The 1,040,945-nt window shown below is 41.3% G+C and overlaps 41 protein-coding genes, 5 long non-coding RNA genes and 2 other non-coding genes across 117 annotated transcripts; 26 read left to right on the plus strand and 22 right to left on the minus strand.

The window, feature by feature from the left end:
* The first annotated feature begins 26,051 nt into the window (after nucleotides 1-26,051).
* On the plus strand, nucleotides 26,052-32,416 carry LOC126871008 (uncharacterized). Of its 2 annotated transcripts, none has more exons than XR_007691491.1 (4): nucleotides 26,052-26,396; nucleotides 31,576-31,697; nucleotides 31,767-32,219; nucleotides 32,294-32,416. It is a non-coding gene; the product is annotated as an uncharacterized LOC126871008 (long non-coding RNA). The 2 variants fall into 2 exon arrangements; XR_007691490.1 differs by lacking the exon at nucleotides 32,294-32,416 and having other exon boundaries at nucleotides 31,767-32,005; nucleotides 32,083-32,216.
* Nucleotides 32,417-43,991: 11,575 nt separating this feature from the next.
* LOC126870974 (amyloid beta A4 precursor protein-binding family B member 1-interacting protein-like) lies at nucleotides 43,992-190,179 on the minus strand. Of its 5 annotated transcripts, none has more exons than XM_050629240.1 (10): nucleotides 189,908-190,179; nucleotides 138,422-138,578; nucleotides 72,861-72,960; nucleotides 54,742-54,912; nucleotides 53,104-53,259; nucleotides 52,740-52,973; nucleotides 52,424-52,653; nucleotides 51,508-52,170; nucleotides 50,954-51,328; nucleotides 43,992-50,798 (listed from the first exon to the last, which is right to left on the minus strand). In XM_050629240.1, exons 2-10 carry the CDS (start codon nucleotides 138,518-138,520, stop codon nucleotides 49,419-49,421), a joined length of 3,408 nt encoding a protein of 1,135 aa, XP_050485197.1. In that variant the 5' UTR covers nucleotides 138,521-138,578; nucleotides 189,908-190,179; the 3' UTR covers nucleotides 43,992-49,418. The 5 variants fall into 5 exon arrangements, with proteins under 5 accessions (XP_050485197.1, XP_050485198.1, XP_050485199.1 ...); XM_050629241.1 differs by lacking the exon at nucleotides 189,908-190,179 and adding an exon at nucleotides 158,142-158,161; XM_050629242.1 differs by lacking the exon at nucleotides 189,908-190,179 and adding an exon at nucleotides 157,235-157,257.
* Nucleotides 190,180-216,855: 26,676 nt separating this feature from the next.
* Nucleotides 216,856-266,698, plus strand: LOC126870973 (bone morphogenetic protein 1-like). The gene is made up of 15 exons (XM_050629236.1): nucleotides 216,856-218,070; nucleotides 247,179-247,331; nucleotides 247,433-247,637; nucleotides 248,540-248,815; nucleotides 258,135-258,527; nucleotides 258,787-258,965; nucleotides 260,128-260,358; nucleotides 260,565-260,795; nucleotides 261,472-261,939; nucleotides 262,185-262,307; nucleotides 262,437-262,755; nucleotides 262,902-263,193; nucleotides 263,290-263,503; nucleotides 263,965-264,215; nucleotides 264,335-266,698. The coding sequence occupies exons 1-15, from the start codon at nucleotides 217,875-217,877 to the stop codon at nucleotides 264,503-264,505; spliced, it is 3,702 nt and encodes a 1,233-aa protein (XP_050485193.1). The 5' UTR covers nucleotides 216,856-217,874; the 3' UTR covers nucleotides 264,506-266,698.
* A 696-nt stretch (nucleotides 266,699-267,394) lies between these two features.
* Nucleotides 267,395-269,378, minus strand: LOC126871017 (uncharacterized). Its single transcript, XR_007691502.1, has 2 exons — nucleotides 269,320-269,378; nucleotides 267,395-269,238 (listed from the first exon to the last, which is right to left on the minus strand). It is a non-coding gene; the product is annotated as an uncharacterized LOC126871017 (long non-coding RNA).
* Nucleotides 269,379-269,515: 137 nt separating this feature from the next.
* Nucleotides 269,516-271,687, plus strand: LOC126870995 (tubulin alpha-1 chain). Its single transcript, XM_050629311.1, has 3 exons — nucleotides 269,516-269,677; nucleotides 270,188-270,410; nucleotides 270,501-271,687. The coding sequence occupies exons 1-3, from the start codon at nucleotides 269,675-269,677 to the stop codon at nucleotides 271,625-271,627; spliced, it is 1,353 nt and encodes a 450-aa protein (XP_050485268.1). The 5' UTR covers nucleotides 269,516-269,674; the 3' UTR covers nucleotides 271,628-271,687.
* A 151-nt stretch (nucleotides 271,688-271,838) lies between these two features.
* On the plus strand, nucleotides 271,839-390,292 carry LOC126870971 (klarsicht protein). 5 transcript variants are annotated; one of them, XM_050629232.1, is made up of 21 exons: nucleotides 271,839-272,800; nucleotides 274,139-274,265; nucleotides 274,356-274,485; nucleotides 274,575-274,739; nucleotides 274,822-275,023; nucleotides 275,109-275,233; nucleotides 326,806-327,060; nucleotides 340,946-341,197; nucleotides 345,236-345,555; nucleotides 346,179-346,737; nucleotides 347,357-347,781; nucleotides 348,186-348,315; nucleotides 348,417-348,869; nucleotides 349,391-349,561; nucleotides 351,102-351,239; nucleotides 352,756-352,861; nucleotides 363,156-363,337; nucleotides 369,766-369,929; nucleotides 372,585-372,786; nucleotides 379,674-380,053; nucleotides 382,264-390,292. In XM_050629232.1, exons 1-21 carry the CDS (start codon nucleotides 272,797-272,799, stop codon nucleotides 382,553-382,555), a joined length of 4,782 nt encoding a protein of 1,593 aa, XP_050485189.1. In that variant the 5' UTR covers nucleotides 271,839-272,796; the 3' UTR covers nucleotides 382,556-390,292. The 5 variants fall into 5 exon arrangements, with proteins under 5 accessions (XP_050485189.1, XP_050485190.1, XP_050485188.1 ...); XM_050629233.1 differs by lacking the exon at nucleotides 271,839-272,800 and adding an exon at nucleotides 273,065-273,204; XM_050629231.1 differs by lacking the exon at nucleotides 271,839-272,800 and adding an exon at nucleotides 273,230-273,365.
* On the minus strand, nucleotides 272,224-273,336 carry LOC126871010 (uncharacterized). The gene is made up of 2 exons (XR_007691495.1): nucleotides 273,194-273,336; nucleotides 272,224-273,129 (listed from the first exon to the last, which is right to left on the minus strand). It is a non-coding gene; the product is annotated as an uncharacterized LOC126871010 (long non-coding RNA).
* A 3,976-nt stretch (nucleotides 390,293-394,268) lies between the features above and the next one.
* Nucleotides 394,269-532,108, plus strand: LOC126870977 (protein trachealess). Of its 10 annotated transcripts, none has more exons than XM_050629257.1 (14): nucleotides 394,269-395,227; nucleotides 426,748-426,780; nucleotides 437,390-437,437; nucleotides 446,091-446,120; nucleotides 519,348-519,586; nucleotides 524,759-524,835; nucleotides 525,532-525,621; nucleotides 528,081-528,270; nucleotides 528,764-528,885; nucleotides 529,193-529,386; nucleotides 529,579-529,685; nucleotides 529,843-529,990; nucleotides 530,074-530,198; nucleotides 530,342-532,108. In XM_050629257.1, the coding sequence occupies exons 1-14, from the start codon at nucleotides 394,911-394,913 to the stop codon at nucleotides 531,622-531,624; spliced, it is 3,003 nt and encodes a 1,000-aa protein (XP_050485214.1). In that variant the 5' UTR covers nucleotides 394,269-394,910; the 3' UTR covers nucleotides 531,625-532,108. The 10 variants fall into 10 exon arrangements, with proteins under 10 accessions (XP_050485214.1, XP_050485217.1, XP_050485216.1 ...); XM_050629262.1 differs by lacking the exon at nucleotides 394,269-395,227 and adding an exon at nucleotides 410,832-410,965; XM_050629260.1 differs by lacking the exon at nucleotides 437,390-437,437.
* On the minus strand, nucleotides 402,826-410,610 carry LOC126871012 (uncharacterized). Its single transcript, XR_007691497.1, has 4 exons — nucleotides 409,431-410,610; nucleotides 409,063-409,279; nucleotides 408,650-408,970; nucleotides 402,826-405,404 (listed from the first exon to the last, which is right to left on the minus strand). It is a non-coding gene; the product is annotated as an uncharacterized LOC126871012 (long non-coding RNA).
* LOC126871007 (uncharacterized) lies at nucleotides 532,076-534,541 on the minus strand. Its single transcript, XR_007691489.1, has 2 exons — nucleotides 534,440-534,541; nucleotides 532,076-534,234 (listed from the first exon to the last, which is right to left on the minus strand). It is a non-coding gene; the product is annotated as an uncharacterized LOC126871007 (long non-coding RNA).
* A 189-nt stretch (nucleotides 534,542-534,730) lies between these two features.
* On the plus strand, nucleotides 534,731-537,124 carry LOC126871000 (protein CREG1). The gene is made up of 5 exons (XM_050629322.1): nucleotides 534,731-535,172; nucleotides 536,012-536,166; nucleotides 536,388-536,507; nucleotides 536,581-536,662; nucleotides 536,750-537,124. Exons 1-5 carry the CDS (start codon nucleotides 534,878-534,880, stop codon nucleotides 536,971-536,973), a joined length of 876 nt encoding a protein of 291 aa, XP_050485279.1. The 5' UTR covers nucleotides 534,731-534,877; the 3' UTR covers nucleotides 536,974-537,124.
* Nucleotides 537,125-537,253: 129 nt separating this feature from the next.
* On the minus strand, nucleotides 537,254-540,405 carry LOC126870981 (conserved oligomeric Golgi complex subunit 3). The gene has a single exon (XM_050629274.1). The coding sequence runs from the start codon at nucleotides 540,218-540,220 to the stop codon at nucleotides 537,821-537,823; it is 2,400 nt and encodes a 799-aa protein (XP_050485231.1). The 5' UTR covers nucleotides 540,221-540,405; the 3' UTR covers nucleotides 537,254-537,820.
* A 283-nt stretch (nucleotides 540,406-540,688) lies between these two features.
* Nucleotides 540,689-541,687, plus strand: LOC126870923 (60S ribosomal protein L36). Its single transcript, XM_050629118.1, has 4 exons — nucleotides 540,689-540,849; nucleotides 541,029-541,155; nucleotides 541,330-541,464; nucleotides 541,545-541,687. The coding sequence occupies exons 2-4, from the start codon at nucleotides 541,030-541,032 to the stop codon at nucleotides 541,629-541,631; spliced, it is 348 nt and encodes a 115-aa protein (XP_050485075.1). The 5' UTR covers nucleotides 540,689-540,849; nucleotide 541,029; the 3' UTR covers nucleotides 541,632-541,687.
* Nucleotides 541,688-541,773: 86 nt separating this feature from the next.
* LOC126870906 (CDK5RAP1-like protein) lies at nucleotides 541,774-544,444 on the plus strand. Its single transcript, XM_050629094.1, has 7 exons — nucleotides 541,774-542,394; nucleotides 542,508-542,741; nucleotides 542,827-543,034; nucleotides 543,117-543,437; nucleotides 543,505-543,826; nucleotides 543,900-544,049; nucleotides 544,131-544,444. The coding sequence occupies exons 1-7, from the start codon at nucleotides 542,049-542,051 to the stop codon at nucleotides 544,356-544,358; spliced, it is 1,809 nt and encodes a 602-aa protein (XP_050485051.1). The 5' UTR covers nucleotides 541,774-542,048; the 3' UTR covers nucleotides 544,359-544,444.
* A 139-nt stretch (nucleotides 544,445-544,583) lies between these two features.
* On the minus strand, nucleotides 544,584-678,691 carry LOC126870901 (ankyrin repeat domain-containing protein 6). 3 transcript variants are annotated; one of them, XM_050629082.1, is made up of 11 exons: nucleotides 642,996-643,156; nucleotides 642,659-642,886; nucleotides 639,195-639,300; nucleotides 636,530-636,628; nucleotides 598,161-598,262; nucleotides 548,651-548,860; nucleotides 548,196-548,294; nucleotides 546,618-547,775; nucleotides 545,807-546,080; nucleotides 545,353-545,592; nucleotides 544,584-545,237 (listed from the first exon to the last, which is right to left on the minus strand). In XM_050629082.1, exons 3-11 carry the CDS (start codon nucleotides 639,285-639,287, stop codon nucleotides 545,074-545,076), a joined length of 2,439 nt encoding a protein of 812 aa, XP_050485039.1. In that variant the 5' UTR covers nucleotides 639,288-639,300; nucleotides 642,659-642,886; nucleotides 642,996-643,156; the 3' UTR covers nucleotides 544,584-545,073. The 3 variants fall into 3 exon arrangements, with proteins under 3 accessions (XP_050485039.1, XP_050485037.1, XP_050485038.1); XM_050629080.1 differs by having other exon boundaries at nucleotides 545,807-546,083; XM_050629081.1 differs by lacking the exons at nucleotides 642,659-642,886; nucleotides 642,996-643,156 and adding an exon at nucleotides 677,817-678,691 and having other exon boundaries at nucleotides 545,807-546,083.
* Trnal-caa (transfer RNA leucine (anticodon CAA)) lies at nucleotides 582,536-582,655 on the plus strand. Its single transcript has 2 exons — nucleotides 582,536-582,573; nucleotides 582,611-582,655. It is a non-coding gene; the product is annotated as a tRNA-Leu (tRNA).
* Trnar-ucg (transfer RNA arginine (anticodon UCG)) lies at nucleotides 607,828-607,900 on the plus strand. The gene has a single exon. It is a non-coding gene; the product is annotated as a tRNA-Arg (tRNA).
* Nucleotides 678,692-680,053: 1,362 nt separating the features above from the next.
* LOC126870916 (uncharacterized) lies at nucleotides 680,054-681,685 on the plus strand. The gene has a single exon (XM_050629109.1). It carries the CDS (start codon nucleotides 680,625-680,627, stop codon nucleotides 681,678-681,680), a length of 1,056 nt encoding a protein of 351 aa, XP_050485066.1. The 5' UTR covers nucleotides 680,054-680,624; the 3' UTR covers nucleotides 681,681-681,685.
* Nucleotides 681,639-689,200, minus strand: LOC126870894 (nucleolar pre-ribosomal-associated protein 1). 2 transcript variants are annotated; one of them, XM_050629052.1, is made up of 15 exons: nucleotides 688,904-689,200; nucleotides 688,538-688,750; nucleotides 688,151-688,439; nucleotides 687,481-688,072; nucleotides 687,105-687,398; nucleotides 686,707-686,997; nucleotides 686,291-686,611; nucleotides 685,886-686,204; nucleotides 684,632-685,816; nucleotides 683,709-684,548; nucleotides 683,513-683,640; nucleotides 683,226-683,435; nucleotides 682,907-683,127; nucleotides 682,412-682,808; nucleotides 681,639-682,344 (listed from the first exon to the last, which is right to left on the minus strand). In XM_050629052.1, exons 1-15 carry the CDS (start codon nucleotides 688,971-688,973, stop codon nucleotides 681,808-681,810), a joined length of 5,907 nt encoding a protein of 1,968 aa, XP_050485009.1. In that variant the 5' UTR covers nucleotides 688,974-689,200; the 3' UTR covers nucleotides 681,639-681,807. The 2 variants fall into 2 exon arrangements, with proteins under 2 accessions (XP_050485009.1, XP_050485008.1); XM_050629051.1 differs by having other exon boundaries at nucleotides 683,190-683,435.
* Nucleotides 689,201-689,546: 346 nt separating this feature from the next.
* On the minus strand, nucleotides 689,547-693,274 carry LOC126870903 (F-box/LRR-repeat protein 4). Of its 2 annotated transcripts, XM_050629086.1 has the most exons (7): nucleotides 692,481-693,274; nucleotides 691,990-692,083; nucleotides 691,337-691,790; nucleotides 690,998-691,253; nucleotides 690,572-690,932; nucleotides 690,171-690,498; nucleotides 689,547-690,085 (listed from the first exon to the last, which is right to left on the minus strand). In XM_050629086.1, exons 1-7 carry the CDS (start codon nucleotides 692,703-692,705, stop codon nucleotides 689,749-689,751), a joined length of 2,055 nt encoding a protein of 684 aa, XP_050485043.1. In that variant the 5' UTR covers nucleotides 692,706-693,274; the 3' UTR covers nucleotides 689,547-689,748. The 2 variants fall into 2 exon arrangements, with proteins under 2 accessions (XP_050485043.1, XP_050485044.1); XM_050629087.1 differs by lacking the exon at nucleotides 692,481-693,274 and having other exon boundaries at nucleotides 691,337-691,885.
* Nucleotides 693,275-693,414: 140 nt separating this feature from the next.
* Nucleotides 693,415-695,363, minus strand: LOC126870913 (mitochondrial ribonuclease P protein 1 homolog). The gene is made up of 3 exons (XM_050629105.1): nucleotides 694,880-695,363; nucleotides 694,239-694,785; nucleotides 693,415-694,094 (listed from the first exon to the last, which is right to left on the minus strand). Exons 1-3 carry the CDS (start codon nucleotides 695,341-695,343, stop codon nucleotides 693,789-693,791), a joined length of 1,317 nt encoding a protein of 438 aa, XP_050485062.1. The 5' UTR covers nucleotides 695,344-695,363; the 3' UTR covers nucleotides 693,415-693,788.
* A 516-nt stretch (nucleotides 695,364-695,879) lies between these two features.
* On the plus strand, nucleotides 695,880-697,613 carry LOC126870919 (peroxiredoxin-6). Of its 2 annotated transcripts, XM_050629112.1 has the most exons (6): nucleotides 695,880-695,918; nucleotides 696,106-696,203; nucleotides 696,645-696,801; nucleotides 696,907-697,124; nucleotides 697,205-697,277; nucleotides 697,361-697,613. In XM_050629112.1, the coding sequence occupies exons 1-6, from the start codon at nucleotides 695,895-695,897 to the stop codon at nucleotides 697,487-697,489; spliced, it is 699 nt and encodes a 232-aa protein (XP_050485069.1). In that variant the 5' UTR covers nucleotides 695,880-695,894; the 3' UTR covers nucleotides 697,490-697,613. The 2 variants fall into 2 exon arrangements, with proteins under 2 accessions (XP_050485069.1, XP_050485070.1); XM_050629113.1 differs by lacking the exon at nucleotides 695,880-695,918 and having other exon boundaries at nucleotides 696,117-696,330.
* A 329-nt stretch (nucleotides 697,614-697,942) lies between these two features.
* LOC126870892 (chromodomain-helicase-DNA-binding protein 7) lies at nucleotides 697,943-721,797 on the minus strand. 6 transcript variants are annotated; one of them, XM_050629037.1, is made up of 24 exons: nucleotides 721,376-721,797; nucleotides 713,029-716,262; nucleotides 712,511-712,929; nucleotides 712,077-712,427; nucleotides 711,680-711,968; nucleotides 711,097-711,594; nucleotides 710,770-710,994; nucleotides 710,366-710,682; nucleotides 709,819-710,293; nucleotides 709,366-709,730; nucleotides 709,093-709,288; nucleotides 708,664-708,969; nucleotides 708,297-708,582; nucleotides 706,386-706,905; nucleotides 706,178-706,267; nucleotides 705,266-705,457; nucleotides 704,248-704,662; nucleotides 703,882-704,167; nucleotides 702,448-703,700; nucleotides 702,146-702,389; nucleotides 701,783-702,062; nucleotides 701,553-701,697; nucleotides 700,753-701,454; nucleotides 697,943-700,603 (listed from the first exon to the last, which is right to left on the minus strand). In XM_050629037.1, the coding sequence occupies exons 2-24, from the start codon at nucleotides 716,155-716,157 to the stop codon at nucleotides 698,663-698,665; spliced, it is 12,924 nt and encodes a 4,307-aa protein (XP_050484994.1). In that variant the 5' UTR covers nucleotides 716,158-716,262; nucleotides 721,376-721,797; the 3' UTR covers nucleotides 697,943-698,662. The 6 variants fall into 6 exon arrangements, with proteins under 6 accessions (XP_050484994.1, XP_050484996.1, XP_050484992.1 ...); XM_050629039.1 differs by having other exon boundaries at nucleotides 702,448-703,691; nucleotides 708,291-708,582; XM_050629035.1 differs by having other exon boundaries at nucleotides 708,291-708,582.
* A 529-nt stretch (nucleotides 721,798-722,326) lies between these two features.
* On the plus strand, nucleotides 722,327-723,860 carry LOC126870924 (barrier-to-autointegration factor). 2 transcript variants are annotated; one of them, XM_050629119.1, is made up of 3 exons: nucleotides 722,327-722,552; nucleotides 722,757-722,886; nucleotides 723,140-723,860. In XM_050629119.1, the coding sequence occupies exons 2-3, from the start codon at nucleotides 722,761-722,763 to the stop codon at nucleotides 723,284-723,286; spliced, it is 273 nt and encodes a 90-aa protein (XP_050485076.1). In that variant the 5' UTR covers nucleotides 722,327-722,552; nucleotides 722,757-722,760; the 3' UTR covers nucleotides 723,287-723,860. The 2 variants fall into 2 exon arrangements, with proteins under 2 accessions (XP_050485076.1, XP_050485077.1); XM_050629120.1 differs by lacking the exon at nucleotides 722,327-722,552 and adding an exon at nucleotides 722,568-722,601.
* Nucleotides 723,861-724,006: 146 nt separating this feature from the next.
* On the plus strand, nucleotides 724,007-727,081 carry LOC126870905 (leucine-rich PPR motif-containing protein, mitochondrial). Of its 5 annotated transcripts, none has more exons than XM_050629089.1 (10): nucleotides 724,007-724,281; nucleotides 724,331-724,493; nucleotides 724,757-724,876; nucleotides 724,967-725,234; nucleotides 725,332-725,563; nucleotides 725,643-725,831; nucleotides 725,903-726,110; nucleotides 726,207-726,419; nucleotides 726,492-726,733; nucleotides 726,953-727,081. In XM_050629089.1, the coding sequence occupies exons 2-10, from the start codon at nucleotides 724,352-724,354 to the stop codon at nucleotides 727,076-727,078; spliced, it is 1,740 nt and encodes a 579-aa protein (XP_050485046.1). In that variant the 5' UTR covers nucleotides 724,007-724,281; nucleotides 724,331-724,351; the 3' UTR covers nucleotides 727,079-727,081. The 5 variants fall into 5 exon arrangements, with proteins under 5 accessions (XP_050485046.1, XP_050485049.1, XP_050485045.1 ...); XM_050629092.1 differs by having other exon boundaries at nucleotides 724,331-724,462; XM_050629088.1 differs by having other exon boundaries at nucleotides 724,345-724,493.
* A 145-nt stretch (nucleotides 727,082-727,226) lies between these two features.
* Nucleotides 727,227-732,213, minus strand: LOC126870909 (monocarboxylate transporter 12-like). 2 transcript variants are annotated; one of them, XM_050629100.1, is made up of 9 exons: nucleotides 731,966-732,213; nucleotides 729,584-729,703; nucleotides 729,379-729,522; nucleotides 729,031-729,299; nucleotides 728,580-728,773; nucleotides 728,127-728,373; nucleotides 727,786-727,951; nucleotides 727,468-727,668; nucleotides 727,227-727,401 (listed from the first exon to the last, which is right to left on the minus strand). In XM_050629100.1, exons 1-9 carry the CDS (start codon nucleotides 732,147-732,149, stop codon nucleotides 727,241-727,243), a joined length of 1,686 nt encoding a protein of 561 aa, XP_050485057.1. In that variant the 5' UTR covers nucleotides 732,150-732,213; the 3' UTR covers nucleotides 727,227-727,240. The 2 variants fall into 2 exon arrangements, with proteins under 2 accessions (XP_050485057.1, XP_050485058.1); XM_050629101.1 differs by lacking the exon at nucleotides 731,966-732,213 and adding an exon at nucleotides 729,945-730,172.
* Nucleotides 732,214-732,737: 524 nt separating this feature from the next.
* On the minus strand, nucleotides 732,738-734,174 carry LOC126870921 (PITH domain-containing protein GA19395). 2 transcript variants are annotated; one of them, XM_050629116.1, is made up of 6 exons: nucleotides 733,942-734,174; nucleotides 733,596-733,777; nucleotides 733,460-733,503; nucleotides 733,320-733,397; nucleotides 733,116-733,220; nucleotides 732,738-733,035 (listed from the first exon to the last, which is right to left on the minus strand). In XM_050629116.1, exons 2-6 carry the CDS (start codon nucleotides 733,764-733,766, stop codon nucleotides 732,825-732,827), a joined length of 609 nt encoding a protein of 202 aa, XP_050485073.1. In that variant the 5' UTR covers nucleotides 733,767-733,777; nucleotides 733,942-734,174; the 3' UTR covers nucleotides 732,738-732,824. The 2 variants fall into 2 exon arrangements, with proteins under 2 accessions (XP_050485073.1, XP_050485072.1); XM_050629115.1 differs by having other exon boundaries at nucleotides 733,901-734,169.
* A 241-nt stretch (nucleotides 734,175-734,415) lies between these two features.
* LOC126870895 (zinc finger CCCH domain-containing protein 13-like) lies at nucleotides 734,416-740,083 on the plus strand. The gene is made up of 10 exons (XM_050629053.1): nucleotides 734,416-735,105; nucleotides 735,281-735,356; nucleotides 735,461-735,861; nucleotides 736,073-738,133; nucleotides 738,207-738,515; nucleotides 738,585-738,918; nucleotides 739,004-739,170; nucleotides 739,258-739,538; nucleotides 739,614-739,731; nucleotides 739,806-740,083. The coding sequence occupies exons 1-10, from the start codon at nucleotides 734,924-734,926 to the stop codon at nucleotides 739,912-739,914; spliced, it is 4,038 nt and encodes a 1,345-aa protein (XP_050485010.1). The 5' UTR covers nucleotides 734,416-734,923; the 3' UTR covers nucleotides 739,915-740,083.
* On the minus strand, nucleotides 739,891-743,025 carry LOC126870911 (SET domain-containing protein SmydA-8-like). 2 transcript variants are annotated; one of them, XM_050629102.1, is made up of 7 exons: nucleotides 742,441-743,025; nucleotides 741,652-742,020; nucleotides 741,423-741,557; nucleotides 740,882-741,068; nucleotides 740,705-740,800; nucleotides 740,524-740,600; nucleotides 739,891-740,433 (listed from the first exon to the last, which is right to left on the minus strand). In XM_050629102.1, exons 1-7 carry the CDS (start codon nucleotides 743,023-743,025, stop codon nucleotides 740,317-740,319), a joined length of 1,566 nt encoding a protein of 521 aa, XP_050485059.1. In that variant the 3' UTR covers nucleotides 739,891-740,316. The 2 variants fall into 2 exon arrangements, with proteins under 2 accessions (XP_050485059.1, XP_050485060.1); XM_050629103.1 differs by lacking the exon at nucleotides 740,705-740,800.
* Nucleotides 743,026-743,385: 360 nt separating this feature from the next.
* LOC126870928 (protein eyes shut) lies at nucleotides 743,386-748,576 on the plus strand. Its single transcript, XM_050629124.1, has 14 exons — nucleotides 743,386-743,498; nucleotides 744,139-744,291; nucleotides 744,448-744,596; nucleotides 744,808-744,918; nucleotides 744,988-745,095; nucleotides 745,184-745,297; nucleotides 745,408-746,272; nucleotides 746,359-746,818; nucleotides 746,902-747,224; nucleotides 747,299-747,509; nucleotides 747,585-747,736; nucleotides 747,815-747,951; nucleotides 748,023-748,268; nucleotides 748,341-748,576. The coding sequence occupies exons 1-14, from the start codon at nucleotides 743,386-743,388 to the stop codon at nucleotides 748,559-748,561; spliced, it is 3,363 nt and encodes a 1,120-aa protein (XP_050485081.1). The 3' UTR covers nucleotides 748,562-748,576.
* On the minus strand, nucleotides 748,521-750,611 carry LOC126870918 (ATP synthase mitochondrial F1 complex assembly factor 2). Its single transcript, XM_050629111.1, has 7 exons — nucleotides 750,314-750,611; nucleotides 749,977-750,170; nucleotides 749,779-749,889; nucleotides 749,530-749,710; nucleotides 749,348-749,463; nucleotides 748,981-749,265; nucleotides 748,521-748,759 (listed from the first exon to the last, which is right to left on the minus strand). The coding sequence occupies exons 1-6, from the start codon at nucleotides 750,369-750,371 to the stop codon at nucleotides 749,119-749,121; spliced, it is 807 nt and encodes a 268-aa protein (XP_050485068.1). The 5' UTR covers nucleotides 750,372-750,611; the 3' UTR covers nucleotides 748,521-748,759; nucleotides 748,981-749,118.
* Nucleotides 750,612-750,760: 149 nt separating this feature from the next.
* Nucleotides 750,761-758,971, plus strand: LOC126870898 (integrin alpha-PS1). 2 transcript variants are annotated; one of them, XM_050629070.1, is made up of 18 exons: nucleotides 750,761-751,266; nucleotides 751,514-751,641; nucleotides 752,079-752,102; nucleotides 752,822-752,925; nucleotides 752,997-753,124; nucleotides 753,197-753,405; nucleotides 753,494-753,698; nucleotides 753,790-753,933; nucleotides 754,306-754,447; nucleotides 754,546-754,814; nucleotides 754,884-755,109; nucleotides 755,191-755,422; nucleotides 755,504-755,900; nucleotides 755,996-756,225; nucleotides 756,320-756,552; nucleotides 756,632-756,726; nucleotides 756,811-756,940; nucleotides 757,017-758,971. In XM_050629070.1, exons 1-18 carry the CDS (start codon nucleotides 751,097-751,099, stop codon nucleotides 757,245-757,247), a joined length of 3,297 nt encoding a protein of 1,098 aa, XP_050485027.1. In that variant the 5' UTR covers nucleotides 750,761-751,096; the 3' UTR covers nucleotides 757,248-758,971. The 2 variants fall into 2 exon arrangements, with proteins under 2 accessions (XP_050485027.1, XP_050485028.1); XM_050629071.1 differs by lacking the exon at nucleotides 752,079-752,102 and having other exon boundaries at nucleotides 750,764-751,266.
* LOC126870917 (post-GPI attachment to proteins factor 3) lies at nucleotides 758,096-760,781 on the minus strand. The gene is made up of 7 exons (XM_050629110.1): nucleotides 760,584-760,781; nucleotides 760,220-760,362; nucleotides 759,987-760,139; nucleotides 759,765-759,889; nucleotides 759,557-759,690; nucleotides 759,268-759,472; nucleotides 758,096-759,202 (listed from the first exon to the last, which is right to left on the minus strand). The coding sequence occupies exons 1-7, from the start codon at nucleotides 760,717-760,719 to the stop codon at nucleotides 759,124-759,126; spliced, it is 975 nt and encodes a 324-aa protein (XP_050485067.1). The 5' UTR covers nucleotides 760,720-760,781; the 3' UTR covers nucleotides 758,096-759,123.
* A 51-nt stretch (nucleotides 760,782-760,832) lies between these two features.
* On the plus strand, nucleotides 760,833-774,123 carry LOC126870896 (copper-transporting ATPase 1). 16 transcript variants are annotated; one of them, XM_050629056.1, is made up of 17 exons: nucleotides 760,892-761,028; nucleotides 761,129-761,339; nucleotides 761,714-761,785; nucleotides 761,896-761,950; nucleotides 766,609-767,024; nucleotides 767,102-767,397; nucleotides 767,478-767,699; nucleotides 767,772-768,001; nucleotides 768,064-768,253; nucleotides 768,321-768,554; nucleotides 768,636-769,506; nucleotides 769,585-770,156; nucleotides 770,228-770,431; nucleotides 770,510-770,730; nucleotides 770,817-770,981; nucleotides 772,234-772,369; nucleotides 773,373-774,123. In XM_050629056.1, exons 3-16 carry the CDS (start codon nucleotides 761,719-761,721, stop codon nucleotides 772,364-772,366), a joined length of 3,876 nt encoding a protein of 1,291 aa, XP_050485013.1. In that variant the 5' UTR covers nucleotides 760,892-761,028; nucleotides 761,129-761,339; nucleotides 761,714-761,718; the 3' UTR covers nucleotides 772,367-772,369; nucleotides 773,373-774,123. The 16 variants fall into 16 exon arrangements, 14 of the variants coding, with proteins under 14 accessions (XP_050485017.1, XP_050485023.1, XP_050485016.1 ...); XR_007691470.1 differs by having other exon boundaries at nucleotides 760,927-761,339; nucleotides 773,373-773,559; nucleotides 773,716-774,123; XR_007691471.1 differs by having other exon boundaries at nucleotides 760,927-761,339; nucleotides 773,429-773,559; nucleotides 773,716-774,123.
* Nucleotides 773,369-774,822, minus strand: LOC126871303 (homeobox protein 2-like). Its single transcript, XM_050629940.1, has 2 exons — nucleotides 774,736-774,822; nucleotides 773,369-774,658 (listed from the first exon to the last, which is right to left on the minus strand). Exons 1-2 carry the CDS (start codon nucleotides 774,820-774,822, stop codon nucleotides 773,369-773,371), a joined length of 1,377 nt encoding a protein of 458 aa, XP_050485897.1.
* Nucleotides 774,823-775,666: 844 nt separating this feature from the next.
* LOC126870922 (apoptosis regulatory protein Siva-like) lies at nucleotides 775,667-777,022 on the minus strand. Its single transcript, XM_050629117.1, has 4 exons — nucleotides 776,524-777,022; nucleotides 776,256-776,449; nucleotides 775,927-776,084; nucleotides 775,667-775,838 (listed from the first exon to the last, which is right to left on the minus strand). The coding sequence occupies exons 1-4, from the start codon at nucleotides 776,639-776,641 to the stop codon at nucleotides 775,793-775,795; spliced, it is 516 nt and encodes a 171-aa protein (XP_050485074.1). The 5' UTR covers nucleotides 776,642-777,022; the 3' UTR covers nucleotides 775,667-775,792.
* Nucleotides 777,023-777,163: 141 nt separating this feature from the next.
* On the minus strand, nucleotides 777,164-803,904 carry LOC126870900 (serine/threonine-protein kinase BRSK2). Of its 4 annotated transcripts, none has more exons than XM_050629076.1 (14): nucleotides 802,463-803,904; nucleotides 794,869-795,049; nucleotides 794,387-794,527; nucleotides 793,407-793,557; nucleotides 792,918-793,133; nucleotides 792,504-792,703; nucleotides 792,032-792,262; nucleotides 791,103-791,392; nucleotides 788,443-788,594; nucleotides 788,203-788,355; nucleotides 787,949-788,123; nucleotides 787,257-787,486; nucleotides 785,844-786,764; nucleotides 777,164-780,368 (listed from the first exon to the last, which is right to left on the minus strand). In XM_050629076.1, the coding sequence occupies exons 1-13, from the start codon at nucleotides 802,560-802,562 to the stop codon at nucleotides 786,540-786,542; spliced, it is 2,445 nt and encodes an 814-aa protein (XP_050485033.1). In that variant the 5' UTR covers nucleotides 802,563-803,904; the 3' UTR covers nucleotides 777,164-780,368; nucleotides 785,844-786,539. The 4 variants fall into 4 exon arrangements, with proteins under 4 accessions (XP_050485033.1, XP_050485036.1, XP_050485032.1 ...); XM_050629079.1 differs by having other exon boundaries at nucleotides 787,275-787,486; nucleotides 788,443-788,606; XM_050629075.1 differs by having other exon boundaries at nucleotides 788,443-788,606.
* Nucleotides 803,905-818,703: 14,799 nt separating this feature from the next.
* Nucleotides 818,704-822,903, plus strand: LOC126870926 (uncharacterized). The gene is made up of 3 exons (XM_050629121.1): nucleotides 818,704-819,399; nucleotides 822,182-822,313; nucleotides 822,398-822,903. Exons 1-3 carry the CDS (start codon nucleotides 819,291-819,293, stop codon nucleotides 822,424-822,426), a joined length of 270 nt encoding a protein of 89 aa, XP_050485078.1. The 5' UTR covers nucleotides 818,704-819,290; the 3' UTR covers nucleotides 822,427-822,903.
* LOC126870912 (ruvB-like 2) lies at nucleotides 822,324-825,606 on the minus strand. Its single transcript, XM_050629104.1, has 7 exons — nucleotides 825,313-825,606; nucleotides 824,591-824,704; nucleotides 824,083-824,517; nucleotides 823,571-824,003; nucleotides 823,238-823,506; nucleotides 823,048-823,153; nucleotides 822,324-822,960 (listed from the first exon to the last, which is right to left on the minus strand). The coding sequence occupies exons 1-7, from the start codon at nucleotides 825,316-825,318 to the stop codon at nucleotides 822,935-822,937; spliced, it is 1,389 nt and encodes a 462-aa protein (XP_050485061.1). The 5' UTR covers nucleotides 825,319-825,606; the 3' UTR covers nucleotides 822,324-822,934.
* Nucleotides 825,607-826,337: 731 nt separating this feature from the next.
* LOC126870902 (glycogen [starch] synthase) lies at nucleotides 826,338-831,303 on the plus strand. 3 transcript variants are annotated; one of them, XM_050629084.1, is made up of 13 exons: nucleotides 826,338-826,460; nucleotides 826,524-826,899; nucleotides 827,556-827,714; nucleotides 827,789-827,973; nucleotides 828,332-828,528; nucleotides 828,603-828,795; nucleotides 828,875-829,137; nucleotides 829,217-829,427; nucleotides 829,501-829,637; nucleotides 829,714-829,846; nucleotides 829,946-830,332; nucleotides 830,424-830,624; nucleotides 830,705-831,303. In XM_050629084.1, the coding sequence occupies exons 3-13, from the start codon at nucleotides 827,576-827,578 to the stop codon at nucleotides 830,735-830,737; spliced, it is 2,079 nt and encodes a 692-aa protein (XP_050485041.1). In that variant the 5' UTR covers nucleotides 826,338-826,460; nucleotides 826,524-826,899; nucleotides 827,556-827,575; the 3' UTR covers nucleotides 830,738-831,303. The 3 variants fall into 3 exon arrangements, with proteins under 3 accessions (XP_050485041.1, XP_050485042.1, XP_050485040.1); XM_050629085.1 differs by having other exon boundaries at nucleotides 826,524-826,895; nucleotides 827,533-827,714; XM_050629083.1 differs by having other exon boundaries at nucleotides 826,339-826,460; nucleotides 826,524-826,895.
* A 213-nt stretch (nucleotides 831,304-831,516) lies between these two features.
* Nucleotides 831,517-912,787, minus strand: LOC126870893 (mitogen-activated protein kinase-binding protein 1). Of its 8 annotated transcripts, none has more exons than XM_050629042.1 (24): nucleotides 912,623-912,787; nucleotides 883,190-883,341; nucleotides 857,546-857,637; nucleotides 847,182-847,404; nucleotides 845,649-845,864; nucleotides 845,253-845,435; nucleotides 844,848-845,008; nucleotides 843,926-844,754; nucleotides 843,648-843,858; nucleotides 843,294-843,543; nucleotides 842,744-843,200; nucleotides 842,478-842,546; nucleotides 842,102-842,215; nucleotides 841,593-841,762; nucleotides 841,209-841,502; nucleotides 840,983-841,136; nucleotides 838,444-840,904; nucleotides 837,071-837,205; nucleotides 836,407-836,555; nucleotides 836,125-836,326; nucleotides 835,905-836,031; nucleotides 835,619-835,812; nucleotides 835,344-835,364; nucleotides 831,517-834,429 (listed from the first exon to the last, which is right to left on the minus strand). In XM_050629042.1, the coding sequence occupies exons 2-24, from the start codon at nucleotides 883,271-883,273 to the stop codon at nucleotides 834,047-834,049; spliced, it is 7,179 nt and encodes a 2,392-aa protein (XP_050484999.1). In that variant the 5' UTR covers nucleotides 883,274-883,341; nucleotides 912,623-912,787; the 3' UTR covers nucleotides 831,517-834,046. The 8 variants fall into 8 exon arrangements, with proteins under 8 accessions (XP_050484999.1, XP_050485000.1, XP_050485004.1 ...); XM_050629043.1 differs by lacking the exon at nucleotides 912,623-912,787 and adding an exon at nucleotides 884,246-884,454; XM_050629050.1 differs by having other exon boundaries at nucleotides 834,282-834,429; nucleotides 835,274-835,364.
* Nucleotides 912,788-912,976: 189 nt separating this feature from the next.
* On the minus strand, nucleotides 912,977-919,044 carry LOC126870929 (synaptotagmin-1-like). Its single transcript, XM_050629125.1, has 10 exons — nucleotides 918,899-919,044; nucleotides 917,432-917,573; nucleotides 915,762-915,881; nucleotides 915,547-915,638; nucleotides 915,328-915,459; nucleotides 914,789-914,986; nucleotides 914,373-914,525; nucleotides 914,165-914,285; nucleotides 913,918-914,090; nucleotides 912,977-913,856 (listed from the first exon to the last, which is right to left on the minus strand). The coding sequence occupies exons 2-10, from the start codon at nucleotides 917,568-917,570 to the stop codon at nucleotides 913,650-913,652; spliced, it is 1,335 nt and encodes a 444-aa protein (XP_050485082.1). The 5' UTR covers nucleotides 917,571-917,573; nucleotides 918,899-919,044; the 3' UTR covers nucleotides 912,977-913,649.
* Nucleotides 919,045-919,202: 158 nt separating this feature from the next.
* On the plus strand, nucleotides 919,203-922,851 carry LOC126870920 (uncharacterized). Its single transcript, XM_050629114.1, has 6 exons — nucleotides 919,203-920,988; nucleotides 921,290-921,449; nucleotides 921,683-921,763; nucleotides 922,022-922,149; nucleotides 922,243-922,401; nucleotides 922,527-922,851. Exons 2-6 carry the CDS (start codon nucleotides 921,392-921,394, stop codon nucleotides 922,761-922,763), a joined length of 663 nt encoding a protein of 220 aa, XP_050485071.1. The 5' UTR covers nucleotides 919,203-920,988; nucleotides 921,290-921,391; the 3' UTR covers nucleotides 922,764-922,851.
* A 643-nt stretch (nucleotides 922,852-923,494) lies between these two features.
* On the plus strand, nucleotides 923,495-927,097 carry LOC126870899 (coatomer subunit gamma). 3 transcript variants are annotated; one of them, XM_050629072.1, is made up of 6 exons: nucleotides 923,495-923,662; nucleotides 923,939-925,043; nucleotides 925,121-925,700; nucleotides 925,775-926,091; nucleotides 926,164-926,362; nucleotides 926,506-927,097. In XM_050629072.1, exons 1-6 carry the CDS (start codon nucleotides 923,623-923,625, stop codon nucleotides 926,890-926,892), a joined length of 2,628 nt encoding a protein of 875 aa, XP_050485029.1. In that variant the 5' UTR covers nucleotides 923,495-923,622; the 3' UTR covers nucleotides 926,893-927,097. The 3 variants fall into 3 exon arrangements, with proteins under 3 accessions (XP_050485029.1, XP_050485031.1, XP_050485030.1); XM_050629074.1 differs by having other exon boundaries at nucleotides 925,145-925,700; XM_050629073.1 differs by lacking the exon at nucleotides 923,495-923,662 and adding an exon at nucleotides 923,671-923,825.
* Nucleotides 927,098-927,555: 458 nt separating this feature from the next.
* Nucleotides 927,556-935,175, plus strand: LOC126870907 (venom carboxylesterase-6). 3 transcript variants are annotated; one of them, XM_050629096.1, is made up of 10 exons: nucleotides 927,556-927,790; nucleotides 928,203-928,482; nucleotides 929,307-929,602; nucleotides 929,679-929,878; nucleotides 930,602-930,798; nucleotides 933,089-933,254; nucleotides 933,383-933,573; nucleotides 934,342-934,628; nucleotides 934,738-934,948; nucleotides 935,021-935,175. In XM_050629096.1, exons 2-9 carry the CDS (start codon nucleotides 928,279-928,281, stop codon nucleotides 934,934-934,936), a joined length of 1,740 nt encoding a protein of 579 aa, XP_050485053.1. In that variant the 5' UTR covers nucleotides 927,556-927,790; nucleotides 928,203-928,278; the 3' UTR covers nucleotides 934,937-934,948; nucleotides 935,021-935,175. The 3 variants fall into 3 exon arrangements, with proteins under 3 accessions (XP_050485053.1, XP_050485052.1, XP_050485054.1); XM_050629095.1 differs by having other exon boundaries at nucleotides 934,738-934,944; XM_050629097.1 differs by lacking the exon at nucleotides 927,556-927,790 and adding an exon at nucleotides 927,811-928,116 and having other exon boundaries at nucleotides 934,738-934,944.
* Nucleotides 935,176-935,354: 179 nt separating this feature from the next.
* LOC126870930 (uncharacterized) lies at nucleotides 935,355-938,672 on the plus strand. Its single transcript, XM_050629126.1, has 3 exons — nucleotides 935,355-937,431; nucleotides 937,562-937,774; nucleotides 938,070-938,672. Exons 1-3 carry the CDS (start codon nucleotides 937,282-937,284, stop codon nucleotides 938,529-938,531), a joined length of 825 nt encoding a protein of 274 aa, XP_050485083.1. The 5' UTR covers nucleotides 935,355-937,281; the 3' UTR covers nucleotides 938,532-938,672.
* Nucleotides 938,673-961,629: 22,957 nt separating this feature from the next.
* On the plus strand, nucleotides 961,630-975,383 carry LOC126870927 (insulin-like growth factor 2 mRNA-binding protein 3-A). Its single transcript, XM_050629122.1, has 2 exons — nucleotides 961,630-961,804; nucleotides 975,316-975,383. Exons 1-2 carry the CDS (start codon nucleotides 961,630-961,632, stop codon nucleotides 975,381-975,383), a joined length of 243 nt encoding a protein of 80 aa, XP_050485079.1.
* Nucleotides 975,384-988,310: 12,927 nt separating this feature from the next.
* LOC126870908 (insulin-like growth factor 2 mRNA-binding protein 1) lies at nucleotides 988,311-1,032,720 on the plus strand. Of its 2 annotated transcripts, none has more exons than XM_050629098.1 (7): nucleotides 988,311-989,219; nucleotides 1,024,502-1,024,675; nucleotides 1,024,803-1,025,183; nucleotides 1,025,314-1,025,566; nucleotides 1,025,672-1,026,028; nucleotides 1,026,726-1,026,977; nucleotides 1,027,083-1,032,720. In XM_050629098.1, the coding sequence occupies exons 1-7, from the start codon at nucleotides 989,131-989,133 to the stop codon at nucleotides 1,027,305-1,027,307; spliced, it is 1,731 nt and encodes a 576-aa protein (XP_050485055.1). In that variant the 5' UTR covers nucleotides 988,311-989,130; the 3' UTR covers nucleotides 1,027,308-1,032,720. The 2 variants fall into 2 exon arrangements, with proteins under 2 accessions (XP_050485055.1, XP_050485056.1); XM_050629099.1 differs by lacking the exon at nucleotides 988,311-989,219 and adding an exon at nucleotides 1,010,536-1,011,728.
* The last annotated feature ends 8,225 nt before the right edge of the window (nucleotides 1,032,721-1,040,945 follow it).

Below are 1,040,945 nucleotides of genomic sequence, written 5' to 3' on the forward strand. Positions count from 1 at the left end.
CAACCAGCATCTCGAAGCATGTTCCAAGTCTTCCAAAGCCCGTAAAGAGGCGAACAGGTTGTCGATGCTCGCTAATCTTCGTTTCTCGCGAATCGAAAGAACTTCTAAAGGTCTGTGCATAAAACAGATTCCCTTACGCGCTCGCGAATACCAGGAATGCCACTGAGTAAACGTTCGCCAGAACTGCAGACTTTGAATTGACCTTGGACGATGTTCTTCGTGCATTCTTCGAGGGTTGGAGCTCCTTTCGTGCATTCCAGGAACTCTTTGCCTCTTCTGCGTCGAGACTTCCTCGACGATCTCTTCCTTCTTTCGAGCTCCGACTTCGTCCCTGCGTCGTTCGGCGTGACCTTATCCAGAAGTTCGTCCAGAACGTCGTCTTTGGTTTCGACGACCTTGGTCCGTGCACTTGCCTGTGATTCGATCAAAGGAATCGAAGACTCTGGAAGCTCCAGAGAGACGATCGTCAGGAAAGGTGGCCTCTCCTTCCGGATCCTCTCCAGCCACGACCTATAACTGTTTCATTTTCACGATCACGATTACAGCGTGGATCAGGAGCTGACTGAATTAGACTCAATTTTCTGCTTGGGAAATTGAGTTTCGTTTTAAGCATGGAATTGATACCATCATCATTGATACCACGCTGCTCGTCTTATTTGAATCAATCAGTGTAAGTCTTGGTAGCTCTGTTTGCTGTGATTTGATTTTCACTCTTTACTTTTCTGATTTTTAAAAGATATGGAGAGAGTATTACTTTGGGGTAGATTAATTAATTTATTTAGAACGTCTTTGATTAGTAATTAATGTATTTATTTTTTAGATTTGTATATTTAGAACGTCTAAAAATTGAAAGTTTTGTTGCAATTATATTATATAGCATAAAATACGTTAAAATTACTTTTTATCGAATATCAGGAAAGATAGAAGGAATCGATTGATCTACCATTTTCTAATCTTTTTTTCAATTTCTCGTGTTTTCGAGTAAACAATAATTGGTTTCCAAGAGCTTTTCAAATGTCAGTCGTGATTTCAAGTAGGAAGTACTACGAGGAAGTTGCAAGGGAAGCGAAGTAACAGAGTAAAAAGAGAAACGAAATTGTGTGAAAAGATGAAGCAGTAGCACTTCGACAACGAGAAGAGCTTCATCATGATGAAGTTACCGACGCTTTTCAAATTCACTTCCTAACGATCTTCCTTCACGATGACTTCTCGTCGTTTGAAAAGAACCAGCCTAACGAAATGATACACTTTATCTTCGAGATCGTACAAGCGTTCGACTATTGTGAAATACTAAATATCGTTTCTGTTATAATACACACAGGAATATCTTAATAATATACACAATGTATATTTAAATGTCCAATTCGTCCATTTTATACCAAGTTACGCAAAATAGAGAACTTAAGGACGAACTATAAATGATTCGGATCTGTTGCTTCTGCAAATTACTAAAAACACACAGATGCCTTTGATAAAATTAATGTTCACTTTTATTAAGATCAACATATAATTATTATTATGCTGTGAATTTTTTAATATATTTTCTTTATCTGTTAGTTGTAGCGTTAAGTAACAATGAAACAAAGAAAACTAAAATGAACTCAATGGTAGATCGTGACTCTATACAGCTAACAAAAATCTTTCAACGATGAAAACTTTCAAATTAGAAATTTCTCGCTTTATTGGATTATCTAGAAGATTTTATCGCCTCGAGTGAATTGAAAACAATCGGCTCGTAGCAAAGCAGACTCGGCACAGGACAGAAAACGTGGGATAGGAACGCGTCCGAAAGCGGTCGATAAATGGGCCACGATAACGAAAGCAACGGGAGGCGACGAAGAAGAAGGAATTCTTTCTGAGAGACGGCTGATCCACGCTGGTGGTGGATTCACGAGAAACGAGAGCACGTCCTAAACTCGCAATAAACTCGGTAACCTTGCCCGGATCTCGAGCTGTCCCGGGGTCAGCCTCGAAATATAATACCGTGCTCGTGTTCACCGGAACGTCCCGTTTCGAACTGAAGAAAAAGACGAATTCCCGGAGCGCAAGCATTTGGAACAATGAGACGGCACTCTAGAGACTCTGGATAGACGAAGATAAAAGAGAGAAGAACGTCGACGATAATGACGTTCAGATAGACGTTCGTGCTTTCGATGCGATAGCTGCTTTAATAACGTTATAATGCCGGCTGCGAGGGCACGATCGCCTTCGAGGCTTTATTAAGTCGCGCGGCACCGATCGTTCCTTCTGTCCCGACAGTTAAATTTTAGTGCGTTTAATTACGGGTTCCTACGTCACATTAACGGGCCAAGCGGATCCTCGGGTAGCGAACAACGTTGACTAGGTCGAAGTTTCGGTTAATCGCCTAGGAAATCCTGTCTCTGGGGATTCATCCGTCTCTCAAAATTGTTGTTTCGCGATTATAGGCGGAGGAAATTGTAATATCATGCTTCTTCCCTTTAGAACGACGAATCAGTTAAGTCTAAGTGAGTAAATTTTGCAACTAGAAAATATTGTTCATTAACATACGTCGTACAGAATTTTTGTAACAAAATGTATGTAATGAAAACGCGCTGCTTTGCTAGAACTGTCTAATCTAATAAATTAATATAATTAAATGATATGGATAATCGATCAAATCATATTGGAGGAATAAGTTAGCTCATGGACAATCTTTCCTATATAGAAATTTCCTTCTTTCAAAATGATCGCTCTGTCAACTACTGGTTTTACGAGTACAAAGCAGTTTTCAGAGGAAATATTTCGATCTACAGGAAATACATGTCCGAATATACACTACATGAAACATCGATAGCGCAGAGCGACTATCGCGTCCCGAGTGACTCGCATCGATCGCCGATGCACCGAGGGAATTCCGAAGTTCACCGCAGATCAGTGACAGTGCACGTGCGGTCTCGGTTGCTACAAGAGAGAATACCTCGAGGATCTCCTGGAGGAGGGCACGTAACCGGTGGTAGGATGACAGATATGGCGTGCCGGAGACTGTGACCTTGAACTCGAGGGTTCCCTCGCGCTCCTGGGGTCCTCAAGCGTGAGGCGCCGAATGTAGAGTCCTGGCACCTCCTCCGCAAGCTGATGTCTTCTCCTGTACGAAGCCACAGTGACTGGTCCAACCGATTCTCACCATCGATCATCCGCACGTCGTTCTTCTCTTTCTTTTACCACGCTCTTCTCTTTTTTATACTTCTTTTTCCTCCCTCTGCTTCTTTTTATCTTCACAGAGAAACAGTGAGGTTGAACTCGAACGAAATGACCTTGAACCGTGATCTTGAGACGGCCAATGCAATCGCGGAGGAGACTTTTCGTTGGAGAAAGTTGAAGAGTTTCCGACAGCCGGCAACGGTTGTTGCAACGAAACGTTAATGGTCGACGATGATCAGATAGCCAGATCGTTCGTTCGGTTTTTCTTCGCAAGATCCGGGTAGATCATCCGTTGTGGATCATCGAGTAGCGTGTTTTAGCAGCATGGCAACATCGTTTGGAAATTCAAGCGGTGCCGGGTCGATCGACGAAGAGAACCTACGGGTAATTGCATGCGGTTCGATTAAATTGTCCTACTAGGTTGCGAAACGTGAGGCTAACCGGTCCATGGAGATCGTGCGAGCTTGTTTCTACAGCGATCGCTGCTTTTGTGCCGAGATTGTAACGATCATTAACGAGATCCATGATACCAACCGAGAGGAATTATTAACGCTAGTTTATTGAATGTGGGAGGAACTGTACTGTCGTCAAGTTTAAACACAACCATTACAGGTTAGTAAGATGATAAGACGATCGTCCACGAATAGACTTAACACCTATTTTCTATTCTCTAATTTCCACGTGCTGCGATATCTATCTGTGTTCTTTAAACAAGCAGCTAAATAATTTATTACATTTTCGCGATAATTAATTTGCAAATTATCTTTATATTCTACACAGTTGGAAGTTTCTATTCGATTAAGAAAATTTCAGTGTATTTAAATAGATTAAAGAAAATTTTTCCTAGTATTCCAATAGTCGTACCAATTGTCAAATCCAAAACTATTTTATCAAAGAGACGATGTTCGCTAGCAAAGTTAAAGGTTAAGAGGTTAACACTGTCCCAATACCGCAACTTTGACGCACCAGTCACGGTGGCGTCTTCCAATATAGCTCATCCGACATTCCTTTGACACTCCGAATATCCTGTTTCCCGCGATTCATCAACGCGAGGGTATACAGGTCGATCGAGAATCATCGCGGCGGGCGTATCAAACGGTACGTCGGTTTCTGGTAATTCCCGATCAGCAGGTGGTCCGATTTCGGTAGACAGAGGTGGCGGTCGCGCGAGGACCGGCTTTCGAGACCGTGGCAACGCATTAAAAGCGTTGTTTAGCAGGCTATTTCGAATGTTGTTCCTCCTGTTCTTGGCTGCTGGCCAACGCGCGTGGGATAGATTAACTCTCTCTCTCTCTCTCTCTCGACTATAAGCTCTAGTGTCAGAGCTACTTGCCGCCGGGGATCTGTCCGACTGACTGACTGACCGGTCTCGATTTTTTGAAGGAATTCCTTCTCTTTCATTCTGTTCTCGCTCGTGTTTCACACCGGACCACCGGTACCGTTCCGACGAAACGGCCATTAATTCGTAACGATGTTTCGCGCGTGCGTTCCGGCCTCGAGTTAATCGGCGAAGGAACGTTAATGGCGATAAAATTGGTGATTAACGGGAGCGCCGCGAGCTATGTTAATGGGTCCCAGAGGGAATTTCGTTGTTCGGTAGCCGACGATATCAGAACGGCGTTCAGCTTTTAATTACAGTCGCATTCGCCAAGCTGAACGCGAGATTATCGCGTGTACTATGTTTATTTGGTCGTTTGCCGATCTCCCGCTAGAATTGTATTTGTACAAGGGAATTTGAATGATCCTGGATCAATTGGAAGATTTATTGCGCCTAAAGTATGTCCTTTCCTTTTCTCTTTTCCGTATAGAGAAGAGTTACGTACACAGGGGAATTTAAGAAACAAACGTTACTTTTGCAAATGTAAATGTATTCAGTTAGGGTTGCAATGTTAATTGAATGCGATTTGCTGGTAAATTTATATCTTTACGTAACTAAAGCAATGAAATCTAACGTAACGTAAATTGTCTCGTTAACTTTGGATGTTCTACGTAATTTTGTACATTTTTCTGTAAACTTTTCTTCTTTCTTCTCTCTCCTTATTCCCTTCTCAAGATAATTCTAATAATTACATAACACAATGACATTTTCCACGATCCCGAACAAATGATCTCCAAACATCCCGAGGCGGTCTGTGCGCCTGTATATCTGGATACTCTCGACCATTCGTTTCGTGGTAAAACAATGTATTGCGAAAAGCGAAAGGAGCACGCGGCGATCGAGAAACGTAACGGTCCGGGACGGAGCCGATGGAGATTAAGAGCCGATTAAAATTCATGGCGTGTCAGCCGGTATAATTCGATTTCGTAGGTGTTCGTGCAGATCGAGTTACCCGACTTCTACGGCCGATTTCTTTTTTCGAGCAGAAACGCGAAACAGCCGATGGCATGGAACCACGTCGAGGACTCTACTCGCGGGAGAGACAAATCCCTGTGACGTCTATTAAAATTGAAACGTGGCTCATTATCGATTCGTCACGCTAACCGAGCGTGAGGACAGCGCGACTTACGGATTCCGCTTGGATCGTATTACGCGGCATCTGATCGTTTCCTTGGACCAAGGACGCGCCTCACGATGATAATGCAAGATGATCGGTTCACGTCGACGCGAACCACTGTCGAGAGCGGTTGAAAGCGTCCGAAGCTACTTGGTTCACGTTAAAACGAAGATTCTATTCCGGTGAAACGAACAGTGGACGACGAGAGTCGTGATTCCTGTCCCACACGAAAGAAGCGATTTCGTTTCATTTCACGAACGTTAGCTGAAGTGACGTTACACGAGACCAAAGAATTTGGACTGAAATGTGGTAAAAGAGATACGCAGGGAGTAGAATTATTTTGAAGATTTTAAAGTTTGCTATTGACGTTGGACGAAATGACAATATTGCAATAAAAATTTAGCAATTTCTTTTAGTGTTCGCTCGCGTTCTTCATTTTTTCTCACAAAGCACATCCTCGAATTTATTAATTAACATTCTGATAGCGAAGATTCCACTACGTAAGATTACCGTAAAGAATCAGAAATCATTTTAAATTCGCGAAAAACCCGAACAAACCAACCGAACAACCATTACACGAGATAAGCAAGCTGTTCTTAATTTGGAAGAAAATATACTCCGTCCTATTCATCGATTACCACGGAATAAGCTCTTCCATCGTGTATTCTTGCAGCGTTACTCATACGATGCTCTCTGGGGGATCAATAAATAAATCGAATACAGCGGACGGAAACGTTGTCCAACGAGCGCCACGAGCAATTTCATCGAACCGATGTACCACACTGAGAAAGCAAGAATCAATTTATAAAGGGGAATCGGACTTTCATCCAGCTCCATCATCAAAAGATCACCGTCCGGCCGATTCCCAGATCGATCTTCGTGGGTGGACCAACGAAGGTAAGCCTGATTCGCAAAAGAACGAAGACGCGCGAAACAAAACGCGCTTAGGCTCGGCGAACGGAGGAACGGAAACTCGGGTGGGGAACGAGAATGCCAAGGCACAAATAGAATAGCTCTACCGGCGGAAAGCAGAGGCACAAGCGAAGGAACAGGACAGGAAACAGAGAAAGTTAGCGAAACAGAGGAAGATGCCAATCTCTTCGCGGAATATGTTTACATTAAAGGCGCGCCTTGAAAAAAAGGCCGGGACGAACCGCAAACTGCTTAACGAGTCCTGCTCCTTCCACCCCCGACCCTTCTTCAGCCTTTTCTCTCTATACTATACTGCCACGAAGTTGCATCGCGTGTGCACCCACACACCGAGATCGCGAGTAGATAGCGATGGACTCGAGTGGCGGCGAATTGTTGAAAATTATGACAATCTTCGTTCCATTTATATCTGGAAATTTAAACGTGCAAAAATACACAGAGTGTAGATAATACGGAAATATGTGAAATTTCCAGAGGAAACTTCTCGTTCTGATGTTTAGACGATGAAACCAATTTATTCAGATTCTAGATCTTTAATTCTAATTTTTAATCCCATTCCTAGAACTATAAACTCGCATAAAAATTCATAGTCTACTCATCAAGATTATACGCTTGCCAATTTTCCACCCTCTTGCAAGCCTACGAAATTTCTAATTCTCATCGTGAAGAATTTCTCTCTCGAAAATTGCTTAAAAAGCTCGCGACTTAAAAGACCGAGCACACATCGTCGTGGCTGGTTCATGCACACAATTCACTGTGCTCTTTTCTTTCCTTTTTCGCGTCGCCGACGAATTTAACGCGCAATGTGTCCAGCGTGTGTGGACGAGAGCGAGCGCGCGGCCGCGCGATTCACTAGCGCTTCGGGGCGAATTTTAATTTTCACGAGCGGGATGCCCTCCCTGTGTATTGTCATTAGAGAGAGGCCAACGACGGCCAGCAAGGGGGAAAAGTCAGGCCACGAATTATGGGCCGTGAAAGGGGACGGGAGAGGAGCAGAGAGAGAGAGAGAGAGAGAGAGAGAGAGCAAGGGAGAGAGACATCCACGGTGTTATTAGATTTCTTGCAAATTACTCGCGCGTCCCATTAACGAGTCCCATCTGTCTGGATTACGAGGCGAGCTCGGCCGAGCTCCGTTCCGCGTCCTCTCGACCCCGCCGAGCGATTTAAAGCGTTATTCTCTCTCTCGTCGTTGCTCTCCTCGTTTCCTTCCTCGTTCTTTCGGGGTTCGTGAATCTTTTCCTCTTTTTTTCATTCCCACCCGCGTGATCTCGGAAGCTGCTGTGAAATGGCGCAACGATTGAAGGATTGCTACATTGCTATCGTCAATTCTTTTCTTCTTATTGTTGCACGAGATTTGTTACGAATAAGGACGAATACGTGGTGTTTTTAACATTGTGTGTGGGACTTTTAGCGGGCGAATTTCGTGTTTACGTAAATGGAGAATTTTTGTCGTTCCTCCAGTCAGAGATAACAATTGTTGTTAAAGTAAATTCGAAATTGGTTATTACGAGAATAATTGGCTAATTTTAGCAGAGAGAGGGTATATACATAGAAAGAGTTATGCGGATGTTAGGTGTTGTTTTATTGCTTGTTACGCATGAACTTACTACAACGAATGGGATAATGTGTGCCTATATGTTTTCATTTTCACGTTTCACATTAATCGAAGATAAAATTCGTGAAATAAAATTCTTACAAGAGAATCTCAAATTCAAAATTTTTTCGATCGGTGAATCATTTCAGACTACGATTAATTTATTATTTATTATACACGTATAATTAAACAAGACGTTGTACCGTCTGGTGGGGGCGCGAATTAAGGCGGATTTGCAGAGAGAGCGTGGTCACTCCTCGGAGAGACCACCCAGCGCGGTGGTCGAAGGTATCGCGATATCGTATCGATCTTTCCCCCGTGGCCCGAAACACACACGCTGCTGCGGGGGAGAGAAAAAAAAAACAAGGCAATTTCCGAAAGGAAACACGTGAAATCGATAGCCGCTCCGGGTTCGAGCGCGCCCGGGACTTTACGACTCTCTCGGAGAGCTGCGTGGAAAAGTCACGACCACGCGGGGAAACACCGCGGCAGACGAGGGGGTGAAAGAATTGGAAAAGTGGAAATAGTCCCGGCGAAATTGCTAAGTCGAAATGGGCTTCCTTGAAACTTTCGTAGACGCCGTTGTCGTGGGCTCTTCGATTTTATCGGGCCGAGTCGAATGGCCGTGTAACTGTGGTAATGGTCGCGGTGAACGTGGAGGAAAATTTGGGGAAACAAATATATTGGCCAGCCAGTGTGTTCCGTTCGAATGTGTAGGTTTGGATGAAATGTAAATTCAAATCCGTGTGAAGACAACTTTTTATGGACAATTTTAATTCATACGCCGAAGCATGTGTACAAGTAGTTGAGTAGAAGTTACGAAATACTATATTGGATATTTTTTATCGCCAAATAAATAAAGATCGTCGTGATTAACCTGCCTATAAAAAGCATAAATGTGGTGAAAAAAATTAAATTACATATTTTTGTATAGCCCGAAGATTCATATAGTGGGCAGTTTGGTAAAGTTTATGAATTACAGTATAAAGTTATCTTATCTTATAAACAGTTTAATCTTACCAATCGCCCTGTATATATTTTGAAGCACGCTAACAGAGAAGAGAAACCGCGAAAAAAATTAATTTCAAGGCATTAAATATTTTTTCTCTTCTTTTTTAACGCTATTAAATGGCAAATTCTAAGGCATTAAACGCAATCGAGACAACGTGGGATAACGTTTATGAGATCGAAGAGCTACTTTATTACAGTGAAGCGCGAAATGTTGTGTAAAATCGTTCCGCAAAACATGCGAAAGTACCTAGTTCGATATCAGATTGAAACTAAAATTTACGAGCAAAAGAGAAAGAAAAAAGAAAATTCAAGAGGCACGATTCGAACAAATTTTCAATGATCACAAGAGCAATCGAACGATTTTCATAAAAATTACTTTCACGGAATTTGAAGTAAAAGAGCCACTTAAACCGCTTATATACATATCCCGGAATTGTTATTTCGTTCTTCGATTATACCTTCAATTTCTTTATCAATCACCGTGGTTTCACTAATTATCTCCATGTAACTACCAAACCTACAAAGTTTCTCTCGACCAAAATCCCTCGAATTCACAGGAAATTAGCGGTTTCCAATTATCGAACGTAACTCATCAATTTATTTTGTGATAAATCTGGTCGATTCACGTTTCTCTGGATTAAACGGCGAACACCGTCTATTCTGATCAACGCCCTTCGGCCTCGAATCGAGATTTTATTCCCGATCCAGGATACTTTCGGGGTCCGACTATGTAATTTTGATTCGTTATTCCGCGAAACTCGAGGAACTCGAGGGTAATTGGCCAAATTGCCAATCCTGCCAATCAATCGTTAAATATCAAGGATAACCTGGCCTCGCTCTCATGGCGTCTGATCCGCGTTTTCTGACACTGCTTTGTGCCTCGTATCTCTTTGAATTTGTATTGTAACATAATATGAAGATCGTAACGGAAAAACATGATAAATCGATAAGTTGATAAAAAAAATAATTAAAGTTCAATCCATTATTATTAAAAATTGTTGAGAACATGATATATATCTCGGCATTATTCTGAACACTTCAAAAATATTAACTGTTACAAAATTGATTATATTATTAACGTTCGCACCATGGACTTATAGAACAAATTGTCTCTACTTTATATTAAAATATTTCCTTTCGTATGACAATTTAACAACATAAAAATCAAATAGTATTGCAAATAATATCGGTCTATATCGTTTCCAAATTTTTGTTCCGAGCTATAATTACAAACTAAATTTCTAAATTGGATTTGATATAGTTTTTCTATTTATACGCTTGCCATTCTAAGTTGGCACAAATGTACGAAGACATGCATGCGTCTATAACGAAATTGGAATAAACTTGTTTGCATGTTATAAACGACATGGTAAATCGGCTTTGCGACAGCTGCTAATTTCGTGGAACGGATTACGCGACAGGTGATAAAAGAGACGGAGAATATCAGAACAGTGCAACGGATGCAGAAGTTGTCTGTTTGATGGTCCTGTAGCTTTCGGCCGCTGGTGTTTCTACGAGATAAAAAAAGAATGATCGATGTCGTGGGTCGATGCTTTTTGTCATACAGCGAGTAATTTGGCAAATGCACGATATATGATGATGGAAGGACAGCTGCTCTGGTTTATTTAAATGCATCGGTTTTTAGAAAGACCTCTTTATTGCTCTGGTCGCAAGCCAATGCTCGTGACAGGTTATGCGATGCGTTATAATTTAGCGTCATTGTAATTTTGATGTTTTTAATATGCAAATGATCTCGAACAAACAAAAAAAAGAAAACACGCGATAAATGAATATTTAATATCGGATGAGATTTGATAAAAATTATATTTTTTAATTGTTCGAGAATATTTTTCGACCATGAGAGATAGAAAACAATTGAAATATTTTATATAATTTCAATATTTACGAAGTCGTGTAAATTCAACGCATATAAGTTTACCATAAAATTTTGAGTAAGCCGGACTGAGCGTGACGTTTAATAAACTTCTAGTTGTCCAAAATTCAGTCCCGTTTCCATTTCGGCGACTTATACCGGAATATTTTCGGCGTATCTGTGTAAACGCAAACAAATGCAACATTCTCTGATTTGCTTCCTTACGTAGCACTCTGATCTTTAGACGCTCATATAAGAAGACAAAGTTATATCTTTAATAGTTTCGGAGAAAATAGTTTGTGATACGTTATGTATGAGTCAGCTTGCAGAAACACACGTGAATTAAACGAAATTCGGAAGAGAAAAGGAACAAGTCAGGAGAGAACGACGCAGAGATACCCAAATAAACTTCCGTTTTTCCTCTAAAACAGTGTTGTCTCCGACATTTTATGGACGCTTTGAAATCATAGCTGGCGGCGCCAGCGCTCGCGTGCTATTAAATTTCGGTAAAATGCAGGGGACCAACAATATGAACGATATTTCGTTGTGTATCGTAAAGTAAGACCACCTATACGTGTGCGCAATAGCTCTGAATTCTTTGTCGTCGTCGACCATCGTTTAATGAAAACTGATCATTTTTGTAGAATATACTTAAGGTTGCTATTTGATTGTTTCATTTCTAAAGAATTTCTTAATGATAACAGGGAAATACATATGAAGAAATAAAGATTGGTTGCGCTTGCCTCGCACGCGACGACTTTCGTTGTTAATCTCGTTACTGAAATTGTTTAAATTATCTAAATTTGTTTGGATTTAGAAGATAGAATTAAAAATATCAGTGAAAAAATTGTAAAAAAAAAAAAAATTGTAAATTGTTACTTAGTCTTTTAATTAGCAATTTTAATTCGGTTACCTAAATACAGAAAATTGAAAAATAAATAGAAAACTACGTATTCTGAAAAAATTCGTTCGAGCTATTAACACTCTCCAAAATACAAATATCAATTACGATCCCATAATGTTATCTTTTTCTGCAACAACCTCGGTACCTCGTCCAAGGCGACGGTAACCGCGCTGAAACTCCGTCAAAATGGCGGCGAACGTTCCTGGCCCCGTCGTCTTCTGTCCTTTCGACCGTGGCTCAGCGCGACGAATAAATTTGCCGGCGAAATTTCCGGGAAATAAAAAGGAGGCGGACGATGTGGACGCCAGCCAGCTTACGCAACGCGATTTGTCCCGATATTTCTACGTCGCTCCGGGTCGGCCCGCTCTTTGTTCTGACCATCGTGCGCGAGAGAACGCACGCACGCACGCGTACACATATACATACATGCATACACACATGATAGAAAAGAGAGAAAAGGAGCGGTTTCGTCGACGTTTAATTTATTTGAGAGACCAAGACGCCTCCTTCTTCGTTCTTGTTTCTCAGTCCGCGGCGAAATTTCGCGGTGAAATCGAATCGAATCGGATTGTGAGACGTCGCAATTTACCAGGATCCAGACACGTTGAAATGATAAATCGCCGCGATCGCCCCACCGCCGGGGGCGAACAGTCGAAATTTTACGCGGTCAGCCACGATTATAGCTCTTACCGAGTCTATGTCGGATCAAATTGTTGCCGATGGATCACCGATGGTATTTTACTTCGACTTTTCTTCTCTGCTCGGTTACAATTCCGTGGGATTCTGTATATATACGCATATCGGTAAAAAGCTACGAGTTTTGGATAACAGGAATGAAAAGGGAAATCAATTTCGAATTTTAGTTACAGAGAAAAAGAGCAATCTCTTGCTCGCGTGTGTTTGTCCATAGAATTAAGGCAAATCGTCTTTCGTTATAATTTTGGAGCAAAATACAACGATAGTGGCGATCTGAAACGATCAAAAAGCAACAAACACGCTTGCAAATATTAACAAATTCTTCGCCTTTCTACGTTACCAACGTACACAAGTATTATTCAGAAAATTCCAGAGAAAGAAAGTTACCGCAAACAAAATTACTTAAACACAGTCGACAGAAAAGTAGCTAACAAGATTTCGAAAATATAGCAGAGAAAGTTACGTACCTGACTTTCAGCTGTACGCAGTTCAGGAGTTTACTAAAACGTGATAAGAAACAATCTGTGAGGTAGATAAAAAATGGGGTTGCGTCTCGAGTCACGTCTGAGCACGAACTGGCGTGTTCCACCTTTGGCGCTCGACAAACCCTCGCGGGGGTTGGTATCATAGAATGTTCCGTGTGTGCACACCTGTAAGCATTTCGACATATCCGTACATTTTCGCGTGCACAACTACACACTACAACGCGTTGATTCTATACTTGTAATATACATATCGTACATGAAAAATAGATGGTGCGAAACGAGGTTAAGCGTTCCAACTGGTTGTGGGAATATTTTGTCCGCATAAACTGTGCTCAGATATTTTTATTCTCGAACATTTTATTTTCTGATATTGAGACGAAGAATAGTAATCGTAATCGTACAATCATATATATTTTTATAACAGTAGCTTATCTAGATATAACGACATTAATTTATAGATTTACCTGTACCATATACGACAAGAATAAATTTAATAATTACAAATCATCTCGTTGTTCCTTTTAACGTAATATCGTAGAATCATAGAAGAAAAATCAATGACTTACAACTTTTTAATTCATTAATAAAGTAAGTAAGGAAGATTACTTGGTAAGAAATACCTAGATCATTTCAACGATATTCAAAGCAAAACAGAAGAAACGTTCAAGCACATCGATCGCCAGGAACGCGTGACCACCTCTCCCCCATCATACTTTCTAGACGAAGAAATCGTCGCATGGCGTTGAACCGGTCTTACACGAGAACTTTACCGTGTCGTCGGCCGTAAACCGTTCGGGAGACGTCGCGGAAGTTAAGAGAGAGACTTTTCCGTCCGGTCGTCCCCAACCCTCTGCCGAAACAATAATAATTAGTGCAATTATGGGTGTAGCAACCGCGTCTGCGCACTCCCGTGTCACCGTATAAACTTGCAGCGATAATTTACAGAGTTTTCAGCAAGTGATCTAACGAAAGGAGCCGGCCGTATCTCGGTTGGTCGTTACAACGTGCCGAAGATCTCGCGAAATTGCCGGCAGGAATCGTTAATTACCTCGCAAAATTGTTCGACTTCGTTCTACGACGACGACGACGACATCGCGAGAGCTGTACGGTGCACGAATTACCTCGTTTCTGCATTATTCATATTGTTAAATGCGTAAAAATCGACTCGCGTGGAACGGAATTCCTGAACAGCCTGCAATATCGCTGTAGGTATCTCTTGGCACGCTACCGGATGGGGAATCTTTAACCATCGGAAATGGAACACTCTGGCAGCGTTTTATTAGATATATTATCGATTATGCAAGATGGTAGAAAGGATCGAACGAGATAATTCATTTAGAGTGTGGCATAGAAGTAGGTGAAAATTGAAATTAGAACAGATGACATTTCACGATGGAGGAGGTGGTTTCTATGGAAGCAGAGAAGAAGAGATAAATTTAGAATATGTCAGGGTAAAAATAGCGAAATTAACCCAGCCGCTGTTGCGTCTTTACACAATTTACCAAATTTGCCGGAAAGTCGCTGATGAAACCAGAACCAGTGGCTGCACACCACACCAACGTGCCACCTGTCTCCCGAAATGCGGCTTAATTGCAAGGTATTTTTCCGGGATAAGGACGAAACCGCAAGAAGAAGTAAAAAAACCGGTCCATCATTGTCGGTGGGGTTGGTTTTCGAAGCGGGCCGCGCCTCTCGTTAAGATTTCATCCGGCGAGTTGGCCAAGTATACGGAGGGGTATTGCGCGAACGGGGGTTGGGTCGGGGATGTGTTTCGTGTTCGCCGAGTGAAGGTCCTTGTACGGCTGTCGGGCAGGGTATTATATATGTATGTATGTACGATATTATGATACCCCGACCCGGTAGACGTTGTAATTCCGAAACTGGAGGGTAACTATTGTCCCGTACCGTCTGTTTGTAAAGTTAAGATGAACCGGCAGCGCCGGGTGAAACGAGAGTCACGTTACGGTAAAGTACGTTTTTACCTTGAAGCTTATTCGTTAGAAAGGACGACGGGGTTAATTATGATTATGACGTGCTACGCGGAGCCTTCGTATTCGCGGAATTTTAAGGATACTCGTTGGGACACTGCGCAACGGCAAGGACCCACTCCAAAAGGAACCCATTGTTCCTACGGATGTCGTGCTGGATCATCAATTGGTTGCCCTCGTGATAGAACTTCCTTCCTAGGGATGTGACGAATTGAAATAAATTCAGGATCGGTAAGGTTACGGAGCTTTCGTACGAATTTTCGTAGAAATTATTTACTGTCGTTTTTTGAAACTCGAGACTCGAAACTTTTGTCTCGTTTTCATCGAGAAGAAAAATTTAGAAATTCGAAAAGTATATATAACGACGTATAAGAATATCGTTCCTCGACCATGGAAATAATCGATAGACTTGGAAATATTTCTCTTCAGGGTCAACTGAAAAAGTAACCAAATAACACGATTTTCTCACAACCTCGGTTTCTACGTGCCGTCAATCAACTGGATTTCTCGCGGCTATTAAATTCGTCGCGAGTTAAAAGGCAGAGAGGAGGAAAAGGTTCGAATATACCGTAGACCGCGTTATCATCGATCGTGGCACGAAGTTTAACTCGGCTTAAATTACTGAACAAGATCGATATAACCAACGCGAGCCAATTTACGTAGCAGCAAGTGGCGCGATTCGCGCGCGATAATTGCTTGCGAACTGGCAAATACTATCCTCTTCTCTTCATCTCACTTCCTCGCCTATTTCTCGTCGGCTCGCTCTTCCACGTTTGGTGGATACACGCGGTTTCTCTCAGGCTGGCTCGCGAGCTCTTTCCTCGTCCATCACTCACGTGCCCGTTCATGACTGCTCATTCTACTGACAATAACAGGCCTCAAAAACTAGAGCCTGGCACGAGAAGCTCTATAACCCGAATTATATTGCTTCGAAAGGTATTTTTTACAGAGGAGGGGCATGGTTACAATTTTAGCGTTTCTTTGAAAACTGAGGCTCGAACAATTGACCAATTGAGACGGTAAATGATGTAAAAGTCAGAAGTAATGATCTTCAGTTTAAACGAAAGACACAGTATTTGTTAACTCCTAACGATTCATAATTGCTGAAATACGAACGAAGATCGATTGGATCTTAAAAATTTATATAAATGTCAATGCAACAGTAATATGACGAAGAATATTATTCCAAATCACAGTTATTATAAACAAACGTAAATGTAAATGAAATTCTTTACATGTGCATTCTCTATTTAAAACCATTCTCAAAAGATGATCACAAATATTTTTTCATGATGTCACAATTCTTTATTTACTACTGGCATTGGATATAACCAAATTGGAAAAATACTACCTAATAAATATATTCGAATTTTATAGCATCATTTTATTCTTCTCAAGAGTCAGAGCGAGAGAGAGAGAGAGAGAGAGAGAGAAAGAGAGAGAGAGAATCAGAAGAAGAAACACGACAAATCAGCTACTAACAATTGCCGGGTAAATAAACGAACGTCAGCATCGCGAGGAAAAATCGTAAATTAAGTCTCCAGAGTTTACGATCGGTTTTGTTTGTGTGATTAATAATAATCCTGGTTCCCAGTGTCAGTCGGAACAGCGTCATTAGAACGTCACTCGCTTATCCAAGAAACATCGACGGAATTGGTCGTAAATCTCGCGGAAACGGTGTCTCGCGATTACGGTGAGTGTCGTTGCCAACAAATTCAGCGTTGGTCGAACTCGAACTCGCCGAGCTCGAATCGCGTGCCCGTCGACCGTAACGAAAGAGCGAAAAATTCGATCGCGACGCGAACTCATGACCGAACTTCGCAGAGAACCGAGAACCTTCCTCGATCGCTCAGAGAGTCGTTAAAGTGTCACGGATGTCGAGTGTCCCGTTGCACTCGACTTTACACGCGTCCACGTACTTACACGTTTCTCGTATTCGACGTACAATGGAAATGTTAAACGACACGTAGAACCATCAGCGAGTTAGTTTGGAACAACGTTATTGCGTTGTACTACAGTTAGTCGGAAAAGTAAGGGGATAGCTAATAATTAAAATTAATTCAATTAAATAAATTAATCGAATCGTTGATTATACTTCTGGAAATCGTTCGTATTGTACGAAGTATGTATCTTCGATACGAATTAGTACAACGTAAAGGAATGGTCGACCGATCGATGAAAAGATTTCTAAAGACACGACTCTATCACTATGCTAATTCAAATACTAATTATATCTGTGAGAGGCACGAACTTAAAGCGAGCCAAATCAAATCTCATTCCATTCGTCTTGCACAATCACCGTAATCGAACGTAACCATACACCCCGAAGAATGTGTAATACGTCGAAAGTCTGAAAATATGTGTATACGTGTGTAACAAAACCTGGAAAGATGAAACCTCGTCGAAAACATTTAACTGCCTGAGGACTAATGCGACTAATTCGTATGCACCGGCTGATGTTCGCGAATCTCGAAAATAAACGAGAAAAGAATGCCACACGAGTCGTACAAAACGTTTCGTTTTCCGAAACGATGGCACCGCATCCTCGATATAAACTTTATATCGCTCTAAAATCCGAACGATTTTTAAACTCACGATCGAAAACGTTCGACTAAAGGAAGAGGAAAAAGAAACGTGAATCGTGGTAGGGGGTGGATTGCGTCATCTGCGTCGGGATGCCAACTGATTTACATGTACGCGGCAACATTTGCTGTCACATCAATTTTAATTATTCGGCCAAGTCTCTTAAGCAGCGCGGAACCATTCCTCTTGTTTGCCCCGGTACGCCACCGAAAGGCCGTGGAACGAGCAGTCGTAAAATCGTTCTGGTCGACTCGGAGCGTTTCACGGGAAACTACGCGCCTATTAAAATCGGATTCTCAGAACGCGTTCTACTAACGAACGCCGGACTGATCTGGCTGGCATAAACTGTTTTTAATAACGCCGGCAATTATCGCGTACGAGAGAAACGGTCGACGCGGATAACCGAGCCGAAAGAGAACGTTCCCTTAACCTTAACCGACTGAATTATTCGCCGGAACGTAACATTTATTTCTTATTTTCCGTAAGGTTATTTCAATCAACAAAACTAGGTATTTATTATTTGTTTTTTATTAAATTCATGAGGACGAACTTATAGAAATTATAAATAATTGTTATCTCGATAGTTGAACATTAATCGTGTAATTATATAATGAAATTGAGAAACTGATAAAAAGCCGAGTTTGACTTCTGATCAGCTCGAATAACCTTACCTTACTATATCTCTTTTTTTCCTCTTCTTTTCTTCTCCGTAATCTTCCTTTCCTTTCCTTTTCGGAACATTTCGAATAAAATAAATAACCATTCCTCTCGATCGTTCTCTATGCGGTTATGAGAAAGAAACTGGCATTAAGACGTCGAGTGATCGCGCGCTTATGTTCAGCAAATGTAATTTCTCGTTTTATATGTTATCCTGCGCTTGTCAACGTGCAGCCAGTTGAAAGAAATATGGTTATTAACTATGACGATAACGACGTCCGATGTGGTTTGTTTCGCGGGACTGGTTTTCGAAATGGCACGCAGTCATTAAAAATAGAAAGAGATTATGCAGATGTAGATTCAGAATCGGTTAATTCAGCTGATATTCGATGGTATAAATTAAATTGTTTATGCCGTTGCGAAATATTTGTAATGATATACAAATTTGTAATTACGCATGGAAATTTCGTTGTGAAGTCAAACTTTAATATACGCATACGTGCATATATACTCAGACTTCACTCAGCTCGAAATTAATTAAAAGATGCCGCACAGAATTTATAGGGAAATCAATTAAATAACTTTATATAATGTCTGTTTTTGTACATATCATTAAGATAAATAATTTTTATGCTTACTATAAACAGTTCGTCTTGCTTCTATATTTGTAATTATCAAGCCCGTTTGGAAGGTTACCGAGGAAACTGTATGGAAAGGGGAAAATTTCCTTCGGAAGGAATAAAAATGGAAAAGAATGAATTTCCTGGAAAACAGAAACGTAAAAACAATTCAAGCCGCGTACGACTATTTCCCCGCAATTGAGAAGCGTGCTCGCGTTTCGTGTATCGATGCCAGCCCCTTTTGCAGCTCTGTATTGAAGTCACGTGGTGAACAGTCTTGTTATCAGCGAACCACTCCCCTTTTCCCTTTCCCACGATATTCCTCTTCCAATAACGCAGCCTGCCAACCCCCTGACCTTGTACACACATTCGCATACAGTTCGGTGCGTGTGCCAAGGCTGAATAATGTAGGGGATGATTTTGGACCCTTCGGGAAACAATTATCTTCGCCTTTACGCTTCAAATTAGAAATTCTTAATAAAATATTTTTAAAGTATCATTTTCTTTCTCTTAAATTTCTGTTGCGAAAAAGGGAGAAATAGAGATAGATCGATAGATAGATAGATAGATAGATAGATAGAGAGAGACGAATCTTTCGAAATTTTTCTACGATCGCAACTTCCTAAAATTACTACAGTAGCAATAAGATTACCATAGTCGATTAACGCGTAAAATTACTCTTAAAAAGTCCTCGAATACTTTGTGTAAAAAATTCTGTAAAAAGGAGCCACTTAATTGCGACGATCAGATTAAATAAATTCGCGAGACGCGGCGTTTAAACGAATCAACACGGTCGTCCGGCGACAACGGTGGGGAAGGCTATTTTGAATGGAATCGCTTAATAAAGTCAGAACAATGGCGTAGAGAAACACGTACGACTGGATATATTATATATAATCAACAGTGAATTATATCTATGTCCGGGCGAACGGCACGAGGCATTTATTAGAAGGCGCGGAGGGTGGTGCAGAATTACGGGCTTCCGGCCGTGGCGAACAGAACGTCTCGCTTTTTCATTTATACGCCAGTAAACGACCGGTCGTTATCGGCCGACACCTTGGACGGTTCTTAAGAATTTATTACGTGCCGAAGGGGATGATGCTCGTGTAACGATTACTCGGGATAATTTCGTACACAGATACGTGGCTCTTTTGGGGATGAAAGAAGAAAGTGCGCCTAGGTGATACATTTCCTAACGATCGTTGTCGACGGATTTGTAATTAAGCAATTTTCTTTTCTGCTGTTCCTTTTTCTTCTTGCGCTGTAAACACGTTGCAAGGGAATTAAATACAGGTTCGGTTATCTTATATTGGATGTTAATACGTGGTTGCGTCGGAGGATGTTGTTACGTGGAATTTTTGTTGCAACGATGCAGATCTCAAAGCAATTGTTACACCATTACACCATATCTAGTCCGTCAAATATTCTCGTAATATTTTATACGATAAATTCCGTTTTTACGCCGTGTCTCGGAAAGTTCTACAAAAACACAATCAACCCCCTTGTCGTTAGACAAGCAGTCCCCTGAGTTAAAGAAAACAGAAAACAAAAGAATAATTCAGTATCGACTACAAAGAGAAAGAGAAAGAAAGAGAGAGAAAGAGAGAGAAAGGGAGAAAGCAACGTGATTCCAGACTCGGCGTCTCCCTTTAATTTACCTCTCTTCGATGGAGAGAGACACGGGGGCGCATAGAATGGTCCCTACACGGCTATCCTCCGAAAGTTAGCCAAGCAAACAGACCTACCCCAATTTATAAAACAAATCAATTCGCTTTGTCGCGCGCCACAAAGCGGACGCTCGCCGCGTGATTATTAAACCCTCGCACAGGAATTTCACGTGCCAGCGAACGAGAGGCTCGGCTCGCAAAAGTTTTCGCGCGCGCGACAGAAAACGCCCGTCCCGAACCAGTCGAACCACGACGTTGACGACGTCCAAGAGGGAGGCAGACGAGGAGGACGAGGAACCGAAAGAGGACGAGAAAGAACAGAGAGGGTGAGAAACAAACGCAAAAGAGAGATGGGTGTATAGATGTGGTTCGTCGGTGTTGACGAAGCTGGTCGACGAGGTTGGTCGACGCTTTTGATCTATCGAGAATTCGAAAAGGCCGAAGGGAACCCCGTTAAAACGTATCACAAAGGCCCTCGACAGTCCCCCCTTTTTCTTTCGCGGTAGTGGCTCCGCGAACCATCCGCAAAAAGAGAAAAGAGCAGAAGCACGAGCCGGCAATATACTCGATCGGATTGGCTCATTGAATTTTAAAATTTCAAATAGAGTTAACGCAGACATCAGAGACGAGTGAGACGACGGGCCGCCGCTACCGCCGCGCCGCAACGGTACTTCTATCGGAGGCGGCTGCTTCGAGAGACGAACCGCTTTTAGCTCGTCCTCGCCCACGGACCACTCGTTTTTTCGTCCTTTGAGCACGGAAATTCCGGAACGAGTCGCGAGAGTTAGAGCCAAAAGTACCTTCTATATAAAAACTCCTCTCTCCACGTATTTCCAACCTTTTTTTTCTTCTTTGCTCGGTGTCCTCTTTCGTGTGATATTCGCACAAATTACGCCCATACGAGACTGATACGACGAGGAGGACGCTCCGTTTGGTCCGCGGGTGTTTGTTAATGTTCGTTTTCGCGCAACCAGCCGACCCGTGTATAATGCTCCTGCCAGGCATAGCGTACCTACTTTTTCAAAAGTACCGGTTAATTAATTTAAACGGTCGACCGGCGACGATATTAGGTAGGGCGACGTAATTTCCGCGTTCGTACGGACTCGTTTGTGCCGCTTTATCGATTAACCGGCGGCCCGATAAAATCGCGTACACGCGATTCCGTTCGGATATTATTAGGTCATCCCGTGGATCTTCCTGGACTGAACTGATCGGAACGATGGTAGCCCTGAACGACGCTTGATTTTGAGCGTTAGGCTCGATCGAGGATGAAAAGACTGGCTACGGTGAATCCTACGATTTGAGCGATAAAAGTGCTATGAATTGTAGGCGAATGATAAACCGTTTGAAAACCAACACTCGTCGAATCTTTGGCCTTGATAGCTTGCTTTCGAGATATTTTCGATTTTATATAGTTTACTAACGAGAAACGTTGAAATTGTAGATTTCATAAAGATTGAATCAAATTTATCACAAGATCGTCACTATTTTTACAGTGTTGAATGTTGTTTCTTGGAAGAGTGGGTTTTATCATTTACGATAGACAATTTTAATCGGACGATGGAATTTAATTCGCGATTCTCTTCTTTCGGCCGATCGTTTTTAAGACGACGACCACGTTTACCGGATCCCCTTTAAGAACTACAAACTGTGGCGAAAAGTCGACGGTTGCGGAGTCGCCTTTATGGAGATACGACCCGGATAATCTCGCGACCCTTTTTCCACGGGGATAGCACGCATAGAAGGGGTAAGTTTTCCGATCCTAAGTTTGCTCACCGTCTTATCGATGGTTAAGAAGAAAATTTCCCCGATGAGATTGCGAACCAGCTGCATAACGAGCAAGCTGCTACGTGGGCCGAGCAACGGGCTTTGCAATTTATCTCCTTTCGTATTTCCTTTGATAAACTGTTATTGCACCTGTGTGCAAGTATTAGAGCGGTAGAACGATTCTTATTAGATATATTTTTATAGATATAAAAAGTGTACAATAAGTGATTCCACTAAATTCGAACTTCGTAGAAACGAAATTTAATACGCATTGATCTAACATTATTATTGCATTTAGATTAATATATTTTCATTAAAGGGAAGTATAATGTCTAAAGAAGACGAAGGAAGAAAGAGATTCACTCATTTTGACGTAATTTCTCCTTTTATAGAAATTATAAGATGCCCGTTTGATTCATTCTGTTCCTATAAATAATTGTATTAACCTAAATTAGGGTGTGACATTTATCTATATGTAATTTGTATCGATTAGTAGTAGATTCGGTTATTGATTATTCCGAGATTGCCAGTGGAACAGGCAGTATACATCTATGATATAGTTCCACGTATAGGAAGGACGTAGTAGAAACAGGCGCTAAAGGTCAGACAACTTAATAGCTCAAGGTTTATCTCTATTTATATTCTCAATTAAATTTCTTATAAATTATTCATTGGCCATGTCATGTTTAGTTTATCAATCTGTGATGCATAAATAAAGAACTGAATCACAATTTAAAAAATTACCTTGACTGCATTTATTGTCTTTTAAATTAGTATCGATCTCTTTAAACACGTCCATGTTATGTTAAATAAACGAAATACTTACACAAGTGTATGAAGGCTATTATAAAATATACATTGTAATAAATACTCTATTAATGATTAGCATTGTCAAAATCAATAACTTGTAACCAAATATCATTCACGCAGAAAAGTCCTTCAGTGGAATCAGACTGCCCTGAAATCAGAGAAGCCTTGGAGTAGGTTTTTTGCGAAAGACTGTTCAAAGAATAACGCTCTATTTGCATAAAAAATTATTCATTAAACAAATCGTTTCAACAGCGTGTACCAATAAAACATCAATTAATATCTGCTTTCAACGTTACATTTTCATTTTCTTAATATACATTTGTCCAAAAATATTTAAACCGCTTTTCCTCTATCCCATTCTACCCCTCTAACCCCGCATCTCCTCTCCGAAGACCACGAAATACAATCAACAGTTGCCAGAAATGCACTAACCTCGTTAAACGTAATCCGTGCTAGTCAGTGAATCAGAACAGCGCAAACGTTCCGAGAATCCTCAGTACCCTCGCGCATTAGCTGCTCCGGAAACACATTTATCCTTGGGGTAGGTCTTCTTCCGCAGGTTTCTCCTTCAAGAACGAAAGACCTAAGGGTGGCCCTAATTCGTCATAACGTTTTTTGTATCCCAGCACGCGGCGAGCCTTGTTATCCGGCTACGAATGAAGGGCTTTATCGGTTGTTAAACAGTCGTTTCCTTCGGCTGAAAAGCAGCTAAGGATAGAAACAGGCACCTTCGTGTAACAAAGATGAAAGCAACGACGGGTGAGAGAAGGAGGGCGAAGCTAAATGTAAAGAGCGCGTACGATGGATTTTACGAGGCGATTAAACGCGTCGACCGCTAATTGCTTTTTTTATGATCGTCTGGGTAGATCGCGGTGACTTGGTCGGATTTCGAGCGCGTGGATGTGTCACGTCAAATCGATCGTAAAAGAAGGTTTTGCATCAAACGCAAAGTCGTTCTACGATATCTAGTTAGACTACAAAAATCCTCCAACACTAACAACAGAAAACTTTCATGTATATATCGCGTAAAGGATTTCTATGAGTATTCGAATACTTTTGTGAGTCACGACACGTTCCATTTTATTAAAATAGTTGAAATAGAGAAACGGGCAGGGCTTTCTCGACCAATTAAGAGGCAATCGGTTACTATGTGGCTAGCGTTCGATCACGAACGGATGATCGTGTGTAGTGTAACGGCTCGTTCGACAACTACTCGGTTCACGATCGGTTTTATGCGTCCGTTAGGGACGTCGTTAGTCGTTTTTCATTAGGATCGACGAAAGTAGGAAATCACCGGTATCCAGATTACATTGTACGCTTTTACGATCGGCACGCCGAAATATCATTAGGTGTTATTCTTTCGTTTAGGCTTAGCAAGGTTTATCCTCGCGCGGGGATATAATTGGAAATCGACCTTTCGTTCGGCTTCTTAACCAGAGATAGTGCTCTTTGTGTAAAGTCAATCGACCGGTTTAAGACTATTGAGAAACGAAACCTTTTATACAGCCCCAACATTGTCACTTCGTTTCTTTTAATTCGTCGTTTATCTCTAAAGCAAGTGGAACAAAGCAACGGACTGACTGCTCGATTTATTTCTAAGAGAGGACAAAATAACTAAAAATCGTAGCAATAGAACAAGTTCGAAGTATCATAGTAGCAGAGTGTTTGAGAATTTTTTCTTTAAATCGTAATCTACTCTGGAAATACGATTTTCGACAGTGTTGTTTCGTCGAAAGAATCGCTTCTGCGAAAGTTGCAGCTTCTCGAGGCGTAACAACGACTCAAGGCAGGACAATGTCCCCGGTGTCTTTAACTTCCGCCCTCGGGGAAACTTTCTCGGAAAGGGATGTCGACGATGCAACGCAAAGTCTTTCCACCCGCAGCTATTCATGGTACAACAGTCTTAAACTTTCTATAAATCGTTCATTCAAACTATTCTATCGAAAACGAAAAGAAAAGACCAGAGAAAACACGTAAGAAACTTTTGAAAATCCTCCTCTAAAATTAACAATAACGAACAACGATCAAGTTATCATCCACGTGTCGACTTAACTCGTCTTCTCCTAACAGCTAAACTCGTCATTCAGACACTACGTCTCGTATATTCCTTTCCAACCAAACCCTCTGGTATCCACGCTACCAGTCAAAATTCGAACCAACCCCTTCACCAAAGATTACCAAAATTCCGTCGGAATTTTTCTTAAAATTTTAAGGCAAGCTCAGTGGCGCTCTCTGGCGTGGCTCTCGCCAATCGATACGGGAGTTCGAGGGTAGACGTATCTTCGAGATGGGGGATTAGGGTGCGGCGACGTGCAGAGGCCAGAGAAAAGCCCGAGGAACGTGGTGACGAAGGAGGAAGGGGGAGAGTGGAAGAAGGTGGAAGAAGGAAGGTTGGATCATTGGAATCGCGGAGGGTTGCCGGGGGTTGTTGAGGGGTTCAGGGGTGTTTGAGGGGAGGAGAGGGTAGACGCAAAGAGGGTCGATTCAGCGCTGGACCAAGGTCCACTCTCACTTGTCAGGAGGGAGAAGACGCGGATACGCGGCGGGGGTGGGGCCGGTTGAAGAGTGTGAGAGATGAAGAGGGCTGCGGAGGACACGAGTGAGAGCGAATCGAGAGCGAGAGTGAGACTGGCTTGACGGGTAGCCGAAGGGGTGAGACGCCAAAGGGTTCTCCGTCTCTGTCGTTCTTTCCACCACCCTTCCATGGTTTCTCTGTTGCTTAGCTCGCGCTCTCCTACACGGAGAAAGTGAACAGTGGTGGCCAACCGGTGGTTCTCCGGATAAAATAGAAGCGAGAAACGTGAGAAATTTGTGTATAATAGTTTCTTTGGATGTAACGTGTTGGAGATGCTGATGATAAATGGTTTTCTTTACGATCTGATAGCGATATTGGTTTGTTATTGATCGATTGGTAAAGGAGTATTGGCAGATATTCTTGGAATGAATTGTGCTTTGGCAACGTGACAACTGACCCAGTTTATTTAGTTTCGGGCTGTCTTTCCTAGAGCTGTCATATCTGGGCGGGTTACGAGTTATCGAGAGAATTTAATTGTTTCGCGAACTGGATGCCACCAAGTTTATCGTCCGTGGGTTTAAACGGCTAAGTTATCGTTCTGTAGTGCTAAGACGAAATTCTTGCCGTAAGCTTCTTAAGGTGATAGTTACATAAATACCTGAACTCTTTAAGAAGTTTCGTACTGAACGTTGAAGTGCGATAGAAAGTGCTGGATGCGGTAACCGAGACGAATTTTACGACACAAAGTTTCAAATACTTTTTGTAATTAGCTGGTAGGCTTGGTGTCTCATGGTGTCAGGCTTGGTTCCCGATGATCTTACATGGGTTTACAAGCTTTCAACTGAAAAAATTCGTGTCTTTCGACCGTGGAAGTTTCTGGTTGGATGCTGTCGTATTCGATCGTATCGTATTAAAATTAATTACTCCTATTTTTTAAACGTTTCATCATGAAAATTATCTAACAAATTTTCGAGCAAGACACGAACTTTCATATCTCAGTATCGTTTACCAAATTTTCAAGTAAAATAAAAATTTCCGAAGGTTTCAAATTATAGAAGCATCCAAAAAATGTGGAAACAAGACGAAAACTTTTGTTACAATTAACCATAAATCGGTCATTTTATCGCGTAACAATGGTGGCGCGTTAATCCACCATTAATCTTCGTTATACACTCTTCGCTGACACAGAGGAAGGTTAAATATTGCGGAACAAGCGGTTAATTAAATTTGTACGTATCACGAACGGGTATGGAATCGCGAGAGATCGCATGTAATTAAGTTTGCATGCGTTAAGGGTTCCGCAGCGTCTCAGCGTTAATTTTGTGCGAGATCTCGGCTCCGGTTACAAGCAAAATACATACTATCATTAACCGTGTCGATATTTCCTTCGTTTTTTCTCTCGGTTTCCCGTGTCACGTTTAATTATTTCCAACACGTCAGCCATTCCGGCTCGATCGAGCGCTCGCGTATGGAAATCACGACTTCTTCGTCCACCGGGTTTCCGGTCCGCGTTCTCGTTCGTGTTTTAAAAATTCCACGGACCGGAGAATACGCAATTACCATGACCACGTCGAACTTGCGAACGTCCCATCGTTGTAATCGCGGCCCTTTGCATTCTCCATCCTTTTCTCTATCTGTAATGGTGTTTTGTGTCGAAAAACTGGATCTTCGTACGATCTGCTTCTTGTTTGATCTGCTGAAGCACACGATTTACGTGTATTAATAGAAAAACGTGTCTGTTTAAAAGACGATGGTGCATCTATGTTCGTACTTGATATTACGATAAGCAAATTACTGGAGAAAATTACTGGAGAAAATTACAGCAGAAAATTACTCCTTATTAAATGAGGCATGCTTTCTTATTAAATAAAGACTGCAGACTAAAAGAACACGATAATTCGTATTTCTTATTTTGCATAGAGGACGTTTTAAAATGCAATCCGTTATCAATAAAAAGTTGTCATTTTTTTTTGACTTTGGAGATGAACATGTGTTCTTCCATCCACTTCAAAATTTCCAAATTATTATAACGTAACAATGATAAATGTAAGTAACAATAATTGCATCTTTGGTTTTCATACAAATTTGTCGACTTGTCAGGTATTTTTAAAAGACTCTCAGCTTGAAGCATAACAGGCTGGTTCTCGATTATGTCATACGAAGAGCCTCCTGTTTAATTCTATGATGATATCAAAGTCAGAAAATCAACCAAAATTCACTGATTATATTTCTATCCTGTAATGTTCGAACGTTAAATGTTCTCATTAAATGACAAGTACAGAAATACATCGAGAGAATAAAAATTCCTTGAATTATAGAGAAAAACGTTCATCGATTCCGGCCATCACGGTTGGATCCGAATTACGGTGCTTTTGTCAGGCAACCGTAAAATCATGGCATTATTAATCCTCCCCTTCGCAGCGTTCGAACGAAAAGGAGATCAAGAGAAGAATGGAAGTGGGCCAATCATCGAGTCGTGTGTTTCCACGCGGCGGCGTTCGGAAAAGTAATAATTTAACGCTGGTCTAATTATCGTCGCGGCACAGCACGACTGACAACGTGTACACATTGTAAAACTTGTATTGCAAACTACCGGGCCAGATACCCTTGTATTATCGTCTGATTACGAGACGAGTTATCCAATTAACTATATGGTAGACCATAACCGAAGTCGTCCATGGATAATTCACGAAAAACCGGTTTAAATCCTCGAGCAATAAGAATCAAGAAAAAGAGTGTGAACATGTCGTATCGACGAAAGAAAGAAATTTCTTAAGAAAGTATTTTTTGTAACAACTTTCATTGGTTCGTACTATTTGTTCGATATATTACGAGACACTATTAGTCTCTAATAACAAATGAATAAAATAATTTATTTTAAATCCGGCGGGGAAAGATTCAGAAAAGGAATAGGAAGAAGATTAAGAAAACAATTCACGCAACATTTCTTTCTCTCTAAACCTTCCTCTAGAAGTCATTCATGAAACATATTCGGAAAATAAATCGTATCTTTCTTGCTCCATTTTCCAACTTTGGAAATACTTACGACAGAAATCGGTGAAATTAACAAAACAGCCGAGCACGTTTCTGCTTAAAAAAGCAACAGAAGTATTTTCGTTTCGTTCGGAAAATTATACAGAAAATAGGCTGGCGAAAAGCTTGGGTTAAAAGGGACAGGGGATGATACAACAGCGAGAGGACGTTCTATCGCGAAAGCGGCCGGTTGAAATTCCGGAATAGTGGCAGCGCGAGAGAGAAACAGGACGAAACGATGGATAGAGGTTGCGGAGAAAGGCGACCCTATTAGAGTTCCAAGAAAAACAAAGTGAACAGCAGAGTGGGTCTTCTTTAAGAAACTACGCAGAAACTCGCCCCTGTAGAGTATCGTCTACGTGAGGTAAAACGGATAGAACTGGAATGATAATTAAGCTCGTGGTCGGATCAAATTCAATGGAGATCGAAAACCGTGGTGGCTTCTCTCGCTCCGTGTTGCGATGAATCTTAAATTGAAGTCGAGAGTTCGATCTTTGAACTTTGCCGAGATGAGTTTCGAATCGTTATGATTTTATCAGTAAAAAATTTTCTTCCATAACTTTATGATTAAACTATGTATATATATACATATGAAATCTTCGAGTTGCGAAATGAAATTACAAACTCGTAAGATATCTGTGAACTTTCTTGGCCTGAAATTTTAAGAATTTCGTAACGCTAATATTGGATTGGATTTCAGTGATTCGTTGAGATGAAATTGAAATTACACGTTCCCACAAGAGACCTGTGACCAGTTTCTCGAATCTCTAAGAAACTTTTAAAGCTAATGTTTCGACGTGTTCGTGGAATTGCTTTCTTATACTTCCGATCAATTAAGATAGCACGTATTCCAAACCTCCGCTAAATTTTAACATTTACCGCCGTACATTTTATTTTTCCAAGCCCTTCTATAAATATTCTTTAAATACAAATGTTTCCATTATACCGAAAAGCCAGATGATTCCGCGGATTCGAACGATTCTGCCTGTGCAACGACCAACTCGTAAGAGGATGCTGGACAAGCTGTTCCTCGCTGGCGTTTCAGCCGCTGATGGCCACGGGGTTTGGAAGGGGTGAACAAAGAAAATTCCTCCCCGGTTATCATAGTAACGCGTCGTTGGTTGAATCCGAAAGGAGGGAGCGTTCGAGGGATCGGAAAAAGACGAGCATGCAAATGAACCGACCGGTTGAATTTTCTCGGCGGCCGGTACGTGCTGGTGGCCTCCCCCGAGTGCGTGTGCTTTCCTACGTGTATTTGTAAATACAGGGTGTGCGGGCACGTTTCTCTTTCTCGGCTTGGTCGTTTACGGCTACGTATAGCGTGGCGTATTCGGGGTGTAGAGAGAAAGAGAAAGAAAGAGAGAGAGAAAGAGAAAGACCGCACGCGTCCATCCTTCCCGCGCGAGACGAAACTAAGGGGAAATTGACCAGTGCACAGTGGTTCTCCCTTTCGCTCTCTTTTCCGCCAAGCATTCTTTCATCATCCGGAAGCGTTTTAAAAGTTCCTGTTGCTAGACCGAGCGCTGGATTACAATTTTTTGTACAGGATGCATGGAACACGGTGGAAGTGAAATTGGAGGTTGAAATTCGTTTTCCGAGGAAAGTTGCGTTTCTACTTCTGCGCCGCGAACGGTGCAAAAATTGGAATTTGGTTTTCCAATGGTTGGAACAAAGGAAAGTTTAAATTTAGATATTTTGGAAAGGTACCAGGTGGTTTTAACCAATCGACGAATTTTTTCCCGATTTGTGAGAAAAATTGCTTTTTATCGGATAAATAGTACCTCTACCGGTGATAGAAATACGAGTGCTATTCAATGATCTTTCTAAGAAAAGTACATATATACATACCGAATAGGATTAATCGAGAAAGTTAACATATATCTGCAATAGAGTCAAAGCTATGATTTCGTGGAAGATGGGATGGAAGGACGTGCAAGGATAAGATCTAGCCTTATAGATATCTTGGTGTATGGCTTGAATATCACGTGAACGATGATATCCTTTTAACAATTTCTTTTTTAGAATTAATGCAACACCGATCAATATTACGAGTACAATAATTGTCTTTGAACAAGGGAAGGTCTGCGTTACATTTTATGTGAAATATAATTGATTTTTGTTCAATATTTTTCGTAACTTTATTTTTATTCTTTTTTTCGTAATTTTATCGTAATTAAAGCATTAAGGATTTAGTTAATTATTTAAACAATGGCAGTAGTCGGTCTTTCTACATTCATTGAATCCAAGAGACAATATTTTTACGTTCTTTAAAAAGGTCTCGAAATTCTACCTATTCCTTTAATGGTAGATACATTCGTGAAATGATATCTAATTAAAGAAAATTACTGCTTTTTTTTCTCTCTTTTCTTTTTCACCATTTCACAGAGAACGTTCTACTTAATAAGCGAAATGACTGATCGTTATCAAATGTCCTACTAAAACAGGCTACAGAAAGAATAACTCGCCACGTTAGAACGATTTTCATTTACTTCTTTACTTTTGTAATTTTATATTTTATTATACGTTTCTCCGGATTAAAGGATTATCCAACGTGCGAATTCGCAACCAAGATTCGATCGTCGAATCCATACGCCCGATCTTAACAAACCTCTCGTGCCATTTGTCGTATTTCAACCCGATTTTTATCTTCTGGAGAAGATAAGATACCTTTTCTTACCTCGTTTAATCCATGAATATTCAGAGTTGATTAATTAATTTAATTCTCGCTCTATTACAATCCTTCACACTAACCTTGCCAGCCTATCTTCTGTTTTTCTCATTACAGACCAAAGATGTACTTTTATTCGTTAAAAATGCTTACAAATATTACATGAACCGACCAGAAAATAAGATTATTCGATATTATGCCATTCAAGGAAGCACAATTATATTTTATTATATTTGTAGGTATGTTAGATATCAAAATGAAAAGAAATTCTTTTCGTCGATCTTTTATGTAGTTTATTTCCATTCTAGTCTACATTTATACAACAATGTCGGTTTTCCTGCTGGTACTAACAATGCCACTGGTAATTCATGCGATTGTATGCTCGAATCGTCCTAAAGTTAAAAACTTTCTGGTTGATTTCGATTTTGGCGTGGACACGTACATAGCAATGTTCGTGGCTCCTCGTGAACTGCTGAAATTGCTATAATTGTCCATATTAGCAGAGATTTATTTTAACGTTATCAACCTTAGTATAGAAGGAGTTGAAGTAAGTATTTGCGCATATAATTAAATCAGAAGATTTCCCTTTAATTGCGACGCATGAATATTTCATTCATTTTTTAGATTGTCTCGAATTTAACTAACACAGGAGAGGCGATGCGATTTGTAACATTTAAATTTGTTCAATTTATACGCATATTCGTTTTTTGGATCCCTGGACAAAAACTATTAAATCATAGCGAAGAAGCGTACATCGCGGCGTAAGATTATTTTATATTTCTTCGATATTTTTCAATCTTTACATTCCAAAAATTAATTGACGATTGGCATTTAGATGCGAGCTAGTGTGCTATATATTCCCTAAAAATTGCCATAAGTTTTTACTAACAAGGACCATGGTATTCAGTAAAATAACAGCCTTCAAACTGGCGGATATAATAGTAATAATAGTAATTTCGCTATTATTTATACTTTTGGATTATTCAAAGTGCTGTGAGTTAGCTCACCGTGTTATAATCAGTTATATGAACTTAGATGAAAAATGAATATATTTGAGTTACGTGTTTAATAAAAGTTATTAGCATATCAAATATATTTCGTTCATTGTATTTTTATCTACAACGCCCACTACCTTCTGCCCCTTAAAAGCCGTTAATCATCGCGTTGTTTTTCAATTTTGAGAAAATAGAAATTAAGAGAGCCGCACGAGTGCCTCATATTTTCACTGCTCGAATCGTAACCCCCTCGTTACCCTTGTCATCACTGCCTTTATTGTTCTTCGAAACAAAGGATGAATTGTAAATTAGCACACGCTGCCGGTCGTTTCCTATGTTTTCGCACGTGTATTTAAATTAATCGAATGAAAATATTTTTCCGCAACATGGCCACTTTACCACTTGATGAACACCGATTAAAGCCATTCACGCGTTCAGAAAGATTTCACGAACGTGGGATTATCGTTTCATCGAAACATCGACGCACAGTATACGAAGAATCTGTATAATTTACGTCGTGATAAAAATCTCATCAATTTTAAACGATAGAATTACGTTCTTTTTTCAGCTTACCGTTCAAAGATTTAATATCGTTTTTCCGATTATATTTATACCAAACCACTTGCTCATTTTATTTTATTATTATTTGATATTTTAGTATTTCTACTCAACTCTGTTTGAATATATTATCGATTTATTCATATCCATGTAAAATTCCATGAATTTAGGAAAATTCAAATCTATCTTTCGCAAGCCGGAAGAAAGATGCATTGGAATGCGAAATTGCCTGGAGAAGGAAATACCATAAAACCATCCCTTAGCCACCTTCCAATTAAGGTAATGGATCCCGCGATACTTTTATTGTCGTGCGTGCACGCAGGCATTTCCACACGCGTGCCGCATCGACCAAAGGGGTGGTTAAGCATAAGAGGATGGGTGGAAAAGGTGGTCGGAGTAGGATTGAATTGTTCGCCGTCCCGTTTACACAGTGTTTGCTGCACGGAAGTCATAATCGTTATTCTCGTGGGTTTGTTGCGGCCAACCGACCGGAATACACGGCTTCCTTCTTTCTTCTTTCTTCGCGCCTTTCTACGCATAGAATGAACGATGAACCCTTTACATCCTCATTGTGGATCAGGTTAAAGAGATTCCTTCGTGAATTCTTCATTTCCTTTTGTTCGTCTGTCGTGAGATGGTATAAAGATGTTACGAAACAGACAGGATGACTAGCGAGTCCTTCTCATTCGATCGGATTCGCATAATTTGGAATTTTCATTGTTTTATTTAAAAAAAATATGGTTCTTAAATTAAAAGAATTTTTTATTAATTCAGACTTATAGCTTTCTCTTATCTTTCGATATTTTGGGAAGCTAAGACGATTCCTTAATCTCTATTGTCATTGTAACTTATTTTCGTTGTAACTTATTGTTATTTTGCATATCGTATACTGTTCTGTCAGTTCAAAGACGTTAGACGTTAAGGCCAATCTATGAATATTCGTATTACGGCCCATTTCCGCCCTTGATATTGCACGTACCAAAATCAACCTGACGATTTGGCCAAACTACCAACAAATATCCATGATCAAAATATATCAGAAAAGGAAACGGCGGCTCGACACCAATCGACCAACGCGACTATCCCCGAAGAATAAACAGCGACGGAGACACGTCCGGCACGTCGACGGAGGGTGAAAAAAAATCCTTCCACCAAAAAACCTTTGCCTCCAGACAAGCGGATGCAAATGGAACGGGGGGAAGAAAGTGGAGGAGGTGGTGGAAGAGGGTGAGGAGGAAGGGTGGCGATGCTAGAGCTGGCAGAGTTGGCCGGCCAAGAGGTCGTGAAAGAGGGGTTGAAAGGAGGAGAAAAGAGGTGGAGCAGAGGAGAGAGCGAGGGTGGCAACACGAGGGAAAGGGATGCCGTAGGAGGGTTGATATCGGCTAGAAGGTGAGCTTCGGAACGCAATGTCCGGCCTGGTCCAGCCGGCAGAGATGCGAGTATTGATCTAGGCTCAGACCTAACCCATCCTCCTCCAGCATTTCCACCCTCCTCGGCCACCTCCAGCCGCCTCCTTCGCCTCCACCATCTCCGAGCTCGTCGTGAAGCCAGCCCTGCTCCGTTCCTGGGGGTCGTCGCTGAGAGAAAAAGGGATGGAAGCGCGGGGTGAAGTCTGAACAGGCCGGAGAAGGGTGAAGGACAGAGGTGGAGGAGGATGGCGACGGGGGCCGGAGGCTCGAAGGAGGACCTCGAAGTCCGGCTTGCCGAGCTGCCCCTTCAGCTACGCACGTTCACTCTCACCTCCTCCAACTCCGATCTCTTCCTCTTACATTAGACACGCTGCAGTGGTTCTCAGTTTTCGGACACCGGCGTACGGATAAGATTTTGGGCACGCAGGTTTCTGGAATTTCGTCTGTCGGAGAGCCGTAGGTTTCGTATACTAGGCATAAGAAATAGAATTAGTAGGTAAGTTGTTGGGAATTTTTTATGACGTAGGGTTGCAGGCTTCGCGTTTTTTGAATTTTTAATGAAACGAAAGTAACAGTGGTTTTTGGAACTTCGAGTCGGTTATACTTACCTATATTTATCGAAGGTAGACCTTCGAGTTGCGAGGAGAAATATGTGATATGTTTTACATACGTTGAGGATAGGTAAAAGTGCTGAAACAATAGAAGAGAGGAATAAAAGGAATATGTGTAAACGGAATGAAAAATGGGATTTGAAATATGGTGTAGTAGATTTCCACGAACAACTGTACACAGGCATATCCTCGTACTACATCATAATGTATTGTTATGCACATTTGTAGAGCTTTGTATGGAATAACTTTTCGCAATATAAGATACATATGATGAGCTTGATATAGGAGACTAAAACAAAAAGAATTCTATATTTATTAAAAGACTGATAATAGTTTGATAAATTAGTAACTGATTTAAAAAGAGTAAGGAAATTATGATTATTACATTCCGAAGAATTGAAAATAATCTGAAATGTTTCAAAATGTTCACATAACTAATTTCGTACGTCGCATACTTTAACACAAATAAATATCAAATAATTGCAAATGTACGTTACCAATTATACATATAAAAATTATCCAAATCAACTTCGATAGAGCTTTTCCACCTTCGTATGTATATCGGTTTTATCGTACGATAACGTCCAACCACAGTGAAAATCTAGTTCCATTGAAATTTACAATAAAATTCGTCATTTCTCAAGATGGTAAAGGAATTTAATTTAAGGAACAGCGAGAGGGAAGGAGAGGAAGAGAAAAGGAAGATGTAGAAGGGATGGAAAACGGGTCATCACGAGCGGAGAATTGAAAATCGAGGTTCTTCGTCGATTCTCATGGCCGTTCGTGCCTTTAATGAATAAATGGCGAGTTTCCTTGGCGGATGGGTGGAAAGGGGTGAAAATCGAAGGCAGCCACGCCCTGGTGAAGAAAGAACAAAGAAAAATCGCGGCACGCCGGCCGATTGCTCGCGGCCCGTTGAATCCGGAAGCCGCCACTCGAAAAGGAGACGCGTTTCGAGCGTATCAAGGCCAAGGTTTATTAGTGGCGGATCAGTTTCAGAAGCCAGACTAGGTGTCAAGTGCTTGCAAGTGGTCTGAAGTGGTGCTCGTAAAACGTGAATATAAACGGGCGGACGAAAGTGTTGCCGTCTGCAAACCGCTTTCGCCCACTTTATCGCGTCTCTTTCCTTACTGTTCTATTTCCGACGACTTTTCGACCAACTATCCACGTTCTGCTATCAACACGATACTCATACAGTGACTCATCGAGATCTTTGAACGCTTATGAGGCACCTCTGACGAATACCTTGTGCGTAGAATGTGGACTTTTACGCAAACCTATATTTTTACGAAGAAAATTAAAAGGATCGAACTTAAGAAGAAACTCGTATATTTACACGTATGCTACTTAAACGAAAGATCGATTATTCGTTTGTTCAATTTTCTAGTACAAAGGAATACACAAACTATGTAACTTCTATCACGTAACGTTATAAATTAACGAATTATTACGCGTATTACCTACAAGATTTAAAAACATTCCTAGAGTGTACGAAGAATACTCTATAGTTGCCTATGTAGGTCAAACACAGAATCTGTTAAACTCTGAAATATACCCGTAATACGTAAGAAAATCAATCAATAATATAGATTCTGTCATCGTCGTCGCAACTCTGCCCTAAATCAATACCCCTCTAACCTTCCATATCTTCTTCGTCAATTATCTTAACCGACTGTAAAAATCTACGAAAACGTGGCTTTTAAGCGGAACACTTTTAAACTAAAACGGCGGCCGTTTATCAACTCAACAAGCGCTTCTACCAACGATAGTTTCATTCGAGTGGACACGATGCCACCACGATTTTCGCCATAATCTGAAAACAGTTTCTGTGTGTATGGAGAACTCTAACCGGTATCTGACCGGAGTGTGTTTCAGTGGAACTTGAAGAGGTCAGTGGCGAAGCACGGCATGGAGGAGAACGGCGGCACGATAACGTCGTACGGAGTTACTCGAATCCCAATAAATCCAAACGCCCCCGTCCACGAAAACCCAGCCCCACGCATACTAGTTCATGGAAGGGGCAGGAGGAGGCCTGCACAACGGGCTCCGAGATTAGTATTAATTTATAGCGTTGGAAGATAGGATAGAACAGAGCACGGTGTGGCCTGGTAGCTACGTGGTGGTGATGGTGGTGGCCGGTGGACGTGGGAGGGTGGAAAGTGAAATTTCGTGGCTACGGGAACGTGGCTGCTATGCCATTTCCATTTTCCACGCTGATAATTGGAAACCGGCTGGGCAACTTTCGTCAGTATGTAAATTCGCGTTGTTCCTATCTATTCTGATCTCACGAGGGGATGGGCTAATGAGGCGACCGTCCTACCGTCGCTTTTACGACCGTTGTTACGATTTTTGTTATATTCGTTGCTCGGCCTGATCGCGGCAATAACGATTTGCTCGATTGTTATTGGGGAGAATTCGCTTGGCAGCCTCCGTTTCGTTAGATGATGTTATTGGTAGAGATGGCGGAAGGGGATAACTCGTTTCGAAAAGATGCGAAGATCGTCAGATCTATAGTCCGAGGATTTGAAATTTTATTGCTAGAATATAACGTAGTTTCAGCGAATAACAAGTGTTTTATGATTATTTAGTTTATGCGTATTTAACGTGGAAAAGTAATATAAGTCGATAATGCAGTGTTTTGCGTCATACTTTTTTATCAGTTAAGTTTCGAATTTCGATCTATCCTCCTATGAAATTCTCAATTTTAGCAATTAAAAAAACGTACACGCGACCATTTAAAGATTACCAGCATCGGTGGAAAGCTTCTAACAAAATTTCAAGCCCCCTTTAGCACGTCTTACGATGTTAATATCTTTCTTGGGCTTGAAGATACACAGAAAGATTAAGATCCAAGTATTGCGATAAAATAACACTCACCGTGGGGCGGTAACTTTATCGTTCTTATGGCGTTATATTATTAAGGGTGCGCCGGCGGGATGTATGGGAGAGATGGTTAGTAGCACGTGAGGGTGAAAAATGAAGAAGAGACGAGAACCTACCCCACGCATCATCGGTCATCGCCCAAAACCTCTCGGTTCTCCTTCGTCTCTCTTTCTTCTCTGGTTCGTGATATCAACCTGTAATGAATCTGTCACACAGCCACGGGATTTCATTTCCTTCCTGCAGGCCAACGGGTCCAGCTTGAAGTGATTTTTATGATTTTGGAACGATTTAGGCCGACTCCGTGTCCGTTGGAACAATTCATGCTGGAATTAAACGATTAGGGTGGGACATTTTATTACGGTGTGGATTCTTAATGTGTATTGAGATAAATATCTTGAGATATGAGAAAATTTGGTAGAAAAATAATACCAATGATTTCCTCACGCGCGCCTTTCCTTCTTTATTTTCTTTTTACGTGCATTATTAAAATTCCAAATTTTTTCATTCGATAAAATTACTTACGTATATCGTCGTATCTTTATATATCAGCGACAGAACATTATAGTAACTTTTACGCTTTTATACAAAGTTTAAGATTAACTTAAAATTTTCAAGAATTTCTAAACCGGTTAATATTTAAAACTCGTAAGAAATTTCTCAACGATTTAATAGATTTATTCTATTTCTTTGTACTTAAGAGTTGTAATACGTACGAAGGCTAAGGTACGTCTTCCTCTGTACACGTAGATGTATCGGGTGGCTGACGTTACGGGAATTGAAATCAACCCCGACCTTCTCCACCTCTCGTCTCACAGCGACGATCCCGAAGAAGCTCGCGAGGGACGGCCTGTTCTCGAGGAAGGAGCCGAACGCCGGCGACCCAGTCCCAAAGACTTTGACCCACATCATATCGCTCGTTTTTGCCTTCGCCTCCTTCACCTTCCGAGTTCCTTCCCTCTCGGGACTATTATCTTAATCCCATACATCCTCTTTAAGAGGCGTTTCGCTCGAGTGAAGCCACACCGGCTACTTCCGTGCTTCTCGGTGAACACCGTTGCCTTCTCTTTTCGGGATTAACGTTAGCGTTTCCTTTTGGTTCATCGATCAAAACCATCAGTCTTTTGTCAGCGATGAGCGTTCGGCGAATCTCTTCTCGTTTATCTAGAGAATTTGCATCTCGGTCCAGTGTTTTGTGGATCGAGAGGTAAATATAGAATACGATTCAAAGATATTCAGTCTCTCGCTCGTTTTCGTCCAGAAAGTCGATCAATTCAGTTACGATGATTTCGATCTTTCCGATCGTGGTAGCTACGAGTCTCTCATTAAGTTTACACGCATTCGACGACGATTACGCAACGTCTGACTACGCCACTTCTCGAATAAACTTCTTGAAACTTCGATAGAAGATATCTGGCAAGCGTCGTCATTGCCTCCAAAATAAAGTCACAATTCTCCTGAAAAGAAAAAGAAGAGAAAAACGCGTAGAAAATGCGAAGAGGAACAGGACAAGGCATAACTCGATGTAGAAATCCTATTAACATAAAACGTAGGAAATTGGGCCGGAGTTGGGTTTTCGACAAGTAAGAATACCGCGATGATTTTATCGTCGAAACAACGCGGCAAAAGAGATCGTGTTGCCGGCTAGCCGTCCTACTTGAAAAATATTCTTAATCCTGGGTGGGCGCACGTGCTACGAACTCTCATAAATTAGAGATGCTCGATCGCCCAATTAATACAATGTTTCCAGTGGCAGACGATCGAAGATCTGGGAGAGAAAGCGCTGAAAAGGTACGATGGAAGACGCCGATCGAACGCGACGAAGAGCGCAAATATTCCGGCTGTTTAACGAGAAGGAGACGAACGAAAATTATTGGTCACATACTGAGAAGGCAGACGTATACATACGTCAGACGCGTGAGCCACTGGCATAAATTAAATTAGCATAATTTCGAGTTGTCGAACAACAAAGTAAAGATGCCGAAACTCCGTGGGAACCGGTCCGTAACGTTCGATTACCTTTCAGTTACTCAGAAATCCAATAAGTGAAATTCATTCGATTGTATAGCAAACTGTGATTCTTAACCGAGGGAAATTATGCTATACGAGGTTTTATCGTTCCTGCTGTACCAATACTCTGTAATTCTCATCGAGGAATTATTCACACCTATCGTTTGCTACATACCGAAACACATGATCTACGAAATCTGTTCATTGTTTATTTTCAGCTAGCTATAATATTCCTACTAGCTTAGCATAGGAATTGTTGCTATATTTTCAAGATACGATTTAATTCGTGCGAGCTTGTTGCACGATAAATTCTATTTCCGACCACTGCGTGAAATTCTCGTGTACGTGGAAACTAGACACTTACGTTATTATACAAGCGCGTTATCATGCGCAAAGGATTTCGCTTCTACGTGACGCTCAAATTTACGTTACCGCAAACGGTGAAACGAACTAGCCGCAATGAATATCCTCGGTTCTCAACGATAGATCGACGTCCTCGTCTCTCCTGATGTTACATGCATTTGTAGAATACCAGTTTTCAAACGTAATAGTCGTGCTTCGTTCTTAGAAAGTTCCTTGTCCCTTCAACTTCCTCTTGAATCATCCACCTAACCTTGACTCATCGTTCGCCAATGCCCACCTCGAAGGCATGGCGCCTCGTTCGCGGATGATTCACACGAGCGATTTTTAATCTTGCGACACGGTTGTGGAGCGTCCACATTCCCAAGCACCGCAGGAATGTCGGTCAGTGTGCGTACAGTGAACCGTTGGTAGTCTCACGGCCATGAAAACGAAGCTTCTGCTTGGCTCTTTTCTCCTTGTTCCTCGTTCAACTGGCGGAGAAATCGTGGCAGTTTGAATTTTAAGATTTCCAATTCGTCTTACTCGTAATTTCATTTCCAAAGCGACAAATACCGAAATACGGGGAAACTTCACAGACACCCTGAGAAATTTCAACGATTCCATAAAATGAAAAAATTCCACGAAAGATTTTCCGTCTACGGAAGAGAAACGTGTCGTTCGACGATTATTCGCGAGGTGCGCATAAAACGCGGGGCGCGCAAACGCATAAAATAACCCGTCTCGAACATCCCTTTAGTACTTACGAAGTTTCTGCCTCTGAATCTTAATTTCGATGGAACGTCTGGCATCGAGCGATCGTAAAACCGATGCCGATCCCACGAACGCGCAACGTCCGATTGGCCCGCCAGGAATATCGGGGTTTGCGTACGCGCGAGCTTATGCCGATCCCCGGTCCACGGAACTTTCGACGATCAAACTTAATTGACTGGCCGTCGGATAGACAAACTCGTCTGTGAAGTCAATAAAATGGTTGGAAACGAAGAAGTCGTTGCGGTGGCTTTTTTATACTGTGTCCCGCGGCGGATTCAAGATTTCCACGATACTTGTGGCCTGCTTTAATGGGACACCGTTTCAGGCTGAATTGCTGGAAATTACCTGGGTAGATCGGGTGGCAATTGGAGGATTATTAGAAATTTTATGGCCGGCTAATTTTGGCCGTGAATGAGAAATGAATCGAAGGAAGATTTTCTTCGTGAACGTTTCTTCTAAAACTTTCGTTTGCGAGTGGGCCGTTGAAACGATAAAAATGCGTTAAAAATGTAAAAGACGCGACGATAGATCTCTTTAGCGAAGATATGTGGTAAAGCAGAAGATGCAGAAAGTCTGTTTCGAATCTCTGTCGATGGAACCTTTCGGCATGCTGGAAAATAACGCGAAGCACGGAAAGGTCAAAGTGTTTTAAGAGAACGGAGAGGAACGCGGTGATTCTCGCGGAGTTGCGTCGACCTCGTACAACCATCCCGAACCATGGAACGAACGGACAGATAAAACAGATACAAGTGGGCAACCGTGGAGTAGAGGATAGTGGAACGTTTCGAGCGGTCTGCTTTCCAGGAACACGCGCGTAAATCACGATTTTATTACGGATAATTTTACGAGGAGTCGAGCTCGCCGCCGCCGACGCTGTTCCAGTGTCGGCTACCTTAAACTCGTAATCGAGCGTCCCGTGATGCCCACGGCCGCGAAATCGTTAGCGAATTAGAAAAACGAGGCGAGCCATGAAAAAAGAACTACCTAAGGTGGAACTCAATCTACAGCGACGTTTTTGCGAAATCTCGTGCCATATCGCTCGAGGTGCCTCGAGTGTTCGAACCTTCTTTCGAATTCTTGTCGAATCTCACTGTCTAGACACGCTCGCGGCTTCGTTAAATACGCTAACGGAGAAAAGACAATTGGAAGGATAAGCGGACGAAGCGCGGTGACTTTAGAAACTAAAATTATGATCGACAGTAGCCAATTAACGGATATAACGTATCTCGAGAGCTACTCCAGTCTATTCGAATCTAATCATTTCCGATCGGGATCCCTTCTGTAACCGAAGCATCGTAGTTTCAAATTTTACGTTTACAAATGTCTCGGATGTTCCGAGCAATTCGATCAAACCTATGTCCGCAGAAGGGAAACTAATAAATTAAAGAAAAGGGAAAACCTGAAAACGAAAGTTTGATAACATTCGAAGCCCCGAGGAGCAGAATTTCGCGGCGAAGCACGTGCATCAATTTGAGTCGTGAAACGGGACGCGTTACGCGTAAAAGTTTTGTGGCAGCGACGGTTTCATATTCTCGTGCGTGTAAGAGAAAGATCTAAAGGGGAGTAGTATACCCTCGAAGAATTCGAAAGGGAAGCAAGATAGGAATTTTCGGATGGCTTCTGATAGAGAAGAAGAAAAGAAGAAGAAGAAAAAGAGTAGGATTCCTGACGGAGGAGGACGTAAACGCTCGAGGGTCGCGTATAACGTAAACGCAAAGTAGAACACACGACTCCCATAAGTCGTAAAAGGAACCTATAAAATTGTGCTCCGCGCCCACGGGCGGCGGCCAGCCAGCCGGCAATTTCATATATTTACGTCAATCTTCTCGAGTTATGAAACAACATAGGTGAAGGTAATGTATGGGCCATGGTTACGAAAGCAGTACCACCGAAAAGAAAATTACTTACTTATCCGCATCGTTGTGATTGTCATGATCTTGAAATTATGACAATTACGTTATCACGCGTCGTATATCACGCGTATATTAGTCGATCAAATGCTTTCTATTTCTTCATCGATCTTGAAGCATTTCTATAAACTATAGTTCTATAAACTATAAAGTGCACAAAAATATAAAATAAATCGTTTACAGTCCTGCGAACATCGATAAGAAACATCAGAAAGGATAGAAGAATAGAAAAAAATAAGAAAGTCTCTCTCTCTCTCTCTCTCTCTTTACTAATAATCTTCACAAACCTAATAGACACGTTCGATTACACGGGTGATGGAATCTTCCTTTTTTTACGAAATTTACTTCGTTGTAAGATAAACTGGTTTTACGGGACGAGATTGAAAAATCGCTCGACGAAGCATCGAAACACCGAAAATGGACGTTTAATTTTTTTATCGTATATCAGAGATGATATTACGTTATACGAGCATATACGAGCACCGGCTTTATGCAAAGGAAATTCAATAGCCGAACAGTTTATGCGTACTTGCACGACACGGCCTTTGCTGCACCACGGGAATATTAAAAAGCGAAGCTTTTTTATTGGAGCGCTTTATGAACAGCAACGAGCACAGTTTTATCACTTGCGCTCGCTGGAATGGAAAGTCTTCGACCTCCAAGATCCGAGATCTTCTTCCGAAGGTATTCTAAGGATGAAAATGGAGAATGAAAATCGCTACATACGCAAGAGTATATCGGACTTGATTTATCCACATGCTTCGTTTTTTCTTTCTTTGGAATTTCCTTTGCTTCGTTTACGAGAAAATATTTCAATCCTATTGAAAAAGTGATAATCATATCTGCGTTGAGTAAGATACCGTTCGTGATATATGTATTAATTAAGAAGAGTATTAAATAGATTACAAGATTGATATTTATAGATAATAATAACAACAAAAAAAAAGTGTGAAATTTAACGCATGTAAGTAGATTAATCTAAGCCACACGTCGTGAATGACAATTTAGATTATATAAAGGGGTAAGAAAGAAACAAATCCACGATCATTGAAATATACCAAAAATTTATTTACATAAAAACATGAATATAATACCTATAATATTTCAACTGCTGCTTGCATTTTTTTGTCATTTTCATTCGGTGTCAATATATCGAAAAAACAATCGGCGTCGAGATACATCCTTTCAAACTAATCGATATTGTCGCATTTTTTTCTTTGTTTTCTTTTTTAACGTCGCGATAGTCTAAAAGAGAAAAAGAACGGAAAGAAAAGAAAAAGAAAAACAGAAAATAGCGAGAAACAACTATTAAACGGGTCTAACTTCTAAAAGTATGCGTAAGAGAAACGTAAATCGATAAGATTTGCGAAAACAGTGTGTCGAAACCGGATAAATCAAACGAAACGCAGTGGAGCCCCGTTCGCAAGACTGGATTTTTCCATTCTATATTTTTCCCTTCCTTTTTTTCACGCCCTCCCGTTATATTTCGCTCAGCTTCACCCCTTCCATACGATTCGTACGTGCGTGTACGCGTGTAGTGCGCGACAAAAACGAAAAATCACCTTCTCCTCATCGTCATAAATAGTGCGTTTATTATTATTAAAATCGGTCGCGGGCGTCTCTCACAACCCCTTCGACGATCGTTCATTTTTGTCTCATCTTTCTGCGCTCTGCCTCGTCTGTTCGTTACAATATTTACAAAAAACGTACGTACAACACAGGGTATACTCGGTATCAGAGAAAGAAGAAAAGAAAGTGTAGTTAGGTACGAGATACACAACGATAAACGTGTTATCTTTTTTCCCCCTCTCTCTCTCTCTCCCTTTCATCTTGTCGTCTTCAAGAACACACCATCGATTCCTTTACAATCATCGTTAACGTTTATCCATTTCGTCTTCCTCTCTCATTCACGATCGTACAATACACGATCTTACGACGTTTACAAATTGCCTCCAATTGCACTCGACCCTTTTACTAAAAAGCAAGGGAATTCAATTTTCCAGTCGAACCACTCGATCAATAAACGCGAGTCTCGATCGACACGGTGTTCCATCGACGAATGATCTCTTTCTTTTCTTTTTTTTTTTTGACGTGAAATTATTTTTTTCGAAGATCAGCGATCATTTTAATCGTAGAATGAACATAGATACATGACATAAATCGTCGATCGTCCATATATCGTTGGTCGTGATCGTTCTTGCTGGCGCTCCAAAGTGTGCGGCACTCAATCAAATCAGCGTTCATCAGCGCTACGGAAACGATCAAGCAATCTACCGCTAAAGCTACCTGCTGTTTTTCGACATGCTTTCTCTCTCTTTCTCTCTCTCTCTCTCTCTCTCTCTCTCTCTCGTTCTATGAATTTCTTTCTTTCTTGTCGTTTAGCACGATTAATGTTTTCTTAAACTGTACGGGTATAAAAAGGAGTTGTTCGCTTCGCGCCGGCCGTTCTTACAAAATTTCCGAGAAACTGGAACCACGTGGCGCGAGTTTTTTTTTTTGCGGGGTTGCTCAAGAAAAGGCAACTTCGTAAAGTGTCGTCTAGCAAGAAACGCAATTAATATTGGTAAAATGTGTGGAAAAACTTCCATATGAAAAAGTGTTTCTTTTCTTTTCTTTCTCTTAGTATTAGAAAATGTTTTATTGCTTTATTAGTTGTCGCGATAGTACAGTTAATCGTGCGTTATATTTTATGAAAATACTTTAGGTATTTTTCTATGCTCTCCTTTCTTTTTTTTTCTTATATTAGGGTGAACAAACATTTAAATGTCTAGTTACTGTAATAATGGAATTATTTTTCTATTATATTTTGTTTTACATATTTTTCTACGTCCTCTTGTGTTACGATTTCTGTGAATAATTTTATCGATGTTAGACATAGACACGAATTAAACAAACGTATAAGTTTCCTTCGGTAACCCAAACGTTAACCACTGTTCTTTATTTAATATCAGGGTTAACCTTAAAAGGAAGATATCGCTAAAAGAAAAACAAATCTCTATATATTAAATTAAGATATGAACTTAAAACATCCTATTCATTTCTACATACTTTTATTAAATATTTGTACTAACTTTAGAATCACAATTATGTACAAAATTAAAATAAATAAATCGAACCTTACAAAATAATACAAATATGTGTAAAAACATCGCTTAAATCGTGTCAGTTACAGGATGTTCGATATTAATAGAAATTACTCCGACATTTACTCAAAACTATATTATACTTTCCACTTCTAAGATATCAAAAACTAATAAGAACAAGAGAAGAACAATTTTCAGTTTCTCATCTTAAACATAAAATATTCCTTTTTAAAATTATAAGCTTATTTACTTTTTATCTTTTACGCTTGATCGAAAAGATAGCTTGAAAATGAAAAGCTAGTTTTCCCTTTAATTCGAAACAAGCTACATCCGGAAACAATCCTTCGCTGTTTCCAATCGCAAATAAAACAATATTAAACGATATCAAAATTCTCTTCTTTAAATCTATCATCCTAACATTCTTCTCTAAGTCGTATCCATATATTTTTCCTCTTCAATCTCGAGCAACCGCGTTAAAGGAGCTCCACGTGGTACTAGTCAATGATCAAGCAGACCATCCTGAACGCGGTAAAGCCGGTCACAGGATAATCGTAGAAACGCCAGTCTATCGTAAAAGACAGACACATACGACAGTCAATATTGTTAAGATCGATAATACGATTAGTCCAAAAAAAAAAAAAAAAAAAAAAAAAAAACGGATATTGTTATCAATATCGTTACCATTACTATTATTGGTTCATTTTAATTGGACCGCGGGCACGGCAGACGATTATCATTCTAAATCGACATCAACCCTCTCCTATTCTTTCATACCTTATGAATTATTTTGAAGAAACGGTTGCAGGAGTCTCGTGTGTCGGTGTTTGGGTAATTAGAAAAAATGCTCACCAGGAGAGGCACTGGATACGCGTAAAATAGTCTCCCTTTGACACCTAGCTCTTTATCAAAATCGGCTAGTAGAAAATATCGCATCTTCGTCGCTTCTTCCGGTATATGACGTCGTAAAAAGCTCACGACTCGACGAGACTCCATTTTTTATTTAATTTTCTTGTCCAAATTAGAACGATTCGATAAGAGCACAAAATCGTGTTCTCGTTGGAAAAATTGAACAAAAAATCTAACAGCCCTCCTTGCTAGATAGCTCCGATATGAAAAATTAGACAGTTTGGTTGTTAGATGGCCGTTGCTGCTAGTTTCATTGGCGATCACACGAGTTCTAATGGCAGAAAATGCCCCTTCTCGTATTGCTCTTAATCGATATGGTTGTATAAAACGGTACGGTAGAGCGTAGTTGCCCTAAGTTCATTCGTTAGAAAGATTGAGACAGATATGGGTGAAGTAGCGTAGAAAAGTTGATGGATACTCTCCAAGATCGTTCTTGATCACTCGACGCTATCGACTTTATGAATTTTCAACGTGTCGATACATCGCGGACTTGCGAGAATAGCGAAACCGAGCTATGAAGCGTTAGAAAAGTTCGAGTGAATTAAATCGATATTAATGCACGTAATGTATACGTAATTAACGGACAATATGTTAAAAAACAGCGATTCTTAAAAGTATGTAAGTATACTTGATTTGGTACAAATCGATATAATCCATGAGAAATTGTTTTCCTATGTCGATTAAAAAAAAAAAAAAAAGAAAGAAAAGTAAAAGAAGAAGTCTTGTTCGATCGTGCACCAAATCATATAACATTGACAATATCGAATCCTTATTTTATTTCTTATTTCACTCGTTGAAATACGGATTAACAGTGTACAGTCAGTAAAAGGTAAAATTACATTAACGTAATAAGCTCGGTACGAATAAATTTCAAAGTCCACGTATTTCCTGCGATCGATCGAAAACGAAATTGTTCAATCGCTTCGAAGTCTCGTTTAACGAGTCACGTTCCCATGTCATCGATAATTTAGTAGGAAGTTGAGGCAGCGTAATGAAAACGGAAAGAAGAGATGAAAATTTCATGAACAAGATCTCGAGTTGTAGGTCGCGCGATACGTTAAAGAGTCGGCGTAACAATCGCATTGGTCGTAAAAATTGGATGTATTCTTGTGTGTATGTGTATTGTGTGTGTAATAGCCTCGGCGACGAAGAGCAAATAGCGTCGCGCGTAGAATTCACGATCGAGGTCCATCGAAATAGATTATGCGTTATCGCGTACACGTCGCAGAGGATATTTCAATATCGTACGATACCATCTAAACATACAGCATCAAAAAGTCGATATATTGATATAAACGCTCATACGTGTTTCATTTATATACATACACACCTATGTACGAGGCTTTTAAAAAAACGCAGTACGTGTTCGTCTTGCGTATGGTTCTGTGAACGGTGTCTTTTTCCTCTTGTTTTCGTTTTTTTCATTTCATGTGTACGAGGAACATCTCCTCCTCCACAAAGTAACAAAATCTCCATCTCGTTTGTATTCATCGTTCATATTCATTTTATTCACGTCACGATACAATTGTTGTCCTTTGGAATAATGTAAAAAACAACCGTCCTTTCATCTTATTTAACGCGCGTCAGCGAATATCAGAGATACTTAGCTAAGCCTAGTGAACTCTGGATTATTTAATTTGCACAGAGAAATGCGATCGCGATTCTCGTGCATTTATTTTCTCATCTTTCTTTCTTTTTTTTTTTTTTTTCATTTTTTTTTTTTTTATCATTTTTAAATCGGTTCATCACCAACCGAAAAGATCGCAAGTTGGTGGCGGTATCGAAATGAAAATTGACATCGAAATCGCTTGGAAATCGACAATCGTCCCAAGCTCCCGAAGGGACAACGAAAATTAGCAGCTTAAGACTTATTATATCACATCCTCAATATATACGGCAGTATTTGTTTCTTTTACGCCCTAAACTTGATCGGCCGTCGACATATCGGCGCTGAGATTGATGTTTGACATCGATACTCGTTGATAAGTTAATCCGCAGCTCCGATTCGCGGTATACCAAAAAACTTGTTGCTAAAGAAAATTCTCCTATATTCGACCGGCCGAGCTCGAGCCTGTGACCCGTCAACTCGGTTCGTCGTGATCAGTTTCGATTGGCAGTATCGATCGGACTGTTTGTCCTCGAGACCCTACGATTGTACATCGATTATCCTAGAAAACGGGCCGCAGCTGTTTGAATTTCTGGGTAGACACCAAAGGATTTTCCAGGCAAGCCGTGTGATTCAATGCAAAACACTGGCGACGTACGACGAACAACATAAAGCTCAACTTCTCTTCAAGGATAATCGTCGATCTTCCGCTTTTCTCTTCGTCGCCTCGTTCGAAGGCATACGATAGACACAGAGAACGATCAACGTGTAGACTCGATTATTAGGACCTCGTACACTCGCCCTCTGTTAGCCCTTCCACCAGCTGCACAAACAGCAAAACCATCGCCTTTCGGGATGGGGCTGAAGTATCTGCTATTGTCAGTGCATCGCCCTGGTGGTGGTCAGATGGGTAGTTTCTGCCCTTTTCGGTGGTGGCGGAGGTGGCCTTCTTTTACTGGCGATCGCGTTCACGATATTAATGCTGCGATTCTCATCTGCGAACCTGACAGTTGATTGCCGGGCTGGACTGGATGCGTACTCCACTGGAGCGTGTGGATCCGTCGCGTAGACATTCTCATATAAATTATCAGCTCCATAGTGTTCCTGAACCCAGTTCGACACGTTGGTCTCTCTGTAATCAGCCACAGCAGGCGGTGGATCGCGAAAACCAAGAACTTCGTGAGGAGTGGTGGTCGAATCCAGTTTACATTTCTGCGCAACCTGCCACTTTTTCCTCATTACTCTCTGAAGATCCTTTAAGAAATCACCTGGAGGTGCCTGATCAGATGCGGCAAGCTTCTTGGGAGATGTGAGCCTCGTGCTATCCGACCTTCTCGGTGGCATCGGTTTTCTCTGTGGCAAAGCTGGACTCCCTGGTTCCTGCTGAGGCGGAAGATTGAACGTGATCTTCTTGCCAGTACCCGTCTTCGATTTGGGCGACGTTGGTGGTTCTTGAATAGTTACTCTACGCTGAGGCTGGGGACTGGAGGCAGCTTTCAACTCTGCTAGATAAGGAGGAGCCGCGTAATGTCCGGAACCTTGCTTCATGGCACTTCGTCGCACAGTGTCCATGTTCGGATTTGGCCTGATTGGTTGAACCGTGTTGTGTTGGTGAACCGTCGGATGGGTTCCGTATATCGATTCTACCTTTGAGTTTTGTCTCGTCAGGCTTGAACTGTTGCCGTGCTGTTGCTGGGATCCATAAGCTGGCGGAGGAACGAATGGGGGAGGCGAGGCAAAGTTTGGCGAACTTGGAACGTACGTTGGTGTGCTGGCGCTGGACCCTGGATAGGAACTATGCGGAGAGGGTACCGAATTTGTCGCGTTGTTCGCGTGAAGAGCGTTTTGTGTATTTGAACTATAGCTCTGGTTATTCTGTATCGTCGAGTTGCTTGGATTCGAATACATCTGCTGATTGGTCGACGGTCTAGATGACGTGTGAGTTGGTGTGCTCTCTGGAGTTACTGAGTTTGTAGGTGTGGATTGTTTGGGCCTAGCGCGTCGGATAGTTCCTGTTTCACCGACTAAAGGACTTGGAGGTGGCGGAAGAGATGCCAGACTTAACGAAGAACCCGTGAGCTCTGGAGTGTTGCACATTGGCAGTTCACCAGGTGCTGGAGGCGGTGGTAGAGAATCCAGGGAGAGATTCGATCGGAACATTTCTGGTGGAGGTGGAGGAAGTGGCTCATTGTCGGATTCTCCTTCCTCCGCCACTCTTGAGGGTGATGGTGGTGGTGGTAACGAAGTAATCGAATCCATCTGCAAAAGTGACATTTTTCGTTAACGATTGTTCTAAAAGTGTTAAACGGTATATTTGTGAATTTCAATCTTTTGTACTCAGCACATCATTCTAATATCTTCTTTCATCAACTTGGTAATTAAAAATGAGATGTATGAAAACGTCTGATACTCACCATACACGATGGTATCGGACTCGTTGGTGTCTTCGGTTCCTGATTCTCTGATCTGTTGTATCCCATTGGACTTGCTCGTTCCCTAACCGGTGTGCCAGGCGGTACAGGACTTACTGGAGTCGCATTGCCAGATCGGTGATGTCTCTTCAAAGTTCCAGATCCATCCGAATCAGTGCCGCTTCTCCTTCGACTATGCCTTCTGGTCAATGTTCCAGAACCCGAGCTCGTTGGACTCGGACAAGAATCCGGCTCATCGCGAACTGTTTCACCTACTTCCTTCAATTGTCTCGTGATCGATGTTAAGGGCAATTTCGGATTCATCGAGGGCTTCCTTTTTATCGTACCTGTTGGAAACTCGCCACACTCGAAAGCTACCTACAATATAAAATAAAATATACTTGTAATGTAACCATTTAATAGTACATAAGGGAAAAATATGCTGTCGTCCAATGCTAAACGCTATGGAGACTGATCTATCTTGACAAGATTGAGCAGAGTTACGATTTTTCAACATCCACATCACCGATCTTGGATGTGTTAATCTGTCTAATTACCTCGCAACTACTGGGTGCTCCATCAGAAAGGCATCCACTGGAACTCGAGCTGCTGGCTCTGCTCAGTCTACCATCGTTATTATAACTTTGTCGTTGTTCAGAATTGTAACTTTGTCTCTGGCTGTCATACTGTCTAGTATTAGCTACTTCCGCGTTGTGCCTTGAATTCTCCGTGAACTGACGAGCGTTATCGTTGGTCGTGTTGTACTGAGTTTGATTCTGTGCCGGTACAGCGATCGAGCTAACGGAACAGGATCTTGCGTGGGCCAGCATGTCGAGATCCTCCTGGGCAAGTTCATCAACCAGGGTTCTGTAATTTTCCATCAACTGTCTTCCATATTTGGCCACCCTGATTCCAACCATCCATCGTTCCAACGACGCATTATCCTCAGCGCAGAGGAATTTGATGTACTTTGTCGATTTTGGCTGCTGCAATCTGGGATGTTTGACAGCGAAACAGAAGTCTGTTGGGGCTTTGTATTTCTTCTTCCAACCAATGCCGTAGTAAATTTGATTCACGTCGAAAGTAGCCAGACAAATCAGGTCACGAGCGGTGCGAGCTTTTTCCTTTGGCCAATAATAGAGGCCGGATGCTCGTAGAATAAAGTGGTACCTTTTCCATCCCTTTTTGCTGTCAGATTTCAGATACAATGGCCCTTCAACCTGCATAATTAATACAATAATAAATTTAACAATCGACAAAAGGTTTTATTTATATTTTATATATAGGCTGATGAGACGTATAAATAAATACAGTCAACTTTTTATGCCATTCATCTTGATGAACGACTTCATTCTATTAAGACATTATCTTTCTTCTTTCATAATTTTTGATAAAAAAAAAAAACAGTGATCCGATAAGATAGCGTAAACTAGCATGTAATAAATCGAGAGTGCAATATTAACGACTAATTACCTCTGGTACGCCAACATTGCTGCTAGAAAAGAATTCTTCTAAAAGAATATTACGCGAATGATCGTCATATTCGCCGCTACTCCTATCGGATGGACCTAAAAGGAATTTCTCTGGAGTAAGAAACAATTGAGTTTTCTCTGGCCTCTCGACGAAAAGCAGCTTATTTTTCGAGTCTCTGGTCCACAGTAAAAGATTTTCTACCAGCAACTCGTGATCTTCGTATACCCTCTCTGAAAAATGAAATCATAATTACAATATAAACGTCTGCGACTTTTTTTACGTTATTTAATAATAAACGATATGAAGATATCTTTACCCATGAAAAGATCAGGCAAATGCTCGACCACCGTCCACTTTGGATCCATTGGCACGTGATTTTTGTCAGCTAGAAGCCTGCACACGTGCGCTACGCTCATTCCTTCGTCTACAAGCAAACTTTTACCACTGCCGTCCAAGGTGAACGCTTTGATGAAGAGCTTTTGAACGCTGGCTTCGCGCATCTTTTCCAACGCCAAGCGGATTTTTTCTGCCTTGACTCGGCTTGCAGCGTCTTAAAAAGAAATAATACATCAGTGTTAATACATAAATAATTTATTTAATATTTATTAGATAATATTTATTATCTGAGAAGAACATTGGATTTTAGCGGTTCAAAGATTGGAGTAAGCATCGAAACTCACCCATGAGTTGATGAGATTGTTGCTGAGGACCTGTGTGCATGGCGGTCTGAGGTGGTTTGTGTCCGGAACCGCTGCTGCTCGCGGAACTCTCGCTGGACAGCATCGACACCGTGTCCGAGAACGCGCTGTCATTGTCAGGACTATCGGTGCGCATAGCTGGAACAAATATTTGACAGCTGTTAAACAATGCATGAGGTACAACTGCAAACAGCTTTGCAATTACAAGTTTCGAGTAACTGTTTCACCTAGCCATACTTGAGTGTTCTGCAAATTAGATAACGTCGGATAGGAATGTTTGAATGGCTCTAGCCATAGAAAGTAAATTTTACTGATTCAATAATTCTATTTAAATGTCTTCATTCTAGAAAGTTGATATCGCTATATGATAACAATTTTATCTTGGATATTTCTCGTAGCACATAAAAATTCAGAAATACCATATCGTCAATAATGCTACTACTTATCGATAAAATTATTTAGCCAGATAATCTAATCACTCTCGAATCTTCTCGAAGAATGTAAAAAGTCGAAATTTCTATTCCACATTGCGTTTTTGTTAGAAAAGAAGGCTACTCTATCGATCTATCTATTATTTCGAGCAACGAATCTTCGCGAAATAATTCAATAATTACACTCGAGTTGTTACATCGGGCGACCTTCTACCTAGACCAGGCCATACACCGCGGACCAGACGGGAACCAGATGTCCGCTCATCCTTGCTGCGTATCATCAATAGTCTTACGGACCCATCATAAATCCTAGTAATTTGTCAGCTAAGGTCCTTCAGACCCAACAAATATCTTTTTTCCGAATCATTTCTAAAAGACTATGGTCTACCACGGCTTGACAAGGGAAAGTTAGTTTTTCTCACGTACGATGCTTCCTACTAGCAACTTTCTATCGAGGGCGGCTAAGACCTTCCTAGTCCATCAACCTTCGTCTATCCAATCAGAAGCAATGTATACTGCCCTCACTTTCCTGACCAAAAATGTCAAATCCGATGGTCCCGTGCTCTAGAAACACCTATCGCTAGCTTTCCTCCGACACAGCATCGTCACTCAACTTTACTTCTTCTACACCGTTGGAAAAGTCAATTATTTCTTCTACATCGCTAGAAAAGTCAACTACTTCTTCTACACCGCTAAAAAAAGTCAACTACTTCTTCTACACCGCTAAAAAAGTCAACTACCTCTTCTACACCGCTAGAAAAGTCAACAACTAGGTACAAATCTAACGCCTAACGTCTAAGTCTAAGCACGAACACTCACTTCCTCTATTAAGTATCCTCCAGTGCTACGTCCACTAAGGTACTAAGTTCAACTCCAAGAGCTTTGCTCTACTGTGCATATCTACCTCCTTACCTTCGTGCGGCAAAGTCTCATCTAGGAATTATATCTACTCTACGGTGTAACTTAGGTGTTATATTAACTGAATCACCCCTATTATCTTAACGGAAATCAGGGGATCGATCAACTCGTGGTGTCGATTACTATAATCGCAACGGGAATTTGCGACTCCCGTTGACGTCTCTCCTCGCGATTGCGTCTTCCCGCGATTGGTCGAAAATACACGAGTCATTAAAAGAAGGAAGACAAAGAAGAAAGCTCGTCCGATAAATTAAATTCTTAATAAACAAACCTCCTTCATTTTTCCCGATATCGGTATTGTCCCCAGCAGTGATTCTGGTGCTGTTAGGTCGGCCCTGTCTCTGCGAATCGGGTGCAGGTGTAGAAGCGATGTCGCCGTCGCAGCGGCGCTCCAGAGCGCACAGCTCTCCGAGGATAGCATCCAGATCGACATCCTGAGAATCTGCGACAAAGGAACAACAAATAAACTCGATTGATCGACTTAAAACCATATAGAACAAAGCAACCGGGCAACGGATGCAAAGAAAAGGAAAGGACAAAGAAGAATAAAGGATAGATAGCAGATAAAGAGAGTAAAAGTGAATATCCCACGTTGGTACGCTAAAAGAAGGATCGTGTTCAACGATTACGATCGCAGGGAAACTGCTAATGGTCGGGACACGAATTATGAGCGATCCGACGATGAAACCAGTTCCGCGCTAATTACCCGCACGATTGTACGGTCATCTGGTAACCGCACGTTCGCTCGTGTTCCTCGAATGTGAAACGAGGCCTCGGACCCGCGAGACTCGTGTACCTGACCTCGTGCAACACAGAGGCGAAAGTCCTTGGCTGACGAAGAAACGAACGGTTTTAATTGCATCCGTAGATCGTTTGCCTGTAAACCGGTCGATGCCTGTTTTTGGAATTTGTTCACGCCGTTCGTGCGCGTCAGTAAATGATTTCTTTTCTTTTTTTCTTTTTTAACCAATTTGCTGGCAATCGAGAAAAATAACATTAAGGCGAGTGTTTTGGTATTTTATAGGCTGTAATTAGTGGTTTCGGGAAAGTTGTATTTTAACATTTCCCTCGCGTATATAAGTAGAAAATTGATTATTCTTTGAGATAAAATATTACGATACCGAGATACGATCAAATTTACGAAAAATCAAATTTCCGACTAGGCTATACTTATTTCGTTAATCATCGATTTTTCGCGTTAAATTTTCTTGCTCTATCTATTAGAAATCTAATTACCTTCTCGTCTCGTTTCGTGGGCCAATACTTTTAATCGTTTCGGTCGATTAATATATTTCAATCTTCGTTACACTGAACAGTACCTCTACTAAGAAACGGAGAAAAGAATATCGAGTATCGTGTTCTTTACATTTCTACGATACGACGCGACGGTCATAAGTTCCAACGGTAATAAGTTCGTCTCAGCTAGCGAACGTTTCCGTATTGCCATTTGTACTTCCTTCGTCGTTTATTTTTCAACGATTTTTGCTGTAACGATCCTCCAGGAAATATCGCACACGAAACGTAGAAGGTACAGTCCTCGAGACTCGAATATCCTCCTTCGTATAGCGCGATAATTATCGTGGATCGTTAGCCGCGCGTGATAATATCGACTTCGTTAAGATAATTAACGAAATTAGCTCATAGTCGGTAAAGGCAAGAGTCGATTTCTTTGCTCGATGGAAATTATTTAAACGGATTATGCAACCGACATTCGTAACTAGCCACAAAATCCTTATCGTCTATCATTTCTAGAGTGGTTCTTCGAAACATAACTTTCAATTTCTTATTTCGTTTTCATTTGCCATTTGAAATCCATTCTTTTATCTATATTCAATCCTATTTAATATACAACAAAGCGTGTAATTGTGGAACAAAAAATTCAAAAGAAACGTTTTAAAAATTTGCCACGATTATTTCACCATGGAAAAAGATCACATTCGTCGAGTGTTCTCCTTTCATAATACGACTCGCAATTAGCGAATAGCAACTGAGAATGAAATTCTTGCGAATCGTCCGAAGACGACAGACATTCCACTGCGAGCATCACGAGTGCAACTAAGGGCACGTGTGCAGGCACTCTAAATACTGGAAACCCTTTCCAGCGTTTTACCTGAAACGAATACGCGATACGCGTTGTATCTTAAACAAGCTACGTATATCGGCGTAAAAGATCCGACGAACACGGATTATCGAGGTGATCAGTTACTTGCGAATTAGTGTCAAGATCGCTTCTAATTCGGATCATACGGTGTCGAGCTAATGGAGCAGAAAAATAAATAAGCCAGGCAATAGACATTGTTACTTGCTATTATTGCGAGATCTATTTTTCCCATTAATTTATGTCCCAATGCTATTGCAACAAACATTAAATAGTTGTTTAAACGAGTAAGGAGTTTTGTATGAAGATATATACAGAAGATATTAATTTCCTTTTTAGACGTTTTTAATATATACGTACCTTATACTACTTGTACTTTATATACATGCAATCAAGTCATTAGCTACGATCTAAAGATATTATTTTACAGACAGTATCTAGATCACTCAGGTCGTTTGCTTTTTTTCTTCGAACAAAAGGCAAACCCATTTGCTGAACACAGAGTATACATATCAGCAGCATTCAGAAACTCCATCAAAGGTTGACAGAACGAATGACAGAGTCGATATGGAATGTGACGGTATCTTGTTCGGGATTGTCGAGCTACGCGAATGAACGCGAATCTGCGCGTCGGCTACCACGAATAGGAAACCCAAGAAACTCGGACTAACTTTATCAATCGGATTCTCATTCGTGGCTCGCATCGAATTTCTAACGTGCTGACGTTCAACTTCTTGGTAGTGAAAAGAACCCGATGTGCTTCTACATCACGTAAACGTACAATGCATTTTACAAAACAATATACTTTTTATTCTGCAATTTTTGTTATCTCGTCGGAAGTGAATTATAGAAAAATTGCGATTATTTTAAATTGTTCATAATTTTCCAGCTACCCGAAATGACTATATTGCTTCATTTTATTCTATACAAATATAATTACAAAAATAATATTTAATCCCTTCTTTCGTGTCTTCTTTTCTACAGTATCGTGCAAATGTTTGATACATTTGAATTAAATAACACGAATATAAAATACGACGTAACAAATGACGCGAAAACCTTCCCATTACACAGTGCATTTGATAGAACTCCTAATGAGAGGGAAAACTACCTTGGAAGGTTAAATCTTTGGCGCTGGCTGTAGTTCAGACGATGGGTCGCTAATCACCGATTGTTAGCCGAAAACTAACCATTCACAGTTTCCGAATACTCATCTGCTTAACAATGAGGTCCAATTGTTGGCAGACTTAACATCGTCGATCAGCCAAGAACCAATGCTTCTGCACGGCAGGTTCTGACCAACGAACGATAACAATGGGAACGGAAGTTCCACGGAAGGTACTTTATGCGAGCTGGGGGAAACTCGGTGGAAAATGGTGTGCAGAAAGCTTCTTACGTTATCTATGATAACGTTCCATTGGTAATCCTCCTCGAACTAGTTTAAACGAGCGTTGAAAGCGAGTAAAGTACAATTGTCCCTAAGGTAGAAGTTTCAGTAGTGTTCTAGGTGGAAATGGAACTTGTACGAAGGAAAATCGAGCCGAGTAAGTCGTACGATACATTTTGAAACTTTGATAATTATCATGTTATTCGTTGCTCTGTTAATATACAATTCCCTTCGTTCATGCTTAATCTTATTTTGTTTTACAACGCTACTTAAGAAAATATATGAGAACAGATATGTGTATACATTTTTTCTCGAAGAATGCTCATTAATGTTTCCACAAATGAGTGTCGTTAAACTGTTCTTCATATCCATTTACACAAGAAAGCTGTTACGTATAAATCAGCAATTTTACCCACTGCTTTATTACGTGTTTCATGGTCATCGAGAACGCACGTGTATCGAATATTAATATAGTTTGAAATTATTCAAATAAGATATAACTTAAAAAAGAAATATTACAAATAAAAATGACGAAAGACTGGAACGCTACTACGATCTCTTCGAATAGGTTTCATAAACCTTGAGGATTAAGTTCTAAATTTCTACGATGGAACCAATTAAATTTTTTTTTATACAGACGAGTACAATGATTTTAATGCAACGCTTTTAAATGAATAAATAACCCACATAAGTGTAAAATAAATCTGCTTCAATCTTCGATCAGAGTGTACAGTAACAAAATATTAAATTGATGGAATTAAGCAAATATTTTTAGAAACGTTAGACCACATTGATCGTCAGGTTACTGGTAAGTTTAGACTCGTGAAGCTAAATATACGAAATCTTAGTCGATGATATATCAAATTGCGTGCCTGGAAGCCATCAGCAAAACGGGGGTGCATAATTTTCCTTTCGATGATTATTGATCTTTATGAATACTATGCGCAAAAAGAACAGACGGTATTTACTATTCGTGATTGCAATTTTACCTTGCAAACAATTTGTAAACAGTATCTAAAAACAACTAATAGACAAATTCTTTTTTTTTATTACAGAATTGTATAGAATCATCGATTCATTCACGTACGATGAAACGTTAAATCTAAAATCTATAACAAAGAGGCTAACCTATTCGAAGGCTAATGGTGACCGAAACACGACCAAACTCGATTCAACGGCATGTTTCGAACGAAAACGAAACCGTGACGAGCGCGCACGGTTCGCGATAGCACTTTCCACGTTTACAAACGATGAAATAACCCGGGAAAACGAGCGAGCCTCGTAACTCGCGAATATGCCATGGATTACCGTTAGTCACGCGTCTACCACCGTTTCATGGCGTCCGATGGAACACGAGAAACGTCCAATTTGTATTCCCAGAAGGATCCACTGTCGACACAGAGGTGATGCACGTGAGTCGGTGGAGTTTTCGAGTCGCGTTAATGCCCAACCACGTTCGCGCGCGATCCTCCTCGACGATACGACACGTATCACGTATCTCTCATAGCCTCTCTCCTCGTACAGGGACGAGGAAACTATAAAATTTTTAGGGAGTCCGGGGGCGAAACGCGTCATCCATTCAACGTGTGAACGCACCGAGCTGACTTTGCAGTCTGTGCACACTTTCTGTGCACCTGAATAACAGACGATTCTTGCTGGTTTTCGTTTATGGTAGAGAACTGCGTTTACCTTCCTTTGCAAATGAACAAATTTACTTACTTCGCTCGAGTTAAATAACACGTTAAACATTTGTAAAACGATTGGATCGATACGCTTGAAACATAGATTACAATATCTTGAAAAACATGTCTTTTTGATCGTGATTAGGATCTTCCGTTTCAAAGCTGAAACAAATGAAACGATCGTAACAATTGGCATGCATAACAATTCTACAAAATATCGCGATATCTATCTCGAGGAAAGACCCAGCTACTAAAGCCAGCGACTCGTTGAAAGCGATCGACAAAATGGCCTGAAACAAACATCGAAAAGTGTATCCTTATCACAATGAAAGCGATCTCGAAATTCAAATAGAATTCGTCCCTGAAGCACCGGCAAACCTACTTTCTATCTGCTTTCTCGCGTATTATCACGCGGACAAAGCCAAGTGTGTAATTTCAGCGTTCGTCTGCGAGCGATCATCTCTAATCTAAAGATCCTTGATTGGACGCAACGTGAGCCAACGTACCTTTGCTGGCCAGATAACCCAGTATACTCTCGTTGCTTCCGAAATTCGCGAGCATGTTTTCATCGACAAGGAACGATATCCTCTTGTCAAAGTCGATCAGCGGCTAAGATCCATGAAATCCATGGCGCAAAACAAGCAACAAATTTCTCGTACTACGTATGTACAGGGTCGTAATGTTGTCAACACTCCAGGTTACTGATCGTTGTTTATAAACAGCCAGCGATCTTTGTAGTATCTTATGGTTCACAAATCGATCGATTTATCAAGTACTCGATATAAACTCGCGAAAGAAAACTTTTGTCGAACGACAGAACGCGCTGTTAATTCGATTAACTAGGTAAAAACGTGATTTATTATCGGGCGGGATTAAACGCGAAGATTAGAAATCGACGAAGCTTCGCGTCCAAGTGTATCAACGATCGATACCGAGAGGATTACGCGAGATAATCGAGGTACGGAAGGGGCAACAGAGCGCGAGGTTCGCGACACAAACGCATGATGTTTACGGCGCGTGCGACGGCGCTCGACTAAAGGCCTTAAGGTGAACACACTTGCCTCTTGCCTCGAGAGTTTTCCGCGCGGACGCGCTCCACGCTTGCGTGTAGGTGTAGCCCCGCAGCTCGTACGTGGTATGTCTCCGCCGCGGTAAAGAGGGTTGGACGTGCACAGAGAATTACGCAAACGTCCATTAGGCTGCCTATTAGCGTTAAAAATTATTTCACGCGATCATTGGCTTGAACGAAAGCACCAAGGAGGAAAGAGAAAAGAGGAGGAGCGTGGTATAAATGATGAATTAGCGAATTTTGAAACAGAGATTAAGAATTAAAAATGGTCGCACGTTCCGATTCTTTCGAATCGAATTTAATATCGCCGTGCCGAATCTGGTTCTTCGGATCGTTACTTAAGCGATGTCAATCTTTCGTTTAAGGATTACAGTCTTTTGATTTAATATTCTCTGCGTTTCAATGAGTCGTGATTCGTATTGTATGCGTTGATCAAATGTAACTAAGAATCAGCGAACGTGAAAGTGCTAATACGTTTTATAGCACGGCATAAAATGTAACAGCCCGTGAAAGCTGTTGTACGATAACCACTTTATTAAGCGGATCAATTTATAGTTGTAATCTCAACTGCGATCTGATCGAATAAAATCGATATTTTCACTGTATTTATGTTTAAAGGAGGAAGTGAACATACCCATATATTTCCTTCGAAAATTACAAGCAAACGTACTGCATTTATAAATTCTCAACTACCTTCTCCAATGGAAAGTGCTTTTAAAGTCAAACCTATCTCGAAACAAACACCCTTTGGTGCCATAACCGGAATGTCTACTTCTGCTTTCCTAATTAACAAAAACTTTCTGCATTAAGTACTTCTGTTCCTTTAATATTCGCACCCATACTCTATAAGCACGCGGAAACTCAATTTCCTAATTACTTTAAACTCCACCCACGCCCTGCCGCTTCTCCAGCAACCGACAAATTCCATCAAACGCAAGAATACGCCTCGACAAGTTTCTATACCAAACAAGAGTTTCGCTGACAGTACTACTAGGTTGTATAACAAGTTCATTCGCCTTTCGATATTATTTTAATATCACAATCAATATTATCGATAATCGGTGTCCGTCGATCTTCGAGAATCGTCAGATCTAATCGTTCCAGTTTTCTTAACGCAATGATCAGACGATTATACGATGAGAATTACTCGGAAATAGGGAAACGTCGTTCAAGCCGATTAAATTGCGCTCTTCAGGCGGTGTGCATGGATGAGCTTCGTTCGTTGCCGCGTATGTAGAAGCAGACACAGCCGACACGGAGAACGAGAGAGTTCACGGACCGGGCAGAAGATTCGTATTGATTGAAGTGTGGGCGCCAACAGGCGATTTGATAAATTACAATCGACGCCATCCAACGCAACGTTCGCGTGGATCGTTTGTCCGTTGGATTTACAACTAATTCGCGTTGTAATTCGTGTCGCCAGGACCGAGTTCGAGCGTGTCAAACGCGTCGGGAACAACGGAGGAAACAAAGGGTGGACGGTGATTAATGCGGTTCGATACGGTTATCGCCGTCTTGCGACCGTGTCAGAGCTTCTTCTTCCCTTTCTCGTTCGAACGAGCCTCGAACAGCGGTATCGACATTTTCTATGCGCTTTACGTAACATTCGTCTGTTCCGCGTGGTTTTCTTCGACGAAACTGCCTAGCTACCGTGCGAGACGTTTCGTACAGACGTATTATATTTTCAATTAATTTGTAAATCTGATATACTTCGAATAAGTTACGAATTTAACGATTTAAATGTTTAGGGAATACGTGTAATTAAAGATTCTGCAAATATATTTCAATCGCTACGAAAATATTAAACAATGCCGACTTTCTCGTCCCTGTAACAAAATCATAGTCATTGTTGATTCTGGTATCTTCCTATTATTTACTCGAACACTTACTACTTTATAGAGCTGCTCGCAAACCGATATCGAACAATTAAATTCTCCTGGATCGCAAATTCTTAGAATAATTCTATTAGTTAGACCGTAGAGATACACGGATTTTTTGAATATCGAAGAGTTAAACGAATCTACAGAAAGCGCATGATATGCGTAAAGATAGAAAATATTGAAAATAAAATATTTATTGTGATATTTAGTGTATACTTGGGTTCCATTTCTTCAGTCGAGTTTGTAAAAATATAAAATTGCATAAATATCGACAGTCGAGTTATCACAGTAAATTCATCGATACTCTTATCATACTTTGACCAACCTAGTTCTTTCAGCACTTTTCGTTCTTTCCTCGACAACGTACGGACGAGCAATACGATTGCGATCGAGCCTGAGGTTCGTTCACCCCTGTCGATTATGCGAATACGCAAAGCGAACGATAAACGCGTAACCCAGATTAATCGAACCGCATAAATCATTCGACTTGCACGTCTCCTCTGACGACTAATATTTCCTCGCAACTTTCTTTGTGGCTATCTTTCATCGACGAAAATCGCATTTTCCATAGTGGCGTCGGCTAACAATCAGTGTCTGACCCCTTGATCCACCCGCGAGAGACTCGTTAATTTTATCGAACGATACCGCAATACTTTCTATAAATCTGTTACGCTTATCTGAATACGCCGCCGTTCAGTTTTGCGTTCGCATCTAAGTAGTTCAAGCTGGCGCGATTCATCTGTTTGAACTTCGTTTCGTTAATAGCTTCGATTTCAAGAAAATCAAGTGAATCAGTGTTCCATCAATGAAAAGGAATTCGAATCGTTTCAATTGTAATTTTCACATACAGTACATCGTTAATTAGGAATTATACTGAACCAAGTGACATCGAGGAAGTTTGTACAAATGACGGAAACGAACAGAAAGTTTTCCTACTTAAAAAATATTGTTTCTTTTTTATTCTTTATTACGTCTACGCAATATCTTTTCTAAAGTGTTAGAGAGAGAGAGAAAGATAGCACGCATCAACGATTAAACGTTGATAATTAATAAATTAATTAGCTAAGACGGCAAATATAACAGATCGTTTCGACCTATGGGGCTCCAACTGACCTTTCTGAGGGAGGCGAAAGAAAGAAATAGATGGAAGAAAATGGAACTGCGATTCCTAAGCGCTATTCGACGGGTGTTAATGAGAACGTGGATAACCTTTGCCGTACCTTTTTATTGACGCTGAATCTGACGCCGCAGCTGCGTCATATTTAACCAATTGTACGGAGAAAACCGGTATTCCCGTGTTATCTCATCATGGTTCGGGAACGATTAATTCGCTTGCAACTGGCAGATCGAGCGAAAAAATTCGATATGTGACGAATTGCGATAAAATTACGAAGCTTTTTGCGACTCCGTCTGTGTTGCGTATTTTTATGACAAGGTGTACAATTTTTTATCAATTTGGAAGTTTCACGTCGATGTTACGTGTGTTAATTGCACCAATACGATCGTGACAGTCGTGTCTCATTACAGTTGCTAATGAAATTTCAGAATGTTTTACGTAACACATACACATACGTACATAAAAGAATTTCAATCGTTCGGCGATCGACTATAACTCGAACTTCGCAACAATCGTCGATTCTCGTGTATTTCAATAATTCGCGATATTTATAAGCGCAAACCGCTCGGAAAGAGGCCGAGAGTGCGTTTAACGCTCGAAATGCGTTAAAACGTATTTTCATCGAGATTCGAGCGACGCAAATCGAACAATACCGGGCGAATAATCGAGCGCCCGAGTCGAGCGTGCTTCAGGCGACGAATTCGACGTTGAAAATCGAACAAAGGGACACTTTTTCTCTCTTCTTTTCTTTTTTTCTTCTTTCTCGTTGATTAATTATTTCACATCGTCACGCTTCAACGTTCATCCAGCTTTCTATCGAGGGAAATTTGCACCGGTCATTTATTTCGCATCTATTTCATCGCTTTTCTATAGCACGGCGTTCGCTCTTCGAACGTCGAGCTTATTACCATTGAAACCGCGCACGGAACGCAGACGAACCACGCGATAATTCGGACAGGTCGATCGTTCTGCATAGATAGCAGCAGCAACGAGCCACGGCTCGCAAGTAATTAACGTTTTGATAATGCTATCGGGTGATTTCGTCGCGCTGTTAGCCAAGTTCGCTTGAAGCGAACCGACGTGGGTTTTCTTTTACGATTTCCCTACGAGCTAGGAAAATTGTGGATATTTTTTACCGTCAAATCTTTGCCGAGTATTTGAATAGAACGTACAAAAGTGCAGGTTATCGTAGATTATTGAAAATCTCTATCTTATAAAAAAAAAAAAGTAACTGTACTTAACCAGACAAAAATTGCAAATCTCGGCAGAAAACAGCGTTAAACTCTAGCTACTTTAACCAATCGTTTTCCTAGCATAACGAATGTTTCTATTTACTTTCAATTTTATTATCGCTACGCGTTTGATGAGAAATGGCAGAGAAATGACAAAGGAAAACGAAGCCGTCGGAATTATTGTCGCGTGTAAACGAATAGAAGCTCTTCGCATGGCGGTCACGCGTGACAAAGTACACGCTGACACGGCGATATTTTTTGCAAAACACCAACAACAATTTCCTATCGGGCTTAATTGGCAGCCGATACGTCGCACGAGGCGAACGACCGTCGCGATGAAAGCGGTGCCGTTCGCGTATACGCCTCGTGTTGCAATTATCGCGACAATTCGCAGCCTATGGATTGATTCGTGGTGTCATCGACGATGATTGCTCCGTCACCGCGAAAACCGACAATGAGTTGTGCCAAGAGAAGAATGATAATTGCGTTTCTAGAGACGAAGAGGCTTTTTCCAAGAGCAAATCATAAGACTCAAACATAAATTTCGCTTTATCGTTGTAAAATTTAACGCAACACTATGAGGAAATGAATATTCCAATTGACTCTTGTGTTCTGTCGTAAGTATTTTAACTTCCGATAGTGAAAGTATTGTAGTAAATCTCTCTCTATAAAATAACGTAAATTTTACCAGTAACTTGTGCTTCAAGAATCCGTCTTTCCAAAAGAATCTCCTTTTTTAACACGAACTTTTTTTTATTATTCCCTTTCGATATTTGCATCGCAATGCTCTTAAAACATTTTTTAAAAATATCATAAAAATATCCTTATACAATGTACGAGTACTAAATAACTTCAACATCCAAATCAATCACGTTGCCACGATTCTTTATATTTTTCGTTCTTAACCTTCTCGGAATAGTTCTTCGCGCGAATTATTATTTAAAGAAGAAGCATCGAGCAAATTTCAGGGAAAACGCTTACGCATACGTTCGCGCTAGAAATCATTGCCAAAAATGAACCGCGTGTAAGCGTGCAAGCGAGCAAAGGCAGCAAATTAACAAAAGGGGCCTGTAACCTTCGATCGTCCACACGTGACCCACACGTTTGTTTAATTAACTAATGAGCCCCGCCCTGTGTCACGAACGGCCCCACGTTTTGTTAAGTCCGGCTTATGCACTGTACACACAAGTGCAACCTTTGGTGTTGCGTGTGCACGCACGAAAGAGCGTGCACGAACGACGTTTGAAGACGTCGGGAAACTTGACTTGACGATCGTGAAGCTAACCGTGACTTCTAGCAAGGATAAATAAATTGAGGCTGCGTGTCTGGTATGTAACTCGAGGAGTCGTTAAAATGTTCCTTTGCAATTTTAAAGAAACCTTAAACAACCGGTGTTAACAGTAAATGGGATTTTTTAACGTTAACGTGTTCTTTTTTCTTCTTTTGCAATAACGAAAAAAATGTAGGTAGATATTTAACGTTAACTTTAATTGAAACCAAAATACGATGATAGATATACATTTTATTTCCCGTCGTATATCATACTGTTTTAATTATATACGAATTTATATCACAATGCAAAAATTACCAGGGGAAAATTATGTATAATTTCACACTAGACAAGCTGTGAGCGTGGACACGGAGTATGCGACGACGAATGGTCTAACGGGAAACGATGAATTTTTTCCTACAATTAAACAGATCGTTGCGCTAGCACGAAGATCGTACCTCCCGAGGAAAGTATGTAATTAGGTTAAACGCGACAGAGTAAGAACCTTAAGGCTGTGTCGTGCGATAAAACAGCTGCGGTGGCTCGAGCGCACGAGCACTCGTTAATCAGGCTGCAGCATTGCCGTGAAATATAATGACAGTCACTTTAGGTCTGTCGTAAGAAGGCAGGCTGGACTAATCTGCAGTAATAATTTTTCTCTCGGGCGAGTTTCTCTCGCACGTTTGGGCGGCATGTAATTTTTTTCACCGACGATACCGTACGAGTGTTATCTTCCTGGCGATCGAGTAACCCTCGGATCACGAGGACGCGGCGTCACGATTAATGCATCGCCATCACCGTGATATTTACCGTAATTACTTTGGTAAATAGATTTTAATAACGCTAGAAAAATAGCGAGGTATAATTATCTTCCTTTCTTTTTTTTTTTTTTTTTTTTGGAAATTCCGCACAGTCTTCTAATAACACGTGACACACATTATTTCTCTGAATTTGGTTTCTTTACAATTAATACGCTCAGAAACATTCGCCGACGTTCCTTTTTCATTTCTCAATTTCACGCACACGACGTTGATCGCGTGCCACGGCCCCAACCCTCTTGCTAGGGTTCAAAGAATAAATTCACCCTCGCGAAGGTAAGAAAACCGTGTCTCGGAATCGTAATAAAATCCGCGGGGTGAATTATGCCGCGGCACGGGGGGTGACAGTGAAATAAACTCGCGACATTATTCGTCAGAAGAGGCTGGAACCTAATACGACCGGTTCAGCCTCACGGCCTCTGGCAATTTCTGCCGCAACCTTTCCCACAGGATACTCGTTCTCGACTAAGAAGAAACAATTTGTCAAAGAGAATAAATTAACGAGCTAGGAGAGCAGGGATTTCCTTTAGAACGCGCAATGGAGATATTTTGAATGGCGTAAAAATCCGTATTCTCGAGTTTTTCTCTGAGGTCGCAACATTTCATTCATTTCCGTAGCTCCAAACAAATAAACGTCGACTAATCGATTTTATCATTTTATACATATTGTTTGTAATCTCATGAAAATTATTTCACGAAGTGCTGAAGGCGTTATGTTCTATTTACCTACAAGAATAATAAAGAAATACTAATAAGAGTAAAATAAATAATATGAAAACAAAATTTGGAAATTATATTATCCATTAATTTCACGTTAAAATAAAAAAATGTCGAAGGTCCAATATTTACACACGTTGTTCCATAATGCCGTAAAATATACGTCGTGAAATTTTATCAAAATGCTTTAAAATTCAACTAACGATTTAATTTTTAATTTAGAATTTCAATCGTAAAAGAGTCACGAAAACTCTATTGAAAATACATTTCGCTTCCAAATACAGTATAAATTTTATTCACCTAAAGCCTGTAAAAGTCTGAAATATTACCAAATGTGTTCAACCTACGCTTTTACCGCATCGTTCGAACATATATTGAATTTTTCAGCATCGATTGATCGTTTTTATCGCGCGTAACATAGAGAAGTCATTAAAAACTTAATTGTTTCCGGTATTAGTTACGCTTGTTCCTGGCTACGTACGATAAGAGGAAACGCGCAAACATATTGTATCTAATATAGTGGACAACAAAATTATTAGGTAGATCGGCACAAAGAAGGATACCTGACTGGTTGTATTAAACCTTTTCGCTTGGTTTCGCGTGCTTTATAGAAAATGAATTTTATCTGTTTTATTATCGTTCGTTGCTTTTCAGCGAATGCGCCCGGCTAGACTATTTAAAATTTGCATCAATATTAGCTCGTATGCGTCCGTTCTCCTCTGTTCTTCAAATAAAACTTATCCGAGAAAAATACAAAGCGCAGAAATGAATTTTACTCGGACATTTTTGCGATATTTGCACATTGCAGAGAAGTTTAGTGTCAATATTTTGGCAGCTCTGTTATAGTACAGTTTCTGCTGAACTTTTTCAATTCCGATAAATAAAGACAAAATTTTATTATACACTTGGAAGGTTTTAAAAATTGAAACACGTCTTTATGTTAATTACTATCAAATTTGGGAGATCTTACGATACATCCGTTTATTTTTCAGCCAGTTAAATTGTCCAAAAGTCATTTCATCTTTGAAACATAACAGACTGTTGTATTTATCGCACCTGCCAAATCTCGCACGAGCATCACATTATCCTCGCGCTACAGATAAAATACCTGATGACTCAAAGGAAGACGAAATTCCCTGCAAGGTTTTATTTTCTATTCGATGAGAATGCTTTTACGAGATGATAAGCGAGCAGAGATCGCGACGATCGAAAGTGCCGATGGTCGTTCCGTGAGAGCTCCGTAAAAGCGCGTTGATAAAGAGATTTTATGATCGCCGCGATATCGTAAAACCATCCGTTGAAGTATATTGGGTAATACAGAGATAAGAAACGCGTGCATAAGTGCGATACGCGATCACGTGACGAGCACGATTATCTTCAATTTAAATTATGACGGTTGTCTTCTTGAAATTAATTAACTCGCTTCGCAAATGTTTTATGCTACTTCTCCAACTATTCAAATATCTCATACGTATGAAATACAATATTTTAAATTATTAAATCGATGCACTGCCACGATCATGACATAAAACGTTTCATCTAACTTTTTTATTAAATTTGCAAAATTTAGATTACTTTAAAAGCTTCCGATTTCTTTGCCATCGAAACTTCTACCTCTCGACTGAAAGCTCTTTAAGCGTCCATCAACGAGATTAAATTCGGTACCACAACATTTATCGACTCTTCGAAGCGATAGGGCTACGACGAATATTCCGAAACGATGCAAATTGCGCGGGTTTCGTCGCAGTACAACCGTTGCAAACTTAACATCATTAACTTAGAATTTCGTTATAGACGTATGCAGAATGTCCGGGGGAGGAAAACGGACGGAAGATATGAAACGACGCCAGCGTAGTATGCGCTTGGGCTATTTTAATGCGTCGCGAGATGATTGATTAAATTTCTGCGAGGCTACGTCGCTGTAATTGAATGCAAGTCCCAAGCTGTTCGGGATTTTTACAACTCGATCGTAGCCTGCCCCTCTGGAGATGCCACGACAATCCTCTGCGAAGATACCGGATCGCAACGAACAACTGAGCGTGCAATTTTCCTGCTACACGTTTGCGTTTCATACTTTTCTTCGATCGTGATTAAACCGCCGATGTTTATGCAAATTTACGTGTTTACGAACGAGCGACTAAAGAAACGGGACCAAGGTACAAAATTTAGTTGTAGAAACGAGAATGAGACGATCGTAAAATTACTTCTTACTCGTACCAACAAAATTAAAGTTTAAAAAATCGATTTACTTCACTCATAAATATAAATAGAAAAGAGGTAAACGATAAAATACAAGCCATAGTGGTATGTCCCTGCTGCGAAGTAGAAGGAAGTTTGAATGAATAAAAAATAGGGATTAATTTTTCATGACTTGCCTTCCTTGAGTTTCGTCAAGTTACCAATTTTACCCCCTACTGTCCTGTCTCGAGCCGAACGCAACAGTCGTTAGTCCTTTGAGCACACGTTTGGCTTCTTTCGAGCCTCTTTTGTGTCGGTTCTTTTCACTGCGCGTTTACTTTGCGAGGGAAGAAGCAAGGATCCTTAATAAAGAGCATAGCTGCGGGTAACCAAAGTTCAACCACGAATGAAGCGTGTTTTCAAATTACGCATGTAAGATACAGCGAAATAGTTTAAGAGTAGATCGAATAAATTTGAACATAAATTAATTCGAACACGATCCAGCGAAACGTTGAATAATTTGCATGTCGAATAAAACTTAGTCACGCGTAATTATACGTTTCGACGGTGTTAATTGGTAATTAAAATTTATGTACACGTAAACAGTTTCAGATACAACAACGACGTTTTAATCGGCATTTTACATTAACGAGATAAATTAATGAAATTGCTATAATTTTATTCGTTTAAACGTGATTTCAACGACGTTTATCAAATTGGTTTGAGAACGTTTCACGATCGCCATAGAACCGTGTCTTGCCCTTTGAGTGAGGTGCGAATGAAAGTTCAAGGAATAATTAAAGAGCGAAGAGTAAAAAGACCGAAGGAAAGCGAAAGCTCGGAAAACGGAAAAGATAGAAAGAACGGATTAAAAGTGGAGATTATTGCATCGCGGTAATGAAACTGCCGTGGTAATTCCGATTTCAATCCGAGTGTACATTAATTAAAACACACACGCTCGTATCAATTCCCAGGAGCAGATTCTACTGTCACTTTATAAATTGCTTCGTCTTTCAACGCGTACATTTTTAACGTATTTTTAACGCGCGTATTTCAACTTTTGCAGTACTCATCCTCTTCGTGTCGCTCTCACCTCTTTTCTATAATTAAAGGTTTTAACGTGAATTATCGTACTTCCGTGAAGTACTATCGTTATTACGCTTTTCAAACAAGTACTTGGGTAATGTAAAACGATTTTTAACGAGGTATTATAGGTAGTTTTGAACGAGAGAGTATACAAAATTGTAACTAAAGAACGTTGAAGATAGAAAAACGCACTAAAACCTTGAATAATATTGCTCTTTAAAATCAATCACGTACCTCAAGTTCAAATAAAATATGAAATAATTCTTATTTATCCTGAACAGTATCTTCAAAAAATGAAAAATCGGAAATACCCGTAACAAAACAGAACCACCAAGCAATAAAGTTAAATTTAACAACCAAAAGGAAGCAAATTAATGGAACGACCGAAAAGAGGGCAGAGTTTTTCAAAGCCAGAGGCGAGGAAGAGGGTGCGAAGCTGAGATACAAGCATGGTACAGGCTTTTTCAGACTATCGGGCGCGTACACCGTGCGGTTAGAGGCTGCTATGCGGCACTATCGAGCATAAATTCGCTGATACGACGAAGCAGGGATTTTTCTCGTGGCGCGACGGAGAGGTTGGAGCTAGTTCAAAAGATTTAAGATAAAGCGCGCGTGGTGTAGGTGCGAGGCTCGATGCCGTTGCAGTTGCAGCTGCCGTTGCCGCAGAATCGCCGCAGGAGACGACGTGACCGGCGATTCGAGCCACCACCGAACCAGGCATCACGTTCGACCAGCGTCGAATTTTCTACACTTCAGCCTGCTTACTAGACGTTTGTGGCACTCGAAGAAACACACTGGGGAAATAGGAATATTTCTTCGCTTTTCAATTCCTCCTACGTTTTTACGACTCTGTCGAGAGGAATAGTAAAAAGAGTCGAGCGAAAGGAATTAGTAATCAATGGACTGCGCATTTTTATTCGTTTATGGAAAATGTAAAGACATAAAAATGCACGGAAGACTCGTAAGGTGTAAAAAGAAAAAAGTATATATATAAAGTTCAAAATATAGTAATTTTTACAATTTTACGATACATTATTACGATTAAACGACTATGTGTAACTTCAATACGATTTCTTTAGTCAAAAACTTCGTACCCAGGACTGAAACTAATTTCACCACTTTTGCTTTCAAAGTAACCAACAGTCAAAAACTTTCGATAACATTAAACGACGTCTTGCTCATCGTTCCTAGCAAATTATTAAATCCTCTAACCTAAACGGTCATTTAACGTTCAAGTTTTCCAATAACCACGTAATTTACGATCTCGAAACGCTTTTATCGACGATAAGATCATCGTGTCCGATCAGATTCTTCGTCGCATCGCCGCACCGCCACGAAATCGCAGCACAAGGTGCAATAAAACACCGGAAATTGCTCTTTACCGATGCGTCCCCTCTTTGTCCACAGAAAAACTCATTTGCCGTCGACTCGGTTTCACGAACATTAGTGGAGGGACATTTGCACGCCACCAACAGCCGATTTAATCAGAGAGTAAGATCAACGAAAACATCGTCGTTTTCTTTGGGTTCCACGAGCGCGTTTCCAAGGGTAAAAAAAAAGCTACGCCACAATCTCGCGGGATGAAACGTCTCTTTTGTGCGCGATGTCCCGTCCGTTTATTCACGAAGCACGAAATAGAGGAGGGTAGAACGTTAGAAAAACTGTCCTAGATACGAGACACAGGTCGTGTATGAACATGGACGGACGTTCACGGTATTGAACAAAGCAGGAAGTCGGATTTTTTGTCCCGAAGGAAACGTTTTTTAGAGCGGCGCAATGTCACAGCCGCGGAAATTACATGGAGACGGAACGATCGATGTCTATTGAGAATTTTGGATACAAAAAAGATAGCTCACCTTCCAGATTTGCCATGGAGAACCTATAGCTATCGATTCTCGGCGTGTTGATGTCCGAGTTGAAAGGCCTGAGGGTCGCTGAGCTCACATTGTCCAGACCCTGCAACAGCAATTTATTCTAACATTAGTTATTTATTTATTTTAGTGTTGTTATTTATAGGCACTGTTGAATAAAGAAGTTTTAAAGATTTTCTGGTTTGAGAAAAAATACTTTGTATTCGATATTTCGTAATATATGTAATGTACGAGATATTAACGTTAAACAACGCCAAACAAATTGTTAAACGATCGATCGATCAAACGACATGATACATTAGAAGTATAGGTATCGTTGAAACAGTAAAACGCCAGCAATTCTAATCAAAGAGACATCATCGAAAAATTCCCCACCAAACTTTCCCAAGCGTAATTAATTTCACAAAAAGAGCGTGGAAAGTTCTTTTCCAGCTATGTCCAAGTCACAGCCGTTGGCTGAACATACAGAAATAAATCATTTACCACCCTAGAAACGGTGTCGATAACGCAAGCACGTCCGACAAAGGAAACAACACGATGAGTCCTCTGTAACAGAAATAGAGGCGCAAACGCGAGCTGAATCCGTAGTTCCTCGCGGTCTACCGACGCTTCTTGCTGCAACACGATCGATCGATAATCCGCTCGAGATCCTTTTACGTTCCTAACTCGGCTGGAAATACGATTTACGTGAAACCGCGGAGTCGCTCACCCAATTTCCTACGGATAATCTCACATTGTTTCGCGATCAATTTCGCGAGATCGGTGAACGCGGCGAAATTTCAACGCGCGCTCCAAGGACGTTTCCGTAGGTCTAATTCGACGCTTTGGGGCGAAATAGGAATTGTTAGCAACGAAGTACTGTCGAAGTTGCCGAGAAGGGTGGAAAAGGGAGAACTGGAAGACTTCCAGATATTCGATTGTTTTGCAGACGCGTGCATGCAATGATAACGACGAGACGGTGCTGTTTCTGTGTATCGTAGCCCGAAGGTGGCGAAACTTGCCTCTTAAAGGGATGTTTGCGCAGGAGAAGTTTGTGCTTCCGTTTCCAGCGGCCGTCGACGTCGAGCAACCAGAAATTTACTTTGGAATGCCATTCTATTTGAAAATTGTATGGTGGTTTGCAGTTTCTATAATGGAAATAACAATTGGATTGCGAATAATTGATATTCCGCCACTTAGAGCGCAGAATATCCCATTGTTCGGTAATAAGGAACATCTTAGCAATTCTGGACAATTTCCATGCGATCTACAACATCGCCACTGGGAGAAGATTTTGAAAAAGTGGCGTTTTCCGAGGAAGAGGTCCAGCCAGCGCTTCTCTCGCGGTGGCGCACAGCCAGCGGACTTCCGCGTTTTGAGCCATTAACCGTAAATAATGCGAGAACCGAGTTGCCCGCTCGGCCGTGTATGTACATGCGGCGTTCTACGGCGGTTAATCAAGCAACAGCTCCACACGGTGAACACACAATGCCTTCGGCTTCGCCACGTACACATACACAACGTGAACACATACACACAAACACAGGAACGTAAAACGTTCCAGCGGATAGGAGAAAACTGGGCTCGTCGTGTGTACCTCGTGTACACGTTTCGCTACGCCTGATAGATCGCCTCTCTCCATCCCTCTCCTCTCTCCATGACCTGGCTCTCTCTAGCTGTGTGACCGGAGGGCACATAGGATCTCATGGGACGCTGTATCGGCGATTCTTCGATGGTTGAATAGCTGAAGCGACTGGAAACACGGGGTGACTTGTAAACGACAGGGTGAAACTGGCGTGGCATTGCTTAGAATGCTTGATGACGCTTTACCAAGAGGATCGTGATTGGCGAAAGAGATCTTTCGAATCTGCTTGCAAATCAAATTACATCTTTCATCCTACGTGTCATTAGCGAATTACGAGCTTTCCGTTTCGTACGCTTTTACATCGTTCTTTGCATGAATGCCAGGGAATTATTTCCAACGGCGATTAATCGAAGAAGCTATATCGAACACCAAAAAATGTTTATCACAGAGAAAATACGAGACACACAAACTAACCGTTAAAAGAGAGAACTGTTCGTTTTCGAGTTCAGCGAGGTGCATCAAACCCAATAAATCGCTAGGGCTTACGTTCTCGAGAATATAGAGGGACGCGTGTTACAGCGATGGCTTCTCCCGTCGAGCTGGTAAACGCAATGTGGGTGTAAACGTGGTGAACGACCCGGTAACCACCATTCGGCCATCAGGCACAACAATTAGATTCGACCGGATAAGTCGACTCTTCCTGTAACGCGAAACTCGTGGACGGTTACGTTGGTCGTATCTCGCGTGGAGCATTGTCACGGATATTTAGCCGTGTTATTGACGTTCACGGGGTCAGATACCACGCTGCGATAGCGGAGAACGAATTTCTCCCAGGATTCCTACGTCGATTCCCTCGCTGAGAAGTTAATCGATCAGCGAGCGATGAGGCGAGCGCGCGTGGGAGTGAAACAACGGGAGAGCAAGGAAATCGCTCGATTGGGATCTTATCCGCCGGTTAACGTCCTCGAAACAGCCAAGGAATCAAGTTTCTGAACTATCACAACCAGAATGATACCGTATATTTCAAACGATAACGTTTGCGGTGATACTTGTTCGCCTAATTTATGCTGGTTTTGAAGTATCGTGTTCCTTTCTGGATTATCGGTTTATTCGTAGACGAGATGGTTTAGTATCTTGTTTCGACAGAAATGAAACAACGTGTACAACGCTAAACAGGTTAAAGAACATCGACGATCCATTTCAATTCCTACTTTTTCTTTTTAGGCAAAAAAAAAATGTCGAGCATCTCGACCTTAACACCACCGCGATCAACGCTAAACAAATCCATCTTTCGTAGTTGCAAATAATGAAAATGTCTCTAGTCGAAACGAACAGGTTTACGAGGCGAAAGCCTATAAACAACAAACGGAAGACGCAGGAAGCGTTCTCTAGAGGCCACGAAATATCCCCTCGAGACGTTCTCTGCCGATGATGAAATAATTTGTACGCGGCACGGGGTGCGCGCGACCTTACATTTTTCATGGCCACGGGGTCTCTTTCGGGCGACGGAACGCGAGTTGAAAAGAGCAGAAAGCTCGCACTCGGCCGAGTGTCGGTTTACCCGCGCAAAGTACGAGTTTACTCTCGACTCGAGTCGACTACGCTTTCTTGGCCTTTTACAACACTACCCTCTCGAGGACTCGTGCTTTTTCCCGATGAAAAAGCCAAAGCAGAGAAAGGCCGCTTGCCGCCAATTTATTCTCACTGAGAACCTTTCTTCGCCCGAGCTTTATCGCTCGGCGATAAAAACTCAACAGCCGAGGATCGAACTTTCCTCGATTCAACCGACGAACGATATCACGCGGGTTGTTTCTCTCGACTCGAGCGAGAAACTTTTCACGCTGAAACGATCTCTCAAAGAAACAGCTGTAACATCGTGCAAACAACGCGAGCAAACGACTGGAAAGAACGGTTAAAAAAGTTTCGAGAACACGCTTCCGACGATGGTTCGCGCAACTTGCTTCGGATCGTGCAGATTCCTTTTCTTTTTTTATTGCGTTGTGATTGCTGTTTCAAACTTGCGTTGGCGCCGAATCTATCATTTTTCTCGTCGCAAGCAAATGTTTTTGCTTTCAATTAGCGTGATCAGCGATCGCGAATATTTATGAACTTACGAGAAATTTTTACATTCGAAGATGTAAGACGGAAAAACAATCTACATCCTAATACCTCTCATTACAAGCCTAATTTACGAAAAATGAAGATACCACTCTGTCAGTCGCTTTTAATTACCATCTGCCTCGGCGAGCATTAACGCAAAGACGAATGTCCATAGCCATTCGATTCGCTGGTATGATTAATCGACATGCACGCAGTCGATGGAAGCTATCGCGGATATTGCAGATGCCGCATTCATCACGACCGTAGAATATTTCGGCGCATCGACTGTCAAGCTTAAGTAAGAAACATGTTCCACGAGGACAGCCGTAAAATTGTCCGGAAATAAGTCTGTCACCCGTGTGCGAGAGCGAAACAACCCTCGAGGAAATGCAGGTGTCGTCTGTACGCGCCTGACGTGCCAACTTAATATTAAACATCTTCAACCACCCTTATTGAGAAGAAGTGGGGTATCTACCCTTTGGAAGAATCTTTTATCCTTACTTTGGCCGACAACATAAGAAAGTTCGTAGGAGGTCGAAGTCGTATCTGGGAGATCGAAGAATTCTAAATTATCGCATTCAGCCGGCTTAAGGTCGGATTAAGGGGTTGAAATAAGGAGGTATAGGAGTCACGTTACGGAGAAAGTCTGACGAACGACGTTAGGATTCGTTGCCACGAAGGGGAAAAAATACCATGAGTGTATTTAATCCTCTTCTTGGCTCAGGACACAGAGACACTGGGTTACGCGAGGAAAATACGTGATTTGTCCCCGTCTGGAAGAATCCCCGAAGAAACTTCTCCCTTTTTGGCTGTCTCTGTTGGAACAGCATCTCGTGCCAATACGATGTTTCCCAACATTTCCTCGAACCCCGAAATTTACCGCAACGATATAAAGGTCGTTGTATCCAATTTCGTGGCGTTATTCCCGTTTGGGATATTTATGAGAATATTAAGGTACTAGTGGCGTTTGAGAGGGTAATGATATGAAAATCTGACGATAAAATATTCGAATTGGTCTAACGAAGCTTTAGCGATATTGAAATCGTCATGTACAATTTTATTCGTGCTCTCTATTACCGATACAATCTGAGAAGAGCAAATCGTACAGGTTTGATTTCTGTACCTATAAACCGAATGTTTCAAACCGACTCGAAGTTACATATTTCTTAAATAAGCACTTTTAACACGAAGTCCAACGAAAGAGTTAATCGATCTATTGGATACAAAGTTGCACGTTTTACGAACAGGAATCCGTATCTTCTGTCGGTGTTTCGTTCATTCAGGCCAACTTTCCGCGAGATGATCGCGCATTACACGTAACCTGATGTTTTAAATGCGGAAACCGGTTCGGAAAGCATAATCCTACGCGTTCACAGAGAGTATAGAGGAAATCGCTGGCGAGTTACAATTTCCAGGAACCCGTTCCACCTGAGAGAACCCGCTTAACCATAGTCTCCTAATACATGCATAATTTCATCTTCAAACTTTCTACGACTCCCTCTTTGCTCGTTTCCTCTCTTATTCTTCGCGTGTTATCCTACGGTCTTTTATCCCATGTCATGGGACCGTTTTCGACCAAGCCATACCAAACCATACCAAACCATAAGAAGCCAACTCAGCGATCTACCCAATCAAATGTAAATTTCTCTGCTTCTTTGCTGCATACTACTCACGTCCTCCTGTGCCTTGTGGCTTTTCCATCGGAAAAACCTATCCATTTGGCAGCCTGGAAAGCTCCTGCTTCCTGATAGCCTCGCTTCTGCTCACAAACTCTCGTCTACAGCATCTTCTTCAAGAATATCGTGTCTTCTTTATTTCGTAATTTTTGTTTACGATTATTTGTATGGACGAATAAACTGATAATTATTTCAGGCATAATTCACGTGACTATGAAAAACATTCAGCACAAACCGGTAGACCGGATGGAATCTCGTAAATGAAGTTAGACGAAGCCAGTTCGTAGATTAAGAACGAATCGTTTACTTCGGAGGAAGTTGGTTTTATACGTCTAGACTTTCTGCGTTCCACCACGATCCTCGATCGACACTAAGAATCAGAGACTACGCTACAAGGGGGAGGATAACACGGTGTCGTGGCCAATAACAGTCCTTGAACCTGGCCGAGCGATCGTTTAACGATGGTCATCGCGGGGAACGGTCGGCCGTCGTGGGCCTCCGTTTCACAACAACGTCCAAGCTCCTCTCGCGTGACCAGGCTAATGAAATCATCGGTCACTCGGATTTCCTCCCGCGCCGAACGTATAGAGTACGCGATTTCCGGCGATGGGACAGCCCGTAGAGGAATCGATCACATCCTGCGATTGACTCGACTTCGCTTACGATCCCCGAACAAGTCTTCGAAGAAATCTTTCTAACGTTAACGATGCATCTAAAATCTGTAAGACACTGAACCTGTCCTAATATTTATAAGCATCGACCAGCAAGATCTATTCGATTAGCTTGCATAGTTCAATTCACAAAAATCTATATTTACGTTTCGACGTCGATACTTTTTCACTGAGAAACAAGAACATGTCAAGTAACGATAACGTGTAAATCATTGATGCGACACGCAGAAGGTCGCAGAAATCTTTATCGTCACAGAGCTTCGAGGAGTGCGAAGGAACATCCTGTGAAAAAATCGGAGAGATTTGGAACGATCGGTCGGATTACGATCGAGATTCGAGGTGGACGGTTCGAAGTGGACACGGACGACCGGCGTGATCGCGTACTGGCGTGGTATTGCAGGCACTGGATGCTGATCCGCGAGGGATTCAACGTGGAGCCGGTCGGTTCTTCGTCCCTCGCCCTCTCGATTCCCTCCACGACGTGAACGAACGAGAGGAGAAACTTCCTATCTCTCTCTCGTTCTCTTCCTCCTTCCCCTTTGCTTCCCTCTGCGTCCAACACGCGCATGTGCGGCTATCGATTCCGCCTGTTCCCGCAGGAACACAGGACTACGGCGATACTTTTTCCTGCGCAATGCTGCGAGGAAATCGTCCTGCGAACACCCCCTGCCGGAGATACGATAAAGACACGCGCGGCCAAATGGGTTGCACTCGCAAAGGGCAAATTTCAACTGAGCAGATTCCATTCTACCTAATGTGTTTCTTGGAACATTTCCTCCGTACGAAGAGTACAGGGCAATGACAGTATTCCAATTCTTTACGGGAAAGCAGGTTTAAGATCCACCACGTCGTCAATCGATTTCATCTTACCAACATCTTGTTTTTATATATATTTTTGTAATGTTGTTTGTCGTAACATTACGATATAACATCAAGGTATTAAAATGTTATTTGTCTTAAGTGACTAATTACAAATAATTGTATGATTACACGATTAGTTTTATATAATTATATTCGTAGACAGTATGTCGATTAGCATTAACGATACAATTTCTTGTGCTAATTTCGTATAATAAACCGTGGAAACTTTAATTAAGGTTAAAGAATAGCTTGTATACATAATAGTTTCGGTTATGAATTTATGGCTTTGATCCGATAGTACTTTAGTTTACCAAAGTATCATTTATAATTCAGTTTGGGGGGTGAAACTTCTGCAATTTATTGTTACGGTGAAAATGAATATAATCGCAGGATTGTTAGTGTGTTTTCAGTTCACCACGAGCACGGCCTGCGCCTGCTGATGAAACGAGCTTAATTAAAAGGATTTAACGAACGCCGCCCCGGCTTTGGGCGAATTTAATTAAAGACGGAACCGCATCGATGCACCGATGCATCCTACCTCCTGTAATCTCTCGTACGATTTTCACAATTTTCTCTCCACAAAGTCATGATATAAATCTTACGACGTGAACGCTACGTTAAAATAACAGCGAACTTACGAAAATTCCACGTGATCCATCCATTAGAATTTCTTTACCATTCTATTTTCTTATGTACACGATTTTAATGTTTTACGTGTATAATAATTTACTTGTATAATTAACGATAATACGATGTCATATAATTATTACATAATTTACAATTTATAATACGATCGTATCTTATATTTTACGAAATACCAATCATTAAAAACCAGACGTTTCATGCGTTACAACACAGCTCGTTTCATTCGACCGTACGCACACGCGTAAGAACGAAACATCCTTCAGAAATTTCAGAATTGCCCACTATACAAATCTCATCGGTTTTTCTTTTCTTCGGAACTTTCTTTTCATAGTTTTTGGTTCGTCGCGTTGACTTGTTTGCACCACCCCAACTGCACTCGATGCAACGCCGCCATAACAACTCACGGGAGTCGAATTACCCCCCACGGACTAGAAAACAGGCAGGGGGAGAGAGACAAGATTCGTTGGACCAGCAGATGCATTCGCTCAGGTGTTGTATTCGAGCTCGGTCGTGCATTCACGCACCTACACGAACCTGAGTAATCGTGGAGGTGAATACGACGCAAACCTCCGTCGACGATTGCCCGTGTCCAGCCCCCGTTTCGCGATGGAAAATTCCGCTTCCCCAGAAAACACTTGGCACAACGAACCACCGCGACATTCCCGATGGCACCTTTTAATATCGACGTTTGTTTGTCTGCGACTCGCGCTCATTCGAGGGCTACTTTCATCGAGCAATTGCTATTCTGTTATCGTTTTTCTGACCGTTTTTCTCTTTACGATGGGCTCTTTTGCGATTTTTGGAAGAAATTCACGCGTAGGTGAGGGATATTTATTTTTAAGTGATTTTTGATGCTGGTGAATTCTTACGAGGGCTCGTTTTATAGTCTCTGATATTAGTCTCTGATATGGAAGGATTATGTAAGAATAAAATTTTGTCTGAAGAATGTTTAATTCCTGAATGGACAACTGATAGATCGTTTTATAATTCCCTACTTTTTCGTGGTTATATAAATAGCCGTGTAACTTTGACATTCAATTTTCTCGGAGGTAATAGAAAATTTATATGAAATCGAGCATTGCTGAGAATATTTGCGGAAGCGATGTTTAACTGACGAAATAATATTTATTTAATTTCGAGTAAATAAACAGGTACGGTATATATACAAATCTATACATTCAATCGGTTAAATGAACTTTGCGTTCGAACATATTGCGCCTTTTACACGGACGGAGATGAGAAAAGGCAAGCGAATTCGAGGGAATAAAGTTGGGAGTCAGGTAGTAAGATAAAGCGTCTTCTCGAAACTGACAATTGACCAAGAAAAATAGAGAAAGCTTGTGAACCGTCTATCAGAGCGAAAGTTCGATTCAAAGCGCTTTGCAGCTTTGCAAGTCTCTGTGGGAACATCGTTCGATATTTATTTTGTTCCGAAGGAGATACAAAAATAAATTCGCTACGTGACTGTCTCTACAGCGGCTATATTTCTCGCAAAGGTTAGATACAACGAAATAAGAAAGGAAAGCATAAGAAATTGCATTATTGATGACGTTCGAAAGAAACGAAGTTAACGTGACATGTGCAAAATTGTTTCTGATACGGTTCGTGTCAGGGAATTTATTTGATAAATTGCCGTAAAGTCTCTGAGAATCGACGATATAAGCATTTACTATTAAATATTGCAACTGTCATATAATCGCGATACCGTTAATGTTATAAATTATATCAAACTGTCGCAGAATTTTCTCCTTTCCTTTATCGAGTTTATCGATCTTATTGACTAGGGTTACTTACTTGAAAAATTGAAGATAATCGTGAAAGTATCAACAGATACTGTTTTATCTCTATATGTGTTTCATAATTTTCAAGAAAGCAGAGAAAGCACGCTTGTTTCTTCGTTAATATTCCGTAGCCTTGACCCGTAGCCACGTTTGCAGGAAATCTAAGGGCATGGCAAATGAATCGATTGTTGGAACACGCTCAAACATACTCGGGGACCACGCACTATGCTCCAACTTGGCTCTAACAAGCGTCTCTTTGGCTTCCATTATCGTCGCAACGCAGAAACACGATCTAAAGGTGCCTATTACCATGTGTACACTTGCCTCGCGCTGTATAATCTCGCCACCGCACCGGCTGCGGCTCAACCCCAATTAGAGTTTTGGTAATGGAGAGACAGTCGGCCGTAGCCATGAAAATGTACGGGCGAACGTCGATCAGTCGTTTCTCGAAACAAACAAAGCAGAAGATTGGCCTGGCCGTATCGTTTCAGATGGTAATTTTCATTTTCTATTCTAGTCAAAGGAATTTGATTTCAGATGAATTTCAAACGTTTTATTCCATTTTTCCTTTCATCGTACAAATTACTCCATGCTATTCCAATCCGTTTGAAACTTTTCTTTATCGCCTGTTTCATATTTCACGTACACGATTTTCTTTTACAAGCTCGATCATCGAAAAATTCAAGTTCATAGTTCGATCGCGTGAAATTCGAATTCCGTGCTGTTCGATCGTTTATTTCGAAGCGTCTGCGTATGCAGCTAAGGCTGCGTTCCAAAACGTCCAGCAGAACTCTGAGAAACGCAAAGCGAGATACGGAGGCAAATATAATTATAGACTCGTTGCCGAGGCAGCAGAAATCGCCCGAGGAACCGTTCTCTTGGTTTTCTAACGAGAAACATAAGTTTAATTCTGACTTGAAAATAAGTACACGAGGACACGTTTGATGTTCTCGCGCGTTTCATAGCGGTTTTGCATCCTAAGGTTCAGCCGTTTGCACAAAAGGTATATCGTTGCAGCTATGTTATATCTGTGTTGAATAAACAAACGATAAAAAGCAAGGAACAAAGAGGAAGTAGGAAACAAGAAGCAGGAAACGGCTTAATTAAATACGGTTTTATATCTTGCTGAGAGTTCCATATTCATTCACAGTGTACTCCCATGTATTCTGGACGTTTTAACGAATTAACGAATTAAAGATCTATTAATAATAGTCTATAAAATGAAACTTTGCTTGCAAAAATATCGACCGCCAAAGAGTTAAAACAAAAATTGAAAATACTTTGTAAAAAGAAAATAGTATCGTTGATCATTTAAGAAGAAAGGACTATTACACTTTCACGCTAGCATTGCTATTCATCGAACGAACATGACAAAGTCACCAAGGTGAAACGTTCAATTTTTCATTCCATAGACTTATCCAGCATCTACCGTCAATCACGGAAAAATCGTCGGAGTTCCAACGAAAAATTTCCATCGAAATTTTTCTATGCGAACATCCATCTCGAAAATGCGGGTTTTAAACGTCACGTACGTGTTACCTGTCAATTCGACGACGACGAAGAAAAATATTCGGTATCCACGAGGAATAAACATGCGTCGTTGGCTAAGCCGTCGCGTGCTTGCATATCCGGTGCACGAAAATGCATTCGAGAGTGCAGCTCTCGAGCCACAATGCACGCAGCACTAGAGACTTGCGTATGTCCGCGCGATGTCATCGCTCCTTTTTGTCGTCGATGACGAGATATCGACTCGTCTCTCCTCTGTCTCTTTGCTTTCGGAAAATGAAAGCCCCGCCAGAAATTAATTGGACGTGAAACGACGGAAGGCTGAATGATGTTTACGAGAATGACGGAGAAAGGTTGGAATATTCTTTCCTTTACATTTTATCCGCGGGAAAATGTGAGAAAATAAATGTTTGCTACGATATATGATGATAAATGACTAAATAGTTCTGTTGAATGACAATTACGTGCTATATAATTGCTTATAATTTTAGCTGCATAATTTGACTCGTAATTATAGCGCAATTATGATAGAATGTTAAACACGCTTTTAATCTTAGAAAGGCTTCAAAATATTTAATTACCGAGATATAGCAATTGTATAATATTTTGAAAAGTATTTTGCCTTTATATCCGGCCATCTCACTGAACGATGAATGAACGAAGATATTCACCTGATTGACTTGCAAATAACAGCCTAATAACACATCACACGTGATCTGGACTTTGCATCTTCAAAATATAACTCTCCAATTGCTCGTTTGAAATTTAAAATTCGCCGATGGTATCTTCACGACTCGTTCTCTGTTTCTTCGACGTTTCCCATAGTGTCTGCGCAAGCTTGTTTCCAGAAATTTTGCACGCAGATGTGAGCGGATGGCCAACCGTACAGTGTCTAAGTCTAGATTCTAAGCACGATAGGGCAGAAGTATCACGCGACATTCACGAGACCGTTCAGCCAGGAAGCGACGTTCCTTTAAAGTTCGCCGCTTATCACCGCGTATCGTGCGATTCTTCGAGGGAACGAGGAACATCCTGCCGAGTAAAATGGTAAATTAGACCCGATGCCTAGTCCCTAAAACCATCGCCCTAATGTCGGCCGATTTGTCTCCCTATTCAGAGGGCACCCGCAGAAATTTTAACGGCATCTAAATTAAAACGATTTGCCGTAGCGATATACGTTCGCTCGAACGTTGCTTGATCGAGACGAGTGACATTAATTAAATTTCGAGATGAAAATGGATAATTTGTTTCCTACTGCGCTTTCGTCTGACCTTGCAAAAAGTTCGTAACTATAACAACGAAGTTTTTTTTTAAAGAAAAGTTAACAAGAAGACATCCAGCCAAAATGTTATATAGCTAAAAAGTTAACAGGAAGACATCCAACTAAAATGTTATATAGCACAAGAGTTTAAACGCCCCGAAAGATTGGTTTCTTTAAAAATTACACAGCTCGTGTTACATCTTCTCAGCACACTGATACAGAGTTAAGAGCGACCAGTTCACTGGCCAAAGAGGAAGTTGAAAAAGTCAGTCTCAAATTGAACCAGACAACGAAATAGACCGTCTGTCGGCCGATTGTTCACAGAGAATAGCCCCGTCAGTCGTCTGACGAATTAGATTGGATCTCCCATCTAGTCGCTAAAACTGCTACCCTAATATCCACCCTGGAATCGACCTCTCTTATTCACGAGGGTGCTGATGATTAATTGTCGCCACCCTTCGACAGCGACGTATCAAGGCGTACGAGAAACTCGTGATCTCATGCAACCGGCTTGAAAGTATCGTGAATGGAGGAACGATGTTGCATATTTGCAAAGTCACGTGTGCGTGCAAGTGGCGGATCAGAAAATTTCGCAAAGATTCGACGATATATTTACAGTTTGCTTAGTCGAGAGTGTTCATCGTTTTTTCCCAATAAATTATCGATCCTGTTTGCATAAGACTATCTGTGTTTTCTTACGGAAACAACGGCACGTTTGTTTCTGATTTTATGGCATCGGGCTCCGTTCGATAAAACGCAAGCTGCTCTTTCAGGGTTCTACGTAAGCTATCGTTCGTTCACGGATGTCCATTCATGATGTACACTTTGATAAATCGATGTTTGAGAAGCGGTAGGTAGGTTCGGAAACACGCGACTTGTCAATTGTTGATTCATATGGGCGGAGAATGTATGAATTTCTTAAACGCTGAAACTATAAATTTTTATCACGGATGATCTTTACAGAAGCGATATCGATCAACACCACTTTTTCTCCATTTCTCAACCCCATTACGCAAATATACGATTGACGTTCCGCTTGGATGCGAGTTCACCTTTTTAACCAGCATGCGAGTCTCAATCGTAAAAAAGATGGAAGTAAACGCGAATCTCGTAAAAGCCTAATTGATCTTCACGAACGAACAGAGAATCGCCGAAATTTCATTCACCGGGGCATAAAATCGTTTCAACGAACCAATTAAATCGCGAAAGGCATGCACGCGTGTATATAATCGATTACGTGCACCCCCGCGTTTCGCGTTTGCCACGAGTAGTTCAAAGGGAATGAACTAAAGGGCAATCCTGCCTTTGCCATTTCCTTCTTTTTCGTGTCTCGATTTCGTCTTCTTGTTTTTTCAACGTTAATTTTCTTTTTTACCGTCTTGGCAGACTCGCTCGTCCGTCCATTAGCATTATTAAGGGTGGTTCGACCATCCACGAGGCGTATTTTATGGTAAAGTATCTAGCTGAAAAGCTAGAAGTATCGAAGTCGCGACTTCGTCACTTATCGAAATTAAATCTGATACCAAGTCGCGACCTACGAGTAGTAGATTTATCGCAGAGCCTATACGCCTATCGATACGGATTGCGATAAATAGCGTGGCTGGTAGAGGAAGTTTCACTGGTGAGAATCGAAAGTTATCGAAGAACATCGCAACAATACCGACGAAGCTTTTACCTCTTCGTATCTCTTTACCTCCTACCAGCACGTATTCTTTTCCTACTTCGCGTCTTATCAATAGGATACCGTTTTATGATATTTCTCGAGTGGCTAGCGTTATCGAATAGCCCTGGAAAGAGAAAATAGTACTCGAAGTACAGAGGCTGAGCTCGATGGCGCGAAATAAATTTCTCTTTCCTACGACGAGATTTACTGCAACCAGTTTCAAGCTGCGAGTGAAAAGTTTCTAGAGAACGAACGTGCAGATTGACAAGTTTATAAAATGCGATGTAATAAGAGTTACACATAAGTTGAAACGAACGAAAGTTTTCGAACGGACAGTGTTATTCTTTACGATTGTTAATTCAAAAATATTAACAATTAAAAATTTGGACTCACAGATTTAGATCCAAGTATATTTATACATTTTCACGTATATACGACAGAATTTCTCACTCACGCTCGTTAGAGTATTCTCTCTATTCCTATGAATTTCGCACGTTGCTAAACTTTATCCAGTCAAATTTCGCACCTCTGATCCTTATTAATCCGACGATATTATCTCCAAGTTTCACAATTGGCTGCTCTACAGAGCACAACGACGAGGCAGCATCCAACAGAGCGCGAGGAGCGCATTTCTCCGCTCCATGCTGGCGTAAAGCACATCATATCGGTGAACACGGGGCTTACGCAACAACCGGTCGCTTGTATAACAACAATGAGCACGCGTGCACGCGCTTTTCTCGGTTAAAAATAACCGTTCTAAAAACCGCGGGCCCCGATCACGCTTGGAAACGCAACGCAATAGCGCTCGATCCATTGTCTCGACAATTTCTCCTAGCACGATTCAATTAACGAACAACAACGCAGGCCGCGGTACGCGAGATTGACGTGGTTCTCTAGCCGAGTGCTGTAACGATCGCGTCACGGGCCTTTGTCGTTTCGCCAATCGAACGTGTCGATCGAACGCGCGAAACGATGAAAAAATTGACTAACGACGACAAGAGTAAAGGAGGGCGTGAAGGTTCCTGGCATTCTGTGTCTAACAGAATGTTATAAAAGACCGGTTTGAACATTTTTCTGGCGATAGTCCGTAGTACAGAAAACGAGTAAATCAAGACGGATTGTAAAATCAGTTGCGTTGGAACGAGAAAAGGAAGAAAAAGGTGGAAAGGTGTAGGGGATGAGAAGACCTCGTTCATCGTATTTTTTCATAGTCGATGACAAATTTTGACGTAGCGACGAGCAAACAGGATGCTGCTTATCTGCATCGTCTCGATAAACGCGATGCACATACAAGCTGCGTCGTACGCGCTTTTTTCGAAACGAGCGATCGCACGATGCGAAGATAACCGATGATGTTTCCCTGCTACTTCCTTTTATTGCTGATTCAACCGATAGGTGACAACTATAGGACTTTGTGCTTAACATTTTATCTGTTACATATTTTTATCGTGAACAGGGAATCGTTATAAACCGGGCAATTTTCAGAAGACTAGGTAGAAGATTGATCGTTTTCTTCGAATTCTGGTATCTTTTATGCTATGAAACCATCCTGCTACCAACAACCTTCAATTACTACATATATTTAAAAATTATGCAGTTTCTGTAGCAATTGTATTTATTTGCATATTTTAATAATGTTCTTATGTAAAATTAAAAAAAAAAATTAAACGCCTCTTGGAAGAAAAGCATTAGCCTCTTAAGCAGAAACGGGGAAAAGATTCCTTCGGGTCTCGCTCATAGACCCAGGTGTTCTTAATTGCGGACTACCTCTTACGCGTCACAGATTTCCTATAAAATCGATGTTTTTCTTACGATAATTATAAACGGTAAGTAACATGCTGCTCGTACTGTTTACATTGCTTAAAGAGATATATTTACATTTAACAGTAGATTTTAAGAAGTAATATAATATATTAACAAAAAAAATGTACATCAAAGAATAATTATATCATTATATCATCGATACTTCGTGATATTACACGTTATCATAATTAATATATAATATATAATAATTTAATTTCACTGACAGCATGTATCCATCGAAAACAGTACACGCCTACAGGGACCGTTTTTCCGCAACGACAAGGGAAGAACGTAATCGCAGTTGCTTGGTTAGATGTTCAACAAAAGCTCCATTACCGTGGTAATTAGGTTCGTTAATTATTTTATAAAGTTCGCAAAACCGGTTAACGTTGCCACGGGTCGCAATTACTCCCCCGTTTGTTGGTATCGTTCAAAGCGAAACACGTGTTTTACGTCAACGTGCATCGGTACATTTTCGTACGTTAAAACCCGTTAGCTTAATTAACTTCCTACAACGTCGTATATCTTAGAACCTAACATATTCCTCCTATGTGTCATTTAATGTTCTTTCCAGACTATTTTTTCTTTTAGTGCCAACCATACGCGCTTGAACCTGTATCGTCGTTCTTCCCTCTCATAAGAAAACAAAATTCTACTTGGAACAACTTGATACACACAGACTATTCATTATATCTCTGGCAGTAACCACGAGGAGCTGCATCCGCAATTTCCAACGACTACCTACTAAAAAGCGAGACGAAGCAAGAAAAACATTCCACGCTCTTTTTTCTCCAATTTTTCTCGTTCATCTTCTCGTTCATCATCTCGTTCCAGTTGGCACAGTATCGTTGGAAAGTGACGAGAAAATCAACGGACCAGCCGTATCTTTTCCGATACGTCACTGCAACGAGATACGGTGGCCGAACAACGGTGAAAATAGCAACGGGGGACGATTATGTTCGGAGCTTTGGACGTTTCGGTTTTTCCGGACAAAACTCGCTCGCCACGGTTATGTTCGATAGACTTTTAATCGACCACGCCCCAGTCTCATTGTGCGACCCAGTAATTGGAAACCGTGCTGTTTGTTCGCGTTATTGCCAACAGCGGGCAGAGAACGTTGAGGATTTCGAGTCGAATCGATCGCTCCTCTCGATGTGCTTATACCGTACCTGACTACGAAGTCATCGATTCGTGGTATCGGTTTGAAGAACAAGATCGAGCACTTCGAATCAAATCGATACTAGTGTTTGAATGTTTCGAATCAATGACACGTATTTTCAATTAATGGTTACAATTAGCAATAGTTGAGATTATATTAAATTGATATGGTAACAAAGTTCGAGTACTAGTTATCGACAGATGAATAATTTTTCTATTACGTTTACATCGTTTCGTCTACGTTCTTATTCCACTGTATTGGCCCATAAGCATTTATGATTTTCTACGTTCAATTAATTGCGAATAATTCCTTTTTCGATAAAAGGAAACAGTGGAAAATATCGTTAGAACGTGATTACAGCAGTTATCACGACAAAACGATCACTCAGTTACTTCTTATTTCAAACACACTTCGCACAGTGCTTAATTACAGACATCAGAAACCACGCAATTAATCTCTCGTTACGTGAGTAACGAGATTAACTGCGATGATTCTATATAATTAAACTTTCGTGCGATCGATGTAAGCATTATTAGCGCAGAGCTGTGCTTATTATAGAGAACACTGGCGATCGCTCATTTTACCAAGCAATTTACCATTCTGCTGAAAATGAAAACAAAATGACTGTAACGAAAATTGATTTTTTAGTATCGGAAACAAAATTAAAAAGTAATTACCAATCGTCACTTTGTGCGTCACTCGCGTGCCTTTATGATGTAATAGAATCCCGTTAAATTATTTTACGTCGATTCAATGGACGAAAACGATGTAGTGTAAAGACAGTTACAAAGCATCGACGGTTACTGGCAAAATGAAAACGTTAATTGCGAAACGAGCGTGGCTACGTGCGTGCGGCAAATGGCTCGCCGCAATTTCTTGCCAACAGCCACGGCAATTGGACGATATTGGTTTGCCACGGAGCAAAATTGGATCGTTTCAAGGAAGTGGACACTTCAGCAACGCGCATGGACGCTCCAATTCGCCGGTAATTGACCGACGAGAGGCAAATCGTCTTCCCCAGCTCGCGCACACTCTGCGTGGCTTCCGTGTCAAAAGACTCGCATACAACGGGTCTTGGCAAACCAATGGAAATCTCGAGATTTATCGAGATTCACGATGCCATTGCGAACGTTCAACTCCAACAGCAAATCGAATCTTCACACATTATGTATCAAATTACGAAACATTCGATACTTTTATTTTTTACTAGATTCTCTGCTAGTGGAATTCATTATCCAATCAGCGAAAACGCCGTTTCAAATTTTTACAGCCTGTTTGAAGAACCTTTAAATTTTCCAATCGAACGTGCATCGTTTGCAGAGCGTCCGTGCGAATCACCGCAAACGGACGTGTTCTGGTTGACTTAAAAAAATCACAGAGCATCAGAGAGTGGCACAAGCCGAAAGTTAAACAAAGAACCGTGGACACAGGCACGCGATTCAACAAATTCTAATCCCGTGGAAAGCGCACGATAGAACTTCCTGTCCTCTCGCTAAGCGAACTCATCGACCGGCTTTCGGTCAACGTTTCGGACGCATTCAACCGCATTTCCATTCGTTTCCATTACGCCAGACGAAACTGCGTATAAATTTCTACGTATCTACGTTGTTTCAACTTTCGAAAAAGCAGTTGTAATGTTTATTTTATTTCTTTTCGATTATTTCAGTGACGAACCATCGTCCGCAAAACGTTGGTGTCTTTTATTCAGAATTTTTGTAAAAATGTGCAAAAGATGTCGCGCGTTGCACGTTGAAGTACAATTTGTTTGAACAGAATAGAATATAGCAATCCAAGTGACAAATATTCAATGAAAGTAAAGAGAAGAAAATTGTTCAACATTTTTAACGAAGGTACTTGGCAAAATGTTTCAAGGTAGAAGACGAGGTACAACATCGCCGGGCGTTTCCTTTTCGTCGCAACTGCAGCTGCAACGTACATACTTCCGCTCGTTAAGCACGTCCCGTGGCATTTCCACGCATCCCAATCGTACATCGTGGCCCGCCAGTTTAAATATAGACGGAGCCTTCCTCCTCCAGCCTTACTTCGAGTTTTGTCGATTAGAATTTCCCTTAATGGTTTCGACAGCGAAGAATGAGAGATCAGAGGCACGGCGACGGAAGAATAAAAGGCATTCTTCAAGAGATGCGTAGAATTTTCGAGATCGCTGACTTTCTACTAAGATTAGGTTAAAAATAGAGAAAAGGGAGGATAAGAATAGAGAAAAATCTAAAATAAAACACACGAGTTCAACGGTTTAAGATTAAAATAATACGGTTTCGAACTCTGAGAATTAAATTGGAAAGCTTTAATTTTAGAGAAATTTCGAATTTCAATTCGGTGATATCAGTTTTTCAAAGTTCAAAGTTTAAATTTAAAGATCACACATTTTATCGTAAATTCTGAGAACTCTCCAACTTTTTATACACAGGCTCCATGATTTTCGTTTCATTTTCATCAAAAATATACTATCAGCCGCTGCTAAAATACATAGAGGATAAAAATATAATATCCGAGGCTAAGGCTTTAGATTTAAGAGCAGATAAACTTGATTCCCGATGTCGAATAAAGATCCGGGAGGATTAAAGCTATACAACGTCGAGTCATTCGTGACTCGTGCAAATCGATCGCTTTTTTTTACCGAGCGAATAATTCGAAATAAACGAAATCCATCGATACAGCGAATCCTCCCTTTTATGGTGAACATCGAACAAAATGTGGATACAAAAATTATCGATAGACCGGTCCTGAACTAGAACCCACGTGTACATCACGTGGTCGTTTCCCACGCTTAAGTACGCGTCAGACTGTGAGCAGATAAATATCGATGGGTCTACCCAACCATAAAACAACTATGGAATAATCAAACATTCACAGGACCTTTGGTTCTCAGTATCCTTGCAAACTTGTAAGCATCCGTCTTTCTCGTTTCGGCCGAACTGAAATTTCCTCAGAGAGATCGGATCGTCGTCGTTTCGATCAACCACGCGAGACAAAATATCACTTCGATGGTCGATTATTAATAGATCGAACGATTCGGTAGAGAACTTCTCGAGGTTCAAGTATCATCGTCTATTTTGGTCGGCTGCATGTCTTTGCACGCCCACCAGGCCCTGACCGCCAAAGAAAATCGTCGTCTACATGGTCGATGCCTCTGGACGTGACAGGATTTTCGCGAAATTCGCGAAAAGAGAAAATCAAAAGGAAAAACCGCGACGTTTCCAATAATAGTCGAACGCGGTTAACACCGGCCACTATTTATAGGTAGCAGTCGGTGCCCTCGGACCTGCCTGCATTCTTCAAAGACGACGACGACCGTCTCGACACCGCGTCACCTTTCCAACGCAAGGTATTCTCGGCCGAGAATGATTCAAGTATAACGGAATTCGCCATTCTGGGGCCAGACAGGCTGGTACTGGTTCATTGTCAGACAATTTGGTTACATATACTATTGCTGAGATTCGAAATTTTATGCATTTGATGCGTTGTAGTATGCTATTATATCGAAATATATATATATAAAGATTCTAATCGTATTAGGACAAGGTTTCAAGGGTTCAACTTGTAGCGAACGAAACTATTGAAGAAGATACATGAAGAGCCAAATTCATTGCCTCTTCGTAATGTCTGTCAATGAGTTCAAAAAGTTATTAAAATTCAAGTCGATGAATTGCCACCAGTGGTGGCCGCCAAGGACACGGCCGCGAAAAGGGAACCTCTTCAAAGAACGTTTGTTTCTTCTCGTCCCGGAGACCCACGGTCAAATAAATCGACGAACCTTTGGTGATCCTCGTTCCGTGTCACCGTTCCTCTCTCCAGGGAATTTCCACGAACTATTTCCGGTAAGCGCGCGAAAAAGGCTGTCGTCAGCGAGGTGGAAGCTACCACGAAGAAACTTTCGAATCTACACGTGGCACGAAATCCTATTTGCGGCGATCCAGAAGGCAGGAAATCCCGGCTCAAAGGACGCGAAAGTGTGACGGAGTTGGACAAAAAGATGGAGTTCCAGATCGAGCAATTTCAATCGGCGGTTGACCGTGGGTTGATCTGGAATAAAACAACGAGAGACCCAGGTTGAAAGCCCAGGGAGCAAGATGGCAGAAAAGCCGATACACTCTGACAAAGCGAGACGAACAAAAGATGGCCATGGAGCGGGACTGTATTGGTCAAAGGATCACGAACTTTGCAAGGATCGCGAGAAGGATTTGTCCGGTGATTCGAGAACAAACTGCTGGAACAAAGAGTATTCGACAAGGCAACGAAGAAGATCTTTTTCCTTTGGACGGAAATCGTTCGGTGTCTGATAATACTCTTCGACTGGCTTCTATAAAAGGAATCTTTATCGAAGTCTTCGGTCTTTTGCATACTTTCATGGTCGAGGGAGGGACGCGTGGAAGAAAGAGAAGTTTATAGCAGAGATTACATTTGTAAGGATACGAGTGGATAAATTATTTGTATCAATTTTATCTTTTTCTAAAGACGATTTGGGTTTTTCTAGAGACAAAAGGAGTTTTTTTTACTTCAATGAATCTAAGTAAATCACGAACCTTGTCGATTCGTTGTTAAGAAGTGGCATAAACAATCGTAAATTTCTAGGAAAATTAAAAAAGAAATATCTAATGCTTCCAACATCATCGCCTCATTGGTCAAACTTCTAAATTACTCGAATAAATAACATTCCAGAAATTGTTATAATTTTTCATCTAAATGTTTCGACTAATAAACTTGAACAACCCGGGAAATGAAATTTGATATAATGTATTTAGGAACGTATGAACAGAACCGTATGAAATTACAGAAACTCAGGCTAATTTCTGCCGAACCTAAGTTTCTGAAACCTGAACATTGAGAACAACATGTGAGAAACATAGAGTAAATAGGACACGGGATATTCTCCAGCCACCGATGCATTTGGGCACAACACAGTTTTTATTGGGGTTTCAAGGACGAAACCCTTGCTGTATTTCATGTGGCCAAGAAGGATCGTGGCGTAAACGTTCCGCCCATGGTGTCGAGTCGTTGGCAATCGAAAAAGCAGCTCTTGCCTTTGGAATGACGTTTCCATACGTAAATATAGATGGACCTGTTCACACTACCAGGCGTGAACATAGAGAAATAACTAAACCAGACGAAAATGAACCGTTTGAAAGACGAAGGTTCTGACGTTACGTTAGCATAAACTACAGTGGCCTTTTCCTCATATTCTCGACCAATTTTTACACGTGTTCTTTGCCCATAAATACTGACTAAATGACGTAACGATACAATTCAGCCAATTTTATAATTGCAATGATCAAATTATAATCAGTAATTCGACAAATTAACTAAACAAAGAAACTAACGAAGAGAATAATTAAATTTGTGCATTCGTCGAATTTGTCAGATAAGTCTGACCATTTAAAAATTAATTTTTTAGTGGTCGTAAAATGTTAAACGCCCTAAGCAGAAAAACCAGTCACATCAAACTTAACAATCTACCGAAACATTCGAATCGCTTTACTCAGCCCAGCCAGACGTGTAATATCAGAGCGCCGTGATATTTAACCACCGGCTCACGACATTTTTACACGCGACTCCGTGCAACAAAGGTGAAACCACGTTTCATACTCGTTTCAAGCGAGCGAGTATAACGACACAGAAAACTGAAACATCTGTACGAGACGAAGCGTGTCCAAGCTTTCGAAGCAAGGTGTCCATGTTCACGCGTTTCACACCAAAAAGCGATAGTGACGCTGGATATCGATCGGCTATTATAGCCATTCGTGTCGATTGCTCGTGCAAGCATCGATCGATAAGTATCGATTGACGTTCGTTATCGCGTCACACGTCGACCTTGCGGCGAATCAGATACGAGAAAAGGGCAAACAGGTTTCGTAAACGCGTGGCGGAACGCCGTTTCTCTACGGTCGATGGAAAAATTGAGAGAAAGTGGTCGTCGCTTGGTGTGGTAAAGATGTTAAAATAATCGCACGAGAAGCGACGCGTTCTTAATCGAAGCGATTCGATTGCAACGCGTGCGATTATTAGCATCCACCGGCTTGGCAACTTTCTCTGCGTGGCTCTCGGTGCGATCGCGACCGAAATTCTCATTCTGATCGCGCGACAATGAACGCGCCCGCCGAAGGAAACGACGACTCGCCGTCTCGCCGAGCGGAAATGACTTGAGACAGAGTCCCGTCGTGCTCTTTTGTTTACAAAAATTACGTCGCCATTATCGTATCTCACGACGTCCATCGTCGCGCAATTATTTCTCGAGCTGCTTCACTGACGATCCATCGTGTCGCTCTTGAATTATTGGTCCGGCTGTTTTACGTCTTGCGTTTAACGTCGCCAATAATTTTGTCCGTCTACAAAAAATTAATAATCTACTCTTGGTACACTGCAACGTATGAACTAACGGTTGCTAATATTCTCGCGAATATAATTAACGATGTAATTAACGATATAATTAACGGGAAATAAAAAAATGCACTCTTGCATATTTATATAAACGCTACACAATTATTAATAATCGTATGAATAATGCGATTGATTTACGAGCTTCCGTAGGAGCGCACTAATAATATTATTGCTCGTCGTTCATTTTGGTAGCGGGTGGTGGCGGTTCTTACGGATCCCATAAAACCCGATATATCCTCTCGCGAGTCATTTCTCATTCTACGTGGAGACAAGCGACGCTCCTTTTTCTCGTCTCGTTTTCGAGAACTCGCGTAGACGTGGCTGGAAGCTTATTTAAACGCCTACTGCCGCCCGATATTTTTATATACCGAGGCGTGGCACCGTTCTCTTCTTTGCGCCCTCTTACGCGTCCTCTCCGTGCCTTCCTCCCTTTTTCTCCCTGTCCCTGTTACACCTTTACTATACCTCTAAAACTCTCTTATACGAGTGAAAAGGAGGGAAACGAGGAAAAGAGAACGACCGCGGTAACCATTTGTTATAACTTATTGTACTCATATGCGTTCCTCTGTTTGCGTTGGCCTACGCCCACGCAACCACCGTGCTTCCCTTCCTTTTCCCTTTCACCGTTACTTCTCGCTCTTCCCTAGTCGTTCTCGCTTTCTTTGCTTCGTCTTTTTCTTCCTCGTTACATATTGTGTTCCAATACGGACAACCACTCCGGTTGTGTCAATATTTTTCGTGCCCGCGAGGGATGATATTTCGGTTTTCGATGCGATGGGCGTACAATAGCCCTTTAATTGCGTGCTTTCACTGTGCCAAGGGGAGGAATAAAATAATGTACGTGAATTAGTTAGGGCGTTCGTTAGGGTTTCGTGGCTACTTTATACGAGCTCGTGCGATTGTTGAAGGTAATAATGGAGCTTGATTGGAATTTGCTTTCGTTCAAGCCCTGTCTCTTATTTCGAAACAAAGGGAAAACGAAAATACATGGTCTAGTAATAAGATATCGGTAATATCAAAATCGAGGCGAGATCGTTTGAAATCTTTCGCTCTATTCATAACCAATTCATTCTTCGCGTGTTTCTTCCCCCCCTAAGTCACTCCAGACCAAGCTCTTTATCAACTACGTTCTCCTATGAAGTGTACACAAACGTGTACACGTTTTCCCATGCAACCAAATAAATTCTCCAACGTTATTTTAAACTACGTGCCGTATATACTAGATTAAAGAGGCTTTAGACTAAATAGAACCGGGCACTTAACATTCTTTTCCTTGAACCTGCGTCTCGCTGTTGGACCACCTAACGAGAAAAGTGAAACTTGTTGCTGATAAATGCTCCTCCTCCTTTAAGATAGATCCCAAAACCGTAATCCGTGACACTATCTCCACCTACCAAACGATCCATTTTCAGAAATCATCCGAAAGTATAACGAGATATTCAATTAGCCCTTATCTGTTCAGCCAGCTCATCGACAAAGTCGAAAGCCTAACCGAGCCCCGGCAGGATGACGGGTCAGTCGAATCTACCCCTCGGATCGGTCCTGTGAGCGCATTTAAATTCGCGATTAATCTCGATGCGGAGACGTGGCAGCGATAACGCTCATTATCTGGCCCAGGGCAGCGGCGCGAATTTATTTTCGGCGTTGGCTGCACGCAGGAAAACAACGACCGAAGGCGAGAAGGGAAGGAAGGGTAGCTCGAAAGGGGTTGCATGCAGAGGCAATTTATGCGGAGGCACGCGCCATGCCGGCGCGCATACAATTTACTAAATTTCCGGAAGCGGCTGTTAACCTTGCGGACAAGCCTAGCATATCGTCGAGTTCGTCCATTGGAACGACGATCTTCGCGATCGACACGCCGCAACCTCCGATTCGTTCCGCCTCCGAACTTCCGGAAGATGTCCAGCTGCGAAAAGAAGATCGTCGTGGCTTGATAAACTGGCAACCCTTTGCGATTTTCTCGCAAACCGATGGTAACTCTTAATTGGGAGGCACCTTCAGGTGCGCGTGAATAACGATTTTTAACTCCTTTCCATATAACAAATAAAAAACTTTCTACAAGCCTGATGATTCTGGTCGTCAATCGCGAAATGCTTCGCGAAAGCTGTCATCGACTTTCGATATCGATATTCTTTCGTTACCAGAAAGATAAAAAATAAATTTTGTATCTTTGTAGATATACAGTGTCCACGTTGTGTGTATAAGAAACCCAGTAACGTATGAGATCACTTTAGCTCTCCTTAAATTTTTGCGGTCCAGGTAGCAACAATAGAATGTTTCGATAGTAACATCTGAAAACAAGATTTGAACACTATCTCTCGTGCCATTACCTTTGTACAGGTCAGTAACCATTATTTCGCTTCGAATGCTATTTTTAAATATACCCTATTGTTATGGGCATTCAGATAGTATCAAACAAACAGATAGGGGCAAACAAACAGATTTTCACAGTAAAATGATAATTTTGCTGAAATTACAAAAATGTTTACCAAACCCCTATCGTCGCTTTATCGATGAATATTTCGTTTCGGTGACCATTTCGATATTCTATCGACAAATGAAAATATTCACGGTGTAAGAAACATCTACGAATAAAAAACTCATGTCAGATAACTTTTTCACGACTTCAAGGGCAATAATTATTTGTCCAAACGATAAGGACGCCAATAAAGAAGGCCGTAATCAGACACCATCTCTCTTTCCAATCTCCCTTTGACTCGCCTAGGAAATGATTTCTGCCGCGCCCCAGGGTTGCTGCTTTTGTTACGAGCCCTTAAACCCGTCTAATCCGAATACAAAGTATTAGATTTTACGAGGCAATCCGCTGGACAATAGCGGCACGAACCTAACGCAACATCGAGCCATATTATACAAGCGGCGGCACGAAGGCATCTTCAAGATAGAAACACCGGAAAGCACGATGCCTCACGATCTTTCTTCGCCATCTACCTCGTCCTTTTTCTTTTTCTTCCTTTCGTCGAAATAATTACCGACGACGGCCGGTTGATTTTCAATCTGCCCCCTTCCTCATCCTCTTCGACAAAAATCCCGACGACGAACGAAATTCGTGAAATTATTACGAAACTTTTTCCGCTTGTCCATCGTTAAACCCAACTTCTCTCCCCTTCGATAAAATATCGTCCGATAAAATCGCGACGAGGCCGCGAGGGTGCGAGCGATTAAACGAAGTTGCTCGACGGATTCGAGTGCGAAACGAACTCCATCGTCGAAACCGGACTGAAAACGTGCTTCGTGTAACGAGCCGAAATTCGAAAGTTTCCACGAATACCCCGAAACTACTTTGTTTCTGTGATAGCCTGCTTCCCCTGCTGTTCGTTCGGGTTTGCTCGTTTGGAAAAAAAAAGAAAAAGAGCCGAATCCTGACGATATTAGGATATGGTTAGAATTATCGAAAAATAAGATGGAAAATGTTTTCAATAAATAAAGTTTTCTCCAAGATCACTGTGAATTAAGTGTCTTGAAATTAAGTTTCTTAATTGGAAAAAATAGTTTTTACAGCAAAACGCGTTTTCTGTTTCTTGGGTAAGTCAGGAACGTAGAATTCGGTAGGCGTAACGTGAACTCTTGTAACAGACTGTAGCCTTCCAAGTCTCCAGAAATATCTCGAAATTTCTCCACTTCGGTCGCAAACGAAAAAAGAATTTTGTACCGATGCAGCATTGTCAAACGGAACGAAGGTCGTGAAACAGGAAGCTAGTTTCCCCCTGGGGTGTCAAGCTCTCGGCTGGGAAATATTATGCCAGGGCACACGGCTACGAGCATTGTCGAATTTGAAAGTCCCTGCCAGCTGTGGCGGCCCGGTCGTCGTCGACGCTTGCCTAGAGAAGCTACCAATGCGGGATTAAATGCAAGACACGAAAGCAATTTGCCGCGGCAGCTGCTCGACATCTGCGGATTGCATTCTGCTCGCAACCTTCGCGATCTAAGCTCGAATAGTTCTAGTACGGACGAACCGGGTTCCGACTCGAGTTCCTACCTCCCCGATCACGTTCGCGCAGATTACACGGACGATTCCGTCCACTAGGTTTACCTGTAAATAGAAATCCTAGCACGGAAACGATCCTCGAAATAGGAGGGACGTGATGGTCCAGCTGAAAACGGACGAGATTTTTAACGCACGAAGCTGGACAATGGACTTCGTCGATCTTGAATCGGAAGAAATTTCGGGAGATTTCGAGCGATCGGTACGAAACCAGTAGTTTCAGTTTGCTAGAGAAATAAATTGATTCAATTGGAAATTTCTAAGAGAAGAGTAGGATCGAAGGAAACTCGGATGAAGTTTATAAAATCCTTTATGTCACGAAGAAATATCAAGCGATGGAAACTACCCTGTAGTTTCAAACGAAAGAATATTAGAATTATCTTTGCATGATAATAAAGATGACAATTGGTGAACTGGAAAATTTTTTTGTGTATCTTTTTTTTGGATTATAGATTCTAAAAAAGGATTTGGACTCAGATCTTAGAAAAGGAGCGAGGAAACGAAGTGATTTAGTAATATTATTATTAGTAGTAGTAGTGATAGAAATATTTAGTAACATTGGAAACTCAGAAAACGATGTTGTAACAAGAGTTGTTCGCACATATCGGAATGCTATTACGAACTCACGTCGGAATGTTCTAATGGCGCGTGAAGAGGAAGTTCAAATGCGTGTGGAAACTTAGAGATTAAGCCGAGAATGTTCAGAGGAATATAAAGCATTTTAGAACGAATATTTCCCAGGAAAACAAGCCATTGAATTTTTTAACTGGACCGAATTTTAATATTGAATTGCAACCTTATTTCACCGTTATTTTTCTTTAACTTCTCAAATTATTCTTCGAGGGGATGAGGTTTCCGCATGAAGATATAAAATGACCCAGATGTAGAAAAAGAAGCAAAGAGAGAACGAAACAATTTCGAAGTGTCTGAGGCTCGTGACAAGTCATCCGAAAACCTCGACTTCATCTTGAAGCGCGAGTAATCACTCCATAAAGGGAACACGGTTCACCCTCGGAAAGCGAAAGAAATGGGGCGCCGTGTATGTCAATGAAACTGTCTCGCCGTCGAAAATAAAAGCGGCTGCTCACGATTTGGGACGTCGACGATAAAAATAAGTGCACTCGGAGGGTCTCGGAATTCCCACCAGCGATAACAGATTAAGTACTAAACTTGCTAACACTCTGCGGTGCAACTTACTTGGGAAGAAAACTTAAATCAACCGCATTTCGTTGCATGATGCTCCGGAATTTTCGATCTGGTGATCGATCCGGAATTTTCCTGATAATTGACACTATCATATTGAATGACATGCATAGTGAAAAGAAGTGTACAAAACAAGGAAATTACAAGGAAATACAATCGGGTTCGATAAACAGATTATAGGACCCTTTTACACTTCGACAAGAGCCAGTTATTTTAACTGGTATTGGTGTAAGTAGCCACGATACAAAATTATATTTATTTTGAATACCTAAAATAAGAAAAAAAGAAAATTCATTATATTATTCCTTTAGTCATCGCTGCAAAAGTCGTTACATCATTGCGGGAGAAAATGTAACACGTAGTAAGAATTTTAAAATAAAATTCTAAAACCAGCTATTTTGACCGGTGTGATAGTTCTAGTATTAAATTTGACCGTGTGATTAAATGTTGGTACAAACAAAGATTTGTTATAACAGCGTTGAAATACTTTTAAAAATGTATCGATATAGATGTGTAGAGAAATGTATAGATGTTCTAAATCTTCGATATTCTGAAAAACTGGAACGGTAGAAAATCCTAGTATAATCCACACCAAATGAGATCATCGTATGTAAGATGTTCCAAGGAAAGAGCCTATTCATTGGCGTTGAATAATGATACGAAGAACGTGTTTCACTCGCAGCAGTCTTCACGCGGGCAGAATGAAAAGCGAAAGCAGCTGAATCATACCTATTCTATCTCGCATTCGCTTCTATCTAAATTTCAACATCTTGGAGAAAAACCATGATCTTCGAAACTATTTCATATTCTTTCTGGACTAATGCTGCGTCCAAAACAAAAAAAAAAAAAAAAAAGAAAAGAATTGCGGGAACCGGCAATAGAACGATTTAAAGGCGTTTTAAAGGCATGTTCTGGTCAGATTCCTGTTGAGATAAAAAAAGAAAATACGTAAGAATGCCCCGTGTCCGCAACCTAATGATCGCGTAAAATTCCTCAAACTGTCGACTGGACGTTAGATCGAGATAATCTTCGTGGTAACGAGCTACCTTCGTCGGAACTTCGTCCTCCAGTACCGTTACGATGTTCTTTAAGTATAGAATATGGTCGGGCCTCTACAGGAATGCCAGCAGTGATATGCTCTCCAAACATCCAAGTTCGGCTAACATCGAAGGGGCATTGTCGTAATGTTCGATCTTTCGAAAAGCTCCCTCGACGCTCTTACGAAGTAGCGTGTTTCAAAGTTACCGAGTTTCAAAGTCCAGCGTCGAGAAGTTTCCGAACCGGTGAAATCACATTCGCGAGGAAGAAACAGAGGAAGGAAGCACGACGCAGGAACTGAAAGGAGCAAAGGTTATGTACGGTCACGGTCAAACGACTGGCGTGAACGTGCTTAGTCACGTAAAGCTTTTCGTCGACGGATTTGTAGTTTCCACGTGCCAGCTTATGCCTAATATGCTCGTAATATGCACGATCATTCCTTACGACAGGAATTCGGCTACTGCTCGTAGATGTTTTGTTTCTAATATTTGGATAATTCTATAGGGCTAGTTAAGTTAAGTACTTTGACTTGTCTCAAATATTTGGTCGTTACGAGACATTTCGCACTTAATTCTTGTTTCGAGTTTTAGTATTTGCTTTCGACATAGTTGACTTCGCGTTCACATTAGTAAATAGAATCATTAACAAAATGATGACCAACTATTTACGACCAATGATTCACTATCAGCACTGAGTCACGACACGACAAACGTATTATCCATAATAATTAGCCAGAACGTCGATTATTATCGGCTAATAACGTTAAAAAGAAACCAAACAACTGCGCAAGATCTTTGACCTCTACAAAATATCTGTTTTTACCTACTAACATGCAATCCATCCATAAAAAGGAAAAAGACTTATTTTGTAGCACCAATAATTCCCACAAACAAATTAAAAAATAATATCCTACACTGTAGAACCCACTCGAATAAACATCATGAAACATATCAAAACAAAATTTACAACTTCCTAACCATTTTTACCCCCCCTCTCTCTCTCTTCCCGAATCACTATACACGTTCATTCTAAATCGGGCAACCACGAAAAGGTCAATCTCTTATGTCGAAAGATCTCCCATTCGCGGACGAAAAAGCAATCGACAACCGATCGGCTTTCGATCGCGAAACGGTAACAGGTTCCCGAGTTTCGTAATCACGTGTTTAATCAGGAGCACGCCAGGGAATCGCGTTCGGCTGAGAATCACGAGGCGGACATGGAACAATGAGAAACGATCGCGGATCGTGGCCGCTGTTCGCCGAGTGTTCCATAGCGCGCGCTACTCGTTCCGCTCGATTAATCCGGCCCCGAGTGTCGTGCTGGCATTTCCGTGTGAAAAAGCACCCTTTTGTAAGCCACGAGAGCGAACCGGAGCACCCGGGAGCACTCGCAGGGAGAACACGATGATGGGTCTTGACGCGACGAGTCTGTAATCCTCGCATTGTCTCTTCATCGCATCTTCGTCTCTTCGTTCTCTGCCCGATCCACCTACACAACGATACCCTGGGAAATCCGTACCTTTGTTAAGGGCCGCGCAAGATTCGGATTGGTTCTCGATCTTCTCTCAATGTTACCGGTGTATCGCCCGGAATCGGGAAATCCACACCGTTTCTAACCGTTCCTTCCTATATACGGAGATGTCGAAACGTTTGAAGAGAGGCATTAGATTCGAGATTTTTTGAGCGATCGTGGTAGCTATGGTGACGTTTCACGATACTTTTCTGCGATACAGTACAAGTTGAAATATAGCTATAAACTAATAAACTAAATCCCGAACAGGTAGTTTCTTCAATTTCAGAAAAATCCTGTTACATTTTTTGGGTTTACATTCACCTGCTAATATTTAGAGATTTCCCTAGTCTCCGTAGCTTACAGTAAAAGACAATTTCATCAAAACCGAAACCAGCATACAGATACAATACCTGGCAGAGTTCATCCAACTGCTCTCCAATTTCTCTTACAGCGCGTATAACGTAGCCGAGCGCGGTGTGCAACATCTTACGTCCATCCATAACCGTTACGCCGCGCGGGGCGAGAATGCACATAGAAATGGCTGTCGTAATCTGGCCGCGACATTCTGTGGCTACGTCTCGCGTTACGTTCCTCCTGCAGCTGGGGTGACAATAAGAAAGCCGATACCCTCGCGGTCGAGGTTATCTGCGCGACGTTTCGCGATTGTCCAGTTCTCCGGGACGCGGAATCGCGCTCGTTAGATAGAGAATCTAACACGGAATCGTCGGGAAAATCAAGAGAATTTACTCGATGCCTCGGTTAACTACATTACCAGCGTTCCGTATTATCAGGCGAATCCACTTAGAAAATATAGCGCGTCAGCCCCGGAATCCACCGGGATATCCCAAGGAACGCGCAAGTTTCTGAAGCCAGCGATCTACCGGAAAGCTAAGCCAAACTACATTATCCTAAGCTTAGAAATATTTGCTTCGTTTGACAGCTGAAGCTCAGCACGGTTTAACTCAGGAAACCTTAGCTTCGAAGAGAAAACATCAACCTGATACTGTATATTGTAAACGGATCAATTTGCCTTCCCTTTTAGAATAGAAAGAAAGGAACAAGAATGTCCAACATCGTGTGGATCGTAACGAGGTGTTTAATTGGGGTACGAGGGATACTTCTTCCTACTTTTATCGAAGTGTCGTCCTCGCTTTAAGTTTGACCGATATCGTTGAAACCACGAGAACCTTGACTTTGTGATAAATGACATTCCATAAAGAATCTAATCAGGTCTAGCTAGAGCTTCAAACCAGTCCGAACAACCAGAAATTCCTAATGGTGGCAACGACCACTTCTCGTTAAATTTACGACCATCACCACGACGATCGTTTCAACTTGTCTATAGAAGAATCTGAATAATCAAGCCCTAAACATTCCTAAAGCGAAATAATCTCACCTAAAAAGCGAAAGCGTAATTGAAACACAGAAATTGAAAGATCGTTACAAGGTTAATAACGACACGCGTATCCATTTTACAATGGAACAAGAAAAGCAACAAATACTTCCAATTTCTTTTTAAGCTCTCTCACCTAGGCGATTACAGTAATTTCGAATAAACAATAGACCTACGATATCGAACGAGTGTGATCGGTTAGAAGAACGAAGGGGTCGAAAGTGCACGATATCCCCGAGGCTGTCGATGATTCCATCGCTTTCGCCTGCGATTCTTTCGTTCGCGAGAGAATAGCGAAGTTGAAACACGTTCTTAGTATGGAGACCCCTCCAGTCTGGCGCCAAGCAATAATAACCATTCGCCCACGCCGAGATCTTTCTCTCTCTCTCTCTCTCTCTCTTTGGCGAGGTTTTTGCACCGAATGGCCGACCAGTCGCAGAATCCCCTTGCAACGCTAAGCAAAAAGGTCCATCGGGCCTGGTGAATCGATATCACGTCGGCTCGCGTTTAGCAAATCGTTCGAAGCAACGTATCTGCTCGTCGCGTTATGTCCACTTCGATTCATCGGATGTTCTTGTATGAATTTCAAATTACAGCCTTCACGACTGAAAATCCAAATCCGAGTCACGCTATCGGAAAACTATGGCTGCGTGACATACTACGCTGCGACATCGAGGGAAACATTATTTTACAGTTGCATTTGACCGACTTGGATTGTAAAAATTTGCTTCGTTGTGAACGATGGTGTACTTTTTCGAAGTTAAGGTAGATATTCGTGATTGTGATCTGAATAACTAAAGAAATAGGATCTAAATAGAGATTTGTTTCACCTACTACGTATTCCAACGAATATCATACTCTGCACGTTCTATATGCGTTCTATACTTAATTAAATAAATCTTTCCATCGGTTTTCTGTACTTCTCAATTTCGTCAAGTCGATCGATATGTCTGTTGAATCGCTTAATTCTAAGTAAGTGTATAACTATACCAAATGGGAGGATTTCAAAAGAAAACTTAACAATAATAAAATAAATCACGTAGAGAAACGAAATCAATTCGTGACAAACAAAAAGTGATTCGATAAGCGAGTATATTACGAGCTTTCAAGAAGCTCGTGCCAATTGAGTAGACTGGAAACGAGATAAAAAAGTAATTCTCTGTTCCAGCTGTCTACCAAAACAGATAATAATTTCTCCTCGATCGATTGAATCGAGGGATGATAAAAGATAACCTCCGTCCTTGAAGTATGGAGGGTGCGCGGAGCTCGTTCGCCCCACAGTCCAGTCGTCTTCGTGCAATAATGATCGTCGGAAAGCGCATATCGGCCTCGAGCACGGCCAAAGGAAACGCATAAATCCAGAGTATTCCTCCTCCTTCGAAAGGTTCGTAATCTCCTTTCGACATCGAAACTCGTTTCTTCGTATTGCATAGCAGATGCCAGCTTTTCCAGATGCCATTTCACCTCCCGCCCTCCATCTTGCCATGCTATCTAGGGTATGGAGGGCAAGACGAACGAAAATAATGAGATTAATTCGTTAAGCAAACGCGTTGACGACACCATTCGCCTCCCTCAGCCACGTGTGGACGGCAACGTTCTTTTTTCTATTTTATTCCATTCGTTGTTTCTAAGCCTACGATTCGAAATACAGCTGGACGATGAAAAAGAAATGGATCTACAAGTTTTTCTTCTTTAAATGTAGACACGAGTGCTTTAAGATATATTAGTTCAGTATGGTAATACGAGAGTGAGAGCTTTTTATTGTGTAACGATGTGAAATTCTTTTGGGTCACGGAGTTTTTGTTTGAGTAACAAAGAAAAGAGTTTCCGGTGTGTTGATGGCCTTTTTTGTAAGATCCTACGTAGATCTACTTATAAAAACAGAATTTCCAAATATTTTTCCATCGGTTTGTAGATAATTTTATAAAACTGAAAAAGAAACTCAAGTATTCGTAACATTGCGGTAAAGTATACATATCCATTCAATCCAGAATCGAAAGCTCCTCCACCAAAATCAATCGATAAATCCGAGCTACTCACGAGAGCTGTCCAAGAGAGCTAACTCTCCTGATTCAAAGCTGTTAATAAAGGAAAGAAGAACGGTTTCGTCGTGGTACGTGACAGATCAGTTCTCATCTCCGCAAACAGGAATTAGAGCCATCGCGTTAACTTCCAAAGCAATCCAGTCGTCCGTGACGACCCACCCCAAGTCATCGTGACTCGGATTCTTTCGACCAGCGTAGCAAACAACGACGAACGAATGACACCTGAGCGTGGCTGACTCCGTATTTTTTTTTACAGCCTGTCGACACGGATTATGATAATGCTCGTTCTCTCCTCGTTCCGTTTGATCGGCGAGGGAGAGAGAACGTTCTAGGGTGGATTCCCGGCACGAGACAGCCGAAAAACAGGGTTGGTGGCACCCGGTGAGTCATGCTTCATCCCCCACAACGTGGAAGCGCAGGATGAGAGGGTGAGCAGCCACGGTGACTGGTCGCCAACATCCCCCCGGTATTCTGCCTGCAGCGCCGCACTGCCTATGAGTTCCCTCTTTGCGATTGAAATTATATTTCCCTCCATCTCCGGGCATTCGCGTTCGATGCTGTCATACTACCTCGTTTCGCTTTCGTGGAAATCGCTTTAACTACCAACTCCCCGGTCTGAGTACGGATTGTAATCGTACTCGACGTTTGATGTTTCGACGAGCAGATTTTTGGGTTTGTTGAAGTCTGTTGGAGTTGATACAATTGGGAAAATATCGTAAATACGTGGAATATGATGTTTCTCAGCAATAGTAACAGATGTTCGATACACAACTGTACGCCGATTATGATCATACTCAACGTTTGATGTTTCGGTCAGATTATTAAAGTTCGTCGATGTTCGAACAGAAAATTAATTATAATAGAACATAGTGCTTGCCGGGAGTAGCGATAGATTTCCACTCTGGCATGTTAATAGCCTCGTTTATTTTCTATATACACGTTTTTCCTTTTTCTACGGTAATATATCCCAACGAGTAGACATCCTCGGGAAACCGCCCACGATAGACCGTCAAAAAGTCGTCTTCGTGCGGCATTGTCCGTGTAACGAGTAGGGAAAAAAGGGAAACACGAGATAGCGGGTAATCACGCGACACCGCATGATTTACCGAGACAAGGAGTGCGGCAAGGCGGCGCAATTCATAAATTATACCAATTCCGCGGAGCGATCGTTCACGATCGACGGAGAAAAAACAACGTGGCGAGCTATAAATCTCGTGGTGTAATTTGCGGACGGAAGAGTGTTCCAGAGGAACGCGTGTCTCTCGAAGCGCGTCACGAAGAGGATCGATCGTGTGTGTCCACCTTTTCCTTCGATTTTGACTAACAAATTTTCGAGGGCGAGTTTAGGCGGCCCTCGGCCGTGCAGCTGGCGCTGAATCATCCTTGGCCCTTTGGTCTGGAAGCACGACGTTGCCAAGGTTTCGAAGCGGCTTCCAGCGACTTTTATCGTTTCCTCTTATCGAGCTCGGGTCTAGGAAGAAAAAACGAGCCCGTGCCCGTCTCTGATACTGAACAGAGGCTACCAGAGCTCACGTGACTTCCGTCTTTCGCCGGTACGCTGCTGTGATAACCGCGACGTCGCTGATCCTCGTTCGATGTATTCGCCGCGTGGCCACGAGCGTTCACCAAAACACGAAACAGATAACGAACACGGGTTACATGGGTAATTAGCCTAATCTGTAACACGATTTTTTTTCACTGCTGGTTTGCAGCGAGCTCGATCGTTAAGTACAGGGAACGGAAGCGTGAAGAATGTTTCGGTGAAGGAGATTGGATGGTTGAATGTTGCGATTTAATAATGGGTTAGATCGAGTCTATCGTAATATGTTCCGCGCATTGCTGTTTTATTCGTTACTCATCTCGTTTCCAACAAAACAAATCTACATATTCATCTATTTATATTTTCATTACACTGCTTACGTTACTCCGAATCATCCTCTCTATCAATCGAGCTCAACCTCGCTTAATTACCACATATTTTCTAACCACAAAGGAAGCTTTCCACATACGACAACGAGTATTACAATTGACAAATTAAGAACGATGTATCAGAATCAGAAAACGGCGATTACATCATGAAAAATATTTCACGAAACAGCGAAGCACAGCGCCTTAAACCAGAAACACAGCTGCAAACGCGAAATCGCTACATTACCTCCCACGCTTTATGCAGATACCGCTCGACTCTCCAATTTCCCCTCTCCCTTTGCGCAACACACGACAGACCTTATTGATCGCAACGTTTCAAGCACATTACGATCAAACTATCGATCTTTCGTGAGCGCGTTAAATGTTTATATCGCGGCCACGCATTATTAAGCCGTGCGTACAACAGTCGCCTGGCCCCGTGCTCCATCGAGCCCGGGGCTTCAGCACCGTAATTCAAGCAGCCACTTCAGAGGCAACAGAACGGCCGCAACAATGCCCGTAACTGTAGATTCGAGGTAACTTTACACTCGAGTCCATTTTCTCGTTGCCCACTTAAGCTCGTTGCAACGTTCGCGCCCTGTCGGTCGTAGGAAAGGGTTCGTGACACGTGTTCGAATTTCCCTTAACGGCCATTGCACGCTTATGCTGTTCGACCACCCCGCGTACCAATTACCCGGAGGTAACTCGAGATACCATTACTCCATCGATGCAACGAAATCGCGACGCTCCTCCGTGAGGGTATCGTTAGGGAAATCGAGGAATCTAACAGGGACTTTGCACGCAAACGAAACACGGTTGCACGTGATTGTTGGTGCAGATTCGGTTGAAAATCCGATGGTGACACACGATAGTCTCGCTACGAAAGTTTAAAATAAACCATCCACAGTCTTCTGATAGTAAATGATCGTAAATATGGAGTACAAACTGGTATGAGAATATAGGTGATGAAGAGTCTGCACGAATGTTGAAGATGGAATTTTAAACGAGTTCTGGAGTTGCACGATAAAAGCACGAAGAAGATCGAATCACTCGATTTAATAAACATCAAATTTAAACTTTCTTCTTAGCACGTAACCGTAATTTCTAAATTTGAAATTTCATTCTAGAATGGACAACGTAAATTCAACTTTCCAAAGGAAAACCATCCTTGGTACGAAATATTCTTCTCGAAAGAAGAGAAGATAGTATGAAATAAGATAACGCGTAACGAACGAATCAACATTTTGCTTCCATTGAAATATTACATTCTAACAGTAGTACTTCGTGCCATTCCAGAACTTCCAGATAGATCCATCAAGCGTTTAAAAGCAACGAGAGAGAAGACCTTCCTCCGCTCCAACTTCACCGCTAAAATCATAACAATTACGGCGCTGCTCGCCGGAAGGAAGCGTCGTAATAACTTCTTACTTCGCGCAGCCTCGTAAAGATTAAAAAGGGGCGCGGAGGGAAGGGTCAAGGTGAGATAAAGCAAAATTAATGGCAGACCTAAATCCCTGCCCGGTGGATCTCCGCGAGTTTGCCTCACGGCTGCAAGAAAGAAGCTCGCTGAATTTACGTGGCTGTGAGCCAATGTAACGCGCGCAACGTTGATTTCAATTACTACCTGTCGAAAATTCCCGATAATTTTTAGGAGATTGGCGACGATCGTTGCATGAAATATGATCGAGTTAGCTATACGAACATAAAGTGCACAGAATTTCTGACTATCGACGTCTAATATTGAAATACTAGAAAGTGTGCTGCTTTTTCACGTTCCTGCAAAGTTCCATTGAGATCGATGAGTAACGTCGGTGTTGCCCTCACACGTTGCTCGACAGGAACGAGATCGGCGTGAAGATCGGAGCGAACTTTCGAAACGTTCCTCGTGCGTGGCGACGCGTTAAATTAACACGCAGACTTTTCCATTAATAAAAGAGACCGCGTGTATGGTGACACGCGTCTCGAACGTGACAAACCATACGCGGTTACGTAATCGAAAATTGACGATTTTTACGACGAACGTCGTGGACCGGTTTTCATCGCGCTAGTCCACTCCAACACACGAGCTTTTAATTATTCCTAGATTCAAAACTGCTATATTTTGTCTCTGTTCTCTGTGTCGAATACTATGAGAAAATACGAAATAGTGTATAAAATATAGGGGCGCGTGAAAACGAAATTTAGCTAAAATATATTCGACGAATCAATTTCTCAAGGCTTAAATTTACAAATAAAGGAGTTTGTATCTCGATAAACGAACAGTGTGAGTGGCAATTGCCACGCGAATCACGTACCATGCCCTCGTCTATCGAGGTGTCTTCCTCGAAGTAGCACTCGTCAGGTTCATCCGGTGTCAGAGCGGTAGGAGTTTCCGGTGACTCCTCCTTAATGTCCTGTCTCCTCATCCAGTCCATCTTCAAGACTTTTGAGCCTTCGGAGACCAGACCAGTTGATGCTTCTTCTCGATTCTATTCCTTACTCGTATCCAACACAAGATCACATGTCTCTTCTCGAATTCGATCTTGTAGCACGAGATTAATGAAAACAACCGGCCGGATTCGTATGTCGAAATGGGAAACACTGAAACGAACTACAACGACCGTTTTCCTTATCGTTTATCACGAACCACGCTCCGATTACGCGGAAGCCGCTCCGCCAGCGACTGTCACTGACATTTGCCAAATGTCAAAGCTTTTCGTGCCGACTATGTAATATATCCGTGACGCTAACGAGGTGTCGGGCTTCTCTCGTTGATCGAAGCTCCGATATACCGTGCGCACCGGGACCACGGATGCACACGTGCACCAATCGTGTATGCCCCGATAAAGATGAACTCCAAAAAACTTATTCACTGTACGTTTCACTGTACGATGCGGTAAAATGATTTTGTCGGAAGAGTATAAAAACGATTTAGAAAAAAAAAGAATCTTCGTAAGGAAGTTTTCCGAAGTTGCGAAAAAAACGTTGACACGATAATCCGATTGAGAGAAAACGATCCTTCTCGTACGATAGTCACGAGTCAAACTGATCGACTAGATCTTTCAACATGAGGCTCTCTTATCGAGAGGAAAAACTCACACGCTATACGGCTCGATATCCAGAAGAGAACGCGTCGTTAATACACAGAGCGTACCGGCGAACCAAGAGATGATTGCGAGCGAGAGACGGACGCGCGCGCAGTCTCGCATGTGCACACGAGCGAGCCACGGCGGCGGTGCAGCTGCAACTGTGTGTGCAGGCCGGGAATGCTGGAGGTGGTATGGAGGCGGCTTGGTGGGCGCACTCTGTCTCGTCTCTGCTGCTGCCAGCCTTTTCTCGCTCTGTTTTACCTAGACGTGCCTTGTCTGTTCTCTCCCTCTCTTTTCGACTGCTACTAAACTTTCTCTCTCGTATCCGTGAAAGCCCCATGCGTCGTTCACTCTCGCTCTTTTCGGTGAATCATCCGTCTCTCTTATGCTTTTCACCTTTTCGTTCCCTCTACCACTCGTCCTTCTTTCCCGGTCGCTCATAGTCACATCATATTTTCCGTCCCTCTCCGATGATTCGTCAGACCTAACGTCTATCTCTCTCTCTCTCTCTCTCTCGTTCGAGCCTCTTTCTCCGTTTAATTTCTTCTTTCTCCTCCTCGTAGTTTCGTCATCCCGTCTCGGTTCCACTCTAGAGCGTTCCGTGCACCTCTAGCGCCCTCTCTGCTCTCTATACGTTCTATGCCGCTGCTTTTGCGCCATCTTCCTCCCACTCTTTGTTAGCCTCGCGTTTTCCTTCTCCGTTTCGTTCGTTTCTGTTTCTTTGGTAACTCTCGACCCTTTCGTCTCTCTCCCTCTGTCCTTCGTTTACCAGCCTCGTCGTATATATTATACCGCGACCACGCTGTCCTCTATATTTCGTACAGCTTCCCTCCTCGCTCCAGCACCACTCTATTTCCCCCGTCTATCCCGACTTCCTCTTTTCTTCTACCGCTATACTCCCGCGTTTCTGTTTGACCTCCCTTTCCGTCACTACGTTTTCCATCCTCTTTCACCGTGGCTTTTCCTTTCCCGTGGCTGCACGAAAAACGTCAACTATATTCCGTAGCTGGACAGAGGCGAAGAAAGGAGGAAAGAAGACGCGTAACGAGGGTGGCCAGGAATAATTTTTTCTCTTTCTCTTTCGTTTCTTAGTCTGTGCACACCGTCTCTGTTCAAGAGCAGCATCCCTGTTCCGTTTCTCTTCCTCTTGCTCATGTCCTTCATCCTCCCCCACCAGGAACTGTCTGTCTCTCTTCAACTCGGTCCTTTCCTCCCTCTCCGCAGTTCCATGACCCCTTCCATTTCGTGTGGAGTCGCTACGAGCTACGAGTTCAGGGACGATCCGTTTTCAGTCGAGACCCTGGATCTAACGCCCCGAGTGATACCAGAAATAGCGACTTTCTTCTAGCGCCGGGGATTTCATTTTTTTATGCTTTGGTCGCACGGGATCCACGATATAGATTCGTACAGAGAAACAAATTGCCGATAAGGAAGAATTGTTCGCGAGAAACCACCACTCTAGCTCGATATGGGTGACATTATTTATAAGATACAGATATAGCAACAATTTTATGGAAGAGGTAAGATCGGATGTTGGAATTCGTCCAGGTTATTAACTCCTAGGTTGATGTAAATGAAGCTTTTGTTTAGTGAACGAAAGCATTCCTTAGCTCAGTAACGAAGAGCAGGATTGGTAACGAAATTATTAATTTGGATAAAAATTCTATGTAATGTTTATTAACGCGATCACCGATTGAAATTTTACATAAAAAATCTGTCAGTACATAAAATTAACGATTTGGCATAGAATGTACGATATTTCAAATTGTAATAAATCTCAGTAAAAATTTATTATATATGGTATTACATTAAAGCGTTTGGAAAATATGAAATTACCATTCGAGAAGCGTAAATAAATAGCAATTCTACAGGAAAACCACTCTAGAGTAATAAAATAGAGTAATCAACAGCGATTAGAATAATCGATATTCCGGACCACCCCATGAATTCGCGAAATATTACGTAAGCCATGTAAATCACGCATCGCTGAATCGCAATGGACCGCGGTACATCCCTGAACTAGGTACCATCGAGAAAGAAAGAGGGACGATGAAAATGGCAAGTATGCCACGGTAGGAACGAGGAGAAGAACAAACCCGATGCTAGGGCACTTGAAGAAGCGAAATACCCTAGAAAAAGATGGACATAATTCACAGGACGAAGATTGACCCTCAGTATCGTAACTAGGAAATGCATACGAAAAAAGGTAGCCATATTTTCGCACATTTATTATTGATTAATGTATAATACTACTATGTAGTTTTTATCTATTACTCGATAAATACAGATTTGTTACATAGTTAACAAATAACCACCGACTTTATGTATATCATTATACAATCTCTTTATGCGACATTGTCAAAAAATTAATAAAATCAACTACAAATTTTCCAATTACGTTGAACAAAACATTTACTAACCTCTACTTCGTTTTAGTTCCAAATTTTATGTATCTTCAATCACTCGAAGCACGAACAAATTCTCGATTAGCTTCGGTTACCCAAACTTTCGGAAGAACTTTCATCTAATCGAATAAGACAATTCTCTTGTAAAAGTTTTCTTGTATAAAATATCGCTCTTGTACAAAAGATAAGAATACAACATAGAAATAACACAAAATGGTGATAAAATAGACGAAACGAAAGGACAGACGCGCAGCGCCTCCAGTTAAGACGGCACTGGGCCGAACCACGAGAGAAAGGGACAGACGCAGGGAGAGACACGTGATGCTGGAACGTGTGTTAGTCATGGGTTGCCCATGGCAACCCACGCGGCTAATGTACGCGAGCACAGGCCGCGCTCGTTCAGGACAACGCTGCCTATATACGTACTGAGGGAACGTACGTATAGTATACGGCATACGTAACCCTGTAGGTTGTACTACGCGTACTACTACGCGCGTGTACAATGGAAAACGGGAGGTCAGGTTCGTGTGCGTCCACACACGTGGCCGAGTTAATTGATTTCGCCTCCTCGTTCGTTGCCACGATGTTGCCATTCGATCGGAGCACGCAATGAAACCGCGTTATCGTCGTCTACGTGCACCACGTAGCGACATCCTGACCACCGAATGGAGCCTTTCGGGTAGAAGGTAGAATCATACATGATACATACAGACATTGGTAGATGAAACATAGTGTACGATATCGAGCCTGGCATTGAACTGGAAAACGATACTCTCGCGTTCTCCTGCTTCCTGTATATACATTGTATACGTATGTATGTGTATTTGCATTCGCTTTTTTCGAACTTCTCGACCGTGATGACGGTATGGCATTCGGATGTTATCGATATTGAAATATCATGGCTGCCATTCGATTACTATTCCCTGCTTTTTGAACAGACATCCAATTTTTTTATTGATTTGAAAGCAAATAAGATTCTCCGCCGCACCCAATCAAAATTCGTATAAATGTCCATTCCTCCTTTGTTCGTTAGCTTTCGCATCGTGTGTGTAATCACGTGCCGAGATAGGAGTAATTATCCGCGGGTGGAGAATCGAGCTCGCGTTTCATTTTAACACGCGAAGAATTTGGACTAGCAAGCGCTGCAGCGAGGAGAATGCAGTCACACCGGCAGTTGCATCCTGGCGCAATCGTGCTGTGTGCACCAATTAACAGCGCTCGGCGCCGTAATCTGGGATACCGTGGTGCATGCAAAATGCATTCTACCAGCCGCACACTCTCGCCGCTGCTGGACACGGACGATCGTTATCGCTTGATTATCGGTCGTTGGTAATAGCGGCTTTCCAGGAACCGCGTCAGGAAGAAGGCTCTTGATAATTTAGCTTACTGCGATCGCTTCGAGAAAACGGGAACTGTTCTCCTGATTACGTAATGCGCTTATCAATATCGTCTTGTCCGGGGATAAAGGGAAAGCCAATGTTCGATTTCACATTTTATCTCATTTTATTCCATGAATAATGTACTTTTTTATTTTACACTACTTGAATAAGTCAGCCTCTAGGGTCAAGTCAAACCACGACTACCGTTAATTAAAGGACTGAAAAATAGCATTAAATATAGAAATAAACCTTTCAAAAGACTCATATCCCGTCTCTTCAAAGAAAATTCGCGTGCTTAAAATAGCTGTTAAACGATTCAAATTCTCGATATAAATTATCGAGAAATAAGAACCGTTAATATAAAATCAATTATCGAGCTACAAACCATTTGATCTGATCCATTTCTCACGGCTCGCTATTAAAAATGGTCATATCGCGAATGATTATCATGTCCGCTTGACACCTACAAGGAACAACGAGCCCATTTCTCGTCGTTGCATTATCCTGAAAACTCAACCAGGCCACACGAACGGCCGCGAACACATATACAAGAGCACACATACAAAGCAACGAGGATCTGCACATAAACGAAACAACCGATCGGCGAAGAAAGGAAACGCAAAGCGGGACACGGAGCGAGCAATTGTGCATTAAATTGAAACAGGCCACGAGCAAAGCGTTCCCGTGGCATTATGCTCTGGCGTCCTATGCGTTTCGCGCGTATCCGAGGGTTGCTCTCGCGCGCACTCGCGCGTCGATACGCGTAAGTCATGATTGCCGGTGTTCACGGAACGACATGCTGCCCATTAAACCCCACCAACGCTGCCCGGGACGAGTTGAATGCACCTAGAGAAGCCCGACCTCGCGTTTCTCGAACGATCTCAGCGACCATACGCGTGGGAGTTTACAAGAAATTCGTGGCCCGGACGAGATAGGTGCGAATGGAAACAATGTGTCGAAATCTCCGAACTCTTCTCACGGAGCAGCTTCACACTTGTATCTTTCTCTCGGTGTGCTCGTTCCGTCGCGACAAGTTGCCAGGTTGGTTCGCGTGTGCCACTTTTCAGGCGAGCTAATGCGCTTCCTAGGTTCTTCTCGCTTTCGATGCCGACGGTACCGTTCTCGCGAACGGTCCACGCTCGTGTGTCCCCCGATATCGACAATATGGCGGGTAGCTGCCGCTCGTAGCAAAGGTACCTGACGGTATAATGATCGGCATTTACAGGTATAAACGAAAAATGGACAAGATTCGATGACGTTCAATGCGAAGCTTTGAGCTGCTACACCTACCTGTTTCACTTATATTTTGCTTGTTCTTGCGAATTTATGTTTAGAATTATGTAATATAATTTATAACTGAGTGAAATTAGAGAAAAAGCTTGATGAAAGACTCATACATCTTTGTGTTAGTAAAACATTAACGGGTATTTTTCAGCTAAAGTTTCGAATTCGCAACATTTTCTACAACAGCTTTTTTCTTTGTCTTAACCTCAAGCCGACATATTTAATCAACGTCAACGTCAAACAACCGACAAATTTAAATTCAACCTATAACCACTCCCAGTCAGGAGAAAAAAAATCACAAAACTTCGGAGACACGACGTTAACAAATCCCACGAATTCGTCGGGTTGTCGAGAATCGTGTAAAAGTGTTCTCCGGGAGAACGAAGAAGTACGTCGTTAATTTTTAACCGGTGGTGCCGGTGCTGTAACCACTGTGACTGTTCCATGGAGCTGGCCAGCTCATGGTCTGAGTTTCGGACCTTTGAAGTCGTCGGCTGACGCAAGAGGCAAAAGTTCATCTCGAAAGATTTACATCTCGCAGAGCGGGAACAGGCAAGGTATGAAGCAACGACTACGAGAGAGAAAGAGAGGTAAGAGAGAAGAGGGTAAAGAAATAAACGCCGCACGAGCTTACCGAGGCCAAAAGGGTCCCTGGGAAGCGAAGGCTATCCCACGACAGGACCTTAGCGTCCTTTCAGGAGTCCCTCGCCGCTGCACTGGCCAGTCAAGAAAGCCAACGAGATTCATCGCGTTCGACGTAAGATATCAGAAAAGAAGAAATTGGAAAATTATTCTCTTAGAATTTATCGAAATTACATGCAATGATAACGTATCATAGAAGTTTTTCCAAGTCACCAAAGCCATCGATTATAATCGATTTCATAATAAATAACCTGAACGAGAGTTGTACCATTTTGCACATCAATGAAACTATAGATCTCGATCCCAAGAATTTGCTAGCGTGCAGATGGTCGTATCAACTAGCACGAATCGAGCGTAACAATTCATTACAGTTCATTGTGCGAACAATTTTTCTAGAAAATACCAGCAAGATCGTGTAGCTTCTGCAAAGAACGCTAGACAACCGCGTTCATCGTTTTTTGTTGTCCGAGTTTAGAGGCGAGTTTAACGAAATATGGAAGCATGAACTCGATAGTTTACTGCGGCTGAGAATTCTGCAGCAACGTAGATCGTGCCTCGTCGCTGGTGTCGCTGGGATTAAATGGAATACCTGCACCGACCACGCCCAATGAAATGCGCATGTGGGCCCGATTTAACCTCTCCTAGAATCGTCATACACGTTCGCCAACCTTTGTGCAGTTGTAACAGACTTACGCGATTGTTCCCGCGGCCAAGTTTACCAGAGAGTTGCCCTGTAACACGTACGAACGCTGTTGGACGCTTTTTAATGTTTCTTTCAACTGTGCTTGAATTTTTCCTCTCGTTCTCCACGCCGGGAAACTACATACGTGAAACGGAGCCTGTTGAAACAGGGTGAATAATGTAAGTTAAACAGAGAACGCGTTTCGTTTCCTCTTTCGTTGGAGAACGAAGAATAGACGGCGGAAAACAGTCGCGTTTGAAAGTCGTAACATTTGAATTGGAGCCTGAAATCTAACGTAGGAAGTCGTATGCTTACGGTTTTATAAATAAATTTGATCTATGTAGTGTTCAAATCAGAAAATTTGTAATTTGAAATTTCGTAAATAGGCTTTGAGATTGAAACGAAATACAAACCTTCGAGTTACGAAATTTTCAACTGTGAAATTTCATTTGAAAGTTTTAATTCTAAAGTTTGAAATTTAAACTTGAATTATATAAACTCGAATAATTTAAGTATACATTAAAGCTTAAACGTTCTTCCACGAGTTACCCTCTGCAGACGCCAAGATCCAAATTTTTGATATGCAAAATGTCGAGACTAACGAGAATGTAACGCAAGAAGAAGCGCCGGTATCGTTTTCAGAGTCTCTGTCCCGTTCCCGGATAAAGTAACGTTCCTGGAAACTAGGCGACGCCAATAGTCGAGGGAATTCCTTTCAACGAGCCAACAGAGAACAGCCGGCACTTACAGCATCGGCTCTAATTAGCGGTAATTAGAAGAAGCTTCGCGGACGGCGCCACAAATTGAAACCGGCGTAAACCAATCTAGAGGATGCCGTGCGAGGTAAAGAACGCTCCAACGAATCGAGTCAAACGAATCGCCGGCCAGTAATAAAATTGCATTTTGTGCGATGCTTCGTTTCAGACTAGACTTTCCGTTTTGCTCTAATTCCGTATTTTTTGAACTTTTTTTAAATTAAATTCTACGTATATTCGATATTGCCAGTATCGTACGTCTATTTTCTCTATAAAATATCGACACAGAACACGATGTGATTATGTTCTGGAGAAAAAAAAAAAGGAGAGCGGCCTTTCTTTCGTTGTTCTCCGGCGTAAAAAGCAACGGTTTAAGAACGCGTTGTTGCGCAACCCTTGGCGACAATTGAACTGCAGAATCGCGTTATCGGCGAAAGGAAAAAGCCGAGTCGACTGGTTTAACGACGGCGTGATAACGAAATATAGGGCGCGTCGCTACGATGGAAGTTCGTCGAACCGTGGTTTGTAGTTACTGGTGTTCGTCAGCGCTAATAGAACGATCCGCGTGCTAGATCTTGCGGCGATTGCGCAATTTTCAAGGGAACGCCGCGCGGCATCGTCGAGACGTTAATAGAAGGTTACCGGAAGAAAAGCGGGAAGAAACGCATTTAGAGGCGTCTCGTGTAAATCTACGAGAAAGATCTGGGAACGGGATCGATGATATCTGCTGCCGGTTACGGAGATTGGCAAGCTTCGCTTCCCCTTAGGCGAGAATAGTTGCCAGAAGCGTTCCTATTATTATTAACGTCCTGTTACGAATTGTATAAGTCAATGTATTATTATTGCGGTATATCGAATAAAAATAAGTAAAACGTTTCTATAGAATACAATAGGATAACTGCGATAAGTCACAGAACTAGGACAGGTAGTACCGTTTTCAAGCGAAACCAGGTAACAAAAAAGTTATTCAATTATTTTCTACCGCGCATATTCATTTCCATTCCTCTAAAAATGTTCATTCACCTGCAATTCGGACTTCTTAAAACGCAACGAAACGACATCATCTTCCTCGGATCATCGAAAACTTGTTTCCATAATTTTATGAGTTATTTCCTTAATTCCATAGCGCCATATACCATCCTTGTATGGTTGAAAAGAGTCGTAACACGTCCTTAAGACCGTCAGGAGGCACAAATCGGACCGGCACGATGCGCAAGAATGCGTCGAGATATTTCGCGGGTACTGGAGTGGGAGGTGGAATTCCAACGAGAGGAGAAGACCGCGTCGAAGAAGAAAACGAAGATGAAGAAGAAGAAGAAGGAGAAGAAGACGAAGAAGAAGAAGACGAAGAAGAAGGGAGGAAGAATGGGACGAACAAAAAGAGCGAACAAAAGCGGACAGACAGGGAACGAACCGGGCTGACCGGGTACACAAATTACCAGCGAGATGAAATCGCTTGTTCTCCGGCGCGTTTTACCCCGAAGGGGTGAAAAAACTGTCCTCCGTGGAGCGAATTCGATCGTTGTTCACGATATATTTCAACTGGGTTTCCTGGTTCTATGCTCTTCGACTATGCGAGTCGAACGAACTATTGAAAACTTCTCGTTGGACGTTGAATAGTGAAAGGCAGTGGCGATTACTTGGCAATGAAGGCCATTGAAAAAGTGCTACGGCAATTATAGAAATCGAGTCGAGACCGTTTCCCTGCACTTCTGTGGAAGAAGAGAGGTGGAGCGAGGTGAAACACGTACCACAAAGGTGTCGGTCGAAAAACCTTAACGGAATTACGTTAACCAAGCCGAGCAACAAATTTTCACGCTGTTAGAATCTTGTTTTGTCGAAATGGAATCTGTTTCTTGTTCGTAATCGATTTTCTTGCTACTCAGAAGCCAAGAGGATATTTATAATCTTAGCAGGCAATTGAATTTTGATCATATAATTGTACGCAGACAATATCGTTTATGCGAATTCGTAATTTTAAGCACGCGATTAAACAAATAGAACGTAAATTGTTTCATCTCCAAAATACCATTCCGAGTACCTTAGTTTTGATCTATCGTAAATAAATTACATATATTACGATGATGAAGCTGAAAATAAGTAAAACGATTCGATACAGTCATGGAAGATCTTGAAAGCGAAAGAGGAAATTTTCTTTTCTTCCAATTTTTCCGTGAGTTCTATTAGAAGAAGTTTCAGCTTCGTAATAATTGCAACTCGCCAATGACCCGTGCTCGAATGGAAAGCGTTCAGACACTATACGACCCTCTCATTAATGCTGCAAACAAACGAGGAGCAACGAGCAAAGAGCTTAATCCGGAACAATACCGGAGGCTGCGGTAAAGGAATCAGAGCTGGCCGGTCTCCGGAGACGCCGAGTAAATTTCTTTTCGTAAAAAGACTCATCTCGCGAAGAATCCTGGTTTTACAGCGTTAGAAAGCTCATTCGGATCGCGTTGTTTCAACGGTATCCTTCATCGCTCGTCTTCTCGTCAGGTAATTCTCTCAAGTGGACAAAGAACAGCTCGCTTTCTCATTATCTTAAAAACCCTTTCTGCGGTATTCCAACACCAACGTGCTCCTAGCGATCTGTTCGCTATCCATCAGGTTGGACCGCGAATTCTATCCCGGCGACGAAAAGCCCTCGAGAATCCGTCCGGAAAAAGAGGTCGGGACGACAAAGGATTTCTAATGGACGGCCGAGCACCCAGAGGACGCCTTATAAGGCGAACATCTCGAGAAGGTGGCTTGCACAGCCTCCTTTTGGTCTTTCTTCTCCCTTTCCTTCTTTCTCTCACGAGTATCTCGTGGCGACTTCTGCGAGTGGTCGCAGGCGCCTCTCGGTGGCCGGATTTAGACCGAAAAAGGAACACCGGGAGTTTCGGGAAGACGACGACAAAGACGATGAACACGATGGAACCGGCACCGAGCCACCAAGCTCATCGTGACCGGATCCCCTGATCCACCGATCGATACCATCCCAGCCCCCCTCCCTCTGCTTACTCCGTATTTTGCCCCGAAACGATCGTGTAACCAGGAATCCGCCGAGCTTCTTGGAAGACGTGCCGAATTTCTGCACGATGCAACGTGTAGCTAGCCTCGTTGCCTCGTTCGCTTTACCTGTTTTACTCTTTTCACATTTCTCGGACGCCTTTTTCGTGGTTAAGTATGTTACATTGGAAGGTTGTTGGAGGTATGCTGGTTCCTCGAGCACGAGCTTCGTATTTCTTTATTAGTTTCTTTATTAGTTTTGCAATATGTTTCTAAAAGAAACAAGGGTTAGAATATTTACACGTTCGTAAGAGTTGTTTCAGTTTGATTTATATTATTGTTCTGAATATTTATAGTTGGATCGTCCTATCGATCGTGTCCGACGAACAAATTAATCTAACAGAACGTTGAAATAGCTACAGTTCCCAACCTCAGAAATTCAGCAAAGTGTAGACAATGGCCCATGAATCAGCTGCAAATCAGCCGACTCCCCTAAATGCGTGCAAGTTGGTTCGACTGGAAACAAGTAGCTGGATTGACAAAGGCCATCAGGAGGGTGTTAGCCGCGTAAATCGCACGATTAGGATTAGCCGGAATCTGAATCGGCAAATCGACTCGAATCGTTCGTCGATTGCTCTCGTCTCTCGCTTCCAAACAAATCGATACCACCTCGACCGTTTAAACACGCTTCGATCGCTCTTGCAATCGTGTCCGGGCACGGCGTCGTAAATTATGCAATGAAACGCACATGTACACGCCAGTCGGACTACGTCGTCGCGTGCATACATATGTAAACGACGTAAAGCGTTCGAATTCACGTATGTAAATTGGAAAAGACGATTCCAGACCTTTGAGGGACAATCGATTGGCCGGCTCGAAGCTTCTTATTGTCGGATAGATATGAATACGGAGCAAAATGCAGGTAGACCTGGAATATAGTGTTCCTTGGAATTTTCACCAATCGGTGAAACGGGGTGGATCATTGAGAATTACAATTCCGGGAATCGATCGACGCGTCTTCGATGAATATCTTATGTAGGTTATGTAAATTTAGAGGAGCTGACCTAACTTAAATTGATAGTTTTCGACTGAAGCAATCTTGTAAGTACCGTAATTTTGTTGTGTGAAATTTTGAGCGTGTATGAATTTTAGATTACGACCAGACTGCGAATATTTATGCAAATTTCTGTTTTTTTAAATTAAAAAAATCGAATCTAACCAGAGATTCGTTTCAGCGATTAATTATCCTAACGATTACTACGATTTGGATATTTTGTACATTTTTGTACATTATGTACATTCTACGTATTCGTGTAACATTGCATTTTCTATAAATGCTCTATTTATAAAAAAAAGAAAAGGAATTTTGCATAGGGAATACACCAGAAAAGTAGATAAAACGTTATCGTGTACTTGCGTTTAGAAAGATTGCTCTCGTAAATTGATGTATGCTTCTGAGTGGAACACGATGTCTTTGAGTGGTGATTTTACTAAATTTATCTAATCGTCTCGCGGGTAGCAGCTGTTACATGGTCGAAGTCGTTTATCCAAGTTCAAACAGCTGCTTTCGAACGATGGAAACACGAGAGAGTCACCGATGTTTCGAGGATTGATGCAGAACTATAAAGCGCACCTGATCCTAAATTGGTGCGACATTCGAAAAGCGCAGTTTCGATCTTGTCAAACAAATAAAACCAATTCTATACGGTAGAATGTTAACATTTTCGTCGTATAAAATTTGTAAATTAAGAGATGATCCTTCGAATCCTTTCTCCAAAGAATTAACAAAAATTTATTAACCGAAAAATCGATCTATGACGGATAAATCGAGAGTATCGATTAATATTTCGATGATAAATATCGATGAACCAGGACACCGTAAAGAGCAACAAATAGCGAACCAAATCCTTCGCTGTATCGAGATCGACTTTATTGCGATAGAAAATAACGCGACTCATGCCGCCACGTAGCAGTGCCGAGTAACGAATCGCGACACAAGATCGCGCGCGTTTATGGCTTACCGTGTGCAGAAGATCCCTGAGATGCGAGGATCGAGCCGCCACCCTCGAGGACTTTGTTCTCCGGACCGTGACCAAACTGCCCTCTTTCATCGACAAGATTCTAGGCATCGTATTGGATCTGACCAATCGATATTCCTCTCCGGGATGCCTCCTCTTCTTCCTGAACGAGCCGCACAACATTTTCGATCGATATTCGCTCGTCGTTTAAAAAACAAAATAGTCACTCTGTTCGAGGATCATTGATCGAAACTGCCCTTCGGATGAGAAAAAAAAAAAAAGAAAACGATCGATCGAAGCCTCTTGGTAGATATTTGGGCGATCGTCTGTCGCCACGACTTTCCTTTCGCTCGTGTTCTTTAGCCACGAGAATGTTCACGAAACGTACGTCGTTCACCGTTTCCTCTAACTGTCCGGACAGGTTAATGCCACTGTCGCAAACTGGTCCTCGAGCGAATTCACGTCCCTTTAACCGGTTGCAAACGTGCTGACTGATACGCTCCTGAGATTCCTATGTACATCCACACGGACACGAACATACACACAGAGGCACCGAGGAAACCGAATATTTTTTCTCACTGCTACAGCAGCATGGCGCCGCGTACAGATTCCTGCATCTATTTAACTGTCTCCTCCGGCTTCACTCGCTTAACCAACCCTCTTCTCGCCTCTTTTATTTCTCGATGCTCTCTTCTGCTCCTCTAAATCGTGCTCCCTCCGCTTTCGGCATCTCTTTGCGTCCACCGTGCCACTCTCTCGGCTCCTTCCTTCTTTCTCTTTTCTCTCCTCTCGGTCTGCTTCTCGCTCTGTGCACACCCTCCCCTCTTCCCCGACAGTCGACCGACCTCCTTCGCTCTATCACGGCACCCACGTACTAATTAACAGCCGACGACGCGTACGCGACGTGCACGTCCCGCTCCACGAGCGAGTCTGACGCGGGTACGGGGTGATCGACCGGTAAAAGGAACTGGTCGGATCGATCTTCGGATCGACCGTGACGATCGCTCGAGTCTACCTCCGCGGGATTCACAAATGGGTACACGGCTTTAAAATAGTAGCCTTTTGTCACGGCGACCCTGCAGACACTGGATCCTTCTCCGACTTCGAATCCTCTTCAACAGGTCTTTGATGCTTTTGATATTCGATGTTCTTCCTCGTACGAGCCGTTTCTCTTTATTCGTCGATTAAATTAATTCATCCTCTGATCTTTCTTCGTCAATGGTCTCTTACGGTTTCAACGATTGACTCGCAATAATTAGCTTTCGTCGAGAGTCGAACACGAGTCCTTTGTGGCGTCTGTAGGTCGTACGCAATCTCAGACGAGATCTTTTTCGGACGACCGATTTTCTCCACGGGTAATCAGATCTCGATCGCGTACACGCGGTGATGCGTTCACCTGTTGTGTACCAGCCACCCTTGGCGGATCGCTCGATGCTTAATTAACGGAATCTCAGCCAGCTCGAGTCGCAGTGAGAGCCGAGAGTCGACTGAAGGCATAAGGCTCCGGTTGTGGTCGTCGAAGGAACCCCACCACGTTGATTTCAACAACACCCGGCACCCAGCCCGACCGGACGACCTGGTCGCGTGGCGCTCGGCACAGATACGCAGTGTTTCTCAAAATCCTCTCCTTTTCGTTCTTGCGAACCGATCCAAACCTCCACACTTTTCCAACAAATCTCGGTTCAACGTCTTTGTCTCGGCTATCTTTTCTAGACGACAGTTTACGAGCTCGTAAAATTGTCGTTATCCACTTTCGAGTATATTTTTAGAAATTTCTCGATCAAAACACAAGGTTTGTGACATTCTTCGTAAAATTTTTGTCTCTTTCGCCTCTTCTTTTACTTCTGTAACGCGTTAACGTAGATTTGCTGATATCTTTCGTTTAATTCCGAGTTGCTCTACTCTCCCTCTTCCTTCTTCTTTATTCTTAATTCGCGACAATCAGGAATTTTATCGTGTCACCTTTGAAGATGATCGATCAATAAACGTCGTCGCGAAAGATCACGAGGCATCGATATCGCGAATCTTAACCAAGTTCGAAGATCCTTCTTCCACCGATGTAGACAATACAGCTCGTTCCATTTCCTCTGAGAAACTCCTCGTTACACAACGAAACGGTTCGTAGCAGGCACACCTATAGACCAGATAGCCTCCAAGGACTAGTTCTACGATACAGAAGAAAAAAAAAGAGGAAGTATCGCAATCCGGGTGACCCAGTTTGCGCTCTTGAATTTCAGAATAGACGTTCTTTCGTATTTCAAGGTTGCATTGTGGCGGCGTCGTCAACGATACCATCTAATTCGCCAATCTTTCAGCTTCTCCGCAGCTTACACCGTAACGATCGCGCAGCTCAAATTTTTCATCGCGAACCTGATCTTCGTCGATTCATCTTTACCAGGGATGCTGCTAGGTTCTTGAATTTGATGTGTTCGTAGGAAATTCCAAGGCACAGGTACTCTTACTTTGTACATTTTTACATCTTCCATAACTACACGGAGATTCATATTCTAATAGGCGCTAGTTTTGCAAACTTTGCTGAAAACGAGAAAACCAATGCGAAATACAAAACCGAATTCCCTGTATCTTCTCCTTTACATCTCTTCGTTCTTGATTACGATTGAACAGAATATTGCAGAAAAATGTCTTCCTTGAAATCTGCATGGGCGAAGATCGCATCCGAATGGATGTAGGTCAACTGATTCAAACTATACCGGGGGCATCTGTCAACTTGCGTAACTCCGCTGAATATTGCTATTAATTTCACGTTCGCAGACCTTTTTCAAGCGGGAATATCTGTGGTTTTCTCCGCTCGTTTCTCGCGTCCATGGAAACATATTATTTTTCTGCTTCCTACCGGTGATCACTGCTCATTGATCAAAAGCATCGAGTGCTTCCTGTCACGAACCACCGCAAGGACGAAGATTCTCTTTAGCCTGGAATCTTTTTTGTGGCACGAGCCGTGTCGAAGAAACTACCGTGCCAAGTACTTCGATCAAGAATAATATTATTTATCACCGTGTGTCAAGCACAAAGAATAATCGTCAATAAAATTTGTGTCGTAAGTATCCAGACATTTATGGAGCGTAATGTGTCGACGATACAGGTCCAATGTAACGTAATGATAATTACCAGTTGTATCATTCTCTTGTCTTACTTTTACGTAAACTGTTAGTTTCTCCAGATTAAACGAATCGCGTGGATTTCTACTCTCGTATCGACTCCTCACGCTAACTAACAAAAAGATACATTTAGAAATGGTAACTACCGGGTGAACCTCGTGCTGCGAGACTAATATTCTACGTCATTCCAGATTCGATATCGCTTCAATTACGCGGAAAAAGTAGCGGGAAGCAAACGTTCGCTTCCTAACTTTCGCAACGAGAGCGATCAAACGAAATTCGAGAATCCAAAGGTGTCGTAAATTAACGAAAGCACGTCCCTTCCGTTCGTTCGTAGACGTTGCGTGTAACTCGGTACCTGGCAACGAGCACCGTACCTTTGTACCGAATAACACCCAACGATTCGATTATTCATTCCCTCTGTGAACGTATTTCACCATTTGCCATTTTCTATTTTTTGCTTTTCCGCTTTTTCCAATCGTATCGTGCAGTTTGCACGATAACCGTTCGGACGCCACGGATCACTGCAGAAATTTAAACGAACGATACCAAATGCAACGCGATCGCGTTTGTTTCGTTTCACGTCGAAAATTACCAATTACCACGGTCGTGCTGTTTTCTTTTCTTCTTTTTTTTTCGTTTATAGCAGTTTACATAGATCCGTCGATTAGGTTGCAGCGAAAATTAAAGGATAATGTTGCATCGAGTTGACCACCATCGTCACGGCCGCCACCATATTGCACTCAGTGACTAATAAAACTTTCGAGTGACCGATGAATTTGCATCAGAATCGGAATAATAACAAACGATAGCCAGCGTGGGACACAGCACGGAGGGCGTTTCAACCCTCGCGTCAGGAAGCGGATACGCAATTTTCGTATGAGTCAGCGCGACCCTATCGAAAGAAACTCCACGACCATCTTGAATTCTCGTTGCAGATCCGATCGAACGCGATCGGCGTAATTCGTCGTTAGGGCTAATTGAATTTCACTCGGCGAGCTATTGGAAACCGAAGAGACGTTAAATTTTAATTACAGCCGGATTATCGGACGTCTGTCTCGCTCCTTTCCACCAAGGAAACGACAGGACAAACGAGCGGCCTGTAATTAATCCATTAATCCCGGTGGCCTTAAACAGCCAGCCAAACGACCACTGGAAGCGTCTAAGCAGCATTTTCTCTGCAACAGAACGGCCGTTGCACTTTCTTTAATGAGATTTCGTATTTCATTTGACAGATAATGTATGGGGGAAGGATAAGAAACTTAACCTTTGCGCGGCGATTGCAAGGCATCTTTTAAAACGGTCGTGTAGTGTACTCATATATATGCGTGTAGCATAAAAACGTTTCCCAAAGGAAAATTATGTTTCCTCGTCTAATTAACGACACTAAACTTATTCTTTTTGGAATAACCGTGCAACGTGATCGAAACTCTCTGTTCGAGGAATATACATTCAACGAAGTCGTAAAAATTAAACTGGAAATGGCCTGAGCAAAGACAAAGCATCCGGTTCTGAACGATGATCGTTGCTAAAATTTGTTGGTTCGACGAGAGGAAAATCTAGTAGGAGCTACCATGCGGTAGAACTAGTTACCTACTTCCGTCGGATGAAAATATCATGTGGGAAAAGCGAGCGGAAAAGCGACCGGAAAAGCTCCGAGCAATTACGCGATCGTCAAAACACGCGGTGTTCCTTCCGAACGAGTCGTTCGGCTCTTAAAACTGGAACGCGATTGTACGCTCTTTAATTGTACCGGTAACTGCAATTTCTCTTGTCCTGACAATCGCCCAGTTGTTGCGTTATCGTGGCCGTTGTTACGCCAACGATCGTTAGGATTCGTAATCGCGAGTACCTACTACAAGTCGCATAAATACGCTTGAGTAATTACGCGAGCTCTGAAAAGAACCAATTGCTCATTGTGATACAGGGAAATATTACGTTTGTCGTTCAGTCTCGTTCGCAATTTATTCTTAATGTTTATAAAATTCGGAAGAATCAATTGAAATATCTTCTACGAGACAGGAAAAATGAAATATCGTCAATTAATTTCAGTACTAAATTCTATAAAGCAACGAGAATAAAATATTCAAAGTTTCCAAAAAACTCTGACGTACCATAACTTCGATCTACCAATCGATCATTTGCTTGCTTGCTGTACAACAAGATCAAAACGGTCTTCGCAAGTAAGTCTCACGAATCTCATGGAAAATTTGAGAATCCCTGGATTGGTGCAGGTTTTACCTGAGGGATACGCATGCGCCGCGACCGACAGATGTTTCCTCCTCGCCAACTGTTGCACGCTGCTGCGACGAGAGACGATTCTGCATCTGATTTACCAAAGAAAGAAAGAAGACGAGAGAAGAAAGGAAGAAAAATCTTTCCATCTTTCCTGTTCTCCTCTCGCCCCACGACATCCAGTCGGATGAGCGGAGTCCTTGGAACAAGAGAGAGAAACGAGAGGAAGAACGTTTCTTTGTCGAATCGCCATCGAAAGGAAACCCGGAGAAGCCCGCACGAGGGGGTGGACCGCCCCTATTCACAAGGGCAAGAACGTAACCCTTATGTCGTTAAGACCCTGATCGATCCTAACGATAAGTTCGCGTGGTAGACGAGACGACCTAACCCAATGCCGCCAACCAAAAAGTGAGATTTATTATAGCTCCAATTCCCTTCGCTTAGGCTCCTGATGCCTTTATTGTCTGTTTATTGTCCATAATTCCTCGTGGCAGCAGTTGAACCAGGCAGCTAAATATTCCGCGATGTCGTATACTCGCATACCTATGTGTCGAGAGATTGAAGGTGTCGGGACGTAAAATGCACGGACCAAGTTATTTAACGAAGCTTCCTGGAACGGAGATACCGACGATCGTTTAACTCTCGCGTGGATTTTCTCTCTTCCATATTTTCTTAACAATTTCGTCTATATTTTCTTCTAGCAATTTGCTCACCTTCCAGCGAAATATCATAAAGATCTAATTCCGAACCTCTGGATATTTCTAGATGAAAATTTATTCGAGATATTTCGATATTGTTACGTCTTATGACTTTCTGCATAAACCAGAATCCATCCCTCGTTCAAGACAGGTACCAGCTGTACAAATATAATTAGTCAGACCGCAATGATTCTAAGGAATGACCATCGAACTAAGCAATTTTACTTTACCATCAAGGTCCTTAATTGTTGTAACTCATCTTTCAAGTCGAGACGTTCCTTAGGGTTATTGTTAAATCAGGTAAAATTTGGGAAAAGCAGGTTTGTCTCATGTTCAACGGTCAGTTTTAGAAGCAAACGACCGTTGGTGGGACGACCAATACCCATCAACAGTTTTCCAGCATCGTCACCAAACTTCGCTGGTTTTTCATACGTTGACCAGGCAATATCTTGACTGGTCTTTCAGACTTAGATCAGTCATCGTCTCTCGACTGGTTTTCATTGATCAGTCATCAATTTAACTTGCTACTTGCACTTCGCAGAAATAGATTATCAAATCGTAACGATTTTTACACAGAATTTACGACTCCCGTTAGGGCATCTCTTCGCAAACGGTCGAACGGATATCGAAACTTTCATCTTATACATTTATCGAATAACCGGGAAAATCCATGGTGTTCTATGTAAAAATTGCAGCTGAAAAATGGGATTTCGGTCACGAGAGATCACCGTCGATTCATCGTGCAATAATCGGAGAACTCGTCGAGGAATCGTCGAGTTCCATTATCCTGTCGACGACGATCGAGCAACGGGCAAATCAAAGTCAAACGGAACGGATGCCGGGAGGATAGCTTTGGAAGAAGCTCGTTAGAAGGGGCCACGTTGGCAGACAGCGTCGTCACCGGTATCGAAACGAGTCACGATTCACCTGCTCGTCTCGTGGACTCGCCCCTGCGCAATTCGCGTTACGGCCGCGTCGGTGAGATTTATCGCATACGGAATATCGAGAGGCGAGGGTACTGGCAGTCCTTATTACAGCTTATTAAGAGGCAGTAAACTGCATATCCATGATCCAGGAACCGGTCACGAGCGAGAAGCAAGATCTCATCACCTGCTTCTCGTTCCGTCCTTCTTCCCTTCGTGCTATTCCTTCCTACCATCCTTTTTTCACTTCTTTAGACTCGGTTTCTTTTTTTCGCGACGATTCGTGGTGGCGTAACTTCCCCAGAGACTACGAGCCACCGAGCTAAGTTACGCGCTATGCTGACACGTCAGAGGGATGAAAACCCAATCGCCAAGGTTCTTATAATTCACAATTACATTCTTTTCGTGAAAGGAAAAAGATATCGAAAGAATTCAAAAGATGAACAGATATTATGTCAAGAAGCTAAGACGATACAAGGTCGTAACTGTAAGATAACGTTGTCAACCACGAAACGATTCAACTCTCCAAATAAAAACAAATTAATTATTTTTAAGAAAACCACGGTTCTGGACGACAAAAATTCCATTCGTATACCAAGCCGGTATCTTTGAAAGTATCAGGCTCCTCTCTTATGGAAACAATTTCGCTGATCCACGGATGATCGGATTTTCGCGAATATCGCTCCAACTTTGCCGTATAATCTGCCTTCGTGTATATTATATCTTCGATGATGTTCAGCTACCTTTCTCATCCTGTCGGATCCCGAACACCTACCCTCTTTTCTTCTTTGCCTCGTGCTCAACCACTTCCTTTCTTCGTCCAACAAGCTACGTTTCCTCTTTGTCGTAAAAGATCTCGTTCCTGTTGGTCGACCGTGCCACGTTCAAATCACGGCCTTCGTCGAGGGGGAGGCGATTGCTTAACGACGCCAACCACCTGCCCCGGTGAAGAAGAACACGTGCTGCAGCTACGAGGCAGCTGCAACCGAAAGGACGAGACTCGTACACATACGCGACGGGACAGGCTTCCCCTGTTCCGGAGGTGTCGAGGTTGAGAGTGTTGAGCCTCGGCAATACAGTACAGACGCCGAGCTACAAGGATGAGCGCACTTAAAACCGCGCGTCATTGCTCGTTTCTCGAACCTTCGATCCGTCTCGAGAGTCCTCTCCCCTCCTCAGACAGTTCCACGAATTCGTTGCTTGTTTCGTTATTAGTAGCACTTCTTTGACGAGAGATCGTATCGTGGATGGAAAAGTAGAGAAAATGCAACGGGGATTTGGTTGGATTTCTGGGCTTATGATGTTCTGCAGAGTACTCCGATTAAAGCGATTACTGAAAATAGCTCCAACGTTTCCTAATCCCTGATTGCTATTCTAGTAAATTATAGAGGTGGTCGACGGATTACGAATTTTTATGCAAATTTATTGAATTAACAAGAAGAAAGAAGGAAATAGAACCTAACCAGAGATCTAGTTTACGTCCTCAATTTTAGAAGTAGTATGTTTTGAACGTTTTATATACGTTTCTTATTAACTGACGCATAAATACATATTACGGACCAAACAAGGAGATGTCAAATCAAAACGACAAACTTAGCATTTAAATGCTAGAATTCCCAGCTATAACGGACAACACATTGGTCCTAATCTTGAATCTTCAAGAGAATCTTCAATGTAGAATGATCGCGTAATAGAAAAGCTTCGTGAATTTTAAGCAGAGCTAAAGAGATCCTCGAGAGTTGTGCAGTGGTAGTAGTATTTCCAGTTTGTTGCACAGATCTCGAAAAAGATTAGGAGAGGACAGCAACAGATGGCAGACGGGTCGCGTGTCCGATGCGAGATACGAGTTTTCTATTCCTTCGATTTTCTCTGCTACCTACCCTCGTCATGAAAATGGAAGTTCGTTTGTGTTGATACTCGAGAGAAGAGTCTGGTGGTCGGAAAACTTGGGCAACTACCATCCATCTTTTCCATTCCGCCACTTACCCTAACTTACGGTAAACGGAATTTTACACGAAGTGGAAAAATCTAGGTATACCCGGATCGTCTTTCGACGATAGTAAGATTTTTATTATTAGCAGTTGGAAACACTCGTGCAAAGGGTGACTTCGTTTCTCTGGGCTACAAACTGAATGAAACCAAGTATCGCGGCATCGGTTTCGCGTGATGCGGTCACCTGCAGCGAGGCGCAGTGATAACGGTTCGCCTGACCCCGAGGCTGACGAAAACAGAAGCCTCATCGAGACGCGGAAGAAAGGATCGCCTTACGAGGATACGAGGGAGTGTTTAAAGCAGACGAAGACCTGTCAAATTGCAGCTGCCTCTGGGCACGTGGGTCGAACCGCTACCTGGACTATTCTATACACGCTCGGTCTTCCTTTCCACGCTTTTCTCTTTGTGTTTCTTTCTTTTCACGCACAACGACTGTAGCCGTGGCCAAAAACCAACAAAGAGGTCTAGATTTCGAAACCAGATGCTCCAACTCCGCCGATGACAGACCAAATTATTCTTTTGAAACTTCTATTCGACAGTGACGCTCTAAACTTTCTTCGACTGGACCGAAAGTAGTAGGTAACATAAATCAAAGTTCTTAATTTAATATGAAAATTTAGGGTCGTTTTAGGAAAACTTAGGAACATTTTCTTTATCCTTGAAGATCCTTATACGGATGCTAACATTCGTCGAGCATCTTGGTCCGACTTTTAGCGACACGCTAAAGCAAATTTTATCTTCATTTAGCCTGATGTTCCATTGGTACGATTCAATTCGATTAATCTTTTCATAGAGAGATTGCCGGAAAGCGCACGTTGGTTCTAAGAAATTTTTTTCGTTCTATCAACGAAATCGTAGGGAATTAGAACCGGATATAGCAATATCGAGGTACAGAAGCTCTGGTCGCTTAACAATGCTAAGAACAGTCGCACGGATGTGGATACAACGAAGCCCGCATACTAATAGACGCCGGAAGTCCTCAGACATTTGTCTATTTTATGGTGGATGTACCTCGTCATTTGGTATAACACGTTTCTACCTTTATTATGTCAAGGACTAAGCGATGTTATGAATACGGTGGCAGCTAACTTAACTAATGATCCATTGTGAGCAGTACAATTTTATTCCAATACGATTAGGGGAAATAATTGCGTATGTTAATAAAAGAACGGCAAAGACAATGCGAAGTCTAGAAAATATGATAATTTCGATCGACGATTCAATTTTATTTTACCAGGAATGAATTATTTTTAAGTGAGAATTACAGGATACATAATAAAAGATTGAATTAGATCGCAAGAGAAATTGTAAATTCGCGACTCGTAAAAACGAATCATTTAGATTTCATAGGAAAATATTATTTTAAGAATAATTAAATTCTTATATTTTTATAGAAATGTTCGAAGCTGCATTCGCGCCACACGTATTTGAATTGCGAAAGTTTCGAGCGCGCTGAAGTGGCGCTCGTGGAAACTTTACTGGCGATGGATAAAACAGAGAACTGCATCGAGCCGGTAACATACTGGAGGAAGATAATTCGGTATACACGAACCAGGAAAATTCGAGTTTGAAATATCAGATCGCGCTAGAGCGAGCTAATAAAAGATAGATATGAAATAAAATAATTAACGTCGTATAAAATAATTAACGTCGTATAAAATAATGAACGGTCGTAGTTTAACAATTAATCGATCAAAATAAATACGTCGTTTTATCGTGATATATTCGAGGGAATGTAAGATGCTCGCAGTATTTTAATTTGTAAAGTTCATTTAATAAAGCGACACGATAAAAATGAGTAATAACGACAGAAGATTAGTCGTCTCTCGACAAGAGAAGCAACAACAATGATATGTGGCACATTACAATTAAGCATTGTGTTCACTATGGAGAGGACAAATTAACATCGTTGTAGTTTCATCTGCATTCTCGGAATCCAATTGTGCAATTCGCCGCTCTAGAGGGAAATCTTATACGTGACGTGCAACAGAATCATAAAACGAGAGATACAACGTACACGCACGCGTGCATTGACGATTGTCTACTGTACACTCGGTTTAACAATCTTTGCTGTTCCAATTTACCGAGCAAAAATATGTACGTGGTCTCGAGATACGTGATACTCTCAGAGATATGTCTCCACAAAAATTTCCAAATAAATTAAAAAAAAAACTAGAAAGATCGTTATCTATTCGAAAGACTAACGATGTATCAAATACATGATAATTTATTCAAAACAGTCGAGAAAGAATAATTAACCAAAAAGAGGATCGCTATACAGTTAACAGTTTTATATGATAATGATAAAGATCGCTGTTAACATAAACATTAAAAAAATGTACAGATATCTAAAAAAAGGTACGTATAGAAATGGATTGCGACAAAAGTGACAAACAAGTGGCAAACGAATCGAAACACGATATCGAGTCACTCGATTCATTAATCGATGAAACCGGTATTCAGGCAATTTGAAAAAATATCGGACAAAAGGTCTTGCCTGCCTGGTTTTCAGCGATCGAACCGGCAAACGTACTCGAATATTTGCGAGTATCTTGTGCCGGGGTCACCGACCACGCTGCAACGTTATCCATTCCGCGTTGCCAGGTTATCGATCTGTGCAGAGGCGCCTTGACCGACCTCCGATGCACCGCCAAGTGCAAGTGCAAAAGCTCTCTCACCTTTCCGCTCTCGGACAGGAAGGATCCGGCGCGCGCATCGCGCTAGACAGATAATCGAACACCTTCCCGTACTCGTACAAGCACGCGAACCATTGTTGCACACGCAACGCTATACTTTTGTCATGGTTAACGCTACAGTTGATCAAACTTATCGAAACGAAAGATTCCAAACGTTATCCTTTGCCATCAAATTTGTTATTTCGTAGGAATACCTAATCTTGGCAAACTCGACCTACGTACGTCGCCTGTCAGATTTCTGAAATATTCTAGAAATAAATATGTTGCATTCTCCTTTCGTTGCATTCTTTGTCAATGTCGAGTCAGAAAGTTCTACGTTCTACGTCGAATTTCAAAGGAAATATTTCTACGGACACAGGATCACAGGATTTTCTGGGACAAAGGTTGAAGTGGTAGTCTCGATCATGTCGACCATCGAAGCGTAGAAATAATACGAAGTCAAACAAACTGGACAGAATCGATTAAATCGACGTTTTTTCACATACTTTCCTATGCTTCCGATTTGATTATTTCTTTCGTTACGACGTCTTTCGATAACGTTGCTTCTATTGTCTAAACTTTCACCGATATTCGGTCGTCGCTCACGATTAACCATAATACTATTGCTGTCTATTGTTTCATAATTATACGGATATGAATTATGCCTTCTAGAATAGCATTCTAATAAGCGTAGGAGTAAAAGCAAAACGATTAATTATTAACGCTTCAATTATTCGTAGGAAATTATGATCGTACGTGTATAGAATTCTAATCTTGCTAATATCCTAATGATAGCCTGAGAGGTTAACACACATGTTGATGTAATTAGGAAAGCATCGAACCTGCTAATATCGAAACTAAACGGTTAATTGTACCTATATGTATGCCACGTTATATCGTTCTATTACGTTTCATTGTCGTTTTATCCATCGAGCTAATCCCATTCTATCAGAAGCTACTCAAAACGACTGTTCGTTTACTGCTACGTACAAACACCTGAACCATTCCAGCGTCCGGTTTTGATAAACAGCAACGAGACTTATGAAACCACTCGATAATGGCACTAGAACTTACGACAATAGAAATAATAAAGAGAATCGAATAACCCGTTTGAAAATAAAGAAAATTCCAATTAGCCGACGCTAGGCGATAGACCGATGAACTCCATTTCGATATAATCGAGTAGGAAGTGTGGATAAGCGATACTTAACACGTAGCTATCGATTTTCCGTGGCGCGGTTTGAAACAGCGGCACCAAGTGCAAGTGCAAGTGCAAGTGCAAGAACTCTTTCGGTCGTTGGCCGCGACTTCAACACGTTTAATCTATCTTCTGCTGCACGAGTGAACTGCTCTTCGTGCTCTCGTATCTATCGCTCGTCGTCGCTAAGATACGCTCGAGCAACCTCACTCGAAAACCGTTGCTATTCTAACGAGCAACGCAATTTTCACGCGTCGTTTATGAACCAACAACCTCGATTTCCACTTTCCGAGCTTCCCATTACTATTTTCCAGCTAATCGCCTGACTCGCATCCACTCGTACAGATATTACACTATTTCATTATCGAAGTGTAACAATTCGAAGATAGCAAGAGGAACGAGAAGCGAACTTTTCAACGGATTAATTGTCTTCTCGGTGAAACGGAGAACAACCTCTCCGATTTTATCAAAAAGCAATAGAGAAACTTCATCGAGGTTTCGTAGAAAATAATGTTCAACAAACTGCAGACCACTCCTGTCCAATTAACGGTGCAAACGATCGTCGCAGGACCGGAACCTGGAGACGGAAAGCCGCTGGAAATTCCGTGGTCGAACGGACAAAGTTCGAATCGCAATCGTTCAGCCGCGTCAATTGTCGACAATTTGTCGCTTTGCGGCTGCTATTGTACGCTCGCTATGCCCGGCCATGCTATCGAGCAACGCGATGAAAATCGATTCGTTACGCTGAACGAGCAGATTGAAATCTCGTTTTCATTGTACGTAAGATTTATACGCACACGGACAATCCGATCCGTAAACTTCGATTCGAATCGACGAAAATTCGTGCGATTCAACGACGAAACCGGACGAATGAAAGGACCAGTGAAATTGCATCGCTCGAAAACCGAGCCTTCCGCAGAACTCGAAACACCAACAACGAAATCTTGCTTTTCGTGCGGACGAGCGCCTACCGACGAATTATTTAGAATTCAGATTACGCGTGAATCGACGCCGATCGAGCGACGTGGTACTACAACTGGAACCGTTCCAGCTGAACGTAAACTATCTTACGAATAAATCAATTACGAACAAATACATAGTTTGTTATTCTTGTTATAAATTAATTATAGGATAAGAACTATTTTTTAGAGGAAGTTTCTTCGTTAGTCGCAAACAGTTAAAGCCGAATATCGTTACTGGTCCGATAAATGTAATTTAATAATTGGATGGCAATTAACGTAGTCAGCTATGATAAAGCGAAATGATAAAAGGCAAAGTTCGCTTAAAAACTTACCGCAGTCAGGCTGTCCAACTCGCCGAGCCATTCGTTCAAGAGTTGTTCCGGGTCTGTCTCGTTGTCGCTGTCCTCGCCTTCCTCCTCGTAGCGCTCCATGATGTACGCCGTCCTTAATCCAGCTTACAACCGTAGTCTACGCGATTCTCCTTATCCTCTGTAAATACACGAACGCGACACGTTGATTCACCTCATTAAATACGCAACATCCATTGGTATAATTATACGAAAGATACGATGGCAAACGTACGACCTTCGATGCGGTGGCAAATTTTAAATCTCTCGAATGACGAATTTTACTAAATAGTATGATAGATGCATTAAAGACCTCGAGGGATTTATTACCGTTATTATAAACGTTCGTCTTACAATAGCAGATAATTTCATCGTGGCGTAATTTTTAATCAAAGTAGAATTTTCAATCGCAAATAATCGTATCGTAAAGGCACGTTTGCAAACTCTAAAGCGACAGAAAATAAATCACACGTTTTAACCGATTTCTACTTAACTTGGCTGTATGCGAGAGCCCACTAACCCTTTCTACCAAACCAACTCTTTGCCAACTTCGGTCTCTTAAAAAACAGCCTACACTTGCACAATAAACTTGAAACGGCGTGGACAATAGACGAAACGAATTTGCCGTGGCGTCGGGGAGACGCGACGCGACACTCGAAATGGAATTCGAACCCCTGATTCGCACACCCCTTGGAAATCCCTGCTAATGGGCACCGGTAAACGTTTCAGAAGCCTTCCCTTCTCGGACTCGCAGTCTCATCGACACAAATTGCGCCGATGAGTGACAGCCGTCCGACGAGTTCGCGTGCGACTCGCGTCGAAATAGCGTCGCGCCTTTCTACGACGCGCGTCGACCCGCTGGATGCATTATGAAACGCACGAAAGAAACCAACAGGCTTGACACTGACATCCCACAGGCGGAGTTCACGTCTTCCACGCACGATTTACCCGCGACGTTGTTGCGACAGCGAGCTCGACCTGTTCGAGGGCACGATTAATCGATGATAATTATGCCTGCCAGTTGGCGCGACTGCTTCCGACTTTTGCGAGCCTCGTAATTGCGTTAGAAACGATCGGGAGGAGACCGAGCTCGAGTTTATGCCGGCTATCGAATTTATAGATGCGATTGTATGCGTGATTTGGTACAGATAGCGGTTTCCTGCGAAGTAATTTCGAAATAGAAATAATTTTTCGAAAAATGTACTCTAGCGACTGAGAAAGCGATCCTTTGGCGATTTGCAAAAGTGAAATTTCTACGATCGACATCTCGGTTCGACTATTTTGCAAATAATTTACGAACGTTCTACGAATAAATTGCGATATGTCGATACCGTGCTAAAGTTTGTGTCAAATATTTTCTCGTTCGTAAACAGCGAAGGAAACCGATAGACGCGAAACGCGGAGCAAAGGCCGGAGGAAAGAGCGTCGAAGACGTCGTCGGCGTGATACGCGCGCAGTGACGAGAACTCGTGTCCCACTTTAGGACGAGCCGGGTATGAAAAATGAAATACGAACGACTGACCAGAAAAGCCGGTAGTGAAGGCACGAACGCGTGACGCCGACATACGCCTACCAAGGCGAGCGCAAACATTGAAAAAACAGGTTGTGGCGCCCAGAAGAGGAGTGTGACGCACTCGTCGCTCGTTAGTCACCGTCTTCCTGGGGCACGATCGTCCAAAGAACTTCACTAAAAAGTTTTTGAACTCCGGCCAAGTGGTTCATTGCCAAACTTAGCTCGTTGTGAACGGACGTTGTTGAACGAACCAGCCACCGTGGATCGTGCTTCTCCATTTTGCTTGCTTTCACTGGCAAAATCACGAGCCAGAATGTTGTTGAAAATGTGAACTTCGTAGCTGCAGAGATCGACCTACTTGATCGAGAATGGAAAATTTTAGAGAGAGACCTCTCTGTGGGAAACAGTCGCAAGTTCCAAAGAAGAGTAGAAAATCCGGCAGCCTTTCGGACGAAAGAGAAAAGAAATAGGTCGATATTAAAATTGTCTTTCGTAAGAAATATCGTTAGACACCGTCGAAAAGAAACTGTACAATAAAATATCGTTGGAAGTTATAAATGGAACGGTTAAACTTGCGACGACTGTGATGTTATAACGAGACTTTTTATTATGGAACGGGCAACGATGGATCACTGTGACACACGTGAAAAACGACTGACGTCAAAAATATGTAAATCAGCTTCCGCAGAGAAAATATACGTGTATCGTTGCGTCATGGTATATGAAGCCATAAGTGATCACAATCTATGTAGAATAATCTCGTACTATGTCGCGTTTAAGAGGCTGTGACTCGCAACATGTTTTCAAAAGTATGATACACAATGGTTTTTCAGTGTAATCTTCTCTGCAGTGTCGCCTTCGCACGCGGATGAATCTTTCGTTACATTCTACAAAAATACCAAACAACGACTTAACATCGCATTAATTTCCACAATGGTTTGTTCTGGCGTAGGCTGCGCCTGCTATTTTGCTGCTTAAACCGAGCTTCAATCTTCTAGAAACACAATATCTCTCGATCAAAAATTTCTTATTCAAGGAATACGAGAAACTCAAGGAATACAAAGAGTTCAAGGAATACAACTCCACGTTTTTATTTCTCTATGTCGCAGAACATAACGCTGAAAAATACATAATTCAAAGAGAGAAACGAGCTTTTATCCGTATATTTTACGAAGAAAAAACATGCAAATCGCCCATAGAGTTTGTACAAAAAATAGAGAAATTACAGAGGCGACTCACGATTTATGAATTCACGACCAAGAAAACGGAAAGTTGTGTACGAAAATTCAAAGAGTCCGTCTGCGATTTTCCTAAACAATATCAAGCTGTTCTTAAAAGAAAAAGAAAAAAGAAAGAATAGAACGAGGCAAGAGAAATTGAAACGGCGGTGGTTGCTAGCCAGAAACACACGCGAAAGGGTTGAACGCTTTCGTCGGACGGGTTTTCAACGAATTTCCCGGCAACGCCGTTGCAAATAACGCGTTTTACCGGGACGAACGAAAGGCAACACGAGCCGGTGTTGGTGTCTCGTGACTTCGCGGTTCGCGCGTGATAATAAACACCGGAAGCGGCGAGGAAAAATGCCAGCAGCGAAAAAAACTTTCTTCTGTGGAGGATCAAAGTGCAGCTCGTTGCGAACGAACGTGCAATCTCGGGGGGAAAACTCAAAGCGGCAGTCGTCGACGTGTTCGTACGTACGGGAAACTGCATACTGACGTTACCCATTTCCCCGAAAAATATACATACAAAAAGATATATATACAAAATGCAGACTGTTTTGTTCCTCGTTTCGACCGTCATATCCTCAACTGCGTATAAATGGCAGAGTTATTTTAAAAACATGTTTTTCAAGCGAAAGCGTGGGACGAGATTCGCCGGAATTGAAAAAGAAACGAAAATACGTGTCAGATATAATAGAATGTCTCGTAAAAATAGATTCCTGGACGACATTTTCTCGGTCAGATAGTCGTTTTAAAACGATGTGCGCCATTCGAACTGTCGAGAGACGCTGTCGATAAAATGCAATGATATTATCTTTGACCATTGTTGTAAATTGGAACGACGATCGCAAACCAGCGACAGCAATCACCTTTTCGTTGCACGTGTTGCGTGGAAAGCGACGAGGCGAGGGTTTGTTTTTCGCCGTTCTTGCGCCTCTAAACGACCACTTCAGACATCGATCGAAACGCCGGCACACGTCGTTAGCCACAAAGTGACACCGTGTGACGAGCAACTCGCTACTCGAAACTGCCGCAACCCTGTTTAATCTTTAATTGGTGACGCGTGTTATATTCCGAATGGACGTACGTGTTTGCCGGATTGTCGTGGTTTTCAATAATTTTAACCATTTTTATCACTAAAAAGAGTCAATTTGCCACCCAATTGACAGACTACGCAACATTATTGCGACAGGTTCGTCAATGATATTTATCCACGTCGAATATCGATCATTGTTATCCCACAATTCCAAATTTACAATAAATATATAGTCAAGTAACGACACGTAAGTAAGTTCCAGCGGAAACTTCACCATCTCTCCCCATAAATTTCAACAATCAACGTTCACCCACCACCGGTGAGGTCAGAGCTGACCATCGATATTTTTCGTTCGACGAGGCATAAATCTCGACCAAACCAACCGACGCGACAGTGAAAAGGAACAACGCGGTTCCCGTGTGCGTGTAGCGGAGAGTATGCAAAGTTTGCGCGGAATAGCGGCGAATTAACCGCAGAAATCGATTTACTTCGGGCGGGGTTAAGTAACATTTTATGTAGCCGCGTACGAGGATCGAAGCGGGTTGCGTATACCTCGGCTGTAAATCAAGCCGAAGAAAGCCTACACACCAGCCAGCGGCCACACGAACACTCGACCTATAACTAATGAGCGATTAACAGTGTCGTGATATAAATTCTTATTTTTGCGGAGGACGCGCCTCGCCGCTCTATCCATTGACACATACATCGAACTGTCTTTGAATTCAGATCTGCACAGCTCCTTTGGTAATCGACGCCAGGCCGTTAATACGCGTTTGCTCTCTCGTTTGCATACGTTCAGGCGTACACATATGGCGGTAGTCTGTATCGTCGTGTGAAAGTTACACACGATGCGGTTTTACATACATCGAAATGGCAATTTTGCTACGTAGGCAGAGAAAGGTTTGTGGATGGAAAGATCGAGTTTGAAATAAGAACGTTTTGTTTGGCAAATGGTTTGATCCTCTACTTGCACGATGATCCGACTAATTCTTCGTTTCGCGAATCGTTCGGTTCCATTGCGTTTTCAATTTCGTCAAGATTTCGCGAATACCGAACGGACAAAAGAGAAAGCAGCGAGAGGCAGTTTACGGACATTAAATTCCCTTTTGCCTGACTAAAATCCAAGCCGTCTCGTTACTGAATATTCTATTCGCTACACACCCCAACGGCAGAAACAATTTTGCACGCGCCAATTCCTTTTCGTCGGGCCGAAAACTCGGCTGGAGCTGTGGCGCGAACGTTTCAATGGGTCAGATTCACGAAAAACTGTTCGACCGAGCCGGAATTTATTGGATTTCACTGCGCCGTTCCGCAATTACTTCGAATACCACGGACGATCCACGTCTATGGAATTCGCTTGCGACGCGAATGATAAATGGATCTGACGCAATTCACGAAGACGATTCGCGGTCATTGGGATTCCGGCCTCGTTGCCTTCTCCACTGCCAGCAAGCGGTTGCTTTTGTCTCTGAAATTTTCCGCGTTACGTAAACAAAACTGTTAAGAGGACAATCGTCTGCGAATTTCAATTGGTCGTCGATATTCAGCATAATTGTTGTCTGTTATACGCCTGTTATACGTTTTCATTTATCGAGCTCTTTAACTCGGATATCGATCATCCGCGCTTTCGTATACGACAGTTACTGGATATCTGACAATATTAGCAAGTCGATAACTTTCCAGTTGCGAATAAAGCTTTGTCGCGTAAACAGCTTTTACGATTTTACGAGTTACAAGATAAAAACATCGATATATTACGGTAACACTCGGTTTATATAAAAATTTGTCGCAAGACAAATCGAATCGAATTAAACGCCGCTAGAAAGATATAAATTCGTGGTCACATTTCTCTTTTGTGTTTCTGTTGAATCCGTTGAATGAATCATGCGATTGAGCAATGTAAATAGTCTACGTATGTCTACATACGGCATAATGAACGCTCGAAGTGACGGTAACATTAAATCATCGAGAAGTCAACGAGGCCTTGCAACGAACAGTTTTATGTAATACCGCTTAGAAAGAAAACCAGAGATGACTCGTTTTCTTACGCATATCTGCGAGTATGTCATCGGTAAATATACGTGCATCGACGCTTTTAAAGCGAAACTGTCCTCGCAGTGTTTTTTATGTTTTGTACCGATAGAAGCGTTGATTAGCGAATAAACGATGAAACTGCAGTCTCTTTCAACGCGTTTGGACGACAGCCACGATATCGGTTACAGATGCGTTGCGTTTTATCAATTGCGATTGAAAATTGCGATTGAAAATATTTGGTCAGAATTTTCTATAAATCGTTTGATTAAGAAAATAGCTATTACCAGTAAATCCATGTTAATTAGTCAAATTCCATTTTAACATTTTGTAGCCATATCTACGATCATTTCGTACGAATATTTTCCGTGTTATTACGTTACGAAGAATATCGACGACAAAGTGTAATAACAGCTCGATCAGAGCGAGACAATTTATAAACCGACGGAAAATTCAATTTAGCGCGTCAATGATCGTTCATAGTGATCGACATCAACCGACAATGTTCACCAGGCATGAAAGCCTTCGTGCGGCCGACTTTTCCCTTTCGATCTGTTCACTGAATATTTTATTGCGCAACGTTTAAACATAGCGATGATAACAATGCATAATAAAAAGTACAATCCAAGCGTAAAACGTTAGTCGAATGAAATAAAAAAGAAAAAAAAAAAAGATCGAAACGGTCGTTATTGCTAAAACGAATCTATTCAATCGATAAAATTCGTATCAAAGTGGACGAAAAAAAGTCCTCGTGACTTTATGCTATCAAATATTCTGTGCAACGTTGCGTCGTTGAATATTCGATGGTATCCGTGATAACATCGTCGTATTTCAAGCGAGTCTACATGAGAGCCATAAATAACCGAAGTACGACCATCCTGAAGCAAATTGCAAGTTGTAGCAAAATTTAATTTACAGGTTATATATCACCAACGAGCTACAGATACAAGCTTGTTAGCTTTCTTTTCTTTATCAAAAAGAACAAAATGGAAAAATTACACGACGATTACACGATAAATTGCCAAGGAACATCTAATTCGATTAATAATTTAAACATAACGAATACGCGTGCAACGTACGGCTATGTACCATCGTTTAAACTTTTAATAAATTTCGTCCGTGATCGTTGATTAAAGGACGAGCTTCATCGTTGGTGGAAATGCGGAGGATAAAAAGTCCTTTTATATTTCATTTAATTTTTATATCGGTATTTCGATGGTTCGAGCGAATACGCACGATATCCATAACGTTGAACGACTCGAACGCTACAATTGCACGACGTTTGCCACGGAAACCAGCGGAATCGGCGGAATATCAAATTTACTCGGCACGTTTCAATTAATGGAAACGCGTAATCGGCACAATTAGGCACGGGTTCTGCACACGCGAAGTAACACCACGTCTCAGCGTCTCGAGAAAAATGAACTTGTTACTAATTCCACGGACGGCGCTCTCTCGACGAAGGCAACTCTATTTCGCGCACGTACGCGGTCAGAAACCGGCCGTTTAGATTCTGCACGATCGCCGACTGCAGCTGGATCCTGTCGGTCCCATTAATTCGACTCGCGTCACACAGTTCGACCAACGCCACGCACGCGTGTACGCCAATTACCATCTCGATACCATCATGGGAAAACAATGAAGCGGTCCCTTTCGTTCCAGTCTACCATCATCGTGGTACATTGCAACAGTATGGCTTGGTTCAGTAGTTGAATCAGAAACTGGTTCAGGGTTGTCGATCGATGAGTTAACTGCCTCTGCTAGTGTATGAATTTTTTACACGCTTCGAGTATTTGTCATCGATCCTGTCGAGAATGTGGTAGGTAAGGCTCGTGTAAAATGGTATCATTCTCGTTTTAAGACGATTATTTTTACGCTAGAAATATCGACGACTAAGTGACTATGTTTGTAGCAAAGGTAGACGGAGAAATACGTAATACGCAATTTCTAAACAAATCTAGACGAATTATCGATATATCGAAAAAAGAAAGAAACAAGCGAAATCTACTGATCAAATTTCTCAATGAACTTAATACGCGTGTGTGTACGAAGAAAATTTATTTTCTAATTATGACAGATATTGATATGATATTCCATTCGAAGGTATAGGAAAGTGACAAATGCGAATGGTGGATTATCAATCGATTATCAATCAATTTCTAAACGCAACTTCGCGCACCTTGTCGTCAAATGAATACTGTTGCGTTCCACGGGAGTAGAAGTGCATCGCAGGACGATGATAATTACCATCGACGACTAGTGGAGTGAGAGGAACGAGTTTATTTCAAGTTACCGTAGGTGTCCTTGCAAGGGTTTATCGCGACCCGATGTCATAGAACGGATGCACGGGGTCATCGGTAATTTTATCGACGCGACGGAATAATTAACGCGTGCACCAACCAAACATGCAAACTTTACGACACTGAATAGGTAATGCTTGTCGAATCGTCTCTTCTTTACCAGTGGCTGTTTTCTTTTTTTTTTTTTTTTATCTTTTAGTTTGTGGTCACAGAATATATAGAGACAGTTGCCTCGAGTCTTGAATAATAAAACCAAAGCAGAATAATTCAGGTAGCTTACTTTTTGTACGTTAAAATTGGCGATACGTGCGCTTAGAATCCTGCGTACTCTTTTTATTATCGATTTGGGCGGAATTTAAAAAATGTACTTGCTGTTGCGTTAGCTTTATTTATAAATTTATTGTCCGATGATAATCGTTTCACCTAATGTGGATTCTAATCTTGTAATAAAATAGTTTGGCTTCGATAGATCTATGTCATTGAATTATATGCTCGCGTTCAGATGGAATACGAAGCTTGCTTCGATTCCGCAATGACGGCATACCTGTTCTAGAATTAATTAAACGACGAGTACTATATTAGAGTCGCTGCCCTTGTTCCGGAATTAACCCAGTTATGCGCAAAGAATTTTCACAAAAAGTCGTTTCGATGGATGGCATTGAGTCGGTTGTACCGCTCGCCATGAAAACAGGAAGCGATCGGAGAGCAGAGAAAGGAAAGAATGCGCTCACGGTACAGCCGGTTTGCGCGTCCTTGCAAGGTTTTGTCGTGGAACCATTCGATGAAGTGTGCGAAACATAGATGCACGGAACATAGACCGAGATATCGATTGCTCGATTAATAATGTAACGACCTAGCAGGGGTGGCTTGCTTCTCGCGCCGACTATGTACGTAGCACACGTTTCATTACGTAACGCGCACTCGTCTTTCGAACTAACTGCAATAAATAGAATTCTTTGAAACTGTCGAAGGATATCGATATCCAAGAAAATTCTGAAGATCGAACGTTAAAGAATAATTATTCAGATTAGCATGTACATATATGAGAGATTTGATAAATCAGATTTGAAAATTGCTGTATTTCAGAGTCGTTTCGAGAGTCAAACGTGTTATCGTACAAAAATTACCTATAACAATTTGCACTACAACGTTTTTAGAAATATTTTTAGATATTTTTCAAATATTGCGAACAACATTGTGAATGATTTACTAGAATTCGTCAACGTGTAAAACCATTGAAAACGCGAGTCTCGTGAATGTATTTATTTTTGAAGAATATCGCGGAAAACGTGTAAAGCAGTAAAAATGAAACATATACCGACGAACAGGATAGAGATGATGTTTTTTGATAGCTTATCAAAGTTATACGTAACGTCGTCCATCGAACGAAGTAGCGACGCTTCAAAGAAGAAAAATATCATACGCGGGGGATTAATTTAATGCGAGGGGTAGAAGCGTTTTGTGGTCGATGCGCCTTTCAGGTACATGTTATGAACAGCTTTCTGGTTGAAACATGCCTCCTAGGCATAACAGTGTTGAAATACAGTTTAATGGTTCCCTCTGTTGTTCTATGTAACGCTATAGTCTATGGTTTCGCTAATGGAAATGAAATACATCTTTCGATTACAATAATTCTCCAACAACTAAATTTCGCATAATCTATCGTTTATTCATTATGATAATAACGAGGATGATGAGAAACATAAAATAACAATAACGACTAAACTTTACCGATCGATCAAGATAATTTATTTCGTGTTTTAAAAAAAATGGATCTATAGATTCGAACGATGCTTGCAAGATTTCATACGATCACTTTTTAGCCAGCTGAACAAAGATATCTTTACGATGAAATAAAACAGCGTGTAGCTCGTTTATTCGAAGACAAAACTACGCATCGTTTCATTTTACGTAGCATAAAAACACAGACGCGTTATCGAGTTTTCTGTCCCACCCTCCCCGCGTATTTCGAATATATTTCAACGTAATGAATGGTATTTGCACCAAAATGAGATTTTCCACAGCTATTTTTGCCACGGTTCATGCCGAAATAAAACGCTTCAAGTGGTTCTTCAAATGTTCAAACACGCGTTTTATTATAAAAGCGATCCGCAGGAAAATTCTACCTGGTCGTTCCCTTTTTTAATAAAACATACGTCCTCGCGACATAAAATTGCAAATAAAACACGCGAAACTTTTGCTCTCGTTCAACGCGACAATATCGAGTAAAGTTTCATTTTAATTTAGTTTAGCGTTTTTTCTTCAAAACGTATACTACACAACGACGCATAATATTTGTTCTTCCGTTCCCAGTCTCAAAACATTAATCCCATGGTTTTCGATGAATACGTCGTTTACAACATATACAATGTATTTAATGTTTCATTTATTCCATGAGAAACAAAAGACAGATTTTATTTGAATGTCGAGTATGAACCACGCTCGATTCTAAATCGTTTCAGCAATATTATCTTCGCCATTACTCCGAATATCAATATACATATCGATTCCTTAATATTGCCAGTCGATCAAACTTTTACCATTCAAAGAAACAGAGTTGAAATTAGATGCTTTAAAATGCACTCGATAGATCGACGCATCTCCATCGTGGAAAATTAACTTTCCAAACAACACCGATGTTATAACGAACAATTACACCGGCAACTGTAATTTGTACATTAACGAACCCCAGTAGCGCGGGATCGTTTGTTAGACATGTGTTTTATCGCTGTTCGCGAAACCTGATCGTGCGTGAAGCCGCCAATTTGCAGGTATTCAGTGGCACGTGTCCCGTTTCAGCGAAGAGTTGCTAGCGAGAAATCGATCTGTCGAGGGAAAAACGCTCGAGACACCACGATCGTGGTCGAGTCGAGATTATCAGGTAAAATTCCACGAGATTCCGTCATTTTCGACGCTTTCATCGAGAAAATGGCCATCGTAACGCTTCGCGGTATCGAACCTCTGCCAGCGAAGAAAGAAAAAGAAACTTTTAACCGCCACTTTAATAAACTGCAAAAGCGATTGCACAGAATAGAAAAGGAGAACGGTTCGCGCGGATGAATCGAGGATACGGTTGATCTAATAAATACCATAGAAAATCAAAAACCAATGATTTCTCCCGTGACCGAGTCTCCGAGCAGAGAGTAGCAAACAGATCGGTTTCGATCTTCCGGCCGCGTTTCTAACGTGTAGTGCAGACCGCAAACTCGAAATCCATCGATGCCGGATCAACGAGACCGACAGCGTGGATTGCTATTAACGTCGAGCTCGCTTTGACGAGTACTTGCCTGTGATGGACACAAGATCGAGAGATACTTAAGCGGAGCTGCAATCCGAAGATTAGACCGGACAACGTCCTTCAAGTTTGCCGTGGTAAACCGGGTGCAGTTACTGGTGTTCCAAGAAGACAAGTATCTTGCGTTAAAGATTAGCCGAAAATGTGCAAACTGTACATTTAAAATCGCATTGGAAACTGAAGATAGAATCTCGGAGATGTAAGAAGTTCGAAAATCTGGAAGAGATCGAAAGTAGAAAAAAGGATACTGTATAATTCCTTGGATGTCTGATGCAGAATCGAACCTCGTCGAAGCGTTCCTCCTCGACAACGATGTTTACAACAACTCCACTTCCTTAAATCGCCATATTTGCGATACGTTCCGCAATCCTAGCGAGGTAATCCGACTCTGATGCCAACGAATTGACGCGAAATCGATCGAAGAATGCATACGTCGGCGCGTGTACGTGCACCGACGCTTGCGTTCGCCCGACAAATACAGTCAGCTGGTATCGATTCCTATCGATCTTAGCATTCGCGTATGTACACCACGCGTGCATTTACGAACCATGTAGATTGAATTGCACGCACGCTGTGCTGGCATCGATATTCTCGGATACCGAATTCTTTTAAACGCGGTAATATTTTTTGACACTTTATCTTATTAAAAGATTTTGAAATTTTAGCAGAAACACTTTGCATCTATTGGAAAAAAGATGGAGAATCCACACAGTCTAATTTTCACATACGATATTCAAGTTGTTTTCGTGAATTTACAAAAATGTCCTTTTATTAAATACTTGATTTTTTATTTTGATTATGAGATATATTTTTTGGAAAATCTAGTTTACCACACAATTACGGCATTCTTCTCATACCGGAAGTCAAGATCTGTGAATCTTCGACCAAACCCACTTTACGAAGAATACCGTTTTATCGAGCGATCGTTGCTGCATTAAATCAATCTGGGTTACAACGATAACCTGGCTATTCAGAGCTTCGCCACAGCTGGACAACGTTATCGAGGAGCATCGAACGAGATACCGTGCAAACAAGCTGTCTGAATCGCGTCCAATAGGAGGATTTCGAGGCTGTTTGTCCTCGGTTTAACGGTACCCTACCTTGGAAAGGGAATGGGTGAATTACGAGAGGCGTCCCTTCGCGAGAACGTTCAAGGCGAGGGATGAAAGTGATACAAGAGCTTAGACTTCTTCGAGGATTACAGACTCGTGAAATATGGACGGAGGAACGGCGGAAGATGAAAAGTTTAATAATTATGGCATAATGCGATATAGATCGTAACATAGAGTTATCATCCGGTGAACGAGGGAATGAAATTATTGTACTTTGTAAGAGCGTTGTATAAATATACAATACATTTACTACAACGCTTCGACGATTGTAAAATTACAAAGAATAGAAAATTTGCACGAATAAATTCGAATATTTCAACGAAGCTATTTTTGTGTTTTCTTTCGGAAACAAACGATCTATCGCAAATACAATTTCATTAAATCTTGATTGCGTAAATTAAAAGGTATTTATTTCGAATGTGCTGTGATTCAATTTAAATCACGAAGTTTAAGAACGACAGATTAGATTTACAGCTCGATTACGATCAGGTTATCGCCGCTTTTAACTCTCCGATGGTGTTGCTGCATTATCCCTTAACCCTCTTAACCCTGTGCACAGTTATCGAGCCACCCCGGGCATCCCTCTTTCACGGTATTCAATTTCGTTTTAAGGATGAGTATCAAGTAAAAATTTCTGCAAGCTCCTCTTAGAGGACGGATATATTTCACCACATCAAAGAATCTTCAATTAATTCCTATACCGACTCAATTTATCGTCATAAGAGAATAAAATTCAATAAAATGAAATACTCGTTCAAGATCGTTTTAATTTCGTCTTATTCTAATTTTAATTCGCCAATGCCATTTATATTGAATTCTCAATTATTAAAAAATACAACTGGCAAGATGTCAGTATAAAATAACGAGTATTTGACAATTTTATGACGAAGAAGATAAGCTAGAAAAATACAAGAACAACACGGGAAATAGGAAAACAGAGAAAGCAGACTCCAGAGCAGAAATCTGGAGAAAAATCCTTAGGAGAAGTGGAGAAAGAACTGCAGGGTTCTGAACTAATCTCGATACATACTCGAGGGGATGCAACAACACCGACGAGCTGTTTCCTCGTCTCACGTAGTTTCTTCGTCTCGTGCAACGCCCTGAATCGATCGATCCTCACCTTAGTACGGTGCGATTTACTTTACCTCCCCTGGTGGAAGACCAACAAGGCGAGTTGCGGAGGAAAAACAGAAACATAGCGAAGAAAGAGACGAAAAATGTATCGAACTCGATTCCATGATCTTTCTCTGTCGGAGGGTGTTCGATGAGTCACGCGTGTGACAACTTTCTCGGGGAGAGAAGACTAACCCGCGGTCCACGACTTATCGTAAAGGTTCCGGGTGAAAGTTCTGCCCCGTGTAACACGACGAGAACGAGAACCGATGTTCTTGGTAGGTGGTTATAACGGTACGCTGTTCGGTAAGCTTCGATTTTACGAGACTCCGCCTCGAATTAATTTATTTTTCGTAATCTCTTCCGACGCGCGGCGAGCATCACCACGCGGGCGCCGTAAGAGAATTTCCAGCGAAACAAAAGTTCAAAGTAAAGTCAGGAAGAACGGGAAAGGATTATGTGATTTTTCTGAAGTTCGAGCGAACACGTAAGAATCTTTCAATTTATAGTTTACGCGTGGGTGAAAGATTACGCGATATTTTGAACGGGAGAATTAAAACATGAATTTATATTATTCCAGAATGGATACTATCGTACAATAGCGAAGAAGGATTATGACTATCCCATAGGATTCGAGCACAAAAACAGAATCCATTTAATAAACTCTGGCGCAGTTATCCAATTCAAACGGCTCTTCAAACAGATCATTGTCATTTCGTATTCCGAATAAAATATTCCGTTATTTTAATTTCATACGTTACAACCATTCCTATTCATCCTCTACCCGATATCACACAATTTCTCCATATCGACACGCGCGGTAGATCCCACTACCTCGCCATAAATACGAACGCGTTAATAAAAACGATTCCGGTCTTTGATATCTCTACAGCTTGAAATACCATCTCTCTGTATCGTGATTTCGGATCTGCCCACGTGGCGAATGTCAATGTCTCGACAAGTAGCAACGACGACTTGATTCGTAGCTCGTCGGACGAGTCTCGCTAAAAGTAAACGATGAAAAGCAACCGGGGCCATTTCATAGAGCCATTTCTGACCGAGATGCGACGATGCGGCGCGCAAGAACGGTACTCGGACGAGTTGGCCGCTCAATAAACCGCGTACACTGTCGTTGCCCGTGGCAATACTAAATAATAATACGCCTGCGACTTGGCACCACCTTCGAGCAGCTACCGTACGACCGATCGAATGATTACCAACGAATTTACTCGAGACGACGTTGCCCTTTTACACGCGCCAATATTTGAATACTCGAGGAGAGCGCTATAACCGAATTTCCAAAGATTGAAAATCCCACTCAAAGGGAGCAGGTCTTGTAACGAGATTATAAACGATCCGGGTAATTTTGTCCATATTATTTTTGTCTATATTATTTGTTGTATAAGCAGGTACTTCGATTTTTATTTTAACAGACTATTTTAATGGACTATTCTACTGATTGCTAATCCTTCGATTTTTATAATGGATTCTTCAATAAAATAAGTATGGATCGGAGTACATTGATTTGGAGAGCTATAATTGTTTTAATTGGTGGTATAATTAATTAATTTAATGGTTTCAAAAATCCCAAGCACCAACTCGTGCACATGCAATTCGTAGCACGTGAGCTGGCATTGTTACGTGAAATTCTTTGCCATCGACTAGCTAAAATATTTATGCACACGAGCCACGGTGTCGAGTTTTTACCAACGACCAACATACGGTATCGACTTTCTTCCGCTCATCCGTTAGTGTCAAATCAGAATCTTCTAGCATCCATAATATCCGCGTTAGCGTCGTACGATTGTCGCGCGATACACGAGCATCTGTCAACACGTCGCGAAAGCCAAGTCGCTACAAACACGACCGACCATCGATCTAAGAAGCGGCGTAGCCCTTTTACACGGTCATTTCGCAACGATTGAATGGGCCCTTTGAGAAGAAGACAGATCGACGGACGGCAAAGGGAGAATTCATGAGAAAAGATCGCCGTCTCGCAAGAAGAGAGACGTAATAGAAAAATTGTTATTTTTTAGATATTTTCAGTGAGATTAAGCTACAACGTTCTGCGGCTCTTCTCGTTACTTGTTTTCAACAGAAATAGTCCCGTCGATCCGTCAATTACGAACCGGATGCGCCTGTGTCCTGTTTCGTCTTCGTTTTTTACGAGAACCGAGTATCCAACATCGGTGTCGCTCCATGCGGATTCTCCCTTACGCACGCCGGTCGCTGACTTTTACGTAGAAAAAAGAGCGAAGAGCAGCCGGGTTATGAATGGAAATATGTTAACGGTTCCAAACTTGGCATCGCCGCTCCGTCTGCTCTTTCAAGCAAGAGAGAACCTCTATCTCGTTCTTTATCTCGTTCACAGTAGCCGCTTTTACCGAGTTAGTCATTACAAAGGGAAACGAGTAATTTGAATAAATCAAACACGTTTAATCGTGTCGAGTTTATCCGATGATACGTATTACCTTTTGCGAACGAATTTGCGTGAAACATATTATTCAATTATCACACCTTAATTGCTATACCGGCGTACAATCCAAAATGCAAATCGATTACGACAAAGGGACAGCGTCGATTTTTCTTTTCCAAGTAAACATTTCCGAATCTCGAATAAATCGATACTCTTCAAGCTCGCCATTTGAAATAATTACCAAACTACTTAATTACACAGCGATTAAACTTAGCAAAGAATCATTCGATTAAACGATTATTTAAACTTCGCGAATTCTTTAAACAAATAGCTCGACGCTACGTTTTCCAATCTCTACGATCCTTCCCTTTCTCGCTTCCACAAGTCCCGTTATCTTTCATCCTTGTTTCAGCCGCGTGTACCTTATCGTTCTCTTTATTCTCGTATATTTTGCATTCCCGTGTTCCCCTCCCGTTCGTTTCCCGTTCCTTTCCATGTTTCTCCCCCGTCGATCTCGGTTATCGTGTATCGCCGCCTATTCGTTCGCCTGCTTTCTCTCTCGAGATCATCCTCCGTAGAGCGAGAACGTGGCGCGCATCTCGAAAGTGCGTAATATGGCGTTTCGAGGCGCCACAAAAGGAAGAACAGGCAGCTGGTGGCTGCGGTGAAACGAGACGAGCGCGACGACTCGCAGCAGGAGAAAACGAACCAACGAACGAACGAAAGGAAACGGATAGGGGAGCTTTCAGCTTACGCGTTCCAGCTACCTCGGTTTCAACCGCGTTCATACGCCGCTCCAATCGTCGCTGCTCTCTCGGCGAATCGAATTGATCGGCGAAATTGTTTTCCACGGAAACGAGTTTCCTGGATCGTCAGCTATTCTCAAAGACTAATTGCGACAATTAGTATCTGCTCGAGGATGTACACAGGCTCGAAAACGTATTGGTACAAGTGTAGACGATCTTTATGAGTGTACTATGCGTGTCGTATAAAGATTCGAAATTGTATCGGCACTTAAAATTAGCATTTTAGAATTTACATTGTAATTTACGCTATGCTGTATAGAATAGTAAAACACCGTACGTAGAACGTCTTTATACGAACAAAATTTAGTGCGTAGTGAAATGAATCCACTTGGCTGATCATGTATAGCCGAATTCACTTGTTTGAGTCGAGTAAATTCCTATTACAATATAAATTCCAATAATACGAACCAATTGTTCTCTAAGACAGGTTCGTATAAACAGAAAAAATGCTATAAAAAATATTATATACGAACAATGTAATATTACGTATATTTATTCGCTAATATTAAAATCAAGTTACCTTCGTTCTTGAAATAATATTATTTTCCGTGTGTACTAACGAGTCGTAGTTAACGAATAAAAGACAAAAGGAAGATAAGGAAGCGAGATCGTTCTCTTCAAAAGCTGTTTGAAACAGCGTGGAAAAATCGTCGGTAAACTCGATGAAAATTTTCATTCATCGCGCCTCATTATTTTGACGCATCGTTGAACTCTTTCAAGTTCTCGTTTCGGTCACGTGCTCGTGAAATTCGTTCACTGCTCGACAAGATCAACCAGTCAATGGTCCACGTGTTTTTCGGCTGCAAGAACCATCGGCAGTTTCGTGTACAATCTCATTCAGCTTTGCTTTATTGATAAGTTGGCGGATCTAGTACGAATTCTTCGATGAATGCCTTGACTGTTCCATATAACGCGTACCAACTCGAGATGACGTCAAATATCGTTGGGTACGTCGTTGTGTCGCATTCTTGTCGCGAGTGCACTTGAAAAGCTCTACGCAATCCTCGTATCCTGCTTTACCTATCGATCTCGCCATTAAACACGCAATTCTTGTCATTTCGAAAGAACGATTTGACAAAGTTACGTAATTGTATGGACAATATGCGTACGATACGATAAAGCGTATTATGCGAATGTATTTATCAGGTTTAATTAAGAAACGTCACGGAAGCATGACCGACTCACGGTCGCTGTAAGAACTCAGGGAAGATCGGAAGTACTTCGCGGAGAAGACGCGTGGGAGTCGGCTGATTTTCACGTGAGTCATACGACATTGATCTGTGTGTCTGGCTGAAACGATTCTCGGGAGATTCGAAGATAGCGACAACCGCGAAACGCGATCAATCGAGAACGCGTTCCGAGTAATTCGCGGCGTTCTTGGCGCGCGATATTTTCTTCACGGTCGTGCAATAACACAATGGATTCGCAGGCGAATCAATCAACGTAGCTTGCCACGAAGGGGAGATGGTCGGTGCCTACCATGTTGCTGCATGAACTTAATTAAACTTAATAAAGATTACGGTAGCTCAGAATTGTTAATAAATGTCAGTTGTTAAGAGTAATGAGACTTACGACGGCGTATCTTTTTGGTTCAAATGAGTTGATATTTCGACCATTTTTCTTCGGGATAACGGTGTTTGACGTAAAATCAACGTATAAAAAAAGAAAAATACCAAGGAAATTCTTCTGCATGGACCGCGGACTAGAGGATTAAGGAGGGAAAAGGACATTATTACGGAAATTAAAACGAAAACGTATTGTATTCGAGAATTTATTCTAGTGATAAATCTTTTTTATTGACAAGATATTGTTCCGAAATAATTGCAAATTGTACTGACAGATGGTATAACGAAACTTCGTTTATTTCAGCGTATCGCTCGAAAGCTGTTAACGTTCGATAATGAAAAACGAGCGTCACTGGCGCGTATCGGCGTGATGTTTTAAAGTAATACTTACAGATAATGGTCGTTCACAAACATTTCCAGTTAACTGCTTCGTGGAAAAAATTTTGAAGTATGAAAGCATATTCGAGCACCACTCCGTACAAACGAAATTCATATTGTGGATTCACCACTTTACGAACGTAAAATATACAACACCTTTCGTAATCTTTTTATCCCGACGATCGGCTCGCGACATTACTTTATTCGAATACTAAATGTAGTCGATTAAAATAGAACACAGTTACGAATAGCAACGCGTTCGCGAATTTAAACTAACGTACGCAACCCGAGCAGCTTGTGAATGAACGATTACGATGGTACGTGGTCTAACCTTGCATACAATCGAGGTAGCTCATCGGTATCTTCTAGCTGAATGACTGAATTCTTTGTCCATGTGTTCGTTCTGGTTAATGAAGAATTTCTTAGAGAAGTTGCGATGGAATAGCGCGAACGGATAAAACTCCACGCCTTTATAATCTCGCCGACGATAAATTGCACCGTGAAACGAGCGAGTATCGATTGTCTTATACTCACCCACCCACCCGCAAACACACACACACACAGATAAACACGCACAGGACATTATCGGCAAGAAACTAAAAGTTGCGACAGAAAATATTTTACGACGAGGAACAATCTCGATTTCATGAGAAAAGAAACTTAACGCGATAAAGATAATTTGCTTAGTATTTCGCTCAATCTTTCCGGCCAGAGTTCTGCGTTTCCGTTTCCCCGAACGGACTTGCGTAGAAGGAGGAACGAGAATTCGTCAATGAAGCGAGGACAGCACGCCAGACGAAAAACGAAAGAGCCGAACAAGCGAGAAGACCGGAACACGGGAATAGATGCGTCATACGTGGACTATCGTACTCGAGTACCGACAGTTTCCACTTCTAAATATAGGATTTCGATCGACTTACCACCGACTTGACGCCATGCGTCCGTTCGATATCCGGCCGTTCTTTCCATAGCTCTAACATCCATTACAATCATTGTTATACGATTTATATCCAATTTCAGAAAATGATTCAACTACTCGTACAGCGCATATCGTTCCGATTAATTCTATCGTTTGTATCGTGTGATTAGAGATTCGTACCGGTGTTTCTTAAGATATGGAAACACGCATCGAACATGGTAACGCCGCAAGGTGCATCGACCCTGAAATCAATATTTCTATTAGGCACTGTATCAACGTCTGCTTGCGGACGCGCGTTCGAAGTCCTTGTTTCTGCCGCCTCTCCGCTCGCCGATACACACCCCGATCGGCGGTGTTTCACACCTTGGTTTTCGCTTTGGACCGCGTTGCGTTCGCACGAATGCTCGTTGCGTGACGAGAGTTACCGTCGGGCTCTGAACGCGGCCACAAAGTCATGGTTGCGAGAGAAAATTCTTCGTCAGGCTAGACCGTTGACCCCTTCCCCGAGCACGCACGCAAACGGAACGATATTACGTATATCGAACGTTTAACGAACCGATCTAGATAGTCATACCTTTGGCTTGTACAGAACTTTGTTAATTACAAAACTTTCGATCTAACAGGTTATTTCGCTCCTAACTGCTAATCATTATTTTCCAAATCGTTCACTTTGAATTCTTGGCCATTTTATTACGCCTTATATCGAAGTATTAAACGAAACAGCCTAACTTTTCCGTCAGACGGCAAAGCGTTAGTCGACCGAACTATCGTAGAATATCGATTTACACAGGAAACGACTAAGAGTTGTTATAGAACGAAATACATACTTCGATTTACGGAGAATTAGAAATTCTTTCTTGATCGGCGTAAGACTTCCTCTCGGTTAAATGTGAAAGTTTGGAGGCTGAAGTTTCTCGGTAGGATTAATAGAACCGAAGTTTATTCCAGTTACCGAAGCAAGAACTTCCTAGTCTGAATCGTTGGTCGAAGAACAAGCAATTGCGTTGACTCTACGGTTTTCTATGGTTTCCTTGAAGTTGAACGAATCGCGAGCAGTCCTTTTGCAAAAGAAAATAAAGAGGGAGAAAATATTTAAAGCGTATAGAATTTACAAGATCGACGGTATAAATTTAGAAACTTGTTCTATCCGCTAAATCGTAAAGTATTGTGTTGTCGAGACGAGAAAATAGAACGAAGTAAACGTAAAGTGGAAAGGGTAGAGATCAAGCGATACGATAGCCAAGAAATTTCATGGGGGATTATTGCCTTGAGTCCTCTGGCTGGCAATTGATTCAAGATAATCTACAATTACGCGTAATAGTTCCAAGCAAATACGTTGCAATTGAAGGTCTATTCACCGAATGTAGGTCACATATCGTCGTTTCCTGTGATCATCGGGTTACTCTCTTTCTACGTCTTTTCAGCCCCAAATAACGTAACAGTTAGAAAATCGACAAAAATAGGCTCGTCGCATTTATCGCGCATGGTCTTCGATTACTGTCTAGTCTCGAAATTTTCAGCGAAATCTACCATAAATAAAGCACCGTACGAAACAAACCGACCTGTCCACTTTCACTATCGACATATCTCTAGAAATTGAACAACGAGAACAAAAATCAGTCGATTCGAGAAATCGCGCCTCCGCAGTTTCGCAATGAGGAGACACGCGAGGTTCGATTCAATTCGCGTAATCTTTCCAATCGAAGATTCAAAAAAATGCACGTATGCTTTACGCGTGTACAAACCGATCGATTTCTCGATCGCGTTATTCAAACACGAGCACTGTGAACGTAGCCCTGTGATCGGCCGTGAAACAGACTCGACTCGCCTCGATGATCCTTCTCGCTTCGTCGAGAACGCAACAACGCGCCGTGTGCTCGAAACTGTGTACCATTGCCGTACTGTGCACGTGTACACACAGATACGCAAAGTGCAGGAGAGATATCGGTGCCCCGGGGTAATCCCATCGACTACGTCACACTATTTCCGCGATATGCATACCTATATATCCACATTTCCCGTATACCTCTACACTGCACCGACGCATACAACGCGAGATGTATCCTGCACACACTGCGTGTATTACGCGTGTATATAAGTCAGTCTGTGTGCATTGCCGGTCTGCTTGTAACTTCGACCGATATGGACGGGTTGAAACAGGATTCACCGCGTTCTACCATGCACGTAATCATGAATCTTGCCCCTGGCTTCTCACTCGCTTTACTAGGCACCGCGCCGCTTCCGTGTCCCGCAACGATCAAATTCGAACGCAATCTTTAAGGCCGGGTTATAAAACGAGTTTCTTGAAATTGTAATACTACAACTTTGTAATTTCTAATTCACGACTTCCTCCGAGTTTGTACTTGTACGTTGTGCGTTAGAGCCTTCGGTATCCGAACTCGAACACCCTGATGTTCAAACGTTAGCAAACGCGTTAATCGCAAGAGACGAAAGCTTTATCGTCGATCGTGAAAGTTGAACGATGAATCGTGCTCTTGGGTCAAATATACATCGATCAGAGAAAATCAAATTCAACGAGTCAAAGTGATTAATCGATTCTGTTAACAGCAAGCATTAATGACACGGTACACGATATAGCGTGAAGGTAATGATGGATCAGCAAAACGAAGCGGAAAGACGGTACACGTGCTTTCTGCGAGCAGGAAGTCGATTCGAACGTGCGGCGCGAACTCTCCCCCGTTGGCATCGCGAGCTAGCTGCCTGCTTACAAAGCGCAGAAAACGGACCCGAAGAGGCTCGATGTATGGATGTGAAAGGAATGGAGAAGCGCGAGTGAAACGGAAGAGTGAACTTTGCTTCCGGTTCGATCTACGAGACGACGCGACCATTTTATTCGATAAGTATCCCTTTCAAGCGTTGCGACATCTAACGAACCGTGTCGGTACGTATATACCGCTGTTTCAGTCAACAAAATAATCTGAAATCTAATCTTCCCAGATTTAGCCATTCAGAATAACGACGATAACCTAATTCGAGGACTGTTTCTCGAACATCGTACGAAACTCGCTTCAACGAAGATTTTATGACTTTGTTAAAAGACGTTTTTCAGGCGTGTTATCTTCTTTGCAAGATTTAATGGTTTGATAATATCTCTTGCGAAAGAGAACGAGGACGATTATTTGAATTTATACAAAGTTTATTAAAGTTATGGGCCACACGTATTCGCTATAGTTCCATGTTATATACATACATAAGTATCGTGATTGTAAGATTTGGTTTCTAATGACAGTCCAGTCACGACACGCTCAGGAAACAATCACGATACTTTCAAGCATTATTGAGTGCTCTGAAACGTGACAGAACGATGATGTAGTCCATTTAGGCAACACTAAACGGAGCACCGTTTGTAACGTGCTCGAGTCGTTATCGCTATAGCATTATCGTTAGAGCAAATCCAAGAAAAATCATATTACGTCGAAGCAAACATGCAATTAACTTTATCTTAATCTTTCGATTTAAATTCCTACAAAATATAGATCATTCTACAGCTATGCAGTATCGCTGTATGGTATAGCAATTTTTCTTTGCTTCTGTTACGATAAAAAAAGAAAGAAAAAAAAACGAAAAAAGCGACAAACAATGTAGCAGACAAAATATTAAATTTGTACGTCTGCGTTATCTTAAACCGCACTGCCTGTTCGTATGAAACATTAGCGATGCAAGAGAGGTTATTCGAGCTGTAACTTATCGCATAATTTAACCCATTAACGCGTAGCTTTACGATGTATGCAGATACGAATCATGTACTTACAGCATCGTACAACTTTGTAAGTGTGAACTGTTAATTCTAATTCCGATTGTAAATACTCCATAATTTATACTATCCTCCAACGGTATTACATCTTGTATTATAAACTTAAATATATAGATTTCTTTAGCTAAATATGTAGAAAACTTAGAAGACGCTACGTTAATAATGATCCCTATAAATCCGCAAAATTTCTATGAAAAATCACGAGTTAACCATTTTGACTAATCGAATCGTAAAGTTGATAGTAAACGGTTAAAAACGCAAGACACGAGATATAAATGGAGGAAAGAGGCGCGTTCGCAGAATCGAATCGTCGAGTCATTCTTCGAATCTTTGTGTTCCAACTTGGAAACGCGAGATGCCTTCTTTTAATCTCAATCAATGTTTGGTAACATTCCTGACCATATTTGGCTACCACCGTGGCCCGTTTATGGGGTCCCATGGCGCAAGAAACCCGCGCCTCCGAGCGTATTCTCGTAGACGACCCCGTGACCAGCTTTTTTCCCAAAGATATATCGCGTCAGATTATTCCCATACGCGACGAGGAATCTCGAAGCGTACACCGAACGGCCAACGATATCGATTCAATGAATTACAATGGCGAAACGGCCCTCCTGATAAGACTCGGCATCCACTGGACTCTCTTTCTTGTCTCAATCAACGTTTCGAACGGTTCCACTCGCAAAGGAAATTCAGTGATTTCGTCGATCGCCTCTCTTGAATTTATAACCTTGTCTTCGCGATAAAATTCATGTTTGGATGAAATTTGTATATTTTATGGTTTTATGGAACCACATGCACTTTAAAAAGACCAAGAACAGAGGTCGTTTGTGCATTTTAATTTTTTTCAGAAAGATATTCCAACGGCTAAATAAATCACGAATGTTTTTGAAGTGCATTGCGAATGTTCACGTATGCAAATTCATATGCATTTCGATGAATACGATTAAAGAAGAAAAATAAGTAGATAGTATTCTCCTGTCCAATCCTTTATTTCGTTCGTATATAGGTACAACGTGTATACAAGAAATATATACTTTTCTTCTTTTATACCACGTTTACGACCCAGGTTTCACACCTTTTTATCACACCTCGCATTCTCCACTGAAATTCCCCTAATATTCCCAGAGAAGCTAAACACTAAACAAGGTTTCAAGGTGGGAAATATCTTGTCACGAGTCGGCGAAGGTTTTCCCCGGTAGAAACTCTCACAGAAACACGAACAAGCACGAAGTGGGTCATTGTTGTGGCGTGCAAGGGGCTAAGAAATATACAACGAGAGGAGTCAGGGTCGCGCAGAAGATTGAGAAGGATCGACGATATCTCCGGGCGTTCACGTATGTACAGACGAGTCTATATAACAGTGGAGAACGATCTCGGACAACCTGCGACCAGGCAACAGAATGAAGGAAGAAAATAGAAGGCGAATAAGAAGGAACAGAGAACGAGGAAGATGGACCGTTATGTCGTATGTAACTGCACTCGAAGCGCATCCATCGTACGTTGAGTGTGTACGGTAATCGTATATTCACGTAGACCGCTCTTATTTCGCATATTACGATTCGAAGACAGTCGGAATTTTGATCTTGAGCCTTTTAATTAAGTCGAAACGAGCAACTTGTTGTTCCTCGTCGGAAATGTCTGACAAATATCTGTGGCTCGTCTGGTTCGTACGAATGTGGACAATTTCACATTTTCCAGAATTATTTGATACGATCTAATAAATTCTATATTTTCCATCTCGTAACATAGCATAATATAGGACCTTACCGAACTAAACTAATAATTTCCAGCACGTTGTATACATTTTAAGATTAATCTCAAAGTTTGTAATCCAATGTCTAATGGGATCTTATTGGGCGAGAGTATAGGCACGTTCTCAATCTCCGTGTCCTTTATCTCGTTAGAATCAATTCTTTCGAAGGGTTTCAAGTATGCTCGCCGTCAAAACCTTGCGAGAACGTAAGCACGAGCTAACGAGAAGGAATTCTCGGCCGGGAACGTAATTTCTTCTCGGGCACTCGAGATGATACCGCGCGCGGGCAAAATTGCGCGCCACGCTGGATCACGAAAATGGAAATCGCTTTCGAAACACCGTGAACGTGATAATTAGAGCTCGTTCTCGTACTTTACGACGCCACGTGAGAGATAAGAAACGAAGGAGAGAAAAGTTTCTGGCGCGCAGTACCGGGTCAATACGTTGCCTCACTCTGGATCGTTTAACTCCACGGATGAGAGCGCGCCATCGAAAAATTCGACTTGCAAATGGTCCATTCGCGTTGCATTTAGCTTGAATTTAACCTCTGCTCCGCTTCCACGCGTAATTTTTCCTTCGTCCTCGTGTTCAGCGTATAAAATGAATAAAAATGAATTAATTACAGCGGAAAATTCAACCCTCAAACTTGTACATTTCAATGTCAATTTTGTTTCCACAAGCTTTTTAACGTTTCAGAAATTACTTTATTTTACATAAATTTTAATTGCGACTGTGAAATGTTTCGCTACTCATGTTATTAATCATTGATCACTTAGAGGTTATCATTTACAAAAGATACTCCCGTATAATTTTTTATTAAGAAGAAATTCATTCTATATCCAAATCTCTTTCCATTAACCTAATTAATTAATCTTACTTTTTTTCATTAACTACAGAAGATAGTTTATCGTTTGAACGCTACCGTCCGAAGAAATTCCATGTAAACAGTGTCCAGACTCTGACGAAGAACGTCCCAGAGTGATCGACGTTTCTACAGCGAATAGTTCAATACCAATTCAAGAACAAGTATTCTCGCGTGCCTGAGGACTGTTTGCCGTTGACGTCAAATCGCTGCAAACAAATCGGGAACAATGCGGCGCTATCGCGAGACAAGCGCATAATCCTCGGTAACCGCGGTCGTCCGGCGAGAAACGCGATCACAGCTCTGTAAACTGCAAGTGTAGTACAGATAACATAGTTTACAAACGCAACTCTGGTCAAATAATCGTCGGATTTTATCAACTGCCGGTTCATACGTCGGAAATAGACGAGCACGATTTACCAGGTGCGAATAAAACCGGTACTTAACCGACTTATAGCTAGAAACACTACTACCGACCAAAAGATTGAACAGTATCTGCACTATAGATTCTATGAATTTTAATAGAAGATAAAATAGAATTTGGTTATTTTAGAAATTTTTCTAGACAAGGATCTATATGGAAATAGAGGAAATTATTTTTGGTACCTATGGCATTAACTTTATTAGGATTACATTGGTTAAAATTAAGTTAATTAATCAGAAGTAATAAAGTTACTTTAGTATACGTACGCATAGCAAAAATAATTTCAAATTTTCAAACGATACAATACGATATCTAACGAATTTACCTACAACGAAATCAAATGGTAACTTGGTTCGTGTCTGACTGTTCGAACTAATTCTACTTCGATTCGTTGACTCTGCGCGGATCGAGGACCGAGGACTCCTTGCACAATTTTACTTCTACGAAATTATTGAAAAATTGTTGTCTATATAGTGTTTTGCTACTCTGATGCTTAGATATACTGAAACAGATACGAAAGCCTGTTCTAGAAAACAAATAAGTTATACCGTATAGCGCGTCAAGGAAAACAGGATATTTATACACGCGTATTAAGTTGATACGGAAACACAGTATCTTGGAAGTAATGAAAAACGAGCTGTTTTGTAGCGATATTTTACAAGCATAAAACAGTAATTCCGAATACTTTCTTAATCCCAGGCACTGGGGAATTAATGAAACATTTCGGAGACTATTCGAGAAACACATTTATCATGCAAAAAAAAAAAAAAAAAAAGAAAAAGAAGGCAAGAGCGACAGTGAACGTGCAAGAAACATCTCAAGAATTTATGCACTTGACGTCGTAAGCGAACGGCTGTTCAGCCGCAGAACTTTAAGAACTTGAAAAATGGACACTTTGACCCGAGAAGAGAAAAACCGGCAGAGAGAACATAAAGTGAACCATCAAACTCTACATTCGAATTTAAACTAAGTGGCAAAAAACTTGCAATAATATAATACATTATTTATCGGAATAAGTTTCAACGCTCACGCGTAACACCGATATTTCATTGAGTATCAAGGATCTAACATATAAATCGTAAAAATTACCATTATCTACCGATATATTTATTATCGCCATTGATTCATCATGAAATACGAACGAATAAAAAGATTGGTTTGCTTTTTACGAAACTTCGTCACGAATCTACAAATCAGAGAACACGCGAGACATATTCGTGGTACAAGCAACCTGGTCACTGTGAGAAAGAATCCACGGAACAGGACCACCCCGTGCTCGAAAATTCGAAACGAGTTTCTAGCTTCTCTGCAGGTATCATAAATAACCGCGCTGTAGTCACACCCACGCGAAAAGATTCAAGACCGCCGGTGTTTCTAGAGACCTAAAATGGCCGGGACCAATTTCGGCTCCAAATTATATTCTACCGAATAAATTACGTTTGAAAATTCAGTTCTTTCGATTCTTTAATCAAACTCGTTCCATTCTTCAAAGTCAAAATCCAAAGACCCGAGAACTCTTTATTCGACATTTGTATCGCTGTATGTTTCAGACAATTTAACGTTTACCGATGTTTCAGTCCAAAAAAGACATCACTCGTTTCCTGTCGTGACGAAACAGAAGAAAAGCAGGAAAGCAAGAGACGAGTTTCGTTATTCGGTTTATTTATCCGGTTTGTCCGATCCATTTGCTAGTTTAAGAGGATTATGGATCTGCGTTGTACGGCAAAGTCATCGTCGCAGAACCGAATGCATCGCGATACAAAGAGAAACACAGAGTCTCGTTAAGCCAAAGCATCGAGACGGGGTCATTGTGCCGAAGAGGCATTGCAACCTGTGCACCTAATCGTCGTACACTAACCGAGTCGCAACTGCAAACGCGACTTTCACTAATAATTAGGCAGCCAACCTATTCAAAATATCTCTCAACTTGCGCTCTCCACGATGCAAACACCACTCTATAAAACACTGGAAAAGAAAAACGCGTCAGTCGAACGCCTGTGTCCACGTAGTCCTTTCACCAACGCCTATGCCTCCGCAGAATTGTTCGGCGAATATATCTGGCACGAGCCAACCGGCAAATTACCAGGTTTTGCGCCGATGAAACACGAGCTCGGCTAATGGCGGAATAAACGGAAGCCTCGGGCGACCGGATGGCTTGTTAACCGGGCACAATGCACGTCTAATGCACACCTACGATTTACCGTGGAGAAGCGTGCGTGCACACATCGGGAGGACCTGCATCCACGTATCTGAGATTCGATCAGCGAGAGAGCTGCCGGCCAACTCGCGCGCATTATGCATACGAATGCACGAGCCAGGGATCCAAACGAATTACCATCGGTCGAAGGACAAAGTAAAAGTGTTAACTGTCATCGACAACGGGATCGTGTGGAAAAGTCACATCCGCTGGCAACGAATTTCGATTTTACGAGCGGCGGTTCGATTTATGGGGCCTGGTGTCACTTTCGACGCGTCGTACAGGTTCGAGAAGGCACGACACGTCGTAGTATCACGTAGATTTGGTGTGTAAGTTTTACGACGAAGAGGTCGTCGTTTTTCGAGAGGTATAGACGAAACAGGTAGATTTATGGCCGGAGAAGCACGGGTTTCCGAACTGCTGAGAGATCATATTGCTGGATAATTGGAAGAAATAACGCGAGTTTCGATGAAATAAAACGTATCGGAGGATGAAGCAGGCCTACTTTTACGTGTTCCACTTTTGGAATTTTATGTCCTCCATTCTAGATAAGCAAAACTATCTTTGTACATTAAAAGGAGGTTGATACAATGTTCGTTTCAAATTTATCGATGCGAATAATTAACGAGTTACGAAGCATGCTCCGCGCACGTGACCTACTCTTAGCTTCCTATCAATTTCCGCACGCAACGCTATTTAATTCCACGTGTATTTGAACTTTGTAAAATATTACGGAGATGATGTGCTAATAAACACCCTTGGCGTATCAGTTCTGGAAATCTCAGGAAAATTCCAGCACTTATTTTACATTTAACGCTTTACCAGCCGCGAATCGACGAAATTAACACGTTCAACGCAATAAACATGGATTTGGATCAACGTACAGTAATTTTATCGCGTACAATTTATTTCTGTTCCGTGAATGCTTTAGAAATAAGGAACGTTCCTAAGTTCGCCAGTTTTGATTGCTAACATTTCTAACATACGTTAAAGACAGTTTATTAACGTCGTATTGTAACCCACGTATCAGTGCCGAATCAAAATGGCAGGCAATTCAAAGAGGGTCGCGTGCGATTGTTCGACTCGTAGGGGTCACTCGAACGTAGAAATCACGTGTTAGGGTGTCGTTACATCAAGTTTTTCCCGAATCCGCAAATTAAGTCGTTGACATGGTAGCATCGCTCGTTACGATCGTGTTCTTATCAACACGAACCAGCTACAAATCGCAAGACGAATCGCAATCTAAAATCGACCACCGGTCGATTTCACTTGACGTAACGAATGGTTTTGCGCAAATAGAAAAAACAAAACGCGCTACGACGAGACAGAAGAAAGAAAATCACGTTTGTCGGCGATAATTAAAAGCAATCAGGCGTGAATCGCGAATCCGTGATATCCGTGCGTTATGCAATTATAATTAGTCAATTTGTTTTGAATAGACAGCGGGTGAACGCGAACCGAGTGACGCAACGTAGATGGTAATGAGGGGCAAATACCTGGCATACGTTTGCTAGCCAAAGGGAGCCATTAGAGGCATAGGTATACGTAATGTCCAATAACGCGGTTATGGTGTACATTATTTCGTACGCAATTTACATTTACGATGGTGCCGCATCGATCTCTCTTCCCAACTTCCGCGCTACATTCTGCGTCTATTTCTTTGAAACAGTATCGCGTAAAAATTGATCGCGTAGACTGTAGTAGGAAAATTTAGCCAAAGTACGTTTAATCCGGTCTCGACGCGTTCCTTAGAATAGTCAATTTTGACAAAACGAGATATCCTGCGAACGTGCGGTAAGTTTTCGACACGAAGGCAATCCGGTTTCCTCTATCGACAATGCAGTTTTGTTGCATCGCGAAAACATAAATAGGGATGCACGCTCGAGCAGAGAGTCCAGGAAAATGAGGTACTTTGCCGAGGCGTACGAAACCAATTTCGTATACCGGTTGAAACGAGCACGCCACTCGAAAACCGGAAAACGTTCTCGTCAGATGCATCCGCGCGTGTATTACGGGTACAAGGAAGAGCATGGTAGAAAATAACGGCAGTAGGGTAAGCGGGAACGCGAAAATTAAAGTCATTGAGAAAGTTATGTTTGGACTCGCTTCCACGCCAAGTATCCGATAAACGCCGATTAACCCTGAGCTAACGTCAATTATTTCGTTCAAGCGAATTATCGAGAACATTGTTAAGAAGTTTGTTAGGAATTAAATGTACGAACCTAGCTTAATTTTATTTTTCGTCAGGCCCTGGCTTCGTAAAATTCGTATTTCGAGCGAGAAAAAAGTATCGTTTATGTTTTTCATTCTACAATCCTTCTTTTTCATAAAAAAAAGAGATTAAGGGAGATGCGTTGGGTGGCCGAAACTAAAAGAATATTTTTGATTTCACACTTTAACGCGAAGCGGAAGATGGCAGAATGTTGGCAAAGTTAGACCCTCTTCCTAATTGCCTCGGAAGGCAAAGTGGCCAAATATCACGAGATAAAATATATTTTTTCATTTAGCGTTTCAGCGTACTTTATAAGATCGTACGATCAAATTACATAACGTCGGTTTACAAGTAGGCGCATATATAAAATGGAAATATTTAAAGCAGACGATTTGTGCAAATAACGAAAAGATTTAATTCAGTTTACGCTATAAATTAGCAGTATGATCCGAATCAACATTCAGTTCCAACTACGCTAACCTTACCAATGAATTATATCAATTAAATTGAACTTTATTTTGCGATACACGCATATTGGAATAACCAAAATAATTCTTTAAAACTCCCACTGTTCCAACTATGTTTCAAGAAACGATCAAACTATCAGAAAAATATGAAATATTCCTATTTTCATCAAACATCGAGCATCGGCGTATTACGGTGAGAATACTTGGGTTGCATGATCGCAAAAGACAATCTCCCAGGCGAATTGGACGCATATCTGAAAATCAATAGCCTCGCTTCGGCGTGACAAGCGGCCGTGCAACAATGTGCACGAGGCGTTGTACCATTGACCTTTCGCGAATCGAAACGGAATGAAACAGCATGGTTCGAGGACGGTGAAGCGTACGAAACGAGCAGGCGAATCGTCGTCAGTCGGCCAGCAATTCAGCCGATAACGAACCGCTGATTATCGTGGGACGGTATGCGAACTACCAATTGTAAAACTAGCTCGTAGAGAGAGTGTATCGCGTCCCTTGTACGTTCGAAAGATCAATCATTCGTCGTGAATCGGCTGGCAGAAAGTGTAATAGAAGACAATGGCTAGGCCAGATGAGGCTAATCTGGCAAGAAATTGTTCGGCCGTTGCTATTAACCTTTTAGCTACGATCAAAATCAACGAGTGATTGATAAATTGATTTTTGCTTGCACGCGCTGTCAGCTGGACGAGTTACGTTGTCTCTTCGCTCGAAAACTCTTTGGTGGATTTGATAAAAAATCTTATGAAATGTGTAAGTTAACACAAAATAGAAATTAGCTTTAATAAACTAACGCTAACTTAAAATTAATAAAAAAAATAAGCAAAAGGACGTACCAGAGTTAATTCCATCTAAAAGTCCATCGATCTGTTCGATAATCAAAGTAATACGGATCGGTGTTAACCGGCTTACGATTTCGTTCGCTTATTAAGACAAGAACGTGTGTTTAACAGTGGCGACGACCACGATCGCGGGAACAGGATTATTAACTGTGGTTGACTCGGTTAGCCGCACCTCCTACCGTATCTCTCGGTGCCTACGTGCATACAGAAAAAAGCAAACAAACCGCGAGGAAGCTGCCATCGGGACAGTCGAGGTGCAGTCCGTGTTATCTTATGGAAAGTCAGAGGTTCGTCGTTCGAGTATGTTCCATAACTCGTTTCAAGCCGTTTGCTCGACGAATAAATTCGCGCAAATGCTTTATTGCTCCATTATTCGCAGCGCTTCCGCGTGATTGAGTCGCAGAGACGAAACGATCTGCACTGTACGAATCGATTATTCGAACATGAAATCTTTTTCGCGTTGCAAATCGTTCATTAGAAGGTAAAATTTCCAGAATTTCGATAAAATCCAACGAAATCTCATTCCATCCTATCGAATATCTACTTATTCGAATAACTCCATCACTGGTGATTAGCGCGAATAAACGGATAGAATTCGATCGCCTGCAAACCTCTTTATACGCATTCTACCTCTCATTACGCGGAATGCTCGGTAACAGCAATGTTACTCGACGATATCAAACGTTACGGGTTTAAACACATACACGGATCTCTGAAACAGAGCGTGTACGGCGTCTATACGACGTTTGTTAAGCGTGTTGCAGCAGGAGTAGTCGCGGCCAGGAATATTTCGCTCGCCACGGGCTTAATTGGATTAATTAAGCGAGAGTAGCTACGTAATGTTTCTTTGAGCGTTCAACGTTTCCAACGGCACTATACCGGTACGATGGCGAGCCCGACCGTAAAATGTAAATGCTTTTCGTCAAACGTGCCACAGGGATCACGATTCGAATTCTCCGACCACGAGTTCGACGCGATCTGAACGTTTATTCGATCCGCCGAAACAGCCGCTTTCCCACGAGCGGTCTATCGTTTGGCACGAGCTATCGTCAAAGCGGGAACATCGTTGTAACCCAAAAGTGTCTACGTGTCTGACCTGCAGTATTTTAATTTAACGCCATGCTCTGCACGAGGAAACTCGACCGTGCCGATTCGTCCACTTTATAGATGTGACGTCATCCGGCTGTCTCGATTGTTTAACTTTATATCGAGCTGTAACATACGCAATATGCTCGTACTTGGTTGAATATCAGCTTTAGAAAATTAAATAACTCCAGCAAACTTGAAAGAATTACTACGAATTGGAAGCAGGAAACATTCCCTTTACAACAACTCCTTAAAAGTTCTTCGAAGTACAAGAGTAGCCATTCTTCTTCGCGACACGAAACACAAAAGTTTGTAAGAATCGATCACCGTGACAATACAACTTTTCAATTTGATCTTCAAACTTCAACGACCACGAACTTTGTATGCACATTGCGAAACACGAAGATGCTTCGCTATCGAGGCAAGCCAACTCGATGAAACGCGCTTTTCGCGTCTCCATCCGAAAGGAACGGACGCACTGACGAGGCAGATACGCTTGTTTCCACGCTCGTCACCGCAGCATCCTTGCAAATATAAAACCAGCCTGGCTACGCGTTAATGACGACCCTTTGAATTCCCTGGGATGACAATCGCCTCCGACGAACCGGCGTTAACGACAGGAATCACCGAGCAAGAGGATGGGGATAGAGTACGGCGACGCTACATTATTGCATTAGCGTAACTTCATTAATTACACGAGGCTAAGGGGCAACGGTCGAGGGGTGAAAGGGGTTATTTCAGCGATGCATCGGCTCGTTCAACGCTGACATCGCGAGGAATAAACCAACGTTTGGTTCCGTTTCACAGGAAACACGCTCCATTTCCGATACTCTCGGAATTCCATCGTGCAAGGTGCGCCATCCTGGCTATCAGTCGAATTCATCGGCTCCCTCGAGAGACTGCCATTTAACCCTGTTTCCCTTTTCTAAATCTAACCCAAATCTTTCTTACGGTATCGAAAGGATTCTCCAAAGGTTGACAAACTGAAATCAAAGAGTCCCGTAGTTGGTGGAAAATGCACCAACATTCAACAGAGAAGATCGAATAGATTTATGATCTGAATAAGTTGATGGCGAAGGAATGTTCGAATTTAAGTTGCCAAGAACAAGCACGCTGTCGACAAAAGAAAGTATTCTAATTCGTCAAAAAATAAATCTATATTCTCCAGCTATCTTTTCGAAGCTCAAAACGACTTCGATCCGACCGCTTAAACTTTCTACAAGATCCAACAACACTCGAAAAACGTGCATAGTCAGCGTTCAAACAATATTACGGTAAAAGAGAGAGAGAGAGAGAGAGAAAGATCCGAGCAACGTTAGCAAATTAATCCATCCACGAAACTCGAATTTCCGCGTGGCTGATCCGCGAAGAGGTCGCGAAGGCCCTTGGAGAACGATAATCGTCCCCCAGGCACACATTCTCTGGCCTATCAGGACCGCTCGAATTTGAATGGTGAAACTGCTTTCCCTTAAACACGATTTCTAAGCGTTTCGGGAGTACTCGAGGACTGCAAAGCTGCTTGTGGCCCCGTCCATCCCCGTTCCACGACGATATCAACCCCCACGGCCTTTCCGTCAACGAGCGCTCCTCTCGACTCCGAAAGCTCCGTTCTCTCTGCTCTCTCCGTACTCGATCCTCTTCGGATCCGTGAAGGGGAAAATGGACGACGCTGAACGGACAGACGGAGAAATACGCGCGCGGTCTCAAAAGCAGGAGAGTCACTTTGTAATGTAGACGCGCAAATCACGTGCGTACAGTCAACAAACTCTTTAAAGCCCAAGTCCGCGCTACTACGCTCTCTTTCCAATCCCTTTGACATGTAGATACACGCGCGTATAACGTGTATGCGACGACCACGAATATTTAACGGGGCACGTCCCGTGGATGATGCTTCGGTGTCGTCATCGTCGTCGTCGTCGTCGTGTTATTGGAAATTTAATGTTTCAATAAGGTATCCCGCGAGGGAGGATACGATGGATCGTCTGATGGAATTTTGTAACGATATTGATGGTAAATCAACGAGCAGAATATGGATAGTACCTTTACATACGTACACCTATACAAGTATTACCTACGATACGAAAGAATAAAATATAGTATGGGTTCCATACTTGATAGTTGACTTTAAAAAGTTGAATATAGTTAGAAAATATATCAGAGAAGGTTTGTTCTTAATATTTCGTGTCCTCTGACTTGTTCACATAAACGAGACTCTACTACGGTAGCTAAATATTAGAACGATATCGATTGCAAATTAAGACCGACTGTACGAGTTGTCTCAATTTCCTGCTATTTTTAGAAATGTGTGTGTGTACAAATTTTATGAGTACGATCTTCTCGTTCGCACGGTTACTGCATTATGTAATAGCGCGCTTACGTACGTTGTCGGAATAACTATTCGAGAGAAATTTAACTTTTACTTGGTCGATAAAAATTTTGAGGTTCATGAGATCTAAGCAACATGTTACACATATAAAACGTTGAAGCTTCGCGGAAAATCGTAAAACGTGGTAGAAATTTCCGACGAGTGCAATTCTCCTCGTTGCTCTCTTTGCTCATCGTGTAAATAGTATTCTATGATAGAAAGGCAACAAGAAAAAAATATTATTATATTTTGTTTTATATATTGTTGCATTACATGCCAAATATAATGTCCGAGATTTTGGAAGTAGGAATAAAATTATCTTCTTCGGAAGAACAAACTTTTACAAACGAAGAAATGGAGACTTTAGCTTATTTTATACAGATCCTTTTTTCAAGCTCGATAGCAGAACAGCTGAATCCTACTTTCTGCAATTACAAACACGTTCAAGAGGTAGGTTGGTCGTATTAAACTAACAGACATACGTGGGCAAACATGAAATCGTTGTGTTACAACCGTGGGACGTATCGAGCGATAAACAGTAAACGGGCAAACAGAATTTCGCAGTCGGTTGCGATTAAATCAATTTTTTCTAATGACGCAACCATTTTTGCATACCATGGCAAGATATTAACAGCGTAATAGGGTCTTAGTCATCTGTAATAAATAACAACTTGACGTAAATGTATATTTTGCCAGTCTATTTGTTCGGGAACTATTGTAACTTGTTTCGTTGCTTAATCTTCATTTTTATAATCGCGTCAGAAATTTTTGTACGTTGCTTTACCAATTAACGAGTCCGTATCTCCTCGAAAACACATTTCTGCGAATTATTTTCCAAAAGACATTACGCAATCAAATTGCCAAGCAATTACCATGAACAAATCGAGCAGACAATTTATCAATAACAAACAAGTTAAAACAACTCTGTTCGAAATTTCGAGACTGTGCCTCAGGACTTTTCTACCAAAGTCAAATAATCATCGAACAACACCATTTTGAGTAAAATAGCAGCATTGCTCTTCCGCAATCGTCTACATTAAAACAGACTCGGTTACCAAACTACCAACGTAGAGACGTCTTCCGCGAATATGCTCCACCATAATCACTTCTAATCGCCCTTCTGTCAAAGTAACAAAAAGGAAACAGACGGATGTGAAGGGTCGTAAAATTCAGGTCGTTTTTCGCAGCAGGTTCTCTGCGGTTGCGAACAAAAATCGTTGGAAATTCAAAGACGATCGAGCCGAAACTTCGTACCGAGGTGAACCATTGAAAATGGTTACCTACTAGACAGTTTCCCGCTGTGCATAGCGAAAGTCTTTTTAACAATCCGACAACCGTACACAAGAGAAACGTAATGGAGACATTCGAGATAAGTTAACGAGCACGATCCACCCCGCGGTAATTTACCGTCCACCGCATTTTTCCCCGGCAGTTCGGTCGTTGCTGGCAACCTGACTTGGCGTTTATACGCCCCAACTTCAACTTACAACTTTGCACGAACGAAAATCGTTACACGGAGTGGCACTTTTCACCGGAGAGGAATTTTATTCGTGGAAAGTATTTCTGCCCGCGTGTAGACTGGAAATCGTTATTGACGTTGAACTCTGAAACATCATAAAACAACATAAAATGGCGCTCGACGTGCCAAGTATTTTCTATTCTTCCTTAAATTCAAGTAATACTCTAATGACGGAGGAATCGTTTCAACAAGAGATCGAGCTATATACCACAAGCGTCTCTTTCGATGCAAAAGAAAAGCAAACGAATGAAGCTCGTCCCTCTAAAAAGATTCCCATCTGATTAGCATCCGCAGTTATTCAAAGTCACACCTTAAAGACCTCGTCGTTCATATGGACGAAATTAAAAAGGATGAAGCGGATCTAACAAGAATATCGAAAAAGAAGCACGCGTAAGAGAGTTAATCGCTCTTTCAACGACTTATTAGCACTGATTCGGGTAACAGCAACGCGGTTCTAAACGGTTGGTCGAGTCGTCCGCTTTAAGAGAGACCTGCTAGTGTCTTAGGGCTCATCCTCAGGGTGTATCGTTTCAAAAGGTAACGTGCTTACATCGCGGGGCTCTTTGATAACGATGGAAAAAGGCGTGAACGAAAAAAGCTCGAGCATAATGTTCTCGTCGCCTCGAGACAGAGAGAACATCCTCGACACCTTTTCCGTTGATAAAATGTCGGCCTGGTAACTGCGGTTTCCACAGCCTCCGGCGTGTCCCTATGAACCAACGAAATCCCTTTGACTCGCGCTAATTCCGTTAATTGCCGACCTGGCGAAACTCCGGCGCTGTTTCGCAGCTAACCATCAACGCGGCCACGACTTTTTCACCGCGGAAAAATTGTCGTTTCCACTTTTTCCTCTTCGCCTTTGGTAACGCTCGAACACCCGGTCGGAAAACCATGTCGCCACGTAACTCGGCTATTTACATCTGTCGCGGATGCTTTCGCGCTTACGTAGCATCGTATTAAGATTATGAGCGGGATCGTTCCGGACGAGATCATCGCACGAAGAATGGCGTGCGAGAGAAACGGACGAAATAAGAAAGCAAGCAACGATGTACAGGGTGAACCACGACAGGTGGTACATTAGCACAGGAAGTCGTTTCAGATATGAAATACACTGGCTCGCGAAAATATTCCAACACCTGTAGCAATATTTTTTATTACTCCTTCTTTTGCTCTTCCATATCACAAGCGTGCTTGTATTCAACGAACCTTCAAACTCAATTTTCCAAAAAAAAAAAAAAAAAAAAAAAAAAAAAAAAAAAAAAAAAAGAAAGGGACGGCGTCTGCAACGAGGAATCTTCATTTTTCCTTCTCGACTTACTTTTGCAGAACGTCTTGCTGCACGAGTGTATCCACCCATGCGGGTTCACCCTATATACACCTGTTCGGAACGAACCGGAAAGCAGCAAACGAAAGAGAAAGTAATACTTGGAAGAAAAAAACGACGAAAGAAGCGAGATTAAAGTCTTTCTACGGACAACATTCGGGATCACTTTGGGTCGTAAGTAATTCACGGCGAAGCATCTGAAAGCACTCCGTTAAAACGTACCCTTCGAAGAGAATGAAACTTCAATCGCGTATACCGGGGCTTCTGTATTACTCTTTCATTCTCTCTTTCTCTTCTTCGACGGTGCTCCCTTCGATTTGAAAGCTCGCTGAAGGTAATTGGTTGAAAGGGAAGAAAGCGCTCGAAAGCCCGCATTCTCGTTGCCGCTCGATTTGTGGATATAATCGTTTTAATTAAGCTTGATTATCTGCTTCCCCGTGCGCGACGGGCCAAAGGAAATCAAAAGGCTTCCTTTGTTGGCCGAAATATTCCTGATCCCTCTGCACCCGAACCAGTCGAATGCTACTCCGTATTCCTCATCGCGCGACAAAGGCACGGACGGAATATGATTTTTGGACCGGAAACCGAGACACCGATAATAACGATTATCAAACTATTAATGGCTCTTCAACGGCCTGTTACGGAAATAACGCCTTAACTTTCCGACCTTTGATATCCGAACACAGGACATCGAAGCTACCAAGTGTTTGCTATTCAGTTTGCTTTAATGAAATATTATTTTATTCGTTCGCTTTACTTTTCTTAATTTCATGTTTCTTCTAACAACGTCAAGTAATCGCGCGCTTTGGAAACATATTCGATCGTTAAGTTACATCATCATCGATGTTGCAGAGATACGTTACTTAATTGCATAGTTAACTTGCATAGTTATTACAAAACTTGGCGTTCTACTTACGTACATTACGAACATTCCTAACGTATGTTATGTAGCATTCCTAAACCACGCCTGAATTTCGATCAACTACGTACATCTGCATACCAAACATAATAGCCTCGCTATTTATAAAATTCATTAGAAATTTGCCAATCCATTCGTACAGATAACCACGAAGCGCCATTAATCCGAGCCTAGTTCTCAAGTAAATCAACTTCTACGTACATGCGCATAATCTTTCATCTTAAGACTGAGATAAAAAAAAGCAAGAACTTTATATTACGGAGCCTGCGAAACAAACAGTCCTGGAACCTTGAACCCCGCACACACGATCGTTTCTAAACCGCATTAGCGTAACATTGCGGCACGTTACGACTCTCGAATGTAACTGCAGGTTGCACCTACGCAAAGTGTAGGCACACGAGTTTCGCGCCTCCGGAACGTCCAGGTTCCCGATAAGGGAACGGCGTGGGGAAAATGGTGCCAAATCTACCTGGGTAATTCGTATTTCCAAGGCGCACAGCCACAGATAAGGAAAGCGACCGCGCGAAACGAATGAATTTGCCAACTTTTTTTAGCGACTTGCTGGTTCTTTGAAAAGATTTTCTTTTATTTTCCATGTACTTCTTTGAAATTTGTCTGACCGGACATTTGACAAATTATTGCGTTATATAACAATGATAATAATTCTTCGGTGGAAAAAAATGAAAAGCAGAACGGAAGTGAGGAAGGCGTCCAATACGACGAAGACGTTCGGGAACAAATAACTGAACACTCCTTTGACCACCCACCATTGCGAATCTTTAATAAGCTGCGCGTAATAACCTCTTCTGCCGAGTGAGCTAACGTATACGTGGGTGTCTTGGAGGTGTTGGACGCTTCCGGCCAACCAAAACGCTTGTAAACGGAAGACACGTGGCCAAACAAACTGATGGAAATATTTATTCGCGATGGGATCTTTTGTTGAAGCGTTGAACACAGTGTGTGTGACAAGTTTGCACGTGTTTGGAGATGTATGATCTGGTTAAAACGTATAGTTTATTGCTTGCATCTAATTTAATCCCGCTGAACTTAATGTAATATTCAAGAGTAATAATTTTAAATACTTAGCAATTGAAAAAAATATAAGATACGCGTTCCGCTAAGCAGGAAATTCATAATAACATATTTTTAGAAAATGAAACGCGTTCTGTAAATTCTGAAATTTCTATTGTTACAATCGGAATTCAAAGACTATCATTTCCAGCACGATTCCGCAGTAAAGCAAAGTAAGCAACCTGTCACTATCCGTGAACGTGTGCACATTTCCTACCATCTTCTTTATCTTTCCTAACGGATACAACTGTATCAATTTAAGTAAACTGGTGCTTCGTAAACGCCCACCTAACCAGCCTGAAGTCGTTCGGACCAGGAAGAGAACGTTCACTGTAGGAAATGTACGATATTGGTTACAAAGCTATATAATAATCTTCGTGTACGAGCATCCATTACATTGTAAGGATCAGACTGAAAGCAAACATTCAACCACGAACCTATCGATAGAACGACGCTATTCCAGTTGAAACTATAATGCTTCATATATTCTCGCAATGAAACAATTTTCCAGTCATTTTTCACGAATTTCGTGATAACATAATGAAACGTTGTTCTTCTTGAATACGACCTACTTGATTCGATCTAATTATCTGGTATGTAACTACTACGATAAGTAGAACGGTGTACCGACACGTTTTACAGCCACTGAAAAGACGACGATAAAAGGTGAAAGAAAGAAGAAAGAATGCAAAGGAAAGAGGAACAAATTTCGGATACTAAATCGTTGTCGCGCACGAGAAGATTCACGAAAACACGCTGGGTAATTTCCTTAGGTCTCATTGTTCTGGTGGTGGAAGCACCGCATCCGTCTCTGTCGACGAAGCTTCTCCGTTTCCGCAACGGTGGTGGAAACGCGGCAGCATTTCCACGCCGTTGGACGCACAGCGTGCAACCGGCAAACGGCGCCGGGACAAAAACGCCGGTGCAGCAATCACAGGCAAACGAACAGGCTGTGCAGCTTTGTTTCGAGTGCACCTTGCTCCGTTTCAAAAGATGGAACACGGCGTGCGCTCGAGGATCGGCTCAGACAGCAATTACGCGCGTTCGATGTAATCGGTCAGAAACGGTGGACCGACGATACCACGGATGTTTAAACGTTTTCCTCTCCTTGGTGGAAAGAAGAGATCGGTCGTTGAACGAATCGAACGCGAGATTTTCGATCGTGCTCCGACAATTGGTTTAATCTGACCGATTACTCCAATCGATGAATTGCTCCATTATGAGCCTCGCGTTGTGTATGATGGGACGTAAATTGGTTAACGTAAATTGGTAGGTGCAAACGCGTGCTTAACGATGGGAGCGAGTGATAGAAGCTTCAGAAATTAAAGGTAATTAACGCTGAATTTAAGCCTGTCGGTTATGTTCTTCTCTCGAAACGCGTCTCTAATTTACCATCGATCGACGATACCGAAGAGTCGGTAAAAGAAAAGGGAGAATAGAAACTCGTTCAACTGTTTCATATCTCATTTCATTCCCACGCACCGTCAATAAGAATAGACCGCCAACAGAGGATTATTTCTTCTTTTGTCATCTTATCGACGAGTCTGGCCGACTTCTCGAGCTCGCTAGTATATACTTCGAAAAGGTTAAAGGAGCTTCTTGGCCGCGCATTCTCCCGTTTGAAAAGAACGGCCAAAGGGGCAGAAAGAGAGAAAGGGAGGGCCGGCTGTCCTTCTTCCTTTCTCTTCTCGACAATGGGGGCGTTCCACTGAGTTATCGATCGTTTTCACGTTCCTGAGGCACAGGAACAGGCCTCGAGAGAGCCTCGACTTTGCCGAGTACGAAGCCACGACTCGAATTCGTGACTCCTTCCAACCATCGAAATCGATCCTTTCGAGAGGCGATACATCGATCTGACTCGCCGAAGGAAGCTTTCTAGAACGGTCAGGACCGCGATAGACTGCCGCGAACGTTATATACGTGTACGCGCGTTCGTCTAATAATAGATCCGAGTTTGTACATTAACGAACTTCCGTGAACTCGCCGTTAAAGGAAACGAGGAAACCGGAAAGCCGAAAGTGCGGAGTAAATATAGACGGCTGCCTTCTGGCCGGGACAGCTGTGAAAACTCGGCGGACTTCGACGCGAAGTAGTCGAGCTACGCAGTTCGACAAGATTCCCATTGATAAATTTTCAATCGATCGTCTAACTCGGCTGGACCGCAGAAAAATCGAGCATCGAGGAACGTAATTTTTAATGCGATGTTTTAGCAGAAATTTTTATAAATTTTAAATCGGTCTCGCAAGTGGATATTTCAATTTATCATTCCAAGATCAGTGAAAAGATACATACGATGATAAATACACTTTTATCGATTCGATAGGATTGTGATTATTCGCGTAAAGATATTCCATCTAAATTATTATACCATCCTGAAGAGTTTTATGGTATCCACTTATTTAGAAGACGTATGTATGTATAAAATTATGTAACAACTGTAGAGAAAGGAACTGAATTACGAGTACTTCGTAATGCGTAGAATAACACGGTATTTTCAGTTGAAACCACTTACCTCGACAGCCGAGATACGTCTATTTAAGGAACATTAAATAAAACACGAGCAATGAGCTCGCAAACGGAATAACCGGAGTCGTTTCTCACGGCAGATAATCGAGCGCAGCCGATACGTAATTTCACGCGGTATCACGCGTCAATTTGAAGCTTCAATTCCGAGCAATCATGTTCTAACAGTAATTTCGCCTAATGTTCGCCATTACCAGCGTCCAGACAGGAACAAGCTCGGCTACAACTTCGTGTAAACCGTCAAACGCTAATATTGTCCTTTAAGCCTGCGGGTTATACGCGAGACAGAGACAGTGAGACAAAGCGAGGGAAGTGGCACACGAGAGAACATTTGAAACACGTGCTGAGGATTGTAATTTAGGCGCGACTGCGACTCACGCCACCACGAAAAGCATACAGAGTTCACAAGGAACAACGAGTTGCTGTACGATGAACAGAATCGAACGAGCAATTTCGTCTACGTATCTCGTTTTTCTCTATTTCCACGGCATTGCGCGACAAAGAGGTTTCCAGATGAAGTTTACACGAGAAACAGATACACCGTTTACCCTTAAGCCGCGCACTCGCTGCCGAATATGTTCGCTAACGGTGACTGAGACGAGCATTTTACGACTGCGATTTCCTTAGGAATAAATTCACGACTAGTTCTTGAAAGATACAAATAATATTTATAAAAATATTCTTAGGATATTGATATATACTAATCTGCCAAAGCTCGGTTCGTAAAGTTACAAAATTATTTGTTATACACTCGCTGCTCGATTTTATATCGCTTATTTCTACTTGTGAAATTTATAAAAAGACACAAATACACAAGATTAATCGAATCATGGAAGCCGTACTAATTCAATTGTGTTTCTTCTTATCGCGATAGAAAAGTCAGACTGTGGGAAGCTTTTCGAGCTACGTGAAATATTCAGTCGCGAGAGGTGGCGCGTAAAAGGCAAAGCAACGCGCGGCGAGATTCAGACGAAACAATCTGATCGTATCTCGACAAAGCCGGTACCTCGACGATCTTACGAATTCTCCACGGTCATTCGTGACGAACCATTAAGAATTCCAGCGAGCGAGCTCGATTCGCGTTCACGTGCTTCGAAATCAGTTATCGGAGCGTGAAATTTTCACACCCTTCGCGCGGAAGCGTACTATATTTGTAAGAGGCTATTGATTATGGTTGAACTGTTGCCCGATCGATCCACGGGACACGATACGGCCAATTTAAAAAGGCATTGTATGGGAAAGAGAGATGACGAACGAAATCAAGCAAAAGGAAGCACGATAGGCGAAAGGTACGAGAGATAAAACGAAAAGAAGAGAAACGAGACACGATGGACGAAACTTTCGGGAAAATAGAGCACCGCTAAGTAAAACGAACGCCAAAACCGCGATATAAAACGAAGATATCAAGTGCAAAACGTATAAAAAACTATCCAATGCAAAATGAAACGAAGGAAATCTCTATGGATGAAACAAGACGAGAGGGAAACGCGTTGAGAGAAAGCAGGACACGATGAACAAAAACCAGAGGAAAATAGTACATTAAACGCAAACCGATATACAAATAAACAGGACTAGATGCGAAACATATATAAAGAAGAGATATGAACGACAAAACGAAAGAAAGAAACAAAGCGCGAGAAAAAAGAACGAGATAAAAGGGCAACGCGATAAACAAAATGGCGTAGGAAGTAGGGCATCGAATACAAAAGGATTCACCAAACGTACCAAATAGAAAACCATATAAAGAAGGGCAGTAAATGGAAAACGATATAGAAAAAAAAGCATAGGAAGCGTAAAACGAAACGGAAAAAGACGCGACGATGGGCGAAACGAACGACAGAAACTTACAACAGAAGCGCTCGACGAAAAGGGAAGCGGCTATATATCGTGAGCAAAGTGCGTGCATGCGTGCGTGCCTGCGTGCGTGCCTGCGTGCGTGCGTGCGTGCAACGTTCGTACAATTAATGACGGAATCGCGTGTGTGACTTCTCGAACGTCGGAAGGGTGCAGCTCGAGTGCACCACCTTTGGAAAACAGTGAAGGCACGCGTCGTCTACCTGCAGCACGCCTGCGTGCACCGACTGCATAGGTGCACGCATGTTCCTGCAGGGGGTTGCCCGACGTCGGTGCATGATTTACAAAGTGTTTACCGGATCCATACAGCCCTCACGAAAACTGGTGACGTTTCTAATTAGTCCAAGCTGCCCGAGCCACGAATAAACGTCGTGTCACTCGGAATCGTGTTCGTTAACTCGCGGTGTTTAGGGATATGCGATTTACATCTTCTTAAATGACTGTGCAGATTTTCTCGCGGTAACGTTACGATACGACGATGTATTTGCGAGCAGCGATTTAATATGAAGCGATGCGAAGACTCGGATATCATTTAGAGAATCTGTTACACGAATTGATAGTACGATGAAGAGTTGACGCGTCGTTCGAAGTCCAGAAGTTTGTTCGAACATATAACTATGCAAGATTTGTATTTGGTTTTCTTCTGCGAGAAAACAAGACCGTGTTCAAGGATAATTTTACTTTAACAAAGTGCGAGAGAAATAATTGCGACTAAAAATTGATAAGTAGCAGAGAATTTTCGAATGATCTCTTAAGTCACTACATATCTCTAGGAAGAAAATTAACCTCTGTGTAGGAAATTATTAATTAAATAATGAAATTGTATTACACAGGAAATAGTAGTACTGAAAATTAACAAAATATTAATTACAAAAATATATGGATACTCGCTTGCATCTAAAGTTAAAACTCGTGTCGTTAAAATAATTAGGTATAACCAGCACCGTAGATGCTTTGCGAGATTTACGATCCTGTTACGAATAACTACGCGAACAAAATTCTCGACGTTTTAATTTACGTTAAACGTTTTGCTTTAATGGGAGTCTGATTAACGGCGAAGGAGACTGTAGTATGCAGGCTTCGCTCAATGCTAAATAAGATACTAAATAAAAACAGAGCGTACAAATTCCTTTCTTATATACAAATGCAAATCCCATCCTTACACGCGTTTTACCATGTTTGAGAATTCTCGAAAAGCCCACATTTTGCTACCGTTTCTCCGAAAATACTCTTCCACGAGCCTGCTATCCTGTTGCAGAGGAATTTTTCATACGGTACGACGTATAAACGTCCAATTACGATCTCAAACAAACAATCTTCTAAACTCATCGGCTTTTCGCCAACTCCGTTCAATAGCGTTCAAACGACACAGACAGAGCGTGCTTCTGAACGCCGCACAATACGCGGAAGAAAATTCATAAGCAAAGCCGCAAAGCCGTCGCTTCGGGGAACGAACAAATCTTCTAGCCTCCGTGAAACTGTGTAATTCCGTTATTTATTTACGCGAGGCCAGAAGGAGGAGAGAAAGAAAGGAAACAATTGGTAACACGCGATTCGCGCATACACGCGAGGACACGAATGCTGGCGTCTTGCGATCCTTGCAACCCCTTCAGGGAATCCCTAGCCGCGTAGTGTGAGGTCGCGAGCGGTGTATAAGCGGGGACACGGACGTAAGTGACTACGGACCACTCCGGAGGGTGCGAAGATAAACCCTGTAAACATTCGGGATAAAGCGGGTCCCCGGGGAGACGAGAGAAGAGATTCAAGAAAAGACGAGCACGCCCCGTCCCGTGCAGCCACTGTTCGACGATTAAAGGCCGTGGAAAGAAGAAAATGCAGAGGAGAGATTGAATTGCGGCGTACAATGTGTTAAAACGACCGCCCAAAGCGAAGAAAGTTGTAATTCTTTCGTATTTCTGTTATATTCCATTACTTATAACCATCTTTTAACTTTGCAAATCCTTCAGGATATTTAATTCGGGTATTATTTTCTCGAGAAAATGAAACAATTAAGATCCCCTAGAAATTGTTCATAGCTGAGTTTGACGAATTACAAGGCGAGTTATACTTCGCTTCGTTCTAATATCCTTTTGACGCGAGCGATCCACTCTTAAGCCCAGATAATCCTACCCGACAATAAATTTTTATACGTTTAAATCACTACCGAAATTGGATTTTGTCTTGTTAGATCGTCGAAACTTCCCACTGTGCGACAAAATGAAAATTTCTTCGCGATGTATTGGCGGTGAAAAAGGGGGGTGGAGAGTCGCCGCTAAACAAAGTCGAGAAGAGAACAATGTGCGAAGAGAATATACGGAACGGAGCACATCAGCCACGGTTGGGGTGCGTTTGATTAAACCCGGATTCATGGAAGAACTTCATTTCCACGGAATTGATTTCCGTGTGCGAAGACAAGATAGCGGGAACGCGACAGAGATACGATCGTTGCTAGGAAAGCAAAGTTTACGGAGACCGGCGTAGATAATGGGCCGTATTCTCTGGTACTATAAATGAGATCAGCAAATTGGAGAACGTGATCGCTATCGGAGATAATGCATCAGCTGTTCGCGCTTTTATCGCGATAAAAAGCCACGCTTTGGCGTGGCTAAATATTTGCGCATCGCTCTCTTCTTCGCAACGATAAGTCTGCGTTTACGCAAGATAAGAACAGCAGATAACAGGTGACTTGGGTGCTGTTAAGTATTCAAATATTCGGGCTACTCCTGCCCTCCGTTAAATTTAAAAGAGACCAAAGGGTATCTCTAGAATTATTATCATCCAAAAATCACAACGATTCCCATCTCATTCGAAATTCAAAGGATCCGTCGTAACATGAATTCGTGACAGAGATAGCATACAAGATACATGTTACACACGCACACATCTCCGCAAGAACTTACTAACACAACTCGTTACCTCAAATAGCACACATTACAGTATCTTCTTTTCTAAAAAAAAAAAAAAAAAGAAAAAAACATACCGTTTCGAGCAAGAAAACCCCATAGACTTCCGGAAAGACAGTGGAAACCGGATTTTTATCCGGCCACAATGCTTGGACGTGGACAATGTACGCTGGAGACCGTACACGAGCGAAAGGGAAACAGGCGAAAGTGATATAGACAGACAGATAGACAGACAGGAGGGCACCGCGTAACCGTACGAATTCCGAGCAAGAAACGTGGTAGAATAACGCAACACGCATGCAGGAACCGTTTCAGGACTTTATCTTTATTGGACATTTCTATCTTTTTTCTGTCTGGCCGCTTGGCTCGACGAGTACCGCGGAAAATGGGTGTACGCATCCCACACGCGCGAGGCACACGGGTCTGCGTACGGCAAAAAGGTTGCGCGTCTCTTACCACCCCCTTCTTCGCCTTCTCGTCCCAAGTATTCCCTTTCTGGAGAATACCGGTGTGCACAGAGAGAAAAGAAAGAAATAGAGAAAAAGAGAGAGAGAGAGCTCTATTAATAGACGACGCACTTATACTTCGAAAGCGGTGCGGCTTCATCGAAGCTTGGCGAATATCAGAGTTCCGTTCCATAGCATGAGCAAAGAGGGGAGAGAGGACGAAGAAAAGCGGAGCAACAGGGATCGAAAAAAAGAACGCGAAGAAAACGAAGGGAAAGGAAAGAATGAAAAAAGAAGAGGGAAGACAGGGAAAAAGCGGACCCCGGTTGAAGACCTCATCGATCGACTCGCCGCCGGCTCAATATCCTTGAAAAGCGCAACGCGCCAGCGTAATTGCGATGGAGGTCATGAACAAGGTCAATAACCACGTACAATCCCCGCTGAAATACTTTCTATCGAATGTGGAAGCTGCGAGAGTCATGGGCTGGCGGCTGAATTTCAACGGGGCGTCGCGCCGCCGCTGTCGATCGATCGGTTATCGAAGAGTTGCAAACGTTCTACAGAATCGCACTGGAGAACGATGACATTGAAAATTCCGCTGTCGGAAAACTTCGGCTGTTCTAAACGGTTAATATTTTTCATTTCGTTGAAATTATAAATCGTCTTGCGGAATATGAAAGGTTCGACTAACGAAGATAAAAGAAGAAAATATTAATTACCGATTGAAAAAGAAATTTTAAACGAGTTCGATAAAAGCTAGATCAAAATTATCGGAGATAACGCAACGTTCTTTGAATTTAACGACTCTAAACCGATATAAAACGGAACGATCGTATTCCCGGTATAACAACAAAGCAATACCTACTCCTTGCTATCTTATTGAAATAACGTTAGCGAATACGTAATAATCGCGATCAGACAGCAAAAAGATCAGAAGGGACGGAAAGAAACTGTGTCGCTAATTCCGCTAATTCGCTACTCGAGTGACCATTCTCGGGACAAGAGTGTTCTCGGTTGGTGTACCTACATAAATATATCTCTGTTGGCTCTCTGTTCCAGAGAATAGCTCTTAGCTCGTGCGAAAGAAAAGCGGAACAACCGAACGAAAAAACGAACAGGGAGATGAATTCGTTCTCCTTCTCGTCTAACCGGTCACCACTAACCTATTGTACTCGCCTTCGACGCGTTCTTCGCCATGTAAAATTTAACGAGCGCTTGTAATTCTAACGTATCTCCTCGTTTCCCTTTCTATCACCTTGTTTCGGAGCAAAAATATCGACAATGTACAGTTGCGAGGATACGATCGTAAAAATTTACGACGAATCTCGTACGACACAGGATTAAAAGAGCGAAGAAAGAAAAGCTTCGAAGAAACTTCGTTTAAAGCTCGCACCTATCTATAATCATTACGGCGATCGTTTTTATAGTCGCAATTAAGCGCAAACGCGCGAGACCCGGTGTCACGCGCGATATTGCTTCCGCTTCCGGTAAACGCGAAGACGATTCAAACTTACCATCGCACGCTGGGAGAACCTCTGTCTCCAACCGTGAATTGATAAGCAATGTTAGCCTGAATGTTCCCTTCGACTGATAAGACTAGATTACGACTTGGACGCACGAGCATCTGGCGTCGTCTACGTTAACCTTGTTCTTCCGCGTTAACCTCGTTCGTTTCACGGAGGCCGCGTGGCTCTGCGATAGTGTACATCCTCGAATTGACCGTCGCCGTATCGAGCAAATCTTATTACGGGGAAATTGCGCGTACCAAGTAACGATTACGAGCGACGTTGATTTCGACGATTTTACGTCGAATACTGTTAAGTATACGAGATTCGAACGTATAAAAATGCAAATTACCGATAACTTTACGAATGTTAGAGATAAGAATTTAGGAAACAGTTACAGCAACGTGTGAATATTATGTGACTGGAGTTGCTATTGAGTTTTAGAAATGAAATTGTAATAGTTATTTTTTAGAAAATGTTCTCAAAGGTAAACGATCATTTTCTTTATTTTTTTTCTTCTAAAAAAAGAGCTAGGTCATGTAGTCAGACTCGGAAGATTATGCAGGTATCTAATTTACCATATATTATACAATTGAGTTAACGAAAAATTAAAACATCTATTATTTTCCAAAAGAATCGTAACGAGATTAGGATTATCTAGTGTACAGTGTATATACCTTCGAAACAATACGGGTTTCAAATACTTATCGCCGCTATATAATATTTTAGATACCAAAACTTAAACAATTTTCTATTTTTCCGAAGGATCGTAACGAAATTACAATAGATGTGACATTGACAAAAATATGGATTTGAAACTGCTCGCGATAATCTTGAGATACCTTACGGTACTCCGAAACATAAATGCCGAACGAATTAACGTTAACCTTGTCCGTCTTGTTAACCTTGTTCAGTTTACTCGAATCGAGCATGCCCGCTCGCCCACGTAGCCGCCAGGAATCGTGAAAGTGATGTTATAGGTAGGCATAAGCGACGCTCGTGCCCGCGAGCTAAATTCGACTTCCATCGAAAAAAAAGAAAACAAAAATTCCGAAGTGGCGTACGCATACTTTTCATAGTCGATAAATAACAACAAATCTTTCGATCAAAGTCAATGACCACACCTGTAGCGTTTGGCAACGCTGCGGGTGTGGACTTCACACGGACATCCGTACGTGAAGACGAGAAAAAAGAAGGAAAATGGAAGAGACTGAAGAGTTAGACGCAGATTCAAGATACAAGAAATAAAGATATCAACGAGAAATCCGTGCCAATGACACCGAATCTCTGCGTCTGTCCCTTCGATATTTTCCAGATCATTGAGCACCGTTGCCGGATACGTCATCCTATGATGGTATATATGTATACTACTTTGTTCGCGTCCAGCGAACACGCCGCCCTCGTGTTACGAGGATATCCGCGCTAATACGGCAACGAGAGGGATATACGATTGTCCTTACTACATATTTGTAGCTGTCTTTCCATTCAGACAACGTATATATATTACAGGCTATATGTTATATCATGACATTAACGAAAAAGGGATACGCAGATTTGAAATAGTGAAACGTCAGTTTAAAGAATCGAAGTATCTTGTCACTCCATTTGGCAGCTATACAGTTATGGTAGAAAGGATGAAACGTGTAACGCATAGCCTCGGGACCGATTGGAGACGCGGTTTAAAATATTATTCCATGTGAATACTCACCGGAACGATGGCCCGGGTGCTCTAGCTGTCGCCTAACGATTCCGGCTACTCCACGAGATCCCGCGAGGACGAAAAATCCTGTCGCACAAGCGTCACGCACTGTGTCAACCACGACGGTACTCTTACGACCGATCGGTCGAAGGACGAGAGACGTTTCCCGGTGCACCACGAACGCACTCGTGTATTCGAACGCGTATCTCGAGTGCTACGCGATACGATATCGATGGGCCTCGGGCCGCCATGCACTGACTGTCGAGACTGCGGCCGCTTGTCTCGCGCATGTCTTCATCGAACGCGCGCGCATCTCCCGTTTCGAACGACCCGTGGAATGCCGGGAGCTCGCTGCCAGCGCTATCTTTCGGTGGATCTCGCAAGTTACATTGAATCTCCTGTTGTATAGGTAGGAAACCTACAACCCGACATTCCATTGCAGATGGAGTACAGAATGGACGTGATATCACTGTACGATACCAATTAAAGGATTCGTTTAATTATTTTCAAATAAAATTGAAATTTAATATATCTGAACATAAAAATATAAATTTTTGAATCTTTTGAATCTATTTTTACTCTTGCATTCTCAAATCGATTATTAGATACACGGATACTGGGAGTTCGGCTACAGGCATCAAGAAATTTAAGGGATGATTCTTAAAACCGAAATAAGACGAAAATCAAAAATGAAAAATTGCGCTTTCGATTTTGTTTTTCAGTTACTGACAATTAAAAATCGGTCACAATATCCCTGCACGCGAGCAAACCCTTTTATACGAATGAAAGGATGTCTGCCTAGATAGCGGGGCACACAGTGATCCTTAATTAAACCGAACGACACATGAAGGGAAACTTATCTCGGCAAGTCGTATGGAAGAAGACCATGATATTCAGAGAACGTAAACGAACCCACGCGACGTTTTTGCAAAAAAAGAGAATGGTAGATTGAACATTAAACCTGCTTACTCTTGAACATCCATAAGAGGTTTGGATAGAGTTATTTAATTCTAGGATACTCCGTTCTTATTTATACTTTACTCAGTACGAAAAATACTTATTATTAGTTACGCTTCTAAATTATATCTCAATTATATTTCACTAATGTAATAATCCATAGATGCATTGATATGAACACCTAGTTAGGATCGCAGCCAATTAGCTCATATTACTTGCCATATAATTAATAATTATACCAGTTATACAGTTAATTACTTTGCTATATAGTGACATAATTAGTAATTATATATCAAATAATATGATTGCCCAGGTCTCACCACGAGGAGGTGCTGCGAATGGAGACCCACCCATGGGTTATGTAACACTACACATCTATCTCGACATTCAACCTGTTGGCAGAATGTCGAGTTTTGACTCTACTTAACCATGGGCCTGCGTATGGAAATAGTTGTTTCGTAGCCTAACTGCGAAACACATATCTCCAACGCAGCGCTTACATGAATCTTTACAAACGTAGAACAAAGCCTACGTAACGCAACATCCATCTCCCACACAACGATTACATCGATCAGTACAAATATCGTACAATAATTCGCATCCCTACTGGCATCATTCGGTATCAAACACACATTTATCTAACTTGGAATGAAAGGAAGAAAATGTAGCTACTGACACTGTATATACCATTTCGTGTCTCGCAGAAGGGACATACGAGTCGCTGTACTAAACTAGTTATCGTTTTACTTTTGCGACACTGTAAGATATTGAAGATACTGAAAAGTTACAAACTCTAACGTGATCTCAATAAGTTTCCCTTAAAAATGGGAAAACAAAAAAATGCCCGATGAATCAGATGATAAAGGAAAAAATCGCGGCGCGCCCGAAACGAACGAGATCGCGATCTCTCGAAAGAACTCACAAACCTACGCGACGTACCCCCGTGCACGAGATAACCCCGAGGTTCAGCGGAAAGCCCAAGAATTGACCGTAACTCGATTCCTGTTTCGCCGTTCGAAACTTACACGAGTCGCGGTCGATGGCGCCGACCGATGATGCCAGTGATCCACGGGTAATTCAGCCGTGGATCCAGCACATAGGCCAGCAACTTAACACACTCCAACTGAACATGTGGAACCCGGGGATGGACCGCTGAACAGGATTACGAAGGCAAGAGGCCTCAACTGAACAGTGGGGTCCACTCACGGGGAGGGACCGCTGAACAGGATTACGAAGGCATTGACCTCAACTGAACAGTGGGGTCCACTCCAGCGGGCCCGAACAGAATTACGGAGGACGTGAAATTGCAGGTCCCTGACCGAGTACCAAAGTACCAATCGGACAGGACTGCAGATCCACGACTGAATCCCCAACAGATTCGCTGGCATCACCGGGGCGACGACAACTCCCGCGATCCGATGCGAACGTCGAGCAGTCGTCGAGCAGTCACCAAGACAGAGGTGTCCTTGGGGCGACTTACGAATCCAAAGAGTTGTCCAGTGCACGTTGACCCGCACGTACGCGGAATACGCGCGAGCGAGTACGTCACGCTACGGTTTGAAAGAACTGAGTGATCGCGAACCGATAAATCGCGAGTACAATAAGTACTGTGTGGTAAGCGAGTGAAGGGAGACGAGATCTTTCTTTTTTTCGTTCTAAGGTGGATAAATGTCGTTGTACAGAATGAGCTCACAATGCACTTAACATAGGTATCTACCTTACGATTAATTAAGACTAAGACGCATGCACCCCACGGTGTCCCACGGTGTCCCACGGTGTCCCACGATGTCCCACGTCGTCCAACGGTGTCCAACGGTGTCCAACGTTGTCCAACGACGTCCAACGACGTCCAACGACGTCCAACGACGTCCAACGGTGTCCAACGGTGTCCAACGGTGTCCAACGATGTCCAACGATGTCCAACGGCGTCCAACGCTGTCCAACGATGTCCCACGTTGCAGTCCAGTCTAGATCATCCAAAATTCTGTTGGAGGCTTTTGGAGACCCAAACTGGACCGACGGTATCCCACGATGTCCCATCTTGCAGTCCAGTCTAGATCATCCAAAATTCTGTTGGAGGCTTTTGGAGACCCAAACTGGACCGACGGTATCCCACGGTGTCCCACGTTGCAGTCCAGTCTAGATCATCCAAAATTCTGTTGGAGGCTTTTGGAGACCCAAACTGGACCGACGGTATCCCACGGTGTCCCACGTTGCAGTCCAGTATAGATCATCCAAAATTCTGTTGGAGGCTTTTGGAGACCCAAACTGGACCGACGGTATCCCACGGTGTCCCACGTTGCAGTCCAGTATAGATCATCCAAAATTCTGTTGGAGGCTTTTGGAGACCCAAACTGGACCGACGGTATCCCACGATGTCCCATGTTGCAGTCCAGTCTAGATCATCCAAAATTCTGTTGGAGGCTTTTGGAGACCCAAACTGGACCGACGGTATCCCACGGTGTCCCACGTTGCAGTCCAGTCTAGATCATCCAAAATTCTGTTGGAGGCTTTTGGAGACCCAAACTGGACCGACGGTATCCCACGGTGTCCCACGTTGCAGTCCAGTCTAGATCATCCAAAATTCTGTTGGAGGCTTTTGGAGACCCAAACTGGACCGACGGTATCCCGCGGTGTCCCACGTTGCAGTCCAGTCTAGATCATCCAAAATTCTGTTGGAGGCTTTTGGAGACCCAAACTGGACCGACGGTATCCCGCGGTGTCCCACGTTGCAGTCCAGTCTAGATCATCCAAAATTCTGTTGGAGGCTTTTGGAGACCCAAACTGGACCGACGGTATCCCACGGTGTCCCACGTTGCAGTCCAGTCTAGATCATCCAAAATTCTGTTGGAGGCTTTTGGAGACCCAAACTGGACCGACGGTATCCCGCGGTGTCCCACGATGCAGTCCAGTCTAGATCATCCAAAATTCTGTTGGAGGCTTTTGGAGACCCAAACTGGACCGACGGTATCCCACGGTGTCCCACGTTGCAGTCCAGTCTAGATCATCCAAAATTCTGTTGGAGGCTTTTGGAGACCCAAACTGGACCGACGGTATCCCACGATGTCCCATGTTGCAGTCCAGTCTAGATCATCCAAAATTCTGTTGGAGGCTTTTGGAGACCCAAACTGGACCGACGGTATCCCACGGCGTCCAACGGTGTCCAACGGCGTCCAACGGCGTCCAACGGCGTCCCACGTTGCAGTCCAGTTTAGATTATCCAAAATTCTCTTCGTGGCTTTTCGTAATCCAAACTGGACTGTATCAGCGTGGTTCTTAGCTTGGTATTGAATTATTGTGCAATGCTTGTATTTATAGATGTTGTGGTTTTCCAAACATTAATCAACTGATTAATCTGCGAAAACGATTACATCTATCAGCACAAACATTGTACAATAATTCGGTACCATACTGGCAACATTCTGTATCAAAGATACATTTGTCTAACTTGGAACGAAAGAATGGAAATGAAACTATTGACACTGCATATACAATTTAGAGTCTTGCAGAAGAGACATACGACTCCTTGTACTAAACTTATGAAAATATCGAAAAGTTATATACTCCAACGTTACCGCAATATGCTTCTTTTAAAAATGGGGAAACGGGAAGAAGCCTGAACAATTAGACAATGGAAGAAAAATCATTTGGGTATCTAGCATACATATTTAATATGCTATGAAATGTTCATATATGTAATTGAAATCTACTTTCTGCTAATTGATAAATTTGAAGCAAACTCATTTACTTGATATGGTATATGAAAGAAACAGGTATTTTTAAAACGAGAACATTTTATACATGAAAAATAAACTACTAATAATGGTTAATTATAGATCAAATTACTATTGATTAAATTTTAGCAAATATAGAGAATCATTTGTATCTTTTTAATCGAAACTAGGGTTACGTTGAAAACAAGAATTTTAAGTAATTGAATTTAATCTGAATTAAAAATTCACTATGAAATTCGAATATTTATAAAATTCTACATTACTGTTAAAAGATTGAAAATATCGCGATCGAAGAAATGTTAAAAGTTATGGTTCTAAGAACGAACAATCACCAGCGGAAATTCCAATTGCAATGAATTAAATTTTAAAAAATATTTGAAGCCTTCATAGCAACTTTAAGATATTTCATTATAATACTTTGTTGCGCATGAAATCGCTCACAGTTTCAAATATGTAAATCTATATATAATATACATTCGTAATAAATTTCTGTATTTTAGCAGTTATGGTAACGTTAACGCTGACAAAGAAATATGTCTTATAGCAGTATTTTCAGTAATAAACGTGGTAATAAGGGGCGCTGAAAAGGAAACAAAGCAGTAGCCAGAAGGGCTACTAAAATTCAATCGTATTCCACTCTATATAAACCCGATCAACACGCCGAGAGTGGAACTGAATATTCTTGTTTCGCAACACTAATTTACTACAAATATTTATGAAGCAGAAAATTTTCAAAATCAAACGCGATGAGTGCTTCGTTATATCTGCAATATCAATTAATCTACCATTAAAAAAAAAAATTAAGCCTGAAAATTCCCGATATTTGATACGCAACGCTAATAAGTATAAATCTACGCACTCGTATTTAAACAATACGCAACACTAATAGCGAGAGATCGAAGTACAACCATTTAAGAGGTTGCTGATGAACGATCACACTTGCACAGCTCTTGCAGCTGTACGTGTGATCCAGGAGCAGTATCCGACAAATGCAGTCGGAGGGGTTTGGGCATTTTGTAAACGCAACTCTAGTGAACAAAACGCGATCATTCATTATCGCAACGCTAAAGGGCAAAAATTAATAGAACTGGCGATGGAACAATATCGCAATGCTAACTCTTATAGTGAATTTAATAAAAATTACTATTTACTATATAAAAAGCTACTTTAAATATTCTGGTATTGCTACTTGCAATACTATAAAATTAATTGAAAACTAAGACTTTTATAATCTAATTTTGAATAATAAAAAACAGGATAAATTCCAAAAATTCATAATAAAAATTGCAAAATACAATCGCGACATCGTAATTCGCAACTCTAAAGCAAACGCGATTATCATTTTATCGCAACTCTAATTCAACCCGTAATCATTTTCTCGCCACACTAATGAAAAGTCGCGATGTTATTTCGCAACTCTATTACAACCTGTAATTAATTTGTCGCAACACTAATAAAAAAAATCGCGAGTGGAGGGCTGACATATCGCAGTGCAACCACGTAGGAGGTTGCCGATGAATGATCACACTTGTACAGCTCTTGCAGCTGTACGTGTGATCCAGGAATAGTGTCCGACAATTGCAGTCGGAGGGTATGGGCAGTTTATGAACGCAACTCTACTCAACAAAACGCGATCATTCATTATCGCAACGCTAATAGGAAAAATTAGCAGAACTCGCGAGGGAACATTATCGCAACGCTAACTCTTATAGTGAATTTAATAAAAATTACTATTTACTATATGAAAAAGCTACTTTAAATATTCTGGTATTGCTACTTGCAATACTATAAAATTAATTGAAAACTAAAACTGTTATAATATAATCTTAAACAATAGAAAACAGGAAAAATTCTAAAAATTGCAAAAGACAATCGCCATATCGTAATTCGCAACTCTAAAGCAAACGCGATTATCATCTTGTCGTAACTCTAATTCAAACCGTAATCATTTTCTCGCCACACTAATGAAAAGCCACGATGTTATTTCGCAACTCTAATACAACCCGTAATTAATTTGTCGCAACACTAATAAGAAAAATCGCGATTTGCCCAATGGGACGATGGACCGATATATACATCGGCCAAAAAAGCAAAGACTACTGCTACTACTACTACTACTACTACTAAAAATACTAAAAGCGAGCATAGTGACAAAGTAGTAACAATAATGACTTCCCATGCTCTGGATGACCCAGAGGATGGGCAGCCATTAGTAGTTGCCCTCTTGAGTGGCAGTTTGCCGGGCCTCTTCGGCTTATAGCCTCTTCTTTCTTCGGGCACAATGCCCGCTGAAACTTAAATCTAAGCTCGAGACTTCTAAATCGCAAACAAAAAAAAAAAACTTACCAAGGCAAAATAAAAATATAAACCGCGGAAGCTGATTGAAGTGCACATGGACTGACCAACGATCACAGCAGTGATCGTTGCTCACTCGCACGTGCGTGCTCGAGCAATAAACGTTCGTTTCGACCCATTCGCGACCGCGACCGCGAAATTCGAAAAATCGGAAGGCAAAACCAGAGACGAGTGCATGCTCTACTCGTGCCAGTTTCGCCGTCGATTTTTCAAATTAGATTTCCAGAAACAGGTTGGTCACACGAAAACGCGCCTACCCGACCAGAGACTGTGCCAACCTGCCCGGCCCTACCTACTTATAATTAACAGACACACCAGAAAGTATACTACCTATCCTACCTAGCGCTATATTTAAAAAATAGCAAAACAGGCACACCAACACACTCGCTCCACGGTTCTCACACAAACGCCCGGGCGCAAAGGTCCTACACTAGAGAGGACGTCCCGGGACGCCTCCGACACCCGAGCTTAACATATCATGCACACTCTAAGGTACGTACCTTTTTCCTGAAATCGACTGACGAAGGCTAGTGACCATTGCGTAAAACGTGATAAAACACGTATGAGGAAATGACATCGTTAAAATAAATGTAAGTAAACTTGGAATTATAATTGTAATTTACGGCAATATTTAAAGCGTGGTTACACTTAATCGCGTGGGCGATATTATCACAAATTGTGATTGTATCGAGACGTAAAGTGAATCGATATATGTTTCGACATTTTTAATATTTGATGTTTTAACGAATGAAAAAAAGCGACGCAGTTCCACGGCCTAACAACACACACACATAACGTGGAAAATACGTCGTGCACGGTACACTAACACATCGTCAGTCGCTGAGAAATTATTACATTACTTAATTCTAGATCATCGTGCCCAGTGTCTTTCTCCCATTCAAGTAGCACCTGGGCACGTGAATGAGATCCTGACAATGGGCACGGAAAGGGTTAAACCTGAAAATCCTGATCTAAAAGAAATGATTAGTTTGTGTAATTTTTATTTAACGGACTAACGTTCTTTGATTTTATATTTTACTACTTCGTATCTGATTAAATCTGCTTTATTAATTTAATAGTAACTAAGTAACTCTACTTTATTAATTTAATAAATCAGAACAAAACTTTAATATTGCAAAAAAGGTAGCGTTAATTCTAAAAGACTGAGACTCGATCAAATGGAATAATTGACTCTAAATATATTACTAAGAAAGAAATATTCTCAGGCGATCTCTTTATCAAAGCACATACTCGAAAGTGCAGTAGCAGTGTTCAAAATTATTGCTTTGATTCAAAAATCTGCCTGTCACGAAGTGTCTTCTTGCACGTAAAATTTCACATATTCTTGTACGGGAAAAAATGAATTTTGACTCATATTTTAACTTCTAACCGAAATGAAATAAACGAACGTGACTTGATATTGTTACGATTAATTCATTGCTTAAACTCAAATATGTTTATGTTAAACAAGTATATTCGTGTACATATTTGCCATTTGCAAATATTTATACGGAATGTTAACATGCATATTATAAATAACACGAATATATTCTCAAGTGTATGTATTTAAACTAATTATTATAATCGCGCTGTGCAAGAGACCTATCCTAAACTAATAAATTTAAAAAAAGAATGTTACTACTCACGGGTATAAGAAATACCCGCGGTCACTATGCTCGCAACAAAATTCTACGTAATACAACCGGTCACCCGTGCCGATTCGGACCTTTCATCCTACGACATGATTGAGTGACCGGAGGAACAAAAATGCATGCGACTCACCGTTCGATGCGGAGAAACAGAGGACGTACCATGGATGCTGCGCCACCCCAGCGAATATCATCAGGAAGACTAACATCAGGCAGGAACCGTGTAAAGTCCAGTGGTGGAAATGGTGGTTGTTTAAAGGCGGGGGGGGGGGGGGGGGTGAGAGGAAGAAGCGAAACGTCGTTTCGACAATTTTCTTCTTTTTCCTATCGAACGTTTATTTAGAAAATACTGCTATTTTTTTACGCTTAAAAATTATTATTAAGGAATTGGAACAAGTTTGAAAAATATTATTTAGTTGAAAATTCTGAGATTCTTTTCGATAGCAAACAAATGCTCATGAATAACGTGAATGCAATGCAATCGTTTGCAAGAATTATATTGTTCGCAATTAGAATATATACTGTGAATTTTCATTATTAGAATACGAAATATACATTCCAATAATACACTACAGTCGCGTGTTTTAAATAATGGAAAATATTTGCAAGAATTCAAAAGTTCGCCACTAAATATATTTAAAGAATACTGTGCAAACGCGCGCGAAACCTTGTTTCGAGGTATTTGAATCTACCTGTTACTAATTTGCAAGTTTATGACGTTATAACTCAATTTGAAACAATAAGATAATCCGTTAAAAATTGGTTTGAAATAAGAGAATGATTTCATACATCGGGATCTTTCAGAAGAATCAATGGACTCAAGCGACGCACCGCTGTGCACAAAATAACCGCAAGATTCAGTGGGAAAAAAGAATAGATTTTAATATCTCGTTCCAAGTCAGATAAGTATCATTGTACAGAATGAGCTCAGAATGGATTCGACATAGCCAAGACATATCCCACGGTGTCCCACGGTGTCCCACGGTGTCCCACGGTGTTCGACGTTGTCCCACGGCGTCCAACGTTGCAGTCCAGTGTAGATCATCCAAAATACTTTTCGCGGCATTTGGTGACCCACACTGGACCGACGATGTCCCACGTTGCAGTCCAGTGTAGATCATCCAAAATTCTTTTCGCGGCATTTGGTGACCAACACTGGACCGACGATGTCCCACGTTGCAGTCCAGTGTAGATCATCCAAAATTCTTTTCACGGCATTTGGTGACCCACACTGGACCGACGATATCCCACGTTGCAGTCCAGTGTAGATCATCCAAAATTCTTTTCGCGGCATTTGGTGACCCACACTGGACCGACGATGTCCCACGTTGCAGTCCAGTGTAGATCATCCAAAATTCTTTTCGCGGCATTTGGTGACCCACACTGGACCGACGATGTCCCACGTTGCAGTCCAGTGTAGATCATCCAAAATTCTTTTCGCGGCATTTGGTGACCCACACTGGACCGACGATATCCCACGTTGCAGTCCAGTGTAGATCATCCAAAATTCTTTTCGCGGCATTTGGTGACCCACACTGGACCGACGATGTCCCACGTTGCAGTCCAGTGTAGATCATCCAAAATTCTTTTCGCGGCATTTGGTGACCCACACTGGGCCGACGATATCCCACGTTGCAGTCCAGTGTAGATCATCCAAAATTCTTTTCGCGGCATTTGGTGACCCACACTGGACCGACGACGTCCCACGGTGTCCAACGATGTCCCACGGTGCAGTCCAGTCTAGATCATCCAAAATTCTCTTAGAGGCTTTTGGTGATCCAAACTGGACTGTTGCGTAGTTCTTAGCTTGGCATCGTTTTCCAAAGACTAATCAACTGATTAATTTTTGGAAAAGGATGCCAATTACCAGGTCTCACCACGAGGAGGTGACTACGCACGAGACCCGCCCATGGGTTATGTAACACTACACATCGATCTCGACATTCAACCTGTTGGCAGAATGTTGAGTTTTGACTCTACTTGCCATGGGCCTGCGTAAAGAGATAGTTGTTTCGTAGCCTAACTGCGAAACACATATCTCGAACGCAGCGCTTACATGAATCTTTACAAACGTAGAACAAAGCCTACGTAACGCAACATCCATCTCCCACACAACGATTACATCGATCAGTACAATAATTCGCAACCCTACTGGCCGCATTCGGTATCAAAGACACATTTGTCTAACTTGGAACGAAAGAAACAATATGAGGCTACTACGGAAAAGGAGCCCCAACAATCAGACGGTGAAAGAAAAACCGCGGCGCGCCCGGAACGAACGAAATCACGATCTCTCGAAAGAACTAACAAACCTACATGACGTACCCCCGTGCACCGGATAACCCTAAGGTTCAGCGGAAAGCCCAAGCATTGACCTTCGCCCGATTCCTGTCACGTCGTCTGGATCTTATCACGGTCGATGGCACCTACCGATGATACTAGCAATCTAGCAAATAGGCCTGCAATTTAACACACTCCAACTGAACAAATGAAGGCCCGGGGAGGGACCGCTGAACAGGATTACGAAGGCAATGCCCCAACTGAACAGTGGGGTCCACCCCCGCGGGTTCGTCACTTGAACAGGATTACGGAGGACGTGAAATGCAGGTCTCTGCCCGAGTACCGAAGTACCAATCGGACAGTATTGAGAATCGCAGGTATCACCAGTGCGATGACAACTTCCGTGATTCGAGGCAAACGACGAGCAGTCGTCGAGTAGTCATCAAGACAGAGGTGTGCTTGGGGCGACTTACGAATCCAAAGAGTTGCCCAGTGCACGTTGACCCGCACGTACCCGGAATACGCGCGAGCGAGTACGTCACGCTACGGTTTGAAAGAACTGAGCGACCGTGAACCGATAAATCGTGGGAACAATTTTTCCAATGTGGTAAGCGAGGGTATCACGAAAGACGAGATTTTTATTTTTCGTTCCAAGATAGATAGGTATCTTTGTACAGAATGAGCTTACAATGCACATAACATAGGTATCTATCTTAAGATTAATTAAGGCTAAAACGCTCGCATCGCACGGTGTCCCGCGATGTCCCACGGTGTCCCGCGATGTCCCACGATGTCCCACGGCGCCCCCGCGGGGGGGTCTTAGTCCGGTCTAGATCACCAAAACTATTTTGGATGATCAAGACCAGACTATATTGAAGTAGTTTTTAGCTTGATATCGTTTCTCAAATAATAATACTAATATTCAAAATAGTACTTGGTGTATTATTATTTGGGAAACGATACCAATTACCGGGACCCACCACGAGGAGGTAACTACGCTCGGGTCCCATTTACATAAACAGTTTTTAAGCATTGGAAGCAGAGATGTAAAATTATTTTATAATAAAGCGACATTGTAGCGGCGACATTGTTTTGCCCGGAGTTTATTTGTTCTTACATTACTTATAATCTAACGGTCTTGATACTCCGAAGCTGTCCTCTGACTCATGTGCAGCTACAGATAAGATATGGTTGCCTTTAAATTGCACTTGCTTCCTTGATTCCATGAATATGGTGTTGTTTCCTTGGTTTTGAGCAGACATGGAAAATTACATCTTAAGATTACACTCTGTGTTACCACAGGTTTTATACGAAATAGTGAAATGAGAAATTAAATACTGTATTTAAAATTAAAAAATAATGCTATATAGAAATAAAATAGCACTTTAGGGACTTGAAAGATTTCGTTAATAAAATAAAACAAAATAAATCATTAATTCACTCACTACGAATTGATGGTATTGATTTAAATCACTGAATGTAGAGTTGCTTCCGATTAATGGTACAACTGTTATAAATTAAGAGCATAATTACTTTGAATTAATGGGAGAATATGGTTATAAATTATTGGTATAGTTGTTAAGAATTAATGGAGTAATTGTTTTAGATTAATGACTTAAATGTTGTAAATTAATAGCTTAGATGTTGTAAATTAATAGCATAAATGTTATAAATTAATGGCTCAAATGTGATAAATTAATGGCTTAAATGTTATAAATTAATAGTTTAAATGTTAGAAATTAATGGCTTAAATGTTGTAAATTAATGGCTTAGATGTTGTAAATTAATAGCATAAATGTTATAAATTAATAGTTTTGACGTTATAAATTAATACCTTAAATGCTATAAATTAATAGCTTAAATGTATAAAATAATAGTTCAAATGTTGTAAATTAATGGCTTAGATGTTGTAAATTAATAGCTTAAATGTTATAAATTAATGGCTTAAATGTTATAAATTAATGGCTCAAATGTTATAAATTAATGGCTTAAATGTATAAAATAACAGTTCAATTGTTGTAAATTAATGGCTTAGATGTTGTAAATTAATGGCTTAAATGTTGTAAATGAATGGCTTAGATGTTGTAAATTAATAGCATAAATGTTATAAATTAATAGTTTTGACGTTATAAATTAATACCTTAAATGCTATAAATTAATAGCTTAAATGTATAAAATAATAGTTCAAATGTTGTAAATTAATGGCTTAGATGTTGTAAATTAATAGCATAAATGTTATAAATTAATAGTTTTGACGTTATAAATTAATACCTTAAATGCTATAAATTAATAGCTTAAATGTATAAAATAACAGTTCAAATGTTGTAAATTAATGGCTTAGATGTTGTAAATTAATAGCTTAAATGTTATAAATTAATAGCTTAAATGTTATAAATTAATGGCTTAAATGTTATAAATTAATGGCTCAAATGTTATAAATTAATGGCTTAAATGTATAAAATAACAGTTCAATTGTTGTAAATTAATGGCTTAGATGTTGTAAATTAATGGCTTAAATGTTGTAAATTAATAGCTTAAATGTTATAAATTAATAGCATAAATGTTATAAATTAATAGTTTAGACGTTATAAATTAATTGCTTAAATGTTATAAATTAATGGCTTAAATGTTATAAATTAATAGTTTAAGTGTTGTAAATTAATGGTTTAGACGTTATAAATTACTGGTTGCAATGTTGTTATTTGATATTTTTTTTTATTTACCTTATATTTAAATTCTTCTTCGATGTTCACTCTCCGGAATTTCAGGCACAAAAGAGCTCGCGCGCGACTTCCGTGTTCCTTATATAACTTGACAAGGTGTCGGTTTGTTAATCAAACGGTAACGATTTTTTGACATAGCAGGAGACGGTTTTTCCATTATAACAAAATCAAATTGAACGATTTCTTAATTTTTGTCGTAAATTGGCGACTTCAACGATTTAATACGATATCCAGTTTTATCATTTTAATAGTTTCTGCAAACTAAGACTAAATTCACACTTCTTTAATACTAGTTTTCGACTATCAATTAGTTTGAACAAAATTCTCTTAGAGGGTTTTGGTGATCCAAACTGGACTGTTATGTAGTTCTTTTCTTGGTATCGTTTTCCAAAGATTAATCAACTGATTAACTCTTGGAAAACGATGTCAATTACCAGGTCTCACCGCGAGGAGGTGACTACGCACGAGACCCGACCATGAGTTACTTAACATTATGCAACGTTACATTAATTTTCTAACATTCAGAATAGTACTTTGTGTATTATTATTTGGTAAACGATACCAATTACCGCGCCCCACCACAAAGAGCGAACTACGCTCGGGCGCCATTTACGTAAAGAGTTTTTAAGCATCGGAAGCAGACGATGTAAAATTATTTTAGAGCAAAGAAGTAGCGTGTATTGAAATTTAATCATTAATTACCGAGTAGTTATGAGTTGTTAATTGTTAGGTGTGAGTTGCGAATTATCAATTTAGTTGTCTTAGTTACATATTAAATAACCATCGTTTCCTGTTTAAACCACTATAAATAAATCCATCTATCAATAAATTTATCATACAGAATAGAAATCACTGGAAATTCTAATTTATAGTAATTCCGATGATTCTATAATGTTGTTATAAATTAAAATCATAATTGTTAAAAATTAATCGAGTAATAGTATTACGTTAACAATAAAATGTTATAAATGAATATCGCAATTACTATAAATTATTAGCTTAATTGTTACAAATTAATAATTTAATTGTGAGGAATTAATATATCAAATGTTGTTAACTAATAGTTTAAATCTTTTAAAATAACAGTTTAAATATTATAAAGTAATAGTTTAAATGTTATAAATTAATGACAAACGTTATAAAGTGATAGATTAAATGTTGTTGAGAAACAGTTTAAATGTCATAAATTAATAGCTTAAATGATATGTTCTTGTTTCGCAACGCTAACTTACTACTAATGTTTATGAAACAGAAAATTTTCAAAATCAAACGCCAAGAGTGCTTCGTTATATCTGCAATGTCAATTAACCTACCATTAAAAAAAAAGAAGAAAAGTTTGAAAATACCCGAAATTTGATACGCAGCGCTAACAAATATAAATCTATGCACTCATATTTAAAAAAAATACGCAACACTGATAGCCAGAGATCACAGTGTAACCATTTAGGCGGTTGAACAATCACACTTGTACAGCTCTTATAGCTGTACGTGTGATCCAGGGACAATGTCCGACAAATGCAGTCGGAGGGCATTTGGGCATTTCGTAAACGCAACTCTACTTAACAAAACGCGATCGTTTATTATCGCAACGCTGAAGGGAAAAATTAGTAGAACTCGCGATGGAATAATATCGCAACTCTAATTTTTACAGTGAATTCAATGAAAATTACTGTTTACTATATGAAAAAACTATTTCAAATATTCTGGTATTGCTACTTGCAATACTATAAAAATTAATTGAAAACTAACATTTTTATAATCTAATTTTACGCAATAGAAAACAGCAAAAAATTATGATACGTATAATTTCCTAAAATGTTCTAAAAATTCATAATAAAAATTGCAAAAGACAATCGCGATATCGTAATTCGCAACTCTAAAGCAAACGCGATTATCATCTTGTCGTAACTCTAATTCAAACCGTAATCATTTTCTCGCCACACTAATGAAAAGTCGCGATGTTATTTCGCAACTCTAATACAACCCGTAATTAATTTGTCGCAACACTAATAAAAAAAATCGCGAGTGGAGGGTCGACATATCGCAGTGCAACCATTTAGGAGGTTGCCGATGGACTATCACACTTGTACAGCTCTTATAGCTGTACGTGTGATCCAGGAACAATGTCCGACAAATGCAGTCGGAGGGCATTTGGGCATTTCGTAAACGCAACTCTACTTAACAAAACGCGATCATTCATTATCGCAACGCTAACTCTTAAAGTGAATTCAATGAAAATTACTATTTACTGTATAAAAAAGCTACTTTAAATATTCTGGTATTGCTACTTGCAATACTATAAATTAATTGAAAACTAAGACTTTTATAATCTAATTTTGGATAATAAAAAACAGGATAAATTCCAAAAATTCATAATAAAAATTGCAAAAAACAATCGCGATGTCGTAATTCGCAACTCTAAAGCAAACGCGATTATCATTTTATCGCAACTCTAATTCAACCCGTAATTAATTTGTCGCAACACTAATAAGAAAAATCGCGATTTGCCCAATGGGACGATGGACCGATATATACATCGGCCAAAAAAGCAAAGACTACTGCTACTACTACTACTACTACTACTACTAAAAATACTAAAAGCGAGCATAGTGACAAAGTAGTAACAATAATGACTTCCCATGCTCTGGATGACCCAGAGGATGGGCAGCCATTAGTAGTTGCCCTCTTGAGTGGCAGTTTGCCGGGCCTCTTCGGCTTATAGCCTCTTCTTTCTTCGGGCACAATGCCCGCTGAAACTTAAATCTAAGCTCGAGACTTCTAAATCGCAAACAAAAAAAAAAAACTTACCAAGGTAAAATAAAAATATAAACCGCGGAAGCTGATTGAAGTGCACATGGACTGACCAACGATCACAGCAGTGATCGTTGCTCACTCGCACGTGCGTGCTCGAGCAATAAACGTTCGTTTCGACCCATTCGCGACCGCGACCGCGAAATTCGAAAAATCGGAAGGCAAAACCAGAGACGAGTGCATGCTCTACTCGTGCCAGTTTCGCCGTCGATTTTTCAAATTAGATTTCCAGAAACAGGTTGGTCACACGAAAACGCGCCTACCCGACCAGAGACTGTGCCAACCTGCCCGGCCCTACCTACTTATAATTAACAGACACACCAGAAAGTATACTACCTATCCTACCTAGCGCTATATTTAAAAAATAGCAAAACAGGCACACCAACACACTCGCTCCACGGTTCTCACACAAACGCCCGGGCGCAAAGGTCCTACACTAGAGAGGACGTCCCGGGACGCCTCCGACACCCGAGCTTAACATATCATGCACACTCTAAGGTACGTACCTTTTTCCTGAAATCGACTGACGAAGGCCAGTGACCATTGCGTAAAACGTGATAAAACACGTATGAGTAAATGATATCGTTAAAATAAATGTAAGTAAACTTGCAGTTATAATTGTAATTGACGGCAATATTAAAAGCGCGGGACCGATATGTGTCTTGACATTTTTAATATTTGAAGTTGTGACGAATGAGAAAAAGCGACGCAATTCCACGGCCTATCAACACACATACACAATGTGGAAAATACGTCGTGCACGATACACTAACACATCGTCAGTCGCTGAGAAATTATTACATTACTTAATTCTAGATCATCGTGCCCAATGTCTTTCTCCCATTCAAGTAGCACCTGGGCACGTGAATGAGGTCCTGACAATGGGCACGGAAAGGGTTAAACCTGAAAATCCTGAACTAAAAAGATGATTAGTTTGTGTAATTTTTATTTAACGGACTAACGTTCTTTGATTTTATATTTTACTACTTCGTTTCTGATTAACTCTACTTTATTAATTTAATAGTAACAAAGTAACTCTACTACATTAATTTAATAAATCAGAACAAAACTTTAATATTGCAAAAAAGATAGCGTTAATTCTAAAAGACTGAGACTCGATCAAATGGAATAATTGACTCTAAATATATTACTAAGAAAGAAATAATCTCAGGCGATCTTTTTATCAAAGCACATACTCGAAAATGCAGAAGCAGTGTTCAAAATTATTGCTTTGATTCAAAAATCTGCCTGTCGCGAAGTGTCTTCTTGCACGTAAAATTTCACACATTCTTGTACGGAAAAAAATGAATTTTAACTCATATTTTAAAATCTAGCCGAAATGAAATAAACGAACGTGACTTAATATTGTCACGATTAATTCATTGCTTAAGATCAAGTATATGTATGTCATACAGATATATTCGTGTAGATATTTTTGCCATTTGCAAATATTCATACGGAATGTTAACATGCATATTTATAAATAACACGAATATATTCTCAAGTGTATATGTTTAACCTAATTATTAAAAAACTAGTTATTATAATCGCGATGTGCAAGAAGACCTATCCTAAACTAATAAATTTGAAATAATAAGTGTTACTACTCACGGGTATAAAAAATACCCGCGGTCACTATGCTCGCAAAAAATTCTACGTAATACAACCGGTCACCCGTGTCGATTCGGACCTTTCATCCTACGACATGATTGAGTGACCGGAGGAACAGAAATGCATGCGACTCACCGTTCGAAGCGGAGAACCATGGATGGTGCGCTACCCCAGCGAATATCACCAGGAAGACTAACATCAGGCAGGAACCGTTGAAAGGTCAATGGTAGAAATGGAGGTTGCGATAAATGTGTAACAAAGCAAAACACGGTGAGTGATTACTGACTATTTAAAAAATGGAGGTTTATTAACTTAAGTAACTTTAGTAATAATAAAGATTGAATTTGTAATAAACTTTGATAAGTATAAAAACTGAAACTCTAATGTGAAAGTTTAAAATCTAAAAATTAAGAATCCAATGATTTCTAAAATATGTTAGTCATTTGTTTCATAATTCGGTATTAAGACTTTAATACATATTTTATTTTAAGGAAGGAATAACATCAGAAGATTAATGTTAATAAATGTTATAATGTAATAGTTCGAATGTTGTAAATTAATAGCTTAAATGTTATAAAATAATAGTTTAAATGTTGTACATTAATGGTTTAAATGTTATAAATTAATGGCTTAAATATTATAAATTAGTAGTTTAAATGTTGTACATTAATAGTTTAAATGTTGTAAATTAATGGTTTAAATGTAAAGTAATAGTTTACATGTTATAAGTCGATAATTTAAATCGTAGAAATTGTTTCTCGATCTTCGCGGCACGGGAGTTCAAACGCAAGTGAAATCGCGTGCGAGTTGTATGTTCCTTATATAGATTTTCGCAAATTGTTGTCAAGGTGCCGGAAGTTCAATCGAACGGTAACGGTTTGCTGACATCAACAATGTTTTTCCGATATAATAGAATCAAACTTATTAGTCTTTTTATTTTTATTGTAAATTGGCACCTCCACTAATTTATTACAATAATCATTTTTATAATTTTGATATTTTTTATAAGTTAAAATTAAACTTACACTTCTGTGGACCTAGTTTTTCACTTAGAACTGTGTTAGTTTATATCAAATGCCAGTTTATGATGAAAATAACCGTAGTATCATAGTCAAAAGGTGCAACTGTTATATGCTAAGAGCATAATTATTTTTATTTAATGGGAGACTATAGTTATAAGTTAATAGCATAATTATTGAAAATTAACGGAATAATATTATCAAGTATAAAAAGACTGACTCAAAAATGCACAATACAATTTATTGATAATTCAAACATACAGATTGCGCCTTATGGAAAAAGTAAAAGAACAACGAAAGAAATAAAAAGATCGATGCAAAGATCGATAAAGATAAATATATCAATCGAGTTTATCGATTTTTACAATTATACTAAAACTAAGGCTTAAAACTAACTTCGAAACTTTATTTAAGATTTAGAAGTAAAGTTAAAGAGTAACGTTTAAAACAAAGATTTAAACTCGAGAATAAATCCCTCGTTGTTCGTGGCCTTTCGTAATCAATTAACTAATTCAACTTAATCTAGAACTAAAATCTACTTAAAAGTGAAGCTAAAGATAGATATTAAAAATAGATACTAAATAGATACTACTAACAATCTTTCTCATCAAAAACTTTAACTTGAAACGAAATAAAAAGAAATGTAACTATAAACAATTTGTTAAATCCATTATACTATTTAATGATTTAATTTTTAAAAAGATTAGAATGAAAGAGTTTTAAACTTTTCGCTCTATGTTAGATAATATATTTTTCTACAAAAGACGCGCAAAATGGATTTTGCCTGAACATATCTATCTTAAAATTAATTAAAACGATCCACGTCAGGTACTAATAATTTACCAAGGTATATCTGTTAATTAAAGGTAAGACGAACGCATGCCATGTTAGTTGTCTAAGTTAAAATTAATCACGCAACATCCACTTCCCATACACCGATTACATCGACTTTTACAAACATCGTATAATAATTCGCAAGCCTGCTGGCATCATTCAGTATCAAATACACTCAGTACATTCGCCTAACTTGCAACGGAGGAAAAAAGAAGAAGCTACTGACCCTTTACTTGTACTTTCGTGTCTGGCAACAGGGAAATTCGGGACGTTTTGTTAAAGTCTAACGCTCTACCTTCGCGACACTAATATCTTTTAAAATATCAAACACTTATCTGATCGACCTAACATTTCTTAACGGAACATCTTTCGAAAATGCCAGGACAAAAAAAAATCGCGATCAGTTACAAAATAAAATATGCGCGCCTGAAATGAACGAGCTCGCGATCTCTCGGAAGAAACATCAAACATACGCGACGCATTCCCGTGTACAAGATAACCCTAAGTTTCAGCGGGAGGTCGAGCGATTGACCATCGCTCGATTTCTGTCTCGCCGTTCGGAACTTACACGCGCTACGGTCGAAACCACCGACCGACGATGCCGCGGTGGTCCAGGCAAGGGTCGAGCATACAGGCCTGTAATCTGGCACGCTCCAACTGAACAAATGGGACACCCGGTGGGAGGGACCATTGAACAGGATTACCAAGGTATGCCCCAACTGAACTAGTGGGGTCCACTGTCGGTGGGAGGAACCCACTGGACAGAATTATGAAGGACATCAAATTACAGGTCTAAACTCCGTCCGAGTACCGCAGTACTGATCGGTCAGGGCCGCATATCCTCGACTGGATTCCGCAAACACCGAGTTCGTTTCAAATCAGATAAGCATCGTCGTATAGAAAGAACTCGTAATGGTTTTTAACATGAGTATCTATGTTTTCTGCGGGGAGGTAGTTCAACCCAGTCTGGATGATTCGATATTCTTTTCGGGATCTAGACTGAACTGTATTAAAGTAATTTTTAACCTGATATTGTTTTTCAAATATACTCGGAATATTAATATGTGTATCGCTTTACAAATAGTAATAGATTTCCAATATTTTAATTGATATTATACTGACTCTCTTTTTTATGATTTTAATATGATTCTATCTACAATAATGTATATGCGCTCGAGAATCAAAAAGTCGAGAATAAAAATGCTATAAATTGCAGAGGGCGTGAGAAACATTTTACTTCTTTCGAAGTCGGTATTTCAGAACGTGAGATAAGAATTCCCATGGAGGTCCCATTTAATGTCATGCCTATCCTTCATCAATGACTCTGTTCAGAGTAAATTTGATTGTATGACTGCAATCTAAGAGTACAAATAATTTCTAATCTCAAGTAGGGAAAATGTAATTACGAATGGACATAAAAAGATAGAAAAATCAATAACTCCATGACATGTAATAAATTGTAGAGGGCGTAATAAAACCTCTGAATGGTCGGTATTATAGAACATTTGACGCCACATAGTGCTCGGTGGTGGCGCGATATGCCGTAAAATTCCAGCATTGACCAATGGTGCCAGGTTCATTCTTTTCGCGTTTGTCGACCGAGTTAAATATATGTACTTCCTATATTCGCCGTAACAAATCGAAGAGGGCGTAAGGAAGACTGATCTTTTCCGAGGTCGGTAATTTCGAAACGTGAGACTCGGAGTCCCGTATAATGTCAGATCTATCCTGTATTTAGTCGATGAAAATGTAACGGAAAAATGTAACGAACGTTAGTGTCTATCTAAAAAAACGCGTTCGTCTCATTGATCACGCTATTATTAATGCTATACTTCAACTAAGATCAGTTATAAAACGAATTCGAAAATGCATCTTAGGTGAGTACACATTTAAAATTCATATTTATTCTTCACTTTTCTACACCGAAATGACATCGACGATGAAAGTAGTCACGATAACTCACAGATAGAAGTACCAGTACTTTCGTTATGACCTTGTTTCGAGCATACGTAGTTCGCGAAACGCAGCACAAGCATTCTTTGTACCCAAGGAATTAAAGCTGTACAAAGCTATTTATCGTTGGTCCGACGAGCAATGAGTTAGTCAATGAATAGGGCCATATATGCAACACGCTCGATGCTCTCCCCCTTTTTGCGCGCAGAGCATAGTACTTCTGCGAAATCAGACAAGGTGCGCCTGCGGGTAAAATTTCAACGTAAAAAAGTTAGCCTTCTGTTTTGTTATTTTTTTGGGGGGAGTTCAGTATCGTTTACGCAGCTGTATGTAAAGGCTCGTTGTAACGAACGGCTAAAAACAATCGTTCCGATATCGAGTTGCACGAAATCGAATGTACAAGGTGTCCCAAAATAAAGTGCATAAGTTACCAACTAAGTTATGATATCAATTGGAATTACAGATATATTTTATCATTCGCGATTCTAAGACGTCGTACGTACGTAAAAAAGTATACATATATTTTTATTTAGAGAATAAAGAAAAAATAAGAAAAAATGTGGTCATAGTAATGGATCTTAGCTTTTTTTCTTTTCTTTTTTGCTATTTTAACCTTCTGAATACTAAAACACTTTGCAGCAAAATTTAATTCCTTCGTTCTCGCGATCATTAAAAGTTGGAAAAGTCCTTCCTTTATTCCGAACGATCGTAGAAGAAGCAGTCATTCGCGATACACGATTCCATCGAAGCACATCGTTACGCTGGCTCCACGTTCCATTACCAGAAAATATTCAACCGGAATGATCGATCTGAATATCCCCTCGTAAGTTCGCGAAGCTACCGGTAATACCGACGGTATACTTCCGCCTCGCTGGTAAGATAATCTGCTTCCAGTGTCAGTGTTCTTCAACCTCGTTTTCAATTCGAAAATCACCGAAAACTATCGCGATCTATATTCTATTTTCCACGGCTCGTCGATAAATCACGAGAAACCCAATGAATCGTTTTTCCTTTTAAAATTCACTGAAATGTTCGATAAACGTCGATGTAGTTTCCTATTTCCGTCGATTAAAAATTGAAGAACACTGTCGTACGAGAAAGGTCCTCGTGTAGTATCTCGTCGCGGCAGACGTCGCGTTTCGAATATTAAGCTTATCTCGAACGACGATATCGTTAGGCCTCAGAAATGATGTTTAGCCCCGTTCGAGATTCCCCTGCCTCTCGTCCCTCGATTCTTTCTTCTTCCGCGATATCGGCGAAACGAGACTGTCTAACGAGAGACGCAGTCTGGAGAGATGAAAGCTTCGACGCGCATCTAATCGGCTTCATTATGCGCGCAGTAAAGAGCGCATGTTAACGCTGATTAATTGCTCGTTGACAGCTTGTTTAAACGAGCTCGCGCGCTGCTTTTTCGTCCTCCGTATCGGAGAAGGTTTCTCGCTTCTTTCCTCGTTGCCTCTGCCGAATGGCGCCCTTTTTCTTTCACCGTTTTTACCTTTTCTTTCGTTTCTCTTCGGCCACCGTCGACAACTTCGCCCCGCTACGACGCGTCGTTCAACCGCGAATGAATTAAAATCACAATGGAACAATTTCCCCGTAAGACTTCGCTGGCGAGTGTATTTGCCCGGCGAGCGATTCACCGGCTACCACCGGTTTCTAAATGAAGTGATCGTTCTACAGCCGAGCAGAGAGAAAAAGTGTTCAAGAGCGGTATATTTATTTTTATAATTCCTTCCCTCGTGAAATTTCTTACGCTTTATGTATATGTGTGATTTTCATATATCATAGTATGATATCATTCATGAATATTTGAAGACCAGCGAAAAAGTGGAACAAGTGCACAGTCTTTCTAATAACGAGATAAGTACAGGAAACGATACGTACAGTTCGTAAGTAGGTTTCATAGGTAGGCTTTATGACTACGCGTAGCCAAGTATTTTAACGTTCGAAGGCATCACAGGTTTCTCTATCAATCTTTCCAACTTTGTCCATAATCTTTTTAAATCAGAAATCTTGTCGCTCTTTTTCCTCTGTGTCTCGTTTAATTCGCTGACTAAAGTTCTATCATCGCTAACGAACACTGATAATCGTTAGTTCAGTGGAATGGAAAGTCTATTACCAAAATCTAATCCCGTTTAACTAGGATCAATTCAAGCACCGTCTAAAACTAAAACTATTGCGAACAAAAACATGCTCCCATCAAAGATAAATAATTTTGTCAAAGTAACAGAAGCAATTACGTATTCTCGCTGAATTAACGATTCAATTATCAATTCTCCGGCTCCTAACCAAACTATCAGCCAAACAGCCATTAAACGACCAACTTCCACGTAAGAACCAATCGACCGGATGCGCTTATGGCTAATTTACTGCGGGAATTACATCGAAAACGCGTCGCTCGAGCAGCGATGCTCGGATCCCTATCTTCGAAGGTGTGGGGAAAAAACCTTCTCGGGTTCGATTTCCACGAATTTCACTGTTCGCGCGCGAAAAATTCTTACACGATTCTCGGTAGCCGAACCAAGCGACAGAGAACGACACACGGGTGGAGAAGCGGGTTTAAGCGGGTTGGGCTTAAACTCTACGATTTTAATTAATGTCGCTTGCTCGGCGACGATCCATTTTACAGCGGCGCCCCTCTGTCGTAAACGCGAGATCTTTCAATCGCGTGGAAAGTTTCCACGTTAATTATTTCGCCATCGAACACGGTGGCGCAGCGGCATACCGAACTGGTGGAGGTGGTGGACTTTCGAGTTTTCCATGTTACGCAACGAAGCGCAGGAATATTAGACAGCGAACGCGAAACGAAACGAAGCGAAGAAAAGCACGCGCGAGCGGAAAAGTTTCGGATCTGGTTCGCAAGGGGATATCGCTTCCGACTGCTCGAATTTTCGGAAAGTCTGCAACCACCGACAAAAAGGCCGTCGTTTCGTTCAACCGAAACGTCCTGCAGGAATAAATTTAAACGGTTCCGCTTTAATTGCACCGCCGTTTCCGTTTCTCCTTTCGTTTCTTCGCGAACGGGCTGGGAATTTAACGAAACCGAGCGAACAGAAGAACAAGGGTGTTTAACGTATTTCACGCTAATCGTAGCAAACTTTCCACTCGCACAGAGTATCGTTACGTAAGAGATATTCCGTTGTGGATTGCCACCGCTTTTTCGTTCGTTCAACCACTGCGATTCAATATGATTCGCAGGTTTGATATTTCGAGATTCTGCGTGGGACAATTTACGAGCGATTAATCGTTGTAACGTGTGCGTTTTTGTCTTCGATGGATACATCGACGCATCGTACGTGACGGATAACATAATTGAAGGAAAAACTGTTGTTACGCGAAGAATTTCAACCGTAGGAAGTCGAGCGTGCGATATGAAGCGATGAAATTTTTATCGAGCATCGCCGAAGCTTCTACAAAGGCTTCCACGATTACTGTACCGCTGAATATATTATTACCTTTATATGTAACGTTTCACGTGCAGCTGTGGCCACGAACACCTAACTTATTGCTCCTAATATTCCTTCCCCTAATGATTTTAATTAAACGCCACTCGTGAATCTAACGGTCCGTTTAAATCGCACGAGTCAACCGTTTTTTTCAACCACAATTCAACCGTGATTCTCAATCACAATGATATCATACGCGAAAAAAAGAGTTCTATCGTGATATCGAATATACAAATTTTTTATTTATCTCGTATTTTTTTCTATACCCACCTCGACGATATTCTTCAAGATTTGAATAATTTCCTAATCTTCCTCGATGTGGATCTCGCTTTCCGCAAGTGTCGTGATACCTACGAACGGATTTGTACGAAACTAAAGCTAAACCTACGGGTTAGGATCACATTCGAAGTATCGGAATGATCGCAGGACATTGACTAGTATCTCAGGCTGATCTCTGATTCGTCGCCGTACTGTCGTCAGTCCTGTTTCGTTCGTTCGTGCGTGATGTTAACAGAGAATTCGGTTTTTCCCTCGTACCTTCAGAGATTATTCTCGTGGAGGGTTTCTGTGCAGCGTCGACATGCACTTACCCTCGGATAGACAGGCAGGGTTCCTAAAGGGTGATCCCATGACAGTAATCCGATACTTGACCGATACAGGTCGTTGCGTGGGATATGAAACACGTGTTTCCGTGGGCGACAGGCCCCGCCACTTTTGGAATATTTATCAATATGTGTGGCCGAAAGCGACGCCCCAGCACCGCCACCGTTCTTCTAGAAATAGCGCCTTTTAAGTAGCCTCGCGCCACTGCTATGTACAAGCGGTACCGTTAATTTTTAAATGCAACGGGCGATAGTTTGCCAGGGACACGTTCCACCGTGAAATTCGGCGGTTGTCCGATCTTTTAGCGAACGAAAGCGCGTCGAAAATCGTCGCGGTGACGGTGTATGTAAATTCGTGACGAGGATCGTCATGGACGTTCGATGAATTATAGATGGGATTCGCTATGCTACGAATATTCCAGGTATTTGATTCGTATTTGTTTGGATTAATGCTGATTGCCCAACCAGAGAAAAATATACGTTTCGAGATTCCCTTGGATTCTTCTGTTATTTTTTATCGTCGCACAAACATCGACACGTTCAGTGAGAAATCGTTACACGTATCGAGCACGAGGAGGAAACTGAATGACAACGTCGATACGTCCATCGATACAATTTTTTGTTTTTTTTTTTTTTTATCTTTCAATAATCTCATGCGTATTCTGATCATTTTTTGAAAATCGACAATCTTTCTCGATATAGAATCGAAGGGATCGAGCACATGCCGCGTTCGCGATCTTTCTGCAAATTTTTACGCGTTGATGTGTACCAGACCTATTCGTTTTTCGAAAGCGCGGAATAAATGCTGACATTTTTTTCAGGGATATATTTATTAAGTCCGGAAGCAGATAATTATTTCTTTATTCTTCTTAATTATGCGTATCTAAAATATATTCGAAATTAGTAAGATAAATGTGGTTACAAGATATTTGCTCGTACGTGGTCGTCGTATCTTTATCGAACGACGGACGATCAAACGCGACGAGAATCGACGGGAATCTATGTACGAGCGAGCGGTACAAGTGTTTTTCGGAGGGCCGAGGATTCTTTAGGGTTCGCTGGTGGCCGAACGACGGAAGCTCGGTCAGTGTCTCGGCCACCCTCGTGCCGTGCAGGTTTGCGAGGGAGGAGACTGCTTGTTCCCGGCATCCCCTCTAGATATACATACATATCCCCCTCCTCCTCTATCCCTCTCTCGACTTAATGCCAGTACGAGCGCGCGCTTTCGAACGACGCGTCGTGTCGGCCGCGAGGGACGATCAGTCTGTTCTCCACGTTCTCCACGCAAGGACGATCGCCGCTGGCAATCCGTCCCTCTAATCTGTGACACGAACTTTGACCCGCGCTCCCGCTCGCCTTCCTCGCGATCGTCTCTTATCGCTTCGTTTGTCCGATGACGTACGCTCGTCATGTTCCTCGATCGGCGTCCGACCCAACTCTTCAGTAGCGATTACGTTTTCATCGCGTGAACACGCGTATCACTCGTTTGCTTCGTCTTCCTTCTACCTTCTGTGACCGCGTATCGGCCGAATCGTCGATTTTACCGTTTTTCATCGCGTCTCGTCTCACGTGTCTTCTCCGGTTTGTTCGTGCTTCGTTGTGCATCTGCGACAAAGGGTAGTTCTTCCTTCGCTTTTGGTCTTCACGTCATTCCGATAGATCCTCTTTGTTCTTTTTTTCTTTTCTCTCCTTTTTTGGTCGACCGACCGAGGCGAGGGCAAGGACGACGTGTATCGATCGCATCCATCGAGCGTGACTGAGTTCGGACATGTGATCGGTGGCATCCCACTCGAGAAAATTTCTCCCGCGTTTCGAGTGGTGGTCTCGAGTCGTCGGTGGAGGACGAGCACGTCGAAAGGTGGAAACGAGAAGAGGGTGAAAGAGAAGTAGTGGCAAATGCGTTGGTGTAGGCGGTAGTACGACTGGTCTTTTATGGCCTAGCTGGGTACATAGAGGGAAGAAGGCACTCGTGTCGTTTGGACCCGATATCGACGATATCGAGATGAGATTGCTGCCGTTGCTTTCCATCCTCTGTTTGGCAAGTCGATGCGCCGATTGCCGGGCGGTCGACGCCGATCCCGGGGAGAACGAGAACACCGTCGGAAGGCACAGGCATAAATTCACCGTGGAAGAGCTGTTGAATACCAAGTTCCCTCGTGGCATCAGCGACGACGTCGATGTGGACATCTGTAAGGCGGGTAAGCGAAGAAAAGATATCTCGCGGATAGCTGCGAACATCGGAAACATGGCGTGTCGCGGTGTTTCTTTCTATATATAGAAATCATTGCCATAAAACGAAATATAGATTAGGAACGAAGGATTTCGCGGGGCGGAAAATATTTAGAACGATTCCGATCGCTGCAACGAGATTCTCTTCCTACCTAAAGGGAATTTCAGTTCCCTAAAGGGAAACTGAAAATATTTCGCGTATAAATGACTATTATTTGCAATTAACGAAATATATAAATCGTAAATAAAGGAATTTAATGGAAATGTCACTACGTCGAATATGGAATCCCCTCCCCCGGCAGTTGACCGAGAGAAATTGTGCAATTGATGTACTTCTAATTACATGCTCGATAAATATTTAGATTCAATTAAGCACGAGTGTTCCGGTGCTATGTAAATGCAATTATATAAAACATATATCTTCGATTCGCTATGAAAATGATAAAAATGTGTACGTTATCAGCACGGTGGTATAGATAGGAAAGAAATTTTCCTCTTTTTCCGCTAATTTCGTAATACGTGTTGCGAAATAGTTAACTGTAGGAGATATAATTACGAAGAAGCATCGTTACGCTTGATACCGAATCCGTATGGTATTGCAACATATCGGCGATCACAAGCAAGCGCATTGCTCGAATATTCTCTGTGTATCTTTGCTAGTAGTTGGTCGTGATGTTTCCATTATTATAAAAAGATCTGTCCAAATTGTACGAACATTTAAATCTTCGGATCGCTCGAAAACGCTAAATAACTCGTAACGTGACGTAAGTGATGAGAGCACAGCTGAGCTCGGCGTTGAAACTATCCACCTCTAAGTGCGAATATCGAGTGGAAGAATATTCTTGTGTGTGAAGCAAATAATCGTCGAAAGGTTATTACTCGGAGACCTAGGTAAGACGTTGGAATCAAGAACGCGCATCCATTGGAAAAGTCTCGATCGTTTCTTGGTCCTTCGCAGCCATAACGTCGGCAGTTCGATCGAGTTTGGCCAACTGAATCAAAGCCAAGCTACCGTTTATATTGTCGCGCATAGATCCCATTTCCCCGGCGTGTCATAAAGCTTGTGGGCAAGATCGAGCGAAAATCGAACGAGAGACGATCCTTTGAGTCTCGAGACATAAATCGAGGCTTATGCTTTCCGAATTAACGAAGCGAAGCCACAGAGACGCGAGGACAGGGCGAAATTGCTCGATGGAGGGGGAACATAATACGAAAAGAGGCAGTAACCCTTGCCGAAGAACCTGGTCCGATAATCTTTCTTTCTCTCAGGGTCTAGCATACTCGTTGTAATAGCTAAGACGAGCATTCGACACTCGAAGGGTCCAGAATCGTTGGATAGGGACTGCCGCAAGGAGCCTTTTATATTTCTCGAGTGATCGTCCTGGACCTGCCTCTAGAAAGAACCGCGTATACACACGAGATCTCTAAAACTGGCACGACCGTGAACGACAATGAAAACCGACGCGATGATCCTTTGGGAAGGTTGTTGGTTTGGAAAAAAGAGAGAAGGCCGAGGACGAATAGAACGTACAACAGAGAGCTCCGTCCACCGTTTCGCTCGGTATCTAATCTCTGTTTACGAAGAAGAACGAGAAGCAGAGGATGATGCTACTATACTGGCATTATCGTATTGTCAGCCGTGCTTGTTGAACGTTCGGTTATCGTTACGTCGATGACCAACACTTGTATTTTCGTGGAGCCATCGGCATAACTCGATATCGAATTACAATTTGTTTTATGAATAATTACGCTCACCAATAACGCGCTTCTGTTTGCGCTCCTAATGGTAGCGCGTTATTGGTGTTGCTCTTTCTCTTCTTTTTTTCCACATCAAATTGGATTACACGCTCTCGTGACGCTTTTTTCAATTTAATAGGAAGTTTTAGTAATTCTTAATCGAGTTTGTAAGCGATATGCAAGGGAAGTTTTGAGTTTTACAAGCAGCTTGATCGATACCCGTTGACAGCAACTCGGTTTCCTTTTCCCTGTTCTTCGCTTTGGAAAATTTCTTCCTCGGCAAGAGCTCCTCCGCAAGAAGCGCTCCCTTCTATCGGAAACTTTCCAAGTTTTCTTCGAAAGCATCTTTTTTTTTTCTTTTCCTTCAACCCCTCTTTGTCGGACCGTTTAACTAAAACCGGTTTACGAGCGTTTAACGATTAATCCAAATAAACCGCGAGGCGAAACCGGCGAATAACGCGAATCGGTATCGCGTCGAGCCAAAGTAAACACCGACAAACATCGTACGAAGTCGATTCGGCGGGAAAAACGCGACGGAGACTTGGACTTTCAAACTATGTACCGCAAAAACATGGCAACTTCGATCGAAGTGAAACGAAGTTTCTTCCAGCTACCCGGTATTCTACCGAGAAAACATTAATTTTCCAGTTTTCTCGCTTCCGTTGCTTCCGACGGAACCGCAAATATTATATAACCGATCGATGTACGACTTCATCGGTGTACGAGACGTTAAGGATGAAAAGGGGGATGGGAAAAGGTTGATAATAAAGTACTGTGTACGAATCGTCATCGATTATAATCGTTCGAGCTATTGCTAATTGCGGCTCGACAACGAACAAACGGACCGATTCGTTTTTATCGTTTGCAAATTTGCTCGACGAACCCGCGAAAGAGATATGGAAGAATAAGGGCGGACAGAAAGGGCGAAGGGGGCGAGGTTCGGCTTTGAATTATCCTCTTTCACGGAGAAGTTTCAGCAATTAAGATTAAGATCAAAAGCCAACCGGGTAATGTCTCGAATACCTACCGCCGATGGCACTCTGTTCCGAACAACAACTTGTTATGTCTAGCTTACACTTACCTTTCTTAAGCGTCACTGGGAAACGGCCTTTCGATTCGATTGTACGGATTCCCACGGAAAAGGGAGGAAAATGCGTCGCTCGTTCCGACGAGTAACAAGCCTTTTCGCTTCCGTGGTGGTTCACGGCTCGATTGTTTGCTCGAGTGGCCGCCGATGGTTTATAGGCTCCATGTAATTTTCTCTTCGTGTACATTGCGCGTTGGATTTCATTTACCCAATTTATTTACTTGTTCGTCGTAATATTAGGATATCGGTCGTTTGGTAATTATATATGTTTGATTTCAAGGAAATCTCGTCGACCTATCAACTGTAGCCAACAATGTGTTAACTTCACGAGAATGGAGATTTTGTTAAAGACTGGTTGAAAACGAGAGAGCGATAGAGAGTCGACGATTTTCCTTTATTACTGTGCGTTACGTTACAACGTAGTATAATCTTATCATAAACCGTCTAGAAGATTTTCTCTTTCTTTAAAAAATTTCTCTCGCCCGCTATTAACTCCTCGACGCTCGGTCGTGTACATGATTTTTAAAGTTCTTTGTACGCATAACGCTTAACCGTTAAGATATACTTTTTCGTTCCGCTTCTCTTATCCGCTTTTTCACGCTGCTTACGATTGAATAGTCGAGACGTTGAATAAGTAATAAGCGTCGACGATTGATTAAACGTTTGTCGAAGAAACCGTGGACAATATAGGAAATTATAACGTGCGCGTTAGGACGATAGTGCCCATTGATTTTCAAGAGTGTAATCAGCCATAAGTTGAACGTACTTAATGTAAATAAGAACAACGATAATACTGAAAGCCGCGCGGCAGAAGATAGAAGCGAACTTATTAAGTCGGCAACTGCGAGAACTTACTAATAAATATTCCGTGAGTGAAACAATTTATCCCCGTCTGATTTGAATAAAAAACGACGTGGCTCACTGTTGAACGGCTCCAGTAATAGAACGTTCATTCAGTGGCACTTAAAGGACAACACTGTCCTTTAAGTCTCGTGCTATTAACACTAACACTAACACTAACACTAACACTAACACTAAACACTAAACACTAAACACTAAACACTAAGTACCAAGTACTAAAGTACCATGTACTAAAGCACTAAAGCACCGAGCACTAAAGTACAAAGTACTAAAGCACTAGGTACTAAAGTGCTGAAGTTGAAGTTGTAGTTGAAGTTGAAATGCTGAAGCACTGAAGTGCTGAAGTGCTGAAGTACTGAAGTACTGAAGTGCTGAAGTACTGAGGTGCTGAAGTACTGAGGTGCTGAAGTACTGAGGTGCTGAGGTGCTGAAGTACTGAGGTGCTCAACGGCTGAAGCACTGAAGTGCTGAAGTACCGAAGTGCTGTTGTGAAGTACTGAAGTGAAGATGAAGTACTTCGGCACTTTGGTACTTCAACTTCAACTTCATCTTGGTGCTTTAGAACTTGGTACTTTAGTGCTTTAGAACTTGGTACTTTAGTGCTTTGGTACTTAGTGCTTGGCACTTTATTACTTTAGTGTACTACCCATATTGATTTTCTGACACAGAAAAACATTTTGTTTAGCCGCCACAATACGCGGTAATGATAAAGATGCCGTAATATGCGATTTTGTGCAATGCCAAATTAATCTTTCATCTGCCGCATACGTATTCCAACAAAAATAAAGATACTCGTTGTATTACAAATTGCCACTTGTAAGCTAGTTGTCGCGGCATATCCAAAGATTTTCATTTTTCGATACAATCTGTTACCTCTATGTTATCGTAACAACGCGATATTCATTGAGTTAAAAGATCGTGTCAATTTATCAAGGAACGCATTGTACTAATTCAAATTTATCGCCTGCTGACTACTTACTTTGTACCTAGTTCTTAAAATGCGATTTTTCCCATTTTATACGATTTATCTTATTCAAAAAAAAAAAAAAAAAAAAAAAATTAAATTGACGATCGATCAACTCTTACTTCGCTAAATTGAATTCTTTATGTTAGCAAGTTTCATCACTATGATTCTCAGCCATTCGAACGTTCCTTACACTTACCCAATTATCGATGGAATAAAACATGTGTATCAAGATAGATAGATTTCGCGCGAAAATGAACGAAAATCTAGGAATTTAGGCGCTTGTTTGCGGAGATGACCTTTCCGCCGTAGGATTTTTCACCGGTGCGGTGAATTTTTTCTTCTCGTCAAACTGCACGGGCCATTATGGAGGCAATTATCGGCGCGACTGACTTTTTCCTATCTCGGCTCGGTGGAACTTCCATGAAATTACCAGCCCGACGAGAAATGGAAGATTTTATTTCCCCATATCGATCTCCGCTAAGGTTTTTCCAACTCCGCTTCCTTGCGTCCATGAAGCTTTCTTCGTCGTTTCTTTTCATTTTCTCCCGTTGCTTCCTCGCAACTGATTCAAGACAATAGGATTAAGAGAGAAGAAATAAAATACCCGATGTTTGCGTCAAAGAAGAAAAAGAAACACATCCTAGAAAGCGTCGACTTCGAAGATTCTTATTAACAAAGAAGTTTCTACACGAAAGGATGTACACGCGTTACGATACTAATGGGCGTTTTGCATATATGGAAGAATAATTGGCAACGATAAATCCCGCCTATTCCCAGAGAAATTTCGTGTAAATCTTCGATTCTTTGGAAAATTGCACCGATATATCGTGTCGGATACGATCAGAATAATTGTTACTGTTTAATACACCTAACCGAAGAAGGTGCGTGTTAGCGGAACGTAATTGTAGAGCGATGATCAATTAAAACAGCCGCTCTAAATCATATCCACGCTACTGTTAATTAGCCAGGAAATTTTCTGCAGTTTTTCCTCTCACGCTGCTTTACAATTAAAATCTTTGTCGGCCGCTTGCGTAGCGCGCTTATTACGAAATATACAGCGTGACTCTTAAGAGGTCCACGTGAGCTCATTGCCCGGAAAAAAACACTTATGCAAACGACAGGGAAACACTTTCTGTTAGCATCGTGCTTGTTCCAAAACGTAGAAATAAAACTTTCCAAACGGCGATATTTAAGTCAGGCAATTATATCTGTAGATACTTGAGACGAAGCAACAATAAACTCCGTAAGATCTTACTTTTTACGCTTGGAGAAAGAGAGAAAGAGGGATATCGGAAAAATTGGAAAGAGAGAGGAGGAAAGGTATCGGGAAGATGCGAGCCACGGGCACGAAATGTTCCGTGGAGCGTAGTTGACGTAGGCGGGTCTAGCCGCAATTGGGACATGAAAAGCAGGTTCGTCGAGCGTGCATCGGTCGCGTGCAGCGAGATGCATTATAGCGCACGCGAGCTGCACGATACTCGAGCGGTCAGTCTTTTCATCGGGCCGAGTCTAAAGCACGCAGAACGGTACCTCGTGCTTTTTGCTCGTTAGCTCGGGACGATCTTCGTCGTGACCGCGCGCTGGATCTTACGTGAACGAGGATTTTCCAGATCGATCTTGCCTTCTTTACCTTCTCTTCGTTCCCTTTCCTCTCTTTACTTTGTTTCTTTTTCTTTTTTTTTTTATTTCTACGTTTCTTTCCACGTTTGCCGATCCCCTCTTGACCACCGTGATCGTCGATAAGAGCGTGAAAAAGGGGAAACGAAGCAGAAGGCAAAGTTCAAAAAGTTCCCTCCAACAGAACGCGAAACTCGATGCGCGAATGCACCCGATACGAGATGTATAAATATCGATTTTATAGAATCCGCACGCGTATGGGGAGAACCGCGGCTTCTCGTTGGCCACGGCGGAAAAGGTAGAATCGAAAGGTGTACTTCGAAGGTTTCGCGTGTTTCAGAGGATTTCACGGTACGTCGGTCTATCAGCTGTTTATTGTGGATTACACGCGATTGCGACGTGGTTTTAGCAGCCACCGTCGCTTTGCTTCCGCGCGAAAATTGATCTATCGTCGATAGCGCGTGGAAAGCGCGCGAATACGTCTCACGAGTGCTTACGCGTTTACGTATATTCTTCGGAATATATTCTTGTCCTGTAAATAGGTAAGGTAAGATAGAGTTGTTCGAACCGAGCAAAGTAATTTATTAACAGCGTTGACGAATTCTTCGAAAAGTTCGTGGCGATTCTATCGTAAACTACCATGGAATAATGAAATGTTATGAGAAATCATAACATTTGGTTGGATATCAAAGTGTATTATATACAAGTGTAAGAAGAGAAAGTTAAAATTCGTTAACAAAACGCTCGCGCGATTTCCAATCCGTCAAAACTATTACGGTCAGATGTCAACGTTATTCTTTTGGATGTTGCGTAAAATACTACCCGTTAATTCTAACGAAGCGCGAAGCAGCGAGTCCTCTCTGATTTTTACACGAGTCTCGTTTCTTCTCGGTGAAAAGAATTCCTCCTTCAGGGGGAAGGTTTTCAACGGAGCCGAGTCGGTTATGACGGTCATTACGCGATGAATTTTAATGCATTTTAGCATTCTCGACATTTCCTATGGCAGCTTGAAAGTTCCGCGAACTGCCCCTAACGGATGGACGTACGTACGTACGTACTCTCTTTCTTTTTTTTTTCTCCGTCTCTCTCTCTTTCCTCCACTCTCGTTTCCTCTTCTCGCGTCCCATTCAACGTTCTCACTTTGTTTTTCGTTAAACTTTTATCTCCACGAAACATGCGGTCAGGTTTTCCGAGTTTCCCACTCTTTTCCATTTGCCCGACGTTTCACTCTTACACCCCCGTTGCATTGTTTTCTCGTATATCGACTGGCTAGTGCATAATTCGTAGGCACTTCGGAGTATAAAAAATCAAGGAAAGTATTTTCGTTTCTACGCTATTGGATTTTTTAAAGGGATTCGACGTTCGAATAAATTTTGTATATTCCATGCAGACTTTTCAACTCCTCTCTGCTTTTGCGTAATTTTTATTAAAAATGCTTCATACTTTTGCTACCTACGAATAATTCCAGTCGGAGACAATGTAAAAATTTAATTTTCTCTGCCTCGTTTTTAACTCCGGAGAATGTTAACGTTACGAAAGTTTCCTTCTAAGTGATGTATAACGGAGTAAGAAAGGAGTGAAAACGAGGAGCAAAAGATGTTAAATATATTTATGGACGTTTCTGACTTTAATCTCGACCATTAACGATTATTCGTTACGAACGACTTAAATATTTCGCGGAATCGTTGAAATTCGTTATTTTTCTCAACATCTCACGAGCATAAATCTTCTACGCGAGAATGCTAACTATTCTATTGTAACAAATTCGCTGAGAATTTTAGGACGTTTAAAACACTGAACACGTGGATGAATCATAAGATTATTCGAGTGGCGCGCATTCCATCCAATTCTTGAACAGTCGGATAACTGGAATAATTTTCTACCGTATCGCTATATGTTCTAACGTTTCGGGTCCATCCGAGGAACGACAGCAACGGAAGAAACGGAGTAACATTCCAATATGCATTGCTGACTTGATCGAAAATGGACGCGAAATGAACGTAGCAAGAGAACAGAACGACCCTCGTTATTCTCGCGAAAAATGTTTCAAACTGCTGATGATAGTCGCACGATATCGACATAAGTATTTAAAGAATGTCGGACCACATTTGTCTGGTATATACGCGAACGCTATAATAAATTACTATGGTGCGCCAATACTTTTTCTAGTCACTACGTATCCTTTTAATTCCTTAACATTTTATTCCTTTGGAACGTCTTCGTCTTCATTTTGTAACGTCTATTATAACGTCTACTTTATTATGCCGTAACTCTGTGCGAGACAGTTTGGTCGAAGAACTCGAACAAGGTAAACGCCGATAAATCAGTCGTCGAAAATCAGAGCTCACTTCTCGATCGTAATTGAGAGTTCGCGTGGAGTTGGTTGCGATTCCCTGAGGAACTTGTCCATGAAATCAATGAAGCCCGATTCAGCTTCACTTTCAAAGAGCTGGAAGTTACACTTGGTCCCCTAAAGAGGAACCATAGAAGACCGCTTTTCATTCGGTCGTCGGAATATGATCCCGCTAAATTCTTATCATCTTATTCCGTTACGTTGCAACTTTCTCAATTACTCTTCTTCTCTTCGCCCTTGTCGCTGGCCAACTTCTCCCACACACCGACGAATCCAAACACGGTATAACGTTTCGGTAATACGTTATATTTAACCGCGTAGTTATATACACAGGGTGTCCCGTAATATGTAGGATCCCATTTCAAGAATTAAACCCCTCGATAGCCAAACTGATCGACTCTATCTTTTATCAAATTAACGAAAGGATGTTGGAAAACTTTCTTGAACCAGCGTATCTTCAAATACGTCACAATGCTTCGAGCATCTCGTGTAAAAGCAATCGGGGAAAAATGGCAATCGGGGGATACGATACTCGTTTCTCGTAAATATTCGTACGAATATTTTTCATTGTCACCGATTCCTAAAACCAGTTCCATATAATATTACAGAGCAGCCTGTACGCGCATATAACGCGTGGAATCGGCGTTACAAATCTAGAGCTCGTTTGTCACCGAGCATAATTTATCCAGCCAGCGTAACCCAACGTTATAAAGTTAAATCTCATCAGGGAGCAATCCCTTAGGATCGTCCATTTGGCAATTAACTGACTTTGTCTAACGGTGTTCTAAATACCGAATTCGAGCGGTAGATAGCTGAGACGGTCTCGTCGAGACAACGTCCAGGTAGCACCAGGCTGTTCGCATATTGTACATAGTAACGTGGCGTGGCCCGCGCACGACCTTAATCCTCCGAGGGGCGAACGAGTCCCACCGGGCTGAATGGTGCACATCGATATAATACAGATGTAATATCACACCTCTCGTAGTAGTTACGTGTCGCCCAGTATTCCGATACGTCCGCGCAATCACGCGGTTACGCGCTGGGAACACGCCTTTGCTCCGGAAATAGATATTCCTTCGGAGCAACTCCGCCAGGAATTCCAAGCATCACGTGAGAACGCCTCGAGTTCGTTCGCGGAACGGGGTGACCGCTCTTCGAATCGAACATCGTATGTCTCGATTTACACTGGTGATGGTGTACGCCGCAACGTTTCATTGGTATTTAGGAGAGTTGGGCAAATGCGATGGCCTCTTCGAGACATTCCACATTTCGCGAAAATGTTGGGCAATGGGATCGTATCTATAAAATGGCATCGTATTTGCGGGCTCGTCTTACGGCGTTATCGAGTTAAAGAATTTTATCGTCTTTCTAATATTATTTCGGATAGCTTATGTTCGCGATATAAGATTTATAGAGGTTCGTGGTGGTGGAATTTATTCGCGCTATTTCGCAGCAGTGTTGTGTTTGATTAAATCCTATCGCGCGTTGTAATGCAGCGCGCATTCGTACATTCTGCGTGATATCGCGGAATATATGGAATGCCATTTATAAAGCGACCGCAAAGGAACATGACTTTATTGGATATTAGAATTTTCTTTGTACTTCTTGCAGGAAATTTGATTCGTCGTGCCGCGTAAGGAGAAAACATACAGGGTGATCCTCTCCGACAATAGATCTTATTGTAATTATTCTAATCCTAGAAAGCGTAAAAAAAGGCGCTCGGTGATCAAACTGAGAAACTCTTGACTTTCTGCAATTGAAAATATAATTTCGTCCGGTGTACGATATCTATCTCTGTTTGCACGAAGAAACTGTACCGGCGCGAGCGTTCCTTTAAAATCGTTTCTCGATAATATTATAGAGGGGATGTTTTTTCCCCGCGTAATTGCATTAGCGAAAGGTCCCGGACTAAAATCGCGGGAAAAAGCGAACAAACGAACATGTACGCGCGAGAGCACACAATGGAGCAACGTTTAAACGAATAATTTATTGAAATTCACCGGAAGGAAACGCTCTCCCCTGTACTTCCACTTTTCCCTCCTTCCCCTGTTTGTTTTCGATGTACATATCTTTTAATGAAGTCTGTTAAACAAGCGACGGGGAACGAGCGCATCGATGGAAAAAGCAGATCAAACGTTCCTGCGGCGTATACGCCACGAACGAAACGGGATAACGAGATATAGAGAGAAATAACAACGAGGACGATTCTCTCGTGACACGATGTGGCGTTTACCGCTAACGAGCGCGCTAATTGGCATAAACGAAGCCGCGCCCGCGGGAGTGTAATCAAGTAATTCGATTAACGCTGTCGTCTAGTTCCTGAATGTTTTTCTCTCGTGTAACTTCGCGATTTATAAACCACCCACGCGTACACTCGTCGATATGATTTTCAATAACAATGCTTATTCCATCCGCCCAATTATCCGACGATAGTCGTGTTTCGCGACAGCGTCAACGAAATTTTACAGAGTTTCGTATAACGTGCATGATAGGTATATTCGTAGAAATTTTCCGTGATAAATCGAATGCTTTCGTGAATTATCGTATATACGATTTACCATATCGAGATATTAATTACACGAAATTAAACGAACCTTGTTCTTCGGCGGATATTATATTTTTCACCGGCATTCACCGTTGACACGCGACAACTCGAATTACCTTCCGCCGCTTTAATTCCGAAGAGACGCAACACACGCGTCCCTCGCCCCGATTTTCCTTTCGTTTTTCTTTCTTCCTTTCCATAGTTTCGCCGCGTTCTTCTCCTGTCTACCCACTCGTTACCATTTTTCTTTCCTTCGCGCTTCCTCTTCTTTTCTCTTTAACCCTTCAACGTCTTGTTATAATGAGATATACACTTGTGCACTGGCTGTCGTTGACAATAGTAACAGAATGTCGAGGGTTTGCTACGACGCTAAGGTCAGTTGTTGTCGAGTTTCTTAACAACATAATTAAGTGAGGAGAAAATTAATGAACTCGAGAGTCTGCGCCAGGGAATTATTATTTTTGACAGTTTCGAACAAAATCCATCGATCTCGTAGTGTGTTGCGCGCTCGGGCGTAAAACTGCGATTAATTAATTATTTCGGTGTTCGATGAAAATTTCCAGTTATGTTTTGAAATTTCCAGCCTGCAACGTTCTCGAGCATATTTCACGAAGTATTTTGCCAGAGAAAAAATACCAAGAGATTAAATTGCGTCGATTCAATTAGCTCCGGTTAATGATATTCAAATAAATCGATAAAAAAAAATATTTCGAGGGGAAACGCCCAGCTTTGAGCATCACGCGAAAAATTGCTACTGATTATTACCATTTGACGAGATATGAAATTACCAGCAGATAGTTAATATAAAATCGGTCAATAATTTTTTGAAAGGTTTTAGAGTAAGCTAAGTATCGAAATTAGATCCATTTCACGCCATTAATGGAAGCAAGTTCAAAGCGACTAAAGTGGCTCGAAAAGTGTGGGGCATGAAAAGTGAGGGGTCTATCGATTCGTCTGGCACTAATTTCGTAGCAAAAAAAAAAAAAGAAAGAAGAGGATCGAAAGACGATAGCGTCTAACGGACGCGTCGAAACAGCTGAAATTTTTAAGTACAAGATATCTTATTATACAATCTACTATCGTAGACACAACGATGTAAAATTCCTATCCAAGATCTTGCGTTATCATATTTTCGAATTAAAGTCAAATAAAAGTTTCCACATGATAAAACAAACCTTCGCTGAAGCAACAAATATCTTGCGACGTCTATATACATCTTCAGATTGATTTTAAAAATCGGTATAATCATGTTAGTTGCACTGTGTCTCGTAATAATACTAATGAAATTTCGAAACAATTTATATAACACGTACGTATATGTACATCATATCCAATGTATACATCAAAGTTTTCTATGGAAAACGTCAAAATACTTTCGCGAGCCACGATATATCTCTTCGATAAACGATAATACTTAACCTAGGAAGTGGGCAGAGGTCAAATAACAAATTGATTCGTTGGTGGAATGGTAACAGAAGCATAATCGCTTGGAAATCCAGTAACCTACAATAACGCATCGAGAAACGGCCCCTTCCCTCTAATCCCTTGCCCCGGTAGAAAGGCATTATACGAAGTAAACAGAAATTAAGGGTTGGTCCGACCCTCATCGGCGATCTCTGCGGATGGCATTCTCCCTGCACTGCACTTGGCAGCTGTCCAGTCATTTCTCTTTCTTCCTCTCTTCTCCTTCACTTTCCAACGATTTTTCTCCACCGGTGGCCAGTCAGTTTTTGCGCCGCTGTTTCCGTCGCCGTTGAAATAATCCAGCCGCAAATACCGCTTTAATTATTCCATTCTACTTAACAGCACGGTCCACGATCGCGTTCGGTCCCTTTCCGGTTGCGCGATAACCGTTTTCCTCCTCATTTCGCCGAGCAGTTGGTCAGCTTGTCTGCCCTCCTCGTACACGACTGTTTCCTTTTTGCGCGTGTTTCTTTCTTACATTTTTACCCCCTTCTACTCTAACCCTTATGCAAGCAACAGAAATGTTATTAAATGCCCGAAGAAAAATCACTTGCGACTCGATACAAGACGCTTCGCGTTTCTACGTGTAAGTAAGACCTACGCCGTAAGCTCTTTTAAACGAATTCTCGCGGGAGAGAAGAATTCCGTGTTATCGAACGCGGCCGATCTTCAAGATGTTTTTAGTCTCGCGCATATGTAGCACGAGCGGGAAGAAGAGATAGCTACGTAGATGGTTTAATTACGGGGAAATTAAGGCCATCCTTGACGAAGATTTTTGCATATTTTCCTTGGTCTACTTCTTGTTTGCATTTTTTGCAATTTTTATCTCTAAAAGATACGCTGTTTCATGGATGATTTTATTCAGCACGAGAAGTTTTAGCTTTTAACGTTATGAAATTCGCGTTATTAAAATAGGAATTATTATTTCGAGGAAGACGTCGTCGCATTACGATAAAGGGATATCGTTCACGGTTTTAAGCTATAACTGGTACGCGTTTCACGAGAAAGTTACCCCTTCCGCGAAACGTACTTTACGACGAGATCAAAGAAAATTTAATTCACTCTCACTTCATTAACGTCCCGCGAAAGTGTAGCTCCAATTCTTTTTTTCGTTCTCGATATGAAATTAGGTGCGCCTTTCTACGCGTGCCGCTGCTTCCTGCGTCCTAATAGTTCACAATTAACGCATAATTACGCTAATCGAGCTCTATGCGACTTCTTTGTTAAACTATTATATGCGTTTCTCGACAGATTTCCTACTTCAAAAATTTCCTTCGCTTTGCCACGATAGAAAATTCCCATTTCTTTTTCCGAATCGACCGAATTAACTAAAAACAGTTTATAAATAAAATGTTGCGTTAACGAAACGCAGGTCTTCAAACCTGGTTCAGTTATGCGATCCTAAGAAGTAGAAAGAGATAAACGCGGATATTCATTTTTCAATGGAATTCGGTGGTCTCGTATAATATAAATACGCGGCCAAGTAGCGGCTAGCGCTATTTTTCACCGAAGGAAACGAGCACAAGCCATATTGTAGTTCGGGTAATAGCATAGTATAGCGGCCCATCAATCTCCGCAACAATTTATTGCGAGAATTTTTCTCCGTATCGAACGCGAAGAATACCGGTGATCATCGGTTTAACAGGCATCGGTTGACACGAGGTAAAAACGAATCCTCGAGCATTCGATTCTTTTGCGACTTTGCCGCCAACAAATTGCCCGGTGTGTCGCGCAGTTGACAATAGACGCGTATCATTGACGGACACGCGTCAAAGTAATTGAAAACCTTTGAAAGCAAATTGTGAACGAAACGGATAAATGGATTCGACGATACAGAATGATTTGTCGTTGATAGTATCTGCTTTAACACTGTCGATCTAGCGAACAAACGATAATAAAAGTTGCGGTGATTATATGGTGAGTTTTATCGGATAAGTTCATAGCATTCTTAACATTACGAGATCACACTTTATTTGCAGTTGTTCGTAATTGTTTGTAGTTGCAGAATATTCGAATATCAGGATGTTTTGACGATAGAACTTCTCGAATTTCTAACTGCAAAGTATATCCTTGGTACCGTTCTACTATCGCAAAGATTCCGTCAAGATCGATCGTTCGACGCGAATCAAACGTCCCCAAATTTCCGAGCTGAACCAAGGTCCGCGACCCGCTCACGTACTTACACGCATACGTCAAGGGGTGCCATAAACTCGGATTTCCACGTGCATTATGCGCGGCTAACAAGCAACCGTGTCGTTTGTTCAAATTTCAGCAGCGGAAGCAGCACGCCGGAACGTCGAAATAATTCTCGCTAGGTTGTGCAGCGCGAATCGCCGTCGTATCCAAGAACGTCCGAACGTTACTCGGTAACGTGACCGTGTCTCCGCTTTGTTCACCGGGAAAAGAGCAAGGAAGAACGTTGGCAAGAGAGGAACAGAGGGTGAGAGAGATGCGAAAGAAGAAGGTGAGGGGGTGCAAGAGGACCGACAGTCAACCTCGTTTCATTTAGTCTTGTCCTCGGCCCGTTTCCTTCGCGTACGGGTTTTGTTCTCCCCGACTTTTCTATCCCACCACTGTCCACCACGTCCCTCTTCCATCCTCGTCTTCCAACCGTTATCCCCGGCCTGTTTCCGGCTTGAACGCCCACCTCGCCCACTATGTGGGTCAGAGACACCGCGTATACTATGGTAACTGTAGCAGCGTGTCGGTCGTCCGTGTGCACCGCCTACGATCGAGCAGGTTCAAAATTTCACTTGGAATTCCGCGGTGGAATGTGGCAACCGTGAACGCGTATAAATCGAGAACGACCACGACGCGATGTCGCGAGCAAACATCCGATCCGATTCTGTTTACCGTACCGTGACGACCAAGTTTCTTCGCGTTTTATCTTCGACGCGAATAGGCGGATAATTTGCCCGTCTAAACGATCGGAAAATTTTTACCAGTTCTACGTTTTACGTTTGCACGATAATAACGCGCGGACACATAATTCGATGGTAGAATTAACACGCGTCTGTTTCTAACGGAGCGGCAAAAACGACAGGTTTTTGGGAAAAGCGTGTGGTGTAAAGAAGAACAATGTTTGTTGGCTTCTTTTGACGAAGAATTACGCTCTTTTATACTCGCCGTGTTAAAAACTAGAATTTCGTAATGCACGCTGATTAAAAAAGTTGCAAATGAATCGTTACGTTAACGCCACGTTGACCACGATGGATTAAAGTTGGCGATTATCTGCCTGCAATAAATTAGTTTGTGAAAACAGGTCCTTCGTTTTTCGAAATATTAAACGTTAATTCGTATCGGGCTTAACTAACAAAACTTAAAACTTCCGAGTCGCTCGATTAAGGATAATATTATCATTCAAAGAAAATTTTCCAACAACAAAGTTCGATATTGTGATAAAAGTTTAGATCGGGAATATCGGCGGATTAATTTTGAGGTGGATTTAAGCGAAAGTTAAACTTCTCCGAAATATATATAAACTTCAGAAACTTTTCAATCGTTCGGACACAATCGAGACTTTAGAAATTGGTAACTTTCGAATTGTTATCCGTTCAGTTCTGCCCTGTGGATGGGTAGTCTTACGACGAATCTAAAAAGCATTTCTCGAACGTTGTTTCTTTTCGACGCATTTCAATTTCGTATTATCCAAAGTTCATCCCAGCTTTGCCGCGTTAAAGTGGAACTGAAAAGATAAAGTTTCCCAGTGTAGTATCGGAAAAGGAAAACAACAAAAATTGAAAAGAACGCGTGTAATTTTTTTGGTATTTGGCTCCTTATATTATTTCGATCCTTCGTCCACTTCTGAAAGTAACGAATCGCGATTTTCGAAGTAATTTTTCATAAATCTCCTGCTTTTGTCTATCGATATGTAAAAAGGAAAAGGTAGAAAATTCGTTTTGTAATAGATTGCATGGAAAATGGCGCGACAAAGGATGTCCTCCGATCGTGCGAAGAGTCTGAAGATGGAAACGAAAAGAGAAAGAAAAACATTCGGTCGATGTCAGAGGTCATCAGACGTTCCTTTTTACTCGGGTCTTCCTTTTCCGCGAGTCGACTCTCATCCCAGGTGAGAAGTCAACCTAATCCTGAGGGATAAGTTTTCATCACGTCCGGCTAGCTTCTGCGTAGCAGCGCGCTTCCTGACTTTGATTCTGCAGAATGCTCGTCTTCCACGTTCGACCGAAATGACCATCGGCCACTTTTCCACTCAAATTCGAAATAATATCCATACGGAATTTCTATAAATTTTGTTCGTTTCTTGATAATCGTACGATACACTTACAAACGACCGACATAGTGGTTTCCTCTAATTTATTATTCGATGAACGATCAACGTTGTACGCTGCCCTGCTTAGTTAAAATGTCCTATCTAGCTCCTTTTATCTCTCGCGATACGTCAAAGTATTTAATGTTCTACCGGCTTTGACCAAATCGTCCAGCTGAAGAGTTTACCCAACAGGAAAGTCACTGCAAACGTCTGACGCGATCTACCAAGCAGCAGCAAAATCGTGCGAGCGAACAAAGCTCTAATTATTTCGAGCAGCGTGCGAATATGAACGCAGAACGAAGAACGGAATACAATTAAAGGTTGATTCGGTCGCGAGAGCGTAAAACGAAGATCGTTGTGCTCGTCGAAGGGGCCAGAGATGCATTATTCAACGTCAATCTCATATTCCGCGAGACACGAAAACAGATTCACGGCCATAGAGCGAAACTCTTGACTCGGGTGACGGTACAGGCGAAAACTTCTTTGTCAGTTCGCGGCGAATAAATAGGAAGAAACGTAGGTTTGCCATTTCCTTTGTATAGGGTGCAGCCAAAGGTAAAGCCATACGGATCGCCATGAGCGTGTCACGGGTTGATAGGCCATCTCTTGGATGGTTGATCGGAGGATAGAGAGAAAGGCGGATGTGCCACCTTCCCAAGTTGCATCGACTTCGATTGATCCTCGGACATATGCTCTTTGGACGATATCCGGTACATCGTATCCGCCCGAAAAAGAAAGAGGAAAAGTGTTTCCATCTTCGGTGTCGTTTTCATTCGGTTGGATGAGCTGCGAGATGGAATAAAGCAAGAGCGTGGATGGGAACAAAGGTGTTGCTTGTACGTTTACGATGGTTCTCGATGCGAACGATTCTCGCAAGAAGATCATGCGAATGTGTATAGAATGTTTAGGACTGTGTGTTTAGAGAGTTTATAGAGGATTCAGTTTCGCATCGTATTGCATGGTCCGTTTTCTTGCGCACGTGCAATAACTTCAGACGCTCGAAAAAAATTCGCAAAATCGCTCGATGTACTAAGAAAGTGTCAAGTGTGAGAAGTTTTCATCTGGAGTTACACGCAAACAATCAACGTGTAAAGTCGTCGCGCTTGCATTTGCTCGTCGATTCGGAGGAGCCTTCCGCTCTTAGATCAAGTGCGGAAACAACAGATCCAAAAAATGGCAAAAAGCTTTGGTGCACAAAGAGGCAAAAGCAAAGGAAAGAAGAGGAAGGGGAAAATAAAGGGAAGAAAATAGAGAAAGAGATCTCCGTATCGACGCAAGTTGCACTGGATCGTTCGACGGGAGAGCGAAGTGGACAAGAGGGAGAAAAAAAGGGACGGAAAGTTGACGTCAGTAGCATACGCAAGCGTTTAATCCGACGCGATAGAGGTTCGCTGCGATGCGAGAGGCTTCTCCATTCGAATCAATACGACACACGTACACCGGGCTTCTATATCTGTATGAAACGCGGCACGACGCATTATCGTCGAATCCCAGCTACGAAAAGTTGTCGGTGAGCTGTGCCCCTTTTCCTCTGCCTGTCTCTCTTTCTCGCTCTTCTCGCGTACAAGAAACGTATGATTTCGTCGCTGAAAATCCGAGACATCACGCCCGAAAGTAACGTCCAGAGACGCGGGCTACTTGCTATTCGCTCGATTCAGAGAGATCTAACGAGAGATTACATGGATGGGCTATTATAGTTGTGAACAGCCGAATAATATAGATAATCTACAGATTTTTTCAGAGTTTAATAGATCGCAACTTCTACTTTGAATTTTTGAAATTATACATTTCGACGTTAGAATCAATTTGAATAATTTTCCTTTAGATTCTGATTCGGATAGGCAGGTTTTATTTATTACGTGTATTACGTGTAATAATAACAAAAAGAATGGACAGACAAATCGAATAATGATAAAAAATGGCGAGTATTATATTAATTAGATGATACTACGTTACTTCCTGGCCGAGGACCGAAATACACTTGAAATTTATTTTAGTAGAGCTGAAAGCTTCCCGTGGAATGCCATCATAACTCATCTTATGATTTATATACCACATATTCGTCTTGTTGTTTTACGCTTGCAGGGGATGAAACAAAGGGAATTAGGAAGACAAAAGTGACTGTTTCAACGCGAAGTAGCATAGTTTATGAGTGGAACTCGTTTTCGCGTGATTTTCCTGCGCGCGAAATGTAATCTTTGCTTCTGTATTCTCGCATTGCGGGTAAACAACTATGTTTAAACAAACGGTCGTTATTGCAAAGATATTCCTTCATTCGTACTCGCCAAAATATTTATCGATTTAAAACGCTGTCTATTCTCGATCAGTGATCGAGAAATGAAATAACATGCGCATATGTTATGAATATCGGTAAAGTAACGTCGATGAAGTAGAAAGAGCAAAGAAAAAAGGAGGAAGAAACGTAACAGATTAGACAAGCAGATCCCCAGAAAATTTAACGGAGATTGAATCGACGATACGATTGCTCGACGAACTATCGAAAGTTGTTCGATAGGAAAGCCCGTTCTATCCAGCTAACCGGAAGTAGCTCTTGTCTGGCCCGGTCTGTAAAGTGTTCCGTCTGTCCCTCTCCTTCTCATAACATCAATGCTCTTGCAAATGTCCTGGAAATGGAAAAGGAGGCTTCTGAGATCGATTCGGAGATTGAACCACTTCCGACCTTCCGTTTGGCTGTCAGCCACAATCCTGTGGTTGCACCGATCGCAGTTTCAATGTTATTTAACCTCCTTACACGTTTCAGCATTAATCGCGACGTAATTCGAACAGATTATGCTCTCCGCGTGAATCCGAGTTTCCTGGAAACGATAGCGTAGACGCACGTACCAAGAACTTTAGAAAAGTTAGTTTTCTTACCGATGAATGGTTCCATCGATGTCGGAATAATAATAGAATTTAGATTGACGAGCTAAATCTGCTTATTTTCATTGAGCTGTACGACTCGCTTGAAATTGATTGACAAAGAATATCCATTTCTTCGCGAGACAAAGGGAATTCTTTTAAATTAAAGTCAGAAGTTCCACGGTACTTTTTCCAATTCAAAAAGAATGTAAGAAGAAGGTTTCGCAAAGTCGAGGACTCGATGGAAAACGCAGATTGAATTGCGTAACTGTAATTTATTTTCTTTCAGAGTTATTCAGAAGCAAATGCTTGAATGGTACACAAAGAACGTTATCTTGCTCGTTACACGCTCTCTACTGATTTTCCAGTCCGGACTCCGTTCCACGCCTCCGACGAAAGAAATTGATAAAATTATGCTTCTACTTTCGAACGCGGTTAAAAGTTAACGATAGGATAAAATTTCTTGGTTAGATAAGGGGTACGATTCTGTTGTCGCGGGGCTTTCATCGAGGAAATGGGGCTCGAAAATAATCTCTCCGTATCATCCGGCGAATTGCAGCCACTCCTGATAATAGCTTCCAAAGAATCATTCCGATTCTCTAATTCCACAAAAAGCACCTCTTTATTTCAACGAAAAAATAAAAGCGTCGTACTAATCTCGTCTTCTGCACGTTGAAATCAACGTTTTCAAATTGCAGAACGTTCGCGCGATTATTTCTCAGCGTTTCTCCGCTAACTGAATTAATTAAACTCGAACGAAATTACATACCTGATAAATTATTTATACGTGCTTTCTACAAAGAAAAAAAGAATGTCTATAAAAAGAATGATATTACGCAGGATCGACGTAGGAAAGGGAGTACGCGCGAAAATTGCGATCGCTTCGACTGAGAATTGTTCGACGATAAGTAGAGTTAATCGTTCCGGTTCATTACTGGCAGGTCTAGAATGCGATTTTAACCAAGCATCAAATATTCCGGCGAATCCACGGGCTGAATGGCACGAAATCACCGGCTCGAAGCGAACAGGGGTTTGGCATTATGCGGTTTGTAACCGATTGCGCCGGTGTGCGTACGCTTCTGCAACAAAATTCATAGAGCGACGGTGTACTGTACGTGACGCGATGGAAAATTGAATTTGACGATTCTCGTTTTGTTTTCCCTCGAATGTCTATCGATATTCCGTAACCCTTCTCGATGGCCATTGAAAAGAAGCGACAATGTCGCTTGACTTATTTCGAGTGGATCAATCATCCTACAGATTATTTTTTGTCGTTTATGTTTCTCTCTCTCTCCCTCTCTCTCTCCCTCTCTCTCTCCCCCTCTCTTTCGTTTTTTACTTTTTTATACATGTAACGTTTCGAGTAGTTGCTCGGAATCGACTCTATTGTTCGCGATTCAAAATATATACTTGATATTCCTTTTAAGAGCGCACGAATTGATTACACGGCGTCGAAAATATTGTTCAACTTCAGGAACTTCGATATTTTCGTATATCAGGCCATCAGACTCTCGAGAGATTTTCAAAACTTGGAAATCTTCAAGAATCTTTGGAAGTGACAAAATTCCCGTCGCGTCTTTAGGAAGTGCTTTTCTCATCCATTGTGTACTTGTCACTGGTTTCGACGTTTACAGCGTGTTTATGTAAATTACACAGTTAGCTCGTAAATAATAATAGCGACCAATAACTCTCGAATAATATATAAAATATGCTATAAAGAATGTGACTTTACTCACGAGGGAATTACTTGCGTAAACAGTGAGACACGACGAACAGCCGAGCAAGAAAACTCCTATAAACTCTGGGAAGAAAGTTTTCGCAATATCTGCAGGAGACTGAATTAAGGAGAGCTGCACGAGATAGGTGCAAGAAGGTAAACACACCGCGAGATCCGACAGAACTGGAACTTGCTCGAGGCAAACTAAGGGAAAAAAGGTTCATTTAAATGTTAAACGAACGATGGTATACGATGCGACGGAATAGTAGCCTAGGGACAAATGCATAGGACGTACGCATAATGCGACACGACGTCGTAATACGCTGGTTCTGCCGTGTGCGGTCCCGCGAACGATATAATTAAAATATCGGTGTCACGTGAATAGGGGCTGCGAGGGAAATGGACGTTACGCTTGCAGATTTACCGAAACGATCGTGAAACACCATAAATTAATGAATCGTGGACAACACAACGGAGGGAAGGATATGCGTGCACGGTCCGTTGACTAATACGTACGTTCCTAATACTCGTTGCCAGCCACGACGTATTTACGATTGTATCGCCGTGAATCTGCCGATTTCGACCCCCGTCCCTAGCCCTCAAGGGACTACTGGCAATACCCGGTGTGTACGTGAACGCGCCTAATTAATTAACCGGATCGGACATCTGAATGCTGGCGGCAGCGTTTAATCCCGGCCATCGGAAAGGTTTCGCCGATTTTATTTATTTATCCTGATTTTGTCGCGGATACGTTTAAATGCTCGCGGGTTGCGTACGAATCAATGGGGTGACTTTTAATCCTTCCATGATTTAATAGGAAAGGGATCGCCGCATGTATTTCGTGTTTTGCCTTTTAAATTGTATCGTAGATGAGTTCATTCGTCGTCCCTTTGCATCGTAATTTAGTAATTAACAATATCGTTCAATTGACAAATTATGAATTTTGATGGAATATTGTAATTTATTGTGGCGTAATTTGTATGTATATGAAGTTAATGTGCTAAGAAATTAAATTTAGTTTCCGCGTGTGATTATATTCTATAGATTGTAAATTAGAACGTGGCAAGTGAATTTTGGTACACGAGGCGAACTTTATGAACCACATCATACGTAATTATCCGCATAGTTGACATTGTCAGCCTTCCAACTCTAAACCATGTCCTTTTGGAACGAACCTCCTCTCCCCCCCCCTCCCCTCCACCCCCGACCCCTGCCAACCCGTTTCATCAGCATTGCAGTCAACTTCATCAAAAATATACGGAGACACTAACGTCCATAGATACGTCCGTATATCGCGAATTATTAATCACGTTCCGCTTACTTTTAAATCGACGTCGAACAAATTTAACGTTACTACGCGCTTCGAGCAACGACGAAATCTTGAAAAAATCGACAACTTTATGTATTGTAGAAAATTATGCCAGCATAAAACATAGGATATAAAGTACACCGTTATCACGTAATATTCGGCGCATTATTTTCACCTGGACGATTAAAAGCGACGTATAAACCATCACCACCGACGGTGCAATAAAAATTTAAATTAACCCCATAAAGTAACAGGCGCGTGAATTAGTCCTCGGAAGGCGGTGAATCAATTCGATGGAATTATAATCACTTTGTGAGTTACTCCTTCGGAAACTATAAACTTACTGCATTGAATACGCTTGAAATATGAATCATACCGTTGAAAATCCTAAATCGACTCTATGGTATCGGGAATTCGAGAATTACGGTATCGAAAATTGCCAATTAACTTTCACGAATGTACGCTTTCGATCGCGATAATGTCGCATAGAAAAAGTCGCGTCATAGTGGGTATCTCGTAACGCGAAAGAATTAATTGGATCGAATAAATCGAGCCGGCGTTGTCCACGAGTTACCGGTCGCGGCGACATTGCAGTCGGTATTTACGACTCGGGGTAAATTCATCGGTGGCGAATTCGACGATTGCGACCTCGTTAACAGAAGGGTGAGATATCGACGTCGACTCGGCCCGGTGGGCAGGATCGTGTTCGCTAATTTCTAGATAGACAAATTATTCACCGCCATTAATAGGACACACGCCAACATTACGTTCAACGTAGGGATGAGTTCGATGTACGCGGTCCATGGCTGGATTAATTAAAGGAAATCGATCGGGTCTATCGATAAGATATAGCCGGGTAACAATGGCGATCTCTCGTGTTCCGTTCAGTTTTTCTTCCTCGCAGGATGCCCTTCGTATTGAACTGACGCGAAGAAAGAAAAGATAGCGTTCTTATTGTAAGTGGTATTGGCTTTGTAGTAGATACGGAGAGCTCGGAGCACAAAACGTGGTACAAGTGACGAAATCGATGTACACAGGTTTTTATGAGCCCGCCATTTATGAATGTACTATCCGTATTACGCGAAATATCGTGAAATTTTATTCGCATTGCTAGGAGACTCGGCTATCACGATTATATCTATCGGTAGAGTTTGAAACAAATCTAGAAACGTATCTGGAAAGTACGAAATGTTTGACAAAGCGAAACACTGGAATATTTCTTTCAAAATTGGGCAAATTTTAATGTTTTTGTTCGTTTGAAAAATTTCAGTGAAATTCTACAACATAGAATTCTATAGGGGAAACGTATATGTTCGTATATTTAAACAATAACCATTTTATTCGGACGATACTGGTTCTAGATGTATTATATTAGACATTCATGACAGTCCTTTCTATGCAGTGGAATAATTTTTTAGTCGGCCTGTTTCGTTGTTGGCTTACGTTCAATTGCGCGATGTACGGGATTTCGTATTGACCTAGATATTACGCGAGATCAATGTATTTACCGAGCTACATAAATCTTACGTTGCGCGGCACACACTGTGCTAGTCTCGCTGTAAAAGCTTTGACTTTATACGAAAACCTTTCAATAACATTTGCGTAACTTTTAATTGATAATTCGGTTTATATCTGGCGATCAGCTTCAACGATAAATCTGTGTCATGTTTACTTTTATACAATGAATACATGGTAAACACTTGTTCAATCCGTGATTACAAATAAAAAGGAGGAAGAAGGAAGCCCTGAAAAGCGAAGTATAAACTTCTATCGAACAATTAATATTGACACGCGACAAACATTCGCATTTAATGTTGATCTCGCGTGGTACATCGATGTTTGACCAATATTTATGCGATCTCAGGTCAACATTTACTCGATTCGCTTTTAAACTCGTGTTTGCATCTGTGGCGGAGAATGGTAAACGCGGTTCGACTGATTAATGAACGAAAGAATACTTGAATAGCCTATTTTCTCCCAATGCTTTATTTTCTCTGATAAATAGTGCTTCATCGCCGAGAAACTTGAAAATTTGCCCAGAACCGAGGTGGAAACATTTTTATTAAGAATTAACTATTCAATTGGAATGTATTTTCATAAAAGATAAATGTAAGTCGATTTTTCAATTTCCATTACATTTTTTTCCTGGTTTTCATTAGTTTTTCATATATTGCACATTCGTTCTCTGTCTAACAATCTCCCAGTGTTTCTCGTGTTTAACGGGATCGATCTTTATCCTCGAAATGATGTTTCGTTGCCCCGCTGTAGGCGATTCCGCGTCATATTATGTCGTACAGAACTACAGCTGATCAAACATGTACTTTGTTTGAGATACACAGTCTACGTTGAATATATTACAACATGGCTACATAATACGTGTTTTGTTAACCATACGTTAGATGTTGGTCGCTGCACGTAGATAATGACGTTGTACGCTTATCTTTGCTTTTTCAACTCTCTTCAATAAGCACTTTCACATTAAGAAATAGGCAATGTAACAATAAGACGTACTATATAGAAACGAATGCTTTAAAATTCACATTCCAGTCGCTGTAAATAGATTAATTTCGACTACGGTCAATAGGTGAACTCCGATAAGGATAACCTCTTGAAGTAAAAACGAAGTAATTAGGTAGTAATTAAGCGTTAGAGAAAATAAGTTAAACTTGATAATAAATTATAACTCGCTCGTTATACCACTTCTTCGAAGACATTCTCCAAAGAGTAAGTTTCGAATAATGAAATTTTAATATCTTTAAATATTCCTCTTTACTTGCATTACAACTTCTAAGTACACAGATACCTTGACGACTTTGCAGTAACAGTATGTGCATTTTATCAAAGTGTAGGATTTAACGACGAACTGGTAATTAGAAGCAACACTTATTACCTTTTCGTGGAATCACTAGGCTGTAAATTGCAGTGATACGACATTGACCCTCGGTCAGCCAAATCAGTCTATTTCGATAAGAACATCTATAGAAATAGAGATAAAAACGCGCGATATTATAAAAAATATTAATTTCTCATATTTAGGAAGTTATCGAAATATCGAGCATAGTACGAAGAAAAGTTTAAGAGAAAGCATTGTCTCCGCCGTTGGTTTCGATGGTTCTGGTGGCACAAGTTCTATCCGTGACGATCGTTACCGCGGCTCACCGAATTTGTGAATGAGAACGAACGCTCTCGAATCGAAGTAACAACGGCGTCGTTGACACGAATCGCCGACGAGTGTCATCGAATACTCGCGACTCGCCAAGTTCCGCCAATACCTGAGCCGTTCAATGCGAAGCCGCGTGAAAAAGAACTTCGCGAATAATTGCAGGAAATTTTCGAACATGAAATTTATCACGACTCTCGAAACTCGAACGCACGATATTTTTCAAACAATTAACGCCGTTTTGCGAAATTACAATCGACGAGAGAAAAAACACAGTATATTTCGAAGCATTTCTACGTTCGCGATGACGGTCGATCGGAAGGTGCCATCGTCGAGAGAACAATTTTCTGTAGGTGGAAAATATACGAACGACTGCCCGTAAAAATTATACATAACGAAATTGTTTCCTCTGAACGAGTCGAAACAAAGTTTCATTTTTAGAACGATATAAAAGATTTGGAAAATCTTTATTAGATAAGTATGCAGTAGTTGACGAAAGTGAACATGAATCACGTGTATCATACAAAATCCTTTGTACGATACGCGTAATATATTTAAAAGAATATCTATAAACGTTCAATTATTTTTGCGAGCCACAGTATGTACGATTTTTTAAAAGAACTCGTAAAAAAACAGTTTATGAATTTTTACTGAAACAAATAACTTCGTGATTTGGTTAAAAAAGAAAAAAAAGGAAAAAAAAGAAAAAGTAAATAGAAAAAGGGAAGTGAGATACGTCACTCGTGCTCCGCGTAGTAAGGAAGAAAATTATTACTCAGATGAGCACAGGTCAGTGCGGCTGCGCGTAAAATTCTGAATTTTTCACAATAGCCTTCCGCTATGAAAACACCGATAAGCATGACCGCGAGGGTATTTCGTCAACGATACCGAGCAAAACCGCCTGCCACCGGGGGTCAAAGGCCAAAAACGAAGCGTACGACATGTGGAATGCTGCAATCTCACAACGATCGTGGAATCACGCGCGCCGACTCCACTCAATTAGACGTTTATACGCTTCCATTTCACCAAAATGCAGCGTCGACTGGTTTCGTGCGAATTATACGGATCTACCACTTAACATGATACAACGTTGATGTACCACGATGATGTTCATTGTTGCTCGTTTGCACGTTTAGAAGAAAAGGAATCGAGAGGTCAAGAAGCGTGTTATTTTTAGCAAATTGATAGCAGATCGTTTGAAATTTGTATTTAAAACTTTATCGACAACTATGAGCAACCTGTTACCGGAGGCATTCTCAGAAAATAAGGAGAAAGATCGATGGTTTTCCCAAAGTGTTTTACGAGCTAAAACAGATTCGGTAGGCATTTATGCATCGTAATATAACTATTTCTCATAAAAATTGTTCAATTGGCTACATCGGCACGTGAATTACAAGTGTTTATTGTTAATTAAGACGACTCTTGGCGTGTACCGTCATTAATGTGGTAATCAGAACTGATTACGAGCAGTAAGAAGTGTTAGTAAACATAAAAATTCGATTATCCAACTATGTGCCACGATTAATTCGAATAATCAAGATTTCGCTAATTTATTTTTATTATGATAGGCATTGTTTCTCTATAACAGTTACAGAAATGACTAACGCAGCTTTTATATTGGCCAGTTACGCGGATATTGCAACGCCAATAATCAATGAATAGTTGACACGAATTTCTGATATTCAAATATCGTACATTAACAGCTATTTCTTGAACGGTGCTTCAACTTTCCCAATAAAGATAACTGTCCTCCGTTCAACGTCCTCCTCGTTTCTTATATTCGATTCATTCACGTTCACCCCGCTGGTTGGGTTCTTTACGCCACTTATAATCCGAACGAGACGAGACGAGGTCGATAGAAAGATCGATGCTCTATAATAGGCTAGCAACTTGTGCAAAGCTTCCGATATTTTAGACAGATTTCCATAAAACCGTTTCGTTTAATTCCACTTTCTTTTCCGAGCGATTTCCTCGTTCCAAAACAGGAATAGTCGAATCCATTTGATCGAATCAACATTGGGAACAGCAACGATGACAATCCCTTTCGTCTCGATCATTTAATTATTTCTCCATCGAGCATCTGACTCTCTAACTAATAATAGGAAATCGACCAGGTGGTTGACACGGAATTGAATAATCCTTCTTTCCAGCAAAGCGGTCTTCGTCCTCTGTAAACGTATCTTTTCTCGGTACGTGTCGTTAAAACCGAGTGGAAGAACGATAAAAGACGGTGGTCGATCATTCCTTACAAGAGTACCTTACGTGATTTTTCAGAATCTTCGGTAACTATTTTACTTCTTTCCTGTTCTCGCGCGACCTACTCGAACGGTTCGTTCCTTTTCTCGTCACGAATCTTCGACCCGCTCCTGATAGCTGATAACGCGACCGAGGCTGTTTACATCGGTCGAAACAACTGCAGTCGAACAAACTCTCTCTCTCTTCACCGATAACACCACGTTCCATGATTTATGAACGTTGATAATAAGGCAATGCGCCATGCTATAGCAGCCGAGTGTCTTGGAAACTCGCTATCCCACAGCTGGTATCGCTAACAAGACATATGGACGGTGAACGTCGAAAGTCCGAAGCACGTGCAGACGGGGGAATGTAAATTCGAGAATTACGTGGCCACCGGAGGGTAATGTTCAATCTTTGTCAGCACGCGCACACACGAGATTCGTTGGAGACGGTGGATCGCGAAAGCGTCTGCTCCTTCCGTCCTGCTCCTCAAATACGAAATAACGAAATTCCCGAATACGAGTCGGATTTACCAGCCAAGTATGCCTGCTCGCGATTAAATGGCATTAACTCGATGTCAGATGCGTATCGTTACACGCACGAGAGGGAAGGGTAAATATTTCGAACGTACAAACACAACTTGGTTAGAAAGACGTTTTGTCGTAACGAAAGGTTATACGGATAATTATAATTATAATTGTAGCAAGAGTAACAGTACTCGGTAGATGCGCAGAGGGAAGAATCGAAGATATTAGGATTAGAAAGAGTTGAAAAATACAGCAGAGAAACGGGAGATAAGATAAAACGAGCGTAATCAATTATCCGTAGTCTAGTCATAAGCTTCGTATCAAGATAGATTCATGAATGTGTGCGTCGATATGTTTACGTTCCAGGTGGGTTTCTGGGCGATATCGCGCTGCCGAATATCAAATACGAGACCGAATGGCGACAGCAAAAACTCAACAAGAGTTACCTGGAAGAGCTGGAGAAGTATCGGGACGAGGTGCTGAAAGAGGGTCTCCAAGTCGAAGAAGAGGGTCTTACAGGTAAAAAAGTTTTCTGCGGGCAAACTTTTCCATCATTCGGATGGTATATCCGTTAAGGTAGCCGGTTGGTCGATGTATGCTAGCGACAGGTGTCGTTCCAGAGATCCTTCAATTTAAAAATGAGCATGACGCTAACGAGGCGCATCAGGAGAACGAGGAGATCGTGGCTTCTCAAGAGAAATCCGAACCAATTATGGTGGACCGGAATCAATACAGCATGGACGGCGAGCTCGAGGGTGGATTCAGTTTTAACGCGAGGAACGAAGATGCTAGGCCTGGGGTGAGGGACGAAGGCGTTGAATTCAGGTAGAGCGGCACGAAAATTTCACGCGAAAGTTACGCGAACGCTTCCAGCGTGACGATGATCTGAGATTTTCAACTCAAAATACGTGCCATGTCACACCACTTGGGTGGTAACCTTTCTTTCTCATTTTCTTCTATTTCTTTTTTTTTTTTTTTTTTTTTTTTTTTTTTTTTGAGTATGGGACTCGGACAAGTTAATTCAAACGCCAGGAATAGCGAGTTTCGCTTCACAGAGAATTTTTTAATGCGAAATGCTTCTACGTTATTGCACCTGTTTTTATCCTCGTGTAATTTTTAAACTCTTTTTCGTAATGAATTTTTAAACGTATATTTTGTTGTGTAAGAGCAGATTTAACTTTTTTAATGGTACTCGTGATTTCTGTTTTCGAGAGAACGAATTATTTTAATAGACGATATTACGTATACGAATTCGTAGAATATTTTGTTGGAGAATTGGTCGGGTATTTAAAATAAACAACAGGGTGGTGATATGTACATTTATCTGAAAACCTACGAAACGAAGCGATACATTTTTGTATTTTGAGTGCCAATTAAAAGTATTTAGATACCTTTAGTATCAGTAGTATTAATTAAAAGCGGATGATATAGAATGTGTCTTGTGCCCGCTTTACATGCTTGTCAATATTATGTTGCGCGTATATTAATTTATTGTTTTGCTGGAAATATTCTATAAATGACACGAGTCTCGTTTATGGTACAGGTTTTAACTATCTTCCTCCGCACTCTATTGTAATTTTATAGTAAACACAAATTTCACGACAGACAAACTTCAATTTTGAACACCGAATTTCTGAATTTCTAAGTTAAATATTGAATTTATAGTTTTTAATTCCCAAGGTTTCGATGATTTTAAAGCGGTTTCGTAAAAAATATCAAATGTTTAGGCTAGAATCAACCACCCCACCAACCAAGAAAAGACATTCCGCTCGAAAACAAGGGCGTGAAGCCTCGCAAACGGCGTCGAACGTGAACGCTACAAAATCGATGGAAGCATTTTTGAGAACGTCTCAAGAGTTGAACGCGTTTCCCACGACTACTGAGAACGTGAATCAAATAAAAACCACGAACGTGGAAAACGTCGAGGAAGTGTTCACCATTCAACCGGAAAGCAGCACACGGAACGCATCGAAACGGCGTCATCGTCGTCATCACCGTAGAAGGTACGAGAATTTCTTTACTTCCCCTTAATGATTCACGCTTATCGTACGTTTGTATTCGAAAACTTTTCTTGTTAAATATAACTTTGATCGAAGAAATAGTAGTTTAAATTTTAAGAATACGATGAAGTCAGCGTATTCCGATTTTACGCGTTTAGAAAAATATTATTCGCTTCTAGAAATAGATATGCATGCGAAATAATTTTATAAAAAAAAAAAAAAAAACAAGGAAATCATCTTATTTCGTGTAAAGCACATTTGTCAAGGAAAGTTATCGTCGGATCGATTGGAAAGGTTTTAGAGTCTGACAGAAATTTATAGCGTTTAGATTACCCACAAGATGTTAATATTCGATCGATGTACCAGGAAATATGAAACAAGTCAGAAATTTATAAATTGATATCTTTCGAACTAAATCCTATCTCGTATTTTATTGACCACGCTGCTTGACCACGAAAATGTTATATGAGATACCCAACTTGCTCATGTTCCTGGTTAATATTTTTCCGATTTCATTTTAGGAATTCGATAATGACATTTCTAACGTACTGACCTATAAAATCTAATGATTAAGCGGAAGAACTGGATTTTACTTTTTGGAATAAAACCAGTGGGAAACGTTTTAACAAAAGACCTCCAAGCTGAAGTACCCATTGGGAAGTTAAAAAAAGAACCATACTCTATTTCCGATAGAGAAGTGATTAAGTGTATTGCCGTGTTCGATAATAGAGTTCGCTCTTTTAACTCGCACCCTCCCTATCACCAACAATTTTCCGCTGGTAGGGCTACTATGCCAATAACAATGGTCGTCATCGTAAAGCTGGAAAATGGGGACCGATAGTGCCGGTCGGGCATTTTCAGCCCTTGAACTGCCAATAACCTGTCAACATCGGCACACTAGTGTCTCTGACCGGTTGCGGATGTGTTCGTCTATAGATTATGCGCTCCTCTCTGAAAACCTACGGGGGATGAAGACGAAAAAAGGAGTAGAAAGGACGATATCGGTAAAATGCACTCGAGAAAATCCGGGTTTTTTAGTTTCACCGGTAGCTTCCGTAAAACTGCATCTTTTATATTAACGTCGATGAATAAAATTTTCTAAATCGAGTTGGTTGCGTAATAACATTCGCTTTCGACGTATTTTTTATCGTTATTTAAAACAGAACATGCGAAAAATTTGAATTTCAAGCGTACTTAAATAAATCCGGTAATGGATACAGGAGATGCCAGTAATGAATACAACATCTACCGGTATTAAAATTATTAAACGATATTTAATATTACCGTTAAAATATTCCGATGAAATTTACTACCGACATATATTAAATTTTGAACCGCAAACATTGATTTCTCGATTTCCTGCGCGTTCTCTCTTGTGCTCGCAAATCAGCACTTCTCGGTTATAGCTTCTCCTCGTACCTTTTTCACGCTTACAGTGATACTCAGCAGGCTTACGAAAGCGTTTATTTACGACCTGAGTTCGACATCATGAAACACGATCTCACTGTGATCTCCCAATGAAGCTACGGAGAATTCTGGAGAGGATCAAGCAAGAACCTGATACCTTTGACGTGGTCAAGCCCTGTATCCGCAGAAATTTCTACCTTCATTTCCGTGTGGCTCTCTTCTACCGAGTACCTCTTAAGCGAAGCGATTAAAAAGCACGTTAAAAACTCTTCTTCGAAATTCGGTATCGAAACTTTCTTTTACTCAAAAAATTTCCACGATATTCAAGAAACCTTAGACGTATTTTCTTCTGAAAGGTACTCGTGTTACAAAATGCACCTTCGAACGTTTAAACTCTGAACAGAACGTATGACGACAGCAGCTGAGATAAATGAAAGATCAGAGATTTAACGACTAATCATTTAAAACGTGTTCTTAAAAGCATAGGAAATTTGTGGCGAATCATACTCGACGAATTACCGAGTAACAATCGCTCGTATTTATTATTATACGTATAAGTAAAGTCGCATGAATGAAAATATGTCCGTAATAAACGAACGAACGAATAACCTTCTCCGATCCCCTGATAGAATCGTAAAACGATCAATTACATTGAGGCGCAGCGGCCGTCGAATTGCCACGTAATTATTGAACGCAGGAATTCCAATTAAGAAAGCGAGCGCGAACGCATTAATTACAGGGCGATAAGGAAGTTTTGAAATCCGCTTTTTCCCCTTGTCGGCCAGCGGAGGATCGAGTCGAGCTGTAAATTTCAGTCAGCTTCGAGTATCGATTAAAAACGAGCGAAGCTCAAGACGCATTAATTTCTCCATCGGTTCAATCTGATCTGGTCTTAAACGTTTTTCATTGAAGGATCCGTGAAGACGATCATGCCACGGGGATAACTTCTTCTTATCGTGCTCTCTCTATTTCTTCTCCCCTTTTCTTTCGCTCCAATTTCGACCATCGAGCAAATGAAGACGCAAAAAGGTGAGCAGAGAGGAGGGAGAGGTAGATAGAAACCGATGGAAAAAAAAAGGAAAAAAAAATGGTTGGAAAGGAGAAAGATGGGATTCGAGTGATTTATCGAGATCAGTCGGAGAAAATTTCGTATTCAGCGAATACGTCGGTCCGTCGGTGGTGAATCGGTTGCCGTAACTCATCATTTCCCTCTGTCCTCCGTGACTTCCGTCCTAGCGCCTCCGGCTGCGTTTGACTCTTTTCGTTGCGCGTTATCAGTACCGCGAGATTATCGTGAGCTTGTTGTCTATTGAACTATGGACAGTGGAATGGACGGGTGAAAGGGGATGAATTTAAGGCGCGTTTCGATGAATTCGATTAAAACCGCGCTCTCGTATACGCGTCACGGGATCGTTCGTTCGAGTGAATTCGATTTCCTGGGATAAATACGCAAGCTCGATGAACTGGCTTCGCTTCAAATATTTCTACATTTTGTTTGACGGGATTGATAATAAGCAATTTAACAAACCGGTGATATAACGGTTACTGATATTAACTTCATTAACTCTTGTTTGTTAATCATTTTAGATGTTTCGAAATTTAATTTCCTCTTTGGTGTCAGGTTGATACGACGATATAAAAATTGGATACACGGAATCGATTTAACGGAAATACGAATAGTTAAATAGTTCGCGTTGCTTGCAAGAAGCAAACGAGAAGATTAAATACTACGTTTTAAAGTATCTGTTCGTTAAATTTCCTACAAAGTTGAAATTTCCTGTATACGTAAAGCTTCGTTTATATCGATTGCTTAAAACAAATCTCAATCAAATCCGAATGAATAATATGTCTAAAAGAATAATTTGTCTCGTGTTGTTTAAGAAGAACGGAGAAGCTGCACCGATGAAATTAATTTTTCTCATTAACGTACAACAAGTCGCGCTGAAACAAATCACGATTAATTTAACACCCGGTTCATTAATTAATTGCCAACGAAGCACTCGCTCGAGGCGACATAACAAATCACAAGGGTTGCAGGCTCGGCGTTAATATTGATATATATTAGACGCGGGCTTTATTCAGTGGTGATAAGTTACGCGGAGGACGATGACAGTAAAACGGACCGAACAAAACAGACCCTTGGGGGGGTGAAAAATATCAGGGACGCGAGAAACGGGGAAAACCGCGAATCGCGTTTTCATTGTCGTTCCGCTGATTGATGAAAAATCGTGATTCGTTAAATTCTAAGCTGGGTCGGGCTGGATTATTTCAGTATGGCCGGGACACTGATATATTATATTGTGGTTTATTGCTTGCTGGTTAGGGGAGGGTTCGACCGCCAGTGTAGAGAGATGGATCGACATTCGAAGGGGTGGTAACTAGCACACGTCAAAGCTAATAGAATGATCTATGCGTCTCGCGATCGTTTGATTGAAATCCACGTCGGGTCAACCGATGGTGTTCCTCCGATAGAATCGAATGGTTCTCTGAATGCAGCGTGAAAGAGAAAAGGATGACATACGGCCGAGTCGCGTGACTTTTCAATGAATTTAGCGCCGGCTCGATCGAACCTGACGAGACTTCCGGAATATATGCTCGTTCGGGAACGTGATCGTGGAACGTTCGTCCAAATTGTGAAAAGTAAATTTCCTTCCTCATAACTTACCACTTTTGTAAGCGCCAATTCCGATGATTTAATTTTTTTAACTTTTATCTGAAAAAGAATATTCTCCTATTTTTAGTTTCAATTTAAAAATATTTGTTTTACTAAGATAAGAGGAACGCTATCGCGGCCAAGATCATCGAAATGTATTCCCTTTTAGTGGCGTGTTCCTTTTACCGTGAAAGTATCAGCCACTGAGTTTGCTACCGCCGGTAAAACCTACTCAACCCTAGAAACCGCTAAGGGTTGGAAGTTTCGACATTGGGATTTAATGGATACCGAGATTGGAGCGAATCGCGCGATTATCGTTACGTTTTAGATCCAGGACTGCATTTGCCGCAACCTCGACAAGATCGCCGCAATGAAAACAACGGATTGCAGGTTTTGTTGCTCGCGGCGCGAGTATTGCTAGACACGGTATTAAGCGAGACGTATTGTTTCCAGCCCCGGATATCTTCGAAGCTATAGCAGTTGACCTGAATTACGAAACAGACGCGACGTCTAATTTGTCGAAACATATCTTCCTTGACAGCAACATACATACACGCAGAGACAGAGAGCAAGGAAGAATCTTAAAAAACACAGTGCAAGACGTCCGAATATTTGCGAGTCATCGTATGTATTTTGTATTCGACGAATGGTGTAATATATTCTATTCGTTAATTATTTGTTATCGTTAATATTTTATTTGTTTAATATGTAAAAGCGAAAGATATTCGGCAAGAACTCGCCTTCTAAACTATATTATTTCGCAATTATCCGGGAGTTTCCGAAGGTTTCTCAAGCCTTGTTCAATTTGTTCATAGGACAGGCCGCGTACATCTTTCATTTTCACGCTGGAAACGCGTCAAGCGGAAATCGCTTTAACACAAATAATCGTTCTTTTGCCTTCGTTAATACGGCTAACGTTGACTGACACTGACAAGTATTACAAGCGGCGCCAGTGTCGAACCGAACAACTGGCTAAAACGGTTTCCTGGAATCAGTTCGAGTAACCTCACCATTAATCAACACCTGCTTCAAACCCCTGTTTCTCAATTTCTCAATTTCCTGGAACAACCCTCGTTTTTCCATAAAATAAAACGTTTCATTATCAACTGTCGTAAGTTCCGAACAACTCTGTCCTGCGATATAACGTATCAATCTCTGGCGATTCGTGTCGTGTTAACAAAAGAGTCACCATCGTAAGGGAGCGTAATAATGGGATTTCGTGTTTCAGCGCGAATCGAGACCAAAGAGATATTTATTTCATAGGACAAGTCGCGAGGATCTGAATCGTAAAACTCGTACCATGCCGCTGCTCTATAACGATGGCTGCGATCGTAAAAGTCAAAGAAACAAAACGAAAAGGAGAGAAAGATCCTCGGCGAAGACTTCGAGTAAACGTTGTTAAAGAAAAGCGCTCTGTCGGTTTTCCACCAGCAGCCGTGAATTTCTACGATTTACACGTACACGAACCACACCGTTCTTCTTCCTCTCTCTGCCTCTCTCTTCCTCTCCTTTTTTCTCTGGTAGTTCGTTCACGAAGCTCGCTAGCGCACCCTTAATGGAGGCTGCTCGCTCGCTCGCTCGCTCGCTCGAGGCCCCGTTAATTAATTGTAATGCCGCGCCGATTCAGAAGCGCATAGCTTGACTGCTGCCGGTCGAGAGTCGCCGCTGCAAGGGTGGTTCACCCCTCGCGACCAACCTAGGGTGGGGAGATAGGAAATCCGGGGAGAATTACGCCCCGCGGTAATTAGTACTAATAAACGAGGGGCAGAGCCGTGGCACACGCGTGCGAGCCTCGTTCCGCGGCAAGCTCCGATGTTTACGCGAAGGGGGCAAATTATTTTTCAAAGTGTCACTCCCCTCGCAAGCCTCACCCCCGTGCTCCACCTTTTCTCCCCTTCTTTCCGTTTTCATACCCCCTAACCCGATACCATTCGTTTTCGTGGATTCGAACCGAGCAGGGGACAGGATAAATTGTGTCCCTGCTTTTTGCGAGCGAGTTTATTTTTTGGCGGATTCTCTGATACAGGATTGCGAGGGGAGGGCGATTGAATTTTCGGGATGAGGTGATTCACTAGTTTGGACATAACCGAGGGTTGGAGCCCGGCAAGCGAGATGATTTGATTTTTGTCGGAGATTGTTTTGTTAATTGTTAATTCGGTTGATAATTTCTGACTGGGATGGTGAGTTGCGCGAGTGATGCTTTGGATATTTCAAACGGCATAATCGTACATTTCACTAGATCGAATTAAAATCTGTTCTTTCGATGATAACATTTATTTCGTTAATGAATCTCGCTTATCGCTCTTCGTACGAAAACGTTTGTTACGGGATAAATGACGAAAAAGCGTTAGATTGAAATTTCTACTAAGTATTTGTCGGGGCAACATTTTCTATAAGATTTTTTATAAGAAACTCTGTAACGAGGATTAACTATCCAGTGGTCTTTAGACAAGCTTTCTATCGATAAAACCTGTGCTAATCCGCTCATACGAGAAGTATCTCAAATCGGTGGCTTAAAGTTCTTTCGCGATTTTGCCTCGTCTCTACGAATGAATATGCATGCGGCACACCGCCGTGTGCCCGTGAGATATTTGCCGAAAGATTTTATTGCGTTTCCTCGTATTATGCAAACAGAAATGCGGCTAGTACAGACGTAAAAATTCTTTTTTTTAACTCCGTTGAAGAGGCTACGTTATTCCAATATGTACGACAAAGTGTAAAACACCACTTGCGTTTTCAGTGTACATAGTGTACGTTCCCGCTTCGTTATAAAGTAACCAAGAGTATGAAAAGAAATCTACGCCAAAGTTTTAATTTTCCTTTCCATTAAAACGAAAGATATCTTTTAAATCTTTTACATTTAATTGCGAACTCATTTTGCATGTTTCATTAAAATTCAGCGAAAGATAGCGACCCAGTCTTCTCACAACATTTCCTTAGGACCAAGAGGCATAAAATATCTCAATAGGAATACGCGGTTAAAAAATGTTCTTCGTTCAAGAAACTGTTCCAGATTCGAGAATCGTTTTGACCGAGTTCTAGAATTCGAGGGTTGCCGATATCGTATACCTCGATGCAGGAAAGATTTTTTCCTCTATCTAGTTCCATATCTTTAAAGCTGAAATTCTTGCTGATATCGTGCCCCGTAAGTGCGGAATCGCCGATATCGAAGACCTGCCGGCCTCGAGATTCTGGATGTCGTTCTTATAGAATCCTCGCGACCTACAGTCATCAGTATCGAACCTTACGACGGACAAGTTTTGTATTGAGTTTCGTAACACAAAATCCTTGGCATCCAGTTCCTCCGTACCAGGCTTATCGTGTTTATAGAACCGAATGTCTTCTGCTATCCATTTTTTATCCGTTGCGTCGTGAAGTTATTCCAGCGACCCACAAAACTTAATAGAATCTGTATCACGCGTGATCTTTTCGCATCACGTACATATTTTCGTACGTCGCGAACACGCTTCGTGTTTCTCACTCTGAAGCAAACGAACGAGATAAAATAAATATTACAGGGAGGAGAATACACACTCGCTGTTCGTGACGAAGAAACACTTTTAGGTTTCAGCACGTCGTCGATCAATCTCATATCAGCACAATTATCCGTATTTACAAATAGCGAAATTTTTCGTGTAAAACGGTGTACCTTTTCCCCGAGCGAAAGTCCAACACGGCGCAACACATAAATACACGTTTCATCAAAGTTGGAATTGGACACTTGGCCGGTCAGTTCGTTAGCCACGATTGCTTTTTTCCGACCGATAAAGGGGTGTCCGCGGAGGCCGCGCGGCCTCTAAAAAGCGCGTTTGTTCCAGGCCGGTGGCAATTTCATCCGATATCGTAAAAAAGCTCAACTGCCGGTACATTCAATTCGCGAAGCAACGGTCCGCTTTAATGCCGTGTTTCGCGGCCATTTTTATAACCGCGAACACCTGTTTTCGCGGCAGCTTTGCCTCGTTCCTCGTCGTTTCGTCTCGTTTTTCGTCTACTTGTCGCTCTCCACCGTTTCGTTATAAACGAACGTGCGTTCTTTTAACTTTCACGAGACGCGATACAATCATAACAATTCGCTGCGAGTCCATAAACTATTTGGTCGTTATCGAAGTCAGAAGAGGATTGCACCAGCCGGTCAACTTCAACCCCGTTATCCGTCCGGTTATTTACTCAGTAAACATCCGGTGACCGATGTTGATTATCCTTTGAAACACGTGTGACCGTTTTACGACGCGGCACACGATCGAGCGTACGATGGAAATTGCTATTTACAAGACGATAATGGAGTAGGTCGCGGGCGAACCTCGCGAAACTTCGACAATAATATTCGATATTACGCTAATAGGATATTAATAAATGGCAAGCAGGCTTTCAACATTAACGATCCCGGTATTCCGGTTGCATTAAACATTTGATGGCTGCTACTTTGCGCCGTAAATTTTCCGGTCTTACAGTTTTTTAACGACCCCAGCGTTGAACGTTTCGATGCCGCTCTTGTGAGTAAATTTTCCGGTGTTTCGTGTTTCCTTTTTCTCTCTTTCTTTCGCCATTTTTTCTTCTCTTTTTTACGAGTTTCTTTTTGCCCCTCAACCCCGAAACCTGGCTTTTTTCTTTCGCCAAGAGAAAAAAAGGAAAAAAGTAGGGGAAACTCGACCAGCTTCGCGTCACGTAAATAACGCTAGAGATCGTAAAAACACGACACGGGAAGATTAACTGGGGAATCTCTTACCCTTGACGGGAACGATGTTTCGGCGAATATGGAATAGCGGGGAAAGAATGCGATTCGACGAAAATTGAGTCGAGAATGAAAATTTAGACGGGCCCCTTTACGACCGTTTTAGGTGGTTCTCTTTAAGCGATTTCAAGGAGGAAGTAAGTGATATAAACCTCTTACGACCGTGCGTATCCGATTAAATTAAACGATTCTCATTTCGCGGTATTTGGTTCTGAAGATTATAGGCCGTGGATTTTCAACAAATCTGGCAATCACGCGTAGAAATTTTCATAAGAGCTTCAAAAAGTATTACGGTATAGTCACAATAGCAACATTTAACGAACTTTGCTTCAGAGTTATATTATTCCAGCGAAAAATCGCATAATAAAAATAAAATATCGAAATAATTTTTGGAAAGTATCTTTACGATATTTCTCTAGAGGATTGCGCAATGAATAAAATCCAAATTGTTTAAAAAAGAAAAAGGAAGCAAAAGAAGAAATACAGCAAAAGTCAGGGAAAACTAAATCAATGAACATATTCGTTTGCAGAGCAACGAAAAGGAGGCATCGTGGTCGCAAAATTCCCCTAGTCAGGCGAGATTTCGATGACTCTTCAGACGAGGTAGTGTCGTTGCACGATCGACAGCTACGTTCGATAGAATTTTACGACATGGAGCATAAACCAAAGTATTCGGCAAACAAACGCGGCACCACAAGACATAGATTTTCCAGTAGGACACGAAGAGCCGCGACAGCACGCAAGGAACGTGTATGGGATCACGGAGTGATCCCGTACGAGATCGATGGAAATTTTTCCGGTGCTCACAAAGCCCTGTTCAAACAAGCCATGAGGCATTGGGAGAATTTCACTTGCGTCAAATTCGTCGAAAGGCTTCCTCAAGAGCATCCTAATTACATACTGTTCACGGAAAGGCCGTGTGGGTGAGTTTATTCATTCATAGATAAGAAAAGAAAGAATATTTAAATACTGGTTTTCCGAAGAAACTCATTTTCCATAGCACGTAGCAACTTTGATATTCTATCGTTGTAATAGTTTCGGTTCGTCAGAAAATTACATATTTTTCTATAGTTTCTTGCGTAGCAAGAGAATGTGATGGAGAAGATAGTATCTTTCGATGTATATCGATCTACGATTCATTTGCAGAATCTTTTTCATTTCGCTTTTGAAATAACTTCACAGATGTTGCTCGTTCGTCGGGAAACGAGGAAACGGTCCGCAGGCGATAAGTATCGGGAAGAATTGCGACAAGTTCGGAATAGTGGTTCACGAGTTGGGCCACGTGGTTGGCTTTTGGCACGAGCACACGAGACCCGATCGCGATCGTCATGTACAGATTATCCGTGACAATATCATGTCTGGTAAGTGAAATTTTTCCACCGCCGTCACCTCTCTTCCTCCATATATTCCAACAAAGTATAGTTCAAATAAAGCCAAGTTACAAAAACAAACTATTCTATTTTCATACCTACCTAAGATCCCATACACGCTAAGGATGTTTCATTCTAACCATTAAAGGAACGTATAAACGTACTTTAACGATATCGAATCACAGCAGCGTCGTTTCGCGAACACTCTGACGTCGTTACCAGCCTCCGATGTTTGGTGAACGTGAGAAGGATCCCGCACGAGGGGCATGGCTTTTTGGTACGTGCTTGACTCTCGATTCCGTTTCAGCTAGGAAATGGCCGTGGCGCGGCTTTACCTTCGCGAATAGGCGAATAGATATCCGTTTTAGATTAATGGACCAATTTGGCAACGGGGTGCCTGGCAAATCTCACCAATCATTAGCGATGACAACTAATCGAGGGCCGGTATTCTAATATTTACACACGATGTGACAGTCCCTGAACGGGTGATCGCATCCCGATTAATGGATACTCATAACAGGAATGGTAACGAGCTGTTTAATTAGCGAGACCCAGCACCATCTGTTTAGGCGGTGAAATTACACCTTCGGTCACGCAAGCTCGCCTCGGCTCGACAAAATCGCGCGAGGAACGCGCGTGCCGTTGTTGTGGTTTCGTTAAGGTTACTGATCCATTTTCGATGATCAAACAAAGATCGAAACACCGGCTGCAACCTATACGATCGAATAACACTCGAGACTCCGTCGAAACGTGGAATATCGTCGGCGCGACGTTGCCAGACTTTGTGTATACCGAAAACGATTGACAATGTCGAATGCCGCTTTGGAAGCAACTGGATAGTCGATGAAATCGACCAGCTTTGTTTCTTCGATGGCACGTCGAGTTACCAACTACAGTTACACAGAGACAGTTATCTGACGCTAGTTCCCGATGCTGTAAGCGTCAGATGTTTGTCGATTCGAAGTGGTCAATTTGGATCTCGGTTGACGATCCTGACCTCGTATTTCGAATGTTTGCGTGCACGTACGATATAATGCGCGATTATACGTCAGACATGCGAGAGCGTACGAACGTTAGAGATTAGTCTGTATCGATTTGCGTGCGTATATTGCATTAACCATCGTTTAATGGAATTTTAAAAAATTCTTTGTAGGTCAGGAGTACAACTTCAATAAACTGACAGAGGAGGAAGTGAATTCACTTGGTTTGCCGTACGATTACGATTCCATTATGCACTACGCGAAGAACACGTTCTCGAGAGGGACGTACTTAGACACGATTTTACCAATGGAAATTCATGGCAAGAAGCGGCCTGAGATTGGTCAGAGACTTCGACTCAGCGAGGGGGATATCGCTCAGACGAACCTTCTTTACAGATGCTACAGTAAGTTAATAAAGATACTAGTCATTTTTGCAATTACTGGAAACGTATCAGGATGCTTTTACCACAGCATTGATTGTAATTATCGATATAGCATATTTTTTTTTTTTTTTTTTTTAGTATATTACAGAGACCAGTATTTTCAGCGAAACAATTTACCATTAGCTATGAGCTTTTGAGTAAATATCTTCTAATTTGTATTTTCACAGAATGTGGCAGGACGTTTCAAGAAAACAGTGGGAGTTTCGGATCACCGATCTTGGATCATCCGAACAGGTCACCGCCAGTGGAGGGCGAACGATGCGAATGGAGAATCACGGCAACCCACGGCGAACGAATAGTCTTGAACATCACGTCGCTCGATATATTTAAGAGCAATTTTTGTCGCAGCGACTACTTGGAGATCAGAGACGGATACTGGTTCAAAAGCAACGTGCTGGGTAAGTAGAACGCGTGATAACGAAGCCAAAACACAAAATTTATACTTATCCCCGGTCCGACTGTATCGCGGGTATATATCACGAATATTGCATTCACCACGGCTAAGGAAATTCCTGCTGGCCTTATTTCGACGTTTCTATAGAAAATCCTGTTTACGAATATATCCACTATTTCTTCTTTTTGCATGGCAATAATTAACGGGCAGAAAATGATGTTTCTAGAACAAAGAATACGATAGCAGGTTTCGTTCGAAATAGTAATTTATCGAAGGATTTAGTTTGTCAACGTTATATAAGATTTGTATAATCCTTTATGGTCCTGCACACGGTCAATATGAATATCGTATTTTACTTGATTGGATTTCGGGTTTTAAGGTGATCCCGATATGCCGCTATTCGCAGAGGGAGAGACACATCGTAGAACTAGGTTTATGGAATAACCGATGTTTCAATATTATCGTACACGATTATTCTCGTGGTTATTATCGAGTTCAATGAATTCTACGAAATTGACGAAGATCTAACAACAAATATAGAGCACTGGATTAACCATCGTAATTCTCAGCCCTCCATTTCGAAAAATCGAAAAATCATTCGAACGCAATATCAGAATACAAGTCGATGCCTCGAGTATATTCATCGAGACTCTCGTAACAACAATTTAATCGCAACACAGGTCGATACTGCGGAAGCGGAAAGATCCACGAACCGGTGGTTTCGACCGGAAGTCGAATGCTGGTTACATATGTGACGTCGAACCATCAGACGGGACATCGTGGGTTTACTGCGAGCTACGAGGCTGTGTGTGGCGGTGAAATCGAGGTGGAAGACACAGGCCATTTGGAATCGCCTAACTACCCGGAGGGCTATCAGTCGAGCAAGGAGTGCGTCTGGAAGTTGTCCGTTCCGCAGAACTTCCAAGTGGCGCTGAAGTTTCAATCGTTCGAGATCGAAAACCACGACAACTGCGTGTACGACTACGTGGAGGTGCGGGACGGTCATAACGCGGACTCGCCATTGATCGGGGTTTACTGCGGTTACAAGATACCGCCGGACATTAAGTCCACCGGTAACAAACTTCTGGTGAAGTTCGTTAGCGACGGGTCCGTACAGAAGGCTGGGTTCTCGGCCACGTTCATGAAAGGTACGCTCCAGTTTTACGTTCCATCGAGTTTCAATGGCTGTCGATTGGATTTGCTTTATCCTTTTATCTTATACCAGTAATCTTTGGCTAAGGTATCTTCGTGGTAGTAGATGAATTTTGACAGAGATTCATCGAAGCGTGAATTAAAGAGAATATAGAATAGAGCGAATTTTTCCAAATCGATCGAAGAGAGTTTAATTGATGCTTTCGGTACATTTTTTTTTTTTTTTTTTTTTTTTTTTTAGAATTCGACGAGTGTGTTTTGATCGAGCACGGCTGCGAACATAATTGCATCAATACTTTGGGTGGATTCGAATGTTCCTGTAAACCTGGCTACGAATTACATTCCGATGGAAAACACTGTGAAGGTATATTGTAGAAAATATTGAAAAATTCTTCTTCCTTTTATTTACTCTCTTTAGAATTATTTGAGTGCCAGCAGATTAGAATTCCGGTGTATCTCTTTACGCCAGTTGATGTACACTTATGTCCGTCAGATGCCTGTGGCGGAGTATTCGAGGACAGTAACGGAACTATCACGAGCCCCTCGTTTCCGGTAACTTACCCGGGAAACAAGGATTGTGTCTGGGAAATCATAGCTCCGCCTCAATATCGTATCACGCTGAATTTCACGCACTTCGATCTAGAAGGCAATAATGCTCGTCAACAGGATTGCGAATACGATTCTGTGGAAGTAAGCAGCAAGCTCGGAGACGATCTTTTGAGAAAACATGGTATTTTTTGCGGTTCCAGACTACCGTCGTTGATTACCTCGGAGGGAAACTCTTTAAGAGTGACATTCACGTCTGATAATAGGTAAATCACTTAAATTTTGTTATTAGCTGGTTTATAAATTTTAAAGGAACTCTAACTTAGCAAAATATATTCTTTTCTGATATTCTCTCTCTCTCTCTCTCTCTCTCTCTCTCTCTCTCTCTCTTTCTCTCTCTCTGCGATTACAGTATTCAAAAAACTGGTTTCGCCGCCGTCTTCTTCACGGACATGGACGAATGCGCGAACAACAACGGTGGTTGTCAACACGAGTGCAGGAACACGATAGGATCTTATCAATGTTCGTGTCACAATGGTTTTACGCTTCACGAAAATGGCCATGACTGCAAGGAGGGCGGTTGCAAGTATGAAATTGTCGCACCCATGGGTACTATAACATCGCCAAACTATCCAGACTATTATCCCGGCCTTAAGGATTGCGTCTGGCACTTTGTTACCAAACCAGGACATCGTATTAAATTAGTTAGTATCTAAGAATCGTTTTATAATTTTACTAACTAGAATTTTATTTAATTGCGCGAAAATTTATAAATTTGATGCGATTTCGAAATCATCCAGGTTTTCAAAGTCTTCGAGATGGAATCCCATCAAGAATGCAATTACGATCATATCGCTATTTACGACGGCGATTCACCGGATAGTCACGTTCTGGGGAAATTTTGCGGTACCAAAGAGCCGCATCCAATCCTCGCAACTGGGAATCAAATGTATATGGTATTTAAGAGCGATGCTTCCGTCCAAAGGAAAGGTTTCCTTGCGACTCACAGTACAGGTAAGAGTGCCATCAATTTAAACGAAGTAATCGCACTTTCGTTATTAAGAATGTGACTTACTTCTGTAAGATTTCCACCATAACATCAATCTTGCCTTTAAAAGCACGACCTCTTTCGTGCTTCGCGCGATTTTTCATAAAATCTCGTACGACTATCAGAATCGCACGAGAAATATCAGAAAAATGTTGTGCTTGAGTGAATTTTCTGTTTCAATGAAAAAAATGTACAAGCGTGCGTGATATATATTTCCATTAAGAAACAATCCAAATCTACAGAATTATATTAAAAATTCCGAAAAAGACAGATGTCAGTGTTAATAATCGATCGAAGTCAATAAATGAAAGTATCGAGGTGTACTGTGCTTTCCGAAGTATCTGAAGCGATTCATTTTACGTCTGCGATAGTATCGAGTAATTTAAGATGTTAGGTACAATTTCGTTCACCTAATTTCGTTCTACAGCTTGCGGTGGCCACTTGATTGCCACGACTGAAGTAAAGCATTTGTACTCTCATGCGAAGTACGGCACCCACAATTACGATCACAGGACCGATTGCGATTGGGCGATCGAGGCACCACCTGGCAAAAACGTACATCTCACGTTTGTCACGTTCCAATTGGAATCAGAGAGCGACTGCAATTACGATTTCGTCGAAGTTTATTCCGGTTTAGATACGTCTGGTCTTCTGTATGGGCGATATTGTGGAAACAGCGTAAGTCTTATCTTCTGGTTCGAATGAAAAGTAAAGTTCGCTTTTACGTATCGATGCTTGAACACAGTCCAGCCATTTGTATCGACATTGAATTTTAATATGCAATTCATTTATTTCAGAATACCACCGACTTCATATCGATAAACGAGGCATTGCTGGTAAGGTTCAGAACGGACGACACGATATCGAACAAAGGTTTTATGGCGCTATTCGTTGCGGTTGATCGTCAAGACAGCGGAGAAAATTACGGAGGTTCGGAGGACGAAGATGCGGACGAGGAGAATCTCTGATCCGTGACAGGCCTCGCCAATCGACTGGGCTACGGATTCCACATTGGTTCGCTCTTGCAGAATAACGAACAAGGTGAAGGCGAGTAATGTCTAATTACTCGTGCGTAAACGTTTCAAACGTTTCGATGGAGTCCACGTAGTCCTTGTAAAACGTGAATCTTGCTCGATCGTCGAGGCCGTGAATCTTATTCTTCTGACGAATTATACGTTCGAAGGAGGCGAATCGATCGAATATCGACCGACAGTATCGATCCTTTTGGACTTAAAGATTTGTATTTAACGATTAACGGGTGAACGAAGAAAACATTGCCCAGAGTTAATCCCAAGTGTCTCGCATCAAGGATAATTTATTCCGTCAGCGATGGCGTTAGTTAACGGCTTAACCATTTGGAGTAGCGATGTAACGACCCTGAAATTCGGCCTAGGGTCAAGGCCAATCGTGCCATTGTATGTTTAGGTAGAGCGCATTATACTGTTAACTACTATGAATTGTCAAACCCAGTGAGAAACAGCAGGTTCAAGAAGGAAGGCGAAACAACACGCGATTTAGTGTTGCCAAAGTGATTTTCTAATATTTAATCGAACAGTATCTTTATCGGTGTTCGGAATTATTCTAAGTAATCGATATGAATACAATAAGAAGGCATAAAGGAAAAGTTTACGAGAGGAACAAACGTAATCCAGAATTATAGTCGACGTTGTTCTTTCAAGCACTGCCCTATACCAAACGATTCGATCACGTTGAAAGATCACTTTTTTCTCGACTATGTACGATTCTTTCGAATTTTCTTCTTTCCATTTTCACTATTTCCCTATTTTTAAATAAAAAATATACTTTTCGAAGCGTTTTGTTCAAATGTACGCGGATAAACGGTTCTAATGTCGCTACGCAAGAATATCGAACGAAACCGAGCGTGTTTCGAATCGAACGAAAGGAAGAAAATATGACGAGAAGTTTTTCGCTCGAATCTGTTCGATGGAAACCTTCCATACAACTCGTGCAAATACTTGGAATAATCTAGATATAAATTTAGACATAGCGCTGATCAATCTTGAAAAATCAGCGATAGAAATTTTACGGCGAATCTCTCGAGCGGCCGGTTTCGATTGAAACTGATCGACGTTTCCGCGAGGATTTCGCCGAGCGTTTATTGTACATAGATAAAAGTTTAGATGTAGACGTCGTGCCGTTTTATATCGTAGTCATAGGATCGACGACAAAAAATAAAATGTCTCGCTATCGTGTGAATTGATAGATTTCTGACGGTTCTCAGGCTCTGTACTTTCGTCTGCGTTTCATAACGAGATATTTAAAAATAATTGTAATAATGCACGCAGTAATTTGTTGAGGAATGAAATTATTCCGACGATACCAATCGACAGATCTATAGACGTACGTTAAATTAATGAACTAGACAATAGTATCTGATACAAATGTCATTGGTACCCCAAGAAAGTACAGCTAGAACAACTAGATATCTTTAATCATTTTTTCGTAGATATCGATACTGGAGTTGCGATACGAGTATTGAACACTTCATATTAAACTTACAGCTAAATGGCGAGAAAACGTATTTTAAGATCGGGCACGTATCCTATCGAACTCATCGAAGTACTCGTGTTTTTGACAGAACGAAACGTTATCCTTTGTACACTGTGTATTGTTTAAGGAAAATGATATTGTGCAAAAGATTATTCTGTAATTGTCAAAAAGAAAACGTTGTTCGAGTAACGATATTCTGAAATTTCCAAACTTTTGGTCATTTTTCTACATGATTCACTGCCCGGTGTACAATTTTCACGATGGTGCACAGAGATTTAAAAGAAAAAAGACGATATATTTTTACTTTGATATTATTTTTTAAATGTATCGTACGATGAATATGGCTTATATTATTTCGAGCAATACCTTGTACGTGAATGCAAGCAACAAGATATACGACAAACTTTGAATTTCTTTTGCAAGTGTACATGATGTACGAGCGAGTACGCGCATAATGTTGATCTTTCAAAAAAGAAAGAAAGAACAATTCGTATGCCTAAAAACACACAGTATAGATAATAATACCTTTATCTATTATCTGACGATAAGAGCAATATTAAGCGCCGCGTCAAGTTCCTTTTTGTAAATTATATGTGATTTATTTGTTCTCAGAAATACACGTTATAGGCACTCTATATATTACTAAGCAAGTATATACAACTAATATATGCGTTTCTTCTATTGAAAAATAATCCTCTACCTACACGAATTCCTCTATCCTTCTATCACGCTTGTTCATTTTGCTAGCATTTGATAGCTAATGACATTGCTGTCGTATTAGATATTCTGACGAGTCAGAAAATAAAAAAAGAATCTATCGCAAAAACTATTGATTATCAGGTATTATTCGATCCCGGCTAACGACCAAAGTATTTTGATTCGTAACCTAATGTCACTTTAATGATCAATAATTGACTATTATTAAATGTCACAAGTTCAGGATTAGTCACCGATAAATATGGTAACTCTGGTCATTAATGGAGAATACTGACTGTCAAAATGATTTCAGGTAAGTGTTCTTTAATAATTTTATTCCAAGTGAAAACCTTAATTTTGATAATTCTACTTATTTTTTTCGCTGTTTCATATTAAAAACATATAAAATTTGAAAAAATGAAATCTTAAAAAACTAATCGATCAAGCAGTTATTTGCGTGAATAGAAATGAGGTATAAGATAAAAAGCCTTGGATCACTGGCTTACTATATTTGGAGAACAAGATCTCTGCAAATACAAGGACAATAAGCGCGTGGTCGATATGTTACATCATTGTGCAGTTGTACCGGTATCGATTATGTTAATGTAGAAGATCAATTTCCGTGATCATATATAAAAAAACAATATTACTATAAGATACAGATTCATTTTATATACCATATAATAATCAATAACATCGAGTATTAATTTATGAAGACGCTAATTGTTCAAACATTTCAGTCGCATAAAATTTCCCTGATTACAAACAACACGAGTTATACGTTGTTATTTGAAATTTTATGCTTATATAATGCTTTAAAAATTGCTATTATGCTCTAAAAACATCAACAAAATCAGTTCAGAGTTCTCTCAGGGAACAACGTAATTTTTGCGTGCACGTCATACAAAGGAGTTATTCCCAGAGGGAATACTCTGTGCCCCACCCTGTAAGTTCTCTAGAGAAGAGAATCGTCACGATTTACCGCTTTCCTTACGCGAGAACCGACCGTCTGTGACCAATTTTAGAAAAAGTGAACGGTCGAGTAGCAGAAGCGTTCTCTCACGGCGAGTCCCGTCCTTCTTTGTCACTTCTGCATATCAAAGAACATCTACATATATGTATGATCTAATATTAATAAATACAGAAAAGATACAAAAGTGACGACCAATATGTTGTATTACTATTTCGTTCTGAGGATTTTTGGTTTTATAGATTGGCTTTTACGAAGTTATCGATTCATTCTCAGAAATGGATACAATCTGACGAAATATGACCACTTACGTAATTACACAGTCGGTCAATATTTCTGCTTGTTTCTGAGTCTATGTAACGAAAAAGGATATAAGCGTATGATTGGAAGAGATTATTCGTTTATTTACATTTTAAATCATTGATAAAAAGCTTGTTCTAATATGTAAAGAGAAAATGAATGTTATACATTTTTAAATAAGAAATTATTTTGGCAAAGAATGAAACATTTTCATTTGATTGATTCCGCAATTTCCTAGGGTTTGCACATACAGGTAACTTCTGAATAGAAATTCTGCGACGCAATGTCTATTATTAACCAATGGACAAGTTCAACGCCCATATCCAACCGCAGTGGTTTTGCAACTAAGAATAAGTGTCGTGTTTTTTTGCATTGCTCTGCAGAACATCCGTTTTTCACGAGACAATGCAAATTTAAAGATAACAAAATGAAATACATAGCGATAACAACATTTTTAAACGCTAACTTCTATGATACTGGATATTTTTTTAATGAAATATGTAGAAGAAAAGAATTTGCAATTTTGTGTTAGCAGAATAGTAATACAAGTATGTACTACTTTGAAGCAACTTTCTCTCGCGTATCTTTCCGCAAGTGCATCGCGAAATTCTGATGACAATCTCTCTGTGACACACTCTGATCGAGAAAATCCATTTATAACTATATAATATTTGCAACGTGTAATAGAAATTGTCCTCCGATCAATCTTTATAGAAAGTAATTCTCAATAAAATCCTTAACAACAACTGCAACCGTGCGCGAAGGACTTTGTGAAATGCATTCTTTATTAATTAATATGCAAACAAGGTTCAATCTCTTAATGTTGTAACAGAAACTCTAAAAAACTGTCCTATTTTAAAACTTAATAATTAATACTAGACTTATATTAATTACAGCCTATAGTGTTACAGCGTGTCGTCCTGCTATCTGTGACACTTTTTGTTAATGAGGACAAGACTACATTATGCATACATTGTATGTATGTATGCACGTATGTATGTAAGTTCATATGCATGTATAATAAATGCAAAGGTCGTACATCTGAGCAATTTAAAATGTCTCCTATCACAACTAGTTAATACAAGAGATTGTCATTCTTAAAAATAAATTTCGATACGATCTAATAATCTTTTACGAAACTTAACAAACATTTGTTAGAATATTCAAAACTAACCGTTAAGATGCTTGGACTTTGTTCCATTGCACGATAAACCCGGTCCATACCTGAATAAAACAGCATTCTGCGTAACGAATATTTCCTTGCTAATCAATCGTTATCGAGTCAATGAACAGAGCGTTACATACCAATTTCCTTGCTGTGCCCGTCGAAATTTGTAAAATCAATAAAATAAATGTCGCATGACAGGAGGCTAGGTACTATATTTTGCACGTAGAAAACATGCGTGAAGGCGTTGTGGCGTTCTGCGGTCTTCTGTCAACCAATCAGAAACATGGGTGAGGTCACTAGCGACCAATGATTGTGCGCCAAAGGAGTAGAGGGTCAGGGGTATAAGATTCGGTGGCAAGCGTCCCTCGCGCATTAATCGTTTGGTTTTCGACCGTGCATTGTGTGTGGTTGATAGCAGAAGCTCCATTACTTGCTCCAACTATCGACTATTCACTTTCTACAAGAGCGTAAAGCAAATCCCTAGACTTCAAAATGGTGAGTAAACATTTTTTGAGAAATTCTGCTCGCGGGAACGATTAATTTTATCAGCGGTGTTATTCATGAAAAGTGACTTGATGCACCGGCCGGCTCCGCCCTTTTCGTTGCAACTCATTTAATATCTAAATACTGTTAAAATAGTTAAAACATTTATATCTCGGATAACAGTTATGCTTACATAAAACATAATTTGTAAAATTGGTTGTAGAATGTATGTAGGACAAAAAAAATGAAAACTAGGCATTTCTTTGTTTCACGTTATCGAGCGGCGGGGGAAATGCGCGTCGCGTCGTTTTGAGCGACGCGATCGATACTTCGTGAATGATGTCTGTCAAATATCTTTTATACAGAAACCGGTTTAAATGTCATTGAAATTAAAAGCAATACGCTCCACGATGTAACAAAAAATATTCGGAATTATCTTCAATAAAAAGATGATAAAAATATATACTAGTATTATTTTATAAATCCAGACTGCACAATTTAAATTTATTTAAATTTTTTCAGCGTGAATGTATCTCAATCCACGTTGGCCAGGCTGGAGTTCAAATTGGAAATGCCTGTTGGGAGTTATACTGTCTGGAACATGGCATTCAGCCTGATGGTCAGATGCCATCAGATAAAACCATTGGAGGAGGTGATGACAGTTTCAATACTTTCTTCAGTGAAACAGGTGCTGGGAAACACGTTCCCAGAGCGGTTTTCATTGACTTAGAGCCAACAGTAGTCGGTATGTAATTATTATTTCCATATTAATAATTTTTGTATATTTTTTAGAATAAATTAGATAAGTTCTTCATTATATCAATTTTTGTTGTAGACGAGGTTCGCACAGGCACCTATCGTCAGCTCTTCCATCCAGAACAACTGATCACAGGCAAAGAAGATGCAGCGAACAATTATGCTCGTGGGCATTACACCATTGGCAAGGAAATTGTTGACCTTGTTCTAGATCGTATTCGTAAACTCGCAGATCAATGTACTGGACTCCAAGGTTTCCTCATCTTCCACTCCTTTGGAGGTGGCACTGGCTCTGGTTTCACATCTTTGTTGATGGAACGCTTGTCCGTGGATTATGGAAAGAAGTCGAAGCTGGAATTCGCTATTTACCCAGCCCCACAAGTTTCCACTGCTGTGGTCGAACCCTATAACTCAATTCTCACCACCCATACCACTTTAGAACATTCCGATTGTGCATTTATGGTCGACAATGAGGCTATTTATGATATCTGTCGCCGTAATTTGGACATCGAAAGACCTACGTACACGAATCTGAACCGATTGATTGGTCAAATCGTTTCTTCGATCACTGCCTCGCTTCGTTTCGATGGCGCTCTTAACGTTGATCTGACGGAATTCCAAACTAATTTAGTACCTTACCCAAGGATTCACTTCCCTCTGGTTACTTACGCCCCGGTCATCTCCGCTGAAAAGGCGTATCACGAACAACTTTCCGTAGCGGAAATTACGAATGCTTGCTTCGAACCGGCTAACCAGATGGTAAAATGCGATCCTCGACACGGAAAGTATATGGCGTGTTGTATGCTGTACAGAGGAGACGTTGTACCCAAGGATGTTAATGCAGCCATCGCAACTATCAAGACTAAGCGCACTATTCAATTTGTCGACTGGTGTCCAACTGGATTCAAAGTTGGCATTAACTATCAACCACCTACCGTCGTACCGGGTGGTGATCTTGCTAAAGTGCAACGAGCTGTCTGCATGTTGTCGAATACTACTGCTATCGCAGAAGCTTGGGCCCGACTTGATCATAAATTCGATTTAATGTACGCCAAGAGAGCATTTGTACATTGGTACGTCGGCGAAGGTATGGAGGAAGGTGAATTCTCCGAAGCACGTGAAGATCTTGCCGCTTTGGAGAAGGACTATGAGGAGGTTGGTATGGATTCCGCGGAGGGTGAGGGAGAGGGAGCCGAAGAATACTAAACTGACTCTCGTTGAGATTTTTGAATAACGTACAATTCGAAATAAACGAATTGATTTGCAGCTGTGATTGTTCATATATTTTACCTGTCCTTTATGTATTTTCCTGACCTATTCAATAACTTTTGTGAACAATTGAAGTTGAGTAGTTCATTTAAGTTACAAGTTACGTTAAAAAATAAATCAAGCATGTTCTTGCAAGATTTAAAACCAGTAAAACTAATTCGAATATGTAGTAGTAAAGAATATTTGACATTTTTATGCATTCAATAAGATATTTTATCGTTTCAATAGCAAAGAATTGTAAAGAAAAAAAGATTACGAAGTTATTTATGTTAAAGATGTGTTGTGATATGAATTTATATGTTTATGTCGAAAGATTATATGACTATTGATGTCAGGAAAGGATGATATGTTGAAATATAAGAACACGGAAATTTGTGGTTTCTACGCATTGTCAATACTTATTAATGAATAAATAGATGCACGAAGATTCTCTTTAACATTTCAATTTAATTTATAAGACAATAATGATATTATTTGCAATAATAGTATGCAATATGGAAACTTTAAAGGTGATAAAGATAAGAAAATTAACGTCATGAAAATATTACTTTTATTTCATATCGTTAACTATTATAGTCTAGTGACTAATAAATTTTACATTAAACCTTTTTTTCTACATTTTGTTTATACAAAACCTGTTTCATCCGGATAGTTTAAACGTGTCATCTATGATAGTTCAATCGTTCTAAAATATATATTAAAAATACCTATACGCAAGTATGACACGTATGCCGCATGGTAGTTTGCCTAATAATTTATCGCGTCTATTTAGACTTTCTTATTGCATATACGAGAATATCTCTCCTAATTCTATCCCATCTTAGTTTCTTACGCATCGGTTCATCTCACTTTATTCCAATAACAAGAATAGATATCTTACTAAGAATCCGCCATGAGTCGAGCTCCTTAGACTTATCGCGAACACGCATGCGCAGTACGACAGTGCACGTTGCTGCATGTCGGTGTGCACAGTGGTGTGTAAGGCGGTATTTTGTTAAAAAAAAATTGGCGGTTTCGTTGGGATAAAAATTGTGCAAATGTTATCGACAAGTAATTAACGTTCGCCCAAATGGATCGCTTGTCTATTCAGCGTTGCGACGAGTAATATGAGTGAGTGAATGCAATATTACTAAAAGTTTTCAGTAACGTTTCCCTTGGGAAAGAATGTAAAAAACCCATGGTTGGGAATATCGATACGATACTACGATCGATGCATCGAAACCGAATTGACGGTGACTACAATAAACGTTGAATAAACTTTATTTGAAATCTATTTGGACCGATGCCTCGGGTCAGGTGTATCGATATATTGTTTGCATACCTACTTGCAAGGCAAGAAGCTGTGCCTTGAATGTATGCAGTGGAGTGCAGCCCCTCCAACTCGAGTTCTCGTTGCAACGTTCTCCGGTTTCCTCAATCACGTTTTTTTTTCTACTGTGCTGAATAATACATTTAAACAGAAACCATTTCAAAGAATGCTAACTTTATTTCATGACTACTTACGATAAGAATGAGTGAGTATTCCGATGGAATACGCGACGTTTCAACAACTTTGTATATTCTTGTGTGCTTATCTTGTAAAACGTAAGCCGGAGCGTATATGATACGAGACTCTTGTATTTCTGATAAAATGTACACACTTGGACGCTCTACCTGTACAAATTGCTTATGTATGGTGTGTATACATTAACGCCTCTAAATGTTGTATCTACACGTGTGTTCGACTAATGTGTTCAATGTTGAAGATAATTCAGGTAGAAAGACTCTACGTTGTGTTGCGTCTAATGCATTCAGTACGATTAATTCTTTTCTGTGACGTGAGAATTCAAAGAATGATATGAAACATTCGGTCACGTAGATATTTTTTATATTTCCGCGTATGTGAGATGTAGTATCTTATACGTGGCAGGTAAATTATGTGAAAGACATTTGACAGTTTTGAAATAGAGAAAAGTATCTTTATAAATAATAGTCTAAAGGTTATATTTTTTATTCTTTCGTTGTTTCTTTGTAAATTTAGTTATAACTGGGCATAACTATTTTCATATTTACAAATAAAGGAGAATATATGAAAATATTTGATATATTACATTCATTAAACTTTCCCCAGTATCATAATGATTTAGAATAGTGTCAGTAAAGTAGGCATGTAAGTACAACTGTAGATGTTTATTGACATTTGAAATATATTATTAAGTTTAGTATTCTTGATTTTGTCTTATGTTTATGATGTATATAAAATATACATTGTAAATATATGCGTTATAACTTGTTTTATGCACCTTAATTCTTATATTTTTAAGGTTAAAGATGCATCAATTTAATAGTAAAGTGTTCATAAATGAAATGTAATTCTAGAATTTTATGTTTGATGGTTATTATTCTTTAATTCTCATAGTTTATGCATAATAAATGTGAATACATGCTCTTTCTGTTTGAAAATTACAGACCACTGCAAAGCCATGAAGATAAGCTTTTCCTTATCTTCGCTACAACCGCTGGGCCATGGCTTAGAAAAACATGGCCAAGCTGGGGTAGCGATAGAAAGGCCATACAACAGTCTCACAAAAAAGAGGTTTGTATAATCTTTCATATTTACTATAGTTAATATTTTATACAGTTTATATCTTTTTATATTACATTTAATAATTTATTTGTATTACAGGAAAGATCCAAAGCAACTTCACAATCAACGTTTGTGGACAAATCGTGAAGATAGCAAAGATGAGTTTTGGGCAGCAATACGTTCTAACTATGACTATATTATGGATACTAATTTGATAGATAGTTGTAGAGTATGTACTTGATTTAGATATTTATAATGTAATTAGACATAAACCATATATGACTTACGCTATATTATGTTTTAATTTGTCATTAATAGGAAGCTAATGGTGAATTAACATGGGACGAGACTGATGTATCTACGCAGTCATGGAGTTTGAAAGAAGTTAGTAGTCAATTTTCAGAGTTATATTCATGGCTAAGGGTTCTTCAAGAATTGGTTTATTGCAAAGAAGAAAATTTATTAGATAAAAGTCTGCGTGCGGTACGTATCATTTCAGCATAGCATGCTGTGCTAAATTTTTTATTTTTTAAAAAATTAAATTATTGTAAAATATAAATTTAAGGCTCACATGGAGGAGCTGCGACGTAGGGCATATAGAAGAAAGTTATTTAATGATCAGGCTGGAAAACTAGTGTCACGTGCCCCTGCTTTGAAAGATGAAGTGGCGTGGCGTGTTGACCACTTAAATGCAAAATGGGAATTAGTTGAACAAATTATGGCACCCGTTGAGCGGCCTGTATCTAATCAACAGGATATATCGGCAGGTAATTTTCTCATTGAAATAGGAAGTTCATTAATTATATTTTCATCTGTGAATTCAAAATATTTAAATGAAAATTTGCATTATAGATTTCGAGCATGAAGTAAAGTGTTTAAGGAAATGGCTCCGTGAAATGGAATCCCGCCTTCAGCCTTTGAGCTTTCATGTAGATTGGACGTTAGCAGAGCTCGAGGAAAAAGCAGTGGAGCATATGGTGAGTGACATAAAAATAGTAATTTTTTATAGCATATAAAGCAGTTACATTGCAACGAGTAACATATCTTTAATGAAATATATACATATTCGTTGAAAACGTCGATAAAAATTTTGTATACTAAATTGAATAAATATAGAGTTTATTAAACTGTGATGAAACCGTTGAATTAGAGATACTAGTATAACCGGACAAGCGAATACGAGCGACGCGTTTAGATATTATACGAGTCATTAACGTGCTAAATCAATATTACAAATATGTATGCCGTTTCCGTTTGTGAGCCGGATATATCTCTTTATTGTTAACGGAAATAGTCGACAACGCACACTTAAAGAGGCGTATGGGATAAACGTTGGTAATAGTAAATAATTACGCTCGGCATGCTTGAAATATACGTAACAGGCATGAATATATCAAAAGCAACTTAAAAAAGCGATCGAAGCCCATTTTTGAAGCGATCACAACGAAATTAATCGATGGTTAATACCTGGAATTTTCGTTGTAATTTCTTGTCAGTAATTTCTTGTGCAATCTCAGCCAGAAATAATGGAGCAAGTTTTACTTTTGTCATGGCGAGACGATAGTCGACGCACGTTTAGTTTCAGCACGATTCTCTGTCGACTCTGTACTGTATGATCAGGTGGGCGTCGAGAACTCGACTCGTGTTAGTTCCGTATCTTTCTACCGTGTTTTCTATCTTCTTCTTTCGTTCCTTTCCTCCCCCCTTAATTGCATCCCAACACAAAACATGATACGTACTGGACTTCGTGAATGTATGCATAACTACAGTATTATGTACTGTAACGTGATGATGCTACGAGTGTGTGAGTTTTTGAATTTTTTTACTGGCTACATATTGTGTAGAAAGATAGTCGAATCTGCCTTATTTCATTCTCATCCCGCTGTATTTCACAATCATGATTGCAAACATATTTATGATTTTCTGTTTTCGATTTTTCAGTTTAATCACCTATGTTATTTCCAGAATGAGTTGTAATTATTAGCAATATTTTAAATCAGGCAAGATTAGTATTAAATATTATTCGATACAAAATAAGATTACTTCATTCTAAACGTAAGTTGTAGAGTAGTGCAAGAAATTGTATGCGAAACCTTATTACGATATTGTAATAATAAGATACTGTAAATGTCGAAATTAAAATAAGCTATGAATTTTTAACTAACTAATCCTTAATTCAACGTGGAAGTAGCTTTCGTTCTCAGATGCAAGAGAATCTTGATAACACGAACAGTAAAAGTTACTTCTGTTTAATTGCATTTTTTCCTGTTTCAAAACACGTACTTTTATGTATCCTTAAAAATGTTTAAAATTGTTTCGAAAGAATTTAATTTATGAGGACCAAGTATACTTTTTATGTTGCAATTTGTTTTGCGCAAAAAGTACAAGAATTTCTTCATCGTTAAAATTATTATCTTTCTAATTGAATTTCTTCAAATTAGAAGATAATTAATTAGATTTGTAGATAATAGCGATTGCATATCATGCTTTTGAAATTTTAACACGATTATCCTGTCTCGTTTTACTCTTTCGATCGATATAATCGAACGAAAGCGTCCATCGAATAACTTTAAATTTAGCTCTGTAAGCTGGCGCGAATAAATTTGTTTATGCCCCGGTTCGTTGCTCCCTATCAAAGCCACATGCCATGTTAACTTTAAGCAAATTCCATAGAATCTTCAATCTCAGCTACGAAATAGAAAATTCGTTGTTTCGAACATCGTGTATCTTACGATCGTTCTATAAATTATTTCCGAGTCACGCGTGTAAAAAATAGTCAAGGTTGAAACGTGCTTCACAAACGTTGACTAGCTTCTGCGTTACGCAATCCTCTGGCCGTAGTGTTACAGTGAAAGCTGCTATTACGTTCGGTACAAAGATCCAGATCAATTTTTAACTCTGTAAACCGTGAAGTCTCAACTTTTATCCATATTCAATATTTTACGCGATAAATGATATGTATGATCCTTATTACGTACAAAATATAAATTAAAACGAAGTACTTTGCAATTAAGCAACTTGTTTCAAATCCTTCTGAATTATCTAGGTACCGATCGAAAGTTAAATAGAGCTAAATTGAATTTTATAAAATCAGAGTAAAAAAGAAAAAGGATTCAAGTTTGCCACGTATCTAGTTTGCCTTACAATTGCAAATAAAACGTTACGTTAGCAAATAAAAGCACCGAACATCCGTCGGAGTGCAAACACCAATCAGTGCTGGAACATTTATCATCGTGAAAGTACTCGCGCCTTCATGGTTAATTAATTTCTAGAAACTTATTGTTCAAGTGCACGCTCGACGAAGGGGCTGACTTTTTCGAGAATTATCGCGCGACTCACAATCTTTCATATACGTCATTCATTAAACGCACTAAGGCTATCGTAGTACGGGTGCGATACATGGATATTGAATCTCCAGATAAAGCAATTAATCTATCATACGCGTGATTTTCCGATTCGATGGAGAAAATAAAATGAAAGTCGGTATTAAGGCCGTGAGCAGGTACTATTGACGGAACGAAAAGAAGGAAAAAGGGAAAAGAGAAATACGTGCCACAAGTACGATAATGATCTAAGGGGAACGATCTAAGGGGGGATCTGACGTAAGGGGAACGCATAATTTATTTTACGTTGTGTATCGTTCGGATTGTTCGATCGATAGAATTTCAGAATGCTGATGAAGATTGATGGCGGCGGTACTTGTGCCTCTCGATGCAAGTAAACGTTATTCGACCAGTCTTCTTCGTTCGAGTGTCTCCTAGGGGACATATGTTACGAATGCTCATTGATGCTCGTGAATCGTGTAAAATTGAAGATCGATATCGAATTGATATTAGCGACTGAAAGACGAGTAGAAGTCTACATAAAGTGTATTTTAGCATATCTATCACGTTGATGGATGTTGAAGTATTTAACGAATGTATGTATTTAATTTCATCATGGAGGGATCTACAGTCTGTAGAAATCGATAGAAGCGACCGAATTTTTATTAGGTTTAAAAATTAAAGTGGGTTAAGATGGCGGTAGCTTATTTGAATAATTATATCGTAATAATTATATTGTACATTGAAATTTAGTAGATACGTTTAATAATATGTTTCTTTTAATTGTCGAATTGTGTGTTGTAGAAAGTCTGCACATGTAAATTTTACAGCAAATTGTAATGATTATCCGGTAATTAATCATACGATTTCATTCATTGTCTATATCCGTTCGCACGATTGCTAATATTATTCTGCACCTACATACACCGTTGAATAATGTTCGCATAAATTTTCATAGGCTTATTCAGATTATAATTATTATGTCGCTTTAACTCCACTTCCTTTATAATTAGAATCCAATAGACAAACTTCCGTTTCTTTAACAACTGTATGGTTTATTATCCGAATATACATATTTTGAACGGAACTCTTTTCTTACTAATTGAAGGAATACAAAGTTTGATTTTTCTTTCTTCGTCTGTTTAAAAAACTACGTCTTTATTATTAAAAATCCTCAAAATTGTTAGTTACTAGATTGTAATACTATTTCCTCTTCGTCCGCATATGGAAGGACAAGAAATGCTTTTACTTTCTTCCGATTCCGCGGAATCGATCGCTGACCTCGCGCGAAATGAAATCTCCTGTGATCTTTTAACCTTTTCGCGCCTGGCATAAATTACAGCGTGTATCGGTTGGAAGAACCAATATTACATTATTATTTACACGCGTCGCTGAAAGGTTTATGCAACGCGCAATGAGGATTCTTGTTTTATTGAACTTCAAGTTACACGTTCGTTTGCCTGTAACTTGCCTAAACGACGTGAAAGTGTCGTTATTATTGTATCCGTTGAAATTACGTATCGTAAATCGTTATTTCTTCATTCTACGATTCCCTCGAAACGATACGCTCGTCAGTTCGTTAAATCAATGGGTACGCCGTGTATTTAATCTTTTACGTTTACGCCGAGTTACCTTTAAGAAATATGTTTCTTCAAGTTTGCGTTTCTCTCAATTTAATTTGCCAGAATATTAATTGGTTATCAGAAGTATTTCACACTGATATATCATCGAAACCCGCGGAATATTGTTCAGCATTTTTTAAATAAACGTGAATTTCAACGAAGGAAAATATAACGTAATATTTGCTTTCGCTGATGTTCTCAGTTTTTACTATATTTTCTCGTTTCTGTATTTCGGTAAAAAATTCCTTTTTAAAATAACACTTGGCCAAAAGGAAACGTAGATTTTATCAGCCGGCGATTAATCGACGGATTTTTATGCACTTGTGCGAAATTTAAACGTGCAAAACTCTGTATTGAGAAACATTTGCAAAGAAATAAATATTTCCCAATTTACAATTTAACATCATTATTTTGATATAAATTCATAAGTTTTTCACGATTCCAGTCATTATAACGTAACGTATATCGATGTAGTATATATAGAAAGAGCATATGAATTGATGGTAATTGTAATCTGATTAAGCGTCGTTCTGTTCGCTTTCGGTTTGACAATAGAGGGACGTTGGACGAAAAATTACCATGTTGCAAGTCGATCGGATTATTTACTTTGCTATGCAACTAGAATGCCTAGATAGCATTGATGCTTCGCTGAGTTTGTACTGCAATCTGAAGGATTGAATTTCCATGCGATATTCATTCCACGACATAGAATCGCGCGATACTTGTCTTCCAGTTATTTCTTACACCCTGAAATTGATACGAAACTTTGAATGAAATAAAAAGATCTACGAATTGTAACATCGAACTGTGATTCATTGTACCATGTATGCATGGAGAAAAGATCGAATATAAGCATTTTGCAACGAGAAATCGAAGCTAGCGTTTTCTTATTTTTCTTCCATTCGATTCGTTATATATCTCATTAACGTTTAAAAATCAGCAATTTTACATACCGAAGAATCGAACATCGATCTCAATGCTTATCGTTCTTGAAGCTTTCAACTATCTCCATATTCTTTCCAATCGATCATTTCCACACGTCGAACACTGTCCCACCCCGCATTTATTCCAAACCACAATAGTCAGACGAGACAAGACAACTTATGCATCTATCAACGACTCGTTAGTTTCTACTTTTGAAATCGTTATAGCTTCTCTTTCTCTGTATCGATAAATCAACGAGCAAGTGAACCTCTCGACCACGTGTAATGTGGTGACCGGTGGCACGAGTCACTGGGAATTTTTGTGCATCGTGAAGGATGATCGAGAGACGAGCAACGGTAGTTGCTACGGATCTGGAGCAAGTCACGTCTAATTGTTTACTGGGAAGCGGTGAAGTGTCCGCAGGGTGAAGCATCGAGCATCGATAAGTACCGCTACTTTGGAAGCAGAATTGTTATGTCGCGTCGCGTCGCGTCGCTCCGAGCTACTGGGTCACTATCACCGAAACGTAGCCAGTTCGCTCGATATCAACCAGTTTCAGCTCGCGCGCGTCATGCACGTATGCGTTTAATTAACCCTTTGCGGTTCAATTTATTCTTCCTGCTCCCTCACTGTTCACCGGCTCTAATCTACATCGACTTTCAAAGTCCCGCCAACCGAATGTTTCTTCCACCTTATCGCGATCGCACCGAATGTTGTTCCAAGCTTGAACTACCGAGGAGAGTTCGTGGATTTTATACAGATTTCAGTGGAATATCACGACGTTTTTAATGACGCGGGAAGTACAGAAGAACTACTGGATTTATTTCAAGTTAGTACGCTATAACGTTCCTGACTAACAAGGAATGCTATTCGATCGATGATGGTTTCTTTTTATATATAAAAATGACGAAGAAAAATAGAAGAATAGCATTTTTGTTGATTCTATGACTTTGCTCTTCCATAAAATACTAGAAACGTGACTTACCATTCTTCGTACGAATCAGAAGAGTATAGGCACTACAAAACTCGCAAATTGAGTATAAAAGAATGTTACCGATAGAAAGTTTATATTGCTCTAAATCTCATTATATTTTCCTCGTTTCATCTTCTCATTTTATTTTCAATCTCTCATCGTGTTCATGGTAGCACCGTTATGTTAAAGCGGTTATTAAAATCTGCCTCTAACAATAAATTCCATTTGTCTATGACTGTTTTGCTTTCACTGCTGTATTTAAAAGGAACACACGGAATCTTTTTTCGTTCGCGCGATTTCTCTGATGGAACATGAGAGTACGGACTTTTTGATTTAGGTTACGCTCGTTCAGAAATGTAACTGCTATGATTTTCGTGCCACGTAGCGGTTTCTCCGTGGAATCATCCGCGTACCTTAATAAATAGACGCGTTTGCATTGCAAAATCTAATCGACGATCAGTGTTTTCATAAACGTTATTGCGCAGATTTTTCGTCGTATCTTATCCAGTGAAATTCACGATGGGAACTTGTAACGCGGGATAAGCGTTTCTTGTGCTTTTAATTAGCCAAGACGCCTGTAAGAAAGCAGGCAAAAATACGTTGATTCTCGCGACGTTTATGGCGAGACTAAGCCTTTTCCCATAAATTTCGCTTGTTTATGTACAATATGCACGATGATCCAATATATACAAAGCATTTTTTTAGAAACGCTACGGTTAGATAAGTTTCTCACGACCTAGATAAGAGACAGACAGATGAAGTTAGACAACGAATACAGTTTAGTTAATTGTACGATCCTTTATTGGTCATCCTGCTCGAAAGTGTACTACTAGCTGGGAATAAGAAAGTATCCGCTCTGCTTTACTTTATTATTACGATATTAGCGGAACAAGTAACATTTACAACGGTACTCGTTAATTCGAAACGAGATCCGACCATGACAAAGTGCGATATCTGTTCTAATTAGCCTGGAAGTTGTGAAACATCGTTGGACTACGTATCGTCCAAGTTGTGGAGAAGCGTGCGTCATTAATATTACTGGTTAACAGCCACGTAAGTCGCGCGTCAGCCTGTCCATCGTACCGACTGACCTCCTAGTCGACGAATGTCACCGTTTGATACAACTTTCTTACAGTAGCGCGTAACGAGGATGAAACGGAAAGCGAACACCGATGAAGCGTAGAGATGTTTCAGGAAATTTGTTCGTTCCGTAATGCTGCTACTACGTCGGTTAGAATCACCGTGCAGATTGACGAGTCGTGATCGCAGATCCTTGGATCCTTCCGTCAAACGATGTTAAACGGTATCAAACGATCTGAAACGTTTTCAAACGCTCGATCATCCGCGGTTCGACGAATCGAACGGTTTACTCACGTTCGCGGGAAGTTTGTCATTCGTTCGATCGAGCTAGACAACCGGGGTCAGAGTTTAATTGGATTCGTCACGGTATGGCATTGTCTGCAAACACGTGAAGCTGGCAGGAATCACGGGCACGTTACATAACGCTGGCATTAAAATAATCGACGAGTATCGATAATAACGGTAGTCGGGAGCTACTTCCAACGATCTTTTCTCGCCGTCTTCGTTCGATGCAGAAACAACGGTCGCGTGCTCCATGCCATTGTTCGATCGACTATTGTGTTGCAACGGGGCGAGGAAAAGTTCCAAGTGCGATCGACCTTTAAAGATTTTCAATTCCCTCCTTCTCCCTCTCTCTCTCTCTCTCTCTCTCTCTCTCTCGAGGTAACATGTTCGAGTGGCTCGAACTCGATGTCCAGAACGAAGCACGACAAGAATTGTTGCTTTTGCTAATCAAGAGGGTCACCAGGAATCACCGGTCCCTATCACGTTGGACCAGCGAATGACAATGTAGATCGTGGAAAGTCACCGAGTCACGACTGCAACTTTCCCCCTGCCGTATATTCGTATGTCTCTCGCCATCCAGGCGAAATGCATTTTGAATTCAGCGTCTCATTGTTGGACAAGTTCGAGTGAAAGCGTGACGAAACTGGTATCTAATGAAGTATAATGCTCACCGTAGCTGACCGCACGTTTACGTACATAGGTCTTCTTGCAATGTTCTTGTTGTCCTATCGATGCAACTGCAACGCCCACGTGTTTGGACGAGCTCACCGTGAACGTTCAGGGGATGTTTCTTTCTTATTTAAATTATGGCCGGTCTCTCGTTCGATCATTGCCATAATCGGCAGCCGATGCGCAGGTTAATGTTTACGCAAACATAGCGTATAGGCGATACTCGGTTAGGCAACGTTTGCCGACAATGGAATTTATTGTTAGACATATTCGGGCGTGACTCGTGTGTAGGCGATTAGAATCAACGTTTTGTAAGGTGGCACGATGCAAGATCGTGGGGTCTTCCAATGGGTCGGAGGATCTTCAATTGGGTCCACGAACCTTGCTCCTCCCCTTCCATTTCGCTAGCTTTAGTAACTGACAGTCGTACAAATGCAGTTAATAGGCTGGTGATGTTTGGCTATGGGACTGCAGTTTTAGGGCTCGTCTCGATTGACGACCGGTCTCGTCTGGTGATTGCGTAAGGACTGTTGGAGGGTCTTCGCGCGCCTTCTACTCTATTTCGTACTCGTCCAAGTACTCTTCTACATGTATATTACGTTGATATCTTGTTCGAACGTAATTTTGATGAAAGTTTCTTAGATGCTGATTCTCGATTGGATAGACATCGGCGATTTAACCTCTCGCCTTAGGATTTTTTAATAGCTACTTAAGTAAGCGTTACCGTACCTAAGTGAGCGTTCGAAGATTCGATATTTCTTCGACGTTTCAATAATCCTTTTTTGCCTGCTAAACATACATTTAGTAAGATGTACCATCGTTCGACGTAAATCGACGCAATCGCGTGATTCGAGTCGAACGACGTCCTCCGATCTCCCAACACGGTGCTTGGGACACGGAAACGTACCGTAAAATTACGTTCGTGGCTTCGTCAATTTTTCGCTTATCACTCCGTGACAATCCACGATTCAGATCTGAACGCGCGACCATCTAGAATCCCAGCTGGAAGAAAGCCTGTATATCCCTCTGTACGGTAGAGCAGAACCGTAAGAACCGTAAGAATCGTAAGAGACGCGTTTCCCTCGAACATGACTCGATGAATCTGCCCGTCGCATCGTCGCTGTTTATCACCACGTGAATCGTTCTCGATCTAGACAATACGTCGATTCGTGTGACAAAGGGTTCCTCGATACGAGGACAGCACCCGCGAATTTATCAACGATGTCTGTCTTATGATCGAGTGAAAGTTCAATCAGGTAACTCAGACGGAGACAGTTGAGAGATAAGAGTGACTCACGAGGGGAACAATGGCCGCGGAGAGGAATTTGTTGAAGAGTCAGTCCCGCATGTAAGACCAATTGAAACAATTTGAGGCTATAATAAACCGTGCTGCGAACAGTGTACCGGCGTTGGTTCAGAGACACTGTGCCGGCTTCCTGTACCAGCACATTATTATAATGCCAGCGTTAACTCTGCTCGCGAGAGTATAAGCGCTTCCCTGAGCCCGTTGCGAAGAAATTCTAACAGAAGAATCAGAGAGAGAGAAAGAGAGAGAGAGAAACAAGTAGCTGAGATGGCGAATGGTTTCTCTACGTGGGTGACAATAGGGAAGAAGAGATCATCGAAAAGGATCGAAAAGGAACGAAACTAACGTCGTCGACGAATGGTACACGGTGTCGTAAATTTCCTCGTCTCGATTGTATGCATCCCGTTCGGAAAAAAAAAAGATACTCGACGTACGGAACCACGATGTTCTGTGCTCGCAACGGCACACCGTGAAATGTTATTTGAATGTTACAGTAGGTCATAGAGAGTTACGTCGCCACTGAAAGAATAGGGACCTCTGTGAAAAATGAAATGTGGGATGCGGACCGACAGGGAACGCTTTCTACTTGATATGGTGCTTTAATCACGCTGATGATCATCGTTTTTCCGATGAAACTAGTTGTCATTCTTTAAACGTTAACGTTGGTTAGAAATCCTGGCTAAACACAACTCGTTGGAACATTTAGAAAACATTTGTTCGTTTTCGTGACTTCTCGTTTAAATATTATGTACGTTCCAAGAGATTGCTCATCGCGTGAGAATGTTTTCGCGGTCTCGTTTCCTTAGTGCACCTTAATTAACCAACGACAGAGACGCGTTAATTGTACCGCAGAAATTAATTTCGCAGGAGCACGCCGTTCGTACGTTGTTTCCCGAGCATAATCAAGCACAGCTGGAATCGTAGCAAATCGAACGAAAAACGCGTCTACCGGAATATTGTACCTTTCACTGTGTTCGTTCGAAGCACGACTGGAAAATGGAAGTACGGACAATGATGGTTCGTTAGATGGCTTTTTTCATCTTTTAGAAAATGGAGATAAAGGAATGTAAATTGGATGATTAAATTTATTGGCAGATGTCGAGTAACGTTTATCGCTCGATACATTTTTTATTACGTCAATAAAGTTACTGTTAATCGCGATTCTATTGAAATGAAGAGAAAAGGAAGATAAAATGATAGATACACGTTCGCTTGCTAATTGGTTTCCTGTCTCGAAGAAGGAAATATCTTTTCGCGAATGAACATGTTCACGTCGGAGAACTATATCAATAAGATGGGAAGAGTGAAATTTAACGATCAAATGGAGCGTGAATGTAAACGAGCTTTTTATTTTGAACTGTTTATTCGATTTACAATTAAATAACAACTGTTTTAAAAGTTCTCCGTTAACACAATGACGGCGATAAAATGCATTATAGGAAAATAAAACTCGAATGTCTTCTTTCGAAATCTACTCGAAATATTTGTTTATAACTTTCATCAATTACGAAACGACAGAAAATCGCTGTATAAAATATTCAAGAAATTCCAATTTCTTTTCAATCGAGTGGAACGCAGTTCTAAAGAAACCCGATGCCTCGTCCTTCGATTCGACGAACAAATAAAGTGGGTCTGGTCTTGGTCGACCTCGGTCCGGACGAAACAAAGCACCGCCGAAAGGACGCTCGACCACACCACCCGCGCAACTACCTACCACACACGAACCACACAGACAGGAATTTTTTAGAACGTGATCGCCGGTCGAGCAAGTAAGAGAGAAAGAAATGGGGGAGTGGAGAATCCCTGCGAGCTTTAGTTAGGTCGCATCCGTGGCTCGCGTGAAAGTGACTAGACAGCAAAGGACTACACGCCGAGTTTCCTATGCGAACATCATTATGCACGGTTTACATGGAAGTCTGGTATACGTTCGATCAATCATCCTGATTTACCATAGAGATCGTTTTTCGATCGAACCGACCGTGTCGACTGGTTATCGTTCAACGTATCCCTTCGCGAGTTCCTAGAACGGCCATTTCAAACGCCTCTTCCGCGTTTCCTTGTTTCCTAGTCACCGTTTTGTACCTAAACGTTACAACTTCGTAGTCAGATGACCGACAGTGTCGAACACACATAAAAGTTCTAGACGAGAAAGCGTTAAACAACGCCTTCTTCCCCTGCTCCTTCTTCTTCGTCTTCGTCTTCGTCTTCATCTTCGTCTTCGTCTTCATCTTCGTCTTCATCTTCGTCTTCGTCTTCGTCTTCGTCTTCGTCTTCGTCTTCGTCTTCGTCTTCGTCTTCTTCTTCTTCGTCTTCTTCTTCTTCTTCTTCTTCTTCGTCTTCGTCTTCATCTTCGTCTTCATCTTCGTCTTCGCCTTCGTCTTATGCTTTTATTTCTTCTTCTTGTACTCGCTCGAACCGGTAGTTGATGGTATAAGCCGAAGGTCGATGGAGTTAGAAGAATCGTTTGAAACTATCGTCATAAGAGGAAGATCGCGCCACGACACGTGGCTCCTGCGACTGATTTTGTTGTTTTTCGAGGCTCGCGGAAGAGAAAGGTATTTTCTGGCGACTACAGGAAGCGCGAGGGAAAGGACCGAGATTACTATAATCGGACGCGGTGCGATTTTACGTAAACGAGCTTTTCTCTATTTTAATTTTTCTACGAATCTATGTGGCTCTTTTCGTCAGCAAAAAATTGAAACTCGATTTTCACGAGGAAGTATCGAAGCGAGCAAATATGTACTAACTTAGAAGTAAAATCGAAAGGTGCCGTTTTAATCGACTTTTCTTTTTCATTGCTTTGCTACGTAACGCCTCCCGAATATAATTGGTCGTTTATTACGCGTATATGTGTGCTTTTTCTGATAGAAATATAAAATAGTAGAAGCGGAAGGTGAAAAAAGAGGCGCTATTATAGCACCTGTAATGTCAGTAATTACGTTTTAAACGCGCCCATGACCGGATATACCTTGCTTCTCACCTCCTCTTCTGATTATAACTGTCTTATTTAATTAGAGCATTTTTTTACGAAGGGGGGAAACACCGAAGAGCAACTTTGGCTAGTAAACTGAATTAACACGTAGGCTTCGAACGAACGGGCTTCAGTTCTTTTTTGTTCTTTTTTCCCCTCGATGAGTTTCTTATTAGAAGGAAGCGTATTATGTTTTTTCGCGATAAAGAATACGAATTAATAGATGATATGGTAATATCAACGTAATATAATAGAGTTAAAGTGACTTCTTCGGGTGTCTAATTTAACGATCCGATGGTTTTGTAATTTTAGGCATTAGTTGGTTTTTGTTGACATTAATGCAGTAAAATGTTCCTTTAATCGCAAGTGCTTTCGACTGAGATTCTAATAGTCATTGCGCAGTCGTCTGTCGTAAATTGTCGGTTGTTTGGGTCGTAAAAATAATCGGCACACTGATCTAGTTAGAACAACCAGTGAAATCTCATTATAATATTGGATGTTCGTCGCTGTTACTCGGTGCTTACAGTTACGGATCTAGTTGCATGTCGGTTCAATTTCTAAATCTACGAGCGATGAGAATGCAATTATTTGAAATTCGTATCCGTCAGATATTCAGATATTGAGAATCGATGTTGACAAAATATGCAAATGCTCCAAAGGGAATTCTATTTCTTTCCGAAGCCATCCGAGATGTATAGATATGCAATCAAGATAATACTCTTAAAAGAATCTTCGAAAGAAGTCGTTATCGTACTTTCACCGAACGAAACGAACTAAAACTTATCGATCCCTTAGAATTTCTCAGGTAATAGAAAATGAGTAACTATCAGCGTCGACTTCAAATATCGTTTACTATCGTTGCGCGGCTCGATAAGCCGCCAGACGGGTTGTCATTTACCCGTTATATATTGTGGTATTGAACGTTGTAAAGGGTACCTAAGCGTACGGTGGATATCGTTATCGTCATATAACTCTCCCACGTTCGTTCCGTGACCGAAGATAACAGGTATACAGAGAACGATTTTTCGACTGGATGCACTAGTATTACGCGTATGGCTTAACGAATCGTTTCTGGTTTCCTGGTTGATCGTGGCGAATAAGTTGTATCTCCGACTGTAGCAAACAAAGTTGACAAAGAAACGCGTATTCGAGGAAGGTACGTTATCCTATATCGTTTGGATGTGTACGTACGAAGACGTATCCCATGAATTTTTCAGGATCAGCGATTAGCTGTATCTAAATAGGTCCGCGGTTTGCCTGGTGATTTATGTAGGATGTTGTAGGCGATAAGAGACGTCTTAAGAGTTTCTAAATGACCGGTAAGACGCGTGGACGGTCGTTCGTTCGGTACGCTTGGACATTTATAGTACCTCTTGTAATTATTCGACTGGAAATTCTAACACTTTACTCTTGTCTTTGCGCTGTCATCCGCGCGATAAAAAATTGTTTGTCCAATAAAACATCTTAATACGCGTTTATATGTATTTATGTCGCGTCTATTTGCATGTATTTTGACGTTAAAGCTTAATCGGCGTCCCTGTACCAAGCCTGCCCCTCTCACCGATATCACACGTCGGGATTGTCGTTATAAATTACAGACCAAAGCTGGAATTCAACGTTGGCCCGCCATAATGAAAATGACTTTGTCACTTTTCTCAACCACGTTACAAACGATAGGCGTGTTCGTAATGTACGTGTAAATTTTGCATCGAAAACACCACGCACCTTTCCTAGAAGTCGTGCGGGTAATTACTCGTGGTAAAACTTACGTACAAGGAAAGCTTCCCTGGTCGACCGTTGCGGCGATACGTAATAAGTTACACGCTAACAGCCGGTAAATCACGTAATGCCATTGCGAACGGATTACCAGTCGATTATCAAGAAAATCGCATGATTTTATTCTCGAACTCTATCCAATTACGTTCCGTAATTATTCCAGCGAGCAATCAGCTTCTATTAACGTCTGTTGCTCACGACTTTGTCTTACGAAATTATCATCGACAGCGAATTATTAGTAGACGTAATTATCTCGAACGATGCGGACCAACCAGCCTTCGATAATTAATTGCCCGTTTCGTAGCATCAATTTCGTTCCACGATTAAGGTAAACGGACTGCTTTCTCGTTACACTTTTCCTAGCCTGGTACGTATATGCACAGATTATGTTAACACGTTAACTATTTGACTATCGTTCGTTTCTGGCCTGCTATCGCGGCTTGATTTATCACCGCAACCCAGCTTAACGACAACACGCGGCATCTCATGGAACGGTGTGTACAACAAGACCGCGTATTGAATACACAACTTGTTCCCGTATCATTCTCGTTTTGCTCCTGTTCGAGCCACGTCAGAATGCCACCGCTCCCGAAGCCGAGCTCTCGCAATTTCACACCTGGCACGTCAGATTGATCGCAATTGATTTCGTTCCTCTGCTCTCGTTAAATTCGCGGTGCTTTCTGCCGCGGACACGGCGATGAAACGCGGTACGCGTATTCTTTTTTTTTTTTTGTTGGCGAAGCAAGTAGCCAAAGAGAGTTTGTTTATCGTTATCACTGCTTACACGGCCTGGTAAGGGAAGCTTGTTGGTTCTGCGAACGTTTCGTTCTGGAAATAGCGAGTACACGTGACCGAGATTAGAGCGAGTTACGTAGTTCGCTAATAGCTCAATGGTACGAATCGATGTGCGACGAACTTCGATCCTTCTTTTTTCCCTTTACTTCTCGAAAATTGTAATAATCATATTAGGTCGTTTGGAAAATTCGTAGTGTTCTCATTAGGAACTTGTATCGAGCAACGCGACTAAACGTATGAACGTTGTTCCTAGTTGAATATTACTATTTCGCAAATTTATTCGGCAGACATGGCGAAGAATACTAATCTTGTTCGCTTTTCGTTTCTTAGAAAATAAATGTTGACACAGTTTCTTTCGCGAATGTATGCGACTGTTGTATTACTTGCCAGGGTTAATGCGGTTTCCACGATGAAAAGCCATAACTTTTTCTCTTTAACTCTTCTTAAGGAACGCTCATTAGCGCGGGTAATTTGTTGCAGGCTCGATTATCAGTATTCTCGTGGTATTTGTCTCTGATGCGTTAATATGGAGCGCAATATGTTTCAGCCGATGCGTTTTATCATCGAAATTACGGTCGTTTCGTCATATTCGCTACGTCAGATTATTGTTCCCTAATCATTTCCGGGTGCTACTTCCCACGTTCGTTCACGAGGTGCTTTTGCGCCAAGTCACCTCGCATCGACTCGCTGCGCTCCTCTGCGTTACGGGATTCTGTTTCCGACTTACGACAGCCAGTCGATTGCATTGTGCCGAACGTTCACACGAAGCCAGCTTTTGTCTGGAAACAAGTGGTCTCCTTTGCGAAAAACTTGGGATTCGTTCGAAGATAACACTTCCACGCTGCAAGCTGGCTATTCGTGCTTCCTGGTTATCTGGTCAAAGGCGAGCCATAAAATATCGATTCTCACCATTCATACCTTTTAATACGTTTATTTGCTCGTTTTTCTTTTTTTTCTTCCCTATTTTTTCCTTTTTTTATCTTAGAAGATTCGAGCAAGTAAATTTAATAATAGTTTACGTAAGCGTGGAATTTTCTACGAATTCTAAAAAAGTGTTTTTCATAGCTTCCTATTTGTTTTCTTTTTTTTGCTAACGATACTAATTACGTACAAAACAGAATGTGATAAAAAGACGAAACGCCTGAAATGACAAAAATTCGTATAAGGTAAAACAGGTATTTTGCAGAGAAGCATTACGGATTAAGGTGTTAAGAAAAACAGTACATATGCAGCAGTGAAAATTAGTTTAGAATTCATTTAGTTGGACTCGAACTGAAGTTCGTGGTTGTTCGTTAAATTCAACGTAACGTCTCTCGAAAGATCAATTAGATTATCGTTTGAATAATTTATACTCGAGTAAGACGTCAATAAATTTACGATTTGATAGCGCCCCATTTGCATTATTACAACGTTATTTTTATCTGCTTCTATTATAATACCTTCTGTTAGTACAAAATACTAAAAATCGTATGCACGTTCCGGCTCAAAATATTTAACCAAGACAAAGGTGCATGCATAATGCAAAAGGTGTTTCACGCATTTTCGAGTGCATACGAAATTTGTCGAGGGTCCATGTAAAAGCCCACACAAAAATAACAATGGTGCGCTGTTACGATAAACAAAAGGCTGAACATGCAAATAGAAAAAGATCTGAATTTCATACGAGAAATTTTGGTTACGATCTTTTTTATTCTTCTAAACGACTTCCATTAATTCTATCGGCGGTCTCGGTCCTGATTTACGAATATCCTTATCGCGTATTAAAAATCAATCGGAATGAGTTGCAGGAGTGGCGTGAGCATCGGTAATTGGATTACTCGAGCGAACAACGTGGTATTACAGTTTTACAGAAACGCGCGGCTAATCAAATCTATAACAATGGATCTTTTTTGAGTAATTAGCCGAGGCGTTTATGCACCGCTATCCTTTTATCGTCGCAGACGTGCTACATTCAACATAGCGTGTCTACTTCCTTAATTAGTATCCGCCGTGAGTCTTTTCAGCGTGCCTACTCTTCACTGACTCGAACGTTTCGCTGAAAAATTTTCTTTCGTCAAAAGATCATCGTTGGATAATATATCGAGACCAGAATATGCACGGTGTTCGATTTATTTATGAAACTATTTTTCAATTTAGTCATGCGTAATAGTCTTTAGGTTTCATTTCCGCCAGTCGTTGATTGTGCCTTCGAGCTCTTCTTATGTTGATTTTTTTATTATTTTAGTATCATCGTAATATCCTTGCAGTACGGTTTTGCAACTTATCGCAGAGATGAGTTTTGACGTGCAATTGATCGATAACTCGTTGCTCTTCTATAAAAGAAAACAACAACGAGAAATGTGTCTTCTATAGAAATATGGACTAATTTCGTTTATAATTTCGTTTTCGAAACTTCGTTTTTGTAACTCGTCTACGTTGCACGCGTAATCGATATAATCTTCTCCCGCAAGGCGAAGAAAAGTAAAAATCTGCGAAAAATATTTTCCGCGAAAGTTTCGCGTCTCCCGCAAAGTGATTGATCGCCGACGATGCCGCGGAAGCCACGCGGTTGTTAACGAGTGAAATGTCAAAAGTCAGCCGACGTTCCCTCTATCGAACGTACGTGCACAGCCAGTCAATTTGTCACTCGATTCTTATGATTTTACCATGGATTCCTTTCGGCGGTATCGGACAGTTCTTCTTTTGCTCGACAAATAGATTATCGCCACGTGATTAATGCTTCATTGTAAAATCGAGTAGCTTGGGACGAATTCGTTTTCGCGAAACCTTTCGCCAAAGGAATCGGAATAACACGATTCGCAGGGATAATCGGTGGACTGATTAGTCCTGAAAGTGGAGCCGTAACAACGTTTCTACCACAAGCCGGACGAGAATGGTAACTGTAACGCATTGTTTGCTAATCGAGCCAGCTACCCGGTGTTGCGATGGTTCACCGATGAATCAACAGGCGATTCGATTTAATTGGAAAGTGTTTTAATATTCATGAAATAGAAACGGAGTATTCTATTGGTGTCTTTGTTCGTGTGCCACGTTGCGGGTACGATGATCTAAAAAAAGAGAGGCTCGGAGATTAAGCGTTGAGGGAGGTCCTCCTATCGGCAAGTTCCGAGGAAACTTAGAGAGAAACTTCGCTATTGTATTTGTTTAAATGCAAGTTAAATGCGCGCATTATTTGACACAGAAACCCGAATAAGAATCTAGTTTCAAGTAAACACGTGTTAGCTCTATCGATGTTTATTTGCTATGATTCATATTAATACATTGCGATAAGAGCTTGGTTGACCAATTTCAACGATCTAACATCTAAGAATTTATAATCGCGATAGATAGTAAAGTAACATCGTTTGATGCTAGTTTAATGGATGACGATAAATGATAAGAGTAGAATTTTAAATATTCTATAGCCATATTGTCATATAGAATTAACTAGATTATCTTTATCTTATCACATGCACAAGCTTTTCCTTTAATGTTCCTTTCGGATTAATTTGCGAGCTAGACAAATTGCAACTCACTGCTCCGATTCGATCGGACGAAACCTATAAGTAGTATTTCTTTGGTCGAATAATCGAGACACGCTAGACGTATGACATTGGAAGGTAGCAGCCAGAAATAACGCTGTAATAACGCTACATTGTAAACTGGTAACAAACAGGTACAAGCATTTAAATAATTTCACCAGAGCGAGCACGCGTTAACACGAATAACTCGAACGTAATTGCAAGCAGCCTGTAGAAACGTACACCTTATTACGGCAGGGTGTTCGTGATATAACAGTCATGATATCACGTCATTAAACGATCGAAAAAGAGGAAGAAAAAGAAGAAACCAACGGCCGTTCTCTATCGGTCTGACTTTCGATCGTATATCCTCTCTTTGCAAAGATACCGCACGCGTCGTCCATCTCGTTCTATAATACTTTTCAACGTTGGCAATCAAGGTTTCGAGAGTAACCACTTTATTTGCTCGTCGCGTTAACCTCGTTATCGCCTGCTATTTTCAATCCGCGTGTACTAAACGAATCGAAAATAATCGAATCTATCATTCGCTGAGATTTTTAGAAAAGCTTACGTAACCGTGTTTCCAGCCGTGTTGCTAACCTGACGCTTTAGGATCGGAGGAGCAACGAATTTTCAAAACAGTGTCCTTCGCCGGACCAATCGACGATCCGATACGAAGAGGCAAAAAAATTCGTCACCTATCGAATTGTGTATCTTAATTTGGAAGCTTTAAACGCAAAGATTCGGGACAGCGGAACTTTCCGTTCGTCCGCTCCGGAAATCGCATGGATCGTTCCAGAAACTCGCAAAGGTTGAGCTTCCAATTACCGCCAAACTTCTCGAAGTATGGAACGATTAAACCACATCAAATAAGCTATAGACCGTACATCCTACGTGCTACAAAGTCAAGTATCAACCTCTTAAGAAAGAGAATCCGCGTATCATTCTCCTCCGGTACGTTACGAAGACGACGAGAGAACAGTGCTGGATCAAGGGAAACGCTGGGCCCTGGCGGTCCGGGTGCGTGATGTTGTGCACGCGGGATCAAGCGCGGCAACAGGCGCGGCGTACCTACGGTGTTCCGAGGGGACTCGCGGCGCAAGGGGCGTCGGACAAAGTTTGTAGTTTTGTTTGGAGCCGATGTTTGCCGAAGGCGAGCGCTCGGCCGCGAACGACAGGCTTCGTAGCGTGTTGGAGCGCACCAGCTGGCCGCCGGCTGCACGAACCGACAGAGTTCGCCGTTCCACGGTCGCCGTCGGTAGACGGACGCAGTGGCGCGCACCTTGTTCCAAGATTCCCGTTCCTCCTTCTCTTCTCTCTTTTAGCCTTCTTTTTTTCTCACTCCGTTGTTGGTTCGCCTGGATCGTTCGTTTTCTTCTCGATCTCCAGTCGACCTCTTCACCGAGGAGAGAAGAGAGGTGTCGCCTCTCTTTTTCTCCCTGTACATCTTGCGTGCGCGTGTGTCACGTATCTTGTCTCCGTTCCTTGTCCTCGTCTGGCACGTCCCAAGCCCTCGATATCATTCACGCACACCCGGTGTAGAACTGTGGGTCAGCCGGGCGACTTCTCTTCTTCTCGATCTTTTCTTCCCTTCTGGCACGCTCGTGCCATCCTCCGGCCGGTTGGTCCATAGCCGTTCCAACCGTTTCTTTATTCATTCCCCCTACCTTCCTTTCCCCTCTCCCGCGCTCTTTCTTTTTTCCACCTCCCTCGTTCAGTCTCTCTCGCTCTTCTTTTATCTTAAATCCTGTACATCGACGCCTCTTCCTCTTGCCACCTACCTGCCCACCTATCTACCTACCTGAGTTCTCCCTGTTTCCCTATCTCTGCATCGTAGTTGTCCGCTTCATCCGACGCGGTTTCCTCGTGGCCGCGAAATACAGACCGACTTAGAAACAAAACTGCGCAAGAAGAGAAGAAAGGAATATACTGAACCTTCGCGAGCGTCGTTGTGTATCGAGGGTTCGGGTCCGAATGGTGCGTCGTGCTCGCGGTGCCGAAGAACGTGGTCCGTCCAGCGTGCCACGAGCGAAGAAGAGGGACGCACCGTTCGCGCAGCCGTCCGACCGGTGCGTGGTGACACGCGAGTAAGCAGAGAGCGCACGCGGCCACGCGAAATGTGCCGGCGAGCAGCGGCAAGCCGAAGACGAAGAAGCAGTTGCAGTGTTCGCAGAGCACGGCTCTGGTAGTGCGGCCTCGCGATGCCGGTTGGTGGTTTCCTCGTGTATTCTTCAAAGCACGGTTCCTGTTCTCTTTCCGTCCTCTAGACGTGCATCGATCGCACGATCCTTCCTCGAGACCAGTTCTCTCGACCAGTTCTCCGGATCGACCGTCTACGAGTCACGTGTGCCCTGGTCTGACCGTCGTTTAACCGACGTTGGAGTGGATATACATTTCGGTAACGTATTCTCGACAACGTTTTCGTTCTTGCATTTTCTTTAGCTAGTTCAGCTTTTGTAGGCTTTGCTCGAATATACGTGATACAGAGCGTCTTATGTACGCGATTGTCCTGTGAGTGTGAGAAAGGATTACGTCTGCTCGTCCTCGAGGCAGCGTTGCCGCTGCTACGTTCGCGTTAGCCTCGTTCCACGTATCGCCGTTCCATTGTTATATTTGCGTACAAAGAGACTAGATAGTGTTGTGATCGAGAGGTTCGGGACGCTTGACACGTTGCGTACGTCACGAACCGCGATTTTCGCGTGCCTGCGACGAGGTGATCAGACAGAAAATAACCTATAGTCTAACAGAAACGGAATAAGAAACATCGAGAACGACAGAAGCAGAGTATAGCGAAACATAAAGAAAGACAAAGACAAAACGAAAATGGTGGTTCGTGGCTAGTCACGACGTGGTCTTAAAATAAAAATCCAGCCGCGGTCGATGCGATGCTGATTTCAGGTGAAACAATCGTAAAACTGTTTAGGTACCCCTCTGTTTCCTGTTTTCCACAGCCCTATGGAAACAAACGATTTCCGTAGCAGCGATTATCAGGCTGTGCGTTCCGCGTCGGTTAATACGTTTTCCTGGAATCCTCGATAGCCGGTGCGACGCGGCGCTTTACCGCTCGAAACTCTACTCGAAACTCGAGTCGTAACTCGCCTCGTAACTTGCCTCGCGATTCCCAACTACTCGTATTTACTCTCTTGCTACTCGCGGCCGTCCGGCAACGCTCGTGTTCGTTCTGGGATACCAGCGGATACCAAAGAGACACGCTCCAACCTATCTGTATCGTGTTTCTCGGGACTCCAGGATACGACGAGTTTCGCGCAATCGTCACGGAGGATCGGCTCGTTACGTCGCGGATGTATCGATTTCTAGAGGCAAATAGCGGCCAGCGACTTCCTACGAGCTATGGCGCGAGTCCTCTATCCGTTTATCGTGGCACCGCTCCGGTTTGTTGCTCGTCGTCAGGGACGCTCCGCTTCAGGTAATCCGCTGCTATGCAGCCAGACGAGGACGTTCCTCGTCTGCCATGATCGATTTATTCCTTTCGTACGATGGAGAATATGGATAAAGAGACGGAAGAAGAGTAGTTCGTTGGTCGAATCGCCGCAGGATGTATGTTCGCATCGATATAGATTTTAACTTCTTATCCGGTGGTCGATTGATTTTTCTCGTAGAATAACAAAGGTAGAAATGTTAGTATACCGCCGCTGGAATACATCGTGTTTACCAATACGTATCTTCGGCTGATAAGCCGGTATCTATCGACGTTGCTATAACACACTAACGAAGATCGATCCGATGACTGAGTTGCTTCGGGTGGTATACGAGCTCGTCAAAGTGCAGTTCCCTTTGAAATATTATTTATGGCGATGATTTCGAGATGACCGATAGCTGCTTGACTCGCTGAGTATGCTTTTGAAGGCGACCGCCGTAAAACACGCCGGTTTAGTACGATTCCGATAATATTTTTAATTATTAGATCGTCGGAGTTTTTAAAATCGTCGATAAAAATGAAGGAAGAAAGCTCATTGTCAAAGGAAACAGAAGAAATTTCGTCCCTATAGCTGATTCAAATTTTTAATAATTCTTATATTAGCTGTAAAATTTATAAAACGCCTGTCTTACTATGTCAAATCTTATCTAGGCTTCTCTATCGTGTAATGCTCTTCTATTCCGTTTTTTACGATAGATACTACAAACTTAAAAAAGTGGCACTGTAAGAAAGAATACTACAACTATTTGTACGTTTTCCACCATTAAACTGCACATTTTTGTATGCATTCTTTAGCGAGCTACGGAAGGGTGAGACCAGGTGTGACGAAGATGCAACGTCGAGGGGACGGTAGGCTGCGCGGCACGCTTGGTGCGTTCGACTGACACCTTGTGTAACCACGTGGAGGCTCCGGTCGGATGAACGACATTCGCGGTCGTTGAAGTCGGTCGTTTGAGGTCGGGCGAGTTCACGTTGAATTGTCCATATAAAGAGAAAGTAGATCTTAGCGAATTTTTATGGGATCGCCAGCGGCAGGCAGACGATAATGGCAACGCGACGACGTTCCTGGCGAGCTGTGTAATTAAGCCGGCCGCGTTTAGAATTACGGAAGAATGCAGTTATCCGTACTAGCCGTTTCCTCGGTTATTTATTGTTATCGTCGACCGGATTTCGTCGTTACGCTCGTCCGTTCCCTTTTTTCGTTCTGGTCCCGCTGTTCCCTCGACTTGTCATCCTTCTGGAGCAATTGCGAACAACCATCGTACTTTGTCCGATGAAACGCGTTTCTATGAAATTGATAGTTCGCTGCGAATTATATCGGATTATTTAATTGTAGGCAATTAGTCGAGAATAGTATCGGATCGATTATACTGATGCCTTTTTAGTTGGTTTGCCTTCGGTGTTGAATCGAGAAAGTTGTCTTCTTGGGTTCAGCGTTCGGTAATTGATGTAATCGTGATTGAGTCACGTGGCATTGAACGGGTTAATTACGAGAGCGTGTCTTTCGTAGAATGACGAGCTGATTTATTAGTTCTCCGCTTGTTGTATCCTCGTTGAACCGAGCGACGTAGCGAGCTGTACGTTTTACTCGTGCGGGCTACTTAAAGATAGGAAGTTTATGACTCTAGAAACATTTTTTTCAGTGGATCGTAAAGATTGTTTAAGTAAATCGTAGAAATCATCAGATAAGGCTTTGTTTGTAAAGTTTCTAGCTCTTGTAGGATAAACATTGGCCTTCGTATCGCGGAACAAATAGTACAGCTGCATGTTGTAAAATTAATAGGCCTTCGTTTACAAGGGAAAGTAACGCAAGAACAAGATTTTCGTTCAAGATACTTTCATCTGATTTAAAACGCCAGAAGGATCGTACAAACGTAGACGCGAGCGTACTTACTGCGTCCATTCAAAATTCAGCGTAGCATGAATAATTACTCCGACCCCTCTTTCCATTGTCGTTTCATTCTTCCGCTGTATAGTTATAACTGTGCGTCCATATCTTTACCATTATTTAAAGTGGACAGATGTACGCTGCATAATAATTTTCGTAGAAATTACCCCCGATCGTTCATCGTTGTCCGAACCATCGATTTTTCCCCTTCCGAATGTTACAAGATTGAAACCCTTTTGAAAAACGACGAACAAATGTTTGCAAACATTGTACAGACTGCATTTCAAAATATTTACGTACTACATTTTACAGATTGCGATACGTTCAAATTAGATTGCAATTATTTTGTGTAATAAAATAATAACACGGAGGAAGATCGTTTTGTTCAAGTTTGATCGGAATTGGATTAAAATCGATCGAAGATGAAGAAAATTCATGAACTAAATTCGTAGGATAATTACGTAATGGGTACGAGTTTCGGTGAATCAAGGTGCGTCATCGGCAGGTGCCAAAAAGTAGAGCCAACTCGGGAATTCGTGGTCGATGTGTACGATGCTTCGCGTACGCATATTAAGTTACGTGACTTAACAGTTCGCTGCTCCGAATATTGCGTGGCGATCCAGAATTAACGACACCTGCTATTTTCGAATGGATGTCAGCCTCAAGCCGTGACAATATTTCTTTTATATTCGCTTCGGTTTTGCTCGGTTCGCGCGTTATATCGTAGCTCTCGAAGATCGGCTACTTGTTGAGCTTCGTTTATCGTTCTTGCGCTATCAAACCACTTCTTTTTCTTTTTTTTTTCACAGCCTCGAACATACTTGTGAGTGTTACGACGCGCTCTTGTATCTCGATATGCCATGTACAGGGTGCGATGAAAGTAAACGGGAGCAATTTTAATTTGTTTGAACCGTGTCGCTAACGAACTACGCAAAAATAGATTGCTTTTCCAAACTTTGAATTACAGGCGATCTTTACGATGGTAGTTATTAAAATATGTATATTAAATCAATAATATTATCAGACTAATTTTCATAATATTCCCTCTCAAGCTAACCATTGAAAAATATGTTTCAAAGCGAGCAAAGATCTTTGACAAAAATGTGTGGAGGCAAAAGTCGTACGGTTGAGATTCTCGTAGCGGAGGATCGGTTTGTTACGACGCAACGGAAAGGGGTCAATAATTCTGACGTCCGCGCAGGGATGGAGTTCCGTGGAGTGACGAGCGACCGTGCGATTCCAAAAATACTTTTCTATGGTCGGTGAGTTGAACGTCTGGTGGCCGGCCACGCGTATATCCCTCTCGCTCGGTCGAGCCATTCTTCCGTATGCCGGAAGGCTGTGTTTCACATGTTGGTTAAAACGGCGGGAAACCTTGATCGCCGATGTCTGTTCGGTTTTTTGTGACCTCTTCCAGCGACAGAGATCTCTCACGAGCGTGTCCACCGACGCGCTGCAACCACGCTTGCTTCTTCGTAAAAGACCGTGAATCTGTCGTCGCGAGCTAAAAACTTTCGTTCTCTCGCTAGCTAAAAACTTTTGTTCATCCCGTAGGCCGCGTCGAGGCGTTCAAGATTCCACGCAGGCGAGCAGCGCAATGTTTTTGTAAAATATATTCTATAATCGAATTGTTTGGTTTAAAATTTTCGAGAGAAGTTTTTTAATTCAGAGATTCCATAGGAAGAATCTTTATTTAACGATTTCTAAAAAGGGAATTCCGACGGTGCGGTGCACACCGGTGTGCCATCTGTCTATTGGAAAATACGAAGTCTGCCGAATTACACAACGCCACCGATGCAGCAATGCGAAATCGCATCGTTGGTCGGTACTATAGCTCAAAGCATTACACACTTACAACGTGTTCGAATAAGATGAGAGATAGAAGCGAGGCTAGTTTGTTCAATGCCGCTTTTGCTTCTCGATTTTCTGGCTGTCTTTCGCGTTGAAGCTGTTGAAAGCTGGTCCGACGAACCTACCGTTTCGATTTATCGTTGCCTGTCGCGATGAAAGTCTGTCTTTGTATAATTTGCTTGATTGATCCTTATGTCCTCGCGCTCAATACTATGGAAGGGAAACGTTAATTGATGAGCTTGATTCGTTTCGATTCGATGCTAAGAATATTACAGGCGGCGGACGATTCAAGCGTAGAAAGTTGGTAAATAAAGTAATAAGATAAAATGATTCGCGTTAGCGTTAATTTTCATTAAATATTTCACTGTCAGATGTTATAGTTCCTTATAGTCTTTTTAACGAAAATTTCTCCAAGAAAACTCGCGTGCAATGGCAGCTTTTATGTCTACAAACGTGCTGTAACGCTATTTTATTTATATCATAAAATTCGTAACGTATTTTTGCTCCAATCTTTATACATAATGCGTATTACGAAAGCATCGAAAAAAGCAATTCCTGCTTGTCAGACGGAAGAAAAATGGACGATAGAAGAATAGCTGAAACGTCGGTCGACTTTTACGTGTTTTCAGCTAACAGCGTCGAGTACGATAAAACGAAAGCGCCTGTCAATCGATAACATTCGATGAACGTAATTATCAGATCGATGTGTCGAGCAATAATATCGTCGATCTTTAATTAACTTTCGGTAGGTAAACTTTTGTCCGTCGTACTTTTCGCTTTTTGATTGCCCTAGGCTTATAAAAGAATCTGAAGAAATTTTTAGTACGTTCTATGTCTTAAATCTTTAATTTACCAGAAAAAGAAGAATACGAAATAAAATTGCAGAAGGAAGAGAGATTGCGTAAATATTAAAAACCACAATTTCTCTCGCCAATTGGAAATATTCAAATTTTTGGGTACCTGAAGCATTCTATCTTCGAGTAGCGTCAAACGATCGAAATATATTCTATTACAGCATTTGCTCTGACTCGTTATTTAATCACGATGTGTTGCGCTGACGTAATTAATCGAGCTCTCGATAATCGAAAACGAGCGTGAGACGGGTTTAGATAATGAATTCTTCCTGCATTTCGCCAGCTTGATTTAACTGAACCGCGTTTTGCTTTCCTTCGAAAAGCGACGTATTCTCTCTTTTTTTCTTTTTTTGTCTCGTTGTACGCGCTCGTTCCTTTCCCGGCATATATTTTGATCGACTTAACGTTCGAAAGTATTTCCGGATTGGGTGCCAGTAATTATACGGCCCCTTAAAAACGTGTAAACAAGACGAAACTTTCTATAAAACAACTCGTACAATATAACGCTTACATGGCGACCAGTTTCTTCTCTTCGCGTATTTGAATACAATCGAGATCGTGTCGAAATGCTTATTTTGCTAAGAGAACCGCTACGCTATTTATGCGTTTACCTGTTTATTTATAAATAGAGTACTGTCGTTCCTGGTAAATATCGGGCGACAGTTTTTACAAATACCAACGAAAGATACAAAACGTTCGAAAGCGTACGAAATAAAAAGGAACGAAAGAAATTTTCGAATTGGCACGATCGTAAATTTTGCAGAAAGTGGGCGACACGTTGCTAGAGAATTATTTTTAGTGCTTGATTTTAACTCGAATGAATCTGTCAAACGCACATCACACGGATAATCCGTAATTCATTTCCCCTGCGTCATAACGGAAATTCATAATAGCGAAAGCTCAGATAATTTCCATAAAATGATTCTATTAATTTTCCTGTACGTAAAATGCCATCGAGTTTCGCTACCTGCCACCGCGATATTTGTTCGAACGAAACGAAGTGTAACGAAATACACAAATAGAAACACGCGAACAATCGCCAGCAGTCTTAATACCGGTTCTCGATAGCAACAGATGGACACGGTTCACGCGATGCTCGTGCATCTGCTTTCGAGAACGAAATGACTAAATGACGAATTCAGTGACGCGTGCCGGAACAAATGCAGAGACGCGCTAGGACAAACATTCGTAGCAGGTTTGCGAGTTTCTCGAATTAGAAATGCGTGTCTCTCGCAATGACATCATACGCGGTCGTTCGAGTGAGACGATCGTTAGACCCGGATGAAACCACGCAAATCATTCCGTTCCTCTACTTACGCATTGAACCCCGTCCAACTCGATCTAAGATCGATCCTTGATCGATCGATTAACGAGTCTAATCCGACATCGACTAATAATCCGATTAATTTCACTGTCATTTAACGGGCAGCTTTGCCAATCGAAAAATTCTGCCTGTGCTTTATGCTCCTTCGAAACGGTCACGCAACATTGGAAATCTGGTTTTCTTTCGATTGGAAGCAGGATTTCCCTTTGCTGGTGGTTTTATCTGTGTTTCTCTCTGATCTTCCACGATGGCTCACGAAAGTATTTGGACACTTAGGACAGAAAACTTACTACGACGTGTACATTGTATGCGCCGTATAAAAGATTTCGAAATGTCACTAGCCGTTCAATATAGTCGTAATCAGGTTAACTCTGTCTGATCGATGCTAATAAAGTTTGAAATTATTGCTAATGAAATGTTTTGTACGACATACGACGAAATACATGTAGCTACTGTACGTCTGTAATTTATCCTGTTTTTATTTTTCCGTTTCTTCCGTTCGAATTACAAGAGAAGATAGAAAATAACGAAACAACGTGCAGAAAGTGAGCGAGTAGAACAGACCTGCCTAATGGTGTCTGATTACGGCTAAGGTACCTTTTTTCCGTTCTCGTCTCCGGGAGGGAACTTTCTGAACACCTGCCTCCGCATCTCGGGTACCGTTAATCTACGTATTAAATGTGGTTTCATTTCCAATCCACTGTGAATATTACTCTTCTGCTGGGCGTAATCATCGGTTATTAAGATCGCGTACAGAAAGCAAGAGCTGCGCCTTTTGCGGCCGAAGAAGTGATCTATGTACGTTGAGTGGTTTGACGTTGTACTAGATTCTTGCGCTAGATTTTCCACGATAACGTTGGCTCGTCGATGTTCAATGAACGTAGGTTAAGTGCAGTATAGACGCGATAGGGTTTCGGTTGTTTGTCGGGCAACCGAGTTATTCGATTTTACGCGATTTTACGCGATTTTACGCGATTCCAGCGTTTAATCTTCAAAAGCGGGTCGCTCGCGAAGCGGCTTTTCCGATCGCTCGGTTATTTAACGCGGTGAATGCTAGGTATTTCGAGTTGACTTATGAATTCTATGCGAGAAATATACGATAAAGATTTTCTGATTCTTATGTCGTGTTACACGTACATGTCGGTGATTAAAGGGATAGTTTAACTCGTTCACGCGTATATCGTCAATTCGTATATCGCGAGAAGAAAATCTCCTCGTGTATTCTTCATCACAGCGACATTTCAATATAAGTATTCGACGTCTTCCGAGTCGATCGTGATTTAGTCTTCATCCACGCAATATTCGTAAATCGTTCGTTCTGCCATAGAATTTAATCGGACACAATAACAAAGAGAATCTATTGCACTCGGCTGAGGCGATCTTGGAGGCTGTAAGGTTGCACAGCCGAACAACGGTTCAATTGAAGCAATACTTCATTAAATACAGTGAAAGTTGCACAAATATTGCTCCGTAGAGACGATAAACGATATAATCGAGCGAAGGGGAATTGCGAGGCGAAGTTGTGAGCAACGAACGACGGAGAGCGTTATTGGAAATGCGTTTCTCGGAGCAACGAATTTAGATAGCCTTTGCCGTGGAATGTTGGCTAAGCAGTTACTACGATACGCTAGATTTACTTAGATATTCGAGAGAAAAAAAAGAGTGAAACAAATCGATCGTATAATATATTACAGAAACGTATTAAATTCTAGTTATTAATAAATTTACGCGTGTAATGTAAGGGAGAACAGGAGAAGAAATTTCTATTAATGTAATTCGAATAAAATCAGTAAACTGGAATTCCTCTTGAGCTGGTTTATCCGCTACTCGAGCGATGTTCTTCCAGAGTCCGCTGTTTCCATTACTTGGTCGAACAGTTGCCACGTGGTGAATTTTGTAACGGAACCAATCATTTACTGTTCAAAGTGCGAACGAAACCGGGGCTCCGATGAAACCGATCAAGTGTATCATTTGATGCACTTCAGTTTCTAATAATAAGAGGACGCGCGGCACCCAATAATTTCAACCACTTACGAATACTACGTATACTATTTATGCGCGTAATGCTACTCTCTTCCGCGATCGAAGCCGCGGGCATAAACTAAACTTGGCCCACTATCTTTAACGTTCCGCCACCAACGTAGTAGGCTTGTTTCTACATATTTAATGATAAAAAGTTAATGTGCAATATATCCTGAACAACCATCGTAGTTACATCAAAGATGGTACTGAATATCGAGGCTTACTAGAACGATGGATAATCCAGTCGTTGAATATTTGTATGATCTTTATGAAATACTTTCGCGAATTTGTGTATGTCAGAATCGACACTAATCTGCTACGAACGCAACTTCGGTTTCATTTATCGAACCAACGTCGATTTCCTTTATACTACAACATAAATCGATCGCGTAAATGTCATAATTAAAGGAACCGAAACTACGAGCGATGGTAATTTCAACGAATATCGTAATTTCATGTAAGGATCGAGTTAACAGCGATCTTTGTATCGCGTTTCAGTTTTATTGCACTTTCTTAACTCGTAACGTGTAACCCGCGTCATTATGAAAACACACGTTCGGGGAGGAAAACTCGTATCACCGTCGGCTTCCTTTTCGGTAGGTAATAATTTAATTAAATCTTCTAACGTGCCAATAAAGTTTCTGAGAAACTTTTTCGCGATAAGGATTTCTCCCTGGTTATCTAGTTTCGTGTCTGTTTGTTTCAACTAACTCGAACAGCTTAATAATGGACATTGTGTTCAAGGAAATCGTGTAAAAGTCGTGCAATTTTCCGAGCGCTGTAATTACAGCGCAGTAAAAGTTTACTTTGACTTTTTACCTAGCATTTGCCCGTTCGATTCTCGCTACGTCACGAACGCAGAAAAATATCAACGCCCCTGTTGCGTTTATTTTAGACAATTTCCTTTGCGCGAACCTTCGATAAATGAACCGATTCGATTCGTTTAAAGAACGGGAAGACGTGTGAAAAAGTAGTCGCGATATAGATGACCGGTATGCATTATACGTTGCTTGAAATAGTTTGAGGGAAAGGTGTATTTTATAGGGTGATGTGGCAACTAATAAGTAGTGCGTTCGTTACTTTTTCTCCGTCTTTTTCCCTTGTTTCCTGTTTACGACGTACAACGTCATCTTTATCGATTTCGTTGGCGTATCGATTAAGATTCGCTCGCTTCTCCGAATTTTATTAGGTCGTCAGAAAAGTTTCTTTCGTTTTATAAGGAAATAATGGATGTACAACACTTTTCCGTTTTATATTATTTTATCGAATTACCTATGATCCATTTTGTTCTATCAAGATAAAGATTACGACGTTCAACAGATTAGGTTTCATTAGGATTTGTATAAAGATGAGTCGTTGTAAAAGACGTGTCTGTAAAAGAAAAACACTTTTCGGACAACCTAATACTAAAGCGACAAAAGCATGGAAAGCTTCGAACCGACCCAATTCCTTATATTTTATCTCCGATTTAGCACAAATCCTTCGGAAATTGCTCATGTTCGTAAAGATCTCTGGAAGATCGTTGATCGTTGGACAATTCTGATGTCGAATTCACGACACGATTCGCCGATCACGCACGATTCTCGCGGCGGGACAGGCTGCACAGGTGCACGATAGAAGCTAAGGGAAAATTGAGTTGCAGGTATCGCGATTACATCGAATACGGAGAAATATTTATGGATAGTGGCGTAGAGTGACTGGAACCCTGGAGAAGGTCGCGGTTCTGCACGTTTTCCAGAAACTCGCGCCTCTAGGTGCACGAACCGCGAGAGGATACGTGTATAATGCCGTTGTTGGTACGTCGATACATTGTGGCCGTTGCGTCATTTTCAAGCCGTGGCGTGTAAGTGAAAGGGAATCGAACATTTTTTCCGGGGCCCTGATTTTTTTCTCCTCTTTCTATCTCGCCGCATTTAGAATAGCGCGTGCGCCCGCGGCGATCGTGCCACATGCCGCGGAGTGCAAGGTCTTGCACGGCGAAAAGTATCGTATCCCCACGTCGCGATTCGCCGATGGAATTCCAGAAGAACGTTCATTTCACGACTAATTGTACGGAGTGGTGCGCGCAGCGCTCGCGACTTACGAAAATATTCGAACGGTTATCACAGGAAACTGTTACGAATACGTGGAGCGTGCGTTGTACGAAATTTAAAATTTCACTACTAACGTAACGAGACACGGCGGTTATGTTGAAAAAATTAGAGATTCGAAGATATTAGAAATTGCAAGATATTTACTGCGAGCGTATTAATGCGTTTCAATGAAATATCTTATTAACAGCGTTAATGAAACTTTTGGAAAGTTTCGCATAATGCGTTAAGTATGTTTGTAAGACTGGATACTATATTACTACTTTTGTGTTTCTTTAGTATGTCGGATAATTGAGAGCGGAACAGAATACGGCGGAATAAATTTTATTACTCGTAGTAAAGAATATTTAATTTAATGAAAATTAACAAACTCGATGTGAAACGTCTGTGAATTCAACAGAATGGAGTGTACCTTGGATAATTTTCAATGTAGTAAAATTTACTATGCACGTATTTCCTGTTCCATTACTTGTTCTCCGGTAAACACAGACATAGGTATAAACATTATTCGTTGTTTGAGATAAATACGCGATAGAAAATCGATGGAACGTTGGGCGGCACTGACGCGTTTCGTTTTGTGGAATTAATAGTTGGAAAGGAGGTGATAGGTTGCTTGCAATTTGACGAGCTATATAGTTTTAGAAAACTAATTACGTTGCTCGATAAATTACATCCATACGAGAAGTATACATTTATTTTTAATTACGTTCGAGGAATTTCTATTATATCGTTTATAAAATGGATCATCGAACGCGACGTTTCTCCAAACGTGTGACAAAGAACGGAAATGACTCGTTATACTGGGAAATTCTCGGAAAAGAAGCGACGAATCCCAGTTGAACCAAGAAAATTCCAAGACTCGCTCCAACGATAAAGAAATTGTATCAGCGTGATGTCAGTTCCAACGTATAAAGTGCACGATCGATTTAATATTAGTCTTCTGAACGGGTAAACGCAAAGAGAAGATAGACTGTTCTGCTAGTTTTTGCAGATCGCGACTTCGTGTGCTTTGCAGCGGGATTTAATGCAACGCTGGCACAAGGTGAATACGCACAAGGTTGTATGCGTGTTTCGTTTCCCACGGGCACACTGGCTAGCTAGAATCCCGCTGGAAGTTTCTCCTCTAGGTTGATAAAAAACAGCGATTCAATGTCGCCACCGTTGATCCTTTTAAAGTGAAGGGAAGCCTTCGAAAGAGGCAGTTGATGTTTTAAACCTTCGTGCCGGTTTGCACTGCGACAAGTCCCCTCCTTGGCTTTAGGGCTTCTCTGATTACTTCGTTATTCCCTGATATTTGTACTTAGTGGCTGGAAAAAAGAAACGCTACGAAGCTGATGGCTGAAGTTTTGTAATTTATTCGTTCGTGAATGATCTGCTCGATCCTTACTTTACGAGAGAAGCTATTCTTTGTATCGTTGGAGATAATTCGTTCGTAATTGCTCGACGATGGTTCTTAAAATTTAAAACGCGCAGTGTCGAAGATTTCGATTACTTTTTTCAGTCGTTCCAGAGATCGGAACACGAGTCGTAAATTATATTTCGAACGTGATTTATAATTATGTTTGATCGCGGTAGTACTGGTGGTATTCGTGTCGGTTACATCGATGGAATCTTTTGCCAATGGCAAAAAAGTTTAGACGATCAGATAAGGTTAAAGACCAGATATACAGGTTTTTAAAGATAGAGGCATTAAGGTACGCGTTGGTAGAAGCTTGGTGCACTCCACTGTAACAAAGAGCGAGTACGCGCAATTATTTCCGTTGTAGTAATTAAGATTCTTTGTTTATCTAGCTGCCGCATTTCCTCTCTTATCAATTTACTTGAACTTGTGTATTAAGACGATTAAAATCTTGACGATTGTATTTTTTAATTTTATCTAATATCGTAGGAACTTTGCAAGCGGTGAAATCTTGCTACCTCTAGGAACTCCAGTCTTTTTTCTCTTTATTGTTCATTTTTAATAGGCTCGAAGATTGCGTAATGGATGAAAGTAGCGAAGCCAGGTGCATTTTAAACCCGCCGTAATACGCGTGCGAATTTGCATGTCTGAAATTCCATTCACGGTTTATAAGCATTAAGAAATCATTTTATGCTCATTGGGTGTGAACTATGTGTGTAATGGAAAACATCGAAACCCTAAAGGGCAGGCCATACCTCGTCTTTTAAATACCATGAAATTATGACATTCGAAATATGGCTTCTAGGAAAGGAAGAATTTTCACAGCCAAATGGCTGTCATCTTCAAGCGGAACCTCCGTTATGGAAGAAAAGCAAAACGTATAAAGAGGAAGAAACGTCGATCATCAAAGATCCATAGTAGTATCACACGACCGCTGTTTCTATTTATATTTTTAAGAGCCACTTTGATTCCTGCAGCCTCTTAACACTTGCGTACATCCATCCATTCGATGTCCTCACTGTACGCAGGAAACAGACCCTCCATAGTGTCTGACTACGCTCCTATCATTCTACTGTACTCGATCTGTAACTCCGATGACACGGAAGTGCTCTTAAAACCGATACACGCTAAGATTAGCGGCTTATGTGTTACGAGAAATGTACTTTCTTTCGTCACCGAGACAAAATTTTAATCCCTTTAGTACGATGAAATTTTATTTGAATAAAAATCGCATTCTCTTTTTTATAGATATATCGATATTTAGCATAGCACGACTTTTGCATAAAAGTTTTACGAGTAACTTTACGTTCTTAAGTAACGATATTATGCACTTGAGCGAATAGTTTAACAGACGATATTATAAAATCGTTACGTGTATTTCGAGATCGAATTCCGCTATTCCGCATTTTAAAGGGGATCTAAATAAAAGAAAATCGCGTTTAAATCAGGCGAGTTTCATAGCTCGGTCGTTCAACCTTTCGAAACGACAATATCGCGAGAAACTTTTCCTAGAAATCGATGATTTACGATCGTTGCTTTATTCGGGACTCGTCTCGTTTATTATCCGGGATTAATCCTCCAGCAGTCCCGTTTAGCTGCGACCGTACGCCCATAAAGACCGAGCTTCGTGGCCGAATAGGATCCGATGGAAAGTGATTTTGAGGACTTTCAGTCTCGACGAACGGCTGTGTCAATGCGCGAACCGCTTTAGAAAACGAGTCAATGAGTCATGCGACGGCATCATTCGCGTATTTATGAGCGGTTACGTCCGCGTTACTCGGTTTCCCACTGCACGAGCTCGTTTTGCTAAATTATTGCCTTCCATGAGCGCTCGCTCGCACATAGCCTCGGTGTTTAACCTCGCGTCGCTAACAACACGGGAAATTATGTAATTTTAATTGCAACCGAATTTCCGATGCAACAGTCGATAATGTTTCTCCGTATAACTGTGATTTACGAGCTGTTTGAATCAGCTTCGAAGTTCTCTGTTCTCTGTTCTAAAGATTTTCTAGTTTACGAAATATTAGACGTCGTCGCGAGATCTCGATTTTATAGGATTTTCGGAGTGTTTAATTCTCTGAAAAAATATATTACGGCAAGAATAATATTATTATTTCTGTATTCAGAGGTAGCACCACAATAGCTATTATTTTATTCTTTGGATAAATCTGTCACACCGTTCCTGAGCCGAAAAACCTTTCTTACATGGACTAGGGATAGAAAGAAAAGAACATCTTAAACCTATCGATTAAATCTATCGATTGTATCTAGAACTATCTTCTAGCTACTATTTATTGTAACTAGCGCATCTGCGTATGAATGGCGAGCGCCAACTCACGTTGTCGTTTTCAACAAATAACACGAAATTTATCGTTCTGTGACCTAATTAATTATCACGTAACAATTTAAATGCTATCTAGATCGAACCGAAAGATATCCGTTACTTCGATTCTCAAGAGTCGCCAAAATAATTTGAAAGATCGTTCGACCAGCGTAGAACGATCGATACATGGAAATTAAATTTAACACGTGAAAGTGTTATGATGATATCGCGTGATCGAGTCTAAATGAAATTGCGCTCGGAGCTGTCTCGAATCCTCGACCGTTTCTTCTTTCAAGATGATTAACCTCCTAGAGGAAGGTAACGCTGTCGAGGAGGCGCAAATTGTATTTCAGCTGGTAATCAACACGACGTAAAAGACATCGGCGATACTTCTTTTCGAGTCGCCAAATATGGAAAGAGACCGCTACGAGAGTTTCGTGACTTTGTCCGGCTGCGCCGCAAAAACTGTGCCGTTAATGGTACCCCTAGAAGAACGTGCCTAGTTTTACAGCCCATAAACGAACGTCGTGGCCCGGAATTAGAACGTATTGTGTTTCAGATGTTATCGAAAGTAGTACGGTAAAATGTTGCCCGATATGATCGCCACCAGGAAGTATCGAACTCCTATGAAACACGTTGGCAGGGAAAACAGACAATATGCTCTTTTCGAAACAATATGTTCTCCCTTCTCACGCAAAAATTCAGCTTGCTGTTCGTCAGAAATTATCAGAAGTCGTATCGAGCAATGTTACTGTCTGTTTTTAGCCGAAGAATTTTTTCCCCCGAAAACAATGCTCGTCATAGTATGGATAAGCGATAATAACTTTTCTGACGTTTATAAATTAACATCTTCGAAAGTGCTTGATTAGATAGTATATTCTGTGTTCTAATTCGATATCGATTCTGTAACTGATAACCGGGATTTACAAGGTTGAAGAGAACTTAAGTAAATTCAAAGATCGGGACTGGAATCTTAATCTAACGATTTAATTGCTATTTGTCTAGACACTAGGAGAACTCTAGAACACAGAAGAAGAAGAAGGAAAAAAGGAGTCCATCGCGGTGAAATTTATAATTGAAATTATTTTTTATAATTGAAGATTAAAAATAAGTTTTTGATTTGATCTCGACAATTTCTTTTCTTCTTTTCTGTTTTCTTTTTTTTTACCAATATCGTCGTTTCAATTAAACCAGATATAAGTGATAGTTAAGTAGGTATGTTTCTACGCTAGATCGATGTAGAACGCGTTAAATTTGCAAAAATATCTGGATCGTCAGAAAACGAAGCATCTGTTAATAGCGAGGCATAAATCGTTGCGTATCGCGGTCGATGCCTGTGCTTAGATATCGTTTCGCTCCTCTATCTCTCCGTTGGAGAATCCCATGGTGAGATAAAGAGGCGAAACTCGTCGATCTTCTTGCTGTATTTTACAATAAACGATCTTGGCTACTTCGGATGGTTTACGATCGCCTGCAGTCAACCAACGAGCATAATCATCGCGGTTTAATAGCAAATTCGTCGTGAAACTCTCGGAGAAAATTATGCACGCATCCACCGTTCCATTTATTTTCATCTCAAGAGAGAAGGGAAAGGAAAAAGGAACGTGAACGAGGAAAATCGGTGATTAGACATTTGAATATACCGACTAAAACCGTGAATCGCACGGTGTCTCGTATCGAGATCGTAGAATCGATCCGATGGCAAAGCAGCGAGGCCCATTTTCGCGCAAATTAGCGATTGGCCGTGGCAAATTTAATCGCACGTCGCAAAGATCGGCAGCAAGGATAGAATCGAACTATCAAAATTATAACTAACTCTTTTTGCCCGTGTTTGGATCGTAATAAGCGTATTCAACGTAAATATAGTTATTCAGATTCGGAAATAGGTTAAATCATTTTTAACAGGTTTTTAATAGTTGAATAGTTTAATAGTCTTTTGAAGACCGCACGGTATGATCATAGGCAGAGTTTAATGTCTGAGCAAGAATCTTCTGCAAGGTAATATTTTAGCAGAGAAATTGAAATACCAAGAAACTTTAGCATCGCGTTAGTACTTCACGACCATTCCGTAATATCTTGGTTAAGACAAAATATCTGCTTTTTCTTCACTCTATAACTCATTCTCGTATAAAGTCGCGAGATTGCTGTTTTAAACTTAACGATTTTACAACTCATTGTCAGTTTACTTGCAGGATAGGATTTCAACGTATGAGTTATACGCGAGGGCTCTTAGTGAAGCGATTAAGGTGTCGGATGGCTAATTTAAGAGGCGTAGTTTCGATTCTCCGTTGGTATTTTTCTAAATATTTCTCGACCAAACTACGACAAATAAAAAAGACGCGAGACTCGAAAGTCTGTTCGTTCCTACTCACTCGATATATCCTTCTATTCAACTAGACAGCGACCCATCGAACGTGCTTTAAAACCTCATACGGACCTTCCACCTCGACTTCCATTTATCATCGAACTCCTCCGCTATAACTTAACTCAGCCAGACATTACAAATCGATCTCTCGATAGCTCGGAAGCGATCGAACCCGCGAAACACGAAGAAAGGAAGAGGAGATTCTCACGATAAACGTTCGAATCTCCGCGAATGATCTATAAAGAAGTAAGAAGGAACAAAGTAAGTAAATTGGCCAAGCCCAGCTCGTTCCCCGAAACGATTTCAACGAGAAGCGACTTGGGATTCACCGAAAAGGTTCGGAGGGCAGGAACAGTGCCACGCCTACGCTTATATCGGCCTACCGTTTCGCGTTCGTGTCGATTTTCCGTGGATCTGGTTGAGATATTCGCGTGAACCGGTCACGACGGACTCACCGGGCTCGTCTCTCCGCAATTCGTGTACCGATAAGCTCTTAGAAAGCGCACGGTCTCTGGATAAACGCTCGTAGTCACGGTCCACCGAGTCGGATACGGTGAATAGGTGAAACTTAATCAAAATCGTCACGGCCTATTTTGACGGAATTGCCCGGGGATCGGTCTGCCTCTTCCGTTCGTTCCAGTGATCCGCGTTTTTCGCGGAAATGGAAAGCTGTCGTGAGTTAGAGATCGCTTCGACGTGTTTCTGCCTTGTCGATCCATCGATCGGTATCCTCGTTTTGGTCTGTTCGTGATGGGAAATCGGAGCTGATCGCTCTGCTTCTAGGTTGTATAACGATGTTGAGTAACTGTTGAATTAGAATGAGTATTTAAGTAGAAATGAGATATTGAAGTGGATGGATGGTGAATACGATAGGCCGATCGAAGGTCATGCGTTTCTTTTCAGTCAGTGTAAAAAGTACGTACGTCAAAGTCAGAAAATCGATAAAGACGCTCTTATTACATTTTTCACCTGTGATTTTCCACTATTATGTCCTCTGTAGATATTCATATTTTACGTTAAAGTAATTTTTCTGTATGTCACAGCTTCCTTTTCTTTTCTTTCTTTTGTATTTAACGAATTCGTATTTAACGAATATTATAAGCGACCCAGTGTTAGAAACGTTAGCGCTGTTTCGAATTTCCAGTAATAATCGCGTCTGAATGTTTTATGCGATCGGGTTTGACAACCGGGTCTAAAAAGGTGGAAGTCAATTTTCTTAATGGAGCAAGATTTATCGATGGCAGTTAAAAAGATACTAAATCAGTCAAAGTCTAGGAACCGACTACAATGATTTCAGGATACCTTTCCTTTCGTATGCCGTGTTCTATTTTCATCGATCCTTCCCATTAGCCGATGAGTAACGCCTTTTATCGGTGCCACCAAACCCTGGCTATCTCACCCTTTCAATGGATCGATAAATCAATGAAAACCGGTAACATTGCGTGGTAACCAGCGTCTGCTGGTTAATGCCCTGAAGTACAAACTATTATTAACGAATGTCATCGATGTTGCTGGGGCACGACACGTGATGCGAATTCTCAACTAATTGGCGATCAGTCAGGTTCCGACTGATCGATTGATACGGCGAATTGTGAACGCTATCAACGCTCAAGTTTCGTTAGGAAAGTGACGACAACGGCCATCGCTGCTAATTGGATAAGACAAAACTGGCGGGTAAGGATGGGTGCTAGTCGCCCCCGATCGAAAGACGCTCGTGGGTGGCATTGCATGGGAAAAATCCGCTTTCCCGTGTTTTCTCGAAATGAACAATAACTCTACGGAATGCTTCGACTCGAAAGATACTTGTGCGGTCTTAAGGACCTTAGCTATAGAAATGCTAAGATTTATGTTTCCGCAACAAAGGTCTTTAGGCATCTAGTTTGGACGGGACGTAACCGACGGCCACTCCAAATCTCAAACAACACGAACTTTAAATAAATGCTACCTATGCACTCTGACTTATTAGAGGTGTTGCAGTTATCTAAATATCGGTATAGATGATGTACGACATATACCTGATACTTATAGCAATTTTCTGTCATATCGTTCGGTAGTTTCGGACGTCTCTTATTATCTTCGTGTTACTTTCGAACAAAACTTTCGATGATTATAAGCATTAAAAAATTCAGTTTCTTCATCGCAATCGCTATCGTTAATCATCAGTACGCCACTCTGTACTTTTTCATATTACAATCTTATTTTGCAATCGATGTTCTAGTTTCCAATGGCAGCTTTATCGATTTTGCATCACGCTCGCGTTACATAATTTCTGCAAAATGCATACCTATTACGCAACACCTATCCCGCTATACAGAAGTTTAGAAGCCAGCGAAATGCTCGGTGAATTAATTTCAGCGTTTTCTAAACGCGGCTTTAACAACGTTTTAAACTAAGCTCTACTCGTGTAAACGCGAGCGCGGTTTAATTGCGGTTGACGGGGCATTTAACGAAGAACCGTTTTCAAACGGCGGAAACGGTTCTTTAATATTAGCACAGGGGTTACTAGCTTCATTAGCACCGTCTATGAACGCTGTTCTATGTTCGTGCGGCAAACACCATTCTGGGAATTTGTGTTCTACACTGTTGCTTTTTATTTTCTGTGTTTCTTCGCGAACGCAACACCGTTTCGTTCAAAGCAACCTCTGGCCGATTTGATTCTTTTTTAAAATTATTTTATTGTAAATCTATTATTTCATTTGCATCGTACCTTACGTATAACGTTTCCTATAACTCAGAATATTAGATAAAGTAGAATTTGTTAGAGTAAGTATAAGCAAACGGTATCTAGTTGTTCCGCTGCTTGTGTCTGACGGTGTACGTGCACGATTCGACGTTAAAATCTATTAAAAAAGAAAAAATGGGAAGCAAAAAATAAGATCGAAGAAAAATAGTTAAAAAAAGAGAACGCCTCGCCTGGAAAATTTTTCTCCATTAAACAGCCTCCATTATGATTCTCCTAAGCTTCCAAGCGCATTGCTAATAGGAATAACAAGCGGCGCGCGTACAGTGTATACGCGCAGAGAATAATCACGGATATATCGTCGGAGGTAAATGCTTTCGGAACCGCGTATTCGAGTGATCGTGCAAAACGGAGAAACGTAATCGCGTCCATAATTCTTGACTGCGTGTAGGCTAATGCGTTGTACGCCGTTGCTTAGATTTTCAGGAACACGCCGACTTTTCTTGATAACACGGTTGAAGCACGCTGCCAAGGTAATCGGCCTCGACTTCCTATTCAAATCGGTACGGGCCACGATTATAGAGACTGACTGTGCGTGGATGTGTTTGCACGCCTACGCTATGAATCCGTTCAATTCGCCTCGCGAACGCGCGCCGGCGAACATCAACGCGAATCGTGTCTTCAGGTTCTTATAGTCGACGATGGTGACTCCGTACACCCACGAGGAATCACCTCGCGAGACCTTTCTTCTTCTTTCCGAACGGTTCGTTCCAACCTCTTGCTGTAAAATTGGTTCGATAGAATGTTTGAAAATTTTAGAAGACTTCTTTTAACGTTTCTTCTTCCTTTCGATGGTAGGAACTGTTCTTGCTGAATTCTTCTTGTAACTAGAGTTTTCTAACTTTAGAATTTCTACGCTGTTTCTCCGTTACAATTTGTTCCAAGCGATTGGAAGATAATTTACGGAGTGCAGACTTACGTGTAAACTATAATTTTGCATTTCCAACCATCCGAGGGTATTCTTTTCGTTTAAAGTAAAAAGGTTCTCGTCGACGGAAATAAGAAGAGAAGAATGAAAAAAGAAAAAAAAAAAAAAAAGAAACGATCGTACGGTATATTAACGCATAGTCTATATCAGCAGTAATCTCGTAAGAAAAATTAGAATTTAATGTATTCGCAGTTTCATGTACACCCTCTTGCTCGTGAAGAGGAAGCCGACCACACGAGTTTTATAAAATACGTTATTAATTCTACGCTGCGGTAGATGATTCAATCTCTAGACGTTGTTATTTTATCTCATAGCATCATTAAACTAATCACCATAAACTTAACATAGCTCTACAACATCGTAACATTACCGCTCTATTATTACGACATCACGAACTTTCCTCGTTTAAACTCTCTCCGGATTGAACAATATTCTAATTCCCCCTGCCTTTATCTTATCGTTATTATTCGCTATCTTTTACCATTATCCGCAACACACACATCCTGTCAGAAGCCAACGATAATTTAATCCATTCGTCTTTCCTTTTTATTTCTCCACTTTGTCGGATATTCCGACAGCTTTTAGAAGAACAGCCGATAGACCCAGCGAATTCAATTTTCGGTCTGCGATAGATTAATTTAAAACATCGTTAACTCATTTCCACTTAGTATTTATAATTGCGATATTTTTTGGGCTTCGTCGCAATCGTCTTTTGCAATCTGCAGCGCAACGAATCATCAACCTTTCACCGATCCAGTTCTCCGAGACTCCATCCAATAATTTCATTGAGATCCATGGCTATCGACTATCTTGCGAGAATCGTATCGAGATCACGTAGATCGCGCGATTTGTTTTCCATTGAGGATACAGGGAATCCGCGGACTGGCATGAAAGTCAATAACTGTCGGTCGATACCTGGCGCACGGCTACCGAGACAGCGAGCTGCCAGCGGTTTCAGCGTAACCGTAATCTCAGCGTGGATTCAACCGTGAATTATGGACTACTTTATGCCGGTTGCACGGACAAGAACGCCCCTGTCCTCGGTTCTTCCGAGCACACGCTACTCCGTCACATTCTAACACCTATCCTCCAACTTTCCCATGGATAGATGTGCTCGTTGCCGCGTTCTAGCGGTTTTTAGACTCGAACTCGACACGGAATTAAACGATGCAGGCTTAACGAGCAGCGGAGAGGATAGGAAATCGCGTGGAAAATTGTGGGACGGGTTCAAGACATTTTTGTGGGAAGTAGGTAAGCGTGTATCCTATCGATGGTAGATAATTGCTTGGACGAGAGCGAGTTGGAAGTTTCTTCGTTAAATGAAAATAAGTTAGTGGCGAGATTTCTTCGAGATTCGTTATAGATATTAGATTAGATAGTACGTTTCTTTTCGAAACGTTAAAATAAAAGTACGATATACAAGGAGAACGAATAGTTTGGCCATGCTTCGTTTGGAGTTTCCATTCGCGGTATTCGTTAACCTGTTCCAGCATCGATAAAAAGAATTTCCATGCAAGAGTCGCTTCGAAAGTTCCAGCTCCTACAATAAAATTCCATCGATTAACGTAACGAGAAACAATGCATTTCCGGTCACGGTTATCGATCCCGAGGCCAATAAAATTTCCATACGAGTTTTCCCGCGCCCAACAGAAGCGTGTAACGTCAACTGGCGAGATTATCCGACGTGTTCCTACGCCGTTTGAAAAAATTGCATACGAGAAGTCGCAGACCTACGATAAGATTCCATGCAGCGACGTAATCAATGTATAATTCCGGTGGGTAGCTGTGCAATTACTGGAAGGCCATAAGAGCCGCCATAACAGGCGTCACAACGAAATTTCCACGCGAACCGATAAAACAAGCATTGCGTAACGTGCAAAAGGAAAACAGAATCGTGACTGTTGCCTCTACCACGACTGCCATCTGTCACGACAGCACGCACGGTTGTTCGCCAGATTAAGAGTCGGATTTTTCATCAATTCGCCAGATAAAACGATATCGTCGCGCGATACTTAACGCTGGTAGGACTTTTGCGCGCGTGCACGCCAGCACGAACGAACACGAAAAATGGAGACGATTGACGAGCCGAGGGGTACGCGGTTTGCCCGCGATAAACCGACGTATTCCATTAAATAGGTCGTGCCCACGGCTAAAAAGCTGCTGACACGCTGCACCGAATCTCCGTGAACAGCGAGATGCTTGTCCACGAGAAAGTTAACGATCGATGCATCGGAGATATACCCGATGCTTGCCTTGTACTAAGATTTTTCGGACTAAAGTGAGATAAATTTTAATCCATTAAGGACCAAGCGAAATAATTCAAGTGGTTCTGAACGTGTTATGGGATAAATAAACATGCTCGAATCACGTTAATCGTGGCTAACTTTTTCGCGCGAAATTGTCGATAATTCGATTGTTTGATTCTCCACTGACTTTTGCTGTTATTTAGGGGTATATTTATGGCGTTGGTAAGTATGGCGTGGTTTCGTTTTTCGGCGCGGTGACACGATTCTTTGTACCGAATGGATCGACGCGCAGAGATCGTACGTGGAAATTTTCACGTACGATTTGCACGAGGCCACAGCGACTCGTCAGAATTTCAAGCGGTAGATTTTGAAACGGTAGTAACTGGAAATGATAAAGTAGCAATAAAAGAGCAATTGGTCGAGTGTCTCACGGATACGGAGTGACGTTAAGTATCGTGCTTTGCATAACGCGACACTCGATATACTGTCGCGTACCATAAATCGAGTCTGGAGAAATGTCATGTAAATTGAACGAGCTGTCGGAATGTTCGTCATCGGTCAAGTATATCCATCACTTTTACTCGAAGAACATAAACGATCGCGATTAGCGATAGCACCAGAGTCGAGCTTTACTGCCACTATGACCTACTTCACAGTCATCGCCGGAACAACATTATTATTTCACGTATATAGAGAGAATATGATTTTCTCCGTGTGTATTTAACACCGCGTCAATCTTAAATATTGAGAATTTTTATATCGAAGATTTTAAGTATACAAAGTTAAACTAACGCAACAACTAGATTTAATATCGTTTGTCTCTTTCGGAATATTGTCAGTCTGCTACTTATTTTTAAACGATCAAAAAAATCGTACTTACATCTTTTCCTCATAATTTTCATATTTAAATACAAAATGCATCTTAACCAATATCGTCCATCCCACGAACAATTTTCCAATAGCAAGTAACACGTAAGCGCAATAAGAGAACGTGGGTTTTATTTCTTCTCGCAGACTCTGTTTTATAATTGAAAATACGGTACTACGAAATAATCATACGATTACATCCCTAATCGATCATCCGATACCGTTGCGAAACATCCTCGATACGTCATCGAACGCATCATTACGATAGCTTCTCTCTGCACGCTACATTTTCACCATCGCAGCATCTTCTTTGGTCGGTAGCCCGTTGTAGCGCAGAGGTTCGCTCACTCAAGATAGTAAAGGCATTCCGTAAATTCTGCGAAAACTGTTACTCTAACCTCAAATCTGACCAAGCTTCCGCACGTATCTCGCAGTTGGTACTGCTTATCCATCGCCACACGCTTAGTTAAACGTTTACGTAAGCCGAATGATTACGCGGTTCGAAGAAAAAAACCACCAAGGATGATTGCACGGATCCTTTAACAAGTTCCGACAACTTGTACAAACTAACGGTGTTGACCTGTTTCCAAGAATTAGTTTTTATTTTTTGTAGACAGTTACCAGAATCTCCTGCAAGAAGAGTCGACCAACAGGAAATTAAGAACGAATGTTTTATTAATTTCTCGTACGCAAAAATTGAACACCTTTATGGAAAGGAAATACGATCCAGTTGTGTAAAATCTCGCAATAAACCAACAGCGATCCTAGCTTTCGGTTTTTACGAGAATCGCTAAAATATCGGTCGTTCGAGCTACGTTATCGATTCGCAAATAGAATCAACGGCGATTGATAATTTGCAAGATTAATGGTCCATTTGTCCCAAAGTTGCTTACAATCGAATCACCGATCTGATAACCAAGGTTTCATATAAGAATTCTTGCCAGGACAAAAATCCATCCATCGGTAAAACCGAATCGCGATTGCAGGGTAGGAAATAAGTACTCGACTAACTCGATGTAAAGTCGGAACAAGGAACAGAGCATGTGGCGTATTGTTCTATGATGTATCGGCACGTGTTTGAAACTTTCTACTATAAAAGCAGCGTAACGCCGCGCGCCGCGCTGCTCCGAGATGGAGCGATCGGACGTCGTCTCGAAAATCTTTTTCGATGCGTGGCTCGATAGTTCAACAGATCGGAAACTCAACACCGTTACATTTTCTACGAAGTTAACGGACGTTGAACATAAGCCGCGTTTCCTCGTTGTTTTTTAACAGCTTCGATCACCGACCGACAACCACTCAATTTTACCGCTTCGAGAACTTTCGATTTCCGCTAGACGATCGATCTCGATAATAATTTTACCGATTTGTTTTAAGAATATTCGCCGACATATCGATCCGTTCTAACAGAATTGTTAAATGTTTACGATTTCTCCGTGGTCGATCCTGTTTTCCGCACAGCCCGCCGACTTCAATTTAGTGAAATGTGACTTCGTGCCTGAAGATTTAGATAACTTTTCTAATATGTATTTATTCCGTCACGCTTGATACTTTCGATAGCATTTTTATGGGGCGTGCTCCCTTGGACTTTCCACCGTTATCGTATTTTCTTTTTTCTTTTTTCGTAGCTATTTTGATATGAATATAGAACGCAGGAAGATTATTCCGCGAATACTTGGAAAAGAAATTGGTTCTCTGATTAGAAGATCAAAAATATACGACACAGATCGAGTTTGCACTAGCAGACTATTTTACGAATATTTCGCGCTGTGTATGTATCTAGGAAAGAAAATGTCTGTAGAACGATATCCAGCTAGTCAAGTCGAAGGCCAGTGAAGAATGTTTGTGACCATGGGAGAGTCGTGTGTACAGGAAAAAGTAAACTTCACGGGAATGTAAAGAGAGTCCAAGTATGCACAAGCTGCATAACGTAGTACTTTGTAGCGTAACTTTTAAAGATAAGTTATGTAAAATGTACTTTAAATGCATTTCTTTCGACTGAATTTTTTCATTTCTCTATAAATATCTAATTTATTCGAATGTAATATTATTGTAATATTTTAGAAGGAAAAGGTACGACTTTGGTTACAAATTAAGCTCGTAGACAAATTGAAAAAGAACGCAAGTGTCAGTGAATTGTACGCGTAGAAACGTAGATGTCGACTTCTACGGTAACAGCTAACAAACAGAAATTCAAGTTCTTCCTGTAAATATTTACACGTCTTTGAGAGTAAAGCAATATATGTTTTATTCTTCTATTGGAAGATAACGTTCATTTTTCAGAGAAATCATTCTTTATTATTTAAAGTCTTTATCTTTAAAAGTAGTCGGGGCGGTCACGTACGAAGTATCGTGTAGCATTTGAGGAAATCTATCAAATACCTTTATCGTTCGTAATCGCTTATCTCCGTGGTATCGTCCTAAATATATCCCTATTATTTGCTTACAAGAATCTCATAACAGCGCGATACGCGATATGAAATGTTAAAAGTCTAACTGACCGTGACTCATGGCACCAATTATCTATCAAATCATTAAATTCGATTTAGATATTCGAATAAAGGTAAGGCAACGTCGTTTATTCCAACAAATTCGAATTAATCTAAATGAGCCATCTGAAATTTCTAAATTTCCAATAGACGCGTCTCGAATAAACTAAACTTCTATAATACGTCAATCTGTTGGAGATCGTATGAAGAGCCGCGCGTCTTCGATGATCTCGTTCGAAACCACTAGCTTTTCCACGGTTGATGGGTGTGTACTTTCCCGGCTATAGAAATCGAAGTTAACCGACACCGGCTAGAAAATCGAATCCAGCGATCGAAACAAATTAGTGGTCTTTTTCTCTTTTGGCTTTCACGCAATTTTCACTCGAAGAGACGAGGCAGGTGTGTCTCTCCGTGAACGCCTCGATTCGAATTTCCTCCCGTGGTCTTTCTCCGCAGTTCAATACCCGAACACCGTCTTAACCGCGAAACGCCAATTATGTTTTATCTAAACGTCGATCTTCAATATCAGATAAGACCGAGCCTCTTCCGCAGGCATTGTTCTCGCGCGGACGAGACCGAGTCGCCGGGAAAAACTCACCGACGAGCCGACGAGCCAGTCGAAAGCAACACGGTCCGCACCGCGGACAGATAAAGTGGAACAATCGCGCGTAATCGTACGCAATCTATGGGAGAAAGTGGGCTAATGCGAGCTGCGGATAGACTCGGGACCCGCAACGTCTTTGTTCTCTGCTGATTCCAGCTACTTCGCTTCGCTTCGCAGGGGACAAAGATCGTATAGTCGCTGGAACAGATACAGTAGGTGTGAACAAAGTTCGATCGAACTGGTAGTAGTAGCAGCGTTATCTGTGCGCTTGAACTCTAAAATTTCATTGATTCGATGATTCTAATACCCGTTTGCTGGTCTAACATTTTCTTTGCCGATCCGAGCTTAAAGCTGTGTGGGTATTCGACGACGCGACTTCAGTACGACTTTCTTGTTCTTAAAAGAGGAAGAAACTGAACTCTTGATTAATGCGAGCGAAAGCGACAAATTGTCGTCAGCGTGCGTATAGCCTAAATACGTTCGTAACGAGTACGTGGAACGAGTCGATACATTTCGTTCAAGATGACTCGTTCGATCAAAGTAGTGGAAAGGATGGCTTAAAAGATACGACTTTGAAATACTTTGCTTATTGCGAGTTTCGTGATGTACACGTATCAGGATAAATGAAGAAGCTGCGTCGATCGTTGCTGTTGAAGATTGCGTAAACTTTCAGTAAGTATTCGTGTTAGATGGGAAAGTGGATAGCTTCGTCAGACTCGATGATGTTTTTTTTTATAGTTTCGGCTAGCACGAACTTGTGGCAGGTCGTTAAATTTTATAGTTATTAGCTTTGTTGCGAATATTTTGTTAGAAGAATTAGTACACGTGGATTTTCAATGGTGTCTGGCATTGGTTCGGACGAAATGGCGATGAAACGACTTTCCAAACCACTGTACGTTGCGTTGGCTGTTGGAAAAACGCGTATAATCGATTTGGCGGCGATACACGTGACAAGGAAAAGCACGAAATTTGCGATTCGCATCGCAATCAACCGACCGTTCTACCGGATTCTGTTCGTTGATGATTCATGCCGCGCGATTTTCCTTTTTCACAAAGGGGCAGATTAGATCGTTATCCTGGCGGATCTCTATATTTCTCTATTTTGCTGTGGTTGGAAATAAATCACTGTTCGGGTCATCGCGGCGCACAGCGAGCGCGGACACTCTACGCTTGGGTGCAAAGGTTAAGCACACGCGTACAAAAGAAAGCAGTTAAATGCCTTTATTGCTTCCGCGAAGCAAGTCAAGCATTTCGACGCAGTGCTCATTACGCTTCCACTGGTGGCTTGCGAGAGAACGTCTCTCGTTCCTCTGTGAAAATCTCCGTTCGTTCTCTCTACGCTGTATAACCAGCCCAATGTATTTGATTACACGTAACAAGAAACTAGATGCAACGACAGGGTAACGTGAAATTTCATTGCAACGGATTATCGTGATACGCGCTGCTCTGTCGAAGGTCGATAGAAAGCTTCCACGTAGATACATATGGCGCGTGTTATATAAAACATTTTTCAATTTTATTGGCGCTGCAACGAGACACGACGATTGTCGTGATTAATATTCTTCTAGGATATTTACCGTAAAAATATATTTGGCAAAAAATTAGTATACAGTCTGAATAACCATTTCGAGCGCATAAGTATGAAATATCGAAATTTATTGACAGATGCGTATGTGTAAGACGATGCAAACTAGTTGTTTTAATCGATCGACTCGCGAGGTGTGATCTCGCGCGTAAAACTCGAAACAGAGGGATCGTATTCCGTAAAATATCGCGTACGGGATAACGGCATACTCGACGATGTAAAGCAGACACACGGCTAATTTGAAGAAAAACACCGGGTTAATTATGTGCAAAGGACGATTATTCACGGAATAAGAAAGTAGAGTGGAAGGCAAAAAGGAAACGAGGACCGTGCGCGGCTGTTCTTATCGCTAATTTAAATCCCGCCGTGGGCAGGAAAATCATAATCCTACTTTATACTTCCTTCGCAGTGGGAATATCATGGTCGAACGATGATCCGCGCGCAGGAAACTCGCCGCGTTGTATTTCTGCGGGCATCGTATCGCTTTCCTTCTCGTGCTGCACCGCCTATTCGGCGTGATTCGTTCCTTTTTTTCGCTGCGAGCCTCGAATTGATGAATTTCACCTGGTCAGGCGTTCGTAGAAAGGAGGAAACCGAAGACAGGACTGAAAAGCGAGAAAGTGTGGCTGTCTGCATTGGGCCGCGACGAGCTTCGTATCACTTCAGCTGCATATCGGAAGTGCTATATTTGTACTTACGCTTATTACGGTATAATTGACAGATGAAATACCTGTTTGAATTTGATGCTCGATTAAATTTAGACGAGAAAGTTGCGAATAGTCGCTGTCACTCAACACGTACTTAATCATTTTGCCAACAAAAACGTCAACAGCTGTTGTCGTGGAATGCAATGTTAAAGGAAATGGTCCGTTAAGTTTCATACTCGTAATCTTCAGATTAGACAAATTGTAAATGAGATAATTATAGCTTTAGGACGCAGAACTATATCTTGTCACGATTCTAACGACTTTAGGATAGTTGAAATTTTGGCGTTTACTGATCTATCTGCGGGCATTCGATATCGATACGTTAGACTCGAATCGTAAAACGAATTCTAGTACTCAGCGTTGCTCTATATTTACCATCGTATGATCTACGAATCAGTTGGACACGTTAATATGGCTGATTTCGAGTTGTTCAGTATCGGACTGTGATCTAGTCCATAGCGTAATCCACGACAGGTCAATTAGATCTAAATTGTGAGATCTATCACGGACTATAGATCGCTCAATTAGCTGTAAATATTCTTCGGTTTCACGAATCTTGAGTTTTATGGTTCGAACTTGTGAAACCCAGCAAAGATCACCACAGAGCCGCGAGTCGTTGAGCCATCCTTGAATCACTCGAGCACCACCTAACCGCGAAGGACCTTGAGGTCGTGGAACTTGCTAGGGATTTCTTGAGATGGTGTAAGACGTGGATTCCAATGATACAAGGCGGATCTCATGATCCAGGGGTCAGGCAGCTGGAAGTGTCACGACCCCGATGTGATCCGTAGCGAGTGTCACGACTACAGGGTTTGCGCAGTGTCCGATGACTCTGTGGTGGTTCGTGGCTAGATCCACAACTTCTGGGTCAGATGACTTGAAATCTGACATCGATGGTGTCAACTAGCGATATCCACGTTTCCTACAGCTGGCTTTGACGTACTCTGTACGAGACCTTGAGGATCAAGCTATCAAGGTTTCATGACCTCAGGGTGGCTCGTGATACGTTCGGTGATTCTGGGTCGGCAAAATAATTATTCAAAGTCGTTAATTTCTTCTTCCTTTTTTTTTGTCGGCGATTTATCTGACCGGAATTTTAATGTACTGCTTTAATAGTGTTATTATACAGCGCATGCTTGTAAATGCATGACTTAATCTACCAGTGGTCGGCGTGAAAGAAAACTTTCGGGAGATCGCCTCTGATAACGGTACTTGGTCGAAACGCAATTTAAAGCCCATAAATCGATCTTCGCGTGGGCTTCCGGGTACTTTCGAATATTCGTATACTTAATAACCATACATTTCGCTGTTCACTTAACACGCTTTCCAATCCTGAAGATGATACTAATTTCGATACTTAACATTAGCTGATTTATGTACTCGTTGGTGGTTGTCATTAGTAGCTTGAAATTTAACGTGGAACGATAGCATTTGAATCATATTACAGCCACTGACACCTTCTATGGTATTTTTACTGTATCATACACGAAACACTTGCATTCTATTCGTGCAAAATTTACCCCATCGTTTATAACAATCACGGTATTTCTGAACGATAAACTTCTACATTTGGTAACCGTAGGATGAATTCTTTATGATTACAGGTACTCCAACGAGACATAGAAGCGCATGGTCGAATCGTCAGTTCGGTCGTTAAATTAGGAGATAAAGTTGTCAGTCAGCAGCAAGCACAGCAAAAGGAGCAGGAACAAGATCAAGAGGAGCAACGGGAACAACGGGAACCGCCACAAGCTTTACGAACAGCGAGATCTTTGGAACGCCGATGGCATTTGCTGTTTCTACGAGCTTTGGAATGGCAGTGTCACATCGAAACTCTTGTGTCTCGTATAAGCAGTAAGGTGAGTACATTCTTGTTTTTGCTAAATTTTATACTTTCGCGAATAATTGTCACAAAATAGACTAAGCGAATAACGAGTACTAAATTCATCTAAATCACAAATAAAGATTCACCGATGCCGACTATTAACCGCGCTACTTCTATTCAAATCAAATACAACGAACAGTACACCTGTTCGAGATTTATCACTCGGAATTATTGTACGAAACGGCAATTTGTTTTCCATACTCGCTGAAGTGAGCTAACTAACGTTACCAACATTCCTGATAAGTCCATTCACAATGGCAACTGATTAGAATTACAAAAACAGATGTCAGGGGAAGCGGTCTCGTGAAACGATCTGCTAGAAGAGCAAGCTTCAAATTAGAAACTCTAGCACAAAAGGAGATAATTTGCATTAAGTGTAACTACACTCATTTACCTCCATGTTAAAGGAGAATTCTTAGCTTGGGAACTGAAAAAGAAATACATAGTTCGGACATGTTTGTATTAACCCTTAGTATACCAAAGTGGGATGATGGATGATTTTTCCAAGAGTTCTTTGCCAGATCACACTTTTCGTATTAATTTAACGTACTACCGTAGTTTCGTCACTTTCGTTAAATCGGACAAGGATATCATCGATAATGAAATTTTATCTGAGATACGGTTTCTAAAAAGTATTCTAATTATTTATTAATTAGCTTTTAATTAAGTCGGTGTATTAAATTTTGTACCATTTAGTAGTACTTTCACGCGACTGCAAGAACTTGATTCGAATTAATCGTCATTCAAGCGAATTTTATCACTGGCTCAATATCAGAACGTATCATCAAAGTTTCTCCAAAGATCAGTATGCTTCATGATCTTCGATCTTTTCACCGTATTTATCGAGGAATTTGCGTATTCACGGTGCACGCGATTGAGAACGTTTTAGTTAAACGTTATCCTGTTCGACTTTTGTGCGTGTGCCGGGTTAATGGAATGTTGCACGTTTTCATTACGCGCACGTTTACATGCGCTCTGGGTAACTTAATTATTGACAGGGATTTATGGGTTAAGAGGATGACGTCTTTGATGTGATTATTAAGCGTACGGTGCTTTTAGTTTATTAACTTCTTCTCTTTAATTTAGAGATTCGAAAACATAAAACTACAATTTTTTCAGCTGCCAACCGTATCTCCATTTTGAGTAAAAGTTATATATTAACAAAATTCTTCTTACAAGAAATTTAACGATATTGTGTTATAGTTAGGGTATATAATTATGCAACAAACCTGTCTTTTCAGAGGCAGGTTATCTTAGCAGTTTAATAAAACCACGCTATATAACCGGAAACTTTCAACAACTGTACATATGGAAGTGATTTTTGCACTGTTAACCGAATTATCGAGTTGCGAATTATCTCGACATTGACGTGATTCTTTTTCAGCTATAAAATTCTCACATTTCCGTAAACATTTTCTCTACCTCTATATTCATATTCTACAAACACAGACGTGTAAAAAGCAAGCAATAAAAGAAGACACGCTAATTGTACGGAACTATATTACTAGTTTCTCGTAGTGCTATCAAGGATTTCTCAGCCAGGAATTTCTCTACTTTTGTTATTAGCCTTTTAGTAGCAGCGTAAAACCCGTGCCACCCAGTGGAACGAGTGTCCACGTGAAAGAACAAATGAATGCACGCCGTTAAAAAGATTTCACGATGTTCGGTGTTGTCGGTTTGGCCATTAACTCGCGATCGCGTAGCGAATGCGTTCCTCTTCATGCTCGTTCATTCTCTCGAAACCACGTGAAAGTTCGTCCAGCCAGCGTTTACCGTAAAAATTTATTAATTCTACAGTACGATGCGAAGAATCGGATGCTTTTATTTCTCTACCGTCCGTCCCTCATATTTCCCCTCCCCCCCCCCTTGTTTTTGCTTCTTTTCGTTTTAAACGTCGAACGATCTTCAATTTATACCAAAGAGGCTTGTTTCAATGGATACTTTGCGACTATTATCACGAGTTTAGGTATCTCGGATGATCCTCGTTAAGCGAGTATTTCGTATTTATTTTTACGATTATCGAGTGTACGGTTGAAATCTTCGACGAGTTTCTTAGATCGCTTTGTATGTTAACGAGATGATTGGCTCTCGCGAAGGTTCCGTAATTTTAGTGCAACGAGGAAGTCTGCTTGCCTCTATGTAGGAGGCTTGTAAGTGAATATGATAATACCTCGAGTGTTCGCCGAACAGTCTTACTAGTGGGTGTTTGCGAATGAGATGAGATTTGTGCGGCTTGAAGCGTGTCTTGTTCAACGTGATTAACAGGCAGCGAGAAATTACAGTTGGTTTTTGCGTCTCCTATTATACAACAATTTTTCAGATTACGCGCCAATGTATTTTCTATCGAATATTCTATTAATACTTGTATGTATGTGTAACGAATAATTTGCATTCCCTTAATACTTTCACGAATCATTAAGAAACGAGATCAAATTTTATTTTATGATACTAAATATGTAATTACACGATCGACGCTAGAATATCATTATTCTATAATTACGTCGTTTATAAGAAACGCCAGTTTATCTGAATCGCAGCACAGGACAGGCAAAGCGTATCATCGACCTGTATCGAGAATCGGGCCGATCGTACACAGCCTCGTAAGCAAGCAGGAAGCACGAGAACGTTGTGTCCCTGTTTTTACGGCCTCCACGAAACCTACATCCTCCGAGATAGAGCTAGTCCGCACTAAATTTATAATCGAATAAAAAGTGTCAGCTTAACCAGGGAAATCGTTAATTATTAGGACGAATTGCATCCGGGGAGAGCACATACGATAAATCGACCGATTGCGACTACGTTCTTACTCTCTGTTCCCGTCCTTTTCCTATTTTTCTCTGCCTTTTTTACTTTTTCTTTTTCGGGCAAATTTATCCGTGTCGAACGAACGCTCGAAGCAACCGGCCATTCATATCGGCCGAACGTGTTTGCACGGTAAAGCGATCCCGCGCATAAAGTTCGATTAACGCGAGCAATCAGCCTGGCGCGTGTATACAAAGGCCCGGTTTCACTCGCGCTCATAGACCGTGCTAGATGCAACGTGTGTCCGCCTAAAACTTTCACGCGAGGCGTACCGACGCGGCAAGGCTTTCCGGTCTGTCCTGAATTTGGATTTTTCACGCCTTCCTCCGCGCTGATTCTGCTCGTTTCGCGCGGTGTCGCTTCGTTCGCTTTCAGAAAGAACAAGCACAGTGTAGGCTAACGCAGGGTTGCTCGATTAATTCGTCTTGTCAAGATCGAATTCGAAGATGACGGAGTTCAAACGATTCGAATAATATCGCTATGTTTTCATTAGCCGGAAACACTTCGAAAATGTGCTTCTCCTTTTGTATCTCGATGAAAAGCTCGTTGTCAGATCGTAGTAGCCAAGAGGGTCGCGGTAAGTGCCACTAAGTGCCTTCTTCGGTGAAGGAGACAAGAAAAACACGTTTGCCAGCATGTCGAAGGATCACACGCGTCAAGTTCCCGAAGAGAAACCGTGGCTGCGAGGAAGAAGGGGGTTGGCCACGATTTTTTTTTTCTATACGCGAAGCAGCACAACGTTATACGCTTGGTAAAAGGAAACCTCGCGTTGGATGATTTTTACTTTCGTCTGCCTTCGAGTGAAACGTGACATCAGCCTCCGTTTTCATTGATGAACACGAAGGCTACGTTGAATGCTATGGCGTGTTGATAGTACGTTGCACGTAAGAGCGAAGCAACGTAATTTGCACGCGCCTCGGTGCCGCTCGAGTAGTCGATCCAAGTTTAATCGTTAGGTAATTGGCCATGCTCAAAGAGTTAATGGTTGATCCACTGCAAGGAATTAGCCAAGCTATCCAACGATTTGTTGATTCATTTTTAATCAAGAGATTTCTCCGAGCCTCCACGGTGGTTTTCTTTTTCTGTTTCATCGGGCCGAGGCGGCAGATTTCGTGGCTGACGGCGATCGCGTAGAAAATTACCTCATTTCGTGGGATGCTTAACGACTCGTGCGATGATACTCGCGGGGTGCGCATGAAAGTGGAATATTTAGCGGCAAGTTTCACTGTGGAGCACGAGATGCCACGGTGATATATATCCGCGTGGCGATTACCACGAAGCACGTGAAACTTGTACGCGCGAATTTACGGAAGAGTGTGAAATTCGATCGCAAACGAAAAATCGGATATTATAGTAAATGTCGTAGTAGGAACGAGTGACAGAGACTGTGATAGATCGGTCGAATTATGTTGGGAAGCAGATCGTGGTGCGGAAAATTGAGTTATTATTATCTGCAGAGTATTTTTCCCCTCATTCATTTCCAATTTTCATTATCCCATCGTTTCTCATGGATACTGTTGTCGTTGATGGATACTGTTAAAATAAGAAACACGATAGGAAACGAAATATTTCAAAAGATGGAAAGCCGTAATTTTCATTTGATTAACTGCTCGCACGGTAGACTCGCTCTTGTTTCAAGGAAACTCGACGACTAAAGTAATAAGTAATATTTAAGCCCGGTAAAAGCGGTAAAAGTGAAATGAAATACTTTGAATTGCGGAAAGATCGCATTTCCTGGAACATAAGTCTTCCCAGACAGCGTGCGCTGCTAGGGATCTTTTTAGAAATGGTATCGCCACGATTTCATCGCTGAACTTGGTGACTCACCGTTCGAAATATCGACTCAACGTTACGATATCATTGAAAAAACGCGAGTCTCGCCGATATGGCTAACATCACGTACTCGCCGATTCTTTGGAAACATTTATCCTTTTCGGAGTTGTTTCGTCTCTCGAGAAGAGCGGAGAGAAGCGATATAACTGGTCGAACTTGTCCCACGCGCCATAATCGCGTAAAATATTCCTATTAATCGATGTTGGCGCTCCAAGTGACCATAAATCGTCGTTTTCTCCGTAGGACAATTTTCACTTACGGAAATCGATGTCGAACTTGGTGTTAACACGTAGCGAACCACTCGTGTAGAGAATTAACGGAGTAAATGAAACATAAACAATCTTTCGAATGTAGGTCTCAATTTAAATCTTGTAAGAGATTTAAGATATTACATTTATTTTCGGTTCTAGTATAGTATCCGGACTGCGAAATATTTTTGAGGTCTTCGAAGCCGAAAATGAGGTTCGTTTCATATGCAAATAAGGCGTGACAAATTTCGGTCAACCGTTAACGTATGACGTCTCCATGGACGTTGACGACACCTTTTTTTCTTAAATTTCGAACTCTTAAACTACTGTGCGGCTTACTCTGTACGCATTTGAATCGCGAGGATTGAGTCAAATTTGGGTCATTTTTTATGTTGCGGCCGGTTAGACCGCGATCATACAGTGAACGGTAGGCTGCAAAATTAGCATTTGGAGCATTGGCATTGGTTGTGTCATCGCTTGTTTTGCCGCTTACCGCTTATCGCTCTCTGTACGATCACGGTCTTGCGCGGATTTCTAAAGTTATGACCCTTGTCGGCCAAATGTTCGTAAGAACGAATTGTTAGAACTGTTCATTTCCGTGAAAGTGACCCTCTTTCTCGGCTTCAGCGACCCAAAATACACGTGGAAAGATACATTGAGAAGAAAAATACTGCCGGATACTATACTAAACATCTTCACGAATTAATTAATATTCCATCGTCTTTTGTTATTTTCTTGGTTCGCCATAACAATTCGCGGAAGTACAACTCGGTTCCGTGAAAGTGATAGAGCCACGTGCTCGCTATGAATGTAGCAATATCACGTGACACGCGGGGTCGAGTTCCGTTTCTCGTTTCTCGTTTTGCATACATTTTTGATTGCTTGTCGCGTGACCAGGACTGATATTCCCAAGGAACCGGGCTAGGCTGCGATAACTCAGCCTCGACCGGTCGATTTGAATGAACGTGTTTTCGTGTTCCCGAATGATTTGCACGCCAGTTGATCAAGTAATTTACAGGACGCCCATAAATCCTTACCTGCTTGCGTTTATTTAACGTTGATGTCAACCGCGTAACTCGTTCGCTCGGTCGAAGAGGAAAGCGTGCGAACAGACGGCAGGACATCTTCTCTTCGGTCGGATGCTAGCGGCTCACTTGCGTGACATCGTCGAAAGTCCTCGATCCGTTGTCTCTTGATAATTATCTTACCGGATCGTATTCTAATTAATTAGCTATTTTTACTCTATCGCACTTTGAACGTTCGTTTTTTGGCAACGAGTTTTCGTACAAGTTTCGTAGATTTTAATAGCACAATTTACGAGTTTAGACGTAGTACGCACCGAGCAATAAAATTCATCCGACATGAAATTCGATCCATGTTTCGATTTCGAGTGTATCTCGTGTCGGACTTTTCGTTCTTCCCAAGACGAATGGAAAGTCCATGCGAGGGTCGCATAATGGAGCATATCTACTCATGTGTGTCCGCATATATTTCACCTTTCCAAGGGAAATACGGGGATATTAAATTGCAGCGTTTAAGCATCGCGTGGTTACTTATTTGCAAGTCTAACGATCGCTACTATGGCCATTTCTGTATTATCGTTTATGCGCCATAATCGCCAACGGACATCGTTTCTATTTTTTTCCCCTTTCTTTCCTTTATACAAATGTTTGTGTACGCGAGGATATTCGAGTCCTGATTCTGCGAGAACTGTGTTGCGTATTTTATACCGCCTGTACGGATCTCGCAGTCCTGTTCCGTATTTTTGGATTAACTTTCTACCTCTTTCCCGCTTCTGTTTTTCTCTACGTTCTCGCATACACTCGGTAGAAAATGCACTCACGCACTCGAAATTGTTTACGACCACTTGCTAACCCGTAAACGTAGAGTAGTAAAGATAATTAAACGTTACTATACGTGGATTACAGCAAACTGTAACTTACTTGGAGAGACTATATTTTGCACCGTGTTTTTATCCGAAACCTGTTTTATTGGAGCGGATAATTATTTTTCTAATAACGCGCCTATCGTTAGATACGATTTCTTAAAATTACTTTTCATCTGTTTCGTGCTACTTTGTCGCACTTTTTGATAGATAAAAGCACCAGCAAAGCTTTCTTTCTGCGAGTATCAAAAATTGGAAGTACCTTTTACAAAATCAATTCAATTGACGCTACTTTTGTTAATATACATACACATACGTCTATTTTTATTACATCGATTTAGTCATAAAATAATTATCTCAGGTCGATGCTTTGAGCATTAAAAAATTAACCGTTTTGTTTTTTACTAAAACATTCGATTCTATAGTTCCAATGTGAAACTATCGAAATCCTTAAAATATCTAGTAAGCAATAAAGAATTTTTCATTCATTATCAGTCGTCAAAGTTTACGACTCTTCAAAGGGACATTTTTATTACGAAGCTAACGTCTTCGCGTAAAGCTCGAGAATTTCGTAGAAAAGGAAAGCGACAGGTGGACGTTTCGTTATATCTTTGGCGTACAACAATTTCTCACCAGTCGTCGATGAATTAAAATACCGAAAGTTGGCCTCGTCTTATATCGTAATGGATATGCCTGGCGCAAATGTTTATACGTCAGGTAGTAACGCAGGTGTAACCTGCGAATTTTTCTCAATGACCGCACTGTGCATTATGAGACTTCCTAGGGTGAACGATCGTTTTTCAACGGTTTGGTTCACGTCTGATTCAGTAGGTAATCGTGACGGGTAAAGAGAAGAAGTATTCTAACATGTTCGATTAATGACAGCTCGAGTTTGCCCGTGTCTAACGACATCGTTTCGCGTGTCTCGTTCTCATACGTTTATAGCGGCTATAAATAAGCGGCACAGTCGAATCAACCGGCTAGAAGAACATCTTTGTCGGTGAAAAAGTCGTATTTCTCGGGTTAATGCCATTTAACTCGAAGTAAATGGAACAAAAATCGAAAGGATTACGGGGCAATTACATTTTTGAACAGAATCCATAGTTTTAATTAAAATCGACCAATGGAAAGTGAAATTTCTATCGATTACAACTTTTAGAAAGTCATATATTGTTCTTTGTTTCTTACTTATTAGATTACTTGAATATCTCGCTTCAGAAATTTCTCTTTACAACTCTGTTTCTCTCTACGACTATTTCATATTTTATCTATAGACGATAAAAATCCAAATATTCTTACGAACGAATATGGATAGATAAATTGACGTTCGTTTGCGTCCGTTTCGTAATCATCGAGAATTTTTTACTTCCATCTGCCTGTTGAGAAAACACCGTGCCGCGAATACAAGGAAGAACAGTTTCTAAAAAGAACGCAGCCATTTTTCTCGGTGGAGGTTTCGCTGATGTGCAAAGTGCCCAAGCGAGTTACCGTTTATCTCTGTTGGTTGATCTTTTGACACGCATAGTGCCGTGTCCCTTTCTCGGGGAAACGCTGGCTTGAAAAGGCGAAAGTGGTGGTTCTAAATAGCGACGAACAAGGTGTAGTTCATGGCCGGACCGTACCGTGGCCATTCGACGCAAATTTATTCAAGCAATGACGCGTCGCACGCTGCGAGACGAAACTTTGCGAAACGCTCGTGTCTCGGTTCTCTTAATGTTTCCCTCGGAAACGTTCATAAACTCAAACTTAAACGAAACGTTCAATGATAGATGTTGGATATTAGGCTTGATGTAGGATATTAATCGTCATCGGACACAGAGTAGATTTCGCGTAGAATATAACGTTGCTGGAAAAGAAGAAAAAGGCTATCGGTCCCTACCAACCGGAAGTATTGATTAATCAAGTCATCCACGAGAGTTGACCATAAAAGGATAGTAGAATAACTGTATACTTTCTAACGTAAAATTTATTGTCTTATTCATATTCATCTTCTTTGTATATATGCTAACGCATATACCTTTCTACTAAAATCTTTTATTCTATCTATTCTGTCCTTAACTTTGAGACATTTGAAGACCTGTCTATTCGACAAGTTTCCTTCAACACTTATATCTGAATTATACTTAGGTATATAAACCCCCAATTATTCCTAATAATATTTTCCATTCTTTCGAAGGTTAACAACATGGAACTTTCCATTCTTAAACCTTTGTAATTTCCTATAATCTTTACTGTAGGTAGAGAACGAAGCGGTCAGACGCGCAATATTTTGCAATTCGTTTCCCTAAGATTCGTCGAGTGTCACTTGAAATAGACAACACTAGGCCGCGGATGTTTATGCAAATCCATATTTTTAACAAGCAAAAACTTGTTGTACCCATTAAATATTTCAGCGAGTACCATACTTTGAATATTTGATGTACTTTTACATATCGTGTACGTCCTGCGTATTTTTCCATAAACATCCGTAGTTTCGCTGTTATCGATTCCAAGGATATTGTTTAGAAACATGAAATTCTGCAGATAATTATTAAGAATGGGATATGCCTGAGACTTACGAGTGTACCCTACTCCTAGACAGTATACACTGTACTCCTAATAAGCCAGAGGGACCATCGCTTTTATTACAGAGAAACGTCACTAAGACACGTTTCAATTCCTCCTAGCATCTCGCTTTTCCTGCGTTATCCCTCAGTTAATACACGTGGAACCGGAGAGGGGGGATGTTCATTACATCCAAGTTACGGTCAGGTATCCCAGTCTCGAAACGCCTTCGGGTAGCTCGTATCAACAGGTCGCCCCGGTAACGATCGTTGATCGACTCGACATTCCTGTCAGTCTTCTACGAAGCACGCTACAGCGAAGATGGCCCTCCGTCCATCGCAGGTAATTGGTTTGGATATTAGTTAGATATTCAGTCAAGTTCGATACGCGGATCAAAGACCCTCTGACATTTGGCGCCCGTCACCCGGTGCAAAACCGTGACTAGCCAGTCGAAATAAGAGCGAATGATTTACTTTTCCTCGTGCTCAACACCTTTGAATCGGCCGTTCTGGCCCGTTGATCCTGCTGAACTTTATTACGTATTTACGGGCGCAGCTAGCTAGTCGATTGCGAACGATTCTGAGAAACACGAAGGCGAAAGAATTGCGTAAGTGCGTGGATTATTAACGAGTCGATTTTTACTTGTTTACTTTGGATCTGGTAAGGTTTGCTTGCCAAGTGTCAGTGATAAATTTCTGATATTTCTTGGAATGTATGGAATTCTTTGGCGAATGATCGAAGAGTCTCGAAGTAAATCTAAAAGGTTGCAGAGGATTGATCGAGCGACTAAGAAATTCGATTTTAATTGTATACCCCGGATCTCAAGGATATCGTATTGCGTTAGGTAAAGATTTTGTGAAATTTCGTACAGTGTGTGTTCCTGTTTCGAATAGTTGAAGTGAAAGCAACGTAGCGTTTTCAAGGCTTTGAAGTCGAAAAGATTCTGCTGCAATCGCAGATTTCTTCTCCGCGTTTAGCAAATTAACTATAAGTGTATATATTTTTCCTTGGTAACACTAAATTTCTAATTATAAGATTTCTTATACGGTGTACATTCCTTTCGTAAATAGTTAGAATAGAAGTGAAAGTAACGAAGAGTTTTGAAGGATTCTCAAAGATTCTAGAAATTGCAAATTGCTTAAATGTCTGATCACATTCTTTTTCCTGCCGTTCAGCTAACTAAATTCTCAACATTTCATGGTAAATATTTGTTTATTTTTTTTTAAATCACGCGCTACTCTCGCAAGTTGTGTTTGGAAAGAAAGTAAGGATAATATAAAGACTCAAAAGGGGTCACTGTGATTCAAGCATAACTGTCGGTTGCCCAAAAATCAGACAAGCTCTGGCGGTCGTTGATTAACGGTTGTGGCTTTTCTCGGCCTTTGTTACGGAAGAATTGTACGAGTAAGAAGATGCGTGCATTCTCGGCTTTCTCTTCTGCCCAGGACAGCTTTTTCGTTTATTTTTTCATTGCGGTTTCTAGTAAGTTCCAAGTAACGCGGAGCGAGTTCCTAGCCGACAGTTGTGAATCTGCTTCTCTACCCGTTTTTTGTTTTCCTCGATTACCAGTACCCGTGGAAAACTTCCCTAGTTATCCGCTTTCCTCTTAGTACCGATATTTTACTGTATTAGGTTATTTTTCAATTGAAAGAATCGGAAATACAAAACCCGATAATTTTATTACAAATCTAATTCGATCTGCGCCTGTTCGATCTTGCGGTGAGTTTCTTTATCGCAGAATTTTTCGTGCAGTGGGAATAATATTTAAGAAGTTATTTATTAAATCGATATTCCTGCTATACTTATTTTATATGTAGTTAAAACATTGTAAAAATCATTGTTTATTGTCAAAGATGTGCTGTTCGTTATCGTTTAGTTCAATTAAAACTATCGCTAGATAGTTTGTTTTCTAAACTATCAGAGGCTCCTGCGCCAGAACGAAAAAGAACCGAGAAAAATTCCGATTATTTTGTATATTTATTCTTGTCGGAGATTAGATTTGCTAGCAGCTTATCTGTTGAGAGAAATGGAATCTAACAAGTTTTTATCATTAAAAATATGTATATGTAATTAATAGCCAGCGTTTGAAACTTAATTAATCGTGCATGTACGTTAAAAATTTCATTGTTGCTACATTTGCTAAATTTTACTTACAAGTGGCTAATTGTAAATTGAAATTTGGATATTTCTATAACATAATTTCCTTTCATTAACGTTAGAAATGCTTTCGACTGTTTAATGTCATTTTGTGTTTGGTATTAAGTTCGTTTGTTGAAAAGAATTCCTTTATCTAGACCGTAGAAAGTTAATAAATTAGATGAAAATTGCGTGGTCTTTTGTGAGCATCGCTCTGCTTAGAAACGATCTAACTAAGATGTAACGATTATTATCAGGATGTTTCACTGACACGCCTTTCACCCGGCTTTGACCAACAATTAAATCAATCCATTAAGAAGATCAAGTCGTAAAACGCGATTATTTACTCGTTGGCGAAACGTCTTGTTACAGCGTTCACATAAAAGTACCATTGGTCTAAAATCTTTCAAACATTCTATTTCTTTAATATTTCTTCGATAAAAAGAATCTTGAAATTTTACATACTATTATAGGCGATGATGTCACGATTATTCAAGATTATTAAAGAATAAAGTTCCACTGAATTGGACGTATTTCGAATCGTATATCGAAGACATAACAGATCTTATCGGGCACTTGCATTTATTTCTTTCTCTTATCAATCGTATACCGGAGATTATCTACTTACCACGTTTCCCGATATTTATACTACTAACTTACATTAGAAGACACTTTATCCTTCCATGTGTAATGTACACTGAATCACAAGAAAAAACTCGCGATATTCTTGCAATTTCTTTATTTTCCAATAAATTCCGTTTCATCGTTAATAAGAAATAAATTACAACTTTCACGTTGGAGATGATAAGAGTAGGCAAAGAAGAATGGTCCTTTAAACCCTCGATGGATAATTAACGCTAAGTAAGCCATGGCACACGCGAAATTGGAAATCAAGTTGAAACGCCTTGGGTCCGATTAACGCGTGCGTTTAATTGATACGAGAATAATATCTCGGTTCCCGAGGTGTACGGTTAATCCTATAAATCACCGGTGTCTAAATTTACTCGAACCACGGTGAAATCGACCATTAATTTTGCATTTATTCGTCGGCTGATACACACACGTTCTCTAGACTGTATCAGTCGCGTCCATCGAACGTCTTTCGTTAGTCACGTTGTGTCGCTTGGCCACGCTGCCAATGGCACAGCTCTTGCCAGTGAATGCCTTCAACGGTCGGGATAATCATTGATTTCGATGTGATTTCGATCTGTAATTAAAGGGGCTTCGCGTACTCGTAATCGTTTCCAGCCTTTCTGTATTGTTGAAAAGAAACTAATAATCGAGCCTCGCTACGACTACGCATTATGATTCGCGATTTTCACTTTCGTTTTTCGTTTAATAACAGCGTATGGATTTCTAGAGATTCTTGGGAATATATTATGGCTTAATATCGTGGAAAACGGGAACACATGCTAGAATTTTTCATTTGGAATTAATTTCGATCTAACATTTACATTTGAAATGTATGCAGAAGAAGAGAAAGAAAGCCGTGCAGATTTCATATTCAAAGTGCAAAAAAAGATTATTGATGCGAAAAATGCTAAATACACTATGGTGTGCGAGTGTGTCACCCTGACAGGAAACGTGTTAATTCGTATTGTCACACAACGCGAGACATCGGCGGAAATTTCTTTCGGCACGGGCGAGATTCGAAGGCTGATGGAAATTTTGGAGAGCAAAGAAGGAGGAAACGATGTTTTATACGAATTCACAGAAAACTCGAGTTGGATCGGCGCCAGCGTAAAATTAGTTTGAATCGAGGATAGGATAAAACCGTGGAAAAATTATTCCAAGCTTTGTGGATACACGTTTCTCGTCTAATTTTTGCCGCGCCCAGTTTCTCGTTGTCGTGGCTCTCTTTCACGATACTCGTCGACAAGAAATTACTGCTATAGAAATGGACATATTGTTCCTTTAGCCTCCTCTCTTTTATATTCGACGTTCCAGTGACTCTCTATTTCTTTTTTCTTTTCATTCTAGGTAAATACAGTGACAATAAAAAGGTAACGTTATATCAGAATCTATTCCCCACGATTATACCATCGAGCTATATTTGTAACAAAAAGTACGTCAATCAAAATTCAATCGCTATTCTAAGATTCAATTTTGTCGCGCAATCGTATAATACAATCTACGTATCCGTAGTCTCTGTACTTTGATCCGACAAAAACACAAACTCGCGAAACCAAAAGGAGGCTAAAAACTAAAATCACGAGACAGAGATTTAAACTACCCAATAATTCCCTCGAAGAGTTCATCCTCGAGTCCGACAAAGGATTCATAAACACGTGCGTGGTAGACAGACCGATTTACCTAGACATTTTGATAGAATCAGAGACTGGTACGTAACAGGCGTGGCGGACGAACGAAGATTATCAGATGAAGTGATTCGGCTGTTCGGCGTGTTTCAGAACTTGGTGGTTTACCACTGCAGTAGCGACAGCGACGAGGAGCCAGTCACGAAGCAGCCTCGACTCAGCCGTAGACACTCGCGAGGTTCTGGAAGGGAATCCCCGGGTCAGTCGGCTCGTTCGACGCGTTCGAAACGCCACAGAGCCACGAGATCGCGATACTACGAGGATCCAGCCACTAGCAGAGCGGACCTGTCCGATACCGACGCGTCTTCCGAGAATCGATCGATCAGCGACGGATCCTATTTCGAGGTGCGTACACAAAATCTATATATTTGTAATTATTTTCTTCTTGCAGCAAGAATATTTAGCGGGATATTCGTTGGTCGAGAACATACACTGTACAGAGGAGTCGTGAAACCGGTATGGCAACGTTTCCCAAACTGTTGCCGAAGAACAATGGAGCACGAGCCTTCGGGAGGAAGTTTGCTTGATTAGAGCGAGGTGACTGTTCGGTTGACGATCCATGGTGTATCGCACGTGTGCCTATGTGTTCGTGGATTCGTTAACGAAGATGAACCCGCGGATTAGCGGTGGATCCGGCTCGTTCGTCGCGAGTTGATTAGCCTTTGATTTACGCTCGAGAAAGTCTTTGATCCGTGGGCGATATACTTAGTGGTGTCTTTGTGGTGTTTCAGTGAAACTCGAATTGATTCGTGCGACGAATCGAGAAGAATATTTCAAGCATTAACGAAACGGTTCTCAGTGTAATTTTTCGTACTAGGGAATATCGATGCGAAGCTTAGCGGCTAAAATTTAAAAACGAAGCAGTTCGAGTATTTTGCAGATGCTCGAGAATTTAAAAAATTGGAAATATTTGTCGAGCTAGGTTTCCTGTGCTTCGATATTGCATCGGCTTGGAAGACGTTACTGCGTGGTTATTCGAGGATGGACACCTGACTGTGGAAGTGAACTTGATCCTTATTAGCTAACGGCTATTGTTTCGTTTCGAGTACAAAAAACTATCTTGCATACTTGGTGCATGCGTTACGTCCGCGTATGATCGAATCGAATAAAATCCGGGGCACGTTCCATCCCGTTTCTTACTTGGAACTCTCAACTCATTTTCGCGCTGCAACTGTATTCAACGATTTTAAACGATTTGAATGCACACGTGTTTCTCTATAGTGCTTCGAATATGATATTCTGAAAAACATCGTAAGATAGGACTGGAGTATATCCGAATTAATAGAATCGTTATTCTTTATTTATTTCCAATCAAACGATCTCTTCCATACAAGAAAGTTAAATTATCCTCAAAAGAGAAAACTCCAGCTTTCGCGTTAATTATTATTCGAACGTCACCTCAGTCGGTTCCAGAATTAAAATCGGCAGATCTCGAAGAATAATTCCAATTGTCTCATACTCGGAAACGTATTAACTTCATTTCCACTCTACAACGTAGCACTCGACTTTCCTTTTCTACGAATCATTATCCTCCTTCCCAGTCATTTTCTAACACTCTCTGTCTTATAATCCGTTGTCTGAAACTATGAAACATCTCTCTAAGACCATCGAATAGCTTAGATCTACGAGACGGCGGATACCTGAATATGGAGATGAGCCTGATCCTTATTAGCAGCTATTGTCTGGTTCCCAGAATAAAAGTGGTCGATGTCCCTCGTATACCTCAACTTGCACTCTGTGTGCAACTTCTGTCTCAATCTACCCCTTGTCTATTTCGAACATTCTATTTTGAACGTTCTCGTAATTTCAATTTTTGTACTCGTATCTTTCAGGTTTATCGGGGAAAGTTGGTGTAAAAACAAATGGATGATGTTTTTCTGGTATGTGGATGGCATCACGAGTGCATCAAGCGTACACAGTGTAACGTTACTCGTCACACGTGCGTTACCAGTGTGAATGATCTATCGTTCGCGAGCTACGACACAACGTGATTATAGTGCGTGGCACGGGTTCAAGCGCGGTTCCACCGCGTTCCTTTCGTTGCGTCTCTTTGTTAGTCGATGAAATCAATTTGTAAGATTTATCTGGATGTTTCGAGTGAATTAATTGTTCCCTAGAGGTAGATAACTTTGTAGTTTTTTAACTGAGACTTATATCTCTTTGTTGAAGTGATATAACAAAATTAAATGAATTAGTAAAGTTTCGTGTATATAAGTTCAACATTCTCTCTTTTTTTTTTTGCTGCTCTGCTAATTATATCGTTCCATTTTTTTGATAGCAGTTGAAACAAGCTCTTTTTGTACGCCTGGCAACACTATAGCTCGCAGAGTGGAACGCGTTCGGCGGCGTTCCATCTCTTTGTTGCACGGTGAAATTGATTTACGACGCCGAACTTTTCGTTTTCGTGTACATTAATTAACACCTGAATCAAATCGAAGCGCGTCAAACTCACGACGATTTATCGCCTCGCATCGCTTCTTTAACTAGACCTTCCTCCATTGATTGACAGAGTCTCGTGACACGAAACTGGCACAGGTATCGTTAAAGTCCGCCGAATAATTCGAAGAAACTGTTCAGTGAGAAGTTTGTGGACGGTAAGAAGAGAGAACGGTATTTCTTTTTTTTTCTCTTACGTTTCTTTTTTTCTCCTCTTCATTTTTTTCTCTCGAGGAAGCTCGAAAAGCGTTTCTTGTTCCAAACGCGTTACTCCGCGAGCGGAATGAGAACTCGACGAGAGAAAGTGCACGCGGGGCCTTTTACCTTTTGAAATATTCACGAGGCAAAATAAAATAAAATTGAAATTGACGAGTAATTACGCGTACGTGACGCCGAGGAACGTGCTTCCATTGCATCAACCCTCTTCTCGACTAATCAGAAACGAATGTACATATATATTTATTTTCTTTCGTTCGTTTCGAACATCTGCGTTTCCTACACAGAAGAAACCAGTTTCTTACCTGGTCGTTACATTGAACGTTATTACATTCCATTATTTTGTCACGTTACCGTGCCTGTCTTTATTTTCTTCGCTCGAACCAATGCAGTTGATCTTGAAAATATTTTTTGCTCGTTCAAACTAGTCCACCATTTCCCTGTTACCGGACATGTATCAAAAACGACTTGTACTTACCCCATATGTTTGCATCTGAAACAACTCGCATAGAGGAAAAGACAAGTACGAAGAGGCAAATCAGTTAACGAAGCGAATTACCTGTCTTATTTTCATAGTCACAGCAAGAACCTCGCCGTAGTGAAAATAGCTGTAACCTGAAATCTTAATGGCGTCGGCGTGTTTCTCGTTTTTCTTTGATCGATCGAAACGTTTTTGCCATTTCGTCAAATACGAATGGAATCGACCGACGAACGAAAGCGCGCATACGATCGGCCGAGGTAACGCGAGAAACACTTCGAAGCGTGAAATTTTCACGGTTGCATCACGTTCGATTTTATGGAGCACGAGAGAGAATCCGTTTTGTCGAGCAACAAATAATAATGACCGGAATGGCGTTCGCATACCGTCACTGAGTGTGTTAAGTGGAAAGAAATCTGCCGCGAAACGAGCACGTATATATGTGCCGCCATTATACAGCGGGCCGTACACACGCGTATTCGACACGTATGCGTTTTATTATGTTTCGATATGCTGATACGCGGAAGACATTTTTCGAAAACTTGTTGTAGGAAACGTGATCGAGGCGTCGGAAGGTTTATCTTCTATTCCAAATATTTTAAAGCTTTTATCGATTCGCAGTAATTTATTACGGTATACTTATTACGAAAGAAAGGTAGATCTGTGCTGGATAATTATAAAATTTATTAGATTGATGTACAAACGAAAAAATGTAGGTTTAATTATGTAGGTTGCGTGATATTTATTATTTCCTTTATGTCTCAGAAAGAAAGGAAAAATTAATCGTTCGATATATATCTATCCGTACGATTACTCTCGAAAGTCGCCCTTCTCTCAAGCATAGGTAGAAACATTCTGTTCGTTTATTGCCGTGATATTTTGATGAGATCGGACAGTTGTTTGCGTTGTTGCGCGCCAGTTAGCGGCTTGATCGATAATTAACTCCTTATCGTAGAAAATTATCGTGATAATCTGCACGCGCCTCGCGCTCGGTCAGTCGCAGCGGTGTGATGTGAACGTACAGTTCTCACTGTCGATTATGTTTCCTTCGATATCGAACATTTCAAACACAACCTATTTTACTAAAAAAAAAAGTGTCTTTGCGACAACGCGGCATGGTCCGGATTAGCGCAATCTCACCGATTATCATAGTGCGATCGAAAGTTTTGAATTTTAAAATGACCACGGAATTTCTCAACTGAAATAGTGAAAAACAGAAAAAAGAAGAAACGCTTCGTAACGTCTGATTTCAGGATGAATTATGTCCGGTTTATGTGATGGACACAAAGTCCGACGGAGTGGAAAATCTCCAAGAAGTTAATCGAATCGCGAGCACGTTAGGCGATCAGGGCGAAGAAGCTGACATCGAGGAAGGTGCGGTAAGCGAAGACGAAGAATACGACATGCCACCGACACCTGACACCGTACCGATGACAAATTCGACGGCCATCGAGGAGAGCTGCGACCAGATCGACGGCCAGCCAGGGAACTCTGAACAATCGAGCGGCAATTTAGCTGCTAACGAGCCAGTGAAACGTCGCAGAACGACTGAGGAGGTCGCCTCTTTTAACACGTAAGATCACCTTATCAGGATTTTATCGCGTGGGCGTGTACGCCTAATTGACGTGCACGAATACGTTAGTGCTGTATTCAGAGAGTTCGCGTTAATGTTTCGTTCGATCAACACGTTGGTATTTTTATTCATCTTCGTCGTTCACACTTGCTGATGTTTTGTAATCGGTATGGTAATTGGAGAAAACTTTTTGAAGAAGGTGTTTTATAGAGATGATGCGAAAGTAAATGTTCCCGATGTTCCGTAAGAAACTGCGACGATAATGAAAAGTTTCGTTGCAAGGAAAATAACGGGTTGCAGAGGGTTAATCCAATGTATCTCTATGAAACACTCGGTAGTTACGAAATACGGTATTTTCAAAAAACACAGATCTACGTTATCAAAATTTACCTAAATACCACTTATTATCTCTAATTAATCACGATGTTCGAGTAAAATCATACAAATTTCAAAATACTGAAAATATTCGGAATAATCGAAGTATTCAAAGTTCGGAGTACTCGGAAGCAACCGAAATAAAGAATACGTAAAAAGTTAAGGCTTTTATTAAGCTTTTTAGACGATGAGAGTCCACGAGAGATAATCAGAATTTCACACCACTGATCCGTGTCGTTTCGCATTAGGTCCGACAGGAAATCGAAGAATTGCGCGACCTTCTACTTCCGCCACTTGGACACCGACTCTGAGCAGAACGAGGAGGCGGCGATCGTAGCGGAGGACTCGTCGGAGGAAGAGTGGACGTACACGTCATCGCGGGTGAATAACGTTACGACGGAGCAACGCAAGACCAACGTTCTGGTGCGTCTGGACTTCGGCGAGGGGCAGAGTCAACCACGAGCTAGCGAGGGAAACGCTAAAACGAGCGAAATGAAGCCCGTAAAAGAGACTTCCAACATGGAGGGTGTGAACGAGACTTCAAACGAAACCGACGCGTCTTCTCGCTGCGAGAAAGACAGTGACGACGAAACGAGAAACGACAAGACGAGCATCCAAAGGCTCATTAAGGAAGTAGAGAAATTAGTCGGAGAGGAAAGGCGCAACGGTGCAACGAAGACTTTCCCTCAGCTCATTCTCGATGATAAGGAGGGTATAACGAATAATCATCGCGCCAAATACGCGAGGATCAAGGAATGGTTGAAACTGAACTCTGTACGAAGCCACGACGGACGATCCACGTCACAGGTAGGTTGTAATTATTGCTATTGTCATGGGGTGAATAGCTCGACGTTTGCCTTTTACGATCTTTTCTTTTGTTCGTTTATTTAACGCGAAGAAGATTATCTCGTGCTAATCGGAAGGCAACAAGGTCGTTCTTTGGAATTTAATGTAATTGAATTTAACGTAATTGGTTTTTCGTTGGGAATTGTCGATTTATGCACAATGTCCAAGCTTCCTCCGCTTTGCAAATTGAATATTTCGTAACAATGTGAAAGAATGGACACGTGATATCTCGATCCTTTGTCGTCGATGAGTTACTTAATCGATGTTTAAAATGCTTGTTTGGATTCGATCAAGTTACATTAACGATTCGAAAGAAAACGCGCAAGTATAATATCCGCTTTCGAAATATCTTACTCCGCTATCGCTCGTTCGTTAAACAAGCATTGCAAACGCGATAATTAAATAAAAAGCTAGAATAATATTTCGAAAAGAAAAGTAAAGTACGTAAAGAGCAAAAGAAAAGAAGAATTATAAAAGGAATATAAAACGGTCAAGGAACCGAATCGTCAGTCTGATCATGCGCGCCAGTTGTAACGAGGTCTAAGGGGGAATTATAACGTTTCGTAACAATTGTAATCAGCGTGAATTACAGCCGTTGGATAGCTGCGATGCCAGTGGCGAGTATACGACGGAAGAATCCGATGGGGAGAGGCAGTCGGTTTCATCGGAGGATCTACAGAGTAGCGTTGCGACGTATCGCAGATTCGAAGGTGCACTGGGTTGCACGTCTCAATCGGTGTCGCAAGAGATATTCGACGACGCTGAGAAAACGCCGATCAACGAGGCTCATCCGATGCTGGACACGAGTACGCCAAAAGTCGTGATGCGCTCCAAGCAGAAGCACAACGGGCCCAGACCATGGAGCGTATCTTGTATCTCACAGATCGGGAACAACTCGAATTTGAACCAAACCAATGACCCGATTTCGCAGTTCTCCATAAGCGAAACTGCGCTCCACCAGTTAATCGCTACTCCGCCCACTAAATCCGTATCCCTCGATGCAACGTAAGTACATAATTCTACATATCTTTGTTTGCTCGTTTTAGAAGCGAATTTGTATCGTAGAAATAATATCGGTTATAATTAGAACGAATAGATCGTAGAAAGATTGGAAATGTAAATTTTTGAATCGAGACTTTCACTTTTAGATCTTTTTCAATCTGAACGTTCCAAATTTTCAAGTTTCCAATTTACTTCGATGAATAAGTTACAGTATCTTTCGCTTTCGAGACGGCGCGTGTAATTAGAACCATCGAGATATACACATCGATTTATAGTGTAATCGATGCGCATGGGAGCGCATTATTCAAATCCATCGCGTGTCGACAACCGCGACGTCGCGTTGCCGCGATACCCTATTGCCTCATCGAACTGGCAGACATTTTAATTTCACCTCATTTGAATTACAGAGGATCACGGAAATCGTTCAACAACTCAACGTCCACGTTATTGGAGGAGTCGATCATTTGCCACGACGGCCGTGTGGTTCGAAACAGTTCGTTGCGCAGGAAAAAGAGCAGGTTGCGCAAGAAGAACCTGGTAAGACGATGCTGCTTGCTCGTAGCTAGAAAAGAGCGCGTCAAAGCTATTAAAATTGTTTTCACGTGTTTCCATTCTTTCTCGCTTTTCCGTTTACATAGGGTCGTAAAAGTGACTCCAGTTCGGAAGGTGTGACCGCGAATCATTCGGCGGGAAGCGATGGCAGCTCGTCGAATCAACAACGTTCACCGCGTAAAGTAAGCGGAAATCGCGCGATGCGCACCATTTCGAGAGACTGTCACGGTCGTTTGACTACCCTGGTAAAATCCGGCTCTTTCTCGGGGTGCACCGCTCATCAGCAACTCTCGGCGGAGAGGACGATCGTCAGCGACCCGACACCGCCGTTCAGGTTACCTTGCTGTACTTCGGTGGCTTCCACATCCGAGACCGAGGGTGAGGAACAACGTAACTATACGCGAGGCTGCTTCGCCTACTACGATACCGTTCCAAGCAACAAGGAGCTGTGCAATCAGCAACTGAACGTCGATAGCGACATCGAAATGAATAGCCTCGGAAACAACTCGATCTCCGATCAAGCTTGGGATAATTATCAGGTAACTGGTTTCAACTGGAATCCTACGAAACAAAATTCCTGTTCTCCTTTTTTGTTTCACTTTTTGTTTTCGTTTTGATATTAATTTTCTGGTGTTTCTTTTTCCTGGTATCGCTTTTAACAAAGTTAGGTTGTGTTATGTAACAGGCAGTAATTAGGATCAGAAGCGAATAAATAACAATTTTATGCAATTCTTTGAAATCGATTGTGAGGATATGGATGGAGTACGTTCATAGGTAAGATCGTTTTAGGAAATCTAACTTTTATCTCTTGGAAATTTCGCTTGATATTATTGTTACCATAATGATAGTATTAAAGAGCGGACTAGAGAAATTGCCTTATGCAATTGAGACTAATAATTAGGTGGAAATGAACACTCTTATCAAACAAATAAGTTCCTGACAAGTTCCTAACGTTGAATTCTTTTGAAACGATTTATTTAATTAGAAGCATTATGTCGATGTTCGTATTAATGGATTCAATAAGCAAATACTTATTTTTAAACTGATCTCTTTTCAATAGGAGAAATATATGAGCGAGCCATACAGTGAAGCGCCAGACGTAGAAACGGCACGAAGATTATTGGACTTTGGAGATGATTACCGAAACTTCCTTGATAGTCAATCCGACTGTGCCTCCAGTATGAGCGCAATGCCCGCTAGTTCTCCACTGCCTAGAAGTCGTATGGATCATGTACGTTCCATTCTATTACTCTTTCTTGATCAAGTGTCCATATTCTTTCTGTGACAATACATCTGCTATATCTTTGCATACGGATTTCCATTATCTTGTATATAACATGGGCCAGTATATGGAATCGCATATGAGTCAATATTTGTACAATGAAAATCGACATTGGTATCATTACATTAAGAATAGAACAATAATTTCTGTTATCCACGCCAAATGTCGCCAAATATAGTTTACATATCCCTAGTGTGATTAATTAATTGCCTTAATGCACAACGATTTATTGTTTTATTTCTCAATGAAATCATGTCTGGAATTTTGTTTAACAGAAAGTATACCGGTGTCGTAGTTTAGTCATAGCTCTTCCTCTGTGTTGTAGTGTTTCGTTTTAAGGAAGAATAAAGAATCACTATTTGTATATTGCCGTAGAATGAATGTAATTCTTCTGCAGCAAATAAATATTTAATTTTATCTGTCCAACCACAAAATCACTTTAATATTTGCCTTGACCTTACGCCGAATTATTACCTTGCACCAGATATGCTCGAGCATACTTTACTCAATTTTTGCATATACTCCATCTAGACGCATAAATTATTCATGAGTTATCTTTCTTTTCATCTCGAGGGTAATTCAAACATAATGATCATTGGATAGTACTTTCTATTCAATGTACGTATAACATTATCTCGAAAAGAAATTTTCTTTCGCACAACACATTTCTCCGTTGAATCTCTCCGTGTCTTATCAAGTCTTCTTTGAGACGAACGCGTCTTCACGGTGATGATATCTTAACGAGGATAAACGATGTAATTACACATACAGTCACTGCTAGAAATGTCTCGCAGGCGGTATCTGGATCAGAATTTTAATGATAAATATCGAGTAAAAATTTCTACGAATTACACTTTCTCTGAATGAAATTTTATATATATATCGTTTATTGAATTTTTATATACGTTGAAAATATTTCTCATGTGCAGTAATAATTGCTCAAATTATATTACAGTTTAATACAAATAAATAATTAACATCTACTGTTGTATAATCGATAAAAAAAATTTACGAACAGTTGCAAATAAAATCAAATTAGATATCTATTGAAATTAATTTTCATATATGATATACGTATCGCGTTGTTAAAATCATTTCTGTGTACAGTAGAATCAGTTTGTTATCTCGACCAATAAATCGGATAACTACGATAGCTATGTTTCAAAAATTTGCCCTTGACTTCAAACGGGTTTTGTGTGCCACTGGCAAGAACAGACAAAGAGAATGTTTAGCTTAGCATGCTTGACTTCAATACATATTGACCAGTAGTACGCTACCATTGCTCTTAAAATTTCCAAACTCGTTAATATAACAGCCATTATTTACAAAGTAATAATAATAAACTTCTTTTCGTTAATAAATTAATATGGATTGTAAAAGTAAAATCAATATGTAATATCAATTAATATGGATTGGAAAGTAAAATCAATATTACGCCACATAAAGGAGTAATAGAAGAAAATTAAGAAAAATTGGAAATTTGTTACAGGAAATAACCGATACCACGGAAGACAGCGACAGTGACGTGGAGGATATACGGAACGTAATCGAGAAGTCGCAGTCTCAGTTATCACTTGCTGAAAGTTTATTCTCGAGGTCGTGCAACGGCACGATACCGCAAGATAACGTACGTAGCCCATTCAGCTTGTACTTTATAGTACAATCCCGGCCTAAATTTTTGGAATATTTGCAAAGAAGCGTACAAAGTTTCTTTTCGTGGCTTTATTGCAATTTATTACGCCTATGGGCCCATATAAGATACTTTTTCTTAATGACTGTATGGCACAATTAAAAGAAGGGCAATTAATTTCTCTTCTTGTGTGCTTTGTGTGCTTTCCTCATCTTGTAATCATTACAAGAAAAAAGATTATATCGTCTCGTTTTCTTGTATTTTTGATAATCTTTCAATCGTTTAATTTAGTTAATGCGTATGAGGAATGTCGTGTATTTGGATAATACTGTGTGATGCTTTTTGCTTTCTAAGTATTTCTTTTACAGTTTTATTTTTACTTCTAAACGCTACTGCTTGAATTTATTACTTGACGAAGGTCCCTCGATAGACTTGATTTTTCTTATTATTTATGATATATAGATAATGTATATGTATTTTTTTTAAAGGAAAGTTAAAATATATGTATATCTAGCATATTGTATAGGATTGCTTGACAGATACATGCTTTGAAACAGTGACATACAAGGACAAATTGCCAATCATTGTATAAATATAAATAAAATTGTAATATAAAAATTTTCTTTTTATGTGTTTCTGATCGTCCATCTGATCTGTTCTATTATTACCATTTAACAATAAATAATACAGTATGTAAATAAGAAATTCTTACTCATGAATGAAATTAGTAAAGCGGACAATAATAAATATCATTCAAATAATGATGGAAAATAGGAAAAGGAGATTGTACTAATACTATTCACTTGCATGTTTACTATTCTATCCTTATCCTGCTTGTGTAACCCGTACTCACAAATCATGTTGACAAATATCCAAGTTATTGTACATGTCCCTGAATTGCTTCATGAGCGATTTCACGTTGTCTTTTGCAAGAGTATATTCCCTGAGAGTTATTGCGAATGAATAATTGCTTTTGATCGGTGATTTGCAAGGTGTACTTAAGATTTTTTCTACTTTAATTTTGCCGTAAGTATATTGTCGCATTTTTACTACTTCTAAATGATTTGCTATATCGAGTGGGTAATAGTATTGAGTAATTTAAAGATCGGAAAAGTGGATTTATTTAGAATAAAATTTTCTATGGCGATGGGAGTAAACAATGTAGATTGCTTAACATAATCAAAAGAATTCTTAAAATAATTAAAAGAAAGAAGAGTTGTTTCATACTATACTTAATTCCTTTAATAAATTATCTATGCATGAAACTCTGTTGAATTATCTTTTACATACTAGTTTTTAATTATTTTGAGCAATAAGCAATATTTTTAGCATGAACATAGTAAAAACATTGTGCTTGGATTCTTTCTCACTTCTTTTTTGCTACTATCCGATTATACGTAGAAATGTTAACGAAAGCTGAATTTGATTTCACGGAATGTTGCTAGAGTAATTCTTTTTACTTCCAATTAAAGACAATGGAATACGTAGACTGACGTAAGTTTTTATGTTGTAGTCCGAAGTGGAATGTGCGTGTAGCGAAAATCTGCGGTGTCTGCACGCGTTATTGGAGTCCGTCAGCAATTCGTTCCGAAGCGAAAAATACGTGAAACAAATTCGTGGTGAGTACAATCAAATTCACCGTCGATCATTTTCTATTTCACTGTCGTACATGGCCGCTGTATTAGTTACTGCTCTGAGCGGACTTGTATTTTTGCTTCTTTCGTAATTTTATTATTTTATTCTCTAACGCGAAGACATAGAGGGAACATACAGAAGCAGAAAAGATATAAAATATTTTTACTTATATCATGCGATGAATCTTTTGATGAATACGTTTGAAAATACGTTCTTTCAAATCTTTATAGTATTCAAACATAGTCGAAGGAAATTTATTTTCGACGTAAGAGTGATAATTAAGAGAAAAATCCGAATGGATTTAACGATTAGAATTTTAAATCGACTCGATTTAAGCGTTGTTTCATAAAGCAACTTGTGTAAATATTATTGTAAAGCAATTGCAAAGACTGATACGCAAGTATTATAGTACGTTACAAATGTGCATTTTTGCTTTCGATGTACATACTTCGAAACCGTATTTCTGAGAAGTGTATGCATTTGAAATAGTGTTATTGATACTAACCGTAACTATAATTGATCGATAAATCTTGTACTTAATTTTGGAATAAAAATTGTAAAGAATAACGAGTGAATCAAACTGTTCGTAATATAATGTAATTAATATTTGAATTCTTGTGATACGTTTGCTCAAATGTATATATAGAAAAGATTAAGATCTTTAAAGATCATTAATTAATTATATTTAAACGATGACTTGTGCACAGAAGCAATGTATGATACAACGATCCTTATATGGCATCAAGATACAAATGCATGTGTAAATTTTTTTGAACTATAAGTTGATCATCTGCATGCTAAAGAGCGAATTATATTTGCACATTAATGTTCGATTTGACCGAGGATCGTGTCCCCAGTAATTAACAATAATTTAAATATCATTTTACGTGATGTAAAATGTATTTTTAAATTTCACCTTTGAAATAATAGAAAGATGCGAGATAATATTACTAGTAATACATTAGTTAATACTAATACTAGTTAACTTTCGATAATGTGAAATCTTTTTTTAAGAAAGGATTACGTCACAATTACTACTTAACTTAAAAATGAATCGGTAACAAAAAAAAGGAGGGGGTGGGAGGGGGAATATTGCTGGAGGAAACGCAAACTGTACGTATCTATTTTTTTACAACACGAATATTGAATTTTCTCGCTTGTTTATATAATTTAATTTTTAATCAATACCTTCCTTATTATCTTTTTATTTGTTGCAACGAACGCAAGTACGAGTGTAACAAACCTTTAGAGTATTTTGATTTTTAGTTCACTTTTGTATACCGTTCATATTGTAACCATTATGTAATAAACGCTGCTTTGTTGTGGCTTCCTACTACTAATTATCCTTTTGTTTCTTTTATCACCTACAGTAAATATTATTTGGATTATCAGCCCTTATCTCTAGTTTGGTGGTATTTGTATAGTTTGAATAATGTTTCTTTAATTCGTACGATAGAATGCCTCGAAGATATAGAGCTTTCTATGCATATTAAATAGATTTAATAGATCGTGAAATATATGTAGGATGAATTTGCCAAATGGTACCTCCTCGTTAATACATTTATTATTTATGAACGATTTCGAATAAAATTATGGAATCTTATGGAATTTAATCATCTCGATTATATATACATTTCTCTTAATTACAGTAAGCCTCTACATTATCAAACAACCGAATGCTATTAAATCGACGAATAAGTAGTCTTTACAGCACTTATGTATCTGCTTGCAGCATGAAACCTCTAAAAACGTATTCCGTGTAGCAGCGGAACCAATTTTCTTAATTGCTAGAACAAGTAGCTTTTAAACGGGGGGGGGGGGGCAAAGTAGTAACTTCGATTACGTTGCATACAGCCTTAACACGATTTCCATTTAGAATGGCGAACATCTCGCTGAGATTGCACTAGCTTTGTAATATTGAATCTGTGATAACATGCTCGATCTATAAATACAGATTACAATCGGATCGATAAACATCCAATTCTACACAATCTTCTATACCTTCTTTATCTATCTTCTTTGTTATTATAGATGGATAAAATTTCATTTGTGTATTATTTTCCGAGAATAGCTTTATTAAATATAATGAAATACAATTGGCAATTTTTCAAGAAACGTTTTATCGATAGGAACATCCTGTTGACTCGAAAACGTACGTATCAGCGTCACAGTTGCGATAAGTCTGTCGCAACTTGCTCCGCAAATGGAACAACTTCATCCATTTTACCTTAAAGATCAGTTCTAAAGCCGGTTCACCTGAAATCAAAATGTATTCAACCGACACCGATCTTTCCAAGCGTATTACCCCAGAAACGTGTGCGAAGAGCTCCGACTTCATCCCGTTCACCGTCCATTAAACAAACGTTGAACTCTGCCGAGTCTTCTTCTATCGAGCTAACAAACGATTATCGCGACCGGCGAATCAAACCGACCCTGAAGGGAAATACGATTAGACCGGTCGCGGTCGATTGTTTGGTCGCGATAATCCGCGTGTGGGTGCTCTCGCGTAGGAGTGTTGCAAGACGCGAGTGCATCGGTACACCTTCGGGTCTCACCTTATAAGAAGCACTGTATAGCCGACGGAACTTCACGAACCGGTACTCGGCCCTGCTCGTGCTCGTGCTCGTGCTCGTGTTGTCGAAGAATCGTCGGCAGCGTGTACCCGGTCAGTAGCTCGGTTTTCCTGGCGCGAGTCGCGACGTCTATTCCGCTTCTCGTGGCTCGCCTTCTCTTCCACTCAACAGCTGATCCACCACGCGCCGCGTTTGACGTTTCGCAAAGCAGCGCGCTTTTCGAACTGTTTCGACATCTCCTGTGCTACTTTGGAAATTCCTAGTATCGCGAATAATCGATACATACGTACGCTCGTTCGATAATTTTCATTGCAACTCGAAAGTCAGAGATCGGAAGTTTGAAGATTAGGATAGAGAATAAGAGAAGCATATTTTCGGCGTATAACTTTGCTACTTTCAGATTCGCTGGAACAAAGTTGCGAGAGTCCAAGTACCGGTTTACTATAACAGTAAAAAGCTAGAGGTTTCAGTGATCGTTTCTCTGTAAAAAGGAGAAGAGTCTCGGAATTTTAAGTGAAATCGTGGACACGCTGGATTATTCTAGCAGTTCAAGCATAATTGGCACGGTGAATTAGAAAACTGCGATTCTCGAGAAAAATAAATCGTGACTCGCGTTCGGAAAATAAATCATGGTGTTTGTAAAAGAGGAGACCAGTGTCAGGAAAGACGCACCGGATACCTGTTACGCACACCAGCAGATTATCGCGGAGGATCAGCCGGATGATACCTGTACGTAATCTCCCGTATATTTAGAAGCCTCCATCCGTAAATCTTTTTTTAACGTTGTATCATTTCGTCTCGCAAAGTAGCAAAAATCGACTTGCAAGAATTCGTATTGCGCTGTCTTTTTAATTTACTTATCAAAATTTTAAGACGCTATCCAGTGAACGTTACGAAACATTACTCGATCTCTGATCGCGTTTCTTCTCTCAAATCTTCCCGATATACCGTTAATCCGAATTTTTACCGTATATTTCAACGTCTGTCTTCTTTCGTCCTCTCGTGTAAACATATCTACTCTTTCACGTTTCGGTGTAGAAACGTTCGATCTCTGACATCATCCCGGAAGATAACCTGGTATTCTTCTTCATCAGCGTTCCGTTACCTGTCAAATCGGTTGCTCGTATACCTTTCGTCGTCTCGCCAGAACCAACCGAACTCTGTTATTCGATTTTTTGATCCAACGACGAATTTCATTGGATCTGGTTCATCCTCGCTAACAACGATTTTATCGACGTGTAAAAGCGGGTCATGACGGACGTCGGGCTGAGATGACGTGAAACGAGAATCGTAAGACGCGAGCTCTCTGAATACTTATCGATCTGTATCTATGTTCAATGTTCATGCATGGTTTTTGTTATTAACGCCTGATCCTTTCGTCTTCACATTTCCGTGTTCTTATTTCTGCACAAAGAGAAATTTACAGGGAACTTAAATATTTCTTATATATATATCTTATATATATAATATCTGTAATATAATATAATATCTATAATAATAATATATATAATAATATATATATCTTATATATATTTCTTATGTATATAAATTGTATGGAACGTTTTCTTAACGCTAACATTGCCAGAGTAGTCGAAATGGTCAGTTTGTATTTTTTTTTTTATTTTCATTTTGTAGGTTCGCAACAAAAGTTCGAGTAATTTTCGCCAAATAAAAGCTCAGCGAATTAATTAAAATGAAAAGCCAAAGTCGGGAGTGGCGTATTGATACATACGTACGTCTCTCCCGTGAGTATCGATTATTTTCTACTCGTTACGTAGTTCGCAATTCGTGATGCTTATAGACGTGCCAGAAGATGTTGAATTCACGGTTAATTTTACCGCGGGCTTCTGACATAATCCTACCTCTGCAAAACAAGATTTCAACCTTGAATTTTCGTCGGTAACCAGATCTAAAACTCGCAAGAATTCGACGCGCAGAAATTTAAATAAGATAAACACGAAAGAACGAAGATAATTTCTTACGAGTGCATCGTCGAACTAAATTTTAAAAGGCGAGAAAATAATTTCAATCCATCGAAAATTGAACGGAATCGATGAGAAGCGAAGTACGTCGTGCGATCTGTCTCTAATTCAAAGTCATCGTCTGATGCCAAGCCTTATTAATAGCTTAACTTAATCGATCTGTATTTTCATTACACCCAAGCGATCGGCAAATACTCCATCTGGAATTCCCCTCTGTTTCTGAATTTATCGTTCGCTTCTTTTATAATTTCGTTCTCTTCTGTTTCTCTTCTTTTTTTTTTTTTTTTCATCTTCGGCTCCAAACCGCGGAAGCTAATGGAGCAACGTTCAATTTTATTGGAACGTAGCCACGGAGCAACGGTTGCTCAGCGAGGAATTACAGTAGAAAGCCCGGGAACACAATCGTCCGGCAACCGTTTCTCCGTTGTCCAAGATCCCATTCCGATAGAAACTTTAGAAGGTAGTTGATTAACGAGCTTGCATTCATTCTCGCGTTAACGTTGACCTGTTTCGACGTGGTCGCTTTCATAACACGCTGTTCGCACGAGCACACGTGGGTGTATCCGCGGATGTTACTCGACGTACGCGCGATGCTCGACTTGATCGCGTTATCAATATATTTTGTACCGTAGGAAAGGAACACGATGATCGGTAGAACTGTCGCGTTACATTTTTTAAATTACCTTGGAACGTTTGTCGAAGGGAAATGGTAACTTTTACGCTGAATTGACGATACTTTGACCTTCCACGGAAGACGATTGTCAGCTAATTAAAAGGATCGAATTATGTAAATTACAAACGGAGCGTGCGCGCGATAGATTCGAATGAAAGCGTTCGCGGTAGATTACAGGAGCGGTCTACGAATAAATTATTCTCGAGCTATAGATTGAGACGTGTGGTCGGGATTATGTGAGTTTCGAAATCGTTCGTGGCAGAGGGCGTTAATTAATCATTAAGACGTACGCGAGTAAGTATTCGCGATGCCGACAGTAACTAACGTGATAAATTGGCCAACACGATCAGAGAAAGTAGTAATAATACGTATCTTTCTTGGTCGTGTTTCGTTGGAAACTATCTTACAAATCGTCTGAACGTTTAGTATTCACCAGGTTCCGCGATGGTCGTTCTCGCTGACCATGAAACCGATGTAACAGCTAAGGATCTATGTTGCGCTATTTTCGATGGATAAGCTCGATCGTTTTATGGTTTTAGCGAACGATTATGAGCACAGGTACTGCTTACAGCGAGTTACAGTGGCGTAGTTTTACGGACTTTACGTTAGTTACAGTACGTAGTTTTGCGTAGTTGAGAGAAAATCACTTATGGTTTACCTGTGAGGTATATAGTTTGATGAGTAGGCTACTCTGTAGCGAATCGTTTTATTTGTTATTTATCTACGAAAGACGATGGACAATAAATTCAACGATAAACATACGTTAAAGTGTTTATAATTTATAGCTATATCCTTTTTTTCTTTAGTTCGATCATCAGTCATGAGAACTTATAGTCGTATTTCAAGTAAAAAAGCGATTACTCGGAAAAAGAAAAAAAAAACGTTAACCGGAAAAGAGCGATCGATCCACGAAGCGTCGTAAGAAAAATCCGACGGAAATAATTAACGTATCTCGCTTCGCAATTTCCAAGAGGGATGAAAAAAGCGTTTGATTCTAAAACTCGATAAAAACACGGTCTTAATAATACGGAACTAGTGGAGAGCGTTACGAATGTTAAAATAGCTACGCAAAGAACAGAAAACGTGACTCGTCGCGTTTCACCTGTCGCTACATATTCACGTAGTTAAGAAATCCAACTTTTCATTTAGATTTACATCTGCGTCGAAAGATTTACCCGCGGCAGAACATTTACCGCGATAATTCGTTCGCTCTTATCAGCCGTACGGCTCTGAAATAATAATAATGTCGGACTAATGTGGCAAGCGTTCGATTCTCAAGATTAATTGCTTCCTTTAGAAACGTTGGCCGAAGGCTATCCGTTCGACCATCCTGATCGTTCCTTCAGGCTAATTCCAGCTAACGGCCAGAAAATTACGCAGATTGCACTCTGGTCGATGATTCTTCGAAATTTGACGTTCCACTTTGTCAAAGACGGTCCGAAGGCGATCGAAAAAAAGAAAAGAAAAAAGAGAGGAGACGGTCGCAGGAAGAAAGACGTACCGTACGCTCGTCCACCGATTTCTGCTCTACTGAACGCAATCGTTCGACCGTGATAACGCGGCACGTATATTACGTGTAATACGCGATACCACGCAGGCCACAATTATTCCGCACATTCGCCGTCATTTCCTGTAGGTCAGTGTGAAATTCATTGCTTTCCATCGACAATGTTTTCCCGAGCGTCTCGCCCCCGTTGCTCCTCGTGCGAGCGCACACACGCGCACCGACACGCTCTTCCTGCCATTTTCAGCATTTGTCAACGAGCTTGTTGCCATAATAATATCCGTGACACAGGATACACGGATCCTGCTGATTGTCGGTCACGCGAAATTTCTTTATAACGAGATCCGAAACTTTTTATAGCGCACTCGTGGGAATGAGAAATTTAATGGAGATCGATGCCATAGTTCCGCGAGCATCGCGCAATATGAAAATAATAATTACGTTTTGTCCGAATTTTTAAGCGGTTTAGTCGTTCGATGCAATGGATTGATTTACTGACTGAACATGATCGATGGTTTGCCTCGCGTAGCTAGAAATCGCGGCTACGAAAGTCGCTTTAACGACAGTGTCATTTTCTTTTGTGAATTTAGATTCTGTGCTTTATGTTCGGGGGTAGCATATTCTTCTATTTGTCGCGTAAAATTCACGGACTAATTGCGACGATTTCATAAAACGCTGAAAAAGTGGAAACTTTTTCTCTTCGTTTTCAAAGGTTACATAGCAGTTCTCGACCCGTTTTGATGACCGCTCGGAATTCGAGATTTCACTTGATAACTGTAGTCCACCGCGTAGCTGTTTTTGTAAACCAGCCGTGACAAAGTGAAAGTTGTTTTTTCCGAGAAAACCGTGAAAAAGCCGGCTCGAGATTTTCCTTCGTAGCCTAGAAATCGCATTACGTTTTTATCGGGCGTGGTAGGAACCCGTGGTGTACGCGGATCGTAGTACGATACCGCGAACGTACATTGAAAAACCTAAAGGCCTTCGAGCTATTTTTATTGGCATCGTCATGGATTGTTGATGATTATGCGAATTAGACGCTCCGCTCTTGGAACTTTGCCGACTAATTGTTAGGTTTCTTCTGGCTGAATTTTTTTATCCTACTTACGTAGATTCGTGTTTTCTTAAATGTCCAACTTTCTGTAACGTGTAGCGTGACTTCGAAATTATATGCTATTTGTCCATTATCATAATCATATATGTGTGTTTAGATATCTTATCTATAGATTTTAAATCTTCTTTCATTCGCTTATCGCTATACTATCGCAGTCTGTTGCTACGTCACAGGATAACCGTTGAAATTTTTATTTCTAACAGTTATTATTGTATCTAGAAAAATCAAACGGTATCGAGGTCATAGAGAGAAACTTCTCGTTCGAGCACTGTAGATATTTTGTATATCCACAGTCTGATTAGCGCGTTGTAACGCGTTTTATTCGCATGTTCGCACGCAGAATAATTTTACGCGTTCGCAACTTTGTTCGCGAAACAGGCAATTAATCTTTCGAAAATCGTTAACTTTCGACGAATCGATCGGTCTTCGCTGTTTCTTCTAATGTCGGCTCGGTTTCTTTTCGTTTCGAGAAATTCTCGTTACTACGAAACACTTTGTTTCTCGTTGAATCTTGTTTTAACGTTTAGGTGGCCGTGGTCCGTAAAACGTTCGTTCGGTCGCTCGTTAACCGTCGTTAGGCCATCGATCATCGTTGATCACACCTGTTGTGCGAATTGTCTACGGTAATTCCTAACACCGTGCTCCTTTCCCCTTTACTATTCACTTTCTTCCAATTCTTGCTTCTTTTTATGGGACAGTAATTACTCGAGTGTCTCGGTCACGGTTACCACGCTGAACAGAAAGGGGAATTCGATCGGCTTTCACCGAATAATTTATTACTTTTGTATTATAGAAAGACACTTCGCGGACAACAGACACTCGTATTTAATCGAACGAAAGCAAGGATCACGGTGTAACGAAGCATGACCTGAGCTATGATAGGTCGTGCGTAGTGACATCAAAAATTGATTAGAACTCGGTAATTAAGGAATCGTATCTGGATGTTAAGTTGTTAATAACTTACGATTTCCACGACCTCGATCTTCCACGTCTTACGCTTCTTTTTCACTCGTCTTTTATATCCCACTGACTTTCATTCGTAACGTTGTTTTGTTCCTCTTGTGGAATATCCTTACGTTACACGTTGATGTGAATTTATTGCAGCGCGTGGCTTTGGAACTCAGTCGGTCCATTTTGGAAATTAATTCCATAAATTATTTTATCGATCGAATTTACTTATTATTTATGTTAATCCGGTAACATTTTCTTAGACGAGTTGCTGGCTTCCTCGATCTGGCTTTGATCTCGACACAAGCGAAGTCTCTTAACTGTAGATATTGGCTTGGCAACTAAGCGATCGCGATACAATGGCGAAATGGTACAATCCAAGAATTCGTTTTTTTTTTTTTTTTACTTGCTGTGGTGTCACACGGAGGCGATACAAAAATCGTACCTACGCAATTATCTAGAAGAAAGTATGCAATTAGTTCGATAATTATCTATCTTGACTGTTATTTCATTCGAAATCGCTCGAATGGCACGCGTTAGACTGGAAAACATTCCGGATGTTATAGAGAGTGGAAAATGCCCTGATTACCGTTATGTCGGGGAAAGCATAAATGCCGGGACATTTTTACGATTTTTCAATCCATTCTTACCGGAGAAAACGAACACGAGAACTTTTTTTTTTTTTTTTAATTTTTCTAACTCTACCTCGTATCGTTTCAACGCCGTATAGTATCCATCGAGAGTTTCGACTTGAAACTTACCGTTGCAGATCTCGAAATCTTACAATTCCGCACCTCGAAACTTGAAATTTTCAAACTTCGGATTGCAAATTCGAAATATCGTAAATATAGAGCGACGCTCTCCTCTCTTCTAGACAGAGATTTATGGAAATATAAGTGGAAGGTTCGTGGGCTCGCAAAAGTGAAAGTTCTTAAATCGGATCGCACCGTTCAAAACGATATCGGCCAGTTGAATCATCCATCGGAGTCGTTTCTACATATTTTTAAGGGCGCAGCGTTGTCTCGAGGAAGAAAGTATCGAAGGAAAGTATCGAAGAAACAGGTCATCGAAGCCATGCGAGCTGCTGCATATTCATGCATGCACATATAAGCTGCTTGACCTTAAATATGTGACTTATCTTCTCTGACATAACGTTGACGATGCCTGGGAACGAGTGACGTACATAATAGAGTAACGTTAGGATCGTCACGCAAAAGGAAGTTATTGTGTGTAATTACCTAAGCTGTTTCCGTTGAGAACTCTCTGTTTCTTATGGAAAAAGAAGTGTAATAAAACCTTGCTTGATATTCTAAAATATAACTTTTCGTTCTACAGTTATTCTTAGGTTTTTCAAACTTATGTACTTTTTACATTTCCCTTGCGATACAGGTTCTTTTATTGAGACTATTCTTTTCTTTTCTTTTTTTTACTTTAATTTTTTAACATTTTTTCGATTGTGATTTTTACAAATATTTCTTATATTTCAGGTGTATTGGAAAAGTGGGAGTCCCTGACAGCTAGAATGGAGGAAACGCAAATGGCCGGTGCGCTTCATCGTGAGTTAATAGCTCTACGTACGGAATTCAAAGCAGCACACGATAGACTCTTCTCGTACGAGATCACTCTGGAGCAACCTCACGTACTGGACGAGCGAATTAATCGAATCACGGTAAGAACTTTGCATTTCTATTGCTGCAACCGTATAATAATATCGGCAGTAACGTTATGGGATATTATACGCGAGGTATTTCTAACTATATTTCTCACGGTATCACTTTTGCTGTGAGATGCGTAATAACAGTGTTTGAAAGATCTCGATATAAATTATGCTTTTAAATCGCGAGATCCGGTAACGCTGTTCCTCCCGGTTCGTGTCTAATACAGATGTACCAAGCGTCGATAAGATTGCCTTGGTCGGTAATTGAATCCCTTCGTCGGTATCTTACAGATGAATCGTATACCGACTGATATAGTATCTTCTCTGAATAAACGCCGACTATAGATGGCGCAAAATCATTCTTTCCCATAAGTTAAGTTAAATATCGAGAATCACGATTTTTCCGCTATATCGTTGAAATAAAATTACACACCGACGATAAGAATATTCCGTAATCCTCTCCCGCTTCGATATAGTCAAAAACTAACCAGAGATACAAGCAAAAGACGTTGTTCGGTTCGTAAAGCAATTTTTCGACAACGTTTGAATAAATATGCCATCTTTCGAACAGTACCAAGCGTTTTCTTCGAAGTTCTTCTAAGTCTCTTAAATCGGATCTCGTTGATCCTCGTTTTAACGCGCGACATTCGATTTGGGAAAGTATTCGCGAGCCGTTCGCCAGAGCGGAACAAGCTCGGGCATTATTAAAAACATCCTCGAGAAGTTGGAGAGAGCCGTGACGGGGAGGGGCTCGAGATGAAAGTAGGCGAAATAGAAGTAAGAAAAAGAGGAAAAGGGGGATGGTGTAGGGCACGGTGGAGCGCGGAACAACCGGGGATGGCGGTCGCGGAGGAAGAGGAGTATAAAGAGAGGGAGAGACCAGTCAGGAGGCAAGGATAGAGGCAGAGAGTGGCGTAAAAGCGTAGTCGTGTCGCACGTACGCTCGTCTGACGGCGACGTGCCCGGCATCGCAACTCGCCAGAGCGAACGCCGACGAACCTGGCCAACCCTCTGAGTTCCACCCCCCGAGAGTCATCCCCAGCCTGCCTCTACCCTCCGTGAACCCCTCTCTGGAAACCTCTGGAACACCCTGGTCTCCACCTCCTCTTTCCTGTTTCTCTCTTCGTCTCGCTTACTTTCCACGATTCTCCGCTACACCAGGGGCTCTTCTTCTCATTTTCGCCTCAACTTTCTTCGATCCTCCCCCGGTCTTACGCTTTTTCCCGTCTTTTTCTTCTTCACCCTTTTTCTCCTCTCCCTTTCTCGCTCGCAAACCGTCCTGCTCTCTCTTCGTAGCCTGCTGCACGCCCCTCGTCCCCCTGTTCCTCGTAATATCCCTAACATCCCTACCAACCTCATTGCGAAGACCAAACACATGCTCCCTATCTATCATCAAGATGTATTAGCGTCCAACATTTGCCGGGTGAACTCGTCGCTGTGCTGCATTATGCAGCAGGCGCGAGGCTGTCTAGCCGCCGACATTCACCTCGCCTCCCCTCCTCTCCCCACGTGCTTCTTGTTTTACATGTTTTCGCGTGCCACGTTCCACGTAACCGGTCCTCATCCAACGGTTCGATCGACCGGCTACGACGAAACGCTGGGTCCAAGTTCGAGAGCCTGCTTCGTCCCACGTGCTAGAACGTGGCAGACCGAGCTGACGGACGATGTACGACAGGGCCGAGCGTGTGCACGAGGTTTCGCACGCGACGAAGGCTGTCGATGGTTTAGGGCTAGCGAGAGAGGGTTGACGCGCCGTTGAGGTAAGCCGTGCACTGGGGTTCGAGAAGCACGCGCTTCGAGGATTAGCTCGCTGTGGAAAGCGGGGCTTCGCGTTACATACTGGTTTTGCGGGCGAGAGTACTTTTTTTTTTTTTTTTTTTGGCTGGATTTTGAGCGGAGTTAAAACGGCGTGAGAAGGTTTTAAAGGTTTTATATCGGTTGATTCTCGTTTGGAAATGTTTTCCATAGCAACTCGTAGACTAGCTTTCTCGTCTCTTTGGTGAAAATATGAATTTGCGTAAACGTGCTGCTCGGTGCACTTATACGGTGTAAGCAACATTCTCAGCGCGAAACGTCGCACGATACACGGACTGAAAAATAAAAAGGGGGCGGGGAAGGAAACGTTGGAAGCATCGACACGTTCGCCAGACAGATTCTCGTTGAGACGGGAATCGAATCGACGTTAACCAGTCGAGGAATCGATTAGCCGCGTTGGTTCGCGGATACGACTCTCCGAGCCGAGCAGAATATTTCGCATGCACGACGTACGACGGAAAGCGCGATGGAATGAGCGAGTGTGCAGCGGCGGCGTGGCGCGCGAATCCGAATGGAATGTTCCTCGTGTATTACGCATTCGTAAACAGGCTTGAATCGAGCCTGTGTGCCACGCTATTGTGGATCGTACGCGACACGCCGGACCGCTGATTAACGTTATTGCGTAATTCCACGACGGCTCGCGTCTCGTGTCTCGATATTCCGCTCATTAGCGATCGTTCGCACTTTCCACTGCGTGATCCGCCTGTGGACGATCTCGTCTACCCCGTGAGAAAAGTCTCGACTCTTACAAATCGTCTGGCATTTTTAACGCGGACAGACGGAGTTCTTGGTACGATAGTTCAGTGTGTCTCGGTCGAGAGTCGCTATTTCTCTTCCCTGTTCCTTTGCAATTTCACGATTAAATCGTATCTTCGTAGAGACAGATAAGAAGACGTTCGTTCCAAGCTTAGAACGAGTGCTCCATACCGTGAATATTTTTCGTTACATTTGCTCGTCGTGTGCGTTCCATGCGTTTTCTCCTTTCGCGTATGTATCGACGTTCGTAGGCCAGTTACGACGAAACAAACGATCGAGTAATCGTTCCAGGCGCAGGTTTGGGGGATTTTGTAGGATTTTGGTGGATCTGTCATTTGAAATCTAAATTTTCAGTTACTCAGTTTGTATCGGGATGGACATATTCTGAGAAATCGAGAAAAATTGGAGTTGATCGGTTTGGCTTGCGAGAGGCTCGCTCTTCCTTGACCTAACCCATCGTCGTCCCACCACATCGCGCGAGAAAATCAATTCGATTCGATGAAGTGTCTATAAAAGCCACGCCCCAGACATACTAAAAACTTCGACAACGACTTGGTTCGATCGTTCGCAATCTTCGGTTGGAATTCCGCGCGCGTGCACGGGTAACGAACTTTCAAGCAGCTTAAGATCGTAAACGAGCAACGTATACAGATTCGACGAGTCCGTGAGGACCGCGAGGTTAATCGCGAAAGGCTTTCACGGCGTGGAAGCTCGTTAGCCAGCCGTAAAGTCGATACGAGCTATTTCGAGTGGCTTTTGCCGTGCCTTTATTCGGTTCGATCGCGTTCGAACGCCGCGCGCTGCTTTTTCTTGCGTCGCGTCGACCGGTGGCGGCCTCCTTTTTTTAAAAATCCCGCCTTCTCTCGTGACACGCTGCAATTAAAATACTGTAGCGGCGGCGGGAAAAAGCAGCGGTCACCGATGGAACCGGGTTCGTCGACGAGCATTCGAGCACGTCGCTTCGTACGTTTAACGTCGCTACTTGCGACCAATCGCGTTGCTTAGCGAGTCCTATCTCGTATCTCGAGACCGTAGAAAATTCGAGTTTTATCCAGTTGTCTATTTACGCGTCTCTTTAATCGTTCGTTGCTTCCAGATATCATATCGCGATGGAAGGTGTATTCGATTTTTCTATAAACATAACGTACAATAATCTACGTATTTCTCGCTTTTAACGCGAGAACCGATCTCGTCGCAGCGTCGAGAGGATTGACTCGCATCCTCGATCAGCTCCGAAGTACACAATATCGAACGGCACGAATTTCGTTAACTCGATACGCATGAAACGTGATTTCTCGCCATCCTGATTATAGCATTCTCTAAAACTCTTTCTCAATCCCCTTCTTCAATCCGAAGTACCAAGAGTCCTCTGAATCCCCTCTTTCTTCTGTCGCTACTCCTGGATCATCGGTATCGCGGTCAGAGTGCGCCGTTACGAGGCCAGGTAAAAAGCTAATTGCCCGGTTGGACGGGGCACGCGTGGCTTTAAACAGAGACGACACCTCGTGCCAAAGAACGCGAGACAGAGAAAGACAGGGGAGCGAGAACGAGACAGAGAAATCTGGTAGCCTCATAGGCATGCAGAGGCCGCAGCGGCAGCCAGTCGACCGCTCTGTATACCAAATTCGAATCAATTGATTGGCTGTTGATTGGAAATTGAATTAGATCGGAATGTGCGTGTCTGCGTGTTGGCGACGGTGGAAAGGGACGTTGGCTGGAGGGAAAGCTTGTAACGAGGGATCGGAGAGGGTTGTCGGAGGCTGGACCTGGGCCCCAGAGGGAAACAGGCGAATGCGGTGGGTGGTTACCGCGCGGAGGGGAACGGCCGCGAAGCTGCTGCTTCTGCGTTCGCGATGTGCTCGGAATATCAATGCCAGCCACTTTTCGTCGCGACCGCTGTCGGACAGCGTGCTACCGCGCCTCTTCTTTCTCCTTTCTTTTCCTATGCCTCTTTTCCTCTGTCTGGCGGGTTTCTGCGGAAAGGCAGCACGGACTCACGCACGCCAAGCGTGAACCGCCGCTTTTCACGCGTCTGACCTCTTCGATAGCGTGCCTGGAATCGCTGCTACGTAGACGACGTTTGCTCGTGCACGGATTTGCATCGATTAGCCGCGCAGCTCTCGAGAATATCGATTCGTTCCTCCGCATCTTTTTTAAAAGAATGCAGATAAAAGGTGCCGTACATGCAATATGTATTAGACTATAAAGTCGGAAGTTTATAAGCACGAAACGAATAGCAACAATAAACGACGTTGACCGTAACAAATCGAACGCGTGATACGAAGCTAATCTCCACGTCAAAGGCTATCGGTGACACCATGTCGTTCTACGGTCCTTACACGTTGCAGTTGAGCAAGGGGATCCTTTGATCGATGGACGGCGATGGAGAATCTTGAACGAAACCAAAGTTCCAGCCATACGTCCGTATCTACCGCCCCATTTGTCGCTCGTACCGCTGTGTATTTTACTGAAAATATACTTTTGGTATAAAAGAATCAAATGGCCGAAAGTAAATGGTCGGTAGATGTCCTAATACGTGTAGCCGGCAGTGCAAGTAGATCCAGACGTCCACACGCAGACCGCGCGTCTTTACGTATACCTATGTATCTATTTGTGTCTGACGGATACTGTTCCTATCTGCTTTATTCTATTCCCTCGAAACGAACATTTTTCCAGGCTTGAAACTTAGGCTATGGTCACAGTGGACTTAACGAGCTCAGACTTGATTCCTTCGACGCATTGAATTTACCAAAACGATAATTCTCCGCAACGCGAGTCCATCGCGGCGATAGCGTTACCCAGAAGCAATTTCTAAAAATCAGCTTTGAGAATCAATTTCTCTCTCCCCCCTCGTCCAAGTGGCAAACTTTCAATTTCCGCCAGGCAACCCGAAAGAAGCAGAGGAGTCTGAGCTCTCTGATTCCAGGGAATTCCGAAGGAGATCGGCGTACGATACGAATGCAAGTAGGAAACAGTAGTAAACTCCGTCGTTTCGAGGACAGAAATTACTCGATGGTACACGAAGGTGGAAAGGAAACGCGGAGAAGGAGACGCGAGACGCTGGATGACCGCAAGAAGAGCAGGTTTTACGAGCGTCTCTGCCGAACTCTGCCGCTCGTCACGCGAGAGAAATGACACGCTGTGGGTTGGCAAAGAGAGCGAGAGAGAGAGAGAGAGAGAGAGAGAGAGAGAGAGAGAGGGTGGGTGGACGAAGCGGAGAAAGCGGAGGGGCTCTCGTTTTCGTTCTGTTACGGGCTGCGTCGCCGTCGTAAAGCTGGGTTTATTTATGCGGCCCTCGTCGGTCGCCTCCTGCAGTAGGACGACGGAGACGTGACAACGTGACGTGGTTACTCCATCGTGTCTACCTTGCGCTCTTACAACCCTTATAGTTCGGTTATGTTCTTCCTGATAAACGTATCTTTGCTTATTTCGCTCTTAATGTCCGATCTCGCGTCCTCGGTATCGAACGAATAACCTTCGCGAAGTAGAGTTCCGGACGAGTTACGTACACGAAGCTGGACTTAGTTTATTTGGCTGACATCCCTTTTGAAGTTGAAGGGAGAAAGAGAGAAAAATATAAATATTTGAGTAAATGTAAAATTACGAATATATGTAATATATCGCATGTAGCGATGCTCACGTGTATCGTAATAGAAATACTTGCAATGATTCTCTATGGGAATGAGAATGGACCCTTTGTTCTCGCTGCGAGATGTACAGTTAGTTTTCTTTGGTCTGCTACTGTGACCAGTTTATACATCACCCGCAACCCCAAAGCCAACCCCTACGTCGTAATCGCGAAGAACGGAGCAATTCGTTCGAGTTAGTGGAAGAAGGCAACCACTAAAAATGTATATTTAATGTTGCAGGCTGAACTGACTGCATTGAGGGATCGTAAGGCGGCGATGCTGGCGTTGAACGTCCAGAGTCACAGACTGATCACCGATGTTGGTAATTCTAGCTCGTTGATCTTCACGGCGCTGAAGGATGGCGTGGCCGATTTGTATCGCGTTTGGGATGAAATCTTTCAAAAGTGAGTATCGGATAATAGTTATTTATTCGAGCGAGAGTTACGCACGAACGTTAGTGGGGAAAATCATTGAACGGGTCTCAAAAATTAGAGAAACTTGCGAAAAAATTGGGAATAATCGAAAAGTAATTTCAGGGAAGCGTGAAAGTTAGAGTCTGAAAAATTCGATGGATAGTTTCTCTGCTATTCATTTTCGTATCGTAAAAGAAGAATCCTCCGACAAGACGAACTAGGTGGTGGCATGAAACGGCCGATTAGGCGTTTAACGACATTTACAATTGCTCGACGTCTTCCTGCTTGTCGAGGAGACTTGCTTTTCCCTCGGAGAGGGTACGAGGTTATCGAGTTTCGAAGCGCGTGGAATAGCTGGTTTAGGATCATTGACTGACCGTTCGCTGGCCGGCGTGTGACGTTGGGCAAATATTATGAGAGGCAATGAAGCCTCGAAAGCAAACACAGCGGGAACCATAGACACCATAGGTACCGGCAACGAGGGCTCGAATCTTTGGGATTTTGACCCGTGTCAAAGGATTACTAGTTTTAGCTGGGATCGTCGGTTTAATCTTCGACGTTTCTAAACCGTCGTTCCTAAACCATCCGTTTAAAGTCTTCTATAATATACTATTACGAACAATTTTAGGAAAATAGACGCGTTTAACGCCAACAACTTTATAGTTGTCTCGGCGATTTTTAACGTTTCGGATATATAAAGCTGTAGAATTTAAAAATCCGTTGAAGCTTGGTGGGAAAAATATTTTAACTTGCTTATTTATCTCGTAAAATATTTTACGATATATGCGCTATCTCTTTTCTCTAGAAATTTGTTGCTGCGGTTTAAACGTTTTTCTTTTTCGCGTTGTTAAAATTTATCGCAGAATCATACACGTAACTATCGTGAAATTCCTGTACAAGCAAATATTAGATTAGACGAAAATGATGGTACGGCTGTAAACGTAGGGGCGTTTCTCGGGCAGGTCAAGCAAATCACGGACCTTGAAATTGATACGTGTTCCAAGCGAAAGGCACGTCGCGGCCGCTCAACTCGCGTTTTAATTGCCGTATGAGCACTTGATTCCCCCGTCTGATAGGGGTCTGACCCATGCAAAAGGGTTTACCAGTGACCCACTGGGCTTTTACAGAGGTCAATTCTATCCCTCGCAAGCTCCCCAGGAATTTCTATTCTTTGCACGAGCGCACGCCACTCTCTGCAACGTACAAAACGACCAATGCTACTCGACGCTTCATTTTTCCAACATAGCCGTGCCATCTTTCACGTTGTATCCGTCGTCGTTTTTCAACATTTTGAATATGCAACAAATTCTGCAAATGAAGCACCGAAACTCTTGCAAATACGTATGCAGTTTAAAGCAAGTTCAAGATTATAAAATTCGAAACGTTGGAAAAATGTTTAGGCGTCTTTTCGTTTTGCGACGCGCTAAAAATCTAGTAAAATCGATATTTTGTTGGGATCCTGTAGAGCTGAGTGTATTACTCTATAGGTAGGTCAAGTAATTTCGCCAAACGCAAGTTAAAATCGTAAGTTATCGCAGACTGATCGAATACTTACGAATTTCGGTCTCGTTTCTATTCAGTGCGGCTATCCTTCCGAGAAGTGGAAGGAATTTTTTCAATCACACGCCAATGCGGGAAGCAGACGAAAAACCAGTCTTCCTGGTTTCATTCGTGCGAGCCTAGGGCGCTAGGATTGACCTAAAGTGTTTCTATTTGCCGATACCGCCATCGGGGAGATCCGCTAATAATTTGACGTCTTACTGTTTGCCAAGAGGCTTTGCCCTCGTTCCACTTTTTATTGTGTTGACCCGACTCGCGATTTTTCCATTCAATTTCGTAGCTCGCTTTCACCGATTCCGAGAACCTGGAACAGCCGTCTGTTTATCGAACGTCGCGGATAGATCGCATCCAGAAAAGGAACACGTCCGGGAATAGATTCGGATTTTCAGTTGGTTCGGTAGATCTAGGAGAACTGGAAGATATTTACAATTCTTTCATGCTTAGAAAGCGATTGGAACGAAAAAATGAACGTTCTCTTTTCTCGTGATACTTTTCCGTGGAATATTTGTTTACGCGTTTATTAATATTTGCGAGTTATATTTCGTGAAATATTAGTTTGGTAAATTAGCACGCATTGATTACCTTAATTCGAACCAATTGTCTCTGTGTCTCTCCCCTTACTTTTGCCTCACGTCTGCCGCTCCTTCCCTTCCCCAGTGACTCCGTTAATTTCGTCGGATATGGTTCATTAAGCTGCATAGTATTAGCTTTAAATGTCTAATGAAACGCGACAGCTCGAAACTCGATACGATATTCGCCATATAAATCCTTCAAATTCAACTATAAATCTTAGAAATATTCAAGCAAACCTCAAACGATCAGCGCACCGTTCCTTTTACAATTTCCCTCTTCGAATTTCGCCAGATTCCCGTTACGTTCGTCCCCGTTAGAAATCGCAGATGCATTGCGTTAGCAATTAAATGATCGCGGATTTTATCATTAGGTGGTATTGACAAAATCCGCGATCACTTAGTTGCCAACCCAATATAAGAATTCAGAGTCCGGAGCCCAAGTAGGTTGCTTTATCAAATCTATTACCTCCAATATGCCCATCGATGATAATCTTCTCTAAACGGTATTTTGCAGGGGTAATCAACAATTGTGCGCCCTGCAAGCCGTCCAGCAGTTCAGCATACGTTTGACGGAGCTTCAGTGCGTGTTACGGAGGGATAAGGATACCCTGGCAGTTTTGGACGTGGCCCTACAAGCAGGAGCTACTTCAGAGGTTGCTTCGTCTGTTCGTCACGTCGCCAGATTGCTGTCCGAGAAGCAAGACATGAATTGTCAGGTAAGATCAGGTGTTACACGTATCCTTGATTTTTACGAATACGGAGAATCGTTTTACGTTCTCAAGAAAGTGAATGCCCATTTTTAAAATACCATTCGTATCGTTCGATGGAGCGTTGTGAAGGTTAGCGAAACGAGCGAGGCTAGTAATGGTGGAAAATGGTTGGACAATAAAGTTTTTCAGTGCCGCGTGAAGAGTGTCGGAAGTGATTTCGCTAAAACGGGCAATGCTCGTATATCGTAACGTTTTTATTTCACGAACATCTGGGTCTATGCTACGTCCTACGCTAACGCGTTCTTGTTAGAAGTTCCACGCGCTTTATATCATTTCTCTATGTTCCACGCGTGAATAATAATGTAAGGTAGATTTTTAAAAGATAACGTTCACGCAAATTTTGCTGCTACGATAGAAAAACTGGGAAACGTTACACGCAAAGAACGCGATAAGGCGCGTTCATCCGCAACGCGTGTGTCGACGAAAGTCATCCTCCATTCGACTGGAAAATCGTGTCTTATTGTACGATACATCGATGCGCGATCGGATCGAATATCGTTCGGATTCTATTGCCGTACGTACGTGTACGCCTGTACGTGTGACGATTAGAGGCATTGAAACGGCTAAAGAAGAGAAGAAAAGGCGGACGATACTAAGTGCGCGTCGACCGATTTGCAGCGACCGATCCGCGCTTGGATATAATGGCCATCTGCCAGTCCAGCCTCGGTCCTTTATCCTTTTCCTATTTCTATCGTGTCTCTTCTTCTTTGTTTCGCTGCTTATGACGGCTATTACTCTTTCGACCTCTCCTCCCATCCGAAGAAAATTTATGGACGAGAATTGCCTAGACTTCAAGAAATTGAAGAATTTAAAACGCTTGGAGGATTCGTTAGCGACAGAGAAACACGATTGAATCGAAAGTGACCAAAAGAACGCCGAGTTGTCTTAAGTATTGTTCCAATTCTCTTTTCTGTTTTTAATGTTTGACTATGGATATTGCGATTGCCATTTATCGACGATTGCGGAAACAACGAAATCATTGATAAATCGTTTGGACGATATTCCCACGGTATCCTTGATTTTCAATCGGTTGGATAGCTGGTAGCAATTATTCAACGTCGTTGGACGGGGTAACGGTTCCCGTGGGTATCACTTGTGTGCATAAAACCATTTCCCCGCGTAGATTGCCTGAGCGGAAGAACTTTGGGGATATGGCTCTCCTAAGGAAGGCGAGATTATAAGGCGAATCATGTTTATTGGTTCGTCTTCTGCTCCGCAAAAAGAAGAAACCTTTTCCTCGACTCTCTGTTTTTCCTCCAAGTAAAATCTCACGATGAAGGGTCTTCTCTCAAAGGGATCGAAAAACTACCCGTTTCAGGCTGCGATTTTTTTTTTTGTATGCGCAACATTTTTTTTCCATCGTGAATTCTATTTTCTTCGTTTATTTTATGGTCAAAGAATGATACGATTAACTGGCTAAACATTATCTTTCGATTACGAGTTCCAATTACTCGAATCTCTACATTTTCCGTTCGACCGAGTAATTAGCAGCAGAAACGAGGAAACAGAACGAGAATCGAACGTTAGGCGCCGCACAGTAAGTCGAGCAATCGTGCGAAACCAGTTATTCTAATCGCGTAGCGGCGAGGGAAAAAAATGAGGAACGTCGACGTGGAAATATCGCGTGGCGGGCGGCACGTTTCTCTGACAAGCGGAACACGGGGCCAGGCCAATCGGAAACCGTGATAACAAACCTGCCACCTGCTTCACCTCGAGCTACTTTTCTCCTTAAGTCCATAAAAGCATGGAGGCAAACGCGAGGCCAAGACCTTGCCAAGAGATTTACTCTATATGCAAATGTAAGACGGATATGGTGGAAATAGGGGGATGCGATGGCGTTTAACCGAAACACGATATCGACAAGTGTCATCTGTCAAACGTACCCTTCTAATCTCACCCCCGTCTTTCCCCTTCTCGCGCCACCTTTCGGAAACTACCACTATTTATAGACCGTATCCCACTTCTTCTTCGACAATTTGGGTTTATTAACCAAGTCGTTGTGAACTTGTTTTCGACATTCAAATGTACTACGATGGCAAATGAGACGGCAAATATACTGTGTTCGATACAGTGCCGCAATTAGATTTTGGTTCTGTCCCTGCACTTTAAGATCTCCATCAATTTTTCACCCTTCTCTTCAACAAATTGGAACGACGATTATTTATCATCCGATAAATTCCAAACCATCCGATTGGCATTTTTCCATCTTTACGTTACTAAATCTTGAAGAAAAAGAAAAAAGATAACAACCACCCTCTTAAAAAAAAAAAAAAAGAAATAATAAAAGAATACTACAACAGCCACTGCGAGAAAAAAGCAAGGCGAAACGAGCTGTTACCTTTTCAACTTGCAATTGTCCCCGCGCTTATTTCGCCTGTCCGGAAGACGTATGGCTCGCGACGCGATATTTTTACCCCAAGAAAAGCAAGAAGGAGCCTCGTTCCAGGCAGCAACCCCCAAGTTTCTCTATAGCAAACGTTTTAACGGTACTCTTGCAGTCGTTGTTCCGCCAATGAACTCCGTTTCCGGGCGAATATTCAAAGTCGCGTCAAGACGGAGCAATCCGCTCGGCTTCGTCGATCTACGACACTCGTGGGGATAATTTCATGCACGCGACGTTACATCTTTCTTTTCTCCTTTTTGTCGATACGATACTTTGCTCGAACCAGGCAGACGCGTTTCACCACTCGACAAAGTGCTTCGCGTTAAGAGTTCCATCTTCTTCGAATCTTAGAAGAAGAAGAAGAAGCTGGTCGTGGACGCGAGGATGGGACGAGAGAACGGATAATGGAAGAAGGAATTCCGATTGAAGCGATAAAACCAACGGAGGCTGTTAGAGATATGGAACGGTAATAGTTCCACCGCGACTACCGATTTTACTTGTGTTTATCTCGGAGGGTAAATGGCGTGCGACAATTAATCGTACGTTTTATAGTTGTTTCTTGTTTCTAGATTTTCCTTGGTCTTCTTCGCTTTTATAATTTTTCAAACATGTTCCACGTGTACCAAGAATCTTTCTTTTCTTACACGTAGAATTTCTCTGATTTTCAGTTACGTTTCGATTAATTCTTTGTGAAATCGCTGGGAAATCGAAGAATATGAAATTGAAAGAAGATAATCGAGAAATCGATGAAACGAGAAATTGACATAAGAAAGTCAAATTGCAAAACGTAAAGAATATACTTTTGCTTTGTAATTCGTTTCCATTTGATTTTATGTAAAAAGTTAATCTTCCTCCGGAGACAAGACCTTATTGTTTCGCATTTTTAACCGCAAACCAGACTAAACGTTGCTTCTACGCGGAGGTAGCGTTAAATTCTAGAGTAACTGTTGGCTGAGCGAGAAAAATCCATAAATTTTGATAGGCGTTAAATAAAATATTAGCGAATAGGAAAAACGGTGGCAGGAGACGGGTACGAGGACGAGTTTTAGGTTCACATAGGAGAATCGCCATTGGGAAACGTTGGAGTTGGCTACCTCAGAACCAGCGACTCCCTAGGGAGCTGGGATCGTTAATCGTCCGAACGATTCCCTTTCGACTCACGTACGAGAATGGCCCGTGGAATCAGCGTAAAAATACAAATTTAATATCGCTGCCGGAACGGTCGACTGACCAGTTGTAGCCGCCGGATATACCGGTGTCGACGAGCACCACTTTCTACGTGGGTTAGAGATTAAGAGGCTGAGCTGCTTGATTAGCACTTCCGGCCGAGCAGCTCGTTCGACATAGACATTTCAACCTATTGTTTCCTTAGCTGCTTTTTGGAAATTATATTTTCCTTCTTTCTTTTTTATTGCCTTTCGATCAGATCTTCCGGCATGTCTAACGTGTTATTTTGAAAATGTGGTCTTGTGTTTCATCGTTATTCACGCATCTTCTGCGACTAAATAAACTTAAGGAAGTCATTTGTCGTGGAAGATCGAATATTGGCCGTGTACACAGGTAATCAATCGGTTTGGCTTTTGATTAAAGGAGATTAAAAATTGTATTCAAAAACAAATTACCAGTGTGTTAACGTTAAAGTCTGTCGTAAAACTCGGAGCGTCTAAAAAGGCAACGGAGAGCATTGAAAGAGAAGTTGCCTTGAGAAACCGAGGGTAACCGCAAATTTATGTAACGCGATATCTCGAATTAACAGGAGACAGGAAAAATTGCTGGACTCGTTGCCTCGGCCAATTATCTCCGTAATACCCAGTTTTACTTTTCACGTGCAATAACTCAGACTCGCTTTTAACCGCGTGAACCTTCCACGTAGGTTCAGCTGTATCGTTGCCTCGTCCAGGACATCGATGCTTCGACAACGATTTTATCGTTCATCTATCTGCCTGCCCTTTTAGACCGTTACATTAGTTTCATTCTCGTCGCCAAGTCCTAATTATACTCGCCGATCGAATTAGATGGGTCTAATTATAAGATCCGATGGAAACAGTTTGTAAGCTTCGACCGATCGCTCGTTACATCGTTGCGATTCGAGCTTGAATATTATTTTTCGCGATCGAAGATAATTTATCGATGTTTGTAAGGAAATTCGAAACTGTATCGATGTTTTAAATACTCTAATTCGGAAATATCTTATTCTTTTTTCTTTTTTTCATTTTTTTTTCTGGTATTCATAGACAAACTCACGAAGGATCAAGGGAATTGGTGAGATCGCGAGCGTTCTATTCGTATTTGCGACAGAATCCGAAAACGTTAAGAAGATATCCACGGGAAAAGAATTAACGAGCTTTCATTTTCGCTTCAAATTGAACTGGAAGACGGTCACATTCGCGACTAAACTTCAAAGAACACGAACTCCATCTTGTAAAGAACTCAGAAGCCATAGAGAAGTCCCTCGAAAGGACTCCACTGATCTTCGCTCGCCATCTATTTCCAAACTCGGAAAAAGTTCCATCGACATTCGCAAACGAAGTCGACTCGTTTCGTCGATACGATAGCTCGTACTCCAAAAACGTTCGATCTAAACCCTCTATCCGCTACGATGACACGCGATATATTATTCCAAGGTTAGTCTTTCCAACATCAAAGAAAGAAAATAAAAAAAGAGAAAGAAAGGGTGAGAGAGAGAGAGAGAGAGAGAGAGAGAGAGAGTATTGCTGTTACCAGGGCGCCTTACTAGACCGGAAATAAGGAATTCTCGCAGTTTTCTTCTACGTGATTGGTCCTTCGGGCAACGTGGATTCTGACTCGAGACTCACTTCGTACCTACTATCCGTTATACAAGAGTATACCGACTTATATATAGGTTAGGTTGAAGGTTGCTACTTGGTATGCGGATCGCGCTTTTCATTACCGGAGGCTCTCCCACCCCTCCCCCTCTGCCCCGTTGCTGCAACAGCCTAAACCAACCCTCTCTTTCTTCCAACCCTCTTCTCTCCCGCGTTCGCCTTTTCCACCCCTTCCTCTCCACCCTTTTCGCTCTCGTCTCTTCGTCCTTGTCTCGCGATCCTCCGCACTCTCATATTCTTTTTTGTATTATTATTATTATTATTACTACTACTACTACTACTACTACTACTACTACTACTACTACTACTACTACTACTACTACTACTACTATTCTTACTGTTTGATATTAAGGTTTCGTGACTGGTTATATTTTCTTTCTATTTTCTATCTTTGGTATTTTATTTTTGGTTTGCTTCGTGGCAGAGTTTTTTCCGGAGATGATACGTTTGTATCGAAATAGGGACGGACATGTGATGGTGACACGTCGAGACTAGCAGGGTTGTCAGTGGTGTTCTTTGAAAGACGTTACAGATGCCGAGCGAGGCGAAGAGAGAATTGAAAACTAGGTTCGTCTCGATCTACAGGCGAGTTTCCTTTAGACATCTTTTTCGATAGCTGGTGCGATAATTTGAGAATTTTCTATGACTATTGCTAATAGTTGCCAAATTCGTTCTTTCTAAGAAGAAAATTGATCTACTTCGATTTATAGCCTTTTTATCGGTAGGACCTCGTCGATCTATCAGTCTTAGCGTTAAGAGAATAATTCGAACGAACGGTTGCAAACCGTGTCCCACCTAAGATTTATCGATCCTAGGTCAGAAACACGTATAACAACCCTAATAAATTCTTCACTTCGACCCCTATATATCAGGAATACCGTCATAACCTGTCATTTCTCGTATTGACAAGAATATCTAGCGTTCCTTTTATAGTTGCGATTGTGTCGAATACACGACGTTCCATTTTTCTAAACATCTAAAAATTTTGGGAACAGACGTTCCAGATGACACTATACGCCCCTGCGGATTCCGTTTGCTTCCTTTCTTTCGTTCACCCCATCTTTGTATCCCCTTCTTCCTTCATATAATCGTCTTATATGCCTTCCGATTAGCCGCTGGCAATAACCAACACTGGATTATGCAATATTCGATATCGTATTCTCTCGGGGTGTATTTATACCTATCAGCATCCCGTGATCTAATCAGTGGCAAGATTTAAGTGGTACATCCTTTCGTGATTTTCCCTGTAATCGATCGACGGAGATTTCGAAGTGTCGCGTTTCATCGTAAACATCGTGCTATTCCGAGCTATCACTCGAAAGCTACAACGATCGTTTGATCGTAACAATTTACATGCTTCAGCTCGTATACAGCTTCTCATTTGTTCCTATTCTCTCTGTAACTCAAATCTTCGATGCACGCGTTATTTCCTGAAAAGACTGTGATATAACCCTGTTATATAATCCCAAACGAAAAGCAACGAAACCTGCAAAACCATCAGTTATCCACCTCTCGAAAGAATCCAACAAGAGCAGCAAGCAAAGACAAAGACAAGCTTCTGTCGTTGGAATGAAAGTCGAATACTCGACTGGTTCGTGTTGCAGAACGGGACGGTGCTAAAAGACTCGACCACGGAGGAAGTGGGCAGTGGGGTGTTAGCGAAATTCGGTGACTCGCCACCGATCAGTCTGACGCAGGAAGGTGGCTCGTTGTCCGACAGTGGCATCTCTGACAGCGGCAGCGAGCAAGAGTTGAGCGAACGGGAGCGAAGATTGGCCGCCCTTCGTCGTCTGACCCGCAGTTTGGAGAGTCAGCTGGCGCCTGGAAGCGAGGCCCTCGTCGAACTCCTGCAACGTGTCGAGGACGCGGAAACGGAGCTACGAGATCTTCAGAAACAGTGTCGCGAATTAATCGTACGCACTGCTGCCAGTGTCGAGGCGCGAGCTGCGAAAAGGACGAACGGTCAAGTCCATCATTTTATAGAGTGAGTACCGTTTTTTTTTTTTTTTTCATTTTCGTATAATTTTGTCGTATATTTTGCGATATATCTTGTACTACGTTTTACGAAGCAGACTTTGGCTTTCGGGCTATGTTTCGTTTTTATCTGGTTTCTTTTTATTTTATAATCGAGCGATATCGAGTGACGTTGCTCCAATTAAATGGAACTGTTAGAAAGTTTTTGATAAAATTGCAATTATTAATAATCGACATCTGTCATGAAACCTTTCGTAGCCTGTTTTCGAAATTCGATGTAACGAAATTTCTCCATTCATCTTTGAACAAATTCTCTCTATTTACGCGCGCTTGTATCTTCACGCTTTGTCTCTTATCTATTCTTATCTTCTTTAATTACGTTAATACAGTTGCAAGGAAGTTGATTAGAAAATTTTCTTGCAAGATGAGTCTTAATGTACTAAAACGAAAGTTCCGTCGAGGTAAATGCACGGACGCGTGTATTCTTTTCTTTTCTTTTTTTTTTTTTTTAATTTATTCAGGCGTTTCAACACCTTCGAGGGGATAAAGAACGACTTCCTCGACGCACATTCCATTTACATAACGTCAAAATGAGCAGCAAAGAATGAAGGCGTCTATTTAGACGCGGGGACAAGAACTTGCTCGTTCATAAAGGCGTTTCCATAACGCGTCCACTCATTTGAATATAAGAAGTTAGCTGTGAATGAACATTTCTCGTGGTAACCACCTTTAAGGCTCGGAACGAATTAATAATATTCGACGCTTATTTTCTCTACCGCGCAATTGTGAAATATCTTTCTTTTAGATTCTTTTAATTAACCTTCGATAATTTCTGAAATACCTGACTGAAAATCACCACTCTTGGTTTCGAAGTTGTACGGTACTGTCGTATCGATAAACGCGAATAAAATTTTACGTTACGTTTGCTATATATTTTTTTTTTTTTTTTTTATCAGAATCAAAGATTTAGTCAGTGATATTTGAATTTTATTGTTATGGCAATAATATCTAGGCTGTCAGAAAAAAGAAAGTTTAGGGACACGAAGTGCATTAAAACGTGTGTTTTCCTTGTTTTACTTGGTTTCCCTGGCGAACCGGCTTCGTGATCCGCTCTTTCAATCGCAATTACTCCGAATTCCCATTATCACCGCGGTACCTTATTTAACTTTGTTTGAAGGATGCTTTTTTTATAGTCGCATTTAATCACTGCACAGTGGCAACGGTAATAGGTTTAGTTTTCGTGAGCATAGAATGCCGGGCATATTGCATCATAAAAAAAGTTGTAAAAGCTCCCTCCCTCGTGTCTACTCGTATTTTTTCCTTCCTTTTTTTCTCGTTTCGATTCTAGGAACGTCTCTGCTTCCATTATTTTTTATTCCTTCTAACGTTAATAGCGTTTTATTCGCTTTCGAGCAAACAAAAAGTGGAGCAAGCCGATAAAAAGTAAGAACGAAAAATGTACCCTCGGTGTGCATAAAAATTTAGGACACTTTTCGTTCAAACAGAGTAGTGTGAATTTTTTAAATCGTTATTGTATGGTTGTTGTAAATATGAGAGTACACTGAAAGTCACTTACCAACGTCCCAAAATACGGAAATGTACATCGTATTTGATTTCCCCAAGAACCTACCTTTTACTCATTTCCTGACCTGACTTTCTCCCACGAGACGCTGTAAATTAATTTGCTTGATTAAACGGACACCTTAAAGTCTCACGGCTAACCGAAGTTCGCGGTTAGTCGACTTTGTAATTAATTTAATCTCGAGCATAGAAACTAATCTGATCATCGTGCATTCAGTTAACCAGCGGTACTTGTTTCGTTCTGTTTCTTCGTTTCTTACGAAAGTGTTTGATAAAGTGTTCCGCAATTTCTCCAATATGAATCTAATACAGAATCGAGTAATATCTGCTCGAACGAATTCATATGCGCTGTTCTTGGCGTATTCGTATAACTAAACCGAAGACTAACGTTCCCTTCCTACTTTCTTCGTGAAAATCCACGAGATTCCTTCGATAATACTTGCAGCCGGTTATATAACATTCTCCTCGCAGCCAACGTATCTTCTATCATTCACGTCATCCACAGCGTCATTATCAAACCAACACTCAACTCCTTGAAACTCCCCGACTCCTCGACAAAGCAAGAACACGAATTAAAAAATGATTCAAATTCATGGAATAATGAGAAAAAATTGGATGTTCCTTCTGTCCACTGTGCAGCAAGCGCAAGAAGGCTGGTGTTACGGAGATGTTGAAGGAAGGTGCGGAGCTAATCGCGACGAACGCAGTGAAAAGCGGCGCCACGGATGGAGGAGATCCTGACAACGAGCCTGGTCTTCCCCACAGTTGGGTCTGGCGCATCCTCAGAGCAGCTCTGCCATTCCAGTTGGCCCTGGTCGCCCTCTTCTGCGCCGCCTGTCTCCTCGAGCCGCATTGCTGCGAGGCGACGAACACGTTGAACTTCTCGCTGACCCCTCAGCTACGCTACGTTAGGGGTCCTCCACCTGTGTGAGCTTCACGACGCCAATCGTCTGTTGGAAAAGCCTGACGCGGCGTCGTACTCCATGGAATCTCCACGGAAGACATCGTTCGTATGAGAGAGATCAGTCGAACCCTCAGTCACCGAGCATAATCTGCTCCATTCTGTTGGTCGTGCGATGCACGATAAAATTAGTAGGTGAATAGATTGATAAATAATACTATGCATGGCTGGAGAGTTTAGCCAGCAGAATGATAGAGAAGCAAGAGCTATTCTGTTTGTTTCTTCGCAGAAGTTCTCTCCATCTGTAGAAATAAACGGTCGATTCGCGGATGTCAACGTCTCGCTTCAATAATGATACGCGCGATTTATTTCGAAAATTGTATCATTAAAGGCGGTTTTTGTTCTAACGTAGACAAAATTAGACTCGCGACGTTTCATCGCCAGACAACTTTCCAGCCAAGAATAGTACGAAGAGCGCACGATTTTCGGCAAATTCGTAGTATCGATTATCAATACGTCGTCAATTAAGTTGGGAACAATATAAAAAGTGAGAGTTATCATTGTTTCGTCCAGATTTTTGACGTTCAGTCGTCGTTTCTGAAATACCGAAGTTTTATATTTATCTCTAAACTTTTTATATTTCAACTATATTTATACTAAAAGTACTCTACACAAATGTGAAAAAGTACAATATCGCTTAGTGTTAATATTTTTCCACTGAGACTTAAATACGTAAACTGTAATTTGTTTTCTTTTTTTTTTCTTGACACGTTCGATTCTCGATCTCACTACGAAAATTCTTCCAACTTTGTTTACTTTACGCTTGCACTGCCATAAAGAATTCCGAGTGTTCAGTAATCGAGTCAATTTAAAGCACAAAGCTCGATCTTACGACGAGACTGCAACTTCGTCCACAAGACAAAAATACTTTTCAGTTGAACGTGATGGTTCCCTGTTTTATTTCACGTACGATAGAGAGAAGATCTGCGCTCGTTTGAGATTGTGATACGATAGAAAATAAAAAAAAAAAAAAAAGATAGAAGAAGGTGAAGAACGGTATAGATTAATAATGTAAAAGTGACTGAGGCGCGACGTAGAGACTATGAGCACTAGGTCAAAACAGGAAAAAGAAAAAAAAAAAAAGAACGACGAATGAGGAAGAACTTTTTTATACGTTTTTACAAAATCAGATATTTAACTGTGCGAATCGAGTATGAAACGAGAGGTAAGTATAACTTCGTATACCTGCTCTAGCCACGTGCGAAATCGAGAATGAATGAGAGGGTCGAGATCTACGTAGACAATCTTCGAGCCTTCGAATATAACGACGAATCGAAACCTCGTAGCATAATTCTGCAAATTCTTGAAGAACGAAAGATTCAACGAAATATAGGAACGACGTAGAGGTACAGATGAATAACAAAACAATTAAAAAAAAAAAAGAAAGAAATAACAAAGAAAAAAGATAAGGTTGACAGATATTTATAAAGAGAATAACTTTATCTTCATTTCAGAGAATTTGCAAGGACAAGTAACGATAACGATGAACGAATGAATGAAATCTTTTCTCGCATAATATCGAGTTCGAGGTTTTCGAAACTGATCGATGAATCAGTGGCGCGCTTTTTGTTATATAGTATAAATATTTATTTATATATATATGTTGCAAATTATATATATATATATACATATACGTATTATTGTTTGTAATTTAATGTGAATCGGGAGAGGAGATATTTTATAGCGTTCTCCGAGTGATTGGGAAACAAAGGGAACGATGTTCTATGCGCGAACGCTGATGTTCGACGAGTATGATGCATGCGATGTTAAACGACGGTAGTATCGTTTGATTGTTTTCAACGATTTTGTTTTTGTTTCTGTTTTTTATGTGGACGATGGTTGTTTACAGCAGTTGGTAGCATTGGCCGATGGTCGACTGCTACCGTAGAGTAGAGAATGCGGGTGAACTTCTTTTGCTGAAATTCTGAATCAGTCGATCGAAATAAATTCACGTTTACAAGACGCATAAAGAAAAAAATAGAAAAAGAACGAAGATTTCCATATCTTCCTCTTTAAAAAATCTATGTCGGTAAGTAAACGACCAACGAACTAAAGGATTCTGGAAATCAGAATTTCAATAGACGAACTTCTCTCGCGTAGAAATTTTCAGACTCTCTTTTCGACCGCTCCGATAAAGAAAAAGGAAAAAAGATAATAAAAAGAAAGAAAGGGACCAAAGTTGCCTTTGAGTCTAGCGGAGGAAAACGGCGACGCCGAAAAGAGATCTGAATTGCAGACACAGGTTTCTGGAATTTTAATGAAACTAACATCTGAATGACGCACACACTCTCACGTGACCCGTCTCCGTGATAATTTCATTAAAATACCAGCGATATCGTGTTTGAAAACCGCATACGTAGTCACGAGATCGTGCTACGTGAAGTAAAGTCATCTTGCTTCTTCGGGGAACATCTAATATCGAAGAATCGCGAGACGCACTATTTTCTGAAGTTCCATCGAACTTCGCGGTTCTGTCCGCATTTTTTGTCATCACTTAACCAATCGATATACTTCGTACGAAGGATCTTGCGAATATCGAGGAACAATAATTCTCGTGGTGAACGAGTTTGGTAAACATTTATCCAATGACAAGGATGAAAGAAAATACGTAACAAATAAATAAATAAATAAATAAAAGGGTAAATGTTGATCGAAAACACACCTTCAAGTGATACGATCCGCTGATATTGCGATCATGTGGTTGAATCGACAGCCGTGTTTGCTGCTCGTTGCTTGACGACTGAGAAAAGGTAAAGAAAAGAAAAAAAATCATAAAAGACGATGATAAAATAGATGATAAAAATGTTTGAAAAAATATATATATATATATATATTAGACGATGAAACTGTTCGTCGTTTGATCGTAAGAGGACAACGATTACGAAGACGATGATGATAGAAACGTGTGAAGGTATATTATGGTATAATAAAAGTAAATGGTCTTTGAGTTGGGGAGTGACTTCAGCGAGAATTCAAAGGTGAATATGAGAAAAGGGACTTTAGGAATCTGTCTGTTGTTTATTGGGAACTTTATTCGTTCTTGCCATACGAACAACGGAACTAATTGAAATCTGACAGTTCTGTCGATTTACATTGACATTTATTTGTCGAACTAACGAAATGTTAACATGGTACATTAGGGTACATTACGAATGCCTGGGTTTTTATACACATATCCTCATCGCTTGTAGTTGTCGCATGAAGGGTCACTTTACTTGTATCGAGTAGATCGTTTCGATAACTTGCAACGGTACTAATGTTAGGGTGTTTAGTAACGTTTCTTGTATACGGTGTTTCATTTTAACTGAATCATGTGTTAGCGATATAAAATATGTCGGATGAAAATTAGGAGATTCTATAAAAGAAGTTGCATTACAAGCAGAAATAAGTTTTATCTTCCAAAATATACTCCTATAGATTACAAAATATTGAAACACGTCCAATTATCGGAAATTAAAAATAAAAATATTTTTGTTGAAGGATTCAACTATATTTGTTAATCCTTAAAAGTACAAATAGTTAGACGCAATAAGACTCAATTGGAATACAATGTATACGAATACAATAAATATCGGGCAATACTTGCTTGGAAATTTTCCACGTTTCGATTTTCGTTCAAAAACTTATTCGACGTTGAAATGCGCATGGCTCGCTTGAAATGAAACACCCTGTACGCGAGCTTCTATAAAACCTTTACCAAAGGTTTTCATATTATAATCATTGATACATGCTGAATATTAAACGCTGTGATTATCCACATGGTTTTCCAAGCGAACTGATCTTCGATAGGGAGTAATAAGATTACAGTTCCGTCACGCAACCTTTAATTCGATCAATTTATTTCAGCACGATCGCTCGAAAACTTGCGTGACACGGAGTAATAGATAGCGAAAATAAAAGCATCTAAAACAAAAAAAAAAAGTTTCGAATTTTATTTTTGTACATCGTAGGGATAATTATTATTTGATAATATGGATGGAAAATATTTCGTCACAGTTTTCTACGCGGTAAAATATAGAGGACAGTTTTGTAGGACACAAATTTACAGTAACGAACGTTCACGACGTTTCGTTCAATCGACTGAATCTTTTCGAGCTCAAACATTTTTTGCGTTTTATCTTTCGTGCTACATTTTTCATTTGCACAAGCACAGTTCTACATTTCGTACGATACTTTGGCCAATTTACGCGAAACGCGATCTTACATATTTTAGATTGATCAAAATTGGTAGATTAAACAAAATGAAAATAAAGGAGTAGAATTAATGTAAATAGCGCGCCTGTAAAAAGAATCGATCGCACCTTAAGATCAAACGATATTTTTTGTATTAAAAAATTTTTAAAAAAGAAAACATACACGTATAACTATTGATTTTTCGTAGAGGCGAACGAAAATTAAAGTGGTATATTTTGTGAAATATTTTGTGAGGGGAAAGGGGTCCGTAGGCGATAGGATGTTTCAATTTCAGCTTCGTTAGGGCGTAATGCGATTAATATTGTGCTTCGACGTGAATCGTTAGGATCGCCCAATTTTCCAACGAGTGAGGCAACAAAAAATCAAATATAATCAACTATAATCAAACATAATCAATATACGTAAAGAATATGTATAAATTTGTATACGTCAAAGTAAAACGCGTTACTCGTTGGAAATTAGAGCGATCGTATTAGAGCTTCTTTTACAGAACAGATCGAACTTATCGTTAAGAGGATGATTAGATCGATTTGATAGGTTTGAACAGTTTGTGCACGATGCTTACCGTGTAAGCGTGCATGCGTGTAAAAGAGATTGAACGAATGTGTTCGCATCTAACGGTAGATGGATGATACACCTCTGTCGAGACGCTAACTTTTCGCGCAGGACCAGTCGTTATCGCGAAAGAAACATGCGAAACGAAAGATAACAAGGGTCCCCGAGAAAGAAGAAGTTTGCAAAATGTCTCGCAGACTTATATTTTTTCACTGCACATAGCAGACTAAGATTATGACGTCTTTGAGCGTTATCCAGCGTGATTGAGTTTGAGCACTGTTTGTGCGTTGTGTTTGTGTCAGAGAATGTGACACAGGAGAATAGAGTTTGGAATCAGGCGGATCAAGCATTGATCGAAGTAAAACTGTATATTCATAAGCATGCTACGTTATAATAAGATAAAGGAACGTGAGAGATAACTTAGTAAGATACAGAAGAGAAAAGAGGAAAAAAAAAATAAATGAGCGAGAAGAGAAAAAAGGGGAAAAGGTAACAGTAACCGATGGATCGATGTATAATTCTTCCAATGTTTCAAAGAATATACCATTGACGATCCAAAGTTTGAAATGCTGTACTTACGTGTTCACGACGGCGACGACAAATGGTGACATCATACGTGTACACATACACACACACATATACACACGCACGCAATTAGTATCCATACACAGGGCACAGAGCTTAAAAAGAGCCTCTTGTATTCTCTGAATACTTGATTTTTTATTAAACAGATTGTCCTATGGGATCGAGTAGAACTTTTCATTGAGATCTGCAAGATGACGACACCCTCAGGGGTCGTTCGATGTCGAAGAGAAAAGCTTAACGCGAGGGCAGAGCGATTTTCACCCAACGAGATGTAATTCGTCATAATTTTTGAGAATTAATTGCTTTAGAAAATTGTAAGCATCATTGCTCCTGCTATACTTTGACTCTATCCTTCGTTAAACATTCCCTTCGTTAAAAATATACGCAAAAAGTTACGATAGAGGAAAATTTATCGTTCGAGTTGGTAATATAATATAAAGTATTGCTTAAAAGAATTTCGTCAACTTTCAAATTTATTTACAAGTTTCTGTTTCATGATTCAGCCATCTGAGGATGAAAATTGCTCTGTTAACGCAATCATAATGCTAGAGCGTTATCCTGCACCCTAGGGAAACTGTCTTAGACTGTACTACTTAAAGAAACAACGATTCTTCTGATCGAACAACTTAATTCGATCCTTTAAACAGTACATTAGGAGACAAGTTCCACGGTTACAAGTCCTTGGTCATCGAATTCGTGTTTTACGTTCAACATCGACGTCGTCTGAAAGCACGTCGATGGCGGAAACTTTTGAACGGAAAACCTGAAGTCGACGAACGCGAGGTCTGCCTCACCTGCCTACTCTACCTATCACAACGTGTATAAAGTACCTGAGAAATCAAAATATCACTTATATATAAATATATAGGATTAACGAGAAGCATCTTGTTTTTCCTCCGTTTCATTCGTATCATCACCGCATCAGGCGAGCGTCTGCTCGCAAAGTGAAAAAATAAAAGGAAAAGAATTGATGGAAAAAACGAATCGTGTCGTGCTTTGTACAGCTTTGATTTGTCGCGAAAATGTATTCACCTTTGCGTTGCTGTAGCGGCTACTTAGATTATACATTGCATGCGGTTTTACTTTTAAACGAAAATTATGATATAGGGCAACGCTCGAACGTGTTGCTGTATATTGGGGAAAAATCTAAAAAAAAAAAAAAAAAAAAAAAAAAAGGAAGCAGGAAAGAAAGGAATTAATTACGCGTTTAATTGCAGAATCGAAAGTGATTCGTTTGCAAATTGTATTACGATAATCGATATTTTTAACGGCGGCCTGCGGTTTCTATTTCTATCAAGGTCATTGTTATTACTGTGATCGAAATTTTTTATGCGAAATTCGACAAATTTTACTTTGTACTTTTTCTGAATACTTCTAGACGCGATGCAAAATTTTGTAAAAAGGAAACCGCGGACTATTTTGCGACAAAGCTATCGAATGTGTACTTTCGAGAGTACGATGCCTGTTTGTATTGCATCTTCAGAATACAAGCGACATTAACCCTCCACGAACCTTGATCTCTTTTATTCCTTTATAGTATTATGGATCGGTATAATTTTTATCTTTTATCGATTGTTGGGTATACTTTTCTCTACTTTTTCTTCCTGAATATCGCGTTTAATGAGAACGACTTGGTTCATGGAGGATTGAATTTGATCGTATCAGTAAGATTTCATTTGAATTCCTCGAGAACGCGATCGAATTCAAGTATCGCGTACTTCTTACAACGCTCTGTAGTTTGGCGCCGTAATGTCAGGCATGAACCTACTGCATGGCCTTTGATCAACCTTTTGATTTATTTCTTGAATGTTCATTTTGTCGAAAAATTCCTTTATTCGTTCTGTAGATTAATTTCTGTCAATTTTGCCGATTACAGCGCCGAATAGATCGATCTTTTAATTACAAGGAAACACGTTCGTTGTCAGTATTTCTTTTATTTTATTTTATTTTTTAATCGAACAGTATTTTTATCGATTTTTAAAATGCGTCGAACAAATTTGTCTCTATCGAAATTGTATTTTGATCGAACATACTCTGAATACGATTTACGTATGAAATTTTATCGAACGAACGTGTTTTTTTTTTTTTTTTTTAGTGTTCTTACGGTTTCTTACTTCTTTCGCTACATATACGTATCGTTAATTTTATTTGCTCAGACTTGTGCGACTTTGCCATTCATATCATATATCCCATCTCAAGTGTACACCCCATTCGTATGAAAATTTCATGCCATTTCAATCATCATTCACATGTCATTGCGTTTAACGTGTTATATACTTATACCCGAACAATATCAATAATATTTTCTACGATTACGGAGTATTCTAGTGTATTTTGGCACCATGGAGAAATAAATTACAGTTTTGGACAACATTTTACGTCTCTTCATTCCGTCGTATCTCCAACCTCTCCACCTTCCACTGCCGACACAGAGAAAAAAGAAAAAGAGATCTTGTTAAAGAGATATAGAGGATGAATCACGAGAAACAGGGCATTTAGTATCTTCGTCGTTTGTCATTGCATCAAATACTTCGCAAGAATGAAGTTACGCTACTCGAAGGATCGTACAAAACGACGAGAACGAATTTGTTACCCAGATACCTACATACTTGCCACATACCTACTCGGTTGTCGACATTAGCGTTAAATAACCTTAAGAGAAGAATGCTCGATCAAAAGTATAAGAAAATAAAGAGACACATCCGACAAAAAGATCGATATGATTTTTAAACTTTCCAAACCTTCCGAACCTTTTCGTAAACCTAAATTCTTAATACTTTTGTAATTCCTCAATTGCTCTGATCCGTCGACAATATTTCCAAAACCACAACGAATCTTTAGAAATACGACGATTGGAAAGACGGAATCTTCAAAGACGCGAAAAATTGGATAAGCGCCGGCTGAAAAAGGGAATAGCACGATAGAACATTTGCGAGCGGCGCGTACACGTGTACAGTGCCAAAAGTAACGGTGGAGAAAGCGCAATGCTAAGTGTATTCGCAATAATGATCCGCTGGCGATTGATACAGAGGTAGAGGATGATTGCGGTGTACCCGGGGCCGATTGTTGGCGGCGTTAGTGAAGTCAGTACGAAGGTAGGGATATTAGAGGTTAAAGGGCGCGGCCGCTATGTTATTACGACTCACACCTGTACCCACCAGGTAGGCAACCACGGCCGAAACTTTTCTCCGGGAATCTACTTTAATGGTTCCAGGATATCGTAAGTTGGAGCTGTAAATAAATTATTGCTGCGACCGCGGCGGTCTTTAATCGGACGTGCATAGATATGCCCTTTAATCATGCGACGAGTAACGCGTTGCAATTTTCGGAACGGGATTACGCCATTAAGCCGTTCGTACCATTCTAATACGATTTCTCGCGAAATATCCAACAACTACGATAGAACGATCTTCCGAGGAACTGTCGATTATAATTTCGTTTTCTTTATTCGTTTCTTTTACTCCATTTGAGGCTAGTATTGTGAAACGTGATTCATTCAAATATCGCAGAGTCGTTGTAATTTGCGGAGAACAACGACACGATCGTAATTGAATAATTTTTCGGAAGACGAATAAGACAAATTCTATTTATTTGTTAATCGTTGCTAAAGAAAGTTCTAGAACGTACGAATTCGCCACAGATGCTTCCCGTATCACGTAAAAGACGTACACACCCCTTGCTCCAAGCGTTTACAACAGCACGTTGACGTTTCTAATTTGTAATTTACGAGATGACAGCGGGGATCGAGATAAGAGAGAGAGTCGCGGGCTTAACAGGAGCAAATGAGCGAAGACAAGTATTATTTTTTACAGGGACGAGCCCCTTCGCGATGAAATGGCCTGTGTCGTGCTCGTCTATGACTCCTACGGGGTTCTTCTTCTCTCTATCGTCCGACCAACCCTTCTTCTTCCACCCATTCTTCCTGGCTTCTTTCCACCCTCGCCGGCCAAAGGGTTGAGACTGGTCGAGCTGTAAATTACCAAGAGGGCATTTTGATTAAATTTTTTATTGTGGCAGCCCGGTTACAACCGGAGGGCCCTGATGCCGACGGTCGGCTGATTTAACCCTGTCCGCGCGACTCCGGTGCTTTTATTTTCCATTCGCGTACCTGAATCTCTGATTAGAAGTAATAATTCGACGCTGGCGAGCGTGGTTCGCGAAAATGAAAAGCAACGGGAGAAGAGCGTTGTGTCAGAGTGTGTTCGCGTTGTTTCAATTCGATATTTTCTCTTTGGTCCCTATTTTCTTTTATTTTTGTTATATCTTATTTTATATTTTATTATAAGTTATCGTAGATTCTAAAGAAATGGTATTGGATGGAGAAGTTAGACAGGGTAGAAAATTTGGTAATTTTACATACTTGCGTGACAGAATACGATCGGGAATGGTTTTGGATAATTCTCGTACGCTCTCGACCGATTCTACTCACGATTCTGTTAAGGATCAAACGAATTGTCAAGACTGTCGAAGAAACGATATATTTCCGACACTTTGGGGTAGTAGGATAGAATTATGAGGACGTGCCTGGCCTCACATATTTTATATATTGTTCCCAATAATTCCGACTGCGTGCTGTAATATTTATCGTGCCCTGTTCGGTGTCCTATGTGTTATCAAAGCGTTGAAGTAGAACAAACATCGGAATATCTGTTATGCTATAAATAAAACTATAATCCTAATAAATATCAATTACTTTATACCATACTCCTCGTCACATCTTAATATGCATCTAAGAGAGTCAAATTTCTTTATTCGCCTCCAAGAAATCATTGCAAACGGACGAGCTACGAGCTTCCAGCAAAATTACGAATCTTTTCCCAGAAACGTTAATCTTTGAAAAAATTGAGAGAGAAGCAATCACGTTTGCTATTTGTCAAATTAGCTATTCAAACTTCCTGATTACGTATAGACGTTTCCGATTAATTTCGAGTTAAAAGATTCATTTTCTGTCCTCGTTGGGTCGTCGACCACGATCCTCTATTCGATCTTTGTCACGAGAAATTACAATTGAGAGGATGAAAATCGTTCGTGGTGAACTTGTCTCGTCCGCGATCAGGTCCAGCCGCTGATAACAGAAATTCCATCGCACATCCCTCGGTCGTTTACTAAATGTCCATCGAGGGATGGCCGCGGGGGTGAATCGGCTCAACAAGTGTTACGTCAGAACGAGCTTGCGTCTACGGTTCGGTCGATTCGCGGGGGTGTCGACGTGCTCTCTCGTTCCACGTCTCATAATCGGAGGCGGTACCTCACAGGTTTTGTTGTTTCGACCCGTGCGATGCATTTGTTTTCGTTCGAGCACGACTTACATAAAATATTACCAGAAACTGAATCGATCGACCGCGCTTTCACTAAAATTTTTAGTAGCTCGTTACAAAGAATAGAAAAAAGAGAAAAAGAAAAGAACGGAAGAAAATTCGTGTCAAGAAGTCGAGACAAGACAGAGAACGAGCACTCCATATGGTCAAACAATATGGAAGATAATTTGATAATGAATACAATAATGGCGCAAAATGTTATCCGCTGATAGATCATTACCGTTGGAATGCAATAAAACACCGTACGCGCCGAGTGAAAGGGCGAATTTCCGTAAGAAGTTTCACCTCGTTTATGCGTGGAAGTTTTTGTCAACTTTATTTTATTTATCGCTCCTTATATAAAACAGACTTCGTATACTATTATACAGTATCGATAATCCGAACCATAAAAAACAATTAACGTTATTATCTTTTACGTTTACTCGTTATGCCCTAATTAACGTGTAGTTAGAGTTTATGGTTCTCTACGAACTTTGAAAGAGCTATAGTTAAACTAGTTACTGCTTGCAAACTTTCCGAAGCGAGTAATAAAATTCGCAAAAACGAACGTTACTTAGGTACAATGATTTTTACAATCCTTTTTACATGATTTTCATTCATCACATTCAAACAAATTTGAAACAAATTTTTTTAAACAAATGACAAGAATCTGAATTCGTCGATATACGTATCCGCTGCAACAATAGCCTGAATCCTGTCCCAAAAACGCAGGAAACCGTACGACAGGAACTCTCCGTGGGGAAGCTATTGTAGCAGAGTCTTCGTCGAGAGGATGATCCACGGTGGTGGTAGATTTGCGTTGGAATCGTCGATGGTACCGTCCGGGTGCAAGGTTCGTCGGTGGACGGCGGAGGACGCGGTATCGACTTTGGTGGTGGTGATGGTGGTGGTAGTGGCACAGCTGGCGTGGAGAGAGCGGGGCCGGAACGGTGTCGGGAGGGAGAGAACGCGGGTCGCGGTTAGGTAGGGGAGGGTTGGGCAGCGACACGGTGTTGGGGGAGAGGATGGAGGCGGTAGGTGTCACGTGGGCGCGAGTAGGCCCCGCCTCCGCGAAGTAGCTCGAGGTACGGCGCGTCATTCATGGCCGAGCTAAAGGCTGCGCCACTCTCCGGGTCCGTCCAGCTGCAGCGGCTCGCGAGAGGAACTTACGGGAACACCTGTCTCCCCCGCGTAACCGTGAACATCCGGCGAGGACCGCGCCGCCGACGACGACGACGCCGATCGGCACCAGGGAGACCACCGCGCTATCACCGCGACCGCCGCCAAGTGCTACTACGCGCTTCAACGTCCGCATCCTCCTCGATAGTGGATCGCGAGAGTGTCCGGTGAGCCGTGTTCCGGAGCCGGTGGCAGGCTCGCGGATAGGCCGCCGGCTCGCGTCGTGCATGGGACCGATCATGTGTCGACAGTGTGTCAAGTGATTGCTATTATTGGTCGGGGGTTTGTTTTCTCGTTCTTGGTGGAGGTATATGTACGTAAAGGGGGAAGCTTGTTGCTAGTAGAGTAGAAGAGATATAGAGAGGTTTCGCGTGGAAAAAAGACACGGAAGTGTCCGTTGTTTTGATCGGTGGGTGTGTGGTTTTTTTTTCGTACGAGGTAACATTATTGTTGGGTGTGATTCACGGTGTTTCAACGGACGGACAAGATTGACGTTCGTGGTGGAGGGCTGGCTAATGCACCGCGGCGGCGGTGTCGCCGGAAGCGGTGCTGGTGGAGCCGCCGGTATCGCCGGAGGATCTGCCGGAAGTGGTGCGTTACCCTCGACGAGTCACCGCGGCCTCGAACTGGAACATCCGTCGGCGATGCCCGGTGCCCCGGGTTTTCATTGGGGGGCGATGCTCGCCGGCCACCATGCGGCTGCCGCGGCGAGCATGATGCAGCCACCCCTGTCCGCGGCCGGTGAGTACACCCCCGCACCGGCACACCATGGCCCTACTCATCCTGCCATGCCTATGGACCTTCACGTTCACCAGGGATTCCCTTACTACAGGTTAGTCCATCGACCGATTCGTGTTCTATATCGATTCCACTTGGGGGTTGCCTTTTTGCCTTTAAATCTTTCGTTAGGATTCCTTTCGTTGAAAGCTGTGGTAGCCAGGTACCGTGTTGGTTATCATGGTAGTTAAACTCTTCCTAGGGTATATATATATATATGGCTTATTTAGAAAAGATTACGATTGGTCGCACCATTGGTGATTTCATCACAAAGGTTTTGTTTCAGAGAGTATCTAAGATAACTTTAGTTGTTGTTTAGGATCCATTGAGAATAGCACTAGCTTTGTCGAATAACGTGGTTTAAAGTTTCTTAGGATACAGGTACATGTATCTTATTTAGCATGATTGAGCATGAGGTTTCTGATTGATGCATGGGCAATTTACCAATAGAAGTTCCAAGTAAATATTGTTTAAGGGAATATCTAGGATAAAGATTCTCTGATTTTTGTTCCTTGTAATACATAATAAAAATTTGCTGTAGCCACGGCTATTATTTTAAGTATCGTACAGATGCCTTGGAAATTATACGTATCAAGATACAAATATTTGAATACCAATTGGTATCGAGTTATTCGTTTTGATGTACAATATTTTGCTTTCGATCCGATTACAAATTGTTCAGCATTCGGTTAGTTCTCTAGTCTGATGTGAATCTTTAACGTATATACTTTTACGTAAATCTGTATGGTTGGTTCCTTCTTTTCTTACCGATATTATTGCCTTTACGATCGAGTTACTTTTTTCCATATCAGATTCGATGCACCGTCGAGCGTATAGGTAGGCAATGTCAGCCTTCGAAATTTACCTTGTAAATATTTCTCTGCTAAACGAATACTCTCGTGTTTACCCATTTCGAGCAAACACCTTGCTTAAATACTCTCTTTACCTTAGTTCCTATTAGACAATCAAGTTCGTTGACGTTTCTCTCATACCAGTCTTCAGCCTTCCACTTCGTGATTCTCTTGATCCTCTTCAACCAAAAACAAATAGTTTATTCGAAATTCGAAATTAAAGTTATATAATGTATGAGATTATCATTAATCTGGCTAATATTTGCCCACTTTTTCCTAAATTTCCTTCCACACATAGATACTCCTCCAAAGTTCCGCAACTTAACTAAAATCACTTCCAAACATTACGAATTCTGTTATCAGTACCGTAAACGCACTGTTAGAACACACATGGTTACACGGTAGACGACACGAAAAATCCGAAGATCCGCGAACGATGCCGCAACTATCGATGATCACTGGTTGTAAATCGCGCAAAAATATCGGCATTCCTCGCGAATAATTAGACGCGTTTGTTACCCCCTTCACGTGCGCGCAATAAATAATTCCCGAAGATCGGCAAACGTTACAGAACTGAATAATTTATGAGACAGGATATAATAATTAAATGACCAATAGCTGGTTATGTAGTTCGATGTGTAACCATGCTTCTATCTATTTTCCTCTTTTTCCCTCTTCATCCCCTATTCGCTTTTGCTCTTGGTAGCGGTATAACGCCACATAAACCGCATAAAGTAACTTTTCATATGGTTGGAGCGTGATTACGCGAAATAATATGTCGCTTGTTCATGCGTAAATTACGAGGGACATGCGAGCTAACTTTCTGTCTAAGGGTTTTATTTCGCGAATACACTGTACACATCTCGTTGTTCGTATCTAGCCGAGCATGCTCGACACGTACAGGGTTTTAATGTAATTTGGCACGCGGTGGACGAACGTGGCCTGCACGAACGAACTTGCTACCAGAAATGACTGAAACGTCGAGAATCCATCGAACGTTCTATTATTTATTTCTTCTTCGTTCTTGACTTGTTTTTTTTTTTTTTTTTTTTTTGGTGTATCGAGTTTATAGCTGGCTAGAAAACGATTAGGCAGATGGTTTGCAATTATGGCGCGAGAGAAGTTGGTCGTTAACGATACTTTGACTGATCAACTGTTCTGACGATCTCTGCGAAGTGTCTGCTACCGACAGATATCTTGTAAGTTCTTTACACATCTTCAGGTTTCTATATAATCGTGATTGCCGCGTTTCGTTACAGCGCTCGTAAAATTTCTAACTGTTAGATATCCGTAAGAAGTAAGTGAACCACGTTATATACAGAAACGTTTTCCTTGCCGAAAAACAGGCTCGAAGCGGTAATTTACACGTAACTCGCGCGGTAGTGTTCTCGACACGTGGTGACAAGATATTTCAAGGAAGTAGAAACGTCGGTTTCATCGGTGAGACGTGCGTGAAGTTTTGAAATTTTCGGGATCGGCGAGAGGCGGGTTGTGGAAGTGCTGTAACTGGTTCGCTGATAACGCAACGCTCACAGCGAAAACCAGTTCGCCGTTGCACACGCGTGTCTCTCGTATAATATTTATAAAGTCGATTTCTTTTCCTCGACATGTAACCGGGCCGTGTGCGCGCGTTAATAAACTTCAGCCACGGACAAGTTTATCTCGTGCTGAGCGATTCTATCGGCTCGAGCGTTTATCCTGCCTCGCGCGGTGTACGTACACGCGTGAAGATTCAATTAGTTATGACAACTCTGGATTCGAACGTGAATTCGAACCGTGGACGTGCGTGGAAATAAGAAACTAAGTTAGAGATCGTCTCGTGTTTTTTTTCTGATCGAGTCTTTGATGGCAGTGTGTTTCGTTTAACCCTTTAACTCTTTCCTCTACGCTATACTGGCAGATGAAAGAGTCTTTGGTATAGAGGTCGAAACTGTTTCTGCCAATACGGAGAAGACACGCGCATGAATATTTAAGTAGTTTGTGAGCGATGATTACGAATAAGTCATTTGTATCTATATTTGGACTGAACAATTTCTTTTCCAACTGCAACATTTATTTATTTAACATAACGAAAGAAGATGTACAAACATAGATTAAGCTTTATTTCATTGCTAATAAATTATTGTTATACTCCTCTCGACAAAGAAGAACACTCGCGTTACATATCTGATGATCTGATGCAATAACTTTGCTGCAGTAGAATCTACTTATTCATAGTCAGACAGAAAGAAGCGATTCAGACGTACAATAAATCACTACTTTCCAAAAGCAGAGAAATATTCGCACGTTACTATACGATCTAGTATAGCTTCTTCTAATTTCTTTTCCAATAACAATATCTACTTATTTACAGTAAATCAAAAACAGGATATCCAAACGTAAAATTCTAACAGAACCTCGTTCGCTGCTTCTTCAACGACATAAACTTCCTAATTAATGTCCCTCAGGAAAACGTCGAGAAAAACCAACTCTGATAATTACCACACGGCAAAAATTTCAAGAATCACTCCAGCAAAAACGTTGACCCCGACAGCGAAACAATGTCTAGCATTGAAACGCGGGTTTCAATTTTCCCGTCCTTAATGCACAGTTGCAGCGGCGCCACTTTGGTGTTCGTTATCAATTTCCTAAATTGCTCTAGGAGCGAAGCACGCGAACGATATCGGGCTTTGCCGATTCTCATCCCACCGATGGCAATTACATTTTTCCCTTGCGAACGTGCGCCCGCGCACACACATTTACGGCGACCGAACGTCGTGTAACGTACAATATTATTTCACGTGAGACGCGTGTTCCGTAATTTACGCGGCTCGATATACGATTCCGTGTAATTGACAAGACGATCGATGGATCCGATACAGAGATCTAATCGAGATAGCCGCTTCGATACGACTTTTTTGTGTCCTCCTCCTCCTCCTCCTCCTTCTTCTTCTTCTTCTGGTTCTCCACCCGGTTTCTGCCCCCTTCAGGATTTCGAGGAAGCCTTTCGAAAAGCTGCCACGGTTGTTCTTTGTTAATCGTCGCGATGGCATGGATGTGGTCGCGCGCGCGCGCGCGCGCGAGCACACACTCGTTCATCGGTTCCACTCGTGTACTATAATTATTCACACTCCATAATGCAGTACACGGCGATACGTAATCTCGGCCAGGGTCTGAAAAGGAAGTGTACGAACCATTCGTGTAATTATACACTCGCCGTAGTTTAATCTTCTAGCAAATTGTATTAAGATTTTTTACGAATTTTCGCACGTTGTGTCGTAAATCTATTCGCCGGCCGAATAGGATACGTGTACGGTAAATGGGCATCGCCCATTTTCAATAGGCTTCGATTAATCGTTTCTATGTATCATTCCCCTTCTCGCGTTTTCATTCCCGTTTTTCTCCTTCGTCGTTGTCGATTGATTCTTTTGGAACGAAGGGAGCTGTTGCTTGTGTAACTTGCGATTGTCGCGACAATTTCGGAGTTGGATGATATCGTGTACATAGTTACAGTCGGAGAATGTAGTAAGAGTGATATAGTAAATAGATTTACAGAGACGTAACAAACTATGAATTATATGAAATTTCTGTGAAGTAAGCAATTTGCTTTCATTGGGAGATTTAAGTTCATCTCTTTAAAAATCGAAACAAATTTGCGCGCGAACAATGAAAATTTCTATGAAAAGTTGTAATCTATTTATAGATTGTGAAATTTAGGTTAGTCTTTTTACGGATTTTAATGTATGCTTGTTCATTAGATAAACACGTGGTTAATTGCAGCCTCTAAACAACAAAGACCGATATTAATTTCTGATTGACATTCTCTAAGATATACAGTGCAGCTCGTAATTTGTTAGTTCAAAAAATATATTTCACCATTCAATTATAGGATAGCTAACTAGTATTTGTACACGTTTGCCTTTTCCATCGTCTTATCTCGCCATCGAATCTCTCTAATATGCACTTAATATACCATATCCACGTCGAGCTTGGAAAAATCTTAAATCGAATAACTTTGAAAATAGCCGACCTCCAGAATTATTTTTGAAACGTTGCAAGAGAATTCGCTTGATTGGTTAAACTGCATGTCATGTTTAAGTTTCGAATATAAATCTGAATTTTTAAGTGAAATGAAATTCAAATCGTATAATTTTATAGAATTCCTTTCGAAACATTTCGTCGATTAACTTTTCCTACAGTTTTCTCGGATTAACCCCACCTTTCCTTTGATCTCATTTGACCTCGTTTTAATTCACTCGCAAAATTACATACTGAAATAATTCTGAAGCTATTCATCTTTCATATTAAATTCTCTTAAACCACAACACATCTTTGCAGCCAGAAAAATATTGACTCGCGAGATTAATTCCTGTTTTAATCATTCCTTAATCCTATCCTACTTATGTTTTGACGACATCATGAAAAACTATTCCCGATTTGTCTCCGTTCAGCCAGATTCCCCCGGCCGATTAATTAGCATCGGCGTGATAAGCTGACAGAGCCGGCTGTGACAGCGTTAGCGAGAACAGCGATCGAACGCAAGAAGCGGCACGCAAGAAACTTATTATAATCCGTGGCTCGTCCAGGTTATTAGCATTCCGCTATCAATTATCCGGCAGCCCAGGCGCTCGAAATAACGAGCGTTGCTCCGTTCTCTTCCATTCTCTGCCCATCATGCGTCTCCTTTCTTTTCATCGCCGGAATAATCGTGCTGTTTAATCGCTCGAAACGCTTCGCTGATATTAATCGATTACAAAATTTATTTCACCTTTTATCATTCCACTGAAACGTTATTGCGAAGAACAGCTGTACTTTTAGACAAAGAAGAGTTTGCATTATGGCGATGAGCGTGAACGAACATCGCGCATATTACATCTTTTTGAGAAATAACACAACCGTGAATCATGAATCCTAGATGTTTAAATCTCAATCCCTAAAACTCATCTATTTCACCTGATTCGAGGTAAAACGTTCCCAGAGGAGAACTCGGACAACATTTGCCTTTCTCGTTGTGTGCTCCGCGGCGATGTTTGACGGATAGATTGAAGTGGTGCTCGAAGTATAATGTCACAGAAGTTGTCCGGTGAAAAGAACTCCGTCTTCGACGTACGAGAACGAGAGTACGCGGACGACGTGTTGACCTAGCGGTGCGTCGAGCACCACTTGTTGCCGTGTCGTGCCTCGGGTACTTCTGTCAGTATACTCGAAGCTGCCGCTACTCAAGACGGCCTCGAACCTCTATTGACAGATGCAATCGTCCGGTATTTGCATTAGATTAAACAGTTCCGATAATCGTTGCTGCTCGTGCTCGTCCTAATTGGATTTATCGTGTCCCGTTGTGTACGTGCGCGTACCAATGTTTCGCTCACAGCTGGACCAACGATCGCTGTATCGCCGTATCTGTTAATAATAAAAGCTTTATCAAACTGAGATCAATTGTTCGAGAATTGCGAAAAATATTCGACTTTTTCGATTAATCGCGTTTAGGAAATACCCCGAACATATGGAATTGAAGGAATAGCTTCAAAACCTTGGTGTATTTGAAATTTTGAAACGTCTGAATATCTAGAAGTTTGAGAAGCGTGGTATTTGAATTTCTGGTTGCCTGAGACTTGGAAAGTTTGAAATATTTAAATATTTGAACGTTTGAATGTACGTATTCAAATCTTTGAGTATTTGATTCTTCGAATGTTTAAATATTTGAAAATTTCAATATTTGAATTTTTCGAGATTAAAATGCAGGCTTAAAATGTTATTTGAGTAGCTTAATTTGGTAAAGAGATTACGGGGCACTTGTAGTGCGATATGAAGTTGTATTTTAACTGAAGATGAACACGATCAGTGGAATTAGTAACTAGACTGACAGACGGTACTTTAGGCAGACACCTCGTTTAGACCTCGGGTTATTTAACACGTTGCAAGTGAGAAATAGTGCGATTAAGTATCAGAAGGAGTATTATTATACTCCATTCGAGATCGTTAATCATCGTTTTACTTGTGCTGCTGGTAAGATGTAAGTAGGTCAACATATGATGAAGTTCGTTAAAGCTAATTGTAATATCCTAATGTACAGCCCTTTAACACGCTGTTATAATCTCAGGGGATCTAGCTCCGACACGTATTCGTAGAAATGTCAAAAAAAAAAATATATATATAGACATAATCTGCAAACGATATTAAAATATATTTGGAAAATTGTCTAAATCTCTTCAATTTTATTGTCAATGTATTAAAAGCTATATTGTTGCTACGTTACTCGTTGAAACGAATTTTCCTTAAAAACAGGTTTTAAATTTTTCTAACGTTTAAAATGATATTTAAACAGCCCAGAGCGGAATACTTATATTTATTTTAAAATTACACAGTTCTATGAAACTTATACGTGTCTTTACTCGAAAATTATTGACATTAAGCATACTCACCTGTTTTCTACGTTCATCGGAGGTTTAAGAGTACCTCTAAAGTTACACACGTCTGACACCTCATTGTCGTAGAAACGTGTAGAGCTACTGACCGACTTGACAGGTTACTTTCCACTGAAAACTCGAGTAGACCGGGTTTCTTTGATCTTATCGATAATGATGTTACTCAGAAGCGTGGCCGGATGTCGAAATGTGCCGCGGCTGTAATGTAAGCCGACCATTTTAAATAAATTCGATTAAGCAACGAGAAAAACGACCGTGACTCGTGCTTCGCGTTACATTTTCGTAATTGATATAACAAGTAATTGAAAAAAATGTTTTTCTAGGAAAATAATTACGGTAATAATTGGTTATATGAAATACAATTCAGAAGAGCACATTTCCGATGTAGAGTCGCTACTTTTTGCTTAAATTTAATAATAAACAGAATGTTATAAAAAAAACATCGACAGGTGAATATTTTGTAAATCAATTTTAGTAGATTAAAATTGTGATAGCCTTAATGGATTACTGTAGAAATTTCGTAGTCGATATAATTGGCAGAGATAGGTAAAAACCGCGTCTAATAATATACTTAATTAGCGCGTTGTGATTCAGCGAAATCGGACGTAGTTGATTTCGCGAAATTTGTCGAAAAGCTACGTGAGCGAGAACCGGTTACACACGTGCCGACAGTGGCAAAATGATAAATACGAAGGATTTAATCAGTATTATAAATCATACGTGTGCACGCGCGATATTGAATCCGCAATAAGAGGGAATGACCGCAAAACCATCGTCGCTTTGTTCGAACGAAAATTAATCGCTTTGCTCGCCATTTGCAAGTATAATAATCTCGAATGTAACACTATAAATAATGATAACTAAAAGACCGATAATGTCAATAAACTTCAACATTCCGTTATGTACATGATTTTTTTCTATAAAAAAAGAAATAAATAATTTACAAATGCTAAATGTACTACCAAAACAAATGTAAAAGGAGTATAGCTATTAATTCCGTTGGTCAGACTATAAACATTCAATTAAAATTATTTTGCGCATCGTCGAGTAAATAACGAAATCACGATCATACCATATGTTTAATCTTGATCCGCTTGAAATTAAGATACGAAATGTAAATTGTAATCTGACGCACATAATACCGGTGTCGATCGCACACCAGCATTGTCAGTCGAGTCTGGCCGACTTAAATTGCAGGCCTTCGATGTGTACATACGGATCTGCTGACAGTTTGTCTGGAGATTGACGGACAAACCAGAGATGGCTGCGTTTAATATCTCCGCGATGCATCATCGAGCTTTAAGCTCTCTCGTGACGGAACAAAATTGATGACAACGTGCTGCTAATTAACCAAGCGACGACGCGTTCGTTTTACGATCTTCGATCGAGTTTCTGCTACATCTCTTTCATTGTTATTTCGTAACAGTATCTAGAATTCTGTTAATAGAGCACATTGACCGAATCTGAAATTAAATGCTATCTCGTCGATGTTACTAAATCTATCGTTAAATTACGAAGCTTATAGAAAGTAGAGTTGGTGAATTTGGCTTTTGACTGGGTCATATAAAACGAGTGAACCCTAAGTTTCGACGAGTATTGCAGTCGTTCTTCACGGTAGTCGAATTCGATCGCGAGGCAGCCAGTTGAGAGAAACTGGTGCACGATGATCAGTCGTACGACGACACGCGTGTCGGCTGCACACGGACAGTGTGCACGCGGGAGACACGGTCGCACAGGCATTGAGAGCGTTATTGAATGATGGCTCGTCCAACTGCTAATGGGGCCGGACGCTCGCGCGACACATCGCAGAGAAAGAGAAGAAGAATCTGTCTCTTCGAATGGGATGGAAAAGAACGTACGAACCGAACGTACGTCGCGAGAGAGGAAGGAAGAAGGGGCGAGGAAAAAAGGGTTGTCTCCTAAGAAGAGTGCGCTCGCGCGCGCGCGCTCTTGTTGCTGTTGCACCGATGCACAACCGATGGATGCATTCTTCCGTCGTTCCCCGAACCATTCGATGGCAGAGGAGAACCGAAGAACCGAGAGACTGCAGTCTGGCCTCGCCTGGACCCGACTTCTCCTCGCTTCTCTCTTTCCCTCCCGCGTGTCCAACGATAGCTCGCGAGACTTCGAAGGCGTAGCCAGGCTGGCTGCTGACCAACCGATAAATAAAATAACTCGATTCCGTTTTTATCCAGTCGATGCTGCATCGTCCCTCTTTTACTCTTTCGAGTACACAATTTCTGTTTCGAGGTTCTAAACGTTAGAACACGTGAATTTGGCGAATGGCCTACTTTGCTATAACACCCCCCTTATTGGAAGAAAGTCTTTTTATCTTTGCCAGTTATATTTGTCGAAAGGTCGCTTGTGATGTTTTTATGGCTATATAGGATTCTATAAAATATTCCCATTCTTCGCCACCTTTTTGCCATCTTCTTCGCTCCTGAACTTTTCTCCTTCGTACCCTTTTCTAATCTATCTTCCAATATTTTCCTTTTTCCACTTTGTATCCTCAGCCAAAGTCGCAGTCGCTAGTACACCCTGGTAGCTGGTTCCCCTCGGTCCCTTGAACGGGCCGTAGTACCATGGGCAGCCCGGTAGTTGGAAGCGCGAACTTTTTTCTCAGCTATCGGCCCGGTGGATCGCGCTGCGATGCTGGACTGCAATCAGAATTGATTATAGCCTGCCGAAACTGCGCCGCGGTCCGGCGCGTTCATATTATACAACTCGCCCGCGGCTCAGCCGCGTCTCTCGCTCGCTCGCACGCCGTCTCCCCCTCGAGTCAAGATCATTCGAGGAGGGCCGCTGGCTTCTTCCCTCCCGTCGTCCCTCCTTCGATATGCACGCTGTCCCGTGCCCGACGTCACTGACCCACTCGTGCCGTGCCTCCCGAGGGATTCTCTCGTCCTTTGTCGGACCGGCCGGCTACCCCTGCGCTTCCTTTTTCCCGAATTTCGAGACCATGTCGCTCCATACAGTCCTGAAAACGGCGCTTTGCGAGGAAAATGCCGATAAAGGCTGTGTGTCTGGAAGTTAAGTGATGATTTTGGAGAAGAAGTTTAATCCAACGAGTGTATGAAAAAGTACTAAACTTTAATATCGCAATTAAAATCAATATAGATACTTTGTAACCATATGCGAAGGATGAGAATTCGAATATTTTCTCGTTGAGTGATAATTTTGCTACAGAAAGAATATACGTAGAAACGTGTAGCTAGTTGGTAATTTTGCAGTGGTGACTTTGTGCGATGTTGACTTATGTCTCTGATGTTGCAATGTACGCCAGAACGTAATAGTTGGATCGCAATTTGCGATAGTTTTGTGCAAAAATATGCGCCTGGTTAGAGTTACGTATACGTTATTGCGACTGGCAACTTTAATAATATACAAAACTGTATTTTATACGAAAGCCATAAAGTGTCAGCTCTGCAAGCTTCTTGCAAAGTTTCGTTTACTCGGTATCCAATCAGACAAATATCTCGGCAATCTTCAGGATGGTACGGAGGCAAGTAATATTCTGCAGCATCGGAAACGTTAATTAATAGGTCGTACATCAGTGAAACCGAAGGGTGTGTACCGCAGAAGTGATTTAATATCCGCTTTAATTAGTTTGAAAAACGCCCATTGAGAAAAAGAGAGCCCTACGCCTTGCACGCTACTTTGCTACGTTTTATTTCGATGCACTTGGCTATCAAGGCCGCGTGCGGTTTAAAGTTCACCGTTCAACCTGTTGTTTCAAGAATGGATATTCCTACGAACAATTCTATTTTGATCATCACAAATTTCTCATAAAATATTCGATTTGTTAATTCATTTGTTAATCTTCACACTTTCGTGCAATCACAAAAATATTTTTCGATAGTTGTGGCTTAGCTATGAACGTCGTTTTTCTCTAAATATTGCTAGACGTCATTCTTCGTTTTATTTCAAAGGAAAGATCTCCCATCTGGTTCTTCATCGATTCGAGGCAATCGTTCCACCCCTGAAACGTTCCTGAAAGAACTTCCAAGAAACTGGATTGTTTGAATCGAGCCTACTGGTATTCCACGGCTGTTTATACGTAACGCGGACAAGAAAGCGGACATGTAACTGCATAGACTTTTTTTTTAATGGCAACTAAATTCTCGGTAGAATTCCAACAGTGTTCAGTGGCGATCGTTGCCACGGCGCCTGATATTTCTCATAAATCGGGAACTATATCTTGGACGAAGTCAAGGTCCGACGACGTGGAATGCAGTAAAGCGCCGCGTATTTCGCAAACGACCGGGTATTAAGTTTGAGCCACAAAGTACCATATTTGTCATTATTTTCTGGAAAGCAGTAAAAGTGGCCGTGTGCTTGTTCGGAGAACAAGTGCGTATTTTAATGGCTCAGTGTCTCTGCTCTTGGAATACTATTTAAGGTTTATCGAGTCGTCGTTTTTGTAATTTGCGTTAAACGTTGTCGAGCACATTTGACGTACGTTCGACAGTTTTTTCAGTAATATTAAAATCGCATCTTAATTTCGAAATTTATCTATTTTCGCAAATTATAACCTGTCGATATTGTGGCGTAGTAGACGCTTATCATTTCGCTTTTCTACGGTAAACATCGCGATGACAACATCACCCTGATCGTAGAATTCCGCGGTTTTTTCCTACTTTTTATAGCGTAGAAGAACATCGAATGATATGTATCAACCGAGTAATGAAACCTATCGAAGCGTAAAATGTAAGTTTTTATGAAACTTTCGCGCTGTGCTTCGCGGCGCGGTGTTTGGACCAATACCTTTTTCTGATCACATTACGTCAACCTTATTACAGCTTATGCAACGATAGAAAATCGTAGCTCGATATCGCGGTGCGTAGCTGGTCGTTAGTAGAAAGTTATATCCATTTACGTGATATGAGAATAGCTTCGAGAATCACGAGTCATAGCCATGAACATTTTGTACGGTTAAGAACGGTGATTTCCGTGATACAATCGATGCTCGTCTGCTTCTTCCAACGGTATCAGACGCGACTTCTATATTTATCTATTAGACAGAATACGATCATCTTATCTTGCGTGTCTTATTTTAACAAATATTTCGTTCGATGACTTTCCAGTCCATAAAATTTCATCTTTGCCGAGACGATAGCCTTGACAAGATTTGATTCTTCCAGTGATTCAAAAATCTTAGTTCTTAGTTGCAAACGATATATTCGAGATAATATCCACGAACGATATAAAACAATGGAATTACTTTGTATGTATCTACAATTGTCTCGTCTTCGATATTTACAGATAATTTGGAGTAAAATTTTATCAGCATCGTCGATGTAATTTTCGCGTTTGTTCGCCTATAAATCGCGCGCGGGCTTTAAGACTCGTTTAATTCTTACACCCTGTTGAAAGTTAATAGGAAGCGACGAAGAAAGCGTGTAAGTGGCCGATGGGTGTTGCCAGACGTAGCTGGGCACGCTGCTAAAGGGTGGGGAAGGGCGTAAGAAAAAATGTTCCTACAACCCCTCGACAGTTCTCGCTGACTCCCTAAGTCTTCGAAGCGTAACTTAGCATACTTTATTTGATTTTTTGTATTGGATAATAGTCTCAGGTAATAGGGTGGCTGCGAACCAAGCCGGAGAAATGGCAGGGTTGTCGAGCGAATTTTCACGCTCTCCCACTACTGTTGCATTAACAAATTTACATTTTTTAAATGGAAGGGTCGCGCTCTCTCGGGGTGATAACTTGCGGCCCATTTGTTCCTAGGAGAAATGAAACCGCCGGCGACGTTGCATCTTAATAAAGAATGTAACGCGACTTTGCTTGCTAAATTGCAAGACTTACAACGTGCTTTTTCATTCGAGATCTGGATGAAAAATGATCGTGGCCTTGAATGTCAGGATAGTTTCATTATTTTCCAATACTTCGTTTTTAATCCTCATTAACTACTCAGAAAGTATCTCGTCTGTTAAGTATATACTTAGCGTAACAAGCTCGCAACGAATTTACTCGCAACTAGCAACACGACCGCGATCCATCTTCTTAATAATTGCACGAGAAATTGTAGCAAAATTTTTTCTTCAAACAATAACAAGCTCGCAACATAATCACGATCCTTGTATCTAATAATCACCCTGAAAAAATTGTAACAAGAAGCTAAGTCTTTGGTAACAAGTTGCTGATCCTTAAGAAGGAAACAGGTGATTCCGTTCGAAGTCCGACGAATGACAATTTGCTTCGCGATCCGTTTTCTTTGCTTACCTTCAAGGAGGCAGCAACAAACGAGATCTCGTTTCGTCCGGATGGTTCTCTTCATAATTTGTCCGGCGTGCCTCGTCCGGCTCCTTAATGTCCGCGCATTATCCCGCTATCATATTAACCCTTTCGTTTAAGGTACATATTGGGCTACCATGTGTCCATTAGCATTACATGAAACCGTGACGATAAGATCACGAGACCTATTCTATGCGGACGGCGATACGTTTATACGGACTATCGACGTCCAGTTACACCGGCCTCCAAACACGGCCTCATTACCTAATGATTGACTGACTGACTGCTAGCGAGCCGAAGTTAATCGACCTGGAAATGTCGGGAGACCGCGTTAAAAAGTTAAATCATACGGTACATTCATCGTAATTATTCGCAATTCAAGTGGATATCGCCAGGATTACCTGTACGTAGACAGAGTGACCGGTGAATTTCATTGTGCTTCTTCCGCCTCTTTATCTTCTTTCTTTTCGACTTTTATTCGACAGGTAATTTCTGAATACAGGATACGCATTATCATGGTTGTTAGAGTTTATGAATAAATCGCTCCTGGGACGAAGAAGTTCTTTTCTCAGCCTCCCAATTTTACGCGCATTCTCTTGTTGTGATATTCTTTATTCTCTGAAAAAGTCTTCGAATTACCACGGTTAACTTTATATACTCTTAATAGTATTGTTTATACAAATTATTATTGGTAGAAAATTGGTATGATTAAATTCCATCTTTGTTATATTAAAATTATTGCTACCATGTAGCATAACATTATACCTACTACTATTCAGCCTCCTAGAAGCCAAGGTGATCAACTTCACCTTCCGTCAATTTCTTGATGTCGAAGCTTTGACAAATCAAATAACCTCGTTACATAGGATAAGATGTTCAAGTTTGTCGTATCGATCACTTGAGATAAAAAATTACTCCCTTCCAATCCTTCTATTTTCGAGTGATTTACCGTGCGTCGTACGCGCGGAATCGCGGTTAGGCTCTCTGGAAAAAATGATAGCGGCCACGATATATCTGTCCCGCGGCGTGCAATCTTTAAAACATATGTTTTTGGTAATCGTTCGCGCGGTTCTATTATCGGGCCAGGGATATAAGGAGCTGGTGAGGGGCGAAGGGGGGCGGCCGAATCCGGGGGAACATGCTCGGGGCGCGAATCTATACATATTTAATGAGAGCACGCAGTTGTAAAAAGCAGCTGGCGAATTGCTCCCCGGCAGAGTGACTCGGCCAGATACTTTTATTCAAATCTCACAGCCACCGCGCAGAGATGCTCCTCGCGGGAGTCGCGGAAGGCATATCAAAAGAAAAATGCTCTCGCCGCCTTTCCCGCATGCATAAACATAATCCCCGCATAATGTATATTTCAAAGTCTTCCGCTCGGCATCACTGCTCATTACTATTAGATTGATACTCGCCATCCCCATCCTTATGGTTCCTCTATACACCCTCGTTTCTGTTTGGCCCGAACCTTCCATATAATCTTTGAAGCGTGTCTTTGTTTTTGTATAATTTGTGTTTGTGTATAATTTTTAAATAGATGATTCGTGACGACATGGTTCAGCTTGTGATGATAAATGTTTGTGATCAGATAATTTTTTTAAACGTAGTAAGATATTTCATTTGAGAAGAGGAAGTTAATCCGGATGACTACGTACGTAGAATACATATAAAAATACTGTAAACTAACCATTGCAAACGTGCAAGAAATTGCTTGAACTGACTGAATATCATAATATCTAAAACACTTTGCTTTAACAACTTTAAGCATAAAAAAGTTAATAGCTGCGAGTAACACCGAGACTCTCATGTTTTGAGGTTATTGCGTTTTTTTTCTTTTTTTGTTTTCATTGATTATTCAAGAACATTTTCTTCGCGACATTTCTCGTCTCACATTTCCTTTCCATATTTCATACTATATCAAAATATTTGTTAAGTAAATTGAAATACTTCCCGTGAAATGTATAACCATATTTTTCTTTCACAAGTATTTAACAGTATAAATGAAATTTAAAACAATTTATCTATATGCGTCTAAATATTTAACATTATTTTGACTTCGAAGTAACTAGTAGACAAAAATGGCCGTCGGTAATAAACCCGTACAGTTTGTGTCAGAATCCGATCGTCGAATTATGCAGTTAATCTATCAAATATCGTTTGAATTTTCAATCGTGAAAGTGTTATGAGTGATATATTAGTGATATGTTCCGAAAGTTTAGTTCTTTTGGTATTTTTAAGTTGTATATACCATCGAATTTGCAGTCCACCTTTATTGCATCTATCGAATGAACTTCAACTTTTTTGGTAAGGTTTTTCCTTTTTTCTTAATTCGTCTGATTTCTATAATTACACGTTGAAATTAATTGTAACACATAATAACGATACTTCTGCGATCTTTTAAACTGTTACTTTACTCACGTACTATGACACTTGTTCTTCTTACGTATTCAGCCAATGATTCTATTTGTTAAGCCAGAGTCGGTAATTATCGATCGATTACTTCGTCGATAACATTCGTATAGGTTAGGAATCTTAAGCAGTATTGACTAAAATGAGTCAGTCGCTAATAACGTAATCAAGATGAATAAATTTAGATAAAGTGATTATGAAATTAGTAAAGTAATTATGATAAATAGATAATAACATCGTAAATAATTTATCGTTATATAATATATTGAGAAGAAATTTCTAGCTTCTATTAAATGGAAATTTTCATGGGATAACATTTTCATGATTCGATAGGAGAAGCAAAAGGAAAAGAAATCAAAAACGAATAATCAACAAAATATGAAAAGTTCTCCTGGCTCGATCAAAAGATACAGTCGTGCAGGTAGAATCGGCACAATTAGACGAGTTGGGAATTTCAAATATGCTCGGGTGCACCGCGTGAGACGCCCGTGAATCACCGAACAGAACTTCGACATACATAAAAATGAATTACTCGCGCGAAACGAGATAATAATGAGACAGTCGGGCCCCGTTCGACGTTGCCTCGAACGCATACAAATCCGAGTAGCAGCTCCCTGCAGGAGTTATCGCGATATTTCACGTGACGTACAAACAAGGGGGCGCGAATTTCTTCGTTAAAACGCGATTTAAACCTGAAATATTCCTTCGTTGCCAATTTCTCGTTTCCTATTAGTTGGCTCCATTTTTATTTCCCGTTTTCCTCGATAAATTTTACGAAAGATTTCAATCAAATCTGTTTTGAAACAAAATGCATTAAATTAGCGTAATATTACATTTTTACGCATCCTATGCACTCTGTGTACTTCTTTCTTTATTTAAATCTATCTCTTGCATCTATCTATCGCGGTCATTAGCAACTACGTTAATTTACACAAAGATAAGTATTTTTTAATTTCTCGTGTATGCATAAGCATTTGCAGTCTACTAATAAAACGATAATTCAGAACCATAAACGCGTGAAACAACAAATTGAACGTTTCGAGGCAGCTCTTTACGATTGACCCGACTAGAGGTGGGCTAGAGACCGGATCGATAGTCGTTCGATATTTATTCAGAGCGCGTAAAGCAAGATATTACGGTGCCCCGTGGCGAAACGGAGGAACGTGAATGTAGGTAAGCGGCGCGTCTGCTTTCGAGCCGCATCGGTCCGACACCGGTTAGGTCGAGTTGAATCGAGTTGATAAGGTTAACTGAGAGATACGGGGGCGTAGGGAGGTCAAGTGATTGTGTAGGCGGTACTGTTCGTCGTCGCCACATACCGCCGCGATTAACGTCGTGTACGCCCGTATACGTGCGTCCGTGTAAACGCGCCTTTCGGCGGGAGCGCGAACCTCTGATTAGACTGAACTTCTGATTAAACTGTCCCGAGAACGCATTTACACTCTTACTTAGTCTTGTTGCACCTATGCCGTATATTTTTGAGAATTGGACCGTAAGAGGTGAACGTTTGAACGTTCTTCGTTCGTAATGTAGAACTTTCATTCTTAAAATTAGATTAGTTTGTGTTGTTTGCGATGTAAAAAATTGATAGATCACGTGTTTGATTATTGTTAACATATGAAAGACTTAAAACGCAATTTAGGTGCAGAGATATGCTTTAAAGTTAGAATTATTAATTGTAATTTTTGATGCTAGATTCGGCTGTGTATTGAACGTATTTTTAGGTACAATTTATTTCGCTGATATTCCATGCATAGACTGTACACGTGAATTTTTTATAACGTTTGATTTATTCAATTTGAACGAAAAAATCGTAATTTGCTGATAATCGTAAATCCGATATCATTAACGAGGGTTAATATCGTCAGGCAAGAGGTCAGGAATGCATAGATGCGATCATCGGATGCATAATTACCCTACCAGGCATCTTGGTCTATATATAGGTATGCTGTCCCTTTAAATCCAAGTAGTATAATGTATATTGTTTAGATCTTTTTCGATATTTTATATATTTCTCGTTAACGCAATATTCTCCAGAGATATTAAAAATGAATCATCATCATCTGCCGCTTATATTCTGAACGCGACGTGCGTTTTGGTGTGAACGCGACTTAATCGCGAACAATCTCAAACAAGCAGCGCCAATTGAAAGGATGACTGTGACCGAGTTGAACAAGGGTTCTCAGCATATCCACTTGGCAATTCTCCGTTCAAAAATGACATTTCCTTATTTAACCAAACGTTCATTGTGTTTACCCGAGAAGATATCGAACGAATATCTTTACGATCCGTATCCCTCGATCGTAAATCGGAAATGCTTGTCTCGTCGAACGTCGACGCTACTATACAATCAGTAGGTCAGTAGTATTCGTATATGAAGCCATTAAGTAATCAGAATACCTATTGTACTTAGGTTGATTAACGACAGTAGTCTGGTAAATATCGTGTTCAATGAATACTAAGCGTTTCAAGAGTTCGTACATCGTTTATAGATCGTTTATGTAGCCATTGAGGCACGAGGTATTGCATCGTAATATTTTTCGTGGCACAGACCATCGTTCTATTAAGTTACCGTTCCGCTTTTTTCTCGTTTTTAAAGAACGATTGAATGAGAAAGGAAGAGAATCGACTCGTGGATGTTCCGATTTATCGATGATTCTCTCCGGTAGTGGAACGTTTCTTCATCCTACGACTAGTCGTAGTAAGTCAGTGAATCGTAACGTGGAAGAACTTGTTTTCATTCCGATAATCGAACTACAGCGATCAATCTTTTTTTCTCTTCGTCCATCTTTATTCAATCTGTTTTTCTTGCTCGCGATGCTTAATTCAAGCTACAGAATTCGAAATTTACCTCTTTTCTCCTTTCATAAATCATCTGTATTTCACGATACATATCAGTTTCATAGTAGGAAAAATTGTACACCTGAATGTCCCAATATTCGATTCGAACTACAGATATTCAGCTTCGATTTTACAAACAGCTATGAAAATTAAATTATAGGAAAGATATATATATACAAAGTATACACTTGAAAGATATGAAAAGAGATTTACACAGATTCTTTCAACATTTATGCGATTCGTTTATCAGAATCTACCACCCATACTCTATCACGTAAGAACACACTACTTTCTACCTTCACGATCCTTTAACAACATACCACTTTACTCTGCACACATTTCGTTCAGCCTCGTTACTATTTTACCACATAGAGCATATTATTTTCTACCACTTTCATCATTCCGCTATTATTGTACTATATTCTACTACTCAAACATATCATCGCTATAACTCTGCTCTTGCCATCATCGCTGTTTTGCCACATAAACACATCACTCTGTACTATAATACATAAACATTTTTCTACCATTTTCAATGCTCTACTCTTACTATATTCTACTCTACTATCCGAACACGCACGTTTTACCATCAACATCGCTTTGCTACAAAAGCATACCACTGTTCGTCAACGTTATTCCACTGCATAAACACACCACTAACTTTCAATCGATTAAGCCAGAAAAGAAATTCCTACAATATATATTTTCCTGAATAGATTCACCGACAAAGAGCCGACTTACAGCAACTAAGCGAACACTGTTCCATCTCTTTCAGCAATTTCGCATACAAACTACGTACGTTGCACCATGTTACTTAAGAGATGTTAACAAACGTCGAACGGGAGCTCGGTAACGCGTGGTAACCGCGCAGCTTCTTTGCGCGTCTCGCTACCCGCTGTGCGAAAGCCGACTTCCACCGTGATGCCTTGGTATCACGATGTGTACCGGATGCCGTGGTGGTGCGCGCCGATCCTTTCTTGCGGCGAACCAGTCGCCCGTTCCCTGAAGGGTTGATAATTCGCCGATTAAATTGAAAACGGCGGGGCTAATTGTGCCGCGGCTGTATTATTCATTGGATCCGGCGGGGCCACAGCTTCGGTACACCTCGTGTTGCGGATCGAGTACCGTACTCGAGTACCGTACGCGGTCCCGCGGTTTTTATCCAGCGCGGAACAGACGCCGAATACGGCGCTTGTCCGAGAAAAAGGCCGGCTTTCCTTCTGCTGCCGCGTTCTTACCGCGAGTCAACGTTTTCGGCTCCGCTGTAATTGTTTTTGTTTTTGCTACTCTATCTGTGGGGTTTCCCTTAATCCCGTCGGAAATTTGTTGAATCGACAGACATGGGGGGTATCGAGGAATATAATGCAGCACGCTTTTTGTTTCTCGCGGATAAATAGGCAGTTGGATGGAATAAATGGTTTTTCAGGACTGGGCGTTTTCGATGAAGAAATTTTATATTTTTGGTCACTTGCATCGAAGAAACTGAAGTTTCAATCGGTAGTCGTTAGTTAAGTGATACAAGTAATACGACGAAAACGTATAGGAATATGGAACAGTATGACGAAAGCAAATACGTATACATAATATAAGTACAATTTACATTTATTTTATTAATATTATTTTATTAATTTATAAGTACAATTTCTGTCTGAGTTGAAAACGTATTTCAATTTTTCCACAAGCGTCTGCGTACATTCGTTAAGATAAATTCACTGGTAATGTAGTCCTGTAGATTTTAATAGCGAATTTGTTAAAGTACGTTCCGTTCCGTATGATCTTTTTTAGATTCCAACCAATAATTGTATTCACAATCCATGCTCTTTGGGAAATGATACTGCTCTATCTGCATCTGCGGCATGTTTCGTGGCCCCGGACCATCGGCGTCCACCTGTATCGAAAGGCAGGCTTCACAACCCAGAAAGGGCGTGATTTTACGAGCGAGACTCTGGAAAAAGCATCGGGATGCCACGCGGTGCAATAGTTATTAATAACAACCGCGGCCTCGTATATCGTGGATAACGATTCCGAAATACGGACGGTTCGCGCGCCGCGATTCGGCTGTATGATAATCGTCCCTAATAACACACGCGGAACACCGGTTTAACATCCGAAACGGGGGATTACAGCGTTGAAAAATGTATCATGGCGTGGCCTCGCGGTTGGTTATATTGAAATCTTTTCGCGTACCACCAGCGGCGGCTTGCCTCGATACGAGTATGTACGCATATGGCCATAAGCTGCTCCGGAACAAATGATGCTACCGACACTTTGCATCCGGTTGCAGGGATGAATTCACGTCGAAACGGCCCTGTACACACCTCGTGACGTTAAAAGGTTTTGTCAGCGATCGTTAAGCGATCGTCTGGATGGGCAACTTGGCCACCAGGTTGCCTCTTAAAGCGTGCCTCCCCTCGAAACGTCCCAAGCGTAATAGGGAAGACGAAGGAATTAGCAATTTCGTCAGGCACCGATGTCCGAGAGACCGAGCTTAAAGGGCTGTTCTTCGTTCCGATATAAACTATCCCGGGCAAATGATGATCAGTCTTATGCATAATTTCCGCCGTTCAGTACCGAGAGATCGTACTTGAGATCCGATAAAAATTACATGATATAATGTAGGACGTTGGGCGATTCGTAGCCCACGGCTAATCGGCCGTCGATTCGTATCGTGGCGTTTTTATCGGGGCTCCGGCCACGAAACACGATTACGCACCGGATCATGTCTTTAAGCCGCGGTGCCGACGATGTTTTCTCCCCCGTGGACACGACGACCGCGCTCCTTGCCCAGGCCTATAACGTTCTCCATAAAAATCCTTAAACGAGATAAGAGCCTTGTTAATCGATACACCGTGAACGAACGATCTATACGCAGCTCCGAATGGAAAAGGCCAGTTCGATTGTGACCGCACCAAACGAACGCCAAGAACCGCGAGACCGCGACAGAATTGTCCGGCCGTTTCTTGCCACGCGGCTCTCTCGCAATTTGACGATACAGTAGCGTGAACGAGGATTTGCTGGGAGAATAAAGTATTTTCTTTTGAAAAATTGATTTCGCTGGTAGAAAATACGATTGAGTATCACGGTAGATGCGTACTTGATAAAATGTTTTAGCAAAGTTAGGTAACAAAAAGCTGAAATAGATACAATATGAAACACAGTTCACCGATTCGCCTGGGCAATTGGCTTTAATTTGTACTTGCTTCAAATTATAGCCATTGCGATGGGTATTAACCATTCTATATTCTTTATCGTTGAAAAAATACGAATTGCAAATCGAATCGTACATTCTTGATGTACTATAATGGAAGCAATCAAGATGAAATAGTTTTCCAGGTTATAGGATTTAATCTAAAATAAGAATCACCTTGTATTTCTAAATATCGTATAAAAATTGTTTTATATGTTTTTGAATTTTAATTAACGATATTTTATACGCTTATACAAGTCTTTTCTCATAAAATTACGAGTTCGCGTAGCTTGTTCGATATCGACAAGAAAGTAATGGATGTAGAGTACACAAACTATAATTATGTTTTCGTCAGTGTTGTTAGCGTACTGAGATTACCGCGCGAAGCATTTTATACGATCCTGAACAATCTGTAGGAACATTCTTGCATTTAGTTACGCCATTGATTGAAAATTATCGGCAGAAAATGTCTTAACGGCGGAAAAGATCGGATCTCGCGTTCTTTTTGCGTTAATGACGAATGCGTTTTGGTTCGATGTCAGAAAATATATTGAGAGAGTAATTTTATTATATGTACACGCTTGTTAAGTATTTTTCAGCCGGAGTTTCCTTTAAACTGCAAACAGTTTACGCAATCTCGTTGCTCGTAGCAAATGAGCCTAGCAAGAAGTACATAAGGAATTTACTCGATAAAACTACGTAAACGTATACAACAAATAGAACGATGATTCGCGGATAGAAAAATAAAAGATACGAAACGGGATATTTCAGATATTATCTCTCTTTTATTAAATAGCGAATTGATATAAAACTTACAAAATGATCACGAAATGTTTATCTGTGATTATTCAAAATCTATTTTTGCAACAAGTAAGATTATCGACGTTAATTAAATCTGTGGAAGTGTGGATACTAAAAATCTATAAAAAAAGGTGGAGGAAGAAAGAAGAAAAAGTATTCGAAAGGTATAGTGAAAGCAGAAAGGAAATAGTTTCTTATCAGAAGCAGTCACGAGCGTAGCTCGTTTATTACTGCGAAAATAATGTTATCTGTGCGTTAAGTTCCACCTCGAGCCGAAAGAAGTTAATTAGGCTTCGGCAATTATGCAAAGTGTCGAGACCACTGTCCGGTCTGATAACTTAACGACATCGATTGTCGCTGTTACAAGATACTTAAAACAGCCAGCCTTCTCGGCGCTTATCTTCCTCGCGTTTAAACCTTCGGCGATTTTGTTTGCTCAAAGTTAATTTCGTTTTTACTCGTTTAACTCGTAACGCTTCATCGAGGAAAGCTGTGTTACGATACAAAGATTACGATGTTTATTTAAGAAATTTATACCACTTTACTCGCGAGCAAAGTTACGTTTATCAGCGATATCATTTTTATCGAGTATTTTATACATCTTTCACCTTTCACGCTTTAGTAAGCAATTTCCGACCAAACAAAGCTCAACAATCTGCTTCTTTATTTTACAAAAAGGAATATCGATGCTGCCTCGCTATCACCAACCTCGATTTTCAATTTCTCAAACATCTCGCATCCTACTGCTTGATACATGTACATTTCACTTGGAGTAAAATACGAGCGCACCTATTGCTCAAACATCTTCCAATATAACCATCGTAGCCATTTGATATATATTTAACAGTTTGTTTAAAAAAGACTCAAAAGTCTACTTCCCATTCCATAGAAAAACTTGCAAGTAACGCGATGTCGACGCTATCTGTACGATCAATCTCGTTACTGCTCACGTTACTGCAAACTCACGTTACTGCTAAAATAGCTATTTCACTTGGAGGAAAATTTGTTTATTTGCTATCGAAACGTCACTCGCTAAGCTACCACGATGTATCTGTTAGGTATATTACTTACTTTTATTTTCGAATTCAAATAATAAAAGATATCGTTCGAATGTTTTCAACAATCATGATTAAATGTCAATTTTTCACCTGAATTTCACGTGCGTTCTCTCGCATACATAAAATACCCCACCGCCTCTTACCGATCCGCCTCAAGAGACCGACGAGAAACGCATTAAGAGCGGTCGTGTCCGTGGAAGGCCGTCGGTAGTGGAAATATCGGGGCCAGGATAGATAAGGGAGCAAGGAGAGACAGTTGCAGGAGCAAAGATAGAAGGAGACGGGGAGAAAAAGATCTTGGTCGAATGAGACTGTCCTATTACCCGGCAATACGGTAATGAATCTCGATCGGATGCAAATGAGCTAATTCCAGGGGAATATGGTAGGTAGGTCGAAGTAACGCGGTCGATCGAGAAGGTGGCCGTTTTATACGGGCTGGTGGAGAACGTACGGTTGTGGTGTGTGCGTCGGGGCGAATAAAGGGCCGGTTGCAAGGGTCCGAGTGGCCCGTAGGGCACGTGCACGCACGCATACATTAACACGCGCGTGCTGGCTGCTGACGGAGCGCTCGAGCGGACCAGAGGGAGACCCGAAGCGGATCGGCACACAGGCCGCAGAGCAACACACGCAGACGTTTTGGCGCCACGCCGTGAATCGAGAGCCAATAAATCCACGCTGCCTCATTACTAAGCTTGTCTCTTTAATTGAAATCTCGTGTTTTTCCAAACGCACGCCTCCTTTTTGTCGATCTCCGCGAGAACTTCTCTCTCCTTTTTTCTCTTACTCTCTACCCTTCGCACACGGCGATTTTATTATAAAACTGTGAAAGCGAGGAGACACCTCGCGGCCAACGATATCTTCTCACCCGTTCCACTACCGAGATCCAGAGAACCGTCCTTCGCCGTTTCTTCGTTCCTAGTGGTCTTGTTCCTCCTCTTGTCGTCTGCTGCCGGTATCCAGAAAGGATTTATGCGTCTCGTTCGATCCGCGTACGTTCCGTGATCCGTTTCATCGCCGCTCCGCCTAATCGCTTCGTCACGTCCTGGCCTCGCGTTTTTCAATAAAACCTAAGACTGAGACATCGAATGTTCTACCGAGGTTAGCGTGGACGAGAGTATCAAAGGTGGATGGATTTCTTGCCGATAGCTGGCGATCGACAATGGTCGTGGAACGGACTCGTTCGTGGCGTGGGAATGTCCTGGAATTGTCTACGCCTTTAAGAAATTGTCCTTATGAAGTGTGAGTCGACAGAGTTAATGATATTGCGAAACTTTAACGGGTATCGCAGAAATAGTACGTGCATTTATTAACTTAGGAAAGTGGTCGATGTTAATGGATTTCTGATCGGGAGGTCTATAAATGACAATTCGCGCGTCATGATAAAACGTTTAACGAGATCGCGAGTGATTCGTATACATCGTATTACGTATTTTTAACCAGTTACTTCTTATCGTAGATATAACAAAGAATCTTCTTCTATGAAGGTACAAAGAGGACTATTTTTAGCCGACTTTTTAGCTCGAAAAGCACGAAACACTTCACCAAACCCAATTAAGACCCAATCTCACCTCGTTCCACTAATTACCTCGCTTATTGCAACAAATATCCAATCGCCCGAATCTTTGCCCCATACACGGCGCTCGATCGAACGAAACCAAAGGAATCATACGCGTATCCATTTTTCCGAGGAACGTTGCAAAGTAAAAAAGCGTGTTCGATCAGAGCGTGAAGGTGCGACGTGACGCAAGTCGGAAGGGGAAAGCGAGCATTGTCGAACGGAACTCGACGTCAACCTATTCCCTCGATCTCCGTCGAACCGTCGATCTCGATTCCATCCATTTTTCTATACGTCGATTTCGATCGGTAGACGCGTGTTTCGCAACGCCACGAGACCAGAATGTCATAACGCGTGTCAATCGGACGTTTTCTTCGTCACGAAAGCTGCGTTCGAGCGAGACCGATGCTTTTTGTACGTAGCCAGCCAAGCGTAATCTTAACCAGGTTAACGTAAAAAGACTAATCACCGAACTACGGACGTTTTTCCGCGGCGGAAAAACACGCAACCGTGACAATTCGCCGTGGAATTGGATGATTTTGCGGTATTGGATTAACAGCAAAATGTTTTCTCCAGCAACGCTACGTTCGTACAGGGAAAACGTGATAGAAGCGTGCCATTACGCTCCCTACGCGAAATTGTATCGTCTGGAAGAGCCGAGTATCGTTGCACGAACGATTCCTTGTTTCTAACGTAGATATCTGCGATCTTGTGCATCGTTTTGCATGTTGTGTTTGCGTTCTTGCGGTTTTAACGAGAAGCGACGAACGTATGATGAAAGTATAATAGGATTGTGTTTGAGGTTGCAATCGAATTAGAAGACGCAGCAGACGAGGCTTTGTTTCTCACGCGTTCCTCGATCATCGATTCTTTTTTTAAAGATGTATGGATAATTCTTCTTATTCCGACTTGTTGGTCGAAAATATATAACGCGCTCAACTTTAAGGCCAAATACGTTTGAAGTTTACCTGTATGTATCGTGAAGAAAGAGAACTCACCAGCGTTAAAATTAATATCAAGCCGTCGAACAACCAACAAACTACAGGCAACTACTAACAAGAAATTAAACGTTTCTAAACATGCTACGAACAGCATCCTTTGTATCTCATCCATTACCCCAGGCAATGAAACTAGAAGGCAGCGAAGAAACGACGGAAGAAAACACGGCACTGGTATCACCGGTGAACAACGATAACGACAACGAGGGCAAAAACCAGGAGACCAGGAAAGAAACGATCCATATCAATTTATCCGATCGGAAAATGATCACGGAGCCGGTCGAGGAGCAAATTCTCTATCTCTCTCTTGTTGATCCGCCGTAGCGGTGTGGGTCGCGCGAGCGAACCGCGACGCGCTCGTTAAAGATCACAGCTGAAATATCGCATCCCCGGTGCGTTCGAGTATATTTGAGCCGGACCTCTGGTTACGTGTCCTCGTGGCTGTCGTCGTGAAAAAAGTTTGAGTCCCTTGCAAGACAGCATCCTGCCGGTCAGTGATCCTGGCGTCGGCTCGGCCGTGGCCGTTTCGCTGTAGGTATATATTCAGCATGGGCGCGCGGTCCACGTTCCAGCTTGTGACGAAACGCGTATCGAGTAGAAAGAGAGCAAGAGCAACGGTAAAACGGGAGAGGGAGAGAATGGAAGAACGAAAGGAGAAGGGAAGAAGAGAGAAGTAGTGAAAGAACAGAGGGCAGAGGCATAGCTGGCGCATTATCACATACGTTAAGTTTTTCTACCTCTATTGGCCCAGAGCGAGGCCACGAAAAACGACTGATTAATCGAACCAACACGGCGAACATTCTTGCGGCCGCATATACAGCCTCGAGAACCAGTAGCAGGCTTGCCTCTCTTCTGGAACACCACACCCGACGCTCCTACATTCGCACGGATGTCGGGAGAAGAGACACGAGGCGGCACCACTGAAAAACCCTCTCTTCCAATACCGTCAGAGACCCAGGCCCAGTTCCGCCGATGTCTCTTCGGACGAAAACCGGAATGCGTTTCTTATCCGGCCACCCGATCGTTCGTGAGTGTCTCTCTCTTTCTGGCTGTCTGTCTCTCTCTCTCCCTCTCTCTCAACTTACAATTAACGCCGGTACAATACCATACGGATTACGGATGGAAAAAGATTTCAGGGAATCGGTCTCGTTGGACGCTAACGCCAAGCGATTTCGAGTAATGGTTTGCCAGTATGGAAGTGATTTTTCAGATTGCATTTCTATGAAGTAATTTTGAAGGGGATGAGTGTGGGAAACGGGTTGAAAAAGATGTGACGCGCGTTGAAGGTTGAATCTAGTTCGACAGGAAGAATCGATAGCGACGTTAGTGATAGGAGATTTAAGTGGAGTTCTGGCAATTGGTTCTTCGATAGGGGAGGCTTTGGAAAAGGGATTTGAGATGCGTTTAGGGAAGTTTAGAGTTTAAACGGCGATATGGTCCGTATGAGAACACGATTAATATCGCGAAAAGTGTATCTTCGTATATCACGCGCTTCCATAGTGTTGTTGTATCCGGTGATTTTCCACAAATGTTTTGTCAAATTTTATAAATTCACATCAGACAACTGGAAACCAAACACGATCGTCAACGACTGAAAAGAAAGGGAGACGGCCCTAAAACTCTCCTACCCTCCGACGTTCCTCTTTACACAAGGTGTGGCAAACGAAAATACCACTTACTATGCCGACACATCACTTAGTTATTACATACATGTCGCGTTTCCCCCGCCGCGTTTGAGCGTTTTGCTTCAGCTCGCCGTGTTTCTGCGTTTATCCCCGCGCGAACTCTCACCCTCTGTAAAGCAACGCCGGGATCGAAAGGCAGCTCGTCCTCGGGACGGACATTCCGCGCAGCCGGTGTTAGGCAAAGTTAAAGTTTACACCGTTCGGCTGCCGGCTCGGCTTGGAACACGTGGTCGCACCATGTGTGGATGCAAACCTCTGCCCCCCGTATTATGACTGCTCGTAAGGCACGTTTGCGGTACGCCTACGTCTTCTGATCTGTTTCGTCTTATCGACACGTGTCGCGAAATGGTGATTTTCTACCGTTGATACGACAATGGTAATTTTCAGAGTCGACTCTGTCGGTTTCTGTTTTTTCGGGCGAAGGGAGCAATTTTGTTGAAAAGTCGATTCACAGTGGTATAATAGAATTGACGAAATCGATCAAATTAATAGAACTGTTAGTTCGAATAGAAGCGCAGCGATTAGTTTAGAAAGAAGGAAGAGGACTTTTTATATAAATTTATAGATTGGCGTTAAAATCGTCGTATATATGGAATCGTTTATATGGATGTTTACAGAATCAACCATATGAATTTTGAAATACTTTTCAGTATACTATAACTGCGTAAACACGTTCGATAGATGGCATATGACGAGAGAAGAGGCCTGTGTCCAGGTTCGCGCATTCTTCGGGGGACTAAATGCTCAGTAATTTTCGGGCATTACCCCAACTGGTTAATTCGTGTTACGTGAAGCGGGAAAAATAAGACTCAACCGCCTATTTCAGCCTGAAATCATTTGCATTTACTTCACGGCGATTACGGAGTTCGTGGCTAATAAAATTTGAGCAGCTCGAAGACTTCATCATCGATATCGCACGCAAATCTACGCGCAACCTTCAATTTGCTGCACGCGATGCCGATCATCAGTGTGAATTCCGGTAATACCGTTTGCCCGTTTAACGGGAATCTCTCCGTCGAGGCAACAAAATTTTACGGGAAAGTAAGAAACTTTACCCTTCTATGGACTCGTAAAGACACATTGTCGTCAAGTGTCTGAATATACGACGATATCGTCCAAGGTGAGAATCATGGGCTGTTATGCGTATCGTATGATGTTTTAGGGGTGTCCGATCTGCCAAACTGCAAGCGGTAACGTCCTAACATTAACGACGATCGTGCTTCTGAAGTTAACATTCACTTGCCGAAGATTGGTTCTGCAGATAATAAAAGTAATAAAAATAAAGCGTAACAGCGTCTGTACTTTTGATAGAACGAGCGAAAGAATAATTCGTAAGAGGAAAAGTTGCGATTCGATACTCGCGAGTTTTCGAAAAACTATTATGGAACAAAATTTCGAAAATCGTTACTTAGACGAATCATCTAAAGCTATCTAAAAGATAGAAAAATTCAGAAGATACGGATAAATATATTACGCCTTTCGGTTGTAAAAATATTACGATTACGAAGTATATATTTCTCCAGCGTATCTGATAGAAAGATCAGATCTCCAATATTTTACTATACAGCTTTGTTATTCGACAAATTCTAACAAAACCATTGACTGAAATCTTAACCAACGTCGAAACTCCGAACCACCCTCTACGATGTCGTATCGTTTCTCAAAATCAGGATAAAAAAAAGAACAGATACCAACTCTAAATTTCCTCTTATTCCGACTTGCCAACTCTTCTCCTTCTCCCATATTATTCTCAACAGATAAGCATGCACGCCACGAGCGAGGCGGATGGTATAGATAGAGGCGCGCGAGAGCGATTTGGTGACATCAAAGTTTAATAAGCGCCATAAGCCGATCCGAACTGCGGCTAAAACTCGTCGAGCAATAAAAGCGGCAATAAAGCGTTCGCCTTTCTCACGTCCCGTGGGTGGAGGTTGTACAACGTCAGACAGAGAAAGTAAAAGGTAGAAAGAGGGGGTTGAAGCGTGGCTCGCTTGCATGGTGGTTAACCGAAAGGTTAGAAGGGCGGGAACACATTAGCGGTGGAAGGTGGCGTGCTCATAGAGACGTCCGGTCGCCCAATTACTCCCGCATTAAATCAATGTTCCTACGGGCTTGGGCCATTCCGGCATCCCGGTAATAAACCGTGGCGAACATATCTGCACGACTTACGGTTCATCCCTTCGCGTCGCAGCCACCCCCGTGCCGCGACGCCGCGCTAGGGTGAAACCGGGCCGGGACGCTCGAGAAATGTGCTCTCTGTCGTAATATTTGGCTTTAAATCATGTCCCGCTGACAGGCCCCACTTTCTTCGCACCTTCTGATTCATCCGCGACACCACGCGCACCAACTTCTGATCTCGATTCTCTCATTTATTTCGTTCCTTGTCTCGTTCTCTCTCTTTCTCTCTCTCTCAGTTTGCCAGGGTTTTCTCTCTTTAACATAGTTTCACGATTTTCCAGTTTCAGTTTCACGGCGATAAGAATGGAGAAACGGGACGCCTTTTAGGTGTCTTTTTTTTTACTTTTGGTGTGAATTTTAGCGTTGTTGTAGGAGTTACGTTGGGCGAGTGGAATCGATGGTAGAGAAAATTGCGATATAGATATTTTTGTTAACGTAAAGTTATTAAAATTTATTTTATGCGACTTCGAGATTAATGGCGTATCGTGGCATAAACCTATCTCGCTACTGAAATAGGTGAAAATAGCTACAAAGTTGGGGTTGAAAACGTATTTTACGAAACGTCTCGGTTATTGTTAGCTGTTTCCTAAACCAAAGCATTAGCTTCCAATAAAAGCAAACTGCAAGGAACGAACGAATTGAAAAGCTTGCGAATTCGTTCGACAGAGAGTTTTTTCGAGGGTCTCGCTACTCGTCGAAGTCAAACGAAGTGAAGTCTATGGCCGCGTTCAACCGTGAGATTAGCCTCGCGCACAATTTACGACGGCGATCTTATTCACAGCTAGGCTTTCATATAAAAGCTTTTTCCTGTAAGCTGTGATACGTTCTCTCGGGTCTTGAGACTGGCGTATAGGGGACCGGGCAAAGATCGTACACCATAACAAATTAATATAATCGATATTGTTGCATTCGTCGAGGAAAGTACGATTTTAAATCGCTATTTATATGGATTTTATTTTGAAGCTTCTTGAATTGCTATATGCAGATCAGATATTTATGAGATATTATACAGTATGCTCGTAATTACAGAAATCATGTCGGATGACTTATAGGTAACTTATAATTACGTACGTAACATCTTACCCGTAATTCATACGGGACACTCGTTTATCTTGAATGAAATATTCTTCAAGATAGATTTCTGATACGATTTAGTATAGTTTTTTTTATTATATTTTTATCTCACACGTATAACATTGATTTATTAAGATCCTGAGCTATTTAAATGTCCAGCAGCTTATAATCAATCGCAATTGTCTCAATCTTTATGGAAATAATCCAAGCACTTTATTGTCTGTTATCATTAAATGCATTATTATTAGGATTTTTGATAATATACGAGATTAACAAAGTTTTTGTGTTCGCTTGTTCTAGGTATCGAGATGACGCTCTCTGTTGGACAGACAGGTAAGACGACTTGCAGTTAGTACAAGAAACAATTCTCCTTTCTAGGATTATCTGTATTTATAAAATGCTATGATTGGCAAATATTTTTCCATACGTATATGTAACATTTCCGGTAGGAATTGCTCGTTAGGACATCTTTGTTTTTCTATTTTTCATTCGTGACAGGTGCTACAAACATAATATTAACCCAGACGAACACGTTTCAAACGTGTTACACAGAACACGTTCCTCAAATATTATCAAACTCAATCTACTCTTTCTCAACTCGAGTTATTCGCCACTCGTTCCTGCTTTCTTTCACTTTCTCCGAAACTGTCCAACCAACTTTACGATTTCCTGTCTCAAATCGCTTCCAACAAAGCCACAAATACCATCAGAAAATATTATTCGAATTACCGCGAAAAACACGTACCTATCTATCGATCACGCGTATTCCATGCAAACCTTGAACTGATATCCGTGAAATTAGAAAAGATCCGTGACGAAGACTCGAGAGTCGAAAGACACACCCGGTGAGGCGTTAGGCGTTGGTAACACCGTTTTAAACGATCCTTCGACTCTCGATGTATTCCCTCCCGCGAGGACCGACAGATGCAGAAAAAGAGAAACTCGTGGAAAAAACGAGAGGAAGGAGAAAAACGAAGGAACAAAGATCGAAAAAGGAAAAAAACGTGACGGAGAAAGACAGAAAAGGTAGCGAAAACAGGGAACAACTAGGGATATAGAGGAGCGAAGGGGCGAGGTGAATAATACAGAGAGATTGACGTCGCTACGCAATTCCATTGTTTAAAGTGAGCACGGAAAGAGAGAGAGAACGGAGACAAGCGGTGGAAGCAATGAGCAAGGCAACGAGCTTTGCCACGAGGTTCTTGCCCACTGGTATAAATCAACTCGCGAGTGACCAAACCACTCCGCCATACGATCCGCCGTATACACCGGCTACATCAAATTAGCGACACTTCTTTCGATCGACATGTCGATGCCGGCTTTTTGCCCTTCCACGAATACTTTCTCTCCGCTCTGACTATTCGCACGCCGCTTCAAATCCACTTTTTCCAGCGGATGGTCCACGTTCTGCGCCGTTCCGCTTATTTGCGTGTGATGAGGTTTCAAATAGGAAAACTATTTGCTGGTATCGTAATGTGTACTATTACGGGCAACTCGATCTTGAACGATGCGCAAGAAAGTATCTGAATATTATGCGTAGAAATCTCGTACGAATGTATCATGCGAATGTATTGCGCACATAGTTGTGTTTTATTTATAGCGTTAACGAAATTTCAAACTTCGTATAATATAACACACGTAATACGTGCGTAGAAGTTTTCCGTGACAAGCGTTTAAGTATGTGCGATCCAAGATCTAATCTTTCATTAGATTCTATAATCATCTCTCTTTGTAGCAATTTCGACGCAGCTGTTCCAGTGCACATAAGCTACAGTTATAGCGAATGCGTGTTCTGACAAATTGTTCTAATAAATGCAGCAGAGTCACAAAGACGAAGCTGGACGCATCGTCGCAAAGAGTATTTTAACGAACTAGGCAGGGTCGTGAGCGTAATTTGCAAGATCGTAGAAGGATCCGGCACAGCTTTTCAGGGAAAGCTATTGTAAATGAATTCAACGGACGATGGGAAGTAATTAATGACGACACTTGGTTCGATGTAATTAGCCGAAACTGATCCAGCGCTAATTGCGAACAGCCGAACCACGATAATTAATAACGCTCGCACGACGTTATCGGCATACGACCGGCATACGACGTCTTTCCATCTTTTTTGTCTTTTTATAAGACGCCTGGGGACCACGTGCAAGGAATATGGCGTAATTGGTCCACCAGGTCTCATCGGTAAGAAGAACACATATTACCAGTCGATCGGCCAGCTTTTATTTAATTTATCGTTCATCCAATTGCATTTTTTGTCACCGAAATATACAGCGAAGCGAAAAAAGATCATCGAGAAGACTCGAATCGAATCTTTCGTAATATAATTCATTTGACGTGTTTCTTGAAATATCGCTCTACGATTTGGTATATTACTTTTCTTGAAATATTTCAATGCAAAGTTTCCCTTCAAGTTCGAATTCTCTCAAAACACGCTTTGTTTCAAATAAAAAAATATCACGAATCATGGAGTTTCTTTCGTAATTATACTACGGTCTATATGAAAAAATCGAACATAAAACGATCAAATAAAATACATCTGCACGAAGGTTAACACCATGTAAGAAACTAGCTGGATTTACATAGAAACAGTGGAAATTGATACATTATTATAGGCGAACAACGATCTTCTGTGATATAGAATGGAACGTATCGTCGATAAATCGAAGCTCGACGAAAATGGTTCGTTTACGAGGTGGATGCATCGATCGATATAGGTGAATACATCGGCGATTGGACGATATCGTTGAAATATCGTTGGAATAATTTATACGCGTCGTTAATGAGCTGTTCATCTGGAAGAGATCGTTAGAGACAGGCAATTTATAAGTCGCGAAACAAAACTATCAGGATGGGAATTCGTAAAGCGGGCAATCTTGCGGAGGCCCTGTTCCCTCAGCCAGGTTAATAATTATTGAACTATCGATTAAATGCACCGGCGAGCTGATTGATCAGCGTTTATATCGCGAATACATCGGCCACGTCTGCTCCCTACAATTTTAAACCGGGTGCTCATCTTTCAAGTGCATCGCGACCCTCTAACTTTGAACGAGCGCGTACTGCCGATCGCGTTCGCGTGTGAGTCGCTTCTTCTACCGAGCTTAATGGCGTTGTTCGCCAGAAATTATCGATAATGAATGAAAAACGTGTCCGGATTACAGGCTGTTTGTGCTTTTCCTCTTTCATTCATCTTGTCCCTCTAATGATTTTAATTAATGTTACTCTCGTCGACTCTTAAGCGATACCGATAATCAAATTTTTACGAACTAAGGACGGATAAATGCCGCCGTTGCTTTTTTATCTCAATTTTCTAATTGTGCAATTACTCGGTTTTACGACCGTTGAATTAAATTACGTTCCATTTAACCGCGGTGTTATTTAGATATATTTATGTCATAAACCATCGTGATGCGATGTCATTCGTTATCTTCTTTCTTATCTCTTATCCCCTTTCTAATCCTCTAATATCTGTTTCCTTGCGATACAACGTCGATTATTATTTATCCAGGAAAATATTTTCATTCAATGGATACCGATTATATCCATTCGTAACTCTTTGTCCTCTGACAAATTCGAATAAATGGAGTTCTGGCAACTGTACTCTCGGATCCAAAGGACTATCTCCATTAACCAAACACAACTCGACCTTACATAAAAAAAAAAACTAATTCATCGGTGATCGATCGCGCACCGATCGCGATAAGGTCGGCCCGCTATCGTAATAACAGAGGAACGACGGGTCGTTTGCCGGAAGCCGTGATCGGCTCGAGCCAAGGATACGCGTCCCGGCCTGGTATAAGCCTGGTCTCTTAAACAACCGCGTATTTTTTTGCTGGCGTTCGATTTAACTGGATGTCGTTACTACGCTCGGCATTGTTGTCCGCCGATTCGTTCATCGATTCATCCTTACTTTCCCGCTGAACGTTGCTTCTACGTGTGTCTGTCCATCCTCTGCTCCGTACCTCCTCTTTATCCATCGTTCTATCTCTTTTCCTCCATTACCATGGCCGATAAGTTGGTCTTCGTTCGGCCTGGCCTGCCGATCCGATCCGATCCTATATTTATTGTATCGAGAAGACCAGAGCCGCCGCATTCCTCGCGCATGCGCCGCCCGTAATGAGCGGTCTCCAGTCCTGTCTGTCTTTCCATCCCGTCCGTCCATGCGTCTGTCCAGCCGACCGGTCGTAGCCCCCCTCGCTCACCCTTTCACCCTTCCACCGCCTCCACCTCCACCTTGGCCTCCTCCGCCTCCACGTTCCTCGCCCTCTTCGGCTTCTTCGTCTTTCTCGCTCGAACTCCTCCGCCTTTCAAGATCGTAGCTCTTCTTCTTTCTCACGTTCTCTTCTCCTTATTCTTCTACTTTTGCTTCTGCCTCTTCTTCTCCGCGTGTTGTTGCTGCTGCTGCTGGTTGCTACTCCGGATCGGTGGCTTCTGGATCCTCCTCGAGCATCGGGGATCGACGATCATCGCAGCTTTACGGGAAACGCGTTCGTTGGCCTGCCCCTGTTCGCTAAGAGAATCCGGGGTTAGATTCGCTCGGAATTATTGCAATATCACTCGAGATATTGGTGTTTTATTTCAGAAACTTCCACACCATGTAATGTACGTACTATGCGTGGCACACGTTGATATCGGAATAGTTATACGGTATAGTATAATAAGAAGGTAGTCGTTAATAGTCTCGAGTTCCCGACTGATCTCGAAGGAATTATAAGCGATATCGAGTCGAATCTCGATAGCGATTTTCATCGAATCGCGCTAATATCCGAGAACCTAAATCCGAATCTGCCTTTTTTTCTTATCGGTAATACGATCCCAAATGAAGGATGAATAATTCTCTCGCTCTTGAAAATTACCAGGAAATTATTAAATAATCAATTTCTAACGACATCAAAGAACACCAGCTTCTTCTTCAATTTCAATACTACGTAATAATAGGATTTTGAAAAAGCGCGAGAATTCACAAAGATATAAGAAAAATTGTTTTCTCGAGAAAACAATGTAGGATCTTTGTTCGATGCAATATGCTGGACTGAAAGATTGACGAGAAAGAAGGGAACAGGGAGAACTCCGTGTAGAAACGCGGATAACGAGGCAGTGGCCAAGCCAATAGGAAAGATTCGCTTCCGTGGTTTGCTTATCGATTCAAATCGCGTGCAGCGTGTATGAATGAAGGAATGAGTGGGCGAGTCGAGCCACCGGTTGAATGGAAGGCCCACGGGTGACCACAAGGCACACGCGCGCGTACAAACATCTCTCTTTCTTTCTTTCGTTCTTTTGCACGCTCTCCGTCTCTCCGTCTCTGTTTCTCCGTACGTTTCGCCGCCGCGCCTTCCTTTTCTCTCTATCGTACGGTTCTCTTCGTATACTTGACCCTTGCGGCGAGAATCCGATGAAATCGTTCGACGCCATCCACCTTGGAGCTTTCACGGTGTGTCGCGGTGTCTTCTTCGATTCGTCTCCCCTGTTGCAATCGATATGAGATAAGCGAATGGTCATTCGCATTATACATCTTCTTAACATCGACTAACGTGATTTATAATTTTCTTCTTTGATGCGATCGATAAATGAGAATGTGATCCTTTTGGAAAACTTACAGATAGCTTCGACTTGATGATATTTTAAAACTATAAGATATTTCGATGTATCGATTAATCAGCTGAGTTCTCCTTTTACACGCGATCTAATATCTATGCGATAGATCGTCGATGTTACAAGAAAAGGAAGGGAAACAAATTGTATTTCAAAGAAGGCAGACTCCAACGACGCGCGCCAAAAACTCGGAAATTTAGCATTCTGCGTAAATCAAGTACAACTTCTTAATGCTCGCAAAACATTGTACACAGCGTGTACTTCCCTAGTTAAACTCGAAAACGATTTGAACGTGTAACCACATAGTCTATTCACGTAGACGTACTTACGTTTACGCGTAAACGAAAAAATCCTTAACGGGCGTAAGAGCGGTCGTGTCCAGCTGGCCGCGAAACTATCGTTACAAGGATCGTCCCGGTACAGTTTCCGTTTCTTCTGACAGTTAGCCGGGGCGACAGTTTTACATCCGTTCGATTCATTAATTCAGAGCTCGTCCGCGATGTCTTTTATCGGGTGGCTACCGTCCGAGGTTAACGATTCCACGTAAGAAGCCCCAGACTCTCCCTCTAATAGCTTGTATCGGCATTCCTGCGATTCAAAAAATGTGCCAAACCGCTTCCCTCACCCTCGGCCTTTTGCATTCCGGCTTTTTTCGCCCCGTCATCGATATATATTTGCTACGTGGCGGATTTTCTTTTCGGCCTACGCGGGTTTCACGGTATTCGCTAATTAATATAATCGCGCGCCGCTCGTTGCTCTTCTTGCTCGTCCGCCTTTAATGGAAAATGTGTGGCGCGCAACCACTCGAGGACATCGTTTTCATCTTCTCGATGCCAATAGCGAAACCAGGTCTTCTACGTTAATCCTCTGTAACGCTCTACAACTTGGAAATTACTCACGTTCACAGATATCAACGCATCTGTCGGTTTTGGTATGGAACGCGAGTTAATCTTATTCCAGATGATTTTAGATTCTACGGATATAAATCTTGTATTTCGTATTACGAATATGACTGTAACGATGTGTCGATGATGCGAGATGGATAAACGTTAGGTTGGTTCGTATGAAATGTTCTCTATCGAGATGCATCAATGGCATCTGTTAAATTTTATCTTCAATTAACAAGTATATCAAGGAGAAGGGGATTTGACGTAAACCACGCATCTACGGTATTAAGAAGCTTCGTGACGAGCACATCGAAACATAGTAATCCAGCTGAATAATTTTCTTATCCACGGATTATTAAAAAAGAAAGCTGTAACGATTTCGTTTCAACTCGCGAGTTCGCACTCGTCTTTCTCGAGTTAACAGGTTAGAATGGAAGACGCGCGAATGAAAGGCAGAAAACAGAGAGCTGACGTAAGAGGAAGAAGGAGGATCGGGAGCACGGCCGTTGGGGGGACACGCGTATCGCGGTGAAGCCAATTTCGAGAGCGCTTTGTGCGGCACGCTGCTAAAAATGCGTGGCGAATCGACAGCGAGGATCACAGGCTGACGGGGCAGCTTCAAGATCCATCCTGTCCCGTAGGATCTTGAACGGGCATCGGATCCGGTCAAAGCATTCCATTGTAGTGGCCGTGCTCTTCTAGAAACGATTCCACCGATCCGCTCGGATTCGTGGTGTTTTTCGCCATCTGCCGCCGCCGTGGTAAAGATCCCCCTATGATTGGCTTCTTCTCATCAGCGTAATGCGACAACATTAACCGGTGGCCACCGTTGCTTCCTCGTCTTCGTGTATCCTCCATGCGTATTCATGGCGACTAACTACGCGGTACGCGTGTATTAATTGACAAATAACTTTTTACCGCGATCGCTGGACCCGTATACGGGTCGCATTGTCCGCGATTATGTACGTCTCTGCGCGCGTGAGAGAGCTTTTCTTCTCTCTGTCTCTCTCTTTCTATTTCTTTCGATTTTTTCAGTTTTTTTCCTTATACCACCCTCCTTATACCCTGGTCGGGCTGCAGCGGCAATGAAATGCTGTTTTCCGAAAATGGCGCTGGAATGAGGACAGGTCTCCGGTAGCGGCGCGCACGCCGTCCTATCATTTAATTTGGTATCGGATACTTACTTCTGCCCTCCGTTGAAACCCTCGGCTTAAGCCTTTTCTTTGCGTCCTCCCTTCCATTCCGTGCACACACACGCCGCGCTCGACCAACCTTCGTGAACCCCGCGAGAGGTGCTTTTTGCCACGGACACACCGACCAGCTCCAAATCCATTTTTACTCCGTGCCGAGCTTAGAGAGAATGTTACTTGGTTCTTTCGTGCGTGATTCGTGCGAGAGGGGTTGTTCGAGGCAGTGCAGAGATCTTTGATACTTCCGCGTAGAAGACGTTTAAAGATATCGATGTTGTTAATTCTGTTGCTATGTATGTTTGATGTAAAAAATATAAAAAATCCATGAGATTCCTCTTATACGGTAGGAAGATATATTTGCGAAGAATTTGCGAATATCTTTTTCGACCGTCTTTTTTAAAAAGGTTTTGATAAATGAGAGAATTCTTTGTAAAGCTGGCAGAGAGCTTACAGAGAGCTGTATTAAAGATGTCGATAACTTGAGTCTTCTAATATTCCCATTTGAAGGTATCACCTTATTTATCACCTCGTGAATCGATTATCGAGTATTAAAAGAAACCAGGAAACCATTTAGCCTGCCATAAAACGTGTAACCGGTAATTACATATTACACACATGCTTTAATCGATTCGAGACAAAACACGGAACACTGTGTCTACATTCCAGAATTTATTCCAACATATCTATCGTGGCTACACGTTGATCAGAACAATTTCCACGTGCATGTAATTCAATTACAGATGATTAATACCGCATCGTGTCAAAGATGAATTTAATACCCAGAGATATTTCTACCCTTCTATATTTATTGGTATTTAATATCTACGCTTGCAAATCTATAACCCTATACATATTTATAACTCGATAATAATCTATTTCTGGTAATTATTAGTCATCATAAATTTCCAATCAACTTTATTTTTTACTCATGCGCGAAACTAATTCGCTGTTGAATTCGTTCTTCTTCTAATTACATATTTTTAAGCTTCGTATTAACAGCTCTTTCTTCTGACCATATCAGAAATATTATTAGCACTCGTTGAAATTGATAAAAAATTCTTCGTTAACATTCTACGCGTACGATTGGATCGGTAATCGATGAGAAAGGTAGAGAAGGATGGAAATCTGGTAGAAGAAGCGCTCATTAGCACTTATGTAGCGTCTACATCGTCGGTGGCAATGAGCATCATCGTGTCGTAACAGTTCAGCATAGGAAACGTCTTCGTAAAAGGAACGTCCAGCGGTTAGGCTCCGAGCTTCTCTGTAGACGTGCACCAGCCGGACTAGTTACCGGTTAAGGCGTTATAAAATCTAGCGTAACCAGGCTACGCTTCACTTTTTCTTTCGTAGGAAAAGTATCGTGCGTTTGCTAATGAGAGGTTGCTTGGTTGTGCTTCATAATTAAGCCGGTGAAAGTTTCCCATATTTCCTGACAAAATCCCTTAACATAACAATCGGAAGTCTTTCTCGTAATACGTATCGATAAAAATATAGATGTTTGTGGCTCTTTCTGCAAGAAAATAATTCAGTATTTCGATTTATGACGCGTTTTAAAGTTCCAACGAATAAGGATATTGTTTAAAGAGAGTCAGAGTTCAATTTTTATCTCTTTTATCTATTGGAAAAGGGGAAAAATATATACATATATCGGTGTGATATCAGTTTGTATCCTGGCAACATTAATACATTCTAAGAATATAATCCCATTGGGTTTTAATAGGTGATCTTCCCTTCGAGAGAAACTTTCGGATCGAAAGAGGGGTGACGTTGTGGCATAGACACAGATACGCAATCCACCATCGAGATAGCCCGTTTTATTGGCATCGTAGCCCTTCTGATCTCAGGCAAATGAAGATGGAGCACCGACTTCTTGCGTGTCGTGATCAAAAAAACATGATCGCGTAACTTTGCCCCGGAAGACGTAGCAATTGTGATCTGAAATTTTGTTTTTTCGATATATTCTTGGAAATATGATACTCGAAACAATATGTAGCGGTACATGAGTCAGAGGACGATGCGAATCGAGAGCGACTCGTGTTGTTGTTTTGCCTCGGGATATTGACACCGTCTGGACGTACAAAACGTAACGATAAACAAACTCCGGGCACAACAATGTCGCCGTTACGTATAAATAAAGCACCAGTATAAATAAACGAAAATGATCGTTAAAAGTATCGGTATCGGGCATTCTTATAACGATCAGTATCATTATACTATAACGTACGGGTATCGAGCATTTTTCAGCGAACTACGATGCTAAACTGTTCCAAAAAACCATCGCTTACCTGAAAACCACCAGCGAGATCCACGTCGTTCGCAATTAACAGCGACATAACGAGTTCTCGAGCAACCGTGCAGACTCGCCCAGGGGTTAAACATCCCTGGTCGAGGGGTAAGAGCGCGTGTGGCGCGAGAAAGTCGTGCTAGGGGCGCGCGCAGTGAGCGACAACCAACTGGTGGGGGTGACGTTTGACGGGGGTGGCTCGGGCAAGGCCGAGCATGAGACCGACACGCGCCTCTACTCGATGACACTTATGCACACGCCCTCAGACCGCGTGCGTGTTGCGCCTGTCAAAAGTCTTGTCCTCGGTCGCGGTACTCGCGCGCTCGTCCTCTTCTTCCTCCCTTTCTATTCCTCTTCGTCATCGGGGGTTGTACTTCGCAACGTCCACTCGCGTCGAGTCGTTGCTCAACCACGTGTTACTCGCTTGGATACGAATTTGGAAAGAAGAGGAGGATTTAACGATGGAACTTTCTTTTCGGACACGGTTTCAGTGACGCTTTGTGATCGTGAAAATTTGACAAAACAGACTTCTGAACGAAGTTGTATCGCGAAGAGGAGGACAAATTTTCGTTATCGTACTATAACTTTGATTTTCCATTCGATTTCACTGACTTTCGGTGATCTTTTGGTGAACACTGACGGGATGAATGTTTTTTTCTTGCTGGTGTCATTTGGGCAAAGAAACGTTGTTAGAGAGAAATTGTTTGGTGATTTGTCAACTTGAGAGGATCTGATTTGTTCGATGGATATTTGGGTTATTTGAAGTGATCGGAAGGGTACTTTGAAGTAGTGGGTTATGAATAGACACAATGGGGTGGGATTCTGAGGGTTGGTCTCTTCGGGATTGAACAGAGAGACAGTAAAAGAACGATGGACGCGGAAATGTACAGCAGAATGTGGCAAACGCCTAATCTGTACAGCACGTATAAATACCCCGCTCTAATGCAGCTGCAGGCGAACAATAACGAATTTCATTCGTGGTTTCATTCTAGGAAACCGTCCATGGACGACGTTGGAAATCCTACCTCTGTCAACGCACGGTGAGTACGTTTTATCCTGTTGAGTAATTTCTCGCGAGTGCTTGAGTTTTCGGTGTTGCTTCGAATCCCTGATATTTCTGTGATTTTTCTTCGATGATTGGACATTGTAAATATCAATCGTGTTTCAAAAGTATAGAAAATGCCAACTTATTGTATGAACATGTGCTTCTAGCTTTTAATAATCCAACGTATGAAGCAGCACCCTATAAAACTTTTTCAAAAATATATAGCAGCATTCTTTTCTTTTTTTATGAACTACAAGCGAAATTTTCTAACGGTGTAAAATACTTACCGTTAACATCTACAAATGAAACTACAATTTGTCTGTAAAAATCGCATTTCAAGTTCCTACGATCAGATAAACCACAAACCAACTCGATCAATTGTCGACTTAGTCGTCGACGCATCTACAATCGTTTGCAATTGCAAAATAGCAATTAACACTTTGACGGACAAATTTGATTAGGGCGAACTATTTCCAATACGCAATTCTAATTCAGTAGCCACGAACAATCGTTCGGACCATCGAAATATCGATATCGGTGGCAATCGGGAGCGAAAAAGCGGCGTCGGTACAGGTAAAATCATCCTGGACCGTGCTATCGGTCGCGATCATCTACCCTCTTTCGTCGGAGGCTTCGAGGACGGCCTATCTGCCGCAGTAACAATTGAACCCGTAATAGAATCACATTTATTCTTATTACCCGACGAGGTCAAGCGACCAACGAAACGCCTTGGCCCGATCCGAAGTCGGATCAGCTCTTCTCCTAAGCCATTTCACGAGCTGTGTTATTTCTCCCCCGGCGTCCACGCACACACGTTCCCCGTCACCGCTCTTTGTTCGGTCCTTCAGTCGAATCCTTCTACTTCCCTTTCTTACTTCGTCAAATTGTGTCGTCTTTACTGTTTTCTTTAAACACGCTGGAGTGTGTTTGAACGTAACTGAGATAGTTAGAGTTCATTTGTGGATTGAACTTCCAATATACTTTCAGCTTAGTAATTTTATATATGTATATATATATATATATATATATATATATATATATATATATATATATATGTATATGTAGTTGACATTAAATATGAAATATCGAAATATTAAGTTTAGTAGAATATGAGTGTGAAAGTAAAAGGGAAAGATTTGTCCGGTAGGTTTAACTTAACGATACGTAATGAGATGCTCGTGTTTCGTTCTCTCATTAATTTAAATTACGTTATAACCCCTGCAAGTATCATTGTAAGCCTAATCTACCCTATGCGCGTTTAACTCACGAAATTAGCATACCCTCGTACGCGTACCCTCTTAAGCTCAAACGCTGATATCCTATCGTTCAAATTCCTGTTGTTCCAAATCTGTCACTTATTAGTAAAGAATATTTTCTATATTTCTTTCGTTAACGATGATATTAATTTTAATAATCCGTCGAGAATAAATGAAAGAATAAAATAGAGGTCGAGAGGCGAGATAAAATTAAAAGAAGATGTTACTCTTAGAGTTGCAAATGTGAGAAAGTCGAATGTAAAAATTATGCATTTCGCGAGTAAGAGGAACTGAATTTAAAAAAAAATCATGCATCTTGTACTTGAAGGAATTATGCGCCCTCGGGATTTGTTTAATTAATACAACGATGACTCATACACCTATGCACCACAGTGCGTAACAAAGCATCTGCCACGGTGTATCTCGTTCTCCATCTCGCCACGTTCTTTAGGACTGAACCTACAAGACTATCAAAATCCTTTGCTCGCGTTATGAAGATGCCGCCTTGCAGATATATATATATATGTATATATATATATACATATACATGTATGTATGAAATTTCTGCAGAAGGTCCTAACCCATTCTGATGTTGACAATAATTCATCAGCCCGTATTGTTGTACGGCTGGTGAGACCAGAGGGACGACGCGGTTTCTCTTATCTTCACAGAGATTTCGTCAAAATTTCCGACCTCTGTTTTTCGCTTGTAGATCATTGTCTCTAGTGTGTAGCGTTAACCGGAATCTCGGTTAATGGCATTAATGCTGAAGATTAAATTTGGAGAGAGTCGTTGATCCATGCAAAATACTTTCCTTTCTACAAAAGACCAGGAAGTTTCCTAAATATTTTTTCGACCCAGTAAATCAAAATCTATTTAAAAAATACAAAATCTACATAGAGCAATAACCGCCGCAAGCAGTAGTTCTTCGTCGTTCTTCGTCTAGAAAACTGTTTGATCGCATTTCGCTGTCCGTTCGGACAAAGATTAAAATATCTCGATGATATAATTGAACGTTCGCACGTACTAATGGCGGGGCAGGTACGGTTTAACAGTTAAACTGCAGAGGTTCGTGTAACACGGCGGAACGGCGAGTAACCGTGAAGGTGTGATGATAAAGAAAAGGTACCTACGTGGGCGTAAACGGGTGGCGACCTCGGAGGCGTAACCAATGCTCCAGGCGACAACCTTATCGAATGGCAAGTATGCCTCTGCTTGGGCTGCCAACCTAACAAGCGGTCGGCCGAATCCTTTGTACGCGTGGAAACACGACCATTCGAGAAAAAATTGCGCTACTGGTAAAAAGATTCTAGCGATCGAACGTTCACTCGGTTATTCGAGCCGGTAAAAAGCCAAGTCGATGGACTCCGATATTCGAAGATCTCTTAACTTTAAAGATAGATTACGATTGATTAACGATCGATGAAGTTCGTCTACAAGAAGATTCTGTCGTTGAGAATATTGCATTGGGAATTAATTTGAAGGAAATTTATTAATTATCAAACAAATCGACCTCTCCAAGATAAAATACCTCCGATCGTAGAAAAAGTTGCGTCCCCGGAAAATCTATTAGATCGAGCGTATCAAAATCTCGCCAAATAAGATACATCAACCGGCATCAACTCCGACAAACTGAATCAACTCGTCCAACCTCGTTAAAACTACCTTAAAAAACGTAACAACTGAACAAACCCGAAAAAGAAGGAGCAAAAACAACGTGAAAAAGACAAAGAAAAAGAAGAATCTTCTCGCGAGAGACGACATTCAGAGATTTCGCCGGTGAACATCAGAAAGGTCTCATGCAGGAACGGCCTCACCTGACTCCAGCCACCGTTACGGGAGACTCCTTCGGTGCCACTATTAATATTAATGCATTCCGCCGTTCTTGCGGCATTGTACTCGCGTTGACGGTGCTGCTCGTCCAACGTCCAACCTCGTTCCCCAACAATATCCACGCGGAACGCGCGTGTGCGAGCACGACCGAGACTCTTACGTTTATACGCGTTCGCGTCGTCGTCGTCGTCGTCGTCGTCGTCGTCGTCGGGTACTCGCGTCTCACAGAACACCGTGTGGCAGTTCGTGTGTTCCCAACTTTCTTGGCCTCTCACAGGTCCAAATGGCTCCTCTGATTGTGTCCCGACGGTTTTGTGCCCGGTGCTGGCTGAATATTCAACCGGCCGATAAATAACGTTGAAAGGAAGAGAAACGAGCGAAACAATGACGAAGGAAGATTTTTCCCCGAGTTGGTTGGGACGGCCGCGTTGAGACATCGGCTTGGTACTTTTCTTATGCGACGAACGCGCGCAACACCTCTTCTTCCAGCCGACTCGTTCGGCCTCTATTGCCACGAAGAGTGCCCCGACTCTCCTTCTATTGTCGCGCGCGATTTCCTCCTGGTCTTATGAGAGCTCGACAATGCGCGTTTCTACACGCTCTCGCCTACCGTAACCAATGCCCCGCGTTACGCTCTGGACCGGTGATCTATACCGAGCATTCTTCTCTCTTCACCGTGTCCCGTGTTACCGGCTTGAACCGCGACTCCGTGCCTCTACTCCTTTTTTTTCCTCCCCCTTTGTTTTCCAACTTTTTTACCGTTTCTTTCTTTTTCTCCCTTTCTCTCTATCTTTTTCTTTTTTTCTTTTTCTTTCTTTTTTTTTTTTTTTTTTTTTTTTGTTCAAATGACGAAAGGTTCTGTAGAGGCTTCTAAAGTTCTATGGAAGTGCGGAGAGGTTTGAGAAGGGAGTGAATGATTTGGAGGCTATGGTGGACGATGGATGTGTTGTTCGATGTTCGGTCAGTTTGTTAATGTTTTGCTTATATCGGATACTCAGTTTGTTTAATTCATACAAGAAGTTTACGATATACGAGTGTTCTTCTTTTCTTCCGACGACCGCCTTAGCGTGGTTCTTTGATGTTTCTTCCAAGTACTACATACTTGTTTACAGCCTGCCTGTCAGATTTACAGACTTTCTTTTGTATCACGTACATAAGAAACACATAATCGTAAAGATTTTTCTTCGTTTTCTGTGGAATATCCTTCGCGTAGAATTTCTCATCGTCCTCTTTTCCTTTCGTCTGTTTTTCTGTTAAGTATCGCAGAATCGAAAGTATACTTGCCAGGTTTTTCTCCTGTGATCTTCGATTATTTTATTTAACGTTAGGAGCGTCTAAAATTGTCAAGGTCTGCGTTCTTCTTAGAAAAGAAAAGAAGAAAGGAAAAGTCGCGTGACCGAATATGGTCCAAAATGGCGCAAGATTTAGAGAGCTACGAAGGGGGCATGCGCGTATCCACGGGGCGCCGATGCTTCACCACAAATCTTATTCCCTTGATCGACCAATATAAAGAAAGGATTATGCGAATATTCGGCTACGATATCTATCATCGTGAATTATCACGCCGTACGTTAGGACATTCGCGGAGACTTATTATCTGACATGATTTAGGGGAGCTAAAAAAGTTCCTGCACGGCCGAAAGAATACGCTGCCTCCGCATATTTTTCTGGCATTATACGCCATGCCGCGAGAGTATCAATTAAATGATAATGTGGTGATTAATAGGAATGATGCGGGCTGCTGATCGTTCGTTTCGCAAAAAGGCACCTCTGCCACGAAACTAACGTTTACGAGATCGATGATATCTCGGCGAAAAAATCAAATCGGAGGGTAGTCGGTAGATTTCGGAAAACATTCGTCATTTTTAGTTGAAACACGATTGTTACGATATCTCCTGTTTCCATTATAAATAAACAGACGAGTTTGTTTGCGATTCAAAGAGCGAGCTTGAATCGAGAGAAATTTCGGCGAGGCTCGATTATTTTTGACGTAGATTAAAAAGATTAATACGTAGAAGTATTTGCATAAATTTACAGTACGTGTTAAACGTTAAAAATCACCGATACAAACACACGAAGTAAGAGCAACTTTTGATAAATATCGATAAGATATCGATGAGGTAGGAAGAGATACCAGAGACGTTTAGGAAATTCAAATACTCGTCGCATAAATTTTCTCAAAAATATAACCTAATTCTTCTTATTTCGAATCCTAGTTTGTAACCTAGCTCCTAGCTAGCTTCAAACCAGTGCCAAAAGTCAGTAAGTATCGGTACAACGTAGCAATCGCACGAATACTTTCTAAGGACGAAGACATCGGGATATCGCTAACAGCGCTAATGAAAATGTAACGCGTAATACGCTCGTAAAAGGTATTTGTTTACAAGCTTCTGAATACTTCCGCGAGTCTGTGTACGTGCATGGTGGCATCGACAGGGCTAACAAGAGCCGTGAACGGTGAACCGATTCGGTCGACAAGGATCGGAGAACCGGGTGTAGAAAGAGGGCTGTGCGTCGGTTTAAGCAGTCCAGCGACGTCTCGCAAATTATAAGAACGTGCGTCCGGCGAATGCACGTGGCGCAGCCGAATTTCTGCACGTGGGACGAGCGGAATTCCTAATAAGTCAGGCGACTAGACAGAAGTCTCGCGCTCGCGCCCGGTATCGGCTCGTGCAGCTTGGTGTTCGACCAAGAGGGCCGAGATAGGAGTGACGTCACGGATACGTGGGATTCCTCTCGAGCAGCTGGATCACGTGCTGCGGCCGAACGTGAGGCTAACTTAAATGCGGATCAGGGAGAAACCGTTCCAAAACCGATCCCCAAATGAATGCAACCGGCCGCGATTCAAATTGTTTTCACGTTCTTCCGTTCGCCCGCGGTATCGACCCTCTCGACTCGTTCAATGAAGCTCCGAGGCTTCTTCTCCTCCTTTTTCGAGGTCAATAGCTCGATACACCGCTTCGACATCTTCTCGATGCCTCGAGTCTTGAGTCGACGTCGCGGACCAAACGAGAGATACCATTACGTTACCGCGGCTTTACAGACATTGCTTAGTACCAGGCAACTCGTATCGTAGTGTTCGATTCGCTGATAGCGTATTTTGGTAAAGCGTTTTCGATAAACAGTATCTTCGATCGTGTCTAGAAGTGCTTCGCTGACTTGGTTGTACGTGTACTAAGAAAAAATGTTAACGTGGCGTTTAATTCGATGGTGCTGTCGACAGTGTACTTTGCTAGAGAATTTCTGATCACGTTTCGTTTGTTTAGTAGTAGAGAATTTTTAACGTTGCAGCGACGATAGCGTATACTTATATGATTTTACGATAAAATCTTTTCTCCTTGTCAGTTCGATCTTCTTTTATTGTGAATTTAAGTTCTTCTTACGAAGTCAAGTAGATTGATTCTTTCTTTGAATTTCCATCGCATTTGCGAATATACATTTATATTATAATGTGAAACCTCGCCGGAGGTTCGATCTCGTAGATCGTTGGAAAGTTTCGATTTCGATTCCGTCTTTCAGTTCCACCATCGAGTGTCTCGGTGTTATCTCTCGGTGGTCGGTCAATTTACACGACGCTGGGGTCCGCGTAAATAGAAGCACGACTGATTTAATTTCCCGTAATGGCAATTGACTGCGATTGTCGTGTGGCCATCGACGTTCCCAACGGAGGCCACGACTCGTCTTCCGCATTGAGACTTCGTGTTTTCTTCGATAGCCAAGACGTCTCGAAAATTTGTTCGTCAAACGAAATTGCACTCGCTCTTTGCTAAGAATGAATTAGATTTCAATTTAAGAACGAAAAAATGTACAGACCGTACGTAGCATACGAAAATATATACCCAAAGAAAGGCGTGAATTATCACGTTTAACGAATAAAACAGATCTCTTACAGTAAAAGATCGAAACTGAAAGAAATAACGTCTGAATCAAAAGGATTCTCATATAAGCAACGCTTTCAACCATCGTTTTCCCTGTGGCTCCATCGAATAAAAAATTCCTCCCATCGCCACTAACCGAAAGAACATTCTCGCCGATTTCCAAGAGCAACCAAGAGCATCTTCTCGCGACTTTTTCCTATCCATCGAGTCAATTCAAACGATCGGCGCGTCCAAAATAGGAGAACGTGTACGTCGTTGGAGAGGAAGGGCGGAAAGAAACTCGCAGTAATTACGTGTTCAGCCTAATACGTCCGGCAGTGAAATGCCGCACGAGATCGAGATACTGGGGCCGAAAATTTCTCGGCGCAAAACCGGCCGGTTAACAATGGGTATTTTCATTAGTCGGGGCCGAGGCCCACGAAGACCGAACGGTAGGATATTTGATTCGGTTTTTATCGGTTCGTCCGACATTCCGAGCCGCGGGCCCGCGCACCCTCGATCACGGCCTATCGGAAAAACGCCGGCCTCTGCCGATCTTCTCGATCGCGATATCAGAAGAAGTTCCATTTAGGAGAAAAATAGCATTGTAAATGCAACGTGTCGCGGGGCTTGTTTGTTGTCGGTTCGAGTTTCGCGCCAAACAAAAACCATCGCTCCCGGTACGCTTGCTTCTTCTCCATTCTTCTTTGCAAATCGATTTCGGATCGTTCAGGAGCATACGACCGTGGTTTTTGGATTTACAGATCTCAGAAAATGGAATCGTTACTGAAAACAGAGAATTTGAATAACCACGGTGCGATTTTAATATTCGGAAGTTAAGTCAGTTCTTCTCGTAACTTTTCTAAATTCGCCGACAGTAAATAGTTTAAAGACTCTGGAACGAATCCACGAAACGCACACTTCACCTATTTAAATATTATTTCAAATGATTACCAACTGGATAGTCATCGACATGTTGCAGCTTTCATTATCAAAATGAAGCTGATCGATTTCATCCTTAACGATGTTCCCGAGAGGCACAGACGTATCATCAAAGTCACGTGAACGTATAGACGTTCTACGAAGACGTATCGAATCGCACACACGGACGCACACAAACATTGTCGCGGGTCCAAATTTTTCCACTTGGACAATGCCCGTGCAGGTTAGGGGCTGCAAAAACTAAACGGGTCCGGTCTTATCTAATCTCAATATAATTACGAGTGCACGTCATAAAATTGCTTATTATACTATGGAAAACTTGATTCGGGGACGATAATACGGGGTTTGGAAATTAACCTTACCCGTCCGTCTGCCTACCTACGCTGGTGATGATTATGTCTACTTATAGGTATAACTACTTATGTGCACCAAACTACCCGTCTACCGGCTCAAATAATATTCGCGGTTCTTCTCCCCATTTTCTTTCTTTCTCTTTCACTTTTTACCCACCTGAATCTTCGTCCAGCCACCCTTCACTTTTATCCTCCATCCCCTGCCTTCTTTCTTCCTTCGTTTTTCCCTTCCCTCTATCCACGCGGTTTCTTCTCTCGTTCTCCCTCGCTCTGAAAAGGCTGCACGAAACTAGTTTATAAAACGGGTCGGGCTAGCACACACTGGCTTTTATTCTGATCCAATGACCCCAGCGCCGGATCCTCTACCAATGCTGTTGTAGTGACGTATGCTTGTTTATGTGTTACAGATTTGACGAGAGACACTACGCTTTCGAAAGGTATGCTAGCACTTAGTCAGAATGCATGCCGAGTTCGATTCTTCTATTTGCCTTCGTTTCTTTTTTATGTACGTTCATTTCCTTTTTATCTGTTGGTTTGTTTCCTTTGATATTGGAGTCTTTCTTCTAATCTTTTCTTTCCTTTGCTTTGGCTCTTTTTATTCTATTTCTTCTACAGGCAGAATGTTTCTTATTGGAAGTAGATCATTTTTTGGGTATAGCTATTTACTTGAATTTAGGGAAGAGATTGATGTGTTTTTTTTTTTTTTTTTTTTTTTTTTATTGAGGAAATCACTTTTGTCGAAAAATAAAAATATTTATTTGGGATTCAACGTTTCTTTATACTTCGGAACTTGATTGTAGTTGTAAGCGCCGGTACTAATGCTCTGTTTGCTATTATTCAAAAAGAATTTATTTCTATTTACAAATGATATTTGCTAGCAATTGAGCGACTCGCTAAAGGCCGAAGGATGCAAATCGCGCGATTGAAGGGGTCCGACGAAATTTCGAGGCAGCTGCCGTGTGAATCGATGTGGTTGGATAGCTCGAAAATGAGGAGTAAACGACGTTGAGAATTTTTAAGGTATCGAGGACTTTTTTCTTGTGATGTAAATTACCTGGCAGCCGAACGTATACGCGATTCTCCGCAAGGTGATAGTTACCTTTCTACGATGTTAGATGATCGCGGAATCGCGAATCTGACGAATTTTCTCGAATTGCCAGACATTGTCATGTTAAATCGTTATCTGGCTCTTCTTTCAATACCATAGTTCTTCCTTATTCCCGTTAAAATATAATCCTCTCTTACTTCTTGCGATTTCGACTTCTCAAATTCGTTCAATTCACAAGCCCGTCGTATTCCAAGAAACTCATTTGTCACACATCGCATCCTTTTATTCCTTTCAAGCAAAAATCAACATCACAAAAACGCGAAGCCAAACAGCGAACCAACGAGGCAAAAAAGAAAACGATAAATTTCCATTAAAAACGTAATGATTGGCGAATACGCAGGTGAAGGATGGAAACGCGCGAGACGAGGAGCAAGCGTATTCGCGGTGAAGCTGGTAGGGCAGAGCCGGGCGAAAGTAATTATTGCGCTACTCGACGATTAACTTTTTTTCAGAGCCAGGCCCTCGCGCGCCCGCTCGCTGCTCTATGATTTCGCAGCCTGTATCAGCAGGATAATAACGTTCGAATATTCGTGGCAAGAACGGAACGTCGGATCGGCGTTAACCGGCACTCGAAGCCGCCACAGCCGAGCGTTCTGATCGAGCCGAGCATTTTTCCTTTGGGTCCACGAATGGTCCGGGTCCCAATTAGTCGAATAAATCGCCACGATAACCTAATAATGATTCTATTAACAATGTAAATGGGACTAAACTGCGGCGGGACGCGAGTCGAACCGTAATCGCGCCTCGTACCCGTAGGTAATAATCCCCATTACCAAAAGTTTTCGCCTTGCTCGCGTTTTATCCCCTCAGCCGCGACCTCGAACACGTAATTCCGTTTGCATACGCATAATATAACGCATAATATGCTTCCTATGAATCTCCATAATGGCCGGTTCAAAGTCGTCTCGCGGGCCTGCGATCCTCTATATATATATAAGCTTACGCAACGAACACCATGGCCCTCGTCCACATCGACGATGTCGACGACGTCGATCATCGGTGATTGCGTCGTCCACGTGTGTTTTATTAGGTTGAGTGTCGCATAGCCTCACGAAATTATTTCAACACTTTGCATACAAATCTTTTATATATACATAGATTGTATGTTTCGTACAAAACATCTTGGAATCTCATTAGCACCGTAACGAGATGCGATTGTCATCATTGTATCGGACAATATATAAAAAAAAAAAAACTAATTTCAATATACGATCGAAGAATATTACAACTTTCGGAACAATAGCTTCCAATCTACAAGTAACTGTTATAACGCAGAGACCTCTAATTACGCGATCTCGTTATTAAAAACATCAAGCGTAAAACTTAAAAAGAAGCAAATAATATGATCGTTGCTTTATAAGAAAAAATCGTCTCGGAGAAGGAACTTTAAGAAGTAAAGAACGAGAAGAAAAGAAAAAGAAGAAGAAGAAGAAGAAGAAAGAGTAGAGGCAATGTAATCCGACGAATGGAGAAAATGATCAAAGCACCGCGTTTACACATTTCCATAATGTGCGTGCATTATCGTGCGCCGACGTGGCCAGCTCAATTATCGTATAAATATTATCCGGCTTTGAAACGCGATTATGTAAAAATTCGAGATGGAGAGCGGAATTGCAAAGCAGCGCGATTTTAAGTTGCGGGATATGTTCACTGTCGTTGTATTATAATGCGGCCAAACGAGCGCTTTTGTTTCCCGAAGGACCGCTTGGACTCCCTTGTTCGTCTTCTATGCTCGCGCGATGCTTCATCCCCTCCCGCTCCCTCTAAATCCTCCTCCTTTCGAATCTTCTCCACTTCTTAATTCTTGATTTTTTCATTTATCGCTACATATTAGGAGACTGGTTAGAAATTAATGTAATTTCTATAATATACGAAGATCATAAAAAACCGTGATATCAGATCGTTTCGTAAGTTTTGTCTATCAAAAATTTGGCACGAAATTACAGAAGAGCATTATGTGTTTAATTTTATATCGCCTCTTGCCATTTCCAAACTAACTTTACCGTTCCGAGCTTGTAAAACCTCCATAGCTTAGAATCTGTATATTTCGTAAAACTATAAAGATTCTCCAACGTTACGCTTCCCACTAATAGTATCCCAATAATAATATTACGAAATAACATTAACATTAGGAAATATGAAAAGAAACAACTCATCCTCTATCTATAATTCTAATAACAAGCGTTGCGCCGAATTAAGAACGGTGCAAGAAGATCGAACGTTTCATCGAAGGGGCAAATCGAATATTGCTCCTTTCCACGGCGTCTAATCGAGCACGGTTCGTTGCATAAGTATAGACACGAACACGTCGACGTTCTTATTAAGGTAGAAAGTAGGAATGCAACTTACGGAGCATCAGAGGGTACAGACGTTGAACGTTCGATTCAGCCCGGCACAATTCCACCAATCCCTACCTAGCTTCTTAAAAGGCATTTTAAATCGGCGTGTCGTGAAAGAATCTCATAGAGATGCGCCGTATAAAGGCATTCCACCAACCCTCCTATTCTTTCCTCTCTTCTTTCTCATCTTTTTCTTTTTTTTTTTTTCTTTTCTTTTGTCTCCTTTAACCGTTCATCGTTTCGATCATCATCGAGAGAGCTTCCTTCGCTCCATTCTTTCCTCGTTGTTATGACCAAGTATTTTCTAATTCGTTACAAGTCAGTCGAAGATATCGCCCTTATTTGTTTAGTTTCGAGAAAAATGTAAAACAGACAAACGTCATACGTCGTACTATTGATATTTTAAAACGTTTAAAAATTTATCGAGTAGCTACTATGCATAGAAAATTTAACGATTATCGACGCGTACTGTCGCAGGTCCTTCCTTGGTTTATAACACCTCGCGTCTCGGTTCCGAGACATTCAAATCTCCAGCGCGGAGATTTCGCGCGCCATAAGACCAAACGTTCCTCAAGATACTGGAAGTGTCGGTAAATGATATCGCGACGGAAAGCTAGGATAATGGAGCCGGAGGTTGAAGGTTGACAGAGGGGTGAATATGGCTACAGGCTATGAACACTCTCCGCCACCGCAAATCCGAGATTCGATAAGCCGACTATAGTCTTTTATTAGGATCCACTCAACGCCGCCAGCGTAAACTCCGCACCCTGTTAGGCCACTCTTTTCAAAAGGTATCCCTCTAACTATATTTCCATGTTGCGAATTGTACGTGGCTGAAGAGAGAGCCGCGAATATTCCAAATCGAGCGAATGCCTTGAAAATCTTAATAAATTAATTCGATAATAGGATCGAAACGAAGCGAACGATATGAAGAAAGTAATTTAAAAAATATACAGAAACGTAATACAAAATTAACTTCTCGACACCATGCAGATTAATTTCTTCTCTTAGCGATCGATAGAATATTTATAAAATCACCCTTAGCCTGTTTAAACTTGCTACAAAAATATTCATACACACACTGCATCATCCGTATCCAGAAGCATTAATAATAGAACAAAACTACACATACACGCACATAATCGAAGAAACCACATGGTTTAAGCCTGCTGTGACACGCTACTCGTTTATTCCATAAATCTGACAATAAATAACGGACATATTGGGGGTGTTGGATACCGTGGATGCTTATCGTATCCCACAAATGCGCCGGAACGCATTTAAAATGTATTGAACTGTCACGGGGCAGCGGTTTTCCGGATTTTTACATTTTTCATCGGCGCCCAGACGCAGGTCCGCGTGGATTACTGAGTTATTGTTGTTCTAAGTGTGTCGGTCAGCGGGGGGAATGGAGAGACCCCAACGCATCGACCCCGGGGGTAATCCTGACCATAACAGTTGGAGGCTCGCATCCCCAGGACACTCACCCCTCAGCTAAGTGCAAGCAACGGGAGGAGAGAAAGCTCACAGCCCTTGGCTAACACACGTCCCATGTCAAATAGCTGCTCGTTACGTAACTTCTGGACCTACTCGTCGTAATGCACCGTCGTGCATCCACGACTGTCGTTAGTCTTTAATTCAGCTTCGTTCTTTCGACCCTTTTCACCCCAATCGTACTTTTCTATCCTCGTGAAATTTCTTAAATTTCAAGCAGAGACAAAGTAATCTTTACCGATACGCCTGATTTTTTGTTTCACTTTTTTTTTTTTACGAGGATATCATGGAAGAATAGCGCTAGTTCGGTTTGAAAATGATTATACGTAGCAGCGAAGACGACAGATATGGAACTTTGAATTTGTACCTCATTTTCATACATACACGTTGTCATGGCGTTTATAGCAGGCTCTTTGCGTATACCTGTTACACGGCTATTACGCTAACGTCTAAACGATTCCTCGTAAAAAGCGTTAAATTGCACGCATTAATTTTCGTCGGCTTATAAAGGGGAAATATGTGTATGTAATAGGATGTGCAAACTGCTCGACGTCTTCCATTTTCCTTCGTTTATCTTTCTGTGAAAGTTTAAAAAGTTGCCATTGCGTCTATCGCTTTAGCCACTGATCTTTAACAAATTCAACAAAATCAGCTTCCAACTCCGTTCATTTCATTAAAATCTCATTAGACGGCTCTCATCCGTAAACGAAGAAGCAAGAAACTCGTATATTAAGAGAGTAACTCGTAAATCAGCGATGAACGCGGTACAATTAATGGAAACGGGCGGGGAACGAGATCGCGGTAGCTCGTTAGTTTGCAAAACGTTCGCGGCGAATCGAACTCGCGACATTAATTCCGTCAGGACAATTCGACCCAATTAATCTCGACACGCGAGACCACGAGAAGAGAAGAGTCGGCGGTTGAATCGTGCGCGAGCAAAGGACGAACAGAGACTATCCTAATCTGCATCGGCAGATTGCTCTGAGAATTGACACGGAGGATTTTGCCTCGCCCTTCGAAGTTGGCTACACTTGACGTCTCATCTTAAATCAAACCGTCTCTCACGGCCAAACACCTTAGAGTCCCTCTCGCGGCTTCCGCTACAGAGCATAGAACTCGATGCATACATTAAGGCGGTTTTAATTGAGAAGAGTTCCCCGGACGAGAGCCGCTACGTTGATAATAACGATCACGTTGAATCTTCTTCGTCGAGGGACGACATTTAAGGCGTCAACTTGCCGCGATCTTGCCATCAAACTTGAGGAAAATTTATACTGTGACGAGCTTCGTGGCAATAAATGTCATTCGACCGTTAAATCTTTCACGCTCGATATTCTGTATAAGCAATATCGCGTACGATTATATCCTTAACTCTTAATCTTAAACATATCTATCTCTTTTTCTCTCTCTTTTTTTTTTAATTTAAAACTCACGAGGCCAGATAGTTAGTTAATCGTAAAACTGAAGAGTACAGCGCTGCCGAGACTAGGACATCCAGCGAATCGACGATATGTTCTTAACGGCAAAGAAACGAGCTGAGTAAAATAAACCAAGTACTTGACATAGAAACGGAGCATACATATATCACGCAGTGACAGTGCTATAATTGCATAGAAACCAAAAAAGAACGTGCAGCTATTCACGGGAAATGTAATTAACGCATTGCTACCAAAACAAACAAACTAACCTGTAGAATAAACGCATCTCAAGCGCTATACGTATCGGGGAATCAAGTTCATCGGCGACACGTTGTCTTTAATTTCCTTACTCCGTAATCACACTATATTACCAAAGATACATCGATTCTTCATAGATATCAATTATAGATAGCATAGTGATCTTAGAAAAAAAAGAAAAATTGGGAGAGAAAAGGAGAGGAAGAAATAAGCAGCGAGTATCGAACATGCGTGTATACATTATAATGTACGTAACGGTAGCTAGCCGATTCTCTCGAGTAAATTAGTTTACACGTGGTGAACGTGTTCAGCAAATGAATACATAGGACGATCGTATTCCTCCTCGCGAGGCGCGTTCTATCGCTCGTGTCGTTCTAATCAAACCGACTATGTGTGTTATGGGAAAGACGCGAAGTCTGGAACGAAAGGAAGAATAAACGATAAAAGAGAGGATAGAAATAGAAGGTAAGGCAAATGTGAAATAAAGGAGCGAATAAAAAATTCGCGAATAAAAAAGGAACGTGAATAATTATTTAAAAATACACGAATGACGAAAGAAGATGGTAAAAGGAGCCTCAAAATGAAAGAAAATTGGAAAAAGAAGAGGGACAGAAGGACGAAACTCGTTTTCTCGTGCTTGGACTGCGACCTAACTGCGATTCGAAACGAATGGTTATTAAAATCGTACCTTCCGTGCCGATTGTAACTTTTCACGTACTAGTCTTCCGATACAAGTCGTTTTCCCCCCTTCTTACGCGTTCTTCTACCCCCTGAAGCGAATTGATAGCGAGCTTGCGTACCGTGAATTTGACAGACGATTAAACATCGAAGACCTGTGGTGCTCGACGACGACGCTCTACCTTCTATTTAGGAATCAGCGAATCGACCCAGTCGAAATTGAACGTTTTCATGCCTGCTGAAATTTCTTCCTCTGTCCCCTCTTTATTTCTTTCTTTCTCCAACGCCAGTTTGCATGACAATGTGCCGGGTAGGCTGGTTCCAAGGAAATTGTTGATGTACGATTTGGGATGGGTGGTTCAGTTTGTTTTCGGAATTAAATGGAAGATTGGCAAGCAAGATTGTCGTGTTTTTCGATGATTCGATGCGTGGAATTTTGAAAATGGAATGGTTTTGCGTCGCGTTGGCGATTGGATAAAAATACGATATTATTTCAAGTATAAAGTGGAAAGGAATCCTTCGAATGATTTGTATCGAATGGAAAGGAATCCTAATGATTAGAAAATGAACAAAATTGTGCTTATGTTTCTTCAGACGACATAGTCTCGTAAATAACGCAAGCAAAAATAAGATCTGGAAGAGTATGAAACAAACAGTAATAAAAGAATTTAACAGAATTTGAAATTTCATTGTACAGAATCTACGTTTAACAAACAATGTCGTCAATGGTGAAAATAACAAAAGAAGAAGAAGAAGAAGAAGAAGAAGAGGAAAACCAAAAAGGAAGAAAAAGGAGAAGGAGAAGCATTGTTAGCAGAACGTTGACCGATAACTGCTAATAAGCCTCTGCGTTCGGGCCGCGCTTATTATAACGACGGCGTCATAAAGAAATGCATAATAGAATTGTAAATGTATGGAAATGCTTTCCCGAGCTTTTGAACGGTCCGACGAGAGGACATGCATTTTTCTTCAATTGCATACTCACCTTTTGAATAGGTCGCGCGTCTGGTCTACATGCACACACCGTATCTTATGCGACCGGCCATTGTATGTGTATTAACACAATGCAGAATAAACTGAGCGACTGAAACGGATTACACTCTTCCTCCGTGGAGGCCAGCTTCAAAAGGATATGCAAACGATGCGAACGCTAACGTGGCTTCCTTTCGACCAGAATCCGCGTTTGCATCGTTGAAAAGCTACTTTGTCACGGAAAATTTTTCTTTCGAAAAATGTTGCTTCGTGGATATACGAATTGCTGAAAAGTTCCACCGCACAGAAAATCTTTCAGTTGGAAAATGGAAGTAGCGATCAGTCGAAAGCGTACATTCTTACGCTGTAACTTTCTCAACTTTGGTTATGGCTGTTGCGTGATGTAAATTTAAAGCTACAAAAGGTTACAGTATAGCGATGTTTGACAAGTCGAATAAATCTCTGTTTAAATTTCATTTCTATAATTATCTCCGTAAATGTATGAAATTACGTAAAAATTCGCAGGCTGGTTAGGATTCTTGTTTCTGACGCTTAGGTCGATCCTCGTACTCCACAACACAGAGCGATTCGATAGAATTGCTATTTGCTTAAAATCGATTATTTCCAACATAGGACATAGTTCACGAGATACACCCCTCGAACTGGAATCGAAGAAAAGAAAGAAAGAAGAACTGGTGAGGGGGGCGGATATGGAGGCTTGCGAAAGGGGGCCGATCTAACGCGTTCGGTGTTCGGCATTTGAAGCGTTCCGTTTAATTAGCAGCAGTGCGTTTTCTCGCAGCTCGTAAACGGAGCAAGTAGACGAAGTAGATGAAGTAGAGGAGGGATGAAAAAAATTTCAGGCCATTTCACAGTAATTAAAAATGTTGTAATAAAGGCAGGGAAGGTTCTTTTAATTCGTAACGGCTTATATTTATAGCGTCTTGCGACTAATAATACCGCCCTCCCTCGTCGCGGCGTACAACAGGTTAGCCAGGGATGGCCACGCCTCGAGATTCTATAGTTACGCGCTTAATTACCCATCCTGATATACGACGCCGATCGAGAGCGTTTATTAATTGCGCTTCAACTTATTATTCTTCTTCTGCCGCGATATCACCGGCCCTCTAATGAAATCTCGCCGGCGAGGCCACGCCACGGACAAGAGAGCTTGATCCTGCTTTCGCAACGTTGTTAACTCATAAATGAAAACACTGTCTCTATACGTGGATCGAACGAATCGATGGTTTCGATATGCAGCGATAAGAAGGCAGCTGCGATATTTCAGTTTAAAATATATTTATTGAGAGAGAGAGAGAGAGAGAGAGAGAGAGAGTTTACTACCGCGAATATCAGTTGATTATGAATTTACAACACGTTTCGAAAAGTGATTCTGATTTTATTTTCGATTGAAATTATTTAGAACAGTTAGTTGAGCATCTGAAAGTTTAACTAATTTTTACGGAACGATAACGAGTATTCAGTTTTGTCTACTAATATTCTTCCGAATGACAGAAATTCCCACATTTGCCCGATTCCTGGGCTATGAATACAAATAATCGAAAACGTTGGCGGAAAAAGAGAAACGGCCGCGATATAAATTCCACTTTAAGCGCAGATACGTATGCGTTTCGGATAGAAGCAGTTATTCATAAGCAATGGAGTATAAATAATACAGTAGGCTACTGCGCCTCTGAAACATTGAAAGTCTTGTAAATATTGTATCGGTTGAAGGGGGAATCTGCATACTTGTTACCTGCCTTCTGCGGCTATCTCCTCTCGTACTTTCATTGTCGAAAATTCCATTACATTTTCTCTTTTCTAAGTGGAAGAAGAGGATCCAAATATTTCCATTTCGTATAGTCACATTTCGTATAGAGCCATAGCAATTCGTTTTAATTTATCTTATACGCCTTGTTCGCATCTTCGTATCTTTCCGTTAATCTCGATTTCACATTTCTCGATTTTTCTACACGTGTTGCGTAATCGCGATATTACATCGAAAATGGTGTAACTTTCCTTGGTTACGGCGGACAAGAGTAACGAGGGATATTTAGCACATAATGTTACGGGGACTCATGAATTACAAGTGCCGCGTATTCGTTACGGATATCTCGAAACATTGCTGTTGGTTCACAAAGGAACGCATATGGCGCGTTCGCGGTTATAAATTTCGTGTCTTAAGCCGCGGTATCATCTTAAAATAGAGGCAACGTCGTAAATAATGACACGCGCCTTCAAAACGGCTCGTCCCGTGTCCATAAAGAGGACAATAAAAACGAGCAGCCAGTCTCTCGCGCATCACAGACCGACATATTACCAGATGTATTGTTTCACCGATTATTTAATATCTTCTGCAAAACCATCGTAATACAAGTGCCTCGTAAAAACTTATGTACGGAGCAAGAATTTTCATTAAAAATTTCTCCCGTGGTTTTTATTAAATTCAAACAGATTATCATCAAACTTGCTTGCGAGAATTCCTTGCGCAAAGTTAAAACAGAAGAATGGAAATTTGTACAGACCTTTAAAGATTTCGTTCGATCAATGTTTGTAAGGAAATCAAGTTTCGTACGATAAAGTCTGTGGGAATAACGATAAGAAGATAGGCAACTGTAATATTTTCTAAAATTCTAATTCAACGACAAAAGGCATTTCTTTTCGATCGCTCAGTACGAAGTGGTTCAGTTCGGCTGGACTCGATCGATTTCGAAAGGTCGTTTAAACGGTGGCATGGCATGGTGAACGATAACGCGGAGGGGCATTAATCAGATGGAGAAATGTCATTAGGCGAAGCAGTGTTCGCGCGGCAATCTTGTAAAACATTATTCTAACTAAACTGTCATAAACGGGAGGAAATGAAAAGAGCTGCTTAATAGCTTATGTATGCAAATGCGGGGCGGCAGATTGCGCGGAGTGCTCTCTCGAGTGAGAGAAATAGCTAGTGGCCGTGGAAAGCGGTCGAAAGGGTGACTCCCGTCGCCCTTCTCACCACTACTTCTCCAGTTTCCAATGACGAGCTCCGCTAGCCCTTCTAAGTCCTTGCATTCCGTTTCAAACTGAGCCTTCAATTTCACGAACAAATTTTTGCTGACTAATATCTGATCTTCTTGTCTGGATTTGCTATATAACAGATATCACGTTGAACTTTTCTTATTTTTTCTTATTTTCTTATTTTAAGTACTTGATTCTTTTTATTTCAACTAATCTCGTATCGAACGTTCGCTTGGCAAGAAGTATCGTTTGGAATTTCACGAAATAATATTTTCTAGTCGATGAATAGGATTCAGAATTAATTATTGCAAAAACTGGCCAACGTCGTACAGAGATAATATCGAAGTAAAATGATGAAAGGAATAACGAAGCACTGGACATGTTCGTAACATTAACGTTAATACCGCGTGACGTTGAATAATGATCCACGAAAGATATGTAAATTTCGAGCGCGTTTTCTAAGATATTCACACCGTATCTCCCGTTTTAATGAACGAACCGGAGATCCTGTTAATAATGCAAAGTTTACATTTGTCGCGTAGCTATCAGCATTCATTGACTCGGACTGCAAGCGTGAATAGTAGGAAGCAATAAATCATTCGAGATAAGAAAGCTTTTAGCTATGATTAATTAGCCTTCGATAAATTACACACGCTGTTTTTTATCTTTGAAAAATGTCGTATAACAAATTACACGATACAAAGTTTCGAATTTTTATTACGTACCAGATTCTCGCGACATATTGTGTCACAATTGTAACACACACGTAACTATCTGTTGCAAACACCAGAAGCACTATGACGAATGAACTTTGCAGAATACTCTGAACACTAGTCGCCAATCGTTCAGGATTAGGCGCTAGAATTCAGGAATACAATTTTTTCATTCGAGGACTGGTTTTCGATAAAATCGAGTTTGAAACTTCGACGGATTCTTCGTTATTTTTTTAACATTTTTATTTATTCCACTGAATTTCACTACGCAGAATGCAACATATACGTATCACGTTAGAATTTTCTCCGAGAATAATTAAGTTTTACCTCAAAGATGCGACAAAGTAAAGTATAAGATCGATGATCCCGAATCGTCATTGATCGAAGACTTGCCGATATCGTACCGATAATTTTCTGGCAATCTTTTCTCTCGTTTACGTCGGTTTCGATTACTAATTACAAAGGCGTGGGGGAAGCACGAGGTCGCTCTCCTTGGCATGAATATTCATGCGGCGATCATAGCCTCCTAAAATTGTCGTTGCGAAGTTTACGCCCGATTCTTATCCGTGAAATTTATTATAATACTCGTTGGCGGTATACGATTTTTCCGACCAGCACAGCGTGGTCGTTTCTCTTATCCCGGGAAAAGATAGACGACCATTAAGACGAATAAAATTAATAAGGGGCGGGGGGAAACAGGGAAAAAAGGAAAAGAGAACGAGTGGAAAGGGAAAATGTCTTGACCGTTTTAGGCCACGCACGATAATTATGCAAATCGAGATGCGACGAGCGGCGTACAATGTTAAAAACGCCAATTTCGTTAATGCGACGATCGTGTCTTTTTTTCTTTTTTTCTTTTCTTAGGAAAGCTCATTCAATCTTCACGGTGGAAACATGGTTATTTGCCGCTATGATTAACATTATTATGAGTATGTCGCCGGATAGAGGCAGGGCGGTTAAATTGGAAATAACGGAAAACGCGAATTTTAATGCGTATTAATCACAAGACTAGTAATCCAACGGAGAGGAAAGATGAAAAGGGACCATTTGATTTCTGAAAAACTTGATGAATAAATGCAAGTGTATACGAGACATCGTCAGAATAAAAAAAGATATGGAATCGGAGTATCAACGCAATACAAATTTTACGTACTTTAGGAAAGAATTATTAAATTTAACATGGGGAAGATTAAAGAGAAGACGGGGAGAAATTGGAAAGTTTCGTTCATTTACGTCAACCATCGAGCTAGTCGTAATACATCCGAAATTACGTTAATCATTGAAATAAAATTCCTTATCACAGCGGTTCGATCTCCGGCTTTCCCGAAAGCAAAATGGATAATAATTGGAGCGGGGTCTCGCGGATTGTATCGCTATTATTGCGACATGCTCGAAACTCGAGAAGCATAATTAAACTAGGGTCGAGTCTCCCTCTATACGGCTAAGGAGGATCGCTCCTCAATCCGGCTCCTTGATCCAATTAACGCGACCGAATTATCCCTGGGTTTCGTAGATGTCGGCCCAGGTACAGTTTCGCCAACAGGATTCACCTCCGCTTCTCCGCCTTAAACAATTTCATTTGCATAGCAAATAATCAAATAATTTGCTTTGACATTTAAATTAGCGAAAAGAAAAGCGGCGGGTGTACGCGAAATGTCGCCGGGCCTCTCTCTAATTTTCAAACACGCCAACTAACCGAACGTAATTTCTCATTTGCATTTTATTCCCTTTCGTTTCGTTGGCTACTAAGACGCTGGTCAAATCGAAGCGTCACACAGAAGCGAATAAAAATTCTGTCTACTTGAATTAAACGTTCATCGCTGTAGATCGAGCGAACTTCGATCTAATACTAACAGCTGCATCCGCTTGTCCGAACGTCACCTCCCATCGCATAAATGAAAAACCATAGGTAATTGGCTGAGTTAACGAGCTTCCGTTAAAAAATTCACATTACGAAATACGAACCACTCGTCCCTCCATGAATTTGCATAAATAAAATTCTACTCTACGTATAAATTAATCCCACAATTTCCCATGTACAACATCGTTTTACCCAAATAGATTCCTATTCGCGCGTTACGATCGGCTTCACCCCGGAAGACCCGCATGTTCGCAAAAATCCAAAAAACCAACCAAACCCGAACCGAGCCAACCCACACGCATGCACCCATACTCGTTTGAGAAAAACATGCCGCATCGAATTGAAGTTGGATTTCTCCTGGCGAAATTTCGATACAATTGAATGCTGATCCACATCATAGTGGCCCATTCCTATGTATGAAATCCACGTGCACCGTAGACGAAGAAGCTTCGGGGATGATGCGACGCGACGTTGCCCACCATCATATATGGATATTATTGTTATTGCAGCGTGTAAGAGCGGTGTGTGCTGGTAGGGTGGCCTTGCGTATCGGCCTTTTCGTTGGGTGGACGCGTGCTTTTCGACGCAGGGTCGAAACGTGGCCTGGCGACTTAGCTCGGGGATGGAGCACGGCGTCGTTATGCAAAGGAGATGGTCAGTGTCGGTGATCCGAGGATCCCGATGGCCAAAGGTCGTCGCATTCCAGACATCCTGCGGAATTGTTTCTGCAAGATTGTCCGCAACAGAACCGCTAGAATCGTCCATGGCCAAAGTCTGACGGATGTTCCGCTATATTGAAAGAAATATGTCACGTGAACTATCTAGCTGCCCGTAATGGGCTCCACTTCTGCCTCACGGACCATGGTTCTTCCTCGTATCCGTGTCTGTACAGGGTGAAACGTACGGGGTTTCGGTGGGATTGATATGTTTCAGGGGACAATGTAGCGTGAGAAGGGACACGAAGAGTTTTCCAAGGTATTTCCGTGTGGATTGTTCGTAAGAGGGTAGTTTCTTAATTTTGGGTTGATAGTATATGACTTCGAAATTTGTTTTGCGTTCCTTGGATCGTGGTTTTTAAAAATGTAGATTGCGTTTAGAGATCTTCGATTGCGTTTGGTTCTGACGAAATTGAATCAAGTGCTAAATTGGTTAGATATTTTTAAGAAATCTATCGATAGTACGCGTATACCGGATCTGGCAACCTCGTATTAAGAAAATGGAAGAAGATCTCGTTCAATTATTCTACGACTTGAAATAATCGATCAATAACGCATATCACAACGCAAAAATCTGAAACTCGACATTTTATTAGTATACCATACTGTATGTATTCGTGTATTGTAAAACAAATCGCATTATCTCGTGTAAACGCAATAAACCAAGCATCTAAACCCCAACGTAATGTCGGTATCGGTCCGCGAAACGTAAAGAAACCATCTCGAACAACGCCATTAAATATCTCACTGTGCACAAACGCGTCGAACGAACATCTTCGTCCACTGCCGAAGCCTCCATCGATCGGATTTAGCGGCTTAGCCAAAGTACCGATAGAGAAACGCCAGCGTGGACTTAGCGCAAGTCGTAAAAGATCTGGACGATGATCGACGTTCGCGCATCGAAGGAACCATTGGACGTTGAACAGGATCGAAAGCACATCTCCGGAAAGACACATGCCGGTATCGAGTCGTATCTAACGTATGGATGAATCATTTATCGGGACCATAACCCGGGACGGCCGGCGAACCGGTCAGTTTTATGCGACCGCAGTAGAATTTGATCAAAGTTCGTTTTGCGGCCACTCGGGGAGCAATAAGAGGCTGGCTCGCCCCTAAAACTCTGGCCCCGAAGGTCTCGTACCTTCCGACCGGCGACGACTCAGCCCTGTCTCCCTTTGAATCCCATTTCTACCGCGAAACGACGGACCCATCCGCCACGATCGCGTCATAATTACTCGAACGCCCTCGTTTCACTTCGACGACCATGGATCGAGGCTTCTGCTCGAAGGCCAACAGGTCGAGATCGTTTAGAACTAGGGGAAGTCTTTTGGAAAGTTGTTTCGAGGGCTTCGAAGGGGTTCCTGAAGAGGGTTTCGTGGATAAGTTGAGAAGGCGAGTGGTTCTGGGTTAAAAATAGGAAATGGAGTGGGAATTAGTTGACTCGACGATGATTTGCGGTTTTTATCCTCTTGTATTAGTCTTTGGCTTCCAGTAGGAAACGTAGAAACTCGGGCTGCGCAGGATCGAAGGATGTTCTAGGAACGTTGTTTTACTTGTGAGAGAATTTTGATTCAGTGGCAGTTTGAAATTGTTAGCGGATCAAATTGATAATTTCAGAACTAGGGTTGAATAAAGAATTTAGAAACTATTGTTGAATTTGCATTTAGCGAAGAATCGTATTGTTTTTTAAGTATCGGTAAAAGAGAGACGGAACAGAGGGTTCATAAAATATCTGTATGATATATTTGGAATCTGGTGAAACTACACAGAGAGCATATTAAGAAAGAAAACGAAACATCGAAAGAATATTCCAAACAAAATAAAATATAGCAGGAGAAGTTTAGAAATTAATAAAATTCGATGGAGAAACTTCTGAAGTAAGCAAAACCCAGTTTCTTCCAAACAAATAACGTTCAGTGAAAAAAGTTTCAAGATATATCTTGGGATCAGATGGAATCAGTTTCGAAATTGACAAACTTTATATACGAAGAGACCTCTCTGTTGAAAAAATGCCAGAAACTTTTCAAAGTGACTTCTATAGTTTAATACTTTCTCTGCTATTTTAAAGAACGTTCTCTAGAATTTGTCTCCTTTTTTTTCTTTCCTTTTTAATGAAAATTGATCTACACCGACGAAGTAGCTCATAATGGCAGAAAGCGTTTGCCTGCTTGTTCGTAGCTGCGTCATAAAAGATTCACTGCATGTATTGTAGGTGAAGGTGGTCGTAAACCGGGACCGTGGACGATTCCTTAATTTGTTTACACTGCAAGTAAGTCGATGGGCGAGGGGGTTGATCCTGGTCGTCCCTTAGAAGTATCGTTTGGCGCCCCAGGGCCAAGCATATGCGACGTAAAAGCGCGATAAAAAACTTCCTTGCTCGTAACTCGAGCTTATATTCATTCCTCCTCCGCTTCCACTGTTCCGATCCTCATATCTGAACAGACCGTGCGAAACTTTCTTCACTTTGGCCATATTGAATTCATGCCAAACGATTTTTATTAAAAATCTTGACAGCTAATTTGAGAATAAGAAATTTATCTTTACGAATATCGTAGCAACATCGAGACCAATCTTCAATATATACCGTTCAAAACGATCAGAATATCGCTACTATCAAGTTGCCCTGAACAATCGTAAAAATTAAAGTGACATTAAAAAGAATCATCGGAAGGTCTAGAAACAAAAAGCATTGTCCGTGAACACGTACGAAAAGAAATAAAAGGACAAGAAGGAAGCCTGTCTTTCTGCACGCACACGTCTCACCAACGATTTCGAACAATTACTCCATTTTCCCATCGGTCGAGCCAAGAAATCGTTCATCAAACTATCGCGTTTCGCGGAAACGTCGGGAAAAATTCACCTCGCAATTACTACTCTACGATATCGTGGTTCTAGCGAATAGAAAAAGACCAAGTTTACAAGCTGTACCGAATTAAAAATGCAACTCGAACGCGTTCGTTCTCTCTCTTCTTCTTCTTCCTACGGAGCGCACGCGCGCGCGAGATCATCCGCGCGATTGAATTATTGAGAGATTGCGCGGCCACGTGTAATTACGATGCGAAAAGTGATTCCTGGCCGGGTGAACAAGTGCGTCCGAGATAAATGAAGTCAAAGAGCGCGGGGAAAAGAAAACCGTGCGAGAGCTGAGTGTTCCCTTCGAGACACACGGTTCAACGAAGAAAGATAGATCGTGTGCGTTTACGTGCACACGAAGAGGAGAAAGAAGAAAAGGAGAAGAAGGAGAAGAAGAAGAAGAAGAAGAAGAAGAAGAAGCCGATGCTGTCCGTTCCGTACAAACTCATAAATCTCGGTGCAAATAATTGCCTGGGTTCGTTCCGCGAGAGTCAGATCGGTGGTGTTGATTTAGCGGTGTTCAGAGGTCATGCGTTCTCGACCACGATACGCCAATGTGTTTGCCCGATCGGCCAAGCTTCGAGCCATTACCCCCGTGAGCGAATCGTTCCTGTCGATGTACCACGAGTTTGTCCATACCTATGCAAATTATTCGTGACAAATTGGCCGTGGTAGTGACGCGAGGAAAAATCATCCGTTAAGTGTCTACCGGATGGGGTGAATTTCTTGGATACGTTTTATGAGACGGTTTTTGCGAAGCTTCCGTGACAAGAAACACGACGAGATTCTTTGAAGCTTTTCCTGAACGTTTTCTTGAAGTTCGTTCCGACGAATTTTTGATATCGCGAAACGCAAAGTTGCGAATAATTTAGAGCGAAGTTTAAATCAAAAGTAGTTTGATGGCACAGGTTGTGTATGTCGTAGTACGACATGGATACGCGTTTTTAGATCTTTGAAAGACAAAACGAAGCAAATACCATTTTGCGAACGATGTTGGAAAGATCACGGACGAGGATGAGCCCAAAAAATGTAATCCACAGTGAAGCGAGCATGCGTCTTCTATGAAATATGATTTCTGAATTTCGCTCGATGGTTTCTGAGAAGCGGTAGCGACAAAGACAACGGGCTCGCCACTTTCTTCCCCGAGCAAAGTTTCCAGAGCCAGTGATGGACACTTCTGCCACGTTCTAAGAAACGCTGTCGGTCCGGTAAGCGCACTGTCCTCGGTCAGGGACAAAAAGAGACGCGAACCTGCCCGTGAAAATAGAGATGACATCGGACCAAACCAAGACACGCGAGATTTTCGTTAATTTCTTATCGCGCAAACCAAATTACACGAGTGAATTTTGCACGGACACGTAACATTACATTGAATTCGCAGGCGTTCGACATTCAGTGCTGTAAAATGGAACATATTAATTAAAATAATTGATAATTTATTAAAATCATCAATTTTCAGCAACGAATTCAGAAAGGAATATATTTCAATTATTATTAAATATGGTGTAACGTATGTAGATTAGATGGAACTCATCGAAGCAATTGAAAGTTTTAATTAAAATATTAGATAGGCGTCGCACGTTGCACATACAATTCGTAAACTGGATCGTGTAATTTTGTAATCGCGAATAATTAAAATCAAGCATGTAATTATTAACGTTAAATCTGTACGTGGCGGATCACGCCCCGAGGATGTGCTTTAATTTATATTATAATAACTTGTATCACGAATGCAACCTTGTAACTGCGTTAATCAAAGACTCACTTAAATTAGTAGTAGTTCTGCTATGCTGGTGTTAATTCATTCACTTTTAATACCCTGCCTTTAGACAACATTATAACTATAAAGAAAGAGTAGTTCGCTCTCGAGAAATGGCTAGTTCATTAGCTGCCAGCTATGGACGTTAATGACTCCGTCTCGTCAGTTCAACCTCAACTCGATCAATTTTCTCTTATAATCATAATTACCGTACCATAACTCACGAATTTCATGCGCGATCTATACTCTTATATTTGATAAATCGCGTACAAAATATCGGAATAGAATCAAGTTCTCCTACGAGGTAATCCTTCAGACGCTAAATATACCTTTCAGTCCATTTAAATTTCACGTTCTGTACTCTTCTATTTAACAATTACGTTCGGATCGGATAAAAATTACAGAGTATCTCTAATGCGATCAAATCTTAAGTGATAAGTTGAAGTAAAATAATATTCAAGAAATTGAAATAAAACTTTCTGCGCTATAGAATAGTCGGATAAAAGTTAACGAAATATCCCAATCAAATTGCTATCGTATCGTTCGCAAGAGGGAGAAGATTCGTCTTGATAGACGATTAATAGACGAGGAAATTGCGCAATGGGATCGAGCAGTTCGTGTTTTAATTTTCGATCATGCGTGATCGTTCGTTCCAGCCGGGAGTCGTTCGTCGAACACTGCGCCGACAAGTTCAATATTTGTATTGCTCCAGAGCGCTTCGCACACATGTCGCGAAAATGGGTGAGGGTATTACGTGTCTTGGTGGCGTTAGAGTACCTGAGAATCCGCTGTACTTCGGTAATCGTAAGTAAAACACGAATCCTGACTCGTTTCGTTGGAAACTAAAAATCTATATTTGACATCGCCACATAAGGAAGTCTAATAACACACTAACAAGAACATTACGCGAATTAACGTTTCTATTATATTTTACGATACTTTCAATTATGGCGTAGTAAAAAATTTTTAATTGTTCGATGCCCGCGATGAAATTAGCATAAGAAGGTGTTAATATATAATATTTGATCTACGGAGTGCTTCTGCTGTGAACAGTAATTTCCTTCGGATTGTATAATTTAGGTTGATCAACCTATTAATATGAAAATTTAAAGATAGCACACACTGCACGATATTTATTTAACATTATTCAAATTATATATTATACGGCTCATCCTCGTGATTATACCTTCCTGTGTGATTATTTCACACAAGGCGTCAATTAGCGTGCTCCGCCATTAAAGAGTTAACATTCAGCTAACAAATATATTTAACAGCGTGGTCGAATTTCAAGGTTAAAATGTGTACGTAGATCGGCACGATGACAATAAGAATTTCAATTCTATTTGCTTGCTTTCTTTCCTTTGTCACGCACGTATTTTGCCTACTTCATTTGTCCCTGAGGGAGCATTTCAACCTATGTTTACCTTCAGGCGACATCGCTGCCTGGAGACTTGGCATAAAGTGAAATGCAGCCTCGTCTCCGAGTGCAATGGAAAATTTAACGAACCATGATGGCTCATATCGAGCCTTTCAATAAGTTATCGTTCAAGGTAGTTTCGCCATTTTACGTCTGTCGTCCATATATTTGAAGAAAGCATTTATTTATAAGAAGAGTAAAACGAGAGAACTTAAATATTACGTTCGCGGCGTTTCTTACGATTGATCGATCGAAAGCCCGCGGCAAAAGTAATTAAGATTTAAATGCACGGTCGATCTTACGTAATTCGTCTAGATTTTCCAGTTTGTCAGTTTTAATTAGCAATTTCTTGAAACAAGGTACGCGTTTATTAGGGTTAATTACATTTGCATAATTGCGATTTAATGTTAACTTTTAGTAGAAAAGATAAATTAGATCGTTTAATTCGCCGGATGATCTTATTTTTTGGTATCTTTATTTATTACCGAAACCTTGAGCGAAATCAACGATTTCGACGCTTCGTTCTCGTTTTCTTTTTTAAATATGTCCGATTCTTGATCTAGAAACGTATGACTTTGGATAAAAATGGGAAGGGGAAAGACGAACGTAGGAAAAAAGTAGAACGATATTGCATATTCCACATTCTCACCCTGCTCATCCTGTCGCGTTCCACCATGCATCCCTCTGCGCGTAAATCGCTTCCGACTTTACGATCCCATATACCAACGAGTTTATTCTTTTATTACGAACATCGTGTTTCTATCCCACCGCGATCATGCATCACGCGTTATATTACGCGCGTCTGTCTTCTTTTGATTTGCGCGTTGCTCGTAAATTCTCAATATGTCGTATTACGTGTAAACGATCCTTTGTCTCTCTCCGTTTTGTACTTTCCATCCCTCGGTCTTTCGAAATTAACATTCTGATAAATAGAAATAAGAGCGTTTGATCGCGTCTAGCCCATTTTCATGTTCGTTCGATGTTCCGATAGTTCGAAGCTCGGACGCGATTAAGATGACATTGGAAACAACCCTGAAATGTGACTTTGCTCCATTTGCTCGCACGTGCTGTCCCTTTCATAAGGACACTTGACGAGGTCGTGATAAGAGTCGGTGCAGACGAAAGCCTCAGACGAACCGGTATTTCTTCGCCGTGCTAACGTAGATGTCAGCGACGATATCATCTGCCGTGCGTTAAAGTCTCAGGTTACCTCTGCACCGCATGTTGCCGGGTCATTGGGGCCGTGTTTCGTCACAAACCAGACCCCTGTACTTTTACTTTCCTCCCTGCGGCGTCACACGAATTTTTATCCAACTAATTCGTCTTCCGATCCGCGCGATACTCGCTTGTCTTTCCATTGAAATCCGTTCCTACCGCGAATATAGCAAAGTTGCGCGAGTGATAATCGCATACGGTCATTGGAAGCTCGAACAAATGACGCGTTTTAACAGCTGTGCAGAAGACATCGAGTGAAGAATTAACGAAAAATCACCGAATCGTTCATCGAAGCATTCAACGTGCGATAGAAGATTTCGATTCAATTGTTGTACTTGTATTTCGATGAAAGTACAAGTTTGCATAAATCTACTCGTAACAACCCTTGGAAAGCATCGACGCACGTACTCGTTAAATACAGACCTTCACTCGAGATCTCGAAACAGGAAGCAAAAGAGAAACGAGACGATCTATCGGGAAGGACATGGGGCAAGATCGGGAAGATCGTGGAAAGAAAAAGAAGCGAAGAAAAAGAGGATAATCCGATCTGAAGCCAAAGAGGTAAAGGGGGAGCTAGGAAGAAACCTAGTCAGCGTGGAGGAGATGATATAAAAAGATGAAGATGAGAGACGAGATTGGTGAATGACCATCGGAATAGTTGTGGCCGAGGTACCAGCAGACCCTGTTATGGCAGCGGCTCTCTTCTTACCAACTGTACAGGTACACACAGGTAGCAGTGGGACAAGCTTTGTAAAAGGGGCGTCACCACATCGGCCAGTCTACCTACCTACGAGTGAAGAATGAACTGGCCGGAACGTGATACGACTTCCGCAGCGTTTTCACGGCTCCTGTGATGTCATTGATACGAATCGAACTCGCTGTTAATGAGCCTCACGAATGATCGATCGAAAACTCGCACGACGTTTCGACGGTTACTTTCGTTCAACAGCGATGAAAAGAGTCGCGTTTTTTGAAAAGCGTATGCACGTTCATCGATATTGTCGTGATATCGAAATTATTGGATTTGCAATTGGAGAGTGTTGGCCCGTTAAATGTACCAAGTACCACGCTGTAGACAAAAGCATGGAATTTATTGAAAGTTCTGTTACACTGTATTACCATTATTCTGTATAAAATGAAGAATATGCAAGAGATGATTTAAACTTTGCTTCGTATATGCCAATTAACGTATCTTTGTAACCGTGTGTGCGTGTGCCGTATAAAGGGCGGAGCCAGTTGTACGTGATTTAGAGCTTAATATTACACATCGAACGATGACCGCAGATGAGTTTTACGAGTTGGCACAGCCGTCGAGGCGTATACTTCGAATGACACATTGTAGCGACACGGCAATCTGCTCTGCGGTGTTCAACTCTGAAGAGATTCGAAAATTCCTGGGAAGGATACGAACTTCGACGATCAGAATTGACGAATTTAAATTAGAAAATTCGTGTTTCGATATAAATTTGAATTCGAATCCCTGATACTTTCAATTTTTAATCTACTTTGATACAAATTTCGTTTATTTCCTTTTTGAAAAAAAAAAAAAAAAAGGAAATTGTTCTTGCCTTCGACCATCGAGATACAGAGAAAAGATCTCGTTATCAAAGCTTTCGTACACGCAAATCTTCTTATTTTTCCTCTTCCTTTCCCGATTGTTCTAAAACCGAGCTTCGAACCATTCATCAAACCTAAAATCCACAAAAATACTGGCAAGCACTAATTTTCTTTTCCAACCGCTTCTCGAGACCACGTTACAAAACACTTACACGGTGCTTAACACTCCTTTCCACCCTCAGCCACCTTGGTCATTAACTCCAGAAATAGAATAAACGTTTGAGCGTGAAATTTAAGGTCTCCCGCAGCCGGAACGATGATCGAGCCGCGTTGCATCGAAAAAGCGTCGGCGTGTGTGCACGTGTTCACCGCGAAAGAGCAGCGCGTTGCATGTTATTATCAAGCCTATCGAGGTAATGATCAGCCGATCGTCCCGCTTTGTTTATGGCCGTGGTTTGCTCGCGATCTTGCCTCTGTAATTAATTTAACCAGCGCATTTCTGTCTATTGCTCTCTTCAACGGACGAAACGAGCGAGCGAAGGAAGATGGAGCGCGCGCGTAGAGAATTTCGCGCGAGATGCAAACCGTTGATCAACTCTCTCTCGTATCTGACTTACGATGATGCACTGCCTCTTACGCGAATTTATCTGCCCTTTCGCTCCTTACCAAGAAAGAAACTATTAACGGGGACTATCAGCGTCCGACAGGTGAAGTATGAACACGCGCGCAACCCAACCGGGTGAGCTCGGCTCGAGAGCGAACCCTTTCGAGGAAAAATCAGAAAGCCAATTAGCGGCCAAGCATAGTTTGCGCCCCGAAAATAGATGTTCGTTTTGAGAGGCGGATGTAAATCAGCCGCAATTAAATTCTTAATCAAGAGCGCCCACTGTACTGCCCGTTGATGAAGTCCGCAATTAGGCAAGAACCTACTTTCCTCTTTCTTTCTCCTCATCCTCTTCTTTTTCACCGTTTTCCCTCTATACTTTTTTCTCTTCTTTCCGGATATTCTGCCTTTCCTCTCTCGTCGGATCGTTGGTAGCCACGTAAAATACGTATAACGTGGATCGTACATTGTACAATATCGTTGTACGCTCTACGTAATGCTGCAAATTTTCTATCAACAAAGTTTTACTTGCGATGAACACAATCGATGAAATTGTTGAAAAATAATCTCCATAAAAATTCTTCGAAACGGTACACATATACTTTTATTAAAAAAAAAAAAGAGAGAGAGAAGCCTTTTCGAATCGTGATAAAAATATAAATTGATTGAAATACGACGATAAAACGTTCGTATCGGGTATCGACTGGATTCTGGATGTATTTTCTCTAGTCTCCAATTTTCCAGCGTTCCCACGATTTCTCTTTTCCATTCGCCGCTCCTTGTTTTCCATATCGAAGCGAAATTTCACGGGCGCGGGTCGCACGTAACGCGAAACAGAGTCAAGCGACGATTAGTCACGAGCTATTAACGAAGTATCCGGCTTGTAAGCTAAATGACCGCATTACAAGCCATTCTTATATTACGAAGTTGCAGACGAGGCGTCCGCGCCGCTCGTTAACCAAATCCAAGCGTTAAGCATGAAAGTCTCGGCCGGCTTAAAGAGCGTATTAAAGTTCCAGAAACAAGAAACATTAGTGAAAACTTGCCATTTAACGCGGCTCTACCTCTCTCGTGCCCTGCTTCGTTTCGTGGCTTCTGTTGCGCTCTTTAAAACTCGCGTGCCAGCCTTGTTGTTCAAACAGTTCTAGAAACTTGTCGTTGAATATGCATCTTTATCTCGAGTCATAACGAGCGGAAAGGAGAACAGCAGGGTTGTTCTTTGTTAAGTCACCAAGCCTGTGCGTACATAAATCAGTTTGAAGCTTTAACATCTGACAAACGTTCGAGTAAATTTCAGCGAAAAAAATATGCGAAAAGTGGAGCAACGTGGTTGCTTTATCACGCGTATTGCAGAATAAAAAATTGCCGAGGAAAATATAGAAATATAGAATAAAAAGAAACACGGAATTAAAAGTTGAAAAGTTAAAAAAGTTATTGAAAATCGACTATCGTAACGAATAAGTAAAAAGAAAAAAATGTATTTTCTTCGGCATGGTTCACCACGTGCCGTCCGCATGACATAGAACGCGTAGCCGTAGAAAGCGAGGCAAACGTGTATTTCGAAGAGGAAGGTTGAGAAAAGGTGGTTTTAGAGGAAAGGCAAGCAGGGTTTCTGGATATGTCGCGTAATTTCGAAGGTATCATTGGGACGAAGGGAACGTTGCACTATCTAAGGGTCGCTCTCCATCTAATCTAGTAATGCGACACGCCTAGGGACAAGAAAGCGTGTCCAGGCATCCCGGAAAAGGGGGCCTTCATCGTGGAATCACTCCAATGGGAATCATCGCGTCGCGTCTTTCCACCTTCTTGCTTAGTCATACTTATAACTTTCTTGTTTTATTGTTCTGCACCTTCGTCCCAAAGGAACCTGCGCACACAGCACGCACGCTCTTCGTTTCACTTATAAGCTCCTCGTAAGTTCCACCATCTACGTAACTCGAGCACCGTGAATCGCGCTTAGACATCAGCCGCTTCCGGTATATCGTCTTTGGATAATTGAATTTCTCGCGACTGGTCGAAGAGATTTTTTAGAGAAGAGGACAGTGTGCAGGAGTCGATAAATAGGTTTCGAAGGGATTCGTTTTTTTAATCTTTGACCATGTTGAGAAAGCTAGAGAAATTGTATCTAATTTAAATTTCAATTTTCATCGTTTACGAAACGTATGCCACGAGATAGATAATATTCTTGTGTTTTTAATTTTTAGGTAAGTCTCTCGGATCCACTTCCCTTCGTTAGCGTATCAGTCCACCAGTTTGGTAAGTCATTCCACGGTTACGTCTTCTGGGATCGGTGCATGCTCGCGACTAGTAGACAAACTAACGATTAACGACTGACAATTTGTGAAAAGGCGAAGAATTCGGAGAAACGTTGCGTCGTGCGAGCGAAAACGCCGCGAAACACCTCGAAGCTTCTTAACAATCTCGAAACAACCCCCGATCGAACGAATATGAAATCTGGCGGTACGCCAAAGGGTTAACCATAGAACCGGTGGTTACCAGTCGCTATCAGTGACAATACTAGCTCGTTCGTATTACTTAAATCACGATGCCTTCGCACACACACGCGGTTCCTGGTCGGCGGCGAGGCGAACCAATGGACAGGACGAACGTACAAGTAGACAGATTCAGTGAGCGAGCGATGCCATGCCAAGGCGAACCCGAGCCGCCCCTGTAATCACAATTGAAGGCTATTTTCTCACCGCTCTGATGATGCACTCTGATGATGCCTACCTCTCGCATATAACCTCATAGGATCATCTCCATGGCTGAGCATAGAGAAAGAAAAAGACGGAGAGACGGGAGTAGTAGAGTGGAGAGACGAGTTTAGTGTTTGTAACGGGGCATGGTATAGACGTGTATGCACGAACGTGTGCGTATGTGTGGTGGTTGCGAGCAGAAAATAAGTATAGAAGATGATGGACGCTCTCTGCGAGTAATTCCCTCTAATAATTGAAATGTGCCCGCCAGACCGCTTGCCCGGGTCCAGTTTGCGGTGTATGCGTATGGGTTGATACATAATTGCGCGCACTATCAAGTCCAAAACCAATTTCGATTTCGTCCCCCGTGCAAAAAGAGCAGAGGATGTAAGCATCGCGCTCCGCCTTCGCCGTTTCCGTCCTCGCTTTTGCTCCTCTGCCGACTTCAAAACCTGCGAGAAGAGAGCGACTTGGACACCTCTCGAGATTCGCCTTCCTGTCCCTTGCTTCTTCTACTCTTTTGTTTTCGAGTAGAAGAGGAGGATATCTCGGCAGACTTTTCGAAAATTGCAAATTTACGAAGAATGGTTCGCTGTTTTTCCTTTTCTCAAACAAGAGTCACTTTCTTACTTACTACGAGAAATCCTTCGATTGACACCGCTGGTGAAAACATCGTATCAATATGTCGGTCAACTAATTTCTAACACCTCGCTAACTCGCTAACACCATAAAATGGTACTACGATACAACAGAATCTTTGCATTTTCAATCGAAAGCAACTTCGATTAACCCTCGAAGAAACGTCGAAGCAAACCTCTGAAAATTCCTTCGCAACTGTTGCAAACTCTAACTAGAAGAAGAAGGCAAGAGTCACGGTAGTAAATTTATCCGCCAAACTCTTTCTCCCTCGTCCCCTCAACAATGGTGTGACCAAATGTTCACACGCGTCCCAGTATCCGCTACATTTTATCCAAGCGTCGAGATTTGCCCGAAAAATCGGGCGCAGTCCTGAAAAGAAGGTGGCCCGAAACCGGGAAGCGAAGGAAGCAGCTGGCGCTGTCTTGTCGGGGGCATTAATCATCGAAGTATCTAAATGACGGGATTCCGATGTATTACCATATAAATGACATCATATTTCTGGTCAGGTTTCCCCAGTTTGTCGGGTCGCCCTCGCGTGATGTATGGACGACGGCATATTGGCGGGGCCACCCACCCACTGTGTCACCCCTATCGGCTCTCGGACTCTTACACTATCGTCTTTCCTATCGTACAAACGTTGTCCAACCTTTACCCCGTCGCTAAACCTTACGATCTTCCTCCTCCTATTCGACCTATTGCACGACCAATCTCCATTAGAACGTTCTTCTCGTTTATTGACTAGAGCCGAGTATTTGGGAATTTGACAGACTTTGATGATAAATGCAGAGGTTCGATGATTGATTTTTGGCTGTTGTTAAAATTACGTTGCTAGTCTAATCGCGCTATGATTTGTTTCTTATACATTGTACGTACGCGTTTCATGTTCTTTGCTTCATTTTCTTTACTCCTGTTGGTTACGCAATTTTACCCTCCGCAAGTAGCACTTACCTTCGCCAAACTTTTATCGCATCTGATTACCTACAACGTTGACCAATTTCATTCTCGATTTACGCCTGTCGTACTACTTCGTACAACCACGTACAACCTAAACGGTAATCCCTGCACGTCGATCAAGCATCGATCGATCGAAAATCGCAAGGCACAGGTGAATTAGATTTTGTCCCGTTCCCGAACACCGACTGACACCACTGAAAGCTTAATTGACAGGAATGACGAGACTTTCTCTCTCTCTCTCTCTGTCACTCTCTTTCCGATCGATCACCGAGGAAGGGACACGGTTTGTCGTTTGGTCCCAACCTTCTCGTCATCTCGTTCCTCGCCATCCCCTAAACTCTTAAGCGCCACCGACACTCACCCTCCATTGGTCACCCTTGAGTTACTCGATTCGTACCTTTCTCGTTTACCGCGGAGCATAATGCCACCTCCTCATTGGTATTCCAGGAAGATCGTGGTCTCGCGGCACTTTGCGAAAAAATTCGAAGTTAATAAGAAAAGCCGGATGGCTTTCGCTGTGCTCCGCCGACCTGCCCCGGCCCTCTTTCACGAAGCTTCGTTGCGACAGCCATCAGGATCTTTCTTACGCCTGCGGGGGTCCAAGGACGGATCCTAGGGATTTCTTGCTATTTTTCCATATCGAAGGGAGATCGATTTTCGTTAACGCGAGGTTCTCAAGTTTGCGGCGACGAGATTAACGAGCTAAGAGAATATTCTGGTAATCGGCACTTTCACGCTGTTTGAGAAAGCACGAAACGAACGTTTGCGATTCGCGAGAAAATTATTGCCAGTGTATCTACGTTGATCGTTGCGAATGAATTTTAATTTCTGTTGAAGTGGTCGCCACTTATAAGAAAACTCTACATCTGGTCTTTTTAGTTTTCTCAAGCACCGAAGCCATCGACAGCGCGTAGACAAAAGACTGCGACAAAGTCAGACCATAAACAGTAGACGGGCGACGTTGGCTTCGCGGTTTTCAGTTATCGGGTAACACAGCTAGCGTGCGGATCTGGACCAACTCAAATTGTATTCTTACTTATAATTACGCTTCTATTTAAATATATTTTCTGCCTTGCAATTTATCCACGTGTTTTGTCTGTTTACACATCGAATAGCCTCAACAGTTTCTATGGTCTTATATCGTTTTGCAATCCAACAGTCGCTGCTTCCACGTAAACGTATGGGTACGACGCTCGATTCTTTCATCGACGTTATCTCAAAAAACTAGACGATGCGATCGAAAAGCGTCGAAACGTTGCTCCCAACAACTCCTTCCGTTCCACCATCCCATTACCAAACTGGCAGAACCAACTAATCGCGCACCATGACAACGAACTAGGAAAATCTTCCAAATGGAAGGTAGCTGAAATGCCACGTTACGTTTATCGGGTTTATTCGTTTATTCGGCCAAACGTTCACCATAGTCGTACCGAGCGAGCGATGGAAACACCATGCAGACTATGGGACCAGATACAGAACGGGTAAACGAGGTTGCAAAAGTGTCACGCGACGTTTGAACGTTATCGTGGGCATCGAAAGGCTCAGAGCGGTGAGAAACGACAGTGGCGAAGTTAGCGGGTAATTGTGCGGTTAGGAACCCTCTTGCGGCGTAATGAAGGAGTCGTCAACGAGGCCTATCTGCACTCAATTAACGTGATTACATGTTCCCTCCTTTCATCGTTGGGAATATCCCGTCGCGACATCAACCACCACGGCCCGCCAGGGGTGTAATTGCGCGACACTTCCGAGATTCGGCTTTTATAAAAGTTACCGTTCGTTGAAACGTTCCGAGATGCTTCTTGCTGGATGTTTCACTCGAGTTGCACGAGATATACGCGTCAAAAGACGATATTCAGGGGAGAACGCGTTCAATGAACAACGTGGGCGTCATTTCCGAGACGCGCCCGTGCGATTGGGACAGATTTTCTTATTTGAGTATTGGCGAAAGCGAATACGTTTACGTATTTTCGATCGGAGTGCAATTAAAGGGAAAGGAAGTTGTGGACAATTTGGTATAATTTTGGCGAAATGAATTTGTAATTCTTTTGGAGGGGGGGGGGGGGCGATTGATCGTACTTTTATCGTATTATTCCGTTTCGGTGGATATATCAGTGGTGGAATTTCGGGATGAAAGTCGAGGATCGGCAAATTATAAGAAAAATTGAGATAGAAATAGAAGCTACTTTTTAGGAATCTTCTGACGATGAAGGTATGTATCTATGATATGGAAAGATAGCAAGGTTTGTGTAGATATTAATATGGGATAAGTGTTTTTGTTTGGTTGAGGTTATTATCGTTATATTTCATGAAGAATGAAAAATGTATGTAAGTTTTATCATTTGTACTCGACGATTAGCAAAACTGGTGTTGTTTTGTTAATTTAAAATATCAAATTGCATAAGCGCATTTGAAAAAGGTGCGGAGCGATTGGACCGTAGAACCGTGTGCCATCGCACGGAGGGAATCGGTACTAAAGAGCCTGAGAGTCACGGTTCTGTCGGTATTACAGATCCCTAGAGACTGTTCGGTGCCCCACTCACACAATAACTTGAGATTTTAATAAAGAAAATTTTTCGTCGAAGTGAAAGGAAACGTAACTTTTCGTAAAACGAAAACGAATATTTTCGTTGATAATTTATTCGAACAACGGATTTATTTAACGATTAATTCACTGATCTTCGCTTACGTTGCTTAGATATTATCAAAAGGTTTACTACGAGCTTGCTAAACCCAACAAACATCGATCGAAAGAAACGGTATACACTTAGTATTTTTCAAAAACTAACAAATCGCTACTTTGAATAAAAAATACATACAGACGAGAACAGATTCGCGAAAAATTAAGCCAACGAATTGCTAAAAAAAAAAAAAAAGACAAAACTATGCAGAAAGAAACAATTAAAAAATAATATTACTACGATATATTTGTATTCCGACGAGGAATGAACTGGAATCGAATTCCGGCAAAGTTTCACGTGATCTGGCAGAATCGTGCGAAACGTGACGCCGCGGTTCTAGACGCTTAATTTCCTTAAAAACTGTGGAAAAAATCGATCGATTCCCAAACCATAAACGGTGCGTGCGAAGCCAGCAACCGAAGCGATAAATCGATGATCCGATGTCCAGGCTGTCGAGTGACGAAGTTACCTGCGGAATGCGCATGAAAAAGTAGTAAACCGTGATGAATCGCTATCAAAGTGTCACGCTACCTGGGCACGAGGTTCTCTTCTCTTCATCTTCTTTCTTTTGTTGTAACTTGTCGACGTGCCACGTTTACAACCGAGTTACAGTCGAATTTATATTTTCCATTGCCATGATTCTCAAGATCGCGTAAATAAATTCGCGTAATTGAAAAAACATGAAAATTAGTATCTTTACGCCAAGATGATTACCAGCGTGACGATATTTACCAGCGAGCTAAGCTTCCTCTGGAATACCTGCTGTTTTATTAATTTGTACGATATAAGGATCACGCGTGATTCAGTTCATTCTGGTTCCCGGCTATTCAAGAGATTAAATCTTTTTCAGTCGAAGAGTTGGATTGGTAAATGATGTAAATGTCGGAATTGAAGATTTTTAATATAAACAAAAGTTACATATAAATATGTATATATATATATGTCGGAGATGAAAGGACATCGGGGCTTTACTTTTGGAATTTTTGGGAAGATCCCAATACTTTAGTCTAGACTTTTCATTATAGCTGTACTTAAATAATAAAACTTAGAAGTAATTGTTTATGATTTAATCCGATTTATGACAATAGGCTTGGGCTCGAAGTGACACAACGGGTCGCTAAACGTAGCCACGGTTACGGGATGGACGTTTTTACCTAACAGAGGTATGAGGTGATTGTATGTGCTCTCCTTAAAATATAGTTGACCCGAGGGGTACAGGGAGGAAAAGAGTATATAAGTGCAGTTCCACTCGGACTGAGGGAATTAGTTAAGTCCTACTTGTACTGTGGACAAGTAAGTTCAGTTCTACTTGTACTGTGGACAAGTAAGTTCAGTTCTACTTCTACTGTGGACAAGTAAGTTCAGTTCTACTTGTATTGTGGACAAGTAAATTGAATTCTACTTGTACTATGGACAAGTAAGTTCAGTTCTACTTGTACTGTGAACAAGTAAGTTGAGTTCTACTTGTACTGTGGACAAGTAAATTGAATTCTACCTGTACTATGGACAAGTAAGTTCAGTTCTACTTGTACTATGAACAAGTAAGTTGAGTTCTACTTGTACTGTGGACAAGTAAGTTGAGTTCTACTTGTACTGTGGGCAAGTAAATTGAATTCTACTTGTACTATGGACAAGTAAGTTCAGTTCTACTTGTACTGCGAACAAGTAAGTTGAGTTCTACTTGTACTGTGGACAAGTAAGTTGAGTTCTACTTGTACTGTGGGCAAGTAAGTTCAGTTCTACTTCTACTGTGGACAAGTAAGTTCAGTTCTACTTGTACTGTGGACAAGTAAATTGAATTCTACTTGTACTATGGACAAGTAAGTTCAGTTCTACTTGTACTGTGAACAAGTAAGTTGAGTTCTACTTGTACTGTGGACAAGTAAGTTGAGTTCTACTTCTACTGTGGACAAGTAAGTTGAGTTCCACTTGTACTGTGGACAAGTAAGTTGAATTACGCTTGAATTGTGGACCAGTAAGTTCAGTTCGACTTAGACTTTGGAAGAAAAACGCATTTGCTATCCCGTTGACCGTGGATTCGTTATTGAACCTAAGATCATCGTCATTACCATCTCGCGTATCTAATCGCCTTACTTTTACTTGTCAAACTCTGTAATAATCATATTGGTACCAGTAAATATCGTCTATATCGTATAACACCAATGGCTAATCCAAATGAAGATTCGTTACACGCCCCTAAGCCCAATGAGAACTCGACATATATATAGCTTTTACGCTTGCAACTTCACATCTCTTCTAAACTTTTTTAAATTATTTTATCGCCTACTGTATTTATAATAATATTCCATATAACACTCGCGTCATTTTCCATTTGAAAAAGTAATATCTTTGATCTTGTTGCATTTGCATCGTTTGGAGGTGCGAGGAAAAATGTACAGAATAGAAGAGAAGGGAACGTAAGTGTAAAATAACAGGATTGCGAAAAGTTTCGATTTGGTGTCACAGAAGTCATTAATTCAACGACACACGTTTCTGATATTAACGCCAGAGCCCGATACGCAGGGGTAGCGACGTATTTATGACTATTTCTTACCTAGCACCCCACGCTTCATTAAGATCTTCGTAAATCCCGTTAGGAGCTGACAGACGCGCAATATAAGCTGTATTTGCTCGGTAAGGTCCGGCATATGATTCTGGAATTAGCGGAACAATGTAATAAATGATTGTGGATAATTTGCGGGACGACACGCTCGCGTAGATCTCTATTTGGCAGGCTTTATTATCTTTCCCAGTAGCATGATCTCTCTTGGTAAATGTCGTGTAACTGTGACAGGAAATACTGCACGTGAAATACGTTATATCGATATTAATATATCGAATAATATTGAATATTATCTCATTTCCATTTTTTCTAAGTTGGAGTAAAAAAAAAAGGTAGAGGTAAGAAAGAAACTTTGACATTTAATTTCCTCGCGATACGCTAAAAAATTTGTACACGTAGCTTCAGTAAATTTTGTACTATAAGCAACCGTGACAAAATTTATTACGACACTTTTTTTCATTTAAAGTGCATAGTTTTGAAATAATCCACCATTACACAAAGTCGCCTGGAAATCTTTTGCATTTAAAATACAAACATCTTAAGTAATCGCAAATAACACAGAAATTCTCGCGATAATTTCCCCTTTAACAAAACCACCCCTGCAACTTCTCCAGATAACATTCGCTAAAGCACCGGCAGACAAAATTTTACACCCGTTCGAACGTGTATTTATGCGTTCATAAATATTCGGCAATTCTAAGCGGAAGTACATGAAATCACGATGCTCCCCGCGGGAAGATATCGGTTGGAAAACACGAGACGGTCGTTTCAAGATTGTTACTGGCAGGATCAGAGCGTGGAGGGTATCCCCTGGCGCGTTACATTGGTCGAGCAGTTTAAAAAGCCATTTCACGGCGGTCGGGGTGCATCTGTTTTGAAAATCTCACGATTTTAAAGAGACACGGGACAGGCCTCGGGGGAGGACTTGTCAGTCGTTTAAGGGCTCGCGTAACCCTCAGCTTCACCCTGAAAATCATTGGTTTTACAATGAGCATGGATAGGCGCGTGCTTGTGTTTGCGTGTACGCGGAGATACGAAATGCCAGAGACAAGCTCTCGTTGCACGCGACAATCGTCTTTCCACGCTCGAATCCAGGGTAATTGAGGCAGAAGTCTAAAATTCAGGGGAATCGAAGGGGGATCTTTCGGACGGGGTGAGAAATCGCGTGGTGTAAATCCGGTGGAAAATTCTTTTGAAATCCTGAATCTTCGGCGAAGTCGATGTGGAATTTCAGGGCTGTCGTGCGGGATAATTTACCAATTGATAATATCAACGAATTCACAGGTTGCAATCTTTTATTTACAATTTTACGTCAAATATAGCGAAATCGAGCAACTGATAAGCGTAAAATTTGTTTCGTAAAATTGGTAAAATTTCATTTGTTTGCGGAAGTCGTTGGAAGAAAGTTTTCAAAGTCGTTCACCGTCGAGAACCATCCGTGACGAAAGCATCCGGCTCACCCTTAAAATTCATCGGGTCGTTACACTCTCTGTTCTTCGAAACTTTCTATCCCGCTTCATCCGCTGCCTACCATAAATCCACTTTCGATTATGTTATCTAATGGCAGTATTATGCGGCGTGATTGCTGGCTTTAAAACGACGCTGGGGTGGACTCGACGTCGTGTAAGAATCATGTATCCATTATGGGGTAATTAAGTGGGCAGAGAAGACGAGCAGGCAGGCTAAAGAGAAAAATTCTCCAAGGACGCACATATCCTTCGTCTTATATTTAGACCTTCGATCGACATATTTTTACGCAAAGATCAATAGGAAATGTCGATTCGAGTTTAGATTAGAATACGTAATCGCGCTGATCCTCGTCGCCTAAAGCTACGCTAAACCTGCTATCCATACCAATCTTCGACTGAATCAAACCAAAGCAAACTACACGAAACTCTCGGATGAGTAGCGATCTTCGGCCCACCTTCTACCGATTCATAGAATATTCATACGTCAAACTCTCCAATAAATAATTTCCACCTAACCTTCTATCGATTCATAGAAACTTCGTAGACCTTCGAATTCCCATTGTTCTTTGCAACTTTCAAAACAAAGGTTAGACTCTTCGCTGCCCACGACATCGCTGCACCGTGACGTATCGGTAAATCTTTTTCCACTTACGCTCGTCGTGATCGGTCGAATCTACTTGATCGATCGGTCGCCAAATAAAGGGGTAATGGTATACTAAATAATGCATACGCCCTGTCCCACCCCGTCATTAATAACCAAGACAAATCGCTGACTGCGTAACACGTTGCACAATCCTGGTATGCATTCTCCTCGTTACGCTTCCAACAGTGTGCACACTTTATTGGGCAAGTCTCATTCACCGACTCGACGAGCTGCAACGGTGTGGGTGCGCGATTGTTACGATCCATTCGTTGTCTCTCTTCGTTTCCCGCTCCCCCGAGTTCACTCCTTCGTTCACGACCCCCTTCTTCTTCTTCTTCTTCTTCTTCTTCTGCCTCTTCTGCCTCTTCTTCTTCTTCTTCTTTCGCCTGTCCGTCGTCTGCTATCGCTCCCCCTTTCCGGTCAATCGAAGCCAACCGTACGTGTCGTACATTTACGTACTACTAATTTTTAGTTATTTATATCTGGACAGCTTATATCGACGTGGGAGTGGGTATCGAGGGTTCGTGACTGTTGAACTTGGACTCGAGAACGAGCTTGCGTTAACACTAGAACTACCACACCAGTCAAATTGATTGGTTTTACAATTTTATTTTAAAATTCCTACTTCGTGTTATCTTTTTTCCGCAGTGATGTAATGACTTTCGCAACGATAACTAAAAGAATAATATAATGAACTTTGTTTTGTTTTTTATGTATTCAAAGTGAAAATAATTTCGTATCGAGGCTATTTATACCAATACCGGTAAAAATGATTGGTACTTGTCAAAGTGTAAAAGGCTGCTGTAATCTGTTTATCGATCCCCAATCAACGAGTTTCCTCGTTTTCGACAACTTCCCACGCGTTTTGAAAATTTTTACCGCGTGTCATTCGATATGATGATATCAGATATCAGGAAAATTCCGCTAGATCGCTAGATACTAACGCTAGAAATGCCGCAGCAGTCAAAATGACTGGCTCTACAATTTTATAAATGTGTCAACCCTCTTTTAGGGATCATGGTCCCCGATGGATTAATAATACCAAAAATCTACTACATAACATGGAATTGCTTCTGTAAGAAAGTAATAAATCAATAAATATTAAAATATTCTATTATTACGTATTTTTTAAAGACCAGTCATTTTCACTGACTTTGGTAGAAATAGAAATAGCTTCGTGTTAACTATCGGTAGTTCTAGTGTTAAAGTTCCTTGGTTTCAGGAATTACACTGTTTCCTTCTTCTTTTCTTTTCCTTTTTTTTTTTTTTTTTTTTTTTTTTTAGAACGAATTAGTTGTTGAATAAACGTTGAGCGCGAGTATTTTTAGTTTGGATATTTTTATCGACGAATGCCGGAGTTTGACACTGCCTCCAGTTTGAGCACTTTCATTAATTACCTCTTAGAGGAGGGTATTTCCATCGAATATGCAGAAATAAATAAATGGAAGAAATATACAGTGGAAAGTCCAAATTTTCCAAAGGAATATGTCTTTAGAAGAGAAAAAAAAATGGGTGGCAGACACAGTGGACGGAGTTGGCGAAAAAGGTAATTGAAAAAACAACGAGACAAAGAATGGCGTTACGGTGATCTCCCTAGTTCACTTAATTAAATGCGTATGTAGATGTTCGTGGAGCATATAAGGGAGAAGTAATGCTTATACCTACGTGGATTGAGATTAGCTTGAAGAATTATGAAGCGAGTTAAATCAACTGTGAGATTAGATCGGTAGGTACTGTTATCTACCGCACTCTCCGTCGGTCCCTCCAGTTATTTGCTACATTAAGATAAGAATTCTCTGGCTAACATCGAATTTGCAACTGACTTACAAGTGCACCGGCAAGACACAACTAAGGGAGAAATACAGGGGTAAATACGTAAATTACGGGCAAGTTTTCATGGCTTTCCGATAAACATGTACGATTCTTTATCTTACGTATTATCTAAGCATATTTATTTATACGAGATCGAATTAAATTCGATGTTAAGCGATCGTTAAAGTAATAAACATACGAAATGGATTATAGAAAATTCACGAAGTATGTATTTTTCTTTGCAACAAACAAAGTAAACAATTGACGTCTCATTGAAAATCTGAGTTTACTTTTTTTCAGATTTAACGCGTTATATACATATCGCGTACATTTTGCATATTGATAACGCATAATACATTTAGACGCGGTTCCATCACCAAAGTATAATTAAAAACAGAAAAAGAAAAATAGGTTCTAAAAGACCCATGAATATTCCACAAATAGAGAATGAAAAAGAGAAGATGAAAGAGCGAATATTATTGTACATAACGCCGTTTTATCTGATTTATCGCGATTGTCCCTCGTCCGTGGTGACCACGACTAACTCGCAGAATTTCGCCTCGCTGTAACCCTTCCCGAGGACAAATTTCACGAATTTAAGACGCGCGCCTACACGGCGATGAATAATTTGCCAATATCTGGCCGTAAACAATTCCAAATGAAATATCATCCATCGTTCGTAGATTAATCGACAGATTTATCCCAAGATATTAACAAAATTTCCAAGCAGAACGATATCTATTTCTTTCGAATTCCAACGAAATCGAAACACGATCGATCGATCGAGTGGAATTACGATTGGACGGACGGTTGGTCCTTAGTTATTCGAAAAAGGGAGGAAACTGTTGGGGTCGATTCGCGCCGGGGGAGAAAGGGCTGGCCAGCAGGGCGTCCGAGTGTAAAGGTATTCGAAACGCAAGCGGAACGCTCCACGGCTGGAAACGGCGCACGAAAAATCCCCCAAGGGGTGCTCGACGAAGACGCGAAAGGACCCTTCCGGCTTCTTCTCCGAGATCGCTGCCTGCGACACCTCATTTCCTTATCTTTAACAGGCCGTTACAGTTCCGTGCCTTGCTTCTCGATACTCTTTCCTCTTTTTTTTTTTTCTTTTTTTTTCATCTGTCAGAGTAGAGCTGGAAACCCGTTACTTTTTCCACGGAAGAATATTATCTCACGAGCCACGGGTAATTTCTAGATAATTTTCAATTTCATGGAGGTTAAGAGAAATGGAAAATCATTTTGGGATATTCGCAGAGATGGACGTATGCAAGGTGTGCTTGTTATCGCCGAAGAATTCTTCTCTATGTTTTCTACTGTACGAGAGACCGGTCTCTTTCATTCAGGGAAGAGACGTCAGAGGAGAAATATTTTTGCAAAGAACGAAACGCAAATGTCGTACGTCGTATGGGATAATTTTCTGAACAAACCATTCGTTAACGTAGATTTATAGTTCCGATACGATTGGAGTTGCGAATTAGCACTGTAATAGCGAGGAAACGAGTTTCTGGAATTAAAGCGATTAAAATGTGGTGGTAGTGAATTTTCACTAATACCCCGGTAGAACAATGTTTCGTTCGAAGTTTTATCACGATTTCCTTCTTGGAAGAAGCGAAGTTTGATTACGGAACGTGAAATATAGGATTATAAGCAAGGCGAAATCGCATAGAGGTGAAATTAGTTGCCCGGCGTTCGACGTTCGAAGCTTCGCGCAATCTAGATTGTCGTTCTAGCAACTTCAAACGGGATCACCCGCGATATCCTACTAAATTATTCATCCCATCTATTCCTCCCTAAAATTATATTTCAAAATTGCTTGTTTCTATACTATGCGTACAGCTAGAAAGTAAAAGATTATAATTAGCGAAGGTGCGTAAGGATATGAAAGGTAGCTAACGAAAAATCCAATATTCTTGCGAGAGAAATGAAAACTTTGTGGGAAGAAAGTTATATTATCTGTGTCGTTTGATCGCGAATTCGATCGCTTCCATTTTTCTCTAGCTTATTTATTGGTCCAAATTTCAAAACCGAACGACACACATCGGATCCGTGTCGAATTGACAGCCAACCCACTATGTATTTAGATGCGTTTACCTATCGAAATAACGCGTCAGGGAGGAAGAATAGCTATCGTATCGACGGTTCATCAGCATACATCTAGCAAAAGAGAGATAGAGAAGAGTTCGTATGGAGCAAAAAGCAAGAACCATTAGTCAGGTCGAAGGTCTTCGGGAGGGTGATGTCCGTTTGGTCTTCGGCCGCCGGCCAATAACGCCAGCGTCGTTTTTCCCCCCTCTGCTTCTCGGTAGCCGGAACCCCCGGGATCCAAAGTCGACGGCGACCCGTGAAAAATGATCGCCCCTAAATTGCTTGCTTACATGATAAATATACTGTTGGTCCGCGTGCATATTGCTGGCGCGAGATACGTATGTTGCCGCCGGTCTGTAGCTTCCTTCTAAACGGGGACCGCTGCCCTGCCAGTGGCAACTCCGACCAAATATCTTCGCATCGAGCACACGATCTATCAGAGGTGGATCGTAAGAAGGTCAACTGGAGAGTCCTTGAATATTTTCTTCTCCTTCCAAGTCAAAGGTATATTACATAACGTCATCCAATAAAATCAAATAGAATCAACCGTTTCGATATCGCAGCCAATAAATCGATCGGTTTTCCAATCATAAAGAACAAACAATCCCGCAATAGGCTGTTTGCGCGGTAAAAATCAAGCAAATTGCATCTTCTTGCTACCGTAAGAAGTAGCCCGCGACAAGAGACATACCGAGATAAATCAACGATTTAAAAATCAAACAAGAAACCAACAGCCACCGCAATACCCTGTTCAAATAAAAGATTTCAAAATCAAGCAGAAAACGGTATATCGCTAGAACCAGACATCGGATCTTTCGACTATAAACCATCCACGCTACAGCTGGTGCGCCCGTCTACCTGTCTCATCCCCATTCAACACCCCTAAACGAGACTCGTGATCGAAAAATATTCTCCGCACGACAAGCCCCGAAACAGGAACGGCACCAGCTCGAGTCCCGTTAAAAGCGCTGTCGTCACGCGTCGCAAATTCTCGGGACTGCCTTCGATAAGCGATTCACCATTTCTCGCCCCCTATCTTTCATCGAGCTAACCGTGTAAAGAGAGCCACGACAGCAACACCGGACACTGTATGTTTTTTTCTTGACTCGTGCAGTCGAAGGTGGGAGAGAGGATATCTTGGAAATCGAGCGTCGCCTGGTCGGACGGTTTCAGCGAAATCTATGGCTCGATCTGGATTTTTCGGGCAGCCGGTGCAGGGCGAACTAACGGTAACCCGTGTCCGGCAATATATTATACCGGTGACTCCGCGCGATGAACCTAACGTCTCTGTTAGGCGCGACCGAAGATCGGGACAGAGATTCACCCTCCCACCCCTTCTATGTCCGCATAACGGTACCCTCTGCCACTTCAACCTGTTACCCCGGCGGCAGCTTCCTGAATTCTCTGATTCTTCCTATCCTTCGATGGCAACTCCTTCGGAAAGCCCTTATCCTTCCAACAACACCAAGCATGTGCACGTTTCGACGCACGATCACGGAAGCGTCACAGGTGCGTCTTCATCCGCCAATTCGTGTTTACAGCCGTTCAGTGATGATCTCTTCATTCGAAGAAGTTTATTTACCACGTGTAATTTACTTCGTTTATATATATATATATATATCTATATAATACGTAGGTATAAATTGTAAAAATATAAATTTGCCTAAAAAAAATAAAAATCCGTAGTCAGCCAATAACTGGGACAATGAGAATGATAGAATGTTTGAAATAAATCTCCCTCTTCTTCTTATAAAACCGCTTTATTCTATCATAGAAAGATTATCACACGACAAAAAGTACTCTCGTTCAATCATCCACGTATTGCAGAAAAAGAGACCGTCATCAAATTTCGATAAACACAATCGACGTCAAACATCGGTGCAACGAACTAAGAAACGATTGGGAATAAAAAAAAAACGTTGGCGATCGAAGTGACCGAAAACCACGGTTCCCGTCATCGCCCGCAAAAACCAGGGAGAACTTTGGTTTCTCGGAAGCTGCAATTACACGCAGTCGTTCCCTCGACCACCGTTTCAATTAACCACGACGATACTGGCAGCGGTGAATCGAAAAACTCGGCAAGACGAATCGAACCGCTAACGTCGTTATTTACAATACGCAGAGGCGCGAACGAAAGAACGACAATCGCGCACCACCCACAAGAACCCGTCGTGCATCTTAGATTCCGCGACATTTTTCCAAGACCCACGGCTCGATTTGCATACCGGAAATCTGTGCAGAAGAAACTTGTCCCACGACTCGAATGCCAACCAGAAGTTGAATCGTTTCATTTCGAACACTCGTCCACGCGTCGATCGATTCGACTCGATCGTAATCGCTGCATAGGTCGGTTTATCGTCGGGGGTTGAGGAGTATTTTCGGCGTTTGTTATCAGATTGCATTTATGGGAAAATTTAGGACAATACGTAAGAATATGTGAAATATATCAAAAGCACAACTTATAATATTTTCAGTAGATGCCACGAATCTCTATTTGGCTTTCATTTTTTTAATCGTATCGATAAAAATATCACCGAGAAACATCTGCGCTCCAGTTTTTACCATTCGTTTCATATATAAAACTTTGAAACTCGATTCGGTGCTTCTACTTCGTAATAAAAATACTACTTCTCTAACAACCCAATATATGCGAGGAATAGTAGGATCTCGGCACTCTTACGAACGCGACGAGATGGTAAGCTCGAGGAACCGAGGACGACAGATAGTTTCACCGATAATGTAAAAAAAAAAAAAAAATGAATAATCAGCAGGATTTCTCCGGGTTTCGAGAGATTTCACGCAAAGGTTACCCTTGTCACTTGATAGTTGATATTTGATGGAGACAAGCGATGGATAAAGAATGAATACGAGTGGTAAATAGAGGCGGTCAGCAATAATCTTAATATATAGATGCGAGGCCGTGGCGCAAAGCACCACTGTGCGGTTTGCGGCTGGATGGTCCGATGAGCGATGTAACGAGGGAGCGGCCGTAATTTGAAGCCACATACCAACGAGAATAACGCGCGAGTAGCGGCGACCGCGAGCCGGACACCGATGCGAGGCCATGTATATTCTAGTGTGCTTTGTAATTCTCCATTTCCTGCCGTTGAATGCTCGCGCTCCTGGAATCGACCCTCTTCGACCTATTATCGCCGTCTTCGCCGCCGATACGATCCCCTTGTCACTTTTTTTCCACCAAACCTTTTTTCATACCGCGATTGAAAATTTCTCGAACGTTGTTTGTCGCTCGTGTCACGCGATTCGTTGTGTGGCCTTTGAGTGGGTTTCAGTGGTTGAGACGTGTTACGTTAAAGTGCAGGAACATGGGAGGGGGGGAGAGATGGATTTGATAGTACGCGATAATGGTTTCTTCTAGGATTTATTGTTCCTTGATTTTGGTATTCTACGGTGCATAGAAAAGATATTTTTCTCTTCGCTTTTCTTTTCTTTTTCCTTTTTTTTTTTTTTTTTTTTTGTATGTCGTAGTGTATATCTACAACATGAAAAGACGAAGGTAACGAAGGGTTGAAAAACGCAAAGATGATGTTAAAGAGATATAACGTTATTGCTTAGATTCTTGTACATTGTACCGTCCATTGGCAATGAATTAATCTTTTTTATTATTTATTATTATTATTTTTTGAAAGAAAAAATACAGCTTTACTAGATTGTAACGTATATCCCTTCTATTTTCGAGATGAATACATATTACAGCTAATAAATCAGCAACTTTTATTTCAGGAGGAAATCGATGAAATAATTTTCATATAAAACGAAACCAGTAATTCAGATTAGTAACAAATACAACAAGCAATTACGATAACTATCATAAATTTAAATAATATATTAAAACGCGTCTGCTCCCGCGAATTATTTAACGTACAACACCGATGCACGATAGAATTTCCATAAAAAAAATCAACGTCCATAAATCTCTCGATCTACCGTCACCGCTAAAAGTTCTCCCATAACTATTTCTTCGTTATCAACTCTCTTCTCCTCGAAAAAAGTCATCGAATCTCTAAAGTCGCGTCAACGTCTTTGCATAAAAGTTGCCACGAACACCAAATACGACGTTCTCGTTGATAGAACCGATCGTTGAGTAAATTAGAAAGATCTTTATCGTCGATAGTAAACCGTATTCTGTCGCACGACGAAGAAACTTAGCGAAGAACAAGAATACAGATCGTAAAATCGCACGAATCCGTTGCTAGCTCTTCGACCACGTTCCAGGGCGGTTTTCTTCCGTCGGCAGATTAGTCACGACCAGTCTCATCCCCGCCAACTCCGCGAAAATAATAATTTAACGATTATCTGCGATCTCTCCGCCGTTTCCCTGGCATTCCGTTATTTTCAAGCGAAAGAAATATGCACCGGGTCTCGCAGATAACTTCCTTGTACACGAACGATAAAACGTCGTAATTTAAGAACGCTGAAAGTATCGCGGTTCGCCATTAGGCGGTAAACTGTTCGAGGGTGGCGCAGGGGGCCGACACGAAATGAATTTCGATCGTCGGCACGTTAATTACGCTCTCTGACATTTCCATTTGCACGTGTTTCTATTTAGCTCTTCTTTCTTCTCCAGCGTAATCGTAATAATCGATGAATGCAAATGAAATCACGAATGAAAGGTCTGAAGGGAAAGTGGTAGGTGCGAGTGACTAAATCCTTGACGTATTGAATTTAGCGCACGTATTCCACAAGCAACGATAAGTTCTTCGGACGGTGTAACATATCAAAATATGTAAAATATTCGATGCGCAGCGGTTAACATTAGGTACCGGCAGATACGATTAAACAGTGAAAGAGAACTGCATAACTTCCGTTTAATAATAGTTGTAACAGTAACTTATATTTTCTGCCATTTTTTCATCGAATCGGTGAATGAACAAACGACGCCATGGCAAATAGCACATCAACGCGTACAAAGAACGAACAAAAATTGGATTTTCCGCGATAACTAGATACCCTTTACACGATTCGTTCTGATTCCCCCGATGAGTTCTATGAATTTCCTCTTTTTACCACGCATAGATCCATTTGTCTTCGTTTGTACCGTCAGCGTGGATTGTCATTCGTTTAGCCACGTCTGAATTCGCTCCCGGTGCCCGAAGATAATTTCTACGAGCGGGATCAACGAATCGGAGAATATAAAAAAGCGACGAGGAGAAACAGAAGAGAGGGGGATACGTGGAGGAGGAAGAAGAACGGAGAAAGACGTGACGAGCATCGGGCATAAAAAAGGAACAACAACTCGAAGAAGGAAAGCTTCGTTAAACAAGCATCCGAACCGAAACTAAAACCCACCGAATAAACAAAACGATCGTTTAAAATCTACGATAAAACGGGATCGTAAAGATCCGGAGTCGCGTACTTTCGATATATCTCGCGAAAACGCAACTACGAAATAACGCCTGAAAATTAATCAAAATCTCCTAGATTATCGAAAAAGACTCGTCGAAAATTGTTAAAACCGAAACTAAAATCTACCGGACGAATAAAGAATAATCCAAAATAGAACCAACGGAATCACCGCTACAAAATAACGCGTCGGGATCTCCCAGATCGGGAAAAAAAAATTCGAAAAATCGACAAATAACGAGGCATCGTACTCGTGCGTCGATCGACGCGATTGCAAATGAAGCAATTACAGAGCTAAAGAAAAAATCCAGGGAAAAATGGAAAATTCGAAAGGGATGGCGAGCAGAGGAAGGGTGAAAAGGGTTGGTACGCGTCTGTGCGCGCGCGCACTCGCGCCACATGCAAATAAGCGTAGCGCACGTCGCGCACACCGACGCGGCCGTACAAGCTCATAAACAAAACGGCCGCGTTTTATTGGAATGTCAAAGCAGGAATATTGGTATTCTTCGCGGGGACTCCCCAAAATATGTACGGTCGCGGGCTGCATGTTAATGGCCGGAGGGCGGGGAGGCCGGCTAGGCCGTGTATCGGTCTCTGTTCTCGCATCCGGTTGTCAGCACCGGTCGTTAGATCACCGGCGCCACCGGCGCGGCGACTCGATACGAACATCACCTTTCCATTCTATGTTTAGCTCTTTGCCTTCGGCTTCGCGGACCTTCCCTTTTCCGTGATTGGCAACGAGCTGAGGGCGACGGAAATCGGACGGTACCGAACGCGACCGACCCACTTCCGATCGAAACCGTGTCGATTTCGAAAATCTCCCGCGTTTCGACCGACGAACGTCGCGTGGAAAAGTACCGTCGGACCTCGTGGGAAACGTGGAAAGACGGGGGAAGGGGTGAAAGTAAGCGTCCGCTTCGAGAGAGTCAGACAGACGTATGTGTATACGTATATTTCGAAGTTGTTTTATATGTAACATGATTAGATCGACATTTTCTATTCTACTCCGGATACGTTTCAAAGTCTGATTACAGAATTTTTTTTTTTTTTTTTTGATCATTATTGGTGGGTGATGGGTATCATATAATCTGTGAACACGTTTGTTGTTGCTAACATTATACGACTAACGATTGCCATAGTTGCATGCTATTTTCGGTGAAGACGTCTTTATATTAACCAGTTAGCTGTTGCGATATCTTTGAAAGCTTCGGAAAGCGTGTACCTAGAATGTGCCGCAAAAGGCAAGCGACGACGAGTATACTCGTCGAACATAGAGTACGTGTGGCTGTTATAATATGGAATTGAGTTGTAACGAAACGACTGTTTTATTTTTTAATTTTATTACTGACAGGGCTCGTCGTAACGCAAGATATTGCCGTTTCTTCGTGACGAGTATACTCGTCGAAACAGCTAACTGGTTAAGTAATAATGCTTATTCGAATACACAGGCCGTTGCTCTATTTCGTCCAAACGCAAGGAAAGTAAAATACCAGAATTGTGTCGTTGACGTTACTTAACATATTCGAGACCGATAGCATAGCGTATATACCGAGCGGTATCTCGCCGCAATGACAAACAACGCGTGTATGTCGTCAGTATTTTCAGGCAATTCTCAGACAATTACAAGTATAAATAACATTTACTATACCTATTATATACATATTATATCATTTTCTCGCTCTTGAAATAAATATCATTACTTTTTGCTTGTTTATCTTCTTAAAATTTTGATTAGGAATGTATTGTGTAATTATGATGTTGGATGTCGTGTTTTTTCTGTTCCTACATCGAGTAATTTCACCTATTTTTTATTATAAATGCAATAAGTCATATAATAGATGCAGTAAGTTCAAAAGTCGTCGACCTCGAATGTGTTAAATAATCGAATCGATGCAACGTATATGTCAGTGACGGTGAATGAATTAACGTGATCGTCCCTCATTTTGTCTATTTTTATCAGAAATGCGACAGGCGAAAAGGATCCATACCTAAACAAAGAAATTGGAAAAATCTTGTAATTAACTGGAATTAAGTGGATTTGAAGGAGTTGCTTCGTGGAAAACATAAATGTAACGCACGTTTAGAAATTACAGAAATCGTGAGAATGGTTAACGTGCCAATAAAGAATGTATATGGTAATAAGCATCGATCGGTACGATCAGCTGTTGTCCTAATAGCCGTCGTGAATCCTCCCCGAGCGAACGGCACAGATAAACCAGGCCTCCCCCGTCTCAAGGGAACATTCTACGAGGCTCGTTCTCTTCTAAATATTGCAAACGTTTAAATAAAGCGGAAAACTGCCATACCGCCGTATGTCAATCCGCACTTCTCCTTCGCAATCTGTAATTTTCTGCGATCATCCTCGCGCCTTTTTATCCGATTTATTGCGCGAGCAGAACGTGCAAAGCTCGCCCCTTCGGAAAATTTCTATGCTTCGGAGATTTAATCGAAAGAAGAAAAAAGAATTGGATCTCCACCGTTCGAAGCGTATTACGGAAATCTGGTAAGCGTTCGTAATTTTCAACGCTTTTTGAAAAAAAAAGGCGATCGAATCTCGTCGCGGCAAAAATTTCATAGAAAAAGAAAAAAGAAAATGAAATTGAACCGAAACGTTTAACTCGTAGAATTTTTATAGAAATTCGATAAACGCAAGTTCGCGATATCTGCGTTGACAACGTTTCTAAAAATCTCCACGATCTGTCTCGTTCTTTCCTAATTAGGAAAAGAGTGCGATCAAGCTGTTCAGGATTGTTATAGAAATTTCATAAATGCGAATGGGAGGATATTTCTGAATAAATAAAAAATATCGTGATCGCAGAGGGCTAAAGAACATTTCCCGATCGAATCGTCGAAAAATCCAAGCTGCAAATGTTGGAATTGGCCGCGAACGAGAACCGACGAGACATTACTCTGGCAACGCAAATAATTGTATTAGCGGCCGTCTCGGATTCGTGTATTAAAGGGTTTCGAGCTCGGGAACGGCGCTGGATACGCATGAAAGTCGCGTCGGCATTCGTAACTCGATTTTCGTAACCCGATCCCGTATGGTAATGCGTATTCGGCGCGCTACGAAAACCGGGTTAACGTAGGCGAGAGAATGTTTAACCTGGTCGACGTAGGATGCGTATTGTTATTTTAATAGGCATTATTTGATTTTAAAGTTCAGTGAATGCCAGTGTGTTGCTGAAGGGGGATTTGATTGCTTCGCCGATAAGGGTCGAACCCTATTATTTTCGTTCTCCAATCCCTATTTCGTGACAGCGACGGGGCCTCGTACGGACGACGCGTTCGCACATTCTGAAACGGCTACTTTTCTTTTATCCCGCCGGAAGGAACGTCGATGCCTCTCCATCGAGGAGGGACTTTCGTCCGAATCGTTCCTTACGAAGCGACCTAGCTTCGTGCGTTTCGTTCGGCTTTCAAAGTGAAAAATAAATTGTCGGCTGTGAAATTGAAATTAGTTCATGTGGATCGAAAGTGCGATGGAATTTTGTTTGGAAGTGTGCCGTTGTCAGAATACGATTAGATATCAGATTCGTATGTTTGATTAGTTCGATCTCCTGAGAAGCCAAACCGATCACTTTCAATTTTTATTAATTTCTTAGCAGAAACTAAAACAAGTAATTCGTTCGTTGAAAGAAAGAGAACCAAATTCTGTTTGAAGATGACTTTATCGTTTCGCGGAAACATTTCATTGCCAAAGCGTGGTATTTAAAAGGAAAAAGTATAGGGAAAAGAAACATTCAGGTAAACTAATTAGAGACGCTGAACTCGTCAAAGAAAGGAGACAAACCTATTAGATATTACGTGGCAGATTACGTCTACTATGAAAACTCAATACCGAGAATTATATAACTTCTAGACAAAATTTAGCGTGGGAAAGAGTAGAAGCGAATATTGAACTCGTTTCACTCGTTTTTAATTGCACGACTTAAAATTCATCAAGATTTTTCGTACACACATTTGCTTACATATTACGATAATATATTATATATTCCTTTAGTTATATATTTTCCGTTGCAATGTTACAATACGTATTTTACCTGCTTTCCAAAATCTAAAAGTTGTCAACCCTAAAGTGACCATGCGTCTGATGATGACTGCTGTCAATCTATTTGATCTTAGCTGTAACGAAAGAACTCATGTTCCTTGACATTTTTCACAAGTGTCTGAAATATCTTTGAAACTTTACAAAGGACGAGTATCAAATCTTTGTACGTTTTTCTATATTTTATTCGTGTCGCAAAAAAAGAATTTATATTATTTATCTCGGAAAGAATCTGTAGAAAACAGTTGTTTGTTTCGTGACTCGTTAGTCTTTCCCCTTTCGTTTCCTTTTTCTCATCAAAGGGTATTTCGGTCGATCGAACGTAGCCGTATTTCGGTCGAAATTAGCGTTGTGCTAGGAAAATCCGCTGGAAGAAGGCCGTGCTTCTGTATGCCGGTTGATTTGCCGCAAAGGGGACGAAATAGACTAAAGGGAAGAGGGGTTGAGCCGCTAAACTCGCCTCCTGTAAATAGAGTCTAATCAACTGCGGGCCTTGGCCGATCGACCAGATTTCAACCTAAAATGGCCCCATTGTACCGCATTCGTACACTCCACGCGCTCCTATTTCCACTGCTTCGCCTACTTTGTTAAATAACGGCACTGCGCAACTTTCTCTTTCCTCTAGAACTTGCCACTTCTTATCGGGCACGTTTCAAAGACGAAAAAAGAAGAAATGGGTGCAAATATATCGAGCATTAACAGTTCGTATCTTGTTATTAAAAGCTATTAATTGCCGAGTCAATTGAACGAGAAGTTAAGGATAGTTTGCATACTTCTCGAGACGAGGGATCGATATAGCGTGAGATTAATAATCCTTTTGGAAATACTTAGAGAATAGCCGATAGGGTAGGTTTAATATTTGTTAAAAAGAAAACATTTTGTAAAGAACAATTCGCAAAGTACGTGTATCCTTCGAGGCGATTTTTCAAAATAATTTCCAAGCAAGTCGAAAACAATAGAAAACTGTCTAAAGTAATTTTCTAATCTTAAAACGACGCACGTTCAATGAAACGATTAGAGAAAAATGCAGCGGAGTAAAAACGAAAAAAGCTACAACAATATCGGCCAAAATTCGGTCGTCAGCTTTTTCTAGAGTCGTCGACGACGTTAACAAAATCCAGGGTCCTAGACAAATACCGGGCCGACGATAATTTCGACGTTGGGGTCGTCGCGAAACGAAGTTAGACCGATCGGCTTCTTGCGGGGTGAACAGACCCGGCGAAGGATAATTAAGTAACGCAGAAGGGTGGCTCGTTGGGGGGTAGCTCTCGTAGAGACGCGACCACGAGACGCCCCCGTCTTCTCCAAGCTTTTTTCTTTCTTCTCCTTCCACCGACGACGCGGAAAAAATATTACACGATATGTATATCGCGGCGAGAACGGAAGGGGACGAAGAATTCATCTTGCTAATCTGTCTCGGCGACAAGCGTAATTGGAAAGAGAGCACGAGGGACAAAGTATGGTTGTTGCGGTCGGAGGAGGATCGTTGCGGTGATCGAAGATCGTGTCACATCCGCATGCACCGATGGATCTTCTTGTACAAGTTTCGACATTATAATCTGTTAGATGATGTAATATCGACGCGTGATTTGTCACGTGATTCGTGTATTTTTGTGGAGAGAAAGATCGTATGAGAGAGGAGAGAACATGTTCGCGTACATTTATGTAGATAAGATAATCTTTTTCATTATTTTCTCGTTTGAATCGATCTATCTTCGTCGTTAATCTTCGCCACTAGACAACTTTGAAATGGTAAAAATTGTAACTTTTATCGTTGAATAATCTCAATTGGTGACAATTTTGAGAGGATAGTTGTAACGTAAATTCTTTCTGTGAGTAAAGTTCGACGAGTCTGACTTGACAAATTAGTTTTCCGAATTAGCCGAGTGTAAAGGAAAGGCTGTCAAGACTGTAGCTTGATTTCGTTTAGCGTAAACTCGAAAACAGGCGGGTACTCCTTTGCCGCTGCGAATTTACTTTGTACAATTACATCAAATGATGCCTGGAAAATGTAAATGCGAAAGGGATGCGGGGGCAAGTATGCTAATAACGTGACCTATCTGCGCGATAGTCCAGCATTAAATCTACCTTACATTCCCCTATGTAAAGGGATATCTATTCTTGTATTTCTAGCTTCCTGCCCCGTTCACGCCATTGTTTCTCCTTTATTTAAACATCCCTTAAATATTCGTTCGATCGAAAATATAGGAAGATTTTGTAATTCATAAATAATTGGGGAAAAAGTAATATCATCGTAAGTGGAAAAAATATTAAGCAAATCCGGAAGACTCGCCGAGTCTGAGAATTGAAACAATTGCGAACAGAATGTTACATTAATGCAACGTCGATTCTTAATGAGTTGAACCAACCGTCTCTGGAAATTTAGACCTCGTCGAGAACAAGTACTCAGCCCAATTAAAAATTCCTCCTCCAAACTCTCTCACCACCTCGTATCTCTTTAACTCTGTTCCTTTCGCTTCGTTGTTATTATTTATCTATGGATCCGCGAGCGCCAGCTACCCTCCGGCTAAAGAAGAGCGACGCGCTTAATTTCCAAGAGGGTGGCAAGCAATAATCGTCGACAATAAACGCGAATCGCACTTGATTATTATGATTGTTCGACTCCTTTCTGCAGAACCCTCAAATAACTTCGTTTCTCGTTAGTAGCCGGCTGCCACCCCTTGTACCAGTGGAAACGTAGGGAGGATCCGTGGGCGGGAAGGGGGTGGCGAGGGTGAAGTGGGGGATCGCCGTTTCCGTCCGCGGGGCAGAAGTCGGGGGTGAACGACTGCGTTGCAATTTGAAAAATTACAGCCACCGACCAGCTACCACCCTGCCAACTCGCCCACACATTCCCCGATCTTTTGCATTTTTCGTGGCCTGCAGGCGAACGTTGCGAAAAATGAAAGCTAATCTGGCGATTTATGATGATTCACAGGTTCCTGCGAATCGTGCAAGTTGGTCCAAGTTTTTAGAATTTAGTCATAAGGTTAGAAGTCGCGGGAATTAACAGACTGCGAACGCTTACGCAAATTGATATTTTTATTGACACGTTAAATATGTACGACGAGTACTACGCTTCTGACGTTCTATATATTTTTTCTCGTTATGTGCACTTTTGAAGCGTTAGATCTGAATGTATAAATATTCGCAGTTTAGTGATCAACTACGTAAACCGTAAAAATAGAGTAAAAGAAAAACGTTACGAACATGTATATTTTAAAACGTACGATTATTTGTGTTTCTTTTATGGAGCGTGAAAGATCGACCAGAAAAGATAAAATCCGGTGACTGCTGCAATGAAATTAGTTAAATTAATTCATTCGATCGCGTGTTGCTTATTTTACTACAGGTGTCGATGGTATTCTCCAGTGACGGAACCGTGTCGAGCGTTGTACCCCAACTGTAATTTTACGGGCAATCCCCGATCAACTCAACACGCCACGCAACCCTCGTATAATCAATCCGTTTAATCGGATTAATTTGTTAGTCGAATAAGACGCGACGATCCGGTTATTTTCCCGAGATCGCTTGTCTCTGATTCTTGTTTGTTTTGTCGATAACTTTATTTGAATATCCCTGGCGACCCTCGTAAAATGTCTACGGATACATTTCTTAATGCGTTTGGCTTACGTACGCCTACATTATACTTTCATCATTTGAAAATCGACATTCCAGACGACGTATGAAATTTCTGCATACGAAATAAATACATTTTTCCATTACCGAAACGTAAATTTTTAAATACCAAATTTTTGTTTAACGAAACTTTAAGACTTTAACGATAAAAAGATGAATATTCTTTTTAGAAAATAGCCAGAAATATTATTTCCGAATAGATGAGATTTATTTAACTATCCAAATACGAACGTCAAAATTTATACTTCGATGAAATTTTCTATACGTTAATAAATTTACTGATCCTCGTTAAAAAGATTCGAAAGGATCTTATCATCTGTTAGCCTAAGGTAGATACAAGCAAGATTCTCGTTGATACACTTGACATTTCGTAGCAATTATTATCTTCTGTCCGATCTTGCCCGAGCAACAAGACTATATCATACTCTACCACGAAACTTTTACTCCAGTCTTCATGGAAACACGCCATAAATTTGTGCGGTTTTCCGTACAGAAGCAACTTTCCTAAAAGAATCGTGAAAAACTGGTTTCTGGAACTCGTGTTAGGAAACATCGTCGATTAATCAGTTTAATTTATACCGATTCGAAATATTCCGATAAAATCTTTCTCTACCAACAAATATAATATTTCTTTCAACCAGATACTTCTATTTTCTATCATTTCTCGATCATAATTCTCTTACGTGTAATAAAACGTTTCGTTTAACGTAAGTTTAATGCTAAACAGGTGGATCTTTACTGAAACGATTAATCTCGTTCCTCCTTTTATAAGGAAGAACAGGACGAATTTCTATTACAACCAACGAAACCACTGAAAGCGAGATTTTTTTATACAAAACGCTCTCTGCTTGTTTCTGCTTGCGATTCTACCATTACTCGAATATTATCAAATATCCACCAAATGGATAAACAGCAAAGACCAAATACTCCCACTCACCCCTTTCTTCGACGTCGTCTAACTCGAACCAAAGCCTTCCGCCACAAAGCTACAAAAACTTTCGCCTCTTTTTAACCAATTCCAAATCTCCAAACGCAAGCCCTACTAACATTCTCGCAAAACAAAAAAAGACACACGAAAATTTCACTCAAACCTAATGCCTTCGTTGCAAAACTACACGAGCTCCCATCTTCGCTTAGCCAATCCCAAAACCCAAAACAACAAACACGCCGAAACTCCCCGAATAAAGAAGAAAAGATACAAAAGCACGTTCACCTGGAACCTCTTCACCAGCTAGCGAAAGCCGAATTTTCATATCGAACCCGGAGGACACGTGCGAGGAAGCGGAGCATTTGCTCCGATGGGCCGATCGCAATCTCAGCGATGATGCGATGTACCTACCTACCGTGGCGGCGTACCAGGCCAGGTTCGCGGTACGTGTTTGTCGGAAATTCTCGATTACGCGAAGGAAGAGGGCCGGTTTATTACGAGCACGTGGGAGGACTCGGCGCGGCACGTAACGCGGTAGGTAATACGTGTTACTCGTGGCTGGAGAGTGCCGCCCCGGAGTTGCTCGTCGGCGGTGTGTATGGCGTGGTTGAACGCGTGGTGTATGGTCCCGGGCTGCTGTGTGGCCGTGGAACACCATAAGATAGGGTCTCATTATTGTAGCTGCGGCGCAATTCGCTAAATTGCCGCCCCTAGGCTTTGGGGTTCGAGCGTCTCTAGTTGGCAAACGGTCGGCTTCCATCGCGGTCGACTAAACCGCCGGACCAATTAACTTTCAATTAGAGGACGGAGATAACTCTTATCGCGTCCGCGAGGGCGGATTTTATGGGCCCTTCTTTACCCCCCGGCCGACGTTTATGCTCGCGCTGATGCATGGCCCTCGAAAGGGTTAGATACCGATCGCTACGCGCATAAAAGTGATATTATCCGAGATTCAAGAAGCGACTGTTCCAGGTCGCGGCTAGCCATCGTTCCCGTAAAACGGATCCAAGTTAGACGAATAGACGTACGGTACGTGGGTGGTTCGAGTTACGCGTCGCGTTAGTTATTTCGTCGTTTCGCTTCGCTTTCCTATCGATTTTTAGAGCTAGTTTATTTCGTATAGATCTTTAGATTTTTAGCAGAGCAGAAAACGCGAAACGTGGAGTTCGATAGAAAAGCGGTTCGTTGGAAGATAAGGATCCGTCTCGATACTTCTGCAAGCAAGTCGTTATAAAATACGTGGAATTACAGTAAATGCATAGTAAAATCGTAAAAATCAATCAGCCATCGAACTACGCTTACGAACCTCAACTTCGAATCATACTTACTCATACCGACGCAAAGAATAGGAAAAGCTAGAGAAAACACCATTGTCTCGTCCATAACGATGAACGCTACCTCTGAAACACAATAAGCCACGTAGACGATAGACAATTTAGAAAACGTTTTCCTGGAAGCCGTTCTTCCCGAACTTCGTCGGAACAGCTCCCGCTTATCTCTTTCTTTCTCGCATACCGATTAACGATCGCGTCTACGATGCTTAGAAATCGCCCCGTTTTGCCTCGTTACCGATCGCCTAGACTCGACCGGCCAGGAACAATTCCTCGTTCGTATTGTTCGTCGCGTAAACAGACACACGGCGCGTTGGTCAGACGAGAGAGACGAACAGCCAACGTACACGGGACATCCATATGTATGATTATGAGGACGGGAGTTATCACCGAACGCGGAGGAGAGAGACTCGAACGAGGAACGAGCCCGCAGCTAAGTTCATATTTGTGCATTACGCTCACGTGCAACGATACAATAAGGAATCCTTCGTATCGGGGGATGCATGCTAAGTACCGGTCGCTCGTTGCACCCAGCCACGGACGGATCCTCAGCCGCACGATTCTTTCTCGTGCACAGGCCGCGATCGTCGCGCCTCGCGTTCCCGGGAAAAGCCTGATTGGATGTTCGATGAATTAATTCCCGGCCGGCTCGAGTCCCTTAACGACGCGACGCTTGTTGCTCACGATTGAATTCCGCTTCGAGAGAAAAATAGCAGTTGAGAAATCTTTTGTCGCTTAGCTTCGGGTGTAGGGTCGAGGGAAACCTGACTAGATATTCGACGAATTAACTTCGACACGTCGCGAATCTTCTCGTCCACGAATTCCACTTTCAGGGAAAAACTACAGCTGAAAGGTATTTCGTTGTTTGCCTGATTGTTAACCCGTTACGAGTCAAGCGATCATTTATCGAGGTGTTACAGGTGCTTCGAGATTTTTAAATTTCATAAAATTACAGCAATCTAGGTAGAAAGGATTGCGACCAGAAGAATATCGAGCGAATTTTCGTGCAACTCATAGTCACGATGTTATAAGCAAATATTGCTGTTAACGCAACGTTGACCCTTGTCGGATTAACTCGCCCGTATCTTGGATATCGCGAAGGGGAAGCGGCTGTCGAGGATCGTAGATACGAATTTGTGTTTCTTGGGAGATTATAGGTAGATACGTGCAGGGTGGTAGAAAAATGCGTTCGAAAGTTTGAGGATAGATAATTGTAAGGCACTAACGAACGTGTATGGAGAAGTTGGCATTCCGCAGTGTAGAACTAGAAAAATCTACCAAGTGTATTATTTATCAACGGTTTAAAATTTGTCTTAGTCATCGTAGCCTTAGTGATGGACAAAGGCCAATCACGGTATGTAAATGTCGTCTGTAAGCATTATGATTAGACTGCGGATGTGATCGGTGTATGCACACGTTATAGTGTATTCAATTGATTTAATCTTTTTAATCGTGTCTGCATAAACACCCCTAGTCTGTTTTACTGTTCTGATTTGTTCCTCGATCACCTAAACTCTGCTAGGTACTTGAATAATTTTTAACACTTTAGATAAATATATTTTCTCGTGAACTACTGTACTACGTATACTATACTACGTATTTATCGTATAATTCTACCATTAAGTTACGGAAGAAGCGTATCGAACAGCATATAGCACTACGCAACTAATGAAAATGAAAGATGGCGTCAAGGAAGGGTGTGGGTGCCGCAGTCAATTACACGTGTAGCGAGACTCCCACCTTGCGGGCAGAAACGCGAAATAACGCAGCGTAGTGGTTATTTTCACCGGTGTCTGACGAGGCGATTTTGCTCGCCGTTCGTGTCGCATTTCGTATCGATTTCTCGGCTATTTTATTACGTGTCGTGCATTCTCCGGCATAATTGCATAAAGACGTTGCGTGAGATAAATCGACGATCGAATCGGCGATTGAGTAACAGAAAAAGTCGCGGTTTATGAATAACCATGAGACAGGGCCGATTCGCCGTGTCTTGTGTCGTTTCGCCGTTGCTCCCAAGTTAAACGGAAATAACAACGCACGTTATTTCTGCCGTATCGAATACGCTTCCTATTTTCTATTAGCGCAACCTTGCGATTTCTATTCAGTGGAACGAGCGTGTATGGTGTTTGAAAATTTATCCAATACGATGTTATAGAAATGCTATTTATAGAGAGCGAAGTGACTTTAAACTGTTGCATGTACTAAAATCACGATTTACGTTTTAAACGTAATTTACATTATGATCAGCTTCGATCGCAGATATGGAAGAAAATGATCTCGCTTATTTTCTTAAAAATCAACGCGATATAACTAGATCCACGATCTCTGTGATAGAAGGAATTCAACGCATCAATATCGGCGGACGCTTCGAAAACAAAAAGAAAGCCCGTCCGTGATGCAATTTGAGCGTCGAACAACTCCCACGTGATCGTTTTAGCAATGGCAGCTAAAGACTGCGACGAAAAAAAAAAAGAGGGAGAAGGAACTAGCGTGCTCTAAAAAACACGTGATTTTGGTAAAAGGCAAAAAAGAAAGACAGCGTCACAACAAGCGGCTGAAAAAAGGAGAGAAAAGAACGAAAACAGGTATCCTAACGCGTCCATTCATTCCTCGGAAGATCGATACGAAGCGCACTATGCCGCTGCCGAATAACGCGAATTCGATTATTCTCGTCGATTCGAAGCACTTTCTGAACTAAAGCAGGACGAAGAGGAGGAAAAAGAGGAAAAAACGGAAAAACCGGGCAGCAACGGACGATAGCTCGTCGGCGAAAGCGGTGAAAACTGCATGACACGGCAAGGGTTAAGAATCGGCAGGCGCGCACGTGGCTCGCTTACGGGCCACTTCCGGGGAACGTCGCCCTTGGCTCGCGACAAGGTAGTCTCTCCCAGGTTCGTAGGTATACGAGCCGACCTCTTAACCATCCGGCAAATGTCATTAGTGGCGGTGGGCGGGGCCTACGCGGCGACCGAGGTAACCGCGACCGCGACTGTGTGCGGCGCTCGCCGCACGGCCGCTCTGTCTGTCAACAAAGGGTGCAGTGACGCAAGCAGGTCGAGAGAGAGTGCGCCGTGTCGGTGTCGCGGCGGCGGCGGTGGTAGGCGTGGTAACAGAGCGTGACCGCGGCACGCGATTTGTCGAACCACCCTGTCGTGGGCGGAGTCGAACCGCCCGCCACTCGGCGCACGCTCTCGCGCCCTCTTTCTCGCTCTTTTTCTCGCCAACGAGGTCTGTCTCGCTTGCCCCGACAGGGCTCGCGACACGGCTCACGTTACACAGCCGGTACAGTCCGGTCTAGTCTGTCGTTCGGTCACGAAGCAGCCGTTTAGCTGTCTGCGACCCCCACGTCCGTGGCGTACATCGGGCGCGTGATTCGAGCGATCGAAGGGACCGTCCCGTCGACGAGGACCCGTAACAGCTGGTCCACGACGCGAGAGTCCGAGAGCTTAGAGTTGTTGACACGCACGTGCGCGCGCGTGAGCTCTCACGTCGTATCACATATAGACACGGACAACGATACACGTACTCGCGTATTCGCCCCGGTGGTGTTCCTTTCGTTTCTCTTCTATACGGTATATCGGTTTTCGGGGTTCGAACAACCGCGTGCGAACAACCCTCGATGCCGACGACGTTCCGGTGGTTCGACGACGATGACGCGGGAAGAGGACGGGACACGCGATGGACGATGATGCGCGATAGAATGTGACTATCGTTTCGTTTGGTGTGACCGCTTGTTGTTTGGTGTTGTTGCGTTTGAAACGCGAACTTGTTGTTGTCTGCCTGGTGGTGTACTCGACAGACGACGCGCGGCAGTGTGACAAACAGTGACCTACGATAATCTCGAAGAGAAGAGAAGAAGGAAGAAACGAAAGAAGGAAGAGGGAAAGAGAAGGAAAGAAAGAGGGATAGGAAGGAAAAGAGAAAAAGGGAGGAAAAAGAGAGGATAGAAAAAGAAAGAGAAATGTTGCCGTATCAGATGGCCATGGATTATGGGGGCTTTCAACGACAAAGCCCGGTCGGGGTCGGTGTCGGTGTCGGCGTCGATGTCGGCGGACCCCATCAAGGGGCCGCTGGGGCGCTCAACATCAACCCCGCGTTCACGCACTCCTGGTTCGTACCGGCGGACCTCTGTGTCCCGTACAAACAGAGTCAGGGTCCTCTCCTCGAGCCAGGGCATGTTGTTTCTCTTATACTTATTTTTCTTACTATCGTATATTTTAATAGACGTCTTACAATTATTAGTAGTTAACGTTAATAATCTTATTCCGACGTTACGATCTACCTAGCCCTTTCGATGCGACGGTAGGGGTGGGATCGAACAAACCAACAGGGGTTGAATTCCTGCCGGTTGACGACCCTTTGGAAAACGATACTTCAAACGGGTGACGGGGTCGTCGTTTAGATCCCGTAATCGCCATTGTTTTCCGGGCAAACGAAAGGGTCGCGACGACAGGATCCATCGACGAACGGTTGGTAGCTTTGGCGAACAAGAGGGGAAACGTTGTTTTCGATTTGTCGCCTCGCAACTGACGAGAGCGTTAATCGCGAGAGGGGTGAAACGCGTGTCTGCGTTCGTGGAGGAGGCGCGACCCTTTTCACACAGGTCCAACCCTTTCCCGCCGTCGACGAAGATGTTCGCGGTAATTTGTCACTCGTCTTATGAATACTGGTCCTTGAATTTCGTAAAGGGTTGCGAGAGGATTTTGTCAAGATTTCATAGAAATAATCAAGGAAACTTCGATTATCACATACGCCTATATATCTTTGTCTAATTACTTTTATTTAAGAGAAGGATAAATGGTTGCCGTGTATGGTTAGATAGTTAATTTTTTAATAGAACTGCCAATCGGGATTCTTCGATTCTTTGTGTGTGTTAATACACGATTACCAAGATATTTGTCAAATCTAGAGTAGCATTGGTTCGTAATATAGCAATCATTGTGGAAGTATGCGATAAATTATTATATTATTGGATATTTTTCAAGGATATTGGTATCGTGAAATCAAGTGCAGTATGTCACATAAAACAAAGTTTCTAGAGCTTTCTATAACGATGCGTTTAACAAATGATTTCGTGAAAGTCGTATGACGCATGATCGGGTACAGCGTACATTATACAAGGTCATATTTTATCGCATTTTACGCTCGTATGAGAAAACAGGTTGGACTAAGATGACATTTCGTTAATTCATCGATAAATTGTGCCACTTATCGGTTTCTAGCAGCGAAAGGGCTAGAGATGCGTAGCAAACTGCTCTCTCGAGGTAGATCGCGACGATTTACTCGATCACTTAACCATAAACCATAAAATACTTCAACACGACTTTTATCTGTTAAGGAAAGACACGATAGTTCCCAATCGATACATTTTTACATATACAGAACTTCCTTATTAAAAAGTATCAAACTTCAATCGATGCACAGAGTATTTCTGAGTATTTCGTTCAAACTGGAAATTTTTCTCAATCGTCTGATAATCCAATCGCTCAAAACCTATACTGATCAACCTTGAAACGATTATTTATGCCGTTTCTCTGTAACAAGTAATCTTACGTATGTAAATAATTTATTTCTTGAGAAATTGGATTCCAATCGTGTATCCAAACAATGAAATTGCCAGTTTATATGCGACTTCTGAAAACCTGAATTAATAATATCCATCGTATCGATTCGTTGGAAAAACTGTCTAATAACTGTATAATTTATATTTCCTCCTATGCTTCATCCTTCTCTGTTTCTTTCTTTTGATTTTCTTCGTTCTCGTACATTTTTAAGCATTCTAAATATCCAAGCTAGAAACACTGTGTGCATCAAGAATCAGGTCGAACAAATTTCCACTGGTGTCCAGCCAGCGCGCGAGTAATGTCTTCTTCGAGCAATCGATTTCCCCGTCGATTCAACCAACGTCGTCTTCGTCCGTCGTCTCGACGTTACGATTCAGACAACGATAGACATTAATATGTGACATACGTAGAGCGACAATGACGTCACTTGAGGCTATGCTGTAAATAGTGCGCTATAAAGTTGATGTTCTAACTGTAAATCATTCCTCGCGCGCAGGATGTCGAATTTTTATCAGGCTATCAATCACCGTCTTCGTTGGAGAGCTCGCACCAACGGTGTGATAGCGTTCGAATATTCCTTTATTTTTTTCCTACTTCGATCGAACGTTCCATCTATCTTTCTTCTATTCTTTATTCTCGTCGAAGGAGAAATCGAGAAAAGAAATCAGTCGAACACTGATTGAATAATGAAACGACGTAGAACTGCGGAGGGAAAAAAAAAATGGTAACGAAGGTGAATTTTGCAACGAGAATCGAATATCCGCGGTTTCGTTGCTTCATCCATCAATTTGCATACGTATCCTCTGCTTCCTCTTTTTTTCACTGGCATACGTGAACCACGAGTTTTTAATGGCGGTCGCGCGAAACCCACGGAACAAAGGAGTACCAGTAAATCCAGTTTTCACTTCGATTTATAAACGAAATTGTATAACGCGACTCCGCCATTCGTTCGTCGCGCCGCAAACGAACGACTGCGTCCAAATGGTTCTGGACGTCCACGATGTGTCCCATGGATTCGATCTTCCCGTGGATCATCGATCCGCAAGAGCTTGATCTTCGTTCCCTGGTGTGAAATTAATTTCGTGTAGATTCGGTTGAAATCGATGAAACGACAATCGCACATCATTTTGATTCGAAAATTTATAGTTATAGCGGATACGTGTTCTGACGGATTTGAACATCAAAACGATTAAATATGTAGGTAGTTTCGTATATACGTAGATTCTTATGACAGTATGTATTTCGGTTTTCACGTGTTTCGTTTGTCGGTCCAGTTCTTCAGAACACGCATCCTCCTTACACAGAATAGCACTGATTCTGTTACTTATTATTCTATTGTAATTTTCATTTTATTTGCCACGCCAGTAATCCTCATTTTCCGTAACGTTGTACTAACGTTGTCTGTGAATTCGTCCAATTTTCAAATTGTCAAATTCAACCGCGTGATCCCCCCCCCCCCCCCCAAAAAAAGACAAAAATAAAATTCAACGAGGATCCGGAAGGAAAGTGGTCGTGTTACGAGGGTTAACAATTTCGGCAATATATAAAAGTGGCGCACGATTACCGATACAAACGCAGTTACGTAATTGGCCAGTTATTAGGAGCAGGACCAGCCATTCTTTTTCCCTGATAATTGGCACGATCTCCGTATAAATGGCGTAATGATATCTTTTACGCGTGGAAATAACGTGTTTCTTGCTTCCTCGACATTCTTTTGCACTGTGAAACACGATGTTCAAATATCCGTAAATTACAGGTCACGAGCTATTAAAGGAATGGCGATGATTAATTAAAATCAAACGGTAGAGAGAATCCTCTGCTCCTGTTTATTTCTTTTATTCCTTTTTCTCTTTCATATAGCGAATAGCGCGAATTTCAGCTTGGCAAAAGAGAAGATCTCGATTATGTTTCGTGCGTACGAACGATTGTAATGAAGCTTTACGAGCCTGTAAAGTGGCCGAAAATATCATCCACCCGAGTTTTTTGCCGGTCGAGATATGATTTTATAGGGTAATATCGTTCCCCTTGTGTTCTTTCCGCGCTGCTATTATCAACCTAATAATTCAACCTCTGACAAGCGGAAAAAAGCCGTTTCCGTTTGCGCCTAGTTTCCCGAAAAGCTCGTTCATTTGTAGAATTTTAACGAACTACAAACCTCGCTCGCTGTATATGCGTTTAATTGTTTTTCTCAGCTTGAATCCATTTAAGACTGAATAATGATTGATACGGTATTTCCATTCGTCCCGTTATTCATCCGTTTCTTCCTGGTCTGGAATTTCGAAAAATTACGTTCTTCGTTTGTCTGGATTCTTTCTTCATCCGCATCGATAAAACACAAAAGACACGAACTCGTTCTTCGTCCATAAAATGCGAACATCTGTTCTATTGAATATATGACTATCGAGTCTTATACCGAACGATATATCAAGACCACTATAATATCCATGGAGGACACACTGTCGATAATGATCGTAGTAAAACAGCGTTGTTGCTGAGAAACAACGCTTGGCAAAATTCTACCTAGATTAGAGGCGATCGGATACTTTCTACGACGAAACTTCCAATCTTCCAAAAACCGTCCCTTAAACAATCATCTTTCAAACGAAAATCTCTGTATCTCGCTTCTCGCTCGAGTTTTTACGATTCTACCGCTTCGATTCGGATTAGTTTTACTCCGTAAACCGTCGAATCACTTGGACGTCGAAAGCAGACGAGGAGTCTCTATTTTGACGCATCCTCGTCAAAGTGGACAGGGTGGTCGGTCAGGTATCTACGCTGCCGTAGAAGAATTCGTCGGATCCCTCGGTGAAATAGCGTCGCCGGTAGCTGGTCCCAAGAGAGCTCTGTCACAGCGAGTGGATAATGGGAATTGTGATGGGTGGCGTTGGTGGGTACAGAGGGCTGAAGGCTGGTAAACCGATGGTACAGATGAGTACGTCACGCCACGGCAGTAAACCCGATACGATTAGAGAGGAACGCTGATGCTGACGGGGCATCCCGGGGAGCCGTCAACACTACCTTCGTATTTTCAACCCCGCCCTCTTTCCATTATTCCTCGCTGTTCGTTCTACGGATCCGATCACCACTCTCGACTTCAGCCCCGTTATTGCGCTCATAGTTAGACATACCGTGGTAGCCATAGGAGGGATGAAAGTGCCTTAATGCAGGACGAATCGCAGGATCGGTCCTTGAGATGCCGAGAAACCGACGGTGGTTGATTGGAACCGAGGTTGCAGCTCCGTTTCGAGCTTTCGTTTGATTTTTGATTTTTGTGCTTGACGCAGATACATACGGTCGAATTTCTTTCAAACTGTTCGTTTGGAAGGTAGCATCAGTCACGTTTGGAGAAGTTGTTGACAATTTCAGTTCTACATAAGGAGAATTCTTGAAGATCTGTTTGGAATCTAGAAGATCGGTTTATTTCAACTCTTTGCTTGATCGTTCGGTTGATCGTTTACAGTCGTGTCAACCACTGTAACAGCTTATTAATAACTGTATCAGTTGGCTTCATTGACTGAATTTTATGATTGTTCGCAGAGTAATTGATTTGTTTTACAAATTTGACCGGTTGTAGTGTTTGATCCAATCTTCCTTAGTTGTGTTTCATAAGAATTCCACAGCGTTCGTCTAACGAGAATAATTGAATAATTTATGGAAAATATTGTGGGAAAATTTACTCCGACACGTGGTAGGTATATTGAAAGTAGAATAGGATTGGAATTGTCCGACTAAATTAAAGATAGATAGAAACGATAAGTTAAAAGTTGTTATTCGACTAATGGAGTAAGTGAATGACAGAAATTTTCGAGTAATATGTTGCTATAATTATAGCTCAGCGAGTTAATGACTAGATTGATAATATCAAGCTTAATATTTCGTCTGACTACGTACAGTCACGTTTCACTTTCATACTCGACGTTTCCAGAATGCTCGGTGTATAATTACGATTAATCACTGTATAGTATGTTTCCTTGTGCTTTTTCGTTAAACGCAGCTATCTGATATTTCGTTCTGCTATTTTTCAAATATTGCTCGATCTCAAGGTAACATCTTACCGACATGCTTATCGTTATCAAATAAAAGCATACTAGGACAAAGAGCAGTGACCGCAAGTTCTGCCTGAGTTTGGCGAGGGTGTTGCCGTTACGGGCCTCACGTTCCCGGAAGTAGGGACATGAGAATGTCCGGATGCAAGTTGTGAACGTGAGACCCCTAGGAGACTAGACTCCAGCTTTCCTCGTGCGTCAAACTGTCGATGATTATTCGAGACAGGAAGTCAAACAGGATTTTTTTTCGTATGCAGTACGACACTTTGAATCGTTTCTAAATTTACGCCAGATTTCACGCGTTGAAATCGTTGACGTAACATAAAATTGCTCGAAACAAGAATTCTTACGATTCTTACAACTCGACTGCATATTAAAATTTTCTTACGATCATTTACTCTTATCCCTGGCTCCGAAATTCGGGACGAAAAACGTCTTTAAAGAAAGACTTTGAACATTTAAAAAGATCCCTAAAATTACAGCTGAACCGCGATTCAGAGTTTCCCTCTTGCTCATTCACTGTCGTGTCTCGTTCGAAAATTCAAGACACCACCATCGGTGGAATCAACGCATGTAGCAAAAACCCCCAAGTAACAACCCCAAAGACCGATAGATGTCCCGAGTGAAAGGGGATGAATCAAGCGCGTCACCTCGGCGTCTAGTTTTCGGAGGTCAGTACCGGGGAGCACGATCAAGTATATCGAGCGTGTGTCGGGTCGTAACGTGGCCACTATCGAAAATGCAAAAGGGGTTCTTCCGGCAGAGGGAGAAGCTACGTTTCGTCCGAGTCTCCGAGTACGTTTACCGAAAGTTCTCAGGCTCGACCTCCGCCCGGACGCATCGGGAACCACATCACGTAGACTTTAAGCCCTCCCTTATCTGCGCGTCATCAAGAACCAACTTCCCTCTGTCTCTCTATCCGGCCTCTCTCTGTCTCTTTTTCCCTCCGTTTCCCTCTTCCCTGTGTCTATATACGCGTGTACCTCTCTATATACGTGCCTTTATACGCGTATACCTCGGAGGTCCACGCTTTTTCTGTCTTTCATACCGTCTTCCCGATTTCTTTCTTCATCTCCGTTTGTTTCTCCTTTTCCTAATTCTTTTTTCTTTTCTTTTTCTTCTTTTTTTTTCATTTCTTCTCCTCCTTTCCCCTAGTCGGTGCAGCGTACGCTGATGCGCGCGACTACCTCGTGATTTACATCGCCGGATGTGCTGGGATAATTTAGTGGTTATCGTATTGTCTCTTTTTCCCTCCTCCTTGCTTCCACCATCTCTTTTTCCACCACTCGCCGCGACTCGCTCGTTTTCTTCGTGTCCATGCTGGATGGGGTTTCATTGAGACACCGCCAAGCCGTGGACGAAATATTTTTCCAACAGCGGGCCCTTTTGCGTCCACGTTTCACTCGAATAGGCTCGAATTCGGCTCGTCGCTGATTTTGCCAGGTAGATACGTTAGAAGCGGCTAAAGGATGCTTTGCAAACGTTGCGCATGGTTTTGCGTGCTTTAGACTGCGTTCTAGAATGGTTTCTCTTTGAGTTTGATAAGATTCGAGAACTGTGGATGTAGTCTGCATCGCACGTAGCGATACGATTGGATTATTTCCCACCATTTGCTGCTAAATATTCAAACGTTAATTTACAGCAAATACGATTATACAGTTCTCTGTTCGGAAACAACGCGGGAATCTTTCGATTAAAAAGATTTCGTCTATCAACAAGACGATGTATCAAAGGTTCCTGGGAGCGTAAGAAGCGGCTAACGTTCACAGCAACGTTGGAGACCTGCGAATTTTCCCTCGTTATCGAGCCGGCCACCGGAAATGACATTTTCTTTGTCGAAGTGGTACAAAAGGCCGGGCATCCGATAGCCAAAAGGGCCGCGAAAGAAAATTATGTCGAAACTGGAGCCGTAACATTAGGAGCATTGTATTGTAGCGCGAGGCTACGACTCCCACGGGAACGGGTAGGGAGGTTTGGTCCTTCTCCAGCTCACGTTCGCTCCTCCATATCGGCGCACACTTGGACCGGAACACACGGACGCGGACGCGGAGAGAAGCGTCGACGGGAATGGGACGTGCCCTCAGGTGGTGCTTCGGACCGGCAAATGAATTGTTTAATTGAATTAGCCCGAGTAGTCGGCCTACCGCGCCCGGCCATCATAATTCCCTCGATGCTTGCTAATTGCCCGCTCTTTTCCCCGTTTTCTTGCTGCACGATACTATAAATAATAAAACCAATAGCCTTCGTTTGTTAGGCTCGGTTAACTTCAAATGTGCATTTCCATTTCACCAAGCACGTGCCCTTGTTTTATACGCCGGCTTCTAGGTCGAGATTCGGTCACACCGATACGGATGCCAGAATTTGTAACGCTGCGAATAAATACGCGATCCAAGTAGACTTATTCTTCGATTCTCTGCTGCTATGTACGAAAATCTCATTGAATATGATTTAATTATAACGAATAGACTATATGTATAATATGTTTGTGCGTACACTTGTCTAAACTTTGTATAGCGGTATTTAGTATTATTCTCAACATCAGTGTTATTTTGTACTGTAGCTTTTTGAACACGTAAAGGGCACAAACCCGTGAATAAAATAAAATTAAAATTATTACATATGGAATCATTCTGCGCTTTAGTTTTATTGGCTTTTGAAACTCTATCGGGAAGAAAAATCGTCGAGAGTGAGTTTGTTGGATGTATAAATTTGTTAGATTTGAGGCGAAACGCTTTTCACGGACAACAGATACACCTGTAATAGGACACGTCGTAGTTTCGTAGATTCTGAAAATTTCGTTAGGCAAAACGATCACTCGGAGTGATATCGACGAATGTATAAATTTTCTAGATTCGAGATCGAACAATCTTCACAAATGGTGATCGCGTTTCTGCTAGAACAAGCTTCGTTGATTCTTGAAATTTTATTAGATAGAACGATCATCGACGTACTACAGAAACGTACAATGGTTTAACATACTATCGACATTCGATCAAACGAATGATTCTTCGGTGCGTCAAACTTCCATAAGCCATTCAGTTTTCGCATATTTGGCGTCTGACCAAAGATGCCCTATTCTACTTAAAGCAAGCGTACTCGCAACTGTCGCCTACGTTAGCAGTGAAATGCATATGCAAGCACCCGTTTATGTTTAATCTCGTTATATAGCGAATATTTTTAACCGTTCCAAACGCAAAATACTCGAACGTTTCAAACGTTGTTTAAATAATATCTATCGAGATGCGACGTCCATTTCGGTTTATGCAGACCGAAGGAGAACGTCAGGATTAAGAAGAATTAGCCCCCACCTTCTCGAGGCTATCATCAATAATTCTGGGGCAACTAGAAATCGGCGGATGAAAAATCCAACGGCGCGGCACCTCGATCGAAAGGATCGTCTCGATAACCTCGTCAGGATCCTCTGCTGAATTATTGATGGCCGGCACTTAGCACGGCCGAGAACACGAGGATCCTTATGTGTCCAAGGCGCGTTTGCCACCCTTCAACGATATGGCTACGGATATAGCTATGCCGTGGCTCACGGGGGTGAAACACGCCAGCGTTCTATCCCGTGTCCCATGGGAACCGCGAGGAGCCCTTGCCTTGGCCCGTTCGACCAGTCTGCCGCCCAATTTCAACAAATTTGACCGAAAGTTCCGCGTAATTTTATTTTCGCACTTCTGCAGACACGTCGGTGCTTCTCGTTCGAGGCTGGCCAGCTTCTAGGGAATACCTCTGGGGAAAAACGGACGCAGCAACCTTAGCCACCCATCCTTCGCGCCTCCCTTTCCTTTATCTTTGCACAATCAGCAGCGGAAGCCGCCTCTAATCGCACTTTGGCCCGCGTTCCGTGACCAAGCTCTTCGACGATCGCGTCGGAATTCCTCTTCCACGTTGGCAGCGTTATTCGTGTTCTTCGACCTCTTTGATTCTCGGAATTTCAGCGGAATTCTTCCTGATAATATCGAAGTTAATTCTTGATCCCGGGCTAACTTAGAATGGGATAGGATAAAAATACGCGATAGCGAGCAGTGGGATTTGATCTCTTGGATTTTCAAAGGTTATTGATCTTTTATAACAGTCACATTGTTTTAGGGAAAGTGTTATATCGGAACATTCTACAAATAATATAGTTTTTCCAAGAGTTAGATCTAAGCTAGTTGATAATTTAAACTTGTCGCGTAGCGTTTGATTTTTTCCAGAGTTGATCACACACTTTGATATAAGATCGCGAAGATGTTTTACAAGTCGATAAGATAAATAACAGGTTATTACTTGAATTTAGTTTAATCTTCGATTCTAATATGTTCCGCGTTAAATTTCAATGTCGATTGCAACACGAAGGAATGTAAGATCCTAGATGGGAGGAGAAAAATATTTTTCCGTTTATGTTTTCTCGGTATGTAGGTATCGATCAAAGCCTGAGGCGTCTCGTTCTGAAAAGGTATCGTTCATTTCGTTGCATTAACATACAACGAGCAGCGATTAAGGCTGCAGATTTTTTTGCAATTCGAATGCAGGCAACAGTCTTGCCTTGCAAGGTGTTAGAAATAAACTACGTTTAAAATGAGTTTCAAATAAAATAAGTACGCAGTTTTCAAAGATGATTCACGGTTAACACTGACGCGGCATTCTCACGAACAACAACAAACGCATCGCAATTGATATCGCGATTTGCATGACGAATAGAATCGCTGAAAACATTTATCAAAAATAATGTTTTATCGAAAGCATTAAGAGACTGCTCAAAGATCCAATAGACGTACCGTGAAAGTTTTTTAACAAATTTCACTTGCCAATTTATTTTATCGTTATATCGTACGAATATTATGATACTTTTAACGCTATCGTTTCAGTTCGACCGTTCTTTTGTTCCCTAAAACCGTTACAGATTCGACAACGAAGAAAAAAGAAATAGCCCGCATAGGACTACCAGCCTTTCTCATTTCCACTTTCCAATTGCTTATTAAAATTATACGGAATTTCTCCTCTATACGCAATTAGGCGTACAATTACTATGCGACTACTACACGATTGCTATGCAACGCGTGCAGCCGTCTACGATACAAACGTCCGATGATATATTATAGCGGTTTCACCTAGAAACGATGGAAAAGTATCCTATATTTTTATTTATAGACCCACGACAATTCATCTCTTCCATTCAAGAATTTTGTGTCGTAGATTAAGACACGATATCGTTAATGTAATTTCTTCGTGTTTGTCATTAACGTGTCTAGTATTTCAGAAAACGTTCACGATCCTTTCATTGATCTAGAATTATCGTTTTACGAACGAGAAGACACCAAAATTCTCTCGATGAATAGATACTCGCGCAATTCAACGTCTATAAGCGTAACTAAAATTTCGTCGAAAATAAGAGTAAAAATCGGAAGCATTTATTCGACATTCGTCGAAATTTACACGTGGAAAACATAGGTGAACGATTTTTTCTCAGGTGGAAATTCAAGAAGAAAGCGATCAGACCCGTGGAGGAGCGACTGTTTGACGTAACTCACGACAGAGTGCCCGCATTTTAGTAAGCATCGTTGCATACGGTCCCGTATGCGATGCACGTAGCACGCTCGTTTCTGCATTCGCCGTCGTAAAAAGTCAGTGCGCGCGACCGTGTTCCTATCCCAAATTCCAACGGAACCCTTGAACCGATACGAGCGGTAAAAAAATTTTGCGTTCGCTTATTGCTCGTCCGACAGGCTGGTTCAACGGTAAAACGATGGGATTCCGCATTAACGAATGATACGGTGCACCACTCGCCCACGTATTCGCGTTAAAATGCTGGCCAAACGTCGATCTCGTTAAAAATTCATCGAAGCCCTAAAATTGTATCGTATCATTTCGCTATATTATTCCGCTACATAGACGCGAACAATAATCGAACAAGCATCCGGAACCACATTCAACTGATAACTCAATAATCAACTGCACGAAATTGAAAAGCACGCATCTTCTCCGTTTTCTCTATCTTCCTCTCGACGCCAACGATCGCAAATTGCGTAACTCGATCCCAGCCTCCACGAGCTTTCACAATTCTTCTCTACGCGACCGCAAACCACCGGTAAAAATCAACCACCTCCTTTCAGCCAATCCAAACAAATCCAATCGGTTCTCGCATAAAGAACCACTTTAACGCTCTTTAACTGTCATTTCGCCGTATTTTACCGAGCCCAATCCTTCGATGCTCCAACTACAAATTACAGCCGCATTCTCGAAAGAACGTCGAAAAGAAACTTCCACCCTCCGGTGAAACTTTAAATTACCAATGGAGGTTCCTTTAACGGGCAGAAAGAATTGCGTCGGTGGCATCGTTGGCAAATGAAATTTCTACCGCGACCGTGTTTTCGAATTCGTGTTCTCATCCGTCGCGTGCTACGACCGAACGCTAAGACAGAGAAAAGGAAATGGGGATGGTGCCGGTGATTGTCCCTGTGGGAGCAAGAATAGAAGGAGCTTCTTGCCGCGTTTGTCTCGGGGGTGCGGAGAGACGATGGAAAGTAGCGGGACGCTTGTAAAATGCGGAAACAAGACGGTGACCGAATGGCGGCCTGGTCTTTCCACCCCCTTCTTTCAGTCTTTACGACTTTTCAGCGACGCGGAGAGACCATTGTAATGAGGCAACGTCGTGTTCCGGATGGCGTTCGCGCGATCAACGAAAAGGGGCGACCATGGGATCCTCGTTTTACAGCCGTTAAGCGCGATAGCAGCCTAATAAAAATCCCATCTTGTTCGTAACCCTTCCGCCCTGGCTAAATGGCGCGTTTAATTGCTGCGAGTTTTCTTCTTTTTTTTCTTTTTTTTTTTTTCAAACTGTCGATGCCGCGTTCTTCGTTAATCGCCAGGGATAAATCTTGGTGATATTCGTTTCTTTCGCGAGTTGAGAATGTTTGCAATTAAGGGCCGTTCAATTTGGAGAGAAATCGTCTTACGTCTCGTCAAAAATTTCATGGAAACGTACACGACACGGCTTTAGGTTGTTCCAAATTTTTGAGACGTTTCTTGTATCAATGCACATGGAATTCCGGGAGTTTGTATAGACCCGATCGATTACGTAATAGAAATTGATAATACGCGTGAAAATATTCAGTTTTATGTGTGTCAAGGTGTTTGTTAAGGATCATTCAAGGCTGGAACTGGATTAACGCCCCATGTTTAATTCATTTAACCGCCCCAGCACCTCATAAAATTATGAATCTATAATTTAGCTGCGACAACTCTTCAATATCAAAATATACGATACAAGTCTTTCATGTAATTTCTACCACGTTATTAACCACGATTCTAATCATCGGTATCAATTGTTCGTCGAACGTATAATATAAAATAAAAATATAGCAAAAAAGAAAAAAAAATGTCACTATCTTGCCTGTAGAAGATCCATTCCTGAACAGGTTAAAACGCTATAAAAATTCCAAAAGCCGCGATCAAATGGATGAACCCGAGCAATAATTTCTCGTTTCGGCCATAATTTCACGCCCGTTGGACCGGAACTTATTTTCACCCTTTTTCACTACCGCGCGAAAATATACGTCGCTGGTCATCATAGGCGTAGGTCCACGATAATCGAACATTTGGATAGAACGAGTGGATCGTCCGGGAACATGGGGACCGATTGCTCCCTGGTTAACAAAAGGTTAATGACCGTGACGAGTAGAGGGAGGAACGGGTTTCGAATAATGCGGATTACGTTCCCATTGGTCAGCGTTTAATGTTTAAATGCAAAACCGGAATCGAGGGGCCGTCCACGGGGCGTGGTTAATGTTACGTCGACATTCACCCAGATACATTCGGCTGGCATGTCAGCAAACACAGGCATGATAGCGTTTGAATAATGTATGCTGGCCGAGCGGGTGGCCGCCTTTGCCGCGCGTTTGCTCTACGATCGTAGCCGCTCGCGCCGCCACGCCTATACTCGCCTATCCGTCTGCAAATTGTCGATACATCGTCCACGGTATTAGTTCGATCGGTTGTTTCGTTTAAAATTAGCTAATATAGGACGTTTCGTCCGCACGATTCGATAAATCAATGTGTGCATGCCTTTTAATTCTAGCGGAGGAAGAATGGGGTAGTTCTGCGAAAGGGTTGACGAACGTTATTTCGCGAGTTCGATTAAAATCGAGCAGAACGTGGTAGTGGCGTGAATCGAAACTTTGAAGTGTTTAAATTCACGATCTCGTATTTCGATCTTTCTATGGTTGCTTTAGCTTCATCGTTAATTCAGTCGTAACTTTGTCCCTTTTCATGGTACGTTTTAAACCTGGTACTACGTAATGGACGTAGAGATTAACGTTATTTTATGATCAACGTGTGTAAAGTGACTTAAACCATTATGATTCTTAGACGATCATACTATAATTTATTAGAATATAATTAATTATCTTTGGAACTAAGTCCAGATTTCCAACGTATGACCGTAATGGATCGTTAAAGAAACAGTCACCCTGGGGTACTACGCACTCTAGGTCAATAGCTGTAACGCGATTCCAATAGAGATGGTTAATTCGTTGTCAGCATATCAAGTACGAGAGTCCTTGCGGAAGGACTACGCGAAACGAATACCTTATGATATCAGCAAATATGTAATTGAATTTCGGACAGGAATCGGACATTCTTTCTATTCTGGATGCGTGAACGGTTACACGCGCTTCGATTTGTCGTAAACTTGTAAAAACATCCGCGCCAACATTGTATGGAATATAGCGAATCTTATGGCATCGTTGATCAGCTATAAAAGAAAACGAAAGCTGAATAAACGGGAAGATGTTTTATTAAACAAGAGAGTAAAACCACCATGAGAGTAAAATATAAAATAGTTACCTAAATACGAACCTGTCGCCGACACTTTGGTATCAAATTTATAAAAGTGTAACTTATTAATGTCGAATGAAATTGATAAATTATTTTAGAAGCTTTACATATTGTGCGATACATTTCCTATATTTTTTCAAACAATTAATTAAATATTCCGAACAACGCAAATATACTTCGTTAAACATCGAAATATCTGGAAAATAAAATTCATCTAACGATGAACCATGCTCGGCGACTGTCACGAATATCTCGTTACGAAATTAAAATCGATCCCTTCCGTTCTACGTCGTATGAAAGGGAACATTTTGACATGATCGAAGTTGCGAGAGAAAAAAGACGAAGGAAGCAAAAAGAATTTGATTTATCCGTGCCACGATATTCCTGCTCGTCTAACCTTCTCCCGTTTCTCTTTTCTGTCTGTTACAGCATCCTCGAGCTGCGCAAGGAAAAAAGCAGAGACGCTGCCAGGTCTCGAAGGGGGAAGGAGAACTTCGAGTTCTACGAGTTAGCGAAAATGCTGCCATTACCGGCGGCTATTACCTCCCAGTTGGACAAAGCCTCTATAATAAGGCTAACCATCTCGTACCTCAAACTTCGGGAGTTCTCGGGTCACGGAGACCCGCCATGGAATCGGGATGGGCCACCGCCAAATAAATCTGGCAAAGGTAAGGACCTCGTTATTAAACCTATTGATACTGCACTGCGTTCATAATCGTCGATATTAGAAAAATATCAACGCGAGAAAGACAAATCCAGTGGATGTAACTTGCTAACGAATTATTGCGCTAAATGCTATTGTTGGACTGCGGATGTTCATGCAGATTCGTACTTACATCGACGCTACTAAAGAGATGAAAACTAAACTCGTTAAATAACCAGTAGATATTATAATTTGAGTATTTTATTGACCATACATGATAAATTATATTTATGATATCATATGATAAATAGTTGAAAATTCACGTCACGAAATCAACGTTTGATTAAATATTATCGACTGTTCAACGAACAGGAAGAACGCGGTCGTTCTGTCCGAGAAAAGAGATATTCTCTCAACCCTCTTTGGTGAAAGAGCTATCGTAGCTTCGAAGTGGAAACAACACAGATGATTGGAACCCCCGCTTATTAGAAAGTGTATCTGCTGGTGATATCTGTTGATGGATCAGTATTTAACCCCGGTAGGGGAGTCGTTTCGCTGTTGAAGATCGACGAGCGTGTAGTCGCGCGGCAAAACGTGTCTTTCAGGGTGAAAGCACGGGAGAAAGTGAAACTCGTTGCAAAATCAGTCAATCGTTAAGACGACGAATCGAAAATGCAGATACGTTATCTTAAAGATCGATCGTTCGATGGATAAAAGAATTATCTTCTCAGAGAATCGAGGCAGAATTTTTACCTAAAGAGTCAACGTCGCGCAATTGTTCGTCTGTAAAATAAGATCGCGAACAAACGAATAGAACAATTTTCCCAAAATTTACGCGTCTAATCAGAGAAATGGGGGAATCTTGGCTTCGCATCGTCGCAAATTAATTGCAATGGTATCGCGTTGCTCGAATCGAGCGGTATCGTTGGTCGATCGCGATAAAGGGGTGAGGGTTAGAGCGTTGAATTTCGATGGAAATTCACGGTACACCGGTATCGAATTAACCGGACAAAGGTCTTCTTAAGAATTCGCGCAAGCGAACCGGCAATAGATCGAACCTCGCGATATCGTTTATAACTGGAGAGTGACCAAGCAACCGGCACAAGATTCGCAGATACATAGTAATAGAGAATTGTCGGGTATAATCGAGCGATACCATCGCCATTGGCCTTCTTCATTTTCGTGGTTCATTTAACGGAAATAGGAAAGCCGTGGACATCTCTTCGCCTTGGTTCGAGAAACATTGAAATGCTAAAGGACCGTTGTTCATCCCTGTCAGTGAAGTTGCATGGGTCAAGCAGGCTTCAAACACAAAGAAATTTATCAGGATCGTTTTCTGATACTTGATAGATTCGAGAAATTTATTGTGTGTTTTACGTAAAGAACGTAGTAGAAACAAGGGATGAAGTTCGATCATTTATCTGATATATATTATATGTAATTGGAATTTAATTTTCGATCTAAGACGAATAGAGATTGAAGTTAGAGATCAACCTGAGCCCTGTTACGAACGTAACTTACCACAAGCGTGACTCATACTAATATTATAAATCAGCAGGTTAATGAAACATCTAGACAATTATATAAACGTACATCTTATTTAATCCTTTCCAATTTCTTCAAAGGATACGTTTTTGAAAGAAACAATAACCAACGATAACAACTAGCCTAATATTCCATCAATTCACCCCTTTCCCTTTCGATCGGCCCAACAATCGTCCAATTCCACAATTCTCCCCCAAAAAACCTGGTCGTCGATCGTAATCCACGATCTTCCACAAAAACATGCATCCCCTTTCTATCAACCCTGTCGTCTACTCGTTACGCGCGCCCTCGGTTCTCCGGAAGGTTCCACCTACTCGAAAGAATCCACGCTGCAACGAGGCAGAACACAGGAAATAAGGTCGTCGAGAGAATTCGCTTATTCATCGGCGTTACTTTCGTGAATCGAAGGGCTGATGGCTTTGAGTTGAGTTAATATTTGTCGTGTGGTCGTGGAAAGACAGAGACGAAAGGAAGGAGAGAGGGTGGGACAGAGGCTGTCTGCGCGTACATGTAAAGCGGTACGTATAAAGGCTTAGGTAGCTGCACCACTACCTACATGGAAATCTAATCACGGCAACCCCTGCATGGGCCTCGCGTTACCAACCGCCAATGTAACTAAACTAACGAAATTGAGTTAGGCACCGTCCGCACATCGCAGCCACAGCTCCTCGTCAAACTAAATCCACCGCGGCCGGTTCACCCTCGCCGCATGTCACTGCCACAACTGGAACAAGAGACCTCTCGACTTAACGAAGTAAAATGCGTTAAAGATTTCCAGACACGTCGGTTGATTTATTTTCTTTCTTCTCTGCCTACCGCGTCTTCCTCTTCCGAGGGTGTAGTCTTGGTTTTATTTTTGCTTCGGTTGTTTTTTTATCTTTTTATCGTCAGGTTAGTCCCTCTTTTTCCTTTTCGTGTATCGTTCGAAGGTGAAAAGGCTGGTTTCGATGCGCGCAGCTACGTTTTCCAGCAAACGCGAGCTTGAAACGCGAGATTGATTCAGAAAATCGAAGAGCGTTTAGTTTTAGAGATTGGACGTTCGTTGTCGAAGATTCGTCGTTGAACTGGGACGATGGGAAATCTGTTTTTGCAGAAATTAATGGTAATTTTATGAAAACGTCTGGACAATTGTAGGATTTCTTTCATTGCCTCGATGCAAAGTTGCTCGGGATAATGTGAAACTGCTTTTTCGTACTTTACTTCAAAATTCGATGTCTCCGGCAATTTTGAGCGATAATACGGAAACAAGAGAAAACCTGTGGATGGTAATTTCACTTAACAAACTTGAAACGAGTCCATCGTTTCCCGTAAAAGCACCCAGAAGTTGGCAAAGCAATCTAAATTGGCGGAGTGCATTCCAAACAGCGTGCGTTTTACGGTGTTCAGATAGTACAGAGTGTCTGATGCAGTTTTAAATTGATTCTTTTACGTTCCTTATCTTTCAATCCTGTTCAGCTTTCCCGTATTTTTTTGTTCTCATAAACCGTATTACATGGAAATTCTCTTATCCTCCACTTTGTCAGACCTTGTACCGAAGGAACAGAATTTCTGTAATAACAAACGTCGATCTGCACATTATTCCTTCAACACTCGTCGCGAAAAAATAACCTATTACCAAGCTCGATCTTTGCTAAATTGATCACGCCGGCAGCACGGATATTTTTCCATCATCCCCAAGGAAATATCTGCGAGCCACCGGACAGACGGGCAAAACGTTCCCTTAGATACTTGTCAAAATATTATGACGGCCAGGTAGCTTCCACTACAGGTCTAAATTAAGTTTTCTCCATCTAACGTCGTATTTATGGTACGATTATTATTTACAGCTTCTATATTTTATACAGCTCCTTTTAACCAAAATAATAATCTACTTTAATAGGTAACTTCACAATTGGAAAATATTCTTTCGCTTCGTCTCGACGAATCATAAATAATTGCAACCTGTTTGAAGATTACATTACGTAATTTTATTTTGTATTTTACATATTCTACATACAGTTTAATTCGAAAAGTAATTTTTACGTGTATTGTTACAACACAATATATAACATATAATTCAAATTGAAATAACAAAACTCCAAAAGCATCAATCGGTCAAGAATTAAAATTCTCTGTTTAATTACACTCTATATTTACTTGAAACTACGATAAAAATCCGCCCTATTTCTTTCATCGACGAACCAACTATCGATCGCACAACAACGTTTCGCTGCAACGATCCATTCGCTTCTCATCAAGCGATCGAACCTCTCAAAGAATTACCAGCTCCACTATTCCGTGTAAACGAACGTACAATGAACGATCCTGCGCGAAAGAGACCTCGATCGGTAAAAGTTTAATCGGTATTCACGAATCGTCGTCGAAACGAAACGAAACGAACGGTTGTCGTGGCTGTAGGAAACGCGTTGGTCGGATGGGCGAAAGTCCGGTTGGATTATTCGGCGATCCGGGTCCGAAATATCAGAACGAACTTGTCGACCGGATAGCGAAAGCCAGACGCTGATCAATTCGACCAGTTAGCCAGCCACTTCGACTCGTTCCTGCTCCGTGGAGCTTAACAGATTAAGCGGTTCGCGTCGAGTTTGATCGAGTCTTCTAAGTCTTTCATTACGACGTCCCCGAGAGCGTGGGTGGAGTTTATTATTACGGGCAAGAAGCAGGAACGTCTTGTTTGTTAAACGAGGGGAGAGAAGAAGACGCAAAGGGGTCACCGCGTGGTTAGGATGCTATCTTCGGGGGTTGAACTCGGCAGTGAGTCACAATGGTCGGAATAAAGTGGAGGTAGCGTAGGTTCGGTGGACGTCAATCAATTCGATCGAGCAAACGTCTTTATTAACTCTTTGCTGACCCGTCCACTGGGACTCTACGTTGGGGATGTTGAAAGAGATTTTGGGTGGTTAGAATCACAGTGCTTTGGGCACGAGATTAACATAATATGGAAATTTCCATGCTCCGCCGTGTTTAACGGTAGAAATACCGGAATGGTGAAAACAAATAACTCGTAATTTATTATACTGGAAATTTAATAGGTTTAGTTGCTGTTAGTTCTAGGGTTGAGCTTTTCGTTTGCTCGGAGAATTTCTTAATCCCGAAAGGAACAAATCTCTAATTTACACGAATGAAAATAATCAGCGACGGAGAGTTTGTCAAACTGAACTATAAAAAACTGTAGAAAAGATCGTGGAAGTTAATTGTATTGGCGGGATTCGTGATATTCTAGAGTCGTTAAAGAAGCTCTAGAATAATAGAATCTTCGTAGAATGTTCCGAGTGAGACAATTGTTTATTATAAACGGTGATCTTCTTTTTTAAACGAGATTTATGTCAGAAATTGATGATCGAGAGAAACCACCGCGGAATGTTGATTTATCGAGTTCCGTTTGTTCATTATTATTCATCGTTGGCTATATGCACGGCAATATGCAATTTGATGCTAGCTGTCGAATACAAATTTATCTTTAACATACATATCGTTACACGATCACTATGGATCCGTCATATTCTTTACGGAAGCGTCTAAACTTGACTGTAGGAAAAACAGAGGAATGCTAAATTGCTTTGAACCGTGCCGATTCAAATGGAAACTCGGACATTCATCATCGCGTTCAATAACGCAGAATCCACGTACACGCCGCGAATGTTTCTGATTCCAGGTGCGAATCGTGTGAGGTCATCAGCATCCGCTACGATGGAGCACTTCGATGTACATCAGGGTACCCACATACTTCAAGTAAGCGTAATTCTGCATTTTTCCTTGCATTCGAAGCACGCATCGAAGTTAAAAAATACCTCTAATAATAACAAATCTTACATCGATGCAAAGCAATCGGTTTCGAAACGACTTTGAAGAAATCGTTTGTTCGAAAGAAATTTGTTCACCGTTTCAGTATAGAAAAAATAGTGAAAACGAAGCTCGGAAAATTACTTCCAACCCCTTTCAATACCCTGTGAATAATAAAGTTACCGTAAATTATTTACTCGACTTAATCAACTGCGGATTTTCATACGAGTTCGTATTTTCATAGATTTTCATCGAATCGAAGATTTGTTTCGCTTGTATATAAATATTTTTTCTTGCCTCTGAATATTTCACGTATCTTGGTACGTTATGTGAATCGTTATGTGTATTTCTGCACCCTGGAAATTCTTATGATCGCGTAAAAATCCGCGGTCTGGAGTAACGAGTAATGTGACAAAATTAAAATGGAAAAGAGATACTAACGAAATAATCGTAAGCGAAAATTGTGACAAAGATTCGGACGCCGGTATCCCAGGAGCTGACAGAAGGGGGCTGGGAGTGATCGCGAGATAACCGGGATGCCACGTTGGTACCGGTAGAAAAAAGAAAATAAGTGAAAGAGCAAACGAAAGAAAAAGGAGATAGAAAGAGGCTGAAGAGCGATTGCACTCATATTTTCCGTTTCAGTCGTTGGACGGGTTCGCGATGGCGGTCGCCGCTGATGGACGGTTCCTGTACATATCCGAGACCGTCTCGATTTACCTTGGACTCTCACAGGTGAGTGTGTAGCTAGCTTGTCCATTCCCTTACGAATCGTCGTTGTAAGCGTGACTTGTTCGCGGGGATGTTGATGGAACCTAGACTAAACGAGTATAGTATAGGGATGAAGCTAAACAGAGAAAGAAAAAGAGAAAGAGAGAGAGAGAAAGAGAGGGTTTGAGCACGAAGGGGGGAGGAAGTAAAAGACGAACGAACGAACGAACGAACGAAGCCAGGGCGTAGAAGAGATAGGTGGTGGCGGCGGGGTGGGTGAAATGAAGCGGAAGACATATAAGACACAGGCATGCACGTGAGGCTGGCACGTATGCGCGAGCCGGAAGGGCAAAGATAGCAGCACACCGAGGGAACACGGCCCGTGGAAAAAGGAGAAGCTCGATGAAGAGGAACGAAGGGTAAGAGACGAAGGCGGTGGCGGAGGTGGCCACGGCGAACGATGAAAAAGAAGGGAAGAGACGAGGAGAAGAGGGAAAAGAAGCAACGACGCGAGGTAGCATGGCTCGGGAAAAAGAGGAGGTGGATAAGGACGAAAGAGAGGGAAGAAGAGAGAGAGAGAGGTCAAGGGAGGAAAAGAGGAGAAGGTTGTACGAGTTGGCGGCCATACTGGCTGGCACCAAGCATGACATAGACGAGGGAAGGATGGGTGGTGGTTGGGGGCGGGGGTGGTCGCATGCGGCTCACGTAGCCTCTGCACGGCGGCGTGTTCGCCATTCCTAATGCCGCCCGTGAAGGTAGATGGAGAAAAGAGAGAGAGAGACAGAGAGAGACAGACAGACAGACAGACAGAGAGGAACAGCTAGACTGGGAAGGGAGCGTGGAACGGAGAAACGGAGGAACAGAGACGGATAGAGCGCTATAGCGGGAGGAACAGGAGGTGAACGGGAGGTGACCGGTGTACCAGCTCGGTTCTGCGAGACTCGTGGAGCAATCAATAGGGTGTTTCGGGGATTCGGGAAACCGGCGCCGACGTTGCCACAAACATGGCCGCCGGCAGCCCCTGTGTTCCGGAGGTATTTCTTCTTTGCGAGAGTGAACCGGCCAACGGAATGCGTGGCCGTAGGTAGATGTTCCAGCGCAGACATGGAAATCGAGTCGAGTGGAAGCTGTTCTTTCTCTCGCCCCGTATTGCAATCGTATCGTTCCTCAAGGCTCCTACTTCTTTCCTCCATTCGGAGTCTGCACCCTCTAGCGAGGAACGCGATATAGTTCCATGGCGTTCCGGTACGTTAACGATTTCCAAGTCTCGTTGGCGTGGTTGATTTTTAATGGTTCTCCCTTCGCTGTTTGGTGGGTTACGAGGGTACTGGTTTTAGTATTATTATTATTCTGTCGGCAAGTTCGATTGAAATTAAAGTTTCCGTGCCCGATGAAATTGACTGCCTCCCGCTCTCTCTCTCTCTCTCTCTCTCTCTCTCTCTCTTTCTCGGTCTCTTCCTCCGTCGATCGTCGAAGCCTCCCCCGATGGGAAACCGTACCCCTCTGAGCTAGTAATCTACTTCGCGGGATTTACATACTCTTACGTGCTTTGTCTTTGAGCAAGTTCCCGGAATCTTCGGATCGAAGGGTAAATCGACGTGTTAGGGTTGCCTGAGTGTTTAAGTAATTGCGCCAGATCAAGAAGAAGGTATATTAAAAATGATAATAATTACGCGGCTGAGAATATTCAGAGAATTTATTAACCATTGAATAATTAAAACACCGACTTTATTCATAGATAGACGATACCGAATCGTTTTTCCTTCGGATATCTATCGAACGAAGTCCTTTTATTGGTAGAGATACTTGTAATTAAATAACGGGCGTGTTATTCCAGCGAAAAATACAAATTGTTTTGCTTTCCGTTGTTGTCGGTATTTATCGATATTCCACCCTCACGCCGTTCCGCAAAGTTTTAATAATAAAATTTCGGTTTCAAACGTGTCCCGTGTTTTTACTACGTTTTAGGATTCGCTTGAAAAATACCACTTTGACGAACAATGGAATTACTCGCATTTGTTGGTGGAAGGGATCCTTTAAAAAATATTTCGCCCTCCGAAACACGGGTTTTCGTAAATTCTTTTACGCAAATACAGATAACCATTGCCATCGAACGAGAGGAAGCCGTCGGTCACGTCGAAGCAGTTTTTCGTGGAAACTATCGTATTAAGGCCCGCAGAGTTTCCCTGTAATGAGACCACCTCGAGAAAGCTGTCCTCGACTGCAGTTTTTCCTCTAATTAAGTCACCTTTCTGCGACTTGTCAAGGAAATTACGATGTTTAAACACGTGTTCTTCCACTAGCACTCGCATTTGTCTCATACTTCGAATTCTTGAAGGAAAAGTCAACATAATAGCTTGTCTCCGATCGAAAGTTCTTATTGAACTAATTTACTTATTAGGACTTACGATAAAATTTCAAAATTCCAAAATTGAGAAAATATCGAAAGACACGAGAGAGGACGACATTTTTGTGAATTTTAGGTAGAGATGACGGGATCAAGCGTTTTCGATTACGTTCATCAGCAAGACCACGCGGAAGTCGCGGAACAATTAGGCCTGGGACTGACATCGAGCACCTCTTCCGGTCCACACTCGTCGAGCTCCGGTTTAGCGTCGCCGAGTAGCGCGGCGTCCGAAGAACACGGTTCATCTTCCACCGCGAATCCCGACGGTAAGTTTCTGCCGTGACGTGTATTTTTTTTTTTTTTTTTTTTTTTTTTTTGAACGACGCGTCTCTCGTCGACTGAACGAGCCGTGATGACATCATTCGCGTCGAGATTACGAAGTTGATAAACTTTCAGTAGCCGCTAAAGGATCGTGAATAGATGCGTCGTTGATAAATCTCGACGAAGCAGCGACTAACTTTTTCTCTTTGCTTGAACGTAGTTTTATCGTTCTATCTAAGAAATATTCGTTCGTTTGATCCGAATTTTGTTTCGCTTTTTATCCATGTCGAAAAATGTCTCATTTTTTATTCATTGCTTGTGGGACTTTGTCGTAATTTATGAACCAAGATCTTGTTTCCTTCTGAATTTTTGAAGTTTCCAATTGAATATTGATGGTTTGAAGTATAATTCGAAGAAGAAAATCGGTATTCTTCTGTACACGCGTGCACGCACGTGTAAGTAACGAATATTCATGCGTTGTCTTTAATCTAATTATAGTGTCGTCGGTGATGTCGTTATCGGCAAATAATCTTTACAAGGGATACGATCGTGCGTTCTGCGTGAGGATGAAATCCACTTTGACGAAAAGGGGGTGCCATTTTAAGTCGTCTGGTTATAGGGTGAGTACACTGTTTCCTCAGAAATCCTATATTTTCAAAGATCACCCTCTCATCTTCTTTCGTTCCGATGCTTAAACATTTTCATTCTGTGTTCCAAGGATTCTTCGAACCGTAACTTTCCACTAAACATGACGAAATAAAATATTCTAATTGATAGCAATCATGATTTACTTATCTATCGTCGATCTATCGTAATTTACCATCGATCGGATTCTGTGAATTCCTGATTTAATCGATTTAACGAATCGCGAATCAATTGCGTTTAGTTAACGAAACCATGGATGTTAATAAGCAATTACGAATTCAGGTCGTGTTATTACTGTGCCGTTTGAGACCGCAGTATACGTTTGGCCATTCAAGAAAGTCTGCACCACCATTGATAGGCATGGTTGGCCTGGCGATCGCACTTCCTCCGCCAAGTGTGCACGAAATTCGCCTGGAAGCCGACATGTTCGTCACGCGGATCAGTTTCGACTTTCGGATAGCGCATTGTGAACCAAGGTGAGCGTTATAGGAAATTTTCTAGAAAATTCCATTCCTCTGTCTTTCTCTATTTTCCACGTATCTCGTTGTAATTAATTCTCGATAAGTTTATCTCATTTTATTATAATAATTAGCTAATTAGCTATAATTAGATAATTAGCTTCTGTGATTACGAACAACGTAATGTCCCGTTTTTATGTTGACCTATAGGGTGTCCGAATTATTAGATTATACAGCCGACGAATTAACGGGGAAGAATCTTTATACGTTGTGCCATGGGGAAGATGCGAATCGTCTTCGAAAATCTCACATCGACTGTAAGTATTTCCATAGATCTTCGTTTACCTCGTTTATCCACTTAATCCCTGCTTTGTCGAATCATTATGGAATACAAATTGAATCAGCTACTTCACTTGACTCTTTGCTCGTTATTTTAGCCGGTTAGTTACATCAGAATGATCTCGTTTGTTTCAGTGATTCACAAGGGGCAAGTGCTAACACATTATTATAGATTAATGAATAAAAGCGGAGGATACACATGGTTACAGACGTGCGCCACGGTAGTGTGCAATTCAAAAAACGCGGAAGAGCAAAATATCATCTGTGTCAATTATGTTATAAGGTAAATTTCATGGTGTAAGATATTCGTCTGAGATCAAGCATAACATTACGTTGAAATTTCTCGGATCGAACAAATTGTTTCAGCGGTCGAGAGTTCGAAAATTTAATCATGGACTGTTGTCAACTGGAAGAAGGCGTGATGGGCGTTAAACGCGAGGACGCAGCTGGAAACGATCCAGAAAATGGATCACCGGATGCCGATAGAGGAGGTATAAATCGATAGAGGAGGTATAAATTGCGACTTCTTTCTTTCCGCTATTCTTCCCAAAAAAATGACCGAATATAGCTACTTGATCTTCGTCGATAGTCCGAAACTTTCTAATCGCTAAGATAGCATCGTAACGCGTTTCAGAAGGAAGAAATCACGGTGGACCACCGAACCAGCATCAAGAACATCCTCACAGGTCGCCGCCTGAAGATCGCGAAGATACTCGCGGGTCGGAGAGCGAGAAACGAGGCAGCCGGCATCACGACAACATAGCTCAGTTACAGCAAGAGCCGCAGACAGCGGTAGGAAACATTAACACGCTCGTAGTGAAATTACGTGGACACAAGCGAAAGCTGCACGAGGACGATAGCAGCTCGATCGAGGAGGAGGACGAGGAGGACGACTCAACGGTGAAAGTCACGAATAACGAGAGAAGCCACGCTCTAAGTCCAGCTCCATCAAACCATTCCATTTCAGGAGGTGAGCAAGTACTGTGCTCGGCCAGTCCTAAATCGAGACGCGTGGAAGATAGAACGAGCAACGCCGACAGTACCGGCACCTCCGTGAAAGATCTAGAGCAGGCGATGTCCAAGCATCTGCCAGTTCAGAATCTCAATAAATCTCATTCACCGACGCTGCATCAGCCTACGGATTTCAGCACGGACGCGTTGCTCAAGCAGCAACAGCAAAGGAGTACGATACAATGGATCGGAGCTCATCATCATCTGGGACACCTAAGTCCGCAACAATCGACTACCGCGCCATTGCCAGCGTCCGCTCTTCTACGACAATTATACGCCAACAGAGAGAGCGTGATACGAGCTAACGTTCACGGAATCACGTCCAGTAGTACTACAAGAACCTCTTCTTCCGGTGGAACCTATTACGCCGGGGACACGACACCCAGTGGTCCTCTACCCACTCCACCTGGCTCCGAAGGATCCAGCACCTACGGCGAACATCAATTTGTGTTGGCAACACACAATCAGAAAAATTCCACCGGAACAAGTTGCGCCGATGCGTTTACCAGCCTGGTTTCCTCGTATTCTACCGCCAGCGGTTACACGGTCGATTATCACTCGGCGATGACTCCGCCGTCATCCGTTTCACCGAGAGACAAGCAACAACAACAACAACAGCAACAGCTGCATCCGGTAAACGTGATAAGCAGCTACGAAGGCTCGTCGGCTTATAGCGATCCCGTGTTACGACACCAATACGAGCCAGCGCAACCATTGCCTTTAAAACCACAAGTGTATTCGGCTGCTGTTCATCCGAGCGCGTTGGACGCTGCTGCAGCGTATGCCTCGGCCGGTTTAAGCGAGCAAGCGCAATTTTATCATCACCCGGCTGCCGGAGCTGGTTTCCACATTTACCATCCGACGAACAAGTCGACGACGAACGGTTGGTACAGTTCGACATCCTAGTGGCGTGCGCCGGCACGCGAGAGACGTGTACTTAAGTAACTGAAAATTCTGAGCCCAAAGTCCCCACATGCATATCAGTGATATCATATTCACCTCGGCATCTCTGTACACCGATTTCCCTCTCGTTTCCCCTCTCTCCTTCCATACATTTGTTCATCTTTCCCTTTCGGTTATCTCCTATTTTCGCTTTATCTATTCTTCACTTTCGCCACAAGCTCATCGTTTCTGTCTTCCCCTAAGCTAGTTTTCATTTTTTATCCCCGCGTCTTTTCCCATCACCCAAGCGATCATACGCGCGCATACAATGTGCCAATTGAACTGTAAAAAATCGCTGCTCTCTATTCTTGACTATGTAGAACGACTTATTGTAATATAATAGAAATAAATTATTATGTATGTTGACATTTTCGGAGATATTCGCGAAAGCAAAACGGAGGATAGGAGTTTCTTAAAAAAAAAAAAAAAAAAGAAAAAGAAAGAGAAACACAAAAAAGGGAAGGAATAAATTTGAAACACAGAGGAGAAGAATATGTTTTGATGCGACGCTCAAGGGGCAAAACGGTGAATCTCGAAACGCGGTGACCAATTAATTTAATATAGTCCCACGTGAACACGAGAATAACGCATGAAAGAAGGAACAACGGAGGAACGAAGACAGAGATTTACCAGCGTTATTGCTGTAAAAAAAAAAAAAGAGAGAAAAAGAAGAAACGCTGGCGTGGTTGTTAGCGATAAATTTACTCGAGAAGCCGTACTTGTCGTAAATTTTTTATACTTGTAACATTTTGTTGCGTAAATACGATGACTTTAGTAAAGTCAACAGTGCAATCGTTACACGTTTTTTAGCGTTAATTTAAGAGGATCGGATAGAGAAGAATAATGTTTACCTTTTTGCTTATAAATGAAAAGAAGCGTTGTTTCTGTGCGAGAGAAAGGAGAGAGTGTGAGTGTGATAGAAAGAAAGAAAGAGAGTATGTAACACTACGAAGGAAATCGCTATCTCTATTAATATAGAAAATTATTTTAACGTTCTATCAATTTTATCAATCTATCAGTTACATTTATTAATCGTTGTCAACAAAAGTCACGTATTAAATTTGATTGTTCGAATCTTGACAACGTAAACGTTAATACATATCGATTTGTCCGATAACGATAAATCACTGCCTTACCAATTGCATATGGATATATAAATGTAAAAGGCGCTTACCTTTAAAAAAAAAAGCTATGCGAATGTGCAACGAATCTTTTTTGTCGAAGTAAAAGTTACTAAGCATGGACATACATGTTGCTAGAGGTAGCGAATTCTTTCAAAGAGATTATTATGTTTTGTTGTAAATTGATGAATTGTTTTTTGACGAGTACACATGTAAATACAATTTTATGTGCTGTAAGATTCACCTGTTGAATATTTCTATTCATAATTTTTCGGAATATTTCTACGGAATTTATTTTCGTTGAAAGAAAATTGTAAGGCAGTGACTTAAGCATTAAAATATATGCATAACGTCTCCATCTTGGTAAAACAAAAACTTGTGATTCAGTACAGCTTTCACCCTTGGGATTAAAAAATTATAATATAATTTTAAAATGATGAAAGATTGAATTTTCTTTTCGTCATAATTCTACAATATTCTTCAAAAAATAATATCTCCACTCACGATTAGCAAATTTACAATATTGTGCTTTTTAATGCTTTACAAAATTAAACAAATTTATCACTCCACATCTTTCATCGGAATACAATACACAACAAATTATAAACATTTCTTGTTTATATTTTTATTCACAATTTAAGTTTGAAATACATATAAGTTATATTATTTTATTATTATTGTATTATTTGTAAATTTCATTTTATCCTTTATAATTAATATTTACCCGACTAATTCAGATTAATCTACGTATGTTTGAAATCTTATCAACAAATTCTAATACTTAAATAAGGCATAATATCTATTAACATCCATCTACCAGAGAGATAAGAAATACTTAAAATTGGATGTAAATCAGCTTCCACCAAATACCGATGTTGCACATGTAAATGCCAAAAAATTAAATATGTGCAAAAGCATTTTGTATAGAGAAAATACTTACATTAATTGCCAAAGTCTATGAATACACAAATGCAGTACATACAAAAACATCCCTTAAGTTAAATTATTCTTCAAAAATGTATAAGAAACTAAAATCATACATAAGAATTACAAGACTAATAGTAAATTTACTTGTTCTATTTTATTGCTGAAATAATGGTTAGCTTCGAATTAAATTGGATATAAATATCTCTAGGTATTTATATTATTCCTCATTTAGAAATTCATGATATAATTTAAAGATAAAGTTACAGCGGATTGACATAAATTATTATGAAAGCTATCAGTTTTCATTCAAATTCTAATAAATTTTAGCTTCCTGTCTTTAATGCTCAAATCAAATGTTACTTATTATGCTAAAAAGAATGATATTTTAAAACATAAAATTTTAAAAATTACTTTTTTTTACCAAAAATGGAGCAACCGACATACTATATTGAATAACAATTACATATTTTTGTCGTTTTATATTATAATAATCATACTTTTCATTATAAGAGAAAGGTCGCAGAACCTAGAAATAAAGAAAATAAAATGATAAATTACGTTACTCGACAATGTTCAGTGGCTACCTTATAAGGTTAATAAAGAGGTTAATAGTAAGGTTAATAATAACCTCTTTCTCATGAAATTACTTTCCTTATACTTCACTATACTAATTGTCGATGCTTTTTAAAACGCTCATTTAAGATATAAACTGAAATTAGCTATAAAATCACCTTTATGAAAAATAATCAATTCGTTATCTCCAAAAATTAAAATTAAAAAATTTTCGGAGCTCCATTTAAATCTAGAACACCACTATTTATCATCGATGTAATAATGATTCACTAATTTAAAACTTTGCCTGTCAATTAATTAATAAAACAGATGCAAACGAAACACTTGAAGTTTTCCAAACTTTAGGTTATGTTTATCAGTTTCACTAATTCTCACATAGCATGATGTACAACTTTAACATTTAATATATTGACCTTGAGTCAGCAGTGTCAGTACGAATGTGCTAAACAGTCATTGGAGCTCGTGCTCATCGCTCTCATACTTGTAGCAAGCTATATAAGTGAGAAATCTAAAAGAGGATTGCAAAACAATAGTGTACTTTTGTTCCGTTTTAGTAAACGTTTACCATCAGAGTGAAACAGTCGTGGACATAAACCATGATTTTTCGATTCGCAGTCTTCTTATCTTTTTTAATCTTCACGATCGAAGCGAAGAAGTATTCACAGTTTTCGGAGGCTGAACATTGGCAAGAATTCGAGGAGTTTTTGAAATGGAAGAAAGCGAAGGAAATGAGTGAGAATGGTCCGGGAGAAATTAAATATGAAAAACATCATCACGAAGATCATCATAATACGTACAAATCGTCTGAAAGAGATCGACAACTTCCTGTCAATAATCCACCACCTATCGATCAGGCAGCTTTAATGGCAAGATACATTGTCAATCAAGCTGGTAAAAAAATACATTTTTTTTTTCATAGTAACAACGTTTTTAAAGCTAATAAAACGTTATTACGGTTCTTCTTTATTTTGACATTCAAATTGCGTAAATAGCTACTTCTCAAACAAAAGCGTCACATTTCAGTGCAAAATTACGAATCATTCGGAAATTAATAAAACGAGTAGAATGAATATCTGCATACATAATGTAGATATGCGGTTATCCGTACCGAGTTAGGTAAAAGTTAATATTAGGACTTTCAACGCTTTGTCTTGGCGGCTTTCCAGTTTTTCGATGAACTATTATAAATGAATATTATAGATGAATATTGCCTAAGTTGAATAAATATTACTTTTGGTAATACGAAATCATTCAAAATTCAATATCGAAGAAGTCACGATGAGTCAAGTCGTGACTAGTCAAATAATTATTATCACTGAAGATATTTTGTCTAATCTAGCCATTGAAAAGTTGTTTATTCAAACAAATAACATATTTAACATACGAATTATTTACGTACTTACTCTTATTAAATTCAATTACCTTCGAAGTAAAATTATTTGTTTATTTGTTTTATTATGTAAATTTATTGTTTTTTAATAATCTGGGAATATATATGTATATTGTATACATATGTATGACATCATTTTCATTGTATACGCTGTAATCGCGTATATAACTTTAGTTGCTTAAATATCTTATTTATTATTAATATCGTTATTAATGGTAACTATGTTAACAAGTAAATATGTAAGTAGTATTCTTCACTATGTTAATTAGCTTTTTTATCATATAATAACAACTAATTATAATGTAAATATAATTACCAATAATTTTATGTACATATACAGATTGGGTATCCGTGGCGACAATCAGCGCAAGAAAGGATATCGAATCGTTTCCAGCTGTAAATTTAGTTTCCTACAGCGATGGGCTTTTAGGGAATGGATCAGGGATTCCATATCTTTACCTTACTACCCTGGATTTTCCAGCTAAAGATCTTGCAGTAAGCATTTTCTTAACACTATTATTAATATGTATCGCAGTCGCAAAAATACGTCGTATGTTTAATATTACCATCGTCTGATAAGATAGTGAGCAATATCAATACGTATTATATTGAATATTCGATTATTTTTATTAAAACCCTAATCACTATCACTTTTTTTTTTATTTTCTTATCTTTATTACCTATTTTATTGAAAATCAATTTCGATTTAATTACAGAAAGATAATCGGGCCTCGATGTTGATGTCATTAGCCCAAGGGGAATACTGTAGAAACAAGCGGTGGGATCCTATGGATCCACGTTGTGCCAGGGTTCTTCTAACCGGCAAGATCAAACCAGTTAGTAGATTTTTTATTTACAGAATACTTAAATTAATGGAATAATTAACAAGTATTATTATATCTTTTACAGTTAAAAAATGAAAGTGCGGAAATCGAAGTAGCTAAAAAAGCAGTTTTCACGCGTCATCCAGGTCTAATTAATATGCCAGCAGGTAAGAATTTTTTTAATAAATGAAGTCAATTAATCAAAAATATTACTATGAAATATACGTTTAAAAATATTGTGTTAATTGTTACAGATCATCATTTCTATTTCGCAAAATTGAAAATAATTTCAGTGGTAGTATTAGATACATTTGGCGGCCCGAAATACGTCTCTGTACAAGATTATTTACATCCACCAACAACGAATATTATTGAAGAATTCATTAAACATTTTCCCCTGAAATCATACGAAAGTAAATCTGAAGAGGAATATAGTCCAATTTCTAATATATTACATCCTGTGGTACAGCGTGTGTGAATTGTCTGAAAGATATAAGTTATTATAACGCCATAATTTTATATACTTTTCAACAAGCAACAAGCACAAAGTTTTGATACTAGTACTTATTTAAATATATGGAAATCCACGTATTAAGTATAATAAATAAATTTATAAATTAAAATCGTAAGCAAGTAAGTTATTTTGTTCTGGTGTTTATCCAATGCAATTAATTGCTTATTGATTATTGTGTTCTTTTCTGTAAGAGAAAAGGGTATAGGAAAGTAGTTTTGTAAGATCAAAATAAATAGACAATATGTAATGTATATCATTATCACTTATATATATTAGCAATTAATCATGTTTTCAAGTACAATTGGAAAAATTAAATCCCTAGTATCATCGCAATATGACACACTATAGTACTGTTTGCTACAAAAATATACACCTTTTCTTGTTTTAAACTCATAACAATTTCTGTAAAAATTTATTTAAGACCATAAATCCCACTTAAGGGGATGTACAAATTTCGTGGTGTGTTAATTTAATTTAAGATTTTAAATATGTACATGTTCGTAATATAAAAATTACGTGTTCTTAAAGTACATTACAAAGAATTAAAATATCGTGTAATATTCTTTAATACAGGGCGTTATAAATTGCAATAGCTTTTGTAATTTTACTTGAATATCTGAGCTATTGTATATGGAATTATGAATTATTTATACAGATTTTACATAATTTACTTAAAAATATAAAATATTCATTATATATTAATATTTATTTTTTCAAAAGAAATATTAAAATAAATTCGTAATTTGATTACGGATCGCAGATAGCGTTAATATACAGTATCTAATTATAAAAGCTTGCTAATTCATTTTTGCTACGTTTTTTTTGCAGTGCTTTGTGTATTTTTTCCATGAGTAAGACTGGATGAGCTTAGCATAACAGAGATTTGTTCTGGTAATGGACATGCAATTAATAAAAGTTCTTCTGAATTATAATATTTACTCAGTATTTGATATAGTTGTGTAAATGCAGCACAGACATTATTTTTTACCGGTCTAAACAAAATAAACTCTGTTTCCTTATTAGAGAGATATAGTTGCATCAGTTGTTGAATTTCAGGACATTTAAACTTAATTATCCGTAATACCTCGCTAATTGCTGCCGCAACATCTTGAGGACTTCCAAGAGCATGTTCTGGAGATGCATCTGGAGTATTGGTATATAACTTTTCCCTTTCTAACAATTTCAAAATTGGATGTATCAATAAAAATGTTGCATGCTGTATGAGACGTTGACAAGTGTATTTCAATTTATTATCCACATGCTTCCTTGAGTCTATTAGTTGCTCTTTCATTTGAGGTGCTCCCTCCAATAAAAATTCTAGTAATGCATTATTTGACAAAGTAAAAAATCTTGAACTCTTTTCTAATAAACCAAATGCTGCTGTCTTAACTTTAGAAAAATCCAGGCTATATTCTTTTATGGTGAAATCTACTTGAAATGGTGCAATTTGTTCTCTTAAAATAAGCAAATGTTTTATTTGAAAAAGTTCTGCATCTAAGGATGATGCTCTTTTCTCTATTTCATGCCTTGCATTTTCTATACTCTGTACACAAAGAGATATTGCTTCCTGACTCAAAGATTGAAATACAGATCTGTCCACGCATCTATATAATCTTGATAAACATACTAATGTCCTACGAACAGTAGGATACCACATTCCATGAAGATCTGCTGGTGAATTCCCCATATGTGTCTTTTGGTAGATAGAATCTATTTCTATATGATTCCTAGATATTGGTTCTAGATTATTATCATCATTAGATGAAATAGATATTTTTTTCATTTTTGTCTGTCTGGATTCTTCTCTTATTGATTCTGCTATATCTTCCATCATCTTTAACTTTTCTGGATATGCCAAATCACCTGGTGATGGGTTATAATTCAAAACATCAGACTGCAAGTAGAGATGTGCACGGAAAACCAGTCTCTCCTGTACATCATGCAATAATTGCAGACAAATGTTACCAAAACCTTCTAATGGTTCAAAATTGTTTTGAACATGTTCATCTAACATTTCAATCCTCAAAATGCAACAAATTTCAGCTAATGTCTCCAAATGATTAATATGAATTATGAATGGTCTAAGTGTATCATACAAAGATGTACATAAGCTTTCAAGATATGCTGTTAATCCACTGGATGGTTTAGAAAAAAATTCATAAAATAATTTATACTCATCCATCGATGCATGTAACAGTAATGCGCATGAATTTCGTACCAGGCTACAATGATCACCATTGTATTTCTCCTTTACAGACATTAGAGACTTTTGTACACTACTGCCTAATACTAATCCTCTTTGACTCCAATAACATTGATGGCACTCCGACAATAAGCTGTCATATTCTTGTCTCTTATAAGATTTTGCTTCAATTTGTTCTATAACTGGTCTAGCTTTTGACAAAATAGTTTGAAATCTTCCATAGAAAAGAGCTAAAGCTGCGTCTGCATTATCTTGGGAATCATCATTATCTTTTAAATTCAATATACTTTCCGTGGTCTTGCTAAATAGATTAAAAATATAATTTTGCATCATCGATATTGCCTTAGATTGACAGTGTTTATATTTGATTAAATAAGTATTGCTTTCCTTAAACGAAAGATTATTCTGCACAAAGTCTATGTTAGTATCAATTTTATCTAGAATATTAAAAAACATTTCACTATTCACTGATAACGTAGGTGCTTCTAGTTTTTCCATCATCATATCAATATCTTTAAAATATTTCACATATTCTGTGATGTTTTCTATGGTAGAATTTAATTTTCTTTGATCTGAATCAAGCTGTTCGCTAGCATCATAAAGTGATATCGTTTTATCAGAAACCTCTGAAAATTGTTTATATAACAGAGTAAAGTCTTCTAATGCTTCTTCTATTTGAAGACAAAGTTCATGACACTCTTGTCGTCGAGATTGTAGTTCATTAAGGTACAACACATATTTCATATCTTTCCTGTCCATACACTCTTTCTCTAACTTGGCATAATGTTCTAATAGATCTTGGCATCGTTCTATTTGTACTGATTTCTTAGTTTCTTCGCTTGCGCATACGGTATCACCTGTCTCCTCAGTTTTCAAATTGCTGTCAGGGAACAATTCTTCTTCTAAATTCAATAAACATTCTTTTTGGTAATCGGTTAACGGTGCCAGAGAATCCTCTGACAGATCCCACTTGGTTAAGTTATTTGGAATGTTTTTCATCTTCGACATGGTTTCTTGTCAGTGAAAATAAATGTTACGAGGTAGACGTTTTTAAGAAAAGCGGTATGGTCGCGTATATGACGCTCATACCGTTCTGTAATATAAATTAAAAAATTCCCTTCAAAAATCTGACACCGCAGCAATCACGAATCACAATCGTGAAGTTGATAAAGATTTATCGACTATGGCGCAAGATGTCCACTGTATGAAATATTAAAATCTATATTACAGGATCAAAAGTTTTAAAACAAACATATATATATACATATGTGTTATTAAATTATTATTATAGACTAAAACATACAAAACATAAATATTCTTATTATATCATTTTAAAAAAGATAGTATTTCAAAAAGAACAAAATATTTCATAGGGAATTTATATCAATTACATAATAAATGTATATTACAAAATTTAAAATTTTATTATGTATTTGCAGTTGAATTGAACACACATATAATTAACACATTTAAAAATTTATTTAGATATATGAAATTTTTGAAGTATAAAAAATTCTGTCGCATACTTGAAAATCAGACAAGATGATTTCATAGCGCATGCGCACAAAAAATCATAAAATATCTTTCATTGAAAACAAGATTGTATTCCTTTTTACCATTGTATTTCTGACGTGAAGGTTTGTGTTAAATTGAATCTCAAAATATCTATATAATCTTGTGAAATCAATTACGTTTGTATAATAATAAGTACTTTCATAAGTAATTGCAGTGTAATAAGTATAATATTATTAAGTAATGTTGTATTGTTACGTTTGATGATCTAACCTATAAAAGTCACGGCGTTTTAATATTGTAGGATGGCTCTGAAATACGAATTGGCAGTTGGACTTAACAGGGGCCATAAAACGACTAAGATTCGTGTGGCAAAGAATAAAAATGAACGGAAAAAGACAGTATGCATTTTGCCCGCAAGACTAAAAGGGGTTAGTACGCAACAGTGATAAACATTCCTGTTTTATGATGATACTTCTGTACTATATTATTTCTGTTTACATTTCATAATTAAACCATTTATAAAACAAAGAACAATACAAAGTAAAAATAATTCATTAATTATAAAGATTAGTATTATGTGCTCATAAATCTTTTAATTCTAGAGACAAACTAAACACAGTAAGTTTGTTAGAGATTTAATCCGTGAGGTAACTGGACATGCACCATATGAGAAACGTGCTATGGAATTGTTGAAAGTTTCTAAGGATAAGCGTGCCTTAAAATTCTTGAAGAGGAGGGTAAGGATGTCAATAAATTTTGTCACTTGAAGTGTTATATATTCCAAATGAATATTATATTCTATTCTTATATTTTATAGTTGGGCACACACATCAGAGCTAAGAGGAAGCGTGAAGAACTTGGAAACATACTTGTCCAGATGAGGAAAGCAGCTGCACATCATTAAATAATGCATTAAATTTGTATAATAAATCCATAAAAATATATGTATATGAAAAATTATTACTTTGTATTTCATATTCCCTTTATATTCTTAAATTTACTAGACTAATTTAATGTTGTAAGTTAAATAAAAGCGTAACAATTTAAGTTGGGAGCCACTGATATTCAGACATGTTTAGGGTGTCTTATTGTCAATATGATTCAAATGTAATTACTATAATAATTCAGAGAAATCAAAGTGACGTGAAAAGTATCTAGTTAACGTTGCTTTTGTAATTAATGTTCAAAAAACTTAACAAACTATAAAATAATTATTTTCCATGATGATTCCATAAGAGTTTTATGTTACATAACCTATTTCTAAGTAGGTTATATATGTACAGTATTTACGTTATTAGTTCAGTGTCATCCCATATTAAAAATGATTGGTACAGTTATGTTAAGTTCATTAAAACAAATTAAAGCTTCTGAAACAAATTGTGTACTAACAATGAAGTGGTTTATTAAAAAATTCGCACGATATAACAATGTAGCAATTTATAATTTTCAACAATGTCAAACAGTGTATACGACTTTTACTCGATTGGAAATTGAAAGAAATAAAGAAATTGAAAGAAAATCTTCTGATTTGAAACACTTTAGAGATTTGTCAAAAACTGGACCATCGCTCAAAGATTTCTTGACACCAAAAATTGAAGTTTCTAGTGAAACTATTAGCGTACCAAATATTCCTTATATACAAAATATTGATGGCTCTGATCAAAAGGGTAAATAAAGACAAAATGTTTTAAGTTAGTAATATTAAAAGAAACTGTAAATCTCACGTATATTTTAATAATTAATTTTAATTTTTGTATTCAACAAATTATATTCCTTTTAGTTTACTTTGAAGTTTATGGCTGTCAAATGAATGTAAATGACACAGAGGTAATCTGGTCTATTCTAAAATCTCATGGTTACAGAAAAGTGAATGATATAATAGAAGCTAATATAATTCTACTAATCACATGTTCTATTAGAGATAATGCAGAACAGAAAGTATGGAACAAGTTAACTGATTTAAATAATGTAAGGAAAAAGAATAAAAGATTTCCTATGAAAATTGGTTTGTTAGGTATAACTATAATTTCATATGCATGGGTAATAGATTTATAATATATTAATATTACGATACTATATATACTACCTTATTGTAATAGGATGTATGGCAGAACGATTAAAGGATAAAATATTAGAAAAGGGCAAACTTGTTGACGTCATAGCTGGACCAGACAGTTACAAGGATTTACCGAGGCTATTGTCTGTACCAGACAATGAAACTGCTATTAATGTTGTTTTGTCATTTGATGAAACATATGCAGATGTTACACCAGTGCGATTAGATCCAAGTTCCACCAGTGCATATGTGTAATCTGTTATCCTTGTCATTGTTGTATAATTTATAATCATTATAACTATCTTCATATGTGTTTTCTTCATATTTTGTTAGCACAATAATGCGTGGATGCGATAATATGTGCACATACTGTATCGTACCGTTCACAAGAGGAAGGGAAAGATCAAGACCAATCGACAGCATAGTGAAAGAGGTTCAATCTTTATCTGATGAAGGTGTAAAGGAAGTGATACTTCTTGGGCAGAATGTAAATAGTTATAGAGATACATCTCAATCGGAATTCTATGTTAATAATAATATAGAAACACATTTAGCAAAAGGTTTCAAAACAGTATATAAAAACAAAAAAGGAGGACGTCGTTTCGTTGAGTTACTAGATGAAGTGTCTCGTATCAATCCAGAAATGAGGATCAGGTACTAAAAATATTTTCACGTTTGAAAATAGCTATTATTATTGAATATCATTATAAATCATTTTCAGATTCACATCGCCTCATCCAAAAGATTTCCCAGATGAAGTTTTACAATTGATAGCGGAAAGGCCGAATATTTGTAAACAAATTCATTTACCTGCTCAAAGCGGTAATTCCGCGGTTTTGGAAAGAATGAGAAGAGGATACACGCGCGAAGCATATATAGATTTGGTGCATCATATACGTGAAACTATTCCGAACATGTGTTTTTCTAGTGACTTTATTACCGGATTTTGTGGAGAAACGGAAGAGGAATTTCAAGATACATTATCATTGATAGAACTAGTGAAATATAATAAAGCCTTTCTTTTCTCTTACAGCATGCGGGAGGTAATACACATTTTATAAAATTCATATAGTATATTATATTTGAAAAATGGAAACCTTTTATTATTAATCGTAGAAAACGACTGCACATCGTCGTTACAAGGATGACGTACCACCGAGTGTTAAACAAAGTAGGCTCGAAAGAATGATTTCAACATATAGAACGGAGATAGAAAATGTAAATAAATTACAGATCGGACAATTACAGCTTGTGCTTGTAGAGCAAGTAAGATTTTACAATTTATTGTAATTCAACTATGTTGTAGAATGATGATATATCAGTAAAATATGTAATAATTAATTTTAGCCCAGTAAGCGGTCAGATGAAAATTTTCAAGCAAGGAACGATGGCAACACGCGAGTAGTAATTCCCTCCATGACTATACCTACTGGAAAATATTCAAATGACACGAGATCAATAAAAATTGGCGATTACGTTGTTGTAAAAATTGAGACTGCTAATTCGCATTCATTAACAGGCACGCCTCTGTATCATTCGTCGATAACAGAATATGCATTTCCGTCTGTGTTATAAATAAATGTAGAATATAATATTCGGAGATTTCATTTGTTATTTAATCACGCTTATTGTTCCATAATACATTCAATTTTTGAACGAGACACGTAGTCTTTAATTACAATCGTACAAAATTAAATCGACGTATTTACTAGTGATATAACAGTATTGTGAATGAAGAAAAAAGCATTTACATAATAAATAGATATAGTTCAATCTATTATTATGGTACACACATGGCGGTTTATAGGTACGTAATCTTTCCTCTTACGAGGATGATATTAATAATTTTTAACAGAACGTTACATACTGATTAAAAAAGATTTATCTATGCTTATTCTACTCCGTTTGTAGAGAATTCTTTAATACTTTATTTTCTCTCATCTTTTCATAATTTCAACAGCACTTGATAAAACTTTTCGCGACAATAAATACGTTCGATTTGCGACAATAAATCTAGACGGAGATTCGGTAAGTTTCAACGCGTTACCGTTCAAAGTAGGTTTATAAATTATTTACATAACGACAATATCCTATTCTTTGAAACAAGAATCATTTTGTACAAAAGAATCTATTAACAAAATAACCAATTTAAATTTACACGTATCTTTAAAAAAAAAAAAAAAGAATTATATTAACACCTGAGTAGGTATCATCAACTTATACAAAATATCGATGTCTTTGGAAGTACAGAATTCGTTTCCAAATAATACGTTGATCGAAATGATACATGTTAAACAAGACTGGCTGTTCCGATATTAATAACGCAATTATCGGCACCGCGCTCGTAGACCGTAAGATCATGGTTCCTCGGTTGTTCTAACAGTGCAGCCAGTTGTTCACCACTGGAGAATGCGTTTGGTGTGGTCGGAAGAATTACATCGCACTCTAATTGACCTAAAAGAGCAAATAACGGAAGAAGTTCTAAGAAATGGAGTACAAAATAAACTGTAAAAAAGTATAACAAGATATGTAATATGTTAAAATCACACGATGGTTAATATATCTTTACCTGATAACGAAGGTGAAGCACCTTTGCTAGAACCGTACATGCGAGTGCTATATCCAGAATCATTATGTGCGTCATGCAAAGGCGGTGTTGGGCTATAAACCGCATTACGGGACCTATATGGCATTCTGGCGATACTGTCGTAATGCACGTGCTCTGATATCACTCCTTTTCCAGAAATTCCGCCGCTTAATGCTTCCGGTTGCTCGTCCTCGTCTCCCTCGCTACTCTCGCTGTCATTGCCTACATTTTAACATGATAAATTACTGTAAAAACAATTTACCTCTATCGTCGACTAACTTCTTGTCGACAAGTTTATTCGTCAAATCGGTCACATACATAGAAATGTTATAGACAAAGGTAACAAAAATTGAGTTTAACTAGTTTCTTAAGGACCTTACAAAAAATTCGTTGAAGTGTCTGCTATCGATTCAAAGTGCATGTAAAGTAGCTTTACCTTCGCCACGCCAGCTGTTTCCTACACCACCTTGTGGTTGGACTCTTTGATTTTGAGAACACTGACTGTGCTCTGGACTGGTGGGTTCGCTGCTTCCGGAACGCGGGCCCCTCCAACCGTTATGCATGCCAGGTACTTGTTGAAATCGCTTAATCATCTCGTGCACGCTGCGTCGCCCTGAAGATTTCCACTCGTTCGACGTGTCCTCGTTCTTTCGCGTCGCGCTACTTTCGTCCTGGCACGAATTTATGCCATGATCTCGAGACGAAAGATCCTGCTGACAGTTTCTTAGTTTAAAACAAGCGTATAAATACGAAGATATCGCTTACAGAGATTACAAAAAATATTTGCACAATATTTGTACGTAACAGCACTTCCGTATCGAATACAAACATTTCATACCACGAAGACGAAGCATAGAATCTGATAAAAAGCACTTGGTTGGGAAATAAGCGCGCGTGTGCCAATATTTTTCGCAGCCCTCGATCAAACGTTACATAAAGGCATTGGTTACGTTACATCACCAATCCGCTTTATTACCATTTTATCTTCCATCTTACCACGTCCGTAATCTGAACGAGTCGATGAAAAAAGAAGGTAGATAAAACAATTAGCTCTGCCTGTAATACATACATCGCGCCGTTAAAACTCTCAGAAGGAATCTAAACACCAGAGGGTTCGATCCTATCTTCTGGTCGTAAACGGGACCCATGTACCATCCGCAACGTGTCATTAGTGTCTTGCAGCTTAATCAACACCTTCGTGAACGCTTAACGTAGTTAATAAAAAGAACCACCGGTTACACACTCACGCGTTGCTGATGGACCTGTTGCCTGGATCCGATCGACGGCGAAGAGGCGGCGCCTAGCGGCGAGCTACGATCCTGTTTGATTACGCCGTCGAAGGTTTCGTTCAATCTGGCAGGCACGTCGAGTACCCTCAGCGTTGACCTCGAGACACCAGAACCGGACGGTAGGTCCCTCATGGACTTGCTGAGTCGCGGTATAGCAGGAATATCAAGATCGTCGAGGCTACCTCGATGAATCGGTGTCTCTCCGGGGATCTCGAAGCTTCTATCGTGAGGTCTGTCGTCCAGCAGATCCTCCAGAGACCTGGCACGAGCAGGTGGGAACTGTTGATCGTTGTTGAACGTGGCTTTAGCCGGTCTTTCGCTGTGTCTTCCCTTCCCACCTCTGGAAAGACGTTGCTGAAGATGCATGTGCCTCTCGTCGCACCTAGACCTTTCCGCCGCCACGCATCTCGTCAATTCCGAGATTTGCCCTCTGGTCCTCCTCTCCAGATTGGCCACTTTCAAGTCCAATCTCTCGTGCGCTTGATCTATGTGAGCCTTCAACTCAGCCTTGTCCCTCTCCAACTTGGCCTCCATGTGCCTGAAGAACGGGGCACAGTAGCACGTGTATCCCACTCCCACCGGACCCTTCCTGATGTTTCCAGCCAGGTCCAAATAGTACTGTTCGCCACGGCCTAGTGGATCCGGTGGCAGGGAATCCAAACGCGGCTGAGGAAACGCTTCCGGATCGGGATAGTAGTGGCAACCGTACGGTGACCACTGTCTGCCCATCACGGCCTTCTCGAAGTGCACCTTGTTCTGCTTGGCGGACGATTTGTGCTTCTTTTTCTCCTTCTTCGTGCAACTATCCCTGCTGCCGCTGGTCCCACTACCGGTCTTCTCTCGCTTCTTCTCGTTCTTGCTGCTGCTCTTCCCGTCGACCTTGTCCAGAGTCGCCGGCGTACTCTCCTCCTCGCGACTCTTGCTCCGCGTTCTGCTCTTGCTTCGCGCTTTACCGATTATCTCCAATATCTCTTGCAGGTTCTTGCGCCTGGCGATGTCCTTCGCGGTCTCCCCCTGCTTGTTCCGCAGGCTACGGTCGCAGCCAGCCTCCAGCAGGATCCTCGTCAGCTTCCGACGTCCCATGGCCGCAGCGATGTGCAGCGCCGTGTCGCCGTTCTGCGTTTAGAAACGATCGTTAGTCCTCGCACAAGCCGTCCTTTACCACGAGCATGGGGTTTTTACTCGTGTTTTAGCCGCTTTATCGGCGGACGGTTCTCTCAGATACCAGAGACTCGCACGATCGATGCGCGCAGATACGAGGATGATCGTTCGACACAGACTTTTCTTGTTCGTGTTTCTTGGATGGACTTTGATCGCGGAATATCCAAGTGGGAAGGGGCAGATAGAAATCTACGGGATAAGAAGGGTATTGCGCGAAAGCTTGACCTTGGGTATTTATAAAATTAAAGAAAATTCTGGGAACAATGGAAGAGTACGGGAGGAAAGTACGACCACACGTACAACCTCCTCGCTTTAGGCTACGCGAGAAAAGAGGAACTTACGACGACGTGGCAAGTGTTTCAAATTGTTACTTACTTTATTCTGATCCGATACTCGACAAAGCGCAGAGATCAAAATCCTCGTCACTCCGGCGTGTCCGTACCTGGCAGACGTATGCAACGGTGTGTCTCCGTACTGAAAAATCGCAAGCCTGTTAAAATCACCTGCAAGTTTCGCTACACTCGCTCTAACAGAATTCCAGAATCGTAGCTTACTTTTCGCGACACGTTTCAGGCACGCGTTTTTCAGACAAGCCTCAACCGGCTAAAAACCTAACTATCTCATATTCAATTCAATTCGAACCCTTTTTGAATCAACCACTTCACCAATTAATTTCCGTACACGCGCGAAACGAAGCACGACGAAAGCGCATCGAGCGTATTTGAAGGCGCGTTAAAGTAAGCAAACTTCGAAAGGCCGAAAGGAGGAGGTACGTACGGAAGAAAGCGACGAAGAGGAGACAAAGGGAAGAGATCGAAGCTGTTACTCACGTTGTTTTGAAGGTCGGGATTGCATCCGGCCAGCAGGAGTTCGCGGCAGCTTTGGTTGTGGCCATTTTGGCAGGCGAGGTGGAGCGGCGCGAATCCAGCCAGATTTCTCGCGTGTAGAGGCGCTCGTTGGGTGCCAAGGGCCTTCGCCAGGGCGGCAACCGTCCTGCTGTATCCGCGCCACGACGCCTCGTGCAACGCTGAATTTCCATGCTGAAACACGCGCCGATCGATTGACGAAGTCGAACGAAGTACAAACGTGGCTCGAAGATGATACCGATCGATCAAAGCTTGTCCGCGCTTGTCGGTCGGACTGGATCAACAGGACGAGGGGATACGAGCCGGGAAAAGGGAAAAAAAGAAGCAAAGGATTACTTACTGTTGATATAGACAGGCGCGGCGGTCTCTTCGTCGTATCGGATACGAAATCGGGCAAAACGACGACAGATCGTTAATCACCGTTCCAACTGTGTTCCTCAGCGATTCGTAGCTATCTGTCCGACCACTGGTAATGACGATTAATTGATTTACTTTGCCGAGAAACGCTGGAACCGACGGTCAGAGAGCTTGACGAAGCTCGGGTGCAACGCGTACATCGTATCTTCTTCTTATTTATTCTACAGAGATATATCCCGGCATAATTTATTCGCAGTCGTTTAGCTCTGTTTTCGACGTATCGATAATGCGCGACTGGTTCGGTGAATCAGCATTTGCCAGCGATTTAAGCGCGTCGATTTTTAGGAGTATCGCGAACAGAAGTTTACGGACAACGATGAATTTACGAACCGATCGATTTGCCTTAACGCGATGCTCCATCGAATCTTAACGATCAATTACACGAAAGCGTAGGAAAACCAGTATCGATGGAAACTGTTTCGTTTTTAGACGAGACAGAATTCGATAACGCAATTGAATGGAAAAGATCGCGTATAAAATATCGCGTTGACTGTGAATGCTTTAAACTAACGACTCGATTTACAGGTCCAGTTATTTCCTTACAAGCTTCGAAGGATCGGCACATACTTTACAACCTGGTCATTTCCCTTCGCCGTTTCACTGTATTCTGCGCGATAAAACTATATTTGCAAGCTGGTAAACATGTCAATCGCGGAGTTAAAGCGCGTAGGAACACGTAAACGCGCAGAAGGGAAAACCAGCTAAATGGAGACGTGAAATCTCGAGCGTGGCTCGAGCAATCCGGCCAAGTTTATCGTGGGCGGTTCCCTTCAGGGTGGGTAGTGTCGCGCGCTGCGTCACAAAATGCCTATTCAATTTAGATCAGCTCTGTACGCGCTACGTTCCGTTCGCCACTCGTTCGGATAAACGTCCAAGATATGCCATTTTGCGAATTCGCGTATCGAAACGACGCCGTGTTGCATCGTTTTCCCCGTCCTTAAACGATGTATTAAAATCTATAACGAAGAATATTGTAAAAAAAAAAAAGAATAATCTCGCGACAAGTAGGTCACGTAATCGTATTTTAATCGCGTAATCGTATTTTACAGTCTTTTGATCCTGCGTTTTACAATCTTTTTAGTAGCAGTTTCGGCCGAGATTAGGCATTTACCGCTGTTAAAATCGTTGCATGAAGAACGAGATGTACTTACTTTCCATACGTTTTTGGTAATCCTCGAGCGTATTTTATATTTGGTAATCTTTGGACCGAAGGATCGAGATTGGAATTCGAGTTCAAATTAGATTTCGTCGAATCGAGTGTCATAATCCGTGTTACGAGTGGCTCGATATTATGGCAAAGACGCGAACGAATACCGTTAGTGGTTGATGAGAAAGTTAAACGCGGCTGTCTTCCTCGATTTAATGGTAGACGTTATAGCTCGGCTTTAATTCTACTTTCATCTGAAACGAGAAGATTGAAATCTATAAAACAAACAGGATGGTCTGGACGAAGAGTAAGAGCGAAAAAATTGGAACTTTCAAGGGCTTTCTTTTCTCCGTAAGGAAAATTAATTCGTACGAATCTGAGAATAGATTCGTCGTCTGTCCTTTTGGTTCGTTAAAACGAGATAACGAATTTAATTTCATCGGCGCGATGCGAAAATTATATCGTTTTTTTATCGAGATACTCTCTCGTCGCTGTATATTTAATCATTTACGCTCGATAATTTTGATATAAACGCTAAATGTCTCTCTTGCGACCCTTTGCGATAGCACGCGACTCGCCATTTACCGTACCCGTTTCCCACTACTTCTCGTTTTATCATTGTTCCGTTGCTTCGCCATCGTGCGATCAATTTATAGCAGTCATTAGCCCTTGGTACCTTCATTAGAATGAAAAACTGCAATCTATCGTAACTTTTTTTCTCATTAGCCAAGCAAAATCTTGTTAGGCAGGGTTGAAGATACGTACATCGAATCGACGTAGAAAAAACTCCAGTCGTTCTTTTTCTTCCACGCGAAAAGAGGAAAAATCTGCAAAAACTACGCAACCTTAACGGTTATCCCGCGAAATAAAAATATCTTTACCGTTTCGAGAAAAACATTAACGTAAATAATCTTGCTGTGGACGGTGTTTTTTATCAGAAAACCTATGTATATGTAATTTGCTTCTAATTATCATGTACGTACGTATGTAGAAACGAAATGGCCTATAACTACGTTGTTAAATTCTTTGCGCGAAACTCCTCGCGGTATCGCCGGCCTCGATTTTCTGCTTTTGCACGGACAATTTGCCGCTGGTGTCCCGCGGCGAAACACCCAGCCCACGTATCGGTTTCACGCAGTGACGTCAATGATCGTAACACCGCCGTCTCGCCATCACGTTTTTCTCCGCGTTTCCACGAATACAAGAGAAAGAAATTTCCGCGAGGTCTTCGAGGATGAATCTCACGCGTCGACCAACGACCGTTTCTCGTGCTTGTTCGCCCCTCGCTGGGTTAAAGTTGAACCTTCTGATACCATATTTACCGATGACTGGCTTACACGCGATGCGTTCGCGTGTACTGCGCGGTAAACGATTTAGAGAAATGGCAGCAGGCTGCGGGTAAAAGTCGCAAAGAGAACGATGGCGCGTTAATCGACAGGTAACTGTACGCGGCTATTATCGTAAAAATATTGGAATTAACTTGTTAAATGATTAAGGGATACTCCCACGACAGGTACAGACGTAGCGATTGGCAAATATAAATAGCACTTGGTAATTTCGAGATTTCAGCCATCGGAATTTAAACACAAATACGCGTTGCTCTTTCTTCCAAACAAATTGAATCGTAACAGCCGATTGGAAACGAGTTGGAAAAATACAATTACGAAAAAGAAAGAAAAGCAACGCTACTCGTACGAAACACGAAGCTAAAACACGGTAGCGAGACAGCTCGCTACCGTGAAACACCGACGAGAATCCGCCAATAACCGTACAGCTAATTCCAACTACGGACAGGAGTTCGTTAAACGCATCAGGTTCTAAATCACTACGACAGAAGACAGCGCGTAAGCGAACGTCTCTGTTCACCGATGGATATGTACACTTAGCGCGGCTTCCTCATTCACGTCATCTCACAATCGTATTCAATCGTACACAGCGAACGATACTCGAAGAAAATGAATTTCCTCCTGTTTTCATCGGAAGAAACAGCACCGAGCTACGTGATAATAATAGCCGATGGTTGACTCCATAGCTTCGTATGATTTATTATATATTTATCCAGGCTGTTGAACCCTCTCGCAGACGATTTCTCCGCGCTCCCTAGCTAGCCCGGTGTCTTCTTCTTGCTTTCGCTGTTCTAGGCCTTCGTTGACCCTGAAAGGCGCGATCACGACGCGTCTCGTCGGCCAAGCCAACGTCGATAGCTATATACCTGGTGGACAACGACGCGAGTAGGATGGGTCAAGCGTGGCCTTTCGAGGCGACTGCTCCAAGGGTCATCACGATGCTATCGCTCAACCGGAGGAAGAGAACGTTGTTCGTCGAAGCGCGTGGACGTACGTGCACGCTCACGGACCTCCGGAGGACTCGGAAGTCGCCGCCAGAACCGCCATGCATCATCCTATTTTTTCCTCTCGCGGATCCTACCTCGTGCATTGTCTTCTCTTCGTGTCAGGGTGGTTCTCCGGGAGAATCGAGGGTTCGTTAGTTCGGGGTGGATCGGCGAGTTTCTCGTCAGAGAGAGAAGTGGGTGGATTTTGTTAGTTGGGCGGCTCTTGTAGATTCGGACTAATTAGATTGCCGCAACTGAATGGTTTTTTTTTTTTTTTAGAGAAATTTCGTGGATCTGCAACGACACGTCCTTTGGAATTTGAACGATTCTCCGTAAAGCGTCGAGTCGTTCGACGAAAAATTGTTTGGAATACAACAAAATGATAGACGTTGCGTAGAGCAGTTTGTAAGACCATTGTCATTTTCGCGTCATACGAGTGGAACAGCTCCGAGGAACACATGCATAATGTATTGTCATGGTGACTGCATCCAGAGCATCCAGATCGTGTCGGAATGTAACCTGTAAGAATTTCCTGTACCGTTCGCGATGATTATCGAGGAGCGTGTTCACGTTGATATAAGCGAAGAGAATTTCGCGAACACCTACGTAACAACGAATCTCGCTCGAGTTTCTCTCGAATTTTATGCTGCACCCTCGAAAGCGTATCCATATCGTCTGAATACTAGGACATCGTTCATAGAATTATCTCGTACATTTATCTATGATTCTTCCAAGCAGACTCTTTCACGCGACTCTTCGGTATCTTTTCCATCAGGGACATACCTGTATATGAGAGATTCGTGGAATAGGATTTGGTATCTTTCTCAAAGACCGGAATAGAAAGTATTTTTCAACAGTCGGCGTAATTAATCGACGTCGTGATCATCGATTACGTTTCATTTTTCTTCGAGATTGGCGCGCATTTTTTTTTTAGAAAGAAGATGAATTCAAAAAGCATCGGCATCTATTACCGGGCTGGTGTCATCAACGGTCTCGAGCAGTATCCTATTACCTGCTCGTCAGTTCCTATGTTCCTTAGAACATTACACCTTTATTCCGTCAAGACCATCCATCTATCAGGACATGTTATGCGTAACAACCAGCGAACTTCATCAAAATCTCTGATCGACTCGCTGCAGGCTTCCCCGCCGAACGATTAAGAAACTTCAAGAAGACTAATCGCCAAAGTGAGGTCCTCGAAGCGTGCATGTCCGCCTGGAAAATCCTTAACAATCGCCACGAGGCCTTCAGTGCCATCGACTAAACAGTTTCAAGCCAGTTCTCGTTTCCTGCTTGTTAGATCGTCGGTGTTCTTGTTGGGACGTTATGGCGTCGATCAGGAGGCTCGTCGATTTTATCGATTCTGTCGATCGTGTTAGGCGTATCGGTCAGAGAATATGTTTCAAATGCTAAATTTTATATTTTATCGTCGAAATTATCGATCACTAACAACAGGGAATTGTACGTATAAGATGGCAAGAGAAAGTGGATCAATTATGTAATGCCTTTTTGCTTTAGGCAGAAGTGGCGAACCAATTTTCATTGCTAAGCACCAACAAGTAGAGGGAGAGAGAGAGAATTTTAATAACTTTAGCCATTTTTATAAATGATACTTATCAGATTTCTTTTAATCTCGGTTGTTCAGAATTTGATAAATATTCGTAGATTAATCAAGTTAATCGATAAGTTGGTTTGATAGCTTTGGGCAGTATGAAAAGTAATCGCCGTTTATATTATAAAACTAGAAGCGTACTCGTTTAAAAAAGTTAACAGATTACCGTAAGGAATCGCGTTTCATTTATACCACGCTTGAATGAAACTCAAAGAAGACTAATCACTGGTTCGACCTTCGAGGTAAAAGTATCTATTTAAAAGAACGTATAAATTGCCATGAGACTCCGTGTTGCGCGTTATGCTACGTCGATTCCATCTATTCGGTAGAACTCACTGCGCGTGATAACGACTTAAACGTAATTAAAATCTTAGATGCAATTTGTCTCGCGCGTGGTCGTCACACTTGCACGTTTCATTCGCATCAAATACTCGTAGTCGTGCGAGAGTACCATTAAACAAAAACTATATATACATACGTATCTGTCGACCAAATTAACCAGCGTATAAGTATATTACAGCGAATACAATGGCACGCGAATTTACAGCCGCTGCGAGACTTTCCCCGTTTCCCAAATTTTCTCACAATCAGATTCTCCCGTTTCTTCTCGTTTCTCGAAATCGAAACGAACCTGCATCCTGCCCATTCACGGCCGGCGTCATCAACTTCGATCACCGACATCATCCTCGTCCGACTACCACCGTTCACACATTCTAATCCCATGGTTGGCCGGCAAAAGAAAAACAAGTTGCGAGCAATCGCCACGAGGCAGATGCCCATCCCATCTCTGAAACGCTCTTCTGGTCCCATTTCCTGTTCGTCTTTCTCTACCTATATGCTTTGCGGTTCACGCGCGGACGAGAAGAAACGGCGCACAAACCGTCTACCCATGGTTGGTCAAGGAAAATCAAGGCGAAGAAAAAGAAGTCCGGCGATCACGCCTTTATTCCGGCCGCGCATCGATTCGATCGATCCATCAGTGGGTCGTATCGTGCGTAATAACGAGACGAGATAGCAGCGGAGGACGCGTGTGTTCGCGCTACGACGAGCGTGTTGCGCGCGCGAGAGTCGCGTGTGCCATGGTTCATTGACCATCGAGGCGTTCGCCAGCTACGGCGAAGGTTCCTACGGCCAGGTTCCTCTTCTCCCTAGCTCTGAGCTCGCATCGAATGCCGGCTTCTTCTTCTTCTTCTTCTTCTTCTTCTTCTTCTTCTTCTTCTTCTTCTTCTTCCTTCCACCACGGTTCCAGCTTTTTTCCCCTTTGTTGCGCGCGCAACCGAGGGAACACACTCTCGGGTAAGCAGGAGTCTTTCTCAGGTAAAACGAGCGTGTGTGCGGTTTGCCCGACAGAATAAACCACGATGTAGCGGGCCAGGGGCGGACAAGGCGCGAAATCATCGCTCCGCAGAGCTGACATTCTTCTAATTTTAACGCGCACCCCTTTCGTCGTCCTCTTTCGTCAAACGAAGGAAGTGCAGGATCTTTTGGCTCGCAGCGAACCGGTTACAGGTTGGTTGCTTCGGTTGTTTCAGACGCTTGAAAGTCGAAGCTGTCGATGTCACTTTTTATAGCTTCCGAAGTTTAGCGGTACCGTTACATCTGTTTGTCTTCCTAAACGATATTTACTCGAATCGTTTGCAAGTTGCTGTGAATGTAGCCTCCGATGTCGAGGATAGATATTTTAAAGAAGCGAATTAAAGAAACGCTCGTTGAGCCGACTCCTCGCCTCGTATCGCTGCTTTCTTCCTTCGCTCGTTCGACACGCTTCGTTTTCTACCTGCCATATCTCGTTTTTCACACCTTAGTTCGGTAATTTCAGCCTCTCAAATTGTACGACGCGACAAAATTTTGTTCTATGTTTTCGACTCACGTATGTACAACGATATCGTGTAGTCGTCGCGATATAAAATTGTAATATAACTTGTTTCAGCGAAGAAAAGAAGAATTCGATCAGTAAGTTGGAAGAAATGGCAGCTGTGCCAAGGGAAGATACGGGTGGAAAATTTATAGGAGCAAACGAGCAGGTTGTAGGTTTAATTCATCGTAAGAATAGGTGGCTAACGGACGCTGTCCGATAAGCATCTGACATGTATAAACAGTCACCTGGAAATCCTGCGTTTCGTGATCAGATCGAGCCGGTGAAAATTGTTGCTTAATTTATGCTTGCTTAATAATGGTCCTCCGTGTTCCACCAAAGAGATTCTATTTCAACTTTCATATTTTCACACCTACATGTAGCTTACGTTTAATTTACGTTCCACATTTCACCATACAAGTCTACGTTTACGTTTAACATCCACGTTTATCGAAAACGCGGAGAAAAGCAAAATATCGTCCCTTCGCGACAAATCCACGCACCTATCGCTTCATCTTCTTTCCTCTGGCTTCGTTTCTCTCGCAGATCGAACTATTCCATTAAACCACTCCGAAGCGAACACGTCTTATTATACAAAGTGAAAAGCTGAATCTGGTATATAATGTCGAAAGGATTAAGTAGAAATTGTAAGCGTAAGTGCAGCGAGATCAATAGGATGTCACAATGACCGGTGGTTTCCGTTCATCGACATTGAGACGCAGGAACAGGATCTGACGAATGCAAAGGGCAGATTTCTTGATGCGTCCCTGACACGTACCACTTGGAAAGCCGATCGGTGGCTTTGTAAAGAAGATGCTTGCTCCAGGCATTGTTGCATGTGCATAATATACGTCGGCCATTATACCAACTCGCGCCGCAAGTCGCGTTTCTTTTCGCTTCGCGTACCAAAGCATTTTTCTTCGATTATTATTGGAGAGCCACGGTTGCTTAATAACCGTCTGTATCGCGTTTACGATTTGTATTTCCGTAATAATGTTATTTTTTATACAAGTAGTATTTTACGCTATTTGTACATATATGTGCATATATGAGTCCTTTGAGTATAAATTGAATTCAACTTTTGCGTGGCTTTGTGAAATGTATTATTAATAATAGTTTTCTTTTTTAAATATTTTCTGTTATACAAGTCGCGTGGCTTTTTATAAAGCAGTTCGAACGAAAGTAACCAAAAATATTGCAACTAAGCGAAACTTCGACGAATCATCCGTGTTACGTTGATCGTTGATTCGTTAGTTGTTTAAGGATACTTTGGCACCGCGTTGGTATCGAAGAAGTTAAAGTTTAAAGAGCTGTACCTAAAATTTTGTGTGCCACCTGTTCGCGAATCATTTTCTTCAGACACAAAGTGTCATTTTTGATCAAAAATTTCCGCCGCGAATTGAAAACTTCCCTCTTACAGTCATAAATTTCGATCGGAGATTCTCGTCAAAATTTCTCTCATTCTGTTGTTTAGTTGTTTTGGAAAGACAAAGAATAGGCAAGAAGCGAACAGGAAAAGGGGATGGAGAAGAATTATAAGGGAACAGAAGGAAGAAAAGGGAGGAAAGAAACGATTCTAAAATATATCATAACGTAATCGATATAAATTTACCTTTGCTCTTGCTTCTTCCAAAATTTCAGCAACGTCGAAGAAAAGAAAGAACAGAAAAGAGCAAAGTGATTCTTAGATGTACCACCACTGTACATATTACGTACAATATCGTGACTGTGTTATTGGTTTATAGATAAACGTGTGGAGATTCAACACCACTTAAAAGAAGAGAAAAAGAAAGAATTTAAAGGAGCAGAAAGAATAATGGAGAATGCGAAGTCGCTGAATCCAGTAGGTGCGATATCTGATCGGTGGCAAGATTTAAAGTACACGCTGTGTTTTCGCAACCGCAACTCGTTCGCGGTTTTACATCCACCGAGGGAATTCAGAGATCGTTTTCAACGTCGATGTTTATTCGTCGTTTGGTTCTCCTTCAATGATCCAAGAACAACGCCTCGCCGATCTGACAAGCTTTACTACAAGACGCTTCGCCTCTGTTTGTTCGAGCTAAACTGGAACAATGGTCCTCGATGTGACCACAACGACAGAAGGATGGTTATTGCTTGTAACTGTACTGGTAAACAGCTATTTTAAGAACTTACATAACTTTTTGCAAGAGGTAATTTTTGGTGGAAAAAGCGTCCTACTTTTGCACAAAATTGGACGAACCTCGCGACGCGTTCAAAATCCCTAGGGAACTCAAGGGAGTATTTAGTTCGGAAGAAAGTGGAGAAAACCTCGTGAGATTGATCAAATCGACGAACACACGGAAGAAGATTTGATCGATGCGACGTTGACACATGGAAATACGAAGAATTATCTTATCCGGAAGATTGAAAATTGAATTAAAAACAACAGAATTGTAATTGCGTTCTCGTATTAGAGAAAAGACGTTGAAAGTCTGTGGAAGAAAATTGTTATTGCTGCAACAGATCTATAACACGTTTAAGACATTTTTGAGACGTTTCTCAACGAAAGAGTTTGATTTAGTGGCCGATCGGACATAATCGATTCCCTTTTACTTGCATTTCCTTTCGAAGGACGTCCGAGACCGCTTCTTTCCGAGGCAGCTGCGTCGAATCACCGTAAGATTGATCATCGCTGTCCGTCCAGGCACGCTGAAAATTACGGAAACCGATTCCGGTTTCTAAGCGCGCATCTCGTATCTTCTCCGCGGCAAGAATCGCGAAAAACCGAGCACGCCGTTCTCCTACCGAGATCATAGCTGTACTCTTCTTTTTCTTCGTCTCCGTTTCTTCTCTTTTCTTCTTCTTTTTGTTTGTCCGTCTGTAAAAGGATACTGCGCGCAAAACACTAAGTACAAAATTACCAAGGTTTACCAGACCTCCCTTATGTTCCTTTCTTTTTACCTAATTGATAGTTACGTCGTTGGTTGACGTAACGTTATTTATCATATAAATGGATACAATTAAGTGGAAAGTATCGTCGACTTATTAAATAGAAACAAAATCACTTGGGTGGTTTAAAAAGCGACGGTAAATGGAAGATTATTTTCGAAGATTCTTTTTGCCAATAGCGAAACTAACTAAACCAGTAAGCCCGATGAACTGTTAATTCCAAATAATTACAGTAGCTGCCCTGTGACTTTTACGCGCTGATATATAAATATATATAAATAATATTTCCTTCGAGGACTCCCATCTGCTCGGAAATACACATACGTAGCGCCATAACGTTTCTGTGCACGCAACGAAACTCGAAGCGTAACGAAGCTCGTGCATTATCATTCAAGCGACATGCGTTTCGAAACAGAGAAGAAAGAGGATGTTCGGTGGAATTCTTTAACCAGAGAAAGAAGAAAGGAAAATAAAAGGAAGCAAGAGAGTTGCCTGAAGAGAAAAATCTGTGACGGTCTTGTTCTCCATCTGTACGTGGCTGCTTTGTATCAGCTTGGAAGAGACGTGCACGCGAGTAAGGACAAATGCGCGCACGCCCACGAAGCGGCAGCCACGCGGTTCTAAATCACCAGTAAAAGCTGGCATTGTTAACTTCTGACATTTCCACTGGTCGCAATGCATCAGCCGACACGAGTTATCTGTTTACGCAAAATGCACGAACGCCGTTTTCTGGCCGTTTAGCCGTGGAAACGTTGTGTCGGCTACTACCAGGCGACAGCTGCTAGTACTGCAAGGTGTTTCGAAATGAGAGCCGAGAGTGAGTGAGAGAGAGAGAGAGAGAGAGAGAAGAGAGGAGAGACGAAACTACTTCGGAATGATTATCGAAGAACGAGTTTCTCAGATGAACATGATGGCCATTGGGGAAAGATGGAACTTTACGAAGCATTGTTTTGTGGTTTTTGTACACCGTTCTCGGGAACTGTGGTTACCGGAGTTTGCGTGGAAATAGTGGCAGGAAGAGGATTGGAAATGCGAAGGTGGTGGTGGTAGTGATGAGAATAGTGGATGCTGTGAGAAGATTCGCAGAAATTCCTTAGAAACGCGGACATTAGGCTTGAAAGTTTCAAAATTTTAATGTTTGAAATTCTTCGAGACATCGAAAATTCGAAATTGTCAGGATTCCAAGATTCTCTGGGTTGTTTAGAATTAATAAGATCACCCTGGATTCTCGATACTCGTAACGTTCTTACCCCGAGAGGTCCGCCATTATCCCTCTCTCGTGTCGTCGAGACCTGGGCAGGGTAAGCGAGTAATTTATGTAACTTATTATTCAAGGTCCACGGTACCGAGTCGAAGTTGTCGATCGTCGCGGAGGCTATCTATCAGTCCCGAGTCATTAGAGGAGTCGAGGCGGCCGCGATCGTCTCTCCTCTGCGAAGGATCATTACGTTCTCACATCGCTGCCTCCGCCTTCTTCCTTTTTCTCTTCTTGCGTAAGTCAAATCAGAGGGGAAAAAGAGAGATATGCCAGGATCGAAGGCTGAAAACGCGCCACCATTCGAACCTCTATCGACAAAGAAAACCTCCAACCGTTGAAATCAAATCTCTCGTTCGTATAATTACGTCGAGATCGGGCCACGTCGTTTATCGAGATCCGATCGCTTCGTTTTAAAACCAATGACGCTACGAGCTATTTATCGAACGTTGTTTTAATTATTTTGATCACACACATTGGTATCTTTGTGCGTTACTCTTCATCATCGTAGCTGACAACAATGCGGTCGGATGCAGGTTAGGGTTTTATTTCAATCGAAAACGTTGAAGCGATGAAGGTATTTCATTTACTTTAATTACCTTCGTGGATGGAATTCCAATCCGATAGAAACTCTTTGATATTTGTCGAGGATGACCGATAGAGGGACGAGTGGATGAATTTGTAATAGAAAAATATATCGAAATAAGTACAGGTAGTGTATGCCGATGCAGATCCTCGCTCTTTCAGTGTTACGATACGATAAGAATATGATAGGGAGCATGTTCATATATTTATAGCAAAGGACGTTACCAAAAAGTTAACATTGGTGTGTAGCCCTAGCCGAAGGCTGCAAGAAACAGCGATAGAAATCTACTTATACTCTTTTGTTTTTACGCCTTGTAATCCAAAGCAAAATTTATATTCAAGAGCATAACATTATGGACCTCTCCTTATTTTGAATTTTGTTCACTAAATTCCATTCTTTTCTTTCCTTTAAAAAGGAAAAGATGTAGAGTTTTTCTCGAAGTGATTACTTCAACAATATTCGATACGTAAGGACGGAACAGTTTGTCATGCAAAGTAGAAAAATGAATATTTTCAGGGAATTAAAAGGAATAATTTATCGGCTATCTACGATCTCCGCTAATTCATTGTTACTACTCGAACACAGTAGTGCGACCACAGAAAACTTCGCAACATCCTTTTTTCAACCTGCTGCATCGCAATTAGATTCATTCATTCACGTCAGGACAATAATCGCAGAAATACCGGTTCCACCCGTTGCGTGTCGATAGATAGACATCTTGATAAACCATTGTCCCGGTTTTTCCTTCCTATTGTACGTAAATTAGACTCGCGTTACGCTATGATGCGGTTAGGCACGACTAATCCGCACCTCCGAACCGATGTTTCCCATCGGTCGATTCCTGTACGACTCTCGAATTATAATATTATCGTTTCATCGATAATAACAAAATAAAAGCGTAACGTAATACTAGATACACATATTACTTAACGTTCAAGCATATCGTAAAATTACGATATCCATTTTCGTATTGACTCTCGTTCGAGTATTCTACAATTTATTTAAGCTACTTCCTAGAAACAAGTAGCAAACTTTCACCTTCCGTAAGATCACCGTTATTAATTATTATTACTCTCGATACTGCAACTTTCTCCGCCAGTCTCGCCATTCAATCGCCGTTAATTATGCGAACCGTTAAATCGTACGAACGTCTATGTTCGTACCCTCGAGTCACAGTACACCTTCTACTAATTATTTTAAACGTTTCTCATTCTGCCAGTCAGATTGCTCCACGAAATTTTATTTCCCCCAACTTTCTCTTTTCCCGCGAATTTCATTTAAATTCGCTAGTACTTTGCTTGAAATATTTTTCATATTTCTGTGATCTATACGAGGATCTTTATATTCTGAAATTCTCCATGAACGCAAAAAGATCCGCGGTCTACTTACGCGCTTATTAACGTTATTGGTAAGCAAATTATCGTGCGAGAGAGTTTGGTAAAGGACAGGCAGATAATCTTGACGGAAGTTTCACGGAAGCCATCTTCTTCCTTCGCGTTTCGCGTTTCCAGACGAGGCTTTGGTGTACCGTTGTTCGGTGCCTTACCCCTGTCGCCGCGTTAAACGTCTGAAATACGCGTTGCAGCCGCCACGCTAATTAAACTATAAATTCTGATCCGGAAACGGCGCTGTACGACTCTCCAGGCCTAACGATTTCGCGAGAAAGCTTCTAACGAGGTGAAAAGAAAAGTAAGACGGGAGAGGTGCGCGGCCGACGATCTCTCGCGAGACGAGGCGGAGGACGACAACGGACAGCGCAGTCTATATCAAAGACCGAGGCTTTAATCGGCATCCAGATCTGTTCGCGGAAACCGTGTGCTTTGCCTCGGTGTCGCGTCGCCGCGACACTCGCTACACGACCTACACGTCGTTCCAGTCACCGGTATAACGATGACGATCGCGTGGACAGTCAGCTAGATCGGAGCGTTCGATCTTTCGATCGTAGAAATCGAAATGACGCTCTAAATCTCGCGTTTCTGCTTGTAACCATCGTTCCGTGGCAATCGGTTCATTTTTATTATGACCGTTGAACATTTATTTCGTAGGAATAACGAGCGAGATGAAGGAAACGCGACGAAACTGCTTCTTATCTCTACGTAATAATATACTCGCTTTACTAAGAAATAAGATTGTTCATGCAGTTTAATAGAACGTATATTTAATAGAGTTTCCCTCCTCCTTTTGCAATCAAAGAATTCAGTTATTCGTATTTGACGAAGCAAAGAATATACTAGGAGAGCTTTCGACTTTTTTAATGATCACTCTATATATAACTATAGACTGTTACTTTCGTAAGGTAACCTGTAATTTTCACCGAACAAACGAACAGATCCAGAGTTTGTCTGAATGCTCGATGATCGTTGGAAACGCGTGGTCATTATCCGCTTAAGGCAGACTTTCGTCTTTCATCTTCCGCTTTTCTTCCAAATATAAAACGCTCGTTACGTTTAACCAGAAAGAGGAAGAAATGCGATCAACTTCTCAGTGAGGAGTATTGTTCCAACCGCCACGCGTCTCCTATTTTCTCTGAAAACTAAGATATTCCAATTACGCGTGCTTTGTTTTCCATTCGTTTTAGACGAAGAAAGAAACTTCTTCGAAGAAAGAATTTTCTTCGATTTCGAACGATCGGTCGAAACAACCAGCGGCCATTAGCTACTCCCTGGAAGTAGTCTCTGGCACATTCGTTGAATTCGCGGTATGTAGATGTTCCTTTCTCTCAGGAAGATACATTACACGCGCCAGGCATCCGCTCGGCCGTTTCTTTTCCTCTGTGAGGCGGACGCGCACAGAAATCGGCGTTTGTCCGGCGGAAAGAATGCGAAATACCGCGGAGAATTCGCCGGTATTATTCACAGGAGCCGAGGGAAAAATGCCCCGCATTAATCGTGGCCGGCAAGAAGAGCCGGATCACCTGCTCGGTATGGCTGGTACACGCTATATTTCCATATACGCGCTCAGCGGGCCAGACGCAGCTGCCGCGATCTGCTTCCTCGGATGAGATCAACCGCTTGCTGCAGCCACATCCTCGCATTCTTTTTTCCCCAAGAATCGTCAAGTTTTCGATCAAAGCTTTTGGTTAAAGGTTCGGTCCATTTCTGACCGAGTGTTCCTTGATCCAGCAATTCGTTTTATTATTAGAATTAGTTCTATCGTTGCGGGATAAAATAATTTTATTGTTATTTCAAACGTGTAATACGACGAATGGAAAAAAATTTCTGGCTCGATAGAATCGTCGGTTCGTTTCTTGGCACTGTACGATTTTGTGAAATTTCTCTCGGTTTTAATTATGAGTGAGATTTCACGTGGTAAATTATTTTCGTCTGTATCCCATATTCCCTTAATGAGGAATATTCATTGATTTCACAATAGGGTAGAACAAATTTAAATTTGAGATCAATTACGAAGAAATTGGAAATTGATGTTATGGAAAAACACGAGCGACTATTAATTAGCGATATAATGGTTGCGCAATGAAAGTTTAGTATGGAAAGCAGGGAGGGACTCGGTTATAACCCCAAGACCTAAAGGTTCAAGGTCAAGCGCATTCCTTACTTTATTCTATCGCCCTTTTTATCCCAAGCACCGTTCTGTACGGAAGCCGTGCCAGGCTGATGCAGATCTTTCCTCTTAAATCTTCATTTTATTTTCTCTACATTTTTCCACAATTATCGATTCGATGGTTATGAATTTCCTATTAAGTTGCGTTAACGTTCCTAATTTTATCGTTCAATTTACGTTCTCCAATTCCGCTTTTCAACGCCGTGGCTATGAAAAGGAATTAGAAGAAATTGCAAGAATTCGTTTAATATCTTGTTCGTCGCTGTTCCCTCCATTCAAATTCCACAACTTTATGAAACTTTACCATAGACTATCTCGATCCTTAATGGATTAATTACCTGTTCCGCGATACTGAAACCTGTCCAACACCACAAACTTCAACACATCACTCGCCGAACGTTCCTTCGTTGCTATCAACACTCACAAACGCGAAACACTAAATGATAATCCTCGTAACGAACTTCCTACTAATCCGTGAGCCTTCTGCGAATGCAATTGCGCGCAACTATGTACGCGGAGAACGCCTTGCACTCGGATCGCGCGGTACCAAGCACGTTGTCCAGCGCATGTGGAACTATAACGGTCCGGGGCGGTGATTTTCAACTCATTTGATCGTGCGCACGTCGAACTCGCCGAGATCGATCCATCCCGGCGGAGTGCAAGGTAAACAGAGGCTGGAAGAAGAGAGGAAGAAGCTGGAAGGACGGCCTGGATGAAAAATGACCGCGCCGGATCGAGGTGGAAGGGAGCATTAAGAGGGTCTTAATCGATTTCGCGTCCTCGTTCGTCCGTGTTCTTTTTTCTTCCCTGTTCTTCTATCCCTGTTCCCCGGCTACGCACGATATAATCGTCCCGCCATGCAAATGCTTCGCCCTTCTTCCTCGTTCGACACAGCGCGACTCATTGTCGGTGGAGGTTGAACGACGAGAGGCTGGCTGCGCTGCATCGATTACACAGGATACGCGGCAACGCAAATGAATTACGAGTCAATTGTGGCCGGTTATCTGGCATAGCCAGATGCAGGAAGCGAAGGATCGAAGGGTTCTCTGCTTTCGTTGCCGCTCGTCTCGTACGTTAAACGGCAGCTACACGACGAGACCTATCTCGAAGAGTGTCTGCACAGTCCGGGTCTCGCGCAAGGCGAATCGAGTATCACGATACCGACTCGCCGTCGGCAACTTCGAAACGGTGAAACATCCTAGTAACATCTACAGGGTGTTCTAGATCTCAATCCACGAGATTTTTGCCAACGTGTTGGCTCGGGAGGTCGTTTCGGGCAAGAAACGTTACACGCGCCGTGGCTTGGTCTGTCCTCGTTTCCGAGGTACGATCGTTGTCGAGTTAGAACATTACAAGAGGGAAACAGACAGTAAAAATAGTCAGTCGCGTTGGGAGTTAAGCAGCTTGTTTATACTACTTTCCCTATCGTATCTCGAGAACGAAGACGAGTAGGCCAAGTAGCCTGCCAAACGTGTTGGAAAAATTTGTCGACAGAAATCTGTAACACCCTGTACGTGTACGGAAAAATGTACAAATATCAGAAGAGTAGCGGCTATCGACGAGAGAGAAGTATCGTATGAAAAAGAAGACGATCAAAGAATTAGTTAACTGCTACGAGTATTAATGGAGGATTTGATCTTTACATGCCATGAGCATGGGAGATCTCGCATTATAATAAAATCCTATGTAGCATCGTCGTAAAGCGGATGCTTTATTGTGTTCGGGAACATGGTTGCACGCCGCCAGAGCCTTTTCAGCCGGCGTGATCCGCCGGTATATACTCGCTCTCCGTTTTACGGTTTGATTATGAAACATGAAACCGACCGGCGACCGTGCGATCGACCAACCGATTTGCGATTACGAGCTCGATTTTTGAGGCTTTTATGGACTTCGTGAGAGATCTAAGTGGTTAGGTTCCTGGGTTTGGGGGTTCGCTTCTCTTGATGAGGGTTTTCGAGGACGAACGGGTTTGCCGAGATTGTGCTTGGGTTAATTGGCGATCGAGCGTATTGCTTACCAGTGGTGAAATTATGGTTGGCCTAGAGTTAGTAAAAAGATTTACGGATAAGAAACACGAAGTACCAAAGTGTCATTTCTAACTAATTACGTTTATGCAGAAATAATATGGAGCGGTCGATTGCTCTCCGAAGATACGTTTCGAACGTAGAACAAGTTAAGAGTTACAATTTCCGAACGAAATCTTCCCTCAAATAGCAAATGTTACCGACTCGTTCGTATAAGAGAAAGAATGACACGTATCGACGTGACAGTTTCCCATGAAAGATCATTTGCTCTATCTTGAATCTAGTCACGAATTAGAATTCCCATTGGAAAGAGAGGCGAACGCGGGGAATGAAACGACCGGTCTGAAATCAAGAATCAGTTACACGCTGCATTCGCTTCCTCTCTTAACGAACACCTGTGGACCGTACGCAACGAACCGACCACGTAAAAGAAAAAGGTGTTCGCTAGTTATAAATTTCACGCACGATTTTCCAGCTTCGATTCCACGGCTATGCCCGTTCCTCCGGGACATCGTGCGCGATACGTTCGTTGCGTGCAACTTACGTGTTATTTTCCCTTAGCGTTGCCATTTTATTTGGAGCAGCCTTTTCCTTCCTCTTTCGTCGCTCTTTCACGCCACTATTACGAGCGAAATACGCGTACGACACGCACCGTCGTAGAACCTTCCAACGACCTGGCAAGAAATGTAAATTTGTCCGACTATGTTTGCCTCGTGGCCTGGTGCGAGTTAAAGAAAACCGATACCGTGGATGCAACAATTTACCGCGACAATTATTGCAAGTTATCGAGAATTGTACAAGAAACGTTTGCATGGCGCGTTGCACGAGGGAATTGACCGTCTGCTGTTAGCAGTAACATCGAGTATCCGGTTCGTTACGCTTCTTGTAAGAGCCGTTTACACGGTTCGATTCATCGAAATTGAAATCGATGTAGTTTCATTCGGTCTTCGATGTTTCCAATCGTTGCCTCTGCGGAGGAGTTAATTAAGACCGCATCTGCCAGTCTAATTTTAATTTCAAGCTGCTATAAACGAGAAGACGTTTAATGCGAGGAAACTATAAAGAACAGAACAGTTGAACTTTAAACGCGTTGACTGTGCTGACTCGAAGTCGCCTGACCTTTCATCGCGACTAATATTTATGCTGTCAGGGCTCGTTGGAGAATCTAAAACAATAATCAAGCTCGATAGCATCGGAAACATAGTGATTTCTCTATTCGTTGATACTCCGTATCAATTACTCCGTTAATTCGTGCAAGTTTCGATAAATCTTAAAACGACACCATATAAAGAAGAAATAACTCAATGCAGGCGTGTAGAGGTCGTAAAAGCTTCGGATAACGAGAGGTTGTATTCCGCGAAGAAGAATCGAAGCGCGAGTTGAGGCACGCCGCGCGACGTAGACAAGAAGCTATCGGATGGTATACTCTCTCTTTCGAGACGTGGCAGACGATACGTTCTAAAAATGGCATAAAACGGCCACGCAGCTCGGGCACAGCGTACGCGCTGCGATTCCGTAATGATGGAAAATAGTTGCATTATGTTGTAGCTGGTTTCTTGTTGTTACACGCGTTTCAGAATACGCCCGCCCACTTGCATCAACCGAGTAAACGAGTACACGCAAGAAAGTGTAGTTTTAAACTGGTCGAACGAATCATCGCGCAGCTGCAAACATTCTCCGAAAAAGCTTCGCCAGCAAAGAAATCCCGTTCGGCGAATAGTGGAAATTAAATCGAGTAGATAAAATAGTTGATTGGCTGGGTGGTGGCGAAGAGATGGCAGGGTTTAAGAAAGGAAGAAGAAAAATTCAGTGAGAATGGAAGGGCACGCGACATCGCACGATAGCGGATTAACGAAAGAAAGATACAAATTCCAGCTTTTAAATGTTTCCCACTGAATGAACATGGTAACGATTCATCGGACGTAAATAAATGAAATTCTGAACGCGGTTGGCGCTTCGACGTCCGGTCGCTGAATGCTAATATCGAAGGGCAAAAAAGTCTGACGTACCGTAGAACGACGCCAAGTGTCGGGTTATACTTGTTACGTGACAGCTTGGAGAAGACTGGCGACTACACTTCCGTTGATCTACTATAGTAATGATACTGCATGAACGCAGGGGCACCATGCAAGACACTTTGTCCGAGATAGTCGAGATTATCAAGGCTAACGCCATCAGCGTCTATTCTCGCTGCGGGCAGCGATGGCGTCGACCCACCGTTGATTTTCAAACTGCCCATCGTCCAAGGTCTTTTGTAATCTTGATAATGCGACCCTTATTACGAAAGTACAAAGAGATCCCTATCGTGGTTGTTACGTTGGAAAATTCGCTCGTAGGAAGTACTTGCGCGGAATTGTGTAATTCCTAAGAGATTTAATTAACCTTTTAACGACGTTGGCTTGAATACGTGACTTTAATAGCGACGCTTTTAATAGCAATTTAGTAGCAATAAGAATTTGATAGTAGGCTTTTTACGGTAATTTTAGTACTCGTATAGAATTACGACAAGATATTAGCATCTCAACAAATACGAATAGAGTTACAGTTATTATTTGCGATTAACTTTTGAAGGTTTAAGGAAAAAGATTTAGATTAGCTTCCGAGCTTTTCCTATGACAGCTACGAAACGAGTAACCACGGAGAACCTCGAGATAAATTACGAAATGACGCTTTTAAAATCCGCTTTGATTCAGCAAAGTACAATCTTCCACGCTCATTTCCTTCCTTCCTTCCTTCCTTCCTTCCCGCAGCAACATTTTGGGAAAAACATTTTAATAAACGACGTAACGACACTCCATCCTGAACGGCGGACGTTCACGTTGTACAACGTCCTTCTAGTCATGCTGTGATTTCTCTCCTTCGTTTTTTTTTTCAAGAACTGACACGAAAGTCTCTTCTGGACGTCGTTCGCCATTACGACTGTGGCTGGCCACTTTCATCGCCGTAATGGACATTAATAGATGTTAACGAAATGTTAAATGTTCTTGAAATAGCCTGAAAGAAACGTTTGAGATTTCCTTGGATACTCTTCAACTTCACGAGATAGACGAAAGTGAAATTATTTCGAGTTGATTCTTTAACGGAAACGGTATGGCTGTTGTTTTTCAGCTTCAGCTAATGTAGTTTTTCAATAATGGTGAAAAGATTATGCCGCTTGCAAGGCAACGAACGCTTTTTGTAACAATAAAAGTCAGTTAATTCAACATACAACCTACCGCTTATTACCACGCTAATTGTACGTATCGTTTACATCTAACATCCTGTATCACAGATACCAATTACACTTCACGAAGTATCTGTCTCCCGTTACATCGATACTACAGTTCTAACTACAAATCATTCAACTGCAGTTTTTTTACACAATAATCTACGGCTGCCGGTAAAAATCTCGGTTTCACGGCCGTCGACTGATTAAAATACACTTTCCTATGCGAAAGCACGTACAGCATTTTGCCGGTGAAACGCCTGTCAAAAAGCGAGACTTAATTATTAATTAACGAAGTTGATGTCGTTTTCGATCTATTTAAATGAAATTTATTCCTGTCACGGTGGAAGATCTGTCTGAAACGAGACACTTCCCACGACGCTTCCGCTCCTTTCAATTTTCTAATCGGTCGATCCACATTCCTGTACGAGTCACCTGGTTGTCGACGCGTTTTATTTGCCTGCCGTTGTCGACGTATTTAGCTCGTCGAGCATCGCGATTACATGCCGACTTCCACACTGGTTCCTCAGCGAATAAACGTGACTCGTGCACTCGCACGCCTATCTTCTATCATTAACTATCACCACCAAGATTTCAATCGTACACGCGTGTCTACGTCTGGAATAAGCCAACTTGTCCCAGGATATTTTGTACTTCTTATAGGATTTCAAGAATTTCGATTTCTATTTCGATTTGTCGATTTTTATTTCCAGAGATGATGATGACCAGTCGCACGGTTTGACGATACGCCGAGGAACGAATAGAGGAGAGTTAGTGAAAATGCTGTTTTATACGATTATGAGACAATTTTATAGTCTCAGAATGAATTATTAGGGTAGTATAATTTATATGAATTGCTTATGCCGGTACATAGTATTCCGAATATGAAAGCGATTTCTTATTATCTGTTCTTTTGTTCCATTTTTTAAGGAACTTTTTTAACGTATTTTTAGTGTTATAAATCGAAACCGACAAAACTTAATTCTGTGTTGCGAATACGAATTATTTTTCACGGCTAATAAATTTCATTAATGAAACGTTTCTCGAGTCGCATGGCTTTCGAAGCGAAATTAAGACACGTCTTAAGGAAGAGAGAAACTACCGTGGAATGAATAGAAACAAGAAGTCGATGAATTCGATTATGCTTATTGATTAAATATCGAGACGTTATTAATAACGAAGAGACGCGCCGTAATCACAGCTGTCAATTTAACACGTATGTCCCTACATTCAATTCCCATCTAGTTAATTTATTTTTCCTTTTACATTCGAAACTGTCACATTAATTCGTACCTATAATTCTTTAAGGAATTACAGAACAGTGTCTCGAGGATGTGTACATAAAAAGAAAAATAATAAATCTCGAGGGACATTGCATATGGAACGAAAGTAATTTTGTATCAATCGTCACCGATCTCGAGCTTCTCATCCATCATTTTGCATTTCTAACGAGCAACGCGTTTTCTGTCCCATAGCTCGACGACGCACGGCCATCGCGCTATATTTTCTCCAACGACGTGCAACATCGCTGAACGAGATAAAACGAGGTAGAAACTTCAATCTACTTCACGCGATCATTACGATGATTAATCATCTTCGAACTGGACACGGTTTCGCGCGAGTTTTCCGTCGATTTTACAATTAAATTTGTCGCTCGCCGCCGGACACCAGCCTCTCATCGACGCGGTAAAAACCGGCAGGACGATGTTCAAGGGTTGGAATTAAACTTATTTGAGAAACGAACGACCGATTAATCTAACGGTATGTACCTAGCAGCGGTTTCATTAAAAATTCCAAACTGGTTTCCAGAGCAATTAACGTGTATTTTGGAATCGATTAACTCGAATATCACCCGGTGTATTTCAAACGTGACAAACGTAGCCACGATTTTTCACGTTACCCACGTTAGATCGGCAGAACCAGTGAAATATATCACGAGATAAATATACATCGAGAATTTTTACGTACTAATAATAATCATCTCTGTGGTTGATGCGATTAGCATATAATTCGGAATCTCATTTTGTGGAAGAAATTCTTCTTGCACGGATATTTCATAGATCGAGCAATAAATTTGATAGTGTTATTACTTTTTGTATAAAAGTTATGTAATTAACAAGTAACTTGTAAAATATATGGCTGTCTTTCGTTCAAGCATTCAGGTACACATACGTATCTTTTTGTTCTTGAAATAACTTTTAGAACGTGCCTCGAAATGTCTACGTTAGTGAAACGTAAATAAACTTGTCAACCTAATAAAATGAAACGAGGTGTGAGGAGTTGATTTTTCGATAAATAGTCGAAGATATCATTCGCATGATCAGTAAGAACAACTGCCACCTGAAATGACACAACGAGAGATGATACGAGATGTTACGTCTCTCGAATAACTTCGTTCGTTTATCTGTTTGATCTAATCGAGCATCAAACGTAATTGACGTACAGCCTATAAGTTGGTACAAGCTGAAGGAATTTCAACGCCGAGAAAGCTGTAATGATAAATGGTAAGCAATCCTTCTTTCTTATTATGCCCAAGTAACGATGGTATAACTGATTTTCAATTGTTTGAAAAATTCAGAAACTTTACGACCATGCATCCAGGTCGAAGTTGACTCTAGTTCGAGCATTTCTCGTACAGGTAAACAGTTGTATAAAGTATAAAAATCGACTGTAAAAAAGGTATGTCTAAAGTGGGTGCCATATGTAACAAATACGAAATACCTTGTGCAGTTGAAAAATATGCAATTACAATTGGATTAGCCTATGAAGAGACTATGAAAGATAAAAAAAACTAATGGCATCTATCGGTTATTGATCGATTCGTTATTATTTCCTATCGGCATTTTACATTCTCCGTTGCACGTTACATTGTGATCAAGTGAAAAGTCGACCTGAAAATATTGCAAAAGTTATGATCGTTTCATCGCCTGTCGAAAAGGCGGGGTGAACGAAAATTTTCATGGAAATATAGGTGATTACAATGAAGATTTTGTAATCCGAGCGGTGGAACGACCAAAGTCGAGATTTAATCGACGCCGCTGGCTCGCGTTAAAGAAAGCCAAAGATCCATGTTCTTACAACCGGTGCAATTAATTCCGGTATCATGAAAAAACATTTACTATATCGAAACTGCTACGAGCCGGTTAATTTATTCAGCGTGGACCGGTCTCATCCTTCTCGTAATTCTTCACGCCGCATTCATTATTGACACACTTTCGCGAAATCCACGGGTTGTTACACGCAGAGGCCAAGAAAATGTGTACGCTCGATGCAAATTACACGATGCCTACGTAGCCACATAAGCTACGTTTATAATAATAAACGGAGCTTCGTTTCGATCAATCTTGCGGTAATGAAACGCGTTGCCCTGAAACCGAAGTAATTGCAACCAGCTGCACCCGTCGTTAATACACGAGGCAAACAATCTTCTCACTGAAATCTCGCTCCAATAACGTTCCCAGGCAATTTAATCTAATACATAGAAGATTTTGTGTGTTTCCAATGCTCGTTAATCGTCAGTTTCGTGAAATAATTTTGTGGAATTAAATACGAAATATTACGATTGTGTGCGATTCTTCGCATAGATCCTATGTATTAGGTCGTCCGAAAAGTTTCTTTCGTTTTGTAAGGAAATAATGGAAACATTTTCCGTTTTATATTATTTTATCGAATTACGTACGATAGATTTTGTTCTATCAAGATAAAGATTACGACGTTCGACGGATTAGGTTTCGTGTTCGTATAACGATGCGTTGTTGTAAAAGTCTATAAAAGAGAAACACCTTTCGGACAACTTAATAATAATACGCGACGCGTAAAAGTATTCAGATAGTTGCCGTAAAAGTGGTAAAAGAAATATGAAAATGGAAAGGTATACTACTTATTTGAGAAACGCAAGACGATCAGAGACTTTTATGGAGAAATTTCTCATTTGGTACGCATTTGACACTTAAGTCAAATACTCGTATTATACAGGCAGGTTCATAGACCACCTTGTACGTAGCCACCCAAATGGTTACCCTCGTCTTATTGACATTTACGAAACCTAAAAGTCGTAAAAAAAAAAAAAAAAAAAACAATCTAAGGATCTTTATAGCCCATTCCTATTCTCAGTGCTCTTTTGCTGACTCACATCCGACATCCAATTCTATTATCCACGCGGTTCTAAACAAACACCCACGCAGAGAAGAACCTAAAATCCATGAAACAGCAATTTCACTGGTTCACGTATCTCCTCTGGCTATTTTATATCGAACTCGACTCCATTCGATTCGTCGTCAGGTCACGAAAATCTTTCCAACAACACCCACGTGTCTTCTTTTTTTTAACATTTACCGTTCTTTCTCAGATTCAGCGATTTACGAATCGTTAAAAATTACAATCTAAATTGAATAATCATAGAAAAAAAAAACGAGAATCCTTACTTTCACTGGACTGATTTTTACGGCTTTTATTGTTATTAAAATTTTCATTTTGAAATAATAATATCGTTTCTCTTCGAAACAACGATTAGGACCTATGCAACGGCTTAATATTCTCCAAATTCCTGAATTCACTTTGCTTCAATTATTGAAAGTAGTCGTAGATTCTGCAGGAAGCCGCCTGTACATCAGTCTGGCCACTGTAAGTAGCCTTTTCGCATGTTGATTACGCGGCGAGCATTACCATAACTCGATGCCGGTCTTGGGGACCGTCAACCGTAACCGCAGCTTAACGGGTGCCGTTACCGTTAGAAGATGCTAGCTGTTCGATGCAGACGATCGCGTTTCGCTTCGCCTCGTGCTAAAGAATTAAAAATTAAGCACTGCAACATGTGGTTATGGAATGCTTTAGGGCAACGTCTCTATCGTCATAAAAAAATTCTGTCCCGGTAACTTACACGCTAACGAGTAGTCTTCGAAGTAAGCGAGTGCGATAAATTGGAAACCTTCTGGTGGAAAAGGAGCAGCAAAATTTCACACGACGTCGTTTAAAGAATACAAAGCGAATAAGAGTAAATATTTCGAAGAACTCTACTAATGAAGTCGTTAGTCCTTTACAGCAATTCCATGTTTTTCTTAAAGTCTACGCAATTTCCACGTTCACCGGTTAACCCTAGAAAATTCTACTCTTTCGCTTAAATTATTCGCTCCGATGTCTCGAATTATCGTTGAGTCGAAATTGACGAGAAACTGGTCACCGTAATTTCAAAAAAAAAAAAAAAAAAGAAAAGAAAAAGATAGAAAAACAAAGAGAAAAATTGTTAATTATGGAAGAAGCACGTAACACGCCGATACCAAATCCTCGTATGGAACAGGCAGTCAATTAAATACCTACTCTGTATCCAATTACCCAGAATATTACCCTCGATTACCAGATTGAATTTTTTCCTCGCGAACGAGCATTCAATTTACGACGTATCTCCACCCTGGCTCTGGCACAGCTAATAGAAGACCAGCTTGCATCTCATCTCGCGATCGGACGTACTTGATTAGCGGTGTCTTTATAATGAAACAACCGCGAGTATCGTCGGCTGCGCAATGGTCACCCGGTTGATTGCCAAAGGTCAATCGCAATGTCAACGATTTACTCTCGTCTCACCGGCTGGCCAATCTCACGGGGGATTAAGACGGTGTTCACGCCGAAGTACGGTGCGGCAGCGTGGCGTAAGGAATTTATCCGCGAACCAACCGAGAATTTCATTTGAGAATCGCCCCTCGACGTTTTATGTTTCACGCGTTTATATTACGATCTGGAATGTTTCGGACTGGCGGAGAGACTTTTTATGCGGAATTTAATTTGAACAGGATTCTTGTCCAGGTCGTTGATGCCCGACAGTGACTTTATCCTATCTGCTGATTGGCAACGAGTCACAGAGACGTTTAATATTTGGGATGTTTGCGACTGGTGTAAGAATTTGATCGCAGATTGTTTTAGATGATATGGGTAGTACGTGTTCGTTTATTTTCCGAGAAAATACGAAACACTGAAATATGAAGATATGAAATAAAAAAAAAATAAAAAAGAACATCGAAAGGTGTCTTTTTCCATAGAGAACTTGAACTTGCGTCGACAAACAGGACAACGAGTAGGATTTCTCGTCCGTAAAAATACTACGATAAATATAATGGAAGAGAAGAGAGGCACTGTCATTCTAATCATAAAAGATATAAAAATATGAATGAAGATCGTCCTCCCGTTAGAAACACCATTAACGCGATTCGTATCACGGTTCTTACGGCAGGATTATGTGCACTGTAAACACCATGGAATGATAAACAATGATTAAGCGTATAATAACTGTCAGCCCTAAGCAAGGAGCGTAGCAAGAGACTCGATGGAGATCAAGGAAGTGAAGACACGCACGTGAACTCGCGTCGAGTGTCCGCTGATGCATGCGTGCGTTTCATGCCAACGGAGCAACAGAACCCTTTTATAGATCCTAAAGTTCTACCCACACGTGAAAGGAATAGAAACACATTCGTATCGTCGTAAGATTTATTATTTTGCATATTGAAAAATTCAATCTTCCATATTCGCCATGTTTGCCATACGAGGGGTTCGACTTTTTATTATGCAAAATATAAATATGTATGTTCAAGAAACAAGTTTAGTTTATATTCAATCTACTCACGCGCGAGTACGCTTTGAGATAAGTTGCAGGTTGCTAGGAATATTAAATACCAATTCCTTCCTTTCCTTCGTCTATTCATATATTTTATAGATAGTTTCCTTGTTTTGTTTAAATGGAAAGAATTTATGCGCTGATAGAATAACGGAGAAACCGTCTTACCACGGAGAAGGCGGAGAAAGATTTCGAATGGAGAATGGCAGTCGTCTACCATGCTAGGCGACCTTGCTCAAAAATCCTAGGAAATTACTGGATAAATCACTAGATCTGTGCGCATTATCTTCTTAACAGAATCAAAGCAATCGATTTGAAAAGACAGCGGAAGAAAAATTACCCCATTGCCTCGAAGAATATTTTTATCCAATCGGAATGCTCGCGGAACACCGGTAAAGACATTGCACACACCCGGAAGCCCCGATGCTGATAAATCAGCCCATTAATCTAATTTTTTAAGTTTCTAATCTTTCTTCGATTCGACTTAATCTATTATTCGCTCGAATCGATATTCCTCGAGCAACATTCATTACGATTATTTCACTGTTTCTATTCCACGGTTGAACGTTCATGCAGTTCCATTTATCTCGCGTCGAAATTCAATTTTCTCGAATGCATACGACCAAATTGCTTCGCTTGGTCTCTTCGCAGCTGCGACGTTTTATTGGAATATTTATGACGCGTGACATTCTGGCGCGTCGATCTTATCAGAGCAGTGTGAACTGACTTTAAGAGGAGAACAGAGACGCGAAGAAGCAGAGAAGGAGTCAGAAGTTAATGTAAGCCGGGTCACGACGACCCGACCAGGGATCACAAGTTAGTCGGCGTCCTCGTCGTTCTTGGTCTTCGTGGTTACATTAACATCCCTGGCACCGTCATGCTTCACCGTGAAGACATTATCGAGCTACTACCTTTACTCGCGACGTTGTTTATTCCTCGTATCGTTCCCCCTTAAATCAGACCATTGCCCAATAAAATTCATCGTGTACGAAGCATTTGTTTGGCCATTGATCGGATGAATTTTTCAACCATGTTGAATTGAACATTATGATTAAACATTAATTCAAACAATAATCAATTAAACATTTTGAAACGCTCGTGGAAAAGTAATTTCAAGAATTCGTAGAACAAGGTGTAATTAGTTGACCGCTAAAAAAATTCAAAAATTCACTTTTTCATTTTTTTTTACTATCGTTTAGACTCATCAACGAGGAAACTTGAGGAAGTCCGATTAAAATCTTGGGAACAGGATTACACAGAGGACGCTTCAAGTTAATATAATTTATTAGAGGGAACGAGAGAAGGAAGAGTTAAAAAATAAAAGCCGAAAGATTTATTTCCGAGATAAATTGAAATTATCTTACGATAATCTCCGTCTCGAATGTCATACGCGCCTCCATTGTTATTCCTACTCTGTACTTTCTGATCGTTATTAACGAAAACGTACGTTACACGCAGAAAGATCGTTCCACATATCCACGCCCCTCGTCAAATCCTTTAATCGTCTGTCATCGCGAAATAAATGGACACCGTGAAACGCAAGTCGTCTCTAAAGTCTGTTCGTTTCGTGTCGGGCTTCAATAGCGTTCCATGGTATTTAAACGCTTAGCGTTCTTATAAAAGTGTTGAAGGCTTTTCATAGCGGTTGCACCTCGACCAAAACAACAGTCCCTCTTCCGTTCAACGGATCCGCGGAGGAACTTTTATCGCCGCGAAGAAAACCAGTTCCACCGCATCCGTTCGAATGCGCGGCATTGCCGGGGTAAACTGATACAGATTTATCTCGGCCGATGCTTCTACTATTATTCGTATTACGTGGCTGACACTCGGTCTGATAACGAGGTAATTGGCGATTGCTTGGTACCGGAGATTAGAATCGAGGGGGTCCTGGCACACTGCCATCGTGTCCTTTCGAATTCGCGAAATCGTTTCACGCGTGGCAAGCATTCCGTCGAGTGATCGTACGTTCGTACGTCCGCGTTTGTTTCATAATTGCAATCGGAATGCAAGTTATGTTCGAAGCATGTTTACCGGAACATCGCTAGCGAAGATTCGAAGAGCATCAAATCGAATATGACGTGTTCATGATCGACGATGAGTAACGAAGTTTCGTTGAGGAATTTAATTAATCGATAATCAAAAGTCTAATAATTTCTGTAGCAGCGAAAGTGTACGTGTCGACGCGTTCTTCTTCTTCTTCTTCGCTGCTCGTTATCAATATGGGTTAACCTGATAACGAAGTCGAGCGAACAACTGACAAGTGGCAGATGGAGCCAACGCGATAACCAGCCAATCGACAATTGTCCCGGCGAACAGTGTCGATTTATCACGCTGATAACGAAATAATTGACAACCGGTGAGCCTTGTTGGCAGATTTACGGTAGCGAATACGCAGCGCATAATGCGACGAACCCCTAGTGGTATAAAGATCCCTTTTACCGGATAACGCATCTGCATGTCGGATTAAGGGCTCGAGGAACCGCGTACGAAACGTTCCGTGCGAGGTTGAAACCAGTTCCAACGCGTATCCGTTTAGACGGATCTAGCAACACCGTAATGCACATTCGTTCGATTCTCATCATTCCCTCGAGTATTTCTATCCTGATAACAATGTAATTGACAGGTAGTTAGATCGTATTAGGCACGGTTGTTCACGAATGTATTCGAACACTTGTAGAAACCTCGTAGAAACGTAAGATGGCTCGTAAAATTTTCGAAGAATCGCGTTATCAACCATAACTCGGGTCTCGTTACCGATCCCTGTGCCACAGTCATTAAGCCACTTGGAACGATACCCGCGAACAAAACGAACGCTATACAGGAACTCTGTACGCCGCGCATTTCCACGGGATTCCATGGCGTTAGCCCCGATTCAGGCGTAAAGTAATTTATCGCGGCTTCTAAGGGGCCGCCGATTTACGGCCAAAAAGAGAATCAACGTCAGAAGTTGCCAGCAGCTTCGCCATTATCTCACGTACACGCTGTAAGATGGCCACGTCCACCCCGCAGGACTTCCAGCCTGATAAGTGGTTATCGTCTTTGAAAATGATCCTGCTTTGAATATACCTACGTGTACGCGAACGTGTACGCGTCCTCTATAGCATAATATAATATCGACGATATATTTAGAGAGCTTGAATAAACGTTCCAGTTGGATTAATAATTGTATCTATGAATAGTTAACTAGTGTAGCTTCTACGAAAGATAGTCGTTCCGTGAAATCGAATACAAAGCTCTTGTTGCACAAGCTGTTTCTTCGAGAGAGAGGTTTATACGTATTCTACTTTGGCGTGTCTGATTATTTTCACGAATAGCGTTATATTGTTATTTACGTGGACTCTTACGTGCAAGTCTACGCAAGAGTTATGATTTATTCTTTCTTCGAGTTTCTATGCTTCCAAGTCTATTAGAGAGAAAATTAAATTATAACAAGTAAACGTGGAAAATCATATTAAATAAAAAAAGATCTTTTGTATTATTTCATATAGAAAATACTTCTACTCCAGCTATAAAAAATGATTACATTATATCTTTTTTACTAATTTCACAATCTTTCTATCAACCTTCTATCGCATAATATACAAATCCAAATTACCCTTGCAACCTTTCCCACGATCGATCTCTCAGCCCTGTGTACCTAGCATCTGCAATTTAATTCCGTAAATGAAAATGACAGCTCATATAGCTACACGGAGCACGACAACAATTTCCAAGCGTATTCCGTCATTCAGTTTTTACAATCTAACTGGGAGAACACGGGAGAAAGAAGAAGGCAAACTCTATTAGTTTGCCGTTTATTTGTGATAAAATAAGCGTAGCTCGCTACAGATGAATATAAGTATTGCAATATTAAAAGAGACAGGTATATGGAAAGAAGAGGAATAAAAGCAGCGAGAGTTTGTTCACCTCGCAACGCGCAAGTAGCCAGCTGGATATAGCCTGATGCATAACGTCTTTGCATACGTTGCGTCTAGTCGCAGCTCCAGGCTGCAGATTCTCTCATCCGTTTGATCGCGAACCAGCCAGATCTCGGCATTCCACGTCGGTCACGCTATAGGAACAGATATTTTTTTCCGTGTTTCCCGCTGGTATAAATCCACGCGTTCCTCTTTCGCTTTCAAGGGAACCGTGGCGAAAAGTCGAAACTGAAGAGCAGGACCCGTGCGATGAAATAACGGAGAAGGCAACTACTGGCTGCTCCGATGGAAATCTCATGGCACGATTTATGTTTCTTTTCGTTTTTCTCTTTTTCTTTTTTTTTTTTTTTTTTTTGGTACGCCAGATATGGACAGAGATTAGAATTGTTTTGAGCATAGAAATACACGTGGCACGGTTTGGTGGTTTTAACCCTACGGAATAGGGTTTTAAAGTGTGTCCGTATAGAACGCAGAGAAATCTGGGCCAGTGGCTGGTGTAAAATAACACCGGTGCCTCGGAGACAACGTGAGATACGCGTCAAGTTAATTGGATAAAAGTGCGACGCGAGTTTACGGTACGTATCGAGTATCGACGCGGTTAGACACAGTTTTTCCAGCGTTCATGTCACAGCGATTTCTCCCGATCGTATAGCAGTCAGAAGATTGATAACATGATTACGATGAAGAATAAACGAGGAAATATCCACCGACGTCCTTCTTCTTTCGTCCTTTCTTATCTTCCGAGAATAATTGCGCGAAAAGACATTCCTCTCTTATGAGACACTTTTTACCGATACACTTTCACGATTAATTATCGCGCTTGTAATTCCATGTACGCCAGGGCGACGGTTTTTCTTTTCTGTCGTCGCACTTTCACTCGAGACTATCGTCGCTTGCCTCTAAAGCGTCCCTAATTAAATTCCAATTGATTCGATCGTTTCATAAAACCTGTTTTTCGCAGTGATAAAAACAAACGACGATTAATTCCCTCAATTTCCTTCTGTAGATATGAATTTATTTTCAATTGCCTCTTACGTATGAGAGCGTATGGCGATCGTTTTCTTTAGGAATCGTAAACATCGCGATTGAATCATTAAAATTCGTAAACGAAACATCGATACTCGTAAAGAAATTTCGACCGAATGTATCACAAAATTTCCGAAATTCCAAGTAGCATAATTTGAAAAACCCAAGAATTAAAAAATCCAGAAGCTACCGTCTCAAGAGTCTACATCCATCTCTCCTTTGAATTCCACTCGCAGCATCATCTATCGCGTTATATCTTTCCTTAACTTTCTACGAGTTACCATATTTTTTTTTTTTTTTTTTTTTTCGTTGGATTAGGTATATCGGATTAGTAGTTCGCTCAATCATTCGGCGAGATTTACGAGCCCCCCGTACGATCCCATAAGGCGTTGAGTAATACGGCCGGATACCAACGAAACTTCTTCCAGGCGACGATTCTTCGTGGCTCGTAAAATAGGCTCCATCCGAGAAACCCTTCTCTTGCGAGGTCGTAATGACGAGCGCGTCTTCGATACGGCCATTCTAACCAGCGAGATGGGTCGGCCCGTATAATAAACTCGAGATATGCCACGGCCACTGACACCTCCTTTGCTCCCACGCCATTGTCGAAGTTGTGGGTGGTTCGGCCGCCAGAGATCCGCAGGAACGTGCACGATGAATCGTAACCACCGTGTGCCCTCCTCCTGTATCGTTTCGCTTCGTCTGTAACGTTCGGCTTCTTCTCTTTTTTGGGACGGAAGAGGCACCGAGTTTGGGTCTTTGCACTCAGATAAGAACGAATGAGAACGAGTGGTATCGGTAGCGATGGGTTGAAGCTGACGATTCAGCGGTCTCGAATTAATGCACTTATATTGTACAGACGGATATATTATTTTCTTTTTCTCCATTATCGTATGATATTGGTAGCGATGAATCGAGACTGACGATTGTATGATTTAACGTTATTCATATCGTATTGTATACGTCAATATAATATTATTAATGCTTTATGTTATATGTATAGTACTGGTAGTGATGGGTTTAGGCCAGAGTTGGGCAAATTTTATTTCGAATAACGAATAAAAAATAGCGTGTAAAATCCCAACGTTTATTTGTAAGTAATTATTTGTAAAAATTATTCCTTAGCTTTATTCGTTATTCGATGCATCGAATAATTGTACGAAGTACGTGGAACAAGCGACTACCTACACCGACTACGCAGTCGACACTGAAAATCGAACGATCCGAGGTTATTCATGCTGTATAAGATTACATCGACTAAAAAATTTATTCAATTAAGATTTGCATTTAGAGTAAATTAATATTGCGTAGATTTCGTAAAATAATTATTCGTATAACCATAGCGATCGATTCATTTCAAGTCAGTATAATCCATAAAGCGAACGAATGCTCGTACATGTCAGGATGGCCGAGCGGTCTAAGGCGCCAGACTCAAGGTTCTCACCTTCTCAGTTCAAAACTGAGTTCTGGGCGTTCTGGTCCTCTCTGAGGGCGTGGGTTCGAATCCCACTTCTGACAAATTCTTTTGCATTTTTTAAGTGCAATAACAAACATTCGAATGCAATTACATCGTTATAATTATCGATTATTTTAGACTACGTTATACTCAAACACGGCGATATTCGCGCGACCAGTTCGTCGCGAGTTCGAATCCTACTGCTGCCAAACTTCCTTTTTTTTTTTTTTTTTTTTTAATTTCTATTTTTATCTCATACGCCCAGGTATAATCGCTATTACTTTGTAAATTGATAAGCATTAAACGATTTCTTGTTAACGAAAATATATTGCGATTACTAAAATTATCTGGAATATTATCTCGTATTACAGAGTATACGTATACGAACAAATGACTACAATACGAAAAACGAGCTCTATTTCTTAAATTAAATCGTGTCAAGAATCAAAACCACATTTTTATTACGTAACGACTTAACTACACGTATTTAACCGCTATCTTGGTAGGCAGTTCGTGTTACGTAATGCTCGATTCACGATCTTTCTTACGAAATCTCTCCTGTTTCCAAGATAATGCAACGATTAACATCACGAGTGCAGATCCAGTGTGTTCTCTGTCGTTTTACCGTTCAGTCTATTTTAGGCGAGTCTATTTTTTCCGTTGTTTCCCACACCGGATTGCCATCGTGTAGTTACGTACGAGCACCGTGACACAATAGCCACGACCTGCGCAATGAGTTCGCGAACATACGGTTATCCTGTAATAATGCCCTTAAACAGAGGCAAGAGTGGCATTTCGAATACGCGAAACGAATTGGCATATGGGCCGCGTTATCTGTCTCCTGTCACTTAATGAAATTTACTATCGATGCAATCGATTTCCTTGCCGATGTACCGTTCCTTGTCCCATTCTAGATAGAACCGTGAAACGCGCAAACACTGGATTTCCAATTACACATACGTAGGAAGTGGGATGTGTGCTATTTTAGTATCCTTCAAAATCGCTACAAGAATTCAACGCAGTAACTATTAGACTTTCGAATGTACGATGCTAGGTCGATCGTTAAATTTTCATTATTACATATACACAAGTCACACATATACAACCTCGTTAGGACCGATCGTTCAGGTATTGTTCGCTAGAATGATTATTTCTGGATACCATTATCCAAAGCTATTAATCAGATTTCCTTGGGTCCTCGACTGCTAACTCAAAATCGTTAACCTATCTTCGACCGAATCAACGGATGTTTCAGCGACCATCGTTAAATCTTGCAAAACTACCTACGTCGACGACGGTCTGAAAAAAGCAACTTAACCGACTCGTATCAGATATCGACGTCCACGGACTATGCCGATCAACCGTGCCACTCCTACGTTCTAAGTCAAAGCAAGCTCGTCCATCATCCATTGACCGGGACGAGAAGAAGAAACGGAACAGAGTCGCCTAATCGATACATCTTGAACAGCAGACAGAAAGATAGAGAAAGAGGCCGATCTTATGGTCACGTTATCGACCTAGATTAAAAGCGAAACGTCATTCGGCCCAGTGACTTATGACTCGACTTTCCTGGACTTTGTTTCACGTGGCATGCGTTCACGACTAACGAGCACCATGCTGCTTCTGATTGATGCCGGATCGACGTTTACTGAAAAGAGCAACGATAGCCAGAGAGCTACAGGCAATGGCCTATCCTCGCGAAACCAGCATCACCCGGTGCCATTTACCTTTCCCTTCTAATTCCTTGGCTCTGGTAATTAGACGGACAACGTATCATTAGGGGAAGAGTTACAACCGCGTACGAGTTCAGGCGGTTTTTGCTTTTCGGCGACACCTCGTTGTTAGAGACCAGTTTCTGGCCCGACACTGATACTGTTAGCATCGTTTGTTGCGTCCTACGGTGTGCGAGATCATGGGCGCCCGTTCGACTAATTGAGCACTCGCTTAATTGGAATTGCTGGACGAGGTAAAAGGGGGATGGCGAGGTTTTGTTCGCAAGAACCGTGGCTAATAACTATATAGGCCGAGATGATTTGCGCGCGAAATTGAAGCACCACTACTCGCTCGTTGTAATATTTAAGGGCTGAACGAGCATTTTATTTCGATCTCGTTTTTTCACTTCTGTTTAGGAAAATATTACGATCGAGTTGTTAATTAAGCGGAGGAAATTGAAATTTTTCTTATACACGGATAAACGAACGTGTCAAGTTATTAATTATAAGTTGTCAGTCGATGTTCTTAGTTGATATAATATATAGAAAATATTTGTGTTTTAAATAATATTTCCACTATAGGATACCTATCGTGGAAACTAACGTATAATCGTTTCTAATGCTCGAAGGAACACGTTTGTTTGCCGAACCATAAATGCGAGCGATTTCTGCGAAACCACAATTGAAATCGCCGCCGATGTAGACAGAAGATTGCGGTAAATCGAGCAAACGAAATTAAGGGAAACTGGTTCGCCAAAACAAAGCGTCAAAACGGTCATAGAATAAAGACCACTTTTTTCCATAGCTTTTTAACGTGCCCACTTTCCATCTAAACGTTCTTCCCACTTGAGAACTGCGTTTTTCACCAATTTTATTCCGAATTATGAAAGACTGGAAACTCACTTGCTTTGCTGTCGCGTAAATGGATAGCGAATGAATATTTTGCAGGAAACGCGTCATTTCACCGCCCACCTTACCATAAAGATTCTATGGTATTTTAATTGCATAAATTATGGTAAGACGTTTCAGCTGGCGAATGTTGCATCGTGTTTCGCGATGATCGTTGGTTAAAAGGAAGCTTTCACAACGGCGTGAACGTGCAATACAGAATAGTTAATTCGTTCCATATAAAGATACGAAATAATTCGCGTAATGGGGTAGCCGCGTTTCCATGGTAGAGTTAATTAAACGACTCGTGCGTCTTCTATCCTCGATTTTCTCGCCCATTCAGCGCATTATCGATTAATTAGGTTATGCTAATGGAATACTCTTTTCGCGTGAAAACCGATCATCCGCGGAATCCCATCGTTGTACGATCGATGATTAAGATAAGGTTACGTATGCGCTGTATATTCCAACGATAATTGCTCGATAACCGACAGTAAATTACATGAGAAAGATCGAGCTATTATTTTAGAAAAGATCGCTTCCTCGTATCTTTGGAAAATCATAATTAAAACACGGAACTATGAGGAACTTCCTTCTCGTTAGAATATCGTTTAGTACGTTTCGTATTGTACGATAGGGTTTCGTATAAAACGCGATTAAACGAAAATAAAGATATTTTACAATTTAAACAGCGATATCTTTGAGTTTTTTTTTTATAATAACGTTCTTTAATAATAAAGTCGAGTAATTGGAAATCACAGGAAACATAGGGGAAACGAAAGAAACTTTCGTACTCGCTTTTGTGCCATCAGCCATTTGCTTCAGATTTTAAACATCTTTGCAATCAAGGACGGATTAATTGCCGTGATTGTATTGCATTCAATTTTAAAACCGTAATAATCCAATAATTTCGCACCAATGGGCCGCAATTAAATAACCCTTTTTGCCACCGTACTTATTAATCTACCGACATTAAAGGTTCTTTACGACTTTCCTCGGCACCCTTCACAATGAAATCAAAATTAAAAGTCCATTTCGCTTGTCTGATGGCTCAATTAACTCGCTTCGAAAATACCCTCTCCTTGGTGAATTAAAAAAATACTGAAAAATTGCTCGTACAGGGGCCCCAAATTATAATAATCGCTTCGAGATGATCACTTGTTTCGAGTTTGAGGAAGAATGGAATTAAAATACGTTTAGTATTTTTATTCCATGTTTTTAACGCAAAAGGGTTTAATAACGCGTAACGGCCGCTTAAAAATCTAAAATTAATTAATTTAATTCGAGAAATATCGTCGTTTGATATTATCTTCCTGCACACAAGTTTATTAACTAACGACATTAGCTGTATCGCCACTATTATGCGAAATAGTCTACGTCGTAACAATTCGATCACGCGTTACGGTAAAATCCTGATAGTACGAAATCTCGATAAAATTTGTCTAAAAACGAGCCATCGTATTTAACGTATTTCGATCTATTAGGTCGTCCGAAAAGTGTATTCCTTTTACAGACGCGTCTTTTACAACGACGCATCTTTGTACAAACACGAAATCTAATCTGTCAAGCGTTGTGACGTTTATCTTGATAGAACAAAATCGATCATACGTAATTCGATAAAATAATATAAAACGAAAAATATTATGCGCCCATTATTTCCTCATAAAACGAAAGAAACTTCTTGGACGACCTAATACAAGTGTTTTGGTTTATCTGTATTAGCCGAATGCCGCGTGAATCGCGATTTCTCGATCGCGTGGAACGTTTAGAGGTCCCGTTCCACTCATTTGTCACATTTACAATCTCATATGGCGGCGTATACTTGACCGTGAAAGTCGATCGGCGCGGTCCACGTCGATGCCGGGTTTCCATGTTCGCGACAGAGATTTTCTTTGTAGGATACGCCGCATGATCCACTTTAGTTTTTGCTGTGTCCGTGTTCTCTCGGTGCCACTTATAACGACGCCGGTTCACAGGACTCGCGCGGCGCTGTCTAATTAAAAGGATCGCCTCTGTCGTTGTTTTTCCGACACGCCCGTGGAAACGAGCCGAAAGGCTACGGTACAGGACTCGGCACTTTTTTTTCCACTCTGTATCATCGAGATTCCTAAACCTTCTACGAAATACGTTCCGACTTTCAAGATCGAAACACCGTGTATAAGTATATAAATATATATGCATCGACGGTAAAATTTAGACACGCAATATGCTAATAAAGATAATCTTCTTTGGTGGAGGAATCGAGATGCGCGGCGCTTTTAACTTTTTCTCGTTGATAAGAATTCCCGACCAACTATGTAGCTGGATGAAGATCGTCAGAAAAATTAGAATGGAGATTTTTTTCAACAGAAGAGAAAGTGAAATGATCGCAGCTGAAATTACACGACGAAAATTACGCGCGTAATCGTCTGAAATTCCCGACTACTTCTGAATATTCCGCTTTTAACCTGCTTCACTTTCAACAGTCAACCTGCGATTAATCAAACGATCGCATCGCCGCTACGTTAAATTCCAAGTTCACCGCGTTAGACTATTATCGAAGCAGGCGAACAGTAGCAGAGAGGTGTCCGCTTGTAGAAGCTTGCACGATGTTGGCAATCGAGCCTCCTAGCAAACGATCCGTCATGACAAAAAACAGTTGATCGCGTAAAACGCGTATCCTGCGGTTCTATTCCGGCATGGGGAGGCTTTAACGTCTTCTTCTTGCGCGTTTTCCCTTAAACCTGTTCCATGGATTGAATATATCCGCGACCATCTCGTGCAGAAGTCGACACGCCTCGCGACACGTGAGCCACGCATGTAAAGCGAGAACGGAGGAGCACGCGATCGTTCGTCACGACACGTAGCACGGTAACTGGGAAATTGGCGATCCGTGCCGCGGCCTGAAATTACTAGATCGTAAAAGTTATGTGGCACTACGCTTGCTACAAGCTCCGAGACGCTCTAAATTCACTTAGACGAACGGTTACATTGTGCCCGTGCAAGCGCATGCTTACGAACCATCCGCTTTTTTGCGCCGATACCTCGATGGCAGATGGAAAGTTTCTTCTTCGTTCGTATGGCGAACGTGGCTGCAAAATCTGCAACTCTTATCTTCTAACACCGCGAATAACTTGCTACGTATCTGTGTAACGCAATTTTCTTTAAATTTAACCATTTGAGAAAACGTCGAACTCTTGAGAATATCCTTCGTAGACATTCTGTGGCCTAAAATACGCAACTTCGTGTTCAAATATTTCCCAATGAAAACAACATTCAGGAAACCGACGAAGACTGCGTATAGAAACATGTAATAGGAAAATTAAAGAAACAGAATGAGATTAGGAAATGATTCCTTCGCGAAACATGAAAGATACTTGTTAGCATTGAGATATGTATGATTTTATGTGCTAGACTAGATTAGCTGCGTAGTAGCGATACATGTATGTGAATATCAGTGTGTGGAAGTGTGTGTGTGCGCGCGGCGTCCAGAAAATAAAGAAATGTAGACTGTTGAGTTAACAGTCTGGTATGGAAGAAGGTGAGACGCGTGCAAGTGTGTATCGATGGATATCTTTGAAATCGTTCATCAAATAAATATATGACTATTCTAATATAAATTCCAAGCGTAAATTTAGCGTTCCTATACCATTATTTCGGCCATTAAGATGCAAAATTCTCAACGGTTAGTTAGATAACTTATTATGTTTTTTCTCTCGCGATCCTCGTTTGTAAACAAACATCCAAAAAGATGCACGTACGAGATGACAAACGAACACGGACGTGTATAACTAAAAACCTGATTCGACTGCTGGCTTCTCCTTCGTTGCGAACGAAAGAGAGGATAAAAAGACGAAGAAGAATAAGCGTATAACAGGTTGGTTCCGGCTTGAAGAACACGAAACCACGGACCGATAAGAAACACGATCTAAACGATGTGTAATCGTTAACTAATGCGAAACGAAACGGTGCCGATACCATATAAATCGCGAGGTCTGTACGCGAACACGCGACTGGCTCTCGCAGCATCGTGAATTCTTTATTGATCGTAGGTCTACCCTCATAAATTGCCTCTGTAAATAGGGGTTCGGAGAAATTGTTGTATCTAGCGTGCGCTCGATCGTTTTCACATAGTAGCGAAAGTGCAAGTCCAAGAGGCACGATCTGTTCGACGTGGCGTTTCCTTGCCATAATCGGCGTCCACGGTGCACCCGGTTCGCGTGTATATGGCAACGAAGATATGGGAACGCGACGAACCAAGATGCATCCTGGTGCTCGCTTTCTAGTTGCAAATTTCATTCGATAATCGATCTGGCTTTAGCGTGTTTATCGGAGTTCGGTTTAACAGGCACCTTGGAATTTCGACGAGAGGAAACGAGCTACGCAGAACCCTCGCCCATTGTCGTATGGTGCGAGATTCGAACTTCGACGAGGTTGTTGTCACGTCGGAGACACAAGAAATCACGAAACCGATAGATCGCCGATGATCTGCTCGCGTCGCACTTCGAACGTTTCACGAATACGGTGAAGAAATTGAACTTGAATCGAAGAGACAGGGTCAAAATGTTTGAACAGACTGGGGCGAGCGCTTATTTTGCAGGGTTTTTATACCGAGGTCATAGTCCCTCTGAAGGGGTTGTCGTCTGGTGTATCTCAGAGGTGCCTATTTCGTTACCATTTGGTTATTGTTTCGATGGCTGTGGTATGCAGGGTGTCTAGCCTATCCTATTACTGTTTCCGAGCGGGTGGTCTTCTTCGGCGTGCGACACCGTCGACGGAGCTGGAAAACTATGTTTTTTCGCGGAGAGACGCGATCGCGAGGAAGCGCGTCAACGGGAGTCGTAAATTCCCGTTACGATTAGACGATCGACGCCACGAAACCGATCGATCCCCTATTTCGATTAGGATAATAAAAGTAGTTTAATGAGTAGAATGCTCGATTAACACATAGTATATATTTCCAACAACTTCGTAGAAAATATAGTTACGCTGGTGCGTAAGGTATAAGCTAAGTAGGTGAATAATTGAAGGGTGGAAACCCGATAAAGAGATGTTGACTGTTCCAAAGATGATGAACCGGTGAAGTCCGGTGACGATGCTGTTGCAAAGGAAAACTCTTACTCGATGGTGATCGCTCCACCACTGCTCGCGTGTGGGTGGAATCCCGGGGAGCATTGGAAAATCCCCAATTTCTATTCGATGGAGCAATAACCATAAGGAACCTCCTGACTCAAAGACGCTTTATGCCAATTGACGGCCTTAACGGTAGATCGAATAGCCTCGTTTTACGACAGTTCCGTAGGATTATTGCGGCCCGCTTAATTCTACGTGCACAGCTGGTGGTCGCCTCGAACGTAAAGAGTCACCGGACGTAACACTCTATTCTTGCAGTTTACCGAAAATTTGTTTTTTCCAAATAACGAAAGAAGCTAGTAGCTCGTCTTTATTTTTATTTTTCCGTTTGCTCTGGCCTTACGCGAAGAGAAACGAGCATCTGCCAGGTTTTGACCGGTGGAATGCGGTTGTCGGGGCAAATAAAATATCTAGAAGGAGAATCCTATCCGGATGCATTCAGGAAACTCTGGCGAGGCGAAAGAAATTGCCGCGAGAGAACGTGACAAAAGGCCGGTGTCACCGAGACGATCGTACGCGTAAATTCTTCGACGAAATAAGAAAGGGAATTATAGTTAGTCCGGTTTAATGGCAATTACCGAATCCTTCCACGGGGTCGCATCGAAGCGGTTAGCGTGCCTCTAACGAGCACGACCCAACGATTAGCTTAGAGTACGTTCTCTTGTACTCCAGAAACTGATTTATCCTTATGGAAATGCGATTTGTTCGAATGCTATTCGCGGTACGAAACGTTTATGATATTCGAATATTCGAAGAATTCGCTACGTTAAGGTATCCTCCTATGATTTTAGCGAGTAAAAGAAAAGAGCAATTAATACACGTAAGGAACGTACACAACACGTATAACACAAGTAGAAATTCATTATTACTCTTTAGTTAATATTATTGTAGGATCTTTACTACAATTAGTTTATTTAGAATAAATGGATTAAACCGATGTTGATTAAACAGGAAACGATGGACGTTTAACGTGAACTAATCACGGTAACGTATTATAATCAAGATAATTAGATAGTTAATTTGCAACTCTCGATAACGCAATTCGCACTGTCTGACGTCACAACTCGCAATGACTGTTAATTCGTTTTGTCTTTGTCTTTCGTCTTGTCTGTTAACTCTTAATGTCTTTTGTTTTAGCCTCACCACGCACATGTTCCGCAATCGTTTGTTTATAATTCGCACGACACCCCCAGGCCCCTCGTCCACGATGCTACAGTACACAGCATGTATAACATAGGTGTAAATTTATTATTACTTTTCGGTTAATATTATTAATATTGTTACTAGTCAGAACTAAAATTGGGGAAATATGTGGATTCCTTTGGATTTGTCGATCTTCTGTATTCGACTATATCGCAAAACGAGTATTAAAAATAAAAAACGATCGTGTCTACAGCGCGAAAGAGAAATTATTACGTAACAATTAATCAACCGCGGTGAAGAAATATTAAACGCTAAAAGCATGTTAAAGGTATGGCGAGGAAGCTGTTCGAATTTTTACGAAGCTTTTTTATTTCCCATAATCCCTGTAACGATACGGTAAAGTTGATGTTATTTGTTCGCTTTTTTCTTATTGAAAGTATCCAATAGCCCGGTAATTTAATATTTAATATCGGAACATACCCTGTTATTAATTTCATTGAAAAACAACGTTATATCCATCAGTGTGCGGCCATGTTACAAAGTAACGCTCGTAATCGCTTCTTCAATCACATCCACTTGAAACTTACAATTAACCTATCCGCGGCCTCGTATCCAAATGAAGCAATTATCGACGTAGCAGAATCGCCTCGAGGGAATAGATCGCGATTCTCGATTGCGATGCAGCACAACGGCAAAGGTAGAAAACGAGCAACCATGTCGGACGTGAAAATCGGTGAAAAAGAAGCACGAACACCGCACAACCAACTGTCGATCGACGCTTCGAGGATCCATGTATCGCTTCTTCGAATCTTCCAATGCGTATTCGATCCTCTTTTCTTCTTATTGACGTCGAAAAATCCGCTCTTTCGTTCCGCGTCTCGTTCGACGTTTCGTGAAACGCGCGCATAAAAGCGATGTAAAAAGGTCGTGGGAGATGCGAGGAGGCGATAGTTCGAGGAGAAGACTGTCTAAAATTATTAGCATGCCCGAAAAGTTACTTTCGTTTCATAAAGCGATAATAGATGAACAACAATTTCTGTTTTGTATTATTTTATTGAATTAGGTATCGTCCGTTTCGTTCTATTTCTATTATTATGTTCGTGCGCAATTCGATAAACTAATATAAAACAAGAAACATTGTGCGTCTATTATTTCCTTATAGAACAGAAGAAATTTTTCGGACAACCTAATAATATTATCGATAAGCGGTGCTATAATTTTCGAATTTTCTAAATACTAAGCGAAGATCAGCCAAAGTTGAGGATATCGTGAGTTCGATGAAAACAACGTTCGGACGTGTATCTTATCGACGAAACTCGTCGATTATGTCGTACCTGTATAAATATTCGGCCAACTAAAAATCGTTAACAGCCAAGAACGAAAGCAGGGACTTAACATACGTGGCGTATCCAGAGAATGCAAGATACAAAGAATGGAATTTCGCGAGAAAGAGACGCCCGTGGTAGCGCATTCTTTCGCACCAACGCGTTTCTTTCTCTTTCCTATCGAGAATCGATTCACGAGCGTCGATAGCCCTCCGCGACTCGTTCACCGTTTTGTTCTTGGCCGATCTCGAGTCTTTCGACATTTGCATCCTGGTTGCCGCGAATATACGCGGCGAGATATCGCCGAGCTGTCACTCGAACCCGGATAACATCGGGAATTGCGAATCGCGCCGATTGAAAAAGGGGAATGCGCTTCGGGGACTCCCCGCCGTGCAAAATTCTACCACGAACCTTGTTAAAATCCTGTTCTGTATATATCGTACGATGGAAGAATTCGTGGAAGATGGTTCGTTGTTTCGTGGAGCTGAATGGTAACGTCTGAACGAAGATCGAAGAAATTTTATGTTCGAAGTAGAAAGGAAATGGTAGCTTGACAGTTTAACTGCCACGCTGAAATCACATGTTAAGCTCAGGACGCCACAGTGTTTTAACACTAGAACTACAGATAGTTAACACGAAGATATTTCGACCAAAACCAGTGAAAATGACTGGTCTTTAAAAAATACGTAATAATAGAATATTTGTATATTTATCGATTTATTACTTTCTTACAGAAGCAATTCCATGTTACGTAGTAGATTTTTGGTATTATTAATCCATCTGGGATCCTTAAACGAGGGTTGACACGTTTATAAAATTGTAGAACTAGTCATTTTGACTGCTGTGGTATTTCTAGTGTTAGCATCTGGGTATTTTCTTGATATCTGATATCGTCATATCGAACGATACGCGGTAAAAATTTAAAAAACGTGTGCGAGGTTGTAGAAAACGAGGAAACTGGTCAATTGGGGTTCGATGAACAGATTGCAGGACCCTTTTACGCTTGGACAAGTACCAGTCGTTTTGAGACTGGTGTTGGTATAAGTAGCCTCGATACAAAATTATTTTCAGCCTGGATACATAAAGAACAAAATGAAATTCATTATATTATTCTTTTAGTTATCGTTGCGGAAGTGATTACATCATTGTGGAAAAAATACAACATGAAGTAGGAATTTTAAAATAAATTGTAAACCCAGTCGATTTGACTGGTGTGGTAGTTCTAGTGTTAACACAGTGCAAGATTTGTCCCCATTTTTTTTTATCGATTTTCTAGTAAAAATGTTTAATTGTTCAACGGGGCACTTTTTATCTCAAAGTATCTTCTATTTATCGGTTGTATTCAAAATGCCCTAACTGTCGATTTTCATTCAATTTTTACAATTGTAAGAAGTTCAAGCGCTCCGGTCGCCAATGACCCCGGATGATGGCGTCACAGGAGAAACCGTGGCCCGTCACATATGACCATCGTGGCAGTCGAAGTGTTAAGTGGCTTAAAGTCTTGGTAAAAGATTGGCACACAGTTAAGAGAGAAGCGAGTTTCTCAATAGGAAAATTCATCGTCGAGCGAAAGGTTATGTAAAATAAAATAAAAATAATCGTAATCTGCATATTATTTGTCTGCGTCAAATTAACCATTTATCCTCGTATAAACCATCTAGTAAACGACTCTCCAGCATCAACAGATCGATAAGCTGTATGTACCTAATCTCGTTGACCATATTCTGATGAAAGCTAGAATCATATCGATTCGCATAAAAAAACAGGTATAGAAGCAATAATTAATTAAAAGCGTTACGTTCATCATATCCATATAACGATGTTTCCACGCGAAATATGGCGAAAAGGTACCATACGTAGATCCAGCGATAATTGTGGCCAGCAGCAGGAATTTACAATTTCTTGATACATAAATTTCCATAATTTCATCAAACGATCGTCGATGAAGTCTCACCGACTCCCATAGAAATAATATATTCGTATCTTCTTGGCCGGCAAGCGAGTTTAAGGAGCAGCCCCGTACATCCGAGCAGCGTGGAATTCCGCGAAACTACTCGAACAACGCAGAAGATAAATATTTTCTGCGCGCTTAATACCACGCATTACGGGGCCAGCATGGCCGCTCCTCCCGACTTAAGTACGTGTCTGTTGCTCATTAAACGATCCCATCGGTACCAACCACGATTATCGGCGCGATAATAATCAATCGAAAATGTTTGACCGCGCGCCGCGCCACGGATTAATCGTTTTCCAATCGCTTCTACTCAGGGCAGATCGTAATACGTCAAACGTTAAGTCGCTTATAGTAACCGTAATGCTATTTCTCTTCGAGGTATCGCTCGAATTTCACTTCGATCAAACGCGGCACGGGTAAGGCAAGCTTAATTCTTTATTCGACGTTTTATGAAATTTAACGGTGCAGGAAGTACGGAGTAACGAAGAGATCTCGGGCGCGTACGAGTTACGTGAATTCATCCGGCTGAAGTTTATTTAATCGAACGCTAGGTAGAATTTCGTTGAAATAAACGACGTTCGCAAACTCCTGGCCGTACATCAAGAAACGTATTGCAATTACGTAAATTAAAATTCAGAGAAGAGCGGCGATGTTGTAAATAGCATTTTTGAAATTTACCTCGCAATCTATTGTTATTTACGTGATCTTCTTGCAATAAATAAGTTTACGACGAAGGATAATATAGTCGAAGAATCTGGCTTCTGAACGGTCCAAATCAGAAATTAAAATTATTTACATATGTATAATTTTATGTGCTAGACCAGGTTAGCTGCGTAGTAGCGATACTTGTATGTAAATATCAGTGTGTGGAAGCATGTGTGTGCGAGGCGTCTAGAAAATAAAGAAATGCAAACTGTTCAGTCGGTTAACAGTCTGATCTGGAAGAAGGTGAGACGCGTGTAAGTGTGCATCGATGAATATCTTTGAAATCGTTTATCAAATAAATATATAACTATTCTAACATAAATTCCAAGTGTAAATTTAGCGTTCCTATACCATTATTTCGTCTATTAAGATCCAAAATTCTCAACAAAAATAACGTAGACGTGATCGTGTCTCAGTAGCAAAGTACGCGCGATTACGTTGTTTAAACGCATCACTTTACCGCACCACGTTTCTCTGACGATATTATAAATATCATTTAAGAAGCCTTCCGTGGTGTTTCGTGGCCGATCGTGGCAAGATTCGGGGATCAATAAGAGGCCATCATTAAGACGTAAAATATACACGCCTACCGTGATTTTCTTGTCGTTGGTTTCGCGAAGCGGCTCTGGTACCATCCGCGAAATTGCTGCCTTGTAAAAATGTCGAAATCGCTATCCCCGGTCGGCGAGAACGCGGCTCTTTAACGCGAAACCAGGATAAACGCGATACGATATCGGTAATGACAGCCATTAAACGGTTTACGACTTAATGACGGCGTCGATATCGATCCTATCATACTCTGACCTTTGATGACAGCAGCGTGTATCGTCGTGGCCGACGAGATAATCATCGATCAAGAGTTTCGTGCTACGTTCGCACCTGCGAACAGTCGCCAGCAACATGCTGCATTCGATTTGCATACGATATTAACGAGACTTTCGGTAGCTGAATGTTGATCGAACGTTCGCAGATGCGTTTTTCTTCCTTCGATAATTACTACCATCGTGCTCAATGACAGAAATCACTTAAGTACTTTTCCAAGCCAGGGAACAGCGGGTAATTCGTGCAAAACGTCAACGAGTTTCTTAATACCGGCGGTGTAACTATTTCCTGCTTTAACCCCTTAACCTACAACTACGAGCATGGCCCGTAGTACGATGATCGGGCCGAACGTAAATGTCACGGACATATCCTGTAGTGTATGACGGGACCAAACGTAAATATTACGAGCATAGCCCGTAGTACGACGATCGGGCCAAATATAATATATAGGGTGGTTGGTAACTGGTGGTACAAGCGGAAAGGGGGTGATTCTACGCGAAAAAAGAAGTCGAAAATATAGAATAAAAATTTTTTTTAAATTTTTTCCATCGAGAGATTTTTCCAACAGTGAGATCCGTTATAACGAGACGCGATAAAGTGCACATGTACCGAGCAAAAATTCAAAGTCGATTTTCTCGAAAACAAAGCCTCAAACGACAAATTTTTAGTGACCCCGAAATAATGCCACCTTCGCCGACGATATTCCACGATACGTACATTGCGTTCCTCTTGTACGCAATTTCGCCGTAAATTTATCTGCCCGAGTACGTACGCTCGCGATCCCAAGAATTCGCGATGTTCCTCCGCAGAAAACAGAAATCTCCGCATCGTCGCCATTTCCCAATTTACTTTCGCCGATTTACAACGGAGTCGCTTCGGCGATATACCATATCCTCTCGGCTGTAATCGCATCTATCAAGCGACATGGACACGGTACAGCCGTGGATTTATTATCCATGGCGAGTGTCGCGTTCTCGTTAACCACGGTAAAGGGGGACACGTTCCGCCGGGCCGTTACGAAACTGCCGTGGCAAAACGATAAAAATCCACGCCTCGAGGGATCGACTTCGAGAAAGTGATAAAAGACCGCTGCCAATGCGTAGCAACAAAAATCCCCGTAAATTGTTTCTTCTAAAGAAAGAAGAACGAAAAAGAAAAAAACACGAAATTATCGCGATCCTCCGTGTCGCTCTTCCCGGTAGCGATTTCTCCGCGCCGGCTTTTTCCTCTCGTTTTTCTGCTCGTGGACCGGGTGCTGTGCGCCCAAAGGCTCGCCCAACCAACATACGCGTATCAACGTAAGAGTATACTGCACAGCTCTTGGATTTGTTCGCCCAAAGGGCTGGTAAATAACTAAAGAAACATACGTTTATGCGTTTCTGACGCGCCAAACGAGTTTTCCTCGTGAATGCATCTTCCCTTGCTTTCGATACGGTTCTCTTTGTATTTTGTATCTTCTTTGGAAATAGACAGAAATAATCGTGGTTTATATACGGTTTGGAGTTAGCCGTACGCTAACTCAGATTTTGCATAGCTCGACCGATTGCAACGATTTACAGTGGCGAATAAAATAAAGTTTAAAAGTCGAACGAAAAAGTCCGATAAAACATCGGAATTTTGGAAAATGGAAATATGTGTGTATATATAGTTACTTACGTTTATACCGTAATATACTGTAGGGGAGGAAGATTGCGCAAAAGGTAGCGCTTCTTGTCTAACCGTGCGTTAAAGTCACCGAAGTCGATGTACGGTGAAATTATTTTGAGAAGCAAATGGAAGGAAATTTTCGTAAACGAGTGCGTAGATTTCCAAGTAACGTAGTTTCCCGACCGCGATGTAACGATCTGTCGTCGTAGTAAAAACACAATAGGAAAAGAGTATACGATGAAACAAAATTCTGACTCACCACGTTATCCTGACGAGCAACGTCGCCGCCGTGTTTCAGCAATAATTCCACTACCTCCAAATGACCCTCGGTAGCAGCCCTCTGCAATGCCGTGACACCAGTCTGAAAGCAAATGAAAATAAAAAATTATTAACGTTCAACAGATACGTTTTAACGAACGTTTTTACTAATTTCAGATTTGATACACGCGAATGTCTTGTAGCGGAATTCTAAAGCGTTCCAGTGACATTATAAGTTATGAAAGATTTATCAGCGCGTTTTCTTTCGCTTGTAACGTTTGCAAACGTTAATATATTATGTTTGCCTTTGAAATCTTGTATCCCTGGTGGAACGTGCCTAAACTCGAGATTCGTTTCATTCCAGTTTTCGCTGGCATCGAGCAACGTCGTTCATTCCATGATACACTTTTACCAAGATGATTATGATGGATGGCATTCCGTGTTTTGCCAACGTCCGCTAGAAAGTGCATTAAAAATTCTCTGTATCAGAAATTCTTTTTGCCTTCTGATTTATTCCGCTATAAATATGAAACGACTTTAGAAGCGTCCGTACATCAAATAGATCCTTAACTCTCTATACCATCGTATATCGTTTCTTCGGTTTACAAAAATATGGCCTTGTACGAGCATTTATTTTCCAGATGGAAGTGACAGACTGTAATACGATACGAACTATAAAGAATCTAAATTAACGTAAACTCAAATTTTTCCTTATTCGAATAAAATTGAATAGAATTTCGGTATAAAAAAGCACGCAGAGCAACGAACGAATACGATCTTGTCGACGATCGATCTACTCATAGACGCGTAACCGAACTCCGTTGCTTTAACAAGAAGAAGACGTAAAAAGGAGAGAAAGTAATAAAGTGTTTGACGTAAACGTTTCAATCTTGTTAAAAGCTAATAGAGTCAAAAACTCGTTGTCCACGGAGTTTTCGTGTGGTCATAAATTAAAAAATTCCACGGTCGAACGATCGTCTTATCTCGTGCTGGTAGTCGAAAGGGTCTGGACGATCGTACATATACGACTGGACGAGGGAATGGCTCACTAAAAAGATAGAGAAATCCCTAAGTAGTTCACAGACCAACTGTCTACCTCCGAGAAACTGTCACGTATAAATTTTTAAAGGTGGCTCGAGCTCAAGGCGTTCCACGTAACTTGGTACCGTTAAGTAGAAAATGGAAGAAAAAGTCACTTTGTCGTGGGCGTAGAAAACGATATCTATGCTAAATACATTTAGAAAGGTGTGAAGCGTTAAACCGATAATTGTTTGTCTTGGGGCAAACGATTATTTCAACGGAATTTTCCTTTTTATTTAGTCGAACCAGCTCTACACGTATAAACGTTATCCTTCGCAAAAGATGAACGAAAGTTCGAACGAACGTATTTTGCCGTACAGAGAATCTATTTCGATACGTAAGAAAGCGCAGAGAGCTGATCAATAACTTGTTCTATTTTCTACAGAAGTTTTATTGTAGTACAGAAATTAAGATTTCAAAAAGCACGTATAAACGCCAACAGCAGAGAAAACGTGTTTCCTGCATCTGTTGCTCGAAACGCGTTAACCCTCTTATCGTACGATCGAATATCGCGATTAACTTATCGCACACGTGATGCACGATCGTTTCAGTACGCAATTACATGCTGGAAAAATTCGTAGATGCGAAACACGAGTACCTCATGTTAGATTTCTCAACAGATACCGCGAACGTATTATCAAATCTATCGATGTGTCCATCGATGAATCCACATTATTCGCTGGTCAATCGATTATAATAAAAGAGGTTCTATTCTCGTTAGGGTTCGCTGCCTCTGCGCGTTAATAATGCTTGAATTTAAACGTAAATTCGCACATAGATACCTATATAGTATGGTACAAGTGTGGAAACTGGGTGTTTTCTTTTTATCGAATAATATTGGTCTTCCGAGATGCATCTCTTAATCTATTAGCCCAGGTCAAGATCTTTGACACATACATCCACGAATATTATTGTTATATCTATCCGTAGCTTAACTCAAACGTGAACGACACCTCTAAAGCGATTAACGAAATTGAACCTATTTTACATCTATTTTACGATTACAACGATTACTGCCATTAGCGACGTAATTGGAAACATTAAAATCCTGCAATTTGAAAATTCGACTATTCGACGGACTGTTTGAACATTGGAAACTGCAAAGTCCCGAGACGTGATATAAAGACCGATTAAAAATCGTTTAACGTTGCTAAATTAGTCTTTAAAAATCGAAACTCCAAAGACCTGTTCTCACGCGTGCTACTAATTTTCAGCGCACTCGCCAAACGAAATACGTATCCTCTTCAAATGGAAATCAATAGGCTGAAATTGTCCGCTGAAAACCGTGTCCGGACGAGATCGCAAATGGACAAATGACCAACGTGGCCATTTGACGTGGCAAGATACTACCGTCCTACAATCAGGATGACAATTGCGACGAAGACATATCAGGATCTTGCCAATAATTCCAACGCGGTAGGTACTCGACGCATCTTCCATAAATCATGAAGCTATCCCTCCGAGCGAAACTTCACCCCCTTCGCGGTGTGGCTGCAAGATTTTCAACGAGCGACTAGGGATCATCGACGAGTCCTACATGAAAATCTCCTACGGTTGTAAACGGGAAAGTTAGTTATTTTTTCCCCCTTCTCATGCGGACGACGGACGCGTGCACTCATGAATCATTCAAATTGCTTGTGAGTGATGGAACTGCAGCTTGAGAGCGGTCGTCTTTCTTCGACAACCGAGAAAACTCGCGCCCTTTCCTTTTCTGTACAAAGAAATCAACCAGCTTTCGCGCCATTCCTTAATTTTAACAGGCTCGTGCATGAAATACGATCGTTCTTCCATTCCAGACGAGCTTGTTCGCTTATTTATCGTAGCAGCTTGTTATCTAATTTTTGTTATCCGATACTATATGATCGACGGTTCGATCGTAATTTTGATTCAATTTATAGAGTAGCTAGGAGGAATATATTATAATATCTCGAGGATCAGGTTTATTGCTTTCAAGTTTCGTTAATGTTAATACGAAACCAGGCGTTGGATTTCAATTATTTAAAAGTCAACGTTTACTAAAACGGGCGAATGGAAGTTCTGCTTTTATAGCTTTACGCGTGCTTTTACGAAGATTTAATTGCAGAGATTATTTTAGAAACTTGAGAAGTTGAGACACGTAGAACGAAGACTTTCTAATTCTTCTCTTTTTAGTTTCATCGTCCGTGTCTCGATGTTCGCAGTAATTTTATCGAGGCGGAAAAAGCGACAAATTTCAACGAACCAATGGAAAACGAACTAACGTCTTAGCAATTTTTAACGTTAGCAATTTTTCAAGAACGAAATAGTCGAGCCGCTGGTACCTTTTTCAGGCAATTCTTTTCCATTTCCTACGGCACGTAGTCTCGTTAACAGAAAGAAACCAAAATAATTTCGCGTGGACGTCGATTTCACGGCACGTTAAAGCGAGTAACAGCCTAACAAGGTGCGATCGTCGAATGAAAACCGTGTTAATGTATCTGCTGAAACACTTACAGCGACCCTTTACCTTCCGCGAGACAACCCGGACTAACAATCCTGTCTTAATTACCTGACTACTGCCAACTTTTTCATAACGTCGTTGTTTAGTGTTAACAGAAACTTGTGTTTTCTCGCTGCCTCGTCAACCGAGAACAATGTATTCCGTACACAACCATGATGCAGTTAATCATAGTCTTTCTCATGCATGTAGGAGCCTTGCAAACATTTAATGTACATTTCTTATCTCATCGAGCATTTGAAATACGAACGCGTCTCGTTTGACTAGCTAAATTGGAAACAAACAAGGGAACTTATTCCTAGACTGTTATGGCTAACTGAAGAAGAATTACTATAATTGTAATTAATATTATTATATTGTAAAGAATTTATCGTGAGAAGGGAAACCGCGGTGCTAGTGAGAAATCGGTTGCATTATATGCATTCGTTTTGAAACGATCGTTGTAAGAGAGAAATTATTCCATTCTTACGAGATATACGTTGCCATTGTATTTATATTCTTGTCGTATTTCTTGGTCTAGAAATCAACTTCGTTCGAAGATTCTTAACGAACGTATCGCAACATAAAGACAAATTTCGTAGTAAAAAATTTAAATTAAAGACCTTGGTTTTTTACACGAATGTAACGTTTCGAATATCATCGTCCACCTGCAGGAAATATACGAACCGTATATTCGATAATGATACGCTATACCTTGTCCCTCCCCTTTTACCGGAAGTACTCGTGGTCTTCTCGTGTCAGCTGTACTTCGTTCAACCTATAATCCAGGGATTAGACTAACCACAGTGCGCGTCGACCATTCCTGTTAATCGCTAATTAAGTTACTTAACGACGAAGAGCTATTACCGATCGAATAATCTTTAAGTACCTAACACCACGTACACGGATGAAGAATATGCTCGTTTTTTTACGCATCGAACAACATTTACAAGGCTAAGTAAATTATTGCGTCGGTAAAGCAGGAGACATAATTAAACGATACGCATCGAGTGTGTTAATTTTAATCAGCCAGATTAGTCTCGTATGACGACCGTAAAATTGATGTCAGCGATGCTTGGACTTCTTCAAGCTTGTATAACAGTTCTTATGATAGTTATTTCATTATAGGGATTTGTTCTATAATAGATGAATTTGCTAATGTTGAAAAATAAAAGATACGAGCTAGATGATGGAGTACAAGCGTGATCTGTTTAATCTCGTAACAAGGGCGTAACTTGATTCATTATTATCGTAATCTTGTCGTAACTTCCTATTATTACCTTCTCTTTCCATGTACTCGTAGCGTCATAGTTCGCTTAAATTTCTGTTTTTGTGACGGAAAATTATTACTGCAATTAACTTACAATTTTCTAAATTTCATTCGAATTTTCTTCCAGTTAATATTCCAACAAATATAGACATCGTTAGACTTTAAAATCCAGCGAAAGGTCATGAAATTGATGAGATTGTTAGACGAATGCTTCGGAAATCGAAATGGAACTATGTTTGATGAGAAATTCTGTTCCTGTGAACGGTCTTGGAAGATTATAGGCGCAAGGGAAGATGCAAGAACGGCAACGGAGATTTTTTTTGGACCGTTCCATGAATTTTGCGCACGCACCGCGCAGAGGCCCAATACGAGGCACGTTGGTATGCGATGTAACACGCCCTTTAGTCGGCCAAACCGGCCCATGATCCCGTAATCCATGTTTGAAAGCCGCTGTTCTCCTGCGTGTTTATAATACTTTAATCGCTATTGACAAGCAGAACGAAACTTGCAGCGCTTCCACCGATAATTAACATTGCACGTTGTTCTATCCATGAATGATTAAAGGTTGTTCGATGTTCGAGGAAGCGTATAAATCCTGCAGGCCCGAAAAACGACCAAACAACTGGTCGTAACGATGCCAAACCCAATGACAATATTTATTGCCTCAAGTTCCTGAGAATCGCGGAACAACGAAAAATAAAAATCAACGTATATAAGATGTGTCGATGGTTTTTGTCAAAAGAAAGTTTTACAAAATCGCGTAATAAATTACTCAGCAGCTATGTACATAAATTACACGTGTATCGAGTAAACGTTTCGTTTATCTACGATAATTACTAGGATGCGAGTAAACTACAAGAATCAGTAACAAGCAGAGGAAACGCGTGTAATATAAAAAAGGGGAGGGGGGTATACGCTTGGTTTATCATATATTTAAGTTCGAGTTCTCTCGGGATAGTATAAGTTGTAAATTTAAGGTATAAACTAAGAATCGAAAGTGTGCTGGGGAAGAGAGAAAGAAAGAGAGAGAAAGAGAGAGAGAGAAAGAGTGTTAATTAAGAGTACATGCCTTGGTGACGTTAAAGCTAAATGAGTAAAGGAGTGGGAGAAGGGTGCGAGGGTCGAGGGTCAGCATCTTTTGACCTGGGAAGACAGAAGTCGTGAGCCGAGTGTTAGAATGAGACGTACGAAGATACTGTAATCAGTTTTTGCATTGGATATTGCTTGTTAAAATAAAACTAAACTTCGCTTCAAATAGAACATCCTTTCTTGTCCTTACTCTAGACTATTTAGATACTACACGCGTGTTATAGAACTCGAAGAAATTGCACAACGGAATCTCTAAATGACCAGCGTTGCATGCGAAAAAGTCCAAAGCTGTGCTGAACGAATTCGCAGCGGTACATATACGGTTCAGCGGATCAAGAACTGGAAAACATACGTAGCGTAGGATTGCGCTAACGCACAAATAAAAATCGTTTAAAAAATCTTAAGCGAGGATGTATATAGTGCTTCCTGCTTCAACCTTTGAAACGTGACATTTTACTGTTAAAACTGGGTACCATAGATTCGCATAGACAAGCTAACAGGTTGGAAGATGTACGTCAGAGGAGAGTAGCTTCTGTACAAAGCGCAGATAAATCAGAAAAAGAGCGGATGCATGGCAGGGAGCCGCGGAAACACTTGTTCGGTCGAAACGACCGCGAACAGAGACAATGGTCAGGCTTTCACCGGGGCAATCGTGCCGGTATATCGCTATGGTAGCCCTTCGTGGTCGCGTTATGGCCACCCGTCGTTAGTTAACGCCATAAATGGGAACGGGCAGCGGCTATGCGAAAGTTCATGATGTACGTTGTTACGTCAATTACGCGCTTTAGTCCGTAGAACGGGCTCCGGGCTTCCATCACGTAACATTGAAACGCGCCCGGACGTTTCGACGTCTTTTACGCCGCAAGAGGTACACCGAGGAATCTAAATTAACTCGGCCATTCAGCCCGCTTTACTCAGGCCCTCGTCTCCACAACGCTTAATATACTTTAGTCTACCGTCCATTGTCAGTTACGTCCGCGTTCATTTTTCTTCTATTTTTCCCCGTTTAGACGCTGGCTTGTGGTTTGGAATGCTTAAATGTTGGAAGTTCGTCTTAAACTTAGAAGCTCGCAATATCGTAATTGAAACGTGAATTCTTCAAGTGGAATACTTTTTAATATCTAATGAAACTTTTAAACTACAAACACGACAAATTAATATTAACGTAATATACCGTCGACGAAAGTAAAAGGCAGAACGTTGAAGTAAGTTTTCGAAAATATTTATCGGTTGCGTACATGAAAATCTTCGGACGATAGTCCTTGGTAATTTTTTGGTAAGTGACGAAAGTGGTTGTTAGTTGCTGTATATCCGGGAACTTTTAGGTAACGGGTGTCTATGAAATAAATATGTTGCACGTTACGTGTACCACGTTCACAGAAATACGTTCTCCCACGCACGATCGACGAGTATCCGGAGGAGTGTTTAATGTATTCACCCCTCTTTTCTAGAAGAGTCAGCAGAGGCATGCTAATTGCCTTTTGGACAATAGTGGGATACCATGTTGGCATGCGATTCTCTGGGCACGTTCCACCTTACATCAAGAATAATTTCGTTCGATTTCAGCTGTCCGCCATTGCCACGTCTGCTCATCTTTTTATTATTACCGTTTAATTTTCCGCAGAAATATTTTTATCTCATAAGATACACAAACGTAATTAGCAATAAGCTTTTTTACTATTCAAAGTTTATTAAAGTTGTGCATTAAACGATATCGCGTATTAAATGGCGAAGCGCGGAGTACATAAACGAATTATGAATCTTCTACGGCGAAGACAGCGAAATATTCGAAATTTCACCATGACGCAATGTCGCGTCGCACAACGCGATCAATGAAACGGTATTACCATTTAACTGGAGCTTTGCATGGAACAAGGAGCAAGTAGGCTTTGCGCCGTGGAAGATTCAACGAATATTTAAAAAAGAATAATCGGCAAGTAAATAGAGACTTTTGTCTCTTACTATCTCAAACTCTCAAACTCTGATACGTTTAAACAAGTCTTTATGTTCAGATACAATTTTCGTAAACTAGCACTATCAAACCTTTATTCGTAAAAGGTAGCAGTAGCTATGGAACCGTAACACCCGTCTCCACGATGGAACAGCATGTAGCCTGAAACACGTTGCAATGGGCAACGAGGAGCCATACGAAGCGAAATTCGAAGGACACGCTGGCATTTGTTCGAATGAAACCGGCCTCGGCTTTTATCGTCCAAATAAAGCCAAGTTCCCAAGAGCCGCTACACCATCACCAAGCTTCGCATGCGAAACAGAGAGAGAGAGAGAGAGAGAGAGAGACAGAGGCAAACAGAGAGAGAGAGAGGGAGAGAGAAAGAGAGAGAGAGAGAGAGAGGAAGAGAGTCACAACGACAACGCTACATTTGTCTAACTAACAAGCTACACCGCGAGGCGGGAACTGTTAAATCATCCTCTGTATCAGCGTATTTACCGAAGGATAAAACGTCCGAGTCTTTTGAATTTATTGCACGGCCTTGATTTATCTCGCTTGCATCCATGAAGATGAAGAAAAAGAACGAGGAGATGAAGAAGAGGATGAAGAAGAAGACGACGACGAATAAAAAGGAAACGAAGAAGAAGAGGATCCTCTATGTTTCGCGTGGATCGGCAACGAAAAGAAATCGCGACGAGCCGTGGGGCCTCCATGTTTATCGTCGATCAAAACCCTCGCTGTTATCTTCCCTTTATGCAAAATTGTTTTTCCACGATTGTATTTCCGAAGGTACGGTCGCCCCGAGCACCGAACAGTCTCGAACACTCGGCTCGATAATTGCCGCGTGTCTACCGCCTCATCGTCGGTTTCATTAAGCCTGTTCGGCCTCGAACCGAGCGGAGCGTGATGGCGTTTGGGTAGAGAATTTATGGCGAAGCACGGAAAACCCTATCTCGCACGTCCCAGTTCCCTCTTTGACGTGTCTGCGTGTCTGTACGTGTATGTATGTATGTAATAACAAGAGGAACAATGGGGCCTCGCTGCAGATAAAATAGGTTTCTGCTCTTCCTTTGATTTTTGATTTTTGCGATTTTTATTTCGAACGTTGAGAGTATCGTGCACAGCGTCGAACGAGTGGGAATCGGACGTTGGGGCGTAGGGTGAGATTTAGTGGCGAATTTTACAGTAGATGCGTGTTTGGTATTTTTTCTGCTTCCGTTCTTTTTTTTTTTTTGCAGATTGGGGATTCTTTTGAGCATTATATTGCTCAAAGAAGTACCGGTAGAAGTCCTAAGGTGGAACATATTGTTATAATTGGTAGGATATTACTGAATTTTATTTGTAATAAAGTTTGCCACTTTGTTATTATTAGAACGATCAATTGAGCGAAAAATGATAAAAATCAAGTAAAATGTCGAACTACGCTTTTAGCAATCTTATCGAGATATTTTATCTCTATTAGAAATACATATTGAAAATACATATACTATGTTACCTAGAATTTAAGAAATATAGACATTTAAAGATATAAATTCAAGTATAAAATTGAATATATATATTTATGTCTGTTAATCATACTTTTTGTGAGCACGTGAATATCGTATTCCACCAAAACAGGCGAAATGACTCAATTATACCGCTCAGTAGGCATATTATATAATTAACATAAATTTCGTATTTTATTAATTCTATGGTAGTAATAGATCTCGAAAATCAATGTAAGATATATAATATGTAAAATCGAAGTTTATTTATAGGTTTTTAATGAAATTCAAAGTCGGATAGGATGAAGGTTTTTATGAACGGGGTAACCACCCCTAGATGACCGTGTGGCCTAACGGATAAGGCGTCGGACTTCGGATCCGAAGATTGCAGGTTCGAATCCTGTCACGGTCGACGTCACTTTTTCTTTTTTTTTCCACAAAAAAATACTCTTATCGCATCGTAGGAAACATTCGAATAAACTAAGATCGTCAAAATTTTATTTACGCGAAATATTCTTCTTCTTCTTCTTCTTCTTACGCTTCTGTCTTTAATTATTTATTTTATTTAATGAATATTTCTAAACGCAATACGAATCGTAAATTTGTGTTAATTATCCATAAATTAATACCTATTTATTCGTCAATTTTTCTTACGCTTTAATCGATACCAAATTGTTTCAAGAGACTCGTAGACTGTTTGCGATAATATTTTTCTGTGCATGTTATTTCATTACAACGAATGAGGTTGATAGTTACCTTATCTAATGAAATAGACTTTATTTCGGTCTACTAATCTCAGTTACAACGAATTAAGTTGTAGGTGATAAGAGAAACGTTTCCGTCCGGTCTTTCAGAAGTTTTATCGTGACTGATGTAATTAACATCATAAAATCATTGCAATCATAAAAAGAGCGTGAAATTATGGAAAAATTTCTAATCTCCGTTTATTTTATCCCTGATCCGCGTGATTATTACATCATGTACACGCTTCAGCTACGAATTAAAACATCCACCGATCTTCGTATCCTCCGATCTTCCGCTGAAAAGATAACAATCATCGAAAAGCTTCGCGCAAACGACAATCACCTTCGGTTTTTAAAATCCTTGCATTATCAAGGTTAGTTGCAAAATTAATTGAAGTTCTACCTTATTCCCTGCCTCGATACGTTTTTACCGTTTAAAAGAATGTATCGTATCTGATGTAGCGACGAACGCAAAATATCATTTCGTGAAAAGTAGCACTGGACCTATCGTTCGAATAGAGTCATCTGTAAAAGTAAGCAAGCAATTGCGGAATTTTTCTAACGTTCGACAATAACGCTATGTACGATCGTCGAGAACGACAAAGCGAGGCAATTACCACGCGTAATTACGTTTGTTACACGTGGAAACGGGACTGGCGTTAGGTAGCAGGTCGTGCACGGCAAAGGTTGCAGCGAACACTCTATAACTCACTGTGCTTACATAGCCGGTATCGACCTACGATAGCGTCGTCGGTTAATTTGTTGCTTTCACGACTGGCCACGCTCGCCGGCTGGCGAGAAAATAAAATTATTCGCGTTAGGTAGGCGGTTCGATGCACGTGCATGACGAAGGAAGATATAGGGACAAAGGGAAGAAAGAGACGAAAGAGAACGGTGGTGTCGATGTTGTAGAAAAAGGTGCATGGCCGAATAAACGAAACGGAAAGGCAGGAAACTCGAAAGTGAACTAAATTCGTGTACCAGTTGTCGTATTACTCGAAGGTTAATATGAAAACGTTTATCTGGCCGATGGTTTGAACGGCAGGTGGCTGATGTATATTTTCTCTCATTTTAAAGTATTTAACGTTTAATCGCCCGATCTATTCGCGGAGTTAAATCATTCAACGTCGAAGAATCATCGGCGTACAGATCGCCTCGTGTTGCCTCGTGTTCGTTGGGTTAGTAAGATCGTACTGGAAGGCCACGATTACGAATTGATTTACCGTGTAAAAGGCTTTTGCTTTTCCCAGCCGCTTTCGTGTCGTAGATTAGAATGATCGGTTGTCGCATCCATGACAGTCAATATATCAGCCTCGCCCCCCCCAACGATTAATAACTTCGCCGTTAACAACATTATTATACACCCGTATATTTCTATACCTTTAGAGAAGCTCTTTTATTTCTCTTCCAAACAAACACATATTACGATTCTAAGGTGTTCGAATATTATTTACATGATTAGACGCTCGTTTCATAATCCTGTCAGTGATCGTTTTTTTCCAGAATCACGTATAAATCGAACTCGTTATATACGTAATATTTTCTGACGTTATGTATCGATTTACGTATATTGTGACGTATTTGAGGCGCTTCGAGGACACAAAATCGACTTTAATCGCAAAGGTAGACTTTGTTCGACTTAGGTCCACCAACACCGTTTGCGGTTCCGGGGGTGGCGCGGATAGAGGAGGGGTTTATAATGGCGTACCACCTGCCGAGTCTCACATGACCCTGTGACACGGGTCACTGGGTATGCGTAATTGCATTTTCCCCTCCTCGCCAAAATAAAAGCTCCACTAACGCCAAACAACCTCGTCTCATCTCCGCGCGATACTTACGCCTTCGGTAATGTCGTATGAAAATACGTATTATGCATTAAAAATAAGGTACGTCTATACCAAGTAACACGTACAAGACATATATAATACGTAGAATGACACGTACATATACAGAAGCGAATAGCTTCACGTCGTAATTATCGCGCGACCAGATGACTCGGAGACGTAATCAAGACGCTTCGTCCATCATCAAGCATTTCCTCGTTGGTAGATGAGAGACGAAACGAGTCGCGGCGAGTCTCGCGAGTTTTTTCCGCCAACTCATCGTCTGCGAGCGTCTCTTTGGCTCACTCCCACCCAGTGGTCCCATTTCCTCTTCAGATCACGTTCGAGCTTCTTCACCCGGTGAATATGGACTTCCTCGTTCGCGGCTGCACGCCTTCCAGCAATTTTTTGATTTTCCGTAAATCGCCGCTGCCACTTTCTATCGCGAATCCAACGGTTCTACGATCTTTTCCAGTATTTCTTATCTTTCCCTTCTCCCCTTTCTTATCTTCGCCCGTTACGATATTCAGATACATCGGACAGGCCAGTGTGCGGTTTTATGAGAAACTAAGATCGATCAAGTTGTTCGATGGAAGGTTGAATATTAACGAGCTGCACCGGAGGGATAGATAGACGGATGACGTAGAGAAATAAGATAAAATTGGAAAGTATACGGCTATAGATCTTAGACATAGTTTAATTTCGATCGTGCATCACGCGAGAATCACGCGAGATCCACGTGATAATTTATGGCTCGTGGATCTTTCAATTTTACTATGAATTCGTAACTGAGAAAAAGCGTTACGTTAAAGGAAGTTCGTTCGTGGTTCAACGTACATATATAGCGCATAATCGTTTTCAGAGATAGTCGAACGCGCGATCCTATCTTGAAAGTTCGCCAGGTTTCTTAGCGGTTTTTACGGTGTTCTTCGATAACTGTAACGCGACCGTACGACGCCTGAAGAAACATACGCAGGCACGTCGAGCTCTTAATAAATACGTTTCATCAGGAATGGTAAGAAGTGACAGGCATCGATAAAGAATCCCACAGGTTCTCACCGCCGTGCCGCCTCTGCGAAATATCTAGAAGCGAAGTTGAGCCCTGTCGTCGTCGTTAAAGACGCAGAGATCTCGTCAATATCTTGGACAATGGGTCAACTCCTTCGATCAAAATATCGCGGAGACTCCACGATCGTTAAAATCTCGTAATAAAATTCCAAAACTGTGAAACTGTGAAACTATGACTGTGATATAGAGACGCGTATCACGTGTATTTCATTTCACTTAGAAAGTATCGGAAGGAAGTGAATTTATTGCAAACCCAATTATATTCGAATCGCAATAAGATTAATTCAAGAATCCTTCGAACGTTTCTTGCGTTGCCAGCGACGAATAAGAATTCCGCGCGACTGGCTTTTCCACCACGCGTTTTCTCTTCTTTGCTTAATTCCCGATAATGGCAATTATTGCACACACGGAACCGTAGAGAAGCGTATTCGTTAACGGGTTCGCGGGTATCGGGGTTGTCGAAACAGGTTTAACGTCAACTCGTTCGTAAGATTTAATGAATGGATCGACTGTTTTTTCACGCGGTTTCGTACAACAAGCTTGTAAGTGAAAGTGGGATGAAAGAAGCTGGTACAAGTTTCGAGAGATTTATGATAAAACCTCGTTAGCTTAACGAGCAAATCATCGATTTAAGCTTGAAACTTGCGTGTCGCGTCTAAAACCAAGGTCGACACTTCCGCCACTATGTCATTGCTGTTTCACGGAGTCATCGGCCGAGTTTCCCATTTCATTCCGTATAACTGTATCAACCTAGCGTTAGAGAACGTTCGTACCATTTTTCTAGGTGAATACGTACGAACGTTGCGCGTCGTTTCTATGCCGATCCGCTTCGTGGAAGAAATCGCGCTTCTGCCACTTTTCAACCGAGCTTTTCAATCGCGCGTTTATCGCAGGTCGAAGGTAAAATCAACGAGCCTAACGTATCCAAAACTAACGTCACCTGTTCGGCTGCTATTTCGCTGCTGTTCCTCGGAGTCATTGGCCGAGTTTCCCATCCGTGTAACTGTACAGTCAAGGAACGAACAAGGACGTGTATCGTCGGAACGAGGAACGCGCGAGAAGTGATGGAGCGCATCTACCGGATCATTTGCTCTAATGCAGCCGGGACGAGCAAATCCTCTCATTATCCCGATGAGGAGCATTTAGTTGAACACTAGAGAACACCCATCCAGCCTGTCCTTCTTACAAATTACGATCATCTCGACAAATTACGCCCAGTTTCTGTCGTTTCTTTCGCCGATGTCTCTTTATTCGCGTGGCGAACGATTTTGTACGCGAAATGAGACATTTCGCGTCGTGAAAATATTCGCCTGCGGAAAATTCGACGACCAACGAACACGAAATCTACGGAAACTACGAGTCTCGTCGATTTCCTTAGGCTCTTTTCGAATTACCGCGCTTTTTGTCGACTTAATGGAAGATTAATGGAGGCGATGAATAATAACGCGATAGAAATAATAATAACAACGAGGAAACGAGACGCCTGCAGGCACTCTTCACTCGGATGGATTTCTAATCCTTTTTTCCACAAAGTATAATAATTGGTTGCGTTTCGCAATGCAAGATAATGGAACAGGTTACGTTATATTTGGACGGATAAGTAAATGACGTGATATTTTGTAATCGCCTTGGAAGGAAGATTTCATGTTGTTCGTCGGTTAGGTGAATCGACGACGAAGATGTATTGGGTTGGCGACTAAGCGATCGCGGTCTTTGTCATTACCACCTAATGGCAAAACCCGCGATCACTTAGTTGCCAACCCGATAGAATTTCCTTGTTCGAAAGAAAAGAACGTTCGATATTTTCAATGGACGTTAAGCGCTATACGATTCGGTTCAACGAAACTCGATTCTCGGCTGTATCTCTTCTCGCAGGAACGTACGGTGTTCGAAGTTGGAAATAATAAATAGCAGGTATAGCCAGATGAAAAAGAGACGGAAAAAGTAGTATGAATTACGTAAAACGAGTACGAGCCTAGTAAGAAACGACGAGCATAAAACGTGAGATATCTGTGCCGATGATATCAGCGGTAACTAGATGATGTACCTTTTTTTTCAGACAAGAGTGAATTTTCATAACCCGCGGTGTTAAATACCCGTGTGCAGTAATACTCTGTCGGCGAAAGATTAATAGCTGCTAATAAAATGCGTACCTGCAGCCTCCACTATCTCCGCTTCCTGCGTTTCACCTGGTTGTCCCGTTTCAGTTTACGACCGAAAGGATCTACGAATTTGATCGCCGTCGATCACTGCACGACAATTTTGCACCGCGGTGCTACGATGGCCATTTAGCGGGACCCCTCTGTTCGATTAACGTGCCATTAGAGCACAGTCGTTAGTACAAAGTAAAAAAGGCACGACTAAAACGTCCTACGCTCTAATTTACATCGATCTTCATCAGCGGAACACGCGGTAAACCATCGAGGTACGAACGTTTTTGGAAAACGCGATTATCGTGCTGCCGTGATGATGATCGAATCGTTTCATGGCAATTTCGATAAATTACCGGCGTACGTTTATAACGGAACGCGCGTTTCCTTTAATTTAAATTCCTCGAGAAGAAATGTAAGTTTCTCAAAGGGGCGAAGTAGATTCATGAAATATTATTCCGAACGAGCTGCTTTTTCTTTTCAATTCATCGTCGTTCTTGGGAAGTACTTTTTCCTAGCTAACAATGGCGATGTTTTTCCATTGATCGTTCGAAAACAACGAGACCGATTCCTCTTTGTGATTTCGTTTTTTTCGAATTAAAAATTAAACGAAGGTTAAGAGGCGATTAAACTATCTGTTCGATATTTTATAATAAAAAGATATAAATACAATAAAATATAACAAAATATCGTAACTTAACGTGTCAAGGTTTCAAGAATTCGCCAGTTCCTAGCGCGTTATTGGCGTTTCCGTGAATACTTGCGAAATTAGAAGAATCGATGTGAAAAAGCAGGTATTGGAAACGCCGATGGACAACGTACGCGTTTCTAAAATTTCCATTAATTTCGCGGCGGCGAGAAATAGGCAAAATGGCGGTAGCTCGGAAAAGATGAAATTAAATTTCGCGCCGTTACACGTCATCCGCTACTTGGCCTAATGAGTTCCTGATGCAGCCGACATAAATCACTGTCCCCCTGGCGATTAATACCTCGGCTCTCTGCTCACCTTGCACGTGTGCACGTGTAAATAATAAGAAATTCGCAGGAAAGAGAAAAAGAAGCAGAAACGTCCAAGCGACTCGACCTTTTTCCCTTTTCCTTTTTTCAAATTCTCTTTCGCGTTTATTTTCATCGCATGCAACGTAATCTCGCAACGATTGCCGTTTCGCATCAATTAACGTACACGATTCCTCATTACGATCATCTTGATACATCTAATCAGAGCTTCAATCCATTACCGTGACGATCTAAAAGATCCTAACACTCTTGTAATTACTATTCTATTAGATGGCGGTTTCCGCGATCGTCTGCAATAGTAATTCATAATTCTTCGCGTGGATCAATTATACCTGCACGTCAGACGCATCCTTCTCGTTCGTTTATGCAAAAGTAGCTTATGCATATTTCTCGTCGCTCGTGTTGGCCGATTAAAGTTATTTGTTGCAACTGGTAGTTAAGAGATTAAGAAAATCATCCTACTCTAATAGCTTATTATTGTCTAACTAATAGCAAGTATTTATTAGTATTATTATTATTATTATTATTATTACGTTTTAAGTACAGCATTCCACGTTCGTACGTCATGTTGTCTCTTCTTTTTAGGTGGATATCAACATCGTATCAAGTACAGTCGTATGGACGACTGATTTCTAATCGGAAAAATTCTTCAGACATCGTTTAACCGCTTGTTACCCATTGCACGGGGAACGTGTCGAGTAACCTTGCAGGTTCTAGCGCCTAAAAGCATCCGCTTTTGAAAAGCAGAGGACTTAGGCTGAAAAGAGAACGTTGAAAATCGGCTCGGTGTTTTCAAAGTAATCTTTGATCCTGACCTCGTATACGTAGCTCGCATAGATCTTTCGGCCGAAAGAAAGAGCAATTCGCCCGAGGATTACCTTCCTGGAAAGATACCGGTACAAAATGTACCAAGTCGTGACTTCAGAGATGTTGTCTGAGAGATCCTGCAAGGGATCGGCACGAGTTCTTCTCGGAACTCATGATTTCGTTTCCGTGGGTCAACAGGTCGCGCTTATAATTGCTTATTAAAACCACCCAGCGTCCGGTTAACGAGGTCGATACCTAGAAATAGCTTGTATTCCAGCTAACGTAGATTTACATCTGAACATGGGATCTTTTGGATAGATGGAAGAATAACACTATGGAAGATCGAAAAATATTGCCGACCATAAGTACAATAAGTAGGTCAATCCTCGTGAGTAGCAGGATAAAATAGAAAATTTATTTAATTTGATAGAAAAAAAGAAAACAGAAAAAAAAAGAATGAGAATGCTACGAACCTACGTGGAACAGCGTACGAGTCGTGCAATTAAAAACACAAAATGATAAACATCCAAGTTATACAAATTGATACGGGGATAAGCAGCTACTTCCGAAATGCATAATCATTCACGAAGGATCGTTAATTGGACCCGTCGCGACGATCAGAAAAATCGACTGTCCGCAGGAACCGGTGTTGATCGCAATTAAATTGAAAATTATTGATTTCACGAGCCACGGGGCGACCGTAAAACCTGGATTACAAGCAGATGCGAATATATTACGCGTATAAGCGAAACGGAGAGCTCCGGAGAAACTCTTACGATATTTACACCGCTATAAGAAAAGTAACGCGAACGCTTGGGTCAAGGGTATTTATAAATTACAGAGAGATGAATAATTTTACGAGCTCGGCCCATCTAGCGTCCGACGCTTATTTACGTGCAAATTAACGGTCGTCCGGGGTGCATGCCGATGGCGCCACGGGAAAATAAAAAAAAGGCAGAAGGAAGCAGGGATTTATCGCGCGACACGCGTATTTTTCACCAACCAATTTATGCTCGCAGGCTCTTCGTGTCGAAGAGTGCACGCGCGGCCTCGCGTGACGCCCGTGTGTTTCTGAAAACACGAGAATCCAGAGAAAGTGATGGACTTTTTTCCGTTTAGCCGCAAAATTAATACGTACTAAGCCTACAGTTTACGTTAAAAGGTTGTCCGATGTTTTAACGACGAGTATCGGAGCGGAACTACGAAAGTAGGCAGATCTAACGAGGATTAAGAACGCTGTCGAGCGATGTATGAAATAAAGAGGGGTTATTCCTCGAGTATAATTTCTCAGCAAGACTTTCGTGAAATTGAACGATTGCTTGGAGTTTTTGTAGCTCGCTACGGTAAGGCTGTTAATATAATCTTCTGTATGCGCCACGTGACTTGGGGGAATTACGTAGCCTCGTATCTATGTCCCTGCAATTTTATTTCACTCCTTACCGATTTATTGTACTTTATTAGTGTATCATTATCCATGCTGCGGCCAAACTACCTTTTTCTACAGCAATCAAGTGCTACGTTCTAAATCGTAGTAAAAAGCCCTCTTATAAGCAAATAAAATTCCAGTAATAGTAGGAAGCGTGGTAAGAACGTAGATTACGAAAGAGTAATTCGATGCAAGTTTGATAACAATTTCCAAATTTGATGGATCAATTTCCGTAATCGTGAGAACAGAGATCGCGACGATCTCAAGAAGAATTCGGGAAAACGTTAAGCGTCGAAGCTTCTGAATGGAAGGACGTTGCGAAAGTTACTGGTTCGCGGTTTAAAGTCGGTTTTTGTAAGAAAACAATTACTCGTGCCGCGATTCAGCCAGGGACGTGTCGCGATACTAGGATCAAGGTGCAATTAGGGACGGTTATTAGAAAAATAAAGCAACGATCGCGATATTTCAGCCGAGCGTCGGCATCTAGACGAACCTTAATTAAGCTATACCATTTCACAGCGCGAGATCGCCGCGTTCCAGCGTAAACGATGCAATTTCATTACGCCAATGCCTGTATTTCACCATTGGATAAGGTACTAAGATCGAACCAAGCGGTTTCCGTGTACGAAACTCATTTCGTTCGACACGGCCGAACGCGAGAATCCACGAAAAAACATCCGATCCATCGTCGTTTTCTCACCCCGGCCAAGGTCTCGCTACAATCTTCTTATCTTCTACTCGTTGATGCGAGAACGTTTAATTATCCTCGCTCGAGTACTTAGTAAATTAATGTCGTTTATCTTATGGATACTTCTAATCGGCATAGCGCGTTCAAAACAGTCGTTAAATAGCCGATAACGAGCGGTTACGTTTTATTAAACGAACTTTGTTAGAACCGGTTGCTTATTAAAAGTCGCTTGCGTATTTCTCAACGAGGATTTATATCGCACATTTACACATAGCTATACACAATTATGCACACGAGCGTTCTACCATTTCGAATTGAAATGGCAAATTGCACGAAAAGATCGACGTTAATCCATTAAAGACCAGGGTCGCGTTAACGCGAGACACACCTCGTTTGTAGCATTTTTTTTTTTCAAAACAATTTACGTTATCTTATCAGAATTACGAATTCTGTTTCGCGTAACGTCGTGATTTCCTGAAAATGTCACTTTTCCTACCGCGATTGCATCAAGCGACCCTAACGAACCAACGATATTGTAATCGCTGCCTGAGCCTACGATAATCGATTCCGATTAACAAGGACGACGTAGGTAGCACAGCCATTTGTTAACGAAGACGTTCATACCTATGCTGATTTATCATTAGAATAACTCGAGGTATTCTTAACGCCTCTGATGCGTCCGGAGAACGCACGTGGTCGAGCGCCGAGTATCCTCGACGCATACACGATGCAACCACGCGATTCTTCTACGAGCTTTACTCGCATTCGCTGCTACAATAGCAACTAATTGGTCGAGCTGGCCGCTTGAAACAGCGTGGCGAGTTAAGATGCCATTGTTCGCAGTCTCGCGAACGAATGCCGTGTCGAAACGATGATTCCGAATTTTTCTGAATCGCTTCGGGTCGAAGAACCGTCAAAGAATAAAAGGATTCTTCCGTACGATATCGATGTTCGAAATGGTGGTATTGATTGTTCGAACGAGACATTTTTCGCGTCGTATCAACTACAGTTTCCAGTGTCATCGATGGTACATTAAAAATACTTTAAAAAAAAAACCTTCTCCGACACATCGAATCGTTTATCAGCCCTGTAGAGGATTGATCTTATCAGATATCACGAAATACAGATTACTGTTTGTGAGCAATTTATTTGAGATAAATATATTGTCTATAAAATTGATTTGACACACTAAGCACAAGTCCAGATATAATAACTTTCGCGAAATAAATACGCGCAGTCTCAAGAAACTCCGTATACACGTCTGATGCGTCTGTATGCTTATACTACGATCGCTGAACTTCCACGCTCGTCATTTCGTTTGTTTATTTATACTGGTCGGGGGACAGTCGGAAAGTTTGAACTCGACTGCGTTTGACGATTGAAAGTAGCGGCGACATTGTTTTGCTCGGAGTTCATTACTCATTGCAATACCTGTGACCTCCTAACGGTCATGATACTCCGAAATAAAACAACAACAGGATTTGAATTTATCCTGCTCGCGTGCCGCTACAGCCCTAAATTACGGACAATTTACTCTCGAGATCGCGCGTTTGAAAACCTTCGAAATCCTGGAATCGAAGCGGATCGAACGACGACGAAGGCTTCGAGGTGAGCAGAGGGTTGCGCGGTATCAGGATAATACGAAAGCCGCGTTCGTGACTATACGGAAATCGCATAGCCGCATAGTGTACGAGTACGTAGATCGAAATTGCACCGCGTCGATGAGAGAATAGTCTCTGTTCGTCCGCGAACCAAGCGGATTAGCGATTCTCGTTTAAGGCGACGCTATCGCGAGCGAGGCGCGCGTTCGAAATGCGTTCTATCCTTCGACGAAACGATTCTCCTTGGCTCGAGGAAACGCGCGACTTCCTGGTTAATTAGTTTCACGTACAATGGAACGCAACTTATCTATTTATTTGCGCGAAGATTCAGTTAATTTCCAGATAATCAGGCTTCGAGTCGATGCTCGTGTTATTAAATAGGTTTGGGGTTTTATATTTAATTGATTCACACAAATTAGTTTTGTATGCTCTGTATTTCACCACAGCCGTTTACAACACGACGCATACTCGGATAAAAAACACACGGCGAACGGGAAAACAGAAGAAAATCGTCGTGCCAAATCTGCGTGTAGGAACTCTAGTGATCATACCAACCTGACATTTATCTCAATAGCTCGATCAACTCCGATCTGTGAAAAACGTTCTTCCGTACCTTACGAATTTATTTATAGGAACGAACGTTCGTGTGGAAGATTTACTAACGTCGATCATCTAGCGTCGCGGAGCTTGGAAAATAATTAATCTCGCTATTTAAAACTAGTCTATTAATTTTATTAATAATAGTGTTGCTATTGAAAACCTAGTAGGTTGTCAAGTATTGGGTTAGGCTGCTTTAACGAACAGACCACGTACTCTATGGCGTAATCGGTCTGTAAATAATTATTATTTACGACGGTGGAATAGAAAATTTAGCAGAGTTTCCTAGACGAAGGAACCGCCTCCAAAACGATTTTTCCCGCTCCTAACCGGAATATATTACCGACAGCCTGCTCGCGATAAAGACGAGCTGATTTATCGTTTAACTGTTACGCGTCGCTTCGAGGGCCGTGTTTCGACGCTTGTTCCAGCTTGACCGACATACCGTTGATAGGCAGCTTTATTCGATGCTCTATCTTCCCAAGGGAAGATTCTTCGACGTGTAGCCTTCGCCCTTAATGGACTGGTTTTACGAGTTCCAAGCTCTCACAATTTACGCAACTTCGACTTATAACCTTTTTGTATTGCTATGTACTTTTTCTTGTCAGGATTTCGAGATAATAGACGAACTAACTGTAAGTCTGTTAAGGTATAATAAATGAATAACTTTATTAGCACGCAGCATCGATACATATATATTACACTCTGAACACCTCGATAACCTTCTTACACGCACGCTTGTTGTCAAACAGACTATTCTAGAAGCTTCTAACATCTAACAACAGTCTTTTGTCTCAACTAAGACCTGCACGTCCTCTGATGCTTACACACACACTCCCATGTACGGTGTAAATGTATCATATACCTAACAAAGTCTAAAAGAAAAATATCCGAGCAGAAGGTTGCCGCGAAATGGATAAAGAAATTTACGGAGAACTCGCGTGATTTCGGATGATTTGGATCCGAAATCGTTCAACGCTTGCTCGCGCGTTACGTAACATTCTACGTCCCAAGTTTCTTAAAAATCACGATGATCGCAGCACGAATCGTAGCCGAGCTACGATCAGAGAAGCGACCTTTCAGCGAGCGATTTAAGAATCGTAATAAATCGGGAGAAAAGCTGTTCGACGCGCGACACGATGCCAACGCTCGAAAGGCCTACTGCAACGATTCTCACGCGTTATCCTAGACACGCTAACGATAGTGTTCCGGCGAGAACATTACACGTTCGAGGCTACAATCGACGCCAGGGCAATTGCACGACAGTCAAAGTCGCACCTTTAACCCGCAGCCGCGAGTGAAAAGCCGCAAATAATGCCACGGACTCTCGCCCTTTCATCAAACCACCGCAAACCAAGTAGCGGCCATTACGGAACCTCGACTAAGCGCTTTCCCTCGCGTTTATCGCCAACTCACGTTTATCCGCTGTTACGTGATTTTATCGTAAATTCCTTCGTCGTGCGATAATTAAAAGGTATCATTCCGCGTACGATTGAAACGACAAAAATCAAATAAACCTACCTGGTGGATATAGAAACTCCTTTGGTCGTAAAATTCCCAACAGACCCACGGGCAATAAACTTACGAGACGTATCGTTGAATTTTCCATTCTGCAGCTTTGTCTGCGACTAACTCAACATCGCGTACACACGGCGAGACGAAGCAAGAAATCGATCGTGATCGAAGGACGGTTCGTACAGAGCGGGGCTGGCTGTCTGTGCGCGAATCGAGATAAATAAAACATCGAAAGGTAGACAGGTAACCGTACGCGTAATCTGAGGTTCGATCGGCGCGCGGCCAGTCTTTATTTCCGCGATAAGTCATCCGCCATCGACGCGTTATAGGAGCGTTTGGCGGGCCGATTAACTCGGACGTTAGCGGCAGTTGCTGTCGCCCCGAGGGATACCTCTGTCCACAAAAGACACGTTCGATCGACCGCTCGACAACACGTGAAATCGTGTTTGGCAACCAGGGCGCCGTGGAGAATCGAAGTTTCTCGCTGACAGTGACCACGTGTAGGTGGACTCAACTACGTTTGCGTAGCGGTGGACGAAAGGAAGCTTAAAGGATGGGGCGACAGAAGAGGCAAGTCGATTCCAGAAAACAGATCCATTTTGCGAGAATAGATTCTAATTGGATGGTAATCGAATTAACAGGATTAAATTTCGTTTAGGATTAAAATCGTTATCAACGTGGTAGAACAAAAGCGTTTAACGCAACGTTACTGGAAACGTTGTAACGCAAGTTGCGCTCGTACGCACGCAAGTTTGAATTTTAAGCTTCTTTCCGTTGTGCGTCGCTGTATATCAGAGAAACGCGAGAAGCGGAGAGTGAATTTTTAAGGATGGATAATTAAATAAAGTAGAAGGAAATACGAGTCTCCTGAAAATTCCAAGAAGCACAAAGGTCGGATATTAAGAATTTGTTGTAAATTAATGGCTACAGCGTGAAGCGTCGTACTCGTGAATACACGTGGCTGTATAACGAAAACATTTGATGTTGATCTACGATCTCTCGAGTAATTCTCTCAGTCGTACGAAACTCTGTCTGTAAATTTCTCTTTTTTTTTTTTGTTTCTTCTTCTTCTTTTTTTTTTTTTTTTTTCGAGCATTAGAGTGAATTATCCGGAGAAATCCGTTCTAGAATCTAAACACGCGTTTCATTAAGACGTAGATGGTGGATGATATTGGGTAAGAGTAACCCGACTGCTTCGGTGAGCTACGAGCTAAGAGTGTCTCAGTGGGGAATCCGAACAGCTTGATTTCTACTTGTTGCTCGTAGAATTTTGTTCGTACGATTAATCGTCAAGCTTATCGATTGCAAATTACCTTAATAAATTTGACGATTCTAAAGACTGTAATAATTTTATAACGTTTCGGTAATATTCCAAAATGTGTGGGAAGAAAGGAAGAAGAAAAATTTGACGCGCGGCCCATGGTAAGACCGAAGGAAGGAAAGTCATTCTCGAGTAACAGGTACGCGTTAACTAAACAGGTTTACAATCTGGATACGTTTCTTCCAGCATTATGCACGCTAATATTCTGTCATCTGCGAGGGATCCTTAATGGAACGTAGCTTACGGTTGGTGCGTTACGAAAACAAAATTCATCCTCCGTGAAGAATTGCATGGAATTTAAAGGAGCGTTCACAGCGACGGAAGCTGGAGCGCACTTTCGTTTCGCGATGCAAAATCCGATTAACTTTCGATCGATTTGACGAACTCTCCCGTTTGTTACGAGGTAACAACCGTAATTCGCGGAAAACGAACAAAACCTTCCAAACGATTATTCAACGCGCTTTTCACTCGCAACAAGGGGAGTAACTGTAATTTACAAAAAATAAACGCAATCTCCCAGACAACGATGCGGTCTGGGAATAATTCAGGCACACGGTTTGTCGCGAAATAGCATAGCTCGCGAGTACACACGCGCAATACGTGGCATTTACTCGTATTCCAAGCTTCCCCCTTCTCGATTTTTCAACATTCCGCCGTTCCGTACAACTAGTCGCACTTTGTCAACGCGGCACGGACCATTATCATTTTTACCACGATAGCATCGTGCTGGCGTTCCCTTAAACGGCTGCAACCAGCTCGTACCATCCACGCAGTTACCGTTTCGCGCGTCTTCCACCGCGACGATGCTACGGCCGCGAGTATCTTCGTCGTTGCGTCTCACGCTGCGATCTCATCAACCGCATAATAGACGCGCGAAAAGACCGACGTGCTCGTATTTGACTGCTGCAGCTAACCGAGAACCCGTCAACGTGCAGCTCTGTCGTTACCGTGCGTTATGAAATCTCAACTGGCATTTGGAGCGGGCCGGAAACGCGGCGCGTTAAAGCACAGCAAGAATGGGCAATGAGAACCGAGTGAACTTCAAAGTCTACGACGAGTCAATGCTGTGAACCGCTTCGTTTTGCTCTTGAATGGTAAATGGCCGATAGAACGGCTCTCTGATCACGTGGATTACTTGCTCGTTACTTTGCAACACTCGTACACGCCTTTTACGTGTGCGACGATATTTGTAAAAGTTCTTACTTCTGTGTGCGTAATATCGTGCTTATAAGGACGCTTTTAGAAACATAGTTGAAAAGATACAGCGTCGTGTTTTCTGTCTTTTCTCGGTTTTCTTTCTTGCGAGAATAAAAATTCCTACAGGACATCGAGAACGTCGTGCATCGTGGTAAACATCGACGATACGGGAGAAACGAAACCTTAACACGTCTTCTATTTCGTAAGAAACTCGTTCGAGGAGCAAGTAATAACGCGTTGAACTTTCGCGAATGAATTTTGCCGATCGGTCGAACGAAGAGGGATAAAAGACGGGAGATAAGACAATTTGTAGGTTGAATCGTAGAACGAAATTGCAAATGCCGACGTACGTTGATGCTTCTTTGACATTTCCACGGATGAATTTGCAACGGGTATCTTCCTCGAACGATAAGCATATTTAGTACTATTGAGATATGTATAATTTTCTGTGCTAGACTAGATTGGCCGCGTAGTAGCAACACACGTATGTGAATACGAGTGTGTGCAAGTATATGCGTGCGCGACGTCTCGAAAAACAGACGAATGTAACTGTTACGTTGGCAGTGTGGTATGGAAGATTGTGAGACAAAGAGAGTGCTGAGACGCGTGCAAATGTATATCGACGATGATCCTGGAAATCGTTTATTAAAAAAATCTAAAATTATTTTAATACGAATTCTAAGTGTAACCTTAGTGTTCCTTTACTTTTATTACTTTTTATTTATTTTTATTTTATTTTTATATTATACCTTTATTATTTATTTATTTTTAGTGTTCCCTTACTTTTAAGTACATTAAGTTGTGAAAAAAGGACTTTAAAAGTCACTGCTGGTGATTTTGAAATTACCAAACAAGGATTGTTTAGTTTCTCTCGTAATTAACCGTAGTATAACGCGTATTATCAAGGTAATAAAAATAAATCATTCGTTTTCCGAGATGCAGTCCGCGATTTAATAACGCACCTAAATATTCTCTTCACAGTTATCGCTATCTTTTTCGTTAGCCCGTCGATTACACGTGCTTCCTGTTATTCCACGTTTCTCCTTTCCCCTTTGAATCTGGTTTAATAATCGTTTTATCGTACGAAACGATTCGATCGGCCAGAGAAACTCGACAGATATCGATCCTTTTTTTAACCCGACAACGCATCCGAATAAAACGAAACGATACGCGTAACGTTGTATAATTAAGCGTCGCTTCCTTGTACACATCGGGCCGTGGAAAACGTAATTATCCTGCGAAGCTCATTTTCTTGGACGCTTTAACGATCCTTATTTTCGATGCAAGCGCGTTAAGTATTCGCATTATGCCGGCAGCTGATGCAGAGGAAGCCTCCGCGAAGAAACGGGGCCTCCCTGTTTCAGGATTATTAAACCGCCGTTAAGTCGCGATTAAAGTAAGTCAGGGCTTCTCCATTTACATCGACCAACGTTTAGACTATAGTTTCGACTATAGAATTTTCGGAGGGAACGAGAGAAACAACGTAGATTCTCGCGTAGCTTCGATCGATTGGGAATAAGGCTGGTCTTGAATAAAAATTTCCATTGGAATCAAATTTCTGGATATAAACGGACAAACGATTTCAGATTAATTAAGTTTGAAAGCGAATTAACCGGCAACTGGTAGACCGAGAAGCACCAGGCCTCGTTCGTTTTTATTCCATTTCTATCGTAATTTGAGAAATGATTAATTCTCTCCCTGCCGTTAACCGGCGTGTAATTTACCTGGCATTAAAATAAAATGATAAATGTTATTTTCCTTTATTATCGCGATATTATCCTTTTCGTATTTTCAATTTGTTAATTAATTTCTTTCTCAGTTCCCATCATCGCCGGGATAATGTTAGCAAATTGCCTGATAAAGTATCGACTTTCCGAAAATAACATCATCCTTGATAATTTCTCAATGCGGACGACCAATTTTCCTACATTTTTTATGTTAAATCGAAGGTTGTTAAGGGACGAAGAAAAAACTTCCATCTTCAAAGTATCCACTTGTCTACGTTGCACGGCAGTCGAGTAGCCATCGATTCCACGATTACCCGAACAATTTCTACCATAAAACAAGGCTGTCGATGTAAAGGAAAAGCAACAGCCTGGATCGGGATGCACCGCGTACCGGCCAAGTAAAAACCAGCATGCCAATCGACCAGCTCGCGACTACTTTTTCCAATCATCAACCGGTACCAATGGTAGATCTTGAAATTCATAACGAGAATACCGACACGTTGCATTCGCGGATAATCACGTGCGCGTATTTACGTTAAATCGCCAACGAAACTTTCACCGTTCCGCCGAATACCATCGAACGACGATGATTAGAAAATTCTTGCGCGGTACGAGAAGCGAATGGAGATTTTTTTCCAAGCTCTACCGCCTCTTTGTGTTTCTTTCTTCGTCTTATGGATCTTACGCGTCGCATATCCTTCCCAATTTAACGAATAAATTCGTTAAACAGACAGGCTGTAATTATATAACGGTACGTTTCATTTGGTCGAGGAAGGAATTATTTTTAGGGATGTTTTTATTGTTAAGATCCTGAGAGTTCTTTACATGTTGTATAATACGAGCAAGTCGTACGATACAAGCGACACAACGCCTGAAATAAGATAATTGAAAACGTGGCGAAGTTATTATTTTTGTTTATGAAGATGATACATTTACACTGTATATGGGAGTGTGTGTGTAAGCGTCAGAGGACGTGCAGGTCTTAGTTGAGACAAAAGACTGTTGTTAGATGTTAGAAGCTTCTAGAATAGTCTGTTTGACAACAAGCGTGCGTGTAAGAAGGTTATCAAGGTCTTCAGAGTGTAATATATATATGTATGGATGTTGTGTGCAAATAAAGTTATTAATTTATTATACCTTAACAATTTTCATAACGTAGAAAAATTTATTCAGGTTCGTAGAACGATCGCGATTCGAACGATGTAAAAATCTCGAAACACGTTAAAGAAAAGAAATTCTAAAGTATAGAGATTCGCGACTACGTAAAATACGACTAACTGGTAAAAAAAATATGTAATACAAGTTTCGAACAAGCTACCATCCTCGTGCCAACTCCGCTAAAACCTAATAAGTCCTGCTTGAAGAAAAAGCGGTAGAAATCAGCCGACGAGTGAAACTGAATTTTTCCATCTATTATGATATGAATCGCGGTTTATAATTATTACAGTGGTTCGGGACGCGAACTAGAGGTTCCGTATTTAATGATCAGACGACCGCCTGAAAGACGTAAAGGCCAGTTGTTAATTAACGTCGTCTTCGCTGTATTCTTTTTCCTCTCTTTCCTCTTCCTCTTTTCTCTTTTCTTTTTTGGTTTCGCAGCAAAGTGTACAGGTGTCTACCTTTCTCGACGCACGGCCAGCCCGTGTTGATTCCCTTAGCAGACGTACACGGTCTTTCGACTTGAAATCCCCTCGACGTGGCCGAAACATAACGAGTTCCAACCTCTCTCCACCGACAACCATCGCGCTACCTTCCTTCGGTGCAACAGGCAAGGAATAAATTTTGCGAACAACGTGGCACTTTTTTACCGTCCCCACTGACAAGTAACAAGCAACCGGGCCAAACAACCGTCGCACCAAAAACCACCAATAACACGGCATAACGCGTTATTTATTACGTACACCTTGAAGACGTTGTTAATGAGAAATGATCGGGCAACGGCTCGTTTCCCTTTCGATTTATGCGACAATTTAGTACGAACTTTCCGTTCCGATAGACCGGAAAGTATATGACACGAACGAATCGTTTTCTTTTCTTCTCTTTTCTTTTCCAGGCTCTTTAAGAATAACGTCGAGGGGAGAAAGTACGGCCAAAAAGTGAACGCCGTAGTGGCAAGTCCCGAGGAGTCCGCGTCGCGGAACTTCCACGCGAATTGTCAAAGAAATTAATGCAAGAACACGGCAACAATACGAAGATATAGAGCCGCGATTAACCTGCTACTCCGTATCCAATCTTCAATTACGAATCGCACATAGCGTGCCGTTTTTACGCGAGTTTTCTCTGGCCGTGGTCTTATCCGCCATTACATCGGTTCGATGCACAATAGGCGACCGACGCGATGGCGCACGAAGATCGTTGCAACGATGCTCCACATAAAGAACGATCGATCTCTCGTGCCGTTCTTAGGCAACTACTTACGTGCGATATACCGGAGAATGTATGCCTGAGGTTCGAGATAGCTGTAATTTTCAACGACGATTCAACGCGTTTGTAAAGCAAGGTTTTTTGTCCAGAACGCGCGTATGCCGCGCCTGATGTAGCGTGAAATTGTTTAAACCTGTTGCATCTACGGGCCACGATCTCGCGAATCTGATTTTTATTTATTTAGGGGATTCTTCGAACGAGATATCTGGCGATTTCAAGTTGTTCGTCTTGAGCGTTTCGTGTGGCCCGACGTTGATTCCAACGAGATGTTTCGTCGTATCGTTGGTATCGACGGTGGGATTTTTATGAGAAACTTAAAGAGAAACATGGGAAAATATATAAAATAGCGAAAATACGGTACTATTTATCGGAGTGTTTAGAAGGCGACAAAAATCTCTACTCGACTTCCATTTCTTCAGTCTTGTTACCGGGAAAGCAGAAAGTCGGTGTATATCTTTTAAAGAAATTATTGCTTCGATTTTTCGTTGCACAAAGTGTCTTAGAGCGCGTTAAAATGGAAGTCGATGCCCGAGAGACCTATTTCGCGAGGCCTTTGCACTTTCTCCTAATTAAAACATCCATATCCTTCACGCCGTCGTTCGATCCACGAAAATCGAAAGCGTGACAGCTTTACGACATAGTGTGGCAACTTTGTTAGCCATAAAAACCCACTTGCAGAAAAATAACAAAAATACTTCGCTTTTTCTAGAATCCTTCGTAAAAAAAAAAAATAGCAACGCATAAAATCGAATAAAATGGAGAGCTATGAATTTGTATTCTCGATTTTACGTAGCCATCGAATCGTAACTTCTTCATTCGTCGAAGGATTAAATAGAAGCGCGAACAGCGCATAAACGTCACATTCGTTGCTGCGAGGTGAATTAATTTTCAGGTTCGCTGGAGCCGATAGAATCGTAAAAGCCAACGAATACAAAGGAAAAACCAGCTGCCAGTACGTGCGTGGTGGTCGATTCGCGCGATATTCTGTTCAATTATCGACGAATACCACTCGCATCTCTATATCCTCGATATGGCCATTGTTGACGCGAGATATCGACACAGTTGCTCGGCTTTCACTTGGCTTTCTTTCGAATCGTTTATTTGGAAGGTGGAGTCTATCGAAGGCTGTCACGAGGCCACTGCTGTCACGAGGTCCTTATCAATTTCTTCAGCGTCGTAACGTCGAACGATCGCGATATCGTCCTCGAGAGCGTTGCATAAAACGAAGCAGGGCCATCGGATCGCGATACGTACAGCGTATGCTGGTTTCACAGAGTGGGAGAAGCACACCAGTCAAACTGGTATCATTGTTCCTGGCGCGCAACGACGCATAGGGCTGGAACCGATGCAACGGTCAAACAGTTCCAGGTTGCATGTTCGAGTGCACCAAACGCACCACAGTGAACAATTTTGTATATCTTGTTGTCGACACAGCCACTTTTCATCTTCTAGTAATTATCGCTGTTAATTCCAGCGACAGAGTAATTATTACCGTGTGACCGCGCGGAGTAATTATTGCTCGTTTTCGTTCGATAATTTAAAATAATATATTCTTTCGTGAAAGAAAAAAGAATTTTCGATGAATGTTCGTCCGTAATTAATATTCGATCACGATGGCTGCTAAAAGTTCTCGAAAATAAACAATCTTTAAAAGATACAAAGCTGTTGCGCGTGTAAAATACGTATACTCGCTGTGTCTTGCAGATTATAACGTCATTCGATTTTCGAAAAAACTATTTTTAATAATTTAAAAGGCCAGTCTGATCGGAAGCTCTCCGAGACCCACTGTAAATACATTATTATGCAAATAAGAACGAGAGATTAATCTGCTCTCTCTTTCAAGATGCAATTAATCCGTGTGTGTCCGAAGTTGCTTTCGAACTTAAATTTGTTAGTAGATTATTACTTCGCCACTAAAGAGAGAACCGAGAAGATGACCGTATGTTGACTTCGTAGTACGGCAACCGGTATTAAATAACGATAGAATCTTAATCAGAGGCTTCAGCAGCTTCCAGGCAACGTAAATCTCGACGTAAGAACTCCTGTTTACCCTTAAGTGTTCGTTCCACTTAGGACTGGATTGACTAATTTTGCCTCGTTCCGCAACGAATGGCACCTGGAAAATGGTAAACGACGCCCTTGCCGCAGCAAAAGTGGCCAGAGCTCGGTGAATTTAAAAAGCTAGAGATAACGAGGCCATAAAGCAGCCCGATAACGTGTTTAAATTCGCCGCGTATAAATGGTCCCTCGTGAAAATCCATTCGTACGACCGTTGCGATACAACTGTACCAATAAATCTCGATAAATACGCACTCGTAATGTTCGCTCAACGAAACGATATCGTCAGCAGGCAAACGATAATAATATACAGCTGGTAGATATCAACCAGAACGATAGTAGATATTAATTGGTACGCACGAAGAAGTAATATTTGAGATTTGATGAAAATCGATGCTACGCTACGGTTAAACGACCTTAGACGTCGATTGCACGAGAATTTTTTTTTTTTTTTTTTTTTACGGAATTGCACCAAGTGCGGCAAATATATAGACAGTAGCAGGCACGTAAATGAAAAATCCACAGATCCTCGTTCAACGTGCGAACCTTCGAACTCGATCGCGCTCATCAACACGAATGCAATCTCAGAATTCGACCAACCATAACTCCATAAATCTCAAAGACCGCAAAAACCACGAAGACGGTCCAGAGCATTCTCAGAATGGAAAAGTGAAAGCAGAAGAGAGTCACGGGCTTACAGCCGATATTTTCACTTCTCCAGTATCGCGTCGTGTCGTGTTCCTCGCAGATTATTAGGACGTCGTAAAAAAAAAAATCGTGAAAAAGGACCGGTAGACACTTGCAAAACACGTACAGGCAGATGTAATACGAAATCATACATCACCAGGCCTCGTGATTAGTTAATAACATCGTATTCGTTATAAATGATCGGCAACGCGGCTGGTAATTAGACCTTAGACCAGTGGTTCGATGATTGATACGGTACAGAGAGATTTACAAGTACAAATACGCGAATCAACCTTCGCGATAACGGCTGGCCAACACCGGTTCTACGAGGATGACGTTGCAATGGCGGCTACCGATCTGCCATCGTGTTTCCCAGATTATTCGTCTGATCGTTGCTTACGTATAATTACGGAGAAAGTACAGGACGCACGGTCGATCTCTGTCGGCTCATCGTGCAACGCATCCTCGTATTGCGCAACTCCGCGACCATGCAGCTTGATTTTATGGCCTGCTAGATGGATGAACGCACGACATCGTGTATGCTTAATGCGGTAAAATATACTTTTCCGTTTAGATGAATGAACATGGAAATCCATTAGTCAGCACGTCCACGCACCGCCAAGACGAATCGCTCGAATTACGTTGTAATTGAATCGAGTCTCGTTAAACGGTGCTACGGTTTGACCCGTTCGAATTGCAACCAACGTGGCAACGATCGAAGGAAGCCAGAACACGATACCGGAAATAGGATTTTCGTAGTTTCTACTTTCCATGTGCTCGCCTGCATTTATTTATATACCGATCGATCGGACTCGATTAAATCGAATTTTGTATCATTTAGCGGTACATAGTTTTCTTGCGATTATAAAAATCTGAGTAAAGATACAATGCGTGGAACGCGATTAAATGGAAAAACGAGGGTACGCGCAAGAACTGTATGTAATCACTGTGAGAGGAAATGCGCGCCGAACAGAAATACCTTTTAGAATTCAGGATACAGTATCGTAAATTACGATCTATAAATTATTCATTTATCGCCAATTTATCGCCAATTAAGGGTCAATGTCTGTGGAAAAATTCCTAGAAACAATCTGAAACCTTGGCGCACGTAACACATTCCAAACTTCTTTCTCGATTAGAATCGCCCGTGAACTATTCGAAACCGCCTTCGGTTAGCTCCGCTTGCGCCTCGAAGCTGTACGGCGATCTGCAAGTCTCGGCGATTCATCGATCCAAGGCACCGACGTCGAAAAGGAAGAAAAAGAAACGAGAAAAAAAGAAAAGATAGAAGAACACGAAAGGAAGAAAAATCCCCTCAAGGACGTATGATAATCGAGTCTGAGACCAAAAGATAGCCCAAAGACGTCCGACAGACGGATCATGGTCGAAATCCGGTTTGAAAAAGGAGCAATCGCTCCAACACCGCCTATGTTCCTCTAAAACGCTATTTTCAGACCTACCATAATTATAGACCTTGTGCATCTTCGGCCATAGCGAGGCAAGAAGAATGTGTGCCAAATTCCTCGCGGCAGAATCTCGGGAAAAAACGCACGACCCGTAAACCCAACGCCGTATAAATCTTGTCGGAAGAAGAAAAAGAATGACGGAAAGAGGGAGGAACAGCTCCATAGAAATCTTTTGAAACACGAACCCAGCTGGAGTTTATCTAACAGGCTGTAGCTTTTGGAACGCTATAGCATCGAAATTTATCGGATTTATTCGTCGGAGAGTGTCGGAGATTTCTTTCCATTCACCTTCCTCGATATTTTAGAAGAGTTACGAGTCTAAACGAATGCAAACACCAACCCCGTAGGACACGGTTAACTGTGAATCCGGCTTTAGACTCGTTTTTAAACGACGTTACCAACCGACAGCTTTCTTGCCTGTCCCAATAACCATTATATTACGCTATTAAGGTTACAGTAAATTGTTGGATTAGATGTTTTTAACGATAACGGTGGTATGCTTGTTCGATGCCACGATAAAGCAGGCTCGTTCTCAGTTCAACTCATCGTTTTATAATTGGAAAATGTTGGCTTGTTCGGTGATTCACGGACGAATAAATAAAAATATTATACACAGAGGCAAGAAGCTCGGGAAATTTCGCTATTTATAGCTACTTGTAAAAGTTTTTAGAAAATATTTAGGAACATATCGTGCGTGTTCGTGTTTGTGTGTCGTAGAAAACATTCTGAAGCTTCGCCGACGTTGTAATAAAAAATGTCATCGCAAGCATATACTTTTCTATGGTAACTAACAATTTGTCTGTCGAGTAGTTTTTACAGTCACCGTAAGTAGAAATTGGAAATGGAAATGAAATATACATTTGCAAAAAAGATGCCGTGAAGTTTTGAGTAAAAATAACGAAGTGGATCGATAGGATGTTTCGAAAGCCTCGTGAATTTTTTTTTTTTTTTTTAGAATATTCGATCAACTATTTTACGTAACTTCTGATTCTTTCGAGTTTGGCGCACGACTCGAACGTGATCCTTCAAATTGCCGCGCTTACAGTTGCGCGGTAAATCTAACGTGCGATTTAGAATACTCGACGCGATTCGTCGTATCCGAGCGAGGTAGCAACGCAACTATGCGGTACAAATAAAAGCAGCACGAGAATGTCGGTAAATCGTCGTAAATTTCATGGTTGTAAATGCCATTCAAGCATCTCCTTTTATACTTCCTTCGGTGCGCCTTTTGCATGCGGTGCACGTCGATAACTTACAGAATTCTTTCGTCACGATACTGCATCGTGATGTGCTTCTAAACGTTTTATAATTCCACCTTCGATCAATTGTAACAGAATCGAACATTCTCGAAACATAACGTACTCTTGAATCTCTAATGTTTATATTCGCCAAATCTTCCATCTCCGTGAATATATTAAAAAATTCTACGATGTAATATTTCTCGAGGAATTTCTCACAATTCACATTTGTTCGCTCAATTATTCAACGTCGATCATTTTTATTCGGAAACAGAGGAAAATACAATCAAAAAGTTAGAGAATAGAAAGAGAATTTTATTGAGAATTGAATATCTAAAGAACGTAAAAATGTCAATTTGTCGATAATATGTCAGAGAAAATACGCTAATTTACTCGATTGGAAGAACAGTTCCACGACTCTCGATCGACCGTTCGAAAGAAAGTTCGCATTTCGTCTTTCCAAGTGGAAATCCATCGGTAGAAAAACTTGCTCGAACTTCTTTGAAAGCGCGCATAATTGCCCGCGCGCGTTTCCATAAGCCTCGATAGGCAATCGATTGGAAAAGGGCATAGATAGGGGGCCGCTGTAGATTTCTACGATCGGACACCAATAAATATCGATCTTTCATTTGCAGATACACGGACAACGTCCTCTCCGTAGCAACGTTCCTTACCGGATTGCCTTATGCAGACAAAAGATACGTGTACATAACGGCCCCGTAGCTACCATCCGCCATAGCCAGTTGCGAAAAAACGGCCAAAGTCGTGGTTCGATGCCGGAAAGATCCCCTCTTTAAGCCGTTTAACCATGAAACCAATTAACCTTTCGATCGATGTTATTCGCGTTTGCATATCGTTGTTCCATATTTTCGTGAGCACAATGGAAGGGCGAGGAGAGACACGAAGATTGGAGTAAGAGGTGCGAGTACAGAGAAATTACGAGTCTTTTTTCCTTTTTTCTGTTTTTTAGAAAATATTATATATATTTTTTTTAAAGATCGTGGCTTCGGAGATGTGTTTGGGATGGAAGAAGCGAAGAATTGAGAAGGAAGAATATCGAAGAGGATCCGGAAGATGTTTGCCATTCAGGTTTAACCGCGTATGACAAACATAGAATTTCGTATCACGATTCTCATCATTTTACTGCGCACGCTACAAAAATTTAGTCGTCAAGACAGCTACCGTAACGGCGGGAAGCAACTGGAAAATTAATCGAAAGCCATAAAAATAAATTCCTCGAATCCGCTGCAGTCGAAATTAATCAACGCGTTCGTCGTGATTAAAGCGACATCGTTTAAGGGGTTGAACGTTCGCGGTTCGATTTAAATCCCACGAGATACGATCTTTCAGCACGCGCGTTCCAGCTTTGTCGATTAACTCTTGTACCGGTGTACGACTAGAAATTCGTGATAAACGGAAAATAATGAAAAAGCGAAGAGAAAGCGAGCAATACCGTGTTCGTACGAGATGCAAGAAGATATTCACGGGAATTTAGTGCGAATATCTGGTGGCCACCAGCGGTGTGCACACCGATTCTAAATACAGCCACCTCGCAATACCCCTTGCTGGTAGGATCTAGCCAAACGTGTTCTGCGGCCAATGGCGAGAGAAGATTGGCCGTCAGTCAACGCGGCAATGGAAGCATTGTGGCCGATCTGGAAGCCAGCCGGATCTTCTTGCGCGATAACCGAGACTCCAGACGATCCCGATTGCTTTTTCCGTTCTTTCAAATGAATCATTGTCTTCGCTTGATACCCCAGCGTTCTATATACGAAGTGTCTTAGGATCGCTTAGAAAGTGGTATAATATGTCGAGAGAAGGGATGCTGTGCTCTTTTTTAAGAGCAACGGAATTCGATCATGTTAACGATAAGATTTTTCGGCTCGTTAAGCTCTTTTCTTGTTATCCTTTTCTTCTTCTCTCCTTTCTCTTTTTGTTTTCTTCTTCTCTCCTTTCTCTTTTTGTTTTCTTTCTTAACCGTTTGAGTCCCAAGCAGCGTGATCGCGCTGTTCAATTTCTGTGTCGAAAAGTCCAAGTACATTTGGACGACTGACGGTATTTTGTATTTCATCGTTGTCTTCCCAATAATTTTTATCGAACAAAGCTTGAAATATTTATTAACTAATAATAATAGATGTATTTCATGAAGTCGCTGTTCGCGCTGTTCAGGATTTTTCGACTCTGTTTTTTCAACGATCTCTGGGACTCAAACGGTTAAGAGGCGGATGGTACATTTCTGTCGATTTGATTTGTAATATATAGGAATTTATTTAGGAATATTCTTTTAGTATTACAATTTTATCCTCTTCGTGTCTAGAATCGATTCTGTAAGCATCGCTCAATTTTCTGCGTATTACAGTCCACGCATGTAATTTTCTGTTTAATATCCGTGTCGCGGCAATGTTTTATGGTTGCCCGTGGGTTGTACAGAATCGATAGATAATTATTCTTTGTAAATCGAATTAAGGATTCGATTAAATATCATCGACGACTTTCTACTTACGCGATACGAGCATGAGCTGCAAGACAAGTACGTAAACCAGCAATTACAAGCGTAATTATCCCTACACCCTTCATTAGACGGTGTATTGATATATTGGGCGACTGACGCGTGGACCAACCCACCTAAGCTAGTGAATTATTAGCGAAGCCCGAGTTGCCCGCAGCTCGGAATTTAGGCCCTTTATCCCTCGAATTACACGCCATGATTTTTCACAATATTTTTCTATCTCTTTCTATTTCACTTTTAACCGGACTTAAATAGAACAGTCTCTTAAAATTATCTTTAATAGAAAGTTATTGGAATTTACGACTGTATCTGTCTGTATTGTAGTATCGTGGACGAGGGGCCTGGGGGTGTCGTGCGGATTGTAAACAAGCGGTTGCTGAGATGCGAATTATATACTCTCTTTCTATAAAATCTCTTTCTATTTTACTTTTAACTCGGAACCGGACTTAAATAGAGCAGTCTATTAAAATTATCTTTAATAGAAAGTTATTGGAATTTACGACTGTATCTGTCTGTATTGTAGTATCGTGGACGTATTGGGGGTGTCGCGCGGATTGTAAACAAGCGGTTGCTGAGCATGTGCGTAGTGGGGCTAAGATAAGAGATACGAGGCTAAGACAAAAGACAAGGGGTTGCTAGGGGACGATAAACGAATTAACAGCAGCATGAGTTGAGAAGTCTGAGAGCGCGGATTGCGTTGTCGAGATAGTGTTGTTAGCATTATTAAGAGAGAGTTAAATTTACGCTGACGAGAATTGTTAATTAATTATCTAGTTGTTTTAATTATTATTTTGTTTGTTGCAATTATTTCATGTTTAATAACCATTGTTTTCTGTTTAATTAACATCTGTTTAATCCATTTATCATTAATAAACTAGTTATAATTATTTACGATACTACAGTACGAACGAAGCTTCCATAAAACGAAATTTGTCGTACAACTTTGCGCAAGTAAACGAGTTAATAAATATTCACTCACATTGTCCGCAGCGTTGACGTCGATTTCACGAAGAAGTAACGTTTCGCAGACATCCACGTGGCCGCCTGCCGCAGCCAATAAAAGAGGATTTCTGCCATTCTGTAAATGAAAATATATTTCCGATGAATATCGTGGATAAACATGCTCGAAATATAAAATACTCGAATTAAATTTTAATCGTTAATACAAAGTCCGATACTCTGATAAATATTACAAGATAAAATACTTAAAAATAATTATTTAAAGAATCGAACGTCCAACGACGAGTCGATGAACGAAGAAACGAAGAAATCAACGAACTAAGGGATCTGAGAAATCGAGGATCAGAGAAGCTTTCAAATTTATAGACAAAATTAAAAGACTATCTCGAGAGAAGAGTGGAAAAGGAAAGTGCGAACTTTATCGGCGAATTAAGTTTCCCTAAGCATTGCTCGACGCTCGTGATTCACGAGAGGATCAATTAGCAACGTAATTAATAGGTACCCGCATTTCAGTTTGTAACACACGCATTTCTCGTGTCGAATTAGCCGCTGCGATCAGACAGGACGCAGGCTTAATTAGCAGAACAGGGGCTCAAGCAACGCTACCCGATGCATCTTTGCAACTAACATAGCCGAGTCCCCCCTGATCTCATTATTTACATAAATTTCTCGTCAATCTTTGCATTTTTCTATTCACATTTGATCGAATAGTACTTTTCTATCCTTGAAAGATTTCTTAAATTTGCGAAAAATATGAAGGAAACGTTACTGACACGCGTAATTTCTCCTTACCATTTTATGGCAGATTTTCTTAGAACGTTCGAAGCCTTTCCACTCGTCGAACGAGAGAAAGATTGGAAAACCAGAGCGAAGTCAATTTTTCTTTGAACAGAGACGATGCAACGTAAGGCGGCGTAGAAGAATTAGATCGAAATTGGAATTTTAATCTCTGTTAGATACTAAATACTGTTTAATGCTAGACTTAAATACTAGACACATTAGTACTACTATACGCCTCTTCCTGTCCGATGTTAAAGACATAGGTTACGCAAATTTAACAAATGAGAGTATACATCATTTTGACACGGCGAGTAACCTATGTATGTTCAGATTTCCTGTAAGGTTGTGGCTCGTTGCCTCGGGTAATAAGAGCGCACTAACTCCGTGTGTTAATGAAGAAGTATATCTTATCCATGCAACCTTAGATGCAGAAAGTGTAATATATCAAATAGTAAATAGTTGCGTATATGAATCAACGGCGGTGGACGTGTAGCCACCATAAATTCTGTTTCAACCAATATCGCGATCCTATGAAACCGTACGATTCGTTCGTCTCGACTAAGAATCACTGGAGAAACGCTTGCCACGTGTGAGATGGTAAGTAAAGCCATAAAGTTTGAAGTTAGAGTGTTCTTTACAAGTTTAGTAGAAAATATTACATGTAGATAAAACCAATATGATATAGAGATTAGAGAAATGAATGAAATATTTAGAAAACGGAATTATTCTGACAGATAAGGAGAGAAACGAGCAAAACGGTATAGAATTGATATAGAAAATAAGAATTTGAAAAATGGAATATATCGTTGAGAAAGAAGAATTACTAATACGAAACACACATAGAGAGCATATGTATATTATCGAGGAGAAAAAAATAAACAGAGTATTCTTTGGATAAAAAAAATAAGGAATTTTTCAAGATAAATATCCTTATTTTTAAATTCCCTCGTTCTCTCCACGTACGATAAAAAATAAAATGGATTATCGGGAAAAAAGATTCGAAGAATCCAACGAATGTGATTTTATCAGGAAGGAAAGCCATTTTGCTGCGAGTTCGATCTGAAACATCGATCGATATAATTTCAATTATTCGGTGCATTGGCCGACGACGATGAATCGCGATGAACGTGTCGGCTTCTCGCATAATAAAGCACTTTAGCTCGAAGTTAGCCGCTGGCTAAAGTGGAAAAAAACCGCACGACGATTAATTTCATCGGCGCAATTAAGGAAGAAGTAATTGTAATGAATGCGTGGATAATCGGGCAACGTTTCCCCGCAGGCTTCCAGACAATCTTTTGACAAATGCACACCGAACACGCTTATCTACATTCCCACCGACGGCGACTGTCACAACCCCAGATGTAAATATGTAATGTAATTAATATACTACATTCTCAGGCCCGTATACCTCTAATGAAACTCAGGCTCGATCAATCTATGACTTGGCGTGCTATAATTAGAAGTGGGCCGAACGGTCATCCAAACTCGCATCTCTAGAAATCTCTTTTGCAAACGATCAACTTCTCCTTTTGAGGATCCTTTCGCACGAGACGAGATGCTCAGATGCCAAATTTATCGATTCCAAATAATTTCGTTAGTTTGATCTATCGTTATCCAACCTTTACATAATCGTGATTATTCGTGTTGAATTTTATAATGAGAAACACGCGAGAAAGAAGTTGCTTACTTCCACAAGTTCATTTATCGCAAGAAGATGATAGTAAATTCTCAGATAAATTTAAGCAACAGCGTTCGTAACATGGTCGATTCTCTGTATCTTTCATATTATGGAGTTCGATCAATGTGGCTTCTAAGTCATTTACCGCAACAGCTTCGTCGCGACAATACGATAAAAAAATAAGATCTGGTCGATGATAAAGGAAAAAACGGAGAAGGAGACTCACTTCGTCCGGCAGCGGTTTAATATCTTCGTCGAGGAGTCGCGCAACTCGCGCTACGTCGCCACGTGCGGCCGCCTCGCGTAACTTTTCTGCCATTCCAGCCACGCATCTGCAAAAGAAAAGGAAATGGACTGTCATTAGAGGAATTCGATCTAAAACGGCTGCTTTTCGTGCAACCAGTGCAGATTATTACGTCAAATACGCCGGTATCGCGAGTTTCTTTCGGAACAAGATCATCGAATCGGCGAACGATCTCGGTTTTTCTATGTTTCATCGAATCGGATTCCTTCGAAACGATTCCCTTTTCCTATAGAGTCAACGACAGCGACGATACGACAAAAAAGGAAACGAGAGATAGATATTTAAAGAGCAACTTTTACTACCTTTCAACGACGATTTTTACATTTTTCTCGAGCAAAGAAATTGACAGAAATTATAAAATAGCTCGCCAAGGCATTCCAACGCTCGTGGAAATCTTTCATAGATAAATATACTATGCGTGTTATACGAAAGATTTTGAAATTTTATTAGCGTTGGAATGAGCTGGCCGCTGTTGTCGTTGCATTCGTGAATTTTGAAATAAATCTGAAAATGTACACAAAAGTTACAAGATATTTACTCGAAACGCGGCGTACGCGTAACAGCTTTCTATGACGAGTGTTCTTCAAATACTATCGTGAGCTATTGGAAACATCGTTAACATAATGAAGTAGTCTGTTAGTTAATGAATTGGCATCCGAAGTCAATTATCGCTACATTACATTCGTAACATTCATGGATGATTTCTTAGTAACCTTTTCCTTACGAGGTTTTATCACTATGCACGATTCGAAACTTGTAACAGATAAAGCTGGGAATTCAGGTTTCCGCCGGATGTCAACCGGTTAAGGACATTACGCACATGCTATATAGAAAGGGAACAAAACCAACAGGTGAATTTCTGCGAATTCGAGGCTCTCCGTATTTACGGATGCAAAAATCCATAGCATATTCATTGCGGCAATTAAGCAACAGGAAGTCGAATGTCTGGAATCATCCAGAGACTCAAAATAAATCTTATAAACCCAGCTATGATAGCAATTTACATCTTGAGAAGGTAATAATTCGCGATGAAACATACTACACCGAAACTCTCAACAACCTACTGATTGTGAATTGTAATAGAAGATGTATAAATAAATATTTTATCGATACTTTCAGCCTCTTGTGAAATATTCCATCATAAATATAATTCGGATAAAATAAACACATTGTATGTTAAATAACAAAAGCCCTAGCTCAACACGTTCCATTATTAATAACAATTATGAGATATTCCATCATACATATAGTTCGGATAAAACAAACACATTGTATAATAAATAACAAAAGCCCTGCATTAATGCATTCCAAGCACATTATTTTCGACACGGTTGGAAGATATGCACGCCTCTGATCAAATTAATATTACACATAGAATCGCATTCATAATCCAGGCGGTCAGATCTTCATTAGAAGGAAGGAAAGGGCGTGACAACGAAGAGAACGACGCGCATCCTCTATAAAGGGAACAATGATACAGGCCACCATTGTTTTCGGAGACAATGGACGCGATGGATTCGTGAGTCGAGAGGAAAAATACTTGCTGAATGATCCCTGTGTTTCTGAGTCACTCGTTATAACGATATTAAATGGCTCGTAGACGTATCCTTTAATTTTTCCCAACTAATTTTCCAAACTCAAATCAGACGCATTTATAAAAATCGCTGTGGAAAACATAATAGTCCACTTTTGTTGATTTTCTAATTTCTACGTCCCGTGCTAGCTAAGAGAAAGTATTTCAACGTGAAATAGTCACGATGTTTTATAAGAAATAATATTAATTTAATTGTTACGTTAATTTAGCTTTATCTTGTAAAATATTTAAGCTTCCGGCCTTCGTACGATGAGATGATCTGACGAAATAAGCGTTTGCTTTACCTTCGTTGCGCAAGTTATAGTTCGCTGCCACGCTATTCCATTAAAATGAAAAGGATGATTAACATATAATATTAAACGACCACCTGGAACATTAAATGTTAGTATCCTCGACGCAAGTGCGTTACAATTTTCTCGTTTTTGTTTAATAAAGAGATGTCGAGTTGAACGGTATTTATTAAGACCTCCGCCCCTCGACCACACGTCCTTTGAAGAACCTAGGAGAAAGAAATGATAGAAAAAGAAAATAGGATATTAAACAAACTGATTGATACAACAGATTACGCGCTTTTTCCCCTACTCTCATTTTCTTATTATCGAGCGAGCCATCTCGTAAAACGCAAAATTATATAATATTCGGTTTTCCTACGATAAGCGAAAATCATTAGCCTATCAGAAAGTGGCGAATGGCGTTGAAAGCGATGCAAACACGTTTATTCGGTATACCAGTCGTGTAATTCGGATAGGAAATACGGTTATATTTGCATGTATGTGCTTCGGTTCATTAACGTCGTAAACGATCTTTGTAAAATTAACGATGTAGATGAAGGCTTGCTTCGGAAGTTTAATTAGTCTTAAGATACTTGGTGGTAATAACCTTAGATTCCACCCTTTCCTCTGCTATAATATTCTTTAGAATTTTCGTATATTAACCCGTCGAAGATACTCTTACTTAATTCGCTTGACTCGCTGTATATTCACAATGAACCTTCTTGCGTCGTGATAGATTATTTCGCAATGACAATCCATGCCATAATCTATTAAATTCTCAGTACCGTTCATCGTGAATCGAAGTGAAACGTCTCGTAGACACACGTATATACAGTTGCGAGCAAGTGCATCGATATAATACGAAACTTTCAAGGGGCGACGTTGATTAATGATACCGCGGTTTCTCTCGACGACCCGACCACGCTAAGTGGAGATCTACAATACTAGGCAAAGAATAGTATCTGCTCTCCGAACGTGTATACAACTGTGTTCTAAAATTATAGTAAATTAATAGGCGGATACTCGATTCGTTTAGACGATCACGCATTCATCGAAATAATTAAATTTCCTGTACGCAATTTATACGAAACGTATCGTAACCCGATATCGACGATCGATCAATCACACCTCGTTAAACGATATTTGAGAAATCGATGATAATTCTCCCACATCAGACTCTACTTACGAAACGAATCTTGCTCTTTTTGCTTCCGGCTACTTTCGATTAAAACTACGTACGTAAAAAATTCAAGATAATATATAGTATATAATATTTCCCTTAATTATATCGGCATCGTGAAGTTAAGCTTAAATATTAACCTGTTGATTGGGTCATTTATCAATGTACGAAGAGTTATGTCAATGTAACACCACGGGACAAATTACTATGCTGGAAAAATGACGGTTAAATTAAATTGAATTATATTAATATCCAACAAGTGAACAATTCAAATGACCATTCAATCTGTTCTCTTTACTCAAATATTTATAGCGATTCGCGAAAGAATTTGAACACTTACCATAAAGTAACTTGTATCCTCCATACTCCACTTATCGCGAAACCGCCCGTTTAATTTTTCTTTCGATCGAATATAAATCAAGCGACCTGTGCAATCAACGAGTCCACCTTATTCTCCCGATCCAGCGGCGATTTAATTATCGCGTATCCATCCTTCGTCATCGTGATCAGTAAAGGAGAAGCGTCTTTCATCGAACCAACCACCGTATCCGACAACATAGCTTAATAACTTGAGAACAAAAAAGAACGTAATATATAACACAACCTTTCGAGCTCGTTATCAACTGTACCAAAATACGGTGGAAAAGCAATAACTCGTCATTTAAACAGTAACTTACCAAACTTCCGACAGCACTAACAATCGTGACGAATATCCTAGCACTATTCTTGTTAGAAAGCGAATTGAGAATATAATATTTGTTAATCTTAACGTTATTGTACCTCACATGTGTCGAAACGCGCGTTGTAAAGTTGTGCAATGTTATACCGCGCGTGGCGCTGCGATCTGAGGTAACAGGGCGCGAAAATCAAAACGAAATGTCCAGTAATCTTTCCAAAACAGAAAATGTGTTCGTGTCTGTGTTTCCAAACGTGCGTGTTTGTGTTTCCAAAACGCAAATGTGCTATTTCCACTACGCTGTTTCCAATTATTCATATAAACACCCGATGCAATAATTTTGTCTAGACTGTAATTTAACTTTAAATTAACCATACTATTTTTAAATCATTGGTTTTGGTATTCAATATGATGTTAACATTTTTCACGCCTTTCACACATCTTACGAACAAAGTATTTTAAAAAGAAGATATTCGAAGAGATACAAACACGAAGAAGAAGCGAGGAGAAACGAGGTAAACTAAACAGCGATGTGGCGCTAAATTCGAGACGGAATTAAGACGAAGGAAATTCAAACGATGATACGATCGATATAAATAGACGTCTTCTATGTCTGACTTTATTCGATTACGCTATCGTTTCAATCGGAAAAACGACGTGAATATCGAGCAACGATCTAAATCAAGAATGCTATCAATAAGGAACTTCGTCGAAAACAACCTCATAAATCATCCTTTCTTCCAATTAGCTTTTCGAAGAATCTAATTACAGCTTATCTTCCTTCGCAGAACATTCTCTTTTGTCTAACTACCAACGTTTTTATTAACGTGCGCATTCCATAGCTTAAATGAAAATAAGAAACTCATCGAGAAAGGAAAATGTTTCCAGAGTTTGAAGTAAAAAGTAAAAATGGATGTTTATGGCAAACCTGCGTTAATAAATGAATTGTAATCGTAACTAAAAATTACAATTGACACGGTCCATTATCGTAAAATTAGTCAAATAGCGTCTTCCGTTTTTTTTTTTTTTTTAAGTAAATTATGCCAACAATTCGCTTCTAAACGAATAAAAATATTTTACGATGATCGATAGAAAGTAACTTTTCTACGAAAACTATGTTACTATTCGACTTAGATAATTTCGAACATTTCGCAATTAAAGAACAACTTTGAGCAAAGACACCGACCGAGTTAAGAAAAAAATCGCCAGGTAAGGTAACAAAATTTAATCGCAATGGCCGTAAACCGGATAAACATTCAATCAACGGTGGATCGACGCGAGGAATAACGGAAAAGCGACGGTTTGCTAGAAATCGACGCAAGAAGCCTTGAATCACGACCGCAAACGATCAACCGATGTACCCGTAATCAGCGGCAGTTGCTCGAAAGACAGGGTCATAAAGCATACTTTCTTGGCTCGCTTGTCTTTGGTTAATAATTACACGGGGAACGGTCGTGGAACGCACAGAAAATTATCGTCTCTGTAGGGACCTCGCAGCACCTGTTACATCGAGGAAAGTTCCAAATGGTCTAATTTCATCGTGGAACATTTCTCCGTCATTTATTTGCATGCCATGTGCACGAGATTCTAACTGATAGATCGTAGAATAGAATTGCGACAAAGATCACAGATCGTTTGAGAAAATATTCCGTTACGGATCTTAATAAAACTGATCCTTTACAATTTCTTCAAAAATATAGTTTCAAAAGTATACGCGCAGAACCTTATAGAAATATACGTGTAAACTCTGGAAATTGACAAAGTTATAAATATTAAAAGATATTTTTGATAGACGAGACTATCTTCCACGTATCAAAGTCACTAGTTTCCTACACTCAAACGTTTTCTGGCGACCGTACACGTAGCCGATTTCTCTTCTCGTTTACCAAGTAAAATGGAATTCTTAATTACAGTGGACTTACATCACGTACGCACGAGAAATCCCTCCTTCTGCGTGTCCGTACATATCCAACAGGACCTCGGCCCTCGTTCGCGGCATCTCTGACCCTGTTTCCACAGGTAAAACACCGCGTAGCCGAAAGAAATCGTCAGCCATACATTACGCTAATTAAAATACTCCGAACACCGTGGAATATGCAAAACGGGAACGAAGCTTGTTTCTTTCGGTTATAACTCGCGAAATGATTAAACGCGGTGATGTTATTAATCGACGTGATATCAATGGCGGTGGCAAATTATGATTTAGATAATACCGCCCTGTTGCCCGACCAGGTCGTAATTAATTTGCCAAGTGGTCGAATAAAGCGAAGAATGCGCGCGAAATGCGCGATCGTTTCGGTTGCAAACGAGTTGCCCTTTAGGATCCTGATATCGCAATAAAAGAGCTAAGTATGAAATTTACAAGCTGAACCTTCAATTTATCTTAACTTTACTTCAAGAGGTTCCTTTGAAACAGTGAAATCCAGTGGCGATTTCTCTCAATGCAAGTCTTTAACGACGTACGTTTAACCATCGTTTGCCACCTCTTCTTTGACTAGCGTTCTTTATTAAAAGTTACGTAATATCTCAAACTGGACTTTTTCTTATTATTTCAGATTCTTCTCCTATATACTGCCGAGCTATAGAACTTAATATCTGCGTTCAGAAAATTCGACGCAGATTACAATATACGACGCAGTATAAAATATCGAATGCGAAGAGTTAAACCAGGCGGTGAAATCGCAAACGACAAAATTACCGATGCAGACGAAGTCTCTATCAGTCAATCTCTATCAGATTTCAATTAACAATGTCGAATCGCGGATGCGAGGCACCCTCGTCTATTCCAACCGAACAAGCAACGATCCATCGTTTTCAATCATTCGAGCGGCGATTGGATACCGCATCCGCATCGCTAATTACCGATTAACCGGAATCGGCGTCGATTAACGGCTGGCATCGGCATCCGTCGTCGGCATCCCGACGATCGAACGCCCCGTTTCTCGTTGTCTACCCGAAGGCGAAGGCGGCAATGAGAAATCTTTTAATTAGAGATCCCGCGAGATAAGAATGTCTCCCCTGCGTTATCCGTCTACCAAGACAGAAACTCGAACGAGGAGAACATTCCTTCCGTGATCAGGGTGGACCAATCAGACGGAGGCTACAGCGGCAAAAACCATCGAGAACAAAGCGTTCAATTAAATGCTCATCCTCGACTGGCCAGGCTACGACTGAGAAATCAACTTGACGCCGATCCACGACCACGGGATCAACCGAGCCGCTGGCAAGAAACAAGCCAAGTTGTTTCGAGCGTGTTCCACCCGTGATTTTCTGAATGTTTCGAATTGTTCGTGAAATTGAATTCTTCGGGACGCCGTGTATTCTCGCGGTCAGCGTTGTTTGGAGAATCGCGCTTTTTGGTGGAACGCGTGCTACGGCTGCGTGTTTAGTTTCAATCTCATAGAAGACGGCCAGGGTGGTAGAAATTGCGAACGGTTGCCGAGCCTTGTAAGTCTCGACGTTCGATTAGTATCGCTAGATCGTAGGCAATTGATAGGAGTCGATAGGAGTTAGGTTTCTTAATTTTAGACGCTGTTCGATTTCGTTCGTGTCGATAGACAGATGGATCTTGTCAGTTTACGTAGAAGAACTGGCAAGAAACGATATTTAAGAGAATCTTATTAATATTACGTAGTTAAATATTGTATTTTCGTTTATCTTCCACGTCCTTGTAGCCAGTACGAGCGAAAATTCTTTTTTGACTACGAAGCGAACGACCTATCTGACCAGAACCTTTTGCACAGCGCCGTAGGTTAAACCTAACGTAAATTGTTATTACCTACGAACATAAGGAAATAACGAGTCTTTTAGAGTGGCAAAAATACTGGATTAAGAAAAAATTGATCTGTTCGCGAGACGTTAATGGCAGGCTGCAAGTAATTTCGATTGTTCTACTCCCAAGGTTGTCGACGCGTACGCAAACCGGTTCTTCTCGCTCCATCGCCAAGAAAAGGGCTATCAGCTCGCTATTGTAACCAAAAGGAGCAATACCCTGGGTCGCGTTCGTTATAATCGCAATATTTATTTACAACCATGTTCGGTATCGTTAGGCGCTTTTAAGTATTACCGTGAAAACCTCCGCGATACGACTGAAATCGCGATTGAACTTCCAATGGAAACGAATGAAAATGAAGATATACACGAATGCCATGCAAACGAGACGGTTTTACGATCGTTTCCCTATTCGAACGAAACAGAAAACCATTATGGTTCGAATAGCTTTACCGGTGCGCCGTAAAGTCTTCGATGAGATTGCTCGAATATCACGTTCGGTTCTACCGAGGTTCTAAAGGTGTAGATGAAAACGAAATATCTTCCACCACGATAGATAACACGAGTTTCCAACGAAAATTACCCTTATCCGCGTCTGTTTTTCTTCGCTAAAGCAAAAGGATATTCCATTGTCGAATCGATATTCGATAGTTTCCATCAATTATTTCGCGATTATTCCATCAATTATTTCACGTAACCTAATAATTACTAAAATCAACAACTTTAAGCTTCCATCGCGTCCAACAAATGGTTTACTTCTGGCGTTAAAAATTCGTGACCAATCCATTATGCAGCCGTTATAGCGGCAAGGGTAATACGAAGAAACGAACTCGACGCGTTTTTACACGATCGGACAACCGTGCTTAATTTATTTACCTTAAACGGCAGCATAGCAAAAACGGCCGTGACGGAATTTCAACGGAGGGAAAGCGAAGTCCGCCAACGAACCGAACGTAGGATACGCCTAACGACGTTTTACCGAGAACCGGTGTCCCGCTCTAATGAGGTATTCAGTCAAAACCGATCCACGAGCCCAGATACCGGCTGGCATTTCAAATACGCTGTTCCCGGTACTATTTGTAACATATTTGCATAGCAGCCGCGTGCACACTATGCACAGGCGTCTCGTTCTTTCCGCGTATCGACGCCAACCCGTCGCCGATCATGTCGATTCGTTCGACGTTCGAGCGAGCTTGTAAACCAGGGGACATTCAACGGGGAAAATTGAAACGATTTGTTCGTCCTTATCGTCTCGTGGATTCCTTCGAAATTCTACAAATTCTATGGTTGTACATCGTACGATCGTAAGTTTTAAGACAACAGCTTGGTCCTGTTGCGTAATGATTTGTCGAGTAACGATAACAGCGAGTCGACAAGTTAAACGTTGCGGTTTATTCGTTTCTTTTTCACAGTTTTGTAATTTCTCTGCAAGGTCGATGGAAGATCTAAGTATGTAAATTTTTCGTGCGGAGAATTGATGATCGCCGTTGATTAATGAATATTCATGGAAACGCGGAAGTCTTTGTAGATGCTTTCGCATTTTTTATACTTTCAGCTCCCGCGTTCCTTGTGATTGCATAAGATGCTTCGTTATTAGTTGAACGAACTTCAGCCTCTAAACATATTGGTATATTCGATCTGTGGATGGCGTTGAAGTTTATCACGTTTGTTCGTTTTAACTATAATTTGTCAATTGAAAGTAACAGGGTTCGTCTGTCTATTCGTTGGTTGAAGGAAGTTAAGAAATAGGAGAGACGAAACTTATAACGGTATAGCGGTTACTTAAAAAGAGATGAAATTTCAAGCGAGCAAAAAGAAATCTTAATTAGTTTCGATAAAAAGTGGATCAAGTTCGACACGAAGGAGAAATTTTGCCACGTAATACTCATTAAATGGAAATACGAAAAACAGAAAGAAAGACATCGTAATTAAACGGGAACGACAGGAATGGGATTGAGAAGGAACGAAGAATATGTAACGAGATATAATTTCTTCTGCAAGTTCCATAAAACTGGGTTACCGTAGTAGGAGCGTACAATCGTGTCACGATGGCCTTGCGTTTCGCATTGAACTCCGTATTAAAGAGATGCGATTAAATAGCCAAAAAGAAGAAGGATAAAGTATTATTATACTTCCATCGCGAATACGTGTGTCGAACGAATTGTTGAACGATTTCTCGAAAGAATAAATTACTTGCTGTATTACTTGCTGAAATTTATAAACACGCACTAATTACGTCCGTTATTACAACCTTGGAGATACGAATCTCAGAAGTAAAATTAATACGATCGGTAATTAGATGATTTACGATTCAAATTATACGTGTAACGGGAGAAGATCGTCTTCGCGATGACTTTCACCTGAAAGAAACTTTCCTTCCACGATTCCACGGATATTCGACCACGTGTACGCCTCAATCGTCCCACATCCCATGAAAACTCGATGGTTGCACTTCAGTCGCTTCACCGTGTAACTTCATACACACGTAACGCGCAAAACATGGTCGTTCGTGGAATCAACAGGTGAATCGAGGGAACACACGGTGCTTGTAGTAACCGGGTAGCGGATTTATAGGCAGGTGTGCATCGAAGCACGCGTTTAAAACACGCGTCTATCGCGATGCCGCAGGGTTAAACGGCGATGGGAAATAGAGTCAACGAGATGCGGCCGAGATAACGCACAGGCAATGACTGACGTGGCCAGGCGAGATTACGTCCTGCCTTTAAAAGGACGACGCACCCCATCCGGCGTGTCGGTGCTCACCTATCGATTACGTGACACGGTCACGCTCGTGAACGTCGAATTTGAATACAAGCGAGACGCTTCAATGGACTCTCTCTCCCTCGCTACCTGAATCATCCGCGGTTACCTAGCATCCCTTTATCGAGTCCACGTTTATACGCCAGCCATACGAGACTGCGGCTTGTCTGGATGCAGGTTTCTTTTCTGTTACCGAATGACGCTACGACGAGTGTTGCGCGGTGCTGTCTGTCTAACAGAAACGCCAATAGCATGATTTTACAACATCTGATAACTGTCTTACAACGACTGATTTTGAATATCTATTTATAACGGCTATAAATCTTCGACTATATGGATGACGATATTAATCTTGTGGATCGAGTAACGCGTCATGAAACGCAATTAAAAGGAAGCAGCCACGCCTAGGTAACGTCGCGAAAACGCGTGCACGCATGAACGCATCGCGAGGCAAGAACAATGCAGAGGCTCGTGGCGACGTGGTACCATCTGCAGGCAATTGCGACTGAAATTAAATAATCCATCGATAATTACATATATTGAGTTATTAAATAGCCGTGGTAACCCGGCATTACCGGTTTCTTAATTAGTGTCTGGATCACCATCGTGCGTGCTGACCATGAATGCGATGCGGACCATAACCGTCGTCGTTTATTATATTATAGTCACAAGAGTATTATTATTGTTATTAAATATTGCGTTATTCGCAGAATCGTTACCATCGATAGATCAGCATCGCTCGAGATCACGCGAGATCTCGGCAACGGTAATTCCAGTTCGAAAGAAGACTCGACCATTCCGATTTCCAACTTCTCGTCTGCACGTTGGCGAATAGATCGATATTTAATTGTAACGTTCGACGAGTGTGTCAGGCATTTGCCGAGACGATAAAAAACAACGCTATCCAACGATACGTTGAAGCGACACGAGCCGATATTTGACGCGACGTCACGAAACAAACAACGATCCTTGGGCCGACACTGTCTTACACGTTTCGTGTTCTCGTGGTTGTCCGTAGAGGATCGAGCCGCGGCTCAGGATTCCAGTCTATTTATTTTAACCGCGATATCGATGATCGCAAACCACAGTGGAGAACGGATCATAGTGGTTGGCGATCGATACCAGCTGCAATATGATCGGTTACATTCAGGTTTTGCCTCGCCATCAAACGTTATCGGCACCAGCTTAACAAAATTGCCGTTGTAAGTATTTTCCAATCGATTTCACCGGTTCTAACGACTTAATGCCACGCTGGCCCATATGAAGGTCTTTATTAATTATTAGCCACGGTCCGGCATAATATACCCCGGCGGAGAAACGAACAACTCTGTCACGCGTTATCGGAGGCAAGATCGCGGCCAACTCGCCGGATTCTTCTCCGTAATTGACCAATGCCGGGTAAATCAGCCCTCGATGGATGTATTTCGGCGAGTAATCGCTGGAAAACTTGTTTCCAATGGCCTATTGATAGACGTAAAGACAGGACGGTGAACCATATTGGGTAATATTAATTCGTAATTGATTTTCGATCCACTGCTTCTGGATTTCTGTATCGTCGTATGTTTTTAACCTTATCGTCGATTATTTCGACGAGTTCTATCTTGCCAAGCCATTCGTAGGGATATTACGCGATTTATACCGTGTACAATTTTCAAACGCTAACGAAATAAATTTGGAAGATCAAGCTTATCTTTAGATCCGAGTAAAATGCAATCTCTTCTTCGCTATGTTCTTCAAGTTCGTTTTGAATGCTATAGGCTCTACCGCCTGTAATGTTTTGCCTGGAAACATTACCCTTGAGCTTTGAAACGTGATTCGTGCGAGGGTGGAACGGTATAACACGGAACAATGCGACGTACACGAATGGTCATAGGAATTCTACGCTGCAGACGATAAATCGTGATCTGGAGAATTGGAAAAATTTTGGTACGAACTAAGAAAAAAGCGACGGTGAGTGGAAGTCGAAGCAGATAGAGAATAAGCATCGAACATCGAAAGTTACGATAGACATCGCGATCGTTCTGTACAAGGTACATCAATATAGAACCGGGTTGCATCGTCGGGCTCGTAAGTCGATTCCTAACGAGTACAAAGCGGCATATCGGCGATTCTAATTCTATACGCACTATTGTATGCCAATTGTACAACGTCGAGAACGATGAGACTGCAAGAGGTGTACAGGCAGATAACAAGTGGCGATACGCAGCCAGAGACACGGAAGAAAAAGAAAGGGCCTGGCATAGGATTCGCGTAGCATCGGTGGACACGCGGAACCAGTATCGATCTTATTGTTCGAGAACGGTATTGTCTTTGTGCTTTCTTTAAAATCGCGCGACAGTCCCCGACGGTTCTACAAAAATATCGATTCCACGTGATTCTTAACGTTGGAGACTTCCGAAAACCGGATCGATGGAACTATCGACTTGGCAACCAAGTGACTGCGGATTTTGTCATTAGGTGAAATTGACAAAATCCGCAGTCACTTAGTTGCCAAGCCAATATTTGCAATTATTCTTTTGGAAATAAGAAATGGAGAAAAACGTTCCGTGTCTCGAAGAAAATCTTCGTAAATATGTGGCGACGTAGAAAAAATAGGAAAAGTATGTTCGTGTAAGGTACGAGAAGACAAAAATTTAGCGCGCGTAATCGTTTTATGTTCAAGTTCATCGGCCATGAAAATCCATTGTATTCGAACGATGACTGGCACGAATATTTGATCGCATTACGTACACCCACCGACTAACGCGTCGAAGCATTTAATTAACGAACGAATTTATCCTACCACTTATCTCGCCGTTTTGCAATTCTAATTTATGTAACATTTCAAATCTTATCCGATCGTATCCATTGTTTTCTTATTCTTTATACGACCGCCTTGTCTATAACGAAGAAGTACGATGAAATTCAACAGCAATTATTTCACGAATATTCCTCGAAGAGTTAAGGAACCGTTAAACGAACGTAAAAGAAACTGGATCTGACTTTTCACGTTTTATACTCCTGTGAGAATGTCAGTCGATGCTTCCGATACCTTCGTTATACATTTTCAATGCTAAGCAAGGCGGACACGTTCGATCAAATCTGATTACAAACTGAATAACGAACCGGCTAAAAGCATCCTTTAAGCTGATCTTTTCGTGTCATCTTACCAGCGTATGCTTCATGACTCGGTGAGATCGCAATATCGATCCCTCGCGGAACCATTGTTAACCATTCGAAACCTCAAAACAGGTCGTCACAGCTGGCAAGAAGGCGCGCTTACGTCGTGATTCGTGTATAACCACGTTTGTAATACCAGAGATGCTGAATGTAAAAGATGCGAATGCAGCAAATAGACTATACGTACGCACGAATCATGATACATGAGAAGAGTTGATTTTAAACGCTGCTTTTAGACGTAAAACGTTGCCTACTGTGTCGCTTCTTTGCAAAATAAAAGGCTAGATCTACTCCTTCTTCTAGAATTTTCTCTAAGAATATCTTCATTTCTCTAATTATAAAACTACAACTAGATAGATATTCACGTTATTTCTGGTATAATAGAACGAGAGAATCGACATAAAAAGTACATCTAACAGAATAAAAATGGGAAAGAATTAATTTATTTGAAAGAAGGTTTATTTCACAAACGAAAAGATATTTCACAAACGAAAATATATTTCACTTATTTATCTTATTTCGCTTATTTTTCGCTTGAAATTACAATCTTTTCTTCGGAATTAATGGCTTGCGATAACCGGAGACGAAACACGGAAATACGCAGGTTAAGAGAGAAATGGAAAAACCGCGCGGAACATTTCGCCGAGGTGAATTTTATCGGTCGTAAAGCCATATTGTTTTCGAATGTCATTAAAAGCGGAGGGAACTCGCACGGCCAAGCCTAACTATACGTCAAAGAACGATCCTGATGAAGAATCTGCACGCGGCGCCCAACTCCTATAATCTCTGGGCTCGCAGGAGGATAAATTGTACGCTGGCGATGAATTGACGGTGATCGATGTCCACCATCTACCAGGGTCGTCGACGTAGGAAAAACGAAATGAAAAATCGCGATGCTATCTCTGCTTCAACAAGAAAAATCGGTATAAACCTCGTACGGTATTTATTTAGAGAGATATCACGTAGGAAAGACGAATCTCGCGTGCTCACATTGAAATTGAACAGTTAAATTGGATATACGCGATCTTAAACGCTGCTGTCCACGTTCCGTGAGTTCCACTCCTGTCATTCTACAAAAACGTGTAAGAAAATTTGTTTCCAGCGATGATATAATCTTGTCTTTTTTTAGAACCGAAAATTTTTCTAAAGTCTTCTGAAGACAGAAATGATCGACGACTATCGCACCTAGAAATTGATAAATGTAAATTATCAAATATTTTCCCGCGTAATATTCTAATCTCTAAGAAGTTGATATCCAATTTCACGCTAAATTCCTATATTTAATAAATTCACCTGTCAAAATCATCGATCAGGCGGCTGCTATGATACGTTGATAATCCATACGACTGATAACTCGTTCATTAATCATCGTGCTGTTCGTTGAATCACCGATCGTCGTATTAACCGTTGAAACCAGAAAACGGACAAATTCGAATCGTGTTCCATCGCCTCGCGTCATTTTTAATAAGCGTCCAACCTTCGATTCGAATTATCATGCACACGGTTGACCGATTAGCGATTAATTTTACGATTTTTCTCGCGACGAAGACTGCGGATTTCTCCGTGTGTCTTTGTGCCGCCGATACCTTCGATGGATAGTTTAATTGCGCCTCCTATGGGAGTGGTTCCTCCGGACGACCGTATATGGGAACACGTGGCAAACACTGGAGCAACGCACGTGCGCTGGTAAAATATATTGATAGCCACGTTATCACGTGTGTACCATACGTACAAAACGGAGAACAAAAGCAAGGCAAACGGAATCTCTGCTTCTCTCTCTCGCCACCGCGTCGTAAGAATGGACACGGAGTTCTTAGAACTGGAACGCACGACACGAACACGACCAAGCTCGCATTAAATCCGATGGTTTAGTGCTAATGGAAACAGTTTCGTATATACCTGGGGACGAGTTCGAGGTTACTTCGCAGTGGTAACGAGTCTGGCTTCGCAGTAAGGGATAAAGAAGAGGAAAGAGGAATTGACTTTCAAACTGAGCGTCGTCGAATGGTCGCCGTGGCTGAGATAGTTCGAGTTAGATTTGAATTCGGTTGCTCGATTTTAGTCTACGTTTTATATCGCGAGATTGAAACGTCCTATCTGTCGTTTCCAAACGAAATTGTTTCTTCCTGCCATTTCTTTCTCTTCGTTTCGTTTGAAACATTTAACGACGGTAGACTGCGTGGTATAAGTTTGCTTCGAGAACACGAGCAATTTCAAATATACCTCGACATATGTTGAAAAACGAACAAACGTCAGACAAGACGCTTTAAAGAAGCAAGATAGAAGTCGTATTGGTTACTCAGCAACGTTATTTTACTGTCCTCGATGAATCTATGGCTGAAATAAATCGACTATTCGAAAGGAAACTAATCGTTTCTACATTAAGGCAGATTAGATACAGAAATTACACGCCGGTCTGACTAATATAGTTGCTTCTACTTATCGAGTGATCGAAATCCCAGAGTAACGCCGTTCCGTGCCGGTTACACCGGACTCGATTAACCGTATGGATCATTTCGCTTAACCTGTAGATAAAAAGAGGTAACTCCTGGCTTCTACCAACTTGTAAATCCTTTCGATTAAGCCGAGAAGGATTCTTCGAACCGTTCGGTAAACATATTAATATCCCGGCCGATATATTAGAGAGCGTGATATGTTTTACGAGGAGGATCGGCCGTAATTTGCCCGCTTAATTCACCGAATAAACCTCACCACCGGGGAATCGGGTATCATGGGAATCGGCGATTCTCGGCGCGATGCTAACTGCAGGAGTGCAAAGGAATGCGTAGCAGAGTGAACCAGCGTGTTTCGTTCCCGCGGTAGTAAAAGGGATGAGTAGATAATTGTCCGCTATTTCTTTCGGCTGTGGCAAGATCAACGCCGCGCAGATTCCGCGCGCTTTCAATCCGCTCTTATGCGCTCGCGTAAAGACCTCCGGATAAAATCATTTTCCCAATTAACGGCAGAATGGCCGCGGAACAAACCATTTTCCCTTTCGACGCGGAAAAACCGCCAGGCCAACTCGAGGAACGCGGTGTTCGATGATGTCTTTATGGCGGAGAAAAATTGCTCTTCTCGCTTTCAATGTTCTCGTTACGTTTCCCTTCTTCGGAGAAAAATTTCTTAGAGCCGGTAGAATTTAATTACTCTTTGTTCTTCTGAAACATTAACGTAACGTGTATGGTCATTGATCGTTGACGAATGCCGTACGTTCAGGGATACTTGTTCGCGATAACGTTCATGCTTCGGTTACAGAGAAGTATAAATGTACTTGCTTTTGTGCAAATGTACTTGTATCGTATTTTCTTTCCTTAACCTACAACCGATAGGAATCGACGAAACCCTAAGAATTTTTATTTTTGCGATGGAAAACGAGCGTTGAAACCATCCGTCTGTGTAGTAAAATGACTATACTACTTACAGATTGATAGCGGTTTGGTTGATTCGACTATCTATGTTTCGTTCTCTTTTTTTCTTCATTTTACTTTATTTCGTTTTATTTTATTTTATTTCGTTTCATTTTATTTTATTTTATTTTATCTTTAATACCAATTACTTTCCATTCTAATCAGCAATCCCATCTCCGATCTTAATCTTAAATTTCAATAAAAAGAACAGACCAAAGCATTTCTGGCATAATAGCGAGATAATCTCGCAGATCTCTATCCAGGTAATTACCAATTAACCGCGATCGCTTTGGCCAAGCGGACATTTCGCGTTCGTTTGCAATTTAACGTGAACGTTGATTGAATACGCGTCTCTCCCCATTTACTTCACTTATATGTATGCATACGCCTCATTAACTTACTCCTGTCCGCTGATATACGTCTCACTTATACCGTTTTCGCGGCACTTAATTACAGACGACATCGCCAATTCCATCAATCAGCTCTTGGTTTCACGGCGGCCACGTCCACGCGATTATTGCTTAATTTTCGATTGTAAGTTGCATTATGACGTACACGTTCCACTCGAAAGTTGTCGATGATCCAGCGCACGAGCGTTCCTTCTTTCGACGCTCGTGGTTTCCGTGTTAGAAGCCCGGACCGGTTCGTTATGATCGCGGCATCGTTTGCCATTTTATCGAGGTAGCGGGCTAAATTTAATAGTCGACGATTAAGATAGCAAGGGAATTAAAGCGGTTTAATTGGATTCCTGGCACGCATTTCTTATACGGCCACGTCTTCGTTATGCCTCGACTCTTTTTCGTTCGTTCGTCGCACGAACTTTCGGAGCTACTGGTTCGGCGAGTACCAATCGTTTAGAATTTCAATAAAACGTTGTAGTACATTAACAACATTAAGAAACGTTGCTGGTCACTGAGTGACACGAGACGCTCCGGTCACGTTCTCTTCGTCATCGTCGATTCGATCATATTTTTCTAACGTTAAATAATATCTTCGGTTTCAACGAAATATGAAAAAAGATCTCATTGCGCGTCGAGCATTCTCTTAAGAAGTAACAAATGAAAGAACTTTCAACTTGCTAAAACGAGAGCGAAATTGAAATATACTGAGAAATTTCAAGCGTCTTTGAACTTTAAAATATTCGAGTAACCAATCGTGTCGTTAGTTCGATATAAACGCGATAATTGTGGAATGTCTACGGTACAAGTTCATCGTTAGTCTTGCTACGCGTTCAACGCTGGTTGATTAAACGTTTCCAAAAAATCCGATTAAAGCGCACTTCGGTGTCGCTCTGTTATCCGTAAACCGATCGTCCCACGTTCGCGCGAGCTGTTCCAGCGATAAGCAAAAGTTGGCCGACAATTTTGTATCGCGTTACGATAATGCGTACAAATTACCAAGGTTGAGTAAAGATGCCGATCGAATAAAAAGGAGTGGCGATCCGGTGGCAACCGGCGCGAAACATCGCGATCGATCTCTCGAGTTCTACTTTTCGTTGCGATCGTAAATCGTTGAACGATCGTGACTCGTGTAATTAGCGGATTCACCTTCGTTAAGATCATCGATATCCCGATTAGAATGGTCGATAGTTATGGCTCTTTCTTGGCCATTCGTCTTCGAGTTGGTATCTGCTAATAATCGGTGATAATCGAAACCAATTATCGAAACTGTTATGATCGCTCGAGTTCGAAAGAATGGAACGTACAATATACAAGACTATTGGATCGGTTTCTTTGAAAGAAACGTATGCGATACGATCGTGTTGTCTATTTTATTTCGTTTCTTGTACAGTCGTATACAAGTCGTTTCTCGTTCAGGATCGACTTTTGTCGTTCCTTTTATCCTCGCTTCGCTTCCTTCGACTTAATATATTTAGTCATTATTCCATAACAGCCTGTATAATACAACTTTATTTACCACTATCGAACATGTAAAGAATACTAAATGTCCTATGTTTAACTTCAGTCGTGAGGAAACAAAAGTAGACGAATTTCCACGCTATAAAGTACGAGCCACACTAACGAACAAATTCAACGAGCAGGACAAATTCAAATCCTGTTGTTGTTTTGTTTCGGAGTATGAAGAGGAGTAATGAACTCCGAGCAAAACAATGTCGCCGCTACTTGCAACCGTCAAACGCAGTCGAGTTCAAACTTTCCGACTGTCCCCCGACCAGTATAAATAAACAAACGAAATGACGAGCGAGGTAGTTCAGCGATCGCAGTATAAGCATACAGACGCATCAGACGTGTATACGGAGTTTCTTGAGACTGCGCGTATTTATTTCGCGAAAGTTATTATACCTGGACTTGTGCTTTGTGTCGAATTAATATCTTTAATAAATTACTCACAAACAGATAGTCTGTTATTCGTGCTACTTGATAAGATCAATCCTCTACACCATTAAGTTGCTAACTAAAAAACTAAATATAGGTGGAAACGAGCCTGTGTACACGTATTAAGAGTTTTTCCATTCTTCTAACCAGTTGTTTTTAACCGGTTAAGTTTGCGCTGATAGCTCGGAAATGTCCTTAATATCCACTAAAGTATTTCAGGTAGAAAGAGAGAGAGAGAGAGAAAGGGAGACCGCCCGGTGGGTGATAAAATCACGTAGATACCGATCGTGATTAAGAGAGTACTTAAATATTTATTTTCGTCGAGAATTCGTATCAAAGTTCCAGTCATTCCTCGTCAAATCTTCAGACAAAATGATCGAAGATCTATGACGAACGACGATGTACGCGAGACTCGCCTCATCTTGCGAGAACGCATTGCGTAATTCTCCGAAGATACGGCGGAACGAGATCAACGTCGCTTCGTAAAACCGGTATCGTGTCCGACAACCGTCGATATGCACGCTACGAAGAACCAGACAGAACAAGAGTATTTTTTTTTTTTTCGTCGCGTTTCTTACGATTCACCAGAGGGACGATAACAGCCCGCCCCGAGCCCCTTTTTATCATGGATCTCGATGAAACTGCACCGAGCGATCATATTAGAGGGAAAGTGCAGTTGCCGAGCTGCTAATCGCTGGTTTGTTACCACATTCTCGTTTTTTGTATCCGATGCCTCTGCTCGTTATTGTTTCAATTGCGATTCATGAACGTTACTTCTGCAGAATCGTATCGAGAGAAACGAAGATGGAAATAAACATGTTCCACCTTTAAACAGAAACACTTTATAAATCAGACGGTAGTGCCATTTACGCCAGTTCTTTCTCAGTTCAAGGGACAATAATAACGAAGGAATACGAGCGTAATTTTACATGAATTCCGGGAAATGCTACTGATCTTTTGCGCGGTCAAGCTCGCTCGGACGAAAGCAAAAACTTTTCGCAATTGGAAAAACGCGAACTGGTTTGAAGAGAAGCTTTCGAGTAAGTCGATCCGTTAAAGTTATTTTAAAAGAATATTGAAAAAGAAACGTAATTTTAGTTTCAAAGATTCGTTACATAAGAAACTCTTGGTAATTGATTTATTCCATCGACTCTCCTAAATTCATAGAAATTTCTAAGCTAACTCGCTACGTGAACAGCGTAGATCTAAATAAAATCTGCGCCATCGATTTTTCCAAATTCGAGATAACTCTAAGTTATCGAGATAATAGGCGTGAAAAATTCAAATCCCTCGAACTTGAAACGTTCGTTAAATCGGTCGCTGCTAATTAGCGTATCTCGTTAATCTTAACAAATCCACGTATCATCCAATTTACGTTCGTTTACGCGTTTCTTTCGACTGTTCTCTCATAACCGACCGCTAGACGCTTAATTCCAACAAACGCGAACAACTTAATCCCAACTGGCACGTTATCGCGAACGAAGCTTTCAGGCAGCCGCGCCGTTATAATCCGCTAATCGCAACACGAGGTCGCTTTGCTTCCAAGCGAAATGCTCGATCGACCTAAAAAAACTGTTTCCAACGCAAGGCCGGTAGTTGAGTATTCGTGGCGTTTCGCCTTCCGACAGCTGCTCCGTTTTTTCACCATGCAATAATTCGGCCTAGCTCCAACACCGGCCATTTATCTCCGATACTATTAATTCGCCGCAGACCGTTATCGTTTTGACGATGGCTATGACTCGATCTAGAGATCGGGTCTACGGTTACGCCCACGTTAATGCACGGTACTGCTAATGATTCGTTCGAGGTCGGTCCCAAGGGTAAGACGACGAGCCCGATCCGTACATGGAGCAGCGTCTTTCATTCCAACTACCAGTTGGGGAACCGATTCTGGCAACGTAAGCTACAGTGGCTGACGAAAGTATTCGAACGCTTACAATAGAAAGCTTTTCAAAGTTTTTCACAAACAACAGATTTTCAAACTTCGTCGACACTGTAGCAGTTATAATTGTATAGACGTTACAATACATACGTAGCGTACATAGGTACATAGAAGTTACAAGATAATTGCCGTGCAACATATATTTAGTACAAGATTAGCATAGTACGTGAACAGTTCGTCTTAGCATGGCAATTCTCGTGGACTCGAATTACGATATATCGTTGAGTCTAACGCGAGATTACGAGGTAAGAGAGGAACCTAAAGACGATAAAGAAAGCTGGAAATAAATAACGAACGCGTTACTGTTTTTCTTTTCGATCGGCCAATCTTATCGCGATGTTACGGGTAGCTTACACGCAGCAAGGCCAGTTAAAACCGTGCTCGTTTAAAATGATGAATGGAAATCGTACGACGATCCTCGAAACGACCACCTTACGTTACGACCGCCACTAGAAAAACTCATCAGGCACTTTTTGTTGGATTATTTGGTCGAGGTATCCGATCGAGGGCAACGACTTTCCAGAAGGAATACGATTCTGAACGTCGAAAAAGGAAAAGGTAAAAAAGCACGGCGTTCCTAATATCACGAACATTTCCTTTCGATTAATTCCTCTTTGATATTTGTAAGCGATAGGATACGTGGTTCTTATAAAAAGTTACAGGAAGAAACGTAGATTCGTAAAAAAATTCTTTATTTACTTACAAAATAAGAAACATTCGAATCTTTTAGTCAAACGCGCACCCTTCTTCGGTATCCTAACAATGAACAATAAACCGACACAGACCATAAACCATTGAGGAAGGCCATAAAATAAAAAAAATGATGTAAACAATACTTCGTAGCGAACGGAATAAACACACCGTCTATAAAAATATTTTTATCTCGGGAGAAACGCTGAACGCACTCTGCAAGCTTAGACGATCGCCAATATCATCGCGGACTATTCTATAAAATTACCGAGGTGGTTTATTAAACGTGTTAGTTTATCAAAGAGACGAGTGATAAAATTGCAATAGTCGGTGTATATTAAAATCACTTTAAATACAAGTACAGAGATATTGTACGCCGGTCGTAATCGTCGCTCGCTATTCGACTCGATGACTCGCTACAACGACTGTCCTAGAGAGTACGTTCGTCTGTTTACAACTACAGTTGTTGTTATAAAAAGTGTTCGAATGTAACTCCGGTTGACGATTACGAATAACAGCGATAATATTTTGTTCGCAGTTCGTTCACCTTTGAATCTAGCAAACCAAAACAACGTTGACGCTCCAAGGCACAACAATATGAGTCTCTTCCGATCCGAATCTTCTGTTGACTCGTTACCTTTATGCGTATTTCGTTACGTAGCTACGCAGAAGACACGCGAAATTAAGACACGAACCGTACGATTGAAAAATAAACGAAAGTGATAAAAAAAACGTAAATTACTGGAAGAAAGTTGAGAGAAGATTACAAGGAAAATCTCATGGTCAATTTGCCATTAAGTCTGCCCGAAGAACGAACGACGAGTGTCTAGATCTATGAGCGTATCTGCTAGCAAACGCAAATACACAGTTCGTTACACGGTGTCCACGATCCATTCGCGTAGGCGCGAGTGAGAAATGCGTAAATTTATACATCGACAGCAAGGTGTACTGGGAAAGATATAACACGCACGCATCACGATCGGTACAAGGTGTACAAAGCGTATAGTTAAAGGCAACATGCACTTATAAGCGTATTGTACATACGATGTGGTACTTTAGAAGGTGAGACGTAATGTATTACACGGAACGTCGGTTATCTCGTTCTTCGCAGTTGCGAACATTCAGATATTTTATCGCCGCGATGGGCTAATGTAGTTTCGCGAAAACAAACCACCTTGTCGCCATTAGCATTTGCAAAGGGGTGCCGGAAACGAGACGTCCCCTACTTCGCATAAATAAAAAGACGTTGTAGCGTCTGATGGATTGGAGATAGCAATTAGTACGATACGATAAATAAATACTTCGCACGGAAAAATTGGTACGCGATCGAACGAAGATCAAAGATGCCGGCCTTTCGAATCTCTTTTCGTTGCAACTTCTTCGATTTCCTTCTCAGCGAACGAATATCTCTATGGCAAGCGTTCGTCGAATTATCTGCTTCTGCGATTCGACATCCTCGTTTGCGCAAATTACGGGAAATAAATCGCCGCGATTCGCTATCGAGATGAATTTCCTTTAAAAAACGCAACCTCGGCTTCCTCTATCTGGAAAAAGCGCAAAAACCGTGCGAGCAACTCCGTTGAATAATTCCGTGATCAAAGAAAACACGGAACGATCAGTAGCCAATAACGTAGCGAATCGTCTTGCTTTGGCCGGAGACTTTCAATGGTAAAAAATTGACGCCGCTGCGGGTGCGTTAACCAGACCCGTTGGCCGCGTTACGTCATTATTATACTCGCAACAGTCATTGAACACTGTAATGGTCGGAACCGAGCGTTATTAACAGTTTTTCTAACGGTACGCGTTATGGTCATGAGGGCAATGATTTTTGAAATTCTAACGATGCCGGGCCATGGTAGCTAGGCACGGTAACTACGCTTCCTCCTCCTCTATGGCGTATTCCGCATGCAACCAGATGCCAAGCAACAATGGCCGTGCAAGAATTGCCGGTTGTCCAGTACGGCCGTAACATCGTTTCCCTCGCGACCAATTACGAATAATGAGAGTAAATTGGATTGCGCGATCGTTCGACTGGAAAGGCTGCCACGGAGCTATCTTAACGAATTTACCACTTTGGCATTGATGGAACAACAATTTGGTTGAGGGAACGTTTTCGAGGAACATAGTCGAGGAATTTCATTCTCGCGGACGCGCGTTAGAGTTCGAGTTAGAAAGAAGAAACGTTAATTTCATGCGCGAGTTAGATGGTAGCAAGAATGTTACCGTTTTTGGCGAACAACGTGTTGCTGACTTCTGCAAGTACGATAAACAGGGGAAAATAATTGCAGAGATTCGATGTTTAAATAATTATATATTACTACGGATACAGGCATGATAGATTCTCTGCGTTATATCACGCGTTCAAGGATGAAGTTAGTCGGCTTGAAATTGTTAACGTAATTTCTTATCTGTCGTTCGAGGAAATTACTCGACGAATTACTGATAGCAAAACGATGCATACAGGTACGTTATATCGTTATCTATCTTCATTTCTGTGCCAATAATTGCACAACAATTACAGTACCGGCACAAATATCGCCTCGACTACAAGTTTATTAATTCCGAGCAGAAATTCAATGGAATAAAGATCGCGCGAGTCCAGTGAAAGTCTAAATTGACATAATTGCGGCAAATTATGGATCGTATCGCTGCCGTTCCGCGAGTACTTCCTGCTAGGAGAACACGAAGCAAAAAGTCTTGGTTAACGTCGCTTGTAGTACGTATCGGTGTAATTATCAAGGAAATGCGTGCAGTCCGCCTACGGCTGTCAACAACGAAATCGTAACGATCGGAGTTTGCTTTCGAGAAAAAAGAAAACCTACAGGTTTCTCTGACTACCGCTTGTGAAGGCTACTATACGTATAATCAGAAAATACGCCAGAGATATAGCAGAAGAAATAAAATTCCAGTAGCGAATATATACAGATTACGAGTCTACGCGATTCGTTTATTAAAATTGGAAAATCATAAAGAAACGAGCGCATGATCGATACGATTATGTAACTTATCATTTACCGATATTACCAGTTAGCAAATTACAGTGCAGAAGGACTTAATCCAAAGCAAAGATAGATAACACGTAGTTGAACGATCGCAAGTCCTTTCTACGCGATTAAAATTTTATTTACACGGTCGATTTTGAATTTTTAAAGTCGATCGGCCGATGGATCGAGAGTTGCCCAATGTAAACGTCGGTCACGAGCCGCAACGTGTCTCGACACTACTGTTGCTCGGCTTCTAATCGCCCCAGGAAAAAGCTATCGACGTCCACGGTGTTCGATTTCAACTAGAATTAATTCAATTACCGTGCTGTCGGCACATGGCAAATTATAGCAGATTTATCACGACCATGTATCCAGCTGTGAATCACGGCGAATTTCTCTAAGCCCTCAACATTTATGAATTCTACGACCCATCCATTAATCGCACGCTTATCCGGTTCGTTCTTTGAACCGCGCGAGCGATTCCGCAAAGCGATACAGAGTCGCCGACGATATTTATGCGCGCGTATACATCCTCCAGCGAAATATGGAAATGTGGTGGAAACGAGGGAACGCGAGAAAAGAAATTTTAATTGGAGATTGTTTACGAGAAGATGTGCCACGGTGGAAGTATGCTCGCAACATGGTGAAAATAAAAGTTCGGACGAAGGCAACGAACGAATGGAAATTTTACATAAAGCAGGTCCGATACGTATTCGTCGCAGAATCGAATAATTTCGCTTGGTTTTGGATAAATTATAATTCAATTAATAATAAATAATCGGTAATAAGTACGCAGTCGATCGATCCGCGATTTAATCCATTCGATCGGACGTAACGGTACCGGATCTCTGAACTCTGAATCGCTATTAGCATAATATCTACGTTTTCAATCAGGATATTATCGATTCGTTCGGTTTAAATCTTAAAGTATTATATTATAAATATCACGTAAATATCAGGACAAACGTCGGGATTATGTAAATATAGTTTATATAGTTAACTACTATTTATTAAGTCGTTTTAAAAATTAAGAAATCCCGAGAATGTAAATATTTCCATTTCTGCGGATCTTTCAATGACACGATCTTATTCGACGCTTCTAATTCCTGTCTCCGTATAGCGTCCGTTTATACGACACTTTCAACCGTATTCTACAGGATTATCTCCAAGAAAACGCACACGACTCCCCTGCCAATCGTGTTACCGATCCGCTCGTTACCGAACATCTCGCATCTATTCAGACCAGAAGGTCAAAAACAAAACGCCTCGGGAATAGTTCGACCAGATACGATTCCGATCACGCGTCCTGCAAACTTCATTCCACGGAGAATCTCCTGCAGTTTTATTAAACGACGCTGTTTCCGTAAAGCGTGTGCGTCACCAGCGTGGAATAATATCGAGAAAGCAACGGACTCGTCTTGGAAGATCCAACCCACGAGCAGATACGCGACCGAGCCGTAGCTTTCTTGAAAATCCTGCAAGACCAGACGCTCGACGAGTTTTTCTCAGCACTGAATCGATATCGTACCTAAGCCAGTCTCGTACGTAGAATCCGCTAGCCGCAGCCAGCAACAGCGACGATCTGGACGCGGTGTCGTTGCCGTTTCTATCAGAAAATGTGCTTTCGTTGCGATCGAAACTTCCGAAGCTGACGCCACGGGTCCATTCGCGTTTCGGTGACACATCTCGTTCGACGAGTTAAAAACCGCAGTGACGCGAGTTCTGGTTTTCAGAGTTTCGATTTAATCGCACATTCCAACTTTTGAAAACATCGTCCCTTGAGTCTCACAATTTTATTCCTTACTATTCCGACTCATCGTTTGGAAAAGTATGACGAATGTTTTGTAGCCACAGAGCTAGAAGACCATCTTCTGGAAGATAAAGATAGCGATTGACTGACTTAGCCACGACTGATACTCGGCCCTTTAGCTGGACCTATTAGCGTGTATTTTTCCGCAAAGAGAAGAAACAAGCGAAGAACATGGACTGTCCATTGATCTGATTACCCTGAGACCGGTTCGCTTAACCAGTGCAATTGAAATAATCGATACGAAATAATTCAATAATGCCAATAACGACTATCTCTTACCAGATCTATAACTGAAATACGAGTAATGGAATTGCAGTTTCGCATTTGTTAGCTGAACCGCCGCGCCGCGGCGAATTATTAATGAATCCTTAGCCGGCGCGAGTAGCCTCTATGGCCGCTTCATTAAATTCCCATTTCCTCGTGATATTTCTTCCAACTGAGAGAATCACGTACGTTCGAAAGGGGAATAAACGATTCGACGGATGGTTCTTGTTAAAGGAATCGGATCCGCCCTTACGAGCGCGCGGAAAACACGCGAGTCGTGATAGAAAGGCAGCCGCGGCGCTGTATAATTGTCGTTGCCGGACGAGTAATCGAACAACACGATTCTCACACACCAGACCAGCCGATCGATCGAGAATGCGATCGGCGTGAAAGTACTGACAGATCCTAATGAGCATCGGCGAACAAGGCAGGATATTGCTATCTTTGGTAACGTTTTAAGTCTGCTTTTGTTTTTCGCTCTCTTCACCATCGAGATTCACCGTCGATCGTTACGACCGCCTGCCTCTCCTCGATCATTCACAACTCGCAAAAAGAATTTGTTTCTCCTTCTGCTCGGAATTTTCAGTGGCCGTCCGTTTATGGCACGGACAAGCCCATTCCCTTCTTTGAGAAATTCCGAATTACCTGTCCTCCCCGAACTGTAAACCTGAGGACTCAAAGGTCAGGGAGAAACCCCGGTCGGGAAGGACGAACGAGACCCAACGGCTGGAGAAGAGAACCAGCAACGTACTAGGACACTTCGTCATCAGACATCGTACCGTGCGGGTTGAATACTTCACTCCCAACGAGATCTTACCACCACCGTGTTCATACAACAAGCGCAAATTCAGTGCTAGATTACCCTAACGCTCGATCTATTAAACCTCCTCCACCTTGAGCGTTGAGTCATTCGAGGTACGCGATATCGACAGATCGGTTTGACCTGACCGGTTGCTCTTTAGCAAAACCTTCTACGTTACGATTAACCAACGGATAACGAATACGCGAGGAGGAACTTTATTCTTGTAAAAAAAAAAATAAGAGAATCGTAGTTTTGAAAAGGATAGGACGTAATATTATTCATTTATATCCGGTAGCGATAATATCTATCGTGATGGAAACGACATATTAAGAAGTGAAATCGTTGCAGTAGATTTCTCGATAAACGAAACTGGTATGAATTATAGGGACGATTTAGGACGAAGGTGGACGTATTTGGTTGAGCAAACGAGCGTACAGGATTCCGCGATGTTTCCACGTCTTTTGTTTATTTGTACAAACCTAGCTGTTATTAGGTTTAATGGTACGCCGATCGTCGGAGCTCGTATTATCGTAACGCGCGACGATTAACGGCACAGGAGCTGCGGCGAGGAAACTCACGCTGTTTTATACCTGCGATCGTGCTCCATGTAACGTTTGATCGTATCAAAACGAACAAAGTATCAGGCCCGACGACTGTATCAACCGTGATACGCAACGTTACGCTTGTACCGTAAGAAGCGATTTCATTCTACTACAAGTTAATACCCACTTCGACGTGTATACGCTTTTATGAGAATGTAAACAGACGAATGGGGAATATAAATAAGCCAGAAATGTAAACAAGCTGAGAAGGTAAACGAAGAAAGAATATAAGGAGATATCGGAGCGAATAAACGAACAAATAAGAAACGTATTCAGACGTAACTGTTTACCGAGAAAAATAATGTGTTTGTTCGATATAATACAGGGTGGTTACTGGTAACTGGTGGAACAAGCAGAAAGGGGGTGATTCTACGCGAAGAAAGAAGTCGAAAATATAGAATAAAAATTTTTTTTTAATTTTCTTTTTTCCATCGAGACAACGATCAACAGTGAGATCCGTTGTAACGTACCGCACGCGTAATTCAAAGTCGATTTTCTCGAAAACAAAGCCTCGAACGAAAAATTTTTATTCCATATTTTCGACTTGTTTTTTCGCGTAGAATCACCCCCTTTCCGCTCGTACCACCAGTTACCAACCACCCTGTATAATTTAAATTGGATATTTATACCATGCGAATCGCCTTAAATAATCGCTTTAAATAATCGCTTTAAATCTGACGATGCTTCGCTCTCGATCATCCGTCGTTATCCTCTTTTTCCCTATAGCACGCGTTTTTATCAAAGATAAGAATGAAGGCAGAAGTAGCGCGTCGTTGCACAAGAAGATCTCGTATTAGCTTCGAATACAAGAATCAGCGATGTAACAACGATTGCTCGAGGCAATACGAATGTCGCTGCGTATTTCGTTTTTCCAGGATAACGGACGATATCTTCGTCTTGATTACACCTTTCTTTCAACGATGGAATTTTTGGATCATGCTGTTCTTTACTCGCAAACAGAAATGGCAAGAAGCTTCAGCGAAGATGCACGCCAAGTCTGGCGGTAAACAGGCAAAGGAACGAGCCTCGTGAAAACACGAACGACCGAGGAAAAAAAAACAATATCCTTATTATTCGCGTTTGCAGAATCTCTTCGTCGATCCGCGATGTTTAAGATCGATCTCAGGATTTACCATTACGCGTGTAGAAACGCCTCGATCTCGAATTTATCTACTGGTTTAACCAGGCTCGTTAACGTGGCCGCGTGAATTAAGCAGGATCTCGTATGCAAATCGATGCGCGTTTCCTACGAATCGGCCAATATGTAAAACTCGTTTGCGAAGCGCCAGAATGGTGGATTCGATCGCGTTCTTCTCTTTTTTTTTTTTTTTTTTTTTTGTCGCTGCGGAATGTGGTTCAGATACCGAGACAACGGGATCGCGTTATGCAACAGCTTATTTATGGGAGAACGCGGTACACGCGATCTCCAGTTTGATTTATACGGATGTTGTTATTTATTGGCGAGAAAAGTGAATCGAGTAAATGGCGCGTGGATGGTACAACGTTTAAAGAGCGTACGTACATGCGGATAGTAACTTTCCGCCGGTTTATAAAGCAAAAATAAGACAATAGCCAATCCTGAAAATACGTATCCGCAGCATCCTACGATAAAATCTACGAGTCGGAGCTCACGCTTCTCGCATTCTCATCGTTATTCGCTAAAGAAAACATCCGTGTTCCGTATGATCCGCGTGTCGAACAAATAGCAGAGACGCGTCGTTATCACGCATCGTTCGGTTTATCGCGTTGAGAACGTGGAAGCGTTGCAGCAACCAGAAGAAACCCTTACGATCTGCGGTTCGATTAGCGCCTTTGGCGTTTTGCGCGGCCGACGATCTCGCGTGTCCGCGCGATCCTGCGGCATAGCACATACCCTTTGCCAGCAATTTCATCGAGAATGCCAATGGAAAAGCTGCAGATCGTCGACGAACGCGTCCATCGATCCTCGCTCCAATAAATCTGTCCTACCTCTTAGCATGGAAACACGGCGTTAACAAGCGCGATTAGATAATTCGATAATTCGAAGGTCCGATCCCTCGGCTGGCACAACAGGGCGAGCACGATAAATCTGCACTCTCCGTGTTCTATTAATTACAGCAACGGGATCGTGGTTTCTTCGTACACGGGACAACCGCTACAATCTCTGCCGGCGATTAGAGTAATTTGAATTTTCGCTTAGATCGCGACCCCTGATTAACTCGAGCAACGAAGATAATCGTTGCTCGAGGTCGTCCTTACAACGATTCTGCCTCTCGCAGGAGAACAGGGGCGTCTTTGAGAACGTTCTGGAGAAGCGTGCGTGCAGTTGTTGCGCCAGGAGCGTCGCAAAGTGTGTACTTGTTCGCAGCCCAGTGATCTTTATTGCGCGTACGCGATGAAACCACGTGAACCGCTTGAAAAGTTGAAATTCGCAACTCGACTTTTGTCCCTTGCCACCGTGTTAAAAGCAAGAAAAATACATTTCGAAATTCTTTTGTCCTAAGGAGCGGCGATACCGAAAGCACAATGGCCACCGTGTTAAATTCCCTGAACGGAGAAGCGGCGATCGGCGAATTCTTGTCAAAGGAACACGAAAGCCGCGGGTCTGTGGCGTAAAAACCACGGCGCAGGAATATTCATTTCGATTTCACGCGGAAATACGCGTACGGGAAGGCAACGGGCGAGAGGCCAAAGTATACGCAGGCTGTTTCCTACTTTTCTCGTCGAAACGAACGAGACGAGAGATATTGCGTCAAATTTTTCTGCGAATATCCCTTTGCAAAAATGACAAGAAGATACGGAACGCGATCTATGACTTGGCGACAAAGTGACAAAATTCCTGAAAACTTTAAATATGTGCTCTTACGCTTTTCAATAAGATCGTACGTGCATACGTATTTCAAAGCACGTTCGACGTTCGCCTACAACCGCTTAATCAAACATTTGCATCGAGAAACGTCGTATAAAATCTTTGTGTGCCGAGGAGAACAAAGTTTGTGGAGAAAAGGAGGAAACTCCGCGTACATGCGCGTGCAAAGGCTGAGGTAAAACGCGGAGATACGGAGATAGAAGAGCGTAGGTGAAAGGGAAACGGAAAGGGAAAAGGGAAAGGAAAAAATCACGCGGCGAAGATGGAGAGAGAGAAAGGGAAAAAAGGAGAAAACGTATACTCGCACCGGGAGAACAGACCCCCTGTATACGTGTTTGCTTAGCACTTTTGGCTCGAGAGGAAACAAGCGTAGGAAGGCTGTCCGCCGCGAAGTTTACGGCCGCGGAATAAATTATCGTCGGTTTCGTGCGTTCCTTCGAAATTCACCGCGCTACATGCGCGTAGATATAACGCTTACAACCCTGCCCGTACAACGTAGCAAAGTAACGAACGACGAATCGTAAAGTTCGACAAAGGATAATCCACCCTCCTCGTTGACTCGTCGGATTTCGATGTTCGATCGGGATAAGAGGAAGTTTCTTGTTCCCCGTGATTGGATTAATTGGCTTTATGCGAATATCGTTCGTGCTTGAAACGCGGTCTGGCGTAATGTACGGGGTAATTGAATTTTGATTTTTACGAACCGGCGAAGAAAATCGATACAACTGTGGGGTAATAATTATTTTTGCTAGCAAAAGGAAAACGAAGAATCGCCACGATAAAATTGTTGCGGCGAATAATAACCAACCGATAAATTTTCAAATAATAAGAGCTCGTGTCTTTTCCTTTCCATTATGAAATTTATGTCAGACGTTTTTGCGATTTTTGTAGCTCCAGCAAACCTGAATTTCGATCCAATAAATTCTGCCTAAATATTTCGAGAGAATTCGTGTCACGAAAATAGAACTCCACTTGGTATCCGTGTCGACGTATAATTCATTTAAAAAATAACTTCTCGCTTATCGTCGCTCGCCTATCTATTCTTCTCGAGATGCGAATGACAAAACGCGAGATATTTCTTCGTTGGTCCTTCCACGAGGTCCTAATCGCCTTATAATTTTCGCTTCCATACGGTTATTCGTCGATTCCTGAATTAATCACTCGACTCGTACGAGATAGGATCCGATGGGAAAAAAGAGCGAGGCAACAAATAATCGATTCTCGACTGAGAGCGTTCGTATTTGAGAACGCGGACAGAGTTGTCGTTGCGGGCCGATATATCCGACATATTTTTCAACTTCTCTCTCCGAATACGCTTTTCGGATCACGCGCTGCGCCGGCTGGCATAAAGATGCAAATAAAACGGAACAGCGGCAAAGAGGCGGGGAAGAAGCATACGCGTTCCTCGACACGACGAAGTAATTTGTCACGTCCGAGATTAAGAAGTCGGTGATACCGAACACGCCAAAGAAACGTCCAATGTCACCGTGTATCGTAGATACGAGAGGCCGCAACGAGGATTTAAGGTCCTGCTATCGGCTCGCAAAGACTACGCTGTTCACCAAGACGTGTAATGCGCCGTTTCCTACGGTAGAATTCTTCCTTTTTCTTACTTTGCTCTTTCTTTTTCCACTCTTTTTTTTTCGTTCGTTGATCCTCTTGCGATCGTAGTGGGCAGACCGGTCCGCTGAAAGTCCCGAGAACTCGAGACATTGCTCTCGAAAACGAAAACCTCGCCCGTTATTTGTCGCGTTTTACACCGATCGATGCGCAGTGTCTCGGTTCGTTCGATGGCGCTTCGTAATTTATTCGTATTATTATAATTTCCCTATCGACTATCGACGAATTTACGTCAAACGAAACTACGATATCTCCTACGCTAAAATTGGCAAAATATGGCAGAGTAAGGGTGGAGTCTGCCATAGAAGCACCGAGGGTTGATGTTAAGGTTTTATCTTGTAAGAGACGGAGAGGAAGCCATGGGTCTATGGGTATTTATATAATTACGGAAAACTGGCCTGTCTGTACCGCGTTGCATCATCCGTGCGAGGCATGTTCCTAGAAAACTATGAGAGGTCCTTTAAATTGATTTAGTGCTAAACGATACTCGATGGTTTCGAGCACTAAGAAAATTAAACTTTAGAAAAGACGTGGAGTTTTCCATGAAGTGGGAGTCACTTCGACGGTTAAACGCTCTCGCGAACTAAACTCGCTGCAGCATTTTAAACACCGAACGCCTAATCCTCTGGAATCGCGGCAAAATCGCGAACAACCAAATACTTTCAAATACGATACAGCCTTCCACGGAGAACGAAACACTTGGAAACAGATTCTCTTGGTTCGTCTCGTGGAGTCGGTGAATATCGCGCGAATCCAAGTTTCACGAACCTGTCCACGAGCTTATCCGAGCAACTCGCTGCGCCGCTAAAAACGCATAATACGTAACAAGATGCAATCGACAGCGATATTCATTGAACTTGGTAGTCGCGTCGTCGGTTTTGAAACGAGTTTCAAAAGCGACGATATTCCAGCAAACAGCGATACAACGATCTCGCTTTTGATGCAGCCTGCGACGATTACATCTACGGCTCTCGTATCCTGTCTAATTATGCGGCACCGCGTCGCTTATACCGTCTATTCCGGGATTCTGCGAACAAGCGCATCTCGGTGGAACGATTGTGCCGCCACGATTAGGCTAATTAATGCATAGGACAAGAATGTATACGCACGCGTGACGAGATATTAGATAAATGGATCGGGTTCCGCTACCAGGAAATTTTACGCTCGAGTACCTTTCCAGGCGTTCGACCGATCCACGATTTTCTAACGTAGATACGAAAGATCGAGAGGGATCGAGCAAGATCGGTCGTGGAAAAACGTCGATTCGAAAACGTCGAACAGAGAAAGCGTGTGGTCGTAAGAGCGAGTCTTGTTACCTCGATGCGAGGCTACGTGGCGTTAAAGCGAACGCCTATTATCACTTGTAAATAATTTATTAGTACGGCGCGCGGAATAATTTACACGGCTTTTATATCGCGACTAGTTTATATCGTTTGATCGACGACGAATTCATTTATGCACATGGTGGTGAGATTAATTCTGAATAAAGAAAACATGACGCGTGTGTCAGTTATTAACTGGGGAATAAATTTTGCCTGCATATGATCTACGTTCTTCCGAGTTAGATCCAAGTGTCGAATATAATGTTAACGTTCTTATTATTTATAGACGCAGCGTAATTACCAGCAGTTTGTTATCGTAGATATCGGTAGCAACGCCATGATCTACGTTCTCTCTCGTGTTACATCGTACTTTGAATTATGGTTATGGTTAATCCATTAAGAGCCAATCGTCGTTAGGGAATAATCGCGTCTATTTGTCTCGTTGGAAATTCGATCGGACAATTTCGCGAATAACAGTGGCGATGATCGTTCCTTGGCGATGCTTAGGTTCGTACGAGGAAGCGAATTTCAATGTGGATTTTACGTATTTCCATCGTTCGGTTGATTTGATTCTGTGAATCGGTTTAAAGGAATCCACAATCTCGTCCGTAACTCGTTGAGAGCCAAATACGGAAACTGGGAATCGCGGTCGTAAATTATATCGCTCGTGTCAAGCAGACCAACATACGTACATAATTTCGACAAATATTTATGCTTACGTCGATTAATTCCAGATTTATTAATTCTTTAATCTCCGTCGAAAAACCACCGGGAAGAAGCAGACAAAGTCCATTTCGCAGCCGCGTTTCAAAGGGAACTTGAAACGACGCAAGTACCAAGTACCACGTTACGTCGATTACAGACCGTCGATAACGTTAAACATATTTGCAGACGCATAAAATACGGCACAGCGGCTCGGTATTAAACTGTTTATCAATCCGCACGCACGAACTTTGCATGTCCTTCATCGTGTTTTGCAATACCGAATTATCGTTGCGATGGCAATAACTCAGAGATACCACGAACCTTCATCGTTATCACGTTCATCCCAGAGGCAAGCAGATAATGAAAGAGCAAAGTTTAATTACCGGTTGTCCCATTGCCGAACGCTAATAATATTCTGCCTTGCGTGAGAATACGCATAGAACTGCGTAAAAATCTCCAATCACGTTCTTATCGAATCTTGTTCAGTTTTGAAGCTGAAACTCCTTCCGAGATCTTCAAACTCAAGATTTCTGTCAACCGTACGAACATCGGCGATATTTGAACGACGAGCGAAGAATTTTTATTTCGCAATTGCACTTGGCACTTGCGCGAGAATACGCATAGAACTGCGTAAAAATCTCCAATCACGTTCTTATCGAATCTTGTTCAGTTTTGAAGCTGAAACTCCTTCCGAGATCTTCGGACTCAAGATTTTTGTCAACCATACGAACGTCTGCGATATTTGAACGACGAGCGAAGAATTTTTATTTCGCAATTGCACTTGGCACTTGCGCGAGAATACGCATAGAACTGCGTAAAAATCTCCAATCACGTTCTTATCGAATCTTGTTCGATTTTGAAGCTGAAACTCCTTCCGAGATCTTCAAACTCAAGATTTCTGTCAACCGTACGAACATCGGCGATATTTGAACGACGAGCGAAGAATTTTTATTTCGCAATTGCACTTGGCACTTGCATTTTGACCCGACGATTCGTAGACACCGCGTCTGCTTCCTCAGGGGAGAGCCGAAACTATTTTGAAATATAGCGAAAAAAGATCTCGTGAAATAAATTGATCGATAGCTTTCGAAAGCTCGGAAACAGCAAATGGGATGTTCGAACGAAGCGAATAAACGCGGCATGTCGAATAAAAATGAGAAACTGTTCGACAGAATGTGTCGGTGAAATCGTACTCGTACGATATTTTGGTCGTTGAAACTCAACTGGGACAGACTTTTGATGGTGTAGGTCTTTTACTTGCGCGTGTAAAAAGGGTGCCGTTAATGACAGGTTTTCGTCGGAGGAGTCACATTTCACTGAAATCTCTTACGGTCTGTCCTACGGCCCGTCCGGATCGACGTGACCGATCAACTTGGAAATTGAGTCATCGGCAACGCTTAATTAACCCTGTTACACACTGTACTTTCAAAGATTGTGGTAGTTTGGCCGTGTTAAAAAAGAACTACGTGCCTTACCTTCGTATTAACAATACACGTTGTTTTCAAAGATAATATGAGTTAACGATACCTTCCGTAAACGCTGCACCATTAACTTCGATAATAATTTATCCTTTTCTTCCATCGAATGTGAAATTCAGGCGAATTACTCGGAATTTGCGAACGAATCCGCAGTCTCGTCGTAGTATCCGGTACTCGATGAAAATTTCGATCAAACGCCTTTCGAGATACGTCTGATCGTCGAAAGGATAAAGTATACTTAGAATATTTACGATTACGATAATCTGAAAGAAATTGCCTCTTAGTAACGTTGATCGCTAACTCAATTAACGCGAATTATCGGCTACAACGTGAGAGGAATAAGAAAAATCGCAAACTAGTTACTCGCGCACCGCTTCCGACGAATTGCAGTGAAATTTGTAAGACCCCTGCGTCATATTCACCGATACAATCGCGTTAATATATCTTTGTACGTAGCGAACGTTACGCTCCGTTGCGGCTTACGATGCTAACCGTGTGGAATTTGCTAGAATTTATTTATCCTGCAAGACAGTCTGGGCGAATAGAATAATTTACGTATCGAACGTCATAAATTCGATCCTAATACAGCGATTTGTCGCTCCTATCTTCTTCCACACTTTCTCCTTCTTTTTCTTCTTCTGCAAATAAATCTCCGTTTGCGCGAAGATCGTCATCTCCTCGTCGGATGTGTACGATTGGAATCGTGGAAACGCGAATGATGTAAAATAAAGGAAACGGCGAAAGCTTCTAAAAAACGAAAATAAGAAAAACGGTGGAGCGAAGATTTCCAAAGGAAGAAGATCCTTTTTATTTTTCGCGCTTAATGGGGAAAAATGTTCGAGTCGGCTTCTATCTGCGATGCCGATCCGCCATTGAATCGGTGGAAATAACGCGCAAAGAACGCCATAATGTATTCGCGTACGATGTAAAACATGAATGAACCGCGTTACATTCCTGGAAAACCGGTATGCGATATCATCTGTGCTAACAGAACTCAATTAATTTTACTATCGATATTTATACAGCCATCTCGTTCGGAAACGCTGTAACTTAGATCCTCGAGGAAGAACGTTTCGTTGCTCTCGAACGTTTTTTAACCGAACGGAGTCGACTTACCAACGTAGAATTCGTATTTTCTGCCAAGTTAAAGCCTCGTCGCTGTCCAATACGGAATTATTGCGTTTATATTACCTATGCATCGAACAGCTCGCCGCAGCAGGTGCTCGTTCGCTATCTTTCCACTGCATTTCCTGCTATACGCGCGGACGGTTTACCTTTCTCACGTGATACTCGTCGCAATGGCCAACCTTTCGCGGCACGTCGTCTCTCTTGCTTCTTCTTTGCAGACGTTCTGCCAGCCAAATTCGCAAGATTTTACGAATTACGAGAAGCAAGCAAGAGAAGAAAGAGGCGGCGTCGACGGTTCGCCGCCGAATTCTACGATCTTTGGCGAAGATTTTACTAATTGGTCCGATAACACCGATCATCGTTAACGATACCGATAACAGGCAATTTTCATCGTTTCTAGAACGCGAAACGCGGTAACGTAACGCGCCAGACGCGTGACGAGGGCGTCGCGCCACGGATACCACGAACCTAGGGATCGTCGCCGGAAAAGTTTAACAGGTAGTCGCTGTTGCGTTACCAACGACGAACGCATTATTACCTGTGCCACGCAGCCCACCGGATGCATACTGAATAAAGAACACAATAAATATATACACGTGCCGGGTTTATGCGTACGCGGACTCCACTGGACATTCAAGGCATACGTTCGTTAGGCGGTGCGTGCACGTTTCGCGGCTCGTCAGTCCCTTTCAGCATAAACGCGAACGTTAAACTCACGACTTCCACGAAACCACGCCGCCTTTCGTTCGGAACAACGTCCTGTGTTTCGTTGATAGGTGCTTCCACGAAAAGAACGCTTGAATTTTGTTCGACTATTATATTATGCAGTCAAAATGGAATAGAACGATTCGGAGAACCACCGAACGTTAAAGTCTACGTCATTTTTTCTGCATTTTTCTTTTTCTTTTTTTTTTTTTTTTTTTTCTAGTGGATCCATCGCACGCAATGGCTAAGGAAAGTATTTTCATCGGCGACATTGGCACGCTAGTTGATCGAAGTTCAAGTATATTGAATCTGGTTAAAACTAGCTTCGTACGACTAGGAAAAGCTCGATACGACGTGAATGAAACGTAGAAACAGACAAAAGATGCTTCGTCGAATACTTGTTGTAGCCATCGTAAGTACGTGGGAGGAAAGGCGAGTTGAAAAGGTTTCAGGGAAATATTGTTAATAGACGTAATAATGTTTACTCACCAGCCATACATGATTGGTCGAAAGTGAGTTTCCAGATACTCGTAATCCAAACGCGATCACCTGTTTCACACCATATTACTAACAAACTGCGTCAATTATATAGATTGGAAAACACATCACGATCACTCGTCGATAGAACCACTCTAGCCACACTGAGAGAAATATTTATTTTGCTCTCGACGATTGTATCGATCGCTTTGCCTCTTCTTTCCTCTTCTTCTTCTTCCTTTTCTTCCTCTTCTTCACTCTTTGTCGTCACAGACACCGATTTCCAAACGAATATTTCACAAAACGACGCTCGTTTCAGGTACTCCACATACAGACACGTCACTTTTTCCTTTTTCTTCGCACGTGATAATACAAATCTTCCAATGGATTTTAACGCGTCACGCGATCTACGTTCGAGTCAATCGATCCAACGATTTACGTATATTATATGCATCGTGTGAAAATGCTCGAGATACAAAGGCGAAGAGACCAGAAGTCCGTTTAAAGTAAAGTAATCGCGAATCGATGGTCGCACGACTTTCTCATGCGGGCGTTGATATCACCATCGAACACGTTCTTCGCGGCATCAATGCCGCCGTATATTGGCTCGAAACGACAAGCGAAATGGCACGAATATACTTGCGCGATAGAAGCTAACAAAACTCGAACACCGAAACCAGAATTCATTTCATCTTCCGAGCGGAATTCGCGAATTTAACGATATCTGAGTTTCAAAGAAACATAAAATCGGACTAATCTTTTAAAATGATAAAACGGAATCTATACGGTCCGTAATGAAATTAATTCGAGTAGAACTTGTGCTTCAAATTCTCCGATATACTTACAAAGGCGCGTTCGTGGCGAACAACTCGCCAATTTAAAATCAATTACTCGCTACAAAGGGCTATTAAAAATATCCTTGTTGCTGATTAATTTATCTGATTATAATCCTGATAAATAATCCTGATTAATTTATACTTTTTCTGTCGTATCCAATCTGCAGATCAAAGGATACTCGTACAGAACTAACGTCAAACGTCTCACTGCTGCGAAACTCTTACAGGTTCTACAGGCCGAACAAGAACATCGCTCGCCCGAGCGTTCAAATCACCGAACGTCCGAACGGAATAAGGCGCAACAGACGCTCGAACACGCATCGCTCTCGATCGAGCATTTCGTCGTTGTTTCAGCAACGGATAAATTTCTCGTGTGGTGCGCTATTTACGACAAGAACCGTTACCAAAAGGTTTGTGCGCGTAAACGCAGTCTCCTCCGGCGGAGCGACGGAAAAACACGAGCACTCGAGCAAAAACCAGCTCATACCGTTTCGTTCGAAGGTGGAGACGGACAGGTACTCGCACGAAACATTTAAATCGATGGAAGACGACGCGTTAAATCGCGTTGGCGGCAACCAGTTCGAAGGGACGGTTGCACCAAGACTGATCCATGGATCGTGGCACGGAGCAACGAAAGCCGTGGATCGAGCGAGCATCCAGAGGATCCCCACCATGTCTCTTCGTGGTTCACCCCCTTCTGCCTTTCGATTCCCCGCTCATTTCCAACCGCCACGAACGCTTCCCTTTTTCTCCTGGCCCTTAAACCCTCTTTTTCTCTTCGGCCAGCGAACGATCTCTCTCTCTCGAGCACGCCTACCGAGCGAGACGTTCGCCGCAATAAATGCAAACCGGGAACCGATCCTCTCGTACTTTCCGCTTCTGCCATCGTGCTTTACGGCCATGCTTACGGCAAGCTTCCACTCGAGTTTCCGACTTGAAAAACTCGCGTTTATCATCGCGATGGAGATCGTCCGACCGCTAGATCGTCTTGCAGATGGAGAAAAATTGAGTAAGAAAAAAAAAAAGGCACGTGTTATATTTCGCTGGATCAACGGTTGATGTAATTTCGCTTAGGATAGAAACGAGAAACACGAGGGAAAGCAAGCGATTGCGGGATTTCGCGATCGGTTCCATACGGCTCCGTAAACTCCATATTATACATATCATTGGATGTTTTAATTGGTCATGGGATTAAACACGCGTTTTGATTTCTAGTAAATGTTTAAAAAATGTTGATTGATCCTTAAATTGTATTCTTAGCTGTTAGTCTGTTATAAGGTTTCGTAGATACGTCACCTATTTTTAAGAAAGTTATATCTACGAAACTTTCAGAAATTGTACTGTCTTAGCCAACTAGCTAACTGATATCAAAATCAAAAAGTCGATAAATATTGACTCGTGATATTTTCTTTTATCAGTTTCCCGTCGTTGTTCGATATGCTTGGACGATGAATTTCGTTTGTCGAATGAAATATGCAAAATATAAAGAAAAAAAAAAATGAACGTAACGGAAACGTCTGTATAAAATGTTAAAGATGAAGATTGAACTGAAAATTTAAAATGTAACTGCAACCACAAACATTTGGCAGGATATTCGAAATTTTGGTATTTAATTAACGAAATTATGGGAAATATAAAGCTTCGAGATGTATTATCTTTGTATTAAGGTACTTTTGCATATGTTATCGTTCCAATAATCAATCCTCTTACATATTTGATTTCACATTAAATTTCCTTCGATAATCATCCTTATCAATAAATGACAAATATTTTTCTAACGACGCGTATCTTTCTCTCCCCTTCGATTATTTAACACTGTAATTAATGTTATTAATCGTTGTTTCATTAGAAAATGTAAATTACTCGTGCCAACTTATAAAATAAAGATAATACAGTGAAATAAGAAAAGGGATGGATGTACACGTAAAAAGCAAGCAAAATGCATTAAAAATTTAAAAGAGCATAACGATAGAAACAAAACGTAATGCCTAATATTAGGAAAATCAAAAGTTTTTCGGATAACGATGATTTACAAAATCAAATACAGCGGGACAGAAAAATGCGCGAAAATCGCAAAAGATCGAACGATAAATACCAGAACATAAAAAACAAACAATTATGCAAAATCAAATTAGCTAAATACATTGTTAATGATCTAAAAAATTACGGGCCGGGTAATTTGCTTCACGTATACGCGCTAAGTACTATAACAGGGAAATCTATTCGAATATGGAGATCGAAAGATAGCTTATATGAAACGATAGATGATCCAACGAATCAAAGATCGACCAAGGATTTCATCGACGTAGAATATCACGAACAGTCAAATTTAACAGGACATTGGACGCTATTAAATAATATAGATCCTATTAATGTCGAGCTGGATTTAAACGCGTGTCTATTTGCAGTAATAGCTGCTCAAAGTGGAGAAAGCGCTGACGATTTAAGAAACAATACTATTGATTTTTTAACAAATAATTCCAAACATTTAATCGATCAAATCGATAAATTTTTATCTTCGAATAATAATGCAAAACAGCTAATGATCGGCGGTGCTCGATATATCGGTACATCACCTAGAGCAGCGGGTATTATTCTCGACAGGTCGCAAAATGTTTTGTGTCACGATTGTAGAGCACTTGGTCATCCAAGAGGGCACGCATCCGACAGATTCGCTACAGGCCCAGAGGATAGCGTCGAGAACTATTCTCGAACGACGCATTCAAGGAAATCTGGTTTTTTGAGTAGAACGGATCAAGACAATGTCGCCCATCTCGTCTTAAGTCATGCAAAAGCGAGGCGAGCAATGGAGGAATTAAATACTGGCGCGACATCCATAGCGGTAGAGTTGTCGCGTAGAGATTTACAAACAAATCATTTTATTCTACCTCAAATGAAAGAATTCTATAATGGTACGGCGGATTCCGAGGAATTAAACACTAATTGTGTTATAATAGTACTGAGACATCATATAGGAAAATATAGAGATCCCAATGCAGACGTTTTTGTACATACATTTTATCCAAAACATTATTGTTGATACTTGCTACAATATAGAACAAGTTTGAAATATACTAGATAGATATACCATAAAGATATACTGAAAAATTCCTTATTATTAAATATAATATAATTATAGTATTTATAGAGTATACAAAAATTAAAAATCAATTTGTTTCATGGATACACCATGTCCACACTAATGTTCTCAAACTATTTCTCGCTATCTGAACTTCATCGTCATCTTCTAAACAATCTATTTTGGTTACGTATTCACAACCGAAACGTAACATATCGTCACATTCCCCTGTATTATCTAATATTTTTGTCGAAAATTCAAGAATTTCTAATATCTGTTCTTTAGTAACAATTATTTTCATATGCTTCGAGAGTAGTAATTTTTGCAAAATGTTGATATATAATGTAAAAATCTCAATCCTGATATCTTTAGTTAAATGTGATTTCAAAGATAATGCAATACTTAAAACCATTAATTTGTAGTGAACAATGTCCCCTTTCATATTCAATACGGTATTTAGAAGTTTGTCCGTCATTTTCACTACGAGCTCGAAATGTTGTATTTCGCGTTTAGGCAAACTCCTTGCAACTTCTAATAACCAGGGAAGTATTCCATAACATTCTATAAAAAGTATAGAGGCTTTCGTTATTTTTAATGTAGCATCAATGATTTCTAATATAAGTTTCTGAAATAAAAATACATTAGATCAGTTTAAAGAAAGAAATTAGTGATTCAATGTTTTTAAATCATACCTTCGTATTTGAGTCTGATAGATTAGAAATATAAAAGTCTAGGAGCATTTTAAACAAAACACATTTAAAGGCTATGTCCAATTCAACCTCTGTTTTCATACTATCACGAATATTCTCCAAAATCCAACATCTGTGTGCTTTATATTCCACATCAGAACTGTGTAAAAGCTGTAACAACTCGGGTATTGTGTTTATATCTAATGCTGGTTTAGCTACCAGAAATATTTGTAAGACTGAATAAAGGGGGTGCAATGGTTGTGTAGCGATCAAAGACGTTCTTGCTAAAAACGTGGAAACTAAACAGTTTATACGTATATTATTCAGTTCTAATTGCTGTGATATAATACCGTAACGCAATGCATCTATTAATCGCATCCATAGTAACTTTGTTTTGGAGCTATAAATAGGAAAAAATTTATATATATATATATATATTACACATCATCACATATGACAATATATATAATTAAATTATTATTTTTTTATAAAATATACCTAGAAGCTTCCAAATGAGTATAATATCTTGTAATAATAGTATAAGCTATCATTCGAACGTCAGAATGCTTGCTGCTACATGCAGCAAATGTTAATGCTAGTGCACCACTTTGAGCAACTTTATGACATGATACAACATTATTTTCTGATAGTAAAAAATATAATAACGGTAAATAAAATGCTGGATCGTATATATTATTTGCTCTATATAATTCACTATCCTATAAAGTATAAAATTTAAAAAAACAAATGGTTTAAATTAAAGTTCAATAAAGTTCAATACATTTTTTAATATTTGATGAAAGTCAATGAAAACCACCTTCAGAGATCTATCCACAGGGTATTCTTTTATAGTATTGTTTACAATATCTTCTTCGAATAAGTTAAGGACTTGCGTAACAGATGGTTGCCTCCACAAAGTCGTGTGTATTTCACCTTTCACGCTATAATATGTTGTGGCCACATTACCCCACACATATGGCCGATATTCATAAATATTAACATTATTATTTTCATAATACTGCAAAATCTGAAATAAATCTATACATTAATATTTTTCTAAAAACTAGTATAAATTTTACTGGTATTAATTTTATTTATTCTTACGAATAAAATATATTGATCGGCTTCGTTTAAAGTAGCATTGTACGCCGCTAAATAAACAGGTATGTGTGTTGATCTCATAACTTCTTTATTTTTTCGCATAAGAATCCATAATAACTCTACTAAATCTCCTAAAAAATAAAATAATTAAATACATTACAGCTATTATAATTACCCGCTATTATTATTATATACGTACTTTTAGTCTCTGATGAGCCTAGCATAATATTAATAAATTCAGAATGAGAAGTTGCCATTTCAAACAAAGTTTTGGCATATTCATTGTTACTATCATTTTTATATGCAATATCACATAAAATGCTTAAAGTTCTTAATATTGGCAATTCTTTCTTATTACTTTTTAATCCTTTAAGACCAAATTTTAAAGAAAATCGTGTAAATTGTAACCACGAATGATTGGTACTTAAGGCCTCAAATTCAAAAACTTTCCCTTTTTCTCTTAAATGTTTAACAGCATCGCTCAATATTTCGCAAAGGATATGAAGTTTTTGTACATTCTTGGACTCTTTCTTTAAAGTTACAGTAACGATGTAAAGAAAAATTTGTATCAAATTCATGATAAGCTTTTCACTCTCTGTTTCTAAGGCAGCAAATTTATTGTACATACTTTGAAGAATTTTTATGTAATGTATAGATACCATATCCAATTTATCACCAGTTTGTAAAATCATATTACATATATCATTACATATTTTAAGATTAAATGTAGTTTTAATTAAATAAGAAATTGCAATAACATTTTCTTCTATCCAAGGTTTTACATCTTTAGGATCACATAGATAACATGTAATTTCAGTTTCATAATGTTTCTTCAAATCTTGCAGAAAGTCCTGATCCCAATTAAAATTTAAATTACTTGCAACTATTGGCAATATAATGTTACCCTTTTCCATATTTTTCGACTTTTTTACACATTCCACAAAAATAGGTATAAATCTTATATTTTTGCTAATTAAAAATGAAATTAAATTTACAGTCGTATCCGTAATTTTTGTTGATAATAATGACGTAAAAATATCTGCAATTACACAAATATAATAAAACGTAATAATGTGGTTATGAAATAACGCATTAACGTAAAATTTTGTGAAAACAACTTACTTGCATCAATGCCACCAATATTGAATGAAAAATTTGAAAGATATCCATGTAAAACTGTTTCCCATATTTCAAAATTGGTAATTGAGTTCAATTTTAGGAAAAGTAAGTGTAAACACAAATCTCTAACAAATTCTGTATCAAGCTCAAAAAATACATTTCGCTCAGATTTTATCTCATTAGCATTAATAATTTCTAAAAGTTTAGAAATTAAATGCCCGTGTACTGATAAACTTTTCTTATCGTTTGAAATAAACATAGTATCCTCTAATTTCACTAGCCTCTTTAATAAATATACAACATCTTTTGGTGTTGGTTGCAATACCTCTAACAAGGTGATAATCTTATCAGGATTATTTATCTTTTCATCTTTTTGTCTTTTGTCTATCATTTTACATAGTTGCGTAAGTAACTTATTTTTGAAATGAATAAATAAATTTCTAGTATTACATTTTTTATGCAAATTGTTTAACATACTACAAACGTCGGTAACTGTAAGAGTTATCATACTTCTTACAATATTTTTATTCTTTTGATAAATTGGAGAAAAATAATGCAGAATAATAGGATGAGTAAAGATCGATTTTGCACATTCTTCCAAAAAAATAACGCTATCTACACTATCCTTTGCAATATACAATAGCGACATTAATAAACATCTATAATTGTCATATTGCACTTTTGTTAAAACACCCTTTTTGGTATGTTGTACTAAATAGAATGTAGTCATTTTAAACAAATATACAACTTCATATGTAGACAAGGAATGATGAATTGTTATACTTTCCTCATTGTACTGAAAAGTAATTATATTGCTACCATTAAATATTTGATCCATCTGTAATTTAGTATCAGACAAAAGCACTAAATTTAATTTACATAATAAAGTCATTGTGGGAATTATATTTTTAATATAAACGAGTTGATTGCCTTCTAGCCAACTCAATAAATACTCCTTTACTGGTAATATTGGCATATCTTTAATTAAATATATTAAACATTGAGGTATTACTTGATAATGCAACGTATGTATTAAAACGTAAGACAAATAAGATAAAATCGAAGGATGTGAATCTTCCTTTGTTTTATGTAACATGCAACATAAGAGAGGTGATATTGAGGTCAGATGTTGCATATGTAAAATATTATTTTCTAAATTTTTATGAATAGCAGATTTTTCTGTCAGTTCTGCAAAGTGCAAAAAAAGATGACATCGCATATTATATCAATGCGTTTAAGAATAAAATTAAAGTTTACCGTCAAATATGTCCTGTAATTTGCCAATATGTATTACTTCATGATTAATAATTTCTTCAGCTTTAATTATTTCATTTACATATTTTTCTATATCTTCAGCAGCTTTTTTTACAATACGAACAAACCATTTTATTACTTTCTTTCTATCATCTAAATTTATGAAACCATTAATCCAAATATCCAAATGATCATTACATCCCTCAAACATTCCAGTAGCATTTAATAAAGTTCTTATTGTTGCTTTTGTACATAATGTAACTGAAGATGTTTCTTCATTTAAAGCAGATATTAGAAATGATAGTGCATCGTTAAATATTTTCTGAAAAGAAACGTTTATTTATCAATACAAAAAATACAAAATATTCGTTATTAATTATTTAACACGAATTATAATATTTTACACACCTTGTCTGGTGAAAATTCATAAGGCTGCACTATAACAAGAAATTGAATAGCTTTTACTTTTATAACATTAAATTCCACGACACTGATATCTTCCAATTTGTTCAATGTATTTAAAAATGTATCAGATGACATATCACATAATGTATCTAACAATTTCGGACACACTTCAATATACACATGCAATAAATGTAGAACAGCTGTCAGGTGTTCGTATTTCTTTGGTTCTACAATGTATTCCATGTCATTACCGTTATCTTCAATTTGATTTGATGTAAAAGCACCACTCCACACATTCAATATCATATTTAAATTTGGTACATTCTAAAGAGAAAGTTATTATTTTGTTGCATTTTATAATTTACTCAGGGATTAATTTTTAAATGTTTAATTTGTGCTTTACCAAAATATACGTTTACCTTCACCATATATTCTGTTATATAATCCTTAAAAGTGCAGTAATCATTATCTTCCTTATAAACTGCTTTTGATATTGATAAACACTTCTGTGTCTGATGAAACATAGATGTAAGTGTAAGTACTGCCTCATGCCGTATTATTACATTAGAATGGGATAAGGATGGCATAATTGCTTGCTTCAAAATTACTCCTGGTAAGATTAAAGATACTACTGCACTCGCTAATTGTAATATATTTAATTCTAATGAACATGTCTTTACACAGATACTCATATCCACTGACTGTATTATCTGCAATAAGATTGATTAATACGAACATTTAAGAAACCTTTAATATGGTTAATATGAACATTCATTAATGTCAATATCTAAAATAAGGAATAAACTAAACTGTTTACCTCTCTTACAAATTTTATTGCTGTAATCCACTTCAATGAAACCCTTGGTTCAATATATGGTTCCAGAAGAGTAAGTTGTGATTTAATTAAATCAGGACACGCTGTCAGTATCTTAACTACTAGATCTAATGGTTTTTCATGTTCCCAAGGTCGGTCTAAACTCTGAAGTACTGTATTTATCACATGATTATGTTTTACATGTGAAGTACCAAGCATATAATCATGAAAAACAATACCATATCGATGTGACGTTAACAATAAAATTAAAAAATCATGTATAATTCCTGTAACTACCTAAATCAAAATATATTTTATAATTATTAATATGTATACATACAATATATTATTAACTTGTTATTTAGTTGTTTAATAATACCTCTTTTTCTTCAAAATATTGCGAATGTGGAATAGAACTCCGATTTTTTAGTTTTGGGCAATTATTTGGACCTTTCCAATTATAAAGACACACAAGATTTTGAATAATTGATGTTGAAAATAACTGTAACTTCATTGTTTTACTAATTTTTGGATTTTGAAGAATATAAGTTTTAAGAGTAGTTAAAACCAAAGCAACAATGTCTTTAGAATCATATATTAAATCAGGAAATATACTATAAAACAAATCACGTTTATCTAGAAGAGTTCTAATAATTGATACATTTCCTTCTACTAAGAAAGCCAGGATAAAATGAATAAAACAGCTCCTTATATTTTGATTATCTGTAGGTTTTGTATGTTGCACAAGAGATTTAACAACTCCCATTGGTAAAGACAAGTGGGTAAGTAATTCACGTGGAATATTTCCACCTAATGAGACTATTGCAGCAAATAATTGTAAAACTACTTTTTGTTGTTTTGTATTACTTTGTATAGACAACATCGAGTGAATTATTGATAAATGCGAATTAATCAAATGGCGACATGCACTTTCTGCACTAGATTGATATTGTGGATACTGTGCTAATATTCTAAATATAAAAAAAATTAATATTTAAATTGAGAAACTGCAGTTTATTAAGAAACATTTAAACTTATAGAATACTTACTTTATTAATAATATCCTTAATGCAGAAAATACGGTGATAGCATTACTAATTCCTTTCTTTTCTGCAGCTAAAAATTTTAATATTTCCAAAATATTGCCACCTGCATTTAAGTATTCTGCAGCCAAATCCCTCTCTTTATTTTCATTGCAAATTTTTACAAATTTTTTTAGCATATCCAAACCATTTGTACAGTTGAAACTTCTTCTAAAATATTTTCCGTCCAAATATTCTGTTTCTGTATCTATATCTCTTTCATCTTCCTTATTTTCTTCGCTTCTGTTGTTAGTTTCTACATTTGTAAGAAAATATGTTTATACAAATATATATAATGTAGAAAAACATGTATAAAATCATTAATTATATTTAAATATTCGATCTATATATCACCTTGAAATTCTTGGAATGTTTCCTTATGTTTTGCTACATATTCTTCATAACTCGTATCATTTATAGATGAATCTATGATATTTCTCTTTTTCTGTTTTTTGCCTAGTTTAGTTTCATCACAAACCAGCTTCCTTTTCAACATATTTGTATCACCGTATTTATCAACTATTTGCATATTATCATTAATATGTTCAACATCTACATAATTGCCTTCTGCAATTAATAATTTTGTCAAATTGTGAATGAAATTTATTAAATAAAAATTTTAATATTATAAAAATAAACATAATATAGTAATGTGGAAATATAGAAATACTACTACACGATAAAATTTCACAGAAAAACTTAGAAAATAACATTTCCTACCTCCTCTCTCCTTTTCTTTGATATCACTTCTGGTATTATATGATTTCTTACTTTGTAAATCGGTATTCATTATTTTCAATATATCAAATTAAATACATATATATATATATATATATATATATATATATGTATGTACCTTGATTTTAAAAAATCACATTTTTTACATTTTTCATTGTCTGAAACGTGATTCTTTCACTAAATAATTTACATAACCTATACCAAAAAGAAACCACGTGCGTACGTATATATACATTAAGCATTCGTCCCTCTCCACTTATTATTAGTATTATTACTACGTCATAACCTGTTATGACCTGTTATAACAAATCACTATTTTATCTCACACACGGCTGTATCTTTTTAATTCAATCATTACATCATGTGTTGTAAATGATTTTAAATTATGAAAATATTATTTTAAATTAAAATATCAATTAAACAAATGCAAAGATTATAAAAGTTTTAATTATAAGAATTGTTATATATAAATTTTTATAGAAATTCACAACTTATCATATCAAATTATTCATTTCGTATTAAATATAATATATATTATGCAACTTGGATATTTTTAATCGTACTATTGCTTTTACACGTATGGATATTTTCTTATACTATACATATATTAAACTGCAATTTCAAATATACAAGTACACATATGTATATTCTTATGAAAAAATGGATACATATGTACAGATACTTTAGTAATAACATTTTTTATGTAATTATATACAACAATATTACATCCTTTATAGTATTAATCAAAGTTATAAAATTTAACAAACCTATTTATACTTAAAATACTTTAAATTACAATCGATGTAATAAATATCATGGAATGTTTGTTATATCATATTAGAGTTGGTTACTTGAAAACTTCTTTTAATAGAAACATGAGGATATTGCTGACGCCATTCCTGCACTATAAAATCATTAATACCTTCACAGAAACTAAGATCAATCATTTCTAATTTTGGACAAAACAATAAAATTCCATAACATATATCAGGAGTAAGAGAACGAGCCCCTAATAGGTCTAGTTGTTGCAGTCGTTGACATAATAAAAGTGGCTCCAAGTCGCGATCTGTTAATCCTCTAAGTGCTGCTAAAAATACTTTTTCTAAATAACGACAGGAAAACAATAATGCTCGTAGAGAGTCACCAGGAGCGCCCATTCCACCGCTATGAAGAAAATGATAAAACGAATGATAAATACATTGAAATTCGTTAATTATATAAATGATACAATATTTTTTCGAGAACATACCACCATCCAAAATCCACTTCTCGAAGTTTAGTACAGTGAGACAAAGCTCTAACTCCATATGGAGTTAAAGTTTGTGCTTTCCAAAAGTCTACACTTTCCAAATATGGACAAGAACTTCCTAATTCAACAGCAACTTCGTCTATATTTAAACGATCATGCATTCCTGCCAAATTTAAATGTCGCATTTGAGTATTCTTCTTTAAAATAGAACATAATGTAGAAGTTTCGATAGTTGTTCTGTAAAGCTCCAAACGTTCAAGGAACTTCAAGTTTTCGAGTTTCGAAAATCCTTCGTTTGTTACACCCATACAGTTACATAAACATAGTTCTAAAATTAATATATTACATTTTCAACAGACAACTTTTAAATGTTTAATAAAAAATATTTCAATAATATTTACCTTTCAAATTCTTACATACTTTTGAAATTTCAAAGATAATAGCATCATTTACAAATTGACAACAGTTTAGTCTTAAATGAGTCAGAACACTGCCAGATATGTGAAGAAAATTTATAAAATCTTGATACTTAATCATATTATAATTTCCACACCATGAAAGATCTAATTGTTGTAAATAATGACACCTAGGTGCTAAACTAATTAATGCAGATGTGTCTAAACAATGCCAGTAAGGTTTTAAATTGAGACTTGTATATAACAAAGCATCTCTTGCAATATTGTTAAAGTGTTTATTTACTCTGCATAAACAGCATAATGATCTTAAATCTAAATTCTTCAAAATTTTTAGTACCGTCTCATCCTGTAAAAATGCATTGTTAATAATAGATATAATAAGATATAACAAATCATGATATCATATTTTACTGGAAGTGCTGAGAAAGTGCCACATGGTTGATTTTCAAAATCAGTTGAAGCTACTGAAAATCTTTCTTGAAGAGAATTGTCTTGTTCATTTATGGTATTTGGTATCGAATGATGAATATCTCTAATAAGTTTTGGAAAATCTTCTTGTAAAAATTGTTGTAAACTTTTGAATGCTTCCTCTATAGGAGGAACAGACTGATAATGTTGTCCTATCTTAGATACTAATTTTCCCTTGGATATATTATCTATTCCTTTGCTGTAATAATGTGCAGGCAATATTCATTTATTTATTAGAAATAAATATAAATTTAAAATATCAATGGTTGTATATCAACATACCTTTTAAAAAGCTTACAGTGTTCAGAAAGTGTCTTTTTAAGAACTGTTAAATCCTGATTTGCCTTTAAATAATCTGGTGTTAAATTATATATATCATCATCACTTTGTTTAAGGTAACCCAATTCTTTAGAAAGGTCATTCAGATTTTGATTATGCAAACTATTAGGTACAATTAATTCTGATGTACCAATAAGTAATACAGCATCTAACTCTGTATAATAGTCTAATAAACTATGATTAAATTCCAGTCTTATCATTTTTGTCTTAAAATTACATAGCTGCAAGTATGGAGAAAATATTCTTGGCTTGTGCGGCACGACTTGAGGAAATCCATTCCATAATTGATACCATTTGCCCTCAGAGTTTTGTGCCCAAATTCCAATTACACTTCCAGGATTGTAAGTTTCATATATTGATACTCTAATTGGATATACCTCTTGATAATATTCTAGATCTTGATAATATAAAAAATATTGTAATTTATTTCCGTTTTTCATATATCATAAGCATTAATGGTATCAGTATAATATTCCAATAAGTTAAAAATATCTTTAAGAATAAAAACATAAAATATTACTACAAATAATTGAAATATTGCAATATAAACATTAAATGCTAGAAAGTATTTAATTTTTAAATTAAGAGCTATATACCTATATAATCCTGACTTGTAACGTCTATGTTATTCTGTGGCATATAATCCATTAATCTTGAAGGTGCTTTATCCCACCAACGTCCATATGTTCTCTAAAATTATAATCTATTAGATATGATGTAGCATGAATAAAAAGGCATAAAACATTTTTGTCATTAATTTCATACAGCCGAAATAATACTTTACAAATCATTTTTTCATAGAATTTTAACTCTAGGGTTCTAAGAATATATAATTAATAGTTTCCAAAATTTTCAGGCACAAAATACAATATTATTAAAGTCGACACCATATACTCTTGGCCGGCTATTATACAATAAAATATTAAAGCATTGATTAAAACTAAAATGTTATTAACATTTTGATAATGTACAAAACCAATCCAAATAGCTTATTCTAGTCCACGAAAAACTGTTTGATTCTTTTACTTTCATGCATTGTTTACAATTGTTTATTTAACTGTTTTGATTTTTTACAAAATTAACATACCATAACAAAAGCTTGTGGAAAATCTCCATAATCAGGAAATTTACTTGGATTCCCAGCAATATTATAGGCTGTATAGGAAATACTAATATTACTTCCATACTGGGAACTAAAATCACACACGTCTTTAACAAACTGTTCAACAAAAACAACAGTTTCTTCTTTTCCTCCAATTTTTTCTCCATTTATCGGAACTACTTCAACTTTTATCTCGTCATGAGATATCATGTCATTTACAATTAATCAGAAAGTTTTAACTTCAAAGTTCAATTAATATAGGTTAATCGCTTTAAGGTTTGTTATTATTATAATTTATACATATTATCTGCATAACAAATCTTGTAGACATTAGAGGTTTTAATACATAATCACATACAAGAAAAGGTAATTTTTTATGTCTTTTACCCTCGTTTTAGTACAAAAAATGTATGATACATGTCTTACTTTTAATCTCCATTTTTTGAACACACTAACCATTCATGCGTCAGTAACGTCAGTATTACTCGCATTAAAAAGACAGTAAAAAATTACTACATATGAATACCTTTCATAAATTAATCTCGTAATTATTGAATTAAAAAAATTTATTCGTAAACACTGAAATCAAAAAGTGCAAAATAAAGATTAACTATCAATAAATTTTAGATTTAGATCTTTATAAGATCTTTATAAAAGTGATCATTATACATATTTAAATATATTTAACATAATGAACTGTATAAATAAATTATACTAAATAAATCCCAGTCAATCGATTAAAAAGCTAGAAATATTAAAAACGCAAATGTATTATTCAAGAACATAATTATTTTTTATGAGTGCATTGTTATATATAAAATAATATGTTTTTATAATATTACTTTCAATATAGAATAGGTGACATTAAAATGTTTATCTCGTAATTTTAATACCAGTAAATAATATTACATTATAATAATATGGTTATTAATAATAACAAATTTCTTTTATTATATTATTAGTATTGAGGATGTACATAGATAACGTACATATGTACGTCTGTATTATCCGTATACATATTGCATGTATGTATGCCATAGAGTAATATATCATTAATTATATATACATTTCCATATACATTATTCGTATTACATTTAAAAGTCTTATTTTTGTGAAACAGAAGCATAAATTTCAATCATAAAATATTATTTGCTTCTGATATAAAACTGATACATGCAATTTAAAGATCGACTAAAGAAATTATATTAAAAACTAAAGTATAGGTTAAAATTGATAATTATATACAATAATTTATATTTGTAACTTTATTTGGTTTCAAACATATAGGAAACATTACTCTTTATCTGCTAAGTTTGAAGTTTCATTTCTATAAAAGCATTGCAACATTCTTGCATTTCTTAACATTCTTTTTTCCTGGAAATATGCCCTTGCTCTTTGTAATTTTCGTTTAGGTATATTTTCCATTGCCACATTCCAATCCTTAGTATGTTTCAAATCTAACATGATGGAAAGAACTTGATTGAGAGGAAGATTTTTTGAAGATCCTGAACCCCATTCTAATTTTTCACTTAAAGGCAACTTCATCATTTTAATACCTTGTTTCTTAGCTTTTTGATATGAAATTGGTTTACTACATTTCTGAAAATATTATTAACTTTTTTAATAAATCTTTTTGTTCACGTCAATTTTATGGATTAATGTTCAATATTTATTGATAAATATTTATTTATAACTAATATTTCATTTGTAGCATAAACTATATAAAAATATAATATTAATTACCTTATCTACCATTGCACCAATTATATATATTAAGTTACCATCATAGTTTTTTAAAACTGTGTTAGTATGAGGGGTAAGATATACTAATTTATCTCTATCAAATGTTTCTAAATAGCATTTTGATGTGATATTTAATGGAAATTCTAGATCGTACAAAGGCGGTATTATTGAATGTAACCTCTTCATAACAATACTATCCCTGTTAGCATTACAAAAATATAGATTAAAGGGACTATCGTGTAATCGATTTATTGCGAATGAATATGATAGTTGTTTTGCACAATTCGATATCTCTTTTGGTGTCATATATTGTTCATATCCAATGTCAAATACCATTATTGGTTCATGTAACATAGCACTTATTAATCTGCCATTATAAAAATCACTTATTGTTTGTGCACGTATCCTGTGAAACATTGTAATTCTATTTAATCCATATATACCATTTTCACTAAAATTCTCTGCTTTTTCTTTCATCTTTAATAACTTTTTCTCCTTTTCGTTTTCGTGTTTCATGTCCAATTTCCAAAGAAATTCTATATATGATCTAAATATTTATAATGAAGGACAAAAATTAATATATGAATGAACCTTTTAAACATTAAGATCATTTTTATATTAAAATAGATATTAAGCACAACCTTCTTTCATTTCTTGTTGTTGTTCGTAGTAAATATAACCAATTATATGCGGTTAAATTTTTAGGTACTCTGTTTGTCTCATATTTCGTGTACTGTATTTCTAACTCGTATTTATCATACAAAGCTTTGTATTTCGGATCTTTTAGGAGAGAGTCTAATTCTTCTGCGTACAGTTTTTTATAATATTGACTTACTTTTTCAGATGGGCTTTGCGTACTATACCTCCGTGTTATTAATATATGCGTTCGTACAGGATACTTAGGTTGCAAGACCGTAAATTTATGACTCGGTTGAATAAAAACGGTGGAATAAAATTTATTTACGATAGTAATAAACTTTGAAGGGAGTCGACGACACATTTTTGAAAATTGTGTAACTGAATTATCACTTTGTATAAAACACACTGTACGTACTACGGAAATGTACATACATATATGTCTTACTGTACGTATATAAACACACATTTGTTTCACGTATCCAGCGATCGCAGCGATGTACGGCTAGCGGCTGATTTATAAAACATATCTTATGATATTAACAGCCTACCACGACGGGAATTGCCAGGCCTAAGTATACGACTACAATCGTGATATAATCTAATACGATCGTGCTAGGATATCAATTTAATATGAGTAGACAATATTAGTAATACCAGAGAGGAAGTAGTATTTTATAATCGTAAACATAATGTAAAATTTTATAGTAATACACTATCTGTATTTAATTCTTAATATAATAGTACGGTATGATATATTTTTATATTTGGTTTAATCGATATTTGAACTTATTACACTTCTTCGCTACTTTAAAATTTAAAAACCTCCGCCAACTAAATATTATAATGTATGTACTGAGGTTTCATTATGCCCTCTACGGTTTTATGTAATACATGCATCGTAATATTTGTTTAATTTTATAAAATTATTTTAATTTTAAAAAAAATTTATAAAAATTTTATAAAATTTGTTTAATATTATAAAACGGGAATTTTTAAATTTTATAAATCTTGTATTTGATGTACATAAATAATCTCGTAATAGTACAAATTTAAATTTAAGATTCGAATGAAATATAATACTTAAATTTAGTTATCAAATTATCTCTTAATTGATATTATAATAAATATTTATACATTACAAATATTTATTTTTATATTACATGAATTAATTAAAAAAATATTATGTTGAAATATCGTGTATCTTCTAATTGTGTTTGAATTTATATAGTTGTATGGTCACCTTAACAACGCTTTTATCATCGGAGATAGTCATATTTCTAAATCTGTGTACCTGGATACCAACTTACTGTGTTCTATATCAAAATCGTAATAGTAGTTAATTTTGAAAGTACTTTTTACATGTAAAAATGGTCTTGTTAGGTGAAACGTTTCCAAATTTTGTAGCGGACACTCAAATGGGCTCAATTAACTTGCATGAATGGCTTGATGATTCGTGAGACAATATTTTCTTTAAGAAACATAACCTTTAATATTTTCTGTTACATTTTTTAATGTATATATATATGTTTGTAATGTATATATATATGTTTGTAATGTATATATTTAATGTATATATATATGTAAATGTTTATTGTATATTTTTTATTGTAAATTTATATAACTAGTCTTTATATTTATATTTGAATGTATTATTTACTATTCATATAATTTCAAATCATTCAGTGATACAAAATCATGCATAAATATGATTTTCTTGACATGTAAGATTATATTAAACTTAGAAAAATTAATTTATGTTTCACACAGGTGGGGAATTTTGTTTTCTCATCCAAATGATTTTACACCAGTATGTACAACAGAATTGGCTCGGGTATTAAAATTGATGCCCGAATTTGAAAAGCTAGGAGTTAAAGTTATTGCATTATCGTGTAATTCCGTAGATTCTCACCGGAAATGGATAGAAGTAAGTGCTTTTATTATAGTTTTTTCATTAGAAATAAAAGTAATTGTTAATAGAAAAAATGGAAACGAAATTATTACAAGTTTACAAAGCACAATTATTTTTCAGGATATAAAGGCCTATGCTGAAATGACTGATAAAGAATTCCCATACCCAATAATAGAAGATGAAACGCGAAAACTCGCAACGTTATTGGGAATGTTAGATCCTGCAGAAGTTGATGATCGTGGCATACCGATGACTGCTAGAGCAGTATTTATTATTGATCCTGCTAAAAACATGCGATTATCAATTTTATACCCTGCAACAACTGGAAGAAATTTCGAGTAACATTATTCTTATATCTTTAATGGTTAAAATTTATTTTTATTAATATATTATTCATTAACATAACTTTTGAACACAGTGAAATTTTGAGAGTTATCGAATCGCTACAATTAACTGAGAAGCATAAAGTAGCAACTCCAGTTGATTGGAAGGTTTTTATCTATGATCTTATTTATTAATTAAAACATCACTACATCTATTAAAAAAATTATTAATTTTGTATAATGATCTTTAGGCAGGTGATCAAGTAATGATTCAGCCTACTGTTTCCGACGAAGAAGCGAAAACATTGTACAACAATATTAAAATCGTACCATTACCATCGGGCAAACCTTACGTGCGCGTTGTATCGCAACCGCTGTAAAAAATAATACTTTGCAAGATGAGAAACTATTATTTTACAATGTATTCTTTTAAATTATCAAAATGTATGTTTATAAAAATTAAAATACACATATTTGATAATATATATATTAAATTCTGTTCAATATTATGTCATTCCTTGAAATACAGTTTATAAATAAGCGTATCCCTTTAGTGCCATAATATCGGTATATGACAGTTTATGATTCCAAAGAAAATCTAATAGAAACGAACAATTTTTATTTAAAATTTCTTATTAATAATTCACGATAAAAATAATTAGAAACAATTCGCTAAAATATACTTAAAAAAGTTTTATGTACTTTTAGGCTTTCATTGGTCATATTATTATCCATGCACATTCTTCACTGATTCTATTAATACAATACATAACTTATTTTTTATATGTTCATCATTAAAGGTGTACATAATTATCAAAACAAAGATTCTAATGTTGGCATTTGCAAACAACAAAAAAAGCTGTTTATTGTATCACCTAATGTAATTAAAAGTACACTGTGTTATATACATTTTTCCAAGTACACAATCACTTATAGTCTCTAGGCATAATTATATAATATTTACATTGTTTTTTTTTTATTAAGTTATTACTAACTTTACTTTACTACAGTATGATTATATCTTATATTTGAATGATCCGTTGCGCGTTTACGCAATAATGAGATAGCAGTTATTGTATAACAGTCCCTCGTCAAAACCAATAAAGATTGTAAAGAATAATAAATTTAACAAAATTATAATTTGTTATTGTAATGTTATATAATTAAAAGTTAATTACCACACAATATATCGAATGATAAAATACTATTGCCAGCCTTCGTACTTAACAGCTTCAATGTTATACATTCACAATGATAGCAATGGTAATGTGTACGTGGTTTACTTGTATTTCTCCCATTATTTCCATATAAATTGGAAGGAAAAATCAAATTTTCTTTTCGTTCTTTCAAGTTCTTTGAATGCACTTGTGCTCTGTTTAATTAAGAATTGTCGTTTCATTGATTCATTCATGTATATAAATGTTTATGAATCGATGATTTTTTGTGAATCGTTGTGCGAATACACTGCAGAAGTTTGCAACAAAAATAATCGCAACAACGTAAAATCATTAACAACACTAGTATTATTTAAAACCCACTTAAAAAAATTCACTTCACTCGCTCGTTGTGTGAGTGTCTTGTTGATCTGATTGCAATTCACCTTCCATTCTTGCTTGCCGTTCTGCTGCTGCTCTCGCTTGTCTTCCTGCACTAGAACGAAGATTTTTTCTTTCTGGAGGAGGTTCTACACTTAATCGTTTTCCACTTCGTACTTTCTTGCCTTTAGTACCTTTGTTATCTTCTTCTATTTCTGACGGAAGTTTCGACGCATCGCTCTTAGTATTTGTAGTACTTTGTTGTGATGTAGTTGCATCTTCCAGGGCTGTTGTTATTGATGTTGTAGATGTAGGTGCAGTTATGGATGTAGGTGTAGGTGTAGGTGTGGGTGTAGATGTAGGCGTAGATGTAGGCGTAGATGTAGGCGTAAGTGTGGGCGTTGGTGTACGTGTGGGTGTTGATGTAGGCGTAACAGTAGATGCAACTGTAACTGTAACTGTAGTCGAGATACTTGTTGTTACTGTAGCAGCTGTTTCATCAATTTCCTTTTTATTATTAGTACTTAAAGATGTTTCACTGAATACATTATTCTCTTCTACGGAACTTTGTTTAGTTGTTGTACTTGATGGTCGTGTTCCATGTTCTACATCAACTGTTGTTACATCTGCTGAAGTTACAGTAGTTGTTACAGCAGTTGTCACAGGTCGTGTGCTAACTTCAATTTCAATTCTTGTCTTCTTATTGACAGGTTCAAGAGTTACTTCAAGCATACTTGGAGTTTGTTGCTCTGAACTTTGATTATGATTTCTTTTGTCACTCAGTCGTTGATCTTCTAGATTTCTTGTTAAAAGTTCTGCACTAGTTCTACTTAAATGCTCCAGGGCTTCTTTCATTTCTTGTTCTTTGTTTTTCCTGTCGGTTCGTCTTTCCGAAAGATCTGCCGCATCATTTTGTTCCAAGGTTTCTCGTTTTTCTGGTTCTATTCTACGTCTTTCTTCATTATGTAACGTCATATCCGTGTACTGTTGTAATGTTATTGTAGGATCGATAGAATATCTGGATTTCTTCTCTGTATCCTTTCGTTTAGTCGTTGATTCGGTAATTGTATCACGTTGCCTCGAGTTACTTGCTGAAGACGCTGGTTTACGCACTGCTGAGGCACTCGAAGTGGATGGATTTAGAAGCCCACATTGGGCAAGACTTTCGTAGGCCGACGATACTCCACCAGGTTGCATTGAGAATGGATTCAAACCACCCAAACCCAACGGTGTGTATAAAAGACTGGGGTTTGGGAAAAAGAAGGGGAATGGTGTCGTTGTTGATATCGTAGACGATGCTGATGAAGTTGAAGGCACCGAAGATTTACTTGTAGGAGGCTCCAATTTATTACGAGATGACTTATTAACACTGCTAATATTAGCAGAACCTGTATTTTTGCTGCTGACAGAACTGACAACAGGATTGGTCTCAGCTGCTGTACTAGTTGCTGTCGCACCTAAAGCAGCTTCCATACCTGCTAAAGATGGTAAACCAAGACCAGCAAGGTTCGCAAATAAAGAATTCGTTAAACTCATATTACTCAGGTTACTCAAATTGCCCAGTCCACTCAATGCACCCAGATTGGGTAAACCACCAAATGGCATTAAAAGAGGATTGTTCTTTGGATCAAAATTGCCAAGAGAGAGGCCTGATAGAAGAGAGTTATTCAAATTACCCAGCGAAGGAAAGTTTAAACCTGAAGCCATTGATGTAGCTGCTAAATTAGCTTGATTTGCGGATTGCTGACTAGTAGGACTTGGCATCATGGGAGGTCTTCCTGGGCTTTTACCCTTATTAACATAACTTCTATCATTTCCTGACAATCTTTTTTGTAAATCGTGTGGAAGATTTCCTCGTTCTTTAACAAGTTCGGCCCATTTTGGGTCAACATCAAACATTGGGTTCTCGATCAACCATTGACCTAAGCGCTTTAATTGTGGTGCTTTACTGCCTGTAACCTAAAATAGATGTACGTAAATTAACATATATACAAAATAAGGTATGTAGTCAGTGATAAGTAAATAAAAATATACATAATTAATTGCACTTACATAATTAATATAAATACATATATAACATAGGAAAAAATAAAATTTTGTATTCAAACCTTTTTGCCTGTTAATCTATTAATTACAGCGACATTCTCTTCTCCAGTCAATTTTTTCCAATCTAATAAAGAAGGATCAACACGCGGTCGCCGTCGTCTTGGTGCGTTTAAATATTCTGCACCTAATTGTTCAGACATAGCAGTTTGCTCAGCTAACCATTTATTCACTTTAGCCTCATGAGAATAGGATCCGATTTTAGAGGAATATTCAGCGACTTTATTAATGTCTGCAATCATCGCTTCATAACTCTTTTTGTGTCCGCTTGCTGATGACGAATGCGTTGAATTGAAATTTGGTTGTTGCTGTTGCTGCTGTTGTTGTTGCTGTTGAGTTTGTTGTTGATGCTGCTGCTGCTTTTTAAATTCGCGATTTTGTTGCTCTGCTTGAACAAGTAAGGCAGAAAAACTGTCTTTATGTGAATGTAATGATGGAGGCGGTAAGCCAGAAGTAGAATTTGATGCTCGTGAAGACGGGATCGAGGTAACAGTAATGGAAAACGGTTTCTGAGTACTTGTTGGAGGATTTGGAAGCCCAATCGGCGCTGAAGTTGGAGTAACAGTTACATTTGGTGTAATTGTACTCTTTTTACTATGTTCAGGATAGTGACTACTTTGTTGTTCTTTTGCTGCACTTAATCCTAGTACTATTTCGTCAAGTTTTCTCCGTTTTTTCTCCTTTCCAATTATAGGTTCATCTGTTGGCTTCATAAAAATATAATAAATTTTTGGTTATTATTCATATTTATGTTTTAGATGTTTATATAAATAATTGAATAAATAGTTCATATATTTATACATACACAGTTCTTTCTCTTCATCAATTTGTCTAACATACTATCTAATTTCCCTTTATTACTACTAATTTGTTTGTTTTTATTTGGCATTGAAAAGTCTTGAACCTCGTTCATAATATCTTTATTATTATCTGTACTTGTTTTTGGATATCTAAAATGTAAACATTGTATAAATATTTAATTAAAAACATGTTTTATATTAAAATTATAAATATTATATTTATGAAAAATTATACCCAGCAGATAAATCTATAGGAGTCAAAGTACTCGAAGTCCCAGGAATTACAGTTGGTTTTCCAGGAACTGTATATTTTAAATCAAAGGGTATATTTTGTGTTCGTGTTTGCTGATGCGCTGGAGGTGGTTGAACCGGTGTTGAACGCCTCGATTCTTCCGATTGTGATTCATCATTTATTTCCCATGTATTAGATCCAGATAATACAGTAGGTTTACTTAAAGTCGCAGGAGACTGAGTAACCGTGTGGCTACTACTATTTAATAATGCATGAAGTTTTGCTAAAAATACAAAAACTATATAGTTATTAATCCTTTTAAAGAAAATTAAAAGAGATCATTAGTTTAATTTTTATTAATTTTACCCCTTTCAGTTTCTACATCAATAGCAATATGCCTTTTTCGTTTTTTAGATTGTGAGATATTATTCCCAGTTGTTGTATTGCGTGATATTCCATGATCTGTAGTTATAGTTATCACCTCTGAACATTCTTTTTCATTTGAAGGTACATCTGATTCATCACCAGCACTAAAATTTATAGATACAGGCCATTCTTTGTGTTCAATTGCATGTACGATATGCATCAAACGAGCTTCAATTGCATGTTCCTAAAAAAATTCCCCAAGTCAATTCTAAATGTACATAAAAATATAGGATTCAATTTACCTTTGGCCATTTGATAGTACTGTTACTATTGTGCGATAGAAGTTGCACAACTGTTGGTTCGTTATAATCTACTGTTTTGTCACGGAGAACAAATGTATCAATTTGCGTTAATCGTGACAACGGTTGAATAACTTCCAAATCGGGAAACATTGCTTTAAGTTCTGCTGCTTGAACATTACACTTATCCTCGATTTTGCACACCTTTGCTTTATCTTTGCTTGTATCCCCTGGTTTACTTTCTGGTACTTCTAACTCCTCTTTAACAACTGGGGCATCTATTTTCACACTTACTTTATCACTTTCCGCCGTTATATTTTCATTATTTTCCGTTGATTTTTCTACTATTTCTACAGACTCTTTTTGTTCCAATGAATTTTTTTCATTTATTTCTTGAGTTTGAGACTCTTTTGGTTTTTCTTCTTGAACTTCTTTGTCAGTCTCTGCTGGTATTTCTTTTTCCTTGCTTTGATTTTCTTTCTCTATTTTTATAGGTGTCGCTTCTTCGATATTCGTTGTGATATTACTCGTTTTTGTTTCATCTGTTTTGTTAATTCCTGATATTTGATCAGTTTTAAAAATTTCATTTTTTACTGATTCTATCACTACTTCATTCTTTTCTTCAGTTTTTATTTTCGTAGCGTACTCCTTGTCTGATGACATATTTCTTGCAACAGTTGTAATAGTTAATGCATTACTGATAGGTTTTTCTTCAGTTTTATTTTCAGCCTTTATAATAGTTAATTCTACTTGGCTTTTTTCCAGATCCGTATGTTCTGTTCGCTTTTCCACGATATTTATATCCTTATCTTTTTTTGCACCCACTTTTTCAATTTTCAAAGTACCTTCACCTTTTTCCAATTTTACAAGTATTTCATCTTTATCGAATTTTAATATGTCTTCTCTGTTTTCAATTTTGATTGCTTTCTCAGATTTATCTGAGACTTTAGACGTTTGGATATTACCATACATATTTTTATTTAGAAGTTTATGAAATGAAAAATCAGGGTCATTTAAAATAGTTATATCAGTTCTTCCCAAACCATGTTTTGCCGCGCCAAGTAATAATTCTTTATCGTGTTTTCCAGGTTGCCACCAATCAGGTGTATCACCTGATGGTTGACATAATGAAAGTCGTTCCTCCAAATGAGGATGAGATAAAATTTCTTCGCGTATTTTGCTCAAAAGATCTACGCGATCTAATATTTGTCTCGCTTTTGCTGGACTGAGATGATCAACAGGAACGTCTGAAAAATCTGAGATATATATATCGTATTTAGTACTTTGATATTTATAATAAATATCAAATACGTAAACAAATTTTATATTTTCAGATTAAAGCATAAAATATGCTGAATAATATTGTATATATAATATCAATGATTGAGTCATAATATTACAGTTTTTAATTGTATATAAATATAATTATAAACATACCATCTTCGTCATTCAATTTAGCGTTACATACTTTTTTACACATTGCTCTGAAAGACATATAATAATCTGTGAGATCATTATCTGTTTTCTTATCAAATCTAGCTATACTTTTAAATTTTGTCCAATCATACTGTGCTTTCTTTCTATCATAATTAACACCGTATGTCGATACAACTCTTAAAAATTCACTTTCTTCACGACGGGACCATTTTGTCTTTTGTTCTTCAATACGAGTTCGTTCTCTTTCCTTTATCATAGCCTCCATCTTTTCTCTTCTTTCCATTTTCTATGTAAAATAAAAGAGTTGATATGTTCTAGATAACACTTTTGTTTTTTACATTAAATATTTTGAATATAATAACTTACCAAAAGATACATAGCAAGTTGTTGTAAGTCCCATCCTTGCATATTTAAAGGTGGCTCATTCATTGAAGTAGCATGATTTACAGTTGTATCATTTTCCAACCCTGTCTTTGATTTTTGTAATACTTTTACATCTTCCTTTTTCACACTTCGCTGATAGGAAGAAATTACTCGACGTAAACGAGTATTAAGATCGACCACGGACGGCCAAGTTTTTTCGTCGTCTAATAAGCCATCATTTCCTTCATGGCTACTACTAGGTTCAGGTCCAGGTGTATCTGCCTTATTAGGTAAAGCAGGTGAATCAGTAGGTGTTTCTCGATTAAATTTATCAGAATCTTTTGAATCTTTTATCATTCCAAGAGATTCAACATCTTCAATGTCATTCTCTAAACTAGTATCGTCTCTGCTGCTGCTGCTGAAATTTTTAAATATTTTAAGTTAAAACTTAATTTTACATCACATATTTTACATAGTATATCTTTAATCTTTTTAATTTTTACTAAACAAATCTTTCTAGTACGTATTTAATTGTGAAAACATACATATACTTAACCAATTATAAATGTAACAGTTATTTTGAAACTATAATTTAAAAGTGTATAATATCAAAACTAAAAAGATTTTCATGATTACCACTTTAAAATGCTGCGGATACTAAAAATTTACGTTATAAACAGAAGTTATTAAGTATATATAACAATAATGTATTGACTGTTTATAAGAAACACTTAAATAATCATTGTATATTGGTATATTATATGCATCATCCGTCTCCACTGTAAATAAAAGCTAGTAGAAAGTAATATCTTAAAACAGGTAAAAATACGAAATTCCTTCACTGTTAAGGTACGAATAAAAGTATGAATAAAATGAAAAGGAAAATTTATACACTAATTCTAGCAGAGGCATTATCTTAAGCAAATTTAAACAGCATGCAAGCCATATATGTTAGAATGAAACAGCAGTGGCACATAGATATATATATATATAAAACAACGTAAAAAGAATAGTTACTTACTTATTTTGTGTGGTCTGAGACTGGGAAGGGGGAGGGCAGCTTGTAATGAAAGAAAGCGCGGGATCAATCCTCATCTGGTCGTAATTCTCGTAGCCGTGTTTGTAGCAGCCAACTATTAAGGATTTGTCTGCTTGGGAGTCCCACCACTTCGCTGGCCGTTCCGTCAACTGTGGAGGGTTTATCCGCAACGCACTGTAGGGCGGTTTCATTTACAATTTGCCAATTTATGTATGCCAATCGTTTAGATTATAAAAGATTTATATTTTCATGAATTTTAATAGAATCGTAAATTACAATGTTTGTTGTTAAATAAACATAGAAAAGAGGCATATTATATTAGATAATATTTAAGGAATCGTTATTTATTTTTCTCGTCCCTTTCGCTCTCAATTAAGTATAAACGTAAGTAAACTTTTCAAACTTCCTATTCTGTTTGCCCCTTTAATACAGTGCACTGCTTTATAGCTGTCTCTTACCATGATGTTGCTGAGTTGACCATCTTTGACCATAGTAAGCCGTACAAAGTGTTTACAGTAATTTAAAAATCGTGTATATATTCATATACATGTTTATAAAATAGGATGGGAAAATTTTTATATTAGTAATATAGGATCAGCGATTAATAGCTATTTATAGAGCTACAAAATAAACATGGTTTAGCTCTATGAGCATTCCTCATACAATTACAGCTCCCAGGATAAACAAATACATTGCGCATGCAACTATGAAGCTCCGTATAAGCGTGTAAGTAAGTGCATGATATTCTATGATAGTCAGTAGAGCGTAGAATAATGGAGATTTAAAAGTAAATAAATATATATAAGTTTATAAGTGTATGTGTATACGCGCGCGCGCGCGTGTTTATATATATATATACATATATATAATATATATACATATAAAATCACTAACCTGACATGGACGCCATCAGATATATGCTGGACTAAGTCTCCAATAATCTCATGTTTGATATAGTAAAGCATTCGCACGCGTAACAGTACTCTGTACACAATACAAAAATTATTTACAAAATTTTAATAAAATTAAGCAGTACTTTCAACTAAAAATATTTTTTAACAAATTTTATCATAAAAAAGATTGTTGTGTTTGATGTACGTACTTATTTGCATGACGACTCAAGTGTTTCCTGTAATTACTTTCAAGAAATATGTCTCCGTCATACTTTTCAGCGTTACTCCAATGATTAGGATCATTTGGACCTCCATTGATCATTGATCCCCGTGTTTCTCTACCTTCTCTAACTCGCCCTTTTTTCTTTTGTCTATTATTTCGTCCACTAGTATTAACACACACAGTCTTGATCTTTTCTCCATTTTCTACAGGCGTAATAAGATCACAGATGAAGTTACGAATTTTTTCATCGCCGCGATAGTAACGGAGACAATAGAGTAAAATGACTCGTGCACAATCTTCAACATCAACTTCACGCCATCCTCGACGAAACTGACTGTGTTGAAGAATCTCTTCCCATCGACCCCATCCAAACGTTAGTAAGCCTCGTTCGACCTTAAAACATTCGCTTCGTGCCCAACTTCCATATACCACCTCACCTTCCCGAGGAACATATTCATCGCAGAATTTCCGTGTCTTCTTACCAAACTTATCTCTTCGCTTTTTACCTTATAATGATAAAAAAACATATTACTACATATCTTATTATAAACTTAATATTAAGATAAAATATAGATGTGTGGAAGTTCAATTCTTTATAATGTAAATATAAATAATTCTGTAGTAATGGCAAGCAACATTACAAATATAGCTCGAAGGAAGATAGTATTTATGTTGTGAGTTCACGAGACAGAAGTTGATATTCTTTCGAAATTTACAAATATACATATGTAGAAACAATTACTTATTTTGAAAAATGAGAAATAAATTGAATTAGTAAATTAAGAAATGGAGGATAAAATATTGAATAAACATTAAGAAACTTTTACTTAATTAATATGCTAAAAGATGTATTAAAAATATTAATAAACAATTATTAAATAATAAAACAATATCTACATTAATTAAATAATAAAATTAACTGCATTAGATTCTTATCATGATAGTTTATGTTACTTGTATCTAGTGAATAATCTATGTTCATGAATGTTGTATAAATTATGTAAAGAAACACCTATTCAATTTGCCATGCATTACACAAATACAATGTCCTAAACTTATGTTACAACAAGGATTTTTTTATAATATGTAAGAATGAAATATATTTAAACATTTTAATTTTTGGCAAACACACCAATAAAAACAGCTTATAGAACAGGAATAACATATTTTAAACATTATTATGATAATATTAATGGTATAGGCATACATGCACGTGATTATGCTTATATGTGTATGTGACATTCGCTGAATAAAAATAATAGAAAAGTATGTACATATATCTAGCGTATTTAACGTTTTTATGGAAATTTATTTGTGAAAACTTCAAAAGCAAAGAAATTAATTGAGAATGTATACCATAAAATTTTTGTGTTATGTTGTTAATTTGTTTTGTTGGAAAACTAAAAAAAACTGAGATTATTTCACTTTTTTAAACTATTCTAAAATCCTTTAATAAATCCCGAGTTTCTCATAAACATGAACGTAAATAGAAAAAGGATCTTAATACAACAAAATATCACTTGATGAATATAAATATATATATATATATATTCTGCTACTAAAAATAAATTATATATTTACAATTATATGTTGAACACAACACAGTGAAGTTAGTATCTACAAAGTTTGATAATTCAATATTTATACCAATATTTTAATATGTTCTACTATACAAAAATTAAGGAACTTTTACAAATAAAAAGATATTAAAACGAATAACTGTTTTGCTAGTTTTATAAGGATAAAAGGCATGAAATATTTGAAACAGGATATTTAAATGTGACCCAATACCTTTGTAATTATCGTAGGATAATTCCATTCCAGGTATCACGTTAATTTGATGAAGTTAAGAACGGTATTGTCTTTTAACATGCACTAAGAATGAACATACCTCTACCTGTTAACCCACTACTTGTTTCATCGTCGCTATTATCATCAGAACTATCAAGATCTGACATAACGACAGATTCGTCATGGCCATATCGTTTGATTTGTGTTCTTCGCCTTGGTTCTGATATCACTAATTCGTCTTCTTCTTTTTTCTCTGTTGTATCAATCTCAGCTTTCTTTGCCCATTTCTTCCAAAAATCTGGGTCATCAATATTTATATCCGATCTATTAGATGAGCATGCAAAACTAGCTTTTGAAAATGTCGATCCTTTCTCTGCTTCTATCGTAATAATCTATATAATTGAATTTTTCTAAATTAGTAAACACACATAAAAATGAAGAACTTTTAGCTAACGAAACAATAGTTCACTTACTTGTGTTCTTCGTTCAAGTATTTGTTCTATATCTTCCTCACAAAATTTATCTCCTGCATTATCGTCATCCATAATAGCACCATAAGCACCCTTTTTTAATAAATCTTCTATCTCCTTTTTAGTCAACTGTTTATTACTTGGATCTTTACCCCCTTGACTTGTATTCATAGATTGCAAAATTGCTTTATCTAATCCAAGTTTCAAAGAAGCTTTATCAAACATTTCCCTTTCATAAGTATTTCGGCAAAGTAATCGATATACTTTCACCATTTTTTGTTGACCAATTCTATGACATCGAGCTTGAGCCTGCATACAAATTTAATATATGTATTTGTAATTTAACAACGCATACAATATTCTAGTTATTGTTTCACGTATAAGTACAAAAATTCAATAGTTTTACTAAAATAGAGTAAATTCAATTAAAACCTGTAAATCATTTTGTGGATTCCAATCACTATCATATATAATAACAGTATCTGCTGCTGTAAGATTAATTCCAAGACCTCCTGCTTTAGTACAAAGAAGAAAAACGAATCTGTCGGAGTCAGGTTTACTATAACGATCAATTGCAGCTTGTCTTAAATTTCCCCGAATTCGACCATCAATTCTTTCATACGGATACCTAAACAAATATTTTTGATAAAGGTATAAATATCGTAAAAGAATATTTACAATAAAGTAAAAATCAATAATTCTTACTTTTTATATAATAAATAATCTTCCAATAGATCTAAACATTTCACCATCTGACTAAATATTAACACTCTATGACCACTGGCTTTGAGTTTTGGCAGTAACTTATCGATTAATACCATTTTTCCAGAGCTATTTACTAGTGCATGGTAATAAGCTTCTGAATCTTCCTTTTCACCAGTTTTGTAATCCAATTGTATTTGATCTTCTGCACCATTAAGTAGGAATGGATGGATACAGCACTTTCTTAATTCCATCATTGTATTCATGAGATTCGGAATGTTAGCTGATGTGGTTCCTTTTGCGAGGAAAGAGAAATTCCTTTCAAGAATGCCACGATAATATTTTTTTTGTATATTTGTTAATTCCACCTGAACGATGAAAGGGCATAATTTATTATAAATTATTTATTAATTTTCAAATATACATAAACAAACTTGTGTTAATAATATTAGTCACCTCAACTACTGTTTCTTCCTTTGGAGCTAACGATTTCTCTACATCTTCCTTAAGTCGACGTAGCATCATTGGCTTCAAGAGAAGTTGTAGCTTATGGACTTCACTTTCACTACTCAAATTACCAAATTCTTTAAGGAATGCTTCACTACTAGAAAACTGCACTGGTTCGAGAAAATTCAATAATGAAAAAAGCTCATTGACATTATTTTGTAAAGGTGTACCAGATAAAAGGACTCTATGCTCTAAATTTAATTGTCTAAGACCTTCAAGTAATTTGCAATTTCTATTTTTTAGCCTATGAGCTTCGTCTATAACACAGAGTCTCCAATTATAGCCCCGTAATTCGTTAAAATCTGTTATAATTATTTCAAACGTAGTTATCAGTACATTAAATTTGATTAAATCTTTAATTTGCTGTCCTTTTTCATTTTTATAATAAACTTCATATTCTTGAAGCATAGTTCGACTTGCTGCACTGTAAGTAAAAGACTTCATAGTAAAATGTATTTTATTTTCAAATATGAAACTGCGAAAAAATTGTACTTACGATCCGTGATATACTACAACATTCATGTCCGTCCAACTTTCAAATTCACGTTGCCAATTTGGAATGGTTGAGAGTGGAGCTATTATTAAAAATGGTCCACGAATGCCATATTTGTATACTGCATCCACAAATGTCAAAGACTGAATTGTTTTTCCTAAACCCATTTCATCGGCAAGAATGCAATTATGTCCATTATACCACGAGAAAAGCAACCAATTAAGGCCTTCTAATTGATACGGTCGCAAACTGTTATTATTTTTATAAATTGGTGATTCCTCTAATTTTACCCACGCTGACGCATTTGGTTTCTTTTTGGGCTAAATAGATATTAATAATTATTTTGATGTTAAACATTATATTATATAATTATAATATTATAATATACTAATATAATAACATATTACCTTCCATTGATCCTTAGGAGGTACTTTATTAAACTTTATAAATTGAGCTATTTTTTCTGGATCAACATCTTCTTCTAATTCCCATGTGGAATCTTCATATTGAAGAGATCGCCATTTGACTAAATAGTGTTTTAAAGTTTCTCCAGTTGTTGGATCAGTATGCGTTGCTTCATCAAGCACTCTATCTACTTCTACAAAATCTGGATTAAATGGATCATCCTCGGTCTAAAAAAAGAACCATAACTTTGATTATTCATATCTACCTATCTAATATTAAGAAATAAAATATCAAAACTGTTGTAAAATATACAGGTACAAAATAATTACATTTTCGAAGATATTAGTGTTTTGTTGTTGTTTTTGCTTGAATCTTTTCAGCTTGGCTTGAATTCTTTTATCGCCCTTGTATAATTCTTCTTCAGTCCTCCATTCACAATGCAAATAAGAAAAATTTCTATATTTAACAAAATACTCCTCAACTTCTACTATTTGAGGCTTCACATCTGCTACTGCATTTTCTTGTTTAGATTCTGTAATTGTTCCTTCACTTTTACTTTTATCTTTTACATCATTGATACTTTTGTCTTCGGAAGTCTCAGTATCATCTTCATCCTTATTACTCGTTTCTGAGACTGATTCTTTTTCAGATGTTTCTTCTTTTGACTCATTTTCCCCTTCTTTATTTTTTGTATCAGGAACACTATTATCATTTTTTTCAGCAGATGTCTCAGTTTTCACTTCTGGAACAGTAGGTTTGACTTCTCTTTTACCTATGCGAGAACACAATATATGTTGCACAACCATGGAATCTTCATCTGTTGTATTCTATAATGCATAAAAATTACTACTTTAAAATTTTTGCGAATACAATTTTAATATATGAAGAATATGATATTAACATAATACATACAATATACACAAAGTTAGGTTTATTGGGCCCAACTTCACCACCTTCATTATCTTTTTTGACAGAAACAGGTTTTGCGGTATTTGTACCCTCTACTTTTTTAGAAAGCTGAGCATCCTGAAGAGGTACATCATCATCTGAAAATCTAAGCATTACATCGTCCACATATTTCTTACGATGCGTATTTCTTGCTGAACGCCTTTTATTATCATCTCCAGCTTCTGGTGATGGCGGAGGCGTTGCAGCTAATTCTTCACCGTCAGAATCGGGCGCAATTCGACTTTTTCGTTTTCTAATAAAATTTGGCAAATTAATGAAATAAAGAAGAATGTATTAAAAAAGAAATTACAAATAAGAAATACAATTACTTATCAATATTCAATATTTTAAAATAACATACTTCGAACTTCTAGGTGATTTTCCTAACGAAACCTTCCCAACCGATCTTTTACGAGCAGCAGCCTTTTTCTTATTAGGTGTAGCAGTTTCTGTAACTGTGCCGACATCTGAATTTTCTTCTTTCTTTTCATCTGCTGGACTATCCTCTGAGTCTCCTTTTTGTTTATTTTGATCTTTTGTTTCAGTTACTAATGGCTCAGTAGTTGAAGAGTGTACTTGTTCCTGATCACTTTGGATGGATGGTTCAGGTGGTTTTGTATCTGACTCTTTAATTGCACTTGAATCAGAGACTGCAGTTTCTTCATTTTCTTGAATAGCTTCATCATCAGCTGATTCAGAATGATTAGTTTTTCTGTAAAGATAGAAAGTATTCATAGAAATAATTACTGTTCTAACACATGAAAATTAAGAGGTAATATTTACAAAATAACTTACTTTCTATTACGTTTTGTTGAATCTTTGTCTTTATTTCTCTTTCTTGGTACTTTTGGAGATTTTGCTTCCTTTGGTGGTTTTGGTTCTTTCTTAACTTTCGGCTCTTTTGGCTCTTTTGGTTCTTTTGGCTCCTTTGGCTCCTTTGGCTTACGCGGTTTTCTGGTAGGCGGCCGCGACTTCCTGCCTTTACTCCATTCTTCTTCTATATCGCCAGAAGATGGTTTAATATCCTCAGAATCTGCTGCACTATCAACAATATTGCTACTGTCTCCAGGAGTTACTTGGTTATCCGATAATGGTTGTTCTGGCTGTTGCTGAGTAACTGCTGCTGGAGTAATTGCTTCTTTATCAGCCTTTTTCCTACTCTTTTTAGCCCTAGGTGTGCCTTTACTACGACCACGACCAGTAGTACTTGAAACCTATTTATAAAAGGATTAAAGCAAATTCATTAAAAAGATTCCCCTTATTTATAATAATATATTGTTTATATATAACAAAAATAAAATATAATAATTTACCTGTGGACTATCAACAACAGCTGTTGCTGTAAACATTGGGGTTTGCAATATGCATTGTGGTCCACCATTACACTGATCATTAGTCTCATGTTGTTGCAGAGCTTGCAATTTTTCTTGTATAGAAACAATTTTTTCTTGATTCTCACTTGCTGGGGGCATACAATATAATTCTTGCAGTTGCTGTTGCAGTGCAGCTTTTTCTTGGTGATGTGTAACTGGAGCACATGAATTACCAAAACCAGCAGATGTAACTGCTGTTGATGTTGGATTTTGTGGCATGTTATACATATTTGGCATAGTGCTACCACTAACAATATCACCACCAGAGGGATACTGTTGACCAGAACCCACTAGCATTTCATTTGAATAAATGTTATTTTTTTGAATATTTGTGTATTCTGTGAAATTTTGTTGCACTTGGTGAGGAGTTTGTGAATTTGGCACTGATACTGCAGTTTGATGAGATGGTAATACTATATTATTGCTTTGATTAACTGTAGGAATTTGTTGTTGGTGTGTAGGTTGAACTTGATTAGGCTGGTTTTGTATTTGAGGAGCTGAATTTTGTAAAGGTGCCTGTACCTGTGACAACTGAGATGAAACTACTGATGCATTCTGAGGAATTATACCGACTTGCGAAGTTATATGTGGTTGAGGTTGCTGTGTTGATTGAACCTGACTTATACAACTTGAAGCTGGTTGAGGTGGTGGTGGTGGCTGTACCAATTGAGGTTGTGAAATTTGTGGCTGTGATATTGAAGATTGTTGAGACTGAGTAATCGATGGTTGCTGTTGAGAAGTATTTATTTGTTGCAATTGTTGTTGGGGAGATGATTGTTGAGCTGTTTGAGGTTGTTGTACTTGGCTTATTTGTGGCTGTTGTGAAGATTGCAGTGACTGTTGAGGCTGTACTGGAGATTGTTGTGCTGATACTACTTGTGGCTGATTCATATGAAGTTGTACTGGTTGTTGTGGACAATTGATAGGTTGCTGTTGATTGTGCTGCTGCTGCTGCTGCTGCTGCACTGCTTGATTGCTAACTGCAGGTTGTTGAGGGTGTGCAGTTGCATTACTATTAGTTGGACAATTTACTGGAGTCAGCTCTAAATGTTGATCATTTGGTTTCTTATCACATGTATTCTGATTCTCAATAGTAGAAACAGGAGTCTGAACTTGATTTTGTGTCAATTGTTGTTGAGACATTGTTGAAATACTTGAACAATCAACATTTCCATTTGTACTAGAAGCTGGTAATGATTGTACAGTTTCCTGAGATATTTTCCCAGATGTATGCTCTAAAGGCGAATTATTTTGTGAACTATTTTGCATCAAAGTATCAGCTTGTTGGTTAAGCACATCTTGTTGTTCTTGAACATTTTGATGTAATGTTTCAGTCTCTGACTTTGAAGGTTCTATTGTGTTATGAACAGAATCCGTAGGATCTCTAACTGTAGTTTCTGCAACATTATGAATAGTTTCTGTTCCAGTTACTGGAAACATTGATGGGCTTTGTTCAGATACTGGAGGTTGAGTTTCTACTATACTTCTATCTTCATTCACATTTGGCCTTATTTGTTGCTGCTGTTGTTGTGGATGTGACCACTGAGTTGGCATTGGCATTCTAGGACCTGTTATTGGTGACATAGAATTTTGTGCGGTAGACTGAGATAAAACATTTGGTGTTTGCGACATTGATGGACGTGTCTGAAACTGATTATAATCTTGACTTGAAACGTTCGAATTTGTTACAGAAGCACCTGGAATCACCATCTGCTCCAGTGCTTGAAGAGTAGTTTGTTGCGATGTTGGATTCATCTGCATTGAAGTTGGAGGACAAGGTGACACAGACATTGTACCAGGTTGGTTTGACTGTTGATGTGGAAGTTGAACATGTGGATGTGGAGATAGTGTATTAGGTTTAGCTGGTGACATAATAGGTCTAGGAGACATTTGCTGTTGTACTGCAGGTGGTCGCGGCGACATCTGAGGTCTAGGTGACATTTGAGGTGACAACTGTGGAAAAGCTGCACGATATTGGGGACTTGTGGCATGTTTGGCTGTGCCAAATTGCGTTGTAGGTCCAGAATGTTGAGGCTGATTGAACATTGAAGTTGCATGATGAGAATATTGAGAGTCTATTGGTTGTTGCTGTTGTGTATTAGGATGTTGTGAATGTTGAGGATACTGTTGAGGATGTGAAGGATGTGTTTGATGAGTTGGATGAGACGGATGATGATGTGGCATCCTTTGTGGTGGTTGTTGAGTTTGTTGTTGCTGCTGCTGCTGCTGTTGTTGCTGCTGATGAATAGCTGAGGCAAAGCCTGGATACCCAGGAGATGTTTGATACATTGTAACAGAACTTCCTTGCTGGTAATGCTGCTGTTGTCCAACCATATGTTGATAAACACCACCTGTTCCACCAGCTTGCATTGCTTGATGTGGCACACCCATATTTCCTATCATACTTTGCTGATTACTAAAATGTTGTTGTTGCTGTAATTTTTGATTCATCACTCCACTTTGATCTTGTTGATGAGAATACTGTGGAGGTATATGTTGTCGGAAAGTACCAGGTTGTGGTGCCATCTGATTATAATGTCTCTGCATTTGTGGATAAGCGCCTCCACTACCTGGCCAACCTTGCATACTTGGATCTATAGACATATTCGCTCTAGTCATTGAATGCTGTTGCTCCATTGAATACATGTTATCATTATAATTAGGATATTGTCCTCCACTACCAGGATGAGGCCCTCTATGTTGTGGTGCCATATTTCGAGCTTGATTTTGAAATGCTCCAGGCACCATAGCACGCTGTGGTGCACCATTGTCAAACGTACCAAGATTTTGATTAAACATGTTGCGTTGCGATGGATTCTGCAATTGATTAGCACTTCCAAAATCAGATCCACCAAACGAAGTTAATTTTTGAAGTGGAGATTCTTGAGATATATAAGATTGACTAATATAACTCCCTCCTCCATTAACACCAGTGTTTGGACCATCTCTAGATACTACCACAGAATTAGTTGTGCCTGCAGGGTCAAAATGATCGTTCCCCCCGAGGTCAGGAAGAGCATCAAGCATCGAGCCACTAACATCTTCACCAAACAAATCGTACGAGTCCATGTCTATGCTGCAGGACTCTTCGCCTCTATTTCAGGCTCAAGAGAATATCTTATAGTCTCTCTTTCAGACATTAACGTGCCCATTGTTAATCCACGTTTTTTTTGCCTGAAACAATGTTTATTAAAATTGCATTAAATATTTATTTTATTTTTATGTATATAAAATTTAATGTTCTAATTCATTTCTACAATATTTAGATTATTTTTATAATTTTCAGTATTAGATATTATATGATGACATTGACAAATGCCAAAGGGAAAAAGCTATACGCTTATGGCTTAATTTCTCATAATCGCTATAACCTTTTCCCCTTGGAATATGTCCTAATATGATTTCCAGATACAGGAAATAGAAACACAAATAAAGTCCACATTTTTGTAGAATATAGATATATATAAAAATTATTATTTATAAACATCTTCATGCTGATACTTATGTAATATTAAAATATTATATATTATATATTACATACTTAATTACAAATTTTAGTCACTTACAAAAAAATAACACAAAACTATATAGAATATCATTTTATGTCAATCACAATAAAAGTATGATTTAATAATTTTAACTAGTTTTACATTTATAATTATTACATTTTAATAATCAATATATTGATTAGTATTTGCAATATATATTTTTATAGAACTTGTAATCTCTTGTTGATTTAAATTTACCACAAAAATAATATTTTTATTTATAATAATTAATATAAAAGTCATAATTGCTATAATTTAATAATTACTGTATTTATTTTTTCTAAAAATACAAGCATTACATTATATACAGTTTCATTTGTACACTTTTTATCAACCTAGATTTAAATTGTTATATTACACATTGGACATACCTACTTATATATGCTTGTATATATTCATTAATATGATCAAATTAACATAACCTAACACTAAAAAGAGATATGATAATTACAATATGAGCATAACAAAATGTATATAAATTATACATACAAAAATTAAAAGTAATTTCAAGATAATTTTACAGATTTGCTAAAACCAATAGAAAATAATTATTTTATGTTAAAATGATGAAATCTGTCAGCATATCAAAAATATATAATAGGGCTACTTAAAACCATTTAAAAAATATAGAAAATGGATATAAATTGCAAAAAAATAATGTATATTATTGTTTATTAAAAAGTTATAGATCTGGTACTTTTTTCATTTAAAACGAATAATAAAAGATTCAAGCATGCTGTTAACCAGTACAGACAATAAAAGGAACATTTTTTTTTTAAGTAACAATATGGTATTATTGCACATTGCTGACACGCTGGTAAAATTGCAAAACCGATATGTAAAAATCTTCAAATATTGATACATGCACATGAACACAAAGCGAAAAAGAAACTCGAAAAAAAAAAAGAAGAGAAAACACCTTACAAACCTGATGCACTGACAGCGGCACTATAATATACGAAAGGAAATTCTTGCTCTTATTAGGATACGAACTAAAAACGCACACATTAAGTATATTACAAGGGTGAACAAGAAGAAACTGTTAAGATAGGTATAGAAAGTTCTCACACTTTATTGCGAGCGTAATTTTATTATCGACAAAATTTCTCTTTCAAATTCGTGGAATTTGAACGCACGCCGAGTTAAATACGAGTATAGTAATAATATCAGGGGGAATCGAAGCGACTCGGTGAAAAAAAAGCACGGATCGTCGGAAAGTACGCCATTATCGTGAGAGATTTCCGTTTGGGCTTCCAAGAGAACTCTCGTAGCGGCCACCGCGACGCTCGATATTCAAGCACCAAAGCGTCACTTCACTTCGCACAATTCACTATTTCTTTCTATATTTCGTAGAAAACGCGTCTCGAAACATATATTACTTGATGGATGTAGTTATATGTTAATGTTTTATCGAAAAACCACCCTTGTTTGCGCGCGCGTATACAAGATTTTCATCGACGGTGGCTGCGGCTGCGGCTGCGGCGCGAACCGTCGAGGTGCAAGCGTGTCCATAGGCCCGAATCATTCTACACATCTCTCTGCCCTCTCACCCCCCCCCCCCCCCCCCCCCGCCCCCTCTCTCTCTCTCTCACCCAGCCCCTGTCTTCCCCGCGCCGCTTTCCTCCTTTAGTACAGTTCACAACGAAGGACTACTCTTCTCTCTTACCCTACCCTATCCTATCCTGTCCTGTCCTCCTATACAACGGAGGCCGTTACACACACTAGTTAGAAATCGTAACATCTGTAGAAACTTATACAGCTACCTTTCACGTCATGCGCGCACACTCACTCACTGCACCACCTGGTGGCGCGCGCATCTCTCTTTGCCACTTAAAAACCTCTGTGCATGTATAGACACGCGTATGTAATGAACATGAAAAAAAAAGAAATAATGCATTTGAATTAGTCACGGATTTTTTCAATTTATCATTGTAAAAACAACTATTTATTTGGTTCATATGCAACTGAAAAAATCGAAATATCAAGAAATTATCAAATTTATTGTATTTACACAATGACTACAAGAAATGTTTATTATAGCAATTACATACTAATTAATTAAGTTCAACTGTTAATTTTCATATCATATTGCTGTTATATTCATATAACTGCAAAAATTTAATACTATGAAAATGAAACGTGATACCTGCCAAAAAAAACGCTTCATCGAAAAATAAGGGTATGTACTTGCAAGTACTTTTTGTAGCCATTGTATATCTTAACATCTTTAATGGCTGTTAGTAATTTGAAAAAAAGATCATTAATGAAATAAAAACGGAAAAATATTTATGTTAGAAAATAAAGCATTTAAATGACTAGATATATTTATTCCATAACTCCTGTACTAATCGGATATTTATATTTAATTGAACGAATGTTAATTTGATTAATCTTTTTCTCTAAAGAATAAGAAATCACAATTTTTTTTAATTTCCGAAATGTTTGTATCTTTTTTTTTCAAATCTTTTATTTCTTCATAGAGTCATTACTTGAATCAATAGAAACTAATGCAAATAAAAAATAAATTTATTTGCATGTATATTGACATCTAAAACTATGAACAAATTCATATTATCGATTAAAAGAATAAAAACTTGGAATCTACTTTAATCATGATCATACAATTGAAACACGAAACATAGAGCTCAAAATACGATTGAAATACTGGAATGAATTCGAATTACTTATCAATTACATTTAAATAATTTTATATAATCGATTTTATATAAAACTGAATTAATATTTAAATAGTTATATAAACCTATATACATATATTTCAGTGTATTTTCTATCGAAAATTACTATTAGAAAATCTATTTAATCTTTTGCCAGAAAGAAATTAATCAAATCACCATGTAAATATGAATATTTTGGATATGAATATGGATATAAATACTTAGATTTCGATAAATGACATTATGATACACAACGTGCGATGATTGTGATATATAAATGAACAAAATTAATTTGTAAAATGTACAATAGGAACATAGTTATTTAAGATCGAAAGTAAAATAGGAACGTGATTTACTATAAAAACAAAAAATCAGTGAAAATTGTGGATCATATGTTTGTATATGCATTTCAACCAATTAAATATTACATTTTTATTTACATCTGAGGAAGTAAGTATATTTTAAATACTTTTCAAATATGATGTATAATAAAATTTGCGTATTGCGTATATAAATGCATATATATATGCATATGTATCAACATATGTGTAAATGCATAAGTTCAATGCGTGAATATAGTACATTCACTGAATGAAAACAGAAAACAACGGGAAGAAGAAAAGAGATTGGACGCTGCAACCTTCCAAGAATTACACTCCTAGCACATAAAGTATTTGGCATCATGGTAAAAACACACAACGCAATTGGCGGTAGTAAGGCGGAGTCCGAATTATACCACAAAGAGAACCAATCAGATTTTACCTTATAAAGTAGGATACCAGGGCAGGATATTCGATTAACCAATCCTGTCCTTTAGGTATCAGCTTGAATGTGTAAGTATATACAACATCTTTAATGAATCACGAGTGTATTTAACATTATATTTCATTTTATTTGATTGAATGCATACACACACGCGCGCGCGCACACACACATACTTATTGTAATAAAGAAATCAAATCACATAATCCGTCGAATAATGAATCGCTAATGACTAGAGAAATACAAATTTTAAAAAATTTGTGACAAGATTTTGTTTTTTATGACTAGTTATACACAAACCAATTCTATCAATTCTAATTCTAATTCTAATAATTCTATCAATTATTTTTCAATTTTAAATGACAAGGTTGTAAATGTTACAATTATTGATTTATTTACTATCAAAAAGTAAAAAATAAACATTTTTTATTTAATAGGAAAATGTACAGAAAGCTTATTGTTTTGAAGTGAGAGAGAGAGAGAGAGAGAGAGAGAGAGAATCTACCTTTAATAGTTTTACTATAATGTGTAAATTAAAAGTATTAACAATTATTGAAGATTTATAGATAATAAAGACCTTAAAGATATAGACCTTACAATAAATATATAGTTAATAAATCAATTTTCGTAGTTTCAAGATTACTATTTTGAAAGAAATACTTATTTCATTTTAAATTTGTAAATGTTTCACAGCTATATCAATGAAACATCGTCACGTAATATAATTCAATAGATTTATACAAGTATATTAAAAAGAATAGACTTTATGTAATTTCAGTAACATTCAGTGATTATGAATTTTATTATACTACATAATAATGGGTAATTTTGCTAAATACATTTTTATAATCGATTGACAAAAAAAGAATAACACAAAAGGACAAAAATTAAATACCTATCACGTGAAACATAGTCAAACTAACAATGGTCTTACACATCCCTACGCAATCTACAATCAAACCATGAATTATTATGAAAAGTGGGATACAAACTAAAAATAATGAGAATTTATATTTTTCCATAACAGAAATAAAACAGAGTACTCACAGCATAGAAAAACTATAACGCAAAACTATAAGAGATCAATGAAAAATATTGAAATATTATAGAAACGTTATATTTTTATTTCGCATACTAAATATCTATGAATGTAATATAACATTATACAGTTTTATTCTGGTTTGAAGTGTCAAAATTAAGTTTCAATATTGTTAAAATTAAGAAATATATAAGCAATTTATATAAACTTACGAGTTATTATTATGAAAAACCAGGATTTTGCAATAATTAAATAAGACTCACTGTAGTGTACACGTTAATCCCATTCTCCTGGACATTCCATGTAAATCTACTGCACGATTGTTCGCTTAATCGTTATCTTGGTGTCCATTTTGTTTGGTTAATTACTGAAGAGGCGTCAGTGCTGCCGTCGATTACGTTGACACAACATAATGGTTCTTCCGTGATTGGAGCACAATATATGTCAGAAATTCTAGTGTTTTTAACAGTTTTATAAGTAATCACATAAATTCGAACTTTACAACATCACTGTAACAAATTAAAATGAAATTTAAAATGTTTTAACAACATTATATATTTCTATTTATATTTCACATATTGACCGCTTCATCTTTTCGACGATAACCCAATTTCGTAAACGAATAGACAAGAAACGAAACGTTTTCTGCTTACAAACACACCGATGGTGTCGACACTTTACTTTATGACACATTGAATTTATTAAATATAAGAAGTCATAATTTATTGAATTTAATTTATGTACGTTTTACAAGATTATTCTATATTATTTTATATAATAAAATAATCGCATTGTTTTTTGAATGTACTTTAAAAATATTTATTAAAGTACACTGTATGAAACCTATTTGTAGTATCTTTATTTATTAATTAATTTTTCTATAGCGGAATATATACGTGCATATGTACTTATATGATTTATGTTTTAATAACTTTATTGTTTTCCGTTTAATGCTAAGAAATAAGATTTTTTAGAAGAATTTTTTTATATCTTGTATATGTACGTTTTTAAACTTAAAGTCGTATATATATTTATAAATACTTAAAAAATTATATTTTGAAACACATTTTAGCGTCTTATAGTTAATAATAACTTTAGTTTAATGGTAATTAAGTTTAATACCGTGAAATATAGTAGTAAAAATACACTTATTTAGTTACATAGAAATCAGCTATCATGTGCATAAAATTTTACATAGATTTCCGTTCTACAATTTTATATAAATTTATATAAATGTAAGTTGCTTTGATAGTGTTGTGTTTAATTTTTTTAAAGGCGTATATTTTATTAAAGAAGAAGATATTGTAATCCTAAAGTGAACAATTAGTTACAAATTTAATATTCAGACTGCCATAAATTTGCAATAAAAAAAAAAATAACTATATAAACACAGTAATTAATAGAAATAATTTAAACTTAGTTCATAAAAAGTTATTTAAGGTATGTATTTTATAAAAATAGGTATATTATTTAGTTATTGTATCTAAAGGTATATAAAAGTAAATTTTAATAAAATAATTAAATCATATTTATTTTATGTTAGTTATGTTTTATCTTGACCTTTCATTTAATATAACAATAAAAGAGTACTGTGTTTAATTATTGTGCTTGTCGTACAGAACAAAGATTTATTTTCATTTTCAGAAACATGTCGAGCACATCACAGAAACACAAAAACTTTGTTGCTGAACCAATGGGTGATAAACCTGTTACAGATCTTGCTGGAGTTGGAGAAGTTCTAGGTCGTAGATTGGAAGCAGCTGGTTTTGACAAAGTATAACATACTTTTATCTGAATCTAATTAATAATTTGTATTTTATTAATATTTCTTTATAATGAAATGAAAGAGTGAATTATTAGAAGTATCTAAGAATAACTAAGGCAAATATAAACAATGTTAAAATTTAAGTAATATTGAGTAATATTGAGTAAATAATACTTTTTATATGTACCAATAACTTGGTAAAGGATTGAAACATTCATTTAATTTAATATTAATATATTAATACTTATTAATATACTTACAGGCATATGTAGTACTTGGACAATATTTGGTTTTAAAAAAGAACAGAGAACTGTTCCAAGAATGGATGAAAGATTTGTGTTCTGCTAATGCAAAACAATCTAGCGATTGTTATCAATGCCTCTCTGACTGGTGTGAAGAATTTTTGTAAGATAATTATAAAATTTAATGTTGATATTACAAAAATGAGATTTTTAATATAGCAAAGTATGTATTGTAATATTGTAATGCAAAATGTAAAAACTGTTTCATTTTCGTGACTTCAAGATAATTTTAGATAAACTTACTATAGTATAATGAAAACAAATATCTTCAAAGGTACTTTAAAGTTTGACATAAATGTAACATGATATGGAAGTTTGTAATCTTATTTAATGTTTATATTAGATAATAGTAAGATACATTATTTTATGTATTAATGTTAATTTTTCATTACATCTTATTTATTTTCTGATACCGATATACCTTTTAAACTATTTTTTACATTTTTGCATATAAAACAACATGTAAACTGTTCAATGTGTGGATATTTTACTTATAACTGTAACAAAATTTTGATAATTCTTGTACAAAATTGTTAGAAGTGCAAGATCTAATTTGAAAATATATTTTTGGATATATCTAATAATTCAAATATTTTAGTATATACAAATTTATACAAACGGTTATATATACAGAAATATTGCACATATATACAATAAAATGTAATAATATTTTACCTCTGATATGAGTATATTAATCTATTGAATCTTAAGACGACTACATAAAATTAGTGGCGAATGTTGACAGTACTGTTTTTTATAATCCGTTTATATTATAAGACTCTAATAAATAATTGATGTTAAATTAGTTATTGCCAACTCATTAATGAAACAAACGAATAATTATATTTTTAATACGTTGTGTATATTGTTTTATTGGGAAGAATTTATCATTGTAGGTTATAGGGTTAGGTAATTCAAGTATTTCATGTGAAAAACGCTGCATCAATTTTATTAACGAGTGTCAACTTATCATGGTAAATATTTTATTAAAATGTGTAAATCATTTTCAAAATCACTTAAAAATTACGATACTAAACGAAAACAAGAAAATGATACATTTTGTACCTCGTCTACGTAATAAAACATTCGAAATGTTAGAAAGGTTAGTTTTTTAAATGTATTATATATTTATTAATGTAGTTTATATGCAGTTTTATATTAATAGGGATACAATGCTGATATTGGGTACTGCTGAGAATGATAGAAAACAGCTAATAAATGAAAAATTTAATAGTATACATAAACACATGCAAATACACAAATGTGTACAGAGAACACAAATGGCAAGTATTATACATCTTATAAATTCAGCGGGTAAGTATAAACAAACACGTATTATTGCAATATTATATATATATATATATATATATATATATATATATATATATATATATATATATATATATATATATATATATATATATATATATATATATATATATATATATATATATATATATATATATATATATATATATATATATATATATATATATATATATATATATATATGCATATAGAGATATATATATTTATAGAAAACTTTTTTCTTTAAAAAGATGGTATGCATATTGCAGATGTTATAGATACTGATAAGATACTCTTGTTACTTTCCTGGTGTAATAATTTAATCGACTGTTTACCAGTAGACAAAGTAAAATTTGGAAGATCTTTATGGTTGATTTTGGATACCTGCAGTATGTTCTCAGTATTACATATTTATTCTATAACTTAAAAGTAATAAAAACAACATAATTTAACGTATTTTTTTTACATTGAATTTGAAGATTTTAAGATGTCCACAGCTCATTATAATGAGCTTTTAAAATTATATACAAAAAATGAATATGATTTTTCAATTATGGAATTACTAATGCACATGAAATGTAAACAAATTTATCCAAATGATATCACGTATAAGATATGTATTGAATATTGTTGTATGAAGGGAAATATTGACATGGCATTAATGTTTGTTGAAAATATACGGAAGTTACAGTTTCCTATATCGGAATCTGTCTTTAATTCATTAATGTTGGGATATTCTCAATCTGGGTAAATATACAAGATTTATTTAATAAACATTACAATATTTTAATAATTAGTACGATATTTAATTTTTTAATAACTAACATGAGTGTATATTTTTCAGAGATATAAAGAATGCAAATAGAATGCTAAACTATATGAGCCAACAGAAATTAAAATTAACAAGTGAAACATATGCTGCTCTTATATATACTTATGCTAAATTGAATGATGTTGCTAAAATCAAAGAAATAATTCAGCATTGCAATTTAAACAACATATACTTCTCTAACAAAAATATTTTAAATGTGATTTATATATTAATAGGGAATAATAACATCAATGATGTTCATATTGTAAGAATTTCTAAAAACTTTGTGATAAAGTACCATTAATGTGTACCATGAAAGTTAATAATGGAATATTTTGTTTTAGATGTATCAATATTTAAAAAAAAGGAACACCATTCTAAATACTGAAATAGAAATTATATTGAAGTTAATAAGTATTAATCACATACACTTAGCTATAAAGGCACTATCATGTATAGGTTTACATGATAAACACCCTCAATTTGAAAATATTCTGAGATTAATTTTAAAACATGTAGTTAATAACAGAATGGTAAGAACAATATCCTTTTTTGTTGTCACTTTTTTTATATCAAATAGTTACTTCTAATATATTTATTTTAGTTAATTAATGATATTATTAAGCTATGTGCGATTTCTGAAGATGAAACAGTGTTCAAGAAATGTTTTTTAATATTATTACATTATTCGTTAATGAAAAATGACCATTTATCTATTCCTTTGCTTAGAATATTTAAAAGTCATTATCTGATAAAGCCACATTATTTTTGGCCACTTTTACTGAGACAGGCAACTAAGTATGATTTACAAGGTATATAACTTATTAATTTTTAAAGTATTAATAAAATTTATTAATACTGTCAATATTTCATTAATATTGGTTGTGTCAATAAGTATATGCTTTTAGGTATTTTAGATATTCTTAAAATTATGATCAATGACTTTAATATATTACCTTGCATTGATACAGTTACTGATTACGTTTTACCATTTACTTTTGGAAAAGTATCTCACACAAGAAATTTATTAATAAAACATAATATAAGTGAAACAATGATTGATAATGCTTATGTATTATTACTATTGAGGAAAAAAAAGATAATAGAAGCTGCTATATATAGTAAGTCCAAAACTTTAAGACATATATAGAATAAATATATTTAGACTAACAATACTTACATTTTTTTTATAGTGCGATATTTCAAAGGTGAATATTTTTATAAAATTATTGCTTCTGATCTCAGACTAGCTGCAGTACTTAAAAGAGATACATATAATTTTGTAAACATCAGTAAGAACCTAGTAGAAAGCACTGATTCAGATTCAATATTGATGTTAAATAACAAATCAAATAATGTAACATTTGTGCCCATGGACAAACAGTTACATGATTTTATGATTGATTTTCCATCTCATAAAATGTGGTTGATAAGGGTATGTAATTTTAATTTTATAAATTACAAATTTTGTACAGATTATTATGTCACAAATCTTTTTTTTGAGTTATTTTTAATAAGTTAGAATAAAAGTTACATATATTATGTTGTTTGAAATGTATTTTTTATAATTGCATAATTACAGTAGTGGAATATATGTAATAAAAAACATAAGTAATAACTTAATAATTACAATTTTGTTGTATTATCTTTTTAGGTAATAAATCAGCTGGTAAATAACGATGTTAGCTTAAAGATTGAAACAGTAGGAAAAATACGTAAATTTTTACATGCACAAATAACAGATGATGTACTGCAAGTTCTTCAAAGTTTAACAAAATAAAGTGATGTGAAATTACCCAGCAATTTTATATTTAATAAATTTCAAGTTTATTAGATCATATATTTGTATCATAGTATTCATTCTGTAGTTAGAAGTATAGATAAATTAAATGGCAAAACATTTATTAATAATTATAAGAAAGCAATAATTATTTTGAACAAATTAATTATTTATTATATTTTTAGTTCTTTGAGTATTTACATTTTTATGAATTTTTTGTTGAATTGTAGGTATAAAAAATAAAATTAATCCACTAATAGTTATCATACCACCAGCAGTGAAAAATCCAGGATCATAAGATTGAAGTACATCATATAACCATCCTAAAATTATGAATTATAAAAAGGTTAAGAAAATAAAACTTATGACTTAAAACATTGTAGACACACCTGCAATGGGTGGTCCTAAAAGTGATGCGAAACCTTGAAATAGTAAAAGCTGTCCAAAAGCATTGGTGAGACGATTTAAACCCAATAAATCTACTAAAATCACAGATGTAAGACCAACATAAGCGCCAGACGTGAATCCAAATATAGAGGAATAAAGTGTGAATGAGGCAAAAGATGTGCAGAATGCACTAAGAGTTGTAGCTGGAAAAATACACAAAGATTAAACATCATGCACGATTTTCAATTAGATATTAATCTCTTAATACAATTTAAGAGGTTTGATTAAATTTTATAAATAATAACAAAAGTAATACTTACAAATGCCACATATAGTAAGACATAAATTATATATTAATAGTCGATTAACCCATGGCTTGTCTGAAACATATCCTAAGATTATACGACCAACTGTATTAGCAATTCCGATTATTGCAAGAAGATAACTTGCATCCTTTTTATTAATCCCTCGTTCTTCAGCTTGAGGCTATAATCAATATTTTCATGAAATATAGCATAATCATAAATATATTAAGAATTATAACTTTTACAATACACAGTTTTTGTAAAAATATGTTAAACAAAAGTCGTTTATAAACAAATTAAATAGTTTCTGTTATCAAAAAATTAAGAACATTTTTAATAAAAGCAAGTATATATACCAATACATAGATATATGGTACATAAAATCCAATACTGGTGCAGAAATTAGAGAAAGTAAATAATATAAATACTGGATCTTTTAACAGAGAAATGGTTACATCTTCTTGAAAGGCATTGAGCTTTCTGTCAATACTAATTTTAAATTCTTTATTACCAGCTTTTATATAATCTATTTTATTAGGTAAACTTGTAGAGGACTTATGAATATGAAAGGTTTCTTCGCTATATCCTTGCATTAAATTAGGGCTGTAAATAAAAACTACGTGTTAATAATAATTGTATTAGAAAATTACAAAATTTTATATTTTATATATCGAAAAAGATGTCTGTGTTTATCTCTCTGCACTTTTATAATAATAATAATGGTAATAGATGTTAATGCTTAAAATATTAATATCGAATAGATATATATATATATAAGATATATATATATATATAGAATAAATACTGACTGCTCTTTATGAATATTCTCTAAACTGTCTTGTATCACATTATTTGAGATCAAAACAGGTTGACTCAGGGACTTTAAACCAGCATGATTATTTTCCTTTCGAAAACTCACACTGTATATCTTTTTACTTTGTTCCTCATTAGATAAATTATTCGAATATTCTTCAGGATTATTTTTCATGTTCCGTGAAGATTTCTGAAAATTGAAACCTAGATCTATGACGATACGGTACCGTTGGTTTAAAAACATGAAATGTTTATATATCTTATTCAACGCATCTGATCTCACATACATATAATATACATATATATAATATACGCGTTCGTATAAATTGCGCTTTCGTTCTTCTTTATCTTTTATAATTCGATTTCATGTATAGTTTGATACTATTTATTATGCGATGTAAATGCTGTTATTAAATTCTTATAATAATACATACAAGAATCCTGTACCTCTGTAGAACTTCTCTTTTTTCGTTTATCCATTTTAAGGGGCCTAAAAAGCGCTCCAAGAACGGTGCAGTTTAGAACGATTCCAGAACAAATTAAAATCGCTCCTCGCCATCCGTATGTCGCTATAAAGTAATCTAAGCAAGGTGCAAAAATTAATGTGCCTAAACCAGAACCGCATACTGCGATTCCCGTTGCAAGGGACCGATACTTTTCAAAGTAGCATGTCACGCTGACAATCGCAGGTAAATAGATCAATCCAAAACCTAGTCCTGCAATAAGAACAAATTGTTTATGAACTTATACGTTGGCATTAAAAGTTTCTATATAAAGTAATACAAATATTTTCACCTGTTCCAATGCCGATCGTAAAGTATAATGTTATAATATTTCGAGCCCACATACTCGCCAATAAACATGCACTGGCCAATATCGAACCAGCTATAGTTACAGCCCGGCATCCAAATTTATTTACGAATAAACTTGATATCGGACCTTTAATCAATCTTCCGTTATGTTTTTGAGAAATCGAAATTATCGTGGATGAAAAGTTTACCTGAGCACAAAGTAACACCGACTAATATCGACGCAATCCATGCAGTTGCACCTTTTCCCTCCTCGAAATAATACAGAAGTTCTAAATAAAAAACACCGAACGAATATGTCACTCCATCCGCTGCAACAAGAATATATTGTTCTTTCATATAGAGTTTTTGATGTAAAATAATGTTTAGTAGATGATGGTTAAAGAACTAAATAATATACATAGTAAGTAACCTCTTCTTTGGGAAGAGAAATAAACGAACGATACCTTATACTTGTTATTCTAATGACTTTTATTTTTGTTAATGAAATTAACGTCAGTGTTACGAGAAATAAAGGAATTAATTGATAACAAAATGAGTAATCTATTTAACCTAATTCGTCAATAGGAAGTAGCATTATACTACTTATCTTTAAGTTATCGCTTCATTATTACTTTCATTCTTGTGAAACTGTTCTTGTTTTATTTTATTTTATTTTCAATCGTAGTTACAATAAATGTAATCAACTATTACGATATTTAAGAGCAATCATGGTATTTAACGTAATATTAAATGAATGGTATAACATGAATTTAATATTTTTCAACAGACGCATATTCAGTATCACCTCAAAGGTGGTATAACGCAATTCTTAGTCACTACCATACAAAAAATATGTTTTTCGTATCATATTCTGATTTCACGTATCGTGAAATTACTGTTATGCGTAATCAAAGTTTCTCTGTATGAGTATATTTCCATACATATGGTAAGTGACGAACAAAGTGCAATAACTCAACAATAATACAGTTCGATCGCTGGCATTGTCTTTGTAACGAAATAATCTTCGTTAAAATTCTCTCATCGCATAGCGTATTGATATTTGTCATTTTTCAAATGGAAATAATTTCAAAGGTCGTTCTAATCCTCCTCTTATATGTATTGGTATCGATAACCTTGTTACCATCATAACTTTTTCGTCATAGATACAATCATCGCCTTTAAATTTTAATACATCCAATACGATGTCTACAGCGAGGAGAAAACAAGCTAATAATGTAAGAAAACATCTAATAGAAATATTTTTATGTGTCAAGATAAGAAGTTAAAAAGACGCATAGATATATGTAATATATCATTTTAATGTTTCTATAATGCCAAGGCCAGCGCTTTTTTAAATCTGTCTTTTCTATTTTTGGGATGCGTGAAAATTTTGTGTCATCTTATAATGTACTAATTATCAATTAAAATCTGTTATAAATCTGATTGATCTAAAAATTGATCGTTTCATTATAAACAGCTATATTAAGCAAATATAGATATCTATAAATTTTTTCCGAATTATATAAGTATATGTACTTATAAAAGAAAGGACACAATGATTATCTTTTATCGATTTCGTCAAGATATGTGCATCCTTGGGAAAGTTAAAACCAGCAAGAAATCGAGGATGCACCAGTAAACATGCTTGCAAGGTCATTTTCCTTTTTTCGAACCATCACGCACATAATGGTACATGTGCATGATTTGTGTATAATGTAGAGCACGCTTAATTTACTGTGTTTGGTAATATTCTGTTTTGTAATAAGTACATAATAATAAACACATGTTACAAATCTGTTCTCGTACAAGAGAAAATGTGTCAACGTTCTTAAGTATCGCTCTTTCATAAGTCATGCTTTGAACACGAGATAGGAGATTTAAGAAATTGAGAATGGTTTTAACTTGTTTTGCTTCTCTTCGTTATTTTGTTCAATTAACGTAATACCTATTGAATAAAAGGAATGATAATATAGAATTAACAAAGTAAAGAGAATAAAACTTCTTTTTATGACATTTTTATGAGATTAAAAAAATCGATTTGTTAATTTATAAATCGTAAATTAACTTAAATGAGTTTCTCATAAAGATTAAAAATTGTTTTTGATATAGTGTAAATACGAAGCGGAATCTAAACGAAAATTTTACAATTCCGTGAAGTCTTTTCTTTTTATTGCTTTATCTCAGAATGTTTTTTTTTATTCTAAATTAATAAAGATATCATTTATTCGATTAATATATCTAAAACGTGGCCGTAATGGTAACAGTGTAAACGATAAATCTCTCGAAAAAGAGGAATAAGTATACTTTCATTGAAATGCTTATTATAAGTAGGAGTATAATAATTATATTTTAGATAAAGATAAAAAATTGGAGATAAAAGTTATGTGGTTTTTTAGTATATAAAATCTACTTTACGGTATTCATATTAAATTTATAATATTTTAAATACATATACGTTTAACGGCAACATAAAATTTGAAATTAAAAATGAAAAAAGGAACTTGGCATGTTTCTTCGATATAAATTTTAAACTAAACTTAAAATGAAGTTTTAGGAAAGTATAATGAAACGAGGAAAAATCGGTAGCTTACCAATTACATGGATTAAAAAGGATGCTAGAACTACGATGTAGCCCCATCCTCCGTCCGGTGGTAAGGGTTGCTTCGTAGCTGATGGCACTGAATAATCCATTGAGGTACAGGCGATATTTTCACTTGCATTTTTTTTATCTTGCCTATTTGCCTCAGCGGAGGAGCTGACAGTCGCGTGTGCCATGAGCTGCGATTGTTGAACTTAGTGAACGTTGTTTCTCGCGATATCAAGTACATATGTATGTATGTATCAAAGTTTTAAGTTGGTGCTCATATAGTGGAAGGGAACAGAGAAGAGAAGGGGTGATCAAAGCAAACCTCGAGGAACGCGTTACTTTTGATAGTACAGAAAATTTCATGAATGAAACGAAGAATTATTTTTGTCACGGAACAACGCAGTATAATTGTTTTGTTTCTCAAATATATCATTAAATATAGCGATTTAAAACGATTAAACGAATTTAGAAAGCGATTTAACGAATAATCATGTTACGAATTTTTTAAATTATTTTTCTTTTTATTATTCTACAAAATGTTAGAAGAAACGAATTTAATACTAAAAAATGTCTAATTAATAACTGATTGCGACGTTACTAGTACATACTAATTTTTGACTTAATTTGTTTCCAAATATATTTACCGAATATCACAGTCTTTGTCGGGAAAGTATACATACAGCTTCGTGCGATGGAGTTCTTTGTTGATTAAAAATAATAATATTTAATATACAAAAATTTAATTGAATTTCAAAATAAGATTAACAAGTAAAACATGAATTGAATATAAACATTTATTAGATTTTGAAATTATTTTCTTTACTAATGCAGAGTACATCTTCTATCAATTTTCTGTTATAAAATCAACTAACTGTTCTATTAATATCTTCGTTATGTCCTTTTGGGTGATCACTCATTTGAGGACGTAATTCATAGGTACAAATTGTAACACCATGATGATGTGAAGGTGTCCATTCACCTTTTAATCCGATATAATAAAGTTTTATTTTATCTGTTCTTTCAGTACCAGTAAAGTACAAACTTAAATGATGTACAGATGAGAATTTAACCACCCTACAGTAAAAATTGTATTATATTTTTATATTATTATAATGCTTTATATAATGCTTAGTAACATAATAAAACATACATACTTAAGAGAATATTCATGTACTCCCATTGTGTCTACACATAATTCAAATTCTTGTTCAGGTTCTGTAGCTACATCATCAAATGTCATATGTGGTCTATTTTTATACCTAAAAGAATAAAATATTTTTTTCAATATTAATAAAACATATTTTATATTTGTATAGGTTAAACTTTGTTTCTAGACATTCGAACTCAGGGGTATTTACAATTTTACTTTATTTGGATGCAAATCATCTTCTCCTCCAATAATAATGAGGCCTTTTAATTTTATATTTCCTGTAAACCTGAAAAAAGATGATAATATCTATGTATCCTTACAAATAGTACGTTCAAATAAAAAACATACGGAATGTTAAATAGAAGTTCATTATCCATATCACTTTCAACATACTGAAAAAGAAAGGTAAATTGTAATATAAAATTATAATTATATTTTGAAAAATATTTGTATTAAATGTTTAAATATATAAACAAATAATTACTTTATTTCTGTCCAGTCTATTTTCCCATGGTTTAAATACAGTAGCTCCGGTAGCTTCTTCAAATTCATTTAAACATTCTATATTTTCTACATCAATTTTTTGATATAGATTATATTGTACACCTAATTCTGCATCATTGTGTGTAACACCACAATTACATTGGTGAGGCATTGTAAAACAATCTGTAAAACATTTGTATTAACATTTAATATGAACTATATAAATAATTAAAGTAAACAAAATTGTTATCCAGTAAACAAAATTGTTATCCAATAAACAAAATTAGAATATAACGATATTTTAACCTTAAAGAGAAGGAATAAATAATATATCAATGAAAACTAACTCCCTCAGTCTTCAACGTCATAAAACGTTTATGGTACTGGAAGTAATAGTCGGAGTTACGCATAAATTTTAAAGTTTAAATACGAAGCTTTTATATACATATATTACTATTTATTAGAAATATGGAAATAAATTATAGATAACTACAATTATTTGTATGTTACAATTGATATTATTAATGATAAATTAAAAATAAAATTAGGTAAGGAATTATAGTTTCGTTTCAATTTTAGATTCGTATCACAAGATAATCTAAAAAAATTATTATATTTTTATATGAATAATTCTATTTTGAAATAAACATCGTGATAAATATTTTTGGAGTTCAACATTTCACATTCTGGTTATTCATTCTGAATTGATTTTTAATACATTTGAACTGTTTATATATGTTCTAAAAATTTTATTTCTGTTATAGCAATAAATGTATTCAATTAATAATATATCTTTCCTACTGTGCTAATAAATGCATTATATATAACGCGAGAAATACTATTAAAATGTATATAAATAATTTTATATACACATAGCAATTTCTTAATTTCTCTTTTTTTTATATTTAATAAAATATTATAGATTAAAAATATTTAAATCTACTTATAATATTTATCGCTATCGGTTGGCAATATTGAACCACATTTTATACACAACTTCATTGAGTTAGCACTATTGTTTTCTGTACAGTTCGGTACTTCAGTCGTATGCAGTAGATTACGTATATCTGGAGTTAGCCTTTAAAAATATGTAAAAACGAATTATATATGTAAATATTGAGATATTACCGTTCATAAAAAGAATTATTATACAAAACGTAAAGAGCTGCTTATGTTTCCTAGCTTTTAAATGCTTTACCAATCCTTCGAAAACCGTTACTGTATTCGTGAATGTTTAATTGATTAATGGTGATTCCATAGCAAATGAATATTTGCATGCTGCAGTTATGTGCTTCCATTGTGAAAACATAATTGTTTTATGGTGATAATATGTCAAAATCAAACATAAGGAAGATAACGGTTGACCCTACGAAATGTAATACAGACTCTCGTCGACCAAGTGTATTTGAGAGGTTGGGGACCAAACCAGCAGTTACTGCCGGCCAAAATTCGTCGGATTATTGTAGAAACTGGGCACTAAACGGCAGCTGTTCGTATGGAAAGAATTGCAAGCAAGTATAATTTTGAAGTTGATTTACTTTTGCATAGTAAATTAAATATGCATCTATCTTTTATAGTAATAAACAGTGAAATTGTTAAAGTTATTATTTAAATAATACAGTAAGAATTATCACTCTCATTTTATTTAAGATGATCACCATTTTCTTTTCTTGATATTGCAACTAGATATGCAAATACTCACACATTAATAAGTCCGTCCAAGCGTGCCAAAAAGGATAATGCTATTGCAAGTACAGCAGGAGTAAGTGCATAATCTGTATTATCATACTTTTAGTATAGAAAGTTTATTTAGAAAAATTATCTTATTTGAAAATGGATATTTACATATATGTTTATAATATATAGCTTATTGAGGATCCGTTTAAAAGGCTTACTTCTAAGATCATAAAAAAGCCATCTCATAGCCCTGATTTAAATTTGGAAGAGTGGAATCAAACAGATTTGGAATACGAGGACGAAAAAGTCTTAGAAAGACGTAGACAGTTGTTACAGCGTGAACTAGAGCTACAAATGAAGAAAGATAAAGAGGTTCATGGGAAAGATAAAGTGAGACAAAAAAAAAAGGCTATGACTTCTTCTTCTAGTTCTCATACTTCAAGTACATCTAGCAGTAGTAGTAGTTCTAGCAGTGAAGATTCATCTTCTAGTTCAACATCTGATTCACGTAAAAAAATTAAAAAGATTAAATCTAAACGGCATCATAGTGGATCTACTGACTATGATGAAGATAAAGAAAGAAGAAGGAAGTAAGTCATAATATATATGTTACCATGCTTTTTCGTTTTTGAAATAAAACACTAGATTGAGATAATGTTTTTTTTATAAATCAATAGTCAATTTTCTTATAAATGTATTATTTATAGTATAAGCGTTACAAAATGACAAGTTAATAATTAATATATTTGATTTAAATATATCAACCTTTTAATATCTATTATAATTTAATAACCTTGACAGATTAAAATTGAAAAGGCTTGGAACAAAAAATGAAAAACCATCAGTGAAGAAAAAACGTAAGTTTGAAAGTAGTTCCACAAAAAAGGAGATTAGTGCTAGATCTGCGAAGAAATACAGTTCATCTACAACATCAAAGAAACATTCTTCCACACCTCGTACAAGGTCACCAGCAATACAAGCTTCTACAGCAGTAACATCAACGACAACTGCAGTATTAGGTTCCTCTGTATCTGTGCCTCATCATGGAACATCTAGTAAAGTTAGAGAGAGAAATAGAAGTGAATCCCCCAAAGCAGTAAAAGCTAGAGATATGGATAAAGAAGATAGACATTACAAGAAAGTGAGAGATGTAGATGAATTATCTAAAGATAATGCTAAGAATAAACCTTTTGATAAAGTCAAAGAACAGGACAAAGAAAAAAGTCGTGCAATAGACGAAAAAATAAAAACAAACGAAAGATTAAAGACGAAATGTAAGGATAAAGATATACGTTCTAGAACACCTCCGACATCCGAAAGATCGAAACATCAACATTCAAAAGAAACGATTTCAACGAAAACTCGCCGTAGTCGTACACCTGAAAAGTCATCTAGATCCAAAAGAGAACTCACGCCGCCAAAAGCTCAAGATAGACAGCTTTCTACAAACAGATCTCGAGATACGGAAAAAAAAGATCGCGAATCACATAAAAGTGATAAAACTAAAGACAGGGAGGACATAAGAAAAAATGAACAAAATAATAAAACTAGACAAGTATCGAATCAAGAAGAAAGCCATAGAAGGATTGGCAAAGAGTTTGATGATAAAACTTATTTAGGAGAAAAGACCCGCCAAAAGAGCAGAGAACGGCGTGATAAAGAGCATACGAGGGATGAACGTGGGCATTCGAGGCTTGCTCGAGATCAACGAGATGCTCGTGATAAAGACAAAGAAGATCTACAAGAACGTTGTCGTGAACGACCACGGGAAAGAGATCGTGATCGAGATAGAGATCGAGAACGTGATCGTGAGCGAGAGAGAGATAGAGATAGAGATCGCGATCGTGATAGAGATCGGGATCGTGATAGGGATCGCGATCGCGATCGGGATCGAGACCGTGACAGAGAAAAAGAACCAATAAAAGCAAGAGATAGAGATGTACCACCTTTAGTTACAACGTCGTTAAGTTTAACAACGGATAAAAGTTCACGTTATAGTCGGGATAAAGAACGAATAGTGGTGAAGGATAATGCCTTTGAGAAAAATGGAACTCGAGAACGTAGAAGCGATAGAGAAAGAGAACGATCCGAAACGAAAGCTCTTTCTGATAGGGATAGAACATCTCAGCGTATTGATAATAGATACGATAGAAATACTGTAGATAAAGATACACCAGCTCGTAAAGCTGGCGTAAATTCACCTAGGGATCGTGTTGATCGCTTTCCGCGAGAAAGATCTTTGGATAGAACATCGTTGCTCGATAAAGGTGTGCACAATGCTCCACCATTGCCACAAGCTCCTTCTTTACCAGCCGTTCAGTCTTCTATAGCATCTTCATCGTCTTCATCCGCACCGCCTACGTTGTCAAGTTCGCGAGATAATTTAATTGACAGAATAGATATCGGGCACTATGATCGCGAAAGACACAGACGATTTAGTACAAGATATGATCGAAATCATACATCTGAACACGATCAATCACGCGTTACACCAACCAAAGTTGATCGTTTAATCGAAAGACGCGAGACTAGTCCACGACGAACAATTGAAATAGACAGAAACTATAATAGAAACTACGGGCGTTTATCAGAACATTGGGACGAACAGGACGAAGCATCTTCACATTTAGATTATCGTGATCACCATATTCATGAAGATGATAGAAGAAAAACTGTTGACGGAAGGAGATATGACAGTCCGTTTGATGAAAGACGCGGAATTCGTGAAGAAAGATCCCGGGAATCTAGATATGTCGTTCAAACTACTGATAGAACTTCATTTGATGATCATCGACATCATCATCATCATCACAGGCATCCGCTTTATCCTGGAGAAAAGTTAAGGAGTAACACCTCCATACGGTATGTTGATAGCTGTAGTTATTTATCCTTATGACTAGTAACGAAAGTATTTAAATTTGTATGTTTATACTAGGGACGAAAATGTTCCTAACGATGATTGGGATAGTCATCATCGTGATGTAGAACATGGCAGAGAACGAGCTTATGGACCTGTTGATTGGGAAGAAAGAGAATGGCGAGTAAGAGGATTATGGGACAGCAGAGATAGTCTTCCTCGGTCAGAAGTGCATGATGATGATTGGAATTCTCGATATGATAATTCTGTGTCAGATTGGAAATCAAGTGATTCTCGAAAATGGGATAATCAATCAGTGCATATTCGAGGCCATTATAGAAACGATCGATCTAAGGAATTAGAAATAGCAGAATCCACATCACATAAGTATGCCATGAGATGTAACTCTTGTTTATTTAATTACTTTTATAACAAGTTAATTTGTTCCCTTTTTAGTAAAAGACGAACTTATAACAGTTCTGAAACTAGAGATGAATGTACAGTTCATAGTTCTAAACAAGCATCTTTATATGGTAGTATGAAAGAAGAACCTATTAATAAAAAATTAATGGAGCTTGCAGAAGGTAAATTATCTACAACTCGAGAGAAATCTACAGATACTTTTCAAAAGAAGGCTGTATCAAAAGAAAAATCCGAAACGAAAGAAACTATTACCTCTGAATCAAAACGTACTTGCATTGATGAGTCTTTGCAGACACTTCATACTGAAAGCGATCTCAGTGATATTAGTGATGATCCAGATGACATATTAAATATGGAAGATATCACAGTATGTTCCATTTATTTATGTATAACTAAGCTAGGTGATTATTGCTTTGTAAGCTTACATTATTATTTAATATTAACATCTACAGGATATGGATGCAAATAAAACACGAGTAACAAAGAAAACTCCTGATACTATACAACGAGATGGTCAGTTAACAACTCAAGAAGCAGACCTCTCATCTCCAAAAGAAACTATAGAGGAAACAGTCTTTAACACAAAAGGGAAAGATAATACCGATGCAATGTCCTTTAGGTAATATTTTTAATTTCTAAAGTTCATTTACTATTACTATATGTAATATACAATAATCGCTGGGTTAATAACTAAAATTGTTCACAGAAATATGGAAGACGAAAATATGGAAACTATGGACTTTGAAGAAATTTCTGACGGTGAATTAGAAGAGGACATTAAAACGAGTGGTAAAGGTTTAGGCGATGCTTTAGGAGTTGACTGGGAAAGTCTTGTTAAAGAAACACAACCTCGCAAATCTATATCATGCAATCAGAATTCAGAAAATCGCTGGCAGTGCAAAGCAATTCTGCATAGAGTTGGCGTCTCTGCGAAATACGCAGGCGAAGATGTAATGAAGAAACTGACAAAAAAATATGGAAAAGACGGTTTGTTATCCGATTAATTTTTATTTAGTAACAATTACTTTAATCGTATTTATTTAACTAAATGATTATTTTCAGATCATTCAGAATTGTTTTTCCATAATGTTGCATTTATGCATACAGCACTTGCACGAAATCGTTTGCTACATGACTTAAACAATGATATGCTACCTACAGTGGATGATTTTCTGTACAGGTAAATATTTTATTTTTTTAGTAGAATGACATAGCTTTAACAGAATAACAATGCATAATATTATTATGTTATAGGAATGGTAATGTAAATATTGATGAGGACGTGGATTACGATTTAGAAGTTTTAAGACCTTGTACAGCTTTATATGAAGAAGCAAAATGTTTATTACAACAGGCAGTATAAAACAACAAAATTGCACTTTGCTATTATACCATATACGATATAGCATAGGGTACAAGTGCATCACTTTATTACCTGCTAGTCTGATACAGCTATTTAGCTATTTCTTGCTGTCAATTTAGCCATCTGGGGTGCAATGTAAAAAGAGATTAAATTGATACGTTTTTCTTAATATCTAGTTCTTTAATTTTCCATAACTAAATGTCTTTTTGTATATTATTCAATCTTTATGTCTCCTTTATGGAAATTGTAGTTACTAAAATTGAACATTATTTTTAAAAAATATGACAGTTTTCTAAACGATACAATTTTATTTTAAAAGAATTACACGTTTTTCTTATTGTTCTGTAAGTTATTTTATTACACGGTTATAAGTATATTTTATGTTCTATTCGTCGATATCTTTTATACAGTAATTGGTTGTTTAAAATAGTTTTTATCATGTTCAAATGTAACAGCCGAAATAATATCGTTTTGTAGTATAGTGATTGCCTTTTCTAATATACGTTGATTTTCATCAACCTAAAAAGGATATTCAATGTAAAGATAAAACATATCAAGACAACATCAATAAATGAACAATACAAGCATAACAACGAAATTTAGACATACTTCCTCAATATTTGGTTGTTGTTTAAATCGTTTTATTTTCTCAAGATTTGTGCAATATAGTTCATATAAAATAAGACCTGAAATATTAAATCAAGATACATATATATTTAATATTTTATATATAATATTAATATTAATAGAAAGATAGCAAAATTCTAGACCTCGTTTTAAATGAATTTACCTCTTTTCCTACAATCACCACAATTTAAATCATCCAGTACAGAAAGTAAATCATTGCAGAATTTCGCTTTTAGATTCAGCTCAGTATCACTTAAATCTAACATAATGTTTGAAAAAATATCATATAATATATAAAGTAATATATTTTTAACAAAATATATTTGTATATTATTCGCACCTTCCCATTTGGCGCCATCACTCCTGCCATAATACGAAACAATTCGAAACTTCATATCTACAATACAGTAATTACTCCATGGAGTCAAAAGTGAAAGCTCCTTCTGCAAAAACTTATAGATCTCACGTGGTGTTTTGCATAAAACTTCCTTTATGATTCCCGCTATACCCGAACGAATCGAACATATCTAGTAAAAAGGAAAAAAATGAAGTATTTACCTAGAATTGACAGAAAGTTACCGAGGTCGAAAACATTTTAGTTATTAATTAAAGTTAGTAATTAATAGTTAATAATAAAATTAAATCAATGCGCTTAAATGAAAAAATTACAAATACAAAACTTGTTATTAAACGTTAACGTTATTTAATTCTAATCTGGAAATTAGAAAAATTCGTAAAGACGAAAATACATTAAAAAATTATCTAGGAAGACTAGAACAAATTATTAATCATACAACAAGTGAAATAAATAAATATGGTTATTGACCATATCTATGGAATATTTTTGAAATTATTAAATTTTAAATAATTTATATAAATACCTGCCGATGATTTAGGGTTATGGCACATTTATTACAAATCCAAGGAGTAGTCATATTAAGAGGATCTAGGGGTAATAACTCTCCGGAACATTTGTCAGATGCGCATAACAGTGCACCTAGCCTAGATTTAAATTCCTAATATGTACCGTTTAAAATCATACATTTTTATATTTTAATCTTTAATGCATATGTTTATACATTTAAAAGTAATCATTAGATGTAAACTTGCCGTAGGATCACTGCATCTTTTGCACATGCAGGAGAAGTGCTTAGTTATACTTAAAAATTTCCGCCGTAATGTTGTATCCCAAAATAAACTCGTATAAGTGCTAGTGATCTCCTCTCCAGCAGCAATCGGAAGGGCAGCGCTAACATACATCCGAAATTCTCCATCGAAATGATGTCTTGTATTCGGTACGCAACAGTGATTTTGGAACGAGGCGATAGAATAAAGTCCTCGTAAACTCACAGAATGCTCCTTGTCGTGGACCATAATTGTTTCAAACGAATTCGTATTAAGTATTCTGCACACATGCTTCATCAATTCCATATCTTCCTCGCTTGGAGAATTGGTCACATTCTTTTTCAATTGTTCGATCTTTTCACAGAAATTATTTTTATAATAACAGGAGATAAAAATGAAAAATATCATAAATATTTTACGTAATTTTGATCACTAAGCAAATATTAATACCAATAATAATTATCATGTTAGTAACATTAATATTTTTAGAAACTGTTTTATGCGTATTAAGATTTAAAATACGATACGCAATTTTTCATACTTTATTTCCCTAATACTCTTCATTAAATCTGATAATATTTATTATTATAGAAATATAAGTATATAATGAAGTTTAGTAGTACTTAAATTTAGTCATAAGCTCATTGCTTATTCTTTAAGCACTGAAACAGACATATTTATACATCCCACCTACGCAAGAAAATTTCTTTAAAAAAGTATCTTTCTCATCATTAGAGAAATCTTCAAAAAGCTAATAATATAACGAAATCGTACCTCGGGATAACAAGTCAGATTTTTATCAGACTGAAGCGTTGCCAAGCATTTACGCTGTTGTTCCGTTAGAAAGAGCGCACGGATGGGTACCACAGCCAGTAATAAGTTTGGGGACCAATCGGTGCCGCAAGTCGGTACCAATGATTTAAGATATTCACATTCATAATTCACATGCTTTGGCGAATTTTCACATTGAGTCGAGCAAACTGGCAAGCCACAACCTCTATCGCACGGAAATAATGCGCATTCGTTCTTGTAACATGATACGCACATTTCAAAATATTTGCCTATGTATTTAGGTCCGACTAATAGAGGCGAATCAATGAATATTAATTCATTTTGTTTGATGTCTCGGGTGGCGAACACGCCACGACCACCCAATAGTGAAGAACGAATAGTCCACGGTTTTGGTCCTTTCAGGAAGATCTTATTTTCCTTTAAATGAGACAATAACACCTCCTCTACTTTCTCTGGTTCTATAATATCCTGAAAACTCATGTTAAATAATGATACTCTAGAGTGACTCGCTTGAAAGATTCTGACGACTGATCCCAGAGGGTGGTGGTACTGTAACCAGTACTTCATATACTTCACATATACTTCACATATACTTCAGAGTATATATACGTTCAAGAATACGTTCATTATGTAATGCATTCATACAGGCTGGGCAAAAAGTTGCGGAAGGATTGGAAATATATATCCACAACATTTTTCGATTTAATTTTTTCTTGTTTATCTTCTCGGAACTTTTGAAGTACACCTAGGATATTCATTACGGTAGGTTAGAACGTTGTTCGACGAGCCGAAATTATAATTTCATTTGCAGAATTTAATTTCCAGAAATTCGAGATTCGATTAAACCCCTCGATCGCCAGACAGCTTCTGATTTTTCCCTACGTCTAAAAGGAAAAGTTACTGTAGAACATACTCGCTTATGTATATATGAAAGATCGGCGTTTCACATGGTTGGTTGTATTATTATTATGCAAGCATGTAGTGCTATCGCATTTCTCGCCAGTGTATCCAGTTTCGGTCCAAAATAGAGTTGAAATTTTGTAAGTAACGCTCGTATTTCGATATCCATTACTTCGTACGTGTCATGTTTAATCGTCAATCAGAAAGGAAGAAATAAAAGTCACGATGTAAAGTAATAATATTTTCGTTTGCCATATATTTCATATAAATATGAGTATAATGAAATAGAAATAAAATTAACCTTTCGTTAATGAACTGAGATTTTTTCGATCAATCATTAGATAAATTAGTTATTACATGTTTCAAAATTGAATAAAAATTATTATTGATGAATCAAATTTTCACGCAAGCGTATCCGATAGGTATTATCGTTTGTATAGTCCTAAGCGTTGCTAAGACTACCAAGTGGTCAACTACCTGCTACAAATACTAGTTAAAGTATAAAGCATATCTATATCGCATTCGGATAGTTATATCATTGAGAAAGTGTAAACCGATGGAAGTGGCGCATCATTTGCGATTCACGTTTCTTTGATCCTTTTGATAAATTAATTAAAGCATTGAGATACAAGAAATTAATTGATTTTGCCATCTATATTAAAATAATTGTATACATATAATTTCATAAATCTAAATCTTTTACGGGTTTTCGTATCACATAAAAAGTTTGGAATGACCTATAGCAAACATCTATGTGAAAGTTACGCTATTTTTATTCAGAATGCATTATAGAAGGGTGCTTACTGAAAGGTTTACGAAAGAGAAGATTCTTCTTCTGGCAACATTTTTTCTCTTAACGATTGGTTTTTCACGAGGTATAAATTGCAGTGGTGATCCCTGCATGTACGGAATTTGTTTAGAAGACGCGAACAGGTACATAAATAATTCAAAATAAAATAAATACTTCTCACTCTTTATATTTAATTTAAAAAACAAAAAAACAAAAAAAAAAGATTATAAATAAAAGGCGACTCTGTATAAGTTTTTAAAATTAATATATTAGTCATTCGTCCCGTGCATATAATACAGCACTTATTCTTGCTACTGTATCGACGGTTACACTGGAATCAATTGCGAGATCAATTGGAATGATTGTTGGTCGAATCCTTGCCTCAACGGAGGGACATGCAACGATGCTGTTGCAGCTTATAATTGCACCTGTACTGAAGGGTTTGTAGGTAATTCATGATTCCTTCGTTTACTTTTCATGGCATGTTTCGAAAACGACGCGTTGACGTGTTAGCACAGAGGGTGAAATTAAATGATGTTCGTGCTTCGATTTCCTTACAGAAAAATTGTAAAATTGAAATCAATTTTTTATGTTCGTATGATCACACAGATAATCAAATATTTTACTATTGTACATTATATTACGGTGTGCATTTTTAGGTATAAATTGTGAACAAAGATATAGCGAATGTTCGAATCAACCATGCCTGAATAACGGGACTTGCCTAGATTACGATGGTATTACCTGTCAATGTCCTGATGGATATTCAGGTATAGAAGCGCAAAAATTGGTACGCCGAAAGTTGTTCTATTCGATCTTACAATTTGTTTCTTTTTAAGGAGACTATTGCGAAATCGATGCTTCGGTTTGCAACGATACAATATGTAAAAATGGAGGTGAATGCGTGGAAGGACCTGGATTCTCTTTTTTTTGTCGCTGTTCGGAAGGTGTAATATTTTATTGAATAATCTAGGCAATTTACATTTTAATTCGAGTATTTAAATATACCGAAGATTAATTCTTTTTATTGCGAAGGTTGGACAGGTCGATTGTGCGACGAAGATATTGATGAATGCATCACATCACCGTGTAAGAACGGTGGTCTTTGCATTAACATTCCTGCTTCGTACACTTGTGCTTGTTTATTTGGTAAGTTGTAATTATTTATTATCAGTGATGATGTAGAAACTGAATTCATAATTTATAAAGAGTTAACTTTGTCGTATTGTAAAATGTTAATATTAAACCTTCTTCACAAGGATATACTGGTAAAGATTGCGATAAAGCCATCGTACCGTGCGAAGAGAATCCTTGCGAAAATGATGCAGTATGCTTATTTGAAGACGAGCGACCAGTCTGTTACTGTGTACCAGATTATCATGGTGCGTTATGCGAATTAAAATACGACGACTGTGAGTCGAAATTTGCAAATTGTGAGAACGGAGGCACTTGTATCGACGGTATCAATAGCTTCACTTGTGCTTGCCCAACGTTCTACAGTGGACCATTTTGCAATGTCTACGATCTTCCATCGACTTTCTCTACTATCGAAGAAACACTCGAGACTGATAACGATCAAAGGAGTATTACTCTTACTTCTTTTACACCAAAATCATCGACACTGCCAGAAATCGAGACATCATCGTCAATTACTGCTTCCACGACAGTACAGTCTTCGACTTCTCTTAAAAGCACTAGTCGTCTCTACACAATATGGTACCCTTTTATAGAAACAACTGATAACAGTTCTTCGACTGATAACAGTTTCAACTTTCTTAGTAGCAGTAGCGGTACCACCATTAGTAGCAACATTGGTGGTAGTACCACAGAAAGTACTCCGTTTGTTACCGATGTCTCGGCTGTGTATTCTGTTACAAGTAAGGAGATATCTCAAACTGAAACAGTCTCGTTAGAACCTCGAACATTTCCCAGTGTTTCAAGTGAAGTCTATTCGGTAACGTCGCCGATAAAAGTTGAGACGGAATATTTGACACAGAAATCGATTCACAATGAAACGACTACGACTGAAATTATTTATCAAGAGAACGGTGACAGGTTGTTCACGTCCACTGGCAATACGACTCCTGAAACTAGTAGCACGACGAGATATGTTCCAAGTACAGGGTAACAATAATCCATAAATCACGAGTAATTGTATAAAAATAATAGTATGCTAAAATGAACGATCTATTCTATTTTATGTCAATTAGGAATTATCCAGATGTAACTGCATCTGTTGGAAGAACGACAGAGGAATCTACGACGACAGAAAGTGAAAGAAATAATGGTTCATTCCCTACCGTTGCATCCTCCTCCAATTTTACAGAGTTTTGGCAAAATAAAAGCTCTGACTCGAGTACGCCAATAATAGAAGTGCCAAGAACTATACCTCAGACATTTACGGATAAGTGGACCTCTACAGAATTAACAAAATCTTCAAGTACAGAAGTGGAAAGTTCTACGTCCGCCTTCGCTAACAATATCTCTTCATCTGTAACAACTAGTAGCTCTGTAAAACCGATATACGATGAGAATACTACCGATAGCGACCATGAACAATTTTCAACTAAAACTGAATCACCAACAACTTCAAAAAGTACCATAATTCCTGAATGCCATGGAATTTTGTGTTCAAGTTCCACAATATCACCTACGCGCAATGATAGCGATGCGAGTATTACATTTTTTTCTTTCTTACTTAGAAATACATTTTTTGTTACGATGTTTACAATAGAGACATTATCTTTTTCTAGTGTAACTGTTCACGTCGTGAAGATTGTAAACCTGGACCAAGTATAATACGGGCGGCGTTTAATGGAAAATCTTACGCGAGACAACACGTTGATGTAGAAATTTCAAACGACAATAACGCAACGTTAAAAATTTTTGTCAGGCTTCGAACACGTTATAAGGATGGCATTATATTACATGTTTATTTCGACGATGAAAAATACGCGTTGGTATATTTGGAATATGGTTCTTTAAAGTTTCAATTCTCCTGCGGACTTGAAACTATGTTATTAGGTGAAATAGATTCGCCTATCGATAACGGGTATGAAGCGGATATTGATACGAGGTAAAATAATACAAAGACGATAATATATTGCTTATCATATCCATGCATTGTATTCGCTTACTTCATATATGCAGGTTTCAATATTTCATGAAAAATGAAACTAACAAATGTTCGGCTCGTTTGCTAGTAAATGGAACAACGGCAGTCAGTGGAGAACAAACTTTACCATTACGTGGAAGTCTTCCACGACATGCCAATTTACATTTAGGTGGTATACCATTGGTATTTTCTCACTATTTCGCTCATGTCTCTATGGGATTTACTGGCTGTATGAACTCATTGAAAGTTCGTCTTTCTTACATATGTATATGTATATTTGAAAGCATTCGGAAAATTAAAAAGCATGTTTTATTGATATAGATAAACGATATACCACGTCATTTCATCCGTGATTCCACAGAAACGTTTCAAATTGAAGATTGCACATCGTTTCTGTGCTTATCAAATCCATGTCAAAATTTCGGTGCGTGCGAAGAAATAAATGGTGCAATACGTTGTAGATGCATAGCTGGGTAAGATAATTTGCAATTTATTCAACAAAATTTGGTATTAAAAAATATCGTCAAATAGGATATTATTTAATTGAATAGATATACAGGCCCATTTTGTGAACGTTCAACGTGCGATGAAAATCCTTGTGCTTTGGGTGCAACTTGTATTAGTTCACCGGGTACGGGTTTCGTTTGCGTTTGCCCACTTGGAACTCATGGGCTCTTATGCGAAGAAGGTAATATTGTTATAAATATACATATGTATCTCGAAAATAAAATATAATTATTTTTTATCCTACACTTCTAGATACTGTTATAATGCGACCATCATTTTCTGTACTTGTACCTGGATTCTCATCATACATTGCTTACGGCATTTCAAATTCTATAAAAGATGCAATGGAATTGAAATTGAAGGTCATACCGCGTACTTACGAACAAATATCTTTGATAGCTTATTTAGGACAAAGTGGATCACGCCAAGATCTATCCGATCATCTTTCCATAACATATGTTCGTGGTTATATTATGTTAACCTGGGATTTAGGGGCAGGTAATACATCTTAATATCTTAGATATTTACAGATTTTTTAGCCCAGTTGAATTTCGTGAAAATATTCTCTAGGCGTTCGTAGAATATTTACAAACGTTCCCTTGAGTGCTGCAACAATGGCAGCAACAGCAAGTAAAAGTCATATAGCATATACGATTAGAATTGGAAGAAAGGGTAGGGATGCATGGCTTGCAGTGGATGGTATAGGCAATATAACTGGGCGAGTGGTTGGAACCATGACACGACTCGATGTATCACCAATACTTTATATCGGTTCGCTTTTTATTATTTGATAATTTTGTTTAAAAAGTTTATATTAGAAGATAGATGCAACATTATTTGTAAAAATTATTCCTGTTCAGGTGGACACAAATCAAAAAATTTTGAGTCTTTACCTCACGATTTGCCCCTTCATACTGGATTTTCTGGTTGTATATTTGACATTGAATTACGCACAGAAACTGCTATTTATCCAATAACCAATTCAAGTCCTGCAACAGGTCGTGGTGTTGGTGAATGTCATAGAAATGAATGCATTCGTCATTTATGCAAAAATGGTGCAGTATGTTTAAATCATGGAGCTACATACAGGTAATATCTACATAAAATATCTACATAAAATATCTACATAATTAATATCTACATAAAATATCAATTAATTATTTCAGTTGTATTTGTACAAAAGAATGGATGGGATCTGACTGTTCCATACCAGTAGAGGCATTATCTTCTGTTGACCCATCTTCTTGTCGTACTTCAAACTAGTAAAAATATTGTTACTGTTTCATTTCATTCCAATACGCCATATGTACGAGTTTTGTACAAAATTTATTCAATTAATTTTTATAAATTAATCAACATTCTTGTTATCTATTTTTGGTTGACATGACACAGAATAAGAGTTCAAATGCACAAATAAGATAGCTGCAGCTAAACGAGCTTGTAAGTCATATTTATTTTGATCATGGAACCATTCTACAGAACCCCAATGAGAAATCTACAATAAAAAGTAAAGTAGCATTCAGCAGAGAAACATATGTTGGCTGTAAACTTTTTAGTATACAAATTGTTATACACACTTGATAATTTTCCTCCAAGCGTGATTGCCTTACTGCTTCCTCTATACTAATTACTCTTTCTGCTGCAGCTAGAGTAAGGATTACAGATTTGAGAGCATCGACTCCATACATAAAACCTACAAATATAATAGTTTGGTAACATTGATTGCATATTTGTATATATTAATAAGAAAATCATTTACCATAAACTGCACTATAATTGTAGGACATTAAGTGTCTTGTCAATATTGTTTTAGTTTCTGAAGATACAGTAGGAGCTTCTATACTCTGAGTTTTAACCAAATTCACCCCATATTTGTCACAAAACCATTGTACTAGTGGATCCCAATTTTCAGTTTGTATTTTGTATAATTCTTCATTTTCCTATAATTATTCTCTGTTTAATAAATGTCTTACATCATATAAACAACATTACACAATATAACATTTACGTATGAGTGAAATAGTACTGTATCCATTTCCAAACAATTCACAATGTAATTTGCCATATCTTGCTTTGTATGATTGTTAGGATTATCTATTACAGTATTACACAGGGCTGTCTGTAAAATCGAATGTATAAATATATTAGATCTTGTTTACTAAATTATGTACTATACTTATACTTATAATTTTGAAGATAAACTTACTAGATGCATACTACTTCTATCAATAATGTTTTTCTGCATATCCCATTCTGTTGCTATAGCTAAAGCTAAAGGTTTGCTTTCCACTTGTAATATCTTTCCTTGTGGTGTTTTGAGCTTCCTTTGATCAAGTGTAATTTCAAATTTTCCATCACACAATAATATATTTGTTTTTCGATAAAATCTTCTAAGAGTGGCTAAAATATTTTATAAAAGCACATTATTTAATTTCATTCATAAAATTATTCTCCCTTTCATGTTTAGGAGCTTATGATACCGATATGTCAAAATAGGTTAAAAAATGCAGAAGGCTTTATAATTTAGAAAGATGTATCTTTACCCATATTTCTTACTATATTGAAGGTCATAACCAATTTTTTATGTCTAAAATAATACATTTTTACTAAATATTAAAAATCTGTCTGTCATAAATATTACTTCATCCTTTTAACATATAAGTAAATACGCTTGATTTGACAAACAATTCGTAACTCGTAATGCAACACGCAACTATAGTGCAATTCTGCTATTTGATATCGTTAGTTATCGATATTTTATAATCGAATCTAATCTGAATCGTTCTACTATTAATCGGTCTTTAAATCACATAAATATATATATTAATTAATTAAATCACATAAATGTATGTACATTCAAAGCATTTTTAATGATTTTTTAATATTAATTACAATGATAAAAATAAAATACAACAGAAATGTACTTAAGAAAGTAAACTATTTTATACTAATCTTGCTTAATTATCTATGCATAAATAAGAAACTTTTAGCATATATTTATACATATAGACATTTCATAGAATTTTAAACAATAAAAATTTTAATAAAATATAATTGGTAATATTTTTCCATTAAATATTGCCTTCTATAAAATTATAAAATATAGTTGTCACTGCCATCGAAAAAGCTTGTGTATAGATTGCGTGGGTGGATCTGCTAGATCCTATGCGTGTTTAAAAGGTGCTGATGAATGTTATAGTAATAAAATCAGGAAAAGTATATAAAAATAGTTGTAACGATAAGAGCTTGTACGAGGTCAGATATTATTTATACCTTTTTACCTTTATCATATTATATGTGCAAGAACGATTAAAGTTAACCACAAAATGAAATGTTATCAACTGGTTCTGATCGTTTTGAACGTATGCTTAGTGCACACATTTAATTTAGAACCAAGAATACCTGTTATCAAAAAAGGATTAAATGGATCTTATTTCGGTTACTCTGTAGCCGAACATCAAGAAACTTCCGACGATGGAACAATATCAAAAAGCTGGTATGTGCTACTTATAATATTTTGTTGTAATTAAAATTATCAAGAGAATGTATACATATATATGTATAATATAGATAACAATACATACTTATATGTATTATGTACAAAATATTGTATTGTTAATATTTTATTAATTTATACTTTTATCTACTAATTACATCACTGATATAATATATGATGGTAAGATAAGGCTTAGATAAACAAGAAGCATGCATTAAGAAAGCTTTAAGGATAATATCTGTTACAGGATGTTAATTGGAGCTCCTTTAGATCAAAATAGGCAACCAGAAACTAATAGATCCGGTGCATTGTGGCAATGTCCTTTAACAACATATAAAACAGATTGCACTCAAGTGATTACAGATGGACGATTAAGTATGTTTTTAATTTAAAAAAGTTCTTCAGAAATACTGATATAAACATCTTATTTATTGGTTATAAAATTTAATTCTACATTGTATTAAAACATTTAATTTTCATAAGCATATTGTATTTACTATACTAATGTTACATTAATAGAAGTATGTTAAAACTTGTTATATTTGAAACAAGTCAAAATTTAACTAAATAACGTATTGTTATCTAAGCTAATTTATATTTTATCAGTAAAATTATACACATATTTTTTATTTCTATGCTATAGTATTGTCTAAGTGTCATCTTATGTTTATATATGATTTTGGTGTAGTCATTGTGCATGTCATTTTTTTATGTTATTATTTCATAAAGTCATTAAGTTATTGTGCTTTATTTTATGTTATACATATAATAAGATTATTTTTTTGTTAAATTATGTGTTGGTTAACGAGCAGCAGAAGGGAGTCTGTATGACACAAGTAAGTTATTGAATGGTGTTATTTGAATGAGCAGTCATTTAATTTATTATTATGAATTATTTTATTGTGATTTTGTATATATATATATTTATATTGATATGCTCATTTTTATGTCAGCATGGCATTTTAAGTTATGATATAAAAATTATTTTATTGCATTATTTGTATTTTGTGATTCAAAGAATATTTTCTACCAAATGCACTATTAACATTTTCTGATATTTGCAACTATATTCTTACTAACTACACATTTGCATTTTTGAAGTACACAATTTATAGATAACACAAAAGAATAAAATTATGTATGTTCTCATGTGTTTTACGAATAATATATTTAATTATTGTTGCTTCTTAATAATCTTTCTGATATCTATTCTTTTTTTGCTATAGCATGAAATTTCATAGATAATTGTTTATATTATTCAGCTTTTATTTTTATTTTATTTTCTTTCCAAATTAGGCAGAATATTTTTATTTTATAATACATTCAAATATTTACCCATCTTCCTTTCCTTTACTTCTTTCACAATGACACAAAGTTATTATATAATATGAAACAAGAAAAGATTACTAGGTAATTTGAAGACATAAATGACAATAACTTTACTGTATGAAGTTTCTGACAGGAAACATTTATGTTGTAAAAGGAATACCATGTATATTATACAATTATTTATTATCATTACCAATCGTTTAATAAATTGTTTTCTGCATTTTAGATCTTGAATCTGATGATCTAATACCACCAGGTAATGATGAAATTAAAGATAATCAATGGTTAGGAGTAACAGTACGCAGTCAAGGCTCTGGTGGCAAAGTAATGGTATAAATTTCATCATATTTTACCTATTAATACTATTAAATTGAATATAATTTAGTATAATAAATTTCTAGGTTTGTGCTCATAGACATATTGTAAAAACAGCAGATTCTCAGTGGGGTCAAGGGCAATGTTATATATTGACACAAGATTTGAAATATCAAGATTTAAAAAAACCTTGCTCTGGAAAACCTACCAACAAGTAAATTCATTTAATAATTTTTACAATTAACGTTTTTGAAGGAATCAATCAAAAGTTATGATTCTATTTCAGAGCACATGAACAGTTTGGATATTGTCAAGCAGGAACCAGTGGTGTCCTTACTTCGGAAAATCGTGTCGTTATTGGTACTCCCGGCCCACATACTTGGAGAGGGACTTTATATCTCTTTACCGTTTCAGATGAATTTTTAACTAGGGATAATACAGTTTATAATGCTCCAATGCAAGATTCTTCTCCTGTTAACAAATATAGTTATTTAGGTAAATATTTCATATGGTAGTATGGTATTTGATGATAATAAAGTTAGTTATTGTACAAGTAAGAAAAACAGAACAAATCAATTTACAGGGATGTCTGTTACTGTGGGTGATTTCTTTGGTACTGGATTAGCTTATGCTGCTGGAGCTCCGCGTTCAAATGGTACAGGTCAAGTTGTTCTACTTACGCGACGCGATTTTAAGCCAGATATGGATGTTGCTCTTATTTTGGATGGTGAACAATTTGCTTCAAGTTTTGGATACGAAATTACTTCTGCAGATGTTAATGGAGACAAGTATAATTCTTTATATATTGTTTCTAAGCACATAATAAGCATATATCTTTTTTAATTGCATAATTACACTTTTTCACTTTTTTGCTCTTAGAGTTGATGATCTTATTGTAGCTGCACCTTTTTACTTCAATAAGGCAGAAGGGGGTGCAGTATATGTGTATACTGAATTACAAAAAACTTACAAGAAACGTGAAAAAAGTAAACCTATTAAACTTGTTGGGCGTGAAGAATCAAGGTTTTATTTCCTTTTAACTTCGCATATATAAGATGTCCCAGTATATTTTATAACTCAAAATAGATAAGGAAAGAATGTCATATAAACATATGACATTGTATGCATTGTTAAATAGTTATAACAAAAGAAAAACAGTATACGAAATGAGCGGTAACGAACGTGAATTACTATGGCTCAAAGTATTCGTAGCTTAGGAATATTTACGTTTAGTAGCAGCCAGAAGATATCATAATACTTTTGATAACATATGTTTATATGACACTTTTGTTTTATTTTGATGTATAAAATATGCCGACTACGTATGACTGGATAAGATCGGAACACTCTATAGAATTGAATATACAACATTAAATAAGTATAATTTAATTATAGATTTGGATTTGCTCTGACAAATCTGAAAGATTTAAATAAAGATGGATATGACGACATTGCTATTGGAGCTCCATATGAAAAAAAAGGAACAGTATACATATATCTTGGTTCAAAGAATGGAATAATCACAGTACCATCACAGGTACTGTTACATTATTATCTACAATATTATGGAAATAAACTAATTTTCTATATTTATGTAATATACTTTTTTATATTGCGGAGATTTGTTAACTTTAGGTTATACATGCAGAAGATATGCCAGAACCATTACAAACATTTGGCTATTCACTAAGTGGTGGAATTGATATGGATCAAAATGGATATTTCGATTTATTAGTAGGAGCTTATGAAAACGACGCTGTAGCACTTCTTCGTTCGAAAAAAATCATTGATATTACGACTTCTATTCATTATTTAAAAAAAGATGGTACATTTCAAGAAAAAATTGAGCCTATAGATCCTAATAAAGTTGGGTGTCCAGAAGATCCAGATTCAAACCATACCTGGTAAGTATGATTTAATAAAATTTAGAAGTAAGATTATTTTCATATAAAATTGTAATTAATTTGTTACAGTTTCTCATTTGAAGCTTGTTGTGAGACAAAATCTTTAGTAAAAGAAGAAGATATGCAAAATCTAAAATTAAATTATTATATTGAAGCTGAAACTTATACTGGAGTTAAAAAATTTTCTAGAGTTTGGTTTGGAACTGGGTATTCTCATTTACATTACGTTAATCGTACTGTTCATTTAGATACAACAAAATTGAAGCATTGTCAAAAAGAAATAGTTTATTTGAAGGTATATTTTATATATTATAAATAATATTTTTACCAGAAACTCAATGTCTTCATTATAAATATGTTTATTAATAATCTTTAGGAAAATACACGTGATATTCAATCACCTATTAAATTCCGCTTAAATTACTCATTAATACAAGAAGAACCAATTATGCCAGCTGAAGGAGAACCTTTACCTGATATAAAGAATTACCCTATATTAAACCAACAAGAAGCTGCTCGTGTATTTGAAGCCACCTTTCAAAAAGATTGTGGTAATAATGATATTTGTGAAAGTGATCTGCAAGTAAAGGCTCGATTAAATCTATCAGGTATATTTCTGAATAACTAAAATTACTGAAATATTAAATTAAAATACATTTATGGAAATTATTAATGTGCTCAATTATTAGCTTCTTCGGTGAAACCAAATTTCTACGAACTTCTCCTTGGTGAAAGAGATGAAGTTGTGGTTGATGTGAACGTGTCTAATATTGGGGAATCTGCATATGAAGCACAATTATTTATTGTTCATTCTCAAAGTTTAAATTATATCGCTAGTAAAAGCAATGATTCTGCAATCTGTAATTTATATAATGCGACTATAGTAGGCTGTTCTATTGGAAATCCTTTTAAAAAAGACAAACTAGTAAATATACAAGTAAGATTTGATCCAAAAGAACTAGAAGATAATAAATCACAATTGGAATTTGTAATATTTGCAAATTCCACTTCAAAAGAAATAAAAGAAAAAGAACCTATAAGATTACAAGCTACAGTATTGAAACAAGCAGAATTATCAATTAAAGGGTAACATTTATTTACAATTATATATCAAGAAAGAATGATAATGTAATACAAAATCAAATCACACATTAATTATAAACAAATGATTAAAATTATAGGAGTGCGAAAATTCAGTGGGCCTTTTATGGTGGTCCAGTTATAGGTGAATCTGCCATAAAACATTTAAATGAAGTAGGACCGAAAGTATCGCATGTGTACGAAGTGTTCAACGAGGGTCCATGGAGAGTAAGTAGTTTAGAAGTTCACATTTCGTGGCCTTATGAGGTTGCGAATGACAAAGCCCATGGTAAATGGCTTTTGTATTTAGAAGAGCTACCAACTGTACAAGGTAAAATTTCTTTCTATACTAATTTAACGTGTTTTTATATCTTATTTAATATTGAAATATATGCAGTATATTTACTTACTCTATAACTTTGTAGCTTTAGGTGATGGTGAATGTATATTACCATCAGGGCAAGTAGTTAATCCACTAAAATTGCAAAATAGTATAAGCTACGATGATATTGATGTATTCCAATCTGTAATATCTACTCCTCCTCCCTTGCCACACAATCATACTAACCACATGAGGACTAGACGAGATACAGAAAAAGTTGTTAATACACGAACGATCATTGATAAAGATGGTCACAGACGTCAAGTAGTTTCAATGGTGAGTAATTTATCAATTTAAAAGATATCTTATCTTGGAAATATAATAAACACTTAAAAACTATCATTAAATATTATAGAATTGTAAGGCTGGGACTGCAAAATGCTTTGATATTACATGCTTTATATACAATTTGCAACGAAAACAGGAGGCAATTATTACTGTTAAAGCAAGGTAATGTTTAATATTTTTTAGTTATACAAACATGTTTTTTAAATAAATTCTTTATTTGCTAAATGAACTTTTTCATATGTTTAGATTGTGGAATTCTACTCTTGTAGAAGATTATCCAAAAGTAGACGAAGTAAAAATTGGTTCTAATGCAAAAATTGTTATACCACCAAATGTTGTAATACAACAAGAAAATTTAAAAGATGATTATGCAATTGTGAGTATAATTGTAATTATACTTTAATGTCATGTATTTGGCATTTTTAACTTCATAATTATATTTTAATATCTAGGCTGAAATAATTGTATATCCGAATCTTCTTGATCACCAAGATGGTGAACCAGTACCACTATGGATAATCATAATAGCGGTTGCAGCAGGTTTCTTATTATTTATCTTAATTACTTTGCTTCTCCGAAAACTCGGGTTCTTTAAAAGACGGCGGCCAGATCCTACTTTGTCAGGAAATCTCGAGAAACATAGAGAAGATAATCCAGAAAGTGAGGCATTATTTAAGCGCTAAACATTTATAACAGAAACATTGCAGATTATTAATTGATATATACTATCTTATATACTTACATATAAAGTACTTACAATGAAAATTACAGCAAAAATTAATTCTTTAAAAAAGAAGGAGAAGAAAAAGTAGATTAATGCAAAACATTTGGTATCCATATTGTGATATATTGACGTATTTATCCATATAATTTTTTCAGAAAAGCACAAAAATTTATAATGTTTTATATGTACTTACTATCTATTTAATAACTACATCAGTAGTTATATTTTTCAATAATATTTAGGCCATTGACTTTTTATAAATCTTTTTTTAACTATATACTATTATCAAAAATCTTTATGAAATTATTCAAAATATTAAAATCGTAAGAACATTAAAAAATATAAAGGTTACTTTGCGACAATAATGTTATTTAATTTGCACATTTATACAAGCGCACAATTGAAGTATAGAAGAAAAAAATATGTAAGGAAAACTATACAATTTAATTCTACATTTTATACAATTTTACATTCATATAATGAAACAATATCTATTACAACTAAATAGAAACATGGTATAAAATTACTTTCAGTTTTAGATATGAAAGATGCATTTATTTAATATTAAATATTTCTGTAAGCTATACAGGAATTATTTGATACATTTTATAATAAGACTGACTTTATATAAAATGCACTTTTTGTTTTGCAAAATTTGTACAATTTCTTTTTTATTAAAAAATTGACAATTGCAAACTAAAAAAGTCATAATAAATGCAAACTTGCCATTAATTTTGTAACATAAGATTATTAGAACAAAGATACTTAACTCTAGAGTTCAATGCTAATGAAAAAAACAGACTCACATTGTCTTTACACTGTGACTTAAAATATATGAGTAATATATTTAATTATATTACATTTACATAAGAAGGATTAAATTCTTTAATCTTATTTATAATATAACAATTTTTGGAGGTTTTAATTTGTACCCATAATGGGAACTTATTTCTTTAGAAGTAGTGTACAAAATTATTAGGTACATTATTACATTTTTATATTAAATGTCAGCAATATACATATGCATATGTACTATTAAAGCTAAAGAATGTTTAATGTAACGTGCCTTTAAAATATTGTATACATCTTATTGATTGTTATATTATATGTATACTACTTGTTACATATTAAGGTATACGAATAATTTAAATGTATACCGGGTACTTAAAATCTATTGTTCTATCAATCGGTCAATGGTTTAATTAATATAAACATTATGCAATTATATCTTCATATTACAACACATTCCCCAAAGTATTTATATGTTTTCCTGTATTAAGTAATAAATGCGATGAGCTCTGGCTGTATTAAGTCAGAACTAATACCTTGCTCTAAATTCATATGTTAACACTAAAATGTCTAATATTTAGTATTAATTACATTGCCAATGACAGCTAATCCTGCCATGTTACACATTAATATTTACAAAAACAAGAAGTAGATTGAAGAAATGTGTTCAATGATCTTTTAACAGATAATCATTCATATCAATCTAAAAAAAATGTGTATTACAAATTCATTGTATTTATCATTATATTTTAAATTTCACTTTATTATGAATTATAACTTGGATATGTATATATATAACTTGGATATATATATGTGTGTGTATAAACAATATCTTCAAAAAAAGTAATAAAATATATATACTACTGATATATTAAGTAGTACATGAAAGAGATATATTTCTGTTTTGTAAATTTCATTTAATGTTAATAAAAAATAGTATTTTATAATTAACAAAAAAATACGGAATAATATTTACTATTATGTAAAGTAACAATGAAATAACACTTTAGTACCTCAAAAGAAATATATGACTAGTAATGACATTACTAATGTATATGATGATTAATATTTAATATTAATTTACTATAACACTTACTCAAATAAGAACAATCTGCCATCATGAACCTAAAAATTTTATATAAAAATATATTTAGAATGTATTAACATTGTACTAAATAAATTATACTGACCTATACAACAAAATTGTAAGAGGAACTGTGCTGGCATGCCACAAAGAATGAGCATCAAGTATCCAAAAGATTGGTGCAAAATCTGCTACTTCTAATATAGTAACAAAAACTGTTAATATATTAAACCAACCAATTAGATAAATATAAGATAATTTTTTGCGATTACGGTGCCACCATATCATTGTTATAACAAATGTTAAAAAACCTGTAACATTACGATGATTAGTCATAATTTTTAATTAAAAAACGTCTGATTATTGAAAGAAATACAAATACTTCATTGAATTACCTATAACTATATTAAATTTCATATTATAGTCATAGTTAATGTAACCAGACCATAAATGGGATAAATGTGAATATAGTGTGCTAAGGTATCCACATGTAATCACAGTAAATAACCTCTTATTTTTATAAGTTATTCTAAAATGTATAAAGAGATATCTTTAAAATGTTTTTATTAATATTCTATTCTATCTAACAACAGTATAAATTACCTTAGTAGCATACAATACAGTAATGTAACCACCATAATAAATGCACAGGAATAATCCATTACTTCTGTGAATGGAGTATCTCTTGCATGAAAAATACATGACCAAAACCACCCGTGCATGCATACCTGGAATTAAATTTTTTAAAATTTACATAAGAAATATTTATATTTATATAAATTATATAATAAGGGAATTATATTTATATAAATAACAGATATATACCAGACTAAAATAAGTCCATATGTAAAACATAGGATAAGTACATCCATATTTTCTTTTAAATTTCCAATACATAGTAATATGAGCATAAAAATTTAATATGGAAAATACGACAGAAGCAGGTTCTTGACAGCCAAAAATACGAATAAATGGCCACTAAAATAAAAATCAGTTGTTTATAAAATTTATATTTTACTCTATATTTATGTATGTTATTATTATTAAATGTCACATACCTTCCCATGAAATTGAGGAACTTCTAAACCATGAGATGTAAAATGATCCACTGTCTTCCAAGTACAGTTGTAACTACAATCTTCCTTACAAGACCAAAATAATAACCTTAATGATAAGGAAGGTAGTACCTTAAATCTATGATCTGTAAAATGATCAGTTAACATCGGTATATACATATACATACTGTACATATAATAATACATGATAAACCACTAAAAAAATATTTTCTTTATTGTTATCTTAACTTTCTAGTTGGAAAATACTAAATTTGTAATAACATTATTAATCATAATTTTTTTAAGCTTTTGTCACAATTTACTATGTCACTCAGTTTTTCCCTGATACATTATTGAAAATACGTACCATTATCGCAATTATCATTATGACATTTTTCAAGGCACAAATTGTAAAACTGAGATCTATCACCTATCGAACCATCTATACCTTTTACTAAAAACATTTGAAATGCCAAAATTGACAAACATTTTAATTTCGACATACTACCCGTATGCCGGCCACAGTCATATACTAACTTAATTACACAGATCTGATAACTCCCGTGGTGGGGATAAGGTTGTAAAGTCGTAAGGTGTACTTTGCAAATCGGCCGCTAGCCATAGAGCGCTATAATCTAATAGGAAAGGTGTTGCTGCTGCTGCTGCTGCTGCTGCTGATGCCGAAGTACTAACAATTCAGTGTGATAAATGTGAATAGAAACCTATTGTCTATCTATTGCCTGTGCTGATATTTACATAGTTTATTACTAATCGAATCCATTAATTTCGGTTTAACTATGAATTTTTTATAGGTTAGATTACATTTATTAAGCAATTCTGATAGTATCCAGTTAGAACAGTGTATAGAACAAGAATCCGTTTAACCTAATAAGTTTTGTAAACTTATTTTAGATCGCATGTTTATATATATATTTTTGTTTTTTTTTATTACTTTATCAAAAGTAAAGTGTATGTTCACAATTGTAATCGGTAAATAAGATTTTGCCAGTAATGTATTCCTCTCTGATGGTGCATTATGTGTGTAAGATAATGAAAAAAGTGAATCATAAATTAAACTGTTCACTTTGATGAAAACATTTTATTTTCAAATTTGATATTATTGGTATGTATTCTATTTTTTCATATTTTCTTAATCATGCGTAATAATGTTAAAAATGTATATAGTAATCTTATTTATCGGATATGACAGTTACATATGCATAGTGGTGAATAATAGAGCGAATAAATATTAGCTGATGATTTCATTCATTTTATCGACTATTCCATTTAACAACAGTATTTATTCATTTTTAACTCTTTTCTTAGATTTTTCTCGTAACGACTAAAAAATATCGTAGTTACTTATTTATTCTTATCAATTGTTATCAATTATTTTGATTTTGGTGTTTTTGAATTTGGATATATTTGAAAATGGTATTGATCAATCATTTTAATTATACTCTTATATATTTATTTATTTGGAATGTTATTTTACAGAAGAAATGGAATCAGAAATTAATACAAAGACATTAATAGATGACAATCATCAGCTTAATAAAATCAGTACAGGTAATATTATGTATCTGTTACAAGTTATTGCTTGACATAATTTTCACAATGTATTTGCATTAAATAATTGTATCATATTTGAAATCAATGTTTAATCATTGACTTTACAGAACAGGCTGACAGGGAAAATGCGGCAAATGCAGAGCTGACAGTAACAAAAAAAGAGTAAGTGATTTGTTCGTACTATGAATATTTACACAAAATATAACATATTTTTATATTAAAGATTATGAAATATTTTATTATTTTACGATTAATTTTGTATTTAATTTTATACATACGTTTGCGTATCTTTTATAATGCTAATCAAACAGGTTAATTAGCAGAGAAGAATAGAACAAAAATGGTTGCTTTGTACAGAGTAAATATGTGGCATGGATAATTATTGTTGATAGTATTATCGCTTAACTTTAATTATTTAAATATTGTCAATTGTCCAAGGGCAAATTATTTTTCGTTCTGTTAAACTCGTATTGGTAATTGGTAAGAGGAAACGCGTATATAAAGGAAACGTAACTTTGTTAAAAAAGTAATACATATAAGTTGGTCGTATCGAAGACGAAAATAACGCGCGATAGTTTTGAAAATTAAACGACAATGCTTTGATGACGAAACGCGAAGAACAGAAGAATGTTATTGAGTGCTCGTATTTCAAAAAGCACTTGGTGACTCGCAGTAGTTTTATTTTCTAATCGACACAGAGGGATAGATGGATTCGAAATTTGATCGTGATCTGTTGATCGTTCAAACCTATAAGTGTGTAACGAACGTATTTCCTTCGCTTTGCCTATCGAATAACTCCAATTTTATCGCGAGTCAATTCGCAAAACATTATGCTATCGTGACGTTCTTTACATTTTAACGATTACTATTTCGATTTATTTTATGCAATCGTATCGTAATGCGGAAGTTTGCAAAAACGTGGCGGTATAAATTACTGAATTCTACAAAATACTTGGGGTAAGTCATTCGTTAAATCAATCAATATTATGAATAGCATATCTATTTCTGGTCTTTTAATCCGTATTTCACTTATCAAAGAAGCGATAAAGACTTATCTTTTTACCAACAATCGAAATATAATATTAAATATGATATGATTCGATAAATGAAAAAAATAGACGTACAAGGCAATTATACAGCCGAGAGATCTGTCCATTCCATCTTTCGCTACGTGGATCTGGAACACCACTTTCTCTCTTGTTCATGCCATTCTTATTCGATCCATTTTCAGGTATATGTACACCTAGTCACAACGAAATCATGCATTCGCTTCCAACTGTTCAACGCGTTCCGTTCTTTGGCCAGTGTACTATATTCGCTCTTTCATTCGATCGAATTAATTTCGTTTTTCATCGAACTCTTTTCAACATAGTTTCGAATTTTTCATGACTCCGTCGTTCGTCTGTTTGCGTATAAATATCATCGAGAACGTGGCATCGTTCAAACGTAGATTCACTGAAAATAATTAAACGCGTTCTTCGACTTTCTTCGATCTATTCTCCGGTCAGTTTAGTTGTCACCGAATTTTCGACACGAGTTTTATTTTGAAAGACAGTGCTTTTACGAAGCAGTCGAAGAAAAGGAAACAAGATAAAGGCTTGCGGTTTTACGTGTTCCCCGCAATTATACCACGGTCGTAAAGCCATCAAGCATCGAAAAATAGTTCAGCAGCGACAAGTAATAGAACCGTGAAGTTAAAAAGAAGAGAAACGATCCGATGCGTATACTTATATATTTACTTGTGCGACGAGGATAACAACGCGAAAAAGCGACATCGGTTTAGATACCATGCTTTGCTTCGTATAAGTACACATTGCGGCTCAAAGACGAACGAACGTCTTTTACAGTTAGACGACACTAAACGAATCGTTTGAGCGTCGAAACTGAATTAACGAAGAACGATAGAACGAAGCGTTTATTAATGTATAAATCGGGGAAAGTAGGAAGAGTGCGTCGTTATCAGTATCAGCTGCTGTACAACTATCGAATAGGAAATTAAAATAACATAGAGAAAGTGGAAGAAAGGGCAACGTTAGACGAAACGTGCTTTACCAGAGTCTTCTATAGTTTCTATAGAGTCTTGTAAATAAAACTTAAATTCAAATAAAGAGCAGCGAAGCAAACACTGCAGCTGATTTCCTTGTTTCGATACTCTATATAAAAGAACTGATAACGAAGAATACATCATCGGTATTTCCATTCGTTACGGTCATTTTCTTACGAAGTGGATTTGTTCGATACATGACGAACAAGATCGTTATAGGATATATATATATACACATATGTATATGATCTTGGGGAAACTGAAATTCCATCTAGGATGATGAAATATCCTTTACCTTTGTGCAAGGTACACAAGAAATTAGTAGCGAATCGGTCAAATTTCCACTATCAGTCGTTTCCTTGCTTGCAGTTTTACGACGACAATATGATCGATGACAATACGAAACTACTTGGGTCAGTACCTTTTCTCTTACTTGTTTCGTAAATTGTTTCAAAAAACTCAACGCTTGAAACGCGATAGAGCGACAGAAGGTTTTCCTCCTTCTCTTGCTAATTTGTTTGCAAAATGTATATTGCGTACAATGCAATTAAGGCTATGCTTACAGCGGATGCGTGTTCCGACGAATCAAACGACGAATAGATTCTTACGAGTTTATTAGTATGTTTGTGAATTTCGGTCTTCACGTTTCGTTAGTCAGTGAGAGAGAGAGAGAGAGAGAGAGAGAGAGAGAGAGAGAGAGAGCACGCTGTAACCATAGCTTAATAGGTAATTCGTTGCTACGGTGTAATAGTACGAACTTAATTTAAATTGAGAGACGACGTTGGCAACATTCGTTTGATCTGTGGATATTTGACGAAGGTTAGAAAACCGCGCGCAGAAAGTGTGACGAGACATTTCTCTTTCGATGTTTCATCTCTTTCCTTTCTTCCTTTCTGCGTGTATATATCGGTATGCATCCAAAGCGAGCGTCTGTATCGCGTCTATTCCGAACAATTTCAATGCGGCTACTGTTACAGTATCGTTGGAACACGAGTAGAAGGGAATTTCTAAACTCGAGAGTATCGTACGAACGAAGTGAGAAAAGGTCGTGCGCAACTGTCCTTGTAGAGAGGAGTAACGAGCGATCGAATAAGTGCCGTGAGCAAAAAGACGGGATCGCGTAGCATGGCGATTAGAGGAGTTATCAGTCGGTCTGTGATATCAATTCCAGTCAAACGCACGAACGCGTTTGGTTCGCGCCCCACTCGTCGTTACTGGGACGTGTTCGCTTTCAAGGAATGTGTGATCTCGATCTGGCCACAACACTGGCTAATTGTATCCATTGCACGTACAATTCCGGAAATCCTTGGGCTGATCTTATAAAACGATCACGGCTACACGACAAAGGAGCCAATGATCGCGTCTTTGTGAGCGATCCGATAGATTATCTCGTTGATACTTTAGTGTTCGTCGTCCGGTCAATTTTTCCAATCTACGTTTCTTTTTTTTTTTTTTTTTTTTTCAATTTCTTTTGAAATATTTAACTTCGCTAAACTGCCTACTCTTGTTACCGCGCTCTTCCGCAAAATTTCAATCGACCCAAGTCAGGACATTTTTCATTACGAATATCCACTTTGCTTTGATGAATATTTTTAACGCGGTCAAAAATTTCGATCATCCCAGCTTTCGTCTACTTTTTTCCTTTTTCCTTCTTATTCTTCTCCTCCTTTTCGAGAAAGTGCGGACTTGTCGCGAGATTCGGCTCAGTTTTATCTTCTCGCGAGCAATGCTTATCGGCTTCTAAGAGCTCGTTAGAATGGTTCCGTCTAATATCTTGACGCAATGGGATCGTGATTACGCGAGTAATTCCACGGCTATAACGGTCGTTCGTTCTTGAAAGATCTACAAAACCGCAGAAACGGAAACGTGATCATACTTGCAATTAGAAAGATGGACGACGATAGGCAGCCGTTAATTCGAAAAAGATATGACTCAACGAGCTCGTTTTGGTAAGATTTTTCGAATCCTGTAAACGCAACATCGTATTTTCGTTACGTATCTCGTTATCTTTCGAATACATAATAGCGATCGCCAGTTTCGTCGCGCTTACGACAAGTTCTTTCGTAGCTTCCGCGTTAATCGATAGCGATATTCAGATCTCGGTATAATCTGCTTTAAAGAACAAAGAAGAGATTACCGAACAATGGAAACAGTCGTATCACGAGAGATTCTGAATCGAGCGCGTTATTTTTCCTTACAATTCTCACATTAACGGACAAACGTGCAAGTTACATAAAACAGAAAGTATTTCCTTAAGATAAGAGGGAGGAACGTAGCTTATTTACGTTTCGGGTCGTTAACGATAATATCGCGTTTTTAATAAGAGTAATTTTGCTAATTACTCGTTTAAAATTCGAGTCGATGACGAGAAGGTCACGCTACTCATCGTTTTGATCATTAACGTTCGATTTGGAGAAAAATCAGTGTAATCGGAAAGAAATATGTGCCCTCGATCGTATTCTAACATTTAAACGAATAACTCGCTTCGAAGTCGACCGATAACGATTACTTTCTTTTATTGTTTATAAAATGAACGATAGCTAAGCTGCTTCGGTTGCATAATGCAAGTAGGTACACTAATGTGACCACGATAACTGCTACGATATTTCGATGACGTTCCTTGTTATTTATTGATGTACTTTAATGTTACAAATGCTTATCGCTATAATTAATTCTAATGACTGGACGCAATCTATATTGCGTATTATCTTCGTGCAGTTGGACGTCTTTCAAAGGCGGGTGAAACTGAAATGATCGATTCTTTCTGATTGTTTAGCGATGGGGAGGGCGATACCGATTACGAAGGCACGGTACAGATGGTGTACGTTCCTCGGTCGCAGAAAATGAAAGATTCCACGAATATTTCTACTATGAAGGTTAATATCGACGGTATGAGATGCCAGAGCTGTGTGAAGAACATCGAGAGAACCATAGGTAGCCGACCGGAGGTTTTAAGCGTTAAAGTAATCCTAGAAGAGAAGCTCGGCTACATCGAATTTAAAGCGGAAGAAATTACGCCGAACGAATTGGTCGAAGCGATAGAGGATATGGGTTTCACCGCTTCCCTATGCAGCGACGAAAGTAGCTCTACCGAAAAGATACAAAGAAGTGATTCGTTACAATTAACTATCAGTACTTGTACCGTACATATCGATGGAATGACTTGCGCGTCTTGTGTTAAAACTATCATTGGTGAGTACCGAATTTTGTTAAACCGATTCTTGTTCGTATAGTCAAGTTATCGCGTTTCTTTGCTATTTCTGTTGCAGACAGTTTATCGCAGAAAGCAGGAATAAAACAGGCGAACGTTAGTTTAGAGAAGAAGGAAGCTACGGTTTCTTACAACGACAAGGACCTAACGGCTGAACAAATATCAGGGTTCGTCGAGGAAATGGGTTTTAATTCGTTTGTTAAAGAAGTAAACGGTAAAGTTCTAGGAGATGAAACACCAATGAATTTATCGTTAAAAAACAATTCTGCGCAAGAGGAACTTCCGTTGCAAATGAATGGGGGAGGTGATGTAAAGACTCGAAACGAAACAGCAAAATGCTTTTTACATATAACGGTAAATATTACGCGTGAAAATAATCCTGATTCGTCTTCGCGTTACTGCTTTGACGTTATGAATCGGTGTATTCCTCAAAGGGGATGACCTGTGCTTCCTGCGTCGCTGCCATAGAAAAACATTGCAAAAAATTATACGGTGTAAATAATATCTTGGTAGCATTGATGGCGGCCAAGGCAGAAGTTGCCTTTGATCCGAATAAGATAAGGGCGATTGACATCGCTTCTAGCATATCGGAATTGGGCTTCCCTACTACTTTGATCGAGGAACCTGGCACTGGAGAGGGAGATATCGAATTAAAAGTAAGCTGGTTATTAACTTCCCAAGTCGGCGACACGAAGTTGACAACATCGTTCTGAATATTGATTTTATAGATCACAGGTATGACATGTGCATCTTGCGTGAATAAGATAGAATCGACTGTGAGGAAATTACCGGGCGTCCGTTCTGCCGCTGTTGCGTTGGCAACTCAACGTGGCAAATTCAAATACGATGTAGAAAAAATTGGCGTCAGGGACATTATCGAATGCATTAACAAATTAGGTTTCACCGCAATGTTATTTAGTAATAAAGATAAAGAGAACAGAGACTACTTGGATCAGAGGTAAATTTATTTCACGAGTTTCCAAATAAATAGAAATAAGTATATCTTTCGTTTTTATGTAGGGAAGAAATAAACAAGTGGCGGACAGCGTTTTTAGTGTCCTTAATTTTTGGCATACCGTGTATGTTAGCCATGACATACTTCATGGTAATCATGTCTATTGGTGAAAAAACGCACGAAGATATGTGTTGCGTAGTTCCTGGTCTTTCCTGGGAAAATTTAATCCTTTTCATATTTTCTACACCAGTCCAGGTAATTCCGAATATTTCTTTATAAATTAAGAAATTAAGTAGAAATCTTGACAAACTGATATTTATAGTTTTTTGGCGGCTGGCATTTTTACGTTCAAGCGTACAAAGCTTTGAAACACGGTACGACTAATATGGATGTTTTAATTTCTATGACTACTACGATATCTTATTTGTACTCAGTCGCCGTACTTGCAGCAGCTATGATAATGCAGGAACACGTTAGTCCTCAGACATTTTTTGATACTCCTCCCATGTTGTTAGTGTTCATCAGTTTAGGAAGATGGTTAGAACATGTCGCAAAGGTTTTCAATCTTTTATCAAACACTGTGCTTACGTTCATATAACTGTCACAAAAATTAATAAAAAGCAATTAATTTTTTCAGGGTAAAACATCGGAGGCGTTATCGAAATTATTGTCTTTGAAAGCAACGGACGCGGTCCTGGTTACTTTGGGCCCTAACAATGAACTACTATCTGAGCGTTTGATCAGTATAGATTTAGTACAACGGGGCGATGTCCTAAAAGTAGTGCAAGGTGCCAAAGTTCCCGTCGATGGTAGAGTTTTATCAGGCAATTCTACTTGCGACGAGAGCCTAATTACCGGGGAAAGTATGCCGGTACCGAAAAAGAAGGGATCGGTTGTAATAGGTGGCTCGATAAATCAAAATGGTCCGCTTCTAATTACTGCCACGCATACAGGAGAACACACGACATTGGCACAAATTGTACGATTAGTAGAAGAGGCACAAACGAATAAGGCACCTATCCAACATTTAGCCGATAAGATAGCTGGTTATTTCATACCTCTTGTTATAGTTGTTTCTATAGTAACTTTATTCGTTTGGATAATAGTGGGATATGTAAATGTAAACAGTTTACCAATCTCGCACAACGATCAAATCAAAAAACACGGATTGAATAGAGAAGAAATTATATTTCAATATGCTTTTCGAAGCGCGCTTTGCGTATTAGCGATAGCTTGTCCATGCGCGTTAGGATTGGCTACGCCAACTGCTGTTATGGTTGGTACTGGAGTCGGAGCATTAAATGGTATCTTAATAAAAGGTGCTGAACCTTTAGAAAATGCGCACAAAGTTAAATGTATTGTATTTGATAAGACCGGAACAATAACACATGGTATACCAATGGTAACAAAGATAAATCTCTTTGTAAATGAAACAGCTTATTCACTAGCAAAGTTCTTAGTCATTATCTGTACAGCTGAAACAAACAGCGAACATCCGATCGCATCAGGTAAAACATTGAAAATACTTATATTTTTATATATTATGTCTAGCGTACAATTTTCAATAAACTGCTTTTTTTCTTAAGCAATTGTGCGGTACGTGAAGGAAACAATAGGCTCTGAAACAACTGGACAGTGCATGAATTTTCAAGCAGTTGCTGGTTGTGGACTTAAATGTAAAGTATCACATATTTCAACTACGTTGGCCGATGCATTAAAATCTGATAAGATTCTTAACTATATTAACGAAGTAAAAAGATTACCTTCTGGAACGCATAACTTAAATAATGTGTCGATCGATGTTACGCCAATTTCGAGCACGAGACAAAATTTGGAATTGTTGCTAAGTCCGGATTCCCATGGTGACCAGACTAATCCTGACGATGTATATGAAATTTGCGTTGGTAACAGAGAGTGGATGCGAAGAAATGCTATTAATATACCACAAGAAGTAGAGTTGAAAATGGTTATTGAAGAAGATCTAGGACATACTGCTGTTTTAGCAGCAGTGAATAATGTACTGGTGGCTATGATCAGCGTAGCAGATACGGTTAAACCAGAAGCCCATCTGGCAATCTATACTTTGAAAAAGATGGGTTTAGAAGTCATTCTTTTAACAGGAGATAATAGAAAGACTGCTGTTTCTATCGCTAGACAAGTAAGCTTTCTTTCACTCGATGAGTTCGCTTATGACTTTTTATCGATTCATAATATGTATTATTCATGTAGGTTGGTATTACTAGAGTATTTGCAGAAGTGTTACCTTCGCACAAAGTTGCTAAAATTCAGCGTTTACAAGATCAAGGCTTAAGAGTTGCAATGGTAGGAGATGGTGTTAATGATAGTCCTGCCCTTGCACAATCAGATGTTGGCATTGCAATATCTTCTGGTACGGATGTTGCTGTGGAAGCTGCCGATGTAGTCCTCATGCGAGTGAGTTAAAAATTAAATGAAAAAATTTCGATATTTTATATTTATACAACAAATACTCTATTAATAATAATTTTTTAGAATGATCTTCTAGATGTTATCGCGTGTCTGGATCTATCGAGAAAAACAGTTCGTCGAATAAGGTTGAATTTTTTATTTGCTAGTATCTATAATTTGTTGGGTATTCCTATTGCTGCTGGAATATTTAGTTCTTTCGGATTCTTCCTTCAACCTTGGATGTCGTCAGCGGCGATGGCTTTAAGCTCAGCATCTGTAGTTGGTAGTTCTTTGTTACTAAAATTGTAAGTACCACATAAAAAAGAAATAGTTTTGCATTCAAGGAATACAGTATTTGTAAATTTCAATGTTGTTTATTTTATTTTCACAGGTATCGTAAACCGACGAAGACCACTTTAGAAACATCAGAATATTTATCAGCGATGCATGCTCATTCTACTGCAAGAATGATTGATTTAGATACAATATCTCTTCATCGTGGTTTAGATGATACTGTAATGCCTATTATGCATAGATCAACATCGACATTGTCCAGGTATGCCCAAACCCCTTCTATGCTCTCGAAATTTGTGCAGGACTTTAATAATCCTACTGCCTAATAGAATTACGGCAAAACTGACATCATACATTCGTGTTGCCTTCTTAATTGTATCATACTAATATCAAGGTGGTAGTTCTATTAAATTTTATGTGCTTGTTATTTATCATTTATATTGTTAATATATTAAATTAACAAAGATATTAAAAATATTTAATTTAACTAACTAGTGATTATAGTAAAACTACTATCCTAGTTGTAATATGTTTCATAACTTAAGTAGCAAATTTTCTATTGATATCTCAACATTTTAATTGCATTGTGAATGAGCAAAACAGGCTGTGAACTTTAAATTAAACTTATGAAATTATCTTTCTAATCAAATGGAGACTTACTGTTAACTACATTTAAAACAATATAAGACTGAGTGAAAAGGAACTTTATCAAACAAAAACTTGGTGAAACATGTCGCTTCCTGTTGTAAATAATGTGCTAAAACAACAATTGATACAGGAGCAATTTTGCTATACTAAACTGTAAATATTGTATTAAACGTAAATAACTGATATTAAATAAGCTATTTCTTACTGTACATCGATTCCAGTTATTGTAAAAAAAAAAATACATATATATATATTTTGTAAATAAATATTCATATCTTTTAAACATGTATATGTTATCTATTAAATAATAATAATAATAATAATAATAATATTATTTGATTCTCAGGATTGGTTTTCAATTTTTGTACATATATTCTTCTGCACGCTTTTACCGTAGTTACTTTTTATGATCTGCATATTAATTGGAAACTGTGTTGAAGGTTTATAATATTGCAACAATATTTTTGATTGATTGCAAGAGGAATAAATTATAGCACCTTTTTTCTTGGGCTAATTTGGCTGTGTATCCAGTTAATTTGCTTACAGCAAATAGCAGTGACGTATAAAGTATGTTGTAACTAATTTGGTTATTGAATTTATATTTCATATAATACTTGAAAATTTAACTTTCTTCAAATGCTTATATTACTGCAAAATTATTCATTAACAATATGACATTTAGATCGCTTGTATAATATTTTACTGTATCTGTAGCTTAACATAGAAAAATGTGACAAATAGTTATAAGATACAGTCTCATCTTTAAGTATAAGATAAGGTAATACAAGTTTTAATTTATACATTGATATTTCAACGTTTCTGGAATAAATTTAATAATTTTTTTGCCTTGTTCAATTCAATTGCAGGCTATTTAGGAGATCTAAGGACAATGTAGAGGGTCGTCTCCTAGGTGAAGATATTGATGAAATTGATTTGGTAACAGATTTTTCTGGATATCGAAAAAATATAAAGGACCATACAAACATAACACCCTTATGACTTGTAAGGATCTTTTTTATATAATTCATATTATTTCTTATTCTGTGCATGTGTGTGTGTGTACGCGCGCACACGGACATTTTTTTGCCAATAATATAATAAACTGACATTTAATCAAATTTTTGTCATAATATCTTATTCTCAATATAATCACGAAGTTTTCAGTTTCAGAATATATTTTGTAATTAACTGTTAAATTTTTAATAGGTTTTACAAAAGGAAACGAAAGCAAGCAAAATGCGAAGAACCTTAATAGTGCTTTCATAAATTCATTGTCTTCTTTTACATTAAGTTCATGAATAGTATCATCATTTTTACGTTTTTTATTTCAAATGAAATTATTAATAACTTTTTGTATTGCATTATATGTATTTTGTACTTAACATTTTTTATATAAAAAGATACAATCATTTGTTTGTAAGAAATCAAAAGAGGTTTTGTATGAAAATCATCAATATATTTCAATACTATTATGAAAGTGATACTTAAAAGGTTTATTGGGACCATGTTTTAATTTAATTAAGTACAAACTTAAAACGCTTTAAATTTTATCATAGTATATGTTTTATTTGTTACAAAAACATAATGAATTTTTACAACTTATAGATTATATAAATTGTAATTAAAATTCTCAACTCAAATATTGCTTAATAAACTATAATACCTCAACTTATATAATTATATTCACGCGTAGTTGTGTTTTTTACCTATTATAAATTTTTAAATATGTTTATTTATAAAAACTCAAATTGATATATCTATAAAAAATGAAACGAGAAATAATTGTGTAGTATAATTTGTACGTTAATATATTATGTTTTCTCTGTATTTAAAACTAAACTATGTATATTAAATACATTTTCGAGATTTATACTATATATTGTTAAGTATATATATATATATATATAGTATATATATATATATATCTTCAAATATTTATAGCAAAAAAATATATAAAATCTTGTATAAATTTAAAGAGTAATATTTAAATATTATAATATTTTAGTTGTACTGATTGGCCATATTAGCATGCAATGGAATAAATGCATTTGTTTGTGACAGAATATCATCTGAGATCACAGTTGAATTTGTATTGTAAGCATTAAAATCTCCCTGAATATTACTGACATCCTCGTTGGAAACATATGGCAAATTTTTGTTGCTCAACACAGAATATGTCTCTGTACGAATAGGTAAGTTTAAATTACCTTGTTCTTCTAAATGATTTCTTGTCAACTGATGAGGAGCAACCAAATTTTTCATATCAAGACATGATTCTAAATTATTGATGTGAGGAATACAAATTGATTGTACATTTTTTGATTGATAATTATTGTTATTATTGATAGGAACCACATTATTGCATTTATTTAAATAGCAATCATTGTAAAAGTTTGGATTCAACGAAAAATTGTTATACTGCAACGAATAGTGTATATCATTTTGTTGTGGAATTTCACTGTTGGTTAAATTTTCATATTGTGTATCAGGTATGTTACAAAGTAAATTTTTATTCGTATATCTGCAATTTTGATGTTGTTCAGAGGTAATATCTTGTGACTTTATTAAATTGCATGAAAACTGTTTCTTTTCTGCATCAGAAACTTTCTTAGCATCTACTTTGGATTGAGCACAATATTGTATATCATTTAATATATCTAAGTTATTATGTGATTGCATATTATAGTTCATATATAAATGATTATAATTGCTACTGTGTAAAAAGTTCTGATCATTATAAAGATATTTATTTTGTATTCTGCTGTCTATATTATTTACTTGAGGGGTTTCTGTACATTTCAGTACATCCTGTTTTACATTTGATTGCAGAATTTCATACACCTTTGGATTTTCTTCTACATGTTGATTTTTATCAGCGGTGTTAGAATATGAATTTGCAATTGTTTCCCCACTGTTTTCAGGCTTTGCTTTTTGTATATCAGAAAACTGATCATAACAATGATTTTCTTTAAACATATCACGTGTATTAACAAGAAGGCTCGTAAATGGTGGTAAGTTCTTATTAATTTTATAATGTCCATCGGATTTATATTTTGCAAATAACATATATAATTCATCTTGTGTAAGCATTGAATATTTTAAAGATTTTTTGAACAATAGATTTAACTGCTGAATTTGATATTTATATGCTTTCGCATTATATTTGAGAATCATGTTTGAAACACTTATTTGTTTACTAACTTTCTGACACTTTTTTGTGCCCTTCTGTTTTACCTTTTGTTTCATATTCATTTTTTGGGATAAATCGTATTCTGTTTTCTCTTTAACATTCTATAAGTACACGATCTACTGTTAGTTTTAATTTCTATCGCTAGTAATAAAATTTTAAGATAATGTAAATATCTTACCAAAATATTGTCTTTTGATATGTTATTAGTATCTCCATCTTCATTGATTTGTACCGGTAACTTTGATGCTTTCCTTCTTTTAATCATATCAGTATCTAAAATATATATATATAATATATAAAGATATAAAAAGAAATTTATAATATAATAATTAATCTAACTTTATCACGTCGATTTAAAAATAAAATGAGAAATCCATTTCACACTAATTATTAGAATTGTATTCTGAAAATAATTTTTGAATTAAAATGAACGATATAAATACATATTATATGGAAATGTAATTTTGTGATACATGTAAATGCAATATAATAACTGAAAGTAATGTAGATATTAATATCTCCTACCGTTGCTGGACTAAATTTAAAATCTTTCGTTTGAAAGGCGGCTTACTTACTGTCACTCAGATTTCTTAGAGAACCCACGTGAATATGCGATAACGGTACGTATATATGTATACAGAAATACAAATACGTTCCCGCTCTAAGTATTTATTTTATTTGAAATGTTTTGTTAATTTTCTTATTCATTTACGAAATTTAAATTATTCAATACAACTGATCATTTGCAATATATCATGTATTATAAATCAACGATTACTGATTTCTTAAATCATTCTGAATTCGTCGAAATTATAGTAACGTTTTATCATACGTATTTTAGTGAATTTCTCTTTTTTATGGGGTATTATCTGAATGATAGTCTTTTGTTTTTCCCTATTAGTTTTAATTTGTACATTTCTAACTTCCAATGAAGCAATGTCATAATTGTAATGAATTTCTGTCTAATTTTCTTCGTGATGAACAACAAACATAACATTTATTACATATGCAAAAGTAAGTTCACATCAAATAGTACATATTTTTTTGAATGACAAGAATAGGATGCGGGAAGGATAACAGGTAATTCTTTCATTTAATACACTTAATACTACATTGTATATATTGTATTATAATTAATTTTTTTAATTAATTTAAGATCCTTTATATTAGCCAATGTGAGTAGAAATATGTAACTTACAAAATGAGTATAAAAAATATACATATATATATAAGCCCTATTTATAACAATTAAGGCATTTAGTTTGTTCTTCGTAATCATATCTGCAAAAAAAAAAAAAGAAAATAAAGAAAAATGAAATCCTCCAAATATTTATATATATATATATATTCCAAGATTAAGCTAACTTACGTAGGCAGGGAACAGTTTTGACAAAATAGTTCTGAGCAACTAATACACTCAAAGAGACATGAATTACATAAAATTTGATCACAATATGAACATTTGCTGAACATGCTTTGATCTATCACTCGACTGCATTCACAAAGATCATACTTTGGTCGAACATCCTTACAGGATATAAAGGAAAAGAGAAAGGTGTTAATTTTATCATATTTTAAAATCTCTATACATATAGGTTGGATTATATTGGATTAATGATAAATCTTTGTAATATCGATAGTAACAATAAATTTATGATAGATAGATTTTACTATTGTTAATAAGTGTAAATAACTTACCTTTATAGCTTTATCCGCTCCTAATAATTCTAGTTTACTATTCAACACCATTTGTTTTGAGATACGTTCATTTTTGGATTTGCACGAAGAAGGAGTTTTCGATGATGGTACATCGATAGAATTCAATTCTATAGAAGTATTTAATCTTCGCGACAGTACTTTTACACCTTCTTTCAATAAATCCATTGTTTTATCTATATGAAATAGAATAAACAGAGTGTATATTATTATAATATCGGTTGATATTCGTATATTATAACCTCCGTACCATAAACATTCTTCATTCGTTCCTCTTGACAGACGCCGTTGTCTATTTGCTTCTGGCCTACGTGTACTTTTAATTGGGGTAGTAAATTATCTTCAAAAGGACATGGACGTTTCGGCATTCTTTAACTTAATTTAACTTAATTAACAGCAGTTCAATAAACAAATGCAGATTAAAATTTTCATAATATCGTACCACGGAAAAGTTGACTCGACAGAGCAACCAACCATATAGCTCATACAGAAGTTTATATATATGTAGTCGCGTAGTTTGATGTAGTGTCGCACTCTTTCCACCTTTCTACCTTATGCTTAAATTACAAATTCAAAACAAAAACAAAGTTAAATACATCTGTCGTTAGATTATAAAGTTTTTAATATGAAATTACTTGCAATTATTTAAGTTGTTTTTATAATTGTTTTCATAACGTAAAGAATTTTCTTATACATATAAATAAGAGATTACTATGTACATAGATCTCTTAACAAGCATATGTGTGTGTATATGTATATAAATGGATGCAATAAAAAATAAATACATATTTAATCATTAGAGTTTAATTATTTGCTATATTGTGTTGCATATATAAAGTGTGTAGAGGTGATATTTATATTATAATTTAGGAATTAAGTTTACAACGGAATTAGTAATATTTGTTTATTAGTAATGTTGCATTATTATTACTTTTATACATATTTGATATTGGCCATCAACAAATATGTTACAATTTTTATCTCCCCACATTCTCGTGTTTATTCGTTTGCTTGAAAACTAACGATATTATTTTATAATAATACATAATAATTCATAGTCATTGCGTGACAAGTACCAGTAGTATTCGTTAGTACAATAACTGTACACTGTATTTGTAGTTTGCTTCACAAGTAAACTATAAAAAAGTAATTGAATAATCGAATGAATTGTTATTCGATAAAGTGAAATAAAATAAAACAATTGTGATATCAATGTTGGTTACATCTGGTGGTGTAATGATCGTTTTTTTTTCTCCAAAACAAGGTGATATATACATACCCATTTAAGGTCGACAAGAAAGAAACTATTTAATCGATTCGTGGGACCGTGAGACACTCGAATCACAATATGCGTACACCGTTGCCGTGGTTTCAGGAATTGAACGTTTAAAAAAAGAAACTAGTTCTTCGTTATGCGGAACAAGGGTTTCAGGGCAGGATTGTTTCTTTTCTCTTCGTAAAAAAATAGTTTACTGCAAGTGCATCGAATTTAGCGCAAATCCCTAATCCCTCTGAACACGATCGTTCAAATTTTATGGAGTCAGTTTGCCGCTAAACGCGGGCATTTCAAAGGTGGTTAATCGATTTCACGATCGATAATTGCATCAACTTGTAAAGCAACTCGAAGCCATATTCCTTTCTCGTGTTTCCGGCGTGGAAGTTTTCGAGTCTTCGAACACGTTTGTGTCTTCTTTCATAAAGTTGTACTTTTTCAAAATTTCGAACGATTTTATTTTATCACATACTCAAAATTGTCAATATATTTCATCGGTGTTTCATATATCGTTGAAACCGGCCTAAAGATCCATTGTTTGTATATCTCCTGCGACCGTTTGTGTGACGCGGTCATTGATTAATTCTGTGATGCAAATTAACAACTCTCAAATCGATGTAACCACTTTTTGTTAGGAGTGCTCTTTATTTGCAAAATAAGCGACAAGTATTTTGTAACTTCGTCGTAATCGACTGCATATGGTGAGTACCTATGTATGTATGTATGTATATCATTGTTGTACTCATGCATCGATTAGATAGATCGTCGTCCCGTTTTTTGAAATTTCTTTTGTGAAAACCGACCAAAAGTTTAATACTCAAACATATTTGCACCTGCTTTAACGCTCTATTAGAAATGAACAAATTTCGAGCTTTCATCTTCTTGAAATAATAGCATAGCAAGGTAATGCTATTGTTAATGTTACGAACCATAGTTACTTTTTATGTTATTCGGTACACATCGAATAACCGAATGTATAATCGAAGCCTGTCTATCGAATTGTTTCTATTGTGTGAATATAGCGTTGTACGATCGGTTCCCACTAGAACTTCGACGGAAGTTTAAATTCACGCAGGCAAGTCAAGCGAAATGGTTTACAATAAGGAATACTTTTCAGAAAACACATCTTCGGACTCACAGCCGTTATTGTCAGTTGTCATGGACGTTACTAAATACTCGGTACATACAACGCGTAATTGGCAAATCGAATCGCTGTACCTCTGGGATCCTCTAAATAGAATATTGATTATGTATCTTTGATATGAACTGTTTCACACGAAATTCTCAGGTAACAATCGTTTTGTTTCGATACACGCATAACAATCGATAATAAACGTGCTATTTCATTTTTGGAACTTTATACAAAATCTTATCGTAACAAACGTCGGAAGTTACTCAGTTATCCAATCGGTATTCGATAAATTGAAATTAGGAATTCGTTAGTTCGAAACGTCAAAATTTTTATTCAAACGATCATTTACAGATGGCCGTTATTCGAGAATTTTAAATTTCTAGACAATTTGAACTTTGAATAACGTTTGAAAGCGCCCGTAACTTATCACTACGATCCACTTCGTACGTCAATATGATTTTCTTTATCGTTTAACAGATTAGTATACTGCTACAATAGTGAAAGACTTCACACGAAATACATATAATCGATACTCACAATAGAAATCGAAGCTCGTTTGCACGAGATACGACTCGTGGATCCCTCGTGTACGACATTTCGATTTTGAAACTTTTTATCGTTGAGATATGCCTGTATTAAAGGTGTGTCGTGAGATTGCTAAATCAATCGTGAAAGCAATATCTTCGTTGCTACGGCTATGAATATGGATAATTCAGCACTAAGGGTTTCCCTATTGAAAAGGCGTTTTGATTTTTTCTTTCTTTTTAGTAGCAACGATCGCATAGTAATCTTGGCCAATAATTTTCCGACAGCCCTGAGCAACGTTATTTCGCGTTCGTACCATTTTTTTTGCGTTCCTACGACATAACAATATCTTCGTCAGTTGTTTTCGTCGAATCGGCTGTATAAGAAAATTATCGTTCGTCCCTTTGCACTTTGCGTAAATTTTGACGTAACGCGCTATCGCGTCAAACTTTCTATCAAACATACTTTCCCATTTTTTCAATTAAAATACGTAATGGCGTAGCCATATTTATAAAAGTACCAGATTATTTAGCATCGATTGTATCCAAGTTTCGTGAACACGGTACGGCACGAAGAATAATACCGGTACAAGTGCAAAGGGTAGAAAGTTGTTGCCAACCATAGGAAGAAAACTAAACGCGTGTTGCGTGTTAACGTGAAAAGCATTGAAATACTAAAAATCGGTGCACGGTGGCGTCTACGCGTAAACGGTGAAGAAGTCGGTAACCCAGCGAACAGTATAGCGTGAAAAGAAGCGTCTCCGGGTGTGTTTCTAGTCGATTTTGCTTACAATACAGCGATCAACACAGTGGAACTACAGATTCACGCCTTTACTAAACTTTACTAACTAGTCGGACGTCGTTGGTCGCGGCGTTAATTCGCGACCGTGCAAGATCGAATTGGCCGAAGGTGCGCCGACCTACCGTGCCAGGCAACGCTTCTATCTTAGGACAATGCTCCCTTTCCTCTTTTCCGCTTCTGCCTCTTTACGAGTTTACCGTTCGTTTCGAAATTTCACGCTTCTCCCTCTATAGATGGAACCGTTTGGGACGAATCTTTGAAGGCTTCCTCGGTGTGAACCCAGTCATTCGCATTTGAACGATGAAAATTTGACGCATTGTCAACATATTCTCTTTTTTTTGCGATCGGTTACGATCAATGAAACCTAAACGAAGAGACAATCTGTGAGAACGATAGAGCATGATTCGTGGTATATGAAAAAAGAGGCGACGGTTCGATAAGATTTGGCATTCGTTCTGCGAGAGGAATCGAGTTACGGTGTCGTGTTCGCGATAAACGCTTTCGCTTGGAAACGCGTCAGTAAGTAAATCCGAAGGTGAATTCGAAGACGAAGCTGGTAATGATAGGAGCACGAAGTGTTTCGTTCTAGTCGATAAGCTAATTGGAGCGGTTGGCGAGCTCGAGAGGTTGGCGGAGGTTTCAGTTTCGTGCAGAGAGTAACGGAACGACGTTACCGACGTTCCCGCGCGGCAATCAGCCTCGTTCCAGCGGAAAGAATCTGATTTGCGCGTCAAAGTGAACATTGTTCGTAAACGGAATCGTTGATGGTCAACGTACGTGGGCAACCTTCGAGCTTCGTTCTTCGTTTTATCTCTCTTGCTCATCTATCCGTTGTGCACCACATCACGCCCGTACAGAGATTCGTAAATACACACGATAATTATACGAATGTGTCAGAAGCACGATAATAATCGATTAGTTTTAAACCTCGAGCGACGAGAGAGAATATCTTACAATAGGTAATGCGTTCATCTAGGCGCTACGATGCGTGCATCGCAGCAACCTTCCTACCGTACCACTCGCTCGACAAATCCAACGCAAGCAGTGGATAGAGTGTTTTCAATGGTTTTTTTTTTTTATTATCAATCGTTTATTTTCCATTATTTCTACGGAACTTTATATCTCCGAAAAAGTACAGCGAAAGTGATCGGATCGGTTCACGAGGCTGAAAGAAGCTACGAACGCGAGTTAGTCGTCTCTTCCTTTTCTTTTTTTTTTTTTTATTCAAAAAAGAAGCAAGTAACACGAGGATGATTCTTGTTCGTACGGATTTCTATGAAAAAACAAATTGGTTGATTGGATTTCCGTACGATCTGACAACGGTATTTCAATGATACAACGCTATAATCCGTTTAATCGGATTCCTTAAACAAGGCTGCCACGATGCAGGTTCGAAAGCATAGTGCGCCCGTGTGTATATAACAAAACGTCAACAAGTAAACGTGCGATAAATCAATCGATTGCAAATCGCCTTATAAATTGTATAAAAATCTCTATTTGCCTAGCTTAATGCCTTAAGGATACGGTATTGGGAATTTGTATAATTCCTACAGGTTTATGTCCAGTCGAAGAGACGCTGTTGCATTTATTATTTCTGCTCGGCAATCTCGTCTCTATATACTAGGAAAAGCACGCATGCCCTCTGTGCGCTGAGCGACAAGCACGGTGAATCTCATTCAGACTTCTTCTTCCATCAAACGAGTCGCCAGACTTTTGCAAATACATCCGAACAGTAGTATCCTATACGTACGTATATAACGGAAAGTGGATTTTGGTATTCAAAGTATATGTGATAAACGTAGATACGCGAACGATTTACGGTTGTGTATTTCGGGAAACGAATAAAATAGAGGTAAGAGAACGGTAACAGAAAGTAGACAGAGCGACGACGATCGATGATGATCCTGATCGTTTACGAGATACACGTTAGAACGATTCGAGTATTATTTTAACAGAGTTGATCGAAAAGGTGTGCAGATTCGATAAACGAAACGAGTAGAAACGTACATCAGAGAACGGTGGCAGCGTTTTTATCGGATCGAGACAGGTGATCGAAAGGAATCGCCGCGCGTCGGCACAGAGTCACGTGAGGCAAAAGCGAATCGAAAAATAAATCGGAGACACATGAGGGATAGCGAGTATTATTAATTGTCCGTCGTGCGATACGCGTGACAGGTGAGGCAAGCGCGTGCGCCACGCGGCACGCCCAATTGCAAAGAAAAAGCAGCAGACAGAAAATGATGCCGAGCTATTTCATGCTCGACACCTAATCCATTCACTCGAGTATTCACCGAAGTACTTTAGTATTTTTCTCCATTCTTAAATTCGCACGATATAAAATCCTAGCTTAGTATGGCCGGTAATTTGTTTCTCCTTGTTTCCTCGTCTCCCTCCCTCTCACACCCCCTGCCTCGCATCTGTCTCTTTTTCCCATTCCCGTAATCATCCTACGAGTTTTCCCCCTTTCTTTAGTTACGTCTATGTTACTTACGTCTTACGAATGGTTTTACATTAATCCGCAATTAGTAAATAGATAACCGCAAGCTTACGTCTAAGTTGAATTTACGAATTAGTGGTGTGTGTTATGTTGTATGACGCATAAAATATCAACGAGTCGCTTCAGCTATCCAACAGCAATCTCTCCTCGCTCACGCATAACATACTCACACACATACACGCTCTCTTGCTTCCCCTCCCTTTCTCTCTTTACCATTTTATTAGTTTACTTGCGATTTCGCGTATTGCAAAGCCCGTTTTATTTCCTCGACACGCAACAAACGATCCGTCGTTCACGCTCGTACGCATTCTTCCTCTCTGTTTCTTTGCTGCTTCCATTCTCCCTCTGGATCAGAAGCATAGAAGGTGCCGTACGTCAAACGATTACAGCATCTTTTTATTTTCTATCTGCAAGCTTCTTAATGGAATGTTGTGGTACAAATAGGGGAATCGGTAAGAACGAGTAATCTAATCGCCTATCAATTAAACCAGGCTTACGTCCGACTATTTTTCGCTTTTCTGTTGTCACGACTCTCTTTGTTCGTCCATCTCGCCATCGTCGAAACCGGGTGTCATACCTCGAGAAGAAAACCCGAAACGTTTCCATTTGTTGCAGTCGATTTTCACGAGGGAAAAACGCAGCGATGATACGGAGAGAAAATAATTCGAATCTCTTACGAGCAAACGTTACCCTATAATTTTGATCCGCGTCCCGTGATATAACAAAACGTCGTTGCGTCGTCCATAGGATCGCAACGAATTTTTACCTAGTGAAGACTACGACTATGTCGTTTTTCTTGGCAAAAAGAATTTCTCCGTTTTCGAAGCGTTGGTCGGAACAACGATCCGCATACTCCTTTCTCTCGATATAATTCGTACGTAGCTGTTTATGTAGGAACGAGTCGTCGTACGCCGTACAATGTACAATTTAAATATCTAAAGCGAGAGAGCTATCGGGGATCGTTAAGGGCTTCGACATTGCAATATTTTTGATTCGAGCGAACATCTAAGGTTCGAATTCTCTTGCCTATGTCTATCTAATCGCGAAAACTTTAATATCACTAACGCCTCGTCTCGACTCGTCTGCCGTTAAGATTTATCGATCGAGCATCTACTAGAATGGCAAACTTTCACGGGATCCATCTCCGATTGCTGCGCCGTGTATCGACCGACGATCGAATTACGGAAACTGAAAACCATTCCCTCCTTTCCGACGACACTTGCAACGCTTCTTTCGTTGTCGAGTACTACCACTCCGACCGTCTCGAACGTGTCTTGCTTCTCGTCGAAAATTACGTTACAACATACTCTGGCTAATCTCCCGTCCGATCGATTTTAACGCACGGAGCGTAGTGGTTCGCGAACGCGCAGTTGTTTTCCTCGAAATATTTAACAAAAATATAAACGCTAGGCGATTTTGCACGATTCGATATGACCGTTTAACATTCTAGAGTCGATCCGTTTGTAACCACGTGGGTCGCGTCGACCAGGGGTACACGGGCGTTTCGTTCGGTTCGTCGAGACTTCTACGTTCGGCAGGATTCGACTTTGGTTACGTCTATAGCGAGCCTTCGATTAAAAACGGTGCTCATCTTTTGCTTTCTATAATCACGTTCACGATGCATTCGTCGTTCCACTAAGAAGCCAGGATTATTTTCGAGATATGTTTCTGTGTATTGAGAAAAACGTGTACGATATTTAATTATAACATTTTTTTTCTTTTCTTTTGAAATCACTTATCTCTATTAGTCTATGATTAGAAACGCTAGATTTCATCTTGCTGCGTTCTCTCGTCCCTTCTCTTTCCCTCCGTTTCTCATTTTCGTCGTCTATTTTCGCATAAGTAGCAGACAAGAAGCCGTACGCGTTGCAACGCGTCGCTCGTAAGTGAAATCTACTTATACATATATGTACGTGTGTGTGTGTGTGTGTGTGTGTGTGTGTGTATTTATATATATATATAAATTGTTGATATTTATATATATATATGTATATTTATTTATTTATTCATTTATTTATATATTTATATTCGTATTTATATATTTATATATTAGTCTTTTTGAAATGTTTTCTCGTGCGTGCAAAAAATAAATCTCTCGACGCGATCGTTGCGTCGCGAGTGGATTTTCTTCTTTTCTTTCTCCCTTAACGCGTTTCTTTTTCCTACTTTCCCCGTTGATCCTGCGTTTCCCTTTTTCTCTCTACTACGCGCGTCCCGTAAAAGTTATAGAAACATCGCGAGACAATTTCAGCGACTCGTTCGTAAAGTTTGCTGGTTCGCGATCGTGTACCGAGAAATAGGAGCTGGCTGTAACGGCGAGTCGCTGATAAGACGATCGAGGATTCAAAAATTCCAGATTCGAAATTGTCAGCATGCGAAACGATGCGCGATCGAAAACGTGGCTTGTCCGCTGTTCGAAAATTTCACGAGAGCGAAGATGGAAAATGCCGACGAACGTCAGAATCTTCCTGTTTTTCGTCTTTATCTCCGCGCAAAAATACGCCTATCAGTTTACACTAGATTCTTCGAAGCACTAAACAAATTAGAAAGTATCGTCTTTATCGCGCAATGTAAAAATAGCGTTAATGTGAAACGTCGACCGAACAAGCGTCTCTTCTCCAGAGTTTCCATTTTCCCACTTAACTCGAGAGGTTTCGTTTCACAAAACTTTAATATTTACTCCCATTAGTGGAACATTAGTTGCATTACTTTATATTTGATTAAGGCGGCTTGGAATCAATATTAGGGTATTTTTGCGTATAAGGCATATATCCGACTCTTTGTTGTTTCCGATAAAACATCGATTGCCTGAAGCGAGTAAGAAAGACTCGGTGTCCGGGAATTCACGAGTAGTTGATCCGTTAGATTGCTCGAGAAAAACTATCGACTGTTGGAAACAAAGGAAGAAAGAGAATAACGCATACTTATGGCGAGAAGCGCGTAGAACGTTTGGGCGAAAGTTTCGAAACTCGACTTTCGGATAATCGACGTTGTATAATGTTTCGACTTGTCGAACAATAAGAAAATCGAATAGCTTCGTCGTATCTAATGGTCGACGCAATAGCAATATGCAACAAAGTCGTTCAAAGAATCGCCTAAAGATGCAACTAATTAGCGTCTACGATGAACGCAACCGTCTCAACGATGTTTAAAATGGAAAAAGCCGGAGAGGTTAACAGAAAATCGATTTCCATTGAGTTCGACTCGACGAGAAGTTCGTGTAACTTGAAACTTGTCCGTACGACAGTCGATTTTCGCTTAACTTCTCCAGCTTTTTCTTCGAAACAAACGAAAAGGTAAAACGAAATCGCTAATTGACGATACACAACAAGATATACGTACCGGTAAACCATTCTTACAACGGCACGATCCGACGTATACCGGTACGATGTCACTATTGCACTTCACTTTCAGGTAAAACCGTGCTACGATTTGACAAAACGATCACACGATCACACGATCACTGTGCAAACGAAACATCAAAAGAGAAGGATTCGCGTTGCGGCACAAATTTCCTCCGTCGTTTTTGCCAGTCGAATATGCTTTGTGCACGAGATGCGTCGCCGAACGATCCGAGAGTTGGACGTCGAGCATTTCCTTCATATTTTTCATCCGAATCTGATTTACTCTCCTTTCACACGGATGTCTCGTTTCTCTGGTCTTCGTCTCTCAGAACGACGACTATCGTCGAACTTTTCCTCAGGATCGTCTCTCCTCGATCGCTTTCGACGCTCCGAATTTATCCGTTACAATCTCTCGTTCGTTTGCTCGCGACGTAAGGAAGTCGTGTCGAGGTATTTTTATTCGGTTTTTCGGTTAAATGTCGATCTCTCCTTTCGGATCGGTAATGCCTCCTTGAAGTCTATTTCGTCCTCGGCCGAAGCTTCGTCTCAGGATCGTTGCTGCCTCCCCGGCGTTGGATCGTTTCTCGATCGGAGATAGAGCGAGCTGCTCGTACGAGGGTCACCAGAATCTCTGGGCACTGTCCCACAAGTTCTTCAAGCTTGATCGAAACTCGAAACGGAAGTTCTGGTAGTATCACGCTATGTTATTGCCGCTCATCGTTGTTACGCATTTTTTCTCCGGCGTGTTTTGACTCTCCGAATTACTACGCACCGCCTTTGTCGGACTTCCAGGAGTCGGCGTCGCGTCGCCTGGTAACGGGTTGTTGTTGTTCGTTGACGTGGAACTCCTGCGACCGTTCTCGCGGGTCGGCGATTTCACGTCAAACACGGAGGTGTCCGATTCGATGTCCGAGTCGATCTGAAAACAGTAGTTCTCGATTCACCATGTTTCCCAAATCTCGATATTGTTATTGCGTGGGACTAGCTACGACTAATGCGTAATTGGCTACTATACGACTGATAATGACAGCGGAACACGGTTACTTTTTAACGAGAAAAATCATTTCGTTTCGTCTAATGGCTTGTCTCGTCAATGGGTTTGCTAGCGTGCCAGCGGCTACTTGGCTATTTGCATCTAACGTAGTTTCCGGTACACAGCGCGAACAACAGACGCGTTATTTTCTACGCGTGCTATATACTACGAGAAGGGACTACGAAGGTCGTGAATCGCACGAGCAGGAATTTGTCGATATCGATACGACGAGTACATCGAAAATTGGCTCGACGTTCAAAATTAAATAGAAGGCTATCACCTGTCGTAATTGCTTTCCACGAAGAATGATTTTTGCGAGATAAGGAAAGAATTATCGCGACAATGATGCGAGGGAGGAGGAAGATGACGATGCACTACCTTGTTGAAACAGACTACCTGTCTGGTAGCTGGGTGCGGGCTGAGAAATAACCGTTCGCTGGTGTCGCTACCGCAGCTGGAACTTTCGCTCATCTCCGTGGTAAATTTTCGAGATGCTCGCGGACTAGGCGGTGCCGCGCGGCTTTGCCCTCCCAAATTTATTCCTACGCTTCTCGAGCAGACCTGCGACTGAATGTGCTCGCAGACCCTTCGAAATCTTCGGATGTTTCCTGAAAGATAAAACATCGATGGAAAATTGAGTCGTCGAAATCGGGATGCAACGGGATTACCTCGTCGATTAGACGCGCGCGGTGTAAATCAAGCGGCGCGCGAACGAGCGACAAACCGTAAGAGAAAAACCCGAGAGCACTGCGACTTGTGACTTGTAATTATACACGCTCACATACGTCGACAAGACGGCAAAATTCCACTGGCCAAGGTAACATCGATCTAGTTGCGCTTGGACGATTGCCAAACGCCACCACCTTACCGATCTACCCTTGTCCGCGGTTTGTTTCCGAGGGTGCTTCGTACCCTCGGCCGTCCTTTCGTATCGCCAACTCGATATTTCGCAAATTAAAGTCGCGCGCGAAATTCTGCAATTATCCAGGAGGCGAAAAAACGCGAAAGCTCTTTACTATCGGAAATGAAGAAGGTTGGCGTTGCGATGGAAAATCAGAGAATTCACTTACCGCTTAGCAGAGTAAAAGTAATAGCGAACAATGGTTCGTTCGGCTGTTTCGATATGGCGCTAATGTCCACTTGAAAACGGACTTGTCTTTGGAACATTGCCGGCGCCGTACTTCCCCTTTTGTATTCCACTTTGAAGGACATCGGCGAGCTTACGCTGTGAGACAACTCCGCTATCTGTTGAACGAAACTTGCCATTAACGTGGGCCCGTGTAAACAGCGTACACGAGCGTACGACGTTTCGATGTAAACTTACCGATAAAAAGGCGTGAATCAGGTCGGCTTTGACGCTGGCTAGAGCCTTCCCTTTTACCAGAATGGTGAACGTTTCGTCTTTCTCCGTGGTCATCAGACTACCGAACCATGATTTCTTCGTAAGTTCCGGGGAGGAATCCGGCGTGAGATGTACCTTCGCGGAACAAAGCGAAGCACGTTTAATTTCTATTCTTTGCTTTCTCCGCTTCGTTGAAAAAGGTGAAAAATCAAGAGAGCCTACCTCCTCGGCGCTTGTGAGCAACTTGCGTCGATGAAATCGGGGACTGCCAAGGAACGAGTTCTTGATGGTCGTCAACCTCGATCGCCAGTGATGAGCGCTAGATCCGGCGCCGGTGTGCGGCGAGCCTGGCGGTGTAACGCCGACCGCGACTACTGCGAAACGGACTATTCTTTACCTGTACCATCGCGTATCCTTTGCGTTTCGAAGCGAACGCCAAGTTACAACGAGCGGCCATGATCTTCGCCACGACGATAACAAATTATTTTGTCGGACAGAAGGTAAACGGGTTTAATCGAATATTACGTGTATTTTTAATTGCGCGCGATAAACGCAGAATCGGATGTTTGCGTTGTACGCGAAGGCGGTTAAAGAGCAAAAGAACGCGTAGCATCGTCTGGAAGAAAGGATGCTTCTTCCGTGTTTCGGCCGATCACGGTGTTGAAAAGAGGGAGAAAAGAAAAAGAAGAAGCGAGTGAGCCACATAGAGGCTCGTCGACGATGAATGCACGCGTATCCAGTCTTTAACAATGATACGTCGTACGCGGTGTGTGCTCGTTATGCGGCGTAAGCACGGTCACTTGCATTTTTTAAAATCGTTCCAGCTATTAGCTCTTTCTGGCAAGATAAAACACGCGCACTCAGACAAGGCTTTCGCCATTTGCCCCGTACAAACACTCTGGACACCTGCGCCTCGTTTCAGCTACTTTTACCCGTTTTACCAGGTTGCAGATCAAACGTTCTTCTCTAATTGGATGTTTATTTATGCCAATGACTCTACTCTCTGTAGCGACACTCGACAGTAAACTTTCCAACGGTTCTGTTCCGTGGCTCGCTACACAAAGACCCTATCCTTCGGACAAGACGATTGCCAGATGTCGATACATTCTTACAGAATATTTTCAGCTAGCCTAAGGACCCGCTATAGACCTTAGGATTTATTTAACTTAAGGTCCTCCAAAGGGACAAATAGTCTTTGTCTTAACAGTCCCTATACCCACTACGGGAAGATGCTGGAAATCTGCTTTTCTCACGTACGACGCTTGCCGCTAGCAATTTTCTCTCAGGGGCGGTTAGCATCCTTTTCCAACCACCAACACAAAATTAGCCAATTAACAGCGACGTCCATTTCCCTCACTTTCCGAACCAACGCTTTCCTCAACGAATCCGATGATCTCGTATCCTTAGACACACCCCATGATAGTTTTCCTATGCAGCATCATCGTGACGGAAAGTTAGTCGTTGGACGCCTGTCCGAATTGATAGTTGGTAGTTGGCAGCAATCGCTGATCCGAGTTGCTCGACATCTTAGGCAACCATCGTCCGAACTTGTATCGCATATCGAAACGCATCGACCCGAGTTCGAACTTGTAATCGCGAACCGCGAACCGAAATTAGTAACCGCGAGTTTTACGCCACTTGTACACATAGAATATATTGTTAATTAATATTTATTGTTAAATATATTCGAGCGTTTCTTCAGTACCTATCACGACATATCACCTCAAACTGGTGACCCCGACGTGATCGACAGCGAAAAGAGGTGTGACCGTGATAGGGCTACCGAGACTTCGATCATCGCGAATCTAAGACTGTGGCAATCTGGATCTACGGCTACGACGAACACGGAACGGCCCTTCCTTCGGGTCTACGGTCGCCGGGATTTGAACTCGGGTCCCGAACGTTCGTAACCTAAGGCGCGCGCTAACCACTGCGCTGCCGTCGTCCCGTGGTAGTTAGTGTGGAGTGGCGGTATTTGTTGTCGAGTGCCGCCACATCTCCGATCGAAGTTTACGAGAAAGCAAACGAATTCCTATGTACCGTCGTTGGTGGATCGCGTTTTTTAGCAGATACATCAGGTAGCTCCAAAAGTTTCTTTCGTTTTATAAGGAAACAACAGATGCGCAACATTTCTATTATTTTATTGAATTACGTATGATCCATTTCGTTCTATGAAGACGAAGACCACGACATTTGACAGATTAGGTTTCACGTTCGTATAAAGATGCATCGTTGTAAAAGACACGTTTGTAAAAGAAAGACGCTTTTCGGACGACCTAATGTATTTTGGTACGCTTCGTAACGTATAAATGCATCTTCGAGCTTTGAGCCAGCTAACTAGTTTTACGAGGATTTACAGTCGATTAATTCGCGAAACACAATCTGCAGGGCACTTCGGAAGAATGGATTATTCATCGAAATAACGTAACCTGGCGGGGTGTATCGATTGTGTAGAAGGACATCGGATAGTTTCTTGTTCAGCGATCTAACGCTTGGTTAGATAACGCCATTAAAATCTCGACGTTATTTCTGCAAAGTGTTTCGTAAACTGCTATTAGATCCTCGAATCGGTCAAGCTGTGGTGTTACATACCGTAAAGCGGTAATTTCACTTATCCTTTGTTTCCGCGCGTCTTGCTCGATCGAATCCTCGTCGAGCAACGGGACCAAAGACCCGTAGAATAATCGGGGTTTGCCCCGAACAAGAAATTCGATTATTAGCGATTTCTAGGCGAACGATCATCCGTTTCTTCGCGTTGGACTATCGCGAATGACAACGAGGAGGTTCCTTTAGGCAAAGTCTCGTAAAACGACCCGATCGATTTTTATAACGCCGAGTAAAACCAGAAAGAGAACAAGGGAGAAAATAATGTGAACGCTCACCCTGCTGGACGTCGTTTATTTCTATTCCCACGTTGGGTAGAACCGGAACAGGAGCCACGACAGGCGGTGTGCTGGTGTTTCCGTTGCCCGCTGCAGTTGTTACCGCCGACAGCCGATGAGGACTCATCGTCTGGCCTAGATGCGAGGTCGGTGGTGCCCTGTGAGGACTTAGCAATCCTGCGACAGCGTTCGAGCCGTGCAACGGCGAACTACCTGGCGTCGATGCGTGCGAATGCGACGCGTGTGTGTGGCATCCCGTACTTGGCGAACGACGCGCATGATGCCTAGTGCTGGAAAAAAAGAAAAGAACGTTTCGTCAGTCTAATTCGCGACAGGTTTGAGCACGTTTGAGACAAAGATCGTGACCAGAGATAGACAGATGACTCGAGCGACCGCTAAAGGGTATTTGTTGCGAACAACGTTGGCATTAGACGGGATTATAGCGACAAGTGGTATTAGCGTCGGTCCTGATCCGCCCTTGAACGATCTGGCGCAAGCGTCTAGACTTTAGAGAACGATATTCGGGATATTTGGAAGCCGCGACTCGGACCAGATTGTGCGTTGTTTCGCGAGTTTGGCGTTCCATCGATTCGTTCACGGAATCGGTTCGTCGCAGGATGCTCGAGACACGATTCTAATCGAACGAAAGCTAATCGTGCGAACGAAGCTCGCACGTGACACGTCACGAGGGGAGAAAGCAAAGAGAACGGAAGAAAGGTACCTAAAGGGAATACACGTGAAATCGTACACGCGATGCATTCGCGTCGGGAGACCAATCGCGGTGGTCACGCGATCGTGAACTTCGACGAAGCCCGGAGATAGTAATTCGCGAAACGATCGAGCGTGTCGCCTAGCCTAGCAGCTTTTCACACAATGGTCGATCCGATTCGTGATACGCGACAGGAACGATCGTTTTCTATTCTACTTACCTCGACTGCCTTCGAGGCGTTAAAGGAGAACCGTGACTGATTTCGCCGAGATTCAGGGCCGTGCTACCGTTTACTCGACACGTGTCCACTCGCTTTCTCGGTGGATCCGCTTCCAATTGTCCGGCGGATCCTCTCATGCCTCCTCTCATTACTTCCAACTCGTCCTCGCACGCTGGTCTTCTCCGTTTTCGCTCCAACAGTAGAAAATAGATCACCTTCTCCGTGTTATGGCTGCACCGAGAAAACCGTAGAACGTTAAAAACGACTGAAACTGTTCGGAGAATACGTACAGAAAATTGAGATTTAGATTCTTTAGCGATTGACAACTTTTTATTTGTCAACGCTCAATAGGAAGATATCTCCTTTGATTTTCAGAGAAACGCGCGGCAATGGGACCAAGAAATCGAACGGGGACAACTAATCCCGAGGCAAATTGCTAACTTTGTCTTTTCGTTCATGCCATCACGCTTACTTCGGGCTGAGGAGTTCTTGAATCAGTTTGTCCCGTTCCTTGAAGCAACCTAAGCTCGCGATCGCTTGCAATACGTCCGGGTCGATCGCCTCCACGGACGGAATAACGTGCGTCTGCACCACGTCCATCATCGACAGCTCTAATTCTAACTCGCCTTTGCCCGCCGCCGTCACCCACACGTGCCTGTTTATCTCCGCCAGCTGAGGAAATTCGAAATTAGGATCCGTTGCCTGCCGCACCATTTCTCTCGAATTTAGCCCGTTAAACGTGGGCGCCGAGTAGTCGGCTTGTTTTGTGACAGTTGCATGATCGATGCAACCGATGGACCCTTCTTTCCACTTGGAATCCTTTTCGACCAATCAGACCAACCGTTTAACGGACCAACAACGAGATATTAAAGCGAAACTAACTTACCGTTAGTCTCTTGTCCGGATCGACTTCGATCATCCCCTTCAGCAGATTCTGACATTCGGGCGGCACGAAGTGCGGTATGTAGAACACGCCTCGTTTCACTTTTTCTAATAATTTTCTTAAGTTGTCGTCGTCGAAGGGCAACGCACCTACCAGAAGCGCGTAAAGTATCACCCCGCACGACCAAACGTCTGCCTTCCTTCCGTCGTATTTCTCACCCTGCAAACGCGCAATTATTCCGTGTTTTTCCCCCCTTTTAATTAAATTCCCGACAAACGGGAACTCGGCTAACGATAAAATAGTAGTAACTCGTCTCGATGGTTTTGTCGGCGGGCGGCAAAAGGGAAACGCAAGAAAGCAGAATGTGTATTTTAAAAGACCGTGATTACCGTTTCGTTATCAATCTTTTCCTCCTTTTCTACGGCTAACGACAGAATTATTAAAGTTAGGCAGGCGAAGCGAATACTCGCGCAGGCTAGAGACGAAACTTACTCGAATCACTTCGGGACAGGCGTAATGAGGAGAACCGCAGCTGGTTTCCAGCATGGAGCCGGCAGGTTGCAACGACGCCATTCCGAAATCCGCTATCTTGATATTATTCTTCTCGTCCAACAACAAATTTTCAGGCTTCAAGTCTCTGTGACTGAAAAGGAGAAACCCGCGACCCGGTTATATCGAGTGGTACGCTCCACGCGATACCAATTATTAGGTTGTCCGGAAAGTGTCTTTCTTTCAAACATGTTTTTTACAACAGTGCAGCCTCTTACAAACGTGAAACCAAATCTGTGAAATATCGCGGTGTTTATCTTGATAGTATAGTATAGTGCGTAATTCGACAAAATAATATAAATCAATAAACGTTGTGCGTCTATTATTTCCTCGTAAAACGAAGGAAACTTTTCGGACAAGCTAATACTACAGCGTTAGGGCGGCTACAGACGCGGGTCTTCCCAAATAACTCGACTACAGTCGGTCGAGTCGACTAGTCGAGTCAATTTTTCCGTTCACGTACAGCGACTTACTAGAATTTCTAGCCGATGAAGCCGTCCGTGGCCGCCCTTACCCTAAATGGTGGCCCGGTTTAGGGTCACGTAATTTAAATGTCCGATCGATCGAAACCGATGTTATACGGTGTTCCTGCGAGAAATTAGGTCCGTTTCTAGATTTATTCGATCGTGGTAGGTATCCCCGATGTTATCTAGAACTTGGGGGACCCTTCTAGTCTGAATAAAACTCTGTTATCGAGTCGTCGTTACATACGAAATTAATGGAGAGAAATTTCGCATCGTCCTTCGAACGATATGGTTTTTGCGTCGAACCAACTGACCGAGATTTCTTTGGATACGCTTTGGCGACAGATTTACCAAGTGTTCTTCGCTTGCGTATTTCCACGAAATATCTCTCTTCGACCCGATTCTTTTCAAAGCAACGTTTTTATATATTCGAATAGAAGAGAATTTCACATTACTCACCAAATACTATGACTATGACAAAAATCTAAAGCAGAAATGATTTGTCGAAAAAATCTCCTCGCTTCCTTCGGCGTTAGTCTACCCTTTTTCACTAAATAGTCGAAAAGCTCCCCGCCCGAAACGTGTTCCAGAACAAGATATCTGAAACGAACAAGCGCAATTTCAGTGCTGGTACACTCCGACTTTTCCGAGCGTGTATTCTCTTCTCTGCCACCGTGAGTAATAGGTCCCGTGAGTAAAACACTTTTGTCTAGTCCGTAGATTTTCCTGTTTTCCCACTCACTCACTCACTCCCTCTCTCTCTCTCTCTCTCTCGCTCTCTGAGTTTGTCCGAGTCACCGAATACTCTCTTTTTCAAACGGCCGAATTAAAGTTCAACGACTTGTGCAGCTTGATGAATCTCGGGCGGGTCTCGGTTTTTCCTCGACTCGCTCAAAGCGGGAAAATTCGCGGAAAAATTCAGTCTCTTTCTAGGTACTCACAGATATTTCTTGTTCTCGTATACGTCAGAGAGGCCGAGCACGTGCGGATGATCGATCAGTTTCATAATCGCGATCTCCCGTTCCACCTTCATCAGCACCGACTCTGACAATTTTTCCCTGTTGATGATCTTGATCGCCACCTTCTTGCCCAACACACAGTGGACCCCGAGTTTGACCAATCCTGAAGCAAACGTGTTCGCGATTAGCTGTTTCCTTAATTCGACCGATACGCTTTCGTCGACGATCGTTTTCGGAAGAAACTAAAACTTGAATTCTGTTTCGGATTCTGTCTCGGATGGCGCGACGCCGCGTCGCGTTGCGTCGTTGCTTCGGAACGTCGTATCACTGCGAACGAAGTAGCCCGGCTCGAGTGGTACAGTCGTTTTTAGTCGGACAATCTCGCGAGAGAAAATCTGAAAAGCTGCTGAGTAGGGTCGCGGCAAGTAGAGCTCCTTGTGCAAAGAGTGGCTCGTTGTATTCGGCCTGGATCAGCGCGATCGTCCTTCTTTGTCCGTTTCGCCTTTTTTTTCTTGCTCGACGAATCTTTTGGGAAGCGAAAAAAAAAAAAACGAACGGCTCGATGTTAGCCGTAAAAACCGTTTGTTCCGTTAGTCGCATCTACTTTGTTCGTTTTAGTCGCCGTTGAGCGCGGCTTTCTCTCGATCCGCGTTGTATCGCCAGGGCAAAAGGCAATTCATACCGGTGACGTTGTGTCGCCATTGAGTCTACTGCTCTTTTAAAGCTACGAGCAAGTTCGTAAAACACGTTCCGTACGACGATAACAGTGGAAAAATGGATACGATGTACGACGCGTGACGTATTTTTTTCGAGATTCGAGTCAGTGTTCGAGAACCTTCTGCATGATCCTATGTGTGCATTTCTTTCCTACCTCGGTAAGCAAACAGAGAGGTTTCAGCCGAGTGGTTTCCAGTTGCTTCCATTTGCTAAATCACGGAAAGTTTTCCAGCAAGGACTTTGCGTCGAGCCTGGCTTACGTTACGCGCCATAATTCGATTGGTAATTTCGCTAATTTCACACGCACGCCAGCCAAGCGCTTTGAACGCGAGAAACGCGACCACGAGATTGGAAATCGTAGAGCAACGCAACGACTGTGATTCTTTGCTGGAAGTTGAATTACGGAGTTTAAGAGCGGCAGGGGGAAAAAGTAGTTAAAATCGTGACAAAGAAGAACGGAATAGGATACGCTTTTGTCGTTGTCAACTTTAATCGAAAACATACATTTTGTGCTTCGAGTAAATCGAATGACAAGTTTAAATTGGATCGCGAGCATTCTCCGCGCGGAAACGCGCAAACTTAAACGATTCGACGTATTTAGGGTAAATTCTGGAATATTTCCGTTGTGCCGCCAACGGACGATCGACTCGTGCTTATCGTTCCAAGCGTGCAACATCGTGTCGTGCCGCGCCACTGCTCTGTCATCGTGCAACGATAACGTCGTTGAAGCGGTTACTTTTCCTTCTACGATTGCAATTCTGCCGTCTTTTGCTTCGTTGTTTCCGTGAGACCCTCTCGTCCAATTATTTCGCCACGATAAGTAGTCGACTGCGGGCGAAGGGTTGTACGGTGAACGGCAGTTTCGAATCGAGTAATCGCGAAAGCTACGCCGAAGATGTACACGGACGACGACGAGACGTTTGGAGCGGAAATCTGGCCGGGTAGCTAAACGTTTGAAACGTTTCGACCACCGCAACCCTACTCCAAATATCAAACGACAGCCCATGGACCGGTTTACGGGGCTCGTAATTAATTCGCGAATGCACCCTCGTTCGTGAAATTACTTTTCAGCCTAAAGATACCGATACAGACACTCGTCAGCGGAGTGAAGCACACGTTTTCCAAACTTGATCTCTGTTCTTCGTTGTGTCCGCGCGCGCTCCACTGGTCAAAAGCGTTTACGAGCGTTCCACGATTACGCGGAGAGTCTGTAAGAAGGAGAGCGTCGGATTATTCGACTGCCGTTAACGTCAACGAATCGCTTCAACGTTTTAGAACGGAAGGCAACTTTGACGTTGGCGAAATCGAATTGCAAATCAGCTATGATTTATTGGGAAATTATTGGGAAGCTGAATACGTGGAAACGAGCTGTTCGTACGGCCAAGAATTACGGCTCTAGGGCGTAGGTATTTGCGACGACAAGGAAAATGAAAGATAGACGGAGAAAGGGAAAATATGATGGAACAGATAGGAGGGAATAACGCGGAAAGGAAGATTTATAGGACCAGCTAAATTGGCTTAAACCGTCTCCGAAGACCACAGCGACGCGATGTCTTTATCCGTTTAAAAGCAGCCGGCTGTAGGCTCCTCCCTCCTTTTGTTCTTTAAGTAGAAGGGCAAAAAGAAAAAAAGAAAGAAAAAAAGAAAAGAAAGAAAACGATGCAAAGAAGCGTCGGCGACGGCTTAGAAGAATCGAACGACCTTCGTCAATTAATTAATCGAATGGCCTTTCTGCGAGTCCGCTTTTACGATTTTCCTGCTGATTATAATTCCTCTTCCAATTTATCGAGCATTTCATAACGCTCCAGACGATTTTTCTTTGTCCCTATTAAACACGACCTATCCTCGTTACGGCCACACATTCGACGCTAACGAATCGGAATTTTGTATCGAACCGGATGACGGAAAAATTGTTGGCGATCGACGCGCTCCAATCAACCATCGTTTCGTATCGCGTTTCGTTGCGAACGGACAACGGAAGAAGGTCGCCGGTACGTTTCGAACAGCGCGTTTAAGCGATCGCAACCGCGATCCACGTGTCGGTAAATCGGATGAAAATTTGGCGAGGGACGTGGACTGGTCGCGCTCGCCAACAAATCGACGAGAATTGCATTAGCGTCGCTATAGGGCGTTAAAGTGCACTTTCCCTAACGACTTGCATCACGCACGATTTACCGACATCGATGCCAGCCATTTTCCCTCGTGGAAATCAATCTCTCCGAAATTTACATTTCGACCGTTTTGTAACGCAATTGGTGCCGTACCTACGACACGCAACTGTCGATAACGCGTCGCTGTTTCCTCGATATTCTTACGGTGCACGAGTGTACGTTGCGTCGACGATAATTCGATAACGCGATGACGATGGGAACACGTTCTATGTACGCATCGTCGATCTCTCGTTCTCCGATCGTTACGTTGCTCTCGCGATAAAACGCGATAAACGGGAGGCTGCGATATCAGCGCGTTTTCACCTCAAGGTCGTTCTATTTTCTAGCCGCTTCATTATCGAGTGTCTAGCTGATGGAATATTTAAATATCGGCTAGTAATTGCGCTACGATATTTTAAATATAGTCCTCGCGTAGGCAAATGCGCGCGTACACGAAGCTAAGTACGTATAATCGGCCGTTTTATGGTATAGAGCAGAGAAGCCCTGCTCGTGCCGAGGATACGTCGGGGACGACGACGAGTCGATCCGAGCCTACATCCGTCAAGGTACTGTTCGCGACTAATTCGTCGAATCTGTGTCAGACCATCCGTGTCGACTTTCCATGCTGGTTATCAGTCTGGTAATCTTGTATCGCTGCTTATCGTCGAGTCTTTTCTCGTTTCGATGCAACGAAAATTGCAAATCTAGCGTGGCGTCAAATCTCTAATCTGATCCACAGAGTTGTCAATCAACGTCGATTCAAAATGAAGAACAAAACGCGCGGCGAGTTTTCCTTTCGATGGTTCAAAGGTATAAACGAAATAAATAAAGCTGGCGGATACGCGGACGATATGCACGAGCGAAAGACAAAGCGTCTACGAAGCGTCAAATATGGTCGCGAGATTCTCGAAACGAGAACGGAAGAATTTATTTTAAACGCTATCGTCGACGATTCGCTCGGCCGATGACCCACGACGCAACACGCAAATGTATTTACCGGCATCCCCTTTTCGTATTCGACAGGACCGCGTTCGCCAACCAAATCGAATTATATCTCGATGTTTCACGGATTGCACGCTTCATCGAATTCTCTTGAGTTCGCCAATGCACGAACGTCCGCTGTGCGTCTGTCACGGCTTTATCGGCAAATTATTATCAATCCAGGCGTATATTAATTCCAAAGGACTTCTTCGTTACTTCCCTTCTGCGAAATAACGCGTTCAATGAACGAGAATCCGCGACACGACGAACAAGAGCGCGCGATCCTTTGCTCGAGGACGAATTTCGCATTCGATGGAAGCTGATCGTCAAATCTCTACTCTGTTCCTTTCGCCTTGGCATCATTCCGGCTTGTCGTTGTTGTCCGAATAGTTCAAGGTTTGCGCGTATAAGTACAACGCGTAGGTAAATTATCGCGTGGGACGATTTCGCGAGGAAGAAAGACAAGCGGATTCCGCAGTAGTCCAATTTTCCGGTTTACCTTGTTCCAACGCGACGTGACGTGGCTATTTGATGATCGAAACGCGCGATCTCTCAAGGATATTTGGCAAGCAAATCAGGTTAAATCGTCCCTATGGGAAGCAGTTGGCTGCTTGGCAGATTTAATAACGTTCCTTTATCATTTCCTCTTTGCGCGATACGAATTCGCCTCTGCAATTCGTTTAATAGCAGCCAACACTTTGCAACTTTGAAAGAAGCACCGTTTACTATAATTTTATAATTTTAACCGCGTGATATTCGGTCGCCCTCGCTCGTCTAATTCTCCGGCGTCGACCGCGAAACGGACGCTTTTCCCGTCTGTTCTAACCGCCGAATAATTTTTATTTTCAACCGTTTGCTATTCGAATTTCGTTTAATTCGGACCAATAAATCGACGAGAGTGGCCGGCCCGATCGTAAAAAGAAGACGATGAAAGTTGACACGAGTACGAGGAAGAATTTGTTTTGCCGCATAACGTTCGATCGCATCGATTTGTCGCGTCACGCCCTGCGAGCTCTCGAACTCGTTCATCTTGAAGCGCGGTCTCTGGACTCGAAAGTTTCTTACACGACACGGGCTAACTATAGCAATAACGACAACGGTAACCTTCGCTCGCGGGACGTCTTCATCGATTGTCGCGGTGTATCGCGTGCACGCGTACCTGTGCTTCGACCACAAACGAAAATTACCATTCGGTACGCGACTCGCAATTTCATTAGATTCCACTTTACTTCGTCTCTCGTGGAATTCCGTTCCTGGATACAGAATCCATCGGGATATCAGCACTGGAACTACCACGCCGGTCAGAACGACTGGGTTTACAATTTTATTTGAAAATTTCTACTTCGTGTTACGTTTTTTCCCGTCATGATGTAATGACTTTTGCAACGATAACCAAAGAAACGATATAACGAATTTTATTTTCCCTTTTTCTCTTTGCTTCTATTCAAAATCAAAGCAATTTTGTGGTTAGTTATATCAATGCCAGTGAAAATGACTGGCACTTGTCAAAGTGTAAGAGGGTCCTTCAATCTGTTTACCGAAGCCGAATTAACCAGTTGCCTCGTTTCCTACGACTTCCCACGCGTTTTTCAAATTTCTGCCGCGTACCGTTCAATACGACGCTGTCAATTACGAGGAAAGTTCCGGATCGATCACGATGCCGACGCTGGAACTACCACACCAGTGAAAATAACTGGTTTTACGATTTTATAAACGTGCCAAGCCTTCGTTTAGGGATTATGGTCCCGGATCGGTTGATAATATCAAAAATGTACTGCACAGCGTGGAATTTCTTTTGTAAGAGAGTAATAAATGTACAAATATTCGATAGAGTATTTTTCAAAGACCGGTCGTTTTCGCTGCTTTTGGTAGATATAGCTTCTAGGGTTAGTTAGCAGCGTGGGAGTGTGCCGTGTCGCGTGATGTAAATCCCCGCGAAACAGCACGATTTTCTACTCGAACGAACTTCGTGCTCGTACGTTTGGTGGCAATAGAAATCGTCGTTCGACGCGAAGTCGAGTCGAGTAGAGACGAAGTCGGAGCAAGAACAGAGTCTGAAGCGCGCTTTGTAACATTATCGTTCACTCTCGCGGGGGTGACGCACGCTTCTCCATCGGAACCTGTTCCTGGTTGTCCTCTCCTCTGTTCGTTGTACGACGTAGCCGCAAAGAATCACGTTGAACGGTCGCGTTTCTCGCGAAACCACTACCTTAGCTCCTTTGTAACTTCGTCATGAAACGTAATCGGCTTTAATCGGTAAAACATGACGAGTTCGCGTTTTCTCAAAGTCCTGGCTTTGTCTTCGTTCCGTACAGGTCGATACAAGGTTTCCATAAGCAAAATTACGCGAGAGAAGAAAAGACGATGTCCGTTTCAAAGCTGAATCTTCGTTTAACTCACCAACTACCGACGCGGAATTCCGTATTGGGTCTCGTTCTCAATTCAGTTTGTCCGTTTTTGCAGCACTTTCGTACGTGATTCTCTAGCCGAGTAATCCAATATTTTCAATTCTAGCAATCACTTTCTTGAGAAAATATATAGAAATAGAGATGGACATTGTTTTACGTTATTTCTCGATAGATCACGGATAGGAATAAATCGCACAGTTGTAACATAGTCTCGCTTGAAACGAATACAGTGATTTTTACGTATGCCACGTTGGAAAATATCGCACTGAGTCAGGATAATCTGGTCGCGGTCGTCCGAGGGTTAATCGGTCAACCTGATTACTGTGTAGCACGACGATTGTTTCAACGATTGTCTCGACGGGCTTTTGTTTACGCGACCGAGTTCACAGAAACAGTCGCCGGCTCGTAGCACGGAAAACTGTATACGCGGCGAATGAAAAGCGCATTCTTCTTCCTCAGGGAACCCGTTTCTTCGCGATTCTGGTCGCTTTGGGGGTAACGCAACGCGTTAAAAGACGCCACGTTAAAAGCGCTCGCGGCAACCCGTTCAAGAGGTGGGGTAGCTTCATCCTCCTCTCTCTTTCCGATCCAGAATCGTTCTTTAACCGTGTAACGAAATTCGTTTCCTATGCAACCCGGTTATATTCTCCACGGAACGCGATTATGCCGCTGGATACTCTGTGGAAAACCAGAGGCACGTCCTTGGACCGTGGACGATCGAACGAAGCGTAACCAGCAGCCCCGAAGATCCTTTCTCCTTCGAATCGATCGATGTACCGACCGAAAAGGAAAGCTACGAGATCGTCAATGGAAGTCACGTAATCAGCCGGTAAATTATCGTTTCGTGAAAAGTTAATAGCGCGCGTTAGCTATATTTCGTAACGTAAATAGAACGAGAGGGGTCGTACGAATTTCGTCGAAGGCTCGATGCGACTGCGTGCTATGATATCTCGCGTGACCGACGTTGCATCACGTTGGGGGTGATACAACAATGTGCAAACCGAAACACGCATCGAGCTCTATTTATACCGTAGCCATGCGGTTTACTAAAGTAACAACCTATAGATTCCGACATAACGGTTAATTCGAATTTATTCGTCCAAAGACTGTCTCTCGTTCCAAGACGAGTAGCTTAAGAGGAAAAGTCGTTCGTCTCGTCTCGAGACATTGTTCTTCCCGTAAACTCGTCAATGCGGATTCTTGGCGTCAAAGATCGAAAAGAGTCTCGATCGGACGAGCGTGGAAGCTTCGCAAACAACGTATCGTACGAGTCGTGAGATCTTTGAGGTAGAAAATGCGCGAGGGATCCGCTGCACTTACCTGTCTGGCCTTTTCCCAAGGTCTTCTCCAGTCGATAAGGACCAACGTACTGATGGGTCTCCTGGGTGTTGGACCCGACGGGGCTCTCCTTGCCCTGCATCGTCGAGCCACCTTCCTCCTGGTCCGCCAGGTTGGCTAGATTATCCTAGAAACCCTGGCTTGCCGGTAACGAACCTCCTGCAAACTTCCTTTTACCACCCACCCAGCCAGCGTACCGGCCTCTTCCGCTCCTTTCTTTCCCTCTTTCGCTTCCTCCTTTCGCTCCGTTCCTCCTTTCTCCGCTAGACTCTCCTCCGGTTTTTCTTCCTACGATTGGTCCTCTCTGTTTCGCGTGCTGCCCGTCCTCGCAGGATCACTCCGTGACGGAGCGGTGTTTCGTGTCCGCGATAATCCACGGCATGGCGATCGGCCAGTAGACGACGACCGCTGGCAGATCGTTCTGCCGGATCGTCGAAGGGAGATACCCCCGTTCCTTTCGACGACGAGCGAGAGGACACGGGTGGCGACGGCCACGACAAATCGAAAAATCGACGAAACGAACGATCACCCGAAAACTTGCCCACCACTCGGCTCTGACACATACACACGCACTGTCACTCGCGCGACCGGCCTTTCATCTTGCGCGGCTGCCTCTTGCGGATCCTTTTCATGGTGGTTGGCCGATTCGCGTTCACCGAACGGGGGCAAATGAGGAAACGGGGAACTCGTACGAGTCCGGAATCGGTTGGATCACGAGGTGGCACGAGCACGGGCCACGGCGGCGGTTCTAGTAACATGGGGTGGACTCACGTGAACGGCTCACGGTCGCTCCATCACCGGCGGCTCCGTCGGAAACCGAGTCGCTCCTCGACGGAGCCGCGTTCGGCGCCATTGCGACGTAACCGACGCACTCCGACTTACGGTTTGACCGTTCGCGAGTCACCGCGACGATCCGCTGTTTCGGTTCGCGAAACGCTCGCGGTGTACCCTCTTCTATCTACGACGGTGCTTTCTCGCCCTTCGCCGTTCGCTCGCAACCACCGAACCTTCGTTCCGCACCAATCGAAACGATTTTCCTTTTTCCGATCGTTTTCGACCTTCGGATCGCCCTTTTCGAATCCACGTCCAGCCAACACGGGAGGAGACTACGAAGCTCACCGACTGTCCCTTTACTCCCCCAGTACCTCCACCCTACGCGGACTCATGCACCACCACCACCACCACCACCACCGTCACCATCACCGCCACTGCCACCGCCACCGATATTTCACTAGATTCGCTAGAAACTTGTCCGAGGACCGGATCGATTCCAACGAAACACCCGCCAGGCTTGGATTTTCTTTTCGTTTCGACGGATAGTCGATTTATCCAGCCGTGTGTGGTCAACGATTTGGCCCCTGTCGTTCGCGGATGACGGAGCTGACGACGAACCGCGGCGCTCCTAGTTCGATTACGTGTTACACGGACACCAACAGAGGGGGTAAGTTGCGCGCGCACTTCCAAACTCGTCGCCACCCCTGCGGCCACCCCTTCCTTCACTCTGGCTGAATCGGTGGTGCGTAGCGACCGCTTCGAGTCTCTTCGAAACCGTCCCGTCCGATGAACAAATCGTTTCGGATACGTTCTCGTTCCAACTTCGTCTCTCCGATTCCACTTTCGATTCGAATCGAGCAGACGACGTTCACCGAGCGTCGACATCGTCCACACTCTTCGAGCGAATTCTCGCGCTTTATCTCCTCGATTTCACACGCCGCTTCTACGATACGCCGATCTGCCAAGGCAAACTCGAATCACGTCAGCCAGATATGTTTTTGCGGCGAGCTTAGAGGAGTCGACGTGGTCATTTCGTGATTATTTCAGGACACGTAGTTGTTTGTTACAGAGCGCGAGCGAACGCGACAGAGAACGATCGGAGCCATCGCTGAAAGCGAGGGAGTCGGAGCTAGGGAGACTTTGATTCTCTCGTTTTAGCGTGCACGGTGGGGCATGGCTCGGTGTGTTCTCGTCGGTACCAGGCTAACTACTCGTGGTTTGTGTCCGAGGTAAGAAACAAGCGAGATTTTCGATCGATCTCGCGTCCTTCGACCGGTAATCGTTGCATCCGCGTTTTTCCATTGAAAGACGTGCGATTTGTAGCGTGCGACAGCGAAAATCCCTAGTTTTCGAACTTTTACGCGCAAATGCGATTCTCGTTGTCTCGTCCAGTTTCCTTCGGTGTAAAAGATAGGCGTAGACCATCCGACACGATCGGTGTCGAATGATTTTTACCTCGGGCATCGCCTTATACCTTCCACAACTTCCGATCAACGTGAAATTCTTCTATATTATTTGTAGGATTACGACGTTTGCTGAATTTCCGCGAACCGAAGCGCTCTTATAGAATTTCAAAGTATTTCTCACCGTGTCGAGAATTTATTTACATAAGCGTTTGCCTCGAAACAGATTTCCATCGGATGAGCCGAAGCAGCGAGTATAAATTGGACTCGCGAGAGATCGAACAGAGCGTACCGTCTTTTCTTCCGATAGAAATGGAGAATCAATTTACGAAGAAGAACTCGCCGTTTGGTAGCGATCGTCTCTGAAAAGAAATTGTTCGAAAGGGATCACGGAAAATCGGGTCGCGTAATTGCGAATTGATTGCCGGCAGCCTTCGATCTCGTTCACTAGATGTAACGGATACCAATTTTAACGCGTAAATTCCATAAAAGCGAGAAAACTTTATTTTATAGGACAGTGTCGACTATTACGATCGAAATAAACTTCGAAGTGACATCGACACGATGAATGATTTACGATGGAATTAGACAGGTTAAGTCAGACGGTTTTGCCGGCCGAACACCGGTTAATCATTTAACGGATTAATTATTAACGAAAGCCGGTATCGTCGTCCCGGCCCTTGTCTGCTTACATATTCAACCGGTGTCTACGTTCGTGCGTTCTAATCGTCACTGAACATATTTTCGCCTGGCGATCGCATCCGGCTAATCGTAGCCGTAGATGCTGCTAAACGATCGAGTCGAGAACCGTTCGGCGAGGTATTCGCGTTAAATGATCGATTCGTTCGAGTCGCGGGCGTAGAAAACGAGAAAAGGTTCTGAAAACGCCCCTGTGCGGAATAGAAACGGCGCTCGAGGCGATTCCATTTCAGCTGGAATTCTCTTTGCAAGAGACGAAACGCTTCCTTCGATTGAAAAATGATATTGACTACGAAGAGACGAGCGAACCTGGAAAGACGAGTCGCGAGATTTCTATACGAGACGACATCGACTCACCCTTGATCGCTCGCGGTTGAAGAAAATCGCGATTCTAGAATATCGAAGCTCCGCTAGCGAGAATCTATTAAACGTTGTTAACCCCGAGCAAAGAGAGAAAACGACAGATACACGGGGTGAAGGAGCAGAGATGAAGAATGGTGAAGAGGTAGAAGGGCGAAGAGGAGAAAAGAGAAGAAGAGAGGAGAAGAAAGAATGGAAGAGAAAAGAAGAGCAGCATTTAACGGAGGCACTTTTCTCGATGAGACGTGCGTATAAATATGCAAGGTAAATTACCCTGAGCGTTATGGCGCGAGCTACGAGCGAGGACACCTCGTGTAGAGAGGGGTACGAATACGATATAGATCGAGCCTGGAGGGACGAGGAGGTCGAAAGGGCGGTGGAAAAGAGAGGGACGACAGTCGGATGGCACAAAGAGGAGGGTGCAGGTCGAGGATCGATAGGTATATAGAGGCAGATAGGAACACAGGAAGCGTCTGACACCGGAAAGCTCCTGGGGGATGGCTTCTTACGAGCTAGTTCTGACCGACTGACAACCCGTTTTCTACTGTTTCTTCCCGTCTTTTTTCCTTCTCCGCCTCCCTTCTTCATATTTTTACCATCTTCGTCCTACTCGTTGGCCGACTCCGGCTTTATTTTTATCCGTTCGACGCTAAATTTGCCATCGAGGAACGATGAATCGAAACGACGTTTCTTTCACGCGATCGTAAAAACTTTTATACCGACGCCAGGTCGCCGTAAATCGCATCGCATGCCGACGTCGCATCTAGGGACAACGAGTAGACAACAGCGCAACTCGAATGATGACCTGTTTAAGTCCGTAACGATAGAAATATCTAAAGTGAGGATAGTTCCGTATACGATTCGTAAAATCAAATCCAAAATTAGCTTTTGCTAATAGGCAAACGCGAGTCATCGACGAACGCCGATCGAACCGTTGGAATTTTTGACAATTTTACGCGAATTTAGCATAGAAGGAAAACAAAGCGAGCGATTTTACCAAACCAACTGCCCGCCACTTGTCGTCTCGTAAATTCGATAAAACCCTTGGTTCTTAAATAAAACAACGTCAAAATCTACGGAATCGCGTTTACGGCGGTCCAATGTTTGTTCGACGCTATCCGCGGTCTTTGCAACACACGCGGGACGATCAACGATCGTTCGGAAAATGGAATAGGAAATTTGTCGACGTACGTGTATCTAAAATATGCGGCAGTTAGATTAATCGTACGTAAATTAACGACCTTTGCCTTTGATCTTTTCGCGAATCCCTCGAGGAAGGGAGAGAACAGCGATCCGAGTTTCCTTTATGAAGATACGCGACTGCTCCGCTCCTCTTGGTGTACTTATCGGTGTTTTAACGTTGTCCGGTTCTAGGATCGCTCGTGTTCCTATTTGGCAGCGTTAGGAGCGTGGGTGGAGTGGGATTTGAGACTAACAAATAGGAGACTTCCCTTCGGGTTCGGACTGTTCAACCGCATACGATTAATTGGCTCTTGGTAATCTCTGCCCTGTCCTCTGCAGCATAGATCTACGTAATTGCCATAAATACGGGAAAGTTCTCGGTGCCGTTGGCGCAATCGCTAAATCACCGAACGATAGAAATTGCCGCAAATAGTCTTTTAAATCGCGCGACCTTCTTTTTGACGTATTAACGATCCTCGGAGGATCGCGAAACGAATTTCTATCCATTACAGCGAGAAGAAAATACGATCTTTCCGATAAAAAATACGAGCGATTGTCGTTAACGCGTTAATTGCCGCTGTGGCCATCGGTGGCCCACGCCTCGCTATAAATATTTTAGAGCGATGAAAATAAGATAAATATCGTTGAAAAAATGTTCAACGATGCGAATGAATTTGAGATAATATTATCGCTAAACTGCAGAGTTTAATAGAAATAAAAAAACAACAATTGTTGTAGCTACGACGTATCATAGAACGCATTATACTTTCATATACGTTTTCATATCATGTACACATTCTGTGTAATTATTCGACTTTAAATTTCTCCTGTAAATGCATACAAAATCGCTGTCTAATTATCAAATACCATATAATTATTCTGGAAAAATTGAACGTTATGGCGTAATATATTTCGGACAAAAGATATAAAATTCGCGCGACAGTCAACCTGTTAAAGGTCGATGCACCGCTGATTTACGCATATCTCTACAGACAAGTCACACATATTCGTTCCTACCTAGATAGTGTCCGTCTCTCGTTCGTGTTTACACTATTCCGGTAGGGTTTGCTCATTGAAATCGCTAGCCGCGTTATTCGTTCCTATCCATCCGATAGATAAGTACGCTCGTCCGTCCCATCGACAATCCTACGTCACTCCGCCCATCCGTATCGCCACTTTTCAATTCCCGTCAGAGCTTTCCTCCGATATATATATTTATTTCTTGAACTTGCCAAGTCGACAGGAATACACGGGACTGTACATCTGATCGATCAACACCGAAGAAAATAACGCGAAAAATGTATTTTTTTCGTGAGGTTTTCTCGGATGTAAATCGGAGTGTACGGGATGCAACGTGTTGCACCGAGAGGGAAAAGCTAGAATCCGGTCCACTCGTAGGTCGTACTTGTGTACTTGTCTCTATCGAGCACGATGCAAGTTACGCGGTGGAACGAGTCAACAAAGTTCGAAGCTGGCACTTCGCCTATTCACCGCACCGCAGACGACACGGTCGCTCGCATACCGCGCTCACCCCTGCTCCACTCCCGGACGCCGGAAACCGAATGCAGTCTGAAGCATCCTGCAACCTACCAACTTCTCGGAACGCACATTGTTTACCCGGTGAAATGTACAGGCTGCCGTCTCTGCCGATCTAATAACACGAATCGATTCTTTCGACGACTTTCGATCGTTCGAATTCGCTCGATCGTTACCTGCCTAAGCCGGTCGTCGACGTTTTCAATTTACGTTCTTCGGATAGCTGTCACGCCTCTGCTTTTAGCTACTTTCAGCCATTTCGACGTAATCGAAGATCTTCGTCCTTTTCTTTCGTAGATTTTTGGATCACGCAGATCCGATCTCGAAGTTTTTTCGTTGACGCGATTGCCGTGTGTTGCGCAACGACCCCAACCAGCTTTTTCGAAGTTCGCGAATGATCCATAGAAACGTCCGCAGTGCAGAAGACCGTCGACGCGTCGATCGGTCGTGTAAAGATATAGAGGCAATCAAAGTGGCGAAGTTTCGACAAATTCCTCTCGACAGACCGCTCGTTCCTCGGCAACGATTTTCTCTCGGCGATGATTACCGAATATCCGACCACTTTTCGCCGGCAAACTTTGGAAATTTGTTTCGTACATCGTTCCGAGAACTCGCTTCGGTGAATCTGTTTCTTTCGTACATTTCCTATTTGTAAAATCACGAAACTCGATTACTCGATGGTAGGTCGATTACGTCGGTCGGTAAATCGTCGTAGAAAAAAATTTTTCGCGAAAGAGCGATTCGATTCGCGATGCAGAAATTTCAAGCGGGTGCAGAGTCTCGAGCTGTTTTCGCTCGGTGTGCACGGCGTATCGCATGAAAGTAGTTACGGCTGTATTTTACGAGTCAGACCGTCCAAGTTCGTACGAAAGCGTTTAAGTGGAGACGGTAATACGTAAAAGGGAGGCGTAAAGTGTTAACACAGGCCAGAACAGCAGCAGACACTCGAAACACCCCTCTTCCTATCCTCTGCTGCCGGTCTTCCTTTTTCCCTGCCTGCTTTCGCCCTCTCCACCATCGTTACCTTCAAACTCTTTGACGCTTCGTCCTCGTCAGTTTTTGCTTGTCCATCCATTTTTCCACCGTTTCCCAAACCGTCGCTTCGTACCTTTTCTAATGTATCTCTTTCTCTTGAGGAAACGAAGCTTCCTCAAAGATCAGCCGTCCCTGCCGTCTGCTTTAAGAGAAATCTTCGTCAAAGCAAGACGAAGATCCGCGCATCTGCGAGGGTGCGTTCATTTGCCCGGAACGTTGTGCAAAATTACCTTCTCTCTCTTTGTCTCTCTTCGCCGTTGAAAGAATTGGACGATTTGGCAACCGTAACGTCTTGAAACGTCGAGAAGTAACCGATTTGCCGGGACGAACAGAAACGAGGTCGGAGAGGCCGAGCAAATTGGTCGAAAAGCAGAAAAGGCCGAGGGACTCGATTGGTAGTCGCGACACAGAGCGGCAGAACGTAGCGTTGTCGCACGTGGACGCGTGAATATACATAATACGTAGTGGTCAAATGCGATACAACGACGATGGTACGCGACACGAAGCGATGCGACACGTAGCGAGGCGAGGCAAGGCGACGGTGACGTTCGAGCGTGGCTTGCATACGTTCGATGTCCACACCGTAGTTTGATTTACGTCGCTGTAAATACGATCTCTATTAAACATGTATTCCACACATGGACGTTCGGAAGATGGATGGTAAACGACGGGGGTCGGGTGGTCTGCTCCCACGAGGCGCGATACAAGCTTCTTCGAGTGCTACCTCTGGTTCGTAACGCGGCACGTTGCCGTATCAGAAGTTTACGTATAAATTACCGCCGTGATTCTGCTTGCGACAATGAAAGCTACCTACCTTTTGCGAAACGACGCCTTCAGCCAACTTTTTTCTTCCGCGGATTAACGCCGAGATCGGCGATTATTCGGCTCGAATTACGTGGCTCGTGGCTCGGAGAAAAGTTCTCTTATACTTCGAGATACGAAGGATTATTCGAATTAAAGCACCTGGTAAGCGTTCTAGACAAAGACCTTAGTTTGCCGAAGAAAGGGACGTTGGTTCGCCATCGTTTTTCACAAAAGTGCAGCTACGTCAACTCGTTCGATCGAGGTAGTTGGTTTTCGGACGCAAATACTCCGAACTTTCTTTGGAGAAGTACGAAAACTTTCGTTAAGTCGTTCAGTGGTCGCGACGACTGCTCGAGAGATTTAATAAGAGGTAGAAGATAAAAGAAAAACGTGGTTCGAGAAATTCATCGTAAGCCTGCAGCTTTTCAGGGCCTACCGAAATTGAAATCCACGTAACCCACGGACGAACGAGAAGTTTTTACGGCATACGGAAATAAAAACACGGCAGGAACCTCTGCTAAAGTTACCACGCAACGTTTTTTACTCTAAGGATCTAAAGGAAAGCGGGACGCTTTGCCTACGCGACGCGTTCCTAAATTTTCCAGATAAATTTTATCGCTGCTCGTTTTATAGGAGACGGTCAAAGGGAGCCGGGCCGGTGAATTAGCAAGAGAAAAGAGTTGGAAGCGTTTAATCCTCCGATCTGCTCGTTAACTCAAAATGTAAGGAGCGAGATAACTCTTTTTTCTCCGCGTCTCGGCGAATTTCTCCACGATGAACGACAAAAGCTCCACGATCTTGACAAACTGAAGCGTCGAGCTTCCTCAAACCGAGAAAAGAAGTAGAAACCATTGTAGCTCTCTCCGCGTAGTCCGCGTGAGTCTTATTTCGTGGTAGCGAGGCGGTGTTGGCAACTCGAAGGAACGACGACAAAGGCGACGAGCGAAACGCTATGCTCTTTGACAGCGGCAATTACGCTCGTTGTGCGATGACTCGATAATTAGAGGCGTGCGAGCGTAACAAGCGAGCGGGAATGCAAGGAAGAAGACCGCGAGTACTCGAGATGAAAGTACGCGATTCAGTACGTTTTACATTCCGGTATCTACCATCGCGTAACTACCCTTCTTTTCTTCTTCTGCTTTATATCGGCTCGTGCTTTGTCAAGAAGAAAAGGAATACTCGCAGTCGAAGAGGACGGAAATTTGTTTTCGAGACTGTCTCTCCCGCGAAAACCACTTACTCGACCAGATACGGCGGTAGAACGAACGTCGTATTCCGAAACGCGGAAACGGTTGTTCCCGTTTCGAAATCGTTCGAGGCATCCAAAGGAAATCGGATATTCCGAAAAACAATTTGCTACGGCGAAAGAAATACACGCGCAGGGGCATATTGGGACCGACAGCGGTGGAAACGGCAGCTCGCCTTTGATTCGAATCTTGGCCCGTTGCTTCGAACGAGGGTGTCAAGCAGTAAGAAGAGTTTTCGAGAGTAGAATCGGCTGGAGCAGCGTCGCGTCGAGCCGTTGACGAGTCAGCGGCGGTAGAGAAGAGAGGGAATCTCGGCGAGAGCGAGAGAAGGTGGAGGAGAGGGCTAGTGCGATAGCCCCAACACGAACGCACAAGACCTCGAGGAAATCCTAATATTTTAACCACTGGCGAGGAATGAAAGGACCCGGGTGAGCATGAAAAGGGAAAAAGGGGTGCACGAATCATCCCTGCGTACCCTTAAACCCTACTGGATGGGGTGGAACCTGCAAGGTGGGTGGAACTGTATACCCGTTGCGGTACCCCGAGGGAAGTACTTGCAATTAACGCGGTAAGACTCGGCTCTAGCGAGGGGTAGTACACCCTTCTTACCGGTAACCACCCTTCGTCCCTGCTCGTTCGCTCCTCGTTTCTCCTCGATTCTCTGTTCTCTTCGTTTGTACACCTATCGCATGCTGCCCTTCGCCCCTCTTTATCTTTCTCTCTCTCTCTCTCTCTCTCACACACACACACACACACCATACATTTTCTCTCTTTTTCGCTCGTTCGCCCGGTGGTGGAGTACGCGGCTCCTCTGCGTCCATCTCCGTCAAACCATTCCCTACGAGCTTCTCGAGCGCTCGTACTCATAGGGGACGCCAGAATGGCTGTGTTCGGTTATTTGTCAGGGATACGCGTAATCGCGCGCACGCGTGCTTCTAGCCTCGTGAAAATCTCCACGCCTTGCTCCCTCTCTCTCATTCTCTCTCACTCTCTCTCTCTCTCTCATCCTCTTCATGAATTTGCCTCGCCACGATACGCGCGTTCCTTCTTTTTTAACCACCCTTCCGACGGTTCCGACCTTTCCTCCAGACTCACGCGCCTCCCGATGCAACAGATTGCGATTAGGCGAGTTATCGACCCTACGTACGACCATATATCGAGTCGAATATAAACTGGAAATCGGGTAATTTGGAACGATCTAATCGTCGGACGGACGCGTTGGCGACTTTCGTTTTCCCATTGGCGATCACCGATCGATTTCGGTCAGGTTTTCGTCCGGATGATTACGCAAACCAGCGGACTGGGGCGATTGATTTTCCGTTTGACGGCCACGCGTGACCGTACGTCACGCGAGTAACAGCTTCCTGAGCATATAACGTTAACGCAATCGGCTGCTTTACGCGTCGACAGACGTTGGGGAGGAAAAAATTCGACGGAGAAAGTCGTACGTTTTTTGATAAACGCAAACGCGTGTAGCGAAACGTATCGGCTGCAACGCGAAGAAAAAGAGTGGCGAGAAATTACAGCGGAGAATAGAACAAATTCGTAAGTCTCAAGCTGCGGGTGGAGATCGCTCGAGCGAAGCATCTCGTTCACGGATTTCGATTTTAACTCGTTTCCAGGCTTATCTGCGGAAAATTATGCATGCATGCAAGACCGATGGCGTACGCGATAACGGCTCTCCATTGTGCGCTCGTAATCCGAATGCGAGAAATTTGCGCGAAACGACTGTTGCCAGCGTGCCAGCGTAAAGCTAAATAGTCTACTGTATAACCCGCTGTATTGCCATATTCACGGATGAAAAGACAACGTCGTCTCTGCATTTGTCACAGGATCGCGTGTAACGTAATTTGCAGACGCGAGGGTTCGCTCGCTTCGAAAGGCATCGTATTCCTTCTGTTTAGTACTTCGCTGTAATACCGAGGATGTTAAATCGAGCACATCGAGACATCCGAGTTTCGAAGTTCCAGTCGAAACGTGCTTCACCGAGAAAGCTCAGGGAAGCGAAGAACAGCGGAAGAATATCGGCTAAGAACTCGTCGATTGCTGCATTCTACCTGGAACTAGTAGATTGCAAGGACCCGGAGGATTTTTACCGAGGTTCGTTAATCACGCGGTTGTCGAGAAAACGGAGTGGCAACGCGAAAGTAGCAGCCGAACCGATGGGGAAAATAAGAGATCTCTCTCGTATCCCGGAAATGCGGCTTAGTCACCGGGGCGGCTATTGTGCCTCGCCGAGTGCACAGTCGTGTAAAATCCATAAGGAACTGTCGTACCGAGTCTAGATACCTCGTGGCTGGACGTGTCGCGCCAAGTCGTTATCCGTAGGTAGGTTTCAAAGGTGCACGACCCGTAAACGTCGTTTCGATTGATTCGCGTACGTCGCACCACAACGGACACGCGTTCTACCCGCGTCATAAACCGCGGTTTCAGTTGCTCTGCTAATCCATCCATCGATTCTTTACGATCGAAGATACCGGCCATCGAATCTTCTTAGCCGTGTTTAAAACGTGGCAGTGCCAAGCGTTTCGCTTTATGTATATTTTATCTGCCGTTGTCCGGTGCAAACGATATCGACCGATAGCCCGGCTTCGTGAAATCCATCGAAATAGTCGATAAACGATCGCTTTACTTACAAAGTCGCTGTCGAACGACTCGCGGAACCGACGAAACCGAAAGACACTATCGGACGAACGCGATTAATAAAGAAGGGACCTTACGAGCAAACCTGAACGTCGAATAAATCTCGCGCCAGTTACCAGCGATTGTTTGCGCTATCTCGGTCACGAGTTACGCGGCTATGATTATCGATTCGAAAGTAATCGCGCGACAATCTAGCGATCGATGGGTCGGAGTCGGCGTCCCTCCGTAGTTCGCCGATTCGCGTTCGTTGATTCCTTGCGGAAGGACGGAATCTGCTGTCTGTCGAGTATCGAGCAATTTTTCGTAATTAGTATTCGTGGCGAACGACGGAGTGCGTCGGTTTTATCCATCGGTTTAGAACCATCGTCCCGTGAAAGGTCGCTTCGCGTGCCACTGCTCTTTTTCTATCGGGGCGGAGACCGCACAGCCGTCAATACTGTTTGACGGGTGTCAGCCGATTTTTCCCGAATATCAGGCTCGCTCGGTCCACCGTGAATTTCTGTAGTCGGTCGCGTGATTCGCGGCTCTAGCCAAACGCGGCTAGACGTCGTCGCTACCGAACTCCGAAGTCTCGCGCGACTGCCTAAAATCAATATCGAGATGTTTTATATCTCCTACGAGCGGCCAAGTTGCCGGGTTTAGCCAGCAGCCGGCAGCTTGCCGTGTTTCGCGAATTCCCGGCGCTCGTTACCAGAAAATTTGAAAACCCGAGCGAAATGTACGCCGTCTCTGGGCTATTTGGCTCGATTTTCTGCGCAACCATCGATAAGGGATGGACGTTTCGGGATACAGTCCGTCGGCTGAAAGAGTCAGTTCGCGGAACGCTGGAGGAAAAAAGACGAACGTCGGCAAAATCTCGAGAACGAGCGACGTTCCGGCCAAATTCTGTCTCCCGAAACTCGATATTCCGAATAGCGTCTATGGTGTCTATGTCCGAGACGACGAGGTTTGCGTGTTCTCGTTTCGAATTAAGGAAACGGAATTATCTTCGATTGCGATATACGGCGCGACATCCGGCTTGTATGAATCGCGATACGAAGCTTGCTTGGTGGGACTGTGGTTTTCGATCGATTAACAGTTTCGGTGAAAAGGCTGGCTCGCAGCGTACGTTCCGCGTATCGTTCTCTTCCATCGCTACTGTCTTTTCTTTCTTTCACGACGCTTTAAGATACCTCGGTGGACCAAAAGACGATACAGAGATATCAGGATCGTTGCTTGACAGAGGTAGAAACGTACTGATAGCTACGATTCTACTCCGATTCTACTTACCTTGAAAAATATCTGCAACGAAATTTCCCGCTTATTCGACCGATCAACCGCACCTGGCGAAACGATTATGTCAGTTGTATTTGACCTAGTTTAATTTAATTTATTATCAAATGGCTGGTGAGTAGCCTTTGCTGGGACAAACATGATCGCGTGGAAAATCGTACAAAGAGAAGGAGTAAAAAGACCAAGGGGAAACAAAGAGGAGATACCAAGCATGCAAGTAACGATTAGCAGTTTTTATAATTGGTAATTAGTAAAAACTCGGACGAGCCTTCTTCTTGCATTCTCTACTCCTATTCTCCTCGTATCTGTCGAGTCAACCACGGCCTGGGCTGCGGAGTTAATAAAAAAGAGTACAGCCGTGGAAAGTGAAAAAGGAGGAGAAACGAGATGCCGAACGAGTCTGCCGAAGGCTCTTCCGATGCCTGGCGTTTCTTCGATGCTTTCTTCGTCGGTTCAGATCGATTGACCGTTTCGCGGGCAAACGGCGATTTCCAAGGTTCCACGGAGGATCATCGTCGATAAGGGTCGAAGCGATCCGACTCTCTTATCTACGTTGTTTCTACTTCCGCCTCGACTTATCGCAGTTCGTTGCAAGTGCGCGCACCGAGGATACGCGATAAAATGCACGATTGCCTTCAAGATCGTAAAAATAGTAATAAATCTCGTCCGGAGTTCGCTATCGTGCTCTCTTTACGACCGATCGCTTTATAGCAGAGACATTGCACGAAAACTGCCAGTAGCAGAGACCGCGCTTATAACGCAAACAGGAAACGCTCTGTCTTCCATAAACGACACGAGGCTTCCAATTCGCAAACTCTGTCGAACGATACTCGCGAAAGGAAGAAACCTACTCGAGAGGAACGACGCTTTTTCAAACAATTTTTGAGATCCGTATTTCTCGGGAACCGGTGGAAATCTTCGGGTCAAAATTGAAAGGTGGCACGCGAAATTCCCCCGTCAAACGGAGGTTTCTTTCTTTTTCAAAAAAATTTATCTCCGTCGAATTTCTCGACAGTGGCGGGTATTTTCAGCCGAAAACAGGGGATTTGTGTCGTTTAACGCGCGCATCGTTCGTACGTTGATGCACTTACCGAATGAGTCACTCCTCTCGATTCCGCTTGATTCCCCTCGTTTTCTCCTTAATGGGGGAAAGCGGAGATTCAGGGGACGACGCTGTCCGAAATGGAACGTCTGTTTGCCCAAACCGTACGCTTATGTGTGCTTCCCTATCGAATTTCTATCCGAGGCGATACGTTTTTCTCGATCAAGGGTCGGTGCATCGACGATCCCTAATGCTATTAATTATCAACGTCTAAGGACGCCCCGGTTACGCTTGACACTTGAAACAACTTTCGTTTTAAAAATACCTCGAGTGCCGAGAAATCAAGGTTTTCGAGCGTTACGTAGAACGCTCGTACGACTCGTGTCAAATCGGGCGCAAAGTAAGTAGCCTCCCTGATTGAAAATCATAATGCCTGTATCTTTTCTATTTCGAGGCAGGTGTCTATCTAAAAGAGAACATGACGTCACGTTTTTACAGACCATTTGCCTGGTCGTTGGTGACGTTCCTGTCGCGCGCACTCCTCCGATCCGTCGCTGACATCTCCATAAAGCCGCGGGGGTGGATGAAATAATTTCGGCTCGTGTATCCCGACCGATACAAGAACAGACTGCCGCGACAGAATGGCTAGATTATGCGCGGCAAGACCCGGATGTGTCAGCCGTGCATGCCTTTGCTCGTTTCGTGCAACTCCTTCTAATCGATTCAAGCTGCCGTCGTTTTGGTTTTCCATCTACCGACCGATCTACCGATTACCGATGATCCCTACGTATGGCGCTTCGAACGTGAGCTCGATACGTCCAACGTATTTTCCAATTTCTGTATCGCGATTTTGTATCCTTTCGATAGTTTACACTGCAAGTTAGATCGCCAGGCTGACTATTCTTAAACGCTAACGACTATGTAAATCTATCGTACTTGGCCCGGTTACGCGATAACAGCTACCTACAGGCGTCGGAACGGCATCTTTCGCAAATAGGAGGTTTAACAAGGTTTCCGAATAACATCTAGACTGCGCAAAATGTGCTGCGAGACAAAACGAAGAAGCTTTATACGTTCGGTAAACGGTGTTTTAGCGATAACGAGTCTTTCGAGGGTAGAAACACAGATAGCTTTGCGTCGTTGCGAATAAAGTTAATCGGCCGAGGTGAGCAAATTTCGAGAACGAGAAACGCGCGCACGTGAACGCGAAACGATGAAACGAGAGTCGCGACGACTTTCGCCGACTTGCGTGTTTCCGTTTGCCGATCGACGAACGGCTGAAAGAATGAACAAACAGCGGGTAATTAATGGGGTGATTAACGCGAAAGAACAGCGAGGGAACAAGCAGAGAAAGGAGGGATTTCTCCGTCGGAGAGGTGGAAAAAAAAAAAATAGGACAAAACAGAAAACTCTGCTTCGTTGCTCGCTATTTATACATATAGCTCGTAGTATAGAAAGACAGTTATTCTCGAGGTAATTCGAGATTTTTGAAAAGATAAAAAACGGAGTTGCTTTAGACACGAAACCGACCGAGCGAAATTTCTGCCAATTTGGAAACCACTGGACCCGGAAAGCCGATTATACGGACCGGAACAGTGCGACTAGCTCTATCGCCACGCGAATACAGAATAGCGAATAGCGAGCCGAATAGGAGCCACGGTCGTTCCTCCTTCGATCTCTGGATCCTTTCACTTTTTAACCCAGTTTCCATTGTTAGGCCAGCGGCAGGTCGTTGCTGTCACACCCGACTCGACTACCGGACCCAACTAGACCGATCCGATCCACCGTATAATTAACTACCGCAATATTCAACTGTTTCGCCGCTTTCTTCCTCGCTGCTGTCATCCCTTTGAGGAAACGCGTCCGACGATTCGTTTCCTCGCGAAATCTCTCGCTTTCCCTGGCATCTTTTTTACGCAGCGTGGTTACGCGTTGCGCAACTTGAACACGGTTGCGCGATCGCGAACAAACCAGAAAGGAAAATGCTAGGCGATTATATGCGCGTTAAATGCGTGAAATACCGCGTTGGCCATCTCTGCGTCGTGTTTCCCAGCGCGACACGAGCCGCGAGTCTGCCGCCGCTCGTCGTGCTCTTTAGTCGTTAAACGAGAACGCGTGAGATAAATCGACGAATGACGAATATCGTCAATGATTAATACGAATCCTTGACGCTCCTTCGTTGTTCGTCTGAAACGTTTTCCTCCTCTTTCTTGTCTCCTTCCCTTTGCCGTTCCATCATCGACGCGACTCGTCATCGACTCATACGATTCGTCTTGCGACTCTTTTTCTCGCCTGTGCGATATCTTTTGCCGAGCATCGACGAGAAATATGAAAATTCTGCTAGCCTTTGGATATTTCCATGTCCCAGCCGGTTGGGAAAGAGGCGATGTAAAACTATATGCGTCGCGTTCCACGCGTGACATTTAGAAATAGAGAACGTCGAACCAGTGGAACGTAGAAATGGAAATTTTTGAATCGGAACGAAACCGGAATCGATCGTGGGAACCTTTTCTCGTGCGAAACTCGAACGAAGGACTTGAAACAGAAAATCTACTTTCCTTTCGCGGTTGAAGAAATTTGACTGTGTCGCGGTACTTGGCTGCGCTAGAAATCCGAAGCTGCGAGTTGCCGGAGAGTGGCAATTCTGTTGTTTATTCGCAGCTTTCCCCACTCGTGGCAAGTGTTTTCACCTCTTTAGTCTTTGCTCCGCGTAGTGCCGGCCCAAACATCGCCAAGAGTAGCAACCTCGCGACATCGTTCTCTTCGATCGGCCCACGATCGCACCGGAAACACGATCCTTCCTCCCGCGAACCATGTCGTTTCTTCCGACCTTCCTTTTCGTTTGTTTCCTCGTGACGATCGCGACGACGTACGCGAAACCGACCATCTACAAAAGGAACCACGACAACGTGTTCGAGCCAGGTAAGACGTGTCTCTGATTAATTAACACGAAATAAATTAACAAGAAATTGAAATCTAAGCGACGATAATCCGCGATGATACCTACGCTACTGTTGCCGCTTAACGTTCGATTAGGAACAAATTCGTAACGCTAGTGCGCGACCAAGCGAATGGTGTCTTTTCCGTTTTCCCTCAGCTGTGTCCATGCTGCGCCGTGAAAAAGTGACTCGCTTTCTTTTCACTTTCTCGTACATCTTCCAGTCAAACGGGACGAAAAATCGTTCGGGATTTTGCCCGTGCAACGAGTTTTACGCGATTCGGACTCGTCTTCGCTGGCTGCGTAACACGTCGAAGAAACCTCGATCGACTCCGCAACGAGACTTCCTTTGTTTCGCGAAACTGATGTCTTTATCGTTTGCCTGGATGAATATCGAAGCGCGAGATGAGCGAGGTAACGAGGCGTTCGTGGTGCTTCTTAAAGAATCGAAAGTTTCGATGCTTCTTTCTCCGATCTGCACGGAGATCCTAACTTGGATCTTGGAGGTCTTGGTCGCGCGGGAACGTCTGACCGCGGAAAAGCTTTCACCTTAATCGTTGCCGCTCGTGCCATATCGATACGAAGACGCGCCTTGACCTCTCTCTCCTTACGACCGAATCTTCTTTTCTTCGCTTTTCCATCGCGTCGCGCCTCCGCCGCCTCTACTCCCTTCGTTTCATTCTTCCGACAATTTGGAAAGCATCGAGTCGCGTGACGTCCCGTTTCCTGCTTTATATGTAAGCGCTTACGCGAACCTCGCCAAACAGATATAAACTGTGATCTAACTAGCGATGACTAATTCGTGCAGGTCTTTGGATCGACAATCGATTCTCGAGGCTTGTTTACCTTGTTGATCGTACATGGTAAACGGCGACGACAAACCACAGGTTGACAAATGCATCGTCATTTGGCGTGGCGTTTTATCGACGTCTCGATAGGACCGAGCCGGTATCGATGGAACTTCGGACAACTCGATCAAACTCCGCTACACCGTCGCTATTGCTCGTTATCTGTCTTCTCGTTGCCTAACCGCGAGAGACCGGAGAGTAGCATAAATTACAGTCAATGAGCGCATCGTGGCGATGACAAAACCGACGATCGGTCGGTATCCGCCGACGTCTGTGTCCGGAACGGTTGTTGGCCAAATAAAGAGCGATTTCTTCGAGCCCGAATTTCCTTCGGGCCACGTTTGACAGGTGGGAATAACGGGCCGATGACGTCAGTCCACGTTCAGCGTAGGCTTCGATTATAGCGAGGCCGCGATATCTCGAGTAGATCGTATCCCCGGTGCAACTGTTGGAGCGGAGAGTAGCGTTGTGTCTGCTGTTTCGTGTTGTCGGCTGGTTTCTAGGATAGCAGGATACTCGCTGGACGAGTACGCGCACCACCGCTGTTGATCCGCGTTTCCTTTCGTTGGAAGAGTCGTGACGATTGAAAGGTGCGCCGGCGTGCCCGTTTCTGCTCGCCAAGTTGCGTACCGATCTTTATCTGTTCGTCGTCGTTTGCAACGTCGAAGCTGCTTCTCGTCGTCCCTTTCAGCCTAAGAGAACTTTGTCTCGGAACGCATGATGCAAAGAAACTGGGCAATTGATCGAAGATCGAAAGACCAGATAGAGTTATAGCGGGAATGGGCGAGCGGAAAAGCTAATACCATTGAATTAGTTAGGCTGTTAGGAAAATTGAGTTATCGGTTCATTAGTAACGTCGAGTTTATTGGGTTATTAGCGTTATCGAGTTATCGGCTTCTTAATAACACCGAACAGTTCGATCGCTATTAATACGAAGGTACGAGCCAACGATTAATATGCAATTAAGATTCTGTTAGGAAACTGAAGAGCTCGCAGCCGCAGCTACTAAGAGTCGTCCGAACGCACCTAATTGCGCTCGTTCTGACACCCTGTACAGCAAGGAGACGCGTGTCGCGCAAAACGATAGTAGAACCTGTACGACTCGACCTTCGTTGGACTATTAGAGAGAAACAGAGAGGGAGAATGTTAAATATGATAATTAATCGGCGTAAATGTCAACTGCAGTGGAGTATGGCACGCAGATTGGCCGTGTAGTCGCGTGATTTGAAACGTTTCAATGCGTTCACCGTTCACGTGATTCGTAGCGAAAATCCACGCTTCTCGAATATCGCTTCGCAAAGAATCTCTCTCGAGTTACGTAAATGGAATATTCTTTTACTTTCGCTACGAAAATTTATCGTTACTCGAAAGCTACTAATTTTCAAATACGATCCCCGTAAAATTTCTCCTTTCACTTTGCTTTAACGTGGACGAAGTACCTTGATTCGATTTAACGAAATATTCCAAAGAAATAATAAGATAATTCAGTAGCGAATTCGCCAATGAGAATTTAATCAAAATTTCGCGGCGATGGACAACAGCAATCGTAATAGCAAAGATTTGCACGAGTAGCTCGCTATCTTGGCTGCAACTCGTCGAATGGACGTCGACGTCGACGCTGACAGTCGCCTACTTACCGAATCGATATTCGATTAAAACCGATAAGCAAATATTCCTCGTTAAGGATACTGCGAATAAATGTTTAGCGCCTCGCCACGTTACCTACGTTCCTTTTCCTACTTGATGAGAAACGATTCTGCCTACGAGTATTCGTAGAGCGAAATGCGAGAGAAATTGCGATACTCTGAAACGTAATGAACTTATCTTCTGTATCCTTAAGGCGCGTAAACTTTAAAGCGCAACTCTTGAACGAAACCTGGTGATATTTAATGCGAAATTTCGCTATCGATTGTTTCAGTGATGATACCAGTCTCGTCTACGGTGATTCCTCTCCCCGTCTACAAAATGGAATATGGTTTGGGATTCATATCGAAAGATAAGAAGGCTCAGTCGTCCTTGAAACCGGAGGGTGGAATAAAATTGATAACGAGTAAGCAAAATTTATGCCAAACTATGTATGTATTTGTATACATGTATATCCAATGAAAGGAACAATAAATATCGTTTCTTACAGTTAAGAAGAGCCAAGAGAAGAAAACGTAAAGGTACAAAATATACGTACTAGTTGCAGATTGACTTTATTCGTATCGTAGTCTGTCATCGATGAAGCGGTATATATTCATTAACATCGTACGGTGATGTATATATATATTATATATATATATCAAAGTTATAGATTGTAAGCAAATCTCAGATTTATTTGAAATGTACGACAGATTTCAAAAGTAACAGAGAGTTTACGCCAAAAACTAATTTACCTCGACGATTAATGTTAGAGTTAATTAACTCTGTCGTTATGAATTTATTAATAATCGTAAGAAAAATCAAACGCTGTAAAACCAAACTGTAGCGAGTATGAAGAGAGAATCTGTTAAGTTTTTATATTTAATTTGAGCTATAGTACGTCGTTTCTGCTATTATAATGTTTATACATTACATTTATGTATATCTGCCCAACATTTTGAAGAAATATTGAAAGGAATTAATAAGTAGAAAATTATAAACTTTTATTGAACAACATTCGCGTTTAAATTTATTTATCTACCTATCGTTACGATATTTCCATCGGTTCTTCCGCTGTAACAGAAACAATTACACGAATGAAATTTGAGAAACGTAAAGATTCTACTAATTCTTTCATTCTTCTCTACAGAATTTACTTACGCATTTCATTGAACATAAAATCATCTTGATATTCTTTGAGAAACTGTGTAGATCTACTTTCATCGAGGAATAGCTGGTAAACACGCTTCACGTCATCGATATTGACCTGTATTTACATATTATCTTTATGTTCTTGTAACAGTATAAGAAGTACGTATACGACTAACAGCACGTATAATACGATACTTACTTCCGTACTCTTCCTTCGCCTGCTAACGAGAGAAGCAGTAGTAATCAATTGAATCGCGTATCTCAATGAAGTTTCTAATGCGATTCTGGTAAGGACGGTTAGAGCATCATCCGCCATTTCGCAATCTTCTTCTTCGCACCTTATCTTTAGAATTTCTTTCAATTCCTTTTCTTGATACGGACTCGTTGGAACGATAATCATACGATCCAATAGATCTATTGGAATACCATGCGGACTTTTGTAATTCGTTCCTCTTATCCTAGTAATACCTGTAAGATTCAACGATTAATTTTTTATCAATCAAAACAACATATATGAACGAGTATAAGGTACCTCTATTTGTAGCCATAATAACGACTGGTGCCATTTCATTTTCAAGTGCTCGATTAAGAAACGAGAAGCATTCGATGTCGAGCATGTGGACCTCGTCGATGAACAAAACGCCTGGAACGATTTCTGCTTTTCCTTCTTCGCGCCATTCAGCGACTTTCGCATTTATTTGGTCTCGTACTTCTGATTTAATTTCTCCTGTATCGCCAGAGAACAGCGCCAAAAATCCGTGGGTTCTGCTGTTAATAACATCGACTTCGTGTAAAGTTACTGTGTGTACGACCTCTTTGCGTTTTTGTAATTCACCCTCGGGACATTGTACGAAGCGAGTTTGAGAACCAGTTGCATCATAGTCACGAGCTCTAGTAAACGACCTTCCCAGTCTATTTATTTTTCCTGTGGCTTTGTCGATTGTAATCACGTCTCCAGCTTGTACCTTAAGCGAATCATAATTGTAAGGAACCCGATAAACAATGTTACGGAAGAATAAATGTTCATTGCTTGTCTTTACTAACTTTTTCTTTCATCAAACTGTCGATCATTTTGTTTCCTAGATCGTAGATCGTTTCCATCTCCGTTGTTTTCAGTGTTAGTTTACCAACTTTAGCACCTATACCTGTAGCAGGTCTATCCACTTGTATTTCGACTACTTCACCTTCTATAATTTCTGTTTCCTCTTTGATTCTGACACCGATAGATTTTCTAATAGCTTGAGTAAGAGCTTCTGTTTTACTCATTTCCAAAGAATATATTTCAGAACCTGCCATTGAAGTAAATGGAGTATCCATTCCTAGAGCTTGCGCCATTCCCATGGCAATGGCAGTTTTTCCAGTCCCAGGCTGGCCTGCCAACAATATAGCTCTGCCTGCTATTTTACCATCCTTAATCATTTCAAGCACAACACCTGCGGCTCTTCGTGCCATAAGCTGACCAACCATGCCTTGCGACACCTAAATAATCATACACAAAGTTAATAAAAGTAGGTATTGAAGTCACAATGCACAAAAGACTAATATATATTACATGGCGAGGTTCTAAACTATCATCCAAGCCTAAACCTCTAATATGAGAATGTGCACCAATTCTCTCTATCCTTGTGATTTCACGAACTTCTTGAACTTTTGCAGCCGCGACAGCCTAAAATAAAGAAAGTAATTATATTAATATAGTGCTAATATATCCTACATACAGTATTGTCATAGAGACAGAGATATAATACAAGAGTGGGAATAGAAACAGAAAGCTGTATAAAGACCTCTCCTGTCCTTATTTAATCCATTGTTTACACTGATGCTTGATCAATTTTATGTTTACATATTTATTACATCGATGTACACGCATTATAAGATCAAAACATAAAGGGTCTCTATGCAACATTCTCTTTCTATTCTTATATCGCTCTTTCTATCTTTCTATCTTTATATCTCTCCAAATATTACAAAAGCATATCGATCAAACAACAGTTGCTATGCCAACTTGTTTTCCTTCAATTCCATTAAAGATGAAATATAGAAATATAAAGCATTATACTATTCAAAATTGAAACGATACATCCTACCGTAAAAATAATACGATAAACAAAAACGTTCTTTATATTTTCAAACGCTTAGAAAAATAAATGTATTCCAAATAGGTTAATTGACTAAACAAGACAAAAACATGGTAATATGAATATGTTTGTCGAATATAACGTAAAAAGTACAAAAATTAGCTAATTATAATATTAATTCATAATGAATATTTACCGCCATGTTTGCAGATTTTCCACGTGTTTATTCCTTAACAATAAAACAGAACCTTTTTAAACAGTCCTGCATGCGAGGATTGCCAATAGCGGCGCTACCACAAAAATCCCAAAAGCGTGCGTATGCGCATTCGTCACCAGTGACGTAGCCAGAAAGAATGCGTTAATTGGTGCAATCTGTGACGGCAATGGTTATATAAATAGGTCTAGATATTCGCTAGGGGTAATGATCCGTCTTTTGAGTGGAAAAGAACTAAGATGGAGAACAAAAAAGGTCTTGTTCTACGGGGTACACAGAGATGAATAGCATGTTCTGCTCTGTCTCAACATTCATAGTATACATGTATATGTATAACGCATGCGCGGAACAAGAACTTCCATTGCTTTCCATCTTGATCTTTTTCGACTCAATGGACGGGATAGTTTCCTTAATGCATTCACGCGTAAAAATGTCTCATGGACATAGGAAGAAATGTCTCATAGGAATATATATTACGTCAATAACAACAATACTATTGTTCAGTTCAAATCCGTTTACATGACTGTGGCTCCAAAAAATAATGCTATTTATAATTTCATAACTATGTAAACGTACTAGGAAGGAAACTTGTAGTTACATAGGATATAGTGGTTAAAACCGCCATCTGTAGAATATGTCTTGAACTAATAAATTCGATGTAAAAATGACGGTTGTTATGGAAACTAAACGGTAAAAATTTAATTTAAACGAAGCAAAGAAACGTAAATCGATAAATCTTTGTTGCTTATTATTTTTAGTCGTTTCGAATAAATCTAGTTGAAATTGAGAGAATTACTTTCAAACATTAAATTGTACTAATTATTTAATATAATCTTCGTGGTACATGAAATTTTAATTGCGTTTTATGTTCTATTTCTCGACATGAAAAAAATAAATTGAAACTTTGATAAATAATTACAAATTAAGAACAATATATGTCACGATTCCTTTCTAGTGTGAATAATCGTTCTCTGATTTATACGTATGTTCATAATGTGTTTTATTTACATGTAAAAGGAATGTCAAAGAGGGAAAAATCTGTAACATAAATTATAAATGTAATCCAAGAGTATTGAGTAATCCAAGAGTACAAATCTTGTCTGGTGATTCAGATAAATTTCCTTGTAAATGTAAGAATTTGTCAATTTGTATATATGTATATGTTGTAACCAAAAGTAATATAATATCAACAGTTGCATAGGGATGTATGTATGCACTTTGCGAGTATGCACTTGAATGGGGCATATTTAGGTACATATATATCGGCAAAAGGAATTGACGAGGTTGATCATAAGCCAAGGACGGTTTCTTCGAGATATCTCGTGCCATCTGTTGTTACGAAAGAAACACGAGGCAATGTGGTTATCAGTGAATCGAGCAAGGTTCGTCGTGTTTAAAGTAGACCGAGATACTGGGGCTGACTCGAGCCCCGTTAAGTCCTTGTGACCTTTCGTAGTTTGTGGTGACCTTCACGGGAGGTTGCCCGTGGAACTATTCGTCCGTCCACAATCTACTTGTTCTTCATCTATTTCCTTTCCTGTTGTGGTACATCGTTTCGAGCGGAAGTAAGTGAGTTGTTCGAATTTAAACATTACTTTTTATATCTTGTTTTCGTTTACTATTCTTAAGGAACAATAAACTCCACATGGTTTAATGGAACCGGCAAACCCGTAGTAGCAATCTGGCAATACTTACGTTAGTGCTGTCATTGACCTTCGATAGATTCTTTCAAGGGGCAACGTGTTTCTTTCGAGTATAATATAACTACAACGTTGGCCAGTTAAATACGTAGGAAAATACTTAACGCTCGTAAAATTCCACTTGCTCGCGTAGATCTTGATTTTCGGGAAGTTATTTCAATAATTCGATTCATTTAAGAATTGAATGAAGTATTCGTTTTTTACATTAATATTGAGTTATCTTTATTGCTATATCCTTAGTTTTTTAGTCGATTTTGTATCTTATTTTTTTTAATACGTTTTCAGAAATAAAATATAAAATATTACTTGTATAATTGTTATTAAATTAAAAATGTCAGAAAAATTGTAAAATACATGTAAAAAATTCCACAAAAAGCAGGTGAAAAAAAGACCATTGAAATAATTTTACTATTAAAGTCTAATATATTGTTATTAAATGATTCAAATCCTTTTGTACATCATAATTCCTCTAAAGATAATATTCTATCATCCTGAATCAAAGGTTTAAATTTGTACAAATTTAAGGGTGCAAAAGAGCCAACAAAATGTCAAGAGAACGTGTATCTAGAAGATTTTACCGTATGGACAGCAGTAATGACTTATTAGAATTTATGGATCGTGGATATTCAGCACAGCATGAAAATCGATGGAATTTTGAAGTTGCATGGGAGGCTGCCAATAAGGGTATGCATAATGTACTAAAGCAAAACGTTAATTTATTAATTTGTATTGATTACTCTTCACTATTGCATTTTTAGTTGGTGGTATATACACTGTAATACGTTCCAAAGCTTTTGTATCAACAGAAGAAATGGGAGATCAATATTGTCTTATTGGCCCATACAAAGAAACCTCAGCACGTACTGAAGTAGAGGAAGCTGATTTTCCACATAATAATCCACTGCATTTAGCTGTACAAGCTTTGCGTGATCAAGGATTTAAAGTAAGTTTAAATAACATTCTCTATAAAGTACTCTGAGTACTGTATTTAATTAAAACTTCAATTGTGTAAAGATAAAGTGATAGAAGAGAGTATGTAATGGAGCATGAACAGATTAATCAGACAAAAGTTTGTTGTTTTGACACAAATATACACTTGCAGTTACTGTAATATTTCATTATATACTAAAAATAGCAATTTGGCTAAAGTCCAGGTACAAAGCCAAAATTAATTCAAGGTCAGTTGCCCCTGCAAGTAAATGATGTGGTTACTCCCTGTTTTTCCTTATTTTCAATAAAACCTATGAAAATTAAAAGCAAATGAGATCTATTTTGCCATAAAGTAAAGAGTTCTTATTGAGGTGATAACAGGGACCTGGCTAGTGGATGGAAACCCACAGATCATTCTGTTCGATATTGGAAGTGCAGCATGGAAGTTGGATGAATATAAGCAGGAATTATGGAATACTTGTAATCTTGGCATTCCTCATTTGGATATAGAAGCTAATGATGCAGTTATTCTTGGTTATCTTGTGTGTCAATTTATTTCTGAATTCAGGTGAATTTTACATAACACAAAAATCAATTCTGTCTGATTCATTACTCCCTTAAAAATAAATTTTTATATCTTAGACAAGCTGCCGAAGGGTATTGCGATGTTCCTCCTCGAATCGTGGTTCATTGTCACGAATGGCAAGCCGGTGTTGGTATAATCGCGTTAAGAACCAGACACGTAGACGTTGCTACAGTTTTTACTACTCATGCCACTCTTCTAGGAAGATACTTATGCGCGGGAAAGATTGATTTCTATAATAATTTAGATAAGGTATCGTGGCTGCCTACTTGAATGTAATCTCTTTTGTCAATATTATTTGAACGTATTAATTTCTTTAATTTATCTGTAGTTCAACGTGGACGAAGAAGCAGGAAAGCGTCAAATTTATCATAGATACTGTATGGAACGTGCGGCTACGCATTTAGCGCATATATTCACAACTGTTTCGGACATAACAGGTTTCGAAGCGGAGCATTTACTGAGACGAAAACCTGATATAATCACACCAAATGGGCTCAACGTGAAGAAATTTGCAGCAATTCACGAATTTCAAAATTTACATGCCGTTAGTAAAGAAAAAATACACGAATTTGTGAGGGGTCACTTTTACGGGTATGTAAATTGTAATACAAGATTCACGTAACATTCGTTTTCTGTGTCATAAAATATCTGCATTAAATCACCATTTCAGGCACTATGATTTCGATCTGGATAAAACCTTATACTTTTTTATTGCTGGACGTTACGAGTTTGGAAACAAGGGCGCCGATATATTTATCGAGGCTTTAGCTAGATTGAATCATTACTTAAAAACATCTAGACCTGATATGACCGTCGTGGCTTTCCTTATTTTTCCAGCGCGAACTAATAATTTTAATGTAGAGTCGTTGCGTGGACATGCTGTAAGTGAAATAATCTTAAATCAACGAAGAACTATATCGATTGTCAATATGAGAATTTGCTTTTTCGTTGAAGGTTACCAAATCTTTAAGAGATGCAATTAACGACATACAACAGAAAATAGGAAAGCGAATGTATGAATTGTGTCTTTCTGGTCGTATGCCTGACACGCAAGATCTTTTACAGAAAGAAGATACCATCAAAATTAAACGGTAATATTTGATTGAAATTACAATGATTTCAATTAGAGTTAAAAAAAACATGTTAAAATTATTTCTATCGTTTCAGGTGTTTATATGCCCTACAGAGAAATGGATTGCCTCCGGTTACCACGCACAATGTCGTAGACGACTGGAACGATCCGGTATTAAACGCCATCAGAAGATGCAATCTTTTCAATACAGTCAATGATCGAGTGAAGGTAATCGATTATGATTCGTGGTAATTATGCGGCAATGTGATTAAAACGTTATTATCCCCACTATAATTATACGTAACTGGTATTAATTTCATATCCTAGATAGTATTTCATCCAGAATTCTTATCGTCGACGAATCCATTATTTGGGCTTGATTACGAAGAATTTGTCAGAGGGTGTCACTTAGGTGTCTTTCCGTCGTATTATGAACCTTGGGGGTACACGCCTGCAGAATGTACAGTTATGGGTATTCCCAGTATAACCACAAATCTATCTGGTTTCGGATGTTTCATGCAAGAACACATAGCTGATCCAATGAGTTATGGTATTTATATCGTGGACAGACGATTCATTGGCCTGGAGAACACTGTTCAACAGCTTGCTCATTATATGTTTGATTTTGCACGACTGAGTCGTCGACAACGTATTATTCAAAGAAATCGCACCGAGCGTCTTAGTGATCTCCTTGACTGGAGAAACCTTGGCATCGTAAGTGTATTTATTACTTAAATTTTCATTTACTATTTTCACGTTTCTAGCTTTCTAAGTAAATCGACTAAATACACGATTGTTTTAATAGTACTACCGCCAGGCCAGAATCAAAGCTTTGACAATCGTTTATCCAGAACTCGCTTCTGAATATGCTGAAAGTGGAGTAGGACGTTTCAGTTATCCTAGACCTATTAGTGAACCACCGTCGCCTTCCTCTTCGAGACACACTACTCCTGCTGCGTCGGTTCACGGATCCGACGAAGAAGACGAAGTAGACGAAGAGAAGGAGGTTTGTAATGTTCTATCAATCTCCTACTTCGAATTTTTAAATTTAAAATCTCTGATTGAAACTATTACGTTTTATTACAGCTAGAGGAATTACGCCAACCAACTGGCACATAAATGGTAAAAAGATATGGAAAAATTAGTGGCGAATAATTGTGTATATTAGATGAATACGTGGAGACTTTACGATAGTAGTACCAATAATTTGTTTAATATAGTCTCCCATGAAGAGAATTATTAAATTATATAAGACGGTTCATCATACTTTTTACTTTTACAATTACTCATCATATACTCTTACTCCTTTCACACCGTATAAGAAATATGATCATGACAACATAACAGTATATTACAACAGTATTTACATTACACGACATGCAAAATCATCAGAAACAAGTCTTCCACGAATCTTATTCGCACGTAATGCTCCACTGATCTATCGATGAGATTGTTATCTTTTAAAAATTATATTTAATGTTAAGTATATCCGTATATTTAGCGAGTGTGTTCCTATTGTATAGAGACGGTTATATATTTTTATGAGAATTAGAACAAGAATAAAAGTTCTTTAACATTTTTAGTCATCGAGTCGCTGGGATGAGCAATATTTTCCATCATCCTGTGATGTTCGTTCTTGTTAATACAATGTTTTCTGAAAATAAAGCTTTGAACGTATATTTTAATCGGTTTTCTATTTTTTGGCAAGAGTGCTAAAATTTCTCCAGTTTGTAAGAATTATTATATTATTAATTATCAACATAATATACAAAACAAAGTGCTAAAAAGTTACATTCTTTCACGACGAAATTATTACATTTGGCATTCGCGATTACCAAACTGTCTTGTTTCCTGCAAAAACTTTGAAATAAATATATACACATTAAAGAAACGAGTAGTAACATATTACATAACAATACGTCTTAATATAACAAATACAACAATATACAAAGCCGTTAATCATCTTTGCGATCAATTAAAAGTATTTAAATGTCTTTGATGATTATTACACTGAGAGAGTGAAATTTTGGAATGGTTCATTACCACATAAAGCTGGGTAAATATACGAGGAGATGTATGAGACGAGATTCGACACATTTTCCACCTTTCACGTCCGCTTCCATGATTTTATACGCTAACGTTCATGTATTACAAAAATGCTGACATTGAATATAAAATATTCCTAGTTTCTATAATACATAATGATATATTTAGACGAAATCAACACCTTCACCGCCGAAATCAGTGATTTACATCGATTTTCTAAAACGATAAGATCTACCACGATAGGCAGTTGTGATACATGATAGTAGAGATATTTCAGATTCTAACCGCTATAAGCGACAAAAGGTATTTTTGATTTTCAGCGAATCGACTTCTGTCCGCAAATGATACGCGGGTTAATTCCAACGTTACCTGTGTCGAGACATGTTCGCTGGAAAATATGGAACCAACGAATAGCGAAGGTATTGATCCGTATCATTCAAGAATAATAGTCACCACCGTAAAAAGTCGCTTTTTTCACTAGCAAAAATTACACGATTAAACAATGAAAAATAATATTTTCCCAATCGAGTCATCGATGAAAAGAAAAAGAGGCGATATTATATAAAGTAAAGCAATACTGAATTGCAATTTGTTGTAAGGATCGTCTTTCTTAACCCAGTATCTGATAAATTATGTAATCGAATGAAAACAACTTTAGGCCTATGTCCCCGTGAATGATACTAAAGATATGTTACACGTTTATCAACAAAGAGATTAATGATACATGCCTAAAGAAGCAATAAAACGTTCTCGTAGAGAGTACAAGCGAGTGATACTGGTTAACCTAAATGGCACGTTTTATACATTACATACAATATGGAAACTTTACACAGAGGACAAATGTAATTACAATTTATTAAACGGAGAAACGAATCGCGCGTATTTTCTAATAAACGTTAAAGTCGTTAATAATACGTGTTCGTAATACTTTGATTCCTCGATGCAATTCCTTCCTTTGAAACTTGTAAAGCCCGTTTAGCCCTCGAATTCCAGTATAACCTTTCAACGAAAGTTTACGGTACTTTGTGGAACTTTTGCTTTGTTTGTCTCTCGACGTTATTCGCGTGTAAAAATATTTATAATTTCTATGACAAAATATGCAGTTACTAACGTAGCACAGTTTCCGTGTATCCATCGTAGGCTCGGTTCAAATCAATTCGTCGACGAAAAATGAAACTTCTCGCTGTTACTGTTTTCGCTTATCTCGACAATTACTTGTTTATCTTTTCTTTGCGAAGTAAAATTAGTAGGCGATACTTCCGTTCTATTCGGCGATTATATTCGTTTTAAAGATATAAAATCACATATCCGTCTCCTATCCCTGACAGACACACGGGTAAGTCTACAAAGCCGATACACATTCTTCTTTCATCTAAATGCGTTAATTAGAAACTAGTTACTCTTTTTTTTTTTTCTTTTACTCGAACTGGCAAGTTTACATCGCTCACTGCATACGTTCATTACAGTTTTTCGAAGCTTTTGCAAATATCGGGGGAAGGAAGGGAGACTGCTTTTTAGACCATAGGTACAAACAACCTTTGGTTACATAACAAGAGGACTAATATTATAATATATCGCGCAATGATCGATAAATATATATATATATATAATATATATAATATATATATATATTTGTTTGAAAACTAATCTAAGAGTCTTTAGTTAATTGGCATTTATCGGCGTATGGCCTCAAGATACGAGTAATTTTTCATTTCCCGCTTTCCCTTCCAAACTGGACAGGAAAGATCTCCAAACGCAACATTTCTAGAAACTTGAAAATTGTCGCGTCACATTTCTAGTTGTTTCTAAATTAGCCCGTTCAAACTTTCGCGAATCTTGTATATTTGGTCGCACGAAATCGTTGATAAATATTCTATTAACTTTGGCTAGAAACACCATTCAGTGCACGACACGACTTACGATCAAGGACAAAGTTCATTCAAACTCGTTCAATCGAAAACATAAAGATCCTTTACTTTCAAAAAAAAAAAAAAAAAAAAAGGAGAAAAAAAAACAGAAGCCGATATTGACTTTCAAACGACCAATTCTTTTCGTTGAATCGCCAACCTTCTAACAGCAACGTTTACAATGAAACAACCGTACCGCGTATTAAAAAAAAAAAAAACAGTTCATGCTTAAACTTTTGATCCTGCGCACTCGTGAAACCACTCTCAGAAACAACGAGAGATCGAGGATAAGAATTCAGAACCTGGATCTTAAATACTATCTACCGTGTCTCGATACGCTTTTAGGAAGAGTTTACAGAGATTGAGAGGCGTAGCTTTATGTGCTCGTGTATACGGTACCTGAGGACCGTGTGACGTAGTAGCTGGTGTCCTGATCGTTCGTTTTCTTCTTAGAGAACTAGCGAATGGACGGATTTTACGTATGGCTTGATTGCGTCCCTCCCATTCTCTGTTGCATCATGTTTAGTAGCAACTCGGAGTATTGCTGCATCATGTTAACCACTTTTCCTTGGTCTTGGCCAGCAAGCAGTTCTTGGAATTTGGCGGTGGCTTCGTTCATTGTAACGTTTTCGGGATTGGCGGAACCTTCGTGGCCCTCGCCACCTGAAACCACCAGTCGCAATGTGCGCATCGTCTCGTTTACGGACGATTCGAGGCCGCGCAACATCGTGTCCCTGTCAATGCTCGCTCGAGACGGATCATCCTCGTTATCTATCGTTAAACGTTTGTACAGTTGCACGACATTGTCTGCTGTTCGTGTTAATTCGTCTGCGATTGTATTGCACAGTTGCGTTGACACTGCAAAAAGCGACAGTTTCTTTAATACGCTGCTCGCAAAGGTTTACCGTTAAGAATACGTGCTTAAAAATGCAAACGTTCCGGTACGCGTGAAGAAAAAGAGGTTCGATTCGACCGAACATTTACATTTTTAACGATGCACGTCAGACACAAGCGGATGTTACATGATTTATATTTTCAATGTACAGCATGTAGTACCCGCTTCGCGACATGAAAAAAGGTTGAATGAAATCGTGCAGCGTGCAGGTTACATCAGTTCTAAAATCCGTAATGAGACCATGCTATTGTGATCGAGACCTAGAGACTCGGGTAGAATTCTAACGATGAGAGCTAAATTTTCCAGGTCTATGCAATGAGCTAAATAACAATATCTTCGTGGCTGGTCCTCGAGTGATTTTCTTATGATTGACATGACGCGAAATGTCCCGAACTTCTTCCGTGAATATTTATGTACAACATTTATGTGCAGTATTTACATACTTGTAGAACTTATAGACGAGTTAAATTGGAAAAGCGATCGAATCACCGAAGGCGAAGGGAATTTTCTCCACGATTAATTAAACACATACAAAGCAGAAGGAACGTGGAAAATAATGCGATATCTTGGACTCGAAGATGCAATGACAGTTTGACGCGTTTTATAGTCTCAACTAAAAGCTGCATTATTTTCGTTTCACGACGAAAACGATGCTACGCGTTCTCTCTGAAAACTCTGAACGTCACATGTATAGCACATATATTATATACAGCGACCTACAGACTATTATGTCCTAGTCTGTACTAAGATTCGCGTGAAACGATTCTGTTTGAATGGTTTTCGCCTTGTCATAGCATGATCACTTACAAATTTTTAACAGACTGAAAGATTTATTATTTTCACAGGACAGCATTCTCAATAGGTGTCTTTAGTTTACCTAATGTTTTGTCCGTGCCTACTGCAAGAGTAAAATCCTTGTTAGATTATATTTTCTCAGACGAAAATTAAATAATAAAAACTTAATATCCCAATCGATAGAACGTTCGAGTACGTTTATCTATAATCGTATATCGTATTACAGCTTCTTGCAATCTTGCATGCTTACACTTTGAAAAACGACAAGATGATCGTGAGTTGTGAGAAATACGCGTGCGTGTAAAGGACACGCACATAGACCAAATAAAGGAAAATGAAGATAATCGCGGCACTTACATTCGGCACTGGCTACATCGATGGCACGATCGGTATCTTTAACTGGAAGTTCCTGTGGGCTGGGATCTAATTGATTGCGATTTGTTGTCGACATCCGACTTGCATTCTGTCCCATCGTGTTATTTCCGTTACGACCGTTAGTTATAATCGTCGTCGATCCCGATCTTCTTACCGTTGTACCGGGTAGACTTAAGCTGTAAAAGGAAGCGAGATACATCGACGATGGAATTCCGATTAACGCGTATAAAAAAAACAGAAAAATAGGTTTCAATTTTATTTAACGTACCTAGTCGTGGAGTGGTCGATACTGATGCTTCGAGGTCTCGGTGGAAGCGCCGGTTTTCCACCGTTTCCATTAGAGGAGGTATCTTCCGAACTTGAATCTTCCTGATTACCCACTTGACTTAGATTTACTGCAAAAGAATACGCGTAACACGGTTGAAGCCAATGTATCGGCAGGTAACTCGATTGCTCAAGCTTCGGTTAATATCTGTGACGATAATTACCACTTGAATATGCTCCCTGCATTCCTCTTCTTCTGAGAACGGAAGGCAAATTGCTGTTAGAAGAGGAGTTCGACTTCGCCTGATGATTGATTTTGTTTTGCGAGCTGATCGTCGGCCTCATTAAGCCGCTGATTCTGTTGCTGCCTGTCTGATTGTTCCAACCCCTGTTGTTTCCAGCTCCAACGTCCGATTCCGAGTCACTCTGCAACAATATCGTTGAAACAGAGAACGCATTTCCTACAATTTGACGCGCTTTGACAATTTACTAAAATTGATGCATACCTGATTTAGGACGCCAACGCTGCTGCTCCTTGTCATGTGAGAAGAATGATTCTTCGTGGAACCGTGCCGCGACTGATTCCCGCTATTTGCACTTCCTAGTCCACTTCTCGCCGAAGCGTTCGCGTTCTTATTACCTACTTTTCCTGAAACTATTAGCACCAATTAGCAACAAATTCACCTTACGTAAAGCCATCGTCTATCTATCTTTAGCGATAAAATGCAACACTGCACAGAGCAAATTTCTATCTTAGAGAGAAGTAAGAGCGAAACTGTTCGATACTTTGTATAAAACTGCGATATCGATGATGATATCCGGCAACGTTAACGCTTTTCCAATTCAAACGATCTGAAATTTAATCACCGCGGAGGTTTACGATGCCATCGACATCGGCGTAGACAAAATATCGAACGATCGATTCAAAGTTTCTATATTATAAAAGGGGGTCGTTCCAAAGTAACTTCTAGTAAAATCATACGACCTTGTACCGTGACTTTGACAACTAGTAGAGGGCTGTATCGAACGTATGATGAAGAAGAATGGCAAAAACGAGGAACAACTTTGAAAGGGCAAGACCAAGAGTTGCCCGTCGACGTTCTCCCGGTGCAATTTAGATAATTGTCGTTGGAAAGACCCTCATAGACGTGGCACACAATGAAAGGGTACCTTGTATCGGGCCATGCAGTAACCTATTTGGCGGGCTGACGGAAAGATCACTCAGCGAGCAGGCACGTCGCATGCCACCCCCCTCTTCTTCGCTGTCAAAAACTTTTGACGAGATTCGCCCCCCACTACTGCCAACTGTCGACAACAACACGCACACACATGCACTAAGCTACTTTTTCCCTTAGCTCAAAGATGTTTAATGTGTATTTATAATGATCGTGTCTCTTTTCTATAGAGTTACACTTACCTCTGACTGTTCTTTCTCTTTCTTTTCTTTTCTTTTTTTTTTCTTTTTTTTGTTTTAGCTGGGCTTTACGTCTTTTAAATTTCAAACAACGAAACGTACGGTTTAGGAATTTTCAGAACGTTGAAAGGCAAGCTGCTTTCTCTCTCATTCATGCACATCGCGGAAGCAACGAATTAATCGCGAGACGGTAGATCAACGTACGATTGACCGTCTGGTTAATGAATTATAGCAAATATAAAAATTCGAAAAATCATGACTTTCGTAGGAAAACAAAGATGCAAAATGTATGTGGAGTGCGTGAGATAAATAAAAAAGAGAAATTCCAGTCCAAAGCCGATCGACGTAAGTTCGCACTCCGCGAATGCAAACTATGAGAAATAGTATAGACGCTTGGTAGTGCGTGCACACGGTCAACGCGATCGACTTTGGCACACGAGTATAATTAATAAAATAAGATAAAAATGATCGATAGTGGGACAAGGAAGCGGGATTAAACTACATCGTGAAGACAAAACATGCTGTCGATCACGTGTCATGCCAAACGAAAAATTCGAAAAAATATTCGTAAATGTTCAAACTGAAAAGTACGCGATCGCTATCGTCGCTAACTAAAATGAAAGAAGCGAAATATATTTTCGGTCGGATGGTAGTGATACTATATCGACAGATATAACAAAACTATAAAGAATAACACATTCACATTTAGGATGCGGAAAAGAAAATTATCTTAGACGCAATAAACGATGAGAAACTTTTGTGATCGTGCTGTGCCGAGTGTCGAACGACGGTATTTACACGATTTGCGGTTGTCGTTACACACTCGGGCAAACATTTAACGACTCGTTCCTCGATTTTCTTGCCCGACACGTTCGACTATCCGAGAACGTCGCTATTGGTTTTCTCCTTTCCGCGATTTCTCATGTTTTTCGTTGAGAAAACCCTTGTTTTCTCGTGTTGCGGCGGCTACGTTGCCCCGTGGGCATCGATCGAGATCGATAATCGAGCAGCGAAAATGATCACGGCAGAATGGCACGGTTTCTCGGCATCCAGATAAGAAAAACTGTACTACTACTGCAGCGAACGAAACGAACAGAATGATAGGACAATTTTCTTTCAGGCGAAGTACCTGCGTACAGATGCTTGGATGGTAGAATTGCTTGATTAATGGTGGGCAACGTTTTAGTCCACTTCGTGTGACTTTGGCAGCGCGAGGCTGGCGGCCACATTCGCTTTGGCGAGTTCGTGCAGCTCGAAGCGGACGTGGAGGAACCGCTTTCCATCATCGACTTGTCCATCGCAGACGTGTCCGCGCAATCGCTATCTTCGCCCCCGGAATGGAATCTTATGTCTCGCCTCAGCGAACAAAATCTGCCGTCTCTTTCCGCCTCCAGCTTGGCGAAGTTCTCGCTCGTCTCCTGACAATGCGACATTCGCAGACACTTCTCCTTCATAAGGTATTGCTCCCTTCTCACCAAGTTTTCGAATTCCTTGGAAAGCAACTTAACGGTCCCTTCGATGGCTCGAGTGATTCTGAGATCGACGCTAGCGTCCAAATTGTCGATGCGTTCGTTCGTCGTCAACAGATTCGAAGCGTTTTGCATGCCGGTCGCTTGCAAGTCGCAGGAGACGGCTGTGGGAGGTTCCAGAGAGTCGTAGGTCTCCTGCGTGTCTTTCGTTGGTATCTGATTATCGAAGCAACGATGTCGATTTCTCTCCGCGTGGGAAGAATCTATTTGATCCTCGTCCACGTCGTGGGCTCCATAGCTCTTCGTTTGACAAGAGGAATCGTTTGGATCGAAGGCAAAGTTGTCCATCGGTCCACCCGCGTCGTACGCGATACCTTTGTCGGCCCGACGAGTCTGCAGGCTGTAAAACTTGGTCTTCGAATCTTTATCGTCGCTTGGCTGCAAAGAATAGCTGGAGGGTTGCAACAACTGCTCCATCCTCTTGGAAGCGTGCAAAGACTCGTTCGTATCGGACTTCGCTTCGGCACCGTTTCTGGCTGCTCGTTCCTCCCCGTGAGACTTGTTCGGATAGTTGTCGGAATCGGCGGGCTTCACGCAGGAAGACTGAGACGCCGAGTCTACGTACTTGTTCCAGGCGGGGCGTGCTCTGTTCCGCATGCTCTGCGTTCGAGCCGAGTTGCGTTTAGGTTTCGGTGGTTTGTGAGCCACGAAATCGTTCAGGATCAACATCGATTGCGGCTCCTTTGCAACTTTCAGGCTATTGCTTCGCGACATCGTGTCCGATTTAGTTCCGATTCTCATTTCGACGTTCGTGTCGTTCTGATCGTTGAAATTGAATTCGTAGTAGATGCAGGTTGCCGGCTGCGCGTTGTCCTCCGAATAGCTATTCTCGTTCCTGGCTTGGCTTATTCGCGTGTCCTGCAGCGATTTCGATCTGAATACAGCCCGACAAGACGTTGGATCGTTAGCAGAATTTTCGGTATTACTCGATGGTATCACGGCGTTGTTGGGATTACCGCTGTACGTTTCCGAATTTTGCCTTTTTCGTTTATAGTGGGAATCGAACAGCATCTCCAACGGCGCGGATTTCACTAAAGAGTCCGAGTCGTCGGTCAACACGCTTTCGGTGCTTCGGTGATCGATGTTCTCGTGCAACGGGAACATCTGATAATCGGATTCATCCGTGAGAATGCTTTCGTGACTTCGACCAGCTTGCATCTTTCGGCGGGACAAGAAGAAGCTCGCGCTCGAATGCCTGTCGTTGTCGTAGTGGCTATAATCCAGAATTTCAGCGCTTCCTTTCGAGAAAGACTCGACCGAGGCGTCCGAAAGGATGCTTTCTTGAGAGCCGGTTAGAATTCGTTTCGAGAAAGTCTGATACGTGGAATAGTTTCTCTGAGTGCCTTGTTGATGGTCGATATGCATGTTTATCTGATAATCGCTGACGCATCGTCGAGGTGGATTCTTAAAGTCACCTTCCAGGGAGTCGTCGCTGAAGTTTCCGTTCCCTTCGTCCCCGTCGTCCATCGGGTCGTTTAAGTTTTCTATGTTGCGCTCGTTCATCGCGGGCAAACTCTCGAAAGACTTGGCTATATTTTCCATGTCTTCCTCGTTGTCATCGAGTCCGATAAAGTAACTACACGATCTCCTTTTCTGAGCGAATCTCGCGAATCGGCTAACGTTCTTTTTACACTGTTCCTTTAAGAGCTTTAGCTCTTCACAGACGGGCGATTCCGGCAAAGATTGATTCGGTTTATTCAGCGATAGCTTATACTTTTCAGTTTTCTTTAAGGTTAACGTTAACGGTCGACTAAGAGACGGTTTTGTCTTGTCATTTACGCACGACGTAGTCGGACTTTTGGATAAGCAGTTATCGTTCGGAATATCTAGCTTAAGTGGCGCATTACCCACAACCGATATTTTGTTAACGAGTTGTTGAGGTTTTAACGGGGGCTTTGGATTCGGTATAGGTTTGCAGGGATTGATCGGTTTCGAGTATTGGGTTTGCTGACCGGATTTGTTACCTGTGCTCAATCTATTCGAACGATGATGTTTCTCCGGTATATGGCTGCTTAAGTCGGATATGCTTTGACTGGTTTTTAACGACGATTTATAGCCAACCTGAAAAACCAACGATCAAACTGCAATATCGCCTATGAATCACGCGGTGCCGATAACGTTTCGTTTCGCGGTACTTACGCTTTGCAATTTTCTTCTCGTTTCCTCTATTCTCCTTTGCAACTCTTCGCGCTTCTTCACGACGTCCGAGTCACCTCTCGCTTGCTTCGTTGCGTTCACTACCGCTGCGTTGCGAATCTTGTTGTTGCCGCCGTTATCGCCGTTACCGCTGAGTCTGCAATCGCGCGCGTTCATTTCGTCGACTCTCGAAGAAATCTATTCGCAACGATAAACGATAAGCAATTACCTTCCGTGAAACTGGGAACTGATGCTAGTCGTTTTAACGCTTCTATTCGTAGGCTCTTCGGCACCGCTGAGAGATTCAAAAGCGTTCTTAAGGAACTTTTCACGGTGACTCTGCTTGGCTAGTTGGTCGAATCCCTCTGAACTAGCTTCCGACAACATAGACAGAGGATTTCGCTCGGCACTGGGCGTTGAAGCGCCGCCCTCGGAGTCCGAGTCGTCTTGACTACCAGAAGCGGTTAATTCGCTCGTTCGACCGCTCTCTCCGTTTCTAGGCTTCTTCTGTCTTCTCTGAGACCTGTGAAACATTTTCGGTAATTACTTTTTCGGATAACTTGGCTGTAGAAAATTCGTAAAACGATAAACGCGAGAAAGCGACGTCTCCAACCTTCGAAGTTCTTCGACGTCCATCGCGTTTACGGTGAATTGATTCGACACCGTATCTTCCGGTGCGGGATAATACATCAACCTGTGATGAGATTTCTCTGAACCGGTTGTACCATTCTCTCCCTCTGAATAATCTTCCACGTCTCCGTCGTGCTCGGTACTCTCGTGATCCTATACGATACATAATTAAAATATTTTAGACGCGAACGTTCCTCTTTCCAAACGTCGTTTCACCTACGAGCTATTGTTACTTGATGAAGCGTGAGTTTCGGCTGTTTCGAGACTCTAAGGTTAGGTATATATATATATATATATGTATGTACTTATTACGAGAAATTAAAGCAACCAACACGAGTAACTGAAAAGCTACAAGTATAGGAAGACATGTACAATGATCGTTCTTAAACTCGATATACGTATTTTGGATGTTTTTTTTTTTTTTTGTTTGACTGCGTTACTGATTGGCGATACTTTGCTATAAGTGTGTCGGAGGCGTTAGTGAGATTATACCTCAAATTTAAAGCTGCCAAGACTGCTATCGTCGGTATGATGACGACTCCTTGATTGTCGTGTCAATTCCGTGATATTGCTACCTCTAGTTACAGTCACGTTACCACCGATCACCTATATGTCATCGGTTGAAACAAAATAGAATGAACACAAAACAATCGCGAACAGATAATTTGACGTTACGATGGAAGAAATAAAATAAAATAAAAGAAATCGAGCAGTGTGAAAGCTGACTGGACAAAGTAAACGACAAACGCAAGTATGGTTGGTCCGTTTCTCTCGCGAGCTGCCCGCGATTCGCAAATGCACACTAATAACACTCAGTGGATACGGAGAAATTATTACAATTATTGTGTTACTGGGAATCAGTTAGTACCTGTTTCGTTTCATCTGCTAATTCTCTGTAACTATCTGGGCAAGGTTGAAATACAGTTTCGTCCTCTTCCTAGAACCAGTTATCGATCGTTAGCGTATCGTGAGCACCATTCGAAGAAAAAGAAAAGAAAAGAAAAGGAACGATTCATTGATCCCATTAGGAGGTTCGTTTTAGCGCGGATCGATGCCGAGGTTGATCTCGGAAACGATAAGAGATTGGCGCGCGATCTTTGCCCACGGGTAACGCGTTTCAGAAAACGACCTTACCCTTTTGATGACGATCGTTTCCCTGCGATAATCGCTGCTGCACTTGGTCTCGGTTCCGCTGTCGATCGAACTATCTTTCGAACCGCCGCCTCCGCCACCGCCATCGGAATCGATAGCGCCACGAGGCGGAGGAAACGGTATAACTTCGTCGCTGTCGTACACGGACTTGACCGTTATACCGTCTCCTTGCTGAACCCTTTGCGCCCATCTGCCCTTCGGCAGGTCCACGCCGAGGGGTCTCACGTTCGAACCGAGGACAGCACCTTCGTCCGCGTTCGTCGTGTTTATCTGCTTCTTCGCCCAGAGGGGTAGCTGGCCCACGCTGAATCTGTAGTCCACGCCTACGTTCTGCGACGTTGGGTTCGCGTTCGGATCGAGGAATTCCGGCGGTGGCGAGCCGAAAGTTTCGTTGTCCAGCTGTATGTCGATCCCCGTGCCGTTCACTTGTGACGGCCTTCTGTAACATCGCATTTCCATCCATATCGTGCCATCGATCGCGTTTTTCCTTCGTTCGAAACTATAAGAGGCAAACAACGTAAGGTTCTCTTACTTTCCAGCTCGCATCGCTTGCTGAGCGAGACGCGCCTGCATAGTGACGACCATGTCGCGTGGAACGCGCCACACGAATATACAACCGTCTCCGCTAGCGGACACGAGGTTGCGACAGTCGGGACTGAAGCGCAGCCCTGTCACCAACTCCGAGTGACCGAGCATAGTGGCCATGCATTCGCCGCTATAGTAATCGTACACGCACAACGTCTTATCCGTACACGAGGTAGCTACGTAGATTCCCGATGCGTCTGAAACGTGCAAGTTACGCGGTTTACCACCGTCTATCGATCGTTCCACCAGAGTAGCTCCGACCAAGCGTAAATGTTTGCATTGCCGTTATACTTTGCCTTACCTAGAACCACTTTGATGAGCGATCCGTCTTCGCCGACAGACCCCTTGAACGTTTTACTGTGTTTACCCGTGGCTACGTTGTAAACCCTTATGTTCCTGTCCTGGCAGGCGGTCAAGACGTGTTTCTGTCCAGAATCGACCTCCATATCGTACAGAGTGGTCTTGCCCTGGGCGTTGTGACCCCTGGCGAATTGCGGCATTCCTCCCGGTGTCTGAAACGATCGAAATCTTCGACTACGCTCGCGAAACGACGCTACGAGGCAACGGTGACCGACTTACCGATTGCAGCTGCCTGAAGATGATACTCTTGTCGGCACCGCAGGAGACCATTTGTATCTGATTGCTCTGATTACTCTGATTGAAGAACCTAACGGCAGTGATGGACGAACTATGATCGTCGAGCGTTTGCAAAAAGTTGTATCCTTGATCGACGCTGAACACGTGGATCAGCCTATCCCTGGAGGCACTGGCGAGCAGCCTCGGTGGCTCCGCCGAGTATCGGGAGAACTTGGAATACTCCAGGCAGAGTACTTCGGCGTCGTGCGCCTCGATCAAGCACAGTTCCTCCAACGAGGAGAGATCGTGAATTCGAATATTGCCAGATCGATCACCGGACGCCAAATGTTTCCCGTCCGGGCTCACTCGAATCGATCTGACTCCGTTTCGTCCGTCGTACGATGCGTCGCTCTTTTCGCTCGACCCGGCAGCGGCCAGATCCAGATCTTTCAAGTAAGTCAGCTCCGGATCTATGTAGAGCACTTTGAGCAACTCGTTGCTATAGATGTTTCGCTTGTAGAGCGTGTCGTCCGGAGAGATGTCCTTCTCGAGGTTCCACACGCGGATGGTGTCGTCGCTGGAACAGGTGATGAAACTGCCAGCCGGCATACTGGTCATGGAATCCGATCCTGTGGGATACATCTCGACGCCCCAGATACACGCCGAGTGGTAGAGAAACGAATGGGACTTGCCGACCCGCCTGATGTCCCGCACGTCCCACACGTAGATGCTGTGGTCGTTGTAGACGCAGGTCAGCTTGTTGTTCCGTTCGTCGAACGCCAGCGCGATCGCGTCCGGATACCTCGCGTTCGTCGGATGCTGAGACATGTGACTGCAATTGACAGACGATAGGCTTGACGAAGGGACACACCGATAGATCGTCGTCGGATTAAATTTATCTAAGGAGACGTTTAGATTCTCGCACCTAATGGACAATCCCTGAGCGACGTCCACGCCTAGGTAATGCGTTCTCGGTAACGTGGTGATGAACTGAAGCGTGCTGGGACTGAAACACCTCACGATTCCCTCCGCGCAGCCGATGAAGATGTATTTGTCTCCAACGGCCATGCAATTGGCACTGCTCGTCTGAAAACAGCCGCTCCTTGAAACGAGCTACGGACAAGGTACTACATCGTGCGTTGCACGGTGCCGCGTATACGCTCGACGATTCCAAGAGACAAGTTGACACCGCGTTTCCATGCAAATCGCGTTAAAACAAATTCCTCGACGAGAGCAGCGTGTCGTGACGAGCCTCGTCGGTTCATGGTCACGTAATATCCTTAAAAACACAGCATCCGGCAAAGCCATTACGAGCAAAGTCGTTACTTACACGAAGCTCCACCCATTTGTCCAACAGCCTCCTGTTATTAAATTCGCATAGAAGCCCCGTTTTGGTGATCGCGTACGTCGAATCCGCCATATCCCCTCGGCCGCAGGCTACGTCCACGAAATCGTTGTTTCTCTGTTCTCCTAATATGGCAGACCGACCCATCAAAGGCACAGGTTCCTTATACTGCGCAACAAAGTTCCCACTATCACCACCTTCGCGTTACCGTTCTTCTACCTCACCACCTGCCTCCTCCTCCTCCGATCATCCTCTTTTCTTTCTTTTCTACTTCCCTTACGACTCGTCCGTGCAAAATTACTTTTCGATCGATCAGGGTACGGTAGAAAAGAGAGACCGCGTTCGTTTCGGACAAAGACGGTACGTTAACGTCTGACTTACCTTGGCACTGCGCGAGTATTCGAGATACCAAAACTTGACGTGTCTGTTGCCGACGGTAACGAAGTAATTGCCGTTTTCCGCGAAGCAGACGGCCTTCACTTTGCTCGACACTTTGTTCGACGCCACTTTAACATTGTTCCTCCAGTCCCAGACGTTGACGATCATATCGTGTTGAGAGCCCACGGATACCACGTACTTGTTGCTCGGTGAAAATGCCTTGAGAAAAAAACCATCGTACGAACACGCGTGTAAAAACGTTCTCTAGTTTGTCGTCTCGATTACGATCGACCGAAGCAACAAAAGAAACGAGAGAATCCGAGCCTTGCACGTTTTCGACCAAAGATCATCGTACTCGACGGATGTCGAGAGAGTGCAACGGCTAGCGATAACAAAAAAAAGAAAAAAAGGAAGAAGAGAAAAAAGGAAAGGATACCGTTGTCCATTCGCTGAGAATGCGATCTCGTATTCACGCACTTTGTCCGACGTCGACGCGTCTCGCGTGTATGTGGCGCGAATGCAACGTTCTTCGATGAGACGCGCGTCGCTCCTGCAACCGCTTGCTTGTTTCTCGTTAGCAGTCTATCGCGAAAATTGTCTCCAGCGAGACGGAATCGTCGTTGACCCGAGAATATTTCAATTATATTTATTCGAGGTCGAACGACCATGGAAATTATACTTTTACACGACGGCGTTTCATCCGCAGAGCGACGAAACGAAGAAAGAGATAGCGCGCGATCTTGATGATTACAACACTATATATCTGCAACGACACGTAGTTGTGTTAGGGGCGACCGCACGGCCGCGGAAGCAGCTTGAAACGGAGTCTTTGGTAAGCGGGTGCCGAGATAAAAGCCGTGGATCTTAATTAACATGCGAGCGGTGACGTAACAGAGGTAAAGTCGTGAGTTCGTAAAGGCGCGTTCGACGCGGCGGCGACCCTTTCTTCGTCGCGAGCATTCATCGCGGTACTTTCGGTGTTCGTCGCAATAGGACTCGAAAAGCTGGTTTCTCTGCTTGCGGAAAGTAATTTCACGTGGAAAGCGGCGGTTCGCGCCGAGGTAAACGCGAACAAAAGCGGCGCGACAAAGACCCTCGAAATTAAATTCCTCTCGGCGAAACAAAACGTACCCTCGAATTAAGCGCTTTATTTCCTTGGCGCGTGATGCAGATTCGAGTGACCGACAGGCAGCTTGCACTGCCAGACCCGACGTATCGATCAGAGAAACAAAAGTTTCCAACGATGTTCGGCGTAATTTCTGCCGTAGAATTGTCGAGGCAGAAAGAGAGAGAGAGAGAGAGAGAGAGAATCTGATTGACAATCGAATACGCGCTGGCGGATACCGTCGGTGATATCGCGAAGCTAATGCAGATATGGTTAATTAAACGATCTATTAAAAGGAAAAACGACTCGTCGATGCGTTCGCTGCACTCGCCACTCCGAAGCTTCTCCGGTTTCGTTTTCACGATTCGGGCGTAATCGATTGCGATCGATTTTTGCGAACAGATTGCAGGTTTTCCCCGCTTGCTACTCACCACGCAGTTGATGCCGTACTTGTGCCCGGAAAATTCGGCGAACTGCACGGCATTGTACGGATCGGAGATGTCCCAAACTCGAACGTTCGGCATGTGGCCGCATTCTCCGGTGGCCAGGAACCTTCCATCGCCAGCGAGGGCCAAAGAAGTTACCGTTTTGCGACAAGCGTTCAACACGTGGGCCTGCGTGTTCTTTCGTGGGTTGAACAAAACGACGGTACAGCTGAAACACAAAGGAAGGATCGATCGTTGAATTTCGCTATCCTCCGTTCCATCGAAGATCGATTTCAAGTAGCGGTTCTTGTGCAAACACCGTAGAAAAAGAAGTTTCTTTTTTCAAAATCGTTCGCGATAAGATAAACCGCGATTGGACCACGGGCTTTCGTCACGGTTGCTCGAGCTCGATATACCAGACGCGAGCTGCGACACCGTTTTGTAACGGGTACTTTGTCGTCCCGACGAATCGGGTCGAGGAAACGAGAAGATGGAACAAATATTTGAACCTAGCTCGCGTTAGGCAACTTCCAGATCGAACGATCGAGTCGACCACCGGCACTGGTTGCTCCAACTCGTCGCTGTAAACACAGTGTCGATCAAGTTGAAACGACTTGGGAGTCGTTCCGACCAGAAACAGCCCTATTTTTTCTTCTATTTTTGGCTATTCTTTCTCGTCGTTTCAACCGTAGTCGTCTAACGCTAATGCATTGTACTGTAAATGTTTATCGACGGGGTATTTTCACGAATGCCAGAGGCAATCGACTTCGACGGACCACGGAACGACATCCGAAGCTTCGAATCGTTATTCTCTGTAAGCGCAACTGCCTTGGCATTCGACAGAAATTCGACCGTTAGGTCCGTTGCTTCTACCTTTATATCGATTCCGTGGTCGTAACGCGTCTCACGAAACGTTGCCTGAATCGTGACCGCGACATACATGTGTATCTGCCATCGTAATTAGCGAAAAACAGACGAACAACCGAGCGACTCGCGCGAAACACGTTCATTACGAACAGCGAAGGCAAGCTCCGTGACACGCGAAATTGGAGAATTGTCGGGTGAACGAACGATAACTTCGTCTTCGATCTGCCGCTGGCCGGCAGCCGGAGAAAGCGACGCGAACGATTACGAGCAAGAGGTTGCTGCAAATTCGCCGCAGCGATACGACGCCTGCGATTGCACCGAATTTTTGCCACTTTGTCCGGGTCGTCGTTTCCTGCGAAATCGATACGATTCGATGACTCTCCGCGGGCTCGATCGATGATTCGTAACGGGTTTACTCGCACGGGTTACACGGATGAATGTGCATATCGCGACAGTTAGTCACGCTCGCTTGCAAATGCTGCGGCACGTGTTACGCGTTTCTTGGTCCATTTGATAACGCGCTGCAGACGCATGGGCGCGGCAGTTTCGACTCAGTGACACTCAGTTTTGTCAGCTATTCTCATACGTTTGCGGGAATTCCATAAACGACTCTTCGAATATTGTTACTTAGTCTGAATATTATTCCTATTGTTTTTTTCTGAACGCGTTAAACGGGAAATTATGCCGTTTACGAGAAGGTGCTACGCGATAAGAGAAGGACGAACGTCGAAAGTGCTATCGCCGATGTGAGATGAAAATAAGAGAAACATAGACTCTGTAAGACCTTCTGTCTGAAATTCTTGGTTGACGTGGAAGAAGAATTGATACTATCGCTTAAAGCGTTGCGTCACTCACATATGCGGGCAATAGCGTTTATGCGAGCAAGTCAGGATGAAAAGGACGGAGGGTAGAATAAGGAGGGAGAGCTGAAAAGACAGGTTCGTGTGTGAAAATTGATAAGGCTGAATTGTTATGAACAGATTAAACCTATTTAAGGCTTTTAAAAGAAAAATAGCCTCTCATCAGACAGTGGCCTGGTTACCAGCGAACAGAATATATATTCTATCAAGATAGAAGCGTAATCATGGTCACGGGCACATTCATCGGCCGGTCAGATTTACAACCGAGAAACCTTGGAAAAAATTGCTGGCTTTTTTATCAGGTTGAACACGAGGTTGCCGTACGATCGACCCATAATCGAGACAAAGGAGTATAAGGAAGCAGTAAAGTCCGATTAAGGTACAAGGGCTGTTGAAATGGTCACGGCTACGCTTAATAAAATCTGGTATTCTAGAAGAAGCAGAGGCGACGCGTGCCAAGTGGTCTATAAATTAGAAGTTGAAGTCGATAATTACGATCACACGGAGGTCTCTCACCCTGCTAACCGCGGCAACATTAGAATACTTGCAGTGCACACGGTTTCTAGCACGAGCGAACCTGCTGGTGTAACGTTTAGTCAAGTTGATATCGATTTACTGGACCAAAACTGGAAGCGAAGGAAATTTGAATGTACATCGTGCGATGATCGATCGATCGGAGGATAAGAGAGATGGAAAGAGAAGAATTTAAAGCGAGTAAAAGGATACGAGTGCTCTTAAAGCAGCTGCGGTTGACGTTCCACTTCCGGATTCCAGAGGCCGGCGCCAAACGACCAGAGGCGAGACGAAAAACAACCCGGAAAGTGCGAACGACGAACCAAAAACGGATCGCGTGACCGCGGTCTCCGAAAGCGTCAACGAGCACCACTGGGCAAGTGTAAAGCTGCGAGGCACGCGGTCGTTCGCGGTAACACGAAACGCGACTCGTGCGACTCGTTGAATCTCGTTGTCCACCGAGGCGATTTATTTCGCCCACCAACCTAAACCGCAACGTGTCAATAAACTCGATGTCAACCGGCCGTTTCTTTTACGCGCTACCGTTTGTCTCGACATTACGTTAGCAAAGCACCGACGTAACGTAATCTCGCCGCAACTCTGCTCCGTCCACTCTCTTTCGCCAAACCGACCGCACTGGAAAACTTCTTCGCTGACGTAGTGTTCGTTGTCGTCGTGGACGCGTGGCGATTGCACGTGGTGACGCTAGACGAAAAAGCTTGCCGAATAATTTCCCGACGGCGAGGCGACAAATTAGCAAAGCGCGCAGCACCAACGGTGAAAAGTCAAGTTGTCGCAGGTCGTTGCACCGCTGCTGACCTAAGCTACGATTACGCTGCTAAAAATATGTGCTACTTTCTCGTCGTCCGTCGTCTATAACTGTTTACAGTCTTGCAAAAAGTCACCGTCTATACCGGCGCGTTCTAGCGCCGATGTCTCTGTGCGCTCTCCATTGGTTAACGATCGTCGTTCTTGATCGCTCGACACCGACGGAAGGCGAGAGGGTTGGACCGGTCAAGTCGAGACGCGGCAGAAGCGAACAGACTCTCGACGCCGTCGATCGGACTCGGTCTGGTTGACGAACGCGTTTAGACCGACGGCGACGCTCTATGGAACGAACACGAACGGTGTTTCTCGTCGAAATAGGTCCGGACAACCAGGTGGATCGTGATCGGATCGTTTGGCGAACCGATCGTCGGAAGATCTAACCGGGACGCGGTTATATCGCAATTACGTTTCGTGCTCTTTAGATACGCGAAGATCCTTTCTTTTTACTAACATCGTCGTTGGAACGACACGGTTTTATCCGCTGGACGTTCTGCTGCAACTGATCTTATGAAATTCCGTCCCTATCTTTCCGATTGTATCGAAAATGGGTTTCAGGCTGAAGCTATATATATATATATACACGGATTTTCGTAAAGCTTTCGATACTATCGGTCGTTCTGTTTTGATCGGCGAGTTGAAGTCTCTTGAAACGAACGGCGGTGTGTGCTCTCGTGGTTAACCAACTTTCTATCCGACAGAAAGCAAATATTCCGTTTTAGTAACACATTCTCAAGCGAGGTCAAGGTTACTTCTGGCGTTCCTCGAGGTTCTCACCTTCATCTTATGCTTCTTGTACTTTTCATCGACGCTACGTCTAATGCTTTATAAATTATCATACGAAAGAATACAGAAATTAATATTACAAAATCATATTTTCAAAGATTCAAATATAGAGAAATTATTAGAATATAATGTTCATTTGTATATGAAACATTTTACTAGCTGTAAGACGCGCGTCAGGTATACGCTAAATCATCCAAAGTAGCTGCTACGAAAAGGTTCTCCAGCGCAAAGGGTTGACTTATTTTCACGTTTATCGCTGCTCGTCCATACGAGATATCTTCTCAGGACGAGAAGATCGGCGCCGAGAAGCAACTGCGCCAAGGATTCTCCGTCAGAGGAGAGAGAAGATCGCAGGATGGCAAGGTGGAAGCAAGGATAGATAGTTGCGCGGTTCTCTCCGGTCGATAATCGCGAGCAGTTTGCATCGCGGATCGACTAAGCGTGTCTCTTTCGTTCGAGCATACGGTTCGTTTCCGTTTGCGAACGGCGTTCGTCGAGCTAGCCGCCATGCACGTCCGCCGCGTTTCCGGTCGCTTCGCTTTCGGTTCGCCAAAACGAGTATACGGCTGCTAGCCTCCGATTAAAACACTTTCCGCTCGCTGAGTTCGTTACCGTAACGAATGAACGTGATCTTCCAAATCGACGGCCGGATAAACGTCCGTCGGAATGGTCGAGCATTTTTCCTTGCAGAATTTTAGCGCAGAAGGAATTGGCTAACTACGAAGCTGGCTATTACGTGGTAGAATGCGGGGAAAATCGCGCGTGGCGATCGATACAGAGCGACTGTGAAACGACGAGCGTGGGACAGGAAGAAGGGCCATTTACGAGGAGGAAGCGGCTCGGCTCGGGCTTGACCCGTATCGTCTGGATGGTTTTCATCGAAATGAAAATCTCGCGACCGCTACGTTCCTCGTTGATCGTAGGTCGGTCGAATCGCCGCGTGGTCTACTTTAACGTTGCTGAAAGGTTGGCGTGGGAACGCGACTCCAGCTGTATTCGAGTCGCACTGGAATCGCGTCAGACGCGTCTGAAAGGAACACGTGGAAACCGTAGAGAAATCGTAGCTGGATGCTAGTTCTTCTTCCTCGTCGAACGCGAGAGAGAAACAAGCGGCGCGTAAAGCCGGGCTCGGGGCCGATACGAACTTCTCATTTGATTAACCTGAAAATCTACTTTTCCCGCGCAAACCGTCTACCTTCCTCGGACCTTCGTTTTCGAAGGCTGTTTCGAGAAGGAAATTCCAACGGTTGCGTCGCGCTCTTTTTACTCGATTCCAGAGAAGAATCGTAGACGCGCGTTTCTAGAGCGCTCGACCGTTTCCAAATCAGAGGCGAATCGATCAAGAAGATTAGGGTCGAACGAGAAGGGGTGAGATCGCGACCAAATAAACTTCGGACGAGACTGTAAACGTGCCATGGACTCTTCTTGCGTCTCCTGTGCGCGCGAAATTTCCCTGACAACGATCCATCGACGCAACAAGATCGCTGTATCTACGACCTACCAAAAGCTGACACACGCTGGGCGATGTAGGATATCAACGATTGCCGCACCTCGACAGCTAAAGTCAGAAGATGCCTCAAATCGAAAGAAACGTAGCTGGATGTTCCAGCGATATTGCTTGCCTCGTAATCGAATGCCGCGCGTTTGCCCGTTGCAACTTTTTCTAACCACCTTCCTATCTGCTCCACCGTTATTTTTCTAGTTCATATGCCAGCAAAGCGACATCCGCCGCGAACGTTCGAGTCTTCTTCGAACAAGCTATTCCATCGGAAGGAAAAAAGTCTCGTCGCCTGTCGCGTGGTCGAGCGCTGCGAGTGCAGAAGCGTACCGTTAAGGCAACGTTACCGTCATGGCAAAAGCTTCGCACGAAAGTCTCGCGAGAGCCCGTGCGATGCACCAGGAAGCCTGTAACTGTAATTTCTAGCCACGGGTTGCGTGCGGAGAAACACGTAAGGTCGCTGGTATAAAGGTCACTAGGTCGATTATCGAGCATGGAAACCGGTCGACGGCGTTCTAATAAGTTAGTCGATGGAACTGGCTGATTTAAAACGACCGATCGCGACGTTCCTTTGCATCTCGATGACGGAACGACAGGTCACGATACGAGTCTCGTGACGAATCGAAACTCGTTTACGACGTCGGGATGGTAAATCCGATTCGGCGAGCGATTACGCTCTTTGCTTTACCGCTCTTTACCGCTTTAGAGATTTTCGAAATCGACTCATCGAACGACTTACTTTCTTTATATTCTGGAACGGATTTACTTATTTATTTATTTATTTAATCGGCACAGGACTTTTTCGTATCGGATAAGAGCGATCGTAGGAGACGATGTGAAAAGGGAACGAGCACGAAACGTAATCGACGACTCAGTGCAGAGGTAGGAAACGCGGTACGATTTTAAGGACCGTGTTTCGCGTTTCGTACGCAACCGTATTCGTAGAAAGAAAGAAACTCTCGTTTTCTTGCTCGTGCTGTTCGAACGCGTAACACGTTTGCTCGCTAGCCGGAAAAGATTGTCCCACAGTGACTAATTCCGGCAGTGTGTCGTCGGAACACAAGACGGCAGCGCTCGGCTGCTCCGCCTAATTATTAATAAGGGACTTTCTTCGTTTCCAGCCTTCTCCAGGCATGCGAACCAACTTTCCTCACCTCGAAGATCTACTTACCTTGTACGCGATCGCGTCTCGAAATACCGGTGGCGCGCTATCTTTGCCTCGCCGATGTCGACGTTGGAAAACACAGTCCGGTCGAGTTTTCGTTTTCTAGGAACGGAACGGCTCTCGATGCTATCGAATTTGGAAAGTCCCGAGGCGATCACGATCGCGCGAGGAATATGGGTCTCGCGTTGTCTATAGCTGACGCTAAGCAAACCGCAGTTCGTGTCTTGCGTTCTCCGTAGGTGAAATTTACGAGAGGAGCAATTACTTTTCTTTGCGCACGATTTTCTCCGGCAATTAATGGACTAGCGCGTTTATTCCTCTATCGACTCTGTCGATTAAACTCGCAGCGCATCTGGAACCTCGAAACTGGGAAACAGAGTAGATCGAGAAACCGGGAAAGCGGAACTTTCCTTCGTAACACGATACACGCAATGTCAAGCACTTTCTAACCTTGAAGTCGAGCTCTCGACGATGTCGTTGCCAGATACGCGATCCACCGCCGCTCCAATACGTCCAACCGTCGTCTCTCGTCACCGACGAACAGACCTCGATACGTTCAAGGACGCGTGGCCGTTTCGTTCGATCGAACGCGAAAAATCGACAAGCGGTAAACGTCGTCAAATTTAAAAGGTTTCGCGTGATCGTTCGAGGCGGTTTGTTAAATCGCAAGCAACAGCGAGCCGAGCTACGATCGCCGGACAGCTGCTGGTCGTAATTGGTGTAACGCCATCGACTTTGTATCGACGTGTTCGTGAAAGTAGCGGCACGCTATCGGATAACGTATCGAGTAGCCGCTATTACGGTTGTCTTTAGCGCGTACAACCGGTATCATCGCGTAACCGATCTGGCGTTTCCTACGCGATTAAAACAGGACGAAAATCGATGGTTGGCGAGATACGTTAACGCGCTTTGATATCTCCAACGCTGGATTTATTACCAGAAGGAGAATTTGACGAGGAAGCGGCGAATTCTAACTGCTACTAACCGCGATGACATAACGAGATCGGCCGGAGCAGCGACTCGAACGGTAGCCAGATGCATCGAGGAAAATCGAGCGCGGTGCTGGCAAGTACTCGCATGCTAACAGCTACTTTCGACTCGGGGAAGCTTTGTTCACGCACGCGTAAACACGCGTATGCGCGAGGAATCTCGCCGAGCTCGTTACCATGCTCGTGCTCGTAATTACGCTACATTACGTGACCGAAGAATCATAATTCCGCTCGAGCTGGTAACATCGCGGCATCGATGCTAACGAACGTCTCGTATCGGCCTGTAAACCAGGCCGATCGAGTCGTCGACGAAACGAGAGGAAAGAATCGGCGTGGCTTGACGCGGCAAAAAACGCGTACACAACAGCCAACGGGTGCAGAGGTTGCCAGGTCGATCGAACGATTTAATTGTCGCCGACGCTTATCGTTCGAGGCGGATCTCCGACACAGAATCTTTTGGTCCATTCACCGCTCTCTTGACCCGATTTCCGAGTACCGTACATAGCTGTTTGCTCGTTCGCTTGCACCCGACGTATCCGCGACATGTACGTTCTCGACGTCCGGCTCGATGGCGCCGCGGATTTAGGCGACTCAAGTAGCACGTGCGAAAATCACGAGTTCTCGCTCGTCGCCGTGCTTTCTGTCAAGCGACGCTTGATTACGCGCCGAGTTAACGCGTCATCCTACTCCGCCGTTTTTCTCTATCGCGATCGTAATTAGCGATACAATGGGTTAACGAGCGCGCGTCGCTCGGCGAATACGGTTTTTCTCTCTAAGCGAGCAGGCCATCTTGTTCCATCGTGTTCCTTCTAATTGATCGGTCGTCATCCCCGCGCTACAGAGGGGAGTCTCCCCCAAGGACACCCTAATATTCCTTATGACACACCGCGAAGTTCGACGGCTGACTAGCGTAACCCGATCGGAAGCCAAATGTGTCCACGAAGCGACGCTAAATTGTCCACGAGAATGAAACGAACGAAACTTTTTTATTTCTGATATCTTTTTAATTAACCTTCTTTAAACGAGACCAAACGCGATTTAATTGACGCGCACTTTCACGCGTATATTCGATAGAGGAATTACTTTGCCGAAACGTTTATTCAACGAGCATTGAGAATAAAAAAGTTCCGTTGTTGCATTAACGTCGTCGAACCGAAACGTTTCTTTTCGTCGAGTCAACTGTCTTTTCCCAAGTTCCGCGAGACGACGAGTTGCGTATCCGTTGCGTACAATCGCGTACTGCACGCGATAATTCAGTCCCGATCGTCGATCGATCGCGGAGAAAACGCGAAACAAATGGAAAAGCGAAGAAGCGAACGTCCATCGCAGGCGAGATCCAGCTACGAAGCGAATTTCGAGGAAAAAGCCTGGGAGAACCGCAGAAGAGCGGCACCACGTAGCGCGGTCGAAATGCTTGTTTCTTGACACGCGATACCTCAGTGTCTTAGTCCACAATCTTCCGATCGCACTTTCGCCATTCTTCCATTCATAGCGCGAGCCTTCTTTTCTACCGTCCGCGTTTATCCGTGACCGGTAGAATCGCACGTGCACTTTTTTACAGCGCCGAACAAAGCGCTAACGAAGATGAACTTTCTTTCACGGTCGCCTTCTTCCTTCACGGCCGGCGTCTGACAAAAGTTCGGAACGCGAGTTCGAAATATCGTACAGGCGAGTGCGACGATGTTCAAAACGTGTTCCGTGCGAGTTTCAGGGAGAAAGAGTCGCCTCGATCGGCGAATCGGAACGACGTAGCCAACCAGCAGCGGTTCGTCTTCGACTTTTAGCCCGACGACTCGATCGATCGTTGAGAGGATGTTGAGGCGAAGGATATCGCGGTCGAAAAAGCGAAAAGTCGAACGGCGAGAAACAACGGATCTGGGACACGCGCGCGACCAAGCCTATCGACGTTTCGCAAGCTTCCACCGACCAGCGAGCATCTTTATCGAAATATCGCGATCCGATATCGCCGATCGAGATAAAGCCTCGCTTCCGTGTGCCGCGCGTTGTGCAAAGGATCTCTTCTTTCTTCTGCATGCTCGTTCCCACGAATATCGACCGACTTCTAACAACTTGTCGGATTTGTAATACGACCTCCTTCCTCTTTCATTCCGATCACGACCCGGAGTCGACCAAGTTCTCCGTCGATCGTCGTTCATTGGGTCTGTCGAAAGTTGCGAAAAGCGAAACGATTTTTAAAAGTCGACCTTGCTACTTCTACTTTCCGATTACGGTTAAATAGCCACGGAGTTCACCGCTCCCGTTCACGCGAGCAATTTCCTTCGCGTAGAAATAAACCGTAGCAAAAGTTTCGATCTCGTTCAAGGCGATACGCGATGCGAGCGCGATCGTCGACGAGCGCCACTCTCCCTTTTGCCCGGTTCTTGCGGCCCCTTAACCCACCAATTACTTTAATTCCGCAATCGAAACCGGCTATTATCGGCGAACGATTTAGAGCTCGACGGACGATGGCGATAATTTCGAGGCTGCAACGACGAGACTACTAACGTCGCGACCGAGCCGATCGACCACGATGTTTCCAAGCGTCGCGTCACCAACGAGAGTATCAGCGCGACCACGTAGCCTCCAAAGTACCGCGGCGTCCGGAATTCTAATCGCCAAACCGAGTAAACGCTACGAGTAGCTACAAGATTGAAAAGGTCGGGCCCGAATCGGGACTTTCTCTACCGATATAGGAAACCAGGCTGAAAATCGGCGAGAAATAGGGTCGTAGGAGGAATCGCGAGATTAGAATAGGGTTCGGAAAGAGGACACGGGTGCGGATGGTACGCGTAACAGAGTTGGATCGACGTACATACAATGGAAGAGGAATCGATGGAAGAAAAGCAAGAGACCGGACTCGAACTTACCCGGCAGGATAAGCGACCAACTCGCTGGTCGCGTCGCAATCCAGGGCTGCATTGCTCGATACGGTTACTCCGAGAACGCGTTCTAGCTTGATCTGAAACAAATTAAATACCAGATTACCTTTGCGTTAAAGATGTTGACGTTACCTTTTCCTGCCACTTTGCGACATACTACAGGAATATTTTCTCATCGCTATAAATCTGCACGTCAAATTCGTAGGATATCTAAACTCGTAAGAGACGCGATTCGTCCTCGGACATTTCCTATTGTCGAGTGATGCACGGTGTGACGTGTAGTCGTTTAAATTAATTATGGGACGAGTTAATTTAATTAGCTATATTTACAGATATGAGGTGTGAGTGTTGTCCGTGATACTTGAGATGCTGGCTGTAGATATCGGCTGCTGGGGTACTGCTATTTTTCTTCTAACTTAGATGCGTGGAAGAAAAATAGAACTACGGGCACCGGATCCCGAACGTTCGTAACCCAAGGTGCTAACCACTGCGCTACCGTCGTCCGGTAGAAGTTAGTGTCGAGTGGCGGTATTTGTTGTCGAGTACCGCCACAGATATTTTGAAATGTAGAATACAAAGTTAATCGCAATCGATGATATTCGTTATAAGACTGCGCGATACTGCGGTGCTGATACTAATTGTTACGTTGATTCGCTAGATCGATTCGTTATACTTATTCGCTCGACTGACTGACTTCTGAAGAACATGGTCGTCTATTTATACTTGTCAAGGGGAGGTACCGAAAGGTTTGAACTCGTCGCAGGTTGTAGGTTGCACGTAGCAGCGAAATTGCTTTCTCCAGAGTTAGTTTATTACGTTATGCGCGTCGTACAGTGTCAATCATCTGTGGCAAAACAACTATGTGAGGAATCTTCGTATCGAAACGTCCTAAGACGCTTACGCCGCTACAGTCGATCGATCAAACCTATCTCAGAACATGACGACGTTATCCGGACTCTTTATTATATAAATCTCACATCGAGGATATCGGGGACGTTCGACGCTAATTTTTAAGAATTACTTGGACAGCAGCTGTATAGTGCCCCTATACAGTTTAAGTGTAGTTTAATTCCCACAATTGCGACGGTGTTGTTAGGAGTTTGAATCCTGCACGTTTTTAGAGGTCTCGTAACTCGTACGTCACTCGTGCATTTCATGTAATATGCCTATCCGGAATAACGCGAAATTACACGACGTCGCAGCGTTTATGCATAACGTAAGCACGACTACCGTAACTGTTTCAATAGAACGATGAATTTCGCTAACAGCGTCTATCACAAGGTTGATATACTCGGTGAACCTATGGAATCTCTGAGATTCTCCCCCTTAACACGTCTACTGCCGCGTCACCCATATTCGGGCGACAGCAAAGTTTCTGATCGGTATTCGGAAGACGGGTATTTGACTACTTGCGAAGAATCGTCGTAGGCATTTGAAAAGATATTCCACAGGAAGTAATAGAACTATTGTATGGTTACAAAAATAATAGGAAAATGGTTTATTAAGAAAATCATTTAGGATGTAAAACTTTAAAGCATTGTATACAAAGCTGAGGTTGGTCGGGACAATTTGGACAATAAGTTGTCGCAGCAGTCAACGTTTTAAGACAGATTTTTCAATGATTTTTTTATTCTATACCTCAGCTACTTCTTCCAAATTCTCGCTTATTATTTCTTTTCTATTTCTATCGTCTCGCGTTTTACCGTCTTTCCCGCCGAATGGATTTTTCTTTCGCCCGTGAAAGTAATAACAAGCTTTCATGACGAAACTGCAAGATCGTAGATTCTCCTCGCCTCCTGCTGCTCGTCTTTCTAAAGGAATTAATTTTAATCTCGACAGGCGCGTTACGTCACCGATGAATCGCTCGATGCGCGACGATTAAACTCTCTGTGTGCTGCTGGTTAACGCGTAAGTACCTTGCAGCAAAGGATTAACGTCATACGTGACGAATTTACCACTTATTTACTTACGCGAGTGTGTTCGTTCGCATGCATCTGCGCGAATGACGTACGATGTATCTAATTAGAGACAGCGCAAACTGCTATTTGTGAATTACGAGCAGTTCGATCACGTTCGTTCTCAATCACGGTGATACCTCGCGATGATTTGCGATTTTTCCTGATCGCTTCTGACCGGAGGAGAGATATAACTGTTGTTTGCGCGCATCGCGTAACCTTATCATCTTTACATCGACGATATCAAATTAATATATTACGGTCTTGAAATCGACAGGAACAACGAATATCTTCGAGACAGAATGTCTTTAAGATGCCGATGTAAGATAAAGAAAAGGAAATTCAACTGTTTTTCATTTTTAACACTTTGCCGATCGATAGCCTATTAATCGGCTTTTCGCCACCGACAATTTTTCTCGTTATTTGAGCAGTAATTTGTTATTTAGCACTAAGGTACCTCGTTCAGTTGCGTCAGTTGCGTCGCTTTGTAAGCCCCCACAATTTTACACCAGTTTGAAAAACGTACCGTTCGCGATGAACGAAGAGAATGGGGTATTGGAGAGTCTAAACCGAAACAGAGCCGTGGCCAGGGAGAATCTGCGCCCGAGCTGCCGGTCGGACGTGCGTATTCTGTTGAATCTGTAGCGGTCGGTAAGGTGTTAAGATACCGATATAAGACAAGGAAAAGAAAATTCAACTGTTCTTCATTTTTAACATTAAATAAAGTAAACTAAGGTTATACGCGGATACCTTTCTGCACGCTGTATCTCGAAATATTGCAGGCGAAATAATTCAGAGCGAAATAAAAGAATTACGATCACAGCGAGCGAATTCACTCGCGAATAAAAAAAGTGTCACGGTCGCGAATAAGGTTACGTCGCTATCGCGATCGTGACTGCCATTTGCCATCACTGCGATAATAAATCACCGTCGGCGATTTTCCACGTCGTCTCAGTGTCGTCTAATTGTTTCTCTATGATCCGCGATCCAAGAATCGTAAACGGCAGCTGCTATTTTCGACCGGCTGCATAATCGATAACCGAGGACTCTGTCATTGCCTCTGACCGGCCTCGAGGCTCTCTCGTCGAGCCTTTCGAGCGGCTGATCATCGAGTTGCGCGAAGATACTGCGACAAAGAGACAGACACCGTGTTATTTATGGAGGAAGTTATCCGGAAGACAGAGAATGGCAGGGGAAGAGAAAAGCCAGGGCAAGTGGATACGCGACGCCAGCGTGGAAAATTCGCTCGATACGCCACTGGGGCATTGATCTGGAATGGCTCGCGAAGGCGGAGTTTGTTAATACAGCGTACTTCCGTTTTTTTCACGGCTGTCGGCAAAAGTTCAGAGAAACTCGTCCGATCGATATCAGCAACCCGCTGTACCGCGGCGTAACGAGAATCTTACGTTCCACGTTCCCCATCGGGAATCTCGTTCGAAGCCGAGATTCACAGCGTGTGGCCGGTTTCTCTAGACATCTACACTTCGGACTAGCGCCGTCCAAGTCGTCCCCCGGGAGACAAACGCTGCCCCCTTTCATCGTCTTAACGAATACGTGGCGCGTTTCATTCGTCAGGCCGCTGGTCTCTTTTCGCTAGGAAAACGCCAGGCTGTCATGGTTGGCTTCTTAGCATCGCGCGATTTCGTCGGCGACGAACGAACGCATCGCGCGAAACGACGTTTGAAAGGAGAAGCACACTGGAACTTTAGACCATGAAATTGTTTCGTCGTAAGACTCGTTTCGTGACTTTCGGTTGCCAGCGCGTGCCGACTCTGGCGAATCATCGACGTTTAACCAGCTACGTCGACGGACTCGATCGTATCTTCGACTCCGAAAAGGTCCGCTGTTTGAGCGAAAATATTCATCGGTTAAGTCCCATTTGCATCACGCAACTATACTCGAAGCGACTAGGTCTGGGTCGAAGCGATCAGTTCAAAGATAGAAGAACGGGCTATTTCTGGTCGAACGACTACGAGTCGTTTCAACTCGACCGACCCCGGGTGTCTACACGGGCAAATTCGAACAATTTAAAATCGATGGACGAAAAGTGGCTGAACATAGTAAACGAGGTTTTAGAAAGCAACAGCGCGTCTTAGCCGCAACAACTTGGTAGATGGTTCGCGACTTTCCTTCGGGCTCCGACGAAAAGCTACTCGCGCCTTCTCTCTCTAACGGCCATCCATCTGTCGATCGTTCGCAATTAAGTTCCATCGAGTCAAATTTTTCGCCAACCATCGTACCGTGTCGTCGTTAACTTAGGAAACCTAGCGACGAGTTCGTCCTAACGAGTGTTCTAATCTCGCGAACCGTATCTGGGACTAACAGTCGATACTCGAACGATTCTCAATTGGTCGTTGTTGTTCACGTTCTACGTAAAGTCGGGCGACTGGCGCGAATCGGAACTCGAGAAACCGACAAACGTCTTACCGCTTACCACTTAACGAATCATCGACGATCTATCGAAGAGAATAAAATTGCCAACGTATAGATCGCCCGAGCCGTCGGGATACGCGCCAAACGACAGGGCGATTCGTCGCGGTTGCGCGATCGTTGCGTAATCGCAAAGTCCTCGTCGAAGATGACTCGTAACGGTATAATTAAGGGTGGTTACGCGTAACAACTTCCGCGATTCGAGAACGCTCCGTCCGCGTTTTATGTTTCTTTGCAGGCAAAAACCTGCTCCCTTTTCCGTCGACTTTCACGATGAACGACCAGCGCGTCCAACGATCGTAAATCGAACGGCTGAACGAGCAAATCGACGTTCTAGAAGCGGCGATCGCGTTATAGCGGTTCGATGCGATCTCCGCGCGATATCCGCAGGTTCGTCGAAGAATTCCATCGAACGAAGTCGGCGCAGGTTACGCGACACCCAGGGACACTTACGTTCGTCTCATACTCCGCTCCGTGGACGATCGAGATCGGCGCAGGTAGAGAGGAGAACGCTACCGCGACATTGGTTCGTCACGCGAATGACTAGCTCGGTTCGCGTGGGAGGCTGAACGATATTATTCGCAAATGTTCGGTGGAAAAAATCGCGGATGCAATGATAAAGGATAACCTGCACTACCCATAACCATTTTCACCGTACTAACACTAGAACTATCACGCCAGTCAAATTCGTTGGTTTTACAATTTTATTTTTAAATTCCTACTTCGTGTTATATTTTTTTCCGCAATGATGTAACGACTTTCGCAACGATAACTAAAAGAATAATATAATGAATTTTATTTTGTTCAGTCAAAATGACTGGTACTTTTCAAAGTGTAAAAGTGCTGTAATCTGTTTATCGAACCCTAATTAACCAGTTTCCTCGTTTTCTGCAACTTCCCACACGGTTTTCAAATGTTTACCGCGTATCGTTCGATATGACGATATCAGTTATCAGGAAAATTCCTAGATGCCAACACTAGAAATACCACAGTAGTCAAAATGACTGGCTCTACAATTTCATAAACGTGTCAATCCTCGTTTAGGGATCCCAGATGGATTAATAATAGCAAAAATCTACTACGTAACATGGTGTTACTTCTGTAAGAAAGTAATAAATCAATAAATATACAAATATTCTTTTATTAGGTGTTTTTTAAAGACCAGTCATTTTCACTGGTTTTGGTAGAAATAGCTTCGTGTTAACTATAGTCCTAGTATTAATGGAACTGTCCATCTCGTTGACTCTGTATACCGCGACGCCCATCTTTTTCGACAATCGCATCGTCCTCGAGAAGCTTCTTGCAACGTACACTGTAGTTGTTATATTCATCGCGATTTTCAAACCTCCGTTCGTACGCCTTTCTCCTACTCTTTTCCCTCTTTTGCGTATATTTGCGCGTGTAATTTACCTCTTCTCGCGTCGTATCTTTGTACGAAAGGATCTATCCCGTTAAGAGGACAGTTGAAGGCATCAGCGGCGTTCAACTGACGACTGGCCCCATCACTTGTTCACAGAGTTTACCGAAAATTTACTGCTCAAAACGATGAAAAAATAAATTATTTAGAATTTAAAACTGCCGCACTGATCAACTTCGCTGTCTTCGCTCGATGAGATCCTACGGATACGTTTTCGAGTATGTCCTATTTGTATACTTTGATCCGAATCATCAAGATCCATTGGGGCAACTAAATTGTAGTTTACATTATAAAATTGGAATATTTTTTCAATTTGAATTTGTCGAATTTAATCAAGATCGACAGTACACTTACTCATAGTGGCAGTTAAAAAGAATTTCACAACAAAAGTAAGACTCGTTTGGAAAATAATAAATTGATATAAACGAGATGCTGACAAACGGGTCAAACGCGATCTCTCACATCTGAAGAATACTTAGCGACTGAAATAAAAAGCAGTGGCAGCGCGCGTAATAATCCGCGCTTCGTGATAGAACACAGTCGTCCGATTGCGTAATAATCCGCGCTTGGATGCAAACATGGGTTAATAACAACACCAAACGCGGAGAAAAGTTCTTTCCGACGGACTACGTAAAAATGAGGAAAAATGAATTCTTACAGCTGGCAGTAATCCGATTCGAATCCGACCAAAGTTTCTCGTTCGGTATTCGTTCGTGTCCCGGCGAGTAGACTCGTTCGCGTCGCGGGTAAGTAGAGTGATCCGAGAATCTCGAGGAATTAATTCGCCTCGTTAAAGGAAACGAGTGTCGGAGGAGGGGAGCGCGACACGCGAAACGATTCGAGCTTCGGAGAAAGTATAAGTAATTTCTCGCGGGGTGAAACCTTCCATCTATGAGCGAGCAGCTGATCGATCGCCGCAATGACCAGAGAAAACCACGACAGGTAGAAAGGGAAGATCGGAGCATCGTTGTGTGCGATTAAACGAAGAACTGTGTCGCGCGTGGCGTACGAATATCTGGCCGCGTGTTCTCCGTAATTTAACAAACTCTCCAATCGTTACTGCCAGTCTAACGATTTTAACGGTCGCGTTCACGGATAGCTCGACTCGGACGATAGCGTCTCTCTCGAACGTAGAGATTCTCTCGATGGATTTTTTCACGGCTAGAAAACTCGAGCTTGAATCGTCGATTTCGAGACCGATCGCCAACCTACACCGTACAACGTCTATTTGGTCCTCGTCCATCTACGACGAGTCCCAACTTTCTCTCGGTCGAACGCGTTCGATCGGTAGCGGCGTATCGAAGCTACACTAAATTCTTCGACAATCCGCGACCAACCTACGAAGACGAGACGACGAAATCTCCGTTGGGCAGCTCGGAGGGAGACCTTGAACGAAAAGTCGGCGAACAAGGCCGAGAGTTGGCTTATTGGGATAGAAATACGGTGGTTTCGTTCGGAAACGAAGGCGCTAGTGGTGTCGACCTACGCTCGTCGATCGAGAGGTTCGCCGGCGACGTACACCGATTGCGTTCAGCACCAGCACGGGACCATGGAAATCGTAACGCGGCGGATGTGGGCACGAGAACGCGCGTGCCACGGACTTCTGTCTATGTACATCTATGGTCGTTGGACGGAAGGTTTCGCAACGACCACCGTAGCAGTTGCCGTGGTCGTCGTTGTTTCGCGGAACACGCGCTGGAAAATGTACCGGTGTCGTAAGTCGCAAGGTGCGCGAGAGACCGGCTGTGCATACGAATGCCATGAAACAGCCGCCAGGCACTGGCTATAAATTTCACCTTCGTCGTTTGTCATCGGCCGTCGCGAGACGGTTATCTGATTTCCGGAGTCGCGACGACTTCGCATCAGCGCGCGATGGATCCTCGTCGGCCGATCGAAGCGATCGTTCGGGCAATTTCCTCGAACGACGAAAGTCGTTTCAGAAGCGCGGTATCATCGGCGCGAACGCGTAACTTGTCGCGAAACCAGAACCAGTTCCCCGCTGCGAACGAAAAACATGCAAAAACAGCGTCCGCCGGTGATTGATCGCTCGCTGACCGGATATCGAGGTCGACGATATCGCGACGGGTTCGATGCATGAGGCTCGTTATCTCGACCGGTCGATTAACGATCGAATAACGCGCGCTTCTGGTGGAACCGGTTGCGACGCTTTTAGCGATGATCCAGTCGGCGTCCTTGCGCGAGAGCTACCGACACGTTAACGTACACATTAGCCGACTATTTTTGCGCGTTTCCTCGTACAGTCGTCTTTCGTCGCGTGCCTCCACTTCTCGGGGTCGCGACTGCACGCTTGTAACGCCTCGTAACGTCCAAACGAAAGGGAAACTCGCGCAGGAGATCCGCGTCGTTAATTTTTTCATGGCGGCGGATCGCGATTAGCCGAAAGGCTCGATCCTCCGAACGAACGAGCGAGCGCGTCCCGCAAAGTAAATAAGCGAGTTGGAGATTTCCTGTTTGGTTAAGCGCGCGGCTTTGTTCGTATGTAGGTTGCGTTAAAGTCCGTTGCAAAACGCGGTATTTGTGCACGCTCCACGCAAGGACGACGAATAAACGACTGGTTCGCGGACCGCGGCTGTGTATGCAAATGAGCGTCGTTGCTGCGTAAAGGTGTCGCCCACTTGACGCGACCGATATCGGCGCGATCGCGTTCCAAGCTCGAGAACCGTACCGATTCCACTCGTTTCGCAAACTCGTCGTAAATTCGTGTGCTCCTTTTGTCGACACCAAGTACCAACGAAATCGTCGACGAAAGGTTTTCGTCGCTAAGCGGACGACGACAGTCTTCGTTTAATTTTCTTTTTGCTTAATCGGGCTTCGTTCCATCCGCGAAAACGTCGAACAGCGTGGAGACGGCGTTCGTTGGCCGTCGATGCCGAAACGATCGAGAAAGCGCGTTCATCGAAATTTCTTTTGAAGTTCGTCCAGGAAAGAGTCGAGGCCGGATGCCAGCTCGTTGATCCGGAAATCGTATGGTTGGCAAGAAAATTGGCTTTACGCGATCGATAGCCGAAAATTCGCAGGAATCGTCGATTCGAATGAAAAAGTTGTAAAGGAAGTCTGTTCCGGCGTACATCGATCGAGATAACGAGACCGACCCAGATCCGTTTCCAATGAAAAATCTGCTGCAATCGTGTGACCGATTCCGACGTTATCGCGAATCACCGTGCACGTTGCTACGCGTTACGCGACGTGTTCTAGCCTCTTCTTCGTCTTTCGCTCTGTTGCTTCCGACGTGAAACGCCAGTATCGCCAGTGCCGGAGATCGATCCACTAAGCAGCATGGTCGACGAAGGCGGTCGTTATCAACGCCAAATCACGTACTTTCGTTCGATCGCCGCCGCCCGATTAACACCCAATCACCGTAATTTTCTCTGCTGCGCTCCCCGGTCTTAATTCTACGTGACGCAATCAATAGCCAAAAAAAAGAAAAACGTCTCTTACACGACTCAGCATGATTCGCGTTCCCACGGAACTTTCTTCGAATCGACGAAGCGTCCTCAGTTCACGGGAGGTTCCATCGGGAGACGCGACCAATCGCAGAAGCACCGAGGGACCAACTGACTGAGAAGAAAAGAACGCACGTACGGACAAGACGTAATCTGCGAGACTAATGCGCTGAAAGCGGCTATAGTCGCTGCATCGCGATACACCGTACGGTGACGTAATCTACGACCGACGGAAGACAAGGTCTCCTTCGTATAATACGAAACATTACGCAACACGAGCCAGGGTTCGACGCGACTCAATGAAAAGAGCCGACAAATTCGCGCCTCGATCAACGATGCCGTGCACGCGTCGTGCACTCTCCTCTCCAAGTCGATGGTCGACGACGAGCCGCGGCTCCGAGAAACGAACGCCCCGAGCTTCTCAACGGTTGCGATTTCGTTTGCGCAAAGTTCGTTAATGGTACAGTTTACTTTGCAAACTGCTTCTAGTTGTGCCGGTACTCGAGATACGGAAACAGTTTCGCCGTGGCATAATGCAAATTTCGGTCTCGACGATCGCAATTTCCATCTACGGTGCGCCGGAATAGTCGCTCGTAATGCAAATTGCACCGGTCGGCTGGCCGACTTCGACGGAGATTGCAACGGGGCATTCGGAAAGAATTCTCCGCTAACGGAAATCCTATTTTTTGTTTTCTTCTGCCAGCGAGAACGCCGTCCAGCCAGAAGACGTTTTAATAGAAAAACATATTTAACGATTCCACGATATTCCAGTCGAGTATTCGAGAAACGTTTTCCACGACGACGCGTGACTCGGCATGCGTAATTTTGCACGGAACACGCAGCATCGTGGAAGGGATAATGCCTGTGCATACGCAAAACACAACTCGCGACGATGAATCTTTCGAAGGACGTAGCTAATCGCAGCCGACGATAAGTATTTAGCTGCGAGCGGAATCGCGCCGCATCTTACTTCATCGAGCAGAAAGGGAAAGACGAAGGTGAAAAGTACGATTGAACGGATAGTTCGCGAAAAAAGATACAAACTCCGTTGTTTCGACCAAAACCGAGGAAATGCGCGCAAAGTTCAACTTTGGCGAGAAATTCGTAAATTTTCGAAGCGGGTGTCGCGAGGTGTGAAAAGTACAGGGGGCGTGCAGCGTGTTCTCGCGGAGGAATACGCGACGAAGAACGGTTTCAAGAGCGTAGCTTTATTCGCGATAAATATTTATCGCTAAACTCGTTTGCAACGGCCGAGGCAGAGAAGGCTAATTAAACTGCTACGTGCGTAGCCAACTCCACGAGACAGCGCTTCAAATAATTCATCTCCTTGGCGCTTCGAAATTGCGCGATGCGTTCCACGACGTTCGAGTAGCATATTTTAGCGAACACAAAAGAAAGAAAACGATGCCTTCGAGCTTAACGCGATTGCTTCACGGGTCAATGACGCGTCCATTTCTTCTTTCGTAGCGTCTGCGAGGTCCGACCGGCAGTCGCTGTTCTTGTAGGAAAAACTGAGCAACGTTCGCACGCCCTTTGCCAACGGGAGCGTGTAAAACGGTACTCGCTGAAACGCGTGCTTGATCGGTATCGAGCGGAATTTTTCTCCAGCCTTCGTCAGAAATATCCCAGCCGACAGATCCGTCGAACGCGTGCGATGAACGCGATATCTGTCGGATGAAAGAGGTAAAACTTGGAGAGGAATCGGCAAACGCGGGAAGATCGTCGACGGATAAAGCTAAGTTCGCACCAAAGCGTCTGGAAAACTGAGGGAACCGATCGCCGTCGGATATTTTACCTCGCCGCCGCATCTATCGCATCGCGTTCTTTCCGCGAATGTGCCGTGCCTGTTCACCGCATTTTTTCCGCTTTTTTCATCGTGTCGTTTTCTCGCGATGGAACGAATCTCGGCCGTGAGCGATCGCCGCTAACAAGCCAAGTACGATAACTTCGTGTCGTGGAATAGAATCGATCGAAGAAATTTGTTTGCAACAAGATGGGCTTCCGTTCGTTGCCACGTGCTACGATCGATCGCGTACAAAATCATCGAGCGAGATTTCTCTCCTTCTAAAAAGTACGACAAAAACGACGTGGGTGAAAGCGAACCGGATGGCGGAGGGTGCGACTCGCACGAGGGCTGAAGGAAAGTCGCATGCACGTATACGTATTCGCGTTACCATAGCAGATCGATCTAACGGGCCATTAGGAGTTTCGTGCAAGACCGTTTTTCCCCGCGTGCGGCGCGTCGAGTCGCGGCGTGTAAGCCACACCCTGGTACAGTTATACCGCATCGGCGAAGAATAAGAATAAGCTCGTACGCGAGTGAGAAGGCTACTACGGCAGACACGGCCGACAAGCGCGTACAACGGTTGTTAAGCGAACGCCAGACACGGAAATTTACGCGTGCTTCGACGATAAACGCGGCTTATCGCGCCGTATCGATCGATTTATTCGACCGCTAACCGGGCCGATCGAATGGAACTCGGGCACGTGCACCGGCGATTCTTCCCATCTTTCGATCTCGCTGATCACCGCGTTAATGTCCGCGACGTTTCCCGACCACCGCCAGGCGATTAATCGCCCGTACAGCCCGCATCATCCTCGCGGAGAAAACAGAGTCGAGGAGAACGCGTTGGATCGGTTATCAACCGGTTGACCGATAGAGCGCGTACGTTTCTGTTCGCGTAGGGAAAAGTCGTGTGCCATTTGAACTATAATTAGCATTCGAGAGTCGAAACTCATTCGATGAACTTTCCACGACGTGTTCCTATACGTTTACGTATTATGCATCGACGCAGTCGTGAGAACAGATCTAATCAGGACCCATCGACTAGCTCGTTTCCGCCATGTATTCTACGTACCTATTTATTCGTCTATTTATCGACCGGTTTGCCGATCAGCAAACCCATGGACCTTGTGATTTAAGCCGCGTGTCCACCCGAGAATAAAGCTATTCCTGACTCATTCTGCCGAGTATTTCTCGCAGGTGGGCGTTCGTAGCGACTATGCGACTCAATCGATCAAACAAGACAGCCACTCTCGATGCGGTGTCCACTCGCGAGAAATACTCTCGAGGGTAGCTCGCGAAACTTCCACCATCAAATGGACGCGTATCTCTACTCTCCTTCGTTTCGCCATGGCTCGAAGCTTCGTTCCGACCTCGGGGAAAAGCGTCTCGCGAAACAACGAAATTCAGCGGTAAAAAAGGGAACGTACATCTACTTTGCTGTGAAACGCATGTCCCGGCTGAGGATAATGGCCGCGTTGGTGCAGCAATGGCTTTAATTTACGCTAAGGAACCCTATACGACGCGGTAGTCTCGCCGACCGCGACAAAAAGTCGGTTGCCTCGCAAACACGTATTTTCTTTCACTTCCCGAATTCGTTCGCTCGGCCACCACGCCACTCGCGCGCTTCTTATTCGCTAAACAACTCCGTTAAAGACCCTCCAATGGATATCGTAGTTGTAATCTATAATCGTGCATTGTTTACAGCGAGGTCGAGCTAGCCATTTCGCGTTGGAAATGTATGTTTATGAGCCGGGTTAGAAGGCTAAATGTTAACGCTAATGGTTTAGGTGGAAACGACGCATTTTACGAGGCGATGATAATTGAACGCGACACGCGCCCTATCGAAGGGACTCCGAACGTTCTTCGCTGAAAATGGTTCGAAGGAACTTGTTTCAGGTTCGCTCAATCGTATCGTACCGTACCATTTATTAACGGAACGTATTTGGCCATAGGACATTTTTTTTTTCAATAAGTTACGAAGTTGTTGCAGGAGTTTGCAGACATCTTCTATAAATTTATAATAAAAATTCGTTTTCCCCGGTAATTGTCTTACATTTTTTTTGTTCTTTGTGCTTTCAAATTCGCGTATTGCTCTGAGATTATTTCTTCCGTTTTTTTCCATGATGTGACCAAGATATTTTACTGAACTTTTTGCAAAATTACATTCGGCCAGTTTCAATCGGAAGCCTTCTTTCTTAACAGCTCTCGTCAACATCTCTGTATGCCTGATACGTTGATCGAATGTTTCGGAGAAAACTAAAACGTCGTCAATGTAGTTTACGCAAAACTCTGTCAGTCCGTTCCTTCTAAGAATGTTCGCAAGTATTCTCTGAAAAATAGCGGGGGAAATTTTCAATCCAAAAGGTAAATATCTCGCGTACAGAGATACACGAATATCAGACAGACGAAAAAGACATACGCGATATCGAATCGTCATCCACAAGCCTATACAAGGCTTGCGTTTCAACGAAGCGGTATTCGCAGCAAAAAGGTCGAGGCGGTCAGCGTAGCGATTGGCACAATTAAAGATACGGTACGACGAGTCCAACAACCGTACCTTAAACGTATATTTATATATACAGGGTGGTTGGTAACTGGTGGTACAAGCGGAAAGGGGGTGATTCTACGCGAAAGAAGAAGTCGAAAATATGGAATAAAAATTCAAAAATTCAAAAATTCAAAAATTCAAAAATTCAAAAATTCAAAAATTCAAAAATTCAAAAATTCAAAAATTCAAAAATTCAAAAATTCAAAAATTCAAAAATTCAAAAATTCAAAAATTCAAAAATTCAAAAATTCAAAAATTCAAAAATTCAAAAATTCAAAAATTCAAAAATTCAAAAATTCAAAAATTCAAAAATTCAAAAATTCAAAAATTCAAAAATTCAAAAATTCAAAAATTCAAAAATTCAAAAATTCAAAAATTCAAAAATTCAAAAATTCAAAAATTCAAAAATTCAAAAATTCAAAAATTCAAAAATTCAAAAATTCAAAAGATTTTAAAAATAACGTCAATCGAGACAACGATCTACAGTGAGACCCGTTACAACGAGACGCGATAAAGTGCACGCGTACCGACCGAAAATTCAAAGTCGATTTTCTCGCGAACAAAGCCTCGAACGACAAATTTTTATTCTATATTTTCGACTTCTTTTTTCGCGTAGAATCACCCCCTTTCCGCTTGTACCACCAGTTACCAACCACCCTGTATATAAATATGTTCAACGTTGCTCCGACAGCGGAGGACATTAGCAACGCAGTACAGTTAACGACAGCCTACCTTTCAGATACATCGACGTAAAACATATTATTTCTCCTCGTGTTCTTAGAAGGTACGTGGAAATTGATTGCGTCGAACAACGAACAGGGCAGTCAATCACAGCTCAACACTATCGACCGATAGCCTAATATTCGGTTTTCTGTCGCCGACGCTTACTGACCAATAGCCAGTTAATCGATCTTTGTCGCCAAGAATCTTTCTCATTTGTTGAGCAGTAATTTGTTACTTAGTACCAAGGTACCTTGCTCAGTTGCGTTGCTTCGTAAGCTCCCACAGTTTGAAAAACTTATCATTTTCAACGAACGAAAGAACGCTATTGGAGAGTTTAAACCGAAACAGAGCCGGCGCCAGGGAGAATCTGTGCCTGAGCTGGCGGTCGGTAAATTGTTAAGATCAAACAAAAAAAAGAAAAAGGAGAAGAAACAGGAGTTACGTATCTTCTTTCGATTTGCAAGCGGTGGCATATTAAAAGCGTAATTCGTCGGGCCGAGCAACGCTCGATTGGTCGGTAGCACTGGGCGAGCTAGGACAGAGATAAAGTTGGAAACGATGCTGGTGCGTGGCAACGGTACCGAAGATAAACTGCGAGTAGAAAGAAGGCAGGTGGTTGCCGAGTCTGATGCAGCGTTCTCGCATGCCGGGGAAAAGGACTATCGCGGAAAGTGTGCCACGCGCTGCCTTTCCGTGCATTTTTGACGGGCTGGCTGCCTGCTCTCTACCGGTCGGGTGAAAATCATGTGCAGAGTTAGACTCGCGATTCGCGCTCGAAAGTTGCAAGGAAATCGCGAAAAGAGATCCGACGTTGAACGATCGATCGACGAATCGACGCGAACACCGATGTGCAACGAACCGACGCGGCTTTGTACTTATTCCACGTCGATTTCAATTCGGTTTCGATAAACTGGCCGCGGGAGAGACGCGTGAATGGCTCTGTTTTCCCAAGGTGGAAGCAACGATCGCATCGGTGAATCGGTTGGCGCGATTTAGTATTTTTCACCGCGTGCGAATGAATGCGAATCATCGAAGCTTGGCTGTTATTAACGCGCTATCGCCAGGCTTTTCAATGGGCGCGCTTTTAACGTTAGATCAAACGGCAATATCGCTTCGGCGTGCACAGAGAGCAACGTTTATCGCGGCGACGATTTTCCTCGCCAGCTTTTACGGCGAAACTTTTGCCATCGGTCTTCGAACGAAACAACTCGATGGTTCGACGGTGGGTCGATTAAAATTAGGGGACAAAAGCGGTAAAATACGGCTGTTCAAAATCGAGAATTTCTTGCAACGAGGTCTATCAATAATATCGCCAATACTTTCTCAACGAAAATGCGGTCTGTCGATAAACGTGGACGATATCGTACCGACGATACACGTTGATCCCTTTGAGCACCTTGAAATATTGACGATATATTAGTAACCTGAGGATATCCCTAAGGATACCGACTGACCGCGTTCAGTGAAATCGGCGTAATTGCGAAGCCCCCTTTCTCCCACAGAAACTGAAGAACGTACTCGTACATATGCATACGTACACGCATTTATATTTTTCCAGTGCACGTGCATCGTAACATTTTCTATTCAGAATTTACGCTTGTTATATTCACTCGTTAGATTCTTCGCTGGAAGACGATTCGATGCGAACTGTCTCTGTGAAATCACTGTGTCGTGCGCGCATCGAGCAGCAGCGTGGAATTCAAACCGTCGACTAACTGTAGCTCGTGCGGTTAACTTCGCCTCGTCCTTTTTATTCGCCGTGACAAAGAAAATTATATAACGAAAATTTGTGGAAAAAAAAACATCCGCGTACAAACGAAATCGCGTTGCTCGAGCGAGCGCTGTAACGCGATTGTTCGCGGTAACAATGTAGCAGTTAACGCAGAAGGCAACGTACGCGCAGGTACACGGTTCGGCTTTACGCTTCGAAACCGGTCTTTTCTTATCAATCTCGCGGAATAATTAAACCCGTGGATTATTGCGCGGTAGTAAACTGCAACGTCGTAAAACGAACTCATCTTTCTGCACAGTCGCGGGCGTTTATTTTCGTTTTACTTGCTTCGATATTTCGGGCGACTGGAAATTGTCGCCGGTAATTCTCGCCGGATTCGGTAACTCGTCGATATCTCGAAAAAAGGAAGAACCGGCTTGCGGTAAAAGAATCCGAGATGCGACGAGTCGAATCACGGAAATAAGATTTAACGACGATATTATGGTACTTTCGACACTCTCTTGAACAAACTCGTCGACCAAGTCAGTTTTGCATCCAGCCAGCCGGACTGTTCCGCCAACATTACGACATCGAGGTAGAAGCAACGGTAATTTATCGAAACGTAATACGAAAACGTACATCGGAGATCAACGACCGCGTAATAACTCCATTCACGTTGGACGAAATAAGGTAATAACGCGTGGCGCCAAGTATGTAAATATATACGAATTATGGAAGGAGAAAAAGATCGATTAATTCGCTTGCAGAGCGTTAACCGCGATTCGATTTCGCTAATCGACGATACCACTTTCCACCGTCGACTATACGTTACGATCGCCAGCTGACACAGACTAGACGACGTCCGCGAGGAAAAGCAAAGCGAATCGTTTCCTCCGAGAGTCGGTTAACGCGAGGAAAGCGCGTTCTTTCGGACGTATGAATGGACACGAGGCCGGAACGATATCGGAAGTTAACGCGTTTACGTAACGCCGCGATGTTTCCACGTGAAAATGCGGCTATTTCGATACGCGTTCGTGATATAACGAGATCGCAACACCGTGTTGCAACCGCATTATTTTTCAATATCACGGTCGTTGATATTTCAGCGAATCGATAACATCGCCGCGATGAATTTTCTGATCTTTCTCGACTTCTGCTACGAGTTACATCGCAGCTGCTTCTCCAAAATTTCCCAAACTATCGTTCTATTCGTCCCGTATTTATCCTTCCACGCGACATCCATCCGACTAACGGCATCTACCACGGAAGTGCAATTACGGCGGAATCGTCGACATTCGAGTAAATTTTACTCGATGAACGATCGCTGGAATGACGAGAAATTATCGTTATGCGCATACGCTGTCCTCGCGCGTCTGTCGAACAACGCGACAAGCTCCTCGACGTCCGAGAAGGACGCAAGGCACCGGAAAAGAACGAACGATCGCAGAACACCGAACAGACGTAGCAGGAGATCGGCAGGCGTTAAAAGAAGATAATCGCGAGTGCGTGCATACGTACGTCGTAGGCTGGTATGCTCTCCTTGTCCCGTACCACGGGCGAGTTGTTTCTCGGAGCTATCAGAGCCATTTCTCCCGTGCAATTTTCCTCCACGAGTCCGTGCAGGGTGTGTTCGCGTGTCGTGTTTCTCGGTCACCGCGTGTCCCCGGTTTCTCGCATCTCTCGCCGTTTTCCCTCGACGAGCCTGGCTTTCCCCGTCGAGTCGCGGCACCGCGATGGAACATCAAAATTATCCGTATCCTTGCTGGCGAAGTGGCACGCGAAGTCGTTTCTCTCGTTTCGTCGCGAATCGTCGCTACGACGCGACTTTGACCTTCGTTTCGGATCGAGAGGTTCGGGCAACGATCCTCCGGTGGCTTGCCAGCGCACGCATCTTAAATCTCATTCCATCTTCCTCCCATTCAATTTGCTACTCCCTCTATGTTCGTCTGTACGTTTATCAGCGTGTAGATCGCGTGCGTTTGCCAGACACGGCGAACGATCGTAGCTTGGAAGCGTCGGCGCGGTGCTTCGCACGCGTGTAAATTAACCGAGACGTGTCGACGCACTGGCGTGCTTCCGAGACTCGCAGCGTCGCCGTAAACAGCACGAACGTCGCTCAAAGCATCTTCGATGCTAGAGGTGTCGGGAGAGCCGTTTCCTTCCGCTCGAGCATCACCGCCTTCTTCGGTTTCAGCGACCTTCTCACTGGCCAAGGAAATCGTTTCACGAATTCACGACACTGGCCTGCGCCAGACTTCCACGATCACTGGTCGCATCGAACAGAGGAAAACACCGGCCGAACGAAAAATCGAACTCGACGTGGCGTTTCAGAGGACCGGGTTAGTTGCGCAACGAGTCGATTTATAATCGCTGGTAATTGCTCGCAGCGGCGATCGCGTGACCGCTAACGAGCCGGTCGCACAGAGAAAGAGGAAAACGAACGGGGCGACCGGAGATGGAAGGAAAAGCAGGAGGAAGAAGAGCGACGGAGGACGTCCGACTCCGAACTGAGGTGTTCTCCAGGCTACCGCTCCGACCGACGATCGTGTAACCCCACTCCCGAGACCGCGACTGTAACGTATATCTGCCACTTGCCAAGCCTTTACCCGACGATGTCCGTTCGATTTTCCCTCCCTCCCTCTCTCTCTCTCTCTCTCCCTACTTTTCCCTCTCGCCACATTTTTCTCCTATTTCGACGTACATGGTCGTTTCCGATAGTCGACCGATGCGAAAAACCGACGAGGACGCTTCCACGGAAGATGAGAATAGCAGAGTCAAAGATCGAGTTGCGCGTTTCGTGCGTCTTGAAATTCGCGCCTAGACGACAATCCTCGACGAAGAGCTTCGCTACTCGATCGTGCTTTCTTCTTCGTCCTTGCTGCTTGCAATTCAACGACGATGTTTCATCGTGACATGCGACGATCTTCGGTCAACCATTCTCGCGAGTGAGGAACCAGACCGAAGTACGCAAGTGCATGTTCGCTCTTATCGAAACGTGCTTTCTCGCGTCCTTTCAGGCTTTCGAGACGGTCCACGTAACGAAATCGTGTTTCTGAAATCGTGTTTACTCTAGGATCCTACGTGGGCACTTGGCTTGTCTGTCCTCGCTCGTTAAGGACGGCGAATACGAAATTTCCACCCACGTTAGTGAAACGATTTTCGGCCTCCCACAGTCGCTGTGAAGCGTAATTCTGCTCTCGCACCTCCACCTCCGCGTCTGGCGTTTTGTAACGCGACCAAGCATCGAAAGGGAAAGTTCGATCGGTATTGAACCGGCGTTGACGAGTCGCGGACTAAAATCGCGGCGTGGAAACGTCGGCTGAAATTGACCGACCACGCAACTCGAATTTGGCCTGGTTATTGCCGTGCAATTGTAGGCTATCGATTCAAAGGAAGAAAGTAAAACTCCGAAAGCGAGATCGCGGCTTTAGATTGAAACGGTCTATGCAACCAGCGGATCGCGAACGAAAACCGGAACGCTGAATATGTATGCCCGAAAAATCTTCTCCCGCCGGACGAAAGCGAATCTGCAATTTCTGGATTTCTGGCGCCGAAAGTAGGCGGCTACGTGCGCCACGAGCTGGTCGCGTAGCGTTTACTTTCGACTACGCGGGACACAGCCACAGCGCGCGTTATCGCTACGACTACCGATAGACAAAACACGAAGCTATTTCTACCAAAACCAGTGAAAATCACTGGTCTTTAAAAAATACCTAATAAAAGAATATTTGTATATTTATCGATTTATTACTTTCTTACAGAAGCAATTCCATGTTACGTAGCAGATTCTTGGTATCATTAATCCATCTGGGATCCCTAAACGAGGGTTGACACGTTTATAAAATTGTAGAGCCAGTCATTTTGACTGCTGTGGTGTTTCTAGTGTTGGCATCTAGGAATTTTCCTGATAACTGATATCGTCATATCGAACGATACTCGGTAAAAGTTTGAAAACCGTGTGGGAAGTCGTAGAAAACGAGGAAACTGGTTAATTAGGGTTCGATAAACAGATTGCAGGGTCCTTTTACACTTTGAAAGGTGTCGGTCATTTTGACTGGTATTGATATAAGTAGCCTCGATATAAAATTATTTTCAGCTTGAATACATAAAGAAGAAAATAAAATTCATTATATTATTCTTTCAGTTATCGTTGCGAAAGTCATTACATCATTGCGGGGAAAAATATAACACGAAGTAGGAATTGTAAAATAAAATTGTAAAACCAGCGAATTCGACTCGTGTGGTAGTCCCAGTGGTATCGTGCAAACGTATCCTATACGTTCGATATACGTGGCACGTGTAGCCACGTTCCAGCATACTTGATAAATCTTCGAAACTCGATTTACTCGAAAACGAAGCGTAGAGAAAATATCATTGCCGTGTTCGCCTCTTATTCTTCCACGGGGAATCGCATGGTGTGTGCTACTGGATATGCGTTACCCGGCCATAGCTTGTACGCGTGAAACGGACGTGGTTTGTTACTCGAGAACCATTTAAGTAAAGTTTAAGCAATGGAAAAGAGAAGTGGAAAACTTCTTTCGGAAGTGGAAGAGAAAGCCAAACGGGAACCACCGTTGCAATTTAACTTCGCAAGTACCTGTTATACGATCGACGGAATAAACGCTACTTTAGGAAAGTTGCGCCAAGTAATTCGGACCAAGCTCCATCGAGGTCGTAGGGAAATGTGGGAGTTGCCGGTATCGTTGATAAATTCAATCGGCGAACAGTCGGACATCGAGCAACGCAAATACGCATATGCACACACGTAATCGCAGAGAAACGACGTCGAGTTATTTAGCCCGATGATGTAATCGAGCTGCTCGTCGATTCGATGAACCGCCAAAACCGTGTACTTCGTACGTTCGTCGAAATTTACATAGGAACTCGGTAAGCCGCCAGAGAATCGACGGTCGATCGACGTACGTTATTAATCGGCGACACGAGAACGTCGTATTAGCGCGCGTCATACGGTCGACGTTTTGCAAGGGAATCGCGCGTCTCGTCGTTGGAAAGGAAGCAACCGAACGCGGTCTCTTAGCTTTCGGAACGAAGTTATTCGAAGATAAAAATCTCGATACGTTACGCTATTTCTTTTACGGAGAACGGAAGAATCGGCCATCTATTTTCGTTCGCGTGAACGCGTATTCGGCCGGGCAACGAACTTGAAACGCGAAAGGGGACGAACTCGTGCAAATCGAGGATGGAACTCGCGCGACTAGAATGGAACGACCGAATAATTAATTCAAACGCTGATCTCCGTATCCGTCGTGCGGAGGCAACGTCCCTTCCGCTTCCGCCATGAGAAATTCATTCCTCGGAGATTCGCTATCGGTCGAAATTCGCTCGATACGTTTCTCCCCCTTCCCAATGGAAGCTTCTATCGAAACGATCGAACGGCCGGCGCGAATTATCTAATGGCACGCTTTAACGACCAATGCCACGTGTTAATGCGACGCGAAAGCTCGTTGATTAAGACTCGGCAAAAAAAAAAAAAGAGAACGTAATGGCAGTTCGCCGGGATTCTTGCGCAGTCGACCACGTTTCTTCCTTTTACGCGCTTCGTAATAAAAAGCCGGACGTTGACGAAGAACCCAGGTTGCCGTAAACTGTTTTGTTTGCTAAACGCGAAGAGCAAAAACCTGAAACGGTACAATTAAAGAAGATCGCTTGGTCGCATTTCTCGCTCGGAAATGTTCCAGCTCGCTTTGTCCCGGTTCGTGCAAGTTCGACCGTGCCACTTTTAACCATTCGCGTAGTACACGAATTCGCTTTTGCTTGGAATCGAGAATTACAAGCGTTCGGGTAACGTCCGAAAAGTAAAGTCCGTAGGTAAAAAGCAAAGAAAGGAGGAGGAGCTGGTCGCGTGATAAGAAGCAATTTTATTAAAAGCCGACTACAAGCGAGTGATAAAAGCCCGTGACACGCGAGAGGATGAAAATGGTGGCGAAAGGGCTGTGATGGCAGACAAAGGTGTGTCCCTTATTGGACATTAACATCCGATGTAATAAAGTGTAAAAGGTTTTCCCAGGTCGTTGGCACGAGACCACATGTTTCGCTTAGGAAGCCACACTGTTTTAACACAGTGCACCCTTAGATGCAAAATATAACACGAAATAGGAATTTTAAAATAAATTGTAAACCTAGTCGATTTGGCTGGTGTGGTAATTCTAGTGTTAAGATTTGTCCTCGTTTTTTTTTATCGATTTTCTAGTAAAAATGTTTAATTGCTCAATGGGGCAATTTTTACTTCAAAGTATCTTCTATTTATCGGTTACATTCAAAATTCTCTGACTGTCGATTTTTCGTTCAATTTTTACAATTGTAAGAAGTTGGAGTCATCGACAATGGCCACCGTGGCGTCGCAGGAGAAACGGTGGTGGGTCATATACGACCAACGTGGCGGTCAAAGCGTTAGACACCCAGGTCGCAGAACGCGCGTTTCATCTTCACCTCGTATATTAATTCCTGTATTCTTTTAGCTGGCGCATCGTCGACGAAAGTCGAAAGAGCGAGAGGAAACGGAGAAAATTCCTTGGAAATTCAGAGAGATCGGATCGATCGATTCAAAGTCGGCGTGTAAATGAAAAGATCGGTCGCTGAGAACGCAGAGGAAGAACCGACGTTGTGTCGCACCGTTAGACGAAACAGGAAATCGCATCCAGCCACGGGCATGTGACTTTCCACCTGTCACACCTGTCTGATCGGTGTTTCGAGAGAAGAAGAGGGAGAAGAATCGATGGGGAATTACGTTTGAAATTTCTTCGACGCCAAAGTTGACGTAACTTTCAACGGAATTCGCTGGTACAACCGTGGACCGAGTTGTTGGCGATTAGTGGAGGGGCACACGGATTTACGAATGACGAAACGCACGACATTGGTCCTTCGAAGAAAAAGTAAAAGCAGGCGGTTCGCCGGGTAAAGTGTGTCGACTAGGTCAACGATCCGCACCAGCTGCGAACGGCATACACCTGTTTCGCGACTGCATCCCCGACGAATTTGTCGAGGTCTTGGTCAGACGGAAACGAGTTCCGAATTCAAGACCAGATTCGCACTTCTGGACCGCGATCATTTGGAAGTCAATGGCAACGACGAAATCGCGATATTTGCAAAATCGTCGGAGAAAACCGATTGAAGATTCCGAAGGTCTTTGCCAAACGCGAGCAATTAAAATTTTAAGCTCGATCGCTGGGACAGGCGGCAGCGACGAAGCAGCGCTGTCGCTGCGAAAAACTGGCGAGGGCAGAGCGTAGAACCGATTCTTCGCCGCCCACCCACGCGTTCGTTTACATACAATCGCGATTTCGGAGCTCGCGTACGACGTACGACGTTTTTCGTTCGCGAGCAAAGTTTCGAAGTTGAAATTTCAAAGAGAAATCTGCACGTCCCTTTTCCCGGAAAAATCGCAAACGCAATCTGCGCGATCGGCGAAAGTTCGACTGGTCGGAAAAAGGGACAAAGCGGGCGAAGTGAAAGAAACGTGGGCGATGAAACGTGGAAACCGCGTCAGTAATCGGCGTTCGCGGCGAACCGAGCGTCGATAATCTAAACATTCTCCGATCTGGAAACGTCGACGATCGGTTTCGCTGAGTCGCAGAGCAAACGTCGAAAGATCGCGTTAAACAGCCGAGCGAACGAACGGACACGTTTGTTCTTCAAACCATCGATCGCTCTCTCTCTACAGCAGTAAGTTTAACTTCCAAAGTTAAGAACAAACGTGAAAATGGTTTAAAAGTTCGGTCGTTTCGACCACGACGCGAACGTCGATCGAACGTTCGTACATCTTCTAGTACGCGACTCTAGTGACAGGAGGCGCCTATCGTCGTAATCGCTTCGAAGCACGGTTCACAGGGTAAAGAAGATTATCCGGTTATCGACGACCACTTGTTCGAACGAGCGCCGAGCCAGCGACTCGCGCCGCTTCGAGACGCCTCGAGCTTTCAATTCCATTGCCAAAGATTTTTCTTCCCGAACAGGATCGTACCGTTTGTCGTTCGACACGTCGATAGAGGACTACCGATAGCCTCTGTTCGATTCGTACGATGCTACAGCCGCAAGACGAAGACATCCACGTTGATCGCGATAACGCGACGCTCGGTGGCGAGACAACAAAATAACAGAGTGTTGCGCGACGGTTGATGTAACGAAGGCAGCGTGTGCAGGCGCACGCGTCGCGTCGCGTCGCGTCGCGTCTCGAGAGTCGTGTAATCCGATCCACTCGTTCGAGAGGGAAAGTGGCATGGAAACGAGCGCTGAGATTTTCCGCAGAGAGCGGCGACTCGTCGCGGAAGACTCCGAGGCCTCGAGGAACGACCGGCCACGGAATGCGAGCTGCAAGTGCAACGCGCGTTGTGCACGGCAGCGCGTCGCCCACGTTCGCGCATACTTGACACACCGGCGCGGCGTGGCCGCAGCCGCGGCTCCGAGACGAGGCGAGGCGAGCTCTCGAAAAATGGAGAATCGCGGTGACGTCAATCCGGGGCTGCTGCATGGACAGGGATGCATAATAATAACGCGCATCCGGCGCGTATCGAGAAATCCACACGGTTGGACTGCGACTATTGTCTTGGCCGGTGTCAGTCGTACGTCACGCCGCTTTGTGTGGAAGCCGCTTCTATCGCGGCAAGTTGTTCGTCGCGGCAAGTTCGTCGCGCCAATCGTTCGCGTTTTCCATCTCGACGGATGAAACGTTGAACGACAGCTGCTCGAACTTTACGTTCGAAATAGCGTTGCATCGCTATCGGGACAACGTTCGTAGAAAATAGAACGACATACGCGTTCCATGGATTTTTGCACTTTCGAATTTCCGATAAAAATCCGCGCTGCAAGGGTGGCGAATTTTTCTCAAATTTCTAAATATGCCACGCGAAATCCGACTAACGCTACCGACGGACGATCGAAGCAGGGGGAAGCTCGTTAAGCTGCGCGAACGTGCGAAGCGCGGCAAAAACCGGTGACATCGACTGAGCCATCGCTCGTTTAACCGCTTACTGCACTGTACAGGCGTTAGATACGCCGATTAATCAAAGCACGCTTTCCTCTTTAACGCAACGCGGTTCTAATTTTCCAGATCGTGCGATTACGGAGCAGCGTTTTCGTAAATGCGTTGCGAGTAGCTTGCTAGTAGATTCGCGCAGAAACGAACAGAGAAAAGGCGATCGTCTTTGCAGTGTCACCTGGAGAAGATGTTAGTAGGTCGTCCGAAAAGTTTCTTTCGTTTCATAAGGAAATAATGGACGCAAATTTTCCGTTTCATCGAATTACGTACGATCCATTTTGTTCTATCAAGATACAGATCACAACGTTCGACAGATTAGGTTTCACGTTTGTATAAAGATACATCGTTGTAAAAGACGCGTCTGTAAACGAAAGACACTTTTCGGACAATCTGATGCAAGTCAAAGTAGGCGACAAGAGAGTAAAAGCTAGCTCGCGCTAACTCTGACGAACGCCGGAAGTTGTTCGCAACATGCGCGTATTCTATTGGGTTGGCAACTAAGCGATCGCGGTTTTTGTCAATACCACGCCTAACTACAAAATCCGCGATCATTTAGTTGCCAACCCAATACGAGTGGAACGAACGAATTTTCCTTCTACTCACCCTGTCCTGAATCCTGACGTTTTCCTGACCTCTCTTCAGGTTAGGAGCCCGCAGGACCTTGCTCGTAACTGGTGGTTCCATCATGGTGGCAGGCGTTGCTCTCTCGTCAGGAGTTCATCCCTGAAGGAAGCTCGATTCTCTCATTCCATGTTCTGCAAGCAAGAGAGAGAGACACGCGATGGAAGATTGCCAAACGCCGATGCAAAGATAGGAATTTGCGTCGCGTGAAAAATCGGTGTCACCATCTGCTAGTCGATCGGCGATAAACGGCCGGTCGTTGGGCGAAAGTAAGAGTAAAGGTGGACGACGCGCGCTCGCGTCTCTCGATCGTGGCAGATCGAGACCTACGCGAATTCCAGCTCGACCGGTACAGCTGGTGGTTGCAAACGCGAGGAATGGATAACGGTATGCGCCGCAGTTAACGGAAGATAATGCACGAGCAGGTATAAGGAGCTAGCTCGTCGGAGGGATTCCTCGAATATCGACCTCGCCTCTCTCCATTTCCCTCGGTAACGCCTCCGCCGAGTCGGCGATCGCCTCGCCACGCACGGCTCTCCGACGTTCGTCTACGACGACGACGACGACACGGCCTTCCGATCTCCAGGCCCGTCGATCCGATCGATCGATTTTTCCGGCGCGATAGCGTCGACCGTGAACCGCAAGGAACGTTCCAGCGTACAGAGATTGACAGAAGGCACGCGAGTATGGCTTCCACCGACGACAGAAAGCAGTTTATCGTGACACGAAATCGATAAAGCGCGATACTAATCCGCCTTTTCTCGGAGCAGCGTCGCCAGGTGTACCCGGCGATCACCGACCGACCGAGAATTCTCCGAACGCGAATCGTCCGTTCGCGTGGATTCGCAAAGCGGGTCGCTTAAATTTCGTTTGAACGTGCGGTAACGCGATCGGAAAAAATTAAGTAGAACTGGACGAATCAGCGAAAAGAAGGTTGGCGGAGCGAATATAAGATGGGAGACGTACGATGGCCGAAATACGAGATGGAAAGAGTAGAAGAAGGTAATAAAAAGCGCGTGATAACGTGTCGGCTCGTACCGAGGCAATTACCGGCGGTGTCCCGAGGTACGCGCAGCCGGCTTCGTTGTCGCAAGGATTTATGAGCTGCAAAGGCAGGCTGCGAGAAGACGGGAGCCGATGTCGGGTCCGGGCATCGTTAAACGCGTCTTTAACAGACCGCTGATGAGGTTTGTCCATTAATACGTATCCGATGTCGTGACTGGGGATGCTGCTCGACCGATGAGAAGGACTTGGCCCGCGGCCAAATATTCGAAAATCGAGGAGACGAGGAGCCTGCGGTATTTCGCCGGGATCGGGTATCGTCGGTTCGATGAAAGTCACGCCCCGTCAAACTCTCCACTCCGTTACTCGCGCGCACACTCCACGAAACCACCGCTTCCTCCAAGAATCGCCGATTTTTCCCCATTCGATCGTCCCGGCTGTGTTCCTTTTTTCCCCTCGATGCCCCATCGCACGGATCTTTTTTTCTCTCTCTCTTTCTCGCGAGTCCACGGTCCAAGGGTAAGACTTGGCGCGGCTGTATATCCCAGAGATAACGAGTTACGAACCCGCTATTTTATTCGTACGTTTGGCAGCGAGTCAAAAAATCTCCGTTTGCCGGACGAGCGAAAAGCCGAGAGGAGACTGGGCCGGCTTCTATCGCGACCCGCGCGAGGATATACGAGACACGCGCTCGTCTCACGGTATACAAATTGCACGCCCCGTATGCTGCAAAGCAGCACGAAACGCGCGTTACGAAACTAGAACGTAATAGGGAAGATACGGCGAGTCGCTGAAACGTTTCACGCTTCGTTTCTTATTGCCTCTTAAAATGCGAACGTTCCAATCATAAGCAATAACGTAAACGGATGGCTTCCGGTTGCCCTTGTTGTCCACGAATTCAGGGTGGAGCAGCTAACGAGGAAGCACCGACGCGACCCTCGTCTTCTAACGTCATCGAAATCCGCCGTCATTGAAATGCGTTCCACGTGGTAAATGGTGCATCACCCGAGTATCTATTCTTTTCGTTCGCAAGACAGGCTCTTGTACTAGATACGAACGAACCTAATACTTACTCGATTCACTAGCTCAAGTAATGGCGGTCTATTAATTTCGACGGTAGCGGCACGCATAACGTTTAGCGCGCGAGAAGGACGATGCCACTTCCGTTTCACCGTCATCCATCCGCCTTCTTCTATCGATTACGCGCTATCATCGATAACGAAAAAGATCGGCGAAACCCGTTTCTAGCCGTTCGTACGTGGCGAATTATGTAAAATAGTAGGCGACCGTGGCGAACAGACGCGCGCAACAGCGTGGAACGACCAACAGATTCGAAACGAGAAACGGACGCGCCCCGGTTCCACGAGCCCAGAGATTATTTCGCAATGAAGGAGTCCGCGCGACTCCTCGTTACGAGTCCCACGACGCTTAGTTAACGCGGCAGACGCACAACTGGTAAGATTACTTCACGATCCGGAACCGTAGATATCTCAGGAAAGTGGTTACGTTTCGTTTGCGTTTTCACCGGCGAGAAATCGCGTTCCTCCACCGGCATAGGACCAAGCAAATCCAACGACGTCGTCGCGGATCGAAGAGATTTTTCTTTTTCACGGAGGAGATTAACGATTTTTCTCGTTTTGCGCGAAATAAAGCGGTAAAAATTTGTACCGCGACTCGACTTGATCGTCGACCTCTTCGAAACGTAGGACGAGAAGAGCGTAGTATTGCGGCGATTTTAATTACCAAAGACAATGTTCGTCGGCCTAATTCGCCAATCGGTCCCGCATTAGCACGGGTTTTGGCAAGTTTCCATTAGCGCTACGGCTAGTCGGTCGACCGCTTTGCGAAGCCTTTCGAACCAGCACCGTTACACGACCAACGACGAAGAAACATTCGTCTTACGCGGAATCGAACTCTCGATCCGGCGAAATTGTCTGGCAATCGCTTGCCGATTTCCGTTGCATCGAGATGTAAATCGAATCGCGAGCGAAACTCGAAACGCGATGCCATGTAAAGATATCGGAACGTCAAATGGTAATTAACCGCTGCACGCATTAATTTCGCGTTAAACGTTGCGTACGATGATGTTCGCCATTGTACGCGAAGAAACGAACGTAGGCAACACGAGATACATTTTTCCGGCCCGTTAATCCCATTCATAGCGTCGCGAGATTGCTTCGAGTGGCTTTTCCCGAAGAGGACGTCGTACGCGTCGTCGGTAGATCGACGTACTCCACGCTCTTCGAGGCTCCGTTCTTTTCGTCACCTCCGGTTGCTGCGTGTTCGTGAAAATATATGTCCAACAAACAGCAACTTGAGGAAAGATTTCGTCGCTGAAGCATCGCTCCTCGGGAACAAGAGGAGACTCTTTCGAGAAACGAGAACGCCGACGAGAAGTTGCTTCGATGGAGACGTAAAACCGGAAAAATCGTGTTCGCGGAGAAAAGCTGCGACCCGAGGGAGAAAAGTTTCGTCGCTCGAAACGTTCTTCACCCTCGGCCAGATATTTCGCGCAACCGGCCGAGGTCCGTCCGCCTATTTCCAAGCCCCTACGCGCGTATTCAAAGGGATCTGCTTTAAAAGATTCTCGCTGCGGATAAGCAGAAGCCGCGCGAGATTCCACGGGTGCAAAAATAGCCGACGCGAGCACGCACTTTGAATGAGTTTTATCGAAAAAGAAAGTTACTCGTCGCGCGTACGATAACGTGACATAACTTTAGCTAAATATAGAGGTAACGCGGCGAGCGCACGGAGTATTTCTTGCGTGCATTTACGTAAGAAAGACGGCACACGAACGAGACGGCGAAGGGGCAGCGTGCGGTAACCGTGGTATCCTCGTCGCCTTCGCTCCCGCTGAATGGTTAACGATCGACGACGAGCCAGCTTCGTCTCGGCTCCGATCTTCCGCGTCCCGGCGACGAGCGTATTTTCACGGAACGAGTTTCGAAGAACGCCGAGGTACTGGCGGCAGAGGAACTGCTGCGAATGCTGCGGTGCATGGGTGCGGGAGATCACTCGTGGAGGCTTTCACCGTTCTCCGGAACCGGAAGCAGCTAACCTAATTCGCCCGCGCGCGGGTCTTCTTCTTATCGGTTGCGTGAGCGACGAAACATCGTCTAAACGCGGCCAATCCGAGTAGAACGAACCTGGCTCGTCTCCGAGTCTCGTCTACCGTTCAAACCGACGTCCGTGTCTCGCCCGCGGATCGTTTTCGATGTCACGCGTCCAACCACTTTGGTATCGCGCGGCAGTAACGTCGTATTTCGAGCGACCTCCCTCTCGTTTCGGTTCGATTTACGATATCTCTCTGGATGGTTTTCGAGCGGATAAACCGTAGAGAAACGAAGCGTGAATCTCGGTCGAGCACGATTTACCATCGCATCGTGGATTTCGTGCAACGTCGCAAACTCACTAAACTCACTATCCAGCTCTTCTGCTGTCAGCGGTACGTACGTACGGTTGAACGTCGCGATGCAAGCGTGGGAATCGTAATGACCTAGAGCCAGGGAAGGTACGATGAATTACGGAATGCCAGGTCGTCTCGCGTACGTGCGTGGTATCGAGTCGAGTCGTCGATGACTAGGAAAATTACCCAACCTACGCGACTCTCGATATAATCGAAGTGTTTGCCGTGGAGGTCGGCTTCCAGATCTCTTCGAGAAGTTTCCAGTTGCTTTTCGAACTCGAGAGAAGGAAAGGGGCAATCGGAATGGGCTGCCCATTTACCGGTCTATCTTTCGTCCGGGGGAAAAATTCGAGGAAATGAAGAGTTTAGGGGAAATAGGTCACAGCCGGAAGGTAGGTTCACCGTCGTTCGATCGCGGTGTATCTTTTCGGCGTTGGCTCGAAAAGACTTCGCGAAGCACCAGGAGAAAAAAGTAAACGAAACACGGGTAAACGAATCGGAAATCGACTTAGTCGCGCCGCCAAAGAATCCGGACGAAACGGAGTCCAACGACTTTTCAACGATTCAACCGCGTTTTATTACGCGCGTTGAAGATATCGCGCTGAAATCGAGCGCGTCTCGCCTGCGCCCTGCCGACAGAAGCACGAAAAACGTGCTTTACATAACAATTCCGAGATATCGAGCGACGCGCTATCACCGCTGGCACGTCTGAGATAACGTGCCGTCTATCTTTCGTTCGTTGTACCTGACAATAAGATAAGAAACGTTTTAATCCGTCGACAACCTGTTCGAGTCACTTTACGAGCTCGTGTCACGTACGACGGAGCGGAGAGTCCAAGTAGGGCTCTTGCTCGTTCGCGACAACCGTTTCCGTGTACTTTTACGCGAGTATGCTTTTCCCATAGAGGAAGTCGCGCGTCGATGGAGAACAGAGAAAGAGAAAAACGTCGTACGACACCGAAGACGCGTGCTGGTTTAGCGCGATTCGTGAGAAAATCGTGATTCGATCTCGCTACCACGTTGCGTCGAGCGAGCATCCTTCGTCCGGCCTTGAACTGGAAATTTTACGAGCTGGTAATCCGTCGTGGCAATTTACGACGCGACTGCAACCCAGTGAACACCCACGTTTGGTTAAACTTTAATCGTCGGTGCTCTTGAACGGCCGAGCGGCGCGTCTACTCGCCCGATTCCACTTCGTTCCACGACATTTGCCCGAAACGCGAGCCAGCCATTGCCCGAGAAACGACCGCTCTTCTATTTCCCACGAGAAACACGTAGAGGAACGCGCGTAACGTAACATTCGATGGTCGTACGATCAGCGTTGCCGATGGTTGTTATTCGGAATATTTAGATCCGTGTCCGAGGCCGAATCTATCGGCAACGTGACGAATAAGGCGAAGGATCCGAGAATAATCTGCATTCCCTTTTCGCCGAGCAGCGATTCACGGAAAGCTTTCACTTTCATTCAGCCCACCAATTACGGGACAATGCGAAATAAATTACGTCGCGCGTTGAATTAATTTGTTGCCCGTTGATCCATCGTATAATTAATTGGATAATGTTTCCCATCGATCAAGCATCGTATCCTGGGCCGATTCCATAATCGATAAGCCGTTTCCAGCGACCTTTTACGGGCTACGCGTTTCGCAACGAAGAACATTTAGGGGAAAACGATAGCGGTTTTGCGCTTGGGCTGAACTACGGAACACCCGGACGATTCCGTTCGTCGACGAGAAGTCGTTTCGCGACGTTTTATTTTCGGTCAGACGGCCCGGCGGGCCACGCGGTTTTCCGCTCGAAGCGAAGAAGAGGATCGAAATTGGCGAAAAACTGGCACGAGAAAAAGATTCGAGGTATTTCTCGGCTGCCCGTTCATCCGGCCAAGTCGATGTATCTTTCTGTCACGCATTGTCACCGGCGATAAATATTAAATACACGCGTGATCGCGCACGTGCGATATCCAACGTCCTCTCCCTTTTCTGCGTTTCACTGCGTTCTTTGCTCCCGCGGACTAATCGCCTAACGCGACATTTTCCACGCTTCCATGGTCGTCTTTTTTCTTCTTCTTTCTTTGCTACCAATTTTACGCGTTGGTGTAACGTTTTTGCCGTCGATTCGGAAACTGGGTTTGTTTAAAGGTCCGCCGCGTAATACGTAACAAATTAGCGAACGCGGCATTGGCGAAGAAACCACCGTGCTACAAAAAGGTAGCCATTCGCATGGCTGACTGTCACTGCCAAGGTCTCATAGGGGAGACCGATTGCCAGTCCAGTGGCTAAACTACTCGGTTAACTCGGGCCTTTGATCCGCCACTCTACTCTGCTCTAATTTGTACGACGTCCGTGCGTTTATTCGCTAGTGAAAATTTCCAGCGTTCCTACGCAGCCGCGTAATTTGTACCTCGAGAAATAGAAGTAAACTAATCGGAAGAGAATCGTCAAAACGGATCTATCTACTTGCGTCGTCGTCGTCGTGGTCTTTCAAAAAGATTCCGAACGTTCGAGATACATCGAGTATACTTGGACGCCTCGGTGGTATCGTTCGAAGAATAAACGCGGCGATAACGCGGCAGCAAAGGTGCGAAGGTAATCGCGCGTTCCGCTACCGTCGACGATGATCGATACCATTATCTGCGAGCAAACACGCACGGTTTTGCTCGGCCGGTTCGTTGACCCGCGCGACGAGAGGAGCGCGCGCGGACGCGAGTGAATGCGAGTGAACGCGGAACAAAGAATCGCGGGAGAGTGGCGGGCGCGATGGCTCGAGCTTCGGAAAAACGAGACGTAGATGCGTACGACGGTCGCACAGTTTGTCACTGCCAAGGTCCCGCAGGATGCACGACGAGCGAAGCGGTGGCGGTAGCGACGGTAGCACAAGCTATCCGGTTAGCCGACCAAGCGCACCCGCTCGTCGCTGCCTCGACGATGACCGGTCGGTGTTGCGCCGAGCGGCCGCATTGTCAGAGGCGGGACGAGACGAGGAACGTGACCCGCGAGCCAACCATCCGCTGTGCCACTCTGCGCCTACCTCTTCGTCTCGACCATCTCGCGGTTAAAATAACCGCGAGGTGAAAAGTAGCGAACAGCTTCGACGAGTACGGATCGTCCACCGATAGAATCCTACGCGCGATTTCATCGTGCGGCTGCTGCGACCTCGACCGAGCTCTCTGTTATCGTTCCGCGTACCGTGACAGACTCGACCGGTTGAGTCACGGAGGACGACGACGGTCGAGAAACAGCGAATACATTTACACGGAGGAAGAATCTTGAAGAAAACGGCGATCCGTACGCTAAGCGGTTCGCACCGCGGTTGCATCGACGAGTGCGCCAGAGATACGAGCGAACAGCTCGACGATCGAGAGGTCGCGTTTCGATCATTATGCGAGCGACGAGTAGGCATTCGCAGGCAGCCGTCACTCCAGACTACGCTCTCTGCGTCCTATCCTCGAGACGCAACGACCTTTCGATCGGCTTTATTGCTCGCTATTACGACGATCTATATCGATTTGATCTCGCTCGGATATTTTAAGAACCAATTGCTTCGTTGTACGTTGTTCGGCTAAAGCTTGATAAATACGACGATAATCGACGATAATCGTTGGCAATCTCGTTTGGTCAAGCATCGCGGTCAACTCCAACACATCGATTTCTACGATAATTAACTTACACGATTGGGCGACCGTTAAATGTAAAAGACCAGGATTATAAAATTTCATCAAATTTTCATACGAAGTTTTAAATAGTTACTTGAACTGCACTAAGCTCTCGAATCCCGTGAATTTTTGTATTCCGTATTTCACCGTTTTTTTTTTTTTTTCTTTTTTTTACAGATCATCGAAACTCTTTTACGAAACACTCTCCTTTTCAGTTTCGACCACATCGATATAATAAATAGGATAGGCGAAGTAAGCAATGACAATGAGGTAGAGACTTTTTTCTTTGGTCCTCTGCTATCCAAGGATTTAGGTCTTTGACCTAAAAAGTTGTACTTTACGCATGGAAAAATCGCGATCTCGACTGTTGGATCTTCTTAGCGTTTTTTTTCTTTTTTTTTGTATTATCTCGTATCGCGTTTTAAAACATTTCCGCGAGGCTATTTGTCTGCTTATGTTTTCGTATATTCTCAGCGTTAAACGGATTTCCCCGTTTTTTCGAATAAATTAAATTAGATTAAAAAGTAAATTAAATTTCTAATTGAAGACGCATTACCGTAGCAATCTCCTCTGCGTGCCGTCTTTTAAAGAAACGATTAATTTCTATGGTCTGCATCAATTACACCAGTACGTACGTACATGTACGTGTAAGTACATACGTATGTATATTCCTAGAATGTAACGTAGCTTTCAGTGAAAATATGCTTTTCAACGATTCGCGCTCATTAGCATACTTCCTTTACCTTGGCGCGTACAATCGGTTAACGCTCTGATTAATAGGAAAATGATAGACGGCTTTTGCTTCGTTCCGAAACGATCACCTTCCTTTCGATTCCTCTTCCAGGGTGTTTGCTATATTTTCTGCCTTCCTTTTTTCTTTTTTTTTTTTCTCGACTAGCCTGGCGTTTCAACGACGTTCGACGAATCGCTCGACGACCGTTCCGCGAGCAGATTCCACCAAGATATTTTTCATCGCGATATCGATAATTCTGACTAATAATAATGACGCGTGTCGTTAAAGAATCAAGGACGTACACGGTTGCAATAACGTAGTTGGAAAGATAAGGCACAACCTCTAAGACCTAATAAGGAGAGAAACAAGAGAATACAAGAAAACGTGCTTCCATCTGGAACAAAAGTCACGTAGAAATGCTTAACGCTTCAGCGCAGCGCGTCCACGTAGCTGTTCCTACGCTGCTTCTGATCCAAACTACGATTACACACACGCCACGGATATTCCCGATCGGCCGAATTTCCACGATCGCTTCGTCTTAAACGAGGTCAGCGTCGAACCTCTGCCACGCTTTGACCGAACGAGAAATTGGAATTTTACCATCTGCTTGGGAACCGCTTAAAATTCTACCGTTCAAATAAACCAGTCGGAAACGCCAACATATATATATATATAGGGGGAGAAAGAGTTAATTTTCACGAGGCGCGTTCAAACTTCCCGTTGATGGAAAACCAAACAGAGTAGGGGGGAACCTGGGTCGGATCTTCGAGCCAGTGCCGGTGAATCGCGCGAGTCCGTCTAAAGACAGCTTTCAAAAAAACTGTGCTTGCCGACCAAACTCGGTCTTCCTTTTCATCGAGCGGAGACGCGATCTTTCGTATCTCGCCGAGAAGTGTTTGCTGAGCAAAGATTACGATAAAGCCGACGGAGTTGAAGCAACTCGGTAAAATGTTGACGTTGCCCCGTTGCACCGAACCAGCGCGCTTCTTTTCAGTTCTCGGCTAACGAGTTAAACGCGATAGCGCTCTGCCTCGTCGCTGACGACGATAAGTAAATTAGAGGGCGGCACGGCCTGAACAAACGTTCCAACGATCCTATCGATACGCGACACGAGAATCGCCTAATTTCTATTCGCACGAAGGACGAAGAATAATAAGAGGAAGGGACGAGGTGCGATACATTTTCGGGAGACAACGAATAAGATAATTATGGTGATATTAGCTGGTCCTATTTCTGTAAATCTCTCGTTACAGACGTCGAGGATGTTCGGCAGGAATTTCTAATAGTGGCAGCCACGGTAGATATCGTAGTTAGGTTTAATTCCCGCGCTTACGACGATATCATTAGGATATCATACTGCATAGACGAATCACGCGCGACATCGCGTTGGTACATAAAATTCTTAGAGCTTTCGTAACTTGCACGTCGATCGTGCATTTAGTCTCCATAAATCGTGCCCTCGAGAAGAATGCGAAATTACTTGCTGTTAAACGCCGAGCAACATAAGCAAACGGCTTATGGCTATCACAGCTGTTTTAATAGGGCGATAAATTTCGCCAACTCCGCCCATCGCAAGCTGATACATTTAGTCAACTTACGGAACATCCACGGATTCTCTTTAAAAGCAGATTTTCATAATTTTTCTATTCTGACTCTTAATTTCATACCTTGGCTTCCTTTTCCAAGTTGCTACTGTTACTTCTTTTTCTATTTTTACCATCTTTCCCTTACGTTCTATCTTTTATTCGTCTCTAAAAGAATTTCTCTTTTCCCGTGAAACTAACAAATAAATAGATAAGTAAATAGTTCGTAATACAAGTTGAATATCCAGGAGAAGATGTACGCGCGTATATTCGTTCATAAAAAAATGATCTCCGGGAGTACTCGATCGTCTGGGGAAAACCATAAGAAAATTGGCACTTTACGATGTCTGGGGGTTGCCGTCTGCGAAAAGATAGGCGCGCAGCAACGAAAGGGCGAAGCTGGAATCGCGATATATTATTTAAACGCGAGACGAATTATTTGGTCCTGCTGTAAAAATGTTACGAGCCTGAGCAGACAAATAAATTTTTCACGAGCGGACGCGACCAGCCACTGCGGAGGAATATAAACCAACGAATTATCGACCAGTTTTCTCCGACCCTTCCATCTTTCCTTCCTGCCTTTTCCTCGCTTCCTCGTACCCTTCTCTCTCCTCTTTCCGCCGCCCCGGCTCGGCCTTTCAACCGTCCCATCTCCTTACGCCATCCGTTACGTTGTCTCCGAAGCGAGGTCGTTCGCGGATCGATCGTATTTTCTTTTTTTAATTAAACCGCACCGGAACAACGTTTACAGGCGACAGTCCGATCTTTAAACTTTACGTTTTCTCGCCTATTAACTTCACGCGCGACCTTTACTTAACGGCCTCCTCCTCGTCTTTCGTTCAACCTTATCGTCAATGCGCGCGTAGAAATACGTTTTTAATGGGCGTTTTAAAAGGTCTCGTTAACGCGACGCGCATAAAATGCCCAGATATCGATCCTCCTATTCCGTATGACTCGCTCTCGTCAAACAAATCCGGGGATGACAAATCCGGGGATGACAAATCCCATGCAAAACAACAGGTCGTTACGAAATTTAGATAAGGGATGCAATGAGTCACGAGTCGCGAGATAAGGAATCGCGATAATCTTAATCGATCTTAAAGATAGTGAGATAAGCACGAACAGATAGAATCGTCGATACCGATCTGTAGCTCGGGGCATCGTTTTAGAAAATTCATCTCGAGAGAAACGAGACGCACGAACCTTACCAGACGTTCGTTCCAACGAGACACGTCGAACGATAACATCGGTTTTTCGATTAATTCGATAGACCTTCGCGCGGTCGACACGAAAACGCGATTCCCTTGCAAATATAATTATCGACTCCCGAACATCGTCCCGGTATAACGAATCTATCATCTATCTCTTAAATGTAAGGCTATCGATCGGCTGACAGACTCGTTTAATATCCTACGCAAATTCGATTTTTACATCGTTACTCGTCTTCCTAGAAATTCTACTCTCTTTAAACCCGACTATCATCCAACCAATTGTCTTTGTAGGTTGTAATGTTAACAACTGATAAGCAGTTTCGTACTATCAACCGACTTCTTCTCTAAATGTTTAGCTTCGTTCAAACTATCGACTTGCAACACGATCCGCAATCGTTAAACGTCAGTCATCTTGCGATATTCTTTTTCTCCTTTCTCGTTTACCCAAACTTTGACTGCCACGTTTGGTCATTGGTGACCGGAGCGCTTGAACTTCTTGCAATTGCAAAAATTTTATGAAAATTAACAATTAGGGAATTTCGAATATAACCGATAAATGGAAGATACTTTGAAACAAAAAGTGCTCCATTGAGCAATTAAATATTTTTATTAGAACATCGACAAAAAAAAAAAGAAATGAGAACAAATCTTGCAGCTACCTTTGAGGAATAATCTACGAATATTATTATAAACACAGCTTAGAAAATAATCGTGAATGCCGCTTTATAATCATATAATTGAAGTTAGAAGTGTGCACATACCTTGCTGTTATACAGGGTGGTTGGTAACTGGTGATACAAGCGTAAAGGGGGTGATTCTACGCGAAAGAAGAAGTCGAAAATATGGAATAAAAATTTGAAAATTTAAAAATTTAAAAATTAAAAAATTTGAAAATTTAAAAATTTGAAAATTTAAAAATTAAAAAAATTGAAAAAATAACGTCAATCGAGACAACGATCTACAGTGAGATCCGTTACAACGAGACGCGATAAAGTGCACGCGTACCGACCGAAAATTCAAAGTCGATTTTCTCGCGAACAAAGCCTCGAACGACAAATTTTTATTCCATATTTTCGACTTCTTTTTTCGCGTAGAATCACCCCCTTTCCGCTTGTACCACCTGTTACCAACCACCCTGTATAATTGAAGTTAGAAGTGTGCACATACCTTACTGTTATATATAGAACGAGCAAATACCGTTCGCTAATATCTTCTACACGTTACAGCAATATATTATGCACGTTTTGCTTGCGACAAAATACCGAATGCGTATGGTTTGTTGAAATAAACGACGCCTTGTTATAATATGTCGCTATCAACTGCTACCAAGGCGCCACGGTGGTCACCCGTGACCATCAATAAAATAAACGGTCCATTGGAGAAAAATGTCGTCTTACATCGTCGATTTATTATTATTTTGCTCATTGGCAGACGTTCCAAATTTAGCGTGCAGAGTAAAATGATGCTACATAAAGCCATATTAAAACCTGCTTGGACCTACGGGATCCAACTATGGGGAACCGCGAGCAATTCCAACATAGAAATTCTTCAACGATTCCAATCGAAAACTCTAAGATCCTTAATAGATGCACCTTGGTATGTTACTAACGAAACGATAAATCGCGACCTCAATATACCTACAGTTAAAGAAAAAATATTCAAATTCAGCAGTAGATACGACATAAGAATTAACAACCACCAAAACCACCAGTTACTCGATTACTTGACACGACGGATCAGATCCGCAGGCTAAAAAGACATTATTCTGTAGATTTTAACATTAGATTCAGCTAGCACCAAACATACGATGATCATTTATTATTCACGGTATAGTACCACGCCAGAATAATTTTATTGAGATATGTATAATTTTATGTGCTAGACCAGGTCAGTGTGTGGAAGTGTGCGTGTGCGCGGTGTCTCGAAAACGAACGAACGTAAACTGTTCGGTCGGTTAACAGTCGGCTATGGAAGAAAGTGCCGAGACGCGTGAAAGTGTGTATCGATGAATATCTTTGAAATCGTTTATCAAATAAATATATAACCATTCTAGTATAAATCCCAAGCGTAAATTTAGCCTTCCTATACCGTTATTTCGGCTATTGAAATCGAAAATTCTCGATAAATTTACTTGTAATTCTCAATGAGAATCGATTGTAAACTACTTCCAAATAAAAAGAAAAAATTATACGCTTTGAATGATAAAAATACTCCCGTGGCGTGCCGAGCGAAACATGTAATTTTGGCGTGACAGTCAAAGCGTTAAACGCCAGTCGTAAATATCATCTTACGATTTTCTCTTTCTCCTTTCTCAACTATCTAATACCACTTGTTATCTAATATCGTAATTTCCGTTTTCTTTTCCAACTCCGGCATTTACGGTACTCTCTCGTAATACGTGTCCACCACGCGTACAGAAGAATTCTCCCTGCAGTTAGTTACAAAGAAAAATTATTATCGCGAAATGAGCTCTTTCGATTGCCTCGCGGGCACGCTCCGTTTAACTGGTCGAAGGAGAAAACTTCGAGACGACGGGACAATCGTCGGCGAGAAGTCGCGAATCCGCGAGGAACCCGGTGTATCGAGAACGACGCGCGTAACGTGTCGCGGATTCGGATTTCCTGTTCACCTTGCAAGAAATACTTAGAGCAGCGGCGCATTCTTGAAAACTGACGGCAAGCTTCTCGGAAGGAAGGACTCGCGACAGACGAAATCTCTCGCGTACCACCGATTACGAATCCGAATTCGTATTAATCGCTCGACGATCGAGATTTTCGGAATCGATGACTCGAAAACGAGCGAGAAAGGAGTGACCACATCGATGAATCGTTCGCGCCTCTAGCGGTTAAACGTCATCGGGAACACCGTCTTGTCGCAGCCCAACTTCCGAGCAGTTTACGAGGTCGTTCGTACGTCGTGAATACGAGTTGATGCAGCTGTAATTCGCGTGACAGACCAACGAGAACGCAAAGGTTATCCAGCCAAACGTATATAGTCGTAAGCCACACACGCGGTTTAAAATCCAAGCGGCGTTGGATTAATCCGTTAGAGAAGCAGGTCAGGACTGGCCTAAAGCGGAATCTCAACGTTGATAAAGCTTCGGATTTTAACGGACGAGCCGCGAGGTAGAAGAAACTTGCGGATATAGAAATCTGCTATCGAGTTGCACGGCAGGAGACCGCGGGACGTGTTATCAAAGTTTTATCGAGATATCGCGCGCGACAAGCCTTTCAGGGAATCGCGAAGAAACGTATACGATGAAACGCGCGTATTCGGTCGACCTTGCTCGTCCAGAGAATGGTTTCGTTGTGCTGTTTCCTCTTGGCGTATCGGACGCGAGCCTACCGCGTCGCGTTGGCGTTGCAAAATCTTCCACGGGACGAAAAAACGTGACTTTTTCTTCCGATCGCGGTCGTTTCGTCTTTCTCTACGCGTCGGAGCCATTCTACACGACGCTCTCTATCCTTTTACCTGCGGCAAGAAACGACCAGAAGGAACACGCGCGGCTCGAAATGGAACAAAAGAGCGGACTTATCGACGTAAACGTTCGCTCTACTTTAGATAAAGAACGGATATACCGGTTTCAGGCCGAACGAACGTCGCGCAATTATCGCGTAACGTTCGGTCACGTTTCGTGCCGCGGCTAAGGAAACTTTGACGCGATCGTTGGCCGGCAATTTGTAAATACAACGACGCGTCTCGCTGGTAGCGATCTGCGCGATGTAACGGGCGGCGTATCGTACGACCGATCGACGTTCGATCCGCAACTTTGCTGCAAGTGTTCGTCCTGTTAGGTAACCGGAGATCGACGATACGCTGAATTATCTCGTTACGTTCCTTTTTCGTTCGCTCGTGCGTGTACTGGTTCGAGCGTGCGTGAGAAACGTGAATGAAACGGAAACTCCGGTGGTGGATGGATCGACGACCGGAGAATCGGCTATTAAAAAAGCGGCGAAGAGAACTAGGTATCCGAGCGAATTACGCGACTAAACGGCCGAGCCAAGTTCACGAAGGATTATAGAGGAAGGATGGCGCGTTACGCGATGATGAGACGGTTTTTATCGAATCGCGCGATCTCGTCGGGATTTTTTCTTTCCGACAACGTCGCTTACGGTAAGCCGAACGCTAAGAAAACAAGCAACGATTCGCCCGAAGAGATTGCACGCGCCGTTTAACGGCCACTGTCGTGTTCCCACTGCCATTAACTCGCTCGCGATTTCTTGCCGCGCGAGATTACGATCTTGGCCGTGTTCCCTTTTTTGCCCTTCGTTTCTTCGTTTTGCTCGTCTCGCGCGTCGAGTTAGCGCCCCGTCCCTTGCAAACGAAGTTTTTAGCTTCTAATGGAATCTCCGACGCGGCAGTTACGCCACGATCGAGCGACCACGCTGCTGCCACTACCGCGTCTAGCGTAACACGGTAGAGGATTCGACGAAGGTAAATCCCGAGAACCGTCTCGAGCTGGTCTGCGTCGACTCTGCTCGCGTATCCTTCGTTTCACGGTAAATGCTACTAAACTCCGCGACAGCGCCAACGGTCGACGATCACGATACGCGTGCCGGGAGTTTGCGTTACGGCGAGGCCGAGGTCGCCAGGGGAAAAGCAAAACCTCGCTCGCATCCTTTGATATTGCGAAACGTTTGACTATCGGCGCGTCGTGAACCGGTTTCGCTCTAGATGCAGCACCGGGATTAAACTGAAAATTCTGCGTGACTGCGCTAAACGGACGTCGAAAATGGCAGTAAAAGGAGTGCCACTAAAAATGACTCGTTTCGACGGGCTGGGTGAAAGGAGATTAAGCGGTATAAAGGCTGGCACGAGTGCCGTCGTAGTTCGTGGCGGTGAGTAGCACTCGACACCGGCGACGTACGCACCTGGAAATAGCTGCAGCGTTAAATAACACCGTTTGCTCGCTACACGTGCCCGTACGCACACGTTGTCTCCAACGTCCTGACCCAACCATCCAATCTCGGCCGCTTCTCCTTTTCTTTCCATTTTATTTCCGATACGATCTTTTCGCTTCGACAGGTTCGTCGTCTATTTTCCAGCCGCCTCTCTCCTCTTCGTACGTCCTTTCGTTCTTTCTCGCGAGACAGAAGAAAACAGTACGACGGTAAGATACAACTACATAGTACATAAATAGTGCATAGTAGTGGAATTAGCTGACCCGTTTCCAGCGACCGAAGACGATTCCGTTGTGCCCAAGACCGGTCGCGCTCGGATCTCGACGATTCGAAGCGTCTGGTTCGTTGTGCAAATCTCGCCAAATATAGAATGCAATCCTTTGTTTCGCTCGCGAGATACAAAATTCCTTCAACGTTATGCGATATTGCCGCTCGGTATCGCGTCGCTGACAGATTCGAAAATGCCGCTTTGTCCGAGATTCTCGCTCGAACGAATGCCGACATCCATACAAGATTATACGTTTGTTATTCGTTCGTCCGTTAATCGATAAGCGGGTCGTATTCGTTCGTACGCAAACGAAGGTCCTGGTCGCCTCGAAAAGGTGTCCTGGCTTGCATCGGAACCGAAAACGCAGCGTCGAAACGACGAAAGGCGTAAAGGGAGAAAGACGTTTAAACGTTCGCCGTGATTTACGTCGAGCCTTTAATTAACGTCACCCTTTTTTTTTTACACGCCATCAACCCGTTGCTGTTTCCTCGAAATAGCACAGCAACCTGGGCCGTCTGTGTTCCCCGGGGGACGACAGCCCCGGTTAAACCGACCAAATTTGTTTACGAATTTCCATCTCTGTTTTCGATTCCATCGACGTTTCGTCCAACGTCTAAGTTACGACGTACAGCTTTATCGCCTGCATCTGCGTTAATTAACGTTGGTCGCGTAAATCGCGTGCCTCCAACCATCGAACGTGCAACGCAAACGTAGAAACGTTGGAAATGGTTCGGAAATCCTTGATCGACGATCGTTTCCGCGTAAACGTAAATGCACGCGTGTATCTCGGCGGACGATCTCGCTGCGACCGTGCGTCTTTCCTATTACGAACAACAAAGAGTTATCGCAACGACAAAGAAATATCGGAGTGAAATCGCTCGTGGAAACGTGGCTCGCGTGCATTCAGGGCGAAGGTGTCGGAACGAGACACGCGCATACGCGACGAAACAGCGATTAGTCGCGCTCGATAACGTTCCAATTATCGAAACGAAAGAAAAACAGAGTGGAAACGAGCGCGAGTTTTTCCTCGACGCGCGATGCCAGCTATTTTCGATCAGAGTCCACGCGAACCCGCGTCTTACGGAATAAATCTACAAACAGTGGGGAGCAAGGAGCGGGATTACGCCAGACTTTGAACGTATAAACGAGTCGACGGGACGGTTTACGCGGTTCGAAACTAACCATTCCGCAAAAATCTGACCAATAACATTTACCGCTGCCAGAGTAACGAGGTACTCGTCTCTCGCGCGAAGATACGTACGAAGATGCTCGTATCCGTAAAATGCGCGCATTTATCGAGAAACGTACGACCTATCGATGGAAGCGCGGATATTTCGGACGTCCTCTTTCGTGTCGATCGTTTCGACCCGATTTACGTTTTCCTGCGCTGCGTACGTCGTCGCGCGGTTGTTGCTGGACGCGCGTAAAAAGTGTGCGTTAGGGCCAGCATTGCTCAGCCAGGACGCGTCGCCGAAGAGTACGGAGAAAATCGAGACGTGCGTGTCGAGCGTTCCTCGTCGTCCGTCGATACGTCGCGCTCGATAGGTCGAAAACCGTTAAAAAGCTTTCGTATTCTTTCGACGCGCGTGATCGCGCGACCCCTCGCTAAGTAAGTTCTGCGGTGCGTGGAACACGATTTTTATGGGCCGACTGCCCAAACGAAACGTATCGGCCGACTAAAGTTTCCGTTTTCTGGACGCTGACGCGTAACTTTAGACTTTAGACGAAACAACGACAGGCCGAGGTCTCGCGACGCCACGTCTCGCACCGTGTTGGAGCGACTGTGTAGTAGTGTCACGTGTCGTACAGCGGACGAGGCGTTTAGCAGCGAGAGTAGGAAACGCGAAAGGTTTCGCTTGTTGGTCCCGGAGGACGAATCGCTAAACGTAAAAAAATTCAGCGCTTCGAGCGACGGTACAAAGCGAGGCGGTCGTGTCACCGTTTCGGCTCGCTGGCGTCTTAAACGCTGAATCCCATCGAGCGGCTCGAGGAGGAGGGGGGTCGACTCGACTTTGACAAGATCGTCGGGTTCGCCGACTCAGCATAACCGAGAAACCATAAATGACGATAAGAGCGCGCGCGGAGGAAGCGAAGAGGTGACCGGATATCGAACGACGTGGACGGACGGTATCGACGGACAGACGGGCGAATAGAAAGGGTGAATGGATCGAGAGAGAAGAAACGAGGGTCGAGGGAGACGTAGGCATGGCAACCACATCACCAACCAACCAACCAGCCAACCATCCATCCATCCATCCATCCATCCATCCATCCCCCTGGCGAGCGTACGCTCGAGCCATCCAGTTTACAGCGTATCGCGAGTGTCGAGAAATCTGACACGGACCCACGCTAAAAATACGCGGCCTGTTTATACGGGAGCGTGTGTACACACCTATGCGGCGCACGCACGGTGAACCTGGAAGCGTTGCTGCTGCAACGCGGGTCGTTTCACGATTCCGCGATTCCCCGTTTTCTGTTTTCCTCGTCCTGTGCCTCTCGTCGCGTTTCGTCTCCCTTCCCTTTCGTTGCAGGTCGCACGGAGAAACGCGCGTTAACGTTACGCGTCAACCCGCTGCGTTTTTACGGCCGGCACGCTGCGACGCAGCGGCGAACGTTTTACGACGAGCACGCGTGTGTTCACGGTTATTCACCTCGACGAACCGATAGCTTCGCCTCGCGGCCGTCGCGGATCACCGAGTTTCGCGAAATATCGAACGCAACCTGCTGTTTCTTCGCGCGACGCTTCTCGGCGACGCGCTATACGCCGCTTTCTGCCAGTCGCCGGATTAAAAATAATGCACCCCAAGCTTTAAACGTCCCGCGGAAAACGTACGAGCTGCGTGAAAAATCGTCTGGCCGTTTCGCTCGCCCGTCGACGATGCCGATGGGACGATCCGCGAGTCAGCGGAATGTGCACGCCGCTAGAAAAGCTGCCAGTAGAGGGGAGCGATTCGTTCGTCGCTGGCAAAGCAAAGAGAAAAGACTGCGTACGAGTATTTCGAAGCGTCGGAGGTGGAGTTCGATTCCACCGGGGAAAGGATCGAATCGTAACTCAAAATCGAAATACTCGCGCTGTCCGCTGTGCACAGTGCGTACGACGAAGAGCGATTTATTGGCGCAAAAACGAGGAACGAACAAGGACGCAGCGGATTTATCGCCTCGACGACTACTCGAGCGATTTCCGGTGCTGCTGTCGCGCGGAGCGGAGACGGGACGAACGAACAAATAGTAAGGACGTCGAGGAAAAAGGGACGACGAAAACTTTCACGGAGAAATGAAGTAATTTCGCCAGCGAAGACCTATCGGCGAAGCGTGCACGATTCTAACGAAAACGAACAACGGATTTTAACCGCGTCGACTTTGCAGCTTCCCGACGATATATCGCGAGAAATCGTAACGATCTACGATCGGCCGCCGGTCTGGAACCATCCTTCGAGTTCCTCCGCTTCGATGTTACGATTAATTTCGCTGAAACGAGAAAAGTACTCTGGCGTCAGTCTCGTTCGCGAGAAGACGAGTGTTCGTGGTGCGAAGAAACCGCGAGTTGATGCACGGGAAGAGCGGCGGAGCGAACGATCGGCGCAGAAATTTTTGCATGTCGCTTCACGCATGGACGAGTCATCGCGCAATAAAAGAATTCTCGGGCTTTCCCGTTTCTTCCGGTTGACGGTCGCTCATTGTTTCTTCGGCGAAACGCGCTTTGCCAAGATTTACCTCGCTCTTTTATTCCTTTGCAGCGCCTCGCTCGCGAACAAAACGTTTCTTACGACTGTGAAATCGACGTAAACGACTTTCGTCGCGTTCTACCTACGAACGTAACGTTACTCCACAGGATTGTTACGTTGTCGGAATATACCGCGTGCAGTTTAATCGGATCGATCCGCGACCGATGGAACGTACCGCGGTTCCGTAAGTCTGCGGGCCGCGCCAACGAATCGCGCTACGGAGCGAAGATTCGCGCTAAGAACGAGGATCGACCGAATAAACGCAAAAGACGAAGACGAGTCGGAGAAAAAGGCTGAAACATGGCCGGCTAGAGATTCGCCTTTTACGGCGATAAAGCGAGTATTCGCAAAAGAGTTGGACGCGTATCGACCGCGCGGTCGCTCGATCTCGATATAAGGAACTAACTGGTCTTCGTGTCTTTTTCCTCGACTTTTTCATTAACACCGCGAGAGCCGCGTGGATGCGCGCGGTTTCCCGCATTGTCGCATATGGCTGCGCGTCTGCACAAATGCACCGAGAAACGCGAACGCGATCACGCTCGCGCGGTTCGCTCTATAAGGATTAGCACGGGATTTCTAATTGCAGAAAAGACGATCGATCGACTGGCGTCCGAGAAGAAAGCCAGCCGTTTCTTCTGCCCTAGAATTCGGTCTCCTTTGTCCCGGAATCCACGTCGATATCACAGCTGAGATTTATTTGCCAGCAGCGACGAATCGTCTCTGTTTGCTCTCCTTTCACTTACGTTAGCCGACGTTCCGATCGTTAGCTTCTCTTAGGGAGCGCTCTTTCTAACGCGAGGTAACGCGCGTACACACTCGCGTCGAGATACGCGCGTGTACTTTGGCTACTTCGCGATCGTCTGGAATCGCGATACGATTGATAAATCCGCAATACGGGTTAGGTAAGAAGGCGCGCGCGTTCGACGATCGACAACGGGCGCCGATAATCGCTAGGCAAATTTAAACAGAGGCAATTGTTGCCGTTGGATCGGACCGCTTTGAAGACACCGACTCGCGTTATCTCCGCCGGTAACACGGACGCGCGTTTATACTCGATGGAAACGAAGTAACTGGAATTTTAGCACGCGTGCACAACTCGAGAACACCGCGCTTCTCTCCGCTCTGACGAACCGAGAAGCGTCGCGTGATTCATCGTTGCGTCCAGCTCGTTAACTTATCGTTATCGCGCGACATTGAGCCATCGATCGACTAATTGTCTCGGGAAATCACTGTTTATCTACGCGCGATCCAATTCTCTACAGATACGAAACGAGTTAAACGCGTGGACTTTGCGTCTTCCATCTTTGAGTCGATTGTCCGCTATTCTTAAACCGAACCAACCTCGCGGAGACGTCGGCGCATTTGCGTAAAAAGCGAAACAGCGTACAGAAATTTCCAGGCGAGCGTCTACCGATAGACCCGCGCCGATACAGCGAACGCGTTTTCTCGTTAAAACGGAACGAGCCGCGTACGAAGTGGGAACTGCCGTGAAATTCGAACAGAAAGAAAGGAAGAAGGAGAAAGAAGTCTCGCTATCGACTTTAGCCCCGAGCCAGTAGATACGGAATTACCGCGGCCAGATATTTCCCGACCGTTCTCCCAACTTTCAACCGCTCTACTATTACTGGCTCCTTCCATCGAGAGTGTTTTAACAACGCGAAGAAAATTCAAGGACTTCGCGGCCGCGGCAGGTCTCGTGGGATCGAAAAGTTAGCCGCGCTCGAGTAACTCTTCGGAGGAAACGAGTTTTCTCGTTGGTCTTACGTTCCCATCGAATCGATTACGCGCAAGAACGCAAGTTCTCGGCGACGACGTACGTCACCTTACCGACGTCAACTTCAATCGCGACTTAATTAATGTCTTCGCCGCTTACGCGTAACGAACGAAAACACAACAAAGATACCACGTATCGAAGGAACACGCGCGATTCCCAAACGAAACCGAAACTTCGTCGTTCCCCGAACGAGAGACAAAGGCTGCGTTGAAAACGACGCAACGTCTCGTCCGCTGGAAGTAATTTCGCAAGACGGATTTTTTGTCAGCGCGGCAAAACGCAAAACGGTTGTTCGATGAAACCGTTGTTACGGGGTAATACCATCGAACGTGTATATTTATAGATGCACAGAATGCGGAATGACTGCCTACATCGAAAACTGCATTCTAGCCAACCTGCCCGCCGACGGCGACCCAGTTATGCATCGGCGTTCTCGAATTTACACTTCGAGACGTCCGTCGTCGTACGCTGTCCGCGTATCGATGAAACGACGAACTCCGAAACGCTGGTAAACGCGACGGATCGTCGGTTGGAACGATTTCTCGGTATTCCAGACACAAGCGACCCCCTATGCGCGTGCTTCTCCTCTCGAGTGTCGCGTATCGCGTGCGAAACGATTGGAATCGCGTAAACCAAGCAATGCGTGAAAGCGTTTTTACGTGCTGAAATTCGATACGCTCGGTCTGGAAAACTTAAATCGCTTTAAATCGGAGATTGCGAGACTCGCGACGTTCAACTTCCGCGACCCAAATTTTTTCTTCGAGTGGATTCTCGTTCCGCCGATGCCCTGGTAAACGCGAGGTGCCCTGTTCCTCGCGGCGAGCCAGCGTTCGTTACGATTCCAGGGACGAGAGACGCGAGACGAGCGTGGATTTAGCTTAATGGCCTGGGAACCGGGCGCGAGAATTATCCTCGAGCGGAAAGTACGGTAAAATGGTCAACGCGCGTGTTCGTGCGCGTTGCTGCTCGTGCAACGGGAACCGTCATCAGACGCCGCGAATGCAAAGAACCTCGTGGGCTTCCAGCCAGCCTTTCCAAAGTTTCACCCCCCGCGCGAGCCAAGCGACCAACCACCGCGTTCCGATGCACCGTTTTTTGGCGGAACGAAACGACACAGCTGCTTCGTAATTTTACGGGGCTTTTACGAGGGAACAGCGTACGTAACACGTTCACCGTTGGCTGTTACGATCGCCAACGCGTCATCGTCGTTGCTCGAACGGACGTGCCACTCGAAAGACGTACGCGCGGTAGCGACCGTCCCGTTGCGTCCAACGTATCTTTGTTCTTGTAACGCGTAAACGACGATCGGTAACTAAGCGACATAAAATACGTCTGCGCTTGGAATTCCAATTTAAATAGGAGAAAACCTGTATACGAACGAGTTTACCCGGCTTTTTTCGTTGGCGAGCGAATCGAATCGAAACGATCGCGAGAAGAAAAACTGGCGTATTTCTCGCATCGAATATTTGTAGCATAATAGGCGCAGTCCCGCTGGATTTTGTAGCCGCGATGAAACCGCTTGCACCGGACTCGCGTTACTTTTTCCCCGGGCAAGCAGCGTTTAACCGGAGAAACGAATTACATCGATGTACCGGATGCGGTTGACACACCGACGATCAAGCCGGACCGTGGACCAGAGCCCCGCTTTTTGTTCTTCCTTTAAGTAACCCAAATAAACATTATTTTTTTCGTGCCACCGAACGTCCACCGAAATAGTAACGATGACGCTCTTGATCCGTGAACGACGATCGCGCCAATCATTGTTCGATGGTATTTAGGAGACCGCCTATTTTCAGACCACTATTTTTGTTTTAAATGGCTTTCGCGACGTTTGCAAACCTCTGCCAACCGCAGGCACACGCGAATCCCGATGCATCACCGAACAGTCACGCGACTCTAGCACCTTACTCTCCGCTTTCCTAATCGGGACGCCATTCTAAACCATATACGTATATGTGTACGTACGATCAAACGACCCATTATTCCATTTATCGTTCGAAAGCTCGCAGTTATTAATTTTCCAGCGCCGTTTCGGTTCTGCGCGTCGCCGTATCCAGATATCGCAGAGATACTCGCAGCTGGCAAGGGCTAGATCGATCAGCGTCAGGGTCGGCCCGGCAACGAGTTCGATTTTCTATGGAATCTGCGTTTAATTAACGAGCACGGACCGGCTGCTGCATTCTCCACTAGAAATTACGAATAATTGCCGAGTTTACGGACACGGCTCGTACGCTTATTTGTTTACGGGTTTTCGGGTATGGCCGTGCGTGCGAACAACGGTATCGCGCCGGTTGCTATTGTTTAAAAACGTGTACGCGGTTCTCGAGCTATTCCGAAACATGGCGACGGATCTACGATACGATCAGACTCGAACGTAAGCGAGGTCGATCGAAAAATCGCGAGCAATCCGACGACGTTCGCGTACGAAAAGAGAAAACGAACGATATCCTCGTGGAAGCTGCGTTCTCTGCGTTCGAGTTTCTTCGTGGCACGCGTTCGATAAACGTTCGAGACAACGCGTAGGATAATGGCAAGCGACAACTTTTTTAATTCAACAAGCTGCGCGACTTTGTTGCGGCAGCGGCGGAGGATCCGGCAACTTTCACATAGAAATTGAAAAGTTACGCTTCGCTTCGAGTCGAACTTTTCGATTCGACGGATTTTCGTCCACGTTGGAAACTTTTCCTTCCCGATTTTCCAACTTCCACCTCGTCTGTCGAATCGAGGAATCGTAGTAGCGAGGCGACTCGATTTCGTTTCTCGTCTTTCTCTTCTCTTCCTTCGAGCTCCGCTATAAGCGTCGTTGCACTTTGCATCGATTTATTCGTCGCGAGTAATTGCCGAGCAATTGGCTACGAGTTTAAGATACGCGTTTCCACGGTCGCAGGTATAAACGAGACTGGCGATATTTCGATAACGCGTGACTATAATCGAATGGTAAAATATCGCGTTGGCAACTAAGTGATTGCGGATTTTGCCAATACCACCTAATGACAAAATTCGCAATCACTTAGTTGCCAAGCCGATAGATCGTAACACCATCTGTTACGTCGCGTGAGACGGTCCATGCGACGTCCTTGGGCGTCAAGGGTCCGCGTGTCGTTACGCAGACCCTCGATAGACCTAAGGAACCGTCATAAACAGAATCCTTTTAACTTAAACTCCAACCCTGCCAGTATTTTCGGATGGTCCTTAAAACAGCCCTTGGGTTTATCGCACGTTCTTAGAAATTACGGAGAAAGCGGATATTTGTCTAAAGGAAAAGCAGGTTTTTCCCATGAACAAGGTCACCCACGAGCCACGTCGACAGCGTGGGTCATAACCAATGGCCATCGCGGACCGTTACCCTCGCTTTCCTGACGCGTTCTTAGTTGAAAAGGCACAGCCACGCCGAGTTTTCCTCCGTAATAACGGACTTCGCTTCTTCTATTACACCAGGAGAGCCAACTTCTTCTTCTACGACACAAGGAGAGTCTACTCGACTGTTTCTACGAGATTAGTTCAGTCAATACTCTGGCATCGAGTCGACAACTGCCAAGTCATCGACGTATCTACTCGTGCTTGATCTCGCCTACAGATCAGTCAACGTATTCTATCGGGTCTTTGTCCGTCAAACAATCGTCTGCGATATTTGTATCACACGTAACGGCGAAACTCATCATTGTATTAAGTTGTTGGAAATATACAGGGTGGTCGGTAACTGGTGGTACAAGCGGAAAGGGGGTGATTCTACGCGAAAAAAGAAGTCGAAAATATAAAATAAAAACGATCTACAGTGAGATCCGTTATAACGAGACGCGATCAAGTGCACGCGTACCGAGCGAAAATTCAAAGTCGATTTTCTCGAAAACAAAGCCTCGAACGACAAATTTTTATTCTATATTTTCCACTTCCCTTTCCGTTTGTACCAACCCCCTTGTAGAATTTACAACCTGTTAATCGCAGTGTTATACCACATCAATCACCCCAATTATCCCAAAAGAAATAAGGGGATCGATCCGTTCGTGGTGTCGATTATTATAATCGTAACTGGAATTTACGACTCCCGTTGACGAGCTTCCTCGCGATCGCGTCCCCTCCGCGACTGATCGAAAATACACCATCGATCGAGTAAACGCGACAATTACCCGATGCCACTTGAAATATCCTGCGAAAGCTTTTCGCATGGAAAGAGAGTTTTCTTTATATCGCAGTTTTCCGTGATACTATTGTAAAAGACGAGGGCGTTTGACTCGTGGAAATTACTAAAAAATACCAACTAAAATATCGAGACAGCGACGCGAGAGAAGAGACGAGGAAGAGTCGGGATACGAGCGGCGATAGGAAAAGGAAAGCGGCGAGGAACAGGCGAGAAGACAAGAACCCAAATACGCGGAGAAAGGGTTGGGAGAGACGCGTGGACGTTCCGGAATCTTTTTCCCATGCACGTGTACGTAGATCGAGCACGTCCACGTCGCTAGCCTCTTTCGTCGTTGCGCAAAAATCATTTGCATGACAATGAGCCAGGGCCGCGTGTCGCATGGCGTAGCTCGTCGGTCGAAAAAAAAAAAAAAATGCGCATCGACTCTAAAAAAAACCTGTGGGAAATCGAGCAGCCCGCACCGCCGGGCAACGCGCGTCTCTCGCTACGGTTCGCTCTATCAAATTGCCCGCCGACCAGTTTTTTCCCGACCCCCTTCTTCCAGTAACAAAGTTTCGTTTCGTTTGGTTTTGTTTCTGGAACAAGCTGCAGTCAGCTCGGCAATTTCTTAGAAAGTTCGTTACCGTTAATTCGTCGATGGTTGCGTAAAAAAAAAGCTTGCTAACGAACTGGTTTCGTGTTTTAAACTGTACAAAAATGGACGGAAATCCGACTTAGAAATGGACGGTTCGATGATAAAAACATGGCAAGCGCGGCAAACGAAGTACAGGAACGATATCTCTACATATATCGTACGTACGTTTAACCGCAAAGCGTGCTTATTGTGGGTGGCGAGTGTTTCGAATAAATTTGACGAGAACAGCTTCGTTATTAACGCTAACAGCTGCGTATTCGTTTACTTGTTATACAATGTCGTTAGGTGCGAGAATTGATTAGGAGACGCGCGTTGACGAAAGCACGATGATAAATATATTGTTCCGCAGGAGCTTCTAAATGCGACGGGTAAACCGGTATACCGACGGCAACGTTAGCGAAACGCGCGTTGATACGATATTTCTTCGCGCTTACTCGCCGCGCTAAATGTACATACTTGCTTCCTGCAATTTACAGGTTGCATGTGTGGCACCCGCGACGAGTACAAATTTGCCGCGGTGTCGTCAAACGGTGCACGATGTAGGTATAGTCGTTTGAACATGTACCACGTTGGGATATCGATAATAAGCGCAAGATCGAGTTACCTAGTCGACATTCCTCGGCGCCGATAATAGCCGGTACACACCAGCGTCGCGTCGTTAAATCGAATCATAGACGATCCTCGTCGGACACCGCGACTCCTACCGATACGTACGTATTTGCAGGATGCACGGGAAGCTACACGCTACCTTTTTTTTCCCTCTGCTCTTTTTTTGCTACAGCCGCGGGACGTCCTTCGCGTGATACGTCAACAAAGCCAACGACGGTCTTTCGCGGAGATGGAAGAACCGCTAACCTGTCAAAAGTGTCCCGCGTACCGTTGCCATGCGACGCGTTTACGTCGTTTTCGCGTAACGTAACCGAAAGGCACGATACGAAATGACCGATCGCACGCGATCGCCGTCGTCTCAAATTTGCTTCCGAAGAAACGAACCGAAGCCGGCGGCAGATAGCGTCCCGAGGTAAATAAACAAGAGCAGAACGCAAAAACCAACGTTCGTTCGTCTCGGAGGGGGAAAAAAATACAGAAAGAAACGGAATCGAATTAAATTCCAATCTCGCTATACCGGCGATCGAAATTTACGAGCAATCAAGGCACGGGTGCGTGCGCGTCTTTTGTTTTTCAACTGAATTTTCTTCTCGATGATCGATAATACTTTCAGCCGTATCGTGGTGCGCTCGAAAAAACAACGTACGATGTTCTATTCGCCGATGACAGGATATATGAGAGAACGCTCGTGGCTATTTACTTACAGATATACACGTATGTGCGTAGACGCATAATTTGGAAACGGTGATCGGCTGACGGAGCTCCCGCGTAATCGAACGCATAACGCATCTGCGACACCATACGCGTGAACCGTTGCGACAACCTGGCGCACGTTACGTACTAACCGTTCGGAAACGCGTTAATTGCCCACGCATTCTCGATAACGGCATCCGATTATTTTGTAACTTTCCTTGCCACTGTATTGTCTCATTACCGACAGCGATCTTAGATGCTTGATCGAGATTACCGCGAAAGTATACGGGATATCGCGATGCGAAAGGCTGCGCCATGAAACCTCTTTTCAAAAGAAGGGAGAATCGCGACTTAACCTAACGTAATGGCGAGGAGCGGATAGGTAAGAGAAGACAGATTTCGAAGAGAACTGAACGGAGATACCTTAAGCTCGGGGCGAGTCGTTAAAATCATTTTGGTCGGAGCGAAACGGACAGAGAGGGGTGGCGACGTGGCCAACGGACGCTCGGAACAAACTCGATTCGTTGGGGATCGAAGTGCACAGGTAGTCGACATGTTCGTTTTTTCTGTGTAGCTTGACAGCAGAGCACGTGAACGGAGAATTCCAACACCGGATGATTTCAACGGAACTATGGAAATCTTTGCGCAATTTACTCGCAAACGATGTTATCAAAATGTTGCGTCGACGACTCGATCGCGAGAGGCTTCGGCTTTCGGGAAATCGGTGGCCTTCGAGGAGTTTTCAAGCATCTCGAACGGAGAATCCGAGCGTTGCTATTGGACGATATTCAAAAACGGTTGACATTACCGCGAGAAGCGGTTTCGATACTTCGTTCTTTTCAAACATGGATTTCGCGACTGGCGAAGCCGGCTGCTCGTTTTCCAATCGCGGCGTTAAATCGTCGATACCGTGTTTCGTACGATAGCGACGCGTACAATACGATCCGAGAAAGATAGCCGCGTTAAATATCGTTCTACGTGGAAGGACCCCGGGAGCGCCTTTGGAGGTTACATTTCCAACGTAACGCTCTCTGACTCGCAGGAAATCGAGCAGGATGTCGATAGAACAAATCGGTTACTCACCGTTCGGCGAACGTCCGCCTCCTCGTACACGACACACTTCTCTCAGGTAATGTAACTAAACTCGCGACGTATAAAGGGATAACCGAATAATGTGAATACGACGAGGACGAACACAACACACTCACAAGTCACGAAACAGACTGAAGCTGACTGGCCGGGCACCCCTCTCTTCGACGTTGCTACGAGACCGAAGCGACGCTACCGCCCTCTGTCGGCGACACCGGAACTTTGCAACGCTCGCTCTCCAAACCCGCCATATTTCAAACGCGTTCTTTTCTTTTTCTATTTTCTTACGCGATTAAGTGGAAATCGAAAAAGACGGTTTAACCGATAATCACGGAAAACGTGTAACGGTTATGAACATATCTAGTACTATTTATTTCGTTACATTTTAAATAAGATTCGATATATTAACAAATATTTATAACATTTACAATTTTCGCGATCTTTGGTTGCACTTTTAAAACGTATATGTATTTATCGTATATATTATGAAATTGCAAAATAAATATAGAAGTACGTTTTACACGTTTACGTGTATATACGTATAACGTACGATATAACGTTATTGCCCAAAATATACTATATCTACGGAAACCGATGAATATTACTCGAGCGCTAAGAATTTACATCTCCGAAAAACAAAAAGGAGATAATAAAAGATCGAAAATTCAGGTAGTTTCGAATAAACTGATTGAACAAAGTATCTCTACGTGATTCTTGTTTTCGACATAAATCTGCAAACTTTAGTCGTCTACCGACTATGGCACTGCTTAACCGTTTAACTATTTAACGCAAGCGTCTTTGTCTCTGACTTGGGGGAAACGTTTATAGGAAGATACGATATCAGAACATCGTCCCTTTGCGTCACTTGAAGGTAAACGCATAGAACGGTCGTGCAAATATACTTTCGTATCGCGTTATCAAATTTCTTGAAATAGTAACAGCAGTATGCACGTTTATAGACAGTTTGAGCAATAACGTTGGATTATCCACTTTCCGTATTACCGTTGTTGTCCCTCGGTCGTTATTTCAATACGTGCCATACGGTAACTAGCTTTCTAGGATTTTGAAGCACGGAGAACCAGTGTAGCCTTTCTGTCGACCCTCTGACTCCCTTTCCAAGCGCAACTTTACCGATGGAAGTGTCCTTCGACTTTTGAACCGACGTTATCGAATCCTCGCTGTCGCTCGGATGCTCTACGGTGCTGGCAACAGGTTCGGCAGGCGCAGCCTAAAATATTTCCCAGTCACGCGACATTTCATTCGTAAAATGTATCAAAATTGATACGCACTTTGCCGCGCAATATCACGAGAAACTGCACTATGTCCAATTGATTGTACGATACGTCGAACGTCAGTGTTTCGTTGAACTCCGAGTGCGAATTCGCAACGACGAATCGGGTCTTCTTCTTTTTCATTCGTTGGCCTGTCCTTCCATTGAGCATCAATATCCTGACGTAAAAACCTGGAAACAACGAGCAGCGATAACAAAGCACGAAGAAAAACGAAGATGCGAGTAAGTTTACGTGCGGCGCTTACTAAAGTCGTTTAAACACGACACCGGTGGCGTAAACTTCACGTCGCGTACTTTCATTACGTTTATAGTCAGTCTCTGCGCTGTGGGTAAATAACTAATAGCTAATAAAATGTTCCCAAGCGCCTGCAACATGTAACAAAGAACGTGGTGTAAGCGAAGAGGAATCGAAGGAGGTAGAATCGTAACGTTTGATATATTTTACGCCAGTACCAAATTGGACTGCTTCATTCTGAAGTTGAACATGTGAATCTCTGGACTCTGTAGAACGTGCTTCGCCTCCTTCAGCGACACCCTCAGCGTGCTCAGCTCCGTGTCGTTGGCGTATCTGTCGCGATCGTACGCCGCAAAATCGAGAATCCATTCCTAAAAAGGAAAAAACGATCGTGTTACGCGGCGAACGCAGCGAACACTTCCAGAGAAATAGAGAAACGCGTTCGATCTTCGTAGTCCGTTTTCTTCGCGCAAAATTACGTATTCGACGTCGATACGTTTGTTTAAACGTTCGTTCGTTATGTAAAATATACTTTGTTCGAGCGAGTTTCACGGTAGATGCGTTTGACGAGTGACGTGTTTTTTAACCTTGAGTTAAAACAACGATAGGATTGGCGCGATAAAAACGTACGTACCTTAACTTCGTGAGGCTTTACGTTCGCCACGACGAACGTTTCCTTGAAAACGGGGCTCGCCGTGTGCCTGACACCCCTCGTGCGGAAACTGTGTAATTTCTGTCGGTTCCTGTGATTCCACGATTGTTTCGTTATGTTCAGAGCCACGTACGGTTCCAAGGTGCAGTTGTATTGCTTCGGAGGAAGGCCGGATAACGCCTGCACGCAGTGCAACGCTTAAATAATTTCTTCTTTCGTTCGAGAAGATGTTGCGAGTCGATCGATCTCGCGATTACCCGCCTTTCTTTCGATACGAATCGAGCTACCGTGCGTTTTGTCTGTCGCGCTAGAAATTCGTTACGTCGTTCGTTGTTAACACGGCCTTGAGAACTGTACGTATAGGCACAGCTGACGAAATATCGAGCAACGTTGGCGAAGTGAAACGAAACGAACCCGAGGCCGTTGAACGTCGCGAGTCCTTAGAGATTCATAACTCGATTTCCATTCTGACGAGAAAGTAGGCACAAAGGAGGATCGGATGAAAGGAAAGCGTTTAATACCTCGATACCAATAACGAGTTTCCCGGTGATAGTTTCGTCGCAGGGCGGCAAGTACTGCAGGCTTATCGTCAGTTCCGTCGGGAATTCCTTTTGCTTCCTCTCGGCTTTCTGCTTGTCCTTTTGCACCAAATTCTGCAACGTAACACGCGCCAATGGATCAACAAGGCAGCACGATCTCGGCCAATTAAAATGAAAATCGGCACGGTTAACGGAGCTCACCAGGGTGGACGAGGTATCGGTGCAACCGAATTGAGCGTTGTTGGAATTCCAGGAATTGCCCTCGATCGGGCTGGCGTTCTCGTCGATCGTACCTGCGCGAAAATTGATCAACTCGTTGTTAGCCAGGTTGAAGGAAAAAGAAGACGAAGAGGAGGCAAGCATCGGACACAACAGACTGATAGAGGAAACGGATAAGAAAAGCGATCGAAAGGTACCGTTGCTGCTGCCTTCGTACAGGCTACCCAATCTCCATGACCTGTAGCTGACGTCGTTCAACTTGACGTTTTCATTCTGTTTGCTCTTGACACGCAACGGCACACTTTTTGCTTCTCTCTCTGAAAAGAATTATTCTCGGCTTTGATTATGCAATTTGTAAACAGCCGCGATTGCTCGCCGCTAATTGCGCTTTGGTAGACGTAGCGAGCCGAGTGCCGATTTCTAAAACGTTTGAACAACCGGCATTCTAGGATTCGAAACGTTTAACATGGTGAATAAACGCGTGTGAAAGGTAAAAGCTGGTTAATTTTGCGATTAAAAAGCGGAGTGATCGACATTTTTAATTGGCAAGTTCATCGAACTTGTAACCACGATTTAGGTGACGCGACACTCTTTGTCGGAGGAAGAAAAGATACACGTCCGATAACGGAATTTATCGAATTCTTGCGTTGCCCGGTGGATGGGCGTTTTCGTAGCGGCGCTATCGAAGACCTGTGTGCAGTTAGTTTGCAGGATGACATACCTAATTACGTAACGTCGCGGAGGAAACGAAGGAAACGTCGTCGTTTGCATGTGTGTATAAATATAACTGTGCGAACAATGGCGTAATGTATCAACCGCCGCGTACACACAAGATTCGCGATTCACCATGCAGGAATTTAAGCTTCCTTCCTTTCAGCCAAATAGCCTGTTCTTCGTTGGACAAATGTCGCTTGGAATAAAGGAATCGCGCTCCGCATACAGACGAATAATTTTATAATCGGCGTGGCGACACGTACGAGCTGAAGCGAACGCTATAATAAAAACGAACGCAGGAGAAACGATCTACGACAAGTTTCGCGACCGATCCGTGCGTTCTTGTCATTTTAGTTTTTACGTAAACGCGTGCGAAGAATCTCCGTTCCACATAGCAATTGAAACGCGTCGAGCAGCGTTCCGCGAGTGGACAAACGCGAGCATCCGGTAAACCGAGCGATCGTCGGCGTATCATCGAGCCGAGGCTCGAAGGCCCTTTGGCTCGAAAGGTATCAAAAGCGAGGCGTACGCGCGATTATTTTTCCCGGCACGCGTTTCATGTACAAGCACGTGTGCGCGGAAGCAGAGCTCGCGGACGTGCAGAGAAAATGAAATACCGGTGGCTTGGCTTAGTCGCCAGACGTTTAATCAACGCTAAGCACCGACACCAATTGCCTGGCCGCGAGTTCGGACAGCCGACGAAACGACGCGCTGTGTCGCGCTACATCCTCGTTTCGTAAACTCGGCGTATTCGTGCGACAAAGTAAACGATCAGCCGGCCACGGACGGCCACGGACGGCCACGTCGCTTCCGTAGATCGACGTTCCGATCGCAGATGGAACGCGTGGCGAAAATAAAATACGCTCTAATAAACTGATAAATTTCGACGAACGAATATTCGGTATAGCAGTCGGTATTCGAGTAGCTCCACCGCAGCGACGAAGCGAGCAATCGTCGACGCAAACTTTTCGTCGCAACTTCCAAACGAGCAGCCCTTAAGTGGAATTTAAGAAACTTTGCGACTCGTCGCTTTAATCGGGAGCGCGATACTCGAGCGTATGGATCGAGCGAACGTTCTCAAAAGCTCGTACGAATGGCGATGCTTGTGATGATAACGCGCGATACGTGTGTGGGCGTAAACGGCAGGGCTTACTTCTTTTCACGCATTCGTATCCAAGGCATCCTGGCGTGAGAAAACAGGCGATCACGAGCAAGAGAAGGACGATGGCCAGCGCTGCCACTACGACGATAAGAATTCGGCCCCATGGGCCAAAAAGGTCACCGTGCACCATTCACTAGAAACGTTGCAAGATTACTACGGATCGATGTCAAAAGGAAACGATCGACGATCGATCGGAAACGCCGGTTAGTCGGCTTTCTAGTTTCACCGTTTTACGGTTTACTTGGTCCCGATGCGGTTCACTACGTTACCGAAATTATTCCCAAACGTTTATCCGAGACGGTGTGTTTCTGGCGGTGGACGCGGAGAGCAGGAAAATTACTCGCGTGTCGCGTCACGTTGCGTACATCTGTCGCGCAATTCTCGCGTCGGTGGAAAGAGGAGAAAGAAGTCGCGTTAAATGCGCGCAGAGAACACTTGTGCTTTTCGCGCTCGTTTCTAACCGCTGCAGAAAAACGAGAGGAAGCTTCCGACGTGGAGGAGCACGTCGAGCCGAATGCAGCCACCGTCGCTTCGATCTTTTTCCTCTTTATTCGAGTTGCACTCGCGTGCCGGGATAAAGCGCCGGTCGGAGGAAACTCACGCACACCGTGCGCACCGTGCGAGAAAACCGCGTACAGGTACATGGCGTATACCGGGCGAATTGAGCGTTTGTCTCGAGTCAACGTTTCAGCCGAGCAACGTCGCGAGGAACGTTGTCGGCGGTTCCATGTTCTCCTTCCTCCCGGATATTACGTATCCTTCCCGTCGAACGTAAGAACGCTCGATCGAAGCGAAGCCGAACGTTCGCGCGTCATCGCGATAAAAGTTAAAATCGCCGAGTTTCTCGACAAATTCCTCGGGACGATACTCACTCGGCCAAGACAGCGTGCCACGACGAGAGGATGTTTCGCGGTTTCGCGCGATCGGACGGCATTCGCGAGTCGTCGACGAAACGACGACGAAACGACGACGAAACGACGACGAAACAGACCGAAAGAACGGATCGATCGCGGTGACTTGGTGCGCGATCGTCAACTACCGGTGAACGACGAACGTAAGTACGCGGCTGCATAGAAGGAAGAACGAGTAACGCGCTATCTACGCGCCCCTCTCCCCAGCTTCGACGACTCTACTCTACCTACCTCCGCCGCGACCGCGGCCGGTAGCCGCCGGTGCGCGACTTACGTTAACGCATACAAAATGTACGAGCAATGGGAAAACGATCGATTCGATCTCGATTCGATCGACCATTCGATCGCTGGTCGACTCTCGGCGCTGTACGCGATCCTCGTGCGAGTTCCTCCAAGTCGAACGATTTTAAACGCGCCAACGTCCGAGTCACCAAGACGATTTCACGGACTCACCGGCTAATTTTTCGTCTAAATACACGATTTACGTAATCGTTACGTGTCCTTACGAATCGCTCGGAACCAATGAATTTACGAACACTATACGAACCGTCCTGTCCAGATTTTCTCGCCACAGTTTTCTAAATAAGACTCGATCGTGCGAAAAGCACGGAAAGAATTCGATTCTTGGTTGGCATTTTACCGTAACACGCCGTTATGCGCGGGCAAACCTGAACGCTCAACGAGGAAACTGTGGGTTACGACTGATAACGCGCGCGCTATCGCGCCTGTGTTCGCCTTGCCTATCAACAGGACCGATGATAGAGCGCGCCCATAGACAATGCCATCGTGCATATTTTTCAACAGAACGTCGTCCGTTGCGTACGTATTACGTCGTACGTACGCGTTTGCATTGTACGGTAAGCTCGAACGAGCGTTCACGGTCTCCTGAAAAATTAGAACTCGATCCACTGATTCGAACGCCGCGTCGAATAAATCGATTTACGCGCCACGTAAATTGCGACGGAAGGAACGTTGATAGATCGTTCTCGCACACGCGTTTCCTTCTGACAACAAATTATCCGCTGTTTGACAAACTGTTCTCCGTGATAACGAGTGGCTCGTGGTAATGGTACGAGCGACTTAAAACACCTGTATATAGTGGAACAGAAAGTTTCACAGGTACGTCGCTCGATCGTTACGGGCTGCGCAACGATCGCTCGTTTACCTCGCCGACCATCGAAATACGACAAATCGTCGAGAGCAACGTCGCTCGAAGAGACGAAGATTCTTCTTTTTTCAAAGTTTTTCCAAACGATTCTTTACTCTTGTTCCGTGTATACGATCGTCGAGTAAAGTTCAACCGGTCGCGTCGCTACACCGAAGCGATGCTTTTTCCCGCGCACACGGATATTCGTATTGTCGAGGTTATTGGATGTATAAAGAGAGAAACGCGTGGATAAATCGTAAGGTAGAAAATATATTTTAATACAGAAGTGTAAGTACGAGTAGGAATATAGTTCGAGCTGGTGCAGATCCGCGCGCTAACAGTGTTACCCTATAACTGAAAACCCCGAAGCCAACGTCGCCTGTCTGCTGTTTACGGTCAGCCTTTGTCCAAGTCTTTCGTCTATACGCTGTCGATTTCGAGAAAACCAAAAGCTTCGATAATCGTACGTACGGATCGATATTACGAGATTATTGCGCGCCAGTCTCAATGTCGCTGTTCTTCGATGAAACGTACCTCTGGCGCATTGCGCAATCGGATTGCGTAAAATTCATCGATATCTCGCTCGACGAGAGAATGCCGGACCGTGTGACACGACGGATAAGGCGAAAAAGGTAGGGGGACGGTGGTTCGCTATTTCGGATGGTATTCGACGAAAAGGTGGTCGAGCGAATACGAGGAACAGGATGGTCGTTTCTATAGCTGCCATTGAAAATGACACCGATCCACCAGGTAGTTTCACTTTCCAGCGAATATATAATTTCCATGCTTTTCCGGGTAAATTCTCGAACGATGGGGAATCTCGAGTCGCTGCGGGCTTTCGCCTGCCTCTGGAGAATCTATCGCGTCGTCGTTTCGCGTCGAAAATTACCGTTTAACGCGATACGACAATTTCGCGAGAATCTTTCACATAATTTTGCGTAACGCCACGCGGAGTCGGTGGAGGTTTCGCGGATCGGAGAAGCGAATAGTCGCTACTCGGTAACGAAGCTCGTGCGAGTAGCGCAAAAGGCCGAGCAACGTGGTATTTGAATAAAAAGGCACCCGTTTCGAGAACTCCATACTTTACCTTCCGTTCGAACGAACTTGAAAAATCCATCGTATTTCCGTAAAGCGAAGTTCGAGTTGGGAAAATGGCGTTCGTCGAATCGGTCGGTGCTCGAAAAGAGTAAGAAAATTCGGTACAAACGAGACGCGTCGCGCCGAAAAGTCAAACGGGCGCGCTCCCGTGGAGGAAGGGGCAAACAACGAGGAAACGGAGAGAGAGTTCATCCCCGATCGATCGACGGTCGTTCGGACACGGTGACCTCGATCCTCGGTCCGACGTCTCCTTTCACTCGAGCACTTCTTTCGAGAGCTCTTTCTCGCACCGGCGCTGCCAAGGAACGTGATTGCATTCTATCGCGTTCGCTGGAGTACGCAGGCTCGACGTCGTGTTACCTGCCAGACCGACGTTTAGATTTCACTTTCATGTAAGTACCATCGATCGCGCGTCTAGTCGGACAACGTTTTCGCGGTCTTCGAGAACCGTTGAATCGGCCAACGTCTTCGCGTTCTTCCCCGCTGCTTCGATTCTCTTCGATTTCCAATTACGCGTATTCCGACAAGAATATCGAACTCGTTCCATTTGCCTGGGAAGATCCGTGCAACGTCGTCGCTCGACGTTTAACGTTTGTTCGCGCGCTGTTGGCGTTTTGTCTCGTCGCGTAAAGAATACAAAGCGCGACGAAAAAGATCGGCAGGATGGTTCGTGATCGACGATTTTAATTACAGAAGATCGGCGGCAGCAAAGTCGATCGATATCCGCACCCTCGAACAAGGATTACGCGCGCACTGCGAGTATACGAGAGGAAGATCTGTTTTTTGATGTAAACGATGTGGAGTACGAAGGACATCCTAGCGAAGCTGTGTATCCTGCTGTTTCTTTGCGAACGTAAGTGTCGATTTCTACGTATACGCGTGTCGTACGTACCGCGTCCTTCGCCTACTTACGTCCAATTGCCCCGAATGTCGCAAACATCCTCGATCATAGTCCGCTTGACTGGCGCAAAAACGTCTTTACGAGCGAGACGGTCGGCTATGAAAGGATTCTTATAGAATAATTGGATTGCGAGGCTGGGGTAAAGGAAGAAATTGTACGATAACGCGGTTGTTACTGCTTTTCAGACGCAACGTGCCTCGTTATTCCGGAGGAATTGCCCACCATACTTTCGCTCATCTACTCCAACATCCCACCGATAAAGAAAGGTAATCAACCGGTGATTGCGTAAAAACGGTAAACGTGTAATTGTCCGTGTCAGAGTTTACCGAAATACCACGGCAAAATCCAATGCTTCGATACGCATGAAAAAATAAAAGTTTTGTCGCGTGACGCGAACGCGCGAGGTACTTTCACTGGTCGCGCGTGTTTCGCCTTTTCGAGACGCGCCTGTGCGCGACCGGTTCGAACCGAATCGTACGCCCGATTAACCGGAATTGTTCTTCTTGTGTCGATTCTCGCGACAGGTACCGACTCGAGGATAGGCGTTGGTTTCCGGCTTGGCGAACACGCGGACTTCCAGATGCTGTTTGAGTTGGGACCGCAAACGGAAACCGAGCCCATTAGCAATGCCGGCTCGAAGAGACGTCGAGACGTGAGTATCTTGGTAGAAACGATCTTCTAGTCGCGTAGTCGGCGTTTTCTTTGCCGAACGTGCATCGCGATGATGTTGATGCGTTCTAAACAGGCGATGTTCAGCGCGGCGATGAGAGGAGAGCTCGGATCGCTGGCTCAGGCAGTGGCCAAGTACCAGTTGGAGCGCAAATTACAGAAGGAATTGGATAGATCGAAGAAGACGGAGAAGAAGTCGAATGCAGTGGCTACGCCAGCAAACGACGACAAAAACGTAATTTTAGCTAATTGCTTGTTCTTGTCGACCGCGATGCAACTCGGTCGTTATCTTTCGCAGAAATATGAAAATAAAATGTAACGACCGTTTTTTTTTTTTTTTTTTTTTTTCGTTTCTATCAGACTGTCGCCAGCGAATGGCTAACCAAGTGGAGCAAGGATATGGGCAAGTCGTCAGAGGATCGATCGTCTACGGGAGACGTTTCGGTTGAGAAGAACGTGTCGACGCCCGCGAAAATTCAAACCGTACAAAGGATAAGACAAAGTTCGCAATCGAATGAGAAGAGAAATACGATTTCCGACTTGAAACAATTGTACAAATCGCAGAGTGATACGGAGATAGAGAAGAGAATTACCTAATCGTAATACGTTAATCGTTAGTAAGGTACGTTCGTCGTGGATTTTGTAGATAGATCGTTCGTTAGCTATATATATATATATATATATATATATATATATATATATATATATATATACGGTGAAAGTAATGATGCGGGGAAGAGGACTAAATTGAAGAATATGGTTTTTAACGTGCCAAAGAACATTGGACTTGCTATTATCAGTTGCAGGGAAAGCGTGTTAAACCGTAGAAGTTTTTGTTCTTCCGACGAATGATTTGGTAATATAGAGATACCGACGGGACGCGACTTTGTTGTACAAATAAGAATATGGCTACGGGTAACGCCTTCTATGCGTTCGGTCTTGCGCCGATTCGACGAAATTTTAAGTTGTGGTTGTTGTATAGAGAATAAGATTTTATATACGAAATCGTTATTTGTATACCGCTCTATGAAATTGTGTTAAAAAACAGAGTGAAATACTATTTGCGTTTTGAGTTATTTTATTTCTTTCCTTTAAAATCGATTCGATCGCTGCTTCTTGACCTCCTTCGAGAGCTTTTGTTTCAATTTATCTTCTTAACTTTATTTTTTGCAAATCCAATCTTATGGTAATAGATTCGTTTTACATTTTTGAACGCGTCGTATAATTCGCTTGGTTCTTGATTTTGTACAGCGATTTCCGCCTGTTTTATCTGGAGGGAGTACGATCTTATCGACGGTAGATATTACTTACCGTGTAACAGCGACGTCTAAATTACACGTCTAGCTTCGACTTTTCGACGTTGCAATATGGCGGAGGTCATTCTTATGGCTCCCATGTGAAAGAATCGAGGTGACGTGTCTTCTATTTTCCAATTTCCTGACAGTGGCTTTACAAAATGAACGCTTTTAAACGCGATAAGAAGGAAGAAGAAGATGGTAATCATAAATAAACATCGTTCCCTTCGTACTATTATAAGTTTAAGTTTCTATGCGAAATTAAACGAATCGGTCTCATTCTTGTGACATTTCCTTGTAAACAGATTTAGACTACCGCTCGTCGTGGAAGATAATTTTCCTTCGATGAATCCTTTTGTTTCACGTAACGTGATTTTTATTCTTTTGAAATAGACGTTTATACGTACTTTTCGAACGAGTAATGCATGTACGATAAACGTGTCTGTATACCTGCTTATGCGATTCTTGTGTTAATAGGTGGGGGAAATCCTTTCCAAAACCTAGAAAAGACAACCGTTCTTCAGGAGGCTCGTACCTTCAACGACACTCCAGTTAACCCAAGAAAATGCGCGCACATTCTAACCAAAATCTTATACCTTCTGAATCAAGGAGAACAGTTGGGTACGATGGAAGCGACAGAAGCATTTTTTGCCATGACCAAGTTATTTCAGTCCAGGGACGTTGTCCTGAGAAGATTGGTCTATCTAGGTATCAAGGAACTGAGTTCTCTGGCAGAAGATGTAATTATAGTTACTTCGAGTTTAACCAAGGATATGACCGGGAAAGAAGATTTGTACAGAGCTGCCGCTATAAGAGCGTTATGTACCATCACTGATAGTGGAATGATAGCAGCTATCGAACGTTATATGAAACAAGCTATAGTAGATCGTTCTCCTGCTGTTTCCAGCGCGGCTTTAGTTTCGTCTTTACACTTGACCAACGTCTCTGGAGACGTAGCACGTAGATGGGCGAACGAAGCTCAGGAAGCATTAAATTCTAATAACGTGATGGTTCAGTACCATGCCCTTGGTGTCTTGTATCAAGCACGTAAAGCAGATAAACATGCTGTGATTAAGCTCGTCGCCAAGCTTATGAGAACAAGTCCAAAAAGCCCTTACGCAGCCTGTATGTTGATTAGAATGGCGTGTAAATTATTGGACGAAGTCGACAAAGGAGAAGAACTATTGGGATTTATAGAATCTTGTTTACGTCATAAGTCAGAGATGGTGGTATACGAAGCGGCGCATGCCTTGATCAATCTTGGAAGAAGTTGCACGAAAGAGATAGCGCCTGCTATTAGCGTCCTCCAATTATTCTGCGGATCTCAGAAACCAGCATTGAGATTCGCTGCTGTTAGAACCTTGAATAAAGTTGCCATGTCTCATCCAACAGCAGTTACCGCGTGCAACTTAGATTTAGAGAACTTAATTACCGATTCGAACAGATCTATCGCTACGTTGGCAATCACCACCTTATTAAAAACTGGGGCGGAAAGTTCGGTTGATCGATTGATGAAACAAATTGCCACCTTTGTATCTGAAATTTCAGATGAATTTAAGGTTGTAGTTGTACAAGCAATAAGGTAACGTTATACGTTTCCATTAGTTTCATTTGTATAGACAAATATTATATTACATAGTTGTTTCATTCTTTCGATAGAGCTCTATGTCAAAAATTCCCTAGGAAACACACAGTTTTGATGAACTTCCTTTCTGCTATGCTAAGAGACGAGGGAGGACTGGAATACAAAGCAGCAATTGCAGATACGATAATAGCTGTTATGGAAGTAAATGCCGAGGCGAAGGAAGCCGGTTTAGCTCATCTCTGCGAATTTATCGAAGATTGCGAGCATAACTCGCTCGCCGTTCGCATTCTTCACTTACTTGGTCAGGAAGGGCCAACTTCGAAACAACCATCCCGATATATTCGCTTCATTTACAATCGTGTGATTCTGGAAAGTGCCAGCGTTCGCGCAGCCGCAGTTACCGCGTTGGCACGTTTTGCAGCAGCATGTCCTCCGTTACTACCAAACGTGCTAGTTCTTCTGTCCCGCTGTCAATTGGATTCGGACGACGAAGTTCGCGATCGTGCAGCTTATTATTGCGCTATTCTACAGGAACAAAACGAACCAACTATTTTGCCTTTGATACAGCCTCCTCTTCTCTCCGTACCCAGTTTGGAGAGAGCTTTGCGAAATTATATGCAAACATCGATGGACGAACCATTCGACATCTCGCAGGTAATTAATCCAAACTTTGAAATTTCCGAAATTCAAAAGCTTTCTAGTCTAATCGGTCGATGTTCGCGTTACAGATTCCACCAGCGCAAACTGTCGAAGAACCAGCACAAGTAGAACTACATACTACTGTGAAACAACAATCTCGATTAACGCGTGAGGAGAGCTTCATGGAAAAATTGTCACAAATACCACATTTGGCTAACATTATTCGCGACTCTTCGTTGCTTAAGTCTTCGCCTGTCTCTGAATTAACAGAGTCGGAAACGGAATATAACGTTAAATGCATTAAGCACACGTTCACGGAATTCCTTATTTTGCAATTCGATTGCGTAAATACTCTTTCCGATCAATTACTCGAGGATGTAAGAGTAGCTGTCGAAGCACCTGAAGGGTAATTATATCGGAGTATATTCTTTTTTGAGATATCTCATTTTTCGAAAGACGATATTTTCTCTGCTTTTAGCTATACGATCGTGAGCGAAGTTCCATGCCCTCGTCTACCTTACAACGAGCTTGGTACAACATATACAGTATTAAAATATCCAGAAGACATTTACGCCACTGTTGCTACTATTCCAACAACACTGCGATTCGTAGCTCGTGATTGCGACCCTGCGACGGGTGTTCCAGATGCCGATCAAGGATACAACGATGAATACATGGTGCATAGTTTCTCTTTATCTATAATTACAATTAATACGGCAAAACCAAGGGCATTCTTATTAACGTTGTATTAAATTCTATTTGCTCTTTATACGACAAGTCTGGCACTTATTTATTAAAGAAAAACAATTGCGATTTCTAGTTAGAGGATTTGGAGGTGACGTTGGCTGATCAAATTCGAGGAATCGGAAACAGAGGATTAGATTTCGGTGCTGCGTGGGAAGCAGCGGCTGCGGGAGGATTCACCAAGCTGGAAGAAACGTTTGCTTTAGGCTCATCGGTGAACAGTTTGGAAGGAGCGATTCAAAGTCTCACGGGATTTTTGGGCTTGGATGCCGTAGAGCGAACCAATCGAGTACAGTCTGGTGCTGCCACGCATAATTTACTACTGAATGGCATCTTCAGAGGAGGGAAAGAAGTCCTTGCTCGAGCAAGATTAGCGATATCGGACAATCAAGTAACAATGCAACTTACCGTATTGTGTCAAGATGCAGACGTTGCCGAGTTAATTATTTCTTCTGTAGGATAAGCTATTCCCACTAGATCGATTATACGCGTGTTACGTATCGATAGATTAATCCCATAAAAGCCGATGTTCTGTATTAGAAACTTTTTATTTTTAATATTACAAATACAAAGCTATAAGTAAATATGTTACAAAATGGGACTATTGTTTAATCCCTGTTTCTATGTAATACTTTGTACATACAATTATAAAACGATTCTCTAAATAACGTCCTTACGATTTTTATTCGATGTTAATATGCAACGCTTCTTTAGCTGCGTTATATTTATCGTCGTTAATACCAAGCTATAATTTATAGCTTCTTGTTTCTTTAGGATTTTTTTTGTCCGTTCTTTCCTTGTACGCACAGTTACGTACAAACCTTAACGAAAGAGGATAATTAACTTTGAAAAAGATACAACTAGTAATTAAAAAGTAAAATACTGAACAATTTGAATATACTTATTGTTACTTTTCGATAGACCCAATGCAATCGTGCAAATAAACGCAGATATCGTCTGAAAGTGTTATGCAAGGCGTAAAGGAGGGGAGGCGTCCTCTTGCCTCTGTGCCATCCCGTTTATCATTTTCACGTTATGGTTTTGTAGATAGTCCGTATATATTACCTCCGATGTTAGTACCGTATCTTAACGAAAAGAAACAAATGTTCAAGAAACAACTATTACCGATTCCAGCGAAACAACCGGAAATACCTATAATGACTAAGATACCGTGTGACCGTGTGAGTGTTGAAGAGTGCGTCCCAACATGCGTCGAACTAACGAGCAGAGGAACGACTCTCACCTGAAACAGTCGTAATTTTGCCTTCGTGAATCGTACACGCGTTTCACTCCGATCGTATGTAACGTTAAAATTTATTCCGTTGCTCACACAACGAACGAAAAATCACCTATTTACGATCGTACGTATACAATTTTTTGTCCAGTATTTAGAAGCATTTTCGAAATAAAAGTACAACGCGACTCGTTAATAAGAAATCTGTTCGACTAATGATAGAGCGATTCGTTCGGCATATTCGCTTCGCGCCAATTATCGTGTGTCATTGCTTCGCTCGAGTCATTAGCCGTCCGTCGTATCGTTAATTATTAATTAGATTAATCGAGTAGCCTTCTCGCAGCGACTATATCCATGGGACAGTTGCTCTCGCTACGTTTGATCCAGTATTTTCCAGGGTATAATTAGAAGTAAAAATTGCCGACTATTACAGAAGTCATTATATTCATCACGGTTATTATCATCTATACGTATAATCGTTGATTCGTAATTGCTTCTACTTTCCCCTTCTTTTTTTTTTTCTTTTTTTTTTTTTACAGCACACCGATAGGAAGAGTTTGATACAAAAGCGGTGGCACACACGGTGTTCGCGCGATTCTTTCAGTCAGTTTTGAGATGACGAGACATCTGAGAAACCTGTTGAAATTCTGTTTGGTGTGCGTTTGCTTGTTCGAGTTTATCGCAGCCAACGCACCGCTGGTAAAAGTAAAGAATGGAACGTTGTCGGGTCTGTTTATGAGAACAAGGAAGGGCAGGGAATTCGCCGGATTTCGGGGCATACCGTATGCGCTTCCACCTGTTCGAGAACTCAGATTCGAGGTAAGTCGCTATATCTCTAAAGGCGAAACTTTCCGTCAGATCTTCTCACGATGATCTTGAATCTTATTTGAGAGTCTTGTTAGCGAATTTAGTTCGACGATTATTACGATTTTTCAATTAGAAGAACCACGTATTGTAGAAAATCGTGCTATACATTTTAGTATCTTATGCTTTACCTCTCAAACGCGAATCCACAAATTAGTCATGAACTTGAAAAGATTTTCCCGGTACGTGTAGCCGCACGTACCATCGAATTATATAAAGGATTTCCTAATACCGCGATATTTTCCTTGATAGCATAATTCGATGAAATGTGTCTGCGGTAAATAATAATACGAGAATTCTGCTCGTCAGAGCCAAGCGTTGGAACGGAAATTCAAAGAATTCTCGACATTCGACTGTAACGCGTCGAGCAAAGATATAGTTTCCTTTTTTTTTTTTCGTTATCCATAAACTACAAATCTATTTTTATTTATATATCCAACCTTGTAATTATATATTTAAATAGACAATTTGATTTAAATAAAACATTTCCGCTAGTTTCTACGAACTTTCGGCACCTTAGTTCAATATTTATTTATGCAAATCAAATTCACGGATTTACATCACGCCTGAAACGGTTTACGTCGTAGTTTATTTAGAAAACGTCTTCTATTGTTATACACGTAGATACGCTACCGTTAAACTATCAATAGACGTTATCAACGATAATAAAGCTCGACAAGTTGAGAATTTTTTCATCTCTTGTAGTAAAGAAGGATAACTATAACAGCTAGGGGTAGCGTACTTCGACAACAACGTGCGTTTGTTTGTTTGGTCTGTAGGCTCCGAAACCGGCAGCTGCCTGGGATGGAGTACGATCGGCTAAAGACGATGCCAACATATGTGTTCAAAGAAATATCTTCACCTACGACGATGCGATCGTCGGTGACGAGGATTGTCTTTATCTGAATGTCTACACACCGAAAGTGCCCACTGCGGAAGACAAATTAAAGGGAGGATATCCGGTTATGATTTGGCTGCATGGTGGCGGATGGGTCTGTGGCGCTGGTCATTCCGACTATTATCATCCTAAATTCTTATTGGATCACGACGTGATTCTCGTCGCCGTAAATTACAGGTGAATCGATTCGTCGGTGTTGAACGATGCCAACGTGTTTGTCAACGTTCGTTAAACTTATGAAAATCTGCTATAGGCTCGGGCCAATAGGATTCCTGAGCACGGAGGATCTAGTATGTCCTGGAAATAACGGATTAAAGGATCAGGCAATGTCCATTCGTTGGGTACACGAGAATATAGCCGTCTTCGGTGGTGATCCAAATCGCGTGACCATTTTCGGGGAAAGCGCGGGTGGTGCAAGTGCCCATTACCACATGATGAGCGATTTGTCGAAAGGTGAGCCTATATCCTTCATTCTGCCTTGCTCAGTATAGGTACATTTCGAATTCGATACATTCGCCCTTTCGCCAATTTAGCGGTTACGTACGTTTTAGTCCCCAGGGAGATTATATCGTCCTTCGATAAATTGTAAAATATACGGATGAAACTGGTAGGAAAAGAAGAAGTGCACGTGCGGGGTACTACCGTGACCTATTGCAAGTCGCGAGTTAGGCTGCGTAAACGTGACGAACGATTGAAACATACCATTACCACGCGACAGTAGTAAAACTCACGACAAGTTCCGAAATTGCGCAACGAATGATGCACGACAAGCTGAAAAGAAGTAACGCGTGCAAAGCGTTCTGATCTCTGCTGCGTTGTTCGTCGTATGCAATTCTCTCGTTCGAACAAGTACCGAATACGAAGTTTCATAAAAAAAGTAGCGGCCGTCGCGCATAATTAAAAGTAAAAATTCTTTAAACCTTAATAATTAAAAGTCAAATGTCATCTTGAATATCACATTACTTTATAAAGAAGAACAGATATCCTAGGAACAATGCTCAAGGACAGAGAATCTATAGAAAAAGATATCGGATTATTTACACGCTGTAAAGTAATCCTATTATTCATTCAACGTCACGTTCTCGGTTAACGATGAAGATTGTGTAATTTGATTTATTCGTAAAAGGCATTGTCGATACTTAGGCAAAACATATATATAACATTTGTACGAAACAGGACTTTTCCATCGTGCTATCTCGCAAAGTGGTACCGCCGACTGTCGCTGGGCCGTGGCTAAACCCGGTTCGGCGAGAAAGAAGGCCACGAAGCTGGCCAAACTTCTGGCTTGTCCTTCGAAAGATTCGAAGCAGCTCGTCGATTGCCTGCGTACGAAAGAAGCCACTGAACTTATTGCAACCGATCGATCTTTTCAAGTAAGTAATATTATCTTGTTCCCCGCTACTTTGGGAGATTCCGTCTTTCTAGGAGGAGAAAAAGAAGGACTATACGACGATGTTCGTTAATATCGGACGCGTATAACCGGTAAACCCATAGATTGCGTAGAATAATAAAATTCTAGAAACGAGATTACGCGAAGCTGAAATATTGGAAACGATTACGGTTCGCTATCGACTTTCGAGAAAATAGTAAAACTGCAAATCATTTAACCACTTGACATACGATTTAAATTGGAGAATTTTCGGCCGATCTACGTTTGGTCCGATCATCGTACTACGGGCTGTGCCCGTAGTTGTAGGTTAAGGGGTTAATATAGTGGAGATCGTTTGGACGATCGTTTCGAGTTGAGGTTTTCGACGAAGTAGCAACGTAAGACGATTCGGTAGGAATGTCGAGTCATAAGACGAAGAAAGCAACAAAGGGAAATACGTCTGATATATAATTTCGTAAATTATAGATTACGTTTCGTGACCAATCGCTTTTTTTCTACGATTAACGAGACCATCGCACGAGAAACGAAGTCTTAACGCTGGAATTTAACATCGAGCGTTTAAAATTCTATACAAAGAGAAACATGTTCGTAGATTGACTTCCATTATATAAGTTTACGTTATTCGCGCAATTAATATTTGCAGCTAGCTAAGCGAAACAAGGTAAAAAGGCAACCGCGTGATTTCATAGCGTGTATCGGTACCTTTGCGATACGATACATCGCGCTACCGTGCTTCCAGCTAGATGTTTATGCGCCGCAAATCAATCTTTTGAATACAATCGCGTTTATGTTTGCAAATCTCGAACGAATTCTTCCATTTGAAATTTGTTTTCGTCGTTATCGATGTAAATCGGTTACGAAATCGAGCAACACGACGAGAACTGGTTACGTCGGGAAATTGAGAAATATGCTGCGAGATAGAAAAGAAACGTACGTCGTATTACATATTGAACGTGACAGTTTTAACTTCTGGAAAACCAGTTCCTGCGTTTGCTAACGTAACCACTCGCGGCAACATTTCAGAATAGCAACGAAAATCAATATCCCGTGTAAATTCTTGGTCGATATGTTTACTCGCGTTGAGTAAATACGAAAGGTAGCAGGAAAACTTGGATCGAAAACATCTGAGAATATCAAATATAAGTCGGAAAATAAGCGAACGCGCTATGACACGACAGGAAGAGAAAGGCGATTGGGAACGAAGCGACAAATCGACTGCGTTGTTTTACCTTCTCGGAAGAGAGAAGAAAGTTTCTATCTTGAGGAAACGTCTAAACGGGTTTCTCGGGGATTCGAACAACGCTTGAGCTTCGCTTGAAACTTCGATGAACTCGTACGAACATTCCGTTCTCCCTGACTTTTGCATACATTGTAGAAATTAACATTTCAAATCACTCCACGACGTATAATTGTTCTCCGCGTATAACAGCAGATTTCGTTTAATTTTCAAGATATCGATGAAAAAACTGGGGATATCACACAGCGTACTTTTACGACAGCGGATGCGTCAGGTTTGGTTGCCGGCCGCTTGTCTTCTCTGTTTGTAAACGAGAGCCGCGGGCGAGTTTAAAGACTCTATGCACAGCGTGTGTACGCGAGGTTGCAAAAAAACGCGTGTCGTAACTTGTAACACGAACGAATATCATCGATTTTTCAGATTTTTCGATGCGGACGCTGCGAGGCGTCTTGTGCGAAATAACAGCGACCGCTCTATTTCGTAAAATAGTATCGGTCAGTCGTTCCATTATATTTCTGATTAATTCGTTACTATTTCACGCAAACGTTGCTCGTAAACAGAAGATAAACGACCGGCAGCCAATATCGACGCATGCCCGCTTCTATCGAGTTGGCGACTAAGCGATTGCAGATTTTGTCAATACCACCTAATGACAAAATCCGCGATCGCTTAGTTGCCAACTCGATATAAGTGGAATTCAATGCATAGTGCGGCGAGGTTCTCGCGCGTATCTCGCAAACCAAACGAATCCACCGGTTGCGTATAAGAAAACGTAGACGAGAAAGTTCAAGATATTCTACGATTACCCAAAAATCATGGAAATCAAGGGATAGGCGGCGTTTCTACAGCTTCGCTCGAGTTATCGTGGCGATATCGAGTTATACGGAGAACGGTGAAAGCGAGGATCCAACAAAATCTATGTATAGCATCCGTGTCACGAAATCTAGAATAACGTTGTAAGAGAATTTTGGGAACCGAATTTCGGGAATCGATATACGGACATTGTAAAAGTCGACTGTTTCTATTTCTCTGTTAGGAATTTTCTTACTGTCCGGTGATATACTTCAAACCTGCGATCGAACCTGTTCACCCTGGTGCATTCTTAACGGAAGATCCCGCAGTTACGTCGAGGAACGGCCGCTTGTCAGACATTCCGTGGATGACAGGAATTATGTCCGAGGAGGGATCGCTCATAGTACCAGGTACTTTCGGGCTAAGCGCACGACTCGTTTTCTCTCGTTCCACGTTAGATCTTTAACGTTATCTCTCTTCGTGAAACTTTACGACCGATATAATTGCTCTTTCTCTTTTCGTTTTCTTTTTTCATTAGGATTGTACGGACGAGACAACGGAGAATTGGTTAAGAAGCTGGACGAGAATTTCTTGGATCTCGCTCCGATGACGTTGGTGTTCGACGAAACGTGTCGTAAAGGCGAAGAGAAACGCGTGGCCGCCGAAATCCGCAAGTTCTATTTCGATCAGGCTGCCATTGACAATTCCACGCGATTCCAGCTGATCAACGTGAGTTCGCCGCGAAACTTACGCGTTCGAATAAAGTAGAATTTGCGACGAAGGTCGTCGAACAAACGCGTCGTCGTTCTGAACAAGTTTTTCCTAGACGTATAACGAGTGGTCGATTTTACTTTCAAAGTTACACGAGAACGAACGTGTTGGATATCATAGCGGCCGTGCGCAGCTGTCAACGTGTTGTGTACTCGTGAATTTTGACAACGTTCTTTTAAATATTTGCATCTGTATAAATTATGAAAAAAGGCGATAAAAAGTTCAGTCGTTGAATTTCAAATACGAAGAAGTAGGTAGTGACTCGCGTAAATACTTGTCGATACGACTACATCGACGTACCTACAATTTTGACGCACACACGCGCGCACGCAGACGAATCGCAACATTTAATCTTCAACTTTGTATAAAGTAGAAAAAGTTGTTCAGAATTCGGCGACCGATGTTATTCGACGTTATTCGCCAACTCTATCGAAGTTGCTATTTCTTCATCGGTCCTGGCAATTAGCTCGTCTTTCGATATATTCGCTGCTCCGAAATCATCGACGTATACAGCTACGTTGCAGCGAATTTTTTACTGCCGCAACGAAGACCGTTGAATACGTCGTGCTACGAAGATGCAGATATCATGCCAGCTACGATCTTTGTTCGAGTCAAAGTAGATTTAGCAAATCTTTCGACCGATACGTTTGTAACGTCCTGCGATTAATTTCGGGGCAAGCGATAAGTTGTTCCTGCTCGTCGTAATCGTTCGAATATTTTTAACAGATGTTCAGCGACGCTTGGTTCACTCACGCGGCTCGCACTTCGGTGCGCAACTATCTGGAGAAGCAGTCTTCTCCCGTGTATTATTACTATCTGTCGTACAGAGGAAGCGCATCCTTCAGCAGGATATTTGGCGATGCTAACAATAATTACGGAGTATCTCACGCGGACGAACTTCAGTATCTGTTTCCTGTCGGAGAACAATTATTCAAGGATATACCGCTGAGCGAGAAGGACCTCGAGATGGTGGACGTTCTCACGAGCCTTTGGTACAACTTTGCGAACTCCGGGTAAGTATTTCCGATACGATCGCGCGATAGAAATAATTTGTCGGTTATCCGTTAGATCGTTGTTTGGAAGATGCGATATCGAGCGCTGAGAGACTAATTAATATTGCAGCAATCCTACGCCGGAAGTGTCGGAGCAGATACCGATCAAATGGAAACCGGTTAGAACGCAGAATCTCGAGTATCTTCACATAGGACAAGACGACATTCGGATGTCGGAGAATCTTCTGCGGGAGAGAATAGACTTCTGGCAAGCTTTACCGGTACGAGTGGATTTTGACACCCAACGTCAATGGAAAGACGAATTGTAAAAAAAAAAGTACGTGTCGCGAAGAATCGTAAAGTTGAACGCCCCACCGGATGCATTTTTTTAGAAATTGTATTTCTGTTCTCAGGTACTTTTAAAAATCACGGGCGCGATCGTATCGCACGATCGTATTTGCATCGGAGTCACGCAAAATTGTCGAAGGTCGATACTCTACCATCGGGAACGATCTTGCTTCGGCATACAACCAACGATTTTACGTACAATATATGCTTTTAATATTCATGGTTGTACAAAAAAGTATACGTACATGATCGTAGAAAGATTCGTGATTGCTATCGCTATACACTTTTTTAATACGTAACTCCGCAGCTACGTTGCATCTCCGCTACGACGTTTCGTCCGTCGACGTTCTATCTGCGGACCAGTGTTTTCCATTTTAGAAAATAAGTATAATCGCGTTCGAGTTGGAAGATTTTCAGCGGAGTGAAACAACGAGAAAAGCAAACGGCGAGAGTCAACGTTAGAAACGTGGATCGTTGGAAGGAAAATACACTGGACGCGTAGCGGTATATGTCCTACTCTTTCTTTTTCGCTTTCTTTCGCTTCTTGTTGGCCTTGGCTCGATCGTTTGCTCGTTTCTCCTCGTACGTGGGACCAAGCGCCATTGGTAATTGCAACTTTGGTCGTGACACTCGAACAGCCATACAAGCTATAGAATAATTTTCCGGATGACAGTGTCCGAAAACTTTGAATTTGCTCTTCTCCTTGTGTAAATGTTCGTACGGTATTTCATAGAGCGTTTGGAAATTTAACCTCCTGGCTGAAAGTATCGGATCGCGTTGACGCGTTATCTGAAAGACGACGCGAACCGCTTGATCGTCGTCGCGAAACGGCCGACGAAACGAAACGTACCGATGGTCTGGGCAGCTCCGGAAGTGAATTGTCCGGCGCAAGCGGTCGCGAGGTAACTCGCTCGAGCCATGCAACAACGTACCAACGCGGTACCGATGCCATTATTCTGATGCTCGGGTTTTACACAGAGGATGTCGATCCATACGAGTCCGTCCACGTTCATTATTTCGTGCGTCCGAGCCTTGGTAGTGACGTAGCCTTTCAACGTCATTACCTGACGCAACGTCTCTCCTAGCTACAAACGGAAAACTATTTATCGCTACGTTTTCTACAAAAAAAAAAAAAAAAAAAAAAAAAGAACATGGTAAATCTAACAGCTAAACGATAAATTGGTAAATGTTAAATCTCTGTTTAAACCGAGATCGAACCCATCGGTCCTTTGGTAAGCTCGAACGACGATATTCGTAGGTTTGCTGAAACGCGATGTTAATTACGGTTAATCGTTCATCGACGATTTCTACGCTTACTAAGACATGTTTCACGATGCTGTACAGTTCCTTCCTGATGTACCATTGAGATTTTTCGAACATCGAGGCGACGAGTACACCTACGAGATCGTTGGTTCCCTCTTTAATCGCACAGAAGCTAATCATACTTTCCATATGCTTGAACACCCCGTTCATGAACATTTTCATGGAGACGGCGTCGTCGAACAAACCGACGGCCTTAAGCAGCGGTTCCGCTCGACAGAAATAGGCCTGAAACACGCGTGATTCTAATCTGATTCGCTCTAATCCGAAGCATTCGTCATATTCGTGCAATTTCTTTGAAATATCGGTGTTTTAAGGTGCACAAGAGCAAAGGAAATTATTTCCATTTGGAATAACGAGCGTACGACATAGCATAGGGTGATCGGTACGATCGAGTAGACATTTGCTTCGAAATTTACGGATATCTTTTAAGCGTAATAAACTGTACTTCGGGCGGCGATGTACTAGTACAAAGTGGAGCGTTTGCATGAATCTGTTTAACCGAAGGTCGACGATCCGATAGCCCGCCGACAGTCTCTGCCACACCATAGACGCGTCCGCCGTGTACGGATCGTCCTTCTCCTGTAACTTTCTGATCGCCAGGATACGAAGATTCAGCGAAAAGAAATCGCTTTCCTTGATCGAGCTGCGCCTGCGAGACTCGATCGAATTGTCTCTCGCGCTTTGTCTCTTGGCAAACATATTACGATGAAACTGAAAGAAACTGTCCGAAGGATATCTCTGATAAAGGAATTTCAATTGGAAATTTTCAACCGTTTCGCACGCACGAATTTCACCTAACGCTGCTTTCAAACTTCCCGACGATTCTCGACTTTGAAGTTGTTCTCTTATCGAATCCTCGGCTCGACGCATTCGTTCGTAGACACATTCGGAATTTCTATATTAACGCGTTACGCGATCTTCGTTTCTTTTCTCTGCGAAATGCGAGTTTAAGTTAACCGTAGTACGCTCGTCGTGTACCGAATCTGCAGGATATCGGCTACCTATGGAAATGGACGTGATCGAGGAAAAAGACGAATTCGCGTTGGCAGTGGAGACTCGGATGAAAGCTCCTCTCGAATGGCACTCGTCGGCCGAATGTAGAATATCGGACTTGAGGGAGTCGCAGTACGACGAAGCTCTGCGTCTGATCAAAGTTTAGCTAAGAAACGAAATCACGCAGCGTACGAAGCCGTGCAGATTTGTCGCGCAACCTTTTTTACCACCTTCGTATCCGGTTGTAAGTGTCTGGTCTGAGAGGTTGTAGCGTCGTCCGATTTCCACAGCGCCACTTCTTTCGCGACGAGCCTATGTGCAAGGCGTCCTCGTTGCTCCGAGATGAAACGTCGGTGAACGGTTACCTGGAGCTCGTAAGAACGTGGATGAAGGACACGACAAGCCTGATCGCTACCAGTATGAAATCTGGGCGTGTGGTTGGAGCGGTTGTCGCGCGAATTAACAGCGACCCTGAGAAAACCGACACTTACCATCGTGTGCAGGTACGATCGCGATTTGCGCCGCGAAAGGCGAACGCGTTGGCGATAGCCTTCCAGCGAAGCTTCGACGGGGCAAAAACCTCGAGAACGAATCCACTTACTTAACGCGTTTTTAACGAGTGCCACGCCGCGATCGACGACGAAACGTAACGCGGTAGCTGCGGAAATTGTGGAAAGAGCGAAAGAAATTTTGCAAAACTCGAAACTTCCTGCCAAAGATTCCACGCGATTTTTTTCTATATTGCAAGAAGAAATTTTAGTCTAAGGATTCTAACGGGGATGCGTTTCTATCGCGTAGATCCTGCAAGGAGAGAGTCTGCGCAAGATCATGCATCTGCTGAATACGTTGATCAAGCAAACGAACGCGCACAAAACGTTCGGTCAGCAGGAGTATTACTGCGTATACGTTCTCTGTGTACATCCGTCTTATCGAGAAAAAGGCGTGGAGATCGCGTTGCTGAACGCTTGCGTGCAAGTTGCGGTGTCTTTGAGAATACGGGCGATCGGTGGCCTTTTCACGTGCGGTGCCAGTCAAGCATGGGCGCGCAGCGTGGGCTTCCAACTTCTTTCCGAGATTCGTTACAGTTTATGGATTCTCGACGATCGAATCGTCTTCGACGATCCAGGAAGGGGAAATTACTCGGCCGCTATGATGGGCAAGTTGATAGAGCCGGAAGAAGAATCGGAGGATTCGAAAGAAGGCGAGGTATCGTCCGTCGATACAACGTCGAAACAAAGAAACTCGCTTGGTTGCAAGTAGAATTGTTATCGTACTTGCTGGAGCAAAATTCTAACGTAAAAGTAGACTCGTGTACGTATAAACGATTAAGAGTGGACGTTCATTCGCAAAAGAAAATCGTTGTTTCAATGGAAAAATGTAAAGGAGATTATTTCGTTTGTATTTCGTAGCCATGTTTTCTTCCTAATTTTCTGGTCAAATTTAGTTTCCATTTCGACCGTCATCTATGGGGAACAGCATATAATTCCAACATAGAAATTCTTCGACGATTCCAATCGAAAACTCCAAGATCCTTAATAGATGCACCTTGATATGTTACCAACGAATACATCGCGACCTCAAGATACCCACGATCAAAGAAGAAATATCCAAATTCGGTAATAGATGTAACGTAAGAGTTAACAATCGTCACAACTCACTGGTTACTCAATTTTTTGACACGTCGAATCAGATCCGCGGGCTAAAAAGACATTACCCTTTAGATTTAAGCACTAGATTCTACTAGAATCGAATAACGATAAACATTTATTAAACACGACATAGTACCACGCTAGAAAAATTTACTTATAATTCTCAATGAGAATTGATCTTAAAATTCATCCAAATAAAAAAAAAAAATAATTTCGATGATCACGACTGTAATCTCGTGAACCAGGACGCGGTGTTCGGCTATTGACCAAATACGGGATTCGCGTTCTCGAAATAGGAAACCTACATTACCAACGATCAATGTTCATTTTCATTAAACGACTATGAACAAGGATTCTGAGATGGCGGTACCAGCGAACCCAGCTGCACCGACACCATTTTCCGGGAATTTCCCGGGAGTGTCTTTTGGACACCCTTTCTCCCTTTATCCCCTCCCTTACGTTAGTTTCGAATTCAGTATGCGAGGGATCGAGAGTTCACCCCACGTGAAGGGTAGCTTTGTGGAATGGAGTTTCACCCTATAGGATGGGGAAACCATAATGCCGCCCAGGCAAAGCCGCGCCATTTTGTAAATCAAAGGACCAAAGGGACACGAGGAAAATTCTCGGCTTTCCAGAATATTTTCCACCATATCTTTCGTAACGTTCGATTAATTCTATTCGTAATCAAAATTTACGAGAGCGGCGAAACTGTGTTTAACGCCGATTCCAAGTCCAAACTACGATCGTCGCGCCTGCGTCGCCAGTCAGTCATTTTCTACGTTTGCAAATCATCCTTACAAATCGTAATATTTCGTTTAACGATACGTCACCCTGTTTGGCAGGATCTTTAGCCGAGGCGTACGATAAAACTTTGGTCAATAGATTTCCATCGGTTAGGAAGAAATTCAAAGTTTCATCGTCGTCTTCTCTCTCGTTTTTCGCGCTCCTCGCTTATATTATTTTACAACTTTTCGCGCATTGCTTTACGATCGTATCTGTTCGAATTTTGACTCAACCATCGACGTATTCAACGTCTCTCGGTCTTCCATGAAACGAAACACCAGTGGATACGAAATTTGTGGTACTTTCGAAATATATGCGTTGGTTGTTACAGATCGTCGCCTTAGCCTGTTTCTAGTATTAAAGAAAAAGAAAATTGCCACCTTTTTTTAAGGAATTACGAGTAGAAATGGAAAGAATATGATTTTTAGCGAAATCACGAAATAAACGATCCGGTTTCTGACGAAATACTTATCTTCCTATTTTCAGACACGCTTATCTAACTATTCTTCGCTATTATACGAATATTTTGTAGCAGGTCGCTTACGTAATACGAAGATTCGATTTACTATTATCACCCACTTTTACAGTGTTTTCTTATCGGTAACGTTATAATCTTGCTTTATCTCGAACGAAATTCTAACTGGATCTATCGAGCAAAATTGTCGATGAATCTTTCCTTCGTTGCAGACTAGTCGCGCAAAAATTTATAATACGATAAACGAGTTTAACGCATAGCAACGTAAATATAATATGGTTAGAAACCTAAAGGACAATTTACAAAAATAAGATCGACAAATAGCAGCTAGAAGTAAACTTTATATAATTAAAATTGTATATCGTCGTAGGAAAAATTGCATCGATCGAATGGCATCGGTTTTCTCGTGCGTATACGACGTAAAATTAAATACGCGCCATGAAACCTGATATATATCGATATATTTGTCAAGTATTCGTGCGAAACGTGCAATTGCGAATTTCGTTGTTCGTATTTCCACGTCCCATTCAGTGGCGCCATCTGCAGTTCGCGAAGTTTGCGAATCGCGCTTTCCTTACCGCCATTTTCTTTTGCCACGCGATTAATCTCTTTCGAATTTTTCCCACTAAATTACCAACAAATATCAGGAAATGTTTTTCCCACCAGACGGCGCGCCTGTCGGATATCCGATTTAATTTTTTCCCATGAATTTAATCGTGAGAAAATTTACGGCGTTCGCGGTATCGTAGAAAAGCAATTACGCGAGAACAAAGACGAAACGAACGACGTACGAATAATTGTCGGGCGTTCTACTCGATTTAGTAAAACATTCCAGAGAGAATGCGACACTTAGGCTCGAGGAAAGATCTTCGACTGCGATTCGGATCGACAACGAAGGTTAACTAAGGGCTCATAGCGTTCGGTTATTAAGACTCGTTCGAATAACATTCTAACGACTGTTCGCTGAAAATTCTTTCGGTCGCGCGATCGTCGTAAAAGCAAAGATTCCATGTGGTAAAATCTTTGAAAAAACGTATACCGTTTGTTTATTAGTCGGTTACAGTTGGCTCAAAATACGAAATTTCATTGTTATCGTACGGTGCCCGAAATTTCAATAAATTCGCTATACACGTTTTTTTTATTTATTTTTTATTCATTAAAATTTACAATCAATTCTCGCATTGAGAATTTTCAGTAACACGTTCGAAGGGTATTTGTAGGATACGCCGCAAATGGCAAAATCGAAAAACGTCGATTTTTTTTATTGCTAAATGTTCTATCGTACATACTGATGATAATATCGTGGAATAATACTAAAATGCCACTTCCCTTTATAAATAGTTATTAACAATGCCAGGAAATGGTAACATCGCCTTTATAGAAAAAAAGTGTAGGTTCCAATAAACGTTGGTTGATTGTTTCTTGGCTTGTATCTATGTCGTCTGTCTAAACGAACGAAAGATGCAGTTTTCTTCGTAACGAGAGACCTAAACGCTAGATTCAATTAGTCATTTAAATTAAGTAATATTTACTTATTTATAATACTTACAAATTATACTTATCTATAATAAGTATTAATTTATTATAAGTAATTAGCCATGTCACTGCCCCACGCCAGAAAAAATTACTGAAAATTCTCAATGCGAGAATCGATTGTAAATTTTAATAAAAAAAAAAAAAAAACGAGAGCAGCGACACAGGATTTTCTATAAACGCGCTTTACTTTTTCACGAGTTTCGACCGTACTGACGCGCACAGCCAAAAAATTCTACCAAATGTCCAAATTGGACAAATTGTGAATGTAAACAACTAAATAAAAAAAAAAAAATACTGACGCATAAGGTTCCTTTTCCTCTTGAAAGGCTGGTTTCTTTGTACTTACAGATTTTTCTACGGGCATTTCTCATATTCTTAAAATCTTACAGTTATTCCTACGTATTATTTTGGAAAAACTAGAAGAGAAACGTGTGTGTAAAAATGGTGTTGATATCGTTCGCAGAAGGAATCGAAGATAATAATTTTATTTATCGACACGAAAACGCTTCGGTTCGCACGTCCAGACACGAAAAACGGTGGTTGCGCCAAAATAATTGCAATGTTTTAACATGGCCAGGTCGTTTGCCAGATTCCATGGAAAATAAATAAAAAAGTTTGTCATTTGCAGGCAATGAAATTAAATTAGCGAATTATCGAACGCGGTAAACGAAACGTGGACGTCTATCGATAGGAAACCTTGACAAAAAAATTTGTTGGAAAATTTGATTTCGTCAAAGGCAAATAGCATTTTTCACGTAAATCGAAAAAATGACAGCCACTCGAGCTATCGATATGAAAACAGCGAAGAAATTGTCGTTGATCTGTATTTTATTCGGCTTTATTTCAGATTTTATAGAAAATTGTCACTGGAAGGGAGCAATCGTAAGATTTTATCGAAAGATATGGATGGCTTCGTGGAAATTTCGCCGATTGTACGTACGATACGATAGAAAGTTTCTAATAATTGAAAATTGTCGTACGACAACCAAGCGTTTCTCTGTTCGCTTTCGTGCAAGATACAATCTACGATAAACTGTGAAACTTCCTGTAATTCTTTGCTTCTTTAAAAAAAATATCGCTACTTTTCTGTTGAAATAATACTATTATTACTACTATTATTATTATTATTATTATCATCACCACCTAATGACAAAATCGGCAATCACTCGGTTGCCAACCCACAATATCTAACGTTTTATTAAATACAAAATTTATGTAGAACAAAATGACAATTTTACACGTAACATAATAACTCGAAGTATTGACGAACAGCGCTCTATTCTCTTGCATATCTCGAAGAGAAATAAATTTGTTTTATTGCACATTCGTTCGTTCGACACATACGCGATGCGCTCGTCTCATGGCGTTTTCCTTTTGTCTTCCTCTCTTTCACTCCTCGCTCCTGCAATACAGACGTACGCGCGTCTATTTTCCAACATTTTCAAACAGATAGGCTATGGAATTTTCGATATTCGATTCCAATGAAACGTGTTAGGCGTAAAAAAATTCCTCTAGCTTTCGTCCATTTGCACTTTCGATGGCAATTTACAGGAAGAAGCTACAAGGAGAGACGAGAAACATTAAAAGGATGTTACATCAAACGAACACGCACTTCCTCCTTTTCCACTGTGTACGTTCTCGTCAGATTTCACGTCGCGTAATTTCCTTCTTCTCTCCTTTTCGCAGGTGAAAACTGTCAGGCTCGCTTCTATCGATAGAAGGGTCGTTCTTTCGCTTTTAAGTCTAACCCACAACGTCTACGTTTTCGTCCTTACTCCGGGATCGGTCTTTCTTTAGCGCTTTGAAGAAGCAAACGCGTAAAAATTGGTCCGAACCTATAGAGGTAACTGGAGGCGTTGCCACTGGCAACCGATTGTACAAGACACGTAAGAAAATTGTAGAAGACCCTCTTGATCCCTTTTCGGCGAAACTTTGCTGGAATTTTTGCCGATCGTATCACTTATTTTTCGACAAGCTCGTTAGGAGAAATCGTTGAAGAAAAAACAACCTATCGAACCTTGATTCGCCGAACGTCGTTCGTAAATCGTTCTCGTAATTTCATTGTGAGAATCGTCAAGGTTCCGAGCAATTACAATTAATGTTTTCGGACAACATCGGTTCGAAGGAAAATTCTCTGAACGTAGAATTTCGCGCGAAATATCGACGAAAGAGCATCTGCCGCGTGAAACTGCGTAATTTTTCTTTCCAGGCGAGACACACTTTTCTTCAACGCGATAAATCTTCCAATCCAAATGGAAATTAACTTATAACGATATCGTAACAAGTAGCGTCTAAATACTCGAAAATGCCAGCCCTACGTGTAATTTATTTTACTTGTTAAATATTTACGTGATACCGCGCAAGAAGGTTCAGAGCTGGGAGCCTTTTGCGACTAAACGTTACGTTTCCTTCTCATTGAGAAGAAATTAAGCGACTGAAATGTTGTTTCTATCGTAAATGATAAATCGGCACGTCCTAAACGTCGTAAGAACGTTAGTATCGCCGATATTACGATGTTCTGTAGAATATTCCATAGATGCAATACGATATTCCGTTGACGATCATTACAATGGAAACGCGATGTAGATAATATTAGATATCGGTGGATCTGTACCTATTTTTTCTTCGTAAAATGAAAACCTGTTACCGTGTCAGAAGACGTCTCACAGAAATATGTAAATTTGGTAAAAAAATACACGGAATACGAGTGGAAAAGTTTTCTGCAAGAACTAGACGAAGAAGGTCACGAACTGCAATGGAAATAAAATCCATTGTTCGAGGCCGCTTTTGAGAGACATGAGCCACGATTTCCGGGAGCGAGAAGGAGGGGGGGCCAACGACCCTTCGCATTGGGTCGAGAAAATATAAGCGAGGTCGATATTGAGAACACGAGGAACGTGAAAAGAGGGGAACGTCCCCCGAAAAGCCCTAATGCGTTCCATGAGTTTTCCAGGAGGCACGACGCCATGGAAATCGAGAACGTCGATACGTCCAAGTATTCGAATAAACGTTGCATCGAACGTTTCGTATTTTCACATCGTTTCTTACTGCAAATTCCTGTACGTTTAAAAGCGTGCGTACGCCTCTTCGTATTTAGTCGATCAAACGTTTGCTTCGAACGAAATCGCCTAATCGTCTGACTTAAATAAACGGATGAAACAACGTTACGGCGATCTGCTAGAAAATCGTATCGATATATCATTTTCGAAGGACACGTGCGGTCCTAATTAATCGTTATTCCGATGTTCTCACGGGGACAGCATCGGCCGAGCATCGTCGCTTTTCAATATTTTTTTTTCTCACGGGACCACGTATACGGGCAAGTTGGACGAAACAAGCTTCTCTATTGGTACGGTGAAATAAATTTTCTCATCGATGGCGAATCAAAGCTCCCTCGGAGCAGTGACCCAAATCCGAAAGGGGGTAACGACCCCGAGAGAGCCGGCAATCGCCCCCTGGTCGAATCCGTTTGTTCCCCGTTCCTTCTCTATTTCTCTCCTTTTTTTCTCTCTATTTTTTCTTTTTTCTTTCTTTTTTTTTTTTTTTTTTTTTGTTTTCGATTGCAAATGGCGACCGCTCTTTGAATGTCGACTGTCTCTCTCTCCCTCTCTCTCCCTCCCTCTCTCTCAGTCTCTCTCTCTCTCTCTCTCTCTCTCTCTTTCTCGCTTCGTGCGCGTCTATGCGCGCGGCCAGTGGAAACCGGGCCGCTGTCCTTGCGAAGCCGTGTACCAACCTCGACCGGTGAACGAAGCACGTGCAACCTTCTCTGTTCCATACTCCGCCGTGCTTTTTACCTGCGATATGTGTGTCTAAGTGTGTATCCAGGGCCGTACGCTAATTATACGAAGGGACTGCAACGTCCTCCCTCTGCTTCCCTCAAAAATACACACGTGCGTGCTCGCGAGCCACGCGTTTCGAGAGTTGGCAGTGCGGATGCCTCTGTGCGTTACTTAACGGGAGGATAGCCGTCGAAATCGATTTTCCCTGCGTACACGTACGTATGCCTCTACCGAAATACGAAAATGATCGCGAAAGCCTCGTAGCTGGACGAAGAGAATTTTCCAAGTTGCCCGACGCCGTATCATACGCGTTGTCGCGTCTTCGATCGTTGAACGATTTCGCGAAGATTCGTCGATGATGGAAGGAAAAAATTGACTGGTGGTTCGCGTCTCGTGGAAAATCGAGCGAGCATGCGTCGATACGCTCCTGGATGGAGCGGAAAGATGCGTGTATTGGAGCGTTTCCATCGTATGAATGGTGGTATACACGTGCAAGTACCTAATGCCTATGAAACGAGAGAAGATCTCGTTAGCCATTCAGCTTTGCTTCACACGTCCATTCAACCCCCTTACCGATACGACGAGTAAAAAAATTCTTCGTCGCCTATGAAGGCTACTTCCGGGTGGAAACTAACATGTCGAACCATTTCGAGCGATGAACAACACTTAGGCCGTTTCTACGTACTGTCTGCTCGGTAAATCAAGCTAGGTAATAAATATCGAACGAAAGTACGATGTTTTATTTTTAGTTTCAAACGTCCCGCACTTTCAAGTAGAACCTCCCTATATTTTTCGACCTTTTTATTTCGTGCCGGAAGAGAAACTCGATTCGAAGTTTCAGAAACCATCGAACACGCTGTTCCGCTGTAACGTGGTATTAAAAATAACTTAGATTCCATTTACTCTTAACCCAGCACGACGAGGCTCGGAAAAACAACGAAACGCGCTGATATCTTTCGATACAAGGAAATGCCAGTTGCAATTATATCCATCTATGTTGTAAGATCGTTCGAACGACAAAAGGATCGGAGAAGTGGAAGATTTACTTCAAAATCGTTCCACCGTTGTACGTGGCGAATGTAAAATTGTACGTTGTCAACAGTTTGATGTGGGTGAAGGGATGGCACTGTAGCTTTGTACGCAGAAACGGACGTTCCAGGTACGGGAGGTTTTCAGGTCAGATTTCCCGGCAGAAAGCAAACTTTGGTCAGAAAATTCCTCGCTTGCCTGCCGAAGGTTTAAAAATTCTGTACCAGGCTAACGTATATCTACGACGCCACCCTAGAGTGCTGTTAGGTCGACGCACAAGCGTCTATACACGCCCAATGAGCCCTGAACATGCCGGCTTCTAGGAATCCATAGGCGTAGGATTAGCTCGCCTAGCTAAGGTCTGCCGCTCTGTAAGAATTATCGTGAAAAACTGCTGTTCGAGTAAATAATTCTCGTTCCTGCCATTTGCAAATCGTCAAACTACTCGATGACCAATCGTCGCCCTGCGAAATATCCTTGGTCGGTACCTGCTATTCGTTAGAAATTGGAATTTTCTCTTATTTCACAGAGAATTGGAAAATAGAATGTTCCACGAGGTAAGTGGTGAAAGGCAAAATGGTAGAAAATTTTTGAGCGATGTAAAATTCGGGGAGGACACGAGCTTGTGCGTTTTTTTAATTGAACGATAAATACTAATTACATTTTGACGTTATTTGTTAAAATTGTTTCGCGTATTTTATATTTACGTTAGATCACTTTTCTTTGCACTCGATAAGAAACGGCGGTTAGAAAATACCGTTAGGGATATACGTCGTTGGAGATAATATTTTAAAACGCGTTGCTTTTATCGAGCATTGTCGTTTCTGATATATTTTATTGCTAACGTGTGGAAGTTGTACGAAAAACGTTGAGAAAGTTTTCGTGACGCGAATCGACGCGATATCGGCGACAAATTTCCTTCTCACGTTGAAAGCACAGAAAACGTATAAGGTGGTAATTTTGTGAAACAAGTCGTAAATAATAATTTCTATAAAGTTTTATCGACTATGATAATATTTGCATTTTTATCGTAGTCAACGGTATATCGGAATGCGTTAAAAAATTGCGATAGAAAAATTAAAAATGCTGGAATGCTAGATAAAACTTTGCCGCTGAACGACTGATATCGCGAAACATTTATTAATTTTCCCTAGTTGTATAATATTCATCGAGCGGCAAAGGCTTTGATAAATCCATAAATTAATACCAATTAATACAAATATTCTCCAATAAACACTGGTTCGTCGGAGATCGTGTCTCGATTCACTGAAATTGAAGCTTTATAAAATTTTCCGAGTCTCGACTGCCAATAACAATTACATACAATTTCCTATCTCGTCTCAGCGGCAAACGAGTAAAAACGAAAATAACGAAAGAACGGAAAGATCTTAGCTCTGTTATCTTTTCCCAACGGAAAATTACCGTCTGTTCGCAGTTAGTCCATCTTTCGTTCGGGAAACAAGCGTTCGCCCAATTTGTAAAAACAAAGTGTGGCCATATTTTCTGAACGGTCTTACAAATTTCCATCGATCACGATTATCGAACCGATTATACAACCGATATAGAGGATTAAATAAAAAGCGTGGGAATCTGACGGCTAAGATAGTCTCGCGCAAGATGCTCGCAAACAGGAGATGGCGAAAGCTGGCTGTGCGAGATGCGCGCTACCGGAAGCGGATTATCATTTTCCGCGTTGAATTTTCGTGGAGCAAAAAGAAAGGGGGAGAAATTGTAAGAGCGCTGAGGGAGCGGTGCGGCGGAGGGGAGAACACTTTTTTCCCCCAGCGCTGCGAAGGGAAAGAAGGGAGAAAGGACACATAAATAAAAGCATCCCTCCAGCGGAGGTCTCGCGCCACAGGGTGGCCAAGAGGGTCACGTTTGCCGCGCTTTTTCGACACGGGCCACATCGCGAAATCTAATTGGTCAATCGGGAAACAGCCATCTTTTGAATGGGCGTAGCCGCTCGTTAATACAGGGTGACTCACCCCTGCCTGCAGGAAGGCCTATGCCTCCCGTCCACTAACCTTCTCCCTTAACTTCCCGCTTCCCTCTCCGAGCCGCGACCCTACGTTTACCCTTTTCTTTCGCTCTGCACGATCTTCCTTCTCTTCTCAACCCTCGTGCGTTTTCCTTCTCGCCCCTATTTACCTTCTCCTCCCTGTCACGTACTTTCTCTTTATCTTTCTCCTTCCATCCCGCTGACTCTCAGCTCCCGCCATCATTCCCCTTCGCGCTGTGTCCTTCTCCATTCGCAATCAGCTTTCCCCTCTATCTATCCGCTTCCGTCTACTAGCTATGCCTTCGTCCCTTTCTATTTTTACGCCCGATATCTCGACGCCCCTTCGACGCTTTCCCAGTTCACCCTCCTGAAAGTTTTACGGTGCTAGCAGCCCTTACCACGTCTAACCATCGACGCGACCCTGATCGGCCGCAAGGGCCTTCAAGGCAGATGATACCCGGAACAACTTTCCTTTTCCAGGTTTACGGCGTGCACGACGACGAGAAGACGAGATACGTCCCAGGCTATTTCCAGGACCGGCGTGTTCCCGACGCGGCCTCGACCACGCACGCTCCAACGAGCCAGGCTGCTGCCTCCAGAAAAGACAACTTTTACTTTCACCGTTATCCCAGCCTTTGTTTCTCCAGGATCTTAAACTGCACCGATCTATCTTCTTATTCTTATTCTTCTTTTCCTCAGATTAAAGAGGACAACTTCTTCTCTACAAGTTTGTCGCTTAAACAATGGCAAATACGACCTAAGGAACAACTAACGCCCTTTTTGAAATATTTATGTTTCACAGCATGTTTGGAATATCGAAGAAACGCTAATACGCGGTAGGCTATGAATCAAACGTACGATCGTTCGAAATAAATTATTCGAGAGGCGGAACTTCGATCGAAATTCTTTTTCACTTCCGCGTCGTGACTGGACGAGAGAAATTTTTCTTTTCTATCTCGTATTCCTTTTAATCGTGATATGCACGATACTGAATTTAATTTTAACAAGATCAGCGAATGTAACACAACGTCGAGCACGTCGTGCATCTCTCGATACTGCGTTTTCAGTTACGACGCACGTGGAAAAAGCCGTGGAATACGATAGTTTTGGAGCTCTTGGCCTCCGTTCAATTACGATTATTCCTGTACATTTTCACACGGATATAATGGCTGGCAAATATTTTTCCACGCTACGATCGTCCGATTTTTCCAATCAAAATTACGCTATCGCGTCTCGTCGTTGAAACTCTCGGTTTCGTAGAAACAAATTTCCAACTAACAACTTCTTCTTTGTTTTTTTAAATGTACGACATTTCGTAACAAAAGGTAAACGGAATTGTGACGAGTAAAAGACGACGTTAAGCAGAACGAAGAAACCTGAATTTCCTTTCGCGTATCTCTTCAATTTTGGTGGATATTCTCAAACGTTCGTTACGTTCGTAAGTCGGAAATCTCCTTTCGGTGTCGTAAGAAACGACGCCTCGAAAATCGTGTGGTTGCCGAAAATATCACCGGTTCAAAGTTTCGGCGTTAGTATGCAAGCGAATGGCGTATCAATGTCGGTTGCAGTTCTGGCTGCACCGTTGGTAAAATGCATTACCCCTCTGCCAGTTAACGCCGCATGTGGTATCCCACCATCGTGCAGTGTCTCTCCCACACGGCGTCAAATATGCGATGCACGATGCAAGACTCGGCGTACGGCATGCGTAAATGTGCATTGCCATTGCCCCACCATAAGCAGTTCCGCCAATAGACGTCTGCCATGGATCTGTAATGAAGTCGGCTGATCGGCAGAGCCTCACTTTCCACGATAATTATTTTAACGACAAACATTAAGGGGGTGTCCTGAATTAGAATGTTCTAAAACAGCGTCTTTTTCTGATTTTTTTTAGAAGGGAAAGAAAGAAACGAGATTATCGAATTTTGAGGTAGGGTTTTATATATATTTAACGAATACAAACAAATTTTTTTTGAAGTAAAAGAAAGATAATTATAACGGATTTCTAAGCCTATTTCATGGACTGCAGTTTTCGATCGGTGGGAAAGATCCACCTCGTAATTCTTCTCAAAAGAGGATTAAATTATTTTATATTTTTCTTCTCGATGAACTAAAAAAAAAAAAGGACAGGAACTGATGTAAAATTAAAAATTTTGTCGAATTTATAGAAAAAATGTGTTTTATAAAAAGAACAAATAAACTTTAAGGTGCTATAACAATTATTTAAATAAACTTTTTCACGAATTTGTTTAGTTCATCGAGAAGAAAAATATATAATAATTTAATCCTTTTTTGGTTTTTTGTTTCAATCAAGAATTACGAGGTGGATCTTTCCCGCCGATTGAAAACCGCAGCCTATGAAATAGACTTAGAAATCTGTTATAATTTCTTTTTTTACTTTAAAAAAAATTTCCTTGTATTCGTTAAATATATATAAAACCATACCTCAAAATTCGATAACTTCGTTTCTTTCTTTCCCTTCTAAAAAAAATCACAAAAGAACGCCGTTTTAGAATATTCTAATTCAGAACACCTCCTTAAGTAAATGGATCGCAGTTATAGCAAGGGCTCCTCGTAATACCAATGATATAAGCCTGCATCGTCTTTGTGAAATTATTACAGAAAAATATACATTGCAAATTATTGCCAGTGTACAGACGCACAAATAATGCGTACGGTGGCGGACAAAAAGTGGTTTATAAGATAAAAAGCGTAGAAAGACGCCATAATTTTGCGTGTTTGATAAGAGCGACGAATGAAATGCAACACTCTATGCAGCGTAGGATAGACGACCGTTATCAAAATGGAAGAAATTCCTACGAAAACTACCTTGATTTTTCCAATTTTAGTAGAAAATTCGTTTACTTTAAAACTTTCTTTCATCCGCCGATGTATGTATAGATAGGCATATGATGTTTGCAAGGAAAGCCGAAAGCCATCGAAAGTTCGTGATGAATAATAAAAAATAATAAAAAGTATGTGTAACGCGCTATATATTCTATGCGAATCGTTTTTCAAGATATTTATAACAGCTCCGTTTGAAATACTTTAATCCAATATCCCATTGTTTCTTTCTAAGATTTACTCAAAATATTTTGAAGGAAATTCGTATCGCGATTGCAACTGTAATTTGTATCTAGAAAGTTCGCGCATGGGAAAACAAATTTTATCGCATAGTACCCATCTAATTAGATTGTTCGTAACAATTTCTATGAATTAATTACGACTGGTGAAAAAAACACAGATAAATTTACTATCTAAACGTTGCTACGTTTATTCTCGTTTAAAATAGTTCTACGAGAAACAAAAGACGCGCTTAGAAGAGTCTAAAATGCGTATCGATAATTCAAAAATGACTTACTTTAATTCTACCGATACTAGTGTAATTTTGCAGGAAACAATAGTCTGTCGACTTTCTACAGGGTAGAGATAGGCTGCAACGATTTTCTCCAAACTTTTCCCGATTCTTTATCGAAAATTTGTATGGCAAATTCGAAGGAATAAACAGATCCAGCTGGAAAGTGCCATTTCCAGCCGTATCCGAAAATACCGTACGAATGTCTTATGGCGGCTGGAAGCTGCAGTTCTCCAGCCTGCAAAGTGCATTACCCCCCACCTGCATGCATTACCCCTCCCCGGTTTTCCCCCTCCAGAAGAAGCCACCGCCATGCAGAGGATGTTCGTTGTCGGCTTCCCTCGTCGCCACGAGTTGCATAGAATAAAGCGATGCAACGATGCACACTGTGAATTCGAGGACAATAGGGGGGATGCAACTACAATCCGCCTGTCCCCTCTTCGGCGAACCATTTCCGAATGAAAATTCAAAAGGAAACGCGGGAGAGGGGTTACATCTGTGGCCGCACCTCCTACGTCCGCAACCGAGAGTCTTTTTCACCGAGCCAGATGCTACAACTGTATCTGCAGCTATCTATGGACGTGATAGATTTTATCCGTCAAAGTTGACCTTTTTATCAGCGACAGAAGAATAGAGGAGTAGGTTTTGGGTAATAAAAGTCTATATACTAGGTATGTGGAACATATTAGATTGTCCCAAAGGTTTCTTTCGTTCGATGGGGAAATAATAAACGCGCAACTTTCGGTTTGTTTTATATTATTTTAGTGAATTACGTAGGATCCAGTTTGTTCTATTGGAACATGATCGATTGATAATTGATCGAATGCTATTTACAATCAATTTTCATTGAGAATTATAAGTAAATTATTTTGGCGTGGTACTGTAACTTGGATTCTAAGAGTTTATAGTACGTTTGATTTCAGTTGAATCTACTGGCGATAATGTAAAAGAAAAGATGTTGCGCACCTATTATTTCCTTATGGAAGAGAAGAAACTTTTGGAAGAACCTGATGGACGTTGCTAAAAGCTTGTCGAGTATTAAAGCGAGTAATATCAATCTGTTCTTTACGATGGCCGGTCGATTCGATGGCGTAGCTTCGATAGTGGAAAATAAGAAATTCTGTACAACAGTATATACTTTTTCCTATTGTAGACTTCCGTTCCTTCTAGTCGTATCGAAGCTACAAGTCGTATTAGAATATCAGTAACCTCAGAAATTGAATTTTTATCATTTTAACAGAACGTAAGACAAATAAGAAGAAAGGAATGACTTTTATCGCAATTTTGCCGCGCTGTATTTGCAATATAATTTATTCGTTCCAAGGATAAACAGGAAATCTATCAGGCACGCGACAAGAAGAAGCAACATTTGAGAAGGAACCACGACACGCATAACGACGCAAACTGCATCGCTTCTCACCGAAAAACGTTAAATTTTCGTAGGAAATAATCGTATGCAACTTTAAATGGAACATTGCGTTAACAGGGCAATGCGCATTAAAGGTAACATTGTGGAAAAAATCGTGTAGTTGGTAGATTTCACTGTAAAATATTAAATCTTTCTCCGGTGTATCCTAAATATTTCAATATTCCTATTCGTTAGAACCAAATAGAACGAATATTTGACAACCTAACGTAGCGTGGCTTGGATAATACATTATTTATTCGATGTTCCGAGTGAAAATTTCATTGTCCTAAATGCATAGTAACGAAAAGAGATCAACGTATCTGTACAAAGTTCGCGAGTTTGCGAATTTTCAGCCGCCATTTATACGCTGGGCCCTTTTGCCAACGTTGGTGCTCGAACCTGCCCCTTCAGCTACCATATGTGCATGTACGCGTCTACCTACATATAGGTACGCGTGTACATGAGCAACATGGTTGGATCCGTGTGTTTATAGTGTACGCCATTTTTATTTCCTCGAATAATTACTTACTCTCGATCGACTCTTAATACTTGTTACGTATACGTTAAGGGATATTCAGATTCCCCATATTATTGTTGTGTATATTTCTAATTATACGTATATATATACACACATATATAAATAATTTCTGCCGTAACATCGAACAAATCATTTTACGTGCGGACGTAACGTCATTAAATGTCAGGAATACGCAAAAGAAAATTATAGAAGATTAGAGATGCGGTTGGGAACGTTGCATTATCCTTTGTCGCTGTGTCGTTCTATTCGAGCAAAAACATGCTGGGAAAGGAGTAACATGGTTTGGTGACCGTTAGAATCCTAATTCCGGCACATCAAACGATTGTCCTATTTTAACGTAGCGTAACCGCAAGAGACATCGTTGCTATACTTTCCTATTCTCCATCTGCTGGAATAACTGCATGCTAATCTTAGGGACAGGTAACCGTCCAAGACAATAACGATACGCTGCAGTTAAATTCACGAAGGGATTATATTATGGCAATAAACACTTTCGGTTGTTGGCCATAAAAGACACAGCGAAATAGCGCGGTGCATCCAAAAGCAAAAGTCCCTTTGCCCATGACTCATAGTCAGCAAGAGAGGAAAACTTTTTACTTAACTTTACGATACGCTTTTATACGATATTTCTTTAATCGACAATTTTAGCAATCCAACGTTAACGCGATATACGTTCCACGACAACAACCGTGGTGAGTTGATAATTTATCTTTGAAAATTCAAGATCATATACAGTCCACGTGGAAGAAAATTTGAATTTCTTCGGCAACTTACCCTTGGAATATCTTCGTGTCGGATAGACCAATGGCAACGATTCTTGAATACGAGCATTATGAGAAAGGACGAACCGTAAGAAGAACCGAAAGAGTTATGTCAAAGATAAAAAAAGGGATTTGCGTGAAAAAGAAAAGCTACTCATAGCAACCCCTGGATATTGTCATCACGGGATCCATCCGTGAGATCAGCTCTTTTTGTGGAACGTCATCTTTTTCCCTACGATTTCACGCCGGGATAATGGATTCCTCGATCCTTTGGATACGCTCGTTACAACGGCATTTCGAAACAGCTGCAGCTGCCAGGCTAGAGACCCTGATAACTAGAAAATCTTGCCTGCCACTAGACCAGGGAAATCAAAATAAGAAAACAAAAATCTACCAGAGCAGGAATGAGAAGCGCTCGAAAGCGGAAGTACGCCCTTTTAGCATTTCTCAGCTAACAGATTTTCTTTGCCGCTGATTAGTCCGTAGAAAGTCAGCCAAGAATATGACAACATAGAAGAGGAATAACAAAACGAAATAACGTTTCTATCGAGATGTATATTCTATTGAAAAATTCTTTTTTTTATTTGGAAGAATTTTACAATCAATTCTCATTGAGAATTATAAGTAAATTATTCTGTTTGTATGTTTGATTTTAGCTGAATCTGATGTTTAAATCTACTACTGAAAAATAAAATTCGTTTCTAAATCGCACAGTGAATTGATTTGTCCCTGAGAAGATTAAAAGTAAAGAGGAGATATTATTATTGTTGTTGTTGTTGTTATTAGCTAGATATAGTATTAGGACGTACTAGAATAAAAATACAAGCGAACGAATGAAAGATGATTTCAAACGATCGAGATAAACATTCTTTGTCTGAAACGGTTGAAAAATTGCTATTTGAAATTTGTGTATACACAAACCAAAGAATACAAATTTCCCATGTAACAATTTAAAAATTTAGCCTATTTGTAAAATCTGAATATTTGGAATTTCGACATTCCAACCCTCCTACAACTATCCGAGGTTATTTCGTTCTCGATCCTATGTTCTCTCTGTAGAATATCGATCGAACAGATTGCTTATCCGAGGAAACTCGCGACTTAAATGTCTCTAACCTCTTATTCAATTTTACTTTTTTAATTCCAATAGGCAACACGCGGTACTGTTCAAAAAAAAAAAAAAAAAAAAAAAGAAAGGAAAAAGAAAAGAAAAAGGCAAAAAGATAGCTAGCCAGTATTGTTCGCGTAACTGTGACTAATTTTTACAACGAATTTTAGCGCGTCGAGCAAAGCCGAGTCGAGCCTTTCCTATTTCTCTACCTTCGTATAAATCTTACTCCGCGTAATACTTATTTGCCGCTATTCACGGGGTAATTCCCTGTTTCCCGTATTAGGCACGAATTTTTCGAAAATTTGATTCGGTGAAAAGATAAATGGAGAAAGAAGACACTAGATTTTAGCCACGAAACCCATATAATGACCATGTACAGCTCGTATTTCATCCGATTATTCGTACGTGCAGGGCGATTTATTGCTCGGAGAATAGTTTTCTAGGCCAACAAGCTAGAGTCGCTAGAGAAATAAGAAGGGGCACGAGGATCGTTTCGAAAATGGGGAAGGGAATGGAGAGGGAAACGGGGGGAGGCCATCCGGGGCACTGCCAGCTGCGCTACCGTAACATAACGAGGCCTAAACGCGGGCGCCTTCTACCAATAGGAACCAACTGTTCATTAGGCTGTTGGTACAGGCTGCTCCAAATTATCTACGAGAAGAACTTACTGCGAGGGTGTAGCCAGCACTGAGAGATTAGATCTCGCCCGGACGAAAACTGAACATCTTCTGAAATCCTGCTCAACGCACGAGAATCGGTTATATACGAAAAATATCATGGAAATGGATTTGTGTCTTACGAAAATTGCACCTGGTTAAATAAATGCAATAACGTAGTTTTCGGTATCTTATAGAATAGAAAGGCATCGAAATTCGACAATTTTTAGCATGTAATTATTTGATATTTGGTAGCAACCGATTCTAATGTCATACGAAGTACGTACGAGAAATTCTCTATTTGTACACACGATGAGTCATTTTAGAGATTTGATCATATTTTTCATCAGGATGTAAGAAGAAATTTCTTACGTACTAAGAGGTTATCCAAAGATGCAGAGCGTTGTGTGCACGTACTACAAACTAACATCTTTCTGATAAATTCGGAAAGATTTAAACGAAATTGAAGGGAAGAAGCTAAAGTTTATTCGGTAAAGTGCAAACAAACTCACTATGAATCCATCTAACGTTTTCTCTTGGTGCCCAAAAACCCTCTAGCGACAAATACGGGGCGAAATTTCACTCGTTGGAAACCGCAGCTGCTGCATTGGCAAGTTAGGAATCTCCTAAATCCTAACTTATCGACCGTCATGGTACGATGGTAATTTATTCTAAACTCCGCCTAAAGCTATCTATAACACAGATTCGAAATTTATTAATTAATTGCCTTTCGTAGCGATCGTCATAATTATAACTGAGAAACTCCGTTACTCTATACGTAATTATTGCGCTTATGTAATCACGCCTTTCTAAATGTTTACTTTGACTCTATTTATAACTTATAACTGTTTCTACCAGAATAATAATTAAAAAAATAAAAGTCCTTTTAACATAAAGTAGAAAGAACAGCTTTCGCGCAAACTATGTTCCACTGTAAAGGAAAAATCGTATTAAAGAACGGGACGCGTTACCGATCGGTATTTCTACCCTTAGAATCACTTTAATCGTGTTAGAATAACGATGAGACAATATGCGTGTTATGTAAGGATCGACAAATCGGTATATCTTAAATATTTGTATTTTCATTATTATGGTGTGTCGAACGTAAGATATAGGTTAATTTAAACTCACGGAGAACTTCATGATTTTTATGTTTTCTTGAATCTTTTTCAGGAAAAATGTGTTCTATTTTTTGATGCATCGCGTGGAAACATATGGCAAGTTACAGATGTAGATTGTACTTTCGACTCGACCGAAGCAAAATCACATAATATGTACACCACGTAGCAGCTGCGAACCCAAGAGAATGCCACAGCAGCTTTCCAATTCATTTTCCGTTACTCGGATTTTCCCTCCTCCCTTTCCTTTTATTCGCGAGTGATTAAGGAAAGCAATGAAATATACCGTACAATAGATGTCGGAGAAAGACACGAATAACGATTAAAACTGTAAACACCAAAGAAACAAATTATCGTCAACAAAGAACCGTTCGTAGTATTTACCATTCTCCCATGTTATTCGTAATTATTCATATGTCTTTTATTCTCTTCTCTATACTTTTCTATTTCGTTGAAATAGGATCGCGTATTTCTTTGGTAATAAATACATTTTAATGATTTAATTACACCGGTTGTAACGGGTGTAGACAAGTTTGTAAGTTACAAATAAGTTTTACGTATATTCATACACAGATGTAGCGTATGTGGATGGTGAAACAAAATATATAAAATATCATATATATCAATATGATCGTACGAAGCACGCGAATAAAACGAGAAACTACGATGCAATTTTAAAATGGCGCTACGTAATTTGTTATATCTGAGAGGAGGTAAACTACGAAATATAATATATCACGGTATATACCATTACCGAGGGAAGCCACAGAGGAAGTTTAAAAAAGCGTGTTCCTGGCTAATGTACCTACTAAGCATCGTGTTATGGCTTTAACAGGATTACGTTGGTAATACCGAAAGTATATTCAAATTACACGAATCGTGATTAGATTACTTAACAGTGTAGTATGTTTCGAATGGTTAGGATATACAGATACAGATATACCTAACAGAATACAGACAAACGTAACGATAAGCTAATTCTAATAGCTATAAAAATGTGACAAATATTTGTGATTTCTGTGCTTTTTCTACGCAAGCTAGAGAAGCGTTTATAATATCCTGTGGCTAAGTTTCCTTTGCATACGTCTCTAAGGACGCCCCCATTAAACGGTGGACAGGGGTAATCGAATAGTTCTAAGCTACCGGAGGGTCGGAATAGGCGTTCTAAAATTGGGAGGGGTACGTAGGGGAACAGGAAAACCGGATGGCACGACGAAACGTAGTCGACTATATTCTGAATTCATCCTCCATTTCGAAACATAATTTTTATTTCGGTGAAAATACCCTATTCTCGTTGATATATTTTTTTATAGCAAAGAATCTAATAAATTTATCGGTTAATTTATCATATCCTTGCATCGTTCGGTTAATTAAACGAACCGAAAATTCCAACTTGGAAATAAAATATTTGTATATATTCTATTTGTGTCGCGTATTCCAACTTGTACATAAATAACTTTTAGGGAAAAATATATAGCATGATTTCATTCGTCTACAAAGAACGAACGATTATCTACTGATTTAATGCGTACGTATGTCCTTGCAGTTTACGTTCTACGTTCGATAATCACGAGAAAAGCAATTTTAGCTAATTAATCGTTACTCGTGGAAGGCAGGTGAATAGAAACAACATGGACGCAGTTTCTTCCTTTTCCAACCTCTTACCCTGAGCACCCTGACCCTGGCCACATAGGCAGCTGTCTCACTCCACCCCTTTGTGGACATGGCACTGCTCTAACGTAAGAGCGGATTTGTCTATGCCTGCACGGTGCGCAAAATAGTGTATCGCAAGGCTATCGAAAATCATCTGCGTAAAATTTTATCATCCATTTCCTCGATTAATAGAATCTCTCGCTCATCGACTCGATATATTTCGTTTCTATCTTTTACGAATTAGACCGATTCGAAAAATGATCGAAATACACTAAAACATGATCGTTTAAATTTCACGTACGTAAATGGTTTTAATAATTTAGACAAAGTTATTGGTATTTTAGTAAAATTATAGTAAAATTACGTGTAAAGGTTTCATAATCGTTTCACGTACGCGTATACATCAGAAACAGTTCGCACAAAATTTGCATTTAATTTTAGCATCGTTCATTGAAATGTCTATGATGCTTGCACATTAAGCAAGTACCTAAACATTTGTAACGAGTCAGAAGAATAGATTCTACCCTACTGTTGCTGCAGTAGAGCAACGTAACGAAGGTTACGAAATAGTTGTACAGAAATCATCTAGTCGCCTATATAAATGTAAATCGGGCACGAAGATACGCATCTTCGATTCATTCGCTGGTCTCATCGTTTCCAGCGGCGCTTAGCAAAAAAAAAAAAAAAAAAAGAAAAAGGCTGATAGATTCGTACAACGATCTTTCAATATGAATACCAACGACGAAGCAGGAGCAAGGAACTCGTTAACCATGCTACCGTTCGCCGAAAACACCCGGTAGATTTCTGCAGGAACCGAACACGCGCTACGGTGAGAAAGAGTAAGGAAACGACGATGGGAAGGCGCGAGAAAGAGAAACGTGGACGCGTTCGCGCGGGTCGCCGCTCACACGCGTGTACCGGCCACGCGTACGTACATTTTCTACTCGCGTACACGCATGCTCGTGTGCGTGCACGCAACCTGAACGAACGAGCGAGCGAGCAAGCGAGCACGCATGCACGCGAGAGCGAACATGCACGCAGACACAGACACGTTGCCGGCTGCGAAAACCGGCGTGCGAAAATTGTCCAATGAGAAACAGAGGCGGGAGTCGGTGGGGTAGCCACGTGGTCCCATCCGAGCCAATAGAAGGCGATGTGTTCGCGAATTTCGAGTCGGTTTCCCGCTTAGCGCTCGCGAGCTTCTAGTTGCTAGAATAAGACAGACTGTAAGAGGGAAAAAAAGAGTGAGAAAGTGCACGCACGAGCAAGGAGAGACAAGAAGGTTGTACGGTTGGTAAAAAGGAGCAAGGAAGAAGGAGCGGAAAAAAAAAGAGAAGAGTGACGAGTTTGCATCGTATTGCCCCCCAGGACACGCGAAAGAGCAAATGAGAGGAAAGAGAAAGAGGGAACGAGAAAGGGTGAAGCGACGAGAAGAAGAGAGAGAGGGAAAACACGGAATGAGAGAGCCCCTCGGACGTCGTGTCGTGGTCTAGCCAAAGAGACAAGAGACTGGTAGGAAGGTGCGTCGTCGTCGTCGTCGCAACGAGAGGAGAGGAAAGAAAGAAAGAGAGAGAGGAGAGAGAAGTAGCTGGACACACGGTGAATCGTCAAGAGAACGGTCAACGCGCGTCCCTTAACCTTAAAAAAGTTGAAGAGTCATTTCTGAGAAGACACGGTCGTCGTCATAGTCCGCCGATCGGTCGTCGCAGTCATCCTCGTCGGTTTGTATGATCGAGCTGGCTCGAGAGACATCCATTGCTACCGGAAACACGCCAAGTCTGTGTACTACCGGTGTCGACTCGACGTGACAGAGAGTCGTTGTACCTCGAAGCGAGCGGGAAATAGACAGCAGTTCCAGAGGAAAGGAAGAAAGGAGAAAACAAAAGACAGTAGAGCCAGGAACGCTTGGAAGATCGTTCAAGAAGTTACGATAAACCTCCTGTGTCCCTTTCGTTTTTTGGTGTGCAAGCGCGAAAAATCAGGCCGAGTATCACGCGAGAAAGACAATCGTGTTCGTCGAGACGTTAAGATAGTAGGAAAGGAAAAAAAAGGCGACGAGAAAGACCCTGACGAAAGCGCGCTCTCGTGTTCGTTTCTTCCTGCGTGATAACAGGATTTTCAAGATCGTCATCGTTGTCGTAGTCGTCGTCGTCGCCGTCGTCGTCGTCGCCGTCGTCGTCGTCATCGTCTGCATCCCGTACGTGTATTCGTCTCGTATCGGGGATAGTTGCGATCCTGAACGTGTCGTAAACGTGCCGTGGTCGTGTCATCGTCGAGTTCGTCCGCGACTTTCATCGGTGTATCTCACTTCGGGTCTCCTTGTGCGAAATACTCGGTTGTCCATCGTTATCGCGACGTGATCGTACATCCTCGTTGGCGTGTTGTGGACAACATCGTCAGCGATCGCATCGTCTAGCCGCGTGCCACTAGGCTGCAAATTTTTCAAGCCACGTGACCGAGACGCATCTCGGAAAAGCCGCCACCATAACGTCCAAGAGCGAGCCAACCACCATGTCGAAGCTCTACGTGGGCAATCTACCGTCGGATTGTAACGAGAGTGCCCTCAGGCAACTCTTTCAGGATCATAATTTGTCGTGTACGACGATCCTGGTGAAACGAGGCGGCTATGCGTTCGTTGACTGTACCGATCAATCTGTAGCGGATCGTGCAATCGACAAACTTAACGGTGAGTTCAGAATCAACAGATGAGATAATGTTGGATAGATCGCTTCGCTATGTCGCTATACTTTATGTTCTTATCGGCTGTTGCTACGCTGATACCGAACCTCTTGTAAAATATATGTACATACCTATGTATACTGCTTTTACTATGGCAATATATCGCTACGTTTACTGCTGTTGTCGCTATTATCACACAGGGTCTGCTGTCACGTTTCATGACTGAACGAAGAAGAACCTTCGCAAGGGGCAATGCACGGTACATGGGGCCTTCGTGATTAATTTAGACATTGCAAAATGTTTTTATCGCTTTACATGATATTACTCTCTAGGTACGGCCTTTACACTCTGCAACCAGGGAAGTCAACTTGTTTTCTATAAAGTTTTTTTGTATATTACGTGTGCAACAAGTTCCGTCTACCTGTACATTAACATTGTCACGCTTTTACATGCTTTTTCAACTAGTTTGTAAGATATTCTAAGTAGAAATATATGAACATTTGCACGCTTGTACATATGCTTCACACGATTTTCTGCTTACATTTACTTTCCTACCTCGATCGAACGATCGGTATCCTGTATATAGTCAACCCTATCCAAGCCCATCAACGCAATTACAGATATGTATATATACACGTATATTTTATTTATATACACATGTATTCGTGTATTAGAATATATTTTTTTACTATACCTACGTGCAAATAACAGGCAACTTCACCGTGTTATTCGGGTAAATCGATCGTCAATTATATTCATCGGCGAAAGGACAATCGCGACTCGTTGCTGATTCCTTAATTTTTATATTCACTTCGGTCGCTCTAACCGTGAAAATACCGTGAAAACAAATTGAATACGATCTATTTACGCGAGTTACCTCGAGGAATCGGTGACCGCTTTAGACGAATAACCACTGTGCATTTTCTATCGGATTGAGAGCCCCTGTATGGGATCTCGAAAACGTATTCATCGAAAACATTTATTTTTCCATTTTCGCCGAATATGTACTTTGTACGTTGCGAATACCACGATACAGTCTACGACTTTAAATATTTTTACATCGTACAGGCTAACATTCTATGCCTCCTTCGCCTGCGTAATCGTTCGAAGGTTTTCGTCCGAGCGAATCGTACCTTTGAAATTCCCCTTAAAAACGGCGCGAGATATAGAAACTACTTTACGAATGCTCGGGTCGTGTGGAAAACTTATCCACGTGGTGGAGAGGCGCACGCATCAGCAAGATGGCGGAGCCGGTTATACCGGCAAGGTCACGCGTGTGGGTTTCGCCTTTGAGATAAGTTTCTGATAATCATTCGCGTCGTGGCCAACATACTGTTGTTGATCGATACGATTGCCAGCTTCGCCTAACATGGCAATGGTGATTCCGGCATTGAACGAAAATTACGATATAATCGGGCGACTGATAAGCGGCTGTTTAATCGTAAATGATTAGAATCCAATTATCGCGAAAGAATACTGAAATTTCATTCCGACCATGCGTTACCAAGGGTAACGGTGCGTAAAATAAATTTCATAGTCTATCGATAGCCTTGTTTGTCAAAGGCGTAGGAACACTGCGAAAGCGAAAGATCGATTAAAATCGCTAAAGACTACGTAAATCGATGCAGCTACTCTTTTTCTCATAATCCATTAGTAACTTGACGATAGTCGTAGACGAAGAAACGGTTACCGACATGGTCGACGCGTCTTTCATATTTTTCGTAAAACGATCGCACGCCTATAAATCCTGACCATCCGTACTGAATTTCAACTTTGTCTCGAAAAGTTAGATCGATACTTGACTAGAAACCACTCACGCCTGTACGTCGGTGATTCTCCCGCCCAAAAAACGTGGTCAAGGTCGCGTCTGTACGCGTGACGTATGGTTCCCCCACTGGCTTGACGCGAGGTTAAAATTTACATCGTGAAATACCGCCAACTTCATCTCGACGCGTCCGTAGAAATTGGTTAGTCACACTCGTCATGCACGATGGCCATGCTAATCGAGTAAATCCAGATCGTAAATTTTGTCGACGACTTCGTAAGCAACGTACGCGCATTTCTACCTACGTTGATCGATACACTTGCGATTGCTTTTAGAGCTTGATAAGGTTAACGGGATGGAAGAGTATGTAGAGTACGCGTTGATATTTCCCGAGGATCGTTTTTAAACCATCTTGCCTATATATCGTATAACAAGATCGTTTGTATCTGTAATCGCGAAACAATCATTTTCGTGTCGTACGTATATAAGATAAATCACTGTCACGCTCGTGACAGTCTCGTAAGTACGAGATGCTAATCGACGCGCAATACTTGCTTCGCCATGATAAACCGATTTACGGTAAAGATTCGATGCGACGAATATCCTATGTCTATACGATAAAGTAATTCTATCTCGTATAATTAAAATAAAAGTTCGATACTTTGGACACGGTATAAATTACTGCAAGTATTTGAATTCCCAGGAAGTACGGGACGTAAGCAGTTGAGAAAATTTGGAGTATAATGGTAGGCAAAAATGTAGCAAAGAATACCACGAGAACGGTCGGCTTGCTTAGAAGCCGGGTTGCAAGAAAGAGGCGCGGTACGAACATTGGAACGATTCATAGGGAATAGTCTCTCCCTCTATTTCGTTAGCAATACAGAAGGCTCAGTCGTTGCTCTGCAGCAGCGGTACATATGTATGCGGGGCTGATCCTTGGATACAATACCGTGTGCGGAGAACGTTACCGCTTAGTACAGAACTAGTTTGGTGGGTTGTGTTACGTTTTAGACCAACTAAACTAAGGCTAGTCGCGGTTAAACTACATCAGACTACAAACATCGATATTAATTCACCGAGGACTATAGCTTCGCCGCCATTTAATGTCTTCATTTTGTTCGAGTCATGAGAACATCGTACCGACTAAAATGTTGTCACTATTTTCCAACGTAGAATTATAATTAAACGAAATATCTTATAGTACCTTAATAGCTATAGAAAACTTTTACTATAGGAAACCGTATTAAAAAATTCTATTTCGCGTTAGAATTTATCATAAAAATATCAAGGTACAACGATTTTTAGAACGCAGAGGCATCGTGATTTCGTGGGAATATCGTTCTTCGTGTTCAAGTTTGACGAAACGTCCGTATTCAATGGCCGTTTAGCTGGTTAAAAGAGAGGAAAAGAATGTATATTTTTAATCGCAAGTTTCCAGTTGTTCGTGGTTCGGTCAGCTTGATTTGTCGCGTGCCTGTTCGAGACCACCTGCTCTCGAAAAAAGTTACCTGTTAACAGTGCACCGGTAACCGACACTGATGGAACTTGACGATTCGGTTTCTCCTCGGACATAGCGAACCTCAGGATTCATAATAACATCGACGCAAATTAAAAACAAAAAGAATAATCCTATGTTAACATGCACGATCCTATTACGATAAAGAAAATTTCTGCAGATCGTGTCAAACGTTATTGCTACGCGTCCAAACCGCGTCTTATCGATCTACGTGACGTGCAAAATGATACGCGCACACACAGATAACACGTGTTTAATAAAAACGATTAAACTTAATTACAACCATTATTCGCGCTCTTTGCAACATAACCAATGTTCGATCGAAGTAATGGTTCCATGTTTCTCACGAACGTTCAACCCAAACGTTGTTGTACGTGTCGATAATATAAAACGAATCTTACACCAGCTATTATTAGCGGGAATCTGTTTCTACTTCACGATGACTGCGAAGTCCAATATTTTATCTTCTAGTAGAGCGGTTAAATATTTCTTTCTTCGGCTCGAAAGAATTCCTTTAGAGTCGCGATCATCGGGTCTTACAACGACGTCCGGGTAAATTGCGTTCGTTGTACACGCGCGGATGAAAATTACTTGGTTTCGGCGTATAAAACGGTAATTTGATTAACCGAGTATTAGGTTGAGAACAACGGTGAAAAGAACTCGATTTAACACCGACACGAATGTACGGCTTAAGCGCAAAAAGTGCTTGCGCGTCTGCAAGGAGGAAGTGCTATCTTTAGAGCGGCGAAAAGAGAGTGTGCGGTGTCTTCTCGTCTTCTTTTTCGTCTAGCCATCCGCTTTCATTAACTGAATGGTCTTGGGACCAGGGGGCGAGAAAGCCATTGTGAAATTTCAACATACTCGATACCTCGAAATGAATGAAACGTAATGATTCTTCGCACCGAACTTCCCTATCAGTCACGCGATTTCGCAACCGCAAATCAGTGGCTTAATTAGCCGTGGCTTTTAACGACCGATAAAATTCTCTCGTTGCACCGAAATTAAGCGATCGTAATTTTTTATTCGGTCTTTAAAGATATCGTTTAAAGAATTTTGAGGAATCGTTAAAACCACTAATTTATATCGTCGGAGGAAGAAGAAGAAAAAAAGAAAGAAAAAAAAGAAAAAGAACTCGTTAAAATTAAAAGCATACAGCATTAGGTTTTCGAGGGAAATCCACGCATTTCGTTCCGCGATATTGGAACGAAATTAACGAGGTTACATCGAACCGTAAAATGCTGATAACGTTGAGACGTCTGTATGATATTATCCCCGGAGCAGTTTCTATTTTGAGTGTTTCTATATTGGCTTCGTCGACAATTCTCTATTTCTTCCTTAGGCCTCCCACGCGGCGACTTTTTTTCTCTTTTCTATCTACATTGTCTTCGTCTTTCGTGGCCTCTGTTCGCTCGAGAAACCTTTGAAGACACGTGTTTGTTTTAGATACCCGGCCGTTGACTTGCCGGCGAATAACCGTGTTACCACTGTTACCCCGAAACCAAACCGTTTTCAACGAAATCTTTCTTATTGTAACAGTGGCATCAGCTATCTTCTTACTCCGAGCATTGCCCGTTCAACGCTTTCCCTTATATCTTCCCAGTGGAAAAAAATAGGATCACTCCTTATCGTTTACCGTATCCTATCGTTATCTGCTACCGAGTTTTTCTCTACGATTACCGTAGCTAATCCGCTTACGTAATCTGTATTTTCAACGAGTAACGTTCACGATTCGTTCGTCGTAAATTCGTGAAAAAAGATTCGACGCGCAACAGCCATCTGACAAAAAGGACGAACGAGGGAAATCGCGACGAAAACGTTTCTTTAAAACGCATCTTATCCAGACTACCGACTTTCGTCCTTCCCTTCTGCCCATGAACGGAATCTTTATGTCAGAACGGGGAAAAAGAAAAAGGAGAAAGACGATTAAAGCGTCTGCCAGTTGTGGCGGCAGTGAGTCCTCTTGGGCCCACGTGCGCGTAATTGTCAGGTACGAAGAGAGAAATCCGAATCTTTCGACAGGTGTCAATGAACTGGGCAACGACGTATCCATCGAAGGATAAGCGAGGAAGATAGAAGGAAGGGAGGATCGGCGGGTCGAGAGAGAGAGAGGAAGGAAAGGCACGAACAGCTCGTTCGCACCTGCCTCCGTCGTATCCTACACAGGGCTCACGGTGATTTCGCATTTCGTCAACGCGACTCGGTGAAACTGATTCCCTTCCACGAATTAAGAACAATCTCGCAGTTGCGCGCAAAGTACGATCGAGTGGAAATCGAATGGGAATCGAATCTCGGGAAAATACATTTCGAATTTTTCTTTAAGATTACGTGTACGTTTCTCTGGTATCTTAATTAACCCGCTAATTGCTACACGTTGAAAGGAATGACTTTCTGATAAAATTCCAAGGTAACCCAAGAGACGATCTGCAATATGTAAATTAATAAGTTACATTTTATGGGACGTAATCTGATCGAAGATCATCGAAATACGGCGAAATCGTGACAATGTTTACGACGTCTGAAATACTCTAGGAACGTAGGTAGCAGTCGAGGGTCGAGGCGGCGACTTAATTTGTTTCGAGCTTCTATCGCCGAGTCGAAATTCGAAGTATGGGGAGTTTCAATCGAAACGATAGGAAGAAGAGTCGTGGAATAACTGGCGTACGTGGCAACGAGGAATATCGAAATAACGCAGGCAGCGAAAGAGAGGGAACTCATCGTAGAAAAATTGCATCGGCATGGCGCCATTAATCTCCGAACGAGCGGATATTATTTTAATTCTCAAACCTCGGACCGAGTCTCTTCCGAGAAACGCCGCCCTTTGTCCCGGTCGGCTCCACGAAAGAAAAGTGACCGAGTGATTTAATCTACGAACGAACGGAGACCCTGGACTCTTTCTGCTTCTCGCTGTTCCCTATGCCTCTTCTTTTCTTTTCATTGGCGCGTTTCTTTTTTGTCTATCGAAGCCTATGTATGGTCGAATTCAACGGTTCGCATCGTGAGCATTGCTGGAAGAAAATCGCGCCGAAATCACGATTCGTCGGCTCCACGAGTTCCGTATTTAAGATAGGCGAACAGGAATAAAACAACAAATTCTACCGATACCAATTCGTAGAACAATTGCCACGGAATAATAACCGGTTTACCGTAAACGTATATTTTTGGATATTCTTTGACAAATGTCTGGATCAAGGTAACCGGACAAATCTTACAGATATTAATGGTTCGATCATCGTGGCGTGATGATAGCGATTTGGTCAATCGTTGTTGGATAACGCGAAGTTACATACGAGTGCTCGAGACATTGGCTTACTATGTTGAAAACAGAGACGTCAAGAGATAGGGGCGTTGACGCGTGTTCATCTTACACGGAGATTCATGAAATATTCGGCCACTTTATACAAACGTGAAATTCTGAACTTTGTCCATTTGTCAGATAAAAGTCGTTATCGTGCGCTGCCGCGCTACGACGTTCACGCTATTAGCGATGTACGCCGTACAAGTAACTTCACGACAATCTCGACAAGTGCCGCTCCGTTTCTTTCGTTTTCAGTATCGTACACTTTCAGGAAGAAACTTTCGCCATTCATATCGTATCGTACGTATATCGCTCCGGCGAAATCGAGCACACGCGCTGGTTAACTCGGCGTAGTCGATCGCAACGAGATTTAAAATTGATCGACACGCCACCTTACAATACACATAGGCGAATTTTTCATCGTCTTACGAATCGCTATCTCATCTTGCACGCAACAAAATATGTGTAGCCGCGAACCATGCGAATTTTCGAGGAAACACGTACTTGATCGACTCGACAAATTTCTCGTCGACATCTGCCGTTCGATCGTCATAATACGTACATGCAACAAGTACATTGGATCATGCGTAATTTAACAGAAATTCAGAGTCGTTGTAATTCGCACAACGTTTCTAGATGAAACGACAGTTTCATCGAGGGACAGACTTAGGAGAGCTTGGTACTTCGACAGAGATGAGAATTCGGGGATGTCGATAAGGATATCGTAAACACGACGAAACGGACGAGTCTAGATACGAAGGTATCGTGGTGTGAAAATCGAATGGAGAGTGAGATTTTGCGTTTGGCGCGCTTTCTGCGGATTCTCAGTCAGGACCTATCTTAACGTGCGTGGGCCCATTCGCTTCATTCGGCAAACTAACCTACCCGTCTAAGTAATCCATTGTGCTTCTCGTGCTCTCTTTGTGTGGCCGCTCTCACGCTGCGAGCGCGGCACAAGGGTGTGCGAGAAGGAGCAAGAAAGGAGAGTCCTTGGCGCGAGAAAGAAGCGGCAAAGGAACGAGCAGGACAGAGAAAGGGGGTGGAACAGAGGGCGAAACAGAGAGAGAAGTATGCCACAAGGCCAACCGAGACCGAAGCAATTTTTGCTTTATTCTTTGCCAGGCCGAAAACGAGCGTGGATCCGACCGACTAACTGCTCCAATTTTATTTACCGCATCGTGTCAAACCCGATCGACGCGACGTCTTTTCGTCCTTTTGTCTTTTCGCGATATCCCGCGGCCTCGTACGATCATTCCTGTTTCTTCTCTGCTTCTCAAATTTCTTTTCGAATCTTTTTTACCGCGTAACAAACTTCGCGGGAAGATAGCGCGATTGTCCTCCAACCGTATTTATCTTCGTTTATTAAAAGGAACCATCCATCCAACTATTAGTTGGATGGGAAGGCGATATTTTTCTTTCGTCCGTTCGAGGGAAAAAGTTTTCATTGCTTCCTTTCGCTATTTCGTTCGGTTCGTTTTCGTTTCTTGGCTTCCGACGCGGAATTGAGATTAATACGAAGCCAGCGTACACCGTACGTTTAATTACCGTCCCATTAAAAACGGTTCCGATGTAGGTACGTTAAATTTTACCCAACGTTCCAGTGTATTTTCTTCAACGAAACGTTACGTTTCCCCGAATAGAAACACGTGCCCTTCCTTATCTGCGCTTCTAGAACGGAACGCCTCGTGTGGTTCGTTACCGAATATTCTAGCCACACGCAAATGTTTACCTATATATCGAATCACGCGAATGTTTATATAATTTTATTCTCGAACATTTTTCCTTTAGATGCTGTTATATTCGCGGTCGTTTTGTATCTGGATCGCGTGTCCCCGTACCAGAAGCGATATTTGTCAGGGAAACGCGTTATTTGTCTTCCGATGTTTCAAATGACATCGTTACCAACATCGACGTCCTTGTTTATCAAGTAAAGTGGAAAAATTAGGTTCGGCGAGCAACGTCCGATGGCTGATCGATCTTTCAAAAAAAATCGGCTATACGCGAACTCGTTTGAAAATATTAATCGGCAAATTGCTGGGTAGATTCGCGCGATTTCGACCCGTGATTCACGATTCGCAAACGATTTCCGTGGGACTGAACTAGCGAGTTGTAACTCAATAGTAATTTATGTACCTAGCCGTGCCAACCGCCGTGTCCAAGGCATCGGTATTCAGCATCGGCCTGGAATGCGCAACAGGAACCTGTTCTCATTCCCATTCCCGCGCAGCGCTACCCAAATATTTTATTACTTCCCCGTGGAGCCGGTGCTCTCTCTAGCTCTCTTTATCTCTACCTCTCTTCCCTTTTTTTCTTTCTCCCTTGCTCCTTGACCGACGCAAGAAACTCCTCGCTGTTATGTCATCCTGTAAGGCTCGCCTTATCGTTGTAGCGATATTTCAAACACTCCGAATACGTCTCGAGATTTCGTAGATGTTCGAGGAATCAATAGTCGTCTAATTTTGCTTCTGCTAATAATTACGTATTGAATATCCGAGGTTACGAACGAGTATTTCGCCACCGGTGCTTGGCCGAAGAATCGTCTTGGTGTATCAAGTGCCGAGATATGAAAAACGCTGTACTGGCAGCTGAGATACGCGAGCTTTACGTTACCTACGTTGGTGAAGCTATCGGGTATCGAAGCGAACGCTTTCTATTAATAATACACGCGTTATAAATAAACGTTGATAACCGATCAAGCTCGAGATACATAATTAAAGATGATTCACGACTTCTCGTGCAACTCGCTAATTATGTATTTTTTCATCTTTATTCCGTTACGTTGCATGTTCGAACGATTGCTAATTACGTAGATATAATCGTCGGCCAAGTTCGCGTCGTTTTACAAATTCGAACGTAACCGGGTTTCGAGGCATGAAAGCCCGTTCGATCGCGTCTCACCGTCAAGCAGAAATTGACGAAATTTAAGTTAGGAACCGGTAAAACGTATCGAGAAAGAGGGACAAAGAGGAGAAGCGAAATGAAAAGGGAAGGCGCGGTGAAGCGAGAGAAAGAGGTGGAAGGAAAGAGCGAGAGAAAAAATGAATATATATTAGATAGATTGCGCGACGACCTCCGGATAGCTCTCCTAAGCTCGGTCTCGCTCGCTCTCGACTCACCTACCTGGCAGTTTTCGTTGTAGGCATCAGCAGGGAAGATGGTGGGTAGGGAGGGAGGAGGTAGGAGCACTAAGGAGACCTTGAAGGCTTGCTAGCCGGGTGCCGGTTAGTACTGACCCACTATAAAGGCACTTGCCATCCTGCTCGTTCAACAGGACAATCTACTATTACTCTCTCCCTCGGGAGAGCCTGCTAACCTACTCTCTTGCCCACATACACCGACTCGATCCGAAAACTCGCTTCTAGACCCTGGCTGCGCTTAGCTCAAACAGCTTCTTTCTCCCTCCCTCCCTCTATCTCGCTGGTTTCTCTCCTTTTTCACCCGTGCTCTCCGTCTCTATCCCGTTCACTTTGTCGTCCCTCGTACGCTGCCTTCCCTATCTCATTTCCACTCCCTTTTTTCTGCTCCCTTCTCGCTGCCGTTCTAATACCACCACGGCTACACCCCTCGAGTTCTCGCTATTTCGCTTCCTCTCGCTCCTTCTCTTTCTCTTTTTTTTTTTTTTTCTAGTTCGCTCTCTCTACTCCCTCGTACGCGAGTGTGTACGTTACACGAACACACGGCCGCGTACACGAGGCATACGGTATACACGCGGAGCGAACCCCCGAAAAATCTCTGTGTGACTGGGTAAGACGCGCGTACCCTTCTCTACGTATACGAGTGCTTGTTGCGTGTGTCTCTCTTATGCACGAATTTCACCGATGCTTAGAAAGAAGGAGAGAGATTCGAGCGTGTATCGTGTGTAAGTATGCCTGTGTTTGTAGGGAGTACCACCTAGCATAGCAACTGCTGTTTCTGCATTTCTTAGCAGCGCGCCCCATGCGAGATGCCGGTATATTTTAGGCATATAACGGGTGTCCCGTTTTCGAAACAGATGCCTACGCTTCTCTTCGCGGATCGTGCGTCTCTCGCGGTTACCCGATAACACGTCCTGTAATTGTAACTTCGTATCACCAACGCCAGCTAATCCATATCGAAGTTTTACTTCGTCGTAGGAATTTTTCCGATTTCGTAACTTGGTATTCGAAACAGGAGCGGATCGTCTTGTGGATGAGACTCTTTTCTCGTAAAGCATGTCGAGTTCGTTTACGATACAACAGCAAGGATATAGTATGATACGATGTGGTAATAACTAGCAGGCTAAAAGTTCAAACCTCAAAAATAATCTATTTGACTCGATTTGTAAATAACGAGTGCTTAAAGGAGACAACGCGGGTAGTGCAAATATTAAGCTCGTTCGAAAAAATAATCGACCGTGTGACCGTCGTAAATTTTGACACGAACGGGATCATCGCGATCAAACAGCTCCTGCTTAGTTGAAGATTATATTCGGTGGAAGACGACGTTGTAACCTATCGTAATAGCCTACTAAATGGCAAACACGTGAAATCAAGCGTAAAAGCACACGTCGAATTTAACGCAGCATAAGAATCAAATTAAAACCTCGTCAAGTTCTACCTTCCCTCCTTTTTTTTTCTCACCTTGTCGCGAATTGGCTTTCGCATGAAACCTGTTGGTACTCAGGCTGAGCACTCGTGCATGGAAACACTTACGAATATTATTGCTACAGGGTGAGATGAACCATTCGAGGGGAGACTCGACACGGGACCATACTAAGTAGCCATTTAAGCGCTACTTCCTCCTTTTCTTTTTTCCCCATCTCTTTCTGCCTCTTTTCACTTTCGAGTACTTACAGAAGATACCGTAACGCCATCTTCTCCTCGTCGTTTTATGTTTAATACGCGCATTTTTAATTCATTCGAATTTCCAAGCTAGTCCGCCCGGTAGGTTATATTATATACCCTCATTGTACCAAGCATTCTGCTGCATTTAATAGACTCCTCGCGAACACAATTCCGCCACTCGCCACACGCCATTGTACCCCGCAAGAGAGATCTACCCGGTTTTTCTGAAGCGGACTCGGCTCATTCAAAAAAATACCACTCCGCGCACGAAAATGAGAAGCGCCGAGATCGTTATCGATGTTCAACGACAACGACGACGACGATCTGCGACGGTCTGCCACGATCATCAACAAGCCTGCGTGCCCACTTACTTATGGCGCAAACCGACTGTAACTAATTCATGCGAACACGGATCTCCTTTTCGCCGAACCACTTCTAAATAACTTATTATTGAATCGAACAATTCCTCCCAACTTATAAAGCTATGCAAAACATCTAAGAAAACGATACAGATACATCTACTATTATGCGTATGCGTATTTCTGTATAAATTTTAGGCAAAATTATTACGATTAAATGCGAATATCTCATTTCTACCGACCTTTATTAGAAGCTCGTCTTAACGATCAATCCACTGCATTCTGACATCGTTGGCTGCCATATTTGACGTCTTGCTGCCCCGTTTGTTCGGAAACATCTTACACGTTCTTCGTTTTTTTTACATTGAGTATACATCAAGCACACATCGTTTTTATCTACGTATGTCCGAGGATCACGAATTACAAGTAAAAGAACGTTTTCTTCGTAAGTTTTCTTTGAAATAGTTTTTCGAACTTCGCTAGTCGATATTTGTACATTTATCCATTTGTAATCATAAAAATCGTTTAGTAGAGGTGACGCCATTCGATTGCCAATTTGTAGTTTAAACGAATAATATTTCGTTACCAAAGGTTATACGAATTGAAAAGGAGAGATTAAATAAAGTATTCTAATACTTTATTTTGCCGGTATTGCGAACAAGATTGTTTTGATCATAGATCGTGAGTAGAAATCGCGCCATTTGCTGCCGACCGAGCTATGTTTACATTCTTACGATGGCCTTGTCTTGCGAAGTAATCGAAGCGTATTTCTGTTCACGTTTAATCGACTAGAATAAAAAAAAAAAAAAAAAAAAAAAAAAAAAACACACGTCCTTTCGAACAATCTCAGAGTTGAATGGTTTTTTCCCGGAATCGACGAGTTAAACGTTTATAATCTATCACGTAATTGACTCTTGTGCACGTCGTGTTAATCACCGTAACTGACTGATTTCAAAACACATGCGCGCGCATCCTCTTGTCGCGAACAGGATGCGCGTAAGAAACAATCACAGTTTAATTACCAATCATATAACGGATAAAATAGTTATTTTTCATGTAACCAAATTTCATTTTGTATACGACGAGCGAAAAGGGTCACTTTCGATGGTCGACAAAAGTGGTTTCGTAGATTTTTTTGGCATTACATTTAGAAAGAGGAACTGGTTAGAGAAAATTAGATGGGTCTAACTGGCAGAAGACACCTGGTGCCTAGGAAAGGAAATACTCGTGTATACATACATTTATGTATATATACGTTGTGACCCTCGGACCGTGTCGAAAAATTCGCTAGCCCGAGACTATGATCACGGATACGTTCACATAACCTCTTGATCCTGATTAGAATATGAGTAACGTACGCGATAGTTTCAAATCAGTGCAGTGATTTTTATGCCGTTAGACGTTGTATATGTGCAAATCAAAACCCGGAAGCAACCGCCAAGTTCTACTTCTCAAAACCGGTGTACAGCATATTTTTCCATGAGAAAATATCCCATCGGTAGCTCTGACCAGGGTCAGAGTTCAAATATACCATTGATTCAAACAGGTTGTCCAAACTGACCCAATAAACCAATTCTCCTATTTCCTAGATGCTCTGAGAAAATTCAAGCGTTTCGTATTTATTCGGTTATCTTGCCTTTGGTTTTTTTTTCCTTTATATAACCTATATAACAGGTTATATTTATTTAAATATAACTTTTCGAATAATAGTAGAAACATATTTGATATCCATAGTATTGTTTATAAATATGCTTTAAAATTGTGTTCTTTTCTTGTTTCAGGATATACCTATCTCGGATCAGTGCTTGTCGTGGAGCCATCCGTTGCTAGTGGACCGAAGAAACGGTAAGTTTTGAATTTTTTCATAACGTACTTCGCGTAAAATCGTGTCTGAATTTCGTACCACGGTATCGTATTGTGATTAGAAACCAAGCGTGTGTATCTACTGCTCTACTAGCTAATACGTGCGTTACTCGGTTGATCGGCGATATTCTCGACTAAAACGCCTTTACTTAAAACGCTTAAACGATAAAACGCTTTGCTTTATACATTGCGTTACTTCGTATGCAAATATGCACGTATTAAATAAATTAGTCATGAATCGTCTTACCGTGGTTGTAATCAAAATTTATTCGGCCAACGAATATCGTTAACCGCTGTCCTTTAAACGGTCGTAAATTTGGCGAGCGTGCAGGAAACGCCTGGTGGAATTACACTTATATTATACATTAAGTATTTCCAGAAAGTTGCTCAACTTCTCAGGTTCTGCTACCGTGCGGATAGCGCCGAACCGACTTGTCCTTACGTGCTAATAGTCCATTTGTCTTCGAAAAATTTTATGTAATCGCTTACACAAACTTCAACAGCGGTTATTAACCTTAGGCAATTTCTCGATCAAAAGAGAGATCACGCGTAATGCCGGCATAACGAGGTGCATAATTGGCCGCACGCGAGTAAATGCGCGCGAGCGCGCATACACGAGAGTTTGAACTCGTGCCGAACGTGTCCAAGCAAAAATCGTCGAGGATTATCCGCAGTGGAACTCATCCGCGTCATAGAATTTTGAATAATTGTCGGATACCATCAAAGGAATCGTACGGTTAGCTCTACAAAACAAAGATGGCCAATTACACGCTTCGCTCGAGGTTCGACCGAAGCGAACTTCCTCGAAAACTTCGTTATCTATTGTTATGCAAATTTCCGCGGTGTTCTTTTATCGCGATTGCTTCCGTCGATAGGAGCATAGGTGCCGTAATGGGATAAACGATGTTACAATTCCTAGCTTCGTTAAATGGTATCGTTCTATATTTATGCATGGAAATTTGTAGAATATGAATTACATTTGCACCATTTTTTTTTGCATGCTGCCACATATATTACGCACACATGGATCGCTGGTACGTATCTATTGCCACTATTATCCGTCGATCGTATCTGTCAACGGGCGTTAACGTTAATTTCTTCGCTGAAAACCTACCGATCCTAGTCGATCGTTACTAGCGCTACTTCTTTGAAATTAAATCGTCCTTGTGTCTTTGTCCTGGCTGAATTTCTATTACGAAGGACTTTGACGTTCTTCGATGACCATCTTTTAATCAAGAAATTTTTACGTCGATATCGATTTATGCTTCGTAAGTGGAGGATATAAAATTGATGGAAAGTGGCATTTGATCGATCATTAATTACCGTTTGCTTCGATCGATATTATTGTTTTGATCGAAAACTTTCTACTCAGAGCTGCTTCCTAGTAGAAACGTTTGGGAGCCTCTGCGCATCGAGGCAGCCTCCTCCTCGACGGTGAGCAGGCGTTCGAAAAAAATGTGGCACCTGCCTTCTCCTTACGAGCCCCGAGCTGAGTCCAGGCTGCTCGCTCGTGCCACAACTGCAATCTGTTATTTCACCATCCCCCAACCTCGTTCCTTTCTCCGTTTCTCTTCTCGGTTATTCATACCAGCGATTCCTGTTGCCACAAGAAACCTTATCGACGATAGGAACGTGCAAAGGTATAAACCGGGGATTTGTTGCCGGTCGTAATGATACTCGACAGCAGATAAGAGCAATTAAATGCAACGTGCAATGAAAGCAGGGTAAAACGAGCCGTACATGCTATCGGTTTTAATTCGGTTGTCCGATTGCATCGACCATGTCAAATATATAAAGTATCATTTTCCATCGTAACGTGGTAAATGCAATTTTTCTTCTGTATCTCGATGCTTAACATGCGACACGTGACGTGCGTTGTTTTGGACCTTGCCATAGCGAAAGGGTTAAATTAGGGCAACGAACGTAACCGTTGTACCGTAGATTGTAAATGAAATTTTTTGTCAAGGTAGCTAGCAAGGAGATTAGGCGGGGAGGTCGTCGGTCGACAATAGACAGATTGACAATTCAGAGGGACGAGTATCACTTCCGAGTTGTCCTCTTTGCGTAGCTCGGAAACTCGCGTATCAGCTTCCTGCAGCGAGTGTTGCTCTTCCATTTTTAATGTTTAGGACCGACGCATGGCTAAACATTCATTTCCATATAAGCCGATATGTTTCAAATGTAAAGTACTCTCGTACGGTGGTTACAGTGATGAAGAAGAAAAGACGAGAATAGATGGAGAAAGAAAAAGGAAGATGTCCAAGAGAAACGGACTGGTACGAGCGAAAACTAGTTTAAGGTCCGAGGGTCTCACCCCTCAAGAATCCTTACAATGATTCCATGGGATCCACCGCGTTTCTGATTCTATTTCCTTTAACTGGCTCTATCGGCCTCTTTGTGTTAAGTCCGCCAATGTGTGACGTTATTCTAGCTTCGCGAGTGTGAGAACCGAACGGAAAATTCGTAACGAATGGTGACAATTATATCATCGTGCGACTCTATCCATGCTATTATCAGCACGTTTATTTTCATATGCTAAATATATGCCTTGCCTTCCTTTCTTTCCCGTGTACGCATCTTCAAAAGTGCAGGCAGTTAATAGAGAGTTAAAGATTCGAAGATGTTGCCGTGATCGATGAGTTACTTTAAATGTCAATAGAAATTTTTGATGGGAACGTTGGATGTTTTCAGGGTTTTGTGACGTAGCGCGGTCGGAGAATACATTCGGTTCCCGTACGATTTAGATCGCTTCGTTCTCACTTCTGTGGTTTTCACGCAGACATACATAATTCAGAGACTGCGCGCTGCGCGGTCGATGCTTCTTCCAAACTTTCAAAGTCATGCACATGCTTAATCAATTTAATGCGATGACCGCAAAGACTGCTTTAGACTGCTTTAGACTCGCCGAAAGACAGCACCGCTTTGTGGTGCATCCACGTAACACAGGCACGCGTATCGTACGTTGGAATTGTGGCAAACCGGCTTGTACGAAATGCAAATCGAAACGCAGACGCGCGTAATATTTACATGGAAAACGTATCGACGTCCGATCGAAACATTGCCTCCTCTTTTTCCTAATAAGCGCACGAAGATGATCGGTATTTATTTACCAAGCGTATAAATAACAGCGATCTACCGTCTGGATCTACGATCGAACGGACCAAATACACACCACTTGACAAGCTTCCACGTTCAGGTGTCAAGTGGATATCTCATAATACGAAGTGCACGCGAACCGCATGTTTTTCCACTTGCACACGCGGGTCTGCACTTTTCCCATTTGCATAACAACGCCGCTGCACCTCGCAGCGCGTATCAGGTCATTCAGGTCGTACGATAGGAAGGGTGCATGGGGGTAAGTTAGACCCCTGCAGCCGGTGGTCACCCGGCTGACTGAATGCACTTTGTTTGCATTTCCTGCACCGAAGTGCCGCCGTTTGTCTATATCACTTGTCCCCTCGGCTTCATAAACCGCAAACAAATGTTCGCATCGTTGATGCGGGGGAAAACGAATAAAAAACTGCCACGAGAGCTGCCGAGGATGCATCTTTCCGTTCGATGCGATGCGATGCACACGTTCTCTCTCTCCTTCTTTCTCCACCGTTCCGCCTATCTTTCTCCTTGTCCTTCCTGTCTTTCTCTTTTCTTCCAGCGAATCGTTGCACTCGGCGCGTGCCAACCTCGTGCCCTTCTCCGGTGGTGTACCCCCTCCCTCGCCTTGCATTTAATTCTGCCTCTCTTCGTCCTCCACCCCTTTCGACTCCCTACTTTTCTCGGCCTACCCCACCCAACCCCGTTACCCTTCTCCCTCGCTCTCTCTCTCTCTCTCTTTCTCTGCTTTTCTCTCTCCCTCTCCCCCCGTCAACCAACAACCCACTCCACCCCACCCCCCTGAGTCGTGGTGCATCTTGCATGCACTTGTTGCGTCAATGCACAGCCGGCTGCTTCGGCACGCAGCGCAGGCGCAACTCGAATTTCTCGATGTTGTTGATACTTTTTTTTATCGAAGCGAAGGGAACGGTGGTGCGTGTGCGATGCGTTTCAAACGCGATAGGATTACTACGAGAGACAGTTAGCGCGGATCAACGCGAAAGACCATCAGGATACCGAAAGTAATACGTTCATTGAATTACGGAGATGCCGGCGCGGTGCAGTTTATTCGCACGTGCGATTTCTCCTCGTTAAAGGAGATGGACGCGAATGTGGAAACGAGATATCGCGTAACATAACGTAACGTTGTAAACGCGTAACACATAGCCGCGTCTCTCGCGTTATATCTCGACAGTGTTCGTTACTTTTGCTGTTTCGCTTATTTTCCTGTCTCAATGCACGGATTGATTTTTCCATTTTTCGCCATATATATTAAAGCAGCTCTTTCGTTTGTTGTTTCTCGTTCCAATCGACATTAGTAAGAGCAACAAATTCTTTTCAAATTTGAAACTTTCATACAGAGAACATTGCGTATTTCTCAGAAATTGCCGATATAACGATCGTTACGATATCGAGTAAATATTTTGCCTACGAGCACAATCGTTAATACGTAGCATCCGCAAGTTTAGGGTTGAAGGACGCTCGTAAAAGGCGGAACTAACGGCGAAAGTAGTAGGCCATCCTGCGGTGAATTACGCTCGTTACAAATATAGGGTGGATTTGTAATACCCTGGCTGCACTTGTTGCATCTATGTCGAATGCACTGGTGCTCCACGCAAGCGCCGTTTGCCAAAGCTAACTTTACGAATTTTCTTCCTGCCCGATGGCATTCCATAAATTAACTTTTTTCCAGCCGTGTACCTCGTTCCTGAACTTTCAAGTGTTTACTTTGTTCCAACTTTTTCAAACACTGTGAAATACGCGGTGTTACCGAGTTAGCGAAGAAATTTCTCCTTTCGGAAATCTCCTCGTACTCGTCGACTTGTCACCTGTTGAAACGCGATTTCAATATAATAAACGGTGTTTTCACGCCTGACTTTCGACTAGAATTCTCGAGTAATCCTTCGTGCGACGACTCTTAGCAAATTCTCGCGTATAAAGCCGGCCTAGATAAACACAAGGCTGGGTCGTTTGTCCTTGCTATCCTTTCGTACACTTTTCCTTTTCTTCGGTACGGCTGGCGCGATTCTTTTTTCTGCGAGAAGCAACTGCTACCAGTGGCTTCGTATGTCGGCAGAGCGAAAACAAAACGATACAACGGGACCCGCCCGGTAGGATCGCTCCTTCCGATGTTTGCTCAAAGTATCTTCCTACGAGCCTCGAGGGACGATATCCTGACGAGGAGGAGCTCGATACGCGTCTTCGTGCAGCTGCGTTCACACAACAGGCTAACGTGGCTCCTTTAGAATCGTCTTTCGAAAATTTCATTGACCGATAGGTCGACCCTCGCGAGAGAATTTGGCTTGAATTAATTTTGTTTCTCAGAAACGATCATTTTTGCCTGGCTACCATGCTTTGCCTAACCTTGCTACCTAACCCCGATCTTTTTCATTTCTCTTTATTCCGTGTCATTGCCTTTAATTCCGAGCTCGCGGAATACCTGGATCTTTAAGATCCTGCAAACTTTGCTGTTTCGATACGACGCTTATGATAGAAATTTAAGCAACGAGATTATTTCGGTGCAAAGAATCGCGTACGTATACGTACGTAGCGTAGCCAACTAACGCGAGGGAGCCTTTGAACGTAAGCCAAGAAGCTTCGATCGAAATTACCGATCAGCTGCTCCGGGCTGTCAGTCGCGGAAAGTAATTTACGCTCTTAAGTAATGCGCCGGAAACGAAAATGTAATTATCACCTAGACCTCTTACGAGCTGATTAATGATCCAATTGCTCGTCCAGCGTAAATTGTCAATTTACAGCCTTCGAAGTCAGTAGTCAGTCTGTGAGTAGGAGACGATTGGTCGATTTTTCCGAATAGTAATCGATTAGCGGACGATTTGAAATGTTCGAAATAGATCGTGGCCGTACTCTGGAAAAGTTCCGAAATAGCCACGGTATTTCCGAAATAACCGGCAGTTTATTGAGCGAAGTAAAACAGCTGGTTTCGGGCGTAATTAATATTCCCAAAGTGGAATGGAGGAACGTATAAAAGCTGTAATGCCGCGATTAAAACAGCCTGGCTGCAGCCAATGTGTGTGTGAATTATGTTTTTTCAGGATATTAAATCTTGCACGGTTTTATCATGAATGTTGGCGCAGGTCGTTCCCCTTGTTAATAGCTATTAATCATTGGCGAAGGAAAGGGCACGTAAGAACATTAAGTCAAGATGACGATAGCTTTCTTTTGCAGCAAAAAGTGGAGGTGGTTTGGCTTGCTTTTTGTTTTTTCTACCCGGCCGTTTTCATCGCATGATTCCTTATCACGCGTAGATCCACAGATGAGCAGAGATCGTCACGGTAAAAAAGAAAATTACACGGGTATGCGCGTGTACAGACTTGGCACAATCCGCAGGTGTAAAGGGCCTCGCTTAATTATCTCGAAATTGAGGCACGCTGACGTGCAATAAGCGTTATGTACCCTCACCCCTCTGGTGTATGCGCCTCGTGTTCCCCGGGCTCGCTGTTTTCACTTCCCCCGTGCGTCGATGCACTTTCTCGCCGTTGTAACGTCAATGGTTCCGCTTTAAGGCGTTACAAGCAGAACGGCGGATCGTAAAATCTTGGACGGTGTTAGGGAAGACGCGATTTTTGTTGCTGAACGCAGCTGCCGGCCAAAGTCACGCTCGATGCCTTAATTTTGAATTGTTCTACCGGAACGATTTAGTTTTATGCCGTGGCCCGGATCGCGTCTTTATAAGGGGTGCAGCCAAGAACGCGGATCGATTTTCGTAATCGACTCGGATTCGTTTTGATCGAACGGCAAGGGAAATTTGCCGAAATAGCGTACGTAGGAATCGATTTCCCGGAATCTGATGGTCGTAACGAGGCGAGCGAATAGAATCGAACGAATGCTGTAAGAATATAAGCGTAGTTTAAAGAGGATCGGACGATGTACGCGTTGCGACCATGTCCGGGAACAACGAAAGCGAAACTCCTCGGAAACGTTGTATCGAGAGGTTTCACTTTTGACAAATTGAAACTTTGCACAGTAGCTGGTACGATAGCGTAAAGGTGATTTTAACGGCGATGCCTGTTAATTGGCGTGACCGACGCAAAAGGATGCCGTGAAAAAGAAACCCGCAAGAATATGCACGGATCACGGAAGACGCGCTGCACCTGGCCAACCAACCGGTCAGATCGGTATCTTGGCGACGCGGTTATTATTAATTCTTTTTTGTCCTCTCACAGATAGACTGCGATTAATATGCATGTCGCGGAGGCCTCCAATTATCCGCTGTACGAAACTTTTTCTTCTTGCCGAGTGTCGCGGACGCTTCTCCTTTCTTACGTCATAGTTTCTCGTCTTTTCATCTACAAAGGACGCGTACGATGGAAAGACGGATCGAGTTGACAAAAGTTTCGCTACTCAAAGAGGTAAAAACATCCACTCGAGAGTAAAAGCGAAATCACGATACAATTACGAAAGCGAACGCGACTTAAAACGTGAGTCGCGCGTAAAGAATCGAATAACGAGCGTCCGATTTCGAAGTTACTTTGGTCGTTTGAAAATTCGTATAATGGTTTGGCGTGAAAGAAAATACTCTTTTAACTATGATGTGTATATATATATATATATATATTTTTATTATATTTTTTGTTCATCGTGGAAAACGCATCAAGGAAGAGTAAGATTATCCCAATCCTAAATATCTTATCCCGATATCCTTAAACTCCTGTATCCTTACCTATCTTACAGCTTCCCATTTCCTTGTTTTAGGGGTAGCGGCGACGCCCTACCGGAATCTTCAGTTGGCCAAGTTGGCAGTGGTTGGAGGTGAGTCATTTTTCCCAGCCTTTCCGCTTTACTCACTGACCTGTAAGACACATATTTCCTGCCACTAAACGTTCTACGATATCGCGAAAAACAGTCTCGCGATCAAACGCATCGCACGAGATGAACGAGACCACGTTCTTTTTTTTTTTTTTTTTTTTTTTTATTGAATTACCGTAAAACAATTCAATTTCGGTTGGTTTACGATAAAGTATCAAGCGAGAAGCACGAGTCGATTGTTATTCGTACGAGTTGACGATTCAAAAACAAAACACAATGCACTTTTTGTGGAGAATCCACGTCTTACTGTTAAGTAACCAGGTCTATTTCGATTCTGTAGGTTCTCTTGAAACGAAAGCTTTGATAAATATCTGAGACTAGACGTTTATCGAATACCAAATGCACGAATGCCTTCAATTTCTTGCAAATTTACGATTAATTCGCTTATATCCGCGCAAATTGGAAAATTCGTTTATTCGCTTAATACTGTAATAATAATGTATTTTATTCGTCATCGATCGGTCGACGTTCCGGTCAACGTCCAATTACGTTTAAAACATACTTCTCATCCATTGTAAGATAAGATAAAGGGGATAAATCACTGCACCAACTTTCTTGAAAAATACCATTTTTTCGATGGGATTTTCGTTACCGAATAAAGCAGTATTGGATAGCAGCGGAGAAAGCTTTCCCAGCCTGTCCTGAGACATCCGGACTCCTGGTGCGAAAATTCTTCAAGGGTGCGTGGCCACTATTGATTCCAGGGATCCGCCACCCTTACGCACCCTCGCATTTCTCTTTCCCTCTCTCTTTTCCCCCGTTACCCTCTCTGTCCCCGCCTAAATTCTCCCTTTTCCCCTTGTACACCGACGTCTTCTATATTCCCCTTGGAGGACCCTTTCCTCCTGGCCCGAATTACGTCGCTCCTCCTTGCTTTCCTTCCATCGGCTGATCCACCCTGGAGGGGTAAAAGCAGCTCTCGTTCGTTCCCTTCGTCTCGGATCGCTCGTTTCCACGGCCGTCCCAGTTATTAAACTACCCACTCCACGATTTTATGGAATCACGTGGATCGCATTGCCATTCGAAATTACGTTGATAACAGCGGCCAAGTAATTATATTCGGTCGCATTCGTACGCTTGCGATCCGGTTTACGTAATCGTTTAAAAAACCTAACCGGCTTTAGGAAACAACACGCGGCGTTGGAGACGCGCGTAAATTCAAAGGCGTCGTTCAACGTTCTTGGAAATATCGTTTTCCTAAGAGCGACCCGCTCTTAACCTTGATCGATACAACGGAACGAAGATAGTTTCCACCAAGGTCGACAACAGATCCATTAATTTTTATACGCCCGGAAACCATTTACCGATCCCACGCCAGATCTTGGCCACGCTTCATTGATACCGATATTTACGAGCCGTGCAACTATTAATTATCTTTAAACACTGCCTTAACCTACCCCAACCGTCATTACCGCGTGGAACAAAGAGCCGCCACGCTCGCAACTCCACACTTTCGTCTGGGCATGAATGACCAACTGAATTCGACGCTATTTCGTACTTGCACGATAGGACGACGATATATAATTTTCGAATTACTGCAGTCGGTCTACGAGTAAATTCTACGTACGATCAGATTCTCGTGGATATTTCGTTTCTTCGTCGGTTCGTCCAATTTGCGTCGTGTCGATTGATATATTTTTATCGAGTCCGCGAGTAATAAGCTAGTAAGCTAGGTGTGACGATTTCTTTGTCTGGTAAAGGGAAAATAAGTCGCAAACTGTGGAAGACGGTTCCAGGAAGCTGATGTGGATTTATGCTCGATGAAGAGGATAATCGATTGATCATTTAACGAATTAGTCGATGGAGGCTAAGAGGGAAGAAAAAGTGTGCGACAAACGACGCTAGAGCTTTTACGTGCTGACCCGATCATGTGACTCTCGACGATATATTATGGAAAATACATGTTACGGGTTTTATTATTAATTCGCGAGAATTGCCTACGTTCCGGCAGATTATTCGCTTCTATGTGCATTATTTTTATATTATTTTGATTCGAACATCGATATTATCGAAGAACAACGAGTATTCTTATTAAATCGATAAATCAAATTATATACTTTTTCCCGTTTTTTATAATTATACTTTTTCCCGTTTGTGTGAAACTTTATTCGACGGCGAACATCGGAAAAGTCGTTTCGTCTAAGCATACACGAACGATTGGATTTTTATTTGTTGCGTCGAAAAGAACGGTATTTCTATCGCTCGTTAAGTTACCCTCTGTAATAAAAATTCATAGTGAAACCACGCGACCACATAGCACGCTCAAAATTCAAGTTCGACCCGGTGTTCTAACTGGCTGTCCACTTGTTTATAATGGATCAACGTTTCTTCGGTTATGCGACCACTCCCCTCGCGGTGTTCCCTTCTCTTTTTTCTTTTTTTTTTTTCTTTTCTCTCTTTCTTCGAACCCCCTTGGCGTAATTCGGTGATTCGTAATCATCGTTTGTTTTCTTCCGGAAGAACATGACGCAAGTTGTACAGGTGTGCCATTCAGATCAAATGCCAGTAGAACTCGTCCCGATATTCTACACGGCATTGGCCGCGGAATGACCGAATTTAAACTTCCTTTTATCGTTGCCAGGAATGTACGAAACGAAAGACCATAGATTGACATTTAGTTTGACGTGATCTAGATGTAGAAGAAACCGAGTGGTTCTAAACGGACATTTTTTTTTTTTTTTACAAATCGTATTTTACAACGTACGAGGGACGTACGAGGATTGCTTTCGATTCTGACAGAGCATAACGAAACTCAATTACGGTAGGTGTTTGAACGCATCAGAAATTCAAGTGCCATCCGGCCACAGAGTTCTGTGAATGATAAATCTAGTTCAAGGATAACACCCTCGTCATTGCCAAAGATAATGAGGATGAAACGTGAGCGCAGAAAAGCCAGGAATATCCGTGGTCGACCTGCACCCATATACCTGCAGGCATGCACAAAAGAAAGGCGAATCCTTCCTTCCTACCTGGCCGAACAAAGCGAGACCTCCGTAACGGAATCAATCCTGTAGTTCTACGGAGAACCAGGAATCCGTACTTCCAACGTTCGGTAAAACTCTATGCATAGAGTCGAAGGCTCGACGACTGTACTTTGCCGAATCGAAGGTTAATGAATCGTGAGTGAAATGCACGTGAAATAACGTACAGAGCGGTGTCTTTTAGAACTTGGCGGTGGTTGGGCACTTGTAATCTCCCCCTTTTCGACTCACAAGTTGATCAGAGAAGCACTCTTGACTTTGTAGAGGCAAAGGGTGAAGCGTTACGTTTCTTATTTATCTGGCAAGTCGATGGTACGAAACGATATATTTGAAATGAAAATTTTTCGAAATCTAGCACGATAATTTATTATTAAATTTATGTTTCTATGTTACCAACTGTCTACGTTACGATCGTTCAGGTTTTCCATGAAACAGGAAAAATTGTATTTGCACGATACGATAGACCGTGGAGTACGTATTTAGAAGTATGGATAATTCAAAACCGGAGGGAAGTCGTGGAAACTCGGTATACGCGATGACTCGATTTCTATCTATCATTCGACACCTTTACATCGTTCACGTTCGCAGCACACTTCGCAGAAGTGCCATAAATTAGGTAGCAGGAGAACGGAGCGAGAAATGGAAAAACAACTTTTAGTGTTTACCGGCATCCATCAGATGGCGACTCTGTACACGAGCAACGTGGTACGCCAAAATACGAGAAATGTGTACGTGTTTAATAGATAGTTGAATGAAATCTCTATCGCGAGTATTGTTTTTTGTCGAAAGCGAAGAGAAAGGTACGTTGAACGCGACGATGGAAAAACGACGAGGAGCAAGATGGCATTCGTGCGAAGAAAATGTTCCAGCTTTGATATACCCACGCAGGATAGTCGAGGAGAACGTTTTCCTATTCACCCTTCTCTGTCGAGTCTCACACGCCGGTACGATGGTCTATGTCTTTGGTGGGGACGAACAGTAAGGCTTCCCCTTGATCGGGAGAGGGAGGAACAGTTAGTGGAGGGGAGGAAAGCCGGTAAAGGGTGGGGGTATATTGGGCGCGGCCTAGGACGGCCGCGCACCGCGTTGTTATAAAAATAATATCAGTGTACCAGCGCGCTTTCTCGCTAGATATCCCTGCCAATATAACCGCCGTCAGCGTAGCACGCTGCTGTTAGTCGTGTGTGTGTTTTTCTTCCGATTCGACACCCGTGTGCGTTCGCGCTTCCGGATAGGTGTGCGTAAAACTCGGACGAGAATCTGCCTGTCTCGACGCGCATTTATACCCCATTGATCGTCGCGTATTCGTCGTGATCGCAAGCAGCGCTGATCGAAACGCTCGGCAAAAACGGAGAAAGGGGTAGTAGAGAACGAAAGGGAGGGAAAGATAGAGTAAGAGAAAGAGAGAAAGAGAGAGAGAGAGAGAGAGAGAGAAAGAATCAGCGGAGAACAGAGAAAGGACGACGCACCCACGTATACGTGCACTGAGTTAAGGCCAGTGTCATTTACGAATATACTAAAACGCAGTCGCACGGCAAAGAGGCCGGGTGTCGTGTCACTTCGTATTCGGTAGAGTAAAACGGCGCATCGGTACACCACCTTTGTAACACGACCGATTGATCCACGTGCGTTTTCGACGTATATGTACATGTATATAAGTGTTACGTACAAAGAGAGGACCAACGTAATTGCGAGAGGAGGACGTATCTTTTTTTTTTCTACCGGCGTTACTAACCCGTTGTGTCATCGCGTAAAACGGTGTCCATCATTCTTCTTGTTCTTCTTCTTCTTCTTCTTCTTCTTCGAGAGAGCAGTAGCGGGAACCGGATAACGCACAGTCCCGAGATCGTACTGATCAACCAATCACGTACGAGCACTAGACTGTCTGTTCAGTTTAGTTGGTAAAAGTGCTCGCGCGTCTTCGATACGTGGAGGGATTTCTCCGTTAGTTAGAAAGAGAGAAGGAGAGGCGGCAGCGTGCGCAAGGAAGAAGGAGAAAGCGGTGGTAAGGGAATCGAGGGGAAGGGGTACGGTAGTAGAAAGCCGGCGGAGCAAGGAGGCAAGGAGGAAAGTACGGAAACTACTCCACCCGCAAGAGTTTCTTTTCGGCAGTCGTTGAGAGAACAAGAGACGAACGACGAGACGCTATCTTTCTATCATTTGGAAGGAAGTTACTGGGAACAGTGTGCCGCGTGGATCGTCCTTAACTCGTTATTTCGTTTTTTCTTTTTGTTTGCCACGCTGTCTCGCGAGGCCTTTAATAATCGCTACCGATTACCGTGTGCCACGCGTGGTCGTCGTGTGTCATCGTTGTGAAAAGGGTGAAGGAAGAAAGACCGATATCGTGTGTTCAACGAAAGAGACGAAGCGTGTGCCGGAGAATCAGAAAAAAAGAGGGAGAAGGAAGACGCGTGGAGGAGTACGAAATTAAGGAGGCGAGAGAGGACGCTACTGTACGGAGAACCGAGAGAAAGAGTTTATACGCGGTGTCTTGGTCGTGTATACGTCGTCGTGCGTCCTATTTTCATCCTTTTTCTTGCTCTTCTCTCTTTCATTCGTGCTCGTTCTGTCGCGCGAACGAGAAATCAGCCAGTGTTTAGTGCCAGTGTTTGTCTACCTCAGTCGATTAGCGGTAGCTAACGGCGAAAAGCTGCATTATAAAAGATATTTAGAAGAAAAGATAAATTTATATATATATACATAATATATAATATAATATAATATAATATATATTATATTGAACAGTGCTAAATACAACTTCCGGTATTGTTGTAAATAATTCGTCGGTTTTTGTGTGAAATTGGCAACGAACATTAACAACAACAAAAAATCATGTCCCTGGATAAGTTTGCAGACGGTGGCGTGTTGCAGAAGGAAATGGAGCGTTTAGAAATGGAGGAGAAAAACGGCGATGCCACGAGGTAAATTAGTCATCCTCTATTTACGAATCTCCGATGCTTGTATCGTGTTTCCGGTGAGGTTAGAAATTCACCGATACCATTCGCCGATCACACCGCGTATCCAACCATTTCGCGCCTTTTCTTCTCCCTGCGATTCGCCAATTTTTTCCATTTATTTTTACCATTTGTTTTTTCCCTATATCCTGGCTATACGTTTAACAACGTTATTCCTTCGATATGTTTTAACGTCTTTCTCCATATACACATGATATATACCTATCCAATCAACAACGATCTTTCTTTAGCGTAGATTACTTAGAAACGCACGTACGTATCGTTGGAACTGCTGCAATAACACGAAACAGCCGTGCATCGTTGGAAAAGATTTTCGTTCGCTATATGGGAAAATTTACGGGTACGCTGATGATGTTACAAGCTTGCTTTTGGGAATAGGTTGATAATAACAAACATGAAACGATATTAGGGCTCACCTAACGGTTCTCTGTATCAACAGATCATCCACAAACACTCGATATATACATACGCAGGCACACAAGCACGCGACGAAAGTAACTTTTCAAAGACGATGAAATATTAACGGTATTACATGGATACTGTGTTCCACGAAATTTATCGTGTCTGACGCGAGAAATTTTTCATTTATTCCACTGCGTGTCGTTGTTACGTAAGATTTGAAAATCACGTTTAATGCTTTGGTAATTAAATTACGTAATGGGCATTTTTTTCTTTAAGTTTGTTCGATCGTCTAATTTACGTTACTCTTCTAGTCTGATCGTCCCGTAGATAACCATGTAATTCGTCGCAGATATTTGCTTCGTGATCCATCCGAGCCATTGGTTCACCGTATCGTAATATCCCACTGACTAACTAAACATCGAACATTGACTTCCGGTATATACTTCATTTCGCGCGTGACAAGTATAAAATTACACGAATTCGTTTGGCAAGTCCATTGGCCATGAATAAAAAGAAAATGTAGATTTCTGTTAGGTTCTTGGAAGTGAGGATTTTAAAACGGAAATTCGGCGCTCGCTCGCCGTGTTAGTTTTATCAAAGTCGAAGCTTTCGTAATAGCTGATTCATTTCGTGAAATCTCTCGGCATTGGTGGTGGTACGTGTCGTTAGAAGCTAACCATTCTGTCCAGCCAGTTGTTTTTCTAGAACTTTATGTGGAACGATACCAGCGGGCCGAGTAATAACTTTTCAAGTAGCCGAAACGCATGTTAATAGGCCGTGAATATGCTCGATTCTTTGTCCCTAACAGAACAGAATACGCTTTTCTTTATTACTTATTTAACTTCCTGGTTACACGTTGTGTAACTGTGGTACTTTTGTTTTTTCCTTTTGGTAAGTTGGTCGTGGCCTTGATATCGCACGTGGCGCAGCTTTGCGATCGTCCCTGAAATTCGGCTGGTTTCGGCGTCAACAAGGCGGGAAATGAAAATTCTACGTTAACGCTTGTTTAACTTGGCCGAGAAACGTCTCAGCCGTTGTAATTAATTCACTCGCTTGTCCGCGTTACACCAGTGACGATATGCCACAACGTTTGTCGCACGGTAATAGCGATTCCGTTTTCTCGCAGTTCCCAAATATTCGCCACAGAGGCGAAACGTCTTGCACCGTTTAAAACGCATCTCGACGACGATTCGAGAATTCTCGATTTGCGTATTTCGCCGAGAAGTATTCGATCGCGCGATGAAAAATCAATTAAAAAATTACGTCAAGCACGCGTGACGTTACAACGGGAAGATTATGTTACGCGAAGAATCAGATTTTTATCGAACTTTAATTAAATCGGTGATCCAGCGGAAATTCGAGACTCGATAATCCCTAATAAATGAATCGTGGACGCGAGCTCGAAGATACGATGGCCGAAACGAAACGCAATGTTATAATAGTGATTCACTGGAAAGAGGCGCACGATAAAGGTCGGCCGAAAAAAATGTCCACGTGGGCACTCGTAGTAGATACAGGCGTTTACGTGTCACGGTAATGCCAACGTACGGTGGCGTAAAAATAGAGAGTGGTGGCCACCGGCAAAGATATTTTACGCGAAACGACCAGACACTGTTATGATCAATTACATATCGGAACCCGGAGATTTTCTTCTGGCATCGTAAATAATCCGGAATAAAAGTATATATGACCGTGTTGCGACTAGTTCTTTTTTTCGAGGTCAATGCAAACAGTATGAAAATATGACCCACGAAGGGAGTCGAGATAGTTCGAGCAATGGCCCCCGTCCGCTTTCACGACTAAAACTAAATCCGGAGAATTGAAAATATTTTAGGAAGGTGTAGCATCGTCGATTATACGTAGGGATCAAAGTAGAAAATTGTATTTTGCGAAAAAAATGTTTATTTCACGATACGGTAACGATGCGATATTATCGATAATGGAAACGTAGAGGTTAGGTGTAGCAAAGTAATATTTGGCTTGTTGGATATTCGGTGATAGTTACGAAGTTACGGAGACGATTTACATATTGCGTGGAACAGAATTTGCGTGGAAGACGCCAAACTCGAATTTCGCTGTAGCGATGCAGGACACGTTAATACACCGGCATATTCTCGAAGACACGTGGAATTCCAGCATTCGATTTGTACTTGAAACTTTCCACACACAGAGCGAGAGGTGGCTGAGTTTCGTGCTACTTCGTGCTTCTGCCATTTCTCGACCTCGTACCCACAACGGCGATCATCGTCGTCATCGGTGTGTCGTTAGGAATATAATTGCGGTAAAATCGTTTTGTCTTTGGCTGTTCGTACTTTTTCCGTAATTGGTTTGTTGTACCAATCTTCGAGATACTTTTTAATTCTACGAGAATCTTCAAGATGGAATAATTTCCCGAAAGAAAAGTAAATGTTCGTTTTGTATTTGTTCTAAACATCTTTCGCTCGTTTAGCCAATCTTCGATGGTCTGTGATCGAATTTTAGTAAAATTCTCTGTAGGATCTTCGATCGTGCGTTTTAACGTTGGCAGCATTGCCGTGACATGCTACACGCCATAAACACGTTATACCGACGTTCGTAGCTTAATTGTAACCTACTAGACAACGTTGCTCTTCGACACGATCGATTCATTTTCAAACGAAATCGTACGAAATCTGTGGACGATCGCCGCGGATTTTGCCAAATGTTCTAAATAATTAAGCGGTGATTCTAATTCGGATATAATTGGACGTAGACAGATAGAATTTGTAGAGAGTAGCGACGAGCAACGAATTCATGGAATAACTTATTACACGGAGTTGGCAATTTTGATATTAATTAATAGTTTAATGTACGATATACAAATATAACGAGAATCGATGCTTAACAACGACAGGGGAATACGATCTATCGACGAATCGACGAATAGATCGAAGCGTGTAAGAGGAAACGTTCGACACTTTGATAAACGATATTGCGTGTCCCCACGAAACGCGCGTGAGCGTTGTACGTGGCTCTATCTTTTGGTGGAAACGCGCATCAAGCTTTTTCCACATCGGTAACGTAGGTGTCTATATATGCGAAGTTTGAGCGGAAAACTCGAACGGATCGAACGATACGTCGTAAAGGGAAGTTTATCTAAACGCGATTTTAATTTCTATTTCGTTTAACGATTAATCTGACAACTATCGAATAAAACTATACAATTTCGAAGGACGTACTTGCAGAGAAAATTGCAATAAAAATAAATTGCAATAATTTACCGTAAAGTAATTTTCAAGAAAGTTGTAAAGGAATATTTACAAAAAACGTTTGCCACGGTCCACAAAAGTTTTTCCCTTCTTTTCGTGCGTTTACAATGGACAAATACAGGAACCCTGGCGATAGGATCGCGTTTGGGTCAGCCATCCGTCGATTTCTCAAAGGTTTTCATTTGTCTACGTCAAAATTTCTGTTCGGGAAATCTCGAACAAAAGGTTCAGGTATATCTTGTCCGCATTGTTAGGGCCACATCTGCGTCCGTTTGATCGTGTTTCGAAAGGTCCGGGCCGATTTCTAGGAAGGTTGAAATTAGTTCCTTAATACTTTTCTCTACCTGAGTTTTAAGTCCTTGAATACGCTCAAAGACGAGTATTCCACCTATTGATCAGTGTTGCAGTGTCAGCCCTTTCCAAAGAATATTTTTTCCTATTCCCAGATGTTATTTCCTTCTTCGTAGTTTCCATCTGTTCCTTCCTTTCTTTCCCAAATCTCTGCCTGCATTTCCAAAAAAAAAAGAAAAAAAAAAAAAAAAAAAAAAAAAAAAAAAAAAAAAAAAAAAAATCCCCGTTCCCGCGTTGCGTACCACGTTGGAAGAAAACGACGGAAGAAAATTCACAAGTCCACCTTCCTTTTTAACGATGGCAATGCGTGTTCGCCTTAACGAACGATGCTTCCCAGCAAAGAAAATTCGGCGTTTCTTACCGACTATTTTGAATTTCGACGAATCTTAGAAAATTTTAATAACCGAAATACGTAAGCAAATAGGAACTCGTCGAATCTGCAATTTGCTGCGCGAAACTGCATCGAAGAAATAAAATTTCGTGCTAATTATCGAAAATATCCCGTGTGCGATCTAATTTAAAATCGCCACGCGAAATAGTTCAATCGACGAGCTTCGTCTCGTCGATTCTCTGCACGTAAAACACCACGTTGCAATAGCGTTTTTATCGCGGACATCTCTTGTTCGAGCAACGAAACGCCGCGAGATTCGCCAGCGAACGAAATTGGTAAATGAAACGCGCGATAAATCGTACGCCTGGTTTTCACGCGACTCGTTCGTTTCCTTCGACGGGAGAATAATTTGCCAACGTTAGACGAAAAATCGGTAGAACCTCGGGTTTCGTACTGGAAGGAAGAGCCGAGACGAAGAAATCGTAGCGTAGAAATGGCTGGCGGTTTCCATAGGGTAGACGGCCGCCATTTGCAAACCAGCCTTCACTGCCACGCACATTCATTAGCATACAAGTTGATACCAGTTGAACCACCATAATATTACGACATCTTTCACCACGTTCGACAACGTTTATTTTCTCCATTAACGGATTTTAACGTAGATTTTAAGGTTCGCGCTTTCTCGCTGCTTCGGCTATTTCTTTCTCTCTTCTATTTTTTTTTTTTCCTTTTTCTCCTCAGCTCTACGTTACGTGGAATTTCAGAAAATTTCGCTTATGGTCTCGGTTATCTATAAAAAAAAAAAAAGAAAAAAAAGGGAAGAATTTAATATCAGCTAAACCAAGGCGTAGATTACGATTCGTCGAACCGAATAAAAACGATTCGTGCGTTTCGCTGGACAATTTATGGTATTTATGGTAGAAAAATGGTAACACCGCTGAATACGTCGCCTAATTACAGGGGAGGAAGTTGTTTAAAAATGTCTCTTTTATTATTTAATTGGTACTTTACAATTTGTCCAGCTGGACATTTGCCTGTTACATTTTTCTAACTTGATCGCTAAATAACACGTGGATGGTTACTCCCAGCGGGATGCCATCTTCCAATTTGACTATCTTGTTTCCTCAGCGAGGTCAGTTGGGTGTTCTCTCTTTGGTCCTCTTTCAACGAGAGTTTCACTCGCTTCGGCAGCCAGCTGGTTCGACGTGTCGTCGTTGCTTTTCTTTCTTTCCTCGTGTCATTTGAAAAGTCGAAGGAATTTCGCGCGGCGATAAAGAGCACCGAGAAATTTAGTAGCCGTAAACGAATACGCGACGAGTTCGCGATTTTATCTCGCTCGATATCACGATATTGTAAAATGTTTACCGTGAAAATTCAAGCGTTATCGATCGGCAGGAAAAAGAAGGCGGTACGCTCTCGCCGAAGCACATCCGCTAATTCGAAATTGGAGCATCGCGCTCGCCTTTAAATAGCGTTCTCCGATCGATGTGATCGATGCGTTTATTATTTTCCAAAGAATTACATAATAACAGGTACGTACTTACGTAAGTGAGGTAACGAGTCGGTTCCACGTATTATCTTAAAGCGCGGAGAATTTATTTCGCGAGCGGTGTCCTCGTTTAGGAAGACGCGTTCGCCGACTACGAATCGGAGTAGCGCGCGTTAGCCTCGCGATAATTGTGGAATTCTCCCGGGTCAGCTCGTTCGCAGTTGTTTGCACTTTCTCTTGGTGTGCGTCGCGAGCTCGCCGAACGTTCGTACACCTCGTGAAACGTCGTTGAAGAGAAAAAGAGAAAAAAAAAAAAAAAAGAAAAAGAAGAGGAGAAGAGGAAGAAAGAGGAGCGATCGGTAGGTCGCGTCGTTTCTTCGGGCTAGTCTTTCGTCTTTCGTCATCGCGTTCGTTCCGAGAACAGCAAACGAATCCGTAAAGAAGCTGCTCGTACCAGAGTCAGCGGTTTCTTCCGGTGTTAATGGTCCTCTTATCTCACCTCGACGCGAATAAACGACGAAGGATGCACTTAATTCTCACTGCGCGTTAAAACCACCACGTTTCCACCGTGTGGATTTTAACTATCGCGAGTTTTAACTAGCTTCGCCGGCACTGCCACAGATCCGCGTCGACGTAGTTTCTTACGCACGCGAAGCTACAACGTGCCACTGTCGTCGTCGATTGATCGAGACGTTGACGCTGGCGTCGACATTGCGTTAAATAAACTAAATAAAATTCGGAATCTTCGCAAGAAGAAAGTCGACGATCGAAAAGGTTAAGGTCCCGGAAGCTTGGCGAGCCAGAGCATCCACGTGAAAATTATAATTGCCGTGAAACAGCCGAGATAAGGGTGTCGCGATACGAAGTAATAACGCGTAATTACGATACACTCGTACGCGCATAACGTGTAATACAAAATTCATTTACATGCCACCCAGACTCTTTCTTAACGCGATTATACTTAATACGCCGAAATTGAGATCTCTCGTCGTACTGTTATTCCTTTTTACTCGGGCAACGTATCGGCGTAAGTGTTTTGCAGCCGGATGGTACGTTGATCGACTATTCACCGCGACGCTGCTTCGTCGAAAATATCGCGTCGTCGATGAAACCGAACCGTTAGCCGACACAAACGTTACCACCGTAATTCTCGATACACCGTTTGCCCCGTAATTGTTTGGAAGTAGGAAAAAGAAAGAAAAAAAAAAAAAAAAAAAAAAAAAAGAAGAAAAGCCAATGGAATAGCAGAACCTGGAGCGTGTATCAAGTGGTATTTGTCAGCGACGTACACGCCGCACGATACGTTTTTCCGCGAGTCCGCAGGTAACACGCAACGAGTCGCCGCACCGGCCAGTCGTTGGTTAGACCAACGCGGCGTTTACGTTTTGATTGGTCTCGTCTTCTTCGTTTCTCGTTCTGGTGCTCGTGAACGAAGGTCACGCGAACTTACGTACAGAGCCGCGCGTATCTGCCTTGCAGGATCGAGGCGGGAGCATCACTTATTCAACGTTACCGCTTCCACGTTCAGTCTTTGGTTGGTTTACGTGCGCGTCTCGGGACGTCGTAAAGAAGGAAACACCGGTATACAGCGACGAAAAACAACAAAGAAGAAGCTACGTCGTATAGCCGGCTATCTGGTGCGTCGTGTCCTATAGGCTCGCGTTCGCGTGGGTGGCTTTATCGTGGTCTCGTTGTCCGATTCAAGATTAATGGTAAACTGGCCGGAGGAAATGAAACTTCTCTTCGGGTCGAATTCGAAACGACTTTTGTAGAATCGCCAGAGCCGCAACCGCGTCGAAGCTGTCGCGTTTAAGGCTACCGTTGTAGTTCGTCGTCGAGCTTACGAGAGACAGGGTCGCCATAATTCCGTTATCCCCGATGAAACCGCGAACCCTTAAAAGCATTCTACCTGCCGCTTTTAGCTGCCGGACGGTATACAAATAGGAAAAAATCGTCTCTAAATCGGTTAGCTCATCGATTCGCCAAAGCTCTTCTACGCTTTCGCGTTCGAAATCCAATGTCGACAGCCGCTGTCCGATCACCACCGGTCAAGACGACGGGTTTCGTCTTTCTCGCGTACAGGCGTCGTCGTCGTCGTCGTCGTCGTCGTCTCTCGAAGCGAATCGCGAGAGACGATGGAGGGCGATCGAGAGACGCTCGATGAAATAATACGCGCGCTGGGAAAAGAGGAAAGCGAAGAGGACAGCGAGAGAAGAGAAGGAAGCGCGAGTCGGGCCCCGTACGAAATTTTCATTAAATTTCGTAATCCGCGACCGAGACTGTCCCGCGCGTTCTAACGCGCTTCTGTCGCGGTGGAGCCCCGTGAAATCGTCTTCGTCGTCCTCGTGTTTCTTTGCTTTTCTCCGCCGCGGAACGCGTCGATGTCGCGCACTCGCCTCTTTCCCGCTCTGTGCAGCATCGCGGAACGAATGTACCGGCGTGTAGTACGTTTAATTAATCCCTGGCTGGTCTACCGGCGACGCCGAGACGCCGTTTTTTCCCACCCTCGCGCGCCCCACCTCAACTTGCCTCCCCCTCGCCCTTGGCTAAAATAGCCGCATTCCGTAAATTCGATTAAAACTATAATCGGCGCAATGCCGCTGGATAAAAGGAGATTGAAAGGAGAATGGGAGGATCGAGCGAAGAGATCGCGATGCAGGAAACAGTTCTCATTTATGTCTCGCTCTTTTTTTCCCTCCTGCCTGCTCGCTGGTTATTTTGCATCAAGTGCGTGGCTATTATCTTTTTCTCTGCTTCGGTAGAAATTGAATTTTACGTTTAATGGATTTTTCCCGATTTTCCCAGGCTGTCGACCGATTCGGGAAATGAAGTCGACGCGGCTAACGTGCACGTATCGAGGGTGATTTTTTTAAATTTCGCCGCAGCATCGAACGACGTCGACAAGACGCGTCTACCTTCCACTCGTTTTCCCACCAACTTTTCACACGTGTCCGATCGAAGTTGGCCGAAACGTTACCGGCCTTCCATCGCCAACGTCTTTCATAGCGTTCCTTATTATCGTCGTCACGTTCGATTAAACACCCTGGAGGAAGAAGCGCGACGACCTCGTGCCCGCTTTCTTCCTCCGATCGCCTTCGACCCAGGTAGAATCTGGACTCTTCCGCTTGGAAGTCTCGCGAAGCCACCATACCACCGAGGATATCGCGTTGCACGCGTAGGCTCGCGATTTAGTATCGTGGACTTTTGGCTCAGACCGTCGAAACGGCTGCTGCTGCAGGACCATCGTCGATCCTCGCTGATCGGTCTTTGGTCGTTGGTGGCAGATTCGCGTGAAATTTGCGCGAAACTTGGACGATGCCGCGACCTACAGGCGCGTATGCTTCGCCCACGCACCTTCCCAAAGTATTGATTACTTTCTGCCTGTGAGAAGGAAGGGACGGGAACGTGGGGCGGCAGAGAGGAGAAGGAAGAGGAAGCGGTAGAGGAGATGGAGAAGGTCGGAGGGAGTAGAATCGGAGTAGAAGGGGTTCTGTCTCTCTCTTCCTCCCTCGTTCCTTCCCCCTGCCTGCCCTGCCTGCCACTCACCCTCTCTTTCACACACACACACACACACACATACGCACAGGCGCGCGTTTCACTCGCTCGCACGTATCCTTTCGTAGTCTCGCGCTCGTTTCTCCGCTTCTCTCCCTCTTCGTTACCTCGCTTCTGCTCCTATCCGAGAACCGCGCCTTCTTCTTTTCGCCGCCGCTTTCACGGATCATCTCGCTCTCGCCTTCGTTCGTCCTTTCATTTCGCCAGGAGCTACTACCATCGACACCGGCGACCATCTACTCGGACAGAAACGCGTGGCTCTCGTATCCGAACTCGTTAGGAAGAGCCGGTCGAGAGGATTGCGGCGATCGCGCGAAATCGATTGTTTTTCATGGGAAAATGTCTTGATTGGTCGCTCGTCCCGGCTCTCCTCTCTTCGTTGTACGCGTCGTCGAAACGCGAATCTCGATAGAGACGCGGCGACGAAAAATCGTTGCAGCTATTCTCACGGGAATTCGTCGCCACCGCCAGGCGAATAATCGACGACGTCGAACGTCCGACAAGATCACCGTATTTTAATTATTCCGACGACCAAGCAACTCGATGCTCGAGCACCTAGTAGAATTTTTACGCCAATCGGGCACAATCGGAGATAATTTCTCGAAACGTTACGCTTCGCTCGGATCGATCGAGACGGAGGATACGCGCGATCCGATCGAGAAAACGGGGACGTATCGTGGTGCTCGTGGCCGGTCTCTACGATGGTTCGCGGTGGATCTCGTAGCCGGCCGTAACTCGAACGATTCCCGGGCAGGATGTAAGGAGAGTCGATCGACCGGCCGACCACAGCCAAGGACGTAAATCGGAGTCGTCGGGGCCCGGGATCGCCGCTGCTTTTCAAACGGGGCGAAACTCTTTAATTTCGCATCGCCATAAATAATTTGACCGCAGACCCGTGGCTTTCCTGGAAGCAGGCCTTGCTCTTTCCAGACGCCGACAACACCTCCTCCGTCTCGACCGCGCATAACTTGACATGTATCATACGCGCTGCCATTTTCGTTCGCCTATAGATCGTCGCGATCGGCTACGCCGTTCTTCCTCGGCCGATCCAACTTCATACAGCGATCCCGAACTAACGCGCCCGAGAATGGTCGACAGATTAGAAACGTAGAACGTTTCTTGTTCTTGAAATCTGCGAGGAAGATTCGGCGTAAAACGTGCAATTTCTCGGCGATGATCGGCGCATCCGTGTTCCGAATCGTTATCGAAAGATCCGGCGATCGGCATAAATCGCCGAAAGTGCGACTAATTATTACGAAAGAGATGCCGGTTGCGGTAAACGTTCGGAGCATTCGCTCGAACGTCTAAACTGGAATTATTAACGATGGAATGTCTAATCCGATCCGAGGGGCAGGGGGATAAATCGTCCGTGGAAATGTAGGTCAAAAGTGAACGTCGATCGACGCGACTCGTTAGAAGAGAGAGACCGTTGCCACGGTATACGCGATCGCTAAAGATACCACGGCGGATCTGGGTCCATTTGCTTTTGAACTCTCCTGCGACTTTCCCAAATCCGGCACACGTGCATAATAGACAAGATCTGCTGACACGGATACCGAATCGGTCGATTACGATCGAATATAACCGCGTCCGATATATATGGTCGTCAAATATTTCGCGATTTTCCAAACTGCAAAGCTGCAAACTTCATCTGGCGATCTTACGAGAGATCGTAACGACGTTGCGTCTACGGTTCGCCATTTTTCGCCCATTTTCTTCCACTTTGACCAGCGAATTCGGCGATAATTTATCGATCCGTCGATATACTCGCACCTAGTCGGAAAGACAAAGAACGCTTTGTTCGACCGGCCTTGGTGGGTTTTTAGCTTCGTAGGATCCAGAGATCCTCGAGAAGACGAAGATCGGTATTTATCGTCGACCGGCGATGGTGAAACCGCGTGAAAATATTTTCACCGAGAGAAAGGAAGAAGCGTAAAGCGCGGACAGACGCGCGCGGACTGGCACGGAATGACGGACCCATCTTCGTTATCAGTGTACACGCCGTCAATTTTCGTAGGCGCGGATCGGGCAGCCGTGTAATCGCTTCGCGTAGTACTAACTTTCGTAGTCTCGCCGAATCGATCCGTGTTCGGTCGGTTTCAACGAACCGGCATGGCACCGGTACCGGCACCGGCTATCCGACGTACGCCGTAACCGCGCGCGTTCTCCTCCCACCGCTTCGTATCTCGAAGCGCGAGCAAATCTCCCAACGGACGTCTCTAACGATCCACCTTCTCTTTCTTTGTTTCAGGTAAGACGCGTTCGCAGCGATTTCACGCCCTTGGATCTCTCGGAAAGATCGCGTCCGAGAGTCCGTAGCCGGCTCGAGAGACTCGCGTGACTCTCTCCGATCAACCCATTGACAGATTCTCCGTTTCTCCGTTGTATTATCGGCAAATTACGCTGGCCAAAGTATCGGTGTTTAACGTCGGACAGAGATTTTTCTCGTAATCGGTGTATATTTGAAATCTGAAAATTGAATTTGTCGATGGGTTATTATAGGAAGGAGAGAGAAAAGAAAGGGAAAACAAAAAGGTACGGAAGAAAGACGGAGACGGGCTTTTGCTCGGTTTCCAGCAACAGTTTCCAAGGGATACAGAACGGTGAGCGATGATCGCGCAGCGTCGTCCTACTCTGTCTTTTATAGCCTTTATTCGGTTGAAAGAGCCGGGCATTTTATGGTCGATCGAGGTAAGATTGCCAGCTGTAACGGGCATTATTCCCGGAATAGGAAAAGAGAAACGGCTCGCGAGTTTATTAATCGATCGACTGGGACACGATGGATCTTAGACCGGGCAACGTTTTTCGAAACTGGCAGCGCGCTACGACGATGCCCGGCCACCGCTTCCCACCTGTCGCGCTATTTCGATAGTTGCTTTCGACCAGTTTCCAACCATTCGAAACTTTCGCCTCCCCTATACCTCTGTTTCGCTATTCGTCTACTCTCGCGCTCCTCGCTAAGGAGAACGTGGCTCGTCGCGCAGCCCCTTTCGCTTATCGTCGCGATCGTATCGTTGGGATCCATCCCACGTTGACGATGTCTGGCATCGAAGGCAATCGCGAAATTACGCGGTGGAACGCCAGTTGTACGAAAACTCGGTTTACACCGGTGAAATTTTAACGTTGCCTGATTAAGCGAACTTCAGCGGAGTTGCTATTGTTCCAACTATCGCTGAGCGAGCCTGTACGAACGTCTAACAGTAAGACGTAAACGGTGTAGAGGCACGCGTTACGCGACACGCTCTCACGCTTCGCCGTCTATGCGAGTTTGCAACGTTGTTACGTAGCTGTTCGTGGAGCAAATGTTTCGCGGAATCCTGTTATACGAGCAGGAACTCCTATTAACCGAACGAAAAATCGTAGATGGCGGGCAGAAGTAGGTGGACTCCTGTTACACGAACGACCCGGTTATACGAACCAACTTGCGTCTTCCGACAGCTTCGTATAAATCAAGTTCTAGCGTGCTAGATTTTTCGCGAGGACACGAGAGAAAGAAAACGGATACTCGGAAGCAAACGCCTATCATCGTTAGATTTTATAACCGAGCGGCGAATAAAAAGTTCGGTGGACGTAGATTCGCTGGATCGCAACGTCTCTCGCAGGGAATCGACTTCGATTACGATCGGATACGGTTGCTGCGGATCCACGTGGCTACTCGGCGAGTTAAAAGCCGCGGATGAACAAGCGGTATTTGCGCGGCCTCGACAGGATAAGGCTTGGAGGGGTGCGGAAAGAAGCATCGGGCGTGTCTTTCAAAACCAAGTCCTCTTTTATTATGGCAGAGCAAACAAATTCTTTCAATCGTGGCCTCTTCGCTATCGTCCTCCCTTTGAGATTAAACGTAGCCATCCGGTCGAGTTCTCCTGGTTCGATTCAGTTTTTTTCGAGTATTTAAGTACAGTCCGGGGCAAAAGTTGTCGCGAAAACTCTTGCGGCCGACCTTTTCCTTTCTCTTCTCGTTTCTTTCTCTTTTCTTTTTGGAAACGCGACGCTCCGTTTTTGCGTCTCGTTATCCGTTCGTTGGATCGGAAAGCCGGGACGCCGATCGTGACCGATCGCGCGTGAAAGTTGGAAAAGTTGGCGTGCAAAGGGTAACGAAATGGCAGAATAATAGAGCGGTGGAAAGATCGCGCGAGAGATGCGAACGTAAAAGTGGAAACATCGAGGCCAGGCAACTTTGCGCGACGTAATTTGCATGAAACGAGCGTGGTTGGACGAAAGTTTCTCTCCTTTTCCTGGAAAGAAGCAAAGTCGACGAGGGGAAACGGAGAAGCGTGTTACGGGTACTCGACGCCGGTCCGCCGTCCGCGAATTTCCCGCTTCCGTGTTTCGATCGCGCGTTCCAACGCGCCTACCAAAATCCCTTCGTTATCGTCCCGCCCAGTGATATTTCGTCGGAGCGCGTTGTCCGCGTGTCGGTTAAATCGGCATGTGCGACCGTCGAACGCATCGATCGTCACGCAACCTTAAACGCCATCGGCCGAACCTGTAAGATTTCATCGGCTAAACGGCGAAGAGCGTGCGTGTGCAGGGTAGGATCGCGGTGGTGTATCGATGCCGAGGAACCTGGAGAAGAGAGAGAGAGAGAGAGAGAGAGAGAGAGAGAGAGAGAGAGGGAGAGCGTTTTAGCCGGCTTGTACCCTGGCCTTGAAATTTCCCTCTCGGTCTCCACCCTCGTGCCTCTCGCGTCGCCTCATGGAGAAAATAAGCAAGGCCGGTGGTGGAGATAGGAGAAAGAGCGAGAGAGATGGAGCTCGCGGCGGAGCCGAGAGACGAAGCAGAAACGCGCGAGGGAACGATGGAGGAAGAGAGACGGGCCGAGAGAGAAGATAGCAGTGCCCAGCGAGTGCGACCCTGCTCGCGATAAGTTTGCACAGAGAGCGAGAGTGCGTAGAAAGAGAAAGCAGAAACGGTTCGCTATGGAAAGGGAAAGAGAAAGGAGGTTCGGAGGGTGTACGGTCGAAGGGCGAAGAAGAGAAGGGAGAAAGGGAACAGCGGCTCGTGTATGCGGAGGATAGAGCGGTGGTTTGGGTCGTGGGGGTTGGCAGGGGCAGAGGGGCAGAATCACCGCGACGCCGGCTTCGGCGGAACCTTCGTAGTGGGAGTGGGCCGGGGGGTGGTAGCGGCGTTGGACGAGTAAGAGGGTTGGAATGGAAGTCGTGAAAGTCCAGAATAGGGTTGGAGGAGCGACGAAAGGGGCGCCACGTGCTACGGGAGAGGGTCGTTCATCCCCGGGTCAAGGTTACCCTCCTCGCGGACCTCACCCTCGCGACTACCAGCATCGTGCCATTTACCCTCAGCATCGCGGTTGCACAGCCACCATCGATCCTTATTTTGCTTTTTCTCCCTAGCACCTTTCGGCCAACTCTTCGGCGATTGTTTCGCCCGGGTTTCTTACTCCGTCGAAACTTTGCCGTTTCCTTCTGCCACCTTGTCGGTCGGTGGTGGGTCCCCTTGTGTTCCTGGGTCAAGGTTATCCTCGCAGCAAATTCGATCGGTCGACCGGCGAATCTCGTTTCTCGTTTCCACCCTCGTGCCACTCGACGATCGTTCGTTTTCTCGTCCGAGTATTTTCCGTACTCTCGAGACACGTTGCAAACGAGAAGCATCTGCTCTCTTCCTCGCGTAGGCGCGTACGCAGGCCGGGCTCGTTACGATCGGCGAGGAAATCGAATCGGTATGAAAGCAGCCGTCCGTTTCTCCGTCAGCCGTGGCCAATTCTGACGGAGCTGAGAAACGTTGGCGGTGCGTGGAGGACCTCTCGTTCCCCGGGCTAAGCTCTCTGTCGACGACGGGCTGTCTCGTTAGGCGGCGGGGATTATTAAATTCGCGTGCACCAGGTCCGGCTGACTTTTATCAACAAATGCATATGACGTGCATGAATGCACTTTGCGATTCATTAATCTGATGGAAGACCACTCGTGATCCTGAATGTACTCCCACTGGCCCTGGGCGTTTACCCCGGGCTTGCCTCGGCTGCAACTCTTTTTATCGATCCTTGTGCACAGACCGATACTTCCGCGCCTTTCATCGGCCAATCAGGGCTACGCCTCGGACGTTGAAACAAAAATTGCCGATGCCGCTGTCGCCAAGACGCGCGCAATTTTCCTCGCGAATCCTCGTCGTTTAAAATTCCACGTAAATCCCCGCGTCTTCGTCCAGGAACCCTTCAAATCGCCTTCTCGTCTCGTTTCTTCGTTTCGCGGTTTATCGTCGTGTAATTTTCGTTTCCGCGTTAACGAAAAAGGAGGAGAGAGAAAGAACGCGTTATCGATCACGAAACACGCCACCCGAGCACACGAGCAATCGCGTTGTCGCTTTCGTGCGAGAGACGTTCCACCAGCGAAAACCATGAGTAATTCAGACGACGTTCGATGCCGTAGACGTGTCCCGCTCGACTATCGAGGTTGTTCCGTACGGGACACCGTATACCCATGTTTCGCGTGTTTCCAATTTTTACGAGCGCCAACCGATTTCCGTTTTCCGTAGTTTCCCACGAACGAACGTTTCCACCGACGAGTTCATTCCCTTAATCGAGAGATTGTAACTGCTTCGAACAGGTAGCACGTGTTACGCGGTCGTTGACTATGCGCGATTACTCGCACGAGATACATACTCGATGGTTACTCGAGACATCGTCGTAACATTCGTACGTGGGGGACGGGATATTTTGCGTCAAGTTGGCAGACCTCTGCCGACAGCAGCGGAGTAACGCCCGATAAGGTTGCGCAGCCGGGATGAAATTTCTTGACGGAAACCATAAAACGTTGTTACCCCAAAAATTGCATCGCCGCCACCTCCGTTTCACTCGTGAGCAATAAAACGGGAGTTTTGGCAGCGGTGCAGGCCCTCGTAAAAGTCGCGCTCCATTCTTTGACACCGGCCTGCAATTCCGTCGTTCTCTGGCGCGCGCCGATACGCCGCGTTAAAGGAAAATCAGGATTAAACATTGGTGGAGTGGCGCGTATAGCACGGCAACGGGCACGGCATTTGGTCGGAAGAATGTGACGTCGCATAAAAGAAACGTTGCTGCGAGATTTCTCTTCGACGCTGTGCGTTGTACCGGAGTAGTTTCGGTGTTTGGTCGCTGTGTATAGCGATCTGCACGGTAAATCCAGCCGAGCCAAAACAACGAAAAGAATGCTATTGTACCGCTTTGGTAAATTTGTCTTGCGTTTCGTGACGTTAGGGATTCGTCGTCGCAATTCTGTCTTCCTTCCGGTATCGTGTCAATTTGAATGCATTCGCTTCGCCATGACGCATAATTCGCGAATGCCCGGGGAAGAAACAAGTCTCTGTGTAGGGTAGGATCGCCATAAACTCTCGTTCTCTCTTATTTATCACCCTCTGTGTGTACCATTCCTTCGCTCATCCGCTCGGCAAACCTACCATTGTCGGCAGGAGGGAAGGAAGGGGCAGCGAGTTAAGAATGCATTTCGCGTTCGTCTGCCCACGGCTTCTCTTCGTATACACAGCGATTAAACGCAAAGCCAATAGAGAGAGAGTTATTAAAAGAGCAGGACCATCTTTTTCTCGGCGGTTTTATCGCGCGTTCAAATTCATCGAAACGCGTATCGATTTATACTACGCGAGTCGAACCGTGCTATTTTCGCACGATCGCTTCTTACGCGCTTCTTCGCTGTTTTACGGTCAAGCGTTTCGTATTTTTCCTTTCCACGCCACCAAAATATTCTCCGCTGTATATTTCAGCGCGTCGACGATCAAACGCGCGAGAATCGCCGTACCGCGTACTCGATGTCTTACGAGCGTTCATCTTCGCACGATACCCGAACGCTGTTTTTCTTTTTTCTTCTTCTTTCTTCTTGCGCGTCCCATCGATTTCTCCGCAAACGGTCACAAATTTCGAGCCGCCAGGGGTTACTTCCATATTTAAGGGAGTCCGGTTGAACGCGGTACGAGCACTTCCGGAAAGGAACGAGCGGATCCTCCTTCCATCCTCTCCAATATATATGCACTTGGCATTTGTCTACCCACGCTTGATGCCTTCGCGATGTTTATGCGATTCACCGATGCAAAGGTGGAGAAGGAGGAGAAGTAAGAGAACCGGGAACCATAGACGGGATGGAAGGGGATGAGGCCTGGAAGAATCGTCTCCCTTCTGAAATAATGTCGAGTATACCGAACGCAGGAACGTAACCAAGGGAGTGCACCCGCTTATTGCCTTAAATTGCTAATTGGGCTTAGGACCGACGCTGCCTTTCCACAGCGACGAGCTCTCTCTCTCTCTCTCTCTTTCTCTCATCTATCTATCTCTATCTCTATGTCTGTGTCTCTCCTTTCTGTATGGCCCGAATCTCTACCGTCTCTCTCTTTTCTCCGCTCGGTTGGTCGGTTCTTTTTCATTCGCCGCATAGATCCCCGAGTTCGACTTCCTCGATGCCTATTGTCGATGTCAGACCCTTCGCCTCCTCCCTGTTGCAGCGGCAAGAGGGAAGGAGCAAGAAGAAAAGTCTGGACGAAGGAACAGGGGCGCCAGTCACGAGAGCGACAGAGATTAACGCACCCTGGTTCTCTTCTCCCCTGTAGAAACAGCATTTACCCCCATTGTTTTCTCATCTCTAAAAATTTAACAGGATCGACGCATGATGCCTTTTCAAATCTGCACGCGGGACTCCTTTTTGCCTCCTTCTCCTATCTCTCTCTCTCTCTCTCTCTCTCTCTCTCTCTCTCTCTCTCATCCTCTCTCTCTCTCTCTCTCATCCTCTCTCTCTCTCTTCTTCTTACCCCTCGTTCCACCTACGCGAGTGAAGAGACAGGCGTATTAGCAAGGGGTTGGCCAGAATTACGACACTTGCGAGTCATTTCTTTTCTTCTTCTTCCTTTTGTCATGCACTGAGAGACATTTAGGACGCTGGCGGCGTTCTTGTGCATGGAAATTCTTGAAAGGGACGAAGGAGTGGTTGACGGGACTGCTGGATGTATAGAAAGTGAATCGTTGGTAGGTGATTGAAAGCGTGGCAGGGTTTTGTGCGTTCGTCGTGTTTCGTTTGTATCGAAAGCGCGTCATGTGTCGGCGCGGTGTCGTTATTTTCCTAAGCTGGCTCGTGCTGCGTATTGCGAGCCGAATGTGAACGGGCCGTTGTGACAGGTAAAAAAAAAGCAAAAAGTAATCGCGTGGTTTCGCCAACCGATTCCTCGACTCACCTGCCGGTTGGATAGCGCGATGGGCATACTCGCCAACAGTTTGTTCTTTATCGTATTATCGTACACCCGTATACGTACCCAGCGTAGACTAATCTTGATACTGTTCCGCTCACCACCGAGTGATACTTAACGCGGTTACTGGTTTCGGCGTCGCACGCTCGTGCGTCGTTTAAAAACGAAAATAAAACCGCACGAAGAAGCCGGAGAAAGAAATTAGCATTAATTGACCTCGTAGCCCGTAACCGGGTAAGAAAAAAGGAGCGCAAGAAACGCGACAGTTTCCGAGAAGCAATAAAAATAATACAATCGCATCTCGCGTACACCGTAAACTCGAACAATCCATGGAATCGAGGCTGAGGCAGGCTGCGTGTGCGACTTTCGCTTCCGTTTCGCCGGAGTAAAATCGCCGATAATACATGGAAAGCCATATCGATTGTAAACAGGAGGAGAAAAAATGTTGAAACGATCCGACAATCATAGGTGTCTGTCGGCCACGTGGCAGCTGCTTCAACAGCTGTTACCACCCCGATGCATCAGAAGGTGCGCCAGTTTTTTTCTTCTTGGTGCTGATTTTTAATGTCGCGATATCATGCGCGGAACGCGGCTCGGTGCTCGCGTGCACGCTCTCTACCCCGTCGCAAAAAGGAAGACACCGCTGTTGCCAAAAGCGCCAGCCTTTCCGACCAAATTATCTCTCCTGTTCATCTTCATTCACAGTTCTTACACCGATTGACAGCTACGAAACCGTACCACCACGCGCTCTAACAACAGCCACCGCTGAAGTTGTTAATCCTTTCTTGCAACATCGCCGTACTCGATTAATCCTCGTTGTTTGGTCCAGGCAACGGACGTTCCTTGATCCGACGTATACGTACGCTCGTCTATATGAACGCGAAGAACGATCGATAAAAGTTTTCGGAAAACGTGTGAAACGGATCGTAGTCGAAATCGTAAGAATCGTCCGCAGCAGGTTCGCTGGTAAATCCGAAAGTCTAAAAATTTGAATATTTTTGACGGGGAAAGCTCGGTTCGCGGACTTTTTTCACGGCGCGTTAAAAAAATTTTTAATCGTTTTTAACGCGGTCTGTTCTATTCGCGAGCGAAGCGAGGACGAATAAAAAAAAAAAAAAAAAAAAAGAGGAAGAGATTCCGGGATAACGCGATCGACATTACGCAGTAATAAATGAATTAAAATAGGGTTAGCGAAACGTGGAGTACGCGCGCGTACTTCCCGGAACGCGTGCTCAATACAATCGGGAAATTAATTATAGGAGAATTCTCGACGAGTGTCCGTGGCTGCCGCGTGTTCGCTGGCCAGTCGTTTTTACGTACAAACAAAATTGTTCGCGCAACGAGTGTTTTTCTGTCCACGTTTTTCCCGTTTCTTCGCCGGGGAGAGCCGTACGCATGGTCGAGCCAGCACCGGTCCGGGATATTGATTAATTAGGAAAAATTCACGTTGAATGGTCCGTCAACTTGTAAAATGGAAGTAAAAGAATGAAAAAAAAAAAAAATTCGCACGCGGATGAAGGGCCTATTCAGATGTTGCCGGTTTTTCGATGAATTCATCGAATATTTACACACGACAGTATTGGAGCGGGCTTTCCGATTCTCTTTCGGCCACCGCCCTTTTTTCGCCCGTAGAATATTTTTCAGCATATTTAGATCTATAGATATATATATATATATATAGATATATATATACAAGCGTCGCGCGAGGCACGATGCAGAAGATAATTTATTTATCTGTACGTGCATGGAATTTGAATATCTTCTCGTACGAATACCGCGTGGAAAAAAGAAGACGCGTGACTGTCGGATTATCGAACGAACTTGAACTCACGGTGGATTCGTTGACGCAACGCTTTTTAAAATCCAGCGTAAACGTGATAGGTTCGCGTTATTCGATGCAGAACGAATAGGTGTGGCATAAGATTACGATAAAATCATGGGATTATTTTTGTGTTCGATCGGTTGGATCGTGAGCGTTTTGTTGTTCCTAGTGGCACGCTTCCAACGACTGACTCTGTCCGACCGATTCCTCCCGCGTGATTTTACTTTCAAATTGTTGACGATTACGCTAGACCTCTTCAAGTTTCGATAACGGCGAATTATCGATACAGACGGGGTAAGATCTCTTTAGGGTGTTCTTTCTTCGTTCGTCTTGCTCTTCAAGGCGGTTGAAACGCTCGCCTGTCTAAAAATCACCATCATTATGTACTCAAATTCAGCTCTCCGCGAAACAACTCGAAATACAGCGAGATTTTTCCCTGAATGGGAAGAACAAGGATGTCTCGAGTGTACGGAGATTTTACATCGACTTATTTAGATGGGAAATCGTTGTTGGTCGATTGGTTGCGAGAAAATTCTTCGTTTCGATCGCGAATAAATATCAAAGAAAACGAACGATTGAAAACGCTACAACTAGAAAATGTCCGGTTGATCCGCTACTCGATTATTCTAAATAGGCGAACGTCCTTCGATTTCTACAGTTTCGTCCAGCATCGAGATTATTGACAAGGATAAAAATATGCGTCTATTAAGATCGCGTAGAGATAATATTAGTTTCACAGAAGGAAGCGAATTCTGCAAACTCGCCGCGCTATGAATTCGCGTGCATTGTAATCTCTCGCCTTAACGCGGTTCGTGTCTCTCCGTATATCTTCGTGCAAGTTCGATTTCCGCGCTGATTGAGCGTGGCGCTCGGGTCGACCGGCTCTTCTCGCGTTCGCAGTTCGCGGCGGGACGTGAGCCAGTGTGTCGTGAAGAATTTTTTTTGTTCGCTAAATCTCTCGCGAATAGGTAACGTCCGTGATTTTCGTCTTTGTATCGTTGTTCCGATTTGTGTACGTGTCGCGCGTCAACGCCCTTTCCGTTCAGCGCGCGACAGCGTGTCGAAATTTAACGGGACTGCTGGCAAAAGTGGTTCCAGAGTTTGCTACTATCTTCATCGTATCACGGACACGTGGTATCACTAAAATCACGTATATACAGTACGGTGTGAGTTGGATGGATTTTATTCGTCGCTTCAATTTATCAACGTGTCTCGATTACGTTTCGACCGCGCAGGGCCACTGTACGAAATTTTTGTGCGTTCAACCTATACGTGTGTGTATAAGTGACGAAGCGAATTCCAAAAGGCCAACGATTTTTCTTCTACGTCATATGGAACCAGCTTGTACCACGCCGTCGACGATTAATCCGCGAGTTCGATCGCTGTGAATCGAAAGTGTGTGGAATAGTCGTTCCATTTCGATCTTTGGATGCCGTCGATCGATCCGGGTCGCCGACTACCTTTACATATTTTCCGCCGTATCGTTTTCGAACAGTTCGTATTTTTCGTGGTGGTAACTCGATACCAAAAGTCACGCGGCCCCGACGAAATTTCTCGGCCCGCGGACAAAGTCGATGCTCGCGTGACCGGTGTGTTCTCCATCTCCGTCATCCGGCGAAACTTAGGTTCAATTTCGCCGATACAAGACAAGCGCGAGAACAATTTCTCGAACACACTACCCGTACTCTAGCCCAGCCGCCTGTAGTTTACGCACGCGGTGCTTCTTGATTACACGGAAACTCGCTTTCGGATTAATCTGTTTCGTTCGGACTCGGTTCGGAACGTTCGCCAACGTGCTTTCGACAGGCTCTTCTAACCTTGTCTATGAATGCGCGTGTGTGTGTCTTTACGTGAAATCGTGTTATACGCGAACTTCGTGCATCTATCGTGGCTGTCGAAGGCGCGGAAAGTAAGGTTAACCGTCGAAGGAACGAGCATCTACAAAACAGGAGAGGGAAATTCAGTGCGCTTTTTCGGTATGTTGATGCCAACGAGCATCGTTGTTGCGTCGCTAACGAACGAGGACAATTCTATTGGCTGACTACCAATAAGTCAACGACGAACGTCGCCATATCTGCGAATTCACAGGATCATTGTTCGTGTAAGTGTTCGTCTTGTTTACATCCGTATCGTTACTCTTTATACACGCGACTATACATATACCGAATCGTTGCATGCTTCATCATGCTGGTTGAAGTTAAACGCGCGTTCGCGGCATCGTTGGAATCGCGTACATGTCGATATAGCAGGGTAACAGGGTAACTTTCAGACGTTCCTTTCGATAATCGCACTTTTTTCTTAGGACAAATTTATCGTAGACGATTAACTCTCTATAGACAGGAAGAAATTTCAACGCGAGAAATATGTTTACGCCCGGATCTCTGTGTTTAGGCGTATCGAAGAATCTCGTGGAAATAGCGGTAAATTCGTCTTGTTCAGTCTGTTGTTTTTCATATTGCGCAACTTTCTCCCATTCCGTAACCCGAATGCCGTTTTAATCGCGAACCAACCGGAAATCACGTCGCCGGTCTTAGCCGCGCCAATGTTAACGGCTCAGGCGATGCGAAATGAAATTACGAATCGATGTTCGGCGACGCCACTGACCATTCGCCGCTATCTTCGGGTCGTTCTAAACGTCTGTAAGGTATCGGTGCCCCTATCCTAGGATTTGGGTCACTTTTGCGAGTCTCGTATTCGTCGAGTCGGATAACTAGATACTTTGGCCTAGTGTGTGTGTCCAGCTTTCGCACACCTATGACATCAATTCTTCATCGAAACCTCGAAAATTTGAGAGCCGAAGAGACACCTACACGAGGATCACGTTTATCACGTATCTCGTAAAATACCTCTTGTTCTTTCCTCTTTGTTGCCCCTTACACGATATTCTTTCATTTATCATTCGCATTTATCATTTATGCGCTCGAAATAGGTTAATCGAAACTTTTAAAATAGAAACCTCTCCCGCGGCGATGGCGCTAGGTTTCACAAGAACACGCGAAAAGAGAATCTCGTACGAATATATAAAAGGAATCACCTTTGTTGTAAAACTCACGCCCTGCGAGGCATTCGAAAAGATCTCTTCCACTTTGCATCGCATAAATGTTAAAATAGCCCGATGTACCGATACGAGCAAACATCTCGTCAGCATCTCGTCTCCCTTTTACCATTGACAATTGATTTTAAGGGACACTTGTTGCTGGGGGGAAGTCGCGTTTGCAAAGGTGCTCGTTGCGATATCTAGCTCTAAACCTGTGTATCGCGATCAAACGCACGTTTCAAGCACACCTCGTTTACGATATCGAGGCGTGCAATGCTTCCGTGCATTCCTGCGCTTGGTAACAGAGTGATTCATTAATCGCGCTTTAATCGCGAGTATCGCTCGATAAACGTACTCCGGCGCGCGATCGTCTTGAAAACTATTACGCGATCCAAGGAAAACCTGTCACCAAGGCAAAGCGGCCGGAACGAGCACGGAACGCGATTGCTGCTGCGCCTTTAGCTGCAAGGCAACTCGACAATTTCGTACTTCGCGTTCTTTGGTAGCTGTCGCTTTCGAACGATCCACGACATAATCTCGAGAGAAATCGATGCAGTTACGGTCGTCGGCGTGTCATTACGCATCCTAGGCGAATATCACACGAATACACGCAACTCTTCGAGAATCGATCCACCGAGATCAACGATAGAATAGATCGTCGCTCGACTCGTTATCGCGCGATCTACGGTATCTCCGTTTTCTTCCTCTCGATCGAGATTTCCTCCTCCCGTTATCGTTTTCCACGAGCTTTTCCTCTTGGCGGTTTCCTTGGACGTCGTTCGCGCGTCCTCGGTTTCTCTCGATTCGTCCTTTTCTCGCTCGAGTCACCGGCTCGCCTCATATTCGCCCGTTTGTTTCGCATTTTCCACGCTCACATCGAACCTTCCTCCTCCTCCTCCTCCTCCTCCTCCTCCTCCTCCTCCTCCTCCTCCTCCTTCTCGTCTCTCGGTCGCGTTCTCCGACGGCTGGTACATGTAAGTTGCAGACCAACTTGCTAATTCGTCGCGCAGAAATATCTCGAGCCCGTCTGCGGCCGCGTCTCTCCTCTCGGATCGTTATTGTGAATTTCGTCGTCCTAGAATAAACTTCTCTGTCGGCTTAGCGCTGGACCGAACGAAGAAAAGAGAGCGTCGCGACGGCGACGTGCGTGTCCTCTGCTCTTCCACTACCGCGCTTCTCCCGCCTACTCTCTCCTCCCTTTTTCGACTGTCGGCTTTTCAATGTCCGTATTAGCGTCTCTTTTAACCGCCGGTTCGCCTTGTTTCGTTCAGAATTATTGAAGCGGCGGTTGAATGAATTCGACCAGCCCAAATTTTATTATACGCACGCCTTCTAGCTGCGTCGAAACGCGCGCTCGCGCGCGCGCCTTCGCCTCCCGGTGTAACTCGCAGTTATGCTTCACCTCGTAACACGAGACGCGATAATCGCTCCTGCAAAAATTCACTGTACTATCGTAACGTTTCCACGATGCATTCTATCGGTTCTACGTTTATTTCCAATAAATATCTAAATACATAGGCGTGTCATTCGTAAGATAGAACGTCGTTTAAATTATATCGCGATTACTCTCGACGATAATACGATTGGATTTGGTGCTCGTCTATGAAACGCGATCGTTTACGAAGGAATCGTTTTAAAACGGAGAGCATCGGGATTCGAGATTAATCTAAATGACCGGAAGAGGATCCCGATTCGACGTTCGTTTCATCTATGGCCACCGTTTCACCTTCGATCATTGTATCGTTAAACATTCAACGTCCGTGTGCACGCTGACCGAACCGAATTGGACGATAATTTTAGTCGTGTTGAAATCGATAACCGTGATCGTGAACGCGACAAAGAAAGAGCCAGGAAGCGACGGAGAGCCGGCTTTCTTCCAAGAAACGAAGACATTGACATACGCTCGTAGAACGTCGGCGGATATGCAAAGAGGAAATTATCAGTGGCTACCTGGAAGTGGCAGTGACTCGTTGCGTATGTGGGAAATCCCCCCGAGGATCGTTATTCCTCCCCTTCTTTTGCATTGCAGAAAAGCAGATCGTTCTGGTAACAACGCCACGATAAAAGGGCCAATGGTGCCTCCGTGCTATGATTACGTCAGTGGTCGCCGGTCTGCATAGCTCCGCGGTGAAATTGACGATGATTCGTCGCCGTTCCCGCGCGTTGACTCATCGCACCTTTCCTATCCTTTTCTCTGTGCTTCTTCTCTCTAACTTCCAGTTCCTTCTATTCCCTCCCTCCTCTCTCTCTCTCTCTCTCTCTCTCTCTCTCTCTTTCTCTCTTCGTTTCTCGTACTTCTTCTCCTCTCCTCATGTTCCTCGTCTTGTGACTGGCGCGAACCCCTTCCCGCCGCGTATGGTTCTTTGTCCTTTTTTATCGTCTTCTTCTTCCACGAACCGGCCGGAAATCGTTGTCGCGTTCCCGAGCGCGCGCGCGGTTGTCGACGCCGTTAAGAGCGCCACGTGTGCCTGGCCGGTTGCGCTCTTGCGCTTTCGCGCTCGGTGAAAGGTAGCGCTCGTAATTGTATACGATTGTAATTGATGCTCTGGACAATTTATCGATACCTAACTTCGTCTTTCGCGGGCAGCCAGTGTGTGCGAGTCGAGGTTACACCCCCCTGGCCCCCTTTTTTCTCCCGAGAAGGAATTCACGTATATAGGCCGGTTTTCTCTCGCTCGCGTCTCTATCGCCTTCTACGTTTCTCCGGGCACCGTGTGACGCGTGATCGTGAATCGCAAAAGTTGTCTTTCGAGCGTGCGCCACTCAATGATCTTTCCCGATCATAAACACGGAAAGCGTTGATCCGGAGATCGCGCTCCAGCAGCCTCGTTCCTCTTCTCTCCACGATCTTTCCGTTTCTTTTCCCTTTCTCCGCTATCTTCCAAGGATTATTTTCTCGCCCAGCTATGAAATCGCTGGCATTGCCCGAAACGCCCGGCATCTCGAGAGAGAGAAAGAGTCCGCGCCGATGAAACCCCGGTGGCGTTAACGAATCCCCTTGGCTTTTATCGAGTGTAATAACTTTTCGAATACAAAAATATCCGAACGTATCGCGTTACAAGATCGCGCCGCTATTTAATCATCGTGTGGCGCTCACCCTGTGCACACCGGCGTATTACGTTGCGTCCACTCGTTTTTCTGCCCCGCTTCCACGATGTTTACAAGCGCGATACGCGCCCCAATAGCGATCGTCGAATCGGTCAACGACGTCGAATGAAAAATGTTAACGAGTCGACCGCCTGGAACGATCGCAATTCGTAGGAAAGCCTAGTAAATATTTAACGAAAGGGGAAAATGAAAAACGACGAAAGGTGGAACAATGGTACTTACAATTAGCGACGCGTCCATCGAGCTTGGACAGGTGTTTAAAGAGTTCGAATGTAACGAGGTTATGACTGAACGGAACGGGCGGGGTATTAGCGTGCGCTAACTCGAGTCCAACCTTCGTGACAACTCGATATTATTGAGTTCAAATAAAAGCCTCCTTTTGTTTCAGTCGGTGGCCGCGCGGAACTTGAATGTAAAGTTAAAAATAAAATGACCGTTTAGCAGTTTGTATATCGAGGCCAGTCGCTATAATAGCGACAACCGCGTGCCGGAATAGGGATTCCGGCATTAACCGGGACAAAGTCAATTGAAATTCTGCCGCATAATACTCGAACCGTCGATTCGTTTTTGTTTAATTCCTCCTGGCCCGTTTCAATCGTTTCGCGCGCTCTCTCTTTCTCTCCCTCTCTCTCCATCGCGCTTGCGAATTTCTATGTCAGTTGTGCAACATCCACGGATTTCTCTGCCTCGGTATACGCGAAATTTTCTCCGCGCGTGAAATTCTTTCGCTCGCCATGCTCTCTTCCTCTTGCCAAACTTCCTCTTCCTCTCAGGGCACCATATTATTTTTCATCGATCCGCAGGTATAGTTGAAGGTGGAGTTGAAAAAAATATCAAGTTTGCATTTGAGAAAGGCTCGCTGGGCTGTCAGCGATGCTGCAACATCTTCGTTAAACGAGCAAAGTTTACGAGTAAGTTATCGTCGATCGAACTTGCAACGCCGTGGTTAATGATATTACGTGATTTAAAGCAAGACTTTCGACGTCTTTCGAACAAAGTCAACGTACGTTGCAAGCACGTAATCGGTCTAATCGAGTCAGGTCGGAGTTGGGTCATATTCATACAGAAAATGTTCCTACGTCCTCTTAATTGTCCATCTTCTTTGCCGTTTCTTCCTCATAATCTTTGCGCGTTAAGCACGGATTCTTCATAGATAGAAACGTTTAGACGAATCACGAATGTTACCGATAATACTCCAAGTGTCCACCGAACGCGTTTCGCGTTCGAGACGGCGCGTTTCTTACGGGGGTAGCAACTAAGCGATCGCGGATTTTGTCATTAGATGCTATTGACCACGAAAAGAACTTAGTTGCCAACGCGATACGATACGCGCGTAACGACTAGTCGAATACGACACTGGAGAGATTGGAAAATTACTGGAAAGCATATGGTACAAAGCAGTAAAAATCCGAATGGTTCGGAACGGGTGGTAGAAGGCAAAGCGGCGAGCAGAATTTCAGCCGCGTAAAACTCAAATGGGCGTATCTGCGACTTTCGCTTGAATCGAGTCATCGCTTGCAGACGGTACACAAATTATCTATATATACATTGAGTAAGAAAACCGTATATCCGCGTCGAAACCGAAGACACAACGGTTTACATCGTCGACGTAATAGGAATTCGATGGCCGATCGTTGAATATCGAAAGTCATTTTTCTCGAAACCATCGTTCGATCGGACACAGTCCAGTTTGTATTAACACGGCAACATTCCACGCAAAGATTTAAATAGAGCAACACGAGCTCTCTATAGTATACTTCGTTACGATCGAACGAGAAGCGCGAGTGTAATCATGAAAATTGGGACGACGAGTTCTTGCTCCGGCAGATCGGAGGCTGAACTTTTCATGAAATTGTACCGTTCATAACAGTACGCTGAAAATCACTCGGTCCGATCGTATAATCACGAAGCATCGAACGTAATTTCTGCACGATCTTTAACGTTCATCGAGGATTGTTGCATTATTGATGCGCATAGGTAGATAGGTACACGCACGAACGCTGCAATCTAACTAGTTCGATCTGTATGCGTGGCGAGAACAGAAAAAAGTTGCTCGGGTCGCGTTGAAAGCTCTGGCTGATATAAACGATTCTGCTATTATAGAGAAAACTACTGGAACGCTATATAAACGGGCGCGCTATAGTCGACGCGGCGCTACTCGCAAATCTAGATCGCATCGTCCATTTATAACGCGTAATCTGTTTTACTCTTTACGTGGGCATTGGATTAAATGGGATAATTCGAAGGCATAACCGGAACACGCCGTAAACCGTATAAGCGGTGTGGTTTAGTTACGGGAATAGGAAGGTGTAGCATCATCGTCTTTGTACGCGACGCGTCGTTGTCAATGGACGCGAACACCGACTCTGTCACGAAGGCAGAGTTCGTGGATCCAGAGAGCCGTGAGTCATAACTTTCGATATGCGCGCCACGACCACGTTGCGTTTCGTATTAGACGCATAGGTCGATCGGTGACGTCGCTTCCATTTCTTCTCTCGTCGCGCTAGTATAACGAATATAACGTGGTTGGAAACGGCGAACGCGCGTTACAGCTGTTCCGACTCTCATGATACGCGTACACCTTCCCGAAACCCACGGAAGAGTAGATAAGTGTTCTGGCGAACGTGTAACAGGCTGAAATTTACAACTATCGTGTAACCGTACCGATTACACCGTTTCCGGCCGATAACTCGGCCAGTAGTTTTTATCGAACAGTTTTTCCGTCGTTCAGGAACGTGTTATCGTCGTGGCCGTCTTTTTCCTCTAACTCGTTGACCCTTGGTTGCAGTGGCGACGATCGCGACCTCGATTCGACGACGGTTTTACAGGCGCCAAACAATGTGGCACTAAGCTTTCTCGGCTAGTCGGTTGCTACGGTTGCACGCGGCCACCGCATCGTTGAAACCTGCGATTCGCAACCGGACCGCCACGCACTTGAAACGTCGCTATCGTATCGCGTTGTGACTCTTCGAGGTACTCGCTCGTATTATACGGTCGCTGTATCGATAAGGTATCGAGGCTGCTTTCAATAATTTGCGCTCGATGCAGAAGACCGAAATAGAAGGAAAACGGTGTTTGAACGGCGCTTATCCACCGAGCTATAAGTACGCCTACCCTTTGCCTCTTACATCCTTTTTTAAATGCCAGAATTTGTTTATACTCGTCGATTCGAATCTTCTCTCGCCTACGAACCGTCTTGAATATTTCATCCGAACGTTAATCTGCGTTGTAACGTTGGCTATCGTCGATAAGCGGAATATTTAAAATATCGATATATTGTTTCTTATCGTAGTAACTGCACTAGCAATCGCGTGTGGCGATAATTAAAAAAAAATTGTTATCTGGAAAATTATGCCGTGACTAGGTATAAATTTTTATCGCGCACAATACTGGTCGCGTGTTTGAATATCTCGTACAACCCATGTCGGAGTCCATTTCAGTAGCGAGTATCGTAGATAGCGTATTGCGGATAGCAGCGATATTAAACAACGGTGCCAGAATGATCTTACGCTACTCTATTTCGAACGTTAACGAGTGCTAGGTAATATGTATTTATCATGGATCGGGAGATACCGAACGCGGTGCATGAACGTTCACACCCAAGGTGTGTCAATATTAACAAGCTTCCGCGGGAATCTTATCTTTTTCGTCGACAACGAAACGCATCGGTCGCGTATCGCTTTTCAATAGAACGCGTTATCTACTTGGTTCGCTTCGTACGTCTCGACGCTGAAAAACTTTCAGAAGCATAGTGAATCTTTCTCTACCGGTGCTGTCGAATATTCGTCTTATCTGCTACATTATGGCCGATATCTATTGGATCTCATTGATACACGTAAAACGGTTAAAAATAACTCGTGCTGGAGCGTTAACCCACAAAAGTTAAGCCATCCGTGAGCTAATCCGTCAAAGTATCAACTTATTACACGCGAATCTTCTTTTTCTCGAAACTTGATATATTTAAATTACGGTCGGATACAAAATTCGGCTGTCTTCTAATATCCCTTCTCTTCTCTTTCCATATCTTTTATCCTTTAAACGTTCCTCCGTCTATCTCTGTAGTACGTGGTCAAATGGTTGTCTGTCCCATCAAGCGGTTCAATCGGTGAAAATTAACAATTTAATAACCGCTTCGCTGTCTTCGGTTATATTCGATTTATCAAATCCGTGGAAAGTGAGTCCGACGAAGCTCCATCGGGCGAGCGCGTCGCTTCCGGCTCGAACACCGGGAAAAATCACCGAAATTGTCATCATGTGGCGCCCATTCACAGAGCCCAGCACATCGTATACACGTGCGTGGCATGCACACGCACGCGTAACAGGCAAGCGGAGTACACGTGCCACGCACCCGTACAGGTACATGCACGTTACACCGAATTGAGACGCCAACTTCCCTTCTAACGCTCACACATGAATGGGAAAGAGGTACTCGTGGCCAGAAAAAAGAGGCATCAACCAGACCTCGCGCGTGTATATGTAAATGTTGGCTGTGTGGCGTATCTGCGCGCTCGAGTCGCGTTGCACGCGCGTTACCTGTGTGTCGCGGACGCGTAGTGTACGTGTGTTGGCTGCCGCGCGCATCTGCAACGTACGCGGTGTGTGCTGCAACCTTTATTCGGCGCGGCTGCAGTTTTACCTCCTACACGTTTTTGTCGCGAATCGTGCGCATACTGTATATGTAAAGCCACGCTGCTGGCACGTACATGCCACTTTCCCTTTTCAAAATCGATTTTGGCGCCGTGCGCCCCGCCGGTTCAGTCAACGACGTCGACGCTTCTCCGGCCAGGACCGTACACGTTCCATCGAGCGCCACTCTGTCGCCCAGTTTCTTTTTCGGCTAATATTTATTCGTCGATCGTACGCGTTTTAGCGCGAAAATAGCGTGTGCAGATGTTTCGCAAGTGCAAGTACCGTTTTGTCAAATCGATGGAACGGAAGCGTGCGTTTCGATTGGATCTGGTCGTAGGACGAACGTTTTACCTGGCGTTATCTTTCAACTTGTGTAGACCTGTGATGTTAACGTGGGAAAGACAACAGCGGCTACGGCAACGACTTAGACGAGTTAATAAGAGACGAACGCTGGCGAAAAAATCACGCGCACCATGTGGACGGTAAAACGCGATTAAAAGCGACAAACGCGCTACTACTTCGTAGATTGCAAGTACGGTCCGGTAAAACGTATAAATACGAGCAACGGGACCATAAAACTCACAGGGGATGATTACACGGCGTAATTCCCGGTGCATCTCTAAAAAGCAAGAAAAAAATCGCCACACGCGTGGCTCGCGCGCTAATTACCCCTGCGTAAATGTGCTCCATTTTTACGCGACTAGCGGCGCGTAACGAGTCCCAATTCCCTTCACAATTAACTGCACCGCATTACGACCCTCGAACTTTTCGTCAACTGCCCCCTCCCTCTGTTTCCCCGACCTCCATCCCTCCCGCGACCCGCTTCCGACCGTCGCTTCCTCCAGAAGCGGCCGTCCGAGTCCATTGGCTCGTTAAACGAAAAAAAAAGGAGCAAAGTAGAGAAGAAAAAGAGAGTCCGAAAAAACGTGTCTTAGGCGAGATCAAAAGCTCTTCCACGGGGGTGACCCGTGGTCTGCGGTCGTCGCGCGTCCATCCCTGTCGGTATGTGCCTCGGGCTCGGAAAAGGCTCTCTCTCTCTCTCACTCTCTCCCCGTCTTCCCTTCTCTATCTATCGGTTTGCTCTTGTGCTCTTGCCGCGTGTCTCTTTCGCTTCCTCCGTCGCTGTGGTGGGTGTACGAAAATACCGCCTTTCGTTAAAGGTGAACGGACGAAATCGCGAGTTACACGTGCGTGCAAGATCCGGCAAGGGTGATGCGTCGGCGGGTGTGCAGGACGGGGGAGAATAGGAGAGACAGAGCAGGCCGGTGGTCAGGAAGGGTAGCGAGGGAAAGAGGCGCAAAAAGGGTTGAGGTTGGAGGTGACGTGGTGGTGGTTGGCGATGTTGGTGTGCGTTGGTGGGTTACTGCTCTAGCTGGTTCCTCGTGGAGATAGGTTGGTGGGGGTGGGGGGTTCGTGCCGGTGGAGGAGACGGACCCGCGTGCCAGACGAAACCGACGATATCAACGTTCCCTTGCGCACTCCTGCATATATACCTCACACCACACCGGGTGCCGCCGAAAATCCCCAAAAGCACACGAAACAAAGGCCTGCCTCCGCTCTCACCCTCGCTGCCACCCCCGCGATTCCATCCTGCCACCAAACTGCCGTCCTCCACCCTTTGCACGGTTCTCACTGTAGCCCCGTAACCCGTACCGATACACGCGTGCAAACGAACCTTCTGTGTACGAACAGAGACATAATATCGACTTTTCTCGGTCGAACGTGTTGTCTCTCTACAGGCGCGAGCACGTGCACGTCCAAGAGTTCGGTTCGACGAGCCTCGAACCTGCAGCCCCCGACGATGGACAGAGAGAGGAGTCTCTATCGGCCACCCAGGAACGCGTTGTGCTCCACGGTAGTTGTTCGGTTAAGGTTTTCCGGGGGTTTGGAATTAGTTCCATCACACACACGTAACACGCGCGTCGCCCTCTCACCTTTTGTGCCGTACCGCCGTTCGACCGTTTTATTCGTCGTGCAAGATTTTACGCCTATCTCCGGAATCGTCGTCCGACGATCCTTTCGATTGGCGCCAACCACCGCCCCGCGGTATTCCGTATTTTCACGCGTATTTATATCGGATATCTCGGTTGCCCCTCGACCTTCTTCGACGGTAGAATTTTCGCTCGTCGTTAGTTTCGTTCAGACGCGAACAGGACGGGTACAAGACGCGATATTATCGCGAGCACGAGCCGACGCGTAACTATATGATTAAGTAATATCCGTTATCTTTGCAAATTGTCCGCGGAATGGGAGAGTAATTAGCAGCGGGAAAAATTTGAATTTCACGACGATCTTTTCGCCCCGCGATGCAGCACGCCTATACGCGCGTTTAATGCCCACGTGCACTGCTTCCGTGAGAAAAAAGACGGCGATTGTTTTACTTTTTCGATGGAACCGACCGAATACGCGATTATCCGCGTCCTCATCGGGCCGTAATAATTGGCCGAGCACAAGCTAGGTCGGTCGGTACGTTTTCTTCAAGGTTAGTCGAAAGCCCTGACGCTGAGTGGGTCGGTGAGCTGAAAAATCGATACGTACGAAAGTGAGAGTCTCAGCCGTTTCACCCTCCTTTTCCTTCTTCACGTTCCGCGTCCTCTTCTTACTTGCCATTTGGTTCATTCATGTTGCGTCGCGCCCAGTGCCGTGGCTGCGTCCAATTTCGCGATTCTTCACCCCTTGAAATTCGATTAACGTGGACGCGAGTATATCCGCGAAAAGAGGAACCGTAGGAATATACCGACGTAATGAACGCGAAACGAAATTACTACGGGCTGTTTCACATTGCCAATTTTGCGGCGAATTATGTTCGAAGAGAGACGCACAGACGAATCGAAGGCGCATTTGGTATTTAGATAGGGTACGGGTGGAGTTTGTTTTTGATTCGCGATGCCTTTCATGTTGCGCCGTCTCCCTCGCAAGGGCCGAGGAGGAGGATAAATTCGACCTGGAGATGTCGAACGAAAGAAAGAAAGAGAAAATGTCAACAGCGGCATCCGCGCATATGCGATCTTTGCCGATGACGCTCTTGGCGAGAACATCGTCGAGCCTCTGGGATATGGTAGACTCGCGTTAATTTATAGATCACCGTGTATCGTCGCGAATCGAACGGCCCCTCGTTGCGAGTAAATTTCTAGCTATTGCGCGCGATAAACTTTTCACTATCGAACTTTTTTCAACGATATCATCGCTGTTCGCTCTCTTTATTTCGCGTAATTAGTTTCTTTATTTTACGTAATTAGCGATCGTATCGTATTTACAAACGCAAAACAAAACCGAAACTGAACTTACAGATAATCGCAATAACACGATATAATAGCGATTTTCGCGTAACTAGCGATCAGCGATCCTGGTATTTTTAATTCTTCTTCGTAGAAACTATCATGGAAATTGTAACGCGTTGGTGTTGTTCCATTCGTGACGAATTTCTAACGTTTTATTCTTTTACGCTGTATCGATGTTTTTTATATTGTAACGATATTTTCTCGACTTTTACGAAATGTTTACTCAAATGCGGTAAGAAAGTTCGAAGAAGCTGTTGTAACGAACCGGCCTTGCAATTTCGATTGGTAACCGTCCGAGTACGTTCGTGTTGACTCGCCGTATGCTTTTTCCTCCTCGAGTTGATTTTTGTTTAGCAGGCACCGTCCTCTTTGACGATCTCAAGCCGATACCGAGAAATTCTTGACCCAAATGCTACGTTATACTTACATACGTTGTGCACGACCAACCATATATTCTCGTTTCAAGAAATTATTGACGATCGATGATTTTCCTGCTTTTTGCATTTTTTTTTTTAACTAGAAAAACAACCGTTTAACTTTAACGATCGATTTGCTTCTCGCTTTTAAATGTACTAGCCTGCGAACTAGGTCTCGTTTTTTATTCAAGAACTCTTTGCTCGCACGAGTTAGTAAAATTACATCGATTCCCAAGCGTTTTAACCGCGATAATTTTAATACGAGCGTAAATGAAAAACAAGTTTCTCTCTCCTTCTTGTCTACACGAATCGTACACGCGCCATCCTCACGATCGACCCTTAACGTAACGAGACCAGGTGTAACGTTCGCTAATTGACGTTTATGAATTTCTTTTTTTTACAGCGGTGCCGGATCCAAGGTTATCGTAAACAACTTGCCAGCTCAGATCAGAATAGAAGATATAGAGGCACTGTTCTCGAACTGCGGTCAAGTGCAGTCTGTGGAGAAATTGTCCTCGCGCGATCCTAATTTACAAACCGTCCTCATCAGCTATGAGACGCAAGAACAAGCACAGCAGTAAGTTTCGACATTGTTTGCCGCGGAGATAAACCCACGTATCATCCGGTCCATAGGCATTTTTCATAGTCGACATGCTTAATCGTAATTGTTGCGGTCTGACGATCGTCTTTTCGCCGTTTTACAGGGCTGTGAACCAGTTAAATGGTCACGAGTACGAGGGTAGCCCGCTAAAAGTGGAAATGTCTACGGTGGAGAACCGACGTAGAGGCCGCAGCCAGCGCAGCGGCGTAGCTTATTCCGGGGTTTCGGGCTCCGGACGGCAGGCAGACTTCCCGCTCCGTATTCTTGTACAATCAGAAATGGTGGGAGCCATAATCGGTCGCCAGGGCTCTACCATACGTCAGATCACTCAGATGACGCGCGCGCGAGTCGATGTTCACCGTAAGGACAGCCTCGGTGCTGCTGAAAAAGCTATTACCATCTACGGTAACCCAGAGAATTGTACGAATGCTTGCAAGAAAATTATGGAGGTGACGCAGCAAGAGGCTTACGGTTTGAGTAAAGGGTAAGAAGCTTGAAACGCTATCCGTTTCCGAAATTATTTTGCAAACGATGTTACGTATGAAATTTGCTATACGCGTCCGTATAATGGATGCACGTGTGTTTATTAACGCGCCGTAACCGTTTGTCAACAGCGAGATCTCATTGAGGATTCTTGCGCACAACAATTTGATTGGACGAATTATCGGAAAGGGTGGTACCACCATTAAGAAAATCATGCAGGATACAGATACGAAGATCACCGTAAGCAGTATCAATGACATCAACAACTTCAATCTCGAGCGCATTATCACGGTGAAAGGCAGCATCGATAACATGAGCAAAGCTGAATCTATGATTTCCAGCAAATTACGCCAAAGCTACGAAAATGACTTGCAAGCAATGGCTGTAAGTGTTAGGAGTTACGCGAAATCATAGCGAACGAATCGTTTCAAATATTATGCCAAGTTACGATCGAGCTTGTGTAATAACGAAATCACATGATCGTTACAGCCTCAAAGCTTGATGTTTCCTGGTTTACATCCAATGGCTATGATGTCCACTGCTGGTATGGGATACAGCTCACGTGGTCCGGGCTTGTATGGCACCGGACCAGCCCCATATCCTTATCAAACCAGTTTGCCTACGCAGCAAGGTATTCCAATAGGAGATACGCAAGAAACTGCGTTCCTCTACATTCCGAATACGAGTGTAGGGGCAATCATAGGAAGCAAGGGTTCACACATCAGAAACATTATCAGATTCTCTGGCGCCAGTGTGAAAATCGCGCCAATCGAGCAGGACAAGCCTGTAGAACAACAAAATGACAGAAAAGTAACTATCGTCGGATCACCAGAATCACAGTGGAAAGTAAGTTTTTGCGCAGATGATAGTAATACGTTTAATTCCTTATCAAGTAAAATCTAATGATTTTTAACGCTAAAAGTCGAGGCTTGGGCTTAAAGAGTGGAGAAGTGCACGTTACTGGCAGATGAAAGATCTAGAAATCGACGTATCGCTAAAATTTCGATTGTCATAACGTTTTGAATTATATAAAGATAATGATAGGTATAAATTTTATAATATATGTATAAGAAAAAAATATATATATATATATATGTAAGATATTCTACGTAAAGAGAAGCACAAGTTTTACATAGATTTAACGAATGTAAAGAAGGAACTAAATAATCGGTTAGATAGCGTGTAGTTACTTCGTGGCTTAGTAAGTAACAGGTTGGTTTGCAAACGTAAGGGTTCCGTGTTCGAATCCCAATATCTTGACAATTGTTTCTAACTGGTTTTTATCGTCGATAAACGTGTAGAAACGGCTAGTACTCGATTAAACCTGGTCTCGTTTGAGAAGATGCGGTTTTTCTATGCATCGTCTTGAAAGAACAGGGAAATTAAAATATGAAGGGTTACCCGTACCAATGACATGTTGCACTATGCATGTACAGTTGGTCCCGTTACAACCTTCGACATTCCTTTTTTTTCTGTTCAAGTAAATGTTATTCGTATGGTTCTCCTGTAACGATTATACGACACCAATAATATTCGCTTTTAGGCTCAATACTTAATTTTCGAGAAAATGCGCGAGGAAGGATTCGTGGGCGGAACCGAGGACGTCCGATTGACAATCGAGATTCTCGTACCAAGTACTCAAGTTGGCCGAATCATTGGCAAAGGTGGACAAAACGTTAGAGAATTGCAACGTGTAACCGGAAGTATCATAAAGTTATCGGAACAACAATCCACATCTCCTTCTGCCGATGAAGAAGCAACCGTCCAAATAATTGGCCCTTTCTTCTCTGTTCAGGTATTACGCGCGTTACCGTTAAAAATACTTCAACGTTTTACGATCGTTAAAACCCGACAAATAAAATATATCGATTTATATTTTTGCTTGTTCTCTGATTCACAGTCGGCACAGAGAAGAATTCGCGCTATGGTTCTACAGTCATCTGGTGCACCTGGAGCAGGTGTCGCAGGCTCACGCGCTGGTCGTGGTAGCAGCCAAGAAGGTGGTTCTCGTACTCGAAGAGATGGCAGTGCCACGTCCCAACAAGGTGGCACAGCGTCGCAGCACTCAGCTCAACAACAATCTAGTACTTCGCCTTCTAATCAACAGCAATCACAAAATCAGTAACGTCACTGAAACTTACATGACGCCGACCAACGCCTCAGAAAATCCGTTTGAATCGCCGGGGTGGCCTTCGTCGCTTTGACATTCTCTCGTAAAAGGCTACGTGCGACCTCCTTCTCGCGGGCTATGTATCCTTCGATGTGCATGATACGAACGGTACTTCGCGAAAGCTATCGGTTCAAAATGTCACGTACAGTACCCGCGCGCGCGCGCGCACACACACACACATGCAATAGGATCGAATAATATTTAAAATCATAATATATAGGTTTGATTCGGAACGGTAAGATGTGACATGATCGATGGCTGTTCTTGTCTTGTTTCCTCCCCCAGCTCCCTTTTATACCGTAGTTGGTCTTGTACGCGAGTTCATTTGTCGTAAGTACATTTTGTCGCGCGTCACCGAGAACGCAATAGATATAGAGCGTTTTATTTTTTAGACAGATTTTTGCAACAGAACGAATGGTAAATTACGTTATTGTTGACCGATTGCCATCGATCGTGACACTCGGCCTACGTCGTGTTCAACAACGAGCCTCGTGGCTCAGGATACACAGCTCTGTGAAACGAAAGCGATGCAGAGCACCGCGTTGAATCAGACGGAAGTGTGCACGTTAGCCAACGAATACGCATCATGCGAGACGAAGTGAGACGAAAAATTTGCTTCCTGCCCATTCGAAGCGGGGATGATAAGTTATAATCGATTCGTCCGTCGAAGAGATATACAGATTGTTCGCTCACTTCTTCTACGCGCGTTACAGCACGTTTCGTTGCGAGTTTGCTTAATTCAGAAGTTGAAGCGACGAGTGGCACTCGAACGAATCGATTACGCAACGTTAACGAAACCACCTCGTCGATGAAATAGGATACGATGATAAGAAAAAAAGCATACACAACCTTATTACCTCATTCATTACCGTTAAAGATTTAATATGATAATGAAAAGTGAAACGAGAGAAAGGATAAAAACCAACTAATCTAAAAAAAGAAGTCTACATAATATTAAAGTTATAATAATATACAGAGAAGTTAAGTAACGATTACACAATTACGTTATACATGTTACTACTACAACTACTATTATTACTAGTACTATTACTACTGCTATTAACTATCTACTTACTTCTACTAAGTACACTATACAGGAAAGCGGTTTTTTTTTTTTTTTTTTTTTTTTTTTTTAAAGAAAAGAAAAGAACTACTCTAGGTACAGTTTTTTTTATATCACAACACAGAGAGACATTAATTAACGAGACTTAATTATCGAAGAAAATGTGAACGAAACGTGACTCGTTCTACGGTTAGACGTAAGCCGGAAAGTTTTCATGGCAGATTCCCTCATCCCCGCCCCTCTCGCGCCTGTAATACCAAAGAAGCGATTACGAGTTTTTGCGTATTAGTGAAGTGAAAATGCGTGACATGCGTATGGCGCGTTGAACGCTCTACTCGCCTCAAGTTCCTTGCAAGAGTCAAGAAGAGCAGCGGGAGGGGCGAAAGACACAACGTAGACGGGTCGCGTCTGCTGGGAATCGACGAGTGGTTATTGGCGTCGAAAACAGCAAATGGAAGGAGATACCGACGAGAACAACATCCTTCGTCGTCGAGTCGCTTTTTTGCAAAAGTGATCGGAATGAAGAAACTGAGTCAACTACGAAGCAAAGACGCTTGCAAGAAAAGAGTATAAACGAGAGGATGAATACCGAGGAATTGTTCGACGTTGTACATGGAACGGACGTTGTTTCGTGCTACGAGAAGGATGTTCCGCAAAGAGAGAGGAAGGGAGAATGAAAAAGCGACCGTTGGTACGCACGAGAAAGCGAGAATCGATCGCTTTCGAGGAGAGGACAAATGTAAGAAGTTTCAGAGACCGAAAGAAGAGCAAAATGATAAGACGGTTGCTACTAACTATGAAACCTTTTCAGGGATTTTTACTTTATAAATGAATGTAATAATGTGTGAGTGTGCGTGTGTTGAATACTACTATTAATTGATAAGTAATTAATTACTGGTTAGGCTTATATGGCAAAGAAATACAAGGAAGATAGATTAGGATAATCGAGAGAAAAGAACCGCAGAAAGGGGAAAAGTGGGAAAAGTGCTGGAGGTGGAAGAGTGATATTTGACGAGAAAAAGGCATCGTGATTATGTATTTGATGTCGCTCTTCGCCTCGTGATGCGAGCGTGGATATCGCCAGCGAGTCGTCGAATAAACGAAGATGGTACGTCTGCGAATTTTTAGGAAATTCCGGTCCTCAACGATCTTTGTAAATTCTGTAATTATTTCTTTTTTTTTCTCTATTTTTCTCTTGTTTTAATTATATATATATATAGATATATATATATTATATAGTCGTATCACTATTAGGATAGCAAATACTATTACGAATACGTTAAAAAATTTAATAAAAAGCGTTAGAAACTCGCAGCGATATCGCGTTTCCGGCACGGCGCGTACTATCGATCACGATAATTCTTACGATTCTTTCTGCGGCAATTGCTTGTATATCATCAGCGAAAGAGATAATACAAAATTCGAGAAGAGTTCAAAGATCGAGTGTTTTTAACGTTGAAGAGACGATAGGTGGACGCGATGGAAAGATAACGTTTTCCATTAACGAAGAATATTCGTGACCGATTGCGCGTAACTCCTAAAAGTCTTAAGTTTTGATTTATGAAAGCAGAAGCAAAAAAAAAAAAAAGAAGGCATGAGTCTAACAAGTTGAAGGATACGATGGTTCGCACATGCATCGTACGGGCAGGAAACGTTTTCGCTCGAAACGGGAAGATCGATCGTGTAAGAGATTTTATGGGAAAAAACGGAGAGTGGGAGGGAGAGTTGAAGAGGTAGATGAAAGATGAAAAACACGGTGAAAAGAAAGCTAAACGTTTCAGGACTATTTAAAACGGTGAAGTGAATTTGCACTAATTTATCGAAAGAGACTCGAGGAACTGTTCGACGGGCTAGATCCGTTTCAGTGATTTATAAACGTGACAGAGGATAAAAAAAGAAAAAAAAAAAGAAAAAAGAAAAAAAAAGGAGAGAAGATAAATTAACGGACTGACAGACGCATCATCGCGTGCCACGAGAAGAGTATTCGCAAGTTCGTTGAATCTCTCCGCCATCCAAGTTTCATTTTGATTCTATTATAGGAACCCTGTCATCGTTTCGTACGTTTTAATTTCTCCTATCGATAACAGAAAGTTTCGCTACCGGCAGAGATTGTAAATCACCTAGCGTTAGCCAGATTTCCTTGAAATTTCGTGGCGCGTGATCGATGCTCAATTAGTACGTTGAACCTGGTGGCCGGCATTCGCGCATAGCGACGAAGACGGTAATCCCTTCCGGTTCACGGAATTGATCGGAAGACAGGGTCGTCGACCGTCGGTTCACCTCATGGCATTTGGTATGCGTTTAGTACAAAAATACACGAGTTTAAGGTAGGTAGGAGGGAATCCAGTTTTACGAAAGAGAAAACGTGTACGTTGAATGGAAGGGAATTGTTATATCGCGTGTTAGGATTTTTGTTTATCGGGTGAGAAGGCAAACGGATTACAGAGAAACGAACTTCTGTTGAGTGTGCGTAGCAATACTACTACTATCGGCGGATAATGGAAAATTGAACGATGGAGAGAAGGTATGCAGAGGAAAAAATAAAGAGACGAACGCGAGCGGTGGAAGCTCGGTGCGCCAATGCTCTCCGCTCTCTTGGCTTTTTCTTTTTCGCTGCATCTCGAAGAGGAGGAGGAGTAGCGCCGGAAGGATTAAAAGCATAAGGAAAGAAAATGAGAAAGAAGACACGACGATGCAGAGAGATAGAGAGAGAGAGAGAGAGAGAGGGAGGGAGAGAGAGGGAGAGGAAGAGAGAGAGAGAGAGAGAGAAAAGGAGGGCGGTATAACGAAAGAAGCGAACTCGAGCGAGGACAGAAGGAAAAAAGAGTTAACGACGCCGGATTTGAGTGGAAAAGGAAAAAGAGACAAAGCGGATAGAAAGGGAAGAACTACGTGATGAGAGAAGCGAGATAGCAACGTGAAAAAAAGCGAAATGAATCTAAGAGTAATAAGTTTATTTTTGATACCTTGTTGGGGAGATCTAAGTGAATCTTTCTTTTTCAATTTTTTTGTTAGACGTTTTTAATAACTTAATGAATTTTAACGATATTAATAAAAATAAAAAAGCGAAGTGCGACGAAGAAAGTCTGAAATGTTTTTTAAATAGAGTTATAAGGAGATTATAAGGTGGAAGGTGGTGTAGAAGAAGCGAAGCGGAGTGTTTTTCGTAAAAGAATATGTAACTTAAAGATTTAAAAGAAAGAGAAAAAAAAAAGAAGAAGAAGAAAGAGAGATGGGCGTAAAAGAGATGGAAGAGATAAGATAAAGCAAGGTTTAAAAGGGCACGGCGCGCAGCTTTTTGCGCTGTGCGCGTCTGTAGCTCATCAGGGGAGGGGGGGATAAAGGAAACTTTAGTCGGGTAAATTGTATAATATATTTAATATATTTGGAGAGAACGGCGGCGCAAGGTCCGCTCGGCAAGCGAACGTCGTTTCAACGGCGAGCGACAAAGGCGATCGGGCTCGCAGTTTTATGTGACGCGATTTTCGTCGTTGTCGCTTCCTGGAAATGCTTCCTCGCCCGCAGGCCTTCGCTTCCGTACTTATTTATGAAACGTAAATATTTAAAGAGACGAGAGTGATTAACGTTTTGTAAAGTAAGAATAAAAGAGGATTAAAACGAAGAAGAATAAAAAAAAAAAGAAGAAAAAAAAGAATAGAAAGAACGGAAAGAAAAACGAGGAAAGTGCCAAGAGACTAAAATGAATATGCACACAGCAGTAAGAGAATAACGGAACAGACATCGTTTTATAGAATAACCACGAAACCATAGAACGATAAACGATAAACGTAAATCCGCCAGATAGAAATCCATAGAACAAAGGGAAGATGCAACACGCGACAAAACGAAGATACGCAACGGTTTCGTAATCATCGGCAACAACGTCAAATTAAACGGAAAGATTCGCTTTACCGACCAAAAAAAATCATTTACGCCAATTCGAAATCACTTGACACTCCTTTTTCCTGAAACGACGATACACATCGAGGGAACACGTTCGGAATTCATTGATTTTTTCGGCCAAAACAACGAATCCAAATTTTTCACGTATTTTTCCACGGTCGATCGCACGCGAAAAGCGTGCCAGAAAAAAAAAAACGACAGAAACGCAAAATGTATAGAGAAGCACGACGCTAGTAAGAGTTACTATCGCTCTTTTCACAGAATTTCGTTGTTGCGCGGCGCGAGAGAAGACACTTGGCGGCAACAACAAAATCCATCGCCCCCAACCCCTTTTCGGAATATCTCTTTGTAAAAAAAATAAAAAAAAAAAATAAAAAAAGTAAAAAAAAAGAAAGAGAAAAAGTACGAATACAAGAAAAAGAAAAAAAAAAGAACAGAAGAGAACAAGAACGAATGTTCGTGATCCGCACAATCTGCCCCGCACGTGAATTTTTACACCTTTAACTCGTTCATCGATCTTTGATTCATTTTTTCGTTGCGCTAATTTTCGAAAAACGAAATTTCCACGACAAGACGAAGGAAGAAAGCTACCGTAACGACAACAAAAACGAGAAACTTGAGGATTCAGTAGCGTAGAAAGTGAAAAAGACGACATTGTTTAACTTCGTTGCTCGTCCACAGTACTTGCACTCTGTTTCGACGATGAAAAAAGAAATGACAAGTAACGAGAATTCGAGAGAATTTATGGTAATATACCGCGCGAACACGATAAATGCAAAAATCATATACACGCAACAACTTGATGAAACATTGAAAAGGAGAAAGCACACCACAACAAGCATCGCGATAACACGGAGATGAAAGTTAATTTTCCGGACGATTCCTCAGCATAGCACTTCTCAAACGCCACGTAGGAAGAGAAAGGAAAGGGATAGAGAGATTTGGAGAGAACGTGTCAAAAGCCCGTTCGCACGCTCGGGAGAATGTACAAATCAAAGTAACAAAACTTAAACACAAAAAAAAAAAGAGAAAAATGGAAAAAAAATGAATATGAAGATTGAATAGAAATTATTAATATAAATAGTAATAACTTAAAGAAAAGAGAAAAGATTTTTAACGTTATAAATTATTACGCGCGTGAATTAAGAGGCGAGAAGTAAATTAATCTACTATTGGTTAAGAATACCAAGAAAACGAATGTACAAAATCGAATTATCGGTAAATTTAAATGTTAGTATTCTAGAATATTTTACCGTGAGAAATCGCACTTATCGATTTAGAATTGGGGAAATATAAAGTAAGCTCGACGCTTAAGTTAAGATTTTCCATATATCCAGCGAGACAAGTTTAAGATACAACACCAGGAACGGAAAAGTATAAACAAATAAAAGATCGTATCATGCATCAGCTAACAAAGTAACTTTGTCGACGAAGAAAACGAGAACAATTCCTTCAATCGAAGCGTGAAACGTGCGTAACTTCAACTATCGTATGCGAGCCTCGACGAAACGAAGATAAGAAGCAGGAAATATAAAAAAAAAAAACGAGAAAATGAAAAAAAAAGATACGGGAAAGAGGAAGAAGAAGAAGAAACAGAAGAAAGGGAGAAAGATTCTTTCTTTTTTGTACGAACGTCCAATGTCGTCGTCGACCTATCACCGACGACTCTTCTTAAGCTTTATCAAATTTTTATCACTTTCTTCGTATAGACTATTTGTACGACGGAACAACGGTCATTTTGTGTAGTTTTTTATCGAACATTTTTTGAAGAAAAAGAAAAAAAGAAGAAAAACAGAAAAGTGCTCCTCCGCGAGGAAGAAACTGCGCACGCTGGTGCAGTCGTAGAAAGCACGCCCACGCATAGTAACATACAGTAGCAGACGAAATACACGAGATGAAAATTCGCATGAGAAAACCGGCACGACGATGGACAAACGACGAGAACTTTTAGCGAAGCTACGCTTACCGTCGCGGTATTAGAAAGAAAGTGGACAGCGAAACAAAAAGAGAAATCCAGAAGCAGCGCACAGAAGAGGCGAAGGACGCGTCTAACGCGTAACAGCTACGCGATTCGCGAGCAAACTTTCGATGAAACGGCATAAGATACAAAAAAAAAAAAAAAAAAAAAAAAAAATAAAACGAAAAAGAGACAAAAAGAAAAAAGAGAATAGAAAGGAGAATGAACTCCGAAAGAGACTCGATGAAATAGACGATTCGCCACGTACGACACGGTGGCCAAAATTTCAAACAAAATCTTCCATTTCCGCGCACGTTTTAGATACATCATCGTACATAGCAACGACGTACATCACCTTTCTTACAGTTGGATCTACCACATAGTCGAAGGATCAGCGTATCCGCTCGACACCGAACGAGCCGACAAAAATCGTTCGGAGAAGATAGAAAGAAGACGCGTACGTACACGCGTACTCTCGACCGATGAAACGCAAAAGGCACACAGGTTTCCGGCGACCCATCCTCTACCGTTGCGATGAAAAGCTTGAAGAAATCGAGGAGAATACGAATAGAGTCCACGCTACACAATTTTGAACGGATCAGGTTGCCGAGGTGAAGTTCCCATCGACTATATCCCACCACTCGTGTATGAATAAGATCCGCGCTGTCGCAAAACGTTCTCGATCGCAAACGATCAACAGCGTGACGCTTGACGATCTTTAATCGGTCTTCAGACAATCACAGCTCGATCCTTCCAGTTTTGCTTTTCAATGCTTTACCGTCGTCGATGTCTACGCAATGCAACATCCATCGTATATCGCGCATTCTCTTCACTCGCTCGTAGACCCGAGACCAACAACCTTTCAAAGAGAAAAGAAAATGAAAATGAACGAATCGGCAAGGAGACAGCAAAGCTGTACGATATCCGTCATTCTCCTTCGCGGGCATTGCTCGGCTGTCTTCGATGCATACCGTTATACAAACGAGACAGAACATAATATCAGGGTGGTTGTTTACGCCGATGTCACCTTACAATATACATATTATTACGCATTACGACGAAGAAGAAGAGGAAAAATAAAAAGAAAAAAAAAAAGAGAGAGAGAAACCGAAGGGATCGCGATCGGTTCGATTCGTCATCGACTTACACGATCCTAATACTAAACACGCAAGAATATGATATATTTATATATATATTATAGAATATATATATATACGTGCAAACGATTCGTGCACGCGGTTCGTGTTCCGCGCAGAGATTTTTACAATAGTAACGTATGGGTTATTATACGACGCTACTTTGGGGATAGAAATACGAGAAGACAATGGTAATATCGAGAGGCGATCATTCGCCCGACCCGTCGTTGCCAACAATCGATCAACGTTACAGCACTTGGTATTTCTTTATTGATAACGATAATAATAATAGTGATAAATGAATAGTAATAGTGGTAAGGGATATAGAGTTTATCGGGGAAACGACTCGAACGGTAATTCGTTGCGAGTTACCGTTATCATCGTTTCGCCGTGAAGACGAGATCGCGCGCGCGTATAAGAGAGGACAGGGGAAAATAGAAAGAGGAAAACATACACCGACAAACCCTTGTGAGAAAAGGGTGTGGAAGATTATTTTGGGCTTTAGTATTAGTATTTCGAGATAGCCGGAGTCAAGTGTGGCAGTTCAGATTTTCGTAAGATCGCGAAATAGACCGCCGGTATGTTAACGCAAAGAGTTAATGGAAGCAGTGGCACAGGAAAACGAGGATTACGAGGGAAATTTCGTTTGCCGGTGGTCGTCGTTCGTGTCGGCGTTTCGTTTGGCGGGCGAAGTTCGCTCGCGGTCCATCGACTGGTATCGATCGACCAAGGTTGCCGTTCTTCTTCTTTTTTTTTTCTTTTTTTTTTTTTCAATTTTGCCCTTCGAACGAGACGCGGCACGAACGCTTTGGCCGGGAAACGCCGAGAACGCGAGATGGAATCAGGGCTGCTGAATCGTATAATTCCGGGTCGAGAAACGGTTGCGAACCGAATACGCGGCGGTAAACGAGGGCCTTATTGTATACAATTTGGGCATTGTTGTTAATGTAACAGGTTCAAGTGATATCGGTAAGAGATAATATATCGGATAAGGTTTCTTTTGTTTAAGGCGTGTGGCACGCGCGAATTGGGCGCGTAAAGAGGGATGAAAAAATTTGGTGAGAAAGAAGCGGAGCGAAAGGGAAACTAGAGCGAACGTGTGAGAGAGCGTGAGAGCTGCTTGATCGGATGATGAAACACGCAGAAACATAATCTTTAAGCAGAGCTAGGATTCTGAATAGAGTGAGAGACAAGTTTAAGAGTGAAGACGCGTCTTTTTTTTTTTCAAAGAAGTCTTAATATATTATCTATTATTAATCCTATTGTTGCCAATAATGGGCATTATTGAAGAAAACCGCGCGGGTATGTAACTTATTCTCTACACTGCATTTACACTCCCCCGAATTTCCCCAAGAAGACCTTGTATGCATATATAGTAAACACACATTATACACTATACACTTGTTGTACATAGATATATATTATATGTAAAGCTTAAACTTATTAACGAAACAGATTTAGTCGATGTGTAACGGATAGAAGAGGAATTATGCAACCCGTGAAAAATAGCCGTTTCGTCGCGTATGGGTGAAAAGAGCGAATGAAGTATTTTTCTTTTCTTTTCTATTTTTTTTCTTTCCTTCTTTGAGACGAGCGCCATCACGATGCCGCGCTTTTGTTTTTCTTTCATTTTAAATATAAGCGAAAGTGTTTACACATGGTGCCGCATGTTATACGGGTAACGCGTGACCCTGTCACTACCGTTCCACCGTCGTCGCTCTCGTCTCGTACTTCGATGCAGAAACTTCAACGATTAATTATCCGTGCGCAGGTAGGCGCACGCCAACTTTCTAACATCGATCATCGTTATGCCGAGAACCGATCGGATATTATATACAAATATATTAATATATACATATGTAATTAGAGCTTGGTTCGAACGATGCTCGTCCGAGACCGGACGAAACATGCACACACACTGCCCGATCAATGCTGTACATAAGAGAAAGTTATTTTGCCAGAAACGCGATAAACAGGAAATAAGATAGAAGAACGAGACAGCGTTCCGACGAACGATACGACACGATCGGTCGAGACGCATCATCGATCGTGTTTCTCATATCGAAGGACCAAGATTCCTCGAAGAGATCGATTCCCCGATGACTGGATCTCTTTGATCTGTCTCGTTGAACAACGCCGATCGCCAATAATATACGTAACGAAGTCACACCAGTTAGTGGTGTCGTCACTGCCAAACGAGACGAGACAGCGGCTCGACGAAACGTACAACATTCTCCTAATCGTTGAAATATTCACGCGACACATTAAACAAGGACGACCGCAAAGCACGAGCGAAGGATAAAATATCGTATAGTTGTCGGGGTGTGCCGTCGTTCATATCGATGCTCTCTCCAGCGAACTCGTGCGACGATCGAGGATCGCGTGAAATCGAAAAAAAGCACGCGATCGGTCGTCGCTAATCGAGACGAGATGAGTAATACTAAAACCCAAAATAGCTGTTTCCGACAGTTGGACCGATCGAAGGAAGTCGCACTAGAGACGGAGAGAAAAGGCACGTTAGGAGAGACAGAGAGAGTGAGAGCGAGAAGCTAAGAAGAGAGGAAGGGAACAACGATGTTAACGAGAAGGAAGAGCTTGTTTTTCATTCATTCGCTACCTCATGGGTTAACTACCGTGTATCTTTTCTAATTTGGCGGGAAATAAAGGCACCGCAAAGCGGAGAGATGGAGGAAAGAAAGCAAGAACGAAGAAAATACAAAGACACGACGCTGCAAAGCGTACAAAGAAAATAGACTCGTATACATATAGTTGTTCGCGTTTTCCACAATTTTTTTTTTTTTTCTCTTTTATTCTTTTATTATCGAGCAATTTTATCAAGCGGAATCGTTTTGCGTGAGAGTACGCGTCGCTGAACGACAACGCGCCGTTAGAGTATAAGTAACGTTGGCGAGTGTTTTCTTGCGATTTTTTTTTTTTTTTACACCAATCCTTGGTTTTTCTGGTTCTTCTTTATCTCCGTTGATTCGTCTCGCGTTCTTTCGTTCGACGCGACCGTTTACCATTTACTTCTTTGATCGCAAGAAATATTTATACACGTTCTTCGTTTTTCCTGTTCGGTTTACGCGTTTGTTTCGCACGATTGCCACGTTCGTGAATGTTGTTCTGTTAACCCGTTTGCCGATACATTTTATAACTTCTTTTTTATACATACATATATATATATATATAGATATATATAGATATTTAACGCATTTATATCTTATTTTTCCGTTGTTACAAACGAATACGCGCAAACTACACACAAACACGTAATACACATGCCAAGCCTCGTGCCAATCGTACGTTGCAGAGAAATTCCAACAAACTCGAAAGTGGAGAACCGTTCGATCGCGAGATTCGAATTGGTTTACCGATCGACGCTTACATATGTCGCCGCACGTTTTCATTCGTTTAACGATAGATCGCGGCCAGAAGAAAGGCACTACGAACGCTTTTCGGTCAGGTCAACATTCGCGACAAACCGATACACAGGGCTGTACATGTACGTTCTACGCGTACTCTGCATATCGTACGCACCGAAGCACCCAAAGTGTCCGAGTCGAAACAGTTTCGTCAGATTGGACGACCGAAAAAAAAGTACGAGTTACGAATTCCTTTTTCCTCTTTTCTTCCTTTTCCGGGTGTCTTTTTTTTTTTTTTTTTCTTCTTTTTTAGAAAAATCGTTTCGACGATGGCGCTAGACGTTCGAACGCGTAGAAAATACCGTTGCGAGTATGCAGGCGATCGCGGGACCATATTAATTAACCAAATTGACGAGAAGACTATCATTCTTATATAGCAACGTAGCGAATGTTTCTAGCACTCGCCGAAACTCGATCAACGAAAATCTCCGATCGATTAATAATTCCTTTAACGACGTTGACGATTCGCGTGTAACTGTTTTTAATTTGCTCGAAACTGTTGGTACTCGGTACTCGGTGCTGGTGCAGTGTCTCTCGAATCGTGTACGAGGAAACATCGACTTGTCAAAGGACGATAGATACGCGTAGAAACGCAAAATAACAAGCAAATTCGATATCGAAACAGCAAACAGTCGAAGCAGCCCAGAAATGGCGAGAAAAGAAGAATGCGCGAAGAGAGAGAGAGAGAGAGAGAGAGAGAGAGGGAGTGAGAGGAACGATGGAAAAAGGGCGAGATCGATCTTTCGACAACGAGAATATTATTCGACCCTTCTTGCTCGCCACTGCTGGCAAACGAACGAAAATCGTCGATCGATAGAATTTCGGTATTTACCAGTATGCATTTGCGCGAACTCGTGGCCTATCGAGCTCTAAATCATCGGGAAAAAGGGGAAGAATTTACACACGTATCGACGCGAACCAACTTCAAAAGATTTTCACGACAAAGAAAATTACGATAGAACGTACAGAGTACATTTGGACGCACAACGAGCCAGGCTCGATGGACGAACGATCGGGCGAGAGAAGCCTACGCCGGATCGGCGTGGTCGCCTGCTCGCGAAAGAGAAGCAAAAGGAATAAATTTGTTTGGACAGGAGAAATGGAAGAAAAGCAGATAGTAAAATGCAAAAGTGACTCCGGGACGCCGTTTCGACACGGTGCTGCAGAACGTGCTGTTACGTAATGGGCGAAAAGTATAGGTGCGCAGGCGGACGACGATCGAACGAGAAGGGCTGGACGACAAACTGGACAGGCAATGATAGAAAATAGAGCCGAAAATAACGGATCATCATCACATTGACAGCAAAGGGAGGAGGACAGCTTTTCGTTTTATATACACATATATATTATATACATATATTCTATATTGTAGAATATAGGGAAAAAGTGGACTGTGTGAAATTACAAAAAATAAAAAAGTAAAAAAACAAAGAATTACGAGATGGAAATGGAAGGGGGGAAAACCGGCGCGACCCTCGGCACGACGCCAGGGCGGCTGTACAAAAATGAAAATAAAAAAAAAAAAGAAAAAAATAAGTAAAGATACTCTACTTCAATTTACCGAAATGCATCAAACGCAAAAGAAAAAGGGAAACGGATTTAACGATCTACGCATACTTCAACACACACACGCATACTATATATACGTACATTATATATATATGGATATATAGATATATATAAATATACGTACATTATTATACGCACGTCTAGGATGGTATGTGGGATCTTTGAACGGAGGAGAAAGCGAGAAATAGAAGAACGTGGAAAAGGATCCGACGAAAGACGATGTGGGCAAGGCAAAGAGAGGAGAGATATCCATATATTTTTCCGAACGATGGTTGCATGCATAACGAACTAAATAACCAAAACGGATAGCTAATCCATAAATGAAAATAGAGCGGCAACACGCGCCGTTTCATCTTTCCTTTTTTGTTTTTTCGTCGCGAAACCGATCCCAAGGAAGAAGTACGATCTCTGAATCACACCGAATAATTCGCAGAAGATCGAGAGAGAAGGATGATTCTTGAGCGGGAAGGGAACAAGGCAAAGTATCGCTGAATAATAAGAAACAAGCGGAAAAGATGTTACTTGGAAGTTAACACGTGCTTG

Source organism: Bombus huntii, chromosome 11 (assembly GCF_024542735.1).
Source record: "Bombus huntii isolate Logan2020A chromosome 11, iyBomHunt1.1, whole genome shotgun sequence".
Lineage (NCBI taxonomy): Eukaryota > Metazoa > Arthropoda > Insecta > Hymenoptera > Apidae > Bombus > Bombus huntii.

Bases quoted from the DNA above. Each gene is read 5' to 3' on its own strand.
- LOC126870900 (XM_050629075.1), bottom strand. From the start codon at position 802,562: ATGCAGGGCAAGGAGAGCCCCGTCGGGTCCAACACCCAGGAGACCCAT. The intron at 792,263-792,503 runs GTAAGCGTGATG...TTCTCGGTGCAG, and splicing joins CAAGAACTCCTCAGCCCGAA to CCATAACACGGAGAAGGTGA. The intron at 788,607-791,102 runs GTGAGCGTTCAC...GGTAAAGAATAG, and splicing joins AATAAACGACGTCCAGCAGG to TCCGTTTCGCAGTAGTCGCG.
- LOC126870903 (XM_050629086.1), bottom strand. From the start codon at position 692,705: ATGATATCTCATGACGAGATAAAAGTTGAAGTAGTTCCGATAAATGGA. The intron at 692,084-692,480 runs GTATGTTAATTT...TTATAATTTTAG, and splicing joins TTCCACAAGCTTTTGTTATG to AGAACATATGGACGTTGGTG. The intron at 691,791-691,989 runs GTATATAGCTCT...TATATTATCAAG, and splicing joins TACAAGTCAGGATTATATAG to ATCTAGAATATTATCAAGAG.
- LOC126870896 (XM_050629060.1), top strand. From the start codon at position 761,719: ATGGAATCAGAAATTAATACAAAGACATTAATAGATGACAATCATCAG. The intron at 761,951-766,608 runs GTAAGTGATTTG...CTGATTGTTTAG, and splicing joins CTGACAGTAACAAAAAAAGA to CGATGGGGAGGGCGATACCG. The intron at 770,157-770,227 runs GTAAGCTTTCTT...TTATTCATGTAG, and splicing joins CTGTTTCTATCGCTAGACAA to GTTGGTATTACTAGAGTATT.
- LOC126870995 (XM_050629311.1), top strand. The intron at 270,411-270,500 runs GTATGTAATTAT...TTTTTGTTGTAG, and splicing joins CTTAGAGCCAACAGTAGTCG to ACGAGGTTCGCACAGGCACC.
- LOC126870913 (XM_050629105.1), bottom strand. From the start codon at position 695,343: ATGTGTGTTTATATACGTACAGTAAGACATATATGTATGTACATTTCC. The intron at 694,786-694,879 runs GTTGTGCTTAAT...ATAAATATTTAG, and splicing joins ACAACAAGAAATGAAAGAAG to ATCATATATAGAATTTCTTT. The intron at 694,095-694,238 runs GTAATTAATATT...TAATATTTTCAG, and splicing joins TTGGTGCAATGGTAGATAAG to AAATGTAGTAAACCAATTTC.
- LOC126870922 (XM_050629117.1), bottom strand. From the start codon at position 776,641: ATGCCGAAACGTCCATGTCCTTTTGAAGATAATTTACTACCCCAATTA. The intron at 776,450-776,523 runs GTACGGAGGTTA...TATTTCATATAG, and splicing joins ACGAATGAAGAATGTTTATG to ATAAAACAATGGATTTATTG. The intron at 775,839-775,926 runs GTAAGTTAGCTT...TTTTTTTTGCAG, and splicing joins CAAAACTGTTCCCTGCCTAC to ATATGATTACGAAGAACAAA.
- LOC126870977 (XM_050629257.1), top strand. From the start codon at position 394,911: ATGCACCGCGGCGGCGGTGTCGCCGGAAGCGGTGCTGGTGGAGCCGCC. The intron at 524,836-525,531 runs GTAAGCGTAATT...TTTCCGTTTCAG, and splicing joins AGGGTACCCACATACTTCAA to TCGTTGGACGGGTTCGCGAT. The intron at 528,886-529,192 runs GTGAGTACACTG...TTACGAATTCAG, and splicing joins TTAAGTCGTCTGGTTATAGG to GTCGTGTTATTACTGTGCCG.
- LOC126870921 (XM_050629116.1), bottom strand. From the start codon at position 733,766: ATGCCTCACCAATGTAATTGTGGTGTTACACACAATGATGCAGAATTA. The intron at 733,504-733,595 runs GTAATTATTTGT...TTTCTTTTTCAG, and splicing joins ATAGACTGGACAGAAATAAA to TATGTTGAAAGTGATATGGA. The intron at 733,221-733,319 runs GTAAATACCCCT...TTATTCTTTTAG, and splicing joins CATCCAAATAAAGTAAAATT to GTATAAAAATAGACCACATA.
- LOC126870893 (XM_050629042.1), bottom strand. From the start codon at position 883,273: ATGATGGAACCACCAGTTACGAGCAAGGTCCTGCGGGCTCCTAACCTG. The intron at 845,865-847,181 runs GTGAGTAGCAAG...TTTTTTCTCAAG, and splicing joins AGTACGGCATCAACTGCGTG to GCATTTTCACCGAGCAACAA. The intron at 836,327-836,406 runs GTATGCATCAAT...ATATTGTTGCAG, and splicing joins GCGTTGGCGTCCTAAATCAG to AGTGACTCGGAATCGGACGT.
- LOC126870908 (XM_050629098.1), top strand. From the start codon at position 989,131: ATGTCCCTGGATAAGTTTGCAGACGGTGGCGTGTTGCAGAAGGAAATG. The intron at 989,220-1,024,501 runs GTAAATTAGTCA...TTTTTTTTACAG, and splicing joins AAAAACGGCGATGCCACGAG to CGGTGCCGGATCCAAGGTTA. The intron at 1,024,676-1,024,802 runs GTAAGTTTCGAC...GCCGTTTTACAG, and splicing joins ACGCAAGAACAAGCACAGCA to GGCTGTGAACCAGTTAAATG.
- LOC126870905 (XM_050629088.1), top strand. From the start codon at position 724,151: ATGGTAAATATTTTATTAAAATGTGTAAATCATTTTCAAAATCACTTA. The intron at 725,564-725,642 runs GTAAGAATTTCT...ATTTTGTTTTAG, and splicing joins ACATCAATGATGTTCATATT to ATGTATCAATATTTAAAAAA. The intron at 725,832-725,902 runs GTAAGAACAATA...TATTTATTTTAG, and splicing joins ATGTAGTTAATAACAGAATG to TTAATTAATGATATTATTAA.
- LOC126870924 (XM_050629119.1), top strand. From the start codon at position 722,761: ATGTCGAGCACATCACAGAAACACAAAAACTTTGTTGCTGAACCAATG. The intron at 722,887-723,139 runs GTATAACATACT...ATATACTTACAG, and splicing joins AAGCAGCTGGTTTTGACAAA to GCATATGTAGTACTTGGACA.
- LOC126870901 (XM_050629081.1), bottom strand. From the start codon at position 639,287: ATGGCAGAAAAGTTACGCGAGGCGGCCGCACGTGGCGACGTAGCGCGA. The intron at 546,084-546,617 runs GTGAGTGTGTAA...AGAAACTGTCAG, and splicing joins AACAGGTCCATCAGCAACGC to CAGGATCTTTCGTCTCGAGA. The intron at 545,593-545,806 runs GTAAAGCTACTT...GTTAAAATGTAG, and splicing joins AAACAGCTGGCGTGGCGAAG to GCAATGACAGCGAGAGTAGC.
- LOC126870909 (XM_050629100.1), bottom strand. From the start codon at position 732,149: ATGGCACACGCGACTGTCAGCTCCTCCGCTGAGGCAAATAGGCAAGAT. The intron at 728,774-729,030 runs GTACAGGATTCT...TTCAATTTTCAG, and splicing joins AAAAGAGAAGTTCTACAGAG to AAATCTTCACGGAACATGAA. The intron at 727,669-727,785 runs GTAAGTATTACT...GTATTTTTCCAG, and splicing joins TCTTACTATATGTGGCATTT to CTACAACTCTTAGTGCATTC.
- LOC126870923 (XM_050629118.1), top strand. From the start codon at position 541,030: ATGGCTCTGAAATACGAATTGGCAGTTGGACTTAACAGGGGCCATAAA. The intron at 541,156-541,329 runs GTTAGTACGCAA...TTTTAATTCTAG, and splicing joins TGCCCGCAAGACTAAAAGGG to AGACAAACTAAACACAGTAA. The intron at 541,465-541,544 runs GTAAGGATGTCA...TATATTTTATAG, and splicing joins TAAAATTCTTGAAGAGGAGG to TTGGGCACACACATCAGAGC.
- LOC126870895 (XM_050629053.1), top strand. From the start codon at position 734,924: ATGTCAAAATCAAACATAAGGAAGATAACGGTTGACCCTACGAAATGT. The intron at 735,106-735,280 runs GCAAGTATAATT...TATTGCAACTAG, and splicing joins TCGTATGGAAAGAATTGCAA to ATATGCAAATACTCACACAT. The intron at 738,516-738,584 runs GTATGCCATGAG...TTCCCTTTTTAG, and splicing joins GCAGAATCCACATCACATAA to TAAAAGACGAACTTATAACA.
- LOC126871000 (XM_050629322.1), top strand. From the start codon at position 534,878: ATGATTTTTCGATTCGCAGTCTTCTTATCTTTTTTAATCTTCACGATC. The intron at 536,508-536,580 runs GTTAGTAGATTT...TATCTTTTACAG, and splicing joins TAACCGGCAAGATCAAACCA to TTAAAAAATGAAAGTGCGGA. The intron at 536,663-536,749 runs GTAAGAATTTTT...TAATTGTTACAG, and splicing joins TCTAATTAATATGCCAGCAG to ATCATCATTTCTATTTCGCA.
- LOC126870911 (XM_050629102.1), bottom strand. From the start codon at position 743,025: ATGAAGTACTGGTTACAGTACCACCACCCTCTGGGATCAGTCGTCAGA. The intron at 740,601-740,704 runs GTAAATTCATTT...TTAATATTTCAG, and splicing joins TGGTGATTGTAGGAAAAGAG to GTCTTATTTTATATGAACTA. The intron at 740,434-740,523 runs GTATGTCTAAAT...TATCCTTTTTAG, and splicing joins AACAACCAAATATTGAGGAA to GTTGATGAAAATCAACGTAT.
- LOC126870912 (XM_050629104.1), bottom strand. The intron at 823,507-823,570 runs GTACCTTATACT...TGAATCTTACAG, and splicing joins TATTATGGCTACAAATAGAG to GTATTACTAGGATAAGAGGA. The intron at 823,154-823,237 runs GTAAGTATCGTA...ATGTAAATACAG, and splicing joins GGCGAAGGAAGAGTACGGAA to GTCAATATCGATGACGTGAA.
- LOC126870926 (XM_050629121.1), top strand. From the start codon at position 819,291: ATGTCGTTTCTTCCGACCTTCCTTTTCGTTTGTTTCCTCGTGACGATC. The intron at 819,400-822,181 runs GTAAGACGTGTC...CGATTGTTTCAG, and splicing joins CGACAACGTGTTCGAGCCAG to TGATGATACCAGTCTCGTCT. The intron at 822,314-822,397 runs GTAAGCAAAATT...CGTTTCTTACAG, and splicing joins TGGAATAAAATTGATAACGA to TTAAGAAGAGCCAAGAGAAG.
- LOC126870898 (XM_050629070.1), top strand. From the start codon at position 751,097: ATGAAATGTTATCAACTGGTTCTGATCGTTTTGAACGTATGCTTAGTG. The intron at 753,934-754,305 runs GTTTTATTTCCT...ATTTAATTATAG, and splicing joins GTTGGGCGTGAAGAATCAAG to ATTTGGATTTGCTCTGACAA. The intron at 756,553-756,631 runs GTGAGTAATTTA...TAAATATTATAG, and splicing joins GACGTCAAGTAGTTTCAATG to AATTGTAAGGCTGGGACTGC.
- LOC126870930 (XM_050629126.1), top strand. From the start codon at position 937,282: ATGGAAATGGACGTGATCGAGGAAAAAGACGAATTCGCGTTGGCAGTG. The intron at 937,432-937,561 runs GTTTAGCTAAGA...CGATTTCCACAG, and splicing joins AAGCTCTGCGTCTGATCAAA to CGCCACTTCTTTCGCGACGA. The intron at 937,775-938,069 runs GTACGATCGCGA...TCTATCGCGTAG, and splicing joins ACACTTACCATCGTGTGCAG to ATCCTGCAAGGAGAGAGTCT.
- LOC126870971 (XM_050629231.1), top strand. The intron at 349,562-351,101 runs GTACGTTCCATT...AATTTGTTACAG, and splicing joins CTAGAAGTCGTATGGATCAT to GAAATAACCGATACCACGGA. The intron at 351,240-352,755 runs GTACGTAGCCCA...TTTATGTTGTAG, and splicing joins GCACGATACCGCAAGATAAC to TCCGAAGTGGAATGTGCGTG.
- LOC126870974 (XM_050629239.1), bottom strand. From the start codon at position 111,477: ATGGACTGGATGAGGAGACAGGACATTAAGGAGGAGTCACCGGAAACT. The intron at 52,974-53,103 runs GTGAGTTTCGAT...TTTCTTTTTAAG, and splicing joins ACAATCTCATCAACTCATGG to ACGCTGCAAGCCGAGTCAAG. The intron at 52,654-52,739 runs GTAAAGATATCT...TTCATTTTTCAG, and splicing joins TTTGCCTGATCTTTTCATGG to AGAGGGTATACGAAGATCAC.
- LOC126870906 (XM_050629094.1), top strand. From the start codon at position 542,049: ATGATTGGTACAGTTATGTTAAGTTCATTAAAACAAATTAAAGCTTCT. The intron at 542,742-542,826 runs GTATAACTATAA...TTATTGTAATAG, and splicing joins TATGAAAATTGGTTTGTTAG to GATGTATGGCAGAACGATTA. The intron at 543,827-543,899 runs GTAATACACATT...TATTAATCGTAG, and splicing joins TCTCTTACAGCATGCGGGAG to AAAACGACTGCACATCGTCG.
- LOC126870916 (XM_050629109.1), top strand. From the start codon at position 680,625: ATGCCTAATATTAGGAAAATCAAAAGTTTTTCGGATAACGATGATTTA.
- LOC126870899 (XM_050629072.1), top strand. From the start codon at position 923,623: ATGAACGCTTTTAAACGCGATAAGAAGGAAGAAGAAGATG. The intron at 923,663-923,938 runs GTAATCATAAAT...TTGTGTTAATAG, and splicing joins TAAGAAGGAAGAAGAAGATG to GTGGGGGAAATCCTTTCCAA. The intron at 926,092-926,163 runs GTAATTATATCG...CTCTGCTTTTAG, and splicing joins GCTGTCGAAGCACCTGAAGG to CTATACGATCGTGAGCGAAG.
- LOC126870981 (XM_050629274.1), bottom strand. From the start codon at position 540,220: ATGTCGAAGATGAAAAACATTCCAAATAACTTAACCAAGTGGGATCTG.
- LOC126870918 (XM_050629111.1), bottom strand. From the start codon at position 750,371: ATGTATTATTTTAGACATAAAAAATTGGTTATGACCTTCAATATAGTA. The intron at 750,171-750,313 runs GTAAAGATACAT...AAAATATTTTAG, and splicing joins CAATATAGTAAGAAATATGG to CCACTCTTAGAAGATTTTAT. The intron at 749,266-749,347 runs GTGTGTATAACA...TTTTTATTGTAG, and splicing joins GCTTGGAGGAAAATTATCAA to ATTTCTCATTGGGGTTCTGT.
- LOC126870902 (XM_050629084.1), top strand. From the start codon at position 827,576: ATGTCAAGAGAACGTGTATCTAGAAGATTTTACCGTATGGACAGCAGT. The intron at 827,715-827,788 runs GTATGCATAATG...TTGCATTTTTAG, and splicing joins ATGGGAGGCTGCCAATAAGG to TTGGTGGTATATACACTGTA. The intron at 828,796-828,874 runs GTATCGTGGCTG...ATTTATCTGTAG, and splicing joins TCTATAATAATTTAGATAAG to TTCAACGTGGACGAAGAAGC.
- LOC126870907 (XM_050629096.1), top strand. From the start codon at position 928,279: ATGACGAGACATCTGAGAAACCTGTTGAAATTCTGTTTGGTGTGCGTT. The intron at 929,603-929,678 runs GTGAATCGATTC...AATCTGCTATAG, and splicing joins CTCGTCGCCGTAAATTACAG to GCTCGGGCCAATAGGATTCC. The intron at 933,255-933,382 runs GTACTTTCGGGC...TTTTTTCATTAG, and splicing joins GGGATCGCTCATAGTACCAG to GATTGTACGGACGAGACAAC.
- LOC126870928 (XM_050629124.1), top strand. From the start codon at position 743,386: ATGAAAGATCGGCGTTTCACATGGTTGGTTGTATTATTATTATGCAAG. The intron at 744,919-744,987 runs GTATAGAAGCGC...TTTCTTTTTAAG, and splicing joins ATGTCCTGATGGATATTCAG to GAGACTATTGCGAAATCGAT. The intron at 745,298-745,407 runs GTAAGTTGTAAT...CTTCTTCACAAG, and splicing joins CACTTGTGCTTGTTTATTTG to GATATACTGGTAAAGATTGC.
- LOC126870929 (XM_050629125.1), bottom strand. From the start codon at position 917,570: ATGGTGCACGGTGACCTTTTTGGCCCATGGGGCCGAATTCTTATCGTC. The intron at 915,882-917,431 runs GTAAGCCCTGCC...AATTCTTTTCAG, and splicing joins ATACGAATGCGTGAAAAGAA to AGAGAGAAGCAAAAAGTGTG. The intron at 913,857-913,917 runs GTGCGTATCAAT...GAAATATTTTAG, and splicing joins TCGTGATATTGCGCGGCAAA to GCTGCGCCTGCCGAACCTGT.
- LOC126870894 (XM_050629051.1), bottom strand. From the start codon at position 688,973: ATGAATACCGATTTACAAAGTAAGAAATCATATAATACCAGAAGTGAT. The intron at 682,809-682,906 runs GTATATTTTATA...TCCTATTTATAG, and splicing joins ACTCATTTGGAAGCTTCTAG to CTCCAAAACAAAGTTACTAT. The intron at 682,345-682,411 runs GTATGATTTAAA...TTTTTATTTCAG, and splicing joins TATCAGACTCAAATACGAAG to AAACTTATATTAGAAATCAT.
- LOC126870917 (XM_050629110.1), bottom strand. From the start codon at position 760,719: ATGTCGAAATTAAAATGTTTGTCAATTTTGGCATTTCAAATGTTTTTA. The intron at 760,363-760,583 runs GTACGTATTTTC...ATCATTTTACAG, and splicing joins TAATGATAATTGCGATAATG to ATCATAGATTTAAGGTACTA. The intron at 759,691-759,764 runs GTAATTTATACT...TATACATTTTAG, and splicing joins CTGTATTGTATGCTACTAAG to AATAACTTATAAAAATAAGA.
- LOC126870892 (XM_050629035.1), bottom strand. From the start codon at position 716,157: ATGGACTCGTACGATTTGTTTGGTGAAGATGTTAGTGGCTCGATGCTT. The intron at 709,289-709,365 runs GTAAGAATTATT...ATATTTGTTTAG, and splicing joins GATTATTTATTATATAAAAA to GTATCCGTATGAAAGAATTG. The intron at 703,701-703,881 runs GTATGTTTATAA...TATATATCTCAG, and splicing joins TAAATTGAATGACGAAGATG to ATTTTTCAGACGTTCCTGTT.
- LOC126870973 (XM_050629236.1), top strand. From the start codon at position 217,875: ATGAGATTGCTGCCGTTGCTTTCCATCCTCTGTTTGGCAAGTCGATGC. The intron at 258,966-260,127 runs GTAAGTGAAATT...AATTCTTTGTAG, and splicing joins CCGTGACAATATCATGTCTG to GTCAGGAGTACAACTTCAAT. The intron at 264,216-264,334 runs GTAAGTCTTATC...CATTTATTTCAG, and splicing joins GGCGATATTGTGGAAACAGC to AATACCACCGACTTCATATC.
- LOC126870920 (XM_050629114.1), top strand. From the start codon at position 921,392: ATGTGGAGTACGAAGGACATCCTAGCGAAGCTGTGTATCCTGCTGTTT. The intron at 922,150-922,242 runs GTGAGTATCTTG...CGTTCTAAACAG, and splicing joins GCTCGAAGAGACGTCGAGAC to GCGATGTTCAGCGCGGCGAT. The intron at 922,402-922,526 runs GTAATTTTAGCT...CGTTTCTATCAG, and splicing joins CAGCAAACGACGACAAAAAC to ACTGTCGCCAGCGAATGGCT.
- LOC126870927 (XM_050629122.1), top strand. From the start codon at position 961,630: ATGTCGAAGCTCTACGTGGGCAATCTACCGTCGGATTGTAACGAGAGT. The intron at 961,805-975,315 runs GTGAGTTCAGAA...TTCTTGTTTCAG, and splicing joins TGCAATCGACAAACTTAACG to GATATACCTATCTCGGATCA.
- LOC126871303 (XM_050629940.1), bottom strand. From the start codon at position 774,822: ATGATTAAAAGAAGGAAAGCATCAAAGTTACCGGTACAAATCAATGAA. The intron at 774,659-774,735 runs GTAAGATATTTA...GTGTACTTATAG, and splicing joins TATCAAAAGACAATATTTTG to AATGTTAAAGAGAAAACAGA.
- LOC126870919 (XM_050629112.1), top strand. From the start codon at position 695,895: ATGTACATAAATAATCTCGTAATA. The intron at 696,802-696,906 runs GTAAGTGCTTTT...ATTATTTTTCAG, and splicing joins CTCACCGGAAATGGATAGAA to GATATAAAGGCCTATGCTGA. The intron at 697,125-697,204 runs GTAACATTATTC...TTTTGAACACAG, and splicing joins ACAACTGGAAGAAATTTCGA to TGAAATTTTGAGAGTTATCG.